We start from the raw sequence: 1153433 nt of genomic DNA, 5'->3' as shown, positions 1-1153433 counted from the left end.
TTTGAGGGGGCAATGCTGGGCTGGAGAGATAGTTTGGTTGATAAGGTTACTGGCTCCTCTCACAGACCTGGATTCAGTTTCTAGCAAACATGGTGTCTCACAGCCATCTGTGACTCCAGGTCCAGGGGATTTGATGATACCCTCTTATGGCCTCCTGGGGCACCAGACATGCTCATGGTGCACATGCATACATGCAGGCAAAGTACTCATACACTGAAAACAAACAACTTTCTTCTTCTTCTTCTTCTTCTTCTTCTTCTTCTTCTTCTTCTTCTTCTTTTTTTTTTTTAAACAGGGCATACAGCACAGGATCAAGGAATTCTATGGTACTGCTATATGAGTGTCTGGGAAAATCAAGTGGCAGAAAGGTAGGGTATGACTATACTGACCACTAGCTTGGAAACTAGACCTGTGACATCTCTATAGGATGGGTCCCAAAGCATGCTTGGATAGGATTTTGGTGGTTTTACAGATTACACAAAATAATTAAATATGACAAGAAAGAAACATGAATAATGAAGGACACTTAAGGACCATGACCAGAAAGAGTGGGAGTGAAAAGAGGTCACTATTTTAAAGACAAGCTTACACATTCTAACTAAACAACACAAAGAAAACCAATATCATGAAGGATACATACAGAACTCAGAAACAGAATTCATTTACAACGAAACAGAAATAATATGGCAATCATCTTAAAAGAACTTGAGTAATATGCTTACAACCTTCAACAAGGTAATAGAAAGAGTAATATCTATGGACAAATAACTAATTATGAAAAAGATTAACATGAGTAAAAAGAAAAGAACAGGTGGAATTTTTTTTATAAATAAACCAACTTGGAGATTAAAATATACTCTTTGAATTTTAAAAACCCAATAGATGGAATGAATCCCAGACTGAGCCACACGGAGAACTGGAAAATAAGAATGAGGGGTTGACACAAAATTTAGCCCAGAGATGTTATCTAAGTTTTAAACTATGAATGAGAATTCAAGATATATAAATGGCTTACTGGGAATTTGCATTCTATGAATGAGTCAGTAGCTGAGGTTATTTGATGAGGCATTTCTGAATTTTAGAAATGTATAGAATTGGGCATGGTGACAGGGTTCTCTACTCCTAGATAACAGGAAGGCTAAGGCAGGAGGACGGCACCCTCAAGGCCTACTTAAGCTAGAAAGAGTTAGGTGCAAACCTGTTCAGCTTGACCAGACCCTTTGATTCACATTTTTTTTAAATTTAAGATTTGACATTTACCTCCATAGTAGAGCACTTGTCTAGCACATGTGAGGCTCTGGCTAAATTCCCAGAGCCACAAAAATAATTTTTAGCCTTCAGATATATGACCCAAAACAAGAAAAGTAGTCAAATGAAACCATAATTTGTGAATCCTGAACATCAACCAAGCAAGAAGTAAAGTTTAGTTACAAAGGAATTACAAATTATTCAACAGCAGATGTCAAAAGACAATGGAATTGTGAATTTGATATATAAAGAACAAATCTTTATCTATGTAGAATATTTTATTTATTTATTTGCTTGTTTGTTTAGAAATAGGGTCTCGTTGGCTTGTCTGGAACTCACTATGTAGAGCAGGATGACTTCAAACGCAAAGATCCCCCTGCCTCTGCTTCTGGGAGCTGAAATTAAAGGTAGGTACTGCCATAACCACCTTTCTACATAGAATTGTAAAACAAACAGACAAACAACAACAAAAACCCCAGCAGACTTTTAAACATGCAAAGGCTATTCCATACCTTTTGTGAAAGAGCTACTTGAGGATGTTCTATAGCAGAAAAAAAAATAACATATAAAAATATAAATTAAGAAATAAAGATGACAGTAAAGTAAGTAAATAAAAGTAAATATTTATTTAATATGACAGTAACTTACATAGTAACTTGTTATAAATAATTTAATTCCATTAACCTATAAAATTAGTGCAATCATAATGGCACTAGATAAAATACTATCAAATTGTATTAAAAAAACAAATACTTATAAAATACCAAGTAAATTTGGATTAAAAAAAAACAAAAGGGGAGAAAGGAATTGCTTTAAAGAGAGTTACATTTGTTTGTGGTCTACATGGGACTTTTCAGGAAGGAGCACCGTGTTCTTCCAAAGACATTCTTTGATGCCACAGATAGGCCCACAGGCAGAATGAATAAACTCTCTCTGACTCAGGAGAAATTAAATTCACATGTTTACTCATGACTCAGTGAGATCAGCCAGTGGCTAGCTGTGTTTAAAATATCAAAGTAGCAAGTTGTGCCTCCCATTCAAGCACATTCTCCAGTGCCTGGGAATCTAGGACAGTGCCTGGGAATGAAAGAGACCTTGGCAGATAGATGTGTTTGTCCTTCTCCCCAGGGCATCATCGGTGGTTCTCCTCCTGGCTCCATGGGAGAAACAGTTTGAGGAAGATAACAACATCCATGGCAGAGGCCCTGATCCACAAGGCCTGGGATTGCATCCAAGCACCAGCACTGTTTCACAGATATATTCCTGACTCCATTGGGCACCAGGGATAGAGAAACCAGACTCACAGGGTCCTCCCTTGAAGATCAGGATTTGTCATAACAACCTTTTAAAAATGTCAGTTGTCACACAGGTGTTTAAGAAGCTTATGAAGAGGTCAGAGGGGACACATGTCCCCCTTTTATAAAGGGGGGCTCTAATAATGAGTAAATCTTTAACAAAGAGCGTCTTATCCCCATGAAAGAATAAGTAAATTCAAATATCTAAATTTTACAAATATTAAAACATACACTTTTCTGCTTCCTTTCTGTGATGGTTTCAATGAGAAATGTTCCTCATAGGTTCCTGTTGTACACTTGTTATCCAGTTGGTGGCACTGTTTGAAGCATGTTATGTAACCTTTATGTCTTCGATCCTATCATCTGCGGTGTGATTTTAATGAAGTATAGCAGCATGTAAGGAGGACACAATAACACTGATACCTTATGGGGACGCAGATTCTGTGACATCTTCTTAACTCTCAAGAAAAGTGCTCCTTAGTTCAGACCAAAATGTAAATGGAGAAAAATTATCCATAATGGATGCGCCATTAGGACTTATGAGCAGTGCATCCCTCCTCTGTCCATTCTGACAAGGGCTATGTCCCAGGGGCTTACACTTCAGTGAGTTTGGGTGATACGCACATGGAAATGAGACAAGGTTCATAACCCTAACCCTGCGGAGTTTGCTACTCAACTGCTCTTTATTGCGAAATGGCCATTTGTAAACAAGACCCTTGAGAGCTTTCCCCCATACTCCACCCAACCTCAATTCTGAGTCAGAAGGAAATTTCTTTTTAAAGATAGAGAACCATGGCAGTGTAAACAGCTCAGTTGTAGAGTGGTAGCCCGGCAAGCATGAGGATTTGAATTCAGATCATCCCTAGTACCCACATCAAGAAAAACAGGCATGGAAGCTCACATTCGTAATCCTAGCAGTGCGGACCTGGTGCCTACTGGCCGGTCAGTTTAGGCAAGTCTGTGAGCTCCAAATTCAATGAGGGACCTTGTCTCAAAAACAACAATAGAGTGTGGTTGGGGGAGTAAAGGACATGTTGTAGCATATATGGAGGACAAACAGGAAGGTGATGGTGGATGATTTAAAGGCAGGGTTTTATCACAGTCACTGTGATGTCCACAACCATTTTGTTCATCAACTGGAGTAAAAAGGGAGAGAAGTCAGGGATGCCCGGCCACATTAGAACTTGGTGAGGAATGCGTAGAATTGACTTGGGGGAAGAAATAGGGTGGGCAACTTCCAGGCCTGAACAGTGAACGTGGATCACCACCGCCACCAAATTCCTTAGGCCAACTCAGTTTAGGCCTGTGTGAAGCAGCAGAGGGCTGTTCTTTAACATGCAGGAACAAACAAATGACCCCTGGAGCCAGGAGGCAGCTGAACTCTTATTTGCACAAACATTGCGCTCAGCGGTGTGGTCCTGCGGAAATGAATGGGAGTTTTCTGCCTGCTGTCCCAGGCATTCTCCTGGATGATTAATTGACAGCCCTCCAGCCAAGCCTGAGTTCCTTCTGGAGGCAGGGCCCCTGGGTGCGCACCTGCCACTGCAAAACCTAAGCAAGAAAATGTATTGTCTTCCTCTTTCTCTTCCGAGTGCTGCAGCTGCTGGCCTGCTTGAAGGCATTCTTCCTTGCTTAGGGTATGAATCTGAACTTCTCTGACTTGCCTGGGAAAAGGAAAACTGCACATTTTCAACGGATTCAGTGAGGCGGTACTGGAGAGATTCGTTTGAAAAATCCTCTCCACTCACAAGGCTCAGGGTCTGCTCTCTCCTCCCCGCCTCCATGTCCCTGTTCACTTCGTGGCTTTCTGCCCACATTCCTGAATGCTATACTGCACTGTGACAGCTGCAGTGGTAGTCTGGAATCCTGGGGACACTGGTGGGGCCTCTCGCATTCAAGAGCAGAGATATTTAGCCCAAGGAAAGCAAACTGAGCTGTCTGAGCAGAATCCATGCACTGTCCATCCAGCGCAAAGAGTTCCGGGAAGACAAGGTCATAGGCAAGTCGGCTGTGTGGAAGATTTCTGTGGCTTTCTAAAAATTAAAGTTGATTTGCTAACCAAAGGCCCGTTTGCAGTGAAATTTCTTGGAGCTTGTTAGCAGGACTTGTGTGCCCTCAAATTTTCACTGAAGGATTTGGTGTGAAATTCTAGAAGCCAGGGACAATTAGGAATTGCAATAAAAACACATGTGCCTGGGTATTGTCGTTTCAGTTGCTTCTATTTAGCTCTAATAATGTTGTTTTTCATTAATTAATTGTGTCTTTATTTATTGTCTATTATGTCCAAGACACATATTATGGCAGATAGAGACCCAAAAATAAAAATAACAAGCAAAACATGTAGTGAGTAAAGTATGTGAGAAGAGCCCTGAAAATACTAGATTAGAATGAGAGAGTCCAGGAATCCTGAGATGTGGTGAGGTGGGTCTGAAGATGTCATTGAGAAGGTAGCAGTTGCAAGGCAAGGAGAGTTATGCTAAATCTCCATATCTTAGGAGGATGGGACCATCCAGGCAGAAAGAAGCAATCCCTAGCACAAGTAGGGAAAATAAAAATAACTTGGTGGTAGAAATTTGCTGTTGAATGATCCTGAGAAAAATGTAGAAATTATGATAAACAGGATAATAGTCCCTGGTTATGTCCATGTCCTAACTACAGAAATTGTATCTACACTGGGTGAAGTGGAGATGAGAGCTGTGGTGTGGAATGAGCGCTGCTGTCAGCGATATTAAGGAGCGCACTCTCTAGATTACCCAGGTGGGCCGGTACAGTCATCAAAACTACTGATAGAAGCAGGAGGCAGCAGAGAGAGAACTCATCAGGCAGCAGTGTGAGAAGAACCTGTTCAGACATTGCTGGATTCAAAGATGGCAGCTGAGGCCATGAGCCAAGAAGTGCTATAGCCCCTAGACCCTGAAAAGGACAAGCAAGTAGTTTCTCCCATGGAGTGTCCAGCAAGGAACACAGCCCTGCCAACACTTTGACATTATCCCAGGAAGATTTCCACCTACAGAGCCAAAACGATGGCATACTCACATATATTATTTTAAGTCACCACACGTGTAGGAACATATATACCACCTAAAGGAAGCTAATGAATATATATATATATATATATATATATATATATATATATATATAGTCTGCCCCTGAGCTCCACTCGCCGCAACACATATAAATCTAAAGCAAACATGGATTGACTCAGAAGTCTTTTGTTTGTAAAGTCCTTGTTTTGGGCAGCTGGACCAAGTGGCTCAGAATAAGGTGAAGATGACAACTCCGATCCCAGCAACACTCTTGTGACACGACTGGCTTTCTGGAACCGTTTGTGAAGATGGCCCCATCCGTGGACACCCAGGATGTGGTCAGAAGCATGGAGCTTCCCATAAATGTACAGCAGAGCTACTACCTATTTGCGTCAGCATTTGATCAGCTGGGATACAGGAGGACATACACCTCTCTCACTCTCATTGTTTTCCTTTCTCTTCACCTCCCCACCACACCAGCTGCTTTTCTTCTGACTGAGAAACTATTTTAGATCTCTACAACATTCCAGATTCCAGACATTTCCTTAATTGATCCAAGAGCTTCTGTACAATTTAGGGAGGTTTGCTCACAATATCATTGGTGTGTGTGTAGGTGTATGTGTGTGTGTACATTAACATGTGTCTGGCTACATCTCTGGGCATACCTGTGAAGGTCAGATGACGATCCTAGGTCTATCTCAGAGTCTTTTTGCTTTTACTTTGAGATAGGGTCCCTCCTTGGTCTAGAACATTGCTACATAGGCCAGGATAGCAGCATTACCACCCCAGCCTCCAGAGATCTTCATGGTTCCATCTCCCATCTTGCAGCATTGGGATGTAGGAGAACCACCACATCCATCCTCTTACATGAGCTCCGGGGATGTGAACTCGGCTCCTTACACTTGCAAGGCAAGCTTTCTACTGTCTAAGCCATTCCTCCAACCCTCTTCCTGCTTTTAAACCATGCAAAATCTGAATGTCCATGGTTTCCCCACCATTTAAGATCCTTTGCATGTAAGTGACACACAGCCCATTCTTTCTGACTTCTACTCTTCCTTTAGTCTTCCCCTACAAGTGTCCTAATTCTGTAATAACAACCCTGTAAGTCAGTGGTTCTCAACCTGTGGGCCATGATCCCTTTGAGGGGGTCACCTAAGACCATCAGAAAACACAGATGATTCATAACCAAACACCTTATAATTATGATTCATAACTGTAGCAAAGTTACAGTTTTGAAAAAGCAACAAAAATAGTTTTAAGGTTGGGAGGTCACCAAAACACAAGGAAAGATATTAAAGGGTTACAGCCAGAAACCTTGCTTATCTTTGTTGTTTTGTTTGTAAAACCCTTTTTAAAGCTTTTGTTAAGTTTTAAGTGGAAGTTCTTATTAGCCACGTGGGCGCCACATGTAAAGGGTAAGGTTTTTCTTCCCGCTGCTGGTCTTGTCCCGCTGCCATGCCAGCCCCAATTAACACACTGAGACTCTGTATTAGATGTTATATTGTTGGCCAGGTACTTGTTTCTTATTGGCTAGCTCTATCTTAATTATTAACCCATTTCTGTTAATCTACATATCTACATATTACCATGTGTTTTTATCTTACCGAGGAATGGGCTAACATTGTGTTTGCTCTCCCCGGTCTCTTTATCTTGACTCCTCCTTACCCCTTCCTCTTTACTCCTTGTCCCCTAGTCCCACCTATCTTGCTTTCCTATTGGCCAACAGTTCTTTATTCATTAACCAGTATGAGAAACATATTTACAGAATGACATCTCCCATCAGTTGAGAACTGTTGCAAGCACATTTGGCCGTGTGTCTTTGTTAAGAACTTTGATGTACAACATGCAAGTTAGTAGACCAGCTTGGTCTACAAAGAGCTAGTTCCTAGTTCCAGGTTCCAAACACTACACAGAGTAACTCTGTCTCAAAAAACCAAAAAAAAAAAAAAAAAAAAAAAAAAAAAAGTTACCATGAGAGTTACCATGGTAATGGTGTATTCACAGCAACTGAACACTAAGATGAAAGCTTTAATTTATTCTGCACTTCAAAGACACACCATGCAACCAAATACAACTCTGCCCTTCATGAAGCTGTTAAATGAGGGTATACTCTCTCCACACATGCTTTGTCGGTCATAGTCCCCAAAGTTGGGTAGAAGCAACTGATCATTCTCTCCTTCTCTAATGATGGCATCTTACCTATAGTTAGCCTTTCCTGTGTTCAAGAGTGAACAAATGCAAGTTTGGCCCAAAATTTCAGATCCTATTGCCATTTACTTTGAATTTTACAGGAAATACCCACAAAGGTTCTTCTCTGTAAAATGGTTCTTTTGGTCATTAATAAGGTATCTGCAAGAGTTAGTCACCTTTCTGTCACCATAACAAAACCCATGAGGCAATCAACACACAAGGAGTAAAAGGTTTATTTTGGCTCAGTGTTTTGGATTTTCAGGCTGTGGTCATGGTAACTTGGCCGCATTGCCCTTGGCTCTGTGGATGTCATACCTATGACAGAAGCTAATAAAGGAAGTGAATCACTTCATGGTGAATAGGAAGTAGACAGAGAGAAAGGAAGGGCCCAGGTTCCCTGGGAGTCCACTTCAAATGTACATCATCAGTAATCTAACTTATTTCTGTGAGCATTCATTTCCTAAAGGTTCCACCATTTCCTAGCACCATCACAAACTGAGGACAGAGCTCCCAACACAAGGGCATTGCAGGATACTCAAGACCCAGGCAAGGATAGTCTGCATCCAAAAAGGCACTTGAAAATGCAAAATGGCCCTTAAGTTACAAATGCATTACAATGATATCTTTATTTCTTTTTGCCATTTTTATTAACATTATTTAATGTAATGTGTTTGTGATTATATATGAAAAATGCATAGTGTTTGCCTTCCTCATCTATTTAGCTTTAAAAAATTTTTCATCTAGTAAATTCAGTTCTTTATGCAAAGTTCACAGGAAAGCAAGGAGGTGGGTAACCTGGAGCAGGCGTAAGCGCGCTTGGGTCCATTGCCTCTGAGTGACATAGCTGTTCTGGCCCCTGACTTAACCAGCCTCCACCATCTGACCCTTGTTTGCCAGCAGAATTTTGCAAGTGTACAGTATCTTTTAAAATCATGGCTTTATACTTCCCTTGTCATCTTATGGAATAACCTGGAGAGTTTAACCTGATTAAAGTATTGTTTTTAACAGTCATTCTGGGGACTGTCCTCAGCTAGGGCAAACCAGTCTCAGAGAAACAATATTTTCATCTAGCCCATGTGAAAATGATGGTAGCAGACACTGAGGATGGAGCTGCAGGATTTGCTTAAGGAAAAACATCCATCAAGACCTTATCTTATTTAACAATGTCTCCTGGGGGTATGAACCTGCCCTTTCTCAGAGGCATCTCATTTTGGCAAAAATTCCAGGAGGACAATATTATAGTGATTACAGTGACCATACTATCCATCTTTCTGGAAACTTATTTGTGTTCCTAAGTCAACAGATAGGAAAAAAAGACAGTATTCATTTACAGCTCTAGCTCAGTAGCTTACAGCTCTTGGTACTCATAACTGTTGTCTGTGGCTAGTTACCCTATTTAGGTTTCATTCAATACACTCACCCAGGAATGCACAACTTCCTGGATGTTGTGGGGTATGCCTGAGAGGGGTATCCCCTCAGGACCCCGAGCATTGAGCAAAAATTCAGTTAGAATCACAAGTACCTGAGGTAGGGTATTTGTTTATATACTATGAATCTTAGGATTCAACTTTCATATAATGTTGCTGTGAAAAAAAAAAAAAAAAAAAACAACAACATATATCAACCCAAAGGATGAGCGTCCCATTGTCTCATTTCCACCCAAACTAAACCAAAAGCTGAGCTGATGTGGGACTATGTTTTGATTGAGAAAGTGGTGTTGTTCTCTGACAAGCAATAACCTTACTTCCAAAAGCCATTTTGAAGATGAACACACAGGTGACAAAGAAGATAAGTTATCCTGCAGTTTCAGGCAAAGATGCCATTACTTCTGCCAGCTAGACCCTCCCCCCACACACACACACTCATGAAAACAGAAATCATCTAAAATTAAAAATAAAATGAGCTACATAATGGCACCTTAGTATCTCTCCTCTTTATCACACCTATGAATACGAATGTTGCCAAGCAGTACTTTCGTGTACCTATCTAGATGGGATCCACTATTCTAACATATAGAGCAAGGGAGTGCACTACCATCTTGTCACTGTTACAAAGAATTGAATTTTGATGGTGGTAAAATGTCCAAGCTCATTGGGTTCTCTGACTCTGTATTCACATCCACCACCACCTGTAACTTATGTACATCACACCTGTGACTGAGTCAATCCATATTGCTAACAGGTAGTATGATTGCTGGCAGGCTGTAGATAGACGGTAAATGACTGCTTAGGCATTACTAGGAAACAGCTCTTATATCCATGTTATCTGCTAGGCCCCGTTCCAAGAGCTTTGCAAATATTAATTACTTAATCCATATGGCATCACTAGGAAGAAGTTGCTATTATTACTCTATTTGACAGATGAGAAAAACTGGGAAATGGAGATTCAGAAGCAATTCACTCCCAAGTGGATAAGATAAAACTACGAATTCTAAAGATCATAGTCTTGGTCACCTCTCAACTCTTCTTGTCTCTGCTCTCATCCCAAACCTGGGCCCTGATTGTCTTACATGACTTAAGTGATTCCATGAAGTTCCTTCAAGTTCTGCAGAATGTGGTTCCACTCCCTTATTTTTAGACTACCTTTGGAACATAGAGACCATCTTGCTAATGATACTAGGTCTTAAACATCTGAAAAGTTTTCACAAGAGGCATGGAACCATGGTTTTTTCTTCTTTCTCCCAAAGTGACATAGTTTTCATAAAAATACTAATATGAGGATAAACAAGAAAATTACAATTAGTCCCAACTCATTTAGATAGACAACTGGGCTGTGGGTTTTGTCACAGTTCCTAAAACATAATATTATGACTGGATGCCACTAAAGACAAATCACAGATATCGGGAGACCTGTGACAACACAGGGGACCCTAATGCAATGTGAGAGTCCAGAAAGAATAAGCTCAGTGCTTTAAGTCACTTATGAAGGGGCCAAGAAGCCATAAGACAGAGGTGAACATGTCAAAGTTGTTCTGATACTGAGTCTTTCCACTGATTCCCACAGAGGCAGACTCTAGTCTGCTATCTTACCTGAAGGAGCAAGGACAGCAAAGTTGTAAGTGGATGTCCCAAGAAGCTAGATGACCAATAGCAAACACTGGAGCATTGAGAAGAAGGGAGTTTGAAAGTTTGTTTAAAAGAAGTTGTATGGGCAGGGGGGTGTTAGGGAATCAAAAGTTTGTTTTTCGTATTTGAAAATCTAAAATCTCACATGTATATACTATATTTTGATTATATCCACCCAAGGCCCTCTTTCCAATCCCTAAACCCCTAATCACACTTGTCTCACAAATTTATGTCATCGTTTCCTTCTTTAAATAATTCACTCAGTCCAATTCATGCCCCCCTTACCCACACAGGGTAGGTACTATGGGCACCCAAACTACCAGGAGGCATACCTACAAAGAACAATAATTCTTTCTTCCTAACATCGACTAACTGCCAATAGCTCCTCAGCTAGGAAGAGGAGCCCCTCTCTCATCCATACTAAAAATTTTCTGACTTCATCTTTTATAGGTCACGTTCAGGTTGAACACAACTATTGTCAGTCTATGTGTGCAACAGCATGTTATAGCCAAAGGACAGCATTTCACAGCTCTTCCTCCACGTCCTCTGGCTTCCACAGTCTTCCCCTGATTTTCTACGAGCTTTGGGGAACAGCTGCTATAGATATCACATCCAGCACTGAGGATACACAGTCACTTATTCTCAGTACTTTGACCATTTATGAACCTCTGTATTAAACACTATCCACTGAAACAAGAAATTTCTTTGATATATCTGAGAAATTACATTCATTTAGTAGACAGTTTGACATGACCACTAAACAAAGCAACATCAGTAGGCTCTCTCTTTGTGCCTGTGACTTTTCTAGCCATGGATTTTAATTGTGTTAATGGAGCCAAGCATGGACTCCCTCTTGTCAAACATACAAGCCTCAAATCCCATCAAGAGGGTGGTTGATAACCCCCTTGCCACTATTGCATCATTGGGCACAACTCACCTGTCAGGTTAGTATTGCAACATGTAGTAGTTGTAGTTGGCTGGATATGAGCATTGACATATTTTTTTCCCAAGAAGAATGAACTTCACCTTCTGACACTATGAGAGCTAAACAGTGGGAAGAGAGTTCATGGTCAGTTCAAGATTGATTCTCTATTTTTTTCGTCCCAAGTATGTGGTATCTTCAGCAGTAGGTCTTATTGTCTAGTTACAATGTGTAACTAAGAGCAATGAAAATAGACTCATAGCTGTGGGTGCTTTGAAAGCCTCTCTGACCAATAACTCACAGGAAGGTAGCCAGCGTATGACATAGTTCATGGAGCCTTTTTTGCCTTCCTTTGTCCCAGATGCCTCTCTGCTATGTAAAAATGACTATGTCTGCTACTAGTAGTGAGAAACAGGGGGTGAAAAGGGCATACCATTTGCCCCAACACTGAAAACAGAACAAAAGAAGTCCACCTGTGTCTCATTCAGCTAGACACTGGGACAGTAATCTACCAAGGGGAGTTAAAAGCTCAAGTTGGCAGAACATTCAAAAGAAGGGATGTTTCTGTGGATTCACCCCTAACACAGCAGCCTTATGTCTAGTGCCCTTTCTGGCATCGGGAACACAATAAAGATGAATAAGAGGCCATAGGAAAGATCTTTCCTTAGTAAAGCATGAGATGTTGCCTTCACCAACAGCCAATCAAATGTCTTAAAACAGGGCTAACTATACCCACCCTCCTTTGGGTAGTAGAAAATAGAAAGAAGAGCGTGGAATTTCCCAGCTTCAAGAAAAAAAATTCATTCTCATTCTTACCTAGAGATTTACCATGGACACCTATGTTCTACTCCGGAACTGAAGGTGAACATGGCAAAGTCACTTTCCTAGTATTCCTTGTTCTTTTTTCTTTTTTCTAGTTTGTTCTGCAATCAGCAGCAGGAGTCGTTTGGCTAATATACTTTCTGGATATCAGGTTAGACTATAATTGCTAGTGTCCCTCATTTCTGTTTTTCAACCTTTAAAAAGAGAACAGACCAAATAACACTAATGTACAAATGCTTAAAGTTAAATAGAAAATTAAGACACCCTCCCCCATTCTTAGGTCCTAAAGAGTCTTTTAAATGAAATGAACCTAGGGATTGGAGAGATGAGTTAATGGCTAAGAGCACTTGCTGCTTTTGCAGAGGACCAGGATTCATTCCCAGCACCCACATGGCAGTTTCACAACATCCAAAACTCCAGTTTCCAGGGATTTGGTACCTTCATTTAGCCTCCATGGGTTCCAGGCACATGCACAATGCATGTACATATATGTAAGCAAAGCACTCATACACATAAAAAATAATCTAATGTTATTGATTTGTTTCTAAGAATTAATGCAATTAAGTTAGTCTTCAATGCCATTAAAGATTTTGACTCAGTATATCAATTGGACTTTGATCCTATGCTCATGTTATAAGCAATGGTTTTCTCATTGACTCCAGATATTGGCTTGTCTTTGCTTCTGCAGGAGCATTTTCTATCTGGTTCATCCTTTTTATGGTCTACCTGCTCACCGTTGTTCTGCCCCCATTCCTTCTCTTCTGCGATGCTTTCCCCAGCCAGCACCAGCCCCACTTGACTTGGGCCTTTCCAATGCCCACGACTCATTGCTCTTTCCAAAACACAGTATTTACTATCATGCACATGTTTTGCTTTCCCTGATAAACCCCAAATTGGTATGAAACCCTTGCCAATATTATGTTAAATGAAACAAACTAAACACCAAGAGGAAAATACTACATGTGATGTCACTCATTCATGTGTCTTGGAAGTCTTTTCTTAATTGAAGATCCCCCTTCCCAAATGAGTCTAGCTTGTGTCAAATTGGCCAGAAACTTGTCAGAATACAAGTCCAAATGATCCAAGATAGCCCCTAGCATCAAACATATATGCATACCTACATACAAGTGTGTGTGTCTAATAACTATCTGCTGTGAAATTTATTTATAGTGTCTATAGCAGACTTAAACAGGTACGTTCTATATATTAATCAAGTGGATTAATTAATTACTAGATTGGCTAACTCACTAAAGTTATTGCTCACCTTTATTAAAAAGTGAAAAAAACTTTGGACTTACTCAGTATGAAAGGCCTTTGTGAACTGAGGCAGATCACTGCTAATCAGCTCAATCATTGGGTGCAAATTGTCTCTAGGTAAAATCACAGCATAGCTTCTACCTTTCTGCTGCACAGGCATGGAATCGGAGGTTAAGCTTCCTCCTCCACCTCTAACACACAAAATGAAACAAATATAGACACAAATAATAGGGAAGTAAGTTATAGATGGTCCTTTAGAAGTCAATTTTATCTGCGCATCTAACCATAAAAGCAACATCTGCTCTGCTAAATACAGGTGTTTTATATCCTTGTCATTAATTGGAGGGGACATTATGTCATCATACATCAACAGTTAAGGTTGGTTAAAGTGCCACTTATCTCAGGTGCTGTCATTAATCAGGTTCTTTCGAGCTTGGTGACTCCAGAGGTTTGGCTCAAAGCTGCTCTGAGTGAATGAATGAGTTTTCCCTGTAGGCTTGAGGTATCTTTTTATTATCATTTTGAATGAAAACCTCAGGAGCCAGACATGAGTGACTATTAAGGACCTGTTTGGATGCTTCGAAGAAGAGAAACACCCTTCTTGCCTTCATACTCCCATGCTAATGCTTCTGCCAAAAAAGCTACACTGGAGAGGAAGGAACTTCAACACAGGCTGTCATCACATTATAGTATGACCCATGCAAAGATCTCAGAGCACCAGCTACAGACAGCTGGTGCTGGAACCTAGAGAACAGCAGCAGTGGATGGAAGGTAGCACCTCCTCTTTCTGCCTGGCTCTGGGGGGGGGGGGCTCTGGATGCCTCCCTGGCCATCCCAAAGCCAGACCCCCCCCCCACACACACACACTTTGCTTCCCCTGAAAATAATTCTCACATTCTTTTTCTGTTGTGCCCTTGGGAGTGTTATACATTTTCAGAAGCAAGGGCAGTAGTTTTTGAGACTGTGGTTTCTATGTTTCATTACTTCAGTCCTACAATAATAGGTAATATGTTGATGCAAGAATTTACATATTGATCTCTGGACAGGTAATATGAATTCTCAGAGCCTTCAAATGAGAACTGGATCTATCTAACATTTGATCTAACTATGGGATACCCTGAATGGAGAAGTCAGCTAGCCTGGGCTTCCAAGTTATGAATGTGCAGGTTCACAAATGGATGTTGTACAGAGCCTGATGACAGAAAAGGAAGACAGGCAGACATGAACAACCAAACAACCAAAATCATCTAAAGACCATGTTAAAAAAAAAAAAAGTCTGGTCTTTGTTCTGGGAAAAACAGGGGCCTCTGCTGAGATTATCTAGGGATTGGCAAGATTGTATTTTGTTTTCTTTCATCACTTTTGTTTGCTCTTTTCCTCTGCTGAGTAAAATCTCTGAAAGGGTGAGGGACACTAAGAAAGATGGTCAATTTGTCTCAACCTTCATAGCTTCTGAAAAGAAGAAGGACAAAGAAAAGGAAAAGAACATGAGGAAGATAAAAATTTATTGGTACATGTTCATTATGTACAGGAATGGGTTTCATAACAAAATTTCTATACAAGTATTTGATGTACTTTGGTCAGTCATGTTTCCTCTCATGTCCAACTCCCTTTCCCTTTCTCCCCTTCCCATTAGTCCCTTTCATTTCCCCAAGGAGTCCAGTTACTACTCTAATTCTTAGAGTACATGATCAGATTTAATTCTTTCAGCAAACCAATTATTAGAGTTAGTTTATTAAGGATGAATTAGGATGTCTGGTATTTAGCATCATTCCAAAACCCATCAGCTTGGAAGCCTGTAGCCATGATTTAAGTTCATGAGTGATTAGCTCTAATTGCATTCTACCACTGAACCACCTACCCATCCCTTGAATCGGAGCTCTTTCTTCAGATTCATTGCTGTAAAGACTTCCTTTCATCTGCCTCAGCCCAGCACTGTCTTCACATCAAGTGGCTTACCTTGTCCTTGCCTTAAACAAGGTCTATGGATTATAAAAAGTATAAGCCCCCAGTGATGCCTTTGCAATGGTGGTGGGGGAGGGGTCAGGCAGATCAGCTCAGCTGAAGATGGGCAGTTGAACTTCTATGAGAGCCTGGTGACCAACCCAATCGGCATCCTTTGATATCTCTTCCCCCTTGGCTTAAATAAATGGTCAGTACCTAAGAACTGGAGCAAAGGCAATGATAACAATGTCTCTCTACAGACCTAGAGAGAGGCAAAGGAGTTGTTTTGTTTTTTTGGGTTTATTTTTTTGGGGGGGGTTTTTTTCAGTATACAGTTTTTTAATTTAAATATGTGTATATACATGCATCCTTCATAAAAGTAAGTAAAGTACACTACAAAGTTTGTCAAAGGGATGTATAAACATGTCATTGTGTAACAGTGACATTAAATATGACTTCGTTCAATTATTATATATACACTCAAACTAACAAAATACTATTTTAAACTATGTAGTAGACTTGTCTTCAAACTATAGTACATCTGCATTGGTTTCTTGCATAATTTTTTTATTTATTTTATATAACCAAGTCCATTTAAATGAAAACAAACATTTATAGACAATATTTGGGAATTTGGGCATCGCTCTTTCCAAACTACTTCCTGCTGGTAAGGGGTGCTGTCATTGGGAGATTCTAAGAAGATGCAGAAATCCTGGATGTAGTCTGTAGGGCTGTTTTGTCCAGCTGTTTTGAATGTAGGATCAGCTTGTACTCTGTTTCAGGTGGTCTGGCTTGATCAAACCACATTAGTCTGAAAGGAATCCACAGCTTTTCATTTTCTGTGGAAACAAAACTAGAAATCCTTTTCCCCAGTAACTTGTCTTTGAACTTAAATTTTGGAGTCAAAGCATTTTTTTTATTTAATTTATTATTTTACATGTCGATCCCAGTTCCTTCTCCCTCCTTCCCTCTCTCCTTATCTACTTCCTTCCCTCCCTCCCTTTTACCCTCTCTGCCCTCTCACATGCACCCTAACCACCCTCCCCTCCCATCCCCCCACCCCAATTCCATATGTAGGGGAATGCCATCCAGTTGGGGTCATGTAGATCTGACAGGTCATGTGAAGTAGGGACTAGGGCTTCTCTCCTGTCTCTAGGTTAAGGCAGTTATCCCTCCATGGGGGATGTGTTCGCAAGGTCCTTTTGTGCACCAGGGATATGTCCTGGTTCCGCTGTCTGAGGTCCCTTAGACTTCTCAGTCCTTCTGGCTGAGACCCATATTCAGGGGGGCCTGAGTCAGTCCCATGCTGGCTTCCCAGCTATCAGTCTGGTGGCCCGTTAGCTCCTCCTTGTTCAGGTAAGCTGTCTCTATGTGTTTCTGCCGCCTGGTCTTGTCCTCTCCATCTGCATCTGGGTTCTAGTTCGACTCAGTGTTTATGTATGGGTGTTTGCTTCTGTTTCCAACAGGTATTAGATGATGGCTCCATGGATAAGTTAGTTGTTGATCTCACTATCCAGGAAGGGCATTTATGTTAGCCTTTCCACGGATGCTCAAATTTTTGGTTGGTGGCAGTCTTGTAGTTCTCTAGACCTTTCTTTGTGTTCAATTAAATTCAAACCAATATTGGCTCCCTCTTTTATGTTCTCTCTCTCTCTCTTTCTCTCTCTGTCTCTCTCTTTCTCTCTTTGTCTCTCTCTCTCTCTCTCTGTCTCTCTCTCTCTCTCTCTCTCTCTCTCTCTCTCTCTCTCTCTCTCTCTCCTGTCTTCTATTCCTAACTGGGCTCAATCTTCCTGGTCGCACATGTTTTCTGTTCCTCCCCCTCGTTTTCTCCTACTTTTCTCTCCATTCGCCGCCCCCCCCCCCACTTCCCCTGTGCTCTGAGGGACTTGTCCCTTCCCAGTTCTGTGAGGGACTTTATATGAATCTCTTAGAATACACCTTGTATCCTAGTTCCTCTGGTGGTGTGAATTATAAGCTGGTGATCCTTCGAGGCAAAGGAGTTTTAAAACCCTTCTCGGGAACACCCAAGGTTAATTGTATATAACATCACTTCTTTTTTTTTTTTTTTTGTTAATCAGGTGGGTGCTGAGATATGCAGGATTCAGAGCTAGACATGAATCCACAGATCCAGCCCAGAACACTGTGGAAAATTTAAAGAAGCTAGCCCTTCGCTCATCACCCTCTCCGGAATCAGTACCGGAGAGACATGCAAATGCAACATGGGCAATGCCCTGAAGACAATAGTGTCTGCTTCATACACTGTGCTTGTGTCAATAATTTTCAAAGAAGTGCGCATCTGCAGTGTCCCCTAGAGGGTTATTACATTTTATTTTCTTTACCTTCCTTTAAAAAGAAGGATGTACCACTTCCTTGGTGCTCATTTCCATGCCTGTGATAAATTACTGTAACCAGATCAGGGAGATAACATAACCAGCCTATTAATTACAATGATTATTATTTAATGGAAAATGGGATTCTAGGTACAATGCGCAGTAAGAAGAAAACTTAGCAATGCATTATACCGAGTGGTATTTTATCTTAAAGAGTAAGATAAGTGTCCAGCCAGTACCACAATCTAGAGAATATGTTCATTAACTCTGCAAGATTTATATGTATAATTGACCATAATACTTTAACACTATTTGCTAGATCTGGCAGTACATGAAGAACAAGAGAAAACTATAATTTCAATTACATTGAGCAAATTGCTCAGCGAACGTATGACAAGCCTGGTCCTACCCAGGAATGTGGATGCAGAGAGTTGGGTAATGGCTCAAGATGGTTTTTGATTTTAAAGGTTTATTTACTTTCATTTTACACCTGAGAGTTTACCTGTATTTATATAGGTTCACCACATGCATGACTGGTGCCTACAAAAGCCAGAAGAAGGTGTGGGATCCCCAGAAACTGGATTTACAGGTGGTTGAGAGCCCCCAAGGAGGTTCTGGGTACTGAATCCCAGTTCTTTTCAACAGCAGAAAGTGCTCTTATGTGTAGACCCATCTTCACCACTCTAAAATGTTAAATTAAACAATTATGTTTATTGCTACTAGTTACATTCATGGATGTTATGAGCAGCTTTCTTGCCAGCCTGGTCCCACAGACGCATCAGCCCCAAATAACACACAGAGACACTGTATTAGATATAAAGATGTTGACCTGTTACTAGCATTTCATATCGGCTAGCTCTGTCTTAAATATTAATCCATTTCTATCAATCTAAGTATTCCCACATGGTCTTATCTTACTGAAGAGAGGGTCCGGACCTCTTACCCTTTTTGGTCCTATATTTCGACTCTGTCTACTTTCTCTACCAGAATTCTCCTTGTCTCCTAGTCTCACCTATCCTATTTGCCAACAGTGCTATATTCATTAACCAATAAGAGAAACATATTTACAGAATGACATCTCCCATCACACGGACAGTTTGCTTTCTAATAGAGTGGGAGAAAGGCTCTCTTCTCACTGGTTACCTTCAAATACAATTAGCCAAAAAGGAATCAAAAGCATAATTTGGGTATAAATATTGATAGTTTCTCAAAGAGATACGGAGATTCATGGTCAAATCCAGATTCTACCATCCCCACCAGATAGTGGATTTTACCTTAGCAACAAAGCTGAGTGTAATTGCTATCTCTGCTCTCCTGGAGTTGTATGTATTCAAACAGGGTTAACCCCTTGCAGCAAAGTCTGCACTAAGTTTTGTTTGTTCGTGCACTTGTTTGTTTGGTCTTCTTTCTACAATTTAAAGGTATTTTTAAATAAAAATGATGATATCTCTTGGGACCTATGAAAAGTTTGTGTAATTCAAATTCCAGTGTCCATTAATAAAGTTTTACTAGAACACATCTAAATGCTTCCAGTAATATATTGTCTGTGGTTGCTTAATGCCTCAAGAGCAGAGTTGAATATTAAAGGCCAAAGACCATATGGCCAAAAAGGTTCAAATGTTTACAATCTGGCCTTTTACAAGGAAAAAAAAAGTTGCTGATCCCTGAACATAAAAAGTGGCATATGGATTCTCAAAGTTTACCATACATTAGAATCTCCTAGAGAACCTTAATAAACCATGTGTCCATTGGTTTATTAAATAAGAATCCCTGGAGGTTAATTCCAGGCCTCAATGTGAAACTCCCCCCAGAGAACTCCAGCGTGCACACAGATCTGAGATCAGCACTCTCACACTGTGCAAGGCACACAAACTTAATACATGGCGAGCTTCAGGAAGAGTCTCAGAGAAATCACTAATACGCATGGTGTGAAAGCTGAGTTTCCAGAGTGCCCAGGTTCCTGCTACTATCAGTGTTCCTCTATGTAGTTCCTGGGTTCTGGTGGACTGTCTGCTAGTTGACATCCTTGAAATAATAAATGCAGAGCTTCTACAGTCAGCAATCAAACATTCATTAGAATGCATACCTGATCAAACAACTGAAACTACTGAATGGATCAACATACTCTGTGTTGAGGGAATGGGTAATACTGGTTTCCAGACACATAATGTAGTTAATAGAAAAGGTTATCTCATATTAAACATAGTGCAGTCCAGTTCCACCCCAAATATTCCCCCTTTATCATAACGAGTAAATATCCTCAAATCTCATCAAGGAAAAGATGGACATGGGTAGGAGAAGACTAGAATAGAGAGGTGAAGTATAGGAGGTTTGATTCCACCACCACGTTCAAACAGTGTTATTAGTCATTGTATTATATTGAACCAGTTGCCTGCCTCTTGGAACCTCCATACTCTCGGATATAAACGGGGAGAAAGCTTTCTATTTCACAGGACTGATTTTTAACTTGTAAGCCCCTCCCCCCCACACACCATTCTTATCTTGTATGGTTGCAAAGTTGTTTTTTAGCTTAGGTCAAAAGGCCCAACACCCCACCACACAAATTTGGCTTTCATTGTCTAAAGCCCTCATTTGTATATTTGCCCTCATTGGCTAAATATGAACACTTCAAAGGAAAGAATTATATTTCACACCATCATTTCCCAAATTAAGTCACAGTGCTCTTCAAGAAGGCTGCAATGTGAGAATTTGGGGTACACTGAAAATATAAAACTTTACTGAAGGCAGTATTCTCTGTGAAGTTTTTTGAGTAATAAACACACAACAGTTTCTCTTTGTAATTTTCCACTACATTAGCCCAAGATTCCAAGTATATTTAATAGCTCTTCAGCTTTAGAACACACAGTAACTCTAGAATATGTATTCTTGGTGGCATGTTACCACAAAGTCTTGTTTCACTTTTATTCTGTGTGTGCCCCTGCACCTCATCCAAATATCTCTACCCATATCTTCTTTGCTTTTGTGTCTCTTTAGTAGTCTCAACACCCATTTTGTTCATCATGTAAACTCTTCCATGACACATTCAGGAGTAGTCTCATCGGGCAAAACTTCATACTACCCTTTCTTTCTTTTGTTCACCTTAAGACCTTGCTAACTATAGGTCATTATTGCTAATTATTGGTTGATAGGCCAAGTGGCATGCACTCCAACTTCTGATTCATCTCCCTTGTTGTGAGTGAATGTTTTATTTCTACAAAATAGTCCTGAACCCTGATCTGTTAATCCTGAGGTTTTCAAAGCTACAGACTAGTTTTTATGCTTCCCATGCCAGAATTATTATCATCTAAAATAGGTTGGTTCCCCTATTCAAGAGATGAAATAAAGCCCACAAGTAACAAAGACATCAGATGCTTTTTTATTTTTCCAGCATTTTTGCTTTCTATTAAACATCCATCCTCCTTAGTTATAAACTGATTCTTCTTACTCTTACTTTGTCCAGTTTTAGTACTAAATAAAATGAAGCAAAGGACAAAATGAAACAAAACAGCAATAATGCAAGATAATAGAGTAAGATGCTATAAGTAACAGAAGCCATCTGGAACTGAGGAGGGAGGCCCTGCCCTCCCAGCCCTGATAGTAATATATACCATGAGATACTCTACATTTATGCCTCATACTAATATTTTCGTATCTCTGAAACTGTATCCTGCTTGTTATATACTGGATGACACACACACACACACACACACACACACACACACACACCAAGCAGCTCTAACTTCTTTACACATTTGACTTATTCAGTCTGTGCTGTTTGACTGATTTCTTCATAAGAACAGACTTCAGAGATGCAGATTCCTGTCCACACAAGCCAAATGGACATGGTTGGCAAACATCTAATAAAATTGTCCACTATTGTTATCCATTACTGTATAACAAATGACCCTGAATTTAATCTTTCAGTCTCTATACTGAAAATACTGTGTTAGGGGAGAATGCTTAAGCAGTCCTAGGCAAGGTTCCTGTGCATGCTCGAAGGAAACCAGGAACTGGTTGTGAGATTAAATGAGGTAATATATGAAAAGTTGTTCGTAAGATCTGTTGCTTGGTAAGTACTTGCAACACATCTGCCATTATTAACCAAACACAGGTTCATTAATCCAAACTGGACTGTCCAAGAATGAAAGAGAACGATGAATGATATTAGTGATAGAAGTGTATGTTGCAGCAGTTGTGATCGCCTTCTGAAATGTGAGGATTATCAGTTCTTCCATCTTATGAAATTGAAATTCCAATGGAACGGATTATTTTCTAGGAAAATATAAATCATATACATGAGAAGGATTTAAAAACCAGAACAAGACAAAACTATTGAAGAAAAAGAAGATAAATGTAAAAACACAATCCCCAGAACCCTATAAACAGACATTTTAACCACATTCATAAATCAGAAAATCCCAGTGTCATTTAGATTTTCCAGTTATAAAAAGAAGCAAACACATAACTCATTTAATGTCGAAGGTGATCAACCAAAATTTATGGAAGCACAAGCAAATAAACAAACTAACTAACCTGTGGCCATATTATGACTAGTTATAAAATAAAAAATGCTAAATAAAATACAAGTATGTTCATTTTAGATTTACAGCCAAAGTTCTGTATCATGTTCCAGGAATGGAATGATATGCTCAGACATGGTCACTTTTGGTATCAGCTGACTCGATTATGACAGGCTCAGGAGCTTAGTAGAATCCATCTGTGGATGTGTCTGTAAGAGTGTTTCCAAAGAGACTGGCTCATACTGGTTCTGACCCTATCAGTGGATTAGTTCCTTGGTAGAATAACATGGTGGCATGCTTGGGATGTGGTTAAAGGTAGGCGGGGAGATGTTCAAGGAATTGGGTCACTGAGAGTACACCCTATGTTTGCCCCTGGCATCTTCTATTTCTTTCCCTTTGCTTCCTGGCCATCATGATAGGTAATGTTTTGCTCTGCGATCCCTCCCCTGCCATGATTTACTGAACTCTCTGATACCAAGAAGCCAGATAAATCCTTCCCCACTTTAAGGTGTTCTTGTCAGCTATTTGGTCCGATTACAGGAAAAGTAACAACTCATATTCCAACCTACAAAATGGATTAAGAGAAATTATGACAGTAGAAAGCTAAATGGGAGAACCCATGTAACAGCCTTTATAGAAAGTAGTCAAAAGGGCAAAATTCACAGTCAATTCCCAATCTGAAAAAAAAAAAAAAAAACATAGAATTTTGCTAACATCTCTTGTTAATATCAATTGTTCATTATCACATTTTTAGGTAAGATTATTTTGCATTTCTAGTTAATAGAACTCAAACAAACAAAAAGCATCCCAAGGATTGAAAATAATGGTTAAGAATTATTGATATAATGGATATTGGATAAGGAAATTTGTTTGAAAAAATTATTACAACTGAAATCCTGCCTAGTCCTTGGCTGCTTATTCATGGAAAGTTACCACAAATTTGGTTACACCCCACATGATGATCTTTAAAATATAAAAATCTGAGAATTGGGGCTTGAGTGTGGCTCAGCTGTTAAGAACAATTGTTGCTCTTGCAGAAGACATGGGTCTGGTACCCAACACACACATGGTGGCTCACAGCCATCTGTAACTGTAGGACCAGGGGATCCATTGTCCTCTTTTGGCCTCCATGGGTATATTTTTTTTTAAGGCAAAGCACCCACATACATACAATGAAAATATTTTTTAGATAATGAGAATCAATAGCTTTTGTTATTGTACCAATGAAATGGATTAATTTTCTAGGAAGCTATAAATAACCAAAACCATTAAAGAAATAGAAAATAACTGTTAAAACATGATCCCCACCAATGGATCTTACTGGTGTCTGTGGGCATTCTTGCCAGGGTTGAGCCAATTGATAGGTTCTCAGGCTGTACCTCTACTTGTTTTTGTTTTGCTCTTTGTTTTGCATATAATTAAGAAGACAAGCAATAAGCTGACTAACAAAACAATATTTTCCTATTTACTGATTGTCCCAAGCTTAAAGATATATAATAAGAGTATGATCCTATTCACAGTAGTAAATAAAACTACAAAAGAGCCAGGAATAAACTGGAGAAAAGCACATAGCATTTTTTTTTACTGAGAGCCTTATGGGAAAAGAAAAGCTATGTTCATATAGAAAGAATGTCTAACATTGCTTAGATTTTCTATAACTTAATCTAAAATGTAACATAATCCTTTTGAGCCCCCAAATAGAATTTCTCTTTAGGGATTAATAAAATACTGTTAGGAAAATAACATTTGAAATCAGAGAGTGATAAGTTGAAGTTTCCCTTAGCAGATAACTGAATATGTTATGAACCACAATTGTTAAGTAATTGTGAAATTGGTGCCAACATAGACACATCAGGGAAATCAAGTAGAAAATTCAAAAGTAGCCAATGCATATTTAAGAATTTAAAAAAAATGATAAAGATGACATTTTGAATCTGTGGAGCAAAGATAAATTATTCAATTAATTCTAAAGTTGGAAAAGTCTTTCTAAACATGATGCCACAAAAATGAAACCATGAAGGAAAATGAAAATAAATTTGACAGCCAAAAACTTACCACTTATAGCTATCTCTCTGGGGAACTTAAGGAAAGGATTCTTAGGAAATAAAATACCAATATTTTCTGGTCCATTATGATACCCTCAGATCCTGCCATATAATCAATATTAAAGTTAGTAGGTACATAAGGAAATATTATAAAGGAGAAGAGAAGAAACAAAACTTCAATATTTAAAATAAGCAAAATAGAATAAAAAAAAATAAGACACAGGGAGACTGTTGTGAGGGCTCAGGGATTAAGAGTTTTTGCTGAGCATGCAGTGGACCTGAGTTCAGTTCCTGACACACACATGGTAGCTCACCACCACTGATAGATAACTCCAGTTCCAATGGATCTGGTGCTCTTTTTAGGCCTATGCATGGGATGCACACAAACCTACGCAAGCATACACATATACACACTCACTCACTCACAAATAATAACATATAAGAAACATTAAAAAATAGACTTATGTGAGAGTGAAGATGTTTCTGGGAGAGACTGATACTGGCTGTCAATAGAGTTATCACTCTCACCAATGTGAGTGGACTTCATCCAGTTATCAAGAATATGGATAGAGCAAAAAAGGGAGAAAAGAATGTATTCCCTCTTCTTTCTGTTAACTTTTAGATTTATTTATTTTATTATTCTATATGTATGAGTGTTTTGCCTGCGTGTATGTGCACTCTGTGAGTGGTTGATACTGGAGGAAGTCAGAAGGCATGAGGTTCCTTAGGACTGGAGATACAGATGGTTATGAACCACTTTGCAGGTGCTAGGAACTGAACCTGGGTCCTGCAAGAGAAGCGTGTTTGACTGCTAAGGCTCACCTGGTTTTTCCAGCTTGCAGATGCTAACTGTGAGACACAATCCTCCACAATCACATGAGGAAATTCCCAACATAAGAAACTTTCCTACTAGTTTAATTAGCAAAATTTCTGCTTCTCTGGAAAACTGAAACTAATGTAGCCATAACTTGTGTCCTGCCCACTTTCCAGGGACAAGCCTTGTTCATATCTCATGGAAATTCATTTTCAGGGCAGTAGCCAAAAGTCTCAAATAGATTTCCTTACTTTACCTGCCTTCTTACAATATCAAAACAACTTTGTTGTCTTCCAAAATAGAGACCCTGGAAGGGAAACATTATCATCTTGTGGTTAATGTAATTCAAATTACAAAAACACTGATGGGATCATGTATCTATTTTTCCCCCAAGGGGGAAAAACCCACAATGCTTTAAAAAAGAGAATAATCTAATAATAGAGAATAATTAACAAGAGACATTAACACTAGCCAGCAATCCACCTCCTTAAATACCATCAGCCCTGAGAAAAGACAACAAAAGTTGGATCCACTCCTAGCTCGGTAGGCTCAAGATCTAATTGGGCAATGTGAGATATTATTATCGAACCTCTCAGGACTCCTTGGCACTGGCAGGAAGATTATTGCAATCTCCAATTTAATCCTCCTTGATTTCATCCCAGATATTTATAACACAGCTGTGTGGAAGGTGCTTCTGGCAGGAAGTTGGCATGCAATCTCTCAGGCTGGGAGCAAATATGTAATTCAAAGGGTGGGGGGAGACCCCAAAAAATGGATGGATTTGTCCAAGAGCTTCAGAAAACAGATGTAAAGGGCATGACTTGATAACAGACAATTGGTAGATCTGTAAGGACTCGGTGATCACAGGAGGTCTGTCTGAAGATGATGCTGCCCCTGAAGACTGCATCAGCAACAGAAGATCTGGCTTGCCAGAATCAAACTTTTAACAGCTTTTGACATTTAAATATAAATAATGCTCTTCTCTCCCTTGCTTTCTCCTATTGTTCCTTCCAAACTTCCTCCCTTCCTTTTTTCCTTCCTGCATTTCTAGAAGGGAAATAGATAGTAGTAGTACATGGCTTTCTTAAAATATGTCACTTATATGTGTTTAAGATACAACACAAAAGATATTAAAGTTTCTTAAGAAACCTCTGAGGATACTGAGCTGGAGTAGAGGCAGATGCCTGGAGCCTGGAAGACTTGACAATTTGTTGGTCTTGGAAGATATCAGTCAACTTTATCCTAAAACAGAAATCAGAAACTAGACTCCTCCGAGCAGTAACATTTCGTGGAACAGTTTTGCCCCGACCCGCGGGGCAGTCAACGACGAACTGGGAGACACCTAGGGGAATCGAAGGGCAAGGGAGGAGAAGAACGACAGCAAGTCCATATTCTGATCAAGCTGTCAAACTTTATTTTCTCAGGGGAGGCTTAGACAGGACCATGGGCAGGATGTGGGGGGGGGGCGATTTGCAAGTGGGCAGGATGAAAGGGTCAGTAGAAGGAATGACCTGAACTAATCTTTAACTGGCTGTAAAACTGTAGCAGGAGGAGTACCCTGAGCTATCTTTAACTGGTTGTAAAGCTACAACAGGAAGACTATCCTAAACTATTCTTTAACTGGTTGTAAAACCACAAGCCTGTATCTAGGAATGTTCTGCTAAACATTCTGCTTACTTCTTAAGAGGCAATAATTTTCTATCTCAGAGGCCTGAGGTAGTGAGGATGGTGATGGTCCCCAACACAGTTTAAAATGGAAGGCAGGTTTGATACATCATGCAAAGATCACACATTAGCTTCTGTGCAATTGAAACTGCTGGCAGTGATAGTGTCCCTGACTCAGGCCACCCAGCAAGATAGCACCTACTTCCACTTAGCAGTATCCAAGGCATTTAAGTAGACAACATCTCTGTTGTTGTTAACATTAATCTTAGAGGAGAGCAGCCAAAGGCTACCTTCTCTAGAACATAGAATTTGTTTAAGAACTGTACATCTCTTGTACATATCTCTAAAGAAATGGAATCAGTTAGGGAGATGGGCTGGACTAAGGTTCAAGGCTGGAGGGTCTTGGAATTTCAATGTCCTTGTCAGCATGCAAACCAGTGTGTATTACATGTATATATGTGTGTAAGTATTTGCACATTTGTAATTCGCCATGGACTTTTCTAAGCAGATCACATATACTTTCTTATTTTATTCTCGTAATTACTGTGAAACACACCTGACCAACGTCAATGGAACGAAAGGCCAAACTTAAGTCAGTCGATTCCTTGTTCCACAACTATAGCATCATGACCTCATGCCTGCTGGGAAGTATCAGGGAATAAAAGATCAGTTTGATTACAGCACAGAGACTGATTTCCTGAAGAACAGAGCTGACCAAGAAGGCCATGATTTACGTAAGAAAGGATGAAACTTTAAAGTAAGGTTGTGATAATGGGATGGATGACGCAAGGCAGCATCCAGGTAAACCATGCTTGGTGATGTGCTGGTTAAAAAATAGAATAAAGAAGAAGGACTTGATGGTATTCAGGGATCTGACCTGAATACTGAAGGGAACTTAATGCAGTGAAGAGAAATGAAGGAAGGTGCTGCTTGTAGGGATGGAGATCTTGATTTTTACTTTCTTTGGATGGTGGTACTTGCTACTGTTATGCCAACTTGCCACAAGTTAGAGTCATTTGAGAAAAGGGAACTTTAACTGAGAAAATGCCCCAACTAGATTAGCTTGTAATGATTGGCATGGGGAGGTCCAGTTTATTGCAGGCACTGCCATCCTTAGGCAGGTGGTCCTTGGTGCTATAAGAAAGCAGGCTGAGCAAGCCATGAGGAACAAGCCAGTAAGTGGCACTCCTCCATGGCTTCTGCATCAGCCCCTGCCTCCCTGCCCAACTTGCTTTTGGTCATGTTTTAGCACAGCATCAGGAACAGATGGAGTAGGTATAAAGCATCTACTGAGCATATTCATGCTAATATCAAGTTGAGTAAAAAACAAAATGAGACTGAGATCTCAGGGTTGAGATCTGGGATCGAAAGCTCCAGCTTCCATTAATCTGGTGTGATAATCACCTTCGGAGAGGAAGCAGTGAGCTCATGGAAATGCTTATCATCATCCAAACACTACTATGCGGACTTGGTCTCACAGGGAGGACTCTTCTCACCTACTCCCCGGATTTCTCCCACCAGAGGACTCTTGCTCTGTGCCCTGTAATAGCAGCCTCCTGTCTTCTGGGGTTGCTCCCTTTTCTGACACGCCTGCTTGAGGGCCACCATCCTAAAGCTTAGAAGTTGAAGATACCCGAGAGCAAACTTGGTTCTTACACGTTTTGTTCCTCCTATTTCTTTTTTCTTTCACACAGAGTTTGTGTTGCTCATCCCCCTTTAGCTGGCTGATGGAAGCCAGGCCATTCTCCACCGCCCCCACACCGCTCTCGGTCTGCCACCTAATGCTGACACTAATGTCGACTGTTCTCACTACTCTGCCCCCAGTTCAGAAAGTACAGCGACTTCTCCACCAAGCAGAAATGAAGAGTGACATTTCCCGCGCCCCACCCCCCATGCACTGTCTCACACACCCGCATTTACATTCCTTCTCGGCCTCTTTCCACGCTGCCAGTTTTGTTTACATGTCTGGCGCTAGGGGTGGCTCCCAGGGCCTTTTGCAGCCCTCTTCTCTCTAGCACCCAGAAGGAAGGTGGACCACTCTGACTCTAATTTGCCACTGAATGCCAACTGGCAGGTGGCTGGGGTGTCGGGAGGGTGATGATACTGTGGGGGCCCTCCCAGCAGGCAGGGGGAATCGGGGCACCAGATTGGCACCCACAGATGTAGGTTCAGTGTCAACAACAGCCAGACCCCTGAATGCTGAGCCCTCCTGTCACTCTTCACTGTCTTGGAACCTTCTCCGAGTGGCTTGAATGCTAACATACAGGAAATTTCTCAGAAGCCACACTCAGTTCAGGAATTAAGAGAACTGAAATAGTATCTCATCCTCTTCTAGATTTGTTAACATACAGAGTCATGTGCAAAGCCATCTTAATCTCCTCAAAGAAGGGGAGAGTGTGAATGTGAGACATATGCCAGACATGATGCTCTTCTGAATACCTCCCTGCCTCTGCTCTCCTGCTGCTGAGATTTGGGGTAGCATTTGGGGTGCCATGCCCTATTGCTTGTAAAGCTTCCTACAGCCATTCCCCCTATCCCACACCCCACCAGAAAGGAGGCTTCCTCTTGTTACATGTCTATGGAGTTTTCCCACCAGAATTCTTGGACACTGGAAACCATTAGTTTCTAAGTTTCTCTCCAGCTGTGGCTCTCTCTCTCAGAAATCCCTTCCAGTAGAAAGGACTCCAGCCTTCCTTTCCCCCCAGGTCCTTTCTTTTTCTTTATCTTCAACCTTAAAAATCTGTTTAAAGTATCTGCATCTTTTTATACACTGTGACTTTTCTTTGAGAAGCTCATATCTATGTTCTGGAGTGTCTTTGCCCTTGCACTAAAATACCCTTAATAAAATTCCAACTCTACTACATAAAGGAGTGTATTTTATCTTAAAGTAAATGGAAGCCTGAGGTACTGGGTAGATTGGTCAGACATCCTAGGTTAAGTAAGGGAGTACAAGCATCCCGGGTTAATTAACAACAGTAAGGGATTGCATTTTTATGTATTGTGGCCAAAGATGGGCTCATAGAGGATTTGAATGAGTATACTGAGGTACACTGAAGTGTAGGAAGTGTTGTACAGGCAGTATAACAAGGGAGTGCTGCCCTCAAAGGATATATATCTAGGTTAGTTAGAAAAGAAACTAAAACAGTAAAAGATGTCTGGATGGTGGCAGATAATTAAATGACAACAAAGACATGTGGTAGTAAATTTCATTGCTTCAGGTTGGCTTGTCTGAACACTGGACTGTGAAATGGAGTTTGGTTGTGAACTAATTGTTAGGGATTGGCCTTGGTATCAACATCTCTAGAAAGAATCAATACTGAAAACAAGGAGAAATCAGATGGTAATATAGGCTGGCACACCCAGTCCTCCAAGCAGGGCCCAAGCTTGCTCAATCAACTGTCTGAAGCTACAGTAACCTTTGCAGGAGCTGAGAATTGAAACCTTCCTGTTAGCTGTACTATTAGCAGCCAAATGAGTCCTCATTCCGGGAAGTGTCTAGACAGGACTTCTCCATGTTCACTCATCCATGCTACCTGTTACCAATGAGGAATTATAGTTGCTAGAGATGTGCAAATATGAATCTTACTTTGAGTTATTCATAAGATCAATATTGGGGAAGATTTAAAAAATGAGTTGTTAAAGCAGTAGCTTATATTTTTTTTCTTGGTTTAATGTTATTTTATTTCTATTTAATTTATTATTTTACATGTCAATCCCAGTTCCCTCTCCCTCCCTTTTACCCTCTCTGCCCCCTCACATGCACCCTGACCACCTTCCCCTCCCATCCCCCCACCCCAATTCCACATGTAGGGCAATGCCATCCAGGTGGGGTCATGTAGATCTGTCAGGTCATTTAAAGTAGGGACTAGGACTTCTCTCCTGTCTCTAGATTAAGGCAGTTATCCCTCCATGGGGGATGTGTTTGCACCAGGGATACATCCTGGCTCCACTGTCTGAGGTCCCTTAGACTACTCAATCCTTCTGGCTGAGACCCATATTCAGGGGGGCCTGAGTCAGTCCCATACTGGATTTCCAGCTATCAGTCTGGGGGCCCATTAGCTCCTCCTTGTTCAGGTCAGCTGTCTCTATGTGTAGAGGGGGGAAGTGAATGGAAAGAGAAGTAAGAGAAAGTGAGGGGGAGGAGAGGAAAGCACATGCGACTAGGAGATTGAGTCAGGGTAGGAATAGAAGACAGGGGAGAGAGAAAGAGAGAAAGAGAGAATATAAAAGAGGGAGCCATTATTAGTTTGAAGAGAACACTGAACCTAAGAAAAGGTTTAGAGACCTACAAGACTGCCGCCAACTAACAATTTGAGCAACTGTGGAAAGGCTACCATAAATGCCCTTCCCGGATAGTGAGATCAACAACTAACTTATCCATGGAGCCCTCATCTAATACTTGTTGGACACAGAAGCAAACACCCATACCTAAACACTGAGTCGAACTAGAATCCAGATGCAGAGGGAGAGGACAAGACCAAGTTGCTTATATTCTTTTTAAAAAGCTGACAGAATCAAAGAAGCAATCCCATCAATAGAAAGCCATGGCAGATTAATCCTACTTCCTTTGGTAATAATATTAAAGCTCTCATGGGATATGATAGACTTAGTCAATCTAGATTTCAAAAACACAACAATGATGCACTTTTCAGAGTATAATGCTAAACTATACATTTGCTACATGGAATTGCTCCCTTTGTGTGTCTCTGCTTTGTCTTCTTTCTCCCTCTCTCCACTACCCCTTCCTTTTAATCAGCTTAACCAGCCCTCTAAGACATTCACAGTTGACAGGACAAGGTCAGCCAAGGGAAGCCCATAATCCATCAGGTTCATGACCAGTCAAAGTCTTTCCTTCTAGGATTTAAACAAAGAGGGAAGATAGATGGGAAGGGATGGAGACAGGAAAGGAAGAAGAGAGGAAAGAGACAAGAAAGGGGGAAATAAGGTAGAAAAAGAAAGGGGAAAAGAGAAAGGAAATAAAACAAAGGAAAGGGAAGATGAAGAAAAAAAAAGTAAAATTAAGACATATGATAGTGGGCCCTAGAACAGGGTGCTCATGTCATTATGCCAGGGTTGGTCCAAAACAAAGTAAGACTTTCTTTTAAGTACTTGACTATAGTAAAAATAGAGAAAATCTATGAGGTGGGTGAAAACCACTAAAAATTTTGCAGATAGAATAAATACAAAAATGATAACCAATGGGTTCTGGTAATGATAAAATTGGTAATTAGTAAAGCAAAATGTTTATATTGTGTCAGAACAACAGCAATGTTCTGGAAATGAGTCCAAACACCCACAACACCTCTTGGGAGGGTACTGAGGATAGCTAAGCTGTTAACCTTGGTAGCATGCTCACAAGTCAGCAAGGAGGAGATGGTTAGTGCAGTAACACTGTGACTTCAGTGGGCTCTCATAGAGACAGCCAAGGAAGAGGCTAGTCCTGGTGACATGTGTACCAGATGACATCAGAGACATTTGGGGCTAGGAGGGGTTTCAAATAGAAAACCACAAGCTGGAGTATATGTGGAGAAGAAAGGAAGCTTTAAGTATTACAGATTAGCTCAAAGCTCAAATGGCTGAAATTCTGCAGACACCAGTAGTTACTTCAGTGCTGAGAAATAAAGGCAGACTTCAAACTTTTGAAAAGTTATCATGAATACATGCTGTACTCAGTATGCCTCTTCCAGAGGGGGGATAAAGATAAGGTTTTAAATAGCAGTGTCTCTGCACTGTTTGGTTTGTTGGTTGGTTGTTTGGTTAGTTGGTTTTTGTTGTTGTTGTTTGCTTGTTTTCAAGACAGTGTTTCTCTGTAGTTTTGGAGCTGGTCCTAGAACTCTGTAGACCAGGCTAGCCTCAAACTCCCAGAGATCTGCCTGCCTCTTACTCCTCAGTACTGGAATTAAAGGTGTTTGCCACCACCACCCCGTGTCTCTGCTCTATCAATGAAAAGTTAATGAAGCAATCTACCTCCAATCATTGAACATCTTGGTATTGATTAGGCCAGGTTGACCCAGTGGACAGACTGCCTTCATGGAATGGTCTGGGAGAGAAACAAACACTAAATGAAAAGTCACCATCCAGATGTATGTATAAGAAGCAGGGTGGGGAGAAGTAGAAGGTGCTGTCAGGGGTCTCCAACGTTTTAGACTCTGGATCACTTTTATTTTCCTGTTATTTTGTTTTGTTTATATGTTCAAAGAACAGAAAAATAAAATCATTAAACTATAGAGAGCAAACAAGAGAGAAGAAGATATATTGAACAAAACTAAGACCTGTATTAATTTACCCTCTTTGATGTTTTATTACGTGAACAAAAACTGATTTAAAATATTCCATACTATTTGTAAAGGAAGCATTCAATGAGTCCATAAAATACATTTGGAGGCAAGAGATTTGAAAGGAATGTTTAGTCTACTTCATAGAATAAACAATTTTTAAAGGGTTAGGTAAATGTCATTAAAGTGGGCTCAAACGATCCCTATCATTTGAAATAAATTTTTAAAGTTCAGGCTTACAGGATCAAAATTAGGATTTAGTCAATGATCACTTTCCCGTGCAATGATACTTCACTGAATATTTAAAATAAGCATGAACCTGTGAAGATTACAAAGATGTCTGAGGAAAGAGCTGGTACAGAAATAGGAGGAACATGGCCTGTGCCCTAACTTAGGTGCCCCTAAGACAAGAGTAAAACAAGTGATCTACTTCAAGGTGTAGTGCCTTGAAAGGTAGGGCATTCAGAGCAGTCTGGCAGGTTCAGGATGGAACAGCACACTGAGCTACAGCAAAAGCAAAGAGGGTTGGGAATGTGACCTGAAGCAGTAGAGATGTAAACAGTGTAAACAACTGTCTGGAAAAGGTTACTGGAGAAAAAGTGAGGTTTCCCCAGTGTCCCTTCCTCCGCGATACATCTAAGCACGTTGCTGGATAGGAATTTAGGAAGTAAACACACCAATTCCACTGCTATGGTTTGGCCATTTGAGTCAGGACATAGACTTTGGTGGACTTTTTCCTTGGTAAAGACATGACAGATACTCACTATCTCCCAAATTCTTGATGAGCAGACTTTTTCCACCCTAATGCTCTTACTGCTGGTAGTAGTGCTTCTTTAGTACTAAGTTTCTGACCATCCTGATGTCCCACCAAGTCTGACTCCCATTTCTAGCATGTCAAGCTCACCTAAGAGCACACATGTTTGAGGTCTTCCCAAGGTGCTTACGTTTGTTTTTCCTTTGAGGAAAGTTGTGAGTGCAGACAGCTCTGGAGTTTCTGGAGTCAAGGAAATGTAAATTTGAAGATATTCAACCCCCAAACTATTATGGATAGCTACTATTATGGATAGCCATAAGAGATGGTCTGTATCTTTTGAATAAAAATAAAAGTTCTGTGAAATATTTTGATTGCAGTCCTGCATCCTTTCTTTCCAAACATCAAGGTCTTTTATTAGTAAATTGTTGGTTGCCACTTCTGTGTCATTCCCCCTCCTTGTTGTCAAGTGACAACAACTGGATCAAATTTCATTTCCTTTCTTGAATGCCTCTTGCCTACTATGGGCAAAGTAGCCATCCAGGATCAAGAACACTGAGCTGGCTGAGCCTTGACTTCGTTACTACTTGGTAGTAACCCAAACTTGTCAGCCTTGATTAGCCAGTGACAATCAAGAGCTTCAAATGGGGTGCAGCATTCAGCTAAGTGGCGATCTTGTCATCATTCTGAAGATTCCACCATTTGCCTGTGATTCCCTAGAGAGCCACCTAGGGAGTTTCCCACATGGAAGGATGGATTACTTGTCACGGTGAGAGCTAGTACAAGATGGTAAGGCTTGAGTACAGACCACCTGTCATCTCTCATTAGTTAGATATTCCACACCAGGGACTTGTAATATTAAAGGGCTCTGAAATTATTTTTATCAGAGAACTGAATCACAATTAAATGCTACATTGAATAGTGAAATATTATTGTTCTTTTTTATAAGGAAGCAAAAATGATGGAAACAAGGCAGGCTTGTTACAGAATTACTTTCTTACTATCACATCTTTATGTTTGTCATTTAGTAGAATCCTTGCCAGATTCATCTGAACTCATAGTTTGCTGTCCACCCCTCATCTGCCCAGAACTTATTCTGAGTGAATAAGGAAGTACATGTGCTCACAGCTGGCTGGAGCTGGGGAGAATTTGATGTGAGCTCTGAAGAAATGTAACTGTGGGAAGATAAACTACTCACTTACGAAGTTTAAATATAAAAAGCCCAGCTATCAGCTGCAACTTCTGCCAACATGCCTGCTGTTTGCTATAGCGCTGCCCCACCAAGATGCATTATTTTCCCTCTAAAACCGTAAGACCAAAATAAAGCCTCCCTCCTTTAATTTGCTTTGGCATGATATTTTATCACTACAATAGGCAAATAGCTAAGAAATGTACCTCACTATGAGAATTTAATGAATTAATACCTCTAAAGCAACTAGAAACAATGCTTCCCGCCTGGTAGGTGACAATGTTGAAGTGTAATCCCTAGAGCTGAAGACTACTGACATGTGATGGGTACATGACATTGCAATGTCAAACTATCTGAGATGAACAGTGTGTGACCACTTAGGGTAAAGTCCATGCTGAAGTACATGGCAGAAAAGAAAGCTGGTCACCTTGTGGCAGTCAGGAAGAGAGAAAAGAACAAAAGGGGAGACTATACTTCCAAAGTCTACCTGTCTTGGCTCACAGCTCAAGCTGGATTATAGAAGGAGAGATGAAAGCTCATACACTGTATGCCTCAGGAACCCATGAAATGGGTGACTGACTTCCAGAAGGGGCCATTCCCCTTGGCATGTACCAGTGCGTACATCTCAAAGCTCATGCTAACCTACAGACTCCTTTGCTACCTATTCACTTGCATCCATTATGAACACCAAAGCCCCACAGTAGTCCTGCCTTCCTACCTCTTCCACTGTGCTAGCTCCTGGGCTGTTCCACTTCACAGCCCCCTCTCCCTCCCTTACTTATCCTCCTTAGAACCTGCGTGGCTTATTTCATGCCCCACTTCCCCAGTGCCAGTCTGTTTCTTTTTCTCTCTGCCTTGGCTGTTCTCCCTCTCTCTCATCCCCCCTCTCTCCCATCCTCTCTCTCTCATCATATCTCTCTCTCTCTCTGTCTGTCTGTCTGTCTCTCCCCACCACCACCACCACTGTAAACCTGCCCCCGGACTATAAAGCAGCCATTTTGGTGGTTTCTTTACTGCATTTTCTCTTACATCTGGTGCCAAAACAACAAAGACGACTATGGGCCTCTTTTCCATAGGAACTATTCCCTCCTAACAGTAGCAAGTCACTGATCTGGCCCTCCTAAAGTGTGGATCATTTATATCTTCTGGCTTCTGCCACCAGCCATATTGGACTTCAAATTCTAAAGTCCTCTCCTTCTCCTCCACCTGCTCTAACTACTCAACTCACCTTATCTACTCAGTGAGTGTTTCTCTTAGACCTGCCTGTTCTTTCTCTCTAAGCTCCTGGGGCCTACTCCAAAATTGCACCACTACAGCAGGCAGCCTCCCTATGCCCCTTCTGAGCAGCCATCACACGGAAAGGGACAGCTCTCTATCCTGTCCTATGGGACCAACTCCTTATCTTATTGCAATCCCCATGTCTCCAACTAACATCACTAGAATCCTCCTAGGCAGAACTCCTATTTACAATCCCTTTATATAAGATGCTCCTCGCTCTGCTCCTGCCCCTCTCCCCACCAAATCCTGTCTCTTATCCCACTCGTGAAGATGTCTTTGTCTCTCTCCCTTGCCTGCTGGAGCTCTTTTAAACTCATCAACTCCTCACACCTGCCTTCTCTAATCTCTTCCTTCCTCTGACCCAGGGATGTCACTAAAGCCTCACTGTCTTGGGGAAAACAGCTTGGCCTCAGTACAAACTAGATAATCAGTATCAATGCCCAAAAATATGGCATTCTCAATTTTCAAAAGCTCATAGTTAATGGCAACTTCTGCAAGCACATAAGGAAATGATCTGGAAAATTCTTCATCTCGAAGCTTTCTCTACTCTCCACTCTGAAAAGCTTCTTCTCTCTAAAACCTTTGTTCTTTGCTCTCCACCCTCCTCTGATCACTAAGATTCCAACGTCTTTTGGGTGTGGACAACATTAAAAATTGTCACATGCTGTTGTACTCTATTGAAAAAGCTGGCTGTGCAGTTTGGAGATGGCCTGCTTACTACAGACTCAAGCCTGCCTATTTAAATGCTTTAAATAAGAATGGTCACCACAGGGCTCATATAGTTGAGTGCTTAGTCACCTTGAAGTAGAACTCTTTGAAAGGATTAGAGGGATTAGAAGGTGTGGCCTTGTTGGAGGAAGTGTATAACTCCATGGCTTTGAGGTTTTAAAAGCCAATGCCAGGTCCAGTTATTCTCTCTCTTTCTGCTGCCTGCAAATCAGGACCCTGAGCTACAACTCCAGTTCTGATTCTGCCTGCTTGCCCTTATGTTCCCCGCCATGATAATGAACTAAACCTCTGAACCTGTAAGCAAGCCCCCAATTAAATGCTTACTTTTGTAAGAGTTAACTTGACGGATGGTGTCTCTTCACAGTCATAGACAGTCAGTTTGGCCACCTGACTCTGTGACAAGGGGAAAAGGAGCTAAAGAGAGCAGCCCGAGAAACACTATGAGCTTAAAAACAGCTAAGAGGTAAACTATTCCCAATAGAGACTACTGCTGCTTATCTCACGCTCGTCTTCTTCGTTTTGTTTACTATCTTTGAAAACAGCTAAACACAGATGTCTAACTCTCGAAATACTCCCCGCTCCTACATCTCTAAAACCTTTGCTGAAGTGTAAACTTTGTTTTACTTCAGAAGTTGTTAAGACCCTTGTGTGTACATTTTCTCTATCTTAGGATGTTTAAATTCATTAGGTATGGTTAAAAATTCTATAAAATCTGTAACAAAAAGTTAGCTTAAAACTTATAACAAAATGTTGGATAGTTAAAAAAATCTTAATTTGATACAGAATACTATGTATAACTTGGATTTATTGTTTATGAAAAGTAGACTTAGCAATGTATATGTAACCATTTATGTCTTTGCTACTGTTCAACACAGCTTCTAAGACATCTTATATGGAACAACGTATGTTTGATGATTAATGTTTATGAATTCCTTGAGTCTATTCAGGCTATTAAAAACTAACTTGAAGATGCGTATCTAGTTGTGTCTTTGATGACTTTGTTAAGCTTTAGATATTTGGATAAATTGAGTCATATAAAAAAAACCCTAATATTTGATAATGCTATACTACTTAAAAAAAAGAAAGTCATGAAGTTCCCAGTTTCTCTGTAGACCTCATTCATGGTATTATTTTGATGCTAAAGTATCTTCAATGTAAAAGATTTGAGGTTCAAACTTAACAGGGACAAAAATTACAAAATCCTAATTTTATAAAAGCTACTAACTTGAAAACTGTTAAAGATTATTGAGACACGCTTGTGACTGGTCAGTTACTCTATAAATGATCAAATTCTTTAATGTACTAAAAAATTTAATACGTCTGTGGTCATGCTAAATACAAATGTATTTCATTTACAGAAAAAAGCTTTAGCCATTTGTAAATGTCATCAAAGTTAAGCCTGAAGCATGTAACCAGGAAAGTTTGTTTAATGTAAAACAATGGTCAAATTGGGGTGCCAGATGATGACCCTCCAATGCCAGAGATCTGCTGAATATGGCGTTTAACCTGCTTGGAGAAAACTGCTTCCCTATAGACAGCCCTGTGGCTATCTCCAAATAGATGGGGACCAGCAGGTACTTGCTTTGAATGTGGTGACACTGACCACTGGACAAAACTGTCCCCTCACCTTTCCCATCACCAGGGCCCTGTCCAAACTCTGGACACTGTGGGGTTGACCGCTCCCCAAGTTTCTTCTTTATGGGAAAATCTTTCAGATCTTCTGAGTTGCTGGCCAAAGACTAACACTGCCCTGTCTGATGGCCAAAGACTGATGCTTCCCTGTGTGGCACCTACAGACTCTTGGCCTCTTCCCCCATACAAAGCCATTGAAGTCATGGAGGATCCCAGGCTGGCTGTCTAGATAGTGGGTTCTTACAAGCAAAATTACCTGACAGTCAGCAAGCCAGATGCTTTCTGTAGAATTTCTGAGCTGTCTGCCCCTTCCCATCTTTTAGCTACATCCCAGTCTCCCTGGACCCTATGACAACCCTCACCAGCTATGGTGTGTGGTGTAGAGACTACACTATCCATTGTTATTATCAGTATAAGGCTGGGATTGTCAAATCTACAGGGAACCCCAAAGTGATAGCCTTTGTTCATTTCAAGCTGGACAACAGAAGGACTAGTGTTGGAGAGATAAAAGTTCACACACAACATTCACTAGGAACGTGTGAAATGTGTTTCTGCCTGCCCTGCCCTTGTCAAATACCTTTGGTTAAATATCAAAGCCCCTGCCAACCTCCAGATTTCTTTGGTCTCTAATATTCACATATACCTGTTTTGAATATCTAAGCCCCTCCCACTAGTCCTGGTTCTTCTCACCTCCTCCACTATGGCCCCACTATTCCAGCTCACATGACTCCCTCCCCTCAGCTATTTGTCCATCTTATAACCCTACATGACTTTTTCACACTCTGCTTATTTAGCCCTCATCATGGCCTGCCCACTTCTTTTTCTTTCCGTTCTTCAAGATGCCTGTAGCTCTTCTCTCTCTCTCATCTACAAAAAGTATCTTCCCCTTAACTATGGAGTGTCCATTTTGGTTCAGGGGCATGATGTTCAGATATACATAGTGAGGAGAGATAGACAAGGAAGAAAACCAAATATATATGTTATAAACACAAAATGTATATTTAGGTTTTATATTATGTAATATAATACATATAACACGTATGTTTGGTTTTTTTATTATATATAGTATATAGCTTCCTCCCCTCCCCTCAGGAAGGTACCAATGCCGCAACAAACAAATAATAAATATTCTCTCACTAAAATGATGAGTCTCACTTCAGTAAACAACACATTATGCGCCATACTGGTATAATAAAACACACATCTCCTGGAATCATTCCCACTAATACAATGTATTCAGTGCTCATATGATTACACTTTTACAGCCTGTTAGCAAAAACACATACAATTGTAAAGTGCTGCTAATGCAATGTGACAGAATAGTGTTATTACAAGAAGAAGTTGTCAACGCCAAGCAATTGATTTTCCTTCATCTCCTCCCTGCGTCTGCCCACCCTCCCAGACTCTCCTGGAGACGTTTATTATGTACTGTGGGTACAGCCATTTCTCTGAATCAATTCTAGTGTCACATAGGGGAAGGGATACACAGACAAGAACAGCAGCAGTTCACACTACTCCAGACATCTTTAATGGGGAAAAGAATTTCCTTTGGGGATCTGTTCCTTCCAAAATCTTCATGAAAGCTTCAAGTATGACAGTGTCCTTTCCCCAGTAGAAAAGTCTGGGTTTTGTTCTGTGGTGCCATCATCATTTTCCTTGTGTCTCTTTTCTTCATTTGTTTTTAAATTTTAGTGTGTGTGTGTGTTTTATGCACGTGTGTATGAATGTGACATATGTGTATTGTTGTGTGCACATGTGTGAGTGTGCCATGTGTACATATGTATGAATGTGGATGTGGGTATGGTGTGTGTGTTTGGAGAGAGCCCCCAGAAGGCCAGAGAGCAGTATTGGGTGTTCTCTATGACTTTCTACCCTATCCATTTGAGTCAGACTCTCTTGCTATGTCTGGAGTTCATGGTTTTAGTGAGACTGGCAGCCAGAAAACCACAGTGACCTTGCTTTCTCTACCTCTACCTGGTACTGGGGGTTACAAGGACACCATGTCTATCTTATTATGTGTATTCTGGGATCCCAAGTCTGTTCCTCATGCTTACATAGCGAGTGCTTTTAATGACAAAGCCATCTTTCTAGCACATCTTTCTGCTTAAAAAGTGTAATTTTAGTCACTTCAAAGTATTAGGATTTTAATGTATCTGCCAATTCCCCTCTGTACTTGTTGAGGAGCAATAAAGTGAAGAAATAAAGCAACGAAAGAAGAAAATTTAAGGAAATCAAGAAGAAAAGTTATTTGCTGACCCTATGGTCATTATTTTTTTTTTCCAAATTTGCAATTTTGTGTGAAGGTGATAAAAGATGCCAGAAATAAAGAAACAAAGACTGTCAGAAACCAAAATCAATTCTGAGGCCAGCGCCAACAACTTGACCTAGGATCATAAAAGAATTCAAAGAGATAGAACAAGGAGATCATCGAAGTTCGATGTAATCACTTTACTGTTGGGAAAATGGAGGCACTAAATGAAGGCAGGCAGTGTCTCGAAGTTCTTACCGGTAAGTTCTTAACCAGGTAGTGTTAGAGCTCAATCTAGAACCCTTGTTTTTGCTATCAAATGCATGCTGTGTCTTCAAGTGAATATATTCATTAGCAAATGCCACGGACCTTAACTCTCATTTTTCTGTTTCTTTGATTTGATAGAAGAGCTCCACTGTTATGTAAGGAAGAATGTAAGCCACAAACCTTTTCATGATCTTCTGAAAATCTCTACCAGAAGAAGCCTTAACATCTCTCCAGTTATAGATTCTATCTAGAGATGCTGTACCTTCAGAGAACACCAAAAGAACCACCCTTCTCTATGCCATTTAAATATGAGATGCTTCTGTTTTCTTCCCTACCGCTTGTTAAATGCATGTACCCTTTGCTGGTAGCTAAAGTAAATGCTGACTCTCTTACTCAGAAGGATCTTATTATAAAATGTTCTTGAATATCCAAAAGTCTATGTGAACCAGGATTACGTTAAGGTCCCCAAACATTACTGCCCATTAGTGTTGTCATGAAAATAAAGTGTCAGCCAGGTGGCTGTTGGATGAAACAGGACAGTTTTGCTTTACAGATTTAATACTGGACTGCACAGCTCAAGTTCATCCATCTTCAAGATGGCTTAAAATTCTCCAGTGTGTGGATGAAAGGAATAAGTATGGGTTGTATGTATTTGAGTTTCCTTTTTGGCTTGTGACACCAGCTAGCAAACATGCATAGGAAGAAAACATTTAATCTTGGTCAAAACTGATCTGCATTGAATAGAAATTTGTAGGTATATAATCTCTATTGAAGAGAACTCTCCCCCCTACTCCTTCTCTCCACTCTTGAGTTACCTACATTAAGAAATAAAAACAAATAGTGAAGATTTCAGGGTTTTCTTGTTTGTCTGATAAAAAAGAAAAATGTGATGTTCCCATATGTCTCTGTAGACATTCAGCCATTGCACATCTCAGTTTTGCAGCAGACAAAAGGAAGAGAATGGGAAGGATTTAGTCTACCACATTCCAGGCTAGGTCAGCTGATAACACTGAAGGTCTATCGTAACAGACACAACACTGAGTACTATGACAAAAAGAAGGATGAAGAATGAGGTAGACCCCAGAACATCGAGAAACTCTTAACATAGAAAGAGGGAAAAGTTAGAAAACGTAGATCCACCATCAAATATTCACTGAGCCAAGACTGAAGAGATGAATTCCTACCTAGGGTATCAGTCATGCCTTGGTTCCCCGTGTTAGCCATGCCCATCATTGGCGGCATCTTCACTATTTGGCTTCTTTTTAACTTGAGTGCATTTTGCTCTCTTGTGGAAAAGACGACATCCATTACTGTATGGATGAATACATTGACCGGTATATGCGCATTAGTGAAATATCACATTAGCCTTAACAATTATTTTTTTCTATTTCTTCCATTATGGTAGAATGTTTGACACAAAGAAGAATAAACAATCCACGCACTATTTACTGGTCTTCTGAAATAGTCATTACCAAAGAAAACTTTAAAACAGCCTCATGTGCAAAATCCATCTTGAAATGCTATATCCCGAACCACCCAAAGATTTGGCACCCCATGATATACAGAGAGTACCTACAAGATCCAGAGACAACACAGACAGGTTCTTAGAAAGAGAACTTTTTCCAGAATGAACTATCTTTGTTGATATTACTCAGGGAAATCTGGACTTAGTATGTGAAATTTACCCCACATAAAACATGCTTAAGAAAATCTGGGACAAAAAATATGGTTGGCTTATATAATTTTTTTTCAGTTTTGTGTTTTTGTGCATGCTTAACTTACCATGATTTTATGCATGTTGCTGAAGAGTTCTGAGTCAGTTTGATTTATTAATAAATCATATGGGTGAGCCTGTTCAAATAAAAAGATGAGGTCTTTGTGGCAAATGCTCTTGCTCCCCCTCCTTCTTTTCCCCATCTTTCATCCCTCTTCCCTGTTCCTCAGATCTCTTCTCCTTCCTATCATTCTCCATGTCTGCCTCCTACTCTCCTTCTCTTTTCTCCAAATTTCACTACCTCAAATACACTTCTCTGTGTCTTACTCAGATTCATATTCTCTTTGTGTTTCTCCTTCCTCTCTCTCTCCCCCCCTCCTTCTTTTCCTCCCTCCCTCACTCAGCCCTCACACCACTTTCACCATCTCCTCTGACTTTTCTCTTGTCTGTGTGATTCTCTGGCTTTCATCTCCATGTTTTCCAAACACGAGCCCCAGATGGAGCCACGTTGTGTCTTGCACTGTCCTCTAAGAGAGGCTGTCCTGATAGAAACAGACTACAACATCTAACACTGCTGACAGTCTCCCCAGTGACATGGGATCAGCAGACTTCACCAAATGTGTTGGAGCGAGAAGAAATTGACCCTCTCCAATTGCTGCAAGCACCAAAGCAGATGAATAAAGGAAACTGAGCCAGTTGCATCCAACAGTCCTTGAAACACACCCACAAACTCTCTCTGCCCCCCTCCATCAGCCTATCTTCACACTTTCTCTTACTGCCAGCTGGTTCGCATACTCCAGAAGCATCACCCTCATGAGTCCCTGAAATTAAAACTCTAAATACCGGATCTACTTTGGTCATCAGCTAATCTTTCTGCCAGCCCCCCCTATCCTGTCCCCCATCCCCAACCCCCACTGCAGGAGTTTCTTCACCTGGGAAACTTTCATAGCTTGCCTGTCCATCAGAGGAGGAAAATTCTGTAGCAACCAGATGAGTGAAAAGGAAGGAGGAACTGGATGAGAGAAATTAAGATTTTTTTTTGTTTTTGTTTTAAAAGCAAGTGAAATCAAGGGCAATGCTACCCCTCCAGTTTAGTGGTGACTGAGGGAATGAATGCTCCATGAATACAGAGCTGTCTCTCATTTTTTATTTGTGTGATACCCTTTGACAGGGACAATCAGATGATGTGAGATTAAGCAGTTGATATTTGTAATCTATCCTGAGAGTTCATAGTAGTCTGATTTCTACTCAGTTATTAGCTAGGAAGTTAGAGAAACTGGAGCACTGGGAGGGAAATGGCTCAGCAGGTACAGGCACTGTGGTGGTTTGAAAGAAAATGACCTCCCAGAAGGATCCATGTTAGCCACTACTAGGAGACATGCCATTATTGGAGGAAGTATGTCACTGTATGGGCAGGCTTTGAGGTCTTTTTTGTTCAAGTTTCCCTCAGTGTGACAGTCAATTGACTTCCTGATGCCTGCAAGATGTAGAACTTTCAGCTTCAGCACCACATCTGGTCTGTCTGCATCCTACTATTCTCTCCATTATGATGATAATGGACTGAACCTTTGAAACTATAATCAAGCCACCCGATTAAATGTTTTCCTTATAAGAGTTGCTGTGGCCAAGGTGTCTCTTAGTTAAAAACCCTAACTAAGGCAGACACTAACCACAAAACCCTGAAATTCAAGTTCAGTCTCCAGGACTCTTGCAAAAATCTGGATGCAGTGGCATAATCTGTGACCTTAACACATTCCTAGAGCAAAGTGGTCAGCAGAGACAGAAGACTAAGCCAGAAGGTTTCAAGCCAGGGAGCCTAAAGTATACAACACAAAAGCAAAAACAAGAGAGACCCAGCCTCACCAAGAAGGAAGGCATGAACTGACTCATTGAAGTTGTCCTCTGACCTCTACACACTCACTCAACTCAGCACAATGTGGTTAATAGTGATTTTAAAAAAGAGAGCTGGAGCATAGTTAGTGTTTTGTTCTTCTTAGTCCCTGTGTGAAAGAGGCATAGCTTTGACTACTTGATGACTAAAGGGTGAACCTTGTTAGTGTCACCTTCCTCATTTGGCTGGGACTTGAACTTTCATGCTCTCTCTCTCCCTCTCCCTCCCTCTCCCCATTTCTTTCTTCCCCTCCCCATCTCTGTATCTCTCTGTGTGTCTCCCTCCTCCCTCTCCTCTCTCTGCATCTCTCTGTGTCTCTCTGTCTCTGTCTCTCTCTCTCACACACACAAACAAACATATATACACAGAGAAATAACCTAAGACTGCCCTTATCCTGTCCCTATTGCTAACGGTAAAGAGCTTCAGGCCACCATCCGTGTAATACCCCCATGACACTGACATTCCTTTGGGATTCGTGCATGTTTTCTTTCATGAAGATGGTTGTTTGTGTGCTAATCTAATTCTTTCAGGGTTGTACTTGCCCTCTCTTTTTAGAGATGTCTTAGTTTATCTTGACTGAAATTAATTCACAACACTAATATGTTTTGAGCTAAAAAGGCATTTGTTCAGCACAGTAACAATAATGAAAATCACAAAAGAGCATAGAGGGAGATATTTCAGAACTTGAGGGTGGGATGTCTTTGCCCCAAGTCTGGCTAGTATATACTTTACCCGGTAGATTCCTCCATCTCAGCAGAGTTGATTAGGCTATAGTACTTGCAATGTGTGAGCTCTGTCTGCCAGACACTCTGAGGCACACATCTTTATGAGACATCCACTGTACAACAGGACGTTATTTGAAGCATCCAACTCGGGGGCGGGGGGGGGGTTTAATGTTTTCTGCAATCCAAGATTTATGTAGAAGCTGGTAAGGTCTGCAAAGCAACCTATGGGTGTAGATACTATAAACAGCATGTCTGGACTCCAAGAGGGCTTTTATTTCATATATCTTTACAACCTTCACCATTCAGCCTGAAGGTCTCTTTGAGACTATGAGGAAAAGGGAACAATGGTTAAAACATAAAAAAATAAAAATAAAACCAGAACCAAGTAAGGTAAGCTAACAACGAAAAGATGCTTCCAATGTCATCCCCTTAGGAAAAAAAAACAAGGAAGTTCAGATGAATGCTTATCTAATCTTAGTATTTAGAATAAGAAATTAATCCCTTGATTATTTAACAAATGCTCATTGAGTGCTCAGTTCATGCCAAGATTGGTGCAGAACTCCAAAGGTGATGAAGCAGAGCATCGGGTCGTAGGATCAAAGCTGTGCTCTGGAGAATAAGGCAGACACCTAGAGGCACAGAAGGAAGTCTGTGAATTTTCTAGTTGATGTTCATAAGATATTCACATATTCACAAGCATTTGAAGATGGATCAGGGATAGTAGATTAAGAAGATGGGGGAGGGGGAAAGGAGATCAAAACCAAGACAGACTCCAGAATTGCTGGAAATTAAAGACTTTCATCGGGCTAACATGTGTGTAGAACATATAGGTAAAGAAAGAGGAGGGGCAAACCCAAAGATACAGACAACTGAAGTCACCTAAGGTGTGTTAGATATTTTAGCTTAATCCTAAAAGCCATAGGCAGCCGTGGGGATTTTTGAGTAAGCTGTTGATGTGATCATCAGATTGTGATTTGTGTCACAATCAATGTAAAAGGAGAGGCTGCTTTGAATGTTTTTGTGTGTGTGCTTGAACATACACATGAACTATAACATGTATTCAGGGGTTAGAAGATAACTCTGTGGAGTTGATTCTCTCTTTCTCTTTTACATGGGTCCCAGGGATTAATGAACTTATGTCATCGGGCTTGTGCAGCAGGTGCTTCTAACCCCTGAGCCATCTTGCTGGCCTAAGAGGCTACATTTTGAAGAAGGGCCTGTTAGTATACATGATGTATTCCTGGTTGTTTAATTTATGTCAAGAAATGTCTAAAAGACATTTTATTAACACACACACACACACAACACACACACACACACACACACACACACACACACACACACAAGCATCAAAAGTCCCATTTGCTTAGCTGCCTGGCAAAGTCACACCTGATATGGTTGCAAAGCCACGTAAGGAAGGAACACAACTTAGGAGCATGAGGGCTTGCCTTGAATTAAGGAAGATTGAAGAAACAGATGAAAAGTATTTACCACCCTTTAGGACAAAAGCCAGAAGCCAGAAATTATTCTGGCTATTAAAGAGCTAATCAGCAAGACCCTCTGGAAAAGGAACAACAAGAGAGATGATATATTCCAACCCAGGTCCTACTGATCCTGCAGTTGGAAGGATTGTAGTGTGTACAGATGACACTTATGTGGACAGTCACAGTCTCTGGGTGGAAGGATTCAACCTGAAGCACTCTAGTTCTTTTTGGCAAACCTAGTGAGGCACCCCTACACACACACACACACACACACACACTGCTACTATCTTGTAAACTGTGTCTGTTAACTTCATTTGAAATTGCTTGTTCTTTCTGATGTAGAAATGTAGGGATCCAGGATCAGGACATGTTCATGCCTCCTAACCCTGGGCTTCCACAGGAGCCACAGGAGCCATGTGACAAACATTTGATAGAGCCATTGTTAATTGACTCTGTTTTCATTGTTTGTTTGATTTTATAACTCAACTACTCTCCAAGGAGTAAACTTTCTAGTCCACCATATGTACTATACAGTTAATTATAACACACTCCCTCCCTTACCCATGGACCCTGAACATAAGGATGTTTCTAGCCTACATATGGTGAACAATACTGTTCATGCATTCTACCCTCAACGCATTTCCTAGAGCCCTCACACAGTGGACATTAATGACTTCTTTGGGCCCCTTCTGGTTTCAGCAGATGAACAAAAATGAAAATAAGCAGCTGTCATATTTTAACTTTTAAAAAAAAGGGAGAAATTCATCAAGCCTACTCCAATTTGGAAAAATATTTGGCTTAGAGAGGGGAATCGGCTGTACCATGGATGGCAAAAGCTCCCTGATGAATGCACCATTTCCTGACATTTAATTTGCACAATTTGTCTCTTATTATTTGGCAACTCTCAGAAGATTTTGGAAGCAGGGAAAAAGGAGTGAGAACTGCTGTAAGAAGTAAGACTGAAACCTGAGTGTGTTGAGGGCACTGAGTTAAATGTCAGGTAGCTAACTTATCAGGCCCTGTCTCCTAGCCAACCACCACCTGTTGACCATACGGTTCACCCAGATCATGGCTGTGAGAGAGAACCAGATGGAAGGTTAGCCCCAGACAGCACACAGTAATAGGACAAAAGCCATTTGTGTTAGCTGCCCAACACTTGAGACACTCAGAGAACACAACCAAATCTAAATTTAGACACGATATATCTAAGGATCTATCACCACACACCTAGATAGGGAAAGTTGCATTTTTTAAATCACACATACACAAAAGTATTAAAATGTTTTATCTGTGCTTCTGCAATTCAAAATGACTGAAGCTGTGAACTTCAAATTTGGCAAGCATGTAGTTCTCATTAAGGAAGGCAATGGGAGCCAATTTTGAAGAAAAATGGTTTCCTATTTTTGAGTGGAGAAGGTTTAAACAATAAGTGTTGAGACTAAGATGGGGAGCATTTCCTCTCCTCTCTTAGTTCCTGTTCAGATAGTGATCATCAGGCTAAAAGTAGACTTGTCTCCTTTTGACTTAGAAATGGAAACACCTTTCCTGATTCCCTCTCCGTTTCTTTCCTGTCCATATTTCTAGATCAAATTCAATTTGTCTTCATAAATTTGAGATGTAAAATGAAAGCACTTCCAAAATCAGGTAAGTCACAGGACACCTTTATGCTGACCAGCTGCCTGGAACAGTCTATCCCCTCATGGGACTCAGATGGCTGTGGAGCAATATGCAGAATTCGCCAGCAACCAACTGGAGACTGTTACAACTCAGTAACTTTGGAATTTCCTGATTTGACTGCAAAGACTTCAGTCTTAACACTGTGTTAATATTGGTTTTAAATATACACATGCTTGTTTACTGGGGCACACACACATACACACAAGACTCACATCTATAAAATGAACCGACATCTTGGTGAAGAGCAGCAGCTGTTTAACAGCCCAGTCCCACATTCTGGGGGGGGGGAAGCAGGCTTGGCAGGGTGGGGGTGGATACTGAGAGTTAAGAATCCTATAACCCATCAAAGCTGCAGTGGGACTGGAGGCCCTATATTAGGAACACTGTCTTGAGAGCTCTCCAAGCTTCCTCCAGACAGAATACCTTTGCCAAATTCCCAGCATGGTTCCTGAAACTTGGAATTGATGAAAGTCCCTGACTTCATTCTTTGCTCTAATAATTGCATTGTAATAAGTGGTACTTGGAGGGCCAGCTCAAATGAGAACCAAAGTAACTGAGGGTCTGCTAAACACATCCACTCTCCAAATCTCTGCAGCTGACTAGAAGCTGGAGCTACCCAGAAGTTCTGCTTATGCAACTGCAAAAGTATAGGGTCACACATAAACAGCTGGCCAGTGGGTAAGTTCACAGGAACCTATGCATGCCTTGGTTAGCACTCCATACCAGAGCATCGCCATCAGTTGCACTTCAGGCATCAAATGACAGAAGTACACATAATCTTGGAAAGAATAGAGAAGGGTGCAGTAACCTAAATTTCATATCCATATATCATCAGGACACAGCATAGTTGGCAACCTTAAATAAGTGCCACTCTTAGTGATGCTTGATACAGACTGGAGTTACAGGAGAGCTTTCTTGGATGTTTGCAGTGATATCTTGTTCATACTCTAACAAATAAAACTTGCCTGAAGATAAGAGGGTAGAGTGAGCCAAGAGTTAACCATAGAGATCTGGAGGTCTGTACAGACAGACATGAAGTGATATGACTGGGAAGAAAGGGGAAATGATAAGACAGGAGTAGAAAGGAACTCAGTCTCTTTTTGGCTGGGAAGTTAAGTAGGTAAGGTGGCTGTGATTTTGCCTCTTTGTCTCCCTGATATCTCAGCATCTGGGTACCAATGTTTTAATGGGTCATACCAATAAAAGCCCAGAGTCAGTTAAAGGAGGAAATACTGAAGGATTCTGGGTGATGGACATATAATTTATTTAATAGACAGGGGCTGAAGAGATGGCTGAAAAATCACTTATTGTTCTTGCAAAGGATGGGCGTTCTCCAAGCCAAGTGGCTATTAAAATCAGTCAATCTAGGTTTTAATTCTCTGGGTTCACAGGTTCTTCTTTCCATTTCTTATTTTCTAAGTTCTTCCATGCTGAACACCTTGAGGGTCTGACTTTTATAGGGAATATGTCCTAAGCTCTTCTGAACCTCCAGAAACACCAGCTGGGTAGACAATGAAACTAATCAATGAAGCAAATCTATGTTAATTTTCCCATCATAATGGCCTTATCCACCTATGGTAACTTGGCACTTGTTTTGGTTTGTTTGTTTGTTTTTAAACAAGTCTTCTGGGCCAGCTCTTGAGACATTTTATATTCTGCCTCAGTGAGTTCAAGCTTGCCTGTTTCAATGCTCCCTTGTAACCCTGGACCAGGCATGGTATTGTAGTGTGCCTCTCCTGAAACTTGGTGTCAATAATTAACCAATTATTTGAGTTTTAAAAAAAATGAGTTATTCATATAACTAATAAGCTGTTTACAGGCAGAGTGTGCCCCACTGTCATGTCTCTTATGTGGAAGATATATATATATATATATATATATATATATATATATATATATATCAACTGCCAACAGCAGATTCCATCTACCCATGCACTCCACTAAGCTCTTAAGCCCTTCTCTGGCCCTGGGTATCCTCACATTTCGTTCCAAACTCCTTAGGCCATGTTAAGGGCAGCAAGCATGACCTGTCCCTGTCACCTCTCTAGCAGATCTGCCACCCTCACTGTGCCCTACTGTCACACAATGGCTGTCTCTTTGTGTATACGGTCTCAGTGCTAAATTCCAAGTATATAAGACATTGTTAGGACAATGAGGAGTTAAAGAAAGGGAGAAACACATGTTGATTCCATTTCCCCCCCCCTATCCTCCTGTCTTGATAAAGGGTTCTCCATAATGCAGACCCAGGCATGGCTCCTTTTATTAGAAGTAACACTGTAGCCTGCACCATGGGGAATCAGCAAACATCTTTTTTCTATCTTTCTTGGTCTTCCTTTGATTGCTAGGTTTCATTTCTGGGGTACTTTCTTCAGTTATTTCTGCTTTTGTTGTATTCATCTATGCTTTGATCTAATATCCAATTGCTTCCCTGCCACTCTATTTCTAGCTCTAAGAACTTTTGGTTTTCTCTAGGAATATGTTCTATAGACCACTTTCTCCTCTGAAATTTCAGTTGCCAACTGTCTAAATTGTATCCTGTTTACAACTTCTGGAGATTTAGTGAGTGGCCAGTAACTTCTGGCTCTTCCTTGTTGATTTGTTAAGGTATACACTTAAGAATTTGGTGTCCAAGTTTATTTTCCTTGTACCAGCTCTCATCCTGCAAAACTGGACTTTACTGTGTCATGCCCTCCCCACCTTTCACCCCACTGAATCTGTGTTCAATCATTTCCTCCATCTCAGTGACAGCCTGCTTCAAAAATAAAAAATAGACTTACTTTACACAGATTTCTTCATGGTTGCTGGGACATGTATGTGAGCAAGGACAAGAGCTGCTGATGCCCCAGCTGACAGCTCTGACCTACCTGAGGACAACTGCCAGCCATCCAAAGTGCTCTCAGAGATGGAAGCCTGATAAGCACCTCAGCTGCTCAGGGAATTGACCTGACCCAATCAGAGCTTGTTTAGAGGCAAAGAGACATCAAGTGAAGATCTCTTCCCTATCAGGTTACAGATTGCTTTCCCATAAGCCACTAGATGTCTAAACACTCATCAGAAACTTAAGGGAAATCCTCACCCAGATGCTTTCTTGCCTAAATGACTTGCCTATCATTAAGCCTGATGGCTTCGGGCTTGGAGTGAGGGCTTTGTCCAGATGTGGTGGGCAACAGGCCCCGGAACATTCTTCTGTTTAAGTGGTGGCCTGAAATCTGCCATCAACAGGCACAAGGCAAGTGTGCTTTTGGGCTCTACAGAGGATATTAGCATATTGCTCAAATGCCCTCTTGGGCAGATTTCTGTGCATGTATGCATTTGATTAGCATGCTCAGAATATGCTTTCTCATGAAGAGCGGGGAAGAGCTGACACCTTTAGTGGGAATGGGCAGACCCTGTTAAATCAGGATGCACCATAGGTAGCTCAGTGTATTAGCTCCACTCACAATCACAGGCCCAAAGAAATGAGAAGGAACCCAAAGGAATCCAGCTGTGGTCCACCATGCATTTTAATCAAAACAGCAAGCTTCTGTCTTCAACCAGGTGGAGACTGTTACATTCAGTGGCAGGAAATGTACAATTGCCCTGTAGGTGTGATGAAATGGAGAGAGACCTAGACATCCAAGGGGAAGGACAGTGGGAAAAAATGCCACCTCACCTCCACAACCTTGGAGTCTGCTACACTGCCACTTCAAAAGCATTTTAATAATTATTTTCTGATGCATCAGAAAACCAAGGTCCTGCTGGCATGTAGAAATGAAAATGTTTTGAGCAACAAAATCTTCCATATTTCAGTTTAAGGGTGATAAAGGGAAGGCAGTGTGCATTTTCCCCTTTATGTCATTTTCTTGCAAAAGAGGGAGAAAACAAACACAGATGCTTTAAAAATTTTCAAGGTGCAAACTAAATTACACGATGCCCAGGAGTAAGCAGTAGCATTTCTTTGTTTGAGCATGGAATAAAAGACACATAATTAGGAAATTGGGAGTCTATTAATTTTCCAAATTTACTCATGCAAGAACCACTGAGCTATGGTGATATTTGCTTACCTCGTCATTATGCAAAAATATATTAGCTAATTATTTTGACTAATGCAATTAAGATATGCATATTTAGCATAAACCATACAATAGAAATGTTACAGTCAGCAATTGCTGGGTTGTGCTCATGGGTAGCAGAGAGGCAAAAGTCCCTGCTCAGTCTCCAATGGTAAGCCACAAGCCTGCTACAACTCTGCCTGCACTGTTATTATTAGTTCGGTTGCAGTAATTAATTTACTTTACAGCATGACTAGGTGGCACACAGCTAGCAGCGGTATTCATTTTTGTTATGAGACACCTGAAGATGTCGGCTTTTGAGCAGCAGTGGCTGCACCTTTAATTGCCTTAATCAGTGGAAATGCAGTATCTCTTTCAGGGATCCAATTAAGAATGCTATTGTTATTTTTCTTTCCTCCATAACCCTTTCTAACAAATGCAGGCGCCAGCAAAAGTTAAGGTGATGGCAGTAGCCAAAAGTGGAGTGTTCTGTTCTTGACCAGCAAGGCGTCTGGGCCTTGAGCTCTTGTACAGGAGCATAAGGTTGTCACTGAACCTCCATGGGCTCCATCTTTCCAAAGACCTTAGCCATTCCATTCCATTTGTAGCCATTGGCAACCCCAGGTCTGTCCAACTCCCCCTGAATCAGAGTCTATATTTTAACCACATCCATATTGTTGAGTGATTCCCCCCCCCAGGAAGATGTGAAAAAATATTTTAATAACCTCAGTAGGATACCAATGGCTGAAACAAAAAAGTCATTCTACAGTAGCATAGCTTGGTGAACCACTGATTTTAAGGAGGTTCCTTACAGAAGTGTGGGCAACTTGTGTATGTGTTGGTGTGAGACAGCATCACCAAAGTCTCTCTTCCGAAAACTGTCACTGCTTATAGACTCTCAGGAAAAGCTGAGGCCCTGTGAGCTCTTCCTCCCTTATCCTCTAATATGGGGAACTATTAATAAATAGGTCCAGACTTTGTAATTCTTATGTAGTCAATTATAGCTGCTAAGAGGTTAGGAGAGCAATGGCCATGCCATACCTGGATAGTGCTCTATGCCTAGATGGTGCCCCATGCCTGGATGGTACTTCACAATACTCAGATGACTAGCAAGTGCATGAAGATTTAAGAAAGGAGAAGGAGCCAGAGCCAGCTGTCCCTTGAGTAAAGTCAGAAGATTTTTATTATTAGTGTACATAGACTGTGAGTCCAGAAACAACTCGGGGACAAACACAGCATGTCTGCTACCTGTTACATATGCCTTTGTCTCTGGAATTGTGTTGACCTAGGACAGTTTCATACTAAAGTTTGTGATTTAGGGAAGGGTTAAGATTGTCCACTATATTTGCCTGAGAACACCAAGAGGGTGAAGCAAAGTTTCCAGGAAAAGAAAGGGGTTGGAAGAAAGTGCACAAGGGGTCACTGCCCTGCCCCACCGCAATGCCTCTGAGCTAGAACAAGAAGGGTTTGTCCTACATGGTCTTTTCCGAGGACACCAGGGTTGGGATCTGTCCTAAGGATGTCAGCCAAATACTCTTAGCAGCACTTCCGTCCCATTCTGCTCTTGTGGCACATTTCCCCACTACCTCCACCTGTCAGTCTGAGTTCTCTGGCTTCTCTTTGGCTCTTTATCTCTTTGTCCTTGCACAAAAAGAATTATCTAGGTCATGTCACAGTCTTTGTGATATCTGTATTTTGACTTTGCAGAACTTTCTTATGTTCCCAGAAGTTATCCTGACTCACTCAAACCTATGACCATATATATTTCATATATTTCATATATATAAGTGATCTTTCTAGAAAACACCAGAGAGACTTTTGGCCCCCACTCTTGGCTCTGCAGTTTCAAGCATATACCTTCTATTTGAATTTCTAGTCTTTGTCCAATTACTGAATTTTTTTGTGTGTTCAGAGTCAAGATAATCTAATCATCATTTTATCAACTTCTGAATTGCCTAGAGCACAACCTATAGATAAATTGGGAAGTCATTATCAACAGTGATCTCATTATCAACATTATTGCATCTAGAAATAAAAGCAGTGTGGATGAACAAAAAGAAGTATTCTATTTTACAACATAGAAACTATTGCATGAACTCCTGCAGGTCCTCAACCTAGTCTACAGAAGATGCATATTGAATTTCTAACTCCTAGTACCTCAACTGTGACCTTATTTGATGAAAGAGTTCTTGGAGTATGGAGGAGGTAAGTTCAAATTAAGTCATTAAGGTAGGCTTTAATCCAACATGACTTAAGTCCTTAGGAGAAATAAAATTAAAATATGAGATAGTCAGGGTTGATGGACCTGTAAAGACACCAGAGGGAGTAAAGTCCATCTACAAATTACAATGAAAAGCCTGGAGGCAAGAGTGTTTACCATGCCAGTGTGAGGACCTGAATTAGATTACCAGAACCATGGGTGGGGGGGGGGGAGCCAGGTATAGTAATGTACACCTTGTATTGCCATCCCACAGAATTCCTGGGGCTTACTGGCCAGCCCAACAGTCCAACTTATGAGATCTAGGTGAAAGAGCATATTTCAAAACATAAGATGAAGAGAGATTGAAGAAAACATTCAAAATCAACCTTTGGTCTCCACACACAAGTGGCTACACACAAGAATGCATAGAAACACAAATGTTGCAGGGTATTTGATCACTCTGTGAAGCCTGATATTGCATTATTTACTGGAAAAACATGTTTCTAGTTGTGCTGTGGATCGGCACTACCACACACTTTTAATTCAAGAGCTTCCTGCTTGAATATTGCAAACAGGATTAAATAAAGTCATCCAGAGGTTAAGAGGCCTAGTAAGCAATCAGAAAAGAAAAAGAAAAAAAAAAAAAAAACACACAGTAAAAAGTAAAAGGGAGTCAGGAGGACAGATAGAGAGATACTTTGGAAGTAGAGGGAGGGACATTCAGTTTGGAGAGTTTTGTTAGAGACGGCAGAGGAGAGAGATCTCTTTCTGGGACATCAGTGAAGGAGGAAGCTCAGCTGGGTGCTTTCTCTGCCTCTCTCAGTTAGCATGCTTTTCACCCCAGCATCTGGCTCTGGAGTTTTTATTGGTAAAATTGAACAACTGAGATTTTGTTAAAAACAACATACAAACATACACACATACACAAGAGGTCTGAAACACACTTTTCCCTGAGAAGGAAGCCACCTGCTGGTGCCTCGATCATGGGTTTCTGGCTGCCAGAACTGTGAGACAATAAGGATATATTGTTTAAGCAACTCAGCATACTGCTTTGCTGTGGCAGCCCCAGAAATTCACAAAACTGCTTAAAAAAACAGATATCTGTGTTCACATATCTATACTCTCATAGCATCAGTTATAATAATAGGTATGATGGGATAGCTATTTACTAAACACTGAGAGAAAATGAAGGACTGCATAAATGAATGAATGAATGACTTAGAGAACATTACCAAGTCTTTAAGAGACAAGTTCTTTTTATGAAACTCATGACTGCTATTTCTGTGGTATGTTCCTATATTTTTTTTTAATTTTACTATTTTTAAATTATTTTTTCTTATTTTATTTATCGATCCAGTTCCCTCTCCCTCTCATCTTCCCGTGCCTGCCCTTCCCCCACATCCCCATCCCATCCCATTCCCCACCCACTCCACAGGGAGGGTAAGGCCTTCACCAAAATCTATCAAGTAATTTGGAATAGGGACTAGGTCACCCCTCCTGCTTTTAGGGTAAGGAAGTATTCCTCCATAGGGCATGTGCTCCCAAAGTCTTTTGTGCACCAGGGATACATCCTGGTTCCACTGAGACCCATATTCAGGGGGTCTAAGTCAGTCCAATGCTGGTTTCCCAGCTATCAGTCTGGTGTTCATGAGCTCTCCCTTGTTCAGGTCAGCTGTTTCTGTGGGTTTCTGTAACCTGGTCTTGACCCTTTTATTTATCATTCCTCCCTCTCTGCAACTGGATTCCAGGAGTTCAGCTTAGTGTTTAGCTTAGTGGGTGTCTGCTTTCTGTATTTTGAAGTGAAAATAAAATCTGATTTTTCTGAACAAATTTCCTGAAGAAAGATTATGGAAACCTTGGTCCTGCCTCTTCAGTCAGTCATGAGGGTTGTCTTGTTGGTCCCTCAAAAATCTCCATAGCATCTCAAGAAGCATGAGTCAGTGGAGTAGCAGACATATTTACTTTCACATATTAGTCATGTATTTGATAGAGTGTATAGAAAAGGTATGTGCTAGCATAACATACACTTTTAATTTATAAATCTGGACAGCTGTCATGACATTTGATAGAGAATTAGAAATACTGCAATATCCATTCCTGAAATGCTATGCTAAATGGCTAAACTTGTCAACCTTCCCACAGACAGTGTTTCACATTTGATTGACTGTTTGGAGTTTAGAAAAGGAACTCAACAGGTGATTTCTGGGCAGCTGGTCAACTGTAAATAATACTATACCGATTAAAATGTGAGTCTGTGATGAGCCATGCCCAACTCTATGCAGCTTGCTTACCTCTCAGCTACTTTGGGTAAAATATCCAGCAAATCACCAGAACAAGGAAGATGACTCAGAGAAAATAGGATGGACATAAAGATGAGAAGGAAAAGTTTTCTTAAGTATGGTCCTTTTGGTTGAGATTGACAATTGTGCACTGCACCTAAATGAGAGGTAGTAGCCACATAGCTCCTGTCCATTTGTGCCTAGGGGGATGCAGACCTATAAGAAAATCTAAAAATGCAAATGATACCACAAAAATCTCCTTTATTTTCATCTGCAATTGTTTTAAATTTTTTATTCTGAACACAAAAAAAATATGATCTTGTCCACTCACCATTTTCCTCCTCCAACTCCTCTCTCTCCCATACCCAATAAATAAAACCAAAGAATGTGGGTCAGGGGGCTGCTCCAGGCTTCAGGGAAGCCATTTTGCAACTTTGACCTATTTTGTGCTCAAGGATACTTCAGCCCAAAGGAGAAGCCATATTAGTTTCTCAATATTCATTTCTCCTAAGGAACTGGATTTGAGGTTCCAATGTATGTGAAACTGCCTTTCAAATTAAAGTTATACATTATATATACTCTTTAAAATACTGTATAAAATCCCCATGCTTGGAAAAACATACATTGACACAAGCAACACTATGCATTATGGAGTTTTATTAATTATAGGACTTTATTGCAGCTGTAATACATGCCTTCCTGGTTTTATTTATTTTGTTTGGATCAAAATATTCAAATCAGTTTGCTGTTTTTGAAAATTTAATAGCAGAGTGTAGAGTGGGAGCCCGTGTGTGGTGTGTGGTGTGGGTGAGGTGAGAGAGCAAAGAGGAAACTCACCTCTAATCACCAATTGTCAGCAGCACTGTGGCAAAGTTAAGTTGTTCTTTGGAATGGAGATAATTCTTAAACTGAGTGCATATCAAAAACATTAGCTATCTGTTGTCAGGCCTTTCTGTGCCACATGCTGAGTTAATTAACACAAAGACACTTGATATTGGAACCCTTCAGAGGGGAAAACAGAAAGTGGTCTAGGTGTGAGAGCAGACAGAGCCCTTGGGGTGTTGAAAAACACAGGGGTCTGTCGAGTCTTTATTCCTTTCTACTCTTGTGATGTGTCAACGGGTATGTCAATCCTATTTCTGTTCCATTGTCTTTTGTAGTTCCCAGAAAGGCAACTATGAATAGTGAAGCCTTACAACCTTCCAAAAATTAAACATCCAAACCACCAACTTACCCTCTGTCCTGGACAAACACAAGGAACAATCAGAAAAATGACTTGCCTTCCAAAACAGCAGCTCTCTCCTTGGAGTCCACTACAAAAACAAAAACTGCATACTCTATTCAAAATGTTATTCTTTTCAATGTATTTATAGAGAGATGAATTTTTATGACCAGAGAAAAACATGCCCTAAGTTTCTAATTCTATACTGTGGTATACACTCAGATGCACGTGTCTCTTCTTTTGGTGTTGGTTCATAGACAAAATCATTCTGTTCTTCCCTAGGATGTAGTGGTCAGTGTCCATCTAGGAGACTCAGACATTCAAGTCATGATGCAGAGAAGAATAATATGGTCTTTGAGGGAAACCAAGTGAGAATCCATGGCAAAGTATTTCCTTATACGAAAGCCAAGAAATTTCATGTAAACTGGTATTGAAGATCAAGAAAAAAAGGAAACAGATGCAGACCCCATGTGAAGTGAAGAAAAGGGTGTATAATGGTGATATGTGACTGAGAGTTTCCAAGCAGTATGCGAATAGGCAAAGGAGGAAGCAGAGTGTGGACAGGAAGTGATTTCACATGGTAGGTGGTCTCAACATTGGAGTGAAACAGGTAACTCTTGCTGAATGTGCCATGCCTGGAAAGTCCTCAGACTCTCAGAGTGATAGTTTTCTTAACTCCATATTTAGGAATGATACGTGCATGGTGTGGTCACGTGAGGATAACAGAAAATGTGTGTGTCAGAATATCAGAAGCTCTCTAAACTGTGGTCTTCAAAAATACTGACTCGGGAATCAGCAAGTTGCTTCCCTCTTGATCACCATATGTGTTAGTTACTTTTAAATTTATTTGACACCATAAGCAAGGCAACTTACGGCAAAAAAAGGATTTGTAGGGGTTTACAGATTCAGAAGCTAAGCTGATAACCACCATGGTGGGGAGCATGGCAGCAGGTAGGCAGGCATGATGGTGGAACAGGAGCTAAGAGCTCACACCTGATCCACAAACACAAGGCACACACAGAGAGAGAGAGAGAGAGAGAGAGAGAGAGATAGATAGAGTGGGGGGGGGAGAGAACTGTAGTTCTCTCCATACCTGTTGTACTGACCACACCTATTGGGGCATCAAGGGGACAGGTATGGGCATGACTGGTGGAGTCTATGTCTAGGTTCCAACTCGGAAGCTCTCTCTCACTTCCAGGTCAGAGACAGAGAAGATACAAGGACATCCTTAGAGCAGGAACCCATGGCAGTCATCTGTTTCTTGTGCAAGTCAATTCTTCCCAAATAAACCTCAATCAGCCTGTATTGTGTCCCAGAATCTTATTACCTGCTTTAGAGAACTACTTGGGAACAGTGTGACCTTATGAAATATCAAAGTTTCTCCATACATAGATTCTCCGGCAAGGTCACATCTCCTAATCCTTCCCAAAGAGTTCTGCCAACTAGAAACCAAACATTCATACACACGAGTCTACGGGGACCAGGCTTATTCTAACCACCAGAGTTTGTCTCCATGCCTCTCTCCTCCACATAGGAAATGAAATGACAATATGACTCAGTAGGTAAAGTGCTTGCCAAATAAACACAAGCACATGGAGCTGGTTACATGAGCTTGTAATCTCAGAAATGAAGAGAGGAGACAGAAAAGTGAATGGATTTCTGGGCCTCTGATGGCCTCTTGGCCTAGGCTAATTTCCAATCCCACAAGTTCTACTGAGGACCTTATCTTAAAACACATGCTGAGGAATGACTCCTGAGGTCGACCTCTGATCCAAATGTGCACACACATAGACAAGAACATGTATGCATGACAGTATAATACACACAATGGCAATAATATCATAGCAATCATTGATTGCTTATAAAGGTTAACTAAGGCAATATATGCAAATTGCTCTATCAGTGTGGCACACAATAGCCACTCTATGTGTATCAGCTATTATGAACTAGAGTCTTAGCATAATACCTGGGACAAAGTAGATTGTAGTCATAGCCATGATGTTGCTAATGCTGCTGCTGATGTCTGGGATCATGTGCAAATGGGACTGAGGCAAAACAATACAAAAGAAAAGGCTACTCTAAGAACACAGGGAGTTGGGGAGAAATGTCAGAACACTACTGACAACAATAGTTCACACTCCTCCCAGAGGTGGAACAGGAGAAATCTCCTCAGATCAGGAGACAGGCCAGACTGAATCCCCATATTCATGGCTTTCGTGCTTGGCCTTGGTTCTGTATGACTATGGGCGGAGAAGCACGTCAAAGTCAGTCACTGAGCACCTTGAACCCTCTGACACCTGCTCTGCCTAACATCCCAGCACTTGTCTCCCCTGAGCCGCTCCTGCAGCTCACCCCACAGCACCCCTATTACTGCTGCCACCATCATCTTGGCTAATTTTGCATTAGCCATGTGGACTGTCGGATGGTTTCTGCTGTATTTTGTTGCCCTTTCAAATATTTCTTAAATAGAAGATTATACCATCTGGTGGACAATCTGCCTGTGTGCTATCTCACCTATCCCAGTGTGGATTCTACTCCTATTAGGGAAGGAATGTGGCAGAGGGGAGAAGCTGCCCTGCTAGAATGCTGCCTCTGGCCACCTGCAGCCCAGTGTCGCTGATCTGCTCCCTTTCTCCCTGTGGCCTGGTTCTGCCTGCACAGCAGTCAGTTTCTGTGCTGAGTAGGGCTTTCTCCCACTCACTCCATAGTCAGGCTATTATTCATGGGTCTGCTGGGAACAGATGTCTCCATAGGTAGACCTTTCTGACCTGTGCTGACATTTACTTATCTAAGCATCGAATGATGATGCAGCCACTCTTTTGCTGTGGGAGACAGAGAGAGACTGAGGCTCAATCAAATCCCATACTTAAAATCTGTAATTTATCAACAAAGAAGAATCTGTTCAGAGTGCTCAGTTTCTGTCTACAGTTCCTGGAAAAGGAAAACATGTATAGGTATGTCACCAAGAAATATAGATAAATGATAAACAGATAATACACAGATAGGAGATAGATAGCTGATAGAAGATAGATCATAGAAAGGTGATAGGTAGATAGATAGATAGATAGATAGATAGATAGATAGAAGACAGATGATTGATTGGAAGATAAATACATGCACACACACACACATACTCACATGACTATATGCCTAATGGATCTTGACATTGAGGCTCAAGGCACATTTGCTTTTTGTTGTATACCAGGACATAACAATTTGCTTAGGAGAAATGAATGCTGATATTTTAAGGTCCTTCTATAGTAGCATTAAGATTGTTCCTAAAACTCCTTCCATGAGGGGGATGTGAACAGGTCTACAAGCTCTTGCTAAAACTTAGCAACTAAACAAAATAGGATACCACCACAGTTCATCCTGGGAAACTATTGAATTAACTGTGTTTACTTACATAGCATAGGTGAACAACTGCTGGCAGTAACATAAGTGACCCTGAAGCAGCATACTAGGAAGTCTTCACCCAGCATTTATGATGGCATCTCTGTAGCTGCATGGATAGAAGACCTGACCTCTAGTCTTCCCCAGCTTTCATCATGTAGTCCCTCCCTGAGGTGTCTAACCAATAGCAATTAGGGTAGAATTGCCTACAAATGGCTGGGAGAAGTGGCCAGATACTCAGATGATACTTGTAGGAGGGAGTATCAGATGTCTACAGACCTCTATCAGGTGATGAACTGTCAAAAAGGTAAGTAATTGACTCAGGGAGGAAAGAGTCTTACAATAGATTTAAAAGCATTCTTCGGTCTTGCTTGGTTGGAACCAAGTATCTTCTATGGCTAGTTTTCTAATTAGAAGTGAACAGAGGGGTTTAATGGAGTCCATGGGTGAACCCTTGGTGATTTTTCAAGTTGAAAATTGTTGCTATGTCAAGAAGGGGAACTCTAGAACTAAACTGCCCAAAGTCAGCTTCAAATGCTCCCCAGGTGAAGGGACATAGACCAATTTTCTGGCCTATTATAGTACCTATCTCACAGAGATGCTGGATTCAAGAATAGAACTTCATATATACCAATCAACCACCTAAGCACTATACAAATCAACCTGTGAATGACTACCCTTCATTTTCCTAAGGGGCTCATGGCTCAGGACCAATGCCCTCCCTGAGTTATGTTAATTCTGCACCCTGTTACCGCACACATTCCTAGGGATGTGACAGGCTTTTTCTTCTGCCACACATGGGCAAGGACTGCAGATGGACCACCCCATACATCATTCCCCTGATTTTTGTTATATAAGATAAGGCAGGGAGTGAATAATTTGCCAGATCTGCAGGTAAAAGCTCTCCACATTAGTTCAAACTAAGATGGTATCTAGTTTATTGTCTGTACTATGTCCTTTACTGTTTCATAAAAATAAACATGAAAACATCAAATAAAACGGAACCACAAAATACACACACACACACACACATACACACACACACACACACACAAAATCCAAGATAAGTTCAGCACTTACACTAATTACAAGTTTTGCTTGTTTGTTTAATAAACTTCATGGACTAGGGATGTCACTTGATTGGTAGACAGATTGCCTAACAGGAATGAGACCATGGGTTCACTACCTACAATCACAAATCCAGGTATGGTGGTACAAGGCTGTAACTCCAGAAATCTTGAGAAAGAAGTAGAAGTATTGGAAGCTCAAGATCAAGCTGACTACATAGTGAGTTTAGAGCTAGCCTTGGCTGTAAGAAACAAGTCTAAACATATATGTATAGAAAAGAGAATAAATCTTTGTACTAATGTTTGAAGTCTTACCTCGGGGTTTTTTGGGAGTCAAAAACTAAGAAAGATATCAGTGGCTTCTCATACTTTGTCTCATGAGCAAGAACAGCCTCATCCACCCAGAAAAAGATGAAGAAATTCTTACCATCACCCCTACATGTGTATTCCAAAAACATGGTGGCCACATTATCTAATTACACAGTGGATACCTTTGAGACAATATTTGGAGCTAACACCTAATGAGTAATTTTGGTGTGGCCAAGACTCTGACAATCAATTAATATATGTTAAGGTATTTTAAACTCATCACAATCCAATAGGATAAGTAATTCATTCAAACTATATTATAAAATTGATGAGACAGTAGAGGATCTGTATTTGTAAATACTACATGACCTAGATGGAACCATCACTGTTAATCTTCTTACCTTCATGCAGAAGTATATATAGACAGGTACATACATTAGCTAGAGGATAGTAGATAGATAGATAGATAGATAGATAGATAGATAGATAGATAGATGATAGACAGACAGACCGATAGATAGATAGATAGATAGATAGATAGATAGATAGATAGATAGATGATAGACAGACACCAATAGATAGAAAGAAAGAAAGAAAGGTAGATAGATAGATAGATAGATAGATAGATAGATAGATAGATAGATAGATAGATAGATAGATCCTGTAAGGCATACTCTCATCAAAGGACAAGTCATGGATTACAAAAGTTTTGGTTTCATTACATGTTTGAAATTCCAGATTTTTCTCTATTTCATGACTTCTTTGTACAAGATAATTAAGCTTTAAAAGTAACAGAAGTTTTCTCTTAGACTAGATAAGGCCTTGGTAGATAAAGATGAACATATTAATGGAGCCTAGGCAGATAAATTTCACACTCTTTTAAGGTTAAGCCAATGGCAGACAGAAAATTGAATCAAGGAAATCCATGCAAGTTTTCAAGTTTTTACTTGGAATATGCTGAGTATAAACTAATCTAATCCTATTTTAAACCAACAAAAAGAAAAATTTTATCTACGACAGTATTAAAAAACTGAATATTGAAAGAAATAAATAGTCACTACCCAAAAAACTAAGAAGAAAGAAAATTACAAAAGTAAGTTATCATAAAAGCTAAAAGAAAATTTTGGAGAAAACATCAATATCATCAAAAAGATTGTAGAAGTAAAAGTCTTTATGAAATAGGAACAAATATTGACCTAAAAATAAAACTGAATGCCATACAGAAGAAAAGTAAGCTAAAATAGAAAAGTAAAATCTAATTTAGAGACTATAATGAACAAGGAGATCTGATACTTGTAAAAGATATAATCAGTAATAAGGGAAGAAAGCCTAAAAATGTATTCATAATGTAAGGGAAAGAAACAGAAATCAAATTGAAGAAATATGATATATGGACAAAACATGTAGCATTGAGAGCTTAAAGGTAGTCCAAAATAAGAGAAAAATGATGGAGTATGAAAAATAATAAAGAACTTACCTGAAGAAAAGTTTCAGAAGTAAGTCTGCATGCCAAAAAACGTTGATACAAGTGAAAAACAAGGGGAAATGATCCAAGAGCAATACAGCTTCAAAATGAAAGAAAGAAAGGAAGGAAGGAAGGAAGGAAGGAAGGAAGGAAGGAAGGAAGGAAGGAAGGAGAGAAATGGAGAATGAGAGAAAATAACAGGGCAAGAAAGGATAAAGAAAAAAGTGTGGAATTAAAATTAATTAATGGAGTATCTTCATGAAAGAAAGAGACTATTTATAGTAGCACATGGTGTAGATCCCTGCCCTTAACATCTTTGCTCACTCTGATAGGGAATCAATAGTCCCTAAGACCTACCAATGAGAAGCAGGATTCAGTGATTACATGCCAGGGTTCTTTCATCTCACTGATAGGAGGACTCTAGGAATTGTGCTTTAACTTCCTCCCAGAGTCACTCCAGCTGAGTCAGCCTGGCTCAGCTGCAGGTGTGTGCAGTGGTGTTGAGCTTATAGCATATTCTTTCTCTGGGGTCCTCTACCGGCTATTTCCTTCTATCTGGTCTCCCCACTACCATGACTTCACCTTACAAATAAGCTATTTGCTTTTGAACTCTTGCCTCTAAATCTAATTAGGTGGAAATTGAAATTAAGACACCCTTAATGGAAAACCAAAGCAATGCTGGTGGTCCAAAAATGCTTCCTTCAGATTTAAAGAGAATGATTTGGGGCCCATGGATTTAATGTTCAGTCAAGCCATCACTCATAGGTGACAATAGCAGAAAGCCAATCCCAAAGCAAGAGTTTTGGAAATACCTTTTAAAATAGCCCTTTATCCTTTAGAGTGATGAATCAAAGAAATCCAACACAGAAGATTTTGTGAGCATCTGAATCCTCATAATCTCTTATGAGCAGATTTTATAGAAATTGTTTCATGTTCCATGCAATAATAATGGCTGACATACTAGATGGTCACTGGAGTCAAGAACTGTGATTGAGAGCCTTTCATACAATATTTCACTTTATTTTCACAGTAACTTGATTATAAAGTTATATTGTTACCATCAAAAGGGAAACAGAGCCATTGGGAAATCAGTTCCCCATAATGACACAGGTTCAAAGCATTAGTGGATCTAGACACCATGGCCTGGCTCCAGAATTCTTTCTCAATCACTTTGATGGCTCAATGAGAATTTTTCATTTTATTTAACAAACAAAACTAAAACTTATAGAGGGAGAAATTGTGTAATAAGGCTGCTATGTATTGTGGTCACAGTCATTACTAACTCACACTTGAATTTTTTAAAAACGATTTATTTATTTGATGTGCATGAATGCTTTGCCTACCTGTGAGTATGTGTACCATGTGCATACAGAGCTAGGGTTGTGAGCTGTCAGGTAGAGTACTAGAGACAGAACCCAAAACCCAAATCACTACAGCCCCCCCCCCGTGTGTGTGCGTGTGTGTGTGTGTGTGTGTGTGTGTGTGTGTGTGTGTTCGTGTGTTTCCCTAAGAAGTCCTAGAATTCTCTTCAAGTCCCTTTTAAGCAAATTAGTTTTAAAGCTATAATTGCATACATCATACATTTAAAATGTAGAAAAAACTTTAAGACTCTTACGTGTCTCTTATGCTGCAGTCACACATAAGGGGAATATTGCATTGCTTCATAAAATAGTTCAAGGATTTCTGAGCGAGAAGAGTCTGTGGTAGTGTTGCCTTGACTTCCTGGGTTCTGCACTGACGGCTCCTGTCCATTCACCCACCTGGAGTATGCTTGTGCTATGTGTCACAGAAAAAAAAAATCAACTGGCATGTTACACTCGGACTTCATAATAATCACTGTCATTGCTTCATCAGTGGAAGCCAAGCATGGTGGATTTGACCCAGCCTGCTGAAGAGTCGTATTGCCTTCAGCAGTTCAACACTCTCAGGTCATTGAGCACATAGCTCAGCTGCTCTCAATGAAGTAAAAAAGAGGTCACTTTTTCAAACCCCACAGACTATTACTTAAAAGCAGCATCATCCACTACGGGCACAGAGAGTCAAGAAATCTGTTGGGAGGTACTAAAGATTTAAACAAGCCTTTTGCTCTCAGCCAACTTGTTTCCATTTCCTCACCTTTGAACTATTTCCTGGACTGGGGTGATGACTCTGTGGGTAAAAAGTGCTTGCTGCAAAAGTGTCAGGACCTGAGTTTGAATCCCTAGACAGCACATAAAAGGCAGACACTTAGTTGCAAGTCTGTAATTTCTGAATGACTATGGGGAGTAGGAGACAGGACAATCCCCAGAAGCTTCCAGCCTTCTAGCTTTGTGTAAGCAACAGAAAAAGAGACCCTGACTCAAAGGTGAAAGGTATACACTGACACATGAGGTTGTCCTCAGAACTCCCCATGTATGTCTGCAACCACATACCAAACGGACATGAGCACACACATTGTACATACACACAGTTTGTTTTAAACAACCATTTTTCCTCTCAAGACCATGCCCAATCTCTATGCCTTTTAAACTGACAAATAACTATGACAATTGCTGTTGCATTTTTAAACATGTACAGAAAAGCAGAGCCAAAAACGCTGGGGCTACAGTTAGATTATAATATTTTAAAGAACTCACATTCCAACTGGGACTTCATTGGGTGGCAGGAGTCTGTGAAAATCAGGAACCTAAGGGAAATTGCTACTGGTAGGGAACTTGAGAGAGAATATTCAAAGTGATACAGTCAGGACCCCTTATATCTTATATCTTCTGACTATTTGATCCTTGTCTACACTGGCTCAGCATAGAATTTCTCTAACCATCTTTTCTCTTCCACAACTCCCTGAAAAAAAAAAAAAAAGAAGAAGAAGGAAAAAGAGAAGGGGGGGTGTGTGCTTTATTTTACAGCTAATTTGCTTCAAGCACATAGCCCAGCTGCTCACGATGAAGTAAAAGAGGAAATGGGAACAGAGGGAACTGTCTAATGAAGGAGGGTGAGCGAGAGAGGAGGAGGTGGAGGAAAGGCTAGGTAGGTGCTGTATGTATGATTAAAAGCAAGCTAGAAACAGTTGGAAGAAGATATGTTCTTCTGAGCCGAGGAACAAGGAACACATAAAAATCAACAAAGAACAAATAATCTATCCAGTGTGGTGTTTTAATTGGGCAAAAGAAATCACCTGCTTTACCACCGTGTGGAGTTATACTTCAGACTTGGCTCTTGAATGTGTGTGTGTTATCATTGGTACGTAGACAAGAGATCATTCTAAAAACATATGTTAAAAATACATATAACTCTGTAAGGAGGAGGTAATTAATTAGACAGAAAAAAGTGAATTAATTCAGGGACTGATGGGAAAATGGTACCTTCAGCTTCCAAGATAGTGGACTGCATGCCTCATACGTACAAGTGATTTCCTTTTAAAAATAGGAAAGATCACACTCTTTATTGAATACTACTTTTTAAACTAACCCTGCCCCCTTAAGAAGACTCTTTCCCCTGGAAGGACCACATCAAAACGGGCTACACTTTCTACTTGTGTGCTTTTCCAACTTCAATATTCATAGGGAAATGAAGAAATTTTTGAACCTCAGCTCTTTCCTTTAATAGTACATCTTGCTACAAGGAGAAGAGGAAGGACAGCTAATGGGCAAGAAGCAAAAATAAATTGCTTTTAATATGGGGCTTTATATAAATACACTATATTAGTCTGTATGGAAACAACGGTGTCATGATAACGAATGTGAGCTTAGCTCTCTCATCTGTCGGTGAGAACAGGTTGCAAAGCTTCTGGGAAGCCAAGCAAGAATTGGTCCATCTTCCTTTTGGGCTCCTGAAGCAAGCAGGGGCTGCTCTTCCTCCCAGATTGGGGGGGGGGCTTCTCAGGCTGGGCTCAAAATCATCCTCCTCAGGATTTCTTCAGCACCAAGGGAGCGCCTATCCCACCTCACATCCCGTAGCAGTTCTTGAGCCTGCTGATCTTCAGAGGAAACCAATGGTTTCAGTTGCTATTTAGTGGCAACGACTGGGGATTCTAACTTCCTGAATTTGAGTCCCACTTAGTAACTTCGAACAAAGCCTTGATCCTCACAGTTGGCTACTAGAATCTAAGGACACAGAAGTGAATGGATCTCTCTCTCTCTCTCTCTCTCTCTCTCTCTCTCTGTCTCTCTCTCTGTCTTATGTTTACAGATGTTTTGTTTGCCTGTATGTATGTACACATTCATAAGTATGTGAGCATATGTGGACCTCAGGAGTTTTCCTCAGTATCTCCCTACCTTGTTACTTGAAACAAAGTCTCTCAGTAAAACCCAGCTCTCATTAAAACAGCTGGTCTGGCTAACCAGCCTGCTCCAGGATCTCACCTGTTTTCTGAGCACTGGAATTGCAGGTTTGCTGAGAACCTTACCAGACATTTACAAATTCTAGGAATCTGAAGTCTGTCTTTACTTGAGTGGAAAGTGCTTTAACCACCAAGTTCTTGGAGACACATTTTTTTTTAATTGTCAGAAATGAGAAGTTGCTACAGACTTGTGGTGAGTAAAGGCTAAGGATGCTAAGTATAAGTCAATCACAGGCCAGCCTTCACTCCAACAAAGGACTGTGGAGGTAGGAATTCTGAGACAGATAGAAATGTAAATATGTATAGACAGAGAGAGAGACAGACACAGAAACAGAGATATATTTTCATCTATTTATATTTTTAAATGAAATGAGGATAGAGAAAACATTATCTCTTAGACAATAGAACAGGGCAGCAGAAAAAGAATGAAAATATTTTTTGATTCACTTTATTTTGAAGATTAATTAAATAAACACATTATGTAATCAGCAAGGAAATTAACTTACAAAAGAAAATTCTAAAATTTATAAGTACACAAATGTGAAAAGCTAAGCATAGTGATGTAGGACCATGATCCCAACTGTGGAGGCAGAGGCAGGGAGATCAGAAGTTTGAGGTCAACCCTGGCTACATTGTGAATTTGGTGCTAGTCAGTGATATATGAGGTTCAGTCTCAAAAGCAACAACAAAAAGCAAAAAATCTTTCAAAGTATATTAACTAAAAGTAAAATCAAATAAGAAATGGATGCCAATTTTTATTTCTTGACATTTTAGAGGTATTTACAGTGATCCTTATGAAGATGAGAGAACAAATCTTAGAGAAAGGTTTTTTGGGAGTCTTAGATATACTCTCAAAGAAGCTAGCTTTCCCTGATGCTCTACACACATTGTGCCCACATATCCTGGTGCTGCGAAGACACTTTCTTCTCCCCCATACACCAATGCTCACTACTCTTGGGATCAGCTTATCCAGAGGGATGCTGGAAACTATACAATTACATCAGCTCTCACCCATGGAACAACTTTTATGGACCAGGCCATCTCTATAGATCTTTATAATTGATATCCCTGTTCCACAGTTGTCTAGAGAAAGGCTGAAGCAACTGAAATCAGTTCCATGGCCACATAGCTAATTTTTTCTTAAGACTTTGGCACACATCTTTCAAACTTCAAAGGCTGGTTCTTCCTTAGCACAGAAAATAAATAAATAAATAAATAAATAAATAAATAAATAAATAAATCCACATTTGACAATGTGACTGAGACAGATTTCTCTGTCCCCAGGGAAACCAAAATGAATTGATAGCTCCTTAGATTAGTGATTCCCCAAATACCTGGACAATTTGCAACAACAACAACAACAAAAGCAGTAAGTAGAATGTTTGATGTGCAAGCAAGGAGACCTGGGTTCAAATCCATTCGCCAGTACCCAGTGAAAAAACAGACTGGAGGCATAAACACCTAATTCCAGCACTAGGAGAGAAGAGACAAAAGGAATCCTGGTGCCTGCTGACTAGTTAGTTAGTCTGAGCAAATCAGTGAGCATTACTTAGCAAAAGACCCAGACTCAGAAACCTAAGTGACCTATATAGCAAGGTACCCAAAGTTTACCTCTGTCCTCCATATGTACACACACACACACACACAGAAAGAGATTTTTCAGGTAACCAAAAGTTCCTGATTCTGTGGCTAAACCAGAGCCTGGGAATGTGCTGTTAGCCAAAGATTCTCACGCAGATGGTTGAAGAACAAAGCTTGAAGAAACATTTCCCAAACCCATAATGATCTTAAACTTCAAATGTGTTATGATTCTCAATGCTGGTTCCTGGAACTAAGTGTTCATAAATGAATAAGCAGTTACTCATCCACTTCAAAAAGTCTCTACTCTTGTCCTTGCTCCGGACAAAATAATACACTCACCACTATCAACAGAGTGAAATGTACCAGGAGAAGCAGTAGTCTAGAGGGAGTAAAGGCTGTGAGACTATCTTCATGCCCTTCTTCACACTGCCCATCATGCACTGGATTAAAAACGAGAGATGCTCTGAGCTGTAACCCATCACAAAGCCAGAAGTCTGTCCCTTCATTTAAACTCAACTCTGTTATAACCAAACCCAGACATGTTGGACCCAACAGGTACTACAGAGATGGACAGCATATGGAAATGTCAATTAAAAACTTCATCTATAAGTTCCACAGTGCTCAACACCTAAGGAAAGCTGTGAGGTCTGTCACTCAGAGGAGAGGGGACCATCTGTATTGACCACTCATGGCAGCACAGTCCTGAAGGAGGCAAGTGACCTACTCACGGCCACACTATTATCCTCTTTGGTACAGGTTATAGAAGGGGCTGTGCAACACCCTGTGTCAATTATATAATACTCGAATCTCTTGAGATGGTGGTTATCTCCTCCAGGAGCTCCAGCTCATGGAGTATGTATGATGTTTCCCACAACCTGATTCATTTTTGCTCATAGGAAATATCAACCACAAAAATGAGTTTAACCTTTTGAGCTTCGGTTTGGCACCTCACTCGTTTCCACCATCAAATGTTGTCTCCCACCCCATCTGGCTGTGGCAAGACTCACTCGAGGACCAGACAGCTCTAAAATTAGGCATCGGCTGAGATTTATGCTGATTCTCTTGATTCAGTCCAGACTTGTCAACTTCCCTGGAAGCAAGCAGAGTGTTCCATAAATTACTGCAGCCTTTAAACAACCAGACTATTTTTAAAGGGTGGTCTATATCAAATGCAATTAAATCTGAATTGTTGCCTCAATAACTCTGCCTTCTTTCTTTTCTTGTTCTCTTCATCCCTAAGTGTATTTAGCTGGAGCTACATTAAGGACTCTGCTCATCATTTTTCTTAGCCTCTGGAGAAATGCAATGAGCCGTGGCATTTTTTCATTTCCATATGTGTGGAAACCACACCTTAACTTCCTTAAACTGCCCTGCCCATTAAGAGTGCCACCCTGCTCCTGACTATGGAAAATGTTCTTTCCCCAAACAGAGGAAGCTGCATGGGAATTTAACTGAACTCCAAGAAAGTTATGGAATCCAGAGGCAAAAACAGATCACAACATGTCTAGTTTGAATGGCACTGGCTCATACACTTGTGACTTTGATACCTTGTTGCCTTTTAGCCCCTAGACTCCATGCTATCCTAAGCTTGTCTCTCTGATAAGGCACCATGTAAAAGGAAGTGTCCAAGAGCTTACCATGTTCTCTTCTTGCTCAGGCATTGAAATGTAATGTGTGATTAATCAGGGTTGTGTCCAAGGATGTGCTTTATAAAGAATCTGAAGTCTCCATGCTTTTTTTTAAATTTGTTAATTTTTATTTATATGCATTGGTGCTTTACCATGTGTTTCAGGTCCCCTGGAACTGGAATTACAGACAGTTGTGAACTGCCATTTGGGTGCTGAAAATTGAACCCAGTTTCCTCTGAGAGTGCTCTTAACCACTGAGCCATCTCTCCAGCTCCACCGTCTCCATTCTTGTTGTTTGATTAACAACAGCTTCAGGCCACATGGGTAGGAAGCCCAGGGGCTTTGTACTTGGCACCAGTGGAAGAATTGACTATGGTAACTTTCTGTGCCTCCTCTCATGGAGCACTTTTTACTAACCGTAAGGAACTTCCAGGCTGGCCTTCTTCCCTCCTCATTGACTTAATGAGTCATTTCACACCTGCTGGAGTCAGCTTTGCTGTCCCCAAATACCTTGATAATGTGGACAGATTCTGTATGCCCTCTTGGTGTACATGTGTTACACCCTGACAGCTACATAACAATCTAGATGGGGTTCATCTCTTTTGAAAGTGCATAAAACAGTGCATTTTCCTTCCCACCTAAGCCCATAACCCTTAGCCAAAAGAGGTCAGTGAAAGAGAATCATGCTCCTTGGGTCTCGTTCACAGGTGTTAGAAAGCTACACACATCCCCAGTCAGGTGGAAGCCCACTGAAACCATACAGCATTGCTCTTCAGAAAATCATTGGCCAGAGACCTGACCACAATCACCCTGTTTCCAGCTGCCTCATCTCACAACTCAAATTCTCTCCACCCTGGAAACTATCTATAGCACATTGTTCTCTTTTACTACCTCCCTTCCTGTCCTATTAACTTAGTATGAAGTAATGGTATGCCCTCTCTCAAGATGTTTTATTGCCATCTATCAGAAAAAGGCAGTAATAACTATTTTAAATCTGGCAATGGAACCATGAGCAGCTTCCCCTGGAGTTGTGCAATCCACAATCGTGCTCTGAAGTAGGAGTGTTCCTTGTTCCCACCAAGGCTATTTCTAGTCCCTTACTGATTTTCATCAGAGACATGAGCCCACACCAAACCAGGCATCCTTAAATATCAGCTCACCTGCTATGAGATCTCATTTGGAGAAGGACCCAGTGTTAGACTTTCTATAACCACCAACTGATAATTCCCCATCCAATCCTTCAGTCCTTCTCCACAGAAGCTATTGCTATCTTGAGTAGGACATTCTACATTGTATTAGACCAACTCTTACTGTAAGACATTTGACATCCCAGTAACCAGGTACCAAATGCCAGGGGCAGTCTCTGGTTATGGTGGAAACCAAAAATACCCCTTTCCACAGTTTCAAAAGTACACTGAGGTGACATCATATCTTCTCCTCAACACTCACAACTGAAGACCACCTGGTGATATTTTTTTTATTTTTTATTTTTTTATATTTTGGTTTGTTTGTTTGTTTGTTTTATCTGCCCTCATCTCTAAGTTGTTCTTTAGAAAGGCAAACATCTGTCCCACAAACCTATATTCCCCAGTACCCAGCACAGTACCAAATTACTTGTCACATCACCCCAAACAAGGAAGGCTAGATGAACCAGGAAATTAGCATCTGTACTTGGCTCGTAGGATAATTGTTATGGCTTGGAAATGAAATGTTCCCGCCATACTCACATGTTCAAGGCTTCTCCCCAATACAATATTCATAGTAGGGGCTTGAGGATGGTGATTATATCACCAGAATTCTGATCTATGAATTGTCTCTTATTGTAATTAATTCATTGATGGATTCCTAGTTGTACAGTGGTATGGGAAGGTAGAAGGTAGAGCCTGGAGAGAGAAAAATGACTAGGGTTGTGTCTTCGAGGAGTATATTTTGTCCTTAGTCAGCTCCCTGTTTCCTTGCTGCCCTGGGGCAATCAGCTTTTCTCTTCCTCCTACCATGATACTTCAGCCTCAGTGTCATCCTAAAAGCAATGGTGTCAGATGCCTATGGATTGGCATCTCTCAAGTAGCCAGCCAAAGGAAATCTTTCCTTTATAAATTGATTCCCTTGGGAAATTTGCCACAGCCACAGACCAAGCAAATCAAGATTACCCCTCCCCTTGCTTGCTAAGAAAGATTCGAAGTGAGCTCACCTCAACGGAAACTCAAAGGGCTTTGTCTCTGAAACTGTCTTGCCATTAGAAAGCACCCACCATGGCCACTGTTGTTATCATCACACAGCAAAAACATGGCTTGTTGTTGACTTTACATGTCCTCAATTTCCTTAGCAGAGTAGCACCCTTTACCCATGGAAGATGCAGTCCAAGGCCCTATGGGAGCTCAAAGGAAGCTGCAAACACTGTATGTGTATATATCTGTATATAATTATAAAGATGAATTTACAGATTAGCCATAGAAAAAGACTGACAATAATAACACAATAATACACGGTAGTAAAAATTGTATCTTATATTTAAAAGAAACACTTTGCAGCTTCTATTTGACACATTCAACTTGTCATCATTGCCACTCTTGCACTTGTGGTCATTTGAAAGTGAAATAAAGACTATTTGAACACAAGTCCCAGGGTTCCATGACAATGGATTCAATAATGAGACAACCCTTAAGTACGTAATGGGTGGATAGTGCATACGATGTGGATACAGTGAACAGAAGGAGGGATCACATCTTGGGTGGAATAGAATGCAACAGTAGGAAATCTCATCATACACTTTAGTTTGACACATGATTAAAATCTTAAGAATTTTATAACTGATAATTTTGGATTGTGATTGAATGTGGGTGACTGAAATGGCAGAAACAGAAAGAAAATCATGCATGTGTGGTGTACTACTGTCACTAGGAATGGACATGTGAAGTGCTTTTGTGTGATGGGATGGGAAGAGCAAGGCAAAACATCCTGGACAAATACCAATGTGGAGTCATCCAAGAAAAGACTCCACAGAGGGTTTCTGCCATGGATTTGATGTGGTTTTCCAAAAGGGTGTCCGTGTTCATCATCTTTAGACTCTATCGAGTAAAGACCCGGCAGAGCCAGGTTGCCTGTGTTCTCATTGTCCCCATTTCTTGTATATTGGCTGCTTCAATCCAAAAATCCACTCTCAAGAGAAACAACCCTATTCACACCTTCTACATGAACCTCAGTAAAGGTTCTGCAAAAACCAACCCAGGGTCAAGTCTTCCCTGCTATCTGTTTTGCAAGGTCTGATGCTAAGATTATGCCATGAATCATCATATATTTTAATTTGGCTGAGCTGTAGCACACAAACATTTAGCCAAACATTATTCTGAATGTTTCAGTGTTGGTGCTTTTAGACAAGATGAATATTTGAATCAGTGGGCTTTACATAAAGCCAATTTTCCTACATAGTATGGGTGGGCCACATCCAATTAGTTGAACACTTGAAGAGAAAACAAAATAGAATGCCTCTGAGCAAGAGAGAATTTTTCAGCAGGTGACCTATAGGCTTCAGCTGAAACATCGGCTCTTCCTGGATCTCCAGCCTGATGGCCCTCTGTGGCTCTCCATCCCTTTGCAGTCACATGACCCAATATTTCTCTCTCTCTCTCTCTCTCTCTCTCTCTCTCTCTCTCTCTGTGTGTGTGTGTGTGTGTGTGTGTGCATGTATGCATTCTGAATTAATTAGAATGATGTTTACATTTTAAAGTTACATATAAGTACCTACATACTGTCCTCAATTTTGCCTTATAACCAGCCTATATAATTACTATTTGACCCTTTAAAAAAGTTTGATGGTATTTGTTCAAAATCAATTATCTGTATCTCCCCACCTAGTCACCTTGTCAATAATTGGCTTCACACTGCATCAGCCTGCCCAGTTATATAAAAGGCAAGTGCCTATGGGGACCAATGGGAAAGGGTTATTTGCTCCTATGGCAGAATAACTGAAAGTGAACCCTGCTACCTTCTTTCAATGGGCTGGCCTGGGCACATGGCCACCTCATTTAGATTGACAATTCCCATGACATTGCAGAATTAGTATTCTACCTCAGTGTTCCTTGCCAGGGAAAATAGCAAGGTACCTTAATACTTATGATAGCTTGAACCCAGGTTCTCATTACACCTCAGCACATCCTGAAGTATAACACAGCCATGTCATCATTGTCTTCTGCGGCCCTGCTTATTTGATGCTCGAGTTCCTCTGGAAGACTCTCTTCTCTGAACTGAGGAGACTTATTTTCCAGCACTGAGGCAAAGGGTAGCTTCCCATGAATGGGCTCAGAGTATCTTTCTGAGTAGAAGCATACATGCATACATACATGCATACATAAAATACATACATGCATGCATGCATACACACATACATACACAATATATACATACATAGATACATACACATATACATACACATGCAAATACATACATGAATACTTGACAAGTAAAGACCACATTCACCTTCTACCCTTTTTGTGTTTACTTCAGTTCATTAAATCCCCAAAGGAACAAATAGCTGATATTATCCCAAGAAAGAGTGTTATATAAAAATTCTTAATTATACTTACACAAACAGGAGGAGATACACACCAGTGACCAAACCATCTTGGGTTTCCTTGTTAACATTTGTTTGTTTGTTTATTATGAGGCAAATGCTTGGCTTTGATTATATAGTGCTAGTGGCTAAATGATATGGCAGGGATGGTTTTCTTTTTTGCCTTACACTACTCAGGCAGCCACTTTCGTGTTAAAGATCATCGTTTAGACTACCATGGTTATCCCCCACTATAGTTTCCTAGTGGTCTTTGTTTCTACTGTGCCCATTCCTCAGAAGGAAGAGAAGAAGTTAAATGACTTTGCCCAAAATACCAAGTACTACCCATTGTGGCCAATGCCATGTAAAGGGAATACATGGATGGTGGCTCCTTCAAACTACAGCTGCCTCTCTTGATTGTGAACCTACTATGTAAGAGCTGAGCCATCTCTCCAGCCCTAAAGCGGCCCCATTATGACATTGTTGTTCAAATAATCCCATCCAAAAGTGAGTCTGCATAGATGGCCCCGCCCTGAAAGTAGGTTATAGTTACAGGCTGTCTACAGGATTGCAGTCTCACCTGTTCCTGGAGGATGGATTGATTCTAAGACACTTTGCAGTGCCAGAAGATAACAATAAATGAAAACAAATACATTTAACCCACTTGGCAGACCTATCCACTTGACAATTCTGGCTGCATTTTATTTCAAATTACATCAACATCCTGTGATTTGGAGCTGTCTGAATTAAATCCCCTTTTTAGAAATAAATACTTAGATTTAAAGGACCAGAGAGCCCAGTTTGAGGATGGGCTTGGGAGTCCCCTGATTGTAAGCCCTGTGTCTCCAGTCACTGTCCAGTCATCCCATCTTTGTCAATGTGTGTCAGGAGCTCTTTGCTAGAAGTCTCTGTGAAGCATAGGATCAGAGTCTGACTTCCTGTCCACAACCCACAGGTTGTAGTTCTGCCCACTGGTGCCTCCCCCAAAAACTATGTTTCCTCTTTCACAAGCCAAACCTGTCGACATTTTAAGACTGCCACAGTACAACCCAGAAATTTCTCTTCCGCATACTGAACCCCCAGTTCCCTCAGCTATAAAGTGAAGAATCCAACCCCTTTTCTCAGAACACGACCTACAGGAATATGAACAATTTAAATGAATACTGATATGCTTACCTTCCCCTGGTCCCATGAGCCGTGTCTGTTTCCACTGACTTCCATGGCAGTTTTTACCCTGTTGTACAATTTGTGCTCCTAGGGATCTGTTCATTTGAGCCTGTTCTTCTTAGAAAATCCTTGCACCCAGTGACAGCCAGAGCACAATCAACCTGCCACTCCAAGGAGCTAGGTTTCTTTCAGCATCACAAACAATGAGGCTGTTTTGATATGGGCTGTCTTGGTCTACAATTACCACCCAGTGACTGATTTCAGATGAATGCTAAACATTGACACGTCTGTTTTAAAATAAGTCAACTCTCTATGTGTGAACATCTTAACAGTGTGTTTGAAGGTTCCACGTGGCAAAAAAGGGTGGTCAGATGCCTGTGACGATGCCTTGAATGAACACACATATGGCTAACAACGTTCTCTTAATCCCCACAGAATCCTTGTGACCTGGAAGTCTTCAGCATAAGCTGTGGGCTGTGAGCTGTTAAGTAATCAACCAAGAACCAGTGTTAAGGATCTACCCTGTGATATGTATAATAATTGGAAATGGGGTCAGAATACAGACCAGTGTGACTTGAAAGTGTCTTCCCTAGAAAGTATTATTTAGCTGTAGAGCTGAGGCATGCATTGGCAACAGAAGGCCTTACCTACTTAGTGTGGATGCATGGAACAGATGCTTGGGATAGACCCACTGTGCAGAGTGGAAGAACACTGAGAAACAGGTACCTACTGCATGCTCAAAATAGGCATTATTTCCTTTATGCCTTTTCACCACTTTACTCTGGTTTCCAGCTCTTGTTCATTTAGACACAAAGAAGTAAGTGCTGATGCAGGACAGCAGTGCTTGCTGTTGTAGAATGGGTCAGGAAAAGACTACAAATAAGAGACTTCTCAGCTCAACACAAATGAAGACAGCACGCAGTGAACACTGAGCAAGAGTAGGGAAGATGGCAAAAGAGCAGTGGCCCAGGAGAACGAACACTGGCCGATGGACTCTGAGCAGTAGCTCCAGGGTATAGCTAGCAGAGAGGCTGAACGCTCACCACTGCTGCCTGTCTAAGCACTAGGCACAATGAACCAAAAATCATGGCTGCCTCTGCTCTTGGCCTATTGAGTTCCTAGAATAAGAAAAACCGGGCCTTAGCTTTCTTGAGTACAGCCCTCCATTCTGAATCTAAGGGAAGACCTATCCAGGTAAGTTCCAGAACATGTCCAAAAACGTGTGCCCTGCAGCCAATGCTTCCTGCTTGGGCTGGGACTGAGTACAGGCTTTCCATTTGCAGTCCATATTCTTCCCACCAAGTCATACCCTCTACCCTCTACCGAGCCTGGTTTTTGTTTCTCATCACTCCTGTTTCCTCAACCTGCAGGCTCTCTTTCCCACGTTCAGGAAGGTCTTGGGCAGCCTAAACACTGAAGTCCACAGCACTTTTTGCTGTACTTATTAGATGGACCGGCCACAAACTCACAGGGAAGGGAAGCCAGCGTTGTACATAAGTAGCTATAAATAAAAACCCCAAACTAGTGAAAGTTTCTAGATCTCCTTTTTATTTAAATGTTCCTCATTTATATGCAACCAATTCACAAAAGCCCACACACCAATCTGTAATGCACCTGGTATTGTGAGAGATTGCCAGTTTGGTAGTGTCAGCCCCTTCCCCCCACCACACACGTACACACAATAAAAACTGCACAGGAGTTCATGTCCTAACTGTCTCCTTCTTGAAAACTGAATAACCCCCTCCCAAATAAACAAAACAATAGATATCCCAAATGAAGAGGTCACTGTTGATTTCCAGTCATCTAGCAGTACCCTTCCAGGTGTTTTGGAGGGCAGCTATGTTCAGAATCTCTGCCTAGTGGCTGTGTCATACTTTTCCACATCAAATTTGCATGTGTCCCTCTCCTAGGGATTCTATGGTTAAGTGCCGCACACGGAGAGATGTAACATCAGTCCCTTCCTTGTAGCCTTAATTCAATGTTGTGCCAGGGTTAGTCTCTCCTGAGGCTTCTTTTCCTGGCTTGTAGACAGTCCTACTGTCTGTCAGTCTCTTTCTATGAGAACACCAGATATACTGAATTAGGGCCCACCCTGCCACTCTCGCCAAAAGCCATTTATCTCCTTGAAAACTGTCTCTAAAGTTAGTTATATTCAGAGATGCTGGGAGGAAAAGATTCCCAATGGCACTCTGAGGGAAGACAATTCAGTTCACAACACTGAGGCCTATGTTCCACCTTACATGTATTTCCCACACCAGCACTCCCTAAATAGCTTAACTTTGCACACCACTGACATTAGGGCCAAAATTTGAAGAACATGATTAAAATAAACTGGTATTCTCACATAAGAGTGACATCAGGCACCAGAGAGAGACTTTGTCTACCACTCACTGAAACAGGAGTCTCTTCTTGCAGAGGCCACCATACCTTAAGGACAGATAGAGAATCCATCTCCTGAGGCCTCTTTTACAAAAGGCGCTGATCTCCTGTGTTCTGGAGAAGGAGAAGGGAGAGCTGATTCAGCCCTACAGGGTAAAAATAGCTAAGTGGACAGTTTGAGCAAAACTTTGTAGTTCACCTGCTCTCCTATGATCAATTGCACAACAGTAGACCCAGCCTCCAAAGGGAGAACCGCTGCGGCATCAATACTGTGTGTAAAAATCAGCTAACTGAACCTGAGGAGAGATGAGGGGTGGGCTCTGATTGAAAACAGACAGACAGACACGTGATGCACTTCTCAATGAACAGCTGTTAGGGGACCAGCACTCAACAGGAAGCCTTGATGGCACTAGTCCCATGCCAAAGACTGCTCTGTAAAATGCACCTGTCAACAAGATGAGGGCAGGTCACATGCCATGAGGAAAGGCTACTACTTCCCATCACTGTTGCTGACTTCCCAAAGTTGAGCACTTGTATCTGGCTAGGTTAAGGTGTATTTATACACCAAGCTCAGTTCTGCGAAGGTGGGGTCTTTGCTGTAAAGAACTACATCCACATTGGATTCTCACAGCTCCATAGATTTCCAACATCTCTGAACCCTAGAATTTGAACTTAAAATTGAGCTCTGCAGCTTCACTACCCCACAGACAAGTCAACTGTTCTGAAAGGGTGAAAGGAGAAACTCAAGCAGCCTCCTTGTTCTTTGATTGTATCTGAACATCTTATGTTCTAAGTATTTATAGTTGGATTCAAGCTGGAAGAGGAAAGCTGGGGACTTAATAACAGGAGGGAAGCAGGGCTTCGGGGCTTAACAACACACACACATACACACATGCACGTGCACACACACACTCACACACGTGAGCATGTGCACGCACACATGCGCACGCACACTTTCATTACTTTAAGAGCTCAAGGGGTGCTTTAAGAAGAGCTAATAGTAAACCTGCCCCAATCTGTCCATCTTTAAGCATTTGTTAGACAGAAATGTCTTGTTGACAAACAGCCCCCACTAAAGGCAGGCACAGCAGGCAGCATGCACCCACCAACATCGAGATCAGTTCCTGACCCTCCCAAACTCATATTTTTTAAGTCTGGAAGCTTGTGACCTACTGTGCCTTCAGGGCTCTGAGGACCGCCTGTGGCCAGGAAGGGGTCTCCTCCTGCCCTGAGCTAATCACCAGAGGACTTGAACAGACAGCTGGGGGGCTTTTGCTCCCCATTTGTGAGTGGGCAGCAAGGCAATGGGTCTAACTTTAGAACTACACTCCAAACTTTGATCTCCCAGCACTGCTTGGCTTTAGGCAAAACTGAAACTTGAGAGCTGTGACATGTTTTTTAAATCTTAATCCCCCTGGCAGTTTTAGACTAAGAACAGGAATTATTTTCAAATGAGAATCTTTGACTGCATCACACAGGCTTCCAAAATTAAGCAGAAACACATGGCGGATCTTATTATTAAATTTCCCTTGGAAAACAATGGTTTAGATTAGGGGGAGGGAGTAGTTTGATAAAACTTTGAAATATGAAGCCTAAAATTTAAAATAAAAAATGTGTATGTGTGTGAATGTGTGTGCATGTGTGTAAAGATCCTTCCGGAGTTTTACCTAGCACTACTATTATTAATCTGTTTCTGACAATGTTTAAATAATTGAATGCTTGAGGTCTGAAATATAAACGACTTTTTTTTTCATTGCTGGGAATCAGGTACAAGGGTTTTTCTGAAGTCTGTACTACCTGATTAAAATACCTCCCCCAAAAGCATGTTTTTGTTTCTTTCTTTGTGTGTGTGTGTGTGTGTGTGTGTTTTCTTTAAGAAAATAGAGGAAATGTAAGATTTAACTGTGTCCTGACCTGTACCTGAGTCTATCCAGCCTTCAGCAGGAAACCTTTAGCAATGTGAACAGGGCCACAATAAGGACCATTGGCTCTTTTCTCATCAAAATGAATCCATTGGCGATTCTCCTCTCCTCCCAGAACATTTCCCAGAAAGGGATTTGAACGAGAGAATGTTCCAGGAAACGTTGGTGTTGCAGACCTCCCGGGCACTATTTAATTCTTTCTTCCCTTAAGGAATGAATCAATTACTACCTTCTTGATGAAGCCTTTCTGATCACCTCATTTAAGTTTCCCCATGTCCTCATCAGCCTGTATCCCATGTCTTGCTCACTTGGAACTTATTTCCTGCTGGATATGCTTAGTGGTCTTAAGAGTGCATGCCTTCTCCTTTCAGTTACCTTATGAGATGCTCAACAGCAAGAAACAGCTCTTTCCCCTTTTCTTTGCAACCCCCATTGGGCCTAGCTCAGTGCTCTGCACCAGCAGCTGCCTTACCATGCGAGGGACAATGGCAGGGCTAAGTGATGCTAAGATGTTATCTTCTAGCATCACCCAGAGGAAGCCCTGGGGAATAAGCATAAAAAGGAAATAATGCACCCTGGCGGTGGTTGGACAGCCAGCTGGGCTCACGGGTGAGCGAGAAGCACCACTCCAAGGATTCAACTTGATGAGGGGATGAAAGGAGTCAAGGGAGCAGTCGGCCCCACTGTGGTTCTGTAAATGACTCATTTTCTCATTGTGGTAGAATCTCCTAACCCTGATTCACCTTTGTGCCGCGGCTGGTTTTAAAGCTTCTTTGATTAAAGGATGACGTCTGCACGGGGTATTGCTGGTCTTAATATAATCCATTCCCCACACATGAACGCCTGCCAGCCTCTCTTGCCATCATCGAAGCATTTCAGAGACAGGATTAATACCAGTTGTGGGAAAACAAGAGCATCACTCACAAAACTTTGTTTATGCCACTGAATTCCAGTGGGGAACAGTTGCCTTTTCTGTTATAAGAAACTTCCCCTTGTCTTAATAAAAAGCTCAACCCACATCTGGGGTGGAGAGGAGAAAGCTGCCTAGGTGAGTTGTAAGAAAGAAGTATGGCTGCCACCAAAGAAAGCCCTTAGTATTCAAATGGTGGTCCTAAGCCTAACAGCATCACTGGGGGTGGGGACTGGGTTAGATATGTAGGATCCCAGGCTGCTCTCCTCACCCAACAAACACACTGTCTGTTTTAACAGACTCCCCAGAGATTGAGAGCCATGATAACAATGATCAGAGCATCCTATGCAAGCTTGAGCCTCACAAAAAACAAACACCAACAAAATAGACAGAAAACTTTCTCCTGGCACTCTGTCCCTTCTGTTCTGGGGAACTACCCAGGATGGGTATTTACCCTTGCATTTTTTTTTCTCATGAAGTACAAATTTCACACAAATCAACAAATCAGCTACATACACAGAGCAGCACCCAGGGAGGTATCTGTTCCTTTCTATGGGGAAACTATATTTGAAGGAGAAGAAAAAAGTGGGCTCATGCGTCAACTTCTTGAGGATGATATACAGATAAAAGTACCTGGTTATGTATTCATGAAGCAATAGGAGCTATTTATGGGGTTCATGCTGGCTGGGTTCAGATGGACTGAGGAGACAGAATTCCCATAGTAGAATATTTGGGCAGACTTTAAACAGTTAGAAAGTAGCCTACACAGAGGGATAGTCATCTCTAGAAGAATTTAAAGCCAGAGGGTGATGCCATGGAGCCACTGAAGATGAGAGCTAGGATGGACAAATCAAAACGGCCCAGCAATGAAATGAACAGGACCAGGACACAGAGCACAGGCCTGTGGTTCTACCCTGAGCCCGTATGTAGTTGCCAGTGTTTGTGCAGACAGGGTGGACCCAACAAGAGGTACGTAAGGGCAAAAGACACTCTCATAGTGACTATGTAATGTCTGCCATTCATGGCATCAGGGCCTATGACCCACCCTCCTGATGCTTCTGTCATTCTAGATGCTTCTACCCTCCTGAACACCCTGAGAGACCCTGACAATTTTCTTAAATCCATGAGGCACCAGATTATTCCCTGTTCTGGGTGTGTAGCTCCTCTTCTATCCCCCATAGATGGATGCTTCATTTTATTTTTGTGGTCCTACAGCTGAAATCACAATTGTCAACTACTTTATTGTTGGGTAGCAGCCCATTAGCTGAGCTTTGGGTGCCCAAGGTTTAGCAAAGCCCCCATTGTCTTTCATGAACTCTACAGTGTCTGTCCATCATTGGCTTTTGTCTCTCCTTATTCTTACCTGATCAGATCAACAGACATGTCAATGTGTGTCTATCCTCTAATCATGGATCTGACTCCAGCTTTTTTTCTCCAGTAGGAGCAAGGATGGAATAAAGAGGAGAGAGAAATATAAATGGAGGGTCCCCAGGAATCCCCATGCCCAGCTCAGCCAAAGTTCACCACGGCAACACCCTGCTCTGGCTGATCGGTTTATTAATAAGTGAAATGACTTTAAAGTAAACTTCAAGGGGGAATGTAAAAGGGCAGCAGCCTGAGGGAATGGCAGCAGTTCTAGCCACTTTTCTTCCTTTGTTCATTTATTCAACACCTAAAACAGTGTCTGGCATAGAATAAGCCATAAATATTTGCAAGCAAGTGGCCGAATGAATGCAGGCTTTTGGAAACCCTTCTAGAGCACATGCAAACCTTCATGCTAAACTTTCAACACAGCTGAAAATACCCTGACTGAGGATCCAGGGGGAAAACTCGTGATCCCAACACCTAGCTGTGTTGACAATGCCAATTGGGGACAGAGAGGCGCCCCTGGAATACGTGAAGAAGGTTTGATGAACCCCTTCATGCTGGCAGCTCAGCAGAGATGTGGGGCACAGAGAGGTGCTATTTACAGACAAGGCACTTGATCACAGGGCGGGGTGCTGCCATTGGAGGGGTACTGCGTCACTCACACCTCAAATAATCCCTGTGGGGGCAATGCTTGCAAATATTATTGATTCATAACTCAGGTTCCAGAACTCTAGATTGAAAGTGGGGCTGGGTTTCCTGTATTCTGTGATAGTTTAAGCATGCCGTCCACAGCTGACAGTAGTTAGCACACAGGTGGACAAAATGATATGGAAGGAGCATGGACACAGAAGGAAAGCTGTAGCCCAGATCTTAGGGGATTCACAGTTTAAACATGGGAAGAACCCAGCAGATTAGAAGAGGGAGAAAATGGCTCTTTCAGAGAATACTGAACTGTTGGAGAATGGGTACAAGGTGGAAAAAAGAAGCCTTCAGAGCAGAAGCAGGACTTGGGCAGATTTCTGCCAAAATCTACTGCTTCCAAGACCAGCTCAAGAGTCATCTAAGGTTCTTTACCTAAAGAATAAGGCTGAGTTTGGTGGGGATTTCGTCATGTAATGGGATAAAAGTTAAGGCAATGTTCGGTGAGGTTCTAAGGCTTTTCTTGCAACCTGGCTTTGAGCTGGATGGAATTATGTTGTGGTACATATTTGTGTTTGAAAGCAAGCCAGCACATTCTACAGGCTGAGGTCTCTCATGCTTAGAAAAGGTTTCTATTCTTACACATTCTTTCATCCTAAATCCAAGTCACTTAATAAGAAGTCAGTGTTGGCAAAGGCTGTGTGTGTGTGTGTGTGTGTGTGTGTGTGTGTGTGTGTGTGTGTAGGAGGAAACTTAATATGAGTGTGTTTCTCTATGTGTGCAGTATGTATTTGTATATGGGAGGTGTGTGAATCTTTCTGTGTGTGTAGTGTGATATATATGTGTAGTATATCTATGAGGAAAAACAGCTCTTCTGTGTTGGGAAATGCAATGTGTATCTCATGAATAAGTAATGGAAAGTGAATGAAATGCCCACAACATTAAATGTCATGAGTCACATTTTAACTCACCTTGTTCCTCAGCCTCTCAATGTCCTTCTTCCTATCTACTTCCTCTCTGTCCCACATGCCAGATCTCCCTCCCCTGTTCATAAAAGTGTCTCAACACCAAATTGCAAATCAGCCTAAAACATGTGGAATCCATGTTGAATGAAGCTATTTGGATTCTGGAGAAGACAGAATCTTACCCTCTTAGATGTAAACCTTTAAAAACCAAAGACCATTAACCAGCTTTTCAAGGTGAGTATAACTGGTGTAACCAGGTGAGCCCCAGGCATCTGTGAAAGCAAGTGTTTATGTAGTGTAGTGATGTTTCTAGCCACATGTCCAGACACAGGATGTAGAGAAAGGAATAAGACAACAAATGAGAAAAGACTGATCCGTTTAAATGTCCATGCTTCATATGCCTTCAGGTACACAGCCAGATCCACAACAGATGGCATTGTCCATGCGGAAACTGTTTCCTACTTCAAGTCAAAACAGAGGTAAAATGTAACCAGTACATTTCAAGTCATATAACTGATCTCCTAACCAAGATTTCAAATGCCAGCTCCATGAGAAAGGAGACAGATGGACAAAAAGAACTAGTAAAAGTAGAGTGAGCTCTAGAGCCTGCCAACAGGAGCAATAGCTCAGAATAGCTCCATGACTTCAGCGTGCTGGAAGGCCTTTGCCCTTGGTCCCACCCTTTATCCTTACCAGGCCCCTCTCTCTGAGTGACTTCACTCAGCCCCATACTTTTATATATAACTCTAAACCTCTGTCTCCACCAGACCCACCTGCCTCCGTCCCCAGCACTGGGATTGTAGATGCATGCCGCCATACCCGGCTTTCTTTTTTTATTTTTAAGTTTCATTTTATGTGTATGGGTATTTTGTCCTCATACATTTCTGCATACCCAGTGAGTGCCTGGTGCCTGAGGAAGTCAGAAGAAGCCAACAGATCCCCTCTAACTGGAGTTACAGGTGGTTGTGGGCCACCACGTGGGTGCTTCGAATTAAATCTGAGTTCTCTGAAAGAGCAATCAGTTTTCTTAACCCATGCGACAACACTCACACCTAGCTTTTTTACATGAGTGCTGGAGATCCAAAGTTGGGACTTCATGCTAGCACAACACCACTTTACCCACTGACCCATCTCTACAGTCTACAACAGACTCTTCAAGGACAAAAATTAGATCTGGATAGATAATCATTGATGTTCTTGCCACACAAGCAGGAAGAACCATGTTCAATCCCCAGCCTCCAAGTAGGAAGTTGGACCTGATGGCATGTGCTTATATTCCTACTGCTAGAAAGGGGAAGACAACAGTATCCCCAGGACTTACTGGCCAGCCATCTTAGCCTAATGGTAAAGCTTCAGGCCCAGTGAGAGACTTGGTCTACACGATGTGGAAGGCTGCCGAGGAACATTACCTGAGATTGATCTCTGGCCTCTATAAATGATACCTGTGTGCATGTGTGTATGCAAACACACACACACACACACACACACACACACACACACACGCACGCACGCACGCACGCACGCACGCAGGCAGGCACACATGCACATGTGAGAATACACAAGGATGTCAATTGTACTAGTTCATTCTATTGCCCAAGATCTCCACTATTTAATACAGTACCCAATGCAGCCCAAAGACTTCGAATGTAAACAGCTTGATCCCTGTTGCCTACCCCTCTGTGCCCAACTGTTGCTGTAGATGCACTAGCCTCAAGTGCATCCCTTGCCCCTCTCAGCATTTTGGTATGTGTCAATCGTTCCATCAGCCAAGTTTTGTTCCAGATCACTCACACTGCTGTTTACTCTCCTCATTCACCCTGCACATTCAAATTTCTCTGATCACAGGTTCTCTGCAGGGAGCCTGGAATCCCCTCACCACAGATGCTAAATAGTGCCCATCACAATGCAGCCCTGCATTATTCTTGGTTTGTTCCATTTTTCCTCATAACATTTGTATTAAACATTTATCATATTTTTGGAAATCCCAAATATTTTAACATTCTTTCTGTCTTTGAGTTTCCAGACATTCTTAGGCAGATGGCAGTGTGGTAGATTTAATAGCACGGTTCCAAAATTCACCACCCAGAACCTCAAAATGTGACCTTAATTGGAAATAGATTCTTTTAAAAGTATGATAGGGTCTCAAGATGAAGTTGTCCTAGATTTTATGGTGAACAGTAAATGTGGTGACTGGAAGCCTGATAAGAAAAAGAAGACAAACACAGACACAGACCTATAAGGAGGCAAACAAGTTGACAATGGAGACCAATATAGGACCTCAAGGGCCCAAGCCAAGTATAACTGTCACTTGCCTGAAGCTGGAAACAGATGGGAGATGGGTCTTCCCTAGATCTTTCAGGAAAGGCATGCCTCTGATGATGTCTTGTAGTCATTTGTTACAGTACTTTTAAGAAACTAACACTGGAGAAAAACAATTTCCCTAGTTGCTAGGTAACCAGAGCACAAGCAGAAGGCCACACTTTCCAATGGGATGCTCCTACAGGAGACTTCTGTTGGAGGTCTGGACACCTTGAAGGAGATCCCCTACCCCATAGTTGCATACCTCTTCCCAACCTAAGTCTCAGAGACACAAGAGCTGGAAGACTTCTGGGTATTCTGTCTAAAGCTCCAACAGACGGAATCCAAAAGCATGATGCAATGTTTGGTGTCGGACCCCATGAAGTGAGAAGGTTTGCTCTACAGCAATAGAAATGGTAACGGACGCCCAAATAATTCCTTTCTGCTGGGGAAGCCTGGGAAAGACAAAGGAAGAGGAGAGTTGAAGCACACCTTTTGAAAAAAGACAGTGGACTTGCTTGAGTTGGACATCAAAGCTCATAGTAATTCATCAGAGCCCCATGCACATGAGGTCTTTCAGGATATAATGATAGCTCCCCGAATCTTAATATTTTGGAGAAATACTTTAAAATGCTATAACTGCGAGAAAAATTCCCGAAGTTACTTTGCCAATTTAACTCAAGTTTTTGGACCCTTAAGAAATGTGGAACACAGAGCTCTGACGATGTGAGACACTACAATTTCAAACAATTGCCAAAGTCTCCTCTCTTGGCATTGTAAGGCTTCTGCCAGTCCATGCTCTCACATAGACAGCTGGGGATAGTTAGAGAGGAAGGCACCACAGTGGGCCACAATGGGAAGTTCAGAGAAGCAGCCACAGGTTTTTGTTTTGTTTTGTTTTGTATCAAAGAAAAGGCTAAGCAAAGGACCATTGTAACAGATGCCTGGCTTCTCCATCCTGCAGTATGGACAGAATGGGTTCTTAATTTATCCTTCAGGGAGAAAATTCATACCAGAAAAATGTCCTGTGGTATATTTCTGTACTGTTTGTTAGAACCAGGGCTTTTCCCCCCTCACTTAGAATAAACACATAATCTGAAACACTAGAAAGACTGCCCCCAGCAAATACTGGTAAGACCAGGAACCAGGAATTCGCTGATATTCCTACACAGAAAGAAAATGGCAACTTTTGCCTAGCACAGTTCACATCTATAAGGTAGTGAGAATTGTGAAGTGCAGACCTTACCTAGAAACAATGGTCCTTGCACAGCTGATAATCTGCTTAGCACAGTGTTAAATTGGCACCCTCTCAAGGATGTGATAGAAATTTCAAGAGAATATAGGCAACATAGAACCCTACCCTAGACAACCAGAAATCTAGTGATGCTAGTTACACAGTGACTAGCTACAATATGGGCATCCTATTTCTAAGTGACAAACTAAACAGCATCTAGTACCATTGCTTCATTTTAGCCCAGGCAGGTTAGGCTCCTGTAGGCAAGTTCCCTGATATGGTTACATAAAGCCCTGTGTTCCCTGGCAGGGGCTTTAGTTTCTTCTACTCCCAAGGCACACTGTGGGCCAAATTCATTTCTCTCTCTGAGATAAATGTTTCCACATCTCAAAAACAGAGATGCTAATAGCACATATCTTATATCATTGCTCAAATTATAAAACACAGAAATGCAGCAGACCTTACATTCGATGGACACCCAGTCAGATTCAGTTGCTGCCCCTTGCCCAGGATCATGTGTGAGCCAGGATTAAAAAGCCCAAGGGTCCAGACTCACATGTCATTCCATTAGAAAGAAGAACACCCCCCCCCATATCCCTGGATCTATGTCATCTTTCAGAACACTGACCAGCACATTTGTAAGTTGAGTAAAATAAAAATAACATCAGTAAATCTGTAATTTTCCCAGTGAAGCTCAGAACCCATCCCATAATGCCATGCTGAGTCCATAAAACTGTAGGCAGCTTCCTTTGAGAGCAACATTTTCTGGCTAATTAAAATGAATGTTGTATCGATGAAAGATTATTTTAAAATGGCACTGATAGTGTTTAGACATTGTCATAACATCAACCGGTGGGTTACTAATTTGCAAATTTTACTAAAGATCTTGCCAATTAAAACCCCTTCTAGACACTGTCAAACACACTGTCTGTGACAGCTGATAGACCACATGGTAAAGACATGATCACATTAAAAACACACAATACTGTTATCCCTGGAAGGACTTAGGGAGAGAAACAGGGCACATCCCTGAATCAGGTGCCACTGAGGCAATCCAGTCAAACTCTCAGAGGAGAAAAGCAAATCTTTGAGCTTTATTTTTTTCTCTAACTGCTTTCCAAAATAAATAGTAGCATTTCTGAGAAAATTGGGGGGTGGGGGGTAAGGGGAAACTGAAAGTCCTGTAAAATTGCCATGTGGATCTCTTGGGAAGACCAGTCAAGAAAAGTGAGTCCTCAACCCAAAGGAAAGTCTTAGATATGCAAATCAGCTCACCTGGGGACAGTGGGCTGGACCCTAAGGCCCCTAAGACCAGATCACTCTTCTGATAGGTAGCAGATGGTACAACAGTAGTGCTCAGAGAGTCCTAGAACTCACCCAAATCAACAGCCACAGTGAATTCCTTGCTAAATCAAATTTGCAAGCCCAAGGCTTCAGGAAATCTCCCAGATTAAGAAGCTAAACTACAACAATAATGTAAATGTTTAAACGGAAGTTTTCATACACAGGACCCTATAAATCAACATTTATTGAGCATCCACCAAACATAATGTAACTTAATCATTGCAACAACCCTATAGGTTATTCTCAAAAGAAAAACAAGGGTCAGAGAACTTGAATCCTTTATACACAGCTTCCACAGAGCAGAGCTGGGTGGGAATCTGTGTCTAATCACACTTTCTAGGAGCATCTAGTCACACCTAGCTCTAGGAGCATCTAGTCACACCTAGATCTAGGACCCTAATGGTAATGGCACATAGTGTGTCCAGTCTTGTCCCTAAGACTTTTCTTCTTCTTCTTCTTCTTTTTTTTTTTTTTTTTTTTTTTTTATCTAGCTACATACACACAAATATGTGAAGAGTATGGTTTTCTCTGAAATCTAAAAGTAAAAATTCTTCATTTGTGATATTCAATAACTGTCAAGTCATAGACCTGTAACCAGACCTGAGGCTGCTATACATATTTTATACAGACCACATATAGTCAAGGTCTACTGAGGCTCTAGACTGGACATCTGTGATCATTGATGAAGAAACATTAAATTAAAATGGGTTTATTAAAATAAGGAAGTAAGTAAATAAGACCTACTGTTTCCACAATTACAGTCAAATAGTATAGCATCCTAAAACTTAGTGGCATAAAACAGCATGAATTTAAGGGGTCAAGAATTTGACAGAGCCCTATGGAGCAATTCATCCTTCATCTGTGTCTGGAGCTCAATGGGAAGACTTGCCGCCTATTGCTAGGTGCCATAAAAAGCCCATAACTCTTGTGTCCAGGGATTGATGCTGTTTGTCAATGGGGAATCAGTTCCTGGCCACATCTACATCTCCGTGGGATCTCTCCAGATATACTCATGGCAGGAGGCTGAGTTCTGAGGCTAGCTACATAGAGAAATCCAGAGATGCCATATGGCATTTAGACCTGACCTTGGAAACCATGCAGCCTTGTTTCTGCCACAACCTGTTCATCAGGAACAGGTCAATAAAATGTTCCTGTACTTGAAGGGTAGCAAAACAGACCCTTCCTCAAGTAAGGAGGCACTGGAAAATCCTAAGGAAGAAAGGGTAAAACTCTACCTGCTGAGGTTGTTTTTTTCTTTCGTAAAATAAACTCTGCCACCAGTGGAAGATATTTGCCAAGGTTGGGGACAGCATATTCATTATGAAGAATTTTTTAAGTTTATTTTTTAGAATGAATCCCTTGTTGGGCATGGTTGAGTATACCCTTGACCTCATCACTCAGGAGTTAGAGGCTAGCATAGATCTCTGTGAGTTTAAGGCCAGCCTGGTCTATTAGTGAATTTCAGGCTAGCCAGAACTACATAGTGAGAATTTTCTCAAAATCAACAAAGCAGTCTCCAAAGTATGTGACCTAAAATTCATTGATCAAGTAATATAAGTTAAAAATGAGGTTATTTCACTCTACAAGTGTTGTGTTATAGTACATTTTAAATTTTAGTTAGTGTTTATTAGAATATTTTTGTATGTTCATAAATACCCGAGACCAAAAAAAAAAAAATATCAGTGAATGTCAAACCATTACTTTTGGTGCTACTGGATAGGAAAGCTATACTCTAAACTCTCAATCATGTTGTCATTGTATTGTTTCATCTACTTTAACCCAAAGCAGAAGAAAAAACTATGACCTGATGCTTGCCACTGAACACAAAATAGGCAGAACATACCATTTAGTTTGAAAATATTTGTGAATTTTTAGCTGAAAAGATGTCTCACATTTGTGCAAGGAAGAGAACCTGTTTTTGAATTCCCAGTATCTGAATAAAAGCTAGATATGGCCACATATGCCTGTGACCCCAGTAGGGAACAGGGACAGGTGGATCTGTGGAATTCACTGGCCAGCCAACCTAGCCAAAACTGTTAGCTTCAGGTAGAGACCATGTCTCAAAAGAAAAAAAAGGAAAACATGAAAAAAAAAAAAAAGAGTGTAGCATTATAAATGTTTTCTCATACATTACCTATGCAAGAGTGGGGAGGTGAAGGGAAAGAGGAAGGAAAGGAGGGAGAGATGGAGGGAGGCAGGAAGGAAGGAAGGAAGAAAAGAAAAAAATATTTGAGAATTTTTTAGGGATTTTTCTGTTACAAATTTCTAATTTAAATGTATCATGGCCCCAAAGCACACTCCGAATGATTGCCAACACTTTTTAAATGCTTTGACACTTCTTTTATGTCCCCAAATGTGATCAGTTTTCTGTGTCCTGGAGATGAGTTTGCATTCTGATGGCTTAAGATAGTCTGTGTCAAACAGATCTTATCACTCTACTGCATCACTCAAGCTTTATACCTCACTGACTTGCAGTCTTCCTTCTCTGCTTATTGAGCTACCAGTATCAAAATCTCTGGCAATGATGGAGAGCTTATCTACTTGAAATACTTCCAGATTTTGTTTCTTGCATCTTGAAATTCTGTCATTAAGGAAAAATGTCTAAGACTATTATGATTTCTTATTGAACTGGCCCTGCCATTTTTACAAAGCAATCTTCTTTCTACCTATTGATATTCTTTGTGACAATATAGCTACCCCAACTTCTCTTTGACTAGTGTTAGCATATCTATCTGTGTCCATTAACTTTAAACCTATTTGTGTCTTTATCCAAAGTAAGTCTCTTCTATGTGGGTGTAAGTGGGTCTCTGTTAAAAGTGTATAATCAGATAAAATTTAGCTTTTCTTTTGAAGTCAGGAGTGCTGCAAAGTCCCAAGCCAGCAAGCGCACAGTACTTTTATGCCCATCAAATAATGAAGCAGAAGACAAATCAGCAAAGAGCACAAGACAGAGAATTACAGGAAACTCAGAATATCTCAATTCCCCCCCTTAGCAAGATACACTTTGTAATGGCAGCTTTTAACTGGGTTGTAGAACTACTGTATTAGGTATAATTGGCAACAGTGTTAGATTTTAGCCTACAATCTTGATTTATTTACTTATTCATTCATTCATTCATTTTTATTTTCTCTTCTGGTCTTTGCCACATACTTTTCTGTCATAGTTATGGTTTTATTGCTGTGAAGAGATACCATGACAATGGCAACTCTTATAAAGGAAAGCATTTCATTAGGCCTGGCTTACAGTTCAGAGGTTTAGTCTGTTATCGCCATGGTAGGAAACATGGTGTCATGTAGGCAGACATGATGCTGGAGATGAAACTCAGGGTTCTATATCTGGATGTGCAGGCAGCAGGAAGAGACTGAAACAAACTTCTTCCAACAAGGCCACACCTATTCCAACAAGGCTATATCTCCTAATAGTGCCACTCCCTATAAGCCGATAGAGGCCATTTTCTCGTAAACTGTCACACCTTCTTTCTCTGGGTTGATAGCACATGTACTTATGTCCATTTACCTCCAGGTAATAAATACACCACCATCTCCTCTGCAATAAAAGAAATCACAAAATCATGCATTACCATTTCTTCATCCCAGTCTGTATTATATTTTTTACTTTTATATATGTTATAGGCTAAATAATATATATTCCATTATTTTACATCCTATATAACTATATATGTATATATAGTTTAAATGGTTGCTAATATTTAAAGAGATTTACATAGTACGAAATATTTATATTCCTTGTTGAGACCTTAGTTTGTCAACCTCATTGTTATGACATTCCTTTCTGTTGAGGGGAGACCTGTGCCCACTAGGACGCTTAATATCATCCCTAGATGCTAGCCATTGGATGCTATAGTACTGATTGTACATGTATTCACATGAAATGTGACTCCTCAAAATATCTCCAAACATCCCAAATGTTCAGAGAATGGCATGATCACCCTCACCCTCCGCTTGGACTCCTTGAACTACACACACCACTTGGAAGGCAGAGGCAAGTAGATCTTGGTGAGTTTGAGGCCAGCCTGGTCTACAAAGTGAGTTCTTGGACAGCCAGGACTGTTACACAGAAAAACCCTGTTTCAACACCCCCTCCAAAAATCTTTGCTTTGTGAGAAAAATCAGATAATTATGAAACCCATTCCTTCATTTAAATTGAAATTATAGTTACATGAAGATTACATTTGTTTCTCTTTTTTGCGGGGGGGGGGAGAAGTGAGTATTGAGAAACAAACAGAGCTGTGTATGTTAGTCCAACACTGTCACTGAATTCTTGAGACAGAGTTTCACTAATTTATGTAGTTACTCACCTTGTAGCACAGGCTGCCCCTGAATTTATGACCCTCCTGTCTTAGTCTGCATCTGACACATCTCAGGGTCACATTCCTTTTTTTTTTTTTTTTAAAGTATGTATGGATGCTTTGCCTGCATGTATGTCTGTGTATCATGTGCGTGACTGCTACCACCTGAGACCCAAAGAGGGTGAGGGTATCCGATGCCCTAGGACTGGAGTTACAATTGATAGTGAGCCATCATATGAGCACCAGGAAACAAATCCAGGTATCCTGGAAGAGCAACAGGTCCTGTCACCTTCTGAGTCATTTCTCTGGCCCCTCTAAGTCACATTCTTGCATAGCTCACAAACCTTGCCACTAATGAAGACTCTAGAAAGGAGAGCATATCTTTCAAGCTAGTGAGTAATCGTGTTTAAATGCAGAAATAGAAAAGACCCAATTTAATCACTTTTCTCAGAACTTGATTTGCTTTTCTTTAATTTTTTTCTTTGTCTTTGCTATGGGGTCTGATTCCAAAGTTTAGACCTATTTCATAAGTTGGTTAGGAGCTAAGGTTTTTCTCTGAATTTGTAAAAATGGGTCTGAAGATGAGGTTAGTGTGTAAACCCATTTCACATGTGTTCCAGACGTACCTGTTTCATAAAGTTCGCTGTGAGGGAAATATTCCTTCAAAATTCTAAGCTTCCAAGTCCTCATCTGAAATTCAGTGGCACTGGGCTAAATACTCTCAGCACCAACAATCCATGAAGACATACTTTTCTTACCATTCAATCATCTTGAATTATGCCCAATTGTTTTAGCCTAAATTTGAAAGGCCTTCAGGGCTTGTAATTTGCAATCAGTCACTTCAGGATGGGTGTCAAGAGAACAGTTTCAAGTAGGAGATCTAACGCGACTGCAGAGTGGATATGTGGCATCTGCAGTGTTGCTAAACTGACTACAGAGTAGGGATGGAACCCAGCTGCGACAGGGACTGGTCTTTTAGTATGCCATCATACATGTGAGCTTAACTTCTTCATTCTGAGAGACCTCTTAGCCAAGGGTCCTGGCTCCTTTTCAGACAGTGCACTTAGAGACTTTCACTCTCTTTCCTGTGTAATCCCCAGTGTTCAGCAAAGACTGGGGTTAGTTCACTCCTATCCTAAACTGTACGGGATAGACCATGCTCCCTGTGCCTTCATCACCCATAGAGAGGATTCCCTGCCCACACACGTACTTTAGGAATCACTATCGTGTACACTTCATTCAATAAATATGGATCATGCTTGTTCTCTGAATGAGAGGCATTTATCATCAAGTGTGTGAGCAGACACAACATCACTGCTGTGTTCTTTTGAAGTGGAACCCAAAAGGTGGCAGAGAAGCATAGAGTGAGGACGCTGAGCCTACTTAAGATAGGCGTTACTGAGAAAGTGTTACCTGAGCATGTCTAAAGAATGTTCAGTAGCAATATAAGGAGGTGGTGGTGGTGGTGGGGAAACATACCTGGTTGGCAATGGTCAAGGAAAGGATGACATCTAGGGAAATGTCAGTGTCAGATTATGAAGGTCTTAAGAGTCTTCAGATGAAGAAAAATATCAATTGGAGTCTTCAAAGATCATTTTTGACTAGAGTTTGAAGGCAACAGGATCCCAGTTAGGAAAATAATGAATTAGATCAGAGATCATAGTCGTGTGATAATAGATGCAAATAGAGATACAAGAAGATGGACAAATTCCAGAGACATTTAAAAGTCTCGGTTGACAAGCTTCCATGATAGGGGTTTGCAGAGATGACTCAGTGGATAAATAAGAGGAACTGAGCTCATATCATCAGTACCCAGGTAAAGCCAGTCATAACAGTGTACGGGTCTACAACTTTGGCATGGGGGGTGCGTGGTAAGGGGTAGAAATGATAATACCAGTGGATCACTGGTTAGATAGTCTAGCCTAATTAGCTAGCTCCAGACTTTGTGAGAGCCCCTTTCTGAAAAACATAAGACATTCAACATAGGCCCCAGGCTTCTAAATTCATATGCACGGACTCACACCCCACTACAGACACTCACATGCATAAATCACAAACATAGCTTTTTAAAGAGATGAAGTAGTAGGCTCAGATACATTATGAAGTTACAGTTGTTACAGTTTTAGATGCCTAATTTAGACAAAGGAATGCATAGCAGAGATTTTTCACTAAGACAGAGATTTGGAAACCTTTTATAATTAAAAATTAGATTATGGGCCCAGAGGGATGGTTGAGGGATGGAATAGAAAGAATAGAGCAGGGGGCAAGGCATCTGCCACCTGACAGCTCAAGTTTGGCTCCTAAGATCCCAACATGGTAGAAGGAGCTAGCCTACTCCAGCAAGTTGGCCTCTAATCTCCACATGCATGTGTTCACTCATATGCAAGCATACATACACTTGCAAGCACACACTACATTGTAATGTAATAAAAACAAAAGAATTAGATTATGAATACAGGCTAACTCACACTAAGGGCTAAGATACCTCTGCAATCTGCTGTTGGAGGTGACATTACAACACGTATGTGAACATTTGAGAGTCTGATCATAGCTGAAGACCCAGATAAGACAGATACCATCCAAGAAAAGATGAACAATAAGGAGAGAAAAAGCACTGAGTGCTAAGAAACCATAGGGTCCAATGGGCAGGTGAGGAATGGTGATCCCTTATGCCTTACACAGAGTTGTCACAGCCATTTCACTTGAAATCAGTTTTCTGATTTCAAGTGGATGATGTTTACAGTGGTAAACATCTGCCAGCAAAGATAATCAATAGTACAGTTCCATTTATTCCACATTACTGTGACAGAGCACCCAGTACAAACATTTTAAAGGGAGGCGTTGCTTATTTTGGCTCAAGGTTTCAGAGATCTTCCTTCATGGTGGATCCATTGATTGAACTTGTGGTGAGGCAGGGTAACACATGAAAACAGTATGTGGACAATGAGACAATTCATATCCTAGCAGACAGGAAATAGAGATACCAGAAGGAGCCTGGGACCACATACAAACTTAAATAACATGCCAGTGACCCACTCCATCCAGTTAGGTCCCACCTCCTAAAACTTCCAGCTTCTCCAAATTAGTGCTACTAGCTGAGTGAGTACCAAGTATATGGTAAAGAGTCTACGGCTTATTTCCTAGTCAACCCATAGCAGAAAGCCAATCACAGGAATGGAGAATAGAAATAACATTGGTGAAAATGATAAAATAGAAAGAATAGAGCAGGGGGCAAGACATGAGAGATACAAGCGGATTTAGAAAGAAGAAATAATTCATCCCACCCCTAGGAATTTCAGAAAGAAGAATGGATACAGATGCTTACAGGTCCCAAAGTCTGGTAGAAATAATCACCAGAGGAACTAGGATACAAGTTGTATTCTAAGAGATTCATATAAAGTCCCTCACAGAACTGGGAAGGGACAAGTCCCCCAGACCTCAGGTAAAGTGGGGGAGGACAGCTAATGGAGAGAGAAGTAGGAGAAAATGAGAGGGAGGAGAGGAAGGCATGTGCGACCAGGAGGATTGAGCCTGGTTAGGAATGGAAAATAGGAAAGAGAGAGAGAGAGACAGAGACAGAGAGAGAGAACATAAAAGAGGGAGCCAATATTGGTTTGAAGATAAAGTTGAACACAAAGAAAGGTCGAGGGAACTACAAGACTGCTCCCAACTAACAATCTCAGCTTCCGTGGAAAGGCTATCATAAATGCCCTTCCCGGAGAGTGAGATCAACAACTAACTTCTCCATGGAGTCCTCAACTAATGCCTGTTGAAAACAGGATCAAACACCCATACATAAACTCTGAGTCGAACTAGAACCCAGAAGCAGATGGAGAGGACAAGACCATGCGGTAGAAGTACATAGAGACAGCTTACCTGAACAAGGAGGAGCTAAGGGCCACTAGACTGATAGCTGGGAAGCCAACAGGGGACTGACTTGGACCCCCCTGAATATGGGTCTCAGCCAGAAGGTCTGAGCAGTCTAAGAGACCTCAGACAGTGTAAAGCTCTTTAAAATGACTTCTATTTCCTTTTAAAATAGAAATACATTCATTTTTTAAAATCTAAAGAATAAAAATAGTAAATTCTTCTATGAGAGAATTCTCCCAAATAAATGAACCATAATCTTGTGCTCACATGAACTTAATAAGAAAAAAAACTTTTAAAGTTCACCTGTTTACTAAATACCAGTAAGTTTTCAATGATTTTCTTTTCACTATTTAGTCTGGCTTGGATCTGCATGGTGATTTATTTGATTTATTAAAATGGTTTATTTCATCTATATGAACTAAAACCACATATTTCTAGCATCACTTGTGTCAAATGCTACCAACAATTCTTTGCTGTGGATCCTATTCAGATTGCAGCTTCCTGGATCTTTAACAGTGGTATACAATAACCTAAGCTCTTACAAGAAGGCCTTATCATCTCTTTTATTTCATCAATAGCTCAGATTCTAACTAATTTGAGGAAATCAATAGTCTCCAATTTTGCTGTTTGGGGGGCTGGAGAGATGACTTGACAGCTAAGAAAGCTCTTGCAGAGGGACCAACATCAGCTCCCAGCATCTGTATTGATGGGCTTACAAGTGTCTGTATCTACATATCCTGAGGATTCTAACATGCTGGTCTCCACAGGTACCTGCACTCACACACACATGCACACACTCTCTCTCTCTCTCTCTCTCTCTCTCTCACACACACACACACACACACACACACATACACCCATTTTAAAAAATGTTTTAAATCATTGTTTCAAAATTTTTGCAACTCTAAGAGTAGTAAATACATTACAGGCAAACTTCTAAATTATATAAATTTGCCCAATTCCAAACTCCCTCCAATCCACCTACTATTCTCTGGGGTTTGCATCTCCCATGTACTTCTGTAGTCAGTTTTATATGGTTCCTATCTGCCATATTAAACACCCTTTAACGTGGAGCTCCTTTTGGCTCCAACCTCTGAAATCATGTCTATTTTAAGTTATTCTTTGATTCTGAAGACTTACTAAGGCATTAATGAAGAGCAACTTGATGGATGTCAAAGGAACTTCCACTGAAGAGTTGCCAAGAATCGGTTTGATTGCAGGGGCCTGTCTATGAAAATAACAGTGAAGAGGGAAACTCTGTAATTAAACCTCTAGGTGCCGGAGCTTACACAGGCTTCCAAAAAAGATAAGACGGAGCCAATATAGGTGATTATTTATGGCTATTACAAGCCAAGCCAAAATGGGCAATAATAACTCAGGTGTCAGGATATTTAATTAAAAAGTCAATGCTTCTAATGTGAGTGATGGCCTTCTAATACCTGAAAAAGGAAAGCACATATCCACACCTCCAGGAAACTTTCCTCCTCCTGTTCCTTTTCTTCTCCCTCTTTTTCTCCTCCTCCTCTCCTTTCTTCCCTCCTCTTCTTTCTTCCCTCCCCCTCCCCCTCCTCCCCTTTCTTTTTCCTATATCTCCTTCTCTGCTTCTTTCTCTTCCCTTCTTTTTCTTCCTCATCCTCTTATTTCTCCCCTCCTCCTCACTTAGGACTGATTTGATCACCATTCTCCATATAAATCTATTTGATTCAAACTGTTCTATCCCAGTATTGGACTTTTCAAGAGAATTGACAGTTTCCTCACCACTAAATCTAATTATAGGTGCAAACTGTGAGCATTGTCTTTCCCCTTTCATTGTCCTCCTTCAGTAATAGTTAACAGCATCTAAAGTAAGACATGAACTAGGCAGAGAAACAGACTAGATAGAAGGCTGATGTAGAAGGAGAATGTGGGAAAGGAAATTCTCAGGAACAAGGGGTATTGTGTCGGGAGCAGTCAGAGCCAAGAAGATGAAAGGTCCAAGTCAGCTAGAGTAGACTAGAGGATTCTTTTGGCAGAATAAACCTGGCCAGGACATTATGATAAGAGACAATGATGCCTCCATCTGGAAGCCAAAAGTGGATGAGGTTAAACAATGAGTGAAAACCATTGTATTAAATGCTTCTTGTCACTGTGACCCATATCTGACAACTGAGAATTGTGCAATTTGAGAAGAAAGGAGGCATTTGTCTTGGCTCACGGTTTCAAGAATATTGGTTCATCATAGAGGGAAGCTGTGGAACTTGGAGTGGCTCTGTCCATGACACAGGAGTTTGCAGCATGGCCTTGGATGGCCTGAACATCAAGGCCCATTACAAGACCCACTTTTCCTAGATGGGCCAGAGGCTCAAAGGTTCCACAACCCCCCCCCAAAAAAAACAGTGCCACCAAAATCTGGGAACAGTTTAAACACACAAGTGTGTGTGTGCCATTTCATATTCAAACCAAAGCCCTGGTATAGACAACTTAGTGGCAGAAGCAACTTGTTGGTCTCTTGTCTTTAGAGCATTCATCCTGCCATGACAGAGCCAAGTACTTCCTGTGATGATAAGCTGTGTAACAGAATAGAATTGGAAGTGAACAGGGACTATATAATCATGGGACATGCTCCCAGAGACCTCATTCTCCAGTGAGGTTCTACTTCCAAATGTTTCCATAGTGTCTTAAAGAGTTCCACCAGCTATTGTGAAACAAGCATTCAGAACAAGAGCCCATGGGGGTCATCTCCTATCTGAGTCATAGCAACCAGAAATAATGTGCATGTGCTGGGATGCATGCTCGCAGCTGCCATTCTCACCAGACAAGAAAGAATGCACAGAAGGAACGATGCATTATTGAAAACAATGCTCTCACGTATTTCCACAAAAAGCTTAGTTTGACATTAAGATATAAATATACAAATGGCATGATGGGAGAGAGTAAACTAAATTTCAGATTTGCCCAGGAAATTCCATGTGTCAGTTTCATTCTTATTTTGGAAGGAATTTTCCCAGTGAATCAAGATGGGCCATGGGCCACGCAACTTTAAATCTTCATTTTACTACTGCTTCAATGAGCGCTTCCCACCCACAGTTGTACAAGATGGCTGCAAGTTTGGTTAAAAGAGTTGTGTGCGTGCATGTGTGTGTGTGTGTGTGCATGTGTGCATGCCTCTGTGCACACGTGCATGCAAGTGGAGTCTAGAAAGCGATATTGGGTATCTCACTTTTACCCTCCACCTCATTCCCTTGAGACAAGATCTATCACTGCTTTGAACTTACCCTGATTTGAACATTATAAAAGCTAGATTAGTGGCCAAGTATCAGTGATTTTTCTGTCTCTCTCCTTCTCCACAGCTCTGGGTTTGCAAGTATGTGCTTTGTACATATGTGCTGGGATCCAAACTCAGATCCCCATGCTTGCATGGTAAGCACACTTACCCTCTAAGCATCTCCCCAGCCCAGAACAGCTGTTTTTGAGATGTCACATTATATGATAATCAAATCACAAGGAAGTCATGACACCCAGCACTGTGGCATTTGTTCTGTTTCAGTCTTGATTATAGAGTATGTACAGAGCAACAAATTGCATAGTTAATGGCCTTTCATAAGGAAATTTGTCATGTTCCATTGCACAGTGGGGTGACTATAGAAAATGATAATGTGTTCTGTATTTCCGAAAGCCATAATAAAAGAAGGGATTCTGAATGCTTTATCGATGAAGAAATGGAAAATGTTTGAAAACAAAGGTAAATTCAACCCTGATTTGAACAAATATATATATATATATATATATATATAAATATATATATATATATATGCTGTTAAAAATCATGTGGTACCTCATAAATATGTTTAATTTTGTTTCAACATTAAAACTGTAATTTTATTAGTTGACAGTGAAAGTGATTTTTAATGAGAAATTAGTCATTTGGTATTTCTCTGGCTCAACATTGAAAGACTAAAAAGAGGCAAAGGCTGGAGAAGAGAAATTCTGTCTCCCCATTTTAACTGCTTTTCTGCTTGAGCAGAGACAATGCATCTCAACCTTTCCATCCTCCCTGTTGGGTTCAGGTTGCTGATTCCTCTGGATCTCGGTCCACGGTACTCCAGCTGAAGTACTCCATCAGCTTTCCTGGGGTTGCAGCTTGCAGGTGGCAGACTGTGGGACTTTTCAGCCACTGGAGCCATGTGAGCCAATACTTTAGGGTATGTATGAAGAGATATGTATTTCTCTCGATAATCCCAAAGAAGGAAATATGAGGCTTTCTTTAACAAATAAAACCAAACAAACAAACAAACAAACTTACAAAGTGTTCAGACTGCCAAGGGTCTTAACCTCTTCTAGGTACTATGAAAATCTGGCCCAGCCCCACATACCAGAAGGAGTTTTCAACAGTTTAGTTGTTTGGGTAATAGAAAGAATCATTAGAAATTTTGAACTACAGGAAACATGTGAAACATGGAACAGCTTCTGTATTTGTCACTGACATGGCCAATGTGGGCTGCAAATCTGGCAATAAATGAATACTTAAACAAACTATAGCAAGATAAGTGGCTCATAAATTAATTTGTGTAAGGAATCTGTGCTGACAACCTGGGATTTGTCTAGCATCTCTAAGAAGGCATAGTTCTGACTTTGTGGAGTTTGTGCTCCAAAGGAGAAAGGATATTAAGCATTAAAAATCATGTCCTTAAGTTCCAGGCCTGGTGGAACTTACCATTAATCCCAGCATTATGAGGCATAACCAGGTGGATCTCGCTCTGGTCTACACAGTGTGTCCAAAACCAGCCAGGGATACATAGTACATAGTGAGAGCCTGCCAAAAAAAAAAAAAAATGGTTCTACAAAGAAAAAGCATACATTGCAGAAGTTATAGCAAAGAAGAAATGAAGTCAAGGATTTCAGAAGCTCGCCTTAGTTACTCATTTCAGTGCAGTACAGTGTAGTCTGCATATGGAGATGGATGAATCAAAAGACAAGGAAGAGGAATAGCAAGGAAGAGTTGCTGTCATATGGAGTAAGAGTCTTGAGCCTGCATCCACGGGTTGGACAAGCTGAGCACCTAATTGGGAGGTGAGAGTTGAGTCTATTATTGTGAGAAGGACATGGACACAATCACGGGCCTTATTCATGAGGGAAGGTTCCGCACTGGGTCGGAAATACTGACAAGAAGAACCCAGAAAAGGAGTGGGGTAAATGTTTGCCTTGGAGATGACAGCATCTCCTCTTTAAGGATGACAAAGGTCTCCTTCTCTGAGAACAGGATTAAAAGACCCTATTGACTCAGCCTTAAAACTCTACAGGGAAATCTACTTGGGCTTTTGTGTGGGTTCAGGCCTGCCCCATGTATCAAGTGACAAACACATGTGACAGACGGTCTGAAGGCACAAAGGCAGGAGAAAGAAGCAGAGGACAGACATCTCTCACACCTCTCACACCCGCTCCTTCCCTGCTGGATGTAAGGTCTTCAATGTGGCTCTACTGTTAACCTCCAAAAATGTTTCTAATGACAAGCCTCCAAGTCTCTCAGTGGATTGGATTTTTTTTTAGCAGTATAGAGGAAGATGAAGATAAGGGGGGGGGGATGAAGGGGAGAGACAAAGAAGGAAATGGTGGGGGGGGAAATGATGATTATGTGTGTTAAACACAAGCTAAGCAGAAGTCTGGACTGGCTTTCATCACTAATGCTAACTTCAGAGTGATGTGGAAAGAAGGGAATTTTTAAGAATTCAGTGACTTCATTAGGGAATACAGTATAATTTGGCCTAATTAGGCCCCAATAATTAATGGGAGAATCTAACAGAGAAGTAACAGGACAAAATGCTGGTGTTCAAAACCCCATGAAAGTAATACATCTCCTGCTAGTAATGATTATGTGCCCTTTATTATTGAAGACGCAATTAAAAGACTTGGTGTTTTTTCCCTTTTGTATAAGGAAACAATAAACATTACATTTGATATTCTGTTTTTTTTAAATATAAACTGACACTAGAAATGTAACTAGCTGTGTTTTTTTTCAATAAATTGTCTTAAGTGACTGTCATGACAACTTCAAGATTCTTTTTGTGATTGCTTAATTTCTATTAAATGATACATACAAACAAAAAATCATACATACTTATGGCATAGTATAAAGAAGATATCAATATACATACCATGTGATGTTTTCACACACACACACATACACACACACACACACATTTATATATATTTAATTCAGTGTAAACATCCTGTTCCTCTACCATTTATCATTTTTTATGGTGAAAGCATTAGGAATATTTCTTTGAGCCTTTCGAAGTCTAGAGTACATTATCATTATCTACAGTCTCCCTACTGTGCCAGGCACAGTCTAAATAGAGTATGAACTAATTATCTAAGTTCAGATATAGCACTGGTATTCTGTAGCTGTGTTGCTAAAGAAGCAATAGCTACTATACCTTAAGCACAGTGATGGGGCAGGTGCATCCTAATGTCTTTAAAACAGTGCTGTGTCTCATGCAAAAGGAACACCATCAAAAACACTGGGAATGGGCTGGTCCCCTAATAATTTAAAAGGAGACAGTGGAGCAAAGGAGGCCCAGATGGAGAGAACCCCTGTTGGAAGGAACCCTTATGTTCATGTCTATGCATCAAGTACCAATAGTTACAATCATGGGCCCCCAGTAGCCAATTGAAGAATTGAAGTTGATTATGATTTTCTTGGCATTAACTATAACAGCAAATATAACCTTCTTGTGAAGGGAATATTATCCATCATACAGACAAAAGAAAAAGGTGATTTTCAGTATTTGCAGTTTGAAGGGAGAAGGAACAGCAGTGAACCATGGGAAATCACCTTTGTTATTCACTTTAAGATCTAGGAATTAACTATGTCAATGTTCCATTCTGTCCCCCAACCCTCTTCCTGCTATTGGCTTACTACAGCTTATGGTTAAATGCTGCACATGAAATTGTAGTTTGGCATCTGTCTGTCAGTAGACATAATTAATGTAGCTGGATCTTCAACCCTGGCTGCAATACTCATGTAAAATTGTAGGCATTCTCAGAGTTAACAAAACTGAACCATAACCTGGTGTATGATGCCTGAACTTTCCATGGAGCTATTTTTGTGATTTTTAGTGTTGCTTTGCTCAGCTGAGCCTCCTGGTGAGCTGTGCATAGCCTGACTGTTCCCCAGATCCCCACTCCAAAGAAGAACTGTTGTCTAAGTCAGGTATGCAGATGGGGGATGGATCTGGGATGATGGGCATCAGACCGGGACCACAGAAAGGACAGTGTTGTTGACGTCTACATCTTTGCTGATGCCAGTATGCTGTAAAAGCCAATGTCTTGCAAATTTTGCCCTATACATAGGGTTTGATATATTTGAACAGTTATGTTTACTCTTATCAAGTATATTTTAATAATTGATGAGAACATGTTTATAGCCATATGTTTTTCACCTTTGTAATATCAGAAAATTTATCTTGCCAGCATTTGAGAAAGTCACCAAATGACTGAGTGCTTCTGCCATGGGTGTCTGCACAACACGTTTATGGATCAAGGAGAGATGATCTGCTAGCACTGTCATCTCCACTTTACAGATACAGAAATGTGGCCAAATCAACGGGACACAGGGAGTCCTATGTCATTAAAGCAGCCTGCAATATTTTCTGACCATAAGACTGGACTTCTGATCCAAAAGCAGGAAGAATAAAATACATTTAGAAATAATCACAGTCATACAAAGTTTTAATAGGAAATTTTGATTATATACACTCAATATAGCACATCTAATTATATGAACATTCCCAAGTTTATTAGAATGAAAACATAAATGAATCAACTGAGTGTGGAATCTCGAGTGGAAAGAGACAATTTAAGTAAAACACACACACACACACAACCTAACTTTTCCAAAATGGTAAATAAGATATCCTTACACTACTTAGACTGCTTCTGTGTAGGGCCAGGTAGTAAGTAGTTTGATTTAGAAAGAAAATCTGCTGCTGTCACTCAATTCTTAGACTCTGACTTTGCAATTAGATATGACAGAGCCAGGGACAACTTTTGCAATACATGTAAAAGGATTCCAAAGAAACTTCATTTAAGGAATTTAAGCTACATTTGACCAAAGGACCACAGGTTGGCAACCCTTCTACATAACACTACATAATGATGTATTATCTGTCTCTTACTAGAGAATCTATCCCATAGTTATTTGTCATTTAATTTTTGAGCAGATTATGAACATCATTCAAAATAGAGAAAAGTCTATTTCATAAAAATGAGTGTTCCCTCTTACAAATAACCTCCACTTTCACCCATGCCTACTTCTCACTTGTCCTCAAATGCTCTCTTATTAGTTTCTTCTGCAGCCTCTTATTGATATTCTAAAGATATGTAACTCATGGAGCCTTTTCAAAAATACAATCTACTTTAATTTTCAAGATATTATTAGTAAAGAGACAAGGAGACTACTTGGTTTGGGTTATAGGTAGATATATGGATAGATAGATAGATATTTAGATAGATGATAGATGATAGATATTTAGATAGATAGATAGATTGACAGATAAGTAGATAGATAGATATAGATAGATATTTAGATCGATATATAGATTGACTGATTGATTGATTGACAGATAAGAGTGAGAAACCTAAGAGAGAATTGAGAAAGCCAAATCATTATCCAGGGCTATATAGTTTGTACCTTGGCTCCAACTCAGAAGACTTGCACAAAAAGTCAACAAGAAAATATGTCTTTCTAAAAACCTCACATATAAGTTAAGGCTTAAAAAGCAGTCTCACATAGAGTCATAGAGTCATGCTAGAGTATTTGAAAAGAGAGAGAAAGAAGGAAATGGACAGAGATAGACAGAGACATGGAGAGACATGAGAAAGAGATGGAGAGAAACTTGTTGTGAAGTGGGAAGGACAGTCTTACTGCAAAAGCTGCCATCTACTATCTACCGTGTGTTACATTTCACATCCCTCTAAGATGTGTTCTTTCCCTCTCCAAATAATGAAATGTTAAATGCAAGTTGGCCATGTCATAGAGTGATGAGGTTGACATAATAGTCGACACCAGCAAATGTCATCACATACTGCACAGCCTCACCTGGAGATTTACACTGTTTCTCCTGCTCTTGTCTTATTTCTCCATTCTTAAGCTCTGTCCATTTTCTCAATAGCATTATTTCCTGTCTAGTGAGCTGTGTTCCCGGCACACCAATACACCTAACATCATATCCTCATGTTTCTCTTTTGCTCCCAGCCCCAAGCATTCTTTAAAGGTTAATTCAGGCTGAACTCGTTTCAAGACAATGCTATGATAGCCTTGACAAAATTCACTCTCTCCATCTGTGTGTGGTAGTGAACACCTGTAATCCAAATAGCAGGAAGCTGAGACAGGAGGCTCAAGAGTCCCAGGCCTGGAACACAATGATGGAAATCCTCTCATGTGTATAATCCAGTAAAGGGGTTGGAGAAATAACAATGAAACCAGCAGCAGTTATCTCCACTCATTTCTCCCACATGTTCATGTCATCATAAAGAAAAACAACTTTTCCTTCTGCTTATATTGACATTAGTTTGCATTGGGTTCCCAGCCCAATGCTATTATGGTTGTTTATCCCACTAGTTTGTTGAGGTTTTTCCACCTAAACTTTTCCAGCCTCACTTGCTGATGACTACATAAAGTTCAGGATCAATGGCTTTCAATGGTTTTTACATGAGTGAATAGAAATACTGATTAAAGACTGGTAATGGAATGGCACACATGCCTGTGGATCTCAAAGCAATTTCCCAAGCATCATTATATGATCTTATAATGTTGAGGGCAAATGATTGTGTCCGTGTTTGCTAGAGACCCTGAGAAACGTAGGGCCCATTTCTCTTACTGTGCTATGCCCCACCAAGCTGATGATAACTCTGGGAACTCTTCAGAAATCAATAGGGAGGTTGGAGGAATCTTGGCACTGCAGGGGTTTAGAGGTTAAGGCTGCCATTCAGTTGTCCCACCAGGAATCACACAGCAGACTGGTTCCTTCCAGAGATTAGCTCCTTCCAGTTGAGCTAATGGGTGCCTTTTAGATCCAAGTAGTGCACAGCATTTTAGAGCTCTTGACACAGATCCTTCATTCAGAGGCTCTACTGATGGCCAGCTAGAGACTTTAGGGTTGCCTTGTGCACCTGCCCCATGGATGCAGAAAAAGAAAGATTTAATTTTCCCAATCACCATGGTAGAACGTTCCCTGGGATTGTCTCTCCCTCCCCCCATAACAATTATTAAATATTTCCTTTCAAAGTGCAAAAGCAATTACTGACATACACTGTTTGAAAATACAGGAAAGAATGATAGAAGCATTTAACTCATGTACAATTATTTCATGATGAATGAAGTAGTTAGCATTATTTACAAACATCCTTCTGGTCTTTTATTTGTTTTTCCTATACAGTTGCATATAAACAAATTGAATACAACACCGTGGAAAATAACCCATATCACTGTATACATTAACCCTCCTGTATTTAGCAGTACATCCCATGAGAGAGTAGAAATATACTACTTACAGACTGATGATGGGATGGCACATTTGCCTGTGGTTCTCAAAACAGCCTGCCAAGTATCATTGTATTATCTTATAATGTTGAGAGTAAATTTACATCAATCCCAAGTTTTGGTAATTATGAATAATGTAGTAATGATACCATTGAATGAAAGTTGTTATCTGTCTTTGTTGATTTGCTTAGGATGCCTGGTAACTAATAGAACAATAGCTACAAACACCTTAAAGCAAAGGTCCTCAACCTGCGGGGTTGCAAACATTTCACTGGGTCACTTAAGACCATCAGAAAACACAGGTATTTACTTTCCAGTTCATAACAGTAGCGAATTTATAATTAGGAAGTAGCAACAAAAATGATTTTATGGCTGGCAGTCACTACAACATGAGGAAGTACATTAAAAGGTCAAAGACTTTTGATCCATACCCTCCAAGACTGATTGGTGCAAACTGTACCCTGACCAGCAGCAGATTATTAGAATATCCCAAATGATCCTTTGTGATTTTATTCGCATCCAAGTGTGTTCCTATGGTTACTTTTCTTGTAATTTCTCCTGGACAGGTATGTTGCCAGGAATAGGATTCCAGGGTTTCCATTTACAGTCTAAACAGGCCAGGTATTAATGAAAGTACTCCCCTCCCAGCCACCCACCATCAAAACAAAAAGATTTTAGCTCTGTTCTTAGTCCATGATTTCCTATGCTGAAGAAAGAACCAAACACCATCTAGGTTTTCTAAAACTCAATGAACACTCTCTATGAACCAAGTTGGAATATTCCCTTTGCTAATTAATGGAACAGCTCTCTTATTTTTCAACCTGTGTAAATGGCTCAAAGTTTCTGTTTTTCTCAAACTGCCAAGAAAAAGATTCATTATTCTTTGCACATACACTTCTACATTTTACTGTGAAAGTCAATATTTATTGCACTCTTTTCCTGCATTTCTTAATGGAACATGTGTGTGATTATTGAATAAACATGAATGTATTGAGTTTTGCAATGCTTCTACTTCTGTAATTTGTTAGGATTTTTTTCACTCTTCTAACTCAAAACAGATTTATTTTTCTAATAAGATTTTGCAAGTTCTCCATCCACAGTATCCACTAGATTTATTTCATTTTCAAAATATAAACTGCTGCACCTGGGCAGCTATTTTTTGATCACCTCAAATGGTTTATAATGGTTTCTAGCATAGAGCAATGGCATGCACACCCACCAGATGTACCTCAGTTCATGCATTACATTCTGGTTCAATATTTTTTGGTCTGCTTATTCCATCTCCGTCTCCTTGACCGCATTCTGGGGCCTTATTTCATCCTCATTTGCACATCTTGCAAGACAGCATCTCAGCTGAATAAAGAATCCTTTGAAAGATTTCACTTGGTGATTGAAGAACTAATAAATTTCTGATGAAAAAGCTTATTATTGCTGGTATAATTATTATCAAGCATGGACAAAGCATTCCTATGATAGTAGCTTTACAGAGCCTTTACATGGCATTATCTGTTCCCCTAGAGCGTCTTGGCAATATTCGTCAATCATTTTCTCTACATGAATTCACAAGACCAATAATTAGAAAATCAGAAGCCACAAAAGGAAATTTTAATTTTGGATTTCATAAGCCTTATAATGGTTAGTCTAGCATACTTACAGTCTTTTATCTAATAGGCTCAAAATATATCATAAATTATCAATATGATTTTCTCAATACTTGATGCAGCACAACTACAATGAAAACACAATATTTAGTGCAGAATATAAATTTCTTCTGATTAGAATTTTGATCTCTGTGACCATCCCTTAGCAGTTCTATTTGAGCTGATTTTGTCTTTAGTTCAAAGAACAAGTCCTTTCTGTGGGAGTAGTTAATGAACCATTAATTTTTCTAACCCTCTATTTGCGTGAATTTTGTAACTTTAAACAAGCATAGAGGTAGTACCATTAGACTTTCATATTTAAAAGTGTCCAAAGTCTGTAAAAAGACCTTAGTGGGCTAACAGATATTTCTGTATCTCAAAAAAATAATGACAAATCCACAGAAATTAAGCAGGCATTGGAATGTACACCATCTTGGGCATTTACAAAATAGTTAATATTTTCATTTTTATCAGATTTTTAAAATATTTCTTTTATTTTACATGTATGCATGAGTTGGACACTGGAACTAAAGTCACCATGTGGGTGCTGGGAATTGAACCTAGGTCTTATGGAAGAGCAACCAGAGCTCTTAATAGCCAATTATCTCTTCAACCCTTTCATTAGTTTTTTCCTTACCAAAATAATGTTGCTTTGAAGCTTGGAACATTTGTCCAGAGATTAAGAATTCCTTTTCATAAAGATGTCAATATTTATAGAGAACTTAATGCTATTAATAATTCTCCAACTGAGAGAGAAACTACAGTTTGTTTGTCTTTGTTTTTTACAAAAGAAATCTTATTTCCCATTGTTTTTTTTTCCTCTGAGCTAATTACATTTCTAATTTTTAACTTCTCTTGAAGTCAAAATCACATCTGTCCTGAGAGTCGCAATTATGACATCACCATCTAGATGATCAATAAGCAACTCAAATTTAATAACCCCATTTGAAGAAAGTGCCTTAAATGTACCTTATAACACAGTCTCTCTTCTAGTCTTTCCAGTTGCACAAGCAACCCAAATATTTACTCAATCTAAGACTCTTGGGGTCCTCTTTGCTTATCCTACTCTTCTTAACATGAAATCCAAACTTTAATTCCACAAGCATTAACTTCAAACATAAGTCAAGAATATCTCCTTCTTCCACACCCAGTGGTGCACACAACCCATACCAATGTTGTGTCACCTTCTGTGGCATGAACTTTGTAGACTTTTGTTCCTTAGACTTAACACATTCATTCTCCCCTCTAAAATCTTGTTGTTTTTCTTATTTATATGGTACTCTCTCTCTCTCCTTGTAGTTTTGCACTACTAACATCTCAGAAGTCACATCTCAGAGAAAGCATCACATCTGTTTGGAGGTTGTGCTTGACCACCCTACTCTGTCATCGCTTTGCTCATTTACTGCCAAGAAACTATGTTTCTTTCAAATTATCTTCTAACTTACTTGTCTACCTTTTAATGACTTCGCTCTCTTCCTAGAATATGCACCTTGTAGATTCACCACTGTAAGCCATTACACCATGATTTGTACAGCATGTCTTCCATAAATACCTATTGAATGAATATATTTCTCAATTAGAAAGTTAAGCTATTGGCATGCTATTCAGGGCTCCCCACAAGCTTCCAGACCTAGAATTGATTGTAGCCTGTCTCCCAGTATGCTATACAAGCCATATCAGACAATCATTATTTCTCAAGCACACAATGAAATTTTATAGCCACTGCCTTCTATCAGACTATGACTTCATCCTCAAACATCCTTCCTGAACCTTACCAACAACCTTATCCCAAGTTCTATTTAGTTAAACTCCACTTGGTACTCAAGGCTTATCCCAAACATCCTCTTTCCCTATGGCTCCATAACACCTCTGGGGTCAACCAAGGGCAATAGCAGTGGCCTCTAATGCATTGAAGTCTCATCAAGAACTCAAAAGGAAGCTGTTCATGCTTGGTGTTGGAATTTTTGTTAGGCCATTTTTGGTTCTTGAAAGTAGTGCTTTTCAGCCCCCCAACTCTTTATTGCATAGTCTGATCCACATTGAGCACTTTATCTGAACTGGCTTCAGCTGAGCCAGATTATGAAAGGATTCAGCAACTAAATGCTGTGTCCCCAGTCAGAGGCTTTATACCCACAGAGGATTGGGAAAGACACAGTTCAATGGTTTACTGTGTAAAAGGAGTAGTTTTCAGTGTTATGAGAACCCTTTTGTCAGTTTCCTCTGCCTATTGCAAGAAGCATCAGCAGGAGTCACTGACCCCATGTTTCCTGTATCTCTCTCTTAAATCACCAGCTGCTTATTTAGCCTTTATCCCCATGCTTGGCAGACAGTCCAGTGCCTCTCTCACACATGTTTTTCCTTCGGAGTGTTGATATTGGGCTGTATCCTATATGATAACAAAATACCAGATTTCTCGGGTCATCAGTTTAATGCAGCTGGGGTTGGTTGGGATTTGTGAAAGTCGCTATTTGTCATGTGTTTATAGAGTGGCCTACTAAATTAGGGCTTTTTGTGGTTGCTAGTGTGTTGGGAGTGCAATAGAGTCAGAAATTTCATACCTAGAGTCATAGTAACACACACACACACACACACACACACACACACACACACACACTGCTTTAATTGGCATGAGAATGGGAGTTGTATGGGGCACAGCATCTGTGGATGCTCAGTAGAGGGTGTAGTAACGTAGTACAGAGCCCAGGAGGAAACAGATCTAAGTGGTTTCTCCTTGAGTTAATCCACTCTGGGTTCATTAGAGTCAGGGAAAAATCTATACTGTAGCAGTTTGGGGACATTGCCTTCCCAGACAAGGCTGACTGGAGAGAATATGTGTCTAGAGGGTACCAGAGTCTGCAGTATTCCAGAAGTGTGGTAGTTATAGACAGGCATTATGGTGCTATGAAAAATAGGACCAAGGCCTAGATAGACAGTTTACCAAGTGCAATGAGTTTGAAACAGACCAAACCCCAACATCCCTTCCTTGGATTTGGCCCATCCATTGGTCTGCTGCTAGATACCCACCACTATGGATGGGGTAAGTGCATGTGTCCACTTCTTAGTGTTTACTCTGATGGCCCCTGCCATGGCATAGAGTAAGAAATTCCTGGAACTCATATGAGGAAGGCTTGTTTTTATGTTTGTTTGGTTTTTTTTTTTTGTTTTTATTATTATTATTATTACTACTATTATTATTTATTTTACATGTCGATCCCAGTTATCCCTCCCTCTCTCCCCCTCACATGCACCCTGACCACTCTCCCCTCCCATCCCCACCACCCCAATTCCACATATAGGGCTATGCCATCCAGGTAGGATCATGTAAATCTGTCAAGTCATTTGAAGTAGGGACTAGGACTTCTCTCCTGTCTCTAGGTTAAGGCAGTATCCCTCCACAGGGGATGTGTCCGCAAGGTCTCTTTGTGCACCAGGAGTACATCCTGGTTCCATTATCTGAGGCCCCTTAGACTGCTCAGTTCTTCTAGCTGAGACCCATATTCAGGGGATCTGAGTCAGTCCCATGCTGGATTCCCAGCTATCAGTCAAGGGGCCCGCCAGCTCCTCCTTGCTCAGGTCAGCTGTCTCTATGTGTTTCTGCAACCTGGTCTTGTCCTCTCCCTCTGCATCTGGATTCTAGTTCAACTCTGTGTTTAGTTACAGGTATTTGCTTCTGTTTCCAACAGGTATTAGATGAGGGCTCCATGGATAAGTTAGCTGTTGATCTCACTATCTGGGAAGGGCATTTATGGTAGCCTTTCCACGGATGCTCAAATTGTTAGTTGACGGCAGTCTGTAGGCCTCTAGACCTTTCTTTAGGTTCAGTTTTCTCTTCAAACTAATAATGGCTCCCTCTTTTATGTTTGTTCTCTCTCTCTCTCTCTCTCTCAGTCTCTCTCTTCTGTCTTCTATGCCTACCCCGACTCAATCTTCCTAGTCGCACATGTTTTTCTCTCCTCCCCTTCTCTTTCTCCTACTTCTCTCTCCATTCACTGCCCCCCCCACTTCCTTATGCCACCTTAATAATTTTTCTACTCTTTAGTACCTCATAGCTCATAGCGTCTTTCATTTTTCCTCTTCTCAAAAAAAAAAAAAACTCACAGAAAAGGCACCTCTCTCTCTCTCTCTCTCACATACACACACACACACACACACACACACACACACACACACACAAACCAAAACACAAGTTTATAAGCAATAGGCTGAGTAGACCCTTTCCCCACACACGTTTAGTTGCCCAGTTCCATGTGGCCACTAAACTTCTAGTAACAGCAAAATACACATATGAACGAATGAGAAGTAGCTGGCAACAATTTCTCCATATCAAAATGGTTCAATTGAATCATGAGGCTGAGAAGAGATGTGACTATTTGAGTATCTGAGGTTTGAAACATGACCTCTACAAGGTGAGATGGCTGCTAAGAGGGTCATCAAATGCTGGAGATAAAGACTAATGACATAAAATGGATGTGGGTGAACAGAGCTTGGGAGGAAGAGTACCGCATGCTAAGAAAAGGAGGGTGCAAACACGAGTCAGAATGTGTCTCTGCTAAGGGAAACTATGAGCTCTCTCTGATCTTGAGTTGGGGGTATAAGGGTCTGCTCCATCTTTCCAGTTCTTCCTCCATAAGTCCCAGAAGGTCAAGGAACACAGCTGATGGCTTAAATGTTGCCTGTAAGATAAGCATTGAGAAAGTCACACATACAGTCAAACACTAACTGGCCCTTCACCGCTTTCAATATAGTGCAATAGAGTAAGAAGCATGTTTCCATGAGAAAATCATAGGTGACATTTGGAGAATTAACCTCATTTCAGGTGAAACAAGACAGCCCTCCTGAGAGGACATCACACTAGAGGCTCTTGAAACAACAACTAATCCTCCCAAGAACCTACCAACGTAGAAGTTATCTGCTAGAGAGAGGAAATGGGCTGCATTGTCTTTTAAGACACATCAGCTTATAGTGGGCAAAGAATGTTCTCTGTTGTTTATTGTGGGTGTTGATGCATGCACAAACATGTGCCTGAATGCGTGGGAAAGTTTCATGTTTATTTAAAGAACTACCTGCTGGGTTGCAAGCTACATAGAGAGATAAAAGTCAACAAAAAATAAAAAATAATAATCAAGTATGTTTATGTAGGACCTGGGCACCCACCCTGCTGAGCTTTGAAAATAATTTAAATGCATGTTTTTCCAAAAACTGTTTGTAGGGTTGACATGCAGTCCACAAGACAACAAATATTATTGAGACAAATTATAGCTGCTACTCAAATGATTCAATACCATTTTACTATTACACAGAACTAAACTACTATATGCTCACCCAAAATTGCCTAAGAAATGCTAGAAAGAATGGCATGAAAACCCCCAATGGGTCCCTGCTTCTTCATCCAAGCATCTCCCAGCATTCCCACTGAAGTAAAATGCCTGTCTCATCCCAGGAAGTCAGAGCAACACCTTGATAATGAGGGAAGCAAATAAATAGACTAGGGCTATATTACCCAACAAGAGATGTTAGAAAGCAAGCTAGGCTCCTTGGGGTTCTGAATTAAACACAGTGAAAGTGCTATAAACTTTACTGCCAAGTTTAGTTTCCTTAAAACATCAAAACTATATCTGCAGAGGCAGGTGCAGCTAAGTGGGTCACATCAGCTTGGCTCCAGCAATGACGGCAAGAGGAAGAGAGGAATGGTGTTGTGTGACTGCACTCTTGGCTAGTAGTCATACCTAGAACGGGGTTCAGTTTGGAACCACCACTTTAACAGAGATTAGTCAGCTTGTCTACAAAGTCAGAAACTACCATAGTGAGCTATTCAGGGGTTGTTTCCCAGGATCACAGTCAGTACAACTGGGTTGATGAAGATGAAGAAAAGGCAAATGAAAAAAAGGCAAAGTAAGAAAGGCAGATTTTTCAAGTTTCCCCTCCCTTTGTCTGCCATTCCCTCCAGATTTGACTCACTATCACCTATCCAGACAATGTTGAGTGAGCCCCCTCTCATGTCCTGTGTCCCTGTCACAAGCACCTCACCCTGCACTCATTAGCTCTTCACACTTTTCCCCCATAAAACACCCTTATATGGAAGTATAATTTTTGTATTACAATACCTGTTTCTCTTCTAGTAAATCATTACAATTAAGTGGATCCTGCACTTCCTTCATTTATTTTTTTGTTCACCTTTGCTGAATGTATGATCCACACTAAACATGGCATCAAAGACTAGGAGTACAAAGCAAAAGCAACATGGCCCCTCTCCCTCCAGAACAGAAAATGCAAACAGCATAAATAAAAGGAGGATGTCTCATTTCATATTTTCTTTTTAATACTGTATCAGAAGCCCTGGCCAATGCAACAAAGAGAGAGAAAAAAAGAACAAAGGAAATTAGGTTGGAAAGAAATTAAATTCCAGTTTTCCATGGGCACATATTAATCTATGGAGAAAAGTCAGTCAGTCAAATAGAGAATTAATAAATAAGTTTAGTAAGATTGTACTACATATGAGCAATACCATTTGTATGATATAAAATAATTATAAGAGATTAGCATCTAGAATTTGTCTCAATAATATTTGGTCTCTTAATGACTGCATGTCAACCCTACAAACTATTTTTTTTGGAAAAATGTGCATTTAAATTAATTTCAAAGCTCGGCAGGTGCAAAGGTCTTATATAAACACATTTTATTAATTTTTAGCATCAAAAAACAGGAATGATAGGCCAATGGAAGATAAAATGAACTACAGCACAAGACCCATATTAACAAAAAATCCCATGTGATTTTAAAATTAAAGTTATAAAGGTAATTCACTAGAGAAAGAGGGATCTTCTCAAAAAATGGTTTGGGAAATACTGGATACCCATGTATAGTATAAAAGTCAGCTTTGGCTTGTATATTATATACATATGTTATCCAAGAAACGGATCTCTGTACAAAAGTTTAACACCTAGACCTCAAATTGAAAATCTTCTAGATAGAAAAGTAAAGAGATTCCTTGTTATATTGCTTTGTAATTTGCAAGTGTTTCTTAAATACATCACCCCCCATGAAAAAACATTTTGAACAACATCACATCAGAATTTAAAGTATCAGGTATTTAAAAGATACTGTTAAAGGCATAGAAAACAAAGCATAGGCCAATAGGAAACAGTGATCATCTCTATAGCCTACACCTAGAGATTATCAACAGCAGCAAAAGCCAATAGTCAAAAAACTGGCACACGATTACTTTTAGTGAGGAAAAGATTTTAGCAGGCTCTTTTCCACAGAAGGTACATAGCAGTAAATAAGCAATGCAATTTTTTTTAAAGACAGGGTAAACAGTAATTGGATATGAATACATATTAGAAACTTAAAAACTGTACCAATGTCGAGAAGAATAGAAAGCTAAATAGTAGTGCCACTTGGGAAGGACAGTGACCTTTTCTTTTTCTTTTTCCCAAAACTGTACACCTTGCAAGCAATCTTGCCTCTCTGCTGTTAAGTCATGAAGCTAATGTACTAAGAAGTTTGTGTCCATCTAAATCTTGAACATTAATGCTGATAGTGATAGATTTTTATGTGTAACAGACAAAACCTTGAAACCCTCCAAATGTCCATAATGAATGCTTGCTCTATGCAATCAATGGACAGGGTTCAGCAACAGGCGGGAAGAGGCCACAGATACACTCTTCACATGGGCAAGTCTCCAAAGAGTTCCAGCTGGAGGGCAAACCACAAAGGGCTAAAGGAAGTCTTCGGGAATGATAGAGATGTTTATTATCCCAATTGGGATGATGAGTTCTCATTTGTTTGGAAAATTTACTGAATCCTTTAAGTATGCAGAGTTGGTTATTTTTATCACTTGTACATAAGTGACAGGTGCTCTGCAGCATCCCAGCATGTGGGTGGTCCTAAGTCTTTCCCTTTAATTTTCTGCAACTCCAGAGGAAAGAATGAGACTATGACCTTGAGAAAGTCACTTAAATTCACTAAGCCTGTTTATTCCTCATTTGGAAAACAGAAAGAGCAGTAGCATTTAAACAAAAAAAAAAAATCAAATATATTGTACTGTCTAGGGTACTAAGAGGAAGGTTGAACCAACTAATGCCAAAGCATTAGATAGCAATCTGAATTGTTATGGTATTTAAGAGTCTTCCTTTTCTTTCCCCTTTTCTTTTTCTTCTTTCCCTTCCTTCTTTTCTTCCCTTCCTTCCTCCCTTCTTTTTTTCCAACAGTGGAGATGGAACCCAGGTCCTCGGATAGGCCAGCAAGGGCTGCACCCTGAACTGGCATCTTCAGCCCCAGGACTAGAGATTTTACCCAGGAATGAAAGATATTCATTTGAAAACTTTAGTCAGAGTACCACAGATAGAGACTGTGATGAAAGCCAAGGAAATATTGATAAACTAAGGAGCTGGCCGTCTTCTTCCTCTTAATCCTCAAACATCGATCTTCATTTAGATGGCCTTTAGCAGCTCCTGTCCCTTCGCCAGTTCAAAATTTCCAAATATTCAGCTCTACACACCGAGATCTCCACAAACCTCCATAGTCTCCTCCTAGGTTCCGTGGCAAAATCTAAAAAGCTCAATTACTTTGCCTATAAGGATTTTGAATTCTAGAATAGTCCTAACATAAACAACCCCCACTCCCCAAATTCATTGTTGCAGGACTCTTTCCATACTCACTATGCTTTGTAAATGGCAATATGTCACGAAGAAGAGAAAAAAAAAATACTCAAAGGGAATTTGAAGGCGCATGTTCCATATTTATTACAGATTTCTTTTTGATGAGTTCCAGTTATCAATGTTTCCCAAAACTTCTGGTTCATGAGAACGAATTCTGCCACTGTAGAACTCCCTCTTTGAACCCTCTAATTGGTCATACAAGCTGTGAGAAATGTGTAACAGACACGGTCTCTGCGTTCCCTCCATTTTATAGGCCAAGGAGAGGAACAGTTTCCTTGCTCAAGGCCATGCAGAAGGAGAACACTACAAGCGCAAAGGGGCTTGGAGCTCCTGGTTGCCAATACCATGTATCGTTTCCTCGGGCTTGGGGTCTGACATCTGTGGCCAGTTAGCGCTTTGTTCGCTTGATGCTGGGATAAAATGAAGAGCGGGCAGTTGTGGGCCTCGCCTTTTGTTTCTTTAGACTAGGGCTCTTAAAACTGCAGATGCCTGAAGTTTACTCACTGGGTGGACATGGGCTTCTCTTTCTATTTTTAAATCAGCAGGTCCCCTCTCTAATGCTGAGTAGCCCCAACCTGGTAGGCTGCTTCATTCCACATGCTGAAAGAGAGCTACAGGAAGTGTTCCACCTGAACAGCAGAGGATGCGTGATTTGCATGCACCTTTTGAGTCAAAATCAAACATTTGCCCTGGATTGGCCCGAGTTTAATTAAAATGATGAGAATGTGTGATAGGCATTTGGTCTAAGGCAAAAAGGATGTGCAGTATTGAAATTTGGAACAAACATTTAAAAAAAAAAATGAGCAATGCATGGTTGGCAGTGATAAGAAATGCCAAGACTATGTATTACATGGGATCACAGGTTGAAAATAGAAAATATCCTAAAAATTCTGGCGCAATGTAAAACTGTTGTGGGAAGGTTTGGATTGGATTACATGCTCTATGGATAATATCCTGTAACTAACACTGTAGATGTTTCTAATCTTTTCTATGGTCTTTTTGTGACTTGTCAAGTCTAGCTGATGAGCTGCTCATCAGTGCCAGCAAATTTTCTCATTTAGCCACACAGGAAAGAGGGAGAAGGAAGGTTATTGTTGTTGTTATTATTATTATTTATCTCTTAGGCTTAAGATCTGAAAAACTGATCTCCTAAAAACACTGAAGAAAAAAAGCTGAAATGACTGCACAATGAAAGTGGATAGCTTTTGTCATTTGAATTGAGGAATGTGAAAACTGACATTTCCCCTGCAAAGCCTCAATGTGATTGTCATTAAGGGACACCTCGTATTGTATTCTGTTTAAATAAACACACATGAACACTCCGATCAACAGATTTGCAGGTACAGATTTGCTCATGGTTTTGAAATACATACAGTTACATTAGGTGAAACTCAGAGTGATGGGTAATTTCTCATTTTACTGGGATCCTCTAAGCTTCATTGTTTTCCCAAGTAAAGGTTAAAACTGCTAAATAAGGAACATAGAATGATTTAGAGGCATAGTTATCATACTAATTATTGTAGGAGGGCCTCACATAACAGACCTCAAATCTCTGAAGAAATAATGACAATATTTTTTCCTATTGACTATATTCTGCTTGTCCTCGTTGGGATCAATTTGATTGTCAATCTGTGATAGTAACTATAAAGCCATCTTCATCTACTGTTTTAAAGATGGGTGATTAAGAGTACTCTTCTCCACCTCAGAAAGACAAACCCCAAACTTAGAAGTCCAAGACTTTGTGCTCAAGCCTTATTTTGAGCTCAAAGAGGCAACACAGACAGTAAGGTGGACATGGCAACAAGCTGTGCCTCCTCCTCCAGGGAGAAAGTGCCAGCTGCCATATAGCGAGTGAGGTAGACCAGGAGGAACTGAGGCTTTCTCCTGCTATATTTAATAATGTTCAGCTTCCAAAACAGCTCCAGCCCAAGTCCTAATGATTGGTTTTAAACAGGACCAGATATTGTTTCTGTGTCCTCAGGAGCTCAGTTATGTCTTAAGAAAAAGCTTTTCATTTTAATCCCATCCTTTTCTTCTATTTACTCCAAATGCTTTAAAATAGTCTTTAGTATTGTCAGCTGCCAAGTTTGTAGTCTGTTCATGTAGCTACATCTTAGATAATAATATTGAGGAGGAAACAATGGCAAGGGATGTCCCCATACCTTAACTATGAAATTTGAGTATGGATATACAACTGGCACAAACCACGCATCAGTCCAAAGGTACACAAAGGAATGGCTGACTGCTTCAAGTTCAACAGAGGCATGAACATCTGTTCCAAACATCCTCTAGAGTAGAGTTAGGCTCATTTAAACAACTTGATATGCCAGACAAATACATTTTCAGAAAAGAATTCATGGCTGAAGACCTCACAGAATCAAAACTGGCATTTCTTAGGCTAAGTTTTCACAAGAATAAATATAAAGGAAAGAATGCACACACACACACAAAAAAAAAAAAAAAAAAAAATCTGCTGCCCTTACAGCTGGGCTTTTTATGTTTTTCTCTGAGATTCATTTTAAAATATTTTATTAATGTTTTGAGAATTTTATGCATTATGTTTTAATCGTATTTACCTTTCTAAACTCTGAGACCTACCCCTCCCATACACGCCTCACTTTGTTTCCTCGTTTTTTGTTTGTTTGTTTGTTTGTATATATGTATGTTTGCTTTCTTAAACCATTTAATCCAATCTGTGCAGCCCATATATTCTTGTACATGCAAATATTGGAGTGTGTTCAACCTAGCAAGAGCCAGAAGCTTAAAGAAAGCTAACTTTCCTTCCCCCAGCAGCCAACAGATATCCATAGTTCTTCAGCTACAGGTGGGATGTTGTGATCACCTCTCCCTTCAATGCAGGTATTTTCCTGACTTGAGCGGGTGTGAGTTTTGTACATGCTGTTGTAACTGCTAAGTTCATATATGCAACTGCCCTGTTCTATCCAGAAAACAGTTTTGTTTTAGACATCCATTGCCTTTGGCTTTTACAATCTTTCTGCCCCTTCTTCCTCAATGTCACCTAAGGTTTTTGTGGAGGGGATGTGAAATGGTTCACAAATCCTAAGGCACAGGCTCTGTGTCCACCACCTTCTCTCACAGACACTTAACAGCATTTTTGACAACTGACCAATATTGCTTACCTCTTTGTTATCTTTGAGACTGGCATTAACACTCCATAGGATAAACTGTGGGATGATTCTTCTGGAGAATGGAAAAGAAAACATAATTAACATTCTTCAGCCATTGACATCTACTTATTGAGCATCAACTACAAAGACAATACTGTCTTAGGCAGTTGAATTTAGATTATAACAGCAGTAAATGTTAGCTTGGATTTGCATTTCCAATACAGGAAAAAGACTGTATAACAGTGAAATCCAAGAGCTTTCTGGATGTCTCAAATGCAGTAGCAGAAGGCAATGCCTCCATCTATTTGTAATTCCTTTCATTTCCCCCAAGCTCTGAAATTATGGAATTATTCCTTAATGTTTTAACTTTTTTCTAATTCACATTGTCATTTCTCTTTATAAGATGCTTAATAAGTACTATAATGCTATTTAAAATTTGTATGATTCCATCTGCTATCTGGTTGAGTTGTCTTTCAAATGTCTCTGGATAACTATCTCAATTCTTTAATTAGAGAACAAAAACTGATATTTATGTTTCTATTTTTATGCAAGAATTTTTTAAAATATCTATGAATACCAGATCATTAAACAGCCAGACATATTAATGACAAATAAAATTAGTGATTAGAGACTGATATTTCCTTTTTAAAGTCTATTGTGTCCCATAAAACTTAATGCTGAAATGTTACTCCTTTCAAAGAATAATGAAACAAAAACTTCCCTTGATTTCAGATACTGACTTACTACAGATACAGATGACAATGGATGAGAATTTCTGTCCTACGGCAACAAGATCACCACATCAAACAAGCACAGCTTTAATTGATCACATCTCTGGTGCACTGTCCATGGGCATTCTGATTCAACAAGAGCTCACAAACTCCTTTCCTCCTTTAGGGATTTCCAAGATTCCCAAGGGAAGCAAGCAGATTAAAAACTTCCAGCAAGAACTGGTTTGAGCTCAAGTCCTTCTGCCCTGAATGCTCTACAAGGGATCTAAAGAAGTTAGAAATATCTTCCACTGCACAATTGTCAGCAGGTGATTTCCTACTGCACTCTGTTTAACGGCTTCACCTGTTCCTGTTGCTCCCATGATTTTCTCACATGGAAAATCACCTTATAGCACAGTGGAGCTTGACTTAATGTATGGGAAGAGGGCTTAGGATTCATCTGGGGTTAGTTCTAATAACCTGCAGCAAACAGTCATTAAGTGCAAGAAAAACAGATATTAAAGCACAGATTTAGATTACAAGTGAGTGTTGTTACAGTGAGATGAGCTTGGAGCTTATCTTTGCTGACTTCTTGGAGAAGACTGGAAGACATCCTTTTATTAGCCAATGTAAAGGAGCAAATGCTGAGGTTTTTGTCACATTTTCCCAGTACGAACTTCCTTTCTCCTTGTTCCCCACAAACTCACTAGGGGCCCCCCATTAACTTTTTGAGACAAGCGTACTGAGAACCGGGTAGATGGAACACACAGCAATAACCAGAAGCTGAATGTAGACGTCTCAATGCAAATTAAATGAAAAGGAAATAAAAGAAAATGTTTTAATTGAAAATTATGCATGTGTAATGTAAGCACTTAAGACTGAAGTAGGTGGTAATTCATTCAGAGAACAGAAACCTTAAAATTTATAAGGGTCACCCTTGACCTACAAGTCAGGTACAGTTTCTGGAATACACATTAATAGTCAGCCTTTGATTTCAGAAGTCTTGTATTCTGTATTTATTAATTGAAAATAGATATTTTTCATAAAATATATTGATCACAGTTTCCCCTCCCCCAACTCCTCCCAGATTCTCCCCACCTCTCTGGATACACACACACACACACACACACCCCTCATTGGAAAACAGGCATCTAAAGAATAATTATAAAATAAGACATAACAAAACCAGACTGGAATAGGACAAAACAAACAGATGAAAGAAAGCCCAAGAAACACACATGTGGACACAAAGACACGTTCACATACACAGGAATCCTACAAAATCACAAAAACAGAAGCCATAATATTGGACAAATGGACAAATTCTTCTGTTCCATAATACGGCCCTTTCATCTAATATCCCTAACACCTGAAACTCTAAGTGTGTTACTTAATTCTCTATTTCAAATGATTTAGGACATTAGTGTCTCAAGGAGGGTAAAGGATCTGTAAATAAAAAAGAATCACAAAGCATCACGAGACAAAGAACCTCCTCAAATACCACTGAGTTCATTTAGTGTTGGCCATCTACTGGTGGTCATGCCTGCCCTTGGGAGTGGCTTGCATCCCAGTGAGACTGTTGAGTGGTTATCAACTGGAGAACTAGAAGCCTCATGTTCTTAGACAGAACTTGCTGCTGCCCCAAAGCCAACATCTCGAAGTAGCAAGTATGCCCTCTTTCTTTTCATTCCTTCCCTTCCCTCCCTCTGTCTCTCTCTCCCTCCCTTCTTCCCTCCCTTCCTTCATCCCTTCCTCCCTCCTTCCCTCCCTGCCTCCCTCTCATATGTCTCTGCCCACCTCTTCCTTGGCTGTCTCTGAAAAAACGCTTTCTGAGCCTTTAGACTCCCATTACAGGCTGGGCAGCCTTCCTCTCCATACCCTTAGGGTGCATCAGTCTCTAGCTCCAAGTACTACACAAACCTATAGCAGACCCCCCTAGGGGCATAGCTAAACACACTGCAAACTTTCATTTGCCTTTCAGATGCCTGTGAGGAAATTCCACCTGACTTGGTTCCTTAGTTATAAAAAGCTTCTGAAATAAGATCGACCATGAAGACTTTACTCTCCCCACATCTGCTTCTTTTTTTCTGTTTCTTACTGTCAGCTTGAAATACCCTTACGTCTGACATGTACATATAAGCATATCTTAGCTTATAGATACAGGTAACTATAATGAAATACCCCAAGGTCTACAAGCAACCAGTTGGTTGCCTCATGAACAAATTCTTCTGTTTCAAAAAAAAAAAAAAAAAAAAAAAAAATAGCCCTCTTATCCTCTACTTCTGTTACCTGAAACTCTAAGGTGTTGCTTAACTCCATGTTTCAGGTAATTCAGGGCTGTCTGTGTCTCAAGGAGGGTAACATCTTGGTTATAATAGTGTGACATGTGAGATGTTTTCTCAGATGCTTTGGAGAAAGTGGATTTTATAAGAAGAATGAATATAACTGAGAAAGGAAATCAGGAAGAAAAAGAAGGGGGTGGGATGGAGGAAAGGGAGGAAGGGAGTAAAGGGAGGGGAAAGGAAGGGAGGAGGAGAGAAGAAGGAAGGAAAGTGAGGGGATGGGGAAAAGGAGAAGGAAAGAAAGTAGGAGGGGAGGAGGGGAGAAGGAAGGAAAGGGAGGAAGGAGAACATTTCAGAACTCAGTAGAAATGATGACTACGAGAAGATATGGACCCAGGAAGAGCAGAAAAGAGGAGTACGCAAAGTAAGTCTCCACAGAATACAGCAAGGATGGATTGCCTAAAAACAAAACAAAACAAAAACAAAAACAAAAACAAAAACAAAAACAAACAAACCACCTTTTTGGACCTTCTGTCTCATTTATTTCAGAAGAGAATTTTCCAAAACAATTTTAATTCCAGTCTAGATATACAAATTCCCCCAAAATGGCTAAAACAGAGTCAAGTCCAAGTCCACAAGTATCATGAAACCATTTCAAAATAAATAAGTAAGTGCAACTCCCTCCGTCACATCCCCTTGTGCCTCTCTGAAGTCCTGAACATGTTGCTTTTGACAACAGTTTTGGCAAGGAACCCCACATGCCTTGCTGGTGTTGCAGGGGAGGGCTACTTGGAGAGGAGCAGGCATGCCCTGTGCCCTCACACACTTTGAGACACTGTTACCACCTTCTGCCTTTCTCCCTCCTGGGGTGTCCAGGGCGGAAGCTCAACAATGAGAAGCGGAAATGCTGCTTCTAACCTGGCTCTGAGACTGACGTGGATACACCTCCTCATCTGCTCGCTCCGGAAGAGAAAGGAAACAGGTTGCGTGTGATTCAGCTGAGTCCGGCAAGCTTCTAAAAGCCGCCGAGGTGAGGTTCAGGAAAAACATTACCAGGTGTGGGCAAGAAGACACTTGCTCTCAGCCGTCTTAGCATGGGCTCTTTCCATCAAGCATGAGGGCTCCGGTTTCTCAAATCTTATCTCACACACAATGTAAAATTATCAAGATGTTCACTAAAGCATGAGGAATCACAGTTTGAGATATCAGTCTGTCCACTACTATAACACGAGCTTTGGTATTTTCAAAAAAAGATGGTAAGATTAACCCCAACCACAGGCCTTTTGCACTGGATCTTCTGAACCCACTGCTGGAGTGAAGCTCCTCCCCGCTAATGCAAAGCCTGTCTAGGACCTTCTGGTTTACACCACACACTGATTTGGAGGCAAATGTTTTTCAACAACATCACCGAACTGAAAGCATTTTGAAAAATCTGAAGTCTTCAAAGGAGGCTGTTTTACCAAAATGAACCCTAGCGGGTCATCTGTGACAATCTAGCCCTTTCGAATTGACTTGAAAATGTGGGCTTGCCTTGACAGACCACTCTAAATCACATATTATTGTACGGGGCACTCTGAGTTGCAATGAAACGGTGTTTAAAATATATTTCCTATTATGCACCTCTTATTTATCAATAAAAACAATGACATCTGGCAGCTTTTTAACATTGTTCCGGCAGATTTATTTAGGAGTAAGCCAACCAGGCACTCCCATGAATCCAAAATGTTCTCTCAGATCCTCAATTTCTTTAAAGTTTTATTCACCAAGTGCCAGTAGGTACCGAGGGCTGCTGTGGACAGTGCTCAGTGCTAGATTCTGTGCCACGTATGAAATTATTTGAGAAATAATGCCACCAGTTTAAGGGATTCAGTCCGTTTGAAGAGAAAGAGAGCAAAGATCCTGGTCCTTCAAGTCTCCCTTCTTTAATAAGAACTCACCATAAACATATCTCTCTTTTCTCTTTCTCTGTCAACTGGAACATGAAGGCTTCTCGGTCACATGTCCCCATCTTGTCATTTATTGACATTTAAGGGAAATTTGTAAAATACATGATATCTACCAACAGGAAGTACTTTTCTGTCTCAAATATCTGTGAAAATGCTCCAGTGCCCCTAAGCCCCTTTGTTATTACAGTCACTCCCCCCTTTTAACTCCTAGACACAGAAACATTTTCTACTGGAAAATTTCAACATGGGGGCTGGGGAGGTGTCTCCTGAGTAAAGTGCTTTCTGTACAATCAAGAAGAGCCAAGTTCATACCCCCAGCACCCACATAAAAAGCCTGGTATGGTGGCACAAACCTGTGGTCCTGTACTTAGGACCAGAGACAGGAGGATGGAAGGGGATTGCTGGCCAATGAATCTAATCACATGTATGGCTTCCAGGTTCAGTGAGAAACTTGTCTCACAAAACAAGGCAGAAAGTGATCGAGGAAGACTCCAGGCTGACCTCCTCCCCTGACAGACACAACACACACACACACACACACACACACACACACACACACACACACACACGAGAAAGAGAGAGAACAAACATACTATGTGTTGTCACTCACCTGTCACTCAGTTCCTCTGATTATCATTACTTCATCAATCCTATTTCATCCTACTCCCTAACTGTCCTTCCTCAAACATATAGGCTGGATTATTCCAAAGCTCCTCTCAAACATCCCACTATTTCTGTACAGACACTAGTGATGTCAAACTGATATTGAAATTTCTTCTACATTTACGTGGATCTCTGATGCATTCAAGTAAATCAGGCCACATCTCAATCTAGAATGCTTGCCAGTTTGTGTTCTGACCACAGATACTCTTAGAGGTAGAGTCGACCCATCAATTTGAAACTAGTTCTCAAAGGGATAGGATATAAGCATCATCATTGCTAATCATTGTGAAACTTCTGCAAGCAATGGATCTGTGTTTGCAAGCTCACACGCTGTCACTCACTTCCACACTATTATTTTGAGCGTGTTAGTACTTGCCATTTATTTATTTAGAATATTTTCATATTATAATGAGTTTCTCACACTCTCGTTTTCTCCCCTGCTCCCCAACAGTTATCGATCTGTGAAAGTGTCCCTGTTCCGGAGAACAGTTCATCTGTCTTGTGGGGGGACAGTTCATGGGTCCTCTTTCCATGCTGTAATGAAGGATGGAAGTATGAGCTCCAGGTTCTTATCAGTGAACCTACCCCAACACCTTGGAGATGCTTACAGGAAAGGGCAGTGGCTCCTGGGAATCGGACACACTTCTTGAGGTAGAATAAGTGAGCGAAAATTTTACCAGGAGGTTAAATAGTCAAGATGAATGGGAAAGCCCAGATCCTTTATTCTAAGTGAAGAATAGTACTCCTGAGGCTTGCTGCTATTAAAGAAATAAAGCCATGTGCTCAGGTGACTGAATCAAAGCATGACAAGGGAGAGCACACTCCTTCATGACAATGACAAGCCTCCCCTTGCTGCTCAGAGCAGAAGTTTCCAGACATTCAACCACAGGTCAGAATAACGTTCTGCGTTAGGCACAGCATATTCCAAACCAAGTAAAATGTCTTTGGATATTTTTTCTCTTAATTTCAAAGCCTTTTGATTAAAGTATAGCAGAAGGGCACTAACAGAGCAGGCTGTCTCCATCCTTGTGCGGAAGGCTTCAATGGCCGCCACACACTCTCTAAATCTATTTACTTCAAGGCTGGAATGAAACAAACATGACAGATGGTTTTTTAAAAAAATCAAAGGGGAAGTTCTTGGAACACAGCCTTCAAAATAAAATTTTGTTTCTTTCTTTCTTTTTTCTTTTTTTTTTTTTTCTCTTTTTCAGAGCAGCTGAAATTTTTTCAGAACATCTGATGAGCGATTTTAATACTTCAACTTTTCTCCTCCACGAATCGAGCCCATTCATTTAGAGACTTCTGTTCTTTTGTTTTATTTCTGTGTCTTTCTTCGACAAGACATAAAGTCTGAAACCGACAATATGCTAAATGAATGGGCCCATAGGATGCTTGGTTGTGCAAGGACTGCTTGAGTGTACTTTGATTTGGACAGGATAATAGAACACTTAGTGGGAGAAATCATGAAGGAATAAAGTGGGAAGCTAATGAGTCTTAAAGTTTGCTGTTGCACATGCACACAGAGCCCTTGCTAGTCTGCAAGGACAGTGACTCCAGACTTCTGAAAGCCAAAGAGCTCAGACAACAGGGAAATGCCAGGAGAGGCATGGAGGGTGGGGGCTGGAGGAAGGATTATGGGTACTCCTGTGGACAGCTAGCAGGCTTCCCCTTACCTGTGTTCACAGGAGCACTCATTCAAGGCCACCAGCGTGGCCTTACTCACAAGTTGGAATTTTATTTTAGGAAATGTGTAAAACCAACCAATTCAGCCCAGTCTGTCTAAAGTAGGTAAAGGCCCTTTCTCAGCTGTGATGAGAGAGAGAGAGAGGGGGGAGGGAGAGAGGGAGAGAAGGAGGGAGGGAGTGAAGGAAGTAAAGAGAGAGAGAGAGAGGGAGAGGGAGAGAGGAGGATGACTCTCTGGACTAGGTCAGCATTAGTGCTCTGGAGCAACTGCAGATTGAGAAGTTAATATTTCTACTTTCAAAGTCATGACTAGAGGCATGGAACATACATAGATTGATACCAGAAGATTTAGACTTCCATGAAAAGAAAGCATGTAGCTTTTTAAAAGACAAATTTTGGTGTAAGGGAACCTTACCTGAGTCTCACATCCCCACCAGCCTTGCCGTGGAAACAGCAGAGATTGGTCATCTGCCTCTCTTGGCTGTTTTGTTGTCTGAAACATGAATCCCTAAGTTTTATTTTTGAGATCTTAAGGAGCTCAAGTGAAGTAATAGAGAGGAGATGTCTGTCCTGGAAAGAGGTCTTAGCAAACCTGGCTTGCCTACCAGGCCCCATGGAACTAGCCAAAACGAAAGTGCATTCTATACAAGGTGGCAGCTCTGTCTGACTACAACCCCTACCAAGAAAACACACAGTAGAGTCAGTTAGTGAAATAAGCCAGAACAGAGAACCAGTATCACATGATTGAACTTACTGCACTTCTAATAGAGTCCCATTGAGAGGTGGGAAGTAGTATGATCTCTGCTGGGGGGATGGTGAGAGTTGACATGCAAGAAGCAACAACATTCCTCAGACCTTCCATGTGACAATAAACTTAAAATTTTGTCAAGAGGCTAGACTTCCTATCACTTGTTTTTTTTTTTTTTTTAAATCACAATAAAAAGAGGGAAATGGTATCAAAAGCATTACCCACCAGGCCCAGGATGATAAATGTTAACATCCATAGCCCAATACAGCACAGCCGTAGCCAGTCCGGTATTAAGCACAGAGTAATAATTAAGCAAGGGTGACACAGTACGTACCAAACGTTGAAGTAGTAATGACGGAACCCTTTTGAGTTACAACAGAGAATAGCCACATGGGTCAATGATGCAAGAAGGAAAGGGACACGAAGTCTCCAGCTCTGGCTAAGTACACCGTGCCAGGCCCTGTCCAGTGTTTTCAGAAAGCAAGATTACATGTGAAAAGAGTATCCAGAAATAGATCAACACATCCCAGCCCTGAGAACAGTTTCTGGCCCAGAGTCAATGTTTCATAAACATTTAGTGAATGAATGGAACATGGAAATTTCACAGAACCACCTATTACAAATTTTATTTACTTAGCTGACAGCAAGTTAATGACATATTTACAAAGCTTATAACAAAGCCATTTGGTTTGGCAATGTCATTTCACACTAAAAAAAAAATTAGCTTATGCTTTGACCCAGATATTCCAATTTGAAGTGTCTGCCTAAAGAAACCCTGTGCTGAACACAAGAAAATGCATGCATGGGTGGTCAGGGGCCCATTGTTTATCACATTGAGACATTTGGGATGACTTCTATGGTAGAGTACTACAAGGTACAGAAAATGAACAAGTCAGATCCATTAAAATGGCATCAAATCATCTCAAAGACACTCTACTTAATATAAAACTGTTGCAGGAAAGCATGCCACATATATTCAACACACACACACACACACACACACACAAAATAACTCTATAAATACACACATGGGAAAAACAGAAGGTCTGCAATGCCAATATACATTTGACATTTGGTCACATAGCTATAGATAGAGATTTTTGTATATTTGTATGCAATTCAAGCAACTTCTAGAGAGTCATGAAGCCCAAATGCATTATGCCAAATGAAAGAAGCAAGCCTAAATCAACTTCATAACGCATTATTTTATGTGTATGAGACAGTAGAAAAGGCAAAATGCTGGTGACAGAAAGAAGGGTGGTATTTTCGAGGGGCTAAAAACACTGAGTGTAAAATGGCATGCAAAGACCCAAGGGAAACTTCAGAGTGATGGAAATAGCTCGTAACATGACAGAGGAGGGTGACTTTACAGGTGTATTTGTCAGAATTCATTTAATTGTACACTTAAAACAGGTAAATTTTATTGCATGCAAGCTATATGTCAATAATTAACAGATGTGGGTAATAAAAGCTACTCTTAGGGAATTGTGGTGTGACGTGAATATTGTTGCTTTCACTGTTGTTTTAATATTTTTTCTTGGCTATTGTATACTTTTTAATATTATCTTAAATCTTTCTCCCCTTACCATAAGTCCATGTTTTCTCTAGTAAAATGTATGCTTTATGTATAGTTACTTTAATATTATTAAAAAGGAAATGTTGGAGGGAGAAGTATGTGACACTCAGGTTTTGAAAGACTACTGAAAGACTCTGGGACCCAGTTCAATCATTGACTTCTGCTCCCTCCCCACTTCCAGCCCTCAGTCTCTCATCTGAGGGCCTGGGTTCTGTCAGAGGAGTAAAGAGGGCTGGGCACTCCATGATCTCTCGGGTCTCTTCCAGACAATGACCAATGCACAGCTCACCTCAAAAAAGAATGACTGAAAAGGAACCTAAAACGTAGGATTGGCATCCTGAGAAGCAATTTCATCATTTATGTTCCCTTCAAGACTGAGGGGCTCCAAAGCCAACATGCTTAGTCCCTTCTAGTTTTCCCCTTGCTACCCCCTTCCCTTGAAAGGTTTTTATGCTATGGAAAACAGAGAAAGCTGACCTACTGGGCAGTGACCTTCACAATGACCAAACAAATCACACATCCCATATTTTAAATTTGCAATGGAAATTCAAAAGGATATGGATTTTTGGTCTCTAATGTTTGTTTTTGTCTTCTAATGAGGTATTGAATATTTAATTATATATAATTAATTTATGTGTATGGTATCATAGTTCTGTTCTATTCTGTGGCTGTAATAAAACACCCTACAAAAGCAACTTAAATGGGGGAAGAAAGGGTTCATTTCGTTCACAATTCCAGGATACTGTCCATTATTATAGGGACATCATAGCAGCAAGAACTTAAAGTGATCAAGTAATCAGATTGTATCCACAGCAAAGAAGTAGAGGGCAAAGGGTGAATGCATGAATGTGCTCAGCTTGCATAAGTCCCTTTTACAAGAGGGAGTAACAGTCCTTTTTAGCTATTTGGACCTTTAATTGATTATAAGAGATCTATCTCTGTATTAGGAAATTAGAAAGGGATATTGGCTTTACTTAGTTCATCATTTCAAATATTAACCTCATTCATAAACACATAAGCATACCTAGAGTACAGTCTGAACATACATTGCAACACCTCACAGCTGAGGCAAGTTGACACAGAAAAGTAGCTATCAAGATAGAGAAGAATCAATTCCATGAGAAAAGCTGGGTGGCTGACATCTGAGTAGAATTAGAAGCCAGTGTAAGCACCAGTTAGCTAGAAAGTCATTCTCTTCTCTGCCTTCTTAAGAATCATGACATATTGAGAAAGAAAGCTGGGAAAACACCTGTGGACGCAGGTGGCTTCTACACAGTGATCTCAAATCTAGACAGAAGTCAGGAACATTGACTCATCTTGAATGAACTGATAAACTCATGATCCCTTATTTGCAAACTAATTGTCAAGTCTTTCCATTGTTATAACTTTTTTCCTTCAAATTGTCTTTTCATTAGAGGAGAGGACGACTGGATTTACCATTTTGAATGATAGGCCATCTGTCTTAGTGACAACTGACTATGGATTGTATGCATGCTGGGCTACAATGGCATACTATGCTGTCTCACATGCAGTTCAGCTTTGTACTTCGTACTCTAAGAAAAGCCCTTGGTCTGAGAAAGCCAGAATAGATGCAGGGATCTGTCTGTCTCTCTATGACTCCTCCCTCCTCTCTCTCTCTCTCTCTCTCTCTCTCTCTCTCTCTCTCTCTCTCTGTCTTTCTCTTTCTCTCCCTCTCTCTCTCTCTCTCCTCCATCCTTGTTGATGATCCTTTAAGCCTTCTAAGTTCCAAGCTTCATGCCATCTCAGTCTTTGCACTCACTGCTCTTTCTTCCTAAAGTGACTTTTGTCCTTCTCTCTCAATTTGCCATATATTCTTGATTGTCACTCTTCCAGCATAGTCTTTCCTTCACTATCTGGACCAAGCTTGAGTTATGATATCTCTGGTGACTTTATAATGCTCAGTCCAATAATAAAGTCAATCTTCTGAGAATGACCAGAAGCCATGGCAGCCTAGTTTACAAGAAGTGCTAATTATTTTTTGAAGTACTAAATTAATAATAATATAATTGTTTTAGTTTCTTTCTATTTTTTGTGAGCTTAGAGGGGGGACTTACTTCACATTTCCAGGTCACATTAAGGGAAGTTAAGGTAGGAACTCATTGCAGAAACCATTAAAGAATGAACACAGTTTGTTGCCTTGCTTACTCAGGCTCATGCTTATCAGACTCCCTTAAACCTTTTTAGAGCATGGTAGTGCCCATAGTGGGCTAGGCATACCTGTGTCAATCAACACTCAAGATAATCCCTCATGTACATACCTATAGTCCAACCTGATAAAGACAATTATTTAATTGAGATTCTTTCATCAAATGAGTCTAGACTGTATCCAGTTGACAGTTAAGGCCGAGACAAAAACCCTAACTACCATTAATGGGGATCTTGCTGTGTGTCTGTTTTATGAAATATAAAACTATGAATTTATTTAATCCTCAACAGCCCCATGAAGTTCATAACACTATTTTCATATATTATAACTGAGAAGACAAAACTAAGAGAATACTTGAAAAAGTTATAGCGAATCCTACTAATCAATCCATCTGGGATGAGACCCTGTAAAACTGGCCTTTCTAACACTGGGCTTCAGCCAACTGAGATAACAGACCTTTAGTCTCCCAGATATTTCATCTCCTTTAACAAACTGAAGTACAAAGAAAATATTCATTCCCTCTGAGCAAGCTGTTTCCCACTGTACTTGTGGATTGGGGTTCTTGTTTCTGGTGAAAATAATGACACTGATTCAGAAAATGGGCTGAAAAACCAGGAACTATGATGTGTAGCACTGAAAACTTGCACATGGGGAAGGGTACCTGAGTCCTTAGCTCTCGAGGGAATCATAAATAAAGAAGACCACACCCAGGGCTACACCAAGTGGGCAGCAACAAGTCAGGACTTTATCAATGACTGCAGGTACACTCTGACTACTTTGGCTAGACTGATTTAAACAAGATTTATATCCAGAGGCATGTGACACAATGGGAGTGACAACAGACAAGACAAGTTGAGCAACTCCCAGCAAATGTGGCAGAGGGAAATAAGACACACAGGACAGCTAGATTGGGAAGTCAGTGAGGAAAGCTGCCAGTTAAGACTGTAGCTAAAGAAAGGGACTTGTGATCATGAGATGATGCTTTTGCTATCCTGGAGTCCCCAAGCTTTGTAATCTGGGCTGGTGGCCATATATCCAGAGAGCCATGGTATATGCTACATCCCTCCTCTGGAAACTGAGATGCCAAACTGTTTCTCTTGGAGGTACAATTGAGTCCTTGGGTTTCTTATTATAATAGCTAGGGCAAATTTTAGAGAATCAAGATAATTTGGAGAATATATATATATATATATATATATATATATATACACACACACACACACACACACTTTTTTTTATTTAAACAAAAACCAAGCTTGTTTTGCATATTAATCCCAGTTCCTGCACCTTCTGTCCTCCCCTTGTTTCCCCCACCAACCCTCATCCCTTCCCCTTCTGCTCCCCAGGGAGAGTGAGGCCTTCCATGAGGAGTCTTCAAAGTTCTTTAAAGCAATTCTAACTACCAGCTAGATACAATGAAGAAAAATCACCTCAGAACTTTCTGAGCATTTGTCATAGTTCCACAGCACTGCTGATTGACATAATACAGACACAAGCTATCTAGAAAGTGTCAGATTACTACATCTGAAGTCTTTTACTTTCCCCCATCCCTAGCCTTTACACATCAAAATAACATTTTTCCTATTGCTATATTTTTACTAATAGGTGACTATATAGGAGTGACTACAAAGGACTATCAATTTTCAATAATGTGTGTCACACCCTGACATTATTTTAAAAGAGATTTCAGAATTCTTAACTACTAGAATGGTACCAAATGCAACTGAGCCATATATACATATGGAATTCTATAGGAGTAACCAACCACATTCTGATTATATTCAAGGCCTGTTCTAGGGAAGGAAACACATACCTGGTACTACAGATATGGTCAAGAACTCATGTTTGGGAGCTCATAGACCCTAGGGTTGAACCTATTACTATTATGGACCATGCTTCAATGGATGGTCTCAAACCCGTGAAGTGTGGGCAATACAAATTGAACTCTGGGTTATTAAAGATAGAGAAAGAAAGAACACAATATTGTAAGTAGGTGGGGGATGGATCTTGGAGGAATTAGGAAGAGGAGTAAGGGGTGCATATGACCAAAATATATTGTATAAATGTATGAAATTCTCAAAGGAATTAATAAAATATATTAAAATGCTACATTAAATACTAGAGAGATGGTTCATCCCGTCATGAACATTTGTTGCTTTTGCAAATGTACCAGGCACACATGCAGTGCATTTACATACATGCAAATAAAATATTCATGTGCATAAAATAAAAATAAACAAGCCTTTAAATATATATTAAATTTTCTTCATTTTGGGGATTTTTCCCCAATCTACTCAGCACTTCAGTACAATAAGTTCATGGAAGCAGTAGGAATTTCAGAGATTCAAATGGATGTCTTCAAATTGTGACTACTCAAAACTGGCAGTCATTCTGTATAGGATTCATCAAAGCCGATGCACAGATTTAATCTAATTGAAAAGCATGTCTTTGACATGTTATTCTTTCTGTACAAACATACATATGTATTTATAAGACTCCTGCTTGGTATTTTGTTGTTTAGCAGAGGGGGCAGAAGACAAGATTAAATAAGTTCAAAACCCAAATACAATATAAAGATGGAAGAGAAGGAAACAGGAAGGAGAACCAGAGAAGACAAAGAGAGAGGAGACACAGAGAAAGCAATGGGCAGGGGAACTAAGGGTTGAGAATCAAAACTGGGATTTCTTAAAAGCTACCAAGTCTTAAAAAACATACCTTAAAAATAATTCTATAAGGAAAACCCAACAGAACGAAAGCTCATATGGGGCAAGGCAGGGTCACACAGGCTTACACTGCCTCACAGAAAGTTGGAAACTCAGGTCTCCTGTTACTGCCCATCCCTCTGAAAACCACAGCTCTCTTAACAGACACAATGATGCTATCTAGTTCTCTAGTCATTAGACTGTCTAATAGCCAAACTGATCCATTCTCTAAAACAAAAGCCAGAAATGCTACTTAGGACCAATCTTCTGATTAGCGTTCCCCCAAGCTTCCCTTCACAAATAAGGCCAAGTGCATTTAAGTTTCTGGAATCTTCTTCATATCCCTTTTGAAAATGTAGAGTAAATATTATGTTGGCTCATCTCTGCAGTCAATTAATGCAGCCTCTTTGCCAAAGTCATAAATATAACTTTTTTCTGCTGTTGCTTCTCTTATTGCATACATATGCTACTGATAATTACTTGTTTTTGAGTTCTTAGCCACTTGGGCATGGAAAGACATCTGAGGTTTAAATGTTAGGACTATTACATTATTACATGTCTTACTTTATAAGAGAATAAGCCATCACCACCCCCTAACCTATGTACTAAAATCATACTCAACAAAGGAATCCATTTACTATACTGGAACCCTAAAACAATCAGGCATTCTTGTAAGAAAAGTCAATACAAGCACCATGGAGCCCTCTCTGTAATCGATTTCCTGCAGCTTCTGTATGGTGGTGTTTTAGGAAACTCTCTGATTTTATTTTCTCTGCTTAGATTTAAAAAAAAAAGAAAAGAAAGAAAGAAAAGAAAACAACAATGATTCGATTCAAGGTGCTTAGGCTTGAGAAGGAATTGAGGGATTGAGGGAGATCCTGAGCCAGTGTAAAGGAAATAATGACAATAGCCTTCCATGGTGAATGCAAGAGAGATAGAGTTCAATGAACCCTTGTGCTAGGCTTCATAGGAAAACAGAATATAGAGCTTGGTTTCAGAATATAAATACTGCTTCTTTTAAAAGAGCACTTGAAAGGACAGGGAGATGGTCCAGTCAGCTAAATGTTTGCCACACAAGCTTAAGAACGTCATTTTGATTCCCAGCACCCAGGTAAAATGTCAGACATGGGGATTCGCTTATTAGAGACAGGTGGACCCCTGGAGCTCACCAGCCAGAAGTTGAGCCAAATCAGTGAGTTCCAGGAAAAAGTGAGAGAGCCTATCTCCAAAGAGTGAGCTAAATGACTCCTGGGGAGTGACATCTGAGGTTTTACTCTGAACTTCACATATGCATAAACACAAGTGCACAGGCCGGCATACCCACAAACATGAGCATGCACGCACATGAACGCACACATGCACACAAATGAAATAAAATAATAGAGGGAAACAATACTAAAAAAGAGCACTTGAGATTCAGAATTACAAGGCCCATTGCCCTACAAGCTTCAGGGAATCTTTGAGAGCAATACCACATGTCCTCTTCAGGGTTCAGCTAACTCATGGTGCCTGCATGAAGCCTGGTTTGGGCATGCCAGTTGTCAAGTGCATATACTTGCTTTGTAAAATGGGCTGCCATTACAGCTAAAGGCAATTGTCCCTAATTAAAATGACAGTAGTAGTAATATTTAGTTCCTAGCCTAGGATTCTCACATGTTCAGAAAACCAGTGGACTCAATCCTAACCCTAAGTTGTGCCAGGGTATTATCAGATTCATTTGGTTAATCAAACTTTAATTGAGGGACATTCTGCTATTTATTTGGCTTTTGCTTTGCAACAATAGTATTATGCTTTATGCATAAAGAAAGAGCAAAGAAGGAAGCCACAAGAAATAAACTCAAATCTTCTTCATTTAGATTTATTGAGAAGTCTAAATAGGCTTTTCTGAAGTGTGCATTAGAAAATTTTGAAGCCATTACTTACTACTAATTATATCAATTTTGGCTGTAATAAATTATGGCCAAGTAAAGGCTCTCTGGCAATAAGTACATATTTGCCTTACACATAATTTTCCATTAGTTGCTCAAGAATGAGGATGTGCCAAGACAGCTGTCACGTTAGTGCTCTTAAGCCAGCACAAGCCAGTGGTCAAACCAGTTGCCATACTGGTTTGCTTAGAGAATTTATTTTTTTTTTTATTTTGCCCTGTTCAGACAAAGCTAGCTACCAGCCTAGCTCCCGTCTAAGTCACTGATGTTGATTAAGTGACAGTGACATCTCTGTCTTAATAACAAAATTGGTTTGGCTTGGGAGCATGTTTGGGTGAAGTGCCTAACCACACAAGCTTGCCTGCCTGACCCTCAAAAATTGCATTAGCTTTTTTGTCTACAATGCTTTCCAGCAGAAATATTATAAACCAAAAATATCCTTTTACTTATTGATTTCATGAGTGTGTGTGTGTGTGTGCGCGCGCGCGCGCGTGTGTGCACGCATACGCCATTGGAGACCAGCTCCCCTAGAGCTGGAATTAAAGCCATTGTGAGCCACCCAATGTGGGTGAAGGGAAACAAACTAGAGTCCTTTGGAAGAACAGGGTTTTCCATCACTCAGCTGTCCCTCTACCTACCACATGTATCATTTTGGATGCTCCAAAATGCATGCTGGACAAGTAAAGAGAAATGGGTGAAACTAATTTTAAGGAAGTGTCTTTCCCTAATCCAGAATACACAAAATGTTACCATTTTACTGTATAATCAACATAACGATTATTGAGTGCTGCATATGCTTTTGTGCTACTTGTGACTGTCACTTGGGGTCCTGAATGGAACCACACAGTTCAAAGGAACTTGTCTTTAAAATTATGTTTTTGTGTGTTTCCAGTTTTGCACATGATGTCCTGGGATCATTCAAAGAAACAAAACAAAGAGTAAAAGAAGGTAAGTTGGGCCCTGATTTATTGACATGGAGCTTTCCACCCAGGCCCCTCACTCCTCTTGCGGGTTTTTTTTTTTCTTCCTCCTGCTCATCTCAGATCTACTTTCTCCTGAATTTGACCCTCCCTCTGGGCTACTAAATGCTCTCTAAGTTCAGGGAGAGGCAAATGCTTACTTGCTTCAGTCTCCATCCTTATTTTCCTTGTCAGAACTATTTTTCCACCGTTTCTTCCTCTCCCTTCAAGGCTCATTCTACAAACTCAACCAGTGCTGCCAAAGCTATGTGTGCCACTGAATCCAGCACGTGGCCCCAAGACATTTGAGGGTTGGCATTTGCAGCTTTTAAAACTGTCTTCCTTTGTAGATTCTCAAGTTGTAAGATGACAAGAACCATACCTTGGTTTTTTTGTTTTTCTGCCTTTTTTTTTCTTTCTTTCTTTAAAGGCTTGCCTTCCATTTCTTAGCACATTGCTTGGCTCATTGAAAGTGCTTGCTAAATTTTGTTTGATGAATAATGAATGAACTGATGGTGTAGGAACATACAAACTCCAGAACACAGCATCACCATCTCTCCTGCCCTGAACCTCTAATGTGTGGCTGCAGGTGGATGGTATGGGATTCCTCCTAATATACATTGCTTGTTTGCTTCTGCAAAATAACCCTGTTTGAAGCTATAGCCTCTTATCCTACACTGATACAAGGTGACTCCTATGGAAATGCAAGAGCAAAACTAGAACTTCCTGAGATATTGGACTTCTCTGGAGCCTTAGGAGGACAGGATTTGGAGCTGCTCAGCTCACTTTGCTTTTGGCGATATTGCAAATGTGATTGGATAGAAAATGATACATTGCATTTGCTTTGTCTCTTTATATAGTTAAAACCTCTACTCTAGTCTCCAACCTATCCCCTTGTCTCTTTTGCAGCTGTTGCACCATTGAGTTTTCTCATCCACGATTGGAAGCCACCTGTGACTACACTACATTTCCTCCCTGGGATGGATTTTTCTCCACCAACATCTTCATTCACCAACCTTCATTTGATGCTGGCCAAGGAGCACATCTTCTAAGAAATTATTCTCTAATTTCTCCTTCTCTTTACCAGCTGTAATATACCTACCATTGTGAGCATAATGCCCTCTATGTTCCTTAATTACATGTTATGCAATAGCCTCTTCCTGTCATATCCCATGCTGCATTGTGACTCCAGACAGGTACTGTACACATTGTAGTCATCAAACAGTATTTACTGGAGAAAAAAAAGTTCATCGGAGTTTTTCTTGTGTCCAAAGAAATAGAACTATGTGTTATAAAAGGCTTCTGGAAGACTTTTCCAGGAATAAGCAGGAACTAATTTTTAATTTAAACCTTAGGTCGATACCATTTTAAAAGCATCTGAAATATGAAAGTCTCATTATGTACAGTTGATGGCATCTTCAAAAGACAGGTTTGTCATTGTTTTTGCTCCAGTCTTAACTGCCTAAATATGTTGATTGTGAATGACATGGTCTTTAAGCTTCTAGAAGCTCTATTGTCTTTGATCCAATACAAAGCCTCTTTGATATCACGATGGCTAGTCTTGGTTGTTGACTTGACTACATCTGGTAGTCAAGTACATTTTTCCTGATTGTATGGGAATTCCCACCATAAATATAGGACATACCTTCTGAATGCAGCCTGTATAAATGACATGGAAGAGGGAATTGCTTGCTCTTTGTTTGATTGCCCTTGTTCTCTTTGGCACATTAATTCTGTCACTGGCATTAGAGCCTACTTTTTGATAATCTGGTGTATGCTGAAGACCACCTGAGACATACATATGGCCTTATGGACTAAACAATTATTGGAATCTTGGAGTTTCTGTTGGAAGACAGCCATTGTTGGACCATAGCCTGTAATACATCCTCTGTGTGCATGCGTGCGTGCGTGTATGTGTGTGTGTGTGTGTGTGTGTGTGTGTGTGTGTTTTATATATTGTGAATACATTCTTTCCATCAGCTTACTTTCTCTAGAGAATCCTGAGTAATACAGATACTGTTTCCTTATCTATCAAATTGAAGAACTGGACCAGTTTCTACAATCTCTTAATGATGGAAAAAATCCAAATATTTATTTTTTACCATACTTATTTTAGCCTATATTAATACAGCTATGGCAGGTATAAATTCATTTGATACCCATAGGCTCATGAACAAAGCTCAATGGGTAACAGTACTTGGTGAAGAAGCCTGACACCCTGAATTTGTTCTCCAGAACCCATGGTAGAAGGAGAATACTGACTCCCAACAGTTGTGTGTGCCTTGTAACATGCATCTCTCCCCCAACTTACACACACACACACACACACACACACACACACACTAGTGCACACATGTCCACAGTCACACCAATTATAATAATAAAATAAATTAATTCTAATAAATAGTTACATTGCATTGAGTGCATAGAAAGGGTTCAAGAATCCACATCCATTTTGCAGCAGTTTATTACTCACAGTCATGTGGAGCCATCTCAGTCTTGAACAGGGTACAGTGCCTTGTATCTGTGTGACATGTCTGGCCTGAGTTTTCAGGTTAAAACATATGGATGCATTGTCAACTGGGAAAATGGAAATTTTCTAAGTTGGCTGAAAGTGGATAATCAGATATCACTCTTCGAGAGGTGGCTTCCCCAGGTATGAGGAGAATTCTGAATGTAAAGCTCTTTTTGATATTTTTGTGAAAAATCAGAACGTAGAAAGAACAGTAATGTATACAAGTCATTGCCAAAATGTGAGACTCAAACTTTCAGCTTTAGTTTATTGACAGTCCTTCTGAAGGTGATAAGCAGGGAGTACTGAGCAGTTTTTGGTTTGTAACTGAATTGTATTAACATTCACTGTATGACTTCCACAAACAGTGTGCAAAGCAAAGCTCTGGCTCCCGTGGAACTCTGAGAGAATTGTGTGAAAGGAAGAGGAGATAGGATCTACATTATGTAAATAAAATGATCTAAAGATCATTTTCCTTGTAGGATGAACCTCACACAAACTAGAATTCTTTGGCATGGCAGTCAATTGTATTCACCAGTCTAACAGCCTTGTAAAGTCCTTGGCTTTGGGCTTTGAAACTGTTCTGCCCTTTCCTATATGTCATGGGACTAATAACAATTCAAAAGTGTCATTCCCCTGCTCCAGTCACAAAAGCCCTGAATCAACTACATGGATGTCCATACCGAAGATGAGCCTACAGAGCTTATTTTTTTCTTCTTCTTCCTCAGAAGGGAAAGAAATGCATTTTCCTTAAAATGCAATCCCTGATAGTCAAAAACTGCTTGTGTGCAGACCTTGTTGAGGCCTTGGGGAATTATCATTATTATCAGTCATGATGTTAATGGGCTGTCATTGTTGGCTGAAGTTGACTCATTCTAGATGTTTTGTTTACTCAGCTAACAAAAAGGCAGCTTGGAATTAAAAAAAGGAAATGTGCCAACCAATTAATCCATAACTTGGTTGGAATGCTTTGGGGATTTTCTAACATTTCTTCTATTGAATTTGTGTTTAAGTGCGGTATCCTTTTTTTTCCTCTGAAATTTCATTCTGGAGATTTTTTTTTATTACATGCCATTTCTGCAGGAGGCACACTGAGCCACTGAGACCTCCGAGTAAATACCACATGTTTAAAATATTTATCAATAATGAGGCTACTAGCTCATACTCTCCATGAAAATACCAGGCTGGGCAGCCGACTCATGGTACAGGTTTTAAAAAGATATCAACATGTTCTTACCATACACATGTGTGTTACCAATGCTTTGCTTTTGGAGCAACACATCAGAGTAGCTATCCCTCGAATAGTGAGGTGACAAGAGCCCTGCACTCAGTAAGATGATGATGTACAGCTATAGCTACATTACAAATATAGACGTTCTTGAAGGGTCTGTTTTTATTACTTTTAATGATATGGCAAGGCCAGGGGCATTGGATGTCCCAAGACAGTTATAGGCAGTTGTGAGCACCTGATGTGGGTGCTGGGAGCTGACCTCTAGCCCTCTAGAAGAACAATATGTGCTCTTAACTCCTGAGCTTTCTCTACAGGCCCCAGAAATTCTTTAAATGCTATCATTCCAACAGGGTGTATGGAAAACTTCCTGTAAAACACATAGTCAACAATATCTATTTAGCTAATATCTTTATTTTTCATTTGTTTTTGAGACAAGGTCTCACTAAATAACCCTAGCTGACCTAGAACTAACTATGAATACTAGGCTGGCCACAAACTCACACGATTCACCTCCCTCTGCCTTCCAAGTGTTGAGACTAAAGGCATGCAACACAATATCTGGTCTGTAAGACCACACATATATTCTTTTAAGATTTGTTTTTTGTGTGTATATGCCACATGAGTAGAAGTGCCCAAGGAGGCAGGAAAGAGTGTTAAGTCTTTGAGAGCCAGAGTTACAGGTAACTGTGAGCTACTCAGAGTAAGTGCTTTGAACTGAACTTAGGTTCTCTGCTTGGTAGAAGGCATTTGGCCTTGGCCCTGCTTTCTCCTTACCTGTGCTTTCTCTGGCTGATCTCAATCAGCTCAACACTTCCATATTTTGCACCATGGTTTCTTAACTTCCATGTTGACCAGCAAAACCCCCAGTTTCCATTCCTCCCAACTCCCTACCTCTTTTCCAGACTACAAATGCATAATGCTACACCTGACTTTTCTAAGCCTTTATTTTATGTGTATGGATATTTTGCCTAAATAAATTTCAGTTTGGTTTGGTTGACTTATGGAAAATATGACCCATTCTTAACTGCATACACACATGCACACACACACACACACACACACACACAAGCACGCACACATGCACACACACAAAGGAAATGATATGAAGAAATGTCTCAGAGTTGAGAGTACTTGCTGTTCAGTTATGAGGGCTAGACTTCATATTCTAGCAAACTTGAAATAAGTTCAGCATTGTATATACACCTGAAACCCCAGCTACTACTATGGATGGCCACAGGAGAATCACTGAGGTTTCTTGGTTTCCAGTCTAGATGTAAAATATGAGCCCCAGATTCAGGCGGAGGGGGGAGAGAGAGCCTACCGCAAAGAAATATATAGTGATAGAGGGGGACACTCCATGACTTCTGGCCTCCTTGTGCACAAAAGTGCTCAGGTTTGTGTGTGTACAAGTGCACACATACATACACAGATATGAATATGTATAGACACTGAGACAAATGAACAAATAAACAAACCTTTAAAGATAGATCTAGTTAAGCATTACAATTGTTTCATGACATTCTATTGCATAGACATAGCATGCTATTTTATACCAATTACTAATTGATTGCCATTTAAATTGGTTATAATTAAAATAAGGGTTCTTGTTTTGTGCATTTATTGGTTATTCTAAAAGGAAAACATAATTTAGACCAAAAGATTAACAGGTGCCTTTGTTTATGCATCATTCAGAATGACAGAACAGTAATGGTCTAAAAATAGAATGATTATTTCCTGACCCATTCATAAGCAATAAGACTGATCTTTTTCCATTTTGAATGATATGATCATTTTTAAAATGCCATCTCAGTTTTTGTATTTCTATTCCATCATAAATTTCAAAGGCATTAAAAAAATTCCCTTTTCCCCTCTTCTTATCTTTCTTGTTGGAGGATTTTCAAGCTACTTGATAATCTTCAATGTGATTTTTTTTTAAAGTAAGGGTGTACATTCTTGCTGGTATATGATCATTTTACACAGTGACAGATTTCAGGAATACATTTTCATACAAATACATCATGTACTTGGACCATGTTGACCTCCCATCCCCTCATCTTTATCCTTCTCTAGTCTCCTTTCTTATCCCAGATAATCTCCCTTTAACCTTCTCGAGTAAATAATTTTATGTACTTGTATGAATTCAGGTACTATATGAAAGAGAAAACATGCAACATAGATTATGTGATTCGGCTTAATTATGATGAGTTCCAGTTGTGTTCATTTTTTCTACAATGAACACAACTTCATTCTTCTTAGTGACAAAATTGTGTGTGTGTGTGTGTGTGTGTGTGTGTGTGTGTGTGTATAAAATCAGGTTCTTTATCCATTCATCCTGTGTGGATAGATGACAGATAAGATAATTCCATAACTTGGTTATTGTGGTTATGCTTTTATTGGGTTTATGCATTTATTGTGTAATGTATGATAATTATTATAGATAATATAATAGTATTATTACAATAAACATGGATATGTAGGGATCTCTGTTGAATAGTGATTTGGGGTGCTTTGGGAGTTTTCCCATGAGTGGAATTGCTGGATCATTCGGAATCCACTTGATAAGCATAGTTTAAATATATTTCTCACATATTATTTTGTTTTCTAAAATATATATTTTGTCATTGAATAATTCTGTTTCTTTCATGTTATTTTTGTTTAATTTTTTTCTTTATTTGGCCTAACCTGTCAATCTTTTCTTTATATGATTTATGACCCTGAAATCAGATATATCAAGGTCTTTTTATCTTAGAATTATAAGAATATTTCTTTGGAATATTAGTTTAGTTATTTTATAGCTTCATTTTTATATTAAAAATTTTATTCAGAAGTTAGGTAAAATATGTGACCTAAATATTTAACTTTTAAAAATATTAAAATTTTTTACTAAGTTAAAATTTTAGTACTTGAAACTTCAACAACTTTTCCTTGTCCACTGATAAAAAAAAAAACACCAATTTCTTAGTCCTTGGAAAACTGTCTTTATGAAATAATAGCTTTTATCCATAATTTATTTTGAGATACGGTCTCACTAGTGGCCAGGCTAGGTTCACATTAAAGATATCTCTGCCTCTGTCTCCTGAGTAGTTGGAGTTACAGGTATGTAGCACCATGTCCACATATTTCAATTATTCTATGAAATGTAGCTTTTCACCAGCTTTAGTCTCAACTTTCAACCCATCTTCCTGAAATCACTTATAACACGAACTTTGGAGGAGAAGGGGGTTTGCCATCTACGACATACAAATTTTTCATTTATCTGTGCGTGCATTTCTTTCAATTATTATAAAATGTGCCAGTGCCACATCATTTTAGTTCAATGAAGCAAATGTGAACTCAAGTGGGAAGTCAGGGACCACTGTCTGACCCAGCACACACCTCAGCCATTTCCTAAGTGTTCCCTTATTTGCATCACAGTTTTCCATAAATCTGTTCTTCTTCCTCTGGTTTTTCTTGGTCTTAGCCTTTCTCCTCCTCTTCTCTCTTTGCCAAAACACACCTGTCATTTCCAGCATACATCTGAATTCTCATGTCTGTTCTCTTCCTTCCACGTTCCCACCTTCCATAGCCCCAGTTAGCAGCTCTTGTTAAAGGCAAATAATGACAGAGATTCAGGAAAGATGCAGAACCAACTTCATATAGTCCAAGAATAAAAAGAACTTAAAGTGTGACAGGAGACCCCTGAGTAGCAACTTCGCCACTGTAGCTCACACTGAACTGCTGGAGTGAACAGATCCATGCAACCAGGTCTCCTTGCTCTCAGACAGCATCTCTGTCATGCAATCCCCACTGCTCCTCGGGTGAGATATAAAGGTGAATAGAGTTAACACCCATGAAAACAAGCTTTTATAACACTCTCCTTATTCAAGAACATCTTTGTATCTTTTAATGGGAGACCTTGAAAACCAAGTGAGCCCACTACAGTATTCCTCCATCAGATCCCTCAACATAGTCAAGCAATTCTTCATTACCACAGGACAAGCCTTAAACTAGAGAGATAGCAATGAACCACGGATAAACACACTTATGTTTATGGGATATTCTCTGTTTCAAGTATATTATTTGCATGACTTCACTGAATTCATCCGTCCTTCAGCCTTGTATAGTAGATTCACTGCTCTGTTTCACCTCACAAGGCTATAGCAACAGCTGTAGAAACCTGCCTGTGGTCGCAGGAGATGAGAGCAGCAGGGACAGCTTTTGGTCCAAGACATCATCACTACTAACTACTCTTTATATTGCCTCCAAGACTTGGCAAGATGGTCAAGTTCTATGTTTTGGCATCTCTCTACCTGGGTCCAAATTTCAGTTTACTGCCCATCAACTGAGCAAAAGTGTGGGCATTTCATCTATAAAATGGAATAGTAACTATTTATCCCCAGCAGGAATAGCACAGGAACTAAATGTGATAGCTAAACAGAGCACTTGACATCTGTTAGCCAATAAAAAATACTGACCATATAAGATTGTTTATGACCACTGCAATACTAGCAAGAATGCACATCCATAGTCTTCTGCGTTTTCCAGTCCATTTCCTAGATGGGAGTGTTTTTTTTCATTTTGATGAGCACCAGAACAGGAGATGATGAATCACACATGCTGCATCCCTGAATTTTTGTAGTAAGGCTATAGAATATCACAGATTGAGAGTAGCTGAGATGCATGGGAAGATTTTTTAACAAGGATGAGATTTGGTGTCTTGAAGGTACTCTCAAGCAAATCCCAAAAACAGAACTGCCACATATTGGGTGGGGGATGAACTCCCCCCCTCAGAATCCGTGAGGAGTAAAGTAAGAGAGAAAGAGAGAGATTATGAAGCAGATCTCCTGTAGGAAGCCTCTGGGTCTTCCCTGCACAAAGGAGAACTCAAAGTCTTTAGGCCAATCGCCACAATTTTCTGATCTGTCTGTTGCTGATTGCCCTGGTAGTTTGAATTTGTATCATTAATGCTCTCCAGGATACATTGTCATCTTAGAATGCAAAGAGAAGAAATCATACATGTGCATTCTAACAATACAATCATGGAAGCAATTTATTTTGAACATTAGTTTGGAGTGGGGCCTTTATGCAGCCAGAGATTTAATAAATACATGGATATGAGACTGCATTTTCCACTTAGGTTCATCAAACACAGAGAGATTTCCCATTATGGAGAGAGAGGGTTTGGAATCAGGCTGGAGTTTTCTTTGCAGAGATTAAAAAGACAGATGGCAAGGTGCTGTGCTCAGGAGAAAAGGCCTTTATAATCAAGGAATTAGCATTTGCTCCTCAGTCTTCCATTTAGGTTCAGCCTCTGTATGTGGAATCATTTCAATTTTTACCAAAACTTTATTATTTCCATTTCCTATGGATTGTCAAGCTGGCATTACCAATTCTGTCTCAGAGAATCCACACTTTGGAAAATTAAAATACCTAGCTTCATGGTATCTAATTCCACTGCTCAAATGTTCACATGTGACTATATACACTATTGGTGACTAGCACTCTATGGCAATGGTAATTCAACCCTAGAAAGTCACATTAATGCACATTTGTGACCATGTACACTATTGGCGAATAGCACTTCCATGGCAATGGAGTACTAGAAAGTTACATAGAGCCATCTTCAACCAACTTAAGAGCCTTAGGATTGGTGTCATCCTGATGTTGACTGCTCACTTGTCGTATTGGCCTGCTCTGTTTTGAGCATATAGCAATTTGATCATAAAACCAGTTATTCTATATTCAAGTACATCAAGTATTCTACTTTCATCTACATATGTACTGGAGAAACCCAGAAGGTTGGCAAAGAGTCTCAATGATATGACCAATTCTAAAGTTGGGGATATTGGAAAGTCACCTTCTGGCATTGTGAGAATTGGTTCAAGGGCTTTTTTGGCACAATAAAAAGGAAAGATGTGAGTGTCTCCAAGCATGTAGCTTGTTGGCAGGTGACCATTTTGATTTCTAGAAACATGTGCATTATTAAGTCACAAAGAGAATCTGTACTTGGAAGTGAGTTACATTTTCCACTTTGAATTACCAGTTCATTGGGATAGGGAAATAAATAGTTCCTGACCAGGGAAAACATCAGGTTAGGAGATTTTAAAAAAATGATATATTTAAAAATAATAAGAAGGAAAAAAGTTTGTCTCAAGATGGTGCCAATAGATGTGCTATAAAAAATATGTACAAGTGGTGAGTGATTAAGATATGTTGTATCAAAGTATACAACTATCAAAAAGTAAAAATTATTATTATTAATTTAAAACGACATCTGGTCTGTGTACTCCAGATTTTGTGTGCTCATCTTTGTGCTTTAGTGAGTGGGTCAGAAGAAACAAGGGCACCAGAGGAAGTTCCCTCCAGCTTTAGAATAAATCAAGACTTCGTTAATAAATGGTGCCAGGGTGACTAAAGCTAATAAAGAACTTTGAAGAACGGACGTCTCTCATGATCACAATTGGTCCACCAAAACAAGGAAATCTTTGGCATATATTTAAGACCAATTTTCTGTAACAATACATAACATAAATTTAAATCTTTCCAATGTTATAAAAAGAAATGGAAAGCTCTGTGGCTTCTTCACACATGACCAACTCCTCAGCTCCTTTCCCAACAAGAAAATGCTGAAGGTGCTTATTATGAGCTAATTTCTCTCTCCCCAATACACACACACACACACACACACACACACACACACACATCATATACACCCTCACACACATTAGACACACACATGTCACACTCAGACACATACACACACTCTGTCACAATACCCTCATACACATCACACTCACACACAAATGTATTGAATTCTACCCTACTATATCAAAATGTGAACTTACTTGGAAATGGGATCCTTAAATAAGTAACCAATTTAAAATAAGGTCATTAGGAGGGCATGTCCCAAATATATCACATAAGGAGAATGTGAGTCACAATGACAGACATTGAGGGACAATGGGAAGAAGACATATAAGATGATGGCCTGGTGAAATGGATATGCAAACCAAGGAATGCTTGAGCATACTTGGACTCAGGAAATCACCCTGGACCACATACCTCTCAACAACCTTCAGAAACAGAAAGAAACTTGAATTTGGATCCAAAGAACCGTGATACAAATCTCCAGTGGTTCTAAGCTACTCAGAGTATTTGGTCCCAGTGGCACTAGGAAATTAATACAAAAGTTTCTTGAAATCCCTTTTGAAGTTATTCAGGAGATGGTGCTATGAAAGTCCTTCATAGGCTTATGTTGGTACTATGAAATTTCTTCATTGGCTCATACGTTAAACATGTGTTCCTGGGTAGTGGCTACATTTTTGGAGGTTCTGGATATTTCAGGAGAGGGCCTAGCTAAAGGGAGCTTTTCCTCCTTCAATTTATTTTTGCCAGGCATTTGGCAACTCAGAAGTAAGTAGGATAGCTCAGAAGGATAGCTGAATGGATCCTGTGAGTTGATCTTTAGCTACTTTAGCATAATGAATCCTCGTCATTCAGAAATCGTCCAACAATCAAAGATAGCATTTTCACCACCACACTGGATTAAACCCCACTCTTGTTGCAACTACAATAACATTTTCCTTATTTTTACTTTGTAGTGTGGAGGGAGGAAAAAATAAATACAAACAAACAAAAACCCATCCTACGTGCTTCTGTAAGTCATTATGTTCAAGGAATGTTTAGTGTCCAGCTGGTCACTGAATAAAACAATGTGGGAGCCGGCACATCTTCTGCAGAGCTGAGTTACACCTACTCCCTATAATCCTCCATTTCTTATTTCACCACCTTTTGTTATGTCCCAGTAGGTAGCAGACTATACAAGTTGCACATCTTTGGCTTGGACTACACAATTTTCTTAAAAAAAAAAAAAATCAGAAGTTCATGTCCCTCTAAAGATTAGCATTGTTTCCTCAAGAAAATGAGATTTGTGACTCTTTTTCTTTCCTCTAGCTTACAGAAAAGCATGAGCCAGTTTGCCTTAAATGTTTCTTCCTTCATTTCATTGTTTTTTGTTGATTTTTCTATCTGTCTATTTTAAGACAGGATGTCTCTACATAGCCCTGGCTGTCCTGGAATTCACTATGTAGATCAGGCTGGCCTCAAGCTCACCAAAGTCTGCCTGTCTCTGCCTCCTTGTTTAAAGGCATGCATCACCACTCCTGGCTGAAGGTTTCCTTTTAATTGTGGATATCATCCTGGTTCTTGCCAGAATGGAATTTCTCATAATTGTTGTCAAATTTCAATATCATAATGCTTTGGACCTGGGAGATGTTCTAAGGAAGGTGCTACATTTCCAGGGGGACACTCTCCAGTTTCACTCAAAGATCTTTCATCAACATAGGAGAATTGATGAGGTAAATTAGTTTAAGTAATTGGGCATTATGATGCCTGATAAAATTCTATTTTCATGTTTAATATTCAATGAATAATCATTTTTATTTTTACATTTAATAAAAAGTTGGACTTGAATAGTACTTACCATACAGACTATGAATTCCAAATCACTCAATTTGAGGGACCTGAGATTGGAATTATTTCATAAATTACTCTCTCTGAGTTCTAAGACTGAATTTCCTTTAAGTTTATGGCCAAATCATCTCAGTTCTATTTCTTTCCTTCTTAGTCTACAAAGCAAAATAATGAAGTCAGGTATGTTGCTGCATGCCTTTAGTGCCAGCATTTGGGAGGCAGAGGTAAGTGATTTTCTGAGAGTTTGCATCCAGCCCAGTCTACAAAGTGAATTCCAAACCAGCCAGAACTACACAGTCACAAAAGGAGAAAGTACGTAAGTAAATAAATTGATAATAATTCCTCATGGGACTCTTAAAATGATCCAATATTATACAAATGTATTTGTATAATCTGTGATGTAAAATATGGACAGAAGTTATACATACAAAAAAATCCAAACATTGTATATAGAATTATAACATCTTCAGTCCTACCAAAGCAAGAATATCCCCCCACATAACCCTCACAGGTAGCTACTCTGCCATGGCTTAAGTGATATATATTATTAGGAAACCCTTCCCATTACAGGGGACCTGCTCCAAGCTGTTGTGGCTTCATCAACAAGAAAACTATTTCCAAAGGCACCTTTTCATTTCCCTTATTGTAGATCTGTTCTCTGGGGCTATGCACAACAGGTCTGGAGTCTCTTCCACAATCAACTCTTTGTTTAAAGAGTAACACACACAAACACACACACACATACACACACACAAAGTAGCAAGTACCATTGGCTTTCTGATATGACAACCTCTTTTTAAAACCCATAAAAAGTTTATTTGTGTTGCTCCCAAGTGAAAATCAAATGGAAACTCAGAGGGGATGTAAATTACATTGAAGATCACAGAGCTAATGACAGAAGAGCCAGATGCAATGACAAGAACCTCAGATGTCACAGGACAGGCCTTTTAACTATACTTTACTTTTGAATAATTTCTATGTGGTCCTTCTTATATTGAATATTTCCAAGACCTCTGTCAACCATTCTCTACTGGGAAGATTCTCTAAATACCTGTGCTAGATTATAACAATGTCAAAAGAGACAGTAACCAATCCCCCAGGTCAACAATTCCAGACAATCTTAGTGTATACCGCCCAGGGAGGTTTGCTCCTTTCACCCAAAAGGCACCCGTATACCTTCTCTCTGATGCTTCCTCCACTACCACACCACTTCAGCTGATGACCATGTCTCACATCCTGGGAACATAAGAGCCACTGATAACAGCCACCTTACCATCTCTCCAGTGAACGTGAGAACGGAGCCTCACCTCTCCCTGTTACACCTCTAAACCAGTCCTGCAGCTGACCTCTCAGACCACCCTTGTGGCATCTGTGTGTCTCCTACATTATTATTTCTCCCCAGTGCTTTGGTTCATTTCCATTAGAGCACAAGCAAGTGCTAATGTGTTCCACTTTAAAAATGGAGAGAGAGAGAGAGAGAGAGAGAGAGAGAGAGAGAGAGAGAGAGAGAGAGAGAGAAGAAAGATGGAAAGGAGGGGTGATAGAGCCAGGGAGTTCTTGAAAGGATGGGAAAAGACATATCCAAAAATTGTGTGCATATTCTTAAAAGTTTGTCCCTATGGACTTGTAATTTTAAGTTTTTTAGGCTATCTAACAAGTATTTATGACAAGTGGCTATGGGAGCTGCCAAAAGTACAGGATTCCTAAGGAACTGACAGCAATCCTGTGCGAAGGTCTAAGTCAGGGCAGATTTTGGTCAAAACTGAGAAGAGTGCATTAGATGTTGCCAATCACACACACTAAGCAGAGGCCTGGCATGGTAATGATGAACCACTGAGAATGTTTTCTGGGCCCTTCTCCTTAACCACCAGTAGTGCAACCCACCCTTGGGCTCCACGGCAGCCATAAAGTCCATTCCCTTGCAGGGGTCATTCCCAGGTCCTCAGTTCTCCTCAAACTTTATACTATAGCTTAGAGATGTTCAGGCAGACACTCGGTGACTTTCTCACCCAGGAATACTGTTTGAATAAACACTCTTAGGCGCACTAAGGGCAAACTAAAAGAGGAAGCTTTGGGGAGCATTTTGAAGAATTAAAAACCCATTGAATTTAATTTAAGATGCCATTTATTTTGAAAGTAAACCAGTTTATGAGAGGTGATTACTAAATGGTTTCAATACCAGTGATTTGGGACAAGTGAGTCCAAAGAGTGAGACATCCTTAATGTAATTACACATGCATTGCCCGTGATGTATGAGTATGTGAAGTATTACTAATCCCCAAACTGATACCTGCGGGGAGGACTACAGTAACAGCTGTGTGGTCCACAAGAAATGAACCAAGTGAATTCAAAGTACTGAGGGCATTCAACTGCCGAATTCCCAGAGTCTGGCCTGTCCACTAAGCCCAAGATTTATTAGGAATTAAAGGGGATTCCATCCGAAGGTACATTTGTTTCCAACATAAGTCACCCTGCCAACTCATTTGTTATTGTAATAACCTTTCTCAGCATTTCTATTATTGGAGAGGACTTCTTTTCAAATGAAAAATGACGTAGCTGATTACTTGCATAGGACTTGGCGTCACACTCATTTTGGCTTCTTCTTGCAGGCAGTGAGAGGGCCAAGGAAAGGCCTTTACATCCTTGCTTGCATATCGATTAAAGTTAATGAAGTTCATGGGTTTATTATACATTGGGGAGTTAAGAAACAAGCCAGTAATGATGGAAGCTGTGCCAATGCTCTCAGTATATCCAAGAAAGCTTCGAGATATCAAGTACTAAAAATAGTTAAAACTATCTCAGAAACTGTTTACATCCAGTAAGGATAATTATATGAGCCTATAACTCTTTCCATCATATTAAGATACTTTAATAACCTATCCTTTATTTATATCTAGATGCTTAGTTTATTAGTGCTTATTATAGGATATGTTCTTAATTTTATGTTTTACAAAACAATTTGAATAATCAGAATTACTTTTGTGAATCTTCTCCCACTTGCAATAAGATGGTTGAATTATAAAAAGCCATTTTCTAAACATGCTAACAGGTGCAAGAAAGATTGACGGAGCCAGACGAGAAAGTATTCTTAATGTAGGCTTTCCAAGATTTTAAATGGGATTTCTGTAATGAGTGCATATCATTTTTAACTGGCCCGATTTACTACTCAGGGGATGCTGAACATAAGATATGAGTATATTTTATTTAACAATAACCATAATCAGAATTGCATGATACATAGATTTGTACATAAATGAAAATCACCTAGAATGAGAGATCAGTTATCCAAAACTATTCAAAAAAGAAACATTGGCAGGAGATGCAAACCAATAGAAAACAGCAGTTTTGGATAATTGAAGATAACTTCAATTTATACCAATGGGTGGGGAGAGGGCCTGGGCCTGTGAAGGCAGTGGGAGGATTAATTATTAAGCCATTCAGTGCTCATAAGACTATGGTTCTGTCTCAGCTGACCTCATTAATTCTACTATATCTTTTTAGGCATTTGCTATGTGGGGGCCTAGAGCTGCAAATACATAAAGAATGAACAAGACAAGGCCCCACTCAGAGGAGGCTACCAGCACCCATAAAAATTGAAGCCAGGTCCTCTCCCTTCTCTCCCTTCTCCCAATAAATCCCCTTCTCTACTTTACTGGGATGCTGGGATGTGGGGTGTGTGTGTGTGTGTGTGTGTGTGTGTGTGTGTGTGTGTGTGTGTGTGTGTTTAATTACTACATGTGAATTGCCCAAAATCTTTCCAATTTCACTCTTCAATCTTTCTAGCCAAAAGGAATGTTACCTGAATAAGGTTCCCAGAACTGAAGTCTGGGGTGAGGTCTCTGGGAAGTAAGTTGCCTTTGAGAAGTTCTGAACACAAATTGAATTACCAAGAATTCTATTCATTGAAAAACACATTATATTGCATCATGTCCTTTTCAAATAGAGTGAAACTTGCTTATATTAAATTTCTAGGAACCCAAGGAAAAAATTTGATATAGGATGGAATTTGATATACTCTAGAAATATTACATGTGCATGTAATAGACCTGGATTTCCAATTTGATTGCTATACACAGGGATTCAATACAGATGGGGTCAATATTTGGGGGAGGGAGCTCATTGAATTTGCATTTGTTTTTTTCAAGACATATACTATATGTGTTTGCTCAAAGTAAAAATCAGATTCCTTCCTAAGACTAGGAAAGGTAAATATCTACAGAAACAGGAATTCTTGAAGGAACTGGACCAGAATAAAGGGGTATGAGTAACCTAGTTTCCAATTAACCCCTTCAATGTTAATTGAGCTGACTGGAGTTTAGACTGCTGAATTCTGAGATACCATCTTTCTCTCTTCCCCAGACCTGTAATCATCTATAACTTCTCTATCTCTTTCCTTCATTTAGCATTTTAATATCCACCTGAGAGGGAGAATTGAGAAGGGGATTACCAAAAGTTTTCAACATGTAGAGAAATTTTCTGTTGCTAAGAAAGTAGCACCTTGGAAAATCATTAAAAACTAACCAAAGATAGTGACTGCTCCAAAACTAAAATAAACCATTATTATAACATTTATATAAATAATTGTCTCTTTAAATTGCACCACCAATATTATTCAATTAATGTACAAGTGTACAATTTCTTTATTGCCTAACATTTTTTTCTTTTAAATTCTAAACCTGAGTGCCATTATTCTGTTTATCTTAACTTGGGTTGGAGGGACTCATGTTTTGTTTTAAATCTTCCTTCGCCATGGAAGATTCTGACACAGATATGCCACAGCATTACTGTTCTTCAGAAAATTAAATTTATTTTCTATTGACACATGAAACCAAAATGAATGTATTTTAGTGGAAAATTGGATGTTTCGATACATGTCTTCATTGTCCATTGTTTGAGCTGGTTAAATTTGTGTTGTCTATCTCCTCAAACAGTGTTTCTTCCTCAAAATTCCCTAAATCTTTATTTTAGCATTTTTGGAATGCTCAGTGCATCGTTGTTCTCTCTGTTCACTCTTAGAGACAATGTCACAGAAGGCTTCTTGTTCCTGCTTCATTCAGATCATCAACCTTCAGTGTTTTCAAGATTGATAGAAGGAGCTATGCATTTATTTATACTTATGAACCCTTAGGGACTTAAGTAAGCATGCTACTGTCTTTAATATGTATATATTATATGTATATACATATATATATTTTCTTATTACAATGGGGGGGGTGTGAGTCTTGTGTTCATGCCTTCCTGTAAGTGTGTGCGTATGTGTGTGTGTGAGTGTGTGTGTGAGTTGTCACTGAACACTTATGGAGGTCAGAGGACAACTTACAGGAGTCAGTTTCCTTCCATGAGGTGTGTGATTGTGTGTGTGTGTGTGTGTGTGTGTGTGTGTGTGTGTGTGCGCGCACACGCGTGTGTATGTGTGTGTGTGAGTGTGTGTGTGTGTGTGTGTGTGTGTGTGTTGCCACTGAATACTTATGGAGCTCTGAGAACAATTTGCAGGAGCCAGTTCCTTCCTTTCATATCTTTCACACATGAGTTCCAGGGGAATAAACCATTAAGCACCTTAACCCACCAAGTCATCCCACCACCCAAAAACATGCTTTTATTATTAAATGAGAGAACTAAAAAAGTCAAATCATGAAGTTCATATCACACATTTCTGTAATTCCATTTCTATAACTTAACCATATGCTTCTAAGTCCTACTAATTTTATTCTATATTATTTGTAAACAAATGTGATGAAATAAATAGGAAAGTAACAGACTGGCTTCCCAACAGATTATGAACTCTTCACCATTTGTTCAAAAAAATAAAAAGTCATGTGGAGATTCTATAGAATATGCATCTTTTTCACCTGGAATATTTTACACAAGTGCCACAAAAGTTATTGTCATTAAACAAGTATATAGTATATATACTAACCTCTTAGAGGTAGGAAGAGTGTGTGGGGGTACTCAGTAGTGTATATAGATAACCACCACCTTCTCAGTTTTGTCACTCATCTAAGATGACCAACCAGCAAACCATACATGCCCCAGGATAGCTGTCAATATGGTATAATGAAGTCATAAGCTTATAACATAAGGTTTTTGTTTTGGCTGTTTGTTCTGTGATGCCTTCACTCCATTCTACAATACTAACTTTGTAGATGACACTATAATATTATAATGATAAAGCTTGGTCATGCCTGGGTGACACATTAAAAATTTGTGAGGAACAAATCATTTGACTTAAGTGGATGATGGTGTCACTGAAATGACCCTCCTCGGCTGGGTATAGTCACATACACTTTAATACCAGCAGTAGGAATAGGCAGGAAGATCTCTATGAGTTTGAGGCCAACCATGTCTAAAAAGCAAGTTCCAGACTAGCTAGAGTAACATGGTGATGCCAAAAAAAAAAAAATAATAATAAAACCAATATTCAACAGCATTGCACGACCTCGGTATCAAAAGGAAACAAACTGGATAGTTACAAGAACATGTCACATCACCTACTAAGCCCATGCTAAAACTCAACCTCTTCTGGTGCCTTACATAGCATCTTGTTTGTAACATCAACCACTGTTGAGGGAGACCACACATTTCATCAGAGCACATCCCTTCCTGGGAAATCTCAAGCCCCAATGCTGAATTTAAGTCACTAGTTATCAAAAGGTAGTCTAGATACCTCATTGAACTGTCCAAAAGTCTGCCTTGACCCCTGACCCTCACCTTGACTAGTGCCTTAAGTACTTCTGTGTTCTGTACTGAACCAGAAATTGTCAACCTTACTTCCCAAGGCGCTTTCTTGCCCCAGTCCTCTTACTGTTAGAACCAGCTAGAAGCAGCATACTATATCCCAAACTAAAGTATTCCAAAGTCCATTCAGACCTGGGTTATTAACAGGGCAAACATGAAGCTGACAATACTTGTAAGCAACAAGAAAAGCAACAATGAATACTTTTGTTTTATTTGTATTGCATGGTGGCATTTTCAAGGTGCTTTCATGATACCATTGATATAGGCCAATGGAATGTGATTTTACATGTGAAAATACTTGGTTTTATAAATATTAAATTAAAAAAAAAAAAGGCTGATTCTGGGTCTCACAAGGTGACAGCTCTGTTCAGAGTACAGGATGCCCTTCAAGAAACACTTGAAAGGCATTGTCATTTCCCTGCATCAAAATTGTGATATGGGATGTTCTTCTGTATGCTATGAATATATGTTTGCTTTTATTGGTTGATAAATAAAGCTGATTTGGCCAATAGTTAAGCAAAATATAGCTAGATGGGAAATCCAAACAGAGTTATAAAGAGAAAGAAGGCTAAGTCAGGGAGACTCCATGTAGCAACCAAAAGGGCAAGTTGCCAGAAATTACAGGTAAGCCACGGCCATGTGGAAATACACAGATTATTTAAAATGGGTTGATATACTAGAGAGAGATAGCCAGCAATAAGCATGAGCCATTGGCTAAACAATTGTATTTAATATTAGCCTCTGAGTGATTATTTCATAAGTGGCTGTGAGGACCCACGAGCAAGAGAAAAACCGGTCCAAGGAAACCAGTGGGACAAAGAAAAACATTCAACTACAGAACTGTCTTTAAATTGCTTTCATTTCCCTAGTGTTGGCTGTCAGTTTTACATTTCAGCTACGAGTGATTGATCAAAAGGTTTGTCTAGCAGGGTCAAGAGCAGTGCAAGATCTACATTTTAGCTAAGACCTCTAGAAACTGGAATATGCCCACCCTCAGTGAAACAAAGAATGGAAGGAAACAGTGTCCTCTGAGTAGAAACTTCCTATGGAAAACTACAGAGACATAAGAACAACTGAGGAACAGGACAAGAAAAGTGTCTTACTGCAGTACCCCTCTAAGCCAAGTAAAGGGGGAGTGTCATCATTTTGTGTGGACACAGGGCCATCAGCTTTGTAGATTCATACCATAGCCCACTACTTATCAAGTGACTATGGAAAACCAATGTATCTGTGCCCTCAGCTTTAGTTTGCTCATCTGGGAAGTGAGGGCTGGGAGACTGCAAGAGTTTAGTAAAAATAAAGAAGTCAGCGGTGCAAACCACCAAGTAGTTACTGAATGAATGCTACATATAAAGTCTCTAAAAGGATCCCTTTCCTTATTATAGATCTTCTTTGTATCACACATTTCTAATAGCCAACACCAAGCAATAGATATAGAGTGGTGGGATTCACAGTTTCAGGTATAATATCAGCAACTAAATATTTGCAATGGTGAATATTTAATGCATATTCACTGATTCATAAAATGGTAAATAGCCCAGGGTTTTACCTGGGTACACAATTTGGAATGAATTAGATAAAAAGCATCCATTCTTAGATTCACTAGACCAACCCAAGTCCAAGAACCTTTGAAAAAGAGGCTAACTATACACTGTGGAGTTTTCTTTTTGTCTTGTTTTAATAAGTCCTCTTGCAAATTCTCGCTGAGATCAGCTTCCTTAGGCATTTTGGATGCAGGGTAGGTGACTCCCCTGCTGAGCTGGAAGTCTCCTATGCAAATATGTACTTCATCAACCCATCCTGTCCCTTGTTTTTCCTCTAACAGCAGGCAGCCATTCACAGGGCCCCCTCGCTATTTGTGGCTGGCTTCTTAGTACAATACCACCCCTTAGATCTTAAAGATCAGTGTAATAAAAAAAAAAATCTCCCAGAGTTATTATCGCATGAATATTTGAATTGCTGAGATACTAGTTGGCTATAAGAAGTTAGTAAGAGGTGACTTCTTCGCAACTTAACTCTGTATGTTCGAAGCTGCCTTGCAGAATTCTAATCATCTTGCCCGCTTGAAAAGCACAGACAAGGGATCGCTCAGCACATGGTAAAAATGGCAACCACTTGAAGCCACCCATGAAGATGTTAAAGCTGAGCTCGTGGAGAGCGGTAGATATTTTCAGCATGGGCAGGAAAGAGCAAGTTTCCTTAAAAGAAAACACATTGACAACAAGGGAACAGGTTGCTTCTATTGTCAAAGCCCTAACGACTTTCTTAAATTAGCTTTGTGAGAGGAACCCTTTCTGCATGCTTGATGACGCTCGGACCACCCAAGCTAATTTGACCCAAATGTAACTTAAAAGATTCCATGTGTCTCAAAGAAGATTTGCTTATGTGGAGATTGAGCCCCACCCCTCTCTCTTCTTCCTCTCTTTTTTGGAATAAAGAACTTGGGAGGAGTCCTTTTCCTGTGTATATGTGTTTTTGAAAAGTAGATTTCCTGCTTGTTAATCACACTCCAAGGCAATGTTTCCCGACCAGTGGGGGGTTGAACCCCTTTGGGGGTGGGGATGGAAGGACTCTTTCACAAAGGTCACATATCAGATATTTACATTACAATTCAAAACAGTAGCAAAATTATAGTTATGAAATAGCAACAAAAATGATTTTATGGTTGGGGGTCACCACAGCATGAGGAACTGCATTAAAGGATTACAGCATTGAGAAGGTTGAGAGCCACTGATGTAACACTTAATGTGGCTGACTTATCCCCATGGTTTATTGCTGGTGGCACCAAATGTAAATCAAGAGGTTGGATCTGCCTGGATCTGTATGGTTCTTATTTCAACTGGAGTTCAGAGAAGTAACTCAGGGGACATATGCCTGCAACCAGGTAGAAAATCTTCTCATCTCAGTCAATGAAAATGAAAACGAATCCTTTACAAAACACTGAAATCAGAGGGAATGAAATGTTCTACTGCAACTTTCTGTCCTTAAGGACAAGGTGACTGCTTAGGACATCCCACCAGTGCTGCATCCATGCTTTCTTCACAGCCTTCTGGTTCTCCAGAGAACAATAAGTAAATAGAGATGCTAGGTGACTCTGTTTGCTTGTATTGTGTGATGTTTTGCTTTGTTGACATAGGGCAGCAGCCTCTAGAGTGCTAGAATTACAGACATGCACCTCCTCATCTACCACTCTCTAATTTACTTTCACTTACCACCTATAATAGGTAAAATAGGTAGTTTCTTATTTTAATTTTATTTCTGTTCTTGCTTTGTTGTGGTATGCTGTACTGGAAGGAGAAAATTTTAAATATCCATATCCAACTTTGTGTAGCCCTGTAGTTGGAAATGGAGAAGTATTTTCATTCTCCTTTCAGATAATTATGGATTCTCTTCTCTCACTACACACTGCTTAGCAAGAACCATTTCCTGTCTTAAATATCAGGTATGATATGGGATGCAAAGCAGTATCAATCAGATGTTTGTTATCACATCAACACCAATAAATCTGTCTTCTATATTAAATGAACTGGTTTTCTATGCATGATGCAATAGTCATTTGGAAATTATTGGTTCCATAAGTTACATAAATCTTCCAAATACTGACAACATTAACCACAAGATATTTTTAATGCTGGTTTTGTTAATCCCACCACCATTCTCATCACAAAAGTGCTCAGGTACTGGGAAGATGCCAAGTCCATGGCTGTAGAGAGATGCTTTCCAAATTTCTAATTTTACTTGAAAGTTCACATGTTTATCATATGCAACAAATAATGTCAATTGTTTCCCTTGGAGTGACAGGTTCACTTTGCCTGTATCTGAGAAAGTGTCTGCCAAATACAAGAATCTGAGTAACTCTGTGTTTCTTTGCCAGTCATTTTTTTTCAAGTAAAATTGATGTTTGACTAAAGAAGTGGGAATATCAGTTCTCAGCTCCCAGAACCCCACAAGTAATTCTCTACATGACTGTCACATTTCATTAAGCAAAAGAAGTGCCTTGTCCACTCTCCCATTTCAGACAAAATGTTAGTATATACATTCAAGAGCAGAAACCTAATAAAGCTAGTAACTTCTATTGCCTTATTAGGACTAGTCTTAAGGGCTGGAGAGATAGATCAGTGACTAAATTTCCTGGATGCCCTTTCAGAGGGCCTGGGTTCAACTCCAAGCATCCACATGATGGCTCAACACGGTCTATAACTGCAGTTCTGGGGAATCCGATGCCTTCCTCCAGCTTCTGCAGGCAATAGGCATGCTAGGGGATACACAGACATGTATGCTGGCAAAATACTCCTAAACATAAAATAAATTTATTTAGTTAAAAAATGCATTATAAAGTGAAATTTGTTGTTTGTTTGTTTGTTTTCTTCCAAAGGTATGACAGTGACAAATGCATGGCCCATCAGTGATCTTTTGTACCACTGTCCCCACATGTATGAAGGTCCAGAAGATTGTCCCAGACTGGAGAATCACTGTTTTACGTGTCTCTTCACATTTCCTAAAAACATGTTTCCCCTTTTCCAAGAGAACTTCAAGAGCTGAAATTCAATTAAATGGTTTCTTCCCCTTCAAATGCGAGCATGCCAATATGTCCCTGAATCTCTCCACATCTTGTTTTGCTTGCTTACTTTATATTTAAGTATTTATATGAAGCAGTTATGGGATATAAACTCTTGCTGATTGCTTGATTGATTTTTTAAAAAGCTTTAAAAATCAACGGCACATTAACAGGTTAGTAGACACCTGGCTTCTGAGTTCCAAGAGACTGACTCCAAGGAACAGTGTTACAAAGCTGAAGATGTCCAGGGCTGCTCAGGCTCAGCCAAGTCAGAAGCCACATCCTGTTCTTAAGGATAGCAAGAGCTGGAGATGTTCATGCAAAAGCTCTCCCATGGGAGAGAACATACAAGCTGCAATTAGAAAATTGGAAGAATACTCTTTTGTAGGGAAAAGATTAGAATGCTTCCTTGTGTCCTTGGAAGGCTGCCTTCGCCGTAAGGGAGGAAGCGTTCCTTCTAGCTCAAGTTCAAGGACATACCCCGTCATAGTGAGGAAAGCATGATGGTAGGAGTGGCCCCCCAGCTGTGATGACATCTCAGCAGATCAGGAAGCAGAGAATGTGAACAATAGTGCTTAGGTGGCTTTCTCCTTTTTTCCTTTTGATTCATCCCAGTTTTCCAGTCCATGGACCATGCCATTCATATCCCAGTATCCCAGTCCATGGACCATGCCATTCACATCCCAGTTTCCCAGTCCATGGACCATGCCATTCACATCCTTGTATCCCAGTCAATGAACTATGCCATTCACATTCCATGAGGATTACCTCCTCAGGTAAGCCTCTCTGTCATCAGAGGCATATCTCCTGGGTGAGTCTAAACTAAGTCGAGTTGAAAGTGACAATTAAACATCTCAAGGCTTGTCACCCTATCACTGTTTATATCATTACATTCCACCTCTGACCCCTAAAGTCTCTAGTTCATCACACAAAATGAAACATGTATAGTCTATTGAAAGCCCTCTGTAGCCTTTATGGTTTCAGTACTATTCAAACGTGCAAGGCTCAAAATCTCTTCTGAGACTCAAGACAAATTTTTGGTTGTTAGCCAGTGTAAAACAAACAAAAAACTCAAGCTACATATTTCTAGTACACAATAGCACAACATACATATTCCCATTTCTTCCCATTCTTCAAAAGGGAAGATAGAATGAAAGTGCCCAAACAAAGTAAGACTGAAACCCACCAGAATGGACAGCAAACCCTCTATCTCCAGGTCTAGCATCTGGGTCTTGTGGCAATATTATCTGGACTCTGAAATGTTTCCATACCCTGATAGCAATTCTATTTTCCCACGCAGAAATCCAACTCAAGCCAAATTAATATAACAAGGTTTGATCTGAGCAAAGCAAATCAATTCTGGGGTGATTCTCTGGAGAAGAAAGGAGATAAATCACATAGCAGATCCAGGGACTGGCCTTAAAAACCATAGGCGTTGTCCTGAGCATCTCAAGGGGAGGAGTCATCACTTGGTGGGCTTTCTGAGGGTGGGGTCTGGAGAGAGAAAGAGGGAGAGAAAGAGGGAGGTGGGGCTGAAGTGGAGCTCCCAGATAGACATCTGGGCGGGGTTTGGAATGGGGGAGTGAGACCAGAGCAGAGATTCCCAATAGACTCCAGCAGGCTTATGTGGCACTCCAATTCCAGCTCTGCCACCTGCAACATGTGTGGCCTCTTCTTGGGCCAGTTACACTCAGCAATGAAGTCCTCTCTGGACATCTCATAGTTACAGGCATCTCCAATATCCTAGGGTCTCCCCCAGCAACTAAGCCCTCACCTTCACACTTCATACAATGGTCTCTCAGGTACCTCCTTGTAGGTAATTCCTGACAGATATTGCATAGCTTAAATGGGTTTTGTGACCTTTGTGCCAGCCCCCATAACTTCGTAACACTTGCCTTTTGCATGTCTGCCATATCAACACCATATGGACAGTATTATCTGATTCTGCTCTCAACTTACTATGTAGTCAGCCCCCTTCTGCTACAGCTGCACTGACTTCTATATGCCTTCATGGCTGAACCTGAGAAACTCTTCCTTAGGTGGTTGTTTTCTAGCAGTTCTGGCAGTCTCCTTTCAAATGTTGGAGGCTTTGATGAATATGGTTTACTATTGGGGTAATTCTTTTTGAACAGACTGAGTCTTGTGGAACTTTAATGGAACTAGTCTATATAACTATTACACCTGCTGTTTCCTGCATTTAGCTTGTCCACAACTGTAAACATCTCTCCTTCCTTTCTTGACCAAACTACATGTTTATCTTATATTTCTGTTCCCCCTCTCTCTCACTCACTCACTCACTCTAGATCTAGGAATAATAATAAGTAATTATAACACACACACACACACACACACACACACACACACACACATATAACTAAGTCTAGCCTCACTCAAAACTTCATAGTCAGCCAGAATGCCACTAGAGAGAGGAAGAAATTCCAGATTGTAATACTATATAGTTTAATTCCTGGTAAAGTATTGGTTCCTCTCTGAAACTGCATGAGCCTGTTTTATACTGGCTGCTTTTCTACCAGCATTCTGGTTTTTTTCCAGAATACCATCGGAACAGCACAAGTAACTGTGCCTGAAGTACCCCAGGTCTTCAGCACTGACCTTCAGAGTTCAGCATCTTCCTCTCACAAACCATTTCTAAGGCTCACAACCCAGACAGTCAGACTTAGTCAGAGCAATGATCCCACTTCTTGGCACCAACATCCTGTCTTGGTGACTTTGCTCATCACTGTGACCAAAAACATGACAAGAAACAACTTCAGAGAGCAAGGGTTTATTCAGGGTTACAGTTTAAGGGTACAGATCCATCATGGTGGGGAAGCCAACATTGGAGGAGTGATTGGCAACAGCTGTGATAGGAACTTTCTCACATCTGGATTAATAAAGGAAATAGAGAGACATTAAAAATTTTTAGGAGACTACATTTAAAATAATATTTCTAAAACTACATTTTTAAAAAAAATCCTCTGTTCATACATGAAATGATGGGCATACTGGGAACAATAACAAAATATCAGAGACATAAGGTTACAAAGATGAGAAAAGGAGATAAGACGCAAGGGTGTGGGAAAGAACACAAATGTCAGTTTGCCGAAGGCCCCCAAATTGGCCATGGTTTGGCTGCTTGTTTTCACATCTGTGTACGGAAATAGATGTGGCCAGAGAACAGCAGTTGGAAACATTTAGTGGATTTCATTACTATGGACTACTTTTACCTCTTAGTGTTTCCTTATGCTTGTCTAGAACAGGGAGTGAAATTTAATATCCTCAGAAATGTTGATGGAAGCCACAAAAGCATATGCACAGGTGGGCAGAGACATGTGCACATGCTTTTTAGATGGCCATGGACTTTGGACTAAGAAGCCTTGACAAGTGACTTCTAAAGTCTTAACTATCACGTTCTATTTGTCCATCAGTTTGGGGCATTCAAGTATATTGATAAAATACCACTTTCATAATTTCTTGTTGGAGAGTAAAAAGAAACACCTGCCATCTGTGCAGCACAGATGAGTGAGGAGACGAGAGGTGAGATCATGAGTTCAAGACCAGGCTGTGCTACATAGTGAGGCTTTTAAAATGGAAAGCCAGGAAGATGGGGGGGGGGGAGAAGGATGAAAGGGGAAAGGGGAGAGGGAGTGGAGGAGGGAGGGAAGGAGGGAGTGAGGGACAGGGAGGGAGGGAGATAAGGAGGGAGGGTTGCAAATGGAAATGTTGGCTGGATTAGATTCCTTTAGATAGAGATGATTACTTCTGCAACATGAAACCCGGGCATAGCTGCTTATTACGTGGGGCAGATGGAGCAGCTGTCTGCAGAGTGAGGCTGCCTTTGAAAGGGACTCATGCTGTGGTAGAACCGTGGAGGTTGGGACTGACACAGCAAGGGAAGTCAAGACTTACAAAGAAGCACAGATGTCCTGTTCAGAGCGCTGGATGAATCACTTCATACCACCTATAAAACAAAATAATATACATTTCCCTATCCCTCACATAAACATTGCAGTTATAAAGTAAGTGACAATGGGGTTTTCCCCACAATAAATGTTAGGATTTGTTAAAATCTACTTGAATGCTTATCCCTGAAAACCATTTTCTAAGGGAATTCATAACTTAGTTGGACAAAAGGAAATGAAGCCAGTGCACACTGTTTCATTAAATGTTCTTTGACTAATTCACTTAGATCATCTTGGTTATGACTTATGACAAGGACCAAGAAATGCCTCAAAGTCCCTGTAGGCCAAAGTGACAACAAACCATTTCTGAATAGTGAGAAAATACAAGAGGAGGGGTAAGCAGGGGAGGAGCTTCAGGAAGTCTACTTGGTATGATCTTATCTAATATTATCATTAATGATCTGGGATGGGGTGAAGAGCCTGATAATTAAATCTTCCAATGAGATTAGAGCGGGAGATGTAAATACGCTCATGGACTGAGAAGTGACATGAAGGATGCTTAAACCACTGCTGGAAGCTGGGTTTGCAATCTCAGCAGACAAAGGCACCTGTCCATGCTAGAAGGAAATGATGACGAGAAGCAGTAAGACTGCCATGCATGTTCCGGGTTCTCCTGTTCCTTCCTTTATTTTCTTGGTTTCTATAGTAACAATGAGTTTGATGCCTGCCCTCACATCAGTAACATCATTATGTGTATATCTTAAACCCTGGGTCACCAGCTCTGCCTGGGGTTCTACTCTTAGGAGCAGAACAAGCCAGAGAAGCAGGAAACAATGCCCTAAAAACAGCTCCCATCAAATTGGTAGAAGGAAGTGGATAAATGGCCCTCCTTCTTTTGCCCCATAATTTAGATAATTGACTGATCCGAGAATTCTCAGCATATAGAGCTCCCATTGGGCACACAGGCTTGATTTCATAACCTTTAAAGATTTCCTTCCCTTCCCTGACGCTTCATAGCCCATCTATAAGTACATAATAGAATATATTCACCTCCATAATCAAGGAGTTATCTCAAACATTTATTTCAGAGTCTACTTTCAACTCAAGGCAGTTATTGACTATTTCATTTGCTAAGCATTGAGCTACGTAAGATTAAGTACTTGCCCACAATATGTTGGCTTGACTGGTTAATTAAATAACAAATGTCTAATAGAGTTACAATCTGAAATACCCACATTCTGCTACAGAAGATAAGGGAATCTTAGGTTCTAAATCTTCAGCACACTCCAAACAGCATAGGACATGGTGTTTACCACACATTCCACTGATTTTTCCCTGAGAATTCTGTTTTAATGGTACTTACTCTCTTTGACCACAATCTTAGTGAGGACTCTGTACTCCAGTCCTGTGCCTTTGAATTAGGAAGAAAGCTTCCAAATCCTATTACTGGTCTTCCATTTCAATCTGCTTATCCCCAACCAAAGCCTTCTTCCTTCAGTCATCCCTTGGGTCATCCCATGGTTCTTTGGAAACCTTATCATAATGTCCAACTGCTTCAAAAGTTTATTAACGTCATTCATTAGAATTTACTGCTGTTATTTGACAGTCTTTACTGTTCACTCATTATTATCTATCTTTTCATACTGAACAACTTACATTTTTTCTCCTGCTGGATTCCTCTTATTTGAGATTTTAATTTGTGTCATTTCTTCCCCAAAAAAGGCCTCGTCTTCAACTTGTTACTTCTTCTTTAGGGATTCTACCAAAATCTTCTCCCATAAGTCTTTCCAGGTTAACCATTACTAAACCTCCAAGAATATGAAATTCCCTAAAGTCATAATATGGCAAACATATATGTGTATACCTGCGTATACTCAGACTAATTCCCTGAGTTTCTTCTGAGGATGTAATTGGGCAATGTCAATGAGAAGTTACCACATTATTAGAAATGCCATTTATTTACTTGGCCCCTGTCTTTGTTTTCTCAGGGAGTATTGTTTTCTACTTTTACTTTACCAGTGGGTGATTTAAATTGAGTATTTTCTTAAGCTGCAGCAAAGATAATTCAAATTTGTCAAGTTCTACCCAAACTGATGATTTTTTTAAGCAAAAGGACTAGTGTCATTTTTTTTCAGCCACAAATTTTAGGTTCATTGTTTTACATAGCTGTAGAAACTGGAGCAAAGTGCATTTGAGTTGGCCAATAGGACACATACACACAGGGGATCCAATATCTAATTAGAAATTTCATATTTGAATCACCTGAAAGAAACCAGACCCAAAGCTCTGGAATAATAGTTTAATACATGGAATTAGATAAGATGGCTCAGAACCAATCATCCAAACATTCTTGCGTCCTAGCTACATTCAGAGCTGGTTAAAGAAGGCAATTATCTTTCATCTCTGCTCAAACACCTCTGAGATGTAATTTAGTGTTCTTAAATAATCTCCAATTGCTCTTCTGATGTCCCTTCAAATCATAGCACAAACAACTCTTTGAAAATCATATAATGTATTAATTTCTGATCCATCCAATAGAATTTGTAGGATCCATGAGAGCAGGCACCGAGTCTGCCTTGTTTGTCATTAAAACCTCAGCACCAAACATGGTAATGGAGAGTGAAGACTAATAAACAACTAAATTAGTATATTAAATTCTGATGTCACATAGAATGGAATGCTTTTCCTTTTTTATTTGGCACCAAGTAGATCTCTGTTGTCCTAAACAAGAATAAGTTTTACACAACAGTGAATAAGAAATCCAAGACATGTTGAGATGTTAAATTTAATAGCATTTAGCCTAGAAAACATAGATATTCATGTGTTTTTCTCCAAGCCATTTGACTTGCTTATGAATAGCCTATCTCATCCCAAATAAGACCCAATTCCCTAGAAAATATCCTAGAAGCATTGTGAATAGCTATTGTAATAAACATTAGAGATCTCTTTTTCTCACATGAAAGAGATTTCCTTAACCCTGTTCTATTTCAACTTGCAGAATTGTTTTTCCAGAAATGCCATATCACAGAAGTATGTCCTTGTAACTACTGTTTACCAAGCAAAGCTCAGGTACTTTGCAGCAGAGGGGATTAGTTTAAGTAGTTTTGGCAAAACATTAGAACAAACATCCCACTTTAAATGCTAAGCCTCAGGACTGGTGTAGAGCTATAGCTATCCTGGTAGAAATTGTAGCTACCCAAGTTGCCCTCTTGATAACATTCAGATTACCCAAAGATTTGACCCACTTTGAGAACTTCTCTAAAACTTTCCAGTTGTCAACACAAATGCCAGAGGAAGTCTTCTCAAGCATGTAGGACTCATCAGGGTCGGTATAGCCAAAAGGATTTTCCTGTCCCATACATTGTCTGATTCCTAGCATGAAGAGAAGCTAGTGTGAAGCAAATGAATAAATGACTCTTGGTGAGTCAATAGATTCTGATGGTTTAAAACAGCAGTCTCTACTCTCACCCTCATATTGCCCTTTAGATCTCATATTGACCTGTGGATCCCCAATATCTAATTATCTCCTTCATTATTGGTCCTTAAAGTCCAACTTGGTTAGGTCCAATAGAGCATCCTGGAGTTCTTTTGCTTGTTCCCCTCTTTCCCATATCTACTACGGTGTCAATAATGAAGGAAGATTTAGAAGAAGAATAGGAAGTGAAATAATACTTAGGAATAAGTGTATCTCTGTATAAAAAAAGCTCTTACAGGTAAGGTGGGCATATCCACTCAGGTACTATGAAGAAGTCTAGAAATAGTTCCTTCTCTAATATGGGTCACTGAGGCTCTTCCTTGGCAGGTTGTCATAAACTGACAAGACAATATAGCTATCAAAGTATTAACTGGTACCTAGAAAGACCACAATGAAAACTTAGAATGGTAACTACTGAACATAAGATAGGTCTGACAAGATAGCAGAATTGGTCTAGCCAAAGTACTAGAAATGTACTATTTTCTGGTACCTCCCCAAACTAGTAATTGTTGTGCTTATAGATAAGGATATATCTAAGATGAAATCTAAAGTTAATAGATTCCTATTTTGTTGAGACAACTGCTGTCCATAACCTGAGAGCAAATGTGTATGGATTGAGGGCATAGATATGTCACTAGGAACTTCCACAATCCTCAAGGACTAAGGTTAGAGATTTGAAGATATCTCTTTCTGGAGTGGGAACAGAGATGAAAAGACATTAGATCTGGTGTGTCTGAGGAATTAGAACTTCTCAGCTTTGTGTCTGAATCTTAGAATTGTCTCCATCAAATTTGATTCAGTCAAATCCTTGGCCATAATCATATTCACACCTGGGACAAAATCAGCTGCCTTTTGAGAAGTGGGATATGATCAATAATAAGACATAGTAAATCATAGGTTATTGGCTACTTGCAAATACATAGGGTATCTTCTATCTCAGGACTGACCCCTCACAAGAGTCACAACCAACACTCCTAAAACAAAACATGGGTTGACAAAAGAAAAATATAATGAACTTACTTAATCAAAGTTTTATGTGACACTGGACATGTCATAAATGAAAACCCAATGCTCCATGGAATCATTTTGTTTCCATGCTCAGGTTTGGTGAAACAGGAATGGCCATGCAGAAACATGGTTGAATAAAAAAGGTTTAATCTAATGTTGATAGATTTTGTCTTAGGGACATAGCATATCATTTCCAGAATCAGCCCTGTAAAAGAGGAATTCTAGTTTCTATGACCTACTTGCCTAAGAGGAAAAGGAAAAGCAGGAAACCTGGTGGCAAGAGAAGGTCAGAGAGAGACTCTGCTTCAGAAACTTATTCTCCTTCACCTTGGGGTTTTAGCAACTATCTCTAGACTCTTGTTTTCTCAGTCCCCATCCTTGCCTGCTCTCATACAGGTGTGTATGACACAATGGTATATATTAAGTTCTTTTTGTTGTTGTTTTCCTTTTTTATTTAAATTTGAGACAAGGTTGTTTTACATGTCAATCCCAGTTCCCCTACCCTCCCATCCTCCTCTATTACCCCCACCAAACCCCATCCCCTTTCTGCTCCCCAGGGAGAGTGAGGCCCTCCATAAAAAGTCTTCAAAATCTATCATATCATTTGGGGCAGGGCCTAGGCCCTCCCTCATGTGTCTAGGCTGAGAGAGAATCCCTTATGTGGGATGGACTCCCAAAGTCCATTCATATACTAGGGATAAATACTGAACCATTACTAGAGGCCCCATAGACTGCCCAGTCCTCCTAACTAACACCCACATTCAGGGAGTCTGGGTCAGTCCTATGCTGGTTTCCCAGCTATCAGACTAGGGTGCATGAGCTCCCCCCGCTAAATACTAGCCAAACTCCTGGAATCTAGTTACAGAGAAGGAAGAGTGATGAGCAAAGGGGTCAAGACCAGGCTGGAGATACATTAAGTTCTTATACCTGAATTGTTATCTTGGAGATGGTTCACTTCAGATGACCTGGGCCAAGACAATGGTGTCACCCAAGACCAGATCAAGAAAATAAATCTGTACATCAGCTATGTTACATAAAATAGGAAACCACTCATTAAATATCCAAAGGCTCTTAGGTTAACTCCAACCTGACTAATTTCAGAGCTTGAGAGACTTTCACAGGGACCCATAGGACATTTGCAGAAGCCATGATGCCTATACAAATATTTATGACAAAAATCATGTAAGTTAGTCACCCTTCAAGCTATTTTTCCAGTAAGACTCATATTTCTGAAGATTAAAGACAGAACAGATTAGAGCTTCTCATAGGTTGGTATCTGGACCAACAGCATCATATCTACCTTGGAACTTGCTACAAACACAGATGTTTGAGCCACTAACCCAAATCAAATGAATCATCAACTCTGGAGACAAGGTCCAGAAATTTGTCTTCTAATAAACAGTCCTACTGGTTTGACACCTGCTACAAAGGGACTGAGTCCATGTGTGTAAGTACTGTGAGACCTTGGGAGGTACATCTCCTATATACTGTTTCCTAATCCACAAAGGGGAATAATGATAATCAAACCTTTACCAGGTGAGTGTTCTAAGAATTAACAAACCAATGCTATAAACGATTCACCACACCATCTCTACAATAGTTTCTATGTAAGAACTGATGCTGTTTTTCTATCTTCTCTTCCCAATAAAACTCACAGATAACCATTCAGTGAAACCTCTAATTCCTACAATTAAACATAAAATATGATGGATTCTGCCTTACATAGATTTTGCAACATGTCTGAACTCTGAATGCTGGTAACTGGATACTCCAGTGACTGTCTAACCACCTGATAATATTCAGATAAATTAGGCAGAATGTCTTGACAGTTTTCAGGAAAACATTGCCAGAAAAGCCTTTGGATATATTGAGGTTTTCTAGTTCAGACTTATGTCTAACTTACTGCTGAAGCACTTATTTATCATTCATTTACCATCAGGAAAAGGTACCCAAAAATCTAAAGCCAAAACATCCCCACAAATGGCAGCATACCTGAAGAAAAGGACAGGTCCCCAATGTGGTGACCTCATTTCTCTGGCCTTACAATGGTACCTATTTAGACTTTCTCGATATTATGTAACTTAACCACATGTCCCTGGCATCCGCAGCACTCATCTAAAGGGCTAATTGGCTTGTTTCCTTGTGTTTCTTGTGCTCAAAAGAAAAGTGTTCTCTCTATGTCTCAATGTCCCAGCATCCCAACCACAGAACAAGGCATTCTACCCTCACCATTTGTCATGGTACGAGCAACCAAATGTCACCTCGGTAAATATTAATGGAAGTGAATTGAATGAAGAAACCAAAACCCCATGGGACATATGGAATTACACAGGACTCTGCAAACAATAGGGTGATAATGGTACTAACCTATGGTTGAGGGGAGTTTTTCAGAGAACTGAAAACATTTTACAATTAGCTGCCTTGTCAGTGCTAAATTTATTGATGGGTAATTGGATACAGCCTTAGCCAAACTCAGGCTGGACAATACAGTTCCTACCAGTGACACACTATTGTTTCCAACACCAAATAAGCTTCTCCCCACATTGTCTGTCAAGAGGAAAATACATCAGCCTGTTATGAACTCTGGTGAGCCAGACCAAGATTATCTCAAAAATATTGCTATGAAGAATTTATCTTTCCAAAATATGGAGAGATCACATATATCTCAACTTTTGAAGAATAACAATGGTTCCAAAAGGAGTGCTGTATCCTACAGTGGAGTCCAAGCATCCTTGTCAGTGCCAGTGACATTGAATTCATCCCTGCACTTGGTCCTGAAGAAAGCCATGGGGAATGCTAAATTTTAAAAGCAAATCATCCTTTTCCATTATGGTGTGGTATGAGAAGAATAAAATATCAAAATCATAATGACACAAAAGATAAGGATTACATAATGCCTGGTACAGAGGAGCATTTACAAATAGAGCTAACTGATTGGAGCAACTATGGAGAATTCAAAAAGTTACCCACGCAAACACATGTACCTAACTGGATAAATTTGTTCATGTGTATTTGAAAACTGAAGAAGTCAAACTGAAGACTTCCAACTTCTAATGATGACTGAATCCAAGCTGTGAATGCATCATTGCCTTCCATAAGAATACCTCTGAAGACTCAGAAGTTAAGCACCATAGAAAGAGGAAAACAGGAATTCATAGCCAAGCTCTGACATGAACTTTGGAGAAGACATAACTATCTATGAAGTAACTCCAAGACCATGATGATGATGCTAATAATGGGGACAGCAATCATTATTTAAAATGAATCCACAGTGCTAAGTAAGTGCTTTGCAAGTGTCTTCCTTATTTAAACCTTGCAGTATGTCATAAGAATACTACCATTGGACAAGAGGGAAGGAATTATGCTTTCTATTTAAGGAGGACACACACACTGATACAACTCATGAACTGAAATGATAAAGAACATGATTACTAAAATGCAGAGAATACAAAGACTTCTGAAAAAAAGTTATTATAAAAAACTAGAATTCTGAAAAATTATCTAAAATTCTCATTTAAGATAGAACAATATCACTCCAATATATCAGTGAGGGAAGCAGCAATGCAACGCATGAGTTATTGGCATCATGATATGATGATAGCATGATGCACACACAGAGAAAGTAATAACATAAGGCAGAAACACATTATAAACTGTTCTAGAGGCAAAAATAGCATAATTGCATTACAGGACAATTTTAATGTGGAGAAACTGCAGTAGTTCTCCTAGAATTCAAAAAAATAAATAAAATCATAGGGGAAAGATATCAAAATATACTATGAAGAAAAAAATTAAAAACATGAAAAAGTTATAGTTAAGAGAACCTCCTTCCAGAAGTGGGAAAAACAGAAATATAATTATGTTGACAAACATCTTGTTTCAAGAAAACTAGCTGCAAAATAATAAATACATACAGGTGCTGTTGAAAAAGTATGACCACTACAATAAAATTTTAAATATTGTGTGTTTTACACAGAAGAAAAAAATCTATTTTCATACAAAAATTAAAAATCTGAAAGACCTCATAGTTTGTAATTCTAAATGCTAACCATGTACATCACCACCACAATAATAAAGCAATGAGTGTGACAACTTGAGGAGGGCTAAGCAGTATATCAAAAATATTATACCCAGCTAAGTCATCCTTTTCAATGATGAGACAAGGAGGAAGTTTGGAGGTTAAGAGTGATATATCATCTATATACCCTTCTCTTAAAACAATAATTTAATGTAGGAACCTATCATTACAGAAGATCCCTAGAATGTCACATGGTTGCTCATTTAAAGAACCACACCTGCTCTCATGGCCTGCCAGGGCTGCCAGAAGCTGTGGAAACCATACCTCTTTCACAGTGGAAAGGGATCGAGGGTTTTCTAAGGGCAGAGGGTTAGCTCTCAATGCTGTGTGCCTGCTTTAGCATATGGGACACCCTGGCTTCCATCCCCAACATTACTCACACAAAACAATTATAATGTTTTCATTTTTAATTATTTAAATTGAATGGACATCATTCTAGAAAAGAAAATTCAGAAGTCTACCTGTATAAATCAACACAGGAAAAATATCCATCAAATTCTGTTTTTAAAGACTCTTGGGGAAAAAATCTGTGGTGCTGTTTAATGGTTGTAGAGCAGGTAATGAAAACTGCACTGCTTAAAAGAGGAGACAGCATGTTCAGATTCATCTCACTTCTGCCAAATGGACTAGCATCCCAAGCCTCACTCTGCTGGCCTACAGCTCCCCAAGTGCCTATTTTAGAGAGGCAGGACCCTGCGTCCAAAGGGGAGTCTTTTGCACACTGCCTGGTTTGCTGAATGGGTCACCTAGGAGGTCTCTATGGCCCTTGTTCAAAATTGCCAAGACTCTTCTGGGTCCCGAAAGTCAGTCAAACCAATCAGTCAATCCCAGCTTGTATCATAAAATTTAGAGAACTCTTAAAATATATCTGAGAAACAGAAAATTTCCCATAATGGGAACTTTGAGTGGTGACTTCTTTTTTTTTTTAATAATTTTTCATCTCTAAGGACTGCCAAGAGTGGAATCATTTAAACACAGGGCACTGCCACACCCTGTGTGGACTCCACAGGCTATGGCTCCCACTTGAGAAAGGGGTCCATTTTCAAAAGCTGATGCACAAGGATCTGAGAACTCCACCAGAACTGAGTTGTCCCCTCACTCAGTGGCTCTTATAAAATAATACCCATGGAAGCACTTTAGGCACTCCTAAGGATTATATGAGTTATTATAATAATTCTCTGTAACAAAAGGAACAGTGTCTTAGTATCGTGACCACACAAAGGGGAATTGGTTTCCAAGGAATGTTTTTCTGAATTTCCTGCTGTGGGAACTGTTGCCTTCTTTTTGCTTTTCTTTGCATGACAAGCTGTTCTCTGACATTCCATCTCCCACAGGGATCTGACAAGACCTGTGGCTGATCCTGGCAGACACATGCATCCACTCAGGGATCCCCTGCTCTGTCCAGAGCACCTTGCCTATCTGGACAGTGTTCAGATCTGCTTTGGCTCCTAAACAAGAACACATCTTCAAGTGTTCCATGTAAAAGGCATGCCATGGCCCATAACACTTGACTCCCTTAAGGCAGCAAGAGTCCACACTGTAACAAGCATTAAGTACTGATGTACTTAATATGTCTTTATGGAGTGCAGCACTCACTCAGATGAGACGTGACCTGGCCACAGCAAGGTTCCTTGAGAAAAGGTGAAAAGGAAATGTGTTGTTAGAGTGCAAAGTGACAGGGCACACTGAGACTCTAGCAGACTCTTCTCTCCTGGTCCATGTGCTCTGAGTTAATGTTAGCTTATCATCATTCTTCAAAGACTCTTCTCTAGACTGACCAAGAGCAAAGAGCACTCCCTCCTAATCTTCTAGTTCCCTGGATGGGTCCATTTGGTCTCTTGCTCATTCTTCTTTCTCATTCCTCATTCTTGTTCATTGAACTCTGACCTGTCAGAGAGTCTCAGCTTCAGGACAGCTGGCCTCCTTCTGATGGTTTACCACTGTGTCCTTAGTACTTGGAATGTGTAACTATTGGTTGATACTCAGGAAATGTTTTCAGTTGAATAAATGAGTGAATTAGTGAGCAGACAAAATTCTGGCAAAACCTCTATGCCTTCAGAGAACATTTTCAAAGATTTTCAAATAATTCATCCTTTGGACCACCCATCATTGCTAAGACATCACACCAAATGGGAGTCATGAATCCACCTGGAACTCTAGACCAAAGGATCCTCCTCAGTGGAATTCATGGAGCTGTACATGAATCACCTGCATTAGAATAAAATTTAATCCAAGCATCCACCTACCTCATCCTTATTCTCCAAAACCCATAAAACCAAAAGTATCTGATCTGGACAAGCAGTATTTTCTGTAGTCTTAAGCAAGGGAGCCTGCACATCCAAATATTTTGACTTTCTGGGAAATCTTCTCCAAAAGTGTCCTCTTCTGGAAATAATTAACATTCTGCAGTACAGAACAATATAAATTATGAGTTTCCAAAGACTTATCTGAGGGAAAACAAGATCATTTTCTGAGCATCACCTCCACCATTGAAGTTCTCAAAAAGGAGACAGGAAATGGCAAGCACCTGCTTTGTGTGGGACTGAACATTCCCATCATCTCATCTAATCTCACAGAAACCTTAGACAATGAGTGTTATCAACATCTTCCACACCTGAAACAAGTAAGAACCTGAGGTTAAGTGACTAGCTTCAAGTCACTGAACATCCACCAATAGCAGGATTTAGTCCTAGATTTTTTAGGTCAATTCAACTGCACATCAAAATCACAAGGGAGTTTTTGTGCAATGATCCATGTCAGAGCTTCACTCCGCTAGTTTGATGAAATAAGTGAGTTAGTGAGCACCAAGATTCATCATGGCATTTCTTTAAACTCCCTACATGTTTTCCATAATCAGCCAGTGTTAAGGCATGCTTGTTCTATGTCATACCTGTGTTCTCAGTCCATGTCTCTTTCTAAATCATTTTAAATATCTGGTTGCCTTTATTCATTTAGACTAATGCTGTTACCACTTCCTACTGAAATTTCACTGAGTATGAAAATCTAAATCCATGTATGAAACCAGATCCCTGCTTAATATGTTGAGGTCTCTTACTACCCCCTGGGGATAGTGAAGAGTCCTAGATTCATCTCTAGTGTCTGCTCTGATTTGCCCTTGGGCAAAGCACACCACCTTGCTGCTTCCTCTACAACATGAAGAACTTAGACCTGGTGATCTTTGTACTCCCTTGAGCTCTTTTGTCCAGCTTCCAAACGCAGAGGGTGGATGCAAAGCCATGTGGGTATGTAACCCCTCTTCAGTTCCAATTCCTTTAGGTCCTGCCTGGTTTGATCTTTATCCAGGGTGTGTCCTGCCTGTGCCCATGCATTCCTTCCCCACCCCCACTCCCCTGTTCTTTTAACCTGCTTCTTGGTCTCTAACCTAATTTTTACCTAGTGTGGTGGTTTGAGGAAAAAATGGCTCCCAACTGTGGTGGTGGTACACACTTTCAACACCAGCTCTGCTTTCTTTATCACACAGAAAATTTAGCTTAAGGTAATCTAAAATATCAACAAAGTTTGGAAAAAGTTTTGAGAGACCAGAGTGTGGGTTAAATTGCCTTGTCAAAAGAGAAGAAACTGAAAGCAGGCTGTCTCCAGTAAGGGTATAGTTGAGACCCCAATGTCTCTGATGGAAGAGGCAGTTAGGGTGTGTCTTAGTTAGGTTTCTATTGCTATGAAGAGACACCATGACCATTGAAACTCTTATAAAGGAAAACATTTAATTGGGGATGGCTTACAGTTTCAAAGGCTTAGTCCATTATTATCATGGTAGGTAGGCAGATCATTGTAAGTTTGAAGCCAGCCTAGTCTACAGAGCAAGTTCCAGGTGAGCCAGAGCTACACAGAGAAACCCAGTCTCAAACAAACAAAGTAAGACAAAATTTCCCCCCATAAGTACATATATTTGAATGCTTAGTCACCAGGGAGTAGTACTAGGACTAGGGGATGTAACCTTAGAGGAAGGTTGTCACTGAAAGTGGATTTTGAGGTTTCAAAAGCCCCTAACAAGCCCAGTGTCTCCCTCAAGCTGCAGATGAGGATGTATCTCTCAACTCCTTCCCCAGCACCATACCCACCATGTTTACCATCATGATGATAACAGCCTAAGCTTCTGAAAGTGTAAGCAAATCTCCAAGAGTTGCCTTGGTCATGATGCCTCTTCACAGCTTCACAGCAGTAGAACAGTGACTAAGACACCTAGGAATGTTTTGTTTGTTTTCTTTACAAATTTACTTCCTCTTTTTCACCCAGCTCCAGTGCATGGTAAGCTTTAAAGATTGTGAATATTCAGAGTATCCATCCATTTTAACTAAGTATGATAGTTCTCCAAATTTCTTTACAACATGGGGCCTGGAGCCCAGAGAGTAGAGATGGTGAGCCAAGGATACAGAAAGAGGTAAGTTTAAGTTCACTATTAAGATAAATGTCATTATCATATTCATCCTAGAAGAGACAGGGGAGTTAAAACTCATGCTTGCAAATGTGCATACAAACACACATTCACACATATATGTACAAATTTCTAAATATTATAATCTTTCTAACACCTCTGCCTTAAATCCATTTTCTCCTTTAAATACATAATATAAATGGCTATGCTTTTGTTTGGACAGTTATAGTCTGTCTCTGAGGATATCCACTCTCAAGCTGTATTGCCATAAAGCAGTTTAGAGATACCAGAGCACAAGTTAATAGGTTGCCTCAGCTCTGTGCTGAACCTAAGTGTGATTGTTTGGAGTACCCTGAGTTCCAAAAGATGCAAAGGGTAGATGGCAATGTGAGCTACTTCCTGTCACCACGCTCACATCTCTGGGGCTTTCTCTATCTTGCCCCAGTGAAGACTCCCAAACCCTTCTTCTCTATCCCCAAACTTCCCTAATTACATCAGGCCTCGGAAAATTTGAAATGTTAAATCTGAGGCTCATTATTCCACAATGATACTCAGAATTTTCTAGGGCATGACAAACTTGGCGAAGCTTTTGAACAACTCCATGTCCCACAGGAAGAAAGACCATTTCCAGGCTGTGCCAAGGCAGAGCATGGGGGGCATGTAACTGTTTTTCTGAAGGAAATCATTCTGTTGATTGGAACAGCATTTTGCAAATGTCTATTTGTTTTTCATAGGTTGCAGCTTTTAAGCATCTCCTAACATCCGTTTTACATTTATCCTTGTTGAGGTTGCCTTTTTTTTTTTTTTTTTTTTTTTTAAGTGGAACTAATAATCAAGGCTTTTAGAGCAACTTCATTGTTTTGGGTACAACTGTTCAGCATCCAACTCCACACAACTACCTTCCCATTATTAGGTGGGAATACAAGTTTTTGTTCCTTTCATTAGTCCCCTTTGTCATAAAACCATTGGTGTGTTTTTGATTTCAAGAGAGAAAGGAGTGTTTATGATTTTGCCTTTATTTTTAGACTGTGTTCTTCGAATCTTCCTTTAACAGTGTATATTGTTACAGCAAATCTCGAGTTCTAATTTATTTATTGTTAAGATGCTAATTATGCATTTGCCTTGTTTTTATTGAAACTAAACAAGCACAAAGTTAACTCAGAACCTCTCGGAAGAGTCCACTGAGCTCCAAATGTACAATCGGTTCCTAAGAAGTAGCAGAAGAGAGCTCTCATTAGATCTTTCTGTCCATGGGGACACTGTGGGACGAAGCTGCCAGTCATGTCTGCACCAGAGCAATGTCTCTCTTATTCTGGTGGCTGTATTTAGTCATACAATGGAACTGCCAATCCAAAGGCTCCCATGGAGGACACAGATTCCTCTAACATTGGTCACTATCATATACAAAACAGCAAATACTAATTGTAATAAAAGTATAAGAATTTGCAAAGAATGTGATAAGAGACATCCCTGAAGATGTCCTGAGACCCTTATTACTAACCATTTATTACCCAAACCTAACCAGTAATCCAGATGTCAGGGATGAATGGAACTCAGAAGACCACTCAGCTCAAATCCCCATCTTAACATTTGATGAAACTGAAGCTCCAAAATGGGAAATGGCAACTGCAAACTGCAAGTTCATGGTAGATCCATTCCTGAAGCCATGGCCTCCTCACTTCTAGAACAATACTCTTTCCAAAAGTGAGTCCTAGGGGTTGAGAGGTGGCTTAGCAAGTCAGCCATATCAGGGAGGTCTGTACCTCAAAGTATAAAGTGGAAGAATGACTGAGAAAGATTCCCAGAATCAACCTCAGCCTCCACATCCATGAACACAACATTCATACACACACACACACACACACACACACACACACACACACACACACACAAATGAAGAGGACAAAAAGAAATAGTAAGTCCTTAAACTTCACCTGCGTAGGACATAGAGGACAACCACTCAAGCTGCACCTGCAGCTTTGAAATAATGAAAGAGGCCCCTCCTCACTACTCTACTCCATTACCAATGCCCAGGTTACTTACATGCCTTCATGTAAGTCATGTAAGTTAAAGTTACATGAAGTCATGTAAGCTAAAGTCAGCATCATTTCAGACATGCAGTCATGAAACAGGAAGGTAGGAGGCCTGCCCAAGTTCAGATAGTTGGGAAGCAACAGGTTCAGAATTCTGCCTGGGGCCGTCCAACTGCACAGCCTATGATCTGAAGCATGACCTTAGTCTGTCTCGCATGTTCCAGGCTCATCTGTTTGATTCCTGGCGTTAACAGACCCTACAGCTCCCAACCTTCTTCCTTGTACACAGTACTCTAACAAGGAGCAGATAAATGTCTCTGGATCTGGGGCCTCCAGCAAGTACTAGAAAGTTAAAAAAGAGACTTACTAATGACTTATAATAAGAGATCTTACATCCTTCACAATAACTGACATAAGACAGGTCCAAATGCTTCCTTGTGAACCCAGAGCTATAAGAGGGTTTTTCTCAAGGCTTCCCTTGCTGCCTGAAAAGGCAGTTCTGGGAAACATAACTGTAGCTTCAAGTCCTCAGTTTCTGTTTGGATACTGGCATGAAGATTAGCCTGTGATGCCTGAAGTACAGGCAGCCATTTGGCAAAGAGGAGGTGTCAGCCACTAAGATAAAAGACCAATACACTAAAGACAGACACACATAACTGTGGCAAGAATTATGCTTTCTGTATGCCTGGATTCATTGTGAGCCATTGTGTTGAAAGGTGCATACATCCACATAGCCTCATTCTCAAAGTTAATATTTACTGGCTAGCTACCATGAATTGCATTTTCTGTTCTTAAAAGACAGAAGCACTCATAAGTAATAGAGATGTTTGCTGGAGTCATGCAAGGCTTTCACACCACACCGAGTGCTATGCTCTGTAGCATTGAATATTCATCTTGAAGTAGTTGTTATATATTTATCTGTTATCATTTTCAGTCTGGATTGTTGGCTAAGGAAAATAAATCTGATTCTTTGGAGGCTAAATTTAAAATAGAGACATATATTTGTGGGCATATAAAAACTAATTGTTGGGCTGGCAAAATGACTCAGAGGGTAAATGTGGCTGCTACCAAGCCTGATGACCTGTGTGTATTAGCATGGAGGGGAGTAAGAACTGACTCCTGCATGTTGTCCTATGACTTCCACATATATGTGCCATGGCACAAACATCCTCAGTTGAATTCATAGACACATACATACCAGGTAAATAAATAAATGTAAAAAAAGCATGTTTTATAGCCATCAAAAGATTATCCACTATTCAAGTTGGTGAGTATTTAAACAGAACGCAAATTTGAGTTTGAGTTTAGCCTGAGCTGTACATAACATCTACACTTCATTAGACAGATCACCTAGGCGAACAGGAAGAAAAGGTAACCCACAAGACACTCTGTACATGCCCCATCTTGGCCATGCTTTCATCAAATCTAGGTTGTTTGTTTGTTTGTTTATGTGTATTCTAATATGTATAAGTTTTAACATATACCTAATAAGCACACATTTTTCTTACTGTCTGACTTTGACTTATTTTAGACCCACAGTGTGATACTTTGCTCACATAGACTTTCCTGAGACCCTTTGTGCCCCTGAACTGTTCATTGGTCAGTCAATATGCAAGATGCCTACTCAGCACTGTGTAAAGAATTTAGGACTAGTGCCTGGGGAAATCCACGAGCTGTGCTCTTTTTTAGCTACATCACAAATAAGGATTCCATCATGAAGACATTACAGTAATATCCTGTTCAGATTTAAGAATTGCATTCCTAGCCCAAAGAAAGAGAGTCTAGACTGTGTAAGTAAGAGATAATCATGTGAGTAAAGCATGGAGCTCAAATACCAAAAGTCAGTGTAAAATTCTTCACAGGAAAAAAAAAAATAGCAACTTCCTGGTTGCCTGGGCCTTTTGTAGTTATTTGGTCTTTGAGGACAAATCTAGATAACTAGAGGTGACATGTTGCAGCATAGAGTCCACTAGATGGAGACTTACTGAAATTATAAGCATTGCGATGTCTCAGAGTTTGTTCCTAACTCATTCTTTTAATCTTAGCACCCAGAATTGCATCCTGTACAAAGCAAGCATCCAATAAAGGCATGTAATAGATAAACAAACACAGCTTACTGTTATTGTTGTTATAATCACCATATTTCATCATCACTTAGATGGACCTAAGAGTGGCTTCCACTTGGAATAATATAGATAATGAAATAAGAGGAATATTGGTCTCCAGTGAAATGTCTTATTCTGGTTAGTTTGTAAGGTATGAACTAAGAAAGCAACTCAAAATGTCAAGCTGTATTTAAATGACATCTTACTTTCAACTTATGTCTTAAAATTCCTGGAATGAGTTTATAACTGTAACTCTCTACCTTGTTCAAAGGAACATAGCTGCCCCCTTTTAAATGCACCACTAAAGCGAGGATGTGGCATGGAAGACATACCCCTATTTCTCAGACTTCTTCAAGCATTCACATAGACAAAAGCACCTGATCTCTCAATCAGGCATTGTGTTTGTCAGAGTGGATGATCGGGGGAGTACTGACAGAGGCTTCATCACATCTAACATTTGTTCATTTCACACTTCAGCTCTCTCCCCATCGCAGGTTTGTCTCGCTGGCATCCATCATATCTCGGCTATCTTCTATCACCACTCTGTACACGGTGGCTTTTTTAGGCGACTTTTTCTGAGCTGAGTGAGGGTTGTTTCTTTTTTTCCTAGGATGCCAATCCAATCTGGTATTTCAAAATGCCAACGCCATTGGCCCTGCTGGGAACCGATTAAACAATTTCTATGCCTAACAGCTCTTTTCAAGTTGCTGAGTTTTTGATTTTCATTTCTTAAGGCTAAATTTTCACACACACAAAAATTGCCCACTCTTTGCATGCAAATGAAGCAGTTTAGAAATGGAAATTCAAGCACAGTGAGCCCTGCATTAATTTACAAATCCATGGCATATTTAAAATATTTTTTTTCAAATTGCTTCACACGTTTTGGGTGTGTGACACATCGCCATTTAACTTAGTCAAAGTTATTTTGCTGATAAACTTTAGATAACTCTGAAGAGGACATCTTTGGAGACCCATGGGAGAAACTGTTTTTTCCATTTCATTGTGGTTGTTGTTGTTTCTGCCCCATGTCTTTTCATTAAAAGAAAAAGTAAAAGAGATCCACTTGAGTAAGCTAGAGCTGCTTTAAAGACAAGACATTCTCACAGAGATGACAAGCAGGGAGGGATGGAGGAGGACAATGACATCAATGTTCTCATTGAAAAAGCATTTACATCATGCAAAGGAGCAGAGAATCCAGGGCTCACCCACTTCGCTCCTCCTCCCGGCTTCCTATCACAAGAGCACCAAATGTATCTCCATGCCTCTGAAAATCAGAAACAGGACATCACGTCCTCAGAAAAGTGCATCATAGCTCTGCTGAGTTCAGATTTCAGCTGTACTTGAACACCAGAGTGTGTCCTACCAAACAGAAGACAAATCAAAAAGTCATCACCAATATAGCATAGAGTTAGGCATGGCAGAACATCACAAGCCTGAGGTAGACTAATGAGGTTGGCCTAAGCTATATGTTGAGTTTAGACATGAAGACATAGACAACAGAGACCCTGTCTCAAAAAACAACAACAAAAACACTACAACAAAATCTATATAAATACAATATAGTACAGACTCAGACATAGTCCATGGAACAGAATCAGGCGTGAGCCAGCCAATACACACAGAGTAGCTGACTCTGAAAGTGAGTGGAGAAAAAAAAAATATGTGTCAGCAACAAATAGGTCAATGGTTTGTTAGTAAGCAAAAGGAAGAGAAGGAGAGAGGGAGGGAGGGAGGGAGGGAGAAAAGGAAAGAGGGAAGGAGGAGAAGGGAAGAAGGAGAGGGGAGGGAAGAGGGAAGAAGGGGAGGGGAGAGGAAGGAGGTCATAGGAAGATAGAAAGAGACAGACAGATCACTCATCCCACCCATTAAATTCAGTGCTAGATTGATCTGTGACATGGAAGAATCATTATAAAATAAGATCTCAAGTCTCAGAACAGGAAAGAGTCTTGTAAAAGTCACTAGAAGAGATATTAAGAAAAACAAAGAAACAAACAAAAAAACAGGTGTAACTATGTAAACTTCTGTTTCTGAAGACCCAGAGATAAAGTCAGGAATCAAGACTAAAGCTGAGAAATGTCTGAAAAGTCCCTAATTACTAAAGATAAAGAAATTCTGTAAGTCAATAAGAAAAAGACAACCCAGACAATGTGTAGACAGAAGAGATAGAGTCAATTCACAGATAGGGCCAGAGGAGTACCAACTAAACCAATGAAGAAAAGTGTAATCACTGGATGCTCCATGAAGCCACAATGAGGCACTATGCACTTCCATAAGAAAAACATTTTTTAAGTGTGATGATGTCAAGTATTTTGAAGATGCAGGATAACTAAGTAAGTGATGAGCATTCCCTCACACTGCCAGTTTATGGAAAAATGTTACACATACTTTGGAATGTTCTTGAGTATTATCTAGAAACACTGAAAATGTTTGAACCCATCAGCCACTCTGACGTAAGTGTGTGTATATGTGTACATAAATACATACAAACACAAATGTGTATATTTGCAAGACAAATACATACACACACACACACACACACACACACACACACACGGATTTTCCCAACATTGTTCTGCAGAACAAACCAAGTCAACATCCGTAAGCAAGAGAACACATGAATGCATCACGAGTCATACAATGGAATACAGTATGTCTATACATAACCATAAGTGACTCTAACATGTGTGATGTTGAGCAACCAACAAGAAAAATACTTACTCCTTGTGCTTTATTAACCTGGAATTCTAAAATAGGAACTGTCAAGTGGTGAATCATTTTGCTGCCTAATTTTATGTCTAGTTGACACAAGCTAGAGTCATCAGAGAGAGAATGAGCCTCAGTTAAGAAAATGCCTCCATAAGATTGAGTTATAAGCAAGTCTATAGGGCACTATAGCCTCATTAGTGATAGATGGGGGAGGCCCCATCCCATTGTGGGTTAGGACATCTCTGGGTTGGTGGTCCTGGGTTCTCTAATAAAGCATTCTAAGCAAGCCATGAAAAGCAATCCAGTAAGCAGCACCCCTCCATGGCCTCCAGGTCCCTGCCCTGTTTGAGTTCCTATCTGGTTTCCTTCAATAGAATGTGATATATAAGCCAAAAGAACCCTTTCCTCCCCAAGTTGCTTTGGTCATGGTGTTTCATCACAGCAATAGAGACACTAACTAAGACCGTTATTTAGGAATATTTATACATAAGAAAACACAAATACCTATAAGTGAAAGAAAACAAAGAGAACAGTTACTTCCAATTTCTCCCACAGACGAGAAGGTCTGAATATTTAGAAATGTCATACATTAGGATCCAAAAGTGTCAGTACTATTCCTCATCATACAGCTTTATTTTTTCATTATGCTCCATTTTGTTTGTTCATTTATTTTATAAGATAGACTGCAGGGGTGCTCAAACTCAGGATCCTTGTCCCCCAACCACCTAAGACATATACCACACAGTCAGCCTCATTATTCTTGAAATTGTACATAGATTTTTAAAACATTTCATACATATGTAAATATTACATATAAATGTGTGTGTATATATATATGTATATATATATAGTTTTATGACAAATTTTCACATGTTAGCACCAAATGAAGGACACATACAGTGTCACCTTTGCTACTCTATCCTGTCCAGTCATCCATACTAAGTTATTTCTAAATCTGTTCTCCAAGCTTAGGCTGTAATTCAGTAGAGTGCCTACCTAGAATACACAAAACCCTGGCTTTCACCCCACAACACCGCATTCACCAAGTGTAGTATCTCAAATTTAGGATTCCAGAACTGGACAAATGGAGGCAAAGGAGGTCAGAAATTCCTCCTGAAAAACACAGCCAGTTGGAGGCCAGTCTAACAAACCTGATACCTTGTCTCCATGCAAACAAAGCAACTAAACAAACAAGGAAACAAGTGAAACTGCTCTCCAAAGGACATGAGACCTTCCTCTCCATATCATTTGAGAGATACAAGGAAGCAGCAAACTGGTACCATAGCAATCTGGATAAAAGTAGAATCCCATGGACACTGCTGTGCATCCTCACAGTGCCATCACAGATGCTGCTGTCCTCTGTCCTGTTTCTTCCCTTCCATATCAGAGACTGAAAAGACACAAAGCATTTTCATGGTTTAGTCTACATATCTTATAAAATGAAGGATATATGCATTTCACCAAATCTTACATGAATTTTACGTAGTGTTTTTTTTTTTTAACAGCTCTGAAGTCAGGATGCATTCATAATCTACCGTATGCATAGTCTGCAGGCATTTGTTTTCCTTTCACAGCAAAAACACAAAATAAGTTATCTTAAAGTTGATCATTTCTTAGACTCTCAATAAAATCAATTTCCACGGGGATCAAAGTAAAGGTTTAAGAAGACTTCTTAGAGATTGGAATTGGCCATCTGTGCAACACATACCTGACAGTGGCACTTGTGAAAAAGAAAGCAGGGGCCAAGAGGGAGGGAAAACTAGTTCCTTTGGTTTCAAGCATAGTTCCAAACATGGAGCCAAAAACGCATACTGGAAATAGAAGCCATAGTGTCTTCCTATGGCAAACTGATTAAAAACAAGTGAGTGGTGCCCCAAGACCAAGAGAATTAGTAGTTTCATTTTGGATTAATTTTCCTCTTATAGAAACCAGCAGGTCATCTCTCTATCTCTATATAGGGTGGACAGCTTGCAAAACTGTAAAAGAAAAGGCTCCAAAACTCTTTGACTTCTTGCATCACATTTGTCCAACATACTGGGTTCCTTCCACAAGCACCTGGATCAGCCCCAGTACTGAGGTGTTCAACAGTGGGCCATGAAACCCAGTAAGGCACATTTGACTGAGCTTCAACTGCAAGAGATACGACAACGTGTGACCATCTACAGTGTGAAAGAATGGAAGCTTCATTTATCAAAGTCTCTAGCACAAATGCTTAGACATGCATGGTATCATCTAATTGAATGAATAAGCAGTAATGTATAAGGTAAGAGAATTGCAGTTACCCCACAGAACATGACATGAAAAAATGTAGAGGTGGTTTATTTGTTTGCTTACTTGCTTGTTAAGATAGGGTCCTACAGATAGTCCAAGATGGCCGAAATGTCTCTAACATATGGCCTGTCCTCGCTAACATATGATATTTGAGCCTCCTGGCTCAAAATCCCTAGTGTTGGGATTATAGGAGGGTCGTGTGAAATCCTGATAAATGATAAAGGAAGTAAGGGTTTCTTTTCTTTGGGCTCACTGTGTGTGGCTGTCCTCTGTCATGGAAGGGAAGTGGCAGGAGGAAGCAGCCAAGCAGATGTGCATACAATCAGGATGCAGAAGTAGGTGATTGCTGCTCAGCTCCCCTCCTGGTCATTTGGTACCCCCAGTCCCCAGGCTAGAGGTGACACCACCATGTGTAGGTGTGGTCTCCCCACATCCATTAACTTAGTCTAGGGAATTCTTTATAGAAAATGCCCAGAGGGCTACTTCCAGGATGACTGTGTTCAAGTGTGCTTCGAAACAAGGTCTCCCTATGTCACTCTGGCTGGCCTGGTGCTCGCTATGTAAACCAGACTGGCTTCACAGAGACCCACCTTTCTCCACCTCCCGACTGCTGGGATTAAAGGTCCATGGCATCATGCCTGGCTCCAGGGTGATTCTGAATCCCATCAAGTTGATAAAAGTAACCATCACACACACCACAAACCATGGAGGGCTTGCCAGATTCATTCCTTGATTTCTTCCTACCGTTGAACCTTACTTTGGCTTAATTTGTAATTCAGTAACCATCACTAATATATACCAGCGGTTTAAAGACTTTCCAAATGATTCAAATCTGCATTCTTATATAAGATTTCTAAAATGTTCCCACAACTTCTTTGTGCATTTCAGAACCATATGACAGGTGGCAATTTTGATATTACATTCTGTGCTTGAGTTGTTGGACACCAAGTGTGTGTGTGTGTGTGTGTGTGTGTGTGGTCATGAGATTCACTCAGCACAAATTACTTAAATTGGTAGGTGAGCATTTACAGTTTTCCATTTGCTCATGCCAATGACTCTGTAGTCACCATCTCATTAGAACCTGCCTGTGCTTATTAGACTGGCTTGGGGAAAGCCAACTCCAACTTCAAGTACACATGACAATTAGTAAGTATGAGATACTGGGAGTCTAGACAGACTGGATCAAGGCTGAAAGGAAGAGCAGAGATGTATCAGTATTTTGTGTTTGGCTATCTTTTGAAACTGCAGCAACATTCATGGGGTGCTAGGCCAATCCAAATTGGTGTGGCAGGATTCTTACCACTTCCCTCACAGTTGTAGGAGACACTGCAGCCAGCCTACCCAAGATGCAATTGCCCTTCCCAGGTGCTCAGGCCAGCCTGCATGAGCATGAGCATATGAGCAGCAGGCACTTCCTCCCTAAGCCAGGCCTGCCTCTAGGCCTAGAGTCTGCAGACAAAAGAGACACCTGACCCAGAGACACCAATAAGAAAAAGACAACACAGCAGAGTCAGCCTGAGCCAATGGGATCTTGGGAGGGGGTATAAAGGTGGGCCTAACTTCCTTAATAAATGAGTCTGCAGCATGCTCTGCTACTCACTGACTCCCAGTGCCCAGTCCTTTGGTGCTTTTCACCCCCTCCCTCAAGGGGTGTCCGTAACACACAGTAAAGGTAACTTTAACAGTGAAAGAAATTATATGAGCGAAACTCCAGAGGATCAGGCGGAATAGCGCTTTGCTGCCTGGTCCTTATCGCTTTCTCAACGTTCCTTCAGTGAGGTATTTTTACTCCACACCACGGAATAGAGTGCTCGAAGCAGTCTATGCAGCACTTTCCTCCCAGGGCCCTGCTTATGTGACAGTTTCCTGCCTGAGACTTTCATTCTTACTTGATATTTGGATTTTTACATGACTCGGTGATTAATGATTCGATTCAGTGTTTCACGTGATAATCTTGGCAGCAGAAGAAGTCTTTGTTCTTTCCCACTTTTGTGTGGTGTTTCTCATTCTTGCTCCCTTATTTATGACTTGTTGGCATGCATCTATATTTAGCAAGTGTTTTTGATGACATCCAAGGAGTCATCAAAGGTACGGCTGTTTCATCTCTATAAGGATCTCCAGCTTCAGGGGACTACCTCTACCCTATGAAGACCTGCTCCAGAACATTCCTTAGGCTGAAGATGAGAAATAGGCTTCTCAATGCTAAAACTACCTGGCTGAGGCTTTTAACCTTACCACCCCCAGCATTGACAATTTGGGCTTGATGAGCTCATGTGTTATTCTTGGCTGGCTGTCAGTCAGGGAGGCTGTTTTCCTGATCTCCTTCATGCCTAGTTATATTTGGTTGTTTTTTCCTTCTTTCAAGGGGGTTTTTCTTCATTGTGTGGCCATATGGCCTTGTCTTTCTGTTTTCAATGGCCTAAGCCAGGACACTTGTAGTCCATTCTCTCTTCTGTTTCTTCCTGAGTCACAGCTTGGAACACACATGCCTGGTGCCTGGTTCACTTCCTGCGTGTTCTTCCTCAAAGGGACCCTCCAAAATGACTCCCCCTGTGTCCTCTCAATCATTGCCAGCCTATTGCAGAATTCCTTAAAGGGCCCATCCTCCTGGAAGGTCATCCAAATTGAGTTACGTAATAATAGACAATTGTTTTATCTTTAACCTTATCAGACACTTCTGTGACACTATTTACCATCGACTCATTTGTCCTGATAGTTCTCTGAGGGTGATATCATAATACTGCTGCCACCCTTTTCACAGAGAAGGAAATCCAGACACTGGGAGATAAATGACAAACTTAACTCCACCCAAAGAACCCAAGAGAACTTTTATAAAGTTCAGAAGGACTCACATTGTAAAAGGATGACCCTGGTTGCCATGCTTCCTGTCTTCAGATTTCTTTTTGTAGCCAGTCATCTCGGCCTGTGAGGCCAGAGCCAAATAAGGTCAGGTCTACAGCCATCCATGTCCTGCTTCATGTCACAGGCTGTTGAGTCAATCCAAGTCCTTGCCTTTTAATGCCCTGTGTTAAAGTGATCTCACCACCAGACAAGGCCGTGGGAGAGCTCCTTCCTTGCACCTACCTTCCTCTTCCCAGAATGAGAATGTTCAAAGGCATCTCCCACATAGACCCCATCCACTTCCTGTAGCATTTCCATTCATCCTTAAAAGCAGAAAATATTTACTCTTTGTTGGCCTGGGCTTTCGAAAGTCAGCAGTGGGGGCGGGGGGATCATCCTTTAATGCCCATCTTAGAAGCTAAAACAAGCAATAGGGATAAAGGTTTTAAAACAGACTCCTAAGAGCTTACTGAACTCTCAGAGAATGAAAACAAAGCCCACAAGGCTGGAACAGGTAAGAGAAGGATAGAATCTGACCAGGTCATTCTTCTCTTAACATTGCCCCTGCCACCAGTGCTCAAACACTCCTTTGGCAGAATCCAGGAAGGGCTAGGAAATCATAACACATAGTGTCATATGCTCAAACACACATTTTGGAAAGAATTGCAGGGTTGATACTAAAGGCTTTTGAGAGAGATTTATATCCTACCTCCCCCATTTGCAAGCTGGGAGAAATAGTGGACCGTTTTTAATTTCTCGGCACCTTAGTTTCCTCATCCATAAAATGAGAGCATAGTAATAACTTCTTTAGGAAATTTGGAGAGTAAATTAACTGAAACTAAATAATACCTGGCATATTATAACTATTATATAAGCATCTGGTGGGCTTAAATATTAGTTTAAAGAAATGAAAAAAATTAATATATCAGTCCATTCTTTTCTAGGCTACTTTTTGTTCACAGGCATTTTTTGATGTCTTCTTGAAAACTACTCCCCTCCTCTCTCTCTCGTGCAGATGGGTCCCACTGCCACTTGATAGAGTCTATCAATACTATGTGCTGGTTTTCCCGGGATTACTTGTAGCTAAAGCATAATCATAAAACCCAACTGAACCCAATGAAAGCCAAGGAAATTTTTTGTTGAAGTCTCTTAGAATAACTTTTTACAAAAGCTATTACAAAAATTATCTCCTAGAATAATGTTTTACAAAAACAGTGATGCTTGGCAAGGAGGAATACCACACCCATGCTTCTTGTGTTCGGATACCATTTTGTTGCAGTCATCTTGGACCATGAAGCAAAATCATTGGACCACGAAGCAAAATCAAAGTCACCTCTGTAACCACCTGTGTCAGGACTTCTTGTCAAGGATTATGTTGAGACTGATACTTGCTATCCCTCTTTAAAACACTTTCAGCCTGGTTGTCAGTTGTTCATGGTCACCTAGCTCCTAAAAAGCATCAATCTATTTGTATGAAGAAGTGGAGGGTTACCAAGGTTAAGCAGAATTCCTAGCCTTTGTGGAGCTGGAATTCAAGCTAAATCTAACCTAACCTCAGAGCTTGAGCTCTTGTTGCTGCATGGCAAGGCTCAGGCACAGAACAAACTAGCCTAGGATAGTAGAGAATACCACACAGCCGCAGCATGCAAGGTCAACTAGGGAGATTAAAATAAAACCATGTCTTCTATTTGTATTGTACCTTTAACTGTTGACAATCACTTTCGTCTCTAGAAATACAGAGTGAACAGTCGAGATGACAAAACTGAGATGGTTACAGTTACACACCTGGTTAGTAACAAAGCCAGATGAACAGTAAGTGCCTGTCCCATCATCCTTTCCTTGTACTGTTATTTCTGGTTACCAGATGTTCCAGGCTATCTGAAATAACGAGCTGTTAAATAAACAGTTAGACATTTAACTTGCAGTTTTAGAAGAGAATCAAGGCTGGGCATAAATATTTGAATCATCAATATGATGAAAGTACTATAAAGCCTAGAACTGTCTGAGTTCTAGAATGGTGAAGAGTATAGGACTCAACCAACCCTGAGCTACTGTTTGTTTAGACATTATTCTGTGCCAAGCATGGTGCTAATTGTGTCTTGTACTTAGAAGAAATACAATGGTAAATATTTCTGCTTATCCCATTTTACAGATGGAGAAGCTCAAGTACAGAGAGGTTTTATTGTTGCTGTTGTTTGTTTTCTTCTTGTTAGATATTGTAGCACTCAAGTGCAAAGCCAAAACACAAACTCAGACAGTTTGGCTCCCAATAACTAGTCAGTAGCACACCTAACACCGAGTGTCCTCCTGCTTTGGTGGCTATGTATCTTGAGCTTGGTTTGGAGATGTGTACTTGGTGGACACCATAGATTCTAGCAAGTTCAACTCTAAGGTTATGAACTGTCAGTCTTGTGATCCAGCACAGCAGCCAGCAGGTTCTTATCAAAAAAGACCACAGTAACGCATGTGAATACTATCCACTAGTCAAAGGCATCAGAGAAGGAGAAGGACTCGGCTTCAAAGAGTCCACTTGGAACTTTGTGAAACAAAACTCTGAAGAGGTCAATTTGAATTTGTATGTGCATATAAGCTTTGTGTTTTATGGTTTCGTGTTGTCTTTATCTTTAGTTTTGTGAGGTGTGAGCATCTCTGGGTCTGAATCCAGCTTTATGATTAAGAAGTAATGAAAGAAGACACTATTGCAGTGACCCTGTATCAGGACCACATATTCTCTATTTATATTGTTATACACATCAGTGAGGTGCCTCTTTCTCATCTTGCTTCAATTCATTCTCCATGATGCAATGTAAAAGAAAGGTCAAATATCAATCTGAGCTTGTGTCTCATACATAAACTCATCCCAAGAAAAATACCTAAGTTCCTTAGTATGAAAATCAGTGCCCTTGGTGGCCTGGTTCCTTCTTGTTCTTATGTTTTCATGCCCCAATCCATTGCACACCAGAATATTAAAGTATTCTTTCATATGGTATATCCCCCTACACACACATCACGCTTTTCATATCTTTATCTGTGCTATGGGAATGCATTTCTGCCCTATCCTTTCATGTACACTAATGCAGAGTTTTCAAGACCCTTTGAGAAATTTCATTGTATCAAAAGGGTCTCTTTAGTTACCCTATGCACTGCTGAAATAAAATGACCAGAACAACATAATAGGAAAAGTGATTATCCCAGTATAACATTCCAAATGTACAATTGTCCCCAGTGACACCTTGTCTCCATCAAGGAACTCCCTCTTAGAGTTTCCACGACTTTCCCAAACAACACCATTGTCTGGAAAGAAAGTTTCAAACACATGATCCTGTGGGCAGTATTTCACATTCAGGCCACAATAGAGAGCAATCTCAGCCAGTAGAATTCAGCTGAAATTCATTAGAGACCAGAAAATAAGGAATGACATCATGCAAACAAAGTGTCATTTCATCAAAAAGATAAAGTAATTAACATATCTGCACCAAACATCAGAGTTCATAAGCATATGAAACAATGACAGATTTAAAGACAGAAGTAGACAATACTAGGAGCTGGCAAAACCTCAAATTCAAGGATGATAAGCAAACAGAAGAGTAGTAAGAACATTCTATAGACTCACTGCACCAAAGAAACATTCCAAACAGCAGCAAAATACACATTTATGTCAAGTACACATGGATAGGACATCAAATGTTAGTACACAAAACAAGTTGAAATTAAGCTTTAAAAGGCCAAGGTTCATCACTGTCCTAGAATACTGATAAATTCAACAAAAGGAGAGTATGAGCTTTAGTGGCCAACGTTTTTATTAGAATTTCACCCCATAGGCATGACTAATTAAATGGTTGTCCATATGATTTTACTTAATCTCCAGCTTTTATGGTGTCCCCAGAGGTTACATTGTTTGAGGCTCACTCCAGTTCTTTAATCACTCAGCTAGTCTTTCTGGTGACTTGCTGTAGGGAGTGGAGGAAGCTCTGAGTGAGTGGTATCTTGAGTGAATGTGTATTGTTGAGATGGGTAAGGCCCTATGAAGGACCCTGAGGCCTCAGATGGATGGTAAATTGGCAAAGTCATTCCCCATATGAGTCAGACTCTGAAATGCAAGAAAGTGTGTATAGGGGATTGTGAATAGTGGATTTATCAGTGTGTATAGAAAGTAGCAACTGCAGTTTCTTCATTCTCTTTAATGTTCACAACCTGAGATAGCTTACCTACAAATGCTTCCTACTAGACTAGCTAACTCTTCCTCTGTGTGCTGTATGTAATAAACGCCCTGAAGTTTCAGGTTGCAGCAGTAGTAGGTATGGCTCAACCACACCTGACCCCAGCTTTTATTTGTGTGTCTGTATGTCTGTCTTTGTTAGGGTTTCTATCACTATGAAGAGACCGTATGACCATGGCAACTCTTATAAAGGAAAACATTTAATTGGGGTAGCTTACAGTTTCAGAGGTTTAGTTCATTGTCATCATAGTAGGAAGCATGGTAGTAGGCAGGCAGACATGATGCTGGAGAAGGAGCTAAGAGTTCTACATCTTGATCTGCAGACAATGGGAAATAAAATGTATCACTGAGCATAACTTGTGCACAGGAGACCTGAAAGCCCACCCCCACAGTGACACACATCCTCCAACAAGGCTATTCCTACTACAACAAAGCAACACCTCCAAATAGTGCCACTCAGTATGGGGGATATTTTCTTTCAAACCATCACACTGTCCCTTCTTCATTCCTTACCCAGGGTTCCAGGACCCAAGCTTCATAGGACCCACCTTGTGGGCCATCCATTAACTTAAATTCATGGTCTCCTCTATAAAACTCAGGTCTCATGGACAGCAAAAGCACACCATTCTCAGGAAATTTAGGAGAGTTAGTGTATTCTTCCTAGGAATCAGAGACCAAACCCAGCCAAACATTTAATTACAACTCATGGTGCCCATGTTGACACAACTGGGACTACAACTACGCACATCATATTTCTCCTTTTCCAGGGTTCCTTGGTGGGCTATGCCAAAATGGCGCTAGAAACAGTCTGGAAGGAGATGTAAAGGATTTACTACTTTGAGTTTGCCTCCTGTTTTCTTCCTGTTCCTTCAATAATCTGCCCAGCCATACTATCCACCTTACTATGCTACTTACATCAACCAACATCCATATTCCTTTTCTGTTCCAAATGCTTTCTTGTTTTTTGTTTTGTTTTGTTTTTTTAATTTACTATCCAACATCAATCTGATTTGAGGGGGAAAATAAAAATATATTATCACATCAGGAAGCACTGATCCCTTTTCTCTGGTGTCAGCATAACCTCTATGCCACAAATCCTTTGATGGCTATATGTTATAGACCGAATCCCCCCTTTTCTTCAAAAGAAAAAAGGCCATTTTCTTGCAATGGAAAGATTGACTTTTCCATACTCTTCACCATAAGTTTAAGATACCAGTCTGTGTCTCCTATTGGCTTCTTTGGTTTGGCTAATTTCTTTAATGGTATTGATTTAATAAGGGGACGGATGAGGTCCCTGGGAGAATTATTGAGGAAAAAATCCTTAGCTATTATCATCACAATTCATTTAGACATATTCCTGTGGGTGCTTTGGAACTTCAGTTTTGATTGCCAATTTTCTACAGATAACTTATTAAAGGAGACTAACAAATTTTTTACTGATATAGCACTAGTAAGTAATTTTCAAAATAATGTAGGTGGAACTTCAGAGATGGCTCAGCAGTTAAAAGCATGTACTACTGTTCTTGCAAAAGACCAGAGTTTGGTTCCTGGCATTCATATTGGATGGCACAAAACCTCTTACAACTTCAGCCAGAGAGAATCTAACTCCTCCAAGAGCACCTGAACTCACATGTACCTATCCCCACATGACACACAGACATATATACAGAACCAAAAATAGAAAAAGCAAATCTTTAAAATGGTATATATAAAATTCTCTTATATTTACTCACTCATGGAAAAGTGATTTAGTGAGTATGTACTATATTATTTTCCTGGGGGTGCATATTTGAAAAAACAAGCAGTGGTCACAACTATTAGAGCTTAAAAGCTTGACAATATAAAGCATTAAGTTAAGACTTCTGAAAATAGCATACCAGCTAGCTAGCTCTCATGTCTTTGAGCTTGGAAGTGGGTTTCTAGAAAACAGAGATGGGTAAGAAATATCTTCACTTTGTTGTGTTTGGTGAGAACACTCAAGGAACCGCCCTGCCCACCATCTAAAAAGTATTGCTCTGTCACTCCAGGCTATCCTAAGAAATATGATGGCTCCCTGTCTGCTCCCCTCTATAAAACTCTAGTCTCCTCATTTTTGTCTTCTCTAAGACATTCCTCATTAATGAACATTCCCCCTGTTGCAACAGGCAGATTAAACAATACCTCTTTAATTTTCCAGGTCATTATGCCTTTGACACTAGCTTGTTCTCATTAAACAGTGACACCCACACACACACACCTTGTGGGTGAAGAGTTATGACTACATAACCAAGATGCAGGAGCAGGGAGTGGTGAGCACAGAAGGGTCCGGACAATTTCTTCTGTGAAAAGGACTGTTCTGAAGTCAAAAAAATAAAACTGATGAGTGGTGAGAGCTGTGCTCTAGTGCCCATGGATGGGAAAGTAGGCTGGGAAAAAAGATTTCTCTGAATTTAGCAGTGCTCAACAAGGAACTTCATTCTACTAAAATCAGTATCTACACTTAGAAAATTCAAACTATATCCAGGGTGAAATAATCCATGAAGAGCCACACTTAGCACATTCACAGACTTTGGTTTGTTTGTTTCAGGTTTTTTTGTTGTTGTTGTTGTTTTGTTTTGTTTTTTGTTTTTGTTTTTTGTTTGTTTGTTTTTTCAAGTCATGGTGCCTCTGGCTAACTCTGGTGCCTCTGACTGTCCTGGAGCTCACTCTGTCAATCAGACTATCCTTGAAACCAGAAATCTGCCTCCCAGGTTCTGGGATTAAAATCCTGCGCTCCCACCACCTAGACAACATTCACGAACTATCTAAAGCAGCACATGACAGCATGCACAAGACCTGTGCACTCAAGCCAGAGCAAATCCCAGCACAGAGAAGGGGCTCGGGCACTAAGTCCCACTCCCAGCTAAGAAGCTACTGGATACTGGAAGAGGGAGAGTCAGTGTTCATTAAAAGTGTTGCCTCTGGTAGGTCAACCACACTCCAGTAGAAGACCACACATTCAAGAATATATGGGCAGCACAAACTTGACCCAATGAGGTGTTTTTGTTTTTGTTTTCAGAGGTCATGGAGTTGACTGGGTAGGTAAGAGGGGTGAATCTGGAGGAGCTGGGGAAAGGGAAGTGAATATGCTGAAAACATGTTGTATAAAAATCCTCAGAGAAATACATTTTTTATTTTTATTTTTTTAAGGATACCAAAGAATAAAATGAAATAAAGGAGCACAGATAGCAAGTGACCAACTTAGCTTTGGGTAAAAATAAAGAGACATAAATAAAAAGAGGTTGACTTGGAAACTGGAAAGTGTGTCAGTGCCTGGAACTATTTCTCTGGGGCCGTCATGAAACTGACGCACTTAAACCACTCTGCTCCCCAGGAATAAGAAGAGAACCGAGCCCCACAGGGGACTCTTTACTTGGATTCGCAGAGGGAAATAACCCTAAACTCTGACCAAGTCTCCATCCTTGCTTTCTACATACATGAACACATACGTACTGTGGTAGTTTGAATAGGTCTGGCCCCTGTGAGTTTGAGTGCTTGGCCCATAGGGAGGGGAGTGGCACTATTAGGAGGTGTGGCCTTGTTGAAGTAGATGTGGCCTTGTTGGAGGAAGGGTGTCACTGTGAAGGTGGGCTTTGTGGTCTCAGAAGCTCAAGCCTTGCCTGTGTGTCTCAGTCTCTCTCTGATGCCTGAAGATTAAAATGTAGAACTCTCAGCTCCTTCTCCAGTGCCATGTCTGCCTGCACATTGCTATGCTTCTTACTGTGACAATGATCAGCTAAACCTCTGAAACTGTAAGCCAGCCCCAATTAAATGATTTCCTTTATAAGAGTTGCTATGATCATAGTGTCTCTTTACAGTAATAGAAACCCTAACACACATACTATCCTAGCTTCTACACACATGGACACAAATACTTATATATACACTCTAACAGCTTCAAGCACTCACACACTTATACAGACTCATTCATTGATACATACACTCATTCACACAGGCTTCATCAATCACACAGCTACACACCCTTGCACACTCAAATGCATACTCACTAAAACACCTACATACACCTCCATACATTCACATACTCTCACACATTCACCTACTCTCACATACTCATTCACCCACACTCACTCCAGCAGACACATGCACCACACCCTCCTATGCTTCATGCTTGCTCACACTCTCCCTCATTGACTTTCACATGCCTTCACACATTTGTATCTCATGCCTATACTCACGCCTACACTAACACTTGATGGGAGATGCCATTGTGTATATATGTTACTCATACTGGTTAATGAATAAAGTACTGTTGGCCAATAGGAAAGGAATATAGGAGGGACTAGGAAACAAGGAGGGAAAAAAAGTAGTAAGGAGGAGTCAAGATGGAGAGTCTGGAGAGACTAGAACCACCAGCCGCCTCTCGCTGGTAAGACCACATGAAAATACATAAAAATGGGTTAATAATTAACACAGAGCTAGCCAATAAGAAACTAGTAACTGGCCAACAGAATTATATCATATACAGAGTCTCTGTGTGTTATTTGGGGCTGGCGTAGCGGTGGGACAAGACTCGGCGGCGGGTGGAAAAAACCTTACTCCTTACAAACACTCATTCACACACAGTCATTTGTCTCTAGTTCCACTCAATGCCCCCTAGTTCATGGTGACCATAATTCTTTTAGGAGAATAGAAAGGAAAGTTTCCTTGGAGAAGTTGCAGAACCTTTCCCAGTAGAGGCAAAGGAGAAACAACAGGAAATAAGAGACAGGGAAGGGCAGACCAGTGTTAACTCTAACTCCTGGATCCTTCCTATTCCACCCAGTGTCTAGGCCAAGCAAGAAATTGCTACTGACATTGGAAATTCTAAATTCACAATAGTATGGATGTCACTGGATTTATGATAAGATATTTTATAAATACAAGGGAATGAATGTTTGGGTCATATATTAACTACCATAGCAAGTACATACTACATCCTCCCTGTAAACCATCCAGGCTACCACACATATGTGTTTGGAGTCTTCTATAGTTATTTAAACAGCATCAACTTAATACTTAGTAAAAGCATTCAAAAGCAGCTTGGTGCCACTTGAAATATGTGACTACCCTGAATATAATGTCAGTGAATCATGCATTCAAAGAGAAATCACTGTCCTATTCTTATGAAGCGTTTTATTTCTGTTCCAGATTTCAATAGGAAGTTAAGATATTATCTACTACTTAAGACTAGACAAAACATACTCCACATTTTTATTAATCCTTAAAATTCTAATAGGGGAGGGAACATACTTAGAATTTGGTTTTTAAGCAACCCTGAAAATTTTATATCTCAATGTCTGAATTTAATTTCCTTCCCTAAGATCAAAGCGTGCATTATTGTGATGGGTGTGGAAAGAACTGAGTGTGGTTAGATGAAAATGTCCTGTGTGTATATTAGTGATTTATGTTAGATGCGGAAATGAATTGTGATTTTTATGGAGGGGAATTATTTTCCCTTCTGTTTAATATTTAGGCCATGTCTCCTCTGGCATCAGAGCCTGGTATCTTTGTCCTCCTACTTCACACTTTCCATAAGCCTTCTGGTTTCACAGCAGACACATTGTAAATCTTCTCTTTCTAAGTGTCCCACATATGTTTCATTAAAAGTGTTTGTTTCTTTGATCAGCTTGACGTTTTTAATGTGAAAAAATAATAACTTTGTCGCTTGGCACTTGAAAATGTATGGGCCACCAAGCACAGAAATATGTGCTGAGTGTGCATGCATCAACTGTGTCGGAGTGAGCCACACAGGGCATGGTACAGTTGACTTCTCCAAGGCCATGGTGAGTTCTGGGCAGGCCGAATAGAAACACTCCTGTGTCACCTGTGTGCCAGGGCAAAGGAATAAAGTTCCACTGACCAGATGGCTTCCAGACATTCACTGCCTCATGGTTCAAGAGTCTGGAAGACCTGGCAGTCATAGAATTGGCAGAGCTGCTTTTTTCTAGACCCTTCTCCTTGACTGGTACATGGTCATTGTCACTCTATCTCTTCACATAATCATAATGTTCTCTCTGGATGTATCTCACCTCTGCTTTCTTACAAGGGTCTCCACAACATTGGACTAGGCTTCTACCTAATGGTTTCATTTTAACCCCTTTACCTCTTTGGAGATTCTGTTTCCAAGCACAGTCACATTCTGATGTCCTAGAGTCTAGGCTTTCAATACAAATATTGTGAAAAGCCCATGATTCAGCCAAAGCATACCTGATATTTGCAAAACCTTGGCAAAATACGTAAGGATGGAAATAGCAGAAGGACAGAGAGTCATCATAAATCCTTCAGCAAGGTAAAGTGGCCATTTCAAGAGCACTGGACTCCATTTATTAAGGGGTGTGGCTCAGAGGGGTGGGTACCAGTACTTCAAGCAAATTAAGCCATCACAGCAAGGGCAAGGCAAACTCTGAGTCATGGGTGAAAATCTATTTTAGGTCTCTGGCCCTTGAATGCAGCCCATTTCCCAGCAGGGGCAATGATGCCCTGTATGGTAAGGATGCTAATTTACCTCTCCTTCCTCATCCTCCACCTCCTCCTCATCCTCCCATGCTATCCTTACTATTGGTACATTTCCACAGAAGCCACCATTTACTCTTAGCCCTTGTCTCCAGGAGTCCAAATAACTACACTCCCATGACATCTCTGACACATAATTTTTACTGAACAAAGGAACGTGCCATTTAAGTGTACTGTCCCTCCTCCAGCATGACTTTTTTAAAGGAGTAAGGGCACTCCCCCATACATTAGGATTCCTGGGTTCTTATCTGGATCCTGTAACAGTCTCACCAGTTAGCATACTGACTCTTGGCTCTCTGTTACCATTTTATTTCTTCCCACTCTACTATGGCTCTACAAAATTTGGTATGCCCATCAGAGGTTACTTCACCTATAGAGTGAACCTTTTTGGATCAAACCATTAGATTTTTCAAGTATGTAGGGTTTTACTTCTAAGTTTGATTTCTCATTTTGCTTTCCCTCAGATGTGAGTGGATACAATTAGAAAGTGGTAAAGTAGTGTGGCCCCCTCTCCCCCTTTTTTCTGCTTTCCAGTGACCAGCTTTGCTCATCTAATCCTAAGATATACTTCTCATCTTTTATTTGCTAAATACAGCTATCATGACTGTCATTATTATTAATTCAGCCTTCTTATCTATTAGCTTACATAATTGCAAAGAAAAGGAAAGCACTTCATGGCTACAAGATGCCTTATGTAGTCTCTAGACACTGGCAGTGTGCTGCTGTGATTGACAGTCCCACAGACCTCCATGTAGGAGCAGGATGGGCTCCCAAAGGGAGGGATGCTGCACAGACTGAAATGACATCAACCCAGCCAGTGGCAAGGGGAGGGTGGAATTCTCAGGAAGGAAGAATAAAGTTAAATAGTGTATGGTTATTTTCTGTAAGATCTTCATAAACAGAAAAGAAACTTTATTTATATGCCCTGAGTTCTGGTATAGACACCTCCACTAACTAGTTTTGAAAAGTTAGCTTTCCTTATATAGTCTTATTTGTCTAAGACATGAGGACATCATACTCCATTATCTCTATGGGACTTCTGGTACTCAAATTATCCCTGAAGGACTAACAGGTAGAAATTTTGACTGTAAACCCCACTAGCAACATGAATGTCAGAGGACTTTTAACTTCTTTACACCTCATTTGTAAATCAGGAGTGACACTATCTTATGTTGTTAAATAAAACTGTACCTGCTGAACAAAGTGAAAATAGTATTAATAGCTAACATTTATTGAGCATTTTATATGTATCACAAATTCTACTAAATTATTTCTTATGTGTTTCACTCTATTCTGGTTGTCCAACACTCCCTAATGAAGACCTGTCCTTTACTTTTTCCTTTTACCCCCCCTTTCCTCTATAGTTTTTCTCTGGTATATGAATAAATACAATCAAAGTCTATTTACACATCAGGGGTCAGAGAAACCCATAAGGAAGCATTTTCAAGACAAGACTATGTGTATCATAGGAACAAAACATTATTTTAAGAAATAAAGACTGAGATTATAAAAAAAATTAAGTGAGATAACAATTAATGAAAGAGAGGTACAATTTCAATAAAAACCCAAAATGAAAACAAAATGCTATAATTTGCCTAGGCATTGGAACCACTGAACCACTAGATTTGAAACTGGAGAAAATTAGTGAATTATGTGTAGGACATACTTGATACACTGTCCTTGAATTTGGAGCTAAAGTACATAAAGAGGAGAGACATACTAAAAATATCAGGTTTAACTCTTGTGGTTGTTATAAACTATACATGGAAACCTCCCACCACAAGCTCATGTGCTGACAAAATTTAGGGAAGGTCGTTTTGTACCTGCAGTAAATTGAGAATTAGAGGCATGCTTTTGAAGAAAATACCTGTGCTACCAGTCAGCAGGCTAAGTGTTCGTTTGCTTTCTCCGTGTAAAAATTGTGAGAAAATGGTGTGTCTCTGCCTCTTGGGGATGTATCCTCCTTTAGTGAGTTCTACACTCACTTTCATCTCCTTTCCTACTTCTGCTTCCTTTCTTCTCCAGGCCCTGACTGCCCTTGAATGGTTTGGCAGCTCCTTCAGCTTGCACACAGGTACTGCCAGACCTCTTCTACCACTCAGTCCACACTGCCTGAACCCCAGATGGCTGCTCAAGTCCACCACTCACTTAGGGGTACCAGGTCAGTAGGGGCCACCCAGGCACGGGCATCTGATGCTGCTCCAGTTCCAGTTGAATCCAGGTTTGCAGCTCTCAATAGTCACTGTCAGCTCCCTGTTCCATTCAGGGCTCTCATACATGAACTAAGGAGTTCAGGGTTATCTGAAGATATGAAGATAAATATAATTTTGTAAAAATTTGGAAACAAAACAGTTTCCAGAAAAAAATCACAAAGAAAACTCAGGGGACATGCACACTACTGCTGACCAGTGAACCACATGATAAACCGAAATTAAAACCTCAAAACTAGTGAGGTTTTCAATATTTGTCCCTTCTTCCTTAGATTATTATGTTGAAGCCAAGTCCTTAATGAGATGGTATTAAGGGAAAGCGTCTTTAGGAGATGATTGCATGAGGACTTCACTCTCAGGAATGTGATTATTTCAAAGATGAATGGATAATAAAAATGTGGTATATGTACACTATGAAATGCTATTTAGTGGAGAAGATCATGTTATATGAGGTAATCCACACCAGAAAGGCAACTCTCTCATGTTCTTTTTCATCAGAGGCTCATAGCTCCAAATCTTCAAGTGTGAGTACATATCCAGGAGTAACTACAGAAACCAGGAAAGAGAAAGGGAACCATTGCCAGGGTGGAAAGGCTCAGATATGGGAAAGGGAAAAAATCAGGGAGGAGCTCTGATAGGGATTCTAGAGGGAGAGAAGAAGAGGGAAAATGATACTAAGGCTATCTGAAAAGTTAAAAGGAACCATACTATTAACTGTCAATCTCCAAAAAACCCTATAATACATGTTAAGTCTGTGGATAAATATACATATATAGTTTAAAAGAATTGTTTTCATCTGTGCTGACAATGTTCCCTCCAAGAGCCAAAAACAATCTAACAAAAATCACAATACCAGTTGTTGGTCAGGGTTGCCCAAGACTCCCAAAACATTAAAGACTATTGTTACTGCCCTCAGTAGCCCCCAGAGGTGAGCCCTATTACTGAAGATATTACATGCTTTAGACACAGGGCCCAGAAGCCCCTGAATAGTATTGACTTAATTGTCTCCTTCCTGAGTATTAGCTTTCATGGTACCAGAAGTCACAAGCCTCCGAAGGATGGGAGCCACCAACACTACTACCCAGCTTTGATGTCTATGAACCACACAAAGAGACCACTGTGCATGATAACCCCAAGAGTACAATAGTGGCACACATTCACTACTGGTAGCCAACAGCTCTCTACAGGTACTTAAGATCTGCTCAACAAGACAGGAGTCGTTCCTGGTACCGGAAACCTGTCCAATGATCCAGGGTTAGTGATGTTATGGATCTTGGAGGAGAACCTAAAACTTACAACTTCACTAAAGCAGCATAATTTCAGAATAAATTCTAAACATGTGTCCCTATAACCACAGATAAGTATAGTCCTCACCCCTAATCAAAGAAATGTCTCTTTGCAACAGATGGAACCCATCACAGAAAACCACAACCAATCAAAATTTGTAGTTGTAGAGCCCAGTCCCAATGGGCACATCTCCAATACAGCTCCTGAACCTCAGAATCAGGGATCATTGCAGAAAAGAAGGTAGAAATACTGGAAGAGCTGGAAGAGCAGGGAATTTGTTGTTAGATTGTGTCTCCTAAAAATGTCAGAAGCTATACCCATGGAACCTCAGCAACATGGCTGTGTAAACACTAGTTGAACAGTGACAGTAATAGACAAGCTAAGTTGGATGGGGTTGGGAAGCTTACAGCCTCTGTCCCATACAGAAATCTACAGGCAACTAGGGAATGCTGAGAGTGGAAGAAATAGTCTTCCCCAGAGAAGGGTGTACCAATTGGTTATCCAGTACCAAATAGTCCACAAATATATACATAAAAGTAATACCATGCATGGTGAGCAGGTTGCATTTACATATTCAGAAATGCATGTGTGTGTATACACACACGCATGTGCATTCGTACCTGTACATGTGTGTTTAAGGGAGGGAGAAATTATGCAATTATATTACAATATTATAATCAAGAAATAAAAGTAATAAAAATAATAGAAAGAAGGTAACTTGTTTGCTCTGTGGCCATGTGGAGACACAAACAGAAGGTATCTCCTGGGAGGAACAGGTCCTGATTCAACACTAACTCTTCCAGCATGCTGACTTTGGATTTTCCAGACTCTAGAACTGTGGGCAGTAAATTTTGGCCGTTTACAAATCACCCAGACCGAGGTATTTTGTTATTGCAGCCTGAATAGACTAAAATTGTGATATAAAAGGGCTGGCTTGGTTTATCAAGTCTAACCTAGGCACTCAGGGTAATTACAACACCAGGAGGGAAGTCTCAAGATAGAGATCCCGATGTCTCATAATGCATTCTAGATTTTATTATATTAGAAACGTCTCTCTGAAAGAAACCACCCCTTCAACTTTCTTGCTACGTCTTCTAAAATCTCACATTCTGTAGTTAATTTCCTGTTGCCAACCAACTGCTGTTTATGACATCGCTACTCATGCCATCTCCTGAGTCTACATGCTCCCCACACAGCACTGATCTGAAGAGTTCTTATTCACTAGTGTAGTACCTCGTTGCTCCCATGTCCCACACTGGGGAGGATCTCCAGTTCAATGCCAATTTATTTGGAGAAAATGAACTTTTTAGCTGTGAATATGGCTCAGTGGTTAAAGTGTTTGCTTTGAATATGTGAGGACCAAAGTTTGGATCTTCAGAATCCACATAAATGTTAGGTGAATGTGGCAAACCTGTAATCTTAGCCTTGGAAGACACAGACAGACCAAACTGGAAAAAAAAAAAAAAAAAAACTAACCAAAGTGGCCAAGCTCTGTGTTTGACTGGGAGACTCTACCCATAGAATAAGGAGAAAGAGCATAAAGAATGATCTTGAACATCAATTTCAGGCCTCCACATTCACATGCAGCCACACAGATGCCCACACACATGTAAACATACATGCACACACATAAACATACATACATACATGTTAACATACATGCACACATACCACATATACATGAACAAAGAAAAATTAGTTTATATTATTAAAATATTCATGCTAAATACATGGAGAAAAGGTGTGTAAATTATAATATATATATATATGGGTTATGATTTTATTGTAAGGAATATAAACTGAATGGTCATGAATGGCTTCTTTTTTCTTCCTTCTGTTTTTATAAAATATTTCATGAATAGTATTTCAGTATTTAATTACCTATTTATTTATTTTTGGTTCTGTGAGATAGGCACTTACTGTGGAGCCTGGGCGGGCCTGAAACTCACTTTGTAAAACAAGCTGACCTTGAACTCACAGAAATCTGTCTGCCTCTTGAGTACTGGGGTTAAAGGTGTGGGCCAATTGGCAGGGTATCACTATGTAACCCAGGCTGGTGGCAAACTTGTGATTCTTTTGCTTTGGTGTCCCAAGAGCTGGACTTACAATCATGCATCTCCATGCATAGACACAGCTTGTTTCTAATGAGGAATAGTTTATGCAGTGGATATAAATCTCAACTACACATCACAATGAATAGTTAAATCTATAAATACCAAAAACTACTACCCAGATACCCACTATTTCTACCTCAAAACTCCTGCCTCAAATTTCTTCCAGGTAGCATGGATTCCACACTAACCCCTGACCTTTGTCACTTCAGGTTGGTTTCTACAGAATATGTAATATTCATTTAAGGACATAAAAGATAAACTTATTTTCAGTTTTAAAAAGAGATTTAAACTGCAGAATGTACACTTCTTACTTCACATGCATGCTTTTTCTTAAAGTGCTTACTAATAACCACAGTTATGCTGTGACTGCAAAGTAGGTCTTCTGGAAAATTACCATGTGAGGGGAAAATAATCCCCAAGAATTGAAAATGACCCCCTGATCTCTGCAGGTTTGGTTCAGAAAAGCAAGCTACATCCTTTCTGGTACACAGAAAGCAAATATTCAGATGAATGTGAAGGGTGTTTCAGTTCCTCTGCAGAGAACCTGCATGAACAGACTCCCCTTGGAGACTTCTGATAATTATCGATTCTCAATGAGTGGAATTCACTTAGTCTAATAGTCTTTCTAAATATAGTTACATGTGCTTCTTACCTTCCCAACCAGGCCCAAATCTAAAGAGGTAAGGAGTATTCAAAAAGTAAAAATCCTTAATTATTCAAGAGAGTAAAAACATGTCCCTTTGAATAGTTGGTACTATCATATTCTCCACCAAACTGAATCTCTAATTCCTTTCTGGTCTAAGCAGTGTTGTTGAGAGAATGATGTCTTCTGTTATGATACAGTCCAATATTGGGTAGGGTTTGATGCTTTCTCCCTAGTATCACCGCCGTAGAGATAGCCAGTGCTGTCAAAATGCTTTGTGTATTAACACCTTCTTAAACCTGAAAATCAAGACCAAAGCTCCCCCTCTGATGTCTCTTCCTATATTTAAACAATTTATTCTTCTAACTTTTCCATATGGAAGTGATTTTGTCAACTTCAAACAGTTTAGGCTCTCTGTCATCATCCTCTAGACTGTCCATATGTGATGAGGTGTGGACAAGAATTATGGTGGAGCTCGATACAATGACACACACCTGGGAAACCAAGGAAGGAAGAAGCTGAGTTTGAGTCTAGCCTGAGCTACATAGCAAGCTTAAGGCCAGCCTAAATGATATAGTGAAACCCCTTTCTAAACAAACAAACAAAAACACAAAAGTATTCTGACAGAAAACAAGGGCAGAGGATGCAGCTCTATGGTAGAGTTCTTGCTTATCATACCTGGGTTCGATCCACAGTACCACCATTTTTACTGCCGAAAGCTGTTTGGTGAATCTAAACTGATCTTATCTGGAGAAGAGGGTGGCTTCCCTGAACACATGCAGCCAGTTTCTCCCACCCATTGCAAGTCCTGTTCTGAAGTGGGATCTCCACTCCCCTACCAGATTTTTTTCTCTGTACCAAACATTTGCTGTCTTTGACAGTGTGATTTCTGGAGTCTCAGCACCTTCCCAACCCTGCTAGCTCCACACCCAGAAGCTTTCCCTTCCATTCCTTTGTCTCAGATGAGCTTCCTTTTTCTACACAAGGTTTGGGTGGTTTTTCTACTCTCCTATTTGCCAAATCTGGCTCTCTGACCCAACTGGACACATCCACCACCACCACCCATACACCCTGGTGACTGCCATGTCTTATGGTTCTTTCTTAAAAGCAAATCTCTCCCTTGTCCAAAAACTGAGCTCTTCCTGACTTGCCAGTTAACTCTGCAAACCAGTGTCCTTTCAATCCATATCTGTCATGCTGTTCGCAGAGAGAAATGGTGATTTTATTCATTTCCTCTTTGATGACCCTGGAGCTGGAGATACAAGTGGCTGTAAGTCAATCAGCCTGAGTGCTGAAAATCAAACTCTGGTCCTCTGAAAGAGCAGCAAGTGTCTTAACAGCTGACCTATCTGCTTAGCCCTGTAACTTGGATTTTGAGGCAAATACACCTAGGTTCAGACTCTCCTGCAGCTCAGTGGTAGAGCACTTGCCTATTAGAAATTAAAAAGCTCAAGATTTAGCCTTTCAGTGAGGTCATGTGATCTTTTTGTCCCAGATATCAGAGGAGCTTCACAGTTTCCATGACAGCCTACACTACACAGTGAAAATGGATTTGGATTAAAAAACAAGGGCTGCTGGGGAGACAGCTCAGGAAGCAAAGTGAGGGCCCATATTTGTATCCCCAGAGCCCACACAGAGTCAGGCTGGGTATGGTAGCTCCCCTGTAATCCCAGCACTTGGAAGGTAAGACAGGTAATTCCTAGAACCGAAATGAACAGACTAGCCAGACTAGAGGAAGTAGAGTCCAAGGGAGGTCCTTACTCTACATAAAAGGCAGAGAGTGATAGAAGACAACATTCCACAGGCAGGTGCATACATATGCAGCCACACATATAAATATGCATACACACTATACATACATGCATATGCTAAAAAGGCAGCACAAAAACTGCTTCACGGTAGGTAGGGAAATGAGAAAGAATATACTACTATGTAAAGTACCCAGCACAGCATTTGGCAGAGGAGAAGGAGCACCTGAAAACTCTGTGAACATTCCCTCACCTGCTTTTTTATTTTTTTAAACACATCATTGGTATGCACAGCTATGTATACACAGAGAGAGAGAGAGAGAGAGAGAGAGAGAGAGAGAGAGAAAGAGAGAGAGAGAGTTAACCTGAGTGTGGAGTAATATCAATTATGCCCTCTCTAAGCTATAAGCAGCGTTGTTTCTGAACTCCTGAAGCAGCCGCCAGTGACAAATTCCCCAGTAATTCTACAGTGATGCTCTGGTGATGCTCTCCCTCTCTACTCCTGCTGATAAAATGCCACCATGTGTTTTGGTCACTTCTTGACTTGACAAATGTAACTGTTGTTCAGATGGCCTGTCTTCCCTCTGTGCTTCTCAAGTCTAGTAAATATTAGAAGCTGCTGCCAAGATCCTTTCCCTCTGGCCATACTGAACCTAGTTCAAGTCCCTACTGCCGATTCATGCTCACATTTTAGAGTCCACATCCATTGCTACGATCAGAAGTAAAAGTAAAATGTTCCTGGCGGCCTGCTCTGGCGCCTTCCTTGTTCTAACTTTTGTACTTTTGTCAGATGCTTCCACTTCTTGGATTTTCTCCCTTCTCATTCTTCCTTCCCTTCCCACCTGGACTTTTCCACTCATTTTTCTTTTCCTCATTAAGAATATTCCAAAGACTCTGTCTAAAAAGCTACTGATACCTAAGCCATGATGCACCTATTCACTAGATACTAGGAAGAGCTTGCCAGAGTAAAATAGTTATTCTCCAAGGCAGACAGTTAGCTGAGGAAAGGGGTAGGAAGACTGTACAGAGAAGTGTGTGAGCATGCATATAGGCACAGAAGCAACTTTTTCCTGCAAGGACATATTTTTAAATATTTTTTCTATAAATATATAGTATGCTATTTTAAATGTTTGCCTTTGAGGACAGGAACCTTTTCCAGTATCTATATTCTCTAGCTGTGTGCTTTAGTTATTGTTTTCCCTATGGTCACCAACAATTATCTGAACAAAGAAATGGAGGAATCATTTCTTTTCTTTCTGCACAGCAATTTTTCAATATTTAAGAAATGTCATGTCTAGGAAATGAAAGTAGCTCTTTTTTTATGGCACCTCTTAGTTGGTTGCCTGTGTCAAGATGAAGCCGAATATCTCCTTCCCAGGAATTGGCTGTCAGGACCTCACTGGAGTAGATGATGAATGCAAGCTTCCTATGAGAAGCCAGGGTCATGGAAACATCTGTTGATGCTCTTGGTGGAGAGTGGAAAGGTCATGTGGTCCAAATCAGTAGTGGCAATGATAAACAAGGTTTCCCCATGAATCGAGATATCTTAACCCATGGTAAAGAGTTTGCCTGCTGGTGAGTAAGAAGTGTTCTTGTTATAGACCAAGGAGAAGTGGAGAGAGGAAGTACAAATCTGTTCAGGGATGCATTATGGATGCCATTGTGGAAATAAAAAAGTGGGCAGGGGAGAAGGCTATTCCTGGACTGACAGATACTACTGTGCCTCAGTGGTTGGGACCCAAAGAAGCTAGTAGAATCTTAAAACTTTGCAGTATTTCTAAAGAAGATGGTGTCCAGCAATATCTTGTAAGAAAACCTTCTAATAAAAAATAAGCCCAGGACCAAAGCACCCATGATTCAGTGTTGTTACTCCACCTGTCCAGCAACACAAATGCATGTATTGCTATGAAGAAAAAAAATGCACAAAAAAAGATGAGGAGGAGGCAGCAGATTATGCTAAACTTTTGGCCAAGAGAGGGAAGGAAGCCAATGAAAAACAGATTGCCAGAGACACGGGTTGTCCTCCCTGAAAGCTTCTGCTTCTGAGTCTGAATACACTCAAAACTACTATCAGTTGGGAGGACTGGGCAGTCTATTGGAACTCTAGCAGTGGAGCCAGTATTTATCCCTAGTGCATGAACTTTGGGAGCCCATCCCCATAGAGGGATACTCTCTCAGCATAGATATGCGGGGAGCACCTAGGCCCTGCCCCAAATGATGTGACAGACTTTGATTATCCCTCATGGAAGGCCTTATCCTCCTTGGGGAGCAGATGGCAGGTGGGATGGGGATTGGTGGAGGGTGGCATGGGAGGATGGAGGGGGGATAGGAAACTGGTATCAGTATGTAAAATAAGATTGTTTTTTCATTTAAATTTAAAAATGCCACAAAAAAAGTAACAAGTAAATGGTCAGACCAGACAATGAAGAAGAGGAGGAGAGGAGGAGAAGAGAACGAGGAGGGGGAAATAGAAGGGGAAAGAGGCTGGAGGACACCTGTGGCCCAGCAAAGATGTTCCAGAATAGATTGGTTTCAGACCACATACTAGGTAGGATGGATCAGTCTACACTGCAGTAACAAGCCAGCCCCAAAAGCTCAGATTTTCAGTGGTCCTGTGGATCTTACTGAAACGATTCTGGGCTAGTCTCTCCTCTTCCTGTTTGGTGATTGATGCTCAGGACAAGTTGCTGCAGGCATAATTTTAAACTAGAGAAGTTTGTCTTTGACATTTCTATTCTGTCAAATTTCTTCTGCTCCCTCTATTGGTAACTAACTTTTAATATTTGTATTTTATTTGTAGTATTGGCACTAAAATCCAGGGCCTCACTTGTGATAGGCAGCCACTCTACCAAGGAACTAGATTCCCAGCTAGCCCTGGAAATTACCTTTCTCTGTACCCAAGGAACTTTGTCCTCTCTCACTTGGGCCATCTACCTGTATGATGATGACTCTGCCTCACACAGCCTCACACAGCCCCTCTTCAACCTTCCAGAAGGGAAAGTATCAGCTTAGCACCCTCAAGACCAAGTCCTCAGCACAAAGGAGATTTATTTGCCCCAGAGAGACAAAGACAGGAGATAGAGGATTAGGGAAGGGGGGAAGGGAACAAGGGAAAGGAGGGCAGAGGTATTTGTCCCAGAGGATAAAGGATTGCCTCTGGATAGAGAGAAGACAGACATGGCCCTTAGGAAAATGTCAGTTTATAAGGGAAAGGGGAAACTCCATTTAGGATGAAGTGTTTAATTTTAATTGGAAGTACAATTTGGTGAGCCAAAGGGGGCTTTTGATTGCTGGACACTGGTAGTCAGCCTCAAGAGGAGGAAGTGGCCAAAAAAGCAGACAGACCTTGGGGGCTAGCTTTAGGGATGTAATCTCATGGCTTTTAGCAAGGAAGCGGGAATGGGGAGAAGGAACCGCCTGAGAGAGCCACAGGCTCAAGTGGGCTTGGGTCCCTTCGCTTCCCCTCATGTGACCCACCAGCACAGAATCAGAAGTGTTCTCATCTAGTTGCAGGCTAGGCTGCCACACGCAATGCAGTAACATGACCGTTGCCACATATAAGCATTCCATTAAGAAAGTATGTGATAAGGGAAGATGGGGAACTGGCAAAGGGACAAATGGGATGTGAAAAGGGGAAGGAAAGGGACAGGAGTGCTATAAGGGAGAAGTGGGGGCAGCAGGGAATGAAGATAAAGAGAGAGGAGAATGTACTAAATCACACATGAAAGTACCATGATGATACCCAAAGACTTGTATGTTCATTTAGATTTAAAAAGAAACGTTAGTGGAGGAATCCCAGAAGCCCACACAGACTGGGTAAGCTCAAGAAAATACCCTCAAAATAACATCTGTTCCGGAACAGAATAGCTCATCCTGGCCATCTAAACACTCAGGGAGTGAGTAGATCCAGAAAGATTAGGAGTATAAGGCCGGCCTTGGCTACATAGTGATTAGGAAGCCATCTTACATGAGATCCTAATTCAGAGAGCAAACATATGTATTTATACATACATTTGCAAGTCAGTGCATTCTAAAGAGAGGGGCTGCCAATCAAAGAAGATTCAATCCAAGTCTGGCTTATTGAGATTAATTACACGAATACAGCCAAGAAGGTCCCAATGAGTTGTTTGCTTAGTTTTTCAACTTATATGTTTACTTCCTTCCTTCTTTTGACACAGGATCTCAGCCTGTAGCCTAGCATAGCCTTATGCCTACACCTACTCTCCTGCCTCAGCCTCCCAAGTGCCATTACACTCAGCTTAATTGTTTACCTCTTCTGCATTGGTGGTGGAACCTTGGAGAAGGGAAACATCTCCTGAGAGGGCTGCTGAGTCTCAAGAGCCCTGCTACCCTGTTAGATTTTTTTTTCCTCAGGAGGATCTCATGCATCATGGCTGCTGAGTTCAAGATGCAGAGGTTCATGACCAATCCAGAGCAAACAGTTGTGCTGTACCACTCGGGTCAATACTGGAGTTGCTGAAGTTGGTGGTATTTCTTAGTTTTAGTCCAAAGCCAGGATGGTAACAGAAGTAAAATCAGGACCTTTGGATCCTGGTGTATCTCACTATACACTAGACAAATGCTCCCATGTGAAAGGAGGGTATTCCTGTTCTTGAGGCTACCTCCTGCTGGGAACCAGGTGAGAAAGGCTCAAGTCTGGCTCCCAGGAGGGATTACCAGGCAGGGTAAAGACTAGCAATTGCCTGGGCCTTGGTTCTTCAATATGTGGTTCAGAACCAGCATCGTCAGGGGTCAGGGAAGGCAGTAGTGAGAACCCGTGGACTCTGCCCTGGATCTACTGAACCAGAAAACAGATTCCAGCACCAAGCTTTTAAAACCTCCAAGTGACTCTGAAATCTGCTAATCATGGCTAATAAAGGAGCTAATAAATGCCCAGTGACACAGTTTGACTTAGAAAGTTTAACTCGTGGTTGAGAAACATCGTGTAAACCAGGTAAACCAGGTTACTGTGTATACAGGAGTGGGCACACTAGACAGGCAAACTTAACCATGAGAAATAAAGAAACAGACTTTATTCTGTGAATACCTTGATCTTTTTTGGGGGGAGGGAGTAGCGGTTCAAGGCAGAGTTTCTCTAAGGCCTTGGAGGCTGTCCTGGAACTAGCTATGGTAGACCAGGCTGGTCTCAAACTCACAGAGCCCTACCTGCCTCTGCCTCCCAAGTGCTGGGATCAACAGCATGTGCCACCACCCCTGGCTCCTGGATCTTTTTAAATAAAACAAACTCCAGTATCTAGCATGAGTACTGAATATAAAAGAACAGAGTATGGCTAGAAAGTTACAGGAAGAAATACAGAAAAGTTAACAAGGGAACTAGATTAATCAAAGGGACTCGAGGAAATTGTCACATGAGACATTTAGCCCTGAGAAACAAGGTAGAAGTCCTGCATAGTTAAAGAGAATCCTTGGCGGCTCAGGTGTAAGGCAGAAGGATGAGTCAGGCAAATTACAGCTATTCCTCCTGAGCTGGGATAGCCCACACCTGAAGTGGTGTGGCTGATGCCTACAGAGTGGGCAGGGTACACCTGGGAGGGGCAGGGATGGAGACCAGCAGCCAGAACATACTGAAAGAGAGTGAGCACCTGGAACACTGACAGATTAACAGTTCAGACTAGCACCGAAAGTCTCAAGAAGAGTGTGTTGTCACATCTTCTCAGTTTTCCGTAAAACACAAATCAATTTATGTTCATTTGAAGCATTTCTACCAGGCAAACAGCTGAGGTAATCACACCCTTAATATGCCAGGTAAAGCATTGTATTTCCACAGTTACCCTTCCACACACCCAAACTAAGATTGATGTGGCACTAACAACAGAGCTGGTCCACAGAGGATGCAGATTAAGGCAGATGAGCTTTTTATCTTCTGGTTTATGCCTCCGTTTTGCTTCTTCTGAATTCCAAGTCACCATGGGAAATATCAAGACAACACATCGTGGCTCTCAGACGACTCCTCTTGCAGGCATACTCCCTCCCTCTCCCTGTATCTGTGCTCACCTCCCACATCCTTCCAGGTACCAAGCCCTAAAACAACCCTGGTTACATGAGGCCAGCTATGGCTACAATATGGGAAAAGCTTGAGTACAATAGGGCAGAACTCTCTTTTGATTTCTTTTTAGACAGTTCAAAATAATAATAAAGTAGCACAAAATAATAAATATAGCACAAATCTCTTATGTGCTATATGTCACCTTCCTACTTCCACTCCACACACACATGTTCCAACCAATTCTCATTGTAAAGGGGGGGTCTTACAAGTTGTGATTTCTTAGATCAAAGAATAGAGCCCCAACTGAAAGAATAAGGAAAACTTGGTCAGCCTAAAGCCTGGGGACATAGAGTGAGCCTTACCTTAGATGCCTTTCTAAGCACATAGGAAAGGAAGCTAGTGTGTGTGTGTGTGTGTTGTGTGTGTGTGTGTATGGGTGTATGATATACATGTATATATGTATATATATACATACATATGTATATACATATATATTCATGCATATGCCCAAACATTTGTGTACAGATGCATGTGCATCTTTGTGCACATACATGTGGATATCAAAGTTGATGTCAGGTATTCTCTTCAATCTCTCTCTACTTCAGTTACTGAGATGAACTCTGTCAGTCAAACCACAGTTTGACAATTCTGACTCCTCTAGCTTGCCAGCATACCCCAGCTGTCTTCCTCCAGAGTTCTGGGATTCCAGGTGGCTGCCATGCCTGCCCAGCTTTTATATGGGCTCCAAAAATCCAAATTCTGGTCTTCACACTTGCATTGTAAACTCTTTATCCCCGAGCCATGCCCCCATCCCTGGAAGCCTGGAAGCCTTTTTCCCCTACTTCCTGTAACTACAGCAATTCCAAATTTTCCAATCTTGGAGACATTCTGCAAATAACTTCAGGCTCAAATCCCTGCCAGAAAGGTAATTTTGAATATTTCCCCTTTGCCACACAAAAATGACTCCCTCTGAGCTCCTCCCTATGAGGGAACAAGGAGTGGCAATGTGTTCCCACTGAATGAATGGCTCTTCATCTCAAAGGAGGGAAATGCTACTGTACAAGTTTCATTATATGATCAGATAAATAACGCTGTCATGCTCCCAGAATTGTGGAGTTAACTTTGAGGAGAAAAAAATCTATTCTAAAAATCATCCTCAAAAAAGCATCCCATGGGAGGGTCCCTGCTTTGGCTCAAGACATACAGATTGAAGAGGAAACTGATAAGAGACCTCTCGTCCCTGCAGTGTCTCAGGTCGTCTGCATGGAGAAGCAATGAGGGAGTGACATCCATCAAACCCAAATTGTTCCACAACATCCATGACAGCGTGATCTTCGCACAGCATCTGCTCTTTCCTGTCAGAGTACAAGATGATGAACTACCAAGGACAATGACATCTAATTGCTGCTTTTTAATATCTTGGGCTGGCTTTGAGGAATCCTTAATTAAAAGTGGGAAGAGATAATTCTAACACTCAACCAAGAACCTGTGTGAGTTGTAAAATGAAGACAGATGTGTTGGCCTTCAGCTGTCCTCCTTTTGCTGTCTCTCCCCACAACCTGTCTCCTTTATCTACCAAGAGATCCCAGTATTACTCTATATAAGAGATTCTTAACCTGTGGGTCGTGACATCTTTGAGAATTAAACAACTGTTTCAAAAGGGTCACATATTAGATATTTACATTACAATTCATAACAGTAGTAAAAATTACAGTTATGAAGTAAAAAATATGATTTTATGGTTGGGAGTCACCACAACACGAGGAACTATATTGGAAATGTATTAAAGGGTCTCAACATTAGGAAGGTTGAGAACCACTTCTCTACACCTAAGTAGTAGCAGCTAAAGCATACTGGACATAAATAATCCTCAAAACAACCAACAATATCAGTAAACATCAAGGACTGTGGAGCTGCAATGGCTGGGTTTAAATTGTGCCTCTCTACCCACATGGTCATGTATGTAATCTTGGGCTATTTACTATGCCCAAGTTAGTCCTATATAAGCTAATAACAATAATGAAATTGTGAAGACTGGAAATATTGACATTTTAAGTCTACCTCCTGAGAACTATCTAGGTGCTCACTAAAATATTCATAAATAAGCACTAAGCTAGCACCTATTGTATGCCTTACGAGAAAACAGATGCTGTGAGAGATACACCTGAAAGGAGATGCTAAAACAGTGTGAAGACGTGAGGATCTAAAATGGATACTTCTTTAAAGATGACAACAGTCCTTAATCAACATCTGTAACGGTTCATCTTAACTGTCAACCTGACTGGATTGAGAAATGTCTAAGAAACAATAAAGCATACTCTGGAATGTGTCTATGGGGGCATATCCAGAGATGAGTGGCACATGAGATAGCAAATGAAGAAAGATCTGCTCTGGTTGTGACTGGTACTGTCCAATAGGGAACTAGGTGACTCAAAGTGCAAGAGGAGCAAGGTGGGTCTTACTTCCTGGCCACCATGAGGGTAAACAACTTCATAATCCTCCCAAAGGCCTGAACAAAGGAGCCACTGCAGACTTCGAAAACTGTCAGGCAAAATAAGTCTTTTCCCTTTTTAAACTGAGCTTTTCCCAGATATTTTGTCACAACAATGAAAAATTATTTAACACACTGCCAACACCAAGCTCATGGATGCCTGTGCAAACTCTGCTGCTCTACTTTTTTGCTGAGCATACACTGACTATTTCCTTTCTGGGATGACCTTGGAATCACTCTTACCCCAAAGCTAAGAAGGCCTTTAAACCTTAGTCAAGTGTTTGAAAGAACAAGGAAGATTGGAACATAGTAAATTACCTATTCCTTTCAAAGTTTCTTTTGTCATCTCAGCTCCAGGTACCTTCACCTGCTTCCACAATGCTTCTCTTTAATAAAATCTCATTTGATTATATTTTGGACTTTAGACAGAATTAACTTTGGCAAGTCAAAACTCCATATGTAGATTTCTATGTAGAAATCTACAACAGCTTATGGTCTGAAGCTTGCTATGTACCCCAGGCCTGAATAAACCCTATAGAGAACCAAGATGGACCATAATGTATGGTATTCAGGAAGCATCCTTCAATGGGCTCAGGAAGATGCAAGAGCAGCTTTGCCATGTCTAATTATGTTAGAGAACTTGAGAAGTTCAAAGAAGATGGGAATAAATAAGAGTAGCTATAATCAATACAGTGTCTGTAGGCAAAACAGAGTTTAAAATCCATCCAAGTAAGTAGGAAAACAAGTGCATCCTAAGAATCTGGGACAGAGTGTGATATGATACCAATCTTAGTGTACATACAGAACAGCAAGGCCAGTCTACACTTTGCAAGGGATGCATGCTGAGAATCAGCAAAAGGAGATGGGTAGAAAAGGCTGGCATCACTTTACATGGGGGCCTTTGAAAGCTCAGTTGGGAAATTGAGATTTGATTAAGTGTTAAATGAACAAGATATTCTTTTTTACTGACTCTTTTGGAAGCTGGATAAATATATTCCCCAGCAGGGCTTCTGGGAAGAGCTATTTCTCAGATAACTCCCACCGCGTCCTTCCTGCCTTCCCCACCCTCATCCTACCATACATACCACCTTACCTGGACTGTAATAAAAGTAGCTGGCTTCTCGCCTGCAGCCTCTGCTGGCTCCAATCCATCCCTCAGTGGCTGTCAGATTCATCTCCCTAAAGCTCGGCTCTCATCAGAAGCCTTCAGCAGCTCTGCACTGCCAGTTAAATCACATCTTAACTCTTCATTCACAAATTCAAGGCCAGCCAAGCCCCAGGATGTATTAAACATGGCATGCTCCCATGCCCAGCAGCTTGACCATGTATAGTCTTCTCCCTGGATCACATGCAGACATTGCAGGGGCAGGTACAGTGAGGCAAACACAAGGGCCTCACGAATATTGATGGGAATTTGCAGGAACATGTGTGTCTAGAAAGAGACAATTTCATGTTATGAGATGGAATTCCACAGCTAAGCAACCAGGACTCACACCCTGGACCCAGGCTGTGATAGCTATGAGCCCTTTGACCAATTAACAACTCAACTATTCTAGGCTTTAGTTTCCCTGCCTAAAACAATGCAAGCTAAAAACAGTGTTAGAGGTATCTTAAGCATTAAGTATGATGGCATGCATTATTATAAAGCATAGTTCTAGACAAACAGTAATAAAGAAATACATACTGGCATTGCTCCAGCACAGATCGCAGTCAAAAGAGAATAGAAAAAGCCAAATTCATCTCTATTTCCAAACATCCCCTTCCATCCCCATTTATCCCCTCCCAGAGCAAGTCTTCTCAGTCACTCCAGAATTTTCTTTTTCTTGACTCTTTTTGTTTTTGATTTTTAAAATACATTTATTTTTGTATGTATATACATAATATATTTTATGTGTCTTAGTTAGGGTTTCTATTGCTACGATGAAACACCATAACACACAAGTTGGGGAGGAAAGGGTTTATTTGGTTACACTTCCACATTGCTGTTCATTACTGAAGAAAGTCAGGACAGGAACTCAAAATGGCAAGAACCTGGAGACAGAAACTGATGCAGAAGCCATGGAGAGGGGCTGCTTACTGGCTTGCACAGCCTTGTGCAAGCTGAAGAGAACTAAAGATAGCTTCTCCCACCCTGCAGCTAAAAGGCCCCTAACCACTGAGCTGCCAACCAATCCTATAAGCAACCTGTAAAATGTTTGTTTAAATCCACCAATCAGCCCCTAGACTAACCTTCCCTTCCTGGAATTTCCCCTAATCTTGCTCAAAATGAGTCCTTGGGCTTCTTTCAGGGTTGCTATGTGCTACCCCAACACGTTGGAAATTTTAATAAAGCATTCTTGCTCATTGCATATGTGATGGTGGTCTTTTACGGGACTTCTCCTGGACCCTAACAGATCTCATGGAGGCATTTACTCAACTGAAACTCCTTCTACTCTGATGCCTCTAATTTGTGTCAAGTTGACACATAAAACCAGGCAGTATAACTGACCCCTTGCCAACTTGACACACAAACATTAAGCCACAACCCTTCCTTTCTTATTCATCCCCAATATCTCACATTAAAATAATCAATGATTTTAAAAGTCCCACAGTCTTTACAACTTCAAAGACGTTAAAATTTTAGTCTCTTTAAAATATCCAACCTCTTTTAAATGTTCAAGTCTTTTGTCTGTGAGCTCCTTTAAAAATGCATTCTTACTTCAAAAAATTGAGGGCACAGTCACAATCAAAGAAAAGCAACACCAAACCCTAATGGTTCCATGGCTGGCATCCACTCATGATCTTTTGGATTCCCCCAAAGGGCTCGGCCACTTCTCTGCCTCTACCCTCAGCAACACACACAGCTGTCTTCTGAGCTTCAAGTATCTCCACTCCATGGCTGCTGCTGTTCTTGGTGGTCATCCCATAATAATGTCATTTCTAAAATGTGGAGGTCTTCTGCTGCAACTGGGCTGCACTTTTACCAACAGCTTCTCACAAGCTCTCTTCATGATGCCAAGTCTCAACTTATTTGCATGACCTCTTAGTCCTGGGGCTTCAATTGCCCCCTGAGGCTTCCCCTTCACCAATGGCCTTTCCTGGCCTCTCACAAGGCCAAACCTCAGCTGTTCTACAAGACCTCTTCAGGCCTTCAAAAACAGTACCACCTGAGTGACACACATTACCAAGTCCAGTTGGCAGCATGATGTACAACCTTGGCCATCTCTGGAACACAGCTTCTTTGTGCTCTCAGGAAACTAATCCCAGAAGATTTAACCTTGGTGATGCTAGTAATCTTAATCACTGCTAATTTCTTAGCTCCAGCTGACCAGCATCAAGTATCCCAGCAAAGCAAAGTTTTGCTTTCATAGTTCTTGTATCTTATTAATTACAGCTGATTCTTCAGCCCCAGCTAATCAGAATCACAAAATTTTAATTCAAAATAACAAGTAGTCCTGATAAGCATCCTTAATCTTAACTCAGAAACTTAAAAAGCCAGGCCTCCATCCTCTGCACTGCTCTCAACATTCTTATCTTCCAAGTTCCCACAGAACATCCCACTGAGCTCTTAACACTCAATGGTTTATCTAGGCCCAATTTCAAATGTCCTTCCACAATCCTGCATAAAACATGGTCAGGTCTGTCACAGCAGTAGCCCACTATCCTGGTACCAATTTGTCTAAATTAGGGTTTCTATTGCTGCAGTGAAACACCATGACCAAACAGCAAGTTGTGGAGGAAAGGGTTTATTTGGCTTACACTTCCTCATTGCTGTTCACCACTGAAGGAAGTCAGGACAGGAACTCAAACAGGGCAGGATCCTGGAATCAGGAGCTGATGCAGAGGCCATGGAGGGGTGCTGCTTACTGGCTTGCTTCCCATGGTTTGCTCAGCCTGCTTTCTTACAGAACTCAGGAGCACCAGCCCAGTGATGATGGCACCACACACCATGGGCTGGGCCTCCCTCATTGATCACTAATGCTTCACAGCTGGATCTCACAGAGGCATCTCCTTAACTGAGGCTCCCTGCTCTCTGATGACTCTAGCTTGTGTCAGGTTGACACGCAAAACCATCCAACACATCATGGTACTTGTACAGGCTTATTTCACAAAGAGTTAATAAGGTTTAGGGTCAAAGTTTGATGAAAAGAAATGAAATCAAGGCACAGATGTAATTGTGGAAAATGTTAGCAGATAATTAGCTTCACTAAAACAGAAAGAATCATAAATATAGATATTTACATTTTTTAATTAAAGAGACAGAAAACGCAGACCCTGCAGAAAGAGAAGCTATGATCTTGGGCAGAGACCTGTAAACTGCACAATAGGAACCAGGATACCTGCAAGGAATAGCAGAGTTCCCATCCTAGCTTCTAACCTACTTTTGGTGCCTCTATTTCTCTGGTATGTGGCTAATTCCTCACCAAGATGCTCTTCCTGGCTCCCTGGCTCCTGGTCCTTCTCCTCTCACTGTTCTCTCCCATTTTCTCCCATGAAATCCACACAAATACACCCACCTATTTCTCTTGGCTATCTCACACACATTTACAATGCCACCCTTAGTTCTCTGGCCTAAAGATACTCCCAGTCCAAGGAAGGCATCTCCCAATTTTGTTTCTTGAAATTAAGTATTGAAAGAGAACAGATGTGGTTGCTAGTATCCATCCAAACATCTTCCAAGGACATACACAGAGCAGAACTATTTTAGGTACCTGATCTATCTTCAAATGCAAAAATTGTCCAATGTATCTGCGAATCCAAATACAGCTTTTGGTTGGTGAGTTAGGCTAGGTATGAACATTTCCCTTCTTTCTCTTTGCAATCCTAAAAGAAAACCATCAGAGGTGACCCACTAGCTATATCCGTATAAGACAATCCTATCAAAGAACCCACCTCTGACATCTCATATCATCTAATATTTTATAATACCTATTTTTGTTGAGATATACATGCACTATATACATGTGCATTATATACATGTATGCACACACATATATATACATATATAAAGCACTTATAATAATGTAATAATGTATGCTGAGCTTAAGGATATAAACTGAACATGTTTACATATGAGTATGCCTGTAGAAGCAACATACAGATCAAGCTATAGCTCATTGATTAGACTAGACTGGATGGTCAATGAGGCCCTGAAGTCCTCTTGTCTCTGCCTTCCTAGCACTGGCCTTACAAGTGCATACCACCACACCCAGCTGTTTCTATGAGTTCTAGAGCTCAAAATTGGTCCTTATGCTTGAAAACAAGTACTTAACAGGCTCTTGGTCTGTCTCTCCAGCTCTAAAAGCTTGCTTGTTCAGTTGCTAAACAATACTGTCATGTAGTAGTACAATTCATTCATCCATTTCCCATTTGATGGATGTTTTTGCTGCTTCTAGCCCCGCTAAAGCGAAACACCAAGAACACTCTTATATATTCATTAGTTTACACACACACACACACACACAATTGGAATTGCTGGGTTACAGGACAGGCATATGCTTGAAATGATTTAATGCTTCCAAATGTACAATGTCTTCAAGTCATTCCACATTCCCATCTTAATAGTCTTAATAGAACCATCCCATTACAACAGAAAACAAAATGGCCTCCTTCACCCAAGAACATCAAAACCTATTTCTCTCCAGACATCATCAGTGCTAAAAGGAGGACTTTGCTACAATAAAGTTTTTGTTTCATCCCTCAAAGAGAAGGAATATATTTGTTTTTATGGATTCATTTTATCTGGGCCCAGGATAGTGGACTAGCAGGTATGTGTCTGCATAGGCAAGTGAAGAAAAGAAATATGGGCTGGTAGAGTTAAAATCTGATTTACAAACTTTAGGAATGTGTCTTAATTTAATATATTTCCCTTGGGTCACCCACTTTCCATTCTTAGTTAAACACCACCATTTTTTGAACAAAATGTGATTGTCTCAGAAAGCAGCATTGTGGACATGGAAGCAGACATCCAGCAATGGTCAAGTCTCTGACCAGCTTGGGTAAGATTCTCCAGCAGATTTTGGCATTAGTAAAATTTTTGTTGTTATTAGGAGTTTCCCTCCTCATGGCTATTCAGAAGTTTCAGATGAATTTTTTCTGATGTTTTTAATGAAAGATGGTATGTGCTTACCCATCATAGGAGATATTTCCTCCACAGGAAAGCTGTCGAACATGTTGCATTCACAACATGACACAAAATCTAAAAATCACAGAGAGACTAATTACTGGAGGAAAATTACACCAAAAGACCTATTTCCTCATGATGAAAATGACAGCCCTGTGCCCCTTACCTGGCCCAATCGGGCAAATAGCCTGAGCAACATTGTTCCAAGGCATTTCACTACAAGCTGCCACAGAGGAAAGAGATGCTTCGGTCCTGCGAGCTGCTCAGTGAGGAGGCAAGGTGAGCTGTCAGTTAAGTGAGGTCTAATTATAAGTCTCATTTCCAGTATTTATGAAAATGATAGACAAGACCTAGGGCTCACCTCCATCTATACATGAGGCCGCTTGGGTGAGTCCTTCTCTTTTGATGTCAACATCTGAATTATCATCTTGAAGCTTTGACATTTAGTGCTGACAGACAGGCAGGATTGCCCCCACCAAACTAGAAAGTGAGGGCCACTGTTCTTTGCCACTCTAGTTTTCTGCTTCTCAATCAGCTCTCCGGTACCAAAGAGGCCTCTTCCTCTCCCTATGAAAAAATCCATGTAGAGGAACAGAAGTAATCTTTGCCTCCTTAATAAAAATTTCAATCACTTTGGATCACTTCTTTTTCTGTCCCTGAAGACCGCATGCATTATTCCATTTATATGAAATGTCCAGTGTAGAAAACTCAGCAAAGATGGAAGAGGATTAGTGTTTGCTTAGGGACAAGAAGGCTGAAAGGAAACAGGGAATGAATGGTTTCCTCTTCAGAGGATGGAAATGTTCTAAAATGTACCATGGTGAAGACTGCATGTAATGAAAACTTTACTAAAATGGCCACCAAATTTTACAGTTTAAGGGTAAATTAGATAATATTTGAATTAAATAGCAATAAATATATATTTTTAAAGTTATGTCTATTTATCTACTCTCTTGTTCCTAATATAGAACCTTCTAAGTACCCAAAAAGAGCTGAGGAAATGTGGTAATTGAGGATGGCAGAAGAAGACTTAGACCACTTTTTTTCCCCTCCTGACTCACACAACTCCAGCCTTGTAAATTAGATAAATGGCAGGTAGGACTGTGTTGTGTGTATGTGTCTACACATGTCCATGTGTGCCCATTTGCTCACCAGTTCTGGTGCATGTGGAGGCCATCTTCCTCAGTTGCTCTTCACCTTCTCCTTTGAAACAGGGTCTCTCTCTGAACCTGGGGCTCACCACTTAGGCTGGCTGGCCAACAGGATCTGCTTGCTGCAACTCAATTCTAGGGTTACAGACATGCATTACCTCCTCCTGTTTTTCTGTGGGTTCCGGAAATTTGAACTCAGGTCCTTAATTCTCAAAGAGCAAGCACTTTATCCACTGAGCCATATTCCCAGCCTCCAGCAAGCTGTTTTGAAAATAATTTTTATAACTCATTTTTATCACTCATAAATATGACTCCATTTCAGCCACTGGAAACTTCAACATAATAATCATGATTGCTCACGAATCAGTGAGCAGAGCACAAACCCTTGGGTTAATGCAATTTATTCTTCACTGGCGTAGATAGAAGCTCAAGATCAAGAGAGTGTTCTGTTTTGTTTCTGAAGCAATCCATGACTTTCCATTCTAATTCAAGCAGGTCAAAGCAGGGAAGGACTTGAAAATGTTCCCTTTATCTTTCAAGAAAGGGATTAGCTTGGGTAGGTTCAAGTTAGTATTTATTTGTTTGTTTATTTGTTTTTTAACTTTAGGGTAATAAGAAAACCATTTGCTTCCAGATGACACCATATTCAAATGTTGGATTTGGCTCTTTTGTCAAAGTAGCCCTTGACTTTGTCTTGATACTAAGCAGGATCAGCATCCAGTGAGCCCCATGATCATGAAGAGGAACAGACAGCCCTCTACTGTGTACTAGACTGCTGATCAAGAATGTGGGTGTATAGAATGAGTTCATCAGGATATAATCCCATTGGGAGGTGAAGAGAATCTGCACTGATATGCCTGATGTGAACATGGACTTGGACTTCAAAGAAACTATATGAGGAAGGGTGTCCTAGGGTCATTATTGCTGTGATGAAATACCATGACTAAAGCAACTTGGGAAGGTATGGTGGTTTGGAAGAAGATGGCCCCCAAAGTCAGTGGCACAATTAGGAGGCGTGGCTTTGTTAAAGGAAGTGTGTTGTTGGGAGATGTCATTCTGTATATGTTTCTCATACTGGTTAATGAATAGAGCACTGTTGGCCAATAGGAAAGCTAGATAGGCGGGACTAGGAAATGAGGAGGATAGAGGAAGGAGGAAGGAGAGTCAAGATGGAGAGACTGGGGAGACAAGACGCTGGCCCCTTTCCCCGGTAAGAAGACCACGTGGAAATATTAGATTAACAGAAATGGGTTAATACTTAAGACAGAGCTAGCCTATAAGAAACAAGTAACGGGCCAACAGAATTATATCAAATACAGAGTCTCAGTGTGTTAATTGGGGCTGGCGCAGCATCGGGACCAGACCAGCTGCGGGATGAAAAACCTTACTCCATACAGTGTGTCACTGTGGGGGTGGGCTCTGAAGTCTCCTATCCTCAAGTCACTCCCTGTGACACAGACCATTTCCTGCAGCCTTCTATTCAAGATGTAGCCAGCACCATGTCTGCCTGCATGCCACCATGCTCCCCACCACAATGACAATGGACTAAATCTCCAGGCTCAGTAAGAGACCTTTTCTCCAGGGAATAAGATGGAGAGTGATGATAGAGCAGGACACCAGATTTCCTCATCTGTGAACACATTGAACATAGGTACACAAACACTACAGCATACACAGAGAGAGACAGAGACAAAGAGAAACAATAGCTCCCTCCCCAATAAAACAAATAGCAATTTCTTAAATACTCTAGTAATCTAAAAATCCCTCTTTTTCCCAGAAAGTCTCTTATTGAGCCTGGAGTTAAACTAGTGATCAGCCAGCCCTAGCACTCTCCCTGTTTTCACTAGGGAGACAGTTCATCACCATCCCCAACTTCAAGCTCCACTACAGAGCTTTTGTCCTGAAAACAGCTTGGTATTGGCACAAAAATAGACAGGTAGACCAATGGAATTGAATAGAAAATCCTGATATTAAATCACACAATTACAAACACCTGATTTTTGACAAAACAGCTAAAAGTATATAATGGGAGGAGGAAAGCATCTTCAACAAATGGTGCTGGCACAACTGGACAATGGTATGTAGAAGACTGCAGATAGACCCATGTCTGTCACCATGCACAAAACTAAAGTCCAAATGGATCAAAGACTTCAACATAAATCCAGCCACACTGAACCTCTTAGAAGAGAAAGTGGGAGGTGCCCTTGAACCAAATTGGTACAGGAGACCGCTTCCTGAACATAACTCCAGTAGTGCAGCCAACAATTAATAAATGGGACCTCCTCAAATTGAGAAGCTTCTGTAAAGCAAAGGACACAGTTGACAAGACCAAATGGCAGCCCACAGATCTTCACTAACCCTACATCTGACAGAGAGCTTATCTCCAAAATATACAAAGAACTCAAGATACTAGTCATCAAAATACCAAATAACCCTATTAAAAATGGGGTACAGAACTGAAGAAAGAATTCTCAATAGAGGAAATCAAAAAGGGTGAAAGACACTTAAGAAAATGCTCAACTATCAGGGAAATGCAAACCAAAACAACTCTGAGATACCATCTTACTCCTGCCAGAATGGCTAAAATTAGGAACACCAATGACAACTTACGCTGGAATGGATAAGGGGAACACTCCTCCACTGCTGGTGGGAGTGCAAACTTGTACAGCCATTTTTTAGATCAATATGGCAGTTCCTCAGGAAAATGGGGACCAGTCTACCACAGGACCAGGCAATCCCACTCTTAGGCATATCCAAATGATCCACATCCATGCAACAAAGACATCTGTTCAACTATGCTCGTAGCATCATTATTTGTAATAGCAAGAACCTGGAAGCAACCTAGATGCCCCTCAACTGAAGAATGGATAAAGAAGATGTGGCACATTTACACAATGGAATACTACTCTGGGGGAAAAAACAATGGAATCTTGAAAATCACAAGCAAATGAACGGAACTTGAGGAAACCATCCTGAATGAGGTAACCCAGTCACAAAAAGAGGAACATGGTATGTACTCACTCATATATGGATTTTAGACATAGAGCAAAGGATCACCAGCCTATAATTTACACTGCCAGAGAAACTAGGTTACAAGGAGGAATCCGAGAGATTCATACAAGTTCCCTCACAGAAGGGGAAAGGAACAGGAGGGGGGGGCAGTGCGTGGAGAGGGAGCTAGGAGAAAGACAAGGGGAGGAGAGGAAAGCACATGGGACTAGAAAGATTGAGTCAGGGGAGGAATAGATGAGAGAGAGAGAGAGAGAGAGAGAGAGAGAGAGACCATGAGGGTGCCATTATAGGTTTGAAGAGAAAACAGACTCTAGAGAAATGTCCAGAGACCTACAAGACTGACTCCAACTAACAATTTGAGCAACAGTGGAAAGGCTACTATAAATGCCCTTCCCCAATAATGAGATTGATAACTAACTCATCCACCATCATAGAGCCCTCATCTAGTACCTGATGAAAACAGAAGCAGACCCCCACAGCTAAACACTGAGTCAAACTGGAATCCAGACCCACAGAGGGAGGACAAGACAAGGCTACAGAAACCCACAGAGATAGCTGACCTGAACAAGGAGGAGCTACTGGGCCCCCAGACTGATAGCTGAGAAACAAACATTGGATCAACTCAGACCCCCTGAACATGGGTCTCAGTTAGAAGGCCTGGACAGTCTAAGGGACCTCTGACAGTAGAACCAGAATGTGCCCCTGGTGCACAAAAGGACTTTGGAAGCACATGCCCCATGGAGGGATACTTCCTTAACCTAGAGGCAGGAGGAGGGCCTAGTCCCTACTCCAAATGACTTAACAGATTTTGTTGACCCCCTCCTGGAAGGCATCACCCTCCCTGTGGAGTGGGGAGGGGAATGGGATGGGGGAATGGGAGGGAGGGAGAAAAGGAAGGAGGGGTAGAGGGGGAACTGGGATGGATACATAAAATAAGAAAAAATAATTAATTAATTAATGTGCCCAGCCACACTTCACTTTTTACCTGGCTCTTAGGGACTCAAGATTAGTTCTTCATTCTTATGCAGCAATCACTGAGACCACTGGTGTATAGATCCAGCTCCAGTATTTGTTGTTAAAGGCATGATAATGCTGGTATAGTCATACTTTTTCAATATTGTCCTTATCTTTTACAAATGCATACAGAAATGTTCATAGGAAAGATCATAAAATCTGTATCAATTGCTCCTGGTAAATGCAAATAATCTCCACTGTAATGGGGGCAAATGCTCAGATTAAAGCCCCTTGGCCATGAGTTGCTCATTGGTGAGTCCAGATGATGGGCAGATGTGAGTCTCTTAGCACCTGTCTACATCTATGGACCTTTTAAATCTCACAATAAAAAGGAGTTTTACAAAACATAATATTTTCAGTCTCATAGAATATCTAAAACTGGATTTATCCTCCTGCCTTGGAGGAAGCAGAAAACCAGAAAAAGAAAAGAAACATATGAAACGATTGTTTTCCGATACTGAATAACAGGAGGTGCATAAAGGAAAACAAACTAAGACTGTCCTACAATTGCCCTGGCTTCCTGCCTGGGGAGTTTGCACTCTGTTTTATGGAAGCAGAAAAGCAAATGATGCCCAGCACCCTTCAAAGAGATGGAAACAAAGGCTGGAGATCATGCCAACACAGTGCACAGAGGTTACATGGGAGTGCCCTCCAGAGGATGCTGCTGTAAAAAAAAAAAAAAAAAAAGGTACTTATCCCAGGAATCCATAAAGGAATCTTCTAGGCTGTGCATGCAGCACAGGAAACTGCATGGTCAGTGGGGAAAAGCAACAAAACACTGGAAAGCAATAGATCAGGCAATTCCTGAAGTTCACAAATAGCCTAGAAGTTCCATCAAATAGCCTAGAAAGACTATGTAATAGTGGCAATGTAAGGTAGCGTTCTCAAAAGGATGCTGCCTTAATAATAAGTCTAAAGTAACCTTAGATTGCAGATAGGTCTTAAGGACCTGATGGGCTTCAAGTACCTTGTGTGCATGCCAGAAGAAAATCCATCATATTTAAAGAAGTTCAACAAATTCAGAACCTAGCAGGTTAAATTCATAATGTTCACAATATAATAAAAAAAAATCCTCAGTAGGGACTGGAGATATGGATGTTAAAAGCACTTGCTACTCTTACAAAGGACCAAATGTGTTGCCCAGCAACCACATCAGGTGGCTCACAACCACCTGTGACTCTAGCTCCAAGAGATCTGATGCCCTCTACTGGCCTCTGTAGGTACCCACACACATGTACACATACTCAGAGAGACATTCTCACATAGATATAAATAAAAATAAATGTGTGTTTTTTAAAATTTTTATCAGAATTGCAGAGAAGTGATAAAATGAGATCTAAACCTGGGGTGAGGTGAAAATATTATAAAAAAAAGAAAGAAACAGCAAGAAAGGACAGAGACAATATGAAGAGAGAAATAAAAAGATGAAAATACAGTCAGAGAAATCCCAAGAAATAAAAACTTCAGCATCTGGAAATTTATAAAATGTTGACACTAGATCAGGTAATTACTGAAGAAATAACCAATAAACTGAAGACACAAAGAAGAAATTATTCCAAATAAAGTATGTAAGGGGAAAAAAACCACTGAGGATTGACCTGTGAGGTCAATTCTCCCAAATACCTGGAGTTCCATGAAAGGCAGATAATAAAAATATTTAAGGAAATGATGGCCAAAACTTATTAAAATTGTAAATTCAAGATCCAATAAGTTTTTAAAAATCCAAAGCATTGTCAATGTGATGAGAACTATAGCAAGGCTTGACCCCCTCTCACCCTCCTCACCAAATACAGGAAAACAGCCATCAAAGAAAAAAGTCTTCAAAGCAGCCCAACTAAGAAAAAACAGCCCATAACCAGGAACAAAAGTTAGAATTACAGCATATTCTTACCCAAATCAATGAACACTAAAGGGAAACCCAGCAACATAGTTAAAGTCCTGGGGAAACAAAGTCAATATTCAAAAAAAAATATAAGTTTGAAATGATGATAAAATACTTTTCAGAAAGCTGAGAAGATGGCTGGGGAGAGGGCTTAGTTAGTAATGTACTTGCCACACAAGCATCAGGTACTCAGGCGTACGCACAGAATCCACATAACAAAGCCATATGTTCTGCAGCTCGGGTGTAGGCATCCCTGAAGCTCATTGGGCATCCATCCAGCCTAGCCTCAGACCAATGAGAGACCCTGTCTTTAAAACAACAACAAAAAAGATGAATGAACCCTAGGGAGCAAACACAAAGTTAACCTCTGACTTCCACATGCAAATGTATACTCATAGACACATGCACACAAATACAGACATGCACAGGCACAGACACAGACAAATACAGACCCAGACATGCAGACACACTCACGGGCACACATATACATACACACAAGTATAGACCCAGACATCCTCACAAACACACACACATACACACACACATGCATACACACAGAGTTATATAGACACACATGCAGACATATACACATACAAATAGGCACATACATGATGATATAAACACAGACACCTGCATACAAATACAGACCCAGACATTCAGACACACATGCAGGCACCCACACAGACAAATACACACACACACACACACACACACACACACACACACACAGAGATAGATACACAAAGTATAACTGAGAGGATTCATTCATCATAAGCTTCTCTCTTACATGGATGTTAAGGACAGCCCGTTAGGCAGAAGAAAAAATGGTACCAGGGAGGTGCCAGGAGAAATTCTGGTATCTTGCTTCTGTCTCTGCATCAATTATTCCCTCTTTCTTGAAGATTCCTTACCCCCTGCAAAATTCCTGTTTGTGATCTCTGCATGGCTTAAACAGCAGCCTCTCTTCAAAACGCACCTCACTTAGGAGGACTTCACCCAACTTGTCTTTGTGAGAGTAATCCAACTATGTTGAATGAATTAAGGTTGAAAGGATGGGATTTGAGAGGGATATTTGCCAGGACAGTGCCCTGGTTTTGGTCAGCTTGACACAGCTAGAGTTATCTTGGAAGAAGAGCTTCAATGGAGAAAATGCCTCCATTAGATTGCCTGTAGGCAAGTCTATGGCATATTTTCTTGATTGATTTTCTTGATTGGTGAGGGAGGGCCCAGCCCATTGTAAATGATGCCACTATTGGACGATGGTCTTGGGTAATATAAGAAAGCAGACTGAGTAAGCCACAGAGTAAGACAGCAAGCAGCATTACTCTGCAGCCTCTGCATCAGTTCCTGCCTTGAGTCTTTGCCTTGGCTTTCCATGATGATGGACTATGACATGCAAGCCAAACAAGCTCTTTCCTCCCCAAGTTGCCTTTGGGCATGTTGCTTATCACAGCAAAAGAAACCTAACTAGAGCATACTGAGAAATTCTCTACTCACAATCAGTCTTCATCCATTTATTATATGTGAAAAAATGGGCCTGTCATCTACACATGAGAAAACCAGCATTTCCAGCAGTCTTTTCTGATGTAATCCACATTCTCTGTGCACTGTTTAATGCACAATGATACAAGACTTTATTAGAAATACATGGGATTAATAGAAAGAACAAATAAAGAACATGCATTTTTTCATGTGCATGGAATTGAATGCTATCATTCATCTCTTTGATTTATATGTGTTGTTTATATCAGGGATAAAAAGTTTAAATTGCAATCCTATTCCTATTACTTTTGCTTAAAGTAAGATGGATGACATGAATTCTTTTTAAAAGCTTAAAGTCCAAATCATATCTGTATGCTATCTAGAGTCATCTTTCAGTATCCATAGGGATTGTTCCAGGACCCCCTGCAGGTACCAAAATGCATGAGTGCTCAAATCCCTTAAATAAAATAGCACACACAGGGTTTGCATAGAAGCTGTACACATCCTCCCATACAGTTGTCATCTCAATATTACTTATAACATCTAATACAATGGAGATGAAACATGAATGGTCATCATATTATAGTTTTAGGAAGTAATGGTAAAGGAAGACATTTGTATTTTCAGTATGAGTACAGGTGTGTGTGTGTGTGTGTGTGTGTGTGTGTGTGTGTGTGTGGTGTATACATGTGCACATGCTTGTATTATGTCCATGTATGTGCAAGTGTGTATATGTTCAGGTATCTATGCATGTTTGTGTACATTTGCACATCTGTGTATTTGGGTATAGAAGACAGATGTCCTCCTAGTTTTTGAGACAGTGTCTCTTCAATCTGAAACAATTAGTTTCACATTTCCCTGTGCTCTATTTTCCATTTAAAGTAATTGCCCAAGTAACAAACGTTCATTATTTAAATAGGTAATGACCACATTTAATTTTGAACAAGTTATGAGAGTCTCAGAAGTAAAGTACTAGACAAGAAAAAAAAAAGAAAACACCTAGTAATATTTAGAACAAAATAGCATCCTTACTCAAAAGTTGGGGTTACAACCCACTCAGAAGGTTGATGGTACCAAGATTGGGAGTTTCTTTTTTAGAAGTAGCTCCCTATATGTAACCTCTATCTATTTCTGTCAGTTCTTTTTTGAGAATAGAAAGCCAATTTTTCCCTTTATAAATTAGACAGGATTGTTCTCACATGAATATTTGAATAACATGCTTTGCTATTTTGATAACTTTTCTAATTCTTAGTATATTTGGTCTTTAGAATGAAAGTCTAAGACTTTTGTCTACATTTCTTATTACTTTTTGCACTAAATCCATGGAGCCTACTCACAAATATAAGACAACAAGAGTCCCATACGTGTTGGTGGAATGAATGAGTGAATGAATTCTGTTCAGCCTGTGGCAGGCTCAGACTCTTTCCTTGAGTCCCTCCTGGACAACTAGCCTTTGGATTTATGCTCAGACGCCATCTCTGGCCATCTGTTGTCACTCACTTTGTCCACCTGATCTCTCTGTTTACAATATGTTAATTTCTTTGATGATGTTATCCACCTTTGGATAATCAGTTACAAATAGATGCCACAGGGTTTTAAGAAGGGAAGAAAATGCAGTCTTTCATATATTGCAAGGAGACTCCACAAGCTCACTGGGCTTTCCTATTTCTCTGACTTTGAAGACAGTCACATTTCATTGCCACCTCTGATTCACAGCTCAATTGCTGTCCAGGTGGGTGGGTGGTACTGCATCTCATTTGTTCTTAGGAAGCTTAACTTAGAGAGCAATCCAAATTGGGTTATATTCCATGAAGCTTCTCGAAGCACAACCACTCTAAACCCTAAATCATATGGAGTATCCAGACACTGAAATCCAATTGCTTGTTTCTACAGTCTGGCTGGCCAGCAACCTGACCAGATAGGGATGTTCCACACTCTGGAGGGGGGGTCTCTCTGAGCTGGGGTACAAGCTTAACAACCTCAAATGGACCAATCTCAGATCTAAATTTTCTGATGCAGGAACTTGGCAGGCACTGAGCCACAGTGGTCCCCTGACTTTTGTTTTTAATAAACCAGAGATTCTAATTATAAATGAATTAATGAGCAGTCTCTGAGTCAAGGATGTAATGACATAGCATTATGTAAGTGTGGTATCCTTTGGGAAGTAAAGACAGGGGGATCAGGAGCTCCAGATCCTCATCTTGTGAGTCCAGCCTTGGATAGATAAGTTCCCACCTTACAAAAAAGTGAAAAGTGGTGACAATTTAAAGATGTAAGTAGGGATGGGAGAATCAGTATCTTACACTGCCTGGATCACATTTTAAAACAGTCAAGACTTCTAGTAACAAAATTGAACTCCTAACTTTTGTTTTTTAGCATGATCATGTGACTAGATAAGTAGATGTGTTGTATCTACTTGGCTTGGAAGAGTTTTGTTCACTCAAAAATAAGTGCTAAGAGTATACCCATTTTCATTGGAAGTATTTCCCAGCTACAATAGACTTTCAAACAGAGCACTTAAAGCACTTAATTTTTTTAAAAAATAGCTTTCCGTTCTTCAAATGTTTTGTTCATGGCTTAAGGGAATAACTCAATATCGGCTCTATTACCCAGTAGACACAAGGCCCTGGATTTAATCCTTAGCATTGAATATATATATTGAATATATTTATATAAATATAAAGAGAGAAAGACAATGTGTATTGGTGTTTTATTGCTATGAAGAGACACCATGACCATGGCAACTCTTATAAAGGAAAGCATTTAATTAGGGCTGGCTTACAACCCAGGTTTAGTCCATTATATCACAGCAGAAAGCATGGCAGCACACAGGCAGAGTCAGTGCTAGGAGAGGTAGCTTAGAGTTCTACATTGGCAGGTGGCAGCAGAGAGATTGACACTGGGTCTGATTTGAGCTTGAAATCTCAAATCCCATTCCCAATGATAACTTCCTCCAACAAGGCCACACCTCCTAATAGTGCCACTCCTGTGAGCCTATGGGGGCCATTTTCATTCAAACCACTACACTATGCTCAAAGAGAATATAAAAATGATATGTTAGGGTTATAAAAGCATTTGTTATAGCACTGTAAGCATTTGAAGGGAAATAATTGGCTTTTCTTCTATATTTTAGAATCTATGGTTTGAAATCATTTGGAAAAAACTTATCAGAAATCAATACCAGTTAAGTATTGCCATATTTTTGTAATTTTCCCTTAGAATACAAGAAACTAGATGTACATTTACAAATTTCATATTTCATATTATGTGTGCTTCCATTTTAAGCAGCCTATAGTGGATCTAAGCTAAATAAAAAACAAGTGAATAGCCATAAGAATTTATTGAACATGATGAGAGCTGTTTATTCTAAAATGTACCTGCCTAAATTGCTTAAGAAATATGCTCTTTTAATTATAAAAATTCTCATGAAAGAGTGAAAATATGAGTCTAAATCCACTTTCCAGACTTGCTTCCCCTGTAATATGTGTAATAGAACAATCCTGAATTAGCAGCTACTTTCCATAATTCTTGCTAGCGGAGTCTATCAGTAGTTCTAACTCTGATTATACACGCTGGTAATGCAATTAAACATGTTTTAAGCCTATCTCTGATGTCACTGTTTCAAATATAGCCACATAAATTTTAGCTATGAGTTTTTCATACATAATTTATATATACAAATGTGTTTGCATGTGTACCTGGATTAAGTATAATAAATGTAAATTATATAATTTATATCTATATATGTTTAACTGTGTTTAGTTTCAATCAGACAATGGTTTGATATATATTTTTAATGAGGGAAAATCCTACTGCAATATTAAGATTTTGTGTTCTACAGACTTCATTTCTTGGTATTTTTTTAATTAAAAAGACAAATACGTTTCAATGTTCTTTTCAGTAAATGTTATGCTTCCTGTTCCAAAACAACTTTAAGTTTATAAATAAGAGTTAATGAATCGAAGAACTGTTATTCCATGAGCTTATGAACAAACAGTTTAAAGTCAAACTAGACTTCCTTCCAAGTTGGATTTTTACATGATACAATTGATAAACAAGTTACAGGGCTAGAAAAACTGCTTTTTGTCTTGTTTTGGTTTTCTGTATTTTTAATAAGTACACTTAAACCCTGCCATTGAAATGACTTGAGGATTAACTAGATTTTTGACCCATCCTTTAGATAAATTTGTGTTAATCTTGGGGTTTGCTCAAGTTATCAAACTGTCACTCTGATTTTGTTACTCTCCAAGCACATTCTAGGCAGGCATGGTGGATGGTCCTGATCATCACAGGGTGATCCCTCCATTGAAAACAGAGGATGCCTGTGTGAACAGTCAGTTCCTGAGACCTCCATTAGCAAGAGATCCTCAGAGAACTAACACTACCCTTGGACTCTAGCAAGCTGCAAACTGCCTCTTTTGTAATCGTGACAGACATTCTTCCCCATTTTTTTTTCTAAATATCTCCAGCAATCACTTCATCCCTTCTCTCTCTGCTGCCAAACAGAGAGGAGTTCCTGGAGTTTTGACACCTTGTAAAGACATTCCACTGGATTCTAGCACACCCAAACAGATGGTAGGAAAGGAAAGGGGGAAGAAACTGTAGACCTCTGCCAGATCCTCGTGTATTCTAGGTAACATGGTGTTCCAAGAGGAGGAAAAACACATAGGAAAGGAAACTGATAGCATTGTTACTGCCTTCCTTCTGAGCCAAGTTGCCAGGCTTCTGCCAACAATAACAATGTCTTTAAGGTGCCTAAAGCAACTCCTAACATTATGTAAGGGAAAAGAGCTAGATCTAGGGAGAAATATGAAACAATAATCCTCATAACTGTTACGCTGTGTTACACAGGTACTTACATAGACAGAATTATTTTCACAAGCAGGAACCTCCAGCTCAAAGGAATGTCTCTGCTTCCTTGCCTGGTCTGTTGTGCCGGAAGTCCCTGCCAAGCTTCCTCTCTGTGCCTAGCACTTTCTCCACAGATGAAGACCAGAGCCTGGGAACAAAGCATGTGGGGAAAAAATTAAAATGACAGTGAATGTATTGCTCCCAAATACACCCAGGCCTTTTAATGTTTACAGACAAATAAGTAAGTACATGAAGATGTTTAATATGATTTTCCATTAGGGAAATGCAAATCAAATCCACAATGCATCACCACTGCATAGTCTCAGAATGCCTGACATGAAACAAAGACATTTAATATAGGTGACAAGGAAGAGAAACCTGATCCTTCTCAGTGGCTGCTGGGAACACATCACAAAGCCTGTTTAGAACCTTGCAAAATGTCTTGGCAGCTTCATTAACAGCTAAACAGTAACTGCTGTACAACCCAGCAATAATGCTCTCGGGTATTGGTCTCAGAGAAATGAGGAGTTAACATCCATATAGCAACTGGAGTGCAAATGTCAATAACAGCTTCATTAATAATAACCCAAGCCTGAAGAGAGGCATAAACTATCCTTAAAGTGTGTTACAGCCACACCATAGAAGAGGCATGAGCGGCTATAAAAGGCTTGTGGTAATGAAAGCATTTTAGTGTGTGTGTGTGTGTGTGTGTGTGTGTGTGTGTGTGTGTGTGTTTAGGCCAGAGTTCAATATAAGCTGTCTTTCTCAGTCATTCTCCACATTATTTTTTGAGATAGTCTCTCACTAAACCTGGATCTCATTGGTTCATCTAGACAAACTGCCTAGCAAGCTCTGGGTATCTTCTGTCTCTGCATCCCAATACTGAACCACAGGCACATGTATCACGCCCAGCCCTTTACAAGCATGTGGGGGGGGTATCTGAATGTGGTCCCACATGGATGCAGGACAAGCATTTTACCACTGAGCTCCTCTCTGGCCCTGGAAATATCCTGTGTCATGACTGTATCAACATTAGCTTCTTCGCTGTGATATTGTACCATGGTTTTACAAGATGACACCATGAGAGAAAATTGGCTTAAAAGGCATATTTCTATATAAAAAATATTTCTGTGTATTATTCTTTATAGCTGCATATGAATCTATAAGCATTTCAAAATAAAAGTTCTAATCCAGTTGGACTGTAATCTTAAGACCAAGAGGGAAAAACTTAGCAGAAATCACTCCTACCGAACTTTTAGTTCCAAAATTGTGAGAATGTAGATTTCTGGGTTGGAATCATAGTCTCTGATATTTTGTGATGGTGGCTGGCCCATTGTAACTCAAGAGAAATTATAGATCACTTAAAGTGATTTATTTGAAGGCTGCGGTAGACCCAACATGTTTCTTTCAAGCATTCATTCATGACCAACTAGAGAGAGAGTGAGAGAGAGTAAAGCACACAGAACACTTCGGTTTAATAAAGAAAAGAGACAGCCATCTCTTCATGACTTCATCAACCTATTCCAAATTTGTAGATCAAGAAAGAGAAAAGCAGTGCTACTCTACCAAGGATGAGAGAGGTGGGTGACAACACTCAGCCTGAGTGCATAAAATAAGAAAATCTGGAGTGTCACTCTCTGGGTATGTGCATGGATGCTCTGGGAGCTTTCCACACTCCCTCTGACAATGTCTAGAGACATGAATGAATGGTCAAAACCAAAATTAAGGTATGGAGTGTGATTTAAAGCCAAATTGTGAACCACCTGGTCATAAAATGCATGAGCTTCATCTCACTGCCCTTTCTTCTTGCCAGTTGCATTCCCTTTTCATGTTAAATCGGGAGGGGGAGCAGACAGAGATGCTCCCGCCAGCTCTGTGGTGCTCCAGGCTTGATGCCCCCCTCCATGTCTCTGGCCTTGCCCTTGACTGTCCTTGCTCTCCCTGCTCTTGCCTCCTTTGTTCTTTCTTCCCTGAACCCCTCACTCCTTCACAAAGTCCTTTTTAGACTTGTTCTCTCTCCATCTTCTCCTTCCAAGAGCAGGCCCTGCTTCCCTTCCATCCCAGTGATCCCTGCTCAGCCAATCTTCCCTTTCTTACTCTTTGTCTTCCTACCTCACTGTTACATAATAGTGGATTCAGCCACACATCAGCTCAGGGAAAAGGGAAGTGATACACTGCTTAAATAAAAGCTTCAAACACTACAAAATTCTATAAATAGAGGCATCACTCCTGGTGTGTGTGTGTGTGTGTGTGCGTGCGTGTGCCTGTGCGTGTGCGTGTGCGTGTGCGTGTGCCTGTGCCTGTGTGTGTGCGTGTACGTGTGCCTGTGCGTGTGCCTGTGCCTGTGCGCGTGCGCGTGCGTGTGCGCGTGTGTGTGTGTGTGTGTGTGTGTGTGTGTGTGTGTGTGTGTGTGTGTGTGCGTGTGTGTGTTGCTTCATTTCTTTTCAAGTCAAATCTCTGGAACAAATTTTCCCTCCAGGGTGGCTGAGGACAGGGGTCTTTTAACTGCCTGTCTGACATCTGTCTCCCTTCTTCTTTCTATACATTCCTCTTCCTCTTTCTGTCTTGCCCAGATTTCTGTTATGTAAACTTCATAGTTTTATGTTCCTTACACAAGAATTACAGCACACATTTGATTGTATGCCCGCACTTATACAAAGACACACACACACACACAAAGCACATTACACATTACAGGGGAAGAAGCCGGGGGAAATAGGGCTGTGGGATGCCCCATTCAAACAGAGCAACTCTACTTTTGACTCAGTTTTACCATTCTGACACCTACCATTTTAGGGAGCAAGCCTGGAAACTAAAAGAAAACTGAGACAGAAGCAACCCTGATGGCTTAAGAAGTACAGATTTGAGAGGTGACTGGAGTGAGGATGTGTGAGGGCTGTCATTTCTGTTCCTAACACTTTGTTCTTCAGGTCTTATAGTCAGCACATTGCTCCCTGCTAGCTCCAAGGACCCCATTTTATCATCTCACAGGCCTGGGTTTCCCTCACTGAACCCCAATCTGCGCTCTGATGCAGTCCAAAGTGCCTGCAGTGAAGGAGGGCTGTTAAGTTAGAAACAGGGGTTCCCAGGAGAAATGTGGGCAGTACACCACCATGGCGGTGGTGCTTAAGTAAGAGAAGTCGGAGCCCGCAATGAGAACTCTTCCCAAATTGATCACCATGTTAGCTTTCTTTTTCCAGCATTTATAAAAGGTGGCCATGAACCACATTCTTTATTTCTTATAAAATACAAATTCATGATGCCCCAAATTCATGATGCCCCCTTGATCTCTTAATTCCTGATGGCAAGAAAATGTGTTTCAAAATTATGTGCCATATTCCAAGACTCCCTAAATGCCTAAAAGAGAGGAAAGCTAGAAAAACCCCAAACAAAGATATGTATGTATAGATTTCTGTACTAGCAATGTTAATGGGCCTTGACTACAACCACTGTGATTTTAATACATTGTATTGTTTCCTTTCTACTGTATTTTAGAAGGAAACATCTCAAAATAATTAGATTAATTAAATATCCACAGGGATGCAGAAAATGTTTTCTGTCACACTTGGGTGCTTGACCACAGTTTTTCGGAACTTTCAAATGATGGGTTCTCTTCCAACCCCTCTGGTGTTCAGATGACTGTTCTGAGATGTCATGAAGATGAACATTCTAGTACCTGGAAAACTGCAAGACTACTTGAGACTTGGGTTTGGCACCCGTAGCTATTCCATTTAGGTAAAGCTGTCCTTAGCCATGAGTGGCACACCTTCATGCTCCCCAGCTTATTGTCTGTGAATGTAAAGTGGATTGTGGTCTTGGGGAGTAAAATACAGGTTAGAAAGGTTAGAAAAAGTCACTGAGCAATTTTTATTGTCTATGTTTCATCAAGATACTGAAAGTTGAAAATTTCACCCCGTGCTAATAACACAGTATTACTTACACTTGACTGCTTTGTTGGAGTCAAACCAACCTCGCCTGTTCTCTCAAGCCATTTCTCAGAGCGGCTAGCTTTTTAAGAAAACAAAAGCTGCCATAATCTCTGGTATAGGCTGGTGTCAAACCACAGGAGTCCTAGCAAAGACCACATATTATCATGAGGGGGAAAGATGAAAGAATCCCATGGCATGACAAGCTCTAGGAAAGCAATTCTTAGCAGAGGTGCGTTTTCCTCCACCATGTCACTGCACTAGTCAACTTGCAAGGAAGGAGAGGCTGGGAGCAGGGAACCAGGATTGTGTTTTCTCCCTCAAGGCCAAGCTGTCTTAGGGCCGCTAAGAAGGGGTTTCATTCACTGGAATGTCTGCACGAGATTCCTCCTCTACTCCTTTTCAGAGTATTGAGGCAGCAAGATTAGATGGAGGGTTTTTTGTTTTGTTTTGTTTTGTTTTAGTATTCTTTTTTCTTCTTTCCTTTCTTTGGTAGAATTACAAGGCTGTCAAATATCTTATGCCACACAATGGGGCCCACACGCTGGCTTGTTCCCTTGCAACTCTGTGACCGTAGCAGATATATTCTTACTTCCTGTGCCAGTTTAGCCAACAGTAACGAGAAGGCTAATAACACTCCCAGCTTCACAGTTTGTAAGAAATTTATTAATGACTTAATAAATCAAGTACTACAAAACATTCAAGTTCTCCAGCTTGTTTGTCATAGTTTTAAAGATGCTACATTTCACAGCACACCTCAGCCTTCTCCTAGCCTACTAGTTAATGATCCTCACTGATAGAACTGGATTTCTAAAATGCATGTAAAACCTGCTTTCCCTTAGAATGCTTGGCAATAACATTGCCTGATAAAAGTGTTTTTGTTTAGGATTCAATTTCAAGATGAGTTTAGACAAGAGAGACTCACTCTTCAGTTTCTTTCCTGCTTAGCTACAGCGAATTTTAAAATTAAGGGATCAAATCGTACTTGAAAACTGAACCAAGAAATGATGGGCAAGCTCCTTGTATTAAAGATCTGAGAAATATTAGTGTTGAGAGTGAGATACTGAAGCCATTCACTATCATGGCATTGGGGATAAACTGTCTTTACGTCTAACCACATTTGTTTTATGAAATCAGTTGCATCTGTGTCCAGCACCTAGATGCTTTTAATTGTGGCGCCCTCCTGATGCACACATTAGGCATTCCAGGCTCTTCTTTTTAGTTAAAGCTCACACTTTAACCCTGAGAAATATAACCTCTTCCACCCACTACTCCTTTCCTTTCCCTTTTAATTTCAGTATGCATGTCTAACAGCGTCAGAACTGTTAACTAATGCCCCGTGAAAAGTGACATTGCTGAAAAGAATGAAATACGTACCAGCAGTCCCCATCCCTCTCTTAGCTTACTTAGATTTTAGTACAGTTGCAGTTTCTTACTACAGTCCAATTTTCACGTCTAAAGAGAAGAAAATTATGTCATTCCAGTGCTCTAAACTTTTGCTTAAATTTTAGAGTTCTGGAAAAAAATTGTAAAGGAATATAAACATAGTTGTTAGTGTTAGTGGTAACTTGATAGGATGGAGTGTCACCTAAGAGACAAACTTCTGGGCATGCCTGTGAGATCATCTTGACAGGCTGAGATGAGAAGTCCCTCCCTCTGCAAATAGGACTATACCCAGGGTAAGTGGATAAACTGGGGGAAGCCAGCTGAGCACTAATGTAGCATCTATCCCTTGCTACTCCTGACTGTAGCCCTGACACCTGACTTCTCTGCTATGATACACTAGCTGGGAAACTAAGGTCTGAAAAAGGCCTTTTCTCTCTTTTGTCAGAGTAATTTAGCACAGCAATAAGAAAAGTTCCTAAGACAACCAGCCATCAAGCCCGATGCCTTAGACTTACAGATGAGGAAACACACTGGTACTACTGTGTCAGAAATAACGGTGTGCTAGATAACTGCGGAGTTCTAAGATTGCTTTGGAACTTTTTCACTGTTTACCTGAGAGGCTGTGGTCTCCCCTGGCCTTTGGATAGTGGTAGCCCTGGACTGTGTTTTTAAACTCTTTGGTTTCCAGAGCTTGTTTAGATGGCACCCAAGAAAACAATCACCCGTACTTCTCTCTGTGTGTGATTCCACCTGTAAGAACGTTGTCCAACTTGACTTCTAGGCTTGTTTGATGTGTTTTGTGGTTTTGAAGTTTTAGAGATAGAGTATTTTATAACCTAGACTGGCCTGGAACACCCTTATGTAGCTGAGGCCAGCCATAAGCTTTCAATCCTCTTGGCTCTACCTTCCAGGCACTGGGAGTCCAAGTGTATAATCCCAGAAGGTCCAGCTCTCAGCCACTCATCTCCTACCCTTATATGCCTCTTGACAATTTTTATTTATCATTGCCAACAGCCAAATTTATTCTCACATGACCTAAAATCTAACTGAAACTTCTACAAAATTTGCCAGATAAGTAGGGAAATGGTTTTATCCAGAAAATTCATTAATAAGAGTATCTCAAAATAATGGGAAAGTACCTCAGAGAAGGGGACTGGAAAAAACAATAACATTTTCTTTGGAGATAGAGTAATGGACAGCAGTTAAGGTCATTTGTTGCTCTTCAGAGGACCTAGTTTAGTTCCTAGCACCCATATCATGTAGCCCACAACTGCCCAAAACCCAAGGCCAGGGCATCAAATGCCCTAGCCTCTAAGGGCTCTGGCATATACATAGTGTACAAAGAGTCTTATAAGCTAACACATAAAATACATATATAAATCTTTAAAAAGTAAAAAAGCATCTTCTGTGGTTAGGAGTATTTAACTCAGATGAAATAGCTATGAGTTTGTAAACTCTTTCTAGCCAGGTTCCTTCTCCATAGAGATGCAAAACGGTCCAGAGCAGGTTGTCAACCAAATTCTCCCATGAGGACCCAGGCTCTGATGCACAGACATGACTTTGCTGCGTGTTCCAACAACTTAGATCTACTTTGCTTTTCATTCCACTTGCACAAAGTATAACTTCCTTGCTTTACTTGCATAACTCACTGTTTTGTTTCTCCCTTTCAGTGAATGAGTCAAATGAAATCTTTACCACAATCTCACTTTGTATTTGTTTGAGTTGTGGTTTTATCTTTTAAAAGTATATCATCTAACAGGTTCATATGGGAAAATCCTACTAGCCTCAACTTATTTAGTAAGGAGAAACATTTCTAGTAAAATACATTTTACACATTCAGGTTGAGACTAAATAGTACTATCTGAGGGATACCAATACTTGACAATGAGTGGATCATTTTTCCAAATAACCACTGCTCTAGGGCATTTAAGCAGAGTGGAATATGTAGGGGTCTTCAGATTCTCCCTGGAATCTGATTTATATTCTTCTCAAAAATAAAAATGTATGCTGTGAAATCAAAGACTTCAACCCAAGTATTACTAATGACAAACTAGTGAAATCCTACTGTGTAGTCATTAGTTGAAAGAACACTGATTTTAGACTGTTTTCTTTTGGTGACACATATACCCAAGACACCAGTGAGTACAAGGCAGAATAATGAGTCAGGCCGTGTGAACATGTCTGATAATAGGGATTTCCTACCTTTCAAAGGCCATTCAATTGTTAAAAGTTCTGTAGCTTGAACATTTTTCCTGTAAGTGATCAAAATCACCTTCCTTAAAATATCCTTTCTTCAATCCTAGCTGCAGTTTTTATGTAAACAAACATGTGTGTTATGTTTATAATCCTCTTTCTCCTCTGGGCAGAGTTTGCCTGCCACTGGAGGGCTCTTTGAGGACAAAATATGTCAAGAATTCTCATAAGTTGAGTCTCCAGCATCACTTTATGTCAAGTAGGGACTTAAAAATTACAAGCACAGACGTTGCAGTTGTGATCAGAAATATCCGAATCTACCTCTCTCTCGACAGAGTCTAAATCACCTGGGGCTGCTGTGCCATTTCTTGGCTTTGTGGATGTTTTTATAGACATTGCTTTAAATGGTGAACTACTAATAAAAAAAACTCCATAGTAAAACACCCAAATCTTTCAAAATTAAGTTAGTAAAGGAACAATGAGTTTTACTCTATTCTGTTCTGCCATTCTGATTCCAAGAGCATAACATAATGTCCTTTGTCTCAAGCATTGAAACCATTCCATAGTTGTCAGAGAAATCCACCAACCTACTGCTTCAAATGATGCTATGCCACCTAAACAATCCAGAAAATTCTTTTGTGGTAGTGTCCTTTCAAAGCAGCTTGATTTTCAAATCATTTGTTGCTTAAGCATTAAGATAGATTATAGTTCCTTACATAATTTTTGTTGTTGTTGTTGTTCACCCAGCTCTGTCCTCTTTTGATTCACTCTTTTGACATTGTAAGTTCAAACACATTATCTAGCAGGGGACTGGAGCTGTTTAATATTGGAGCTACACTTGCAAAGGAGGGAGTCCTTCTTATGGCTTTTACAGATTAGTTTGTTAGAGAAGAAAAAAAATATTGCCATTTTCCCTATGTCAGATGTAAAAATGAAAAGCATAGAGGAGAAGAATGGGGCCATAAACTTGATACAACGGAATGCTCTACAGCTTCACCAGCTAACGATGGAGACAGTTTCGGTGAGACTCTTGTCAGAAAACACATGGTACGATGCACTGTATATGTGCCAGATAGCTTCTGCACTTTCAGAAATGTCATTTCTAAAAATGTCTATCCATTTGGAAAATAAGTATGCAATAAATCTGTAAATATTTATTATAAAGGCAATAAGAAAACAGTAAAGAATGAGTGTAGCTCTGACAACACCACGTCAACTGTTAGCAACAGACCTTTGGAGCTGACAGCTCTGTTTCTAGAGCAGGGGCCAGAACCCAAATGTTACAACAACTGGGGCCATGTCAATATATCCCATCTCCACCCACTGAGCCTCAAAGGTCACCCCAATCAAGATGCCAGAACGGTGAGATTCAAGGCAGACATAAAACACACAGATCTTGTATTTCTAAGTCCATATGTCTGGATCAATGAACCAAAATATGTTTGGAACTAAAAAGCTGCTAGAGTTCGCTGCTGTTCTTTTTGGTTCTCAATCTCAACCCTATGGGAAAGGAAGGGCTAGAAGGTGAGGAATCAGACAGAATCTCCCAGGAAAAGCAGGAACGTGCACATTTATGCAGGTCTCAAATAACCCCAAGGCTCATTTTCCTTTGGCAAACACCTTCCTGCTCTATATGACCCCTCAGTTTTCTTCTGGGGACTGAGAAAGTGTGGTTAGGAACTATTGGATGGAGGGATTGGGGTGGGAAGGATCTCTTTTTTTTACTTAGGAAATTTGAGTTCGTGTTGTTTCTTCACCTTTCCCTAGAAACTGTGTTCCAGGCAACTTAACTCAACACTTCTTGACTTAATCCACTGAATTAGAACATCTGCACTAAATGGAAGCTTTACGGGGGGAATTATACCTACTCCATCTACAGATTGTTTGCCTCTGATGTCATTCTTGATTAGATGATTTTGGAATTTTGATTGCTTCACATGAGATTATTATGATTTCAAAATGCAGCTTGTAAATGTATTCAGTTCATCAAGGACTATAAATATAATCTTCAACAACAGACTTCTTTCCCTAGGTCCTCTTAGATGCTCTTAAGTTAATGTTAGGCCAAAAGATATAGCTTTACAAAAAGGTGAGAAACTTCTCCATTAGAAACAATTTTCAAATTGTAAATCGTCTGCTCTCATATCCAGAATTTTGATAATCACAAGGCCTTTATAGTTTTAGAACTAAATTAATGACTATAATGACTACAGGGTACTGGAAGCTGCTTCTTTGGGGAAACCAATGTAAAACAGACTACTCATGCATGGTTGAGCAACAGTGATGTATTCAGGTAGTAATATTCCTCTAGATTTTTCTTCATGTTTTGGGGTTCCATTTTCAACTTTCTCTTCGAAGAGAAGTTTTGCACTTTCCATTCAGAGCTTGTCATTGTGGTGGGCTTTAGATTGAAGTAAGGAAACAGAGAAAAGGGGAAGTGGGCAAAGTTTCTTTATACAGAAAAAAAACCACAGAGTTCTTAAATTAAAATTATATTAAATATATCTTTACAATGCTGAATACATACACACAGAAGTGACACTTGCCAGACACAGAATCTACCATTGAGCTACACCTCCACTGAACTACACATTAAACACACCTTAAAACCAAAGTTTCTGTAAGCCTTTCATATTATTTCTTTTTTGAAAGCTTAATAAAAATTTTCAAATTGAAATCAAACCTCAGTTTTACACTGAAAACTTGAGATTCATGTGAATCCTAGATGAGATTATATTACTGGCTTTATTTCTTTTGAAAGTCGGGGATAAAAAGAAGACATGTGATGAAATTCTGGTGGGTCAGTTTGTAGAGGAAGAGAAACAAAACAAACATCATTTATTCCCAAAGGGCTGAGGCTCAGCAAGGAAAGCCAACCTATCAGATTTGAGTTGTGTGTCATGAGTCTACGGTGTTCATTAAGCTCCTAGAAGAGCACGCTACCTCTAGGACCCCCAGGAGTTCAGATGACTGGTCCCCAACTCTGGATCATCTTCTGGCACTTCACATGGCTCACACATCCACATTGTTCCTTTATTTCTCTGGGAACTACATCTGGCCTTAAACCACGATTTCTCCCTCAGTCTTCCTAGATCCGCTTCCTAGATCCCAAGTGACAGAAAACTTGAGTGTCTTCATCTTTTTTTCTCCCTTCCTCAGTCCTCCCCTTTGCCTCATCAAAAAGGTGTCCCCACCTCAGGCCAATAAGAGCTATGTCCCTCCATGTTCTCTTGCCACTGCTGCTGTTACTGTTTGCTCTTTCTAAAACAAGTTCTTGCTATGTAGTCCTGGCCAAGCTGGAACGTGCTAGGTAGACTGGGGAGGCCTTCAACTTGTGGCAAGCCTCCAGTTTCTGTCTCCTAAGTGCTAGGATTACAAGTGTGGACCACTGTACCCAGCACCTACTTCTTCCTTCAGTGACTGTTGCTCGTCCTGAGGATTGATGCACATGGGCCATAGCAATTCTCCTCCACCCATTCAGCAAATATTTACTACTCAGGTGTAACGGCACCTGACCAGTGCTCAGGAGATGAGGAAGGTACAAGGGGATTAGATCTTCAAGGCCCTCCTCTGCTACATTCTGAGATCAATACCAGCCTGTGCTGCATGAGACTCTTGTTTCAAAAACATCAGATTTAAAAAAAAATACATATATTGCACCAACAGATGAAACATGTGATCTAATTATCTACAAAAGACAAGGAAGGAGAGGCAAATGACAAAATGAGAGTCATAAATCCAATGGAAACAGTACTCTCCCAGGAACACCCAGCAAGCCTGCATGTTTCTGAGCTGAACAGTTTCTGTGTGGGCCCCCTCTGAATTTGGCGTTGCCACACACTTTGCCTCATGGATTCATATGCAAAGAGTTATGCATCAAAGCAGTGGCATGTAACAGAATGTAGGTTCCTTTTGTGCATTTGCTCTGTGGGAATGGTGAAGCAATATGAGGAAAGACACTCTCACTATTCTACGAACTGGAGTCACATTTCTGAGCAATCAATCCAGTGCCGGGCTGACATGCCAGTTATTTGAACTCTCAGCCCCGTTAGAGTCTATTGGCCATTTTAGAGAAGTGATTTCTGCTGCCAAATGGCAGCACAGAAGTAACTTTCTTGATGAGTGAGGGAAGTTGCTCGCCACTTCCTTCCTCAACATCCATGTCACAACCCCTCCCCCCCACCTCAGGCCCCACAGGCTGAGGACTGCAGTCATTAAATGATTCATCTCCTTAGCATGACTTTATTTGTAAAGGTTACTCGAAACAACATCCAGCAGGGCCCCAACTCCAGAGTGGGTATTTGTCAAAATGAGTCAAGATAATAAGGGGCCTTTGAAGGAACACCTCCAGCTGAGTAGGAGAAGGGCAATGCTCGTGGCCCAAGGATAGTATTCAATTGAGCATTTCTATCTACCCTTTGTGAAAATGTGACCCTCACAGCAGAATCGATTCTTGGTTTACTGTTAGTTACTCAGCTGAGACCACAAACTTGTATCTGTCCATGCTTTGCCAATTGTAATGATGCCCAAATCTTTAGCCATGTCAATATTGCCCCCAGCTCTAGTCCTTGGGTCCCCTTGTGTTGCCAATTATGGCAAAGTGAGACAGAAGCATCCTGAAGTTTACAGCAAACTAATCCCAACCCATCCAGTATTTCAATCAGCAAAATGAAATAAAATGAAATAAAAACCAGTGACTCTTCTAAGTGATGATTTTTATTTAAGGAAAATATATCATAAAATAAAGCAAAAGCAGGCTGTCACAATCTTTAGTTGCAAAGGAGGCTTAGAGTCATTCTAATAGACATATATACAAAACTAGTAAGAAATTGTTTTTAATGTTTTTCTAAACAGTTACCAGGGACAGCTGTTATGGGGGATTATGGGGAATGGTTTTCTCATAAACTATTCAGTAACTAATACTAGGAGAGACAAGCTCACATTTGTTAGGTGCTAATTCATTCCAGAAAGCATGTGACAATACACATAATCTTACTTAATCCTGAAAACAGTCCAGTTTGTTAAGTACCATCATTCTCAGTTACATACATAAGGAAATCAGGACCGACAAGTTTTAAATGTCCTAGGTAAATATGGCAAATACTGGTGATCACTCAACCTTTCAGGCTCCCTAACAACCACATTTATTTTTAGGGGTGATTCTTTAGATGATTTTTGGTGCTGCTATGAAGCTAATATCCCCTCCAATATTTGAGTCAAAGAAACCAGACTCTCTTTCCATGACACACAGGATGCAATAGTAAAGCTGGTCCATCCAAAATGCTAGCCCACCTGCCTCTCAAGCTTGGGGAAACAATTGTACAAAGACAACTGAGAAGCAGCTCTCAGCAGGGATGGCAGAAAGTCTGGTAACATAGGCTGTACTGAGCATCCAGCACTAGAGAAGCTAAGGATGTGTTAAGATACCAGCATAGATGACCAGCGATGAGGATTCCCCTTATATGTTAGAGTAACCTGGATATACTTCATGGATGCAGAACTGAGGCTTCCAGGACATCTTCCAGCTTACACAGGATGTGGAGATGTATCATTCTGACTACAGGAAAATCCTACATAGATAGGCATGGTGTGTTCTAGTAACCTACCTGATTCGAATAGTGTAGACACCAGGAAGGCAAGCCACAGGATTCATAATGAGAACAAACAGTCAAGGTGATGCTACTAGAGGCTCTTCAATCAATGGCTGTAGGAGGAAACTGGGCTCTTGAACTAACAATGTGGTAGTTGACCAAGATGGATTTGAATGGGAGTATGCTATCACTAGGCTCAGAAGAGTTTCTTGAAGAGTTTCTGATTCACCTCTGTTCGCAACAGATTCTGGATGCTCAGAGGTTCAGGGATGAATTCTTCTCAGCACACATGATATGAGGAAAAATCTCTAAAGCAGAGGCTCCAGATATGGGCCATTAGTTCCAGGGCAACCTTGGTCTCTAGACTGACAGAACTGATTATGCAGAAGGAGAGAGAGAGGGAGGGAGGGGAGGGAGGAAGAGGAGGGTGTGGGAGAGAGAAGAAAGAAGGGAGGGAAGGAGGAAGGAAGAGAGGGAGGGAAGGAGAATGTCAATGAATTATGGACTCAACCACTAAGGGAAACTGAGGCACATGGAGTCTCTCTGTGTACTTCCTCATCTTTCTGTGGATTGAAAATTATCAGGGTCTTTGTGACAAAGACATCTCTAGACTAAAGAATGAAGAAAGGAGGAAAGCACTAATGGAGGCTTGAGAAGAACTCTTAAGTTTGAAATAAGAAACTCACCCATATGTTCCTGCCTTCATCTGATCTCAATTGTAAGGCCCCCTCTCTCATCCCTAGGGTCTATCATCCCTTTCCCTGGCCCCAAGAGTAAGTAGGTCTACCAACAAGCAGCAAGCAGAAAATGCTGAGAGCCCTAGTGAGTTGTCTGCCCTCTAATCAACTGCAGTAGAGGGTATAGGTGTGCCCTTTCCTCGGAAATGAGTGAATGACAATATCTAGCCATGGATGGAATAGCTTGATCTCTATCAAAACGATGATTTTCCCAGGTGCCTTTCTCCCTAGACTAAACAGCAGACTCCTTAAGAACAAAAGCTACCTACCACCTACCGCTAGCCATACTTGGGAACTGCACATAGCAAATTTAAATGTTTTTTAATGCATGTAAGGATGCCAGAAAGATGGCTTAGTGCTTAAGAGCCCATGCTGTGAACTAGACTAGAGTTTGACTTCTAGCACCTAAGTCATGCAACTTTAAAATGCCAGTAACTCCATTTTGGGAGATCTGATGACCTCATCTGGCTTCCACAGGCATTGCTCACACAAAGACACACACACACACACACACACACACACACACACACACACACACAAATAAAACAATACATATTTAAAATTCAAGCTGGATTAAAGAAATGAATGAATATACAATTCCAAAGACTTCAAACCAAAAAGACATGGTGTGTTCTTCCTATACTTCATCTGAAAACTCCCACTTTGATGCAGGGGGGGAAAAGTCATCTTATCAGAAGACAAATTTCATGATAAGTAATCATCCGCAATGCATATTACATTCCACATAAATCACTTTGCGAAATGAGAGATGAACATTGCATGAAGTAAACAATTATGGTAAGCCTGAGGCTTGGACTGTGAGATGAGAATGAAGCAGCAGCTGCCAGTCCTTAGGAAGGAGTCCACTCTGGTCCTGCATGGAAGGGTAAGAGTACTCTGTGTAGGCTTTGCTGACCTATGTTGGGAATAGCTGGGATGTAAGCATGTCTAGGTTTTCTGTCTTGTAGAATTTTAACAGATAACAATAGGTCATTGCTATTTCCACCCAACACATCTCCAACCTGCGTATGTGTGTATGTATGTATATAAAGTAAAATGAGAGAAACGTCTATAGGACCATTAGAATGTACATTTAGAGACTCAAAGTTGGAGCTGGAGAGATGTCTCAGTGAGTAAAAGTGCTTGCTTTCTCTTGCAGAGGACACAAGTTCTGTTCCCAGCATACAGTAGTTAAGGCAGCTTACAGCCACCTGTGACTCTTACTGCAAGGGGATCAGTGTCTTTCCCTGATGGGGATGTCTTCTGTGTATGTGTTCCTCTTATTGGCTGATGAATAAAGCACTGTTGGACAATAGGGCAGCAAAATAGACAGGTCTAGGAGATAAAGACAATTCTAGGAAATATACTCAGAGTCAGTTGCAATGTAGGAGGCAAAGGAGTTGCAGGTCTGGCATTCTCTGGTAAGCGAAGACCACATGGAAATATATAGATAGTAATAATGTGTTACAATTAAGACAAAGCTAGCCAATAAGAAGCCCAAGGCATTGGCCAACCATTTCATAATTTATAAGTCTTATTTGTGTATTTGGGGCTCAAGGGCCATGGGACCCGCCGGGTCAGAAAACTCATGCTTACATTTCCCTGGTCTTCACAGTCATCTGTATCCATATTGGCAGAGAGAAGAGATAAAGAGAGAGAATAAAAAGAAATATTTTTCAAAATATATTTTCAAAAGAGAGAAACCTAAAGTTATTTTGAAGTTGTCTCAGCTGCCACTCTCTCTCTCTCTACAGTTCTGGTGATTGAAAAAGTGTGTAGCAAAAAGAAAATAAAGCATTGAGCACTGTGTGTTGCTATTTATTTTATTATATTTGTTTGTTTATTTATATATTTATGCCATGGCATGTGTATGTGTGGAAGTCAGAAGGCAACTTGCAGAAGTCAGTTCTCTCCTTTGGTCCCAGGGATCAAACTCAGGTTAACGGTTTTGGCAAGTGTGAACCTGCTGATCCAGCTCGTAAGTTCCATCCTCTTGATGGTTTAAGAAATCTGAAAGAAGCTCACCTTTCTTCTTCCCTCTTCCCTCCCCTCTTCTTTATCAAAGAAGCAGTCACTAAATGCAAAGTGTGGTTCTAAACAGGATCTCTGCACTTTATAAGCTATTATTAAAATATCTGGCTCACTTGAATGGCCTCCAAGGGACCAGTCTTTGTTTGATGATTTCAATAGCTGTCTTATTGGGCTTCTTCAGAGACCAAAGCCAATAGAAATAAAGGGGAGATTTATCTGTAAATGCTAAGAAGACTCAATGCAGATTGCTTACAAAGTAGGAACCATTGAGCTGTCAGAAGCCTGTCTCAGTGAAAGTTTATTGGTGTGAATCCTGGAGGCCATAAGTGGAGGAATGGGTCTTTGGAGTTCAAGGGCAGGAGAAGAAAAGCATATACCACATCAGGAGAGAGATCATTCTTTCCTGTTTTCTCTCTGAGCCCTCAACAAATTGGATACCTGCCTACAATGAGGATGAATCTTCTCTTAGTAACCCCCTCAGAAGCACCCATTCATCTCTTCTGGAAACATCTTGACAATACACACTTCAAAAACACCACTTTAATAGAAGAACATCCCAGGTACTTCTTACTCTAGCGAAAGTGACATCTGAACTTACCCTTCACGAGTGTTATGTGGCAGGATGTCATGTGCTGGCCTGAGGAATTATATGCCGCCAGAGGATTTAAAAGTGATAGGATATCAAGTTAGCAACCTGATCTCAAATGGTTTAGAATTTCCCAAGTTTTTAATATTCATAAAATATTTAAGTTTTAAGAGTAAAAAACATAAAGAAATAACATTATTTTTTTTAATCAGCACAAGCTTTGAGGTCAACAAGTCATCATGTCCATCTGACATCTCTCTTCACAGAAACACTGACTTGTCTAGATTTGTCAGAGTGAACTTCCCAAGGTAGTCCAGAATATTCCAGCTCTATGTTATTGCAAAATCCAAACTAGTTCTCCAATAAGCACTGGGCCTATCTTGCTTCTTTCTTAGCCACTTCGGACCACTCTCAAACCTCTACCATCCATGCTCAAAAGACTCCTCACGGTATTGCCTCTGTTATAATTTAAGAAAAGTGGTGTGTGAAAGAAAGACACCATGCAACAGGATTCAATCAGAGGGGTTTTTTATTAGGGAAAGGGATTGTAAAAAGGGGAAAGTGGTGGGAGAGACTGACCTCTGTGGACAGGAGCAGCAGGAGAGAGGAAAGAGGCAGAGCGGGGGGAGGGGGGGGAAGATAGGAGGTGGGCAGGGCCCTTTTAAAAGGAAACACAGTGGATGTGCACAGGTAGTGCTCTTAGTGGCTGCAGCTGAGGGCATATCCTGTCAGAATCCCAAGGACAGGCCAGTACAGATGCCTGAATACTAACAACCTCAACCAATATCTGGGTTCCCACCCATAAATCTCAACAAACCCAGATATCAGACAGATCTGATGGGAGACATCATTCTGTAAATATGTTTCTTTTATTGGTTAATGAATAAAGCCCTGTTGGCCAATAGGAAAGCAAGATAGGTGGGACTAGGAGAAAAGGAAGATCAGGAGGAGGGTCAACATGTAGGACCAAGAGAATAGAGGTCCAGATCCTTTCTCCAGTAAGATAAGACCACGTGGAAATACTTGATAGAAATTGGTTAATATTTAAGACAGAGCTAGCCAATAAGTAATGCTAGTAAAAGGCCAAAAGCTTTATATCTAATACAGCGTCTCTGTGTGTTATTTGGGGCTGTTGTGGCTCTGGTACCAGGATGGCCTGAAAACATGCTTGTAACACAGATTGTTCCTGTCCTGCCTTCTAGACAAAGGCCCCACTGATTCCTCCCATCAGGAAGACTCTGCTTCCATTTCTGAGCCCCAAGTCCTGAGCTCTTACAATAGGACCCACTTGCTTTGTAGACCTTCACACACCTGCTCAACCAAAGTGCTTCTTATTTGTCTCCTGCTTCTGAACACACAGACCTCTTAGTACAACAGTTCTTTTGGGTCTCGCCATCTTCTCCTCTCCATTAATGGAATGTTTTAAGAACACATCTTAAAAACAATTAGCTTCTCTATGCAGCTCCTCATCACACTTGGCACCAGCTGACTAAGAATGAGCAGACCCGGAATCTCCCAACTCTTTCCTTGTCACTCCCCTCAACCACTATAGCAATTTCCAACCCTTTCCATGCACATGAGCATGAGCACATGTGTGTATGCACTCGCACGCACACTCACACACATGCACACACACTTTGGCCAAAATGGGAATACAGAGATCCTTTCCCCCTACACTCTTGCACTGACTCAGTTGGATCTGTTTTGATCTTTCCTAAACTTAGAAAAGGAAGCAAAGCATTTTACCAGTCCTTCCCTGGAGCTCCATCAGGAACCCTAGGAAAAACTGTGAAGTAGAGATTTAGGGATCTATCCGCCACCCACATCATTACCCTTTTTCTCAAAGGAGGCCTGTTCCTACTCAGTCTTCTCCAATAGCTTATTCTTCCTTGTAGGCATACTGTGGTGTTAGCAACTGCTAAGAAATTGGTTGGCAACATAAACAGCTCCCAGTGGTGGGTGGGGGTGGTCTGTGATAAAAGAAAATGAGAGAATGGGAAATCTGCTAAGTTTCGTGGAACATACAGAGTCAGTAAAGAAGCAGGTAACAACTGTGGGCCAGTATTCGTTCCACCATCCCTTCCTGTACACACCCCTGTGCCAAAGATGGAGGCTAGTTTAGGGCCAAGTAACTAGCCTAAAATAGGGGAGAGAAGACAGCTGTACATGGAAACAGGTGAAGGATTCTCCAACCTTGAGAGAGAAGTTGATGAGTGGCTATCAGATTCAGACAGAACTCTAAAGAAAGACTGCCAGGTAAGGGTGGGGGCCTGCAATGCAACCAAACAAGACTCCACAAGGTATGTGCCTGGGAGAACCAGCAAAGGTAGGAAAAGATGAAATGTTTACAGCTGGGACCATGGAAGTGTGTCGTGGGAGCATCCTCCCATCCCACTTGGTATACAGTACCATTAGCTTATATCATCTTCAATATCTATCAGGCTAATTCCAGTTTACTCAGGAAAAATAGCCTCATTGGGTCCATCTGTTCTTCACATCTCAACAAGAACATTCTTTGCAGATTAACCACAATTTCCCACTCAAAGACCTCTATGTGTGATGTGGCAGAGCTATAAAAACAAACCCTTAGTTATATTATTAACTTATTGAATGATACTTACTATATTGATGCCTAACTGATAAATTCAATGACCTAGGAAATAATCAGGTCAAATTCTGCAATGAACTGCTTCAACATTTGGGTTAAGGGCATGGACTCTTGAATCTCATATTACATTGCAAAATCCTTCACAAAACTGGTTCCTTAGCAACTGAAACAAAATATACACCCAAGCTTGTAATAATATTTTCAGAACTCCTACTGGGTGCTGGGCCAGTGAGTAGGAGCATGTGCTATGCAAGCATGAACCCAAGCACCCATTAAAAGCAGGACATGGTTCTACCCTCTGTAACCCCAACACTATAAGGGGCAGAGACATGAGGATCACTCAGGCCTGCTGGCTGCTGGTCTAGCTCTAAACCTAAAGAAAGATCGGGTCCAAAGAGAATCAGGTGGAAAATGATGAAACTGAATACCAGCATCCTCCTCTGGGCTCCATGTGCACACATGGTCACATAAACCACCCCCATCACATGCCCTTCATTTTTCCCCCAGCCTTTTGAACTAATGATACCAAGTACACTCAGTTCCTAGCACCCCCATGTTCCCTGCCAAATGTTCTCACCTAAAAGAAAATCGATATCTTCCACCACCACTCCATCTGGTCAAGAAACAGTCATTGTCAAGCAAATTGTCACTCAGACTGGCTCAGAAACTTCTCTCTACAGCCTACAAAGTGCCTCTGTCTACATTATTTCATTGAGTCCTGTGGTGACCCTTTGTGAGGGCAATAAATATTGGATGAGCCATCTGCAAAGCACTGTGCTGCATAAACACATGTTTTAATTCATCTACTCTTCACAGGAACCCCCAATAGTGGTATTCAAATCTCCCTTATGACAGATGAGAAAATTGAAACTTACAGAGGTGACATGTATGGCTTAGGGTCCCATAGCCCAGAGGCCACATCTGTCCCCTGAGTGGAACACTCTCATCAGGTCATGATGCTTTCTTGCTCAGTCTCCCTCGAGGGCTCCTCTGGGACATTGGGACAGATACCAAGAGGACCATAGTGAAGAGGCCAGAAACCCTCCTAGTCATGTAAGTTCTTGCCATCTCCCATGCTGTGGTCTGGGAGCAGGGAAGAAATGATGCTCTAATAATGCAGTGTGAGAAGAAGGAATGTGCCAGGCTGAGGTTGGGAGAGACACTGCTTGGGCTTGCATTTACCTTTAGCTCAGTTGTCACAATGTCCTTAATACTTGAGTCTTCATGTCTACCTCCTTATTCCTTCCAAACGCCTTTATTGTAAGAAAATTGTATACTAACAAAATGCTATTTGTGTATTTATTTTGTTTTATTTGTCCTTTTGTTTGTTTATTAGCTTATTTGACATAGGATATCACCTACCTCATGCTGGCCTCAAACTTATTATACAGCTGGGGCTGGCTTTGAACTTCTGACCCTCCTGAGATTAAAGGTATGCATCACCACACTTATCGATTTGCATTTTATATAGCTAGAGAATTTATACCTGATTTTGGAGGGCAAAAGGAATCCAGTGATTAAGAAAGGTGAGTGTGAAATGTGGCCCAGAAAAACAGACACCAGTGTCAGTCAGGTTCCTGTTACTGTGGCAAAGTATCTGAGATCACCAACTTATCAAAGGAAGAATGTATCTTGGCTCGGAGTTTTCAGTGTGTAATCATATGGCCCTTTTGCTGTGGGCCTGCAATGAGGCAGATCATCACAGCAGGGAATATGTGGGGTACAAGCTAGTCACCCCACCCAGAAGCAACGAGCATGAGGTCCTAATATCCTCTACTGGGGCATGCCCCCAGTGACCTGATGCCTCCAACTAAATACCATTTTCAACCAGTTCCGCCACCTCCTGATGGGAACTCATCTAGAAATAAAGGCTTCAAGGCGTGACCCTCTGGAGGAGCAGAGGATTGCAGCCATAACTTCATCTCCCATGATACAATGAAACTTGGACAAAGACAGACATTTCTGGGGCTGACACAACAACTACCATGCCGAATGGTTTACCCAGTAGAAACTTCTTTTCTCAGTCTGGAGCCAAGGTGTTGGCGAGAGATGGCCTCTTTGGAGGCCTTGGTTTGGCTTGGCTCTGGCCATCCTCTAATTCCATCTGTCTTCACACGGTCGCCATTCCTCATGCATCTGCTATTCAGATTTCCAGTTCTTATAAGGACACCATTCATAGCGGCCTGGGCACAGGCAAGGCTTCATTTTAACTTGAGTTACTACTCTTTGAGACTCATTCTGAGATTTCTGGGCTTCACTTATGAAATCTGGGAGAACCCAATTCTGCCTGCAACAAACACTGAGGGCTCTTGGCTACAGCTTGGCAACCCATCTCCCACCACCAACACCAGCCTCTACCTAAAAAACAGGATGTTCTCTGCCACCAGTTAAGAGAAATATGTCCTAACAGACAATTAACTGAACTGGACATGGAACAAATAGCCTATTATAAAAAGAAGAAGAAGAGGAGGAGGAGAAAGGAAGGAAGGAAGGAAGGAAGGAAGGAAGGAAGGAAGGAAGGAAGGAAGGAAGTACCTCCCAAGAACAAAGAATCTGAATACAGAGCTGGCCAGACCCTGTCTGAATGGAAATGGAAATGAAGAGGAACATACTTCAGTGAGCTTGTGTTCCTCTACATGTCTTAAAATTATTACAAAAAAAAAAATGTTGCAATGGCAAAAATGTCTGACAGAAGAAACTTATGGAAAAAACGGTTACCTTGACTCACAATTTGGAGGTCCAATCCATAATGGGAGGGGAGATGTGGTGGCTGGGGCATGAGAGAACAGGTCATTTTGCATTCCCACAATCAGGAAGCAAAGGTATGTGACTGCTGCTGCTCACTTCACTTGCTCTTTCTTGCTTATTCCAGAATCCCAGAGCAAAGGATGGTGCTGCCCTCATGTGGAGTAGTTCTTCCCCGTCTAGTTAAAACTGTCTAAAATATCCTCATATGTATACATCCATGTTTCTATGATGATTCCAAATTCAGTCAAAAAAGACAACTTAGATCAACCATTACAGCCAGGGTAATAGATCCCACACTGAATGCATTTCTAACAATGTGACATTGACACTCCTCCTGTTGAAGTAGGAGAATATGTCTCCCCGACATGAAGTATGAAGTATGTCTCCTAGTCACAAACCAACTGAGATTCAAAAGGAGGGGAGTGACATCAGGTAGCCTCAGGTCAGTGTGTAACAAGTCATTTAGCTTCCATTTGATTCTTGAAGGATATACACTGTTTAAGAGCTGAGCCCACATGCAGCATTCTATCTGCCCCAAGCCACGATTCCACACAGAGAACACATGTAAAATAATCCCAAACCAACAGGAAGGAGGAGGGTTGTCTTAGTTAGGGCTTCTATTGCTATGAAGAAACACCATGACCTTGGCGACTCTTACAAAGGAAAACATTTAATTGTGGTGGTGGCTTACAGTTTGAGAGGTTCAATCCATTATCATCATAGTGGGGAACATGGTGGCATGCAGATAGACATGGTGCCAGAGAAGGAGCTGAGAGTCCCACATTTGTAGACAACAGGAAGTGGTCTGTAACACTGGGCAGTATATTGAGCATATATGAAACCTCAAAGTTCACCTCCACAGTGACACACTTCCTCCAACAAGACCACACCTACTCCAACAAAGCCAAACTTCCTAATAGTGCCACTCCCTTTGGGGACCATTTTCTTTAAAAACCAGGGCAGGGTCTATTCTCCAAGTCCATTGCTTTTGCTGCAGTCACATATAATTACCATAATGCACATGACCCAGAGCCAAAACAACTCAGCCAGGTTTCTCCTCAACTATGAACCTATGGAAGCCATGACCATAACAAAATGATTATTGTTGTCTTACATCACAATGTTTGGGATTAATTGTTATGTTTCTGAGGGAAAATCAAAATGAAAGTATTCTGGATTAAGCCTTTTTGATGCTAATTTTACTTTGCCTCTTTCAAAAATTAGCCCAAATGAGTAAAATGATCATATCCTCTTGGCATGTCTATAGAGTTTTCTACTTGGCATCTCCTACATCTGAGAATGACAATGTGCCTTTGTTTTTCTCAATCTCTGTAGATAAATTTGTGAGGTCAGTACCATATGAATTCTACAAACAAGTAGCCCTGCTCATGCTTTTTTGGCCTGTTCAAGACGGTCGACACATAGTTCCCTATGTTTGCTTCTACCTGTCTGCTCCCTGGTTTCTGCTATAATTGCAAGCTCATTTCTCTCAGGCATCTGACCCTGGATACTTCTAGGTTTCTTCTGTTCTGCTAGTATTGCTCCATATTTACCCTCTCTTTGTTCCTGAGATGACCTAAAATCAAGGTGAGGCACAGAAAGTTTCAAAGGAATTTTTCCTGAGACCCAAGACCTACTTGTGTCACCATAGATGGGATTTCCAGATCCAGCTTGCTAGTATACATTTCCAAACACTGAGGTGGCCACACCTACAACATGGCCCTGGGATTTGCATCTTGCTTCTCATGTCTATTACCTTATCTCTGATTAGAGTCATGAATCCTTGCATGACATTCAACTAAAAATAGAAGCAATCTTCTCCATATTGTGACAGCTGCAGTATATGATGCAGAACTTCCAGGTAATAAGCATGCATCTTTTTCACCAACCCTGTGCCAGAAACTCAAACATAAGAAACTTAATCCTTAGAATTAGCTCAGGATCCAACTGACTTAGAGTCTATAGAGGTCTACAAATATTTTACCTACTTTTCTCATTGCTGTGACAAAACATCTAAGAAGAAATTTAGAGAAGGAAAGCTTTATGTTGGCTTACAGTTCATGAGAACACAATCCACCATGGTGTGGCAGCTGGACCAGAGGCAGCTAGTCACATTACATCAACACTCAGTTAACAGAGAGTGAGTAAAAGATAGGTTTGAGCTATAAAAATGTTACTTTGGTTTGCTTGTAAAATGTCCTTCACAGGTTTATGTCTTTGAACACTTGATGATGATGACAGTGATGATGATGATGTTGATGATGATGATGATTCTTAGTTGAGGAAACTTTTGGAGATGTAGCCTCTCTGGAGGAAGCAGACTACTGGGAGCAGGACTGGAAGTTTTATTAGAAAGGAAGAGAGAGAGAGAGAGAGAGAGAGAGAGAGAGAGAGAGAGAGAGAGAGAGGAGTGGAGAGAGGGGAAGGAAGGAAGGAAGAAAAAGGAAGGAAGGAAGGAAGGAAGGAAGGAAGGAAGGAAGGAAGGAAGGAAGCGAGACATACACCTTCTTTCTACTTTGTGAGAAAATGAAAGCATTGGGGCGCTCACACTAGAACCTGGCCATGCTGACTCCAGGATCTCTTCCTTCCTGCCATTAGAACAGTAAACTCCTGGTGTGTACAAACCACCTAGTCTCTGGTACTTGGTTACATTAACTTGAACTAACCCAGTTTTCTATTGAGAGAGACCTCTTTTTTTTTTTCTTTGCTTTTAAATGGTTTTATGTACTCTTGAAATATGTTATACATGTATATAGTATATCTTGATCATAGCCACCCACTACACCCCATTTGCAACTTCCCTTAACCCTCAACACATCTCTCAGACCTTTTCTACTTTTCAAAAAATCTTTATCTCGTAGTTTATTTATGTAAATGTGTGTGAATTTGTGGATTCATGGCTTTGTACCCACACAGGCCTGAAGAGTGCCTATTGTCCCCTATAGCTGAAGTTACAGGTGATTGTGAGTCACTTGATATGGATCCGGGGAACCAAACTCAGTCCTCTGTGTGAGAGAAGGATTCTCTCTTAACCCACAGGCTTCCTTTCTACTGCCTCCCCTTGTCAAATGGCCACTCTGTCTAGTTAGTGCTTCCTGAAAGTACATGCATGTGAGGCATCCATCCAGGCATGGGCAACCTACCAAAGGCCATATCACCAGAGACAGGTGTCCATTCGTTTGGACAGAATATCTTAATATGTAGTCCAGTCTGCCCTCAAATTTGCAACCTTCCTGATCCTTCTGAGTGTTGGGGTACAGACACGAGCCACTGTGCCCAATGGTGGATAGATGAATAGATCATGTATCATTCTTGGTAGATCCAGAAGGAGTTAGGTGGTGGAATTGAGGGGATGAATATGATGAAACTACACTGTATGAAATTCTCAAAGAATTTAAAAATATAATATGCATTTTAAAAAGAGATGGTCTGTTGTCTAATAGGCCTCAAACCCAACTGTACTTTATAACTACTTTGAAAGACATTGATACTCTGAACCTGGCAGTTGGAGACAGGGTGAGAGCATATGGGATCTTCAGAGTGCCCCAGGGAATTCTAATGTATATCCAGGACCAAATACCAGACCTTTCTACAAGCATTCTGCATAGCATTTGGACATGCTAGGCTAAGGTCTGTGCTTTTCAAAGGAAACATGAACAATGCAGTAAGCAAAGGGAACATCAACCCTATTTGCATCAAAGACCACAACTGCTTAAGCACCACCTTCCTGGCAGTTTTTATTCAAAGGGTGGATGAGCTCATTTGAAGCCCATCTTATCTGTCCGTTAAAGCCCTCACAGGATTCTCTCAAATGCATAGGCAACTTTTACTCTCCTGCTCCCCCTTGTCCTGTCAGCAGTTACTGTACAAATTTGAAAGTCACAAAACTCCTTTCCTCCTGTTAAAAAAAAAATGTCCTATAACTAATAATATGAAGACCATACCATGTAGCAATAAGCAAATGTGAGAGCAAAATCACAGCCGATGAAAAAGTAGAATATAAAATATTGCAAATACAACTCCATACAAAGTGTTGCAAGCACTTGGACTGCAATTTAGTGCAAGTTTTTTCAGCAATGAGGTTCAACATAAAACCAGGACTAAAAATGATTTTTTTAAGTGGTGTATGACTCAAGCACATTATATAAAGCTAATTTGCCACCTAACTAGGACATATTTAACATCAGTGTTTGCCCATGCTCCAACCAAAAGTTGTGTCTTTCTGTCTCGGTGAGTTTGTCCTCGGTTACTCTATTTAGGTGGGTGCCTGACTTTAGAAGGGCTTTTTGATCGTATTTTTATGCCAGCTTGGAAGTCCTCCTGACAGTGCCATCTCACAGTTGGATAACTCTGGAACTAGAGTCTTGCTGACCTGTGGGTTGTAACTTAACTCCTTGCACGCCACAGGAGTGCTTTTGTCAACTTGATGAGGTAATATTTGCTGGGTCTTAGGAATAAGTTCTCTGAGGAGCCAGTTGGGAGAGTGTTTGCCTAGCACGCATGAAGACCTGGGTTTGACTGCCAACATCTCATAAACCAGTCATGGTTGCCTGATTCTGTAATCCCAGAAGGAGGTTCAGGAGTTCATGTCCAGCTTCAGTTACACAGCAAGTCCAGGGCTAGCCTTGGCTACATTAGATCCTGTCTCAAAGAAAAGGAAAAAGAAGAACAAAGAGGAGGGAGTAAGCTTGGAAATAACATTGGCTGCCTCTTGTCATTTCAGGAAACAAGATGGCAAGTTTCATCCTTCGTATCATGGAACGTGTGTCTTCAGCTGGCATCAGTCTAGTTCTATTTTAAAATCCTTAAGCATACTACCCAGAAACCCTACATTTATTTTATTGGCAGAGGACTACATCTTTTCTATATAAAATCACTGCTATTAATTAACCTTTAATAAATACCATGTGTGCTCAAGTGTGTACAGATGATACATTGTACATGTATGCATATTTGGATGAAAAACATAGGTCAACATGTCTTCCTCAGTCACTTGTCGCCTTATTTTTTGAGACAGGGTCTCACACTGAACCCACTGATTCAGTAAGACTGGCTAGCCAAAAAGCCCAAGAGACTCTCCTGTCTCCTCCCTGCCAGCTCTGGTATTACAGACACACACTATTGAATCTGCCTTCTATGTGGGTTCTAAAGGATTAAAGTCAAGTCCTCATCTTGTGCAGCAAGCACTTTATTGATGGGGGATGTCCTTCTGTATATATGCTTCTCTGATTGGTTGATCAATAAAACACTGAAAGGTCAGTAGCCATGCAAGAAGTATAGGTGGGGCTATGAGATGAGGAGAATTCTGAGAAGAGGAAGACAGAGAGAAGCTGCCAGGGAGATGTCATGTATCTGATGAAAGAGTACCATGCTGGAGCCATTCGGGTAAGCCACAGCCACGTGGCAATACATAGTTTAATAGAACCGTGTTAATAATTAAGAGAGCTAACTAATAAGAAGCCTGAGCCATTGGCCAGTTTCTAATTAATACAAGTCTCTGCGTGTTTATTTGGGGCTAAACAGTTGTGAGACCAGGTGGGACAGAAACTCTGTCTACACTATCTACTGAGCCAACTCCCTAGCCCATAATAAGTGTGTTTATTTGTTTTATTTCATGGTTAAGCTAAGATGTAACTCACTTTAAGAAACATGTCCCCTAAAGGCCACTTAAATGGATTCATAAATCTGGTTTGATTTAAAGGAAAATGACAGGACTTCCAAAATGATGTTCTTACCATGAGAATTCTCTAAAGAAATCAATAGTAGCAGAAATTTCAATGTCTTCTCCTTCTTCCCTTGGCATAGAGAAAACAAGGTCAACATGCTGATATCCTGAAGCTTGAGTTGCCACACACTTAGTAACCTTGAGTGGCATCTTGGCCACCTCACATACTTCTGTGAACTAGATTATTTATTCACTGCATAGTTTTTCTTTTTATTAAATTTTCAGGTAGCATATAAGATACCGGGTTTCACTATGCCACTTCTATACATGCATATTCAGTCTACTCTGCTCATACTTGTGCCCCCACTAACAATGCTGCTACCATCTCTTATCCTCTCTCACTGGTCCCTTTCTGCCACCATCTCAAATTGCTGCCAGTACGTTTTGAAACATGTGTTCTTGTGGTTAAAGACAAATTAGTAATTAACAAGAACATGCACACAATTCTTCAACAATTTGAAGTCCGTCAAAAGAAAAAATACCAAACTACTAACCACATAATTAATCTAGTAACTGGGATTGGTAATTTTCAGGGAAAGACCTAAAGTGCTCTGATGCTTAAGAACAGGCTCTTCAAGCAGTGTGACAGCTCTCTCCAGACCTCCTACATCATTCTTTGTGGGTTTTATCACTTTGATTTCAGCTGTCATTGCATCTATATATACATGTGTTTCCCTTAAAATCACAAGGCATATATGAAGCAAGTTATTTTCAGTAATATATTATGAGGGGCTGGAGAAATGGTTTAGTGGTTTCTCTTCCAGAAAACCTGGGTTCATCTCCCAGCACCTACATGCTGATCACCATCTGAAACGCCAGGTCCAGAGGCATCCAATGCCCTCAGAGCAGTGCCCAAATATGGTGCACAAATATATGTGCAAGCAAATCACCCATACACATCAAAAAATTTAAAAGCAAACAAATAAATAAATTACCTCCCATGGAGCAAGTCCAAGATCAATCCAGAGATTGGCTTATTATCTACACAACACATAACAAGCCACTTTGTACCAATGGGGCACATCTTGCCTTACATGATGGTATTGTAGTTCTTGGGGTTCACAGCTAAGACTCTTGGGACCTTTGTTCCCCAGAAGCCTGTATAGCACTTTTTGACATTATAAAATCTACTCAGCCAAGAGGAAGCTTGCATCTCAGTTCTAGCTCAATTACACTATAGCTTGCAATGACGGTGTGTGGAGTCTTCAAGCAATGGGGTCTTATCAACTAGTTATGTTGAGCAATAAAAATGAATGGCACGAACCTATATAGTTTTGGAGCATCTGAAACCTTCCTGCCTTACAACTCTCACATCTGACGCTGGAAATTTTGTTTAAGACCTCCTAACAATATATTCTGTTTTTAAAAAGCAGCCTGAGTTGGGTTTTTCTGCCACTCAAAACCCAATGATCCCCCTCTAAATGTACCTTCTCTCATCCCTTGCTACTAGATCTGTGGGGAAAGAAACAAAGTTTTTCTCTTTGTCTCTCTCTTTCCAGCCACAGAGGAACTCATAGGAGGAGGTTGCCAAGTGATTCTGGCTTCCTATCCAAGAGGAGTCCCTCTAGACCAGTGGTTCTCAATGTGGTACGTGACCCCTTTGGCAAACCTCTATCTCCAAAAATATTTACATTGCCAATCATAACAGTGGCCAAATTACAGTTATGAAGTGACAATGAGATAGTTTATGATTGGAGGGTCACCACAGCATAAGGAACTCCCTTAAAAGGTCGCAGCATTTGGAAAGATGAGAACCATTGCTCTAGACCCAACTAGGGTCTCCATTTTGTCAACATGGAAGCGTAGCCAGGTCTCTCCCTTACTTAGCATGCTTATATCACCCTTTCCTCGTTAGCTTCCAAGACAGAGAAGCTCCCAGGTGAAGACATGGATTCAGCATCTTCCTTTTTCCGTAGTCTTTGCACATTGTTGTCTACGACCTCGGCTACCCTGCCATACGTTCCCTCTCCCCCTCTGCATTTTAGGACCGGAAAATGCTTGCTAAACATTTGCTCCCCACACCTACCCATGCATCTTCTTTTATTAAGGAGGGAACACTGTGTGTTGTCGAGATGGTTTCAGTCAACCTTGAATTTATAAATAGCTAACACTCCAATTGGTGATGAGCCTGGCAGAATGGGTAACATATGCATGCCCCCCCAACTTGAGTGGGCCCAGCTTATGTTATGTTGAGTGATTTTTTTTTCTAGAAAGGAATTAAAAAATTAAATTATGACAAAATGCCTTAACTTCCTATCATTCATCTCAAATACTGGTTTATAAATCACAGACTCTAACTGAAGTCAAAATCAACATTGTTTGAAGGAAAATAACAATTCTCTTTCCAGAGAAGGGGTTTCCAAAATATCTGTGCACATGCCTTATAAATTGGGGGTCTCACTTCTCTCTCAAAACCCTGATATATAAACAAAATAGCAAAATAAATCCTGAAGAACTGAGAAAGTGTTAATCAAATTTATGTCCCTTTACCTTTCTTAAAAATTATCATAAATCCTCTTTATAGTCCAGCCAACCTTGCTGTAATCTCTGGTAATTAGGAACAGACCGAGGCCAAACAAATAAGATCCAGCAATCCAGCTCACCTTATCTGTCAAATTTAACCTCCCTTCCACAAAAAAAAAAAAAAAAAAAAAAAAAAAACACGAAAAGAAAAAGAAAAAGGAAAGGAAAGGAGAAACCATACTCCTAAGAACAGCCAAGTTGACTGACATCTTTGTCCATTCTTAGCTCTTTTGGGAGAAGTAAGGAGAGCAAGGAGGAATGAAGGCCTCTGACCGCAGGCCTGGGTAATTTGCTAAGTCCTCAATGTGAAAGTTAGCCAGGAACTGAGCGTCTGAAAAACCCAAAGAATAGCATCCACAGACTTAGAATGACCAAACAAACCAACAGTTCCCATACTAGCAGAGAGAATAACACCTTGTTGAGGGGAGAAATTTATCCTCACCTTAAAAAGAAAGAAATGGCTGTACCTCACACTCACAGAGCAAGTTCATTGTTCAAAGTTAGTTTATGCAGGACAAGCTGGCCACTCTGAGACAAGCATCAGTCCCCCTGTTCCTATTCAGTACCAGCCATGTTTCCAGAGATTCCCCACGAGGTGTTGTGCTCTTGTCATTTGGATATTTCCTTCATAAGAGTCTTCCCAAACTAAGGAGTAAATAAATTAAAACGAGCAAACTGAGGAAGAAACAGTTTTCTGGGGAAGATCCCACCCCAGCAGCCGAGGGGCCCATTTCCACTGGGCACTACAGGCTACCAGCTTTCAACCACTTTTGTCTCTCTCCTAAGAGTGCCCAAAGAAAAACATTCCCCAAACTGTTCAGGGGCACTAATAAAATTACGATATTTAGCATCTGGAGACTCAAACCAAAGGACAAACATTGTATGCCAGAACATAAATAAAATTCAAATATAAATTCACAATATAGCTTCTTATAAAAACATAAGGTATAGGTCTGAGTTATTAAGGCAAAGCCATGTTTTTGGTACCTGTGTCTTAATGCTTAAAACACATCAATGTCCCCAAAGATAATATACCTTCCAATTATGCTTAACCAGACTTCTGTTTGCTTCTATTCTCATTACTAATCATTTGTTTAATGAAGGCTCCTATCTCAAAGGTTTTAACACAAATGAAAAATTTGTGAAGTGGGTGTATATTCAAGGAGCTATAATTACTCCTCAATGTATAGTCAAGTGATGGCTAAGTAATGAAATAATACCTCATATGATTAGCTTAAAAATAGTCACATGTTAACGGAAAGTCATGTATCCAGATACAATTTATGAATGTGCCAGTTTGCAAAAATTAATATTCATAATTTTGCCCCAAGAAAAAACTTAAGAGATTAGCAAAATAAAAATCTAAATTACTTAAAATCCATTTGATAATAACCCGTAAATAATTGCACCAGAAGAAATTCCCTTCTATTCATCGCTCCCATTTACCTGTTTTTCAGCTCCATATCCCGGTTTTTGGGGGACAACAGTAGTTGTTACTGTTGTTTTAGACACAGTCTTGTATGGCCCAGGCTGGCCTTAAATTCACTATGTAGCCAAGGCTGACCTGGAACTCCTGACCCTCCTGCCACCACTTCCGAAGTACTGGAGTAATAAGCATGTTCCAGCACACCTGGCCTATCACCAGGCTTGTGACCCTTCTTTGCCTCACCTTGGAGGAATGTGCTATGAGGTTTAAAAGCACGGCTTCTGGTGTCACACCACAAGAATTCAGAGTCTATCTCTTCCTGTTATGATGTTGGTCTATGTGATGTTGGTCAAGTCATATAGACATAGCTTTTCTAAAAAGTAACAATAATAGTGATGCTACACAAATGAAATATCTAAAAAATGGAAAAGACTCATGAGAGAGCCTGGAGAAGAGAAAGCATTAAATTGTCATTGTCACTGTGGTGATGGTGGTGTGCACTTAGGCTGCTCCATGCTGCTTGTCTTGATTTGGGGGAAGACAGGATTTCATGTATCCCAGGCTGACCATGAGCTGGCTGTGAGGCTGAGGATAACCTGAATGACTGATTCTCTTGCCTGCCTCTCTCAAGTTCCACAATTTTGGGCACATACCATCCTTCTTGCTTGTTACACTGTGCTGGGGCTCAAACCTAGGGTTCCATGCATACTAGACAAGAACTCTACTACATACAGAATTTTCTGTCCAGCCTGGTCCCACTGCCCTTCAGTCCCAAATAAACACACAGAGGCTTACATTAATTATATACTGTGTGGTAGATGACTCAGGCTTCTTATTGGCTAGCTCTCTCTTAATTATTAATCCATCTCTATTAATCAATGTATCAACATGTGGTCTTGGCTTACCAGAGAATGCCCAGGCATCCTACCCTCTGGCAACTGCTTCCCTGCCTTCTCTCTTCCCAGAATTCTCCTAGGCTGATAGTTCTGCCTGTCTACATCCTGCCTGTCCATTGGCCAAAACACCTTTATTCATCAACCAATAACAGAAACATATATTCACAGCATACAGAAGGACATCCTCCATCACTCTGTCAACAGAGCTACATCACTCTACCAATAGAGCTATATCCTTAGCCTGTCTGAGGCATTTTCTGTAATCTGTCCCTTGAAAAAGCCACACTCCTTAGGGAACCACATGGACCATCTTTCAGCCATCTCATCTCCCTGGAGACATAGGCAATGACAGAAGACTTGGCATTGCCAAAGAACACCAACACAGTAGTTACCAACCTCCTTTGCCTGAAGGGCCACCTCTGCCCTGTGCTTCTCAGCTCCTGCCTCAGGCCTTTTAACTATGACTGTGTCTTCTAACTGGATTCTCAACAATCATCCCACCCCACCGTATCAGCCTGATTTTAGTTGTGATCAGACCTAGTAACTCTAGGAATGGACTAGAACACAAGGCTTTATAATCAGAACTCTAAACCTGATGAATGCTCCAATCCCTTCCTAAATAAGGCTCTTCTACTACTATCAATGCTTCTGAAGCAACCCATTTTCCTAGAAGATAGCGTCATAGACTGGAAGACTGGTAGTTCTTTCCTGCTTTCTCCATCTAGAGATGGAGAAAACTGTGCTGCACAGGGGAGTGATTCTCCACTGGGCCATGGGAATTGACTCAGGAAGCATGCCCAACTCATGTAGTTCCCACTTTGGTTACATCCAGGAACAGAGAGTTTTGTATGACATTTATTATAACATTGTAGTTGTTGTTGCTGCTGCTGCTGCTGAGACATGGTCTCACAATATAGCCTAGGTTAAACTGAAACTCCTTATGTGTCCCAGGTTAACATTAAACTTGGGGTCTTCCTGCCTCAGCCTATTGAGTTGTTGGGGTTACAAGACTGCACCACTTTATCGGAGTTGAAAATTTTGATAACTTTTCTAGAATGTTAATTATAGAATAGGAGTCGTCCTTTACTTCATTTCCCTTTATTTTGTGTGTGTGTGTGTTTGAGGTTGCTGATATGGCATGTGTGTGGAGGTCAGAGGACTACCTGCAAGAGTTGGTTCTCACCTTCTACCATGTGTGTCCCAGGAATTGAACTCAGCTCATCAGGCTTGATGGCAAGTGTCATCCTGCCATCACTGTACCATCTTGCACTCAATTATACATATCATAAAATCTGGAACATTGATCCTTAGAATGTTAATGACCATTTGTAGAAGAGTAAAATTATAGGGTTTTTTTGCATCATCTCTTCCAATGAGTTTATACATAATGTTCAACCAGAATACATACATTTTATTTTAAACAAAATCCCTAAAGCATGTCTCATATCACTTTTCTCATTTTTTAATCGACAATTGGAAATATTTACAGTGTACAAGATGATATTTTGATATATGTATATATTGTGGAATGATTAAATCAAGTTAATTAACATATCCGTCACCTCATATACTTTTCATTTTGGGTAATGAAAGCATTTCAGATCTTCTCTCTTAGCATTTTCAAGTGCACAATACATTACTCTCTTTTTTTCAAGTCTATTTGGAGGTATGAGTTTTGCCAACTACCCTAAAGACCTCTGTAAGCTCGATGTTGTCAAGGAACCTCTGCCACCAAATCACCTTCTTTTCAAGTCCTTTAAAATGAAACTAGGTAATTTATTTATCAGACTTAATTACTTCATGCCTTCTACCTCAAGGCAGTTACCTGCAATTCTTGTCTCTGGCGAAGAAAAACATTCTCACTATAATTGGCATGATTGCTCAGTCACCCTGCAAGCTTCAGTTTCTATTACCCTCTGATGCTGTTCTTGGCCCCAGAACAGTTCATCCCTCCACTCAATGGTTGCTTCAACATACTGCAGATGCATGGGGCACAACCCTCCTGTTTACTCTCTTTGTTTAAAATAAACCCCTTGAGCCCCAGGATAAGGCCTGGGGACTTACGCTGAGACACACATATCTATTCAGCCCAAGATGGGGGCCTCAGTAGCCACTCAGGACCTGTTGGCCACATGGATTAACTGCGTTAATGAATCCATCCACACAGCTTTCTCAGATGTTTCAGGCAAACTTAGTCTTACATGACTAGCCTCTGAAAAGACAAAGGTCTTAGACTCTATGTTGGTTATGTCAGCTTGACACAATTTAGAGCTACCTAGAGTGAGAGTCTTGAAGAGGAATGTGTAGATCATTTGGTCCCTGGGCATGTCTCTAAGGAATTATCTTGGTTTTGTTAAGTTAATTGGAAGTCAGAATATCTGCTCACTGTGGGTGGCACTATTCTCTACCAAGGGATTCTAACTTGAAAAGGAAGCTAAGCACGTATATGCAAGCATTAATTCACTCTTTTCTGCTCTTGACCATGGATACTGAAATGCAACCAGTTGTTTCAAGTTCCTGCCACCTCATTTCCCCTCAATGATGGACTGAAACCTGGAATTGTAAACAAAATAGACCCTTTTCCCCTTAAGTTGCATTTGTCAGAGTATTTTACCATAGTAACAGGAAACAAAACTAAGACAGAGTCACAAATCTCAAGACAGAATCTCAAGCACTAAAAATTCACCTTTAGATTTCTCAGTCTCCCATGAAATTTAATATGCATACCTTTATGAATGTAACATACAGAATGTGGAGAAATATATGTAAAAATATACTTGTTGGGCATATTTAAGATAAGAACGAATATTGTGCAGAGTCTAAATTCTTGCTAAAGTCCACCATCAGAATCTATTTGTCCTGGAAGCCCCTCAAGCTGACTTCTATACAGGGAATGTTATAAGTGTTTATCTATATAGTTTCACATCCATGTGATGTAGTGGAAGGACCAGAATTTCCACTTTTGTTCTCATTAGCTGAGCACAAGGTACTGGGAGATGACTCAGGAAAACTCGATGTGTGAACAGAATGGTCTGTGCTTGGAAGCCAGCACCCACAGGAAATAAAAGCCAGAAACACAGACATGCACCCAGAATCTAAATACTGGAAAGATAGAGACAGCGGGATCTCTAGGACTTCAGGCCAGACAGTTTAGGCCATTGATGAGCTCCAGGTTCAGTCAGAGAGCCTATCTCAAATAATAGTAATAATAATAACAAGAATAACAACAATAATGTGATGACCATTTGAAGAAGACATCCAACATCAAACCCTGGCCTCTGCACACATGTACTCATGCATGTATACACACACACACACACACACACACACACACACACACACACACACACACATGAGTTTACCATAGGCTTATCATCATACCTAAAGCTTATTGAGTGTTTAACATGTTTCAGCTGGGCTAGGTATAAAGTACCACTTTATTTCATGTCATACTGCAGCAATCTGATATTATTATCATAACTATACAGAGATATTGTTTGTTTGTTTTCAGAAACCTGGTCTCTATACATAGCCCTGGCTGTCCTGGATTTCATAGACCAAGCTGACCTCAAACTCACAGAGATCTGCTTTCTTACGCCCCCTACTTCCCAAGTGCTGGAACTAAAAGTATGTGCCACAATGCCTGTTGAAATTAATTAATAGACATAAAGTGACCCAAATAATCTATATAAAGCCAAGAGTTGAGCACAGGGCATGAGGAACATCGAAAGCCAATTTCCATGATCATTGTACAACCCTGCCTCTCCAGTGTGAAAATTTCACTCAATGAACAATTGATAAAAAGATTAGATGGGATCATATGTAGGAAAATGATAACAAAAATGAGCAGTTTCACTAGATGCAGCAGATTTTAATAAAGTCCAATCACGGGTAAAAGTAACGACAAAAAGCCTTCATGAGAACAGACCAAATTAAAAATAAATAAATAAATAAAAGCGAGTATTAGTCTTCTAAAGCAGATGAGATAAACATACTCATCAGATAGTGTGTATGAAAAAAACATGAATATAAATATATATACACATACATACATACATATCAAAGTTAGTAATGGCAGAATGGTATAGGCATATTTTATTTTTGACTAAAACAATGAATTAGTGGGGAGCCTCCATCATGACAAAGGAAAAATTCAAGGTATGTTTTTAATAGATTATACTTTCAGACAGAAAAGAACTCAGTCAGGACCCACAAACCAAAACTCTGGGGCCCTTTCTTCTTTTAACACAGCTAACTCCATGACCTTGGGCACATCCCTGAAGCCCAAACTAGCAGTCTGTGAAGTCTGGATAAATTAAAAAGAGCAGAGTAGTTTGTTGAAAGTCACATGCTTCCTTTCTCATGTGCATCTTGAATGGTCCTATCACAGAAACCATGGTCCACAGCAGAGCCCAGGGACCACGTTCCAGCACCCATGGCCACAGCTCACCTGCATGAAATATATGCAGGTGTAATTGAGTTTCTCTGGAATGGGACATTGGATGGCTAGTATGCTCACTAAGATGATTTACACACAAGTGTGGTGCATGGTGGGGACCTTTTAAACCAGGGATTCGTATATGAGGTATGCTATTTTATTTGTTAAATATATGACATTTATAAAATTATATTTAGTGCCCCTCGATGCTCTTGTGCATGCAGAGTCCTTGGCTTCTTGCATTACTTTGTGCTTGAGTGAATTTGCAAAAAAAAAAAAAGTACTCAAAAATGGTTTCTGCAACCCCCTGGAAAGGCACTGAAGGTTTGAACTTGCCCAGAAGGCTGATAAGGGACTCAGTAAAGAAACTGCTGAGAAGCAAATGAACTCCTCATCCTAGGATCAGCCCAAAGATGGACTGTGGAATGTGGGGATCTCCTTGAATACATGCCTGCTGTCTAAATGCTTGGCCAGTAGAAACAGGGCAGGCCCCTCCATCTTTCTTTGTGCCCCTGGAGTCCCTGTCGGATGTCTGGAGTCTTCCTGCTTGAGGGAAGGAGCTCTGTCATCTCCAATGTGGGACTTGAGAATTGCCCATTTCCCCAACTGTGGAATAAAAAACTTACTGCCACCTGCACATAAATGTGAGAAGAATTTTTCTTTTGCATTTTTTCAAATTTTTGTGTCTTGCACATTCTACTTTTGCAGGTACACAGGTGCACGTGTGTGTGTGTGTGTGTGTGTGTGTGTGTGTGTGTGTGTGTGTGTTAGCATGTGGAAGCCAGAGGCTGACCCTTGACATGCACCCTTGACATCCACTGAGGATCATCTTTTCTCACTCTTGTGCTTTACTCATTGAAGCAGAGTATTCCAAGAAAATATCAAGCTCACCACCAATGTGTCCAGCTGCACTAGCCAGAGCTTACACTGTAGATGCCCCCATCTCTGCCTTCTCAGGCTACCCTTACAGGCACACTGCCAAGCCCACCTGGTATTTATGTGGGTTTCTGGAGATTGAAACGTGGGTGCTCACACTTGCACAGCAGCACTTACACCATTGAGCCACCTCTCCAGCCCCAAGAGCTTCTCAGTGTGAATAAAATATTCACACCTGGGCATAGAGAAATATTCACACCTGGGCACAGAGAAAATATTTGGTGAGTGATAGTTACAATTACTGGCCATTGCCTGGTTCTGAGAATTTGTAATCCAAACGTTAAGCAGTGCTAATTCCTAAATCAGACCTTAATTAGCTTATGCAACGAGGATACATTCCCAAACAAGAGTGTCCTTTGCAGTGAAACTGAACATAGACAATGGATTTAAGGAATTCCAAATATCCTAGGTGAAGACTGTCTCTCACCCCACATTCCCACTCAACTTGCAACCACAGTTGAGGTTCTTTGCTCAGCAAGGAACTTGCACAATACTCCCTGTTCCTAGCCACTTTTCTCATAGGAGTTTATGTCTTCATGTTCTATTGTTCTGTGTCCCACTCTGCCTTTTGTTGCTGGGGGAGGGTGGGGAAGAAATGCTGAACAATAGCAACTTGGAGGAGGAAGTGAGTTATCACAGTTCATACTTGAGGTAACCACCACTCAGGGAAGTCATGGTGGGAATCTGGAATTAGCGACTGAAGCAAAGACCAAGGAGTAAGTCTGCTAACTCTCTCTCTCTCTCTCTCTCTCTCTCTCTCTCTCTCTCTCTCTCTCTCTCTCTCTCTCTCTCTCTCTCTCTCTCTGGCCCATACTCAGCTACTTGTCTTTATAGTCCACATCCACCTGGCTTGGGATCATGCCACTCAGAGAAGGTCAGCCCCTTCCACATCAATCACCATTCAAAATAATCTCCCACAGACATGGCCATGGGCCAGTGTGATCTAGGCTTTCTTTCTTTCTCCTTTCTTTCTTCCTTTCTTTCTTTCTTTCTTTCTTTCTTTCTTTTTCTATTGCTCCTCCCAGATGGTTATACATTCATTGTGTTAATTTGACAATAAAATCTGATGAGTATAATCCTCCCTTGTCAACTTAACAAACAAACACATCACTGTTACACATAACGTTTCCTACTTTGGGAGCATATTCCCCATGGAGGGATACTCCCTTAACCTAGAGGCAAGAGGGAGGGTCTAGTTCCTACTCCAAATGACTTGACAGATTTTGTTGACCCCTTCCTGGAAGGCATCGCCCTCCCTGTGGAGTGGGGAGGGGTGGGATGGGAGGGTGGTTGGGGACATGGGAGGGAGAGGGAACTGGGATCAATATGTAAAATAATATAAATAAATAAATAAATAAATTTATCCCTGAAATCTTGTGGTAATATCATAAAATAAAAATACAGTACAGAAAAAAAAATACAGTACAGCTTTTAAAAAGTCCTTGTGGGCCTTAAGAATTCCAATAATTTAAAAGTTAAATGTCTTCCTAAAAATCTAAAGCCTGCATGACTTTGGACTCCTCTAAAATGAAGGAAAAAGATGAATTACATAGTTAAAATATTCTGAAAGGGAAAGAATTAGTGAGTCCTCTTTCTATCACACACTCTCCCTCCTACAGATCCTGTTCATAACTATGTCAGAGAAAAGAGAGAGAAAAATGGTTGTTTCTAAACATCCCAATTCCCCAGCTCAAGGAAGAGGATCTTGGAGTGAAAGAAATCTTCTGAGTATTGTAGGATTGGTGAAACCAGACACCACCCTCTCTCCTACACACATACAATGCTGTCCCGGGACATCAGTGAGAGGCGGCCTTCACAAGCTGCCCCAAGGACACAGCCACTAGGAAAGTCAGCCCAGAAGCTCTGGCTCCTGACACAAGCTGATGCATTTCCTGTGGTGAAGCCTAATAAACTGCCTCTTCTTCCGGAATCTGGGATCGAAGCTGGAAAGGCTTTTTCCAGGCATAAAGGCTGCAGCGCTCAGGTTGTGTTGGACTTCCAAATGCCTGGGGTTGTTCAACCACAGTAAGAACAGAGTTGGATCCTGGTATCGACAAGAAAGGCATGGCCATTACCCTGCTGGAATTTTTCAGTCTACTTCAGAGACAGGGTAATTACAGTGACAAGTTTGAAGTGTCACAGTGGACTCTGGGAGACCCAAGAACTCAGGAAAGGCTTCCAGAACATGACTGCTAAGTAGACACGGAAAACAGAGAATGGCATTACCCAAGCCCATCATCCCTGCTCCTGGTTTAATACAGCCTTAACCCCTTTCATGTTACTGGCACAGAAAAGAGATGGCTAAGGACAAAGCCATTCAGAGAGACTTTTCACAGACAGAAGGGTGATCCTGAGGTTTTTCTTCTCCTACACAATTCAGTGATTCTACCCCTCTCCACATCATAAGCTAAGAACCTAAATCTCAAAGGCTGAGACCACACAAGGAGCTTGGTACTCATTTCTCACCCAAGAGGGCCTTCTGTGTGTGGATTAGGGGAGCAGATCAACTTAACAGAAGGCAAGCTGTGTATACAAGGAGCACCAGCCAATCTGGATTCGGTTCCCTTTATGGCCTCATGTGGTTACCTGTGCCCCTTACAGCCCATCAGTCCCCTGTGGCCCCTTGCCAGAGTTCCATATCCCCCACCAGGGACCCCAGATGTTGATGTTATATTTTTAGACTGTGGAGAGAGAAAGTGTGTGTTGGGGGAACACAAACAGACTCCTTCTACCCCTTGTCTCGGGAGCTGGATCCAAGTCCTTGGAACACTTTAGAGCACTGTAAGTTTATAAGGGACAGGTGGCTGTGACTGTCTTGCAATCTGAAAAGCTGGGGACTCTGAGACTGTTAACTGAGCTGCCAAAGACCACACAGCTGGTAAGAAAGGAGCAGAACTTAAGTCAAGCTCTCTCACACTGTGACCCATTGCAAAGTACTCACTTGCCCATGAGCTAGAGTGTGCAGGCTCAAAGGACACGCTATAAGAGAAACGCAAAAGCTGTGACTTTTACAACAAGATTCTCTCTATCCACATGTTTAAATCAAGGAGCAATTACATGGCTTACCACCCCGGGAGTTTGTGGGACACAGGTAGAAACTGAGTAGTGGTAGAAGGAATAATGTAGAAGGGGTGATGAGATGGCTCAGTCTATAGAGTCATTGCTGTACACACATGAGAACCTGAGTCAGAACCTGAGTTTGGACCCCTAGAACCCATGAAAAAAAACCCAAATGTGGAAGTGTGTACCTCCAAACTCAGCACTGAGGAAGCATAGATAAGAGGATCCTGGCCATTCAGTCTAGCCAATCAAGGAGCTCCAAGTTTAATGAAAGATATTGCCTCAAAAAATAAGGTGTAGGGTTGCTACTAAATCAACACACCATTCCTGTACATGGGAGGGGGGTCTTCCAAATCTTCAGCTTTCACACCTAGCAGCTGAGGCAGCAGACACAGCTGCCCCTGTTGACCCCAAGGTAGACAACTTGTCTGATGAACAGAAGAGTGCCATAGAGATCACTGAAAAACTCATATCCACACAGAGTTACAGTTTGTTCTTCTCCTTCAAGGTCCTAAGCATGGAGAATCAACTGGTGCATCCTACTATTAACAAAACCTATGACTACTATATGAAGTCTTCTCAGATCAAAGATTCTTCAGATCATGGCTCCTAGTGGACTCTTTTGAGTCCCAGCTAAGAACCTGGCCTGGAGTTCAGCCAAACCCCCCCCCCACAACCTTCCCTTGCAGTGATCCCATAGTCGGTAAGATGGCTCCTTGGGCAAAGGCATTGCTGTCAAGTGTGATGACGTAGTTTGATCCCCAGACCCACATGGTAGGAAAGAACCAACTCTCATAAACTATCTTCTTTCTTGCACATGTGTGGAGTCATGTGACCCTCATCCCTGCAGAATCATTAAGTAAGTGTAATGCAAAATAAAATGCAAGGTGTTTATGATAGAGGCAGACACCTGATAGCCACGTCTGGTCTTGATGGATGCACATACAAACACACACACACACACACACACACACACACACACACACACACACACACCAAAAATGGCAGTGAAAGAAATACATTGAGATATTCGTTTGATGCATAAATTCTGCTTCCATGTTTAGCACATTATTGACCATACAGTCTGTCAGATGAATAAATCTATTAAACATACTTCTTGAGCATTGATGGGACAACCACACAGTCATTTTGGCTAAGGTTATAAGGTAACGATGGCAACAAAACAAACACACAAACTCATAAAAGCAGCTGTCTTCTACCTCTGACTTTCTGGTCAGGCTTCCCAAGCAGGGTATTTATCATCCATGCTATTCTTTCTTCTAGTAACACGCAAACCTGAAGTTTGTCTGACCACCTATTTGAACACATGACCCACAAATCAATTGCACTAATTACAAATGTGTTTTTATACCTCTAGCAATCGTAATGGGTCTATAACTGATAGAGAACTTATTTTAAATTATCTCCTTTTCTTGAGTTCTAGATAGAGGCTAACAGAGAAGTTTACTATTCCTTCCCCTTTTGTCAACATTTGATCTTTAGTTCTGATGTGTATGTATCATAATAACCTATTGTGTGAATGGTCTTCCCCCACCCAGTGTGTGTGTGTGTGTGTGTGTGTGTGTGTTGTGTGTGGTATGTGGTGTGTAGAGCTCATGGATTTATTAGAGAGATACCTTTCAGAAGCAAAGAGAACGTTTTTAATTTCCAAGATCGGTACAGTACCATATTCTTATATACAACACTAAAATTTGTGCAGCTTCTCACTGGGAGAAATTTCCAGAAACATAAGTCCTACCAGCTGCTAAAGAGGGAGCAGCCTGGGCTTGGAAACACGCTATAACTGGGCAAACGTTAGCCGATAAGATACAGTGAATGAAAATCTACCATCCCAACCTTACACATCTGAATCCCATTTTTTTAATGTGCTTTTTATTTGGGGCCCCAGACTAATTTGCATCTCCCAGGCCACATTTGATTCTGAGTGGGAAGGAGAGGGGAAACGGGTCACTTCCCGACTAGCCCCCCCCACCCCCATCCCCGGCCCTGAGCCTTTTAGCTGTTTTGTCAGGTTATGAATGCAGACATTGGAGCTACCTAAAGCGCTGGAGTGTTCCACATTGTACTATAGGATAACACTTTATGGGCTTAAAAAAAAATACAAAGAAACAGGAAACCAAAAAACTCAAATCAGTCCAGGTTTGGATGCGCGCGATTTAGTTTTCTTTTATTGGCAGCTAAAACTCATCTTGTACTTAGGAACATTTTGAAATTTGTCCCTGTAATGTTTTCAATTAGCTTTCTTGCATGTGATGCATTGGGGGGAAAAACAACATTTAGATTTAGAACTAAGGTACTCCCAGAGACAAATATGATTAATGGGATAATCTTGTAGATTACAATAGTTAGAGGCAGTTCCTGCCATTGCCTGCTCTCCAAGGACCGGGACTGCACACTCCAATACAAACAGCTGCACATTCCTCAATACTGTTATTATCTAATGCAAGGCCACGTTCCGCATCTTAAAATTCCTATAAGATCCACATTTGGCCATGTTCTATTGTGCAACTTCAGTTTCTGAAGTTAAAGCTTCAAGCTCCATGTGATGACTTGATAGAGTTTACAAGCGGGATTGATTTTCTAAAGAACCATTAAAGGTTGCTTACTGAGGAACGGAACAAAGAGCGCCCCAACAAGCAGAACAGCTTTTATGCAGCATATTGAAAACATAAAGGGCAGCCCTGTCATCTGCCAGTCAGGTCCCCAGAGTCCCCCCAGGGGCAGGTGGATGTTTTTATTCCTGGTTTACGGGGTAGAAGCAGCCTCAGAAACCTTAAAGAGACTCGCCCAAAGTTAGAAGCACTTAGGCTGGGGTCAGTGGTAAGCATGCCAGGCCCCCTGTCTCTGAGGCACATGCTCGCATGCTCGGCTCACCAAGCAGTACTCTAGGTCCACGTTCTCAGCTCCTCAATGGCCCACTGTGAAGAAGGTGCAAACTCCCCTGTAGCCAAAGAGCATGCAATCTGTAGTTCTATTGGTTGGTATATCATTAAAAGCTTTGGTTTTCTTTCTTTCTTTTTTTCACACTTTCACAACTGCAATTTTATTGGTTGAGGAGCAGAGTACAGAGACATTTCAATTCTTAACACATGCACCCCATCTCTGAAAAGTCAGACACTGTGTTCACGTACCCCCAAGAGCCATATGTTGTTTCTCTCTGAACTTATTCCAGTCATGTTCCGGCCTCACACGTGTAGGGTTTTCCCTAGTAACACTCAAGTGCTCCCAACCCTCAACCCCACTGACTCACGATTTACTGACATTCTCAGAATGTCCACTTTTCACAGACATTAACACAGCTGGTAGGAAAATGGACGGCCATGACCATCAGACAGTTCTGACAGGACAAGGGCCGAGGAGTGGACAAGAGTTCGGTTTTCTTTCTACTGTAAGGATAAAGCCTTTGAAAAGTCCTTGTTCCTCCAAAGCCACAGAGAAACCCTGTCTCGAAAAACTAACAAAAAAAAAAAAAAAAAAAAACAGAAAAAGAAAAAGAAAAGTCCTTGTTCAGCTTCTGCAAAATCTGCAAGTCGTCCTTTATTGCACGCTACTCACTTTCCATGCTAGGATGCTTTCCCCGCTGGTAAAAATCGACAGGCTTCACTGGCTAACCAGCATTTTCATGTCTAAGCAAAGATGCTTCCTGTTTCATATGTTTGGTCTTTCCATACTTGGTCCACCTGTCCAAATGTTTTCACCCTGGTAACATTTCTCTGCAAATGGTCTTGGATGGCCACAACACAAAGATCTCTCTACCAAACTGTAAACGCCCCAAAGTTTTCCCTCTCCCTCCTTCCTGGTTGCTGTATAGTCCTCTTGAAAGGGGACCAGATTCTTGCACATCTGAAAGTCAATATCTTGAAGTATTTTTCTCTAGGAGAGCCAGAAAATAAAAATACTAAACTGTTTACCCTGATGTCTAAATAGCGGCTGACAGCTTCTAGACAGTTGTGTCACCCACGAGCCTTTAAAGTCTAAAGCATAGGGCTGTTCCTAGGGAAGTTCAGGTGAGCAACAGGTGGAGGGTAAGGGGTTTGTAAAGAGGGGTTCCCTGGTTCCTAAAATCACCCCAACAGTAGATGGCACAGGCATGAGGAAGGACACTTTTTTAAACCCCACCTCTGGAGTTTCTGGCTTAGTGGCTAAGGGGCTGGACCCAAGAGTATGCATGTTTGACTATCTCTAAGTGGAGACACAGGTTGGAGAACACTTTGCATACATAACTCTGAGTTTAGTGTTGAGTGGCCTGGAAACACAAAAGGGAAGGACCTGGCATGGCAAATGCCTGATGATGCCCAGAGTCACATAAGCTAAGCTCCTAAGGAAATCCTTAGGGGTGGGGACGTAGCTTGATTGGTAAAGTGTTTGCCTTCAAGCATGAGGATCTGAGTTCAATTCCCAGGACCAACATAAAAGCCAAGCATGAGGAGACAGATTTGTAATCCCAGCTCTGGAGAGAAACAGATAAGTAGATCCCAGGCTCTTTGGGCTGCCAGCCCAGTTAGTTGGAGAACCCCATGTCCCAGTGAAATAATTTTTTCAGAACATCAGGAGGCTGATTCTTCATGAAGGACACTCAAGGCTGACCTCTTACACATACCCACATGTGCATCCCAGATATATACACATTAATTAATAATGTTAATAATTTAAAAAGAGCACCTTAAGTCCCCTGCCTGAGTGAAATGACCTCAAACTTGGTTAAGCGGAGATTTGCACTAAGTAACCTTGGCTTTATGCTTCTTTTCTGGCCTTACCCAAACCAATCAGAAAGGGATCTGGGGACAGTTTATCAAGGACACCTTTCCAGTGTTGATATTGGAGGATTGTCAGCATTCTAATTGACCTCAGCTGTCACAATGGTACACAAAGAGATGTCACTGGGTACCCAGGGAGCAACCATCAGGGGTTTACAGATCAATATCTCACCTTGAATTGCACTTAAGAGAAATCTAAAGCCAGTGTGGAGTGCAGTGTGGAAACTGGAATATAAGCAGTGATTTACAAAGACTCTTTAATTACAGTACCTAGAAGAGGGCTCGTGTCTGTTCATGCTGCTTTTCTTTCTAGCATGCCAGTGAGTTCTTTCAGATGACCCAGCCATTGGTTTAGGAGGGTCAGGGGACAAGGACAATCTGTAAACCTGAACTTTTATGAATATATGTACAACAGAACCTGACACTTCATAGTAAATGAGTGAGTCGACTTGCAGACCCAGAAAACATAGAGAAAGCAATTCTAAAGTTTCCTGGTCTTCAGTGATGTTTTTGCTGTTGTCGCTCAACATCAATATTATAAGAGTATGTGCATCTGTGTGGATGTAGTGTATGTGTGTGTTAGTGCTGGGGAGAGACCGGAAATATAGGCCATTTCCTAACTTCTTACCTGTAAAGAAATAAAGCATTTATTGGGAACAGTGAAAACAAGAAGTGACATAAACTGAAATATCTATAGCATGTCCTTTGATATACCATAAAATATATCTGGAATTGGGTTACACAATCATATCTGGAGGAACATGGTTCTCCACAGTTAGCCATTCAACAGATAATCTAAGTAGTGAGGAAGGTTGAACTTGATCCTTGCTGCCATTTACGTGCACATACGGACTTTTGAACAACATCAACATCTTCATCTCAGCTTGTTTTCCTTTTTATTCTAGTTTTGAGGGCAATCATGTTCTAAGTCAGTTAAAACAGCCTTCAGGCTAAGTAATTACATAGATTATATAATAATCTCTGATGGTTCCTCCATACAGTGGTAGGCTCTGTTTCCAAAGCTCAAACACATTGTAGGTTCCTTAATACAGGAACACCTTGGAGCTATACAGCTGTATAGAAAATTAGATCGAGTCCTATTACATACTGTTGATATTTTGGAAAAATTAATAACTTCCACTTTCTAAGCTAGAAAGTTACAAAAGGAGTGAGTGAATTAATGTATTGGGGGTTAAGTGCTTGTGTTTCCTTGGTCTCTTTCGAAACACCACCAGGCTCCAAACTCAACGCCTGGGAGTCATTCTTACGATGATCTTCAAGGCAACCATCACCTTTCTTCCCAGCCAATATCCACTTCCTTTTGGAACAGGCTCTGTGATGACAGCATTCTGGGCTGCCCAGGGTGGTCACGTAGCACTTTAGCACAGAATGCAGGAAACTGAACTCACTTAACCAAACACTTCATCGAGGACCCACAGTCTGCCCAAAACCACGTGAGGCACTGTGGGAAATTCAAAGCAACTGAGAAAAACAAGGCTGATACAATGCAAAGCCAGGGAATAATGAGAGCTCATGAGTCATTGTCCCACACCGTGAGACACCAGTTACAAGGGAGAAAATGAGTTTGTCCTTAACAATTCCAGATCTTTCTTCCTTCCCTTCCTGTTTTTGTTCACTTGCTTGAGAGACAGGATCTTACTGTGCCGTCCAGGCTGAACTTCAACTTAGAATTCTTTTGCTTTAGCCTTCCTAGTGATGGGCTTCAAAGTACATGCCATCTGTTTAGTTCCCGGTTGTTTAGATTTTATATCAAGTATTCTGATTCATAATTGTTCTGTTACTTGGCTGGGAATGAATGGAAAGCCGTGTACAGAACAGGAAATGAACAAGCTCACTTCAGGCACTGAGGTGTGGGAAGCTGGTCGAGTTTTGTAACTTCTCTAAACTTCCTACTCAGACCTACCAAGAGGCAGATGTTCACCTTACCGTGCAGGGAGAGTTTAGTAGCCTGCTGCTCAGGAAAGTACCAGAAACAGGGACTGTGACCCTTTAGCTAGTATGGCCCAGTCTTTAGTACTTGGCCTCTGGCTTTAGGCAAACAACTTTTAACTCCCTAGCCACTGCCTGGGTGTCACAGGAATGTGGGTACAGTTCTCAACATGCTCCTCTTTCCTAAAAACTCGCTGGGCTGCACATACTGAGTAGTTCTGTTCCAACACTCCTCTCTCTATTTCTCCCTGTTGGTCCATTCCTTCTATGCTAAACAAGCATTGTATCCTTAAAGGGTGAATAACCTCTGACATTGAAAGAGATTCCTAATGTTTCTCTTTTTAGTTTTTAATTTTTTAACATTTATTTATTTGGGGAAGGGGATGACATACAGGCCCACACCACAGTACCCATTAGGAAGTCAGTGGATAGCTTACTGCCATGTGGGTCCTGGGGACTTAACTGGGGTTGTCAGCCTGGATGACAAGCACCTCTAGCCACTGAGCCATCTCACCTGCCCAGTGTTCCTAACTTCCCAAGGTACTTGCATGAATCACTGTTTCTCACATCTTGTGAGAACAGTAAAACTGAGTCATTGTCTAAACTGTAAACCAGGACGAGAAAACATGGGGAGATTTTCACCAGCTGCCAAAGGTCACAACATGGAACTTAGACAGAGTCAAGGCTACCACCAGGTCATTCTTAGATGGTTCCACTGAGATACTGTGCCTAGAGTTGATGACATCATTTTGTTGTTTACACGGCATTATGTTGGAAGGAACACAGTGAAGGAGACTACACCCCTCATCTTCTCCTTCGGTACATTTTATTGAGTGCTAGTATGTAACAAACTTCTGGGCATGAAACATTGGTGAACAAAAAAGACAATATTTTTATGCTCATGAAGTTCACATACTACCGGGGGAACAGATGATAAATAAGTAAAATATCTGTGTTCTTAGGTGATAACGGAGAGGAAAATGAAGCAGGAAAGAGGGATGCAAAGTAAAGTGTGGAGCTGGGGCATTTGTGGGAGGGTGGAGTGCTGTAATTTTAGATGGCCTGGCCAAGAAGCTGGAAGGGAGAAGGTGACACCTGATGAAGATGAATTTGATGTCAGAGTTTGATGTGACATCTGGGAGAAGAAAATTCTGGAGAGCAACCTCAGCCAGCAGGAAGGCTGGAGCTGGGCGTGTCCCTGAACTGAGAAGCAGCAGATGGGCCTGTGTCACTCAGCCCAGTGAGACAAATGAACTAAAAACACAATCAGAGGAGCAAGGGGGTGGTCTGCAGCCAGATCAGGGGGCCTGTGCGGTCATAGCTAGGATCTATGATTGCTCTGAGCAAAACAGGAACGCAACACAGGGGCTGGGCAATGGGGTGTCCCATGACATGAGCTGCTCCTTGGAGCACATGTTCAGTGAAATGGGGCCAGGTAAGAGGCCATTGTGGTAACCCAAGTGTTCCATGTGGGCAGACTTCCCTTCACACCTGTTCCATGACAGAGTGTAGTTAACTCATATGGCATCATTGAGGGTGCCAGAACTAAGGAACCTTGTAAGTATCCGTTGGTCTTAAGGTCTAGAACCTACCCATCCACTGTTCTTAAGGTCTAGAACCTACCCAAACTTCCAGATCAGAGAAAGCTGTTAGCTGGTGTCTGAACTTAGGTCCTCCTAACACATGTCATCAGGAGGGTGGTTCCAACTGCAACAGCAACTTTCTCTGTTGGGGGCTGAATTAGTATCTATGAGAAGCTCAGCTTTCTGCATCTATTAGAATGTTGGCTGTAACACCTTTTGTGGGGAAATGGATGAAAACAAATGGGGATTGTTTTGTAGACAGGGTCTTTAAAAATATGACGTGACTATGAAAAGCATTAATACACTTAATCCCTTATAGTAAAATAACAAGAAGCATTGAAGTGGTTGATGGCAACCAATTTTATTTTCATTCTTAGTGCCCAGGACGATGGGCCAGAAAGTGTGTACAGGCAACCAAGCAAACTTCTCTCTGTGCCTTAGGCACACACCCTGGGAAAGAGATGGTGTGCTAGCGGGCAGTGAGCTGCCAGGAGGGAAAAGTCATCTGTGGAATAAGGAAATCTGTCTAAATGACCTGTGTGAGCCACCGCTGGTCACCCCCTCTCTCAGCATCTATGTCACTGGGTGGCCTTTGTGAAGGAAAAATGGCAATGGTAGCTGGGGAAGGATTTCATTTAAGGGCAGGTCAAGACTCCAGGTAAACAATGGGTATTTAACTCTTGCATTCTCAATGTATGCATGTGCAATGCCTTTCTCTTTGGGCAGCAGAAATAAATGTTAAACCCATCTGAAAAAAAAAAAAAAAAAAAAGTGGCCATGTATATTTTACCAGACTCTGGATAGAGAAATATTTTTTTTAGAAAATGACTTTTACTGAATGCACATGGGCCTCTTTTATCAAGAAAATCCCTGATATCGGGCTGATGTAGCATATCTCAAGGCCTTGGGTAAGACCAACCATATCACAGCTGTAGTTCTCTTCGGTAGTGTTCAAAGTATGTAGAAATATTTTATTTTACTTTTATCAGTCTCTGGAGTTCATGTGATGTACTTCAAGAGCCAGCCGTTCTCTGGGGCTTATGGTCTTGGCAGAAGAGGCGGCCATTGGAAGGTCAAACGAGGCGCATTTCCGCCCCCTCAGACCAGCTGGGATCTTCCATTCCCAGACTGACTTCGGTTGCCTGAACTAGCCATACAGCTTTGTCCTCTAAGAAAATGCAGCACAGATAATTTTCACCTGAACTACTCTCTGACTTCCTTTTTAGGACTGACTTGAGGTCAGTTTTTGATTAGCACAAGAACAAATATTCCTGTCCCCTTGGGAGTGTAGAGATATCTGAAGCCACGCAGTCTGGTCTTCCTGTTTTCTCCCAAGCAGTCTTACACATCGGCACAATTCTGTGGCTTGCAGATTTCTCAGGCTAAGAAGCTCAAGTGTTTCATTGGTGCTTATTGGGACACACACGGTCCAACTTTTGTTTGGTACCTTCTTGGTTAAGTAAATCATCACCACCATGGAATATAGGTTTATACAGAATAGTGCATCGATGCTCACCATCCTGGAGTATATATAGAATTATACAGGATTATAGAATACTGATGCTCACCATTGTGGAGTATAGAATTATCAATGTTCCCCGTCGTGAAGTATAGATCTGAGAATCTTAGAGGCCACATGGTCTACACTTCTACCCCAGATAGACATTCTTTCTAGGATGTCTCCCACCGAGGAGAATTCTACTTGTACTTGAGCCATTCCAGTGATATGGACCCCATTGCTTGGCAGGCAAGGCACTGGGTTAAATGGTGGATTATTTTCTTTTGGGAACTCTCTTGATTGAACCACTCTATCTCTCCAGCATCGTCCCATCACATCTAGTCTCCCCAGACCACTTCAACTGGCAGGGCGAATGTTCTCATCCATCAATGACCCTCTTCACCGTTCTTATTCCTCTCACTGGTCCCATTTGATGAAAACTCCCTGTGAAGGCTTGGTGGCCACACATCAGACAAGCCCACACCTATCCTCACAGGAAAATGGCTGGGACCGCCTAAGGTAAAGGCTCCAGTCCAGACCCGGCCTCTGCAACCCTGAGCAGGACTCCATGTGTGAGTCCAGCCTCATCTCCCAGCAATCTGCAGCAGGTAACCACATTTTCTAGAAGTTTCTAATATGTTACTTAAAGTTAATACACAATGAACATCTGACACAAAACCCTAAAAAACCCAGCTACCTATCTGAATTAACTACAAAGTCAGGGAAAACTTGACGTTTCTGTGACTACAGCATTTAAGCAGGCTCTTACTGTCATCTAGTGGCGAGAACTGGAAGTACGCCCATATTCAAAATCTGCAAGAAGGTTGGAAAATCAAATGGAAATCCATTTGACTCTCTCTCTCTTTCTCTCACTCTCTCTCTATTCTGAATCTTTTATTTCATGAGGTTGCAACTTAAATTTATTTTTCAGTCCATTATATCTATCTTTACTTTAGTCATCATTGTCTTATATCTGACTTTCAAATTTGATTTTCAAATTTCACATCTCTTTTTCTCACAGATGTCAGAAAGAAATGCTATTCTCTTTTAAGCAGAAAAGGGGGCATATTTGGTAAGCATAAATAGCTATGTTTTTATCCAAAAGCAAATGCACACTTTTACACAAATACATTCATCTTCAGATGTAATTTTAAGATTTTTTTTTTCACTGCTGTGGAAGCTGCCATTTATAGGTAACCTTGAATGTATTGTTATTTACAATTAGAGGTAGATAAATTTCACAGGCAGAGAAGTTGACAAGTCTTTAAGACTTCACACTTAGTTTTGCAGGAAGAGCTGAAGTTAATTAGAAGCAATTATACATACATTGCATGTGTGTCTGTATTTGTGTTTCTGCTTGAAGACACCACAAAGGCCCTAGGAAGGTTGCTTTTTTTTTAATGTTTTAAAAATAAACATAATCTCCTTCCCATGTGTTGCTATAAGCCAGTAAATCTAGGAAGCTCAGCAGGGTTGGACAAGGTCATTGCTTGTCAGGGGATCGGGAAGCAACCATGTATATCAGATGCTGGAGTCCTAATCCCTTCCCAGCATGAGCCTCCCAAGCATGAGGGAGAGCCATGCCAGGGCAGACACACCAGCAGACTGAGGCTCCGTTGCTAGCCACACTCCATCTTAGTTAGGATCCTAGCTCTACCCCTGGATTGTGAAAATGCAGCCTCATCCTAGAAGGAAGGCAGAACTCCACCCAACTGAGTATACTCACATCTTGGTCCTAGAAAACAGGAAAAGAATCATAAAATACTGTGTCTGTCTCAAAATGCAGGGGCCTTACTTTTCTTGTTTCCTTGAAATTATATAAATATACATATAGTTTACATAGTTTACATTTAATTAAAAACAATATATTAATTCATATATACTTAAATAACAAAACCCCAAACATAATGGAGATTTTTATACATAGGTACATATTTATACACATGTATGTGTGTGTAAATACCTAGGCCTACTGCTATAGTGAAGGAATAGAACACATTAAGTGACATTAAACATTAAGTGAACTATAAACACAGAGTTGCTTGCTCAATGTCACTGAAAGTGGGCATGAGAAAGAATCCGTGACATCCTGGGGAAGAGACCCGGACATTAGGGGCTGCAGCAAAGAATAACTAAACCCAGTGTATTTGAATTTCACAGTCAAAATGGAAAACATCTGAAGGGCAGATGGTGAGTGGACATTTACCTTATTCACATAAGTCTGAAATGAGAATCAACCAGATTTCTTCAACAGCCATGGAAGCAGAAATGAGTATGGGCCGGATTTAATCTGGGGTGTGGCTCGGTAATAGAGGAATTGCCTAGGGTTTCCAAGGCCCTCAGTTTACTGCCCAGTACCGCAAAAGGAAAGAGGCTTAATTTGGTAACTTCCAAAAGCCACACTACCAGGAACTGAAGATGGATGTCGCTAGTTGCATGCTACAAAAGAAGTTAAGCAAGCAAAGTTCTAACCATTAGTACAAAATACTTTCTGGGCACTGAGCCTTCACTTCTTGTCGAGTATGAACATGTTGACAAATGGGAAAGTAACCCATTGCAGCCACTGAACGAGCTAACTGGAAGCAAATAAACTGGCTTCCTTCTCTGACCCCTGTGGTGATACATTGTATATGATCTATAAACAGTCACTAGAGATCAGAATGCAAAGCCAGCCACACTAGTTAGTCATAGAAGCTGGGCAGTGATGGCACACACCTTTAATTCCAGGACTCAGAAGACAGAGGCAGATGGCTCTCTGTGAGTTCAAGGCCACCCAGGCCTACATGAGAGTGAATCAGTCTAAAAGAGAAACAGAGCTCACACCTTTAATCCCAGCACTACGGAGTATATAGGGACCTCAAAGAGCAGTTAGAGACTTGGTGGAGAGCAGTGCAGACTGGAGGTGCAATCTGAGTTTCAGATGATCACCCTTTCAGTCTGATCATTGGTAGAGGTAAGAACTCTCTATGGATGACTGCTTTGCTTCTCTCATCTTCAGCTTGAACCCCAATATCTGTCTCTGGTTTTTTATTATTGGTGCTACAAATTCCTTGAGAGGAGTTTCCTGGATCTATCTAGGGGTATCTGTGCTATGAATCATATGATTCACCATGCTTTATTCACTGTTAGTAATGCAGCTTCTATGGACGCATGAGAAAGCAATGGTCCTAGAAGCCGGAAACTAAAGCCACAGGGCTCAGTGTTGGTCCATGTGAACCCACAAAGCCCCCCAGGCTCAGTGCCTATGACTAGGAAGCCCCACGCCCTTCCATGTTCATGCAAGAATGCTGACTCAGTGACAAGTTACTGTGTAACCACATTGGCCACTGAAATGCCAGGGTACTGGGACCCTCTATGGAACTCTAGTGCTCAGTTCCCAATCACTGCTAATCAGTGTCATCTGCTGAGATCAGGGTCAAGTCACTGTGATCTGCAGGGCCTCTGTCACTGTCAACTGCATGCTCTGTCAGGCTCAACATATATGCTCCCAGGCTCAACACTGGATCACTGCAAAAACCTCGGGCCTCCTAGGCTCAGTGCTAATTAACTGTGAACCTACATGATCCTCCTAGGCAGGTCACTGTGAGCCCAAAGTCCTATTGCTGGTTAAGTGGAAAGTCACTGTTAAGCCACATGGCCTAAAGGCTCAGTCCCAGGTCACTGTGAATATGCATGGACCTACTGGGTCTGTATAAGTCTCTGTGAACACCCGTGGCCCCTCTGGTCACTGTTCAACCACTATAAACCTATATGTCTTCAAAGGTTCACTGTTAAGTCATTGTGAACCCAAGAGGCCTCCCAGACTCAAGACTAGGAATTGTTTGGCTCCCCTAAGACCTTCTGAGCTCAGTGCTGGGTCACCTTTGATCCCAGTGACTCCCAAACTCAGTTCTAGGTCACATTCAAGCCCAGAGCCTCCCAGTTTGAACCTGTGTGACCTCCTGGCTCAGCATCAAGTAACTATGAATATGTGTGGTCCTACCAGGTTCTGTACAAGGCCTCTGTGAGTATAAATTGATATCATAGTTTCAGTTTGGTCCCACTATGAAAGGGCATGGGCCTCACAGGTGTAGTGCCTAGTCACCATGAACCCACGTGCATCTCTCTCAAACTCAGTGTGAATGGGCACGAACCCCCAGCTTAGTACCATCCGCCTTGAAAAAGCATGGCTTCCCATATCCAGAACCAGATCACTGAATCCATGACACCTCAAAGGCTCAGCTCTGGGTCACTAGGATGATGTTCCAATCTCTGTGCTAGATGACAGTGAAACCACATGGCCTTGCAGGCAATGAGCCAGGTCAGTTTCCAAGTGTGTGGCCTCCTGGCTCAGTGGCCATTGCCTGGGAATGTGCATGGGTCCTCCCAGGCTCAGTGTCAGGCCACTCTTGGTCTCATTGCAGGTGTCACCGTGAGTCTCCATGACCTCTCAGGCTCATGTGAATCTCACAGGCCTCATGGGCCCAGTGCTAAGTCACTCTGAGCAGGCATGGCATATCAGTGTGTACCATATGGGCCCACTCAGGCTCAAGGCCAGGTCACTGTGAACTTGAATGGCTTCCAAGCTTAGTTCTAGGACATTGAACCTATGTGACATCCAAGGCTCTATGCATCCATGTGCCCTCCTAAGTGTGTGCTGAGTCACTGGGAATCCACATGGCCTCCCATGCTGTACAAGATGAACCCATGTTGCTTCCCAGGCTCAATGCTATGTGAGCCCCCTAGACTCATTGCCCAATGCTGTAAACCAGATGGGCCTCCCAAGCACCCGGACACTGAACCTGCATGGACTACTAGGTTCAGAGCCCTGTCATTGTGAGACTAAATAGACTTTACAGGCCCACTGATTGGTCACTGGAAAGTCACATGCCTTCCCATGCTCATGCCAGGAACCCATATGGCTTCCTAGGCCCAGTCCTGGGTCACTGTGAATACACATAGGCTTACCAGACTCTGTTGGGTAGCAAAGAGATACATGGGCCTTGTAGGCTCAGTGTCACATGAGTGTGATCTGCATGGTCTCCCAGGCCCAAGGTTGGTCATTACCATCCTGCATGGCATCATGGGATCCATACCATGTCACTAAGAGCCTTGTGGGTCTCACAGGCTCAGTACCTGTATGCTGTAAACCTACATGTCTATGCCAGTCACTGTGAACCCACTCTTAGAGTCTGATCACTGTGAACCAAGCCTCAGTGTGACGTTAGTGTAAACTCACAGTGTCACTGAGGATCAGTGCCAGTTCACTGTGAAACTGAAAGTTCTCTCAATCCTTGACTAGTTTACTTTGAAATGTAGAGGCCTCCAAGTTCAGCATCAGTACCCTGTGAGCTCAGAGCCTAGTCACTGTGTGCCATTAACCTCATATGGTTAGAACCTGGTCACTGTGATACCACATTGTATCAGGCTTTTCCTTTTGGCCACCAACCAGCTCCCAAATCATGACACACAGACTTATTATTAGTTATGAATGCTCAGCCTAGCTTAGGCACATTTCTGGCTAGCTCTTTTAATTTAAATTAACCTGTTTCTCTGCATCTACCTTTTGCCTCAGGGCTTTTTACCTTTTCTTACTTTCTTGCTGTCTCTACATCTAGCTGGCTGAAGGCTGCCTGGCTTCTGTCCCTGGGCATGTCCCTCGCTCTCTCCTCCTTCTTGTCCCTCTTACTCTTCCTTTTCTCAAGCCTGATTTCTCCTCTTAGTTATTCTGTCTGCCATCCTTGCTTATATCTCTCCTGCCTAGATACTGGCCATTCAGCTCTTTATTAGACCAATCATGCTCTGCCCTTATTAAGAGAAGAGAGCAGGAGCCCATGCAAAGGCCCCTTTGCAACCAGTGTCAGCGAGGTTGGCAATTGCTCAGTCACAATTGTGCTCTCCAGAGTGTGCACTGTAAAAGTGTGTACTGTGGAGGTGTGCTCTGTGAAGGAGGTGTGCTCTGTGAAGGAGGTGCATGCTGTGAAAAAGGTTGCACTGTGAAGAGGCCATTGGTTTGGCTCAAGAACCAAAGAGAAACTTCTCATTGGTCAGTTTTAAGTTCGAGCATCAGGCACTGGGTTTCTTCTACCATAACCTCAAGAAGAATTGGAAAAGACAAGGTTAATGATGAGAATTCCTTGACATGGTAATTAACCTAAGTCTATTGAACAGGTGAAATGTGTCTGTGCACCTGCCTGAGGCATACACGAGAGCCCTGCAAGGTAGACATAATACTGAGAAACTTAACATATGTCAATGAGAGCGACAGGGTCATTAACTATTCCCCCCACCAATATATGCCACATGTAATTCTTGGTGGGAGAGGACACCAGAGTCCATGCCTGGGTGAAATCAGGGCCCTATTCTTGTTGAGAGAAAAGTCAGATGCCGTTCTCCAATTGACGATCTGAAAGGGAAAGATGACCCCCCTAAATTTTTTGTTGTAGAATTCTCCAGCAATAACTATTAATCCTGTGAGTTTGACATCCTGGAATCCAACCCCTCACCCATTTGGAGAACAAGATGGTAGAGCATAGGGCATTAACAGTATAGCTATGAGAGGCTTTTTTCTAGGATGGATGTATCCACACCTGGTGAAAATCTGGCAAGGTTTAGCCTCAGTGTTTAGGCTGATAGACCACTGGCCCATAGTCAGATATGACTCGAATAAGGATATCAAGCAGGTCTTTCCTGAGCCTGCGTACCAGCTGCCTCTCTGGTCATGGTAGAGACATATTCCTGGAAGATCTGCTTTCTAATCTTAACTTTTCTTCAGTCAAACTATACAAGTCTTTCCCATCATCCCAGAATAGTATGACAATTTCACACCCTATCTCAGAGAGACCTCTTCTAACGGGTGTCTGTCCTCTAAAGTGGTCCATTCTAACTGGCTCCTGATCTCAGACCCTGCCAGTTTCCATGGGTATGTTAAGCCACAGGTACTGAGTCTCATGAATTAATTTTTTGGGGTGTCTTTTTTAGAGATTATTGTTTTTTTTCTTTTCCAGATGACTGGGGCTGCCAAGCCCAATATAGATTGAATTCCCAAGTCTTTAGTCATTTCTGCTTGAAAGTAAGGCTGTTGTTACTTTGGGGGCTCTTCTGGACAGTAACACACCATTGCCTATGTGGCTTTTGCTCTTTTGCACAGTGAAGTTATAATAAAAGTAAAAGTGTCTACCAAGACTGGGGTATATTTGGAATTATGTCTACCAGGAATGGGAGTGAAATCCAATTGCCAGTCTTCCTTAAGGTGGGTTCCCTGCCTTTACAAACTTGGAATTGGAGATGCCTGTTGGAGGAGTTATTGTTCTAACATTTATTACCTGCTGGACTACCTCTTTTAGGCCCTGCCCTGTAAACACCCCTTTTGCCAAAATGATTATGTTTTCCTGTCCAAGGTGGTACATTTGATAGAGGTACCTTAAACTTTTGGTAGAAACTGCTGCTCGCTAGTTATTAGCCACCATCCTCGGGAGTACAGACGACACCTGATCTTGGAGATGAAGGCCATTTCTTTTGAGGAATAGCTGAGTTTCTCAGGAATGAGAGGATTCCTCTCAGGAATTCCATGTAAGCCAATGCAACCCTCTTGGCCCCAGAATCAGACACCGTATATTCCTTTGTCATTGGATCATTCATTTTCTGATGCCCAGAACGTGGAACTACAAGCATTTAAGGGGGCAAAAGGACTCCAGAGTTTCTTGAGAATGCTGTATAGGAGTCCCAGCATTTGTTAGGAGACCTCCTTCCTCCCATGTAGCTGCATGGGCTTGGGGGATGAGGAAGGCATATTGGAACCTGTCCCCATGTGGACTTGTTTGTGTGGCCATGCTCCGGGGCTCAGATGAGAACTATTAGCTCAGCTGGTTCAGCTTTTGAGTTTTGGGGTTTGGGTCCTGATTCTAGCACATCTAAGTCAATCACAGTTGCATATCCTGCTTACCAGATTGTTTCTTTCACAAAGAAACTTCTGTCTGAAGGGGAGACCAAACTAGTTTTGTTTTTGTTGTTGTTGTTGTTGTTGTTTTGTTTTGGTTTTTTTGTTTTGTTTGTTTGTTTGTTTGTTTGTTCCGGGTTGATCTGAGAGATCAGGATTAGCTGCACAGCTCTCCTTGAGAGCCCCCTCACAGGAGTGGAGAGCTTCCCCTTCCTCCTCTGACAGATAAGCAGCTGTGTTTAGGTCCCTCCTGCATGAAGGCCTGCTATTTAAAGAATGCCCCTATGTCATATGGCACATCAACCACAAGGGGGCGCGCGAGAGTTTGGCCTTCAGGAATCGAGATACTGGCATCCGAATCTTGTAAACATCCAGGCCATCCTTTTGCCACCTGATCGAATGCCTTACTTGGGTTTCCTACAGACTGGGGAGAACGGCCTGTGAACTGAACAATTCCACCCAGTTTCACACGGCTGGAACATGGCTGAGCACCCAATCCCAAGGAAGAAGCCTCACTCAGTCAATGCCTCTTTTCTGGAATGTTCCCCCTAGACTAAGGGATCCATTCGGTTTTGGTGAGTCCTTGAAATTAGGCCTCTTCGAGGGCCTGGTATAGAGGTCTAGCTAGTTCTGTGTCCGAATTCTACCATATTCCGTAACTCCAGGAAATGCCCCCATCTGCTTCATGAGAGGAAACAGCTGCGATCCTGTGGGACCAGGGGCCCAGCATCATGCTGACAATTCCACTCTTGTATTAATCATGAATTTGACCTTCTGGTTCCCTAGGGTGCCTCAAAATTGATAGGCACAGCTGGGGCCACTTTGGGAATCCGCAGGACCCATCAGTTATAGGGAAGATGTTGACCTAGGACCCAATTGGCTTTGAAGGTATTGTTTTTCCCAATGATTTCCCTTGCAGATAGAGGAAGGAGGGGCCGGGGGTGCTTCTGGGGGGGCATCCTTGACAGAAGTGGCCTTCCTGTTTACAGACTTGGAGGTTTGGTGGTGCCCCTAGGGAATAGAAGCCAGCTACCAACTGCCTATCTCCCATGGCATCTCTCCCCTCCCCACCAACCCCAACCCTCTTCTTGGTTCTGCTTATAAAAATAACTAACTCTGGGTGTGTCTGCTCTCATGACCAGTATCTTTTGGGAAAACAAAAGGGACAAGAAATATATGAGAAATGCAAGCATTTAGGAAAACCAAAGGTCGTGATCTGTCCCAAAGGTAACCATTGTTATTCAGATAGTCATTAAATCGCCTGTTTTTGCTACGGGCAATACAGGCAAAATGCTCATTTTCCTCTGGAGACCCATTTTTGCTGTGAAAGTGTCAGAGTGACAGATACCCTTCTTGGAGACTAGTGGGTCAATATAAACTGCAGGCCAGAGTCTGTGAGGCTTACCTCATATTATGTGAAAATGGGCTCCAGATCTTAAGTCCCAGGAGGAGAATTCTCAGATTTTAATTTACCTTCCTCTCCCCTTCCCCTCTGCCCAGTTATTTCTAGTTTAAGCCAGTAGGGGGAGCTAGCTAATCTCTATTCACAAGGCCGGGTGCTAACTGCCATACAGGTTCCTGGTATGGTTGGATTTTGCCACAAATTAGAATCACCTGAGTGTGTGGGGGGGGGGGGGTCTTCACCTAAAGAACTGTTCTGAAGGCCTTAAATGATGTAGGAAGATGGGTCTTGAGTGTGGTGTGGACCTTCTGGGAGCAGCCCAGATCAAAAGAGGGTGGCAGAGGGAAGGTCATTTCATTTACCTGCTCAACTGTCCCCTCCGCTGCCAGGATGGGTTGTCCTGTTGCTGTTCCTGTGTTTCCAGGCTTCCAGCACTGGCAAAGGATCAGTGCCTCTCTGGAAACCCTACAGGGCTTCCTTCAGGTTGGGATAGCAGAGGGAACTAGCCTTAGAAACTCCAAGGCTGTAAGCCTTTCACTCTAAGTGAGAAACAACTCCAGCTCCAGAGACAAGACTAGGAAAGTCCCAGATCCTGTCGGTATGAGACGGCTGTTGCTGCCATTTTAATGGAATTTAATAATATTTTATGTAATATATATAATACACACACATATATATATACATATATATATATATATATATATATATATATATATCCTATCAGTTCTGTTCCTATAGAGAATCCTGACTAATGCAGTTACCAAGTAGCTTAATTTGTTTCAAGAACCCTCATGTGTATATTATTAGATGTTTTCTTAATGGTCCCTTTCATTTGGATTTACATGAGTAAGATATGCACAGAGATAAAAGATAAGACACTGGGAAAAAAGAAAAAAGCCCCACTGCTAACAGATGATTATGATTAACAAGATAAAGGTGAAAAACTCAGTTTCATCAGAATCAAAACTCACAAGGTCTCTCTGGAACCAGACATCAGTGATTAACTCTGAGAGCTTGTGGGCCTTGGCTCCAGCTCAAGGCTTCTGTCTGAGCGGTTTTAGCTAAAATCTAAAGGCACCTCTCACTATCAAAGAGAAGGGAGAGATAAAATCACCCATCCTGAAACTTCCATGTTGCCTAGAGCATGCTGGGGAGACTCCCCCATTCCACCCCCATTCCACGATAGGGCAAGGGGGTGCCAGGCACTTGTAGTTGTACCTTCCTATCTATCCTACATGGTTTGGCTTGGTCTATACTGAAGATAATTAGTTGGTGAGCCTCCAAAGACATCCTGGATGACTCTCCGAATTGTTGCCTTCTGGACGTCCGAATCAGCATCATTCTCTCTGCCAATTAAAAACAACTAAGATGTGGGTGGGGCGGGGAGGGGAATCTCATGCAGCAAACAACAACAGGTAACAAACATTATTAAAAGTGAAGGAACAGAGCAAGGAGGGAGGGAGGGAGGGAGGAAGCACACAGAGGAAGTATCTCCACAGGAGCAAGGGGATTCAGAAACAAATCCCAAGTATCCTAAGAAGGCCTGAGTATTTTTGGTGATAGATGATAGGTTCCCTCCTCCATTTTAGAAAATTCTAATGGGCCCAGGCTTCATGCATGCTTATACATGTTCATAACTGGCTTTGAACACATCTGAATCGGTCTGGACCAGACAGCTGGAAAGTGAAGTCTTGTTGCTAGTGGCAAAAAATGCTCAGCTTCTGTTTAAATAAGAAGGGTAACAAAGAATCCCTCTTTACAGCCTATATGTGGCCCCTTTCCCTACCTGTCTGTCAAGGATCTGTCTACCTATACTAATTCTTTACCAGGTCACTGTGAACCAGAATTCTGCTCACAGGCTCAGGCCTGGTCACTGTGAACCTGCATGGGCCTCGCAAGCTCAATTCTGCATCACCGTGAATATGGTTGGCCTTGCTGGCTCCATGGCTTGGCAATGAATCCTCACAGACTCCCAAGAAAAGTGCTGATCACTGCACACCAGTTGTTGCATTCCATGCTCAGGGTTCGACAACTGTGAGCCTGCATGGATCTAAAGGCTCAGTGCTAAGCATCTTCGAACCCACATAGTCTCCATGGCTCAGTGTGGGCTCACTCTCATCCTCCAGGGCATCCCAATCTTTTTACTGGTTCACTTTGAAAACCCCTGGCTTCCAAGCTCAGTACTCATACAATGTGAGCACATTCAGGAGTCCCGAGTTCAGTGTCAAGTCACTGACAATTGACCACTTAGGCTCCGTGCCTGGTCACTATGAACACACATAGCCCCTGCAGCAGGAAACTCGGTTCCACGTCACTGCAAATCTACTTTGTCCTTTCATTTCTGAGTCACTGTAATTCTGCATGGCCTCCCAGGCGATGCTAAGTACTCTCCTGGTGCTGTGATAAAATGCCACCACCAAGGCAGCTTAGAGAAGGACAGGTATACTGGTGCTTATGGTTCTAGAAAAAAAATAGGAGTATCTCATCGCCAAGAAGAAAAGCAACAAGTAGATGTGGAAGCTGTAGCAGGAAAGCTGAGAGCTCGCATCCTTAGCTGCAAGCATGGATCAGAAAGAAAAGCAGAAGCAGGCTAAGACTATAAAATCTCAAGTTCCACCCCCATTGATGTACCTCCCCAAACAGTACCATAAACTATGCTGGACCTTTGTCATTCAAACCACCACACAGACTCAGGGACCACTCACTGTGAAGGGGCGTGGCCACTAATTTGGTATCAGATTACTAAGAACCTGTGTGCTATTACAGGCTCACCACTAGTTCTCTGTGAACTACCTGGCCTCCCAGGCTCAATGCCAGCTCACAGTGAACCTCATGGCTTCCAGGTTCAGCACCATGCCACTGAGAAGCCACATGGCCTCCCAGACTTAATGCCAGGTCACTATCCACCCACAAGACTCCTCAGGCTCAGTGCCAACTCACAGAAAACTGGCTTGAACTCTCCGGCTCCATCGCTGCACGCTTGAACTGGGTCTCCCGGTCTCGGTGTGGTATCATGGTGAACCCACACCACTGCCCAAGCTTGACTCCAAGTCCCCTGAAGTCATTCCCCCCCCCCCCCGGCTGTGTGCAGGGTCAATGTGAGCTTACAGACTCTTCCCATGATCAGTTTCAGGTCACTATGAACCTTCCACACTCACTGAAAGATCATTGCATTGAATGTGCTCTCCAGGGACACTACTGGGCCACCATGGAGCCCTGTGGGCCTCTCTGGCTTATTGCTACATGACTGAATCTTCATAGTCTCTCTGTGGATCACTGTGGACTCTGTGGGCCTCCTTGGCTCAGTGACAGCTAACTGAACCTGCCAAGCCTTCCTAGGCACAGACCAGGATCACTATGAGCCCCAATTGATACCACAATTTCAATGTGGGGTCACTGCTAACTCACATGGCTTTCAATCCCAGGTCACTGTGGATAGTTATTGTGGTAGTTTGGATAAGAAAACAACCCTCCCTCAAAATGTTGAGTATTTGATCTCTTAGTCCCCATTTGGCAGTGCTGTCTGAGGAAGGGTAGATGGGGTAGCTTCACTGGAGGAAGTATGTCAGTGGAGGGGGGCTTTGAGATTAAAACCTCACACCATTACCAATTCTCTCTACTGCATGCTTGTGACTGAGTTTGTGAGCAGCTCACTGCTCTGGCCACAGCGCATGCTACTTGTTGTCTCTCTTCTTTGCCATGATAGACTCTCATTCCTCAGGAACCTTAAGAACAAATAACCCTTTCTCCTGTAAGCTGTCTTGGTCATAGTGTTTTAACACGGCAACAGAAAAGTAACCAATAATGAATGACAGTGGATTTCCCAAGCTCTATGCCAGGTCCATGTGAGTCACACAGGACTTCAAGGTTCAGTGGATATTTCACTGGGAACCAGATGGCCTACCAGACACGGCATAGGATACTGTGAATTCCCTTAGCCTTCCTGTCACACTCTATCCCATTGATCAGTGTGTCTTTTTAAAAACAAATGCCATGTTGTTTTCATTAGTATAGTTTTGTAGAATCACTTAAAGCCAGTAGTACTTTTATCACTCAGGATTTTTGGCCATCCTGTGTTGTTTGTGTTTCCAAATGAAATTAAGTTTTCTTCCATTTCTGTGAGGAGTTGTACTGAAAGTTTGATGACTATTGCATCAATATTAACCCCACACATCCATGAGCATGAGAGGTCTTCCATCCCTGATTCCTTCAATCTCTTTATTAAATGTCTATAAGTTTTTGTTGAACAAATCTTTCACTCCCTTGGTTAGGTTCATTCAAAGATTCTTTTTTTAGGCTATTGTAAGTGGGATTATTTCCTTGATTTCTTTCTTGGTGTGTTTGGTTGTTTAATAGCAAAGCTCTTGATGTGGAATGTCAATTTCTGTCCTTCTACTTTCATGAGTGTGTTTATTAGTTGGAGTTTTCTGTTCAGAGTCTTTAGAATACTTTTTCTTTTCCCTTTCTTATTTGTATCCCCTTTATCTCCTTCATTTGTCTTATTCCTCTAGCTAAGATTTCAAGTACTATATTGAACAGTAGATGTAAGGGTGGACATCCTTGTCTTGTACCTGATTTTAATGAAAATTATTTGAGGGTTTTCTCCATTTAGCATGATTGGCTGTGGCTTCTTGTATTGTCTTTACTATATAGAGTATGCCCCCTATGTCACTAGATTCTTCAGAATTTTATTCTGAAAAAATGCTGAATTTTGTGAAAGACCTTATGTGCATCTATAAAAATGACTGTGTAATTAATTTCTCTTTGGTCTATTTATGTACACTGAATAATCCTTGAATCCCTGGTATGAAGCCAATTTGATCATGGTGGATAATCTTTTTAACAAGCTCTTCAGAGAGACTTGCCTGTTTCTTCTTTCTTTCTTTCTTTCTCCTTTTTTAAAATCTTAGTCTTGTTTTGGTATCAGGGTAATACTACTAGCTTTATAAAGATAATTTTTTCCTTTTCTACTTTAAAGAATAATTTAGGGAGTACCGGCATTGGTTCTTTGAAGGTCTGGGAGGATTATTCCCTGTGGACATCTGGCCCTGGGATTTTTGTGTTGGGAGATTTTATTTCTTCTATCTCACTGGTTGGTGAGGGACCTATTTAAATGGCTTTCCTCATCTTGATTTAGCTTTTTCATGTATATATATCTATAAAGTCATCCATTTCTTTTAGATATTTTTAGTCTGATGTAATATAAATTATTAAAGTATGTCCCTACAATTGTCTGAATTTTTTCAGTGTCCATTGCATTTTTCCCTTTTCATCTCTAATTTTATTAATTTGGGACTGTGTATATTTTGGTTAATTTGGCTAAGTTTGTCAATCTTGGTGGTTTTATTTCTCATATTTATAGGAGTTTTCTTGTGCCTGAAGCAAATATTTGACTTTTTCCCGGTAGTTAGGAAAGGTTTTCATGCCACAATATTAGACTTCTTCAAACACAGTAATCCAAATAAAACCTAAGTAAAAATTGAAAGTCCAGGTTTAATGAGTAAAATGCTCCAGGATGGTTTTTTTTTTTTTTTTTTTTTTTTTTTTTTGTCTTATCTCTACCCTGTAAACTAATGGCTTCTACCTGTTGGCTTCGACCCTCTGCGTGTCCAGTGACTCTTTCACAGGGGCCACCTAAGACCATTGGAAAACACAGATTTTTACATTATGATTCATAGCCAAAGCAAAGTTACAGTTATGAAGTAGCAACAGAAATAATGTTATTGTTTGTTGGGGTCACCACAGCATGAGGAACTGATTAAAGGGCCATATCACCGCATTAGGAAGGTTGAGAACCACTGATCCATATCCGTATAGTCCTCCATGTTCAAATTCATAGTTTCTTTTTGCACTGATTGTTGTTACATGAATATATATATTCTGTATGATGTTGCTTGTATGTATGATTTCAGGGCTGACCATTTGGTGTTGGATCACCAATCGATGTGCTCTTCCCTGGGAAAGAATTTCTCCCACTCTCAGCATTCCTTTGGTTTCCTGTAGTTCTTGGAATATTGTTGAGGTCTCTAAGTCTTTCCACGGCCCATGTTAGCGTGTCTATGGGGTTGTTGTCCTTGTTCAGCTCATATTAGGCAGTCATAAGGGAAAAGCCTCCAACATTACTAGGAGATACTTCTCACAGCAAGCTCCAGGATCTTCTGGCTCTTCATAGTTTTTTCTGATCACTCCTCCACAATGCTCCCTGAATCTTTAATGCAAGAGCTGTTTTGCAGGTAGACCCATTGGGACTGGGCATGATTTCCTATGGTAATCTCCATTTATGGCAAATAAAAATTTCCTTGATGAGTGATGAGGGCTGCACTTACCTGTGGGTGTCTTAGGTTTTCTATTGCTGCAAGGAAACACCATGACCCAAAGGCAAGTTGGGGAGGAATGGGTTTGTTTGGCTTACATTTCCACATTGGGGTTCATCATTAAAGGAACTTAAACAGGGTAGGCACCTGGAGGAAGGAGCTGATGCAGAAGCTATGGAGGGGAGCTGATTACTGGCTTGCTCCCCTGGCTTGCTCAGCCTGCTTTCTTAGAGAATGCAAGACCACCAGCCCAGGAATGGCAACACCCACCATGGGCAGCACCCTCCCCCATTAATCACTAAATGAGAAAATAACCTTACAGCTGGGTCTCGTGGAGGCATTTCCTCAGCTGAGCCTCCTTTCTCTCTGATAACTTGTGTGAAGTTGGCACACAAAACCAGCCATTACAGTGGGTGTAAGGGCAAATGTATAAAATGTAGTCAGGAATTGTTCTCATTTGGTAAAGTGGTGGTTGTAGGTTTTTAATCCCAAACCTGTTACATTACCAGCCCTGGGTAGTTGACTAAATTTCCAGTTCCTGGCATGATTCTCTTCTTGTGGAGTGGGTCTGACATCCAATTAGAGAGACCTGTGAGGACTATAGAGGTTCTCTGCATTTTCTGAGTAAAATGGTAGACCAGAAGTCTCACCACTGACACTTGATGATTAAAAAAAAAAAAAAAAAAGAGCAAACACAATGCACTACACACAAGGCTCTTATCCTGCAAGAAGTAAGGTTTATAATGAATTCACTAACCCAGTGGAGATCTCTACAGGGAATAAGGCAGAAAAGTTGAGAATCACAGTCTCTTCTACTCCAAGACGATCCCCTGCCAAATCAATCTGCCCAGAAAAGAGCAGCAACTGCCCATAGCACAGTTACACACACACACACACACACACACACACACACACACACACACACACACACAAAACCTTCAGGGCGAGAAAAGGCTACATTGGAGTGCAGGTCCAAGGAAAACACCGGCAAAGGACTTACAATTTCACCTCCCACACATGTGCCAGGTCCCCAAGAATACCAAAGCTGCAAAGACCAAGGCTCCCATTCATGAACTCACTGCCCTCACATACCACCACAGAGAACCCACAACAGCCAGAGAAATCAGAGCTCTACTTTTCAACACCTGCAATTTGCTCCGTACATATTTTCTAGTATTTCATTTCAATTCTTGCTTATATGTATCACGGTGGTTTGGTTTTTGTTTGTGTGTTGCTCAGTTAGGCTTCAAAACTATTGTTTATGCCTCTCCACCCACTTTACTCTAAGATACATCTAATGTACTCCCCAAGTTACTCCTACATGCTTTCTTTCATCCTTATCCTCTCCTCTTTTTTACTTCTTAATAATAATATTCCGCTGCTTTACAAGTACTAAAATCTGGGGATGCTAGCAAAATCAGTTTTTCCCACCTCATTTTCTTTATTTTCAAAGTCTACTTAATATTTAATCCATATCTACATGCACCCTACCTCTAATCTTATTAACTAAAATCTGGGCATACATCATAGTATCCTTGGTTGTTTATGTTCCAACAGTTATTTAAATCAAAGGGGCCACTATTATTAGTTGACTAGTAAAAAGTAAAACATTTGCTTAGTGGTAATTTCAAAGTTAATGCATTACTAAGAGAGAGAGAAAAAAAAAAGAGAGTCCACATCAAGCACCCTGAGCTCCTCAACTGAGGAATTGTTTTCCAAACCGCACATTCAGTCCCATTCAAGTCCCATACTAGACCAGAAAAAAAAAAAACCTAATATCATATTGTCATTAAAACATTAAACATATAGAACTAAAAAGGTACATTGAAAGTGGCAAGAGAGATATACCATGTCACATATCAAGACAGCTATAACAGAATAATAGCAGGTTATCCAACAGGAACTTCAAAAGCTAGGAGGGTCTGAATAGTTGTATTTCAAATTCAGGAAGATAGCAACTGCCAGCCCAGACTTCTATACCCAGCAAAGCTATCTATGAGGGTTTAATTAGAGCAGATTCTAATCCACAAAAACATTAGAGGCCAAATAATGTCATAGTAATTTTCTAGTGGAAAGAGTATGACTCACCACTTAACTCACAACCAACAAACAAGGATAGATTTCAGGCCATGGAGGCACATGCCATTAATCCCAGCACTCAGAAGTCAGAGACAGGTGGATCTCTGTGAGTTCAAGGCCAATCTGGTCTACAGAGTAAGTTCCAGGACAGTTAACAGCCAGGGCTGTTACACAGAGAAACTCTGTCCCCAAAAAACAAACAAACAAACAAACAAAACAAAACAAAAGCACACATACACACAAAACTGAAACAAGGACAGAAAGACAGCAGGACAGGAGTTCCCCGTAGCTATGTCTCCTCTGCCTTTCTGCTTGCATTTGGGCTATAGTCAAAGCCTGCACTTGAAAGAATTGTAAAGATTTGCTTATGCTAATAATTCACAAAAATAAAGTTTGTCTCCCCAAAGGTCAAGAGGCTTTATTTACATTTATCTACAATGACATTTTCCCTAGAACCTGTCTCCTGTGTGCTGTCAGCATCCATCACTGTGACAGCCTGTTGAGCTGAGGGCTTGGCAGAGAGGCTTTATATCCCTTCCTGTGTTCCCAGTCACATGCTCTTCCTCCTGTTTACATACCATTGCTTAATGCTCAGTTCTTAGACCCACACAAGGCTCTTGTGTCTTACATTCTCTATTTAAGGCCTTGGACATTTTCAAGCTCTTAGCTTTGAGGTCCATCTATTAGGAGCACCAAAGAGAGAACAATAGGAGCTTAAAAGATTATTTTAAGAATCTTAATCTGGAGAAGCCCATTACTATATATGGACATAAAAATGGGTCAAATAGGTAAAAGATGTTAATACTGTCTTCTTCCATTTGACCCAGTCTTTGTATCCCAGAAATGTATGAAGAGTAATACCTTACCTGTAAGGAATAAGGTTTTTCCGCCTGCCGCTGGTTTTGTCCCGCCCCAAATAATACACAGAGACTCTGTATTTGATATAATGCTGTTGGCCAGGTACTAGTTTCTTATCGGCTAGCTCTGTCTTAATTATTAACCCATTTCTATGTATTTCCACGTGGTCTTACCAGCGAGAGGTGGCTGGCGGTTCTGCCTTCTCCAGACTCTCCATCTTGACTCCTCCTTCCTACTTCCCTTATCGGCTAGCTCTGTCTTAATTATTAACCCATTTCTGCTAATCTCTGTATTTCCACTTGGTCTCCTCTTATCCTGGGAGAGCTGGCTGGTGTCCAGCTCTCTCCAGACTCTCCATCTTGACTCCTCCTTACTACTTCCTCTTTCCTCCTTGTCTCCTAGTCCCTCCTATCTTCCTTTCCTATTGGCCAACAGTGCTTTATTCATTAACCAGTATGAGAAACATATATACATAATGACATCTCCCATCATCTCCTCTTTTCTGTATAAAATAAAAAAGGGTTTTAACCTTAACATAGCAAAATATATAACATAACAGGTATCAAATAAGTCCATTAACATTTAGCAAGATTTAAGAAAATATTCCATCATCTATTCTATCTTTGTGAGTCTAAAGTCCTATATGTAACTTATCTTTAATCCTAACTAAGGAAAATTATAACCATAACTATCTGTCTTCAACTCTTTCAAAGACCACAGAAGGATAGTATATAAACTCTAGAAATGACAGAGACATCTTGCCTTGTCAGTCACCTGAAGTTCTTCTGTAATCTTACATCTTCAGCCCATAGGCCATAGTGTATCTGGCAGATTCTTCAGCAAAGCAGGAAACTTTAAACTGTCTTCTTGTATTGGCAGTTTGTCGATCACTTTTTTTTTTTTTTTTTTATGTCCTACACATTGTCTGGCAGACTCTTCCATGAAGCAGGAACTCTGTAGCAATGGCCATCTTGAATCAGCAGTCACTTTCCTGTGGGTCCTGCATGTCCAGTTTATACAGCACAAAGTCAAACAGTCTAGACAAGAGCTTGTCCAAATGGCTAGTCTTGCCATATTGGGAGCAAACTTCAGAACTCCTTTCTTCAAGGTACATCTTCCTTTCTGACGCAGGTGGTGTTGCCAGGAGCAGTTATGCCTCACTGTCAAGAAAAACCCTAAACCATTTTAAATGCCATATTCTGTAGGTCTTTAAAAGGTTTGAAGAATGCCTATTTATCTTAAATACATCTCTGTATATCGTGAAAAACTAACTTAACTATAAGTTTTGACTATCATAGGTAACTATCTAAAATCTGTACTAAATTATACATTATATTTCTAAATGAGCTATATAAACATAATACCTAAACAAGAGGAGACATACTTATCACAAAATTGACCTTAAATTGTATCAATAAATGAAAATCCATTCCAAAACAGAGTATTCATATCTATACCATAATCCTTTTTTACCTTTAAAAAGAGCTTGGTTGTGGTCATTAACCATTTATAACCAACCCCATTTAAACAAAAACAAACATTTATAAACAATATTTGGGAATTTGGGCATCGTTCTTTCCAAACTACTTCCTGCTGATAGGGGGCGTTATCATGGGGAAAATCATAAGAAGATGCAGAAATCCTAGCTGTAGTCTGCAAGGCTGCTTTGTCCAAGCTGTTTTAAATGTTGAATCACCAGCGACTCTGTTTCGGGGGTCTGGCTTGATCAAACCACATTAGTCTGGAAGGAATCCACAGTTTTTCATTTTCTGTGGAAACAAAAATAGAAATCCTTTTCCCCAGTAACTTGTCCTTGGACTTAAATTTTGAAGTCAAAGCATTTTAAAATATATAAATTGAATTAATACAGCAGCATTTACTTTAACAGTTGTTGTTATTTTCTCAGCAGTCAAACAATTTAATGACAACAGAATAGCATATAGTATCCACACTTACCCTTATCAGATGTCAAGGAAAGAACAGAAAGGCATCAAAACGTCAAATTTTCTTGTAAAGTTAGAGTGGTATTATTAATATTTCACTATAAAGTCCAAAAAAAAAAGGGCAAGGATGTATGCCTGCAGTAGAGCATATGTCTATCATGAAACAGGTCAGAGTTCATCCCTGGCATTGCATAAAGGAAGAAAATCACCTAGAGAGGTTTATTAGGAATGCTATAATTTGGATCTAACATTGCTTGAGTGTGTCTCCTAAAGGTTTTTGTTGTTGTTGTTGTTGTTGTTGTTATCAATCCTGTCTGAGGCAATATTAGTGAGATAAAATGTGAGGAGTCCGCAAGCACCACAGCCAGCAGAGTATCGATTCCAATGAGGCAAGAAGGAAGTCCTGATCAAGAGACTCAGTAGCTGGTGTTGGTTCAAACTTAGAGAATCTGACACCAGGTAGTTTATTTCAGGGATATTTAATCACAGCACAATTTGTTAAAAAGGAAGAATTTTCCTGCTGATAACTAACTCAATCACATATGTGTGTAACAACAAGACTTTTGACATGATTTCGTTGAATCTCTTTGTAAAATACAGGTGACCTCTTAAATAAAGCTAGGTTCTATAGATTACTGAGAAACAATGTTCAAGATAAGGCTCTGGGGAGGATGACTGAGATAAAATAAGAGTTTGGAAGAGCCAAGTGTAGCCTGGCTGTAGAGGTAGAGCAGAAGTCACCAAGCTATTAACCACATCCATTCCCAGCCTTCTGAGTGGAAAACAGGTTCTACATGTCTTCCTTTGAAGAAATAACTCTGTGTTTAGCACTTCTGGTTTCCCTAGTACTTATCTGTGAGCACAAGAACACCATGTCTCCTACAGTAGAAATACTAAGAGGTGGTGCTGGGGCAAACTGGTTACATATGAAGCTCTGTCATGGCAAGGAATCTGTGCTGGTCTCACAGAGAATTAGTTCTCAAGAGCATAGATTCATATATGGACCAAGGAGATCAAGTTCCTGCTTTGCAAGAGTAAAGACCTGGGTTGAATCTCCAAAGTTTGATCTACATTTTTTATATTTTTATATTGGGAAGTTACAATATAATTACATCATTTTCCCTTCATCTTTCCTTATTCCAACCCTGCCATAGGATCTCCTTGTGTCCTCTCAAATTCATAGCTTCTTTTTCTTTAATTGTTGTTACATATGTATTCCCAAACATGTAAATACAACCTTCTCAGCCTCTGTAATGGTACCTATTTGTATATGATCTCAGAAATGAACACTTGCTATTGGATAACCAATTGGGGCAGGCAGTGCAATGATACTGTATCTCTTAGAAATGTCAAAGAGGTTACACCCATGAAGTCTCATCAACAGGGCTGACTAAACAAAATCTGAACAATGTTAACACTGATGGATATGCTAACATGGAAAGGGAAAGCTTTGCAGCCTCCACCCAAGACCAGGAACTACAAGCAACCAAGGAATGCCCAGAGTGAGAGAAATCATCTTGCTCAGGGAAGAGCCTCATATTTTTTAAAGGATGGGTGCAGTATTGTGATTTTATGAGCCCAGCACTGGGGAAATGAAAACAGACAGATCTCTGCCACACTGGCCAGTCAGCTGGCCTACTTGGCAAGTACAGGGCCAGTGAGAGAACCTATCTCAAAAAAGTAAAATAAGATAAAATTTTAAAAGGAGAATGGTTTATTCTATATGGAGAGATACCTTGCTCAGCCTAGACACAGGGTGTGAGGGGTGGAGAGGTGCCTTGATCCTGCCTCAACAAGATGATGGGACAGACTTAGTAGACTTCCTAAGGGAGGTCTTACCTTCTTGTAGGAGCAGATGGGAGATGGGGGGATAAGAGACAGAAGGAGAGGAGGGAGGGGGAATGGGGATTAATAAAAAAAATGCAACAAAATAAAAGGAGAATGATGTCTGAAGAACAAGTTCTAATATTGCTGTGTCATCTGGCCTACATGTTTACTCACATGTGTGCATGAACTACACAAACACACCCAGGCACACATGGTCATGGACATATACACACATGGTAGGCTGCTTTATATGTAGACCTCTCCATGAATATGTCCCCTTAGGCACATGGACAGTTACCTTTCTATCCTCCACCAAGTTATGACAGGCCCAGGGTGGAGCTGGAATTTCTTGTTCTGCCAGGTCCCACTTCTTCAGCCCCAAATTATTAAACTGTTGGCTGATGACTAAGGCTTCTTATTGGCTAGCTCTGTCTTAATTATTAACCCATTTCTATAAATCTATGTATCTCCACATGGTCTTGTCTTACCAGAAGTTGCCCAGACCTATTACTCCTTTTCGGCTACATGACATCTCTTGTGGTTTCTCTCTGCCTACCTTTCTGAGAGTTCTCCTCATCTCCTAGTTCCACCTATCTTACTACCTCTGTTGGCCAAACAGTGTTTTATTCATCAACCAATAAGGGAAACATATGTACAGAAGGATATCCCCCATGACCCAAGGAGCCTTTACTAGAATCCAGGTTATTTGGATCTTCCACCTACCATAGCTATAAGCCAAGAAAAACTTTTCATAAAGTACCAAACCTCAGGTGCATTGTATAGCAATAGAAAATGAACTAACATGGTGATTTGTGGTATAAAGATAAATTAAGAAGAGCAGAGGCTATGGGAAAGAAGCCAGGTAAGAGGCTACTGAAATCATCTCAGAGATATGCAGAGGTTTGAGCAATGCTAATGCCAATGGGAAGAAGAAAATCAATGGTGAAGGAAGGGAAAGGCCAATAGTTTGTGCTGAGACTCTTTCGTTAGCTTCAGGGGTGCCTGACAAATTAATGCTGCTTTGAGATTTCTTGCCAATCACCCTCCAATATTGACCTAAAAAGTTGTTAGTAGCTAACTGCACTCAAGATAACCAAGAAGCCAACTGAGGGTTGCATGTCACAAAACAACAACAACAAACATCTGTACCATCCTGTCAGATTACTTAGATACAAATTGTTGAGATTCCAGTGCTCACAGGTTCAAGGGCAGTTGCATGAACCTTTGGGAATTCTAACTAGTATACTAGGGTCAAAGATGAAGAAGTTTATCTAATACAACCCCAGAGATCAGGCTATGGTCACATGCTCTGCTTCACCTCACACGGTCATGTGCATGGAAACTGTGTTGCCAGTGAGCATCAGCATAGGCCTATAAGGCTTGAGACCTACATTGTGCTATCAGGGCTTGAGCTGAGAAGCTTCTAGACCTGTAGCTTATACAAAACTGGTGAAGGAAAAACTTGTGTCTCCTAAGAGTAATCTATACCTGAGCTATGTCTGATAGGAAAGATGGACAGGCATTGAGAAATTAAAAAGAAAAACATGCTAAAGGAAAAATGGGTAAAACTCATCTATGAGTTGGATAAGTATTGATAGGTGAAAGGTTGTGTAAGAGTAATGATAAAGCTATCTGATAAGATATTGGCCTGAAGGACACCATCTCATTAACTCTGGCTCATGACTACTGGGAAATGTTGATGGCATCCAGATCTCACAAATAAAAGCTGGAGACACAGAGTAGAAAACCCTTGAGGGTGGCCCTGAAAGAGGTCAGCTATGAAAAAGATGAATAGAAAAGCAAAAATTAACCTTTGAACAATGCTAGCAGAGAACAGGAAAAGGAAAAAGGAGATACAGGATACAAATATTTTAGTCTTTATTTTTGACAAATAATAAAGCTGTTAAGGGACACCTGTGAACATTACCACAAAACTTTAGAATAATACTTTGGAATATTCTTGAGTCACAGAATGATCCCTGGTAATCAGATAGTACAGTGAGACCCACACTGGTTTGTTCTTGTGTCAACTTGACACATGCTAAAGTTGTCTAAGAACAGTAACCTCAGTTGAGAAAATGTCTTCACTAGCCTGGCCTCTGGGCAAGTTGATGGGACATTCTCTTGTTTGATTATTGATGTGAAAGAGCCCTGTCCAATTAGGGTGCCCCACCACCAGAGAGACAGTCCCAGATTGTGTACAAAAGCAAGCTGAGCAAGTGTTGCTTTGTCATGGTCTCTGCTTCCATTACTACCTCCTGGCTCCTGCTCAAGTTCCTACCCTGACATCCTTCAGTGATGGACTGTGTGACCCAGGGGTCATAAATGAAATTAACACTTTCCTCCCAAGTTGCCTTTGTTCATGGAGTTTTGTCACACCCATAGAAACAAATGAAGACTTTTCCTCCTAGAAAAGTGCATACACATATCACTGTTTCACAACTTCTGTTGGCTCAACAGAAAGTTCTTGAAAGCTATCCAGAATCTATAGAGCCCTAGAGTGAACCGTATATTCTGAGGACACTTGGAGGCTATAGTTTTCCACAGTGCTTTTAACCATCCTGCTCCACAGGCCTAAAACACTCTCCTTTCTCCCTTCTCCCTTCCATGCCATACCCACTGCCAACCATTTCTAGTAATTGCCAACCTAAAGTTTGTCTCTTCCCAGGGTCCCCTATTGTAAATACATGTAGCTCTAGGATTACCTTGCTTTTTGAAGCACACATTGTATAATATATGTTCTTAGTTTTTATATGTATCAATGCCATGTTATTCAATTTTCATTCCATATGGATTTAATGACATTTGAAAGTATCTATTTCAAACCAGCAAATTCCCTAAAATTAGCTTGTTTCCTCTTTTTCTTAGCTGGCATTTCATGTGTATTATACAACATGGGCCTCATCTTGGCCACTCTAGAAAAGAGTTCTGGGAACTTACTCCCAAAATAGCTTTTAGAAGAAAAGTGGAAACAAGTAGAGAAAAATCACATATCTCTTAACAACAAAGTGTCTAGTTAACTGAAATATGCACCCCTAATTTTTATTTCTATATATTAACATAGAAACTGAAGCTTATGTAATGTCCCATTACAAGGTTGTCTCAGAAGAGACACCAAAGTGAGAGAGGGCAAACAGCATGGACAGATTCCAAAACAATGAGCAACACAGAGAGTGATTGCTTCATACATAAGCAGAATAGAGGGCTTGTAAAAGCTAGACAACCTAAGTGTCTGCAGAAAGGCATAGGTAATTCTTTATGGTACATAGAGACAGAAATGATGGCATCGCCTTAACTAAGCCTACCACAAAAGAGAAACAAAAGTGTTGACAACTGTGGTTGAGTGAATCGATCATCTAACTAGCCTTCTTGGACAAATGTAATAAACACCAACACAGAACACATTATAATGTGATGTTCAATAGGTAGGAGGCAGTAATGTCACCTTGACAACAAGGACAAGAACAACTGATAAAGTCTAGGATGTTGCTGTTTAATTCTTGCAAGTCTGATTCCATGTGAGGACCAGGATATCTATCACAAGCATTGGTTAAGAGACACAGCATACAGATCCCCCAAATGCTTCCATAGTCCTAACCCAAAACAACATGGTCAAGACCTTCATAGCAACATCTCACTCTCTGTTATCAATTTCAGTCCTAATTTACTTCTCTGTCAGTATGATAAAACACAATGGCCAAAAGCAACTTAGAAAGAAAAAGGTTGATTTAAACTTACAGGTGTCCAGCATTTAAGAAAGGCAGGGCAGGAACCTGTAGGGAACAACCAAAGCAGAAACCATGGAAGAACGATGCTTTCTGGCCTGCTTTTCATGGCTGAATCAGCTTGCTTTCTTATACATCCTATGACCACTTGCCCAGGGGTGGTACCATCAATAGTGAGCTAGGTCCTCCCACGTCAATCATTTGTCAATAAAATCTTCCACAGACCAATCTGATGGAGGCAATTCCTCAACTGAGGGTCCCTCTTCCCAGGTGTTTGCATCAGCTTGACACAAATCTAGTCTGTATCAGCTTGGCACAAACTAAGTGGCATGACAAGGAAATAGAGAAATCCAGCAAAAAGTTATTTTTATACATAGCTAGAGGGAGATGTGATAAGAAAGGTTACTTAGTGAACAATAAGATATTATACCCCTCAAGATCTAAAATGATACCCAGATAATGGCTGAGGTTATTTATTTATGCCTTATCAAATGTGTATATTCTTTTAATTTTTAAAATTATTGTATTACTTCGTGTGTATAGGTGTTTTGCCTGTATGTATGTCTGTGCATCATATACACACATGACTCTCAGAGGCAAGAAGAGGGCATAAGATCCCCCGGGATTGGGATTGTAGATGGTTGTGAGCCACTGTGAGGATGCTGGGGACTGAGTCCCACCCTCAGCAACAGTAGCCAATGCATTTGAACACTGAGCCCTAACCTCAGCCCCAAGTATACACACTTAAACATCACTGTTATTACATAGGGAAGATTTCTGAAACTCATCACAGTAAAGAACTCTCTGAATATTTATCAAGCATATTGGAAAATAGATTTCCACTGTGTATGGAATAAGTAGATGAGTGTTCCCTTAACAATGTTCTTTGTGTGACAGAATGGAACTTGCACGTAAGAAAAATTTCACAGCACTTTTCTCGTTCTCAAGATTCAGAATGTCCAGGTACTCAACTGGCCTGGATTTGTTTTCAAAAAACAAATCACAAATTGTCATCACAATCACTGACCCTAGATCTGTCTCAAAAGGTCAGGCTTTCCCACAGTTGATTGATCATCCCTGTTAGTTGGGTGGAATTAATGTTTAAGATTTACAGAGACCCTAAATTCATTTGTAATACTTCCCTTTATTTTTTTTCTGTAAAAATCAACTAGTATTTCACAACTACAAGACCTTGAGGTGAACAATATGTAATTAAGTACAGTTCTTGAAAACTAAATATTATACAAAGTGGCATGGAGTTCCAATCAGGACACCTGGAAAAGTTGTCACAACTGGTGGAGACAGATAATTTGCTGCCCCAAAACAGACCCCCAGTCACGTGTTGCCTGCAACTGGTCAAGTCAGCCTGCTTATAAACTCAAAGACAAGACCAGATTCAAACAAGACAATGGCTCCTAATTCTTTAAATTACATAAAATTGGAAAATTCAAATGGCTTTGCATTACTGGAAATGTTGAGGAGAAAGAGATGAGGGAGAAGCAGAGCTTTTTTGTTATTTCATCTTCTTCTGTAGAGTTTCCTTCAGCAAGGTATTGGTAATGAAGAGATGAAAGTGAGTTGGAGAGGTACCAGTGATGGATGAAGTGAACACATTACACCCACACACATTCCACCTCTCCCACCCCTCTGAATTTGCATACCCTACTTGGATAAGTAGCTTTCCCTTTCAAATCTTTTATTATTATCATTATTATTATATATGCATAATGTATGAGGAGTGCACAAGAGAGGGAGTTGGGGACTTCGTGGGGTAGGTTTTTCTCCTTCCACCTTTATTTGGGTTCTAGGGATCAAACTCAGGTTGCCATTCTTGCCAGGCAAGTGCCTTTATCTGTTGGATCATCTTGCCAACACAGCCTATTAGCTTTCTGACAAAATGTTCCTATTTTTCTTGCCATGGGTCAAACCACTGCAGAGCATGAATCCTTGTCTGTTTTAGTTATGTTGCATTGGGGACACTGGTAGGCACTTAATATGTAACATTCATAGACACCCTCATAGCACTTTAATATTTATTTCAATGACACACTCTGGCACCAATCTGTGTGTTTATAACCAAGTGAACAACAGCTTCTGTTTGCTAGGATTCATTTTCTTCCACCATTGCAGACTGTATCACCTGCATATGGGACAAAGTACTCATTTTCAGTACCAGTCCCTCTCATTCTCTGAGTTTGTTGTCCCTATATCACACTCCCTGTTTTTTTCCAACAGCTATCTATTTAGACTCTGATCAGTAAGAAGAAATTTATTTGTGTAAATCTAGTCAATTGCCCTTTGCTGGAATAGTCATGAACCCCAGAAGAGAAGCTACTTCTGTTATTTTCCTAAATATAATTTCTAGCTACATTTTAAATATTTATCTTTATACCCACAAATAAGTGTAGCTCTGACCTCTAATCAAAAAAGCCTCTTTTTTGTATATAACAAATGTGGACTATCACAAGATTGACAACTGATCAAAATGCAGTGGCCATGGGTTGCCCAGCCCCATCTGACACAGCAACCTGAGTACAGCAGCTCCCACCCTCATGGAACATTGTAGAAGAGGGGCTGGAAGACTATAAGGGCCAGAGGACCAGGACACCTGCTGCTAGGTAAACGGGTCTTCTCGACATGACAGGAAAGCACACATGAAATCTCAACAATGTGGTTACCAAAACAAGACCTGCAGAAGACACCATCAGCTGACATGCCAACATGGGTAGAAGGTATCACAAGACTCCATTCCTAGATGAAGAGCTATTGGCTAAGAGAGGGAAAATCAGTTTGTTTTATCCAGAAACCAGCTTCTTCATACATGTGTGAATGTAAGAAATATTAAATAGACTCAGTAGAATACATATGCATATGTATATTAAAGAAGAGGTCATGCATTTTAGAGGGAGTGGGAGGGACATGGAAGGAGTTGCTGCAGGGGTATGGAAATGATGTTGGTACAGTACTCATTAATGGAATTTTCAAAACAAAAAAAATTAAATAAAAAAAAAGCATACAGGTGCTCCACCCTGTCTTATCTTGGGCAGGCCACTCACCTAACAGATTTCCAGGTAATGTGGAAAACCAGTCTTTGAAAAGCAGTGCTCAACAAAATCAAGTGAAGAGATACCACTTTCCCATTCAATTAGAGGAATCTGCCATCTTCCCTATTGCATGAAAGTAAGATGGATAACTCAAGCTGCAGAAAATAAAATAGAAAAGAATCTATCTAGCCTGGCTCAGTCAAATTGGTGTCAGCCAATAGGAAATGAGACAATAAAGTGCCTTAAAGGGGAGTGACTGAAAAACCCAAAGCTAGTACTGCCTAAGCACAGGGCACTTCACGAAGTACAAAGATGCAAGAACCTGTCGTACTGCCAGACACACAGTAAACTTCCAGCAGAGGCCAAGGGAATAAAGAGCTGTCTGACAGCAAGCGCAGCTTCCCTGCTGTCAGGGTATTCTCAGTTTCACAAATCCTCTGTGCCACATGATCCCTTGCACTGCCAGGAACTTAAGGAACAGCTCCAAACATGAGTGGGGCAAAGCAGTGTGGGAAAGGTCAGTCAGCTTCCAGGCAAAACCAATGTTCCAAGGCAAAGGTGAGGTGCCAGCAACAACAGTCCCAGCAGTCGGAGGCTGCAACAGACAACACAGGCCAGTTACAAAACCCCCAGCGGTTGGGTAGACTTCAGACCATCGCAGAAGCACAACTCAAGCAAGTTCATTTTTATAGCAAAGAGAAGAGAACTTGGGATGTGGACGGAGTGTGAGAGACACACTCCCATTCTCCAACCAATGGACACTGAGGGAAACATTTAATCCCTTAGCTCCATGTCTCTATCTGTAAGTCAAATTTTCTAAACCAGTGGGTCTCCAAGTGCCCTTTTAATCCAAAGAGCCTAAGATTTGCTGAAGGTTTCCCGCTGGATGGGACAGTGATTTGATCCTATGTATATGGGCTGCCTGAGTCAACACCAAATACTTTATTTTCAATCACAATGGAAAATCCTAAAACCAAACAAAATTAATGGCAAATGGTCCCGACCCAGAGAATTATTAATACTTCCTTCAGCTTCTACAGTTCTTAAAATGTAGTCTTTTGTCTTTTACATTTGGATTAACAGAATTGGGCTGTTTTGTGACCAATGGAACTTCTCTGTAGTGAAGACAGGTAGTGCCAAGAGAAGTAGTTCAGGGATTGGTTCCAAAATAAAGATGAGGTGCCAGCTGTGAGAAGAATATTCCAGAGTGTTATGTGAAATATGAAAGCACTACTCAACCCCCATCTCCCAGGAGCATAGAACCTCTCTCCACTGAAACCCATTTAAGCACTACCTCAAGATTAAGTCCTAAAGACTACACAGCATGCTTTTGCTGTGTTGCTATTCTGTGGCTGTGTAATACGAAAGCCAACACAGCACACTTCACACTGGTCAGATACACAGCTAAAGATAGCATTCTTGTAGGATTAATGGAAGAAGGAACTTGAATCATGCCAATGGGAACAATTGTTGCAAATCTGCTAGGGTTTGGGAAACTGGTTCATTTCTAAGTTCAGTGTAGTTATTCTGTACATTGACCAACTGAAAAACTTCATCTTGACTTGATTCAGTCTATTGGGTCCCAATGCAGGAGCTTAGGCAAAGCAGTGGATTTCTGGGAATTTTATTGAGCAGTTCATCAAAGTGTCACCTACCCCCACCTTAAGTCTCCTGTATATTGTCTCCATCAGCTGTGGTCCAGGATATCAGCAATTAACATGCTCTCAGGCCTCTGGATGGAGAGAGTAGGGTAGAGGAAATTATCTCACCCTCTGCTAGGTGTCCTTAGATCTGGGACAACTAGTAGGCACTGCTGCGACAGGCTCTGCCACATCCTTACAAAGAGTGTTCTTATTGAGCTCTTTCTTCTCAAATCATCCAGACTAAAGAAGCATTTTATTCCAGGACCCTGAATCTTACTGTATCTACATAACCTCCTGGTTGTGAGACATATGAGAATACTAGAAAAGGTCTGGAAAATAAAAATAGACAAATGATGATGGGAAATGGAGAAATGATTGTTACAGAAAAGACAGGGAAACTCAGATGTCAGAACATGGATTCCTCCATCAGGCACGTTGTCCTCCTATGTTGGTTAAGTTGCATACAAAGAGTTAGTAAGACTTCACACCTGGCATCAGCACCAGGGCCAAGACAAGTCACAGACTTTAGAAAAAAACCTACTACAGTTACTCTGCTGAATAGGCATAATATTAAACTGATTTCTAATGACTTAACAGTATACCCATAGATTAGCATACCTCTGAACTCTCATCAGAGATGCTAAAGTAGATACCTATAAAGCTATGAGAAGCATACAGAACATTAAATGCATTGAACCAATAAAGAAAGTCCTCTTGGAACATAATCAAAACACTAAAATACAAGAAAAAAAGGAGTATTAAAAGCTGCAAAGGTAAAAGACCTAATAAAATATAAAGGCAGACCTATCAGAGTAATATCTGAATTCTTAGTGTAGACTCTATAAGTCAGAAGGCTCTAGACAGATGTGCTGAAGAATCTAGGTAGATGTCAGCCTAGACTACTATGCCCACCAAAACTTTCAGTCACCATATATTCCATGATAACACCAAATTAAACAGGCTCTATCTACAAATCCAGACCTACCGGAGGTACTAGAAGAATAATTCAATCTGAAGATGTTAACCACACCCAAGTAACCAAATTTAAACAGCCCTATAGAACGTAAAGGAGGTTAACTACAACCATGAAATACAGGGAATAAATAATCTCAGACTAGCAAAATCAAAATAAGGAAGTGTGTGCACACACGCGCGCGTACACACACACACACACACACACACACACACACACACACACACAACCACCAACAACAATAATAACAACAAAATAACAGAAATCAACAATTATTAGTGAATGATACATCTCAATAGCAGTGGTCTCAATTCCCCAGTAAAAAAGATACAGACTAGCAGAATAGAAATGAAAATAGGGTCCATCTTTCTACTGCATCTAAGAAACACACTCAACATAAAGGCTAGACATTGCCTCAGGGTAAAAGGTTGGAAAAGAATATTCCAAGCAAAAAAGCAAAGTAGGGTATACATTTTAATGTCTATCAAAATAGACTTCAAACCAAAACTCATCAGAAAAGATAGGGAAGGATACTACATGCTCATCAAAGTGAAAATCTGCCAAGATGACATTTCAATTTTTAACATCTATGCCTCAAACACAAGGGCACCCAAGTTTATAAAAGAAACACAACTAAAGCTTAAATCACATATTAAAATTTACATACAGTAGAAAACATCAATACCCCACTCTCACCAATATACAGGTCATCCAGACATTAAATAAATACATGATTGATTGATAGATAGATAGATCGATAGATAGATAGATGATAGAGTAGCTAACAGATATTATAAACCAAATGAGCCTAAGAGATATATACAAAACATTTCACCCAAACACAAAAGAATACCCCTTCTTCTCAGCACCTCATGGAACTTTCTCCAAAACTGACCACAACTTGGGGCACAAAACAAGTCTCAATAGATACAAGAAAATTGAAATAGCATCCTGCATCTTATCAGACCACCATAGATTACAGTTGGATATCAACAATAGAAACAGCAGAAAGCTTACCAACTGAACAACTTTTTGCTAAATGAAAAATGGGTGAAGACAGAAATAAAGAAAGAACTTAAAGACTTTGTAAAATTGAAGGAAAATTAATAACCACACTTGTGGAGCATAATGAAAGTGATTCTAAAAGGCAAGTTCATAGCACTAAGTGCCTACATGAACATACTAGCAATTAATAGAACACTTGAAAGCTCTAGAACAAAAAGAAGAAATCACACCTAAGAGGAATAGGTGGCAAGAAATAGTCTGAAGTCAATAAAATAGAAACAAAGAGAACAATACAATCAATGAAACAAAAAGTTGGTTCTTTGAGAAAATCAACAAGGTAGGCAAACCATTATCCAAATTAACTAAAGGGTGGAGAGAGAATATCCAAATAACAAAATCATAAATTAAAAGGGGACACAACAGATACCAAGGGAATCTGGAGAACCGAAAGGACCTTAAAAACCTGTACTTCACCAAGTTGGAAAATCTAAAAGAAATGGATGATTTTCTCAATAGGTACCACTTACTAAAGTTAAATCAAGATCAAATAAGCAATTTACATAGACCTTTAACCTAGTGAAATAGAAGCAGTCTCCAAAAAAGTCTCTAAAAGTCTCCAAAAAAAAAGACCAAAAAACAAACAAACAAACAAAAACAAAACAAAACCAGGTCAGCACAGAATTCTACCAAACTTTCAAGGAAGAGTTAACATCAATACTCCTCTACTCCTCAAATTATTCCACAAAATAGAAACATTTTGTTTCTATGTTGATTCATTCTATGTTTGTTAAATGTAATCTAGCTTGTTTTATGAAGCCACAGTTACCCTAATACAAAAATCACATAAAAATCCAACAAAGAAAATTACAGACCAACTTCCCTGATATCAATGCAAAAATTTTCATGCAAACCAAATCCAAGAACACATCAGAAAGATCATCCACTATGATCAAGTTGTCTTTATTCCTGAGATACAGGGATGATACAATATATGAAAATCAATAAATGTAATCCACCATCTAAACAAACTGAAAAAAAAAAAAAAACCATGATCATCTCACTAGATGCAAAAAAGACCTTAGGCAATCCAACACCCTTTCATAATAAAAGCCCTGGGTTTTTAAAAACCTACTCCTTAAAATGGAATGTATACCTAATGTTGTAAATGAGGCTGAGAACCTGAACCTGAGAATAAATAGATCATGGGCCCTAAGGGAAAACTTAACAACTATTATTTTGTTAAATGAACATAACAATAAAACAACTTGCAATAGCATATTGCTGCATCCGTAAATCAGTGAATCTGTCAGCCTTCATCAGACAAGCTTCTTGTAGTAGATGGCAATTAACACAGAGGTCCACAATTGAACAACATGCAGAGTGTGAGAGACTTTGTAGTACTCAGGCCTGAATGAGATGTCTTTATCACACCCCTCCACTCAAGGCTTGGGGATCAATGCAGAAGAGGGAACAGAAAGATTCTAAAACACTTTAAGTTGAACACTTTAAAGAAACAGTATCTCTCCATACAGAGCAGGACATACATATGAACTCATAGAGACTATGATAGCACGCACAAGATCTTCTTTTCCATGCAGGCAGATATGACGTTATGAGAGAGTAACTGCCCATAACTTGTCATCCTTCCCTTGAACAATTATGGCATCTATCTGGGGCCCTGAATAGGACTTCTCAAGACAGGTCTCATCATATGCCTTCTGTTTACTTTGATCTGTTCCCAAATGCCTGTTAAAGGCTTTTTCTTTGTTCCCAGGGACAGAGTATTGGGTTATAAGTTGGAACAGACACTGACACAGATTTGTATTTTCCAGGACTTGTCCAAGCACAAACCAGAGACATGGTTTTCTTTTTATAGAAAGAGAAAGAACATGGGTTTGCAGGGATCAGGGAGGATGGGGGGTGGGAAAGAACGCGATGAAAATATACAGCATGAAATTCTCAAGGAATAAATAAACATGTAAGAAAAACCATGTGGAAGATTTTAACACCCATATTTTTATTTCAAATATTTGCTTTTATTTTTAACCGTATAGATATATGTACACATGTATAGGTGGCTGTGAAGGCCACAAGAAGAAATCAGACCCCTTGGAGCTGGAATTATAATTGATTGTGAACTGCCTGATTTTGGTGCTGGGACCCTAACCTCTAACTCTGTGAGAACAGTACACACCATTAAGCCAAATCTCCAGCCCTATTTTAAAAACAAAACTTAACTTTGAAAGGGTTATGTATGGCTTCACATTTCCACTTCCAATTCTTTCCTTCAGCATACCCCCACAAAGATTCTCCCTCTACTGCTGTCCACCCTACTTTTTATCCCTACCATGTATCCACCACAAACAGCCAAGGAAATGCTTTTAAATGAATTAGGTTGAATCACCCATTTTCTAGACCTCAGTGGCTTCTTCTCACCCTTAAATAAAATCAGAAAAGCCCATCATGGTCTCTGCCTCACCAAAACAATCAGCAAAGTTCATCTCACACATGTTGCAAAAAGATTTAAAAATCTGATGCTGGGGATCAAATTCGGGAGATTTTAAAATGTGGTTCTGGAGATAAAATTCAGAGCCTTGCATATGTTGGGCAAATATCACAGAATCTTACCCCAAATCCCCATGCTATGAAGATGAAATGCCCACTCTAGCCTTTCTCTGTCTTCTCCTCTCTTTTCCTCTCCCATGAGGGAGCTATTAACTTTGAATAGGGCAGTGGAAAATTCAGCATGCAGAAAGGCCTTGTATGCTTCCTGCCCTTCTCTTGTTCCATCCCGTCTTGAGAGTGAAGGGGAATCATTATAAGTCAGTGAGGCAGCTGTAACCCTGGTCATAGAGCATGTCTGTCGGCAACTATAAAGCCAGATCCAAGCAAAACATGACCCAGTCCACATTTAAAATTCAAGCTGGGCCTGGGCATGTGACTTCTGGTAGAGTACAGACCTAGCATTTGTGGAGCCCAGGGTTCAATCTCACATACACACATTCACACCAGACACACACATTCACACACACACACACACACACACACACACACACACACACACATTCTCTCACACACATTTTTACCACATACACATTCACATACCACACATATTCACAACACACACACACACACACACATTCATAACACACACACACACACACACACACACTTTAAGTTGATGAGGCTTATATTAAAAGCAGCCCTTCCCTGAAGATCTTGCAGTCCCCAAAACTGAACAATTTTGCTTTGAATAATAGAACTATAATAATGGTTTCCATGACAGTTTTAAGCAGAAAATTACTAGCAAAACATGAAGAATGGGGGTTTTCTTTTTTATCTTGGCCCAAGCCTCATAATGTGCCCTTGAGTACACAAGTCCCTTTGCTCCATTGTTTGTCTTATAAAATATGAATGATAGGGTTATTTTCTTACTCTCAATGAGGTTAATGAGTAAAATGCTCACAAGATGGAGGTCTTGGGAGCCTTGCTTGCAACTTTAAAACAATTTCTTCCAGAAAAATTTCCTGAAAATTCCAACTTATTAACTCCTTCCTTGAAAAATTAAATGCAATTCTAAAATGACATTGAAAAAGAAAAAAGATTACAACTCTACAATCTGCTATAGTCATTGTCAAGAACATTCATCTATCTAGACCCAGGAATATTGCCTTCATCAGATTCTTTCCTTTGGCTTCTCTAACACTGTGTTACCAGAAGTATGCAGCTCATTTCAAGTGACATTTACTCAAGGTTATAACAACATGTAGCTGTCTCCTGGTGATGCATATGTTCCGGCCTTCCCAGTCCAAGAATCATTCATGTTCTCTTCTTCAAAGCTCACAGATCATTTGATTCCTCTTTCTTCTTCAAAAGTTCATTCCTTCTCAGCCATCTTGGCCGGAAAGGTCCCATTTCAGAGCTGGAGGTAAGTACATTTTGTACAAATTTCTCAGCTTCATAAGTGCTTTATCATGAATAGAACAGCTAGGAACATACCTAAGAAAACGTTACATCACAATGCTTCCAGGTCCTCTTAACCATGGTATTTCACCCTTCTTAAGAAAGTTTCTTATTTTTAATTAAAGTATGGCAATAACATCTATTACTTCTTCATCTAACTGAAACTCTCTTCCTTACTAATGAATTCTTTTAGCTTCTCTGTTAGTCTTTAAACTATTATGAAACTCCACTCAAGAATTACAGCACAGTTTTGCTAATGGAACTGGGGTTGGAAATAAAATCATCCCCTTTCACCTCTTCCTGAATCATCCTTTTATCTGGTCAACTTTTCTGTGCTTAAGAACGGGAGAGTCCAGGGGAGTTGGTACATGATGGCCCCCTGTCACTCTGAGCAACTCCACCACTGACATACATATGACCATGTGGCTCCGTGACAATGCACACTTCCTCTGCTTTTCAGTAGTTCTCTAACTTGGGGCATAGAATAAATAAGAGTTAAGCATATTCGTTGTCACTCACATGCCCTCCACAGTGTTAATCACTTGGAGCATGCATGCATTCACGACTTGGGCTGTCTTGCCATATACAAAGTCCAAAAGGGATGAGAATGGAAAGGGGTGCACGGAGGTGCTGAGAGTGGAGCCTTCAGCCAGACTGCAAAGAAGGGGCGTCCTCTGTACTCCTGCGAAGAGTCAAGGGTTTCTGCTCACTCATTCATGCATTGAGCAACACTGTTACGCTGTTTACTAAATTCCTATGCACTGTCCTAGTTACAAGTTAAAGTCCCAGTGGGACCCTAGGAGCCCCCAGAACAAGAACATGTTGCTAAAGTGAAACCTCAGACCAGCTCCTGCAAAGAAACACATCTGCAGAGAGCCTTTATGGGGGGACCCCTCGGGCCAGGAGCAGAACAAGGGAGGGCAGAAACTGGGTGAGTAGCTTCAAAAGACAGTTGCCTCTTAGTGGCTTCTGCATCTCTCCTATCAGAGAAAGAGATTTGCTTCTTCTGTCCTTACAGCAACTTAAGACATCTTTTTCCTTTTTTCTTCTTTTTAAAGAACTCGTGGAGACTTTTAATGGCATCTTCTAAGCAGCATTAGGTGGCATTCCTTTCTTTGCTCTGAGATTTTTTGGGGGTTTGTTGTTGTTTTTGTTTTGTTTTTATCTGTTTCTGTCTGGGCTTAAGACTAGCAGTGTAGCTCTTATCAAGGGGAACACTTGATGGAGCTTGTAATTTGCAGAAGTCTGAGCTCCCATCTGAAAGTAGCTGAAGGGCTCTGTGCCCAGAAATCTCTCCCCTGTCCAAGGTACAGAAGCAAGACTCCTGGGAGCTAAAGAGACCTAAGGACCTGGCGGAATGGGGATGGGGAAGAATGATGACGATTGCAGGGGCATCTTTTGTTCTAGTTGTGAGGATTCAGGTTATTCAGATTTAGAAGATTCGTTTTAAAATTAGCATTGAGCACAAAGTACTAGCAATAGGTGAATGACATGGAATTCAATATGGTAAAAAAAAAAAGCATTCAAGAACAATTAAGACTTAATCTGTACTGTGCAAGTGGCAGAATCAATAGATAAATGTTTATGAAGGCTCTAAGCCTGGCAGGGAGGAAGTGAAGTGCCTCACACTGGTCTGGAAAGCAAGACTAGCTGCTGGTGGGGAGAGTCTAGCTGGCCAAGGACAAGGTTAAGGTTAGCCAAGGCAGAAAGGGATACTGTAGTATTCTAGCTGGCCAAGGTTAAGGGTTACTATAGTGGCTCTCCTCCCAGGAGAAGCTCCTCAGACCCCAGAAGTACCTGAGCACTTTGTCCATCTAGCAGTAGAAAGGGAAAGCTTGGTTGACCAGACACTCTCATCTGTCACTCTGGTCTCATTTCCCTGGTCTTGCTACTCGCTAAGCTGCCGTGCTCTGCCCAGTGTGGTCAAATGCTCAAACTTTCATTTCTCTGACTGTGCAGAAAGAGGCTCCCTCTAAAGCCTGTGATGGGGACTCCTCCCAGAAGTCAGTGGGTGTGCACTGGATTAAGAGTGTGCAGCCACCCCTGGGGATTATAAGGAGCTTTTCTACAAAACCAGGGAGAGTAGACATCAGCTGGTCATGGGAATCCTGGACCTAGCAAAGGAAATAGTAAGCCTGTTAGCATGGCATCCTTCTACTTACTTTAATTGTCTTCATTAATACCATCTACAAGTCTAGGTTGGCAGGATGGCATATGCCTATGATCCTAGCACTAGGGAGACCAAGGTAGAGGAGCAAATTGCATATGGAATTGGGCCACATATCAGGACCCTGTCCTAAAACAAAACAACAATAAATCCCAATACAGTGTGACAGATTTACAGATGAAAGCTACATTCAATCAGACTGGGTAGTTCTGAAGAGAGAGAGCAGAAATAGACCCACACAAATATGGCCAGATGATTTCAGCAAAAGTACAAGAGCAATTCAGTGCAAAAAAAAAAAAAAAAAAAAAAAAAAAAGACAGACTTTTCAGTGCTGAAACAACCAGATAATTCAGATATTCAAAAAGAAACACACACACACACACTTCTAAATAAACCGTAAACTCAAATTTTAGTATTTAGGTATTTGTACTGACCTGCCCTTGGCATTCTGACAGGATACACCCTCAACTGCAGCCACTAAGAGCACCACCTGTGCACATTCATTATGTTCCATTTTAAAAGGGCCCTGCCCACCTCCCATCTCTCTCTTTCCCTCTCTCCTGCTGCTCCTATCCCTGGAGACCACTCCCCCACACTTCCCCTTTTATCATGCTTTCCCCTTAATAAAAAGCCCGTCTGCTTGAACTCTGTCACATGGCATCTTTCTCTCTTGTGCTTTTATTGTATTTTTTTATTAAAACACTAAGTATAAAACTATTCAGTACTAGAAGAAAGTATAAAAGGAAAATCTACAGACATGGGATTTGGCTCTTCCCTTTCTTGATATACCCAGATAACCATTCATAAGAGAAAATGGAAGTCTGAGGAGATAGTTCAGGTACTGAAATGCTTGCAGCACAAGTATGAGAACCTGAATTCAGTTCTCAGCACTTACATAAAACAAGGTAATCACAGGACTATCTTAAGGTGGGATCACTGGGACTTACTGGCCAGCCAGCCTGGTCTAATCTGCAACCAAGAATCCCAGCAAGAGAATCTTTCATAACACAAGGTAAACAGCTCCTTAGGAATGAATGGAGGTTAATCGTTAGTCTCCACATGCATAAGCACACACACACACACACACACACACACACACACACACACACACACCAATTAAATGATACCCCATTCACAATAAACACACTTAGAACTTGGTTCTAGTTTCTCCACATCCATCTCTAATGGAAGAAACCAGTTACTAGAGACCCTGGAGTATCTTGGAGTACTGAGTAAATGTTCCAAAACCCCACCATGATGAGGATGTGACAAAAGAACAAATATGCCAGCTAACGGAGTATTCAGTAACATAAGTAGAAAATTCTTAAGCAACAAAATAAGTATAGTTGTTTTGCATTATACCTTAAAAACATAAAATAACCATCCATCCAAAGTAACAAGTGATTGAAGGAATCTACAAGTAAGATATGATAGACAAATCTCTCAATCCCAATAAGTTATGTAGATCCTTGTCTTAGCCACTTTTCCTAGGACTGTGACAAAATGCCATGACCAAAGAAACTCAAGGGAAGATGGGTTTATTCTGACTCACAGCTCAAGATTGAGTCCATTCTGGCAGCCAAGTCAAGGCAGGCAGAACTTGAAGCAGCTAGTCTTATTACATACATAGTCAAGAAACAGCAAGCAAGCTCTCTAGTGCTCAGCTCTCTATTACTTTATGCCATGCATGATCTTCTGCAGGGGAATAGTCCTTCCCATAGTCAATGGGTCTTCTCACACCAATTAATGTGATCACTATAATCTACAGGTTATTCTAGAATTTGTCTGTTTGACAACCTTAACTAGTACAATCTTCTACCCTCAAGTAGAAATAACATTATTGTCCATATCTGAGATATGAACTGTGCCCAGTGACTTCCTTCTAAATATTACTCCTAGAAATGGTAAAGAGGGGAATAAATACACCAAGGGAAGTCAGAAAATCCTATCGTGTCTGGTTCATACAGTCTACATCAACAGTGAAGAGTCACGTTGTCCTTTGATAAAATATGAAGAAAATGATGCTTTCCCTCTTGTGGGCTTCCTCCTCAAAACCATAACCTCAGTCCAATTATTGGGAAAACATTATACAAAAAAACAAGCTTGGCAAATTCTATAAAACATTTTTATTAATAATAAAAAATTATCAAGATTATTTTAGAAAGAAGTCTTGGAAATATTTTACAGCCAAGAAGAGCCTGATCAACATGGTCAGGAGAGGCAAAATATTATACTAAATGAGACAGAAATTTGCACACCACTAAGGAAATGTAAAACTTAAACGTTAAGTTAATAATAATGTTATTCTAATAGTTCAACAATTATGACAAGTGGATCACAGTAACTGAAGATGTTAATAACCGAAAACTGTGTGTGGGCATATATGAGAACTCAGTAACACTCATAACTTTCCATTAAACTCAAAATTTTTCTGAAATAAAATGTTTTAAAATAACTCATAAATCTGCCAATCAACACTAATATCTATTTTTTTTTCAACATAAAGGTTTAAACACATAGCCTCATACATGCCAGGTCCGACAACTGAGCTATACTCCAGTACAGACCACTGTAGTTGGAGTTTATGTCCCACCTGGTCCCATAGCTGTTTAGCCCCAAATAATCACACTGACACTTATATTCATTTCGAACTGTTTGTCCGATGGCTCAGGCTTCTTACTGGCTAGCTTTCTCTTAATTATTAACCCATTTCTATTAAACTGTGTATCTCCACGTGGTTTTGGCATACCGGAGAATGCTCCAGTATGTTACTCTTTCAGCAGCTTTATGATATGTCTCCAGTGGCTTCTCTCCCATCCCTCTCCCGAGAATTCTCCTCATCTCATAGCTCTGCCTATATTTCCTGCCTGGCTACTGGCCAATCAGTATTTTATTCATCAACCAATAAGAGAAACATATACAGAAGGACATTTCCCAGCACACCACTAAGACTTAATATACATCTTCTAGGATTTTTTTGTGAATTTTGCATGAAATAGATATTTACAGCCTTCTTCACTATCAGTAGGGTACAGGATCCAGGACCTCGAATGGATGCTGAAATCCATAGAAGTTCAAGTCTTGAAGTAATGACCTAATATTTTTCTTTAATCTATACACAACTTCCTATATGTCTTACATTTTCTCTGGATTAATTCTAAAATCTAATACAATGACAGAGCTATGTCAGTAGTTTTTATATTATGCTGTTTAGGAAATAGTAACAAGGAAATATGTTTACATGTTTAGTACAGTTGCAACTGTTTTTAATATTTTCGATCCCTCTATGTGTGTGTGTGTGTGTGTGTGTGTGTTGCACATACTCTCTGTACCACTGAACTGTGATTTAACCACATCTATCTTATAGATCTGGCAGAATTTATTTAATATATCATTGATTACAAATCACTAGTGTTTTAGTTTTACATTATTATAAAAATAATTAAATGAACATAAGTACATTTCTAGCACATCATTAATTATTTGTTTAGGAACCTTGAATCACAAGTCAACCAGGGTTTCAGGTCTTGAAGGTAGTTGAATGATAGACCTGTATCTGTCACTTTCTGTTGACTTCGTGCTCTAGACTTTTAGTGATATATTTTTAAAGGCTTTTATACTTTTAAAAATGATATACAATATTTGACTTTTATTGATTAAAACATTGGAATATTTCATAGATATCATGTTTTAATGTAATCCTTGCACTCACTATGTTATCCAGACTGGCATCAAATTTGTGATTATCCTAGTTCCATCTCCAAATGTTCATTGATGATGTTGTTTTAAGAAAGACTTCATGACACCAGGCTAGCCTCAAACTCACTGTGTAACTGAGGGTGGACTTGAACTTCACACCCTCCTACCTCCATCTCCAACTGCTAGGATTATAGGGGTGTGTCGCCAAGCCCAGTTTAGGTAGAGCTAGGAAGGGAAATCACCACTTTGAGCATGATAGGCAAAGGCTTTACTAACTGGGCTACATCTTGCCTTGTATCCCAGTTACTTTAAAAATTAAATTTTATTCCAGAAACAGAGGAAATCATGAAGAATAACAGCCTTTCAAAGAGGATCATTTGTACATTTTTTAATTGTGCAAGCTGCAAGTTTATTTATTATGTTGTTTCTAAAGTTACTTTCTCCATTTCTTCATAATAGTTTTTATGCACAGATAGCAAGTATAAATGTTTATGGGAAACAACGCGATGATTTGATACATGCAATACACTGTACTAAGTGTTCAAGCTTAAATAATTAGCATGTGTATCAACTTAAATATTTATGATTTATTTGGGGTAAGAACATTCCAAACTGGTTGCAGGATTACATGGTGGGGAAGCTATAGAATAGGCGGGAAGGGAGGGCCCAACGATCAGAGGTGGCAAGGCCAGGTTCTGTGACAGAATTCTCAAACACCTGAACAGAGTGTATCAAGATGCAGGCCTGCTGATTTACCAGATATTCCAGAGGAGGAAGCCACCCCAATGTTTCCAAATACACAATTGCTCTTAGGACCTCCAGTGCCTCCAGGTCTCCAAATGCCTCCAGACCCCCTAATTCCCTATTGTCTCCAAATTCTCCAAAGTCCCCCATTACCTGAAGGTCTACAATTGCCTTCAGAAACCCCAGTGAACCCAGGTTTCCACGTTTACCCTTGTCCCTCAGATCTACCTTGTCTCCCAGTTCTAGCTCCCCAAGTCCCTTCAGAGCCTCAAGTTCTCCCAAGGTTCTAAGCAAGGAGCAGAATGAAGACACCAGGTTCATCAAGGAACAAGGTGTGAGCTGGAAGCATAAATCAGTTCTGCAAGTTTCCCACTTATAAGCGACGTGTGGAGCGGGAACAAAGGACTGACTTGAAGGAGTACCAGATCTCAGTATAGCTTAAGAGCTGGAAGGCTAGATACTCTCAGGAGCATCTCCAAGGACACCTAGAAATGTTGGGAAAACAAGAAGCCAGCTGCCAGTGCAGCAAAACTGTCCCTGTCAATGCCCCTGCCACTGGTGCTCCTCTGTGTCCAGGTCTATCAGAGGTTAGCTCTCTCCCCCAGCCCAGCTCCTCTAGTATCTCCCCAGATCTTCTCCAGGGTTGACAGGGCCTAAGGACATTCTGGATATGGTGCCGACTGCACAAGCCCATGCTTCAGCAACCACTGGCTCATTTCCATCGAGAAAAGCCAGAAACCCAGTTCAATCTATAGCATTTGAAGACACAACACACTCGGCTCCAGCAAGAAAACCCACTACCAACCAAAGCCCTCTTATAGATCCAGCAGCATCTATAAGCTGCGGCTTGCATCCACAACCATAGCTGCCCATTGAGATGAAAATTAAAAAAAAAAAACTCTATATACATATAACATTCAAAATCTTTTCTTCTGGCTCTTTTGAAATATACTATTGACAATATTAATACTGATATATAGTCACCTTACCTTACAATAAAACACCAGAACACAGCTCTCTATTTAACTGCTATTACAGATCCCCTTGACCAAGTGTCTTCATGCACTTTCCTAAATCACTGTTCAACTAACAACTTCTCTGAACTCAATCTCTGATGTAAAGTCTACATCAAAGTGATATCAAATGTATTTGTAAAATTTTAATTGTGTCTTTGTAGCCTCGTAAAAAGAGTTGGCAATGACCCTTCTGCTTCTATTGTGTGGAACAATTTGAGGAGTATTGGTATTAGCTCTTCGTTGAATTTCATGTAGAATTCTGCACTTGAAACCATCTGGCCCTGGCCTTTTTGGGGGGGGGGGTGTTGGGAGACTTTTGATGACTGCTTCTACTTCATTAGGTATTATAGGTCTATTTAAGTTGCTTATCTGTACTTTAATTTCCTTTAAATTTTCCAGTTTTGTGGAGTACAGGTTTTTGAAGTATGACCTGATGATTCTCTGGATTTCCTCAGTGTGCGTTGTTATGTCCTCTTTTTCTGATTTTGTTAATTTGCGTGTTTCCTCTCTGACTTTTGGTTAGTTTGGATAAAGGTTTGTCTATCTTGTTGATTTTCTCAGAGAACCAACTCTATTTAATTGATTCTTTGTATTGTTTTCCTAGTTTCTACTTTATTGATTTCAGCCCTCAATTTTATTATTTCCTGGTATCTGCTCCTCCTGGGTGAGTTTGCGTCTTTTTGTTCTAGAGGTGTGCTGTTAATTCTCTAGTGTGACTATTCTCCAGTTTCTTCATGTGGGCTCTTAGTGCTATGAACTTTCCTCTTAGCACTGCTTTCAATGTGTCCTAAAAGTTTGGGTATGTTGTGTCTTCATTTTCATTGAATTCTAGGAAGTCTTTAATTTCTTTCCTATTTTTACCTAGAACCTGTCATTGGAAAGATTCAAGGGAGCCTGAAAAACACAGAATCTAGTTTTGGGGGATATCTAGAGGCATTATAAAAATTACTAAGCATCTCCAGAGACACCAATCACCCTGAGAGGTCCTTGCTTGTTTTCTGTTTCTTTGCCTTTGGGTCTTACTTTTGCTTTGGGACATTCTCTTTGTGATGCTCAGGCTGGGGTTGAAATCCTAAATTCAAGTGATCTTCCTGATCTAGCTTCCTGAGTAGTTGGGACTACAGGGGCACACCACTAATCCCACCAAGGTCCTAAGAACTTTTGAAATTGAAGTGATAACATATACTCTATGGTCAATTTTTGGAACGGCTCATTAACCCTTTCATTGTTATCCCATATACTGTTCTGTTAGGCTGGAGCCAAGAAAGATAAAAGGATGAAAAAGAAAGGATCTACAAGGTTACATCATGACCTTTAAGTTGAAGATGATAATGTGTTTTCTTCTTTCTCCACATATCTCTCCTTCCTTTCATTCTTCTCTCACCCAAGGGTTTGCTGCCATTCACTCTAATCTATCATACACAACTACATTCATTAGGGTGAAGGGGAATGGAGTGAGAGAGAAGGATGATTTCATCATTTCAGGGTTCAAAATTCCACTGCAGATATTACTCATATGTCTATTAATACAAGGGCTTACTTGGTATAATATTTTATTTAAATTACCACCATATAATAGTTCATGGAAGAAATACAGTTTTCTTAAGACTAACGCAGCTTGTTTTTATTCTGCAGTCTTCCTGCAATGTGTGTTTTTATGTGTTTTCTTTAACATCAGACCTTCCCACACAAAGAAAAGATTCTGAAAAAAACCAATCAAGATTTCTGTCTGGTCACGTCCAAGCATCATCCCTGTCTTAACCCCAAGCAGGAAGAATGAAGCACATCATCAATCCATATGAACACATCAATGACACAGCAAGAAACAATTCAGATTGCCCTGATGTAGTTTTGCCAGAAGAGATATTTTTCACAATCTCCATCATTGGAGTTCTGGAGAACCTGATTGTCCTCCTGGCTGTGGCCAAGAATAAGAACCTCCAGTGCCCCATGTACTTTTTCATCTGTAGTTTGGCTATTTCTGACATGTTGGGCAGTCTGTATAAGATCTTGGAAAATATCCTCATCATGTTCAGAAACCGGGGTTATCTCAAGCCTCGTGGCAATTTTGAAAGTACAGCAGATGACATCATTGACTGCATGTTCATCCTCTCTTTGCTGGGCTCTATCTTCAGCCTGTCTGTGATTGCTGCTGACCGCTACATCACCATCTTCCATGCCCTGCAATACCATAGCATTGTGACCATGCGCCGCACCATCATCACCCTAACAGTTATCTGGATATTCTGCACAGGGAGCGGCATCGCCATGGTGATCTTCTCCCACCACGTCCCCACAGTGCTCACCTTCACATCACTCTTCCCTTTGATGCTGGTTTTCATCCTGTGTCTCTACATTCATATGTTCTTACTTGCCCGCTCCCATGCTAGGAAGATCTCTACTCTTCCTAGAGCCAACATGAAAGGTGCCATCACACTTACTATCCTCCTTGGAGTCTTCATCTTCTGTTGGGCCCCATTTATCCTCCATGTCCTCTTAATGACCTTCTGCCCAAATAACCCATACTGTGTTTGCTACATGTCTCTCTTCCAGGTCAATGGCATGTTGATCATGTGCAATGCTGTCATTGACCCCTTTATATATGCCTTTCGGAGCCCGGAGCTCAGGGATGCATTCAAAAAGATGCTCTCCTGCCACAGGTTTCGGTAGAATTTTTGATCCCTAATTTGAATATTGTAAAGGGACCAAATGGCATGACTGTCTGATCAGAGCTGATACTTCTTAGCAGCCTTTCTTTAATAGATGGAGACAATCTATTAAATTGACCAGTGTTTAGCATAGTTGCCTTTCTAATGAACAGTCTTACTGCAGCTGCAACCTTTACACTATATCTAGAAAAATGAAATGGTGAGCTAAAAAGGACAGTATACAAAGTACACATATCAATACAAATGGGAGGATTTGGAGTTAAGCAAATATTTGTTCTTCTGTAGGTACGTGGCAAAACTATCCTGGGTGGCCTTTCCAAGCCAGAAACCATGGCAACCAATTCTCCAACAAATTAAATGTGTTGGTTAGATTCCTATTTCTGTGGCAAATGAATGCAATCTATCAACTTTGAAAGAGGAAAAATCTATTTTGGCTCATAAGTAGAGAGATTTTGGTTCATGGTACCTGGCTATTGGTTGTGCCTATAGTGAGGCAGCATATCACAAGGAAAGCAAAACAGCTTATGACAACCAGAAACCCATGGTAAAGAAGAGAAGATGGGTGTCCAATAGTCTTCTTTGCTGGCAAAAACCTCAATGAACTAAGATTTCCCATCAGACTCCACCTCTTTAAGGCCACCTTCTGGTAGAAGCACACCAAATACCAAATCTTTAACACATGAGGCTCACTTACCTAAACACAACGGAGAGTGACTCAGTGTGGAAACTACAGTGTTCTTGTAAGACAAAGGTGCTAAATCAATTGCCTCAGCTAAGTAGCCTATCTCCTATGTAGCCAGCTTTTGAGTTTCCAAGAATAGATGAATCTTCACTATGAATCTTCTTGGCTCACTCAGGATCCCACTTATTCTCAAAATTTCTTCCTGCTTCAATTTCCTCAAGCTTTAAAAGCAAAAATTGCAACTGATGAAATCAAATTTTAACCCATATGAGTCCTATTCAGGAATATATAGTGCCTACTGTATTAGAAGAAGTATGGCCAAACTTTTGTGCATGTGTCCAAATGTACGAGTAATGCCCCTCAACATGTATTTCACAGGAAAAGAATGGAAGAAGGGAAGGAATCATGGAGGGAAAGAAAGGAGAGGAAAGAAGGGAGAGAGATGAGAGAGAGATAGAGAGAGAGACAGAGAGAAAGAGAGAGAGAGAGAGAAAGAGAGAGAGAATCATGTTTTTTAGTATGGAAACACCAAGACTAAAACATTTCAAATATGTTGTTGCTAAGAACCCAAGCCAAGGATATGATAGAAAAAATTCATTTTTATTCATAAGCAAGTCCTAAAGGTAGGCACATCAAATCACCGAAAATTGTATTCTGTGTGCACTAATAGATATGCAATATTGAAATGTGGCATTCTAAATAATAGTAAAAGAAACAAGCTTTCAAGTTTACTCATTAATATCATAGCTAAAGAAGAGTCTCAATAGGCAATAGATTGCAGTGGCAAGTCCTTGTTAAACTGGAGAGAGCTGTCAGTAGTAAAAGGACTCAGGACCTTCTCTAGCCTCCCAGGATCTTCTGGGAGGGACAGCATCTTGCCTGCTGTCTCCAAACCCTATAATATAAGAACATCTGAGGAAACCAAAGAAAAAGTCAGAGTACAAAAATATAATTTATAAGGGTTAAAGATGTGCAGGAGATAGCAAAATAGAAGAAACTTATGCTCAAAAGAGAGGAAAGGACTTATATGCTAAGCTGGAAAAATGTGGGACATGGCCAACCAGAGACACAGCCTTTCTCAAAAACTGACTAGTTCACCACAACTAAGAACAGCTCCTGTTGGTTCCTGGAACTGTACACAACCGAATGGTTTAACCATTCTGTCCTGAAGGGTTTAGAATGCATGCTAATGTCACCTGGAAAGGGAAAACATGGCAGTTATAACTAGGACAGCTATTGTGGCATCAGCAGGGATACCTGTAGCCTCAGTGGAGTTTCACAAAGGACCAATGTGAGAAGACACCACAAACAGGACACAGAGCTTCAACATTGGAGAACAGGGGCTTGAAAGGCGGGGAAATGGCTGATATTTAATGGAGGGAGTTCGGGGTGTGAGTCCACACAGCTGTGCCACAGGTTGGAAGGAAACCCACATGTCCTCTTTCATTCTGTGGAAATCTTCAATTTTGTCCTATCTTTCCAAATGGATTGTAAACTTCTATTATATATGACACTATGTATGCTTAACTTTTAAAATGTTATTTCTGCCCTTGAAAGACTAATGGAGTATGCCTCTGTATTAAGCCAGGTGTTCTCAATAAAACATAACTTTTCTCTGGTGCTGCAATTCATTCTCTGTTGCCAATGGTCCCAACCCACCCTGATTGAAGAGTCCTGATTTCCCTGAGAGAGCTGGCCACCCCCTCATGCCCTCTTGAGCTCTCATCTGTCATGTGACTAGGAAACTAAGCAAAAAGCCAAATAGGGAAGTGCGTAAAATTAAAATACAGCTCAGATGATAATTCAAGGGAACTTTTACCTCAAGGTCCTCAGCTATATTTAAGCCAGAGAGGGGGGGGGTTACAGTGCTCATAACTCATGAAGGGAAATCAAATGTCAATGAAAGGAAGATAAGGAGATCCAGCATTTCCCTGCCTGGGACCCCATCCTGACTGCCATACAACCCTCAAGAAAGGGAAATGGGGTTTTGTGGGTGGGATTGTCTCTTTGCCTTTGCACATCAGCATGGGATTATTGCACCAGCTTCTGGAGAGAAGAGATACAGGGGGAGTAACTGCTCCTCCTTTTATTTAGGTTTTTGTTTGTTCTGAGTTTCTTTTTGTTTTGTTTTTTATTAACCTGGGGCACATTTTCACATAAGTCTATGATGTTCTTTGAGCAAATACCCCATTCTTCTCTACCCTACTCTGATTCACTCCCCCTCATCCTATGTTTACTTAGACAGTTCTTCTATGCTCATGTCATGGGTCCATATATGATTTCATATACCAATATAAAATCTAGGAACCACAGATAAGAAAAAGAATGGTATTCGCCTTTGTAAGGCTGACTTAATTCCGTTATAATTTCCTTGCCCTCATTTTTACTACAAATTACATAATTTCATTCCTCTTTATTTCCCTTCTTAATTTGTTCATCGACAGTTTCATACATGTTTATAATACATTCTTGTCATACTCATCTCCCTACCTTCTCTTATCTTCCTTCCATGTCCACAGACACCCTCTCAAACACCCCACCCCACTTTAATGTCTTTTTGCTTTGTTTTTTGTCCTTGCTTTGTAACCTTACTGTGTTTCAGCAGAGCCACCCATGTGGGCAAGGTGTGAGGCTATCCCTGAAGTCTGAGTAACAAGTGGCTGTATCACTAAAGACGATGACTTCTTCCTCGGCAGCTGGACTGACATTAAGTTCAGTGGGTGTGATGGGGCCCTATGTTCGACCTTGTATGCACCTCATGCAGGCAACCACAGCTGTTATGAGTTCAAGAGTATCATGGCAAAGTCATGCCCACAGGACAACTTTTCATGGCCCTCCTCTCCATCATCTGGCTTTTACACCCTCTATCTCCTATTAGCTTTTTATATATTCTTGAGCCTTGACAGGGTTGGGGGGGGTGGTACTGGTGCTCTACTTAAAGTTGCAAACTCGACAATCTCTTGATCTCACACCTTGACCAGCCATTAATCCTTGGATTGACTGTTACCATTGCCAAGGAAAATGGGGGAAAAGTAATCAAATCATATATACAAACAGACAAGCCAACAACTGTTACACACACCCCAAACACAGGCATATGCACAAAGGGTGCAAGCTGATTTAGAAGACATTTGTTCCTCAATTTTCCCTCACTGTAGTGCCATGAATCTGTAGTGAGATAGTCCTTCTGTGGCACTGACCACGCCCATTGGGGGTGGAGCCATGGGCAGAAGTGACCTGGGGAAGGAGGTCGGAGAGGGCCGGGAAAAGCTCTCTCTTGCTGGCGTGACTCGGACAGGAGAGGATCGGGTTGAATTTCCTGGTGTTCATCTGTCTAGGTTGTAAGTTATTTCTCCCTGAATAAACATCTATTCGGCCTATTTGTTTATCCTGATATGAATCCTCCCAAGCCTTTGTAGCATTGTGCCCAAGTAGAAGAGAATAGCAGGCTCAGTGGCCCCACCAAATGATGCCTGTGCACTTTGTGGCTGGCAAATCACTGAGTTCCTCAAATCTGTGCTTCCTTGTAGGTTGACTTTGTTCAGGTCTATCTATAATCTGTCTCTGCAAGCTGGGGTATTCTGATGTTTCACATTACAAGCCAATCTCCACCTACACTACCCTGTAGTGTGGCTCTCCACACGTGAACACCCTCTTATGGATGGCCAACTTTCAACTTCTGTAGCTACACGGCATATCCCACCTCATCTTGGAACCCTACTCTGGATCATTGGTGACCCATCCCCCAGTCCTGCCACCATGTAGAATAGTTCTACAGTCCTGGGCACCCTCTCCTTGGTTATTGGTTTTGCAGTCTCCTGTGACACCATGTGCTATGCCTCATTTTCTTTATTGTTTCTATGTCATTGAGCATATGGGTTGGTTCAATAAATGCTGTTGTAAATAATGCAGTAATAAAAACTTGTTGTGCAAGTATGTATGTGACAGGTTCACTTGGATACTTCAGGAGAATACCAAGGAATAATATAACTAGGTCATACAGTATATGTATTTTTACTTCTTAAGATATCTCTGTACTGATTTACACAGTGACTAACCTACCTTACATTACATCTACCATATACTACCTACCAGTAGTGTGAATGTCTATTGTTGATACATGCCATTTCATTGTATGAATTCATACTTTGTTCTTTTGTTATTGTCTGCTGTTTAGGTTTACCCAAATTTCTAATCATACTAGCAGTGCTTCTATGAACTTTCCTGTGTGTGAACATGCAAAATAATTTCTTCAGAATGTGTTCATTGAATAGACATGCTTCAATTTAAATAGCGAACTGAAAACTGTTTCCAAAATGGTTATGCCAATCAAAATTCATGCCACGAGGGGGCAAAAAAATCCAGTGTGCCTGCATCTTCACCAATTCATTATGCCCTCAAAGACTTGGTAATTTAACAGATGTCTGATGCCCATCTTCAACTACTCATAAAATTGGGTCAATTTCATATTGTTCACTGTGTCTCATAAAACCTTGCTCATGAGTTTCATCGGTCTAGCTTAGAGATTCCCAGATGAACACTGACAGGTAATGGCAAGTAGATCCCTTATTCTCCCCATCCTTTTCTCTGGCTGGAGTCTACAATATAGTGGTGAAAGGAAACAAAGATTGAAGGTTTATTAATGTTTTTCCTAATTTTAAGTATAAATACATTTAAATTTTTTCCAATATGGTGCTTATGTTTTTTTTTTAAGTTATGTCCTACAAATTGAAGATAATCTTTCCCTACATAATTTCCTAACAGTGCTTTTATCATGAATGAATGTCAATTTTTTTTGGGGGGGGGTTCCAGACAGGGTTTCTTTGTGGCTTTGGAACCTGTCCTGGAACTAGCTCTTGTAGACCAGGCTGGTCTTGAACTCACAGAGATGCACCTGCCTCTGCCTCCCAAGTGCTGGGATTAAAGGTGTGTGCCACCAATGCCCAGCAAATGAACATCAACTTATAATGCATTTTCAGCAACAGCAGATCACATGTTAAATTATATTAAATTAATAGATTTTTAAAAATTGATCAATCTTTACAAAAGTGTGATGTAGAAATTATAAATAAAGCTAAAATATGTAATTTAACAAGACCTGCTCTTAATCATACTTTTATATATTCAAAAGATTTTATACTAATATGATTTAGTAAATATTTTTAAATGGAAGGCAATGAGCTGTATGAAAGAAAAGGCAATAGTTATGGAAGGAAGGATCATGAATTTAAGAGGGAATGGAAAGAACATGGGAGAAGCTGTAGGGAGTAAGGGAGGAATAGAATTAATGTCAATAACTCATGTATGGCTGGGCAGTGGTGGTGCACGTCTTTAACCCCAGGACTTGAGAGACAGAGGCAGGTGGAGCTCTGTGAGTTTAAGGCCAGCCTGGCCTACAAAGTGAGTTCCAGGACAGGGTCCAAAGCTACACAGAGAAACCCTGTCTCAAAAAGAAAAAAGGAAAGGAAAAGAAAAAGAAAAATGAAACAGTACTCATGTTTGAAATTCTCAGATAAAATTAAAAATTCATACTAAAAAATAAAATTCAAGATCTACTCTTCCTCAGATGTGTTTTGATCAGAAATAAAAAGAAGAAACTATTTTTTCTGTTTATGTGGCTACTTCTAAACCTGCAGTTAAAGGGTTTCCATCTCTTTGTCAATAATTCATGTCAGCTGGGGACTTTTACTCTGATGATGCCAACCCCTGCTTATCTGATTCTGGCATTGAAGAGGTGGCAAACAACTGTCTTGCCATGTTTGTATGATAACTAAAATTTTGGATAGTTTGTTGGGCATGCCCCCCAAAGCCTGTACTATCTACATACCTTGTTAGAATGTAACTCTTTAAATCCCTGTATCAGTTTAGCTGGCAGCTACTGTGTCCAACAACCACAAGAGGCTCAGACAACAGTCCCAGGAGGGAATGCACCTGCACAGGTCTTATCAGGTCACCTAGATTAATGGCATCACACTGCCAGCAAGGATTAAATGACACAATAATGATATGAAAGCTAAAAAGCTCCAATACTGAGAGGTTCTAGAGCAAGCATCGGGGGAGCCAGAACAGCATGGCAGCTAAAACAAACAGGAACAGGGTGCAGGCCACTTGAAGTTAGAGGCAAAAGCTTTACAGGAAGGCAAGAAACCCAGTGAGTCAGTCAGAGCTGTCTCTAAATTTTAGAGCCTAAAAGGTTCTTATTGCTGGCCTCAGGCTGGAGCCCTTAGTGCAATATAATATTTGAAACTGGGTCAAGGGAGACAGACGAAAGTTGAACTTGCATGTGAGATCGTATGTCAGGGCAGCATAAAGCTATACACATCTGACCTCCCAGGCAACCCTGACCGTAGATTTTTCATCATACTCTCCAATAGCTCAGGTTCAGATTTTAACTATTTTCTTCAAAACTCTGTTGGAACAAGAAGAAATAGGTGCATGAGATCTTTTTTAAAGATCAAGAACACCCTCCAGAATAGTATTTCTTCTTTTGTTTGAGTTATTAATAAACTTAACTATTTTAGTTCTTTTTTTAATTTTATAAACTTTGCTTGCAAATAAAAAAATTCACACACCAAAATTAACAAGACACAAAGTCTATATATCTCAGAGAACTTCTATATAGAATAGCTACTTGAAATAGAAACTTTGTAGTGTCCCATTGGAGTATACACTTTCCACTTTTGCATATACATGTGTGTGTATTCTTAAGACTTTATCTGATATATATATATATATATATATATATATATATATATATCAGAAATTAAAAATCCATGACAGAGTTATAACTAGAAAAACAGTTGGTTTTATATGCTTTGTCAGGAAATGGGCATGAGTTATGAAAAAAGGATAATTTAGTTATTTAAGAGAGTTTTATTTTGGTAGAAGCTGTACCACATCTTGAAGTAATGAGTTCTAAGTGCTCATATACAGCCTGTCAAGAGTCTTCATTTTTATCTGCTCCTAATTTATCCTTCCATTTTCTAGAGGATTTGGCAGTGTGGGATTTTTTTTAAGCAGAAATAGAGATTTAAGTTGTTGCCTCTCCCAAATGCTGTCTTCTGCTTTCCTATAAAAACCTGCTCTTTGGTGATAACTAAACCCACAAGAGTTAGGACAACATGCAAAAATTATCCCCATGGCTAAGATGACTAAATAATTTGATTATGTCTAGACAGGAGCAAGAAATTCTTCTTACAGAAGTAACAAAACCAGGAAAAATACTGTGATAGAGTTTACATTGTGATTAAGTAGTTAGTGTAGAGCCCTGATTCTCAACCTGAGGGGGGTGATCCCATTACCATTCAAAACTGTAGCAAAATTGCAGTTATGAAATAGCAATAAAATAACTTTATGGTTAGGGGTTACAACAACACAAGAAATTATATTATAGGATTGCAGCATTTCAAAGGTTAAGAATCACTATTGTAAAAGAAAGTACCCAAAATAAAAAAGTTCACATATTTTCACAATCTTACCCAGTCCTCTTGGAACATGACCCCGGGGACTTGTGACATCACTTGCAAACATCTAAAACTGAACTCCTAATGACTCATGGAGCCTTATCCCAATGGCCAATCTCAAGGAAGACAAATAGTGCTGTACATTTTGCTACCTAGCACTTACCTGTGTGAATATAGCCGCACACAAATGACTCATAACTGCATCCGCTAATTAGATTAACTTCCCTTAACTACTGTAAAAGGTCTCCCATTCTCTTAGCATTTACCCACCCTTCCCACAGAGTCCCTCCTCCATTTATGAAAACACATTTTAGCTACTCTAGTCTGGTAACACTTTTGCCACCAGGCATTTGGTTTGGACAGTCAGTTTTGTTCCCATGGCGACACTGATGATTCGATGACTCCCCTCATTTCCATTGATTCTTCTCTTTCTTCCTTCTGATGCTTGTGGTGATTGGCTAATTGGTCTGTGAACAGTTGAAGGACTCTGGCCGCAACTGTTCTCCAAGGAGAGCTGAAGGCCTCCTGAATTATGACACCAGACTATGCCACCCGTTAGGATGGAAGCTAATGAGGCCCTTGCTTTCTGCTTGCAACTGAAGGGCCCTGGCCACACTGTCTTTGGTAGAACCCAATGGAAAGTATAAAAAAGGAGAATGGTCCACAATAGCCTATCAGGATCCACTTTGCATTCTTTCTGGGGAAACCATCCAATAGCCGGAGAGGTCCTTTACCCTCAAAGGATGCCCTCTGGGTGAGCATTGCTCTTTTAGTAGGAACCACAAAATGGTCCCATGCCCCTATTCCCTTTAACAGAGCTGTGAGGTATGTTTTCAAAAATTGAACTAAACTTATCCATAGACTCTGTAAAAGAAAAAAGAAACATTTTGCAATAAAATTTGGCCTTTATGCCCACTATCATGTTGGCAATACTTGTGCCTTGTGGCACATTGAGCTTTAACTGCATCCACTAATTAGATAACTTTTATAGCCATGTAGCAACAGACTCTGAGATCTCTTATAGCCAAGCCTTGATAGCCTTGTCACAGAACCAAAACTCTGAGGAAAATGTCCTGTATACCATCTACATTTTCTTACACTAGCTCATCTCCCCCACATTCAGCCACAGATGGCACCATTGATGACACTCTTCTTGTGCTTACTCAAGCCCATCCTCAACCTCCAGCCTCTCTGCCATTAGCCATCCCTCACCTGGCAACTCTGCTCCCACCCACCTCTTTATCTTCTCCATCTCCCCTCTTTCCTTCCTACCTGCAAATCTCTCTCCAACTACCCCCCTTTACCCAGACAAACTTTTCCCCTCACTTACTCTGGAACTTCATATGGTGAACGTGGGAAACAAAAGCCTCTCTGCCTCAAAGAATACCCCTCTCTTTCACAAGGTAGCTATGGAAGCTTCACTTGGGTATCTGTCCCCTTCCCTGTGTTGGACCTGTCCCCAATACAATTCAAGCTAGAGTCATTTGTCCAGAATCTATCATTGTTAATGACTTCAAAAGGCTTTTGACCTAACCTGGTCTTGGAAATGCATGAGGAAGAGGGCCACTTTAGTGTGTACCTAGGTTGATGACGTTTGTGCTTGTCACTCATTGACAGCCAAGTTAGGCAGTGTTGCTGCAAACAAAATGGAGCCTTGCTGAGCATATGACCACAGATGCAGGAAATATGACCACAGGTGCAGGAAATATGACCACAGGTGCAGTTAATATGACCACAGGTGCAGGAAATATGACCACAGGTGCAGGAAATATGACCACAGGTGCAGGAAATATGACCACAGGTGCAGGAAATATGACCACAGATGCAGTTAATATGACCTCAGGTGCAGGAAATATGACTACAGGTGCAGGAAATATGACCACAGATGCAGGGAATGATGGAAGAAGGACTTACTGAGACTATGTGACCACCTGTCTGTTAGAATGAATGAAAAGGTCCTTTATCAAACACATTAATTATAACAAGTTATGGAAGATAACCTGGGGAGTTTCTGACAACCCTGATAGCTTCCCATGTAGGCTACCTAAAGCCTGCAGAAGTATATTAACCTGAAGACCAAGAGTCGGGAATGCCAAGCCATTCTGGCTGTGCAACTTATTAGTCAAGTCTCTGTAAATATTAGATTAAAGCTTGAAAACTCAACCAGGAACACGACTCCTGTCCCCATCTAATTAGATACAGATTTAAGATCTGTAACAACCAGATGGAGAACTCAGTGGCTAGAAAGAATGAACTGGAGAAGGGGAAGGGAGATAAATTGAAAGTTGAGTGTATGACCACAGCAATTGCCTGTTCTCTGCTCATGCCTCATTCAGCAGCCACCTCATTGCTTCCACAGCAATTTACCAAGCTCCTGCTATTATCACTGTGGTTAGTGAGGACATTTTAACTGAGAATAGCAAAGCCAATAAGCTACACTCTTCCCTGGAAGCTGTGCCCAATCTGCAAAGTTGAGGCCCACTGGAGGTAGGAATATCCCTCTCTCTCTCTTGATGGAAGGAGCTCTCAACCCAAGTACCTAAACCTTAGGTCAAACCTAATGTTGCTCCTGAACTCTGAGGAGTCCATCAATGGAAGAAGTACCTCCCTGTTGAGGATGGTGTCAGTTTTTTTGTTTGTTTGTTTTTGTTGTTTTGTCAACATGACATAGGCTAGATTCAACTGAAAAGAAGAAACCTTGGTAGATAAAATGCCCCCATTTTGGCCTGCAAGCAAGCCTCTGGGTATTTTCTTGATTAAAGATTGATGTGGAAGGGTCCGGGCTGTTGTGGATGGGACCCAGGCGGGTAGTCCTGGGGTGTATAAGAAAGCAGGCTTGGAAAGCCATGGAGAGCATGTAGCACCCCTCTGTGGCCTCTGCTTCTGTTCTTACCTCAGGCTTCTGGCCTACTTGGACCCCTACCCTGATTTGCAATGGTAAAGCATTACCTAGAGCTATAAGATGAAATAAACCCTTTCCTTCCAAAGTTACTTTTTGTCATGGTCTTTATCACTGCAATATCACTGCAATCCTAAGTTGAGGACTGACAAGGCCCTGAGGCTTCCATAGTTTCATCTGTATGAATAAGTAACTAATAACCCTAGATATGGCAGGATTATATTCTTTATTGACACAAGAGTTACTTTATCTATACTGAGTATATTGTCCAGTCTGGTCCCCAGTTCCTAAGCAACCATTCTCTGGTATTGAGAACAGTCTCTAGAATGTTTCCACTCCTTTTAAACAGTATCAATAGAACTCCTAATTCACTGGACTTCTCACCTCTTCCAACAATCTCATGTCTAGATATCAATGCATCTCCTCACATCTCCTCAGTCTTGCAAACATCTGCTTCTGAAGTTGGTCTCCCATCTGTAATAAGTCACATCCCACAGTGATATACCTGTTGTCACCCTTTACACATGCAACTGAGTATCTAAGGCATGTGGTGATATCTAGGTTGAAACGTAACTGGTCAGTCATTTTTTAAAAGAGAAAATTGAAGCATAAAAGAAGTAGCTAGAAGCCAAGACTATTTCAAACAGGAATTAAGAGTGAGAGATTTTTTTTTTTTTTGGACTAAAGAACATGCACTAGTTAAGGCAAAAAAAAAAAAAAAAAACAATCTCTAATACACACATAATCACCTCTAATTCCAAGATAACAGAGATCTCAGAAGCACATGCTGTCAGTATATCTGACAAGATTCTAAATATAAACTCTCCATTTAATCAACCAAGTCACCTTACTTGACCCAAACTGTCTCCTTGGTGAGATTATTGCTTTTCTCCCAAAGCCCTTCAAGTTAGCTCTTTCTGCTATGATCAACAGTGAATTTTAATAGACCCCACAAAAGTCCTATGTGTACTGGGAAAATAAAAGTCTTGAAACCCCAACACCAAATCTTTTATCCCTCTTTGAAACTGGCATGGCTTCTAGCTATTTCCTTCATATTTCAATTTCCTTTTAATTTAAATTTCTTTAGAATTCCATACATAATATTATATTTGCATAATTTTCACTTCTTCCTAGCCCCTCATCAACTCCTCTGCACTCCCTCTCAAATTCATAATTCATTGCTTTAATTAATATTGTTACATATGTACATAACCTACTTGGGTTGATTTACTGTTACTAGTATAAATATATGTTTAGAGACAATCTCTTTTTAATAAGAAACTGACCAATGGTACACCACAAACTCAACCCCAGGTAGAGATCCCTAAAGTCATGTCACCTATCTGCCCACCAGAAACACCTGTCTCGCTGCCCAGGGAAACTATGGCATCTCATGAATCCAAGACAGAGCAAGAATCCCCAGAACTGATATGTTCACCCCCTTGCCCAGCAGTTAGCCATACCATTCACTACTTCTCAGGAACCTCATGACATTCTGAGAGCCCAACTCCAAGCAGGAACTCCCTGAGCCTATCCACCACCCTACTCAACAGGGTACCAAAGTACTGAATGGCAACCTGTGCCCATACTAGACAAGACAACAAGCCTATACTATATCAAAACCACCTCTACCTGAGGACAGTGTAGAATTCTGTGCCCCACCTCTAGAGAGCATTACCCACTCCCATTGTGACCTAACACCTGCCATCCAAAGACAAATTATTATAGAACTTAGCACAGCCTCTACAGATTTTTGGAGATGGGCAGCTAGTATATTCTAACTCTACTGAAAGTTTGTTCATGGGCTTAGACATCCACTTATTCCTAGTTGAGCTGATACTATTCTGGCAATTCATCAATATAAACATAGACTTGCCCTAAGACTGAATCCCAAGCAGCATTCAGCTTGTCTACAATCTGACAACTTGTGGTAATAGCAAATATTTAAGACCCATTCAACAATAGTGGAATCAGATATTCATACCAAGAACGACCACCAACAACACAACTATAATGTCTAGGGTCTATCATCAAAACATGACATGAATAACCAAGACAATCATATTCCTTGAGAAAAGCTACTTAGTTGAGGCATAAGATAATGATTTCAAAATATCAAAAATAAATATGTTCAAATAATTCAAAGTGGTTATGTATAAATTCTAGACCAATAAAACTAGAAAGGAATTCAAGATGTGAAAATAGAATGTAATAGAGATGGGATTTCTGAAGAAAAACCAAAATGAAATAAAACTTGAAATTCAGTTAGGGAAAAAAACTCAGTAGAAACTTCATCAACAAAATGGGTCAAGTGGAAGAAAAGAATAGCAAGCTTGACACAAAGAAATAGAAATGGACCACTCCAACAAAGAAAGTGTTAAATCAGAATAGGATTGCAGAAACTGTAACACTGTAAAAAGAGGCTGACTAATCATGGGCACAGAAAAAGGAAAAAGAACCCAGGTCAAAGAAAAAGAAAATATTTCTAACAAAATCATAGATGAAACTTTCTCAAATCTAAGGAAAGGTATGCCAAGCAATGTGCAAGAGGCATGCAAAACACAAAATAGAAGGAAACAAAAAATTACTATATAGTAATCAAAACACTAAATGTACAGAACAATGAAAAGATATTGAAAGCAGCAAGAAAGATCAAATCTCATAAAAAGGGAGAAAGGGAGATCTACCATAATAACATTCAATCTTTCATTGCAGACCTTGGATGTCAGAAGAGACTGAGCTGATTTACACTTTCTGACAGTCCTCAGGTACAAGCCCTGGACACCAACATAAAAATTCAATCATTAACATTCAAGATAAATATGTCTCCACAAGAACCCTACTACAGTAGACCCTGAGAAATACACCATGACATGACATCTCTTATAAGGGAAAACATTTAATTGGATCCTGCTTACACTTTAGTCCACTATCTTCGTGGTGGAGGAAGGCATGGTGCTGGAAAAGGAGTTGAGAGTTCTATGTCTTGATCTACAGGCATCAGTAAGTGAACTGTCACAATGAACATGGCTTGAGCATATATGAGACTTTAATGTCTGCCTCTGCAGTGACACACTTCCTCCAATAAGGCCATACCTCCTAATAGTATCAACCCCCATGGGCCTATGGAAGCTATTTTCATTCAGTCCACCACAGAACCTTAAAGAGGATATGAGTAAATTCCTTAATAAAGTCTTTGAAAACACCAAGATTGGAATTAAATGATGAAAATAGTTCAAGACATGAAAGTAGAAATAGAATAAGTAAAGAAAACCAAAACAAAGATAAAACTGGCAATGAAAAAAATGTAGAAAGGTAAAAAAATAATCCTCAGAGTTAGGTTTCACCAGCAGAGTACAAATCATTGAAGAGAGAATCTGGGGCTTTGAAGATAGAGTAAAAGAAAATGACACCTCAGTCAAAAATAATGTTAAATCTAAAATAACCAAGGCACAAAATGTCCAGAAGATTTGGGACACCATAAAAAGGCAAAACTTGCAATCATAATAGATGAAGAAAGATATTCCATCATAAACACACACACACACACACACACACACACACACACACACACACACACAAACACATTTAAACAGAATCTGTCTACAAATCCAGCTCTACAGAAAACACTACATGGATAGTTAAATCCGAATAAGTTAACCACACCCAAGTAACAGCAAGAAATAAAAACACCAGACCACCAAATCAAAAGATGGGGGAGAGAGCACACCATAACAAAACAAAACAAACAAACAAAAAACAGAACTCATTAATAGCTCACAACATCGATGGCTTCAATTCCCCCAATAAAAAGACACAAACTAACAGACTGGATTACAAAACAGGATCCATCTTTCTGCTGCATGCATCCAAGAAATACATCTTGCCATCAAAAAGACAAATAAGGTGTGTTTTCTCTTATATCTCGATGTTAGCATTTAAGCTTCTCTGATAGGCTACTATCTACGAAACCTCAAAAGGTAAGTGTAGAGTGAGACACTATCCTAAGGTAGAGGAAACAAAATGTATTACTATGTAGATACAGGGAGTAAAGAGAGGGGAGGGAAGTGGGGGAAAAGGGAGATAGACAGCCAATACTAAGGGACATTTGAGGGATTATAGGTAAACCTACTACAATATAAGCTTCTTAAAATATATACACATATGAAATAAATCTAAATAGAGTCATCAAAAAACAGGGGAGACAAAGCCCCAACTAGACCTCTCTTAGCACCAAGTGAAACCTCCAGTTCCAGGAATGGGTTACATGAAAATACCCAAATAACTCAAGCTATTGCCAAAGGTATTGGTTTCACTCCATGCAGTGATGGTAAAGCCTTACTGCTGAGGACAACACCAGCTGTTTTAGTTGAACATGGAGAGGTTGATCTGGTACCTTCATTGGTACCTTCCAGACACAACAGAGCCTTCATCCCTACTAATAAGTGTCCATGGTTACTGGGAGGTACTGTGCATGTTACTAGAGGAAAACAGCAAATCACCAACCAAGATATAACCCTTGATATCTACAATGCTTCCCTGCCTGCAGGACATGCCAGTGCAATAGTGGCATGAATATTGTAAGAATAACCAACGTTTCTCTGATTTTATTTAAGGCCCACTCCAGAAGATGGAATCCATGCATGACACTGCTTGAATAGTCAAGAACCTGAGACTAGATAGGCCATGGATATGAGGGAAAATCAAATACTGTTGTTCAGTTAAAGGAGCATAGCAATAAAATGACTCCTAACAACATTCTGCTATGCTCATAGATCAGTGCCTCATTTAGCCAGCATCAGAGAAGCTTCCTCCTGCAGGAGATGGAAACTAATACAGAGACCCACAACTGAACAGTGTGCAAAGAATGAGAGATCTTGGAACACTAAGTCTTAAGTTGGATACTTTCATCAAACTCCTCAGGGATCAGTGATGTATATGGAAAAGGAGGTGTAAAGTTTCTAAGGACCAAGGGAATGAAAGACACCGAGAAACCAGTGCCTTCCAGACAAAATAGGACTGATGAACATATGAACTCATAGAGACTGTAGCAGAATGCACAGGGCCTATACAAGTCCTAGAAAAGTCCAAAAGCTGAGAGTGGAAGTGGACACAATTCTCCATCCCTAACCCAGAAGCTATCTCCAACTGACAACCACTTGCTAGTGAAAGATTAATTTTCTCCAATGGTGTCTCCCCGGGCCTATTAACCACACTTAAGGATAGGCTGCATGCCCAGCAGTGGATAGCCAACACAAAAATAAACTCAGTGGTATTTTTGGAGATGTTTTCTCTTACAGTACTTTGTTTGGGCATTTTTTTTTTTACTTTACTTGTTTTTACTTATACATTATGGTGTTCAACTTTGTGTTTTTATGAATTTTGTGTGTGTTATGTCTGCATGTGTATGTTTCCTGTGCTTATTCTATTTCTTTGGGGGTTCTATATTTGCTTTGTTTTATTCTATGTTTAATTTTTTATTAAATGTATTTATCTACCTATCTATTTATTTATTTGCTTACATCTTGATGACAGTTTCTCTTCCCTCTTCTCCCACTCCATTCCCCAATCCACTCCTCCTCTGTTTCTGTCCAGAAAGGAGCAGGCCTCCCATGGCTGTCAACAAAGCATGGCATATCAAGGTAAGGTAGGACTAAGCACCTCCCTTTGTATTAAGACTGGGCAGGGTAATCCAGTATGAGGGATAAGTTTTCAAAAGCCAACCAAAGTGTTAGGGACAGCCCCTGCTTCCATGGTCACAAGTCCCATAAGTCGGACAAGCTACACAACTGTCACTATGTGTAGATGGCCTAGAGCAGTCCCATGCAGGCTCCCTGGTTGTCAGTTTAGACTCTGAGAGCTCCTGTGAACCCAGGTCAGATGTTTTTATGAGTTTTCTTGTGATACCCTCGATCTCCCTTACTTGTACAATCCTTCCTACCTCTCTTCAGCAGGATCCCCTGAGCTCTGCCTAATGTTTGGTTGGGAATCTCTGCATTTGTTTCTATGAGTTACTAGATGAAGGCTCTCTGAAGATAATCAGGAAAGTCACCAGTTTATGAGAATAGCAGAATATCGTTAAGCATCATTATGTTGACATTTTCCCCATCCTATCATATTTGTTTCTTTCTTAAGTCTCTGAGCCATCTATCTCTGGGGTCCTGATCCTCCAGGCAGTATCAGGGGTGGGCTCACTCTCATGGCATGGGTCACAGGCTAGACCAGTCATTGATGGGCTACTCTCACAATCTCTGTGCCACCCTTATTCTACATATCCCATGGAAGTCTTGCCTGGTCAGGAGATGGCTAGCTGAAGATACATATCCACTATTGCTAGGAGTCATCCTTGTAGATTCCTGAGAGTTTCCCTTGTACCAGATTTCTACCTGACCCTGACACGGGCCCCCTTCCCAGTCATCTCTTTCAATACTCTTCTCCTCCATCCACCCCAACCAAATCCCTCACGTTCCCATCCCCACCCACCCCAGTTAACCTACATAACCTCTTCTATTTCCCCTCCCCAGGGAGATCCATGTTTCCTTCCTTGGATCCTCCTCGTTAACCTAGCTTCTCTGGATCTGTGGATTGTAGCATGGTTATCCTTTACAGTTAATATGCAATTATGAGTGAGTACATACTATGTTTGTCTTTCTGTTTCTAAGTTACTTCACTCAAGATGGTTTTCTTCTAGTTCCATCCATTTGCCTTCAAACTTCTAAACGTCACTGTTTTAACAGATGAGTAATATTTCATTATGTAAATATACCCATTCTTTGGTTAAGGGGCATGTAGGTTGTTCCAGGTTCTGGCTATTACTAAAAAGCTGCTATTAACATAGCTGATCAAGTGTCCTTGTGGTATGATTGAGCATCTTTTGGGTAGATGCCCAAGAGTGGTGCAGCTTAGTCTTGTGGTTGGTCAATTCTCAATTTTCTGAGGAAACCACCATATTCATTTCCAAAGTGGCTGTGAAAGTGTGCACTCCCCCCGGCAGTGAAGGACTGTTCCTTTGTTCCACATCCTCTTCAGGATGAGCCATCATGTGTGTTTTTTATCTTGCCAGGAGTAAACATGCAAACGAAATCCCAGTTGTCATTTTGATTTGCATTTCCTTGATGGCTAAGGATGTTGAACATTTTTATTAGTATTTCTTGGCCATTTGAGATCCTTCTGTTGAGAATTCTGCTTAGATCTTAGATCTGTACTCTATATTTTATTTGGATTATTTATTTGGTTGGTTTTTTGATTGTTTGTTTGTTTGGGAGGTTGTTTTGTTTTGTTTTTTGATGACTAGTTTCTTGAGTTCTTTATATATTTTGGAAATCAGTCCTTTGTCAGATATGGAGATGTTGAATATCTTTTCCCATTCTGTAGGCTGCTGTTTTATCCTATTGACAATGTTCTTTGCCTTACTGTCGTAGAATACTAGTTAAAGATGTGTTATATTTGTTTATGCTGTGAAGCATTTGTTTAATGATGAAAAGATGTGATGCATTATTTTATGTTGCATTTGTTTAACTTGGTGAAGCTGTGTTACATTGCCTGTCTAAGACACCTGATTGGTCTAATAAAGAATTGAACAACAAGGCAGGAGAAAAGATAGGCAGGGTTGGTGGGCAGAGAGAATAAATAGGAGGGTAAATCTGGGAGGAGAGGAGCAAGGATGAAGAAAAGGAGAAGTGGATGCTGGGGGCCAGCCACCCAGTCACACAGTCCAACATGGAATAAGAAGGAAAGAAAAGTTTATAGAGATAGAGAAAGATAAAAGCCTAGAGGCAAGAGATAGATGATGGGGGATGTCCTTCTGTGTGCTGTGAGTATGTGTTTCTCTTTAGTTGATGAATAAAGCTCTATTGGTCAATAAACAGGCAGGATGTAGCCAAACAGTAAGTACAGGCAGAGCTACCAGACTAGGAGACTTCTAGGAAGAGGAACATGGAGAGTGAGTTGTCAGGGAGACATCGTGTAGCTGGTGAGGACGAAAGAGACCTGGGCATCACAGGTAAGCCAAGAGATACCATATGGAGATTAATAGAAATTGGTTAATAATTAAGAGAGAGAGATAGCCAATAAGAAGCCTGAACCATCAGCCAAACAGTTTATAATTAATATAAGCTTCTGTGTGTTCATTTAGGACTGAACACTGCCAGCACCAGGTAGGACAGAAACTTCTGTCCACAGATAGATGGGATAGTGTAAGAAAAGCTGGCAAAAAACAAGCCAAACTAAGGCTGGGCATTTAAAAGTAAGAATAAGCCTCTGTTTGATTTATTTGAGACCTGGGTGGCATGTCCCAAAGAGCCAAGGAGTTAAAACAACCAACTACGCCTTACAGAAGCTTTTCAGTTTCATGAGGTCCCATTTATTAATTATATATCCCAATGTCTGTGCTTTTGCTGTTCTATTCAGGAAGTTGTCTCCTGTGCCAATGCATTCAAGACTATTTCCCACTTTCTCTCTGTGTTTATTTTTTAATTGGCCTGTTTATTTTCTAAGAGAGAAAAAAGGCATGAAGTTGTTTGAGGGAAGAGAAACTATGATCAGAATATACCATATAAAAAATATTTTCAACTTACAAAAAAGAAAGGGAATCATGTATTTCTCTACCATTGCACTTTCCATCATCATTTTATAGTCTAGGAAAACCTCAGAAGTCAAAGCTAATGGCAACTTGTTGTAATGATTCCAATATCTGGTTATCATTGGAAGTCATTTCTTTAATATATGCTTGCAAAAAATAGACCATGCTTCTGTACAGATCTGTGAATCAACACTTCCTATGTTTACTTGAAGGTATCACAGTAGGAATAATTTGTTAATGAGGACCATCTGTCAAACAATGTGCTAAGTAAGTACTCCCATTATTTTATTGGGATCAAGCACATTGGTATTTACCCATTTCCAGGGGGGAAATTAGGCTAAGAGAAGTTGAGTCATACACCAAAGATTACAGGGACTAGAAAGCAGCAGAGTCTAGCAATGAAGGCAAGTCTGACCGATTATGAAAAGAAATCCACCAAAAGCTTGAATCTCCACGAAAATAATCAAAAGCTCAATATTGTTTATTCAGTGGTATAATTTTATCCAGCATTAGAGTACATGGTGTATTTTAAATACATCTTCAAAATCCTCTTTTACACAGTTACAGTAAGTTGGAAAAGACCAAAGCCAAAAATGAAACTCTGTTAGTTAAATTATTAAATAATAACACTAAGGAGCTGTAACCCTGAAGATCTTTGACAACCAACCATAAGCAGTGTCATTGCCTGTCAGTCTCACTTCTGAAAATCCACAGCATCTTTTCAAGGAACAGATTGTGGAAGCTGCTGCATTCCTGTTTACAGTGCCTTGCCACACTGTAGCTAATAGATTCCGTGAGAAACCCTACCATATGGTTGATACACTGAAACCAATTTACCTTGAAAGTATACCTTGTGAAGCATTTGACAGCCTGTTTATAAATTAACAATATATTCTTAAAACTCCTAACAACACTATGATTCATACACATAAATGTTTGCATGTGATGCCTAGAGTTTCATACTCATTAAAGGCGGGAAAGGACTAAATCTTATGAGATTCTGATAATGAAACTGGAATTGGCTTATTTTTATAACTATAGCATTTGCTTGTTCATCTTCAAGAAGACATTCAGGAAAGGATGAACAGCCCTGCAGACTGTAGTGAGAGGTCCTGTGGCTGCCACTTCAGATGAATTTAGGTAATATGTTCTTTATAGAAACAGTAGCAATTATACCTTCTGTATTTTATTTTGGCATTTCAGTCCTCTGAGGATATTTTTTGTTTGTTTCATTTTTTCCTATAACAAATGGTCCAGAAGTAACATCTCTGGGGCTGGAGAGATGGCTCAACATTTATGAGTACTGAGTACTGGCTGCCATCTTAGAGGGCCCAGCTTTGATTCCCAGCACCCACTTGAAAGCTGACTTGTAAATCCAGCCCCTCCCCCAAATCCTCTAGCCTCCAGGAGCACTGTATACATGTGGTCCACAGGAATTGACACAAATGAAACATCTATACACATAAAATAAACAAACTACTTTTTTTGGGGGGACAGCATCCCTGTTAGGAGAGAAAAGGGAGAAGCCTAGACAGAGGGGTGTGAAATCTTCACTTTCAGATACATTTTTCAAGTAAGTACATAATATATAACATTTTGTAGGCATCCAACACTAAATACCATCATTTTAAGCTAAACAGGGTTTTGGTAGAGTAGATTTATATGTTGTCTCATAGGCATAGTAGAGTTTTTAGATTAAGTATGGACTAAAAGCTCAGATTTGTTTTCCATAAGAAAGATGACTGGGTGAGAAAAAATATCTCTGTGCATCTCTTAACAGGGATCTAATAAAGAAGAAGCAATAAGCTGGGCATGGTCATGCATATCTGTAATCTAAATACTTGGGAGGCTAAGGCAGCAAAATCACTCAATATGAAGTCAACCTGGGCTACATAGTGATTTCAAGGCCAGCTTGAGCTACTCAGCCAGATACTGTCTCAACAAAATTCAAAGATTAAACCATAAAATGCTTATAATCCAAGATACACACCCCAATATGAAATGAAGCAAAACAAAACAAAAACTATGTGTACAGATTGGAGCCATCCCAAGAAAGAAACTACATGTTGTATAGCTGCAGAGCTGGGTGGTGTGGTCCAAACCCTGTGGATTACAGAGATTCCATCACAAAGTCCAAGATATCCAATATGAAGCTACAGTATTTGATGTTTTCCCTTTTAGGCTTCAGTTCCCCATTGGTCTAATATTTACTTACTATGCCATAGTTATTCCCTTTTATATCAGAGCTGTTTATGCTGTGTCATTTTATACTGCAAGCATGTAACTTGCTTGAGATAATAGAGGCTCACAGTTGGGAGTATTCCTGAATCTCATCTGAGATTAAACATGAGTTTTGAATGGCCATGGATCTGTTAAAGACTGTGGCTCTTTTGAACTTGAACTAAATTGATTCTGCATTTTAAGAAGGCCATGGGTTTATGAGGACAAGTAGTAGAAGATTATGTCTTAAGCGTGTCGTGTTGACAAGGGATGGACTTGTGATGATTAACATCAACAGGACAAGATCTAAAATCACCCAAGAGACGAACTTCTGGGCATCTCTGTGAGGAGCTTCTAGATTAAGTGGAGTAGGCAGTCCCACCCTAACTGCAGGTGGCCCTTTTTCTTGAGCTACAGCCCTGGACTTACTAAAGAGGAGAAAACAGAGCATTAGCATTCATCTCCCTCTGCATCTTCACTATGTGACCAGCCACTTCACATTCCTGTGGCTATACCTTCCCCACCAGGATGGATTGTGCCCTCAAACTGTGAGTCAAAGCAAACCCTTTCTTCCTTATATAGTTTTTGTTGAGTATTTTAACACAGAAGGAATCTGTAAACCTGGTCAGCCCATCTAAGCTTTGGGGCTCAACATTCTTTTCCATTTCGACAAGAATCCTTTCCTTTAATCTGGCTTTCTCATTTAATTTCCACATATATTATACGATAAAGACTGCCTACACCATTTAACATTTTAGGAAGAATATGAATTAAATAACTTGGTGATGCGGTTTTCCTCATTTGAATCAATATTTTCTATTTCATTTATTGAAAAGCCTAATATTGAGATAATCTTTAAAAGTTGCCCAAGTCCCTTTTGTCCTACTGCGGTGCTTTGTTCAGCCTTGATGTGATGTGCCTGGTCTTATTGTGGCTTGTTATACTGGATTTAGTTGATGTCCCTGAGAGGCCTGCTCTTTTCTAAGGGGAGGTCAAGGGGGTGTGGCTATGGGGGAAAGGGAAGGGAAAGGGAAAGACTGGAGGGAGGGGAAACTGTGGTCTGGATGTAATGTATGAGAGAAGAATAAAAGGAAAAGAAAAACCTGTTCAATGTCATCAGCCTCGGGAGAAAAGAAAATTAAAACTACTCGGAGATCCTATTTCACCCCAGCCAGAAAGGCTATCATCAAGAAATCAAATGGAAATAAATGCTGGCAGTGATGTGGGGGAAGAGAACACTTATCCACGATTGGTGGGCATATAAATCGATTCAGCCACTGTCTCAGCTAGGGTTTCTGTTGCTCTAATAAAACACCATCATCAACTATAACAAAATGTTGCCTAAGAATGGCTCTTGCTGCTGCTCTCACGCTAACCTCCCTCCTTCCCGTTCTATTTCCTACTCCCCAGAGAGGACCATAAAGACAGGAAGTGAAAGGGAACAGAGAAGCTACATACCTGGCTCATGGGTCACAGAGAACTGACTAACTCTTAATTCAGCTGCCTGACTTGGGGCCATCTGGTCTTAAATCAAGGATCAGTCTACACTGCAGGGGGAAATTTGTCCCAAGCTCCTTAACCAAACAGCTGCAGGCACCAGACAATAGCCGACAAGCAAAAGATATAGCCCTAAGTACCAAACAGAGGAAATTAGACTCCTATCGAACATTGTAAAAATCACTGCTGAAAGAAAAAAAAAAAGTGACTTAGACCAAAAAGAACTAAAGTCAGACATGCACATCATGATACAGAAATAAAATCTTAAAAATCAAAATAACAAATACATTCAAAAAAATTCCAGTCATGACCCCTAATGAAATGACCTAAATAACATCCAGGAAAATAACTCTAAAGAATGATTATAACTATGATCAAACATCTTAAGGAAGACTCAGATGAATAAAATGAAGAAATCAATCAAAGGAATAAAAACAATTTGAATTTCTAAAGAAATTGTTAAACGTGGAAAACTCAATAAACCAAATGAACACCTCAGTGGAAAGCCTCAGAGAAATAATAGAAATAATGGGTCATACTGAAAAACAGAGTCAGAGAAGGAAGAAAAAAAAAAAAAAAACCACACAGAAAGACAAACAAACAAAAAAGACGGAAAACAGAGTTAGAATTATATCAGAAAAAGAAAAAGAATGGAATGTCTGAGAGTTTTAGGACATAATAAGATCTAACCTTAGAATTATGGGCACAAAAAAAAAAAAAAAAAGAAAGAAAGAAAAAAGAATGCCACCGCATAGGTAGTATCTTCGGTTAAATCACAGGAGAAAACCTATCAAAGCTAGAGCACCCTCCAAAACTGACCACATATTAAGACACAAAGTAAATCTCAACAAATACAGGAAAACTGAAATAATATCCTGCATTCTTCCTAACCTCAATGGAATAAAGCTATATATCAACAGCAGTAGAATCTATGGAAAGTTTCTACTCATGGAAACTAAACAACACATTAGTGAATGATAATTTTGTCAATAAATCAGGAAGGAAATTTAAAAGTCTTAGAATTGAATGAAAAAAAAATCTATGAGAAACAATGAAGGCAGCCTTTAAAAAAAATAAGAGCTCTCAAATTAATAAATTAGTGATATACTTGAAGAGCTTAAAAATTAAAAACTAAGGATACTAAGGATATTATACCCCAAAAATAGATAGTAAGAGTTAATTCAAATGAGGGCTAAAATTAATTAAATAAAAACAAAAAATTCAAAAAATGTGTTTTTGGAAAAAGATTAGCGAAACTAATGAACCTTTAGCTAAATTAACCAAAAGAAGGAGAGACATGATCCAAATTAATAAAATTGAAGATTAATACAAGGACATTACAACAGGTACCAGGAAAATTCAGAGTCATACTCATATAACTTAAGATTTATATCCTATCAAATTAGAACTTATAGATGTATATAAACTGCCAGATAAGTTAAAATAATTTAAATATACCAATATACCAAGTTTAAACAATTTAAATATACCCATAATATGCAGAGATGTTATTTTAAAATCTCCCAAATAAGAAAAGCCAGATAGATTCAGTCCAAAATTTTACCAGACCTTCCAAGAAGAAGAAATACCAATGCTGCCCAAATTATCTCATAAAATAAAAAAAAGAAAAACACTTCTAAAATCTTTTACAAAGTCAGTATTACCTTGATGACAAAACTAGGCAAAGATCCTAGAAAACTATAGGTCAAGCCTTTGCTGAGCCTGGGTGCAAAAAAAAAAAAAAAAAAGAAAGAAAAAGAAAACAAAACAAAAAAAAAAAAACCTCTCAATAAAACATTTGCAAACAAAAACAAATCCAAGAGATCAAAAAGATTATCCACTATTATCAACTAGGCTTCTTCTCAGAGATACAGTGATAATTAAACATATAAATCTGTAAATGTGATCCACCACATAAACAAACTGAAAACAGAAACCACATGAAAACAGAAACCACATGATCATCTCATTAGATAAAGAAAAAAGCCTTTTACAAAATCCAACACTCCTTTGTGATAAAAGTCCTAGAGAGACTAGGGATGCAAGGGACATACCTCCAAATAATAGAAGTGATTTACAGCAAGCCCACAGTCAGAATCAACCTAAGCAGAGAGAAATTAAAAGCATTTTCACTAAAATCATGAACAGATAAGAATCACTGTTTCCATACCTATTCAATATAGTATTTGAAATTTTATCTAGAGAAATCACACAACTAAAGGAAATCAAGGAGATACAAATGAGAAATGAAGAAGTTAAAGAAGATGATATAATTTTACATATAAATAAACATAAAAATTCTACCAGGAAACTTCTACAGCTGAAAAATAGCTTCAGCAAAGTAGCAAGAACACAAAATTCTCACATGAAAGTCAGTAGTTTTCATATATACAAATGAAAAAGAGATTGAGAAATAAATCAGAGAAACAATCCTATTCACATTGTTTATGGAAACACAAATGACCCAGAACATCCCAAACAATCCTGAACAGTAAAAACATCACCACCTTGGTTTTATCATTTACTGCAGAAACTGTAGTAATAAAGACAGTGTATCCCTGACATATAGGCAGACACATTGATAGACTTGAGAACTTGGTCCATGAACTTACAGCTACCTGATGTTTGACAAAGAAGCCAAAATTATACACTGGAGAAAGCATCTTCAACAAATAATGTTGGTCAAATAGATGGTTGCAAGAAGAAGAATGCATATACATCTTTATCTCTCACCCAGCAGAAAACTCAACTTCAAATGGATGAAGGACCTCAACGTAAGGTCCAATATTCTAAATCTGATAGAGGAGAAAGCAGGAGATATTCTTGAACCTACAGTTATAGGTATTAGAAAAAGACTTTCTGAACAGGACCCAAGAGTCATTACGACCAACAATTGACAAACTGGACAATTGACAAACTGGACCACATGAATCTAAAAAGCTCCTGTATAACAAAGGACACTGACAGTCAAGCAAAATGATGACCTACAGAATGGGAAATAAATCTTTACCACCTATAAATCCAACAGATTATTATCTAGGACATACAAAGAACTCAAAAGACAACATCAAAAACCAAACAACCTAATGAAAAATGTGATAATGAACTAAACAGGCAGTAATAAAAAGATGGAATATAGATACCCGAGAAACAACTCCTTCAATATCCTTAATCATCAGAAAAATGCAAATTAAAATTTTTATCTTATCTTAGAATGTCTAAGATTTAAAATGAAAGAACACAACAAAGGCTGGCATGGGTGTGAGGGGTGGGGAACACTTGTTCTCTGCTGTCGGAGTGCAAACTGGTATATCTACTCTGAAAATCAGTGTGAACTAGACCTACCATACAATCCAGCTATACCATTCCTGGGCATATTCCCTATAGACTCTATATACTACAACAAGGATGCCTGCAAATGTGGTACATTACACAAAGGAACATTATGCAGATGTTAAAAAAATAATAAAAGTATGATATTTGCAGGTAAATTGAAGGAACTAGAAACGATATTTCTGAGTGAAGGAAGTAGCTCTGGGGCGGAGAGACAAATGCTACATGTCTTCTCTCATTTGTGGATTTGACTATTCAAATACGTGTTTCAATTGAAATACCCGAAGAAGTCAGAGAATTAGTAAGGGGCCATGGGATGTGAGACTTTCAAGAGAGAGAAGATAGGATGCAGTAGAACAAAGGGGTAAAAGGAATTATGGGATAGTAAGGTTTAAGTGGAGTGAAGAGTGGGAGGACAGGGTAGAGGAGAGAACAAGGGGAGAAGATTGTTAACACTAAAGAACTTCTGAAAAAGACCTATGGAAATCTATACCTATGAATTAGTTTATCTTTCATCCCTGGTTTCATTTTCTTTGTTTTCTTGCAGCAAATGGTGATTAACATACTGAGCCACAACTAGTCAAATGCAGAGCATAAGAGACTAGAATGTTCAGCCCCAAATCAAATGACTATATAAAGCTCTTCCTCTCCCGATAAGGCTCAGAGGTCATTGCATAAGTGTATGTGGAAAGATTGCAAGAGGTAGGGAGTGGTGGTTGACTACAAGTAAATGGTGTTTCCAAATACAAGAGGACAGTAGAACATGTGAACTCACAATGTTTGTGACAGCATGTATAATTCCTGCATACGCTCAAGTCAAACAAAATTCCAGCACAGAGAGGGGAGGCTTGTGGGAAGTCCCACTCATAAAGAGTTTTCAGTGTAGCTGGAGCCTCCAGCACACTCCTGTATGACCCATTCCTGTCTCTCTCCAAACACTGCCTGCTCAGAGTCTCCAAACAGAGGAAAGGCACCAAAAAGGCCAGTTCCACATACTTGGGGCTATTGCAGCTTCCTCCCCTGAAGTTGCCAAACCACCCAAGTCCCCATTTATAGTGCTCAGCTTTTGACCATACTGGGGCACAAACTCAGCTAATGGTAGATACATCATCAATTCTCATCTATAACCTATAAAGGCTCCATGTTTTCATTTGTGGGCCTGACTTCTTTGGCCTCAATCTCTGGGACTAGAAAACCTGACCAGGAGTTGCTTTGCTCAAATAAATATGTTGTTATACTTTTTCAATTTGGCTTGATCTGGCTTACTGCATTGGTGGAGAAACCTATGGGGGTGGGGAGTAGAAAACCCATTAATTAACGATTGATAACTTGTAGGCGAGACAGAGACAGTTTTTTAGGGGTGTGGCCCCTGGTAGGTCAGCATTTCTCCAATTGATGGCCCAAGGGTATAGCGCCAGCACCAACTGGACTTGATGGTTTTTAATAAAGAAAAGAAAACACAAAGTTGGCAGGGTATGAAAGAGGTCATGGATCGAGATGGAGTTAGTGAGAGAAGATGAACATAACCAAAACAAATTGTATAAAATTCCCAAAGAACTAATAAAAAAGTAAAATAATAAAGTTAAAAAAAAAAAACAGATGAAAAGGCATTGATGTTGTTGTGGCCACTCTGCCTCAGGCAACACCTCCCACTGCAGACAATCCTAATTACAACAATGGGTATGTGATAGTGTAGATGCAATGGTGAGACACAGAAGTTTCCTTGAATTTTAATAAAACATAATTAAATCAAGTTCAAAGTCAGTTTCGACTTAAAAATAAACCATTTTAATAACACAATACAGCCAGTGTTTTCTCACTGGGGAAACACTGATTTACTGAAAAGTAGAAAGGATATTGTCATCCATCAGAAAATAAAGTCACTCATAATCCCACAGTACAGATGTAAGTAAACAAGTAAGTGTTGCTTTCCAATCGGTGTATATATTAGTTAGGATAGCCTAACAGAAAGTCCACCTCTACACCTATAGTTACACAGCACAATAAAATGCTTTGTTTCTGTCTTCTGCCACAGTTGGTACTGGGAGGCAGGAGAATGAAAAGTCCCTCCTCTAAGCCTTCCTCTGGCCCCTCCCAAGGTTCCCCAGCATCTAGCACCTGAAAAGTCCATCTCAGGTTTTAAGCTCTATTCTCAGAGATAGATCTTTCCACTTTGCTCAGCCATTTGGGATTTGTGGCTGCACATAAATGCAAAGGAAGCTGGGAAATGCAGTGGTCCTAAGAAGAAAAGGGAGGAATTTTGATGGGGACAGAGCTTGAGCCTTTATATAAACATATGCAGATATAGGCAGGAATGTGAATATGGGTGTAGATATAGGTATGGATATGGGGGAAAGTGCCCAGTGGAGTCATGCAGTGCAAGTCATTCTGAGTGTGGATATGTGGCTTGGGCATGCATATACCTCCCGGTATAATTAATGGCAGGGATTTTTTTTTTTCTTCTTCTTCTTCTTTTCTTTTTCGGTTTTGTGTTTAGTTTGGTATAGGTTTTTTAGTTTTGTATTGTTTTGATCTTTCGAGACAGAGTTTCTCTGAGAAGTCCTAGCATCCTAGAACTCACTTTGTAGACTAGGCTGGCCTTGAACTCAGAGATCCACCTACATTTGCCTCCTGAGTGTTGGGATTAAAGGCATGCACCACCACCATCCAGCTGAATTTGGGGTTTGTTTGTTTGTTCTTTTTTTCATAAAAATTTTATCTAGATTCTGGGCTGGGGAGATAGCTCAGTTGATAAAGTATTTGCTTTGTAAGCACAAAAATCTGAGTTAAATTCCCAGAACTCACATAAAAAAGCTGGGTGTGATGGTACTCTTTTGTAATTCAGGCACTAGAAAGATGAAAACAAGTAGATCCCTGGGGCTCAATATCCAGGAATTAAATCTTAGCCTACTTAAGTCTCAGGTGATTGAGAGCCTCTGCCTCAAAAAAAAAAAAAAAAAAAAGAAATGGTGGACAATAACACCTGGCATGCCCTCTGATCACCACATGCACATACATGTACACATCAAAATGCTAGATTTCATTCTCTTTCTACAGGATTTACTCAGGTGCAGTATGTACATTGGTGGTCTGGGAAAGCTGGGGCTAAAGAATTGCATTAAACCTAGGACTTCAAAGCCAGCTTGGCATCTTACCAAGTGTATGTCTCAAAATAAGAAGCAAAAATTCTGCCTCATCTTTGTTTTTCATACTTCAATGCCAGAATAAAACTAATAAACAAAACTACAACACACATGGGCTAAGGAGATGGTTCAATGGGCAAAAGCACTTGCTGTGCAAATACGAAGTCCTGTGTTTGGATCCTCAGTAGACATGTAAAATGCAAGGCATGGCCATGTATACCTATAACTTCAGTGTTAGGGTGCTATATATAAAGAAGGACGTTGGAACTAGCTGGCCAGGCAGTCTGGTCAGAAAATGGCAAGCATCAAGTTCAGCAAGAGACCCTGTCTCAAGGGAACACAGTGTGGAAGGCGAACACACTTCATATCCTCTAGCCTTACACACTGGGTCAGGAGAGTAAAGATATTGCTAGACATTAGCAGAAGGTGCTTGGTAATTCATGACCATTCAAGGCTGCTTGAGGCCATGAGAACATTATACAGGCCATTCATTTCCACATAGAAATTCTTAATCTCCCATTCAAGTCCCAGCTGCATCCTCAGGAGTCCCAACTTCATATCCTTAGATCTCATCTCAACAGTCTTGCCTCCCCACAGCTAAGAGAAGGCAACCTTAAAAATGTTTTTGCAAGTCTCTCAGGGTATACCCTGTGGCAAGTCTTCAGAGTCACACTATGAAAAAGTTAAGACACTCTAATAGCAACCCATAACAACAGTCCATGATAAACACATGATAGACATAGTACTGGATTTTGTTATTTACTTCTTGTTTTCAATAATCTCAAAGGCAGCCTACAGAGAAATGAAGACTAATGCTATGAATTCCAGTTGCCTTTCTACGGGGTAACTAAGCCTCAATGGGCCTGACAGCTAGCCTAGAACATACGTAGTAGATATCTCCTGACAGCGGATCTAGACTGATAATAAGAAAACATGCAGTAGATGTTTCCTGATAGCCAGCCTGGGTCTTCCAGAGGGCCTTGACAACAGCAGCCAAGTCTGACAAGATATGATGTGGACCTATGAACAATAGCCACATCACCTCAGCAGATGCCAGCCCAGTGGCTCTCCTCCCCTGGGGCAGGGTTGGGGAGTATATAAGGCTTTCCCTTTCCTGGAATAAACTGAGCTTGTTGTTTCAACTTGTTCTCAAAGCTTGTGTCGTTAGTGTCTCACCTACTTTCCCTCACCCCAAGGGACAACCATCCTGCAATACCTTTCTATGGAGAACCTATTGAATGCCAAGTGGCCTTCCCAGTCATTGGTGAGGCTCTGGTACAGTTCTCCACATTCCTCCTTGTGAGTCTTCAGAACCTCCTACAGGATGTTGGCTTGCTTGTTCTTTCTGACCTTTATTCTCTCTTCATGGTTTCCTTCCTCTTATCCCTGACCCTGCAATACTCCTTGTCTGTGACTGCATTTTCAACCTTGGGCATCTCCTTATCATCTCATCTACTACTTCATTATCTTCTCACTTCCTTCTCCAAACTCCAGGTAACTGAAAAGCCTAAGATCAGTGAGTGTTTCCTTGTCACTACTTAATCTATATCTCCTCTCAGCATTCTGTCCATTCTCCTTCAAGACAGACAGTCACTTTGATACCCCAGCTAGTAGGCTCACCATGGTAAGCATGTGCAATAAAAGAACCCCCAGCAGAAGATCCCTAAGCACTCCTCTCATCACCATTGGGCCTAATGGTCATGATCACATATTTAGCCACGGGAGAAGCAAAATAAAGTCATCACTAAATTGCCCAGCCTAAAGATGCTTTACGCTTTTGTTCCAGACTTGGCAATGGTACCTAAAGACTTTATATGGGCCTCAACCATGTGGAAGCCTGTATTCACTAAGAAGGGTTTATAATGATGCTCCCCTTTTTAAATATATTAATTATGAGAATATGGAATTTTCTGCTTAAATTTCCCTTATTCTGGTTTTATAGTTAGCAAAAAAGTATCATTTTACAGTTTGTTCTCTGGTAATTCTATATACATATATAACACATTCTAATTACTCGCCCCCTACTTTCTCTTTTCTCCCTCCCATCCCTAGTAACTCCCCCTCTTCCCTATTAATCTTTTCCAAGATTGCTTTTGTTTTGCAACCCATTTAGTTTAATAAAAACAATCTATGTGACCGTTAGATTGGAACCATCCACTGGAGTCTAGTGAGGTCACCAGTGGGTACATAATTAAAGGCAGTACATCCTCTGAACCCTGAACTTATTAGTAGCAAATAGGTCAGCAGTGAGAGCTAGGGCCCCCTAAGACCTTAATCTAGTTATGCCCTACTATTGGCAAGCACATTACTGGGCAGACCCAATGCTATGACACTATGATTGCAATGGCTGTGTCTTGCTCAGGAGATGAAATTTTGAGGTGACAAAAGACCATGAACAAAAACAACTTAGGAAGGAAAAGGTTTATTTCCCCTTGTCATTGTTAAGTCTATCATCAGGACAGGAGCTCAAGGCAGCAACCTGAGGTCAGAGACTGATACAGATGTCATGGAGGAATGCTGCTTACTGGCTTGACCCTTGTGGCTCACTTATCTGCTTTCTTATAGAACTCACCTGGTGTGAGCTGTCCCTCCCATCAATCATCAATCAGGAAAATGTACCACAGGCTTACCCAGGGGCCAATCTGTTGGGAACATTTTTTTCAGTTGGTTTTCTCTTCCAAAAAATGACTCTAGCTCGTACCTAGTTGACATACCTATCTTCCAGATTCTTTCTGCCTATGTGCAGGATTCCCTGAGCCTTAGAGGGGATGGTGTAAATTTATCATTTAGAGCTTAGCACTGATTTGTCACTTATTCGTAGCACCTTTTTCAGCCATGAGTCTCAACATTTACCTACATTTATTGGAAAGAGGCATCTCCAATTAAAGCTGAGTAACATTTGTCTATGGCTGTAAACTTACAAAATATTTATAAAGCAGTCCGATGTTGTGTCCATTTGGCTAAATGACAGTATTGAGACCTTCCTTGCCATGCCAGGTTTACAGCACCAGGCATGGATTCCCTCCTATGGAGTAGGCTTCAAATCCAATCAGAGAATAGTTGGTTACCCTCCATACTAGTTGTGGCACTGTTGTACATCTTGCCTTATAGTTCATAGGATTCACAGTTGAGTTGGAATGTTGATGCCTTGTCTCCATCTTCAGCCTTTCTTTGGGCCACCTTTCACTTATGAGAGATTAACCAAAACTGAATCACAGGTACCAGCCTCTGTCACCTTCATGGCTGAGACATCTTTGTCTTAGGGTGGTATTCACTAAGTAACAGCTTGAGAGTCTTTGAAGAAAAACTATCTTCCTTTTTGAGGGACCATCTGGTGTACCATAAATGGACAAACTAAAGATTTTTGAGAGAAACAAAAGAACCCAAAGAAGATGGGGTGGCTTGAATAGGAATGGCCCCCATAGACTCATGTCCTTGAATGCCTGGCCCTTAGGTGGCACTATTAGAAAGTATGGCCTTGTCGGAGCAGCTATGTCCTTGTTAGAAGTATGTCACTGAAGGTGGGCATTGAGGTCATATATGCTCAAGCTATGCCTAGTACAGAGTCTTCACTTCTGCTGCCTGTGGATCAAGACATAGAACTCTCAGCTCTTTCTCCAGTACCATGTCTGCCTGCGCACTTCCATGCTTCCTGCCATGATGATAATGGACTAAACCTCTGAAACTCTAAGCCAGCTCCAATTAAATGTTTTTCTTTGTAAGAGTTGCTGTAATCATGGTGTCTCTTCACAGTGATAGAAGCCCTAAGACAGATGACAATGGCAAATATCAGTTCCCCCAAACTGGAATGCCCCCACAAACTAAAGAAAATAACAGCAAATAAATGAAAGATGAGAGTTTTCTTTCTGTGTAGGGGGCTGTTTTATATGTATACACATGTATTAGATATCATGCATGTAAAAACCAAAGGTTGAAATTCAGTGTCTTTCTCAGCCACACTCAGTCTTATCCTTTAAGACAGGGTTGTTGCTGAAGTTTCTTTTTCCAACTTGGTTGGTCCCACAGCCACTTTTGCCCCAAGTAAGCATACAGAGACTTATATTAATTAGGAAACTGTTGGCCGATGGCTAGGGCTTCTTACTGCTAGCTCTGACTTGATTATTAACCCATTTCTACTAATCTAAGTATTTCCACATGATCTTATCTTACTGGAAAACATCTGGCACGTCCTATCTTCCCTGTCTCTACATGGCATCCCCCGAAGCCTCTCTCTGCCTACCTTTCCCAAAATTCTCCTAGTCTCCTAGTCCCACTATCTTCCTGCCTCTATTGGCCAACCTGTTTTATTCATCAACCAATAAGAGAAACATATATACAGAAGGACATCCCCCACCACAGGGTCTCTCACTGAACCTAACACTCACAAACTGGATGACAACTGAGATCCAGGAACCCACCTGTCTCTGCACTCACCCATGTGCTAGAGTTACAGATGCTTGTGACCCTGCCTTAAGGTGCCAGAAATCCAAACCCAGGTCCTCATCCTTACACAGCAGGCACTTTATCAACTAACTGAGCTGTTTCCCTCAGCCTCCTCTCTTGTGTTTGACAAACAACCCATCAACAAAAAGTATTAGTTTAGGATTGTCTCACATCTTGTAAGTCAACAAGGGACAAAAATCTGTGTTATACATTCCCACGGTTGGTTTTAATTGTTAGGCAAGAGTAAAAAGTAGCCATGCTGTATGAATTACAACACCTGAGCTAAAGATTAGAAGGTGATAGGAGATGGGTTTCATAAGACATTAGTCTGCTCACTAGAAAAATGTTGGCTCTGGTCAGAATTGAAGAAGCTTTCAGTAGCATGTAGGACCAACAAATATAGCTCATTTACTAATGCTAGTTGTGGTGAAATTTCTAACAATCTAGCTGCCACCCTGACTACTTTTAGGTAACAGCATGTGCTTTAGTCACTGGTCCAATTATAGATTAGAATAAGCAATGCCTCCTACATCTCTGAGTTCCTGAGGAAGAACTGGCATTTATAAAAGGGGGTGAAAGGTTGAGTGTAACCTGACAGTCCCGAGGCTGTGTACTGTTTTGGAGTAAGTTTTAGATGACCAAAGGCCTGCTTATAGTATCCTTTCAGGAGAAAGGCTGTTGCAAGACCTATAAGATTCTGAGAGTCTAAAAGAAAATTCAAGTAATTGCCTTTTAAGAATGGAAATAGAGAAATTGTAAATGATTGTTTTCTTTCTGTTTAAAGAGCAATCACTCCCACAGTCAGATCTTATCCCGAATATTCTCTGGCAACTTGTAGATTTTCCATAAAGTTCTTGTAGGCTTTACAAGCTGAGAGCTGTAAACAGTAATTCTAATCTAAGTCTAAATCAGGAGATCAGAGAAGTCCACCTACATATTGAACAAGAACAGGATTCCTAGGGACTTGTGCCTTGGCCACATCCTAGTGTGGGAAAAACAGACAGAACTAATAAACTTCTTTGCCATCATAGGTAAAGACAAGCATGATGTTGACTTTCCAAGACACTGACTGTCTCAACTGAAGGAAGCTAGGTGAAGGTGTACCGCTGGGAACCACTTGAACTGTGGGTATGCTAGAAAAGGAAGAATTACAACGGAGAACTACTAGTATCTTTGTTATTGTCTTCTTACTTCACAAATGTCTTTAATTGCCAACTTCATCCACTGATTGACTGATTTGGTTTTCCTTTTAGGATTGGAATATTACATGATTTAGAGCAAAATTGAAAGTTCTTGTTTAATTATGCTCATTACAGCTGGCAAGAGTCTTTGAATAGCCCTAGTTTAAACACACAATGGAATAATTTATAAAACCTTACCTTGGAATGAGGTCACACAGAATAAACACTCCATATTTGGACTTCTTAATTTTAAAACTTTGAGAGATTCATACACAAGTACTATATTGCATCATCTCCGATCATTCCTACCCTACCCAACTCCTCCTGTGTCCCTCTCATCCCCTTTTGATTTTGAATTCATATATTGTCATTGTTAATTATGTTATATATGTTATGTATTATATATATGTATATATATAATATTATAATTTAGGGAGAAATTTCACAAACTCCATCTGGATTTTATAATTTTTATAATTTTGGTGTTTTTAACTTTTAATTTTCCCTGTCAGTTCAGGAATAAGGTCACCAAGCCAACTTCTGTCTGTGATAGGCAAAGGAAATGGGGCTCAGGATAGATGAGAAATTCTGAATTTCTCTTTCTCTTTACCTGACCTCTTTAGGCCTGGCAGTAGCCCCTCATCAGAAGACATATTATAAAAGACTGAAAACTATCCAAGTGGCAAATGGTACATTTAGACTTAGAAGAATTTTGGACCTGATTTTAACCTACCAGTCACCACAGAAACATCTTTGTTGATATATGATGATTGGGCTTAAACCAATACAGTAATACTGTAGATTCCCCATCAATCTTAATCTTCTTTATTTAAATGTGTGGTGAGAAGCAGTTTAACAGAGAACCCATCAGAGCAACAATATTGATCCTCTTCCTGGCAATCATATCAGATGGGGGCTTTTCCAGTGAGAAACCATCTGTACCAGAGTAATTAGACACAATACCAAGAGATCAGCCCTAAAATGTGTCTACAGATGAGCAACACTAAATGAAATGGACTCAGAAGGTAGTATTTATGTATGTATTCACTTAAACACATACATACATATAAATGTATGCTTGTGTGTATATGTATGTAATAGAGACCAGGATTGATTAGGGGAGACAACCTGAAAATCTTGGTTATAAACATAAAGAAATAGGCCCAGAAAATCTACAATGCAGATGACATACACGCTGATTCCTTGACATGGGAACAGCTCTGAGACTGGATGAGACAAGATAAATCTTGTTGGTTACAGAGTTCTCATGACATTATAACATGCCATCCTTTCTTATAGCATAAATAGAAATTTAGTTATACAGTCCAAAAAAAAAAAACTTATAAAGTTGGCAGATGTCTATTACTTGCTCAAACATAAAACAAAAAAAAAAATCATCTTAGGCTGGCTTGTGTACAATGCACACTCCATATTTGTGTTAATCAGATATGTGTGTTACTTTTAAAATCTTATGTGTTTTCAGAGCAAGGGGACCAGACACCAATAAAAATGGGTGACCCAGGTGATCCAGCCTCTCAGAGTGTCTCTGTTGCAGTTTCCTCAGAGTTCTGCATTCAGATCAGCTTCAAGGCTCCTGGCTGAGATGGTCCAGCCTCACAGATCATTCTAGCCAGGACTTCAGATAAGCCTTGTGCTTTCTCATTACACAGAGACTGAACAACAAATGTCATAGCTAGTTTTCCTAGTGCTTGACCATTATTTCAACTTTCCCAGGGTCCTCTGGGGATGCTGTCACCCCCAGGCAACAGGAAGCAGTCTAGAGAACACATCAATCACACCCCAAGAAGTGGAGTGGGTAGTTTTTGGCATTTGGTGAATTGTGAATGTTTGTCATCATTTAGTAGGGATATAGGAAAATTGAATAAAAAGACAACTATCTCAAATATTTTATATTGGTATGGATTTTTGTATATTGATACAAATTTAAGGTTATTTTTGTTATACTGTATGTATGTTTCTACTCTTGTTTAAGGTATTGTACTTATGCAGCTCATTTAAAAATTTAATAAAGTTCTAATCTTTGAATGCTATCATTACAAACTGTTTAGGAGAATTAAAAAAATGCAAGCTAGTAGTCATCTATAACATCAAACTTGTAGTAGTGTTAAGTATGTTTCTAAACATAATTTTAAGCCTTCAAATGCTTTAGAGACCTACAGAATATGGCATTTAAGACATTTAATAACCAGGGGAGCTAGAGAGACACAGGAAGTAATAGGGTGGGGTTTGGAGCCGCACAGCTTTTTGTGGTTTGGCAAAGTGGGAAGCATAAACCTTCCACAGATGCCAACAAGGAGAGAGGGTTATCTAGTTGCTACTCAGCCTCTCTGAACACACAGGTTTTCAATCCAGCCTTTGAATCTCAAGTCTTACTCATAATTAAAATGGCAGAGATTCAGTTAATGCTACCTTTAAGAGGCAGCAACAGGGCTGGTGTCTAGGGGGAGCAAAATTCTCACCAGGCTGCAACCTGAGCCACCAGGCCACTGCTAGATAAGCAGAATAGTATATGTGGAGTTGCAATTGCTGGCTGAGATAGCAGTAGATTAAGGTGTGGCCACCGTGTTGAAGTTAAAACAACAGAATCCAACTGGTCCATGCAGAGAGCAACAGGAAGCCGAAGTCAGCAAAGACAAACAATGACTTAAAAAACAAAAAGCAAACAGAGATGTGATGATTTTTTCAAAGCTCTTAAAGTTGGATTCAGAAATAAGTCTATGTTAGGACCTTAGACAAGTTGCTTGAGCTCTAGGTAAAGCTTAGTTATATTTACCTATTTTTAAGGTGGTTAGAGGATTGACTTAATCTATTTAAAGTGCATTGGGCATTGCAAAATTACACATAATATTCTGAGCACCTTATGCAATGAGGGCTTGAGAAGAATTCTCACCTGGGGCTACTTGAGTTTACCAACTGGTGGGAGGGAGGGTTGGGTGGAAGACAGAATAAAACTCTGTTCTCTGCCACCTACTGGCAGGAAAGAGTTTGACAGCTGTTTAAGCATGTTTCACCACACAGTTGAAAGGATGCCTCTGGCGAGGGACCATGAGACCTGGAAATGTGGGCTCATCTTCTCTGGCCTGATTATGCTCTTTGCTTGAAATAGCTGCTCTCAACTTAGGATCTAAAACGAGAGAGAGAGAAAAAAAGACAGCACAGTAGCAGAACAAGACAAGACTCCTCCACCTACTTGGCATTGGCACAGACTCCTGCCGTGGGTATGGCTGCCAGCTTGTAAATAAAACCAAGGTGAAAGGGGAGTCTGTACCTGGGCAGTCACCTGCTTTATCTTTGCTTGAGGGGCAGACCCTGCTGGATTCAAGCCGCCATTAAAAACCATACTCAAAAAAATGGGTGAACTGTAAGATTGCAGAGACTGGAGATCCCGAAGAGCTAGAACTTAGAATGGATTTCTGAAGTTGGAAGTTCACAGAGTTGACTGACAGAGAGGCTAATTCAAGGCAGCCACAGTCCAAGGCACACAAGCAATCTGGAAAAACGTCCCTTGACATGTGGGAATTTAGGGTAGAATGAAAAACAGACCATCTATACTATCTGCAAAATGTGGCATAGCCTTCTCCACTGTGCCTCATCGAATACACACAGTAGTGCAGAGTTGTGCCTCCAGGTGCCAACAACACTAAGTTCCCAGAGGAAGAAGTACCAGAGCAGTGTCCTCACGTTGGGCCAGAAGAGTACAATATTCACAGCCTGTTCCCAGTATAAGCACCCTGTGAGTAAAGTCTGGTGGGTGATGTGCCCCCCCAACTCACAGAGTCACCCAACCATCAAGTTTCAGTCTACAATGCTGCAAGGAAACCCATGCAACACTCATTCAAGCACACCAGCTCTTCAATCACAAGTATTAATGTAAATTTGAGTCTTCCCTATCGTTTGATGGAAGGGAGCCATACAAAAGGGAAGGAACATTATAAATGGAATCATTGATTTTGAAAAGTATTTAGAGTACAAAGTCTGGATTTGTTTTAACCAATGGGAATTGGTGCATTCAAAAATATCTTGCTATGAAAAGGAAACAACAAATGACAAATCAAAAGTCATTTAAGTGCAACAGCTTTCTGAGTTTAAAATTCAGTGTAAAAGTGGTTGTGGAAGCCTATAATCCTAGCACTTGAAAGGCTGAAACTGTGAGTTCCAGGCTAGTCTGGTTTACATAGTGTCTTAGTTAGGGTTTCTATTAATATGACGAAACACCACTACCAAAAGACAAGTTGGGGTGGAAGGGGTTTATATGGCTCACACTTCCAGATCGTAGTTCATCATTGCAGGAAGTCAGAAAACTCAAACAGGGTTGGATCCTGGAGACAGGAGCTGATGCAGAGGCCATGGATGGGTGCTGCTTACTAGCTTGCTTTCATGGCTTGCTCAGTCTGCTTTCTGTACTACCAGCCCAGGGATGGCACCACCCACCATGAACTGGGCCCTCCCTCATTGATCTCTAATTTCCTCAGCTGAGGCTCCTCCCTCTCTGATGACTCTAGATTGTTTGAGTTGACACACAAAACCAGCCAGTACAACTGACCACTTGTCAACACACAAATAGATCACTGTTAAGCCAAAACCCTTCCTTTATTATTCATCCCTAAGATGAATAATACACACACACAAGACAAAAACAAAACAAACAAACAAACAAAACGAAAAAACATAACTTTAAAAGTACCACAGTCACTAGGTGATGGTGGCACATGCTTTTAATCCCAGCACTCAGGAGGCAGAGACAGACAGATCTATGTGAGTTCCAGGCCAGCCTGAGTCTACAGAGCTAGTTCCAGGACAGGATCCAAAGCAATACAGAGAAACCCTGTCTTGAAAAACAAAAACAAAACAAAAGTACCACAGTCTTTACAAATAAAACATATAAAAATTTCAGTTCCTTTAAAATAGTCAATCTATTTTAAAATCCGGTCTTTGAAAGTTCAGTCTCACACTGTAGACTCCAGTTAAAGTTAAATACTTCTTTACTTCAAGAGGGTGAAAAAAAAAAAAAAGTCAGGGCACAGCCACAAACAAATCAAAGCAAAACCAAATTCCAGCCATCCTTTGCCTGGGCTCCACTCACGATTTTCTGAACTCCTCCAAGGGCTTGGTCATTCCTCCAGCTCTGCCCTCTGCAGCACACACTGCTGTCTTCTAGGCTCCAGCTGGCGCCACTCCACTGCTGCTGCTGCTGCTCTTGGTGGTCATCCTAGGGCACTGGCGTCTACGAAACATGAGGATCTTCTGCTGCAACTGGGCTGCATTTTCACCAATAGCCTTTCACAGGCTCTCTTCATGGTGCCAAGCCTCAACTTCTTTGCATGACCTCTACAGTCCTGGGTTTTCAACTGCTACTGAGGCTGCACCTTCACCAATGGCCGGCCTCTCCTGCTCTCCATGCTACCTTCATGCCTTCAAAACCAATACCACCTGGGTGACTCTTAGGCATTACCAAGTCCGGTTGCCAGCATGAGGTACCACCTCGGTCACCTCTGGAACACAGCTACTCTGTGCTCTTAGGAAACACTTCCAAGAAGATTTCATCTCAGTGATGCTAGTCCCTTCTTAATCACCACTAATTTCTTATCAAGCTAACTGGCCTTAATTGTCCAGTAGTGCAAAGGTTTCACTTTAATAGTGCTGGTATCTTATTAATCACAGCTGATTCTTCAGCTCCACCTAACCAGAACCACAAACCCTTAAATCAAAATAAGTGGCCCCAAAAGAGTCTTTAAACGTCCCTCTGAACCTTCACAAACCAGGCCTCCATCCCCTGCACTGCTCTCAACACTATCTCCCAAGTTCCCACAGAGCTCTTAAGGCTCAATATCTTTTCTAGCCCTAAGTTCCAAACTCCTTCCACAATCCTCACGAAAACTTGTTCAGGTCTGTCACAGCAATACCCACTATTCTGGTACCAATTTGTCTTAGTTAGGGTATTTATTTCTGCAATTAAACACATGACCAAAAAGCAAGACGGGGAGAAATGGGTTTATTTGATTTACATTTCCAGATCATAATCCATCATTGTAGGAAATAAGGACAAGAGAGCTGGAACCTGGAGACAAGCTGATGCAGAAGACATGAAGGGAGGGCTGTTCCTTACTGGCTTGCTTGAAGATCTGAAGATCATTTGACATCAGACATGGAGCTGCAGAGTTTGGAGTTTGCCCAGCTGGTTTTTAGTCTTGCTTTGGCCCAGTATTTACTTACTATTCTGTCTCTCCTCCACTTTGGAATGGGAGGAAATGCAAATCCCGTCCCATTATATGTTGGAAATATGTGATCTCCTTTTTCCATTTTGATTTTACAAGGGTTACAATTAAAAGATTGTGTGAATCTCAAAAGAGACTTGGAACGCTAGCCTTTTAAATAAGTTTGAGATAGTTACAGACTATGGGGACTTTGGAAGTTGAATTGAATGCATTTCTGAATTATGCTATGGTTACAAACTTATGGAGGCCAGGGAGTGGAATGTGGTAGTTTGAAAGAAAAATGGCTCCCAAAAGGAGTGGCACTATTAGGAGATGTGGCCTTAGTTGAAGTAGGTGTGGTCTTGTTGGAGCAAGTGGTTGACTAGGGGGTAGGCTTTGAGGTCTCAGAAGCTCTCCAGTTCACTTCCTGATGCCAGTGGATCAAGAGGTAGAACTCTCAACTCCTTCTCCAGCATCTTGTCTGCTTGCATGTTGCCATATTTACCACCATGGTAAACTAAACCTTTGAACTGTAAGACAGCCCCAATTAAATGTTTTTGTTTATAACAGTTGCCACGTACCTGGCAGTGGTGGTGCATGCCTTTAATCCCAGCATTCAGGAGGCAGAGGATCTTTGTGAGTTTGAGGCTAGCCTGGTCTACAGAGTGAGTTCCAGGACAGCCAGGGATACACAGAGGTACACCCTTGTCTTGGAGAAAGAGAGAGAGAGAGAGAGAGAGAGAGAGAGAGAGAGAGAGAGAGTTGCCATGGCCATAGTGTCTCTTCACAATAATAAAACCCTAATATTTGTTCTTAATTGGATTCATTGAAGAATGAAGACATACCATGAATGTGGACACCACCATTTCATAGCCTGGGCCTGTCTTGAACCAAAAGAGAAATGGATTTGAATACTAGCACATATGCACCTTGACTATCATGGGACTTGCTTCAAGTTTCTGCCACCTTAATTTCCACACAGTGCCGCACTGTTATCTAGGATTGTGAACCCATTAAACCCTTTCTCCCCTGAGTTACCTTTGTCAGGGTGTTTTATTTATTACAGCAACAGGGCACTAAAATAGGATACTGGGTGCATACACACACACACACACACACACACACACTCTCTCTCTCTCTCTCTCTCTCTCTCTCTCTCTCTCTCTCTCTCTCACACACACACACACACACACACACACACACACACACACACACACCTGGCCTTGGCTTTCACCATCCCTGAGAGTTTCAGTCTTCTCCCATATCTCTTTGTGGAAATACAAGTGTCTTTCAAATTAATTTATACCAGATCATTCATTTTAAAAGAGAGTGGAAAAAAAGGCTTCCAAGTGGTCCCTAGTTTCTGTCACAGAAAGGTAAATACTGTCTCATTAAATATTACTACTGCTGTAGTAAAAGCACCACAACCAAGGCAACTTGGGGAGGAGAGGGCTTATTTGACTTACACTTCCACATTGCTGTTCATCACTAAAGAAGTCGGGACAGGAACTCAAGCAGGGCAGGAATCTAACAGCAGGAGTTGATGCACAGGCCATGGAGTGTTGCTTCTTAGCACCTTGCTCCTAATGGTTTGCCAATAGCCCAATCTTAGGGAGACATTTTCTCCATTGGTGTTCCCTCCTCTCAGATTACACTAGCCTGTTTCTACTTGACATAAAATATATCACTCTCTTTGTCTTTGGAAGACCACATATCTAGACTCTGATTTCTGGCACCATTTAGTGATTGTTCTCTCTCACCTTGGCTGGAAATCAGGTGGCCTTTTCTCCTTATGCTCCCCATTCCTGTTTAAATTTGATCCATTCTTCAAGGATTTGTGCAAGCTTATGTATTCACCTCTCTTGACTTTACTACATCTAAATATCTCCTTTTATACATGAAAGTAATTCCTAATGAGAAAGGAGAAAAGAACCAAGTCTTAAAAACTTTCCCAAACTCATTTCCACACCCTGAAACTGTGGTAGCTGTCCCAGTGCAGGAATACATCAAGCCCCTCCTTCCAGGTATGTAAGGTTGCGCCATGTGAATTTACCAACTATACAGTGTATCTTTTTCTCACACATACCATGATAATTATCCTTGGCCTATAAGCTCCTTAAAAATAGAATGACAATGCTGCTCACACATCTGGCACCATGATGAACATACCAGAGGCACTGTTCATGAATAGTGAATATTCAGGCACATAGGATTTCCCTGGCCCACTTAGACATTATGAGTGACATTGAGTAAGAAAAGAAACTCACATGTTTGACTCAGGCATTAGATTTTAGGCAATCTGGTTCTTGAATAGCTATAAGAGTCTCTGCTTGTTTATTTTGAGCATAGAGCAGGATAGAAAAACAAGCAATAAACTGTTGTCAAGTGACTTTGCTGAGACTTGGGAATCAGTTTCTTAAAGTGGGACCTTGGACCTACAGTATTTGGGAGCTTGTTAAAAAAAAATGCAAAATCCCAGCTGGGAGTGCCAGCACACACTTATGATCTCAACACTCGGGAGGCTACAGTAGGAGGATTGTCTTGTCTTGGTCCTTTTATGGATTTAGAGGCAACCTGGGATATTTTTCTTACTCACCTACCTCAAAGCTCACCTACTGGCCTCTATATCCACTAGGGAGAGGTGCCATTAGAGGTATAGAGGTGACATTTTTATCACATATATACTAGCCCATATGTTAGCACTTTACATTTAACTATATAAAGTATTTTTTTTAACTGTGTGCGTGTATACACATACCCTGAAACAGTTATGTCTTGGCACAGTTCATGTCACTGGCTCTTGCATGGCAGAACTTCTCTGATAGCCAGAACTTCCAGCCCCATACTGAGTTCATAATAAGTAATAGTCCCAGAATAATTATATACTAAGACATATTTTCAACAAAACATAGTCAAGTATAAATTTTATTTTATTTGTAGGATTAATATAACTTTGAATGTTAATACTATAGGCTGTAAATACTTTCAAGTAAAATTTACCAATTTATGTACATTCTCATTTTGTAATACCTACCAGAAAATTTCCAGAAAGATTAAAAAACACTCCAAATATCACATATCTTAATGACCAATTCAAATATATAATTTAGTCCATCTATTTTATTAATTATATATATTTAATAGTATATTTTAATTGATTTATCCTTTTACTTTACTAACAATTTCTTTGAACACATATTTACAGCAAATATACTTCCCACAGAAATATAAGCTAACATATACTACTATATGTTTGACATGTATGTGTATTTTTTTTCTGTTAAGGGAACTTCATTTTTAGTGCCAAAGGTTGGCTTATTTGCATAAACTTAACAAGTTGCTACATGCATGTATTTTCCCAAATATAACTACAGGGATATTTTGTTTACATAGAGTTTAAAATATAGTTGAACATGTTCTTAAACACCTTAATATAAAGACCAGGAGGTGTAGTAAATCATTTATCACCCAGAGCAGAGAAGTAGCCTAATAAGAGTTGAGTGTCCAGACGAACAATGTAACTACAAAGCTCAACCCCTTATTCTACCCCTATGACTGTAGCTCTAGTCACCTTGCTTAATTGGGCAGAAGAGTCAACATGGAAATTACAAACAGTACAAGTGCTTGCTCTGCACAGATGAGAGGAAACCTTCATGCAACCCACATCCCCATGACATCCATGGCAACAATGGCGTCTATTTCCTGTAATGGTTACAATGAGAATGTTTACTTCCTACTCATAGATGTACCTGAGAACTTTCAGCAAATAGGAACCAGCAGGAAACATTTTGAAAGTCTAGATGCTCTTTTCAAATCAGTTGTAAACAACCTTCCAATCTGCCATTTTGTGGAGCTTTGGACTTCTCATGCACTTGCTGGGTTTTTTTGTTTGTTTGTTTGTTTGTTTGTTTTTTGTTTTCTATACTGAACTCCTAGAGCAGCAGGTAGTCATGCCCACAAGCTATTCATGTGACTATTCTTGAAAGTTACTCTGCCTTTAAAATCTTCTGTAGAAGAGGTCCCTCTTATACCAGTAGCTCATTGTGAGATGACTTCTATATCTGTAGCTTTCCTTACATTTCCTCTTTCATTTGGAAACAGTCTAGATGCCAAGTGTCCAACAGAGAAAATACTAAAACCAAGATACTACTGCAAAATGGAGTCTGTAGGCTCTAGGGGCCTACCTTTCCCCTTCAGATGAGAGAGAACACTGGGACATTGAACAAAGCATGTCTTGGTGTCCAAAACACTGCTCTGGCCACCAACACTTAAATCCTTCCTTTATGTTTGTTTCTGGTAGACCATGTGGATCAGTTCTTTTATATAAAAATACAATAATATGTGGTTTTAGAATTTTACAAGAGGTTCTCCCATTGTTTTCAGCTAATTCTTTTGGTCATCCTAGGAGGTCAACACAGATGTGGAACCTAGAGTGAAATTAAGGACATATAACCAGGGGAATGGCAGTTAGTGCCTGAGCTTGTGCTCCTTTCCTCCATGCCAGACTGCAGAACATGGCATTTCTTTGCTATAGAATAGGCTCTCAATGAGTGCTTGAGTCAGGTAAAGATTCTTAAATGCATATAGTGACAAAGACTCAGACACCAAGAGATGCTGAAAAACTGTGTGTGAGAAAACCAACCTAGTTTGTCTATGGGCATGTGCTACATGAAGTGAGTGTGGGTGTGTACCCAAGGTCCTGATATGACCCTAAAACATTTCTTGGAAATGCTGGATTGAATCAAAATAAGACAGGGAGAAAGAGTCATGGACATTTTTTACAGAACATGGAGCAAGGTTGTGTCACAGAACTGTAGGTCTGAGTATGTTCAAAAACTATGACTGACAAAAGTATAGGGAGTTAAGGTTGTTCCTCAGACAATTCTAAATATAAACCATAAACTAGAAGTTAGGATGGGAGAGCTGTAGAAACACCCACAGCAAGTAAAATGGAAGTTTCAAATGGAAAAGAGCTGGGCATCTTTATTCCTCAAAAGAATGCAAAAAGGTGCATCCACCTTTTCATGAGAAAAACAAAACAAAAAAGCCACTCATGGTGTCATAGACCTCCACAGTGTTTCTTTCAATAACAACTCACCTAGGATATTATGCATCTCATAAGGTCACCTATCAGGTCAGGTCGAGGGTGGTAAAGCCTAGAAATGGAATGGGAAGTAGAGGAAGATGTAAGGATATGTGTCACAGACCATTCCCATGATGGAGCTAACCCACATATGCATACTTTTGATACACAATGAACACAGCTTTTTAAAATGTTTGAGCAGCAGAAGAGATAAAGGATAATACATTTGAGATTCCTAGAGACATTTCTTATACCCTGGCTGAACCTTATTGACTAAGAGATGAGAGCCACAGAGAGGGGAATGTGTTTAATACCTGCCACAGAGCCTACAAATTAGTCTGAAGCCATGACAACAAATGATCTCTTTAAAGGTCCTCCGCATCTCTTGACTGCGGAAGGCATATATCAGAGGATCAATCACAGAATTGCACATGATGAGTATAAGGTACATGTTGAAGTAAGACATAAAGCAAGAGCAATAGATGTTCTGAGGGCAGGAAATCATTAAGATAAGGTGAAGGAAGAAGGGAGACCAGCACACAATGAAAACCCCCAGTAGCATGGTGAGGGTAATGGCACCCTTCATGCTGGTCCTTTGCCTCACAGAATTGTATCTGGGGGAAGCTGCTATGCGCTTGACATGGTTCCGTGCCAAGAGGAACATGTGTATATACAGAGAAACCATGAAGAACAGCATGGTGACGAACATGGAGATGAGGCAAATGATAACATATTTGGATTCATAGTAAATGATGAAAACAATACCACAGCTTATGCAGAAAGTCCATATGCATGCGATAATCACCCCTGATCGCCTTGCTGTCATGATATGGTGGTAGCGCAAGGCGTAGAAGATGGTGACGTACCTGTCTACTGCAATGGCCAACAAACTGCACATGGAGGCCACAACTGAAATGCAGATCATGGAGTCAAACACGTTGTCAATGTGACGCACAAAGGTGTCTGCTATCACCAGATGTTTATTATTTAGCAAGTATATGGTGATGGTCTCCCAGGCATTGGACATGCTCACCAGCATGTCAGCAACTGCTAAGCTGCCCACAAAGAAGTACATAGGTGAGTGCAGGTTTTTGTTTTTCACTATGGCCCCAATGACCAGGATGTTCTCTAAGAGGCTGATGAGACCCAGGGTCAGGAACACCTCCACAGCGATGCCCATGTCCCCGCAGGCTGAAGACATGTTCTTGCCATTTGGTCCTAAAATGTTGTCCTCCGTGACATTCAGGGTAAGATTCAAGAAATGCAGTTGAAACGAGGAGTTCATGGCTGGAAGAAAATGCCTCCACTTCGTGGCATCAAAGGTACTGTAAGAGAGGTTTGTTTGTTGTTGTGTTATTATGATTTCAAGAGCATAAGTGTATACAGAAAATGCAGATCATGCTACCATGCCAAAATCAAGTACATGTAAGAAAATGGGTGGATAGACACAGCATATTGGAAGCTGGACCCTGGTTTGCTCATTCTGACTTGTGTTCCTAGTGCCTGGAATTCTGTCCCTCTATCACACAAGCTTAGTGTTTTCATGGGTCTCTTCTTTCATTTACTCATATTCTGTCACTCTTAGGTTACAGGTCTAGCTTCTATTTCTATGACAAGTACAGTTTCTGTTTCCATGACTGATTTCTTGACCCCCTAAGTTCACTCTCAGAGTATCCCCCGAAACCCTATCAAAACTCCCCAAAAGTCCCAGCCAGTCTCCAGATTTTCACATTCCCAGAGCTACTGCATTGTACTTTGCTCAGGTGAGCCGGATTTCTGAAGAACACACAGACAAACATTCCCTTAAGAAAGGCAGATGTACCTGCGTTCTTATTACTCACCAAACCTCTGCTCAAATCCTCAATGCATACTCTCCAGCGTGGAACAGTCTGCAGCAAAATGGTCACTTAGCTCGAGAATAAACACAGTTACTGCCTCCAAATACATAAGCTTGCTTTACAGTATGTTAAGTAAAGAAAAACAACAGTACTTTCCCCTCGATGAATATTTTCCTTAAATTCTGAAAAATCTGAATTTCATTAAATCTTACTGCTAATTTTTTTATGTCCTGCATGAGCACAGTATGAAAAAATACCTATGAAATGTTAGAACAAGTCACACCCAGGGAGCCATTGTATTAGCAATGAGGTAAAGCTACTGGATTGTAGTCACTTGCAATACATTTACACCTCAAAGGCATGGACCCATTCTCTTGTTGCATTAAGCATCACATCCAACTGCTTTAGAATCTCCCTGCACAAGGTGGCTCACCCATTCTGCTCTCCTCCCCGCAAAGGTCACTGTTCTGGGAAATAGAATTGTGTCTGTTTACCCAGCTCTGGTCTTGCATCCGGGCCAGGCGCCCCCTCCCTGGACACTTCACTCAGCATGGGCAATTGATGTCCACCTGGGCGGACCTCAGCAAGAGAGCAGGACCATCACCAAAGCGCAGTCACCTCCCTACCTAACCTAGCACCTCACCTCTCTGCCTTTAAATTGCCTCTGCCCGCCCAGATCGCCGCCTCTCTGACCTATTGGGTTCAGGTCTACAACTTGGTGCCACCGACTTGGCAGTCTAGGAGTCGTGTTTGCAATGCCACCTAGTGGTCCACCACAACATTTAGCTCGGTGGTGCATGGATTTTCCACCTGATTTCTCTTTGCCTCTCAGCCTCTCTTCCTCTAACTCACTGGTTAAAATTCTGCCCAGCTCAAATAACCTGATCTGCTTTGTAGTTTGTCTGTGGGACAAAGTGGCTCACCAGTGTCACTGCTACTCATTCTCTGGAAAAGTCAGAGCCTGGAGCTTTGGGAGACTCTGCTACACACACACACACACACACACACACACACACACACACAGAGAGAGAGAGAGACAGACAGACAGACAGACAGACAGACAGACAGACAGCACAAAGACAGTGGGGGGTGCATAGACACCTAGGAAATGCAGGCTTACTGGGCATCATCTTGTCACTGGGAGAGACATGGTGTAATCTGTGAAGAAGTTTCCTAACTGGAGACTGAATCTGTGTACATTGAAAAGAGATTGGCAGAAAACACCTCACAAGCATAAGTATTACCCACCGAATCCCCATCTTCAAGAACAGAGGGATCTGCAAACAATGTTGGCTCTGCAATAAAGTGCTGAAAGTGGAGTCTTCCTAAAAGCCAGTTATCTGGGCCAGCAGGTATGGTGGTTTTGATCTTTGTGCTGTATGGTGGTTTTCTTAATCTTTTTTCCTTTCTTTCTTTCTTTCTTCCCCCAAAACTTGAGCAAGTGACTTGCTTTAATCACACACACACACACACACACACACACACACACACACACTGAGAGGGGAGGGAGGAAGGGAGAGACACCTAACCAAACAGGTTATACAGCAAGTTTCTAACTCTGGAAGCATTAATGGGATTTGACCTCCAGCACCCCAGCTGAGGAGCCCTGTGTTTTATCTGTCATGCCACAGCCTCTGTAAGGAGCATTTCATTGCTACCAGGCATGATTCCTGCAAGAAGCTGCTGAGTTTGACTTTATTATAACTTCAAACCAGGCACGGCAATACTTCCAGAATTGTTCCTTTTTGCTCAGGATCACTTTGACTAGCCAAGGTCTCTGTACTTCGACGATTTTTTTTTTTAACTTTCTTTGAGGTACATTATTGAAATTTGATGAGAATTTCAATAACTCTGTACATTGATCTTGACATTGTAGCCATGCTGAACCATGAGCATGTGAGGTCCTTCCATCTTCTAGCATCTTAAACTTTTTTCGTCAGCGTTTCAAATGTTTTAATACATGGGTCTTTTACTTCTTTGTTTATTTAGGTATATTTTGAGGGTTTTTTGTTTTAAAGTCTGTTGTGAATGGGATTGTTTCCCAGATTTCTTTGTATGTTTGCTACTGGTATACAGGAAGCCTGCTGGTTTTGCTATGTTAATTTTGTATCCTGCCACTTTGCTGTTTTTTTCCAGATCCAGATTCTTTAGGATCTTTGAAAGTGGAGGGGAGACCAGTTAAAATAGGTGCCATAGGGCAATGGCAGTATTCATGGACTACCCGAAGAACAGACCTTGGCGTAGGCCAGGTATCACACTCGTTCAAGGTTACATTCCACCAGCCAACAGCTTTTTGCCTTTGAATGGAAGGACCCTGACACGTGCAGAACTGGGCAGCTCATCTGGACCCAACTTCCCCACGGGTTTAAAACTCCCTGACCATCTTTGATGAGGCCCTTCATAAAGATCTGGCCAGCTTCAGGATCCAACACTCCCAGGTGACCCTCCTCCAGTATGTGGACCAGTGCCCCCATGACTCACCACCAAAGCCTGCTTCTCACTGAGAGAACTGTGTTCGCTCCACCATCCACCATCATCCCACCGCTCTTGTGCCTGAGGAGACTGAACCAGTGACTTATGACTGCCATCAACTGTTGGTTAAAGAGACTGGAGTTCACAAAGATCTTACGGACATCCCGCTGGCCGGGGAGACATTGACCTGTTTCACCGATGGGAACAGTTACATTGTAAAAGGTAAAGAGAATGGCTGGGGCAGCGATGGTGGACAGAACCTGCACCATCTGGGCCAGCAGCTTGCTGGAAGGAACCTCAGCACAAAAAGCTGAGCTCGTGGCCCTTATGCAAGCCTTGCGGCTAGCCGAAGAGAAGTCTGTAAACATTACACGGGCAGCAGGTATGTTTTTGCAACTGCACATGTACAAGGGGCTATCTATAAACAAAAGGGGCTGCCTCAACCGTGGTGGCTAAAAATTACTGAAGAAAAATTTCCAAAGATTTAAAATGCCTAAGGTAGTAAGATCAGACAATGGTCCAGGTTTTGTTGCCCAGGTAAGTCAGTAACTGGCCAAGACGTTGGGGGTTGATTGGAAATTACATTGTACATGCAGACCCCAAAGTTCAGGTAAAAAGGATAAAACCATTAAAGAGACCTTCACTAAATTGACCGCAGAGACTGGTGTTAATGATTGGATAGCTCTCTTACCCTTTGTGCTTTTCATGGTTAGAAACACCCCTGGACCATTTGGGCTGACCCCCTATGAATTGCTCTATGTGGGGAGAGGCCTCCACTGGTGAAAACTGCCTCTGTGCATGGTGCTGATGTGCTGTTTTCCCTGCCTGTTTGCTAGGCTTAAGGTGCTCATTGGGTGAGACAGCGAGGGAAGCAGCTCTGGGAGGCCTACTCGATGGAAGGAGACTCTGAAGTTCCACATCACTTCCAAGTTGGAGATTCAGTCTACGTTAGATGTCACTGCACATCTCGGTGAAAAGGCCCACTTTGTGGCCATTCCAGAACATGTCCTATTCCCCTGGACCCATCCCCACGCCACTCAAGGTTATAAGAACTGGGAACAGCCTCCCACTGTTAGAAAAATTATTACTTTTGTTAGGGAGCTAGCGAGTGCGGTCCAGATCATGGTACTTAGACAACACTACAAGAGCCTTCTGGGCAAAGAGGCTGCCCTTTAGTCCTCCCAGTTCTAAGATTAGAACTATTAACAAGAAAAGAAGTGGGGAATGAAAGGATGGAAAATACAGCCTAACTCTCCAATGACCCCAGGAAGCTAGAAGTTTAAACCTTAAATTCCAGACCCTGCCCTCAGCCAGTAAATAGGCAAAAGGTCACATTCTTTGCTGTTTACAAGAGGGCCTGTGAGTACATGAGTACAGGAAATGAGCTTTGTCACCCCACCCAGGAGCCCGCACACGGGGCTATAGAAAACTGATTGGTCTATAAAGCGCGGCTTGGATGGTTTAAATTAATTGGTCCACACCGCATGAGCTCTGGATGCTATGAGATGATTGGTTTACGATGCGCACGGGCTTTGTTGTAACCCTATAAAAACTGCCTCAATTCTGTACTCGTGGTCCTCAGTCCTCTACCCCTGCTGGCACATGACTGTGGACCCCAGTGCACTTGGAATATAAAAGACCTCATGCTTTTACATCAAGACCGCTTCTTGTGAGTGATTTGGAGGGAGGCGCCTTTCCTGAGTTGGGGCATGAGGTTCCATGCTCGCGGGTCTTTCAGTACCAGTTCAGGTCAAACCCCCCTACAACCTTCCCTGGGAATTCCCTGGGTTAGCCCCGTATCTCACTCCCCCCATATCCTATCCTTAGCGAGAATACTCCTAGTACTCTGATGCACAAACCCCTCCACCCAGAACCTGCCCTCCCTCCACCCTGTGCCCTACCTAGCCCACTGCCCCACTGCTCTGGTTGAGCACTGGATGGGAAGGTGGGTCCAATAATCCCACCACCTCTGGGGAACTTCCTGGATCTGCTCTGAGCACATCAGACACGCCTATCCACATACCACCCCGAGTCCCCACCTTCCTGATCTTTAACCCTCATCACAGGGCCCCTGCCTGAGGAAAGATTTCCTGCAGGGCTTGGAGCACCCAGAGCTACAGACATCAAACTTCTGACCCACCTAAGCCCAGCGGGGGAGTAGCATAGAGAGAGACCCCACCTGCACCCAGTGGAAGAAGTGATGGGAAGAAGGCAATCCAAAAATAACTCATAACAATAGAAAGACAAGCATGACACCACCAGAATCTAAGGAATCTACACCAACTAGACCTGAACACACTGAAGCAGATGAAACAGATAAGGACTTAAAAAATATCTTCATAAAAAGGATAGAAGCCCTCAAAGACGATGTGAGAAAATCCCTTAAAGAAATGGAATAAAAAACAAACAAAAAATTGGAAGAAATGAACAAATCTCTTAAAGAAACTAAGGAAAGCCAAGGAAAAACAATTAAACAGGTGAAGGAAACAGTTCAAGACTTGAAAACTGAAATAGAGACAATAAAGACAACACAAACTGAAGGAATGCTGGAAATAGAAAAACTGGACAAAGATTGGGAACTACAGACATAAGCATAACCAACAGAATCAAGAGATGGAAGAGAGAATCTCAGGTGCTTTAGATAAACTAGAGGAAATAGATTCATCGACCAAAGAAAATCTTAAGTCCAACAAATCCTTAACACAAAACATCCAAGAAATGTGGGACACTGTGAAAAGGCCAAACCTAAGAATAATAGGGATAGAAGAAGATGGTGAAGAAGCCCAGCTCAAAGGTGCAGAAAACATATTTAACAAAATCATTGAGGAACTTTCCCAATCTGAAGAAGGACATGCCCATGAAGAACAAGAAGCATAACGAACACCAAACAGACTGGATAAAAGAAAAAAAAAAAAAAAAAAAAAAAAAAGAACCCTGGACACATAATAATCAAAACACCTAACACACGGAATAAAGAAAGAATATTAAGAGCAGTGAAGGAAAAAGGACAGGTAACATATAAAGGCAGACCTATTAATATTACACCTGACTTCTCCATGGAAACTCTCAAGGCCAGAAGGTCCTGGATATCTATCTTAGTTCTACAAGTACTAAGAGACCACGGATGCCAGCCCAGGCTACTATACCCAGCAAAACTCTCAATCACTATAGATGGAGAAAACAAGATATTTAATGACAAAGCCAGATTTTCACAATACCTATCTACAAATCCAGCCCTACAGAAAGTTCTGGAAGGAAAACTCCAACCCAGGGAATTTAACTACACTCATGAAAACATAGGCAATAGATAATCCCACTTAGCCAGAACCCAAGGGTAAAGCAGGGCAAATATATTCACAATATCACCACCAACAAATCTAAAACAAACAAGCATTAACAATCAATGGTCCTTACTTTCCCTTAACGTTAATGGTCTTAACTCGCCTATAAAAAGACACAGGCTAACAAAATGGATATGAAGACAGAAACCATCCTTCTGCTGCATACAAGAAACACATCTAAGCTCCAAAGACAGATATTACCTCAGGGCAAAGGGTTGGGAATAGATCTTCAAATCAAACAGACCCAAGAAGCAAGCAGGTGTAGCTATCCTAACAAGTTAGATTTCAAACCAAAAACAATCAAAAGAGATGAAGACAGTCATTTCGTATTCATCACAGGAGAAATCCATCAACACAAACTACAAGGCACCCACATTCATAACAGAAACACTACTAGAACTCAAAGCTCAAATAAAACCTCACACACTCATAGTGGGAGACGTCAACACCCCACTCTCACCACTAGACAGGACAACCAGACAGAAACTTAACAAAGAAACAAAAGAACTAACAGAAGTTATGTCCCAAGTGAGTTTAACAGACATCTATAGAACATTCCAACCAAACACAAAAGAATATTCCTTCTTCTCTCTCCACATAACAAACCTCAACAGATACAAAAATATTGGAATAGTCCCCTGTATCTTATCAGACTGGCATGCTTTAAAGTTGGAATTCAACAACACAAATCGCAGAAACCCTACAAACTCATGGAAACTGAACAATGTGCAATTGCACCATACCTGGGTCAAAGAAGAAATAAAGAAAGAAATTAAGGACTTCCTAAAATTCAACAAGAATGAGGACACAACAACTTATGAGACACCCTGAAAGCAGTGCTACGAGGGAAGTTCATTGCACTATGTGTCCTATTGAGGAAAACGGAGGATAGTCACATAAGAGAACAGCACAACTGAAAGCCTTAGAACAAAAAGAAGCAAACTCACCCCAGAGGAGTAGATGCCAGGAAATAATCAATTTGAGGGCTGAAATCAATAAAGTACAAACCAGAAAATCAACAAGTTAGACAAACCTTTATCCAAACTAACCAAAAAGCAGAGAGAGAACATGCAAATTAACAAAATTTGAAACGAGAAGGGGCACATAACAATGGACACTGAGGAAATCCAATAATTTTCAGGTCATACTTTGAAAACCTGTACTCCACAAAATTTGAAAATTCAAAGGAAATGGACAAACTTCTGGATAATTATCACTTACCAAAATTAAATCAAGAACAGGTAAACAACTTAAATAGACCTATAAACCCTAATAAAATAGAGGCAGTCATCAAAAGTCTCCCAAAAAAAAAAAAAAAAAAAAAAAAAAAAGGCCAGGGCCAGATGGCTTCAGTGCAGAATTCTACCAGAAATTCAAAGAAGAACTAATACCAATACTCCTCAAATTGTTCCACACAATAGAAGCACAAGGTTCATTACCAAACTTGGTACAATTACCTTGGTACCCAAGCCACACAAATATATAATTAAGAAAGAGAACTACAGACCAATATCCCTCATGGACATTGATGCAAAAATACTCTAAAATACTGGCAAATTGAATCTAAGAACACATCAGAGAAATCATCCACCATGACCAAGTAGGGTTCATCCCTGGGTTGCAGGGATGGTTCAACATATGAAAATCTAACAATGTGATCCATCATATAAACAAACTGAAAAAGAAAAACCACATGATCATCTTACTAGATACTGAAAAAGCCTTTGACAAAATTCAACACCCTTTCATGATAAAGGTCTTGGAGAAATCAGGGATAACAGGAACATACCTAAACATAATAAAAGCAATATACAGTAACCAACAGCCAACATCAAACTGAATGGAGAGAAACTTAAGGCGATCAGGACCAAGAGAAAGGCTGCCCTCTCCATATCTCCTCAATATCGTACTTGAAGTTCTAGCTAAAGCTATAAGACAAAAGGAGATCAAAGGGATCCAAATTGGAAAGGAAGAAGTCAAACTGGCTCTATTTGACCCATAAGCGACACAATAAACCAATAAACTCTACCAGGGAACTCCTACAGCTGATAAACATCTTCAGCAAACTAGCAGGATACAACTAAAAAAAAAAAAAAAAAAAAAAAAAATCAGTAGCCCTACTTTATTCAGATGACAAAGGGGCTGAGAAAGAAATCAGAGAAACATCACCCTTTATAATAGCCACAAACAATATAAAGTATCTTGGGGTAACACTTACCAAACAAATGAAAGACCTATATAGCAAGGACTTTGTGTCTTTAAAGAAAGAAATTAAAGATAACAGAAAATGGAAAGATCTCCCATGCTCTTGGATAGGTAGGATAAACATAGTAAAAATGGCAATCTTACCAAAAGCAATCTACAGATTCAATGCAATCCCCATAAAAATACCAGCACAATTCTTCACTGACCTTGAAAGGATAATAATCAACTTTATATGGAAAAACAAAAGACCCAGGATAGGCAAAACAACACTGCACAATAAAGGAACTTCAGGAGGCATCACCATCCCCGACTTCAAGCTCTACTGTTGAGCTATAGTCCTTTAAACAGCCTGGTATTGGCTCAAAAATAGACAGGTAGACCAATGAAATCGAATCAAAAATCCTGATATAAACCCACACACCTACGAACACCTCATTTTTGACAAAATAGCTAAAAGTATACAATGGGAGGAGGAAAGCATCTTCAACAAATGGTGCTGGCACAACTGGATGATAGTGTATAGAAGACTGCAGATAGACCCATGTCTATCGCCATGCACAAAACTCAAGTCCAAATGGATCAAGGAGCTCACCATAAATCCAGCCACACTGAATCTCTTAGAAGAGAAAGTGGGAGGTACCCTTGAACAAATTGGTACAGTAGAGTGCTTCCTGAACATAACTCCAGTAGCACAGACACTGCTATCAACAATTAATAAATGGGACCTCCTCAAACTGAGAAGCTTTTGTAAGGCAAAGGACACAGTTGACAAGACCAAACAGAAGCCCACAGACTGGGAAAAGATCTTCACCAATCCTACATCTAACAGAGGGCTGATCTCCAAAATATACAAAGAACTCAAGATTCTAGTCACCAAAACACCAAATAACCCTGTTACAAAAAATGGGGTACAGAAATAAAGAGCGAATTCTCAATAGAGGAAATCAAAAGGGCTGAAAGACACTTAAGTGTTCATCATCCTTAGCTACCAGGGAAATGCAAACCAAAACAACTCTGATACCATCTTACTCCTGCCAGAATGGCTAAAATTAGGAACACCAATGACAACTTATGCTGGAGAGGATGTGGAGAAAGGGGAACACTCCTCCACTGCTGGTGGGAGTGCAAACTTGTACAGCCATTTTGGTATCAATATGGCAGTTCCTCAGGAAAATGGGAATCAGTCTTCCTCAGGACCCGGCAATCCCCCTCTTAGGCACATACCCAAATGATCCACATCCATGCAACAAAGACATCTGTTCAACTATGTTCGTAGCAGCATTATTTGTAATAGCAAAAACCTGGAAGCAACCTAGATGCCCCTCAACTGAAAATGGATAAAGAAGATGTGGCACATTTACACAATGGAAAAAAACAATGGAAGTTTGAAATTTGCAGGCAAATGGATAGAACTTGAAGAAACCATCCTGAATGAGGTAACCCAGTCACAAAAAGAGGAACATGGTATGTACTCAATCATGTGGATTTTAGACACAGAGCAAAGGATCAACAGCCTATAATTCACACAGGCAGAGAAAACCGGGATACAAGGAGGAATCTAAGTATTCATATAAGGTCCCTCACAGAAGGGGAAAGGAACAAGATCTCCTGAGTACATTGGGAGTGAGAGGTCAGTAAGTGGAGAAGGGGCTAGGAGAAAGAGAAGGGGAGAAGAAAGCACGTGGGACTAGGGAGGGGAGGAATAGACGAGACAGAGAGAGAGAGAGAAAGAGAGAGAGAGAGATGCCATAAAGGAAGGAGCCACTATAGGTTTGAAGAGAAAACTGACTCTAGAGAAATGTCCAGAGACCTGCAAGACTGACTCCAACTAACAACTTGATCAACAGTGGAAAGGCTACCATAAATGCCCTTCCCTGATAATGAGATTGATGAGTAACTTATCTACCATCATAGAACCCTCATCTAGTAGCTGATAGAAACAGAAGCAGATACCCACAGCTAAACAGAGCCAATCTGGAATCCAGATGCAGAGAGGGAGGACAAGACCAGGCTACAGAAACCTACAGAGTCAGTCGACCTGAACAAGGAGCTAATGGGCCCCCAGACTGATAGCTGGGAATCCAGCATTGGACCGACTGAGACCCCCTGAACATGGGTCTCAGTTCTGGTATCCCTGGTGCACAAAAGGAGCACATTCCCCATGAAGGGATGCTCCAAACCTTGAGGCAGGAGGGAGTAGTCCCTACTCCAAATGACTTGACAGATTTAGATGACCCCTCCAAGAAATCATCACCCTACATATGGACTGGGGGTGGGTGGGTGGGGGTTGGGTGGGAGGGTGATCAGGAGACATGGAAGGGTGGAAGAGAGGGAGGGACGGAGAGGGAACTGGGATCCATATGTAAAATAAGAAAAATAATAAAAAGTTTTGGGGGGAAGAGGAGGGAGTTCTGTGTCAGTACAGTTCTCAAGCTAGAAATAAACCAAAACACCATTGGATAATATTGTTTATTCACACAATGAAATACTGTACAATCATGAGAATCTCATGAACACTGACAAGTGAAAGCCAAAGAGTGTATTTTTAATTTCAGTCACATAATATTTCAAGCCAGATGAAACCAGATTTTTGCTAAGAATTGGATGGTTGTTGTGGATGGGACAGTAGTGAGTACAAAGACATCTCCAACTCCTGGCTTATGAATTCACATATGTTTTGTCTGTGAGAAATCTGACTGCTTGTATAGATATAACTTTGAACAGAGTTTAAACAAGCAAATCCACAAAATGAGGCCTGCCTATACTCACACAAAAGCAGAATTTCTGTATCTTAGAGACTCTCTTACACTGATACATCCACACAGTAAGTTTAGGAGGACACTATCACATGCAGTGTGCAGATCCCACAAGCCTGGTTAGAGGACCAGGTCACCACACCATGAAGAGTACCTTGTCTAGTTCTGTTTCCTACCAGGGCACCCTATTTATTGGATCACCTTACTCAGGAATTAATATATCTAAGTTAAGGTGCCTCGATAACTAAGAGCTCAGGCTGTAGGACTCGCCTGTTCCACCCTCAGAAGTATGTGAGAATAGGAGTCTAGGCCTATCATAGACTGGAAATGTTTTGTTCCTTTGGTCTTGAGAAAATTTCTATTCTCTCTGTGCCATTCAGCCATCATACAGGTCCATCATTGTTGGGTGACTCTAGTCAGTCATAACCTTCTCTTACAGATGAGAGGCAGTCTGTGAGGTGCTCAGGAGAACTGAAGTGGTGTGTGGGTCAGCTCCAGCAGGCTTGAGGCGCTGTACAGGTCAGGACCCTAAAAAGATTGGTAGGGACTGACAAACTCCTTAGTTTCTCTTCATCAGCACTGTATACACTGGAGTGTTTCCCTGAGTAAGTTCTAGACCCAAATAATTTCATGTCAGCATTTTAGGTTCTACTACAATACAGATTTGTCCCCAAGAACTTTCTCCAATTCAAGTTGTGACATTCTCACAAATGGCCCAGGTGATCTTCATTTCTAAAGATTTATGCATGTTTGTGCCTGTGTGCACATGCCAGCAGAACCCAGAAGAAAGTAATCAAGTCCCTGCAGCTGGAACTACAAGCAGTTTTGAGCCACCTGATATACGTGTTAGGAACCAAACTCTAGTCTCTGAAAGAGCAGCACAACTCTTAACCTCTGAGCTATGTCTCCAGTCCCTGATGTTCATTTTGAAACTCAACCTTGGAGGGTACCCTATGTGGCAGGTCTGGGAGTGTCCACACATCTCCTCTGACTCATTCTCATTGTTGAACCCAAAATAAGGGGTTCTTCCTGGATCCTGTAATGAAAACCCATGCCTTTCTTATCAGGTACAAGTACTGTAAGGTGGTCTCATGGGAACTCTCCTATGTCTATGACAGTAGGTGTAAGGACTAGAGTCTATCTCAGACCCAGTCCAGTTCTCTATGATTCCTCAGCAAAGGGTCTTGGAACTCCACATTTCTCTTCTCATTGCTTGGAATAACTATCCTCCACCCTTTGAGGAATTATTCTCTCTAAAACAACCCATAGGATAGAATGAAAAGGACAGAAAAAGACTAAAAATTGATGCATTACCTATTAACTAAGATCAAGAGTTGTAACAAAGCTTACCCTACCTGCCAAACCATCCTCAGGAATACTTAGTAGTACCTTCCCTGGGAATAAAATGAGCCTGAATTTCTAAGACAAGAACTTTCATCCCCACAGCCCAAACCCTGCACCAAAGCTACACTCTAATACTATGAGTAGTGACAATATATAATCTGAGTATGCTTTTAATTTACTAACAATTATTCTTATTTTGTATGTATGAGTATTTTGCCTGTATGTATGTATATGCACTATGTGCATGCCTGGTGCCCATGGAGACCAGAAGATGGTGTCAGAGCCTCAGAAACTGGAGTTACAGACAGGTATAAGCTGCCATGTGGGTGCTGGCAATTGAACCTAGGTCTTCTGTAAGAGTAGCCAGCACTCAACTGCTGAGCCATCTCTCCATCCCCAAGGCTACTTTTAAAGTAAGTACTACAGATTTTTATACAAAGCAAGATCTTTGTAAATTGTCCTTTAAATAAATGACTTTTAAAAGAATATATAATGGTACTGCTCTCAAGTTTCCTGATGTACCTAAAGGCTATCAAGTTTCTTAAATGTAAGACAGCAGTTCACACAGATATCAGCTCTTGAAGCCAATTCTATAATTGACAATTTTAATGACTATTTTAATGGTTGTGAGACAGCAAGTAAATATTTGGAAGGCAGCCATGCCAACCTGTATACCATTAACCTCAACAGTGCATGTTTGAATGACAACTGAACAGTGGGTTCTTCTGTGTGAGGTAGCAATGCGGAAGAGGGGAGCAGGGGTCCCTATTTGACTGGAAGGACACAGCATTAGTAACTGACATCTCTTATTGGTGAGGAATCTACCTGCTTTTCTTACTGCGCTACCTACTGCTGCTGCACTTGCATATACACATTTTAAGACAATAAGTAACAGGATTATGACATGGCATTTTCACAAAATCGTAAGAAAATCTAACCATGGAATCACTGTCCAATGAAGAAAGTTGAAAGTACCTTAATTAATTTCAATAGTTGGACATATTAATTGCTATGGTAGGAAATTCTTCACAGATTACCAAACCATTCCAAAATATCTCTATGCTGCCATCGAAAATTTTCTATAGTCTCAAAATTTCATTGTATTAGCAAATAGTTATTTTATTCAAACAGTCAAAATTTAGCCAGGTAGCTCTTATGAAAACCTAAAATCAGATTTCAATCTTTTACCTTTAGCAATATATATTGAACACTTACATTCAAATGTATAGAACACAATCCATTTAATATTGAAAAACACTGTAACAAAACTTCAAGTGCATGGTGGCAAACTAGCACTCCTCTGTTAATTCTACAATTGCTGTAAAGTCAACTCTGTAAACACTCAGCAAATCACAGCACTGTGGAGATGTCAGTTGCTCTGACATGCTTTGTTATAGTTTTGACAGTAGAGGGAAACAATTCTTAAAATATTACTTAAAAATAGATCGTAAACACACACACACACACACAAAGAGAAAGAGAGAGAGAGAGAGGGAGAGAGAGAGAGAGAGAGAGAGAGAGAAAGAGAGAACAAAGCTAACCTGACATAGACAGTAAATGTCAAATTTTTACACTGGACTTTTTGGCAGCATCCTACACATTTAGAACTTACTATTAAAATAAACAAACAGCTGTCAAATGTATCTGAGATGGTTTGTGACATCTGTAAGGATGGAGTGCGCTCTGAGACAATTAAGTGCTCACTGCTGCTTCTCAAAGGCAAAAACCAAGTAGATACCTAACGAAGAAAATAAGAGAAGTAGTCAGAGATTTGTTATTCATATCATCATGGAAAACGTTCTCAAACAGACTGAGAAAGAAAACCATCATACATTTTCTGAGTTCTATTGTTTGAGTGGCTTGAGGGTAAATGAAGAATCATTTAAGTGCATTTCAAAACAAAAATCTACTTAGCCATTTACCACCATCAAGAACACTAGAATCTGATTTCAGGTACACAATTTGAAACTCAAAATTTCAGGAAGTCTTGCTCATAGTAAAGACTTCTTTCTATGAGGTTATGATTGAGAAAATGGGAACCTGGTCAACTAGATTAGTTCTGCCACTTAGCCCAACATTAAACTCCATTTTCCTGTGATGACATATAGTCAACTCATGTTTGTGGGGATAAGTGAATTACAACAGATGACATGGTCACAGCAGCACTAGATACTACTGAACACTTAATACTAATATTACTACTTTTAAGAGTTTTAAGATCTACCTTTAAACTCTCCATCTACCTTTCCCTCTTTAGCATTTAAATTGCCTAGCAGTATTTGTGATTGTTTCTTCCACTAAACTCTAGAAGTCCCTTGAAGTCCTTTCATTTAATTCTATAAGTCAACATTCAATGTTTACTAAATAGTGTTTCTCTGATTACTACTTTTGCCTTCAACGTAATCAACAAACATTTAAATGGACAGCAGGAACTGTGCTCAAGAACCCAAGGCATTTCTGTAAAAGATTAGGATCTTTTTATCTCAACATTAAGGATCTGCAAGCTCAAATCCTCTACCTCACTCTCCTGCTGAAGCCCAAGACTTTATACATCTGCCAGTACTGTGGGATATCCTCTGAAGACACCAGTCTCATGGCAGAATGTAACTATGTAACACTTGCTTCCAAACATGCTCCCTAAAATGTCAGAGTTTTTCCTGATATAGTTTGTTTCAATGACTCCCTTAAAACAGAATGGCTGACACTGTCATTAGCTGGATGACATGACATACTCACTTGTAGCTTCCCATTCTGACTTACTTAAGGTTCCCTAAAATAATAAAAGGAAAGAAATTTTAGAGTCATCGCAGAAGTAAACACAAGCTTATTTTGTAAATCCCATTTCACCATAAAAACATGTACAACGCACATAACATGATATATACATCTAGAAACAATCAGTAAGTAACTTTCTGGAAAAAAAAATTAAAGACATAGCCTCAGTCTATATCTATTCACTGTTCATGGTATTGGGAAGTAGCAAATGTTTTAGCAAGAAAATGTGAATTTCTATATAGGAAGTCAATCTCACTGCTGAGTTGTTGGAGGGGTGGCAATAACTGAAACAAACATCTACCTCAAACCTAGAACTTAAACATGGTAAAACATTGTGTTTTACCTAAAGAACCACAAAGTATGCATTATAAAATAAATTGCATCTGCCAAAAATAAATAAATAAATAAATAAATAAATAAATGAAATTCAATGTGCAGCATTGCACAGGCCATTGACTTCATAAGATCTTCATAAGATCTATGGTCAGTTTAAGACCTAGTAAGTTTAATGAAATTACAAGAGAAACGTGCTATGAAAATGTCTGCAGTTTTCACAGGGACTTTTATGGCTTGTCTTATCACTACATACTAATATTTTTAAAAGTGTTAGCCTGTATAAAGTCAATACAAATGAAAATATACTATTCTCCTCTATGTCCAGAGCTTGGAATTTTGTCTCTCGAACACTGAGTTAGCAAGGAATCTTGCAAACCAAGCCTATGATTTTTCTCTACCCTTAACTGTCCTATAAAACCTCTCTCTGCTACTCACTGAAATATATTTTATGTTCTATAGCATCAAAGTTATCACAACTTACAGGGGGCATTTGTAACCCTTAAGTAAAGCCCAAACACTGTGAACAACTGAAATGACCTCAGTCTCCACACACGTATGCTCCTTTTTCTCCTGTGAACGCTGGAAACTTACCAGAGGTAATCTCACTTGACTGTTCTTCATGTACTCTGCTGCATGTGCATAGTCACCAACCTTTTCAGAGGCAAGTCTAGAGTTCTCATTTGCAGGGTATGGCTAAGGAAGCAAACATAAAAGCCTAGTTAAGAGATCTCACTACACTTACAACAGAATGACAGAGTAAACCACTGAAATTGTAAGAATAATCCTTAAGTATTGCTTCATTACTACACATACTTCTTTTCTTTTAAAGAAGCAGGCATAGGTGTGTCAGTACCCATAGTGACTAGAGGCCCTTGCGGATCCCCTGAGGCTGGAGTTACAGATGGTTGTGAGCCCCCTCATCTGGGTGCTGGTGAATCAAACTCAAGTGCTCTGCAAGAGCAGCAAGTGCTCTGAACTGCTGAACCACTTCTCCAGGCCCTATACAGTTTTCACATAAGAGAAAAACGCAGGGGAGGGAGTCATCTCCAAAATGTTGGTCAACTTCTATCATAACTTTAGACTATTTACAGCTTGGAAGAACTACAAAATTTAATCCTCAAAAAGGGTCATTTAGCAGAAAACATTTACATCTTGACTTCTGGCAAAGGGCTTTTTCTGTTATAATCTAAAAATTGTTGAAAAAAGGTAGTATTCTAAATTACCAGTGCTGCTTAATTCATTTTAATCAATATACCATATACTACAAATCTTTTATCTTTAATATTCTAAGAACCTGAGCTGGATGTAGCCACTTTAAAACCTAGCTTTTCCTAAGAAACTTTCAAGGCGACGATTCTCAAATTTCTACTTTACTCCCCATCCCCCCCCCCTTTTTTTTAGGGTATGTGTAGGTGTAGACCTTGGATGGATCATCCACCTTAGTTTTTGAGACAGGTCTCTCACAGTTCTGGAGCTCGGTGGTCAAGTCATCTCTGCCCTTACAAACACCAGCAGCTGCCCAGCTATTTTATAGATAATGGGCTCTAATTCAAGTCTTCCAACTGAGGCACCTCATAGCCCCCTTTCCTTTTTCTTTATAAATATCGTACTGCATATTCCGGTATTGGACATAAAGCTGTTTATTTGCTGCTTTGAGTACAACGGGTTGCTGTACCTGGTAACACGTAACTATGATCCCAGTGTTCATGGGATACAAGAGGACAGCCTAGACTACGTAACAAGACCTTTTATGCAATCATTTTGGCTCTGTGGTACATGTATATTCTTAGCATTCACAGCTTTACTTTTTATCCAATCTTAACAAAAGCAATGGTAAAAGTTTACTCCGAGTTTCAATTTCTTAACTTTAGTGTTACTGTATTATAAAGCTTCAGGACTTTATTTTGAATGGCTCTCACTTTGTTGTAATCCAGTCAACATACTAGTTACCAGCTCTACAGCGAGTTAGTTTGCATATCTGCAGATACCTCCTCCTTTACAGGACTAAATAAATGGTAAGAACTACAAACTGCTGTCCCCAACAGCAACAACAAACCTTACAGAATATATGTAAGCTAGTACTTCTCAAGGGAGTAAATCTTCCAGAAATGCCTCTCAAGAAAGTCCTCAGTGAAAACAGAAGGTAGACACCAGACTTGTGATCCTAGTGTCTTGGCCCTTAGCTTCCCAGCTGTCCTTCCTCCTCTGAGGACTATGGAAAGCTATAAAGGGCTGGTGCTGGAAGTCTGACTTTTTGCAAATATCAAGAACCCCTTAAATACTCTGGTTTGGATTAAAGCACCAAGAGCATGATCACTGTTTCTACCCTTGGTCTCAATGACCTTCATAGGGCCACAGGAGGAGTTTAGTCAAGGGTAGTAGGATATCTACCCTGCCTGCACCTGTTGCACTGACCATGTCCATTTGGGCTTGGGGACAGGTGCCAACATGACCTGTGGGGTCTAGGTCTGGGGTCGCGGACCCTAGCTCTCTCTCTTACTTCCTGGTCAGAGACAGAGAGCACCAGGGGCATTCTTGGAACAAGAACCCACAGCAGTTATCTGTTTCTGATGTAAGTCATTTCTTCCCGAATAAACATCAATCAGACTATATTGTGTCCCAGAATCTTATTTCCCACACAATGGTCAAGAAATAAAGAACCAAAAACACTTTTCCAAACAACAGGTTATCTGTCCTTACGCTCCCAGACAGCCAGGGTCATATCAAGGGCAGGATGAAGAAGGTAGACTGAGAAAAGCAGTGTGCTTAAGACAAGAAGTTATTAGTAACAGCACTCCAAACATCTGTTTTCTCATGTTTCTGTCTACATTCTTGCTGCCTTCCTTTCTGTATACTCATTGCACTTTGAAAACCTACATATACTACCTACTCTTACACTGGACTGGACTCAAGGCCTATACAATAGTCTTACCAAAAAAAGAGAGAGAGAGAGAGAGAGAGAGAGAGAGAGAGAGAGAGAGATCCTTGCTCTCTTGTATCTGCTTAAGTACATTTTAAATCAATTACAGAAATCCATTGCTTATATCCTCAAAGAGAGCAATGATTCAATGGTTAAATGAGCATGTACTGCCCATGAGGGAAGAGCAATTTGCCAAGGGACATGAACATGTGAGGAATTACAGCTTCTCCTTTTCTTTTCTACCTCAGGGCAAACTAAACCAAGCTCCTACCCTAATACAAAGCCAATAAAAATATTCATAATTTTAAAATACAAGATGCATACAAAACATTCTTAATTCTAAAATACAGGATGTATAGCTGAACAGTTTATTAATTAGAGGATTCAAAAGTCAGTATTTCAAGATCCTCACATTTGACAATGGGGAGTAACCATGGTTGAAACTTCAACAAGAGGATGGCCACACATAAAAGCTGAATTATCTAACAGCTATGTGACCCTGAACTATATCAGCTGCCATTTTTAAAAAAGTGATTGTTTTGCTTCTTTCATGGGTTGGGTTAAATATAAGGAAGACAGGCTAGGTTTTAAGCACTTAAAATATTCTAAGTTGATGGACCTCACACCTATAGTCCAACATTCAAGTGCAGTAAGAAAATTACAAATTTGAAGGCCATCTGGTTTATATAGTGAATTCCAGGCCAAGTGCTAATAATACAGAATGAGATCTTGTCTCATAACAAACAAGACAAAAAGCAAGGAAAAACTAAAGAAACAAGACAATACTCTAAATGAAATGAAATGTCTTAAATTTTGCATGACTATATCCTACTACTCTATGATTTTAACAAATAACATGCACATCGAATACTTTACATTTCTTTAATAAAAGGAAAGGGGAAAGCAAGCAATGACTGTGCAGTCTCTCACTGCTACACTGGGAGACACACAAGAGTCAAGCAGCCTTGGTCTCAGTATATAACAAACTATCAGTGTTAATAGAGTCATCAGAGAACAAATTTCTCCCTGGTATGAGCTTGCCCTAGGCCCTGGCCAGGAGGGTCAGAAACTGCTATCCTAGTCATAGAGACCTGTTCTAGATAGGGAGATCTTGATTTTTACCTAATGGGAAACATGCCTGTCACAGCAGGGACATGGGTACTACAGGTAGGCATCTAATAGGTAGAGGCCAGGAGTGTTCTGAATATACTACCAAGAGCACAGAACAGGATTTTTTTCCAGTCCACAATGACAATAGTTCTGAGATTGACAAACCTTATTTTAAAGAATTTTATAAGAGTACCACTCATTCATTCACCAAATGAGTGAACATCCAATGAACATCCACTATAACCATCTTTAACAGCCTCTGTCCTTGAAGGTAGAGTATCTACAGCAACAATAAATTGCACAATACACCTACCTACACAATTTTAGAAGAACCTTGAAAAATGAGCCCGAACTACCAAAATTCACATCCTAGAATCTCTATACCTTTTCTGTATACTTACCTCCAGGGCTTGCATGCGTTTCAAGAGCATTTTGTTTTCATTGTTCTTAATCTTTTCTTCATAGAATTCCCGAAACGTTTTTTTGTAAATTAGCTTCATATTGTACTTCTTTGCCATTCTGTCCAAAAAAGATTAATGGGAAGGCTTTCAAATGTTTGTTAAATATTGTTTGTTAAAAAATTATTTCATCAAATTCATGTGTGTGTGCTTGTGGGTGGTGAGCAGAGTACAACCTGAGGGTACTGGCTGTCTCCTTCCATGATGTGGGCCCTAGGGACTGAAGGGGTATCATGCCTGGCAGCAAATGCCATCTCTCTGGTCCTTTAATTCCATAGTTTACTTTATAATTAGCAGTGACATCTGGGTTTAACTAAAAAAGCTACTATTTACTTATGTTGAACAGAATACAAAGGAAGGATGAGTAACAACTTACATGCCTATGAAGGAAAGTATTCTAAATGTCCACAAGCTACAGGTCTTCCTTTAGCATGACACACAAGTCATGGGACAAGGGGCCATACAGAGCACTTTTCTATCAGTTCTACTTTATTTACTTCCCCATATCTGCAAATGATGACAACATCTTTCTTATTCATTTTCATCTCCTGCATTCTCAGGTAACATAAACTATTATTATTATCACTATTATTATTATTATTATTGTCAAAAGTATAACTTGGGTAGCTTCTTGTGATTGTTTTACAGGTTTCTCTTTAACCCAATTTCTAATTGTTAAGGTTCTGAAGTTTGCCCCAGAACCTATTTCCATCTCTGTACCAATGACATGGAATATTGGAAGCCATCTGATATCTGATTTTTTTGTGACACTGATTAACATCACTACTCATTGAAGATCACCCCCAGATGTGCCAGATACTAACTTCTCATCTTCATCACTGCAATGAAATCAATCTTCTCCTATTCCCCCTGTAATCAATACATCATAAAGTTCTCTTTCTCTTGCACACATGTCTACTTTAAATAGGTCCACTTTTTACCACATTCATTCATTGCCATCTTACATCAATCACTAGCATCATTATGTTATCCTTTGCTTCCTGTCATACTTTCCCTCAATGATCTTTCCCAGCTACAGACAGATTAAGCTTTCAAATATACAAAGTTGGTCATATCATTATCCTTTTTAATTCCCTTCACTGGGCTCCAGGACATAATTCAAAATCCTTGAACATGGTCTCTGAGCCACTCATCTCTAATGTGATACTGCCATCTCTTAACAGGAGTCTTTGGTCCAGCCCCACTAGTTTTCCTTCCTCTTCTTGGCTCAGCCCTCTTTGCCACTTCCTGAGTTTTGTAGGAACACCGTTCCTGTCTTTTACATCCATATCCCATTCTACCTAAACACTAGTCTTTACAAGTCTCTTCCTGGAGACGATTTCAGGTAGTGGGCAAAGGGGGAGAAACATGTAATACAAAGCTTGAATGGCAGGGACGGTTGAAACGAGGTGGTGCTAGGCACATCAGAGGCACTGGCACACTGCAGGAGACATACTGGGCTGATAACCAAGCTGGCCCTTTTTGGAAACATCATGAACATAGGTACTTCTTTTATTCAAGGCAACTCAATTAAAATAAATCTCCAAGGCAAGCCACTAAAACAAAACAAGTTATGGGGGTTGGGACGCTCATCATTACAAAGAACCCAATTTAAGCAATTAGAATGGACTTTTCAGCAAGTTAATTACATTATTGCTTAGTTTCTTAATTAGATGGCAAGAAGCCATTTCAAACTCAACATTTTTAGATTTAACATTTAGATCACGAAGTGCCTGCACAAATAAATACATTTTAAAAACTGGTGCATTAGGCTACAGCCATGGGATTTCTTGGTGAAACTATTGTATCTTTCATCCCAACCCACTTCTGTTCCCCTGACTCAGTCCCAGAAGGGGGAGTACAGGCAGGCTTTCTTGGTATGACTTCTCACTCACCAAGAGAGACAATCTCTTCAGTTCTTGCCCCACATAGGACACAGTGCTGATAAGGTCCCTTCTCCACTCCCCTCAGCTCTAGAACCTCACCCAAGCACTGGCCTATACTTCTATTAGTGTTTAGACACCTCAACCACACCTGAAGCTGTCCAGGGACCTCATTAAGCCAATCACACAAATGGAATAGAATATATTCAATCTATTAAAAAACTTATATTGAAATCATCAAGCCTCACCAGTCAAAAGCTAAAACAAGTATATAATTAACAGAACTGGAAGCTCTTCCTACCTAAGATGAAATCAACCACGGTTAGTTAAAAGCAAAATCAGAAACAGATTCCCACTCAACACAGGTAGATTAGAAATTCTTACTACCTAACTCCAGATGACCAGGTCCCATCACAAAACAAAAGCAGTAAGAAAAGTCCATGAGGATATGGGCAATATTAACTGGACTTAATAGGCTACATCATTGTCGTCATCATCAAAGGAAAGGAAAATAATTTGAGGAGGATGTGGGAGGAGCATGGGACAAAGTGATTATGGGGAAGGAGGGATTTGACCAAAGTTGTAACTCCTACATGAAATTCTCAAAAAAACTTAATGAGATGAAAATAATTATATATTAAAGCAAGAATCTATAACTACCTAAATTTATTATGTTCAAACAATTTAAAAAACAATAATGCCAAGTTTGCTTAACATTAAACAATATTATTTCCGTATGTTCTTTTATTTTGGGTTCTACTAAAACTAATTTTGTTAAGCAAAAATACCTAGCCAGCATTCAAAACAAATGAAGAAAAACAGAGAAAACTCTAATTTCTTCTTTTATCAAGTTGAAGGGTTGTAGTGAGATAACCACCGGGCCCATACCTTTTGCATTAACCATGCCCATTTAAAGAGTAACATTGCAAATTGATTTAAAAAATTTAAATGTTATTAGCAGCTTATATCTGTAACACTGTATTCAATATTTTTATGTGCTGTCATGTCTTTGTTTTATCTGATTTTCTCTTTCTCCAGCTCTCTACTTTCTTTCTTTGTTTTTGAACCAGTATTACACTGTAACCAGGTTGGCCTCCTGTATCAGTCTCTTGAGTTTGGGACAAGAATGAGCTACCAACCTAGCAACTAACTTCTTAACCTAGAGGTAAGAGATTCTTATATTGTGACTGAGTCTGGATTAAAATAATCGCCAGCTAAATCCAGGTAAGCAAAAACCCTCCCACTTCCTCAGTTAATATTCAAAATAGATAGTTGTTTTTAAAAACTACAAAATGAAATTTGGTCATATGTATATAGTCCCCATCTAAGTTGGCTTTTATTATATTCTCCTGGCAGGGAAATCCTTCAATTTCTCCTGTGCTTGCCATTCACCAAAATTCTTAGGAATGAATGTGCATGAGGGAAATATACCCATGAATCAGAACTTTATAGTCAACACTGTAGGCATGGTGGTACAAGCCTTTAATCTCAGCATTATGAAGACAAAGGCAGGTAGATCTTTGTGAGGTTCAAGGCCAGCCTGGTCTACATAGCTACCCAGGGAATTTCAGGAAAGCCAAGACTACATAACAGAGACATTGTCAAAAAAACAAAAACGACAAAAGAAAAAAGGAAAAGGAAAACAACACCACGGGGCTACTCTCAAACTTCTGATAATCTCTCTCTAAAGGAGGATCTTAGACTTGCTAATTTTTATATTACCAAAATTGTGTTTGCTGTCATTTATCTTCTGCCTTGAGTAGAAGCAGCTGGCTCCCCTCTCTTAGGAAAGAAAGCTATCTGAAGAGAACCTCAATTCTGCAGCTAAGGCATTTTCTTAGGATTGCATTTAAAATACAATATGAATAGCAATATTAATTTTGTCCCCTTAGGATAAGGGATGAGGGGAAAGGAAAAGCAACAGATCAAGACATTCTTACTCAGTTAGCAACGGAAAATAGACCAAGAATTCAGGGACATCCACAACACTTTCCAAGTTGAAGTCATATTTGCAGCCAAATAAAGGATAACTTCCTTTCTTCTGGAATTTCACAGTATATATTTCATTTCCAAATGATTCTGTTTCTGAAGCTTCAAGGCGTCTTCTATTAGGGTTATTCCACAACCAAAATAAAAGAATTATGGTTAACATTTTTTATCCTAACAATCATATCATACATGTGAAAAACTACAGGACACAATTTTAAAAGGTATTTGACTGATTTCAATTGGATTCAAGTTACTTACATCAGTTCAAAGCTATTGGGAGTGGTACCGATAAAATAGCCCCCAGGGTTAAGCCTTCCACAAGCATTTCTAAGCATCTTATCAGCCTGCTCCAAGGTCTCAAAGGAGTAATGACAAGCAAACTGACAGCTGCAGATGTCAAAGCACATTTCTGGATCACGAAGCTTTTCAGCCAAAAGTTCCTGAAACAAATGTAAATAGGTTAAGATTCAAAGCTAATACAACACAGATTAAGTGTTGTTTTTAGTAAATTACTAGAATGTGGTGTTCTTGAAATCGATATTCCCAACAATAACCAATAGTTTTTGTCAATCTTTGGACTTATTCTTTCTCTTGACATTTATATATTACAACAAGGGACATTTTAGAAAAGTACCCTCACTCTGGCCTTATTCTTTCTCTTGACATTTATATATTACAACAAGGGATATTTTAGAAAAGTACCCTCACTCTGGCCTATAACAGGGTAGAGTGTGTAGGTGAAAGTATCTGAGTTAGATGTCCAGAACATCTGGGAGCTCACAGGCCAACTAGCGCAGGGTATAAAGCAGAAGCAAACACTGGAGGCTTTACCACACAAAGTAGAAGCTGAAACCTGGAGCCCTCTGACTCCTGTGGCATCTGTGTCACAAATGGAACCCCACCCTGACACTGACACACACACACACACACACACACACACACACTAAACTCACACATATAAAAATAATTAAAATGTTATATAACATTTCAATTGGTCTTGAGGGTTAAGATAAACTGACACTCATCAAAAACTTGGGTAATGAAAATTCAGCCTTTGGCACCTAAAAGAAATAGTGTTAAAGGATGTACTATTACTTTAGCAGCATATATTTTTTTATCCTCATTTTCAAGGCTGCAAACAAAATATGACTACTAAATGTGTACCACTTAAATGTTTTAAAATATAATACTTAAAGACAAAGAACATCAAGTTCCCAGTACAGCATCAATTCAGTTCTGAAGGTAGAAACATACAATGATTCCAGCACAACAGAAAACCATTCTTATAAACTACACACTTTAAGTCCAGGTCTACTGCAAAATAAAGCAGCCGTTCATACCCTTAGGTTCTGTAACAGTAAATTCAATGAATAATGGACTAAAGATATAAAAGAGGAAAATTTATTTTTATACAAATCTGTAGACTTCTTTTCCTTGACATTTACTTCTTAAAGTAAACAATATAATATGACTAGTTATACAGCATTTTCACTGTATTAGGTACAATAATAAAATCAGCTAAACACACTTTTAAAGAATGCATGAATATGTGTGTAGCTACCCACAAATACTATGCCAATTTGTATAAGTGATTCTGAGATCCTGTGGACTCTGGGGTTCATAGGACCAATGTCACAGGGACACTAAAGTATGATTATTAGAAAAGTGAATCTTGAGCAAATCAAAAAGCAACAAAAGTATTTCAAATATTCAATTATTAAAAGCAAAACTTTCCTTAAAGTACTTAAGGATTTATCATAACAATTTCCAGTAGAAATTGAAAATGCATGCCTTGAGACTTTTACTATTTCAAATCACATTTTAACAAATGAGTCAGTTTTATAGATGGAGATGCAGCATGCACGAGGCCTTGCATTTGATCCCCAGCACTGTAGGAAGAAAACAGATTTTAAGAGATGAGGCTGCAGAGATGGCTCAGCAGTCAAGAGCACTTGCTGCTGTCGGATCTGATACAGGTTTGATCCCCAGAATCTACATGGCAGCTTATAACTGTCCTTAATTCCAGTTCCAGGGCGATTCAATACCATCTTCTGGCCTCTATAGGTACCAAGCATGCAGGTGGTGCACAAAACACATACATAGGCAAGTACTCATACACATAAAATAAATCTCAAAATTAAAACAACAAAGATTCTGTACCTTTGAACAGTCTGCAGTTATAAATTCTGCATTAAAAATATATTCATTATCACGACGACATCTCATGTCTTCATAACGCTGTTGACATTGTTTCATAGAAACATCAGCAATATCTACAAGGGTAGAAAGGGTGTTGGTAATTGTTAACACAGAACAGCAATTCAACTGATAAACTGGAGCATGAAATCCAGGCCTAAGACAGGAAATGGCTGTAGGGTTCTATCTAGTTCCTTTTAAACAAAGGCTCTGTTTCCTTTGTTCCAGTGCAGAAGCTTTCTTAACAGTACTGACACGAGGCAAGTGCTGGGATGATCAATTTTATCGTTGCTATCTATGTGAAAGCCAAAGGACAGCTTTCATGAATTGGCTCTTTCTCTCCACCATGGGTTCTGGGGATCAAACTTCAGTTTAGGCAGCAAGAACTTTTTTGCACCAAAATTCCTGCCAGGCCCAAGTTTTAAATGCTCATTCAAAATGAGGCAGACAACTTAAGATTCCATCTGAACTGTAAAACCTAACACTATCTATAAGCTCATTTTGTGAAATACCAAGTTATAGTTTTCATGCTGGAATATGTCCTTGCTTTGAGATTTGCACTTGGAAGGAGCAATGACAGTCCCTGATCATACATGCAAAGGAGAGGCTCCAAATGGTACTGTGGAGGTGTCCCATGTTCTCCACTATCATATACCAGTAGGAAAACCCAGTCTTCATTTAGAATATTCTTCATGAAGCAGTAAGAAGTCATGTGATTCCGATCTCTGAGCACCACCATGTGGAAGGAGAAGACTTCTCTTGTTACCAGCAGCACCTAACATAATCTCTTCTGAGTTGTAAGCTAATTGTGGAATATTACTTTAACTGAGTGAAGGTGTGTTACATTTGTTTATGCTGCATTTGTTTAACGACCCAAGGATGTGTGTTTAATTGTGTAAAAATGTGTTTTATTTGTTTCACCTTGCCTGCCTAAAGTACCTGAGACTGATCTAATAAAAAAACTGATCTAACAGGCAAGAAAGGAATAGATGGAGCTGGCAGGCAGAGAATAAACAGGAGGAGAAATTTAGGCTCGAGAGAAAAATGGAGAATAAGGGAGATCACAACCAGCCAGCCAGTCAACAAAAGCAGTCAAAGTCAGACATACATACAAGAAGAAGGAAAAGGAAAAAGCCCTGAGGCAAAAGGCAGATAAAAGAGAAACAGGTTAAAGGAGCTAGTCAGAAATGAGCCTAAGCTAGGCCAAGCATTCAAAACTATTAAGTCCCTGTGTCATAATTTGGAAGCTGGCTGATGGCCCAAAAGAAAAACCTTAGTGTAGCTTATACCAGTCACGTGTTTGAAATAAGCCACTTGCACTTAAAAGAATGACTATCAACTGCTGACTATTATACATGTATTTCTGAAAAATGAATAGGGTCATTTTAAGGGACACAGTGCATCTGTCAATAAGGCCTCAGGCCCCACATTATAACTGACCTTACAGGAATGTCGCTGTTGAATGATCACTGAAGATGAATAACCACATTATATGAAAAAGCCTTTCATTTACAACTGCTTAGTCACCAAAATCACATGTTAAATGTAGAAACACTTGTTAGAGTCAACTTGCCAAAATTCCCATCAAACTTTAAATTTCAATAAATTTAAAATCACAGCCTCAATTTCTAACATGGTCAAACATCAACGTTATAGCTACACAGAGTTTCATTAATTCTTCAGTAAAAATATTTTTAGTATATAAGGCTCATAAAACAAGACAAAACTTAAAAACACGAAGGACAAATTAACATTAACTGTAACAAAACCATCAGGAAAGACTTAACTAATTTTTCAAAACACTTTCCATATGCATAGATCTCAGAAGAAAAGCTGCCTTAAGTTACCTTAGCATCATGCTGGCAAGGAGACCCTGCTAGTTTCCCATTCACGTAATTGGCCAAAATAATTCTCGTTAGTTATTATTACTACCACTGTATATATATATGTGTGTGTGTGTGTGTGTGTGAGAGAGAGAGAGAGAGAGAGAGAGAGAGAGAGAGAGAACAAGGAAAAGACCCCAAGCACAAGCAAATATTTTCCTTTCCAACTTTATGTGGGATCTGAGGACTCAACTTAGGTTGTTAGAACTGCATGGCAAGTGTTTTTACCAACTGAGCCATTTCAATTGTCCCCAAACAAACTTTTTACCATGTCCATCTGTCTTACCAGCACACACTAGCCTGCTAATTCTCCCCTTTCTCCACTTGAGTAAGTCTCCGCCTTTTCCACATCCCAGGTCCAAAGCAGTGATATCACGATTTTTTCTTTGTCGTACCTTTTCTAAAAATTCCCCTAAAAAAAGAGAAATCAATCATAATGCATTTTCTCTATTTTTACTGCAGCAATTTCTTTAAAACCTAATAACTTTTGTCTGACGAAACATATGAATGATATATATAAAACACATTAATGTATCATCAATTTGTAGTCTTGTATTCCAAAATCTAATTGTAACTAACTTGATCCTTTAGCATTAGAGTAAACATAAACTAATACAATGTTACAATGGTTTTTTTGAAGGATAATTTCAAATTCTGAGTCAACATTAAATAGATAGCATTTAAGTTCTAATTTTAAAAAATTATTACATTTATGATGAGAGAAACTTTTATTTCTTACAGCTTTCTCTCTATTCCCATAAGGCTTCATATATACTAAAACTGAAGTAGCTAAGATAACAGTAATTGATTCTTACTCTCTATAGTCGGGCTTAAAAGATAATCAAAATTATAAACTAACTACCTTTTACCTCATAAACAGGCAAAAGTTCAAACAGTGGTTTAAAAGGCTTAGTAATAGTCTGAGATAAATGAAGTATTCAACAATACTAAAAACTGATATAATAATGAATCTTACACTTGTTTTTTCCTGTTTTATCACTCTGTATACTTTATAATTTGTATATGTATTATTTGGGTGGCTAAAATAGTCAGTACAAATATTTCTGCCTTTCAATATAGCTACAATAGCACCATTAAGTGTTCCATATTTAAGTTTCTGCAATGACTCTCACACTTATTCACCAAAATAACAAAATTACATGTTAAATGTATAAACATTTTTTAAAGTCAACTTGGCAGAATTTTCACTAAACTTTATTTGTATGAATTGAAAATCAGACAAAAAGAAAACTTGACTATAAAAAACTTAAAAACTACTCTTATAATTTCTCTAAATTTACATACAAGTCTGACTTAACTAGAGGAAACAATACTACATTATAAATTCTATTTTTCTCTACTCACTTCTATTTTAATTTTAAATATGAGCTTCCATAGACAAAATGTTGGCTCCAAAGCTGTATGTTTTTATCAGTCCTCAAAGTAAACATCATTTTCCCTAAGAAATCACGTAAGACAAGCAAGTTCTATGATAACTGATGCCAAGTCCCTAAAGGCTTATAAGTAGAATCATAACACTGTCCTTTTCTTGACACAACAGTAACTCAATGTTCAATCCCACATGCCACCACACAAAAATATTAGCATAACAGCCTTGGGAAACATTAATTACAAGTATAAAGAAGCACGCTGCCAAATGAAAGCCTATTTAACTATTTAAACATTAATACCCCATACAATTAACCAAAAGCAAATAATAACTTATCTGAAGGGCCTACTTTTGGCTCTCTAGTTTTTTAAAGCCACACTGTGATCACAAAATGAAAAACAAATAATGGCCTTCAACTTGATATATGATTAAAACTGGGAGGGAAAAAAAAAAAACAAAAGAAATGGGCCATGGATCAACATGGTAGAAGACTTTCAAGGTCCAGCACTGTAAAATGTAATTCAGTAAAAATTTAAATCTCTTAACTAAAGGGCAAAAAACAATCATACCAATAAGAATACTTTTAATCCAATTATTAAAGTTTCTTAGGTAAAAAATGCGACTCTGACTGCGCTTCTCCAAACCCACTTCTTGAAGCTCATTATAGTGGGCAGCAACGGCAGAGCTGTGACCTTCCACCAGCTTCTGAAACCGAAAGGACAGAAGTCAAGGGTTAGAGCATGATATAGAAAGGAAACAAAAGCCCCAGACCACCTGACCCTGGAAGAAGCAAGCACAACTGAAGGGCATTTCACACAGCAATGGTGGCCCCACAGAAATAGCAATTCTACCTCACCTAAGAGGTGTTTCCCTGACTCTGAAGGTCTTCATTGTGCTTGTCGCCTGTATTAAGGCTACATGTTTTAAGGAAACTACTCTTTTTTTCCAGAGCTTTGATTTATTCAATAACAAATTACAGTCAGTGGATGAACTTCTGAAAGAAAAGGCAGTAAGATAAATAAGCTATTACAGTTTAATATCAGTAGAAAATAATTGTTATGATTATATAATACATACATACACACACACATATGGGATTAGAATTTAGGAGGTTACACTCCATATCAGTGACTTTTATTACACATTATTAATCTAATGCAACAATTTTCTATCTGAGTTTAGTAAAATCCTAAGCATTCTATAAAAATTCCATAGTAGGTAAGGGCCTTCAACACCTGCCATCTCCCTTTTCAAAGTACCTAAGTCTTTACTCACTTTACACATCAAATATAAGGGAAAATTTATACTTGAAAAAAAAAATCTGGCAGCATGAATTTTAAACCCAGGTTTAACATATTAGCTCACCTTGTTACAAGGACACCAGCAGTGAAAGCCTGGCCTGCTACTTTCTTCTCCACGCCTGACAGCAATTGTAACTAATTTGTAAATTATTCCTTCTCTCCAGATTCAGCCTCAGAATCCTTTCTAATACGGTAAATGTTTGTTACCACTTGCTCCATATCAGTCTTTTACATCAACTTAACCAAAATTATTCTAAATATTACATATACCAGACTAGAAGCTGGGAACAACTATATTTTAGCACATTAATAAAGGAGAATAAGGCTGGACATAATTTTGACATTTATAACTTTAAGTGATGATCAGGCATCTTGAAACACCTGATTAAAAAAAGAGCAAAAAGGGGGCTAGAGAGATGGCCCATCGGTTAAGGGCACTGGCTGCTCTTCCAGAGTGCCCAGGTTCATGGAAGTTTACAACTGTCTGTAACTCCAATCCCAGGGGATCCGACACCCCCACACAAACATACATGGAGGCAAACCACCAATGCACATAAAACAAATAAAGAAATCTTAGAAAGAAAGAAAGAAAGAAAGAAAGAAAGAAAGAAAGAAAGGAAAAAAGAAAAGACAGGACAAAGAGTAAATCTGCTGGGCTACATATTGCCATCCTGAAAAAAAAAAAAATTAATACAAAGCAAACTATAGAAACTAGCTTTCAAGGTTCTGGTCAATTAAGTTCCAAAATGATATGAAAATGATTGAGCACAGCACAACTTTCACCTTAACAAACATTAATTTTAGGAGTTAAAGTCTATTGTGCATTAAGATACATTTCTCTCCACAGCTGTTCCATATTTGTGGTTAGCACACCAAATTACAAATAAGACACACGGAGCATACTTTCCGCTTTTCTGCAGCATCCTCAGAAACGTCACTCCTTTCCAGTTTCCTTTTCTTTGAATCAGCTCCATCACCTCCAGAGCATTTTTCCTCTAGGATTTCAACATCAAGTTTTCTTTTCTTGGATGGAGAGTCTTCCACATGACTTGAATTTTCCTCGACAAGATCATCTTCAAACTCTTTTCTCCTTTTTGGTTTATCTACTTGCTGACCTGTGGGTGTCTTTTCAGAAAGCTTCTGCCCAGATGCAGCGATAGACTCATTAACACTCGGAGAAGATTCTGTTTCAGAATCTATTGATACTTTTGCCTTGTCAAAAGACATGTTTTCATATTTGTCTGTTTTTGCAGAACTTTCCATTTCTGGTTACTTGAACTGACAGCAAAACTTCATGAATCAACACTGGAATGGAAAAAAAAACAAACAAAAAAAAAAAAACAAAAAACAAAAAACACAGAGGGAAAAAAAAGGCATTATTTATAAACACTAACACCAAGATTCTAAGATAATTTTAATAAAGTTGGTCATTTAGTTTCAGGAGTTTAAAACAATTTCAGTCACACAGGCAGGTCTAACCTATGGTCCAAGACCACTTATGGCCATTGTTATAGCTATGAATGTAGCCCAACACAAAAATCATAAACTGTTCAGTGCAAATCTCAAACATGAATTTTGTAGATGACATTCTTTCATAATGTCAAAAGCTTGTATACACCAGGACTTTAAAAATGCTTATATATGCATTATATATAGTAGTATTACAAGAACACGGGGACTAGTTTGGAGGAAGTAGGTCATTGGAGCGATACCATTGAAAATTATGCCCATCCTTGACAACTTTCTCTCTGCCTCCTCCATTACTACAAAATGAAGGTCACTACTGTTGCCATAGTATTCTGCCCAAGTACAAGAAGCCAAACAATCACAAACTGAAATCTCAAATAATACAAGCCAAAATAATCCTACTCCCTTAAATTGCTTTTCTCTTGACTTCTGGTCACACTGAAGCAAAAGTAACTAAGACTAGTACCAGAGCAGTGGGGTTGTCACACTGTGACTTCCCAACAATGCTGTGCAGATATCTGTGGAACTGATCTGAGGGGAGAATTTGAAACAGTATGTGTACCGTGGGCCTAGTATGTTGTAATACAGTAACTTGATCAAACTTAAGTTTCTGTTGTTGATTCTCACTGTAAAGATGATAAGAAATAGTTACTGATAACCATGCAACAATCTGAGCACAGTGGCATATGCCTTTAATCCCAGCACCTGGCTGGTAAAGATCAGAGGATCTCTGTGAGTGGGAGCCAAGTTCACATGGAGTTCCAGGCCAGCTAGGGCTACACAGCAAGAGCCCATCTCAAAAAGCAAAAGCAACAAAAAAGTATGCAACAGCTTGAATTTTGACATTTCTTCCACTAAGTTAATTAGTTTGTTAGCTTTAAACTTAGCCTGAGACAAAGTTTCAGGGCACAGACAACTCTTTACAAATTCTTTGCCAGGGTAATAGGATGAATGGCCTGTAGTCCCATCCCCCAAAGCATCCTTGCTCCCTGAGATCTGAGGCTTCTGAAGCCTGGCTCACTGTATCCTGTTGGCATTCTAATCTTTTGGGTTCCTACCAGAATTACCATTTAGTTGTCTTTTGAACTCACTGTGTCTCACAGCAAAGGGCCTGCCCTGAGTGTCAAAACTTTGAACTTAGACTTCTGAACAGCCCTGGAAGTGCTAACTCTGGGTACTGAGAGTCAGCTCCCAGCATCTGCTTTGGGTCATGGAGCTTTGAGGCTGGAGCACAGTGTTATTGTCTGTGAAACCCCCTTAGGCCTATATGCTGAATGCTTGGTTGGTTTCCAGCTAGTAGCAATATTTTGGGAGGTTCTAGAGACTTTAGGGAGGTAAAGCCTGTTTGGAGAATATATGTAAATCATACCTAGTTGTTAGTAATTACTTCTTGACCATGAAGTAAACTGCCCCCTCCTTTATACATTATCACCAGCATAATGGCCAGCCTTTCCAGGAGCCCAGAATGGGGCCTTACCACAGGCCCAAAATCACCAACATCGAGTAATGTGGCCTAAAATCTCCAAAATTATAAGTTAAATCTTTCCTTTCTATATATTGCTCCCTTAGGTATTCTGATTACACAAAAATAATACAGGAAGTCAAGACTCTTGCAATCCTTATTTAATAAAGGACCCTATAATTGTACAGAAAGCGGAGAATGGAAATAGCTTTAGAACAGCTTGAACACTCAGCCTTCAGTGTAACAAGCATTAAGTCACTTTCAAATGTGATCTCAGTTGGTGCTACAGTTTGGCAAGGGCTAGAAGGTATAGCCTTGGTGGAGGAGGTCATGTCACCATGAGTGGACTTTGTAGTTTCAAAAGTCAGTCTACTCCCAAATAGCATTCTGCCTTGTGCTACAGAATCAAGATGTAAACTCTTCAGCTATTGCTCCAGAACCTGCCTGCCCACATGCTGCCATGTCCTTGACATGATGGTCATGGACTCTAACCCTCTGAAACTATAAGCCCAAAATAAACTCTTATAAAAGTTTAGCTTGGTCAAAGTGTTTCATCAGAATAGAAGAGTAAGACAAGAGGTAAATTACTTTCAAAGGTCTTCTGCATAAAGAAGAGATGACAATATTTATAGGAACAGGCAAAAACAAGTCATTGGAAACTGAGGAGGATTTCAGAAGACACTAGTTTTCACTAACTTCCAGTACTGACTCAAAGGAATAGAAAACAAAAATATGTTACACAGGAACAACTGAATCAGACTAAAAAAGATAATTTACAGAGTACCTACTATAAATCAGTATCAAGGAGAACTGCTCATCTAATTATCAAAACTTACTTCTTCTCTACCATTTAACACCTAGAAGAAACTTATTTTTATAACAAATAGGCCATGCAAAATGTTGCTATCTGTAATTAATGCCTAAAATTAGGTATTTAAGGATGAATTTTATTCAGTCTATACTTCCACAGGTTAGCTGTCATAAAAGCATCCTCAACTACAAAATGGTTACAAATGTCTAGAATGATGTGTCAAACAACTCAATTATAGAGCACAATAGCTCTTACCTCAAAGAGGATAGAAGATAGTTTACTCTGGAGCCAAAATTGTGTGACAATGGCTAAGGGATACAGATTTAGGTTACTCAAATTCCATGTTCTGACATGCTAACAGTTCCAGTAAGTTTTATAGTAACAGAACAAAGTCCTAAATCCAGACACTTTCTCAAATACATTGGTGGAAATGTCAGGTAGGTGGGTCACAGAAAAGCAAGGAAAACTCAGCTATAGGACCCAAATGCTATCTGACAGCATCGTAAGCCTTTAGTTGGTCAGAACCAGAGGTCTGTTTATACATTCCTAAGGATTTACCTAATGGTCACAAAAATGTTAGGTTGCATAGAGAGCAGAATGGCTAGTAAGGAGGCTAAAGGTGGGCCAAGATAAGTAGGATCTGGACTTGCAACATTCCATCTTATCCTAATCATTGAAGTTCTAAAAATCACCAAAACTCTAAACAGCTTTGTAGTGACAGCTTCTTTCTAGGAATTCTGGTTCACAAGAGCATTCTCTGGGCTCTGGGTTTGATCCCTGGCATTGCACGAATATTTATAATACTAAAACTATCAATGATAGTGGAAATACTTGAAAGAGAGATGTCCCAAAAGAATAATGGAGAAGTGATTTTGTGGTTAAAAAATAGACCGACATGGAAATGGGTATTCTGACCTGGCTGTAATCACACTGTAACTTGCCTCACAGAAATCAAGATATTCTAAAGAGATACCAGGGTCTCTTGATCTATTAAATTGCTGAAACAATGAACAGAGAGAGGGGTTGGGGAAGAGACGATGAAGAGGGAGAGAGGGGAAAAAGAAAGAGAACATGATTGAAATATTTCCCCTAGGGATCTTGTGCTGAGAGAAGGGAAAGAAGCAAGCCACAGGGATTGAAGATGCCCAGGCAAAGATGGGGCATGGTAGGCAGGACCACATCTTGGCCAAACAGCATTTTTCTTGCCTCCTACTTAAACCTCACCCCCATTTCAAGACCCACCAAGACAGAAAAGAGTATTAGTTGGATATCTCGGTGTCACTTCCCAACGTGTCTCACAGAGCAAATCTCCGTTTTCTGCTTTTCGTTATTAACCTGGCTCTGTCCTGTGCTTGTTGAAGGTGTGCACAGGCTATGGCCCGCCGTAAGTTCGGTAACGCTCCTAATGTAAATCGTGTTTCTCGGTCGTTCCAGTTTCTGCTTGCTAGCTAATGGTCAAGCACGACCTCGACGGACCCGGGTACCCCGACTGTCTATATCGGGGGGCAAGGCGATAAGACAGAAGGAGGGGGCAAGCAGTTCTCCGAGTTCATCTGCTCCCCTCACCGGCCCCGCGGTTACTCTACGTCTGGTTCAGGTTCCTACAGAACCTGAACAAACCCTCTTTGGGTCTCTACACCTCAACCGGCCCATCGCAGCCTCATCACAGCCCCTCGGCCCGTGCAGAAGCTCTGGAGCTTCTCGTCCCTGGGACAGAGAGGTCTGGTGGAGCGACAGCGCCCACCGCCTCAAGACAAGCAGTGCCCGACTGCTTCCGGCCACGGGCACAATGAACCCCATGGGGCAAGGACCGGCGGCAGGGGGCTGAAGGGAAGTAAGCCCAGTCAGGCGTCCCGCCGTTCTGGCCGTCTTTGCTCTTAGCGCGCAGGACCAAAGACAAAAGAAACAAGGAAAGGCCAGAACGCCGAACGCCACACTCACCCACACAGTCATCCACGATTCTGTTTGCGGAAACGCCGGCCGGCGCCACGCGCGCCTTGTTACGTCACTTCCTGGGAGTGCGCCCGGGATTAGCAACCGGCCTTGGAGCGTGGCTTCCTCTGCGCCGGAACTACGAGTCCCATGGTTCCTCGCGCGGTGGCGTGCCCGTAGACCTGCGAGCGGGCACGGAGGGTCGGAGCACGTTGCTAGTGGGCGCGGCTGGCCTGGGCGGCGGAGGCCTAGTGTTCGCCTGGGTCGTGCGACACCTCACCCTGCCTGCCCGCGCTTGGCCGGGTCGCCTTGCCAAGCCAGCTTCTTCCGGCCGGTGCGGCGGGATTCCGTGGATCAGCCCCCCGCCCGCGCGCGCGCGCCCATATCCTGAGAGGTAGCCTTGGTCCATGTTGGCAGTGGGGCTTCGGGAGGGGGCCAGAGGGCACCTTCATCGCGGGCGTGTGTCTGGCGGCAGCGGGGCGCGCCGTGCGCGGTGTGTGGAGGCCTCCCCGCTGCAGGCAGGAATGGTCAGCACTCCCGACCCCACCGCCCGGGCCGATCGAAAGAGGTCACCCCTGCCCTAGGTCCTTCGGGAGTCCTGGCAGCCCTCGCTCCTCCTGGTGCCGTCTTACACCCTCTTGCGTTATGATCCCTAACGCTCTGCTCTCCCGTCCTTGCTAGTTGGGGTGTCCTTTTAAAAATATTCAGCAGCGTCACCTTTGGGAGTGAGTGACGGGACATTTCTTATCGCCTTGTTTGTAGTCCAGGCCATACTATCCAGGGAGTCATACCGTTACAGGCTTTCGCCTCAACATTAGGGTCAGAACGTAGACTCTACTGGTGAAGTGCCTCGCCATCCCCCCTTCAGAGTGGTGGGGAAACTACAATTAGATTTGCAGTTTATCCTGAGTTACTTCCAGCAAATTCGATCCGTCCCAAGCAGCAATGAAAGTGTGTTTTTGCTCGTCTACCTATTTGTACGCACTTTTATGAACATGGCCGTGCTGTAGACAAGTTTGCAGTGTGCACCTCCCACTTGCAGTTTGTGAACATTAGCCTTTCTGAGGTTGTTGACTCCTTTATTAACCTTGAACTAAACGGCTTACGTTTTGACAAGTATGAGAAATCAATTTCAGATAACTGGGATTGTGTATTTTATTATATGCCATTATCCAGTTTTAAGAATTAATTTTCGTTCCTCAATATAGACAAATGCAACCAAAGGTCTTGTGGATCCTACAGCCCCAAAGCGCTATGTGCATATTGAATGAAGCATTGGAATTTGTTGGATCTAATGATTGAGTTTTGTTTTGTTGTTTTCCCCCCCAGATAATTGCTATTATCGTCTTAGAGAAAATAAGCCTAATTTTGACTTAAAAAAGTAAAAAATAAAAAAACAAAAAAACCTTTAAAGACAGAATTTCATTATTTATCCCAGGCTGAAATTGAACTTACGATTCTCCTATGTCAGGCCTCCCTAATGCTGGCATTGCAGGCAGACCCCAGCCACACATATCTTAAATTTTTCCTCTTAATGAGTTTAAAGTCTCTTAACTCCTTGTTTATACAACCCCCACGGCTTTACCTCTTTGTAGAATTTGAATCATGTAAAATGATTTGATAGAGAAAGGATTTTTTGAAAGTATTAAAGTAGGGAGGACTCTACATGCCAGATAAAAATATGTTCTAAGAATTACCTTTGTCCCTATATTGTCTGAGTGCTGTCTGGTTTTCTGGAAATTGGGTTAAAATAATAGCTACTACTATCATATTTTCTACTGTTATACACATCCCTTGCTCGTTTTCTTGTGAACCCAGTAGGGTGGTTAGGATTATTTTTGTTTTACAGATGAGGATTAAGTGTGTTTGCCAAGGTCAGTCTCCTCTAAGTGATAGAACCAGGATTTAGACCCAAGAGTACCTCTATGCTGATAATAAGACAGGATCTCCTAGAAGGTTACACTCAGATCTGAAAGTTGCCGGACACACGGACTTTCAAAACTATTTTCACAAAAATTTTTCGGTTTTGTTTTTTTTTTTTTTTTGTTTTTCGAGACAGGGTTTCTCTGTATTGCTTTGGAGCTTGTCCTGGAACTAGCTCTGTAGACCAGGCTGGCCTCGAACTCTGCCTTCCTAGTGCTGGATTTAAAGGTGTGTGCCACCAACCGGCTGTTTTCACATTTCTTAACACTCCATTATCATGTTCAAAGAGAAAACAGCTGGTTGAGGGTGTTCCTTTGCCAGATGTTGAGCTCTGCCCAGACTGAGCCATGATGTTCCTCAGTGACTTAGCTCAGATTCCATAAACAGCACCTGCTTTATAGCACATATTTAATGGGTGACTGAATCTCCAAGAAAAAAAATTAAATCTTTTTTTAAATGCAGCAGAATTTGTTTGAAACCATTTATAAAAAAAAAAAAAAAAAGCAAGAATATATCTCTCAGAGGTGTACTTTTGATGTGTGGTTTCTGCTTTTAAATGTAGTTTTTGAAACATGTTTCTAACGGGTAGGTAAGATGCTAGAGCTACTTAAGAATGATCTTGTTCTGTGGGCTATGGTGGTGTATGCCTTTAAATCAGCACTCAGGAGGAAGAAGCAGGTGGGTCTCTGTGAGTTCAAGGCCAGCCTGGTCTACAGAGCAAGTTCCAGGACAGGCTCCAAAGCTACAGAGAAAACAAAGACAAAAAACAGAAGAAGAAGAATGAACTTGATCTTGTTCTGTAGGGACAGAGTGTGAAAAGAGTTTTGTTTAGTTTCTCTAAATAGTCACTCCAGAGAGTGACCGTTCCCTTGCTTAACTGTGTCAGCTCCGCCGAGAGTTTACATCCCTTTGAAGAAGAAAAAAAATTATTTTAAAAAGGCTTTTTCTAGAGTTGAAAGGAATATTTAATTGAATCTAAGTGTGATAGCTAGTATATGTTAACTCAGACTATTAGTAGCTAATATTTAATCAGATACTGATCTCAGTGTATGTTACAGTGTTCTGAGGATGTCAATAACAACCTCTATTTTAACTCAGGTGGAATTATAAATGTTTCAAGTTTGTGTCTGACTTTTTGATTGGTTGGTACTGATTCTGGAGGTGACTTTTAAAAATATTTTTATTAACTGGTCATGGTGGCACACGCTTTTAATCCCAGCCCTCAGGAGGCAGAGGCAGGTGGATCTATGTGAGTTCAAGGCCAGCCTGGTGTACTGAGTGAATTCCAGGACAGTCAGGAGTCTGTTACACAGAGAAACCGTGTCTCCAAAAACCTGTATGTATGTATGTAAAGTCATTGCCATTATGGTGGATTTCATGAACACTTTTTAAGTAAATGTTTGACCATATTTACTCCGTCTTTAAATCTTCCACTTTCTTCCCCTCCCACTTGTCCCCTCCCTTTTCTAAGATACCCACACATACTTGTTTACATATGTAAATGCTTTTATCAGTAAAAGCTGGGATCCACCTATGAGAGAAAACAGCAATATTTGTATAGCTTGGTCAGGCTTTTTTCCCTTAACATAGTGTTCTTCAGTTGTAACATTTCCAGACAAATGACGGTATTTCGTGTGTGTATGTGTGCATGCACATGTGAGCCACTGAGTGCATATGAAGTCAGAACACAATTTGCAAGGTTCTTTCCTTGCGCTGTTTGTTCCAAAGGTCAAACTCAGGTCATCAGGCTTAGCTGCAAGTGCCCTTAGGAGCCATCTTGCAAGTCCCCCACCCCCATGTAAAGTTAAATCAGATTTAATATTTAAGCTGGGGAAAAGTTAAATAAAACTACCTAAATGGGGCTTCCAAAAATGTTCTGAGTAGGCAACTAATAGTATATATCCATTATATTGATGAGCCAAGTAGTTCAGTTAGCATAGTATTGTTTTAGTTTTTATTCTCTAAAAATTTCCTACCTACAGTAGCTCCAGGAATCTGTACTTACTGTCATTATTTATTTATTTATTTATTTATTTATTTATTTATTTTAAGTAAAGCTGAAATTTTTGAGTACTTAAGTCACACTGGTCAAACTCCAAGTGTTGAGTAGCCTGCGTTATTGTACAAAGTGAAGATAGAACATTGCCATTGTTATAGAAAACTACGGACAAGCTGCTCTGAGTTGTTCATAGGAAGCTTTTGTCTAAATATTCAGCCACAGAAGGACACAGACACACATGTACATACACCAAAAAATTGTGCTAGATTTTATTAGTGATTATAGGACCTGAAATTTACCCATTTCAGAAATAGAGGTTATTCATGAGACAAAACAATATTTGGGATACTAGCTAGCTTTTAAAATTACTGTTTTGCTTTTTTTTTTAAAGCCCCCTTTCTGTTGAAAAAGTATAAAATTATTTTATTATCCAGTACTCCCAGATGATAACACTTTGGTTTTGGCCCTTGAGAAGACATGGTAATGTGACTATGTAGGGGTATTACAGCCATGGTGATAAACCTCACACAGCCTTGCTTTCCTTAGAGCACCCCCCCCCATATGATTGGTGTCCTCTTCTCTGTATTCTGAAGCTCTGTTCAAGTAGAATTAGAGCTGAATAACTTACTAAATGCTATAAAATACTCACTAATACAGAAATTCTGCTTATAAGTTCTGCCTAAAGATTTTAAAAGGTGGGCAAAGTTTTACGTAATAGAATGCTGTCTGTGGTATGTTAAAATTGGAAACTTGAGTTTTTTAGATTTAAGTAAATGATTAATAAATCAGTTCTATTTTTACAAAATAAAGAATTATATCTTATCTAGCTCTTCAGGCTGATAATTTAATTTGAGTAGCTCTTTGTCTATAAACAGACTAGTGGCAAACAAGATAGTATTTTGTGCAATACAAAAAGCAGTAACCTAGAATTCTAAATTAAAGTCATTCTGTTTTGTTGTCAGCAGATTCCTGTGTACAAAACTCAAAGGTCAAAGACTGAATGGTTAAGTAATTGTTTAGGACAGATCTCTCTACAAATAAAACCTGGTTTTAAAAACCACCAAGTTCACTTTTCTCATTCTGCCATTTCCTTATCTAAATACTGCCTTTAACATGGTATTCATAATTTCAGTTTGTTCCTTACAAATTCAAAGTCTCTTGTAATTCCTTAAGAACATTAGAATTCTGAACTGCAATACTGGCTTTCATTTTCACTGCCCTTTGTTATGGTTGAAGTACGAAATGTCCTACACAGGCTCAGGTGCTGAGTGCTTGATGCCCGGCAGGTAGCGCTGTTTTGGGAAGGTGGGAGAAACCTCCATAAGAAAGTAGATGAGTGTGAGAAAGCCTTTGCAGGTTAGACCTGGTCTCCGTGTCTCATTTTCTTTGCTATCTACTGCAGGTAGACACTTTCATATGCTTTTCCTGCTGTGATGGTCTGCCTCCCCATGGTCTCAAAAATCAGTGCAGAAATTTAGACAAATTCTACAGCCATGAGCCAAAAATAACACCTTGGAAAAGATCTTTACATATTGATTCTCTGTAGTGTTCCACCTGCCACTTCTGCCTGAACCTAGAATACCCTTCCCTCTTTCTCTTCATTGTGTCTGAGTTACCCTTTGCAATGTGTCCTGGATAATCATCACATGATCACTAGAGTTCACAGCATTTTCTGATTTTTTGTTTTGCTGTTTTATTTTGTTTTTGTTTGTTTTCCTCCTTAATATCCAGTAAGCTTATGACTCATACTCGATGAGTGTTCCTCAAATCTTGGAATATTTACATTTTTAGAATTGTAAACCATTTGAAGGCAGTGAGCTTATATTTATACATATTTGTTCTTCATGCCAAAGGATTACAACTCTGTGTACTGCCCCATGTTTGGTCAATAAAAAACACATTCATGTTCATTTAGTTCAATTTCATGACTTTTCCTAGGAAGACATAAGCAAATACCTGAAGACAGACCAAAGAAACAGTTCTACCTAAGTCTATCCTAGTGAGGGGCCTCATTAATATTGTAACTGTCTGGGACTTAGGAGTAAATAGACACAGGACAGTTTATGACTGTTTTGCTTTGGTATATTGTAGGTACCCAAGAGGTAGAACAGAAAATAAGTTACTCTGGTCCATCCCCTAGAAGGGTTAAAGTTTACAGTGGTAATGCTAGCAATAGGGAATGCTCACTAAGTCCTTAATGGGGCTTTGCTACTGCTGACCACTAAAGCAGTAGAGGACCCTGGTGTAAGAGGTAAAGGAAGGACCGCAGACATAATTAATTCTCTTTGACTGTCAGCACAGGAAAGAGGTGGAGCTGATGTTTTGGCCTGAGGTCCCATCTGCTCATGTGTGCTGCTCACCTGTGCTGGCTAGTATCACAGCTAGTCATCAAAGTAGAAGGAGCCTCCATTGAGAAAATGCCTGCATAAGATCTGCCTGTAGGCAAGTCTGTTGGGCATTTTCTTAATTGGTGATTGTTGGAGAAGGGCCCAGTCCATTATGGGTGGTGCCATTCCTAGGCTGGTGGTTCTGGATTCTAGAAGAAAATAGTCTGATCAAGCCAGTAAGCTTGATCCTCCATGTCCTCTGCATCAGCTCCTGCCTCCAGGTTTCAGTCCTGCTATAGCTTCTATCCTGAGTTCCTTCAGGATGTTGAAGTGTAAGCTTTCCTTCCCAACTTGCTTTTAGTCTTGGAGTGTCGTCACAGCAATAGTGACCCTAACTAGGACATCACCCAAGTGCTGTTTTCAGGAACCAGGGGTGTGTTTGTACTAATTCATATCTTCACACATTCAGATTATACATACATAAATTACACATAGGGTGATGTTGGTATCAATTGTAGTTTAAGATGTGTTTTGAAGTTAAAAGACATTAAAGCAGTGGTCAGGGAGAGGCAAAATAAGGAATATATTGTGAAAATGTATATAAAATGCTACCAAAAGTGAATGACAAAGTGCCATTTTACTCTTGGTATGGGAAGTGTAAGTTATTTTCCTTATTGCCACATATGTTCTATACATACACCATATAAGAACAGCAGAAATTAAAATTGCTCAGTAGAAAGTTAATGATCTTAACATTAAGGAGGTAAAACTTAGAGAAAGGAAAAACTTCTTTAGAATTTAAAGCTGTTCTGTAAGGAAAGGTGTTTTCTTATAACTACAATTTAAACTTGCCAGTAGAGATAAGAATATGACCAAGTCATTATTCAAGACTTGAGTATTTTGGCTGTTCACATAGCTAGACTCTTTAACAGTGAAAGGTAGAGCTAGAGAGAGCCAGTAGCACCAAGATGAAGTGTCCCAGAGGTTGATTTATATGGTTTAAGTCCATTGTACCATTTGCTTTCATAGCAGAACATTCTGCTGTTGGCCATTTAATGCTATAACTGGTGTTTCAAAGTTGTTAATTTGTTTCTTTTCTGCTACATAAATAATTTCCTTGGGGAGACTGTGTTGTCTTTGTGAATTTAAAACTGCTATAATGAAATACCATTAACTAAATAGCTTGTAAACAATGGAAATTGATTTCTCACAGTTCTGGAGATCGAGTTCAAGAAGATGCAGACATTTGTGTTTGAATGGGTCCCATGTATGGTTCCTACACAGTCACCATTTCCATGTCAGTCTACATGGTAAAGGGCTGATAAACTCTGTGGAGTCTCTTTTATAAGGATACTTATTCTAGTTTTGAGGTCTCTGGTCTTTTGACCAGTCACTTTTAAGACCCACATCCTAAAACCTCTACCTTTCAAGTTAGGATTTCCTATGCAGGGAACACAAATATTCAGACCTTCTGCAGTGTTAAAGGATTTTGTATATTTGAGAATATATCTCTGTTTGGCATGAATGTCAAGCTGGACTTTTTTATTACTGTCCTAATTTTATTGATCTCAGCCCTCAATTTATTTCCCAGCCATCTATTCCTCCTGGGTAAGTTTGCTTCTTTTTGTTCTGGAGCTTTCAGGTGTGCTGTTAATTCGATAGTGTGAGATCTCTCCAGCTTCTTCCTGTATGTACTGAGTGCTATGACCTTTCCTCTTAGTACTGCTTTCATTGTGTCTCATAAGTCTGGGTATGTTGTGCAGTCATTTTCATTGAATTTTAGGAAATTTTTAATTTCTTTATGTCTTCCTTGACCCAGTGGTGATTCAGTTGAGCATTGTTCAATTTCCATGAGTTTGTGGGCTTTCTGCAATTAGTGTTGTTGTTGGATTCTAACTTTAAGCCATGGTGATCCGATAGTATACAGGGAGTTATTCCTTTTTTTTTTTTTTTTTTTTTTTTTTTAATCTGTTAAGTTTGCTTTGTTACCAAGTATGTGGTCAGTTTTAGAGAAGGTTCTATGGGGTGCAGAGAAGAAGGTATATTCTTTTGTGCTTTGGCAGAGTGTTTTAGAGATGTCTGTTAAGCCAATATGAGTCACAGTGTCTGTTAGTTTATTTCTCTGTTAAGTTCCTGTCTGTCGAACCTGTCCACTAGTGAGAGTGAATGTTGAAGTGTCCTACTATTAGTGTGTGGGGCTTGATTTGTGATTTAAGCTTTAGTAATGTTTCTTTTACAAATGAGGTGCCCTTGTATTGGGGAATAGATGTTGAGAATTGAGACTTCATCTCGATAGATTTTTCCTGTGATGAATATGAATGTCCTTCTTCATCTCCTTTAATTAATTTTAGTTTGAAACTACACCCAGCTTGTTTCTTAGGTCCATTGGATTGGAAAATCTTTTCCCAACCCTTTACTCTGAGGTCTGTCTTTGAGGTTGAGGCGTGTTTTTTGTATGCAGCGGGGGGGGGGGGTGTCTTTTTTCATATCCATTCTGTTAGCCTGTGTCTTTTTATAGGAAAATTGAGTTGATTGATATTAAGGAATATTAATGACCAGTGAGACTTCCTGATACTTTTGTTTTTGTTGATAGTGGTGGTATTGTGTGTGCATTTCCCTTCTTTGGGATTTGCTGGTATGGGATTATCTATTACCTGTGTTTTTGTGGTTGTAGCTAATTTTTCTTGGGCTAGAATTTTCCTTCTAGTACTTTCTGTAAGGCTGGATTTGTGGATACATATTGTTTAAATCTGGTAGGGCTGGATTTGTGGATACATATTGTTTTAACCTGGTTTTGTCATAGAATATCTTGTTTTCTCCATCTATTGTGATTGAAAGCTTCTCTGGGTATAGTAGTCTAGGTTGGCATCCTTGGTCTCTTAGTGTTTGCATAATGCCTGTCCATGGTCTTCTGGCTTTCATTGTTTCCATTGAGAAGTTGGGTATAATTCTGGTAGGTATGCCTTTATATGTTACTTGGCCTTTTTCTTTTGCAGCTAATATTCTTTCTTTATTCTGATTGTTTAGTGTTTTGATTATTATGTGGTATGGGGACTTTTTTTAGTTCAGTATATTTGGTGTTCTATAAACTTCTTGCACTTTCATAGGCATGTCCTTCTTTAAGTTGGGAAAGATTTCTTCGATGATTATGTTGAATATATTTTCTGTTCATTTGAGCTGGATGTTTTGTGTTTGGATTTAACATTTTCATTGACTAATGAATCTATTTCCTCTCTCAAATCTTCAACACCTAAGATTTTTCTGTTTTATCTCTTATATTCTGTTATGATTGCATCTGTAGTTCACGATTGTTTACCCAGGTTTCCAGAATTCCTTGGTTTGTGTTTCTTTATTGTCTCTAGATTTTAAGTCTTGAACCATTTCCTTCACCTGGTTGATTGCTTTTTTTTGGTTTTCTTTGAGGGATTTGTTGTTTTCTTCCAACTTTTTGTCTTTTCCTCAATTTCTTTAAGGGAATTTTCATTTCCTCTTTTAAGGGCCTCAATCATTTTCATGAAGTTATTTTCTTCTGCTCATCTGCAATGGGATGTTCAGGTATTGCTGTTAATGGCATCATGAGTTTCTGTTGGTGCTGTATTGCTCCGTGTGTTGTTGAATGTATTTTAGGCTGTTGTCTACCCATCTCTTCCTCCAATTGGTGCAGTTGGGGGCTGTGGCTCCATCGATCCTCAGATGCCTCTGGTGATGGTTCCTCTAGGTGCAAGTGAGACCAAGGCTCAGGTGGTTGCTCCTCCAGGTGCAGGCACTTCTGAGGCTCTGGAGGTCACTGATGTGGCTAGAAGTCTCATACAGAGAATGGCATTGGATGCTAGCTGGGACACAGGTGCTCTTTCCCAAAAGAACTTCTTAAGAAAGTTTCTGGAAGCCAATGCTGTTGGTGCTTCCACACCATTTAGCCACTAACACTAACATCGGGGTGCTGCTGATAGCATTTTGAAAAAAAAATCCAGAGATCGGTTGGTTGCTCCCATGTTTGTGTCATCATGCATGCAGGTCACCATTGTAGATGGCAGGATTTGTATATGGGTTGCAGATTGCCTTTTCTCCTCTGGTAGCATGCATGAACACTACTCAGTACAGGTAAAAGCTCTAGTTAGGAACCAACTTGACTGTAGAGGTTTCTGTTCTGCCTGGGTTACCACCATTCAGGCCCGAATAAATACACAGAGACACATGGGCACCCCTGGGATATTTAAGTGGAAAATGGTCTGGAGAGGTGAGGCAGATATGTGGCATTCTTCCAGAAGCCAGCCATTCTTCCCAGCACTCACATTGTATGACTTAAAATTGTCTGTACTTCCAGCTCCAGGGGAATGTGACACAGTTTTCTGGCTTCCACAGGTATCTGCACATACACATTGAAATACAAATAAGTCTGTGAAAATAATTAAGTGGAAGATAGATAGGAACCAGAAATCACATAGCACAAGACACAAAGGACAATACAGAGATATGAAGAAGGTGAAACTCCACTGGAAAAGTTTTAAATTCAGAAAACTGACATATATACACAAGTCAGATACTTGAATTTAACTTCATTGTATAGTTAGACTACAGAACCAGTACAAAGAAGTGCTCACAAAAAATATGCAGTAACAATGTTGGACATCTCTACAGGATCAAGCTTAGCTTTAGCACCATTTTTTTGGGGGGGTCATTAACGCTATGAAGTGCTGCCTGTGGATCCCCTGGGATAGTAGGAAGTGAATGGGGACCCACTTCAGCACACATGCAGTAACCCTTTATGAAGGAGGATACATATTGGAATTTTCACTTTCCATGTACTACTTGATGTAGGGCTATCTGTAAGAACCTGGGAGGAAGTGATATTATTAGAGAAGAACTAAGTTAGGGTTGATCTTATAAGCTGGATAATTCATTAATAAAAGTTTTTATAAGCTAGATAATTCATTAATAAAAGTTTTTCCATGATGACAGATTTTGCTTTCTCTGTCAACTATGTACTTCAGATAATGAGCTTTAATGTAAAAGTAGGTGTTAGGAACTACTAGGTTTTTATTGAACTCTTGCTGGCTCTTAATTAATAATGCAGTTTAAAATATATGCTCTGTGTTAGAAGTAAATTTCTGGGATGGAATAAGGACTATATTTAGTAGTTTATAATTCCATTTACTGCTGAGAAATATGCATTTAAATAGGCTAAATAATTTTCTCAAAAATATTCTTGGTTAAGGTAAGGCCTGTCTTTTTTCTGAAGTCCACATTCTTTTTCCGTGGAGTGAGGGGAGGTTAATATCTTGATAAGATTGTCTGTGTCCAGAAGAGGGTGTTGAATCCCCTGGAGCAGGAATTACAAAGGGCTGTAAGCTGCCTGATGTAGGTGCCGGGAACTGAACCCAGGTCCTCTAGAAGACAGTAATTACTCTTAACTGCTGAGTCATTTCTTCAGCTCCTTGAATTTTTTAGATAGGATCACCCTTTGTAGCCCAGGCTGACCCCCATCTTGTGATCCACCTGCCTGCCTCCCAAGTACCTCATCACTCTGAATCAACACTAATACCAGGTCAGGTCATGGGACATCATTTTTTTCTTTTTCACTTCTCTTTTTATTTAAAAAAAAATGTATTTTTCATTTTACATACCAACCTCAGCTCCCCCATCCACTTCTCAGAGGGGTAAGGCCTTCCTTAGACAGTCAACAAAGTCTGGCATATCAAGCTGTGGCAGCCCCAAGCCCCTCCCTCTGTATCAAGACTGAGTAAGGGAATGGGTTTCAGAAAGCTGGTTCATATAGCTAGGATAGGCCCTGATTCCACTGCCAGGGTCCCCCCAACAGATCAAGCCACATAACTGTCACCCACATTCAGAGGCCTAGTGTGGTCCCATGCAGATTCCTCAATTGTCATTCCATAGTCCGTGAACTCCCACTAGCTGGGGTCAGCTGTCTCTGGCTTTCTCCATCATACTCTTGACCTCTCTTGTGACCTCTCTTGTTCATATGATCCCTCCTCCCTCTCCAACTGGACTCCAGGAGTTTGGCTGTGAGTCATTGCACCTGTTACTGGATTTGGTTCTCTGATGACAGTTAGGGTAGTCACTAATCTGCTTAAAGGAGAAGGCCCTTTCAGGCATCCTCTCCACTATTGCTAGGAGTCATTTCATCCTTGTGGATTCCTGAGAATTTCTTTAGCACCAGGTTTCTCCCTAGTCCCATAATGGCTCCCCCTATCAAGATACCTCTTTAGTTGCTCTCTCCCTCTGCTACTCTCCCAACTCAGACTTCTTGATCCCTCATGTTTCATCTCCCATCCCCTCTCTTCTACTCTCCCTCCCATTTTGCCCAGGAGATCTTAAGTATTTTCCCTTCCTGGGGCCCTCCATGTGAGATGACTCAGCGGGTAAGAGCACTGACTGGTCTTCTAGGGGACCCAGGTTCGATTCCCAGCACCCACGTAGCAGCTCACACCTGTCTGTATCTCCAGTTGCAGGGCTTCTGACCCTTTCTCTTCTCTTGATATAGGGGGAGGAAAGGAGATAAAATACCAGGCTGTTTCTTATCAATAATCTATATAATTTACAAGTTTATTACTTGCTTAAAGGCTATTATAGAATAGATGGCACTGATCACAGCTATGCAAACCTTAATATTTGTGAATTTAATGTATTTATAGAGTAGCTTTATATCAAACAGCACATGATTCTGTAAGAACCCTATTAAAGTAGTCATCATTTTACTTGTTGACTTAGGCAAAGTACATGGAATTGTGTCCCCAAGACAACTGTAGAACAGAAGAGTCCTTACAAACATCTCGTTTTGGGTGGTTGAAGAGCTTGTTAATGTTACCCTCCGTGATGTCTGTGAAGCAGATTGCTTGTGTTTGAAGAATATAGTTTATGAAATGTTAAAATCCCAGTGCCTTAAACTATATACCTTACTATATTTCCTACAGATTGGGTATCAGTTTGTTTGTCCTTTTATTTCTAATGGACTATGGTTATTTTTTAAGTAGTTTGACTTAAAATGGAAATCTACATATAATACAATAATTTTTCTAAATCTAGTCTCTGTAGAAGCTGAAATTCATCACCATCCTTCAGAATGCAATGGAATGTACCACGGACTTTGTCTCAGCTGGCACTCAGGACATTCTTGGAACCTCAGAAAGCCAGGCTCTTGGAACACCACTGGAGCAGAAAAGGACCATTTCTTGGGCGTAGAGGTGAATGCAGAGTGGTTTGGACACCGCATCTTCGGAAGCAGTGGCTCCATTTACCTGCTGTTCAGTGCCTTGCAAAGCAAATGAATCTATTAGATGCTCAGCCACCTCAGCTGGGAGTCCTTCGTCAGGAACGGTGGGAGCAGGATATTTTATCCAAGAGGGTTTTTTCTTCCAGTGCCACATCCCGAAACACTCCATCGGAAAAAAAAGAAGAGCCAGATCCTTTACAAGACAAGTCTATTAGTCTTTATCAGAGATTTAAGAAAACATTTAGACAATATGGGAAAGTCCTAATTCCTGTGCATCTAATAACTTCTGGTATTTGGTTTGGAACATTTTACTATGCAGCTATAAAGTAAGTCTTTGATTAGTTGACTGCCTCCCCACATTTTATCACAATGTTAGTCTTCTTATTTATACTGATAGCCTTAAGTAGTTTTTATTTTAGTATCTGTACAAATGTATGTGTGTGGTCGAACATGTGGAGATCAGAGGACAACTTGTGGGAGTTAGTTCTCTCCTTCCACCATGTGTGCCCAGGACTGAGCTCATGTCAGGTTTGCAGGCAGGCACCTGTACCCACCAAACCACTGGCCCTTAATTTTTTTTTTTTTTTAAGATTTATTTTGTTTCAAATATACATGTGTCTGTGGGGGTATGTACATGTAAATACAGGTGCCCATAGAGGCCAGAGGCATCAGATTCCTCTAAAGCTGGAGTTACAGGTGTAGGTGATAAGAAACCAAACTCTGGTCCTGTGCAAGAGCAGCATACACTCTTACCCATTGGACTCTCTTTCCAGCCACCCCCCCCCATGCCTTGATTGACAGGAAAAGTACTTATAGCTGTTTTCATATTTTATTGAGAATATGTAGCACTTGTTTATGGGACAGATGGGGTGCTCAGTTTTAAACTGCCATCTTCATTTACTTCTCAACCAAATGCAGTAAGTGGTACACTTCTCCCCATTTATGAATATGGAAACAGTTTGGGTGAGGGGAAATAACCTAATTCAGCTGACAAGAGGGAGAGCCTACACTGAAACTGGATAGGTTTGTTTGGCCTTTTAGCCATCTTCTGGTCTTATTGTTGACAGCTTTGCATGTTTACGTGGACTCAGAAATGAGGTCATTGTTGTTATTTTGCTACATTTATTTGTTGGGTGGATGGGTAGGCCCATGCATGTGGACTTCAGAAAATAACTTGCAGGAGTCACTTCTCTCCTTCTGCCATGTGGATCCCGAGGAAGAACTCAGGCTAGCAGGACTCAGGCTGGCAGGCTTAGCAGTGAGCACCTTAACCCTCTGAGCCATCTCACCAGCCCAAGCACTAGGTTTTAGAATTCAGCAGAACCTTGAGTTCTATACTTACATGTTTCTATGGTGCTTCTACATGTGAAAAACTACTCATCTTGGTGGGGGTATGGTATTGATGGAAATTTTGCAGATTATCTTTTGCTAATATGAACTCATCACATCTGAGACTGATTATTCACACTGATTCATAGCATGGTAAGACATTTTGTTCTCATTAGAAATGAGACGGGTGGGCCTCTGGTGTTGATTTGTTTTGTTTTTTAAGTGTTTAAATGCATCTTTTTTGTTCCAATTCTTGCCTTTTAAGGTAAGGTGAATCCATTACCCTTCTGGAAAGTAGGGAAACCTGTAGTGCTGCCTTTAAAGGCCTGAGGAATAGTCTAGTCATGGGAAGCCATTGTTAATTCTTCTAATCAAAGTCTACTGATTTTTAATGTATGATTGTGTTTAATGGCTTGGCTGTCTGGATAGTTACCCAAGCTTCCTCTGCAGGGTTTCATCTTTGACTTACAGGCCTAGAATATCTGACAGACTTTTCTGTGAAGCAGGGATTTTGAAGGACTGTCCTATCTTGTCTTGGCAAAGTTGGGTTGTCACTTTTCTTTTTCATCCTGCTTGTTCAGTTTAGACACCATACTATCAGCAGTTGAGGCACGGGCAGTTTCTTGCCCAAACGGCTAGTTTTGCCACATTGAAAGCAAACTCCATATGGAGGTTCTCCAATGCCCATCATCCTTGTTTGTAGTAAATTGGTGCAGCCAGGAGCAGACATTTCTGACTGTCATGAAAAGCCTTATGTTATTAAAACATTTAAAATACAGTACTCTGTAGGCCTCTGAAGTGTTTGAAGACCATCTACCCATTTAAAATATGTCTGTTTGACCTTGAAAACATACCTAACATGACTATAAGTTTGTTTTTAATAGGTGACTAACAACCTGCATTTCTTGATTATCCTAAGTAGTTTGTAATAGCTTTCAAGGACTAAAAATTTGCATTACATTGTTAAGTACAATACCTTAAACAAGAATAGAAATACATGTACATTATGTTTTAACAAAAGAACCTTAAATTTGTATCAGTATACAAAAATATTTTAAACAAGAGTAGAAACATATATCGATATACAAAAATATATACCAGTGTAAAATATTTAAGATTAGTAGTTGCTTTTTGGTTTAAAAGTAGATTCAATAATCTTCCCTTTTATCCTATCATTTCTGTAGTCCCTCCTTTTTTCTTTTGAGAACGAAATCTCTGAATTTAATCTCCTTTGCTTAGTTCCCTTCCTGACTATGACCAGTAACAACTTGTAGCCAACCCCTGTAAAGGATGACAAACATTCATAATCCACTGAATGACCAAAAATCATCCACACCCACCTCTTGGGAATGTGAGCATTGTATTTTCTAGACTGCTTCTAGATGTCTGGGGACAATAAGTTCTTTAGGGGACCCTGAGAAAATTGGGACAGTGGTCAAGTCCTGGGAGAGCTAGCTTTATTATTTTTTGTTCAGTGTGATGGGAAAGTGTAGAACTTATCTGAAGTCTTGGGTAGAGTAGTCTTTGAGGCTGGACCATTTCAGCTAGCAGCTTTGAAGTTGTTTTGGATACAAAATTTTGAGAAAACTGCAACAGAGACATTCTGAGAGGCTGGATCACCCAGGCTCCTTGTCTTTATTGGTGTTTGATCCTTTTGTTCTGGAAATATACAAACTTTTAAAGGTGACACATGTATCTGCATTATGACAGGTATGGAATGTGTGGTGGTGTATACAAGTCAGTTAAAGAGGATTTTCTGTTTCATGATTGAGCAGATAGAAGGCATTTGTTAACTTTATAAGTCTGTCTGGATTGTATAACTAAACTGTAATATAAATCTTTATCCATGCCATATGAAAGAATTATATGTAATGATAAGTTATGAGGAGTCTTTAGCCAACAAAATTTGTCTCATCCAGTCTCTGAACTGTTCCCATGTTGGGGGATCAACACATATGCCACCTATGTTGTTGTCTTTCTGGCTTTTTCCCTCATGTCTGTAGCCCAGATCCTCAGGTTTCCCCTCAGTCAAATCTGATCTGGATTAACTTCAAAGGAACCCATAGCTTTTCATTTCCTGTGGGAACAAAAGCACAATCTCTCCCCCAATGCAACACATTTTCTGACTTCCATTTTGAAGTTAAGACATCTTTAAAATATATAGGTTGGTTTACTTTAGCAGTTTCCATAATCTAATGTCTCTCAGCAGCTATTTCTTTTATTCGTTAGCATTTAAAAAATTCAAAGTCAACAAAATACCATAAAGAATCCAGACACCCTGTGTGTTTTCTATCTTTATGTGGCTTTTTTAAAAAATATATTACTTTTTCTTTAGAGACTTTATTGTTTTTAAACTATTTTTTATGACTGTCCATATTTGCTTTCCTTTCTCCAGCACCTAAGCACCTTTTTAAGGTTTTTTTTTTTTTTTTGTTTTTGTTTTTGTTTTTGTTTTTGTGTCTGGACTTGGATTTCTGCGTGTCTACAGCCTTCTCTGACTATGTGAACCAAGTCTTAAACATCTAGGCTACTGCACCATGGCTCTGGTGACTGGCTCTGCCTGCCTTGGTTCCCCAAGAGCCTAACCTCATGCTGGTGTGGTACTGGCAGGAACCACATTTACCACCTCAGCTCTGGGAAGTTTCTAGGTCCATGTTGTGGCAGACTTTTCTGCCTAATCTTCTGCCACCTAGAAGTGCACCACCTGCTGTTCATCAACCCCATTCAAGTGCTCGTAACGGGGCCTCTGAAAAGAGCCACTCCTCTATATGCTGCTAGCTCTGAAAGACCATGGCCACCAGAAAACTTTCTCTAGCCTTGTGTAGATACACATCACCAGATGATGAGTGACATTTGTAGCATTAATCTAAGGATTCTTTATCAATAAGACTTGGGAGTCAGATATCAGAATAAAAACATTAATGATCAGAGAAGCAACCAGTAACCTCCTCTAACCTTCAATCCAAAAGGACTGAGATCCTCTCAGCCCTGCCTTACTACTTTCTTTCTCCTGTCTGTCCTCAGTCCTCCAAAACCTCTATGGTTAATTTTAGTCAGCTAGTGGCTAGCTCCACCCTCTGACTCCAAGCAAGCATTATTGTCAGAACATGACCAAAATATCACACAAAGTAAAAAGAATTTCCTCCTTCTACTTCTCCTTTGATAAATTATATGATTGAAAATGCAGACCCTAAATACTCTGGAGATATAGTTGTACTTCAGATTTCTTTAGTTCACTTAAAGCAGCAGGGGTTATTCTGTCATCCTCTGTGAAATACATAATCTTGTCTTTCCTCTTTTTTATGTAAAATTCTGTGTCAGAATACAGAGGTGAGACTTCCTGAGTTAAAATCACACACCTTGGGCATTACTGCTTGGCCCAGGGCTGTTGGTCAACATGAACTCTGATGCCCAGAACCATCACCTACAGCCCAGCATGACAGCCTGACCTAATGAGTACAGATTATATATGATTGAAAGTTCACATATTTGAATGAATGACCTAACCACAAGTAATACTTAGAAAATATTCTTGTTGACATAAAAAAAAGCGGAATTGGTATGTGTTGTAATAAGAATGGTTTACTATCAGGTTGAAGTTGGTTGTATTAAGCTCCAGTTTTCCATCTAGCTAACAAAAACGTTGTAGTTCTTTCAAAAGTGTTCTAACTGAAAAACACGCTTCCTTTGTTGGTTGTCTTATTATTAAAAGGAAGGAAGGAAGGAAGAAAAGAGAATACTGTTTCTGGAAGAATGGACATTGGCATCACTGTTGTATTTCTGAACTGTTTGTCTTAGTTCCTCCCACAACCTGAAAGCAAAATATCATTCTATATTTAACTAAGTGGCAATGTTCTGGAGCCTTTAAAGTATTTATTTCAGATAGAGCTAAATTATGCTAATGGGTACGTTTTATACTGAGCTTCCTGACTGCTGTTGTCTGACAAGGTGGCAGAGATCTGTGTTCTCTAAGCATAAGTATTCTGCATAATCACATATGGCTCAGTAACTCTGTTTTGTCCCTGCCTTCAGATGCTGTGTGTCCATAGACTTGGGTTCCTAATCTTTGCCACAGCTCTGCTGATGTTTATTGTACTTCCTCTAGATAGTGAATGTTCTTTAGCCCTTGTTGAACCGTCTATAAATGGAGAGTTGGTAAGCACACATTCCTGCCAGGCCAGGGAGTGGCAAACATCGAATCTGGTTTGATTTAGATTATTATCTTTATGATAAAAGTTTTCTTACTAATTTTCTTATTTGGTCAAATTTTGCCTTTACTTATTATTGGCATTAAATGTATAGATTTTATATGCTGGGTTCAGTTGGAACTAGGAAATAATGAAATAATTTCATAATCATCTTTGTGCTAGATTAAACTAGCTTGTTATGATACGATGTTACTTTAAAGACTTAATCCATTAAAAGGCCAAGTCTGATACTGAGACTTTAATAGGATTTTATTCTTGTCTTAAAAGAAAATTGAATATGCAGATAAATGTTAGTAAATTGAACTCCTGTTTAATTTTGAAATTTGCCTTTTTAAAATAATTCCTTCTGCCATTCTGATTTCTTTTTTTTTTTGATGCTAGTCTTCCTAGGTAATGTTTAGTATCATCTACTCAGAGTACTTTCAGGTGGCGCAGTGTGATAGAGAAGCCACCTTTCCCCCAGTTAACCCAATTATTTTTATATTAAAAAATAAATTAATAGCATACAAGTATCCTAGTGTGTCCAGACAGTTCCCTTTCTTAATGACAAGGAAAAGAGAAAGTTGTCATGGAGCAATCAGAGGACCCTGCCCCTGCCTTAGTAGTTACAAGGCACACTTTGAAGTGCCAGGGATGGGACAGGAGTAGAAAGGGGTGCTATATATTGCAGTCATATCATAAACCAGATGTAGCTCAACCTGTGAAGCTTCCCTATAGGAGAATATTTAACCCGAATTTCCTCATGAGAAAAAAGTCCAACTCCCAAATTGAGTACTTGCTGTCCTGGACATGTGAAAGTCCCCACGACTTCTCCCCACCCAGAGTTCTCAAAGTCTCCAGGAAGAAGGAAACTGCAAAAGGAAAGTCAAGGAGTATACTGAGGCAGTTTTTAAATCACAGATTTTATGCTAATACATACACTGTTTTGTATTAACCATATACTGTTGTGTGTGTTAAATTTCCTGAATGTGATAATTACAAGTTTGCATGGATAATTCCTTGTCCTGATATAGCTATATAGAGATATAATCAGGAAAGATTAGAATGATGTGCTATAATAAAATGAGGAAACTAAAATTACAGAAGTCAGAGCTTACCATCTTGGGGACTTTTCTGCCTTCTTTCTCAGAATCTGTTGCAACTTATTTTAATTATGCTTTACCTTATTATCAAATAATTACTATTACAAATAGTCTTTATCTGATAATAAGCATAAAGGCATGCTTTTAGAGTTGTTGCCTTTATCAAGCCCACAGAATCATTCATTCTTTGCCTAATAGCATAGAAGTGATATTGATGAAGTTTTAAAGGTAAGAATTTAAGATCCTGCAGTGTGAATTGAAGTGCTCTAAGGAAAATGGTGTTTGGGTGAGGAGATGAAGATAAGTAGACTGTCTGACCCTGCTCTCCAGGTTTACTTGAAGCCATTACTTTGGCTATAATAAAGGTGAATTGCTTTTTAACTAGACTAATTTGAATGGCTATGTGAGATAAAACATGACAATACTACTTATGTATTAAACTTCAAGAAAGGTGTGAGGGTAAAATGAAATGAAAGCATTCAATCATACAGAATCAGCTGCTTTTTTTTTTTTTTTTTTTTTTTTGGTTTGGTTTGGGGTTGTTTGGGTGTATTAATATATAGTATGCCTTGTGGCCTATGTTTTCAGATAATCTTCCTAAAAATACTGTTCTTAAAGGGTTGCTTATACCTGACTAAACTTTTGTTTCTTTTTCAGAGGAGTAAATGTCATCCCTTTCCTAGAGCTCATTGGATTGCCTGACAGTGTAGTAGACATCCTGAAAAACTCCCAAAGTGGAAATGCCCTGACAGCATATGCCATGTTTAAGGTGGGTTCCTCACTTACCCAACAACCTGCACACTCCCTGTAAAACTCACATTGAGCTCTGAATTAATTAATTTTATTTATATATATATATATATATATATATATATATATATATATATATATATAGTTTAAATACCCTAATTCACATTTTGTATTTCTAATGAACAACTAGTACAAGAATAAAACTATGGCTTTAAGAAGCAGTGTCTTAAAATAGGTAAGCCATAATCTGTCGGGCTCAGGTGTCCTCCTGCCCCGACTTGTTCCTGAAATCTAGCATTTATTGCTTTATTGCTTATAATAGTTCATCCTTCCCTAGCAAATGGGATTGTGAGGGCTTAACTCACACTGTTTTGTGAGTTCTTAGGTGTTCCCATTTCAGAGGGTCTGTGATTTCTCAGGATATACACAGTGTTGCCTTTTATAAAGATTCTATACCTGAATGTCTTTATTGTAGAAGGGAAGCCTCATTGTAAATCATAGAATTTAGCTATATTAATCTCATTTTTTCATTTGAACATACAAGATTCTATGGTATCTATATCCATTTTGGGAAAATAGGATGTTATATAAAAGGACATGGAATAATGACTTATAGTATTATCCAGAAGAAGTTTTTTTTTTTTTCTGTCATCTTAGAATCATCTGAGATATATAATTTTTCTCAAAGCTTAATTGCTGTCTTTTTCTTGCATTAAATTCATAATGTTTTGTAGCTATGGTAGGTTAAATTTAACCATCATATATGAGATATACATGGTGGTGGTTTAAGTCATATTTTCTGACTCCTTTCCTTATAGTATCTGATTTATGTGTTTATGAACTCCCAGGAATTCAGGGGCCTGTGTTTGTGTTTTTGCAATCTCTGGTGTATTTTAGGTGCATTAGTGCTTAGCATATTTGGAAACCTACAAACCCTGTGGATTTCTCCCCCCTCATGTCCCTTTGTAGGGTGAGAAATGGAGTATGTACCTCAAGTAGAACAACAGAGATGCCTTCTTCCTTAAGGCAAAGCTCCAAAGTGAGGTATGATAGACATAAGGAAAGAGTGCTGGCAGCTAGCTGGGTACACATCACAGCTCCCTCAAATGCCCTTTAACATGCACTATAGTTTGCTCAGATTTGTCCAGCTCTCACTCAACGCCAGGTGCCATACCAGGGACCAGGAATTCACTGATTAAAGAAAACACTGTTGGACCAGGTATGGTGGAGCATGCTTTTAGTTCCAGCACTTGGGAGATAGGAAATGGCTCTCTGAATTCAAGGCCAACCTGGTCTATGTGATAAATTCTGAGACAGTGAAACCTCTTCTTAAAAAAGGGGAGGGAGGAAAACAAAACCCTGCTAAGTACCTCCCACGTAGAGCATATATTCTAGGGAGTAAGAGTGGGTGGATCATGGTCAATTAGACAGAAAAGGAGGGGTTGAAAATACTCAAGCATGCATGCATTACACACATGTGTGCATAAGAACATATATATATGGTGTATGTATATCTCACAATTATACCAAATGTTACTCAATATTAAGAAGAAAGAATATACATTGGGCAATGGAGGCACATACCTTGAATCTCAGCACTCTAGAGGCAGAGGCAAGCCTAGTCTACAGGGTTACACAGAGAAACCAGTCTCAACAAAAAAGAGGAGGAGGAGAAAAGAAGGGATATAGTTAAGAGCACTCGATGACTTGATGGTCAATTCTAGAGGGTCCCAGTACCCTCCTTTGACCTCTGTGGGCACCAGGCACACATGCATTGTGCATACATACATGTAGGCAAAACCCTCACACACACCAAATAAACATCTTAAGAAAGGGTAAACCAGATAGGGAGGTGTTTTGGTGTGTTAGTTTTTTGTTCACACCCCCACCACCCCAGCCCCCAACCCTGGTATTCCCAGATTGCAGATTTAGATGGGAGGTGCTCTGAGCAGTTAACAGATTGATTTAGTAGCTCTGGGAGCTGAGGTGGGGTGGAGGCCCCAGCAGAGGAAGTCTTGAGGACTACCTAGGAGCCATTGTGGCTGGAATGAACAAGAAAGGCAAGAAGTCAGGCCATACTAGGAGCTTGTGCGTTAGGAGAAAACTATTGGTAACTTTAAGCACATGACCTCAAATTACTGCAGCTGCAGTACTGAGAATAGACTAGGGTAAAAACCAAGGCATCGGGATGAGGCTGTCTGCTGCAGAAGCCTAGGCTGCGAGACCTCATGTCAGCACCAGGGGTATCCAGAGAGGCCTTCAGAAGCAATTAGATAGTGGATATGTTTTAAACAAACTAATGGGCTTTCCTAATGGTGTGCAAACAAGTTACACTAAAGAAACATTATTTCAGTTTGGCCTAAGTAGGTGGAAGAACAAAGTTACCCTGTCCTGTGGTGAGTAAAATTTTGGAAGAAGCAGGTCTGAGTAGGACAGTTGAGGTCAGTGACTTTGTGCATACTAAGTTTTAAATGGAGCCAGACGTGCAGGTGTAAATGATTTAGGTAATTAGCTATATGTGTATTCGAAATCAAGGAAGGGGTTCAATATGGAGATGTAAATTAATAATTCTTATTATATAGATGACACCAAAAGCATGAACTTAGACAAACCATCATGGGGGTGAGAAAGTGAGGACTACAGACCTTGTTGTAAAGCTAGAGTGAAGTGGCCAGTGCACCTGAGGAAAGCAAGCTGTGGGGGGGGGGGGGTCCTGACACCAAGTGGATGGGGATCAGACAGGGAGCCATCTTAGTATCCAGGCTGTTCACAGGTCAATGGCGGTGTGGTCTCACAGGGGCCATTAAAACTAAACTAATGAGAGCAAGTTGGTGGGAACAGAGGAACACTTTTGAGCCTGGAGGGAGCAGAGGAGATACTTTCCAAATGTTGCTATGCAGTGCGCCTGCTTGAGCTCTGTAGCATGTGACCATTTGCTTTCCATAGCCCTTCCACTTGGTCAGGTCTCTTTTGATGAGGATAGAGGAGGGCTGCCCCTAGAGTGAGACGGTAGCACACATTCAGAAAGAGTGAGGAGATAGATGATCTGAGAGTGGGGCCAAAGTGAACCCAGCCAGGAAGTAGCTGACTCACTCAGCCTCCTGCTGTTTGAACTCCAGGGATGTAGGTCCTGGCAGAGATTTAAGGGCACAGAAACACGCACCTGCATTACTGTTAGCAGACCTGTCCCCATATTCATTAGCGTTCATTAGGGTGTCAGTACAGCTGTCTGTCTGTGGTTACCCTGAAATCCTAAGAGATGTGGTCTGAGGAAAGACATTTTAAAATAAGTCTACAGAAAAGTGTCCCTTGTTAGAAAGACAGTGACAGAGTATTGTTTTCACCTTCAAACAGTAGTGTGTGCTGATGATTGCCAAAACTCCAATTCCACATTAATTCTCTTTATAGTCATGATCAGGTATTGATCTGCCTCTTTGCTTTTTTTTTTTTTTCCCCCTGAAGATTGCAACACCTGCCCGCTACACTGTGACCTTGGGAGGAACATCCTTTACTGTGAAGTATTTGCGAAGTCATGGCTACATGTCAACCCCACCACCTGTCAAGGAGTATTTGCAGGACAGAATGGAAGAGACTAAGGAGCTCATCACAGAGAAAATGGAGGAGACAAAGGATAGACTTACTGAAAAATTACAAGAAACCAAAGAAAAAGTTTCTTTTAAGAAAAAAGTAGAATAAGGGTGCCTTATGTAAGATGTTACAGAAAACCCCATACTTTAACCCTCTGGAGACCTGGGCAAAGAACATGTTCTGGTTTTTGTTTTTTTGTTTTTTTTGGGGGGGGTGGGTTGTTTGTTTGTTTGTTTGTTACTTGCCTAAATGTATTAGTCCTCTAAGGAGTTAAAAAACAAAGATTGTTTTTGTTTTTTAGTAGGGGGTGGAAATCAATGTTTTTCAAAATGAAATGACCCCAGCATAAAAATTTTAAATGAGTTGCAGCAATAAGCAGTAGCTAATGTCCCAGAAGTCAGGGTTCCTGTTTCATTTCCTCAGAATTAAATTTGCTTCATGCTCTCTGCCACCTGCAGTGTGTGTACTGGGCAATCCACTCCTAGAGTGACAGTCACTTAGTGCCCACTTCTGTGGTAATGAACTTAACCAACTGTTTAGACTCTGGGGGAGAGACTGGAGAAGTTATCTACCAGTTAACCTGTGACCTTATTTCAAGAAGGTTGTATAAATCTAGTCTTACATTTATAAGTAAGATATATTATGTGATGAAATGGACCCTATAAAATGGTTTTTAACTGAAGCTTGTCAAAAACCACATTTTTAAAGCAAATTCGTTTTCAGACTTGACTGTGCATGGTGGTTGGACACTCGGACTGTCAGACTTCCTTATAGCTCACTTCTGTCTTTAGCTAACCTTTGGAGGACAGTGAAAGTTTTACATAAACTTTGTTATTGAAATCACATGTATCAGCAACTCAAGTTGACTGTTTGTAACTACATCAAGCTTTGAAAGACTGCTGCTGATTTTGACAGAAGCAAGTCTGTAACTGTGTGTGCTTGAGAGTGGACGCTTATGGTGAGGCCTGGGGAGGACAGGTGGGCAGTGCACATGGCCTTCATCTCAGATCTCTCCTACTCCTTCAACCCTGGTGGGAATTTGGTCCTTATATCCCCGATGAGAGGCCTGGCTGTCATGGGTACCAGTAGAATTGTGTGTAACATTTCTCATATTGGAAAGGAAAATTACTGCTTAAATATTGTGCTTGATTGTTTATAGTGTGTAATGAGTCAGTGGCTGTCAGGACAGTCCTGTGCCTGTAGAGTGTCTGTCTGTGCGGGGTCTTCGTTCAGGTCTAACCCTTGGTTTTGACTTGTCATCAGGAGAATGTTAGAGACCTTGCCACATAGCTATCTCATTCAGTCCCTGATTCGTGACAGGATTTATGGCAAGTGCATGATTTGACCAGATTTAGAGAGTGAGGGGATAACATCACATTTGAAACACCCAGGCATTATACTGAAACACTATAGTGAAAATGCTATGCTTGGAGTCTTCTGGGTTGGAAGAATTACAGAAGGGATTTGTCACGGATCTCCGTTCCTTTGTTCATTGGCAGCATGATTAATCTGAGGCAGAGTTCAGTGCACTGCTACAAATTGATGGCACACTTTCAAATATAAACAGGACAACACACTTTAGCATGCTTATTAAGCAGTAAGATACTAAATGCTGATGTACTAACATTTCTCCCCCTTGAAACGACCAATTTTATCATGCTAAATGTGGGGATATTTAGAATTCTTTCTCCTAAAACCTTTTACCTGTCTTAGTGTGTAGGACATCAACTAGTGGAGGTAATTTGAGAGCTCTTAAGACATTGCTAATAATCATGAAGCTGCAACTTTCTTGTCTGGAGTAGATAGATCTCTTCTGCCTAGTCCATTCGACTTTCCACCATCCAGTTGTATGTCTGGGTTGTGTCTCCCCAATTGTAGCAAATGAGGAGCTGCCTGTATGTGCTTTTAAATCCAATGAAAGAGTCTCTAAGATTTGAGAAGTTATATTGTTAACATTTGGCATCAGAGATGTCATAAGATGCTATTGCCAATATTATCCTTAAAGCAAACAACAAACAACTTGTAGGGGACCCTGCAATGTGTTTGATAGCAGACAACAGTAACATGTCAACTTAAATTGTCAAAATGTGTAATATAGATTTTGTATCTGCTGAACTGTGTTTTATTAACATTTAATCTTGCATTTCTCTTAACTGCAAGGGAAATCAGGAAGCTTCATGTCTGGTCATTTATCCTTTTGAAAGATATGTTGGTGTCATAAATGAAGCTGTGGCTGAGATTTTTTTTTTTTTTAATGGACAGACAACATTTGCCTAGCAAATTAAAAAGTTCAGATGAAAATGGATTAGGTAAAAGGCTTGGTTTGTTAAAGAATAAGAGTAAAAGCATCCTTTTAAAATGTGAGTTACATCATTATTGAGAGCCTTTGTGCAAAATGGGGTGCTGTTTGGATTTCACCAAAAGTAAAGAAAAAGAGGTATGTATATTAGGATTAGTCTTCTCCCCATCCTAAAATAATAAAACTAAAAGTGTGAATAGTCCCAAGTTTTCCATTATAAATCTGTTTCCATCTTCTCATTCCCAGATGAAAGAGCAAAGTTCTTTATGCTTGGGAGGAGCTGCTGCTGGGCAGTCTCTTGTTTCTGTGGTCTTAAACCATAGGGACTTTAAGCATCTTTATAGTGTGGGCCGAAGTGTTTAAAGAAAATGAAGTTGTATTTTAGACACATTGGGCTTCTTTTAATGTCCTTTGCACTGGGGATCAAGTCTTCAGGATTTCATAACTGCTTCAAATATAAACCGAGCTAATCTTTCTGAGTTCTTTTTGAAATTGAGGACTTTTGCAACATACACACATATTTTTTTAATTGTTAAAGGGCTCCTAAAAGAGGATTGTTGTAGAATTAGAGGAACAAAGTAATCTTGGTAGCTACAGTTCATTTTCTGAAATACTGTTTCAGATTTTTAAAACTGGGTTTCTGTAAGACTAAAAATAAGGTAAATTTAAGTGTCCCAGTATTCTTTCTGACCTACTTAAGTGCCCTTCTTTCATCCACTTACTTGTTGGCATTAAGAGCTCACTTCTTAGTTGACTAGCACAGACATGATGTCAGATTCATCCAGTCATTGGCCCCATGCCAACATATGAGTGTGTGTGGAGAGATTTGTAGGTCTCTGAATTGGAAATTGGCAGAACAGGTGTGGGGAAGGCAGTGAGGAGATTGTCCTTCATCCATTCTTCAATAAGACTGTGCCTCGTCTCCATTGGCCCATGTGCATGTTATTTGCCAATTTTATATTAAGTAGAGTTTCTATGAGGAAGGAAGGAAGGAAAGAAGAAAAAAGTCACACCCAGAGGACAGCAAAGTCTGGACCTTATCCTTTCTGGTGATTGGAGTGGTCAAAGGCTCACTCTGTCCCAGAATTTCTCTTTCTCCATGAACTTTGGTATAACCCTTACAAGAGAACTTTCTCTTACATCAAGTTTCTCTTTCTCACAGTTAAATGCTGAGTTAGGCTTTTTTTTTTTTTTTTTTTAATTTCATGACATCTATGTTCTTTGTCATTCTAAGTAGCCAAAACAAGTTTTTGATTGTCCTGCATCTCCAGGATTAAGCTTTGAAAATTAAGGTGCATTCTTCCCCTATTCATCACTAATAGTCACGAACAAAAATTACAGATCCTAATTATCCTCTGGAAATTATTTGGTTACTTTGATAAGACTGATCCTCTTGGGAAGAAGAATTCATCCTGATTTTAGAGTCCTTGAGGGCAGAGTAGGACATGGTATATTCTAAGGATTTGCTTGAATGGCCTTGATGGGAAGTAGGTGTCACACTCAGAATATGGTTTCTTACAGAAGTGAGCTTTGCGGAAGGGCATCATGCTGTTTTCTCTGAAAATCAGTCTAAAGAATAAACCTTGGGTAGTGAGTATGACTTCCTGCCATAGTCTGCTTCCTGCATTTTGATTTTTGTGAGAGTGGAGATTAGCTAGAACCTTTCTTTTCCTCCTTTTGTCCACCTCCCTTAGTCTAGCCTTTTCTGTCTTGAATTTTGACTTAGTCACTGATAGGAGAAGGACACCTGTGCAGGGAGTATGCTTAGTGCATGTCTGCCCATCAGGTCTGGGATGCATAGCTCTTGGTCAGTGTGCACAGCAACACAGCTTTCTACTGGGGACCCAAAGTGCCCAGCTGTAGTCTGCTGAACCCAGCAGTTTCTAGAGCAACAACATTGAAGCCTAATTTCATCCTTTTTGTTTTAATAAGATGAATTTTCCCATTTTAATTCATCCACAAACAGTAAAAGGCACTTTCTGCCATGTTTTGACAATTCCATAAAGATGCTACACAAAATAATGGCAATTCTATATCATCCTTTTCCAATTAAATGTTAACTCTTTAATCCTGAACTTGATTTTAGGAAGGGCAGCCATGTGTTTGTATGAGCATAGTTTCAGTTGTTGTCTTACTTGCAACTCTTGAGTGCTAGATTGGAGATTCCATGACAAGCGTACCTTTACTCATTTGAGTCCATACTTCCTTAGGATTCATTGTTTTATTTCTCTCATACAGTGGGTGCTGGACTCAGTTGCCCGGGACCTCAGGCAACAGATATATTCTGTTTCTTGGCGAAGAAGAGGCAGGTTATAGGAGACACACAGCTTATATATATTCTCTACTTTTGACCAGTAACAAACAGGTATGCATTGCCCCAAAGTAAAAATAATATTGTCAAATACGTCCAAAAACCTAATGCAGTATTAGTTGAGCAAGCTAGACCATTCATTAGTTGCACTAACGATTGTTAGCTTTTACTGTTGTTTTTACCACTGATATTAATTCAAACCCAAGGCTTAGAGAGCTGTAGAATTTAACACTGATGAGTCATGTTGAGACATTGAAGCCATGTTTTGGTTGAAGAACAAAACACAAAGACCTGTGTCTGAAGTTCAGCCAGTCATTGCTCATGTGGTTCCTTTTCCCTGGGGCATGCTCTTGGGTTAAAGGAAAGTAAAAGTCAAGCCAGTTCATTACATCTGCCAGGAATCCATAGCCTGGTTCTGCTGGTAGCCTTTCTTTTGGCTTTTACCCTTGTAACTTAACTTCCTTTAGACTCTACTGTGTTCATCTTCTTTTAGAGTGACCTGGAAGGGAGATGGTTAAACTGTTGTGTGACCTTATTAGAGCTTTGTTTTCCATTTGGGCTGGGCTGGGGAAGCTACTCTATCACCATCTAGTAAAGTCGACTGTAGCAAAGCGTTCATATTGCAGTTTTCACACAACTAAATCCACACTTGAAACTCTACTTTCTCTTCCAGTCACATAATACCTTTTGCCTTTTCCTAATGACCACATTTGAAAACAATGAAGGAAAACCTCAATCAAGTCTAGATTTTATACATTAAGTATAAATAGTAACATTCACCTTTCCTTCTGCACATGTATAGTACTAGACAGGGGTCATGGTGTCTGAACCTGTGGCAGTGCCATACTTGAAGGCAGTTGAGACTGGTTTTTCCATTTAATTGCTGCCAATTGCTAGAAGATCTGAAGCTATCAGAAACTGCTATTTTTTGGTGCAGTGAAGTTCAAGGTATCCTTAGGAAATAACTAGGTTTCACCAAAATGGAGTACTTGCCCTCTGAGTCCCATGGAAAGGAAGGTTAAAGCCTATCAGTCATTTGTTAAGAGGGCAGATTGCCTGTGAAGTATTCTCAGTACCATAAAATGAAAACAAAACTCCAGGCACTCGCACACAACTGTGTGCAGCAAAGCAAGTGTGTTCTTCACTGCCTTGGCAGATGCGTGCCTAGTATGGTAATAGCTTGGGGGGGTCTGCACCTAGAAGATAGTGTGTATCTAATGTGCCTTGTGTGCAAGTTAAGAGCCTTCACAGGCCCTACACCTAGAAGATAGTGCAGCTAATGTGCTCATACCTTCAAGTTGGACAGCAAGAGCAATGGAACCTAGCTGCCACCTTGTGGACACTGAGGGTGTGGTGTGCAGCTGTCTTAGGTGGTCCCTTGTCTTTAGCTCTGTTTGGCTGAAACAATTGCACATGGGAGTGTGGAACTAGTTCTGTCCAGGATCATTAATTACCTGAGGTGAGCTCTTGAACCATCTAAAGTCTGCTGGGCCTGAGGTCTGATCTGCTCCTTGTCGTATGTAGGAAATGTTTACAAAGCCAAGTCACTTTGAAACCCCACACCTAAAATGCTGTGGCAAATAGCATGTCCCAACTTACCTCAGGGTTAGCATGAGATAGATTCTCAGCACATGGGAACCAAGTTGGGCTGGTGGCCCCTGGAAGAGTGAGGTGGCTCGGTTGTGCATGGCCTTAGGACATGCTTGCTGTTTGGTTTTATGCTCACAAATGGTTGGTAACTGAAGAAATGCTAAGCGAGAACATGTTTGACAGGTTAAATTATATGAGCCACTGAACGTGAAACTAGAGTGTTTAAGGTTAAGGGAATTCTTCACGTTGAAGCCTTTGGGGGTGTGGTTTTAGTGTTCACTGTTGCAGGCAGTATTAGAACCAGCTTGTGCTCTCCCCGTCTTTTTTTTTTTTTTTTTTTTTTGGAAGTGAGAGTAAAGCAGAGCAAATCAGATTTGCATTTCTGGACCAAAAGTTCAAAGTCTTGACAGAAATACAGCATTTCCAAATACAGCTGAATTTCTAAATACAAACGCTTGCCTTTGGGGCTGCTGTTTCCGTGTGCATTTTAATTAGAATCCGTGTAAATCAACCAGATCAAAACAGTACAGTGAGGGAAATCTAACTTGTTTTCAGTAGCAAGTTTTGCCACAGAGAAGCAAAGTTGGTGGCTTCACTCAAAGGCCCAGGGTGAGTTGCTGTCTGAAAGGTCTGTGTTTTCTATATCAGGCCTTACCAGAAGACTTCAGAGCCTGCTAGGTCCTCTAGAGAGTCTCACAAGTCACTCTTCCTTTGTGAGTGGATCCAGCCCCCTGCTCTTCAAAGGCTCATCCTCCCTCTTGGGTCAACATCTGTTGCTCAGCAAGGCCTCCTGGTGTCCTTCTGCTTGCTCTGCAGCAGCTCTGAGAACAACCTGGGTTGAACTTTTTGAGAGGAACTCAAATCTCTAGAACTGAGGTGATCAGTACCAGTGGCAGAGGGAAGGGAGTGCCTGGCACTGTTCTTTGCTCACACTGGTGTTGGGCTTGGGAGATCTGGGGACAGATGAGCTGCGGCACTGAGAATTTCTCTGAGAGCAGTGTGATCTGCTAGTGCCTAAGGATGAGAGTCCCTTTATTTGCTTAAGTTTTTTAATCCCCTCACCAAAATAACCTCTCTCTAAATATAAGATGGACAGTAAGACTAGAATTGGGGCCCACCCAGTTCCAGAAAGATCTTGAAATTTTTCCCATGTGTGTATTACAATTTTACAGAAATGAAATGCTAAATTCACTTATTCTCATGGTTTGGTGGGTTGTGTGGGTTTGTGCATACAGGTGTCACCTAGAATCCACACTTATTGAGCACAGATAAAATATGCTCCTCACCCCAGGGTATGGAACATCTGAAGGCCTCCACTGTCAGGGAATAAATACTAAGCTTACTATGTGACAGCCATTCAAAGCCCCAGTGGGATCAGATGTTCTCAGGAACCAGTTTTGAATGTCCCGTGTTAGAACCCAGAATCGAGAATTCTGTGAGGTGATCTATCCAGGTTTACAACACACAAGGAAAGCCTTTTAAAAAATCAGCCACCAGCCCACGAGACAGGGACTGAAGGCCACGCTTGACAGTTTAAGTTTCATTCTTGGACCTCACTTGGTAGAGGATGGAAGGAACCAACTTGAGCAGATTGTCCTCACCACACACCAGCCGTGGTGCATGTACACATATGTGTGTGTGCACACTTATACAAATATTTTTCTTATGTCAGTAACTTGAGAATGATCAGCCATATCCTTTGGGCTGAGGTATATATCCCAAGGAAGAACTCCTCCAACCTCATAAAAAAAAGTATTTTTCTGAGACGGATCATACATCAGTCTTGTTATTTGTATGTCGTAGCTGAAAGGTGAACAAACAAAACCCCAGGGAACAGGTATTTGTCACTGATTAATTTTAATGATTTTGTGCTATGATTTGACCATGGCATTAAGAACAAGCATAAAACCTGATTTCATAACTAACAAACAGCACTTGTGCAACATCTTTCATCAAAAGTATTGCAATTACAGACCTGAGGTCTAAACTGCATCGCCACCTGGGCAAAAGATGCAGGTGGGTGACAGTTGTGAATTATTTCCCATATATAACCAGGGATTAGGGTAAAGAGTAAGCATATGGTTATTTAAACACAAAGGGACTATTTTACTTCTGATTATCATAGCTCACAAAAATTGGAAGATGCAAATACAGTTGTACTTTTTTTAGTAGATTGCTTTATAATAAAAATTAAATGAACTAAATGTGGATAGTGTTTTTTAAAACAATATTAAACTCAACAAGGATACTGGTTGAAACTGAGATTTTTTGAAAGGCAAGCACTGCAGACAGAATCAGCATCACTGAGAGGGATGCTCAGCCAGGGCCGGGTCTGCAGGAAGCAATCTGGCTGGTCACACATCTCACTCATGAGTCCAGAACATTATGGTGCTCAGAGTGCCCATTTTCTGACAGCAATCGAGCCTCGGCCCTCGACCTCGGAAATCCTGAGGGTGTGCCCCACAGTAGACAGATTAACTTGGCCTTGGATGGGACTTAGGAGGTACCCACTGTCATTTTTGCCCAGCTCTCACAGGGAGGCATTAAAGAGGACCGAATTGGCATTAAGAGTTACACATTGAGAATAATTAGTAATAGCTTGGAGCAATTTTCTCCTGACTGGGGAATAGTTTTGTATCTGACTTTCAAAGTCAGAGCACATACCACAGAACAAATGAAAAGCATGGAATTACTCAAATATCACCTGGTGACATACTGGATTACATTGGATGGCAGCATTCCATGGATTGCCTTTATGGATAGCACTTAGTATCCATGGTGGTTTTAATGGACACCAAGGCTTCTCTGCTTGAGAGACAGAGAAGAAAGTTTAAAGTGCCAAAGCCACAATCGGACACTAAAGACTAAACTGGAGCTGGAAGAGACAAGTGTGACACTGCATGCAGCCTAACATGTAACCTAACTGATGGTAGAACCTACTACCTAACGGTAGCACCTAATTACTTTAGAGGTCAAGACCACCACAGGACACAATAGGAATGGACCTACGAGTCTGTACTCAGCCAATGGACAATTCTCTAATGACAACCCAACACATTTTCCCTACCCTAATAATCTTCCCCAATGGATGTTTTCTGAATCACATTCTCCCTACAAATTCCAGACAGTCCATTGGCTCCTTAGCTTCCATTTATAAGACAAGGCACAAAGAAATATGGGACACAAATGGTCACAAGTGCCCTGAGGCTGATTAACCAGCCTCTGCTCTAGGATACTCACTTTCCTGACACCATGGGTGTCTTCAAAGGTTTGCACATCCCACTGAGGCCTGACACTGATACTACAGGGAGAGAGAAGGCCTTCACACAGAGCAAGCTGAAAAGCAACCTTTTCCCCCTACTAAAATATAATCAAACTGGTCTAACAACTATTTCTATAGGGATTAAAATAAAAACATCTTAGAAACTGCTAAAGCGTTTCAAGCAAAGGTACAACTCAGTTCCTAGGTTTGTGCTGGTCATAAGCTGTTGTCTGCTTGTTCAGACTTCATTCCATGGTGTTAATATATTTAATAGGAAAATAAATTACGTAGACTATAAGTAATCATTTGCAAGTTTCCTTACAAAAGGTGGAGTACATAGGCATTCATAAGTTCTATGCCATTTCTGGTAAAACAAGTATCTATACAATGTATTACAATATTAATTTCTTGTTCTACCCATTGGGTAGAATATGTGCATATATTCAATGTATATACAGCACCTTACAAATAAAAGCAAACAGTTGAAGAAGCACCATTTCAAGTGAGGCACAACAAAGGTGAGCATTGCACACAGGGGCTGGAGTCCTACATGTGACATCGGAACAGGAGGCACCTCAGCTGCTTAGAGATGGACTTGCAGAGCTAGGGACCAAAAGGGTGTGCGCAGCCACGTCATCTGTCTAGGCTAACCTTTTCATGTTACACTACTTCCAGCACACCTAGGGACAAAGATGGGATGTGGAAAGACGTTCCTTGCTCAGCAAGATGTCCCTGTGCTCCAATATCAACCTTGTGCTACATCCAAGTAGCAGACGCAGCTATCAAATGACATCTTTATTTCTAAAACCCATGGACTATGGGAGACTAAGAATGCTATTGTGAGTTGTCCACATCTCCAAGGACTGTGAACAGCTACTGGCAACCACACAGCAGGGTTTTTTGGAGTCAATACAATCTAAGGAAACCATGAAGCTACTTGGGATTTTAGGGTACAAGCAAGTTTTGATGGATGACTGACATGGGAGAAAAGCAAAAAAGATAACAGAAAGCAAGTATTCTTCCCACTGGTTCGTTCCCCTTGCCCTGACTGCTGAGATATTTAGGAGGTATAGAGTTGCCATTCTTAAGCAGCAAAACTATGGAAGCACATTCACAGAATTCATACTGTATCTCCATAGCCCAGTTCGTGGAGTCCAGGAACAGCCATGCCTGTTGACAGCAGTGTTGGCAGAGCACAACAGAGGCCATATGGGCATCCTCAATAATCAAGCTTGAGGGCATCTTAAAAGAACTACCCCAAGAGTCTCCCCCAAAAAAAAAAAAAAAAAAAAAAAAAAAAAAAGAACAGTTGAATAAGCGATGTAAAACCTACACCTGTGAGAAGGTAGGTATATGAATAGATTCTTTTAGATCAAAGCAGCTTTCTGAAGGTACTTCCTTTGGTCGCAATAAAATAAAGATGAAGATCAAATGGGGCTACCTAGAATTTCAGAAGAATACTCTCTTTGTACCCAGTTCCCATGTCTGTGTGAAAAGGCATCCATCCCAGTTTGGCTCCTCATCCTTGGCTCTTGGGCTTGAGCTAAAATACACTGTAAGCTTTAGTCACTGCCATGTTGTGCATTGGGTATGTGTCTGTGGTGAAGGCATGGAGATGAGTAATTGGCTTCCTTGTTTACAGAGTTTCTGAAAAAGCAAATGCAGGCCAAAAGACTTGAGTTCCAGGAGATAGATTAGTAGGTCTTGTGTTTCACATTCCTGGAAATCCATGAGACAACAGATAAGTCAGTGGCCTGCCCAGGACTGTTCCTTCTAACAATGCAAACCTTCACTACGGTGCCCCATGGAAATAATCTGCCATAACCTATTGTCAGTTGCTTAAACTCTGCTTTCTAAATCAATCCTCGGGTTCTAAGCACTTGGCTTTTTGAAAGACAACAGCCCCCACTGTATGAGCTATGTCTTCACAGTTGCTAGTTAGTCAACACCTTAGAGCCAGAAGACAGCATGGGATGGACTTGTCAGTTACAAGACTATAACCTAAATCTTCCTGTGCTGAGAAAAATGAACTAATTCATTTTTATGACCTTGACTTTAGTTTTTAAGCTAATTCCTTAAAGAGACCCAGCCTCAAAGACTAAAGACTTCAAAGTCACTGTGTGTGTGTGTGTGTGTGTGTGTGTACCTCTGGGGTACCCAATGTTTTGTCAATATTGTTGGCATCTACAAAATGTCTATATGCTTGCCAAGCTCTGATCTTAGCTCTTTCTAACAGTTGGCAGAAAAGTTGAGCTAAAATAAGGGTTGAGAAGCCCCATTTGGAGCTGAAACTAAAGGGTGGGATCAACAGCTTCACCAAAACTACAATTAGGATTTGGAATGACAGAGCCACAACCTCACCTTCCCCTGGAAGTCACCCATGCCAGTTCCCCTACCAGTGATGTTCCAGAGAGGACACATACCTCCTTCCTCTGCCATTGTATCTCAGGGCCCCATCCAAGCACAATCTGAAAACAGAGGACACCAGGAGCCAGAAACCTTTCAGAAGGAGACCTCAAGAAAGTGGGAAAGGTCCTCTTTGGCCCAGTTAACTTGTAGTCTGAGAGGCCACTGAATGCCACCAGACAAGACAGACCTTCATGTGTACATCCTTCCAAGCACTGTCAAAGCATGAGCTGACAACTGTTGCCTATCTGTCCTCCCTCCTTTTGACTGTGAGTATTCCTATGGACGCTACTGTGTGAAACAGATAAATCACTCAGAGATTTCAAGTCTCAGACCATGCCGGTGGCCTGCCTACTGAGACAGGCAGAAATGAGAAGCCTGGGGTCAGACAGGACTGGGGGGAGGGGCTTCAAACAATCTCTACTGAGAACAGTAACGCACGCACACAAACACACACACACTGATTTGGTGTGAAACTGCAGCTGCACCTCCATTCCCATTCATTCATTCTGTCACATGCTGAGGCCAGACTACCAGAAAGAAGCCCATTGTGCAGTTACAGAGCCAGTGCTTACATGTGCAGAAGAAAGTCATTGAGTTTTGGTTTTTGTTTTAATTGTGCATAAGAATGTTAGAAATAGTAACCTGACTTCAAATACTGAGAAGCTGTTGTCCAGCTGCAACTCTGCCTGCCATGCCTTGTCCTGAGTCACAGCCTCACCCACCATATCTCTGTTCTCTAACTGACCACAGTTCAAAGACTGGCTAGACAAAAGTGAGTCTATGGCATGAGTCTGGTAGGTCTGCACCGGATTCCTCTAACATAACACTGGTGACACGGAATGGCTTGTTATGCCGAATTTGCCCCTCAGTCAGGCCCCGGGGGCATATTAAGCATGGCACTTTGAAAACTGCATGGGCTTGGGGGCAATTGCGGGTGCCAGGTACTGAACAGAATGTCCTTGAAGAATTCCACAGCTGCCTAGGATGGGAGAGGCAGCGGGACTCACTGTGCCACATACTTCAGCAGGACACAAAATGACCATCGTGCATTTTAAACAATTTATTGCATAAAATAAGGTATGTATCTGAATATATTTCATGCTACAGTGAAAAAAGTCTATAAACTGCTGACACTGCTGGGAATAAGGCTAGCTCTGCGTGACACTTGATACACAATGCAGGTTTCTTTTCACCAACCTCTCCACGTAACTCCAGGGGTACACCACTTCTGGCTGCAAGTTTTCCAACACAGCACTTTTTAAATGTACGTAACTTGGTAAACACCAGGGCACATTCCCAAATACCATTCTTGTATGACTCTGCAGAATCTCCAGGGTGTTCCTGGGGCATAATAGCCATCCATAGGTGACAAGACAACATACAGAACTTCACACAACACAATTCCCTCACCCATAGTTTAAACATTAAGATAGTGCAACTCTTAAAGTATACCGTCACAACACAATTAGTTCCTCTCGCTCCTCTATCCACTTTATACCTTGGCACACAAAACAGGAGTTTCGACTCATATTTTTAAGACAAAATAAAAGTTTCACACCTTTGGAGAAAAAGCAAACTGGCTGATTCTTCCCCATGATAATATATAAGAATTCTTCCTTCTTTATTCAGTTAATTATAAAAACAGGCCGTCCCGGCCTCATTTATCTGTAGTCTCCTTTTGGAATTAAATATGTCAAAAATACCTTTGTGGGTCTTACTTTCATGAAGTCTTCAAAGCATCCTCGGTTTTCCTCTGCATGCCCTTTTCCAGGCTCACACCATCTCTAGTCCCATCTCCACCCCTGCCCCAAGATGAACACCATTTGCGGTCAAACCGGATGGAAGTTTGTATTGTTTCACTCTTGTTTGCAAGCAATTCCCGGGATAGGAATCAGAAATGAAGACCGTGTTTGCACATTTGGTTTTACTCAGCTGTAGGATGTAAAGCTGAACAACACTGGTGGCAGAGGCGCCAGCTGGCCTCTCTCTCCCTGCCGAGGTTTCTCTCTCCTTGAAAAGTACACTCTGAAGGTAGTCAGACCAGGTTCCCAGGCTTCCTGTCTTTGCCCTTGATGGGTATTATTGTGCCCTCTGAGTTGTTCGGCTGAAACTGTGGTCTGCTGCCCCTGTGTGCATTGCTATGCTGGTGGTAGAAGAATGAGGTGCCTGGGTAGTGACCCATCACCTCACTGTAGGTCGGGGGTGGCCCTTCCATCCTCCCGTTACTGCTACAGGTAGCTGCACTGATGCCCGAGTGGCTGCTTGGTGGGCATGGTCCCCCGTTGTACATAGAAATGTCTATCAAGTCACTGTCAAACACGGTTCGGTTGGGTGGGGCCCTCACGGACTCTCGGTTGAGTTCCATCTGCTGCTCTGGGTCCCGGAGCTGCAGGGTGCAGGGTCCCTGGTAAGGAGGTGGCTCTTCCCCGTCTGACAGGGAGATGGTGGGAGGCAAGTCAATCTCGTGCTGCACATAGGGGTAGGTGGGCTGGAAACGACTGAACGGATCCCGCTGGATGAAGGATGGGGTGGTAAACCTATCCCTGCCCCGTGGGGCACACATGATCTGGAAGGGAAAGAAAAGAAGCCTGAGGACATTCTCAGTATAACAGTGACCAACAATGGGACAGGCTCAGGGAAGTTCAAGCTTGTTCTGTGTTCACACCAGTTTTCACACCCCCTCTCACACCATTTCCCATGCAAAACAGAAAAGAACTCAGCCAGAATTGGTTTCTTGTTATTGCTGTTGTTTTGGTTTTGTTTTGAGAGTGGCCTGGGTTAAACTCAATGTGTATTGGTGTATCTCAGAAGGCTAAACTTTGGTGGGGAATGGTAGCTAACTGAAGACTTGGACGTAAATGGAGTTATTTGGGCAGGCAACAAAGATTCAAATGGGACCTTATGGAGTGGAAAGTGCAGGGGACAGAGATGGGGCAAGGAGCATGGTGTGGTGGTGCAGCCCTCTGGGAACCGGTCACAGGTAACCTCATCCAAGTCTTAGTGGCTTTACCATAAAATAGAAAATAAGACAGTGCAAGCCTCTTGCTTTTTTGGGACTGGACAGTCTGGAATCCATGAGTTAGCAAAGTGAGGTAGAGTCCCTGAGGTTACTTTTGTAAATAAATAACTCAGAAAAGTGACTTTCTTTTGGATTTCTACACTTTTACAGTTATTTCAATAAACATTTACTACAGTTATTTTTAGTTATTAATGTGAAAAATATGTCTTTCAAAGTAAAAAGGATTGTACATTTTCCTCCAAAGTGAACTCAAAGCATGCTATTTCTTTAATATAGCTCTCTTGGGGTCTTCTCGGTAAAATGGCAGAGACAGGCTGCCTCTGTGTGAGCTGGTGAAAGAGAAAGTCCGCATAAGGTAAAATAGACATTATTGCAAAGACAGAAAACACCTCAGAAATCCCCAAGAGATGTCTAAAGAGGGAGCGGGATGGGGGTGGGGGCAACGTAGAGAAGTAAGCTGAACACGGCCTCAGCTACTCGGCTCCCTGGCTGGCTGGAAGGGAAGCAGAAATTATTTTCAAAAGGTAAGCAGGAGAAAGACTGGTAGTCCTAACCCTCAGGATGAACCCTCAGCCCTCCAGTCACAGGTTTTGATGGGCAGGCATTTCCTCAAGTGAGCAGATCATCGTCAGAGAGAAAGCCAGTCTGTCACCCTTTATAACCCTGAGGGCAGCACTGGGCACCACACTGAGACGGGATCTATTGTTGAAAACTCAACTATCCCAAGGAACAGCTGCAGGCCAGCAAACCTCAGCTGGGTCTGACATGGGCCCTGGATAAGAGAAGACACAGAGAAGTAGTTGTGGGCCGCAGGAGGGATAGAAACTGATAGATAGGCCAAAGGGGGTGGCAACATGAGGTTTGGCTCATGCTACGACGGTGTATATAGAGACTGTCTCTCCCTGGGTGGTGGGAAACAGACATCTTGGATTGAGAACAACCTTGGAATTTAATAGTTCTGAACGTGTAGTAAATGGATAAAATTCTGGAGCCACCTCTCTGCCCTTCGCTGCTGGAAAGGTGGAGAACTCTGAAGTTCCAGGGATGTGGTTGATACTACAAGCTGCAACCCTCCAGTGGTGTGGTAAATAGATTTCACACCCGTGCCAACCTCAGTACTGTTGCCTGCTTGCCTCACTTTCAAAGCACTGGGGAGACAGCCTGGCTAAACCATTAGCAGCCCTAGGATTATGATCAGGGAGTCTTGGAAGAGTGGTACAACCTGCCCAGCCCTCCACTGCAAAGCCAAGTATAGCCACCAGAGATGCTAGCAAGTATAGGAAAACTGGCAAGATAAAGATAGCTCTGTCAGACAACATACACTTGTACCACACAGACTCAGCAATGGGAGACACAAGTCCACAGATGTGACAGCCCCATTCCAGGCATTTGACAGGCAATCTCCAGTTTCCAAGGGCCCAGAAACATGCTCCAACATCACATCTCTTTTTCACACACACACACACCACCTCCACCACCGCCGCCACCACCACTACATAAATGCACACACATATGGTCTTTTTTTTTTTTTCTTAAACAGGGTCTCTCTTCATAACCCTGGCTCTCCCAGAACTCACTTTGTAGACCAGACTAGCGACAGACTCACAGAGATCCAACTGCCTCTGCCTCCTAAGTGCTAGGATTAAAGGCATGCAGCAGCACACCTAGCTTATATATGGTCTTCTTGGTGATATATTAATGAGATGTCATTGATGTTAGGTGTATTTCTATATCATGAACAGCTTGTTGTTACTGCTGTTATAACAGTTTTCTATTTATGCATGGTGCTAGGAATTGAGCTCCCTACAATGGAATTGATATCCAAACCAACATACATGTACACTGCAACAAAGACAAAACAGAACATGATTCCACAGAAGATTATATAATTCAGGAACTGCTAAACTCAAAGATATAAGACAATATGTAAAATGCTAGATGAAGATTTCAAGTTTTTTTCTGGTAGGACAGATACAAGAAGATAATTCATCTGTGTCCTTTGCCTTACAGAAACTTCTCCTCAGTTTGAGGAGGTCCCATTTATTAAATGTCGATCTCAGTGTCTGTGCTACTAGAGTTATGTTCAGGAAGTGGTTTCCTAAACCAATTTGTTCAAGGGCACCTCCCACTTTCTCTTCTAAGAGGTTCAGTGTGGTTGGATTTATGTTGAGGTCTCTGATCCATTTGGACTTGAGTTTTGTGCATGGTGATAGACATGGGTCTATCTGCAGTCTTCTACACACCATTGTCCAGTTGTGCCAGTTTGTTGAAGATGCTTTCCTACTTCCATTGTATACTTTTAGCTGTTTTGTCAAAAATCAGGTGTTCTTAGGTGTTAATATCAGGATTTTCTATTCGATTCCATTGGTCTACCTGTCTATTTTTGTGCCTATACCAAGCTGTTTTCAGGACTATAGCTCCATGTAGAGCTTGAAGTCAGGGATGATGATGCCTCCTGAAGTTCCTTTATTGTACTGGGTTGTTTCTATCCTGGACACAGTTGACAAGACCAAATGGGAGCCCATAGATTGGGAAAAGATCTTCACCAATCCTACATCTGACAGAGGGCTGATCTCCAAAATATACAAAGAACTCAAGAATCTAGTCACCAAAACACCAAATAACCCTATTACAAAAAAAATGGGGTCCAGAACTAAAGAGCGAATTCTCAATAGAGAAAATCAAAGGAGCTGAAAGACACTTAAGAAAGTGTTCATCATTCTTAGCTATCAGGGAAACGCAAATCAAAACAACTCTGAGATACCATCTCACTCCTGCCAGAATGTCTAAAATTAGAAACACCAATGACAACTCATCCTGGAGAGGACGTGGAGAAAGGGGACACTACTCCACTGCTGGTGGGAGTGCACACTTGTACAGCCATTTTGGAGATCAATATGGCAGTTCCTCAGGAATATGGGAATCAGTCTACCACAGAACCCGGCAATCCCACTCTTAGGCATATCCAAATGAGCCACATCCATGCAACAAAGACATCTGTTCAGCTATATTTGTAGCAGCATTATTTGTAATAGCAAGAATCTGGAAGCAACCTAGATGCCCCTCAACTGAAGAATGGATAAAGAAAATGTGGCACATTTACACAATGGAATACTACTCTGGGGAAAAAACCAATGGAATCTTGATTTGCAAGCAGATGGATGGCACTTGAAGAAACCATTCTGAATGAGGTAACCCAGTCACAAAAAGAGAAACATGGTATGTGCTCACTCATATATAGATTTTAGACATAGAGCAAAGGATCACTAGCCTATAATTCACACTTCCAAAGAAACTAGAATACAAGGAGAAATCTAAGAGATTCATACAAGGTCCCACACAGAAGGGGAAGGAACAAGATCTCCTGAGCATATTGGGGGGGCAGTGAGTGGAGAGGGAGCTAGGAGAAAGAGAAGGGGAGGAGAGGAAAGCACGTGGGACCAGGAAGACTGAGTCAGGAGAGGAATAGAGAGGAATAGAGGAGAGAAAAAAAAAAGGAGAGAGAGATACCATAAGAAAGGGAGCCACTATAGGTTTGAAGAGAAAACTGACTCTAGAGAAATGTCCAGAGACCTACAAGACTGACCCCAACTAACAATTTGAGCAACAATGGAAAGGCTACATAAAATCCCTTCCCGGATAATGAGACTGATGACTAACTTATCCACCATCATAGAGCCCTCATCTAGTAGCTGATGGAAACAGAAGCAGACACCCACAGCTAAACACTGAGCTGAACTGGAATTCAGATGTAGAGAGGGAGGACAAAACCAGGCTACAGAAACTCATAGAGACAGCTGATCTGAACAAGGAGGAGCTAATGGGCATCCAGACTGATAGCTGGGAATCCAGCATTGGACCGACTCAGACCCCCTGAATATGGGTCTCAGTTAGAAGGCCTGGGCAGTAAGGGACCTCTGACAGTGGAACCAGGATGTATCCCTGGTACACAAAAGGACTTTGGGAGCACATTTCCCATTGAGGGATACTCCCTAACTTAGAGGCAGGAGGGAAGGCCTAGTCCCTACTCCAAATGACAGGTTTTGTTGACCCCTCCTGGAAGGCACCACCCTCCCTGTGGAGTGGGGCAGGGAATGGGATGGGAGGGTGGTCAGGGGCATGGGAGGGAGGGAGAAAGGGAAGAAGGGAGAAGGAACTGGGATCGATATGTAAAATAAGAAAAAAAAAGGGGGGGGAAGAAAAAAGATAATTCATTCCAAAACCTAGAGAGGAAAGTGAACAAGGAAATAACTCACAAATGATAAAAGTGCAAAATTCAAGACATCAAAAACAAACAAACACAGTAGACATCTTCACCAATAAACTCACCCAAGCACCCCCCCCCAAAAAAAGTATCAGGACAAAGTTGACAAAGCACTACATTGAAACATAAATAAGAGGGGAAAAAATGAACAAGAATGATGATGGCTAAGAACTTTAGGACACAATCAGGAATCCTGGGGGGGGGGGTAGGGGAGGATGACAAAACATTAAGATAAACACTAAAGGCAGAGACTATTCAAAGAAGCAGAAATTGTCCTAATTCCAGAGAATGAGACAGACATTTAAATAGCACAGGCATTAAGAATGCAAAACAGGTATTACCAGAGAGCATTTTACAGTCAAGACAAAATGCAAAGCAAAGAAACAATATTAAAAGCTATAAGGGAAAAATACAAACTCACCTACAAAGGCAGGAACATCAGACTAACATCAGACCTCTCCAGCAACCCTACAAGCCAAGAGATCATGGATGATATATTTCAATCCCTGAAAGTAAAGAATTGCTGGTTTGTATATCTAGAAGAGCTGTTTTAAGATTGCCAGAGAAATAAGTACATCTCAAGACAAGCACAAGCCAAAGCAGTTCTGATCAGTAAGCCAAAACCACAGAAGAGACTTACAATGAATGTTATGGACAGAGGAGGAAGAAAACACAGGAAAGAACAGATAAACAAGGGAAGGCCAACAATAGCCAGCTAGATTAACAACTAGCAAAAGTGGTAGCAAGAGATTAGTAAATATCTCCTAACAATAACCTTAAATGTAAATGGCTTCAACTAACCCAATAAAGAGTACAGACTGGAATACTAATATATATATTAGTATTTTTTCCATCTCCAAGAAACACACCTCACTAGTAAAGGCACCCACAAGCTGAAAATCAAGAAGCAGAAGTCAATTAAACATGCAAATGGAAATCAAAAGCTGGTATAGCTATTCTGATATGATAAAGCAGACTTCAAATCAAAATTAGAGATAAGGTCATACACATTCATAAAGGTATTATTAATCAATAAGATATTAAAGTATAAATATATAATCAACAAATATGGGAACTCCTAATTTCATAAAACAAAAAAGTCATGGATGATGATACAATGTTGGATGATTGATTTGCACTCCATCCCTAGATAGGGAATCTAAGCTGAATATCAACCAAGAAATTTCAGAGTAAAAGCACACCACAAGCCAAATGATAATTGACTTGACAGACAATATAGAATAGCCTATGCAACAGATACAAAATAGACACTATTCTCAGGAGTCCATGAAATCTTGTCTGAAAAGACCACATTGGAGGCTACAAACATTAAAGAGTTGAAATAATTTGTTTTTTTATTAGATAATAGTGTAATGAAAATAGAAAGCAATAGCAAGAACAACTATAAAACCCACAAAATACATGAAAATCTGTTTCTTTCCTCTCGCTTTCTTCCTTCTCTTCCCTCCCTCCTTCTCCCCCCTTCCCATCTCTTCTTCTCTGCCTCTGCAGGCTGACCATCAAGGGTCAAGTTCGCTATGCAGCCTTGCAATTCTGACTTTCCTCCCACTCTACCTCTGAGTGCTGAGATCACATGTGTGTGCCACAGCACCTGGACTATGCACTGCTGAGAACCAAATGCAGAGCTTGGTGCATGTGAGGCATGCCCTCTACCAATTGAGCCACATCTCCAGCCCTAAATAGCATACTCTCGAATGGGCCATTTTAAGAAATCAAGAAGGCAATTTTTAAGCTCCAAAAATCATTTGAAAATGAAAGCACAAGTTAACTTTTACATGCAGTATACAGAGAGGCAGTTCTAGGCAGAAATGTTATTAACTATGAGTGCTTACATTAAAAAAAAAAGAAAGAAAGAAAGAAAGAAAGAAACTCAAATAACCCAATGATGTACCTTCAAGTCCTTAGAAAATAAGAACAACACAAGCCAATACAAAGCAGTAATAAATAAATAAATAAATAAATAAATAAATAAATAAATAAATAAAGGAGAAGGAGGAGGAGGAAAAAGAGAAATAGCAATGAAAAATGCAGACTCAGTAAAATTAAGAGCTGTTTAAAAATAATAATAAACAAGATTGACAAATCCTTCACTAAACAACTTGGACATATAACAGCCAAGGAAATTGATGCAGTAACATAATTTCTCCCAACAAAGACAATCCCAGGACTAGATGGGCTTACTGTCAAATCCTACAAAACATTCAAAGAAAAGCCAACATCAGTGCTCTTTAAACTATTCTATAAAACAGAAAAGGAAGGAACACTACCAACCTCATCCTCCAAAGGCAAGGAATAAGCAAAAGTGTATAAGGACATAACAGAGAAAGAAAACTATAGACCAATTTCCCTGAAGAACATGGATGTAAGAATTCTCAATGAAATTCTGACAAACCAAATTCAAGAATGTATCAACAAGACCAAGTTGATTCCATGCCAGGGATACAAAATTGGATCAACAAATGCAAATCATGACATATAATTCAACACATAACAGATTTGAGGAAAGATTTACATGACCAACTCAGTAGATGCAGAAAAAGCCTTTAACAAGGTCAATATCTCTTCATGGCAAAAGCCCTGAAAAAACTAGAAATGGAAGGAGTATACCTCAATAAATTAAAGACTATGTAAGGCAAACCTACAACCTCAAAACAAACCTCAAGTCTTACATGCCCCTCCCACTACCACAGCAACTCCAACCCTAGGACCACCTGCAGAACTGAGTGAGCCTTTCCCAGATTTTGGAGAACCTACTGCGGTGAGGACTTTCTAACTCTAATGAAGGCTAGCTCCTGTGCTCCATAGCCCTAGCCTCGGGTGATCTGGGACCCTATTCACACAACCACCTAGTGCTTCCAAGACTGAACATAAAACACCATTCTGCTGGTCCATAACCTGACAATTTGGGGTAACACCAAACAGAGATCCATGTATCTACTCAACAAAGGTAGGGCAGATATCCATACCAGAAAACACAAAACAAAACAACACAAAACAAACAAACAAACAACAACAAAAATAATGACCCAACTTTAGGTGCCTAGAGCCCATTGAAAAGCAAAAATACCAGAAATAAACAAGATAGTATGTCTCCCCCCAAAAATAGTACTCCTATACTTATGTCCCCTTAGAAAGGCAATTTAATTATTCCAAAATATTAATTATAAACATGTTCAAGCATATCAAAGAGGATATGCAAAAATGCCAGACTATGGGCCCCAGATCCCCCTGCTCATGTGTCCTGTCCCCATTGAGAGCTCTCTTGGAGCTCTGATACAACCCCACCCACCCCCACCGCGAGCCTGCCCCCCCACCCAGTGCCCTACCCTGCCCACTGTCCCGCCACTCTGGTTGAGCACTGGGATAGAAGGTGGAGCCAACAGTCCACACAACTTTGGGGGACTTCTCGGAGAGACTCTGAACACAGGAGACCTGCCTATCCACGGGGGACCACCCGTAATTTCCACCTGCTTGGTCTCCGAACCCCACCGCCAGTCCTCTGTTGGAGTCCCGGGCCCCTCCCAGAGATCTGCCTATCTCTGCGGGACCACTCTGAGTTCCTGCCGGCATCTTCTACTGGATCCTGATCGCTGACCCCATCCTCGGGCCCCTGTCTGTGGAGAGACCTCCTAGAGAGCTTGAACCACCCAGAGCTACAGATATTGAACCTCTGACCCACATAAGCCCACCGGGGAAGTACCATAGAGAGAGGGAGAGACCCCAACACCTACTGGAAGAAGCTATGGGAAGACGGAAATACAAGAAAACACCTAACAACAGAAAGACAAGCATGACACCACCAGGATCTAGGGAATCTACTCCAACTAGAATGGAACACACCAACAAAGCAGATGAAGCAGAAGGGAATGACTTAAAAATTACCGTCATAAAAATGATAGAGGCCCTCAAAGAAGATGTGAGAAAATCCCTTAAAGAAATGGAAGAAAAAACAAACAAAAAAGTGAAAGAAATGAACAAATTTCTTAAGGAAAATAAAGAAAGTACAGAAAGCCAAGAAAAAACAATTAAGCAGGTGTAGGAAATGGTTCAAGACTTGAAAACTGAAATAGAGAAAATAAAGGCAACACAAACCGAAGGACTGCTAGAAATAGAAAAACTGGACAAAAGATCGGGAACTACAGACGCAAGCATAACCAACAGAATTCAAGAGTTGGAAGAGAGAATCTGAGGTGCAAAAGATAAACTAGAAGAAATAGATTCATCGACCAAAGAAAAGCATAAATCCAACAAATCCTTAACACAAAACATCCAGGAAATGTAGGACACCGTGAAAAGGCCAAACCTAAGAATAATAGGCATAGAGGAAGGTGAGGAAGCCCAGCTCAAAGGCGCCGAAAATATATTCAACAAAATCATCGAGGAAAACTTTCCCAATCTGAAGAAGGACATGACCATGAAAGTACAAGAAGCATATCAAACACCAAATAGGCTGGACCAAAGAAAAAAGACCCTTCAACATATAATATTCAAAACACCTAGCATACAGAATAAATAAAGAATATTAAGAGCAGCGAAGGAAAAAGGACAGGTAACATATAAAGGCAGACCTATCAAAATTACACCTGACTTCTCCATGGAAACCCTCAAGGCCAGAAGGTCCTGGATAGATGTTCTACAAGTATTAAGAGACCACGGATGCCAGCCCAGGCTACTATACCCAGCAAAACTCTCAATCACTATAGATGGAGAAAACAAAATATTTAATGACAAAACCAGATTTTCACAATACCTATCTCCAAATCCAGCCCTACAGAAAGTATTGGAAGAAAACTCCAACCCAAGGAAGGTAACTACACCCACAAAAATGTAGGAAACAGATAATCTAACTACACCAGAAACCAAGGGTAAAGCAGAACAAATATATTCACAATACCACTGCCAACAACAAACCTAAAACAAACAAGCATCAACAATCAATGGTCCTTACTCTCAACATTAATGGTCTTAACTCATCTATAAAAAGACACAGGCTAATAGAATGGATACGAAGACACAATCCAACCTTCTGCTGCATACATGAAACACATCTAAGCTTCAAAGACAGACATTACCTCAGGGTAAAGGGTTGGGAAAAGATCTTCCATTCAAATGGAACCAAGAAGCAAGCAGGTGTGGCTATCCTAATATCTAACAAGTTAGATTTCAAACCAAAATTAATCAAAAGAGATGAAGACGGTCATTTCGTATTCATCACAGGAGAAATCCATCAACACAAAATCTCAGTTCTGAACATCTATACCCCACATACAAAGGCACCCACATTCATAAAAGAAATTCTACTAAATCCCAAAGCTCATATAAACCTCACACACTTATAGTGGGAGACTTCAACACACCACTCTCAACACTAGACAGGACCACCAATCAGAAACTCAACAAAGAAACTAAAGAACTAACAGAAGTTATGTCTCAACAGGGTTTAACAGACATCTATAGAACATTCCATCCAAACACAAAAGAATATACCATCTTCTCTGCTCCACATGGAACCTTCTCTAAAATCAACCACATACTAGGTGACATAACAAACCTCAATAGATACAAGAGAATTGGAATAGTTCCTGTATCTTATCAGATCACAATGCTTTAAAATTGGAATTCAACAACAACACAAATAGCAGAAAATCTGCAAACTCATGGAAACTGAACAATGTGCAATTGCACCACACCTGGGTCAAAGAAGAAATAAAGAAATTAAGGACTTTCTAATATTCAACGAGAATGAGGACACAACATACCCGAACTTATGGGACACCTTGAAAGCAGTGCTACGAGGGAAGTTCATTGCACTAAGTGCCCATATAAAGAAAACAGAGGATAGTCACATAAGAGAACAGCACAACTGAAAGCCTTAGAACAGAGAGAAGCAAACTAACCCTGTAGGAGTAGACGCCAGGAAATAATCAACTTGAGGTCTGAAATCAACAAAATAGAAACCAGGAAAACAATACAAAAAAATCAATGCAACAAAGAATTGGTTTTTTGAGAAAATCAACAAGATAGACAAACCTTTATCCAAACTAATGAAAAAGCAAAGAGAGAACATGCAAATTAACAAAATCAGAAACGAAAAGGGGAACATAACAATGGACACAGAGGAAATCCAGACAATTTTCAGGTCATACTTTGAAAAACTGTATTCCACAAAAATTGAAAATTCAAAGGAAATGAACAAATTTCTGGATAAGTATCACTTACCAAAATTAAATCAAGAACATACAAACAACTTAAATAGACCTATAACCCGCAATGAAATAGAAGCAGTCATCGAAAGCCTTCCAACCAAAAAAAAAGTCCAGGGCCAGATGGCTTCAGTGCAGAATTCTACCAGACATTCAAGGAAGAACTAATACCAATACTCCTCAAATTGTTCCACAAAATAGAAACAGAAGGTTCATTGCCAAACTCTTTTCATGAGGCCACAATATCCTTGGTACCCAAGCCTCACAAAGACACAACTAAAAAAGAAAACTACAGACCAATATCCCTGATGAACATCGATGCAAAAATACTCAATAAAATACTGGCAAACCGAATTCAAGAATACATTAGAGAAATCATCCACCATGACCAAGTAGGCTTCATCCCTGGATTGCAGGGATGGTTTAACATGTGAAAATCTATCAACGTGATCCACCATATAAACAAACTGAAAAAGAAAAACCATATGATTATCTCCCTAGATGCTGAAAAAGCCTTCGACAAAATTCAACACCCTTTCATGATAAAGGTCTTGGAGAGATCAGGGATAACAGGAACATACCTAAACATAATAGGAGCAAACCAACTGCCAACATCAAACTGAATGGAGAGAAACTTAAGCCAATTCCTCTAAAATCAGGAACAAGACAAGGCTGCCCTCTCTCCATAGCTCTTCAATATTGTACTTGAAGTTCTAGCTAAAGCTATAAGACAACAAAAGGAGATCAAGGGGATCCAAATTGGAAAGGAAGAAGTCAAATTGTCTCTATTTGCAGATGATATGATACTTTACATAAGCGACCCAATAAACTCTACCAGGGAACTCCTACAGCTGATAAACACCTTCAGCAAACTAGCAGGATACAAGATAAACTCAAAAAAATCAATAGTCCTACTTTTTTCAGACGACAAAGAGGCAGAAAAATAAATCAGAGAAACATCACCATTTACAATAGCCACAAGCAGCATAAAGTATCTTGGGGCAATGCTTACCAAACAAGTAAAAGATCTACATAGTAAGAACTTTATGGCTCTAAAGAAAGAAATTAAGGAAGATACCAGAAAATGGAAAGATCTCCCATGCTCTTGGATAGGTAGGATAAACATAGTAAAAATGGCAATTTTGCCAAAAGCAATCTACAGATTCAATGCAATCCCCATTAAAATCCCATCACAATTCTTCACTGACATTGAAAGGATAATAATCAACTTTATATGGAAAAACAAAAGACCCAGGATAGCCAAAACAACCCTATACAATAAAAGAACTTCAGGAGGCATCACCATTCCTGACTTTAAGCTCTACTACAGAGCTATAGTTCTGAAAACAACCTGGTACTGGCACAAAAATAGATAGGTAGACCAATGGAATCGAATTGAAAATCCTGATATTAACGCACGCACCTATGAACACCTGATTTTCAAAAACCAGCTAAAATTATACAATGGGGCAAGGACAGCATCTTCAACAAATGGTGCTGGCACAATTGGATGAGGGTGTGTAAAAGACTGCAGATAGACCCATGTCTGTCGCCATACACAAAACTCAAGTCCAAATGGATCAAAGACCTCAACATCAATCCAGCCACATTGAACCTCTTAGAAGAGAAAGTAGGAGGTACCCTTGAACACCCTAACCCCATGGAGGGATAACTGCCTTAACCTAGAGACAGGAGAGAAGCCCTAGTCCCTACTTCACATGACCTGTCAGATCTACATGACCCCAACTGGATGGCATTCCCCTACATATGGATTTGGGGTGGGAGGATGGGAGGGGAGGGTGGTTAGAGTGCATGTGAGAGGGCAGAAAGGGAAAAATGGAGGGAGGGAGGGAAAAAAGTCAAGACACAGCAATACAATGTAGTAAAGAGCATTTCTGAAGATCCAGATGAAATTAAGTGTGAAATGAAAAATTAAATTAGACAGATAAAAAGAATGATTGGTGGAAAAGTCTGAAGACCCAAATTAAGCCTGTACTACCACAGCCACCTGACTTTTGACAGACCATCCATACACACTATGGAAAAGACAGTATCTTCAACACATGAGGCTCAGTAAACTGGATAGCTTCTTGTAGAAGGATTACAGCAGACCCTTATCATTCATCCTACACAAAACTAAACTCCAAATGGATCAAGGACCTCAACATAACACTTGATACCCTGAAACTGCTAATGAACAGAGCACAAACTATGTTTCAAATTATAGACACAGGAAAGAATTTTCTGACAGGACTCCAGTAGTGTAGACATTAAGACCAACAATTGAGGAATGAAACCAAAGAGCTGCACAGCAAAGGACAACCATCCAAATAAAGAGGCACCTTACAGAATGGGAAAAACATCTTTACTAGCCATATATCTGACAGTGTTGAAACAAACGACCAAATTAAAACTGGGACATGGAACTAAGTAGAGTTCTCAAAAGAAGGAAAACTAATAGTTGTGAGGCATTTAAAAAAAAACAAAACTGTTTGATGTCTTTAGCCATCAGGAAAATGCAAACTACTTTTGAGATACCATCTTACCCACCTGTGAACTCTGAGAGCTACAAGAGCAAGTGGTGTGGAAAGACACTCCAACTGGTACAATAGTGGTGTGGATATTAAGCAGATAACCAACTACTGTCTGACTGAATTTAAGGCCTGCTCCAAAGACAGGACTTGTGGACACAGGTATAGAAGAAACAGAACCAAATTTCCCAGTATACTACTCTTACAAATATGTACAAAATACTCTAGGAAATACTTATATATACAACCATATTTGTTGTTATCTTATTCATAAATCCAGGGACTGGAACCAGCCTAGGTATCCATCAACAGATGGATGTATTAAAAAATGTTGAATGTGCACACAAGTTTTGTCAAGATAAGAAGAAAAATCAAATTGTGACATTTGCAGGAAAATGGATGGAGGAATCATTGTTAGGTAGAATAAACCAAACTCAGGAACTATATATAGTTTTCTCTTATATGAAGAACCTAGTTTAAAATGGGAGAGAGGGAAAGGGACGGGGGAGGAGAGGTGTAGGAGAAAGGAATTATGAGGCTAAAAAGGGAACATGAGGGGGTAGAAAAATCCTAATGCAAGAGAAGTAGAGGGTGTAGAATATATGTGGTGAGAAGAGAAGAGGCACTTGGGGGAAGAAAGGGAGACAGTCAGAGAAGAGAAACAGAAGACGGTGGGGAGGGAACCAAATGAGAACAAGTGTGACACATTATGCACGAAAATGACACAATAAAGCCATTGCTTCTAATGCTAATGGCAAAAATTCATTACATAAATAAATCTCCCCTTCTTACAATTATCTTCTAGAAGACAAATATTACATGCATGAGCGTATCTACATATACAGACCCATATTCATATAAGTACATATGGCCACTGATTGGTGTCAAGCCATATTTCTTTTTGTACTTAAAGGCAAAACATACTATTTTAAAACTTCAATACATGACAAATTAAAAAACAAATGGAGTTTTGTTTACTGTAGAATCAAATATAAAACTTGACTTAGAATGGAAAGAAAGATGTTGGTGAAATTGTGGCAACATGAGAACACTAATTGAGTATTTGTAGGTAAAATTTCTCCATTGACCCTCTTAGTGAAAGTTAGACAATGTCTTACTCCTAAAGTTTATTCCAAACCCAACTCCACTGAACACTCTCTGTGAGCTAGTCATATGTTAAATAAACCTAGCTTACATCTGCATTTTACTCCTATTCTCTAGCATATAGATATTTGTGTCTGTCTCATTAAGGAAGACTGACATGGATTCTGTGTAGGCCACAGAGTTCTAGAGGCCAGGAGGGTGACCACCACACTTCTTTATCTTTCTACAGGTGAATACTAAGAAACTCTGACTGCCTATACCTACATCCACAAAGTTCATTGTTTCATGATCTTTTACATCCAAGTTTTGTTATTTTTACATTTATATAGAAATTCTTTAAAAATTCAGATAATTGATAAGCATTATGGGACAAACCTTTAACCCCTGCTTGGGAGACTGAAGCTGATGGGTCTCTGAGTTCAAGACTGGCCTAATCCACATAGCAAGTTCCAGGCCAACCAGGGCTATGTGTTCAGACCCTTGAATTTTATTATTATTATTATTAAACTAGACATGTGAGAAGAATCCATGCTATTTCATATGTACAAATTATGCCTACATTTGTAAAGTTCAGTTGGTAGCTCTAAGATAATCCAATGTTTAGCAATTTTCATCCTATTCTCTGCATTAGCTTAGACACATGACTCTAAGAGGGAATCCCTTCTTGCCCCTTTTAAACAAACAATGGCTTCATCTTAAAGTTCATCTCAAAGCCAAGGCTGTGGCCATGGTTTCTCCCCCAGCCTGCACCTTACCTCTGAAGCCCCTGGCCGCTGCACGGAGCTGTCAGAAGGCCACAGACACCCTTCCTGGAGGCAGGGAGGAGAAAAGTGAGGAACAAGAGATAAGAAAATCATTTGTTTCATAGAATAGCAGCAGCAGCCCCCGCCCCCCCAAAAAGCTTCAAACCTGAGTTTTTGAAACAAGAATCACTTTGTTCTTTGGGCAATGGCTGACTTGTCTAAATCATGGACAGGAAAGCACCGACCCCCTTGTATGTCTCTCAGATAAGAGAAAGGTTGCAAACCAACAGAAATATTGGAGTGCTTAGATCCTGGACACAATGGATTTGAAGTCAAATACACATTCATATAACTATGTGCTTCAAATGACCATCTAGCTACACTCAGTCAGTGTCTACACTTGGAGAAACCCTGGGCTAGAAAAGCTGTGAGAAGCCTCCCCAAAAGAAAGCATCATCATGTCCCATGAGGACCAAGTGCCACCATCCCCCTCATCACCACAATCTGAAGTCCATGGCGGCCACAGAGACACTACCCACATGCAGGTCGGTTCTCAACACCAGTGGAGATTTCCAAAGCCTAAATAATCTTCTGAAGTCTTCTACTGAGTTTATCCTTCAGCTGGAATATTCATAGCTATAATGCGATAACTAGAAGCTATCTCTTCAAGAATGTTTGGCAAGAACCAGCAAGATAGATAACACAGCATTTTCTGTCAAGCTTGAGGACCTGCGTCTGGTCCCCAGCATCTAAATGATAGCAAGAGAAAGGTGACTTCCACACATGCACCAGGGCACACAAACAAACATGCATACATGCATACATACATAAATACATACATACATACAGAACTGAAAAAAAAAATTTGAAACAGAGTTTCTCTGTGTAACAGCCCTGGTTGTCCTAGAACTCGTTCTATAGACCAGGGCTGGCTTCCAACTCACAGCAATCCACCTGCCTCTTCTTCCTGAATGCTGGGATTAAAGACATGTGCCACCACTGCCTGGCTCATAAATGAAAATTTTAAAAACGGTTCGGTTAGACTATCAAGGTGACAAGCAAACAGTTGCACTATTGGGGCAGCCATTCCCGCTGTTTACATCACTCCACAGTGATAAGCCATTTGAGTTCAGATCATTGGGTGTTTGCAAAGGACTCCTGGGCCATTGGCATCGTTAGTGACGCAGTAAGATCTGCTGAGCAAGGAGACACCTGCACTTTTGGACTTCTGGGAATATGTATATTTGGCCTCTGGAGATGCCTGATTTCCCCCCAAACTGCAAAGTCCACAGTGAAAAAACCCAGGCCCCCAGGTGCAAGCCCACACTGTGGCTGGCATTATAATAGAAATACTAACTTTGTTGTTTTGTACAATACATACAACCCAAGATACTCACAGGACATCATGGACTCAGTAGCAAAACTATCAGCTGCCCTGGCTGTTCAGAAGAAGTGTGGGCATAAGGGTCTGACTATAAAATTATGCAATGAACCATTACAGCCTGTGACTGACAACAGGTGAAGGACCAAACTTAAATCAAATGGTGTGACTGATCCCCTCCCAAGTACAACAGAGTGGCAGCATCCCTTCTAAACTCCTGCCTGCTCACCAACTGAGGACTAGCACCAGACTCCAGAAACCAAGTCTCCTGGTATTTCTGAGATTTTCTCGCCATCCTGCCATCAGGCACTGTTGCTACTCTTCTCTCCTACAGCCCCTAGTGTCCAGCTCCAGTCATTTAACTGTACCATCAAGAACCCAGGAATGAGGGGTTCATTGTCTCAATGGAATGATTATTCCTAGTGGCTCCATTTCCCTCCAAATGGACAGACAGATCAAGCAAAATAGCTTGCGGGAGCTCCCAGCAGCCTCTCGGACACCCACTTTCCTTGGTCTGTTATGCCTTTCCTGGAAATGCTGCACTGGGATTACTTAGGGTGGTCACTCCCTGGGGCTACTGCTCTGTGCACCTCAGTGGGTGCCAAGGCCGAGTCCTTGGAATCTTGTCTAGACTTTTCCTCTGTTCACCCAGCCTTACCTTCTGCAAACATGACCCCCTTTAATCTGGAGATATGGCCTGTCTAATATGGAGAACTCAATGATGTCTTCCCATTTAGGCATTCCTGGATGATCTCATATTAACACATTAGTTATTGATGGTCGCGAGGGGTATCATAGAAGTTGTAGGGTGGATTTTTTTTTTTTTTTTGAATTTCTGCAAAAAGCATCACTAGTTTGTAGATGTCTGTGGACAGTAATGACTTTCTAAAAATATTAGGATGTCAATATTTTATTCATGTATATAGGATGTCTTTCCATTTTGGTGTCTCCTGTAAATTTTTGGCAGTGTTTTATGGTTTCTGATGAATAAGTTTTTAGTCTCTTCAGTTAATTTTACTTTGAACTATTTTTAAGTCTATTGTAAATGGAAATGCTTTCTAAAATTCCTTATAAAATACCCATTGTTAGTTAAAAAAAAAAAAAGCAGCTGATTTCTGAGCACTGATTTTGTAGCTTGCTACTTTGGGGCTCTTATTTATTAGTTATAACACTTTTCTCTTTGTTTTAGAAGGCTCCTAAGATCTTGTCACCTGCTAACAGGTAATCTTCCTTCATCCTTTTCCACAGGGAACCTGTGCCCCCTAGTATTGTCAACTTGACACAAGCTAGAGCCATCTGAGAGGAGGGAACCTCAACTGAGAAACCATCTCCAGCCTATAGGGCTTTTCACAATTAGTGATTGATGTGGGCGGGCCCAGCTTGCTGTGGGTGGGACCAACTCCAGATGCTATGAGAAAGCAGGCTGAGCAAGCCATGAGGAAGAAGCCAGGAAAACAGCCTCCATGGGCTCTGCAGCATTTCCTGCTCCCAGGTGCTTGCCTTGCTTGAGTGCCTGCCCTGACTTCCTGATCACGCGTGTACTCTTCCCTATCTCTTCATTCTGTTCATGGGGTGTATAATGTTGACTTATTTTATATTCTGAGCCAGCACTCCATTCCAGAAATATGTCTCATTTGGTTATGGTTTATCATTCTTTTGAAATACTGAAATAAAGTTTCTATCATTTTATTTCAGTCTTCAGACTTTTATGTCAATATCCATAAAGGATGCTGGTTTGTGGCTTTCTCTTTGCTTTCTGTTTTCTTTGTCCTTCCTTGGTACTGGGAATCCTGGCCTCTTGTCAAGAAACTTCCCCATCTCTCCAGTTATTGGGAAAGATTTGAGGAGGGGTATCAACTCATATTCTGTAGGCTCCCCATTTCAGCCACCTGAATTCCATGGTTGGGGGAGTATCTTAAGAGTTTCTATTGATGAAATTTAAACAATTACCAAAGGCAACTTAGGGAGAAAAAGGGTTATTTCAGCTTATGGTTCCACATCACAGTCTATCACTGAGGGGAGAAGGCATATACTCAAGGCAGGCGTCCAGAGGCAGGAACTGATGCAGAGGACATGGAGAAGTGCTTCTTGCCCATCGTGTCTCAGCCTGCTTTCTTGTACATCCAGCACCACCAGTCAGGAATGGCACTGCTCACAGTGAGCTGGGACCTCCCAAATCAATCATCAATCAAAGAAATGTACCACAGGCTTACCTGCAGGCCAATCTGATGGGGACATTTTCTTAATCGAGGTTCCCTCTTCCTAAATGACCCCAGAGTGTGACAAGTTGACATAAAATTAACCAGCATAGAAGTGTATTAGTTACCCTTCTTGGGCAAAGAAAGTTATGGGAGGAAAGAGGTATTTTGGCTCATAGCAGGGCTGCTATGGCAACAGGATCAGCCCATGCCTATGACAGTGGGAGCTGGCTCATACCTAGGAAGCTCAGGGAAGGGCCAGAAGCAGGTGTGAGCTATTAACATTCAAGAACAACCCCTAGTAGTCCACTTCTCCCATCTAGATCTCACCTACTAAGGATTTTACAGCCTTCTGGAACAATGCACTAGGTAGGGGCCAAGTACTCAAATATAGTAAGCAAACACATCTGTTCAACCCCCTTACTAGTTAAAGGCATGTTAAGATTTCTATTTCTTCTCAAGTCAGTTTTAAGTAAGGTGTTTCTTTCTCTAGATTGTTCAACTTGTTATCCATCATCCCTTGCTATCTCCTTCATTTCTATGTATCTTGGATAAGGTTTTAAATCAAGAGAAGACTGTCTGTAATTATGACTTGCTGATAGCTGTAGACCATAGTCTGCTGCTTGTGTCCATGCGTACTGTGACCACATGTGAGGACGTCCTCATAGCTTGGATTTCCTTGTACTTTTGATTTCAGCTAAACCCTCCTTACCACTTGTAGAGAAATGGGAATCACCAGTGAGTCCACTGCTTGGCATCCTGGCTTCATCTCGGTGCTTCTTTCAGTGACCACGTGTCTCCTATGGCTTCATCATTGCATGTCTATTTTTTATTTGCTCCATGGGGATAATTTCAAAATAGAGATAGAAGTGGTTTTTCAGATGTTCAGCAACATCTTGACTTTCTGATAAGATAAATGCTCTTTTCTGCCTTTTCCCTCCATATACCTTTCTACCATCTAGATACTAGCATACTATCTTTTCCACACTAGGTGGCAGTAACAGCTTAGAAATAGTCAGTCCCACTATGTAGTCACACATCCACTGGCAGCCACACATCCTTCTTTATTCCTCCTTGGGAATCTATCATCAGATTTCTTAAGACTCTCAGCTCTACTCATCTAGGGCACATCCCTTAAGAGGCAGACAAATTTTCCAGGAAGATCTGGGAACGAGAGAATGGGAATCCTGTCCATTTGAGAAGTAAAGCAGTTTATTGAGAAAAGAAGTTCTCAGGGTCTTCCCTGAGCAGGAAGAGGAGCACGCGCACATGCTCGTGTGTGTGTGTGTGTGTGTGTGTGTGTGTGTGTGTGTGTGTGTGTGTGTGTTGAACATACTCCAATAAAATCCAGCCAGAACTAAGATAGCTTAGAGGGCAGGAAGACTTTGCAGTCATGGCTGGCACCATCCTGCTACCAGATCCAGTCCCTTCTTTGCTCAAAACAGAATGCTTTACTCATGGCAGAGAGTTCGCAAAGGATTAACATCTAGCCAGAAACCAGCCCTGGAATGGAGGCTCTCCAGTAAAGGCCACCCAGAATTTCAGAATAATTCAGGAAACTTTGAAACTTTTACTATAAACATACCAAGGAAAAAAATACCAAATACCATTCGATTAATACGAATGCCTTCAAACTTAAAAGGTTACTAAAATTTGGGGGCCTGAAGTGGCTCAGTGTGTAAATGTGCTTGCTGTGCAAGTCTGAGGACCTGAGTTCTAACTCTGAAACACACAGTGCTAGGAGAGAACCCACTCCTGAGAACTGTCCTCTGACCTCCACGCATGTGCTGTGGCATATGACCCTGTCTATAATAAGAAGTAAACTTTTAAATATTCATGTTATTTTAACACTTATTTTTACATGTTTTTGCACCAATACAAACCATTCTCAAATTAATTCCCTGGAGTTGAAGGACGATCAGATTTACCATCGTCTCTTGTCATGTAAAATGAAGATTTTTAATTTTTAAAAGACAGGGTCTCAGTGTGGAACATGAGTTGGTCTAGAATTCCCCATGTACACATTCTCATAAGGGTAGGTTCAGTTTCAGATTTCTTCTTACTTTTATTTATGTGTCTGGGTGTTGGGGGAGGTGCAGACCCTGTGCATGCGGGTAAGCAGGTACCTGAGAAGGGCATCGGATCCCCAGGAAGCAGAGTTACAGGCAATGTTGAGGTACCCAATGTGAGTACCGGCAACAGAACTCAGGTCCTCTGAAGAGCACCCAGAATCCACTGAGCCATCTCTCCAGCGCCTCATCATGGGAGTTTTAATGAGGCAGCTAAGGTGTTGCTGCCTACATTTCCTTCCAGAAGCAGCATCAGATTGTTGTGGGTCCTTTCTGATATTGGTATGGCTCGGTTTGTGAGTTGGCTAGCACCCATTTTCCGCAGTCACCAGGCTTTGCACCAACCTGCTGTTCTAACTATATCACTCAATCATCCACAGGATTTCACTCTAAATGGGTTTCAGATAATACCAAAGCTCAAATCTATGCTCAGGAAGTGAATGAAGATTGCCATCAAGAAGGAGGAGGAGGGGGAGGAGGAGAAGCACCATCACCACTACCACCAATTACCTGTAAGGTAATTCTAAATGATGAGCAATGGTGGCATTAAGGAGACCATGTGAGTCACAGGACTTTAAAGATGAACTTGGCTATTAAGAATGCCCATAGATGCTGCCTCAGATGGGAATTGGCTGCATCCCCTCCAGATTCTGTTTCTTCCCATACTTGAAATGATACATACATTCTGATTTTGCAATAATCTGTCTTCGAGAGCTTCTGACAGATATATCAATGGGTAAAACCCTTTCAATGACCACCTGACAGCTGAAGCTCTTCCTGCCAAGGCAGGGAGGCAGACAGTGTAACTGGCAACAGGAAGCCAGTGTTGAAAGTATGGGGATAAGCACTGCCCCGCCCCCACTGTCTGCTCGGCACTTAGAGATGTGGTTTCTGCATCTTTTAAATTAGGGAGAATGGTGACTGGACAATATGGACAACTCCAAGGGTGCAAAGATATCACTGACAAGAAAGCTACCCCATGACATCATCTTCCATCCCTCAACTCTGCCAGGCAATCCTCTGCCACACTTATTTTTAGTTCAGAGTGTCAGAAACAGGACTGTGACAATGCCATCACTTAGCAAAGACCCTACTGAAAATAGTTTTTTTCCATTATTTTACACGTACTTTTCTAAACACAGTTTAAGTGGGTAGATATGAAAAGAAGTAGCCATTCTTCAGTCACTTTGGAAGAAACCAGAGATGTAGTGGCCACCCCCCTACCCCACTCCCTACTCCCTTCCCTGGACCAGAACATGGTCTGTGGGTCTCCAATATTCCTATGGGTGTGGGGCCCATCTCAAAGCCTTTGCCTGGAAAGGGATGTTGAAGGCACAAGCAGGCTGATAAAGGCACCTGCCACATTTAGCATGTCCTGGAAGGTACAGCCACCAGTGACTGCTGAGCCCCAGTGCTTTCAGAAGGATCCAGGCTGTTACCTGCTGCCCAAAGCCTGCTGCCCTCCAGATGCCTTTACTTCTAAGGCTGCTGGTGATTGTACCGGGCTGTAGACAGCTAGGGAGTCCACAACCAAGGCCTTGTTCTCAGTCACAGGCTTTAGCCACAGAGGGGACAGTCCTGTCCCAGGGAGATGATTGGACAGCCTGCCAGGCCAGTCACAGGACATGCTGCTCTGTGTTCTCTCTCACACAACCTTCACTCCCAATGAGCAGAAACCATCTTTGATTTCACAGTGGTATTTTCTCCCTTTTTGTCTGTTTGCTGTTGTGTTTATTTTCTGGAAACCAGAGCCCTCCTAATTTATTTTTGCTTTCTTCCTGTCCTTTGAGTCCCAAGTGCTAAACAATATTTTCTTTAAAAAACAACTCTCATGCCAGTTGTGGTGACTCACACCAGAGTCCATCACTTGGGAGGCTGAGGCAGGGATTGTGAGTTCAAGACCAGGCCAGACTACAGAGTGAGATGCTGTAAACAAATGAGAGCTGAGGGCCTGGAGAGATGGCTCAGTCATTCAGAGCACTTGATGCTCTTGCAGAGGAACAGGGTTCAGTTTCCAGCACCCACATGGTGGCTCACAACCATCCATAACTCCAGTTCCAAGGAAACTGACACCACGCTCTTCTGACCTCCATCAGCACCAGACATGCATGGGCATACATAACACACAGGCAAATATTCATACACATAAATAAAAATAAATCTTTTAAAAATACTTTAAACAACCCCCCAGACACACACACACACACACACCTACCAAACGCTGCAAACCAGTAGGTAACAATGGCACTGCTTTGGGACTGAGGATCCCAAAAGGAAATAGGATTACAACCACAGTTGTACACTGGCCTGTCTCCTGGGGCTTCTGCTCTATGGCCCAGTCTGAGTGGCCAGGGTAGCTCAATGTGCTAGAGAAGATGTAAGTTCTAAAATTGGGACAATATCCCCTAATTCTCAACTTTTGTCAGTGGGGAAAATGACAGGCACTGGTCATGTTGCAGGTCACATCTATAATTTCTTCAGACCTGCCCCACACCAAGGCACTCTGGGTCTGAGGAGCCCAAGTCTCTGCGTTGGCAGAGGAAACAACCACAGAGGTCTGGTTCTCTTTCCCAATATCTAGGTGGACAAATAAGATGGCCTTGAGACTCCCATGGACTGGTAGGCAAATGCTTGTCTTCCCCAAGCAGCTGGTGCGGAGTGTCTGTGGGCAGCCCAGACACCTGGCTCCCCACAACTGATCAGTTCCCGAAGCAGCTGGTGATGAAGAAATGTCTGCGGTGACTCTTTTCGTTAACTTTTAAATTGAAACGTCTGCTTTTACAAGTCAAAAGTGACTCTGTGTCTACTATCTCATGCAGTTCACACTGAGGAAAAACTCTTTCCCTCTCAGTCCTGCGCAGAGGCCAGCCACCTCTGCATGCCCCCTGGCCACAAACCCTGTGCTGTCCAGATGTCATCATCGGTAGGACCCACCTGGTTGAGGTGCTGCTTTCAGAAAGGACTTTTCAGGCCTTCCAGTAGGACAACCCTAGACCAGTGGTCCCCAACTTGTGGGTCACCACCCCTTTGGAGGATGTACATCAGATATCCTGCATATCAGATCTTTACATTACAATTCATAATGGTAGCAAAATTACAGTTATGAAGTAGCAATATAATAATGATTTTATGGTTGGGGATCACCACAACATGAAAAACTATATTAAAGGGTTGCAGTATCAGGGAGGTTGAGAACCACTGGCCTAGGCCTTTCTGGCAAATATCCATTAGAGTTGTGTCTGGAACACTTAGGCCCTTTTGTAGTTTTCCCATTATTTGGTAATTTAAAATAAAGGAAAGAAATCTAGGTGGTCTCAAAGCTCTAAGCCATGGAAACAAAGACACTTATAAATAAGTTGAGAGTACCTCAAGAAAAACAAAAGGGTTTATGTCACAAATACATCTTCTGTTGGTCATGGTGTGAGCCTTTCCTTTTCCTTTGATGAAGGGCTAGGGTACCATTTTTCATTTTTTGTTCAGTGACTTCCACTGGTCAACCCTGGTACACATATTTCAGAGGGAGGGTGACTGGAACCATCCTCAAACTTCAAACCTACATTTCCCAACCAAAAAATGAAGGGACAGGGACGAGGGTTGTTGGCACTGTGAGAAAGGGTAGCAGTAGGGCAGCATGTCTGCTCTCTGCGAAGCTCCTCCAGGTTGTACTGTCTGGAGGAGGGACATGCAGTAAGAGCAGCTGGAATACAAGTGTCTGTTCACAGGACTGTCCCCAGTCCCCAAGGCCAGCCAAGCTTTTGAGACCCTGTTCTATGAATTTTCTTGTATGATTTCTGCTGCTGTGATAAAAAAAAAAAAAAAAAAAAAAAAACACTGTGACCCAAAGCAACAAGGTGAAGGGCAGGACTTACTCACTTTCCATTTCCAAGACACAAGCCATCATTGAGGGAAGTGATAGGGCAGGAACTCAAGTAGGAGCTTGAAGCTTGAAGCTTGGTTGTTACACAACCCAGGACCACCTACTTAGGAATGGTACCACCCACCATGGGCTGGACCCTGCAGCACCAATTAATAATCAAGACAACCCCTCTACTCCTCCACAACAAATCTTGACAATTCCTCAGTCCAGGCTTTCCTCTCAGACCCTAGGCTGTCCAACTGACTCTAACTAGGGCAAGTAACTTCATTCTGACTTTTCCTTTTGATCAAAGCAAGATGCCCCACAATAACACTCTCTCAACCAGTTTAAGATTAACACAACATTACAACCACACTAGAGATCTTGCATGGATCTGTAATAAGTAGGCAAAAGACTCTAAACATTAAACATCTCTGAAACACTCAAGCTCAGCACAGGGAGAGGTTCCCCACTGAAAGACTGGCAGGGACCTCCTGCACCTACATGCTGCCAAGTGCTAAGGCACTTGCCCTCGCTACTAGGGGAGGTGAGCCTGGGACTTGGGTGCGAGCTAAATAAAGGCACTTAGGAACAGAGCTGGGATAACAGATACAAGACCAGTTGAAAGAGGCATAGTGGACATGCACATTCATCCTCACTTGTCACTCTGCCCCAAGTTCTACAAATCAACATCCCTTCCAGGGGCAATCTGGCTGGCCAAGGAATGTGAACAGGAGCAGGGCATCCTCTCTTTCCATGATATGTCTGCCCAGCTCTTGCTAGTTCTTTTCTAGGAAGATGGTGAACACAGACTATCATCTTGAGAGGCTAAGGGAGGCAACCTGAAAAATCAGCCAGAAGCTGTCGAGACTGGGACAATCACTTGAAGTAGAGGAGACTTCATAAACACAATGGGATGTCAAGACCTAAACATTCACAGTAGGATCAAAAGGGTGGTAACTGAACCTTGACCTCAGTCAGGTAGGGTAAGAGCTGGCTGCTCTTTCCTGGTGAAGATGAGATCCAGCCAATGGGTGGGATGAGCAGAGGCAGGAAGAAATGGCTAGGGCAAGTGTCTACCATAGAGAGACTCAAAACAGCTATGTCTCCTGTGATACACGGAAGTATGTCCTTCTATTTGCAGAAGCATCAAAGCAGCCAGGAGAACTGTGCTTGTGATGACAGTGGCCTCTTCCTTGTCAACAGTGTGATTGGGCAGGTGGCACTCAGCACTAAGGAGACAGTTTACTCTCTGGGGTCCCCTGTGCACTGTGGGGTGATCAGACTATTTCTAAATAACTGCATCTTCAACTGTACCACAATCCCAGCCTCTACAGAGTATCCCACTTATCTGAGAGTCAAACAGATAAGTGAATGATGTGACTTCTAGCGCTAGTAATGGAGCAATATCCCATGGAAGGAGCTAGGGAGGAGAGTAAAGGACAGGAACTCAGGTGTGTGCAGCAGGGAAGGAAGGTTAGCTTTGTCTTCTTCCACTTTCTCCCTGTTTTAGAACCATAAGCTATGCTAATAGTCCTGCTCAGGAATTCAAGTCATGGTCTAAGATCAGAGTACCCCTGGTCATACTCCTTGAATTTTATGAAACATAGACCACAGCCCATTCCTAAAATGGGCAATGTCTACAGTTGGGATTAACAGAGAAAGAATATGTAAACCCTGGGGAGGGATGGCATGCAGCTCTGGGCCACTCAGAGAAAAACATGAGAAAGAGCTACAGAGTAGCTTAGGAGTGAAAGACAACGCTGTTCTCATGCCCACTTCATAAACACAGGTACAGAAGGCCTGCCTCTCTATGGGCTCCAGCTCAGCAGCCAAACCCAGATCTCTACACATGGCTTACAAACATCTACTAACAGAACTACCCTCAGCAGAGAAAACTCATGAGCTACTGACTGTCTTTGTTGCTACTAAACATGCATCCTCGAGGGCTGCTCAAAGTCACCTTCCCAACTTCGAGAAAGAGAAGTCCTGCTAGCCAGCATGTCAGCACTTCCTGGCCTATGGCCTACATGCTCCAAGAGATGCCAGTGCAGGACAGACCACCAGGTAAAGGAGAAGCACCTTTCCAGGTAAAATCACATGAGACCTTTGCTTCTTTACCCTCTCAGACTGTCTTCCTGCTGTGCCTCTTGGTTGATAAATACACGACCGTGGTGCATATGGCCAGGACAGAACAGCTAAGGGTAGTGTTGCATGGCAAGAGGACACAGGGCGGGGTCTGCACTGTGGAGACATAGACACTTGGAAGCTGGTCTAGGCAAGTCCAAGAAGAAGACAAAGAGCCCAGGCAAGGGACTAAAAAAGCCTGTCATCCATATAGGAACTCGGAGTATCTGGGGACTCCTGGAGCACAAAGTGCAAGACAGAAAAGACAGGTGGGTAAATTTTAGAAGAAGAAACTATGCTGAGTCCTACTTAGGGAGTAGAACTTACACCCAAGACCAAGCACCCCTGGCAATGGGTGAAACCCCGAGTGTTGATGCCTATTGCTAATGGCAAATGTGAAAGAATTATACTACATCTGCCAAGGAGTAGCTGGCATCCACGGCCCTTATTTTAAGACAAAGCAAAGATCCCGTATGGTTCTAAAATGGCTGCTATAACAAGATTTTCCTTGTTCTTTTTAAGCTCAGGACTTTGGAAGAATTTGTTCTCCTTTTCAAAATCTGAGCCGTCTTTGTACAATGACCTGTAATGTCAGGGGTGGATGGTTGGATACTAGGTGACAAGGCACAGAAAGCCATTGTGTTATTTATTATATATGTAATCAACCAAGAGGCCCAGAGGAACTGGTGGGGGAAACTGGGGACTAGGAGAGACCGACAAAGGCAGCAAGAGAAGATGCTGGAAGTCAAAAAGGGAGAGGGACTGCTAGGCCAAATCATGTCTGCATTCAGAAACACATACTTTTCCTAACCCCTCGTGCTCTTACCTGTTCACACAAGGACTACCAAGCCATTAGGCTCTCCCTGGTTCCAACTCTGTGGTCCCAATGAAGCAAGACCCTGCCCTGTTGAGAGGGTATGCAGCTGCCACTCAACACTACCCATGACAGTGGTTACACTACAAACCCACAACAGCCTCTGCTAAGTAAGCCCCCTCCTCTTAGGCAGTGGCCAGGAATCTCTGATCCCAATAAACAACACTCCATAAAGTATGTCTCTCCTGCTACTAAGAAAAGAATGAATGATGAATACTAGATGTCTCCTATGTGTTACATTGTCATTAAGAATTTACACTCACTTGAATGCACTATTTCCAAGTATCTTGCTAAAAGTCACCAAAATTACAGATTATAAAACAAGCTGAGGACATGCCCAGCATCCCCTGACGACTTCCCAAGTTTGGTTATGGGTCAGGTTAGCCATATATCACACTGTTTTTACTAAGAGAGGGAAGATGTTTGGGGCAAGAAACAGAAACTAAAAAAGCCCAAATGACGGCTAATAGCATCCTACACCTCTAGTTCACCTCATCCCATCTATCTAAAAAGGCATACACTGTCTCCTTCAGCTTACTCAGATCCAAGAACTACAGACACATTTGATGATATATGGGGACATTACTAATCCCTAGACCAACTCCAGGACTAAATTCAAACAAAAGTCTATATATAACCTAATACTTTATGGATGAAGCTAGACACAAGAGAAACAGCGTGAGTATGAGGGCCACAGATAGCAAAACTAATTGGGGATAGTGAGCAACAAACAGAGACTTTCACAGATGGAGGACCTGGGCGAGCTTTTGAAGGGCTTTATGCCACTTTGCTGACTCGGTATAAGTGAGAATCCACTGAGTTCTATGCATACAGTATTCACACTTTTCCATGTTAACCATCAACCCGAAGTCCTTGATACCTCTGCACTGTGGTGAGCAGACAGGTGGACTCCCCCCACTGTCTAGCTTTCACCATCCCCTTCTCAGGGTTTGCAACTCCAGAATGGGACCCGGAAGCACTCCAGATGGCCCAGGCTCACACTTACCGGCTGCAGCCCGTCCTCTTGTCTCTGGCTCTGGTTGGGGCGATTGATAAAGGAGCGTGTGGAGACTTTGTAGTGGTTCAGCAGGCACACAACAACCACTACCATCACCGTGACCACCACGACAATGATGAGGACCTGTGCGAACTCCAACTCCGCTGCAAGGAAGAAGAGGGATGATGAGTGATGGCCCTGGCGCCTGCATTCTTTCCAGGCTCTACCGACCGACGGACCATTCCGGCAGCTGCAGGCAGTTGCGACCCTGCAGATCCAGTCCCACAGAGGACGCAGAAACTATGACTTCACTTTGGGAAAGGAAGGAGAAAATGCAGTCATGAAGCTATGTGTGGCTGGGCCAGGCGTGACACCTGAGCTCTGCCTGCAGATGCTGTGGGTCAGTCAGTCACTCGCAGGGCTTTGGGATTGTAACTTTTTGAACAGATGGAGATTCTGGGAGGGTTCTGTCCCTAGTTGTCTGCTGCTCAGCTTGACAAAGTTCTAAGAGCTGGTCTTCGAACATAAAGCCTTAAGAAAATATTTTGCTGGCCCTACCAGGCCTCCAGGATTTGGGCTACAACTTTCCTCACCGACACAATGGAGTTCAGCCCGGTGAGTTCACCACAGACAGCTGCAAAATGGGCACCTGTGTACACTGGGCCAACCTCAGGACAGCTCAGACTGTCTCCACTCCCTTCCTGCCAGGTGTCAGGCGACACCCATCATCTATCTCTCCACTCCAGCAGAGTGGTGGAAGTCTCTCTGAACTGAGGCTTCACATCTAGAAAATGAATATCTCCCTGGTTGAGTAAAATTTCTCAGAGCTCAACTCACAGGAGCTGTGCATTAAAGAGAACATAAATATTAAGAGACCAACTTCAAGCTTCTGGTCCTGAGAGGATTTGCCTTTGTAAGTGACTTAGAAAACATATCTCCATCCAGCAGGCTCAGTGTCTGAGTGCTAAGGTTAAGGTAGGTCTCTAGCACTAACATTACAAATGACTTCTCACAGTCATTAATATGACATGCACGTGCATGTGCGTACACACACACACACACACACACACACACACGTCTGGAGTCCCACCCCTCCTTGGTTCGGCATTTCTGACCTGATATCGAGCTGAGTGTACATGCAGTGATTTTCATGAAACTGTGATCGTGAGTCTGTTGTGGCTTACAATGCATTCTCAGTGTCTAGCACACAGTAGTGACAGGTAGTTAAGTGGCTACAACAGTAAGAGAAAGACTCGGGAACATACTCAGGCCTGGAGAAGGTGCTCATACACACAGCTCCAAGCTGGCCTTCCCTGAGGACAGCAATTGCTGGCAAGACAGGCCTACACAGGCTGCAGAAGGCAATGAAAACACCTGCAGAGCCCTGAGGACCTGTGCCAGAGTCACAAATCCAAGAACGGATGCCTTTGTATGGAGCATGAAGGAGGCAGGAAGCTAGTTCTACTTAGGCCAAAGGAAGTGAGCTTTCTCTAGACATGAAGGCTGATCTTAAGGAACACCCTGTTTGACTAACTTCTTATTTCTTCAGAGGAATAGCAGAGTCATTACAAACTGCCCTCCAGGTTAAATTCTCCCCTAGCATTTGTCAGAGTCCCCTTTTGCAAGAAGATCATATTGCTGCTCAGATATGGCGGGGAAAGGAAGCAATGTCAGCAATAAGACAGTGCATGGACCTCAGTTCTTCCTAGATTATCTTCTCCTCGTGTAGAAGGCTATGGAGATGCAATGAAGATTATCAAGTCATGTGTTCATAATCCTACAGACCTTTCTGAATTAGGGAATTTCATCTGAAGAGGATTTCATTACTGAAAACTTAAACACTACAGAAGGAAACAGTCAAGTTCCACTGAGGCCCCACAGCCCCTCCTGCCTGTAACCACCTCATGCCTTTCTGGTGAGGAGTTGAATCACTGGTGTGCATGCCTACTAAACAAATACCTCCTCCTCCTCTTAATTATGACCAAAACATTGGGGGGAGGGCAAGGAGAGGGAAGGAGGAAATGAGAGAAAGAGATTGAGTATATGTATTGTAAGACCCGCGGAGGGCATGGACCCTCATGCCCCAACTCAGGAAAGGCAGCCCCTCCCCCAAATCACTCCTGAGAAGCGGTCTTGATGCAAAAGCATGAGGTCTTTTATATTCCAGTGTACTGGGGTCCACAGCCATACTCCACGTGGAGTAGAGGACTGGGAACTCTGGGTACAGGGTTTAGACAGATTTTATAGGGTTACAACAAAGCCCGCACATCATAAACCAATCATCTCATAGCATCCAGTACAGACCAATCAATTTGAACTATCCAAGCTCGCACTTAGCCCAGGAAGTCTGCTTTCGCTAGGGCTTCTGGATGGTGTGACAAGGCTCATTTTCTGTGTTCATTCACTCACAGGTGCTATCATAAACCACCCTGTCATAAACAGTCAAGAATGACCTTTTGCCTACTCACTGCTAGGGGGCAGAGTCTAGGGAGAGTTAGGCTAAATTTTTCATCCTTACAGTATAAATGTAGCTGCTGACACAAACTTGCCAGTAGACTATCAAGAAAGATTTCTTAAAAGTAAGATGTCATTTCCAAAGGACAACCATTTTCAGCTGGTGTGGTTTATGAGAGGCTACCTTGAGGTGTCTTGCAGAAGAGGGAATGTTATCTACACCCTATCCTCTCAATATCACTGGAGACTCAGATGTGTGTGTGGCTATGTGCCTGTGAGGACAGGTGCTCCTGGAGATCAGAAGAGTGCATTGGATACCCTGGAGCTGAAATGACAGGTAGCTGTGAGCTGCACAATGTGAGTGCTGAGGAATGGGACTTTGGGCCTCTACAAAAGCTTGGTCATTTGATGGCCAAGCCAACCTTCCAGCCCCCTGCCATTTACACCAGTTTAATAGGCAGAGCCTTGCAAAGTGATCAAACTGGGTACAAACCTGCTCAGCACTGGGGAGGACAAGGCAGGATGATGGTGAGCTGAAGCTAGCCTCCACTACTGTAGTCAGGCTTTGTACAAAACAGGCATTAAAAATATGTACCTTATTTATTTACTTTCATTTTGTATTGTATCTCCCCCGTTGCTGGCAATTTCTGATCTTTTCCCAGAGTTATGGTAATTTATGCTTACCTTTCTCATAATTAATTCATATTAGTCTATATGTAGGTTTCTTAATAACTTCTTAGTTATTTGTGAGAAAAATTTACATATTGTGGCTACAAGTTTTTGTTCCATGTGTTGCAAATATCTCCCCTTGCCTCTCATTTCTGTAAAATCTTCTCTGAATTTCTCCACAGAGGATATTTCTCACGGCATAAATGGATCACTCATGTCTTTCTTTGTGGCTAAGCTAACATACCAAAAGCATTTTTCCCCCTAAGAACTTCCACTCCATTCTTTCATGTTTAGATCTTTATTTGTGTTGTATTTTATAGTTTGGATTCAAGACAGCACAAGGCAATCTGAATCAAATGATCTAATGCATTACCTAAAAATCCAAGCAAGGGTGAGAAAGATCCCCATTGCATAAACAGTGCATAGCATGGCTCCCTTTAAACAGAGTCGCCACCATCCTTCTTTTCATGAGGGGGACTGATGCATCTGAATCTCCATCTCGAGCTCTCCTGGAAACCTGCCATGTATACTCACTGGAACACCCTGCCCTTGCCGAGCTGTTTGCAGCTATACAGCTGCCCTGAAGTTTCATGCATAGTAAGTGCAGAGCCCTGACAGGGACATCGATGGCACAAAAGCTTACCGGCAACATTAGGAATCACATATGGAGGTCAGAAGACAACTTGGAGTGGGGGGGGGGGCATCATTTCTCCACTCCAGGGAATCAAACTCAAGATACTCAGTCTTTTGTTGAGCCATCTTTCCTGCCCTAGCTCTGTAGGCTGTGGTGCTCTGCTCTGGGTACTATATGTAGAGACCCTGATGTGAAGGCCCGACAGGGTGGGGCTTCAAGAAGCAACACAGGGATCCCAACATGCACTGCCATGACTTGTTAAGATTCTGGCCTTAGAGATCAGACACCCTGGATTTCATTCTTGTTTGCTCAAAGAGCTGCCTCTCATGCCTGGGCTGAGTGGCTCAGGATCTCATCGGTTTACTGCCACCCCAGGGTGCCACTGGGTATTACTGTAAGGCTGATTTCCTTGGCCAATGCCCCACCCTATTTATGCGTCTAAAGCCCTTGAGTAAACCTGTTATCTCACCCTGCCCCATGTCTCAGCTTCCCGATAGTCTGGTACCTGTGATTCCTAATGTTGTCTTCTGACCTCCATGTGTGTATCGTGGCACATACATGCTGACATGGACATCCACATCATACATATGCATGCACATGCTCACATCAAATTAAGAAATTTTAAAGTCTATCTACATTTTGGACTTGGGGCAAAACAGTCAATGAGAACAGATCATTTTCTCATTTAAGTTGCAAGAAACTGAAAACAAAAATAAAAAACATGAAGAATAAAAACATCCAGCTCTAGGGGGATTCTCTATGTAAAAACCATTCAACAGAGGGTGGATGGTCCCCAGGGATAAGCAGATCCCAGGATCTGTGGAAAGGCCCTCCTGCTCAACCCTCCATCCCCCACATGTCTGTTCTTTCATTTATTTTAATTAGGAGACTGCCCCAAATCTGAACAGCTTGTTTTTATGTGGTGGGGGGGATGAAGAGCGCAAGGCAATACAGGGAGCCTGGGGGACACGTGAAAGATGTTTTCGTTTTGCTTTTGAGGGGTAGGTTAGGAAAGGAACATTAGGAAAAGAATGAATTTTGAGAGAAATATTAAGTTGGGAATACTTGTGAAGCCCACAGGAATAGCAGCATTTTAAAAGGGTAATTGGATGCATTTGAGGTTTCCAAATTTTCATGTAACTCACTATGGATTCTGAACACAGCCCACCAGTGAGGTTTCCTTGTTTTCAATAGTTCAGGATGTCAGCAGCAGTAAGGCAAAAAGCTGCCATGCAAGAGAAGGATTTGAGGCCAAACTGAGTACGCAAGCTCCTGTGCCAACCACACACCAGAAATTTTACGATAAATTTATAAAGCTTACAGGAAGGGATCACAGTGCCTCACTTTATTATTGTAAAACAGTGATGATGACGACGACGGTGATGATGGCATCTCTACCTTTATAGAAACATCTCCAAGAAATTCTGAGCTGTATGGCGGGCAACCACAAGAACAGAACTGTGTGAGCCAGCTGGTCCCTTCCTTGGTCCAATGAGACCTGACCTGAGTCCTACTGGAGGCAACGAATGTCTGAACAATTTTTAATGAACTCTAGGGAGTTGTGTTTGTACCACCCCTGGGATCCTTTCACTTCTATTTGTGGGATGGCTAGTGCCATCTTCCATCTAGCCTTTCCTCATCTGCAGAATTTGAGGTTCTCAATGTTCAATCAGTTTTAAGTTCCAGATGTGTCTTGTGTTTCCCTTACAGAAACCCAATCATGGAGGAACATAGCGTGGGCCCCATAAGCCCTTCCTTTCACCAGCAAAACAAACACTTTGACTACATGTGGGAAAGCTGCCATGTAAAACACTTACGTCATCATCATCAGGACCAGCCACTCCTCACAGACCTCTGAGTGAGTCACCTCCCACTCTTACCAAGAGAGCCCCTCTACCTCATCCCCCTTCATGTTACAGTCTGGGAACACAGAGACTGGAAGAACATCACTAGACCCTGCCACAGAATCCCACCCTCTCCCCAGCAAACCCTTCCTACTCACTACCACAGCTGAGAGAGAAGCCAACTTTGTGATATCGGGTTGGTTTTATTTGGCTTCTACATGCTGAACTTGTGTCTGAGTTTCCTTCCTGTCTCTGTCCTACTCAGCAGAAACAGGTGTAGTGATAGAATGACAGCCATGGGGGTGGGTGACTTTTTATTTATGGGTCTGTGACACTTTTAAATTGCTGCATGTTCCTATAGTCTGGCAAATTCTTTCCAAAATCCCAGAACTAAGCTGCCATGGGAGCAGGAAGGCAGGAACTGGAATCTACTTAGCCTATAATAGCCTTAAGCTTGAGAACTATTAGTATAAAAATACTCTTGGAGATTGTAATGGTTGAATGAAAATTCACACTCATTAAACACCAGAGTTGAGGGTGATATTCAGCCTCCGCAACAAAAGATGACTTCAGAGATAAAAGTTAAGAAGGCAAACAATAAGGGCTATAGTTTATGATTATATTAAAATTTTTGTTGTGTTTTCCTTTGTGGTCAGTTGGTTACTCCAATTTATTTGTTAATGAGTAGAACAAAATAGAGAAAGAAAAAAAATAGACTACACCAACAGCCAGGTTTTTGCAATGGTTGGCTGTATGTTCCTTTATAAATTCTTCTCTGGCCTCTTGAGAACAGGTTCCTAACCCTTACATTGCTTCCTATAGGCATGGAGTCCATTCCCTACTGACACTCCTTTGTAGTGTTTGTCCTCTGTCCTCCTTTCACAGGCTGAGCCCTGAGCTGGGCCATCCATAGTTTCCTGATGTGAACTTGGTATATGTTACATACCAGTTGATCAGGTCCTCCAAATTCCGTTCCCTAATTTGTTTGTACACTGTCTAGTATGGAACCGGATTCTGGCAATCACTCACCAACAACTTTAATAATGCTAACATTTTACCAAAGGTTTTCTTATTTTGTACCAATTATCCAGCATTCCTATTTAAAGGAAGTGCAAATTGTTACCAGAAAAGAAAGCTCCTGTTTGCTGTAAATTATCTGCTTCTATACTCCTATTGCATTCCTATATTTGCATAAGGCAGCTCACATAGTAACAACATTGGAAGTGTTACCTTATGAGAATATGAAGGCACATCACCCCAACTTTGGTCCCAACCAGGCCCCTCCTCCCACGGCACTGGTAGGCCAGTAGCAGTCAGCAAGGGTTAGACTGACTGAGGAATCTCTAGAATACAGACTCTGCAAATTTCTCCAGCCCAGGTAACACTAAAGGCTGAAGCACCCCCCAATACTTCACAATCTAGACTTTCCTGATCTCTTTAGAAAAAACAAAATTGACCTGAACATGTTCCAATCAAAGATGACTGACAGAATTGTCTTTTAAAAAGCAAAAAGAAAACCAGCGGAGGAGTAGCAGAGTATTTACAAACCTTTAAAAGTCCATCCCCTGCCGAGCTATAAATGGGAACTATACTAAGATCACAATCCCCACCCCTTATTGGAGTCATTTTAAATCCCTCACTTCACCTCCACATTAAGGAGGTGTCAGAAGAAATACAGCTGCACGGGGAGCTGTCACAGCCCCGAGCAGTGGCTTCTCAGTGCTTGCTAGCTGGCAGTCTGTTTGCCTCTCACTTTCCCTAGCTCTCCATCCATCATCCTTGGAGTCAATCTCTGCTTCCCAATATCTCCCATTACCTTAATAACCTGAAAAACTAGTCAATGATCCAACCCCATTGAAAGAAATACATATTTTTCTTTCAAATGTTTTCAACAACTTGGTTGAAAAAAAGGAAAAAACACTATTAGTCAAAGGGGAATGCTTAGGGCTTTTGAAGAGGGGGAGGGACTAACTATATTTATATATAACATCTATGAACAGAACAAGCTAATTGAAAACCAAAGAAGATAGAGAAAGCTCCCTAAGATTTCCACCTGAGAAAGCTGACAGACCGACAGGCAAAACAAACTTTTTTTTTCTCTTGAGACAGGGCCTCCTGTATCCCAGGCTGACCTCCAACTCACAAAACTTACTATGCAGTTGAGGAAAACCTTAAACTTCTGATCCTCCTGCCTCCACATCTCGATTTGATGGGATACACCACTATTGCCAGGTTTAAGAACAGATTTCCTGGGCAGGACTTAACTGCTCTGCTCAGCTCTACTCAGACCAAAGTCCAAGGGGGGGGGGGAGGAAAAAACAAACAACAAACAAAAAACCCACCACAAGCCCCAAAGACCATGCATCACCACAGCTGCCCTCTGCAAATGTACCTTTTGTAAAGAATAGGTCTTTAAATTGGACCTCCTCCAGTGTGCTGTTGTTCAGCTGGTCGATGGACATAATCAAGTCCTTTTCGAGGGAGAATCCAACTGTGGTACAGCCCACCCAGTTCAAACCATCCTTCAACTTCAGGCAAGCTCCTCTCCAGGCAGCTCAGAGCTGTCAGTGATAGCCGGTGTGGGAGGGGGGGGGGGCGTTGTTCTTATGTCTCTTTCTACTCTATCAGCAGGGGCCCAGCCCAGGTGCTAGACTCAAACACTGTGGCTCCGACCACAGACTGTGACTACCAATTATCAACTGCCATCAACAGAAATCAGGAGGTCTGTGGCAGGAAGCTGGCAATGTCACAGAGAGTAAGCCCGTCTCCAATCCCAAGAGCACTCAGTGTTGTTGACGACAACATATATCAATGGTTAGTCTGCATGTCTCTGGGTTTGGCCTCACACCCAGACAGTTCACATCCAGACATGTCACAACCCCAACACGTCACACACACAGGCAAGCAGAATGCAGCTAGACAGTTCATCTTATCCTATTACAGTCAATAATCTTTTTTATAACAGGCAAATAACAAATCAGACTCCACAGAAAGAGAAAGAGGGGATCTGAAAAATCTCAATATAGCATTTTTGCCTTTTCTCTCTGTGGGAAGCTTTTACAGTTAAGGAACTAGGACGTGTGCTTACCGAGACAACACGGCAAGCAGGAATGCCAGCCTCATGTATCCAGCTGCCAGCTCCCACCACATCCCTCCTTCTGGGATAGGCTACAGGCTATCTTTCTTGAGCCTCCCCACAAAGTCCCCGATGGCTTACCCTAGCTCTCCCAGCACTGACAGCTGGCAATGCCTTACCACAGCAAGTGCTCATATTCATGTTCTCTCTTATCTTGTGATCATGGCATAGCAGCACAAATACAGCAGAGAGAGAACCCTTAAAAAAAAAAACCCTCTCAACCTTACTATGCAGTTTTTAGTTCAAACAGTTCTGAAATTACAGAAAAACAGCCCCAGGTGATACAAAGGGGCCATTCAAACAGGAAAGCAGAGACCTATCTCAGGAGAACACGTCCCTGGGTTCCCTTTGTACAAGCAGCCCCTTTCTCTAGAGGTCTAGACAGTGTTTTTCAAATGTTCATAGAAATCTCTCTCGTGCATTCTGATGGCCCGAGGCTGTGTATGTTGTGTATGTGGAGAAGCTTCATATAAGACTGCATGTCTGTTACAGTTTTCAGAAAAGAAAAAGAAAAAAGAAAAAAAAATCACCTGGCAGCCACAGTAGAAAGGGCAGAGTGCCAGGGTCACACTGCAAATAACCGAGACCACAGGCACTGCACTCTGCCGAGAATAGCTTTTGTTTTTCCTTATTTAGGGTAAATAGGAATGACATGTGGGCCACAACAACGGTGTTGGCTGTAGGAAGAGTTGTCAAAGCAAAACTAAACTGTTGGTTACTACCAGTCAGAAATAAGGACAATCTGACGTCAGCAGTCAGTCACCTGGGGCATGACAGCATGGTCCAGGCACTGAGGACATCACTCTCTCCTGCTCTAATTATTGGAAGCAGACAAGAGACAAGAGAGCCACCAAGAAGACTTTTGGGACGGTTTCCATAGCTGGAAGAAGAGGAAGTTCAGCACCAAAACTTATGTTTGATCACATGGTCAAACCAAGTGACTGATCTTCAGTCATTTCTAAATTCAAAACGTAGCTCCCTTCCTTAGTGATACTTGTCTTGAATTTTCTCAGGGTTATACTGCTCAATGGATATGGGGGTGGAGTTTCAGGGAGATTTACAGAGTCCCTGGCTCATGGAATGCTCTGGAAGAGCCCCGGGCTGCAAGAAGAATTAGCAACTATTTCCACTTCAAGTCAGCTTCCCTGGTGGTTAGCTACTGATTGTTTCTAGAGCCCGGGATCCTATCAGACCCCAGATAGCAGCTCCCGGTCAAAGGTGGTACACATGATGGATCACTGTGACACCACTCTCCACAGGAGAGGATATGATTGTCTTCTAAGTCTCTTGTAATATCGGGGATTTGGCCAGTTTCATGGGCTCTGAAACCCATTCCATTCTTCTCTACTGCACACATTTGCATTTAGAGATAGTCATGGATGACCTACTTTGAATTTTACATTTTTAGAATATTATAAACACCACATATCTAAAGATCTGCTGGGTATAAGGGCACGTGGCAGGTGGATCTCTGTGAGTTTGAAGTCACCCTGGTCTACATAGCAAGCTCCAGGCTAGCCAGGGCTACACAGCAAGACCCTGTCTCGAATAAAACAAAAACAGACAGAAAAAAAATCAACATAGCTTTCCTTTTAATGGTTACACATTTATGTTTACTTGCCTTTCTTAGCACTTGGTATTTTGGTCACTGGAACCAATTTTAATTAGGGCCTAATCATTCTGTTGAAAAATGAAGTTCAAAGCAGGGTGATGGTGGAACGTGCCTTCAATTCCAGCACTCAAGAGGCGGAGACAGGCTGATCTCTGAGTTTGAGGCCAGCCTGGTCTACAGAGCAAGTTCTACTACAGCCAGGGCTACACAGAGAAACCTTGTCCCCCCCCCAAAAAAAAATAATTACATTTAAGAACCTTTGACCTCATAAATGAAAGTTAAGCTTTTGAAAACACACACACACACACATGCACGCATGCAAATGCAGCCTTGTATTCCCTTGTATTCCCAAGAGCTAGTCACTGTAGGTGCAGAGTCTAGTGTCTGCAGAAACAGACTATGTCTGTGGTGTGCACAGCATGCAGCCTGCTTAATGATGCCCAGTCTCCCCACCCCCACCCCCAGCATTTGCTGAGGGGCTGTCTGGGTTGGTTCCAAAGGTGAAGTCCTTATTTGTTGTTCTTACTCCCTTTAACACACCTAAGGTGGTTGCTTCTGGAAGAGAGTTCAAAAGTCAAACCATACAAACCATAATATAGGGGTTTAGCCCATGACAAACATCTCATTCTGGCTACAGTATGTAAATATTAGCCTTTTAAAAAGAGTTGCATCTTAGTTTTGTAATTACTTGTTTTTGAGATTACAATATAATTAATCATTTCTCCCTTCTTGTTTCTCCCTCCAAATTCTCCCATCTACCCCTCCTCTCTTTCAAATTCATGGCCTCCTTTTTCATTCATTCTTTTCATACATACTTATATGTATAGGTGTATATACACATCTATTCCCAAATACCCAAATGCTACATGCTCCATCCATATAATGCTACTTGTACGTATGATTTCAGGCTGTCCATTTGGATAACCAGCTGGTGTGCTTTGTTAGCTGCCTATAGCTCTTTGTGTAGCATCAAGGCCTCCTGAGCTTTCCCTCATCCACTTTGGCGTGTCTGTTTGTATGGCCCTTATTCAGCTCATGTTTAGACAGTCATATTGGCAAGATTTTACGGGAGTTGTTTAACTGGTAAGTGTCAATGTCTCCTTTCTCCTGATTCAGAGAAAACGACAGCACATGAAGCTGAAGGGCATGGGAAAGACTAGTGTGACAGACAAAAGGACACAGTGTAAAAAACAATTGGAATCACATGCTCTTCTACTGTGTCTTAAAATGACATCTCTAAAATAAGTGCTCTGAAAGGCTTTACAAATAGACAGTAGTTTTCTAATAAACTTAGAGATAAGCCTCAAAGGTCTATGAGCTAGGGGCTGGAGAGATGGCTCAGAGGTTAAGAGCACTGACTGCTCTTCCAGAGGTTCTGAGTTCAATTCCCAGCAACCACATGGTGGCTTACAACCATCAATAATGAGACCTGGAGCCCTGTTCTGGAGTTCAGAAAACACTATGTACATAATAAATCAATGTTTTAAAAAAAAATTTAAGAGCCTTCCCTATGTACTGCAGAGCCCTGGGACATGACACCAGGTGGAGTTACCGCACAGACATTTCACAAGGTTTTGTTTGCAGCAGTGTAGACATAACAAAGCAGCACTAACAACAGCGCAGAAGCTTCCTCTAGAAAAGTCTTCAGTAAATTAATCCAGCAGACAAACACTGGCCAAGTATTTGCAGCCCTCGGGAGGAAATACATAGGCCTTGAATATAATCCTACAGATGTATATAGCTTTTGGAGGCATAGGTATTAGTTATTACATGGCAGAAGCACTGAACTTGTTTCAGATTCCATCTGTACATCACTGTGTCTTCAAGAACTGATCATACTCAGAGGATTGCCTTTCAGTCATGATCTGTATATGACAAACTAAAGGAGCTGGAAGCCTGGGGGTTTCCTGATGGCCAAAAGAGGCAGGGAGTTAGTAGTCTAAGCACTACAATTAATAGCTCAGAGCTGGGCCAGGGGAGTAAAGGGCATTCTTCCATGCAGGAATATTTGTTCATATAATCCCATTCAGCATGTAGCCTACCCAGCCTCTAATTTCTTCACCATGGGCTCCTTTGCCATAGCTGTTCTCTCCTCTACCCCAAACAGAAATTCTCATCATTAAAGATCATTTGAAGAGGTACAAATATCCTTCCAGCATCCATGCAACAGAAAGACAGCATTTATAAAACAAAACAAACAAACAAAAAACTATAAGGCTTTACTGCTTTACTGCTATATTCTAGAAACTTCCAAGTTCTGTGTATTTGTTTTCATCTTTAGACCAACCCTGAAAAGCATTTTTTTCTTCAAATTGGTTGATGAGGGATCTAAGACTCAGAGAGTGTGAATACTTAGTTCAAAATTAAATGGCTGGTAGAGGTGAGAGGGAGGTGGACTATGAATTTGGAACCTCCCACTGACCCATCATTTTGTTTGGTGAGCAGTAAAGCAAATATTGTCTGGCTACAAATGGACAAGTTTCTGAAGCTCACCAAAGGGACTAATGAGTACTTGCTTTGGCTTCTTCAGCCTGATTATCCATTTTGGACATTAAGGGATATATCAACTCACAAATCCATTTCCACGAGGTTCTTAGGACCATTTTGTGTTTCCAATGCTTGCAATCCTATTAAGAATCAATGGCTCTGTCAATTATCCATTTTGCTCTGGGATGGGTTTTTCCACATGAAAGGTATGTTTTGGAATTCTGTCTTTACAATCTGAAACAGTATGAGAGTTTGTTATGCTCAAAAGTTCAGACTGAAGTCTTTAAAGGAATATAAATACTATGTTCTTAGAGACTCAAAACAGTAATAATTTGATATTTGTGGGTATTAGCCTGCAACATAGAAAAATCTACTAATGTATCTTAGTGCTAAAATATGCAATACAGAGATGTCTTTATATAGAATTCTAGAGACTGCATCTGTGTTCAACTAGCTCTAGGTTGGTACAAATGTTAACAAATGTGAAGTTGTGAGACTATGAAACCAGTGAGCCAGCAAGACACATTCAAAGATTAAATAGCTTTAAGATAACCTCTTGATATGAAATGAATTCCATGTACTAACAGCTTTTAGAGTTTACTTTACATATTATCTATGCAACCACAGCACTATTTTTCATCTAAGGAAAAAAATATTCGATATTCCAGACTTGTATAACACCCAAGCCATCCCCAACTAAGGGTGATATACACCTTTGAAAACTGCAATTACTTTTCTGAATCCTGGTAGAAAACACACAGACAGTAGACCACTTAAGAGAGGGTAAATTCGGGTGTCATTGCAAATGTAAGTGGTGTTGCCTGACCTTAGTAGCTTGAGCTGGGTCCATTTTCTCCACGACTGGAAAATAAGGCTGAGAATACTTCCCACATATGGCGCTTGGGAGACTGAAATGCATTCACTAACCAGGGTGTGGCCAGGAATCTATAGCATCCCTTGAATTTCATTAGAAATCCAGAATCTGGGACTGCATTTTAACAAGGTCTTAGGCTGGGGCCCATAAGATGGTTTGGGGGTACAGGTCTTGCATGTAGGCTTGACAACCTGAGGGTCCACTTCCTGAAACCTACAAAATGGCATGTAAGGAGGGTTTCCATCTGACCTCTGCACTTACATATGCATGTGGGTATAACATGAATAATAAAAACCTAGAGACAGATATTGGGTTCAAGCTGAAGATCAGAGAAGCAAAGCAGCCAGCCACTACCAATGCTCAGACTGAAGGGGCAAATCACTGAACCTCAGATTTCACTGAATCTCCAGACTGCACTGTTCTCTGCCAGGCCTCAGAATCCTAGACTGCTCTCTGAGACTGCACTGAGCTCCTTCTATACTCTGTAGTGCTAGGATTAAAGGTGTGAGCTCTGTTTCTCTTTCAGACTGATTGACTCTCATGTAGCCCTGGGAGGCCTTGAATTCACAAAGATCCGTCTGCCTCTGTTTCCTGAGTCCTGAGATTAAAGGTGTGTGCCACCACTGCCCAGACTTTATAGCTAACTAGTGTGGCTGGCTTTGCATTCTGATCTCCAGTGGCTTTATTAGATCATAAACAATATATCACCACACATGAGCATGGAACTGTTAGGGCTATTTACTAAGGCATGGGCAACCTTCAAGCAGCCATACCCCTATAGGAGAGTGACTTTTCCTTCCACTAGCCACCATTAACTGCCAATACCTCTTCCACCAAAACTGTGGTCTCAAGGGCTCCTCCTCAATTCATGCAGGAATTTTGTCTGGCTTGGTCTTGTGCAGGTAACCACAGGTACTATGAGTTGATGTGTGCAACAGACATGTCACATAGAAGCACAAAGGAGGGACACACAACCCAAATAATATTAGTCACGGCTAACACCAAGACAGTACTGGTAAGGGACCAACTGTTTCGACAGAAAATGAAAAGCTGGATTCCTTCCAGACTAATATGGTTTGATGAAGCAAGACCCTCTGAAGCAGTGTCCCAGGTGATCCAATATTCAAAACAGCTAGGACAAGGCAGCCTTGCAGACCACTACAGCCAGGATTTCTGTGTCTTCTTAGGATCCCCAAGACAGCACCCCCTAACAGCAGGAAGTAGTTTGGAAAGAACAACACCCAAATATTGTTCATAAACGTTTGTTTTCATTTAAATGGGGTTGGTTATAAATGGTTAATGATCACAACCAATCTCTTTTAAAGGTTAAAAAGGGTAATAGGATATAGAAATGAATACTTTGTTTTGGGATGGATTTTCATTTATTGATACAAATTTGAGGTCAATTTTGTGACAAGTTTATTTCTCCTCTTGTTTGGGTATTGTGTTTATAGAGCTCATTTTAAAAACTGTAATGTATAATTAAGTACAAATTATAGATAGTTACCAATAATAGCCAAAACTTTTAGTTAGGTTTTCTAGATATACAGAGATGTATTTGAGGTGGATAAATATTCTTCAAACCTTTCAAAGATCTACAGAATATGGCATTTAAAATGGTTTAGGGTTTTTCTTAACTGAGGCACAACTGCTCCTGGTAACACCAACTGCGTCAGAAGGGAAGATGAACATCAAAGAAACTCGTTATGGAGTTTGCTTCCAATATGGTAAGACTAGCCATTTTGGAAAGATACTGCTCTTGTCTAGTCTTGCTTAACTATATGCTTTATAAAGTAGACATGCAGAACCCACAGGAAAATGACTGCTGATACAAGATGGACAGTGCTGCAGGGTTCCTGCTTCATGGAAGAATCTGCCAGACAGTGTGCAGGACACACAGAAAAATGACTGACAAACTGCCAACACAGGTGGGACAGTTTGAAACTTCCTGCTTTGCTGAGATACTGCCAGATACACTGTGGCCTCTAGGCTGAAGATGGATGTTCCAATTCACAGAAAAACTTTGGATGACTGTGCAGGTAGCAAGATGTCTCTGTCAATTCTAGAGTTTATATAACTATTCTTCTGTGGTCTTTGATGGAGTTGAAGATGGATAGTTATGGTACAGTTTTCCTTAGTTAGGATTAAAGATAAGTAACATATAAGACTTTAGACTCACAAAGATAGGGTAGATGATAGAATATTTTCTTAAATTCCTGATAATGTTAATGGACTAAATATTGTTAACTATAGTTCTTATTTGATAACTGTTTTGTCATATGTAATTTTACTATGTTAAAGTTAAAGCTCTTCTTTTTATTTTAGACAGAAAAGAGGAGATGATAGGAGATGTCATTCTGTAAATATGTTTCTCTTATGTTAATGGATAAAGCACAGCTGGCAAATGGGAAAGCAAGATAGGTAGGACTAGGAGACAAGGAGGATTCTGGGAGAGGAAATAAAGAGAAGTCAAGATGTAGGATGTGAGAAAAGTAAGGTGTCCAGACCCTTTCTCTGGTAACATAAGACCACATGGAAACACTTAGATTGATAGAAATGTGTTAATAGTTAGAGCTAGCAAATAAAAAGCTCTAGCCATTGGCCAACAGTTTTATAATTAATACAGTGTCTCTGCATGTTATTTGGGGCTGATGTGGCTATAGGACCAGGCTGGCAGGAAACTGCTAGTTAACATATTTGAGCTCATGTAACTAGCCCACTAAGTTCTTGTAACTACAACTGAATGAATACCAGATATTATAATCTTAAACATGAGCAAACTAATGGACAGAAAGGTGAAGTAGATTGGCTGAAGTCACACATCTTGTGAGCAGAAATGACTCTGGCCCTACCCTCTGTAATAAACACTTGATCAGATCATTATAAATATAGAGGGTCCCAGTATGACCCCTAAGCCAAACCCTATCTCTAGAAGGACTTTGATGCAGAAGTATTATTTAAAAGGAACAAAGAATGAATTATTTTTCTAGAACAAAGGCTCTTGGAAAGTGCAGGGGACATTAATGCCACAGTTTAGAAAAGTGACTATATATAGAAGACTCTGACCAAAAGGAACTTAGGGCTGAAAAGGTTTATTTTGGCTTATGAGTCCAGACCATCGTGGTGGGGAAGGTATGGCAGCGGGAGCATAAGTCTGCCTTGGCAGTCAGGAAGCTGAGTAATCGCATTACACCGCCACCCAGAAACAGAGAGAGAAAACAGGAAATGGGGCCAGGCTATGACCCTCCTCAAAGCCTGCCTCCAGTGACCTATTTCCCTTCATAAGGCGCTATCTCTTAAAGGTTCCAAAACCAACCCAAAGTTGTGCCACCAACCAGGGACCAAGTGTGCACATCCTTGAGCCTACTAGGGACATTTCATATTCAAGTCACAACAAAGGTTTCTTGATGGGACACAAGAATACATTAAAATATCCATTCAGAATCAATTTCCAGAATAAAACCTCCCCTTTTCTTTGGTATGATTTATAACTTATTATATCTGCAACCCTTCCCTCCCCTTCTTTCCCACCCTAAGTTTGGGCTCACTGGAACCTATCCCAGTATCAGCAATACCTAAGTGACTGTTCAAGTCCACTATTTAGTGAAGTGGGAAGTATGTACTGAAACCAAAGATAATTGTTAAACCACTATTACGTCAGACATCTTTAATATTTCTCCACGGCTGATGGATCAGCATGTAAAAACAGGAAAAATCTGGGTGTGTAAACACTCACCCCCTTCATGGACTCACAATGATATCCAGCCATAAAAAGTAAACACAAGCCAGGCTCATCGGATGTCTAGGTGTGTCTCTCATGTGGCAAAAGGAGGGTACTGTTCTTGTGTTTGTTACAAGTGACCTTAAGGCTGTTATTTTCAACCATACTCACAATTAAGACATAAATGAAGTGTGGCCGAATGGAGCAGCAATAATAAACTGGTTTCAACTATGTAAGGGAAATATAATTTGTCCAAATGTATTATAGAGTATTGGAAAATGAACATAAAAAATAGGCAAATTCACATATAGAAGATGACTGAGGAGGTTCCACGGACCTACTCTCCAAGAAAACAAACACAATTGGTAAAAAAAAATTTTAAGAAACCCTTTAAAATTTCTGAAATTTGTCTAAGTGAGTCAGCAGATTAATAAACACTAAAATTAATCTATTACATTTTCCTAAAGATAATGGGACCCCATGGCACAAGAACCATTCCCCTTCCCAATGTCTGCAAGACAGAGTCACCCCTGATGGCTATGGACACAAACCAGTCCTGCATTGCCCTTCATGCTCCCAGCTCCTGGGGGAGAGCTTGGTTCCTCCAGGAGAGACCAGGCATCAGCAGGCCTTTGACACAGAGGTGCATGTCAAGAGCGCTTCCTTTTTCTGCCCTTCTTCCTTTCCCCACCCTTAACAAAGGTCTTCACCAAGCATAGCACGCTGACAACATCAGAGACCCAACTGCACCCACTCCTATTCACCAGTCAGGTGGAAGTTCCATGTTAGGAAGGGCAAGCTCAAAATAACAGAAGCTACTTTTCCTGCCAGATCTCTACCTCATGAGGCAGGGCACAGAGTGGGGTTTAATCTGAGAGGGGTGGTCCAACATTCCTGTCACACAGGAGAGAGGGCTGCACCGCCTCTCCAAAAGACAATTATTTAGCAGAGACAAAGGGGCAAGTCAAGCATGACTGTAATTTAAAAAAATAGAAACTTCAGTAGTGAGTGACTGATAAGTAGCTTTAGCTCCCATGAGAGACATGCTACCTTGTAGCCGGCACATTCTACAGAGAATGAAGAAGAAAAAAGGAAAAAAAAAAAAAAAAAAAAACAAGAATTAAGGAAAGTTCTTCAGCGGTCAGACCACACCTCAAAGGCTATCACAAAAATGCTTCTGCAAAACAGGCCTGAATTTAACTGAAGCAGACTGGAACAATTTATGCCCACGCAGAGTGAAAAACAAAGCAATCAGCTAACAATTAGTGGAAATTATCAGCTGGGAATAATACCAACCAAGGCAGAGAGGGTAACAGGAATACGGAGTAAAAAAATATGGAAGACAGTTTTACTAAAATGACTGTGGTTTCTTGTGAATGTCTTGCCCAAGACTATGTCCTCTGGAGACCACAAGGCAGAGTTGAATAAAACAGTTCAGCCAAAGTCGTTAAGCAAACAAGAGAAAGACAGGTTCAGGAATGGGGTTGGAATTGAAAGTTAAAGAATCTATCATCAAAAAATGTCCCTGGCTAATTCTCAACAAAGTAAGTGAAATAACACTTTGTAGAGAGGCATATGCTAGTAATCCCAGCATTTGGAAGGCAGAGGTAAGAGGCTCGAGAGTTTGAAATTAGCCTGAACTTCATTCATGGTTATCGGCACAGGACTGAGCTGTTATATCCCCACCCTCAGCTGAGCGGCTCTTGATAGTCACTGGCTGCTCTGTGAAGTGGATTCATTTTTCTTCTGTGGTTTAGCCACTGGAGTTGCCCATGATTCAGTAAATAATCCCACAGCCACATGTGCATGTGACCCTAATTAAATGCAGTGCGTTATTAAAAACAAAGACATCAAGCAGGAGGGGGAAGTGATGGGAAGGAGAGGGGCCCCTTAAAGGAGAGGGGGATGGGGATGCCTCTGATTAAAAACATATTAAAACGTATTAAATCATTAGAGAATACATTTCTAAAAGCAGTTGAAAGAGTTTGGCCACCATTGACCTAAGGAGCGGTAGTGTTTCAATAATGGAGACAACTTCAAAAGAAAATAGATGCATGTATGCCTACCTGTTTTATTTTCCAAGATTCCTAAACAATTTGCTCTCTTCCAGGTTTTGCACGGCTCTGTGTTGAAATTTCTTTCTACTTTATTCACCTGGAGATACACTATGATGATACAAGGACACACACACTTGTAGATCTACCCTAATTTTGTTTTGTTTTGTTTTGTTTTGTTTTCAGACAGCATCTCACTATGCAGTCCTGGCTAGGCTAGAGCTCAATATGCAGACAAGGCTGGCCACAAACTAAGGAGATCTGCCTGTCTCTGCCTCCTGACTGAAAGTATTAAAGGTATGTACTGCCACACCTAGTTCTAGCTCTAACATAATTTTTAAGGTATCTAGATTCTTGATATGAACATTTCTAAACACTGAATACTAGAATATTTCATTCTGTGTACATAGATGTGTGTACAAGTTCCAAAATTTCTGAGGCTTTCCTTAAAATAAAGCGATCACAACCATGCTGTAACTTATTTGATTAGGAGAAGAAAGATAAAATATAGTGCAGAGTCCTTCTCAGTATCTATGCTTTAGTAGATATAGTTTCACCTTCTGAGTGGAAGGAATTTAAAGCCTGAAAGAGTTTACCACACCCCGTTGTAATTCAAGCAGTCCACTCACTGTCTGGCGTTAGGTAACATACACATTAAGAAATATGTCTGATATTTCTCTTTAAGGAAAGAAGTTGGGGAAACCTATTTGGGCTTTTTCTTAGCCCAATTAATTAATTAATTAATTGTGTATACGACCTCGCACATATGTCTGCACGCCAGAAGAAGGCACCAGATCTCATTAGAGATGGCTGTGAGCCACCATGTGGTTGCTGGGAATTGAACTCAGGACCTCTGGAAGAACAGGCAGTGCTGTAGTGCTGTTAACCTCTGAGCCATCTCTCCAGCCCCCCAAGACCTGTTGGTTTAAAAGCCAAGTTCACTTAAGAAAAAGTTCATAATTAGCTATGTTTCAGTTTTCCTTTTGATTTGTTTCCCTGGCTTCATTGATGAGTTTCTTTCTTTTATTTTTTTTTTCCCCTCCTAAAACATGCTTAATATTCTACAGTGTGTCTGTGTATAATGCGATTCCCATATAACTCTACACCAGCTTGTGTTAAGTAACAGATATTTTGTTTGATGGAGCAAGTGTGCTTACATTTGGAGAAAATCTGGGAAAGCAGTTGTCTGCATCAGTAAAAGTCATCATTATAATTAAATGCTTTAATTTTCCTAATGGGCTTCAAAGGCGGAGGGGAACCAAATGCATGCTAAAAGATAATCTCCTGGAAGAGGAAGTCTGGATGGAGGCTTAATCAAATCTGGGGCAGAAGTCACATTGCCAAAATCACTAATCATCAAAGAACTCCTTCTCATTGGTGCATCAGTGAATATGGACACCCTTTACCTGGGGCAGGCTGGTAATCCCCCTGGGTGGGCGTAATCTTCGTGTTCCTCAATATTAAAGGCTCTTTGCAGACCCCCATTTAAAAAAATAAAGCTCATGAAATAAACTCAGAACAACTACAAAACAAACAAACAAAAAATCAGAACATGCTGTTACCACCAAAGATAGCTTAGGGGTTCCAGTATTCACACAGGGCTGGAGAGAGAACTGGTAACAGATTTCTTTCTGATACGAAATGAACTCCAGTGATAAACTCCTGCTCTCTCCCTCCAGTAAAGCTGATGTGTTGACTAGACAGGTAGACATTAGGTACTCAGGCTGTCTGGATGCTATGGAAACCATATCGAGTGCATTTGACCATGGGTAACAGGGTCAGACAGGCATGAGGCTCATTCATATCCCATCCGGGAAGAGGCCTTATCTGAATTTGCTTTTTCTGCAGGGTTGCCATATTTGTCAGTTCTGATATAAAACAAGCTCTCTCCTCATTATCTGCTATTTTACCAAGCAGTGGAAACTATGGATAAAGACAGCCTCTTTTTGTCCTGCTTGGCCCAGCACAGCCTAAAGCCTGGACAAAGTAGTTTGTTACAGAAGGTAATCACTGCATTGGGAAGCTCTGAGGGGTTCAAACAAATATTTAGGGTTTGTTCTGGGCCCAGAGTGAATGGAGAGTCAGATACTAATGTACTCCCTGAAGGGCTATTTTCACACAACTTAACTTTCTTCACCATGACATACTCTGGCTTTAAATTTGCCCTATGTTTTAACACAATTAAAAGAAGTTATAGGGTGTAATTATTTGTCTAGCATTAGTGAGGAATGGGTGTGAAGAAGAAAGATGAGTTTTGAAGGCACAGCGCCACCTAACCACTCAAAGCATTCACTGCCTGCATAGAGAGTCACTGAGGGCAACAGGACAGATGAGTTCCTGCAACTGTTGTGGACAAAGAACCTGAGCCATAAACTCATATTTACCTACTGATCGGAAAGGACAACAATTCAGATATCACAGTTAGAGGGAGAGAGATCTGAGCTCTGGGAACTTGGCGATCACTGGTCCCACCACACACCAGAGTGGTGAATGGAGGTGTTCCAAAGGCTAATGGCAAAGTCAGACAACCATGATACCATGCTTCGGAGTACCTTTACTCAAAGATTGTATGTGGTCACTGTCACACTCATGGCATCTCAATCAGTGCTGGGCAGGTATGCAGTACTCCACAATCGACTGTTAGGTGCAGGAACTAATTAAAACTACATTGACAGTCAAGGGACCTAGCTTCTGACTGTGTAAAGGCTTTTCTTAGTGCAAATAAAAATTATCTAGAAAGTTAACTTCTCAGCGAGGTATAGTGGTGCATACCTGTAACCCCAGGACTCAGGAAGATACCACAAGCTCAAGGGCAGCCTGGGCTACATAGTTTTACAGACCAGCCTCAGCTACATAGACATATGTATCTGTCTCAAATTAAAAAAAAAATACAAAACTAGTCAGTTTCTCAGTTGAAAGTGGTGGTAGTAATGTGTTCTTTCAAAACTACTGGGAGCCAAATTATTTTCTTCCTCTTTGGAATATAAATAAACAAACAAAATGTTGGGCTCCTAGTTTAATGCTTTGTCATGTCATTAACTAGATTCCAAGTATTCAAAAACGCAGTGCAGAGATGGAGAATAGCTGGTTCAGTAGGTACAGGTGAATATTTTGCAAACAGGAAGACTTGAGTTTGAATCCCTAGCACCCATTCAAATAGCCAAGCATGGCTGTGCATGCCTGTGACATCAATATTAAGAGACAGGGATAATCTGATGCAGAGCACTCTCTGGCCACACAGCTTATCCCAAACAATGAGCTTCTAGGTCAGTGAAAGACCCTACTGCATGGCAATAATATGGAGAGCAATAAAGGAAAACACCCAACACCCTGCTTTGGCTTCTGCATTAGCAAGCATGTATACCTGCACACAAACGAGCATGTAACATACACACACACACACACACACACACACACACACACACACACGCATGGGCCTCATCCTTACCACAGGACACAGTAACAAAAAGCAATTACTAAGTACATAGAGATCATTAGAAAACTCAGGAGACCATACCCAGCTTGTCATCCCAGATTGGGCATCCTTGACCAGCCAGCCATCCTTTCTTTACCTATTGTCTTCTGAAAATTCACATTAACAATATCTGACCTACTTATTTCATAAAGCCGCTTTGGAAAAATGAAACAATATAAAAAATAATACTACAATATTAGACTATACATACTTGTATAATTCTGTGATAATATTACAATGCTATTAGTCTTTGGGTAGCCACTCTGGTCAGCTAATGTATAATGGTGTGAATAAAATAATGTGAACGACTGATAAAAGCAAGAAACCTTTTCTGCATAAAAACATTTCCAAGCATTGACTTAGATGTATATGAAAATAAAATAAAGCCTGCCGTCTATGTTGTGTCTGTTCTGGGCCCAGCAGGCAAGGGTACTGAAATCCAACTGTAGTCAACTATCTCACTCCATCCACTCAAAAACAACCACAGTGGACAAAGCAGAAGAACTTTACATCCTAGCCTGATCACTTTGCCTCGACTACCCTCTCCCACCTGGCCAGCCGTGATTGCTGGCCTCAGGTCACTGCCCTGAGAGAGAATTACATTTGCTCTAAAATAACATACTACCTCAAAGGCAATGCATGCCCAAAGAGCAGCTAGGATGCAATTCTTCAGTTAATGGTGTACTTACCATCATTCTGCATGGAATACTCATTGGGAGATCAATACAAATACTACAAATACACCTCCATCCCTTCCCTGTTCTCCTATGAGATGTAAACTATATGCCTTCATAACTCCTCTGTTCTCTTGGGAGACACTTGCCTTTCTAGGCAGTTCAAAGGTGAAGGACCTGGCCTTCACTGAATAACCTCTGGATCAGTTGCTTTTCTCTCAGTATGATAGAACATCATGACCAAAAGTGACTTATGAAAAACAAGAGTTTCTTATGACGTATAGTTCCAGAGAAAGAGTCCACACGGGTCAGGAAGACATGGCAGCCAGAGGCCAGAAGCTGAGAGATCTCATCTTCAACTGCACACATGATGTAGAGAACAAAATGGAAGCAGTGTGTGGCTGTGAACCCTCAAAGCCCACCTCCAGTGGTGTACTTCCTCCACCCTGTGGAACCCCCTAAAGGTTCCACAGGCTCCACAAACAGCATCCCCAACAGGGGGTCAAGTTCAAATACACGACATTTCTCATTCAAACCACCATTGGGCCTGGTGCTTTTAGTTTCCCTGGTGACATGAATCACTACGATTGTTTTTTACAAGAGAAAATACTGGGGCTGAATGGGAGAATGCCATTTGGTTAAGGATGCTCAGGTTCCAGTTCAGTTCAGTAAGGACTCAGAGGCCATGCTCATCTCACAGCTCAGTGAAGAATAAATCATGAGATGATATCTATTGTTTGAAGTCATAAACGATCAAATGCTGCAGTACACTTCCTGTCCATCCTGCACCACATAGCCACATGTACACAGACATGTTCACATGTGCACTGCCCCCCCCACACACACACATACACACAAATATGTGTACATATACAGTTCTGGTAAACATAGCTACTGAACTTAGAACACTCAGGTCTAGTCTTAGGCCCCTGTCTGTACATACAAAACCTGTAGCAGGCTTTTTTGGACTGCCAGCTCCCAAATCACGACACAGATTTGTTAATTATGAATGCTCAGCTTTAAATTAGTCTTGTTTCTAACTAGCTCTTTTTGTTTATTTATTTATTTATTTATTTATTTATTTATTTATTTATTTATTTATTTTTGAGACAGAGTTTCTCTGTATTGTTTTGGAGCCTGTCCTGGAACTCGCTTTGTAGAACAGGCTGGCCTCCAACTCAGAGATTTGCCTGCCTCTGTCTCCTGAGTGCTGGGATTAAAGATGTGTGCCATCAACGCCCTGCCTAACTAGCTCTTTTTTAAATTTAATTTATCCCATTTCTATGAATCCTTGTGCTATCCTAAGGCTTGTTTACCTCATTTACATACTACCCATCCTGCTTTCCTGCTTCCTCTGTGTCTGTCTGTCTAGGTCCCCCTTTCTCTCTACCTGACAGTTCCACCTATCCCTCCTCTGCCTGTCTATTATCCATTCAGCTTTATATCAGACCAAGCAAGCAAGCAAGCAAGCAAGATGAAACATCAATACATCTTTACATAGTTAAACAATTACTCTGCAAAACACACACATCACACACACAAAAATGCAACACATCTTCACACAGTTAATCAAATATTATATTCCACCAAGACAGGATCACAACTGATATTTTTAGCCACTGGTAAAGATGTGGGAGCCAATAGGAACTACAAAACTAAAATTACTAGGTTCAAGTTGCTGAACAAACTTTAAAAAAGGACAATTAGAAAATGAATTGCAGACAAAACAAGACCAATGCTTAGAAGCAGTTTTATAGTTGGATGATCGCTAGCTTCTTCTTATGACAGCATGAGTCCCCTTTTCCCATTCACAGAGAGAACTCTCCAAAGAATCCAGGGGAGTCTATCCAGGATGGAATGCAAGTAGCTCAGATGATTGAAATGGGTTAGACCATTTTCCAGACATCTTAGGAGGGAGATAGAAAACTGGGCAGGTCTCTGTAAAGACTGCATTATAAGAGCTACAGAGATGGCTCAGTTGTTAAGAGCAGTGGCTGCTCATCCAGAGGATGCAGGTTTGATTCCCAGCACCCACACAGTGGCTCACAAGCATCTGTAACTCTATTTCCATGGGATCTGATGCCCCCTTCTGGTCTCCATAGGCTTCAGTCATGTACATGGTGCACAGACAAGCACGTAAGCAAGCATTCATACTCATAAAAAGATGTCATTTTTCAGAAAGTAGAACCTATAACTAAATGATGCTGCTTTTCTTTATAGTCTTTTGCTTTTTAAGAAAGAAGGCAGGCTACATTTTTAAAACATCTTTACAGTTTCATAAACCAGGAAAACCCAGAATCCTGAACAGTCAAGCAGAAGAGGGGTGGTCCTCCAGGAGATGTCTGTGAGCAGGACACCAGTGCTTCTGGAAGAGTCCACCTAACAGAAGGAGGTAGGATCTTGGTATTGTCATTCACGATTAGTGGAGAAGGACATCCTCCCCCAGCAGCCTCTACCACTCAGAAAGGATCGTTTTTTCTTCTATGGGAGAGGCTGGAGGATCAAGCAGATTAGTTCAGACCCTGCCATACACCAAGAGAAGGCAGCCAGCAAGTGGCTCAGACAGAAAATGTAGGGGACAGAGATGACTACCAAGTTCAAGAGGACAGGCCACAGGAGACCAAGCAAGGAATTTGGAGGACAAAAAGCAATGTTCTGAGTTGGGATCACTTTCTAGAATGGCAAGAAGTTCATGCCTTGACCTGAGGCACTAGGGGCAGGGAACTGGAACCCTACCCTGTCGGCCAGGAAGAGCTGGGATACATGCATGAGGTACAGAGTGGAATGAAAAAACAGAATCTAGGAGACTAGGGAACTCTAAACACACTGTGTATTCTGTCTCACTATAATGGATAATGTGGATATCAACAGCAAGAGAACCTACAGAAAATACACAAAGTCATGGAGATTGATTAAACAGCGTATTAGTGAATGATGTATGGGTCACTGAAGAAATCAAGAGGGAGATTGAAGAAATGGCGGTTAAGAGCACTGGCTGCTCTTCCAGAGGACCCCAGTTCAATTCCCAGCACCTACATGGCAGCTCAGAACTGTCTATAACTCCAGTTTCAAGGGATCTGACACCCTCATACCAATGCATATAAAAATAAAATTAAATAATTAAAAAAATAACTTTCAACTTAAAAAAAAATCAAGGGAGGACTTGATTTTTATTTAAATTAAAAACATCTTATTTTGCATACCAATCCCAGTTCTCTCTCCCTCCTGTCCTCTCATTCCCCCCACCAACGCCCCCCATCTACTCCCCAGGGAGAGGGAAGCCTAAGGGAGAATTTTTGTTTTAAACCCTAGAATTGAATAAAAAGGAAAACGCAACATACCAAAATTTATGGGACACAAGGAAGGCTAAGAGAAAAGCAGACAGTACTAAGAATCTTTATTAAGTTTTTTTTTAAATGAGATTCACCTTAATTAACAAGAACAAACAGAGCCAAAATAATAGACAATAAGAAATAATCAACAACAATAACAACAAAAGAAGACCAGGAACTTGTGGCACATGCCTTTAATCCCAGGACTTGGGAGGTAGAGGCAGGAGGATCTCTGTGAGTTCAAGGTCAGCCTGGACTACAAAGCAAGTTCCAGGACAGGCTCCAAAGCTACACAGAGAAACCCTATCTTGAAAAACCAAAACCGACCAACAAACAACCAAACAAACAAAAATACCAAAATGAAAAATAAAACAAAACAACAACAAAAAATAGAGAGAGATTAAAAAAAAAAAAAAATTAGGGGGAGACAATCAAGCCAGGTGGTGGCAGCACTCAGTAGGCAATGGTGGGTGGGTCTCTGAGTTTGAGGCCAGCCCAGCCTGGTCTACAGAATGAATTAGTTCCAGGACAGCCAGGAGCACAGTAAAACCCTGTCTCAAAGAGAGAGAGAGTGAGAGTGAGAGTAAGAGGGGGGGGGGATGAAAGACCTCTACAATAAATATGTAAGGCACTGAAAATGGAATTTGAGGATGATGTTAGAAGATAGAAAGTTATCTTACACTCATGGACTGGAAGAATTAATCTTGTGAAAATGGCCATCCTACCCAAAACAACATACAACTTCAATGTAATCTCAACCAAAATCCACTCTTCACAGGAAAAAATCAAACACACAAAAAAACAATAACAACAAAAAACCCTATCCAAAGTCATATAAGGGGCACAAAAGACCAATAGCCAAAGTAGACCAGAGCAAAAAGAACACTAGGAAGTATCATCATACCTGATTTCAAATTATACTACAGAGTCACAGTAATAAAAACAGCATGGTCCAGGCACAAAGCAGAACAATCGATGATCGTCATAAAAATGATCCAAATGTATGCCCATGCAACTGAAGTTACCTGTGTCCAAAAATAGTTTCAACGTTTCTAAAAACAGACATTGGAGGAAAAGACATAATTTTAAACACATGGTGTTACGGAAAGTGGATTTCAACATTCAGAAAATGGAACTTGATCCCTCTTTCTCACCTTGCACAAAACTCAACTCTGAAAGGATCAAGAACCTTAACATATGACCTGATACCCTGAAATTGCTATAGGACAAAGTAGAGAGTGTGCTCAACTTACAGACATAGGCAAGGACACCCTGAAAATTATTCCAGTAGCATAGGAAATAACAGGTGACAAGTGGGGTCTCATGGACTAAGAAGCTCCTGAGTAACAAAGGGCACTGTCAGGTGATGAGGCAGCACACAGAATGAGAGGAGGTCTTTGTTAATTATTCATCTGAACATGGATTGGTGTGTAGAATATACAGCAAGCCCCACCCCAAAAGTTTAATAAATAAACAACCCAATTTAAAAACTGGCTGTAGAACTTGAAATTTCTCAAAAGAAGAAATGCAAATACAATTACCTGCAGAGGAGGGAACTGCAAATTTAAGCTACATTAGGATTCCATCTCACCCTAGTCAGAATGGCCATCATCAGGAATACAAATGTCAACAAAGGCTGATGTGGGTGTGACAAAATGGGAGCCCTATACACAGGGGCCACTAGTGCAGCCACTCTGGAAATCAATCTAGATTCTTGAAACACTGGTAATAAAACTGCTGTATGACATAGCTACACCACTCCTGGGCATATACCCAAAGGATTATATAGCCTATTATGTCAAACCATATGTCCATCAACAGCTGAAGGAATACATAAAGTGTGGTACATATACACAATGGAGTATTATTACACAATGGAGTATTATTTACCTGTTAAGACGAATGAAAGAATGAAAAATTCAAGTAAATGGACAGAACTGGAAAAATTACACTGAATTAGTTAACTCGGTCCCAGAAGAACAAACATCACATGTTCTCTTTCATATGTAGATCTGAACTTTGAATCTTTTGGGAGATTAACTTGGATATAAATGGAAACCAGAGAGGGACCTTGCAGATAAGAGGAACATATTAAAGAAAGAGGATAATAGATCATAGTCAAAACAAAAGTAAAGAATGGAAATATTGGGAATGGGAAGGCTTAAGCAGGGAGGGAAGCAGGAATATGAGAGAAATCAGGAGTTAGGGGGGGAAGGCAAACTAAAAGAAGGTATATGAAAAACCATTTGAGGGATCCCCATGTGTTCAAGGCCAGCAAAGCAGCCAAGGCTATAAAGAGAAGCCCTGTCTCAGGGGAAAAAAAAAAAAAAAAAAAGAAGGAAGGAAGGAAGGAAGGAAGGAAGGAAGGAAGGAAGGAAAAGTCACATGGAAGCCTACTATCTCAGAATTCAATTGAAAATACAACTGGAGAATCGTATAATACATAAGTGTATTAGTTATTTTTCTCTTGCTGTGGTCAACCATCATGACCAAAAGCGATTTAAGGAAGAAAAGAGTCCATTTGGGCTTACAGCTCCAGGACAGTCCATCCTGGCCTGGAGCCATGGCAGCAGGCAGTCAAAGCAGAAAGCTGACAGATCACATCTTCACAGGCAAACATGAAGCAGAGAGAGTGAGCGGGAAGAGGCATGAGGCTACAAACTCTCAAAGCTTGCTCCTTGTGACATGTGTCTCCAATAGGGCCATGCTTCCCTGCAACCTCCTCTGCACTTCCCTAGATAGTGCCACCAGCTAGGAAACAGAGTATGTGATCCCAACATCAAGGAAAGGCATTGGTCTTTTTTTTTTTCCAGAAAGAAGAGTCTTCCCCCATGCTTGTAACTAAGATGTGAACTGAGATACCGAGGCTTGTTCTTTTCAGAGTTAGTCTTCAGCCTGCACTAGATTCTCAAAGGCTAAGAAGCACTGGTAATCAGTGATCAGTTTTCTGCACTTGCCTCTCAGCCCTCCAAAAAGAAGTAGAAAGGCACATACCGCCCTTCTTTACCCCCATGCCAACCCTGATTTGGGTGTGGGAAATATGTGTCTGTTTTAAAGCTAGTCATCACAGCTCACCTTGAGAGGTAAAGCTAGACACCACTTCACTATAAAAATGTGTTACATTGTTGCCATCACAGCTCACCTGGAGAGGTAAAGCTAGACACCACTTCACTATAAAAATGTGTTACATTGTTGCCACTTTTCCACCTAGAGACTCTGAGTGTCTTTGTGTCTTTTCTGGTAAACCGTCTTTGTTTTCCTAAGAGACATGCCTCAAATAGGCACATGATATTAAATTAGCCCACCACAAATCAATCTGCAAATGAAAAAGTGGTGAGTAATTTTCCTTATTAAGGTTCCATTTATTCATTAGAGAGGAGTCGCATTGTGCTGAAATGAAGCACTTCAAAGGTCCCTACTCCTTTACTGCTGTTTTTTTGTTTGTTTGTTTGTTTTTGTTTTGTTTCCTGACGAACACCAAGGGGAAATCCATGTTTTAGGTTTTTGAGAATAAAAACATTTCCATTTACTTTACTTGTACCCTTTCCTAACTACAATCTCACAAGTCATGAGCCACCTTGCCTACCTCTGCAACATCAGCACATTAAGAAAGAGTGGCCTCTAATATGCCAGTTCTTGTCAAAACAGCATTTCAGGTGTTTCTTGGGAGCCTATAAACTGATTCTAGCAGGATCCCCTCTGAGTCTCCGGACTGTAATGCCAGAGTCTACACTCAGTTATCTCAAACACTTTTGTGCAATAACAAAAATGAGTCCCCAGGATAAATATTCCCATCAGAAATTCTGTTTCCAATTCTCGTTTATTTCCCTGTGGCTACTGGCTAAGTCTTGTAGAACCCAAGTCAAGACAAGCAAGCTCTTTGTGTCTAAAAATCTCATAAAGCAACAAAAACAAACAAAAAGCCTCTATAGTCATTTGTAAGACCATTCTGTGAACTCGGTATACCCTGGGACACCCCCTCTAAGCTGTGACACTTCTGGGGACTGAGAGAACTGGTGTATGAAGGGCTCATACTATTTACTGGGGCTCCAAGTGTCAAAGCTTGTGGTTCTAAGGCAACAAGGAAAGTTAGCCCAAGGCAGAGTAGCCAGGAAAACACATATCACCCTATGGTTCTGCATGCCATATGGCACAAGATGCTGGGGTCACACTGATCAACAGAACATCGTTATTGTTACAAAGGGGCTACTGTCATAGTAAGGAAGATGCCTAGGTGGCGAGGTTCAATGTGACAAGGAACTAACCTGGAGTTTGAACAGCATGTGTACACAGGGCTGCCATGTTAGAAACAGGGGCAGTGCAGAAAGGACATTCTGGTGGCATTTCCAAAGGGCCGTAGCCAAGTCATCTCATTCTTTTAAAAGCAGACTTTACCCCCACACCCAAAGAACTCAAATAACAGACAAAAATAATGTATGGCAGGATAGTCATTATTAAATTTGATAAGAGATATGCTCTTGCAGATCATGTTGTTCTATAGTTTTCTCTATGCTCAAGGAAGAGATGTGAACATTTGGAAGGATGGACTGAAAGCTTTGGACATCTATGAAGATACCAACAAATGCAGCTTTTCCTAGTGTTTTTATAAAAGCAAATACTCCATGTCATCCATCAACCCACAGGTCCACACTGCTGGCAGATACCAGCTTTGTCAATGTGACACACACCTAGACATATCTAGAAAGAAGGAATTACAATGGAGAAAATGCTGCCATAAGATTGACCTGTAAGCAAGGCCATGGGGTATTGTCTCCATTAACGATTGGTGTGGGAGGGAACTTAGCTTACACACTATATTTGCTTTGCCCACTATATTTGTTTCTCTCACATCAGCACTCGATACTTCCAATCTTTATTTTTTAAAATGTTTGAGAAAAACTTTACACGACAATTAGTGTGGAGCTAACCCTTCAGGGCAGCAATTCACTCCCACTGTCTATGAGCTCCTAGTGTGCACAAGGTAGCAACTGCAACCACACCAAGACCACTCACATCCCTGACTTCATGGGGGTCTGCACATCTGAGCTGGGTATTTCATGACTTTCATGGCTGCACTATTAGACTAAGACAATGCAGATCTTTCTGCTGCAACTCCAACCACTGTCATTAGTGAAAGTCTACTCTATGAGGGATCTACGTCCAGGGGAGTGTAGCAAACTTCCTACTTGTGGCAGGTCTCAGTGGCCCTAGAGCAGCTGAAACATTGTGAGCTTTAGGCATTTGGAAATGCTGTCAAGAGGCTTGAGTTAGGAATCATGAGACAACTGACTTCCTTCCGACTCTGTTTCCTTAGGAATTTCTCATTCAATGTGCGCTGAAGCATGATCAAACATTTGGGAGTTCTCTAGATGAGGGCAGAAGAATGCCTAACTCTAATACAAATGCAGAAATGAGCAAAAAGGCCCAAATGTCATCCTCTGCAATAAACCAGAGTATCTCTCTATTCCAAGCCCGCTACTGTCATCTGCAGTTCAGCTCATCACCAAGGAGAAAGGGAACTGAGAAAATCCCGTTAAATCTTCAGCAGCCACTTAACACCAGCCAGCTGAGACAGAGACAGCTCAATAGAGGGCCTGGCTTACGCTCTGGAAGCCATCATAAAGCAATGGGACCTTTAGCCCATCTTACCACTGCTGGCCTAGTCTGGATAGTTATCTAATATCTAATACTCTCCATTAACTAATTACCTAATAATGATTAATTGCTTATGGATAATTTTAGCAACCCCCTCAGTGCCTCCCCCCAATTCCTCTAAGCAACACTCACAATTCTTCTCCAACTACCAATGATAGCAGTGTTAGAGTGGTTTTACAAGAGGTACTGCTTCTTAGTTATCCCTTTACTGGGGTCCCAGATGGGAACAGCAGAAACATAACACATTAATGAAATAAATTCAACTTTCCATGTTTTATACAGAGCTTGGGAGCAATTTAGAAGCTAAAGAAATGACAGATCCATTTGAACTTAATTCTTCTCAACTTTTATTTTTTATTTTTTAATCACAAAGGGATAACTTGGAGCTTGAGAGATCATACATACCACATTTACATGCTTGCAAATAGAAATGCTGCATTTTTTTTATAAGGATGTACATCGTTAGAAGCAGATGTGAAAGGGGAAGGTATATTCACCACCACCTGCACAGTAGGACCCTGAGGTAACCAGGTAGAGTGCACCTGTAGTTCTGGGCACAGCAACTTGCTGGATGCTGGCTGAGATGCCCATGGCATCTCCCTGTCCAAGAGCAGCTCACTGTTTATCAACAAAATCATTATCGTGCCCTTTAAATACTTATGATGTGGCTCTTGTGCCTACCCTATAAGTAACTAAGGACACATTTGGCCTTAGTTTGAAGTATGCTCTTCCCAGCAGCACACAACTGTCTTTCTGGAAGGCACCAATGAGCCTGGTGAGCCTGGGTGGTACACCTACCCTCTTCTTGATGGAGTCTGCCTGGATCTCACAGACTGCATGGACCAGGATGTCAGAGCTCCCATGTGGCAGGAGTCCAGGCAAAGGGACAGGAATGTGACACACAGAGGCACACAGCAGCATCTTTGAGAGGATGGGCCCTATAGCAAGGCAGGGCTACAGTGTTCATGTCTGAAAGTCCTTGTTGCCCAACACAAAGTATGAGAGTCAGTTTGCTGAATAAATGAAAATGTCACCCATCAGTCTTCCAAAACTTAAGAAAAATACCATATGTAGAATGAGATTCTAACTCTACCCAGTGCAACCCCTAAGTTCACACACACACACACACACACACACACACACACACACACACACACGACTTGCTGCTATAATTATCAGTTTATATCAAAAGGTAAATTAACTCCCTGTAATGCTAATCACTAACACTACTTTGTTTAAAGGCTATTTTCCTCCCCAAAGACCCACAGAAGAAATTCCTTTTCCAACAGGTGAAGATAAGCAATCTCCATTTATGAATTAGTACAGTTCATTTATAAGTAATCTATCTTGTAACTAAAAGGTACTTCTTACAAAGACAAAGGTCTAGACAGTGGTATCTGTATTGGATACTGAGCTACTCCTTCAGTTCTGAGCCTGCCCTCCTAGGCCTGTAAGGAAGCAGGATAGTCGGGGGATGACAGAGTTAGGACTGAGCAGCATGAGTCAAAGATCCAAGGGCAGGAGCAGGGCAATGCCTTTTTTTGGTTTGTATGTTGTTCTAGACTCCTAGAAATTAAGACATCATCTAAGACAAGCATCTAAGAGAGTGTTAGATTGCTGTTAAAACTTTTCTTACCTCATCAAAGTATTTCATATTATGCATTTGCTCAGTCAGCACCCTGAAATCAGCTGATTCATATGTTTGTACACTAAGTACCCACAGCCAGAACCACAGTGAGAGGAATCACACTAGCAGGCAGCATTAGATGTGTGCAGGGCATGGCAGCCTTTCCATATGCCCTCAGGACAGTTATACAGACAAATGTGGTTATACTTCCTGGATGGATGAGCTGAAAAAAGATGCAAACTTAAACAAGTTGACTAAGGCAAGAGGCAATAGATATCAAGCCTAGACCTAGTTCTCTCCAAACACACCCTGTTCTAAAACACGGATCTTAAATCATAATTAAGAAGACATTATGTGGTAGAAACTTTATTGGTTTTAATTGCAACCTCCATTTCTCTTTATCAAGAATGGCCATTGTGTGGCCTCTCTTGTAGGTGGGTATGACTATATGGTAATGTTTGTGACTTGAGGTAGTGACAGCCATGGTGTGTTAGACTTCTAGGAAGGTCCTTTAAAAAAAATGGAAAGGCCTATCTATCATTTTGGACTTCTGTTTTTACTCTAGGTCCAGCTTACAATGTAGATGTTATGGCTAGAATGCCAGTGAGCCACTCTGGACCATGAAGCAGCTTCAAGTTTGGATGCCAAGTGCTAGGTGGCTAGAGACAAAGAGTAAGATCCTCCTGTGTCTCTGAGGATTGAGTAGAGTTACTGTGTCAGCCCATACTGCCTTTCCCCAGGCTGTGATGTGGGGGGATGCTCATGGCTTTAAGGGACAAGGCTCAGATGTTTGTGGCTCTCAATTGCTAATAGCTGTACCCAACCCAATAGCAATTCCACAGGGTTAGGGAACGCCATTATCTTTAACAAGCCATTTTCAAGATAGAGTATAAAAAGTGGAATTTATCATTGCTTTGTTCTATTTTTAAATGAAAAAATATTCCAATATTTTGTACAAAAAGAAAAAAAAGCCATTTCCACTTTGTGGCCCCTAAACTCATTGAATGCTTGGCCCACAGGGACTGGCACAATTAGGAGGTGTGGCCTTGTTGGCAGAAGTGTGGGCTTTGAGGTCTCATATGCTCAGGATATGCCCAGTGTGGTACACAGTTGCTTCTGCTGCTGCACATCAAGATGTAGAACCTTCAGCTCCTTCTCCAGCACCATGTCTGCCTGCATGCCACCATGCTTCCTGTCTTGATGAGAATGAACTAAACCTCTGAAACTATAAGCCAGCCCTAATTAAATGTTTTCCTTTATAAGAGTTGGCATGGTCATGGTCTCTCTTCACAACAAGAGAAATCCTAAGTGAGACACATCTTAAAGAGAAAACTTTGATTTTTACATAACAGGTATAATCTGTCAGATGATTAGCTACTGACAAGACAAGTTCATCTGCAACAAGGGGAAGCAGAAAAGTTGCCAAAGCAAACTCTTTCCTTGGTCTATCACTCTCAGACTTTCAGAGTTTAGCACTGAGAAATTAAACAAGCTGTCAACCGTTTGGGGATTTTTACTTTTATTTCAACAGTTAAGTCTTCAGAAAAAAAAGTTCAAATTCCTCAGAACTGCTACCATGGTGGATGCAGAGAGTGTTGCTGGGCACCGGTATAATGTTGGCAGCTGGATACACAAATCTAGAGCTAAGCAACATCAGGTACCAGCTCCCAGGCTAAGTTCCCACGAAAGCTTCACTGCTATTCCCGATATACCAGACCAGGGGATTTCAGGCTACCTAGGTACCTTCAGATTCAGAACACCCAAGACACACCCTCTGATTTCTTACATACCTTTGTCTTAGCAGCAAGTATCATGGTCCCTCCAAAGTTCTCATTACACCAAAAGTCGTGATCTGAAAGTGATCATTCCCAACCAAGACAGACCAAACCAACAATGAGGGGAAGGTCAGCAAAAATGGCTGTGTGGGCCATCACTTGGCTATGGAGTGTGGGTCCTGCTCCAGCTCAGCTTCTGACTGGGTATACATTAGTCCCTCTCCTTTTTTACAGGAGACTCATGTCAAGAGCAGCACAAAGTCATAAAACTGTGGCGTTAGCGCTTCTCATTGTGTCAAGACATGTCTGTAGTTATTTAATATGTGATAAGCACAGAAAGCACCTAACTTACTCTGTTGAAAATAGGAAGTAAACCTCAAGCGCGGTGTTCTGGGAGGAAGAGAAGGGTTAGTTTTTGCTCTCATGTATAGGGAAGAAAGTGCTGACCCTTGCCAGTGCCTCTCCCTCCCCAGTGTCTGATTCTGAGTGCAGATCTCAGGCTGAAGAGCTTTAGTTTTGTCATCATTCCTCACTAAATGGATGTAACTGCCACTGTCTTAGACACGTGTCCCCTCCAGTCAGGTACCATGCTCGTGGGGGCCGGTGCTACAAAAGGATATTTCTATATCCCACAATAAAGTTAGGCCTCAGGGGAAAAAAAAAAGAATATATCCCAGATGTGCTAAATAACCCAACCAATGGAACACATCAGAGGGTAGGCTTTTAGTGCTTGGCTTCAAGGCCTCAGAGAATATCACCACGTTGCTCGGTGTCAGTCTCCTCCAATAGAATGATTCCCCGTAACACAAACTCATTCCCACCAGTGCTCCACTCCAAATGCATGACTCTGTAAAGTCAGAAGGCTGTCTCAAAGTCAACGAAACTCTAAAACAACTCAAGTTCCTTCCTAACACAGGTAAGCCGTAGGCAAACGGTTCTTCTCTCAATGGGGAAGGGTTCTGTTCCCCCGAATGAACCATAATATCGCCCCTTTTGTTGATTGGCATGTTGAGATGCAGGGTTTGAGGACGAGAATAAAGAATGAGCGTTTCAGTACAGCTGGGCTGGTTCCTTTCCACAGGTCCAACTGGGCGCCAGCACGGTCCAGCTGTGTGGTGCTGCTCATGCCAATCTCACAACCCTGCCACTAAGAGGCTGTTATTTCCCATCACCCTGGTGAGTGGCAGTCCTTGGCTGAGAATCTGTGTCCCCTTTGCCCCACACCCTGGATGTCTGCCCAGGCTCCTCTGAGACCAGTACCGCCAGGCTCCGACCCAGCTTCTCTTGGGGACGCCTCTGTTCCTTGCTGACACTTGGCCCCTCTCAGTACAAAGGCCTGCCCCAGGAGCTGTCTGGAAGATACAGCTGTGGCTTCAGTCCCATTCTAAGATGTCCCCTGCCTACCTCTGTATTACAGACAATGGGGGAATGCATTATTGGTTTACAAAAGCCCCCAGAGATAGAACTGCCTGGAAAGTTTATGTCACATGGAAAGTCCTAACCTATTTGGTGGAACAGCTTCACTTTACATTGTTGTGTACAGATCACAGTGAGACCTGATAGCCATAGGGTTGATTAGAGCAGCCTCTAATGGCCATCTGTTATTTAAATGTCTCTGACAACATGGATGGGCCCTCTGACTTTGGGGGTCTCCCTTGGGGCCTGGCAACTACTAAGGACTTAGGTAGTCACTGGTACAGAGCAAGGTCATTTTGTGTATCAGCATCAGCAACTACATTAGTATTCCCCTGAAGATATGGGATGTCAGGCTCAGGGGGGCATTCTGTCAGGAAGTTGTGTGCCCTACATTTCTTCTATGGAATTGAAAGGAACCCTGTGAAAAATACACAGAAAAAAAAATGTGCAATTTTTTTGCTACTGAGCTACCTCCCCCAACTGAGGAATATCTTCCTTTCACTCCATTGCTCACATCACTGTCTCACCTTTTTGTGCAAAAAGACCGGAAGAAAGAATCAGGACACTCAATATTTGCTCTCAGCTGGCCCATGGACCAGCCCCGTTTACTGGTACCTGCAGTCACAGCTTGAAAGGGTTTCTTCTGAGGTGTCTGGGAGCCATCTCTAACACCCAGCTGGATCCAGCTACCTGTCTTTCAAAAGGATCTATGGATGTTGTTCTAAAGGTTAGTCACACATTGTGACCACATCCAGTCCCCTAAATCCATCGTTAACCCCCCACTCCCAAACAAAAATGTCAGCCATTCTTGCAGATTAAAAAAAAAAAAAGTTTTACTAAAAAGTAAAGAGAAACAAGAAAGCGGAACCTGGTCAACCATCAGGTCTGCCCACACCACCCTACCCCCAGCAGTTAGACTTGGGAGACAGAGAGGGCGAGGGTGTTAGATTTCCTGCCTCTCCCGACAGGCTGAGTGTAGAGGGCACAGTTGCTTCGTTCTGCCTCCCTTTCTCAGTCTGTTCTATTTTAAGTCAGCAGCACAGGCTCTTGGCAACTGAATGTTTCCAAGTTAGTATGCCATCTCCCCTACTCCAGATCACGTGTGAGGCACAGACTGGGGAGGCCAGGGATTCCTAGGAGGAAGGAGGATTCTCATGTCCCAAAACCTCATGGGCTCCCTCTCAGGTGCCTTTATGAAGACTGTTATTTTTGTTTTGTTTTGTTTTTAAATCTCTTTTATATATGGAATCTCAATAAGCCAAGTATATAGAGTATGGAACTGGTTACAAGGGGCTGGTGCCTAGGAAGAAAGTGGGGAGACATTGGTGGAAGGACTCAACTTTTCAGTTGTGAGTTGAACAATTCTTGACAATGAATGGACACAGCATGGGTGGCAACGAATGTGTTAATTAGGTGGACTGTGATCATATACAATCATATACAATATACACGGATATCAAATCATCTTGCATACCACAAATATGTAGTCTTTATTTGGAAAATCAAATACTTTCAAGTGTCCTTGAAAATATATTCACTGACAACAAATTTGAAAATAAAAGGCCTCATTAGGGGGCTGGTACAATAAAACAAACTGAGGTTTGGCTTGGGTCAGCAGAGCTGACAGAGGAGAATCTGGGCACAGGAGTCAAGGACATCAATCATTTCTATGATATCCACTCCACTAAACAAAACATTGCGTCTCACAACAAACACAATGTATAAAGGCAAGGCATGGAAACTTAGGGACATTAAGGGATGTCTTAATCTACTTGACCATAGGGTCCTCTGACTCTGCCAGCCCAGAGCTATGAGAGGTCTGTGGTGTTAGGTGGCTGTCTAAAATCAGGAAACTCTTTGATCCTTACTGGATCTTGCAGACTATCTATTTTACACCTTTTTTTTTTCATTTGTTTGTTTTTGATACTAGTTGTTCAACATCTGTTTTAGAAATGTTTTCTCTAACGTAAGTAAAACTATAACTGTAATCACTGGATGAGTCAACCATCAGAAAAACTTTTAGGTTCAACTTCTCCAAAACTAGGTTCAAATTCACACAGAATGTCCCACACTCGGTGAATCACTAAAGTGCGTGCTTGGTATCATCAGCTTCTGGAGCCATCAGTATAAACCCTGCATCAAACACAAGTGAAGATTCTGTGTACTTGTCTGTGAATGGGTATCGTCACAGCATTCTCCTTTGTTGGGACACGCTCACAGACTACAATCAAGACAACACTCACGATGATGAAGTACACTTCCAGCAAATGGCTGCTCATCAAGGACGTCAGCTGCCTCATTTAATCACACAGAAGAAACCGTTCATTTTCTCATACACGTCTCTTTCTAGTAATCTCTTAATTATCTCACTTACTCCCATATAAAAACTGTACTCCAATTTCAATTGAGTGGGAGATCTTAGGGAGCATTAAAGTGTGTGTGTATTTCTCGTTGATAATTTCCAAAAGTTCAAATGTCTGATGTCAGGAAAAGTATTATGGTAAAGGCCATTCAGATACATCATTGGAAGCCCACCGTGAAAAAGGAGCAAAAAAAAAAAGATTATGTGCCTATTGCCATCAAAATAATTTCATGTGTTTATTTCAGTGTAAAAAAAAAATCTTAAAATCTTTCAAAGCAAGGCTGAAGAGAGCACCTGAGTTTGTAGAGGACCCAGGTTTGCCTCCCATCAGTTAGCCGCTCACCACTTGTAACTCCAGCTCCAGTGGACTTAATGCCCGCTCTGGCTTCTGCCAACACCCACACGCATGCGTGCTTATACACAGGCAGGCATACACATACATTTTAAAAGTACCCTTTAAAACTATCTTTCTAACTTTAAAAAAAAAAAAAGGCCTGAAGAATAACTAGGGCAGAATCCTTAATACCTGCCCAGGACAGTGGCTGTCAACCCATGAGTCACAACCCCTTTGGGGGGTCACACAGCAGACATCCTGCATATCAGATATTTACATTACGATTCATAACCCTGAATCGCAGTAATGAAGCAGCAGTGAAATAATTATATGATTGAGGGTCACTACAGCATGAATGGTTGGATTAAAGTGTGGAAGCATTGGGAGGTTGAGGACCACCGGCTTAGGATGTTCCCTGTGACAGTGAGAGGAGGGATCAGCTTCTCACAACATTAAGGTCACATGACACAATCATAGATTTATTTTCCCACCATTGAGGAACATGAAAGCCACAGCTCTTGAATGGCTGCAGAGATTTCACAGGTTGGATATAGAAAACTCACGACTATGCTTGCTGTTCACCTCTCTCTCTCTCTCTCTCTCTCTCTCTCTCTCACACACACACACACACACACACACACACACACAAGGTTTTTCCTTTGAAAGAGCCACCACTGAGGCATCGACTAACTTGTAACTTACAGCTCTACAGCTCTTGCAGACTCTTCTATGGGCAGTTTTAACCAGGGCACTGCACTGTTGTCCCTAAACTCTTAGCGACCATATTAACAAGAGCTATAGCTGCTTGAATGCTTGATGATGACATAAAAACTGGAGTTCTTTTTTTATTATCCCTAACATAAAAGGTTAAAGCTGCAAGCAGTCAAGCTCACACACCCCTTCTCAGTGGGTCAAGGTGAGCCCTGATGTCTGCTCTCCACATTGAAAGATCACATTCATAAGTTCTAAACTTTAAACATTTAAAAATCAGAAGTTCAGATATTTTTTTACACTTTCTTAATGAGAAAAAGTGTTAAATTCTTGTCACTTTGCTGCTGTGAAGCTCTTTAAGTCTCTCACTGAGTAGTCTCAAACACAAGCCCAGGAAGCCCACTGCAAGAGATACCAGTCTCCATTCTTCCCTTACACTGAGGCTACTCTCTCACAGTGACAGGAACAACACCAGACAGCATTTATAGTCTAAATGGTGAGAATCCAGCAGTCAAGGAATAAGGTATCTACCAAGGTATATGTCACATCCAAACACCTTGTCAGAAGCCATAGAGGCAAGCCAAGCCAGCAGCCAGCCTGACCCACAGTGATGTGGGTTGTTATAGATGTCCCTTTAGTAACCTCACCTGTGGTATTTAGGAACTGTCTGACTCATGCAAATATTCCCCAAAGCAGAGGGACACTTTGCAATCATTTTACCTACTGAGGGCTTTATCACTTAAACAAATTACCCAGCTCCTTTATTTCTTTTAAATAATATATATTTAAAAAGAGTGAAAGCAAAGAACAAAGTGAGGATACATGTTTTCTTCAATTTTACATTGACTGTAAAATGAAAAAGAGAAAAAACAACAAACAAAATCAGTATGCGCCAACAAGTCGTGTTACTATAAATAATCAGAGTAAAGGACCTGGGCAAAGGAGTTTTTCTTGCTAGGTTTCAGATTATGAAACAGCAAGTAGGATGCCTCAGACCCAAGGCTGTGCATCCCTGTTAGAAGGCAAAGATACTGCCCAGGTCACACATAGCATCTTCACAAATTACATACTCTCAGAGCTGGAAGAGGCATCGCATATTTTTTTTTTAAATAACTTATTTTTATTTTGTGTTCACTGGTGTTTTGCCTGCATGCATGTTTGTGTGAGGGTGTCAGGTCTTGGAATTGTGGACAGTTGTGAGCTGCTGGGTGCTGGGAATTCAACCCAGGTCCTCTGGAAAAGCAGTCAGAGCTCTTAACGCATGAACCATCTCTCCAGCCCTGAGGCATTTCATATTTTAAGCCAACAGCTGTAATATGGAAGATGAGGTCAGAGGACATGGGCTGGCATACTTAATGTCACCAAAAAAGCCATTTTCAGACTTCAAGTGGTTCATTCTGAGAAAACAGGAAACAATATATAAATGTATGTGTGAACATACATCAAGCACAGACAAATATACTCAGATATACAAGTACATATACACATTTATAAAATGTTTATATTTTGACTCTAGAAAAATACAAGTGCTATCATGTCATGCTTTTTTAAAGATTAGTCATTATATGTAATTAACAAATTATAAAAATAGCTTGGTTTATGCATTGATTTTTCCATGAATTCTATTGTACCTTTTCCCAAAGAGCTAGCAACATTCCAGGAACCCCTGTGACCAAGTGGCCATGTAGCCATTGTTCTAGTCACTTAATGAAATACCCCTCCACTATCCATTAATCAACTATTATTTCTTCTTTTTTCAACTATTATTTCTTGAGGAAAAATAAGGTGAGAGCTCCTTTTTCCTTAAAATGCCAATGGCTTCTATATAGTCCCTAGTGATCAGTGACTACCAAGCTGTATGATTCATTTTTATCTAAAATGTTAGGGAGCTTGCATCGTTAGTCAGCCTATTGATAGTGAGAACTCCCTCTTATGCCTCTGGGGGAGAAATCAAAAAAATGCTATGTTTATCCTTGATTATCCTTGAGAAAGTATCAATGGTATATGTTATCAGTCCTGCATCGCACTATTACATATTTTTCTTAGTTCTTATATATTTAATGTAAAAACTATTTTGCATTTTCAAGCTAACAGTGCTGATACAGAGTATTACCCAGAAAGATATGAAGACTTTATGACAGCCCTCCAGCTGGCCAAACAGCATTGTTTATTAAAGTCTCTTATGTATCTAACCTACTAAAGATAAAACATTTGGTGTCATAGCAGTGAGTCCTGTCAGTTGATTAGTTTTCTCTATGTAGCTATCACTTTCCTTTTTGTTACCATGGCAATGCCCTATGAGTCAGCTGGGGTAACTGTGGCTGAGGTGTTAGGTCTCACACTAGCCTTCAGAGGTGTCTCCTTCCATGTTACTTTGACAGCTTGCTCCTGCTTGTCAGAAAAGCCAAATGAGAAGGTGGGGAATTGAGTGGCAAGGGGTGTAGGTGTGTGTGTGTGTGTGTGTGTGTGTGTGTGCAGGCAGGTGTCTCTCAAACTTGTGTCTTCCTTCTGGACAAAACCCACCAGCTAATGGTTTCCTCTGGCATAGTGACACCTACTGGGAAGTATGTGTGAATGCGGCCCATTACTGTACCATGATCCTGCCACATTCACCCTGGTCCATAAGCCTAAGACTTTCAACCAGTTTAGATAAATACACAAGTTAGACAACATGAAGATAAACTGTCATTGTCCATCTAGGAACTGACAGAATAACCAATAGGCAACCTCTTAGAGGGTTCTATTCCAACACATTTTAGACTGTCAACCTAAGGATGCAAAAAATACTACACATTCTAACGTGTAATATTCCATATGTGACATATCCTTATACTTAAAAAGAGATTACATTTACTTCTGTTTTCAATTTTCTTCTAATTCAAAGTGAAAATAGTAAGACTGACCATCAAGACTTCGGTATATTGGTGGCTGGCACCAGGGTGCTTCAGCTGGTCAAGTCCAAGTGGAATGATGAAGACAGCAGTACAGCAGCTGGGCATGCACAGCGGTTACCACAAGGCAGCTGCCAAGCAGCTCACACTTTAAAGCTCACTTCTTTCTAATATTTGGTCTCTACATAGGTTGGTTGGGCTGGCCTGAAACTCAAATTCCTCTAGCCTTGGTCTCTCCAGTTCTAGAATTACAGGCACGCACCACCATACCCAGCTAGAAAAATACCTTAGGTGCTAGTATTTTAAGATTGGGGTTAGATATCTTTCATAGTATAGACAAAGTCTAATATTTTATTATTTCCTTAAGCATGAAATAAAGTTTAGTGCTGTCTATGCTTGATAGCATATATTAACAGTACTTTAATAGGGTTGGGTTTTTTGGTTTTGTTTTGTTTTGTTTTGGGTTGGGTTTTGTTGTTTTGTTTTTTAAAGGATAAGGTATAACACCAAACCTGTAGCATTGTAAGGCCAGTCACAACAGTAATAAATCAGGCTGACAGGGTGTACCTTCAATATGGTAAGATGCTGAAATGGCAAGATGTAATCAACAACAACCTGTTCCCCATCAAGGAATATTCTATAAAATTTCAACACTCCCCTTTTCAGCTAAACAGCCCTTTCACTCAAACGTATCCTCTACTTCTGAAAACATGGTTGTTCTTCAAAGGAGGGCTTAACTGCAACATGATTCAAGAAGTGTCCTGTTCTCAAAGTAAAAAGTCATTTTCCCTTCTTCAGCCAGCATGGTTATTTGACCTAGGCTCATATACTTTCTTTGATTTTTAATAAAAATGTCTCCGAACTCAGGCAATGCCAAGCACCATCCCTTATTCTCACAATGCAAAGACCTTAATTCTCATGAATTTCACATTATTAAAGAGGCATATATGTTGACATAATCACATGTCATTCAATCTGAACACTTCAACGTTCTTTTCATCTGTACCTTTGTCTACATTGAATTCATTTCAGACATGTTTGGCTTGTCTAATAGGACAGGCTTGACATCCATAACTACAATTCATCGTGAAGAGAAAGACTTGGGCAAATCCAACATAAGAGAATTCTACAAAATTACCCAACCCTCAAGGTATTGGGTATATGAGAGGGTGACTGCAAAGGCGATGTGTCACATCATATCATGTCACCATAACATGTGTAGCTATTACCATCATTCAACATTTTGATGTGCTCTTTGATACCTACTTATCACAGATTCCCTTGTCAAGATTCCCTACTGTCAAGTTTACCATCCCCACTCCCCATCTCTTCCAATTCCATACACTTGGAAGGAAGTTGTACTGTAGAGTCCACTCCTAAAGCTAAGTTGTACTCCTCCCAGCACCCACTGTAATAGCAACATACATTTGAAACTTACAACTGCAGAAATTATCCACAGAGGTTCTACTACTAATGATTACAGTTATTGAATTTTAAATTCTATTATAGTATTCCTTAATGTATTGCTTTGTGCAAAAAAAGGAAAAAAAAGACAATTGAGTGGTAGTCATAGTAGCCCAAGATAACATAGATCAATCTGAAAACATATATGGATTCTGGGCCAGAATTTATCATACATAGATTCATGTGTAGATGGTGTCTACGTATTTTACACATGAACCCTTTAAGACCAGATTGATCACATGAAGACTTCATGGGAGAAAAGGTCCTACTTAAAGTCATACTTCAAATTAAATAATTAACACAACACTACTGAAATATACAACTACTTTATTTCACATTTCTGTACTCTTCATTTAAAAACATTAATAAAATGAACCAGTTATATATACTACTATAAGCTAATCTTGTACTTTGATCATAACTTGTAACAAAACAGTTGATCTTGAACAAATGGGGGAAAATGCAAAACCTTTTAAATGTTTTATGATTAATAAGTATTTACAGAGTGCCTACTATGTGTAAGACATCAAAGAAGAAGAGAAAATAGTATCATTTTATCTGTTCAGGCATAGAGCAGAAAACAAGCAAGATAAAGGCATTACACTCTACTATGTGACTAGAATATTCATAAGAAATAAAACGTTGAGGGAGAAAATCATAACTTCAGTAAAAAATATTGACTGTACTTTGTAAAAGTAGCAGTTCAGACTTTTTAATACAGCTTTTTATGTGTACTAATGCCCCCAATCATAACATTATTTCATTTCTATTTTGTATCTGTAATTTTGCTACTGTTATGAATCATAATGTGAATATTTGTGTTTTTTGATGGTCTTAGGTGACCCCTGTGAAAGGGTCATTTGATACTACAGGAGTCATGACCCCCCCCCAGGTTGAGAACCACTGCTTTAAGGTAAAGGAAGACACTTAAAAGACCAATCCTAGCTAGTTACCTCATGTGTTAACACCAAAGTAGAACATTTGCATTTATCACAAACCACAACATGCTGGTGGTGGGCCAAAGCTCTCATTTTCCTATGAATGGCAGGCAGACAGTATTATCAACAGGACTGAGATAATAAAGTTATCAAAGTACTAAATATTAATTAAGTCCCACCACCCTCTCCTGTTCTTGGCAGAGCTCAGGGAACATAATGTTTCAGCTTCTGATGAGGAAAAGCTGATGTTCAAGTTGTGAAAATGATTATTTTAAAAGAAACAAATTCTTTTAATTCAGAGGTTTTCTAGCTTTGTAACTTCACTGAATTCTGAGTGAAGAGTCTACAAACATATTCTGTGCCATTTTTAAAAGTCTCATCTCACATCTTCAGACATTTTGTGTCAGTATAACCAGTGTCTAGACACTCAAAGTAAGTACTGTAAACCCAGAAACAACCAAAATGGTCCCCCCTTCTGCTTTAGACGATGTGCACACAAGGTCACAAACATGCAAGTGTACAAATATTTCCATCATGCACTCAACAGGAGACTGTTATTTGCAGACAAAAATATTGATGTTGCTAAGTGATACTGAACAAATCACAAGCTGTCTTTTTTATTTTTTCCCCATCTATTTCTTGCTCATAAACAATTTTAACACCGTTCCAGGTCTGCTCATATTTTGTTGCAACTAAAATATTGAATTTACTACACATTCATAGTATCAAAAGGCTAGTTTGTTAACACTATTTAGATCCTTCCTAAAATCTTAACAGAGGGTGAGTGAAGTCTTAAGCAATATCTTAGAATAAATGGGAAAAATGATTATTAGCTATCTCCCCCCCCCCCGAGTTTGTCTCAGCAAAGGAGAAATAAAGTTAAGTAAATAAAACCCAAAAGATCCCAACTGGATTATTTAGTAAGCTACTACACACAGACACTTCTCATTGAACAGACACATGGAGTAAAAGCAACCAATTTTAGGTTTTGTCTCCATCTTTGCCCTTCTAAAAGAATATCATTTCAAACTGAGGTGTGGTGGTTTGAGTGTAAGTAGCCCCCATAAGATCATAAGCCACAGCGCTATTAAGAGGTGTGGCTTTGTTGGAGCGGTATTGGAGGAAGTGTGTCATTGTGGGGTGAGCTTTGAGATTTTCCATCCTCAAGCTACTTCCCAGTGTCTCACTCCACTTTTCTGTGGCCTTCTGATCAAGATATAGCCGGCAACATGTCTGCCTGCATGCTGCCATGCTCCCCACCATGATGACAATGGACTGGACCTCTGAAAATGCAAGTTGCCACCTCAATTAAATGCTTTCCTTTGCCGGAGTTGCCATGATCGTGGGGTCTCTTCTTTGCAGTAGAAACCCTACCTAAGGCAAGGTGCGATGAGTAAGAGAAGGAAAGAACTCAAAGGAGCTTCCAGCATTCACTCTTCTCTAGCCACAAGTAATTCCTGTCCAGGAGCATATGAAAATGAACTCGGCACTGTACAAACATAAAGCAGCTCTTTGGAGTAGGAAATACATCAGCAGTTACTTAATCCATGGGCCTTCATGAGGCAATCCTGAATGGTAGATCTGCCTCAGGGCTAGATGGGACACACTTCCTGCTGCTTTCCCCAGCAGGCCCCAGTATGGGATAAAAGACTGGTGGCATAGAATGACCCTGTTTTGTCATTAACTACTGGGGGTGAAATAAAAAAAAAAAAAAATAGGTCCTGCTAAGTAAGAGTTATATGATCTCAGTAGTGGGGAAAACAGAGACACACAGAATATTTATGGTGACATGTATGGGAGACAAGAAGTTTCAAGTGGAGAAAGGGCCCTGAACCTCACACCTGGGCAGAAGTGCAGAGCTGGCTCTGGTGAGGCAAGTGTGGCTGACCTGGATCTGGGGACCTGAGAGCAGGAGAACTAGCCCCAGTCCAAGCTAGGTGAGGCAGTGCTGGAGAGCTCATCCAGGTAGTAACAAAGAGGAAGAGCTGGCAGGCTGACCAATCCAACTACCACCCAGGCCCAGAACCAGGGCTATGAGTTTGCAAACCCCAACATCTACCTTGTGGACGAACTGTTGGAGCAGATGAAGGGAACAAACCTACAGATCCCAAACTGCAGGATCTCCATGACAACAACAACAGGATATCCAAGAGGAGCCCCAGTGAGAGGCCAGTATCCATGGTGTATCAGAAGCCAGAGGCCCCAAGCCTAATCAATGATTTTTGGCAATGAACACTTGCAAGTAAAGATGAGATGACTAAAGGGTAAATCGTGTGACTCAATGGGCCACACTACAGCTTCCACAATAAGGTTTCTCCCTCCCCCTCCCTTCCTCCCTCTCTTTCTTCTTCCCTCCCTCCCTCCAAATTTTGGTTTTATTTTGGGGGAAGGTTGTAAGGGCAGAGGATGGGTATGAGGGGATAGGGAAATTAAGTGGGATCAGAATGCATGATATGAAATGCACACAGAATCAATAAAAGTTTTCTTAAAAAGTGTCAAGTGCTTTAATCCAAAGGCTCTAATCCAAAGGCCGACCCCTGGGTTTGGGATGGATAAGATGGATAAGAACCAGTAGCCACATTAGGTAGCACCAGAGGGAGGCTTGATGGAAGGGCAGTGTGCCAGTGGTCTTGGCTCAGGGTGACAACATCTGTGTATATCACAGGAGACTGGAAGAAGGCAAAGAATGGAACATGCCAAAATGGAAAGCAATCCAGGCTGGATCTCTTATCTGGAACATTCCTTTTTGTTTCTCATAGCACATTTATAGCATTCAAGTCATTCTCCATGTTCTCAAGCCTTGAGTTATTCCAAGCATGTAGTAGCTCCTAGTGATGTGTTTTCACAGATTCATAACAAGCTCAAGAATCATGGGTTGTTTTTGTTACCCATCACAATTATCTAACACCTATCAGTTGAAGATTCTAGCTTTCTCTTCATCGCAGACACTAACAGATTCTATGAATGAAAACACTTACTTACTCAATTTGAAGAGTCTTTCTGCAGGATGATAAATGTCATAAATTCATTGTGAAGCTATTCATTGCTCTCCCTGGTAGAATGTTTTGTGACTCACCCCAAAACCAATGATAAATCTTTCTGAATTAAGAATACACAATCTGAGATAGAGGCTCAGAATGACCAGCGAGGCAGGGTTTTCATTTTGATTCTATAGACCTGGACCAGAGGAGTCAGGACTGTATGAGTTCTCCAGTTTCAACGTGCCAGTGCCTGGATTTGAACCCACTCAAGTTTAAGGGCAAAAACCATCCTCTTGATCACTTTGTTATTAGTTCCTGCAGCAAGAGGAGGGAAAGTCAGAAGCTGTGAAATTCACAACTGAAGACCCTTTGAGCCAATGCAAGTGTCTGTTGGCAGGGATAGCTTACATGCATGGATACTATTAGTTCCTCTACAATTATCTATGTTTCCTCTCTCTGGTCTCTGTCATCAGCCAATGGCTACCATCACAGACTCTTTAGTGTTTCATGTTACAGCCCAGCAGCCCGGCTGTAGTTCCCTTTCTTTGGGTATTTAAAGCAGAATTATGAATTACTAACTTTAAATGCTTAGTAAGTAAAATAATGTGGTTCTTTTGGTACCTCACGTGCAGCTCCTTCCCTGGAAACACTTAGCACCCTGTCGGGATGCCTCTCAGCATCTTCCCAATACTGAGCTGAGCTCCAGTCTGTGGTGAGGACTTACTCTTCCGCCCTATGCTAATTTGCCAACTGTGCATACTTTGGCTGTTCTTGAGGAGTGAAGTGAGATGTTTTCATTATGGTTTTAGCCTAAACAAAACTCCAACTTCTTATTAAGAATGTTTAATAAAATCAACAGGGTGTTAAAAAACTGTCAGCGGGGAGCAGAGTCAATTGGATGCTGCCACCATGCCTCCCTCTGTGCCTCAGTGCAAATATTTCTCATCTTCATAGCTTTTCTGAAACCCCCAGACTATCATCCCAATCAGCCCCACCCCAACTCCACAAAAGATGACATCACCGTAAACTCATACCAGTATCGGCCAAAGGAAGTGGAGGCTTGCTTTGGGAAGTTGGGAATGCAAACATTTGCTTTACGACTCATGTGGTAAAGAAGAGAGCCCCACCTTAAGATGTCTCTATTTCTTGCACCATAACAATATTTATTAGGTATTAATAAGGTGGACTCATACTGGTGCACACTAGTGAGCCTCCCAATAAACCGAAGACATTGTTCTTATCCTCAAGTGTCTTGTGCAAAAGCTTTCAAACAGCGTTAGCTTTAAAAATAACCTTAAGCGTTTCAGTCCTAACTTCCAGATATAATGAAGAATGATGGGATCTGAAGGATGCTACACAAGTATAGGAACAAGTGCCACATCTTTCCCCTTCCACTTCAGAGAATAAACCTCACAGAAATAAAGCTAGTAACAGAAACTGGTTCAGCAACAAAGAAGTACAATGTCTTAAGGCATGAGAACTTTAATCCTACAGCATGAATGATAAAAAAAAAAAAACCCAGATACAGATATTGGGGTTCAAGCTGAAGATCAGAGAAGTAAAGCAGCCAAACCAGAGAGCTCTTACCTCTTCCAGAGCTGAGGCGATCCTGACTTCGTTGTGGCTGGAGACTAATTACCCAAGACTACTGCTTGTTCCTGTCTTATATATCTCTCTAGTGCTGGGATCAAAGGTGTGAGCTCTGTTTCTCTTTTAGACAGATTCACTCTCATGTAGTCCTGGGTGACCTTGAACTCACAGAGATCCATCTGCCTCTGTCTCCTGAGTCCTGGGAGTAAAGGCTGGGCCACCACCGCCAAGTTTCTATGGCTGTGGCTGGCTTTATATTCTGATCTCCAAGCAAGCTTTATTAGATCATAAACAATATATTACCACAAAATCCCAACATCTGCCAGAGTCTGACATCAAAACATTTCAAGATGACAAAACAAACAGAAACAAAACAAAACAACAAAACTATAGTGGCACACAATTGTACCTCACCAACCAGAATTCCAGGTGTTCATTCTTCAGTGGTCTTCCCCAGGGGGAATCTAGCCAACAACAGCACCCCTGCTTAACTGACCCTGCATGGAGCTACTTCATCCCTCCATCCCCCCCCCCTAGCAAAACTAGCTTTATGGCATCCCAAGGTCCCTTCAGCCAAGTCCATCACTGAGTCAGGGAGAGAGTAGCAGTATCCTTTGCTAAGCTGAGTCAGCAGCTGTGCAGGAAGGGAATGACATGCCCCCATACATACCAAGGGTTTGCTCACTGATGGTGCAAACTAGTGAGAATGGTCAAAAGTATCACTTGTGCCAGATTGCCAAGTAAACCCACCAACCAGTACTGCTCAATTACATCAAATATCTGTGGGACTTGTATACTAAGAAAAAAAAATCACCAAATAAAAAACAATGGTATATAGTGATTGCATCTCTGCTCTGAGACAACACTGCTGTTAAATAATCCCAGAACGCCCTCCTCCCCAATTGCTGCTAACTTCCATCCCAGCTAGGTGTGATGCCTTGGAAATAGGCACAATGCTGAGTTTAGAATAACTTGGCTACTATGATTTTCCAAATGAAACCAATGCCCTCATCCTTATAGGGGCCACATCTGCCCAGTCTTACTTGTATAGCTTTCCCTACCTGCCAAGAGGTCTTTTCATTCCAAGTACCTCTCCATGTCTTCCTGACACTGTGACCTAAGTGCAACAGGCACTCAGTGGACATGATGCCATACTGTCTCTTTCCTCCCCCACCATTCTTCTCACCCTGGTCTACCCCTAAAACTCATTTAGTGGTTCACAGACGGCATTACTAGGAAGTCATGGAAAAGAGTTACAAATGTGGATTCTGGTAAGAATCGCATCACAAGAAAGAAAGATAAAGGAAGGGAAGGAGGGAAAAGAAGGGAGTGAGGGAAAGGAAGGCAGGCAGGCAGGGAAGGACAGAGGGAGGGAGGGAGGGAGGCCATTAAATTCCAACAGAAGTCAGGACTGTATAGAAGAATTCACTCACTAGGCTATATAGTGTCACTGAATAGTTCCTGATACACAAATTTAGTATGTAATCTCAACTCAGATTCACATTTTAGTTCTGGCAAAGTGGTTTGATCATCTAGAAGTTTACACTGAGGAACAAGGGCTCCAAAGAGTTCCCTTTCTTCTTTGTATATGAAGTAAAGTCCTTGTTCTCTGGCATCTAAGTTGATACTGAGGAAGCTTAGAAACAAGAGACTTTTCTGTAACCATGACCATCTTCCTTACCCTCTGTGGGCAGTGCCCAGAATAATGCATGGAGGCAATCGGTGGGTACCATTAGTAGAATGACATCAGCATCACTCTCTTCTCTCAGAAAAGGAAACTCTTTGGGTAAGCCTGAATTGTCTGGCCACTAAAACTCTGAGCTAAAAGAGTCTATATAGTCTAAGAAACTTGGATTAAAGTTTTGCCTCCTGATACCTTCCACTACCAAAGCAATGGTTGTGCAAACAGAAATTCAGAAAACACAAGAAGCACATAAAGATGCACAGACCGTCCACATTCTGAAGCATTTTGAGGGGGTACAACCTGGGTCTCAGGCAGCCTCTGAAGCTGCAGAACCAGTCCCTTTCTGTGGAGAATGTCACTACCACACACTACTCTCTGGCCCCTAGATGCTGTTCAGACATTAGCTAAAATGTCAGCTTGTCCCCTTAAGCTCTGACCACCCTTCCAGCTTCCAGTCAGCTCAAGAGAACAGTGTTTGGTTTTTGTTTTGTTTCTGTTTGTTTGTTTGTTTTTCTAGAGGTGCTTTGTTTGTAACTGCACATGAATTCCATTGCCACCATCTACAATCAATTCCCTCCAAGTGCCACTCAAGACAAAAATCCAACCTCTATGCCTACTGCTGGGCTGATTTCACAACTTTGTCTCCTGAAATCACGCCTTTGTTTTCTTTTCAGGTCTGTAACCATATTAAGCCCAAGGCTCTATTCCTTCTTCAAATATCTTCCTTACTCAGGAGGTGGGGTTGGGACACAGCTTTTGCTATTTATGGTGTCAAAGAAGTTTTGTTTACCCTATTAACAAAATCAACAACTGTACCATGGCACACTAAAAATGTCTCCAGCCCACTGCACCACCCTTGCAGGAGTGGGGTTCGGGGAGGGGAAGAACATGCCAGAAAAACAGGCCCAAGGCAGAACAGTGCCTCAGCAATAGCCATGTGTCCTAGTTAGGGTTTCCATTGCTATGATCAAACTCCATGACAGAAAACAAATTGGGGAGGAAAGGGTTTATTTGGCTTATACTTTTACATGTATCACTGAAGAAGTCAGATGGGAGCCCAAACAGGAATGGAACCTTATGACAGGAGCTGATGCAGAGGCCATGGAGGAGTACGGTTAATAGGCTTGCTCAGCCTACTTTCTTGTAGAGAAGCTAGGAACACCAGCCTATGAATGGTACCACTCACAATGGGCAGGGCCCTCCCTTACCAATCATGAATTAAGAAAATGCCCTGTAAGCTTGCCTATAGTCTGATCTTATGGAGTTATTTTCTCAATTTAGGCTCCATCGTCTCAAATGACTCTAGCTTTTGCCAAGTTGGCATAAAACTAGCTAGCACATAATGTTTTCACTAAATATATACAATATATAACTTTCTATAATATGCATGCCCAACTCTCATTGCTGGCACTCACCTAAATCCAAGTTTTCTGTATTACAACAACAAACCACTTTTAGGTCTTGTGCTTGACCCAGGCAGGTATTTAGGACGGAAGAGCTGATTGCTCACTGGTGTGCTTGTCACCCACACCTGTGCCAGTGAGCTTCCTTAAGAGTTTATCTCTGTGAGTTGGTCTAAATTTCTTAGTGGAATGGCATGTGCATGTTAACGTGGCCCCCAACATCTTTTTAAATGGTAGCACCAACTCAATGACCTGGCAGGGATGCCCATGGAAGTCTGACTCGTTTCAGAAGTGGGAGACAGGCACCTGATACATGCTTTCTGTCAGGACCATGGTAGAGATTCTATCATGCAAAGGGGAACATCTGTAACTCTAAACCCTGAAGTACTCCCCTCCATTCATGTACAATAGAACACACTCAGAAAAGGTTCCAGACATGAGCCTGCTCAGTCCCCACTCGGAGGTAAGAACAGGCAAACTTGCCAGCAATCACAAAAGATATGGGAAGGAAGCGCTACGGAAGGGTCTTCCTTCTTCACTGTTAACAACAGAGCCAGCAACTACTGGTGCAGATTAAGAAATAAGCACCGCTTAGATCCCAGAGAAAGATCCAAAAAGGCTATGAATGTATTTAACACTTTCAAAGAACTTACACATTTCCAGTTCACAACCAGGATTTGTTACTAAGAAACAAATCTGAAGAGGGGTTTCTCTATGGTGTATTTGGAGTGTGCACTTCCTCCCAAAACTATGTGTTCTGCTGCCTGTTTCCCTTGGCCCTGTCCTAACACCTGCAGACATCTACAAATACTAGCACCACACAATAGCAAATCACAAGCTTATTTTACCCAACCTCCGCTGCAGCCCACTGTGTACATTTCAACTACATATCTGTCGTCTTTGTTCCTGAGCCAGATGGAGCTTTAGCATGTTGGCGCTGCCTACTATCCAATCTTCCCCAACCCTCAGGAAGTCAGGACTTCCTGTCTCTCTCAAGGGGTGGGGGTGGGGGTGGGGGTGGGGGTGAGGGGGAAACTGACAGTAATTTCCAGGTTCCAGTTGCCCATGCTAGCCTAGGAAACAACCACTTGGCCCCATGGCAGGGTATTTATTTGTTTTTCTAGTTATAATTATTTTTCATGTACTAGGGGTTTTTGTTGATGTAAGAATCATTATTAAGCAATGAATATCCTTACCTATTGAACAAACTCTAGGCAATAAATAGGCAAATATTCAAATGTCAAATCTTTACATTAACCCTTAAATTTCTGGAACAACGTTTTCCCTTCCTCTGAGATGCAACTATTATGTTGCCCACTTCATTGATAATTTCATCTGGGCAAAGAAGAAAACACAAACATTATCTAACAGTAACAAATACTGAATAACACGAGGTTAGGGAATATTACAGATTACCTTGAAAAGGGTGGCAGAAAACAATGTTTGCTTATCTGCAACACATACTTAGGGACTTCATATAGTGAAGGAAACACAACAAAGAACTTGTGTCTGGCTTTTCTACTAGCAAAATAGAAATGTTCACTTCTGTAAGTTCTAGACTCTTTCTCGAAAAGATCAATTTTTGTGCACATTTTAAAAATGAAGCTGAACTTATTTACTGATAAGAAAATTACCCTAAAAAGTTAGCCGGTCTTTCAGGTAGCCGGTCTTCAAACACGTACACAGCTAACCCACAGCATGGGTCACTGTGTTCACTCAATCAGTTCTTGGACCTCAAGTCTCCTCCCAGGCCTCAGAGTAAAGTGGTTTCCCACAGAACATGATTTCCCAATAAGCTGCGAGTACCCCAGCAAGTGCTCCTGAGCACTTCCTCCACTTGAGGTGCTCTTGGCAGAGCCACTTGTCTTGGTTTGGTGTGTGTTGGGGTGTGTCTGTGTGTGTCTCTGTGTCTGTGTGTGTCTCTGTGTAATAGGGGGAGGGAAATTCAAGCCAAAATCAAAAGTTACAACAAAGGTAAACTTAATTTCTCATGAAGAAACAAAGAAGTGTAAAATCATCAGTCCCAATTTCGCTGCTAAGTTGAAAGATTACCCATTGTCCCTCCAAGACTTCACCAGCAGATCAACTCTACAGACTCAGACTCTAATCAGAACTGAACTTACTCAGAGAAGGTGTTTCACTCAACAACAAAAGGATTTATAAGAATTAGAATGTTCAAGGATACCCCATAAACTCAAGAAAAAATGACAGAAAATCTATGGATTTATACTATCCTGTCTTTAACATGGTTCTTGAGTGTTGACTTATGATACAAAAACACTAATATCCCCATTTTACAGATAAGGAAATCAAGATTAAGCATACTTTGATTGTTTATATTGACTGTCTAACTTGATGGTCTATAGAGTCAGCTTGGAGATAAATCCCTGGACATGCCCACAAATCTGTGAGAGAGTTTCTGTTAGGTTAACAGAGCTGGGGCAACACCCTAACCACCAACCAAACAAAAACAAACAGGGTAAGTTCTAGTATTTGTTGCTCTCTCCTTTGTGCTTGTGGACACAGCATGACCAGCAGCCTCAAAGTTCTTCAGCTGTGACTTCAAACTGTCTTCAACCTGGGAGCCAAATAACCTCTTCCTCTCCTAAACTGCTTTCATCAGGTAACTTTGTCCTAATGATGAGAAAAGTGATTACTGCAGATAGTAAATCCCTCAAGGCCTGGAGCAGCAGTTCTCAACCTTCCTGATGCTGTGACCCTTTAATTCAGTTTGTTATGTTGTGACCCCCAACCACAAAATTATTTTCATTGCTACTTTGTAATTGTAATTTTGCTACTGCTATTACTTGTAATATAAATATCTGATATTCAGGATATTTGACCCCTGTGAAAGGGTCATTCAATCCCAAAAGGGGTCATGATGCAGAGGTTGAGAACCACTAGCCTAGCGTATACTGCTTAAGAGACTTCATTTCTTGCTGCAGTATGGCCATATCTGCATAGATATGCAGAATTCTGATCACATTGCTGGTCCTTAGTTCCCTCAGGTTCAAGGCATATCCTTGCCCCTATTTCTAGAAGGTACTTTTTACTTTTTCTAGATTCCATCCAAATCTTTTACTAAACCTCAGAAATAGCTTCATAAAGGCAAATATACTATTAGGCCAGAAACTGAGAGAATATTACAGTCTTTGCAATGGTTCAAAACAACCTTTTTATCAATCCTTCAGGGAAGGCTGAAAAGTGGTTTCAGATCATTTTGTAAACTTTTCAAATCCCATTCCAATTAAAAGGCCTTTGTAGGTAAGAAGTAATAAACAAACAAACAAACAAGCAAACCTAGGAAATAAAGAAGAAAGACAGCCAGGCAAGCTGGCCAAATGATTATAGTTGGCCCGGTTTGAGTATAAATATATATGCTAACAGTAAATTGAAGTACATATGCAATGTAATGTTGCTTGGCCTTTTGGCTAAAATCCTGTGTAGAAAAGATACGAAGTGTAAGTAGTAAACATAAAAGAATAGGAGTAGCCAAAATCAGTATGAAACACAATAGATTTCATGGGGGAAATGTCTCACTAGGGATAAAAATGGATGACCAAACACAATGAAACAGTCAATGCCTCAAGAACACAGCAGTCATAAAGGCACATGTGTCTACAGACAGGACATTAAAATACAAAAGCAAAGCTAGTTAGACTCAAAGGAAGACATAAAATTTCCAACTACTACTAGAGGAGGATTTTATTCCCTCTCTTAGTAAGAACTATGACAACTTGAACAAAGGTCTACAACTTTTTCTGTAAGGGTCCAGTTATTAACATTGTAGCAAAACCAAAGCAAAACAAAACAACAACAACAAAAGTCCCAGTCATAGACAAAACATTAAAAGGTGAAGGAGGGACTATGTTCTAGTAAAATTTATTTATAAAAACTGGGAGCTTAGCTAACAATAGTAATGTAATGCTTTCTAACTAGAAAAGATATTAAGATATATGAAAAATACTGCCAGCCAACAAGAACTCACAAAATACTATATCCTCTATCATACCAATAGCATAATAGGCATTCATGTGAAGTTCATATGAAAGCCTAGGACTTAACATGAGTTGCAGAATATTGTCTGACCATAACAGAGTCAAATTTAAAATTAGCAATATCAAGATAGCTAAGAAACTACCAGATGTTTGGAAAGTAAATAAGCCTTTCCCAAGTAATGCAGGTGTCAAATAAGAAATCATGGGGAACCTAGGTAATATTTTGAACTGAGTAACAAATCAAATAGTATGAAGTCACAGCCAGTGCTTAAAGTGACTCTAATACTCTCAGTGTTCGATTGGGACAAAGGGATCAATGGCCTGACTCCTTCCTTACCTTAAGAAAGGGGACAAAGAAGAGCAAACTAAAGGTAAATAAATGGAAGGAAATAATGAAGAAAACATATCAACAGAAGTAGAAAAACACAAAGAGAAATGTCAACAAAGACAAAAGTTTGTTATTTCCAATAACCAGTAAAAGTATAAAGTATCTAGATAGACTATAAAGAAGAAAGCAGGAGACACCAACAGCACATCACCTAAGTTGGAATTAAAGAGGAATCATTGACAGAAACCCTACTAACATGAGATAATGGGTCTTGTAGATGCTTCTGTAAGCACAGGTTAAACAACTTAGGGAAAAATTAATAAATTCATTGAAAGACATAACTCACAATATTAATGAATGCAGGATGGAAAGTTGAAGACACCTATATTAATACATAACTTTGCCTCCCTCTATAAACATATAAAAATTCTAGACCTAGAAAAAAAACCAGTAACACCTTATGTAAATTATTCCAGAAAGTAGGGAGGAAAGACCACCGCTGAAGGAACCCCTAAAGCCAGTCTTAATCACCCCAAAGCCAAACATGATAAACATCTTGCAATAGAAGAGACATCAAATGCAAATGTAAGACTTTAACAAACAGAAGAAAACAGTATATAAATACATTATGGTCACTAGGATGAAACTTTAGTTATGTGAAACTTTAGTAATGTGATTCATCATAATTTTAGAATATATATATATATATATATACATATGTACATATATATGGACATGTGTGGATATATGAATGTATGGAGGAAGAAATGTAAAAAATGATGCTTCAACATATGTATACACTACATAATCATCAAATTAAACATACCAGTTTCCTCAAATATTATTTCTTTGAGGTCAGAACTTTTAAAATCCTTTCTTTTATGTTTGTGTAATAGACAGTACATTATCACCATCTATAGGAACTCTATAGCATCATCTATAGCAACAGAATACTAGAACTTAATTCTTCTATTTAGTTGTAACTAGTACCCACTGACTAACTTTCTGTTGACCTCTAACCTCTAGAATATCTCTTTTAAATACTATTGCCATTTCAATATATGCAGAAAAAAATATTTATCAAATTTCAATGCTCATTTTTTGTTGTTTTAAAACATTCATGGGTAAATAGAAAATTTTCTCAGTCTAAGCATAACTACAAAAAAGCAAACATCTAAAAATTAGTCATGAACATCTCCTGCTTTCTGCTTAAGATTAGGATCAGGTAAGAACATCCCTTATTGCTGCTGCTGTTATTGTTCAAGGCTGGACTTGAACTTGCATTGTACCTGAGGATGGTCTAGAATTCCTAATCTTCCTTTCCCTCCCACTTCAGGGACTAGAGGCATGTGCCACTATTCCTGTCCTTATGAATCTTTATTTTTTTCATTTTTCTTTTTCTTTTTAGAGTGGCCTGTCATGAAAATCATTCTCTGACAAATTAGAAAGGTCTTAAGATACAAGGCTAATGTATAATATTTATTTAAACTAGCAATAAAAATGAAAAAGCCATTTGTATCAGCAAAGGCTGTCTTGAGAATGCCTTTGTGTTAGGAACATGGGAAACGAAAATCAAAGAGAGCCTTGCAGCTACCTTTTCCTGAAAGGTCACTACTGTGGCACAATCGCCACCTGCCTAGTGCTGTGCTGGGTACCCAGATAGCTGGGGATGCCAAATGAAGGCAGGCAGAAGCAAGGGCTATCTACTCAAGAGACAGAATCCGACAATGTGCTCTTTAACCATTTACTTCCCATTCACCATTTGTTTCCACTGTTTCTAACCAGGGGTTTGAAGTTGTGGATGCTATGTTGATTGCCCATCATTCTAACCACAGCTGAGTCTCATGTTTTCTCTCTGCCTGTAATTCTAAGCACTGTAGAGCCAAGACAATGGTCAAGGGTCTCATCCTAACTACTCAAAGTGTGCTCCCAGGTCAGTAGGGGGAACATTAGCTGACAGCCTAATAGACAGACACTTGGGTTTCACCCAGGTCTCAAACGCAGAGCCTGAATCTTCACAAAATCTCTTGGAAATTGTATATTTGAAAAATGAAGTTTGGTTACACAAAGAGACAAAATTGAACTCAACAACAAACACTATCTTTGAGAAAACTGTTACTTTCTACATGGTCCATAGTTGCTGCTTATGTGTGGTAAGTTATATTACCCTTTTGATGAAGAGGTCTTAAAAGGTGCTGTGTGAGGACAACCTATGTAAAGGGTTCCCAGCCAAGTACCTGGCACATACAGAGTACTCTGCAGATGTTAGCTATGAGTTGTCTTCACTAGTGTGCTTTTAGACAGAGGGAGGGGATGGCATCCAGACCAAAATATCTGTGATTAGAGAAAGCCAAAGTAGGGTTGTTAAGAGCAGTACAATGAGCCATTAAGTAAAACACCAGGTGTGGAAGCTGTCTCTTCAAGCAGAAAGGCAAGTAGACAGTCATTAGGAAGCAGAGAGGGAGTGCACCAGCCTAGAAGGAGCAGCAGAGAGGGCTGCAGCTGGTGCCAGAGATCAACCAAAACAAAAGCAGAAGGCAAGCTCCAGGGCAGCTGGCCCAAGCAAGCGGCAGCAGTCTGAAAGATGGGGATGGTGGCAGCTGACCCTGGTCTACTTGTCTCTGTAGAGGCCACAGGCACCAGGCACACTCCTGGGACTTGGGCAGGGACTGAGGGTCATGTACCATTCCTTTTACCCGCCAATCTAAAGCTTTGGAATTGCTGACAATATTCTGTGTCCACCTTTGCTCTCTCTGCTGTATTCTGTCCCTTTCCCTGCTATGTGGGCTTTCTCTGCTGCTTCTTCCTCAGTAGTCATGGCTGAAGAAAGGCTACTACCAATTCAGGATGGCAAAGCCCTCTGAACCAAGCTGAGAAGACAGGCAGGCAGGCAGGCAGGCAGACAGACAGACAGACACTGCAGGCTGGAGAAATGGCCACCCATGGGAGCTTGGGAACTAGGCTGTGGCATAGAATTGTGAAAAGGTAAAAGGAATGTGCCTCCTTAAAAAAATACTAAAACAGTTTTAAACCATGACAGAGATTGTGTTTCTTTTCCTTTATTTGGTCAGAAGCTATGCAGAGTTGGATGGATGGATGGGTGGGTGGATGACTGATAAAAAGATATATAGATACATAGTCAGATATATAGACACATAGACAGATATATAGATACATAGACAGATATATAGATACATAGACACATAAATGGACATACAGACACATAGATAGATACATAGGTAAGAGAGACAGACAGGATAGGTTTAGTCATTTGCATGTCTTTAAGGAACTCAGAATCCCACTACTTTTAATAAAGATGCTAATGCACTGTTGACCATATTTTATTGCCTATATCTCAGGAAGAGTTTTCTTGTTGTTGCCAAACACTGGGGTATTACTGAGAGGCTCCATGAGCATCAGGTTCCCTCAACAAGGGGCCCAGTTCCTGAGCTGCCCTATATCCCAAGCTTGTGAAAGGCCAGATGAACTGAAGCCTTGGTTAGAAGCACACGTGTACATACAAGCACACCATTCCAGCTACATGCAGCCAAGAATCTACCACAGGCTTCTTGACAAAAGGGCCCTGAGAGGCTCTTATAGAAGTCCTGTGGCTCCAGGGAATACGTAGGAAACAAACACACAGAGATGTATCTTATATACTTCCCATGAAAATGTTTGCTTAGAACAGTACCCCTCAAATCCCACAGGAAATAAGCCCTTCAAAATAACACAAAATCCCTCAAACATGGTTGAATGCATGCCATTTCCTGCACCTTTAACCCTGCAGGAGTACGCTGGGATGGAGAAGGCTGCTCTACAATGGAGCAGAGTGACTATGGACAGTGTCAGGGTGTGCTGCTGTTAACACCAGTAAGGGTTCTGTTATCAATGCTGCCATGCTCTGGGTGGCCTCAGCATGAGACACTGGGGCAGAAACGGTCCCCAGATGGACTCAAGGTTAGGCAAGGTAGCAAGGTAGTGCTGATGGCTGTAGAACTTAGGGAACCTGGAGGAAGCCCCAATACCTGTCATGGCTGACAGGTACTGAATGAACTTGTTTGTGAACACGTGGGGAACAGCCCCAGGAAGTGCACTAAGATCTGAGAATATTCTATTTCAACAGTAAGTGGACTAAAACAGTCTCATTAACAGAAACTTCCAGTCTCTGTGTCACTTCCAGCTGACACAGCACTCTGTGCCCTCATGCTTTCTGCTCAAGGATTTCTGCTACTACCAGGTAGCATTTTGGACCATGTAAGCCTAATGCCAGCACCCTAAACACCCCTTAGTGCAGGGAGGGAGAAGACTGACTTCCTTTCCTTTTAGCCTACACTAGGGTAGACACAGCAGTGTCCAACATGGTCAGTCTTTGACAGCACCTTCAGTCTTTGGCAGCCTGGGATCCTCCCTGGGATATGGCCCCAGTCAACTGGAATCTGGTCTCTGTGTCTGGGATTCTTAACTGTTTTTTATTCTAGCCAAACTGGGATGGTGTTTTTACATTCTGTCCCACTAGCCATCAAGACCCTCCAGACACAATGCAGACCTGAAATTATACCCTTGTCAGCTGACACAATCAGACTTTCAGTGACATCAGTTAAACTTTTGTACAGCCCATCAAGGGTCCTGATGCTTCAGTTACCCAGGTATTATTACCAGGATAAAGAGATTGTTCTTGGGGGGGTCAGAATGCCAGAGACTAACTTGAACATGTTTAACAGAAGTTGAAAAAGATGGACTCAAAGGGCTCGGGCATGTTCCCCAAACACTATCAGTATGTCAAGGGCATCCTTCATTCTTCCAGCAAGTGTTTGATATTCATTTCTCCATTTTACAGTAGGGACACTGAAGCTCTTGGACATCAAATCACTTGCTGGAAATCAAAAACAAATAGTCAGGAGAAGAGTCAGGACGGAAATGCAGGCCTGCTAATTCCCAAGTCTTTTCACTCCCTGACACAATGCCGTTCTCCACAGGAACACAGCTTGGTGACTCTAGACCAGAGTGCACGTGTCTGAGCTTATGTGTGTGTGTACTCACACCCATGCAAAGAGACACACTCCCGACCAATCCTAGCAATTGTGTATAAACTCCCTACCACTCAGGCACTGTGAGAATAAGCAGCTTTAACTAGGTCATTCTTAATTTAGAACTGGGGCAAAATAGACATGGCACACGCCAACTTAATTGGCATTTTAATTCTTTTTAAGATAAAGTGACATAAAATTGAAGAAGCTGAGACTAAAACTGTGGGCTCAGCTCTGATCTGGGGGCGGGGTGGCCCTGCTTTAAGCACAGCTCCTTTGGTGGGGGCTGCAGCACGAGCCACATGGCCCAACTGCCACTTCTTTCAGTAGCACGAGCAGGCATGGGGGGGGGGCAAGTACTGGTGGCTATTGTTTCAAGCCACTGAGCTTCAGTGAGGTTTGTCACACAGTGTCACTAAGGTATTAGCTGATGGCTACAGCCATAACAGGACTGGGAGAATGACATCTTCCCTTAGACTCTTTTCACAGATAACAGACTAACTCCTCTGCTTATGTTTTTGTTTTTCTGTCTTCGAAGCCCCAGATGAAAAGAACTGGCTCTACTTAAAACTAGCCTTTTCCTGAGCAGGCTGTAAGGGCCTTTCTAGTTAGCACTAGCCAGCCCAGTACTCACTGGACTGACCTCCAATCAGTGGCAATTCTCCTGCCCCGTCTCTTGAGTGCTAAGATTATAAACACTTCATCATGCCTGGTTTAACTAACTTCACTTTTTAAAGATGTTAAGAAACAATACAGTCTGTTCATTTAGAGGGGAGAAAACATAGAATGTAAAATTCTAAGTTTCAAAAGAAGCATCTAATCACAGACTTTGAAGATTCCCCCATAGAAGGCCTCACCCTCCCTGGGGAGCAGAAAGGGGATGGGATAGGGTGTTGGTGAGGGGCAGAGGAGGGGAGAGGGAACTTGGATTTACATGTTTAAAAAAATAGCTTGTTTCTAATTTAAATTAAAAAAGAAAATCAATCAATAAATAAAAAGAAATTAAAAAATAAGAATAGCATTAGGATGATTCCAGAAATTAATAATATAAAATAGAACAAGAATCCAAAAGGAAGGGAGGGAGAGAGAGGGGGAGGGAGGGAGAGAGGAAGGGAGGGCAAGAAATTCATTTAGTTGTCAAAACTGTGTTTGAGGCTGGTGAGATGGCTCAGCAGGTAAATATGCTTGATGCCAAGCTTGACTGCCTTAGATGGATATCTAGAACTCACATGGCTAAAGGAGAGAGGTGAGTCGTCCCCCCCCCAAGGTGTCCTGGGAACCCCACACTCGCATGCATGCACGCACACACCTCACAATGAAAAATGATATTTAAAACTTAAAAAAAGAGAAGCATCATAAAATGCAATAAATGGGATGTAACAAAGCAAAGGTAGTCCTGAAGTGTGTACCATCAAAGAACAACATAATAGAAAACAAGCAGGCATCCAAAGACCCTTCAGTTCTGCAACTGAGTACAGAAGCCTCAGTGAAGGCTCCAGGGTGCTCTGAAGCTCACTCTTAGTCCTCATGAAAAAGAAAGGAGTCAGGGCACCCTGCAGTAACACCCGTGAGAAGCCACACCTCTTTCGTCTACACAATCAGACTCCCTAGGGTCCTGCTCCAGAGAACCTCAAGAAGAAGCTACTATGGGGCTGCTGTCCTGGATGAGAAGAGTTTCCCATGGTGGGCCAAAGCAGAGAATATGGGTGAGCAAGAGGACCCAATGGAGTCCGATGGAATGGGAGAGCAGACACATTGCAAAGCGAAGGGGTCTTTGGAGGAGATGGTTACTCTAACAAGAGGAAAAGTGACCAGGGTGTGTTGTGGGGGGGGGTGTCCCATGCAGACTGAGGAACCTGTGAAAGTCTATTCCCAGGTATGCCTGAAGAACTGGCTTTCTCTTGCTACATCATAACAAATCACCATGAACTCAGCAGCTTAAACACCATTCCAAATTATCTCCAGGTCCCTAAGTTAGAAATACAACAGAGGTTGAGAGATTGGCTTGGTTCAGTGCTCAAGGTCCTACATGGGTGAAATCCAGGTTTTTGTCTGGTGCTCTTTCCTCTGGGATTTGAGACTCTCTCCAACATCCATCCATTCTCTTGGCTAAACAGTGAAGCCTGGCTGTTATAATTTTCTTGTTATGTGTCCCAACCTTATCACAACATTGTAGTTTGTTTCTTCAAGGCCAACAGGGCCAACAATGTCTACAGGCTGCTGCATATAGCCTAAGGATGCAGTGGATTGAGACCTACCCAGGCAATCTCCCATTAGATTAAATGACAAGAAGCCTAAGTAACGGACAACTGCAAATGCCTTCATCTTTGTCCCCTGAAGCAATCTATAATGGAAGGGCCTGGCATAAGTGTCCCAAGATTTTTTCACCATAAGGATAGAGGACCGGCCAAGATAGACAAACAAAACAGTAGAAACCATATTCCAAATATGCTCAGAACTTCATGAAAACACCAAATGAAATCGGGAGAAAATTCCTGCCAAGATGAAATACTAGAGGCCCTCTTGCTGTGATACAGTGAAGAAAAGAAATGAACAGGATAAGAAACAACTGGCCTTGCTCCTATAAGGATAGGAAGAGAGCTTCCCCAAGAACCAGGCAAGGGCTGTCACTATTATCATTTTTGAATTTTCTTTTCCCATGGGAGTTTTTAGATGCTAAAAAAACCCAAAGCAAGTAGGGAACAAAGCTAAGGTATAATTTGCATGACTCCTTGTCATGTGTCCATTGAATGTACCCCAGGGCAATGATGGTTTCAAATCCAAAGTGGCAGCTGCTCTTTCCATCCTTCTCAAACCACCTACCTAATCTATAAAATGTGACCTGAGATGATTCAGCCTGCCAAACCTGATGACCTTTGTTCAATCCCGGGGATTCTCCTGACAGAAGAAGAGAGCCGATGCAGCATGGTGTCTTCTGACCTGCAAATGTCACACATGCCCAAACCCCCCCCCAAATCAATGTACTTTTAAAAAAAAAGAATAATGATGAATAACTTAATCTTGTGGCTTTCACACCACTCCTATTGACAGACTGTACAGCATGAGTTTTCACAGAGGCTATAAATAGAGGTAAACTGTCACAATTTGAAAATTCTCCTGGTATATTTTATTGTATCCCATCTGTAATGACAGCAAACACCCAAAGCTCTTAATGAACCTAGAAAATCTGGAATAATAGGACAATTTTTTTACACCAGGATCAAATCACAAAATAGTCTAATTATGTAAATATACTTAACAAGAAGATAATTAATCTTTTCAACCAATTTTTATAAACAATATTCATAGCTATGACTGAGAACAATACCATTTAGACTATTCCTGTTGATTAAACTAGAGTCTAAAATGTAGAGCCACACCTATCTGCATGAGCAGCACTCAAGGTAGATTAAGTGGGAAAAGGAAAGATGGCTGGAGGCAAGCAGAGGACAGCAGAATAGTTACCCCAAGTTGGGGTAAAATGGCAGGCAGTCCTTGTGAAATGTACGTGGGACTGAGTGAGTCACTGATACTCAAATTAACTTGCTCCTCATACTCAAATTCATAGACTGGTACTCATGTACCAGAACATTTTTTATGTCTGAATACTATTATTATTCACTAAAAACATCCCACAACTGTACAACTATAGAGACTGTCAAAAAGGTATTCTGACTTCCTACGGCATTAGTTAATGTGAACAGTAAGTCTTCAAGAAGAGGATGAATACAACTGGCAACTCTAAGAAGCACCTGGGGTTATGTAAACATCTTCCACCAGCAAGACACCCACCATATTCTTTGGCGAAGACCTTCTACAGCAGCTGAATCTCAAGCAAAGTTGTTATACACAGGTGCATTTTTAGTCTTTTTTTTTTTTTTTTTTTTTTTTTTTTTTTTTTTTGGCTGAAGGAAGAATGGCTGAAGTTAGTACAGAATATTCATCCTAAAGAGTATCTGACCCAAGACTTCCTGTGTGGACAGGAAACAGCTGAAGTTTTGCACACAATGTCCTCCCACTCTGTCTGGGTACAGAACTTCCTTTGTCTAATAATGTCTCCTTGTATCTCAGCAGAATGAACACTGCAGATGCATGGCATGCAGTGTAGAAAAGCTCAGACTAATGCTATTAAGGAGGTGGTTATACCTTTTATGTGCCACTGCTACTTGAGGCTCATGTCTCTCTTGGTGACAGAAAACTAGGTCCCTTTCCGATGATACTGCAATAAAGTTTTTAGTATACTTAGCAAGTTGTTCCTAGTCAAATAAGTATATAATGTAGATTTGTGTAGCTCTTCACCCAAGTCTCTACTGACTGCATTACCAGGAAAGAGCTATAAACTCTGCAGCCAATAGAGGATATACACTGGCTGTGACCTATCTATTCTTTGCAAGCACACACAGACACACACTTCCCTTATGTTTCCCATGTGTATTAATTATTTAAAGGCGATATAGCTAGTGCAGATTTTACCTAGTAAATTCCAACCTCTCAAAAGTAGCAGCACCTATTTTAAACAATAAGTACTGAGCTATAAATAGCCTTAGAATAATTTGGACCTAAGAAAATTGAAAAAAATGTGTGTGTATGAGATGTCAAAGTGGCAGTTTTTGAGTGTGTGCCAGGATAAGGTGAAGTATGGTAGAAAAAGTTCCTTTCTGTTAATGTTTAGATGGCTTTTTTTCTTATAAGATAAAAACCTGTGGAAATTAATCAAATTAAGGAAAATATATTGCAAAGAAGGAAAGAACTTGGTCACACCTCCCCCAGGACACCAGGAAAAACGAAGTATACCACCCCCACCCCTACTTCTGGAGAGGACGCGATCCATGTTTGAACACAGTGAAGGACATCCCTAGGGCACCACTCTCCTGGAAGCACCTCAAGTGTTAGGTAAAATAAACAATCTTCAAAGTGAGAGAGCAAGAAACACAAGAGAGCCAAAGTCAGATGAGAGCAAGAACTCAGAAGAGCACACTCTTGGAAAATATTTGCCAAAGCAATGAACATGAATTGCAGTGGAGATGTATACTTGCAGTCCTCAGGACAGGAGCAAAGCCCAAGGCCTTTCTGTTGTGGGTAAAGCACTGCTACTGGATAAGGCTTGGTCTGCCAAACAGTTATTTTCAATGGAACTAGGAAACAGAAATAAGCATGGCCTAATCTCTAATACCCAGTGCCCAGCAGTGAAAAGCACTATTCTTGAGGTCATGGGCAAACCATCTCCACTCTTGGGAATTTATAACAATATGCCTGTCCCTGGGCAGATTATCTAACCTAAATTCATACTGTTGGACAGTCAAATACACTCAATCCAGTATAGGCAATATAGAAAATGGCCAAGTCGAGGATGCTTCAGTTTATCTGATAAATGCATATATCCATTTTCACTGGAGGCCCAGGAACTCCTCCAATGCAATTCTATGGCAAGTGAGTTCACATGAAAAAAACAAAAAACAAAAATTAAATTAAAAACTTAACAGATATCATGAGTAAGATCCAGTAGGATCATAGAAAGTTAAATAAGACTTCAGAAAATTTCAGACACTAAAACTATCTGGTGCAGATGATAAAAATAAATATATTTACTAAAGAAAAAGAAAGGGTTGGAAATTTCCTATAAATAACAGCTGATCATATGGCTAGAATAGAGGAGATGTGGTGGAGATAATATTTAAAGAGGGAATAGCTGGGAAGTCTCTGAAACTGGTAAAAGATGCCAATATACAGAGTAGGAATTTCACAAAATACCAAAAAGAAGTCAAGAGAGGAAGGGAAGAAGAGAAACAAAGCTAGGCCTGCACATACAGAGAGAACTGAACGGTGTGAAGACCATAAGAGCAGCCTGAGAGAAACACAAAACTTCCCAGGGGTCCCACTACCTCCAGGGCTACACTCACAGTGGAATCCAGGCATTCACTAGAGCCCTCCAACCCCCACCCCAACACACCTAAGGGTGGTTTAGAAGACATTGAAATGTTTGAGGGGATGGCACATGGAGACTGTGTAACCCAGAAGCATCATGAGAACGTTCTCCAAAGTGAAGCTACACTTGATCCTTCATGGGACTCCTTGGAGGGAAAACTGACTCATTGCTTTACATGGGTGACTAGGCAGATGCCCCTAGTAGAGAAGTATCTTGTTAGCAAAGTTACTTTCTGTTCTTGGTGTTCGACAGTGCCACCACATCTCTGGGAAGCGTTCAGGCCAGCAACAACTCACCAGCCAAGGTTCATGTACAAATGAGGCTCACCCTGCGAGTCTTCCTTGCAGGTACACAGGGAGCAAAAGAATAGCTTGCATTTCCTGTAAGTGACCTGTGAAGAAGGTTTGCTACTCTCTTGACCTGGAAGCCCTACAAAATCCTGCAAATCAAGAGGTTAAATCTTCACGTTCACTTTAAGAACACTGTGAAACTGCCCAGGCCATCAAGGGTATGCATATCTAGAAAGGCACCAAGAATCTGAAAGATGTCACTTTAAAGACGAAATGTGCACCGTTCCATTCTAGAGGTGTAATGGTAGAGTTGGTAGGTTCACCCAGGCCAAACAGTGGAACAGTGGGCTGGACACAGGGTCGTTGACCAAAAAAAAAAGAGTGCTGGATTTCTGCTGCGCATGATTAAAACTGCAGGGAATAATGCTGAACTGAAGGGTTTAGATGTCAATTCTCCAGTCATCGAACTGGTGAAGAAAGCACCTGAGATGCAGCCACAAACTTACAGAATGCATGGCCAGATTAACTGGTACATGAGCTCTCCCTGTCTCATTGAGATGATCCTCACTGAAAAGGAACAAACTGTCCCAAAGCCAGAAGAGGATTTGCCCAGAAGAAAAAGAGGAGGAGGTTGCATAGAAGAGAAAGCTATTCCAGAAAAAAAAAATGAAGAAATGAAAACTTATGGCAGGGGAATAAATTCAGCATAAAATAGAGGCAGATAAAAATAAAGGGAGGAAAAGAGGAGAGGGAGGGAGGGGAGAAGAAAAAGAAGGGAGGGAGGGAGGGAGGGAGGAAAAAAGAAAGAGAAAGAGAGAGAGAAAGGGAAAGAGAAGGAAGGAATAAAAGAGAAAAAAGAAAATGGAAAGGAGAAAGAACAGCTGCAGGAGTCAGTCTTCAATCACACAGTTCCTCTTTCCCACCACGTGAATAAGTGAGCATTGAACTCAGGTCATCAGGCTTGGTGGCAAGCACCTTACCCACTGAGCCATCTTGTAGGCCTACTGCCTGACTTTCTAAGACATACCTCTATGGCATCTGGGATTTCCTCAGCTAGATCAGGTTCTGAACCCTGAGTCTGGGTAGGAATCATGGCAGAGGTCAATACTATAGGTTAGCCTTATTTGTTGGCGTTCTGTTGCTATCCACCTTTGTTAAAAGTATATAAGACAAACTGAGTGGATTTGCTCTCGGTCTGTCATGGGCAACAGAATGGTGAAGTTTTCCAGACACCAAGCCAGTGTTGAAACAAAAGGCAGCTATCATTGGTAGACAATGCTCCATGGGTTTCTTATTTTTGCACATCTTTTGTATTTTAATTTTTACATGTTTATGTAGTATGTATGTGCATGTGTATGCACCTATGCATATGTGTACAGACACATGCATATGCCACAGGCCGTATCTAGGGTTAGATAACAAGTTTCAGGAGTTAGTTCTTTCCTTCTACCCTGGGATCCCAAGAATCAAGCTCAGGTCATCAGGCTCTGGCAGCAAGTGCCTTTATTTGCTGAGCCGTCTTGCCAGTTGCCACTTCCCCGTTCCTTTTTTTTCTTGGGAGTCTGGAACGCAGACTGACCTGACATTGACTGTGCAGCCCAGCCTAGCATTGCTTGGATTATAGGTATGTGTTATAATGCCTGGCTCTGCACATCTTTAGGGAGAGGTTACACTTCCTGTCCTTCTGTTCAGGACTATTACTGTCTCCCTCTAGACCAAAACTGTAGTTTGTTTACTTCATCATAATTAAGACAATATACCTTCAAGAACAAAGACAGATATACTTACCAGCTACTTTTATAGGTTTCTGTCCCCTAAACATAGGGTTCCTGCCTAGAATTCAATCCACAAACATTCATTTGGACCCATCTGTATGCCAGGGGGACTGTGAAGCTAGGAGAATTTGAATCTAATCCAGGAATCTCACATATTCTTCCAACATCATAAAACTGTGACAGGCTAAATTCTTAGCTTGCAAGGAGGGTAAAATCTCAGATACTTCACAGTCCTTGACACAAACAACCTAAGAGAGATGGGCTAAAAAAAAAAAAAAAAAAAAAAAAAAAAAAACTTGAAGCAGTTCACAGAAAAAGACAACGTTCCATTCACTGCTTAGAAGAGCCTTCAACTTGTACTCATCCAAGCAGGATGCTGACATAGACCTCAATGGACCTCAGTGGAGACACTGTCAGGAGTGGTGGTTTTTGTGCAGCCCTGGAAGTCATCATGGGGCTCATTCTTGAGTCGGATATTAGTCTGCAATGCTCAAGTCTATGATTTTGGGGATGAGCTGAGAAGAATGAAGAAACACACTTCGAATTTGAACAGAGCCAATAGTAGTCAGTAAGGGATGCTTTGGCCATATAATATGAAACCTTGTTATTTCCTGGATTCTATTTAAGAACCTAGAATCTTGTCTGTCTGCCAGGCCCACATAACTTTTGTGTGTCAACTTGACACAAGCTAGAGTCATCAGAGAGGAAGGAGACTCAGCTGAGGAAATAGCTCCTTGAGATCCAGCTATTAGGCATTTTCTCAATTAGTGATCAGTGGAGAACACCCAGCCCATGGTGAGTGGTGCCATCCCTGGGCTGGTGGCCCTAGATTCTGTAAGAAAGCAGGCTGAGCAAGCCAGGGGAAGCAAGCCAGTAAGCAGCATCCCTCTATGGCCTCTGCATCAGCTCCTGCATCCAGGTTCCTGCCCTCTTTGAGTTCTTGTCCTGACTTTCTTTAGTAATGAACAGCAAGATGGAAGTGTAAGCCAAATAAACCCTTTCCTCCTCAGGTTGCTTTTGATCATGGTGCTTCATCATAGCAACAGAAATCCTGTCTAAGACAAATGTATTGTTTAATTCTGAGCTCTATACAAGGAATGAAGAAAAAAGAAGTACTATTGATTTGTCTATCATATGAAAGACACTGTACTAGGCGATTTCTTTGTATTTATTGAATTTTCACAGCAATTTGTTGTAAAGAAAAAAGTGAGCTTCAGAGAGCACAAATTACCTCTTCTAAACTCAGAGGGGAAAAAGTCAGAATTCAACATCTCAATAAGGACTCTGAAGTCTCTGAAAAGATAGGTAGGATGTAAATTTTGACCAAGAATTATGCTTCCTAGAAGTTAAGAGTTCAGACAGGCAGCAAACTACAAATGAAATTCAACAATAACCACTTCCAATCTTTCCAAGTTCCCACTTAGAGAATAAAATCTCGACTAGAGGGCTGGTCAGAAGCCACTTTGCTGGGACTCCTGGACCCCTCCCACCACCTCCTCCCTGCATCTATCTGTGATCATGCCCTGTGACCTTCCCTGCATTCTTTACTTTTCTCACCACCTTGACCAACTTAAGAAAGGCCTCTTTGTGGCTCATGCCAGCATGATAGGGGAGACTGGAATCCAGCCCACATACCTCATACCTTGCTAGGGAAGACAGCAAAGAGACAGAGTCGGGGGCAATACCAGACTGCTCACCACAAAAGCCTGCTTCCAGCGACTCGGCTCTACCAGGCCTCACAACCTGACCAAACAGTACTGCAGGCTGGCAACTAATGCTCAAAGACACAAGCCAATGGGGGAACAGTTTATATTTAAACGACAAGTGACTCCAGTAGGTTTACAGCCACCCTATAATGCAAGAGGCATTCACTCTAACTTTAGGAGTCCTCATACTTGTGAGAATACTAACACTGTAGAAGTTCAGAGTCTCTACTGAGACTTTAGGTAGTAAACTCTTAAGCTACTCAGCCTTGTAAAACAAAACAAAACAAACAAACAAACAAAAAAAAACAAATAAGCTATACACTCCCCATATACAATGGCACAGATAAACACTCCCACTCCATAAGAAAGGGATAGGAAAACAGCAAGGAAAGATTGAACCAATGAAAGATCAAATCTAGTAAGATGTAAGACACACATTAATTAAACTCTGTACCCCTATGTCCAGCATCTAGAGTCCAACAGGTTTGGCTAGCTCTGCAGTATTGGCCCTGTTACTTGCATCGTGTATGAGCTAAATTCTTGGGCCATCTCCAACTGAAGCCCGCAACTTCACCCAGCAGATGTTGAAGATCAGTCGGCTCAGGTTCACCTTCAAAGCTCCAAACACATTCGAGAGCTCCAGGAAAGAAATCTAATCTTGCTACACATTCCCCGACCTCAGCAGCTTTCTTCTGGAACCTTGGCACCACATGGCCCCATTTATGCATTCTGCATGTGTGCAAAACCAAAACAAACAATAAAAGCACCACATGAACAATGTCAGGTTCAGTCGGCAGCCTGCAGGGGCTCTGAGTACCTACAGGATCTAAATGGAATAAATATTTCCCTAGGTGGTCTTGGTCCAGGATGTCCATCTTCTCAGGTACTCTCTTAAAAAAGAAAAATAGTTTCTCAGTAGCTTTCACTTTATACCCTGGAGCCTTGAGTTGGTGAGGTGCTGTCCATAAGGCATCATTCCTGTAGTCCCAATACAAAGTTCTCCATTTCTCTCTCTTTTAATATAATATTTTAATTAATTGAAAATGTCATACATGCACACAATTATTTTGATTATAGTCACACTAATTACTGGATCTAATACACCCCTGCCCTCCCATATACCCAACTCCATGCCCTCTGTTTTTATTTATTTTTGTAATTTATACCTCACTGAACTCAGTTCTGTTAACCTTGCTAACCTCTTTAACAATCACTGCCACTTTGTCCTCACCTGTGTTTTCCACAGCTTCCAACTCAATCATGCCCCCTTTCCTCACCAAACTACAAAGTCTTCACGTTTTTCCCACTCCACCTTTGTCTTGGAAATCTCATTAAAGGCCACCAGCCAACCTAGATGCTGTATGGAATTTCTTGTACCAAACATATTAATCTGTTATCCTTTCAACCCTCAAAAATTCAGGAAACACCCAAGATATCACTACACGCCCATAACAGCCAGAGCAGTCACCACAAAGGAGCATGAATGGCCTCTCCCACAGTCCCTGCTGGTCCTCACTGCCGTCTGAAATCCCGGTGAGGCACAGCCTTTGCCATCCCCATCTGTCAGCACCCTGAGGCTCCACACTCTCAGCACAGTGGCCTATTACATCCTGCCCACAGCTCACTGGGGCTTCTTTAGCCTACAGTGAGAAACTCCTCCATATTCTCCCACAGTCCAGTTTTGAAAGCTCATGAACCAACCATCAGGTCATCACACCAAGGACCCCACTTCTCTGCATTAACTATTTGCCTCGGCTACTTTTTTTGATCAATGTTGAGCTGTAACTAAATGCCCGACAGAGGCAACTTAGAAGAAAGGTTTATTTTTGGCTCCTGGTTTCAGGGGATACAGTCCGCCATGGTGGGACAAATGGCAGCTAGGGCTGCCTCTTGCAGCATTGAAATGTGCAGTGCCAGCTCCTCCCGTCATGGCAGATCATGAAGCAGGAAGGATGATACCAGAGACAGAGAAAACGGAATGAGAAGCTGGACATGGCTGTCACTCAGAGACCAAGGGACAGTGAGAGAGGCAAGGGGTAATAAAACAGGCCAAAAGAATGTCATGGCTGCCAAATCCATTTTTAAGTCAGCATGACACCCCAAAACATTAAAAACAAATGGGGATGTAACTAATAACACCCAAAATATTTAAACCTAATAATGTCACAGCCTCAAAATCTCAAAGCGAATCAAAGCTGAATACAGTTCAGAAGTGGGAAGAGATAAAAGGATATACGGGAGAAAAGAATATCTCCAATTGTCTCAAATGACATGCAGTAGTCATTGGTGTTCTAGGAAGAATTAATCACATTGACTTAACACAAGACTACAAAACAGATGAAATTTGTTGATATACCTAAATAAGTATCAATCTAGCATGGGAGGAGCAAATGCAGCGAGGCTGTTAGGAATAGAAGATACACTAAAAAGGAACCCAGCACTGTGAGATGTTTACCCCACCCCAGATGCTCACAACAGGCTTTACAAAACCCATGTGGGGTGCTCTTTGGGGGTAGACATAAGAAACAAAGCGGTAGATAAGTGACTACTCATGTGGCGACCTACAAAGATAATTCATATACTATTACTTTAATAGAATTTCTTACTTTAATGAGGCAATTTTTGCCAGTAAAGATGTGCATGAGGGGTTTTAAAAAAAAATGGTAGAAATATGAAAACAGAAAGAAGGTTAGCAAGGAAGAGGAAGGAAATAAGTTGGGGGGAAAGGGGAAGAGAGGAAGTAACAAGGAGTAGAAATGATAAGAATAATTTTGTATGTGTATAAAGTTATCATAGTGAAACATATTATTTATAATTAACTTATTTATATAATCATTAATAATATATAATTAACATAATACAACATTAAATTTAATGATATAATATTAACTATTTTGTATTTATACTAATTTATAATATATATTAATAAAAACACTTTTCAATGGCATGGCTATAGATACCTTTGCTGTTAATTCTCTATGTACATCTTATAGGTACAGTGCAACACCCAACCACTAGGGTGAAAATTTTATTAAAAATAAAATTATAACTTGACTTCAAAATCTAGTCTTTCTCCAATCCCAGACAAACTAAGTAATACAAGCCCTCAATGTTATAAGCTTAATATCTATACACAAACTATAGCTTTGAATAGGCAAGCCATTGCAACATGTACAATCTTAGGTATTTTACGAATTCTTTGTAGTTCATAGAACATTTTTTTATTTTTACTAGAATCAATGACACTAAAAAAATCTAGAATTTTTGTGGGGGGGATTTCTTGATTCTTTAGGAGAATTAATTCGAACAATTAAAAAAAAAAAATCGGCAACTACACCTTTCTCATTAAGCCTAAGACGTTTATTCTTCAGAGGGGTAGATGAGAGGAAAGTTGTTGCTACAACGGATACACATCATGGGTCAAAACCAACTGTCAACTTTCTTTTCCCCAGATTTCCAAGTTGGTCCTTTAGGGAAGTACTTCCCCATTAGAAAAAGATTACAGAATTCATGGCATATACCCACTTTACTCACAATCTCCAAAGAACACTCCCATTTTGTAGCAAAATGCTAACCCGTAAGAATTTGTGACCATATTTTGCAGGGCTAAAAAAGCATGATGGGAAAGTGTTCCCCTAGTTTGCTCTGTTTCCTCCTCCGCCTTCAACAGGCTGCGCTCAGTCCCTGACAGTGAGGACACACACAACATCTGAGCATCTCCTGGGAAACCTAACCCAAGCCCAAAGGTCTTGCTCCCCCCCTCCCCCCCCCAATCATTCCCACCTTCCTAACTTCACTGAGTTAGTTTTTCTCTGCAAAACCTGAATTTAGTTTCTGTCTTTCTCCCAAGCAAATGGAATTATCAGCTCAGCACCACCTTGACCCTGTTTTCTATTGTTCGTCAGCCGTCCTCCTAAACCCATTCAAGACACATGAGTTCCGGAATCGCTTCTGACTCACTTCCCTTTTGTCCTGTAGGTGTTGCCCCTCCACCCCAATTCTCTCGAGTGGAGATGGTAAGTCCATCACCAGCTCTGCGCTGTTGGCGGCACCCAACAAGATCCCTAGGGGGCCAGTCTACATCAGGAAAGGAACCCAGGAGTCTTAGTCCTTCCTCATGTTTTCAGTATGCTGGTCGGCCTTACATTGTTCTTTGGGACCACCTCTCTGAAGTGCCTCCATGCCATACAAATACGCAGAGTGGCTAAGACACTTTGTTAAGGTTATCTGCTCTCTCACAGACAAGAACTGAGGCCTGAAGAGGCTGAGTGATGCGCAGAAAGTCTCTCCGCTCGTTATGGCGGAGTTTTAACTAGAAATCCCAGCACTCGTGAACACATCTGACTCTTCCACTCCAGTTCTAACCATGTATTATCCTTGTGTTAGCCAGTTGAGATTTTATGAGGATATTTTGGCTCCCATCACATTTCTTTCTTTTTGAAATATATTTTTTTTTTGAGATTAAACTCTAATTACATCAATTTCCCCTTTCCTTTCCTTCCTCAAAATCTTCTAATACACCCCCTTGCTCTGCTTCAAATTGCCAAGGATAGAACCCAGGGTTTTGCACACACTAAGCAAGCATTCTACCACAGCTCGGTTACTATGATTTAATTAACAAATGCCTCTCCTGAAGCACATGGTTTAAATTCCAGTTATCACTGTATATGGACTATGAGTAACTAAATGCACACTTGGCAGTCCGCCCTTCAGCCCACAGACCACATATAAGTAACAGATGCGCACCAGGTCATTTCTTTCAAAGTCTCCTGGCAATTGGACTCTGTGTGGTTGGGATTCATCTTCAGACAGCAAAGAGTAAGTATAGCTATATTGTTCCCTGTCTCCCTGACACATCATAAAGATGAATAATCAAAAGAGGACACTGGCCAACATAGATGTGAATGTAGCACAGTTAAGCTGTAACGCTGGAAACGGTCCATCAAGTCACTCTGACATAAATGTAACTGTAGAAACAGCTGCATCTGGGGCACAACCCTTGAGCTCTCTAAGTCATTCTGGAAGGAAGTGTGGTATAGCCAGTGAATGCTGAGACACTCTGGACCTGTGGTGTAGCCAGTGAATGCTGAGACACTCTGGAAGGAAGGGTGGTGTAGCCAGTGAATGCTAAGATAGATGCTCTGGACCTGTGGTGTAGCCAGTGAATGCTGAGACACTCTGGAAGGAAGTGTGGTGTAGCCAGTGAATGCTAAGATAGATGCTCTGGACCTGTGATGTAGCCAGCGAATGCTGAGACACTCTGGACCTGGTGTAGCCAGCGAATGCAAGCCAATCTAATAAAGAAGGAAGGTGCTGGTTACAACAGGGGTAAAGATGACCCAGAGGAACTGAGGCTGGTGTGTAAGTTCAAGGCATAAAATGTTGACAGTAGACCCAGTGTGGCAGTACATATCTTTAATCCCAGCATCCAGGAGGTGGAGGCAAGTGGATCTCCTCTGTGAGTTCCAGTCTACACAGTGAGTTCCAGGCCAGCCATGTGAGATCATGTCTCAAAAGAAAGAAAAACAAAACAAAACAAAACAAAACAAAAAAAAAACAAAAAAAAAAAAAACAAAACAAAAAACCAACCAAACTAAAAAAAAAAAAAAAAAAAAAAAAAAAAATTGGCAGCTCACCCAAACCAAGGAAGGCGTATAGATATTTATCAGGACCAGGAAACACATTTGTTCCATAGCAAGTGTCAGGAGGTACCCAACTAGCACAGCTCAAACTGCTTTTTAAATAACATTTTCTAAAAATATGATACTGGCTACTGACTCAGGGCCTGCATGTACTATGTGAGCATTCTACTACTGAACTATATACTCACTTCCCCCGAATCCCTCAGCTTTTGTTTGGTGTTAGGGACTGAAGCCAAGTCAATAGGCTACTACTCAAAGTATTTCCAGTAGGTTTTGGTGTCTAATGCTTTCAATCACAACATTCTAAATAAATATTAGCTTTACTTTTGTCATTTCCTATACATTTATAATCCTCAGGGGGGAAAAAAAAAACCAAAGTTTTAAAATGTTTGGTCAAAAAAATGTTTAAAATCTGGGGCATTTTCTTACTGATTCCTAAGATCACTTCATTTGCTTTCAAGTCACAAGTCTATTTTGGGGCCCCATATAAAGAGAGAGCCCTGAAAAACACTACAAGGTCACTAATAGAGTTCTTTTTTATAGCCATGTCTGCACTGGGGCTAATGCAAAACTTCTCTACTACCGCAGGTAGAACTGAGTAGAAACTCAGCTTTATGTGTCCCCACTCTCAGGGGGAAATTAAGAGAGTGTTTTACATTTATTTATTCAATTTATTTGAAAGAAATTACTATCCGTTTGGAGTCGTCCATGTGCCAGGGTGTATGCTACAGGGTACATGTCGGCCTTGGAGAGACATCAGATGCCTGTTTAGTTCACACCCAAAGTTGAAAATCAAAGTCAGTTTTCCCACCTCAGAGTCAAAGTCTCTGCCTACACCTTCACAGTGTCCTAGTGAGTTGGGCGGCGCCCCTCACTAACAATATCCCCAAACCAGAGTTTATCGCAAGCAGCTATAGCAAGTAATTGGCCAAAACAGGCCAATATGGGCCAATACACAGCAGGTTAAATCCACACTTGTGTCTTTTATAAAACAGGAACTATGTTCTAAAAATATTTGTTCTGGTTATTTTTTTTTTAAGTTTTCGAGGGTTCATTTTAAAACAATAGATATTCTTCTTTAAAGTTACAGCCTTTCTCCTCATCTACCTATCTGGTAGACACTTTGTGATACCGTCCCAGAGTAAAACAGAGCTGACTTCAGGAAGGTTAGCAAGAGGCTCAGGGCATAAAAGCTTCCTGTGCAAGCATGAAGATGGAAGTTAAGATTCCCCAGTACCCATGTAAAAGTTGTACAGTAGAAACAGCCGGCCTATGATCCCAGCACTTAGCAGAAAGTGACAGATCCCTGGGCCATGATGGCTCTCAAATCTAATTAGAGACCCTGCCTCAGTGAATAAAGTGAGAGTGATGAAGGGCAGCCATGTCAGCCTGAGTTCAACACACACACACATACACACACAGAGAGACAGAGAGAGATAATGAGAGAGAGACAGAGATAGAGATAGAGACACACAGAGAAACAGAGACAGAGATAGAGAGAGACACACAGAGAGACAGAGGTAGAGAAAGAGAGAATGAGAGACAGAGATAGAGATAGAGACACACACAGAGAAACAGAGACAGAGATAGAGAGAGACACACAGAGAGACAGAGGTAGAGAAAGAGAGAATGAGAGACAGAGATAGAGATAGAGACACACACAGAGAAACAGAGACAGAGATAAAGAGAATGAGAGAGAGACAGAGAGAGACACACACAGAAACAGAGAGACAGAGATAGAGAAAGAGAAAATGAGAGAGAGACAGAGATAGAGAAGGAGAGAATGAGAGAGACAGAGATAGAGAGAAACAGAGAGAATGAGAGACAGAGATAGAGAGAGACACACAGAGGGGAAACAGAGAGACAGAGAGACAGAGATAGAGGAGAGAATGAGAGAGAGACAGAGATAGAGAAAGAGAGAATGAGAGAGAGACAGAGATAGAGAAAGAGAGAGAGAGACTTTATCTAGATTTTGTTGCTGTTGCTTGAGACAGCATCTCTAACCAAAGCTGGCCTCACTCTCTATGGAACTAAGGATGACCTTGAGTTTCCTAATACTCATGCTTGAACCTCTTGAGTGTTGGGACTGTAGGCTTGCACTACTACCATGCTCAGCTTTATTCGGTTCTAGGAATCAAACCCAGAGCTTCATGTATACTAGGTAAGTACTCTGCCAACTGAGCTGCAGCCCATTTCTGTCTGGCTCCTGCCTGACAAGCCTATACTCACATTCCCTACACCTTCCATTTTATACTACTCTCCTTCAAATCCAACCCATAGGTCTCTTTTAGAGCAGAGAAGTCCCCTCTGATCCTTTTAATTTCCCCATTTCATATCCTTTTCACTTTTCCCCTATGTAAAGTCAAAAGAATAGGATTATCTGAGGTATTGCTTCACAATTAGGGTCCTTGGTGTGATTTTACTTAGAAGAGAACCATACATGCATCATGATTTGTTCTTGTATCTTCTGGGGAACATGTTGCCTGTTGGAAATGTTGGCACATTACCAACTATCTATAGGAAAGGAATTTTCAAAGGTTTTGTAGTGTTAATCCCAAAGCACCCCATTTTTCAATGATACTGTTTACTATAGTTCTTAAGACCCATCTTCCATATAACAAGACAGTCATGTGTTTAGGAGATACATTTTTAAATTCCCAGGTCCATAGTTATGGTCTCATGGCACTGTGTAAAGAAAAGTGTTAGGCTCCGTTTTCAAGTATGTATTTTTTAAAAATCTTTGATTTGGTGGCTGCCATACACGAACCACAGACAGAATGCACGCATCGCCCATGACCAGATTCTCAAATTGACATTACCAATGCTGCATAACCCCATCTCGTGAGACCAAGTCTGCTCTCTCTGACTCTTCATTATCAGGCATTTCCTCCCCCAAATTCCTCCGATCAACAGGTATTCATTGCATCTACTGACTTGTAACAACCATCAGTACATAAAGTCTCTATGAAAAAAAAGATGTCTCTGTGGTCGGTTGTCTAATGAAACAGTGCACAGATGAAAGCTTCAGCAGCCATGTGCAACCACATGATCCGTGAGGGGATGCCCTAACAACTGGAGGAAAGGTGACTTTTGACTTTAAAACCCTGCATCGAAAGACCACTTTCATAGTCTTGGATCCCATGGTAGCCTCTACCTGGTACCAACAAATAATGGAAACTGTACTAGATCGTCCTCCTACATACCTGTGTGTTCAGCATCAAAACTTTCTAATGACCTGGTAGACCACATGAATGCCATATACAAAAACCTGGCAATACACATGCCCAAAATTCATATTCTAATTTTTGGAATGTTAAGGAATTTTAAAGACTGACATATAAACAAGATCCTTCTCTTCAAAGTGGAGTCTCACTATGTTGCCCAGGCTGGCTTTCACCTCCTGGGTTCGAGAGATCTTTCTGCCTCCCCCTAAAGTGCTGGGAAAATGGGTGAACACCACTATGTGCCATACTTGAATAAGAACATTTTCAAGTTATCCACTAAAACAGAAGCTTTCAGAAAGAATCATCACGAAATATAGCAGGTTAGTCCTAATAAATCAGTCAAGGGCAACACTGAGCTTGCTTATTCTAGGCCAGATTTTTATTTTCTTAATGTGGTACCAACTGATAACACCAAGTCACTCATTACTGGAAGCACCATAATTTACCATACAAAAATATGAAGCAATAGCTAAAGAAAAGATATTCCAGCCATAGCAGTGTTCTTCAACTTACAGAATTAATATTTGGTACTTTGATTCAAGGATTTCTGAATATCTGAACACTTCCCAGTGATTTCACCATCTATCCTAGCCGTGTCAATCATACTAACCCAGGACTTCTACACTTTAAGGAGTGCCTGTTTCAAAGCCGTTTGAGGCTAATGATATAAAAGGATTTTAAGCCTCCTGGGGGTACTCTCAGTGATGGACCACTCTGTTAATAGCATAAGGCCCAGAGCTCAGGCCTGTGCAGTTACACCAACAAGTTATGTGTTAAGTTTTCTTGGGTTATAAGTGTGGAGAATATTTGGTGTTTTAAATATTATTTCACTTGCTGAAATATAACTTCATTATAAATTAAAAACTTTTCATTCACCTTTTCACAAACAGGTGCACACATTTGTACGTGTGTGTGTGTGTGTGATGCTATGTGCACACATACTCAGGCACTTTCCTCTTAATTCTACCATTTCAGGTTTCAGTCTATTAATACCCACCCACTTAGCTAGCAGACCTTTTAACAGTGTGCCCTTTAAGGTTTGAGAGAGAGAGAGAGAGAGAGAGAGAGAGAGAGAGAGAGAGAGAGAGCGCAAAACCACTTGAAAATGAACAAAAATCATGGATGGAGAGCTGGGAGAGAAAGGAGGGACTGAGGGTGAGATCCAGCCAGGCATACAGACAATGCTCAGGAAACCTGCCTCCACCCTGAGTCTGGGCTGCTCAGCTCATCAGGCAGGTATTCAGCTCTTCCTGTCTGCAGACTTGCTTAGCATTGCAATCGGCTGTCTGCCCAGGAGGATGAGGTAATGTCTAGGTTTAATGCCAAAATCTCTCTAACTGGCAGGACACATCGGGTAAATATTTCTACTGTAGGCGATCACATTCATTTGATGCCACTGCCAGTTTCATTGGTGTTATTTTCTTAATTTACATTAACTCTTAGCCATTGTATCTGTTTAAGATTGAAAATGGAAAGGGCGGGATTTTTGCTGAAATCCTGTTAACAAGAGCAGAGGGAAAGGGCTAAGACTCCTTCCTCTCTGCAGCCCTGACTTTGCCCTAACAATGAGGGTTGAAAGAGCAGCCTCCTGCAATCCCTTCAGACAGTCTCAGCTGCACAGCCACCTCCCACAACTTACTCTCTAGTGGCTGTAAATCTGGAGTTTAGGGGTAGTTTGAAGGGTAGGTGCAGGAGGAGTCTGAAGCCTTGCTTCCAGACATCTTGTCCATGGTAATATTTGGAAGCACAGAATATACTGGTTGGTGTCTTCTCCCTTCTCAAATATAGCTCTGTACCTGCTACGCCTCCTCACTTTGACCTCTGCTTTATGATTTCACAAATTATAGACACTCTAGTTGGGACACCTACTGTAGACTGCCAACAGTCCACACTCAGCAGATTACCTAGCAGGAGTGCTAAAGGCCTCTTTCCTTCTGTTAGATTTCTCCCTTGTTACTGAGAGACCTCTGGCGTCAGCCTCCATTCTGTTTATTCTGTTTTAAAACACAGAACATTTTTTTCTTATTTCTTTTCTTTCTCTCTCTCTCTCTTTTTTTCTTTTTTGGTGGGGGGAGGGACAGGGTGGGTGGATCAGGAATTCACAAGTGCTCAAAACGCACAAGGGACAGTCACTGGGGATAAGAATAATACTGCACCCCTCCAGGCATTGCTCCAACAGAGTGTGAATACATAACACCAAGGTAAGTCCTCACAAAAAAGTATTGTAAAAGCAGAATTAGCTGTTGGTAACACTAAAGACCATCTAAGATCCAGTATCACCCTCACTGAGGGAGGGGAGAGGGACAGTGAGGAGCAGGGAGGCTCCATCCTCATGGTCTCAAAGGAATGGGGACACTCCTACAACATGGAACTCGAAAGACAATTGGAGGCAATGGGCCAAATGCGTGAAAATCTATGGATTCTACTCCAGGTGCCACAGTTAGGACCAGGTCAAACCAGTCATTTGCTGCCTATGATGGTGTCAGCCAAATGTGTCATGTTTGATATGCAGTACTAGGGACAGAGCCCAGGGCCTTGCACCTGCTACACAAGAGCTCTATCACAGACCAAAGGCCAGTGCTGAGGGGACTTTAAAGGTCAAATAACCATTCCAAAGAGGTCATCTCATTTCTACATATCCAATTTCATATCTCAGTCAACATATCTATGCCAACTATGCGCTTCTAAATAGGCAACAGCAAAACCTGCGAGAAATTGGAAGAACGGAGCTAAGTGATGGTGGTATCTCCTGAGGATCGCAGTGGGAAGACATGGCTGTTTGTCCCAGGGATGATACTGGAGAGGAGAAAGGAGAGGAAAACAGGAGGAATGGGCTGCAGCACAAGAGACTTCTTCACTGTTATTCTTACCTTGGTTTCCTCTCACTTTGAAGTCTGTTCCCTTGCTCCTAGATGATAAATTGTTGCTTTTTTGTTTTAGGAAACCATTTTATTCTTCACAAAAAGGAAGGATTTGTGTCACAGATGAGAAAATTAAGGTCCTTCCAAATGTTCTAATAAGATACCAAGACATGAAAGCCACTTGTGTTATTCTTGTAGTGCTAACAATTAGAAGTAATAGAAGTACTTGGTTCTTCCAGATATGGTAGTATGTATTCTGTAATCTCAGCCCTGGAGGCTGAGGTCAGAAGCTCAAGAATTCAAGACCAGACTACAAAACATGCAACAAAAAAAATACAGAAGTCACCCTTTTTAAAATGTCACAAGACCTCTTCTTGATTTAATAAAAAGATAAATAAGATCCTACAATGCTAAGCTGTTTCAACTCTATTTGGATTTAAACTAGAGAAAGCCTGGCTAAAAACTGGATGAAAATTACAAATTAGCTGGACACTATAGCTTTAAAACACATTAATTCATCTTGCTGGATTTCCTGAATATATTAATGTTTCATTTCCATTAAATTAATAAAGATAATATCTTTAACTATTAGTGTAAGAATTCTAATTCCCATGCTATTTTATTGACTATCTTTCAATCCACTCAGTGCTTAGAAAACTGTTGCAACAAATGTGTAGGTATATCATTTTATACTACGTCATTTTGATTTGGTTTACCTTAGTGTGGTGACTTTTGTGCAATGGCCACAAACCATGAAATCACACCCTTTCCTCTGTTTCCTAATCCCTTCACTAACCTCAGGTATAGAGGACTTCAACCAAAACACAGAGTCAAATTTCTATGGTATGCTTCCCTCTGAAACCACTGAGTGATAGGGCCCAGTTTGGAGCCAATTCCTAAGCCCCGTGAATATCAGACTGTAGACTGTAACTGGGTATCTTAAAGGTGAACTTGGATCTCCACTGTTCTTCCTCTCCATGAAAGACATAGTTTAACAGAAAGACTTAGGTCATCTGAAAAGATGGCATAAAAACCCTCAACAAAAGATTTGCTATGCATTAAACTAATAGTACTAAAAGGAGAAATCTCCAAAATGCCATGAAAAGACTTGAATATAAGCAGGGGGCAAGATAGAGCTATCTAGTTTACCTCCTAACTTCAAGCAAGACCCTCAGAAATCACAGGTGATGCCCCACTGTTAAGGCATGGCTCATAGATTTCCTGACAAACATGTCTGCCATCTTTGTAATCAATCTACTCTAGTTCCTGCTCTCCATGACTCAGTGGACATCTCCAAAGCTTCATGGTGCTCACCTCCTCTGGATGTCTCATGGTTCCTATGGAGATCAGCTGGAGCTATCCTCTGTACAACTGCATTTCCTTTTCCTCTATGCTCAGCTGGATCTCCTCTAGACAAGGATAAGAGACCTGAGAGGCAGCAGAGACTCAAGAGAGTGGAGGTTTTTTAAACATAAGCAAGATTCGGGGTTGTAGGATGAAAAGCCCGTAGGAGAAAATTCTACATAGAAGCTGGCAGTAGATGGCAAAGGTAATCAGAGCTAGGAGATGACTGAAGGTCTTCAAGTTCACTGGATTTTGTGGTACAACAAAGTGTTTATGATTTTACATGTGATTAAGGTATTTACTTCCTGTGGAAGTCAGCTAACGTCGCTATACAACTATCTAAAGATGGGAGGCCTTGACTCAGTGACCTCTAAGATTTTTTTCTTTGTCTGGAATTTGATAATGGCTTGATCTATGAGGCAGCTAAAGGAAAATTTCAGTATCCTTGACATCTTTTCCTTTTTAACTAAGCAACATTTTTAGCAACACCCTCTTTCAAGAGCACCATAATATACTCGAGAAGATGGAAAAACATATGTTCTTAGTTTCCCCAAAAGGACAGACAGACTCACTGCAAGTAATGGTACCAATGTTGTCTTCTAGGCTAACCAATAGAAGAAGCATTAATTGAAGGCAACTCCAGAAACACCAAGAAGGTAAGTTCATAATTTCACTTGCCATTAGAATTTTAGCTTCAAGATCTTCCAGTTTAATATTAAAAATGGGTTCAATTGTTTTTTAATTTCATAATACCCTCCCCCACATTTACTTCTTTGGCATGAGAATTGAAACTTTCTCCAAGCCTATGAAACAAGGCAGTTAGAACAAATGACTGATGATTTCTCTTCTATAGTGAAACTATTTATATGGATAGTCAGTTTCCTCAGAACCCTACTGATGGGAGATGCCATTATGTACATATGTTTCTCATACTGGTTAATAATAAAGCACTGTTGGCCAATAGGAAAGGAAGATAGGAGGGACTAGGAGACAAGGAGGAAATAGGAAGTAGTAAGGAGGAGTCAAGATGGAGAGTCTGGAGAAAGCTGCTGCGACAGGCGAAAAAACCTGTACACGTTACACCCTACCATATGAGCAAGGAGTCCCACACACATTTCTATGCAGAGGCTATGTTTTCAGACAATGATTTATTCACTCTGAAAACTTGTGACCCAGAAATCTTTGCACTCTAATAGTCATTCTAACTTCCAGGACAGTGGGTGGAGTTCCTGGGATCCAGATGGCCTTACACTTTGTACAAATTCATTAGGTTCACCTTCACAGTTGTAAAATATAAAAAGGTAGCTTTGGAAGACATGTACTCTGTAATAAAGTCTTATTTAACAATAGTTTAGCAATTCATTGATAAAGCTCTGGAGACCCAAATGTCTTGCCACTTACATACTTTCTCCAGGTTCCATAAATGACATTCATTTTGTATACTTCCTATAATGCACATTTGTTAACATCATGTTTGTAATATGTAAGAGAAATGCATCATATGTGTTTAATGAGACAGACAGATGTCAGAGAAGTCAGAAGATAAAATTTTAGTGGGCACACTGCCTGTGATTTCATTGGAGAAATCTTCTTGTAGGCTTGAGTTCTTAATCTCTCCAACTGTGACAACACTGGAAACAAAATCCTATTGAATTTTAAAATACAAAAAGTAAAAACTGAAGCCTCTTCAAGCAGAAATATCATATTTTATTTCCCTTTCAGAGAATATATGCTTTAGTGTCAGACAAGTCAAAAATGAACACGTTGAGTGTCAATATTTCCTTTTTCCTTTTAAAACTACAATGGGTCATCAAGATGATGAATAACAACCATCCATCTCTCCAACTGACTCCAGCTCTTTTTGTTGCTAGGTAATGTTTACCATCAGTTGTGGCAGGAAAGACAGACTCTTGACACCCCATGCTTGATAAGGCCTCCAATCAGTGTTGTATATTCTAGGTCTAGAACCACACCATTCCATACTTCAGGGAAGCCCAGCACCTTCTCTAGAAGAATGGGCCTCTTGAATGATCACTTAAGAAAGGAGACACAATGTAGCACACATCCTTCTTCCTAGACACCATGGGGTCAGCAGACAAGAAGGCAGACATATTGGACTCTCACTCCATACCTCCCTTTGTGTGTTCCATGAACCCTTGTCTCTAATATACAACAAAGCCAAGTATCTACAATTGGATCCCAGATCTAAAGATGGGATTTCCTTCTTTAGACACAGAAAATCTTTTAATTTATGCATCCCTCAATTCTTGAGGTAGGGTAAGAAAAACCTCATCCCAAATATGAGGCAGATGACCTTGGCACTAAGACACTGGCAGTACTACATAAACTAAAACCCCATAGCTCTTCAAGCCTCAAATCTAGTTGACGAGACAGTGACTCCCCTGGCATGACAGGTCTTCATGGAAAAGAAATCCATTTTGTCATTCTCCGTATCTAGGAGGGCTGGGAATAGGCATCATCTTGAAACAAAACAGTATTTAAGATGGAACTACTCTAGGGGCTAGACATTTAGAAACAATCACAACTCAGAGAACTTAGAGTCACTCTGTTGCAGGCTTAGAATAGGAGATAGCCCAGGAAGTCATGGAGAGGCAGGGGGCTAGATTGGATGCTGCCATAGTAAATACTTCAGGAAGCAGGAGAACTAGTCCAGGAGTAAAGGATATGGTGGGCTACAGCCCATCTTCTGGAGATGACTTTGAGTCTCATAGGCATCAACCTATAGTCAGTGAGTAGGCCAATCACTAGAGCTCCCCATCTGCTGCTAAAGTCACTGCTACTTGGACTAAAACCTCTCAAGCCCCAGTGGCCTACTTAAATTCCACAGCTTCATCCCTCCAGCAGGGTGTTTAAAAGTGATGAGTTCTGATAGTTGTCTGTATAGACCCTGATGCTGTGTTAGTTTCCTCTACTCCCAATACCCCCTCAGGAGATACTCTGAGGCTAGTATGGGATGTCTCAGGAGCATGGAAAATATTGTTCAGTCCACAGAGACTACAAGGCTAAGTACCCAAGCAGAAACTCCAGGAATACAAAGAAAAAAAAAGAATCTATTGAAAATAAGACAGTTCTGAAGGACATCTCTGATCCATGTTATTATTTAGGCTCTGTACCAGCCTAAAAGGTAGGAAGGACAAGGGGCTAAACTTCAGCTGGACTCCATCCATTCCTCTGCCTCCACCTGATGACTCCATCTGTACAAGACCCCAGGTGAAGCTAGTCTAACACTTATATTTTTTTGCTCTTTGCCCTCACCTTTTCTTTCTTTGTACTATACTTTCAATATTCTGTAAATAAGTACAGAAGATGATGAAAGATGCAATTCAGGACAGAGGAAGGAAGTGACCAGCACTTAAGAGATAACAAATTTCATGAAAGGAATGAGTTCATTAAGGAGAGCTGAGAAAGAAAGTCTCACTTCTTGTTCAATAATCTACCTAGCTCCTAACAGCAATAGGGGTGAAAGGATAACAAGAAGGGAGGGAGGGAGGGAGGGAGGGAGGGGGAAGAAAAAACAGTAAAACAACAAAATTATAGGCATCAGAAGACTACTCTCAGTCACAATCTAAAATGCAATTAGTATTAAATCACAAAACTAAAAACAAAACACACACACATAGCAGCTGACAGGATTAAAAAACAAGATCTAACTATTTGTTTTCTACAAGAAACATATCTCCCTAACAAACACACACACACACAGAGCCTGACAGTAAAAGAAGGAAAAACAGTATGCCATGCAAACAGAAGCCAAAAATTATCAGGAGTAGCTATTCCTAGATCTCATAAAGTAGATTTCAAGCCAAAATGAGTCATAAGAGACAATGAAGGTAACTACATATTAATAAAGGAAACAAAATGGTACTATAACAACTTTAAACACGTACGTACCTTATGTTGATAGGCCCAATTTCATTTTTAAAAAATGTTATTTGTGTCTACAAAATACATGTCCAGACATAAAAAACAGTAGACAACATCAATAACACAATCTCATCAGTAAAGTAGACCATTTAGATCTCCCCCTCCAAAAAAAAACAGAGGTACCAGAGACAAATTGCATCATGGTTCAAATGGCCCTAAAAGACCTCTATACGGTAGTCAAGCCAACAGCTGATAATATACATTTTTTCTCAGTATCCCATGGAACTTTCTTTACAAATAGCAAATTAAAGGCACAAAATCAGACTTAACAAATGTAAACAACTGGAATTTTTCTTTTTTCTTTAGGTCGTAGTGAACTAAAACTGAAAATTAATAGCTAGAGAAACCACAAAAACTATAGAAATATAAAGACAAGACACTATACTCCTGAACAATCAGTGAATTATTTAATAAGTTTAAAATTTTCTAGAATCAAACAAAAGTTCAATTTATCCAAACCGTTGGAATGCAGGAAAGACAACTCTAAGAGAAGAACTGACGGCTACCAGTGCCTGCTTTAAAAGTCAGAGGGATTTATGCCAAAGAAATAGCTATTAACCAGAAAACAATTCAACAGAAACAAACAAACAAGCAAAAAAGATCAATTTCCCAGATGCTAAATTCTCAATGAAATACTTGCAAAGCAAACTCAGCAACTGGTGGATAGGATCACACACCTTAACCAATTAGATTCCACTTGAGAAATGAAAAAATGGTTCTGTGTCCATAAGTCATGTATAAGCACAAAGTCTCAAAACACATTTCAGTACATATAGAAAGGGTCTTTGAAATATTCATAACCCCTTAAAAGCCCTGAAGGAACTAGAAACAGAAGGGGCATACCTCAACACAGTAAAAAGTCTATTCAACAAACCTGAAGACATTCTGCTAAATGGGGAGAAATAAAGCCTTTCTTCTAAAACTTTCTTCCACCTATTTTTTTCCATTTTTACTTGATATAATGCACAGTCTTCACTAGAGCAATAAGGCAAGAGAACTTTTTAAACAATCAAAATCAGAAAAGGGAGAATTCTAGTTAATCCTATTTGCAGATGATATAATCTTATATTTTAAATACTCTACAGACTCCACTAGAAAACACCTACTTCTGATAAACACTTTCATCATAGTTGGGGGATACAAAATCAACACATAACACAAATCAGTAGCTTCCCTAATACCAATAACAACTTTTCCAAGAAAGAACCTATTCACTAAACCTTAAAACTCAAACAAGCAAAAGAAGTCCTCAGAATAAAAATACCAGAAAGGCTGATGACCACAATGATGAAAACTTCAGAGTACAAGAAAGTTAAAGATGGCAGAAATCAGAAAGACCTCCTGTGTGTCAGCAAGATGGAAATTGTGGAGTGGGTTGTGTTACCAAGTGCCGTCTACTTACTCACAGTAATCTCCATCAAAACGAAAAGAAATAGGAAAGAAAGCAAGAAAGGCAATCCTAGAATCCATAGGTAAGCAAAAAAGACCCTAAACTGCCAAAGCTATCCTAAGCAGAAAAAAGCAATGCTGGAGGACCATAACACCTGGCTTTAAATTATACTGCAGGGTCATAGTAACAAAATGATGTGCTACTGAGAGATAGCACTGCTGAGCCCTTTCATTGGGCACTGAGCAAATGCAATGTGTGTGTTCATCAACACTGCAAGTGTTAATGATATGGTCTTTAGGTTGATACTGTAAGCACACCTTCTGCCACTCATTTTTAAATACGTAAGCAAAATTACTGGGTGTGGAATAATTTGGCTTCCTAACTAGCCAGTAAGGAACTCTAGCCTGGGCTGTCTAGAGCAAAGGGACTATCACCATAACTGACTATTATGCCAGCACTGGCCATCTTGAACTCATAGGCCTCCAGGCAACTATGCAGAGACTATGGATGATTCCCTGGCTCCTTGGAGTGCTTCAAACAGCTTGAGCCACACTTTCTGCTATCACAAGTCTCCACGGGATGGATCCTATGGTACCACCTGCATATCAAGGCTGCTCAGGGCTACCTGTTCGTCTGCTGCTCTGACTGGGGTGGAAGGAAGAATCAACACAAGAAGGCCTCTTCCACCAAGTCCCACCTCAGGCTTCTTTCTGTCATTGTTCATCGGTCACCTTTAACACAGAGAATGGCACAAGGCTTCCCACAAAGGATCAGCATGGGCTCACTGCGTACTGTAAACCCATCCCACAGTCTCCTCAGTCTCAGTCACTGGTGCCTCCATCTTCCTGTGAGCTCAGGCCAATTCTCTCATGGCACATGTGATCACCAGCAAGCCCTGCTGGCTTTCGGTTCAAAGTGCACCAGCATGGACCTTCTCCACATTACCGCACTGAAGTCCACACCACAACCACTACCCGCTGTCTCCACTGTTTCTACAGCTGTGTAGCGAGACTCCCCCGCTCCCACCCTCATCCCCAGACAATCGATGCTCAACACAACAGCCAGACAAATCTTTTAATCGGGTCCCTCGTTATGTCTGCTCTGAAACTTCTGATGTCTCATCAGAAAGTAAAACTACATTCAGTGGTCTGTGAAGCTTCATGTGACCTATGCCTCACAATCTTAGGTCACCTCAGCTACACCAGGCAGGATTCTGGTTTGCTTTCCATTGCTGTGACAAAACACAGTGATCAAAAGCAACTTTGGGGTCTATTTTAGCTTACAGTTTATAGCTCATCATCAAGCTCACTCAGCTTCCCTCTTTACAGGGGCACAGACCACCTGGTCAAGGATGGTGATGCCTACAGTGTCTGGGTTCTCCCACATCAATCAGTAGTCAAGAAAATACTCCCAGGACACATCCACAGGCCAAACTAATGGAGGCAATCCCTGGATTGAGATTTTTCTCTTACCAGGTATGTCTAGGTTTATGTCTAGTTGACAAAAAACAAAATGACAACAAAAAACTATGAAAGGCAACTTCTGTCTTGGAGTCTTCTTACAGGCTGGATCCTTTTTCAGTATTTCTGTACATTTACCTACTCCTCCGTTGCTTTGAGTTATGACAAATGCCACATCCTCAATGGGGCTTTCTATGGTAATCTATTTAAAATTATAACACCCTAAGATTTCTTATCCCCCTTTCTCAGCATTCATTAACTCCTCACGCATGACTCAATAGGTATATTGGTTCTTTCCAGGCATCGGAGTATAAAGTCATGTGGGAGAATTATCTATTGAGTTTAGTGCTGGCACATGGGGCAGGGTTATCTATTGATGGAAAATGTTCTGTATGCTATGAATATGTGTTTCTCTTACTGGTTGATGAATAAAGCTGTTTCAGCCAATGGATAGGTATGATGTAACCAGGCAGGAAATATAGGAGAATTTGGGGAGAAGGGACATAGAGAATGAGTCACTAGGGAGATGCCATGTAGCTGCTAAGAAAGCAAGAGGCTCCAGTATCATCAATAAGGGAAGATCATGTAAAGATATAGAGATTAAAAGAAATGAGTTAATTTTTTATTTTATTATTTTTTTATTTTACATGTCGATCCCAGTTCCCTCTTCCCCCTCCCTCCCTTTTACCCTCTATTCCCCCTCACATGCACCCTGGCCACCTTCCCCTCCCATCCCCCCACCCCAATTCCACATGTAGGGCAATGCCATCCAGGTGGGGTCATGTAATCTGTCAAGTTATTTGAAGTAGGGACTAGGACTTCTCTCCTGTCTCTAGGTTAAGGGAGTATCCCTGCATGGGGGATGTGTCCGCTAGGTCCTTTTGTGCACCAGGAATACATCCTGGTTCTACTGTCTGAGGTCCCTTAGACTGCTCAGTCCTTCTAGCTGAGACCCATATTCAGGGGGTCTGAGTCAGTCCCATGCTGGATTCCCAGCTATCAATCTGGAGGCCCATTAGCTCCTCCTTGTTCAGGTCAGCTGTCTCTATGTGTAAGAAATGGGTTAATAATTAAGAAAGCTAGCCATTAAGAAGCCTGAACCATAGGCCAAACAGTTTATAATTACTATAAGCCTCTGCATGTTTATTTGGGACTGAAGGATGGGCAGGACTGACTTATATATTGAGTTTAGTACTGGCCCATGGTAAAGTGCCAGGGATTTATTTCCTCAAAAGACTTGCATGCTCTTGTGTTGCCAGTTTCCAGCTGTATCTTGAACTCTACCAAAGGAAGACTCTAAAGGCCAGATTCTTCAACATTATCAAACTAATAGAATCCATTTCAATGGATTCTTCGCCATTTCAATGAGGATGCTTTCCCCCAGCCAGTGTTGTCATGGGAAATATTAGTTTCCATGATTCGCTGACACACTCGCCACTGTTTCAAAAAACAAGGAACTTTGAGAAAGCTCTTCACAGTGTTCATTTCTAGCATGTATCTTTTAAAAGTCCTGAATGAGGTCAACACACACGCACACATACCTACAGCTGCTTGTCAACAATGATAAATTAATTACTGATTCTTTTGGTTTAAAAAGACACAAATTCTGTTCTCCAGGAAAGATCTAGAATGCCTTCAGGCTTTCTTAAAGAGTTTATAGTGCATGAATTGAAAGGAAGAACTACTTGAGGGGTATTTACTTATCTGAAATTAAAAACAGCAGTTCAAATTATCTTGAAGGGCTCTAAGTGGTTGTAAGACAATAACTTGGCCTCTTACAAATAGACAACTTTCTTCGGTGTTTCTCTGAATCATGTGCCTTTAAAGTAAAAGGAATTCTTCCTTCCCTCGATTTCCCATCATTTGTTACTTGCCTCTAACACATTTCGATGTCAAGGGCCCTCCTCCCTAGGGCAGACTTCCTATCCCTACTAACTGCCTCCAACATGTAAAACCTTGTGAAGCACCAGCCAACATGTTTTCCATTTCTGTTCCAACCTCTTCTATCCTCCTCTCTGCCTGCATTTTCATCGTGTTGCTTCATTCCATCGGGCCACTCATTAGGCTCCTAACAGCCCCTCAGGAGTCAGATGATCTTGTCCCTACTAAGCATGGTGTGTCACAGCTCATCTTTCTGCACTTTCTGGGCACAGTCTGGCATTTCTACTGGGAGCCCTGGCCCAGACTAATTACCACTTACCTCATGGAAAATGGTAACAAGTAGCTTCTCACTTTGAGCTCCCACCAAGGCCAGCAGATGCCACTGTGGTCACCTGCAGGAACTTCCAAGCTGTGCAAACTAACTGGCTGCGGTTCCCTGTGGCCTGGTGCTACCCCCATGTCTCTCTGTCCCTTCCCATTTAAGCACTCTGGCATGCAATTTCTATTTTTGTGTTTAAAGGGAGGGGATAATTAAAATTTCTGAATGTTTACTAATAGCCCCTGCTTAACTGTTCAGTGAATTTTGCTAAACAGAACTTACATGTATTCTGCTTATGGAAGTCTGCATAGACGAATATGAGAAAGGGCATTTATAAAGAAAGGATGACAACATGTTAGTCACAGTGGGTTCCCTCTTGGTTAGAGGTACCTGGGCTCATCTACCCAGCCCCATCTGTTTTGGAAAAGGGAAAGAAGGTTCATGAGACTAGGGATTGGGGGAGCCTGCAGTGGGCACCTGTGGGTGGGTTAATTTGGTACTAGTTTTCTCCTTAAGGGTGGTCTCAGACACTGGCTCTTCTATACAAAACCCCAGCCCTTGACACAGTGCAAGACTTTCTGCCTCTCTCCGGAAGTGCAGTCTGGACCAGTGCTTCTCCTGCTCCGCCACAGAGTCTCTGAGTTTCTAACAGCCCCACATCCAATAGTGCCACTGACATGGCCATGGTTGTTCTGTTACTCTAGCCACACCCCTCCCCACCACGTAAAGCTCTGCCCACTGAATCTTTTCTCCCTTCCTTCAAGCCTTCTGACATCCACTCTCTGTAACATTAGCATACCCAGGCCCCAAAGAGGCTTTTTCTGACCCTCAAAGCTGGAGCCCCTGGCTTGGGACCCTCCCACAAGCCATCCATCTAAATTAGTCTGACACTTCCAGAAGACTGCAGAAGGGAACTCTGCCTCCTTGATCCCTCTATGATCCCTCTTCTCAGCACATAGTACTACTTAGTCCCGTTTAGAAAAATACTTAAGCTAGGTGGTTGTGGTACACACCTTTAATCCCTGCATTCCGGAGGCAGAGGCAGGCTGATCTCTGGGAGTTCGAGGATAGTCTGGCCTACAGAGCAAGCTCCAGGACAGGCTCCAAAGGTACAAAGAGAAATCCAAATAAAAATTTTAATATTATTAAATAAATGGTGTCTAGGGTTAGAACATGTTGTTAGAAGAGACTGGAGATCAGGAATTGTGATAAGAGTTATAACACCTTGGGGGTGGTCACTACCTGGGCCACTGGCGTTCCTCCTGGCAGATGGGACTCCACCCTGCCATGCTGTGTGTGTGGATTCACACTCCTGCTGTCACAAAAATAAAATTCAAGCCATCGGCTTACATCTAGAGAAACATTACCTTCTTGTGTTTAGAACCCACATCAGTGAGTATATCCAGAGGAGGCAGTCAGCCCACAGAACTAGGGGTGTCAAGGCGGAAGTTGAGGCACAGAAGGCATTTGCATCAACACTGTCCTCTCTTGGGTCCTCTCAGTCAGGGCTCCTCCTCATGCTGTACCTTGCTACAGAGGGACAGATGGTCTCAGCTTCCAGTTCAGACAAAAACCGCTTCCCAACTCATGCCTGCATCACCTGTCTGTGGCTCTGCCCATGTCTGTCACTAAGACACATCCACCCATAGCATCCACGTCATATTTACAAGGAAGAGGGTGCTGCTTTTCTAGAAAGCTGACCTTTTGCTTGACATTACATGACATTTTAGATGCCCACCCAATTACCAAGACTGCTGACATCACTGGCGGCCAGAGTGTGGCTTTTCACAGAGGGGTAGGGTATGGCTGGTGTGTCTTAAATAATTTTTACTCCAAGTTATTTGTTGCTGGCAGTTTGCGAGTCTGGGGAATTCATGTGGCAGTCAGCATGAAAGCAGGTGTGAGTGGGTGCAACAGAAGAAATCATGGCTGCCAAAGTGTTTGACTCCATTGGAAAGTTCGGCCTAACTTTAGCAGTTGCAGGAGGCGTGGTGGATGCTGGTCACAGAGCTGTCATCTTTGACTGACTCCATGGAGTACAGGACATCGTGGTAGGGGAAGGGACTCACTTTCTCATCCCTTGGGTACAGAAACCTATTATCTTTGACTGCTGCTCATGACCACTGAATGTACCAGTCATCATAGGTAGCAAAGATCTGCAGAACGTCAACATCACACTATGCATCCTCTTCCCGCCAGTGGCCAGCCTCGCATCTACACCAGCATCGGTGAGGACTATAATGAGCGGGTGCTGCCATCCATCACCATAGAGATCCTCAAGTCCGTAGTGGCTCAAAAGCCGTGGTGGCTCGATTTGATGCTGGAGAATTGATCACTCAGCGTGAGCTGGTCTCCAAGCAGGTGAGCGACGACCTCAGAGAGAGCAGCGACATTTGGGCTCATCCTGGATGATGTGTCTCTAATGCACCTGACCTTCAGAAAGGAGTTCACAGAAGCAGTGGAAGCCAAACAGGTGGCTCAGCAGGAAACAGAGAGGGCCAGATTTGTGGTGGAAAAGGCTGAGCAGCAGAAGAAGGCAGCCATCATCTCTGCTGAGGGTGACTCCAAGGCAGCTGAGCTGATTGCCAACTCCCTGGCCACCACAGGGGATGGCCTGATTGAGCTGCATAAGCTGGAAGCTGCTGAGGACATTGCTTACCAGCTCTCACACTCTTGCAACATCACCTACCTGCCAGCAGGGCAGTGGGTGCTCCTCCAGCTTCCCCAGTGAGGCCTCCCTGCTTGCACCTTCTCAGGCTAACCAGACTGGCCTCAATCGTTCTGAATATGCTTTCCTTCTACCCCATCCTAGAAATCACTGTGAAATTTCATGATTGGCTTAACATGAAGGAAATAAAAGCAAAATCACTTCAGGTCTCTAACTATCAAAAAAAAAAAAAAAAAAAAAAAAAAAAAAAAGTTATTTGTTGTTGACAAACTTCCAAAGCATTCATCAATGTTATGAAACTCTATCTATTAAGGGTTAAGATTTTTAAGATTTTTTTTTAACAGAAACTTTAAGTTCACAGCAAAATCTGGGAGTTGGATTTCATTAATCCCTACTCCAAGCAAATGCATAGCCTCTTCATTACACCCTGCATCTTAGTAGATTAGTTACTGCAAATCAGTAAAACCACATGACTTCTCACCCAAAGTCCACAGTTTGTGCAACACTGTAAAGGACGTATGAAGCAACCTGTGCATTGTTTGGCTGAATGGTGACAGGTGTCTACATTATAGACCTACAGAATAAATACATCTGCCCTCAAAAGCCCTTTGTACTCTGCTTAGCTTCTCCCCTTGCTAGATAAACCCCAGGCGTCTACACTGTTCTGACTTTTCCAGAACCTCGTGTAGTTGGAGTCATACAGTATGCAACCTTTCAGGCTCTGTGTGCCACTTAATAATAGGTATTTAAGAAGTCTCTGTGTCTTCTCATTGTTTGATATTACATTTCTTTTTCAGTGACAAGTAACATTCCATTGTCTAGATGTACCCACAGTGTATTCATCCCTTTACCTACAAAGGGAATTTTGGTTGCTTCCAAGTTCTGGCAATTATTAGAAATCTGCTCTGCTATGGACATCTACATGGAGGGTTTTGACTAGATTTATCTTTTCATTCCTTCGAAAAAAGCATCAAAAACTATAACTGGCAAACCATATGCTGGATGCATACTCTTCAGGTGTTTGTTTTTGGTGAGTTCTGTTATTAAAGAAATTGCCAAACTGTACTCCAAACAGATAATGCATTTTATATTTCCACCAGCAATGGATGAGGGTCCTGCTTGCTCACCATGCTTCCCCAGATGGGAAATGGTCAGTGTTGTTGAGTTTGACCATTAAAAAAGCTGGAGTGATATCTTGAGTTAGTTCACATTTCTCTGAAAACATATGATATAGAACATGCTTTCATGTGATTATTTTCTTTAGTGATTATGGGCCTTGGTAATTTTTAGTTTGCATCTGTGTTTTTCTCTGTTCATATGATCAGCCATTTTAATCAGTTTTTGTTCTTATAGTCATTTTTTTAAAGAATTCTTTGCACATTTTCAGTAACAGTTCTTTTAGTTAATCTTTATAAACATTCTCTCAGTCTATTTGGCCTGTCTTTTCATTGACTTGACAATGTATTTCGCAAAAGAGAAAATTTCAACGGTAATGAAGTCTAATTCATCAATTGTTTCCCTTTAGTTTACATTTAAAAAGCACCACAAACTCAAGACCATCTAGAATTTTCCCCTATTTTCTAAGAATTTTGCATGATTTTATGTTTTATACGTACAATTGTGATGAATTTTGAGTTATTTTGGGGTAAGACGTAGGTCTATATCAACTCTTTTTTTTCTTTTTGTATACAGATGTTCATCGTTTCTGTATCATTTAATAAGACTATCCTTTCTCCATGTGATGCCTTTGCTTTTATGTTGAAATCAGAACAATGTACTTGGGAACATCTGTTTGTGAATGTGCTGTTCTATTCCATTTAGCTGCTTGCCTAGCCTCTTGTAAATACCATATTACATTGATTACTATAATTTATAGTAAATCCTGGAGTCAAACAATATTAATTCTCTGATTTGCTCTTGCCCTTCAAAATCATATTCTCTACAATAGATCTTTTTTGGATGACTGTGTAAACTTTAGAATCAGTTTATCAGTATCCACAAAACAACTTGCTGGGCTTCAGTGCTACACCAATCTCATTTTTTAAAAAAAACAAAAACAGAGGTCTAGAGATACAGTTTAGTAGTAGAGTAGAATGCTTGCCCAGCATTTCTAATTTAGTTATTTTGAATCTTCTTTTGGTTAGATTCGCTAAGGTTTTGATATTGTTTTTTCAAAGAACCAACTTTTTGTTTCATTAATTCTTTGAATTATTTGGGGTGGACCAACTCATAACACTGGAACTAGCCTGGATGGGAGCCAAGTTGGTCAGCTCAGGCCTTCCAGGGTCTTCTGCTGCCATACATGCAGACCTTCCAAATCCAGTTTTCTAATGCTAATGAAAATCCATCTTCACCAGAAAATACAAAAGCATTTGAGGCATCAGCCACAGGGCATAGTAATTTACATCATTTAAGAACTACCACTGTAACCTGGGGTTCCTTAAACCAGGAGAACAATGGGCAACCCAGGCTAAACAAAAAAGTCTAGTTATGTTTGCTAAGAACATTGATGGAAATGACAACCAATGTTCATATTCTCAAGCTTGTCATTCTGCTTCTTCTGTCCTTTTGTAATCATGTGAATACTCCACTGATCTAAAGCTTGCCTAGGAGGAGGGACTTCCCAAGAACCAGGAGGAGCCACGGCAGACTTTGAGCAAGTCATCTTGGGCCCTAAAGTACAGTCTTTAGAGAACAGTTTGTCCTACAAAGCATCTTGAACCCAGATCCAAATAGGACATCACTGTCCCCAAACATAATGGAATCCTCCTCAGTCGACTGCCCTGCCTAAAGTTTGGGCTATTTCCCAAGATCATCCTCAGTCCTCTGTAACTGCCTCTAGGAAATCATGATCCAGACATACCCAACCTCACTTCAGGAATCTTATACCCATATTGTGTGGTTAACTGTCGAGCTGTGATTTATTCATCCAGAAAGTCCTGACAGAAACACCTAAACTAGAAAACAGATTCCTACATGCCTGGAGAATCTGAGGCTGTCATGAGAACCCCTCACAATTTATTCTTCCTTCCCTCATAGGACTGTTGTCTGGGCAATATGAAGACATGTTTTTAATGCCCACATTAAAGCAAAGGTATTCAGTCTTTACCTGGTATTCAATCTTTACGCTATAATTAGGTTTGCTTCTTTTGGTTTTGAGTATTTAAGCTCATCTGATGCCTGGCAGGGGCAGGGAATTCACTGTATTCACTCAAGGTATTTTCATTCCCCAGTTAAGAAGCTTAGTTAATGTAGCTTTCTGCAAACAAATTCTTTTCAAAGGATAACAGCATACAAAGATTATGAGTAAATTAAAAATTGACAGTGTCTTTGAAAGCTTGTAAAAGACAGGCAGACACACACATACCTACAGTCTTCTCTCCATATATTAATAATGAAACAATTTGGCTTATATATTCCCACTGTGAACTATGAAACATCCCATTTTCATATTGTTGGAAGATGTAGTATGTTTGTAGGCCAAGATTATTCATGAGATAATGTAAAATCCTGTAGTGCCACAGACTTACATGATTCATAGTATTTTGAATGGTCTTACTGACCATTTGATTGCACTTGACCTTAAGTCGTTTCTCTGTAACCTTTCTGCCAACTGTAAGACCAGGAAACTGCAGATTAAGGAAAGAACACAGAGAGGACAGGGCAGGATAATGGAAGGATGAAGGAGCCTGTCAGGTGGATTTTTCATTAGCTTAGTGGATGCCCAAATCCTCAGACTTGGCCCATTGCCTGGGTGGGGTCGGGATCCTACAGACTCCACAGTGTTGCTCCTTTGTTCTTATTCTAATGTGTTTTGCAGCCCGGAACAGAAGCTGCACTGTTAGGCTGAACATTTCACGACCCTCAAGTCTTTTTATCTGAAACTGAAGCCTAACTGACTTCTTTGATCTGTCTGGCTTGCTAGCCATCCCCTTCCAGTACCTGAATGAAAATGAGGAAGGCTGGTGCTGTCTGTTACACTTCCAGGTTTCAAAGAACTACACAGCACCAGAATCTCAAAGGGCAAGGGGATGACTTTCATACCGGGCCTTTGGCCTTCAGAAGGTAGCTCTCTCTGCAGAAGGCTGGCCTTGGCCATGTACTGCTAGGTGAATACTAAGAGTCACAATCAGCCACTGAGTCTTTTTACCCTCTATCCCATGGGGCCAGTGGAAGGTGGGCCTCTTCAATTTCAGTGGCTATGATTAAACTCACCCAAACTAAGACTGCTACAAAACCAAGATTCTAGTTCCTCCAAAGAGAAGGTCAAAAATCAGGGTTTTTTGTTTGTTTTGTTTTGTTTTGTTTTTCAAGCCAGGGTTTCTCTGTAGCTTTGGAGGCTGTCCTGGAACTAGCTCTTGCAGACCAGGCTGGGATTAAAGGCATGTAGCACCAATGCCCAGCTTAGTATTTTTTTGTTTTTGTTTTTGTTTTTTAATGATCTGAGTTTCCTTCTACTCATTAGTCTCCCTTATGAGATTTATATCTTCTCTTGAAATAATAAGACATTAATTATTCAGTGAAGTTTTTCTCTAGTGCCAAAGACAGAAAAACAGCAGCACTGTCCAAGAAAAACACAGTATCATCAATGAGTGATTACTGTAGAACTGAGTTAATGCCAGCTTACCTGAGTCCACTGGGGCTGAGCCCAGCCAACTGGAGGTGTACACTCTGCCTGGAACATTCTCTTCCAACTTTGCCCTTCCTTTGCTGCCCTCACGGCCTACCCAATGAATGGCATCCTCTGGCCCACAGCTTCCCAGTGCTTCACACTGGTTGGTGTTCTGAAGCAGCAACATGAGCATCACCCCTACAAACATATAGGAGATACAAACGCATGGGACACGCCCCCCAACCTCCTCAATCTCAAGATGGGGTGCTTTAATGTACAAACACTGGAGAGCCATTATCTGAGCCTTCATTTCCCTTCGTTTGGCATAACAAAATGCTGTTTTTCCTTCTGGTGGTGCGGCCTATGAGATGTCATATGAAGGGACCCACATCAGTCCCTTAAAGACGTTTGTGAGGGTGCCCTGCAGAAAGCTAAAGGCTTCACAGCATGCACAACTGTTATTCACACAGTCCCAACTAAACCAAAGGCATGAGTCTGATCCTTAAGGACCTCCACTCACCATTCTGAGGCTACAGATGCCTTGTCCTCAGTCTAAAAACATTCAGCATTCTTAAAAAAAAAAATAATAACCTGACCAGCAGGCTGGAGAGATGGCTCCATGGTCAAGAGCATGTACTTCTCTTAGAGAAGACAAAAGGTCCATTCTCAGCACCCACATCAGGTGGCTCACAACCTCCTATTATAGCCACTTCTGGATTTTAAGGGTACATTCCATTCACATGTGCACATACTCACACACAGGCACACACATATACACATAATTAGAAATAAAAGAGATCTTAGAAAACAATGACCAAGCAGGCTTGTGGTCCAATAAGAACAAATAGGTCAGAAAGGTAAGTACAACTAGTCACTGGGATCTAATGAAAGTACTACACTAAATATGACATCATTAACAGTATCTCCATGGCTTTTCAAGGAAAAGGGGTCTCCAAGTTTGCTATTTTACTCATATAAATAACAAATAGCACATTATCTGCAAACATTCTTCTTTAGCCATGTCAGCCTCGGCATAGAAAGAAGGCTGGAAACAGTGACTGGCAAAGAGAGAGGGGACAATTAAATGGGCTTGCATTAATGCCAGAGGAGAGGTCTTAGAGGACTCTGGTTGTCCTGGACACAGGGAGAAACATAAACAGAGGGCAGGGCGAGCACTGAGGGGTGAGGAAGACAAAGGATACCTTCTCATCCTTGCCCCTTATTCACAGGGTGAGAGGCCCTGCAGAAAGAAAGAAATGCCACTCCTGGGAATCAAGTGTTTCACTCCCAGTATGCACTCCCTGGACTCCTCCATTTCCAAGCACACACTTTAAAACAGTCAGTTCCACAGAGAACAACTTTGAGTACATTGTGGTTTAATCTGAGAGGACCAACTCACTAACTCAGGCATCAGATGCTTCTAGGGCACCTATCAAATATCAGGTAGGTACAAGGAGACATCACACATCTCACAGCATAGTGTCCTAGGACCAGCGCTGTGCAGGGCCATGTGAACCTTGCACAGGGAGAACTTCGTCCACACTGGGCAGGGAAAACAGATGCTGCAGGACAGCAGTCTTCATGCCAACCCCACAGGTGGGCTTGTTTGCTTGTTTTAGCCTTTTTAATTACAAATAGGTTTCTTTTTTCATACAATATATTCTGATCGTGGTTTTTCCTCCCTCATCTCCTCGTAAATCCTCCCCATCCAACTCCACCCTGTTTTCTTTCTTTGAAAAAAAAAAAAAGCACATGCAGAGATACATGTGAACACACACACACATGCAGAGACACATGTGAACACACCACACACACAAGCCACAAGCAGAGACACATGAACACACACACAAACAAATCCATAAAAACACATCAGAAATGAATATATAAGCAAAAAAAAAAAACAGTGAGATTTAAGAAAAAAGATGCTTAGACAAAGCAATATGAGACAAAAAAAAAATCTCCAGAAATACCACCAGGTTCATTCTGAGTTGGTATCCACAGCTGAGCAAAAGGCCTGCACTTAAGTGTGGTGTGTATACCCAATGAGGTTTGCTTTTTCTGACTCTCCTCATTTAATTGCAAAGGAAGAGAATTAAAATGGAAACTGAGGAAGTACATGGAGAATGTTTCTTTTCCGATGACAGTATATTTATGGAAGAAGCCAGCTACGCAAACATCTGGCAGCCACATTTCTGGAAATCTGCAAAGGTCTACTGATGCTCCCCTTTCAGTGTGAGGGGTTTCACAGAATACCATTTTCACATGCTACATAGTTTTAGCAAAGGAAGCCTACCACACAATCTCTTTTGATTCACAGGCATCAAGGACATTAGACTAGAAAAAGATAAACACAACTCAATAATCCTAATGCCTCTCCAAATTACCCTACTAATTAAAAAAAATATTGTGGTAAAATACAATGAGTTTTGTCATTTTAACCATTTGAAGTGTAAAATTCAATAACATTAATCACATTTACACTGCTGTACAATTGCCACCACTACATGTTTCCAACTCTCTTTTATTACTCAAAATAAAACTCAAGAAATTAGTCCCCAGGATGCCATCCCAGATCTTAACAACCTGAGTCGATTCTGGCCTTTATGAGCCTGTTTGAGATATTTCACAAAAGCGGTCACTGGCTGTATGGATGTGCTGCTTATCCAGTTGTCTGTTGGGTATTTGGGTGTGGCCAACATTTTCAAATGCTTCTCATATTTGTTTCAACTCTTGGAGCAGATTCCAAAGAATTAAGGCTTTTCTGTGCTTATCACTTTGAAGAAACCTTAAACTGTGCAGTACCTGTTGCTATTCCTCCCTCCCAGTAATCAACATATGTTCCAACTTCTCTATATTCTTACTGAAGTTCATTTTCAGACTTAAGAAAAAGTACTCTAATGACTTTTTAATCTAACAGTTTCATATATATATTTAATGTATTCTGATTACTCTTTCTCCCTTCCATCCCTGTTGACACCTCCCATTGCCAAGACCTACCAGTCCCCTTCCTACTTTATGACTCTTGGTTTTGTTTTGTAACCCATTTTATTTAACCCGGGCCATCTACTGATGCCTGAACAGATCAGTGGGTACACGACCGAAAACAATGATTCTCCCTGCTTTTAGTAGCAAACAGCTCAGCAGTAAGAGAAAGGGTCTCTGAGTCCTTCCTCCATCCATGCCTGACTTGAGTTGACGACCCATTCTTGTGAAGGTACAGTACATGCATCCGTAGCTGCTATGAATTTGTGATTGGAATGGCTGCATCTTGCCCAGAAGATGCTATTTCACAGTCCTTGTAGTTCATAACACTTACATTCTTTCTGCCCCCCTCTTCTGCTTAGAGAGGTTGTTATAAATGATTTAAGGCTGATCGATCGCTTTTCTGTCACTTGTCCTCAGTACCCATGAATCTCTGCTTCACCACAATTCTTAGGAAAGAGAAGCTTCCAGTTTTCAGATTTATTATAGTTCCTCTAGGGACTATAGTGCTTCTAGGTGTGACAGCATATCCACTATGCTTTTGATTTGAATTTCCCAAATGACTAAAGATGCTAAGAATCTTTTTATGTGTTTATTGCCCATTTGCATATTCTTTGGAGAAATGACTGCTCAATTCCATTCTCCATTTTTTTGAATTGGGTTTTCTTTTTGCTATTGAACTTTAGTAGTTTTTTTTTTAATTTTCTAATTTAAATTTCTTTTTCATACAATATATTTCGGTCAAATTTTCCCCTCCCTCAACTCCTCACAGATCTTCACCACCTCCCTACCTACCCAACTTCATCTTCTCTCTCTCATCTCATCCTTCTCACATACTCTTATCAAGCATATAATTTGTAATATCTTTACTCACTCTATGGGATATCTTCATTTTCTTTAAGAATATCTTTAAAGCTTTTAATTTTGATAATATTCAATTTACTGTTTTTATTCTGTTACACATATTTTAGCATCATATTAAGAACCCACTGCCATATAGATCATAAAAAGTCACCATGTGGATAACTCTAATATTTAAGTCAGCGATCTATTTTGAGTTAAATTTTTATGAAATCAAGGTCCAGATTCATTTTTTTTGATGTGGAAATCCATTTATGCTGTCATTATGTGTTGAAAAGAGTACTTACCTCCCAGTTGAGTAACTTGGCATCCTTCTCAAAAGTCAACAGACGACAGATATATGGTACATATTACTGAATTCACAGCTCAATTCTGTCTATCTACATATCTAAACTTATGCTCAGTATAAATTTGAAACTGAGATGTATGACTCCTCCAAATTGATTCTTTTTCATTTTTTTTTTATATTGGAGGTTTGGGTTTTTATTCCATATGAAACTGGAATAGTTTCTGCTGCTGTTTGGCACTCTAGAGGCAGTGGGAACTGGGAGAATGGAGACAATAAATGAGGTGGACTAAAGTCTTGTGCAATAACCAGTTTCACTCAGGGCATCAGACAATTTATACTCTGAGGGTTAAGAAGAACCTTGTGAGTACAGTGTCCAATCACAGGGGCAAGCCACACAGGGCAGGCAAGCTGCATGTGACAGCAACATGCTTTTCCATAGAGGCATGTAAATAAATTGCAGCAAATAATCTGAATTAAATTCACTCTTATCTGCTACTCCTGGGGGGGGGCACAAAAGCCAAATCCATGAGCAATGTTGAGTTTTTGAAGAAACTGAAGTCACAAGACTCTTGTCCTGGCTTCTTGGAGATCTAAATCTCCTCACACAATGCCATTCTTGGGCGCCCTGTTCTGAAAAAAACACCTCTTGAATGCTGATGAGGTCTGACTTCAATCTATTGATCACTTGGGGTAACACTATACTTAGCAATACTAAGAAATGGAAGTGTCCCTATTTAATTCTTTTTTAGGATGTTCTATAGTTTTCCATGTATAATCTGGGAAGATTATTCATGGTTAAATTTAATCAGATATTTTACTTGTGTGCCTGGCATCTGTGGAGGCCAGAAGGGGGCATCAGGTCCCCTGGAACATGAGTTCCAGATAGTTGTGAGCTGCTATGTGGGTGCTGGAATTGAACCTGGGTCCTCTGGAGGAGCAGCCTAACAGCTAAGCCACCTCTCTTGGCCCTTGAATGCTGTTTTAAAGGAAAACATTTTCCTCATTTCCATTTCAGACTGTTCACTGCACACGTATAGAAACATGTTCAGTTTTCACGTTGTGATCTTGTTCCAAGAAACTTGGCTCAATTTAATAGTCCTAGTAGCTATTCTATGGACTCTTTGATGTTTCTATACATAAGATCATTTCACCGGTACATAGGCATAACTTGTTCTCTTTGCAAGGATACCTTTTTCTTCTTCTTCTTCTCCTCCTCCTCCTCTTCCTCCTCTTCTTCTTTTCTACTTACCCCAGCTCTAACATCCAGGAAAATAGACGACCAATGGTAGAAGAGTGCACCTTTGTCCCTCCTGATCTTCCACTATTGAATATGGTATGAGGTGTACAGTTTCTATGAATGTTCTAGTATGTGTTGAATGTTTGGGTTTCTCCAAAATTCACAGGTTGAAAATTAATCCTTTAGGCAAGTGGCCTGGGCGATAAGGCCTCTGAGTGAAGATTTGGTCATCATAGCAAAGAACTCACAAATGGGATCAGTGTTCTTATCTTTAAAAGTAAGACTCTATAGAGCTCTTTCTCCCATGGAAGGACACCAGAAGCTACTGACTATGACTCAAGAATGGGCCCTCAGGGACAGTGAATCTAACAGAAACCCAATTAAGGATTTCCCAGCTTCCAAAGCTATGAGAATAAATTGCTATTATTGGTAAGGCACCTGATAATAGTACTTTGTTAGAGCAACCTGAATGGAATAAGATATTCCCTTTATCATACTGAGGAAGTTCCCTCTTATTTTTTTATTTTTTTTTTTTTTTGATGCTTCTACCATGAAAGGATGCTGAGTTTCAATGAAAGTGTTTTATATATCTATTAAGATGATTGGGGGGGTCCCCCTGCATTCTATTAGTGTGATGTAGTATCTTGTTTGACTCTATGCTGAGTCACAATCCTTCAATGGGTATCTTTTAAAAAGATAATTGTAAAACATTATCATTCAAAAGTATTCTCTAGGTACCATGTGAAAGATTAGTTGGTTATTGTATTTGGCGGGTATTACTTTTGCTCGTAGGTACTAATCAGAGAATTAAAAACACACTTTAAAAGAGATAATCGGTGATTTCTACCCTCTGCAACAACATTTATGGGGGACAGACAATAAGCAAGACAATGGAATATATACAAGATGGATGGCATGAGCATAATGGGGAATGCAAGCAAGAAAGTGAACAGAAGGCATGGAGAAGTTCCGGGAGAGAGAGGAACTCTGACTTGCACTATGTCTTAAACATAATGAAGCATTGCTTCAGAGATAAGAAAAGCTTTTAATAAAGAGGAAGCAATTGCCAGAACAACCTTAGTGTCTTTGCCACAACAACCCTCTGCCAAACCCATAGTCTACACAGGAAATCCCATTTCCTTTTGGTTGTCTGTCTTCCACCAACAAAGATAACCCTGATGCCAAATACAGTATGGGTTTGGTACTAGAAACCAATGAAGGCATAAATCAGAGCAAATATGGCTTCTTGGAGCAGAGACAGTTGTCAACTCCATCAAGCAATAAGCAAGTAGTATTCCAAGACCACATATTTTAAAGTACCTTCTCTTTCTAATTTTCATTCATTTTGATAGCAGAGAATAATAAGTTGCAAAGGCTTGTTCATTTTCACTCCAACAGACTAACAGAATTTGAATACACCAACCTGACTAACAGGATGAGTAAAAAGTTTAACTAGAGACTGGAAAGAGGGTGTGATATTTGATAACTGGGTCTCAACAGGCAAGCAATCACTGTAGTTCAACCAAGTAACAGGAATCAAAACAAAATACATGCAAGTTTTTAAAACATCTATACATTTGAAAAGACCAGTTTAAAATTTTGAAGTAGCAATACACTTATGAACAGAGAGCTTTCTAGAAAACATGGTTTGAACTGGTGTCTAAGAGGCTACCATCTTGGGCTCAAGCAGGATTTCTTTCAGCTCCCTTCACTTCATTTGCCTTTCTCCCACCCCAGCAGACAGGAAGCACTGTGTGAGCAACAGGAAACCTGAACTTCCTTCTCTTGTGCCCCAGCCAGCCAATTAGCATGCTACCATGAGGGGCAGATGCACATGAATATGGAACATAGACCCTCATTTTTTTGTTCAGTCTGTCAAGCTATGAATTCTCTAATCCTGTTTTATCCCAAATCTTAAGGGTTCAAGTGGGGGTTGAAGGAGGAGAAGACTTCAAAAGCTCCATCTACAAAGCCGTGAAATTCAAGACATTTAGACCCTGTCAACTGGCAAAGGGCATCCCTGAAAGCAATGGCGGTCTACAATCAGGTATATTTTCTGGCAGAAGATGCTAGATTCACTGACCTCTCAACTCAGTCCATGTTGCAGACAATGCCAAAGTTATGATTATGACACTTGTTTATATCTAAAATGGGAAAGGGGTTGACTTAAGATTTTTAAATCTAAAGACAACAGGTGTAACTAAGTACTCAAGAAAAACAAACTATTAAAATGAAATTGCCGGTTTACATGAGCTCTGATAAGTGAACAGGCACAAAAAATAAGTAATGTATAATTTTATTTACCACATTGGAACAATTCTTTATAGAAAATCATTGTTCTCTGTTCATTGACAGTTTAAGAAAATGTAAATACCTCTCTAGTACCAGTGTTCCCAAATAATTCTCCTGAGCTATTAGCCATGCTTTCCTTTTGCAAAAAAAAAAAAAAAAAAAAAAAAACATAATAGAAAATGTGGCCAAACAGATCGATGGAGAGCTCCCAGCAATATGGAGAAACAGTTGTATTTTTCAGAAATCGGTCTTTCAAATTGAGAAACCTCCAAAGATTGTCTGTTTTGTTAGCCAGTAAATAGATCATTCATATGCTACAAAGACAGCCTTTAAATTGGGAGAAATGGTCATATTTAACATTAGTAGGGGCAAACGGGGCTGAAAGCAAGAAGTCCATTTCCCCTAGTTTCTTCAGCTACAAAGCTTCCCTTGATGTTAGAGGGGGAGGGGAAGCTCTCATGAAGGCTGATGACAAGCATGACCCATAAATGCAGAAATTATGCGGGAGAACAAGAAGCACGTTTTAAGACAGACATCTTGGGTCTTTTTCTCCTTCTCTGCAGTACAGATTTCTTAGCTGGACTACTTCCCACAGATGGCTGTCAGTACAGTACAAACTGCACTCCGTGTTCTCGCCAGACCATCGCTCCTGAACACAAAAGTGCCCATCAAATGAAGCATGACTTCTACTTAGTTACTCGGCATTAATAATAAATACCAGAAATGGGTGAGCAGGGTGGACACTATATGATATGAAATTAAACCCATCGAGAGGTATGATGTGTTCTTCATCGTCTCAAAAAAAAAAAAAAATGACAAGTGAGGAGCTGAGAAAATGTGTTAACAACTGCTCTTAAGCTTGTTTAGGCATAAAAAGAACAAGGAGCAGCAATGTTAACAGGCAACAAACGGAATGAGCCCTGTTCCCGACATTAGTCACACTTCCATGTGACACTCATTGGCTATCCCCTTCCAAACCCTGGGCTCAGGGAGCTACAAACAACAGGGGAGTGAGTCTAGAAAACAGCATGTTCTTTCAAAAATTAAGAGAAAGAAAACAGTGAGGAGGGGCCAGGAAGGATGGGAGAATCTGCATCGATTAATGTCAGTCTGTCTAGGCAATCCACAGATGATGTGGACATAACCCAAGGAAGTATAGCACATGCATACCTCAAGCCTGGAGAGCCTGCCTGTGGGGAGTCACCAACTGTGAGACTCTTGGTCATGGATTTCTAGTGTAGACAAAAGCTGAAAACAAACAAGCCTCTAGTTCCCTTTAAGGGCATCCACAGTTGGCATTGCAGGTACCTGTTAGTTCAGAGGCCAGGAAATATTGCCACAGGAGAGCTCCCCAAAGGGCTTCACAAACACTGCTCAAAAGCACTATAACACCCACTGAGTCTAGAGTCTAGGCAGCAAGTTGCTCTCTCTATCAAAAGGTCAAATACTTCTGGCTCTTTGACGACAGGAAAACTGGGATAATGGAGATTTCCTTAAGGTCTTTGCACTCACTTGCCCTGCTCCACCCCTTACAGCCATCGTTGCTAGGCCTCCCCTGGATTTTGGGATCATCTGCTATGCTGGTACACTCCCACCTTGGAAGCTTTCTGGAAACAGAATTTTTGCATTAGATAAGTGAAACAGACACATGAGCTAATTACATATATATGTGTATGTATATCTGTATAAATATATGTATATGTGCATATATATGTATATATATGATTAAAATCAGTTTCAAGATAATAACTTATTGGACACTAAACATCTCAGAGTACTATTTAAAATTCATCTTATTTAAGTCACATTTAATTTAATTTAACCAAACAACATTTTGTTGTTATCTTAACAACAAAACTGATCCCAACCAGAAGTCACCAGGCTTGATGCTCAAACCCTGAAGCTCCACACAGTACACCTGTCACTCAGTCTTGAACATTCTAGAAGCTCTGGTTTGGGAACTGCCACTGTGATACTGAGGCTAACCTCACATGTAACAATGGTACCCTCTACATCCAGAATGAACAGAGATGACAATAAGTACCCCACCAGCATTGTAGTGCTCCAAGGCCATTGTGGGTACTGAGGTCTGTGACATCAGGTGACATCAGCCAGTACCCACATCTTTTCTCCCGTTTCCACACGACGAAGCTCAATCAAGCTGCTTCTCCAGAATCACAACATTTCCCTTTAGAGGAGTTGCTGTTACTGCCATGGTCCTTAAAGTCCCTCCTCGCTTTTCTTTGATTTTGTTCATAATGTCCCCCCTCCTCCTTTCTAATGTCTCCCATGGTTCTACAACTCGTAAAACCCCCTATGTCCTCAGGGCTGCCTTGCTGTGCTCTCCAGCACCAAGCCAAATATCTCAGATGCTTCTGGCTTCTCCATCTTCTAGAAACTGCCTGCATCCCCTGGCTTCGGGTCCCTTCCTCCATCTTCTCAGTCGGCAATAATGGCTCAAGCCCTTTCACATTACACCTCTATGGCCTCTTTCTGCTGTTAGCCATCCTTATGTCACACACATGAAAAGTTCTCCATGTTGGGGAATTTACGTCCATCTTAATGGACCAGGGTAACTTCTGTCAAGTTCTTTAGCCCCAGTTGTATCTGAGATGCCCTTTTGTTAAATAAGGTGACATTTTTATTTTTTAATAGATTTTTAGGATTAAGATGTGGACACCTTTGGGCTACAGAAGGCAAATCAAGCAACTGAAAACAATGGGGTAAATATTTTAGAGTACATGTAGGATGGTTCTCATGGATGTGTCTGTCTAATTTTCACCCAGGCGCAGGCTCTAACCTGTCCCTAGTAACATGAAAGGTCAAATGGAAAGCTCTAGTTATTTCTATAAATAATATGTAAATATAGAAGACTCATTCTCAAGGTGGAGATTGATCAAGGAAGATACCAGACATTGACTTCTGCCCTGGCACATGTTCCCCTTCTCTCTCTCTCTCTCTCTCTCTCTCTCTCTCTCTCTCTCTCTCTCTCTCTCTCTCTCTCTCTCTCTGTGTGTGTGTGTGTGTGTGTATACAAAGATTCACTCTCCTTCCTCTGCTGAAGTAGACAAGCCTCATACACACTAATAAATAGCACTGTTAAAGTAATGTTCAGCTTCCCTTCCTACCTGCAAAGATCCTCTGACATGAATGGCATTTGGAAGAGCTCATTGTATAAAGTCAGCACAACTGTGTAGCTTTGTTCCACTGTTCCTGTCCCAGGCCCCTTCCTTACACCCTGTAAATCTCTCCCCTTTCTGTATGCTGCCATGTGTTCTGTATTCTATTACCTCAGTTCAGTTGAGACACTACCATGACTACACTTTTCAACAACAACAAACAATAACAGACCAACAACCCCCACCATTTAGGAAAAACAAAAGAATCATGTACCAAGACAAACACTCCAGGACTGCCAGGCACTGATGTTCACTCTAACAAACACTAAATGCAGGGCATAGCTACTACACTGGGGACGCTAGAAGGCCCTCTTGGTTTAGAATGCTGCCCCCAGTGTCCATGCAACTACAGGGGGCGAGGGGAAAAAGCAATGAAATAAGCAAATGTCAAAGGAAAAAGTATTGGCTGCCTCCAGTGTGAGTAGAAAAGGCAGGTCTCACAACAGACCATACCAGGGATAGATACCTTGAGGGACAAGTAGAGCTTGGTCATTTATTAACAGTGACATGAAGCTGTATGAGGAACTTAATATAATTTGTAAAGTATGAAAACTCAAAAGTGTGTCAAAGGAAAAATAATTGCCATGATTCTGCTAACTTGCAGTTTACTCCTTACAGGCTAATGTAGATCTGGACCCAGTATAGCTTTGATATTCTATTTTTATGGAATATTTACTTAAGTCTGGCACATTAGACCACTCTGCCATCCTGACACACATGGAATTCTTTTGTATTAGTCACCTTTCATCATGGCAGCAAAACACATGAGAAAATCAATTTAAAGGGGTAAAAGATTTGCTGTGGTTCCAGTCCACAGCCAGCTGGTTCCGTTGTTTTTAGGTCTGCAGCAAGAAAGGCAACGCTATTATGGCAAAGGAAAACTGCTTAGCTCATGATGGCCAAGAAGGAAGGAGACAAAAAGACAGACAGACAGATAGACAGGAAAGATAAAGAGACAGGTATGCCCTTCAAAGACATCTCTACTATGGCCTACTCCCTGCAACTGTAAGGATGGAAAAATTTAGCCTAACTCTCCCTAGACTCTGCCCCCTAGCAGTGAGTAGGCAAAATGTCATTCTTGACTGTTTACAACAGGGCAGTTTATGACAGCACCTGTGAGTAAATGAACACAAGAAATGAGCCTTGTCACACTACCCAGAAGCCCTAGCGAAAGCAGACTTCCTGGGCTAAGTGCAGGCTTAGATAGTTCAAATTGATTGGTCCGTACTGGATGCTATGAGATGATTGGTTTTTGATGCCCGGGCTTTGTTGTAACCCTATAAAAGCTGTCTGAACCCTGTACCCAGAGTTCCCAGTCCTCTTCTCCATGTGGAGTATGGCTGTGGACCCCAGTGCACTGGAATATAAATGACCTCATGCTTTTGCATCAAGACCGCTTCTTGTGAGTGATTGGGGGGGGCGCTTTTCCTGAGTTGGGGCGTGAGGGTCCATGCCCTCCATGGGTCTTTCACAACCAGACCCCACCTGCCAATAGCTCATACAGTTTGAGCTCATCAATAAGCCACTAATGAACCAATCACCTTGCAGTAATGTCACGAGCTTGGGACCAAGCTTTCAACATCAATACACCAGCCTTTCAAAGGATACTTCATATTCAAACAACACTTTTAAAAAGTCAAGTTATTCTGGAGCGGTGACTCGGTGGTTAAAGTACTTGATGGATGCTCTTGTAGAGAACTTGAGTTCAGTTCCCAGCACCCACACTTTACCTTACAACCATCCATAACTCGGGTCCAAGGGATCTGACACCCTCTTTCAGATTCACTGGGCACTAAGAACATACATGGTGCAGAGACATACATATAGGCAAAAGATTTATAAACATAAAGTTTGTAAACCTAACACATATATTGATTTGTATGTATGGTTACATACCACATTAACAGCATTTTAAGTAAACAACAAACCAAATCTCCAAGTCAATAATACATGCTACACAGCCTAAGTATACCAAGGCTATATCATGTTTGTGTAAGTTCATCCTGTGACAGTCACACAAAAGCAAAGTTGCCTAGCAACATATTTCTTAAAATGTATTCGCATCACTTAGAAACACATACACACTGTTCTATTGTTGTAAAGAGGCACCATGACCATAGAAACACTTGAGTGGCTTACAGTTTCAGGGGTTCAGTCTATTACCATCACGACAGAGAGTATGGCATGCAGGAAGACATGGTGCTGGAGAAAACAGCGGAGAGGGCTACTTCTTACAGGCTGAGACAGCTGCTTCACCTGCCTTCTTAACGGGCATCCTTCAAGCAAGGCTACTCAGGGAGAACAGTGGCAGAGACAAGCAGAAAGTGGTGGGAGAAATATGCAGTGCACCATTTGATTGTGGAAGGCTGGGGCTCTGAGTTGTTTTTTTTTTTAAGCAGACTAAGAAGCAGGCCTTTTAAAATACATTGACTTTCATCATAGTTTTAAAAAAATCATTGTAAATTATCATCCACCTTAGTATCACCAAAATTCATACAGTTAGCCTTTAAACCACCAGACATGATGTTAGTTGTGAGACTGAATGTAGATAAGGGAAGATGGGCAGCCAAGCTCTTGGATGGCTTTCCTAGAGGTTCCCAGTTCAGGATGGTGAGGGGGCGGGGCAGCACATTCTGCTATAGCCATGTTTGGAAGGGCAGTGTGCTCCCTCTGCCTTAAGCATGTGTGATGGCCTCAAAACTTTCACACAAAATGAGGAGGTCACCACCTCGGACAGGTATCAAGACTGGGATGGTATTTGGAGACTCTTAGTGTCCTCCCCTCATGATAAGGAGCAAACGCTTGAAACAATATTGCAATATTCCTAGTAACCAGCCTGTTACTCACACCCAAACAGGAACAGAGGCCATAGCAAGCCCCCACCTCTCTTCACAGCTGCCAAGGACCTTCCCAGGATCTTCACTGGCTCTTCAAAAGTCATGTCAAGACAGAATATCACAACCTGTAGTTGACTAGTTGATGCGTCAGCATATTTTGCCAATGTTTAATTAAACATGTCCACTTTAACTTGGTAGTCTTCTCCTAAACTGGAGAGGTTTTTATTTCCCAGATCACCAATATCATATATGCCTCCTCCAAAAGTTTAGAGACCCCAGGCTTCCTACCTAAGTGTCCTCTGGTAAAACAACGTAACTGCCAACCAAACCCAGGGAAAACCCACAGCCCTGCTGCACTTGGGCACCGATCCTTGGTCAGGCTTCTCCTATGACCCCCTGGCCCTCACTTCATGTGCACAGATACCCCAGCACTGGTCTATCGAGCTTCATTTGCTAGCCTACACTGGATTGGCTGGCAGAGCAACCACAGGAGTAGAGAAGTGCATCCATCAACTTGAAAGATACAGAGACTGAGCACTTCCACACTGCCCACCCTGGTTGCCAGGCACCCCTCTCAGCATCCATCCAGGTGAGAACTTGGATGGAGGGAAGAATAAAAAAGTGACCCAGGATATTCCTGTCAGCTCAGATTGCATGATGTCCAAAGACAATACAAAACATGGGCTCTCCTATCCTCTAACACCTTGTAGACAAAGCTAGGTCCCTTCCCAGCTCACCCATGCTATCTACACATGCCTGTAACAGATGAGTTCCAGCCTGGGTCAGGCTTATCATGCAGCAACCCTCTCTGAAGATTCAGTCCTCTTTCTTTCTTCTTATTAATTTTTTAAAGATTTACCTTTATATTATGTGCATTGGTATCCCATCTGAACGTTTGTCTATGTGAGGGAGTTAGATCCCCTAGAACTGGAGTTACGGACAGTTGTGGGCTACCATGTGGGTGCTGGGAATTTAACCCAGGTCCTTTGGAAGAACAGCCAGTGCGCTTACCCACTGAATCATCTCTCCAGCCCCCTACAGTCCTCTTTCATTAAAGATAACTAGCACCAACCCTGTGGGCAAAGAGCACTGAGCTGGCTGTTCTCCAAGTGTGTGCTTCATGCTATCGAGAGCAAGGGATTGAGGAAGCTGGTAAACAGACAAGCAAAGCATACTCAGAGAAGCCATGTGTCAGAATGTCCAGAAGTTCATGCACAAAAAAAAAAAAAAAAAAAAAAATCCTCCAGGTGAGAAATTCACCTGCTCATCATTTCATGTTAGTAAAACTATCCTTTTGAATTTGGTATATTGTATTTTCTTTCACATATTTAGGACCTCTTTTTTTTAGCAGAAACGCCACCTAGAATATGAACAATGTCTAATCTATTTTAATTAAGTGACTGCCTTCCAGCAGCACCACTAACACTCCCCATGTGCATCATGTTCTCTTGCACGTTCTCACTGTCAGATTAAAAGAGTCCCTGTCTCGTCAGGGCCCCCCAATGCAGCACACTTCAGAAAGCTCAGCCAGCATAGAACTCTGGAACTCTGGACAGCAGCATCCTCCTCTCTAACCCTGCACACCTTGCCAGCACCAGAACGAACATCTGCAGTGTGGCTGCCGCGCCCATTAGTCCCTGCCTCCTGTTAGCATATTTTAATGCCGTGATCACAGTTTTCTATTCCTATCGAGGTGGTACAAGGTGCCAGACTCTGGATTCACACATTGCGTTATTACTGTCCCCAGTGAGCAGACTACACGGCAATACTGGGGACAGGGTTGAAAGAGAATGAGGAGGTTAACAGTGGGGAAGACAAATGCAGCTACCAAGAATGAATGCTCCATCGTAACGGGGGAGGCTCTGGTCTTAGTGGGGGGAGGGGACACTGGAAGATGCTGTGTGCCCTGACTATGAAGATTTCTCTTGAAAACCCTTATTATAGTGACGGTATTGATAAAAAAAAAAAGCATCCCTTTTGGCTAACTGTTAGAACCAATATTTATCTTATTAAACTTTACAGAAGTAAAGTCCCTGCTTCAAAATGCTTTCTGGAAGTCACAGGGGAATCTAGGCATTCAAAAAGCCTTCCTTTGCCAGCAAACTTCAGCCCAAGGTGTTAATGAACCAAGTCACCACAGAGAGGAGAGTGGTTGGTTATTAATTTCAACTCATTCTTACAATTAAAAAAAAAAAAACAGAACCCCATAAATTCAGTGTGATCCTCCAAGGAAAACATTATTAAGGGTTCCTCCTTTCAATTTCACATTCTAAGCTCAAAATACAAAGGTATCAATCTAAGTATCTCCAGATTTTCATAATGCATGTCTGTACCAAAGTCCACCATTACCACTTTCCAAAGGATAAAAGCTAGAGCCCATGTCTAATGACTCATTCTGTCTGCAAGTGATAAATATTTACATGCCCACTTACATGCATAAGCTCCTCAGTACTCCCCTTTGCCCAGAGTGTGGGCATCTGGAAGCAAGCCCGTATCTGCACCCTTTCATGCCCAGGTACAGTCTCCAACCAGCCCAAGGGATTCCTTTGTGTCTTGTCTCTCTGGAGGCTCTCAGCCCCCACACATGACCACAGGTCCAAACTGAGCCCATTGCTGATGATATCTGTAACTATGTGGAAGGGATGTTATGGATTCATAAAGCGCTGCTTGGCTTGACAATTAAATAAAATGAATCAAGTACTTAGCACTCAGCAATTGTTGAGAGAGATGCTCACGCGTGTGGAAAGTTGTTTTGGAAGTTATGAAGTATAACCAACTGGGACTATCCTACATGGGTATTTCACTGGGAATCAGTCAGCTCATGGCAATTTTCAAGCAGCCCTCACTATGCAGATCTGCCTCTTAGGGTGAGGATGCCTCAGCAAGAGCCTCACAGTGCACCAGCATGCTTCTTCTCAGGTGTCCAAGGCGGAGTGGGTTCGACTTCACCTTGCCAGATCCCACCCCCTCAAGAGTCTAGCTCGGGGTATATGCCTCCTACAGCATCAACCTCCACCCAAGACATCCTTCTGCTCTCAAATGGCAGATCCCACCATCCTCACTCCATGTTTTCACTCATTCAATCCGTTCACCTGCCAAGAGTTTCCAGCATGTTGCCACACACCACACCACTCTAGACCCTGACAGCAAGGACATCAGCGACAGGTGTCCTAGGAGGTCATAAAGGACACCAGAGTGGGGGGCCCTCTGCCTGCTGACTTATTCTTTACTCATCTCTTAGTGTGGATTTCACCTTGATTCTCCTAAACTTTGTTTTCGTGTGATCTTGGCAACTCTAGTGAAAGACTGAACTTTGAATAAGTGTGCGGGAGTCTTCCCCCTCTGCTAACCTTCGTCATTGCATCTTTGACTCTCCTTTCATGGAGCTCAGACCTAGAGACCATCAAGCTTACCTAGAAACCCCTACCCTTCAGTAGAGAGTCTTTCCAGTGGATTTCCTGCTCCTCCTTAGCACAAGAGATGGGAAGATTACTGGGCTGGAGTAGGGGGAGCCTAAGAAATGGGAAGCACACTGTCGTAGTATGATTATCTACACACATGCACCAAAACTCATACCAAACACTATGGTAAAATTCTAATCCACAAGATAGTAGTATTAGGAGTATGAACCTTTGGCAGGTGATGAAGGCATGAGGGAAAGACCCATCATGAATAGAAGTAACATTTCTTACAAAAGCGGTTGCAGAGTCAGAGAGATGGTTTACTCCATGGGTAAAGATACTGCCCGTGGCAGAAGGGAGAACCAGTCCTCAAGCTGCCCTCTCACCTTCACACGGACATCATGTGCACACGGCATACATAAAATGAGTAAGTGTAATAAGATAAAATAGAACTGCAGCTGGGTACCGTGACCCATACATGTGCTTGTAAATCCCATCATAGAGACTGAGACAGGAGGACCAGCTTGGAAACACTGCAAACCCCTCTTGTAGAATTAAAAAAACGTAAGTAAAAGGGCTGGGGATATAGTTCAGTGCTGCAGTATTTGCCTAACATGTACACAACCCTGGATTCAATCCTCAGAACTATAAAAAAGGATGAGAAAATGAGGAGTGGGGAGGGAGGGGAAAGAAAGAGGAAGAAAGGGGGAAGAGAAGGCGAGAGATGAAGGCGAGAGGATGGAAGAGTGGGAAGAAGGGAGGAGAGAGAGAGAGAGAGAGAGAGAGAGAGAGAGAGAGAGAGAGAGAGAGAGAGAGCCTTCTACCATATAAGGATGCCTTGCAAGTATAAGGACCAGAGTCCAAACCTAGAACTCACATTTTTAAAAGTCAACGCACTGGCTTTTGTAATCCCAGTGCTGAGAAGGCAGAGAGAGATGGATCCCAAGGACTGATTGACAAGCAGCTTAGCCTACTGGGAGAGATCCAGGCCAGGGAGAGACCCTGTCTCAAAACACAAGGTGGAGGCTGAAGAGATGACTTAACGGTTCATAGCACTTGCTGCTCTTGGAGAAGAGCGGAATTCAGTTCCCAGCACCTACATCAGGTGGCTCACAACCACTTACAACTCTGGTTCCAGAAGATTAGACCCCCTCATCTACCTGCTGCAAGCACACGGAACACATGCACCCAGTGGGGGACACATACATATTTGACATAAGTTTTTAATCTTATAAAAGGTGAACAGCATCTAAAGGATAACATCTGAGGTTGTCTTCTGGCTCCACAAGCACCTGCGCATGCATGCCTACCCACTCATATGTGCACATGTTCACATAGATGTACACACACACTCACACACACACACACAGTACCACAGTTAAAACAACTGGTTAACACTGACCCTGACTATGAAACATATATATTAGGGTTACGATACTGAAACATTTTAGCTCTCTGGGTTTCTTTTTCCTCGTCTACAGAGTTCTGGGACAGGTCATCTAAAGACCTCCCAGCATAGATCTGTCTTATCCATTTCTCTCCTTCTTGACCAACACTTTCCATGACTTCTTCAAAGTCTCGAAATAGAAACTATCTGGCTTGGCATGCCTGGCTCTCCAGAATACAGTACCACTCACCTTCCTAGTGATGCTCCTACCAGCCCTCATCTCCAAACATGCTGACTTACCATGACAAGTCCTGTGTCATACTTCTGTACATCTACTTCTCAACCTGTACACCTGCCAGGATGCCCAAAAGAGGAGGGTCCTCCAGACATCATCTCCTGTTCTTGACGGTGTCTCACACATGCACCGAGTTCCAGAGTTTCCCCTCTAATCTCATACACTGGGGCATTTATCTGCATCGTTACAAATATTAAGTGCTCTATTTTGACTCCAAATGGGAGAAAGCCAGAATGCTGAGAAAGATCTTGAACACTCCACACTCCCCACAAAGACTAACTCAGTGCCTCATATATTCACTACTCCCAGAAATGTCCTCCATGAAATATACTTCAAAAAGAGAAAAATTTCTATTACTCTTTGCATGTAACTACCTCAGTCATGTGGGTTTTTTCTAGACTATCCCTCAGTCCCTATACTAACTTTTAACATTTGTTTTAGCAACTTCACAAAGTAAATTGGTCTAGTTTTCATTTTTCCTATTAAAATGCCCTAATACTTGAATAAGACCAGAAATCAGAGTATGAAAGCACAGTGGCTAGTGGGTCCTGATGACCTTGAAGGAAGTTCACAAAATTTCCTAAATAGACTGGAAACTCTTCGGGCTTTTTAAAGTCAGGCTGGCATTTTAAAATATGGTTTCATTCGATTCTTCTCTCTTTGTGTAACCAACACTGGGTATTCCAACCTCCTAAGTGGACGGACCACAGAGAATAGCATCTCTCCATGGTGCATTTTCTTTGGTTGACTCTCTATGGAAAAGTATGTCAAGCTAGCTACAGACAGGCTTCTGTCAAGAGTTAGCAGGTAAATAATTTTCCTGATGGACTCAACCTCTATCTCTCAACAGAGACTCAGCTAGACTGAACCTGCCACCTCAAGGCAAACACAACCTAGCCAGATAGGATGGCAGCACCTGCCCCTACCACCCCCACCCCCTAATTGCACTGTAATTTCTCACCAGGAACTATCCAGGGCCCCGAGATCAAACAAGTAAAGATGTAACTCGGCTTTTTTTCTCCTAATTTTTAGAATAATGCATCATACTAAAGACAGGTTATGAGAGAGATAGAAAGGTAACATCCACAATAGAGCTACCCAGACATCCAAATCATATTAGACGTCACCTCTAGAACAGACATGTGTCCATGTAAGAGCATGTTCTTTCTCTCAATGTGTTGAGCTAACATTATATCCTTATGACCAAGGCACATACCTGAATCCAGTATGGGCAGTTGTATATTATAGAAACAAGAGGCTGTGGGATCTACCATGTGTGTCTCCCCAGTCACTAACGCAGTCAGTGGAAGCATGACATCACACCTACACATCATCACACCTACACATCCAACTCACTGCCACAGACATTAGCTCCTACAGGTCATTCACTGGGTGAGACGGTTTATGCTGCAAGTGTGAGAGAATGCAGACATCAGGCAAGGGTTTAGGGAAAGAAGCCTTCCTGAGGGGCTGCAGTACCTTCCAGATAATTCCAGTGATATTTCTGACAAGAGCTATCTGGAACTAGGACAGGTTTGCTCCTGAGACCTGCAAGGGCTTAAAACTTAGGAATTCTTTCTTTCCTCTCCGGTGACTGTCTCCACTAAAACTAGTCTTCAGCTGTCAATTTCCCTTTGCTTTCTGTGAAGGAAAGGGGCAAAGAACATCATTGTTTCCCTCTACTATTAGTTCTTGGCACATAACAGGAATGCACAGAGGGGGAAAGTGGTCATTGCCAGATGTAGGCTGTTGTCTTTTCCCTTTTAAAAAGCCCTATGCTGTGTCTCCATGAGGCATGACTAAAATCTATAGTGTCAATGACCAACTCTGAGGAAATAGCCCAGGGATGACTTCCACTGCTGCAATATATCCATAATCACATGATAACTCTAAACTTCAGCTTCCATACAATGTTCCTGTGCAGACCTCATTTTATACCATTGTGCAGAACTTTTCAAGCAAAATCATGACCAATCCCTACCAAATCAAACCGTGAGATGTTCTCTAGGAAGCTGAGTCTAGGAAAAGCATCTGGTTAGTGGCATCTCACCTTCACCCCAATCTCCTCTGCTCACCACTTTTACATACACAGATTCCAGGACAGATACACACTGCTAGCATCATGTAAATGTCATTCGTGGTACAGAAAATAATGAGAAAAGCAGCCATTACAATGACCCCTGGGTGAGCACAGCCAAGCTTATTTTTCCTTATTTCTACAGCACAGTAGTAGAAATGCCCCTTAAGGGATCCTATTCTGGAAGGCTCCCAGACACTCACAGGGCAGGTGAGTGAGTCTCTAAACCCTTCCAAATTAAGAGCCTAATCCCTAGAAAAGGAACAGTCGGGAGCAACAGTTTCACCAGGTTCACACAGGTTCGTCAATACTCATGACAGCGCAGGCCAGCCAATGGCCTGAGTGCCCTTTTGATCATAGTTCTTCTCTGCCCTTTGGGGCCTGGATCTGAATCTATCATTCTGCATTCTGTGATAGAGTATGGTTTAAATTGATAACGTTACCATACTACAGCTGCCCTTTCACGGTGTCCCAACTGCTTAATAACTGTCAAGATTATACTAAAATTAGTAGGGGGGGGGCTCTTCACCTAACAACCCCTCCCCTTCACCAGCTCCCGGGCCTCTGTGAGGAAGCAGGGTCTGAACTGATTTCTATCTGATTGCAGGAGAGTTTGCCCTGACTTTCCCCAGTTACTTAAGCCGGCAGGCGTCTCACTGGGTGTCCTTAGAGACCAGGGCTTTGCTCAGGCAGAGAATGTCTAGACACTATTCATGACCCATCTGTCTGGCACGGCCCAGCGGATGGCAAACTCTATTAGAACTGAAACCATTTTTCCTCCTCCTCCTCTTCCCCCACCTCCCCCTCTTCCTCGTCCTCCTCCCCCATGCCTCTTTCCCTTTGCAAAGCAGGAATCTGACACTGAAAATTACTATCATTGTTGCAATTCTCAAAATAGCACCACCAGACTTTCATTAACATCCACGCTAGACTACTAAATATTTAAAGAAGTGGATAAATTTCATCTGAAGTAGGACAGCCCTGTACACATGAAAGCAGCCGCAGAATCAAAATGTAAATCTAAGAGGTTGTTTTCATCTGAGTAAATTTACCATCACAGCAGGAGAAAATGCCCAGTGCCTTGAACATTCCTTCCTGTTTGTTCTTTACCTTTGTCTATTTGAAAAGGCAGGATTACTTAGTTCAAGACCCTGTGTGTTTTTAATTGATCTGAAAACTGTCTCGGAGAAACAATGGCAGCTAACAAAAGCAGGAGGGGAAGGAGCTTCAGAGGCCAGTGTTTCCACCCCATGTGGCTCATCACCCAGGTAGAAGTCTGTGGCCTACTGCAACTGGATCCAGCACAGCTCCTAGGTCAGCCCAGAGACCCACATATCCCGGTCCTCACCTTGCTTGAGATGGTTTCCTGGGTCACTGTCACATGTCTGTACTTGTGTTCCCATAGATTCATGTTTCTTAAGTTGAAAGAAGAGGGCAGTGATCCCCATCAAAGAACCCACTGCTCTTACAGAATGGCTAGACTCCCTGAGTAGCCTTTGCTACTGGCCTTGACCAAGGTAATCCACAGTTAATCATTAAGCGTGAAGAAACTTCATAGCCCCCTTGGTAACCATACTTGTATACAACACAACAAACTGGAAGGCCCCTGTCCCATGCTCTCAACAGCTGGTTCCATCCCTCCATTGGTACAATGAAGAATGGAAAGGGTCATAGCTCCAGAGAGACATTAGTGTCCAACCCTGAAAGCACCTGCTTGGCAAAGCTGGCTTTACGGGGTACTAATGGTTAAACTAGAGTTGACCCAAAAGACTGTCTCATCTTCAAAAAGCTTGGCGTCTGATGCAGAAGGGAAGACAAACAAGATGTTGCACTGGGTCACATAGGTCACATAATACACGGATGGCCAGGATCCAGGTCAGGTCAGTATACCAATGACGCCTGACATGCTGGGGCTGCCAAGTTTGTTTCCCATATTTTTACTTGAAAATCCAGTGTGAAGCCAGGATAATCAAAAATCTATGCGTTATCACATAACTAGTTGCTCTTGGAGCACTCACTTCTATAGCCCTTCAGGATTGTAGACTGTTTGATCTCTGCACTGGAAATCTTACACATCTTTTAAGAACTAATTAGTAAAACCCTTAGTTTTGTTTTTTTTTTTTTTCTTTTTAAATACCATTGAGGGGGAAAAACACACAAAAATGAAAACACAGCTGAATTCAATCTCCCAGCCACAGCATCAGGTTCTGGTTATGGGTCTGAAGCAATTAGCTAATCTCTCCAAGCATGGCGTTCCTATGAATGCCTTCTAGGATCGTTTTAGGAGATACAAATGAGATGATGTGTGCAAACAGCTGGCCCTCAGCAAATGGGAGCTTCCTTGCCACTTCACTCCTCTCCCAGGAAGCCGCAGGCCTCCAGAGAGGGGGCATTTGGTGAATATTTGCCATGTGCCAGGCTTTCCAGTAATTAATTGTTCTGCACTATTTCATTAGTTCCTCAAAACTCCCTTCTGAGTGAGATATCAATATTATAATCCCACTTCAGAGAGGACAGAATCAAGGTACTAGAAACTTATCAGCTGTACTCAAGCCACAGCCAATGGTGACTCTACAGTTTCAACTCACAGCTTAATCCTCTGTTAAAGTACAGCCCGGGTCATAAGGCATTGTTTAAAACCACTATTACACCGTGCCTATAAAGAGAGGAGTTTCTTTAAGTAGTGCCAAAAAAAAAAAAAAAAACTCCTATAGTGTAAGGAATACGCTGGAAGAAGAGACAATCTACTTGGTAGGACTACCAGGAAACTGGGGTTACACACTCACACTTATATATACACACTCCACACAGACACTCTTGCACATTCATCCACTCATGCACACACACATACACACACACAGATCCCACATTAACACACCACAGACACAGTTGTTTATATACACACTTCATAGAGACTTATACATGCAGATACTGTGCACACACACACCATATATAGACTCTCTCTCTCTCACACACACACACACACACACACACTTCTTTACGACCCAGTGAGAAACATTTCACATTTTTTTTTCTGGGCATGTATACTATATATGTAAGTATTTGCATATCAAAAAACAAAGATTTGTCCCTCAAGGGTTTCCTGGTTGAAGATTTTTCTCCCATTACAAAGCACAAATTCTACCCTATTGTGAGTCCTAGGAAAAATATTTGCACCAGAGCAGCTTATATTTTGGTTAGCTTGGTATCTATGGGGAATCAAATACACACTTAAGGACAGATAAGTTGGCAAGGCCAGACCTAATATCATCTTTGCATTGTCTTATTATGTAGTTTTCTAAGACAATATACATATTTGTGAACCTCCATTCCACTAGAGGTTCCTCTGATACACACACACACACACACACACACACACACACACACACTTCACATGGTGACTCAGCAAATATTTACATATGCCATGGATTATGCCAGGGGAAGCTAAGGGTCCAGCAGAAACCTTATCAGCCTGGTACTCTGAAGCCCATACATACTCTGAAGCACAGTAGAGGGAAGATACTTTGCAAATGTCTAATATGTACAGTGGAAAGAGCATCAAACATACAAAGTGGTAAGCATAGTTCCTGCCTTCTAAGAACTTAACATCCTTCAAGACTTAAACCTGTGCCTGTGTTAACAGATGAGACCTTAAGAGGGCACAAAGGAAAAAGAGAGAGGAAGGAAGGAAGGAAGGAAGGAAGGAAGGAAGGAAGGAAGGAAGGAAGGAAGGAAGGGGGAAAACTGTCTACTGGCTTTTGCAATGAACAGGTGATTCTAGAAGAAGCAGCTGTGAGAGAGGTGTGGTCACAGGAAGTGAGTGGCAGCTGGGAGACTTGAGATGAGCAACGAAAATGAAGAGGGGTCTGACTGAGAAACTGGAAAGACACACAGTGGTGCTGGAAACTTAGGCAGGGCAGAGCCCACCCACAATGAGGTGTCAGTGGGCAACCAGAGCCTCTGGGGAGGACCTGGACAATTGAGTACAGGGCCTGCCAGGGAGTCTCAGCGGAAGGCCATGAGCTCAGAATCAACAGGCCGTCAGAAAACACAAATCATGTAAACGTGAAGTTGGGAGCAGGTGGAGGGAGAACAGGTAAGGATGCAAGGAGACCCTGAGCTAGAGGAGAAAAGGTTACCACCAAAGCTGAGTGTGTTCATCCAACTATTTTAACTGGTCAGCTTGTAACCATAGGAATATCACTGGTTACCACTGAAGAACAACAGAGAAGTCACTCATATTTACATTAATTCATCTTGTGTGACATAGACCTCAGGGTAATCGATCATATTGTTGATGGGAGCATCTCCTTATAGATAAATTAATAGTTTCTGACTGTTTTGCAGCCAGTAACGACACACAAATATATAGCAGGCTTGCTGATGAAAGACAGCTGACCCCTAGGAACTACTTTTACATATACATACAACACTCACACCTGAATCTCCAGATTTGCTCAATCAATCTAGCAAAATACCAGGAATGGCAAGGAAAGGAACATATTCACTGATACCACAGAGAACAGAAAAACTCAGCCGGGGAAGTCTGTAACACGAACAATCCAGACCATGGAAAGTCACAGCTGAAGAGGATGAGGAAGAGGTTCAGGAATCTGCTGAGTAAACAAGTTCACAGAGCTTGTGTGTGTGTGTGTGTGTGTGTGTGTGTGTGTGTGTGTGTGTGTGTGTGTGTGTGTGCACCCCACCACCACATTTTGGCTTTGGATCCTAATTCAAACCAACTGTACCCAGAATAGACTAAAACACAGAATTGGAAAGTGAAAGGTGGGGGTGAGGCACTAGCAAAAGGAAGAGAGCCATCAAGAAGGGAGGCAGGGGGATGGGGAAGCAGAGAGGGGCAGAGGACCAACCAGCAGCGTGTGTGGCCACACTGAAACGCATTACTATGGACTGCCAATAAAACTAATAAGAAAACAAAAACCCAGATGAAAATAAGACAACTGGAGAACGAGGTGCACAATCTGTTAGGCTATAAGGATGTGGAGAACTATTTTTAATGCTTCTGCAATAATTGTAAAAAAAAATTATATATATATATATATATATATATATATATATATATATATATATATATATATCAGCTGTAAGCCCTGGTCACAAATAGGTTTTTCTAGAGGGTAGGAAGTTCTCAAGACCAAAGACACCTGGACGCTTAAGAAACAGGGGATGGTAGTTTCTACCTGGTGCCTAGAGACACTGGGGACAATACTGAGGGAGATGAGAAAGCTGGCTTAGGAAGGAAAGCAGTTTGCTCAGGTTACATCTTATTTTGTTATTACCCTAACTGGCCTGGGAGGGGCGCAGGGCAGGGTTTCTTCCCAGAAAAAGTTGTGAAGTTAAAATGCCGACTTAATTGGGCACTTCTGTGTGGCTTTGGTTCCTTTGATTGTGAGAGTCAGTGTTATAAGGCCACTTACAGGGAAGGGAGCAGCTTCGGCTCTGGTGAGGACAGGAGCTGCTATGCTCCCCACTTTCTCTGAATAGGATCCTTCTGGGTAACTGGAAATTCCAGTGGAGCAGAAAGTGAGAAGTCCTTGCCATTGACAGCTGGCACTTCTCAACTCTGGGCTTCCTCGGAAGGCGGAAGGCCGGTGGCACAGATCCCTGGAGCATGCGCAGCCCTTTCCAAGCTGTGTAGACTATAGCGGCTAGGCAGCTATAGAAGCTCAGTTCCTCAGCCCACCCCCACCCCATGGAGTGACAGTATAGAGCAACGGGAACCTCCCAGCCTGACAGGAACACTGAGGCAGCACATGGCTGGTTTGCTGAGGCAAGAATGAGTACATCAACACCAGCTAGCGTTTTGTGCTCATATAAAGCTGTGGCGATTCAGCTCCCCAAGGGATGCCTAAGCAATATGTGAGAAGGAAGAGGAGGAGCAGGGGGAGGAGGGAGAGAGAAAGGAGATAGGGGAGGTGGGCAATGCAATTATGTAGCTCACACTAAACCCATGTGCAATCTTATGCAACATAAATTATGCCCATTTCATAGATACCAGAATCTAGGTCTTAAAGGATTCAGTCACTTCCTTATGCAAAAGCAATCTGCCTAACTGCTAAGTCCTAGGGTGGGGATCCTAATCCATCAGTCTAGCTTGGAACAAGTTCATATTCACCAAGAGCTTATGCCTTGCAAGGTCTAAATGACTTATTTGAATTATCCATTTCCCCTGTAGTACATACAATAGCCATCTCTTGTCCCCTAATTGTGCAAATGATGGCTCTGGGGCACAGGAATAAGATAACATGCTAACTGCTAAGAAAGCTGTATTACTGGGACCCCATTCCAGTAGTTTAGTTGAAACAAGTACACATATTCAAAGCATATTTAGCCAGGTATGGTAGCCTGGTGTGGTAGGCCTATAATCCCAGCTACTTGGGACGCTGAAGCTGCAAGATTGCATGTTCAACGCCAACCTGAATTACAGAGTTAAAGGCCTACGTGGGAAGCTTAGTAACAAGAGTGTCTTAAAGCAAGCAAAGGAGGACAGGCTAAGCAAAGCAGTGGTAGAGTGCTTGCCTGGAATGTATAAGGTTCTGGTTCAACTCCCAGTACATGACAGAAAAGAAACAAAAAGAACATTTTATAGTTTAGATGTGGGACTCAAAACCACCTTTCCATGTCCATGGGAAAGGTAGACCGGAGGCCCTCGGTGTTCTTGGTCTTCTGGCATGCTGCCTGTCTTCAGTCTAATTCCCAGTCCCCTCTTCCATGCTACCAGCCTCCCTCTGTCCTCTTCCCTTTCACAGCTGACAAATGTTTCACACTGTCCATAGGCAAGAAAAGTGAGAGACCACAGGCCGAATAACTCCACATAGCCAGGCAGCGGCATTATACAAATACTACCACACAAACATAACCCAAGAAAAGCAGAGGGCCAATGCTGGGGAAGTACAGGGCCAGCCCTGCCCTTTGAGACCTGTTTGCTCAGCACATAAAGACAGAACTTTATAGACAGTCGGTATAAGAAAATTCAGGGGCTTGAGGGGCAGTTCAGTGGGTCAAGGGCTTACTGCATAAGCATGAGGACCTGATTTGGGATTCCCAACATCCACATAAAAGCCAGATGTGCCTCTGTGCATCTGGAACCCCAGTGCTGTGGTAGGGTTTAGACATTAATCAGAACCCCAGGGCTCACTGGCCAGTCAATGTAGCCCAAATGGCAAGCCTGAGGTTCAAGAAAGTACACCATGTGAAAAAAAATGAGTTAGAAAAGCAATTGAGGAAGACACTCAGTATCAACCTCTGGCCTTTCATACATACCTACATGAATAAGTGTACACACTCACATGTACCCAAACAACAAATAACCAATATCTTTTAAAATTGAAATAAAGTTCAAAAATGATTTTGGCAAGCACAAAAAGCAGGCTTAAAATTCACCAGACCATCATCATTTTTATACTAGGACCATATAAGGACTTCCCCTAAAGTAGGGGTAGAGAAATATGTGGGGTTTTGTTGTTTGTTTTTCCAAATTTACAGCAATTGTATTTTTGCAGTCTAATTTCCACATGAATTTTTCATTTAAAACTATTTATTTTATGTGCATGACTATGTTGTCCATGTGGGTGTATGTACACTATGTACATGCCTGCTGCCCATGGAGGACAGAAGAAGGTATCAGCACCCCTGAAACTTGAGTTAAAGATGGTCATGAGCTGCCATGTGGGTGCCAGGAGCTGAACCCAGGTCCTCTGCAAGAGCAGCAAGTGCCTAAGCCATCTCTCCAACTCCCCAGATTTAATTTTTGCCAAATAATGCCTCAAAATGGCATCAGCACAGGTATGAAGAGGGAATGACTGTACCTGAAATACTGATCTCAGTAAGAGGATGAAGAGGACTGTATCTCTCAGCTTCATAGCACCATAACAAACACTTTAGAAATGGCCAACCTAAAAGTTTTTTCAGAGGTTTAAATCCATGGGCAACTGGTCCCATTGCCTTCAGGCCTGTGCAAAGGCAGCACATCGCATTGGAGAGCAAAAGTGCCCACTTCATGGCAGTAGGGAAGCCAAGAAAAGACGGCACGCTAGCTCACACCTGTAATCTTAACATTTAGGATCCTGAGGCAGGCAAACCGGAAGTTTGAGACCAGCCTGGGCTACATAGCAGAAACCTGCCTCAGAACATTAAAGGAAGCCAAGGAAAGGAAAGGAAAGAGGACCCAGGGTCCCAACATCTCCTTATGAAAGGCAGAGCACTCCAGAGCTCCATGTCTCTAGGAGTTAACCACCTCACAACAGTACCATGGGCTGCAGACCAAGCCTTTAATGTCAGTTCCAGGGCAGGGGGAAGCGGCTATCTGAACACAGCAAGGACCAGCAAAGATGCTCACCCTCAACCCACTTCACTTGGTTCACAGATACTAGCAGAATTCAGGAGTGTTTCAAAACTGTATTCTTCCTTTCTTGTCACAATAATCATAAAATCCAAAACCAGTGAATTTTAGATTCTGATCTCACCTTTTCAGATTCAAGACAGTGTCCCATGCCTCGGCTCTGGGGAGCCATGTGTGTAAAAACCTGACACATGTGTTATTTCCATTTGGTATTTATTAGCAAAACATACAACTAGAACCTTTAAGAGTCTCATGTAAATATTTCTATTTTTGTGAATAATTATGGACCTATATTCACTTAATACTTAAAATTATTTCTGAAGTCATACATTCAAAAATGTCTCTAAAGCTGTGTAAGGAACACAAATATATGCTTTCTTAAAACCAACTGGGGCTTCTCAGATCAACAGTAAAGCCCCATTACAAACCACAGCGCCAGTGACCACCTACAAGAACACATTGTATTCTCCATCTTACACATGCTCTCTTCCATACCAAAAGAAAACCATGCACATCTCTTTCCTTTAACTTGGAAACATAACCTTTCCACCTCCTGTTTGCTTCGAAACATCATCAGACACAATGCCACAAGGGTGAGTCAGAGGAACTTACAGTTGAAGATGCCTGGAGGTGGATGCTCGGTCACCAGGAGGCAGTTTTCTTCGTCACTGTTGTCCCCACAGTCATTCTGTTGGTTACAGACCAGTGAACCAAGATACAAGCATTTGCCGCTGGTGCAGGTGAATTTGCACTCTGAAATCACAAAACAAAGCATGGGGTAGTCAGCTCTTGCATGGTACTCCCAAGTAGCCACTGTCATCGCTCCCTACGTCCTGTGCATGCCATGATGATTTGAGAACTGAGATTATCTAGAGAGCCCAGGAAACTGAACTCAGAAAGGCTTTCTGGGTGAGGCTGATCCTATGGGAACACAACACTCTGAGGCCTGTCTATGGCACAGTGCTACCCACAAATGGATACACCCGTGCCCCCTTCCTTCCATTGCTTTCCCTACAAGAGTTATTCCACTTCAAAACAACCTTGACAGCCTCTCACACCCTACATTCCAACAGAGGCTCAGGTAGAAGTTGGGAGGTCCAACTTGATTCAAGGAAGCTCAAAAATTTCACTTACTGCTTTGTTGCAAAATAGTCAAACCATTCTAGCATTCATTCCTCTCATGCCTAAAAAAAAGTTAATCATAGCATATATATATATATATATATATATATATATATATATATATATAACATATATATATATATATAAAACATACATTTTTTATAGTATAAGACAGGAAAAAAAAAAAGACCACAGTGCTCTGCTATCTAAGAAGCAAGTGTGTGAAGGACCACACAGACAGATTATAAAATAGTATGGAGCCCACACCCAAATCCCAGTTGATTGTACTGAACACAGGATCGCTGAACAGTACAAATCTATATTTGAAAATGGAATTCATCTAAATGGGACTTTAAAGTAAAATTTCCAACTTAACACATTATAATTGTAAGCAATCAAGGGTGAAAGATTACACAACAAAATATAAACACCCATGTATATCACCTTGAACTATTAAGTTCCCACAGAAATTAAGAGAATTCACACAGGGTACATGGCTAACAGAAGGAACTTCAGAAAGAGTCACAGGTTCCCAGTGATGGTGACTATCACAGCCTCCTCAGCTGTCAAGGCCCAATTCCTGTCTCAAATAAAAGCAGTAGCCCTGGATCAAATGCCAAGTCATTTCAACTCCAACTTTCCATTAAAATAAAATTCCAAATAAAAGATTAGTGTATCCCCCCAGTGTCTTCCAGCTCTGCTAACCCTGAGTAGGGGTGCACTAGTGAAACCATCTAAGAGGACAGCTGCAATCTGAGAGAAAATATTACCTGTCACAAATGACAGAACTTAAGTCAAAGAGAGGGGCATTGTAATTTTTCCATTTGTTCACAATCTGAGAAGATATGGGGGGGGGAACACCCAGACCCCAGCCATGTGTAAAATAACAGAACGGGGTTCAAGTGCATTCCACAAGCTCTTAGCTGGCTGCACCACCTAAGTTAGAAACTCTGTGTGCCTAATGTGATCAGATGCTCGGTGCAGATGCTGCCAGTTCAGCCAAAGCTGAAGTATCATTCCGCATGGTGGAAAGATTAAAATCCACATTCATGAAGCTACAATTTTTAACTTAACAGAAAAAGGGAATGTCAAGGGAAGAATTTATCTTCCTTTCCATGAGGAATACTGGACTTAAGGTGAACGCCAAGCATGAAAAGAACATTAGCCAAAAACAAGTGGTCTCAAATTGTCAGACTCTAAAGAAGAATATGCCACTGTTATAGTTTAAAAGGCTCTAAAGTTAGACAACCATGTTCACATTCATACGGAACCCCAAAGCAGCAAGAAAATATGACATGAAGCTGATTCATTCATCCCTATAACCAATACTCAGTGTTTCATGTCTGCTGTGTACAGTGAGGCATGGAAACATGGGGCTGACAAAGCAGACAGGGCCAGACATTGGTGCACACCTGTAATCTAAGCACTCAGGAGACTAAGGCACAAGGATTGTGAGTCTGATGCTAGTCTGGGCTACATAATTAGAACCTGTCTCCAAAAATAAATTAAAAGGGGAGAAAAAAATGAGGCCCCTATAAAAAATGCACAGCATAGACTCTCTAAAAATGTGAAGACTTGGGCCTGGGGAAATGGCTTTGTGGAAAAGTGTTTGCTATACTTGCTGCAAAATGTGATTGCCTGAGTTTGGATCTCAGTATTTATGTACAGACACGAGGAACGATAGCATGTACCTGAAATACCAGCAAGAGAGGAGGATTTCAGGGCTTACTACCAGATAGTCTAGCCAATAACAAGCTCCAGGTTCAGTGAGGGTCTATTCTCCAATGATGATGATGATGATTATAGAATGTAGAAGGCTCCAGGAAGACATACATTGTTGACATCTGGCCTCCACACACACAGGCACATATATGTACATGCACATTGGTGATTGGCGAATGTGTGCACATGCACAACACACACACACACACACACACACACACACACACACACTAAAAATAAAATAAAAATATGAACTGACTCTTCTTCTAACTCCTCCCAGGGTACACATTTTCTTTCTTGCATCCTTTGTATCTGTTACACCAGCCAGTCTGTAACAGGTACTCAGTGAACAACAGATTTGTTGAGTAACTGAGTCATCTAATCTAAGCCTCGTAAGATCCCCTGACTCGGGACATCCTATCTGTTAGGCTGCTGGCAGAAGTAGCCTCAGAAAGATATCCAGGCCTCCCACCAGTACTATCATAGCCCCCTATGTTCCCCATTTACTCAAGTTTGCCTTGTCTCCATTTCAAGATCTGCTTTTGGATTTTCCTATGATAAGCATGCCCTTCTACGTACTTTGTCAAAACAGCTGGTTTTCTTAAGTAGGCTTAACAGTGCCCTGGAAGGGCTTATGTTATGGTTTGCTTAGCAAGCTCTTCCTTGTTAGATAATGATATAAACCCATAAGTTTCGAATTCACAAAATGCCAAACTTCTTAATGACAAGTCTTTAGTCAAACATCAAACTAAAAGTCTCTTGCATGACCACCTGAATCAAAATGAATAGAATAGATATCTGAATTTGTTACCTGTTCATGTGTTGCAGGAAAATACTCAAAAAAACATACTACAATGCAATTAAGCATGAAACTTCAATACAAAAGATGAAATGAAATGTCAGGCCAGGGTAAAGTATCTGCTGAAGCTAACACAGCTGGTGTTGATAAGGCAGGCTTTCAACATGATCCAAGCTCTCTTACGAAGGCCATTTCCACCACACATTCCTACAAAAACCTTGCATATGCTGCTCTTCTAACAAGTAGTGTACATGTGATATTCAATAAATTAAAAACTCTCACCCCAGCTGCACATTGGAATTGCCTAAGCATCTTTCAAAACTATTGCTACCTGGGTACCAGCCCAGGCCACTGCTCTCAATGACTTGAGCTGAAGCATAAACAGTGGGTGTTTCTAGAGTTTCTTTGAAGTGATTCTGATGGCCCTCAAAGACTACCCCTGAGTAGACAGCTCATTTAGACGAAGCTCTCTCTTTGGCTAAGAACATTTTACTAAAACATTTAATGGTATTTTGTTAATTTATTAAACTTTAAAAATCTAAAGACACAAGAACTTAGGTGATTCTTGGAACTTTAGGATCCATGCTACTGAAGTATGGGACCAATGCTTTCTGATTCCTAGATTACACTTTGATACACCAGAATTGGAAATGTTTTCAAAGGAGCAAAGCTCAAACCAAAGAAAGAAGACAAAGTACTTTTTATTTACTGTTTTGTCTATTCTTTCTGGACCTTCTTCAGTATTCCTACCAATTTAGAAGTTTACAGAAACCAATGATCATTAATATTAGAAATATTTTAATGACAAGATCATGGTTATTTCATATGTATAATGCAAAATGAGAACTCAGAAACCAGTACTAAAATCATTTATGATATTCAAATAACTCCTCTTGAAAAGAAAAAGAACTTTTCAAATGAAGAAAATAGCATTTATTTATGCCATAATTTTCTCTTTGATTTCTTCTAAAAATTGTCAGAATGACAGTTGGTAAGACGGTTCAGTGGACAAAAGAGCTTGAGGCCAGACTCAGTGACCTGAGTTCAATCCCCACGACCCACATAGTGGAGAGAAAGAGTACCGACTCCTGCAACTGACATCTGACTTTCAAACACCTGCCACTGCATGCATACACACACACCACCACCAACAGTAATAACAAATTAAAATGGCTTTAATCAATATAGTAATAATAGAAGCGTCTCCAAATTTGGGATCTTTTCTACATCTCCATTCAAACTTTGATGGATTCTTTTCAGGGTCTTGAAACTGCTCAGAAATTCATAGTTTAACACTGACAGGAACTTAGAGGTACACTGGCTCAAATCTTCACCCCAGAGTCCCTAGGCTATGCAAAGCTGAAGGACAAATGTTCAATCAAATTACGAGAAAACTCTTTTTATTATTCTCAATGTCATGCTAATGATGCATAAACTAGTACTGACCAGTCAGGACACACCACGCAGAAGAAGAGAAAGGAAATGGACAGTGGAGAGGTTTCCTAAGATTTTGTCAACTTTGAGACGACAAGGAATTTTAGATCCTGACACTGGGACAGAAACAGAATATTCCAGTGTTTCATGTGACTTCCAAAAATACTGCAAAAATAGCAGGAACTAAGTCCCAGCAACGCGAGAATCTGGAGAATCTGAGCATCCTAAAGGCAAATGCAGAACAGTGGAGCAAATCTGCTTTGCAGGAACTAAATTTAATCCATTTGGTAGAGTCAACATTCTAGTAGTTAAAAGGCAACAAAAAGTTCTTGATTTTTCTTACACTCTTTTTTTTTTTAGTTTGGTTTTCACAGATGGAATCTCGATCACAAAATAAGGACCTATATACAGCATTAGCTCTCAGCTGTGAAAGTGGCCTTTTTTGTGAATTGGCAGAGCAATCTATGTGAGCTATTTCTGTTAAAAATTCATACAGTAGCACTGACTCATTTGGTTCACACATCTACCATTCACAAACCTGCGAACGGTGATGCTGGCTTCATCATCCTGACATCAAAGCCTGTCACTCGCCATGGAGACCTTCACAGTGTTCCCAGGCTGTGAGGGACAAGGAAGTCAAGCAGCTGTGTAAGCACTAATTAGTCCCTGGGCTGGCAAAATGGCTCAGTGTGTTAAGGTACTTGCTGCCAGGACTGGTGGCTTTAGTTTAAGACTGTGTGCCCATATTGTAGAAGGAAAAAACTGACTCGAGAAAGTTGTCTTATGCCTCAAATGCACACAAAAACACCACACACACACACACACACACACACACACACACATACACGGGCAAGGATACACATACATACACACACTAAATATAATACAAAATTTAAAATAATAAACTCCTAAAATTAAAAATGAGTAATTCTATCATAACCAATACATACTTACAGCTCTTACTACAAAAATCCAAATACCTTACTGATTTATAAAAATTTATACTGCCTTTTCTCCTGCAAGGTAGAAAATTTCCTATAATAAAAATAAAATTTGAGAAATAAGGCAAGTAATGAGTAGAACAAACAAACCAAGAAATACGGGGAAACAGGAAGAGAATGACCATTATAGCACAAGGCAACCTAGGACATGGCATGAACCCTTGCTCACCCCCAGCAATAGGCATTCCAAATAATCAGAAACAGGTATTTTCTTTGTACTTCTACTACTTCAGTGGGTCTGTCCCTCTCTTTATTTAAGGGTGCTATACAAGAACATGGAGATGATCTTTAATACTAATTTTATCAAATAAGGCTCACCATGTTATTACTTCCTAGAACAGCCTTCAGTGAGGATGTAGGGTTGGAGTTGTTGCTATGTAGGAAGCCATAGCAGCACCCCCACAGTGATTATTTAACTGAATCTGAAGATAACTGAATCTTTGAGATTATTTAACTGAATCTTTGAGAACCTTGAGAAATGAGAAGGTATATATCCCTTGGGAATGGCTTCTTAACAGCCAGGTCTCTGTAAAATATAAAGATATCTCTCTCTCTCACACACACACGCACGCACGCGCGCGCACACACACACACACACACACACACACACACACACACACGCTGCTGTGAAATGTTTTAATACAAGATATATTTGCTGAGAAACATGGGTGAGGCCTCATACGCAGTGTCCTACCAACATTCACCTCTCTGGCAACATGAAACGAGATAACACATCCCAGCAACCCTACATGATACCCACTCTGCCAGCATGTAACACATAGGCACCATTAGCAACACTGCCCTCACTCAGAGACAGGCTTCAAAGGGCAGAATTTAATTCCAAGGCTTATACTTGTGTAATAAATTAAGTTGCCCCACAAACATTTTATAAAAGTCATGTCTTGATGACAATAATACTCTAAAAGGCGATGGCGATGGTATGCTGAAATAGTGTTTGCCCATATGAGAAGATCAGTAGGAAAGTCTCACAGGAAAGAAAACCTCTCTAGAAGGGGGGAATCTCAAACTATTTTACAACATGTCCAATCACTAACATTAGGATATCAAAAAAAATATTTTATGGTGTCTATAAATATCTGAAAAAAATGCTGACCTTAAAAGATCAAAGTCTCAGGATTTAGAAGCCTGGCCCTACAGCTGCCCTTCAGCAGAAAAATGCACCCAGCCTTCTTCCAAACACCATTGGTCTTTATGTCACTAAAAGTCCGTTAGGACTTAACACAGCATGTGACACTTCTGACATGTAAAGCTAATGAATGAACAAAGCTGTTTCTGTGGTTTTCTGCAGGTGAAATGTGAGGAGATGCCCTTACTGACTTCTCATGCAGAGTAGTGCAAACACCCAGAGCTAAATACTGAGCCGAACTCCTGGAATCCAGTTGCAGAGAGGGAGGAGTGATGTGCAAAGGGGTCAAGACCAGGCTGGAGAAACCCACAGAAACTGCTGACCTGAACAAGGGGGAGCTCACGGACTCCAGACTGATAGCTGGAAACCAGCATAAGACCAACCCAGATTCCCTGAATGTGGATGTTAGGAGGACTGGGCAGTCTATGGGCCCTCTGGTCTGATCAGTATTTATCTCTAGTATACAAATGGCCTTTGGGAGCCCATCCCACATAGAGGTGTCTCTCAGCCTAGACACAGGGGCGGGGGGGGGGGGGGACGGGGACTTAGGCCCTGCTCCAAATGATATGACAGACTTTGAAGATCCCCTATAGAAGGCCTCACCCTCTCTGGGGGAGCAGAAAGTGGATCACTGGTAAGCTCTACCATATGGTGATACACAGATTAGTAACAATGGCTTAATTTATGAGAGAGAGATAGTCATTGGCCAATTATAAATATACATTAAGTCTCTGAGTGCTTATCTTACAAGTGGCCTTGGGGACCCAGTGGGCAGAGAGAAACCACTCCAGGGGGATCAGACAGAACACATAAGAGCTTCCTCCACACCCACCCTAGATAAAGGGGTTCATTGCAGCAAGTCTTTAACCGTCCTTTCCTTTGTACTCCAAACCACTAAAAAGGTGTTGATTCTACCTTCCAAATATATCTGTAAATGAGGCTTGACCCAGGCACCCTTGTCTAAACTGCATCCCAATTTGAGTTATTGGTCCTCTCATCTACAAAGTTAATTTCAATGGTCTCCATTCAAGCACCCCACCTTTTTCAGTATCCTCCCACAGTCTAGGCACAAAACAGAAGCCAGAAGGACGGGACCAAAATGTAGGCCAAGTCCAGTCTCTCTTTCCAACTTTCCAGTAGCTTTCACTTTCTTCAGAGTGAAACTCTGGCTGCTCACGCACTCCCCGCAACCTGACCTGTCCCCCTTTCTTCCCTCCTCTAGTCTTTTTGTGTGAGGGTACCAACCTGCTCACTTGTTCCAGGACAGGCTTACCTGCACTTGCTTTTCCTCTGCCGGGGGCATACCTTTCCTCACTTCCCTCAGGCCTCACACAAATGTCCGCCATGAACACAACCCAGACTCCTGCCCTAGTTACCTTCTTTCCTTGTCAGTTTTCTCCATTGCTTGCTTTTCTATCCAACTTCACAGTTAACCATATGCATAATGTTCTGTCTGTCTGTCGTCTACCTAGTCTTTATCTTGCCAGTAGAACAGAAACAACGTAAGGGCAGCATATTTTTTTTTTTTGGGGGGGGGTCTGGTTTTACTGATAAATTCCCAGAATCTAGAACACAGTGGTGTGTGTGTGTGTGTGAATATATACATATACATACACACACACACACACACACACACACACACACACACATATATATAAATATATATATATATTCAAAGTAAAAACCATAGAAAGGCTCTCACATTAACTACTAATGCCCCATTGAGTGAAGCTATTTTTCTTTAGCTGAGCAAGTATCTTCACTGAGAAAATACATATTATATATGAAAGAGAGGAAAGAGGTGGGGGAAGGGACAAACAAAAGAAGGAAATAGAACAAAAAAAAAAAATAGCAAATCACAAAAGATTGTTAAGGTAAATAGCCAAATAGCATTTTTAACTGTATTCTTTATTTACAGAATCATTTCCTCTCTAGTCCACAATGTCATAAATATTTAGTCTTTCCCCATCTGTCCCTTCCCAGTTAACCTGGCTTAATTCCTAAATCGCAATGTTCCCTCTCGGTGTGTCACGCAGAGAAAGCCCATTGTCTGGCTAAAGTGCTGGACTATTTGTTCAGGAAACACCTGCAGCTCCTTTCCTGGCAGCTTCTAACACCCCAAGAACCGGGTGTTGATACTGAAATTCCCCACCTGTCTCATTTCATATTTCAATAAAAACAATCTGACTGATCTCCTGGAACTACACTCTGAGACAGGGAGTGAGATGGCTCTCCATCAGTCCATGGGACTCCTGGAGCTGCACTTGACTTCCAGTTGTGATTTTTATCTTTTTGGATTAAAAATTACCATGTTTTTCTTTTTATTTTGAACCTCCCATAGTGTATGCTTAATGTCCTTCATCTGCCACTCACCGTTCATAAAATTTCTCTCTTTAAAATTACTGCCTTCTGAGATGGAATCACAGCTGAGTGGCCTCAACATGCCGAAGTACAAGCTACATAAATGCCAGAGCATCCTATGACCAACCTGCACTGGGATTGTGAGATGGCATCTTATACTTCGCAAATGAATACTCTTCGATTTCCTACTGAGAGAAGACATGCTGTTTGTCTCAAGCCAAGGAAAGTTTGCTGAAATGAACTACTCCTTCATCTCTAGGTTGAGATTCCTGTGAACATACAAGAAAGGTCTCTGGTGTCTATAACTAGCCAAGTCAGAAGGATCCAGTGCATGCAAAGCCATAACCAGAATGTTTGTTCTATGACATGTCGTACTTCAGGAGGAAGGAAAGAGAAGGCAGGAAACCCCACCATTCTTACTGTTAGCAGAGTAGAGCTCCCCAATGAGTCAACCAACCCTGGTGGTTGATAGGGACTATGTACCTTAGGGTTGCTATTGCTGTGATGGAACACCATAAGCAAAAGCAACTTGGGAAGGAAATGGTTTATTGGGCTTACATATCCTAAATAACAATCCATTGAGGAAAACCAAGACAAGAACTCAAACTTGGCAGGGACCTGGAGGCAGGAACTGGTGCAGAGGTCATGCAGGGGTGTTGCTTACTGGCTTGCTCAGTCTGCTTCCTTATTGAACCTAGGACCACCAGACCAGGGTGATACCAGCCACAATGGACTGGGCCATCTTGAATCAGTCATTAATGAAGAACATGTATGCCTACAGCCCAATCCTATGAAGCAGTTCAAGAATTAAGATTCCCTCTTCTCAGATGACTATAGTTTGTGTCAAGTTGGCATAAAACTAGCCAGCACAGCATGGGACTCTCTTGTACTGTAGGCTAGAATCTCAAGAGCCACAAAAATAAAAAATATATGTACTGAGCATGCCCTTTTTGAACACAAGTCAATTAAGGATTTCCTAAGTCACTTGGTCTATTTCCCCAATGATCAAAAAGTTTCTGATAGACTTAAAAAAAGACTTTGAGACAATTTGATAATTAATCAGAACACTGATGAAATTACTACCTTCTAAAATTAACAGCCAATATTTTTCTGCTCAGTTCTTACCCAGGGCAAATCCATTAGGAGCCTGATGATCTTTTGCTATGAACTGACAGCCACCAGGACCCCTGAATCCTCTTGCTTTCGGTCACCTCCCCCTATATGTTTTTCCTAATTAATCCCTGGACTCCTTGGTTTGGTCTTCATGGAATCTTGGTCTTCCCATCACAGGCCACATCAACCTAAACCTTCACCTGCTCTTCCCTTCTGCCCCCCATGCCAAACTCTTGAGAGATAAACCTCAGATATTACCATAAGGCCTCATATGAGGGGCTGCTTGCAGTGTGCCAGCCATGCTAGACCACTTAGCCAGGAAGCCCAACATCATCAATGATTGGATGTTGGAGAAACCCATGAAAAACTCATTTGATCTCTCTCCAGTGCAAATGCTCACTAATGTTAATCTTCTTCTGCTTTGTTTTGTTCTTCATGAAAACAGAAAGGTAACTGATGGTATCTGTCCCCCTCCATTTCTTATACAGAGTCTTGTGTATCTCAGGTTGGCTTTGAATGCCCTGTTGCCAAGGATGAGCTCGGTTCTCCTGCCTCTAACTCCCACATTTGGGGATTACAGCGAATGTCACTACTCCCAGTTTGTCCTATCTTCCTTAAATTGTCATTCACACCTTTGAATATGGTTCGGTGGTTCCAATTTAGTTTTCTCATCTCCAGCTTCACTTAGAGAGTAAATACACAGATCGGCAGAGTACTGTTATACAGCAGTGAATCTAGAAGTCTTTCTCAGTACTATCCTTATGACTCAATTTATAAAATGCCACTGTGACATAAATGAGACAAATGTGTCATGGAACCAGAGTCCTAGAACATAATAAATGTTCTCTCTTTAAAATTTATTTTAAGTGTGCATGTGCGTGTGTGAGTGTGTGTGTGTGTGTGTGTGTGTGTGTGTGTGTGTGTGTGTGAGGGGGGGGGAGAGAGAGAGCGCACTGGGGCCGGCCCTGGAAACACAGTCCTGTGTGGTTGTAAGCTGCCTGGTATATAGGCGCTGGCAACCGAACTTGGGTCTTCAGCAAGAACAGTACATGCTCTTAACTGCTGATCCCTCCCTCTAGGCCCAAAACTTTATCTTTTGGAGGAACAGAGTCTCCCTGTGTAGCTCAAGTAGCTTGGAACTCATTACATAGCGCACACTGCCCTTAATTTGCAGCAATTTTCCTGACTCCAGTTCCCCAGCACTGAGATTACAGGAGTGATCCCCAGGCAATGCTTTCAATTTTCAAAAGCAGCCCTCTTGGCATCCCCACCATCCCAGACCATGTTCTTTGTTTTCATTTGTCCTATAACACTTACCACCTCTCACTCAATCATAAATTAGCTCTCTATGCACTAGAGTGTAAGTTCTGCATGCAGGGAATTTTACATCACAGCTAGGATGCTTTCCCTAACACTGCCACCATTATCCAGAATTAAGTATTATTGCAGTATGTTCCCATGACACCGTATTGCATTCCCCCATTACAATGTTCATCGTCATGCCTTCATTATCTGTCTGTCTGTCTAGGTAAAGTCTCCTGAGCCCAGAACGTCGATCATAATTTTTGTAGCACATGCCTAGCAAAGGAGGTTACTAATTGGTTTGATTTAGCTCAAAACAAAAAGCACTAGAGAAGAGATGATTTATCTCAAAACAAAAAGCACTAGAGAAGAGAGAAATCTGTGGGCTTTGGGGGTAATTTTTGTATTTTGCCTATACTTAACTATCTAGGCTTTTATCATGGGTGCCCACACAGGTACAGGAACTAAAAGAGGGATATGCTTTGAGGAAAACGGTGCAATTGAGAACCACAGTGCCAAACAGCTGGCTTGTGACTGGAAATCAAGGTGAGAACTTCAGAAGGACAAGAGGGGGGTCTCAGTTTAAAAACAGAAGAAGAAGCCAGGAAAGGTCCAGAGCTATAGCCCCACAGATCTATGACACCACTTACTGAAGACGATTGAGTGAGAGCGGGTTGGCAGGAAATCGCTCCTCCATCTCACCCCACACCCAACTGTGAACAAGACAAGTCTCCAGAAGCAAACTCTACAAAAACAAAACTTGAGCATTGGGAGTTTGAAGCAGACACTCTGGGCCGTGTCTGCTGTGCCTCCCTATCTCCCAGACTGGGAGGGATGCTGAGAGATGCCCTGCTGCCAAACCTGCTCCCCTCCCTAGCTTTCAAATGCTTTAAACTTACATTTATCCCAACAGCACCTGGCCTCCTCTCTTTCTGAGCTTTTGTATGGCTGGGGTTGAGGTAAACAGGTACCCTCACTTCACTGGCTTACCTTCTCAAAAAATCAGCCCAAGTGTAGATTATATGCAAAAAAGACACTCAGCGGCAAAGATACACGAGCAAGACTGCACTGTCCCCTTACTCCAACCTTGGACACGACTGACACAATTACCCAGCAGACCAGAGAGATGGCTCTGGGATGGACGGGTGACTCCTGAGGAGGTGGTCTCCACATAGGAAATCAACCGCAAGGGAGACATCAGTTTTAAAGTTACATGAAGACCAGCAGCAGCTCTCTTGCCTTAGAGTCAGCTGCAAACGATAACGTAATGAGAAAAGATGCATCCCAGTGAAGAAGAAATGGTGGCTGATATTCTCTTACTCTATGTACTTCACATTTTAAGTTCCCCCTTGTATATTTTAATTCTTTTGTTTCAGTGTTTAACTTGCCTGAACAGACCCTGAGTGCTGCCTCTTTGGCTTCGGCACCCTTTCTGGTGTCTTCTCATCCACTCACATCTCATCTGGTGCCCTTTCTCATCCACTCACACCCTCATTCCTCCCCTCTTCCCCATCCCCCCCCCCCAATTTTTACTTCTTAATTATTATTAGGCTCAGCTTTAAAAAACTTCCAACTGCATTTATCACAACAGTACCAAGCCTTTGCAGGGATGTGACAGAAGTAAACAAGTATCTTTCACTTCATTTTATCACAGACTTGTCAGATCATTGATCCCCAAGGGCCTCCTCAGACAGTCGGCACAAGAGTCTAATATGAACCAAAACAAATGTGCACAGGACAGGGAAAGGAAACGCCGGAGGGCACTCCCACCCCAAACACATGCATAAAGCGCAGGAGAAGTATCCTCATCTGCGCCTGTCACCAGGGTGCATGTCACCAAGGTTGAGCTGTAGAAGCTATAGCGCAGTTTCACGCCACAAATTAAAGGAGACGTTTGGCCCTGTTCTGTGTGCTTAGGCAATTGTGTCTAACAACACGAACATGTTCTTCTCATTAAAGGCTGCTGCATTTCTTACTGAGAAAATAAGAAGGGAAAATATTTACGTGCCCAGATCATCCACGAAGCATGGGTTTTCCAACTTCATGGCTATGCTTTAAGGAACAATTGTAGCAGTGTCTATATGCAAAGAGCAACCAAGAAGACTCCATCCAGCCCAAGAGGGAGGACTTTTCTCTGCCTCTTGGGAGTCAGGGGCTGAAGTTCAGGCCTTCCCCAGGAGCCTCTGCACCAAACAATGGAAGCCCCACATGACTGGTAACTGTTTTAACAGTCAGACAACTGCCTGTAAAAATCAAGATACTGTTTACCTTAGTCAAAGTTATAAATAAATCACACTTTTATTATCAAAAATAACATAAAGAGATAATAAGGTAACAAGAAATTAAGGGCTGGAGAAATAGCTCAGTGGCTAAGAGCACTGGCTGTTCTTCCAGAAGACCCAAATTCAATTCCCAGCACCCATAGGGTGGCTCACAACTGCCTGTAACTCCAGTTCTTCTGGGCCCTGCACACACATGGTGGACAAACATACATGCAGTCAAAACACCCATACACATAAGATAAAAATAAGTTAAAATTTTTAAAGAAATTATATGTACACATGTACATCACTCTCTCCCTCTCTCTCTCTCTCTCTCTCTCTCTCTCTCTCTCTCTCTCTCATACACACACACACACACACACACACACACAAAAGTTGTCATTGATTCAGTCAGTAAGATTTAAAAGGTTCATAGGTAATTTGTTAATCAGAGCAAATTTTAACAACAGTTGAAAAAGAGTTCATTACAGATTGAATACCAGCCAGGGTATTCAGTCTACAATGGGTATCAAGGTATATGCCTGCTATTGTGTTAGAGTAAACTGGTTGCCTTGATGGGCTCTATATCTAAAAATATTTCAAAGTGTTTATGTGTCTTAACGCCAGTACAAGTGGAGATGTGCCTCCCTCATGCACAGGCAGGGCATGATGTCTCCAGTGCCCATGTCCCAGCAGGCCTACCCTTCTATCGGCTGCAAAAGCTTTTCCTACATGAACTGGGTCATGTGAATATCTGCAATTCTCATTTCCCTGCATTGGTAGAGGGACTTTTAATTCTACAAATAGCAATTAAGGATACAATGGGGTAAGTGAGGCTACCAGAAGAATACTTGCACAAAAAGCAAGGAAGGCTGAGGTGAGAGGCAGCCGATGGCACCTTCTGAAAGCCAGAAGTTCTCATGCTCAGAAACTGATGAGCTAGAGAAGCAAGACTCGGAAAACCTTGGGATTCTGCTAGGAGAGAAAGGAGGCTAGGACTGGGTACCAGAGACACTTGGATTTTTTTCATACTGTGTCTCAGTTACGGTTTCTGTTACTGTGATAAAATACCATGACCAAAGCAGCCTGGGGAGGAAATGGTTACTCCACTCGCATTTCCATGCAAATTCATCATCAAAAGCAGTGAGGGTGGGAACTCAAACAGGGCAGGACCCTGACAGCAGGCGCTGATACAGAGGCCCTGGAGGGGTGCTGCTTATGGGCTTGCTTCCTGTGGCTTGCTTAGTCTGTTTTCCTACAGAACCCAGAATAATAATAACAACAAAGGAACCCAGGACCACTTGCCCAGGTCTAGGCCCTCCCACATCAGCAATCAGGAAAATGCCCTGTGAACCTGCCTGCAGGCCAGTCCGGTGGGGGCATTTTCTCAACCAAGGGTACAGTTTCCCTCGGGAACATTTCTTTTTTCCCTTTATTTGGCTTTTCTAGACAAGGTTTCTCTTTGGAACAGCCCTGGCTGTTCTTGAACTTGCTTTGTACACCAGGCTGGCCTCGAACTCACAGAGATCTGCCTGCCTCTGCCTCCTGAGTGCTGGGATTAAAAGTGTACACCACAGCTGCCACTGGCCTCCAGCTTGTACCTCTGAGCTAAGAACTAGCCAGCACATGTAAGTAGCTCTCACTTCCAGGCACTAATGCCAGACTTGTTCATCCACAGCCATGGGTATATTATAGCTTCCCCACACTTCAGTTTCCTAGTCAGACCAATTAAAAAAAAAAAAAAAAATCAAAGCTGTTCCGTACACCAAGCTTCAGACTGACCCTCCCTTTCCCTTTTGTTATCCCTGCTGCTACTTATCCAATTATTTATTATTCAGTCACCAACTACTATATGCCAGATCCTATATTAGGGGTTCTCTACACATGGGTACAGATGGGAAAATAAGCTTACTGGAGCAACCTTCCGCCTGAGGGGGAGCTAGGAAGCCATTGCTCCTATTATCCTCTCCTAGCCCTCTAACCCCAACAGCTGAGGTGAGCAGGGTTAGGACAGAAAGGGAGTGCTCCCACCATGATGGAGCTGCAACATCTGCAGCCTAAAAGAGAGTAGCCAAGACCAAGACTGGCTTCCTAAGCTCTACATGTTCCTTGCCTGCCCATGGGTTCTGACACATCCCAGGACACCTAGGATATAGAAATAGGAGTATCTCTAGAAGAAATAGAAAGTATTTACATTAGACTCAGAAACACACACACATGGGTGGGGGGGTGTTTAAATGAGCAACTTAAGCATTCCCTTGTACAGAGTTAATCCCTCACCTCCGCAGACTTAAGACTAATGTCTGTGGTACTAAATGCTGAAAGATACATCTGTTCCTCTTCATAGGCGATGTTTCTTCCATTCAGTAACCCTGCATGCTTTTCTCTGGATAGTACTAAAATGGTTCCTTAAGTAAACTCCATCCCCTCCCTCACTACAATTTGGTGGCATCTTGGACAAAGGCACCTTACTGACATACATTTCCATCAGGCTGTACTAAATCCCTAACACACCTGGGGCATCAGGCACCAAGGTACCAATGAATGTACCCAATGTCCTCTATGGGGCCCAGCCCATCTTAAAAGCACCATCCCATAGCCATCCACTGCCCTCTGTGGAGATGGCAGATGGTCAATCAGGTGTGCCTAGGGATTACTGAAGGGAAATAACTGCACAAGGAAGCATCAAAGGCTGTGATGGTTTGAAAGGAAATGGCATTATTAAGAGGTGTGACCTGGTTAGAGGAAGCATGTTCACTGTGGGGCGGGCTTTGAGGTCTGTTTTGCTCAGTGTGACAGTCAGTTGACTTCCTGTTGCCTGAAAGATGTAGCGCTCTCCACTCCACCACCACGCCAGCCTGCACGCTGCCACTCTCCCCTCATAATGATAGTGGATTGAACCTCTGAAAATGTAAATGAGCCACCCCAATTAAATGTTTCCTTTATAAGAGTTGCAGTGGTAATGCTGTCTCTTCATAGCAATAAAAACCTTAACAAAGACATGGGTAAATGTTGTTTCTCCTCTGCAGTGCATAAAGAAAGGTTCGCATTCTTATCCTCACCCATTTCAATGCATATGCAATATATTTGTAATAAATGCCTTTGGAACCAAAATGAAAGCTAAAATTTCTACTTAATCACTGTCAACAATTGTTTTCTTATTTGGGTCATTGTTGATATTGTATAAGTTGTTGTAAAATGACACAACTAAACATCAACAAGCAAAACATCTCTGCTATTCAGATCTATCAGAGGCCTAACCCCAAAAACCTGTGTGGATGCTCACATGCCTAGATACTATTGCAGCACATAACATTCCCAATAAAATGTACCAAAGTGGAGCTGAGAGATGGGTGCCCACAGGGATGGCCATCCATGGGGATGGCAATCCTGCCTGTACGGACTTGGTGTTCAGAACAGGAAACACAAAGAAGCCTGTTTCAGTCACCAGGACTGTCCTCTGCAGCTAGGGTTGAGCAGAGCTGGACCCAGGCCAGGAGGCATCAGGATGAGCGAAGAAGTTACAGGGTCTGGGCTCACTCCAGATCATTTGGGGAGGCTAGCCTGCCAAAATCAGCCACGCTTTAAATGAGACATTGACCACAAAATTGTGGAAATAGTCAATTCTTCAGGGAATGGGCACTGACTAGTGATACAGGGCCATAGCCGAATGGCTATCTAGACCCGGAATACTATAAAATGTCTAGCAAAGAAGATAGATAAAAGGAAATACCATGCAATCAATTACCTATAGTACATTAAAGAGGAAAAGGGGTTATGGCCATCTCCAAGCCACAGTCACAGGAGAATGATTATAAAGTTCAAAATAGATCAAACTATCAAAACACTGCTATTTGCAAACCTTCCCCCATCACACCAATGTGGAATACTGGTTTTCTCTAACATCTTTCCTTTGCACTGAACCTCTGTACAAAACTTGTGAATTATGGTCAGTAAACTTGAGAGACCATTTATACGCGTGCCTTTCTCACAGTATTTTTTTTTTTAAAGCTTTTAGATCTTAGCCTAGTCTACAGTCACTATCAGAAGATATGAACTAAAAACCTGAAGCTATAAGCCATCCATTTTCCTTTCACAATTATCTCCCTCATTTTTCCAATGTGTTTCAAGAGGGTTGGTTGTACACAGTGGTTAAGAGCTACAAGACGGCTAGAATTTGCAAAGCCCGGCTCTACTACTCGCTAGCTGAGCAATTTTAGGCAAGTCACTTGACCTCTCTGAACTTCTCTTCCCTTAGATATAAAAACGAAAGCAGAAACAGTACCTCACTTACAACAATGAGATAAAGGTTAGTTGAAATCTATTGTAAACAGGAAACACTAAGAATAGGGTGACACAGAGTGTACTATGTAAGTGGATGCTCTGATTACTAATGACATTAATATTATGTATGTCTGCTTTCTGCCTTATTAAGAGTTTAAAAAGACTGAGTTTGTGGCGTTCATATCCCCTGTAACACTTCACACAGCTTTCTTTTTGCTATAGTAAAGAACAGTCTCAGGAAGAATAAATGGAACGCCGCAGGCTATGTGAGAAGTGGATATCGTACTGCCAGACAAGGTTGACTTGCAGTATGTGTGGCCCTTCAGAGTGAGCTGCCACAGGGTTTAAACACTACTTCCCTGCTTACAGCCGGAAGGAATGAGCCCTGTTTACCTCCTGAGGGGGGAGATAATGACCCATCAGTGAAGCTAGAGTCACGGCCACTGAAAACCAAGCAACTATTATTGTTAGCAAAGAAAATTGGAAACATAGGCAGGACTCCAAAAGGTGGCAGCATTGAGGTAACTGGATATATACAATGTGGTGAAGAGGCAGGAGCTGGAAAAGGTCCAGGTGCCTCTCTGCTGACACTCCAGCCTGAGGTTCATGGGAAGAAACTCATGGTTGTGCACATCATCCCACAGAACCCTGGGCCACCAAACCAAGAGGAACCTGATATACCATTGCTCCAGACAGCCTGGGTGGTCACAGACTGGAGTCCACCAGAGGGCTAGGGCATGAGGGACCAGTACCAGCTCTGCTGAAAGATGTTCATGGGGCTTTGCAACTCTCAAGACTTCTGTTGTGACACCTGAGGGAAAAATGAAGACACTAAACTGTAAGATTCTTAGCAATCTTTATAGAAGGGGACTTAACTTTAATCTACCTCCAGCATTAGCTTCCTAGTTATAGCCTACTGCTGACCCGGTAGTCCCTGCTCCAGGCTGCTTGCTCCTAGTTCTCCATCTTTCCTTCAGTCAGAAGCTTCAATACCACAAAGAACCAAAGTCACCCCTAGTCCCAGCTCTACTGTAAACCTAGCCAGCCCCCACCCTAGCTATACGCACTATAGGTTGCTGAGTAGCCAGTGGTCACTAGAAAGGCCATCAGCAAAGGCCAGTTATGGTGGGAGTATATTCTTCTGATAAACTGGATTACTGCTCATTGTAACCAGTTAATCAATCCCTGGTGCTAATTTAAAACTGAGTCAGCTCTACTCAAAATCCCTGAGAACATGGGGCAGCATCCTCAGGCAGCCCCAACCATGGAGGAGATATAGTTACCTACCTACCCATCCCATCACAGCTCCTCAGTCCCCAAAGCACACAAGTCCCACCCTTTATGAAGCAGTCTGAGCCTTAGGACCTACACCTCTGCTATAGCAACTGTTTGTGTGTACTGTATGTGGATGGACAAAATCATACTCAAAGGAAAACTAACCAAAAAAAGAAAAAAAGAAAAAAAAAAAAAAAAGGTCATTCCTTGGGCTGTTACCTACCAGCAAGAGCAAATGCAGAGAGCAGGTCTTTCTCAGGTTGTGTATTAGTCAGAAATCAAACAAATTCCTAGCTGATGAGGAAACAATGTGAGGAAACAAAGACTGAGTGGTCTTGTCTCGGGACTTAGGGCCTATGTTGTTCTGTAGCATAGATGTCTGTAGAAGGATGTTGCCTAACAATTCATCTCTAATTTGAACCATGGGCCAATTTCAATTACCCATGCTCATGAATGCAAACAGCTGCAAAGTCAACCATCCACCTCCAAGGACCTTTCCTGGGCTTTGCAAAGCTTCTCTTTGCATAATGGTATGTCTGATTTTCTGGGAGTGATAGCAAATCTCTCAGATCCGTACTGTCCAAGGGTTGAAGGGGAGTAGACAAAGGCAGATAACTGACCTTGAGGCTCCTGCTTTAGTCTCTCTACCCAGACGAGATAATGGGGCATTTTGGCTAAATCTGCCTCCTCTGAGTAATTATGTCTAGTAAACATATCCAGATGAGACTTTATTGTGTTCTTCAGTTGGTGATGTAATTAGAAAATTGCAACATGGGTTGCCCCAGTTAAACATGAACTCTAACCTCCGAAACCGTGGGCCAAAATGAACATTCTCTTATCAGCTCCGGTATTTTCCTGCAGTAACAGAAAGCTGAGCTGTGCTGGCAATACATGACTTCTTGGGGGGGGGTCTATCTCATCCACATAAGATGAGGTCACTGACATCTACCTCACTGAGTTAAATGGGCCAGAACATGAATAGATCTCTACTTTTTCGGTAAGTCTCTCTAGAACTCAGGACAAGCAGGGTTCGGATTCCAGCACACATTCAACACCCAGATGTGGAATTTGAATTTCATTTATTGAAACCACCTGATGTTAACCACCAGAAGTTAGAGTCTACTAGTTTTCTTTCACTGGGAAGTCATCATTTTTTACATTTTTCTGTGGGGAGGGGGTTGAGACAGGGTTTCTCTGTGGAGCCCTGGCTGTCCTGGAACTCACTCTGCAGATCAGGCTGGCCTTGAACTCACAGAGATCCTCCTGCCTCTGCCTCTGGGATTAAAGACGTGTGCTGCCACCACCTGGCCTAGCATCTGACTTTTGTAATTAATAATATTTGAAATAATTTGTTATTCAAACAACTTGCTTCTTAACTTCCAATGACTAAGCTTGCAAACGACTCATTTGTCACTATCCATAGATCCCTGGTCCAAGTCATTTTTCTGGGACAAGAACCAGGAAATCTGAGTGGGTACAAGCTAGACTCCTGCCCACACCTATAATACTGTCTCACAAAGAGTAGTGAAGGGGCCAGGGTGTGAGAGGTGTGCGGGGTACTGCTCGGGGCAGACACTTGCTTAGCATGTGTGAGGGTCCAGAGTCAAATCCAGCTCATGCCAAAAGAAAGGAAGAAAGGTTTGATTTCACTTGGAAAATAACTGCCGGGCCATACATGAATTTCCCAAGTCCTTGACACAATTAACAAGTGGCGTGCTAGTTTTAAAGGTTATATGACACGCAATTTAAAAATATGTAAGGTGCCTATAAACCTGCCAAGTGCTTAGGTCTCAGTTTCATCCTCCTAAATCTGCTATTCCCTTCTAAGAGGCATTTTCTTCTGAATTAATGAAGAGTAGCTGTTTCATAGGGTTCCCATTGCTGTGATGAAACACCATGACCAAAAGATCAGGTTTATTTCATTCACGGTTCATCATCAAAAGCAATGAGGGCAGAAACTCACACAGGGCAGGAACCTATAGGCAAGAGCTGATGTAGAGGCCATGGAGGGATGCTGCTTGGTGGCTTGCTCCCCATAGCTTGCTCAGTCTATTCTCTTATAGAACCCAGAAATGGCACCATCTGCAATGGCTGGGTCCTCACCCATCAATCACTACGAAAACACCCTCCAGGCTTGCCTGTAGCCCAATTTTATGAAGGCATTTTCTTATTTAAGGTTCCCTCCTCTCAACTGGTCTTAGTTTGTGTCAAGTTGACATAAAACTGTCCAGCACAGTAGCCAAATGCATCTAGATTGCAGCTTTAAGCACAAACCTGATCAAAAACTCCCCACTAGCCAATCCCATATAGATTTTCATGGTGTCCGGTCTTGGGGGCTGGCTATAAAAAATGCCTGAGTTAATCTGACAATATTATGTTAAGGATATTTCTGTGTTTACAAAGATGCTTTATTTAAAAATCATTTTGCCTCTAGTCAAAACCAGAGAAGGGGGAAATTAGTGTAGAGCCAGGCACAGCATCACACACCTATAAACATAGTCCCAAAGAGGCTGGGGCAGAAGGGCTTAGACTGGGGGCATCTTGAACATCATTGTATGCTCAAGGCAGCTGGGCTACACACACAGTGAGAACTTGTTTCCAAACAAACATCATGATACATTAGAGAACATTGCCCTTATGAAGCACTAATTGCAAATGTTCCAGAACTAATGATGAAATTCTAGCCGCACACACACTTTTAAACATGCTTAAGGTTCCACATAACATATAATGAGTTAATAGTTTGCTCTAGCAGTAATTAAAGTCTTCCCATATGTATTAATAAACAAGAGGCGGTCATTTAATAATCTATAGGTTGGATAACCACAAACGATATTATAAATAACATCTATATTCAAGGACAGATCCCTAGAGGGCAAGCAAGAATAGCCACACATTCCCTACAGTGACCTCACATGACTTCCCATCCTCGAGGAGAGGCTTAAGACCAAAGGAAAAAAGAAAGAAGGGAAAAGGAACAGAAGAGAGGGGCACGTCAAAAGAAGTGACAGGCATCGTCACTCCTGAGCCAGAAGGAAAACACAACTCATAAGACTCTCATTCACCATTTTTCAAGCAACTGAAAGTCATATGGCCAGTTCTGTAGATGTGGAAATGCTTCAAATTAACTACAGTTTCCTTAACTCTCCATCTTAATAAATATTCTTGTCCAACTTCTATTGAGTTTGGCAAGACCTGCCCTACTGTAGATAAGGACCTCTTGAGCCCCTCCCCACCCTTGACCTACTGAATGGAATAGTTTGACCTACTACTGTTGTTCTTTTGCTGCAGCTGTCGCCAATGAAACATGAACAGGAGACTCAACACGCCCAGGTGGAGTTTATTGGTGGAGGGAAAAGAAGGGGGTAGCTGGTGGCCAACCGAAAACAGGAGAGGGGGGGTGAGGGGTGCTTGCTTAAAAGGGGAAACTCGTGCATGCATAACTGAGTCCCTACATAGCCCCGTAATGAGTAATGTAGTGATGGCATGGTCGTGTAGGGCATTCGTGTCCCGCCTGTCGTAGGAGGCGGGGTCAGCAGGATGCCAGTTTCCAAAAACCACACCACTCAAAAAAAAAAAAAAAAAAAAAAAAAGCTTTTTGATCACTCTCAATGGCTGAAAAAAACATATGTATGTATATATATTGTGACACTGGGGACCAAACCTAGGGCTTCAATATACTATTCTATCAGGGTCATACATATCCCCAGACCCTAGTTTTATATCTTTATATACACTGCTAAATTACCCCTTAAAAGTTCACTTGTTCAACTGTTTAATCAACATTTACTGAGCCCCTATCTTCTAGGAAGTATTGGTGTCCCTGTCTACAGCTACAGATGAGACTTTCCAGGGGTTATTAATGGGTCTGTGAAGCACTACAGGCAGGTGTACAATCCAGGCAAGTGCACCATGCTCTCAGCATGTGCACTATTTGCATGGGAAGCTGACCAGGTGCACCCTACCATTTGACTAGGCAGTTGTTCATTTTATCTCAGTTTATTGATTGAGTTGTTTAATTTCTTGTTTAGGGTTTTGGGTTCTTTGTGTATTCTAGATGTTAATCCTCAATCAGATGTAAAGCTAGCAATGGTTTTCTTCCATTCTATATGTCATCTCTTCATTCAATCAACTATTTCTTTTGCTATGCAGAAACATTTTAATTTCATGAGGTCCCATCTGTTCATTGTTGGCATGGTTTCCCAAGCAACTGAAGTCCCATTAAGAAAGTCCTTGCCTGTGCCTATCCCATCAAGTGGTTTCCCTGTTTCTTCCTATGACAGTTTCAGAGTTCCAGGACTTACATTAAGGTCTTTGATCCATTTGGATTGGTTTTGCAGAGTGAGAGATGGATATCTTAATTTCCTTCGTTATGTGACTTACCAGTTTCTCAATGTCATAATGAGGCTGTCTTTTCTCCTATGCATATTTTGGCATCTTTGTCAACAATCACATGGCTGCAACTATGTGTTCTATTTATGTCGTCTGTTCTATTGCATTGATCTATGGGTTCATTTTGAGCTAGTAGCATGTTCTGTGTGTGTTGCATGTGGATGTATGTACACATATAAAGATCAGAGTTGTTTCCCTCAATTACCCTCCATCTCAGTTTTTGAGGCAGGATCTGTCACTGACTCTGGAGCTCATGGATTCAGCCAGACTAGCTGGAGCACAAGGCTCAGTGACCTTCCTGTCTCTAGCTCTTCAGTGGCATCATGAAGTGACATGCCAGCTACTTACCTGTGTGCTACACAGCTGGACTATGTCTTCATGCTTGCAAAGCAAGCACTTTTACCAACTGAGCCCTCCCCCCAGTCCAGTGATGTTCCCCCCCCCTGTGGCTTTGTAATAACTTATCAGATATGGTCATGCCTATAGCATATTCTCTTTGCTCAGGAGTGTTTTGGCTATCTGGACTCTTTGTTGCTTCTATATAAATTTTAAGATGGGGACTGGATGGAACCCATAAGATAGCTTTTGATGATACAACCATTTTCACAATATTAATTCTTACTGTGCATGAACATGGAAGTCTTCAATTTCTTTCTTCAGTCTTTTCATTTTTCAGTGTCTTGGTTAATTTTATTCCTGTGTTAATCTTCCTTTCTTTTTCAGGGAGGCAATGTGAACAGAGATATTTCCTGCTTTTTTTGGCAGCATGTTTATTATTGATATACAGAATGGAGATTGAATTGTTTGTATTCCTGGGCAGCTCTTTGACTTACAGATGTTCATCAACTCCAAAGGAGGTCAGAACTCACAATAGTATCTATAGCTCTAGGAGGTGACTGGTACTCTGTGACAAATTGTGGAATAAATTTGCAAAGTCATTAATGTAAGTAATGAATCGAGAGCCAGAACATTTGTCTAGTTCATTTTTGCATCCAACCACAGCAGTAATGCAACATCTCAGCACTGGAGGTATTATGTATCACTGGGCCAAATTTAATCCAGATAATCACATACTCTCAATGAATGGAGGGGGATTATATTCCCATGAGATACTATATTTGTGTGACTCTTATAAGAACAGAAACCAGAGATCCTCTGGGGTTTTGTTCAGATCATCCTTTCTGAGTTAAGCAGAAGACATTGAGAGGGAAAGAGAGCCAGTGTCCTCTTCAACACTAATTCTTGGGTTGTTCAAAACTTTGCACAAAGACAAAATAATCAAAAGAAAACCTTAAAATCAACAACACTATGTTGTTATGCTCTTCACTTCTTATATTGATGCACAGTGCATTGGACTATCATGTTAAATTTATAGAGATCTTCAAAGAGCCAAGGCTTACAGTCTCAGCCTTAGATGGCTGATATAAACAGTCATTTTATTTTATTGCTGGATCAGTGTCTGATGTTCAGAGGTCAAGGACTCAAATACACTTTCATTTGCCACATACCCAACCTTAGCACCCGAACAACTGTATTTCCCCTCATAGTCATCAGCTGGAGGGCACACACCTTATCCTGTAAGTGTGGAGAAGCTCCTTGGCAATTCCTTCCCAGTCTTCTAACCCAGTGCCCAACGGAGCCAGTATGCTGAAATCCCACAACACTGGGGATGAGATGCATCCGGGCATGAGTCAGCTCCCACCCGCATCATGAGAAATTGAACCTTGCATGACTCGGTCTGCCTCCCTCTCATCAAGATTCCAGAGCCCCACCCCACCCCCATAATGGTCTCTTCTTTCAGAGGCAGACAGAATGATTAAGCATATCTGGGAATTCTAGAGTAAGCAGATTTAGCACAAAGGTGAAGTTATCTTCTTCAGTAAGCTACTGAAACATGTGCTACTGAAACCCTTGGGCAAAGAGGACACTGTCTTCCTTCAATGGGTCTACATGGCAATCATACACTCCATCAAAGAATGGCCAGGTAGCATCCCTTGAGTTGTTTCTTAATATATAGGGACTCTTGGCTTCTCATTCACAGATCACTGCCACAAAACAAACAATGGCAGCAACAAAACCTAAAATTCCTAGTCACTCAGCACTGAGAAGTCATAGGGCCTTGAATACAGGTCTTACTCATGCATGCTCCATCATGGAGCTACTTTCCAATCCCTGTAATTCTGTGAGTAACATACTGAAATTTGATGCAAAGTTACAGGTAGATTTTATTAGACATAAATATATATAAAATTGGTACTTTTAAAAGTCACATAGAAAGAACCATCAGGAACTCTTTACTCAATCTAAAGAAAAGAGATTAGGAAGAAATTGTCTCTCACATCGAAGAAAACTGCCTTTTGTGGGAAGCAGAAAGAGAGAGGCCAACCAGGGAGCATCCAGGAGCCTTTTGGGACTTGCATCAACAACATCACCCACACAACTTCCACATCAGCCCAGAGCAGCACAAAGGGCTGTGTATTAAAACTTTCTGGCAAGGAAGATGCTTAGAGTGGTCAAAATACTCATATCTACACATATAAACTCTCAAATTACCTTCCATGCCCAAAGCACAAACATACAAGATAGAAAAAAGCTTCACAGCTGAGATGAAATTTTGGGATAGTTTTATGTTTACGGAGATGGACGTGAACTTGTTAGCTTATATCCTTCCGTGTGTGGTACCTCAAGATTATATATCTGTTATGTTTAGGTTTAGGCCATGGTTTGCGGTTAACTTGGATACATATTCCAACTCTGATATCGAGGCGTGTTGTTTCTTGAAGTCTTTGGTTTTCATGTCTAAAGTGAGTTTAAAACCTACTTCTTTTAAGATGTTTTGTGACAATTAGATACTTTCTATGAGTTGTCTGTTATAGTGTCTGACCCATGCCATGTAAGAGAATGGTGGCTGATAAAATGTCTTGGTGCTGTGGAACAACCCTTCTGTACGCTATGAAGATGGGTTGCTCTCATTGTTAATAAAAGAGCTGATTGGCTGGGCAGGATTTTTGGGGCAGAGAGAATGCTGGGGAGAAGGGCAGAGTCAGAAGAGACAACATGAGATGCAGAGAGAGCAGGATGGGAAGTATGTACACAAGGTAAAGGAGCCTGGGGCAGCACATAGATGAATAGAAATGGGTTAAGTTAAGTTATGAGAGCTAGCTAAAAACAAGCCTAAGGTATTGGCCAAGCATTTATAATTAATAAGTCTCTGTGTGGTTATTTGGGAACTACTGCTAGACAAAGAGAAACTCCACCTTGGTTCATGACTATTACTACACATCCCATGGCATTTCCCAGGAATTTTCAGGGTATCAGGTACCGGGAGTAAGAAAGAAAACTGGAAATAAACCTTCAGAGGTCACACAAAAAGAATAAGGAGGGTGCTGAATCTCATTATGTACATCTGGCTGGCCTAGAACTTACTATCTAAACCAAGCTGGCCTCAAACTCGCAGAGATTTGCTGTCTTCTGCCCTTGTCTATCCCTCCTGAGTATTTTTTGTTTATTTTAGTTGTGTAAACTGGATATAGACCCATAATCCATGTACGTGGACCATGTCTCTCTGGCTCATTTTATACTAAGCATAATTCTTGGCACTCGGGAACTTTGTTGTGCCAGTGTGGGAGGATTGTCTAGGAGATTCATGTGATCTTGGACTATACAATCCAAGCATAGTGCCCAGGCTATGGTCACAGCATCACTAAGTCTGGGCACATCTGGATACCCATTACAGGCGGTAAATCAAAGAAGCAAAAGGGAAGAATCCAACACCAAAACTTCTGGAGGACAGCATGATCTATGGTGCAGTACCCACACTGGCCAGAGGGGTCATCAAGTTCAAGATTTTAAAACTACACATCTGAGATGCTCTGCATAAATTTCCAGTCCCCAGGTGCTTGTCAACCTGATAGGACATTAGCCTAGAAGCAACTTTCTGAAATATTGATCTCTAACTATACTCATGAAAAAAAAAAAGATAAAGGTCGTATCCTAGGTCACACTGGTCCAGGGAGAGGGGACTAAGGAATCAGATATCTGTGGTGATTATTATTGATGATGTAATAAAGATTGCCTGAAGTATCAGAAAGTAAAACCAGCCATACTAGGTAGCTGTAGAAGCTGGGCAGTGGTGACACACACACCTTTATTCCCAGGACTCAGGCAGATGGATCTCTCTGGGTTCAAGGCCACCCTGGCCTACACAAGAGAGAGTGAAGAGTAACCAAGCTCACACCTTTGATCCCAGCATTTGGGATCACACACCTTTAATCCCAGCACTAGGGAGGTGGATATGTCTGGACGGAGAGAGGAATATAAGGAGGAAGAGACAGGAACTGAGAGCTTTTTCCTCTGAGGATTCATGGAGACAGGATTGCCATTTTAGCTTGGCAGAGGTAAGATCTACTGGCTTGGCTGTTTTGCTTCTCTGGTCTTCAGCTTGAATTTTGAACCCTAATATCTGTCTCTGGGTTTTTTATTTTTCATGCTACAGATGTCTCACCTCTAACCTTCATCTGTCAGGTGACTAGCTCATGTGATTCAAGCATCACTGAGCCTTTGTGCTTCTCCAAAGCAGGCACGTCTTGATGTTCAATATCCTCCTCCTCACTTTAGACAGGAAAATTGGGAAGATATAAATGAGGAAATGCAAGAAAGTAAAACTTACTACCTACCACTAATGCTACTTGATCCCAACACTCAGGAGGCAAAGGCAGGCTGGTCTCCGAGTTTGAGGCCAGCCTGGTCTACAGAGAGAATTCCAGGACAGCCAGGGTGGGAGAAACCCTGTCTCAAAAAAAGTGCTTCCTTTTCATGCTTTACAGCAAGCTTTTGAAATGCCCTTTCATGTATGTATTTATTTATTCTTCAGACAAATTCTGACTATGCAGACAAGACCAGTCTGTAACTCAAGACCTTCCCGCCTCAGACTCCCATGTAAGGGATCACATGTGTGTGTGCACCCTCAACACTCAGTCAACTTTGTAAAATTTTAAATTGTAAGAGCATTTCAAGGGCAAGAAAACTCTTTCCAAATGTTGTTAAATAACCGCTACACAGCATTTCATCATGAGGATGTGCTGTTATCATCAGCCATGTGTTATCTGAGGATGTCTCTGTCACATCTTAATATTGCTGTCTTTGTAAGTTACAATGGAATCAGCCAATGGGTAAACAATCCCTTCTAATCTGTCACCTCAAAGTGTGATAACCCTATTTCCCTCATTTTCCCCCCAAATGCTTGACAAAAGCCTTTTGATAGAAATATTTCTTTCTTACTTGACATTCATCCATTTGTCAACATGCTGAGTTTGCCAAGTCAGAATTCAAATGAAGGGAAAGTTCCCAAATCATCCTAGGTAGCTGGCTGTTCCATGCATCCGGTGCATGTTTACTAACTGCTGTCTGTGGAACTATACAGCTGACAAGATGTCCCAGTGAATAAAAGCATTTGCCTTGTTGGCTTGACCTGAGTTCAATCCTCAGGATCTACCATAGGACAGAAATCTCCAAATCCTCTGCAGAGCATACATGTGCTCAATTTCTCTCTCTCTCTCTCTGTCTCTCTCTCTCTCTCTTTCTCTCTCTCTCTCTCTCTCTCTCTCTCACACACACACACACAAAATAAGAATTTTAAAACTATTGGCAAGGTTTTACAAATTACTTATGTGAGAACTTCTGACTTTTATTTACAAAATGTACTATTTCTTTTTAATATCTAAAATAGAAATAAAATAATCTAAGAGATTTACATTTTTAACTTAAAAAAAGTCTCTACAGTGCCCCAAATAAATTTCAGTAATATATCTAGATTACAATTTTTTCTCTTTTTGTTTTTTTGAGATAGGGTTTCTCTGTGTAGCCTTGGCCATCTGGACCAGGCTGGACTCAAACTCAGAGACCCATCCGCCTCTGCCTCCTGAGTGCTGGGATTAAAGGTATGCAACCACCTTCCACAAAAATTTGTCATGTTCCAAGAAACAAAAACTCCCTGTTATGTAAGAGATTTAGCTATTGGTCAGTACTAACCCTAAACAAGTAAGGTTCTGGAAATGGGACTCTCCTAATGAAAGCACAGGTGCCTTTGGTTTGGTTTTTGTTTTGTTTTGTTTTTGTTTTTGTTTTCTTAAACAATGGGCAGGAGAGGGTACCTCGCTCCACCACAGAAACCAGGAAGATCACAAAGGACAAGCTTCTGATGGTCAAGACCCTCAAGAGAGGAAGGGAGAACAGGAGGGGAGAGGCACATTTTTCGCTCGTATCTCTTTGAAAAACAGTGTTTCTTGCTGAAAATACGATGAAAAGCATGTCAGATGCTTTCATTCTAAGTGAGAAGTGACAGAGTATGTCAAGACTGAAAAGCTGCTGTGGCAAAGAGCCACTGCTCATTGCCACCACGATATCACTAAGCTGTTGTCCCTGGATGAGAACACATTCCCCTTGGGAACCGTGTTTGTGAAGGCAAATGTGAGGACAAATTCTGAGGTGGATTGGCAGTAGTGTTACCTGCCGGAGGCGAAAGGGACTTGAAAGGGTTACACAATCAGAAATGGCCTGGCGTAGTTGAGATTGGTTTGAGAGAGGAGAACCAGGGCTGAAAGCAGGTGCCATCCTCCACAAGGATGCCCAGAGACAACCTGTAAAAAGTGATCGTGGTAGCAGTCCTTTCTTCCATGTCCCTCAAGTCCACTACAGAGACGCCCTAGCTCTCCCAGATCCAAGGACCAGCCTTGCTGGACTGGCTCACAATTCTCAATGATTAACAATGAGAATTTGCTGAGCCAGCCATGATCTGCCAGTCTCTCCCGTAACTTCTACCAACATGTTTGAGCAATGTGCTTACAGAGTGCCAAGAAAACACTGACACCCAAGTGACTTTGGATATATAAGGCCTTTTAGTGGAATCATTGTTTGGGCAGTGAACACTTTTTACAAAGCAATGATTCAAGAAAAAAATATAATGTGATATATATGTGCATATGTGTATATATACACACATTGCTAAAATTTATAGATTCTCCTTCAGTGTGGGAGTGGGAGGAGCCAAGTGACTATCCCAGTGCCCAGCCTGCCTCTGGGCATGTGGCCATCTGGATGACTGTCATGTGGTTTCTGAAAACCCCACATCTGCTCTTACTCCAAGCCCAGCTTTCACATCGCCTCCTCTACACTGGACCTCGGAGAGACATTGCCATGGCATCTTGTTAGTGGCCATCATCACTACACTATGGCAAAGCCAGTGCTCCCTTATCTCCTTTCTCCAGCTTACTTTTTATAAGATATGGCAGCTGCTTCTGGAAATGACAGGAGCTCCAGATTTATGCCTCTATTATCTGACTCCCCAGTCACAATGTAAATGCTGTGAATGTGAGTGAAACCCGCTGGTTCTATCGTATTCATCACATACCACAATACTAACTACAGTGCCTCATATACAGCAAGTGCTCAATACACACATGTCAAATAAACAAATCTAAGCATGGACTTGTGGAGCACTAAATAAACCCAATCCATTCATCCTTACAGAGAAAAAAAAATTAAGACTTCATCCTATCCCCACGTGTTTTTGGAGAATGTATAAGAAAAGAAAGATCATATACACCCACGTTCTTGATCTGATAAACTCACAAATATATATAACCTAAGTCTGAATTTCTCTTTAAAAACAGAACTTCTTAAAGGTCTCTAGGATCTTACAGGACATCAGGAAGTACATCAAATGTGTCCAAGGCACTTTTATATACATAACTAATCCCTCTTCCCCCGACACTAAAATAAACAAATGAGTACGTTAATGATATGACCCCAAAGAAACTTGTCATCAAAATAAACTACTAAATGACATGCTTTCCTATCTTGAAAGTCATTTCCAGCCCCTCACTGACTACCTAGGCATTTTTAAATATCCAAAGATAATCCCTCATTCATAAAGTTCGACACTTGGTCTAGTATAAAACACCAATCAACAAGAGGATTAGGGTCAATGATCCCCAAGAACACTTTTGAAAACCATATAACAGAATAGGAGTGGGGGACAGCAGGAAAAAGACAATGACAGACAACAGTAAGATCTTTATGGGCATCTATAATGGGAATTATATCTCTGCATTGCTATAAAATGTAGCAAAATAAGTTGTTTCTAAATGATATATATGTAAGAAAGACTGTGGGGGTGAAACCATCAAGTCGCTCCATTCAGAACAATCCATTGCATAGAAACATTAGTTGACTTAAAAGAAGTATACCAGTATCAGGAGCTTATTTTCTTGGAGTGATTTAACAAATTAACTAGAACGTGTATGTTCACACGAGCATCTATCATGACTTCCAATGTTGCCAGCGCTGAAAGCCTCTTTAACAGGGGCAGTTCTCTGGGAAATGTCTCAGACCTCACCAGCAAACATGCTGCCGTGTGCAGAACTGCTGAGGTTTTCAGAGGCAGAAAATGCGCAGCTGTCAATAACGTGAGTCTACAGCTTACAGTCTCTTGAGGCCCTAAAGCCAGGCTTTTGGTAGCAGCCAGATCCCTGAAGCAAGACTAACTACTGCCCTGCTTACCACATCTCTGACATAGTCCTAACTGCTTTATTCATCTACATTCATGTAATGTTCCCCCTCAACGGCCCTTTAAATGATGTCATCAGTTTCCCTTGAGGAAAGTGGGGCACAGAGAACTGTCCAAGATGATGCAGACTGATGTGGCAGAGTCATGATTCGAACACAGGTCATATGATTCTGACATTATAAATGTGTAAACACACCACTGTCATTTTTCCCTAAAAACATGCATCTTAGAACACATTCACATCTTAGAACATGGCTGATTTAAATATCAAAGGTTTAGAGGTCCTTTACAAAAGGTTCCTAAGAGGTGTATGAGTTATAGTGGGATAGCAAGAGGAAAGAAAGCCTTGCTCCACAGGGAAAGGCAAACTTAGAATAAGATCCCTTAGAAGGAGTCAAGACTCCAGTTTCCATCTCATTGGTGGGCACAAGTCCATCATGACAACCAAAATTGGTTTTTATCATGGTCTTGAGTAAATGGACAAAACCAGTCTTATAGGTAGCTTTTTTTTTAAATGAATATTTTCCACACCACACAAAAAGCTAGCCCTAGCCTCTTCCAACTGCCTGACCTTCACACCTCATGTTGATCAAGCTTCTGAAAATCCTCATTTCTCTTAAAATGCATTCATTCCTACAGTGACCCTTTCAACTTCAAAGTATGTCAGTAAGGGTGAAAGTGATTCAACACTGCTGGTCCTTCCTTCTGCTCTACACCTATCTCTATGGGGATTGGACGACAACTATGCTGGTAGGCTGATCTACCATGTCCAGTAGACATGGCCTACCAACACACCAAGCCTCTCATGAGTGGAGACCCAGGAAGGTCAGACTTTTTTGCTATGAAAACTTCCATGATCAACCATGGGTCAGAGGAACTGTTGCTTAAAAGGCTCCAGAAGGAAAGGGGTGCGTGTGAATGAAGCTGGAGCAGAAGCAACCCTGATGAACCAAACACAGATTGGGCTGGCATAACATAGAAACACATGCAGAGAGGCCGGAAACAACAAAACACTAGAATCCCAGGCTTAAATTCTGTTCTAATATATCTAACTCTACTCCTGCTTTCCCAAGAAGAACCAGATTCTGAGCAGGTGGGTTAAGAAGTCACCCACCAATCTACACCAATGCAGGGAACCCAAACACTTTGCTGCAAACAATACCTACATATCTCAGTGAACACGGAGATATTGAGCTGGTGTGTTCATGGTATGGAAGGTACTTGGCATGCTACCAAGAGAGAAGGGTAAAAGCCACCCCAGCTACAAACCCTTCAATCCACAGCAGTGACCTGTCTACATGATATGCTTGTGCAATAGTGCACAAAGTTATGGGCGTAACCAACCACTACTGGCTATATTTAAGGCCCACTCCATAAGACAAAACCCACGCCTGATTCTGCTCAGGTGGCCAAGAATCAGAGACTAGATTTTCCACACACCTAGGAGAAAAGTCAAATACTATTCCTCTGCTAGCAGAACACAGCAATATGATGACACCTAACAACTTTCTGTATCTTGATCAGACATCAGAGCATCTTCCTCCTGAAGTAGATGGAAACTAATGCAGAGACCCAAAACTGGACAGTATGCAGAAAGTGACGGACTTTAGAAAACACCCAGTGCTTAATGGGGTATCTCCATCAAACCCCTTCTCTCAGTCTCAGTGAAGTGTGGGAAAGAAGAGGCAGAAGGATTCTAAGAGCCACTGAGGATGGAAGACACCAGGGAAATAGTGCCTTCCAGATACCACAGGACTGACACACATACAACCTCACACAGACCATGGCAGCATGCACCAGTCTAAACTAGATGGGACCCCAGCACTGAGAGGGGAACTGGACACAAACCCTCATCCCTAACATAGAAGCTATCTCTAATTGACAATCACTTACAAAAGAAAAAAAAAATCAGTTTTTTACAATGTAGTCTCACTGGATATACAAACTACAGTAAAGGGCAGGCCTGTATGCCTAACAGTAGATGACCAAAACAAAACAAATACAATGGTATTTCTGGAGATGTTTTTGTCTCATAATGCTTTGTTTGGTCATTTTTTACTTTATATATCTTTGCCTAATATATTACAGTTTCCAATTTTGTGTTTTTATAGGTTTTATATTTGTGTGTGTGTGCGTGCATGCATGTGTGTGTGCGTATTTGTTATTTTTTCTGTTTGTTTTGTTTTACTCTAATTTGATTTTTTTTCCTGTTTGTTTCCTAAAGGGAGAAAAAAAGCATGAAATTAGACAAGTAGGAAGGTGGGGAGAACCTGGAAGGAGATGAGGGAAGAAGAAACTGATCAGAATACATTGTATGAAAAATTATTTTCAATTAAAAACAAACATAACCATACCACCCACCCCCAAAAGTAAAGGAAGACAATTATGGAACAGAGGAGGCCGTCACTGTGTGAGCCATCTGTGAGGCTGAGAGGATCATGACCAATAAATGCTCTACAGAGAAGAGAGCCTCATGCAGTAGCAAGTAGACTGGTCACCCAAGGGACTTGGGCCATATGAGCCAACACACAATTTGCCTCTCCTCACAGTGAGCACCAAGGTTACAAAGACGGAGAGTTGACACAGTGGCTGATGGGAGAAAATGCCCGTTTTCTCCCAAACACACCACAAAGTTTAAAGAAGATCTTCGTCCACACAGCACGATCATTCCCACCTTCTCACTCCCCTTCCTTCCTCTTTGCCACTCCATAAGAAGCAGGTTAAAATCTTCACTCTATAAAGTAAGTTCAACAGTACTGGTTTGATTTGGGCTGAGGGGTGGGGGTGGGGTGGTATATTTGTTTGTTTATAAAACCACTCTTACTGTGTAACATATGAATGTACTGTTTCATCCGGGCAGTGGCCGCACATGCCTTTAATCCCAGCACTTGGGAGGCAGAGACAATTGAATCTCTGGGTTCAAGATCAGCCTGGTCTACAGAAAGAGTTCCAGGACAGACTCCAAAGCTACAGAGAAACCCTGTCTCAAAAAACCAAAATGTACTCTTTCAATCACTCAAAATAAACTATTTTAATCATTCACTCAAAATAAACTATTTTAATCATTCTTTAGGTAAACCTTGACATTAACTACATCCATACTGCCATGCATCCATACTGCCATCATTACCATAGCTCATTTTCCTTTCAAGCTATGTGAACTCTAAACCCAAAATAACAAGAGTAACCAGATTAAGATTAAAAGCAGACTCATAAAACTCTGTATTTCCAATTTAAGACACGTTCTTGCTGGGAGTTTCTGATAATTCAGAAAGATCAACAGATGTGGAGGCTAGTCTGTCCCTTCAGGCTGGCAGACACTGACAAGCCTGGGAACTCCCAGGAGGAAATTTAACAAATGTCCCCTTCCCCTTAGAACAGGAAGAAGGTTCATCATCTTCTTGGCAACTAGGGCATGGTTCAAAGATCTTTTTCCAAGATTTTGTCCATGATTCTTCTCTTACTCCTACTACTGAAAAGCAGTTTGTAGGATCTTTTAAAACTAACACCCCAGGCAATTTGGGAAACTATGGGCCAAAGTTATCTATGGGTCATCCCAAAGGCATGACCTTGAAGACTAAGCAAAGAGCTAGAAGCTGGAGGTCTAGGGTGGGCAGAAGGCTGTTCAGAACCTTTGGAACAATGTCCTTCCTGTGTGTGCATGTCCCTAGGCAAAATCTGGGAAGACCAAATACACTCACTCAGTCAAGAGAGGAAAGTAGGTAACACAACTACTCAGTTTAAGGGTTCTTCCCTTTTGTTCTTTAGTAACTAAAAATATGCAGCCACCAGCACCCTTAAAGACTTCCCTTCAGATATCTGAAGACAGTTAAATTGACTCTTATCTTCCTTATGGGTAAAATATACTTAAGAGTGGCTTGCTGTAAGTCCTACAGAAATCTGGTCCTCTCTATAGCTCTCTAAGTTTAAACAGGTTTCCTCCTATCATTGAAATGGTCTGTTTAAGCTTCTAAGAATCATGTAAAATATTTGAGGTATCTAAGTATGGTTTCAGAGGCAGGGAAGACACAGATTCTCAACCTTGGCCGGGATGTCTACCAAGTCAGGCCATCTCTAACAATAGCAAGAAGGCTAAGATGGAGGCTGACTGACACAGTCTAAAATTCCTAGTTCCCTCTGCCCAGAGTCAACAGGTCTTTCTTTTTGCCAGTGTCTTCTCTTCCAGTAGTCTATGTATCATCATCATTATACAACTGCCTCAACAAGCTACAGCTGGGAATAAAGGCTACTCGGAAGAGTAAAAACAGTATGATTAAGCCCACCTAAGTTCTTAACTAGCCCACATTACTAAACATGGAGGTGATCAACCTAACATGAAGTCTTCAACCTGCCTGTAGAGCAGCATGTTCCACAGTTTCTTGAATATTTGTGGGAGGCAGGCAAGGGCTTCTCCATCTCCACTGAATGCTGGAGAGCAGACCACTAATTCAGAACACACTGGCTGTGAACAAGCAACTGGCAACTAAAAGAAACTGATGTTAGCACAGCCGCAAAAAGGAAGGATTAACCAAAGCTCTTGGGAAATTGAATCATAAGCTTTAATAAATTTCCCTACTTTAGACCCTTAATTCTGTTCTGGGGGCTTATCCTACGGAAATAATCAAGTCTGCAGAAGGGCTTTTATGCATGAAGGTATTCATCAAGGTAAAAAGGTGCATATTCAACAAGAGGAACATGATTTTAAAAGTCAAGTATATAAAAGGATATTATGCAGTAATTTAAAGCCCTGTTTATAAAAAAATGCTCATAATGTAATACAAAAGTTGAATGATCCACTTACAAAATTGAACATGCATTATGAACACAGCTCTGGATGAAGAATTTTGCACAGGGGAAAAAGACTGAAAGGATCTAAGTCAGAGTGTTAACAGAGAGAAGCAACCATGCATTCATAACTCACTTTCTTCTTTTGGCTTGTCTGTGCTTTCCAAATTTTCTTATAATGAGCAGATATTACTTACACAGTGAAGGTTTTTGTTTTGAACTACAAATCACCAAAGCAACTAAGATAATTTCCCAATATGTTCTGAGAATATCAAAAACAATGCATCAATTCCTATACACAAAGATTAACCCAAGAAAAACCCCAATGGGAAGATGCACTTCATCTAGAGTAGAGCTATACTCACTCAGAAGGAAAGACAGAAGAGTTGATCACATGGTGGGGGAAGGTCAAAGGGTGCCTAAATATTCACCACCTTCAATTTCACACATTACAAACAAGCAAGTGGTGGCTTTCCCAAGCAAACACCTTCAGAGCCACCTGCTCTTCCCACAGGCAGACTGCAGCCTCCTGAGGTTCAGCCTCCAACAAAACTGCTTCAAACATGATAATGTGACAAATTCCTTTTCAGTTGAGGTACGGTTAATGGCATAGCATTTTGTTTTGTTTTGCTTTGCTTTTCCCTTGTCCCCAAGCAAAATTTAAAGCTAAGGACAAATACCTTGAGTAGGGCACCATTTAGAACACATAAAGCAATGTTCTTTCCTAATAACCCAGACAACTGACAAACTCAATACTATCCTTCAACTCCAAGAGCCGTGGACTGATGTGTGGGATAAAGCTAAAAAGAACAAAAGCAACCATCTTTCACCTTCAAGGTTAACAGCTTCATTCACTGCTTATCCCTTCCATCCTATGTCACAGAAACTGTTACAAGTGACACAAAAAGAAAAAGAGGAGACAGAAGCTAAGATAAAGAGCCAAGGCTATAGGAAGCCCCTCCAGGCTGGCCCAATTTCCTGGTATTCAATAAAACACCCTGACAAAAGCAACTTGATGGAGAAAGTGTTTGTTTGGCTCACAGATCAGTGTTATAATCCCTGTGACAGAGGAGTCTCAACAGCAGAAGCTTGAGAAATGATATCCACAGTCAAGAAGCAGGGAGCTTGCCCTTAGCTCCTCTATTTAGAGTACTGGATCTTAGCCCAGGGAAAGGTGTCACCCCCAAGTAGCTGAGTTACCTGAGTCAGTACAACCCCCCACAGGCATCTCCAGAAGCCCATCTCCCAGGTGATTCTAGACCTCATTAGTTGACAATTGAGATTAACCACCAGAGGCAAGTATTTGTATATCCTTGATTTGAATCACTGGTTGCTTCCCAGAAACGTGGGGAAGCTAAAAGTCATCATCCTGAATGCATATATGTGCTACCATCAATAATATCTGGCATCTAATAGCATCTTATAATGAGATGGTTAACTAAGGAAGACACAAAGATGGCACCCTTTGTTTGGAACTCACTCTGCCAACCCATCCTTGGCCTCTCTAGAAACACTATTCTCTGTATGATTCTGGCATTTTGCACTTCTGGGCTTTCATGCACACACAAATCTATAGCCTTGCTTGCCTGATTTAGCAGGTTTAGGTGTTCCTGAAACTAAATTCTGATCTGAGGGCAAAACCAAGGTAGTGAATCCAATACACAGCTAGATGGGAAAAGGTCACTGAAGGCTAGCAAAATGACTTAGCAAGTAAAGGCACTTGCCACCAACTCTGATGACCTGAGTTCCATCCCCAGGTCACACATGATAAAAGGCAACACACACCTAACTAAGTAGTAATTGTTTTAGAATAAGGTATTAAACAATAGAGGACAACACTGGAAGGAAAAATAAAAAGAAGGCCATTGGTACTTCCAACTCTGGGCTGTACCAATTGTCCTCCATGACCAAGCAACACCAGCAAGACAATACTAGCCTCAGAGGTGTTGTAAAGATTTACAGAGGAAAAAGAAAACAAAAACAGGTAGGTAGGCTACACAGTGCCCAGATCTCAGGCATATTAGCCATAGTCGCCCTCTCACCACTAATACTATTCTTGCTGTGTGACTGTTATTGATACAGGCTGACACAACAAGGAAGAGATAAAGGGACAATGAAATAGAGCTCTGGGGAAAAGTAAGAGATAAGATAAGAAAATGTGAGCTGGAGAGGCGGGGCACTGAGAGAGTGGCCTGAGCAAGCTTGTGGTGGGTGGAGGAAGCTGCAGGGAGCAGATACAGCTGGTAATTACAGTAACAGCTATCATTTACTGGGGCTTTAATGTCTGAAAAGCCCTATGTTACCTAGCAGGGATGCTCCAAGCAGGATGCAGAGCTGCTGGTTGTTGCTTCATAGGGAACCACACATGTTGGCCTGTCCTTTTTTTTTTTTTTTTTTTTTTTAATTTCTTTCCCATTTGGATGGATGGAGGAGTGGTGAGGACTGGGTGTGGCCAAGTATAAACCACAAACCACAGTGAACCAGTAGTGGCTTATGATGACAAGGCAAGCAAGGCAATTGCCTTAGGAGTCAGGAAGAAAATAACAAGTGCAGGAACTGTTCACATCCTTGGAAGCGGTGATGTTAGGGTTAGCATCACTAGGAATGCTCCTGTCTGGGGACCAGACTGGTCTGACGAACCTAGGATTCCTCCTCCTCCTCAGGTTTGTCTTTCTTGACCCCTCTCCTCAGAACTGCTTTTAAGAGCCTCTCTGCATGCCTCTCACCCCTTGTTGCCTTCTTGGTACCAGGGAGGCCATTTCACAGAGATGCTTTAAAGTCAGCACCCTCCACACAGAAAGGAATACGACATCCATGGGTGAGCAGGGTTTTAAACCAAACAACCAGAGGTGCTCGGGTTAAGCAATGATTGCAAGGCAGAGCCCACGACATCTGAAGATGATTCTAGAGAGTTTAGCATTGTTCTCTGTCTCCTGAGTGCATGCTTAAATATCTTTTTTAGTCATGATCATTTGAGGATAACCTTCCCCATCACAGCTCCAGACACAAGTGCCATAGTTCAGGCTTCCAGGCAATAGCCAGGGTGCTGAGACCTTCAGAGTTAACCATGTTCCCTCAGTGAGGATGAGAGCAGACAGGACAGGGTGGCCTGGCCACCTATCTCCATAACAGAACCGCCTCAACATCTCATGCCAGTGTCCTTATCCTTCCTCAGAGCAGAACAGTGGAAGCCTAGAGCACCTTTGTTCACTAACGAAGTGGAACAGAACTAAAGGCCCTGTCAAGGAACAAGACCAGCCAGGAAAATGTCTCCTGGCTTTCAATTCCAAGCCTCACCCCAACAACCTGACCTGTTCTCACCACAAAATTTGAAAAGCCACAGTTCAAGCTTCACAGGGAAAACAACAAAGTCACTTTCCTCCATTTCCATCATCCTTTGCTTTTAAGTAAAACACACAAAACCAAAAAAAAAAAAAAAAAAAAAAAAAAGTCTCTTTTTACATTAAAATATTTTTCCTAGATTCCTAATTTTATATTTACATAAAAAAAAAACATTTTCTCTAGGTTTCACACTGTTCCCAATAAACAAGGAGCCATAGGTCCCGAAGATGAAGTAGTTTCCCAAGATGTTAAGTCCATCATCAAAGAGTTAGAATTCAAAATCAAAAGTCACTGTATCTCAGGCCCTGTTTCCAGCATTAGCCAAAGCGGTTCCTCATGCAAACTGGTGGCCAGTAGGGAAAAATAGACAATAAATCCTGATTTAATCCTAGCTTCTCTATAGGCTCATTTATAAGAGAGTGATCCTAACTGCAAAATTAGCTTGGCCATGGTGGCCCCTACCATGGCACTGGCTCTTTGTCTCATAAACCTGAAGATATAAAAATGGAAAGGTTACTGGTCAACAATGTATTTCCCCTTGGACAGATTTCCTAATCCTTTAAAAAGCAAAACAAAACAACAACAACAACAACAACCCACTAATGCATTGTTCTGCAAATGATACAGCTCTATTCAGAGAAAGGGGGGAAAAGTATACTATTATTTTGTCAAAATCCGTTACCATGGCAGCCTGAACCCTTGACTCTGCACGGCCTTTCCTTGTACAATTAAATACACCTCTGTGTTATATACAGTTGTTTAGTATTTTGTTACCTACTACCTAAAAGTGAAATCAAAGTCTCCCAATTAAGTGGAGAGTGTTCTCACCTGTGAACGCGTTTGTGGCCTGAAAACCAGCTTCCGGCATACTGCTCCCCAGACAAGCCTGTGTTTCAATTCTTAACTTGTCCTGTTGTGAAGAGACTGCCTGGACGAGGCCTCAGGTCACTTCCATCTTAGCCTGTCCAAGTCCATCACTCTGCTGGTCCAACTTGTGGGAGCATCTGATGCCCACACCCTGTGAGCAGGCACTATGTGGATGGCATACGGTCCAACAGCATGTGGATGGAGCACACAGTCACATCAGCCGTCCAGCCAGAGAGTTGACGCCATGGTGAGGTAGCTTGTCCTGCTGAAAACCAATATCCCACCTCAAATGAAGGGCTTCTTGGCCTCCAGGCGGCCAGCAGTCTTCCTCCAACTGTGCCCTCTCAGCCTCAACAGTGGCTCTGGCCTGTTCTGATCAGCTGTTCTCAGTGCTCTGCCTCTGTTCTTGCTGAAATTAAAAAGAAAGAATTCACTTTCTTAAGGACCCTGGGAACCAGTGAGATCAACACACCGACTAGGCGGTATAAGTATCATCTCAGCACCTGGGAGGCTGAGGCAAGTCACTGAGAGGACAGGAGCTAGACTACATCTCCAGAGCTGGCCTCACAAAAACACAACAGCAGATTAATTGACCTACGGAACTAAGGATTAAAATGTAGCTTAGCCATGACCATGATCTTTCTGTGACCCCCCCCACACACACTTTCAACACTCAAACATCCCTTTATCCATTTTCTAAGCCACTCTAACAACAGATATAAGCCCACAATCTCCAAACATCTTTCTTTGGGCTACTCAGACCTCACACACACTCTTAAGGAATTGATTTCCCAAAGTTTAATTCCCAAGTCTTAGAAGAGGTCTTTAGTTCATATCAACTGTCATCAGTGCTCCAAGAATGGGGAATTAAAATCTGGAAGAAGCAATTTTTAAAAGTGACTTTTACACCATAATCCAGGGGAGCTTATCCAAGGGATAAACGATGATTCGACATGTATCAAAAAACATGACACATCCCACCAAAAGAATGAGGACAAATCCAAACAACCACCTACACAGAAGCAGAAGAAGCATTTGATAAACTTCAATATCTGCAACCCCCTTCCCTGACCTGGGAGCAAAGCCCTCAACCTTAGTTATAGAAAGAACACACCTCAGCACAAAGAGGCAACATAGGATTGCAGCCAATACTACCCATTGCAGTGGGAAAGGCTGAAACATTTTCATCTTAGAACAAGGAAAGCACATCTACCAAGTCCACTCTAACTCAACACAGCATCAGCAGGCCTCGCTGCAGATAAAAAAAAGCAAGAGAAAGGAACGAAAAGCATCCAGTTTAGAAATGAAGCCAAACTGTCCTTGCTGGCAGATACCTAAGTTATTATAAGCGGAAGATAAATATTCTACTACTAAAGATTGCTAGAACGAATAAATTTGGTAAAGTTGAAAGCTAAAGTATCAATACTTTATATAAAAAAGAACAATATTTATACATCGATGCAAACTCACTGAGAAAGGAATAAGAATATTCCAATTCACAATGCCTATAAAGAAGCCAGGCAGTGGTAGCACACATCTTTAATCCCAGCACTTAGGAGGCAGAAGCAGGCAGATCTATGGGAGTTCAAGGCTAGCCTGGTCTACAGAGCAAGCTCCAAGACAGCCAGGGCTATTACACAGAGAAACCCTGCCTCAAAAATACAAAAATAAAATAAAAATAAAAAACCAAAAAAGAAAGAGGAGGGTAGGGAGGAAGGAAGGAAGGAAGTACAGAAAGCAATGCCACAAGAAGGAAGATGAAGGAGAGGAGGAGGAAACATAGAAAGGAAGAAGGGAAAAGGAAGGAAGAAAAAGAAAGGGAGAGAGAGAAAGAAATAGAGAGAATCTAATGTTGGGAACAGAAGACAACAAGGGCCAGTTTATGTTTAGATGGAGCTGATGTAGACATCTGGTGAGCTATGGGTCAGCACAAAATGATCGACACCAGATGTCTGGGGAACCCCAGAAGCAAACAGTGATGTACTCCATTGTGTAATTGTTCCTCACAGAATGCCGTTTTTGTGTGAGTTCTGTATAAATATGGCCTTGAGGTCAGAGGCCTAAGCTTTGCCAGGCTGCCTGTGTGTTTGTCTCTATATGTGTTTGTTTACTTCCATGTGGCCTGTGTACCAATCTCTGTGTGTATGTGCTTATGTGTGCCTGTAAAACCCATGTGTGACACCATGTGCCCTGGGGCCAGCCAGCAGCTACCTGCCTAGTGGCCCCTGGGCTGGTGAATTATGTATGTCATGTATGTGTGAAGCTCCTCACAGTCTCTTCAAATTCCCAGCCTTCATGGCCCCTCTCAATTCCTGCCATTAGAGCTGAGACCTCACATGAAGCAATATATCTAACAAAGAAATTAAGAATTTCTACAATATGAAGTTGCAAAACTCTGATGAAGCATATTGAAGCGAACACACACACACACAACTGGAAAGATAGACCATATTCATGGATTAGAAAACTTACCAATGTCAAAATGCTCATACTGTCCAACATGATTTACAGATTTAATATAATACCCATGAAAATACCAATGCCATTACCCCCAGAGATAGAAAAATAAACCTGAATCCATATGTAACCACAAAAGATCCTAAAATCCAGGGCTGGAGAGGTGGCTCAACATTTGAGAGTACTTGCTGCTCTTCCAAGAGACCCAAGTTCAATTCCCAGCTCACAACTGTCTATAACCCCAGCACCAAGGTATCCAATACTCTCCTAACTTCTTTGGATACCCACAAACCCATTTCTCTCTCTCTCTCTCTCTCTCTCTCTCTCTCTCTCTCTCTCTCACACACACACACACACACACAGAGAGAGAGAGAGAGAGACAGACAGACAGACAGACAGACAGACAGAAACAGAGAGAGAGAAAGAGAATCTTTAAAAGGTCCTCAACTCAAAAGACATCTAGATACCTAAATTCCAAACCTGCTGCGAAGCAGTATAGCACCAGCATGAAATAGCATGCTGACTTATGGAGTAGGAGAGAGAACCCCAAAGTGCCCATATTTACAGTCAACTGACCTCTATCAAAGACACCAAAAACACACATTAAAGAAAAGACTGGTCTCTTCAAAACATTGTGCCAAGAAACCCAGAGATTCATGTTCAGAAAAATGAAACTAGACCCCCATCTCTCACCCCATACAAAAAACAACCCCAAATGAAGCACATGCTGAACTATGAAATGCTTGCTGTTTATTAATATTGTCTTTTGTTTTGTTTTATATGTCACTAGACGCACAGGGAACGAAACTCAAAATTAACAAATGGACTTGATGACAAACTAAGCCTGTCTCATGCATTATTGAGATGGTCAATCGAATACAAAGATAACCTACACAATGAGAGGAAATACATGCTCCTCAGACCAAGGAGAAATATCCAGAATATATATCTCAAAAAAGTGTGTGTGTGTGTGTGTGTGTGTGTGTGTGTGTGCATGCGTGCCTGCGTGCGTGCGTATATGCGTGTGTGCGTGTGCACATATGCGTGCACTGAAGACATGAACAGAAAGTCTTTAAGACAAGATTTACAAACAGCCAAGGGTATATGAAGAAAATGCCTGAGATCACAACCCGGCTACACAGCCTGCAACCCTTCATCTGGCTTCCCAGGACTTCATGAGGTCCATTCCACACAGGTGTCCTGACTACAGGACACCTTTCTCTCACTGCACTCTAAGTTTCATGAGGCCAAAGGCAGTGACTGACTATTTGATTCTGTGGACCCCCTCAGCACACACAGCACTGCCTTTGCCCAATAGGTGCCCAGTGAAGCAACACTGAATGGCGATTTGAGTGAATGAAAGTAATTGTTTAACAGGGTGCTTCTGAAATACTGTTCCTCACACTAGGTAAATGGGTGCACAGGGATGAGTTCAGCAAATATTTGTTACATAAACCTGCCCTCGAGCCTTGAACTCACAAGTGCTATGCACCAGGTGGAGAGCTGCCTTCAGCTCTGACCCTCTCAACTAGAGGAGGGGGTATCCTTCACATCCTAGTGAAGATGAGTCAGTGAGGCTACTGTGGTCACAGCGTTTCCCTTCCAGTAAAGACCCTTAGAGGTCACTGACTTGAAATCCTTTAAACTCCAGCATCTAGCTCCATTTATCAAGACCACAGAGAAAGAAAAATCTACCCTACAGAGGCTAACTAGTTCAAGTGCCTAGGGTGTAGGAGAACCACGACTTACACGTCTCTTGTCCTGTTCTCCCCAGCTCTGAACCAGGGGTAGTTCTCTACTTCTAAATGCCTTAAACTTGATAATAATAATCAAGGTGGGAGGAGACTTACCAAGTACAAAAGGTCAGCCAGGCTGAGCCACACATACAAGATCACACCCTCTACAAAAAGCCTATTACCAACACACACACACACACACACACACACACACACACACACACACACACACACACACACCTGCTCAGGCGTTCTATCTATCCTAGAAAGATGGGAAGGACTAACCAGGAAATAAATTAACTTAATACTGAACTTGAAAAAAAATCTTGAAGTGCCTCCAAAACAGAGCAACAGTAACTAAGGAAATAGAGCATACCCAATGGAAAAACACCCCCACAGGAAGGGACGTTTTTAAAAACACAAACACTCTCCAAACCAAATTGAATAAGTTGTAGGATAAGTCTGCCTTGCTAGCTGTTCATAAAAACTTATGTGAAATACAGCCCTCCTGGGAACCATTTAAGAATGAAAACTTTACTTCGATTTGCTTTTAGCTTTCACACAAACACACAACACACACAACACACACACACACACACACACACACACACACAAAACCATGATAAAAACAGACTTGCAATCCTAGAGCAGGAGATCACAAGGAGATCACACAGTGGGCAGGCGCAGGGGCCAAAGCCCAGCAGAGAAGTGGCAAATCCTTTCTTTCAAAATCAGGTGACATTCAAAAAAAAAAATTATAGCATACAAAGAGTCAACTCTGGAGTTGTGTTTTATTTCCTTTCACTGTGGACAGACTGTTTCACTGGCAGAGTGTCAGTTACCTAGGTGACGGCTAGACTAAGCAACAGAAAGCTTCGGGCCATGGAAAGCCTCAGAGTCCAGGACCTGGCCCATGTCTGATGACCTCTCACTCCCACCAGAAAAGTTCCAGGAAGAAAGAAAATTACACCAAAAACTGAAGAGGTGTTTCTCAACTTCAGCAAACCAAGGCACTGTTGCCAAACGGAGAAGGGAGTACATTTGAGAATCCTATCATGACATTACCAGAACATCTCAAGTGCTGGTTCCTTTAAAGCCAACGTGGCTAGGGATTTTTATTGAGGCAGATGTGAGAAAAAGCAAGCTAAGGGTTCCACATCAAACTTGGGCTACAGTCACTTAAATCCTCTATCCAAAGGGTGTGTGGTTGAGACTTGAACAAGGGCCAAAGTGGGGAGGAGAAGGAGGGAGGGAGGGAGGGAGGAAGGAAGGGAAGGAGGGTGGAAGAAAAGAGACAAGAAAGACAAAGGAGAAGAGAGAGGAGGGAGGAGAGAGATGTGATGTTTAAGAAAAACACAGAAAGTATCCCAGGGCAAGTCGCACTCCTGAATTCCCATCCCATTTATCAGACTTGCTCAAGTCACTTGCCCTGTCTAGACTCCCATTTCCTCATTTCTAAACTGAGGAGGTGAAATTCAAGATCCTTTCCAATCTTAATATTCCCCTGCGGCTGCATGCCTGGCAGAAAGAAAAAAGATAAACATGCATGAAACACACATGTGATACACAATTACAGAGGATCTACACAAAGTGCAAGTCTAGGAGTTAGTCAAAGCAGCATGTGCCAGCCACTAGGGGAGGCTGAATTAGAATGCTAGGAATTACTCATGGTACTTTCATTTTTTGTGACTCTGGGGTATAACACAGCATGTAGCTTTTGTATTACAATCGCTGCTATCCTAGCTTGGGAACCCTCAACGGGCCCTGATTATATCTCCAGAATCAAGTAGCACCCCCTTTAGGCAAACAATTCAGGAAACAAGTACAAAATAAATAGCCTCCAATCACACAGGTAAGCTGCAAGCAAGAAAAGCAACTGTTATGATATTCCTTAAAGTGTTGCTATGGCAAACATACTGCTGGATAAAACATAAATAAGGCGCAGTCTGATGCTCAACTCCCACATGTAAAAATGGGGGGGGGGTGCCAAAGAATGAAAAGAATAAAACTACCCTCTATGAATAGATGAGTCTGAGTCTTGTCTCATATGAACCAGCAGCACAGGGAGTCATATGGAACCATTTCCCTGATCCTTCACTTCATGGAAGAGAATACTCCAGAGGTTCACAGAATGTAGGAAACAAGTAGAAAGTTGGTATGTTGATGTATATGAAGCCAGGACCAGAACCAAGGATTTAGATACAGGTCCAAACTGCAGCATGCTCTGCACAGGCACACAGACACAAGAAAGAACTCAGTGAGGAAGATGCCTGGGGGGGGGGGGGTTACACACCAGTACAGACCCGCTCCATGGAAAATAGGGAGTGCTGGCATGATCCTGCCTAAGGCCAGAACCGTTCATGTGGGCATGCCTACAAAGCTCACGAAAACAAGTCTGGGCTTGCCAAAGGGTCAGAAGGTCCTCAGGTAAAGGTCCCTTTAAACATCACCTGACCCTGTCACAAACACCTGAACTAGGGGTACAAGGGGGGCTGTGTGAGAATCATTCACACCCTACACACTCTGCTCTGCTCCTACCTCCAGCCTGGAGGACAGTCCTTACCTCCTACGATTTTTTTTCTTCAGACAAAATTACTTAAGATGGGCAAGACAGGCAAACAAAAGATTAGAAAAGGGTTAACATCGGGTGTGAAGTGGGTAGGTGTCTCAGCCTTTGTAAGACTAAGAGAGACTATGGACCGATAAACCGTTTATTTGCCCTCCCCACCGAGTCACTCTAGCTGCCAACTCACAGCAGGTCCTGACAGACAACTATGCCCAAGATATGTCCTGTTTTCTGGCCTCCTGGACACCACAAAAGCTCGGTGCACACAGTATCTCATCAACAAATTGTGGGGCCATTACTCTGACCAGATATTATATTAGGTACTGGGAAGATAGAAATGAGCAAACAAAGCAATCTTCTACATACAAGACACCTGTTTTTCTGCCCAGTCTGTCCTGAACATTTTGTAACTATCCATGGCATTGATCATGAGACCAGAATATATGCCCAATAAATACAAGCTGGGCTGCCCTGAATCCTATCTTTAATACCTGAGTCATCTTCTCAATCTACTGCCTCGGCCCTGCATACATTTGGCCATGAGAATTCAAACTCTGGAGCAATCCTGGGTGGGCTCTGGTCCCTTCACCATTGAAAACACGAAAGCTTCACACACAACGGGCCAGAGGATGGAATTACAGGTTCTGAGTCAAACTACCATGTGCTTGCCTCATTCTCAATGTGTGACTTTGCCCTTAATTAATGTCCACCCCAATTTATAGCCTCCATTACCTCAGCTATAAAACACAAATAATGATGACATCTGCCCTATGAATTATCACACATTTAAACAGAAAATATGGATGAAGCACTGGATATTTCTAGTAAGTTCTAAGGACTCACAGCCCTATAGTTACTATAAACCTCCTCAGCAAATGACTTAAAAATCAGGATTTGGAGAAAAATGACCTGATACATATATCCACCTCCAGTCCATATGTAACCCAACTGGATGCAAAATCATTTTCATTTTATGGCTTGTCAGTTGGTTTCTCTCGATTTTTTTTTTTTTTAAGTTCTCAATAGATAAAAATCAAAGCCCAAAATCATCCTATGTCAGCTAAAATTAACAACAGGCGAAAAGCAGAGGGTACAAAATTAGAGATGTGTGGGTGAAGGGTTAGGAATGAAATGTGGCAGAAGAGAAGAAAGCATTTTGCCTTTAAAAGGAAAAGGCTTCTTGATACTCACTTTTTCCCCTGTTTTCATACCAAAACATGAAAATGAGAAACACCACGGGAAAGGGGATCTCACCAAGGTTTTACATCTCCTTGTCAGAAATGTTACCGCGGGCTAGTAGTGTGCCTCCTGCCTTCCGCTTCATGTAACATTTCTCAAGCTTTTCCAAGTATCCAGGAATAGAACTATCTTCTGCCAGAATCATCAAAGCCCAAATGCCCATTAAGGTCTTGCTAACAACTGAGGAAGAGAAGTTGCTGTGGTCTATACAATCCCATTCAATCTGCAGTTTTCTTATCATTTATAGGAACCAGAAGAAATATGCAACTGATAACACAGCATTTTTCAATCACCTGGGAGAAGTTTAGGGTCTCATACAAAACTTCAAAATAATCTCTGGTTGAGTCTTCCAACAGAATGGCTTGGAATTCAATGGACAAAGCCATTATTTGAGGCGTACCAAGTCTAAAACCAAGCCGGCCTCCATTGGTGAAACAACTCATCAGATCACAAGAAATGCAAAGAGGTGAGTGATTAAGTGGATGTTTAAATGCTGCAACACAAAATGGTACTGTCTAGGTTGGCTCCAGAGCTGATACCAGCAGCAACTGGCCCAAGAGTGTAACAAATGAGCTCTCGTTGACTGTTACTTAGACTAGACTAGCAAATGCTACATCTGTGAGAAGCCTTGTCACACCAAACCATCTGATGAGACTCCCTGACTCCACATATCATGAAGGAAATATTGATGTGGTCTCATTTTCCTAGAGGGTTGGATGTGGAGGAGTTGTGAATGTGTGTCTGCCTTGAAGAGCAGCTGTGTTTCCACACAGAACCTGGAAGGATCAGAGAAGCCTCTCACACACCCACGTCATGCACCTGCCACCTTGCCAAGCTACAGAAGCACCAATAAGCAGCTAGACGTGGCAATTGCATTCCTAAGTGTGCTCAAGCCAGCAAGAGGCTGCTACATACATTCAATACTCCACACTTGATGTCTGCCTTAATGCATCTGTAACCCGAAAGAAGTCACAGAATTCACCAGATGCCAGCAAGAGCTCCAGGAGCAAGGGACAACTACCACCAAATGTGAAGCCTGAAACTGCACATCAGCCACACCAACATGCACCTTCCTAGTCTGACAGGCAACATGTAAAACTTGGGGCTGGAAAGATGGCTCAGAAGTTAAGAGCCCTTCTGCTTCTTCTGTGGGGACCTGTGCATAAGTCTCTCTCTCTCTCTCTCTCTCTCTCTCTCTCTCTGTCTCTCTCTCTCTCACACACACACACACCACACAAACACACACTACACACACACACTCTACATGCACTTCATACCCCACATACCCACCCCCACACTCCACACACACCACATCCCACACACTCTACATCCCACATACCCACCCACACACTCCGCACACACACACACTCCATACTCACATACGCACCCCACAATCCACATACATACTACACACACACACACACACACACACACACACACACACACACACACTCACACGCTTTTTAAAAACTTAAAACTATGCTACCTTCAGTTCTGCCATTTTAACCTACCAAAATTCAGCCCCTACTCATTCCCTTCCCCCACCATGAAGTCAACACCTATGAAATGACTTAACTCCTTTCCAGCAAACTTCTACAGCTAGAGGCCAGAGGATCCAAAGCCCCAAGCAGCCAGAATAAGGAGACAGGGAAGGGATGGACCAGGACACATGTGGATGGAGGGAGACTTTAGTATGGAGTACAGCCGCATCTCCCCATTTCTCTTCTCCCTGCAGTTTTGAAAAGTAAACATGGCCTCTCAAATGACACCAACAGAGAATGGCTTTCATACCTCTCGGGGTAGCAAGCTGTAGATGTCTTCCACCACAGCACTCTCTGGTGCCCTCGGCTTCCAAAATATCCCACACTATCCATGCAATCAACAAAACTCTAATTTGTTTATGTAGAGTCCTAAACAAAATAAATATCTATCAATACGAGTACAATATGAAAAAAATTTTTTTTGGAACTAGGGAAATGCTTAAGATTGAGGTCAAAGTGTAAGGAGCTAGCTTGTTGGAGGAAATGACAAAAAGAGAATGAAGGAGTAGGTACTAAAAAGGGGGGCTCTCATTAGATGACAAGTACTCTACAATTCCCTTGGCACCCAGCACAACTGTTCCTGCCACAAGGGCACTATGGACCCAGGGACCGGTACAGCTTTGGAGACACACCAGAGTTAGCATGCCGGCTCAGCTGAGCAGTTCACCAAAGCCTCTTCGGCCATATTCCATACCTCTCAGTCTTCTATTGCCTGAACGGTGACACTAATGTAACTGCAGGTAGAGTGCTGATACACAAAAGGTATGCACATCCTACAAGGACACCTAATGACTCCTTCCCAGATGACAGTCACGGGGTGGGGGGGTAGGTGATGTTGGTAGAAGATGCAGCATGGTTCTTCAGATTGTAAGTGGTTGGGAGGAAGAACATAAGATGCTTATGAAAGGAGAGGAGAGAGGAAAGCGGAGACATCATGCAGGTCCTCATGAATTCTAATGCATAGCTGAACACTTTGAGTTAAACTCAAGGCTTGCCTTCATTAGAATTTAATAGTGCTATCTTCAAATAATTATATATGACAGTATTGGTGGTTTGCTCTTTTTCTTATTGCTGACCAAAACCTCTCCAGCTAAGTCATGTGACTACTCTGGTACCCCTGAGGCCCTAGCCCTCCTTTCCATTCCAACCAAACCAGCCACCATTTAATGCATAATGACTAACAAACTACAAGGGGCTCCCTGCATCAGAGAAATCACTCTCTCCTACTTGAAATGACTCATCTCCACTCTTCCTTTGAATAAAAACATGTTATTATGTTCAATAAAACCACACAAAAAAATAATAGCTAAAGACAGTTTTTAAATAACTTATATCAACACCTAAAAATGGTTTCCTAGAGGAAAAAGAAAATATTGGCAAGGATATTTTCAGAGCTTCCTCTTACTCCCCGCTCCCTCCTCTACAGATAAATGTGGTTACATTTGAAGATATAAGAACTCTCCTGGCCTAGCTGTAAACTTGGGCAAAGTGGGTTTTATAGAGGACAGAGGCTGCCGTTGAAATTTAAAAGCAGTCTAGCTACTCCACTACCATCCCTTTCCCTTCTAGTTCCCATGGAAACAGACCTTCCATCACCAAAAAACGGGGTAAAGATAGCACCATGCCCAGTCTCCACACCCTCCCCCATCTGTTTCCATGGGAACTGGAGGAGAAAAGAATGGAGGTTGGGTATCTAGACTGCCTGCAAATATCCAGTCATGCCAGAAGCTGTGCCTGCAGGCCTCGATGGACCCTGTAGAAATGAAGCAGAATCTCAGATAAATTAAGGCTGCCTGGACTATGTGAGTAAAGCCAACTGTGACTTTCCAATGCATACTGAGAAGGTGTTACCTTCTGAAACATCCCTCCCTTCAGCCAACCAGAGAGGAATTCCATCACACCTAAATGAACAGCAGCATCACTCCTGACCTCATGAACTAATACCCCCGGGAGCTGGGACGACCAACTCTGCACTGTCTCATAGCTCCAAAGGTGGTTCTGACAATGACCATCCTGGGAAACTGATGTCTAGCGCTGGAGCTTCCCAAAATTTAATATGCTTGCAACTTCTGTGGGAATCTGAATAAACCAGAGTCAAGTCCAGCAGATCTGGGACAGGACCTGAAATGACATATTGCCAAACAACTTCCCAGGGAATGTTGAATGCTACTCAGTTTCCAACTACGTAGTGTGATCCTAGAATCCAGTAAATTTGGCCCTGGTGCCTCCTCCACAAGCCAAAGGTGGAAATGTAGTCATTTCTGCAGAAGCACCCCATTGCTACCTTCCACTGCTGCCTTCAGGCCTTCGAAGTGGACTGTATTGGTGTTAGAAGCTGATGAGGAACTCAACTACTGCTTCCTATCCCCCCCATTAAGGGTCTCTCTGCCCCTAGAGATAACTAGATAGATCAGAAGATAACAGAACATTAAAAAAAAAAATCACACAAGAATGTAAATCAGAATAGCCTCTATGGAAATCAGTACAAAAGTGTCTCAAAGCACTAAAAATACAATCACAGCCTGTTCTAGCTCTCTATACAACTCTTGAGAATTCACCTTGGAGAGTCAATATACCACAGAAATACCTACACAGCCATTTATTGTGGCAATATTTATAAATAGTCAAGATACGGAATCAGTTTTGCTGTCAATAGATAAAGTTGATAGATATATATATAAACACAGTGGGTCATTATTCAGCCTCAAAAAGGAAATGATGTCATTCTGGAGAAGAGTGATGAAAGTCTAGATCACCATTGTTAAGTTAAATAGCACAGAATCACAAACAAAAATATTTTCTGCCAAATTTGGAACTTACATATCATGTGGGTGCTATGCAAGTAGAAGAAGGAGCTGGGGGAGATGAGACACGGTAATGGTGTTCACATGAGAAAGCCATGTTGTTATACATTCTAAAATGCCATGATGAAACCCTACATAAAGATATGTTCATAGAAGGAGAAATTGCTGGGGTGCTAGTGCACACCTTTAATTCCAACACTTGGGAGCCTGAAGCAGGGGAATCTACATGGGTTTGAGGCCCTCCTGTTCTATACAGTAAGCTCCAGACCAGCGGAAGCTACATAGTGAGATAATCTCAAAAAAAGGGGGAAAAGGGAATTTAATTTCAGGTATAGCCAGCAGATAAATATGATTATCTCCTCCAAATCTGATTTCTCAAACTTCCCAAAAGATAAAAACAAATTGTACATGTTTGGGGATCAAACTGGTGGTAGAAAATGTGCAAAATAGCTAACAAATGTTTATAAATATTAATACATTACCAAAGAAGAATGGGATTTTCCATGAATCACGTTGCAAGAATTGGGGAACCTCTGGGATTTACTATTTTAAAAAATGATCAAGGCTGGAGAGCAGGCTCAGTGGATCACAGTGAATACTTTCAGAGAACCCAGCTTTGGCTCCCAGCATGCACACCACATTGATTACAACTGCCCATAACTGGAAGCTCCAGGAATTCAGCCCCCTCTTCTGACCTCCATGGACACCCACCTACATGTGGCATGCATTAACACAGACACAAACAAACATACATAAAAACAGATGCCAAATTTTTATAAATAATTCAAACAGCCTAAAAATCTCTACTCCAAAGAAAAATGCACAAGGTAGTGTCCCGTTCTCAGCTAAGGGTATCAGATTAATAAAAAGGCAATACTTTCTCTACCTGAGCCATCAAGTAGCTAAAAATTATGTAATATGCCAGTATATTACTCAAAGCCAAGTAAGGTTCACTAAATATACTTTGTACCTTATTTTAAAAGGTGTAGCATATTAATATTTTAAATTTAAAGCATAAGCAAAGAGTTAGAGTTTACATTATTGAATGGGGTGTCATAATCTTACTTGAAAACATAGTATTCTAAGTGAGCAAAAGGAGAAATTATTTAGCAAACAATCAAAAATAGTCAAGCATTTTTGCACAGCCCTATCCACTGGCAAAGCCTGTGATATACATTTTCATTCTACTGGTGCAAAAATGTGCCTATAGATATTGATATGTATATGTAAAATATCATACATTAACTTTTCTTTAAAAGATGTGAATAAACATTGAGATCAAGTTGGACTTTTAGGTTCTCAGAAAGCAGAGTACTGTAACCGCTGTGATAAGAAATTAAATCAAAGCAAAGGATTTGTGCGTTAACTTAAAAGACACGCACATACACACACATGTACATGTGCACACGCACACACACACACACACACACACACACACGCTAAAACAGTTAAGACAGAGAATACCAAGGAGCATGCGCTGGCTGTTAAATGCTCCATTAAAAATAGTAAAAATAATTAGGAATAAATGCAGAGACATGCTTATACCCAAAACCTCTAGAATCTGTTAGTCTGTGAGACCTAAGCCAGAAAATCAGTTGTCAGTATTTACTGCCTACATGTGTTTACTTTCTGTTTACAGGAAAAGGCAATTGGAGCCGTCAGCAAACTGTCTACAGACAGCCAGATGGTAAACAGCTTTCTACATGGCTACAGAGGCTCTGTCTTACTCCACAACCCTGCCATGACGGTATCAGAGAAGCCACACAACAACACATAAACAAACTAGAGCAGCCATGTTGCAATAAGACTTTATTGACAATTAAGCACTGGCTATTATGTGGACCATGAGCCATAATTTGTCAACAATAGAATATAAGCAACTTCTTTTCAAGGAAATGTCTTATTCAACTTGGATTCCTCAGCTTCAGGGAAAGGACAGAAAAACTTGCCAAGTCTGACCCCATTTCTATTTTTCAGTGAGCCCTGAACCCAAAACACCCAAAAATATTCTAACATTTCACAGTGCTTACACACTAACTCTGCACAGCTGCTACTAATTAACATACAGTCATTATTTCTTATGTTTCTATTCTTCCTATTTTTCTTGCACATCATTTCATTCTAACAGTTGTAAGGGCATGAGCTTATTTTCATTTTCTGGTAAGATTCCACACTAAGGTAAATACAGTAAAGATGCTCATCTTAGGTTTCTACTGCTGTGAAAAATACCCAAAGCAACATGGGGGACAAGGTTTTATTTCATTTTACACTTCCAGGTAACAATTCATCACTGCAGGAAGCCAGAACAGGAACTCAAGCGGGGCAGGAACCTGAAAGCAGCAGTTGATGCAGAGGCCACAGAGGGGTGCTGCTTACCGGCTTGCTGCTGTGGCTTGCTCTGCCTGTTTTCTCAGGACCACCTGCTTAGAAGCAACTCCGCCCACAATGGGCTGGGCCCTCCCACATTGATCAGTAATACAGGGGAATTGATTTGATACTGAAAGTATTTCCTGTAAAAGCCCATTAGACTGACGCTGTTTCATCCAGTGGGGTGCCTATCTCAAAAAGTCTCAAGGATTAAAAACCAGAATGCCAGAACGTGCATGCAATGCACACACACACACACATGCATGCACGCATGCGTGCACAATCACTCTTGTAAAACCAAAGAGCAAGGTCAAAGGGGAGCTGAGAGACCTTCCGCAGGGTGCTTTTCCGAGGACAGGCACCAGCTTTTCTTCAGGGAAGAGGACTAAGAAGGCATTGCCCCAGCAGTCCCTATATGCAGCCATCCTCCCTACACTTTGCACAGCATGTGGTACCCTCATTACATCATGAACAGCGCTTGTCACCACTCATACTGTACAACTTAGCAACATACCAAATATTTTTATTCATCCCTAATTACATGCAGCTTCTAATCCTGTTTCCCCACTAAGATGGAAGTTGCTAGTCCCAAGGACACTCTCCTCCACTACTTCACAACACTGACATGCTTCACACACATTGATATTTCTGTTAGAATCGCCATGCAAAGCCATGAACCTTATGTGTACAGAAAGTTGGGAGTGCCTCCTTCCACTGGGGGATCTTAAAATTTGCTTGTTACTTGTATGACATGTCCCACCACACACACACACACACACACACACACACACACACACACACACACACACAGATCGTCTGTCTTAGAAGGGTATTTTTTTTTTAAGGTAACAATGTTCACTGTGGAAAAGAATGAAGAACATTAATGAATTAATACTTGTCACTCCCACTAACAAAATCAAGCAATACCTAAACACGTATCCCTTGGATCAGATGTTATATACATAGTTCACCAAAAGTAATCTCCCATCACAGGCATACTTACATAATGTTTTCATTTGATATATATTATAGCTCATTTTATGTTAGCTGTTCTTATTCTTTGGGATAGGACATTTATATGATCATCATAATCAGATACTGGAGACCAGCCTCCTGAAGTTCAGAGTAAGATCTATGTTCGCTCATTTAACGCCTTCTCACAGTAAGACTGGGCCCAGAAGAGATGAAAGCAAAGAGCATGACTGTACCTGGGGTTACTGTAGAGACCTTTAACCCTGATAGGCAAAAAGTCAAGTTGCGTTGCAGTTCCACTTAAATGAGTGCTCTGCTGCTGTTAATTTGTCAGTTAGAACATTTCACATTTTTTAATGAGAATGATTACCATTATAAAGACATAAGGTACCCGTGAGAGCACATGCAATATTTATTTGATGACAGTCCTGCGCCAGACACTACCTATTTTATTATGGAAGTGAGAACTAGAATGACTATTGTCAGCTGTCCAAACAGCTCCCGAAAGCCAAGGTCATAAACCAAAAGTAACCCAGACAATACTAGAGTTAAAAGGTGAAGCCACCCTCCCAGCCCTCCTGCGACATGACACATAGCAGGGTTTGCTCTAGAGACATGACTCTTTTGGGTACTGGAATAAATGAAGCATGTGAGTGCGCGCGCGCGCGCACACACACACACACACACACACACACACACACACACACACACTTAAAAAAAGCTGTACTTTAGTTTCTACCCTCATTTTCCTCTGATAGAGTCCCAAAGATATCCACTTTAAAAAGTAGCCTGCAGCCTGCCCACCAACCCTCTGAGCTCCATACTGAAGACTCAGCACCAAGCCTAAGAAACATTCCAATGCAAATTGGGAGATTATCAAATTAGAATAGCTGTCAAACACCTTACAGAAACTATACAACTGACCACCTTTAACAGAAAGTCAGTCTGAAGGCACAGAAAGCTCAAAAAATATTCTCTCCCTTCCCTCATCCCCTTCACCATCCCTCTTCCCCCGACAGACAGGGTCTCACTGCTGTAGCTTTGCTGGCCTGAAACTCACCATGGAGACCAGGCTGTCCTTCACTCATGGATATCCCACTGCCTCTGCTTCCTGAAGTGCACCCCTGCACCCCACCCCATCTACCTGGGCCTGTCTGTCTGTCTGTCTTTTCCTTACTATAACACCTTTGCTCATGCTTCTGTTCCAAGGATGACTTTTGGCTACACAGAATTCAGTGGATACAAATGCAAATTTAGGCTCCCATTAAACTGTCATAGTCAAGACTTGCCGCTTTTAGTCAACCCTGTTGCTGAAAGCAATCACAGAGTAGGCACACTGCCACCTGCTGCAAGCCTGCTCTGATTGGCGGGGGACAGACCCTGTCAATGGAGGCTAACTGTGGGGTTCCTGTACCAAGGGAGGGGCCCTTACTGGGAAACACACACCTCACTCTTTCTCAAGTAACACTCTCTTCTCAGCTTGTAGTGAGAACATCTGGCAAGGATGAGAACAGCAATGATGCCATGTAGACCTCCCAATAGATGACATCACTAAACCTGATGAAAGAATCCACAGGAGAGGCCCCAAGGCCCGATGTCCTAATCTCTTAGCAAATGGAACAAAATCTGACTCAGCGCCAGGATGAAATTGGCTGTCCCAAATGAGAGAGCTGTACTTACAGCCATGGATCCAACAGCCAAAGAATGCAACAAGAGTGAGGCATAGTTTTGTGTGCAAACACACACACACACACACACACACACACACACACACACTTTTCATTAAGCCCAACATTTTCATCATATTAGAAGTTATATCTAAAAAAGGTTGGCATACTGTGTGTATTAAAGTGATTCTTAATGTACACATTGTATGCTTGCATTCAGAAGCATGCCTAGAGTTAATGATTCAGAAGTCTTGCAGCCACATCAAGGGTCTTCCTGGAAGAGTTCTTTGAGCAGGTGTGTCTGGATCCTCAGAACATTAAAATTGTCCTGCTAACAAATCAAATCACCCCTTCAATAAACTGCAACTTATAAGGAATGTTTGATAAGTGTAAATCTTAAAGGAAAGTCTTTATAAAAAGTTAGGTGGGATTATGTGCATGAGTCTTTTGCCTACGTTTATGTCTGTGCACCATGTATGTGCCTAGTACCCATGAAAGCCAGAAGAGGTGTCAGATCCCCTTAGAACTGGAGTTATGGGTGGTTGTAAGTGACCACTGGGTGCTTGAACTCAGGTCCTCAGGATGAGCAGCCAGTGTTCTTAACTGCTGAGCCATCTCTCCAGCTCCTTGGTGGGATGTTTCTACTCTGTTCCTACCCACCTCCTTCCTTCTCTAAGGAAAAGGGGTATTCTGCAGAGATCACTATAGATAAAGGCAGGAAAGGTGAGGCAGAGAATTCCTAGGCCTTCTTCCTAGAGCCAGGAAAATGTGCCTTCACTATACCTCCTACTGCCATTGTGAAGGAGAGTGCAGACAGAAAGTGAAAACCCACATCTGGAGAGCTTGCCTAACAAAGACAACAAAACAGCAGATTAATAGGCCTACAGAACTAAGGATTAAAAAGCAGCTCAGTCATGACCATGACCTTTCTGTGAACACTGGGGTAAGGGGTGAGGGAAATCCCCCCTTTCAACACTCAAACACCTCTTTATCCATTTTCTAAGCCACTCTAATAACAGATGTAAGCCCACAATCTCCAAACATCTTTCCTTGGGCTACTTGGACCTCATAAACTCTTCAGGAATTAATTTCCCACAGTTGAATCCCCAGGTCTTCAAAGAGGTCTTTAGTTCACGAGTGAGGCCATTCCATGTAAGTAATGTTCAAGCCAACAGCTGGACAACTATAGCTCCCCAGACCAGGAGCCCAGATGATAACAATACAAACCCTGATGCCTGACATTGAGCTGCAGTGTATGGTTTTCTGCCCTAAGGTTTCAGCATTTTTGGTCCAATTATCCATTTCCAGTGTCCTGATCCTCCCTTTGAGGATAGCAATGTCAAACCAGTAGCATTGCACATGGAAATTTACAACTTTTATAAACATAAACTCATAAGGCATTAGGAAAATGTAAGTCAAAGCTATAATGCGATAATAGTTCACATACATTAGAATAACTATCATCAAGGAAAGAAACCCAGAAAGGAATTGAGCAATGAGTTGAATAGATATGTGTATATGCTTATTTATAATAGTATTATTAGTAATGGTGACCTAAAGGTGGAAATAATCCAAATGGCCATAATAGAATAATTAACTAGTAAATATAAAATAGAATATTGTCCAATGTGTAATATTCCTTTACACTGTGTGAATGAATATATGTTACTGTGATTGGTTTAATAAAGAATGACTGACCAATACCTGGACAGGGTAAGGTTAGGAGGAAAAGCTAGACTAGAAGAATTCTGGGAAGAAGGGTGGAGTCAGAGGATCACCAAGTAAAAACACAGAAAACAGGTTAGCTACAAAATGAGGAAACAAGCCATGAGCCACATGGCAGCAAATAAAGGAATGGGAATAGGTTAATTTAAAATATGAGAGTTACCTAGTAACAAGCCTGAGCTATTGGCCCAACATTTATAATTAATATTAAGCCTCTCAGTAGTTATTTGCGAAGCAGCTGCTGAGACACAGAGAAACTAACACAGTTCAACTAACTTGAAAAAAAAAAGAGGACATTTTGATTCATGTACATCATACATGAACACTGATGGCATTATGCTAACTAAAATATGGCCATCGCTAAGGAACAAATGCTGTATAGTCCCACTTAAGTAAAGTACTCAAATCCAAAGACAGAGAGTAGAGTGGTGGCTGCCAGAAGTTTGGTTTCAGGACTTAGTGTTTAATGGGTACAGAACAGAATTTCAGTGTACAAACAAGGAAAGGTTCTGAAGATGGAATGTGATGACTGTTACACTAAAGGGCTGTAGCCTAATAAATCTGAAAGTGTTATATATGTATGTATGTATACACACACAATTGCAGTGACTATGCTGTCCTGACACTGTATGTACCTAAACGGTAGAGTATGTTACTTTTCTACTGCTTTGACAAAGCACCATGACCAAAGCAACTTATAGAAGGCAGTATCTACTTAGCTTATGGTTTCACAGAGATAAGTCCATCACTGTGGCAGCAGAGAATTGTAGTAGCTGGAGCAGCAAGTTGACACCTCACATCTTAAAGCCACAAGCATGAAGCAGGGTGGGGTGCATAGAAATGATGCTGGGGCTTTGAAATCTCAAAATCTACACACACACAACCCCCCCCCACCCAGTGACATACTTCCTTCAGGAAAGCTACACCTCCTAAACCTCGCAGACAGTGCCACTCACTGGGAACCAAGTCGTCAAATGTGCTGACTTTGAAGTGTGTCTCATTCAAATCGCCCAAACCAAGAATGTGCAAGGCTCCATCTTCCAGCCCCATCACTAGCCTTTTATTACCATTTCAATAAAGAAGAAAACACCCTTTTGATTTGTTAACTGAAAAAAATCACTAATTGTTAGATACTGTACCTATTCTGGATTTATGTTTCTATGGTGAGACTGTACCTTTATATATGAAAAGGACACAAAGCATATGCATACACAAAGGAGAAAAAGATTTAAGGTAATGTGCTTGCCATATAACACATTAATTTTTTTAAAACTATTAGTTTAATGAGTGAATGTATTCTTAAACTACAAAGGGAAGTAGTCCTTAAAATGTGATAAGTAAAACTATCAAACACCTCTGTCTTCGTTACTGTGATATGCTGTCACTTAGCTCAAATTCCATATTCGATTCAATATGGAACAAATTCGAACAAAAATGCAAATCATTTTACCAATTTTCATAGATTTCTTTCTCCCTCTTACCCCCCCCCCACAGAAGCCACAAAACCCTCCCCAAGTGTCACCTTTGTCTTCTTCAGGGGAAACCAAGTCAATACAAAGCACAATATGAAAACCCTTTTATCTTCTACTCATTCTGCATCTCTCACAAATGTACCCCAGTGGAAACAAAATATGCAAGCAGAATTCTTGTATGGTTCCCTTATATTCCCTCAAAAAATACTAATCTTAAACAATTAAGCTCATGTTTTACTTACAGAGGAAAAACTCCAAATAATTCTTAGAAGCTAAGTGTTCTTCAAATAAAATCTAAAGACTGACAGCCTGGTACAGTTTGATTCTCTTTCCACCATAACCTTATCTTGCCAGAGTAAACATATGTGTGGTAGTAACCTTTACACTCTCAGAAGCATTTGCAAACAAACCCACTCACACAGAATTCAATAAGGGCACTACAGTGTTCGTGGCTGAGGATCTGGTCAGAGTCAACAGCAGCCGTTACTGCCTTTAGATCCATTTCAGGAAGTTCAACAACGATAAACATGTGAGCCAGACAGGGCAAGAGAAAAACTGTCCTTCTCTGAATGTATAACTAGAGGAATTCTTAAAGAAAGCCAAGAAGAACATACACTAGTAGGTACCATTCTATAATGGGGAGGAGCAAGAGAGGGAGGGAGGGAGGGAGAGAGGGAAGGAGGAAGGGAGGGAAGGAGGGAAGAAGGGAGGGAGGGAAGGAGAGAGGGAGGGAAAGAGGGAGGGAGGTAAGGAGGGAGGGAAGGAGGGAAGGAGGGAGGGAGGTAAGGAGGGAGGGAAGGAGGGAGGGAGGTAAGGAGGGAGGGAAGGAGGGAAAACAGTAGATGATTTGAAATTATCTGCCTTCAAAGAAGTTACAAAAAAGACTACAGAGTAGACCACAGATTCTATGTCACAGAGTGAAAAGAGAAAGGACAGAAGATACAGAGGATTTGGGAGAAGCAAGAAGATAAGGCAACTGGAAGGGAGAAGAAAGAAAACAAGGTTTTGAAATATATTTAGCTACTGTTTGAGAATATCCTAAATGTGTATGACGGACTTCAGTTATTATTTTTACCAAATAACATTTTAATCCTTTTCTGTTATACTTACTTGCCCACTAGTCCCATCAATGGCCATGACAAATTACCAACATCAAAGCTGCCTTGACCGAGTAACTAATCTTTACTGCACCGAGTGCTAAAGAACCATTGTGTTGTAGTGAGAAGTAAAGCTCCCACACTGCTCAATCCCACTCTACCTTCTTGCTAGATGGCAAGGTCAAGTTGCCTAATCTTTATGAAACTACTTTCACCATCTTAAAAATGAACACGCAGAGAACCTCTTCCTTCTCTGCATATTGAAGCAAAAGCCAGACTACAATGAAAAGATTCTGTGGAATTTTCAAACTCAATTTTCCATGGAACTGCAAGTCTTATATCTGATAGGACTCAAAATATCTAGAATGATTGCTGGGGGCTCTGAAACTTGGAAGAAACTGCACAGGGAAACAAAGAAGCAGGGGACAAAAACATCAAGGCTCTCATACCACCAGCAGGACACATATGCATAGAACATACTCTGAGGATACAGCAAAGAGCTGGGCTGAGCAGAGCTGGCGGCAGTGGCCTCTAAGACCTACACAATCTCAAGGAATACAAAGAGAAAAATCTGTTCAAAAGATTCAGATGAACTAGGCTTGCAGGAACATCCCTCTTGCTAATTAATGCTGGAGGGGCAGGCAGACCAAAGCTGTAAAGACTGGAAATTTACCCTGAATTCTCTCCATACCATGTGACCTCTTAAAAAAAACAGTAAACAATAGTTGAGAAAGACACTTGACATCAACCTCAAGCCTCCACACATATGTGCACATGCCCCTGCACATGAACATGTGGGCATACAAATAAGAAAAATAATTGTTAAAAATTTATTCTATGAGGAACTGGAGAAATGCCTCAGCAGTGAACAGTGCATGCTGATCTTCCAGAGGACCTGGATTCAGATCCCAGCTCCCACATCAGGCAACTCACAACCACCTATAACACCAGTGACCAGGGATCTGACACCATCTTCTGGCGTCTGAGGGCACCAGTCACACATTTGGTACATTCAAACTCATGAAAGTACATACACATAAAAACACAGAAATAAATCTTAAAGATAAAGTTATTCTACAAAAATAAATGTCAAAGAAAAAGCAAAAAGATGTCCAACAGAGGTGGAAAAAAACACTCCCTATCCCATTGCCATGAGATCAAAATCATGAACAAATGATGTGGCATGAAGTTTAGAAATTTCAGAGGCAACCACTGTCTTAGGAGAAAATTAAGCAAAAGAGAAAGGTGGACAGGAAGTGGGAGGAAGGGAAGAGAACCAGATGGGAGAGAGAAGGGTTAATAAGATCAAGTGTAAATATAATATCTGAGGGGAACTGTTAAGAAATGGACTAGGAAAACATGCACTAGGAGGAGAAATTTTAGGCACATAAATGTCACAGGAAAAAATTATGAACTCTAAATGGACATAGACTAGACATATGAGAAACAAAAGAATGGTAGAAAATGTTAAGAATAAAGAAATGAAACCAGGCCCCCTGCACGTGGGTGTCAGTTAGGAAACCAGGGCAGTCTATGGGGCCACTGGCGATGGAACCAGTATTTATCCCTGGTGCACAAATGGACTTTGGGAGCCCATTCCCCATGAAGGGCTACTCTCTCAGCCTAGATATACATACGTTTGAGGGCCTAGGCCCTGCCCCAAATTATGTGACAGACTTTGATGATTCCTAGTTCTAGTCCTTGGTGAAGACTCTCTTGGCTAGATTGGGACTAGGCCTTAACAGGAACCTTAGTGTACTTACTGGGCCTTGTATTTCAATTTTGTATCCCAAATCCTTGGTACTGCCAACATGGTTTCTTTGCTTTTATAGATGATTTTCTCTTTCTATCTTAAAACTGAGTTCTTAACAGTAAATTCATGATTAAAACTAAGTTTTGTCTCCCAACATGCCATCCTACCAAAAGCTCCATCTATGGTCCCAGGTTTTTAGCAGCTATTTATCTCTGGTTTCTTTTTATCTCCTTTCCAAGTCCCTTAAGAGCCAGCAAACATCTAGAGAGTAAAATATCATAGAAGGTTAAGTTCCATCATTATGCTCCCCTTGTCAACATCCTGGTCCCTCAAGTACTCAACATCATTTTTTTTTTTCTTAACTTAATCTGGCTTTGCTAATTTTCTTTGTAGAAATATTAGTGTGTAAACTATTCTACTCTAGTTAAAAGCAGAAATACTTTTATGGAGAATTGAATTATTAAAGCTTTCATCTCTGAGGATTCTATTCAACCCATATAACTTCTTTTTCCTTGGAAGCTACTCTAAAAGCCCTTAAAGGCACTTACTTAAATAGCAGCTGATATAACAGCCCAGATAAGCAGCATCCCATTATCCCAAACTTCCACCAGATTCTTCCCACATGGTCCATCCACATCCACGACCTTGTGATTTCCTGGACTTTGATCCACTTATATCTGGCAATTCCCACTCCTGAGTTCCTCAGTGCATTACCTTCCTTTCTCTTACAAGAACACTTTCTCCCTGAGCCTATCTGTTTCACATTCCCAATCACTCCAGACAACTTTACATCACTCACCTGGCAATGCCGTCTACACCATGAGACCTCGTCAATGGCAAGACAGTGCATGTATCCCAAGTTTCCAAGGCTTCCCCAACTCTCATCCTCAAATTCTGGTGATAAGCAGAAACTCACTTCTAGAGGACAGAGGTCAAGTATTCAAGTGTATATTCCTAAAGCAATCTAAGGTCTCCTCAGCATCTAACTATCTAACCCTTCTAGAAAATGTGGCAAAATATACCATCACCTACATAGTACAGCTTGCTGTTTTTGCAGATTCCCCACACTGATATATTCATCTTTGAGTGTTCTTCTGGGTCCTCTTCCAGCTCTGGGGTTACCTTGCTTCCTCCACCACCCAATCACCAAGAAGAAAGGCAAACCCTCATCAACTGTCTTAGCTTGGGTTTCTATTGCTGTGATGAAACACCATAGTCAGAAGCAGGTCGGGGAGGAAAGGGTTAATTTAGCTTACACTTCTGAATCCTAGTTCACCACTGAAGGAAGTCAAGACAGGAATTCAAACAGGGTCAGAACCTGGGAGCAGGAGCTGATGCAGAGGCCATGGAGGGGTTGCTGCTTACTGGCTTGCTCATCATGGCTTGCTCACCCTGCTTTCTTATACAAACCATGACCACCAGCACAGGGAAGGGCACCACCCACAATGGGCTTCCCTACCCCCTCCCAATCAATCACTAGGTTTGCCTATAGTCTTTATGGAGGCATTTTCTCAATGGAGGCTCCCTCCTCTCTGATGACTGTACTTTGTATCAGGTTAACATAAAATTAGCAAGCACATTAGTGGAGGATGTAAAAGAAACACCAAGTGGTTTTACTGTTAACTATAAACAGTTGCAAAAGACATGAAATCTTTCCCTCAGAAAATGGAAATATGAGACGCACAGGCTAGGAAGATGGTGGCAACATCCTGTCATGGTCTACCAGAGTCTCCAGAGACTAAAAGCTGAAAACAGCTTCCAGAAGAGGTAAGTGATGCCCAGTAATTCTAACTCCAACAGCAAAATAAAATAAGGAACTCTATAAAGAGAAAGTCCAGAGTACATCCTAGAATGGCTCAGTTTGGAACTTTCCCTATCCCAGTAAGAGGGATGCCTACAGCAGACTGCTGTGGGAGCCAGAGAGAAAAATCTACTCTGCACATTCATCCAAGGAGCAGCAGTGCTAGCAAAAGGAGATGCCTGGAAAATCCTCTCCTCCAAGGTAGGCATTCAGCACTTGGAGCATCCCTGAGAGGTCATTTCCAAAAGACCACTAATTAGGCTGGGGTTGTCTATAGTCCAAGGGTAGACTGCATGCCTAGCATGCATGAGGTCCTAGGTTCAATACCCAGTACTAGGAGAGGGGGAAAAAATCCCCTGTGTCAATGGTTCGGCATCCCAAGACCTTCTATGAGGAATTATGTCAGGATACTCAGAGTGTCAAAAAACCATATCCTGAAGCCTCAACAGAAGAGCACTGCTAGATTGTGGGAAAGCTAACTTGAATCAGAACAGTACAAAGTAAGAAAAACTATCTAGGAGCCAGAATCTGCAGGGGAACTTTCACACAGTCATGCACACTGAACAGTGGGAAGTATCCTATAACGGAGTGACCAGCATTCACAGCGCATCTCCTGAAGGACTGCCTACAAATGTGACTGACATCTGAGGCTCTGGGTATGAAGAACTGCCCACTGACCAGACCACATGTGCTTCAGTTTCCCAAAGGGAGATTCAGAGGTAAGAACAGAACTGCCCACCACAAAAGGACTTCCAGGGTTAGGTGCCTTAGTCACCTTAGTTACCTCTCTACTGCTACAATAAAACACCATGACTAAGGCAATTTATAAAGGGAAGAATTTAACTAGACTTACAGTCCCAAAGGGTTAGAATTTATGATGCCCTCCTTCTAGAGCAGTGGTTGTCAACCTTCCTGATGCTGCATCTCTTTAATACAGTTCCTTATGCTGTGGTGACCCCAACCATAAAATTATTTTGTTGCTACTTTACAACTGTAAATATCTGACATGTGACCCCAAAGGGGGTCCCTGCCCCCCCCACAATTCTTTAAAAACATTAGTTAACAAATTTTCCAAAAGACAACTCATAGATCCTTGCTACCTACCTTTAATTCATAAAATACCCCACTGGATCATAGCAAACTGTCCTTTGAAAATCGGTCTACTTAGTGTGTGTACCGAACCCAAGGCCTTGTGCATGTCAAGCACTGAGCTATACCTTCAATCCAAACTCACTGACCTATCATATAGCTACTAAGAAACCCTCAGCCATTAGGAAATATGTCAAAACCTCCCTAAACTGTATAGAGATATTTCCTTCAAATTCCACTGGTTCCCAAATTCATCTCCAGAATGACTATGTGGTTTCTTCATGCTAACAATTTAATACTGACTTGGTGAGGGGCAATATCTGCCAGTCAAGCAAATGCAGGGGGTTATCAGAAGCATTGTTTAACAGCATCTAATTTACAACTGCCCTAGATTGCTTTCTGTTGCTGGGATAAACACCTTGACCAAAAGCAACCTGAGGAAGAAAGGGTTTATTTACCTCACACATACACCTCATATTATTGTCTGCCACTGAGCAAAGGCGGGGCAGGAACTGAATCAGGAACATGGAGGCAGAAGCCACACAAGAACACTGCGGTGGCTCGCTGTCCATGGTCTGCTCAACCTCCTTTTTTCCACAACCCAGGAATATTTGTCATAGGGCAGCATAGCCCACAGTGGACAGGGATCTCCCACATCAACCATTAATCAAGAAAATGCCCCACAGACTTGCCTACTGGCAAATCTGATGGAAACAATTCCTCACCAGGTTTCTTCCCAGTGACTTGAGTTTGTGTCAAGTTGACAAAAGACTATCCAGCATGACAATAAAATAATGCTCCCTTTACTCCCCTTCTTTTCTAGCTTCAAAATCCATACAACTAACTCCTTTCCTCAATCCAAAAAAAAAAAAAAAAAAAAAAAAAGACCAAATAAATCAAAGAAAAGAGTGCACACACTACACACACTTGCTTGGCAATACTCATTGTGCTAGATTTCCATGAGGGAGGAGTAGGAATAAGTTTTGTGGATAATGAGGGGAAAAGCAGAAACCATCATTTTCCTCAAAGTCCTTCCAACTGTGAGGGAAAGGAAAACAGCTGAGACAATTAAGAAGCAATGCTATTCTTCCCAATGAAATGCAATATACATAAGAGCACAGCATCCTTGCAAGAAAGCCTGCTTGGGAGGAGGTTCTAAAGCTGTAAGCTGTGGATGGGTGTTTTAAATTGCTATTTACTACTGGGGAAGGTGGGTTCACCTCAGAGGCTGAAGTGACCTGAATGTGCACTCTTGCAACAGTTAGAATCTTGACAGGGTATATCTGAATGATTTGAAGCCCCATTCCCTCTGCCTGGTGCATCCAGCTATCCTTTGGGAGAATTCACTCTGCTGTGTGCTAGCTGGTTTGGGGGAAGCAATCTGTTTCTTATACATTCAGAGATAGGGAATAGCTGCTTTTACCTTCTGCTGTGTGGCTAAACTATGTTAGTGTCCTAATACAAGCAGGTCATTTTACTACTATCTTGTACAAAGTCTGAATGGGTCAGGAAACCTCAAATGATCTATAATGGAACTGCCTTTAGTGAGTTTATAAATACATAATCTGAGTCTTTAAGTATCTCATTCATGTCATTGTAATATAATTTTCATGAAGTATTTAAACTTTAACTCTTTTATGTTCTTTAGGCATTTTCTTAGGTTTATCTAAGTTTGTTTTCTTATAAGAGTTAACTATAGCTGAAAAACAATCAGCTAGATTTAGGCAAGAGTCCCTATTAGCATGTCCTATCTGGAACTCATTGACTCAAATGATTCTACTGCCTCAGCCTCCCCCAGTTACTGAAAACATAGACATGCACCACAATGGCTAACCTGAGTTTTTAAAAAATGTTTCTATCATGTTATGAGTATATAGCTATTCCTATGGGATTTTTGAGCCAAGTATACAGCTGAATTCCCAGGGAATTCTACAAAGCAAAAATGTAGACTTCTTGCAGACCTGAAACTTATAGAAATTATTTTCTGTATATCTGAGTTAATTCACCACATTCTCTAAAAAGAACAACAAAACTCCAATAGAACAACCAAACAGCTCCAATAGAACAATCAAACTCCAACATAAAACCAAACAACTCCTCCTACAGAATAACCAAACAACTCCAATACAACACCAAACAACTCCAATAGAACAAACAACAAAACTCCAATGGCATCACTAGTGGTTATGGTGTCCAAGACGTTATCCCTGTGAAATCCCCCCCATAATAACCAACTGGATAGAAATGTCAGTCAGTCAGGGACAATCTGAGGCTAGCACCAGATTAAGTATTGTCTCTGTAAGTTCAGGCAAGTGAAGTCACTGCTGTAGAAGACTTAATAGTCCCTAAGTCTTGTGAAAGCTAAAACTTGAGGGACATTGGGTCACAGACCGCCATCTCCAGGGCAGCCATCATGGCATAGAGTACTCTCTCATGTGAAGGATGGATCTACGGACCTCTAGAACCCTGGGGGTCCTGTGTGGGCCACATGTGCTGTGTTGTCTAAACTATCCAAGGCTCAAGTCTATTCCTTTGTGACTCTTTACAGGTGAAATGGAATCATTTTCCTGTGTGTGTCCCATCCATTATATGTTCTGGCATACAAGAATGATCCAGTAAACTCTGGTTGATTCAGCAGTTCAGTGGAAGGGTGGATGCACTTATTTGAAATATAAAATAAGTTCTACAAATCCCATGTCTTCCCCAGTTAATGGTCTCAGCTTCTAATTCCTTATCCTTATAGCAACCATTCTCCCAAGTGTTCAAAGGCAGGAACTGAATTTTAAAACTTGACTATGACCACAAAATGCCAAGGGCAGAACTGTTTCCAGGACCTGTTTCCAACATAAGAAATTCTTTCTTTAATGGAAGTCCAGCTCTTCAAAACCTTCTAAATACGTTTTTAAAACAAGAAAAGAAAATGTGTTAAAAATCTGGGTGAATTTTTTTTTTTTTTTTTTTTTTTTTTTTTTTTTTGGCTATGCACTGTGGATGACATAAACCAAAACATGTCAAACCAAGCTGAACTGAGGAGCAAGCCCATCTGGAAGCTGTTATCCCAGAAGGAAAGAGCAAATGAAGCTCAGAAACCTCACACTGGGAGAGGAGGAATGGAGGTCGAGGCAGAAGGAAGAAGTCTGTGCATGCGAAAGGAACCAGCTAGCCGAGTCTGGCCCGCTTCACCTCTCAGGAGTCTACAAGCCTGCTGCTCTGCAGTTTCCACACTAGCCCACAGGAGTGCCGTTGTCTTCTTGGGCCACATTACACTGGAGAGTCAGAGGGCACAGGCTGCCTGTTCTCACTTTCATGTATCACCACACTGAATACAGACCTACTTTCTTACTTTATCTTAATGCATGCTAAAGTAGACCTACTAATATCTCTCCTTTGTGCTTTCTGTCCTAGGTTACTTTCCATTGCTATACTAAAACACCCTAACCAAAGCAACTTGGAGACAAAGAGGTTTATTTGGCTTACACGTCTGGGTCACCGTCCATCACCAAGGGAAGTCATCACAGGAACCTGGCTGGAGGCAGAGCTGAAGTACATGCCATGGAGGAATGCTACTCACTGGCTTGCAATTTGCTCTCTTGTATAACCCAGGACCACCAGTCCTTCTGTGGCCCCACCCACAGTGGGCTGGTCCCTTCCATATCACGAAACAAGAAAATGACACCCCCCCCAGACTTTTCTATAGACCAATCTGATGGAGGTACTTTCTCAGTTGAGGCTCCCTCTTCCCAGATGTCTCTCTAGCTTGTGTCAAGTCAACATGACGGAACCAACACAGTTCCTAAATTCTGCTCCTAAAAGAGAAGAATTGTAGTCTTCGGGTCTAAATTCCACCATCTTACCATTCACCTATCTCTATGGTATTCTGGTACCTGGTTGAAGGGCTGCGTTATGCTATCTACTGTTTCAAGCTCAGTGATATCATCAGCTGAAGAGGGTAGACTACATGGCATGAAGGCTGCATGGCTTCAGTCACAAGAAGACAATACTCCCTCCATGCAATACCAACCCCCACCCCAAAGCTCGTTTTTAGACAACCTGATAACTCTTGAGAAGAAAATATCATAACATTTCATGTTTGACAGTGAGTTGGAGGAAGAGGCAAGAAAATGGTACACAATGAAGGAGGAAATCATGGAGGAAGGGAGAAAGGGAGGGAGGGAAGGGGGGGGAGAAGAAAAGGGAGGAAAGGGAGAGAGGTAAGAAAAGCCAGAAGCTGATAGACTATGGGTTTAGTCTTGACACATGTGTAAGTAAGTAGCAACTGAGTAAGAAAAACCTCTGTGTACACAGAATTCAATTGTGCATGCCACTTCTCTTTGAGAGGAACTTAAGGATCCCCCTCAAGTACCTTCAGTTACTTTGTCATTGTATTTACTTTAAAGACTTAGAGCTAAAATAGCCACCCACTAACCAACAAGTGCATCAAGACAGAGTCGACACAGCTTACAAGAATACCAAGTGAAAATAGGTAAAAGAACATCTTCGACACATCCATTTTCAGAAGGCAGTTATGTGACCAGCAAGTGCTTTGCAGCAGGAAACACCCGTACTCATCACTCAGCGTGGGTCTCAGGTCACACTCTAAGTCTAGCTCCCAAGTCGTGGAAAATGCTTCCTAAGACAGTGAGCACACCTGGTGTCTCATTCGGCAATCTATGTCGGAAACACTTTTCAGGCTAAACCTAATTTCCCAAACATCACTAAAAAAGATTATTTTCCATTTCAAAAGAGAAGCTATTGCTCATTAAGTTCTTCAATGTTTTTAATGTGTGATCACCAACATCTTTAGTAAATAATTATTAAGAGTGCTGTAACTGGCCAGGCATGGTGGTGCATGACTTTAGTACCAGTACTCGAGAAGCAGAGTCAGATGGGTCTCTGAATTTGAGGTCAGTCTGGTCTACAGCGCTCCAGGCCAGTCAAGGCTGCAGAGTGAGACCCTGTACCCCAGAGAGTGGCAGTTTCACAATATCAGCCAAACTATCCCAGCACATACTCTGGGCTTAACAATTCCAAGTCTGGAAGTTTATTCTAAAGCTATGTTTGTGACTTGAAATCAAACAAAATGAAACATGCAATGTGTTTAATTTAATTTTAAATATCAAAATTTGCAAATGAACCCAATTTTCATCTGTAGAGGACTAGTTCATTCAGTTATAGATGTGTATTAAATGGGAGAGGGGAAATGAGAGGCTGGGGGTGGTTATTAGTTACTTTTCTAGTGCTGTGATAAAACACTATGACCAGGGCGACCTACGGAAGAGTGATTCCACTAGGGCTCTCAGTTCCAGAGAGATTGACCGTCCATCGTGGTGTGGAGGCACAGCAGCCAACAGCAGGCAGAGCAGTGGGGACAGGAACAGTTTACTTGCAAGCAAGAAACAGAGATAGCAAACTGCAAGTCAGGTGAGGCTCTACATTAGGTCTCAAAGCCTGCCCCAAATGACATTCTTCATACAGCAAGGCTGTACTACCTAAACCTCCCCCAAACAGTGCCACCAACTAGAACCCAACTGTTCAAAGATCACTACTACTCAAACCACCACAGGAAGCGAGGAGCCTTTTGATGTGTTCAACACCAAATAGTCTCCAAAACCTCCTAAATATTAAAAGCATGATACAGTAAAATGGTTATATTTTTATTAAATATAAAATGATGACAGCTTATGCTATGTTAAAAAAATGAAACTATCATTAAGTGCATAAAGAAATTCTAGAAAGATACATTGAGAAACAATGGCACAATTGAAGAATGGCCATGCTCTTCCAGATGAGTGCTTCTTAGTTGTGAGCTATGTGAGAGTATTACCTAAACAAAATGATAATAATAATAATAATAATAATAATAATAATAATAATAATAATATATCTAGTCCCCTTTCCAGATTCTACATCTATATCCAGAGGCAAAGGTTAAAAGTCCCTCTCAGATGCTCCCTCTGTCTCCTGTATCAATCACTATTACAGACGTTGGCAGTCCTACATTCTCAAGTCTGCTTTCATGACAGTGGTTTCAGGAAGCAGAATAGCATAGAAACTAAAACAACAGGCCTTACACCCACCCCTAAGGCTGCACTAAAGTAAGCCTGGGAGCCTGAAGCGCATATGAAATGGGCTCAAGCCACTGGGTTTAATGACATGAAAGTGATTGTTGAGTGCATTAGTTGAGGACAACCACATTCTCTAGCCTCTGCCACAGTTTTCCCCAGGTGGTCTGATACATAGCCTGTGTTGTAAAAACAGACAATACCCCATTGTCAGGCTAGGTAAGCCTGTGACCTGGAAACCACCAGAGACACAGCTACAATGGCCAAGCCAGACCCAGTGTCAAGACACAGACCTGACAGAGGTGCTGAGCAATTCACCGTCTCTGTGACCTTCAGAACATATCCTGTCAGATCAACCGCCTGCTCAGATCTCCTTTAAAAGCCAAATTCCTCATCCTCCTCTTGCCTACCTTACCCATCTAACCATTCCAGGTTGAGATGAGAAGGAACCAGACTTCCAGCATGTCTAAGGACCAACTTCCTTGATGCCAGTGAGAAAGAGGACCAGAGTGGAAAAGCCTAGAAGCCACCAGAGGCATGAGAGTCTCAGCACTGGGTTCCAGGAAGAAGCCAAGATGACTCCCTTCCCCAAAACACTAGATTGTGAGGATCCTCATCAACCCTCACATGACACAGAATTATTGTATGTAAATCCTTCCACAGTTTACTTTGCTTTTAAAATTCCAGAAATGATTTTCCTTAGTGACAAACTACATGGCCCATCGATACCTCAAACCACAGTATTTGCATAACAGTTTGGGTCCTATGCAATTTATCTAATCTAATTCCTTCTTAGCACTGTGTCCTTTGCGGGAAGGGTGGCCCAGGAACATGAATTCGGGTCATCACTAAACCAAAGTGTTAACAATTTCATGCCTTTTTTTTTTTTTTTTTTTAAATTCAACGTATTTCAATCATATTCTTTTCCCTCAGCCAATTCCTCCCAGGATTCCCCACTTAGAAATCGAGAGAAAAAAGGTAATGAATCAAGGCACTTTTAAAATTCATTGGCAGAAACATCAGATAGATAAGTAGCAGCGTGGAGACATCTCTGTTGTAAGCCTGAGACAACAGCTGACAACATTTTTACCCTTTTTTGTTACCTGAAATTTCGGGGAATTCCTTCATGGTTACCAGGAAAACTGGGATTTTCCTCTTGGGATTCTAACTCTTACTAATAAAATTTAAGGATAGATACAAATGGGAGTTGGGAGAAAATTTTATTAAAGTTAAAAAATAGCTGGGGGGGGGGGAGTGACGGCAAGCAGATCTCTGTGAGTTCAAGGCCAGCCTGGAAAAACAAACAAACAAACAAAAAAACCAGGACAGGCAAGTAGTCAATCCCAGCAACTGCCCAGAAGATCCCAGTGGAGAAAAGCAAAAGAAGCCATGTTTTGTTGTTTGTTTGTTTTGTTTGAGTTAAGCCAACATGATAGTCAGCACGCATGGTGGACAAGCAAAAGAAAAACACAAAAGGAAGTGCAAGGCCATGGCCGTGTGAGTTACACTAGCTGACAAGAATTCTGGGAAGGAAAAGTACAGCATCTCATTATCTCTTAAGCATGGCTTCAGGTATGTCTGCCTTCCTGGGGGTGATCCCTCCCTCCCAAGGGTGGCCCACCCAACTGGAATGAGCTCTCTGCCTAGGTCAGAGATTCTATTGCCTTGTGGTCCTATATTGCTACTCTAACATTCCTGCCTCTGAAAAGGTAACCCTGAAATTCCTTGGGGGGGTGGGGGAGGGAGACGGTGCTGGAGAGTTGGCTCAGCAGCTAAGAGCACTTGTTGCTCTTACAAAAGACCCTAGTTCAATTCCCAGAATCCATGTGGTGACTCGTAACTAACTCCAGTCTCAGAGAATCTGAAGCTCTCTTCTGACGTTCATAGAACAAATACAAACATGCAAAAAACACACTCAAAGGCATAAAATAAGTAGAAAAAAAAAAAAAACCTTTAGGAACCAAATAAAATATCAAAGCCTCCAAACACTTTCTACATCTCTGGTCTCTGGAAAGGACAAAGCTACACAAGGCTCAAGGATATTTTTGGCTTCCAGACAAGAAAGGAATTACTTTTCTTTGGGAACTTTACACTAAACTGCCTACACACCAATTCTACCTCCTGTTTCATCATTCCCTACTCTGAAGAGGTAACACTGCCTACCTGTATGGAAATGGGACAATAACCAATCTGGTTTCTTCCAGCTGAAATGGGTGTTGTCGCTGTCTACTATGGAGCAACTGGACTGCTCTAATTCACTTACTACTAGAACCTGTGGCCTGCTGCATTCTGACTTCTTCAATCAAGAGATACAATACATATGTGTCCTATGCGTAAGAGTTTTATTTAAAATACATGTATGTCCCGTGCATTAGGTTTTTTGTTTGTTTGTTTGTTTTTTCTTTTTTCTTTTTAGCTTCTTTCCTGTTTTGGAAGGGGGTAGGGAGAGTAACTTAAAAGATATAGCTCATGTATTAAAAAAATGCATTTCTCCTCATTCAAAGCAGTATACAGAGGGCAAAGGTGACCTACTTCCCTCTAATGGATATGAAAAGACACCAGCGTGCGTGAGTAATACGTGGGTTGGCCCAGCATCAGTGTGTGTGTGGCAAGTAGTCAAACATATCCTCAACTTAAACCACACCCTTCCCTTCTTCAGATTTCACCACTGGCAACAGAGGAGCCAGCGGGCCGTTGGAAAATCCAGAGAATTCGTCAGTTCCTTAAAGACTGACAACCCCAATACATCTTTCTAGAAATGAAGAACCAAATGCAAGCTGGGTGGTGGTGGCACACTCCTTTATTCCCAGCACTTGGGAAGCAGAGGTAGGTGGATCTCTGAGTTCTAGGCCAGTCTGGTCTAGTTCCAGGACAGCCTGAGCTGTCACATAGAGAAACCCTGTCTCAAAAAGACCCAAACAAACAAAAGCAAACACTTTCCTTTTGGGCCATGGCCAAGTTCTCACTTTTTTTGTCCCTGCACTCCAAACCAGAAGGACTATGTGACAATTTCCTCTCACTCCTCTGCAACAGGAGAACATGTCAGAGTCCCCAGAGCTCAGCAGCCCAGGCTCCTCACCAGGCCACTACTAATAGCCTTCTTTCATGAGGCAATAGACCAGTAAGTGTTTGCATGGCAGTAATACATCTACTCATAATAATAATAATAATAATAATAATAATAATAATAATAATAATAATAATAATGTAAACAATCTCCCATGAGCAACACCAAAACCAGCGGCATGCTATGGGGTTAACCTACCTCAAATCAACCAGCTCTTCCTTAGTTTCTCCCTCTTCAGGTACTAGCAATCCTTCTTGCAGCAGTTGCTTTTAACAGTTTTCTCTGAAACTAAATACCATCCCAGCAAGCTGTTACTCCCTACCATGGAGCTGCTGAAAACTAATAATTGAGCTTCAAACACCAGGCTTGGCAAACTCTGGCTACAGAAAACCATTAATCTCACGATGACATTTTAGAGGTCTCCACAAAAAATCACATTTCCAAGTGAAATAAATCCAGTCCCCTAAATTAGGCTTGCATTGGAACAGGGAAATAAGCATCCAGAGCCAGCAATGAATTACACATGGCATGCTAATTACTAGTCTTCTCCAGAAATAGCTGAAGACTGCAGGATTTTTGTTGTTGTTGTTGTTAAAATAACTACAGTCTTTATTCAAGGGTTGAGCAAATGCATCTGATTTACTCACATGTTTCAGATTCTAAACATAATCACATCTATATATGAGAGAGAGGGAGGGGGGAGGGAGAAGAAACCTCGAGGGTTGGGACACGGGTAGCCAAAGGAAAAGAGACCAATTGTAATGGTGACTGAATATGTCCACCAGCATCCTCAAGCATGCCATGGAAATGTGAAGGAACTTCTTGCTGCCTGTCCTCTCTGCTGTATCCACCTCAGACCCCACTGAGAAATGGAACAGAAAAAATTAAAAAAAAAAATGAGTTCCTATGCGTTATCTTAAAGCATCACCACCATTTTTTTCATAGCTAAAAGACTAGAAATAGTGTTGAGGAAGCATTATGGCCACAGAAAGAATCTTACCTAGACACACGTAGAATGAGGAGCTAAGAAGATGGTCCAGCCAATAAAGTGCCTACCATATAAGCATGAGGACCAGAGCTCAGTTCCTCAGTAGACATGTAAAAACTAGGCATAGTGGCACATGCCTGTAGTCCCAGCCCTGGCAAGGCAGAGATGGAGGGGCCCCTGAGGCTTGCTGGCCAGCCAGCCTAGCTGAATTGAAGACTCCAGGTTGAGTGAAAGAACCCTATTTCCAAAAGGAAGGTAGAGGAAAAGCAAGGAAGACAACTCAAGTCCTCCTCTACACATGTGCACATACACGTGCATGTGTACACATATATCACAGAGGGAGGGAGGGAGGGGGGTAGAGAGAGGGGGTAGGAGGGAGGAAAATCAGATAACTTCCAATGTAAGGGTTGAAATGAGAGCACACATGAATAAAACAAAACCATGGTTATATTTTACCACTGCCCTGGTTCCCTAACAACAAGATGAACATTTTCCTGTATGTGTGAGTTCAGCCAAAAAGATTGCTATCTCACTATCACCCAAGGTTTCTGTTTGTACCAACAGTGCAATATGGACTGTAAGGCTTAGTTACAGAGTTTGGAGTCTAGAGCCCTGTTTAGAAATAACCCATGTCTGATTTAATCCCCCAATGCCTCAAAATGTAACCCAATTTATTCTCCATCACCACGTGCCCAGATCTCACATTCTAGAACATTCCACAAAGAAACGCCCCTCATGGTCATCTAGTATACCACAAGCTCTTCTGGGATTAATGAAAGTGTGGGGAAAAGACTGTTATTGGTCAGATAAGTTTACAGAATTCTGGGCTAAATAACATGAAGGTTTTTTTTTTATTGCAGAATTCAGTTTCTAACATGCTGACAGCATATTAAATCTTCAAGAAGAGAGAGATAATAGGCATTGCTCATAAGCCTGGGTGACTGGCAAATTTTTTTTTCTATCTTCTAAAACAAAATTCCTCTGAACATGCTTGCTGTGTTCTGGGCCCACCTTCCTCTACAGCTGCTTAGGGGAATATAAGTTGGCATCACCCACAGTGCCCAGCACATGGAAAGTGATGAGGACTCAAAAATGGAAAAGATATAAATATTCCTGAAGCTACAAAGCTCGGAGAATTCAGAGATCGTGAAAGACAAGCCGCGAGTGAAGCTAGTTACCCCCATGTGTTCTAGAGCATGAACTAGTTTGCACCAGCTCACTACACTTTCATCTCAGATCCTCAGAGGTGCCTGTTCAGACTTCAAAATAAAACTCTGAGCTGGTCTCTAAAAAGAGGTTTTTAACAGCGGGGCTCCATCCCATGAATATACACTATATCAGCCATCCCCAACCTGAGGGTCATGACCCCTTTGGGAGTCAAATGACCCTTTTATGGGGCTTCCCTAGGACCATCAGTTATTTACATTGTGATTCATAACAGTAGCCAATGACAGTCACAAAATGTCACCACATAGCATGAGGAACTGCATTAAAGGCTTGCACCGTTAGGAAGGCTGAGAACTGCTGCACTAGGTTCGCTTTAATGATTCTGCTCACTGTTGAAGAAAACAGGCAATCCTTGGATAGTGGTGGCTAAGAAAAGTAGTATAACAACATCAGATCCCCTCACCCTCTGTCACTCAAGTCCTCAACTCACAGCTAATCCTCATGTACACTCATCCCACCAAATGAACAAGATAGAGGTATAAGGCATCTGCACCGGAACAGGCTCCAGAGGAAGGAAGACGATCATAGAAGGGTCAATACCACACAGCCCTCCCTTCAGGCTAGAGGTCATGGCTGCTCCCATGTGTGTCATGTCCCTGAGTCAGGCCAACAGAACACAAGTCATCCCTTACCCCATGTCCTGCCAAGGGCTTGGGTCCTCACTATACTGTGTTGTGCCTTTGGAGTGAGGCTACAGATGGGAAAGGCCAGTGGGATTATGGTAAGAAGCCGCCTCCCTCTGAGCTGTACACTCTTCCATGGCTCTATAGGCTCTATCCATACACATCATGAACTGGAGTTCTCTCAGCCTTCAAAGCTGCTGCTATCACTTATGGCAGATGAAGAAAGGGCAGCGAGGGGAAGGGACTTTTCCAGAACCACATAATGAGTAAATGGTAGGTCTAAGGAGCAAACCCGAGTCCCCTGCCTCCAACACTCGTGCATTTACCCAGAGCCATATGATGACAACCTTGCAAAAAAGTACACAGTTTTTTAAGTGGAAAATTCTGAAAACAAGTATACAGAGAGAAAAACAATGGGATTATGGGTGACTTTTACCCTTTAGTTTCCTTTTGTTTTTTCATTTTATTGTTAAGAATGTGAATTAAGGACTGGAGAGGTGGCTCAGAGGTTAAGAGCACTGGCTGTTCTTCCTAAGGTCCTCAGTTCAATTCCCAGCACCCACATTCATCTATAATGGCACCTGATGCTCTCTTCTGTTATGCAGGCACACAGGCAAATAGAGCGCTCATTTACATAAATAAATAATTTTTAAAAAGAATGCAAGTTAAATAAACTATTGCTTATAAATCAAAATTGCACGTGTTAGTAAAAGTATTCGTCTTTTGTTATTTCTTAGTAAAACAAAATGGGAAAGCAGGTGTGGTACACGCCTGTAATCCAGCATTGGGGAGGCTTAGATAGGAAGGTTGCAGGTTCAAGAGCAGCCTGTACTATAGCTATAGCTCCAGGCCAGCTTGGGATATGTGGCAAAACCCTACCTCAAAAAGATAGAAGGATGGAAGGGAGACAATGAAAGGAAAACAAGAGAGAAATGGAAAGAAAGGATGGAAGAGGGCTACCAGTGGCAAGCACTGACAGGACGATGGAATGTCAAGATGCCACGTGACCAGCCAGGGCTGCAGGTTAACCCTTTAGCTTTGGGCCAGAACCTTGAATTATTGACTTGCCAGAGTTCCCCTCCCATACTTTTAGAAAACCTGGAGCTATCCACAGAGACTGAGCCTCTATTAGCCTGGACCTGGAGTCACAGGATGGTTTGAATACCTGCTCCAACCTGTGATGGGTATGTAACAAGACTAAGAAATAAACCCTTAGTGCTGTGAGCCTGTCAATGTTGGTGTTTCTCTTTTTCCTTTTTTTTTTTTTTTTTTTAGATTTATTTTTTGTTTTGTGTGTATGAGTGTTTTGCCTGCACATAAGTATGTGTACTATGTGCATGCAATGTCTATGGAGGCTGGCAGAAGGCATTGGATCCTATACTCAGCAGCCATGGGCGCTAGGAACCAAACTTGGGTCCTCTGGAAGAGCAGCAAGGGCTCTTAGCCACTGAGCCATCTCTCCAGCTCTCCTTTTCTTTTTCTTTTTTCTTTCTTTCTTTTTTTTTAACATTTATATATTTATTTGTGTAGGGGAAGGGCTACACACGCTACACTATACATGGAGAAATCAGAGAATGACTTGCAGGAGTCTGTTCTCGCCTTCCATCATGTGGGTGTTCCAGGGCTCGAACTCAGGTCAGAAGGTTTTGCAGCAAGTTCCTTTACCTACTGAGCCATCTCCTGAGCCCAAGCAGTTTCTAAATTCCAGGCCAGACTGCATGGCTCTTTCCTAAAGGGGAATAAAAAGATGAGTCTGTGATGAGGTAAAAGATCTAACAAAAACTCAACCTGGCTGCTCATAGCTGGAGTAACATGCTAGACAACCATGTGGAGAACATCACAGCCCTCTGTACTGCAACTCCTTCAACCATTCCATTCAGTAATTAATGTTGTCAATCAATAAAGACCTTGCAAATTGTTTACTGGATAAGTTAATAAGTGAATGCATAGGTTGGCATATTAAAAACTAACAATTGGTCTTCTCGGGGCTGGAGAGATGGCTCAGAGGTTAAGAGCACTGGCTGCTCTCCCAGAGGTCCTGAGTCCAATTCCCAGCAACCACATGGTGGCTCACAACCATATATAAAGAGATCTGGTGGCCACTTCTGGCATGTAGGCATACATGCCAGCGGAACACTATATACATAATAAATAAATAAATCTTAAAAAATAAAAACAATTGGTCTCTTCAGACGGCCATCTTGGTAGCCAGGGGGTTGCTGGTTTGGTCACTTGGTTTTATGGAACACTGCAGATTTTAGTCTCAGCTGGAAAAGTGTGAAATGTCTGCCAACACAGGCTGGCAGGGGCAGAGTGAGCAGAATGAATTGCACACAACTGCGCAGACATTCTCTCAAGGGCCTACTTTGCTGTGACTCAGAGGTCCAAACTCCCACCAGTCCTGACAGTTTGCTTTAGTTTTGCTTAACTTTTTATTGCCTGTAAACAGAAATTTCCCACCGTTTAGTCAACCTCAGGAAATTCATTTCCCTATGCATCATAACAGAGCAGCTCGAGGGACCCTTGCATGGGACTCAAGAAGCTGAGATGCAGATTAAGGTCCCCAGATCTGCGCATGGATGCTGATAAGGATGGGTCTCATGTAGACTATATCCTATGCATTTTCTACAATCATTGAAGCAAAGACGCAATAGTAAATAAATAGCAGTTGATAAAAGACCTTCCCATTCTAACATACTCTGATTTCCTAAACTATGTCCACTATTTGAATATGATATCTCATTAAATGCATTATTGCCACCAAAAATAAACAGGTAACACATCTGACAGTGAACAATAAAATAACTTCAAAACAACCTGAATTTACATCTTTATGAAAAAAGAGAATGCACACATTCCAGTATAAGAATATAGTATCCCAAAGTGGTCAAACTGAAAAAAAAAAAAAAAAAACTCCCAGTTTTTCTGCTCCAACAAAAATTCTGAAGATTTCAGGGTTGTTTTTCCCAGAATAATGTATAGAAATACTTGGGAGAATGCTGAGTATCTTGCACAAACAAAGGTTGATGTAGAGAAAATTGCTTCAAATGTTTAAACCAATTGCAAGCTAACCTTTCTTGGCATACAAAGTGTTAACACTTTTCTATGGGAGACAGATAGGAATGACCAGCTCCTTCTGAAGTCACAGGTCATAGAGAATGAGGAAACAAAGTCATCTACTCTGGGGGCAGTAAGTGGAGTGAATGAATGTGCCACCAGTAACGGGGGACAACGGCTGCCTCCCAGGTCCACACACAGATAGGCAGGCAGCATCTCTTCCCCCAGGGACACAGCCTGCAAGTAAGACTACCTGCAGTGGTAGATAGGGGTCTTAGCAGGAGAACTAAACACCTTGGAGTAGCTACCTTCAATGAAAAAATCTTATATTGATTTTTCTTATGCTTCTACCAGTCTCCCAAAACTGCAGTCAGGGTCTTTCATTCAACTGTGAATCAAAGATAAGTGACACTACTGAAAAAGTTTAAACTTAACCGATTAAGCAACTAACTCACTATACTGTACTAAATTCTAACCCCTCCTAACACTGTAAGCCATTGCAAACATGTCTTAGGGTTTCTATTGCAGTGATAAAACACCATGACCAAAACCCACTTGGAGAGGGACGGGTTCCTCTCATCTTATAACTCTTGGGTCACACTCCATCACTGAGGGAAGTCAAGGCAGGAGCAAAGCTAGAACCTGGAGGCAGGAAGTAAAGCAAAAGCCATGGAGGCCCAGAACACTTCGTTCCCCTTTGTTTGCTCAGTTTAATTTACCGCCTACCTGGAGTTGCTCCCAGTGAGCCAACCCCTACTCACACACACACCAATTATTGATCAAGGAAATGCTCCAGACTTGCTCACAGCCAATCTGGTGGAAGCAAGGTTCCATCATCCCAGATGATCGTAGCTTGGTGTCAAAATTGACAAAATAACAAAAGCACAAAATACAATAAATCTCTCATGTTCTCCCATTACCTAACTTAAAGTGAAATAGTAAGATTTTGGTACCTGAGATGTAAATCATGCTGTGCCCTAGAACAGAGCTCTTTTGCTTGTAGAACTCTGACACTGGGTAAACAGACTCAGAGCACACCCGAAACAATTAATGGACAAGGTGAGGACCAGGCCCTTTACAAGGACATGGAAAAGGCCATGTAGAAAACCTTCAGAACCAGTAAAAAGCAAAACAGAGCTGCAGTTCCTTGCAAGACCCTATTATATACCTAAAAGCTCCAAACACCAAAATACCTACAAGCTCAAAGAGGGTCTATTTCCACACCATTGTATTTCTGCCACGCTACATCCGTCTTTGCTTTTTTAGGTGTATTTTAAATGCTTCTAAGTAAAATATTCACCTCAGTAAGTCCTAAGTTTGCATGTGTCTCAAAGTATACAAGGTATGGCCTATTGCCAATGTTTACAGGGCTGTGATGACCCTTAACACACTTGGAAACAGCAGTTTTTTAAAGATAATATAATATTGTGACTATAAATGAACCTAACTCTTTATGGATTTTCTTCTCTTGTTCAAATTACTAATATTTCAATAATATTGTAGCCTAAGTCAGGTATCTAGTCCCATAATCAACTAAAACTCTCTTTGCTATAAATTTGAGATAATGTGGATGTAAATAGCTCCAATACAGATGGCCAAAATAGATGTCAATAAAGGCCTGACCGGCAAGCTGAAATGGGATAGCCCTTTATTAATATTTTAGGCTAAACTGATGAAAAGTATCTAAGGAAATCACTTTGTTGACTAAAAAGAAGGTTGGAAAATTGTTTTGTTTTATGTTCTGGGTTATATTTCACTTAAATTTAACTGTAGGGTTATCAAATTGCCATAAGCTTTATTGCCTTAATGAAAACACAAGCCACAATTACAACCACTACAAATTGCTCAGTTCAAAATGTGAACAAATACAGATTGATTTTCCCATCCTACACTCTTCATGGAACAATCACTAGGGGTTTGGTGACAACAACGATGGGTCATTTACCTGATGGCTGGTAGGTCTATATGAGATTTTATTTTTAAAAAATAAATATATAAATAAACTCAAACTAGTTAACAGGTGTATTGGATTTAAACTCTTTGCCTCTTTAGATACAACCTTTTAAACATGTTTTTCTGTATTTCAATGTTATCAGTATTTCTTTAACTGGCCTTTCATTTGTTATTCCAAGTAGCAGGAATTTCATATTAATTATTAGCATTTTTCCTAAACATCCAATTAAAAAGTTTGAACTTGACTTTTACCACTTACAGGCATTTTTCTCTCCACTCATACTGAGCCCCATGTAAAACCCGAATAGTATTGTTATTATGTATTAGAACCTGAACATCCCTCCATAAAATAAGGGCAGATGTTGGCAAAACTATGAGCCAAGTCAGTGTCAAGCCATCATAGCCATGGTGCGAGGTGAGAATGTAACAGACATGTACAGCCAAGAGATTTATTAATATTTATCCAAAGACTGCCTTAGCTGCTCCACCCACTGCCCCCCAGTGAAGCACAGAGATTTCTCAGATCAATCTAAGAAAAATAGAATGGAAACCCATTGGGGGAGTGCAGAGACAGCTCAACAGTTAGGAGAGCTCGGTGCTCTTGCAATGGACCACCACTCAATTCCTGTCACTCAGATTGCATGGCTCACAGCCTGTAACAACAGCTCCAGAGGGATCTATAATCCCTTTTGGCCCCACAGGTACCTGCACACACATGCAGACATTATACATATGCATATACATAAGAAAATTCATTCTATCCTTACTGTATATCAAACAATAAAGTAATACTCAGTAAAAATGCATTTGTAAAGATTAATTAAAAGATTTTTGATTGATCCCTAGTTCTAAAGCATCAACAGTAAAATCCTTCCAATTGCATGAGAAATGAAAAAAATTCTTTTTAATAATTTTTAAAAGCAAATAATTAAAAGAAGATGAGTTATTACATTGGCCAATTTTTGGAAGCAGGGGTTAACTCACCAAATCCAACCACACTGAAGATTAACTATAGCTTACACCACTTTAGGTCATTCTGTGTCGAGATCATGAATACAAGAGAAAATGCATGTGCAAAGCCCCAAGTCACCTGGGTGTAGGTAGGAAATGAACAGCCCAAGAATAAACATGGAAGACTGTTCTAATGAGTTACAAAGACTCACAGCCACTCTGAGTGTGACAAAAACCTGACAACAGATCTTTAAGTCTCAATTAAGATCATGACACTGAGACAAAGATTTTACTCAGCAAGAGTATGAAATATGCCGGCTTCCCACAGTCTTCCAGATGGCTGCTCTCTTACTTGTTTGTCCTGCAGGTGACTGTTGTATGCTGATGACTGCCAAGTCTTTATCTGCAGTGATGACCTCTCAGCCTCAGACTTCCGGTCATTTTCCCACACACATCCTTCAGGTATGTCAAACAAGGGAATCTCAGTCCACACACTGCTTCCTGCCTGGACTAGTTCCATCTCTTAGGACCCATCTCTGCTTAGATCATCATCTCATTTGCCAGAAGACTGAAGCCTAGAAGTTCATTTTGAAATCCGAGCTCTTCCCACCTGTCACCTCTGCTCCCAGCATCTGGTCCACCACCTGCCCAGAGCTTCTCTGTTACAAGCCCTCTGTTCATCATCAACACCTTGGTTCACACACCTCACCTCTGGCCTCATCCTAGCTCCTCCTAGTTTCTAGGATCCTAGCCACTTACTCCTTTTGGCCACCAGATCCAGCTTCCTCAATGCATACCTAAAGACATCATCTTCATGAAAACCCTTCAATTGTTCTCCATCCCCTACAAGATAAAAGATGCAGAACACTCAAATACTTTACAGTTTAGCACTTTCCTTTCCACACAACCTCACCTTTCTCCCCAAGCACCCTATAAGCCAGCTACATCTGCTATGTATCCAGTGACAGCCTTTGCACTATGCCCTAGGAAACCAACAGCAAGACAATGGTTATGGCTTCTTTGCTCCTTGACCACATTTGTAGACCCAAAAGAAAAGCACTGTCCCTACATGGATCATACGCCCCAAATGTTACCAACTCCAATCATGATGCCCTAAGACATTCTCCAATGCATTTGGTAACTGTAATGATTGTATTTGTAAATTATCTGAATTTCAGGGATATTGCCTCCAAAACAACACTTAATTAGACTGAACATAGCAAAGCACCCCAGCCCTCACCTACAGCATGCTAAGAAAAACTGATGTGATAGGAGGCCCTTGGGGAAAGTCCACTGTCCTTTGGACAATTACACAGCCCTGATTCTTTTTCACAACACCCAAGTTCCAAGAAAGATATGCCAGTGAAATGTAGAAGATGGTGGCAATTCAGACCCCAGGAGAATGGAGGAAAACTGTTTATTACACATCTGTTTGAGCCTAGAGAGACCTCAGACACCTAGTATGGAATAGGCACCATTCCCAAGCACTCTGCTTACTAAGTAGCTAGGCATCATCAAACAGCCTGGGGCAGGAATCAAGACCAACACAGAAACTACTCAAGTAGGAAACCTACTTAGAAGGAAACTAATTAACACCTTTTTTAAAATTTATTTTCATTTCCTTTATGTGTACTATATTATTTTTTACCATTTCTCCTTTGCTCCAACCCCTCCATGTCCCCTCACTCCCTTCTCAAATCCATTTTCTTATTGTTATTGTTAGATTTATAAATGAATAAATATGTAAATACAACCTGCTGAGTTACTTTAGTGTCACTCATATATATCTGTTCTACCAGATGACACATCTAACCATTTCATTTGTGTTGTTATATCATACAATCTACAATAAAATCTCTACTGTCTGTCCTCTTCAATCTTGCATGCCTCATCCTCTGACCACAATCAAGGCATCTCACATATGAGATTAAAATAATTTATCTAATGACTTTCACACCACCTGCTTGAAAATGCTTCTACCTCTAGGGAGACCAAAACCTTCCCAAGAATCCCATCAAAGCCCTAACAATTCTCCCAGGACTGGATAATATACCAAGGAATCACAGATGTCTCCAGGTTCCTTAGGAGCCATTGTCTTTGGGCTAAGGAGATTGATCACTGGGTAAGGCCCACATCACTCAAGTGCAAGTATCCCCAAAACTCATGAAAATCCAGGCACTATATAGCACAGGACTGTAACCCCAGCACTCCCACAGAGAGACACAATGGACACAGGAGAATCCAGAAGCTTCAGAGCCAGCTAGCTTGGTGTATGCAGCAACAAACAGGGAACCCTGTATCATGGTGGAAGACTAGGAACACTATCCATGGCTGTTCTCAGACCCACACATGCAAACCATGGCATGGGCATTCCCACACTTAGATCAACACACAGATTTTTAAAAATATAAAATATTTTTAGGTTGGTCCTTCCTGTATTGAATCCGAGAGGAACTGAGCAAACTTCTTCGGTTTGGAAGAACTTACAAGAATCAGTCAACTCTACAATGACACTTTTTGAAAGGATGGCCCATGTACACCACCAACATCAAGATTTTAGGAGGTTGCTTCTTTGAAGGGCATGCCCTCCCAGCAAATGCCCTCACAGATGCACCAAGTGTGACTTTGCCGGGACTGCTGAGACACCGTCTGTTACAACTGGCAGCAGGTGCCACACACAAGCTCTGAGAACCTGACCCTGGCATTTTACACTCCAGTGCTGCTCATCCGGGTGATACCAAGTGGGAAGGTGGGGGGAGCAGAGAAGAAAGTACTGGATCAGGATGCCAGGCACTGCCCCCAAAGACACCATGCTGCAGAAGCTATCTCACCCACACAGGCAGACCAAACCCACGAAACCAAGTTTGCAAGCTGCTGCTGAGAATCCCATAAAAAGCAGTTCTATTTCTAACCTCCCGCACCATGGAAAAATACAAACGACACCAAGCAACCTAGAATCTCTCAAAGTCTTATTTTTATCTGTTCTCCCCACACCCACACCCTAACCTCCCCCACAAAAGAAAATTTTTAGGTGGAAATTTTGCTAGCTTTTTTTAGAAGTTTGACAATACTGTGTCAACTGATGAAGCTGCTAGCACACTTGAGTTTAGAGGAATTTGTTAAAGGCATTTTTCTGGTGTGTGTGTGTGTGTGTGTGTGTGTGTGTGTGTGTGTGTGTGTGTCTGCTTGGTAAAGAAAAGTACCACTTAGTAATTCAAGGGCAGAAGACTGAGGAGATAGTTCTTGCCTTGCAAACATAAAGACCTCAACTCAAACCCCAGAACCATGTAAACTGATTAAATTAAGAAATATTTCAAAGGTGTGCATGGTGTCGTGAACTTGTTACCTCAGCGCTGAAGGGGCAGAAACAGGTGGGTCCCTGGACTTGCTGGCTGGCCAGCGTCTCTTACCTGGCAAGTTCAAGACCAGTGAGAGACTGTGTCTCAAAAGAAAAAGTAGGTAGTGCCTGAAGAGTGACACTCAAAGTTGCCCTCTGACCCCCACAAACACATATACACACAAAATAAAATTACAAATGGCAAAATGAGAGAAACAGAGAAATTTCCCCCAAGTCTCAGGCCACAGACAGAAGGGCTAGTCTTCCTCTGTGCGTTGCTCACAATTTCAAGTCTAAACTACAAATATAGGCATCCAGTGTTCCTGACACCTGTGTAGTGTTTCTGCTCGTCTTAATGTCACTCTTAATCCAGAATTGAGGAATGGGGAAGGGGTTGCTATGGCTAAGAAATGATTCCATTTCTCAGATACTGCATAGAAATAGCTAAACAGATGCACAGGCAAGAGGGCGGGGCTTCCAGACATAGGAAGATCCTGAATAAAGCCCCGGAAAGAATTCAGGAATCCTCTGAGAAGCCTGGAGGACAGTGAAGGGACATCCCCAGGCCTCCCACTTCTGGTACCTTTGCTGTCCCCTCCCAAATCACCAGCTTGGAGGAGCCCATCGCTGCCCAGCTTCTCGTGCAGGCAAGACATCTCAAGTGCAGCCTCCACAGGGATCTAAGTTTAAGGCCAAGTTTATCCCCTGGAGTGAAGGCTCTCCTTTACATCACAGCCCTAACTGTTTTTCTTTGGATCACATTTTCACAGTTCAATCTGCTTCCTGCAAACAATCATTTTGGACATAAATGTTCCTTCCAGTATCACTGGCCTTTGATCTTATCTTGACCTTTGATCTTGATTTTTTTTTTCTTTTCACATAATCATAGGAAGATCTTGCCAGAGAAGCATGGTGTTGAACAGGGTTATTTGTTCATTGCTGAGTGTTTCTCAAAGTGGCTCCCTGCCCTCACCATTGAGCAAAGAGCCCTCATTCATGATTTCTTCACCAGCATCTCAGCAGCCGTGTGCTTCACCTATCTCCTAACCCTGGCTCTAGCAAAATGCCTCACATGGTGTTTTAGGAAACCCCTCAGTCCTGAAGGGAGACAGCAGTACGGTTATTTTCACAGTTCCCACACAGGATCCATGACTGACTGACAGCTGGCTAGCATCCGAATGGAAAATAACAGACATTTCACTGAGCATTTAATATATATGCCTAATGCTGAGTTAGGCATTTCAAAAATAATTCCATAAGATAAATCTCCCTTTAAAAAGTAAGAAAAGCTGAGATTCAGAATGACAACTTACCCAGGTAATAAAAGGAATAAAGATGGCGGGTCAAAACTCAAGCCAAAGTCTGTGTCTTGTGAATGCTATGTGACCAAGGGGCATGTCCCTTCAGAGTCCTCAAGGGACGGTATTTTGAAAATACTTAATAACAACAGAAACACAGACGCTCAAACCCATTTTCAAAGTCAAGCCCAAATACATCCACTACACCCAAAGACATATGGTACAATGAAGACAAGACTCAACCTCCTGGGGCCTCCCAGAAACTCAGAGCAGGGACAGAGAATGACTCCTGTCCAGCGTGCTCACCACTTAGGAATGTCTCCGTCCAGCTGTGAGCTGTTTAAGTCACAAAGCTTTATGAATAACTGAGCAGGACAGGATGGCCAGCTAAGAACCTATTTAGAAGGTGTGAAGGTCTTGACAACACCTCAGAATCGAAAGTCTGTGCCTGGGAATGCCGAAGCAACAGGCACTTGTGCGCTGGTGAGCAGCTCTTCAACCACTCCGTTGGCGGGGAGGAACGGGGTTTTGTATTTAACCTAAAAACCGCATATGGTACTGAAGTCATGAGAAGGTTCTCCACTACCAATTTTAAAGTTGCTTAAAATAGTTGACAGAATGAGGTAATCCCATATAAGGAGAGAAATCAGATACTTATGTAATTTTCAAGAATTATTGCTACTTTTACCAAAATTTTGTAAATCAAATTTCAGAGTCCTTCGGGGGCACAATTCAGTGGTGTATGTTCACTTACTTAGAAAACTCCTTAAAGACAATTTTAGGCTTGGGTGGATGAATTTAAGGAGAAAGCATGTGAAGTAAAAAAAGGCAAGGCAAGTGCACTCACTCTTCCACAGGCCTTGGTAGAGGACTTTCTCCTGCTTTAAGCTGGTAGTAAGTGTGCCAAACTACAGTAGGAAGATCACCAACATTAAGTCAGCAAAAGCAAGGCATTTTCCAGCACCATGATGTTCTGTCCAGTTAACAGAGAGATCACACAAATAAATGCCTCCACAGTACCAGCATCCATGAGATGCACCAAACACTTCAATGAACACTTGCCATCTACCCTGGGGAGTCAATCAAAAGGGCTCCAAGTGTGTAGATGCCTGGTAGCAAAATTCAGTCAGAAAAGAACTATGAATATACTGAACTCAACTCGGCCATGTGGAGAGGAACTGGACCCTCACCAAGGCAGAATGCAGGCTGCTGAGTAACACCTGATGTTTAGCTCGATGGGTCAGGGGGGCTCTAAACTGAAAAGTCCGTTTAAATTGAGGGATTTATATACATGAGTGGAAAAGTATGCAGAATCCTTCCTGGTGCTCCAAATAAGGAACTTCAATGAATCTCAATCAAACATCTTTTTAAAGCCCAGATAATGTGTACTCTGAGACCTCTAGGGAGATGCTCATCAATTAAGGTCATTTAACAAAAGTTTTATTGAACTGGCTTAACATACCAAATACTGTTCTAGACCAGGCATGTAAACAGGCAATAGAGAGGGAAGACAAAATAAAAGAGACCAAAGTCTGTCCTAGCCCAAAGAAACACTAGTGTGGGATTTGTTATAAGCAATGAGCCACACCTTTTGGTAAATTAAAAAGAAAATACTTTGTAGAACTTCATGTCATTTCTTACCTTTTCAAAAATAGTAAATGTTGTCATTTGATGTCAGGAAACATCAAATGAAACCTGTCAACCAGGCAGGATCGGAATCAATAAAATCACTAGAGAGTCAACATAACAGAGGTAAAGGGACATCGTTGGTGGAAAAGCAAACAGGAGCCTTGCACCTGTAGCACCTTCCCTGACCAACTCCACCAGGGCTGGCCCTGAATCTAACTTCGGACTAAAGATGTCAGCGGTACCAAAACATGTAATTACCATCTAAATGGCAGTTACAACCTAAACCTTTTACCTCCATGTACCCCAAGTTTACAAAATAAGCACACTGACACACAAATGGAAAACAATAGCATGGATAGCCAGCCACCTGTGACTGGCCAGTACCATCACAAACATTCCACTCTGCTCACCTTTGAGCTACACAAAACACAGCCTAATGGGAGAATGAGACCTGATGTTGCAAACACAGAGCCTGAAGCTCTAGAAGAAATACAAAGAATTTCAGTGAGCTGATTCTTGATTTCTCTCTTTCAACTTACCCCAACCCAAGTTCCAAAAAAAAAAAAAAAAAATATTTGAGAACTGTCACAATAAGAGGCACAAATATCAAAATAAATAAAATGAAAATACAAACATAAGCATTAAGTATAACATGAGAAAAGAGAGAATGACTGGAGTCTTTCCTAGGATGCATGCAGCAAGTTCTCATCTTTACGTCAAAAGACACACACTTGTCCCTCCAGCTACAGAAACCTTTTCTTCAAGGAGAAGTCACAAATAACTGGCTGTACCTTGGACTGTTGTCCTCTGAAATTCAGACAAGTAGGTTTGTCTGTGACAAGACTTCTTTAATTTTACTTATATTTTGTTGTTGCATGTATGTTAAGTGACTGCAGGCACATGCTGCATGCCATGGCACGTATGTAGGAGTTAGGTGACAACTTCCTGGAGTCTCTCTCCACTATGGATATAGGGGCCAAACTCAGTTCTCAGACTATGCATGCATCAAGTGCTTAAATCCATCCAGTTATCACTCTGGGCACCCTGTCCCTCCCCACCTCCCGTGTGTGTGTGTGTGTGTGTGTGTGTGTGTGTGTATGTGTGTCTGTGTGTGTGTCTGTGTGTGTGTGTCTGTGTGTGTGTGTCTGTGTGTGTGTGTCTGTGTGTGTGTCTGTGTTTCTGTGTGTGTGTGTCTGTGTGTCTGTGCCCACCTCTCTGAAATAAATCTTCCTTTATAACGTAGGGCTAGCCTCAGACTCAAGGCAAAGCTACTGTTAAAACAGCCTTTCTTGTAGTCTGCTGAAAAGACCATTTTTGTTTCTTAACAACCCAAATTACCTTGTGATAGCTCAGTGTACCTACTCTTCAACAGTAAAAGGGGTCAAACTCAAGTGTACCTCATCCCTGCTTGGCAATACATATCTAATTCTGGGTAGTAGTGAAACTCCAGCTAGAAAGCTAATGCCTGTGATTACATCCACAAGGCTGTCTTTCTGTGTCCTCTGTCCTGACAGTAAGGCATCTTTAGTGTTCCTTGTGTTTTCTGGTTCCCACCATGTATCACCATCACCCTGATCCCAAGTGAATGAGTGCACTCTCTGTGTGGCACCCATCCTGTGTCTCATCCAGTGACTGCCTCCTGAAGCAATCTCCAGTAAAGCACTGCTTCTGGTGAAACAGATACTTCTCAGCATCCAGCCTGCCAGGATGGAGGACACTCTGTCCAAGGTAGAGTAAGCGGCCATCTGTGTCATCTGCGTGTCGCTGTGTACCCTCCAAGAGACTTGTCCCTCAAATCGTGTTCCTGCCATATGTCACTCCCCAATATTCAACCAATGCACAGGTATCCAGATAAAAAGGGATGATAATGACCCCCATGAGATTCCTTTGGGGGGGTCTATCCCAAATACATGAACTAACCACCTCCCTGTTTTAATTCATCTCCTTCCTGTTGCTATTGGGACCTACAGAATCTAGGACAGGGTGGCAAGCCTTTCATCTTTTCTCCTTATATAAGATTCCTGAACTGTAACTGAAGAGTGAGAGTCTGTCTCACTAGTGTGGGAGGAGCAGGCTGCCAAAAAGGGACTGGGGACTCATGGACAGACTTGAAGTGGCCTCTAGGACCCAAGAGTGATCCTCAATGGCAAAAAAACAAGGGAACAGGGGACATCAGTCCTACATTTACAAGAAATTCCATTCTGTCAGCCACACAAACAGGCTTGGATCTTTCCCGCACAGAGCAATGTCTATCAACAATGGTAACTTCAGCGCCATGAGCCCTGAGCTGAGGGGAGTACCAGCCAGCCAGCTTAGCCATGGAAACTGAGAAAATAGGTAAGTGTTCTGGTTTAAAACACCAAGTTTATTTAAAAAAATAAAAATAAACTGCTATTCAGAAATATAAGACAAATACATGTAATAATGTATACACATAATACATATTTACATATTAAATGCATGTTAACTGCCTCATCCATCGGATGTGAATAATTTTTCTAACACGGCTATGACAATGACACCCCTACAGGAAAAGAACTACGTTGCCAGTCTCCTGAACTGACAGGAGGTCTTTAACTTATTTTTCAAATGTGTGGCTGTGTGTGTGAGTGTATTGTGGGCAGGGATTTGCATACTGGAGGCAGAGGACGACCTTGGGCGTCATACTCAGAAAGTCATCTACCTCCTTTGAGACGGGTACTTGCATTGGTCTGAAAATCAGCACTGAGGTGAGCCTGGCCAACCTGAGGGCCTTGAGGGTCCTCTTGCCTCTGCCTCTCCAGCACTGGCACTTTAAGCACCACCCCATGCTCAGCATCTTTATGTGGACACTGGAGCTCACGCTCTAGGCTTCATGCTCAGCCACCCCTTGGGGTTAATTTTTAATTTCAACAATTATTGTGGTGGTATTTTGTTTATGATCTAACAAAGCATGCCTGAAAATCAGAGTGAGAGCTAAGCCACTAGTTAGCCACACACACACTAAGTCATTAGTTAGCCACTAGTTAGCCATGGAAGACAGGTAGTGGTGGCCACACCTTTAATCCCAGCACTCAGTAGACAAAGGCAGCTGGATCTCTGAGTTCAAGGCAACAGGAAGAGTAAATAACTCTAAAAGAGAGACAGAGCTCATACCTTTAATCCCAGCACTAGAGAGAAATATAAGAGCAGTCTGAGGTTTGGTGGATCATCCCTTCAGTCTGAGCATTAGTAGAGGTGAGAACTCTCTAGTATTTGGCCCCTTTGCTTCTCAGATCTTCAGTTTTAACCCCAATGTCTGCCTCTGGGTTTTTATTATCAATGCTACAAATTATGATTAGTCAAATTCTACATAATACAATAAAGCCATAGCAACTGAATGGGTTCAATACTTCAAAGCAGAGTTCAAAGATTCAAATCTAATTTCAAAATAGGTTGAAAGGTATTTAACCTCACAATTTCACCTGTGAACTTGAGACAGTGCTGAGAAATGTCTCTCAAAAAATGGGAAGATTAAAGTGTAGAGAAACGGAGTAGAGGTGCAGGGGGAGCTGGACCTGATCTAGGCCAGGGGGCATGCATATGAAATGCAGAGGGGATGGAAGAGACAGTGAAGGGGCCACTCCTAGCCCAAAGAAAGGTGCCCAAGGGCACACAAAGGCCCAGAAATCCAGCAAGGGCTGTGGGGACAGGGAGCAGGCCAGAGATGAGGAACAGAGGACCCATAACACAAAGCAGAGGTGAGAAGCGCTCCTGACTTTGACCCTGGGGAAGATTGTACAGGTATATGGGGACCTGAAATCCCCATCAGAGGCTGTGAATACAGAGCTAGCTAGACCTGACCTTGACATAGTGCTCTCTGAACTTTGCATCTGCCTCCATGCAAAGAAGATAACTTGGGAAGAAAAAAAAGAGAGGAAGTGAGGTAGAAAAGGAGGAAGGAAAGAAAAACTCGCACAAGCAACTAACTTCCAATGCAAAAGTCTCAGTGCAGAAACATAAACCACACACAGAAAAAAAAGACAAAATGTCTCTTCCAAAAGTTACCAATCCCACAGTAATGATCCCCAGTGAGAGCGACATAGAACTGCCAGACAAAGAATTCAAAGGAATGATATAAATAGATTCGAACAACTCAAAGACACGAGCATATTCCAAGAGCACAAAAACAAACAGCTGAATCAAATGAAGAAGTCAATTCAAAATATGAAAATAGAATTCAATAAAGAGAGAATTGCTACAGCAAAGCCAAACTGATGATGGAAACAAAAGCCTCATCATTGGAATACAAATCTCAACAGATAGCCTCCCCAATAGAATTAATTGATCATGTGGAGAATAAAACCTTAGGGCTTGAAAGCAAGGTAAAATAATTAGATTATTAGTTCAAGGTCAATGATAAATGTATGAACAGAGTATGGGAAGGCTTTGGGATACCATGGAAACACCACATCTATGGATCACTGGGATATAAGGAGAAGAATTCTTCCAAAGTCATAGAAAGTGTTTTCAATAAAATCACAGAAGAAATTTTCCCAAATCTAGAGAAAGAGAGGTCCATCCAGGTACAAGAAACATAAAGACCACAAAAGAAGCACCCCATGACATAGTACAACTAAGGCACTAAAACCTAGAATAAATAAAAAATATTGAAAACCACACAGGAGAAGGGCAAAGTCACATAGACCAACCCAATCAGCAGCTGATTATTCAGCAGAAATTTTTAAATCCAGAAGAGCAATTACCAACCCAGGCTGTTATACCTAACAAAACTATCATAATTGGAGGAGAAAAAAAAAACTTCCCATGACAAAAATAAACTAAAGGAGTTTATGACCACTAATCCAGCTCCACAGACATATTCAAAGAACTTGGGACATACCCAAAGGCCACAGAGAGGAAATACCAGGACAACTGGTGAAAACAAAGTTAAGAAAGCATCACAAAAGCTACAAAATGACAAGAATTAAATCACATAAGAATTAAATCACATCTTTCAATAATAACTGAATTAATGGTCTCAATTCCCCCATCAAAAAGACCTATACTAACAGAATGGTTTAGAAATAGAATTCGTCTTTTTACTGTCTCCAGGAAACACTGCTTACCATCAAAGATAGACACAACCCAAGGGTAAAAGTTCAGCAAATGGAACTAGGGAAGAGCATGCGTAGCCATTGTCAAATCTGACAAAATGGACTATATATCTAAATTAGTCAGAATAGACCACCTCATGCTCACCAAAGGAATTCATCAAGAGTATATTAAAATCCTAAATATATGAAAATGTATATACATATATATTATGCACACACATACATATATATGAAAAAAACATTAAGACCATAGCAGAAATTAATATGAAAATAAATGAAATAGAAGTGAAAAATGCCAAAAAAATTAAACAGTTGTTTCTATGAAAAGAAAAAAAAAGACTGACAAACCCCTTAGCCAAATTTATCAAAATTTGTAGGATCCTAATAAAATTACACATGTCAAGGTAGACATTATGATGCCAATGGAAGTCATAAATCTATAACCAATAAGGAGATTCAAGCAGCTAATAAATTCTCCCAACTAAAATATGCATGGACCAAATGAATTCCCTACAGAATTCTCTCAGCCCTTCAGAGAATGACCCTAATACTACTTAAGTATAAAATAGAAAGGGAAAGGTGGCCTCAAACTCTTAACAAAGCCACTATTACTCTGACAGCAAAACTAGATAAAGATACCACAAAAAAATTTACAAAGTAACAGCTCAATTGCTTGATGAACATAGATTAAAAATTCACAATAAGATATTTTTAAACAGAATTCAAGGTTACATGGAAAAGATCACTCATCATGATCAGGCTGGCTTCATTTCAGGAAGCTCATGATCACCCCCCAATCCTTTGGCTAAACCTAGTATCTCTTCATGATAAAAAAGGATGGGAGGATCACATTGTAACATAATAAAGACTATATATGACTGATTTATAAACAACACCTTGCTAAATGCGGGGGAAAATTCAAAGCATCCAGCTTACACAAGGGTGTCCTCTCCTCCTGCTTCTACTTTAATACAGTCCTTGAAAGTCTTAGCTTGAGCAGTAAGACAGGGAAGGAAATAAAGAGGATACAGACAGAAAAAGCAGTATTTCTATTTGCAGATGATAGGCCTCTAGGCATGCAGAAAGACTCCACCAGGAAACTCCTGCAGCTGATAAACACATTCAGCAAAGCTGCAGGATTTAAAATTAACACACAAAAGTCAGTAACTGTTCTATACACCAAAGATAAGCACACCGAAAAAAAAGAATTTATAGAGACATCCTGTTCACAATAGCCACCAAAGGAATAAAATACCTGAAAATAAACCTAACCCAGGGGACAAAGTCCTCTGCAGTGAAAACCAAGACACTGAAGAAAGAAACTAAGGAAGACAATGAAAGATGGAAAGATCACCCATACTCACGGATCAGAAGAATTAATATTATAAAAATCTACAAAAGCAATCTACAAATTCTATGCATCTCAGTGAAAGTTCTGGGGACAAACAGTCTTCACAGACAGAAGACAAAAAGGAATCTTGAAATTCACAGGGAAGCTCAAAAGACTAAAGCTAGCCAAAGCAATCCTGAGCAAATCAATGCTGCAGGAGATACAGCCATACCTGATTTCAGCTTACAGTACAGAGTCACAGTAACAAACAACAGGAGAGTGGCACAAAACCAGATACACAGATCAATGGAATAGGATAGAGGGTTCTTAAATGCCAAAATACACACAGGAGAAAAGACAGCATCTTCAACAAATGGTACCAGGATACTGGATATCAACATGAAGAATAAAACTCAACTCCCACCCAGTCAAGGACCTTGATGTAAGTAAGACATGGTACTTTGAAACTGCTAGAGGCAAAAAGGAGGAAGTGTGCTTCAATATACAAGTACAGCAAGGACTCTCTAAACAAAACATTTTAGGAACTCCCTGTCTTCAGGTGTGTGAGAGCTTACTCATTCTCCAGTGGATGGCTTCACACCCACTCCCAATCATGTGGCCCTATCCACACCCAGTGGACCACAAAGCAAAAACAAAACAAAAAACTTGAAATGGGGGGTGGGAACTCAGTGGGAGAAATGGGGCTCGGTGTATGCTGGAGGAAGACAAGAGAGGGTATGTGTGTGGCCAGAATAAATGTACGCAGTTGGCCAAACTTTTGTCAAATATCATCTCTGGCATTTTATTATCTAACAGCACAAGGCTAAAAACAAAAGTTCCCCCAAGAAAAAGTCCAAAGTAAGACTTAGGATTCATTTTCAATTTTTATTTTGCCATCAGTAAGTCTTTAATTCCCAAACAAAATGACAAAACCCCGAGAGCCAAATGACCTGGTTGTAATTCTAAAACAACATACATACAGCCTCTTGAACTAGTTTAGAAACCCCTTTAAAACAGACCGTTCTTAAAGCTTTTAACTACAATTGTGGTTCAATTCTGTTTTAAAGCTGGTTTCAAGGTTGGTGAGATGATCAGTAAAGGGCTCTTGCTGACAAGCTGTATTACCTAAGTTTGGTTCCCAGAACCCAACCAGTGTAAAGAGAACCAACAGCCACAAGATATCTTCTGTTGAGGGAATTCATTCTGCCAATGGACTTGGGGTACCGGCCTTAGGGTATGGCTTCTGGTTTGTGGAGATGACCTCTTACAAGGAAGGAAGGGGCAGATAGTTGCTGTCTCTTGGGCAGGCAGAGCAGAAGCACTCCTCTGGGCAGAACAGCAGGACACACAGCTGGACTGTGGCTTCCACTTTGTCCTGTATTCGTGAGTCTGCATTTCCCCATAAGTCCCGTAGTAGACATTTGTAATTTCTCGCATGATCTGGTGCCCAATGTGTAGCCTGTGTGGATCCTGCTTACACGCATGCACACACTGTGGTATATGCCTACCAACACACATACGCACACCAAAATAAATAAATAAATGTTAATTTCTTTTTTTTTTGAAAAGACAAAAAATAAAGTTGAATACAGGGCCATCAAGATGGCTCAGAGGGTAAAAGCACTTATTATATGAGCCTGACAACTTGAATTAAATATCCAAAACGTACAATGGAAGAAGAGAATCGATGCCCAAACACTAATGCTGTGACTGCCACATACACACCAGGGCATGCGCACACTTGCACACACACACACACACACACACACACACAAAATAGTAAAAATATGTTTAAGTTGAATGCATAAATATTTTCAGTGTTCCATTACCCTCAAGTTAAAGATTATATTTTTATGATAAAAAAAATAACCATGACTTAAGTTCTATCTCTTGTAGATTTTTGAAAGGGTTGATTTTAATATAGTTAAATTCAAAGTGCTTCGAAGTGAAAACGCAAACCTATCACAGTCTCCAAAACTCTATACTTGGGAACTTACTACATATTCCCAGTCCTTCATAAATCACTCAGTAAACATGAACATTCTCCTCTCAGATATCAGTATCCTCACACCCAAGCCAAGAAAAACTAAAAACATCAGTTCTGTTAACACAGGGCTGAGAATTTTCAACAAACTCACCTCTTCCCGACATAACTTCAACTCTCTTGGGCCCCTCTCTAGCTGTGAAAACAGCAATAACCCACAGATTAGGATCCTCTAATGGAGGAGGCAGGTGGTGAGCTGGCATGGACCCAGCATCCCCACAGAGGAAGAAAGGGCCTTCTACTAAAGATGCTAGGTCCCAGGTCAGAATGCAGTCCGTATACCTACCCAGGTTCTCCCCTTCCCTCCTAGAGAATGCATGCCTTTCCAGGATCTCCTAGAGCACACTCGACACAAAACCCAGTGCTTCCATGCAAAAAGACTAAGCATGACTACTACATCTTTACAGAGGAAATCAAGCTTCAGAGAAAGAAACAAAGAATCACCACAGCCATTCACAGGAAGTGCTGGCTGGGCTCCTCGTTTGCATACCCTGCTGCTCAAAGTATTTGAGGAATCCACACGTGGCTTTCCAACGTAATAAAATACGGGTCTGTGGGGCTGATAATCTCACCAACCCCAAACCATCTCCTGAAAGACATGTTCCCGACATGTTTGTGGGCAGGAGCGCCTGTGAGGCACAAGAAACACTCAGGATGTGTTGGTATGCCTGAAAATTAACAGGTGGCAAGGGCTTTTCTTGCCACAAGACAAAGATGAGTGAAAGGAAGAATACAAAAGCAACAAAGAGAAGCGAGCCCCAGTCTCCCTTACCTTTCTGTTGTTTATTTCTTGGCAGTACTCAGGCAAAACCCAGGACCTCACACACAAAAGGCAAATGCTCTACCTCTGTAGTTATGACAGCTCTGAGTTTTAGTCTGGTTTGGTGCATTTTCTGTTTTGTTTTTTGTTTTGCTCTCTTATGTTTGTTGTTTGGGTTTTGGTCTGTCAGGATAGCTTTGGCTGGTCTGCATCTTGCTCTAAAAATCAGACTAGTCTTAAACTTGGTGATCCTCCTGCCTCTGATTCCTGAGAACTGAGATTACCCCATACTTGTCAGGCTGGATGGGGGAGGGTGAGCTTGTCACAGTTTATGTGTCAGTCATAGGGTAACTTGTAGGGACTGGCTCTCTCCTTCCATAATGCATGTCCCAAGGATGGAACTCAAGTTAGAAGGCTTGTCAGTAAGTGTTCTTATCCCCTGAGTCATCCAGAAATTTATTCTCACTCCATCATTAAGATATAACTTTTAGAGGAAGATTAAGAGGAATCTAGCAGGAGACTTCCTTCCTTGCTCTGGAATGAGAATTGTTCTAGCTGATGACCAAGTCTCATGAAGTAGAACCTTTTAGGATACAGCGAAGCCTTAAGACAAGAGAACTTGGGATGAGGGGGGAGGCAATTTCCAGAATCGTTAGTGTCACAGGAAGATTAAGGAAAAAAAAGAGGTGTCCTTACCAAAACCTTTGTTTCTTCAGAAGTACTAAAGATGGATCCAGAACTAAAGATGGATCCAGCACCCCATCTCAGACACAGCCACACACCTGGATTTGTGCCAGAAACAGAAGCATGTATGCAATGACTTAATTTGCTGAGTCCACATGTGCTATACCCTCTTGACTGAAGCCATCTTTCTGAACTGGTCCAGAACAGCTGCTCACCAGCTTTCCCTCATAGGGCTGCATTATTTCAGAGTGAATGAACGTTGAGAAATATTAATTATAGGTTCAACTTGTCTAAGGCCCAAATGCTGTTCAGTGAGTGCTCTCACATTACGCTTTGCCTCGGGAAGAAGCCAGCAGCCAGAGAGGTCCATGTCTCAGAGCAGCAGGAAATACTCCAACTGCCTCCCTGCTCAGAGCTCCCATCTAGTGTGCTGGCCATGCTGGTACAGCTGACCATGCATCCTCACTATTGGCTACAAGTCTGAACACCTGTTTCTAGAGAAAACAAAGGCAACCATTTTTATGTTCTGATATTTATTCCACTATTATATACATTAATAATGCATTGTATGTGTAATATACATTAATGTATATTAATGTACAATGTGGCTGCACTGGGTAACAGGCACTAACCTGAGGAGTGAGATCAAGAGGGATCCAAAAGCCAGATGCATCACCTATTTGGTCTAGGTTGAGTTTTTTTCTTCAGATAGAAATGAAGGGCCTCTTCAAAGCAGATACAATAATGTCCCATTTTGCCACCAGAAAGAAAAAAAGGAACAGTTAACAGTCACTGTAACAAATTGTCTCTCCTGGGACTCAGAGCACAGGATTCAGGTTTTCCCTGGTATCCACAGTGCCCACTTGCTTCAAAAACCTGACAACCATCAGCAACACTTACAGCTGGACCTATTGCAGCCAGGGCACCACACGCTTCACTGGACACAGGACCAGACAGACTCCTACAAAGTGTGTGAAGACAGAAGCCTCATGCTGAAGCCTCCCTGGATCCTCTCCATTCAACCGGCATCCTTCATTGAGGAAAAAGCAGGCCATCTGCCCTATGAAAACAGCAGCCCAATGTCTGTCCCCCCTTGCCCTTGTGGCTTTAGTATTTTTATCCAGGAACATTCAGAAACCCCACCCTTGAAGCCATTAAGAGGAAAACAGAACAAGGCCACCCTCAGGTGATTCCATAGTGCTGGGAACAGCTACGTGTTACTGGGGCACTCCCAAACCCTGCCCCAATAACATGTTGCTGCACACATGCTAGCATGCAGAGGCACACAGACACACTGCCAAGACCAGTCTTCTGTGACTCTAAACAGAGCAACACATGTGAGAGCAAATGAAAGCAGTTTCTTTTTTTTTTTTTTTTTGTTTTGTTTTGTTTTGTTTTTAATGAATCTAGAAAGATAGCCTTAAACATAATAACCAGAAATGGATGGCTTTGTTTAAGTGACCTTCAAGCCCAATGGAGAATGCTTTCCAGCCAATTACAACCTAAGATTCAAGACCTTACCGATGAAGACAGCATATCTGCCTTTCAAGTCCCTACAAGGAGTAGGAAGAGACCATGGTACCTTTGTGTTCTGTCATAAACAGTCATGCACTTAAGTGCTGTACATGGCAGCACATGTATGGATCACAGAGAACTGGCTGATCACACTGGTGATTCTAGGAGCTGTTCCAATTAATCTTCTCCATCCTACTCAACTTCTTCAGCTATCTGCACACACCCCTTTCAGGCTTTCTTGGGACTGTCCCACTAGATCGGGTTCCATCCCTCCTCTGCACCCTCCCTCACTGCCAGCATAGCTGGCATTCCTAGAAGAGAAACCTCAGGAGAAACCTCAAAGTACAAAGCTTCCAACACCTAAGAGTCCAAACCTTGACACCTTAGTAAGATAGCAGACCTGATCTCAAAATAGAACGAACCCATGATCATTAGTGGTGATGTATGCAACAGACATGTGTACCCACATATTCATATAGGATTGTGATATTAAATATATACACAAACATCCAAGCGTAATGTTTAGACATGCTTAACCCTCCAGTCTAAAAGACATTCCATCTTTGATTGTAGGCCCTTACTTCTGTGCCAGTTGTAATCTATTGAAACAATTTCCTAGTCAATGAATTTCTACCTTCAGAGTCAAATAAGCTCTGGCCTACCTGTAAACTTGACTGTTATTTCTAGCCTTGTCTTGCAAGACTCATGAACTACCCAGAAAACAGAGAGCCAAACAAAACTCACTCACCTACACTATCTGTGCATGGACTTTTCTAATAAATTAGAATCCAATATTCTGAAATAGTGGACTTTTCTAATAAATCTGGAATCCAATATTCTGAAATAGCTTAACGAAAGCACATTTTACTGCCTCAGCATCACTGCCTTGGCTTTCACAGCTTAATAGCTTGTAAATGGTCATTCCGGTAGGCTTAGCATAAGCTCAAGTTTGCACACCAGAGAAGGCCAGTTGGACTTCTGTAAGTCTGCAGCGAGCCCTAAGGCTCTGTGTTTCTAACCAGCTCCCAGGAAATGTGAAGCACAAATGAGTTCCCTAACAAAGCACCACAGGGCACAGGTAGGATCATAGGGCAGCAGGCAGCCAGATTCAACTTTCTGAGGAACGTACATTCAAATTGACAGCAGCAAGAGCCCGTTGTGATTGATGCTTCTGGAAGATCCAGCATCAAGGTATGCAGATGCCTCCTTGATGGAGGAGTGGGGTGCACAGCACACAAGTGAACACTAAGAATAGACCAAAGAGGACTGCCGTGTGCACGCTTACACTGTCAATTCTGTTGGACTGGAGGTGTAGACATATTATTTTTAATGGTCTTGCTTAAGCTTCTAGCTATAAATGCACTGGTGATGTCAGCTGAAGTCACTCAAACTGGCTTTTGTCATGTAGGGAGAAATGATCATCTACCCTATTTTCTTCAAGAAGAACATCATTTCCAAATATCCCTTTATCAACTGACAATTTTAATCAAAAATAGATACACACTTCTACTGCCTCGTTAAGAGTTCCAGAGAAGAGCATCTGACTGTCAAGACCAGAAAGCACTGTTTTGTAGGCCAGTTGCTCATATTCTGTTGGGGTTTTTTTCTTCCTAATTACCAAGTTCCTCTTGTTTTTACAATATTATTAGAAACATTTCCCAGCATTTTCTACATGGGACTATGGAAAAATAACTGAGTTGAAGTCCCGCCCACCTCGGAGGCCACTGTTAGTGAACTAGAGCCTGGACGTGCTGTTCCATGTGCTATAGAATCAGTACGTGTAAAAATAAACTTCCAGAAAAGGAAATGCCTACTGGGCAACCTCTTACTCAGACCCGGGAAGCCTTTCCTCATTCTTGTGGGTTTCATTAAGCTAAGAAGTGCAGAGCGTTGTAAACTGGTTCGCTAGTTTCCATACTTGCTGCCAATTTTCCACTTCTGCAAAACCAATTCCAATTAAAAAATAAATAAATGAAACAGTAAAACTCTAGTCCTTCATACAGTCTGAATTACTTGGGTTGTGAGATAAAAATGGCAGAATGCAAAAAAAAAAAAAAAAAGTCAGTTGTTGGCAAATAATGTCAACATTCATTTATTGTTCTTAATTTTAAAATTACTCCTTAGTCTCAGAATCGTTTCCTCCTCCAAGGTCTGGAAAGTTTTGAAAAGGCAGACATTGCCAAATAATTGTCCTGAGTTGGGTTATTTTAAGGCATTTGTTTTACTACCTTGTAGCTGAAGGAGTTCTCATGGAAATCCATCCAAACCACTGGCTGTGTCAAAGATTTATACAGATTTATGACAGAGCAGTGCATAGCTTCTAAGTGTTTTAAGGTTCTGCCTTGTGTGTTACTTGAGCCTTAAATAGATATAAAATCTGTAGCTACATGCAGAGGAAAGAGAAAAAAAGAAAATCAAAGAGGAAAGCTGAATGGACAGGGGGAGCCCAGCCACACTATGGGACAGAACTCAAAGAGCAGATTATGATGTTTCAGCTGCCCAGCCCTAGACACAGGAGTCATATTAAAACACACATAGTTGGATGGAGAGATGGCTCTGTGGCTTCCAGAGGACCCAGGTTCAATTCCCAGCACCCACAAGCCAGTTTATAATCATCTGTAACTTCAGTCCCGGGGACTGCAAACCTCTTTTCTGGTCTAAAAAGGCACGGGCGTATATGCAGCACATAGATATACAGATAAAAATAAGGTATTAAAAAAAAAGAAACACACACAGCCTTTTTCATCCACTGGCTTATTAAAAATATCTCCCTTCCTCAGTGTCTACAGTGTGAAATTCACATACGCAGCTAAATGCCAAGATGTGTCACATTTCAAGTCCTCCCAGGAAATGTGCCCTCACTTATTCAGAACCCAAAAGGGTTACTACTCAAATAACCAGAATTCATATAAAAGGGAGATGGTTACAGCTGCAAGAACTTGACACACAATGTGATTGGCCAACTTCCCACTGACAAGGAATATTAAGACCAAGAAGAAGAAATGCCAAGCAAGGGAATAGCAAGAGAACAGAAAGGGACAGAAGAAAGGGGAGGGTTGAGCAACCAAAAGGATGCAGAGGCCCAGAATTGATGGGAGGAAAGGCAGAGTAGTCCACACTGTCTGAAACCTGTCATCAGGAGACAGGGTTTGCCACGGTGCATCACTGAGAGCAAAGATGTCCAGTACAACACCACATACACTCTTGGCCTTAGAGGAGAGTTATCTCTCCACATCTTTTAATATGCAAGAATTAAGAAAATTAATATACGTATTGATCTGACCACACCAGCTTAAGTCAAAGTTTGAAAGGGCAGCTAGTGACTCACAGTGTTTATCAATCCACATTACATTCTAGCTATTACTAGGGACCCCGAAACTGTACTCAACAATGGTCAAATGGTCTGCTGCCACCCAGTGTGGCAGCAACCTTTTGTAAAAGCAAAAGATGAGAATGAACCAAGGGGGCAGGTGAGCTCCAAGCAGCTTCAGAAACAAGCCTTGCTCATAGCGAAGTTACATGGCAGGGAGAGCTGGGTCTGAGTGAAAACAGACAGCTGGTGTCCAGGATAAGAACACTGCACACGTTGTTTTTAGAAAGTAAATTAACATACACAAGCTCTGCCCCTGGAAAACTTCACAATCCTGATAAAACTGTCCTCATTCTTCTCAAATTCCACCATAAAATGTGACAGGTGGAGTTGGTGCTGTTAGTTTTAAAATAAATAGATGAGACCACTTTTGCGATAACTGCTAATGCTGTAAGCCTGTGCTCACACATGTGCACACACACAGACACACACACACACACACACCAACACAGACACACACACACACGCACTCAGACATATGCACACAGATGCACACAGAGACATACACACACACAGACACACACACACCAACACAGACACACACACACGCACACAGACATATGCACACACACACAGAGACATACACACACACATACACACACAGTACCAACACAGACAGACACACACACAGAGACACACACACACCAACACAGGCACACACACATACACACATGCACACAGACACACACAGAGACACACCCAAAGACATACAGAGACACACACAGAGACAAACACACACATGCACACACCCACAAGCAGGCAGTTCCAATTACCATAAAAAGAATCTTCAAACATTTCTCTGATAATTTAAAGGTACAGGGCAAAAGAATTTAAGGGCATGGCTCTACATAGCTAACTATATGCAATATTTCTAATGGATTTAACTCTTGATGGGGATTTTTGCAAATACAAGTATGACTAAATATTGCTAAGTAAATTTTCAGATCTGCAGTCTGAGGATATTTTTGTCAACATACCCTTCATTATTCTGTTGACTGTGACCAAAATCTTAACCAAAATGCAGAAAATTATTTTATGGCATAATGAAGAGATTGCATATAAATGTTCAAAAAAGATTGGTCCAGGCAACATAAAAGATTGTCAGTCTCACTAAAACATTATAAAATGCAACATTTAATATTACTCTTATTCAGAATTTTGTGTTATTTCCTTCTACCTGGAGTCAGTAACATGCCAGTCTTTGAGGTTGAAATGACACCTTGGAGACAATTCCAAAGACAAGGAAGGAGCAAGGACAGGCAGGCAGGATCCAGGCATAAGTCAGGAGTGGTGACTGCAGGGCTCAGTGACACAAGTCTCCAGTTGCTGGGCTTACTCATAAAAGCTATCACCAGTCAATATCCAAAAGTAAACACTACTTCAGTAGCTTCATTTGGATTTAAGATGAAAAATGAATAAATTCACATTCTTGACCATGTCCATTTCAAACTCTAAACTTCAAAAGGCGGCCACTGGATTGTCAGAGTCCTCCCAGACCTTTTTAGGAATAGGAACATCACACTGGAAGGAAAGGAGAAAATAAGCCCCTGAGTTTGGCATCTTCCTTGGACTGCTGCACATACCTGTCTCCAAGGCTGACCTACTGACTTGAGTGTAGAGCTCCATGCAGGGTGTGGGAAGTGCAGGCCATGCCCTCAAGGGTACGGTCATGCAAAGAGATGAACACAGTGAGTTAAGACGACTAACAAAATGGCTTCTATGTTTCTGGGTCCAGAGGAAGAAGTAGGTAAGAGTCCTAAAAATAAATCAGATGGTAGGAAAGCAAACAACCCAATCAAAAAAATGCCCAAAGGACTAAGCAGAGAATTCTCCAAAGAAATATAGATAGTAATAAACACTTTTAAAGTGTTTTAAAGTTGACATGAGACATATGCAAATTAAAACTATTTTGAGAGAACATCTCATGCCCATCAGATGATAGCATCAAGAAAACAAATGTGAAGACATACTGGCAAGAATGTGGGGACAAAAGACTCTTGCTGTTGGTAGGAGCATCAATCAGTGCAGCCACTACAGAAATCAGTGTGGGAGGTTCTCAAAAACCTACCCTATGACTCAACTATACCACTACTGAGCATATAGCCCAAAGACGCAGCCATGCTCCTTGCTGCTCTATTCACAATAGCTTAGGAAATGGGATCAGCCTAGTCACCCCTCAACTGATGAATGAATATGAATGTAGTGCACATACACAATGGAATCTTATTCAGCTACAAGAAAAATGAAACTTTCAGGAGGAGAGATGGATCTGGAAATAATCTAAGCAATGTAACCCAGACCCAGAAAGACAAGTATAGTATTTCTAATACATGATGCAGATCCTAGTTTGGAATCTTCAGATTTGTGTGTTTAACCAAATACACACACATGCATACATATATACACACATATCACATACACACACATGCATACAAACATGCATACATATATACACACATATCACATACACATGCATGCATACACACAAGTATACATATGTACACATACATCACACATATGCATATACACACATATATGCACACATACATCACATACACATACATGCATACATATATACATGCACATTACATATGTACACATGCATGCATAGACACATGCATACTTATATACATTTATCACATACATATACATGCATGCATACATTGCGTACACACACACACACACACACACGCACGCACGCACACACACACACACACACACACACACACAAACACCACTAATAAATTATGCTAATCTAAGCTGGGAACTTCCCTCCTGATGGCTAGCTTTCACAGTGTTTAAAGGTGGCAAGAAGCCTGCTGGGAAGAAGTCAATGGTCTTATCTGGCAGTAAACCCTGTAAACTACAATACCAACCTGCCAGGCAAATATGCCACTGCCTCAACAGTGCCATGAATGCTTCTGCTCTCTGGTTGTATTTGAGACAGACTCCATAGGAAGGAATCAATTCTTGATACTATAAACCTGGAGTCCTCAGGGGTACCTACTACAGTTATGCTAAATGGACATGGTGTCAAACTGCCTTCTCAACATTCACGCTTATCCCCGTGAATTAGTGGTACACGTAGTCTCAGGCAGAGCAGCCTCTGTAGATGATATTTAATCCAGAGATTCATAACTTGTCAAAATGACAAGGTAAATGACTGTTGAGTGTTCAATAGAAACAGCTATATAACCCCCTCCAAGGCCCAGGAAGCATCATGAAAGAGAGGGCTAAAAGAATGTCAAGCCAGAAGATGGGAAGGAGGACTGTGAAACTGTCTCCTGGACATGACATGCTATTGTACCCATACCTTATTTGAATAAATACCTCTCCCGACCCATGCTCATGCAAACAACTCATAACCTATATAAATGCCATAAGAGACAGACACACACAGAGAGAGAAACAGAAACAGAGACAGAGAGTATGAACACAGGAAGACAACTTGTTGGAGGTGGATTATGTATGAGACTGTGAAAGAAATGCAACTCTTTTTAATCCCCCCACAAGCCTTTGTTTTTAAAGTCTAGACAGGATCTACCATTGTCCAAGTTCAGTGCCAATTATGTCCAAAAAGCCTGGTGCTTTCACCCCAGCTACAGTAATACCTAACACACTCTGGCTTCTTCTGAGGCAGAACCTCTTTGGATGGTGTAATGATTTGACTAAGAAATGTCCGCCATGGTCTCAGGCATTTGAACATTTGATCCTCCATCGTTTGGGGAGGTTTAGCTGGTACAGCCTTACCGGAGGAAGCATGTTAACTGGGGGCAGACTTCGAGGTTTAAAAGCCTGGAACCACTTCCCGTTGGCTCTCTGCTTCGTGCTTATTTTGAAGCTCCCAGCTTCCTGCTCTGGCCATCATATCTGCTTCTTGCTACCCTGTTGCCTCCAACATTACGAAGCCTGACCCTTTGGAACCCTAAGCCAAAAATAAACTCTTTCTTCCTTAAGTTCCCTGTGCTTGCGGTGGGGTTCTCTTTTTTTCTTTTTAACTACTATATGTGTATGGGTGTTTTGCTCCCATGTATGTCTTTGCATCCTGTGTGTCTGTATCCAAGGAGGCCAAAAGAGAGTTTCGGATCCCTTGGAGCTGATGTTTGATGGTTGTGAGCCTCCATGTGGGAGCCTGGTCCTGAGTCCTCTAGAAGAATATCCAGTGCTCTTTACCAGAGCAATCTCTCCAGCCCTGATGCTCATGGAAGTTCTACCACAGTAACAGAAAAGCAACGGATACAGATGGCATCTAGGAATCTGCATTTTTAACAGGTTCCCAGAATAATCCTTAAAATACATCAACAACATCTGAAAATGTCAGGCCTGAGCACCTATCAGACAGGCAGGGGAGGCAGAGAAATCAGAGTTGAAAGGTGGAGAAGAAAAATCACAAGTAAGGATGGGAGGGGGCGTCAAGAGAGAGAAGGGAGCTGGCAGAGGACATCACACAAGGCCTGAGTTCTGAGCAGCTGGGCAAGGGTTCTCCAGGACTAAATGGAGCGGGGCTGCCCCTAGGGGACATGATTTCAGCACAGTCTAACAAAGCCACCAAGTAAGCAGGACCTGCTGCCAACGGGAAGGTGAGTGAATGTGTGACAAGTCCTTGAGTACCCTCCCATGGGGGAGGGGCTCCTCCTAAAGACTGCCAGGAGCCAGTCTTGCCTTGCCGACTAAATCACAGCTCAGATTGAGATTTAATCTCCCTGCTCTAGAAAAATAAAAGAGATGTCACATATCTTATTTCTGGATACAACGGAGGGACTCATTTCTGTGACAGTTCTCAACAAATGACAGTGAGTACAGAATAGTACTCACCTCGGCCAGATGACATCTGTGCCACATGGCAGTGGCAGCTGAGGTAAAAGGCAGGCTGGAAAGGCAAGGTCATACGAGCAGCCGATCCTCCGTGTTACTACACAAGTGTGTGGGGGCAAGCAGAGGGAGAAGGATCCGTAGACTCACTCCAGGCCACACAGATAGGTGTGCGCTTCACTAGTGAAGCCTGGCAATGACAAGCCAACCCTGAATGCAGAAAGGCTGTTGTGGGTCCAGGAATGGGAACTTAACCAATCAGAAATGCTGCATGGGGTTGGGCAACCCTGCAGTGGATTCTGACCACACTTCAGTTAGAGAGCTCTGTAAAGCCAAATCAACCAACCAACCCTGGAGGGGACAGCCACACCTCAAGGAGGGACACAAAAGCACAGGTCAGGGACAACCCATTCAGAGGCTGTTGCAAGAAGTGTGGAGAATTGAAGGCAGTAATCAGGAGAATGAGGAAAGGAGTCATAGCAAAATAAAAATAAAAAATTTAGCAGTTAAAAATGCAAGACTTAGTGACATGGAGAACAGATTGTGGAAGAGTGGGGGTGGGGGGGCAGAAGAACCCCAGCTCTGTGGTTTAAGCATCTTAGCTTTACATCAGGTAAAAGAAACGCAAGCTCTTATATAAGTGACAGATCAATTTGCCATCTGCCTCCAACTTGAAACGCTCAAAATCTGTTTGTAAGCCAACTCGGAATCTTCCAGATTCAGGAAGACAGTATTTTAAATACTTTTATGAAACAGCACAATTATGAAACACACCCATGTGCCGGCTTCAGATACATCCTTCAACTAACTACTCTTTTCAGCAATGCATCTCAGAAATAGAAATTAGTTCAGATTTGAAAACCTGGCAAGAAGAGAAATTACTCCAAAAACCCGAAGCACAGCCATTTGCAGAGAAAAGTACTAACCAGTGCCTTAACACCCAGAATGATTGAGTGGAAAAACACACCATAAAGTGTCCAATATGAAGTATGTGCTAAGAACTTCTCTGCCCAAGAGTGTTATTTACCTAAGTTATAGGATTCAAGATAGCTATAGCAAATATTTCCCAAGCTGTTCTTTTATTATCATTATTCATATAAAATGGTTTTCTACTTATTAAACATGGGTGTGCCTGGTATTTTTTGACATTCCCTTTGAGAAAAGCAGAAAGCTTCACTCTGAGGATGTGACTCAGGGAGCTGGGAACATGTCCAGCATCTGGCCCATGCTTCAATGGCTGGGAATGTAGAGCACCGTCTGGCAGGGCTGCTTCAGGTACATCCTCAGCGATGCAGGCCTGTTACCAGGCTCTTTCATCCCTGTACCAGTCCACACTCTAAAATGACATGTCACCAAACAGCTAGCAGAACTTAGGGCCAGGAGGGGATGAGTGAGGGGTGCTCTCTCCGGAGTAAGGAGTGGCTTCACACACTTCCATGATCCCTCAAAGCACCCTTAAGCCCCACCCCCTCAAACATGCTAACACCTCCTTTGCAAACATTCCAGAGTTCCATTATAGTTCCCCCAAATTCAAAAGTAATACTGACTATGCTTTAGAAGGAAATAATTACTTTGACAGAAGCTGAACCTGAGTATAACCTAATAAAGACCCATTTCATAGCTAATGTGGCCCCTCACTTAAAGCAGCTCAGAGTTAAGTTTTGAACACTTGGGCAGTCTTCAATATGGACAAAATCCTGAAGCCCCTCTCTGAAATGGACAGTGGATAGAAATCCTACCGTTCCTAAAAAAGAGTTACACGTCCAACCCTGGGGCTGGAGAGATGGATCAGTGACTAAGAACATTAACTGCTCTTCCAGAGGACCCAAGTTTGATTCCCAGCACCCACGTGGCAGCTCACATGTCCATCCCCAAGGTTGACAGAATGAGTGGGCCTCTCCCTAGCTCCATGGGCCTTATCAGTACCTCATTATATATAAAGAGCTCTTCTACTTGGAGCCTACATAGTATATTTTTTCAATGTAGCAACACTGGAAAAGCCATTGCATCAAATTTAGTCTTTTTTTTTTTAATCTTTTATTTTTTCAGAATAGAGAATACACAATGTAGGCCTCCTCGATGCTGGGCACTAGTAGCAGCCACTACTCTTGGTCTACTCTGGGATGGGGTTGGGAAACAACTATCATCCTGCAGTGTGCTGGACCACTAAGCTGTTCAACTGGTTAGGGACATTCAATGCATTTTCAACTTAAAATGGATTTGCAGGTGGACCTTTGCAAAACATATCTTACAAATACAGCTGAAGTTGGGGCCACTGCCCCCAAAAGTGATGAAAGATTTAAAAGTCTGAGGCTGAAAATTTAAGACTAAACAGCAAGGCTTCTTATGACATTAAACTGAAATAGAATTTTTGCTAACATTTTCTGAAACTTTCCCGTCCCAGACAGGCAACCTGCTGAACATTTTCTCAAGCCTGCCTTTGCACAGATGAGGAATCTCAGAGGACTCTGAAACTGTTCACCAAGAACCAGGAATTCAAGGCCTTGGCTCAGAAACCACATTCTTTCCTGGCAAGTAAGGCAAAGAAAAGCCTACCATCTTAGCAAGTCAAACAGCAAGAAGTAGCCTTTTTTTTTCCACCAGTAAATGGACTGCCGGGGAGGGAATTCCTCTATTCGCTAGAGCAGATCCAACATGCTGCAGCTGCTCACACTTGCCAACGTGCTCATGGCTTCTTAATGCCTGCTGTGCTCGACTTCAGTTCATCAGCCGGAGCCCACAAAGCCCTCCTATCACTCCTTGGCAATCACTGAATAAAAAGCTGCTGTGTGCCAGAGGAAAAATGGAGAAAGCGGCTTGGCCCTTCTAAGCTGGGAAAGAGGCTCAGCCTTGGCTGGCGGAATGGTGAGCACAGGCTAGACCCCGGCATCTGTAACCTCAGCACTCAGGAGACTGAAGACAGGAAGAAAAATTCAAGACCACCCTGAGCCACACATACTAAAGCTCTGCCTTTAAACTTTTAAATTATAATTTATAACATGTATTGAAGGCAGCCCAATCAAGTGGAGAGTGGGGAGTCAAGTTTCTTCTGTTACAGGAGACTCCTGGCAGCCATAAGGTCCTCAGAATGGATTGCTTTAGCATCATGAACCCCTAAGACGGTCTCCAAGAAAGTGAAGGTGGACAGACATCTGTGAGATAGGAGTGGGACAAAGGAGGGTCCAAGAAAGGCATCTGCAAGAAGGGAAGGAAATGGTATGAGAAGGATCAATGGAAAGAGTAAACCACAATGTAAATGGGAAATCAACTGACCGGAGACATGGCCATCTAAAGATTCTACTTTGGAATCCTGCCACTTCCTACAAAGGGTCATGTGGCTCCAGGCACCCTAAACTTAAGTCACTTTTGCTAAGCTCAAGTTAACTTAATGCACTCATCTATCTGCTGAGAAAGATTGGAAAGGATTCAGGACAGTACCCAATAGAACATCCTCAAGCCAACATCTTTTCAGCCACTCTGTAGCCACTGCATATTTTCCAACATTTACCTGGTATTGTCATCCATCCATTAAAATAGGCAATATTGTTCAAGCAGGTTTCTCAACCAAAGCACCACTGACATGTGGGGCTGGACAACCCATGTGTGGCGTTATCCTGTCACTATAGAACATCAACAGCATCCCTGCTCTTTGTCTTCAAGATGCCAACGCAAGTCCAGTCTTCCAATTATGACAACTAAAACTGTCTCCAGACTTTGTCAACTGCCATCCATTGCTAGAAAACATAAAACACGCACCCAGCAGTCCACTTTACTCTGGAGCCAGATCACCACCTTGCACAGCCCTAACAAGGGTGCTAGGTAGGGAAATCTGCCACTCTTCACGGAAAAGCAACCACTGTGTCCGTGATCTATCAATGATGAACTAACCGCACCACCCAGAGTGACACAGGTCACAAAAGAACAAAGTGTTTGACACAGTTTCTATCTGCACCAGCAGAAGAATGACTACGTCTCAGATTTGGGCCTTAAAAACTGAGACTTCTGGAGATTCTTAAGAGGGAGATAATTTTCAAATCAGGATCTTTAAACAAGAACTGGGGTGTTTTCAGTCCATGCAGATTGTGTCTCCCATTTTAAAAGACAGACCCACAGCATACAGGCCTGAGACATCAGTGACAGCCTGGAAGCTTGTGCACATGTGTCCTCCCAGACTTCGCCACTGCCTGGTTTAACAGCAATACGTCTTAGCTGGAAATGATCTGTGGCAGCTCATAAACAGCTCTGAATACAAACCAATCTCAGAGGAGGTATTAACAAATTTTCACTTCTCGAGTTCCCACACGAGCAATTTTCTCATCACTCTGACAAGAGAAATGTTTATAAAGAAAAGCAACAAACAGTTCTGAGATCTTTGGGCAATATTTTCCAAATAAGTGTGCTACCATACATCAAACAGCATCATGGCAGTACAAATCTCTGCCAATGGCTACTCCAGTTCAATGGTACTCAGGCACCCAAGCTAACAACCCTAATTCCATTTTTATATTTTATTTATTTATTTTTACTTTTGCACTTTTGCAGTAGTAGGGATAAGTCTTTCCCTCCACTCACATGACACCCACTAACTGACCCTTTTCCTAGAAATAAGAGCCTTCTATTCCATGCCAGTATACACACCAGCGTATGAGGTAGGGGTAAGGGAGTGTTTCCACAGCGTTACTGAAGGGAGCACCTATGGGGTATTTTTCTGCTGGAGATAGTGTTAGGGTTGATGTGTAACTTGACCCAAGTAGCCAGAACTGTTCTTGCCAGTTCTACACACCTGCTAGCATTCATCGGATTTAAACCCAGCTGCCCTAATAAAACGCTGATCCCAAAGCAAGTACGCTTCAGAAAACTTTTCAACTGTTTTAACTCAGTCCTTCTCAAAGCTTGAAGTGTACAAGAATCCTCTGGGGATTTTGTTCAAAAACAGGTATTGATGCAGGTCAGAACAGGAGCCCAGATTCAGCGTCCAGCCTGGACCCAAATGGGATCTGTGATCCCATGAGGGAAAAGTTCAGAGAGCAGAGCCAGGAAAGAAAAATTAATTAAAAAAAAAAAAAAAAAAAAAAAAAAAAAGACTGTTGCCCAGGTTAGCCTAAGATTTCTGCACTCAAGTGACTCTCCAGCCTCAGAGACCTAACTAAGTGGGAGTGTAGAAAAGCATCACTGTCTGGGATTGGGGCCTAATTTAAGAGAAGAGCAGTTTCTACACACAAACGGCATGCCTCAAATGTCAAGAGGGTGGACTCGAAGATAAGCTGTCTGCATTTGCTCCCACTTCCTGCTGCATTCAGGGCGGCTGGTGGACCCGAGTTTATCAACATATTTAACCATGGCTCTAATTTCAAGGAAATAATGACATTAAAAACTTGTGTGCACATAGTACTCTTTCTGAAAAAAAAAAAAAAATCAAAGCTTTTTAAATTGGACCTATCCTGCCAAGAAATTCAGTTTGGTTTGTGGACAACCATTAACACTGCCAATGCCCTAAATAAGTGGCAAGTCATTTTCTACTAAGTTACTAATTTCAAAGGTGACAAAGGTAACTTGCTAAAAGGCAGGCCAAAAACTAGGGTCTAAGGCCAACACCAATACTATATTGTCTTTTTACAATAAAACAGCAACGAAGCCTGCTCCTCCCTTTATGATATACTACCAGTTACCGTGACAGACTCAGATCCACCCTCATGTTCCACACTGTACATCATAATCCCTAGCTCTCCCTTCTTCTCCCTGTACCTAATCAGCATAACCCGGGGGTCCTGATACAACAGCAGCTCCCATGGTAACCCTTCATGTCTTTATCCTCATCGTGGAGTAGTCCCCAGAGACCCTTCCCTACACTGCTCTTCTCCCGTCCTAGAATGGTTGTCTAATACTCATTGCAAGTGAGCACTCTGTTTCCTAAGATCATCTTAGCTCAGAGAAGAAACACATTTAAATCTGGAATAGCCTTGAATAGCACACAATATTGAATTTATCTGTAAGAGTAAAGACTCTAATGTTGCCAGGCCAGCTATAGTCAAGCAGAGCTCTGCTGAGGCAAGACTTCTAAGAAAGAAAAGCCTGTTTGGTTCCTAGTCTCAAAGACTTTTGCCTCGTGCATGTCCTAGTTGCTCTGAGTCAAAGGCAGTACTGTCTGTCACCTTGCAGAAGCAGATTACACATTACAATGGCCAGGAAGAGAAGGGGCTAGGAGAGGCAGAGAGATGGCTCTGTGAGCATAACATCTTGCTGAGTAAACCTAACTACCCGAGTTCAGGCTCCAGCACCCACATAAAAAGTCAGAGGCAGCAAGATCTGGAATCCTGGCAGTGCTGTGGTGAGACAGGAAAATTGGCCAGAACGTCATGGACCAGTCAGCCTTGTGTACATTACAGCAGCCAAAGCAACAAGAGAGACCCTGCCTCAAGGTGTAAGACTGGTGTGCTAGCTAGTTTTATGGGAACTTGACAAAAGCTAAAGTCACCTGAGAGAAGGGAGCCTCAGCCGAGCAAATGCCCCCCATATAAGGCTGCAGGTCCTTTCTCAGTGTTTCAGCCTCACAGAGCAGGGCATTTCTTAGTGACTGATGGGGGAGCACCCTGATGGGCGGCATCATCCCTGGACTGGTGGTCCTGGGTTCTATGAGAAAGCAAGCCAGGGGGAGCAAGTCATTAAGCAGCACCCTTCCACGGCCTCTGCATCAGCTCCTGCCTCCAGGTTCCTGCCCTGTTTGAGTTCCTGCCCTGTCTTCCTTTGATATGAACAGTGATGGAAGTGTAGGCCAAATAAACCCTTTCCTCCTCAGGTTGCTTTGCTCACTGTGCCTCGTCACAGCAATACTGACCCTACTTAAGACAATGGAACGACCGAGATGATGCCATGGCTTAAGCACTTGCTGCCCAAGCATGAGGACCTGAGTCTGGACCAGCACAGGGAGCTAGATGTGGTGATGTGCATCTGTAATCCCAGTGTGCCTACTGCAAGATCAGAGGTGGAAACATGAGAAAGCCTGGGTGCCAGCCAACAAGAGAGACCCTGTCTCAAACAGAGGAGAGGAGCAACATCTCGGGTGCCCTCTGACCTTCATACATGCACCATGGCACCCACATTCCTTCATTCTCTCTATATATACACAATCACACACACACAATCACACACACACACAATCACACCCCACAAGATTTGCTTTTAAGTGGAAGAGAACCAACTCACAAGTTTTCCCATGACTTCCACAGGCCCACCATGGTACACACATGCCTGCATTCACATACATACACACACAAGGGAAAAAAAAAAAGCTATAAAGAGAAGCTTGGAAAAGAGGAAGGAAGAAAGGAAGGAAGGGAGGGAGTGGGGGGAAGACAGCGCTCAGTGAGCCCTTAAAGGCCATGTCCCCAATGACCTACATCAATTCCGTTACGCCCCACCTCCTGAGGGTGACAAATCCGCTATGTCCATGTGCCTTTGGGGACACAATGAGTGGGGTCCCAGAAAAGAAACCGCTTTCCCGGCCTTCTGGACACTCACTCAATCATCCTCACCAGCCCTGGTTCACCATGCTCCCTGGTGTCTCAGTTACTCAGGCAGCTAGCTTCCTCTGCCAGGAAACTTTCTCACCTTCGCCATGAACACCTGTTCCACTCAGCCCACAGTTCCCGCACATGTATTCAGAAATCTCCGTGCTTCTTCCCAGCACAGACTATGGCTGGTGCTGATGCTCCCCACAAGGCCACAAGTTTGAGTTCCGTGGCTTTCTTCCAGGAGCAGTTCTACGTGCATACTTCTGAATCCTCAGTGCCTCAAAACCTTCCACCTCTTCACAGCAAAGCATCAAGCAATTGGACTATCCAGGCTTATGTCTACAGCTGCTAGCAGGCAGGTAGGTAGAGAGGTCAACAGCATCCTTCCTAGTGGAGATCTGCTGTTAAAAAGCCACCCACAATTTGACGTTTGTAACTCCTAAGTATAAAGAGTCAGGGGAAGCCTTGTGATCAAAGATATTCCAATATTAAAAGCTTGTGCTCAAGTTAGAGGGGGGGACATGGTGAACCCTGATGACTGTGACTTTAAGAGAACACAGGAAAGATTTCTCTGCATTCTCAACTTTCATTTTCTTTCAGCACATTCCTACCTCTAGTCCAACCTTTCGTTTTCAGAAAGTCTCTCTCATGACAAATTGACTCCTGTTAGTGCCACACATCACAATGGGATCCAAAAATGAGCTTTGCCTGGGGGTAGCAAACAAGTCATAAAACAGCATTATCAGCCATGCAAATCTTAGTAACCCTGAGGCTTAGGAAACTCCTCAGTTGTGTGGGGAGGAAGAAAGGCTTTAAAGTAGCATGCTCCCTAGATTCACATTGCATTTCTAAAAAAAAACTAAGTACAGGACACACTTCTCTAAGTAGCCTAAGCGGGTGTTCAGAAGAGCAGTCCCTCACAAGAATGGCCTATCGTATGGAAACTCCTCCCACTTCCTCAGAATCCTAACTCCTGGCAGCACGTGGGCAAGATGCTCAACTCCACTCCACCCCTCCTGTCAACTCCACAGTTCAGATAGTTCACCAGCCCAGAGGTCCACAGAAAACAGGGCCCAGACCCCTGCCTACCACAGAAAAGTCCTTCAAATTGGGAAAAGGAGATGTGTGCCAAGTGTAAGGCAGGCCTGTACCTTGATCCCTGGGGCCCCAGTTTTCCAAGATCATGCGTCTGTCTCATGCCATCTGTTCAATGAAGCCTTGTGGTATGGCCAGTGGTTTGGAAAACTAGCAAAGTACAAGATGCAAAATAAACAGAACAGACTAGCACAACTATAGGGATGTTGTCCTAGGAACAGGGCATCCACTCTGCAGGGAGCTCACAGCCAGCTAGCCCCTACATAGAAACAACTGTGGGCATCAAGGGACAGTGACAAGTGAGCCTGTTTCTAAACGGCCCACATAAGAAGGGCAGATTCTAACACAGGCTAAAGCCATTTTAATCTCTCTTCCTGGCTTCTGACTTCTCAAGGGTTTATCTCCTTGTCATTTACACATTGACAACAATCCCATCAAGCCAGACACCTCACTTGGGACTAACAATCCTTCCCATCATTATTATTCTCATTGTTTCTACTTGTAATTATCCTAATGATGACTACTGGAAGAATAAAAAGCTATCTGAGGTCAGTCATTGGATCAGACGACAGGCCTGACACCCTGCCTGAAAGCCCCCTGCAGCACACCTACAGAGTATGCATAGTACATAACTGTTGAAGGGGTGAATGTGTATGTGTATTGGAGCTTTGGCAGTAATGTCACATTTTCATTAAAAATTTAGTTTTTGGCAAAGAAAATGCCCAACAGACTTGCCTATAGGCCGACCATATGAAGCCATATTCTCAATTGAGAGTCCCTCTTTGAAAACAACTCTAGCTGGCATCAAGTTGACTTAAAACTAACCAACACAGTGACTAAATACAATGTGGTATATTAGACTTCTCTAGGAACAGAAAAAGCGTATTCATAGAAAAGCTGATGAGATCGGAATCACAGCTGCATTCTTCTCCGGCAATTGTATGTCAATGTGCATTTCTTTACTGTACGTATCACACCTGGTTAAGCATGACATTAGTATCAGGAGAAGCAGAGTGTGCAGCATATAAGAACTTTTCTGCATTATCTTTGCAAGTATGCTATAAATCTCACAACTTCTAAAAGGAGGTTGTATTTTTTCTTTTTAACAAGGCTTATTAGTAATGAAAGAGGGAAGAGGTGTTTTAAAAACAAAGAGACACACATAAGACTTGTAGGGAGAATGGAAAGTTGACAGGGGTGAGGGAGAGGATAATTAGAATGCATTTTATACATTATTGAAAATGTCACAGAACAATTATTTTCCAATTTTCTAAAGGAATTTCCTTTTCAATTTTACATCCATCCTGAAAGCATAACCCCAAATACTACTGCTTCTGGATACCCGAAAGGCTAGCGAGGGGCGCATGATAAGCTAGCTAGGGCTGCGTAAATACTTTCCTTACTCTATCAAGCCCACTTCCTCCCTTCAAGCATATCCTTTCTTATAAGTTCTCTCACTTTGCATGATACTAGTTATATGTCTACCCAATTCCTGTTTCCACACACAAGAGAATGCCCCCCAGAGGCACCCACAAAACTGTGATACCCACTGGCACCAGTTGGCAAGCAGCTAGGACAATAAAAACCAGTAACCCTCAAGCCAACAGGTCCCACTTGAGGACCCGGAGGACAACTTGTGAACATAAGAAAGACCTCAGACCTCTTTTCAAAAGGAAAAGCTAAGCAGTGTTTTACATTGTGAGGACAGAAGCTAGAAACTGGTCGGAAGTTTTTAGATGGACACCTTGAAAATGAGCAGTTTTTCTTGGCAAGAAGCTGGAAATAGCCAGAATGACCCAAAGTCCAGCTCCAAAATGAGTTTAGGGTCTCAACTTTTGAGGGAGTATGCTGACTGGTTTTATGTCAACTTGACACAGGCCAGAGTCATCAAAAAGGAGGGAGCCATGATTGAGAATTGCCACTATAATACTTCGATATTCAAAAGCCTATAGGCATTTTCTTAATTAGTGATTGATGGGGAGAGTCCAGTCCATGGTGGGTGGGACCATCCCTGGACTGGTGGTAAGCAGTAAGCAACACCCCTCCATGGCCTCTGCATCAACTCCTGCCTCCAGGATCCTGCTCTGCTTGAGTTTCTGTCCTGACTTCCTTCAGTGATGAACAATGCTGTGGAAGTGTAAGCCAAATAAACCCTTTCCCCAAATTGCCTTGGTCATGGTGCCTCATCACAGCAAAAGCAGCCCTAACTAGGACAAGGGGAAATATTAATTAGCTAACTAGTGATGAGTTAGCCTTGGAAGCCTTGGAGGATAGACCCCTCTCTCGTAGTCAGTCAGCTTTGGATACCACCTTCCATTTCCCATAACACTAAAGGGGAAACATCACTACTGCCCCTCCTTGGGATTTAAAATACCATGTAAAAAGGCAGCAATATGGGGTTTTGTGGGAGCCCATCCATTAAAGGGAAGCTACCTCCTCCTGGTCAAAACAACAGGATCTAATCCCACCTCTGGCCCTATAAAGGCCTGACATTCTGATCTGTTCCAAAGATTCGAACACTGCATACTATCATCCCCTCCCTTAAGAGTTAATCCAGCTGGGTCTGTCAATCACCTCCCTCATGGTCAGCCTCATAAAGCTGGTTCACCTGAAGACAACCTTGTGGGTCACGACCCCCCAAGGGGTTGTCCACCAGATATCCTGTATTTTACATGTTTACATTAAGATTCATAATAGTAGCAAAATCACAGTTATGAAGCAGCAATGAAAATAATTTTATGGTTGGAGGTCACCACAGCATGAGGAATTGAATTAAAGGGCAGTAGCCTTAAGAAGGTTGAGAACCACTGTTCAAAAGAGCTTGAAGGTGAGGGGATAATTATCCCCATGGTGAGATAATATAACTTCCGGAGGCCCCTCCCCCAGTGCAGCTGCTTACAGAACTTCCACCATGTTTAAATCAGGCTGCTTTTCTGATTTCTAACTCAAAAATCGTTAACTTTTTTTCTTTCTCCTCTATCTTTTCCAGACAACCTGATGTCCTAGTTTGCTTCTCTGTTGCTGTGGATAAACACTGACCAAAACTAGCCTGCAGGAGGCCAGGGTTTTCTTGGTTTACGGATTACAGGACATCCCAGGGAAGCCAAGGCAATGACCTAGAGACAGCAGAAGCATGGGCCATGGGGAAAGCTGCCGCACTGGACGATTCTAGGCTCCCTGCCAACTTTATCATACAGCCTAGGCCCACCCGCTTAGGGATGGCATAGCCCTTCGTGGACTGGGCCTGCCAACATAATTAGAAATCAAGAAAATGCCCCCCACAGACAAGCTCACGAGCCAGTCTGATGACTACAGCTGCGCCTCATTTCAGCTCCTTCTTCCCAGGTGTGTGTGTCAAGTTAACAACTATGATCAGCCATCACACCTGCCAAAGGCTCAAGCAGCTCTCCCTGACAGTCTGGGCTTTTGCATTGTCTCAAGTCCCCACTCCCCTACCCCTGTCCCTTTCCATTATGTAGACCTCAACTGCTGAACATGAAGGACTTTCTCGGTCCCTAACTTCGAAGGACATGGCTTTCTCTCTTCTCCCTTAGATCTGGGACCCAGTTCTTCTATTCTGGAGTTTACCCTCCTTCCTTCTCTCAAGCCCCGATTTATAATCCTATAATAAAATGCCTTTCTAAACTGGCCTTCCTGTTTTCTGTAAATTTCACTCTGTGAGTACATGGGACAAAGGGCCTGGAAGCCACTTGTCCTGGGGTTGCTTTGCTGGGTGTTGATTTATCCAGGATGCTAGCACTCTTAGTCATACTTGAGATTAAAGAGGAAGCCTCCATCTCCTCCATGGAAGTTTGAATAATGTTTCCTCCCATAGGCTCATATTAGGAACATAAATGAAAACATGTTGTGTGAATTGGATGCTTGCAAGATGTGTTAAGGAGCCAGCCACAAGGCCACTGGCTTCAATATAAGCCAAGCTTAAGGCAGACTCTGATATGTTAATGAATCAACCCCAAGGTGGCTCTGATATATTAATGAACTGGGGACCCCATAAGCACAAAACTGATGCCCACTGGACAATACAAAAATTTGGAACTTTGGAGGTAGCCCTAGGATCACACTGCCATGCTCCTGAGACATGGTATCTCTAGCCTCTGTGCTGATCCTCGCCAGCAAAGGTACTTTGAGAGTGGCCAAGGTGTGATTCGGGTAACTGTTAAGTTGCCAGCACTTTGCTGAGTTCACACGTGCCTGCCCATCAGCACTAGCCACTGGCTGATTTCTCAAGGACCCTCAGGAACTTCCAAAAAATGCCATCCTCCCAGCCTTGTACAGCGGAGGACCTTCCAGCTGATGTGGGATAGAGCCTGCTCCCTGAGTACTCCCTCACTGCAGAGAATTCCCCAATGGAAACATTTTCTGCCCTACTGCTCTGTGCATATGAGGTGATCATAACCTTTACCGTAAGAAGCATGGTATTGTGAGGAAGGTTTGTGTGACTAACCAACTGAGCATATTTGAAAGGCAAATCTCCTGTGGACATACTAATCGGTGTGCCTCACAGTCATGGTCTCCATGGCATGTGTTTTGAACACTTGGTCACAAAGACGGTGGCGCTATGTGGAGAAGGTCTGGGTCTTGTTGGAGGTGGAGGTGGAGCCCTGCTGGAGGAAGTATAGGGAGCAGACTTTGAGAGTTTATATCCACGCCCCATTTCCAATTCAATCCCTCTACTTCCCATGTGACCAGCCAACTTCCTGTTGCCACTCCACCCCCACCATTACGGGCTCTCCCTCACTTCCTGCAAGTGGTTGGAGGTGTGATGTCTGAGCCACCTGCTACCATGCCTCCCCACCACGATGGACTCTTATCTTCCTGAAACTGTAAACCATAGTAAATGCTTTCCTATGTCAGTTGCTTTTTATCATGGTATTTTACCCTTAGAAAAGTAAACAATAGAAAACGAATACATCCTCTTGTTCCCATTTTGCCCACATCAACCATCTCTAAAATATCCCAAGAACTCACTCTGCAATTTTCCTGTATTGGGTTGTTGTCTTGGACCAATATATGATGGCATGTGTACTCTCTTCAGTATGGATCCATTTTACCAGCTGTTATGGTTTAAATGAGCAATGTCCCCCTGGGGCTCATGCATTTGAGCATTTGGTCTCTGGTTGGTGACACTTTGGGGGGGCAGTTGTGGAGCCCTAAGGGCTTTGTTGGAAGAAGGACACACTGAGGGCAAGCTTTTTTTTTGGGGGGGGGGTATAGCCTGACCACTTCCTGTCCATACAGGAAGAGCTACTTTCTGCCTGCTGATGAAATGTGATCACTCTGCTTCCTGACTGCCAGGCCTGCCTTATGTATGCTCCTGCTGCGACTTCCCTGACAAGATGGACTAGGTCCCCTCAGTACCTAGAAGCTAAAAGGTGTCCTTTCTTCCCTAACTTAATTTTTGCCAGGGTCCTGCATCACAGCAACAGAAAAGTAACTAATAACACCTGCTCATGCTGATCTAAATAAAATGCCACATCTTCAATATAGAGTCACCAGTATGTATTTTTCTGCTGATCTTAAACTCAAAAACTAAAATGACTGGCCAGTCATGGCAGCACACCAGCAGCATCCAGGAGGTAGAGGCAGGTGGATCTCTAAGTTTGAGGCCAGCCTGGTCTACACAGCAAGTTCCAAGCCAGCCAAAGATACATCATGAGACTATCCAAACAAAACTTGATGGTTTTACCCATACTAACAAGAGCCCAAGAGGGACCTGCCTAGTGCTACAAGAAAAAATTGACTCTATCTTCTGGGATTCCATAGCCCAGACCAACCCTGTGAAGGAAGGATTCAGACACTTTCATCTCCAAGGCACCTAGGCTCTTCTCTACAACCAACAGATAGAAATGGGCAGAGTTTCGCTGTCCTCCTCACAGTAACTATGCCCCTCAATCACATGGGAGCAGGTACAGAAGGTGGATTATCATCCTTCCACTATCTCCCCCAAAATACTTCTAGAACCACAGCTGGTGTGGGGCAGAGCTGAGGGTGAAAACTAGGACAGAGAGTAAGGTCCAAAGAGCCTTTTTCAAAGGTGGTAAAATTAGCAAATGGAAAAGAAAAAAACAGTTGGCCAGAACAAAGTCTGGATGCCCCTTCCTCACCTTGCCTCAATTGGCCATGAGACCAACTACAGTCAGGCACCCTACAGGCACAAAGGCATTCCTGGGTGCCTGGAGGCAGTTCATGGGTCCTTACAATACTAAGTGGTAACGAGATGCTAACAGGTACAGGATGCATAAACTTGCATAGAGAACTACATGAAACAGGGGATGTGCAAGGAAATTCACACTAACCACTGAGCCAAATGTCCTCCCTAGGTGCCATAAAAGCCCCCCTATCCTGTCTACAGCATGGCCATTCAAGCTACTACTCCTCCCTTAGAGGAGTAACCTTTCGTAACAGATTCTTTCATTTTGCTATCTACAAAACAAGTAAGCCAAAGACTGGAATGTAAAATGGTTTGAAATGTAAAATTGAAATGGAGGCCTTAAGTTTATCCAAGATCATTTTTCTTCTTAGCACACTGTCAGTATATCTGTGTACAATGAATATTCACTTTATTTTAGAAGTTTTCCCAAAAAAGTGTAAATATAAAGTTATAGATTACTAGCAGCAAAAGTAACCTAGCCTTATTTAAAAAAAAAAAAAAAATGATCCTTATCTTGGCATGCTTCTAAGAAGGCAGATAAGCCCTGACTAACAATGGTCCAACTTACAATCTTTGAACTTCATGGTGATGCTAAAGGATAAACTGTACTTTTTCTTTTCCCAGGCTAGCCATACACAGCACACATCTTCCATGATGATGGCTGGTGACAAGGAATATTAATCAATGACCATATGCTACGATACTAAACAGCAATGCTCCATCACAATAGAAGAAGCATCAGTATTTAGTTATGAGGTTAGGTTCAAGTCTTCCCAGGTCTACATATGGTTAATAGGGAAGGTGGCCTCACCATCAGGGTTTCCCCCTACCCACCTCAGTGTCACTAAGGGCTAAGACAGAATGAGATAAGACCTGCTCTACAGGCACCCCTGGAGGCCGGTTTCCAAGTCATTGGCAAAAATCATGGAATTCTCTGCCACAAATCATAGTTCCTTCACTATACTGCTGCTATAGCCCACACACAGCTACCAGACACCCAGTGGGACTGTGGTGTCTGTCCTTTGTGTGGCAGCTGACTGCCTGAAGAAAACACACAGCATCTCACTGGTAAGAGTAACCACCCATGAGCAACAGTCCTTTGCCTTGGCTTCAATCAAGTTCTTTACAAAAACCTGACCACAGTCTCCAGAAGTGGCATCCAGTACCATGTTGAGTCCTTAAATCAAGAATGCTGAAATGTACTGGTACCCATATCCCTAGATACCAGGGATCTCAGAGCAGAGTGGTCTCCGTATGGCCAAAAGCTGATGGCTGCAGACTGTCCAGACCTCTGCAAGTGCTTAGTAGAGATTTCTGACAATGTGGGTTATCTGAATTTAGCATCATTTCGTGCACTTTAATTAGCCTCTAAAAACACAGGGACCCAACCTTCATGCCAATCTTTGTTCACAGATTGAATCCATTTTTAACAATGCATTTTTAATTTGATCTTGAGCATCCACTCATACATCTCTCAGTGCTTGCCTTGTAATTCCTGGGGCAGACCAACTCAACAGAATGGAGGAATGAGAGCCACTTTGAGCCCTGATTTCTGTTCCAGGAGACACAGGCTAAGCATTCTACAGGTTAGTTTCCCATAATCCTGTGCAAGGATTTCACATCTCTTTGCTCCCCTTGAAGTAGAAATGACCTGTGCTATCTATTGCCCCTCCATTGAACATTGCTGTCCAGATTCTCTATGGACCTCTCAGCCATAGCAAGGAAGACAGAGAGAGGTCAAAGATATGGACCAGGAGCTTGGTAGATGGCTCAGTGGATAAAGTATCTGCTCTGCAGGCAGAAGGATTGATACACTTATAAGTGTTCAGATCCCAGACACCATCCTTCATTCAAAATCCAGATGTGGTGGAACAGGTCTGTAACCTCATCACTGGATAGCAACCTCTGGCCTACACATTCACCTACACAGGCAAGCACCCACACTCACACACACAAAGCTGGAAGGAAGCCCCAATTCACAGAAGCTGGGTTGACTTGGACCCATGACTTAATCCCACTAAGTCCCAGATTCGCATTTGAAAATCAAGAATGGCAATAATACAGAAATTACAGAAAGCATCTGGCAAAGTCTACGTGAATATTAATAAGTTGCGGTAGGCTTTTCTGCTGTAATAAACTCAGCAAATCCTGCTGGCGGCCCCCCCAAATTGACATAACTTACACTCAGTGTATAAAGAGGGTCTCCCCCACCACCACTGTCTGAAACATTACCTGTTAATTCTGTAATAGATAGATCCTCATGAATGGTAGGACTGGGAGAGAGTCGTGGGGACACCCCCATGTGCTTGGCAGCCCCGTTTGAGCTCCTTCTAGACTCAGAACCACCCCAACTCACTCCACAGTGCACTCTACTTCTAGTAGAGGGCACATTTGTCACTCCAAGGATGCTTCTCTGTTTTCCCTCATGCACTGACTCCCTGCTCCCACTTAGGTGAATCCTCCACTTCTCCAAAAGGAGAGTCAGGATACCAAAATCAGTCCCTCTGCTTTCTGAGGATCTCACATGTAAGAGAAGGCATGCCCCAACCAAGTTACAGAGACCACAGACTGGTCATTCACATGTTCATGTGTGCTGGTCTACTCCCCCTAGAAGGCCTAGCCAAGTTGCTAATGAGGTGTGTGATGCATGTTTTCTCAATATTTATTCAACTGCATTTTCAAATGAGCAATGCTGTCTGTCCTTGAAGACAGATCCCAACCATGTGTTCAGTCATGTGGTCTATCAGTCCATAACCTCTGCCAAGAGCTCAAACTCCACATAGAAACATTCAGAAGAGCTGCTAGAGATAGAGGAGTATATGTGGTGTGTGTGTGTGTGTGTGTGTGTGTGTGTGTGTGTACATGTGCGCGCATGCGCGCTCCTGTCTGTCTGTCTGCCTGCCTGCCTGTCTGTCCATATGTCTGTGAGTGATAGGAAAGGAAGGAGGAGACACCTAAGCCCTTGGTGACCACACTTGAGGATGCAAATGTGATTATAATATTAACCACCACATCAATCTGTGTGGATTGATAAATATGCACAAAGATTTCCAAGGTCAATTAGCAATTACAAAACCCAAAGAAAGGCATAGGCAAGTAAGAGGGAGAAAAAAAAAAAACTAAGGGCCTTTATCTTTACATTAGCTTAAGTTTGGAAGTTGAGTGATAGATTGGAAGATAAATGACTGGATAGACAGACAGACAGGAGGGAAGGGTGCTGTCCCATATTTTGTCTCATTATTTCTTGCCACAGTTTGAGACATGTGATTATGTCCACCTCACCGAAGTTATTTATGTGCCCAGGGTTAAGAGCCAGAAGTTTCTTGGGGCCCTCCCCTGACAATCCAATGACACAAGTGCTCTTCTTGAGTACACGATCTGATTGGGAAATCAAGAATAGCAGGGAGAAGGGGGGGCAGACACAAATCTTCTCTGTGCTTTCAGAATGACAGACAGCTCAAACAGGGGTGCAGAACTAAGGAAAGCAACAAAGGTACAAGATCCTTGTACCAAAACACTGGCAAAGAGGGGGTAAAAAGCTCCAGATCAGCAAGACAGGGAGATTATTTAGATCCAACCTTGGTGCTAATTGCTCAACAGCTGAAAGAAGCCAGGCTAGAGCAATAGGGGTCAGAGGGAGGCCAGAGCTGCTTGGAAATGAGTAGAGGGTAAGTAAAGAAATACAACTTTTTCAGTGTTTCTTATTTCTATTTCTATATACTATGCAGACTCCACACCATGCTAAAGAGTAAAATTTTATCAATCTCTGTGGTATTCTAAAAAGTCCACTTTTGCAATGAAAGCCATTAGTATGTATTTACAGGTAGGTTTTCTCTACCGGGATAGTCTATAAAGTGCTTGTTTGTCTGCCCTAGCCAAATTAGATGCCACTAATCACCCGAATGCAGCTCATAAGAATTAAAAGCTTCTTTGCAAACTCCTGAAGCCAAGTCCTTTTACCAATAGGAGAAAGAAAGCCAGCAAAGCAGTAGAGTGGCTGGTGTTGCTGTGGCCTGAAGTTTCTAGGGAGACCTTGAAATGCTAGGTGTCTAAACAAAATTGCTTTGGTGGGGTTCCCAAGATATGTGAAAATAAATGGTTCTGGGAAACACATCCAAAAACTTCCTCTGCTTAACCAACCCATGTTGTCATGGTTACATTCCTGATGCTATAACAAAACACCTGACAAAAAGAAACTTATAGGACAAAAAGGGTTCCAGGGAACATACAGTCCATCAAAGGGGGAGAGGGGGATTTGGACACCTAGCAGCAGGAGCATGAGACACACACTGGAAATTGGAAGATCATATCACACGCACAAGCACACCAGAAAGAGAAAGCAGGAAGTGTGACCAGGCTATAATAACATCAAAGCACACCCCTAGTGATGCAATTCCTCCAACAGGCCCTACCCTCTAAAGGTTCTATAAACTTCCGAAACAGTACCACCAACCAGGGACCAAGTGTTCAGATGCATGTGCTTTTAAGGGACATATCTCATCCAAACCAAAACACCTGTTAAGCTCACTCATTCTGTTTGTCCTGAATATTTTATTATTACCCTGATATATGTACTGGAAGGAAGTGAGCTGCATAAAGAAGCAAACAGACTCCAATTGGTGGTGAAGAAACCCACCCTGTCATGACCCTGAAGTTTATGAGTTAGCATTTATTTTCAATATAGGGAAAGATGTTAAATAACACCAGACAGTATAGCAGTCATTTAATTCAGGCTCAAGGATGCCAAAGGTCCTTGTGAAAGTAGCATCCAGAATGTTCAGCCATGAGGAACAATGGGAGCAGGTGGCGGCAGCAGGACTTCACCACTGAGAGGACATCTCAAAGTGCTGAGGTTATACTGGCCACCCCTGCTGTGTCACCAGCACTCTGCCAGGAGGAGGATGCTATGAAGCTGTTCACCATGGCCACAAACAGCAGTTTTCAACATGAAGGCCTTTACCTACTGCCCCCTGCCCATCCCAAAGATATGCTCTTGGTCCCAATATACTCTGGTCAAGGTAGCCCAGGTTTTGCTATCTACCTCCAAGTACCATCTCGGCCCCATCTCAAATCTCCAAGTAGCAAACAGGTTTTTTTTTTTTCCCAAAGCAATGGTGAATTTCAGAATTACTAAAGCAATGCAGGAGGTCACCCTGGGAGAATGCTGAACTCCTGAGTAGACACAAATCATGGCAGGGAAGCATATAGCAAGCATGAGGACCAGGGCCAAGTTTGGCCCATCTTTGGGTTTTCATACACTAGCATCCTTTAGGGTACCAACAGACACAGTCAGTTCCTTCCTACACAAACATGAGACTAGAACACAGCATGCCATTAGCCCCTGAAAGCTGCTGTTGTGAGCTCACTTACCCACACTCAGCAATTACCCACCACTAGCGATCTGGATGTTGACAGTATAACCCCTGACTGCTCGGTACCCGTGGCCTGTGAGAAAGGCAGGCAGAGTCACACCTAAAAAGAAATGGCACCAACATACAGAGAGTGAGAGGCTGAAGTGCTTAGCCCTGATGTATGTCAGCGTCACACCTCTCCTTAAGGCTCAGGGACCTAAGGAGGGGAGGTGGAGATTGTAAGAGCTACAAGTGGTGGACAACTTAACGGGAACAGTCTTTGCAGACACAGCAGGGCAGATGCACCTCATAACATTTGTAATACCATACACAAGACCTGCACAAACTCAAGCCAGATAAAGTAATAGAGCACAGGAGAGGAAGTAGGAACTAAGACCCACCCCTAACAGGAAGTTATTCACAACTGGCAGCTGTTGGGAGAGGTAAAATCAGTTTTCTTCAGTGGAGTGACTCTGAATACACACACACACACACACACACACACACACACACACACACAGCAACCACACTTCAGGGGAGCATCTGGCGAACACAAATCAGATGCCATGATTTTTGTGAGTTGGGGGGCTAGAATGGGTTTGTCTTTTTCTTTTATTAACAGACAGAGAGAGAACATGAAATTGGGTGGGGAAGGGAAGCATCTGGAAGGAGCTGGAGGAGTGTGAAGAACACCATACAAAATATAAGAAATTCTCAAAGAGCTTAATTTTAAAATTAAGTAAGCTATCCTATAAGCAAGCAAGCAATGGTGCATGTAGACATACATACATGCACAGGCACACATGCATCAGGGACACATGTGCACAGGAATGCATGCTTGCATACACTATGAACACACTCAGAGAAAGGAGAAGCCATACTCTCTTGGAACACCTAGTGGTGGTAACAGCACCTCCCAGTCGAGAGAATCCACAGGAAGGTCACCAGAGTCCCAGGAAAGGCCTAGAGCATTGATGCACATACAAGAAGGAGGGACAGTATAAAGGTATGCTGGACATGGCACCTATAGGCTGGCAGCATCTACTCAACCAGAGAGCTAAACATCCAGTGGGACAGAGGACATACTGACTGTTCCACTTGTAAGTGAACCTATGGCCCTCTGCAAAACACCCCAGTCATGTATGTCCACAGATGAAATGGGTTGAGAGTTAGCTTTTCCAAAATTCTAGTCATGAAGCAATGAATTTATGTCTAAAGTCCATTCCAAAACAAAGCAAAACCAAAGAAATATTTATATACTTGGGAATCTGCTTCAGGGGCCAAGTGGGAGTGGGGTCCCTGATGACTGGCATGGGAGGAGTTGTGTGGATCAGCACATTACCAGGGGCTCCCAATCTCAGCAGCCTGATGAGGCTGGCCCTGGTGAGACGGCTACCCTCACTTCCTTTGGCTCCACGGTGTGATATCACAGATACAGTCCACATGCAGGAGACACATCACAGGGTACCCAGCACTATGCGCAGGGATAAAGGCCTGCCAGCAACCAGCTCTGAACTCTGCTCCCCTCAGGACCAACTCATACAGTCATGGCATCTTTATCCTGTCTCCAGACCATGCAGTGCCCAGTGAAGGCTTCCCAAAGGTAGAGAATGAGTGTGAAAGACAACAGAGCCTTCCTTCCTCAGACCCGATCAGATAAACAGGACTTTCACTTGTTTTAAGACAATAATCATTAATGCCTGTAAGTTATTCTGATTAATCAGAACTCAGACTAGTTAATTTGCTAGCTAATTAGAATTTAAAGAGTGCTATTGCCATTCAGACAAACTCATTTAGAGCTAATGAAATCCCTATATAAGGCTTAGGTGAAAATGGAGAAATGTGTCTGTTTAAACTTCTAAGTGGCCCCTTCAGTGTTCTTCCTTCAAATCCCTGCACTCAGGAGGCTAAACTCATGAGATGCGCATTTCCAGTTCTCTGACCGACACCACCAGCAGCCGGTGCCTGACCCAGTCTGGAACACAAATGTCCCATCATTGTTGCAAGCAGCCATCTTCATGCCAAAGTTCTGATGAGAAACTCAGCAAATCCTCTCAGCCAAAGCAGAGGCTAAGGCTTGAGTCACAATGCGCCTCCTAAGACCCACCCAGGGGTCAGCTTCATCAGCGTGTATTTCCACAGCTAAAACACCAGTGCAGCCACAATTCGTGGTGCAGCTGCTGTGTGCAGGCCTCTCCCGGAGCATCTTTATGTGGAATCTTTCTCCCTTGGCTCCTCATGAGCAATACACCTCGCAGAAGTGTGAGGCCAAATTGGTGGGGTTTAAATTCTTTAGTCTCCGACACTGCTTCTCAGATCTAATATGTACCTGGTTCCCCATCTCACCAGTTCACCCTTTTTCTGGGAAAAAAACAAAGTCAGCTTATAATAGACAGCTACATGCAGAGTAAAATAGGAGAGGTTTTGCTTTTGTTCCATCCCAGAGCACTTCATGTTGGGGGAGAGGAGGGGCCTGCACAGCATGGAGAATACTCTTCCGGTGGAGCTAAGGTAAGGAAACGCCAACTAGAGGTAACTAACACATGAAGGGCACAGTAAGAAGCTGGGTAGAGCATGCTGGCACAAATCCAACAGCAATGTTCTTGAGACCTTCTTCTGCCTCCTTTAGCGACAGATAACTTCCATCCAGCCAGAGAACTCTGTCCCCAGTTTCTATCCCAGAAACAAACAAACAAAAGAATGCCAATCACTTCAGGTCTAGCCCAACAGCCTCACCTGAACCAGGATGGGTCATCTGGACCATGCTGTTAAAATTTGAAACTCCCAAAAGCTCTTGGAGTGTTAGGTAACTCCTCGTAGCAATCAGGAACAGTATGAGAACAGTGCTTATTACATGGTTCCCGTCACAATCAGCCTCACAAAATGTGATCCTTGAAGGCCCAAGGAGCCAGCAGGCGTTACCCAGCCTCTTATTGTACAAACAAGATCTTAACAACAGACCAATTGAGAGAGACCTCAGACCAACTGAGAAAAGTCTCTAGACCTTATTCCTCCATTTGAAAAGTAAGAGTGGTCATAATACGTCCTATTCCAATAAATTAATTAATTGAATCAAATTAAACAATGCATGGAAAGAGCTAGATAGCAACAGAAGCATGAAGGGGGCTCTCATCGAGGAAACTGAGACTAGGGGTCTTATGTGAACATGGTGCCTGGCACAAGTTAATGATGTAATAGTATCCACCCAGAGACTGGATCTTGAGTTGTTCATGGACTTAGAGCAAGAAACAAGACTCCATGTTCCTTGGACATCTTCTAACTGCTTTTCCTATTACCCAGGGTTCCATCTGGCCTTAGAGAGGGAAGCAAACATACCCCCACTCTACCCCCAAGGCAGTAAGAAACTGGCATGCTGGAAGTCACTGTCCACAGGTTAAACTTCCTTGGAATCAAGCATGTGAAGAGCAGCCTCATGTGCAAACAGCCCATTCATGAGCATCTCACCATGGAGCCCCCTCCAGCCTGATCACAAGAGGAAACGGGCATGGTACCACTGGGACAAGGCGAACGCTTAGTCCTCTTCGTTTCAAAGAAAGCACTCAGCATTCTATCTCATGGTCACGCTGTGAGTCATGCAAATGTCATCACCCACCTGACCCCCATTTTCCAGATAAGGGAACAGGAGTCCTGGGACCATCTTGGACAAGGAGCACGTCCAAAGGCAAAGGCAGAGCCTTCCAGACTACAGACTTTTACCAAATCACACGGGTGACCATGGCATGCAGCAATGTCAGCTCAGGGAAAGGATTTGGAACCTTTCCCTCTTACTAGATAAATGCTAGATGGTGATCTCAGGGGAGGTATGGAATAGTAATCTGATGTGTGACTGTTTCCCCACCTAATAACAAACTGTCCCACGGAGGACTGCCCGGCTTGGCTCCAGGAGCAAGACAGGGACAGATGGAACCACTCTGTGGAAAGTAACTTTCCATCCCCATAGCAACCTCATCCCCACCTCCAAAACACTTAAAAAGAATCACTTCTAATTGTTTTCCACAATTTTTCAGAAACTGACTTTCAATTCCACACCCTTTACTGGGAATGTTCTCATTATAAAAACAGAAAGACAAGATCATTTTTTTTCAGAGAATTTTTTTTTTTTTAGATCACCCTTGGCACCACACTTCAAGGCATCTATTTTTAATGTTTATGTATATTTCCCTTCAGTCTGTCTTTTGGGTGTGTGGACTGGGAGTGAGATATGATTCAAAGCAGATCCTCAGCAAAGGTAAGGACTACTGCACAGCCTTTGCTCACACCTTCCAACTTGCCATGTGTCCCGAGGGAACAGAGAAAGAAATCGACTTGCCTGTGGCCATGTTCCTCATAGGTAAGCATGTCTGGTGCTATGGTCTTATTACACATGCACTGCAAACCACCAGTGGAAATTATTGCTCTTTAGAACTCATCTTTCTCAGGGCCCCATCCCTTGTTCCACTGTATGGAGGATTTTCGCAATCTCTGTGTTGATTTTAAACCCAAGACAAAAAAAAAAAAAAAAAAAAAAAAAAAAAGCTCAGTAATACCAAAACAAAAGCACATTCAGATTTTGGAAAGTGAGCCAGACTTCCAGGAAATGGTCAAATGCTTAGTCTACTTTGAAAAGATAGAACAACAAAGATTCATAGACCTTAACTGTCCTGGTAACAGAGAATATAGAAATCACACACACACACACACACACACACACACACACACACACACACCTTCATATGATGATTTCTAAAACATTCATAAATCTAATTGTAGTTCACAGTTTATGAATTTTCTCTAAACATAAAGACAATATTTAATTCACCCATAATTTATGTAGCTAGAGATTTAAGGATGACAGAGGAAAAGAGAAAGACTAGAGCTGGCGTAGAAAACAATTGCTTCTCCTGACTTGTAGACGGCAGTGCATTTTGTGGAGGAAAATATAAAATAAGAATTGAATGTAGGGATAAGAGTGGAGTTCAGTGGAAGAGGGCTGACCTAACATGGATGAGGTCCTAAATTCAATTCCAATCCTGGAGGAGGGGAAATAATGTAGGTGAGTAGAAAGCTAGCCCTGGGAAGGGGGATGAGAGCAGAGTGACCTGTCCCCAAGCCTGTTCCTGTACTTTACCCTTCCATCAGAACTTACTGTTTGCAGTGACGCTTGACCTAACCCACAGTAACAGAGGTGAGATGGCCTTGCACCCACCCCTGCAGCCACCGAGACATCAGCAGACAGACAGACGTTCATGAACCGCTCTGCCTCACTCACCAGAGCTTCACCAAGCCCCGCGAGTCCTGAGGACCTTCTCTGCGCCCCTGCCAAACAAGGCCTCCCATGCCCGCTTGTCCGTGTAATGAGCAACACTGAGATGCTGCTGGACAATGGACAGGGCAGTGATTTGTCTGCTCCCAAGAGCTTTCTAGGAAGGGCTAACTTCCAGCATGCTATAATAGGATGCCATAGGCAGGAAAAAGCCTGGTGGGGAGGCCACCTGACCAAGGCAGGGCACCTGACCAAAGGCCTTAATGAGGCAGGAACACTCCTGCATCAGGATGAAGCTGCAGGCAGGGAAACCACAGAGGCCTGGGATAGGAACTACTTGTGAGAAACGTTGAAAGGAGGCAGTCGGACTCCTGGGTGGAGCACACACAGGGGTACTGTGAAGAGTGGTATGGGCTGTGATAAATTTACAGATAAACAACAAGATTTATTCAAAGACTTGATGATGGGAGGGATTAAGTCGCCAAACGTGACACCAGAATCACTAGGCAGATGGAATTGCCAATTATCAAATGAGACCGTGAGAGATTGAAGGACACTAGGGAGAAGACCAAGGGGACGTTTAGTGGACACATGGAGCCTGAAGGGGACAGTGATGGACAGCAAGAGGTCAAGAGGAACCTCCACATAGTTTGACATGAGAGTGCTTTTTATTTTTCTCCTTTCTTCCTTCCTCCCTCCCTTCCTTCCGTCCTCCCTTCCTTCCTTCCTTCTGTCCTTCCTTCCTTCTACAGTGCTAGGGCCTTGTTAATTTTCAGCAAGTGTTTTCCACTGAGCCACACCCCTGCCCCAGTTCATTTTTGTACACTCTGACATTACACTTTTCAGGCACCTTGGGGTAGGAGCTCTGAGCCTGAAAATCAAGGCAAGATCCCTTATGTAATTCTGCCTCCATCTAGAAACCTCGCCACACACAAGTAAGGTGGGTCCCCTGTTCCTTCCTGTGCCTCACTGGCAGGGTTCACAGTCAATACCCAAAGATAACTTTGCCTAGACAATGTTATCCTAAGTGACCCCTAAAGTGACAACCAGATCCTAGAAGGAATCTGCTTCAAGAAAGAGTATGCTAAATTCCCCAGCCTGCTTTCAAGAATCATTCTAAATTATTTCCTGGCCTTGCTGTAATATCCCTCTCTAGCACCTCCAACAGCAAAAAGAAATGCCACTTGACGTCTTACCATATCCTAGCAACAGTAAATGACACAGTGAGCTTTGTGGAGCAGTTACCACTATGTCTTCCGACTGCAGACAGTATATGCGAATGATATACGAGGTAACAAGTCGTCTATTGAGGCAACCCATGCCTGGTTTCTAAGCAAATGGAAAGAGTGTGTTTCTTCTACAGTTGCCTGCAGGGCAAACTCCTTCATCAGGGACCTTACCATTTTATTACAAGCCCTACACCAACTCTCTATGAGTAACTACAAGAAAAGCTCTCTGCCAAAGTTATTTAGAACATATTGATCTAACATATTGAACACTAATTGCCAGAGATCAGAAAGCACTTCATTTGCCACCTAAACTATTGACCGGTGACCTCAAGCACTGTTAAGAGGAGCACCTGTCACTGCTGTTCTCCTGTGAAACAAAAAGGGACTGAGCCAAGGAAAGGCAGCAGACATGCCAGCCTCCCCCAAGGCAACAACATTTCCTGGGGCTTCAGGGGCGAAAGCAGGAAACTGTAGGAGCAAGTGTGAATGGCTTGCACTTGGAACACAAGAAGGGGATCGGGACACTTGGCAGAGGAAGACAATCACACACACAACTGTAAAGAGATGAGCAGGGAAAAGCACGCAACAGGTAGCAGTGCCCACCTCTGCCAGGCCTGGCTTAGCGGCTGGGCCACACCCCAGGCCACAGGGACAAAGTACAGCAGTTTTTGCCACAGAGCTGAAGTCAACTTGCATCCAACAGTTGAACACCCTGTACCAAGACAGAAGCCAAAACTACGTTGGGGGACCAGGGGAAGACCTTAGACTGTGGGCGGAAGTCTGGATGGACCACAAGCCCACTTCACGGCCAGCAACAGGATGAGTCTTCATGTCTGTCAGAATCTAAGGCCCTGAAGAGCTACCGAGAAAGCTACCCACATAACAAGTGTTTAATTCGGGAAGGAAATGAATGCTCACTGAGTGTCCCCCAACTCACACTTGCTGCTGGGATGCCTCTGTTCTCCACAAGCCTACTGGAGAGGGCTTCACTGGTTTAACTACATATACTTACAAATTCAATTACTAGTGTTTTACTATAACCTCTCAAAATTGCAGATACTATATGTCTGCCCTGCCACCAACTGTAATTCCTCAGACTCTGTGACTCTCAGGAAACAGCCTGCTATGTGACTTGAACAGAAACAGGGGACTACCTTCCTGTTTTGTTTTGCACATTAAAATTTTTTTTAAAAAAATTAGCAAGCTGAATTGCACTCTCCACTAAAAGGCACATTAGTTATAGAAGTAACAAATTTATTAATTACACTTCCATGTACATTTCATTAATTATTTGCTCCATAAAGCTCATTAGAGGTTGTCTGTGGGAAGCTTTAAAAAGTTACAAATGTTTTGCAAACAGGAAACATTATTATTCCCACATGAAAGTGATAGATCTGGCTTCCTTGTGTGCGCTGTATAGGGTTTGAGATTTAATCATTTTTTGAAATGTGAACAAATAGGAAGTATTAAACAACAATGGTCATGTCCCAGCACACAGTGCAAATAATCAGATGTGATAATAGACAAAGGATGCTATAACATCTACACTGAACGCTCCTCCCTAAAGCTTGGGCATTGTCAGAGTGGCAGTACTGGAGAGTAGTATAGGCTTTTGCAGGTGGGATGCCTCTAGGTCACTGGGGGTTTGCCTTCAAAGGCCCTAGGGGGACTACACCCTCTTCTTCACTTTCACTTTCTGGTCAGGACACGGAGCTTTTTGTTCCATCGCCTGATACACACACACACACACACACACACACACACACACACACACACACACCACCATGATGGGCCTGCTGTCTCTCCACAGACTCCAAATCAATGAGACTAGAACATCTAAAGTCATGAGCCAAAAATGGCTTTTCTCTTTATGGGTCACATATTTGTCACAGCAACAGAAAGCTGGCCAACACGGTGAGTGTACAACAGGCTTGTTTTCTCTGTCAGTTATGATATAGTTTTCAATTAAAAAAAAGTGGGGGAGAGTGGTCACAACCCAGCACCATGACGAAAGAACAATCACAAAGAGTGCTAGCCATGGCTGAGGGTAACTAAACGTGTCCCTTGTCCTTGTTTACAGTCTTCTAGAAAACTCCTCACCCTGCTTTTGCCTTTGAAAATAGGCCCATCCTTATCAACTACAAATCCTGTATGGACCCTCATGCCCAGACTATCACAGGAAGACTTTGTTCCTTCAACACTCCCAATGCTAGGCTGCCTCCCACCACAGTTACATTCTGTCTTGAGCAGGAATACCCACAAGTGTCTGAAATGCAATTCTCTTGAGTCCTTCCCATGATGCACATTCCATGGAGCCAGTTAAAGAAACTTTACATCTCTCCCTGCAATTGTGCATGTTGAACAAATGGAATTACCTTACTAAATTAAAAGTCCCATTCTTATGAGCTAACAGTGCCCACGCTCCAAATATTTTAAAGACTATTTCCCTGGGTTAGCAATGCATTACCCTCTCATGTTACCTAACCTGCTGCCCCTTGTGTCCCTCAGAACAAAACTTGGGAAAGGGGGCTGGGCAGTGGTGGCTCATGCCTTTAATCCCAGCACTCAGGAGGCAGAGGCAGGCGATCTCAGTGAGTTCAAGGCTATCCTGGTCTACAAATTGAGTTCCAGGAGAGCCTGGATTATTACATGGAGAAACCCAGTCTCAAAAAGCAAAACGAAAAAAAAACAAAAAAAAAGAAACTTGGGAAAGGGGCCCTTAAGTGTCCATGTTGTTGGCACATACAAGCTACAGACCATGAGTTTGTTTTCCAGCACCTCAAAGAAAAAGATATTAATACAAATTATTTAAGCTTAAACTTTTAAATTTCTGGAGCTGAAAGCATTGACATGCATCTATTACAATCAGACATCTACATGGTCCTTCTTCTACATCTGGCCACATATCCCTGGCTGGGCATTCACATCTACCTTACTGCATTTCCCCACTGCTGGCTTGATGACTTCCCAAAAGCTCTGACTCTCAATACTGTCACTCTGGGGATTACACTTCCACATGTGACCAGGGCAGTGGGAGGTGGAGGCTAGGCGCACACAGAGCACAACCTTTAGCCTCCCTTAAAATCGCCCTCCATTATCCAAAGTCATCGGAGAACCTCCCCTCTCTCCTCTAGTGAAGCTGTCACTACAGTATGCGCATCTGTCTTCCACACTTGGGACAGATCTATGTCTTCTGACATCTGCACTCTCAGAACATATGACAGCATGAGTTCTGGAGAAAAGAAAGGGAAGGGAAGGTACACTGAGAAAGGCCCCTCTATCCTCCACGTGTAATGCTATTCTGAAACTAGACTTGATTAGAAGCCTGCTCATGGATCTGCCCTTATTTGCCAGTTGCTTCTTATACCATGTTCCATTTTTCTCTTAATCTCTAAGTCCCCAAAGAGCATGAACTGGGCCTCTAACCACATTCCAGTTCCTGGCAGGCACTACACAAACACTTCATATTTGGCTTAATTGCTTCCATTTAGGAAGCAATGGGTATGGTAATGGACCCCTCCCAACTGGTTGCACACACCCTATCTTATTTTGTCCTTCCAAAATGTAAGAAATGGGCAGCTAGCTATGTCGGAGACCAGCCAAGTGAGGTGCATCGTCTGGAAACTCTGGGTTCACAAAACCTCCAAGCAGTCTAACAGGGCAAGAGCCCTAGAGGGAGGGAGGGCTGGAGGAGAAGCAGGTGAAAGTAGATCTATGGGGACCCTGGGGATACAGCCCTGCTCAGCATTTCCACATGCATTGCAGCAGCTACTCCAAGGCTTATGCTCAAGTCCCTGTAGCTCATCTGTTCAATGGATCAGGCAGGGACAGCCTCCTCCATCATCAGGCCAGGGCCCTCCCTCAGTCATCTAAATGTGCCCACATCTTAAAAATCGGATACAGTTGAGCATGGTGGCCCACGCCTTTAATCCCAGCACTCAGGAGGCAGAGGCAGGTGGATCACTATGAGTTTAAGGCCAACCTGGTCTACAGAGTGAATTCTAGAATTCTAGGACAGCCAAGGTGACAGAAACCCTGACTAAAAAAAAAAAAAAAAAAAAAAAAAAAAAAAGAAAGAAAAAGAAAAAAGAAAAAGAAAAAAGAAAAAGAAAGCAATAATAACAACAAATACTATGATTTTCCTGAACTAAATGCACTATGCAAAGGTAACTGTAATTATATGTCTTAGTTAGGGTTACTATTGTTCTGATGAAACACCACAACCAAAACCCAAGTTGGGGAGGAAAGTGTTTATTTGGCTTATACTTCCAAATCCAAAACCATAGTCCAACAATGAAGGAAGTCTGGACAAGAACTCAAGCAGGGACCTAGATGCAGGAGTTGATACAGAGGCCATGGGGGAGGGGTGGGGAATGCTGCTTACTGTCTTACTTCCCATAGCTTGATCAGCCTACTTACAGAACCCAGGACTACCAACCCAGGGATGGCACCACCCACAATGGGGTGCCCCCCCATCAATCACTAATTAAGATAATGCTCTACAGCCAGATCTTTGGGAGCATATTTTCAGTTGAGGGTCCCTCCTTTCAAATGACTCTAGCCTGTGTCAAGTTGACATAATACTAGCCAGAACATTGTATACATACTTTTTTATTTTTATTTTTATTGTTGTTGTTTTGTTTTTCCAGATAAGGTTTCTCTGTAGCTTTGGAGCCTGTCCTGGCACAAACTCTGTAGACCAGGCCAGTCCCTAACTCACAGAAATCCACCTGCCTCTGCCTCACAAGTGCTGGGATTAAAAGTGTACACTACCTCTACCTGGTCCATTCTTAAATTTTTTAATTCTTTTCAAATGAAAAAAATTAAAACACAGGACTAATAATTTAGATGGTTATTTAAAAAAAAAGACAATAATCCAAACATCAATAAGACGAAAGCTAAGCATAATAAGGATGGGACAATTTTAGTAGCCAAAGTAGCAGCAAAAGATTCAGCCAAGCCAACTGAGAGTCAACCACACCTTGAACATCCTGCAGGTCACAGATTCAAAAGTCACCCAGGCAGCCAGTCACAGTGCAATAGTGAGCCAGAGACTAAGGACAAACAAATAAAAAGCAGCACCAGCCAGCCAGCTGCACACAAGAGAAGGTTACACCCCCTGTATTTTTCAGACACTTGGATACTGAGTGAATATTTTAGTGCCTACCCGGTAACACTGAACACACAGCTTCATAGCAACCACATAGTTACCATGCATCATCTCAAGAAACAGAACCACCATGGGCCCCACCAAGGGACCATATCTCTGGAATGGCCATGGCCCCATTAATGAGCCTCCATCTCTAAGGTCTTGGTTTTATCCACAGTGCCCATTACCTGTGAGAGCAGGTATGTACCTAGGGAAGGATATGGCACTCACTATGCCTCCAGACACACAAAAGAGCCTGCCCTGAGGTCCAAAGTTCAGGCAGATGAGTGACTCCAGGAGCAGACAGCCACAACAGCTGCATTGCAGTGTGTCCTTACCATGCCTGTACCCCTTTGAACACTCCTATGAAGGCTTCACTCAAAACAGAACTGCTTGCACAATCCCATGGACTTGCCTACTGTCTACCAGGCATTGCACACTGAGTCATGCCCCCAACACAAACACACAGAATAGATGAATGCCTTACACTATACACAAGTTCCTCCACCTCAGGAATGAATGCCTGTGGAGACAACTGCAGTACACTAATGACAATTAGTCCTGGAATAGTGATGTCTTTCTGCATCCTTCAACCACTTCAGTCTGCAACTCTAGCTTCTCTAACCTTCTGATGAAGCACCGACTTTGATTAAGCAGGCCCCACAAAAATGATTTTCATTTCTCTCAAGATTTAGGGGCATGCAGTTTGGGAGGCAAGGCTTCATTGAGTAGCATACAGGTCTGAAAGGGTTATGACCTTTGTTGAACACTTGAACACAAGTACAGAGAACAGGAAGTGCCTCAGCAGAGGGCACAAACATGTCACAGAGAGAAGCAACCACTTAGTCAGCTTGGCATTTAATGGTATGTATTGCTCTGCAAAGGGCCCAAGTTCAGTCTCTAGAACCCAAGTAGGTTGGCTCACAACCTCCTGTAACTCCAACCAAGAAATTGTCTGTCATCTTCTTCTGGCCTTCAAGGGCACCTGCACATATGGGAACATACCCGCACACAGACACATATGCAATATTAAAACTATTTTTCTAAAAATTCCAAAAGGTGAACAGAACATACTCATCATAAGAAATATTTTGGAATAAGATTTAAACCACATTAAAAATGCTCATGGCTGAATACAATGTTTCAAAAGAAAAGGATACATAAACTTTGTATATGATATTACAATCAATCAATAAAATTCTATATATGAGTTTATGCCCAGTCATTAAACTGAACAGAATTAACTAGACTGCCTTAGGGATGGTGAAATTTTGTGAAATTTTATTTTTCTTCTTTCTTTCCATATTTCCTGTTTTCAGCAATAAATGAACAGAGGGGAAAAAATCTTATTTCTGCCCAGATAGTAACAATTACAGCTACACTTGGACAGGCCCAAGTTCTGAGTACCCAAAGTATTATGGGTACAAAGAAGACAGAGCCTAGACCAGGCAGTCACTGAGAAACCTCATCTCCCCACCCAGAACTTCCAGACTAGCCTGTGGACCAACCCAACGAAGGCTCCAACATGCCCTGCAATGAGTGAGCGCCATGAAGCATATTTGTATAGAGGATGGCCAGTCCCAAAGAAGCGTCTGCTAGATACGGAGCTTGTAAACTGCCCTTTGCTGTTCTACTGCATGAAAAGGGTCCCAGACAGAGCAAGGGCCCAATTTTATATGCACATCTCTTGGGAGTTTACTTCTTCCTATAATCTCAAACCTACATGAACTCTGTGTTGGTCCCAAGATGCACAAGTGTTTACAAGGAGTATATTCGTATCTCCCTGAGGCTAATTAATTGATGTCCTGTGGTGCCAAGTTCAGAATCTTCAAGATGTCTTTTCAGTTTTCTTCATACGTGAGCCACTCCACAACCCTAAATAGGCACTTAGAACTCTTCCAGCCTCCCTCTGCCCCATACACTCTTCTATGGGTCTGTTTTATCCCTAGGAAGTGGGCAGCCACACCCCTCCAGCCCACCGTGGAAAGAGGAAGGCATGTAATCTTGAAAGGCTTAGAAAAAGCTCTCTGCTGGTTTGCCTTTCTTTCAAGGAACTGAAGGTACAATGTAGCAAACACAAGGCTGCTAATGGTCCAGACAGCAGAGAGCAGAATCAGAACATGGGGTGGGGGGCAGACAGGAGGCCCCTGAGCGTGCTAGCTGGGGACTACACAGAAACATGTACAAAATGGCACCACATTCCTTCTCAAAGTTACATGGCCTCTGATGAAGACCTATGGCCTGTCTATGTAGTCCTTCTCCAAAACCACACATCTCTTAGCCAGATGATCAGAGCTATTCAGGGCTCTTTTTTTTTTTTTCTAATTTACAATTTTATATAACTTTAGATAACTTCTTGACTTGGGTCATACAATGCGGATGTCAGCTGTGTTTGCCACAGAGCTGCTGTGAAGATTACATTAGCTGATATATGAGCAGCTCTGAGAAGAGAATCCAGCAGAGAACACATGCCTGTAAGTGGAATTCCTGTCACAGTGCTCTGACTGAGTGCCAGGGTCTGTGCAGGTCTGACCAGGTTCAAGGAGCCTTCCAGAAAGCAGTTCTCTGGCCTTAGACAATAAGAGTCTACTACAGGAAAGCGCCAGCCCAACTCAGTGTCCAGATTGCCAGTCCCTGAGGCTACATGCAATAGGAACACTCAGCTGTGCCTCCCCCAGCAACTGCCTATCTCTGGAGAGAAGTGGCCCATAAGTACACAGGAACCAGCACAGTTTGGCAGGAAGCCTGCATTCTGCAAACCCCAAGGGCAGGAAGTACACACACACACACACACACACACCAAAGGGTCCCCACCACACCCTGTGAGAAGGAAGGGCCAGCCAGAGGGGATGGGATGGGTTGTTTCCTCTTTAAAGTAAGGCTTTGAAGAGACACTCCGGGGCAGTTAGAAGCAGGCTGGCTAAGGGCACACACATGTTTCTCACACCCACCCAATTCCTGACCTTAATGTCACTTACTAAGGCAGGCCTGGAGTCCTATCTGCAAGGAGAATTGCAAATCGCTTGGCTGGGGCCCCACATATGAGGTAGCTTTGTAATATGAGCAGTGTGTCCACTAACAACTAGAGCAAGACCATTAAGTTCATTACACCTGTCACTCTGCCAGCTGAGTCGCCAAACTGCCATGATAAAAGTGCATTATGCCCAAGGAGTGCCACCCAACCCCCTTCCAGACAGCGTACACCCATCTGCGGCAGACAGTTTGTTCTTGGTCTCTGTACCTGCACAGAGAACACAACTGTAAACAGCTTGGAACTTGGCTGTGGAATACCTCAGGCTCTGAGCAGCCATGAATGTTTTGCTTCCTTGGGAAGAAGAATGTGGGTATAGACCAGAAGACCAAGATGGAGCCAGGGATGGGCAGCCTAATAAAGAAAAATAAGGGGGGGGGGAACTGAGATTTGTTAAGTGGATTCTTCTGTCCAACCCAAAATAAAAGTGAGAGACACACCCTTCCCACCTCTAAACCATGTCCCAGCACTCCAGGCAGCAGGCAGGGCCGAGTGTGCAGCTGTACCTTCCACCAGGCCCCGGGAGGAGCACACAGCAGCTGGGCCGCACAGTGGGTTTGCAGTGCAATGGTGCTGCAGACAGCAGTGATTTACTTATCCCTGTCATGTAACATTAACAATCTGTCTGGAGCTTGGCAAGCACCAACTTGCACTGTCATATAAACTGTCTGACAAACTTAAAAGTTACATAAATGCTTCTCTTCCCCCAACAGTCAACAAAGCATCTTAAAAAAAAAAAAAAAAAAGTTGTCATCTATTCTGTTCCCATTACTCTCTTCCTCTTTCAAACACTAAGGAAGAACAAGACAGAAACCCAGCCACTAAGGGACCCACGCAGGAGACCAGTTAGTGGTCTTCACCACCTCACTGTTCTTCCAATACCAACAAATAAATAATGAATGGGTGTGGGGGCAACACGGGGTCAGCTGTGGGGGTGCCGGGGTACTGATGCAAAATCTGCAAAACAAAAATACAGTCATTAAAAATTAATAAAGGGTGTGGACATGCAGTCCCCACCTTGTTCTGCTCATGGGAATTTGAGCCAGACATTCTGCGTCCTCATTAAGTGAATGCTGGCAGTCTGTCAGGGTTTTAGTGGGTTCTGGGAATGCCAATATATTAACCAGAAGACTTTCTGCATACCCTTTAGAGTTTTTATTCTAGAAAAGTCAACCATTTGGCACAGTGGAACCTTATTTTTGTTCAGGAAAGTTCTCAGCTGCCAATCAAGGGAGAAATTACAGCTACATTCTTCATACTTTCCAAGACCTAGCTGGAAAACAGGCTTGGTGGAGAGAAGAGTCCTCACAAAAACAGCTTAAAAAGGCCAAAGTACCATTTTTAGTAGGAAGTCAAAGAAAAGCAATCCATATTTAAATCAAATGGATATGTATCAAAACAGACATTATTCTCAAGTCTTCCTGCAACAGAGGAAAACCAATATTAATTAGAAATTTGAACTCAATGTAATCTGTAGCCATGAACAATACAGGCGCTTGCTTATTTCCTTTTGTTGTTTGCCAAACATGAACACAAGCAATGGCATACATGCAAACACACACATACATAAACACACACACACCCTCCCCCAAAAGTGTCAGGTCTTGAGATCATAAAATTCAAATAGTATGCAGAATTCTTATTCCTATTTGTGTGGAGTGAGGGTATGCATGTGTATGTGTTTATGTGTGTGCAAGCATGTGCAGGCCAGAGGTCAATATCTGGTCTTTTTCTATCCCTCTCCACTGTATTTTTTTTTTTTTTTTTGAGTCAGGGTCTCTCACTGAACCTGGAGCTCACCAATTCACATAGACTGGCTGGCTAGCAAGCTCCAAACATCTGCCCATCTCTGGACCTTCCATACTGGCTTCTACGTGGGCACCAGGGATCTTAACTTGGGTCCTGGTGCTCGTACACCAAGCATCTGACTGACGGAGCCATCTCTTCAGGCCCCTATTTTCTTATTTTAAAACCCACGGTTCACTTCTCATGTACACTCATAACATAGGTCAGGGTGTAATTCCCATCTAACACAGACAGTGCTGGCAGAAAGTAACTTTGACATCAGAGAAATAATGACTTCTGAGAGATTTTTCTACAAAAGGAGAGGACTGAGGAGGCAGGGAGCAAGCAAGCCAAGGAGAAACGGAGGGACAAAGATAGGGAAGGGAGACAGAGGGACACTGCCACTTACATTTACTACATGTGTCCAAATGAATCACGTTGAGTAACTCTAACATCTTCCAAGTTAAAATGCTACCCTCCTTTCACTGTTGTTACTTTGGAGTTTTCACTGACCCCAAAGGAGACACATATGCTAAAGACTCCACAAACACGGATTCAGCCCAAAGAAAGAGGAAGCATGACCAGGATTCTGTAAACATTTAACCAGTCTACACACTTTGGGGTATTCTCATCCAGAATACTATGGGCTTTGGCTTTATATGATGATGAAGACAGTCCTACATCCCACTATAAAGTGACTGACAGTGTGGGGTACATGCACAGGGATCCGGAGTTTGGAGGTCCTTAGTTGCCAGTCAGAAAGTATCCATGAGTAGCGAAAGTCATCCTTTCCTCTCTTTGCTTCCCTGTCAGTCAAGAAATCCACCCCTCTAGCAACCCGGATAAAAAACAGTGACCCATGAGCTACAGGGCTGCTCTGCCAGGCTGCTAAGTCAAGCAAGACTCCAGCACAGACCCAAGCTGTAAACACCTCTGCAGACAGGTCCTTGCTCTCAACATGCCAGGCAAGAAAACTATTCTTAGAACAGTTAGCAGTTGGGGGAAAATAAATATTTGCCTATGGATGTCTATATTCTAACAGAGAAGGGTAGGGAAAGGATAGGAAACCTCAAACACCGTGCCAACAGATTGCCACAGAATTCCTTAAGAGGCACCTGGCACTGGCTGGGTTCCACTTCGGGGTCATGGTCATGAAAAGCAAGCATCCAAAGCCTTAAATACCTGCTGGCAAGATGCTTCTCCAACAAATACAAACATACAGGAACTGGAACTATAGACATGGGCAGTGAACTCTTCCAGGGGTGAGAGCAGAACGCTGAGAAACTAGAGGGCTTGTTGTTGTTGCTGTTGTTTAAACAAGGGGGAAGGTAACTACAATTCCATTACAGTAAATCCCTTACTGACATTTATAGTCCCAGTTCTAATTCTTAACTGTATTCTACATTAGTAACAAAGTTATACCTTAAAGAATTAAGCTTTCTCAGGAATAACAGAAAACAAATATTAAAATTCAATAAATATACATGGCTAATATTCAGACCCATGTGCTGATTGAAATTTGGTATTGTTCCTTTGATATTGTTTTATATTCCAAGAGAAAATGTGCGAAGGCAGATTCACAATGCCAAAGCTTAATTTAAACTCTAAGACTGTGACTTCTCCAGTTCAAAATGTGTGCCTGGCTTGATGTGTATATACTACATACAACCTTCTGTGAAATCCAACACACAAGCCTGAAGGTCCAGGTTAGCTAGAGACAGCTAGGATAAGGTTTGGAGACACTCAAACTAACGGAAAGAGCCATTGTAAGTGAGCCTGGCAGTGCTAACCCAGGATAGGCTCCTACTTCTTGTACCTGGTGTTAGGACCTGGAGGGGGGGCGGGGTTCAGCATCCTAGGAAAGCCAGGTGTCACTGAAGGCTACCTCTCAACCCTACACTTTGAAGATCCAGTAGGACTCACCATCTTTACCCAGCTCTACCTCAAACATGGTTCTCGTTTCACACCCCAATACCTAACACACAGAAGGTCACCAATAAATATCATGGTCATAATTAACCTAACTTTTAGTGAGGAGTTAAGGGATGGCAAGGTGGCAAAATTTTTAAAAAAAAGAAAGAGAAAAAACAAAACAAAGGAAATAGACGCAGAGGAAAAGAAAAGCCAATCAAAATAATCCATTCTAGTTCATTAAGAGTCTTTGTGGAAAAACAAAACATTACATTGACTGGGTGGCCACTGACAGTCAGCTATCACTCCTGTGCTGAGGCAGAAATAGGAAGCCCCACTTTTTTTTAACGAGTTTCTCGCTGTCCTGACTGGCCAAGGCAATGCTTCTCCAGGTAACCCGGAACACACGCGCCTGGTGTGGGCTCTGGGAATGACGCCCACCCACCATGCGCCCCTGTGGTCCTGAAACCTCTGCACACCGAGAACCCTCCAATTAAAAAAAAAAAAGTTTTAAAAACAAGCAAGCAAATGCTCTCTGTGGCACCACAGCGTGTTAACGCACAGAGAGCCTACTGTCTCCCAGCAGCGTACTCACAGGGCGCGCCCCCAGCCGTGCCCAGACGGCACGCTGGGCAGGGGTCCCGAGAAGCCTCCTCCAGCCTGTGGAGCGCAGAGCCCACAACAAAGGCAAGTGCAGGGCCGGCTGGGTGCTCTTTCGCTTCCTGTTTATTCCACCGTGAGGGTCAAAGAGAAATTCAACACACGCCTGCTTCCTCCCGGCCGGCAGACCCAGCCTAAGTGTAACAGCAGCCGCCCCAGACAATCGACTTTGCCAGCCAATGCCAGGAGCCCCGGGCAGCCCGCGGCCGACGTCAAAGCGCACGGGAGGGGGGGTGAGGGGACCCGGGGAGACCGTCTGAGGGCTGGGAAGCCTGGAGCCGGGGCGCAAGGTGCAGGGGGAGGCTCCCACGCCGCCTACTCGCTTCTGACCTCCGGTCCCCCACGACTGCGGCAGCTCACTTAGGCCTAGAAGCGGCGCCGCTTGGGGCAGGCACTCCCGCGCCCACCCCGGTCGTTGGACACTGCGGGATGAAGCAGCTTCAGCGGGACTCTCTAGAACACCGGGTCCCGGTCGTCAAGACTCTGCCAGCCGAGCGCTCCGAGGATGGGTCAGGCGTCCCCGGCCGCCCTGTGCGCCCACCCGCAACACAGACTCGCAGACCTGGTGCGCGGGTCTCGGGGACGCCAGGGCTGGGAGGGCAGCGGTCGCCGGCGCAGTCTGGCGGGCACCCCGGTCCCTTGCCCGCCCCCTCCTCCCTGTCCGGCTCAGAGGTGAACTCCGGCCAGACGCAGGGACCGCGGCGGCCAGACGCAGGGACCGCGGCGGGCGGCACTCACCTGCAGCAGCAGCCCCTAGATGGGCGAGCGGGACCGCCCACCGTGCAGTTTAGCCACCCGCCCTGCGGGCTGCGGGGGAGGGGCAGCGCTCCGGGTGGCGCGACACGCCGCAGCGTGGCTCTTTAAGAGGGACCTGCCACCGGGCTCCCGGAGCTCCCCGCCCCCCCCCCTTCGCCTTCTCAGGACTTGCAGTCTGTCTGGCGGCCGCCGCGGCTCCTCCCCGGCTCGCTGGGGATCCCTGCCGACTGACGGGAGGGAGGAAGAGAGGGAGCCGGTGCTGTCGGGCTGCGGGCCGGGTCCCGCCACTGCCACCGCGCCGAGGCCGGGTCTGTCTCAACTCAGCCTCGGCCGCTCCTCCCCCGACTCTGCGGCGGGGACCCGGCGCGCGGCCAGACGGCGGGGGCGGGGGGCGCCGCCGGGGAAGCGGCCCCGCCCAGGTGCACACCCGGTGCCCCCCAGGCTGCAGGATCCGAGCTCCCGGAGGCGATCAGCGTACACCCGGGACCCTGAGCCGGATAAAGAGCCTGGAGCTGGGGTGCGAGACGAGCGCTCGCTGCGCGTAGGCCACGGGCAGTTTGGGAAGGGAGGCACCTACTGCCTCTGGGGCTGTGGATGCCCATCCGCAGCGGAACTTGATCCTCGGCTCTGGGACACACACACACACAGTAGGACCACAGGACAGTTGGGGGGGAGGGGAATAGTTAAGCGTCTGGGAGCCCTCTCCTACGCTCTGGAGGGAGTCCTCTGGACTCCCTGGTATCATGTCCTCTTCCAGGGAAATGGTCTAGGCAGTGGGATGGATCCTTCCTCTAGGAGCTGTGACCCTTTTGCCCTTGAAGAAAAGACATCCAAGTCCTAGGAAAACTGGGATGAGACCTCCACCAGAGTGCAGACAATAGGTCATCAGTTCTCCAGAAGTACCAGCACAGACACTGGTCTACCCAGCCTTTGTTTGATGGAGATTGATTGCTGCCACCGCCTATTTTATTGCAGTCAACACAATTATAGAGTTGAGTTCCTCTCTGCCAAAATTATCAGCCTTGCAGACCGTCAAGATACATGAACCCAGGTTTCAGGTTTGGCTTAACAGAGATGGAAATTTAAAGGGGTAGCCGTCCCCAACTCTCCCCTACTCCTACCTCATACCTCAATGATACCAGAGAGATGACTATTTTTAAATCTGCAGTTAATATATCAGTGACTTTTCTGCTAGTGTAATATTTATTCAGTTTTCCTTATGTCTTCAGACGAGTTTATATGTGATCTGTTATAGCCATCACAACGGAGAATTGTGTATTAAGCATTTCTCACAGATTACTTTTATTTAATTCTCACAGTAACTGTAAGCTAGCTATTTTCCACTTTACAGGTGACAAAGTTGAGGCTGTGAAGCATTTGGTGATGTGGCCCATCCACAAAGATAAGCGTTGCTAAATGGCAGCATCTAACACTAGGTGTTGAATCCAGGTACCATACTGCCACCTACCTACAGACACTTTTGCATCCAGTTCTGCTTAGCTCAACCCAGGAACAACTTGCTATGTCCAGCACTGTGCTGAATCCCAGGTGGGGATGCCCAGGTAATAGAGAAGCACTGTAGGGGAGGAGGGGCTTGAAAACCCCGCTGTTAGGCTTTCCATTTCAGCTGTTGATGCTCACATCCTTACACATGTGTGCAGCACGTTACAGTAATGGGAAAGCTGCTATAAGTGTTGGAATGGTTTGCTTTAGGTAAAATTCATCGTGGTTGTGTTAGTTTTAATTAGCTTCATCCCAGCCATGCATGGTCCAGATGCCAGAGCTCAGGCAGGAGCTTAGGAAAGTGGGAGCCTTGGTCTACAGTCAGGAGGAGAATGGATATCCCAAGTCACAGAACAGAGCACAATACTAAGGACTCAGAAGATTTGGAGCAACGAAGGAGCTTAGCAATGGGACGTAAATGATATTGAAAGAAGATGTCAACTGGATAGAAACAAAATGAATTCTTTTTTTCAGGAAAAGGAAATGAGGGTTGGGGACATCTTTTTCATCGTAGATCCATTGCAGTTTATCTTGTGTCAATTATAATTATCCCTGCCCATATTCAGTCCATACAAGGTTACTAGGCCATCATCTAAGGAGATAAAAATAGAAAAGACAAAGATGAGCAAAAAAAAAAAAAAAAAAAAAAAACCCTAAGGGCCCCAAGTGACCACAAGATGAGTGAGTCAGAGAATACGATTCTGTTATTTAGATGTTGTGCCTAACATTTAAATGACATTTATGCTGTCCAGAATAACCCCAGCCTTTGTGCCTTTTGTGCCTTTTAAACTGGAGACAAGGAGACAGACAGACTTGCATTGTGGGTAACTCCAGTCCCAGAGAAGTAAGTCTAGATGTTCAGAACCAGAATCTATGGGTGAATAGGTAGGAGAGAGCAGGACCTGCCCCTTGTGCCTCAGTATCAGGGTTTCATCTTGCTGTCCAGGATGGTCAGGCCTCAGAGAGAAGCCATAAACTGGGCTTGGTCCCTCTTGGGGTCTTTTGTGATGCTGGCCTTCTGCACAGACATACCACTCTGGCATGTGTCTGCCACTGTACTTCAGGGTACACACACCCACAAGATATTCTTTCTTTGGAATTAGGTTAAAGTCACAAGAGATTGGCAAAGGAGCCCTTCCAATTTCAGCCTTCTGCAATGAATTCCTCCCCTCACCCAGTTTGGTGGGGATAAAAGCTACACTTTTTTTTTTCTTGAAGACACAAAGGAAAAATAAATAAATAAATGGCTGCCTCAAAGATGATCCACCTAAACCCACTTGTACATGGCATCTAGGCAACATTAGCAAAAGAATAAAATCTAGCAGGAGAACAACCTCCTTTCCAATTGATTTTTCTCAACTTTGTTGTCAAAGAAATGGAAAGATAGCACACCACCCTACCAAATGTCTGGCACCTCTTCCCCCTTGCCACAAGGAAGGTGTTGGCTCATATGTGTGGTGTGAATGAACACAAGTGCTGCCAGTGGGTGACACTCACATACCCATGGGACACATCCATCCTGGCATTAAACTCTCCCCCTCTGTGTCCATACCAACCCCTTGTTTCTGCACCTGTCCCTTGAAGGCCTCTTGGAAGTTTCCCCCAGATGCTCCTTTCACCTGGTTCTGACTAAAAAGCTAGAGGTATACTAAGTCTTAGGTCTGGATCCCAGACTCAATCCTCAGGGTTTCCCTGATCTGTCTGCTTCACAACACAAAACTCAAGAACCACCTGTTTTGTTTAATCAGTTAAAATGGCAATTAGGATAATATGTAAACTACGAAGTATAAAGTGTCTATATGTCAGTGTTACTCATATGTATGTATAGGCTGCGCATCACAGCTCATTAACACTATTATATTAAAATGCCAGAGAATGTAGAGCTTATAAACTGAAAAAAAAAAAAGTTATTTCTTAACCATTCTAGAGGCTTGGAAGTTCAATCACCGTAAGAGCGGATTTGATGTTACTGATGGCCTGTTTACCATAGATGGCACTTTCTGTGTCTTCATGGATTAGAGAAGGCAAAAAGAAATTGACTCCCTTCTCCCAGCCTTCTGTAAGGACAGTAACACCATTTATGAGAACCGAGTCCTCAAGGTCTGACCACTTCTGCAATGGTTTAATACTGTCACACTGGGAATTAAAATTCCATGTGAGTTTGGAGAGACACGTACTCCCAAACCAGAACACTGACATATGTTTGTATTGGTGTCATTTTTACTAGAACAACAGTCTTTCTATCATCTACCATCTATCTACCTACCTATCTATCATCTGCCTGCCATCTATCTACCATCGATCTATCTATCTTCTTTTGAATTTTCACATCTACCTAACTCTTCTAGAGGCCTAGAGTCTTGAACATCCAAATCCAGAGGGAATGGCTCATAGGCAATTTCTATTTTCTGGCACTTCATGCTATTAGAGCATCTTTCCTGGGATGCTACGCCATCCTTTTCATTTATGGAATATAAACCCCCGTGCAAAAACTAGATGTACAATAACCATTATCTTCTGTAACTAGTGTAACTTCTGACACAGAAGCTTCCCTTCTGCAGAACTGATAAGAAACTGAAGTTCAGCCTACAAGAATGCACTCAATGGTGACGGTGTGAATGAGAATGGAGGGGGCAGTGATTTCAGGCATGAGACAGACTGGCGCATGTGCTCCTCTAAGAAGGGAGTCCTCCCCAGTTAAAGAGAGGACGGACTCTTCTGAGATCCAAACAACACAGGGCCTCTCTTGAGACAACCCCACTAACGCATCAGCAGCAGGGGGAAATCTTGAGCTCTCAGCTCCAGCCTTGAGCCCCTGCTATGCTACACTGGTTTGACTCTCTGCCTAATTCTTCTTCCAGATTATGGGTCGTACGTTATCTGCATCCTAGTTCCATTCCAGCCACTATGTCCAGATGCCCCACATGCCACACAAAACTGTCTGCTGAATGCTGAAATGTTTAAGAGAAGACAGGCTTCTACGTTATAATTAACATTGGTCAGAAGCAACTGTGGCAAAGAACTATGGCAATACATTTCCAGAATGTGCCTTGTTTATCAAGGGGAAAAGACACTCAGAATGGGACACCTGAATGGGAAAAGAAATAGTGAGTGAATGAAAATAGAAAGTTATTGAATGTTTGAAGAAAGTAATCATCATTTCTCCTGGTTCCAGATGCCTGCAAATTAAGAAGCAATAAAAGCACTAAAATTGTGACAAAATGCATTCATCTTTAATGTATTTGTTCATAAGAAAAAATAAAAGCATGTGAGTCCCTTGCTGCCAAATATATTAATGTCATACTAATATATGAAATATATATACATGATACATATATATGTGTGTGTATATATATATATGTACATACACACACATATGTATATATATGAGACATTTGATCTCTCTGTTAAGAAGACTAAATGGTCCTGGGTTATCTGGTCTACCATTCAAAGAGTAATACTAAATCCCTACAATAATCCATCATTGTGGAACACTAATATCACTGCATTAGAAAACTCAGTTCCAGAGTTGTTATTTCATTCATAAACTAGAAGCCATGGAATACTGAACAATGTGTGCATGAATCTTACTGAGTGTGCATGTGTGTGCAGGAGGAAGGGCACTTGTGACCTTGGGAGTCAGGATTGAGAACAGCAGAGAGGTCAAGACATGACCTGTCAGCCTCATAAGGGTGCCAGTGTGGGGTCCCAAGTCTCCAGCTGTGGACACCGAGGCTCCAGTCTCCATGGTCATGAGGAATTGGTAGACAAGTTTGCAAGGCTGGTCCTCAGTCCTCTGGGATGGGGATGGACCAGAGACACTGTTACCAAGATTCATGAAATCAAGAGAGAATGCCTATCCCAAGCAGGGACGAGTATTTCTGGACCCTACGAGCAGGATTCTAAGTCATGGAAATAAGGAAGAGTACCTACCTAGGCTCTTGGGTTGACATTGTCGAGATCTTGTCACTGGAGCCAGGGAGCTTTCTGGAAATTCCTTCAGAGTAGAAAACAAACTCAGGTTCAAGTCCTCTAAAACTGAGTATGGTAACACACTGCAGGAGTTGGGGGTGGGGTGGCACTGAAACTGGAGCATGGACGGTGGCAAGTTTCAGACCTACCTGAGTTATGTACCTAGACCCTATCTTCCACTCTGGAAAAAAAAAAAAAAAAGGAATGCTATTTTAAGTGGCTAGAATACATGAGTGGTGGGACTGTAATTTTGTAAGATGGGATGCTGTGGTCAGTATCTGATGCCCACCATCTGTCCTCTGCATGTCTCTCGTCCCTTCAGTTTAATAGACTGTTTCACAGGACAAACACCTTTCAGAATCATATTCCTAATTATCTCCTAAGATTCATGAACTATTACTTTTATTGAGTTCTTCTGTTCTAATTGATATTGTTTATGGAGGTTCAATGAGAATCCATTTTTGCTTTGGTCAAGTTATAACTGGACAAATTGATAGTATAAAGTTGCTCATATTTCTGTAGAGCTATATCTGAGAATGAATTTCACTTGATCGAGTGTGATAAACATTTCATTGAAGGACAAAGATTGTACTTCCAAGGCAGTATCAGTCACTCTAGGGCCTGGCCTGTACTTAAGAGTTGCCACTAAAGGTTGGATACATGTAGGGAGCTGACAGAGGTATTGGAAATGATTTGAAGGACAATATGCAGGGCAGGGTGACAGACATGTCATTAGAGTAGGGTAAGAGGAATCTTCTTATTCTGTTACTAAACCTGGGCCACACCCTGAGGTGGCTTCTGTCCCTTGCTGTTCCCAACCAGGCATCACTAGCTGAGCCTACTCTTTGTGTCTTTAAATCCAACTCCTCTCCCTTCTGACCCCATCTGCAGCTACTGTGCCAGGAAGCCCTAAGTAACAGCATTGAGGGACCAATTGAGGGCCGCTGGCCCATCCAAAAAAAAAAAAAAAATGGTAGGGTCTTACCTTCAAGACTTCAGGCACAATAACAAAACCGGTTAGCTGCCGAGCCATCTTGCCAACCATGACCACAGTTTTACCTCATCAACAGTCTATACTCCAGGAACCATCTGTGGTTCAGTTATGTTCTCTGTAACCCTTTGGAGAAGAGAGTTCAAAACCTGCCACTGTGGCACACGCGGCTATTGTAAAGACAATGAAAGATGACTCAATCTTGGGGAGGTTCGCACTCATGAGCTCCACAGGGCTTTATTCTTCCTGAGGGCCTTGCTTTCTACCTTGGATAAAACTCCAGCTTGTCTAGAAATTCCTTGCTTCATCTGCTGCACAAGGGCTCCACCTGCGCCTGCCACCACCTTGCTGCTGAGGCCGAAGCCCAGGGGAGCTTTCTTGTCCCACCACCGCTGCCTCAGCCGCCTCCATAGTAAGAGCCAAATGATGTCTTTTAACTAAGTCTCTGTGCTTCTATTTTAGCAATAATTGGGAGCCAGATGCTGGGGAGAAAATCGGCGGAGAAAACACCCAGCTGACCTTTGCCCTCCACTGTTGCTATTTGAAACAAAACCTCCTCCAATCGGATTTCCCTCCCTTCTACTTCCTGTGCATCTTTCTCCCAGACCTCCGATTTCCCCTCACTTTTTATGGTTACTTCCAGTCTACTGGTTGTTTGCTCCGCCTCTTGATCTACAAATGTTATTTTTATTTTATCCTTTTTACAATAATCAGGAAGCTCTTGGATTAATGGTGTGTTCTAGAGCTGACCCACACCACAACTACAAACAGGGTTTTCCAGTAAACCAGGCGATCTCGGGGTTCACCGTGTGATCAACTATTGGGCAAAACGTACTCTTCAGTCCAAGCTGCCGACTGGTTCCTGGCTTCTGGCTCAGGAACAGAAACCCTTGCCTCTTTTTATCACCTTTTCAGACACCAGTCAGCATCCGAACACAGACCTGCCCCGACAACCCGGGCATTCTCATGCTTTTTTTAAGACACTCCCTACCCCACGTAGCTGCTCCCAGAAGCATCTCAAACTCAGGTCTCTCTCTGTCTTCTCCAACCCCTGTTCTCAGCAACTATTGAAATTTACCTCTTTTCTAATAAAATGGTGCTTGAGCTTCCTCCTGGCTGCTTGTTTTTTGTTTTGTTCTTAATTTTTTTTTTTTTTTTTCCTGGCAGGATTTGTCTTTGTAACAGTCCTGGCTGTCCTGGAACTTGCTCTGTAGACCAAGCTGACCTCTAGCTCACAGAGATCTTCCTGCCTCTGCCTCCTGAGTGCTGGGATTAAAGGCATGCGCCATCACCGCCCAACACTTTGGGACACCATGGGAAAAAAACCTTACAGGTACACACTGAATGGAACAACATGGTCACAGAAAAAAAATTAACATAATTAGAAGCATCAGTGCCTGTCAGCTAATGTTGAAGTTGAAGTTCTGGGAGTTTGACATGCTACAGGGGCTCAAAGGGATGGATTAGTACTCCTCACCTTCCTCACTCTCCCCTTCAGAATCCACACAACCTCATCTTCATCCTTCACTAGGACAGCCATGTCCTCATGGTCTTCAGAGAAATCCCTTTCCTCCATGGCCTCACCCACATACTAGTACACAAAGGCACGTTTGGCATATATCAGGTCACACTGTGGTCAAGGCAAGCCCAGGCCTCAGCAACAGCTGTGGTGTTGCTCAGCATGCACACAGCTCTCCACCAGGTACCCACCAGGTACCTTGACCAGGTCTCCACCAGGTACCACAGTGGGAGTCTAGAAGTTAATGCCAACCTTGAAGCCAGTGGGGCACCAGTCCACAAACTGGATGCTGTGCCTAGTCTTGATGGTAGCATTGACATCTTTGGGAACCAACATCACCACGGTACAGCAGACAGCAAACCATGTATTTACCATGGCAAGGGTCACATTTGAACAGCTGGTTGGTGGGCTCAAAGCAGGTATTGGTGATCTCTGCTACAGAAAGGTGCTCATGGTATGCTTTCTCAGCGAGTAGATATGGAGGCAGAGCACCAGGCTAGCCTGGAATTCTGTCAGAACAACATTCAGGGACCCATAACATCTGAGGGAAGCAGTGAGGGGAGACACAATCCGGCTAACAAGGCAGTTAAGATTAGTGTAGGATGGGCACTCAGTATCGAGGTTTCTATGAAAGATGTCATAGATGGCCTCACTGTCTACCACAAAGACACAATCGCGTGCTCCAAGGTGGAGGACTTAATGACTAATGGGACCAGGTAAGTGGTGGACTCCAGCTTGGATTTCTTTCCTAACCAACAGAGAGCTTCTCCATCAGCAGGGAGGTGAACCCAGAGCCAGTTCCCCAACCAAAGCTGTGGGAATCCAAGAAGCCCTGAAGACCGTGCACTCCTCAGCCAGCTTGTGAATTCAGTCAAAGACAAGATTAATTATCTCCTTGCCAATGGTATAGTGGCCCACGGGCATAGTTATTGGCTGCATCTTCCTTGCCTGTGATGAGCTGATCAGGATGGAAGACCTAGCAGTGAATTCCAGTATGAGCTTCACCAATAACAGTGGGTTACAGGCCTATAAACACTGCCCTTGACACATGCTTGCCAGCATCTGTCTCACTGAAGGTGTTAAAGGATCATCCCCTCCCAGTATGGTCTTCTCACTGGGCATCTGGCCATCAGACTGAATACCATGTTCCAGAGCTCCCAGCAGTCATTCAGTCTGGACACCTGTCTGGCCAATGTGATTGGAGATGCATTCACACTATAGGTTAGGAGCAGTTACATAGCTCTAGTTACCATCCCCAACAAGCTAAGAGTCCAGATAAATAACACAAAGAAAGGCTATTTTTTTGTTGTTGTTGTTTTGTTTTGTTTTTTGAGACAGTGTTTCCTGTGTAGCTTTGGAGCCTGTCCTGGAACTAGCTCTGTAGACTAGGCTGGTCTCGAATTCACAGAGTTCCACCTCCTGCCTCTGCCTCCCCAGTGCTGGGATTAAAGGTATGTGCCACCACTGCCCAGCCTAATTTTTTATTTAGCTATTATTGTTGTGTGACAGAGTAGGGTGAACATGTGCCACAATGTACTTATGGCATTTTGAAACAACTTTGCGAGTCAATTTTTTCCTTCTGCCTCTATGTGGGTTCTGTAGATTGAACTCAAGCTGTCAGTGTTATGGAATATTATTTTAACTAGGCAAAGGTGTGTTACATTTGTCTATGCTGCAGAATAGTACTTTAACTGTACAGGTGTGTTACATTTGTTTATGCTGAGAATATTACTTTAATTGTGTAAAGGTGTGTTACATTTGTTTATGCTGAGAATATTACTTTAACTGAGTATTATGCTGAGAATATTACTTTAACAGTGTAAAGGTGTGTTACATTTGTTTGTGGTGCGTTTGTTTCATGATGTAAGGATGTGCATTTAATTGTGTAAAGACTATTGCATCTGTTTCATCTTGCTTGCTTAAGGCACCTGATAAAAAGCTGAATGGTGAATAGCTAGGCAGAGAGGTTAGGTGGAGCTGGCAAGCAGAGAGAATAAATAGGAGAAATCTAGGCTCCAGAGAAGAATGAGAGAAGAGAACAAGGGAGATGGAGACACCCGGGGCCAGAAGCCAGGAGCCATCAGACAGACATAGAGAAGCAGTGAAAAGTAAGATGGAGAGAAGAAGAAGAAACAGGTGAAGTTAAAAGAGCCAGGCAGAAACAAGCCTAAGCTAGGATGAGAATTCAAAGTAAGAAGTCTCCATGTCAGGATTTGGGAGCTGTTTGCTGACCCAAAAGGAAACAGCCTAGTACACATCAGGTTTGTGCAGCAGACACCTCTGCCAAGACGGACCCTCAATCCATCTTCAAAATCTATTCATCAACAGAGAATAAGAAGCCCCAATTGATAAGGCTACAAGGTCCAGAACAGTTACAATGATAACTTGAAAGTCCACTGCCTAAGTTATTTTTCTGTTGCTGATGAAAAAGTACTCTGACAAGAGCAAGTGCAGAAGAAAGGCGCATCCCACAGCTCAACATAGAGTCTGTCGTGTTGGGGAAGCCAAGGTAGCAGGAGCTGGAATCTGTCATACATCACCCACCATCTTTTGATGGAAGCCAGGATCCAAGCCCAGGGAATGGTGTCACACTTTTACTGTGGTTCATCCCACATCAATTAATGTAACCGGTATCATCCCTCATAGACATAACCAGAGGCTGTGCCTCAGTGGAGTGCCTGGAGGCTTGTCTAATGGGTGATTCCAGATTCTGACAAGTTGGCAATCAGCATTAACCATCACCTTCGCCCAGTACTTCTAACCTACCAAACAGCACAGCTTCACTAGGCAGGATGTTACAGAGTACTGGTTACTTATTGCTGTTATCACACAGCTGATGAATGGCAGGGGGATGCAATTCATGCAACTCTCTCTGCCATGCCCAGTGTCACTAGTGTCAGACTGTAGTTGATTTTGTTTTTAATATTTGGCTCTTTGGGGGCCCACCACCCAGCTCCCACATAAATTACACAAATTATTTTTTCCTTTTTCTGTGTAGTATTGTAGACCAGGATGGCCCCAAACTCACACAGCCTGTCTTTGCCTCCCAAGTGGGATTAAAGGCATGTGCCGCCGCCACCTGGCTAAATTAAACCAATTCTTATTACTATGTATAAATGCTGGGCCTTAGGTTGGCTTATCTGTGACCAGCTTTTCTTAAATTATCCTGTCTACCTTTTGTCTCTGAGCTTTTACCTTTCTCTATTTCTGTATATCTTTTTTTTTTTTTTTTTTATTCTTATTCTGTGTTTGGCTGTGAGGCTGGGTGGCTGGCTCCTGATCTCCTCCTCTCCTCCTTTTCTGTATCTCTGATCTTTTCACAGATTTCTCCTCCTATGTATCCTCTCCCTGGAAAGCCCCGCCTATCTCCTTCCTTGCTATTGGCCCTCCCTTCAGCTTTTTATTAGACCAATAAGGTGTTTCAGACAGGCAAAGTAACACAGCTTCACAGAGGTGAACAGATGCAACATAAGAGAATGCAACATGTCTTTGCGTCATTAAACAAAAGTTCCACAGCATAAACAAATGTAACACATCTTCAACTAACATTCCACAACACCTGACTGTATGTCACTTCCCTGAGAAAAGGCCGCAGTTCAATGGTTTAGAGAGTGCCTAGCATTTTCAGACCTTAGTAAAGACCTTTTCATTCAAACTTTTGTAAATGGGGGACTGTCTGTACTGTGGACACTTGGAGGACACAGAACAGTTTTCTATCCCAAAAGACCTGTAGCACCACAAAGTAGACACTAGAGGGAGCAAGAGATCACATGCTCCTAAAACCTGTAAAACTCGGGCAGAAAAACTATACCATAAACCCAGGGATAACTCAGCACCCTGAAGAGACACCTAGCATTTCCAGCTAAGCTGGTCAGTAATGTCCTTTCCTTGCTCTTCAGAGCTGTGAGAGATGGCTGGCTTCCCAAAGCAAGAGGCAAAGCAAGAAACAAGACCCAGGAAGTAACAGAAAGACATATACATAGCTGAATTAAAGGAACCAGTTAGCTCCTAGACCCTAACCACACAGGCCTATGAAGTACTTGATAGTTCAAAATGTCTACTTTAAAGAAACATAATGTGCAAGAGAAAACAGATGAGTAACTAAATAAAATGATGGAAAAATAAAGTGAGATTATTAACTTGTAGACAGAGAGTACCAAAAATAAGAAGGAAATAGGAATTCTTAAGCCACTGAATACTATAACTAAAGTGAAGTCTTCCCATCACAGTGAGGATTTCAGGAGCACAGACAATCAACAGAAGAAAAGAAGTAGCCAATAAGCCATTTAGAATTATTTAGTAGCAACCATAACAAAAATGAATGAAGCAAAGAAAACCCAGGAAAACTTCAGAATAACATCTAAGAGACCACTATGTGCATTGTGGAAGTCTCATACTGAGAGAAGGGGTAGAGAGAGATCACTCTGGTAAAGGGCACTAAATGGTCTTCTAGAGGACTCGGGACCTGGCCCACACATGGGAGACTCACAACCGTCAAACATCAGCTCCAAGGGATCCGAAATGCTCTTCTGGCCTCCTTGGATACAGACACACAGGATTCAAAGACATACATGCAAGCAAAACACCCATACACATACAGTAGTTAAAAAGAAAAAAAGAAACCCACCAACAAGCCTACTTTTATCGTTACACTTCTTTTGTATTTTTATCTTGCAGTCAGAATCAAATGTTATTTATAACAGCACTCTGAGTAGCACCGTCAGGAACTATGAAAACAACTAAGCAGAAAAGGCATCTCCAGTTCAGTTCCAACTTGATTTATCTGTGTCCTGTGGTGTGGTATCTTCAGTAGTAGAGTCTTGCTATTTAGTTTTTCATGGTCAATTAAGAGAGATGCCAATACCCTGTGTTGTTTTGGAGGCCACCGGGATCTCTCTGGCTAACAACTTATAAGGAGGTATCCTGCCCTGTTGCAGGATATTCCTTTACACTGTATGATGTGTCACTGTGATTGGTTCAATAAAGAGCTGATTGGCCAATAGCCAGGCAGGAAGAGATTAGGTGGGATTTCTGGAGACAGAGAAATCTCATGGAAGAAGAAAGGCAGAAGAAGCTGGGTGCAGAGGAAGTATGGCATGCAGAAGGAGAGGTAAAAGCCAAGAACTGCATGACAGCAAGCCTAAGCTAAGGCCGAGCTTTCATAGTTAACAGTAAGTCTCTGTGTCAGGATCTGGGGGCTGGTGGTTGAAGAAACCCTGCTACACTGCACCTGTCACTGGGGTTTTTATTCAAAAGCCAATGCCTTCTGGGAGTCACACTACCCACCACTGGAGGACACTGCCATTTCAAACTCTTCTTACTGTTATTTCCATTTAAATTATGTTTCAGTCTATAAATTAGTTCTTGGGCTTTTTCATGCACCCTCCTCTGTTCCTCCACACTTCCCCCCATCCTCCTACTCCAAACTCACTCAAATGTTCCATGCCTGGTATTTCCTCTGGCCCTACCTTTATTTCCCCTGTTTTCCAGCCCCCTACTTCCCCACCTATGGCCTCCCCTTTTTTCTCCTTTCCTTCCTCGTGTATGGGTGTCTTAGTTAGGGTTTCTACTGCTGTTACAGAAACATGACCAAAAATCAAGTTGAGGAAAGAGTTTATTCTGCTTACACTTCCATATTGCTGTTCATCACTGAAGGAAGTCAAAACAGGAATCCAAACAGGGCAAGAACCTGGAGGCAGAAGCTGATGCAGAGGCCATGGAGGGATGCTGCTTCCTAGGTTGCACAGCCTTCTTTCTTAAAGAACACAGGACCACCAGCCCAGGGATGGCCCCACCCACCTCGGGCTGGGCCCTATCCCTTTGATCACTAATTGAGAGCATGCCTTACAGCTGGATCTCATGGAGGCATTTCCTCAGCTGAGGCTCCTTCCTCTCTGATGACTCCAGCTTGTGTCAAGTTGACACACAAAACCAGCCAGTGCACCTAGCCTCTCCACTCCAATTTAAATATGAAAATCTATTAATTTGAAGCTAGGACTCACATATAAAAAAGAACAGATTAACTGGGCAGTGATGACAAACACCTTTAATCCCAGCACTCTGGAGACAGAGGCAAGTGGATCTCTATGAGTTTGAGGCCAGCCAGGATAGCCAGGGCTCCACAGAGAAACCCTGAAGAAAGCAAGGAAGGAAGGGAGGGAGGAAGGGAGAAAGGAAGGAAGAAAGGAAGAAACTGCCTTCCTAGGCCTGGATTTCCTCACTTTGTACAATTTTTCCAGTTCCATCAATTTTCCTGAAAATTTTGTTTTGCTTGATAGTTTAATAAAATTCTGTTGTATATTTCTAGGACATTTTTATAATCAGTTGATGGACATCTAACCTGACTCCGTTTTCTATCTACTATAAATAGAGCTGCAAGGAACATGGATGAACAAGCAGCTCTGTAGTAAGATATAGAGTCCTTTGAGCATGTGCCTAGGAGTGATATAGGTTTCTCAGTTTTCTAAGAATCCTCCACATCAACTTCCATAGTAATTGTACCAGTGTGTATTCCCACCAACAATGAATACGTTTCCTTTTCCCCACATCCTTGCTAACATTTGTCATCATTAAATAATCTTAGAAACTTTTAAGTGTGTGTGTGTGTGTGTGTGTGTGTGTGTGTGTGTGCATGCCTGTGCATGTGTGGTGACATGTAAGTGCTGAGGCCACAAGAGGGTATCAGATTCTCCTGAAGCTGGAGTTACAGGTGGTTGGAAGCTGCCTGACCCCTCAGGTACTGGGAACTGAACTGAGGTCTTCCGAAGAGCAGCAAGCACTCTTAAACACTGAGCCAGCTATCTAGCCAGAATCTCATGATCTTTGAAGGAGACAAACCCAGAGCTAGTCCAAATTCAAGCAACAATACTTAACCCAGTGGTTACAATCCAGTCTTAAGTAAATGAAAGTCAGCAGGCTTGGCTTACATGGGAAAGAAAGGAACAAAGGAAATGTCACTGTTTTACACTGTGTCTTCATATTTTCAGCTGTGACAAATAATTAAATCAATGTGAGGAAATGGTTTAGTATCTGGGGCACAGATGGCCCTGAAGACACATAATGAATAAAATAAGTCATTGACTCCCCCCTCCAGATTCTATTCAATTTCAAGTCTTGGTAATTATTTTAACATCACTGCCTTTAAAAATTATTCCTAAATATAATATGCTAAGAAAGCTACTTTTAAATGATAAAGCAGAATGAAAACCAAAAAAATTTTATATGTGAGTTTGTGCATATGTGATGTGTGTGTGTGTGTGTGTGTGTGTGTGTGTGTGTGTGTGTGTGCCTCTGTTGTTTGAAGGTGTGTTTGTCTAACTGCTAAGGCTGAGAATCAATGACCTTGTTATTCACATCACATACCTCTGAGACCTTGAAACCCACATTCAGGTTTTATTGCAGTTCTTTAGTAGTTCCATTACAGTTACTCTGCCCTTTGAGAGCCTGGAACCTCTAGCACAAGCCAGCCACCATCACTAGACACCATACCTTCTGGAGGCTGGAGTCCATGTGCATGGCCCTCCCCTCCCTTCTTCCCCTTTTCCCTCCTCAGAGAGCCTCTGCTTCAGGCCAGATTGAAAGCCAGCATGGTGGCAGAGTTCCAAACACAAAGTGCCCCAGGGCCAGCACAGCCTCTGCAGCATCCCAAACTAGCCAAGCTTAGCGAAACATTTTTTTATCTTGGTCACGCCTTGCCTTACCTGTGCAGCAACTGCAGGAAGGTCAAAATGTTGTGCTTATAGCTGAAATGCAACCAATAGAGGAGAGTAATCTTCTTATCTCCCCCCCCTTTTTTTTATTCTTTTTCATTTTTTGAGACAGGATTTCTCCGTGGCTTTGGAGGCTGTCCTGGAACTAGCTCTTGTAGACCAGGCTGATCTCGAACCCACAGAGATCCACCTGCCTCTGCCTCCCAAGTGCTGGGATTAAAGGCATGCGTCACCACCACCGGCTTCTAGTCCCTTTTCAAAAAGTAAATGAGCGTGGGGTGAGGAAGAAATGGTATTTTTTCAATTCTGGGAAGGAGTGAACAGGTCAGTCATTCATAAAACTAAACAGGTCCACAAAGGTGCACCCTCTCTGCCTTCTGCCCTGTACTGCTTAATTTCTGACAACTTGACACAAACTAGATTCACCCAGGAAGAGATACTCTCAATTAAGGCCCTGCCTCCATCAGATTGACTGGTGATTATGAGCATTTTCATGACTGTCATTGATTGATTGACAGCAAAGGACCCAGCCCATGGTGGGCCATGCCAGCTCTAGGTGGGTAGACCTAGGCTCTAGAAGAAAGGCAGCAAGCCCACAAGCAATGTTCCTCTGTGTCACTGGTCTCTGTGTCTCTGTGTCACACAAAGTCTCTGTGTAACCACAAAGTCAGATAAACTCTTTCCTCCCCAAGTTGCTTTTGGTCAAAGTGTTTTATCCCAGGACAGAAAGCAGACCAGGACACACTGACACTGGTCCTCCGTCCCCACTTGGAAACTGTCTCCTTAACCACTGTTCTTGTCCTCTTTAGTTCCCCAGCCTTGGCTTGTCTCCCCTCCTTACCTGTGAGTCTGATGGGCTTTGGTGCCTTGGAAAAAGCAAGATACCCAGGTGTGGCTGACTCCCTGCCATGGGAATCTGCAGTGTGACCGACTCCAAGCGAAGCCTGCTGGCTTCCGAGTGAAACAGCCTCTCACACCTCAGATTGGGAGCTGGGCATGCTGTAGAGGAGGAGCCATTCCCTGAGGGTGGTTGTTCGTTTGGGGTTTTCATCTGCTTTTCTATAGCTCATCTGTACTGCCTGACTGAAGCGAGACACTGGGGTGTATTCTGTGGTCTGATGAGTCCCGGGATACTTCATGTGAGAAAGTCTGGGTTGTTCCAGCTGGACTGATAAACCCTGGGAGAATGGACAGGCACCCAGGGCACAGCCATGTGCTCTGGCTCTTCTACCCCAAGAGTGGACAGCAAGCAGAATCTCCTTAGTGCAGAGGGCCTGTCAGCAGGAAAAGCTGCCCCTCCTGTCTGGGAGCTGCCACAAAACCCTAAATGGGACCCCTGTGGGGTTTTGTCTGTAAAACCTGAAGAGAATAAAAGCCTATAAAACTCCCAGGGGTTTGTACAGCCGGCTCCCTGGCTCATTGAGTCTGTGTGTGGTTTTGGCATTTGCATGAGTTCAGCCACCAGAAACTTTAGGTTTCCAGCTCTGAAATAAGGGGGGGGGGGCTCAAGGGGCTGAGGACTGTGATGGAAGAGACTCTTGAGTGTGTCAGCTGTCAGGTGTTCAAAGGTTCCATTAGGACATTCACAGAAATCCACAAAATCAAGCACCCTTGGTGCTGTGTGGGTCTAGTTTCTCCTGCAGTACCAGGAGAATAGCCTGTGACACAGAACCCATCTGGGTAGATATGTGTCATTCACAGCTGAGGAGAGACCATTGGCCCAGTTATAGAAAGCACAATTGGATATTTAATCAGTGAGACAGAAGTAGGGAGAGATTTTAGTTCTGAAAGCTGAGGTATCTTTCTGTGAGTGGTTTTACACTTACTGCTAGAAAAATGGGTTTAGTAGGCTTACTGGCAGTGACACACACACACACACACACACACACACACACACACACACACACACACACACGAACAAGCATGTTCCTTTTGTTTGGTGAGGCTTTCTGCTCCTATGAAATCGGGGTGTCCTGCAAGGTCCTAGAGTAGTCTGGCCCTGTTCTGCCCTACTCAGGTTAGCATACTGGCCTCAGTGACTTGCATAGTTGAGCTCATTCTGACAGCCACAGGCTAGGACTGGAATGTCTCAAAAAGGCCAATGCATATGGTCTCACTAGAAATAGTTATCTGGTATTCTTGACACAAAAAGAGCCTTTGAATATTTATTATGAGCACACAGCATTTTTTTTTTTTCTGAGAACATACAAAGATCTGGTACTACAATTATCTTGTTCCAGCCTTAAAATATTAGCTGTCACTTCTTTCATGGCCCTGGTGGAAAAGGGAAGTCCTTTCTTTAACTCTCTTTTCCATTTAATGCAATTACCACCTCATTCACAGATTTCTTTGTGACCACCTAATCTGGCTGATTATGCCAGTGACATGGTCACAAAGCCACATGACTGACAGCTCTGACTGGTGACAGGGTGGTTACAATGTGGGACAGCTTTGGTGGGATGAGTCCCACCCACTATAGTCTCCCTGGAAAGAGACAGAAAGGTGTGAACAGGAAACCTGTGATGCAGATACTCCATCCTACCTTTGGGGGAATCTTGCTTTTAACTTGAGAGCCTATGAATGACAGCAGGGAATAAGAACCACCTGGAACCCCTGCTTGATACCACCATTGTTGACCAAACAGCAACCCTAGGGCTGCCAATCTGCCTCCATGGGCTTATCATGTGACCTGTATTTATCAGCTCCATATTCCCTAGCAGTGTACTCTGTACAGGAACTTGTGTACAGACAAACTACATACAGGCAAGTCCCATAAATACTGAGTGCATTCAGACATTTCTTATCTCTTAAACTATATAACTATATATTAGGAGGTGACTCTGAGAATAAATGTTCCAGTCTCAGGAAATCTACCTTGGAACTTTATCAGTTGATGCCATTTCCAATGCCTTTCAAAAGACATCATCACCAACAGGCTGCATTTGAACAGTCCAGACAGACTACCCCAGTGACATGTTCTCATTAGTCCAAGGAACACTGGTGTGGCATCTGGAAACCAAAGCTTCTAGACCTACAGAACTTAAGTTTGCTTTTTAGGAAGCAAAATTTTCCTAGTGGGTCACTAAGGGTGACAGAAAATGGAACCAGTCCCTCTCCCACCCCTGATTCCTGGACACATGGACACTATGGGAGAACTGTGCCATATGTTAGATGCTGGTTAAACGTATATACAGCACACAGCCTCCTGAGGAGCCCTCCCCCAACACTTCAAAAGGCCTTTCCGCTGTTCTATCAAGACCAGCGGATTCTATAAGCATGGGCCCATTGTTGCACTTTTCTCTGCTGTGAAGTGAGTCCCTTGGTTAGCAGTGCTGTGTGGAGCCCTGTCACAGTACATTAGCTGTTCTATAAGACCACGGATGGAGGTTTTGGCAGAAGCATTGCATTCGAGAAAGGCAAATCCATAACCAGAATAGGTATCTACTTCAGAAAGGATTCCTCAGAGTGCAATGGTCTCCACCAAGCCTCCGACTGTAATCCCAGACTGCTGCCTCTCCTCAGTGTGGCTGGAGACAAATTCTTTCATGAAACTTTTTGTTTCTTCCTTTTATACCTCTCAAATCCTGGGATTAAAGATGTGGGATCCCAAGTGCTGAGATCTCCTTTGTGTGAGCTGTTTCTCTTTTAGACTGGATTAATTTTATGTAGCTCAGTGTGGCCTTGAACTAACAGAGATCTGTCTGTCTCTGTCTCCCACGTCCTGGGATTAAATGTATGTTTCGCTACTTCCTGGCTCTGTGACTGTAGCTAGTTTTGCATATTGATTTCCAGTGGCTTTATTAAATAAACAGTGTATCAATCACCACAGGAAGTAGTCCAACATAGTCAACCAGGTCACCAGGTCCACTGGTTGGTCATCCCAGAGAATGGTGCCACATCAGGGGCTCAGAATTGGTCTCTGCTGCTGTCACATCTGGAACTCAGCAGCAGCTGTAGCTAGGTCAGTTTTGTTGAGTGGCAGGTCCATGTCATCAAGCCCAGGCATAGCATCCATCTCTGCCACCATAGCCACTTTGTTCATGAGCCCATTGGGCAATGGGAGGGATGGCTGGGGAAAGAGGCTGACTATCCATAGAATGAGCCGTCCTACCTACTTGATTATTGAACTCCTCCTCAACTGGTCACCTTTTGATGGGCATTTACATGGGTCACAAGCATCTTCACATTCTTCCCCATTTGGAGAGATCTACCCACATAATTCTTCCCCAGATGTCTTTTCACTAGTCTTCCAACCATGTTCTTTTCAAGTCCCTGACCATCCAATCAAACTATTGGCTACAGAAAGGCCAAGAATTCAGGAGTTTCTCAGTACACAAGGTCCATCATCTCTGCAATCCCAATCTGCCACTGGAATCCATGAGGATTCCTGGAGGGCTGCTGTTTTTCATTCTACGTTGGAATCTTAACTCAGTACACAAGGTCCATCATCTCTGCAATCCCAATCTGCCACTGGAATCCATGAGGATTCCTGGAGGGCTGCTGTTTTTCATTCTACGTTGGAATCTTAAAGAAGTTAGTTTTAATACTGACCACAGGAACAGGATAGATGAATTCACCAGCAAGCAAGTAAAAATCAAAGCTTCCTTCATCCATGTCCTTTTATGTGGCCCGCCACCAGAAAATGTGGTCCAGGCTTATAGTGTGTCTCTTAGATTTAAATAGCCTGACTTAAGAAAATTCCTCACAGGTGTGCACAGCAGCTTGGGTTTATCTTGATTCCAGACGTAACCTGTAACAAAGATTATCCATCACAATAGCTAAGCAACCTATGTTAGTGTCCAGTCCAACTGTCGACATTGGCCTCCCATCTCTCCTGGAGTGATCTGACTGTATGATATTTCTTTTCAGGACACAAATTGACCCCGACTGGCATAAAGCTCCCCACCTTTTCCTTCTAGCATGAAATTCCTAGGAAAATTCCAATGTCTTAGGCTCTATAGTTACAATAATGTGATAGCCACGGGAAGGATACTCTTTAGAGTATCTTCATTTCTGTCAGGACAGTAACTGGCCTTGAAAAATCGATGGGTGGAGGTTGGCCAGGCAGAAATGGGAAGTATAGAGAAAGAAAACTGAAGAGGTTTTACAATCTTAAATAAGAAAGCATTTTGGTGAGAAAAACCTTCTTTACAGTATTGCCAACTTTGTTAGGAACTTTAAGAAACATAAGATTTACACATTAAAAAGCATGGGGAAGGCTGTTGATTGCAGAGAAGCTTCTCTGATTAAGGCACTTGTTTATGAATATAAATATGTTTAGAAGGCAGTTGGTACTGTGTCAATTCAGATAAACAACAAAACTGATTTTATAGTACTTCAGAGGTTGAGTGACCAAGAGAGAGGAAAGTAGAAAGTCCTACCAGCAACATGGGTGGCAGAGGATACTGAGAAACTGTCCCCCCCAAAAAAATTCCAAAGATTAAAGTTTCACTGGCTTACCTCTTCTTTTACTTCCCGACTACTTTTCGTTGAAAGCTAATATCTGAGTAGGGACATTGATAGGCACTGTCTTAGGATTTCCATTGCTGTGAACAGACACCATAATCACAGCAACTCTTATAAAGGAAAACACTTAATTTGGGTGGCTCCCTTACAATTCAGAGGTTCAGTCCACTATCATCATGACAGGGAGCATGGCAATGTGCAGGCAGATGTGGTGCTGGAGTCCAATATCTTGCAGACAACTGGAAGTCGACTGAGACACTGGGCAGTATCCTGAGCATAGGAAACCTCAAAGCCCGCCCCCACTGTGACACACTTCCTCCAACAAGACCACACCTCCTAATAGTGCTACTCCCTATGAGACTATGGGGGCCAATCACATGTAAGCTACCACAGGTGCTTAGGCTCTGCCCTCACTAATGGCCCTTCCAGTTAAGGTTAATGGGTCAATGCATCACCTCCAGAGGGGTGCGTGAATGCCAGTTTGGTTGTCTCTGAGATGTTCTATTGCGGTAAATAAGGGTCAGGATAAACAAATAGGCCGAATAGATGTTTATTCAGGGAGAAATAACTTACAACCTAGACAGATGAACACCAGGAAATTCAACCCGATCCTCTCCTGTCCGAGTCACGCCAGAAAGAGAGCGCCTTCCTGGCCCCCTCCGACCTCCTTCCTCAGGTCACCTCCGCCCATCGCTCCACCCCCCCAATGGGCGTGGTCAGTGCTACAGAAGGACTACCTCACTACAATTCCCCTTTTAGTCTAAAGAAAAGATTTAGGCTTAATACAAAACTATATACAAAACAGTGAATAACAAGTGTGCTCTAAGAAAAGGAAAATCGAGAACAAAATGACCTACATATCTAGTCCTAGGGTGAGGGCATAATGGAGTTTACAATAGAGTTGTCCTAAGCTGGAAAACGTAAGTCTAGTACCTAATATATCTAACTAGGAAGAGAGAATAATAGTTGTGATAGTTTAATCTTCAACCTCATCAAGACCTGAGAAGGAAAATAACAATACTAGAGTAGACAGGAAATGCGGATGGACAACTTCCAAAACGGTGCAGCAAGGACAGAAACAGCAAGCCACCTGAACAGTCACCCTAGGTCTCACAGCGACGTTGGTACACCCAGATTTGGTTAAGGCCAAGAGAACTTGACAGACCACAACAACAGCAGGGAAATAGAATGGCTGTCTTACCCTGACTTGGCAAGGTCAAGCAGTCTTTTATATTTGTCTCCTGCAAGTACATAGGACTGCATGTCCAAATCAGTGGTCAAGGTGGGGGCAATTCTATGCCCAACAGGCCATTAGCTGAGGCGAGATTGAACTCCAGCAGGAGCAACAACAGTGTCCAACATATTTTCGGGAAAATGTACGGTGCTGTCAGGAGCAACAGTGTCTCATGTCAAAGGAGTACTAATATTAAAACATTTAAATGCCATGTTCTGTATGTCTATGAAGGATTGAAGATTAAGCATCTATATCTGACTAATCTCATAGGTACAGGAAATGTGAGTGAAGATAATCTATAATACTCGGGAACTTAGCTAAAAAGACTGATTAAAACTTTCCTGAGTAAAGCAGGAACAAATACTTAAACAATATAACTATTTACATATACCTACATGTAAATCCCTAAAATAGAGGTAGAGTATAAGTGTCAAGACAAGAGGTAGAACTATAAAGGGCAGCAAGATAAATATCCCAAATTGTATCAATATACAAAATGTCTTGAACACAAGAAAAGTATACATACATAGAATATGGTAAAAAATAATGTGCATAAATATTATAAGTGGAAACATTTAACACAATATAACAAAATATAAACTTAATTTTACATAGCTTACCACATAGGAATGCATAACAATGTAAGCTGTAAAATACTATCTCATTCAAACTCAAATTCTCAAGGAAATAGGCTAATCTACTTATATCCCATCTAAACCATACCTTTACCCACCATTCCCTATTCCTGTCTAAAAGATAAACCCGAGTGAGGGCAAAACCCAGGTAAATTCCGCTTCTGACACCAGATATTGCGGTAAATAAGGGTCAGGATAAACAAATAGGCCGAATAGATGTTTATTCAGGGAGAAATAACTTACAACCTAGACAGATGAACACCAGGAAATTCAACCCGATCCTCTCCTGTCCGAGTCACGCCAGAAAGAGAGCGCCTTCCTGGCCCCCTCCGACCTCCTTCCTCAGGTCACCTCCGCCCATCGCTCCACCCCCCAATGGGCGTGGTCAGTGCTACAGAAGGACTACCTCACTACAATGTTCCCTTGGTACTATGCAGGGTTCTCAACAAGAAGGCCTTCCTGGATGTAGTTCTATGACTTTGCCCTTCTCAGTGCTCCTAACTATAAGAAATAAACTATTTTTCTTTATAATTTATCCAGTCTCAGGGGTTCTGCTACAGGAACAGTAAATGGAGTAAAGCAGTGCCACTATCCTCAACAGCCCGATGGTGAACAGCCTCCAGCTTCAGGAGCTGAAATGGCTGCCTCTGAGGAGCAGACTGCCAGAGTGTGCTCACCCACACTTATCTCCTGTCTGCACAATCTCACCCTTCCTGGCCAAAAGATGAGTGGCACTTATGCGTGTCCTGTGACTGCTCTTGGTATCTAGTAAGCTTGGAATGCCTACAGACCTTAAAGTAAGTATAAATCTTTTTAAAAGACTGAGTGTTCAGAAGAGTTCTTCAAAGTTTTTGTTTTGATCTGGCTCTAGTGTTGAGGACTGAACTCAGGACCTTTCACATACTAAATACATGTTCCACCTACAACCCAGATGAGGACATTTTACCCATAGAAGGATCAACCACTGTTGAATTATCACTAGATTTTACATATAATTCTTTACAGTATAGCTGACATTGTGCTGGCTGAATCTTCAATGTAACTAGTTTTTATTTTAAAATAAGTAGCCACCGTGTTATCTAGTGCTTCATAGAGAATTACCATAGATGTCATGGTTTAAAACAATTACTTATTAGTTCTGTGGACAAGAATTTGGGCAGTTTGGCTGGCACTGAGTGGTGCTCTCCTTCTGCAAGGCTGTGAACGTGGCATTGCCTGGGCCTGGAATCTCCTGAGTGCCCACCTTACTGGCTGATATAGCAGGATCTGGCCCAAGAGTTTCAGTGTGTGGTTGGTTGTGGGTCACAGATCACCTGCAACCCTCACAAGATAGCAACTCCATTCCTTAAGTCCTACAAGGAGTCTGTAAGCAACACAGTAAGTAACAGTACTTTTGGAGACATGACTACCAATGCAGAGGTACTCTACTGGAGGAAAATCAGTTAACACTGGGAGGAAGTTACATAAGGCTGTAACAGAGGGCAGCTTAAATCACTATGAGCCATTAAAGAAACATCTAACACATCCTCCGAACTCTATGGTAGTAATACAAAGTATTTTTAGAATGCTACACTTCTGAACATTTTTAAAGTTGTCTGCTCATCCTCCTGTTCAGAATAAGGCAACACAGGAGATAGTATAAGAAAAAAAAAAAAAAATAAGTGAAATAGATAATTCTTATCTAAGGAAAAATAAATTTAGCACTTTAACTATTTAGCTTACTAATGCAACACATCACTGGCCTGCAGATGGAAAGCACAGTAATGACTCTGTGAGATTTCTGGATATAGGAGGAGGTTTGGGGACAAAAGGTTCACAGTGTTCAAGGCAGAATGGCCCACCCTAGGTCAACTGGCAAGGAGCCAGACTTGGGGTAGAAATTTACAAAGTAGCATTTCAAAATTCAATAAAAGCCAGCTAAGAAACTAAAAAAGATACAACTTGCATAACATTTGGGGTCATAAGGTCATACTATTGTCTGTGGCTAGTTTGGGAAACAGCATGAAACTTGTACATCCAACTCAACCAGGGCTCCCAATCTTCAAGAAGACTCATGCATCAGCAAACACAGCAAACAATCCTATTCAGGAAGAGGCTGGGAAGAGAGCTTCTGGCTCAGAGCAAGACTGTCATCAAAACTCTGTAAAATAAGACTCCCACATTTAGTATCAAGATGCATAAAATGCCAAGCTGAAAAAGGAGGAAAGCTCTGTGTGTGTGTGTGTGTGTGTGTGTGTGAGAGAGAGAGAGAGAGAGAGAGAGAGAGAGAAAGAGAGAGAGAGAGAGAGGGAGGGAGGGAGGGAGAGAGAGAGAGAGAGAGAGAGAGAGAGAGAGAGAGAGAGAGTTTCTTGAGACAGGGTTTCTCTGTGAAAAGTCTTGGCTGTCCTGGAACTCACTCTGGAGACCAGGATGGCCTTGAACTCACAGAGATCCACCTGCCTCTGCCTCCCCAGTGCTGGGAGTAAGGTATCTACCACCACCTCTTGGTGAGAAAAGCCATTTAAGAAAGAGCAAATAGAACAATTTCAGAGTCATAAGAAACTGCCCAATTTGATTCTCTCCCCAAATCTGTAAAATATTTCCATTAAACACAGAAAGCCATCCTAACCTACAGTTGAACTGAAGACTGAAAACAGATGTATCCAACCTCATTCCAGACTAAGTCAGCAATGATACACATTAATCACCAAGCTAAGGCTATAGAACTTCAGGTCTTGCCTATAAAATCTCTTACCTAATAATTGACATGATCACTTTTACTACTATGGACTCTAATGAGCTAAGGCAGCAAAACACACAACTTGGCAGTCTTAGGGCTGCTTTACAATCATAAGAGATTGCAACTTTTAAGGTAATCATAAAATGCAACGTTTTCACTAATTATATCAAGAGTAACCTCTGTTATCTACAACTGGGTACTCGAGTTAGAAAAACAAAGGTTTGAGTCCTAGCTTAGACCCTGTAGCTTTGTGACTTTTGGCCAATTAACCTCTCTGAATTTAGTTTGTCTTTGAAAGCATCAACTCTAGGCCAGACCTGCTCCCTCCCATAAACCCACCTGTTACAGACACTCCTTCCGTATTGGAGACTGCAGCAGGAAGAAGGGACCTGTTTCAGCCTCCCCACATAAAAAGCCTGGTGTCCACCAAGTCATGGAGAAGCATGACAGAGGTACCTGGAACACTCCCTGGCTCTTGGAAGATAACCAATAATCAATTAGCTGTGGTGGCAAACGAGTGTGGAGGACTAGAGGAAAGCCAAGTGAGAAGCCTGGGTGGGAGAGTCCAGCCATGGGGATGCATTCCTCATGAGAAGATGAAGCTTAAACAACGGAAGGAGCATCTAGGCACCTGCACTCAGAAAACCTCCCAGAACAAGAGCATATGGGGGGCACAGCAGGTGCTGCTGGATGGCCAGTGACAGGCAATGTGCATGCCTTGTGAGGTGCTGTCCAAGGGCTGGAGATGCCTAGTGATCAAGGAGGTCTAGGTTTTCCACTTCCCAGTTCTCCTCTTCCAGGCAGGAGCAGGTGAACTAGGAAACATCTAAGAAAGACTTCACCAAGAGGAGAGGAGGGTCACTGCCCAGGGAAAACAGATCAAGGAAGATCCCTCTGACCTTGGATAATAGTCAGGAAAGGACATCAATGCTCCAAAGGACTTTTGAGACAGGGAAAGAATGGCTCAGGTACAAGCACACCGGACAGGGCAGCTGGGGAGCAGTGCACAGTGGGGATGTTAACGACACCTTGAAAAGCAAGCAGTGCCCTGAAGAGGATGGAAGGCCTCCTGGCCTCCAGATCTCTGGGTCCCAGAGCAGCCCTTCCTGTAGAACAACTGTGCACAATGATAAGCAGGAGGCACAGGCTAGGCTTTAGCATCAGATGTAGCTCTGCTTATGGTTCTAGGGTTTCTGTGGTAAAGGTGGCCTGAAGAGGGCTTAGTTCAAACACTCCTCTGAGAGGCAACTTGGGGGCTGAGGGCAAGTCATCCAAGCCTAGAATTTTAGCTGAGTGATGAGATAAACAGTGTCGTTACTGTTGTAAGGATAGCAGGGAACCAAAGGTTTGGAATGCCCATTTGATAATCCACATAGACAAATGAGCCTGGAGCCCGAGATGAAGACTGCATATGAGGGGAGAAGGGGAGCAGGAAAGGCCTAGCAGCAGGTGGAAAGGTCATCAGGAACCGTGGGCCGGGAAGCTCACCTATTAGATTTGCCTACTGGCAACTCTGATATACTCAGCAGTGAGGACAGACTCAGGAATCAGTTCTTACCTAGCTGCTCAAGACCCCCAAACGTCATGTTTCCAAGACAATGGGCACAAGGACTGAAGATCCACAACAAGTAGATGGCCTGAGGTAGACTCATCTTCAAAGCATTCCACGTGTTATGATACTTTTTCTTCTCCTGAGTGTAACATAAAGGCGGAGCAGTAGTTTCCCAGAAACAAACAGCACAACTCTTAGGAAATGAAGGACCAGAAACAACATTACACAACATGCACTAATCTTTAAAATTTCTAAAGCTGAATTTGACCAAATGCTCAAACAAATGTGAAGTGACATCACACGTGACATATGAAACCTGTGATGTGCTGGGTCGGGGAAAGCACTACCTGCTTGCTGAAAACTTTTGCAGTGAATCAAGGATGGCGGCACATGCCTTTAGTCCCAGCACTTGGGAGGCAGAGGTAGATGGATCTCTGTGAGTTCAAGGCCAGCCTGGTCTACACAGTGAGTTCTAGAACAGTTAAGGCCACATAGAGACCTAGACTCCAAAAGCAAAATAAAACAAACAAGTTTTGCCAGTCTCCTCCCTTCTTCCTTTTTTATGCTGGTTCTCACTCCATCCCAGGACGGCTTCTCATGCCTGGAGTTATGACAATCAGCTTTGCAAGTCTGACCGTCTGATCTCTATAGGCAGAGAGAGAATGCAGAGATTTGCTTTTTTTTTTTTCTTTTCAGACTCACAATCATTCCTTTTAACTGCAGTTGGGTTTAAGTTATTCAAGCTTAAAATGCTACCTACCCAGACAAAATTCCAGGTCCACACTGCAACAACACCTATGCTTCTCAGAAGGCTGCTGGTTGGTTGGGCCTGTGACCATGCTCAGGAGATGCACCAGTGACTCGAAAGAAAGCAGTCACTCACCTTATGCATTCTGGGTGGCATGCTGCCTTCCCAACCTCATGTACACAGCCCTTTAACTCCTCCCTGTAGGAGGTCTTTCCCAAATCCTTATCCTATCAAGTGGTACATGCCTGCAAAGGTCATGTCCAAACTGCACCAGGAGCAGCTGTCGTATCCAGCACTGAATACAGTAAGCAACACTAGGAAACAAACCAGCTTTCCCACTGTCTTTACCCAGAATATGGAGAGAATATGTCAGCAACTAGCTAACAGATACAAGAAATTTCCTACAGGAAAGAAAACTGTGTAATAGAGGAGACGAAATCAGAATACACTCTGGGAAACAATTAAAAAGATAAAGTCATATTCTAATTTTGATAATGTGGCATCACATAGAAAGACAAAATCAGTGGAAAACTCAAGTTTATTTCTGAATACACCACATTATAAACATATGCTGTATTTATTCAGAATGTCATAATCAATTCAAAAATAGAACTCCTCTGTACATGTTAACACTGTGAGCTAGATACATGATATTTAGTCAGGGCTTCTGAACTAAATTCTCTAAAAACAAATTAATACTTCATACATACTGAATTTATCATACAAAATATATACAACATAACTTTGGTGTAGAAAATAAGATTGCCAAAATATAACAGGTCATTTACACAAAATGTATTCTGGTTAATTTTTTCCAAGGGCTTCGCCAATTAGCCTAACAGCAATGCTCTTGCCTTCATCTGTCTGGATCACAAGTAAAGCTTCGAATCTGCCCACTGACTCTGGTCTGAAGTGCACTGGGATGTGGATATAATGTCGGGCTCTGTAGAGAGAAGGAAATGGTAGGATGTGAAGTGACAGCAATCTGCAGTTACCTGATACTGTGCATGCATGGTGGGAGGGTGGAGAAGCACACGAATCCTATTTATAATTTTTTTTCTTTTTTGGTTTTTACAGACAGGACTTCTCTGTGTAGCCTTGGCTATCCTAGAACTCTCTTATAGACCAGGCTGGCCTCAAACTCACAGAGATCTGCCCGCCTCTGTCTCTGCCTCCTGAGTGCTGGGATGAAAGGTGTGCACCACCACTGCCAGGCCTATTACTAATTGTTTTAATGCTAATGTTTAGCAAGAGGCTGAAAGAAAGGAAAGGAAAATCTAAAATCGAGATAGTGAATGTCTGCCCAGCATGCCTGAGGCCTGTGGTTAATCCCAAGCATTGTTTGTTTCCTTGAGAAGGGTTCACCAAAGCTCACACTGCACTCAGGAAGGCACCAGGAAGGTGAGCACTCTTTCCAGCTGAGCTACATCCAAGCCCCAAAACAAACACCCACTCCAATTAGACTAACACAACATTGGAATTCTATCTCTGGCTAGGCAATTAAAACAGGAAAGACGAGGCGGGCTGTGGTGGTGCACTCCTTTAATCCCAGCACTCAGGAGGCAGAGGCAGGTGGATCTCTGTTTGAAGTCAGCCTGGTCTACAGAGCCCAAGTTCCAGCACAGTCATAGCTGTTACACAAAGAAACCCTGTCTCAAAAACCTTAAAACACAACAAAACAAAACAGAAAAGAGAGAATGAACATTGCTTCTCTGCACCCCATATACAAACACAAGTTGTTATCTACCTACAAATAAGAAAATACCCTAAAAGTCCTAGCTTTGCTTAATTCAGGCAGAATTTTAAAACTTGTCACATTCTTACCAATATTTCTGTGCAATTTTAATGCTCTAAAACCTGATACTTTTATAAAAAATTATTCTTAGAAGCTTTATTTTCAGATTACATAGGCTGGCAAAGAGTGCCCATGTTGGAGGCTGGAGAGATGGCTCAGAGGTTAAGAGCACTGGCAACTCTTCCATAGGACCTGAGTTTGATTCCCAGCAACCAAATGGTGGCTCACAACCATATGAAATTAGATCTGGTGCCCGCTTCTGGTGTGCAGCCATACATGCAGGCAGAATACTGCATACATAATAAATAAATAATAATTAATTAAATAAGAGCAATAATAACAGGAGGCTTGTTCTTGTCCATAAAACTGTGTCCCCAGATATACCTTAGGTTGTGGTGAATGCTCTTTCTATAATTTATACACAGTCTGCCCATAGGTAGCCATCAGCTTTTTGTTTAATCACTATAAGTGAAGGAGGGAGCTTTTCAGACTTTCCCTCACGGCAAGGCCCTTCATCCTAGTCACTTCCCAGAATGGCAAGCTTTGAAGTTTGCTGATCAAAAGCTGCATAGATTCTCACTAACAATGTCTTCCTAATGAAACCCAGTACTGGCTTTTGGGCACAGAAGAACATGCTGAGATGAAAAGATGCCTCAGTAGTTAAGAGCTCTGGCTGCTCTCTTGTAGTGGACCCAGGTTCAATGCCTAGCACCCACAGGGTGACTCACATCTGTAACTCCAATTCCAGGGGATCTAATGCCCTCCTCTAGATTAGCTGGTACCAGGCACGCACACAGGTTACGCGCACACGCACGCACGCACACACGCGAGCACATACAAGGATTCATGAGATCAAATTGGGAGTAAAGCCCTTCCTTCTTCAGTTGCTTTTTTTGTTAGGTACTTTGTCATAGTTATGAGAGAAGTAACTAGACACCCAGTTTGTATACAAAAGTGGGATTCAACTTATGACATTTTCTAGTTCTAGAACAAGAACAACACAAATTCACCTCAATTATAATGTTTACTTTTACCTGTGTAACAATGCGAACTGTTTTTTTTTTTTAAAGCACAGAGCTTGTCTTAGACCTATCATGGTCCATGACAAACTTCCTACTGCTACAGTTCTCAAGGTACAAGAAATGACAGGCATATGCCACTATGACTACACTTTCTATATTTTTAAAACTGGTTTTTGGAAGCTGAGTAAAATGCTATCTCATATGAACATATGTATTTCTCATTATTTCTTACTGGGACTGTTAATAGTACATTCTATAAGAATCTATAAGCAGCAGCAAAATGACAACTAAATCTAGGCAGCTTCACACAGATAAACTAAATCTTGTTAAAAATTGAGATGAAGCAAAACACATGAAATAATCTGACATTTCAATTGTTAAAATTATATCTGAATGTAGGTGATGTCAGTACTTAATAAATGTGTAGTATCTCAAAGATAACTAATTCTATTGCCAGCAACAGACTGAATGCTTGTGGCCCTGCTCCAAAACTTGTATTAGACCTGGTCATTTTCTAGCTAACAACTGCAAAGGCTCAAAAACAAACAAACAAACCCAAAACAAACAAAAAAGCAACATCAGTTTCTGGGTAAAAAGAACACAAGGTCCAGACTTAAGACTAAGGATGACAACTGGGAAACATCTTAATAAATGTTTCCCCAGTTCATTGCAGAATTTTCGTCTCAATTAGTGAAAATTGAAACCCCATGACCTCAGTATTGACCATAAACTACTCTACAAGTTAGCTATGAGGTTACTAAGTACTGGATCAGACCCTGCAGGGCCACCACAATGTCAAGTGACCCACAGGGACTAGTGACACACCCTAGGCAGGACTTTTCACTTCCTTGGCTACTTGTGAAGAGTTGAGTGGAAAGCTCCTCACTGCCAGGGATGAAGAAGAGAAACCAGAAAGAAGAGACCCCCTCCTGCCCTTGATCCCCAGAGCAAGCCCTGCACCCTCAGAAGAACAGATAGTTTCTGATAACTCACCTCAAAGAGTATTTGGAATGCTTGATGTAGAAAGGTGCTCTGGGGCTCAGAAACTTCAGCTGGAAATGAACAGGAAACATTTTGTGACAGTGGAAAATTTGGTATTTGTCATACATAAAACTTGGCTTTGCTTTAAAGATACACTGTATAAATTTAGGTAGGTTCAGCCAAAAATTAGGCAGGACAAAGGAGAGTTGCATAAACAGAAACACATTTAAAGAGTTTTGACTAATGTAAATATTACCTAAAAATGTACTATATGGCAGAGGAAACAGAAGAAAAACAAGTTAAAATTTTTTGATTTTCAAATAAAAGATCATGAACTGCAAATGAATTTCTTTTCAAATATAGTATTAAAGCATTTTTTTAAAAAAATTAATGCATTACAACTAAAATATTATAGAATATGTTTCTAATCATTAAGAAACGACCTTTTGAAAGCCCACAGTAACATTTTCAACTTACTGCATGAGTGAAAAAAGAATTATTTCGCAAATTGACTTTCAGTGTCCTGGATTCCCCAAGTTTGGTTGGCAGGAACATGTAGACATCCTTTGGGGCATATACTCCACGGTGACTCAAGTCAAGCTGCCTGCTTTGGGAACAGGTTTACAATGAAAGGCAATTACTCAGTTTGTAACAATGTTTCCATGTAGTTCAGCTTTGTGTTTCTTCTGCAACTCAGACTTGTACTGGAGCTTATCTAGTCTGTGTGAATGTTGACCAGGGTTCCAGGGGTGCTGGGTTAGGGGCATTGTGAAGGTACCTCCTTCCCATTTCTGCTTCTGTTTTTGTCACCTGAGCCACTCGTACCTTCCCTGGCTTTTCTGAATTGTGCAAAGACGATGACCTCCTGAGACACTCAACCTTTCCCATGGAAATGGGAACACCATATCTGTTTCAGTCTGGATTCTGCCACTCTACTTTCTAACCTCTCTGGACTTCAAACTCTAGAGCATGACACTCTCCCCAGGCAGTTGCCTGTCACTTTTCCTGTTTATTTCCCATTATTTTTCAGGGCTATGACCCAACTTACCAGTGTGAAGACAGGACTGCCAGAGCCCCTCCATTTGAAAACTGTGGAGGCAAGACCAAGGCAACCCACCACCACCCCTACTCTCAACCTTAGCATTTTTTTTTTTTTAGCATCATCAGAGTTCAAAGAATATGAAATGAACAGATAAGTGGACAGCAAAAAGAGGGTGTAGTTTCAGGGCCAGAGAGATGGCTCGGTAGTTGAGAGCACTTCCTGCCCTGACCTCTCAGCGCCTACATGATGGTGGTTCACAGCTGCCAGGTAAGTCAGTCTTTAGAGATCATCATAATGCCTTATTCTGGACTCCCAAAACACCTGCACGTAAGTGACAAACACTCACACAAGCACATATGTTCATCAAATAAAAATAATATAAACCTTAAAAAAAATAATAATGATAAACTTTCACTCTGGACATGATGGTCTGTAATCCTACTTCTTGGGAGGTGAAGGTAAGAGACAAAAAGTTTACCATCATCCTCAGTTACACAGGAAATGTATGCTAGTCTGGGCAGAACAAACAAACAAACAAATCCCTACTTTCTTAAGAATTTGATTATTTGCATTTGTGTGTGTGTGTGTGTGTGTGTGTGTGTGTGTGTGTGTGTGTTTGTGTGTGTGTGTATATATATGGGCTTGTGTGTGCACTACCCATGGAGGCCAGGAGGGGACTGGATCCCTTGGAGCTGGAGTTATAAGCTGTTGTAGCCACCTGACAGGGAGCTGGGAACTGTACTCCAGTCCTCTACAAGAATAGCAAGTACTCTGTGTGGACTACTGAGCCATATTTCCAGCCCCAAAATCTACTTTCATACTTTTCTTATAGAAATATAAAACAGAACAAATACTTCAGGGGAAACTATTTGCCAACTTGTTTTAATGTTAAATATGCCTATCATGTGATCCAGCAAATTTAGGATAACAATAATTCCAAAATGAATAAAGACATTTATCCTCAGATAGGTATGTGAAAGTCAGGAATAGCAGTGTGTGCCTTTAATCCTAGTTCCCAGCAGGCAGATGGATCTCTCTGAGTCCCGGGACAGACTGGACTACACAGAAAAACCCTATCCGGGAAAAATTTTTTAAAGAAGAGTGAGTGGAAGTGACTCTTGTAAGCACAAAGATGTGTTAGTGCTACACCTGTATCTCACCGACATGGTTAGAAACTCTCAAGATGGGCATAATGTACATACTCAGGTATGTGAGCGGAGGTCTCAGGCACAGCACGCCTCCGGGACACACCTGCAGGGTCTACTTTAATGAGAGTATCTCTGGAGGAGCACGAGTCTTCGGGGTCATTTTCTGCTCTCATGCTCTGTATAGGAAAAAAAAAAAAAAAAAAAAAAAAAAAAATCACAAGTGGGAAGAGAAACAGTGACTACTCCAGAAAGCACAGGGACATTTCCTTATGGATTTCCATTATTTTCTCTAAAACACTGTAGAGACACGATTATTTTTAAATCCCTTGAACTGCAAACTCTGTTCTGTGTACTGTCTAGTTCTGCTGCCCTCATGCAAATGCCCATACATACACATACATACAGATAGCAACTTACATAATTAAATCAAACATGAGTTCATGTGGACTATAGACAAAAAGCAGATTGCAAAGATATCAGTTAATGAAGGCTGACAAGAATCTTAAGATATGAGGCTACAACACATTACTGAAAATGAAACCATATCAGGAAATTATTATATATTTTCAGACATTTTCTCACTTAGGGTTTTTAATATAGGCAATCACTTGCTCATAGTATCTAGGACAATGCTAACCTGTCCAGAGAGCTGGAATCTCAGCGTGTGTTTCATGTGAGGCTCTTTAGCAGGGTGGCATTCAACATCCCAAAACTGGGCATAATCCCCTCTATCTCTGGGCAGAAACATGATGGAGACCTATGAAACACACAAGATGAGAAACACAGACCCAACTTTAAACATAGATTAAGAATTTAAAGTTTAGTGTAAACCTAGTAAAATAGCAAATACATTTACATTGGCTAGTTTTCTTTCTGGAAAATTTGGATTTGAGGGCTAGAAAGATGACTCAGTTAAGCACACTGGCTGATCTTGTGGAGAAGCCAGGTTCAATTCTCAGAACCCACATGATGGGTCAGAACCATCGATAACTCTTGTTCTAGGGGATCCAGTGCCCGCTTCTGGCCTCCTCAGGCACTGTATGCACATGGTACACAGATATAAACAAATATAAAACACTCATGTACATAACCCTTTTAAAAGATGCGAACAACTTTATTACTAGTATAACATATTCAAAGTATATTTCTTTTAAAGCTACATATAATATTTCCCTCAAATATGTGATATATGCTTTTTTGGAGGAAAATCCCACCATGGAAACAATCTACTTTCAACCTCATCACTGAGGCCTTCTCAGTGCAGCCCTGAGAATGGTGGAAGGTTAGGGTGACCAGCACAATAAAGCAAATGGTACTAGATTACAATAGCTCACACAGGATGTAATTCAGAATGCTAGTCAGAGCTAGCATTCCTGCTTACTGACACAGCTTAGGCATACATACAATCTGCACATGCACAACCTGATGAGGCTAAAGGGGCCCCCAAAGGCAAGCCCAACTGGTGACAGCAAGAGGAAAGTTCCCAACAGTGATCTGAGCTCTGTAGCAGTATCCAGGGCCCAAGAACTCTGTGTGTGAAGACAACTGAACCTTTACAGCAGCAACCACCAAACCCCTGCTATGTCCAAAGGCTGCCAAAAGTCACAATTGACTGGATGGAACCCAGCAACCAACAAACTGAGCAGTCCCTTTCTAGCAGTCAGATGCTTGCTTCCCTGCAGCTGCTAAGGCATCAAGGGAAATGAAATACACACAAAAAATCCAAACTGCTACTGAACCCATGCAAAAATTCCCATAAGCAGCAAGCTGTGTTTGACAGCCTTACATATGAAAGATTCCAATGTGATTGCAGTGGCGGCTAGGAGTAAGGCAAAACCATACTGAACAAAAACTGACAGGAGGAGGCCCAAATTGCAGCTGGAGTGGGGAGGCAGCATTCCCCACTGGGTCTGAGGAGGACCCCTACAACAGCAACAACACAGCTCCCAGTAGAGAAGGCAAAGATCATTAGTCACCAACCGCCAAGGAAAACTAGGGGTGGGTGCCCCCTTTGCCAGCTAAGTATGTGCTTGCCCATCACCCCGGTGGCACGGAATAGAGCCTGCTTACTGAACTAACTGAGCTTGAATCTTGTTGAATTTTGGTAGATGTTCTTTCCCCTCTTGGGTTTGATGGGAGGGAGAGTTCAAGAGTCAGATATATGGGTCACACTGTCTGAGGAAGAGGAAGACTTCAGAGCCTGCCTGCCTCCCAGCCAGAATCCATTCAGCCTGCTCTGTAGCCAGGAAAGACTGCTTTCATGACAAACCCATCTGTGGCTTGCTGCAATGGCAGCTCCTGCTTCAAATGAGGAACTCACTGGAACTTCTAATGCTCCACCCTCCAGGATTCAACCTGCAGCTGTAGGTAGGGGGATTTGTTCTTGCCCCAGCCCCCAAGATTCAAATAAGAATCCATTTCTCTGGCTGTCTATAGCCTTCAAAACCTGCCAGAGACATGACACCTGCTGTGCGCTGCTTTCTGCATCCTTGCTCTGCATGGATTTGCAGTTGGTTTGCATCCTGAGACCCTCTGAAGGCTTCAAGCTGTAACACTTGCTGACAGTCTCTGAGCTGGCACCTTGTGTAGTGCATAAGGCAAAATTCCACATTCCCACTTAAGTTGTTGCTCCCATGTGGCAAATAAAGCTCCCTCTGACCCCCTGATTTCCCTCCACTGTCTGCCCACTCCATTCTTGGATAACCCGGGACAAGAGAACTTACCATCTCACTGTAACAATGTGACAGTATTTTAAAGTAGTGCTGTATAAAGTTAGTGTTTAGAAGCCTTGGCTTTACCAAAGAACAGAAATCACCAATGAGTTAGTATCTCCTGAGTCTGGACTAGAGTGTTAAAACCTGTAAGTGACCTCATCCCTGCCTTGCATAGATAGCATAAGGACAATAACCCAGACCCTGGGAGCTTAAAGGGAAAGGTAGAACAGACACAGAGAGTTGAACACATAATGAAGAGGAGGGGGCAAGTGTGGAAACAATGACATCCTGTACTGGTACAAAATAGGCAATTCATCTGGAATACTGACAGTCATGCCTCCTTAAAAATTAAACTCAGAGCAGAACAGAGAGGAAGACACAATTAGCATTACTGTACATCACACACTCAATACCCCCTGGAAACTTTCATGTTTTTACATGCACTGATCAATACTTCAAAAGTTTACTGCATGTGATTGCTATTTTTCAATGATGCAGCTGCCCAAGAGGCACCCTATATTCCTTTTAGAAACTCCAATTCACCAGGCTAGACTTGGGAGGAATTGCTTCTCTGGTTTATTGTCAGTGTCCTATCTTGACTGACTGAAAGTGTATTTTTCACACTTCCCTAGGAAAAGTTACACAAAAATAAAAAACACCTTGGAGCTTGCATTCATTCCTAATTAAGTACAAACAAATGAGAATTCTTGGCCCTTTACCCACAGTGACTGCAGCTCCGAGACCTCATCAGAGAAGTTTCTTTGGGCAGTGAATGGTGGTTAATGCATAAACTCACAAATGGTCAGAATGCAGGGAATGAGTATCCAGGGAGTTCTCAGTCACAAACTGGACATCTAGGCAGGACCCTTGAAGCTGGGGATACAGGCGGTTGTGAGCCACCTAACATGGGTGCTGGGAAACAAACCTGAGTCCTCTACAAGAGCAGGAAGTGCTCCTAGCCACTGAGCTATCTTCCAAACCTCTAGCTAAGGTTTTGAGTTCATGAATTTCAAACAGTAAGGAGGACTAATGGGAGGTTTTGGAGGGAAGAGGGGAAGGAGGAAATTATTAAGTATATTATAATCTCAAAAATGAAATAACTTTAAAAATCATACTTTGAAAATAATAAAAGCTCACAACAGTATTTATGCATAGATAGCAAATCCATGCATATATACTGATAACCATGTGTGAATACTGATTTTTTTTTCTCTGAAGAACAGTGGGTTTCACTAGCTACAGCTGGTAAGCAGAACTGTCTTGATCACCAAACTCAATGCGGCTTAGTAACCTTCCTACCACAGCATAATGGAAGTGCCTCCAGTGGACAGCTGGCTCAGAGGCCAGCTCTGGTCTGAAGGAGAAAAATTGAAGCAACTGGGCCACATGATTCATTCCTGGTGAAATAATATCATATTCTTCCCAGCTGTCTATGAAACTTCCAAAACCCACCTTTTGGATTCTATGGCCTTCCAGTGTTCCAGAAATGGGTGAACATCTGAATGCTGTGTAGGTAGCTCTAAAAACATCCCCAGTTTCATCAACTCCCTGGAAAGTAATCATTTAAAATAATTAAATGGCTATTATATTCAAATGATAAAGAAACTCATAATCTAATATATTAATTTTAAAAGATCCCATCATTCTTATAGTTATGGAGGACAGGACAAATCCATCTCAAAATAGATCAGGAGCACACTCACTACATCCCTAAGAGAGGGCGTGCTCCCTGGCCTCCCCAGCTGAGCTCTGCCCATGCCGTTTATCAGCAGCAATGAGAGAGAGAACACGGTGCACGTGGAAAGGAAGCAGTGTGTGCACACATGGGGCTCAACTAGGAAAATTAAACGGAGCAAACATTCGTTTTGCACTTTAAAGGTTTTCTAATTTGTCTCTCAGAATTATCTGGTGAAAAAGATTAGGTACATGCCATCCCTACCTACAGAAAAACACAAGTGAATAAACGGGTGGCACAAACAGCTAACATCTTAACCTGTACTTGTATTCAGGGACTGAAACGGCATACAGAATCTGAACAGTTTAGGTGACAGACCTTGACATATGGGGGAGCAAAAGACGACAGGTGCCACTTCACATCTGTGGGGCCACAATTCTCCAGCTCCAGATAGTTTTCTAAAAAGAAAAAAAATGCACCCTTTTATCCCTGAGAGGGTGGCAAGCAGCTCTGTGACAAACCTCATGACCTTGTAAGTCAACTAGGAACTACAGAATTTTCTAGAGACTCAAATATCCTGTTTTAGATTCTTTTTCAAGATACAATGCAAAGATATTGAAGGGCTGAGACAAGAGAACAAGATCACACACAATGGGAAGACCGTTGCCAATGGTTCACAAGGTCAGACTAAAGGAAACGAAGATTCTGTCCTTGGTCCAACACCTCTAAAAACACATGCACTGAGCAAACGGTGCCAGTCACAGTTTACAGCCACTGCTCAGAGAGAGCAGAAAGAAGGTGGAAGGGCATGGGTAGCAGCAGGGTATAAGTGGGCCCAGGGCTCAGATGTAACTTCAGACACAAAAGAGGGACACAAAAGTCTCAAGGTATTCTGAAAGGAATGAGGGGGGAAATCCAGCACCCCAGGTGTGAAGAGTCCATGGGCGGCATCACCTAAGAAGCTACAGATACGGCAAAAGGGGAAGGCAGAGAGCAGGACCCTTGCAGCAGAGGGCGTGCTGAGGAAGACAGCCATGGCAGACAAAGGTGGGGTGGAGGTAGCGGGAGCACACACTGAGGGCTCACTGAAAGCCACTAGCAGAGAAGGGAAAGGAGGGCGAGTGCAAGGACAGGGGCAGGGAGAGCCCTGAGAAAGCGGAGCACACGGGCCTCCTTTGTGACAGAAAACAAACATTTCATTTAGCCTGATATCTTCTCTATGTGTGAGGCAGAGTCAGGAGTTACACCACATGAGTGGACTCAGGGAACAGATGGGACATGGGCTGCTGGTGATAACACATGACAAAGGGACATCTAGGACTACGAATCAGCAAAGCCTGTGTGGTTTTGCCCATTAATGCCCTGATGGGACACAAGTGGCCAGACAGCTAGGTTTGACCAAGGCTTAATATGAAGGCACAGGAAGTCAAGGAAAGTAGGGGGAGGGCTATGGTTATCAGGACAGGCCACAGGACTCAAGGAGTCTAAGAAAAGAACCTGTGCCAAGTGGTGGAGGACATGAAGGTTGTGGGCCTTAGAATGGAGATGTCAACAAAGTTGGAAAGACTAGACTGACATTCCTGGTGCAGGGAAAAGACAGGAAAGGTCTTAACACAGAGTGAGGACAGAGTGAGCTACTGGGGTAAATGTAACATCCAGGATGCCTACAAAGAAGGAAAGAAGTCAATGAAAGGGACTGTATGGCTCAGTGAGAGAGGGACCCAAATCCTTTCTAAAACACCAAATATGAATGACCGAATCTACCCTCAGTGTGACCTGACCAGGTAATGGTTGCAACTGTCCCTTAACACATGAGGGAACTGAGCCTGCTGAGGACCTCAAAACCAATCAGGATCAGAGCCATGGTCCCTCATTCCCACTGTGATGGCTTGAATGGAAATGGCCCCCACAGGATCATAGGTAGTGATAGTATTGGGAATTTTAGCCCTTGTTGGAGGCAGTGTGTCACTGAGGGTGGGCTTTCAGGTATCAGGAAGCCCAAGCCATGCCCAGGGGTACTCTCTCTTCCTGCTGCCTGCTAATGTCAATGTAGAACTGTCAGCTACCTCTCCAACACCACCATGCTTCCTGCCATGAGGGTAATGGACTAAATCTCTGAACTGTAAGCCTACCCCAAATTAATGTTTTCCTTTATAAGAGTTGCCATGGTCATGGTGTGTCTTCACAGCAATAAAACCCTAAAACACCCATCTCCTTTCTTCTTCAACTACTAGGTGAGAGATCCGGTTGTAACAGGGTAGTAATGACCATCCAATAAAACCTAAATACCAAGAATACAGTTATTTAAGCCCAGGCTCCAGATTTTAAGGTTGTGTTTTCAAATCCATCTCATTACTGAAATGACTGCAAATGACTTCATAATTTTCTCCTTAAGTAGGAATAAATTTTGTACATATGACTCAAGATTAACTTTCAGCACAAGGATCTAGAAGTATATTCAGCAGGAAAGCACTAACCCATGTGATGCCCTGGTCTGAGACACCCACCCCCATACAAAAACAAATATATGGATATATTAAAAAACAAAGCACCAGACTGAGTACATAAACAACTAATTTTGTGATACAATACCTGAAGTTTTACCAGGTTCTGTTGGAGGAAAAATCACTGTCTTGTTTCTAATTTCAATTTTTGTGGAAGGTGGTTTTCGTATTGGTTTTGTCAAATGACTAATAGAAGGCTCAGGTCCTGGGGCAAGAATTCCAAATGTGCTAGAGGCCAAATGAGATAAAGGTTCTTCACGCAAATCTTCTCGTATCTGAACTTTTACCATTTTCTGAAATAAGTCAAATAAGACACTAAAGTTGCCAACAGTTTAAAAGGCACATTCTGGTTTTTACATTATAATAAAGAGGTTCCAAACAAATGAAACACTAATGAGTTTAGAAATTAACATTTATTTGAGTCTATCTCCTCTCTCAGCATTGTTTTCCTCCTATTTCTGCATGGGTGTGTATGAGTGTACATGCATATGTACTCAAGCGGAGGTCAGAGGGCAACCTTGGGTGTTGGTGCTCATCTTCTACCTTGTTTAAGCAAGGCCTCTTGTCTGTCACTATGTACACTGGCCAGTGAGTTCTGGGGGATTCTCCTGTCTCTGCCTGGCATCTCACTGTAGGAGCAACAGGATAAAACAGATGTGTGCTACTATGTCTGTCTTTAAATAGGTTCTGGGGCTCTAAACTTAAGTCCTGACAGTTAGAAGGCAAGAGCTTTACCCACTATGTCATGTCCCCTGCCTTGATCCTTCCTTCCTTTTTGATTTTAAAGCAAATAGTTAGTCCTAATTTTCTATCCCCAGTCTCCCAGTAAAACTATTCAGATCACTTAGGGCAAAATTCTATGCTGAGTGCTCTGAGAAGTATACCTGCTTGGGTTTCATTTGACTTGTGAAATGTACACGTTCATAAAGACTGTGAAACTGAAGCTACAAAATAAAAAGAATGCTGCTCAGAAAAATAACTTAGACATACCTTCTGTCCATTATCACAGTGAATATAGATCAAACCAGTCCATGGGAACATTGATTGTTTTGTGGACAGGGAAGAATTGGGACTCACAAGAATTTGTATTTTACTCCTAAAAAAATAATAATGAACACTGAGAATATTCTTCACTTTTATAGTAGTAATGACATGTTACAAATACTGTTCTGCCAATAACCAATCATTCCAATAACCAATCATTTGTGGCTGGGAAAAAACAGAGACTGTTTAGCTTTTACCCTAACTTCTTTATGTGTTTCATCTGGCCTCAATACCCAACAATGGCAAACAAAATATTTCTGGCACAAATCCTTCAGTCCAAGGAAAAATTCTCTGAATAGAAATATCTTAGGATCAATTCCAGACAAATTCATACTACACAAACTCTAAGCAACTTGATAAATTGGGGTCACAGCACAAAGCATACTAACTTTTCAGTAAACTGGAAAAAATGCAAGAGACAATTGGGGTGAAAATATTAATTAGTCAGTTATTGATCTTCTCTGTTATCACATTTCTCTTCTAGGACCTAAAGGCAAAAGTAAAGAGCTAAAGGTAAGTTTAAATGACGATGTCTATAAAAAAAGAAAAAAAAAAAAATCACACTTGTCAAAAGTAACTTAGCAACATTATTTTCCATTAGGGCTAGAGAGATGGCTCAGCTGCTCTACTAGAGGTCTACTAGAGGTCAATTCCCAGCAACTACATGGTGGCTCACAACCATCTATATTGAGATCTGGTGCCTCTGCTGGTGTGCAAGCAGATATGCAGGCAGAATACTATAAGCAATATAAATAAATCTTTTTAATTTTCTTTAAAATATTTTTTAAAAAATAACAAATCTATGGGACTCCTGGGGTCATCTATAAAACAACTGTTCTACCATCCTTATCATTTTTTTTTTTCTCAGTAGCTGGCAAGGGCATGGCGCGTGTGAAGCACTCGGTGCGAGCTGAGTTGACTGCTTTTCTCCAGGTGTACTCTGGGTACCCTATCCTTACACAGCATCAGTCCAGCAAACTCTACAAATATGCATAGTCCTAATTTTGCAAATGGAAATGAATGTCCTGCTGCTTTTCTGTGGTGCTGTTAATCACAAATACTAAGTACTTTAGATGAGAGAGTTCTACACTGACCAATACAATCCCTGTAAAGTTGCAACGCTGTGGTTTTCATCTTATCAGTAATCAGGCTATGTGCAGACAGTGCCTGTGTAGGAACAGCTGACCCCAGAAGACTCCTTCTTAGGACATTTTATATAGAAAATTATAATCTAGTCTTCAGAAGAAAAAAAAAAAAACACAGAAAACAGGCAAACAAATAAAAAACATTGTACATTTCAAACCAAAGAGACAGAAAACAAAACAGCTAGGCTTGTCACAAAAGAAGATGGGTACTTTATTAGCAGAGGGCAAATTTCTACTGAATAATTTTATTTGCTTATTTCTACAGTTCTGGGAACAGAAAGCAGAGCCGTACACATGCTAGGCAAGCGCTCTACAACTGACTCCTGAACAAACATGTATGAGATAACTTGGTCCTTCAGTTGGGATGAGGAAAGGAATCAGTGGGACTGGAAACAGAAGGGAAATATGATCAAAATACATGTGTAAATATTTATACATGCATAACAGTGTTGAATAACTAATAACATTGTTTTAAAAGGCCAGCCTCAAAAAAGCCAGGCATGATGGCATATGTCTTTAAACCCAAAATTTGGGAGGCAGAGACAGATTGATCTCTATGAGTTTGAGGCCAGCCTGGTCTATAGGGCAAGTTGAAGGACAGCCAGGGCCATACAGAGATACCCTGTTTTGAAAAGAAAAAGCCTCCATGATGGCATCTGAATAACAGCACTGAAAAAAACAAAAGACATACTTACTCTGGTGTGATAAATCCATGTTGTGGTGTGACTGTCAGGCAATGCGCTGGCCAGTACAGCTCAAATTTCAGTGCCCTAACAGAGTTATTTATAATCTGGAAACGTCCAGTTTTTGCCATGTCACCTATTATACCAGATAAATAACGTTAATTCCACTTAGCCATAGGAAAAAAAAAAAAAAAAAAACAAATGTTAGTAATACTGAATCCTGAGTAAATGCACATGTATAATTTTCCTTTCCAACAGTTCAACTATAGGAATCTCAAGTCTGTGTTAAGGTAGGTCTTCTTGATAACTCCTGGAAACTACAAGGACACTGGCTACACTGAACCAGGTTAGTAGCTCTTATCTGACATCACTTTAGGAAACATATATGTACCATTTATTCCTGCCCTGAACCCAGAGTTATCAGTGTTACATCAATAAGCAGCAGGTAGAGATCCTTAGTTGGAGTACTGATCAACTGTCAGGTCTCTGGGTGGGAGCTACAGATATAGGGATGCAAACCCTAACTCCTAAATGGACTTCTAAAAAGTTCTTACCCAAGAACTCACAAGAAGAAGGAGCCACCAGAACCAAGTGCTCTGGGTGGACAGCCCACCTTTCTTCAGAGGGTGCTGTGTCCTGAGCAGGGTGAGCAATTTGTGAGAGAAAAGGAGGACCTTGAGGGCCTTTAACTGGTAAAACATCCAAAGAGACGTTGCCATTTTGTTTTCCAGAAGTTCCAGATTCACTGGGGAAACTATTTAAAAACAGAAAAGAAGGAGACATTAAAAATACTAACAAATATTTCACATTTTATATCAGGGATTCATAAAATAAAAAATTATGACACAAGTAAAAGGATTTGATATGCTGTTTTTTAGTAAATATGGGGAGTCCATATTTTATATACTTAAAAGTACTTTATAGGGCTTGGGATGTAGCTCAGAGATAAGGGCTTGCCAGGCATGGCAATGCTCTGAGGTCTGACCCACTACAGAAGAGAAAAGACAGAGAATTAAAAAAAAAAAAAAGTGTAAGAGTACATGTAATCAAACTATTTGATGATTTTCCTGCCTGACTTCTGTATCTTAAATTTCTTATAAGATTTAATGGAAAATGGCACAGAAAGAAAAACCAAATTCACTAAGCATGGTGTATCAGCCTTTAATCCCAACATCAAGAGGCCAAGACAGGTAGTCTTCAGTGAGTTGAAGGCTATCCTGGTCCATACAGGCATTCCAGGCTAACCAAGACTACACACAGTTAGACCTTATCAAAGAGGAAGAAGGGAGGGAGAGAGGATGGAAGGAAGGAAGGAAGGAAAAAGAAAAATCAAATTATTTTTTAACACATCTCTAACTACACAATGGTACCTGGTTTCACAACAGTGACACCAAAAATCCATTAAAATAGCAAAATCTTCTGGAAAAAAATGCTCCAGGGAAATGCTAATCCAATCTAGGAAGACTCTCACTACTTTCTAGTAAATCTTACAAACAATTCTAAGTCAAACCTATTTTTTAATCACAAAAGTACAAATCAAACTGAAGTTTTACTATGCAGTGTCCAAATTCTTTGCCTACAGTGGAACTCCAGCTTTACTACCAGTCAACATAGTCACTCTTATGTGACTAAGACAAAAATTTCTATAAAAGAAAGACGCAACATAAATACTCTAACAACTAAGAAATCTAAGTATTGAGTTTTCAGAACTTTTGAACTTTTCTAGGAGCTTTAAATAATTTCAGATTAAGCTAAACAGGTGGAAAAAATGAGAGTAAATAACACAATACTGTAGGAAGAAGATGTGCTGCAATGTGAATCAGTCATGAAATCTAGTCAAAGATTTCTGTTCGTGTATTATTTTACCTTTTAGATTCCAACCTTGCACTGGAAGAAGGCTCAAGAAATTCTTTGCTAGAAACGGAATCTCTGAATTCTCCAATTACTGACAGGGTCATTTTACGCATACTTCCATAAAAGAGCTGAATGTCATTAGGCCGCTGAGGAAGGTCACATGCTGCAAAAGAATAAATGTGCTTTGAAACATATAAAACCTCATACAAGCAAAACACAAAACAATAAATGATTCCCTTAGGTTGAAACATCTCAATTATCAATACCACTGACTGGTGCAGACTATCCACCATCAGAGCCGACAAACTATGAACCAAATATGAGCCATCAGCTTTGCTACTCTGTTAAAGCTCTCTGAGCTTTAGTTCCCTTAGCCCAGATCTGGACCAGCGGTAACCATCTTTCTCAGGGGTGCCATGACTTCATGTCTTAAGATATGTTTAGCACAAAGCATACACAGTGAGGGAGGCACTATTCTAGTCCTTCAGGTTAACTACATTTCCAGAGTGACTCTTGGAGGTAGGAATTATGAGGTACACATTTAAAAGGAGGGATCTGAAACATGAAAAGTCTATGGGCAAGTATCACAGTTAAGCAAATCTATGAACCAGTCACTATTAGCATTACTAAATAGTTCTAGATTAAGGGGTTGGGGTGCAACAAGAACATTTCTAGAATAGGCTGTCCAAATGTATATATGCAAGAAATTTTAGAGTGTATTTCATTCTTATCATCTTTTAAAAGTTATATATTTTAAGTGGAAATCGTAAAATAATTCAGTAAATTTGTCTTGAGACAGGGTCTCACATAGCGAAGGCTGGTCTTGTACTTCTGAACCTCCTGACTGCACTCCCAAATGCTTGCATTGCAATCAGGTCTCTAAGCTGGGTGGTAAATTTAAATATATAGTGACTATGCCATGCCTCTAACTTATGAGGACAGTTGCTTCTTATTTATTAATGGGTTTGTCAAAACAACCCTTCTTACAACACACTTTTTTGAATTTCTGGACAAGGAGATGCATGCCCTGGAACACCCTTAATCACCCTGTCTTCTGTATCTGTCAGTACTTTATGGGTAAGGACTGCATTTGTGTTCACACAGATGCATCTACTCAGCTGGGGAATGGAAAGCACTAGCTGGTGGAATTACGCCACTGCAAACTCTACCTGCTTTATTCGGACCTTCACCACAGCTGCAATGTATGTCCACAGCAAAATGCAGTTTAGGTCTAACTAGAGCTCTCCTCTGAGGAAGGGATGATGTTCAAAAGTACCAAAGATGGATCTTAACCTGAATGCATATATTCAGGTATGATTTTAATTACATTAATATTCACATATTGTCTTACCAAAATGATACTTTGCAATGAAAATTTTTAAATGGTATTTTTCTTAATAAATGAAGACTATATTTATTTGGTTATTTTTATTTTATATACATTGGTGTTTTGCCATGGGTGTTGGGTCCCCTGGAATTGGAGTTACAGACAGTTGTGACCTGCCATGTGGGTGCTAGGAATTGAACCAGGGGTCTCTGGAAGAGCAGTCAGTGTTCTGAACCACTGAGCCACCTCTCCAGCACCAAATGTAGCCTTTTTAAAATGACATTTATCACAAATTCATATCACTGTTCATTTAATAGCTATAAATATACCACCCTGTATGTTTGGACATGTAGGTTACTTGTAACAGTATTTTTTCTTCTTTTTCTTTCTTTCTTTTTTTTTTTTTTTTTTCATTTATTTTACACACCAACCAGTTTCCCCTCCCTCTTCTCTTTCCATTTCCTCTCCCACCTCCCATCAACACCCCCATCCTCTCCTCTGAAAGATGCAGGCCTCCCATGGAAGTCAACAAAGCATGGCATATCAAGTTGAGGCAGGCAACTTCTTGAATATAACAACAGTAGCACAGACACTGAGGTCGACAATTAATACATGGCACCTCCTGAAACTGAAAACCTTCTACACGGCAAAGGACATAGTCAATAAGACATAACAGCTCCCTACAGAATGGGAAAAGATCTTCACCAACCCTACATCTGACAGAGGGCTGACCTCCAAAATATACAAAGAACTCAAGAAACTAGATATCAAAATACCAAACAATACAATTAAAATACAGGGCACACATTTAAACAGAGAATTCTCAATAAAAGAATATCAAATGTCCAAGATACACATAATTATTCAGCATCCTTAGTCATCAGAGAAATGCAAATCAAAACAACTCTCAAACACTTCTAACTTACTTACAGCTATCAACAATACTGTAAAATTTATTATAGCATTAAAATTACATGTGCATTTTTATGGAGTTTGTGTATCTTGGTGCATTTATTTTATATGGATAAACAAACAATTAAATGAGTCAAATGAGACTAAGTATCTAGGCTGTACTCTGCATGTCTATTCGGGATGTCTTGGATACCACTACATCTCTAAACATGATCAAGAAATGTGAAACAGCATGAACCTGAATGTAATAACAGCCCCTATCTTCCTTCCATTCATGAGCCCTAGTCTTTACTGACATCCAAATACTTTACCGAAACCAAAAGTATTTACAAAACAAAATTCTTCCATCTGATTTTCAAAACCCTTAGGATGAGAAGTAGATGCCATTCTCACTCCATAGAGGACACTCAACTCCCTAGTGTGGTTTGTTTAAAGTTCAGACAGCTCAGACTCAGCTAATCACATCCAAACTAACCTCTTCGACCCAAAATATAAGGATGTTGCAATTCTTACCTTCATCTATGAGTAGTTCATCCTGAAATGCTTCAGCAAAATCGATGTTTTGCAGCACACTATGTTCTGGAAGTATCTGCTTTATGACTCCTGGGTTATGCAACAGAGCTCTGCCAGAAGAGACTTTTATTCACTTGATATATAAAATGACCTAAATCAAATTTCAAAGTGTCTGGCAATCCCCATTAACAGCACGATACATTCATAGATAGAGCACATATCTTAAGTCAAATATAAGTACCTTTTAGAGTTAAATTTGTTTTGGGAAGTTCAACTGAAATGGTAGTGAAATCATTAGTTTTAGTTCAATAGTAATATGAAGGCAGGAGCTCTTCAATGTAAGAGTAGAAAGAAGAACAGATCCTTTTGAGGGCTTATCTTTTCATTATTCCTGGCAATTTGGTCATAGAACTTGCCTCAGTGAGGGAAAAAAAAAAAAAAAAAAAAAAAAAAAAAAAAAAACAATAATGATAAGCTGTTTTGGTGGGTGGTGGCGGCACTCACCTTTAATCTCAGCACTCAGGAGGCAGAGGCAGGAGGATCTCAATGAGTCTGAGACCAGCCTAGTCTACAGGGTGAGTTCTAGGACAGCCAGGGCTGTTACACAGAGAAACCCTGTCTCGAAAAACTTAAATAAATAATAATTTAAAAAATGATAAGCTGTTTAGGGAACTATTTAAGAAACCACATAGCTACTGTAGAAATAGGCATCTCCAAAGGATCTTTGCAATGAAAAATAAAACTATGAATGGCTCTGTAATTCTCAGTGTTCACAGCCAAAGCAAATTTCAGTACCATAAGTTTGTGGTAAATAGGAGTTATGAAACAATACACTGTACTTTTTATGTTTCAATAGAGAGAAAGGGAAACAGGAAACGTGATAATCTGATTTCTCCAAATTATTCTAAAATAATTTAGAAACTAGGTTCAGCTGTGCTCTGTGGCGCACACTTGTAATCCCAGCACTCAGAGGGGCAGAGGCAGGTGAATCTCTGTGAGTTCGTGGCCAGCCTGGTCCCCACAGTGAGTTCCAGTACAGCCAGGGCTACATAGAGATCCTGTCTCAAAAAAACAACAAAAAAGCCAGATTCAAAGGATCACACAGTGAGTGAGCTGTCACTCTCAGCACGAGTTTCATCTATCTTCTGTAGCCCAAGAACTCAATTTTACAATAAGAAGCCCCCAGAATTTACCACCTAATAATAATGTAGTTTCTCATCACACTTGAGCTAGAGCAGCAATATTCCCAACTTTCCAACTCAGTATATTAAATCACATTTATATTAGATGTATCAAATTTTATAAAATATCTATAAGTTAAACCATCCTACACATTTTTAAAATACAATTATCTTTTCCAGTAATTTATAGCCTTCCTAGAAATATGCTAAATTAATCATGTAGGTTTATATAATGCAATCTGTCAGTAGTTCTGAATATCTTTTCTGAAACTGATCTGATATATTCTTAAGTATGTTAGGAGTAGAGTTCTAGTGTAAAGTATGATGGTCCTATTGGATAAGAGAAAAGAGGAATAATTTACATGTCAAGTGTCAAGAAACAGGTGCTTCTCCAAGTTTTTCTAACTCACTTATGAGCCACACCAAATTTTACCAATAGATTTCTTCACCTATCAGTTGACTAATAAATAATGAGGTATGTTCTAAAACTTCCAAATTGTTAACCATCCTTGCTTTCACTGAACAGTTCCCAACATTATCTGAATGAAGTATCTACCTTCGATACTGCTGTCTGGAGAGTTCATCACCACCAAAGAAGTATACAGTTAACAGTTCTGTTGCAGGCTTACTGTCATTCTTCCTGATTGATGGAGTGTATATTAAAGTAATATCCTGGTTAAAAAAAAAAAAAAAAGAGAGAGAGAGAAAGAAAGAAAACCAGGAGTATGAATATTCAGTATTTTTTTTTTTTTTCCCTCAGAAAGTCACCTCACTCTGAATGAACAGTCCTGCAATACTAAACAGAACACACAAGCAGACACAAAACCAGTCACTGCAAGGAAGGCAAAAGCATGGAGATCTCTGTGTATGAGGCCAGCCTGGCAACAGTTCCAGACAGCCAGGGCCACACAGAGAAACCCTGTCGGGGGGGGGGGGGGGGAGAGCAAAAAAAAAAAAAAAAAGACATAAGCAAGTACAGCTCTTTCAGAAAAACTAGGTAAGTATATCTATCCCATACTCTCTTCCAACAAGATTTTAGCTATTGGCCTTAAGATACGTAATTAATATTACCCAAAACATAACTATTTTTTAGGACAGATTTTATACTTACTTCTTGGGTTCTTTCCTTAAGCACAAATTTATCTGGAAAAATCCTCAGTATTTTAGGATCCAGCAAAACTTTTCTCTGAGAATCTTTAAAACATATTGCTTTAACAAAGGCTGCTCTGGAACCAGTGTTGCGAATAGAAAAAATAACTTTACTTTCTTTGCCAGGAATTAAGTCATTCACTGTTACCAAGTAACTGTCAGATAACTTTTTAACATCTTCTAAAATAAGATTACTTGTTCCTCCATATCCAGACAAAGGTATCTAAAAAAAAAAGAAAGAAAAAGAACATACATCCAAAGCAGATATAAGAAAGCAGAAAATTTATTACAGTCAGAAGAAAACACAAATTTAATACAATTAAAGTTTTAGGGTTTGTATCCTTAAGCTAGCAATTACCAAACTTCTAGTCTACCATTATATTATACTACATTATATATTTGTTTATATATAGTATATGCAGCCCTACCAAGCTACATACCTTCTGACTAGAACAACAGTTTCCTGTTGCATAAGCCAAGCTTAACCAAAGAACAATCCAAACTAATCTAGCTATGCTTGCATACATTTGTAATGTGAAGCATAAGATTGTAATTTATTTTGAAATGCTTAATAACACAATATACTAGTAGGTGGTCAGCTGTGTGGTAAAAGAAATATAGCAAACATAAACTGTGACTCTAAGTAGTATTTTTTCTTTTCTTTTTTTTTTTTATTTATTATTTTACATGTCGATCCCAGTTCCCTCTCCCTCCCTCCCTCCCCCTCAACCCTCCCTCTCTCCTTCTCTCCCTTTTACCCTCTTTGCCCTCTCACATGCACTCTAAACACCCTCCCCTTAAGTAGTATTTTTTCAACTTCTCAGCAATTCAGAAAAATTTTTATAATAGAACACTTTGTGGGGGGGGGGGAAGTATACTATCTCACAGTCTTTTAGCAGACCTATTGTTAGAGAGAAGCCTGCAAACAGGACTAGTACTCCAAATCCATGCACAAGCAAGCTAGGGATTTGGAAGCCTGAGACTGAAGCCAGGTTTGAGATGCTTGCTGCTGTTTTTACAGGAGTTGAGCCTTCCAAAAAAGAAAAAAAAAAAAAAAAAAAAAAAAAAGAAATAAGGGCTCACAGACACCTCCATTATAAAGAAAGGGAAACAATTACCTTGCTTAAAAATAAATAAATAAATAACCTTTGCCAGGCAGTGGCAGCACACACCTTTAATCCCAGGGGTACTTGAGAGGTAGAGGCAGGCAGATCTCTGTGAGGCCAGCCTGGTCTACAAAGCTACACAGAGAAACCCTGTCTCAAAAAACAAACAAACAAAAGTCTCTATAGGCCCAGTATCTGGAACATGGTCTAGAAAATTAAATCAAGAGATATATGCCCAAGTCTGAATGTTGGTGTCTCACAAAATCCATATGCTGAAATAATCCCTAACATAACAGCATTAGGAATCAGGACTTTTAGGAAGTGCTGAAGTCATGACAGCCCTGCTTTCAAAAGTAGAATTAGTGTGCTTAGAACAGGGGAGGGGCTAGAGATGGCTCAGTGGTTAAGAGCACTTCCTGAAGTCCTGAATTCAACTCACAGCAATGACATGGTGGCTCACAACCATCCATAACAAAATCTGGTGCCCTCCTCTGGACTGGAGGCATACATGAAGGCAGAATACTGTATACATAATAAATAAATAAATCTTAAAGAAAAAAAAAAAAAAAAAAGATGAGGGGAATGCATCACTCTTACTCCAAGTGAAGAACATGGCAAAAACAAGTGTCACCTTTGAAACAGAGTGCAACTGTTGCTAGACAGTGAACTTGCTGGCACATCGATTTGGGACATCCAGCTTGAGAATTATGAGCATAAATGTTTAAAAATTATCCAGCCTGGGGTTGAAGAGATGGCTCAGCAGTTAAGAGCACTGGCAAGTTCAATTCCCAGCACCGACATGGCAGCTTACAACAGTAACTCTAGTTCCAGGGGATCCGACATCCTTTTCTGGTATCCATGGGCACCAGACACATACGTAGTACAAAAAAAAAAGGCAAAACACTCCTACAGAAAAAAAAAGTTATCTAGCTTGTGGTATCAGTTGTTTATAATGGATAGCTCTGATTTACCCAAAATGCTTATGTTATACACGTTCCAAATTTCAAGCTGAAATGAAAATTTAAAAGCATTAGGAAGGATATTTGGTGGTTATATGAATCTCACAATAGTTGCTTTTAATGACTTGATAATTATCCTATAATTTGTTTGTAAGTTTATAATTTAGCAAAAAACAGAATACATGATTTATCGATGTTAAAGTAATAGTTGTAACTTAACACCAACTCCATGGATGACAAAAAGCAGTGAACTTCTCTTACCATAAACTTAATGCCTGGCTGTGAACGATTTCCAAGTTGCTTGATTTCTAGTTTAGCCAACATACAAGATAATCGAGTAGGTGCAAATAACACAGAGATTACATAGTCCTCTCCTGGGCAAATTCTGATCTCACAGTTACTGGTCAATCTCTCTTCTGAGCCAAAAGTGTTCTTAATCTACAATTTAAAAACAACCACTATATAAACTCAAATATTGGCACAAATGAAACACACATTAACACAGTTAGTCTTCAGCAATTAAGAGCACTGTTCTTGTAGAGGACCCAGTGCGACATGGCACTCACAAGCACCTGTAACCCCAGTCTCAGAGATCCGACACCTTCTTCTGAAATCTATGGGGACCAGGCATGTACATGTTGCATAAACATACATGCAGGCAAATACTCATACACATAAAACAAAAATTTAAAAATCTTTAAAACAAAAATCAGTTGGTCTGGACGAGGAGATAGCCCAAAAGTACAGAGCTTGCTTAGCATGTACAAGACCCTGGGTTCCCTCCCAAGCACTTTAAAAAATAAAAAACAAAACAAAACAAAAAAACCAGACACAAAGCCGCTTGGTCTAGGTTGAGAGTGGTGGCATACACCTATAATAGCACTTGAGAGACAGAGGCTGGCAGATCTCTTGTGAGTTCAAGGCCAGCTTGGTCTGCATAGGCAATCTCAGGCCAGCCAGAGTTATCATAGTGAGTCCAATTTCAGACAAATAAAACAACAAATGGTCTACATATACTGAGTGTTCTGTACTCAAGCCATGTGTGGTGGCATAGGCCTGTGGGAGGCAGTAGGATATTGAGTTTCAGGCCAGCCAAGGCTATACAGTGAGACCCTGCTACATAAACAAAACAAAGTAATTTTTAAAGGTACTTAAACCAGCCGAGCAGTAGAGGCACGCCTTTAGTCCCAGCACTCCGGAGGTGGAGGCTGAGTTCGAGACCAGCCTGGTCTACAAGAGCTAGTTCCAAGACAGGCTCCAAAGACACAAGGAAACTCTGTCTTGAAAAACCAAAAAACCAAACAAACAAAAAGAAAAAAAAAAAAAAAAAAAAAAAAGGGTGTTTATATCAGACAAAACAAAGACTATGGTACGAACCTGAAAGCAATCCTGATCCTGTCCTTTAATAAGGAGTCTCAGGGTCTGGGCTGTGGTTGTAGAACTGTTTCTCAAAACTAGTTTCTGAAGCCTGAAAACAGTAACACATTTTCAATGTCTTCTTTTCCATGGATACTGCCACAGTGACAGAAGCAAAGCCAAGTGACCCTGACCACAAAGTCTAAAGACAGGCTGACTGTATAACTCACCTTGATAGGCTAGAATCATCTCTCCACAATTATGCAACAGGGAAGGTTTTTGATTTACTTTTAATTTAATTTCTCTAATTTATCCTCTCAGATGGCCTTATTCATAAATCAAATCTTTAACAGAGCTGGAACTCTTTGGGAAACAAGAGCTACCAGGCTCATTTGTACAAACGGGTCTTTTCAGTAGCATGCAGCAGAGTTACCTCACTTTTTAAAGACATTAGAATATAAGCAAGGTGGACATATAAATAGTAGGTTGCCAGTATGAAAAACCTTGAAATTTTGAAACTAATTCCTTTCTTCACTCAATACAAAATAAGAAATCTGTTGTGCACAAAAAATGCAGACCATTATCACTTAATTTGAAGGCTGTTCTAAGTGTTTACAAACTAGGCTGCAATCTCCCTAAGTAAATTACAGTGACTCAATTATCTTCCCTCTGCCTTTCCATGAAAGTACCCTTCATATTCATCAGAGAGCTCACCAAAAAGCCTAAGAAAATAACAGCCAGTTTGAGATGCTTTTTAAAAATTAGACATTATAAATTTATTTAAAATTTAGGATCATTATATGAAGATAAGCAAACACATGGCAGCTTTATCTCAAATCTAAAGAGACTCATACAGCCATATTTAACACCTGAGAGAGTAACACAGGTAATCAGACAACAAAATCTCAGTGCTCCGGAATGGTTGCTGTGAACACTTACTGTGTCCTGCCGAGAGGGAGGCCTCCCCAGGTCAGAAACTGCTTATTGGACAGAATCAATGGGACATCTGAGTGGGGAGGTCCAGGTGGCGGAGGTTTACTCCCAGAAGGAATGGCTTCACCTTTTAACATCACTTCATACTGAGGTCCTAATGGCTGTACAAATATTCTCAGGATCCTGACCAAAGAAAAAAAAAAGCTAAGGGTCCCACACTCAGTTCTCCTAGCAACTATATCCTACACTCTCCCTTTGTCCCGGGGACCAAGTCTGGGGTGAAAACACATTATTTCTACCCCAAAGGCTTATGTTCCCAGGGAAAGAACACACAAAAGAAGTGATATCGCAATAATGTCTACATGGCAGAAGTGAAATTTCACAGGGCTTTCTTCAGGAGGAATATGGGAAGAGCTGAAGTCAAAAGTCAACACAAGGCAAGCACTTGAGGCTTAAACAAGCACTTAAACTAGTGTCCGTTTTTTCCAAAAGACTCTAGTAATGAACTAACTAGATGTGGGCACCCTGTACTCCATGCTGGGGAAAAGCAGTGGGTACTTTTGTAGATGCTTGGGTGACATATGTTAAGTTAGCTCTATATAGTCAAGTTTAAACACAAACAACAATGATATTCTGATTGAGCCTTACTCATTACTGACATCTAAATACTTTACTGAAACCAAAAATATTTACAAATCAAAGTTTTTCCATCTGATTTTCAAACCCCTAAGGATGAGAGTGAGATGTCCTTCTCACTCCATAGAGGGAACTCAACTCCCTAGTGTGGTTTATTTAAAGTCAGAGGTCCTGGAAGAGACCTGGGAAGAACTGTAAAGTAATAAATAAAAAACAAAGTAAAACTTTTCTAGAAGAAAAAGGTTAAAGAATATCATAATTCATGTTTTATTATTTATTTAGTCAGAATATACCAGAAAACAGCCACTTCTTAACTTTGATTCACTTGGATTAAGAGAAGCATTTTACTAACAAAAAAGATGGGCCAGCAAGATGGTTCAGTGGGTAAAAGCACTTGCTGTGCAAGCCTGAGGGCTTGAACTTGATCCCCAAGCCCATGGTGAAAGGAGAAAATTATTCTCTGATCTCCACACATGCACCATGGCATGTGACACCCATACCACACACATCATACACATAACAGTGATACTATAAATTACATACATGTATATAATATACATAAACATACATACATATATACATACCTATATATGAAGGGTAACTGAAAAGATTAAAGCACAGCTATATCGTCATAGTATATATTAGGGGAAATAAAGCAGGTACCTTTACAAGAGTAAAAAGCATCCAAACAAGTGGTCATTATAAGTGTTTTCATATTACCTTTCTTCATATGCTTTGGAATCCTTTGGTGTAAATGAAACTATAATTTCACGTTCTTCTCCAGGTTTAAGAAATAGATTCTCTGGATCCACTGAAAACTGACTTCCTTGTTCTGCGACCTAAGAAATTATATAACCACAACATGTATTGTGTGCCTTTCTTTGCCAGTTTTTAGATTTTTGCTTTTGTTTGTTTTTCCAGACAGGGTTTCTCTCTGTATGTAGTAGCCCTGGCTGTCCTAGAACTCTCTCTCTGTAGACCACATTGGCCTTGAACTCATAGAGATTTGCCTGCCTCTGCTTCCCAAATGCTAGGATTAAAGGTGTGTGTGCCATCAGTGCCTGTCTTATTCCTTTTTAAAAGGATATTTCCTTCTGCCTCCATTTCAAATGTTTTACCTACCCCATCTCCAACTGCTACTTACTACCATAATCTCACTCACCTAGAGATAAACTTACATATGTAGACTATTCTCTTCCAATTCTACATATGCACAGATGCTACACAAATGTCTAAGGAACTACTCAAAAATTCTTATATTCAAAGCATTAGGCTTCAACATTAACCAAGCATGTACTTCAGGCTAGTGTGACTCTCAATTTTTACAACACTCTTCGTAATTCCTAGCCTAGTCCTCATAACATCCTAACAAGGTTGCCAGCACAGAAGCCATCGAAAAGTTACCAAAGCACTCTTGGAGAAATTCTTACCTTGATATCTAGATAAACTTCAATATTTCCAGCATTTTTCAAAGGCAAGGGCTGCCTTGTTGAAGAATTTACATCGGCCAATAAATACATAGTCTGTGGGGTAGGGTAAAGATGCATTCAGAAGAGTCACAATTAAAAAACTATCAACCTGAGCATAACAGAGTAACAATAGAGCGAAGATGAGGCTGGATACCTGTAAGTCCCTGGGGGCATGAATCCTAGCTATTCCTGCTCTTGCTCGAAGGTCCACACTTCTAAGAACTGGTATAGGGTTTGGGCTGTCAACTTCTATATCCACTCTGGCCAGGAATTCTTCTGCTGAGCCTAGAATTTCTATGAAAGTTTACTTTTATTTCAGTCAACAGATATGTAATCCAAGATTTCACCAGTATTGCAAAAGGATGTCCTTAGGGGTCCAAAGAAAATTCAGGGGCAGGGAGATGGCTATTGGGTATTAGTGTTACTGTGCAAGTCTGATGATCTGATGACCTGAGTATGACCCTTAGAACCCATGTAAAGGTAGAAGAAAACTGACCTCATAAAATTGTCTAGTGACCTTCATACACATGTCCAGAGATGTACAAATAATACATTAAATAAATTAAACAATAAACTAAAACAATCCATACTCTCTAGGTATGACTAGAGAGACAAGAGAAAATGGTCCTGTGGCACCTGCTTAGATTACCTACACTTAACTGCAAGTATCATACCATCATCCCCTTTTTCAAAACAACATAAAATTCTTGGCAATAATCCAAAATATTGTCATTTAATTAACAAGAAAATAAACTGTAAATCTGAAGTTTAATTATAAAATAGGATAATTCAGAAAATATGTATACATGATACCTGAAGTGAAGAGTTTCTTTGGGCTATGAAAAATAACCCAAACTATCAGAAATTCTGGATCCTATTAAATGAAAAACAAAAATTTAATGTATATTGGTACTACGACTGAAATCCCAGTAAGATAAAAGTAGTTTGCAAACTTGTTCTTTACTTCTAAGTCGGTCCTTTTAAACTGATCCCACTTACCTGTCCATCGTAACTCGCAGGCATCACATGACTAACTACAGATGGGGCCACCAGCTGAGCAATCACATCAGAGTAAGGAGCAGCTTTCAGAGAAGCATGGATGGGCTCTTTGGAAAATGTGAAGCAGCGCCAAGCTAAGGCATTCTGTCCAGAAACAGAAAAATCAGTTTCAGCAAAGTACATTTGCTAATGGGCTCTTTAGCAATATAATTTACTTTTACAAGGGAAAATTAACCAAGAATATCAGCCATGCCTATAATTTCAAATCAATATATTCTGTAGGCAGACTCTTATTTTAGGTTAGTACTTACGGCATTAATAATCAGCCTGATGGGCACAGTAGCATGTGTCCTATTTATTAACTTGAGTGGGAGAGCTTTCCAGCCTTCATAGGTCAAGTCACCAAAATCCAGAACACCTTTCTTTTCTGTTTCTGCCTATGCATGAAAAAAGGACTGAGTGGTAACAAGCAGTCTATTTTTAATGAACATATTACCAAGTCAGCATTACTGGTAAACTTAGACCTAAGTTTCCCATCCTACTTTATTTCCATTTTATTTTATTGCTGTCTATAAAACTAGTGTTAAAGTCTTTTAAAGTAGGCTAAGTATTCAAATATATTATAGAATAAAGCAAAGTGGCTACTGCTACTTGGAAAATAATTTAGTTCTTAAAATGAAACCAATCATTTTATAAGACAAATCTCCTTTAACTAATCATATTATTAGACTCTTAATTCCTTAATTCCTGTCACAACTTCATGAAGATCTTGGTATATTTCAGATTCAGTCTGATACAAAAATAATTTAAAATGATGTCAAATAGACATTTAAAGTAAGTATATGCTATGTGTTAGACTGGTAATGGGGGATGTCCTTCTGTATATATGTTTCTCTTATTGGTTGATGAATAAAACATTGTGTGGCCAATGAAGCCAGAAGATAGGTGGAACAAGAAGAATTCTGGGAAAGGTAGGCAGAGAGAGCCCACCAAGCACAGTTGTCATGTAATAAACAAAGGAGTGGAAGGTCTGGACACTCTCTGGTGAGCCAAGACCACATGGAAATGCATAGATTAAGAGAAATGGGTTAATAATTAAGACAGAGCTAGCTAGTAAGAAGCCCTGGTCATCAGCCAACAGTTTTATTATAATTAATATAACATCTGTGGGCTGACGTGGCAGGCAGGAAGGAGAAAACCTTCCGCAATAGACTGGTGTGTCTTTAAACATAGGAGAACAACTTAACAGACTCACCCTCAAAGTCACATGTGAAACATTACATAATATTTAAAACACAAACTTTCCTTCTATAGTTTATGAAACTACAAGGAAATCAAAGACATATTAGCAAGTGGGAGTTGACTTCTACAATGGCTAATGAAGGTCAGGGGGTCCAAATTAACCCCCCCCAACATAGTTGTGATTTGACACTTTCCAAAGGTAGTATATTTCAGGCTCCTTGTGGGCAGGGCAAAGCTGGAATGGAATGTAAACACCATACATAAAGTTCTGAAATTCAGAGTGTTCTTTCTAAGAATATTAAAAAACAAAAACAAAATATCTGAAAAACTGCCTGGTGTTCATAAAATATCAGGGGACCTTCACATGGATGGGTACATCTCAAAAGATTGTTTGCAAGAAGAATGTCAGATCTTGAGTCTAGGCCACACCAGCACTGGCATAGAGCAACAGCAGAGACACACAGAATCTTTCATGTCTTCTTTGCATTTCCATACCAATGAAGACACATGGAAAAAAAAGAAAATTTTTGGCTGAATTTTAAAAAGACACTGTAACAAAAAGATGTTAAAAGAAACTGGAATCTATTAACAAAAGAGAGATGACATAGAAAGATACAGAAAGATCAGCACTGGTCAGAACAGACTTTAAACAAAAGGGATGAGAATGGCCCAGTTCTCAGTTCCAGCTGTCTAAGGAGACAACTCTAATGGCCTAGTTTATACTGACTACCACATCCAAACACCCTTCTCTTACCTACCCAGGCACACGTGTGATGCACATATATACATGCAGACATACACTCATACATATAAAAGCAAACAAAACTAAAAGAAAAATTTTAAGAAACAGCTTGAAGCACTGTGGCACATCTGACCATGTGTTTCTTCCTTAGCAAATGACAAAAGACTCATTTACAATTGTTACCTCGATAACAGGGGTTTCAGCAATAGCAGTAAGAATGACTCTGCTTCCCATAGCTTCTGCTTGCACTATTGTATGAGCATCTGCTGAAAATGGCCAAGAAGCAACACTGAACGTACATCTGAAAATCCCAGAATTTGTGGGTATAAAAAGTATTTTTATCTCTTCTGTGGCATGAGGTCTTATAACAACTTTATTCTTGAAAACCAAGCATGTTTGTGTTGAAAGATCCACCTATAAATAAGAACAAGACAGAGTGTTAGAAATGGCTTTACCTTTCAAGGCTAATAATTGTTTAGTTTAAGATTCCTTTTCCCAAACTAGGAAATCTAGACCTTCATTACATGTTAAAAAATACTGAACTCTTGTCACACATTATTTAAAAGGTGAGATGACTTGTAGGTAAAAGGTATATGATGACAAATTTGATAGCATAGGTCTGAACCCTGGGACTCACATGGTAAATGAGAAAACCAATCCCTACAAGTTGACCTTGGACCTGCATATGTGTTATGGCACGCATACACACATAAATAAATTGTGTCCTCTCCTATAGTAGATTTTAAAGTGAACATGTTTACCTCAACTCTCACTCTTCCAAAAAGGACACTGAACACAGAAATACTTCATAGCCCCAGAAACTGGCCTAGGATGATTTCTCTTTCTACATGTTGTGTCAAATCATACCTTCAACGTACAATGCCCTCCTCCCGTTATTTGACTTTTATCTCATTTAATGATCTGGTAACAGATGGAAAAGTGAGGAAAATAAGAGACAGCAGAGAAGTGATGATTAATGTTAACTGTCAACTACAAAACCTACCATCACCTGGGAGATGGACCTGGGAGATGCCTATGGGAGATTACCTTGATTGCTCTATTTGAAGTGGAAGACCCCTGCAGTGGTGCTATTCCCTAGCTACTATCCAGGACTTGTGTGGAGAAGGGAGTTGAGTAGCAGCATACATCTAATGCTCTTTGGTTGCCGATTATGAATGAACATGATGTAATCAGCTGCTTCAAGCTCCTACTACCTTGACTTCACTGCCACGATAGCGTATGCTCTAGGACTGTGAGCCAAAGTAAACTCTTTCTCTACTCTTTTTTTGCCAACAGAATTTTATCACAGCAATAAGAAAAGAAGCTTGAGACAATATTATTTTACCAGTTAAATAAGGATATTAAGAGGAGAAAGGGAATAAAATCATCTAGTGTCACAAAGCCTGGACATGTCACAGCAGGAGTTACAGACCCTACTCCTACCCTCCCTGCTCACAACTTACACATGGCCATCAGAGTAAGAAAAAAAGCCTCTGAAAGGAGCTGTGGTTGATCACACGAGATCCTTGCAAGACATTAAGGCTATCGTTTCCATGGATTTCAAAGACTACATAATAAAATATGAGACAAATTAATAATACTGCTCTTACCAAGTGAAGACTAAGTCCAAATAAGTAACTTAGTTCTTTTCTTTTTTTGATACATGACAATAGCTTATTGTCAATTGTATTTAGTAAAACCATGAACTCAGAGCACCCAGTGATTAACTGTACTAAAGGCAAAATATCATAGCTTTATAAGTAAATGATAATGATTAATAAACATTAAAAGTGATAGAAAATGTAAAGCATTCAGATTTCATGTCTTACACTGTAAACACTACAACGAGAGGCTTTAAAAAAGACCCCAATCCAAAATTGTTCAGTTGGGTAGCTATCAAGTCCTATGTAACAAAGATTTAAAAAAAAAAAAAAAAAAAAAAAAAGAGCTGGGCATAGTGATGCCTGCATACTCATTCCAGCACTTTAGAGGTGGAAAAAGGGCAATCAAGAGTCTAAAGTTATCCTTGGTTACTTAGCAAGTCTGAGTTGGCCTGAGTTACATGAGACCCAGCCTGGCAATAAGCAAACAAAACAAATTAATTGTAGCAGTGCATGTGTATGCTATACACAAGGTCTCTGCACATACCTACTACTTATAAACAGGAAAAAAAAGAACCGTGTTAGTATTTCTATACATGTTAGAAAGAAGTGAATAGACTAGATATAAACAAGGGAGTGAAAAGGCCAGGCAAGGTGGCATATTCCTATAATCCTAGCAGTTGGAAGGTAAACACAAAAGGATGACCAAGGAAGGAAGGAAGGAAGGAAGGAAGGAAGGAAGGAAGGAAGGAAGGAAGGAAGGAAGGAAGGAAAGAAGAGCAGTCTGATCTACAGATCTTGTATCAGGCCAGGTAGGGCTACATAGGGAACATGCTTAAAATAAAAAGAGCTGGGCGTTGATGGTACACGCCTTTAGTCCCAGCACTCAGGAGGCAGAGGCAGAGGCAGGAAGATCTCTGTGAGTTTGAGTCCAGCCTGATCTACAGAGCTAGTTCCAAGACAGGCTCCAAAGTAATACAGAGAAACCCTGTCTCAAAAAAACCAAAAAATAAATAAATGAAACAATACCAAAAAGGAGACCACTAAGATGGTTCAGTGTAAAGGCACTTGAACTCAAGCCCAAGATGTGGCCACTCATGCACCCAGATTTGACATGAGGTTTGCTTAATAAAAGGAAATTTATACAGGTACTGTAAACCAGATAAACTCATGATTGAGGGAGGTCACAGGTCCTCCTGGGAAAACTCACTACTACTGTTAAGCTAAACTAATGTGGCACCAAACTGCATGCTAAATATTTAAGTTCAAACCAAAGACGAATGCTACCCTCAGCCTTACTCAGAGAAGCTTTTCTTTGCAGGGCAATAGTAAGGGGTGCAAAGCCACTCGGCTGCTCATGAGGCTAAGAACAAAAGATAGCTGAGTTCTCAGTGCTAAACAGCATGGACACTTACGCCAACCCCTCTAACGCTCAGGGAACATTGAGAAAGAGGGAGCAGAGAAAATGTAAAAGCTGGAAGTAAGAAGAAAGGCTGAAAAAATACTATCTTCCAGGAATGCCCCTACAAACATGATCTTCACAGCAGCTTCAGCTGCCTGAACTGGGCCTGCAAAGACTGCCTACCAATGCCAATCATGAAATGGGAAGGTGTTCCTGGGCCTCTACCCTTCCCTCCTGAATTACAAGCTACTGAAGGGCTCACTGTGTTTAGCTGTATACCAACTATGAGCTCATCACACACCAATGGATAGTTCTAACTGTGAACTACACATATCAGTGAGTCACACACAAAACAAAAAGACATGAATGTAGGAAAGGGACTTGAACGGGGAAAGATGATGACGATGGTGAGGGGAAGAGAAGACAGGGTGAGAGTAATCAGGGTGAATTATATACATGTAAAAGTTATCAAAGAAGAAATTTAAAAATTAAAACAAAACAAAACAAAAATACTTTCCTAAAGGGATGCTGGAGAGAAGTCTCTGTGGCTAAGAGCATTCTTACAGCAGACTCAGTTTCAGTTCCTAGCACCCTAATGATAGCTCAAAGCTGTCTACACTCCAGGTCCAAGGACTTCTGTCCTCATGGGCACTACACACTTGTGGCGTATACACATACACACAGGCAAACACTCATATGCATAAAAATAAATAAATCTTAAATAGTCTAAAAAAAAAAACTTTCAAAAGAGGGAGGAGGGAAGGGGAGCAGGTAAAAATATATTGTTCAATTAAAACAAAAAAAAATCGTTGGAGATCCTAAGAAACAGAAGAAGAACAAAGAACAATTTAATCAGAGAAAAAGGAAGGAAAAAGCAGGGGTGAGAGATGGTGGGGGGGGGGGGGTGTCTAGAAGTACTTACGGGAAAGGGGACCAAAATACAAAGTATATATACATTAAAATGTCAAAGAATGAAAGTACTTTATTATTTTAAAAGGGAAGTAAAAGGAAGTACTTGTTAAAGTGCACCTGTGATGCCCAATGAGATGAAGATAGAAAACTCACCTTCTCGCCATTCACACAGATACTGAGAACTCTGATGCTGACTTGTAGCCAATGGTCAGTTGGGTTGAGGACACTAAGAAGGGTCTGTGAAGCAATACCAACACAGCAAGCATGAGGAAACCTCAGTTCCTCAGGTACTCTGGCATTCCCTGCATAAAAGCAAGTCAAAATGCAAGTTACACTAAAGATCTGATTGGTTAAAAGGAAATCATTATGCCCGATTATGCCCACAAACCATAAAATAAAGGCCTTAGAAGTATAAGAATCCTTGACATAAAAAGTCTCAGTGCAACCCAGTGTTGGTGGCACAGGCCCTTTGATCCTAGGCGGCAGAAGCAGGCAGTTTGAAGCCAGCTTGGTCTACAGAGCAAGTTCTAGGACAGGCTCAAAGAGCTCTAAAAGCCCTGTCTCAAAAAAAAAAAAAAAAAAAAAAAAGAAAAGAAAAGAAAAAAAAAATTCTCAGTGGAAGCTGCCAACAGTTTCTATCTCTTCTATACACTCTAGGAAAAACAAACAATGCAACACAAGTAATACTAATTGAATCAGAATTTATAGAAGATTAAGTCTTTGTTATTGCTATCATGCCCTTTTTCTCTCCTAGTTTATAAAGCCACTGACAAGTGTAAAGAGATGCTCCAGAGGCTCTAATTCAGATGTGCCTGGCACAGTGTCTCCTTTTCCCAATCCTTACACCTTTTCCCAATCCTCCCCCTCAGCTGGGCTACAGTACAATCCCCAGCTCCACAGAGGGATGTCTGTTATAAGAAGAAGCATGCAGTGGATGAGAGCAGAGTTCTGCTCCTCACCATCATCACGTAATGCCCATGAAACACTGTGGAAGCTAACTAATTCAGGGAAATGATTCTAAAGAGGACTTTTCTTAATTTAAAAAATAGCAAAAACCAAGTGCAGAGGAAAGGAAACATTAGGACAAAGACACAGAAAACTCTCAACAACAGCTTACTGATGCTCTAAGCTAAGTTTCATAACCCAGCATAGAAACATTCTGATGCTCTCACTCTCAGTCAAAGGAAGGGCTGGTAAGGAAGGAACCCAAAATAAACTGTGTGATCACATCTACAATCCTTACACTTTGGAGATGGAGGATTGAAGATCAAAAGCTCAAGTCATCTTGTCTACATAGTAAGTATGAGCGAGGCTAGACAGATGGCTCAGCAAGTAAGAATGTGTTACTTGATAATGAGGTCCTACGTTCGAGTCCCAGCACCTATACAAGGCAGCCCACAGCCACCTGCAACTCTAGCCCAAAGAGATCTAATACCCCTCCTTCAGCCTCCATGAGCATTTGTGTATGTATGTGTGTAAACAATCACAAAGACACATACAAATCTTAAAAATTAAAAGAAATAAATTAATTTTAATCAGCATTTCTTTAAGAAGAAAAAAAGCCAGCTTTGTGGACCTATTTGAGAGAGAAATTCAACCTTTACAGAATAAAAAATATGACAAAAAAAAAGTCATCTTACCAAATCCAGACATCATCCCTGAGTCCCATGATTCAGTTTCGCAGTTTGCACCAACAGATGGCACTGGAAATGGCTTTGCTGTACTCAGGAGGCTCTGGTGTACAGCAGTAGAACATAGGTTATAAAGAGAAGAGGGCCCCATCATTCCAGAGGCAAGATTTGGTCCTAAACACATCCCGGAAGCCACATGTTCTGATGCAACAGAAGGATAAGGAGAATACCCTGAAATTCCACAGACCTGCATGCCTGCATGACACTGAGGCAAGGTAGCATTCCCAGATGAAGGGACTGGTCCCAAATACTGCTGGGCCACAGGAGCTGTGTATAGCGTATGTCCAGTCCAGAGTGCAGGGCACAGAGCAGCCTGGTTTTGCTCCTTAGCAACAGAAGCATGAGCTGAAATGTGGGGAGGAAGATTGTGCTGGTTTGCAGAAGTGCCCAGATTGGGAATCTGGCTGCTAGATTCACTGCTGGCAGTTGACAGGCCAGTAGACATTAACCTTTGACCTTGGTCCACAGCCTTTTGGTTCAATACAGGGAGGCTTGGTATGGCTGGCCCAGACCGATGGCTCAGACCTGGCCTGTTCAGGAGAGCCTGGGCAATCAGGTCCTGTTCACAGGAGCCAGATGTTGATTCCACCTTAATGGCTTCCAAATATCCCCCACTTCTGGAATAAATATCTTGACTCGATGTAAAATTAGATTCTCCATCTTCAAATCTGCTACTCAGAGAAGGAGTTCCTGTCACTTTTCCTAAACCAGACTCAACCTGGACAATACACGGCAATGCTACTTTTTCTGCATTCTGACCTGGAACTTTGTTTCTTAGCTTCTCCACAGTTTCTTCTTCTGGAGTCGGACTGGCTCGAACAATTGTTGTGCTCAACTCACTGGTGAGATCACTCTAAGTGTGAAAAATTTTGTTTTTTAATAATTCAAAGATTGAACAAAATAGAAGACTCAAACAATGCTGGTATGAATCTCAAATAACATAAAATCTACATGAAATCTTGAAATAGAGTGTACAAAGAAAAATAACTGCCAATATGTAAATGCAAGCTAACACATGAAAGCTGCACCCATTGTTTCATAAAGTCTTACAGTAGGAGGGAAATAAAAGGTGAACATCAAATGCATCTAAAACATTTACATAAAGAATCAAAGTCAGATAACATTTTTCAAATTAAAGGATTCATTGTAAGCTTTATAAAAATAGTAAAAATTAGTAAATAAAAGTGTAAGGGACAGATAAGCTATCAAATGATAGGGGCATGTGGTTACTGTCGGTACGATGCCTGCTCCCAGACCCTCCCAGACCCATTATTTGTCTACACTAATTAAATATGCTTGAAGACTTAATGATAGGAATATTTTGAGTACTAAGCATTTTCCAATTTTTAAACTATGGGGTTTTTTTTATTATTTTTTTATAATGTACAACCTGAGTAGTAACAGCTACAGATTTGTAAGATGAACAGTCTAGAACTAACACACACAGGAGCACACTTAACTCTCATTTATTATTTTTGGTTATAATGGATATTTATCATGAAACAAAGCTTTAGAAACAAAGACATAAACTGGGCAGTGGTGGTGCATGCCTTGAATCCCAGCACTCAGGAGACAGAGGCAGGTAGATCTAAGCCACCAGCCTGGTCTACAGAGTGAGTTCCAGTATAACCAGAACTGTTACACAGAGAAATCCTGTCTCTTAAAAAAAAAAAAAAAAAAAAAAAAAAAAGCAGCAAAGACACAGTACTAATGGTAAAAAAAAAATATGTCCTCAGGGTTGAATTACTAAGTGATAAGCACTGACTTCATGCCACAAGCGTTCACAAAGGTGAAACAAGAGGGCTAATAAGCAGCAGAGAGTTTCCCAGGCCCCATCACTCAGCAGTTAAACATTGTGCTTAAAAAAAAAAAAAAACAGAGACTCAGGGGATGGGGGGCAGGAGTGGGTTAATTTAAACTAAGGATATGTAACAAAAAGCCTTATGGAACCCCACTACTTTGTAAGGTAATTAAAAATGTAAGTTTTAAAAGAAGCTGAATGGAGATAGAGATACCCTGTATGGGCAAACAATGCTTCATCTAAAAGATAATGGTTTGAAAGTTCCAACACCAGGTATAGAATATCTCCCTATAAGCTAATGGTCAGGGAGATCCTAGAGAGCCCTAAAACAATGCACGCTACTGCCATTGCTCTTGGGCACTCACCAATAATAGATGCTAAGAATCTTCACACTTGGGTAGCAGAGCACAGGGAAATCAAGCTAGATCTGACCCTTAGAACTCCCTCCCTGCTGGCTACGCTATCCACAACAATAGACTTACTACAATAACTGATCTGCTAAGAGATGCCCTCACTGGTACAATAATGAAACGACTATTACTGGGGTGCCCAACTGTTTTCTGACTGGATTTGAGGGCTGTCCATAGGAAGGAACTCATACCTGACACTGTAAACCTGGTCAACAGCCCATGGCTAGGGGGGGTCATAGGCCCTAAGGGAACCTACTATGATTGTTTCACTAAAAGCACATGTTGTCAAAGTATCTCCCAAATATTTACGTTTATACCTGTAAATCAATGCTGCTCTAATCCTTGGTCAAAGAGGCTTCTTTTTTGAAGTGGGCAAGAATCAATGTAAAGGCTTAGGTACAAATATATACATACATTAACTCACTCTAAAGATACAGAACAGCAACACAGAAGTTAAATAGGCCAGAATTCCAGTTTGAGTCAAGCATCACTAACACTTTTGGCCTTGAAGCTGTACAAAGAAACAGTCCAAGTGGGCACCCACCTTGTGGTGCTCTGAGCTTTCATCAGCAGCTGGGACAGGAAAGCTGTTTTCCTGTTCAGACACATAAGTCAGCCTGCTCATGTCAGCACGGGAACACACCAACTCAGACAGCTCACACTCTGAGTGGCGCTTGTGGTGATGAGCTAAATCAGGAGACTCTAGAGCACACCTGAAAGAGGGACAGGAGCATGGCGTTAGAATCTCCATAGGCAATGGCCACTACTGTTTATCTACAAGCTTCAAGTAACTCAACCACAAACTAGCCATCTTTAATTAAAATAATCAATTATACCCCTGCTGATGACCTACCTGGTAAGCTACCATTAAAGAAAAAGTTGTCTCATTTTCATTACTAAATACCATACACAGACACATAACAATTAGTTACTCACTTAATAAAAATGTATTGAGTACCTGACATACATCAGTTAATAAAACCATTTTTAAAAAATCCCTATCCTCAAAAAGCAAGACAGTACAAAAATATTATGTAGATAAGACAACAAAATACCCAGGTATTGCTAATCAAAAGATAAAGTGAGTAACTTTTGGCTGAGCAATTAAGCAGCACCTAGAAAGTCTGTTGACTCAGATATTCTAGACATGAGAAAATTCATCCAGAGAGAAAATTAACCATAAATATAAAAACATTTCACAAAAGGTATGCTTATTGTTAATATAGTAGGAAGCTCAAATGCCACACAAGAGGAACTAATGTACGGCACAAGCATACAACAAAACACTCTTTAACCACTAAAAACCATGCTGTTAGGGCAGGATGTACTTCAATGGCAGAATGCCTGTTAGCATTGCTAACATGTAACAACAAAACCAAAAACCATGCTGCTAAATACTATGCTCTGGCTTAGAATGACATTCACAAAAGATTTAAAAAAAAATAAAAAAAAGAATGATATTCACAATATATTAAGTAAAACAAAAAAAAGAAATTCAATGGTTGAAGGGTAAGAATGTGGCACAATGGCAGAACATGCTCAAAAACCTGATCCCTAATACCAATACAGAGAATAAACAAATAAATACCAATACAGAAAATAAATAAATATCAATACAGGGAATAAACAAATAAATACCAACACAGAAAATAAACAAATAAATAAATACCAATACAGAGAATAAACAAATACCAACACAGAAAATAAACAAACAAATAAATACCAATACAGAGAATAAACAAATACCAACACAGAAAATAAACAAATAAATACCAATACAGAAAATAAACAAATACCAACACAGAAAATAAACAAATAAATACCAATACAGAAAATAAACAAATAAGCAAAATGAAAAAAACTTTGCTATGAAACCCACATCTTTTATAATTTTTTTTATAATTTAATTTTCCTATATACAGCACATTTTTTAAACTTATCAAGGTGAGATATATATAATCAAAACACATTGTATGACTGTATGAAATTCTCAAATAATGGAAGTAAACAAAAATAAAGCAAACACTTACCCTGATAAGCTTCCAGAAGTTTCACTAGGAGAAGAATGACTGAGTGGTGAAGTAGACAGTCTGAAGCTCCCCTGGTCTTCAAACCCAGATCCACCACTCACGGGAGAGGCATCCTTCACATCTATTAGAAAGTTGTATTATTCTCCAATAAGAACAGAAAACAACAAAAAACATACAATTTAAATGTGATCGATCACTGACACTTACCAACACTTTTAGGTAAGACTATAAAATCTTCTTCAAAAGTGACATGCTTGTCACTGCTGCTTGTCTCACTGGCACATTCTTTCTTCCTTCGGTGTTCTCTACTATCCTGTATTTCTTCACATTTTTCTAGAAGGTGAAGGCTTGGTACTCTGGGGTTCCTCATTGATGAGTAACTACTGGGTGTAGGAATGGAAACGGAGGCGGCTTTCTCACTGTTGTACATATCTGGTACTGCATCAACGGAGCAGGCCTTCCCTGCTGTAACTGTGCTTCCATGCTCTCCTACGTTGGTAAGAGTTGACTTTGAAGAGGTTATTGTTCTAAGTGACTCTCGAGTCTCACGCTGCACATTTCCATCAGAGAAAACAGCTGCTGAATCTCCTTTGGGTTCCCCTGTACTAATAGCACAAACACCCACTATACTGATGTCTTCAACAGCCTGCTGTTTGGGCAAAGATAAATCCCAAATGTCTGATGTGCCTGCTCTCACAAAAGGCTCCCGTGTACCTTCACAACCACTGACTTCTGTTTTTGTAAGGTATTTCTCCATGTCAAATGCATTGGACCTGTTGCTTTTCTCTATGTCACTAGTTAAGAAATGAGACGTGCTGGAACAGTCCTCTAGTGTATCGTCAACCTGGCAAGTCTGGCCTCTTTTTTTATTGGTGAGTGCCTTCATCATGGCAACCAGCTGTGCAGGGTCAGTACTCACGGACACATCTGCAATAGCTGAAGCAATGGTGCTGATTCTCAGGACAGAATCTCCACCGCCAGACAGAGTGTTTCTACTGCAAGAAGGGTCCTAGAAATAAGAAAACTTCTATTAAATAAACTTGCTCTACTTACAATGACAAATACAGATTAATTTTTATCTCTTGTAGTCTTCTTTTACCCAAGAGCTATGTTCCTAGTACATGTTGGAAAGCACAGATGGCATTCCAAACTATTTATTTTTATATATATATATATGTATATATATATATATATATATACATATATATATATAAAAATAATGCTTATTCCTAGTCAACATACATACCTATGATAAAACATAATTTATAAATTGAGCACAAAAAGACATAATAGGAACCACAGGTACAAAACTGAGATGGGCCCAACAGCAAAAACCATAAACTATTATTTATGGAAAACACATATTAAAACATCTACCTCTGGTGGCAACAGGATAGGGAATACCAACCTTCTGCTGAGAACTACTGGAACCCAACAGTATATTTAAAAGTTTCCTACAGTATGCTGGCACATGTCCATAATCTCAGCACTTGGAAAGTATAGGCAGGAGGATCAGGAATGTAGTTATTCTCAGTTACACATGAGTTCAAGACCAGTCTCAGCTACAAGAGGCAATGTCTCAAACAAACAAGCAAACAGGCAGGAAGAAGGAAGGAAGCAAGCGAGTAAGCAACTGATCGAAAGAATACAAATTAAAAAACAAGAACCACTACAGAGGTACTCAAACAGTAATCCCATTCTGTGAGGAGAGGTCATGTGTTAGCATGAATTATTACAGAACATTGAAGACCCTACTCAAAAAACTGCCAAAGGTACTTCAGTGTAAGCCACAAACATGTGTGAACCATCAGTTACATTCAACATAGACAGAACAGTGGGGGTGTCAGCCAACAAGGCAAAGGTACAAGGTTTGTTTACAACACATTGTTGACCAAATATCCCAAATATTCACTAGCATTCATGGAATAGAATACAGCATACTAAGTAAAATGATCTATTGTATTTCTCTGAGTAAAAGCTAAAGCAAAAGTAGTCAAAGAAAAAGTACACGCTACATAGTTTCTTTTATATAATGTTCAAAAACTGGCAAAAGGAATATAGTATTCTGGACACTGCTAAGTAATAAGTACTGTTTAGAAAAGTTTTTAAAAGAATTCTGAATTATTGGCAATTTTCTTTCCTTTTCTTTTTTGGTTCTGGAGGTAGAAGTTGACAGACTTCCTACTGGCCAAGTCAAGAAGGACGTAACACATCAGACAGGAAAAAACAAACAGTGAATGCATACACCTCAGTGTGTTTTTCCTTGACCTGGGATACACAAATTGTGATGACTCATTCATTGTACATCTGTTTTATATATTCTTCTATATGTACATTATAAAACTGACTTTTAAGATACTCTCATTTAAAGGACACTGTAATAAACTTGAAGCCAGGAAAATAAGGGCATACATTTTTCACATGTGATCTTAGTCCATCTTATTTGAAAACTGTATCAAGTTAATATAAAAATCCCTTAAGGAAAGTCTGACTTACCTCTGCCCTGCTTTTGTTGGCAGTTAGAGTCACATCGTTTTCATCCACCTGGGAAGTGCCCTGCAATTCTTCAGCCTGAAGTGTAACTGATCCTTCACTTAGCTCTGCCTGGGAGTGTTCATTCAAATTTCCTATAGGAAACAAACAACATTTTGACTTAAAGGCATGTATTACCCCCTCATTAATAATCTGAAATAAGGAAATACCAGTCAAAGTGATTGTCAAGAAAAATATCTTTGTATTGCAAATACAAGTTGTCCTTAGTAAGAGTGTTTAAATGACAGACATCTGGACAAAGGCCAGGCTTTGAAGGAAGGCTCTGGATTTTAATCTCCCCTATAAATATTCATATAAACTATTTTAATATATTTGGTTTCAATACTGATTTCAAAATGATATACTTCTTCAGAATGATAAAAACTAAATGTACTGCCCACACAGGCCCTTTGTCCTAAGTCCTGTGTTAGAATTCAGGCTCTGTAAGAATGGGGCATATCTGGAGGACATATAGAGTGGTTTAAAGCACTCATCCAGAGGACCTGGATTCACTCCTTGGCACCCACATGACGGCTCACAACTGCCTATTAACTCTAGTTCTAGAGGAACTAATCTAGAAGAATTTCTCATCTCCATGGGCACTAGGCATGCACATGGTGCACAGACATACATAACACAACGCAACCATACACATAAAATAATAAAAATTTTGAAAGCATGGAGCACATTTATTCAACGTCATATTCATGCAGCAAAAGGCATTAGGTTAGCTAAGAAGAATAGCTCAACAACGTAGCTAACCAAGGAAATCTAACTTAAAATATTATCTATTAGCAGGGAATGGTGGCACACACCTGTAGCATCTCTGAATTCAAGGTCAGCCTGGTCTACAGAGTGAATCCAGGTCAGGCAGGGATACACAGAGAAACTCTGTCTTGAAACCTCCACCCATGCCCCAAAAAACAAACAAAAACTTTTCCATAGACATCTCAGGAATATTATGTTATATGTAGACTATTATACATTTCAAAGCATCTCTTTAAGATCTATCTAAATGATAAATGTAATTCTTATTATTCCTTAACAGCAATAATTTAATAAGCCAAGTTTAACTAGGTCATTTGAAATTATTTGCATTTACTACAGTCATTTATACAAAAATTTGGGTGCATTTTGGCTGTCTTCCTTACTTTCAATTGAAAAGAAAATGTGAAGTTATATAAAAATCAAATTTGCAGGGCTGGAGAGATGGGTCAGTGGTTAAGAGCACTGGCTGCTCTTCCAGAGGACTTGGGTTTAATTTCCAGCACCCACATGGCAGGTAACAACTGTCTATAGCTCCAAGATCTGACACCCTCACCCAGATATACACACCAATGCACACAAAACAAAACTAAATAATTTTTAAAAATCTAATCTGCACCAGGAAGTGGTGGCACACTCAGGAGACAGAGGCAGGAGGTTCTCTGTGAGTTAAAGGACAGCCTGGTATACAAAATGAGTTTCAGGACAGCCAAAACAGTTACACAGAAAAACCTTGTCTCAAAAAAACAAACAAACAAAAAGTCAAATCTATAACCAATGTTGAAAGGTTAAAATAATGTATACATCTTCACCCTCAGAGACTTTGATGACATGATTCACATGATTACAAAAGTTCCTTCAAGTTTTTCACTTAATCCACTACCTGAAAATAAATCATGGTGAAGATGAGTCACTTCTTTTTCCAAATTACTTCTTGACACATCAGATTTTAGTAATGCAAAAGGTTCTTTCTCCTCCGGTGATGTAATAAAATAACCAAATGATGGCTGCAAAAACAATTCAACACAAATTAATCTTCTTTTATTTCCAACCATTTTGAAAAACTCCAGATGACTTTATCAAATACTACTAAAACACCAAAATGACTTCAACAAATCTATTCTTGCCATTTAACTTCAAGTTCAGACAGAACGTTTGAGCTTGTTCTCCATGGAAAGACCTGGGTTCCACATCCAACATGGGGAGAGGAGGGGAAGCTTCAGACAGAACCTTTTGTTTCTTCAATCCTAGCCACCATTTAATCATTGTTAAGTGAAGTCATTAATTAAGTAAGCCTCCTAAAAACTCCAGCCCCTTAGAAACTACATATGAAACCATACTTTGTTATTTTATTTAATTTTGGTTTTTCAAGATAGGGTCTTTCTATGTAATCCTGGCTGTCCCAGAACTAGCTTTGTAGCTCAGACTGTCTTTGAACTCACAGAGACCCACTTGCTTCTGTCTCTTAAATGCTGGGAAACCATACTTTCGAACTATCTTATCCATGCAGCTTATTAAAAAATGAAATGAGGCTAGAGATGGCTCAGAGGTTAAGAGCACTGGCTGCTATTTCAGAGGTCCCAAGTTCAGGTCCCAAAGGCAAAATACTCATATATGCAAAATAAGTTTAGTTTGATTTTGGGTTTTTTTGAGGCAGGATTTCTCTGTAGCTTTGGAGCCTGTCTTGGAACTCTCTCTATAGACCAGGCTGACCTTGAAGTCACAGAGATCTGTCTGTGTCTGCCTCCTGAGTGCTGGGATCAAAGCTATGCATCCAGCTACAATATAAATTTTTAAAATTCTGTTTAAACTCAGATTCCCTATGTAGAATAAATCTTGAATCCTTGCACCTTGCATGTTTCAGTAGGTCATACTTTGCCACTTCTCTTCCAACTTACTAAGCCTACGTCCACTTCTGTTCTTCCTGTGTTTTACTGGCTTTCCCCCATACAGGCCTCTGGCAAAGGCAGTGGCAACATGGAATTGAACCTAGACAACATGACAAAGGCATTCATTCTCTGCCTCCTATCCTGGAAGTTCATCTGAGATACCACCAACCCCTACAAGAAAGCCCTGATCATCAAGTCCTTGTTTTATTTACTTTTTTAAACAATTTCACATGGCTCAGTTCACCCCAGCTTTCAATTTGGGACCCTCAGTCTCCCCAGTGCTGGACTTAAGAGACCTGTAATCGTTTAATATCCTACCAAGCCTACCTTCACCCTGGCCCCTCATATTAGTCCTATCTGCCTTTGATGGACCACTTTGACACCTGCTTCTGGGCCTTACACAGAGGGTTTTCCTTCACCATTAACACTGATTCTATTCATCATTTGATACCAGTTCAATGTCATCCCTTTAGACATTATTTTGAATTTCGACTCAGTCATCCTTTATAGGACTTACCACACTATATGAACTGCTTGCATTCTAAAATCTCTATGCCCAATTTTAAAAAAATCAAAACAAACCAGACGATGATGGTATATGCTTTTAATCCCAGCACTCAGGAGGCAGAGGCAGGCAGATCTGTGAATTTAAGGTCAGTCTGGTCTACAGAGCTAGTTCCAGGACAATTCCCAAAACAATACAGAAAGTCCCTGTCTCGAGGGGAGGGGGGGGGATCAAAACATTCTAACATTTGAAAACATCTTTGCAGATGGGTGGAATAAATGAATACCATAATTCCCTACCAATACATTTGTGTTAACTGCTTCATATGTAGCAACACAATTCATCTTACAACATCCAATGAAGAAATTAAGGCATACAAGACAATTGTTCTGTGTGATAGAGCTAGTTAAGAGGCAGAACCAGAACTGAAGCCAGGTCTGATTGTTCATAAAATGTAAGCTTTTTACACTATTCTACCGGGAGTTCCTAGTCCGTCTCTGCCTTAAAGTTGCTATGCTCTAACTATACCATCGTAACATTCAAAGTAAAAAACCTGGTGCTGTGGTCCCCCTGCCAAAACTGATACTGAGGTTTGGTCCCCAGTATAATGGTGTTGCCAGGTGGTGAGGTCTTTTAGAGACTTCTGGTCTAAGAGGGATGTGCTCTCATGAAGACATTGAGGTAGCTCTCAGAAAAGTGGTCAAGTTAAGGCAAAAGCGGGTTATTTAAAGTAAGTTTGATTCTCTTTGCTTTCTATCATTCACTCATCCTTTTCACACACATTCTCCATTATGAGCTGCTACAAGAGCACAGGACCCTCACCAGAAGTTGACCAGATATAACCATCTGAACCTAATACAGCCATCTGATCCTGGACTTCCCAGCCTCCAATACTGTGAGGCAAAAATAAGCCTTTCTGTATTCCTTGTCCAGTTTCAGGTGCTGTATTATAGCAACACTGTGACATAAGTGACTTCTACCACTTTCAGTATAGTGCACACTTACTCTTTTCACGCTGCTACCACCACCGAGGCAACCAAGAGCCTCGGATCTTTGTGCGAAGAACTCTCCTAGTGACAGGCGTAAGTAACTGCTCTCATCTTTGTCCAGATCTGATGTGCCAAGTGATTTTCTCAACAAGTGGTAGTTAACTGTAGCTACCCAGGATGTATCACCAAGTGCCAATGAAGTATCCTGAGCATCTATTTTTTCGTCCTAGAAAAAAAAATAAAGTTATTGTTCCATTTCCCCCCTCCCCAAACAAGGCTTCTCCTTGTTCTTCTAATGTGTAAACCTAAAAATAAAATAAGAAAACTTAAAACTTAACTTTTTCAAAATATAGTCTAAAACATTTAGGTAAACAGAAGGATGAGCAGCTACTCAAGTCTATAGAGAAACTCACTTTTGTAAACATGTTACAGTATGCACTGTCTGAATATATTAATCAAACTTTTACTGTCACAGATTAGAATATACACATCTTTACTGAATATGAAGAGAATTACCTTGCTTAAAATGTATTTTTAAGAACACAGAAATCTCCATGGAAACTTTAGAAACAACACTAAGTAAATTAAAGACAAATTTGGGTCCAGAGAAATGGTTCAGTGGTTAAGAGTATGTACTTCTCCTCCAGAGGAACCCAAAACCACTCCCAGCAACCATATCTGCCTGCAATTACAGCTCCCCTACATTTGATCCTGTGGCCTCTGAAGTTACCTGCACTCACATATAGATACTTAAACACACATACACATAATTAAAAGTAAAGTAATTTAGGCCAGCAGCTTGACAACCTGAGCTTGATCATTAGGACACTTGGTGGAGGAAGGAGAAAATCAACTCCCAAGAGTTGTCCTCTGACCTCCCACACATGTGCCATGGTACCCTACCATGCATAAATAAATAAATGCAAACCTTTTTAAAATAAAGATATAGTCACTGCTTTGTTATTTATTCCTCTTATGAACAGCACTAGAAATGAACTGAAAGGTTTCATGTACCAGGCAAGTGCTATGCCAGTAACCTACATTTCCCTCAAAGATACATTTTGCTGTGTCAGTGTTCATTTAGAATAAAACAGTAAAAGTTGTCATTAAAATGGGAAAAAAGTGAAATAATTCTAGAGTAACTGCTGGGGGAGATTTTTTTTGGTCTAAATTTAAATTAATACAAGGAAAAGTTTAAACCTAGGTTAGAACAATTAATTACAAACCTGTATAAACGGATGTTCTTTATTGAATATTTCTTCATCTTTTGCAATTAAATCCAATGCTTCAGCTTTAAAAAGAACAAGTTTATATAATTACATTACATTAGCACACACAAAAAGCAAATTAAGGAAATGAAATTCTAAAGAAACACTTATTTTTATTATGGGAATAGATATGCATATTGGCAGTCACACCTCTACAGGTATACTTGTCTGGTATGAAGGCCACAAGTCAACTTTGGATGTCTTCCTCTATTGATCCAAACCTCTTTTTCTGAGACAAGGTCTCTCCCTGAATCTGAAGTTCACTTTTCCACTACAATGGAAAAGCCCCCAGTGTTTTATCTCCAACCCTGCACTAGGGTTACAAATGCACACCATCTACCACTTTAATACTAGGAATCAGAACTCAGGCCCTCATGCTTGCACGGCAAGCACTTGCTTTTAGCCACTGAGCCATCTGCTTTTAGCCACTGTAGTTCTGAAATACAATTTTTAAGTATGTAAAAGTTGCATTCATGTGACTTACATAATTATATTAAGTATGCAAGATTGTCAAATTTCCACTAAAATGCACAACACTGTAATACTCCTAGGATTAAAGGTGTGTAGCACCACTGCACAGCCTGAGGGGATTTTAAACACACTGCGAACTCACATGAGACCAGGCTCTGGTCTACTTGTCTGTGGTTCAGGTCTCTGCCTGCTACTTCAAGACTGTACAAAAGGGCAAGAGTGAACTAGAAGGGACAGTCCACTCATGGCCCAAACAAGGACATTGTCCTCTTCTGTGCCCACAAACTATCCTTGTAGACAACTTGACAGTCTCATGTTAACAAATGGAGACACATATGAGAACAGACACATTTCTTCTTCAAGTAAGGAAAATCAGAGGGTCAAGCACAGCTCAGGATTCCTGTTGCCAAAATGGTGCTGGGCAGGTGTCTACTGAAGCAATCACCATAACAGAGGATCTATGACTGAACATCAAGAGAACAACAAAGCCCCCCAAATTAGATGCAAAATAGTATAATCTATATACAGACAAGTTTCGGTGGATCTATAACTTAAAAAAGCTAAAAACATTATAATAAAATGTGAAAGCACCAACCGACAAAATCTAGCAGTCCAAAAAGAGACAGTAGGAAACTCAGCCCATAGAAAGACAACACAGATTAACCTTAATTTGCTTGCATGAGTTAAGCATTAGAGTGTTTAAAAATCATTGGATTGATACTTCAAAATACTAATTATATTTCAAAGTGCTTTTCCTAAGGGATTTTGAGGTTAATTATCTCCAATACTCTAGTGTTGCCTTTTCAGCTTCTCAAAAAAAAAAAAAAATCAGTCATGGACATTAAGAAAACAAGTTTCATATTTTTAGAAAAATATAAACCTAATTATTAGCTAACCTGAAATAATAATTTCATTTGTCACCTGAATTTTTCACTGGTTAAATATTAAAGCAAAGGCTGAAGAGATGGCTCAGCTATTAAACGCTAGGCTCACAACCAAAAATATAAATATTAAAGCAATCCTGCGTCTTCCCCTAAATGTTTTATTTGTTAGAACAACAAACAAGAGGTATGTTAACTACATCTTTTGTTTCCTTCTACTAAACCTTGTAACTGTTTTCTATATCCTATGTATTAAAGAATTACAGAATGCAATTATATTTCAGAAGGTATTTTATATGACTGACCAATACAAACTGACAAGTCTCAAAACATCATGAATCATGAATTGCTTATCTACATACTTACTACCAGATCTGAAGTCTTCGTTCATTTCATTATTTGGAGACATCTGTAAATCTTGCTGATCAGTAAAAGATGTGTAGTAGGCAAGGTCAGTTACCCATTTGCCATCCTCATTTTGGTAGACTACGCTCTGTGAGAGATTTGTTTCTAAAAAGTAAATTCCAAAACCACTGAATGATGAATGTAACAACTTATTTAACAATAGTGCTGAGGTCTGCTCAAAACGGGTTAGAAAAAAGAAAATCCATTTCCCAAAAAGAAGATCTCTTTGATGGCAACAAACCAAGCTTACCCAGAAGGCTATAACGGAGGATGAGACAATAGGGAAAAAGACTCAGAAAGGTACATTTGAGGGGCTGGAGAAGTGGCACAGAGGTTAAGAGCACTAGTTGCTCTTCCAGAGGGTCTGGGTTCAATTTCCAGCAACCACATGGTGGCTCACAACCATATTGAGGTCTGGTGCCATTTTCTGAAATGCAGGCAGAACACTATATACATTAAAAAAAAAAAAAAAAAAAAAAAAAAAAAAAAAAAAAAAAGTACATTTGCACTAGATGTCTGCTGTTTGCTTAACATTATTATTTCTGAGCAACAATCATCATACAATAGTATATTTTAGAAATCTTTAAAATCCACAATAAATAACATGAAGAGGAACTCATCAGGTCCTGCCATGCTCAGGGGAACCAATGACAATTGCGGGGTGGGGTGGGGTGGGGTAGGGTGGGAGGGGGGGTGATAAAACCATTTTTTTTTTTGATAAAACCATTTTCATTATCAATGTTAACTACTCCAGAAGACAGTCTCAAAAACCACGCACAGTGGCTCTAGTTAAACCCAATTAGACACAAAGCAAAACTAAACACACACAAGACATCAAAGTAGGATGGGAACTTGGTGGGGAGGAGTTTGTGGGTGAAAGTAGGGTTAGAGAAGGTGAAGGGATAAACATGACCATAATGTATTTAATGGCTGTGAACTTCAGGTTTTTGTGGGACTCCTCACAGTGGGAGTGAGATGTCTCTGACTCTTCTGTCTGCTCTTGGGACACTTCTTATTGAGTTGCTTCGCTCAGCCCTGAAATGAAGGTTTAGGCCTAGTCTTACTGTAGACTTACACCGTATATTGTTATATCTTATTGTATATTGATATCCCTGGGAGGCCTGCTCTTTTCTAACGGGAAATGGAGGAGCAGTGAATCTGGAGAAGAGGAAAGGTAGGGGTAGGGGACACGACTGGGAGGAGTGAAGGGAGGGGAGGTTGTAGTCAGGATGTAGTATATGAAATAATAACCGATAAAGAATCATTTTTAAAAACTCATGAAAATATTAAAATACTTCAGAGAGCTTTACATGGAAGCACAGCTAATTCTAAATATATAAACATCTTATAGATGTCTTTAACTCTACTTATGATGAAATAGTCACTTACTGTCATTATGCTTTGTAACAGACTCATAATATTCACATGCTCTCCTTTCACAAGTTGGCGACCAAAGAATATCAGAAGAATCCATTCCATTGCCACCATTAATCTTTGAAGATGCAAGGCATCCAACTTTTTGAATAAACACTGTAGGAGTCTCCATGCTTAAGCCTCTATCCACGTTCAAAACTGTTTCTAAATCTGAAGCCAAATGTTTATTTTGGTGAGGAGACTCAGAATCCCGTTTTACGGAGTCAGCCAAGTTAAAGCCACCTTTTGCAGTGTTTGTGTTATGACTGTAAGTCGGGTTGAGTGTTTCATCCACAGTATGCAGCATCTTCCCCAGAACGTCCTCTCCTACACATTCCTTTAAAAAATTATTAGTAAAACAATAGTAAGTTTTGGTTTTCACATTCATTTTAACACTTGATGGAGAAAGCAATGTGACTGCTAAAACATGCTTATTATATAATTAAACCACCTCTATAGTATTCAGTATATCCTGGATTATGTATTAGCCAAAGTTAATCAATTTACCAAAACCCAACTTTAAAATATGTCCATGTTCAATTTGCAAATACATTATGGATACTGAGTGTTCTCAGCTTAGTTATTGTAATTTAAAAAAAAAAAAAAATGGGGGAGTGATGTTCATGGACTAACAGATACTACTGCCTCATCACCTGGGACCCAAAGCTGATGCTACCTCTAGCAGAGTCCAAAAGCTTTTCAATTTCTTTAAAGATGATGTCTTGCCAATATGTTATCAGAAAGCCTCAAACAAACAAAGAAGGTTAAAAAAAAAAAAAAAAAAAGAACAGGAACAAAGCACCCAAGATTCAGGGTTTTAGCAAAGTGTGATGGTACACGCTTTTAATCACAGCACTCAAGGGAGAGGCAGGTAGATCTCTGAGTCCGAGGCCAGCATGGCCTACAGAGGGACTTCGAGGACAGCCAGGACTACACAGAGAAACCCTATCTTGAAAAACAAAACAAGTCTTCCAACAATGGACTGGATCTCCCTAAACCACTGTCCAAAATAATCCTTCCTTTCTTCAGCTGTTTTTGTCAAGTCAAGGAGTAAGTTACTACATAGCCTTACACTGGAAAGACTAACTCAGTTTCAGTGAGGGAAGGTGGGGAGGGGACTAAGCTAGACAAACACACACAAAAGTAGGAATCAGAAATGGCTACCATGCTTCCGGACAGTAAAAACAGAACAAGGAGAAGAATCTAACATGAAAATCAAGCATGCTTGAGCAAAGGAAAAAGACAATGATTGCTTTGGTAGTTGTTTTGGTTCTGAGACAGGTTCCCACATATCCCAGACTGGTCTGAACTCGGCTATCTGGCCAAGATGACCTTCCAGCTCCAACCTTTTTGCTTCCACCCAAGTGGTGGAATTCAATGAATATACCACCACCCCTAGCCCCAGCTACACAAGGTTAAACAACTTTTCAAATGAATAACCTTAAAGGCATGACATCAGATGTTTAAATCTAAGAAAATGTATACAATTGCTTATGTTAGTGATACCAAAGATACAAATCACGAGTAGTAATTTTTATATTTTTCCATACTTTCAGAGAGTAACAAAGATGGTTAGTTTTGAAAATCTGGTATCATACAAACATGGGAGATTCACAGGAAGTTGAAATAAAATGCTCATCAACTTACTCTACTTTGTTCTGGAACAATATCCTTCAAATTGTGTGCCCCTTCCTTCTCAGTTCTCCAGGTATGAGAAGAAAATGATAACACATTATCTACCTGTTTTACATTATCTACACTACCTGCAAAGCCACCTGAAAGTAAAGAAGAAAGGTTAAATGGAACAATATGAATGTTGAAGTAGTCTAATGCAATAACTGTCTTTTTAGCTTAATACTTAGTATTCATATGACAAATTTAGCAAATTGGAAACAAGTGAAAATAAGTATCAGTAAGGGAATAAGCAGAAGAAACCTGGTGGCATAAAGAAAGTTGATTTCTAATTCTCAAAAGTCTGAATGGAACATAACCATATAAAATGGCCCACCCAAGAACATACTATTATATTTCAAGCAGTACCAATTCACACAGACATTATTATAACTATTTATTGTGTAGGTGGTGATTGGCTTCTGCTCGGGTATTAAAAGCTCTCCTCAAAGTTTGTAGGCTGAAGATTTGAAGAGAAAATGAAAGTTAACTAAAAGCAAATAACAACAAAGATTTATGAACAAAGGAGAGCCAGACATGGTGGCTCATGCATAAAATTTCAGTAGTCAATAGGCTACAGCTGCAAGATTGTAATGAGTTGAAGTCCATCTGTAATATACAATAAGACATTACTATATGAAACCTTGTCTCAAACAAACAAACAAACAGAAAGTAATACTCAACTCTTACTGGTCCCCAGCAGACAACCATGGCCTCCCTCAGACTCTCTGTGAGTTGTTCCAGAACTTCCTGAAGTATATGCATTGTGGGAAATCAGAGAGCTGTTATTATCAAATTGGAACTCATAGTTTAACATTCTGTTTTCATTTGCCTGTTAAGAAAATATCCTCTTTTAAAAAAGAACATTTTGTGGAAAATGTGGAAAACAGAGTATCTGCTTTACTAAGGGATGTCAGATAGAAAATAAGGAAAAATCAGGAAAAAAAAAAAGCATGGCAAGCACTAGTGTAATTAATATTTTATTCCAAAAGGCTTTAGCAATTAAACTACCACTGGTTCCAGAAGACTTGCTGGAGACAGGATGTTTACAAGCCCTTTATATGTCACCACACAGATGATTCTACCACAAAGGAAAAAGTATCTGCATCAAGAGACATATGACCAACAATGACATTATCAAACACAAAAATGGTAGAAGCAACAGATGCATCTTCTGCTGAGAAGTAGTGAGTACACAGCACTGCATATGTTTAATCAACTTGTTCATGAGAAAAATGGATCACTAGAATTCTTGCCAAACATTTAACCTATTCTAATCAGGGGAAGTAGTAATCAGAAGTCTCCAGGTTATGGGTCATTCTACAAAACAAAGAGCCTAAATTTTATAAAATGCCTAATGTATGAAAGAACTGCAAGTTACAATAAAGAAACCCAACAACTATAGTCCATATAACCTTTGATTAAATTATGAATCATAAACAGTAAAAATAAAGAAGGTTTTAGAGATAAAACTGGGCGTGTTTAAATATAGGTATTAATTTAAAACAATGTATCAGGTGCTGGAGAGTTGGCTTGATGGTTAATAACTGCTATGAAACAATCCTTTTCTACATTATGAATATGTATTGCTCTCATTGGTTAATAAAAAAACTAACAGGCTGGTAGCTGAACAGGAAGTTAGGCAGGAAAGCCAAACTGAGAATGATGGGAAGGAGGGTAAAGTCAGGGATACACCAGCCAGGCACTGAAAAATAACAGGACGTATGGAAATGAGTTAACAAGCCATGAGCCACATGGCAATACAAAGAGTAACAGAAATGGGTTAATTCAAATGTAAGATGTAAGGCCCTACATGGACCCCGGAGGCACCTTGAGCAAGCCTGAAGCTGTTGGCCAGAACTTCTTGCCCCAGAGCTGCTATTGGTACTCTTCCTGCTTTGCTAACACACAACTGGCGGGGAGTAAATAAACCTGAATATCCTGTTATTTTCCACTGTGCTGTAAGTCAGTATATAAGCCCACTCCATCCCCTCAATAAATGGTATTCAGCATTCGGCATTCCAACATTGCCATTGGACGAATGACCCGTTGTCTTATCTCTTATTTCAAACTCTAGGCCTTCACCCTATTCCTGGAACAGATCATAGCTCTGGCACTACAGTAAAAGTTAGCTAGTAACAAGCCTGAACTATTGGCTGAGCATTTATAAGTAATATTAAGCCTCTGGGTTATTTGGGAACCAGCGGTCAGGACAAGAAATGTCCAATTACAAAGAACTGGCTGCTATTCTAAAGGATTTGTGTTTGGCTCTAGAACCCACACAGTGGCTCACAACCATCTACAACTGAGGTCCTAAAGGATCTAACACCCTATTCTGGCCTTTGAGGGCACCAGGCATGCAAGTAGTCCACAGACATACATGCAGGCAAAACACCCATACACATAAAATATAGTTTAATTTTAAACGACAGCATCAAAGGTAGATTAATAGCATTGTAATTATGTGGGAAAATGGCTCTTATTCCTTGGTGATAAATTTTGATATCAAATTTGGTCACAAATCATATGCCATTTGTTTTCAAATGATTCAGAGACATTAAAAAAAAAATGCTACAGCAACAAGATGTTAATTGCTCAACGCACAGAAAGGATGCCCACTCAGCATACTTTCTTCATCTTCCTGCCTTCTTACATGTAATCCAAGCTGACCTTGAAATCCTAATCCTCCTGAATCAGCTTCCCAAGTGCTGGAACTCTTAATTTCCTTTTTACTTTCTTAGTTGTGGGCAAAGTAAAAGAAATTAGAGAGAGAAATCAATTTTTTTCATCAACTTTAAGTCCACAGAAAACCACAGGCTAAAGTTAAATGTCAACATGAAATGAAGCAGGTGTGGTAGCACACAATTTTAATCCTAGTGACTGGGCAGGTAGAAGCAGATGGATGAGATGTTCAAGATCATTCTCAGCTACATAATTAAGTTGGAGACCAGCATGCTCTATATGAAGCTATACCTCAAAACAGCTACATTTAAAAAAAAAAAAAATCTAACGAGCAGACAGTAATTTACAATATCAGATTTCAAAAACAAAAAAAGAGAGAGAAAGAAAAAGATTAGACATACAAGCCTGAAATCACTTACAGGTAAGTTAAAAACATTTTCTGGTGACTCCTGTCCTCCTGTTTCATATATCATCCCTGGAACAGCCAGTTGTTCAAAATATGCTTCTAAATGATCATCATAAAACTCTTCATCATTAATATCATCATCTGTTGATAAAGTAGAATGAAAAATAAAACAGATTTTCAAGTAGGAACTGAATTTTTAATCACAAAGACTGATAAAACATAAACAGGACAGTGGATGACAAGGTTTTATGCTTAGCATAAGATACTATCATAAAGCCAGGTGAAATAGTGTATATCTATAAATTCCTAGCACTTAGAAGACAGGAACAGAAAATGATTGCAAACTCGAGGCTACCCCAGCCTACAGAGCAAGTTTCAGGACAGTTACAGCTACAGGAGAGTCTGTCTCAAAAAACAGAGAAGTGGAGGGGGAGGGTTTAGGATACAACTCAGTGGTAGAGTGTCTAACATGGAGAAGGTCCAACGTTGAAGACCCAGGACCACAGCAGTAGAGAAAAAAAACAAGAAAGGCAGAAAGAGAGTGAGCAAGCAAGAGAGAATGACTTAGTTATCTGTGAAGCAGAAGGACCATGGGCTCAAAGCCAGTGCGAGCTACACAGCAAGACCTTTTCACTCAAAAATTAAATAAAAATAAAAACTATGCTGGGTGTGGCAAGCCACGCCTTTAATGCCAACACTTAGGAACCAGAGGCAGTAGATCGGTGATGAGTTTCTGGGCAGTTATGATCTACGGAATTCTAGACCAGCCTACAAAGTGAGAACCTGTCTCCAAACAAACAAATAGGCCTGCCACTCAGAATAGTGAACAGAGTCTTGTTAAAGGAAAAAGGGGGGAGGGGCAGAGATAACCCAATTGTATAATGAATACTACAATACACACAAAAAGTGAAGTGGTAAAGGAAAGGCAGGAAACACCAGTCATTCTGTAGTACCAGAGCAATCTTCCAGATTTGTCAGCGTTAAAAGTTTCTCGTTTTCTAATAAGCTGATACGGCTGAAATCACTGTTTGGAGTCTTGTCTTCAAGATGCTTCCTAGCATCAGGCATGACAATCTAAAAGGAAACAAATGGTAGAAGGCAACAAAAAAAGACCAATCTGCAATCCAGTTAATAAGTGAAATATACAGGTTACTCAATGAACAATTCTGGGCTTTTCATGGATGAATAAGGTCCCTTCTTGCCCTACTCTACTTCCCTGCATTAACCTACCTTAAAATGCAGGGCCCTACCAAACCACCTCCACAGCTTACAAATACAGTAATATGGTTAATACACCACACAACTGAATTTGGACAATACAAGGCCTGTTACTAGGAGTGAATGCACTAAGAAAGCTAGAGTAAATAACCTTAATCCAAGCATTTTTTAGGACTACTTATTTCTCTTCCTTCCAACCTAAGGACCAGTTAACACTACAGGGCACCAGCAACGTACCAAAAGCAGTTAAGGCCCAGAATGAAAATTTAACACTTCCTGGTGTCACTTATTTCACACCAATATTTTATATTAAAACAACAGATACCAATTTAAGAGTTAATTGTAAAATATACCTAATTTCAAGATTAAAAACATTGCATGTATACAAAGATAGGACTCAGCTAACACAGTAAATGCCTAAGGCACAAGCTGGTGCCAGAACAACTTTTACTTGATTTGATTTGAATTTTTTTTCTTTTTGAGACAGGGTCTCACTATGTGGCTGGCTTAAAATTTGCTATATGAAACAGGCTGGTCCAAGCACTGGGACCAATGGCAAGCACCACCACATCCAGAGAGAACTACTTTTGATTCCAGCACTCTGGCTCCTGGTCAGGGAGTAGAGACAGTTCTAACTCATGCTCGAAAATTAAATAAAAATAGAAATAAAAAATAATTCAGCCAGGCAGTGGTGGCAGTCAACTTTAATCCCAGCACTCTGAAGGCAGAGGCATCACTGTGAGTTTGAGGTCAGCCGTTTACAAAGTGAGTTCCAGGACAGCCTGAACTGTTTCACAGAGAAAGCCTGTCTCGAAAAAAAGAAAGCAAACAAACAAACAAACAAACAAAAATGCTGAGTATGGCAGCCTTTAATGCCAACACACTTATGAGGCAAAGGGAAGCAGATCTCTCTCAGTGAGTTCAAGGCCAACCTCCTCTACATATCAAGTTCCAATACAGCCAGGACTACAGAGAGACCTTGTCTCAAAAAACAAACAAACAAACAAACAAAAAAGAGTAGAGAAAGGAATCTGAACCCCTGGCATGCATGCACTCATTGGTCTCTGTTCCTGAGAATGGATTTCAAATAAGCAGCCCACTCAAGCTCCTGCTGCTGTAAATTCCCAGTTATAATAGGTTATAATGTGGAACTGTGAGCTAATATAAACTCTTCCTCCCTTGTTTTATTAGGGTATTTACCACAGCAATATGGAAAGGAACTAGGACAGAGACTTCCCATATAGCCCAAGCTGGCCCCAAACACATAGCAACCTTCCCAGCCAGTCTCCCAAGTGCTAGGAACATAGGGATAGACCAAGCACTGCTAAATTTCCAATTTTGCTACAAAAGTTCTATTATGTACAAGCTTGTGTGTGTATGTGTGTGTGTGTGTGTGTGTGTGTGTGTGTGTGTGTATGATATATAGAGAGAGCAATATGAACTTCTACTCCATTACAGAACTCCAGACATTGATAACAAATATATAAAAATTTACCTTGTGTTCTTGATTATTCATCCATGATTTTAAGTGAAAATCAAGGCCTGAGTCTATAAGAAACAACAAAATTTGAGGAGTCATTATTTTTCAACACATTTATACTTATAAGCAACAAATAAATGAACTAAACATTTTAATCTTGAAACAAAATAGAAGCACATTCAGATGATAATACAGGAATCTGTCACTAGCCAGCTAAACTTTTAAAACTATTAGGATGGGATATCATAAAGTTACACATGTGCCATGAAGCTTGATTGAATATCAATCTAACTGTATGTAAAACTAATTGATGGGGAATATCTTTTTGTGTGCCATGAATGTATGTTTCTCTCATTGGTTGATGAGTAAAGCTGTTTCGGCCAATGGACAAGCAGGATGTAGCCAGGCAGGAAGTATAGTCAGGGCTACCAAACTGAAAGAATGCTGGGAAGAGGAACACAAGAGAGTGAGTCTAGAGGGAGAGAGAGACACCATGTAGCTGGTGAGGAAGAGACCTGGGCATCACCAGTAAACCAAGACCATGTAGAGATACACAGATTAATAGAAATGGGTTAATAATCAAGAGAGAGCTAGCCAATAAGAAGTCTGAACCATCAGCCAAAGTATAAGCCTCTGTGTGTTTATCTGGGACTAAACAGCAGTGGGACTGGGTAGGACAAAAACTTCTGTCCACAGCTAATATTTTTGTCAAAAAATTTAGCAATGGGGAGAGAAATGACACCACATAAGCTAACAGACAAATCCAAATACAGAAATAAGATATAAACAGAGCTCCCTTATTTCAACAAGCCTGGGCTGCCAGGCTAGAGCATAAGTAAGATTTAAGTTTACCAACCAGTAATAGCACTATGACCATACAAGAAAAGGTTAGTACACTTAGAGATCTAGTCTAAAATATATAGAAGGAAATAATACTTGAAATTTTACAGTGTCAGAGATAATCATGATAAATAAAGTACTGGAGTATAGCTCCACGGCCAGTGCTTGCTGAGCATGTGTGAGCCCTGAGTTTGAGCCCCAAGCTCCCTCACCAGGAGTCAGAGGTTTGGCTCTACCATGTACTCCCACCACAACAGCCATCTAGTCAGGCCCACAGCAATGCAACCAGCCACACGTGGACCAAGGTCACCTAAACCAGGCATTTGTCACAAATAAACAGTTTGATTACTACATCTGCTGAGTCTATTTTAACATTTTGAATGCTGACAAACTGATTTGAAAAGCAGCTGCACTATTTTCTTTATCTTTTTTTTTGGGGGGGGGGGTCTGTTTTCTTTATTTTTGAGACAGTGCCTCACTATGTAAGTCCTGACTGTTCTGGAACTTGCTCTGTAGACTCATCTGGCTTCAAACTCAGAGATTCCCCAGCCTCTGCTTCCTCATACTGGAATTAAAGATGTGTACCACCACGTCCAGCCAGCATTTTCCATTTCTACCATGAAGTATACATTTTAATATCTACTTTAAAATGCAATTTTAAAGAGGGAGAGGAATCTGGTTGGGATATAATATATAAGAGAAGAATAAATAAATTCTTTTAAAGATTTAAAAACTAAAAACAAAATAATTAAATCATTTAATAAATTTTAAAAAATTTAAATGACTCACCTTTGAGTGTTTCAAAAGTATAAACTTGACTGTCTTAGAAACAACTTGCTTCAGAATTTCTAATTCATCCATTATGCTAATACAAAAGTAAGTTGATGTTGGGAGAAGCAAAAGTAAAAAGAGTACCAGCACTATACTTACTCTAAACATAAGCATGCTCACTATCAACAGCATGGTTTCCAGGGCAAAGGAGATCCATGTTTATCACAGGACAGAAACATAAAACTGATATCACCAAGCAAAGGACAGGGAATTAAAACTATTAAAATGTATACACATCCTACCTGGTACTTGTTCCAGAGGGGAAATTTCATCCAAAAGATGCTGACACTGATCAGATGTTGTAGTGTTAACTTGCTTCTCTGCTGTTCTTGGTGTCATGGGAGCAAGTGACACATGGGCACTTTCTATGTAGTTCTTTTTCCTTGAGGCAGAACTTTTTGAAGGAGTAGAATTATGGAAAATGTTAATTACCTTAGGTAAATCTATAAAATGTCTATCAATCAGTTTTGCATTTCATCTTTCAAAAAGGAAAATAGATATAGTGAGATAAAAACTGAGTTGAGCCAGGCAGTGGTGGCGCACGCCTTTAATCCCAAAACTCGGGAGGCAGAAGCAGGCAGATCTCTGTGAGTTTGAGAATAGCCTGGTCTTCAAGAGCTAGTTCCAGGACAGGCTCCACAGAGTAACCCTACCTTGAAAATACTAAAAAAAGAAAGAAAAGAAAAAGAAAAAAAGACTGAGTCCAGCCTGGAAATGCAACTGAAGATACACTCTAGGGATGAGATTCGCTTGCTGGTCCTGTGGTGCACAGTTCCCCAGATCCAAACAGAGTAGTATCTCTCTGCTACTCTGCCTCTCCAGAGGAAAACTTTCTTCTCTACCACAAAAATACACCAAGGAAAAAATCCCAGCCTTCTACAACTGAGTTACACTTACAGATACTAACAGTATGCTTGCCAAAACAGCAAATCTCTCAATTAATAAAGGTTCTGTAGTTGTTTTGCTTTTTGTTATGATAAAGAGTCTTCTCACTAGGTTCTTGGTTGCCCTGGAAATTGCATGCAGACCTGGCTGGCCTGGACTTCTGATATTCCTGTTCCTACCTCCCAAGTGCTGGGATTATAGTATGGAATTATAGTATGCCACCATTACTGAGAAATAAAGGTTTCACAAGTTTAATTCTATTCCTACCTCTGTTTTTACACCTAACTTTCTATCTGCTTTTACAGTTTGGCATGCAGATGAAATACTTCATGCAAACAGTAATTTTCCTTCCAACCTACTATCTTCTGGGTCTACAACAGCTCACCATGGTGGTACAGAAAGTGCAGAAAGACCCACAGGGAAAAATCCCCAAGTGCAACAAATATACCATTTGATAGAGACCAAGGGCCAAGCTTAAACTGAGTCAGGGAATCAATAAAGGACCAACAAAAAGAACACAGAAACGTTAAGCTTTAAGTTAAAGAGTTAACAGCCCTTCTGTGCTTCCATATACCTTTGCCCTAACTACAATTTACTTCCTATTTTCCTCTATCCCTTTAATTAAAGTCCCCATATAGTACATACCTCCAGCTTAAACCAACGTACACTACCAGGCAGTGGTGGCACACACCTTTAATCCCAGCACTCAGGAGGCAGAGGCAGGTGAATCTCTGTGAGTTCAAGGCCAGCCTGGTCTACAAAGCTACACAGAAAAACCCTGTCTCAAAAATAAATAAATAAATAAATAAATAAATAAATAAAGCACGCTCATAGATAATACAGGCAAACCCACCTCAATGAAAGAGGGCAGAGGTAGTTGGGCAGTAGTGGCACACACCCTTAATCCCAGCACTCAAGAGGCAGAGGCAAGCAGCTCTCTGAGTTCAAGGCTAGCCTGGGCTACACAGAAAAAAATGAAAAAAAAAGAAAGAGGGAGGAAGTGGTGAAGGGAAAGAGGGAGGGAGGGTGGGAAGGAAGGAGTGACTTTGGTGACCTTCCTAATAACCGCCTATATTTTTTATTTTCTCAATGACTATGTTTCATTTACAGTCAGAAAAAAAATGTAAAGGCTAAAGATGTAATTAAAAGATGTAAAGGAAGGGTCTTACAGATGCTAAGTAGTAGAACTTACTCATCACCCTGAAAGCTGAGTTGTAATTTTTCTCTTGGTTCAATGTTGTCACTCTGGCAACTGGGAGAACAGACAGAAGGAACTGAAAGCCTTCCTTCAATTAAGTATGACTCCTGGACATCCAGACACCTATACAAAATTGTTAAGAATTAAATTATTTACAACTAAAATTTACCTTGTTAGGTTAAAGATAGTCTTGTTTTGGGGGTTTTGTTTTGTTTTTTGGTAGAGTGCTTACCTAAATGCACAAAACCCTGGGTTTGATCCTAATACTCTGGGCATGGTGGTAGAAGCTTATAATACCATAGGAAGTCCAGAAAACCAAGGTCATCCTGAGCTACAGTAAGTTTAAGGCCAGCCTGAGACATGAGACCTGTCTCAAAATTAACTAGCCACCATCAAATAAAAACACACAGGAGCCCCACTGTTCAAAGTTATCTTTTAGAGAATTACCACAGCACCTGTATCCCACAGGTAAGATGTTATCCTTCATCAAATGATCAGGTTGAAAAGAGATTGAAGTCAAATACCTAAGCATAGTCAGATTTTACACATTGTCCAGACCATACATGAAATCATGTGTGAAAACTACACACACCACATCTACTAGAGTACTATAAATAAATAAAATGTACTTAGCCAAACTTATTCAGCTGTAAAACTAGAATAAGAAAAATAAAAAATAAAAAGCTGGTTTGGTTCCTAAGAATAAGAAACTTGATCTGGCTGGGCATGGTGGCACACTCCTTTGATCCCAGCACTTGGGAGACAGAGGCAGGTACATCTCTGTAAATTTGAGGCCAGCCTGGTCTACAGAGTTTCAGGACAGTAAGGGCTGATACACAGAGAAACCCTGTCTCAAACCCTCCCCACCAAAAAAAAGAGAAAGAAATCTGATGTGATGGACACAAGCTCTGTCACTTCAGAAGCTCACAGCATGGGCTAGGAACATAGATAAGTGAGTGGTAAAGCGCTGGCCTGACATGTACAAGGTCCCCAGTTCAATCCACAGTGAACACTACAAGAAGAAAAACAAAGCCAGAAGCATTCCACACAGTTTACCAGTCTCCTTGTGTGGCTAACAAACACAATTCACAGAGGTCTTTTCAGACATAGTCTTGAACATAAAACAGGAAAACATATAAAAGTAGTAGACTGACAAATAAGAGAATGACAGTTACCCAGAGAAGCAGTAGGGAGCCGGAAACCCAAGCCCTAATAACACACTTCACACTCAGTATATCAAGGGTTTGTGAGCCTGGAAAAGGTGTTTGTTAAGTAAGTCTTACCTGTTGTCATTGCTAGGTCTGTTCCTGGCAAGTGTAGAAACAGCAATGGGCAGGCCAAAATTTGATGACAGAGTGACATTTTCCAAAACCTCACTATTACCAAGTAGTGAATTGGCTGAAAAACTTGGAAATGACTCTTCCGCTATACCTCGAAAATCTTCCATTTCACTGCAACAACAACATTTTTTTTAATATGTTGAATTTTCTATTACCATACCATTTTCCAATGATTAAAAGAACAAAGTCTCTTAAAAAAAAGAGAGAGATTTTTGCAACATCAGTAAGAAAGAATTCCTACTAACAGATCCTCCAAGCTAAAGTAAGTCTCAGAATACCTAGCTACTACAAGGCGTACACCTTTAATCCCAGCTCTCTATGAGTCAGCCTCTCTCTCTCTCTCTGAGGCCAGTCTGATCTACAATGTGAAACCCTGTCTTGAAAAAAAATTTGAGCCGGGCAGTGGTGGCACACACCTTTAATCCCAGAACTCAGGAGGCAGAAGCAGGCGGATCTCTGTGAGTTCCAGACCACTGGTCTACAAGAGCTAGCTCCAGGACAGTCTCTGAAGCAATACAAAGAAACACTGTCTCAAAAAATAAAACACACACACACACAAAGGAAAGAAAGAAAGAAAGAAAGAAAGAGAGAGAGAGAGAGAGAGAGAGAGAGAGGGAGGGAGGGAGGGAGGGAGGGAGGGAGGGAGGGAGGGAGGGAGGAAGGAAGGAAGGAAGGAAGGAAGGAAGGAAGAAAGAAAGGAAAAGAAAATGGACAGAGAAGATAAAAGAGCCTGAAGCTCTCCTTTTCCACTACATTTGATCCCATCCCTTCACCATGGCCCTATCAATCACTACAGCAAGCAGCCCCTCTTAAAACACCAAGTCCTCTCAGCATGATCCTTCCCATGTTGTACCTACTGCTAGGTCATTTTTTAAAATTCCCCCTCTACAGCCCCACACTCCCTGCTAACCCTTAGGCTGCGACCCCACCACTCTATGCTTCTTTTACTACATACTACCTCTCCTATAGGAATCACACCTGGCACCAGGAGGACCCATCCTCTCCTAATGCACTCCATTCAAACAGTACTTGTCAACTTTACCAGTGACTTCCCTGTTGCTGAATCCTAAGAAGCTACAGGCAACTTTTAGTCCTCACCATCTTTAACCTAACAGACTGGGATTCAGATGATTAGTCCTTCACTGAGAAATGATTTCACACTGGTCTCCTCTTGCTCCCCAAGCTGCTGCTTTTCTTTCTTCTGATCCCCAGGACTTACTTGCACAGATGGAGCACAGCCCTGCACCTCTTCCATCTGTATCTGAGTATCTGCCTTCAGTTTCAAAGCTTTAGATCCTATATTATATACCTCCAGCCTGGGTCTCTCCCCAGGCCCTACGTATTAGATATCTAAGAAGCACCCAAGTATACATAAGGATTCTGTGTCCTTCTCATCCCTTAAAAAAAAAAAAAAATCTACTCAATCTTCCCAACCAGAAAAAAATGACAACTCCAACCCTGACGTTAGTTATACCAAAAACCTTAGTCATTGAATTCTTCAGCCATCTAAATGTTATGCCCCATCAAATCTGAATGACCTCACTTTAAAAATACAACCTGAATCTTGCCACTCTTCCAGGTCTCTACTTTCCTCCATAGTCATTTCCTTTATTTTAAAGAGACTGGGTCTTAATATATAGCCCAAGCTTCACTGAACACACACCCTCCTGCCCCAGGCTCCCAAGCGCCAGGATTATTACAGGCACACACCACTCACTACACTTCTCTCAGTCCCTTTTTCTAATGATGTTTCTCTTCATTTCTACAAGCCATGTTCAAAGTTCTCCAACACTAGAATGCCAAAGGCAAAAAGGACACAATCTGCCTGACCGGATACCGCATTTCCAGCTACCTTCTTCTCACCTCCCTTCACAGCCTAGTGTCCAGGAGACCACTCCACAGTTCTGTCTCGTCTGACATCCTCTGCTTTTATCTGATCCTCATACATTAGTTTCCACACTTATTTAACACATGTTACACGTTACAAGTCTCAATCCAAATGGCCTTTGGGGTAAATACTGTCAGAAAGTAGGACTATCCCCTGGAAATTACAGACCTCCCCTGAAGCCAGTTAAACTCTTTAAACAGTACTCTAACAAAACACATAAACTGTGCAGTGCATTCCTGAGTGCAAGATCAATTTCCAAAACCTATCCTGAAACAGCCTAAATCTGACTCTAATATTGCCACCCACCTTAAAGACCTCCAGTTTCCATGCTGTCATCCTTACCACCTTACACATAGTAATTTAAAGGACCAAAATTCCTCAACTTTCCCACCTGGTCTGTCTCCCCACTCAGGCTTGTTCACATATCCTATAATATTCCCAAGTCTATATGCAACTCAGGGCCTACTTATCCCCCAGATAAGTGCATACCTATCTTTCCATGACTTTGACCTCAATTTGTTACCTTCTAAAGAAAGTGGTCTCTTATCAGATTTCCTTCCAGCCCCCACATCCTTCATCATCAGTTTCACAACCTGGAGAGCTCCAATCATTTTAATCTCTCCTGCTGTCTCAGTTGTCAATTTCTTTTTTTAATAATTCCACTTTATGTGCATTGGTGTTTTGCCTGCATGTGTAACTGTGTGAGTGCATCAGATCCTGACGGATTCCCTAGAACTGAAGTTACAGACAGTTGTGAGTTGCCAGATGGGAATTGAACCTGGGTCCTCTGGAAGAGCAGCCAGTACTCTTAGCCACTGAGTCATCTCTCCAGCCCCAGTTATCAACTTCTAAAGTTTCTAATTTCAAATGTCTCTCAGCCTGAGACTCAATGCTTATTCCCAATGCATTTTATGCCATCACACAAGTGTTCCAACTGTCCTGACTAACTATCCTTGTATGCCAATAATCCAGGAAGCTGAAGCAGGACTCGGGTTTCAGACCATCCTGGGCTACACAGCCAGTACTATGCTAGACAGAGCTACAGAGAAAGTGCCCGTATAAACAAAATTGAAAAAACAAGAAACACATGGCTCTTCATGTACAGGTATTTGCCACCAAACCTGACAACCTGAGTTGGCTCTTTAGGACCCGTATGATAGAAGGAGAGAATCAACTCCCACAGGTTATCCTCTGATATATGCATGCACACAAAATAAAAACAATAATAAAATTTCAAAGCTAAGCAAAACAAAACATCCCTAGAGCTTTCCTAGATGGGAAAAGGCCCTAATTCCCCTCAGTAATCCATTATCCACCATGTAATATGAAGAGAATACAATGCTATATTTTATTCTAATACTGTATTTTAAATAAGTAGCCACCTTTACAATTTCACTTGCTATTATCTCCCCCAACCCTCTATTACCCCCACCCCCGTTTTCCAAGACAGGGTTTCTCTGTGTAGCCCTGGCTATCCTAGAGCTCTCTTTGTAGACTACGCTGGTCATCCTGCCATTTTATTAAAAGAGTATAATGGTCTCAATATTCACATATGAGCTTAACACACATGTATTTCATAAATGACATTCATGGGTACATAAAAGATTACTTCCTGTGGTCATTACAGGTCTATGTCTACAGTCACATTTTAAAAGTACATCCTATGGAAGGAACCCCAAACACAGTCAAAGTTGCCAGCAATCATCGTTTAACTACTGGCACACAGTGATACATAATCAAAAGTAGGTAGACATTTTGTATATAACTTTTTAAAACTTACTGTGAACTTTGCCCACAAAGCTGTGATTTGAAGAGAAAGTTGGTTGGGGCAGATTGGAAATACCAGAAGCATGACCTCGAAATGGTAACTGCAAATGGAAGTACTGTCACATATAAAGGTGTCCTCCAAATGATTGCGTCCAAATGGGCATCATGTTTAACCACACAAAGTCTGAACCAAGAGCAAATCAAAAGGAAGGAGATGGTAAACAGTCTTTCCCTTTGCATTAGCTGTTACGAATTAAGTGTGAATGAAGCTCAGCAGACACGGGCTGACATAAAGAGCCCTCCCCTCGAAGCAAACAAAAACATTACTTCCAGGGTTCAAATCAGTCAAAAGGACGGGACTGCCCATCACAACACAGTCAAGCAGAGTCCAGAGCCCTTTGCAAGAAGCTCAGAGGCCATGTGTCCTCCCTCAGAAGTGGGCAGACACTAGCCCGATTGGAGGACACCAGGAAGCGGCCGCCCCAAAACCCACAGCCAGGCCGGGGGGCCTGGGCCACACGCGGGCACCTGATCTCACAGAGCAGCCCATGTCCCCACCAGACCAGGCCGTCACCGCGGCCGCCCAGAAGCCGCGGCGCGGGCCCAAATTGGGAGACCTGCCCTGTCCCTCGAGTCCACCGCAACGACGACCCTTCTCACCAGGCCAGGACCCCAGCCCCCAGACTCACGAGAGCAGGGAAAACGTCCGCGGAAGGGGCGGCCCCGCAGCGCTGCGAGTGCGCATGCGCACGCCGAGGCAGCCCGCGAGATCCCCGCCCTCCGGGAGCAAGGGGCGTGGCGTCGAAACCCGCACCAATTGGACAAGGCGTCGGGAAGGGGCCGGAAGAAGCCTGTGATTGGAGAGGACGGTGCATCCCTCGGTTTGAAGGCCGAAGCCGCGCAGTCTGCTTCTAGGCGCCGCCTTTAAAGTCTTGAAAAGAATAACTTAGTTTGAGATTGCCCAGGCACCCAAAGTCACCTGGGAAAACTCCCGGCAAAAATGTCCCCGCTGTTTTTTTCAGATCGCCATTTAGTAGATGCAGAAACTTCATGGTTTGCTTTCAACAAATCATTCCTTGGGATACACGTGTCGCGACAGCTAGTTACGCCAAATCGCCTAGGATAAAACTGGTACCAAGTTAGGATAAGGAAATGTCCTTAGCTGCCATTCTCCGTAGACCACGCAAATCCCATCATTGCGTACGCTCAGCATAAGCTCTTTATCTGAAAAATTCTATAATCTGCCTTAAAATATCAAACAGAATCTCAAAGGAGGTAAGGGCCCCTCTTTTCCCAATTCCTTAACGTCAAGTTTTTTTAATGTTTGAGAAACAAATGTTGGGCAATGGTGTCGCAGGTCTTTAATCTCAGCACTCGGGAAGCAGACTGGTGGATCTCTGAATTCAAAGCCAACCTGGTCTACAAAGAGAGGAGGTACAGAGAGAAACCCTGTACAGAAAAAAAGGAGGGTGAGGTGAGAATTAAACATAATAGAGACAGAAAATTAAAGTCAACAGGTCCTGTACCTGAGGTTAGCCTGGTGGGAAAAGACATTTACTTGATCATTTTCCTGTGTTCTCTAAAGCTTCCTGTGTGGTCACTTTTGGTTAACCTCTTCGGGGTTACTTTCCGGAAACAATACCTATTAATGGCACACATCCATAATCCCTGCGTTTGGCTGGCTGAGGAAGTAGGATACTGAGGAAGGATACTGTGCCCAAGGCCAAACAGCATGCACATACCAAGACACTGCATTTATTTATTCATTTGTTTATATATTTATTTATTTTGGTTTTTCGAGACAGGGTTTCTCTGTATTGCTTTGGAGCCTGTCCTGGGGCCCAGGCTGGACTCCAACTCAGATTCACCTGCCTCTGCCTCCCTAGTGCTGGGATTAAAGGTATGCTCCACCAACACCCAACTTGACACTGCTGTTTCTATCTATTATGTCTGGTCACACTTCTTTTCTCCCTTTTGCTTGTATATCGCTCACATTCAATAAAACTTCAGTATCAAAAACAAAACAACCCCGCCAGGCGGTGATGGCAGCAGGTGCCTTTAATTACAGCACTCAGGAGGCAGACACAGGGTGATGTATCAGTGAGTTCGAGGCCAGCCTGATAACACAGAGCTAGTTCCAGGTCATCCAAGACTACATACAGAAACTATCTCAAGAAAACAAAAAAAAAAAAAAAAAAGAGGAAGGACTTCCAAAATCCTCAGCTGTGGGGTTCAAAGGAATTTAAAAGGAAATGGATAAACTACCTTTTGCAAAGGATCCCAATTGGAGCTGGGCTGTGTAATGCATCTGAGTCATGCACCCTGTATCACTTAATTCCCAACTCAAGAAATATTCATAATCCTAAAGCCAAGACAACGTGCACCAAAACACTCAGCAACCTGTTCTCTGGAGACAGAGATAAACAAATCAAAAAAAAAAAAAAATTGCAGGCAAAAAGCCTAAACTCTAATGCTAGGCTGCCTAAAAGTGAGCGGAGTCGCCTTCCCTTATGTACCCTAAGTTATCAGTTCATTTGTTAAATGGAAGTACTGGAGCCCTGGGTAGTTCAAGTAACATGCCTGGGAAATCGGTGTACACTGCAGGTAGGAGCTACCATCTTGTACCAGTAACTTTTATTTGTTTATGTTTTTCCAGACAGGGTTTCTCTGTGTAACAGTCCTGACTGTCTGGAACCCACTCTATAGACCAGACTGCCCCCAACTGGTACTAAAGGTGTGTGCCACCACTGCCCAGCTACATTTTTTTTTTTAATGACACTTTTATTTTGTGTGTGCAAACTCATTCTCAACATGGTGTTTGTGTGTAGTCAAAGAACTACCTACAGGAGTTGGTGCTCTGATGCCACCATGTGGTTTCCAGGGAATTAATCCAGGTGGTCAGGGTTAGTGGTAAGCATCTTTACCCACTGAGTCATCTCACCTGGCACTGTACCTTTAAATGTAACATTTGCTTAGCTCTGATAATTATTTACGCATATCTTTCAGCTCTTTTGGCTTTATGACACAGTAAAAGGAAACTAAGCCTGAAATATCTTTCATAAAGAACATTCTGTTTTAGCCAGGTGTATGGTCCAATTCTGTAATCTCAGCAACTTAGAGGTGAAGGCAGGTGTGTCATGAGTTCAAACTCATCCTAGGCTACCACAGACAGTTCCAGGCCAGCCTACAGACTCTCTTAAAACAAACCAAAAAATGAAGTACATACAATTTCTGTAAGACAACAGACTCATATCTTTTAAAATATTTTTATTAAATAATCTACTTGGAGGATAATTACAAAAGCTTTAAGCAGTAATACCAAGTAGTGAAAGGCATTTTCATTTAAAAAAAAAAAAAAGCGAAAACAAAAATATTCTTATGATTTGCTGCTTTATACACAGGAATGATTTATTTTACAGTCATTTGTAACATAAACCTACAAAATTCAAAACATTTCTTAATGTCTGAAATGCAGAATGAGGTCCACAGTGATATGCTTTCACACGAAGCTGCCTATTAACAGGCTGAATTGAACTCTACGATAACAATTTCACACAGAATTTATAAGATGGGCCCTCTGAATCAGATACTGGAAATCTTTCACAGTTTATGTTGCTTTTTTGAAGTTCATTTCATCAGAGGTAACCAACTAGTGTTGCCAGGGTTTCCTGATTCAGAAGTACAAACAGGCTTGGTTCCAAACACTTCATTTGTATTACATGCAAGACATTCCCTAAGTAAGAAGGATCTTCTGAAAGAAAATGAAGAAAACCAAAAAAGCAGCCCAGAATAAAAGCATTTACAAGCATCTGAATAAGGCCTTTCTTTTAATCAGTGTTTTAAACCCCTTCATTCTCAGGTAAGGGATTAAGAGGCCGAGAGAGGTACCCTCGGCGAGGGTGAGGATACTGGAGGTTGGCAGTGTCGGCATCGCAAGAGTGCTCTACCAGAGGAGCAGGAGGAGGAAGGAGCTGGGCACAACTGGACCATCTTGATCCAGCCCGTGGGGAATCCAGAGGGGGAAAGAAATACCTGAAATAATGAAGACAGGAACAAAACACCAAAACAAAAACAGGGGGAAGGAGGGAGAGGGGAAACAGAAGAAAAGAGAGAAGCAGTAAATACAAAGAGAACCAAAGAAGAGAAAACATGCTGGAAGGACCAAAAAAAAAAAAAAGAAAAAGAAAAAGAAAAAAAGAAAGAGCTTGTATATTCATGCCAAAACCAATAAAACATAATAGTACAAATCAAGACTCTCACTTAAATCAAGGTAGCTTAACCAAGTATAAAAATTTGAAAAAAAAGTTAAAGTTAAAATGCCAAAAAAATTATCAGTACATACATTACAGAGACATTAATTTTACAAATTTAAGCATTATCTGGTCTCTCATTTGATTCTCTAACTTACAAATCTAATTAATATGCTTTTCATTTTGGGCAATGCTGCATACATGATACTGAGAACCAATCCAAATATACTCTCACATTATAAAGCTAGCTACTGCGACATGCTTTTGAAAAATATAATCACTGGACAGTTTTGGTTTCCTGCAAAAAAAGCAAAAAAACAAAAAACAAAAAACTAAGAATAGCTACAGAATTTAGGTGTGCAAAAAGGCTTAAGAATTATAGTTATGCTGCCATCTCGTAACTTACCCGTAATATGTGTGCAATTTAGTAAATGAAAAGGTGTATAACTTTATCAAAATAAAGAGTTTCAGAAGACAGGAAGTCAAACAACACATTAAAAATCCTGAGACATGGAATTTCAACTGCATGCACATTTTCAGCGAAATTATCAACTATTCTTGTGTTTCCAAAGTGTCTTCAAGGAAACCAAGTTGTATAGAAGCACACGATAAACATTCATGCACTTCTTACAAACAGCCATTTCTTTAATGAGTATGAGATGAAAGCTATTTTACTACCAAATAAAACTGTAGCAGATGCTAGTGTAATGTTTGGCTACAAACCTTATCTCAACTATGGTGCTGTTAATATTCACCTCCTTAACTACTACTTGTAATTACAAGAAAAAGCAGCTGTGTGGATTATATCACCTATAAAGCAATTCTACAAAAGGTAAACAAATTAGCACTCAAAACAATCTTTATGAAAAATATTTATTTGATTTTCAAATTAAAATTATAAAAACTCATCATTTTAGCTTGTTTTAGAAAATAAAAGACATATCCTTATATTCTCCAAATGGAATAAAACTATATTTTCCCTCCTCCCAACAGTTTATGAGGATAGTAGCAATCTCTTCAGTTTTTAAACCCAAGTCTCCAGAACATTTCAAAAAATTGTTTTGGTGATGATGTCTCAACAAAAAGCCTTTCCATTTATAGTGTCAGTAAACTGACTAGTACAAAAAATTATATACACTAATTTTAAAGGCCTTTTGGACTGTGTTTAGTAGTGAGCAGGCTGCTGGCGCATCTTGGGAGAGATCAAACGGCGATGGGGAAGGGGAAAGGAGCTCGAGTTCCATTCCTGTGTGCATGCAACAAGCAGCAAAACAGCAAAGTTACTCCAGCTAGCTTGTACTCAGCTGTGCTTTCTGTTAAAGGACATAATACAAATGGAAAAGGGAAAATGCATCACAGATCCAACACAGATGGTTATTGGCACAATCAGAAAACAGACCAAAACATCAAAGCTATTTACAGAAGAAAATAACGAAAGCTGTAACCTAAAACCAGATTTTTAAAATCAACTCTAGTATGCTTCCCTTCATAAAATAACCTATTCTCATCTATGGTAACTGGAGACCATTTCTGTAGTTTCAAATACTTAAAACCTCAAAATCAAATAGCAACATTTCTTTATATAAAATATAATAGCATAAAAACAATTGAGAAAACTAAAATATAATTTTTTATTTAGGATGACAATAGGATAACCACAGAGCAGTTTCAAGGCTAGATTTGTAGTTTCCCAAACACTATTCCAAATTATGCCAAAGGCATACTAAAATAATTTATACTACAAATTTACATATTTGAAATTTGAATATGAAGTCTCTTTATGTCAAATTTTGTTTTAAATGTATGCAGAATAATCAAATGTCAAAACCTAAGATTTTATCTTTTCTGCAATTATAAGCACAAAAGACAAATCATTTCACTCATTGTTCTCTCAAAGCTGCAGTTGTAGACTTTATTTAAAATTTCAATGTGACCTGATGCAAAGCCCACACAACAAGCACTAAAAAAAAATATGAATGTTTATCTAAGAGTCAACCCTATTAAACCACATCTTCTCTTCCTCTCCCTGCTGCAGAAAAGAATACAAATCATGAACAAAGCTTTACTGACCACTGAATTTCAGAATACAGCTCAATGGTTGCACACACTATTGTACATATAGACCTCCAAGAGTGTAATTCCAAGGGTAAGTGCCACAATTACTGGTGAATTACTTTATTCCACCTTAAAGGTCACCTTTTAGTTTGGTTACCATGAGAGGTGGCTGACCAATTCAAAGAACTGACTATTCTCTAGGACCCAGGTTTGATTCCCAGCACCCACATGGAAGCTCACATGCATCCATATAACTCCAGTTTCAGGGCACCTGACTCTTCTGGCTTCTACAAACACTGTACACATTGTAGTGCACAGATGTACAAGTAGGCAAAACAGCCATACACATGAAATGAAATGTGCCCAGGGGTGGGGCAGGTTCCTAGTTTTCCCAAATTAGAGCCTACCTGCCAGCAGAAGATCCATGTAATGAGTTTTGAAGATTTGGAGTGTTTGAGCTTAGCGAAGGATTTGAGTTTCCCAGCTGAGAACTCCCATTTACTGGGCTCCCGTTACCTTTCAAAATACCAGTACACTTCCAATTGTCCATGTAATTAGCTGAAAGAAAAAAAAAAAGCCAAGAACGCTAAAATGATTGACACCTGTTCATAATACACATACTACACTGTTGCAGGGTATTTGATCACACTGTGAACCCTGAAATTGCATTATTTCCTGGAAAGACCTGTTTCTAGTTGTGGTATGGCTCAGCCCAAGCACACAACATTAATCCAAGAGCTCCCTGCTTGAATATTGTAAACAGGATTAAGTACTATGTGCTACAGCATCTTGCAGAGGTCAACTTCAGCTGTCAGCGTTCCTCTTCTAACTTGTTTAACACAGGAACGCTACCATTTTTAAGGCCCCGAGCTGCTTTGGATTCTTGTCTCTCTGCTTCTCAGGTCCCTAAAGGAGCACTGGAACTGAGACACCTGAGTACATGGCTGGCTTAGTTGAGTTCTGGGGATTCAAACTCTGTCCGCTCATCACTCATTTGAGACCAACACTTTTAACCACTGGATGCTCCCCTGGACTCAGAAAGCAGTCACGCACACTAGCTTTTGCTAGAGAGGGTGCATATTATAAATAGTTCTAAAACAGGCTTCCCTCCACACAGAAATAAAAGATTGCAATTGGCCATTAACTTCTATGAACTAGGTAGTCTGATATTTCAAAATAGTACAAATAAGACAATTTTAAAAAAATATGCTTCAGGCCGGGCAGTGGTGGTACATGCCTTTAGTCCCAGCACTCAGGAGGTAGAGGCAGGCATATATCTCTGTAAGTTCGAGACCAGCCTGACCAACAAGATCTAGTTCCAGGACAGGCTCTAAAGCCATAGAGAAACCCTGTCTCTCAAAACAAAAAAAAGTTTTTCGTACTTTAGTCCAAGACAGCCACAGAAACCCTGTCATATATACATACATACATATATATATATATATATATATACATACATATATATATACACATACACACACACACACACACATATATATTTCTGAGTTTATACTTTTAAATGAAAAGTGAATATAAGTAACAACCAACCCCCCACTAAAAACCTTACCTTTCCACAATCTCACGCAGCCATCATCACCTGAGGATGCTAGCACAGTTCCTGTTATGTTCCAACTCACTCTCCAGACCTGAGAGTTGTGATTATCAAACTGAGCCACGATATGGATTTCAAATTTTGTGGGACCACCAGAAGAAGTAAGTTCTTTTCTTAAAAAAAAAAAAAAATTAACAAAGTTTACACATGGTGTCCTGTGTGTAAACACACACTCTCACACATTTTAACTAAGAAATATTTTCCCCTAACATGCACATCTATGTCCCCACCACTACCATCACTCAGCCCTTTGGATACAGAGGTGTAACTTCGCTTTGTTCTCTAAAATCTGGATTTATTTCACCCCACAGATGGCAGGTACTCAGTGCTTCTTTTTGTGGAAAACACAAATGAGCACATTATTCCCCAAAACAAGGTTCAGAATCCAATAGAAATAACAATTTTAGAAGACAGAGTAGAAAGGAAGCATAGAAGCAAGAAAGGGACCTGAAAAAGTTCAAACTAAGTCCTCACTGTAAAAAGTCACATGAAATACAGGATGCCACCTTGAGACTGTACCTTTACTATTTTCTACAGGGACAACCAAAGGACGTACGTGTACGTTCAAATTCCTGATTTTTCTTCAACTCACCTCACAGGTTTTAATGTGAAAATTCTCACATCTTTGGTGGCTATGGCCAGGATGTGGAAAGATCTCCCCAAATTCGGAGCAAAGGCAATATCATGAACAGGATCTGTGACTGTCATGAGAGTTTCCGCTTTTGCATATTTCCTGATTCAAAGAAAAATTAATTAGAAATTTTTGGAAATTAGACATAAAACTTGGGCTGGAGAGATGGCTCTGTGGTTAAAAGTACTTTCTGTCCTTCCAGGACTACTTCAACATGAGCTGGCTCACCACTGCCTTGGGTGAAGGTACACACATGTAACTCTGGCATTTGGGAAAGGCAGGATAGGAGGAGAATTACAGCACATAAGGCCTGCCTGGTATACACAGTGAGTTCTAGGCCAGCCACAGACGCCATAGTTAGACTGTAAAAACAAAAAGGCACAGGGTGGCTAACAAAAACTTTGGTTTTTAGACCGATCTTGAATTTGATCACAAGATGTTGGTCTGTTCATTTGTAAAACTATGTTAATATCAAAGCTTTTTACCCAGCTTATTATATTCAGACTTCTTAATCATATACACAAACACATACACCTGTATTATCTTGCTATCTTCCACCTTTTCTCACTGTGCTTACATAATGCCAAACCCACTATCATCTCCCAAATGGAGACTGTAACAGCATCTTCACCCTGAATGCACTGCTATTCCCTTCTAAAACATTTATCACATCTATGGAAGAGTTAACTACCATCCCACCCTGTACTTGCACTCACATGACCAGCAGGATGACACTATAGCAATGGCACAAGCTCTCAAGTCTTACTTATCCTATCACACTCCATTTGCCTGTGATGTTCCAACAGCAATGGTGACAGTAGTGTTCCCAAGGATTTTTGTTTTGTTTTGTTTTTCCAGACAGGGTTTCTCTGTAGTTTTGGAGACTGGCCTGGAACTAGCTCTGTAGATGAGGCTGGCCTTGAACTCACAGAGATCCATCTTGACTCTGCCTCCAAGGTACTGGGGATTAAAGGCGTATGCCAGGTCTTATCAGATACTCCTTCACACAAGAAGGCTTTTTGCCCTCAGTCTAGCTAACTTGTACCCACCCTATGGGTCCTCTTGTAAGGAAACACTCCTAACCTAATCCTCAGACCAGATTTCCCCAGGTAGAAGAATCTTCAACACCCTCATTCTTCTGGTTCAGAAAGTTTATCCCATTCCTTAGTATTCTTTTCCATTTTCTCTACAAGATGATACTGAGATGTCAGCTACCTTCTCTTCCACCCTAAATTATGGGAAACTGAACGCATGCCTTAAGTACCAGGTACTCAGAAGGCAAGGAAGATCACCTGCACTTGTTCAAGACCAGCCAGGATGACATCAGACGGGCTCAGCAGCTGAGAGCACTACTGCCCGGGTCCCAGCACCACATATGGTTCACCCAACCATCCACACTGCAGTTCCAAAGGATCCAATGACCAGGCATGCACATGGTACACAGACATGCATGTAGGCAAAGCACTCAGAAAATAAATCTTTTTTACAAAAGCACAGAACAAAACAACCCATAAAGGAAAGCATAGCACAGAACTTGATATATATCACAGGAAAGCAGTGAAGATTCAATAAAGGATGTACAATGCAGGAAATAAATAAAGGAAAAATGATTTAAGACACAATACTGAACAAAGCAGCACTGACCTTGTGTTTTCATTGTACTCAAAAATCTGAACCTTGGCCATTGCGTTTGGACTGCTATCATCACTTCCCACGGCGATCATGGGGGAGTGAGCACGAGAGCTAGAAACAAAGACAACACTCTGTGTAATGATGGAAAATGTAGAACTAACAGAATTTAAAAGGAGACCCCTAACCTACAAGTCAGTCTGTCATTACTACCACAGCTGGATGTCCACCATGGATAGACCTGCCATACTGCCAGTATGCTTGAGGACTGATCTTCAGCACCCTTTCTATGGCTGAAATAGAAGCCTTCTTCCAAGAGAGCAGATAAAAATGGCGCCTGTCTTACCTTCCTTCCTACAAACATTAGCAAAAGGAAAAAATGTAGTTTATTAGTAAAGCTTTCTAAAGCTCTGTGAGCAAAGCTTCATTCACATAATTAAATCCACTAATTTATAGAAAAACTCAGGTACACTACAAAGAGCTATAGTAATAGCATAAAGGGAAGGAAAGATTATCCTATGTAAATAACAGCTTCATGAGTGTTTATCTATAAAAAATATTCACATAACCTGGCAAGCTAAATTTTAGAGCCAACTGATGTTCATAGTCAAAACACCTAATCACATGCTGAATATTCATAGAACCCAAATGTTATACTCACGTTAACAGAAAGGAACAGAAGAGATATAGCTCAACATGAAACAGAAGGAAATAAGCTCATATTCTCTCTCCTGTATCTCTCTCCCCCTCTCTCCCTTTCTTCCTTCCTCTCCTCTCCCTCTCCTTTTCCCCTACTCTGTTTTTCAAGACAGGGTTTCTCTGTGTGTAGCCTTGGCTATCCTGGAACTTGCTCTTCCAAAAGACCCAGGTTTAATTCCAAGCACCCTCATGGTGAATCACAATAGTCTGTAACTCCAGTTTCAGGGTTCCAACACCTTCTTCATGCCTCCAAGGGTACCAGACACACACTGACATACATGTGGGCCAAATACCCATACACATAAAAGTAAGGTTTTTTTTTTAAAGTTTTTAAAAGCAACCACGGCATAGTCAATCAATATGGAGCATTTAAACTGGAATGTTTAAACAAGTATGGTGACATTATTATTATCCCAGCACTCAGGAGGGTGATGAAGGACAGGTAAGTTCAATACCAGTGTTGGCTGGTTACACAGCAAGTTCTAGACCAGCAAAGGCAATACAGTAACAATCTCTCAAGTGAACAAACTGTTTTAAAAGAAATCATATAAATTACATACTAATATGTGAAGAAATGCACACAAATTATTTTTCTGTGAGAAAAGGAACTTCAAGGAAAACACTTTAGTTTCATACATGTAGGGTGTACCATGTCTCTTTGTGTTGGTGTGTATCTGATTATTTTTGCACAGATCTGTCCCTTAATAATACCCTAATTTGTTTTTATATACATAGAAAATGTTCCAGAAGTTCTCACCAAACTATTGTTAATGGATCAGTTAGTATATGGAGTGAAAATAGAGACAAGTTACATGACCAGACAGGAAAGGGGAAACTTCCTTCTAGATAAATTATTTTGGTACAAAAAGCATCTGAGAAATTAAACCAACAAATTCTTAGCTTGGAAAATCACTTGCCAGTTTTAGCAGAGTTACCAAAGGCTTGCTATGTACACTTGCTCACCTGGAAGGATTCCAGGAAATGCAGCTACAGCTCAGTTTACATGAGATCTCGTGCTGCAGAGACCACTGGCTGAGATTCATAACATCTGGGGCCTCATATATTCTTACTATACCATCTGCTGAACAGGTTGCTAACATCAGACCCATATGTTTGGGCGCAAACTTCACATCAGTAACAGATGTTCTGCTATCCACTAGAGTCGTCCTCTTCACCTGAAAAGAGAAATATATTTATGACTGAAACATACACAAAAAGAAAATGTCAAGGATCTAAAGAATAAATGTTTCAGAACCACAGATATCTCTGCTGTTTACTAGATATGTATACTTGCATGAGGTATTTAAAGCCTCTCTTAGTCTCTATTTCTAATAAAGCACTTTGCTTATATAAGAATCACTAACAAATTAGTGACCTGTAATTAACTGCTGTCTTTAAGACAGAAGTCTGCCTTTAGAAAGGATAACGTATTATGTTAGTAATCTTGCTGTAGTGTTTTGAAAGAAAATTGCCCTCAAAGAAAGTGGCACTATTAGTAGGTGTGACCTGGCTGAAGGAAGTGTGTCACTGTAGGGGCGGGCTTTGAGGTCTCATTTGCTTCCCTCAGTATGACAGTCACTGAATTTCCTGTTGTCTGAAAGATGCTCAGCTATTCCTCCAACACCATGTGTGTCTGCACACTGCCCTGATGATGATAATCTGAGCCTGTGAAACTGTAAGAGAGTCCCTCAATTAAACGTTTCACTTTATAAGAGTTGCTGTGGTCATGATGTCCATTTCCAGCAATAAAAACCCTAACCAAGTCATGAAACAGACTGTACCAGAAAACCTTAGAATTTTTATACACATAGTTGCCATACAAAGCAGGCTACAAGTAGTAAATCCAATGAATTAGGATCCTTTAATATTAAACACAAGGCTTGCAACTTCTATCATCAGTAAAGGAATGGACTACATAAGACAGAAAACACCTACAGACTAGATAATCTTAAGGCAGAACCAGGAGGCAAGAGAAGAGTAAAATCTCACTGCACACATCCTTTTACAGCTTTCAATTCTATATTAGGTGATTATTTTTAAACAAAAGGAAAGTAAAACACTTCCCATGATAAACTTAAGTGAAAAAGTCTTATAATCTAGTTCAATTCTCCACTCTTATAGATGAGGAATATGAGCAGCACACAGGCACTATTCTTGTCTGATGGGTGAGGTCATTCTGTATATGTTTCTCATACTGGTTAATAATAAAGCACTGTTGGCCAATAGGAAAGGAAGATAGGAGGGACTAGGAGACAAGGAGGAAGGAGGAGCCAAGATGGAGAGTCTGGAGAAAGCAGTATGCCGCCAGCTCCCCGGTAAGAGAAATACATAGATCAGCAGAAATGGGTTAATAATTAAGGCAGAGCTAGCTGATAAGAAACAAGTAACCAGGCCAACAGTATTGTATCAAATACAGAGTCTCAGCGCGTTATTTGGGGCTGGCGTGGCGGCAGGACAAGACCTGGTGGCGGCAGGCAGAAAAACCGAACTCCTTACAGATGGTGCCCACGTGGCTAGTAAGAACTTCCACTTAAAATTTAACAAAAGCTTAAAAAAGGGTTTTAGAAACAAAAGAACAGAGACAAGCAAGGTTTCTTGGTAGCAGCATTTTTCTCAGTTGAACTCTGCTTTGCTAGAGACAAGCAGATATTCGCGCGGCTCCTTTAAGGGAAGATTCCTGACTCAGCTTAAGCGGCAAAAAACCGCACAGCTTTCAAATAACTCTGCTAACAATTTATTGGTGTGTATGAGAGATGGCAATGGCAGTGACCACATCTCCAAGCTGGCAGCATGCTTTCTGGGTGGCAGCGCAGACCAAGGTGGTGAGCACAGCTTTCCGTGCTGGCGGTAAAAGTACCCGCCACCATCTTTGGTAAACCGCGGCTGACACAGCTATGACTTTCATTTTAACAATGTTGTTTACCAGATAAAAGACTTGTGGCCAGACAAAGATAAAGGTTTACAGTAAAGACAGATTCATATTAAGAAAAACCTCTAAAGGTTTACAGTGTGTTTTAAAATATATGTAGACATAAAAAAAAATGGTTTTAAAGAGACAAAGAGGAACTGGGTGTTGTAGCACACGCCTTTAATCCCAGCACTCAAGAGACAGAGGCAAGCAGATATCTGTGATTTGCAAAGTAAACCTGGTATGCAGAGTGAATTCCAGGACAGATAAGAGTTACACAGAGAAACCCTGTCTCAAAAAATAAAAAGTAAAAGAAACAGAGTAATAATAAAGCCACATAAAGATGAAAAGCTCAGAGAGAATCTGGTTACTGTATGCTATTGTGTTGTCTCTGCATTCTTTGACTACTGAGAAAATAACAACAATTGATAAAGGAAATGCTGCTGGATTAATTCAATTTATATATTTTAAAAATGCTTTGACTCCAACATTTAAGTTCAAGGACAAGTTACTGGGGAAAAGGATTTCTATTTTTGTTTCCACAGAAAATGAAAAGCTGTGGATTCCTTGCAGACTAATGTGGTTTGATCAAGCCAGACCCCCTGAAACAGAGTCGCTGGTGATCCAACATTCAAAACAGCTTGAACAAGGCAGCCTTGCAGACTACAGCCAGGATTTCTGCATCTTCTTAGAATCCCCCATGACAGCGCCCTTTACCAGCAGGAAGTAGTTTGGAAAGAACGACGCCCAAATTCCCAAATATTGTTTGTTTTCATTTAAATGGATTTGGTTACAAATGGTTAATGATCACAACCAATATCTTTTTAAAGGTAAAAAGGGGATTATGGTATAGATATGAATACTTTGTTTTGGAATGGATTTTCATTTATTGATACAATTTAAGGTTAATTTTGTGATGTGTATATTCTCCTTTTGTTTAGGTATTGTGTTTTTATAGCTCAGTTAGAAATGTAATGTATACTTTAGTACAGATTTTAGATAGTTACCTATAATAGTAAAAACTTATAGCTAGGTGAGTTAGGTTTTCTAGATATATAGAGATGTATTTGAGATAAATAGGAATTCTTCAAACCTTTCAAAGACCTACAGAATATGGCATTTAAAATGGTTTAGGGTTTTTCTTGGCAGTGAGACATAAATGTTCCTGGCAACACCACCTGCATCAGAAAGGAAGATGGCCATTAGAGAAAAACGTCATGGAGTTTGCCTCCAATATGGCAAGACTAACCATTTGGACAAGATACTGCTCTTGTCTGGACTGTTTGACTTTATGCTGTATAAACTGGACATGCAGGGCCCACAGAAAAGTGACTGCTTATTCAAGATGGACATTGCTACAACGGTCCTGCTTCATGGAAGAGTCTGCCAGACAGCCTGCAGGACACAGAGAAAAGTGACTGACAAACTGCCAATACAAGAAGACAGTTTAAAGTTTCCTGCTTTGCTGAAGAGTCTGAAGACACACTATGGCCTATGGGCTGAAGATGGAAGATTACAAAAGAACTTCGGGTGACCAGACAGTGAGTTGTCTCTGTCATTTCGAGAGCTTATATATTATCCTTCTGTGGTCTTTGAAGGTGTTGAAGACAGATAGTTATGGTTATAGTTCTCATTAGTTAGGATTAAAAATAAGTTACTTAGACTTTAGACACACAAAGATAGAATAGATGATGGAATATTTTCTTCAAATCTTGCTAAATGTTAATGGACTAAATATTGTTAACTGTGATTCTTACTCGATAACTATTGTATAATATATTTTGCTATGTTAAGGTTAAAACCCTTCTTTTTATTTAGACAGAAAAGAGGAGATGATGGGTGAGGTCATTCTGTATATGTTTCTCATACTGGTTAATAATAAAGCACTGTTGGCCAATAGGAAAGGAAGATAGGAGGGACTAGGAGACAAGGAGGAAATAGGAAGTAGTAAGGAGGAGTCAGCATGGAGAGCCTGGAGAGAACAGAACCGCCATTCCTCTGCTCTCGGTAAGACCACGTGGAAATACATAGAAATGGGTTAATAATTAAGACAGAGCTAGCCGATAAGAAACTAGTAACTGGCCAACAGAATTATATCAAATACAGAGTCTCTGTGTGTTAATTGAGGCTGGCGCGGCGGTGGGACAAGACTGGCGGCGGGAGGAAAAACCCGTACTCCTTACAGATCTAATACCAATCATTTGATAAAGGCTGAGGTAGATGTTACAGTAGCCATACATGCGGAAAGTTCAGAGTGTAGCTCAGTGATAGTGCATAAGGCCCTGGGTTCAATCCCAGGCAGTGCAACCTAACCACAAATCAGAAGTTTAAAATTATATAAAATAGAAAAATATATAAAACTGGGTACAAAGCAGATCCTCCGGGTTCTTCACAGGAATAATGAAGACCCAGGTACCAGAGCAAACCAAGCAAATGCAAAAGAAACAGGAGGAATTATGGGAGAAAGAGCATAGAAAAATGGAAGAAAGAGCAGTGTTAGCCGTGTGCCAGGAGCCCTCGTGTTCTCAGATGCACTACTGGTCTGACAGCTCACCGCTTTATTTCTGTACAATGCTAAATTTCTCACCCAGTGACTCTGTCCTCGAAGTTTATCGTTTGATTCTCCTACTATTTCTTCCCAAACAGCTGCTGTCCGGTCAAAAGAACAGGAAGCCAAAACTTGTCCGAATTCTGGATGAGCCCATGTCACACGCCATACAGATCCACTATGTGTCTGGGGAATTTAAAAACAAAACTGAGTTTGCTCACTTCACACATACAGTTTTACTTGAGAAAATATAATGGAGCATGAGCGGTTTTACTTCAGTTCACTCACCAACTTAATACCTGATAAAAAGTTGATTTCTAAAAGCTTAGAACTTTTGGAAGATATTTAGGATTGTGGCCTTCTAGACCTGTTATTCTTTAAAATTATTTTTAAATTTTGACCGTGTGTGCACAAGCATGTGTGTGAGCACACATGTGCTCTCCATCTCTCTCTCTGGATTAGTTAGAGCTCACTGACTGGCTGGCTAGATGGGGTGGCCAGCTAACTCCTGGAGACCCTCCAGTCTCTACCAGGTCAGCACAGGGATTATAAGCACATGCTGCCACACACATTTTAAATGGGTTCCAAACTTGGGTCCTCACCAATGCACAGCCAGCACTTTACCAACAGAGCCACTTTTCGAGCCCCAGTAATGATGTGAAGCTATTGGGACATATGCTAATAATGACAAAGCCAGCTGGATGTTTTTGATTGCCAATGTTTACACTGGAGACCTACTTTGTAACAGCTTGACCAATCAACTAAGTCCATCTTTTTATTTTTACTTATAAAATATTTCTATAAAAAAGATCCATCTTGTAAAATAAATTAGATTTATCAAGATCATCCGCTTTACAACCCAGAGACTAGAAGAGGGAGGAACCAGAAATGACTTCTGAATTCTTTAAAACAGGGTTTGGTGTTAGCTGATGAAAATGTTCTGGGATTAAATAAGAGATGAGTACACAACTTTCTGAAGTAAGTTATTCTGCCAGGCAGTAGTGATGCATGGCTTTACTCCCAGCCTGGTCTACAAAGTAAGTTCCAAGCCAGTCAGAGCTGTTACACAGAGAAACCCTATGTTTACAATACCAAATAGAAGGGAAAAAATTGTTTTTAAAAGGGGTAAATATGACAACTCAAAAAGGTACTACAGTGCTATAAACAATTAATTGGAGTGGGCATGCAGACAGTAATAAAGCTTCCCTAGTAACTATGAAAATATGGACACTGAAAAAATAGAGAGTGCTTCTATTCGCTTTAAGAGCTAACATGGGGAGCTGGAGAGATGGCTCAGCAGGTAGGAGCACTAGCTGCTCTTGTAGATCTGGGCTCAGTTCCCAGCACCCACAACCATCTGTAACTCCAGAGAATATGGTGTCCTCTTCTGGTGTCAGGTCACTGTAAGCATTTGATGCATATACACATACAGGAAAACTCTTTTAACACATAAAATTAAAATAAATAATAAAATCTTAAAAGCTAACAATAGACAGAAAGAGCAGAACATGGTTAAATGATTTTAACTAACACAAAGTTAAACAAAAGATAGAAGCATTGAGTGCAAACCTAAACTTAAACCCTTTTACCCAAGGAAATAAGAGAGATGGTCCAAGCCAGGTGTTAGTGGTACACGCCTTTAGTCCCAGCACTCAGGAGGCAGAGGCAGGTGGATCTCTGTGACTTCGAGGCCAGCCTGGTCTACAGAAGCTAGCTCGATCCAGGACAGGCTCCAAAGCTAAACATGAGAAACCCTGTTTCAAAAACAAAGCAAAAAAGAGAGAGAGATGGTCCACAACTTGCAATGATTTGCCTTACAAATGCTAACTTTATGATGATATAAAATGATACTTTAACATGAGTTTGATCTACTCTCGGAGAATATCAAGTCTGCCAGTGCTGCGCAACAGCACTGAACCACAGCACCCAGTCAGACGGTCAACCAGAAGCCCCAATGAGCTGCATTGACATAAGGAGCTAGGCAAGCTGGGTGTACATTTTCAACTTCGAGAATCTTCAATTTAATTCATACTTATTGGTAAATAACCCCATTACAAGTTAAGGAATACATTTAATTTAAAGCTCAGCATCATTTCATTTCCTTTATATGTAAGAAATGTCAAATTACTACTGTACATCCTCATGCTGTCAAGAAAGAAAATGGATTGGTGTATTTCACCATCAAAGGAATTTGCTAGAGCCTGGTGGTGGTAGCATACATTTTTAGTTCCAGCACTCAGATGCTTTGAACATCAACCTACCAATTACATTTAGAAAACTCCACACTGGTGTTTCTTTATTGTTAAGACATGGTTTTGTATAGGCCAGAATGGCCTAGATCTCCTTATGTAAGGAGAGGTGGTAGTGTATAACTTTGATCCCAGCACATAAGAGGCAAAGGCATGGCCTGTAATCTGTGATAGTGGCAGAAAGGAACCAAACATTTCTAACACTGAAAAACTAAAAGTCACTCAAATGCCCACCAGCAGGGGACTATACATTGAGACTGCTCAGCATCACATAAACAAACCAACGCTGGTGTGGTGGCACATGTCTTTAACGCCAGCACATCGGAGACAGAAGGAGGGGGATCTCTCTGAGTTTGAGGCCAACTTGGTTTAGGCTGAGTTCTAGGACAGCCAGGGCTACGCAGTGAGAACTTGTCTCAAAGGAAAAATGTAAAACACACATGGATGAACCTCAAATCTATGTTAAAAGAAACTAGCCAGACACAAAGGACTATATCAGCTATTACAGTCTTGCATGATTTTCCAAGAGAAAATCCAAATAGAATTCTATCTAACAAATTCTATCCAAATAACAGTCTCTCCAAGTCTGAGGGGACCATCGGACTTTACTGGAGAATGGATTAACACAAGCAAAAAAGTAACTAACTGCATTACCAAGTCCCACCTCAGCCTGGGTGACGACTCACAGAAGCTGCCACTGCAGCATGCCCACCTTCAGTCAACCTTCCACCTTATGTACACTGTAACCTCCAGGACCACATGCAGCTGTGGTCCTAGAGCAGAAAGGAGTGGTGATTCCCCATCTCCTTTTAAGAAAGACTGTTAGCCACTCTATAACCTTTACCATTAGTATAGAGTTAGCCATCATTGTGCCGTCTACTCATTTCCTTACTGTGGCCACAGGGCCATGATATTCTGGAGGTCACCAGGGCAACTCAGCTTTATGATGGCAGTGGTCATGTGAGGCTAGGAGACAATAGGGCTGCTACAATATACGGTTTCACAACAAACACTCAGAAACTGCTTTTGCTAAAAATCATGGACATCTCATAGGTCCACAAGGCAACTAAACACAGGATGAAAAGCTTTGCCTTTATTTGCATGGGTCAAACTCTTGTTGCTGTACATAGGCATGCTCATCACTCACAGAGTACCTGTCTAACCCATCTCATCCCCCTTTCAAGGCTGAAGCCATGGAAAGAAATCACTGTTCTCAATAAACCTGTAGACACCTTGGGTTATGGGAAGAGCCAACCATTAGAGGACAGACCGCCCCACAGTAAAGGGCAATCAATCAAAAGTAAACAAAAGGCTGCACCCTATAAGGAGAAGTAAACACTCTGTGAGGACCAGATTGATTCTCAAGCAATGACAGCCATAAAGACCTCTTTAAACCAACTTACAGAACTAGAGGTGAGGCTAATGTTAGTATCTCAAAGTCACAATTGGGTCACCCAGCTACAATCTCTGACCAACAAGTGACCCCTCTGCAAGATATATTTTAGCAGTAGTGGCTAAGATACTATGGAAGAAACCAACCACTTTCTGATTGGATTTAAGGATAGTAATCAAATGGCTCCTAATGACATACTGCTATACCCATATCTGCTCAACCCACACCAGAGAAGCTTCTTGAAGTAGATGGGAATTAACACAAAGGACAATTCCTGGACAATGTGCAGAGGGGGAGAGACTTTGAAGCACTCAGTTCTAAATGGGATGTTTTCCTCAAACCCTCCCAAGGATGAGGGATCTATGCAGGAAAGAAGGTAGAAAGACCATAGGAGCCAGAGGCAATGGAAAACAGGGAAACAGTGTCTTCCAGCACAATAGGACTGATGCACATACAAATCACAGAAACTATGGCAACACATACAGGTTCAAGCAGAGGGCTCCCAGGAGAACTGAACAGAGTCCCACCCCTAAGCAAGAAGCTATCTGCAACTGGTACCTGTTGGCAGAGGAAAAAAATCAGTTTTGTCCAATGGAGTCTCAGAGTATATCAACCACACTTCAGGGCAGCCCCCCTTCCCCAGGAGTAGTTGACCAACACACAGACACCAAGGGAATTTTGTGGGGGTTTGTTTCATTTTGCTTTCATTTGGTACTTTTTGTCTTATGGTCTTTCGCTTATTTTGCATTTTATTTTTGTAATTTTGTAGGCTTTTTGTTTTTCAGAGGGTTTCCCTGTGAAGCTTTTAAAGCCTGTCTCAAACTCACATAGACCCACCTGCCTCCCGAATGCTAGAATAAAAGGCATGCACCACCACCTCCCAGCTGTAGGCATTTTTTTGTGGGGGTTTGGTTTTTGTTTTCGAGAGAAAGAACATAGTTATGTGGCTAATGAGAAGGAGAGGAGAGAAAAACATGAAATATGCTGAAATCCCACTGGCAGCAGTAACAGAGTGCTATAAAAATACTATTTTTCCATCCTTTGGTTTTGAGACAGGGTCTCACTCTATAGTCTAAGCTGGCATCTTCTAACTCATGGCAATCTCCTGCCATAGAATCTGGGATCCCTTACCTGGCCACACCTACACATTTTCTTATTCTCAAATTTCCTATTGCTTTAATAAAAAATAATTTAACAAATCAGAAACTACCTTTCCAGGAAAGAATACCATATCAACTTTATCATTTTTCTCAAAGCTGAACACCATGTCAGTAATACTAAGAACGTAAAAATAAAAACTAACCTTCCAACTAGCAGTACAATGCCAATCTCCACTTTCACTTTTATCCCAGACCTATAAAGAAAAAAAAAAGGTGAGTATAAGCACAAGGAAAATATCAACTCCATAGGAAGCAGGATACAGAAGCATTCTTCACTCCTTAAGCCGATGTTCATTGGAAATCCTGTGTTGCACTGGGCCAAGTGCTAAGGAACCAGGCAGCTGAGCTCTAACAGGCAGAGTCAACACATTCCTTTTTTATTATTGTTATAGTCATCATTGTTGTTATTGCTGTCATCGGGGCTAGTGATGTACTGAAGCTTGAGCTCAGGGTCTTGTGCCTGTTAAGTGTTGTACTTACAACAGTACTGAGCAAGTCCCCCAATTATGGTTTTAACTGACTACTAAAATATTGTTAATAGCAGCTTAGGTTCCTGTATCTGATCGATCATTTTCACCAACCAACATACCACCTTTCTTAGTGTGTATTTCTGTTTAAAAGGCACCTTTTGATACAAACTGGCGATTCCTAAGCATCTACCACATGGCCAGCAGCATGGTAATCGTGCCTGATGGGCACTTACTACCACATTTTCTAAGGTTTCAAATTTCTTGTGCACACCTTTAATCCAAACTCATGGGAGGCAAAGGCAAGTGGATCTCCAAGTTCCAGGCCAGCTTGGTCTGATCTACATAATGAGTTCCAGACTAGCTTTGGGGGGTGAGGAAGGCACAGTATTCACTTTGAGATAACAAATAAATCTTAATGAGGCAAAAAAAATAGCAAAAAAAATAAAATAAATAAAAAATAAAAAAATTGCAGCAATCAGTTCTGGAGAGATAGCTCAGCAAGTAGAGCACTGGCTGCTCTTCCACAGAACCCAGGTTCAAATTTTCAGCACCCTGCACCCTCTTTTGACCTCTAGTGGTAAACAGATCTATGTGAAAACAGATCATCCATTCACATAAAATAAATAAAATTAATTAAACATAAAGACAACATTGATCAACTGCACATGAAATAAAAGCAAAAACATTCAATAAACCACCCAAAAAAAATTACAGACAGCAAAAACAAAGTTCCAACTTCATCTATCAAAAAATGTACCAAGGCCTGGGGATGCTCTGCTCCGTAGCACCTAAGAGACCCTCTGTTCAACCCCTATTATCACAAAGTGAAAATAATATACCAGGCCTGGTGGTGTATATGTGCAAATCGAGCTACTCAGGAAGCCGAGGGATGAGGACAAGTACAAGACAGCCTGAGTAACTTAAGGTGACCAGGAATGGTAATAATAAGATAATGCAGCAATATTGAGAGAAAAAAAATCAACACGATCAGAGAAGGGCCTGGAGAGATCACTCAACAGCTAACACTGCTCTTTGCAGAGGACCCTGGTTCAGTTCTCAGCACCCATATGATAGCTCACAACTGCCTGCAACTATAATTCCAAGGCATCAACTTCTTCTGATCTCATTGAGGCACATATACATACAAAAATAATGAACCTTATAGAATCAGTACTGACAATTAATCTATCCCATAATAAGCCTGTGTTAACACAATTCTTTTTTGGGGTGTGGTGGGACATTAATTTGTTTTTATTCTATTTTTTCAGTTTTACTAGGAGAAAAATACCATCCCACAGGGTATTGGTGGTACACGCCTTTAGTCATAGCACTCAGGAGGCAGAGGCAGGCGGATCTCTGTGGGTTCGAGGCTAGCCTGGTCTACAATCAAGTTCCAGGACAGCCTCCAATGCAATACAGAAAAACCCTGTCTCGAAAAGAGAAAAGAAACAAAAAAAAAAAAAAAAAAAAAAAAAAACTGCCCCAAGACAGAGGGGAACCACCTCTCACTGGGGGCACTTGGCATTTAAAATCAGTGTTAATATTAGTAAATTTAGTTCTTTTTGTAGTCAGACACCGTCTGTAATCCCAGCACTTGGAAGGCTGAAGGAGAAGGACTGCCTGGCTACATACATAGCAAGATTTTGTATTAAAACTGCCTGGGGTACACAATGTGATCCCTTTTGAATCCAAAAAGGGGGGGGGGGCAAATGTATTGGGGGTGGGTCACTCTTCCTAATTAGCGATGTTGGGTTCTCCCTTTCTGCCTGAAGCAGGGCTGTCAGACAACCTGACTGCCCTTAAGGCCAAGCACCAACTATTTGAAACTCTTCTGGGAAGTCTAGAGAAACTACTCTATAACTACAACTGACTATCCCATGAAGGCCCAGCTCCAGCATGGCAGTCTGCACTTTCTACTTAACAAGCCTAGAGGAACTCTGGATGACCCGCCAACCATTTCCACCAAGCAGGAGCCAATTCCAATAGGTGACCTAGCAAGGGACTGTTGTAACAGGTTAGAAGTCCACTTCTAATAACTTCACAGATTATAAATCCAGCGACCATGCTGTGAAAGGGGCAAAGCAGTTTGATGACTTGACAGCTGAAGTAGCCCTTTGGCAGATTGTGTATATACACATAAGCTCTGCATGTAGAACTACCTTCTCTCCCACTAGTGCTACATAATCTTAGTATAAACACCATTCCTAAGGGCTTAACTGATGTTACCTGAAATCAGCTGTACTCTCGGGCCAAGAGCTGACTCAGCCATTAAGGGCTCTGGGCTGTTCTTCCAGAGGACCCGGGCTCGGGTCTCCAAAACAAACAAGCTTAACTCCAAGGGATCAGACACCCTCTTCCAACCTATACAGTCACCAGGCGTTGCACATATACACTTGCAGACAGAACATTCATACAAAGTAATCTTTAAAATTGAGGACTTGGCGGAGTCGTGCCTGTTGACGCACAGCTCCAATCACAACACTCCCAACAGAGACAGGTAGATCACGGGGGGGGGGGGGGCGTTGGGAGGGGTGGAGGCGCTACAGAATTGAGACACTGTCTCCAAAAACTAACACATGGCATCATATTCAATGGACACGTGCTATAACTATCTTCAGCGACCACTTGAACATGGACAAGAATAAAAAATGCCACGTTTTCGGCTACCCTGGCGTTGTGCTTGTAAGCCCAGCATGGCTGAAGCTGAGACTGGAGGACTAACTACAGGCGGGGCTAGAGTCTAAGACAGTCTCAAAAAACAAGAGCAGAACTGCGCTGAGTGCGCTTTAGCTCCACGGGAATCCATTCGGTGAAGTGCCCCGGGCAAAGGAGCACAGGCGCGAGGCCCACACAACTGATACACACACGGCCACAGGAAAAACAGAGACACCGCCACGATAGCCATCGGTCGGTCAGCACGAGCGCCTGAGGCCACGGTCGCGGCCCACTCCTGAAACCCAGCACGCGCGTGCGCTCAGCACCCCGAGGCCGGGGATCGTCCGGCGCAGGCGCGGCAGGAGAGCGCCGCGAGCGCGGGCGGCCGTGACCCCACAATCGGCCGGCGGGGACGGTTCTCGCCGCTTCCGGGGCGGCGGCGTCCGTAGCCGCGGGTCGCGTGCGTCTCGGTCGAGACTGGTGCCTTCCGCGCCGCCTCCCTCCCGCCCGCCCGCCCTCCCCCCCGTGGCCGGGCCTGGGCAGCGCCGCGCGCACCTTGACGCTCTGGTCGCTGGAGCATGTGGCCATCCGGCGCCCGTGGAAGTCGAAAGACACATCGTGGATGAGGTCCTTGTGGTCCGCCGCGATGCTGCGCGCCACAAACATGGCCGTCGCCGCCGCCGCCTGCCCGGCCCGCCTCCGAGAGGGCGGCAGTGGGGCCAGCAGCCCCCGGACCGCCGCGGAGGCGCGTACGGCACGTCGGCCCGCGTCGCCTCGGCGCGCCACGCCCCGAGGGACACGCCCTGCGCGGGCGGAGCCTGTACCCGAACTTCGCTGCAGCAGCGGGGAAGGCTGGAGATTCAGGAGGGTGGGAAAGTGAATCAGCCTAGAGGTGTCCGCCCGTAAACACGTGATCGGAGGGAGGAGAGACGTCCCGCTGCAGATTTCAACCCGGAGCTCAACCACTTAACTAGAGCCTCCCAGGAAAGACGGAGATGCACAACGAGATGGCTTAGAAGTCCTGCTCAGCGGGCACGAAGTGCCGCCAGAAGAATGGAGTTGAGGCAGAGGAGTGGAGAGGACCTGACGCAGTGGTCTGTGCCGAAAGATGACACAAGTAGAACAGGCTCGAGGGTCACCAAAACCAGAACGAAAGAAAAGGGACTCTAGAAATTAAAAGTCAGCCTGGAGGGCTGGCAAGACCCAAAATGATGTTCAGTATTTACTTGCATGGAGCCAGTCTTTAATGGAGAACTTACTTACGTGAAATAAAAATAGCCTGCAGAGGGAAAGTGCTCTAATCAAGGGATTCAGTCAAATCTAGGAAATGGTACTTCGTCCATTCTACTAAGGTTTTAGGTGGGAGGTTGATTGGCATCTAATGTTTCTGCTTCCATGGGCACGGGATTGCATATGGTGCACAGGCATAGACACAGATGAAACATGCATGCGCATGAAAATAAACGTTTTTAAAAAAAAAAAAAAAAGAATGTGAGTCGTGTTAAAAAGGAGACTAATGGGGCTGGAGAGATGGCTCAGAGGTTAAAAGTACTGACTGCTCTTCCAGAGGTCTTGAGTTCAATTCCGAGCAACCACATGGTGGCTCACAGCGATCTATAATAATGAGATCTGGTGCCCTCTTCTGGCACACAGGCATACATGCAGGCAGAACACAAAAAGTCTTTAAAAAAAAAAAAATACTAAAAATGTCTCGAAATTATTGGCCCCAGTTGTTCCCAGATGTATTTGTACAGAACCCTGCAGAAGCAGATAGTGAAATGATCTCATCAGTCTGAAATTTCCCATAGTCTTCTTTAAATAAAAAGATTTGGGGCTGTAGACATGGCTTGGCTGGCTCACGACCTTTAATTCCAGCTTCAGAGAATGAAACATCTGGCTTCCATGCAGACCTGTACTCTTCAACAAAAAACATACAGAGAAACACATAAATAAAAATAAAAGTGATTCTTTTTAGGGGTTGCAGGGCTCGAGACAGGGTTTCTCTGTGTAGCTTTGTAGCCTGTCCTGGAAATCGCTATTGACCAGGTTGGCATCCAAGTTATAGGGATCCACTTGCCTCTGCCTCCCAAGTGCTGGGCTTGAAGGTGTGCACCACCTCACCAGTGTCTGGCTCAAAGGAATTATTATTTTTTTAATGTTCCTATTTTAGAGGTAGATATCTTCTAAGTTCATCAGTTGCACATAAAACTAGTAACTGTAACCTCTTTAGTTCTGAGACATTTCCAGAAAAAAAACTATATAAAAGTCAATTTTACTTTTAAAACACTATTTATGGAAGCTGCTTATCATCTTTTAAAGGTTTATTTTATGTGTATGAGTGGATTGGCTGCATGTTTGTAGTATATCACCTGTATGTAGTACAGGTAGAGATCAAAAGAGAATATCTGATCCCCTAGAACTGGAATTACAGACGGTTTTGAGTTACCATGTGGGTACTGGAAGCTAGACCCAGGTTCTGTGAAAGCAGTCAATGATCCTAACTTCAGGGCCCTTGCTCCAGCTCCTGGAAGTTGTGTTTAAATATAGACAGTAAACGGTATCTGAAAGTAGAATATGTAATAGAGGGAACAGGATTTTTAGAAAAACAAGTGCTGGGCAGTAGTGTCACGTGCCTTTAATCTCAACACTCCAGAGACAGAGGCAAGTGGATCTCCGTGAGTTTGAGGCCAGCTTAGTCTGCATAGTGAGTTCCAGGACAGCCAAGGCTACACAGAGAAATCCTGTCTCAAAAAAAAGACCTAAGTTTTTAAACACTTTGAGATTCACAGAGAAATTGAGCAGAAAGTACATTCAGAACACTCCTAAATAGACCTTGCATGCATATAACCTCTTCCACTGTCTACATTCAAAATATGGCAGGCCCTGTTGTTATTTGTTATTGTCACTGTCAGAACCTACAATAACACTGTAGCAACAGCACCAAAGTCTGTAATTGACATAAGGACTCGTTCTTGCTGTGTGTTCTGTAGGTTTAACAAACACAAAATGGCTTGTATGCATCACAGCAAAGCCATGCAGAATAGTCCTGTTGCTCTAACAATCCTATGCTCCCCTAAAAGTACCCACCTCTCCATCAACAGCCCCCCCCAAATCACAAGTGATGCTGTTCCCCACCCACACTGAAATGTTGACTGGCTTGATCTTGAACAGGTCTTGTGCAGTCAATCACAGCTGCTTCCAAGTCATGTGTGCAACAGTTTCTCAGCTGTCCCCCACCCTTCATCTCTGGCTCTCATAATCTTTTCATCCCCTCTTCTGAGATGTGCCCTGTGGGAGGAGAAAATCTGAAACAGAAGCCCCATTTATGGCTGAGCACTCCACAGATTCTTATTCTCTGTCCATGGACCAATTGTAAATCTGTATTAAGCCTGTACCAGAACTAAGCAGCACTGTGGGGAACGAACAGTAAGAAGAAATGGAGGAGGGGGCAAAACTCAAGGGCTGAGGACCAATTACCCAGATACTCACATTACGATGTTGCCAGACTTTATGTTAGGGTGATCCCCGCACCCTCACTTTATGAAGGAAAGAACTAACATTCGATGGGGTGAAATGATGGTCCAAGTTAGCACAGCTAGCAAGCAGAGGAGCTGCACCTCATCTCAGACATTCTGTGCAGCTCGAGGCCATTTAAAAAAAAGAAAAGAAAAGAAAAGAAAAGAAATTTCTCTGACAAGGACTGAGAGGAGTAGCATTTGGGTATAGAGATAAGATAGATTTATACTATAACCATTTAGCAAAATAATAATAGTAGGTACTGCCTAACAGCTGATGATTTCCCCAGCCATGGATTCTTAGCCCAATTTATAATACTAGGCATGAGTTTCCTTCTGTGGAGAAAGCCCTAAATCCAATCAGAAAGCCAAAGTTATCACTATGGCACCCAGGGACATATCTTACCAAACAAGTCATTATAATTTTCAGGACTCATAGCTAAGTAAGACTATTATTATTTTTTTCTTCCCTAGAAGCTTGTATACCACCTTCTGGTAGTATGAAAGCTACCTGGCCAGTAATAAGTCTGCCCGTCAGTAATAAACTGATTTTTCTGTGCCTCGAGACCAAAATTGTCTTCAGCAAATTCTTATCATCAAATTCTGGCAGGCAGCTAAGAAATTGCTTTGTATTGTTTTAGGCAATCTCTAAAACACTTCTGATATATATACATATATATATCACTGTATTCTTTTCATTCATTAAGTTTCAACATTGACTCCCTTAGGAACATGAATTTTTTTTTTTTTTCTTTTTCGAGACAGGGTTTCTCTGTATTGCTTTGGAGCCTGTCCTGGAACTAGCTCTGTAGACCAGGCTGGCCTCAAACTCACAGAGATCCACCTACCTCTGCCTCCCGAGTGCAGGGATTAAAGGAATATACCACCAATGCCAGGCTAGGATTCTTTGTATTATGAGACAGTGTTTCACTCTATACCCCATACTGGCCTTTGGCATAGCAATTTTATCATTTTAGCTTCCGTATGTTAGGGTTACGAGTATGAGTCACCTTGCCAATAGAGTAGATTATATTGCTACCTTTAAGGACAGTGTCAGCTGGAAAACCTCCTCCTGGCTTCCTGACTACTGATGGCAAATGCTCTAACAAGAGCAGACTAGCATCTAGGGTGAGGATAGAGGCTCCTTGTAGAGCCATCACATGATAGGAACTTGGGTTCAGTCCCTGAAACCACACCAACAAAAATCCTCCTCGGAGAGGGAAGCTGGGCTCATTCATTGCCAACACTCCTTCAACCAAGGCTGTTCGTTCCACAGTGAAACCCTGTCTCAAACAAACAAACAAACAAACAAAAAGCCAGACTGTGGTGGCACAGGCCTTTAATCCCATCACTCGGGAGATAGAGGCAGGCAGATCTCTGTTCAAGGCCAGCCTAGTAGCCAAAGTGAGATCTAGGATGGCCAAGGTTACAAAGAGAAACCCTATCTTGAAAAACTTTTTTTAAAAAAGTCTCTTAAGATCTACAGATGCCCTGTTCAGTTTCTCTAGAAAATTCTGCCTCAACTAGTTTCCGTGTTTTGTTTTACTTTCTGTGTATTTAATTGTACAGTATGTATTTCCAATCTGTCTTCCCCGCACCCTCCCCCCACCAATGTTACCCTTGTGAGAACCCTTTCACAGGCCTATCCACTCTCATTCAAATGCTCTTGGGCCTGTGGATCAACTCCATCCAGGGCTCTAGAGTGTCTTAGTAGAAAGCAGCCAGTAGGTGGAACTAAAACATCTCATATGTGTGAACCACACTAACAGCAGACGTGTAATTCCTGAAGTTTTCCTTGGCCTATTAGAGCAGATAGCTTTGTTAGACAGGAATTGTTCCATTTCCAAGTTCAACACCAATCTCCTCAATACATTTGAAGTGCTTCTTGATGATGGAGGAGTCTTGACGGGAGTCAGATATGGTAGGGGAGGTACTGACCACTTGGGAGGGCCTGAGACTCCATCCTCTTGTCAAGACCCCAGTTAGGCAGTCATGGTGTATGTTGATGTAGCCAGCCATGTTTTTAAAGGGGCCAGGTGACACCTGCTCACCCAGTGGCTTACAATTAGGCAGGAGGCAGGATCCCTGTGCTTGGGACCCTGATTATCTCCTAATGGAGGAGTAAACCTACCTATACTTATGTTACTTATGTTGCTGCTATTAGTCTTTTTTTTTTTCTCTCTCTCTCTCTCTAGACAGGGTTTCTCTGTATTGCTTTGGAGCCTGTCCTGGAACTCTCTCTGTAGACCAGGCTGGCTTTGAACTCACAGAGATCCACATGTTTCTACCTCCCCCCAGTGCTAGTTTTAAAGGCCTGTGCCCCCACCTTCCAGCTTCTGCTACTGTTCTTTCCAAGAAAGTGAGCATGCTGCCCTTGCTTGTAGGAAACACACTGTTGTTTCCCTGGCTGTTTATTGTGCTCTCCTTCAAGACTGAGGACTGAATAGCAGCTTACATATGCTAAGCAAGTTGCCCAGGCTGTCCTAGAACTTGTAGTTCTAGGTAGTACAGGTAGCCCTTGAATTTATGCTCCCCCTGACTCTGCTTCCCACGTGGCTGACATTACATGCTTTTGTTATCAAAATTTCACATATTTTATCTGCTCTAGGTAAATTTAAATAGCACTTTTTTTTAAAGATAACATCCAGCTCAAAACAAAAAAATTGTTTTGAGCTGGGTAGTGGTGGCACACACCTTTAGTCCCAGCACTCAGGAGGCAGAGGCAGGCGGGTCTCTGTGAGTTCAAGGCCAGTCTGATCTATAGAGTGAGTTCTAGGACAGCCAAAGCTGTTAGACAGAGAAACCCAGTTTGGGGGGAAAAAAGTGTTTTGGAAATGGGGCCTCTAATTTGCTATGCAGTCGTCTATGGCTTTGAACTTCGGATCCATATCTCAAGTACTAGGACTACAAGTGTGTACCACCACACCTTGGAAATCAAACACTCTACCAACTGAGGGACAGCCCCATGCTGAGATTTGTTTAAACATTGCACAACTGGGTTTTTGTGTGTTTGCGTTGTACAGTGGAGTGGAGAGGCAGGCAGTGTGGCTGACATCTGCTGTGAAGTGGAGAGCTGTGGCTGCTTCTGTATGAGAACTGTGTGCCTTTCGCTTTAGCTTCCCACCACACAAATGAGGGCCATGGTGACTGGCCAGTGTTTCAGTGGGCAGCGGCCGGGCGTTGGAATGGGTGATGCACTCTGTTGCCATTCCTGGGATATCTTGCTTATTCTCCCCTGACAGAACTGCAAAATCAACTGGGCATTTTGGCAAACGTCTATTCATACAGAGCCTTTTAGGGTTGAAAAGAGTCACAGTATTGCTCTTACTAACTGTTGCTGGTCTGACAGGAGGACTGCTCCACAACCTATAGGAACAGGAATTGAGACAAGAGACGGGAGACAGACCCTTCTTTCTTATGGCCTAGTGGAAAAGCCACCCTGACCCAGGCCTTTGGCTCCCACCAGACCCTTTGATGAGCCAATCACCATAGGAGTGGATTCCTTCCATTGAAAGGTCTGTGTGAAACCCAGGTCACCAGTCCTTTAGGGCTGTGGCAGTCATACCCTGAGCTGCTGAGTGGTAGCTTAAGGGTTCCAAATACACGAGGGTTCCAAGACAGAGACAGGAAGTCCCAGGAGAGGTTCCTCTCCCTCACCCTGAAGATACTGACACTTGCTGGTCCCATTTGAGAACTCTCCAGCAAGAACCCATATGCTCACCAACAGTCTCAAACAGAAGAGCAGCATGGAAACTTCCCAGTCGCCAAATGAGCAATCGGATGTCATGGACGATGAGAGAATTCACCCAAGTCTCATCATAGTAGAAAAAGACAAGCTTATTGGGTTCACTGCAAAGCAGCAATGATCAGGGTGACAACTGCTCCACCCAAGGTGGACAGCGACAGCTTCGATTTCGATTCCCACCATGCAAATGAGGGCAGTTCTGATTGGTCAGTGTTTGATACAGGCACTTGGTTTACAGAAAATCCCTGTCATTTCTTCCCAGCACTGAAGGAGCCCAGAGCTCTGGCTGTAGACCTGTGGAACACCATGGACGCCCTTCTCACAAGACAGGCAAAGAATACAGGAGCTCGCTCTTGTGGCAGGTTTGGCCGAGAAGAAAGAGATAAGCTCCGCAATGCAGGGGATGGCCAGAGAGCCCCCTTAAGGCTTCTGAAGTGAACCTAGGTCCTTAGCCAGGCTTCAGCCTGCAACCCCGAGGATTTTCCTGGAATTCCTTTGAGACATTTGAGAGCTGTGTTCCCTCATGCAGCCGTCACGTGTGTGTTCTCGCTTCTGAGTTCTCATGAAAAGACTCTACCTCAGCCTGGAGCAGCCCTGGGAGTATGTTTTCCATCTGAATGAAACGAAGTGGGAGGAGGTGATGTGGATGATAGCAGCCAGGACAGTAGTGCAGGCGGAACAGAGGGACACATAGGAGCAGCATCCTTGTGGTAGTGCTGAAGGACTTGATTTCTTTCCTCTAAAGGGTCAGAGGGCTTTGTGGCTTGAGTTAAAAGTTCTTGCAGGGGACTTGAGTTCAGTTTTCAGCACCCAGGTTGGGTGGCTCACAACTGCCTGTAAATCCAACCTGGGTCCAACACCGCTGACCCCCACAGGAACCTGTACTTACATGCAACCCCCACCCCCTGCCACACACACACACATAATTAACAATATTAAAACTTAATTTCTTAAGACAAAGTCTCACTGTATAAGTCTGGCTAGCCTGGTACTCACGATGTACTCAAACTCACAGAGCTCTCCCTGCCTCTCAAGTGCTAGGATTAAAGGCGTGAGATACCACAGCCAGCCAGCAATAATAATGAATCTTTTAAAAGGGTATTGCTACAGGCCTGGGTTGCTTGCCACGGCTGAGAGTGAGACAAAGGCAGATCTTCCCTGATTACTTTTCCAAAGCTATTATTCTCCATGGTAACTTGGATCACAGTTAGAAGTCACAGTAGAGCCAGATGTGTCCCTTTAATGCCAGGAGGCAAGGCAGATCTCTGTGAGTTCCAGGTCTGCCTTGTCTACAAAGCTAGGTTTAGGACAGCCAAGGCCACACAAAGAAACCCTATCTCGAGAAACCAAAAGAAAAAAGTCACAGTAGAACCAGGTGTGCTGGTGAATATTGCAGTCCCAGTGGACACAGGTAGTGGTAGAATTGCAGGCCCAGGACAGCCCTAAGTGACTCCTAAGTGTCTCCAAAACCAGGCTCAGTAGTAATGCGATAAAACATTGATAAGATCACAGCCTATTTTTAATTAATCTATGAATTTACTTTGCAGGCCTAAGGGTCCAGCCTCTAGGGAAATACTCTGCCACTGGTATTTATCCCCAGACTCCCAACAGGTTTTCACAGGTAGGAGGGCCTCAGAGACAGACAGTAAAATAGTGTCTTAACTGAAGTCCTGGTCTCCTCAGACTGGAGGTGGATTTCAGAGTTCTGCCATCTGTTAAGAGGCATGGACATTATACAGAGCTGTAATGGATTTGGGGCAAGAAATCTATGACAACAGGACTTGGGGGGGGGGGGACAGAGGATCCAAGCACCCTGTCAGCTGTAACCATTAGGAAAGACAGACATTTTGTGATATTTTATGTCAAGAATTCAGGATGGGAGACCAGGTATGATAAGTACTTTTCCCTGTAATCCCAGCACTTGGGGGTGGGGGTGGGTGACAGAACAGCTGAAAGCCAAGTGTGAGTTCAAAGAGTTCCAGATCAAGGCCAGCCTGGGCTATTCACAAAACTAGCAAACAGACTAAGAAGTCAGTCCTTAAGTCACATAACTGAAAACAGTTAAGTATCTCTGTTTAGATTGGCTTGGCCTGGCCTTTGTGCTATGCATACTGGGGTGAATCCCATAGACAAGATAGCCCTAAGGGCAAGCCTGGAACCTGGGTCTTTATCACATAGACAGGGGACAGCATACACGGGAAACAGCTGACATGGAAGATTGACAGCAGAGAAGAAGGAAGTCTTTTCCATATATTCTTTACCTGCCACACAGTAAGCTCGCAAAAAAAAAAAAAAAAAAACCACTTGGGAAGAGGAAGTATACTTGATGGGTCCTATTAACATTATGTTGTTTTAAGGATCAACTTCTGTCCATTCTCTGTAAGCAAAGGCAATACAGGCCTCTGCAAACAATGCTCACCACCATCACGGCTAACATTCCCACCTACTCTCCCCTCGGTAGCAGGGCAATTACTGTTGTCCAGTTCTCCTGCTGTAATAGAGCTTGCCATCCTGGGACCTGAAGGAGAAAATTAAGTTCTCAGATAATGCAGTCACTACCTCTGGGTCTGGTTATCAGGGACAGTAGATGTGCAACATCAGAGTCTAGGGAGACAATACTTTTTGTAGGTCACTTCTAAGAATTAGTGTGAGATGAAAGAGGAAACTTTCTCAGCCCTCTGAATTCCAATGTTTTCGATGAAGGGTTAATTCTCCCTCTGACATCTGAAGAAGAACATTTGCAACAACACAGTTTGGTAGGCAGAATAAGAGTTCTGAAGTGTGTCTACATCCAAATCCTCAGGACCCACAAATAGGTTGCCTTACATGAAAAATGAACTTTGAAGAAATAATAAAGATCTTAAAATAGAGAGTCCCTATGTGGAGGGGAGGGAGGAAGGGGCATGATGAAAAGTAGAGATTGCCAAGATGGGGCTGAAGGAGACCACCAAAAGTGGGGGCTTCCTTCCAGACCCCAGATTAGGCACAAACGGCACCTAAACACCTGTTGTCACAGAGAGACCCTTTTTTAAGCAGGGAAGAAAAGTTAAAGTGGCTGCTCTCTGACTCAAACAGAAAACAGCAGCAAGCGGCCTTGCAGGTGTGATTTTTAAGAGGAGGAAAGGGGGAGGTCTGGGTTAGAATGGGCTCAGATGCAGTGGTAAAGGAGATAGGGGACAAGGGAGAAAGGGAAGGAGACAAAGGAGAGGGGGAAGGAGGATTTGTCCCAAAGGTACAAAGGACTGTCTCTGGATAGAGAGAGACAGGCATTAAGCAAGTGGAGGTTTATAAAGGTAAAGGGGGAAGCTCCATGTCAGGATGAGGTGTTTGATTATAGTTGGGCATGCTAATTAGGTGAGCCAAAGCGACTTTTGATTGCTGAACTTTGGTAGTCAGCCTCCGGAGGAGAAAATGGCCAAATAAGGGAACAGATCTTGGTGGCCAGCTTTAGGAATGTAATCTAATGGTTTTTAGCAAGGCAGAGGGAACGGGGAGAAGGGCAAGGCCGGCCAGAGCCACATGCTTGAGTGGGCTAGTGTCCCTTCAGGGGCCAGGAGCCAAGCAATGTGCTCTGTCTTTAGATGTTGGAAGAGATGAAGGTGAAGCTATGAATGATTGTGTCCCTTCTCATGTGCACTTCAATCATGCCCCAAACGGCTGGCATTAGGAGATAAAGCACTGGGGAGAGGTGATTAGGAGATGGGAATAGAGACTCATGGCTGGGATTAGCGTCTACCACAAAGTAGTATGTGAGAAGACTAGCCTTTACCAGAAAGCAGATCTGTGTTGAACTTGGACTCCAGCCTCCTCAAATGTGAAAATTATATTTCTATTATTTATAAACTACTCAAATGACAGAATTTTGCTATAGCAACTTAAGGGAACGTGGTCTGGCCGATATTTGGGAACAGCTCTTTCAGACTAATTTTGATCCTAGAACTATGAGAATGTAATTTTAGAGCTGTTTTGGTTTGATTTTGATTTTTCTGAGTCAGGGTTTCTCTGTGTAGCCTTGGCCATCCTAGAACTCTCACTACAGACCAAGCTGGCCTCATACTCAGAAATCCACCTACCTCTGTCTCTGAGGTGCTAGGATTAAAGGTGTGTGGCACCACCACCTGACCATTTAACTTTTTTTATGTGTGGGTGTTTTCACCTGCACAGATGTCTGTGCATGTAAGCCTAGTGCCAAAAGAGACTGGAAAAATATTCTGAAATTGGGGTTACAGATGAGTTTTCTACTGTTATATAATAGTTTCCTTCAAGATTAAAATATTCTGTTCTGGGGCTGGAGAGATGGCTCAGTGGTTAAGAGCACTGACCGTTCTTCCAAAGGACCTGGGTTCAGTTCCCAGAACCCACATGGCAGCTTACAACTGTCTGTAACTCTAGTTCCAGGGGATCTGATACCTTCACCCCAAGGCACACACAATAAAGGTTAAATAAAGTATTAAATTAAAACAAATCTGTTCTTCAGGAAGATCCTTAAGAAGTAAGGCGAACAGCTAAAAATAGCTTCAGGAAGTCCCTGAAACTGACCAGGTTTACTAGGCATCTCCCTGCCAGAGTAAACAGTAAAAGCTGGGAGTCCCTCTCACAGGAAGAAAGTTGAGCTACAATGAAAGACTGAGAGCAGAACAGCTACCTGGAAAAAGCAGAAACCGGCTGAATTGCCTGGAAGAGGCTTAGAGCAACTGAGGCACCTGGAAAGGACACTTCAGCCTGCTGAGCTGCCTGCAGGCTGTGCACTGTGCTCCAGGTTCTGAGCTCTGTGAGCTGTCATTTATGCTGGATAGGCCTCGCTGATGCAGCTGTCTTTGAGCCATTTCTGATCCTGTAATTAACCCCTCACTCATATTCCTGTAAGGAACCTGACTTAGTCAATGTTCTATTACTGTGACGAGACACCAAGACTATGGCAAACCCTTTTGTTGTTGTTGGGTTTTGTCTTATTGGTTTGGTTTTTTTTCAAGACAAGGTTTCTCTGTGTAGCCCTGGCTGTTGTGGAAATAACTCTGTAGACCAGGCTGGCCTCAAACTCAGAGTTCTGTCTGCCTCTGTCTCCTGAGTGCTGGGATCGAATGCATGCACCACCACCACCACCTGGCTCATGGCAACTCTTTCTTTTTTTTTAATTCTTACCTGATAATTGTTCTCCCCCCCCTTATAATTTAAATTTGAAACGAGGTTGTTTTACATGTCAATCCAATCCTAGTTCCCTCACCCTCCCATCTTCCCCTATCACCCCTCATGGCAACTCTTATAAAAGAAATCATTTCATTGGGGCTTACTTAGCTTCAGAGGTCCATTATCTCATGACAAGAATTATGGCAGCATGCAGGCAGACATGGTAGCTGAAAATTTTACATTTAAATCCACAAGTGCAGGAAGAAAGAGGCTCTGGGCATGGCATGGAGTTGTGAGAACTCAAAGCCCACCCTATCGACACACTTGCTCCAACAAGGCCACACCCCCTGGTCCTGTCAAGTAGTACCACTTCATATTGACCAAACATTCAAATGTGTGAGCCTAAGGGAGCCATTCTTACTCAAACCACCACAAATCTTCATCTTCTGCAAACTAAGCAAACGTTCTACAATTGAGCTACATCTCTAATTTGCATGGGTTCTTTATTTTCTTTTCTTTTTGACACACAATCTCTCTACATAGTGGGTAGTTCTGAGACTCACTATATAGACCGGAGTGGCCTCAAACTCAGAGATCACCTGGTTCTGCCCACAAGTGCTGGGATTAGAGGTTGCATCACCACATCCAGCTGCTGCTATTCTGGAAGAAAACTCACCACAGGTATGTCACATGTATGATAGATAGGGCTGTCTGGCTTATTTTTCTCACTGCCATAACCAAATGCCTGACAATAAGCAACTTAAGGAGGAAGGATTTATTTCAGCTTAACAGTCCGGAGGAATACAGATTGTAATGGTGAGGAAGCATGGTAGCAGGTACTTGGAGCAGCCAGTCACATGACATCACAGCGACATCACAACCTGGAACTGGAAAGAGAGAAATGACGTGCTCAACTTGCATCACAGCTCATAGGATGTTGCGTAGGTAGCCTTTCCTGTCCCTCCAGCAAGTTCACAAATAACCACACCGAGATTTGTTGTTAATTTCAAATGCTCGGCTGATAGCTTAGGCTTGTTTTTAGCTAGCTCTTTTATTTATTTATTTATTGGTTTTTCGAGACAGGGTCTCTCTGTATTGCTTTGGAGCCTGTCTTGGAATTCACTCTGTAGACCAGGCTGGACTTGAACTCACAGAGATCCACCTGCCTCTACCTCCCCAATGCTGGGATTAAAGGCATGTGCCACCAATGCCCAGTATAGCTAGCTCTTAAAACTTAAATTAACCCATTTGTATTAATCTATGTGCTGCCCCGAGGCTCATTTACCTCGTGTATGTACTTTCCATCCTGCTCGCTCTTTGTCTCATGCTGACTCCTCCTCCTTCCCAGCATTCTCCTAGTCTTGTTCGCCCACCTATCCTTATCCTGTCCAGCTATTGGCCAAATGGCTTTTTTATTGAACCAATCATAGTGACATATATTCACACAGTGTAGAGGAGTGTTCCACAATGGTGCCATCCACATTCAGGGTTTTTATTCCCCCACTTAATCCTCTCTGGAAACACCCTCACAGAGATGTATAGAGGTCTACTTCCTGCATGAGTCTGTCAGGTCAAGTTGATAGTGAAGATTAACTATGAAAGTGATGAGTCCATTCACTCTGAAACCTGGAATCCAGATTCATGTCCACAGGGCTAGTGATGGCTCAGTGGTTAAAAGCACAGGCAGTTCTTCAGGAAGACATACATTCTCAGCATGACATTGAGGTTCACAACCTTCTGTAACTCTAGATAGTTCCAGGAGATCCTACACCCTCTTCTGGCCTCTATGGGCACTGCACACACATGGTGTACACTCACACACATTTAAAAAAAAAAATCTGGAAAAATAAACAAGATTTGTGTCCCCAAGACTAATCCTATGACAATATTCAGATATGGGTAACACCAAACCTGAAAGAACATAGGGGGCTGGCGCTGAAGAGATGGCTCAGCAGTTAAGAGCACTTGCTGCTCTTCCAGAGGACCCTGGTTCAATTCTCAGCACCTACATGGCAGCTCACGATGGTCTGTAACTCCCGTTCCAGGGGATCTGATGCCTTTAAACCAATACACATAAATGAAAATTTAAAAAAAAAAACATACAAGGCGAATTCCCAGGTAAGGCGGCAGACTATCTCCATGTGACTGAATAAAGCATAGGTAGAGAAAGGAAAACACAGATTGCTCCAAAGAGAAAAGAGCACTAGGGCTTCAGAAACTCACAATGATGGTGATAGGGCACATGGAAAGCACAGATGCTGCATGGAAAGGAAAAAAAAAAAAAAAAAGGAAAACACAGCTCTCAATGGAGAGGAAGCAGGAGCTACAATCCAGAAGTTAAGCCATGAGGCTTGGTCTTCACACCCACACCCCCCCACACACCTGGTCCCCACTTCGGGGAAAACCAGAGGTGTTACTTATTTATTTATTTACTTTTTATTTTATGTGTATGTGTGCTTTGCCTACACATAGGTCTGTGCACCACATGTATGTCTGGTGCCCACAGAGATCAGACAAAAGCATTGACACCCTAGAACTGGCGTTACCAAGGCTGTGAGCCACCCTGTGGGTGAGTGGTGGGGACAAAGACTATGTCCTCTACAAGAACAACAGCTCTTCCCTGCTGAGCCATCTCTTGAGTGCCCCTCTCCCCCACCCAGTTGTGCGTCTGGTTTCTCAAGCAGGCAAGCAGATGATCAGTAGAGAAGAATCTCATTTTGTCACTCTATACAATCCAAAAAGCACTGGCCAGGTGCCATCTTGAGAAGGAACCAATTATTTTTCAAACTAAGCTGCCCTGGGGACCTGAAAACATGGGGGAAACATGTGTGAGTCTGATAGAGCCACCAGGAGCACTTGTGTAGAGTAAAGGGCCAGCTGCTGACCACCCAGGAGATGACGAGTGCAGGCTGTGGAAGGCTTGGCTCAGGCAGTAAAATGCTTAGGGGAAAGTGACTTTGCCCAGGTTTACAAGGGCAGGTTTTATCAACTGGGAGTAACTCTGGAATTTGATCCCTATGAGCCTAGTGGAAGCATCTCTACCAATCACTGTAGAGCCTGAGAATTCAAAGCTACAGTGGCTACTTGACCTGCACAGGTGAATTCCTCTAATAGGGAGGTAATTTGGATGAATGAATCAAAGAATGAAGACAGACTTCACCTGTACAGATCTTGGGTTTCCTACACTCTCAGTGCCCTTGGGAGATGCACCTACAGCATTGCTATCACAGGGTGTGTGATCTGGGGAGCCTCGGGTGAGAGAACCTGCCCAGTGCACAGACTACAAAGCTGACAGTAGGCGGCAGAGGCTTCTGGGCAAAGGAGAACTACTCAAATGAAGAGAAATCTGCTAGACAAAGACACTTGTTCAAGCCCAGCTCAGAACCAGCACAAGATAGCAAAGATGTAACCACATTTCTTGAGGATCCAAAAAAGACCTGCCTTAACACAACGTCCAGCTCCCTGACGCCTTGCCTGCCTACTGTCATGCCTCCCCGGCCACTATGAATTTTCCCTCTGGAACCACAAGCTACATACGTCTTTCTTTCCCCACCCTCAAGACAGGGTTTCTCTGTGTAGCCCTGTCTGTCCTCGAAATTCTCTCTGTAAACCAGGCTGACCCCCAACTCAGAGATCTGTCTGCCTCTGCCTGAGACTGGCATACGTCTTTATTTCTTAGTTGCCTTTGGTCATGATGTTTTATCACAGCAACAAAAATTAACTAATGCAGAAATTGGTGCCAGAAAGTGGGATCTTGCTGTTATGGGCCTGAACACTTAAAATGCTGACTCTAAAAGTGACCACCTCACTTAGTAGATATAAGTTGAGAGCTAAGAAGGCAATTTAGGAGTGTGAGCATGGCCGGCCTTGCACCACAAAGTCCTGTTAGCCTGCTGACCGACAGCCTGGCCTCTGCATACTGAATCTCTTCCCTGGATTAAGACACAGAGAAAGTAGGACAGTGCTGAGCAGTCATAACACAGTAGAGTTAGGCAGACAGTACTGAAACCTGTGGCTCTCTGTAGCTGAATGTCCTGTCCCCCCACGCTTCTCTGTGTCTGTCTTTGCCCCACATGAGGAATGCCTTCAGTGAATGCAACAGAGATGGAAATGAGACAAGACACTTGCAGCCTGCGCACGAGGCAGGGTGGTGAAACACAACTAATTTAAGGGCCAGGTTTATGGGGAGAGAAGAGGATCTGGACTTCTCTCCATCTTGACAGCACTTGAAGACATTGCTTATTCAATCCCCAGAGGTTTCTCCTGCATTAAGATGCTCCGGAATATAACCAGAATACCGCTGGGCTGCAAGAGGACTATCTGTCAGGCAGTTATTGAGTATTTTCCGAAAGTGACGCTGCTGTGCAAAGTGTTTTTAAAATAAATTGAATGTACTCTTCCATTTGGAGATGAGGAGACGCATATCACTTGGTTTTATTTAATAATGATTTAGATGATGGCAAGAAAAGCAAGTAAATTCAAATTAGATTATTGAACTTCATGATTTATAAGACAACTCCAACAAGAATAAATGACAGGTATTTGTCTATCTGAATATATTTCAATTGTTTTAAAACAACACAAAAAATACATATTAACCACGATCTGTGATGAATGGGCATACTGGCATTGTTATTTATAAAGTCTTTGTAGGGTCCAGAATGTCCCAGTGAATTATCATGAAGTCATTTTTCTCTAGTGACGCTGGAAGATGACGCAATGGAGTCCTCCACTCAGCTCCGATCCCTGCCCAGTTATGATGGATGCTTTCCAGGCAACCCAGAGAACTTACTAATAATAACTCAACATCCACTGAGTATCCTGTAGCAGTAATGAAATTATACCCAAAAGTAAACCTACATGTGTTTGTGTGATTTATCCATTATCCTATTCAATTATTTAATTTCTCACATTGAATTATGTTTTTTTTTTTTTAAAGTGGGAACCCTATTTATACTGTAGATGGAAGATTAAGTGAAAGGGGGCATTTTATCATCCACTGAAATTTATCTCAGATAAGAGATTCAAAATAAAAATTTCCTCCTGCCCCCAACTTAATGTCCAGTCTCTGCCTGTTGTGTATTTCACATTTCTGAATTCAAACATCTACTACTGGAGCCAGGTTTCCTAAGGTTTATAAAATAAACAAAACTCACAAATCTCAGGAAGCTCCTGAAGCTTACATGATCACAAGGCTCCTCCCCCAGCTTATACAAGTAGTAACAATTGTGAGAGGATACTCTAACAGGCTATAGTGCCTTTAAGTTCTATAGGGAGATCCAGGGCATAGCTTTGGGAGTCTTCCTTCATTCATACTGGGGTAAACTTTTGGGGGATACAGCTCTCTTTGAGTCATCTGTGCTACTGTAAGTAATTTCTCACCAAAGTTCTGTAAATGACCCCAATAAGGTCACTGATTCACTACAGTAGATCTGTATAGAATTGTTTATTTGGCCTGTGATCACTATTCTTCCTGAGATGAATAGATATTTGTTCATCTCTCCCCAGAAGTCATACAGCCTACACTGGGCAACATGAATGTTGTTACCCCCTAGAATGCTCAATCCTTAGTGTATCTGAATCGCACATTTGTCTGGGTAGAACACACAATTCATTCATTTTGACAAATGTAAATATATTTATTCAAATCATAAATAAACAAAAACCACCCTTGTGTTTTATCCATGCTGGAACTTAGAGTTTCCAAGCTTCCAGGGTGCTAGAATTATACCAGCTTTCCTAGCTTTACCTTGCACTCCTAAATTGTTCCCATCTATGCTAACAATTCCTATGGCTTCTGCCTTTAAGACAGAAAAAGGAGTTCAAAAAATGGTTCACAACTGTATGTTGTGATATTGCATGCACATGGTGTACTGACATATATGCAGACAAAGCACCCCTACACATAAAATAAAATAAAAAAGACAGAGCCCCCAAAGCAATACAAAGAAACCCTGTCTCAAAAAAAAAAAAAAAAAAAAAAGACAGAAATGTAGCTTGGTGGTGGTGGTGGTGGTGGTGGCGCACACCTTTAATCCCAGCACTTGGGAGGTGGAGGCAAATTGATCTCTGTGAGTTCGAGGTCAGTCTGATCCACAGAGCAAGTTCCAGGGCAGGCTCCAAAGATACAGAGAAACCCTGTCTCAGAACAAACAAACAAACAAATTACAAATTACACACTCATCCTAGCATAGGATTTCCCCCTTTACCTTTATAAACTGCCATTTTCCTATGGGCCACATCTGTCTCTGGGACAAATACTCTTTTCCCCTCTCCCTAGTTCTCTTCCTCTTCTCCCTCATCCTCTATCTCCTGTCTTCATCTCTTATTCCCTGCCCTCTGTCCCTCTGGGACAAATAAATCTCCACTGTGTTGAGAACTTGGCCTTGGAAGTCCTTTCACCAAGTTTACCACACGATGACAAGTCTCAGCTGCTCTACATGACCCCTTCATGCCTTCTAAACCAATACCATGTGAGAGACTCATAGATAAGCAAGTACAGCTGCTAGCATGAGATGCATCCTTGGCAACCTCTGGACCACAGCCTTGTGTACTGACCCCGAGGAAATGTTCCCAGATTTCTCCTCAGTGATGCTGATCCCTTAATCACAGATGATTTTTCAGCCCCAGAAAACCACCATTGACTGTCCCAGCAAAGCAAAGATTTTACTTCTGTGGTGTTGGCCTTTAGTAAATCATTGTTGATTCTTCAACCCAAGCTGACTGGCACTAGATTCTTTTATTTCATTTTATTATTTTTTTTTTTTTGAGACAGGTTTTCTCTGTGTAATAGTTGTGGCTCTCCTGGAACTCACTTTGTAGACCAGGCTGGACTCAAACTCAGTGAGATCTGCCTGTCTCTGCCTCCCAAGTGCTGCAATTAAAGGTGTATGCCACCACTGCCCTGTATTGGTTGGCATTAGATTCATAATTGAAATTATCACACAAATGGTAGCATCTTTAAGGGACTCTCACACTTCCCTCTGAAACTTCAAAAACCAGGCATACATCATCTGCACTGATCTCAGCATCGTATTCAGAGTTTCTGTAACAGCTCTGAACACTCAACAGCTTTTCCAACCCCAATTTCAAAATCCTTCATAATCCTCCCGTGACAACATGGTTAGGTCTGTCACAGCAATAGTCTATTCTCTGGTACTGACTTTTGTCTTAGGTTACATTCTATTACTGTGGTAAAACACCATGGCCAAAGGCAATCTGAGAAGACAAGGGTTTGTTTCTGTTTACAGTTGCAGTCAATCCTAAAGCTAATTCAGGAATTCAATCATAAACCTGGAGACAGGAACTGGGGCAGAGATTGTAGTGCCAATCTATTTACTGGCTTATTTTTTCTTGCTTGCTTAAACTGCTTCCTTATATGCTCCAGGACAATCTACCAATGGACGGCACTGCTGCAGGGGTCTGATCCCTCCCCATCAATCACCAATCACAAGCTTACCTATAGGCCAATCTGATGGAAGCATTTTCTCAGTTGAGGTTCCCCTTTCCCAGATGCTTTATTATTTTTTCTTGTTTTAAATAGTTTATCTAAATTAATTTTATGATCCAGGTGTTGGTGGCACACGCCTTTAGTTCCAGCACTTGGGAGGCAGAGGCAGGTGGATCTCTGTGAGTTCGAGGCCAGCCTGGTCTACAGAGCAAGTTCCAGGACAGGCTCCAAAGCAATACAGAGAAACCCTGTCTCGAAAAACCAATAATAATAATAATTTTATGTGCATTGGTGTGAAGGTGTAAAATCCTCTGGAACTGGAGTCATAGACAGTTGTGAGCTACCACATGGGTGCTGAGAATTGAACCCAGGTCCTCTGAAAGAGCAGCCAGTGCTCTCAATCACTGAGCCATCTCTTCAACCCCTCCTAGATGCTCTAGCATGCCTCAAGTTGGCAAAAACCCAACACACACATATTAGCGTATTATGTTATTCATTTTAAAAAGATTTTATCTTTTATCTTTTATTGATTTTAGAGTGTGTATTTGCACATATACCACAACACATATGAAGGCCAGAGAAAACTTGGAAAAGTCCACCCTCTCCTTTCCAGCATCAAACTCAGGCCTGATGTTGGACACCCCATTTACTGAGCCATCTCACTGGCCCACTAATTATTTTTTTGCAGGTCTAACTCTCATACCCAGCTGACCTCAAATGTGAGGCAATCCTCTTGCCTCAGCCTCCTGAGTACTAGGATTACAGATGAGAGTTAATATACCTAGAATTTCACAATTTTTAAAAGAACATTAATAAAAACCAGGCAGTGGTTTGTCTTTAGTCCCAGCACTTGGGAGGTAGAGGCAGACAGATGTCTGTGAGTTTGAGGCCAGTTTATTCTACAAGGGGAGTTCGCAGGACAGCCAGGCTACATACACACAGAGAAAATATGTCTCAAAACAAAACAAAAACATAGGCAGACTTTTCTGTCCCACCAGCCAGTTCCCAAAAAACCACACTGAGACTTATTATTAATTATAAATGTTCAGCTGCTAGCTTAGGCTTGTTACTAATTAGTTCTTATAATCGAAATTAACCTATTTCTATCATTACTCGTTGCTGTGTGACTCATGGCTTGTTTCCTCTCCTGCATAAGCTGTTTCCCCTGAGTCCAATGGCAGCTCTTTTGACCCTTTTGACTCTGCCCTTCTTCTTAGCATCCTTAGTCTGTTTCTCCAGCCTGATCTTAACCTGCCTAGCTAGAGGCCAGTCAGCTTCTTCATTAAACCAATCACAGTGACCCATATTCATAGAATGTAAAGGAATATTACATACACACACAAATCCAAAATGATAAAAAAAAAAAAAAAAGGTATGTTTCAATTAAAACCAGATGGAATTCTGAGGAAACATCTCCCCATGACATGTATTTCTGGCATAGAAAGTGAGTTTTAGGGTTGAAATGAGAGTAACATACATGCTCTAATTTTTGTTTTTAAAACCTTTTTCTTTTTATTTTCTTTTGTTTTTTTATTTTGTTTTTGAGACAGGGTGTGATAGCTTGAGTGTAATTGGCCTTCACAATCTCATAGGATGTGGCACTATTAGGAGGTGTGGCTTTGTTGGAGTGGGTAAGGCCTTGTTGGAGGAAGTGTGTCACTGTGGGGGGTGGGCTTTAAGGTTTTCTATGCTCAGGATACTGCTCAGTGTCTCAGTCAACTTCCTGTTGCCTGCAAGCTGTAGGACTCTCAGCTCCGTTTCCAGCACCATGTCTGCTTGCATGCTGCCATGTTCTCTGCCATGACAACAATGGACTGAACCATCCCAATTAAATGTTTTCCTTCATAAAAATGACCATGGTTGGGTTGGGCATTGGTGGCCCACACCTTTAGTTCCAGCACTTGGGAGGCAGAGGCAGGTGGATCTCTGTGAGTTTGAGGCCAGCCCAGTCTACAGAAAGAGTTCCCGGACAGGTTCCAAAGCAATACAGAGAAACCCTGTCTTGAAAAAAACAAAAACAAAAACAAAAATAAAATAAAATAAAAAAAGAGATACCATGGTCATGGCATCTCTTCGCAGCATTAGAAACCCAAACTAAGATAGAGGGTTCTCTCTGACCATGAACTTGCTCTGTAGACCAAGTTGGCCTCAAACTCAGATCCTCCTGCATCTTCTTCTTGAGTGCTGGGATTAAAGGAGCTTGTCACTACTGCCTGGAAAATGGAAGAAACATTGCATTATGCTATTGGCAGTGTTTAGCCCCAGGATATAAGTTTCTCATTAATGAGCACATTTGGATGAGTTTCACGTTCTTTTATCTATGTCCTTTTGTTGTTTGGTTATTTACCTCTAAGTTTAAATTATTTACTTAAGCCATCTCCTACTACAACAAAGATCTGGGGGGTCAACATAAAGATACATAAAAAGTGAGTAAAATGCTCCATACTCTCTCCTGGTTCCTCTGTGAAGTAATGAGCCAAACCATGCTGTGATCTCCTTATGCTTGAGTGATGCATACCTTTACCCATCTTGATACCCAGCCAAAGCAAATTCACATGAAGGATTTAGAAGAGCGCATACTTACCCTCTCCCTGGGGAAGATACAGAGCCCAGGTAAGTGACTGTGCTAGTGACTTTTGTGAACTTGATACAAACCTAGACATATCTGGGAAGAGGGAATCTTAACTGAGAAAATGCCTGTGTCAGATTGACTTGCAGGTAATCCTGAGGTTATTATTTTTCAACATGTGTGTGTCTGTGTATGTCTGTGTGTGTATCTGTGTAAAGGTATATGCATGTGAGTGCATGCAAGGAGTAAGGTTTTTCTGCCTGCCTCTGGTCTTGTCCCGCTGCCGCGCCAGCCCCAATTAACACACCAAGACTCTGTATTTGATATAATGCTGTTGGCCAGGTACTAGTTTCTTAGCGGCTAGCTCTGTCTTAAGTATTAACCCATTTCTGCTGTTAATCTATTATTTCCATGTGGTCTTCTTAATGGGGAGTGGGGCCGGCATCTGGTCTCCCCAGTCTCTCCATCTTGACTCCTTCTTACTCCCTCCTCTTTCCTCCTTGTCTCCTAGTCCCACCTATCTAGCTTTCCTATTGGCCAACTGTGCTTTATTTATTAACCAGTATGAGAAACATATTTACAGAATGACATCTCCCATTAAGTGCATGTGCCCACAGAGGCAAGAAGGGTGTCAGATCCCTGGGAGTTGGAGTTGGAGTTAGAGGCTGTTGTGAGCTATTCAATGTGAGTGCTGGGAATTGAATTTGGGTCCTCTGGAAGTGCCTTAAACTGCCTAACCATCTCTCTAGCCCCCATATTCCTTTTAAAGTAACAGTATAACAGATATGAAAACATGATGGCATGTGTTTTTGACTTCATGTGGTGTTGGAGTAAGAAAACCAGGCTTAGTCAGTTCAACCGCATTGACAATTGTAAGTTGTGATTAAAACATCAAATCTCCAATAAGTCATATGAGTTAAGTAAAACAATAACTTGTTTGAAGTTACTGTCAGGAAGGAGAAGCATCCTGGGTGGCCAGCAGTCTTTGTGGTTGTGATTTGACTCTGGCCTCCTGACTCGGAATTGTTGACATAGGACCGGTATTTAACTGGGGAATTAAACAGCTTGGCAGTGCCGGAATCAGTTCTGTGACATCATCTGTGTCCTGCTGCCAGTAAATGTTCTGAAAATACTCTGTTCTGGAAAAGCTATGTCTCAATGAGAACATTCAGTCTGCCAAAATAATTCTCACCACCCCCTGCCTTCAGACAATCGAGCCATGAATGGCTGTCTCTGCAAGGAGGCATTCCTGAAAATTCAGACTGAAAGGGCTTGTGTGTGATTCCCCTTCCCATTTACTCTAATAAAGTAACTGAGGTGACAAATATCTCGGGAGAAAATATTCATTTTGACTCAGAGTTTTAGAGTTTATTGGTTTGACTGGGCAAACCCCATGCCTGAGGCCTTTGGGGGGGGGCACGCTGAGTGGAACTATTGAGATGGACATGGTAAGAAGCACAAGGAAGAGGCCAGAGTCCCTCAGTCAATTTGAAGCTAAACCCTGTGGGTGACCCAAGGATCCCTCACCAGACTACCTCACTAGGGTGTTCAACCCCTTCCGCCTACCCCTCCCTCCCCCTTTCCTCCTGCTTCCTACCACATTTTCCTCCCCCTTATTCCTCTCTCCCCCCCTCTTTTTGTCCCTTCTCTCCCCCCACTTTCCTCCTCTCCTGTCTTCTTTTTCCTTTGGAAGCAAATCAGGAGGCCAGAACGACTTCCATAATTTTTTGTTTAAAGCCTGGGATGGTATATACTTCTGTAATCCCAGCACTTGGGAGGTGAAGGCAAGAGGATTCCATTTACAAGACTAGCCTGGAATCTATAAGTGTCTGCCTCACAAAAATCTCACTCCCCAAAAACAGATGTGTCATTTGAAGGAAGATGTTAGCACCCAAAAACACAGGATAAAGACAAATTTTTACCAAGCTAAAACTGCATAATAAAGCTGGGCAGTGGTGGTGCATGCCTTTATTCCCTGCCCTTGGGAGTCAGAGACAGATGGATCTGAGTGTGAGTTTGAGGCCAGCCAGGTGTACAGAGCAAGTTCCAGGACTGCCAAGGCTGTTACACAGAGAAACCCTGACTTGAACCCCCGCCCCCACACACAAACTGCATAATAAAAAGATAACCATCCTTCACTGCCATCATATAAGGAAATTTTATCACTAGTTTGAAAATACACCTACCAACCACCAAACAATTCTTTAAATACTATAATTTGGTTAATCAAACCATTATGTCTGCTTTAAACATTTCCCCCAAAATTTTATAGTTAGCACCAGTACATTTTCCAGAATCTGAATTCTTTGTTTTAAACAATGTCATCATCCATTTCTTGGACCTGTTATAGAAAAAGAGCTCATCCTATGTATCTTGGCAAGCTGTATGAAGACATGGGCCCTCTGTGTTATATTTTAGCAGAAGTTAGTTCCAGAGCTTGGCTAAGGAAGAAAGGATGCAACGGTCTGAAGTAAATTGTGGCTGAAATAGTGTTTAAAATAAAATTAAAAAAAAAAGTAAAACAAAACACTAGATGGTATTTTCCTTTTGTTTTTCTTTTCTTTTTAAATATTTTTTTCAAGGCAGGGTTTCTCTGTGTAGATCTAGCTGTCCTGGAACTAGCTCTGTAGACCAGGCTGGCCTCAAACTCACAGAGATCCACCAGCCTCTGCTTCCCCAAGTGTTGGGATTAAAGGGGTACGGCTGCACCACCACTCCCTGGCTAGAAGTTATTTTCAGTTGAAGAGCACTTTGTGTTCCTGATTTAATCCACTGCTGACAATCAGCCTGACAAGAGGACTGAGGTAACCCTGGACAGAAGGCATGAGGCTTTTCACATTTACCCTGTACTCATATCAGACCCACCACCAATATGGTCAATAAAAGTAACTCTCCACTCAATGGTGAATATACTGCAAACACCATCATTTAGTGATTGCTAAGGGCAGTGGTCACTATGGCCACTTTTTTGTTCCTCCCGGTACTTTCTACAATCTGAGTGGGTGTGGTCAAAGTAGATAGGTACCTGAAGCTCAAACAGGGTTTCTCAGGCATCTTTTTTAAATTAATATTTATTTACATATTTTATGTATATCAGTGCTCTGTCAGTGGGTGTGGTCAAAGTAGATAGGTACCTGAAGCTCAAACAGGGTTTCTCAGGCATCTTTTTTAAATTAATATTTATTTACATATTTTATGTATATCAGTGCTCTGTCTTCATGCACACCAGAAGAAGGAATCTGATCCCATTACAGATTGTAGTGAGCCACTATGTGGTTTCTGGGATTGAACTCAGGACCTCTGGAAGAACAGTAAAGTGCTCTTAACCACTGAGCCATTTTTCCAGCCCTCCTTAGGTGTCTTAACACCCACCTTTCTCTTCCAGAGCACACTTCCCCTCTCTGCTTTCCCCTTTGAGTAAAGCTACTCATGACAAAGAGCCAGCCAGTGTTCAGAGGTAGGGACAATGTCCAGAATGCTCTCTGTCCATGAAGTAAGTTCTAGGGTTTCATGGCCACTGTGGTTCTAGGATGGCAAAGACTAGACTAAACATTCTCTGCTATAAGGTTTATTTCACAGAACCTTGAAGATTGCATGATGTGAGTGGAGCTAACACACTGGTTGGGAAGTTCTCCTGCTTATCATGGTGAGTGGCCCCACAGAGCCTATCTATCTGAGGTTGACAGCATCTGAGGGCATCGAGAAATTAATATCCAGCTGGGTGGTGATGGCGCATGCCTTTAATCCCAGTGCTCAGGAGGTAGAGTCAGGGGGATCTCTGTGAGTTCGAGGCCAGCCTGGTCTACATATTGAGTTCCAGAGAAACCCTGTCTTGAAAAACAAACAAAGAAAAAAAAAAAGTGGGAACTGAAGAAATGGCTCATAGGTTATAGGGAAACACTGCTCCTACAGCAGACCCAATGTTCAGTTCCCGACACCCATGTGGCAAGATACAAAAGGACAAGTGTAAGGAGAATCTAATGGTGGAATGGATTAAAAGGAAGAGAGTATAAGGTTGTAACCACTGAATACCAAACGTGTCAAAAGAAATATGAAGAAAACCAAAGCGTAAAGCAAGGGTGCGGCTTCTGATAGATTTACACAAAGCTATCTAGGTAGGTTTACATAACTCAGTTTATCTGTATGTAGTAGTTGAGGTGGCTGTGACTGCTCACACTTCGATAGTAGACCACAGCAGAGGCAGGGTTTAATGGGAAGGCCTCTTTCTTTCTTTTCTTCCTCCCTCCCTCCCTTCCTTTTTTTTGAGGTGGGTGGAGCCAGTTCTCCCATTCTCACCCTCAGGACCAGCTCACCTGTGCCCCCACCAACAGGGTTGGCTCTGTTATAGTTCCCAGGAGAGGTGTGGGGTCTGCTCTCCCAAGCGCTGTAGGGACAGTTCTCCCTAGTGTCACAGCCAGTAAGGGCAGGGCTAACTCTGTGCAGACCTATCCTCTGGGCAAGCATGTCACCCTTCAGCCTGCTCCTCACTGCCTCTCCATCTCTTCAGATCTGCCTCTCTCCATAGGACAGGAACCATCCTGTCTCTCTCTCTCTCTCCCCCTATATGTCTGCTCACCAATAATAGTGCCCAACCGCCTGACACCTCGTGTTTTCTCCTCACCATCCAGGGCAGGCCACCTCTGGCAGGCACATGGGTCTCCTTCTCTGGCTCAATCTTAATCTAAAACGTGTATTTTTAACCTTGTAAAATTTGTGGATTTTAGGGTATTTTAAGGCTTTCAAACTGTCACTATAGGAAATCCAAAGTGTCTTTTCTAACCAATAAATAAAGTAGGGAGAGAGCCTTGTGATTCCTCTCAGGCAGGAAGTATGACCTTCATCAGCATAGAATATTGATTATTATACTTCAGCTCTACCCCCAAAAGAAGGATTTCTGAGATTGAAGTGGGGTTGCACCAGGAGAATGGAGACTGAAAAATAGCAAGGTCAGAATTAACATGTGAAAAAAGCCAGTTGGCAGAGGAAGATTGGACGTCCTTCCCTGTCTGGGTCTCTGAGTGCAAATAGAGCATGATCAAGGCACTGGGAAGAGGCTGGAAGCCCGTGTCACTTGGAACTTGCACAAGAACAGCCCATGGTATATAAACACAGGGTAGGTGGGTCCAATATAAATGTCCTATAAAATCCTGTACTTCATAGACTGTGTTTCATGGGCTTCAACCCCATCACAGCAGCCAACTCCTAGTTCCCAATCTTAGGTGTACTTTCCCCTTACTTTCTTTAAGTTCTTTCTTACATGTGTTCAGTTTGTGTGTGCACAAATTGTATAAACACCTGTGGGTGCACAGACTTGTGGATATTGTAGGGAAACAGGAGGAGGGTATCTTATTCTATCACTCTAGACCACATGTGGCAATAAGTTAAATTACTGTTATTACTATTATCTTGTTTTGTTTTGAGACAGGGTTTCTCTGTGTAACTGCTCTGCCTGTCCTGGAACTCAATTTGTAGACCAGGGTGGCCTTGAACTCATAGACATCTGCCTGCCTCTGCCTTCTGAATACTAAAATTAAAGGTGTACACAACCATGCCTGGCTAATAAACAAAAATTTTAAGAGCATGGTGGTGCACACCTGTAATCACAAACATGGAAAGTGGATGGAAAGTGTCAAGAGTTCAAGGTCATCCTCATCCTCAACTACATGGTGAAGCCTTGAATTTACAATATAAAGTTGCCAAATATTGTAAGAAAGGGGCTGGAGAGATGGGTCAGCAGTTGAGAACATTCACTCCTCTTCCAGAGGACCTGAATTTGGTTCCCAGCACCCACCCAGTGGCTCACAACCATCTATAACTTCAGTGGCAGAGAATCTGATGCCCTCTTCTGACCTCCAAATGAACAAACTAAGCATGTGGTGCACTTATGTAAAAACACTCATACACAGTAAAATAAGTAAATAAATCTGAAATAACTAGAACACTGAAGATGGGGGTGCAGTAAGGACGGCAAATACCAAATACAAAGAATTTCACATAATGAACACATAGGAAAAACATTAAGTAAGGAATAGTTATAGTTGAAAGAATTGAAAACAAAATAAAACTGTGAAGTGCCTCTGGATATTCCCCTTGCTAAGAATGGTTACAGCTCCTATCTCTAGCATTATGTAAAGCAGAACACAACCAGCACAAGCCAGAATTCAGTGTGGAGGCAGGAGGCTCACTTGTTTAGTTATCTTTAGTGAGTTCCAGGACAACCTAGGCTATATGAGATCATGGGGAAAAAACCAGAAATCAAGCAAGACATCAAGGTCATGGGGTGTGAGTAAAGTCACAGTTTCAAACTGCTAAGTATAGTATACATTGGTTCCGTTCTTTCATAGAGCAATTTAATGGTGAATATAAAAGCTATAAAAACATCTGTAGCAGACGCTCTAAGTGCCTTTCCCATTTGCCCTCTGCTTTCACTTCTAAATTCAAAGGTTATTTTCCTTTTGAACATTTTGACAGTATGCTCTGTACTGACTGCACCCCCAGGCTCCTCAGTGGGAGGAAGGTTTAATTGCCCATGTGGTAAATGGTTGCTGATAAACCCTCTCTTGGTTTCCTTTCTCTCCCTTACTCACTCTCCAGTGTTTCCTGGAATCAGCTCCATATCAGGTCCTTGGGCTCAACTCAAATCTTTAGCTCAGGATTTCCCGCTGAGAAAGCTGCAAGGAGACAACAGTGGTGTCTGTCCTCAAACAATTCTATTTTTAGATATGTGTTTAAAAATTTTTTTTTGAAAGGAAGAAGAATCAGTGTGGTTTGGATCTGTGTTTCCAGCTACTTTGGGAAGTAGGGCAAGGTCTCTCTCTCTCTCTCTCTCTCCAGGCAGGTTTCTCTGTGTAACCCTGGCAGTATTGGAACTCACTTTGTAAACCAGCCTGGCTGGCCTTGAACTCACAGAGATTCTCCTGCCTCTGCCTCCGGAGTGCTGGATTAAATGTGTGCATCACTACTGCCCAGCTACAATGCCCCTATTTCAAAATAAAAATTAAAAGGGGGATGTAACTCATCAATAGGAACAAGGCCTTGAGTTCAGTACTGGAGCAAAAAAGGAGGAGCTATGCCCAAAAAAAGATATTACAACATTTTCCTATAATAGGGAATTTGAAATAATTGAAACTAGGGATGATGGTGGATGTCTTTAATCCCAGCACTTGGGAGACAGAGGCAGAGATTGGCAGATCTCTGTGAGTTTGAGGCCAGCAGAGTCTACATACATAATGAATTCTAGGACAGTCAGGACTACATAAAGAAACCCTGTACCCCCAAGTAAATAAACAAATAAAAGAAGAAAAACACTGGAAATGCTCAAAAAAGATTCCCTCAGTCACTTCTTCAGTCTCATTGATTTTTGTATCTGCTGCCTTCTGGGCCCTCTTAGTACTCCACGTACTAACTGGAATGCTGTCCAGTTGGCTAGAAAAAAATGGACAGGAAGAGAGCAAGCCCCACAGCAGAACAGCAGCAGAGAAAGGCAGTGTGGAGCACAGAATAAAGATATTTCGGGAAGCAGGACTCAACAGAACCAAGTGATCCACTAGCTTCAGGAGACAGAGGGCAGAGGTGTGTTGACAAGAACTTCCTGGTTTGGGTGTATGTGAACGAGAGATGTCATCAACTGGAACAGAGAATGCAGGAGAAGAAGCAGCTTTTAAAGATAGGTCTTCAATTCAGATTTGGATGCATTGAGTTTAAGAAGATTCAATGGATTGTTCTCGGGGGTTTTTGGTTTTTGTTTGTTTTTCAAGACAGGGTTTCTCTGTGTAACAGTCCTGGCTGTTTTAGAACTCACTTTGTAGACCAAACTGGCTTCCAACTCACAGAGATCCACCTGCCTCTGCCTCCTGAGTGCTGGGACTAAAGGTCCACTGCCCAGCTCAATGGACTGATTTAATATTTCGTGGCTTCCATGGATCCTCACACTACTTGAGAATAAGCCAGGGAGGCCCCTAGGACCGCTATCTGAAGATTTCCTTATTTAAAAAGAGGCAAAAGCTAACTACACAAAACATAAAGATTACTTTGTCTAATGCCTGACAGGATTTCTCTTTTTGGTGTGTGTGTGTGTGTGTGTGTCTGTTTTCTGGATTCAGGGTCTGTGTGTACATGCTGGGCAAACCTTCTACACTAAGCAATACCCCAGTTCCACCTTCCAAAGTGCTGGGGATTGAACCCAGGCCACCTATGTACTGTGTATATAATGTACCACCCTGTAGTACTCCTAGCCCATAGGACTTCTGCAAGCCCTATTCTAGGAGTTGCACATCCAGGAATTCTGCCAGAAGTCCTCTGTGGACATTGCTCTTTCTGCTCAAATTGCTGTAGTCATAAACTCCTGTTCCGTTCTCCCCCATCCCATATTTATCTCTGTAAGAAATGGATCTGGGATCTCAAGAAAATGACCACACAAATTCAAAGTATTTCTGCAAGGTTAAAAAGTTTTACTTTTGGTTTACTGATTTTTTTTTTTTTTTTTCGTGACAGGGTCTCTCTGTGTTGCTTTGTAGACCAGTCTGGCCTTGAACTCACAGAGATCAGCCTGCCTCTGCTTCCTGAGTGCCAGGACTAAAGTTGTATGCCATACTGCCTGAAAATGTTTTACTTTTGCAGAAAGTTCTGTGGCCTTACTCAGGAAAGCAAGCAGACCCACAAGCCCACTGCCTTTTATGCCTAATGCAGAGGGTTCCTGGGTCTTACTGGTCAGACCTCAGCCTCAATGTCTTAAGTGATTGGCTGTTACCGAGCTGTGCAAGGAGACAGACACATAGTTTGATTTTAAGAAGTGCTGACCTTAGAGGAGTTTTCATTTCCGCTAAGTGGCTTCTTTACAATTTAATTTCTGTCTGGAATTTTGTGTTATTTAAAACCCTTTGGTAGGAAAGCATGTGCGCTGCTTGTGTGGCTCACATCTTACCATGAAGTTTCTGTCTTTGTCTATCTTCCTACTTTCTGATCTCAAAGGGAGTGTTGATGTAATTGGTGGGAATGGGTGTGGCTTATTGATGTCTGACAGTTCTACCTGCTTGAAATGCTGTGGAAATGTGGGGAAGTGGGGGGAAGGAAGGGAGAGCATAGCAAAGCACAGACCTGAAGGCTTTTAAAGTTCTCCTGAGAAGCTTGAGCCCAATTTTGCCCAAGATCCATAGCCGGTCTCCCCGCCTTTGTAGGTCTTGTCACTTTTTCCCTGCTGTTACAAAACACCCGACCCGACAGGCAGCAAACTAAAGCAATAAAGGTTCCTTTTGGTTGACAGTTTGAGGGCACAGACCATCATGGGGAAGTCACGTGGCAGGACTTTGAGGCAGCTGGTCACATCGCATTTGCAGCCCGGAAGTGAGCTCAGCTAGCTCTCTCCTTTTTATGCAGTCCAGGACACCATCCAGGGACTGGTGCCACCGCTTTTAGGGTGGGTCTTCCAACCTCTGTTATCCTAGTCAGGTAATTCCCCACAAGTATGACCAGAGGCTCCTGCTCCTGTATGCTTCTAGATCCTGTAGAGGTGACAGTCAACCTTCACGGTAGTGTTCATCTGCTCAGGCATGGTATCGAATTCCTGGAATCCAAGCACTGGGGAGGAAGTGGTTCGATGGCTGAGAAGAGGCTCAGCCTGGGTTACATAGCAAGACTGTCTCCATCAAAAAGAAAGTCTTCCATTTTAATGAACTACTGGCTATTACACCATTCAGTATGTTTTGTGCTTCACATAACATAAAACCTGAATGAGGGGCTCAGAGGTTAAGAGTACTGGCTGCTCTTTCAGAGGTTCTGAGTTCAATTCCCAGCACCCACGTGGTGGCTCACAACCATCTGTACTGAGATCTGGTGTCCTCTTCTGGTGTGCAGGCAGAGCACTGTATACATAATAAATAAATTTAAAAAAAAAAAACGAATGAAAACTGGCTTTGAGGAGACAAAAATGTATCAGGACACATTATTACAAACCATGCAGAGGGGTAGACACTATCCTAATTAACCTAGTGGTTCTTCTGGTGCTGTTTCCCTGGAAATCCGCTACCTTCATTCTCCTAAGTGGATCGTAGCCTCCTACTCTAGGAGAGTTTAGACTTTAAAACTTTAACTTCCTCTAAACTTTAGAGGAAGAAGGAAGACACCGGTAAGTGTATCTGTCACATCATTCAACACTTGATAGATGTGGTTACATTCCAGGCTTTGAGTTGGGGAGATAACCCTGTTGAATTCACTGTAACCACAAGGGTCTTCAAAAAACTAAAGAGGGAGGTAAAAGATCCAAGTCAAAGGGGCAATGACAGAGATCAGAGTGATAGTGTCATTGGAACTTTCTCCCACTAGGGAAAAATATTTGAGATTATCAACTTAAGGAGCAAAAATCTGTTTTGGATCATGATTTCAGAGATTTTGGTCCTGCTTACCTGGTTTTGCTATTTTGAGCCTGTGCTATGGAACACATGTAGAAAAAGCCTGTTTTCTTCATGGTGGCTAGGAAACACAAAGAAAGAGGAAGGGACCGGTCCCAGTACCGGATCCAAGGATACCTTCCTGATTTCGTGGTCTTTAAAACATTAAAAAAACACCTGGGCATGGTGGTACACATCTTTAGACCCAGCCCTCAGAGGCTAGGCTGGCCTACATACCAAGTTCCAAGATAGCTAGGGCTACATAGAAAGACTCTGTCTCCAAACCAAACCAAATAAACCAAAAACCCAACGACAACAAGATCATCTCAGATGTATATATAGCGACAGAAAAACCTGTTAACCCAAGAGCAATTGCAGTTGTTCCCCGTTCCTGCCCTGACGTTGGGGTGAGGTATAAACTCAGTATAGTTTTAATTTGCATTCTCTGGTGACTAGAGACACTGAGGTCATTTGTATACTGGCCAGTGGATATCCTCCCCACAAAATTCCCATTCAAATCTCTTGTCCATTTTTGCATCATGTTTTCTTTTTCATATTTATTTGAGGGAATTCTTAAACATTTTCGATGAGATTCCTTTTTTAGGTGTGCTCATTATAAAACTTCCTACTCTATGGCTTGCCATTGCCTTTTTAAAATTATAAACTTAGGCCAAGGAGATGGCTCAGCAGGCAAGAGTGTTTGCTGCCGAGCTTAGAGATCTGAGTTTGATCCCCAGAACCCACATGGTGGACAGAAAGAACTGGCTTATAAAAGCTGTGCTTGCTATTGCACACAAATAACCCCACACATGCACATATAAGTGAGTAAGTGCCAAAATGCTTAAATGATACAACTTGTATTTATATAGAACTATATGCTAAAAACTTATTTTTTTCCTCACCTCTTTTAAGAGGCAGACAGGGGAGAGGATAATAGCTCCATTTTACAGCATATGTGAAAACATTGCTGGCATCTTTAATGTAAGACAGATCTGAGGCACGAATGCTAGGCATCTACACCCATAACTGTGTTCCCATGCCTTTGTGATACAGCACTTTCTTTTTCTTTTCTTCTCTTTTTTTTTTTTTTTAAGAAGTAAATGCTGAAATATCAGAGAGACAAAGGAGCATGCCACAGTCATGCCTTACCCTAATAACTTCTCAGGCAAAAAGAGAGTGAGCTCAGCCAGGTGTTGGTGTTGTACACCTTTAGTCCCAGCACTCAGGAGGCAGAGGCGGGCAGATCTCTGTGAGTTCAAGGCCAACCTGGTCTACAGAGCTAGTTCCAGGACAGGCTCCAAAGCTACACAGAGAAACCCTGTCTCAAGAAACCAAAGAGAGAGAGAGAGAGAGAAAGAGAGAGAGAGAGAGAGAGAGAGAGAGAGCTCTTATCTCCTCCCACCTTATATCCCACTCTTAGCCCAGCTATAGCACTTCCTGTCTGTCCCTATAGACCTTCAGATCTCTGTGGTTAACTCTGATCTTCAGGCAAGCTTTATTTGTTAGAGTACAAACAACATATCACCACAACCCCCCCCTTTTTTTGTCTAAAATAAAAAGAATATTAAAACCAATATAAGAAAAACTATATACAATATACACAGGCAATAAATATGCCAACAATGCCCAATCCATTAGCAATTGACAAATTAGGGAAAATACTCTTGATGTCTTGATGAGTCCAAAAGGTTGTACTTAATTCACTTTCTATTCTAATTTGCATTACCAAAGCTGTGATACAGCACTTAAAGTAATCTAATTTGACAATATTTTAATGTAAGAACAACACATATTACATCTATTTTTGGTAGGTTAACTCTAGAGTCAACCAACTTTATTAACTGCCATATAACCAGAAAGTATTATGTTCTAACTTAATTGTGGAGCTGTAGTGGAGAGCACCATGAGCCAAAACTGCACCAGTGATGTTCTGCTCAGACTGACTTTAAACTTCCCATACAGCCAAGGGTGACCTTGAACTCAACTCCACTTCCTACGTGCTATAGGATGATAGGTGTGTACCACTGTGCCAGGCAAAGACATTTTAAAATATAACTGAACCTGTCATATTCTCACCTGTTGTTTAGATGACAGGATGGGACAGCCCAGTGAAGGGACTGAGAGGGGAGGCTCATTAGGAAGGGAAAAGCAAGGGGCACTGGGTCATTGTAAAAACAAGGCTCTAGGGATGTCCAGGTTCAGAATGGCTCTTGGCTTGGTCCACAGCTGCATGAGCTTGGGGAGCCTTGTGTAAATGGTTTTGTCATCCATTCCTGAACATTAAGCCCTAAGATAGAAGACATAACAAAACAGGACTCCTTCCTTCCTAACATGTTCTGATTTCAGAGGAGGAAGTCAACTACTGTCCTTCTATTATCCCTCTCTCCCAGTTTCGGTTGCTAAACCAGAAAGGAATCTCTAAAAGTACCCAGTAACAGCTCTAAACACCATATGCTACTACAGTGTATTGTGCCTTCAGGTTTCTGGGTCTACTTCAACCTCTAGACCAGCTGGTTAGAGTAGTCACCTCCGCAGCCAGGTGATTATACCTCTGGAAGGAAAGTCATGTTTTCCGGATAGTACCTACCACCAGAGGAGGAAAGAACCACAGCATGTCCTGGAAATTCAGCACCAGCAGGCAATCTCACGAATGAAGTCTTCAGAGTAAGCATTGCTGCATCTTTCTGGTGCATCTCTGTCAGGATGTTCTGCATCAGAGAAATGATCTTTTTGACCTTGTCATGTTATTAGTGCCTGGACAGACCAGATTCAGAACGCCTCAGGTTACATAGGCTTTCACTACTATGTATTTTTAGGCTTTGGGAGAGGAATAGCTTTGGCAAAGACAAGACAGGTTCCTCAGGTAGAGTTCGGGAGCAATCTCCAGAGAGTGAATATACTCACTTATCCTGTGGATGGAACCCCAAAGACCACAGAGTGTTTAGCTGGTATTTCCAAAGCAGAGAGGGTCACTGCTACCTGTCTAAAAACACCAGACTCTCAGAATTGGTTCTAGTTGCTGCCTGGCCCCTTTCTCTTTCACCCCTTGTCTTTTTTCCGGAAGTATCTGCTTTGCATGTAGAGCTCATGGCTTGATAAGCCTTCCTCCATTTTCAGATTTCCTGGAGCCCAAGGGATCTTTCTTTGCCTTTGCTCTGCCTCACCATTTGCTCTTCCATAGGACCCAGGGTTCAGTTTCCAACTCCCACATGGCAGCTCACAACAGTCTATAACTGTAGTTGCAGGGGATCTGATGTCCCCATACAAACATACATGTAAGAAAAACACCAATGCACATAAACTATTTTTAAAAAGTTTAGACAAGTACTGGTGGCACACACCTTTAATCCCAGCACTGGGAGGGGATTTCTGTGAATTTGAGGCAAGCCTGGACTACAGAGTGAGTTCCGGGACAGCCAGGGCTTTGAGGAGAAACCCTGTCTTGAAAAATTAAATCAAAAAACTCAAAACAAATAAACAAACAAAACATTAAGGATGTGGGGACAGTGTTCTAGGAAGGGGCACAGTGTTCTAGAAAGAACAGAGCACTCCCTCTGTTTCCCCCCACCCCCTTTCTGGCTCAGCAAGGCTGAGACCTACTCCTCTTTGGGGAAGGCACTTGCCTCTGGTTCTCTGAAAGGAAGACTGAGTCCTAGCGGTCCCACATGGGGGAACTTGCAGCTTGCTGTCTGAACAAATCAACATCTTGGTGGTCAAAGGAAGCAGCAGTTTAGCTACTATGGTGGCTCCTATATATAGCTTTGGTATCCAAAGCCAGCTTAAGCTACATGAAACTTCATTTCTGAAACAAACAAAACCAGTCAGCAGTTTATTCTCTTACTGATGTAAGAACCAGGAACTCACCCTTGATTCCTCTACCTGCTGGAACTCCAGGTGCTCTTGTGGCTACATAACCTATTATTTATTTGCTTCCATCTTCACGTGGCCTTTTCTCTTAATTCTCTCCCCCCACCCAGCCCCATTCTCTTGGGAGGACACTTGTCCTTGGATTTAGTGCTCCTCTGATAATCATCTTAAACCACTTACTTTAATTACATTTTCAAAAACCCATTTTCCCCCCATAGAAGGCCACATTCACAGGTTCTAGGAAGGCATCTGGGAAGGCCACCATTCCACCCTCTACAGCTTGTTGCCAATCATCTTTCTAAGGTGGAAATTGTTCATGGGAAAATGTCTTACTGAAGATGTCCTGCTGGAAAACCTCCTAAGGAATAGGGTGCTGGGATGGGTTAGGTACTGGGGACTGCTGGCTACTGCAGAGCCCCTCTTGGTACAGGAGCCTGCTGAGGAAGCACAAAGGGGAGCCCCCAAACCGCTTTTACTCCACTGCCCTCTCTTGACAATGATTAAAAGGTACCAGCAGGCAAAGGGTTCAGGACACCCTTAAGAGAGAGGGCTTTTCCAACCAAGAAACTTGGTGCCAAGCAAAGTAGCTTCAGACTTTAAACTCAGCACTCAGGGTGCAGGGGTAGGAGGACCTCTGTGAGTTAAACCAGCCTGGTCTTCGTAGTAAGTTCCAAGCCAGCCAGCACTACAAAGTGAAGCCTGTGTCAATAAATACATAAATAATATGAGAGAGAGAGAGAGAGGGAAAACCTTGGAACTTAACATAAAAAAAAAAGAGGCAGCTGACTCAGATATTATGACAGATGAATGAATGATAATTCATTTGAGGGACTACTACACATCTCTGTAGTTGAGCTAGGGATTTTTGCAATTATATTTTATGATAAGGTCTTATATAGCTTAGGCTTGTGTTGAACTTCCAATCCTCATACCTGGGTGTTGGGGTTATAGTCATGGGCCTCTTACCTAGCTGCCTGAAAGACTTTTGTTTGTTAACTTTTTTTGTTGTTGTTGTTTTTCGAGACAGGGTTTCTCTGCAGGTTTGGAGGCTTTTCTGGAACTAGCTCTTATAGACTAGGCTGGCTTTTAACTCATAGAGACCCACCTGCCTCCCGAGGGCTAGGATTAAAGGTGTACACCACCAACTCTCCACCAAACATTTTTAAAAGATAGATTTTATGTGTGTGAATGTTCTGCCTGCATGTATGTGCACTGGATGTATGGCTGATGCCAGAGGTCAGAAGAGAGTGTCAGATCCCCTAGAACTGGAGCTCTAGAAGGGTTTGAACCACCACTTGGGTGCTGGCAATGCAACCTGGGTCTTCTGCAAATGTAACAAGTACTCATACTGCTGAGTCAACTCTCCATGCCCTGAAAAAAAATTTTTCTAATCTATAATGTATTTGGTCTTTGTTTCTGTTTACTATTTATTTCAAGACAGGGTTTCTCTGTTTAACCCAGGCTGTCCTATAACCAACTCACTCTGCAGACCAGGGTAGCCTTGAACTCAGATATTCACCTGCCTCTGCCTTCTGGGTGTGAGGCAACACAGAGCCCCTGTATTTGGTCTTTGTGAAGTCAAGTCATTTTATTTATTTTTGTCAGTGCCTGATGCTGAATATTATTTTTGTTTTGTTTGAGACAGGGTCTCATTTTGTAGATCTGGCTGGCCTACAACTCACTATGTTGACCAGGCTGGCCTTGAAGTCACAAAGATCTCCTGCCTCTGCTTCTAGACTTCTCAAAGGCATTTGTTACCACACCTGGCAGTCATAGCATTTTTATTAGATATATAATGAGCCTAACACATACTAGCAGGCAAAGTGCCCAGACCAAAGTGTGGAAGGTCATTTTGTAAGACTAAGCATCAGATACATTTTTATGGGTCCAAAATATAGCATGAGCAGAGCCTCCATCTTAATCTACATGGTTCATAGCTGTAATCTGGAGTTGCTAGCAATTTTAGAGAGTTAAAGTGTGTTATGTGGCTTTGAAGATAATACAATCTTGCTATATTCATGAGGTGGCATTACCTTACTAACTACAATGTGAGAAATTCTGTGTGGCTACTATTTCTAAATGAAAATAGCCACATCTATTTTAATTTTGCAATCTTTTTGAAATTAGCATAAAGTTAAAAAATCGTATATGTGCTGCTCATTGATTAAGACACACATGCACAAAATATGGGCACGTTATGTACAATACTATATTTAAAAAGATTTAAAATATTCCAGAACGATCAATACTTCAACAGCATCCCTGCTGCTCCAGCATTGCTACTCTGTTCTTGAACTTTATGTAATGGAAACATACAATAAATATATGTTGATCTTTCCAGTCCAGCACCACTTGTGATGACACTATTATCTTCCCTTTTTACCAGCTATCAGCCACTGTGAAATATGTGTGCGTACTGGATGAATAAGTCTGTTGCTTTACTTAGACTAATCAGCTAATTATTCTTCCAGAAATATAATACTGTTGTCATGAGTACATTGTACATGCCTATGTTCCTTGTGCTTGGGAAGCAGAGGCAGGAGATTGTCAAGTGTCAAGGACCACACTGGACTACAATGTAATATCCTACCAAAACAAAACAAAAGCCACACAATCCAGGTCTGTAATCCCAATGACTTGGAGGAGGATTTGAAGTACTTGTTTCAGTTTCAGAACAAGTTCAAGGCTAGCCTGCTGAACTTAGTGAAATTCTACCTCAAAATTAAAATCTTAGGGGAAAAAAACCCTTTAGTTTTATGTGTATGAATATTTTGCAGGCACGTATATGCACTAAGTGTGTGCCTGGTGCCCACGGAGACCAGAAGAGGGCATCAGATCTACTGGGACTGGAATTACAGTTGGTTGTGAACAGCCATGTGGGTACTGGGAATCGAACACCAGTCTTCTGAAATAGTAGCTAGTGCTTTGAACCAATGAGTCATCTCTCCAGCCTAAATTGAAAACACACACACACACACACACACACACACACACAATTAAAATAACATAATAGAGTGCTTGTTTAGCATATGCAAGGCCCTTGAGTTCAATCAGCAGAATCTAAGTTTTAAAAAAGGAAAGGAAGGAAATAAGGAAGGAATAGAAGAAAGAAATAAAGGGAAGGTGGGAGGGGGGATCCTGAAGGTAACAAAGCCTCAAAGTCCTGGGGATATAGCTCAGTGGTTGAATACCTGCCTACCAAGTGTGAGTGCCTAGGTTCCCTCTGGAATACTGGGAAAAACAAAGAAAGAAACAAACAACAAAAGGAAGCAACCCAGAAAGTCTGTATTAACAGATTTTACTGTCAGGAGATATAAGTTCTCAGATCTCTTCTTGGCTATTCTTGACCTTTGAGTTTGTTTCTGGACTCTATTCTGTCCTCCATCCCCTTTTTAAAGAAAAGGTCTCACTGTTTCTTCTCAGGCTGGCCTTGAATGTGTTATCATCCTGCAAGTCTATCAAGACTGTGGTAGGCCTGTTTTACCTTGCTAGTTTTGGTAGCATTTTCTGACCTATATTGTACTTTTTTAAGGTAGCTCTATCCCAAAGGAGCTCTTTGAAGGGTGTGGTGGCAGATGCCTATAAATCCCAGAATTTAGGATGTGGAAGCAGTAGAAACCCAGGTTGGAGTTTGGGCTGGTTTTTGAGACCATTTCAAAACAAACCAACTAGAAAATTTCCCTAAACAACCCAACCCCGAACATCCAAAACCAAAGAATCTTCTTGGACGACACAAAAGACCTACTTGTGCCTTCGAGGTTACTGAGCAAAAGCACCCGCTAGACACAGAGAAATGGAATCGCTGTATTTAGGGGTTTTGTCCTTTGCCCCTAGTGCTGGGAGATGAACGCAGGGCTTCACCGAATTCCTAATTCCAAAGATGAGTTAACTGTAGAAAAGATTTAAAATTCAGTATTGGACAACACAGTTCATGCTTCTTTACCCCTTCACAGCTATTCACTTCATCTTGGCCAAAAAGTCCAGAAACATCCCTCACATCTCTGAAGATTATCAGACGGTAAGATTTTTTAAGCACATGAGTTCACCAACACTGAGTATCTTAAATCTGAGGCAAAACGATTTCCGGAGCCTTATATGTGCTTTGAACAGAACACTAACTTTAGATAAGTGAGTCTTAGTCTAAGGAAGACACTCTCCCAAATGCCTTCTCTTTTCCTATAGAGCTTTGCTTGGCACAAAACTTATCAGGGGTGACATCACGGTAATGTGTTCCAAAGTTGAATACATGTCATTAGACTAACTTAGATGGTATTTAAACAGAATTCAGACACTGCAGTTAAAAATACTGGAAGACTAAGGAGAAAAGGAGAACTGGGGTGGGGAGGGAGGCGGAACCGGCCGGTGACTTTCCAGGGACTTTCTCACCTCCGGGGCAGACGCTGTCCATTGTAGCTCCAGGGTGGCGCCCGGCCCCGCCCCTCCCACCTGGGCACTCTCCGGACCACGCCCCCTCGCGCTCGCCCCGCCCCCGAGACGTCCGACCAACGCGGCGCCCGGGCGGCGCGCTGACGTCCGACGCTTCAGGTACTTTCCCCAAGGCCGGCTCGGCTCAACGTGGGGGGCGGGGCGGGGCGCGGAGCGCGCATGCGCCACAGCGCCAACGCTCTCCCCGGATAGAGCGGGGCCCGAGCCTCTCCGCTGTGGTGGTTCCGCTCGCGCTCGCGCTCTCCCGCCGCCATGTCGGCCACCATCGAGCGGGAGTTCGAGGAACTGGATGCTCAGTGTCGCTGGCAGCCGTTATACTTGGTGAGTCTCGGGCCCGCGCGGCGTCTGGGTCTTCCGGGGACCCAAGCTCGCGCCTGCCGGCTCCGAGTCGCCTCCCCCGCCTCCCGTTCGGGCGGAAGTGGCGAGCGCGGGCCGCGTCAAGGGGCGCGCCTGCGCGGAAAAAGCCCTCACCCCCTTTGCGAGGCTTTAGACGGGAAGCGTCGAGGTGGCTGAAGGCTGTTGGTTGTGAAGGCGGCGCCACAGCGGCGCCTGCTGGCTGCGCGGCCCGGCCCCGGCGTGTGGTGCGTTGGGTGGAGGTTCGAGGGACACCGCGAGCGGGGTGACAGCCTCCGCTTCGTCGTCGACAGCGTTCTTGTCGGCCGGTGCTCGGTGGGCAAGCGCGCCGGTAGCCGGTGCAGCGCAAAGGGCGAGCGAGCCCTGTGATCGGGGGCCAGCCAGGGCGAAGCGGGGTCTCGGTGACTTGCTGTGTCCTCGGGGGCCTGGAACGATTGCAGAGCTGGAGCTGAAGCGGCAGCGAGAGCTCCCGAGGGATCGGGGATCGTCAGTCTTTTCATGGGTCATCGTGTGCTAGAGCTTCCCGGAACAGTGGCTTTGGTTGTGTTATTAGTGATTAAAGTAGCGTCCTCTTTAAAATGTCCTTTCCTTAGTGTATGTAGATGTGTATGTAGCGAGCGCACCGCGAATCTTTGTGTGAGCTTTACTTTTGGGAGCGTTTCCCAAATGAGTCCACCGGTGGTTGTAAGCACCCACTCTTTCGGCCCCAAAGAAGCCACAAGTCCATAGGCCGCCACCGTTTCTGTCGTCAGAGAATAACCTTACCTATTGAGCTCGTACTAAAGTAGTCTGTACTACGAACGCTTGTGACTACCTTTTTCAGCTGGTGGCTTACATTTTAATACAGGCAAAACTTTTCTGCCCTTACAAATGATTCGTTGCTAATCATTAGCATTTCTCCGAAGATCGAATTTAGTGATTGGTGAATTAGTAAATGTCTCCTTATGTTTTTGGCTTATTCTTACAATATACAAAATGACGCTAGAAAGCTTTCTCTTACCTCTGGATGATTCTTCTGCCCCCCTACCCTCTTCCCCATTACACCCATTACACTTAATTAGATGAAATTTTCAGTTTTTTTTTAAAGGATTTATTTCTATCCCTACCCCCATGTGAGACAGATTCGTGGTCTGTAACTCTAGCTGCCCAGGAACTAGCTTCATAGATCAGCCTGACCTTGAATTTACAAATCCTGCCTTTGCTTCCTGAGTGCTGGGATTAAAGGAATGTGCCACCACATCTGTCTAGAACTTTTTTTTTTTTTGCTTTTTCGAGACAGGGTTTCTCTGTAGACCAGGCTGGCCTCGAACTCACAGAAATCCGCCTGTTTCTGCCTCCTGAGTGCTGGGATTAAAGGCATGTGCCACCAACAAACACCTGGCTAGAACATATTTTCTTAAACGTTTTAGCAAGCAATATATTAAACATCCTAATTTGCCAGGTTCAGCACACATTTGAATTAGGTACTAGCTATTACTACTACTACTACTACTACTACATGAGGAGGGCAGTCTTTTGGCATTTGTATAGAGATCAGATTTTAGTTGTCCTCTACCATGTGGATTCTAGAGATAGAACTTGGGTCATCAGGCTCAGAAGCAAATACCTTTTACTCCCTGAGCTATCTCTCTCTCCAGGTCAGGCACTAGTTTCTAAAGAACGTTAGAAAGGCCTCTTCCAATTATAGAATCTGTATTGTGCTATATTTTGTTTTGGGACAGGGTCTCATTGTAGCCCAGGCTGGCCTTGAACTCTGATATTCAGACTTCCACTGTCAGAGTGCTGGGATGAATGAAATTGTAGAAAACTTTTTAAATTTGTTTTTTTTATTTTATGTGAATTGATGTTTTATCTGCATGTATGGTCTGTGTGTGTCACATCCCCTGGAACTGGAGTTACAGACAGTTGTGAGCTGCCATGTGGGTGCTAGGAATTGAACCCTGGTCCTCTGGAAGAGTAGTCAGAGAGAGAGATGGAGCTAGAGAGAGAGAGAGAGAGAGAGAGAGAGATGGAGCGAGAGAGAGATGGAGAGAGAGAGATGGAGAGAGAGAGATGGAGCGAGAGAGATGGAGCGAGAGAGATAGAGCGAGAGAGAGAGAGAGATGGAGCGAGAGAGAGAGCCTCCAGAAGGAAAAGATTGCCTAGTAGCACATGCCTTCAAACCCCAAATTGAAGAGACAAAGTCAGAAGGTCTCTGAGGTGATTTTGATTTTGTTTTTTTTCTTTTTGTAGCCTTAGCTGGCCTTGAACTCAGACCATTCTGCCTCTACTTCCTCGGTGCTGGGACTAAAAGTCATGGACCAACATGTCTGGCTCAGATCTTTTGAGTTTTAAGCCAGCCTGGCCTACATAGTTCTAGGCCAGCCAGGGCTACATAGTAAGACCAAGTATTAAAACAAAACAAAAAAACAGGAAGATGGGAGAGTAACTGGAGAGATGGCTCATTGATTAAAAGGGCTTGTTGCTCTTCCAGAGGGGCTTGATTGATTCCTAGCATCCATAAGCTGCTCACAACTGTCTCTAGCTCCTGTTCCTGGGGATCCAATGCCTTCTTCTGGTCTGCAGGGAGACCAGGTGTGCACATGGAGCACATGCAGACAAAACACCTACACACCTATTAGGGGTGTGTGTGTGTGTATATGTGTGTATAATAACAAATTTTAAAGGACTAATACTTAATTTAGCCTAACATTTATTTTTTGGGACAGAGACTTGCTTTGTATTACAAACTGTCCTGAAATTTACTATGTAGCCCTACTAGGTTTGTGGCAGTTCTGCTAGGAGCCACCATACTTGGATATATACATGTTTAACATTAATGTCCTTGAGAAATCAGTGAAAGTTGTGATTGATCTTAACAGAAAAAAAGCACATATTGGGTGTAGTGGCTCAGCCTGTAACCTAACAATTAGGAGGCTGAAGCAGGAGGATTGTTGTGAGTTTAAGACTAGACTGTAGCTGGGTGTTGGTGGCCCGTGTCTTTAATCTCAGCAGAGACAGGCAGATTTCTGAGTTTGAACCCCCCCCCCCCCCCCCCCCGGTTTACAGAGTAAATTCCATAACATCTAGGACTAAGGGTAAGATCTTGAGTACAAAACATTCTAAATAAATGAAGTCAGTCACATGGCACAGTCTTTAATGCCTAGAAATTGGGAAGTGGAGCCTGAAAAGATCTGGAGCTAGGTCAGCCTGCCTGGTGTAACTGATACTCTGTCAGAAAAAAAATCGTGCTGGCAAGGTGGCTCTGTGGGTTAACTCATCACTTGCCAAGCCTGAAGATGACTTGAGTTCAGTCCTGATCTGCATGGAAGGAGAGACTACCTTTCCTTCACAAATTGTCCTCTGACCTCCATACAAATGCCTTTTCATGTACACCCACAATAACAAGTTAAAATGTAATTTTAAAAATTGGAAGGTAGGGGAAATGGCTCCTTTGGTAAGAAGTTTGCCATGAAAGTAAGAGCACCTGTATTTAGATCCCCACAATTAATAAAAACCAGGTTTTTATTAGTGCTGGAGAGGTGGAGACATGCAGATCTCTGGAGCTCACTTGTGAGCCAGCCTCGATGAATCAGTGAGCTGTGGGTTCCTGGAGAGACCCAGTCTCAAAAAATAAAGTTTGGGGACTGGACAGGGAGCTTGGATTGGACCCTAATTGGGTTCCCAGCATCACATCAAGTAGCTCAGAACTGCCTATAACTCTAGTACCAGGGGATCTGGCATCTTATGGCCTCTAGGGGAGTATAACCCTGTGTATAAGCACATATACACACAATTGAAAATACAGATAAAAATCTTAAAGTGTGGGGCTGGCAATGGTAAGATGATTCAGAGCCTGTGTTTCCTGTCAAGCTTGACAATCTAAATTTGATCCTTGGTGCCCACTTGATGGAAGAAGATAACTGACTCTTGCAAGTGATTCCATATGCATGCATGGCCTGCATAAATAAATTTCAGGAAATGAAAAACACAGGCAAAAAATTCACCAACTTGTATTCACTGAAAATTTCATATTCCTTTGAACAGAATTCAGGAAACCCTTCCGGATACTAGTACCCAGGATCTTTAAGCAGAACAGTAGTTCTGCACACTTTCTTTCCAAGCTCAAAAGCATTAAAACTGTGCTAATTGGTGTTATAGTAAAAAACAAGTCAGGAAGAGTTTGGACTTAATCTCTTTCTTAGGATCCTAGAGTACCTATCTCACTATTCCACATAGATGGCTGCAGACAAGATCTCTGCTGCCAAGGCTCTGATCCCGAGTCTTGAGAACCTCTTTGGAAGCTCATATTTTGCACTCTTGACTTCTTGGTGTAGTGGGTTAGTCTTGTACTAGTATTTGGCACTGAAGATAACTGGTTAAAGACAACACTAAGCTGGGCATTGGTGGTGCACACCTTTAATCTAATACTCAGGAGGCAGAGGCAGGAAGATCTCTGAGTTTGAGAGGCTAGCCTGGTCAACAGAGTGAATTCCAGGACAGGCTGGGGTACACGGAGAAACCAAAATAAATAAAGACAATACTCATTAGGGTCCAATCTAATGAAAAGCAGTAAATGGCTAAGTACATAAAAACATGAAAGTGAGTGGTCCATTAAGAGCTCATCGGGTAAAGGTGTTAACCAAAGCTTAGCAGTCAGAGTTCTATACTTGGAACTCATGTACAGGTGGAAGGAGAGAACTGACCACATTTTCCTCCTCTGCCAAAACACATGCTGTGGCACACAAATGTTTTATATGTGAAAGCAAGGTGTGTAGCTCAGTAGAGTGTGAAGCCCTGAGTTCAGATCCCAGCAAAGTTGTGTGTAATGGTGTATGTCTGGAAGGAATCTCAGCACTCTAGAGGTAGAAGGATTAGAAATTCACTTATTATCCCTGGGTACATAATATGAAGTTAACCTGGTCTGTGTAAGAACTGTCTCAAAAACAAGTGGGAGTGTTATCAATAAGAGGATTGGAGGATGAAAAGCAATATGATCAACATTGTAGTGAAAAAGATAAAAAGTTTTTAAAGCCTTGGGTTTTCTTTTTTTTTTTTTTTTTTAATATTTTGCCTGTCTGTATGGTTATGTGAGGGTGTAAGATCTTGGAATTACTTACAGACAGTTGTGAGCTGCCATGTGGGTGCTGGGAATTGAACCTGGATCCTCTGGAAGAGTAGTCAGTGCTCTTAACCACTGAGCCATTTCTCCAGCCATTGTTTTTTAAAGTGCTTAGTACAAGCTAATATTAAGCACAGGATGCTTTGTGAATGAGTATTTTTGGAATTATAATTCTCAAAAGTGGTACATCTGGAATGAACATACTTTGTGTGTGTGGGTAGATGTTGTGGTTGCATATATTTCTGTACATCATGTTTGTGCCTAGTGCTCCAAGAGTCCAGAAGAGAGCATCAGATTGCCTGGGACTGGAGTATGAGTCACTATGTAGGTGCTGGGAATCAAACCCTCGTTCTCTGGAAAAGCAACTGGTATTTTTAATTGAGCCATCTCAGTTAAATAATGAAGTCTCTTGAGAAGGGAGGATCTGACAGTCTTGAAGAGCAAATTGGTCCACTGAGAAAAGATCAAGAGAATGGAAGAAAAATTGTGTTCTAGGGAAAGAAGTGTGCACAAGCCAGCCACAGGATTGACTACTGAGGGAGAGCTGCCAAAAGTGTAGTTTAGGGCTGCATTTGCTCTGAAATTGAAGTGTGGGAGAATAAGACAGTTGGAAGCTCTTGTAGATTAGAATTTGAACAATTTAGTAGAGACTCACTAAGGAAATTTAAACCTGGAAGTATTATTTTTACTTTTAGTAAGATCATGTTGGTTGGAAATGCACTAGAAAGTCTGTCAAGTTGAAATGTTTAAAAAAGCCTTTGAATATAGGCTGTGACAAGAGAAAAACACAGTTGAAAAGTTGAAGTAAGTCTGGGGAAATGGTTATACAAACAGAAGTACTTGCCATGCAATCCTGACAACCTGAGTTCATTCCCTAGAACCCCCCCGGGGGTAAAAAAAAAAAAAAAAAAAAAAAAAAAAAAAAGCCAGATGTGGTGATCCTAGCACTTGAAAGGCAAAATAATAGAGACGGGAGAGGGTCTCCCATCTGGAAGCTCTCAGGTACCTAGCCTAGAGTACACAGCACAGGGGCCTTGCTTCAACAAGGTTAAAGGCAAGAACCAACTCCTGAAAGTTGTCCTCTCCCTGGGCCTTGGCGTGTTTGTGTCTCCCCCACTGAACACACAAGGTTAAAGTAGATGTGGTTGAGTTACTTTTAAGACACTGAAATGACTGAATGTGGCATTCAGAAAAGAGGACTCATCTATGAGTACAGTTAGAACTTATGATTATGAGCATGTAGGTAGTGTTTAAGGTTTGAGATATGAAGATTATCCAGGTAGTCAGGTATGGTGGTGCACACCTGTGATCCCAGCACCTGGTAATCGGAGGCAGGCAGGTACTGAGACCCTGTCTCAATGAAACAAAATTTACCCAAGATGTAAATGTTTTGGAAATGCTGAGGACCAATGATGCCATCTTGACTGCTAGAGGTGTTTTTACAGGTGGGTAGATAATGGAAGTTATTACTGGAGAGTAATAACTAAGAATGTAGGGAAGAAGGCTGGTAAAGAATGTGGAGACTTGATGGTCCACAGGTGGCACAATACAAGCCTGAAAGGGCTCATTGAATTGAGCTACCCGTGGAGTAGATGTGGAAAGGGCAGTTTCAGTGTAATACAGTTGGAAACAGAAAGAAGAAATGCAGATCAATGTAGATGTTTGAGAAAGAACATGAAATGAGGAGAGGTAGCTAAAACAAAGCACATTTATTTCTACTTCAGCCCTTTAATGACTCGTTTCCCAGTGCCCACAATGTAAAATTTAGCCCTTCTGCTTCCTATCACCACTGGTGGTGTCCCTGTAGCTTTATTTCCCATGTCACCCCCCCACACACACACTGTTTCTGTTCTTGGAAATGTGTGTATCCACTAACCCCTGGAGGTCTCTAGAATGTAATTTCCTTTGCACAGCTGCTCCCCCCTTTCCCCTGTTGCTTAACACCTACTTGTGTCTGAAATTGAATTTCCTTTGGGAAGCTTTCTAACCTACTAGCCCTTGTTGGATATGAGCACCTGTTAAATCTTTGACATCAAGGATGGAGAAGTGTCTCAATGGTGGTTGTTCTTGTGGAGGATCTGGGTTTGTTCCCAGCATCCACATGACAGCTCACAAATGTTTGTAACTGCTGGCTAAGTGAGTATTCTGCTTTTTTTTTTTTTTTTTAGGAGCTAGGAAAAGAGAGGATTGTTCTTGAGCAAAACCAGATGCTCAGCTTCGAATATGAGAACTTTATATTTCATTATACTTTTTGCAGGGAAGAATAACTTGAATATTTTTGGTTGAAGATATGGCCTCTTAGTCTTTTTTTTTTTTTATAGTCTTTTTATTCCCTATAAACAGTTGCTTTTATAACATTGCATTTGGGAATAGGTGTTGTGGCCCCCATGCCGATAACTAGCACTTCAGAGACTTGAGCATGTCTGAGCAGCATGGTAGCTAGTTTCAGGTCAGCCTCTGTTCAAAACAATCCAAAACTCTTATGATTTACTAGTAGGAGGAGTTTCTTGTTTGTTTGTTTGATTCTTTGAGACAAGGTCTCGCTATGTAGTATTGGCTGACTTGGAATTCACAATATAAACCAGGTTGGTCTCCCAACTAGAGATTCATCTTTTTTTTGCCTCCCTAGTGCTGGGATTAAAGTCATGCACCACCATGCCTGACTTGTTTTTTTGGGTGTTTGTTTTTGAGACAGGGTTTCTCTTTAGATCAAGCTGAACTTAGGAACTCAGATTTGTCTGCCTCTGCTTTTCCAGTGCTGGAATTAAAGATATTCACTACCTTGCCCCTATGCCCACCTGACTTTTTTTTTTAAAGACAAAATCTCAATCTATAGCTCTTACTGCTTTGGAACTCACTATTTAGCTCAGCTTGGCCTTGACCCAGACATGGGTCATCCTATCTGATGAAAGTTGCTGGTTTGTGCTTTTTTGCTTCTTACAGGGTTACTAGTAATCAAGCCCAGGGCTTCAAATACGCTGGGCAGATGTTCTACCTCTAAATCATAGCCACAGTTCCTACATACATACACACACACACACACACACACACACACACACACACACACACACTTACTTTTGGGGGGTTAGAAACAGGGTTTCTCTGTGTAGCTTTGGAACTTGTCCTGGAACTTGCTCTTTCTCTGTAGATGAGGCTGGCCTCAAGCTCACAGAGATCCATTTGCCTTTGCCTCTGAGTGCTGGGATTCAAGTTGTGTGCCACCACAGCCTGGCCATACACACATTTTAAAGCTAGGTGTTTTGTATTGGTCTTGAACAAGCTGTCTTACTTTTTTAGCCTCCAAGTAGTTGGATTTGCAGGCCTGGGCCACCAGAATGGACAAGGTGCTGCCATTAAAGGCAGGGATTAAAGGCATGCGCCACGGCCCAGCTGACTACCTCAACTCTTACAAGGAAAACATTTAATTAGGGCCCTTGATTCCAGTTTCAGAGGTTCAGTCCATTATCATCATGCTGGAGAGCATGGTGGCATAAAGGCAGAGGCGGTACTTGAGTTGTAGCTAAGTCCTACATCTTGCAGGCAACAGGAAACCTTAAAGTCTGCTTCCATAGTGACACACTTCCTCCAGCAAGGCCATACCCATTCCAGCAAAGCCACACCTCTTAATAGTGCCACTCCCTATGAGACTGGGGGGGCCAATACATTGAAACAACCACATTAAACTTCCTGGTCCCTATAAGCTTGTAATAATATAATTCAAAAATCATTTAGTCCAACTTTAAAAGTACCCATAGTTTATCACAATTTCAACAGTTTTAAAATCCAAAGTTCAAAGTCTTTCTGAGATTCATGTACTCTCTTAACTGTAATCACCTGTAAAAGTTAAAATAAAAAAACAGTCACATACTTCCAACATATAATGACATAGGATATATATTACCATTCCAAAATGCAGGGGAATACTGGACTGAAAACTAGCTGGACAAACTAAACTCTGTACCTCCATGTCTGATGTCAAAACACTTGTCAAATCTCCAATATCATTTGGTTTTGTTGACTGCAACACACTTCTCTTTCTTGGGGCTGGTTCTACTCCCATGACTCTGGCATTTGGGGGATGGGTTCTGAGACAAGGTTTCTCTGTGTAGTTCTCTGGCTGTCTTGGAAAGCACTCTTTAGGCCATGCTGGCCTTGAACTTACAGTGATCCACCTGGACTCTGACATTTCTAACATCTTGGGTTCTTCAAGTTAATCTAGACTTCAACTTCTCCGCTTCATGCAATGACTTCTCTACTAGGCCTCCATTCAGGGACACCACTGACACATGCCTAGCCTCAGCAACTTTATTCCATAAGTTCTTTCTTCTATCTTTAACTCTAAAGCCAGAACCACATGACTGAAGCTGCCAAGTTGTTCTGCTTATTGGGCCTAGAACATGGCCCCCTCATTCAGTTATATCTTCACCAGCTTTCTGTCTTTTACTCTTAGCTTGGCTGTCCTGAAACTTGTTCTGTAGATCAAACTCAGAGATCTGCCAGCCTCTGCCTTCCCAGTGCTGGGATAAAAGGTGTTGCCTTACTATACTCAGTTCTAAACTTTTCTTTGGTTCTTTTTCAGTCTGTGATAGTTTGGAGAATTCCTTTGCCAACGGAATTAATCCAAAACTTCACTTTAGCCTCAGGCAGACTCTTTGGATAGGAGCAAAAGGCAGACACTTTCTTCACCAAAAATCATAGGGATGATTTCTAGGCAACATACTAAAATTCTTTTCCTCTGAAATGTCTTGAGTAAGCTTCTCACAGTTCAAACTCTTAGCACCACTGTCTTCTTCCATGTTCCTATTATGGCCCATTAAGCAGTGCTTAACACCTTCTACTGCTTTCCTAACCCAAACTCCCAAAGTCCATATTTCTCAAAACAAAAACATGGTCCAGCCTATCACAGCAATACCCCAGTCCCTGGTACCAACTTCTATTTTAGTTAGGATGTCTATTTCTGTGAAGAGACACCATGGCCACAGCAACTTTTATAAAGGTAAACATTTAATTGGGGTGACTTGTGCATGGTTGGCATGCAGGCAGATGTGGTACTTGAGTAGTAGCCGAGAGTCTTACATCTTGCAGGCAACAGGAATTGAACTGAGACTCAAGGGGCTATCCTGAGCATAGGAGACCTCAAAGCCTGTCCCTACAGTGACACACTTCCTCCAACAAGGCCACACCCACCCCAACAAAGCTGTATCTCCTAATAGTGCAACTCCCTATGGGATTATGGGTGCCAATTGCACTCACACTACCATAAGTCATCAAATTGAGCCATCTCTATAGCATGGTTATAGTTTTTATAGGTGTATCCATTTTAAAATGAAAAAGTTATTTCAATATGTCACAAAGAAAGATTTTTAACCAAAAGGGTTTGTTTATCCCAATTCCAATAACTGTACTGCAGTGACTTTCTCTCCCCCCCCCCAGAATTTGCAATTTAGACCAGGTACTTGGTCTAATTATAAAATCTATATATAGTATATATGTACACACACACACACCACTTATTTCAAATTTTAAGCTATCATATATATACACGTCTTCATAGACGTGTATATATAAATAAAAATAGTGCTTAGTCTTGTATTCAAATCTTCTCTACCACCACCATTTGGTTCTGTCTCTTTGAGATAAGCTCTTGTGTATTCCTGACTGGCCTGGCACTTGTTATTGTAGCCCAGGCTAGCTTCAAACTCAAGGCTCTCCTCCATCTCCAAGGTGCATGTGTTTCCTATGCTCTTATTTGAAATGCATAGTATTCAAGTAATTTCTTCTTTTTTTGCCTTAAACACGTTACTGTGTTATATCCAGCAAGGCAAATTTTCTTTTTTTTTTCCAAGACAGTGTTTCTGTAGCTCTGCCCACATAGACCAGGCCAGCCTCAAACTCAGAGATTTCCTGCTTCTGCCTCCTGAGTGCTGTGGTTAAAGGCATGAACCATTATCACCTGGTTTATGTTTTAGAGTTTCTAATCCCTCATATGAAGGAGCCAAGTGAATTTGTTTGGCAAGATTGGTATGATATACTAGATGTTCTGTTTTTATACTGAATAGAATGATATTATGACCTTAATTGAAAAAATAAATCCAACACATGCATCGGGGCAACATTAAACTTCCTAATGCCCCCTTTCTCTCCAAATGCATGTTTTCTATCTTTCTGCCCCACATGCTTTCTCTCTGTAAACTTGAATAAGAGTAATCAGTAATAAGTATGCACTCAGGAGGCAGAGGCAGGCTGATCTCTGAGTTTGAGGCCAGCCTGGTTTACAGAGCGTGTTCCAGGATGGCCAGGGCTACACAATGAAATCCTGCTTCACAAAACCAAAAAGAGGGGTGGGAATGAGAGACTACCTTGCAAATATTCTAGTCCTCTGACTCAGTCTTTCCACTCCCTCTTCCTAGATGTCCCCTAAGCTTTAGGTGTGTAGGAATGTTGTAGATTTATCAGCTGTCTCTCCCCACCTGCCCCCCACTCCCAGTTCTTGACATACTGACAATTTGTGATTTTTTTTTTTGTAATGGTTTTGTCTGCTACAAAGTTTATTGAATAAGTAGTGGATGCTATCTGTACTTATCTGTGGCTATGAAGATAGGTATTTAGAATGGTGTTGGAAATTATACTTTTTTTTTTTTTTGCAACATCAGTAATTTGTTATAGTGTAAACATAATTGTTTCTCTAGGCTGAAAAAAATAAAAACTAGCAATTGACAGACAAAGTCTGTGGAAGATAGGTTTATACAATAGAACCATTGAAGATTCTGGGGAAGTTGTTATGGAGGGAGACCTGTTGTCTACCCGTTGCATTATCACCACCATCCCATAAATCTTATTTATTCATATTTTCATTATTTTACTTAATAATCATTTATTTATTGAGTCTGGTCTGGAACTCACAGTGATCCATCTACTTCTGGCTCCTTAGTGTTGAGGTTAAAGGCATGTGCCACCACACCCAGCTACCAATAGATTTTTTAAAAAATTCTATTTATGGTCACATCATAGTTTGTTCTAATTTTCTAGAATAAACATTTAGCATACTTTCCTTGAAGAAAAATGAATTAAAGTATGAGTTTTAACACAAATAGGGTGAGTAAATAGGAACAATGAAACTTTCATTTCCATATATTTAGACTTTGCCATCAAGCTTCAGGAACTAAAATTTGACAGTGTTGATGATAAATGAGTCTTTGAAATATCATTACTCTATGATAGAGTAAGTATAACTGATAAATGTAAAAATTTAGAAAGTTGAATAATGATTTGGAAAGCATAAAATTAAATTTCTCTTGGACATTTGAGGTTGACAATAGTGTTTTATATCTTGCAGGAGTATTACAATTGAGTTTAGATTAGAAACGTGCATTATGCTCCATTATTAAAAACTTCTGGGGCCTAAAGGGTTATATAATATCAATCAAACCAACCCAAAGACAAAAAATAAAATAGGGCAAAAATAATGAAATAGACACTAAGTCATAAAATAGTAATAGAAAATAAGTCATAAAATAGTATTGATGAGATCAACAATGATTTTGTTTGGAAATACCAATGGAAAAAATTAATTATAAAAATCTTTTACAACTTCTGATACTCAATTTATATGTTGGGGTTTTTTGTCCTCTGGTGGTGAACGTGAGGGGCTTACTAGGGACTAATTATTGAATTTAGGGTTCCTTGAAATTAGATGGAAATTTTAACAAGATATTTGTTGAAAATTTGACTTCTCACTGAAGGCCAAAGGGTAAAATTAAAAACTAGAAAGTAACCTGTTCTAAATTATGGAGTGCATATAGAATGTTCAGGAAGGTCATGCATCAAGAATGAATATTTGCTGTCTGTGGTGGCACATGCCTTTAATCCCAGTACTTGGGAGTCAGAGGCAGGCAGATCTCTGTCAGTTCCAGGATAAGCAGGACTGTTTCACAGAGAAGCTCTGTCTCAAAAAAAAAAAAAAAAAGTTACATTATGTTACATGTATAATATATATCTAATATATATTATATATTTAAAGTAATGTGAACAAAGTCTGAACTTTCACTGTAACATTCTTTTTTGGATTTTTTTTTTTTTGAGGGGTATTTCTGTTTGACCTGATAAATTCTTGGAATAATGTATCTAGTAGATAACAGCAGGCCATTTTGGACACATCAGTGGTTGAGTGCAAATACAGACATTTGTTTGGAGAAAGAGAATCTTAAGGGTCCTAAAAGTGAACCTGCATATTGTTGCTAAACATTTATAGCCTTAGAAACAAATTCTAGGAATATTTCTACTCTCAAAGTAGCAGTTATATGGCAAAAAAGTTTAAAATAGAAAGATAAAAATTTTAAGATAGAAACTCTAAAATTCAGGTAGATACAGTAAGAGTTTTAATCAGTATTTGAATGTGATGTATCTAATTCTGTTGCATTAATTCTATATAAATGTTTCTGTTTGTTTGAGGGAATTTAATTTATAAGATAAAGACTTCAATGTCTGAAGAATCTTAACTTGGTATTGGCTGCCACTCACTACATACTTGACTTTTGGCAAATTATTTAATTCATTAAAACACTAGTCATTTCCATTAGTGTTATGAGGTTTCCGATGACATAAATCCTTAATGTTATTCTATATTGGGTGGGAAAATATCTGTTGCTATATAAAATTTAAGAGGGGGTATTAAAATATATTTTTGTTATTTTAAGGAAATTCGAAGTGAGTCCCATGACTATCCTCATAGAGTGGCCAAGTTTCCAGAAAACAGAAATCGAAACAGATACAGAGATGTAAGCCCATGTAAGTACTGTGGGTTTATGTGCATGTGTGTGTGTTTTTCAGTTTGTTTCAGGAGACATGATACAGTGAAATAAGGGTTTGGGGTAGATTGACTAGTATAGCAAATTTTAAAACTTTATACACTTTTTTGCTTTGTTTGTGACAGGGCTCCACTGTATAGTCCAGGCTGTTTTGGAAGTTACTGTGTAGCCCAGGTTGACCTCAGATTTGTAGCAGTTCTCTTGCCTCAGCCCCCAGAATATTGGGATTCTAAGTGCCAGCCACCACAGCAGGTTTAACGTCTAGGTTTTCTCATGTGTATATGTGCACATGTCAATGATCTGTCATCTTTTTCCATGGGTGATGAGTTTGTGTGTGCATGTTTGTGGGGTTAAAATACCTAACATTCTAGGCATGGTAGCATATGTCTCTAATCCTAGCACTTGGGAGGTAGAGGCAAGAGGAGAGTAGACTGGGTTATATTGGAACCTGTTTGAAAGGAACAGTACAAAAATATGTAAAAAAAAATTTGCACTTTAGCAGAATTTAGATGTGTATTCCAATATTAGATACATGGAATTATTTATCTCAAAAAATAAATTAAGGGCTCATACCTTTAATCCCTGCACTTGAGAGGCAGAGGCAGGTGGAGTTTGAGGCCAGCCTGGTCTACAGAGTGAGTTATGAGATAGCCAGGGCTACACAGAGAAATCCTATCTTGAACAACAGCAACAGAAAAGAAAAGAAATAAGAAAGAAGATGGAGGGCTGGAGAGATGGCTCAGAGGTTAAGAGCACTGGTTACTCTTCCAAAGGTCCTGAGTTCAATTCCCAGCAACCACATGGTGGCTCATAGCCATCTGTAATCTGGTCTGGTGCCCTCTTCTGGTGTTGAAGCAGACATGTAAGCAGAGCACTGTAAACACAATAAATAAATCTTTAAAAAAAAAAAAAAAGAAGGATGGAGCTTGGAATGCCTTAAAGGTCTAGAAAGTAAGAATAAGACTTAGCCAACAAACAAAAACTAATGAGAATATGTCATAAAGACACCCAAGCCAGCTTTAAGTTCACTGGCCAATCTCAGGATAATTTGAACATTAAAATAATGATTTTATTACCTATTGAATAAAGTAGGAATCCATGAGCTATAATAATACTAAGATATAAATAAATAAGTAAGTTGTAAATAGGGAAAGGCCCACCTTTTTATAAGATGCTGACAAATGTTGAAACAAGTTATTTACATTGTCTTAAGGTATCCTTCTACTAAATACTTAGATACAAGGGGAAGATGGTAACTGTCCAAAAGAAATGAACAGGAGCTAGTTCCAGGACAGCCTCCAAAGCCACAGAAAACCCTGTCTCGAAAAACCAAAAAAAAAGAAAAAGAAAAAAAAATTATGAATCTCAGTCTTTTTATTTCTTAGGATGATACCAAAAACATAAACTATGTAGTTTTCAAAAATTAGTAAGTTGTAATAGCTGTGTGGTGCATGCACAATTGAGCATGTCATGCTTATAACTGTAGTACTTACTTGGGAGGCCAAGGCAGGGTAATACTGTGAATTCCAGATTCACCTGAGCTATAGAGGAAAAGACCTTGTTCAAAAAAAAAATAAAACAACTGAGTCATTAAATGGCGGTACATGCCTTTAATCCTACACTTTCCAGACTAGGATAGGGGAATGCTGTGAGTTTATAGCCAGCCACCCTGATCTATATAGGGAGTTCCAGACAAGCCATGGATACACAGTGAGACCCTGTGTCAAAGAAAAAAAGGACTAAATGAATGTGTAAACATTTTGGAGACTGAGATAAATGCAGATTGATTGGGAATGACTAATATTGAAATGACTGACTAGAAAATGTTCAAAGGAGAGCCAGGCACAGTGGTTTATACCTTTATTCCCAGCACTTAGGAGCAGAGGTAGGTGGATCTCTGAGTTTGAGACCAGCTTGGTCCATAGAGTTAAGTTCTAGGACAGCCAGGACCACCCAGAGAAACCCTGTCTGAGGGTAGGGGGATGAACAAAAGGTATGAATACAGAAGGCAGATAAAGATGTGAACATATGAAAAGCTTCATTGGCTATTGGAAACACTAGATAGTTAAGGCCATAGTGGTACAGTATAATTACATACCTACTAGAACAATTAGAGGAGATAGTACCTCATATTGCAGAGAAGCTAATAGATGGGAATGGTATAGCTACTCTGCCTGCCTGGGCTCTGAGGCAGGGTTCCTCTGTGTAGCCCCAGCTGTCCTGGAACTCTTCTTTGTAGACTATACTAGCCTCAAACTCAGAGATCTGCCTCCCAAGTGCTGAGATTAAAGTCACCAGCAGTATAACTAGTTTCCAAAGACCTGAATGTACAATTCTGTGACCTAGCAGTTAGATTTCTCAGAGAAGTGAAAACCCCATCTATGTACAGATGTGTAAAAGAATGTTTATAACAGCTTTATTTGTAATGAGCTCAAATTGGGAACAACCCAAATGTCTTATCAGTAATGGGTAATTAGTAAATTCATACTCTTGAATACTGTACAACAATGAAAAGTATAAACTGTTGATGTATACAACTTGGATAGATCTCAAAGGATTTAGATTGAGAGTTTAAAAAAAAAAAGTCCAGTGTCAGAAGGTTACATAACACTATGTTTTGTTGTTAGTTTTCTGAGACAGGGTTTCTCTGTGTAGACTTGGCCATCTTAGAACTACTTTGTAATCAAGCTGGCCTTGAATTCACCAGATTAAAGGTGTGCACCACCACCACACCACCACCTGGCAACAGTATGTTTTTATGTAAAACTTTCTTTTAAACTTATTGTTTGTGGGTCTATGTGGGGATGTGTGACATGGCACAAGAGTAGAAGTCAGAGGATGCTTTTTAAGTTTTGGTGCTCACCTTTCACCATGGATTTCAGGCATCAAATTTTGATTGTCATGTTTGCATGGTGAGCACTTTAAATAACCAACCCTAGGTAACTTTTGTTTGTTGTTGGGTTTTTTTTGTTTTGTTTTGTTTTTGTTTTTGTTTTTTTAAAGTGGGGCCTTACTATGTAGCCCTGGGTGTCCTAGTGCTTGTTGTATGGACCACAAGGCTGGTCTCTGCCTCCTAAGTGATAGGACTAAAGGTGTGTGCCACCAAACCCAGCCTACAACATTCTTGAATAATAACGTTTTAGTAGTCGACTGTATTGAGACTGGTTCTAGTGATGGAGTTGGAGGTAGGGGTGAGGGGAAATGTGACTCAATGTGAAATAGCATACCATACATGTGGTAATGTTCTATACTACATACCTAACTGCATAAATATAAAATTATGATTAATTATATACTCAAACAAATGTCTGTAAAGCTGAGAGAATTACAGTTAGGTGTGAATTGGACTAGTGTATTTCCATGCTTTGAATTTAATATCCTCTAACACTTGCTTCTAGGCATCATAATCCTTGAGAGTTGGGACTCAGTAGTGAACATGATGTGATGGTTCCTGGCTTCCAAGAGCTTAACTTTATTTACCAGTTTTTCAAGACAAGATTTCTTTGTGTAGCTTTGGAGCCTGTTCTGGAACTCACAAAGCTACACAGAGAAATCCTGTCTTGAAAAACAAACAAACAAATAATAAATATTGACATTACTGTCCAATGTCAGCAAAATGGTCATGATAATGTATCTATTTTATCAAGTTGTGAGGCTTGAGATGGTAACAGCCCAGTAAAGTATGCCATACAAAGCCTGGCTTATCATAATCATTAAATAGCACTCTTGGGTAATTCTAATTGATTTTTAATCAGTGAGAAGCTGTTTATAGCAGGATTTCATTGGTGTTTATTTTGCATAGTAAACCGTTGAAATAGTCAAACTTTCATGTTTGCTAAGATTTATGTTTCTTTTCCATGAAAATGGTAGTGGTTATGGGATTTGGATTTTGTTCTGGCTTTGCATAAGACTCCTTGCTAAGTTGATGAAAAAAAAAATCTCTAACAGTTTTTGGAGTTGAATAGTGTCAGCATAGCTATAATATATGTTGAGTTTTTGTTAGGGAAGTACCACAAGTAGACAAACATTAGGAAACTGTAAGGGGAAAAAGTTAACTGATAATATTATTAATAGAATTGTTATGTCTTTTTGTAACTTGTGAGTTCATAATTGATTTCTGCCATGATGAACATGCCCCCTCCCCTTTGTTGTTTGACATGTGAAACTCTGTAACAGAGGTCCTTAAGATGGCAATAAATTGGGTGAAATCTACAGGGTTTTCTTTTTTAGTTTATAGCGAATGTTGAAAGAGGAAGCTTTGCTATGTGTTAGCCACAGACAGACCAAGTCATTTCTTGAGAGCTGAAATCATTTCTCAGAAAACCCTGAGGGTAGGAGGCAGAGAGACTTTATGAGAAAGAAGTGGGTGGGCTTAATTTTTACTCAAATTTTAAGTTACAGTTACTGTTAGATATTGAATTTTTTCATTCAGTGATAAGAATTAAAAACAGATAATACCCTACAGAATAATAAATATGGTCCTTACAGTGCTGCTGGTGGTGCTGTTAGGGATAGAGAAGTAAGATTGCCCATGGAAGTAAGTGATTCCTCCCCCCCCTTTTACGGAATCCTTTAAAAGATCTCACACACACACACACACACACACACACACACACACACACACACACACACACACACAGAGAGAGAGGAGAGAGAGAGAGAGAGAGAAGATTTTGGGACTCAAATTATAAAACTCTTGACATTTTGATATCTCACTTTAGAGAGTCCTAGGCAAAAACCAAACCAAAACAAACAAAAAAACTTGACTGTCTACTTTTTTTTTTCTAACTTAGAAGTCTAAAGTTTCCTTGTTGGAAATAATCAATTCAAAGAGGTGATTCAGCAGTTAAGGGCTCATGGTGCCTTTTAAAACCATGTAAGTTTAACTACAGAGAAGCCCTGTCTTGAAAAACAAAACAACCCCCCCCCCAAAAAAAACCCCAAAAAGATTCAAGCTAAGTTCCCAGCATATCTACATCTGGCAGCTTATAGGAGCCACTTACTCTATCCAGTTCCAGGGGATCAGAAGCCCTCTTTTGGCCTTTAAGAGCATCTATGTCCACCTGCCCCCCATACATGTATATGTAACTAAAAATCTTTAAAAAAAAAATTAAAATGAACAGTTCACAGATTTGGGAATGACTTACACTAGTGGATCAGGGAAAGAAAACAGTTAACTCCTAGGTTGTCAGGGAACCTTTAGGATATTGAGCATATGTTAAGTGATTCCTAATAAGTTTATATATTTTATGTAGTCTTGGTGGACCTGGAATCCACTGTATAGACCAGGCTGGACATAAACTCAAAAGAGATCATCTGTCTTTGTCTCTAGAGTGCTGGTGTTAAAGGTGTGTGCTACTGTGCTCTGGTCTCTACTGTGCTCTGCTCTCCATAGTCTTCTTAACAGAACTATATAATGATAAAGCTGTGTGTTTGAGTGTTTGTTTTCCGGAGAAGAAAATACATATTCAGTCACCAGCTGTGTCTCATTCTAAAGAGCTGTCATATTTTCCTAAGGATTATTATTTTCTATTGTCATCTTCCATGAAAACTTTAAAACTTGTCTTTTAAACCTCAGAGAATGTGCTGTGTCCTTTTGCTTTTGCTTACTGGATAAATTATTGTTAGACAGTGAAGCAAAACCCTGTGATTACACAGGACCATGGGTAGCTTTCCAGTGCCCTCCTATGTTTTTAGTCATTTAGTTTTGGGTTAAGTACCGAAGGAAAATAGCTGAATTCCAGGAGCAGAGAACACTATTCAAGCTGCTGAGCTTTTCTTCTAGTCTTGGCTTCTAAGCTTTGCCTTGTCTGGGAAGGTATTATGCAGGTACACTGAATTCCTAGCACACTATGTGTGGAGCCAAAAGACTAGGTTGTGTGTGTGTGTGTGTGTGTGTGTGTGTGTGTGTGTGTGTGTGTGTGTGTACACTGAATTCCTAGCACACTATGTGTGGAGCCAAAAGACTAGTGTGTGTGTGTGTGTGTGTGTGTGTGTGTGTGTGTGTGTGTGTGTGTCTGACTGCCTGTCTGCCTGCCTGCCTGCCTGCCTGTCTGTCTGTCTGTCTGTCTGTTGGTTTGTATTCCTCCTGTGTTTGCAACATGAGAAAATGCATTACTTTGGGAGATACTGTAGTAGAGTCTAGATTTTGGTGGTTGCTTTCTTTAAAAGCTTGCATTCTTCTATTGGTATGCTAAGAAACATAAGGTCTTTATTTTGTTGAGTAGGAAGCTGTCCACCATCTTGTACAGTGTGACAATTAAAGGATGATTAAACTGTTAACAAAACAAACTTTTAAAATGCTCGCTGATATCATCTTTCCCAGAAGACTACACGTGATATACCATAACAAGATCATAGTTTTCTGTTGGCAAATGACATGTAATTAAAGAGGTCTTATGTTCAGTTCAAGATATACTGATGTGGGTTAGATAGTTTGGGGTTTGTTGTAGTTGTTTCGATTTTGATTTTAAAGTGGTAGCCTAAAAGCCAGAGGTCCAGGACAGTCACAGCTACACAGAGAAACCTTGTCTAGAAAAACCAAAAGGGGGGGGGGGAAAGTGGTGTGTATGAGGGTTTAACCCAAGCTTTGAGAGGATCAGGGTTTTAAGAGGTCATTCTCTGCTACATGTCCAGTTGAGGGCCAATCTTGACTGCATGAGACCCTAGCTGAAGGGATAAAAAAAAAAAAAGGAGAAAGTGGAAAGAGAGTGAATATTTAAGATACATTTTTTTTGAGGGGAATAGTTTGTCACAGAATATATTCTCTGAGGTCTGAAGTTAAACATAAATTCAGTAACTTAGTTTTGTGCTTGTGACATTCTTATGTTTAGGATTCTAAATTAAAGTTAATCTTGGGAATAAGTTCTTACATGCTTCTAATTTTTTCTTCTAAATGATACAAGATCAAGAGTTGCCTTTTAGATACTAACTTATACTAATTGTATTTAGTATAAATTCTAAGTCTACAAATTTTAGTTTTAAAATGTAGATTATGTATCTAACCTGTTAACATAGTCTTAAGTAATGTAGTTTGCAGTGATCTTGTAAAGAACAGTTGGAGTGATCCAATTATTTTAGCTTCTCAGTGTTAAGCATTATTTAAATATAGTTGTATGCATGCTCCCAAGACATGGAGAGTCTGTTCTCATCAGTTTGAGCCAGTTGTGTTTTTGCACATAGATACTCAGTTCCTAGGCACTGAGACTTGAGATGACTTTTCACTTCTAGTGAGGTAAGTGCCTTATTCATTTTACTGCACATGCTGGTCAGTTTTTCATGTTAACTGTAGATGATAAACTACAAACAGAAGCACTTCCTTTCCAACATCTAGTAATAAGATTATGTTTGAACTTCCATATTTAAAGAAAAAATAGGTAATTTAGGGTTTGTCTCAACTCTTCTTTGGTGTTATGTTTTCTTTATTTCTCCTATTATCCATGACTACCTTAGAATATTAACATCAAATAAAAAGGAATGGAAAAGTTGAAATGACAGTTATGATTTATCATTCTCTACTTTCAGATGACCACAGTCGTGTTAAACTGCAAAGTACTGAAAATGATTATATTAATGCCAGCTTAGTTGACATAGAAGAGGCACAAAGAAGTTACATCTTAACACAGGCAAGTAGTGTGGTGCTGGGCAGATGCCTGGAGAGTGGAGCTTGACTGCTGTGCTTTGAACATAGCTAAATGTACATCTTGACATTTGCAAACAACATGCTATTTTTAGTGTTCTGATTCTGAAATCGGTTGCAAACACCATAGTTTTGAGACTTTGAATGAATTGGTAAAAAAGTAAGATTGTTTCTAATGTTACTATGTTCAATGGAGAAAATTCTTCTGAAATGGCTTGGTGCAGTTCTCTTGGGTAAATTAACTTCTTGTCCTGTGTCTAACATAGCTTTTGTCACTTTTTGTTAGTGGTTTGGGGTTCTCTTCCTCTAACTTGAGATGACAGGAAGGCCCTTGAGAGCTCTTTCCTGTCCATCCCTACACTATGAATGTATTTTCAGAGAGTACAACTGTGCTGAGGATAGGTCTAACTGCAGAGCCTAATATAGGTGTAGTCCTGCGGGGCTGCCTTATTATTTGTGTCTCTGTGAGGGTATGTATGTGTATGTATATGTACATGTACATGTGCACCAGGATGCCTACAAAGGCCAAAAGAGGGTGTCCCCTAGAGTTGGAGTTCAGGCTGTTGTGACGTGTACTGTGAACCTAACTCTGGTTCTTGGAAGAGCAAAGTCCCCTTGACTTTATCTGTAACATTATGTTTGGAGTTTTTAAAAGTTTAAACAGATTAGTGTAACCTGCTATTTGAAAGATAGAGAAAGCGTGAATTGTTTTTTTAACTTCAACTTAGTGTATTTGTGAGCCATTATAATTTTCTCTGTCAGAGAAACATTATTTTACTTAAAGTAGCTTCTGTAACTAAAAAGGAAAGAGAAGCAATCTGGCTAAGGTATCAGTTCACAACTCACAGAGCAAAATAAAGATAGACAGTACACATTTGAAAAAATGCTGTGTTTATCCAGCTGTTAAGGAACATAGATTTTAGGTGGCCTAGGCATTGAAGCTCCACCAAGTACTCAGCAGCCTTACCCCTCAGGGTTCCTTTCCTACCCTCAGATCTTATCCTGTCCCCTGGTCATATCCTAACCTTCCTTCTACAGTCACTTTCTAAAGGTAGTTTATATGTAGGAGGAGTATGCATGATTCCATTCAGAACTTTGACTCTATTGGCCCCTTTGCTGATCTAATAAAAGTGATGAGCTGCTTCCTGCAGCACCCATGAGATGTATTAGAGAATTAGCAAGATGACCCTGACTGCTGCTCCAGGGATTGTTAGTTTTATGGCATTACAAAACAGATTTGCCATTAAACATCTAGGACATGGAAAAGTAATTCAGCTATACTGAGACTAGTGCAAAAACATACTAGTTCTTTATGGAGACTATACTGGCTAACAACAATAAGCTGAAACTTTCCCTTTAAGTGTTTGATTCTCAATAAAGCTTAATTGAAAAATTATTATTATTATTATCATTATTATTATTTTAAGTTCTTTGAGACAGGGTTTCTCTGTGTAGCCTTGGCCATCCTGGAACTCAACTTTGTAGACCAGGCTAGTTTTGAATTTACAGAGATTCGCCTGCCTCTGCCTCCCAAGTGCTGAGATTAAGGTGTGTACTACCACCTTGTGGCAACCTCCTAGCTTTTATTATTTGAATCATTTGGGGGCCTCTTTAACTTGGACCTAGTATGATTTTCTTCATGCAGTGACTTGATAATAAACAACTACATAAAGTAAATAATACTCAGTGGTCACAAATGCAATTGAAAAACTGACCTGAGAAACCAAACAGATATGATAGTATTTATTCCCACCTTAATTTCATGAGAGGACTGATATGGGTTGAATGAATTAATCATATATATGCCATTTAGGAGTAGTCATTTATGGGGATTGGGAGTTCAATTTGCTGTTATATATAGCTGGAGTTTTATGTTCAGTCATAATCATTTATGATTTCCTTAAATCAATATTTAGTGCTAAAATGTACTTTCTACTGAAAATGAACATAAAAACATGAAAAAGCATGATGTGTTATGCTCTCGTTGCTGTGACGAGTACTTGAAGGCATATTTAAAAGGAAAAGGGGTTTATTTTGGCTTAATCTCTGAAGAGATTAAGTTTGAGGTCAGCTTTAAGGCTAAGGTGAGGCAGAATACTATGGCAGTCAGGACACAGAGAACTAGCTTTGCAACAAGGGCATTCTCCAGTGCTGTGCTTCCTCCTGCTAGGCACCACCTCCTGGTGCTGCCACACTAACCAACCAAGAAATTAACCTTTGATCAGGCCCATGCCCTCAAAAGACATCAGGTCTGCAACAATGAGCCCAAGGCGGAACACTTCATACCCAACCAGACAGATGATTGTTCAACCCTTAACACAGCTGTTCCTTTTCCCTCACTGTCATTGATTCTTTCTCTTATGCCCTAAAAGCAGGCCTCAAGATTCTCTTGTAGTTATCTCCATGTCTATACCATGGGGCCATGGATTGTTAGTACAGGTTAGTACAGGGTAGGGCCTAAGGACCTCTCATACACGAGGTGAGTATCTGAACTATACTCCCTGCCTGGGACCTTAGTTCTCAATCACTGTAACCTAAGGTGGGGTGTGCTCTGCTCTGATTGAACTTGTGCTAAATCCTGCTGAGAACATTTACTTGACTGTTCATTCATCCAGAGATTTATTCAGAACTACAATGGCAGTCACTGCTCAAATAAAACAGGTTTTTGTCAATGCCACACCTATGATCCTAGGCAGAGGGTCAGAGGGTCAAGGTCAGTCTCAATTCATGGGACTTTGTCTCTAAATGAATAAACATAAACCCCCTACCACTATGAACATTACATTCTAATGAGAAGTAAAATTATTTTTATTAAAAGTTTTGTGGTCTAGCAAGATGATCAGTAGGTAAAGGTACTTGCTGCCATGCCTTACAACCTGAATTCAGTCCCTGGGTTCCGCCCACATGGTGTAGAGAACCAACTCTTCCAAGTTGTCATCTGACTTCCTCCTCTGGTGACACATAATGCACATCTACACACACTCTGAAGTACACACACAAAATAAAAAATAGTTTTGTAGCATTTTTACTGCTTTGCATGTTTTATATAATTTGACCTTTGACCAACCTCTCTTTTAAATGCTGTATCTTATGTTATGATTAAAGCATACAGTCATACAGTGGATAAGATGAAGCCAAAATTTGAAGCTACAGTTCCTTCTCTACTGTTTTTCAAGACAGGTCTCACTATGTAGCCCTGACTAGCCTTTAATTAACTTAGTGTTAGGTAGGATTAAAGGCATGTACACCACACACCTGGCTTCTCTCTGCTTTCTTATAATTGCTGTGTGATTTTGTATAAATGACTTAACTTCCCAAGCATTTGTATCTGTATGTAGTGGTTTCTCGTCCTGCCCACCAGTTCCCAAAAAACCACTCTAAAGCTTAATATTAATTATAATTGTTTGGCCAGTGACTCAGACATATTACTGACTAGCTCTCACAATTAAATTAACCTATTTTTACTAATCTGTGTATCACCACATAGCTGTTCTGGCACAGTAATGTTCTGGCATCTTACTTCTACTGATACTACATAGGATCTCCCTGATTCCACCTTCTTTCTTTCTGTATCTCTCTTTGGATTTCCCACCTAGCTACATTCTTCCCATCATAGGTCAAAACATCTTTTTTCATCAACCAATAAAAGCAACACATATTTGCAGCAGACAAAAGGACATCCTATATCATCTCCCCTTTTCTGTCTAATTAAAAAGGAAGGTTTTTAACTTTAACATAGTAAAATTATATAACAAAACAGTTACCAAGCAAGAATTATAGTCACAATATTTTAAATTAAAAGAAAATACTCTATCCTATTTTTTGTGAGTTTAAAATTTTATATTTAGCCAGGCATTGGTGGTACATGCCTTTAATCCCAGCACTGGGGAGGCAGAGGCAGGCTGATGTCTGTGAGTTCTAGGCTAGCCTGGTCTACAGAGTGAATTCCAGGACAGGCTCCTTTCATCATAACTAAGGAAAACTGTAAGTATCTAAAGTATCTAGTCTTTAACCCCACTAGGATATATTACCTAAGTAAACAAGAAGTACATTGTAAGCTACTTCAAAACTCTAGAAATGAGAGAGATATCTGGCTGCCTGGACACTCACCCAAAGTTCTTCTGTAATTTTAGGACATCCTTCTTCAACCTACAGGCCCATAGTATCTGGCAGACTTTACACTGAAGTAGGAAATTTGAAGGACTGTTCTGCCTATTTTCGCAAAATTTGTCAGTCACTTTCTTCTGTGTCCTGTAGATGCACTTTGTAGGGACTGAGACTACATTTCAGTCATGCCTATGTGCTATGTGTAGGAGGCTACTTGAACACAGAAAAGACCTACATTTAAACTTTATTGCCTAGAGGGTTCTGATTGTTCTTGATGCTTACTAGATTGTCTTAGTTTCCCCCCCATCCCCCAACAGCTTTTTCGTATATCCTGACCATTTTACTGTTTAAAAAATTTGGTAGCATTTCAACCAGTTGGCGGTGGCATATGCCTTAATCCCAGCACTGGGAGGCAGAGGTAGGTGGATCTCTGTGAGTTCCAGGCCCACCAAGACTACAGAGAGAAACCCTGTCTCAAAAAAACAGAAAAAATACTTGGTAGCATTGCTAGCTTGTGGAAGAAATGATAGATGAAATGTTCTTTATACTGTAGCAGCTGTTGCCTGTTGATTGTTTAGTCTTTTTTTTTTTTTTTTTTTTTTTTTTTTTTTCCTCTGTGGTTTTGGAGGCTGTCCTGGAACTAGCTTGTAGACCAGGCTGATCTCAAACTCAAAGAGATTCACCTGTCTCTACCCTCTTGCCCTCTGGCCTCTGGCCTCTGTCTCCCTAGTGCTGGGATCAAAGGAGTGCGCCACTACCTCCCAGCTTATTGTTTAGTCTTTAGAGTTAGTAGACTTGAAGTATGTATGTGCACACAAAGGACTTCACTACTGAGTATTTCTTTGTTGCATGTGTGTGTGTGAGTGTGTGTATGAGAGAGAGTTTCATACATGTACCATTCATATATATATAGGTCCCTTATGAGGCCAGAAGAAAGTGTCAAATCCCTTAGAGCTAGTTGTAGGTAACTGTAAGCCACACTGTGGGGTCCTTTGAAAAAGGAACAAATGCCCTTAACTGCTAAGCTATCTTTCTGGTCTCACTTCATGGTTGTTTGTTGTTTTTTATTTTATTATTTTTTATTATTCACTTTTTGAGACAGGCTCTCACTATGTGGCCCTGGCTAGCCTGACCTCACAGAGATCCTCTCTTTGGGATTAGAGGAATGGGTCGCCACTTGCCACTCCTGGCCCATGATTTTTCTTTTTTTAAGATGAAATGCATTTGTTTTACTAGGATTTTCTCATTTCTTTTTTTGGTGGGGAAGATGTTTGCTTTTTCATCTTTGAAATGTATGTACATTGGATGAAGAGGAGGTTGTAATTTCTCAGCTATATAGAATTTTTACAGGTTAACTTTAGAGTCTATTCAGTTAAGCAATATGTATTGAATATTAGCTACACACCAAGAAATGCATCTGCCCTAAAGATGATTTCAGTGTAGAACTATTTTAACTCTTAGTTATACATGGGGTTGCAGCTCTGGTCTTTCCTGCTTCCCAACACTGAACAGTCTGCTACATTGTTCTGGAAGTTGGATAAATGTTTAGGTGGAGATGGATTTAGAGCTCAGTGGTAGAGCATTATGTCCTCAGCTTGCCTGAGGTACTCTGGGCTACATCTCTAACCCTCCAAAAGAAAGGGAGGGGAGGGAAGGGAAGGAAAGGAAAGGGAAGGGAAGGGAAGGGAAGGGAAGGGATGGGAAGGGAAGGGATGGAGGGTAGGTCATTCAGTTAGTCTAGGCATCCCTCTTGTCTTTTTTTTTTTTGGTTTTTGAGGCAGGGTTTCTCTGTATTGCTTTGGAGGCTGTCCTGGAACTAGCTCTATAGACCAGGCTGGCCTGGAACTCACAGAGATCTGCCTGCCTCTGTCTCCCGAGTGCTGGTCACCAATGCCAGCTTTTTTTTTTTTTTTTTTTTTTTTTAAATAGCTCTGTGCTATCATGAAGACAAATGTGAAAATAATTGGAAGTGTATAGTTGCTTTTTCCCCCTCCAAAGCATTTTGTAATAAGGAATATTGCCCACTTTTAGCTCTGCCAGATGATACTAGGCACAGCAAAGTGATTTGCAGATACTTTCATGATTTTTTTTTTCCCCCAGCAAATTCTTTTGTCTTTTCTTGGGTTTTTGGTTGGTCAGTAATGACATAAACTTCCCCATTTCCCACAGACCTTCCCCCCCCCCCCCCCCCCCCGGTCATCTGTCTGTTGCAGAAACTGAAAGAGACAGATTTCCTTTTTGACATCCTTTGTAGCTAGAACTTGAGCCCCCAGGTACTCTCGCTCATGATTATCATTCTGGTTTGCCTGTGTATTATACTGTAGGCACCTTTGGTCACACTAGCAAAGCCAAATGACATGATAGTGTCAGAAGCAGTGAACTAAGTTGGCTTTGTTTGTCACAAAATCTTGCCTGTATTTTATAATTGTTATTTGAATCTAGTTAGACAACTCTTAATTCTGAACCAGTTATCCCATACAGTTCTTTTCTGCCTAAGTAAATAAGATATCTTTACATAGAAGAAAAATTTTATTGAATGAAGCCTTCAATATTTTGTAAGTGCATTTAATGTCTTGATTTACTTAGCAGGACCTAATCCACTGGCCATAGCAGTGGCATTCCAGTAGCATCCCTGAAGCCTTGCCCTTTTGCAGCTCCTTTCCCTGATGTGCCCTTGTTCTGTTATTATAGGGTCCACTTCCTAACACATGTTGCCATTTCTGGCTCATGGTGTGGCAGCAGAAGACCAAAGCAGTTGTCATGTTAAACCGAACTGTAGAGAAAGAATCGGTGAGTAATAGTTAATACTAATGGTTTAGTATGCTGTAAATATTTTCATTTTGGCAGAGGATACTTATTCATTACTTTGGGCCTTTGATGGCTAAAAGATAATGGCCAGGATATTTCTTACCAGAGAAATAATGAATACTTTTCCTTGTTTTTATTTTCATTAAATTTTAAAAATTCATTTTCTAGATTCACAGTACTATATGTCTTATTCGGTTCCATAAGGACATATTCCTTTAAGTGCAGGTGATGTGTTGAATGTGTTCCCTGCCCTGATTTCTCACTCTCCCGTTTCTCCCAGCTCTCCTCCTTTTAGCCCTTCCTTTTGTTTTCCTGGACAGTTCCACTTCCCCTTTCATGCCCATCTCCTAGATTTTGTATAAATAGGTAAGTTAGAGAAAATCCTATCTTTCTCTGAGATTTTCATATTTCACTTAATATGTTTATCTCAGTTGCATCCATATTTCTGCAAATAATATAACTATGCTCATTTTGGTTAAAACTTTTCATTCTGTAAATATACCATTTCGTCATCCATTCTGTGGATACCTGAGTTGGTTTTATAGCTTATTTTTTGTGACATGGTAAATATTGATAAAGTGTAGGTCTGTCTGTGATAATGTTGACTTGGAGTTCTGTAGGTAGATACCCAGAAGTGTTATAGCTGGGTCATGTTGTATCTCTCTTTTTAGTTTTTTGTAGAACCTCCATACTGGTTTCTATAGTGGCTGGAGTAGTTTGCATTCTCATCAGCAGTATGTCCTAGCTCTCTTCTGACCATATCCTTGCTAACAGAGTTTTTTTTTGTTGGTGGTGTTGCTGGTCCCCCCCCCCCTCCCGCGCCCTTTATTTTGTGTAGCCCTGGTTGTCTTAGAACGCCCTGTGTAGACCAGGCTGACCTCAGAGATCCACCTGCCTCTGCCTCCTGAGTGCTGGAATTCAAGGTGTGCATCACTGTATCCAACAGTGATTTCTTAATGACTGTCATCCTGCCTAGAGTAAAATGTCGATTTTTAGTACAGTTTTAGTTTGCATTTCTCTGATAGCTAGTAAGGTTTAACATTTTCATTCATGTATATAATGGCCTTTGTGTCTCTTCTTGTCTACTTATTTCATTAGATAATTTATTGATAGGGTTGGGGTTTTTTGAGTTCGTTGTATATTGTAGATATCAGTTCTCTGTCGGATAAAATGGATAGAAAATATTTTCTATTCTGTAGGCTTTGTTCCCTTAACTGTTGCTTTTCTTTGCAGAAATATCTTAATTTCATGAGGTTTCTTTTGCCATTTGTTGAGATTTCCAAGTGAGTGGGGTCCTGTTTTGTATATTTTTCACATAGCACTGAAATTTTCACTGAATTTGTAGATTGCTTTGAATAGGATAGCCTCTTTTACAGTAGTAACTCGCTGATGTACTTTCCTTCCTTGTTTATGTTTGTCAGAATTAGGGTTTGAGCCTCAGCTTTTATGGCTGATAAGGAAGAATTTTTCTTACTGATCCAGTTCCTGCCCTCACAGTATTCTTCTAATCTGTGAGCAGGGAAAATCTTCCCATCTTTTACTCCCTTCAGTTTCTTTTTGTTTTTTTTTTGTTTGTTTGTTTTTGTTTTTGTTTTTGTTTTTTTTTCTTTACTGTTTCAGCTTTTATTTTAGAGATCTTAACTTACCTAGGTTTATTGCAAAGTTTATTATTATTATTATTGTTATAGAATGAGATTATTTTCCTTTTTCTTTGTAAATGTGTTTATGTTGTTTTAACAAAATTTCAGTCACTCAATTTTATCAATAAAGGCTTGTGAGCCAGATGTTGGGGTGAAAGCCTGCTAGTTCAGAGAGTCAGAGGCAGCACCAGTTGGCCTTCCTCTTCAGACAATGTCCTGGAAAAGCTTCCTTTCTCCCATCATCTCAAACAAAAAGCTCCAACTGAATATCTCTCCTTTCTACTTCTGTGCTTCTCTTTGTTCATCTTCCTGGCTCCCTCTTACTGGTTTTTTTTTTTTTTTTTTTTTTTTCTTGTTCACTTCCTGTCAACTGGTAGCTTGCCTGACCTCTTGAGTTTGGTTTACTTTATTTAATCGTGTTTACAATAAGCAGAAAACTCTTGGATTAAAGGTGTGTGCTAGGGCTGAGCCACGCAACAACTAGGAAGAGGTTATTCCAGTAAATAACACAATCTTGGGGTTCACAGTGTGATCAGATATCCTGGAATGTGTTTATTTTTGATATTTAGGAAGGCTAATGATTTTGTATGCTAATTTTGTATCCTGACACTTGTAAAAACTGTTCATCAAATCTAAGAATTTTCTGATGCAGTCTTTAGGATCTCTTATATGTAGGATTATTTTATCAATATGTAAAGATGCATAGGCTTCTTCCTTTCCTGTTTGTATCCTTTTCATTTCCTTTTCTTGTTTTACTTTTCTAGTTAAAACTAGGTGGTGGTGACTCATGCCTTTAATCCTAGAACTTGGGAGGCAGAGGTGGTTGGATCCCTGTGAATTCTAAGCCAGCCTGGTCTATGAAGTGAGTTTCAGGATACCCAGGACTATTACATAGAGAAACCTTATCTTGAAAAACAAGTAAATAAATGAACAAAAACAAATAAAACCCACAAACCCAAGTTCTAGTACCATATTGAATAAGACTAAAGAAAGATGAAAACCTCTGTTCTATTCCTGATTGTAGCCAATATGTTTTGAATTTTTCCCCATTTGGTGTGATGTTAGCTGTAGGTTTGTCATATATAGCCTTTATTATCTTAAAATATGTTCTTTTTATTCCTAGTCTCTTTAGGACTTTTATCATGAAGGGATGTCTTTTCAGCATCATGTGATTTCTGTCCTTGAGTCAATTTATGTGGTGGAGTATGATTATTGATTTGCATATGTTGAACCATCCCTGCATCTCTGGAATGAAGCCAACTTGATCATGGTGAATGATCTCTTTCCTGTGTTCTTGAATTCAGTTTGCAAGTATTATTATTGAGAATTTTCTAGATATGTTCACCAGAGACAGTGGTCTATCATTTTATTTGTGTGTTCTTTGTCCATCATTGCTGTTAGAGTAATGCTGGTTTCATAAAGTGAATTTGCAAGTATTTGTTTCACTGATTCTTTGTATTGTTTCTTTAGTTTTCATTTTATTAGTTTCTGCCCTGATCTTAATTCTTATCATCTACAATTTTCAGGCTTGGCTTGTTTTTGTTTTTCTAAAACCTCAGGTACATCATTATTTATTTGAGCTATTTCTGATGTATTTGTTTACTTATTTTTATGTTAGGCACTTACAACGATAAACTTCCCTTAAGGGTTGCTTTTATTATATTCCACAGGGTTTGTAATTTTATGTTTTAATTTCTTATGCAATTCTATACATTTTTTGTTCACTTTGATTTCTTCATTGACCTATATCTTATTCAATTGTCTGTTTTCTTTTTTGTTTGTTTCTTTGGTGTTTTGTTTTCAGTCTATAAATCTTGATATGATTTGTAGTTTGTTTTTTTTGTTGTTGTTGCTTTGTAGTTTTATTCCATTGAGGCCAAGTGGCGTATAAGACATTATTTCAGTTTTCCTTTAGACTTCCTTTCTATAAGAGTGTTGTTGAATTTTCCTGTGAGGCAAGCTTCTGCTCACTCCAGTAGGTCATCGGTGATAGAAACTAACTAAAGTGTTGTTTGGCAGGCTAGTGAACAGCACTGTTTTACAATAGCATAGGTGTGAGGTTAGTTTTAAAAACTTTACAATTCATAAATGGCTCCATTACCAAAGCAAAACATCTCTCTGAAAGCTGGCCATGGTGGAACATAACTGCTGACAGGATCTCTGAGTTCAAGGCCAACCTGATTTACATAATCAGTCCTAGAGCAGCAGAGCTACATAGTGATACCATGTCTCAAAAAGAAAAACATCTCTTTCTCCCCAGCCTCTGTTAACTGCCTAAACCCTTAGAAGAGCCTCAAGAGCTCCTCCCTCCATGATGGAGTGTTAAGGGCTCAATCTAGTACAGATTTCCTATGGGTAATCACAGTGGCATCTCAGCTTGTGTCTGCTCCCCCATATCTGTGTGCTCAGATTGTGGTGTTTAATGCAGTGACCACATTACCCACTAAGCTGTCTCCCCAGTCCCCTTTTTGATTTCTTTGGAATTTCCTCTGATTAAATGACATTACTGTGGGACAAGTAGTTTTTGGAGGCATCATACAGTCTTGGCTTTTCAAGCTTCCCTTGTTTCTCTTTTGCACATGTGCATCTGAGGTGAGGTTTTTGTTATTGTTTTTTTGTTTAGTTGGTTTTGTTAATCTTTTTCTGTGACAATACTTGCTGTGTTGAAGAGGAACTAGGTGGTTGTTTTATCTGCTGGGCTATTGAAACCAGGTGTTGAACATTAGGTTCAATACCCAATAATCCCTTGATTAAGAGTAAACCCACTGCTCATATATGGAAATAATCAAGTAGCAACCACCACTTGAACTCCAGCTGTTTTGGAAATTAAAGGAGCCCTTTTAGAATGGCTGTATGCTGAGATACTAGTTACTATGCATATAAGTGGAAAAGAAAAATATCAGAGTAACAGGTTGATATTCAGTTGATAAAATCTGGAGGAAAGGGGGAGTGAATAGTAGGTGGGAGACAACAGGGACAAATAGAAGAGCAAGACAGTTATGCTTAAAGGTAGAGTGAAAAGGGAGAGGTAAAGAGATGGTGCAGGGGGTAAGAGCAAATACTGCTCTTTCGGAGAACCCTAGCTCAGTTCCCAACACCTATGTTGGACAACTCAAAGCCATATATGTAACTCTATCTCCAGGGGTTTCAGTGCCCTGTATTCACATGCACATACTCACAAACACTTTAAATGGGTTCTCTTAAAAAGAAAAAGGGCCAGATGAGTGATAAATGCCTTTTTATCCCAGCATTCAGGAGGCAGAAGCGGGTAGATCTCTGTGAGTTCCAGGCCAGACAAGTAAGACTATGTCTAAGAGAGAGAGAGGGAGGGAGGGGAGGAAAAGGGGGGATCATATCAGATAACCCAGTAATCTTAAGGAATGGGGTTTGTTAGTGGTATAACTAAGATTTATGTGGTTTAGAATAATTTTCTGTCAGACATTAGAAAGTACTGACTCAGGCTTTAATATATGATACTGTACTTAATTTTTCCTAAATTCAGTTACTGGGATTTGGTGATAGTGTATGTTTCCAATTTGTCTTAACACTGACATAACAAAATTTCCAATAGTGTCAACATAGTCATCTGTAGTTGTTTTCCATAGTTTCCAAACTCATCTAAAAATACAGTGGTGGCGATATTGTTCATTTGAATGTTTAGCAAATGAGATGATGTATAAATTTCATCCTTATCACTTCAGAGTAGAATTCCTTTATTGATTCCCTGAGACTTGTACTTGTAGATGTGTCTAGATGCTAAGATGGAGTTGAAGGATTCTTTTGGGGGTTTGGAATTCCTGTGTAAGTATTAATTGTGTTCTTCATCAAAAGGCCTGTAATACCTTATTGTTTGTTCTAATGAACTAAGCATCTTTGTTGGCCAGTTTTTACCTCTAATTAATTTTGACTTATAAGATCATTTAATTCTTTCTTTGTCTAGTTTTAGTTGGAATTTTTCTACAAAAAATCAAAAACAGGAGGCCAGCAGTGGTGGCTCACCTTTGATCCCAGCACTGGGGAGACAGATGCAGGCGGACCTCTGTGCGTTCCAGGCCAGTCTGGTGCACAGAGTGAGTTATAGGATAGCCAAAACAAGCAGAGAAACCTGTCTCGGAACACCCCACCCCAAATAAACAACAACAACAAAATCCAGAAAAACTTTCTACTTAGCAGCTTTTATACACATGGGAAACAGTTTTCAAACATGTTTTCTTCCATAATATTCTCAATAGATGACTAATTGGAGTTTGCTTTGTTTTATGTGTTATATATATTGCTTGGGCTTTCTGTTTTTTGTTGTTGTTTTGTTGGAGGGGGTAGTGTTTTTTTAAAATAGGGTCTTATTATGAAGACCTGGCTGTCCTGTAACTCTTGTGTAGACAGACTATATTGGCCTTGAACTCAGAGTCATCTTCTGTCTTCTAGGGGCTGAGATTAAAGCATATGTCACTACACCCAACCCTTGCGTTTTTGTTTTTATTGAAGCAGAGTGGTAGGAGTGGATGAATTTCTAAATTTAAAGTTTTGATTTATGCTGGATGGCGGAGCACACCTTTAATCCTAGCACTTAGGAGTTGAAGGCTGACAGATCTCTACGTTCCAGGATAGCCAGGGCTATGCAGAAATCCTGTCTAGGAAAAAAGAGAGAGAGAGAGACTTGATTCTTTGCTTTTATCTCTTTGCTTTATATTATACTTACTGGCAACCAACTCCTTCATTGGCTAGCAAAATTTATTTAGGTTGAGCTTTAATCTTTGTAATGTAGAGTTAAGACTTTACCAGCTTGCTTTTCTCTGGAATGCCTCCCAATTGCAGGCTCAGCTATTGACACCCTGAACCTCAATTATTTTTCAGGAGCCTATTTCTTTTATTGGATAGTAGGTGTTTTGTTTTGATACAAAGTAAGGACACACGTTGCTATTAATTCAATTGTTATTCTTCAGATATTTCATTAAATACAGCTAAGAAAAATATGTGTGTTGAGATAGATTCAGGCTAGGCAGTGGTGGGGGATGCCTTTATTCTCAGGAGTCAGAGGCCAGCAGAGCTCTTTATTATAGGCCAGCCTATTCTACATAGAGAGTTCCAGGACAGCCAGGACTATGCAGAGAGACCCTGTCTTAAAAACACACAAACAAAACAAAAAAACAAACAAACAAACAAACAAAAAAACAAAAACAAAAAACCACCCAGGAGTCCATATTGATATTTTCAGTTTAAATCTGGAAATTAAGAAGTTGATTTTATTCCTTATGTTTTATGTCTGCTGCTTTTTCCTTTGCAGAATCCTGGTTCAAAAAGACATCAGAAATATACCAAAAATATCAAGTATATCAGACATCAGAATTGTGTGATGACTCATGTGCCTTTTCTAATATCACTGAAAACAGTTTGAGTAACACTGTCATCCAGAGTAATTATTGAGGATAGTTTGACATTTATATATATTTTCCTCATTCTCTTTTTCTTTTAGGATAGATTTACTGTTATGTATTTGGATATTTATTTAATTCCCCTCCCTCCCTTCCTCCTTCCCTCCTCTCGACAGGGTTTCTCTGTAACAGTCCTGGAAGTCCTAGAACGCACTCTGTAGACCAGACTGGTCTTGAACTCACAGTGATCTGCCTGTCTCTTCCAAATGCTGGCATTAAAGGCATGTACCACTACTGCCCAGGAATACTTTTATTTTTATTTGTATGATATTATTGTTTTGCCTGCTTGTATATGTCTGTGTGCATGTGCATGCCTGGAGCTTGAGGGCAGAAGAGGCATTGTGGTCCCTTGGAACTGGAGTTACAGATGGTTGTAAGCAGCCATGTGGGTGCTGGCAAACCTCTGTCCTGTTCAAGAAGAGCAGTAAGTACTCATAATCACTGAGCCATCTCTCCAGCCACCTTCTTTTGTTGTTTTTAGTTGTACTTTATCTAGAGCATGTAACACTTCCCATATCCCTTTTTAAATCTAAATTCTACACACATGATTCATACCTGTGGGAGATTGGTTCCAGAACATTTAAGAATTGGATGTTCAGCCAGGTTGTGGTGGTGCATGCCTTTAATCCCAGCACTCAGGCAGTGACAGGGGGATCTCTTTGAGTTTGGGGCCAGCCTGGTCTAGAAACCTTGCCTTTAAGAAGAGAGAGAGAGAGAGAGAGAGAGAGAGAGAGAGAGAGAGAGAGAGAGAGAGAGAGAGAGAGAGAGAGAGAATTGGATGTTCAAGAGGACCATCTGAGTGTATTTAATATTCATCACCAGTCTTTGTTGTAATACTCATTGTCAAGTGATAAGGAACTACTCATGGGTATTAAATTTGTTTTTTAGATTTATTTCCTTTCATGTGTATGAGTGTTTTGCCCAAATGTATGTGTGTGTACTACATGTGTGCCTGGTACTCTTGAGGTCAGAGAAGGCATCAATCTCCTGGAACTGGAGTAGGACATAGTATGAGCCACCATCTAGGTTCCTGGAATCAAACCTGGGTCCTCTGCAAGAGCAAGTGCTCCTAACTGCTGAGCCAGCTCTCTGGCCCCTTGTAGGCATTTTAATCTCTGATTTCTTACATGCAGTGAAAGTACATCTTGTATTTTAGTACTTAAAAGTCATTTTGGCAGGATATAAAAAATTATTGGCTTGGAGGCTGGAGCTCAGCAGTTAAAAGCACTGACTGCTCTTCCAGTGGACCGGGGTTCAATTCCCAGCACCTACATGGCTGTTTAAAACTGTCTGTGACTCCAGTTTCAGGGGACCTGACACGCTCACACAGACATACATACAGACAAAGCACCAATGCACATAAAATTTAAAAAATTATTGGCTCTTATTTGCTTTTGTTTGAACTAAAATACATTAATTTCTTTTCTAGCATTATAGATTACTACCCAAGTTCAAATGGATGTTATTTCATTTATAAATCTATTATTTAGCTTTATTACTCAAAAGGATTTATTCCCTTTTTCTAGTTTCTTAATTTTTTTTTAAATATTAGGTATATGAATGTTTTGCCTGCATATGTACCATGTATATGCCTTTAAGATCTCTGGAACTGGGTTTATGGATGGTTGTATTACCATCATATGGGTGCTGGGAATCAAACCTGGGTCATCCGCAAGAGTAACAAGTGTTCTCAACCACTGGGCCATCTCTCTAACACCTCTTCCTTTTTCTTTAACATTATTTTTCCAAAATATGTCTTAACATTTGATCAGTGTTTGCAGATAAATGATAGCTTTGGCCTTTGGGTATGTAGTTTTAAATGCCTTTTTTTTTTTTTTAAGAAAGGATTATTAAATCATAGTTGGTATTTGTTCTGCTCCTGTTGTTGGTGTTCTTTGGGCCACTCTAGTATGCATATATTGGATTTTCTTTTGCATTTGTCCTATTATCCTTAATACTATTTCTTTCTTTACTGTAAATTGTCCTCTTTACCCTCTGTACTTTATTTGTTACGTTTAACCTGCCTAACTATTCTAGGTATGTGTGGTAAGGGGACTTCTGATTCTTATGGTTGGCTGTCCTGGAACTCACTCTGTAGACCAGGCTGACCTTGAACTCACAGAGATCTGCCTGCCTCTGTCTCTGCCTCCTAAGTACTGGGAGTAAAGGCATGTGACACCACTGACTAGATTGAAAGAAAGCCTCTTTGGTGCTTGCTGAAGATAAGATTCTTGCATGAGCCTGATATTTTAGAAACCCAAAATGAATGTTACAATGTAATTATGCTTTAAGAATAGTACACTTTAGCAGGGCATGATGGCCCATGCCTTTACATGATGGCCCAGCATTCAGGAGGCTGAGGCTGGCAGATCTCTGTGAGTTCACAACCTGGTCTACATAGTGATGTCCAGGACAGCCAGTACTATATAAAGAGAACCTGTCTCAAAATAAAAAAGAAGAATAACACATTTTTATGAACATGTTATCTGTTTATGGTTTTTTAAATTTAAAGCAAACATTTTATGGAACTACTTTACAAAATGTCATTAAATTGTCATTAAAATATTTCAGATATTCTTAGGATTCAGTACCTACATAAGTATCGTATGTATGTGTGAGGTTTTTGTTTTTCTTTTTGTGGTTTTATAATATGTCTAAACTATTATTCTTAAATTTAGGTTAAATGTGCACAATACTGGCCAACAGATGACCGAGAGATGCTGTTTAAGGAAACAGGATTTAGTGTGAAACTCTTAACTGAAGATGTGAAGTCATATTACACAGTACATCTACTGCAGTTAGAAAATACCAATGTAAGGCTTTTCTGGTTTCAAAGTTTCAGTTTTATCTGATGGTTTTAAGAATTCGTTATTACTAGGTTTGGTGCTGTACTTGAATTTGAATATTTGTAATACTATCTAGTCATAAACATGCTTTGATTGTATTTCTATATAAAGTAACTAAAGAAATCCTGAAAACAAAGAATTACAGTGTTCATGATAATACTACTATTTGAAGATTGAAAATTAATTATTGAAGCTGGAAAGATACCTCAGTGTTTTAAGAGTACATGCTGTTATTGCAGAAGGCTCAGGTTTAATTCCCAGGACCCCTGCTGAGAGGTTTGCCACTGCGTATATCTCTAGATAAACCAGTGCCCTCTTCTGTCCTTCAGCCTCTGGAACATACATGATACATATAGATATATATGCAGACACTCAAACATACACATAAATGCAAATAAATAAATTTGTAAAACAAAAAAATAATTATGCCACATGGTGCTAACATGTCTTTAATCCCAGCACTTGGGAGGCAGAGATAGGTGGATGTCTGTGAGTTCCAGGCCAGCCTGGACTACAGAGTAAATTTCAGAGTAGCCACCTCTTCAGAGAAACCCTGTTTTGAAAAAAGAAGAAAAAGTAGATGAGAGAGAGAGAAAGAGAAATGATAGCTCCTGGTATTTAACTATGTTGAAAGTAGTCCAAAGGTCTAGAAAAAGGCATACCAAATTTGGAAATGACCATACAGAAATGTGACTTTATTGAGTTGGAAAGAAAATAAGTGTAGCATATCATCCCAGGAATATTTATCTAGATCTTTTCTCCAGAAGTCTATGAATCTTTCCTTGGAATACCCTATATAGTCAAAGATGACCTTGAATTTTTCGTTCTCCTGTCTCCTGAATGCTGTGGGTACAGGCATGCACACTTCACCCAGTTTTATGTGTTGCTATGTATTCAGCCAGGGTTTGCTATACATAAGGCAAGCACTCTTTCCACTGCTGTAGCCCCATCTCTAGTTTTTTTGTTTTGTATGTTCCCAACACATGTTTCTGCAGCAATAATTATGCGTATAAGAAAAAAATTAGGGGGTTGCAGAGATTCTCAGTGGTTAGTACTGGCTGCTCTTCCAGAGGTCTTGAGTTCAGTTCCCAGCAACCACAGCGTGCCTCACAACCACCTATACTGGGATCTGGTGCACTCTTCTGGTGTGCAGGTGTAAATGGAGATACAACATTCATATACATAAAATAAATTAATCTAAGAAAATATATTAACAAGAAAAAAATTAGAGCTAACATCTCCTCATTTTCTTCACATTTCAGAGTGGTGAAACCAGAACTATATCGCACTTTCATTATACCACCTGGCCAGATTTTGGAGTTCCGGAGTCACCAGCTTCATTCCTAAATTTCTTGTTTAAAGTTAGAGAGTCTGGCTCCTTGAACCCAGAGCATGGTCCTGCAGTAATCCATTGCAGTGCAGGCATTGGGCGCTCTGGCACCTTCTCCCTCGTAGACACCTGTCTTGTTCTGGTAAGTGTCTGTGGTACCTGTTTTCAGTTGTGGGTTTTTTTTTTTAGTTTGGTTTGTTTTTTTCCAGACAGGGTTTTTCTGTGCAATAACCTTGGCTGGTCAGGAACTCACTTTGTAGACCAGGCTGGCCTAAAACTCACAGAGATACCTGCCTCTGCCTCTTGAGTGCTGGGATTAAAGGTGTGCACCACCACCACCCAGCTGATAAACTTTATGTGCTTGAGGAGGCCGGAAGAAAGGATTGGATTCCCAAAACTGGAATTGCATGTAATTGTAAGACACCTGTGGGTGCTGGGAACCAAACCCTGGTTCTACAATAGCAGCCAATTCCCTTACCCATCTCGCCCCTTAAATTTTTTTTTTTTTAACTGTTTCTGCAGGCAGCTGTAAATTCTAATGTCATATCCCAAAACTCTAGGTTAAACTTGTAATTTCTTGTAGAAAATCTCTAGCTTTCACTGTTTAAACTAACTCTAATTCCTGGCTGATATATGAGTATGTCCAAAACAATTCCACCGATTCCCTAAGAAGTTTTTCTCAGCCAAGGTTGGCTCATACCTGTCATTCAAACACTAAGTAAGCTAAGGCAGAAAATTTGTGTCAAGTTTGAGGACAGCCTGGGCTAAGGAGTAAGACCCTATCCAAGAAAAGAATAAAATGAAGTCTCCCTCCAAAAGAGAGAGAAATGACAAAAGGAAAAAAAAAAATATTTATGTAATAGTATGTGCCTGTCATCTCAATATCTGAGGCCAGCAAGGGTTACCTGGTAAGATTCCACCTCTAAAAAGAAATGCCAATCTGAACTGGGGAGATGGCAAGCATGAAGACTTACGTTCAGATTCCCAGCCACACTTAGGAGTCAGGCACAGTGGCACATGTTTGTAATGTCAGAACTTGGGGAGAAATGGAGTCGGGTGGATCCTGAGAACCCACTGAACAGACAGTTTCCTAAACCATTGAGATCCTGTCTCAAAAGAACAAGAAAAGTCCAGGTGTGGTGGCATACACCGTTAATCCCTCAGAGGCAGAGGAGTCTCTGTGAGTTCCTGACCAGCCTGATCTACATAGCAAGTTCCAGAACAGCTAAAGCTACGTAGTAGAAACCTTGTCTCAAAAGAAAAAGAGCAATTGAAGAAACATCTGCCACTGGCCTCTATACATACATGTACATGCACCTTCACAAATACATCCATACATTATATATACATGCACAATATAATTTATAATTTTAAAAAATATTTGAATAGCCATGTGGTACTGGTGCATGCATTTAATCCCAGAACTCAAAAGGTAGAGACAAGCAGATCTCTGAGTTTGAGGCCAGCCTGATCTACAATGAGTTCCAGGATAGCCAGGGCTATAACACAGAGAAATTTTGTCTTGAAAAACCAGAAGGTGGGGTGGGGTGGGGAGGATTATTTTGGAGTTGGTTGAGTCATCTAGAGACCCAGAAACCCTTCAACTCTGTGTGTAAGAATAATGGGTGGTTGCCACTGTGTGTCAAATCATTTTTTCTTTAAGAAGAACTACAGCATAGCTAAGGTTTTAGCAGTGGCCTTGTATTGCTTCTGTTCTCTCTACTCAGACAACTTGGTTTTGCCTTTCTTGCAGATGGAAAAAGGAGAGAATGTTAATGTGAAACAAGTATTACTGAATATGAGAAAGTATCGAATGGGACTTATTCAGACACCAGACCAGCTCAGATTCTCCTATATGGCCATAATAGAAGGTGCAAAGTACACACAAGGAGATTCAAATATACAGGTAAATCACTGTCACTAATGTCAGATAACCAGACTCCATCTATACAGCCTTACTTAGGTAGATCAGTTGTCTGTCCCAGCATTCAAGAGACAGAAAAGTAAGCCAGTCATTGATAAGAATTATGGGTTAATTTAAATGTAATTATTACTTAGTAATGAACTATCAACCAACCATTTATAAGTAATGTAAGCCTCTTGTGATAATTTTGGAAGTCATTGCTGGTATTTGGGACTAACTGGCTCTGGCACAGGAAACATCCATTTACACATTGGTCAAAACTGGACAAAGGAGATTGGAGAGATTTCTTTTTTTCAGTACAGCATTCTCATCTTGCTTCTCTGTGTTTGCTGGCAACTCTGACTCTGTCCTTTATCTCCCCAAATTCTCCTAGTCTGGCTCTCATACATCCATAACCCACCAAACAACCAAAACCATCCACCCCACCTCTTGGTACTGTGGGTGTGTGTCAGTTTTCTAGGTTGCTTCCTGTTGTCTGGTGACTCTGACATCTTTAGGAGACCCTGAGAAAATTAAGATGATGGTCAAATCCTGGGGGAGCTAGCTCTTATCCAGTCTCTGTGTGATGGGAAGATGTAGGGTTTATCTGAAATCCTAGCTGGAATAGTCTAAGAGGCTGGACCATCTGAGCAAGCAACCTTGAAACTGTTCTGGAACTCTGAGGACACTGCAACAAAAGCATAACCTCTTCCCCAAAGTAATACATTTTTTTACTTCCACTTTGAAATTAAGACATTTAAAAAATATAGGATGGTTTCATTTAGTAGTTTCTGTAATCCAGTGTCTGTCAGCAGCTATCGCTTATGTATCAACAATCAAAAAATTTAAAGTCAATACAACACCATACAGGATCCAGATTCCCTGTGTATTTCCCTTTTCTATGTGTTTTTTAAATGTCTCTCTTTAAAGACTTTAATTCGTTATTTATAAAATTGTTTACTTTTTTCTGTTTATACTTTTTCCCTTTTTCCTTTCTTAAGCCTATATACATTGTTAAATGCAATGAAACCCTGGAACCTATTTAAAGGTCATCTGGATCTTTTTAAAAATTTGAGCTGCCATGTGGTTGCTGGGAATTCAATCAGGGTCCTCGGGAAGAGCAGACAGTGCTCTTAACTGTCTGAGCCATCTCTCCAGTTCCCTTGATCTCTCTTACTAAGCATCTGCAGTGTTCTCTGTTAGCTACAGTGCAGTTCAGTTCAGCACATGGCTGACTCCAGCAGGCAGGCACGCACGCAGTGGCTGGTAGCTGTATCTCTTTTGTGTTTCCGAGCCTACCCAAGAACTGTGGTCACCAGGAAGCCATTGCCAGGAAGCTACCTTTGACTCTGTGTTTTAAACTTTTTTTTAAGTTTTCTTGGGCTTTATGTAGATATATGTGGTCAGACCTTGGGCATCATACGTAATTGGATTTTTCTCTCAAGCCAGCCAGCTCCCAGATTATGACACAGAGACATAATATAAATTTTGAAAGCTCGGCTGATAGCTTAGCCTTTTTAAGTAGCTGTTATAACTTAACACATTAATCTATGTGCTGCCCTGAGGCTTGTTTATCTTATCTATGTTCTATTTTCCTGCTTCCTGTGAGTCTCTTTGTGTATCCACCCTCTTCCCAAAGTTCTCTCTTCCTGGAAAATCCTGCCTAGCTATTAGCTGTTTAGCCTTTTAGTAAACCAATTCAAGTGACCATCCTCACAGTGTACAAAAAGATTATCTTTTAACACTTACTACTTCTCTTCTTTACCCAGAAACGGTGGAGAGAACTCTCTAAAGAAGATCTGTCTCCTGTTTGTGATCATTCACAAAACAGAACAATGACTGAAAAATACAATGGAAAGAGGATAGGTTCAGAAGAAGAAAAACTAACAGGGCTTTCTTCTAAGATTCAAGACAGTGTGGAAGAGAACAATGAGAGGTATGTGCCATGTGACCTGAGAAAAATGAGCATGAGATAATAGACTCTTTGTTTATACAGTTAATATGACCTTTTACTTATGTCGAATTGTTTGGGTGGTATTTGATGACATGAATATTGTCAGAGTTTTCTGTCTTATGAAGAAAGTCAGTACAGTGTGGTCTGTGGTGGCTCACACCTTTAATTCCAGCACTCTGAGGCACCGGCAGCCAGGTGGATCTCTGAGTTTGAGACCAGTCTGGTCTACAGAGCAAGTTCCAGGCAAGCCTGGAGTACAGAGATACCTTATCTAGAAAAAGGGGGAGGGGGGAGAGGAAGCCAGTATAACACTAGAGAGATGATTCAGTGTGTAAGAGCACTTACTGCTCTTTTTAGAGGACCTGAATTCAGTTCCCAGCACCCAAATAGGTGACTTATAACCAACTGTTACTCCAGTTCCAGGAGATCCAATGTCCTCTAGCCTCCTTGGGCATCTTTTTTTTATGTTCATGAGTATTTTCGATGCATATCTACAACACCTGTGGTTGGTACTCACAGGGTCCAGAAGAGGGTGTCATTTTCTCTTTAACTGGAGGTAGAGATAGGTATGAGGTACCAATTGAGTATTGGGAATTCAACCAGACCCAACAGTTGCTACAACAACTGTTCTTAACTGCTGACCATCTCTCTAGTACCATTAAAAAACATTTTGAAAACACAGTACTGATCAGTTTAAAAGCCAGTTCATAGAAACTACTTAAATAATGCTGCTGTGTTCGAAGTTGCTATAGTTAGGTGATAAAATAGTGTAAGACAAAATGAGTCATATGAATATTTGTAATTACTAATTGACAGCTATAATTGACAATGTACCTAATTAGAAAAAAGCTAAATATATTTCCACTGTGGAGTATTTTTCTCCAGAATTAGATGAAACACTTAACTGTGTGTCCACAGCACCTCACACATGAGCTCTTTTTCTTAATGACTTTATTTTCTTTTTCTCTTTTATGCTTTTTATTGTAGGAAGTGTTATGATGTTGTATTTGTTAACATTAGGATACTGATGGATCCCATGAAATTAGTCAGAATTCATCTCCCTAGCACCGTGGGAATAGCTCAGTCCTTAACATCGGGAAACAAAGCAATTGTTTGCCTGAATATTATAAAAGCTAACATTTTTTTCTAGAGGAAGAGTTAAGTGGCTGACATGTTGACATTGTCCATTCTTCTGTGAGTCCAGGACTGGTTGCTCTGAGTGTTTGAGAGCTTTCAGTGAAACAAAATTCCATGTTGGACAGGAAGATGGGAGCTGGAAATTTGTTTGGTCAAATAGAAGAGTGGGCACCCTCCAAACAGAGCATTCATAGAAATAGTCAGGAGTACTTGTCAAAGGACTTTGAGATTTTGTATGCTGTAGAATCAGATGCTGTAGAACCTCCAGTCTGTCCCCTCTCAGCTGGTTGGCAAAGAGAGAAAGGAAAGAGGAGGAAGCAAATAGTTTTTTGAAAAAAAATGTCTGGCTTACCTTCAGGACCTGGCAAAGTATTACTATAAGTATTCCAGAAATTATACTTAAATTGTAAGAGCACATCGTTGGCTATATGAAACAATTTGACCTTTTCCCTTTATTGCTACATTATTTAAATGAGATGTAAAATATGTGAATATCCATGGTTTTGTTGGTGACCAGGCAGATGTGTCCCTGCAGTTAAGGCCTGCTGTGCAGACACTTTAATTTGTTTCTGTCTATTCACAGTATTCTACGGAAACGTATTCGAGAGGACAGAAAGGCCACTACAGCTCAGAAGGTGCAGCAGATGAAACAGAGGCTAAATGAAACTGAACGAAAAAGAAAAAGGTGGTTATATTGGCAACCTATTCTCACTAGGATGGGGTTTGTGTCAGTCATTTTGGTTGGCGCTTTGATTGGCTGGACACTGTTTTATCAGTGACATACCCTATAAATACAGTTTTACCCAGCACCTTTCTGCACTGGCAGGTGACAGTGCTGCATTAATCTCAAGGGTTTGTTAGCAAATGCCTCATACCCCAAAAATGTTGCAGTAGACTAGACATCAACCAGATAAGGGATGTTTACAGTCACAAGCCCACCATCTCAGGACTCACCACTGCAGGTTCCTCTGAGACCCAAACTGTCAATGACTCAAAATAAAGACAAACATGCTTGTTGAAAACTGTTACTTCTTACAGCTGTGTTCACACATGTTGAGCATCATGCTTCACTGACTAATATTGAGAAATCCTTATTATAAGGATTGGCTTTTGGAGGCTTTCTGGATTTTAACCTGCACTTGATATAAGCAATAAACATTATGGCTTTTTTCTACGTTATCAATGGAAAGAAAATATCCTTTAAATAATGTGTGTAATATGTAATATACTGTTGAAATGGGCATTACAACTTTATATGCTTAACCATTTTAGGGTAAATATATTTTATAAGTACTTATTTAATTTTACTTTTGTAGTTAAATGTACTTTAAAAGTTTAATTTGAAAATTTGTTACCATAGAAAAATAAATTGTATGTTGACTGTTATATACTGGATACATTTTCCCTTTCCTAAACAGAAGTTTGGTAGAGGCAGTTGAAACTGTGAGAAGGCTATTTCTACTACATATTTTTATTTCTTTTGTATTTTATGGTTTATCTTATTTTAAAAAGAAAAGCAAAGAAACAAAATTTTTCTAAATATGTTACTGAAGGAAATTTCTCCTTTCTGTGATAGTCAAGCAACAATTGGTCAAGACTTAGTTTAAAAAGAACAACAAAAATGTGTATTCTGCAACACATTACATCACCACAGTGCTCAGGAAGCTGAGGCAAGAGGCTCAAAGTTTGAAGCCATCCAAGACCATATAGCAAGTTCCTATCTTTAAAAACAAGAAAGGAGGCATTGGAGGAGGGTCCAGAAAATACCAAAGAATAAAATTGGTTCTTAGCCATATGTGATGACACAAACTTGGGATCTTGGCATTTGGGAGATAGAGGCAGAAGGACCACAAGTTCAAGGCCAGCCAGGACTGCAAGAAACTGTCTAAAAAAACTGAAATGGTTAAGAGAAAAGAAATTGATTTCTGTAAAGTAAAGCCCATGCATGACTTACACTGTTCTTTTTTGTGTAAATGTTAATGTAATTACCCAAATGGGATAACTTATTAGTAGGTAAAAGGAGCCAGTGTTTTATACTTATGATTTCAGCTCATTGAACTGAAATTTTGAAGTAAAAAATTAAAGCTCTTTCTAAGTTCAATAAATAGTACAATGGTGTACAAACTTATATTGTTCCTTACATTTGTAATGAATATTTTTAAAGCATGTAACCACTAATAGGGTTTCAGTAGTTTCAAAGTCTGTGCTTTGGATCTGTCACCTAGGTGGTGGAGAGGCTCCAAACTGCTAGGACAGTATCTCAGCTTTATCTCTTTTATATATCATGTAAGGTTGCATTATAAGACTTAATTACTTTAAAAGAGACAGTTAATAAAATGTAGTTTGAAAACCACAGGTGTAGTTAGGAAGTGTGAATGGCCTTGAGAAGCAGTCTTGAATGTGGTAACTTTACTGAAAGTCTGATATAGGTGGTACTGCATACTAAATAAGATTATGAGTCCTGATTCAGCATTACTATGTCCTGTAACTGTGAGATGGCGAGCAGGTAAGCATGATGTTTTCTTTTATCTGTTTGCATTAAACTATGTTTTAATAGCAAGGCCCTTATACTCTGCAATTAGATGGTTATTGGTTTTAAGCCTTATTTGTTTATTAACACCCCCCAAAAAACTGCATTATGTTAGCCTGCTAGGCCTTTTTAAGATTCCAATTGGAGTAGGACAAGGTGACACACACCTTTAATCCCAGCCCTAAGGAGGCCAAAGACTGGCAAATCCCTGTGAATTCCAGACTAGCCTGGTCTACAGAGCAAATTCCAAGCCAACTAGGGATACACACTGAGACCCTGTCTTGAAAGGAATCCAATTGAAGATAACCTCTGTTTAAACAGCTTCTTAGGACAACATACTGATAAAGCTGCACTAGCCCTTCCCAGGAAGGATGTCCCTTCTAGAGATAGCATTGAACACTTCTCTTTTTGCTTCTTGGTGTGTACTTAATGCTTCTCAGAACACATTTGGTGTAGTGACTCCTCAGTTCCAAGCTTGTTTTTCTCCTGATCTTTAAGGACCGTTTTTAAACAACAGCAGCTTTAAATAACATTTCTGTGCTGCTTACTAAGTATACATGGCATTTGACAACTGTGTCCACGGGCATTGTCCTGGCCTGTATGAAATGAGCTGTGCTGGTGTGGCACCATACTGTCCTGAGGGCTAGCCAGAGAAGGGTCTTAGCAGTGTCCGCTGGTTCTGCATCTTTTAGCATCTTTAAATCATGTGTTATCAGTCTCGTGATATTTACAGATTTTAATTAATTAGGAATAGTTTGACTTCAGTCAAATTCTGCCTTTCTTAATAAATTGGGAAAAGTTATTTTTAAAGGTGCTTATTTACAGAAAGAATTCTTAATTCCTATCCCTGCCTTACTTAATGCCTGATCAGTGGCTACACCTGCGGTTATATATGCCTTTCCAAGGTACTGTGTTATATCTGCTTACTGATTTTTGTCTATGCTTGCTCAAACTTAAAATGTAAAGATACAGTTCTCTCTCCCTCTTTTTTTCGGTGGGGGGTGGTGGTGGTGGTGGTGATTCATGACAAGTCTTTCTTTGTGGCTTTGGAGGCTGTCCTGGAACTAGCTCTGTGGACCAGCCTGCCCTCAAACTCACAGAGATCTGCCTGCCTCTGCCTCCTGAGTGCTGGGATTAAAGGTGTACGTGATACAGTTCTTTTTAAATGTACTTATATGTAAAGGGTCATTTGTTGTGTTCAACCAGACTCTTCCATATCTGTTGGGTTTTCTACATCTTATTCTCTCTTTTTATCCATTTCATTATATGTTAGCATTTTTACCAAAGAGTGAACAGGAAAAGGAAAAGTGAGAACCTGTTTATAATCAATTTTGGTCGAAACAGCTGTGCTTTCCAGGTGCATCAGAGGAAAGCGTCCTAATCTCCGAGTTCACTTGACATGCACTGGCTTGTTCTTCTGTCTTAAGTAAACTAGAGTTGATGTTATGAATTAAAAAGTATGTCCACATTTCTAGTTACGACATATGACAGCTCTCTTGTTTTGACATCACTTCCTTATGTGTTCTTAGCACCAGTTCCCAGGGTGGTGACCACCATTTTCTGCAGGCACAGAAAGACCCCTGCTGATTCCTTTAAAACTATCTCTGGCTAGATTCTACATAGAGACCGGAACCTGATGGTAGTAAAAGTACTCTTATTGGCCATTGTATACAATACATTTAAAAAATTTACATTACTAGATATGCCTATCAAGTCATTTCACAGATTAAAAATCTACATTGCCTTAATTTTTACTTGGATATGCAAATCTTTATTTGTGGTGGTTGTTGGGTGGGTTTATTGATTATTTCAGTTTTTGTTTTGTTTTGAAACAGGGTCTTGGTGTTTCCCAAGCATAGCCTTAATCTCAGCTTAAATGACCTTCCTACATAAATGACCTGTTGAGTAGCTAATGCCACAGTTTTCTAATGTAAATCTTGAAGAAATGTTTTAAAACTGTAGTCATAAACCAGATGTCCTTAGATATATAGCCTGTTTCTTTAAATGTCCAGATAAGATGTCAGGCTTTTAGTCAAACTCTGTTCACATTTCCTTCTAGTAGGGCCACCATCCTTGGGTCCTGAGGAATAGCATATATAGCTGTGGCATGGATTCTGTGTGGTCTGCTATTTGGTAGGAAGGAAGGGCTTGTGAGGGCTTTAATCTGGCTGAATTTGGTCTATCTGTTGAGTTTGGAGCTGCACATTTTGCTTAAATGTCAACAGCTATTAAAGTCTCTTACATTTTTGAGCTTCCTTTATATAGCTTTGTCCTAAAATCTTATAACTACCTTTTTGTTCAAAGTATAACTATTTTTCTCTCATTAAATTTGTTGTTTCATAACTTGAAATGAAGGCCTCGGTTATTGACAGTGACTGACTCCAGAGTAGACCTGTTCAATCTTTCCTTGAATTCACTTGATGGGTCTGATGTCATTTCCTACTCAAATACTGGTCTTCAGTTTGTTTTTTACTTTTTACTTTTATTTTTAATTAATTAATTAATTGGTGTTTCAAGACAGGGTTTCTCTATCTAACAGCCCTGGCTGCCCTAGAACTCTTTGTAGACCATGCTGTCCTGGAACTTATAGAGCCACCTGCCTCTGCCTCCCAAGTGTTGTGATTAAAGGCATGTGCCCAGCTGGTCTTCAGTTTTTATCAGTTTGTCAATGCAGTCTAGCATTTTGCACCTGGAATACAGTTCCGTAACTGTCCCATTGAGTATGGAAGGAGAAACTTAGATTGTGTCCTCCATTCCTGCTCTGCTTGGGAGTCATCCCCAGTCAGATGACTTGCTATACAGCCAGTGTGTTCCTTCCTGGGTCCTAGGACAGCTTCAAGCCATTCTGCATAAGTGCTTTCTCTGATCCACTGACCCATTGTCCTTTGCCAGTTGTTTTTTCCCTGTTACTGTCACTGCATTGGTATAGTGCCATTTCCATTTGTAAGCTGGGCGTGAATGTAAGTTTGGTCTACCTAATGGGCTTTGTGAAGGCTAACCTTTTGGGCAGTGTGTCCAGAGGGGGAGTTCTGACTTTGGAACTCTGCTTGGTTGTAAAAGTCAAAGTGGTTATGAGCAGTGAGTTGTGAGGCCATCACCTGTAGGGTCTATTTGGGGCTGCTGCAAAAAAGACTTTCATGGGATTTTTTCCCCCTTTTGTTTACAGAGACCACTTTTTAATAAGCAACAAATTATTCTTTGTAGTCACATATTAGGCATAGATTTTTCAGATCCATGATGCTTTTGACATTTTAAATAACTAAAAAATGGCTTTTGAGTTTGCAAAGTTCAGGAGAGGAAGCCTGGGTAAGTTCCTTTAAAGCTTGGCTTCCTGTGGTTAGCACTGAATGATCTCCGTAGGATGATATTGTAAAAGTCTCATTGAATGATTTTCCCTCCCCCATGAGCCTGTATACCATGGGCCAGGGAAGAACACTTCAGTGTCTACAGTAGCATGGAGACAGCTGGCACCCAGGACACCCATACAGCTCGTTGATTTGCTTGGACCCATTTCATTTTTGCCTTATCAGAAATAAAGTGGTAAAGATCCATTCAAGTAAATACAATTATCTAAAAAGCCTGCTTGTCAGTCTTACAAATAAAGTTAATTTCTAAGAAGTTATTCCAATAATTTCCTCTTACTTTTATCAGTTCTAAACACTATTAGCAAAGAAGCAATGAGTTCTAAAAACCAGTTTGTCTATTGTTAAGTGGCAAATTTATTATTCTTGGTAAATGTGTATCTAATAAACACTACTTAATCCAAGTTAGGTTTCATGACACTTTAGACAGCACCACCCTTAAGTCAGAAGTAGCTTGTGCATGATCACCCTGCTTAGTGCACATAAAGCTGAGAAGCAAACTCCAGGCTGTAGTTTCAGCACCTAAAGACTCCGGCTTTTCTCATTATTCCAACTACAGTTCTTTATACTTTGCAGCAATGAAGCAACAGAAACTTTGTTACATTCTGCTATAGGCATGGTTTCTCTGTGACCCATTGACATCTAAAGAGTATGGTTTCTTAATGCCAACACTATGCAGTAATCAGAAACCACCACAGGTGCTTGGTAGAGCTGCCTTTGGGAGAACAAGCCAGTAGGCAAGGAGGGAGACCCTAGATGGAGGAGGTCTGGTTCATTTCTTGTGTATACATGGTGCTGATACAAAAGTAACAACACTCTTTGTGGGTGTGAGAGAGAGAGACAGAAAAAGAGAAGGGGGTGTGGTAAGGGAGTTGGTGCAAAAATGGAAATACCTTTAACATCCCAAAAGGTTTGGCTACTGGCAAAAAATTGAGAAATACCAAGAAAAACTACTGCTTTTAACAGTCACACCCTGTCTCTTTGTTTAAATAAATACCTTCTTTTATTTTACTTTTGGCATTAAAATGCACTGAATTGTTTTACCTACCTTAGTAGTTAGAATCATTAGTGTTATCGTCAGGAGAAAATACAAAGGCTGAAAATCTGATTTAAAGGTACAAGCCAGCTTTATGTCCAAACTTTATATTTAAACTTTCTAGCAGTGTTACAGTGATTGTTCAAACTGGATTAGACTTTTGCATTGAAGTCAAAGTATGGGTAAGTCTAGAACGCATAATAAGATCTTGCTATGTTCTTGTGGCTATATTATTTTTTAAACTTGTCTGTCTCTTGACATATTATGTAGAGGTAATTTCTTGGATAAAAAAGGATGGCCTAAAAGATTCAGTAATTATTGAAGAAGTGAGTTATGGTACATCACATCAGTCCATCTCACCACTACAATTTGGAAATCTGCTGTTTTGGGAAGTCCTTGGTGTGACTGGATGTGACATGTTGGAATGGTTTTTGGTAGTTCAGTGTTAGGCCTTTCATGTTTGTGTCTATGTACATCTGTGTGTGTGGTAAATACGAATTGAATAGATGACTTCTTATTTTATGTTTTAGGCCAAGATTGACAGACACCTAAATACTCATGACTTGAGACTATTCTGCAGCTATAAATTTTGAACCTTTGATGTACAAAGCAAGACCTGAAGCCCACTGCGGAGACTAAAGTGAGGCTTGCTAACCCTGTAGATTGCCTCACAAGTTGTCTGTTTACAAAGTAAGCTTTACATCCAGGGGATGAAGAACACCACCAGCAGAAGACTTGCAAACTCTTTAACTTGATGTATTGTTTTCTAACGTGTATGAAATGTAGAAAGATGTAAAGGAAATAAATTAGGAGAGAATACTTTGTATTATACTGCCATTCCTAATGTATTTTTATACTTTTTGGCAGCATTAAATATTTTTATTAAATAGATTATGTTGTTTTGTGTGTGTGTTATCTTAGGGCAGCTCCAATTCAAATAATATTTTCTCATGGGTTTACTCACATTTTTTTATAGTCAGAAATGAACATTTAAATTGAAATCAGTTCAAAATAAAGGTCACTTAGCTTTAGTTACCCTTTAATGGGCTTTCTATCCTAAGTAGTACTGGTTAGGCAAAAGCAACACAGGAAAGTTAAAATATTGCTTTTGTCACTTAAGACAACATTAATCTTAGTATTGCTTTGTGGTCAACATTCAATTCAGTAAGAACAGTGTTGGGTTGTTGCTTTTAGCATCTCAGTTGTCCTGTGTTGGATATTGCCTTCCCAAGCATTTCCTTATATAAGGATGTCAGAGGTTCCTTCCCGCTTGTGGCTTATTTCCCATCTAATTTACACAGCAAATGATGGGTTTGGAATATCAGATGACTGTAACCCTTTTGGTGCTGAAGAAACTCAAACCATGCAGTAGTTTCCAGGTAGTAAATATACCTGTTCCATCCTTTAAAAATCTACTTGAGCCTGGCCAGTGGTAGTGCACACCTTTAGGAGGCAGAGACAGGCAGATCTCTGAATTCAAGACCAGCCTGGTCTACTGAGCAGTTTCACAGCCTCCAAAGTTACAGACAAAAGCCTGTCTCGAAAAAGAAAAAAGAGCCTGGAAATACAATATAACATATTGTATATACAAGATAACATATTCCTCTGAGGTGTGAAGGAGAAGTATTTTCCTTGACTCCCAAGTGTAAGGCTTCATGTTCATTACTGTATCCGTTATGAAAGAGTTGATTTTGGCTCATAGTTTGACAGTATCATCCATCATGATGGGAGACAGCAGCAAGAGCGAGGCAACTGGACACCTTGTGCTCAGGAAGCAGAGAGGAATGTTGGTGCTTATTAAGTTCAGAACCCCAGCCAGTGGGAAGGTAGGTCTATTCAGTCAAACCTCTCAGAATGTCCTCACTAACCTGCCCAGAAGTGTGCTCATACTCATAAAATAAAGCTTTTTTTTTTTTAAAAAGCAGAAAACTAGCTGGGCAAACTCCAAACTCTGCATCTCCATATCTGATGTCGAAACACTCTTAGGTCTCCTTTCGGCTTTGTTGACTGCAACATACTTCTTTCTTTTGGGCTGGTGGTTCTCGGGTGTTAGTAGCTCTCCTCAGACGGTATCCCATGACTCTGGCATTTCTAACATCTTGGGTTCTCAAAGGCAATCCAGGCTTCAACTTCACAGCTCCATGCAATGGCCTCCTTAGGTCACCATTCACACATGCCTGGCCTTGGCTGATTTCCTTAGTCATTGAGAGAGATTCCAAAACCTCTTAACTCCAAAGCCACAGCTGTTGGGTGGGGGTGGCAAACACCTTTAATCTCAGCACTCAGGAGGCAGAGGCAATCAGCTCTCTGAGTTTGAGGCCAGTCTGGTCAACAAAGCAAGTTCCAGGACAAGCTCCAAAACTACACAGAGGAAACCCTGTCTCAAGCCAAAAACAAAACAACCAATAAAAACAAACAAAACCATGTGGCTGGAGCTACCAAGTTCTGCTGTTTGCTGGGGATGAAATATGGTTTCCTTGTTCAATTATGTCTTCACCAGCTTTCTGGTTTTGATGGTTTCCTTCACTACCTAAAGTTGACTGTTCTGGACCTGGACTTGTAGACCAGGCTGTCTGCAAACTGGAGATCAACCAGCCTCTATTTGCCTTCCCAGTGCTGGGATGAGGTATGTTCCATCACTGACCTGCCTTATCTTTTCACAAGGTGGAAATTTTGCTGGGTGGACATTGCCCTGAGGTCACCACTCTGTTTTTTCCCATTTCTGAATCTGTTTATCTTCTTGAACACAGGACTTAGACCCATTCCATTTCCTGGTGCTACTTTTCTCAAAATTTGTATTTTATAATTTATCCTACAGATTGCTCCTGTTCATTGTAAATCTTTGAGTTACCACTATACTAGGCTATTTTGAGATTTCCTCTGCCAACGAAATTAACCAAAATTCTTCACTCTAGCCTCAGTCAGACTCTCTGGACAAGGGCAGTCACTTTCTTTACCAAAATACCACAAGGCCGCATACTAAAATTCTTTTCTGAAACCTTTTTTGTTTTTGAGACATGTCCTGGAACTCACTGTAGACTAGGCTGGCCTGGAACTTACAGAAATCTTCCTCCCAAGTGCTGGAATTAAAGGTGTGTGCCACCACTGCCCTCTGTGGGGGCCATTAAGGCCCCCACAGTTCAATACTCAGCATTGTTGTCTTTTACTGATGTCCCCTTAAGCAGTACTTAAAGCTCTCAACAGCTTTCCTAATCCACAGTCCCAAGGTCCTTATTTCTTAAAATAAAAGCATGGTCAGGCCCATCACAGCAATCCCCCAGTCCCTGTCTTAGGTTTTCTATTGCTGTGAAGAGACATCATGACCACAGTAACTCTTATAAAGGAAAAACATATAATTGGGGTGGCTTAGGTTTTCAGAGATTTAGTCTGTTCTCATCATGGTGTGACATGGCTGTGTGCAGGCAGTTATGGTGCTGGAGAAGCAGCTGAGAGTCCTACATCTTGAAATGAAGGCAACAGGAAGTGCGCTAACTGGGCATGCCTTGAGCACATATGAAACCACAAATCCCACCACCATGAGTTGAGGATATTTCCACACAGTTCAGGAGTCATCCATAAAGGAGTGTGAAGACAGATGGCAGACTAGGGAGTACAGAGCCTGGTTGGATCCTCATGTAAAGTCAAAGTGGTCTAAGCGCCCAGAAATCTTCTGGACTTCATGTAGACACTGTGTACACATCTGGGCTGAGCTGCTCTGAGTGCTTCTTAGGCAAGGAGAGGAAGCTGCTCCATGTGGGACTTGAACTCATGTTTGTCAGGCTTGGCAGTAAGCACCTTTACCCATTTTGCTGGACTTGATACCTAGTGTTTTTACACTAAGTTCATAAAATAAATTGTTTCATTTTTTTAAAAAAAAAATATTTGCTAACACTTGCTCTATGGAAAGGAATATAATCACTGTTAGAAGTTCCACAGACTGCCAATGAGAGGTGTGCTTGATGGAAGTCTGAAGTTCATTTGGTCCATGATATAGCTTAACTTCAAGTTTCTTCATTAATTTTGCTTGGATAAAATACATGGCAACATTAACAGCAAGATACTGAAGTCATCTACTACTGTTCTATCAGGACCAGACTAACTTAGGCCCATTATTGTTTCTTGTATAAAACTGGAAGCCCCAATGTTCACTGCATGTACTGTTAAATTTAAAAAACTGTTTGCTCATGTATTCTGTGTGTATGGGCTCTTTGTCCACATGCACATCTGCACACCAGAAGAGGGCATCGAACAGCTTTGGGCTACCATGTCAGTGCTGGGAATTGAACTCAGGACCTTCAGGAAAACAGGGGTGCTCTTAACCACTGGGCCATCTCTCCAGCCCCTCTGTTTAATTTTCTTAAGAACTGCTAGGTTTGGCCGGGTGGTGGCAGCACAGGCTTTTAATCCCAGCAGGGAGGTAGAGGTAGGCAGATCTGAGTTTCAGTGTGACTTCCAGGACAATGAAGGCTACAGACATAGAGAAATTGGCTCTTAAAAAGGCTGCTCAGTTTAGTTAGAAGCAGCCTAGGGCTGGAGAGACGGCTCAATGATAAAGAGCTCTGCCCGCTCTTTCAAAGGTCCTGTTCAATTTCCAGCAACCACATGGTGGTTTACAACCATCTGTCTGTAATGAGATCTGGTGTCCTCTTCTGGCATGCATGTGTACATGCAGGCAGAACACTACATAATTAATAAAACCCTAAAAAAATAAACAATAAAAATAGCCTTTACTCTTCCTAGTTTTGTTTTGACATCGCTGTAATAATAGTTATCAGATCACCCTCCAGAAAAGTAGCTCTGATAGCAGCTAGATTACTGAAGTCTTGTAAGACAATATGTAAAATAAACTCACAGCTCCATTTCACTAGGCTTGTGATGACTTACTATGGTAGAAATAGGAAGTTAGTACAGCAATGATTTAAAAGGGATACTTTTCAGATACTCTGCTTAGGAAATAAAGTTTTATTGTACAAAATTTACATTTACTGTATATAACATGCATAGCAGCTAACCCTCATATCTTTCAGGTTTTTCTGTGAAATACATTTCTAGCATACCCCAGGGCAGCACAAATTTCTGTGTAGCACATATTCAACAACTCTTTTTGTGATCTCTTTGGGATGAGGGAGGAGACTGAACACTCATCAAAACAGTGCAGGAGGAAGTCCACTGCCAAAGAGGAGCCGCCAAGAGCTGGGGATCTTCCAGGGCAAGGCAGACGCAGGGCTGTCACTCTGTAACAATAGTGAAAGATACTGGCATCTTTACTCTTGTCACTCACATCTCTCTCTGGGTTCTGACACTTGTAGCTTATCTTCATTATTAGGAAAATTAAAGCAACAAGTTTTCTACATCTTTATATAAAATAATGTTTCTAAGTTTCATCTCAAATGCCAGAACAGCTACAGATAATAAAATGTATTAAGAAAATCAAATTCAAAAGGAGCATGGGGTGGGCATGGTAGCATGCCACTGCAGTACATCACAGGGAAGTACTTTGTGGAGGGACCACAGAGCTCATTTGTTATGTGAGTCTGGGGCAGCCTGGACTACAGGTGTCTATTAAAAATGGGGTAGGAGGTGGGTTGCTTAACAAAAATAAAGTGACTTACAGAATTAGGGGGAGGGGTTGAGACAAGATCTCACCATATAGTTCTGGCTGTTCTTGAACTATCTGTATAAACAGGCTGACCTCAAACTTTATCTGTCCCTGCTTCCCACCTTATTGCTGGGATTAAAGTGTGCAACATCCTTGGCCTGTGATACTTTGTAAGGCATAAAGGCTCATTTCTCTATGTAAATATACTAATTCTGTGTCAACTTGACGCAGGCTAGAGTCCTCAGAGAGGAAGGAGCCTCAACTGAGGAAATGTCTTCATGAGATCCAGTGGTAAGACATCTTCTCAATTAGTGATCAATGGGGGAGGGCTCAGCCTGTGGTAGGTGGGGCCATCCCTGGGCTGGTGGTCCTGGGTTCTATAAGAAAGAAGACTGAGCAAGCCATGGAAAGCAAGACAATGAGCAGCACCCCCTCATGGCCTTTGCCTCCAGGTTTCTGCCCTGTTTGAGTTCCTGTCCTGACTTTCTTCAGTGATGAACAGCAATGCTCAAGTTTGAGCCAAATAAACCCTCCCTAACTTGCAAGGTCTTTCGTTGCAGCAATAGAAACCCTAACTAAGAGTATAGCATTCATTTCACTACAGGGAAAAATATGTTAATTATAGCATATTTAATAGCCATGGTACTGATCACATGGCCACAGCAACACTTTACTTTCCTAAGGCACTACACAGAATTCTAGTTTATTAATATAAGAAGATGTCTGGGGAAGGATGTGAGGGCACACACCTTTAACCGAGCATAAGCAGGTGAATCTCTCTGGGTTCAAGGCCAGCCTGATCTACATAATAAGCTTCATAACAGCCAGAGAACCTGTCTCAAAACTAAACCAAGCAAAACCATGAAACAACAAGCTGTTGTCACAAATACAGTGACATGACAAATGAGCATACCGAGGAATTAGACTTTCCTGTCTGGAAATCTGCCTTAATCAAATGATAACAGATTAGTTAACTATCTTCACTTATTTTTAAGTTTGGCTCAAACTAACCTTTCTGTAAAGATGTGTATTTATTGTACACTTTCACTTCTTTAGTCTACTTACATATAAAATCAAGTTAATACAGAGAATTACTCAGACTTACAGATGGTTTGAGTATTTGAATCCATTCATTAAGATACTCGACAAGACTGATGGCATCTGGGATATTGTCCCCTTCTGAAACAAACTTCAGCAGAACTGCCATTTGGATCTCTTTAGAACAGCTACAAGAAAAACAAAGAACAATTCAGGGTTTTCTCTTGATATGAGGTGCTTATTACAGTGTGTGAATCTTCACAGGTAAGTTAGCCTGCCTCATGTCATACAAAGAAAAAAACATCACATCATAAGAAAGTTTTTTTTTAAGACAGATTTTTTTAACCTCCCATTGTCCCACATATACTCTGCTTCCCAGGAGTCTGGGGAGTACGCAAGTGTGTGTCTCTCATCCTCAGAAAAAAACCAGCCTTTCTATTCTTAGACACGTCCCAATCTACTTCAAAAGTCTACTGAGAGTGGTTCTCAGAAGCAGAGAGACTTAGGTCGTGTTTAAAACAGGGCCTTAGCTGGCATTGGTGGCACATGCCTTTAATCCCAGCACTCAGGAGGCAGAGGCAGGCAGATCTCTGTGAGTTCCAGGCCAGGTCAGTCTGGTCTACAAATCAAGTTCCCAGACAGCCAGAGCTGTTACACAGAGAAACCCCGCCTGGGGGTGGGGAGGCACCGACAGACAGGTGCTTGTGTGGCAGACTGGCCTAAAACTGGCTATATAGCTGAGGCTGACTTTGACTTTTTGATCCTCCTGTCTCCATGTCCCAAGTGCTAGGATTACCGTGTGAAACACCAGCCTTGGCTCCACTCTTAATCCAGAGCAGTGAAGGAAAACTGGAAGATTATGGAATAGCAAAGAGAAGTTACTCCTTATAGATTCTTCTTTTCAAGACAGGTTTCGCTATGTCATTCTTCCTTGAACTCAGAGATCTACTTGCCTCTGCCTCCTGAGTGCTTGGAGTGTGCAACAGCAAACCCTCAGTACTTATCATTTTTGACTTATTAAGCATTATCTGCAGATTTTTACTTTTTTGGTTTTTTTGAGACATGGTTTCTCTGTGTAGCCTTGGCCATCCTGGAACTCACTCTGTAGACCAGGCTGGCCTTGAACTCGGAGATCCGCCTGCCCCACCACTCCACCTTGTAGATTTTTTAACTGTCTCCATCTTATTCATAAATCACCTGGAATCATGGGAACAAGAACAGAATGTCAGGATTGGAACTCTAGCTGTCTACTAGAAGAGATGTTGATTAAGTTACTTCCGGGTCCTACTGTTCCTCACCTGAAAGAGGAAGGTTTTAAGCGCCTTCCTCTCACAGAGGCACACATTGCAGTCCTAGCACTAGGGAGATCTACCTCAATGGGCACAGACACACACCTGCAGTCCTAGAATTATCGAGACCTACTTTAGCAGGCATAGAGGCACACACCTACAGTCTTAGTGCTACGGAGACTAAGGCAGGAAGGCTGCTAGACTGGGTCAGCCTAGGATACGTGAGATCCTGCTCAGAAACAAAATGAAACAAACAAAAGACAGCACAGGAAGAGAGATGGAGATGACCAACCAGGAAACCTGGCCTTGTGAAGTCTCATCCTGCACATGGGTTCAAGGGCAACTTGGGCTACATACACTGTCTGTTACACTGTGAGACACAAGCAGTCAAGCTTACCTTTCATCATAGAGTGTTTTTGTGATCCCACCTCCAGGAATTCGGATACAAATTTCAGAATCACTCATTTCAGGAATGCATTGACTTTTTTCCATTTCTACCCAGTTAAGGCTCGTTATTTTATTTTGAACACTCTTTTGCATAGCAGGTGTAAGCAGGTACCGGAAGGGAGTACTAGGAAAATCATATTATTATGTTTTTAAAAAAATTACAAATACCAGAGAAAACCCCATCTCAAAAAAACAACCAACCAAGCAAACAAGTCAGCTCTTACACTAATAGTAAGAGCAGTCCATATGCTGCTTTATAAAGTTTGTGATAAAGTATAACAGTTTCTATTTCTGGTAAATTTTGTCTTATTTATATTTAAGAACTCACTCTGGGGGCTGGGAATTCTGTTTAGTGTTTGGTGTGTACAGACTCTGGGTTTGATCTCCAGCACAATCATCTCTTTCTCTCCCCTCTCTCTCTCTTTCTCTCTCTCTCCTCACCCCGTAGAAACACATTAATTTACTGACATACTAGGGTACTAGAAGGATTTCTGAAAATGTAAATGGTTGCATAAATAATAATGTTGGCTTAATCTTTCAAATGCTTCTAGTTAATTTAGGAGCTGGGAGTATAATTTACTCAGTGACAGTGTTTCTATGCATGAGACCTTGGTTTGATCCTTGTGTCATAAAGTTATCTTCCTTATACCCAGCTGTACTAGCCTCAGAAAAGCTAAAGGATTTACTCTTTTCTTGCCTTTATCTTCTTCCTTCTAAATTCCAGTTAGGAAAGGATATACCCAGCCTTTCAATTTTAAATAAACAAGCCAAGTGGTAGCAGTGCAAGCCTTAAATCTTGCACTTGGGAGGTAGAGGCAGGCAAATGTAGTGGCAGGCAAATGTAGTGACATCTTGTTTCTATGAGTTTGAGGCCAGCCTGGTCTATGAAGTGAGTTAAACAGAGAAACCCTACTTCAAAAACAAACTAACAAATGGCCATAGTATAAACTGTAACAAAGGCAAAAGCATACCTTTGAAGTTGTACATCATCACGATGATATGAATGGCTGCTTGAAAGAACAATAATCCTGGCACAGCAGCTACTTTTCACCCAGGCCAGCAATTTTTCACAGAATGACTTGGACTTATACTTTGTATGCCATTGAGATAGTAGAAAGAAAATATGAAAATGAGATATGAATATAAAAAAACCTATGTATGTAACCATTTACCTATCAACTTCATGTGATATGATTTACTATCACTAAAATGATCAGTACCATCAAATCCACTTCTTTTAAACTGAAAATGAAGGGCAAAGATCAATGATTTAATATCTTTATAATTATAAAATAAATTGTGAAGAATGTAGATCTCTATCCTAAGGAAAATTTCCCTTCTCTTAATCTATTATACTTAATAGCCAACTACATAGTAATCTATGAGGTATTCTTATTAGAAATTCATTGTACTATGATCACAAGGAAATAATCAGATGAATGCAGAATAATGGATATCTGGCTTTGATTTCTCAAAGGAAAACAAAAACACACACATCACAAACAAATATAAAATCACTATCATGGGTAAAAGACATAAACAAATGTAGCATCAGCAGTAAATGGTGCACTTAAATAACAATACCTCACAGAAAGAGAATGAGCAGACCACTGTGAGGCACAGGTCCTCACACAAAACACTGAGGAAAAGAAGTTAAGGAAACATCTGCTCTAGGAGCCAGTCACTTCTTAATAATGATTTACCTTACCACTATGTGTTCTTGGAAGAAATATTCTATTTCTTCATTTGGAAGATTTTTTACTTGTACTCTTCTCCACATATATTTAGGTAAAAAAAAAAAAATTATAAACAACTATAGTTAACTTTTCTACTAAACTTTTTTTTTGCCAGGGGGTGGGGGTTTGTTTGTGTTTGAGACAGTGCCTCACTGTGTAGCTCTGGCTGTTCTGTAATTCACTTTGTAGACCAGGGTAACCTTGAACTCAGAGATCCATCTGCCTCTGCCTCCTGAGTGTTGGGAGTGTGCCACCTCCACCACCATTGACACTACCCTCCCACTAAACTCTTAACAGGGCATAATAGCGCAAATCAATGATGCTGAATCTAACTACGTAACAGACTCTGGTTTAGAAAAACAAAAACAAGAACCTTCTGTATTTCTGACCTTCTGAACAGATAATAAATAATCCAGTCAACAAATGTTTACTGAATTTCTCTATGTGGAAAGCACTATTCTAGGAGTTGGGTAGGGCAGTGAATGTCATAATGTCACCCTTATTCTCTCTCCACAGTGAGGTAATAAATATATGTGATGGTAGGTAATGAGGACGTCTGAAGAGAGCAGTGGATGAGCAGACATGATGTGGTCTGGGAAAGTAAGCAAACACTAAAGAGAAGCGAGTCTTTAGCAGGAAAGCATTCCAGGTAGAGAAACAGTCTCTGAGATGGAGTGAATTTAGTGTCTGAACACCACCATAGGTACCAGTGTGGTGTGACTGAAGGATGGATATCCGGGGCAGGTACTGACAGAAGTCTGCAATCACAGCAATGGTTTTTTTGGGGGGTGGGGAGGTTGGTTAGAGGCAGGGTTTCTCTGTATCTTTGGAGCCTGTCCTGGAACTCAGAGACCTGCCTGCCTCTGTTGGGATTAAAGCCTTGAGCCACCACCATCCAGCATGGCAATGTTCTTATAGAAATCTACCTACAGAGAATACATAGACAGATAAATACACATGACTAGATATTATTTTATCAGATTACCATGTACAGAATCTCATAGGCCCTGGTGGAGGACTGTGGATTCATTTTGATGGGAAGCCTGAGGATTTCAAGGAGGAAGAGATGTGATTTGCCTTGATTTAGATGATCACTGGTATTATAGTTGGAAAACAGACTACTAAGTGTTTATGGAAGTGCTGGGATCACAGTAAAACAGAAGCTTGAGTGATGATAATAATTTTGTATAATTGAGCTGTGGTCAATTTTGATAAATGATTCATATACCAACATTTTTCTGCAGAGTTACCCAAATTGAGAATGTGTTAGAACCCATGATAGAAGCCATAATTCCTTCCAGTATAAAAATGAAACAATAACACACCTGAAATATTATGAAACTTTTATCAAAGCAGACCTTTCCTAAGTGAACATAATACAGGAGAAATAATTCTGTCTTGATTCTTAATACCACTTTCACTTTGTGTTTTGTCACTATATTCTAATGAATTTTAAAAAGTAAATATACCAACCTTAATGAAAATGGATCTCAGCTGAAGCACCACTAGCTTCTTTGAAGGTGATGCATATACTACAAACAGAAAAAAGGGAAGAGACAGGACAAGTTACAATGAAGCACTTGCTAAACTGAAATCACTAGTATGGTAAGTAATATTTGAATAACAATAGCTTTGCACTTAAATATTTTCAACAGTTAAAATATAGGCTTTATAGGGGTGGTGTACTAGTGTGAAGATCAGAGTTCAGATCCTTAGAACCCACATGTGATGATTAACATGGTCAACCTGACTCCATCTGTAACCAACTAAAACATACATATTTGGGACTTTCTTGGCAGGATCAACCAAGGTGGGAAGATCCTCCCTAAATCTGGGCTGCACCTTCTGGTGGCAGTTCATAGAAAATGACATGGAAAAAGGAAGTGTTTGCTTTTTGCATGCCTGCCCTCTCTCTTGCTAGCAAGGTCACTTATTCCTTTGCTGGCATTAGAACTACTTCTCTGCCAGGTAGTGATGGCACACACCTTTAATCCCAGCACTTGGGAGGCAAAGGCAGGTGGACCTCTGTGGGTTCAAGGCCAGTCTGGTTGACAGAGCAAGTTCCAGGAAACCCAGGGCTACTAAGAGAAACCCTCTCTAGAAAAACAAACTACAACAAAACCAAACTTCTTCAGGACTCCAACACAACAGACTAAAGACCAGCTGAAGCATCTAACTTCATTGACTGAATAACTCTTGGATTCTTGGCCCTTTCCTCACTACTCAGCCATTTTTGGACCAGTCAGACCCCAGCCTGTCAGCCACTATAATATATATACATACACATATGTATATGTACACATATTATAAAATATAAATTTTATCAGTTCTGTGGCTCTAGAAAACCCTGACTAATACACCACGTATTACACAGTCATGGTGGAAGTGGTGGCTCACCTGTAATCCCACTTTTCAGAAGGTGAAGACAAAGGACCTTAGGAGCAAGCTGGCTAGCCAGACTAGCTCTATCATGGGACTCTGGGTTTACTTGACTCTGCCTCAATGAATACAATGAAGAGTAATCAAAACACACACAGAAACACAAGCTCCAAGACCTACGATCTTTCCTTTAGGTATTGTTTATTTTACTGTTTTGACAAGTCTTACAATGTGCCCAGGCTGGTCTTGAATTGTGTTCAAGCAATCACCCTGTTTCACCCTACCATGTAGCTGGAGTATAGTAGTATGCCACCAAGCCTGGTTTATAGCCTATTTCTTTTTAGTTAAGTTAAAAAACTTTCTGGATGTGTTAGCACATGCTTTTAATCCCAGCAGTTGGGTAGCAGAGGCAGGCAGATCTCTGTGAGTTCTCGACCAGCCTGGTCTACAGAGCAAGTTCCAGGATAGCCAGAGCTATTACACAGAGAAACAAAAACAAAACAAAAAACAATCCAAAAAAACCAATCTCCTCACCCCACCCCTGCCCAAATACTTAGTTGTACACACACTCACACCCCATGGAGGCCAGAAGAGGATGTCAGATCCTCCAGAGCTGGAGTTACAGGTGGCTCTAAGCAGCCTGGTGTGGGTGCTGGGAGCTACAGTCAGGTCCTCTGGAAGAGCAACAAGTATTCTTCTTACCTCACCACTGACCATCTCTCCAGCCTCTAATTAATGTTTCAGGTTAGCAGAGTAGTGAGTTTTACCATAACATTTTATACATTAAGTGCCAATGTTCTTTGTTCCTTAGAGTCTATTGCTAGTTTAAAAGAATTCAAGCTGTACATGATTATTCACAGAAGGGCCAGGAGTTCCAGAAAAGTATGCTATACAGTGAGACCCTATCTCAAATAACTAAATACTCTACACAGAAAAAAGTGCCATAGACATACCTTCAGTATTTATACTAAGTTCTTCTGAATTTTCTTCCTCAGTTGCATAAGGATTGTTTCCAACCATTGGCACCAGGCAATCGGTATAGAAATAACCAATCTTAGACATGTTCAGTGTAGAAATAATCAGATCGATTGCAAGTTGGCCAACATTTCCAACAGATACTGCTGGCTGAAATAAAAAACATATGCTCTATGAATCACCAAAATTAGCAGCACTTTGAAGTTTGGATAGCAGAAGTACTGAATGATTATGCTTAGGCACACACATGGAGACACTGATTCTTTTACAAAATAAGATCAACAAAGCTTTCTGCCTTTGTAGAGCTTCCATTCTACTAAGGAGTGGTTTATTTGTGATAAACAGTAATACATGGTAGTGTTATGAACGCAGTGTATGTGTGCCCACAATTTAAGTAGGGTAATCAAGGAAAGGCTTACTGTAGGTGGCACATGGCTACAGCCTGAAAATGGTAAAGTGGAGAGACACAGTTGATAACAGTAATTCCTTCCTTTTTTCTTTTTTTTTCAAGCCAGGGTTTCTCTGTGTAGCTTTGCAGCCTGTCCTGGACTTCGATCTGCACACCAGGCTGGCCTTGAACTCACAGAGATCCTCCTGCCTCTGCCTCCAGAGTGTCAGGGACCCTGCAGATGGAGTTATAGGTCATTGTGAGCTTCAACAACTCCATCCTCTGCAAGAACCTTATAGTTTCTAATTACTGAGTCATTTCTCTAGACCCTTCTCCTCAATTTTTGTTGTTCCCCTTGATCTGTTTATTTATTGGGGCAAAGTCTCCTTCAGGATGGTCTGCAAACACCTTCCAGCCTCACTGTAGTAATACTGGGAATACAGGCTTGTCCAAACCGCTCCCAGCCTTCCTGCGGCCCGTGATCTTTAGTCTCTATCTTTCCCATATTTGTCTTATTTATTGCTTTTACAGATGCACATGTGTTTCTAATTACATTGTAAACTTTACTGACAAAAAACATCTTCTCATAGTCACCATAACAGAATGCTTATCAAAACCGATGGCTAAACAAGGACATTCTATAAGTGCCCGTTAGCTACGATCAGTTAGTGCAATTGATGGCCCAGATCAATCCTGACCCAAGCTACCTGAAAAGAGACTTTCACGGATAAAACTTCAGGATTGGCCCCGCCAGAGTCAGGTGCCATGAATCTGCGATCTACAAACATCACAGTTGACAGGCAACGAAGGCTACAGCTGGCAGACAGGGCGCTGATTTGGACGGCTGCCTCCAGCGAGAACCTCTAGAAGCAAAAACAAGGCCAGGTGGCGTCCCCCGGGTCGGGATGGCGACAGCACCAAGCTCATTCAAGTGGAGACTCACCATCAAGAGTGTGAAGTTCGTTAGGTCGGGGACCGATTGCCCGCAGGGAACGAACATGACTGCTGCGGACGGCAGAGATGCACGAGCACCGAAGGAAAAGCACCCTTCCTACAGAGCGCAGAAGGCGTAACACGTGACTGCCCGGGGTCCTTCGGGTCCTTCGGGCGGCCGGTGCTCTGCCTGACCACAGGGCGGAAGGAGGCCTCAAGCGCGCGGCGAGCGGCGCTTCTCGGGGCGGAGGTAGAGGACCGACGGCCGAAGACGTGGCGACCCCGCGTGGTGGTGGTGGAGGGCATCCCCGAGGACGCGGCGCGGCGGACGGCGCCGGTCAGGCATCTCGGGGGACAGCCCCGACGTCTGTCAGTCCGCACGGTTTGAAAACAGTCCGTTGTCCCGCCGCGGCCGCCGGGTTCCCGCCCTGCCGGCTCTGACGCGACCGCGCCGCCGCGGCGCTTTGTGCTCCGCCCGCGCCTGATGCTGGGTGTTCGGGACGACGGGCTCCGCGGTTGCAGCGTGTGAGGCGGCCGCGGGGCGCCAGAGTCGGCATGTCGCTGCCTCCGGAGAAAGCCTCGGAGCTGAAGCAGCTCATCCACCAGCAGCTGAGCAAGGTGAGGGGCGCGGGCGGAGCGGCCCCGAGCTCAGCCCCGGGCTCTCGGTGGGGACCCAGCGAGGACAGTGGACCCGGCCGGGCCCCCGGGAGCCCCGCGGGGAGCGCTGAGGGCTCTGCAGCCGATGTGTGGAGCGGCTGGGATGCGGAGGCCATCGCTGGTGCTTTCCTCCAGTTCCTGTAGGAGTAGTCCGAGGCGAGATGCCAGGCTTGACTTTAAGCTAGGAACCCGGGTCTGCAGTACGAAGTGGAGGGAGACAGGGCACTCCAATGACTGACAATGATTGCTTTGACTCCCTTCGGGGGCTCTGGGGAGAAAGAAGCGCGAGTTTGAACCCGCGGCGCTCGGCCGCTGCCTGTCAGCTGAAGTAATAAAGCCTCTTTATGGTGTGTTCGTGCGCCAGGGTATGTGCCGAGTCGCTGGCTTCTTTTATCGAATCCTCAAAACAAACTCGCTTTTCCATCGTTGTAGGCAAGGAACTAGACTGACAGTTAAGTTTAGAGTTGAATAAGCTGAAAGCTGGAATAACTCACTTTTGGTTCTGCCTTCTTCCAGGTCCGTGTTCTTTTTAGTTATTACCAACTCCCTCTTCTAAAGATTTGTTCTCGTTGAATTGTTTGTGGGCAACCAGCAATAAAGGTAGTTAGTTGATGACCAACCAGTTCAGGTTGCTTCTGCTAGTTTGCTCAAAAGTTTCCACCTCTTAAGAGCTTGCTTTTATTGGCATTAGGCATTTGCTGTTAGTTTTTAAAAGCCGGAAACGCTAGAAGTGGTATTTAACAGCTTTATAATGTAAATTGTAATGTGCGTTTTTCTCCACAGATGGATGTCCATGGCAGAATAAGAGAAATTCTTGCCGAGACTATACGAGAAGAATTGGCACCTGATCAACAACATTTATCAACAGAAGATCTGATCAAAGCTCTTAGACGTCGAGGAATCATTGATGATGTAATGAAAGAACTTAATTTTGTCACTGTGAGTGTGTATATTTGCTTGTGTCTAAATTTATAGAGCGCATACTGGGGGCTTCTCTTTTGTGAAACCACTATAAGTTTATTCTGTCTAGTAATAGCCATTTTTCTTACAGTTTTGTTTTTTGAGAGAGTTTCTCTGTCCTGGCTGTCCTGGAACTTGCTCCTCCTAGACCAGACTTGTTTTATGTGTATGGTTGTTTGCCTGCATGTAAGTTTGTGTACCACTTGCATGCCTGGTTCCCATGGTAGTTTGGAAGAGCTTTGATCACTTGTAAATGGAGTGAGCCACTATCAGGGTGCTAGGAATTGAATCCAGGTCCTCTGCAAGAGCAACAAGTGCTCTAAACTGCTGAGTCACCTCTACAGCTCCTATACTATCCTTTCCTACGGTGGTTTTTGGGTTTGTTGTTGCTATTGCTTTTCTTTTTTTCTAAACAGGGTTTCTTTGACTTGCTCTGTAGATCATGCTGGACTTGAACGTGGATCCTGATCCTGCCTATATCTGCCTTCTGAGTGCTGGGGTTAAAGGCATGTGCCACCACCTTGGCCGGGCTCCTTTTCTGTGGTTTTAAGTTGGCCTCACCATGAGTTAGCAGATAGTGCTGAGGACATGGGAGGTCTATACTGTCTTTCTTTGAAGTGCCAGAGCAACTCCTGTTACTCTATAGAGCTGTCATTTAGTTAGGCCTGTTTTTAAAGCAAATACACTTAGAAAATTCCTTAAGAACTGACTTAGTAAACCCCTCAGATCTCTGTTCAAATATGTCAGTAGTGGGCTGTCTGTCTCCTGGCACACTCAGGAGTGGGCTGTCTCCTGGCACCCTTGGTAAGTAGACCTTATTTTGAAAATGAGGTGATGATGCAGAGCTGTGACCTCAATACAGAGATAATCTATTAAAAATAGAGTAGACTCATGCCCTAGAGAGTTGAGTACTTTAATATACTGTCATCTTTGGGGTTTTGAGGGTTGTTATAAAAACTGACCTATTAACAGCCTCTGGTTCATGAATGTTACTTTTTATGTTTTTCTTTGTTTTGTTTTTCAAGACAGGGTTTCCCTGTAATTCTGGCTGTTTTTAATCTGTACATTTTTTTCTTTTCTTTTCTTTCTTTTTTCTTTTTTTTTTTTTTTTAACTTTTGGAAATAGTATGACCTAATCTCTTGCTCTACTTTTTTTCTTTTACTCTTTTTTTTAATTGATTCTTTGGGGGTTTCACATCATGCAACCTAATTCTGTTCACCCCCCAGTCCTGCCACACTCCCCCATCCCTATTGCAACACCACCAACACCCCCACACTCCCCACACCCCTGCCATGAAAGAAAACAAGGTAAGCAAGCAAGCAAGCAAACAAAAGCAAGAATGACAACAACAACAAAAAAACCCAATAAACCAAAACAGAACAGAAACCATGCCAGGAACAGAAAACTCTCTGCTTCGCTTTGGCTCCTTCTTCTCCATCACCTCTCCATCTGTCCCGATGGCACTGGAGGCTTCTGTGTGTCCCATCAGCTTGACTGGCAAAATGTTCATTGCATTGAGTTGTTGGTCTGGTTCAAGGCCTCTGCATTTTGGTACACCATCCTCACTGACTCCTCAGCAGAGCTCTGGGGTGTCCTGTGGCCGCCTGAGTCTTGCAGATCTTGCAGGTATGGGTCCACAGGACCAGTCCCTTCACAGTACTCTACTTTTTGAAGGAGCCTAATTTGTTAGTGCTTTGTTCTGCCACTGCTGTTCTCTTCACTAGAATTTTTATTTTCTAATTTGTATTTTTCCTTCCATTTCTAGGACAGTGTTGATCAAGAACTCCCTTCTCCAAAGCAAACTGTTGCTTTTGATAAGCAGTCAACATTAAAAAAAAGTATGTATATAAATATATATCTTAGCATGAACTTGGTTGTGGTTGGTAGTGGACATGCTATAGTGTTTGGCATTTGATAGAAAACATTTCAAATTTTTCTTTTCAAAGTGAAGTGCTTAAAAATTTGCCATTAGTTAACCTAAAACTTAGATGCTGTTTTGCATGAAATATATGATATACCATAGAGTACCGTTGAACCAAAATCATGAGCATTGGTTTCTTATGTCTTAATGATATAATAGATCTCTGTGAGTTCAAGGCCATTCTGGTCTACATGTTGTGTTCTAGGTCAGCCAGGGATACATAGAGAGATCCTATCCCAAAAACATGTATGTGCTTGCTGTTTTAATAGTAAAATAATTAGACAAATAGTTACTAAATTGATAATGATCTGACTTGGCTTGTAGAGGTGATAATATGTTTTACAAACAGCCGAAAAGCAAAGGTACGCCTAACCTTTGCTTTGATTCCCTCAAACATAGTGAGGCTGTAAATTCAATAAAGAGTATCATATTATAGATCTCTCTTTGCCATAACACAGATGATCCTGCTACATAGTAAATGGACGATTTATTTATTTATTTTAGTCAAAGTCTTTATTATTTCTATCAAGTTGTTCTAATGTCTTGATCACGTTTATTCAGTTACTTGGCAGTTCCCTCATGTGTTGCTACACTTTGCAGCTAATATTGATCCAACACGGAGGTATCTTTACCTTCAGGTTTTGGGTGGAAAAGCTTTCTTGGAACATCTGCAAGAGCCTGAGCCTTTACCAGGACAAGTTTGTTCAACTTTTACTTTATGTTTACATTATCGGAACCAACGATTTCGTTCAAAACCTGTTCCGTGTGCTTGTGAACCAGACTTCCATGACGGCTTTTTGCTTGAAGTGCACAGAGAAAGTTTGGGTAAGAAACTGTAATGACACCTCATTAAATGTGTTTGCTTTTTATCGCAGAGTAACAGCTTCTGCAATAGAGATATAAACCTGACCTGATGGCTCGGCTTTGAATCCCAGCACTCAGGGCACAGAGGCAGTCAGATCTCTGAGTTCTGTAGTGAAGCTTTGAGTGGTTGAGGAGGAGATTGATTACAGTAGAAGAGTATCTCTAGTTTTCTTTCCCAGTGCTATTTTTTATTTAAATGAATTTTTACCTACTTCTTGCTTTACTCATTAATTTCCTCTTTTTTTTTTGCTATGTTAATTGATTTTTTTAATTGCTTATATCTATCATGTACAGTCTTTTGTACCTTCAAGTACTGGAATTACAAGTATGTGCCACCACACCTAGTTTTGTAATTTAACAGTTTGAATCTAGTTGTGGTGGTTCATGCTTATAATTCTATCACTTGGGAAGTTTAAGCAGGAGGGATGAGCTAAGGCAGGAAGATTTCAAGTTGGAGACCATCCTGGGTTACATAGTGAGACCAGATCTTAAAAGCACAAAGCATAAAAAAAGTCAAAGTTTATATAATGTGGGGGCTGGGAAGATGGCTCAATGGTTAAGAGCACTGGATGTTCTTCCAGAGGACCCAGGTTCAATCCCCAGCATTCACATGACAACTCACAACTGTCTGTAACTCCAGTTCCAGGAAATCTGACACCCTCGTAATGTTCATACATGCAAGCAAAAACACCAGTGCACGTGAAATAAAAGTAAGGAAAAAAAGAAAAAGCTTATATAATGTGTTTGATATATTTTAATTATAAACCTAAAGCCATAAAGCAAGCAAAATTGCAGAAGCCTGCAATTTTTAGTGCCTTTAAAAGATGTCTCAAAGTTTTTTACTTTTTTCCTTTATTGTTTTTATGAGCTAGGGTCTCAAGTAGCACAGGTTGTCCTTGAACTCAGTGTATAGCTGAGGGTGGCCTTAAGCTTCTGACACTACTGCCTACACCCATCTAGTGCTTGAGTTTTAGGTGTGTGCCAACATACATGGTTTATGTGATGCTGAGGTCAAACTCAAGGCCTTGTCCATAATCCACAAGCACTCTACAAACTGAGCTACACCCCAGTCCTTTGTGATTTTTTTTTTTTTCTCCCTATAAAAATGTTTTTGTTTTTGGTGGTTTTTGTTTGTTTGTTTTTTCAGGACAGATTTTCTGTTCTAGAACTCACTCTGTAGACCTTTAACTTTTTTGTATGGAGGCCTGTGTGATGGGAGGCCAGTGTGGTGGCGAATGCTATTAACTCCAGCCTTTAGAAAGCAGAGACAAGTAGATCTCTGAGTTCCAAGGACAGCCTGGCCTACACAGAGAAACTCTTGTCTTGAAAAACAGGGATAGAGGAAGGAGAATGTTAATAAACCTTTTGTTGTGCAAGCCTGATGGTCTGAGTTTGGTTCCAGAATCCACATGGTAGAAGGAGAGAACCAACTCTTGCAGGTTGTCTTTCAACTTCCATATTTGAAGACTTTAAAAAATGTTAATGGGCTGGGTAGTTGTGGTGCATGCCTTTATTCCGCACTTGGGAGGTAGAGGCAAATGGATTAAATATCTGTCATTTATGAAGTTCTAAGGATCTGAACTCTGGTCCTCCTGATTGCACGTACTTTAACCACTGAGCCATCTCCTTGGCCCCTGGATCTTTCAGTTTTATATGGATAATACTGTGATATTTCTGGAGTTGAAGAATGAATGTAATTTGAAGATTAATGTTGATATGTTTTTTTTTTTAATATTAAGTGTGTGGGTGTTTTTGTTTTTTAATATTGTTAAGTGTATGGTGTTGTGCTTGCATGTGTGTGTGTGTATGTATGTATGTATGTATGTATGTATGTATGTATGTATGTATGTGCATTTGTGCACACTGTGCAATGCCCAGGGACGCTTCAGATCCCCTGGAACTAGAGTTACAGAGGGTTGTGAGCTGCCATGACAGTGCTGGGAATTGAACACATGTACTCTACAAGAACAAGTACTCTTAGCCACTGAGCCATCTGTCCAGTCCCCTGGAATTTTAGGTTTCTCCTTTTGGTGTGTATGTGAATTTTTCAGTTGGGTCTCACTATGTAGCTCTGACTGGCCTTACACTCGTAGACCCTCCTGCCTCTACTTTTAGTGTGCTGGGATTGAAGCACTTAGCTGATGGCCTTTTGTAATAGTATATAATATAATAAGTTCTTTTGAAGATTAGACTTTTTATGGACCAGAAAGCACTGACTACTATAAGTAACATAACTAAATAACTTCTAAATAACTCATCATATTTTGCTAGTTCTGTCAAATGTCACTCATAGAAATGGGGTGATATTTTTTCCCCAGATTATGGCATACTTTCAGAGACCTTACCAAATTATTTCTTGCATATTTAATCTTATTTACTTTTCAGTAAAAGTGTGTGTGTGTGTGTGTGTGTGTGTGTGTGTGTGTGTGTGTGTGTGTGTGTATACATACCCGAGTGCTCGTGTGTGTGCATGTGGTGCTGGGTATGGAATCCAAGGCCTCAGGCATGCTAAACAATCACTACCACTTAGCTATATTCTCAGCTTATAAAATGATTCTGTGTTACTAAGTAATATGTAATATAGTGTATTTTTTCTTCGGTTTGTGTTGCTAGGTGATGGAACTAGAATGGCTGATTCAACAACAATGTTATCCATAAGTGATCCAATTCACATGGTGCTGATCAAAACAGACATATTTGGTGAGACCACTTTAGTGGCATCATATTTTCTGGAATGGAGATCAGTTTTGGGCTCAGAAAATGGAGTGACCAGTCTGACTGTGGAACTTATGGGTGTAGGTATGATGATTAACGTCAGTTTCACCCTTCTATAAATACTGTTTGTAAATTCATTTTATGTTAAGTCAAAAGGGCTTTACAGAAGGGAGACCTGTAAAACAGGCTTTCATCAGATTTTCAGTGGTAAGTTAGCTTAGGGAATATCTGGAAGAATAATACTGGCATAGTTTTTTAAAATCAGTCTGGCTTATCCTAAGGAATTTTTTTTTTAAAGATTTATTTATTTATTATGTATACAGTGTTCTGCCTGCATGTATGCCTACATGCCAGAAGAGGGCACCAGATATTGAGCCACCATGGCGTTGCTAGGAATTAAATTTAGGACCTCTATAGAGTTTCAACACTTTTTTTTTTTTTTTTTTGGTTAAATAAATATATAAGGTTATAAAGAAAACCAGGATTCTTTTAATCACATGAATACATGTATACATAAGCTTCTTTCTGGTATGCCCTAGAGTACAGCACCATCACCACACTGGTTCTTGGGGGTAGGTTATGGGTTATTTTGTTTTTTGGTTATGGCTGAAATCTCACAGTCCTGGGCTGTCCTTGAGAACAGTTGGCCTGCCTCATGTTAGGATTGTTGTCATGTACCACCGTGCCAGCTTCATACCAGTGGTTATTGACAAATGAGTAGATGTTCTTCTAGCTCCTTATAGTGGATAGGTAAAATTTGAAAGAGTTGCTAACTTGTTTAGTGTTAGTAGCATTGAATAGTAAAGGACAGAGGTTGTACATTATCTTACCATTATTACCTTGGATTTTGATACTGCCTACTATGTGATATATATTAGCTCATAAAGTGAGGAAAACAAAAACATACTAATGTAATTGCATTGGTATTACAACTTATTCATACAAGTTAAACTTGGGGCTGGCATGATGGCTCAGTGGGTAAGATGCTATACAAGTAGAAGAAACTGAGTAGCGAAAAACTGGACATGGTGGCAAGCATCTGTAACCCTAGCTCTTTATGGCAGCAGATCCTTGGAGCTCACTGCCCAGCCAGTCTAGCTAATTGGTGAGCTCCAGGTTTAGTGAGAGAATTTATCTCAAAAATTAAGGCTGAGAGCAATAGTGGAAGGAACCCAGTGTCAGCCTCTGGTCTCTACACTCTTATTAATGGGCAGAGCCACTTATATAATGTGCATGCACACACGCAAAGAAGAAGAAAAGCTAAATTTGGTCAGTTGTCAACAAGGCATAAGTCAGACTCAAAATATGTCTGTATGTACATAAATAAAAAGAAAACCCAAAGTTCTCTTTACACATGAGACTTGTTTTTAAAGTGTTTTCTAGTTCTTTGTCTTAAAAACCCAGCCTGGGTCTGGAGAGATGGCTGAATGGTTGAGAGCACTGGCTGCTTTTCTAGAGCACCCACATAGTGGCTGACTGCAGACAGTTAACTACAGTCCCTGGGGATCTGGCCTCCAAGGGCACTGCATGCATTAGGTTCACAGATAGATATTCGTGCAAACACTCATAATTATAAGATAAAAAATTCAAAATCAAACAACAAAAATAGGCCTAACATGGTAATCGTAGCAATGACCTGGAAATAAGTGTATACTGATTTGCTTTAAGAAATATTGTGTGTGTGTGTGTGTATGTGTGTGTGTGTGTGTGTGTGTGTGTGTGTGTGTAGATCATGGGTTGAAGATGTGATATGAAAAGGGTAGATGGAATTATTGCATATGGTAAAAAGTTGGGATACTTTCTGATTTTCATGGAGACAGAATGGGTTCTTAACAATTGCTTTGGTTTTGGACTTAATGTAACATCTATTTGGAATTATATACTTAAAGATATAAACTTAAGAATTATAAATCCACAAGGTCAGAAACATTCCTTAAAATGTTTTTAGAAAACTTTAGTTTAAAAAAAAAAATCTTTTTGATTTGGTTTATTTTAAAAAGTTTGATTCATTTTAAATATAAATATTAAGTGTAATGTTGAGTATTATTCTACTTAAGTGATAAAGTACCTTACTCCTAAATTATTTTGGTTACACTTTGGTTGATTAAATACACATAGTCCTGAAAGTTCTTTGTTTTAAATAAAGTTTAAGTAGAGTTTTAAATATTTATTTGTATATAGGCACAGAATCAAAAGTTTCTGTGGGAATTTTAAATATAAAGCTTGAGATGTACCCACCACTCAACCAAACACTGTCTCAAGAAGTAGTGAACACACAGGTAAGCCGGTTTCTCTTGTTTGTACATTTGCTTTAGTTTCAGGAAATATTTACCCTAGAAAATATTACCTTCTTAGAAAAATATAACATTCCTGTTTAGATTTGTACTAAAAAAAAATTAACCAAAAGGATGGGAAAAGAATTATAAAGCTGGGGCTGGTGATACAGCTTAGTGGTAGTGCTTGCTAAGCATGTGCAAGGCCCTGGGTTTTATCAAACTCCAGGACTGGAAGTGTGATGGGGGTAAGTCACAAAGAGGAAGGTCATATGGAGTAGCATTGTGAGGTGATATTTTTAAAAGCTTTGTTGCATTTGCATGTGTTTTGTGTGCATTTGGGGTAGGTGGTAACTGGGCTATGCTACTGTGTGACTTTTGGGAGTGGGTGCTGTTGTTCCACCATGTGAGTCCCATCAGGGATCAAGCTTATGTCATTAGGCTTTTGGGGGTAGACACCTTTGTCTGTGGAGCCATCTGCATTTCATAGATAATTACTGAGGTCTTGGTTTTTGTGTAATTTCTCTGTAGAATGCTTGGGGATGCTTTCTCTCCTGCTTGGGTACAGCCTCAGCTCAGGTTCAGGTCCTTCGACAGGAAGGGGTACAAGGGAAAATCTGACTACCAGATGGATTGCACACAAGTGGCTCCCAAATAGCTTGAGCCATCTTTATCTCTAACAGCTTGTTCCACCAGGCTTACATAAACAGATTTATTATTAGTTTCTATTTTTGACTTCTAAGAATTACATCATGGTCATCTAAAAGCCCCCTCTTGTTCCCTTTTATACTTCCCCAAACACATTTTCTCGTCCCCTACATAACCTCATTCTGGACTTAGAGTTGAACATTTTTGCAGGCTTAACTAAATATCAAGCTGAGCACATCCTGCTCTTGCAGCACTTATGCCAGCTGGCAGCTACATGTGGTTACAAAGTTAAAGGTTATAGCCATGGGTACCTTGCTCTAAGGACTACAATATTTAAACCCAAACGATGTTTTCATATCTGTAAGATATGCTGTTATGCTAGGCATGCTGGTACAAACCTTTAATCCCAGCACTCAGGAGGCAGAGGCAGGCTGACCTCTGAGTTTGAGACCAGCCTGGTCTACAGAGTGAGTTTCAGAACAGCTAGGGCTACTTTTATATTGTTCCCTGACTATAAGAGGGTCCTACTTGTCTCAATCTCACTGTAAAAGGCAGATTTTGATAAGGCACTCTCTTCCCATCCCACCATACCATTCTTGTCCCCCAATATAAGCTCCTGTGCATGGTTAAGGTGGATCTATCCATCCCATAGTTTGCATTGTATTTTTTTCCTCTGTTGCATCAGAAAAATTGTCAGGCTTAGGAATTGTGGTTAATAATCCAGTTAAGAAATTTGAGAAGCATTAGCCCCCTGCTGAATCTTAGGGGAAAACATTCTAGAGAGAACATAATTTCCAAGGAAAACTGCAGCTTGTCACATGTGTGACCTATAAAGGAAAACTAAAAACTTCCAAAAGAATTAATGCTGGGAGTTGGTGGTGCAAGCCTTTAGTTCCAGCACTTGGGAGGCAGAGGCAGGCGGATCTCTGTGAGTTCAAGGCCAGCCTGATCTACAGAGCTAGTTCTGGGACAGGTCTCAAAACAATACAGTGAAACCTGCCTCAAAAAACAAACAAACAAAAACAAAACAAAAGAACAACATAATGAAAGAGAAAAGAACCTGCAAGCCCTGTAAATCCCGCAGTGCCCTGCATTGTCTCCCAGTCCACTGGTCTTTGCCAAATGGAGGGTGGCCTCCATTGGTTTTGCCTCTCTCAGAGACCCCTTGGACAGGCATTCATATGCTGGTCTGAGACTACACAGTCCCAATACTCTCCTAACTCCACCATCAGGTCTTAGCAGTTACTCCCTGAGTTTTCTAAGATGAGCAGATTTCTGAGTCCCTTGAGTTAGGTTTCTGTTTGATTGTTCTTCAGTTGCAGCTGTGGGGCTCTGCTCTCTATGGAATAATTCTCCTTGACTATATATTCTATCTAGTCTTGGAGCTGTGCTTTTATTCAACCCCATCATATTTGATGGTCTCAGACTTCCTCCCATTTCCTTCTCTCCAGCCACCCACCCCCTCTGTGATACTGGGCATCAGACCCAGGGCCTTGCAACATGCTAGGCAATGTAGTCTTGTTATCTCTTAATTTTATTGCTCTTTTACTTAAGAAATATATTTTACCTATTTGCTCTACTATGGATTGTACTGAGGGCATTACACATGGTAGACAAGCACTCCACCACTGAATTATAGCCATAGCCCTTTACATTTTTACTATCCTGTATGTGTATGTGTATATATATTATTTATAAAGCTATATGATATATAGCTTTTCTTTCTTTCTTCCTTTCTTTCTTTCTTTCTTTCTTTCTTTCTTTCTTTCTTTTTTTTTTTTTTAAACACAGGGTTTCCCTGTGTAGCCCTGACTGTCTTGGAACTCACTGTAGACCAGTTCAAGACCAGGTCTTCAACTCTCTGCCTCTCAAGTGCTAGGATTAAAGGTGTGTAACTATCACCACCTGGCTCAAATAATTATTTTAATTGTAGTTTACTTTGTTTGGGTTTTTTTTGTTGTTGTTGTTTGTTTGTTTGTTTGGTTTGAGATGAGGAGCTAGGTTCAAAGTTTGTCATTGGTTTTGAATTGGGAATTGAATCCAGGGGTTCATGAATTGTGGACATTTTATACCATTGAGTGTCATTCCTAGACACATGGGTTCTTCATTCTTTTGACACAGTCTCACACTGTGTATCCTTGGCTGGCCCAGACCTCATAGAGATCCCCCTGCTTAAGCCTTCCATGTGGTAGAATTGAAGGCCTATGCCACTACACGTGGCAGTCTTCTTTTTAAACCTAACATTGTTTTATGTACTTACTTGCTTTTAAACATTTATTTTATTTATGTATGTGTCTATGTTGGTGTATGTACAGCATGTTGTTTGGGTGCCCAAAGAATCTAGATGAGGGGGTTATATAGCCCTTGGAGTTGAAATTAAAGATGATTGTGAGCCACCCCAATGTGGGTGCTAGGAATGGAACTCAGGTCCTCTGGAAAAGCAGCCTGTTCTTAACCACTGAGCCCTCACTCTAGACCTTAAAGTTTTATAAGCATTTTGTCATTTTTATGTGATAATATTAGTCATTTTTAGTGCTAGCTTATTCTGTTTCATATATGTGTATGTATATATGCATATACATATGTACACATGCATATACATATATACATTCAAACACACACACATCTATATATGAAACTTCCAATTTTCAGACTTCCTTTTAACAATCACATTCTTTATAAACATTTTTCAAATTGTATGTATTATTGTGTGTGCTTTTAATGTGTGGGCACATGTGCTATGGTGCTTGTGTGGAGGTCAGGACAACTGTAGAGCTGATTCTTCCCTTCCTACCTTTATGTGTGTTCTGGAAATCAAACTCAGGTCAGCAGGCTTATGTGGCAAACTTCTTAAAATTTTAGTCAGGAATGCTTACTAGTCTTAAACAGATGTTGAGAACTGCCTGCAACTCTTAACTCCAAGGGATATAGTCACTCTTGGTCTCCATGGACACTTGGATCTATATAACTGCACATGCATGTTAAGTTTAAGGAAAAGGGGAATGGGTACCAGGTACCATGTGCTGGGGCTATAACAGTACACAGGTAGCACTTTCTTTGTTTTTGTTTCTGTCTCTCCGTTATGTAGCTGTGGCTGGCATGGAACTTAGTATGTACACCAGGCTGGCCTTCAACTCACAGAGATCCTGCTGCTTCTGCTGAGTGCTAGGATTAAAAGTATATGCTACCACACCTGGTTTACAGCAGCTTATTTTTAGGAGGCTAGAGACAGTGAGTAAACAAAAAGCCAGAAACAGAAAGTATTAAATGGGGAAATGGTGATAGTATTAGTAATTCCAAGGTTGGGCCTCTGTGTTCCAGGTAGTAGGAGCAAAGGTCTTGAGCAAAAGGCTTGTATGGATGGGAGAAAGAGAAAATGAGACAGGGCCAGACTGAGAGAAAACTCAGGCAGGAAGTTTTCAGTATGGTAGGAGGTGATTGACCTACTTTATTATTTAAAAACTTCCATTATGTTCAGGGAAAGGTCACTTAGAGTATTATGTGGATTATTGAAATGGTTATAAAATCTGGGGAATGTTGAATTGTTTGCAAATAAGACTGTTAGTTCAAGTTAACATGGTAGCAGGGATGGAGAACAAGAGATTGTTCTGTTAATTTAGGAAATTTTATAGAAATTTCATTTCTTTATTTCAAGCTTGCCTTGGAACGTCAGAAAACTGCAGAGAAAGAACGATTATTTCTGGTCTATGCTAAGCAGTGGTGGAGAGAGTATTTGCAAATTCGACCCTCACACAACTCACGGCTGGTAAAGATTTTTGCACAGGTTTGTAAATCACGTTAGAAAAGCCTCATCCCTGAATTTGAGATGGAGTACTGTAAATACTTTGCATTTGAAAAACATTTTCATTCCACAAATGAATGTTTATTTTAAAATAGTTATCTTTTATTGGCTAGGTCAATAGCATAATGCAGTCTTTGTTAATTTGGAATATATCTTTTTATGACACTTAAAATTAATTAAACATTTGGGTACTTTATGGCTTATATGCACACTGAACCCTGTGTACAGAACAGGGGCTCTGAACATTGTATTTGTTAGTTTTTACAAAACAAAGAGGAAAACAATATGCATTAATTGTGTATAACCAATATTTCTAAATCAATGACTAGGGATGTTTAATTGCACAATTTCAGCTACAGATGCACCTTGATTCAGGATGCAGTTTCATGTTTATGAACATGTCATTAGGTTAAAGTGCCATTAATAAAGCTGACCTGCCTTGTTGTGGCTTAGCAACATAATACACTAAGGGATATCAGTTGTTTACCTTTGCGATCAGGTGACACACTAGAGCTGTGTCTGCTCAACATCAAGAAATACTACATGCTACATATTACTAGTCTAGAGATCAAAATTTAAAGTATAGTTTCTACTTAGTATATAGGTATAGCTTCTGAGGAATAGATCAAATAGTTTATGTATGTTCAGTTTCTGGACAGTGTTAGGGTCTAAGTGTCTCAGATGTATGCATTCATTTATTTATATACTACACTCCCTAATCATTGGGAGAAACTTGCAGTGGCTTCATTTCTAGATGGGGGAGCTTGGGAATAAGAGTCCTAAATTAGAATTAGTGGGAAGGAGAAAAATTACTTCTAAATATACATAGTGTTATCCTTGCTAAGGTATGGGATTGTATTGGAGAAGTGTTGTGTAGAAATGCATCAGTGGTTCTAAAAGTTGAGCAGTAGTGCTTCTATTGTCTGCGTTAGGTTTTATTCCATCAGAGCATTTTGCATCATCTTTAGAGATTTAATCATAAGTGGCACCTTCACATTGCAATGTTACTAACCACAATGTTTAGAAAAATGTAGACTTATTTAATACCAATTCTAAAAACATGGTAGAGGGCAATTGTCAGAGAGCTTTGTATTCTTAGTAGTCATTCAGCACACTTGATAACATGTATCCTTTTCAGGGTGTGGTAGCACATACCTTTACTCCTAATACTTGAGAGGCAGAAGCAGACAGATATATGAGTTCAAGGCTAGCTAACTCTACATAGTTCCAGGCCAGCTGAGATCCTATCTCAAAAAACAAAACAAAACAATCAAGCCAAGACAAAAAACAAACAAACAAAACAAAACAAAAAAATCCCCAAAATCAAAAGATTCATCTTGCATATAGAATGTATGACATTTTTCTAAAATATTTTTCAAATTCTACTTTCAATTGACTATCATCAATCAGTTAAAAATATTTTGTCTGGACATAAACTTCTGTGTGATAATATGAAAGTTTACTTCAGCATAGATTTAGATGCTCTGCCTTTCCCTTGTCTATCTGTTGACCCTTTGTCAACAGCTCTTACCTCCTACCAGCTTTGGAGTCAGACAGGTTAGGTTTTAAAAATTCTGGCTCCAGTGAATGCCTTTGACAGTACTCAGGAGACAGAGGCAGGTCATCTCTGAGTTTGAGGCCAGCCTGTTCTACAGAGTAGGTTCCAGTACAGCCAGGGCTACACAGAAAAACCCTGTTTTGAGAAACAAAAAAAAATTCTTGGCTCCATTATATAAGAGCTATAGTTTATTTCACTTATGAAATGAGAATTAAATAGACCTTATAAGAATTTTTTTTTTAAATATGAAACACTTCACGAATTTGCGTGTCATCCTTGCGCAGGGGCCATGCTAATCTTCTCTGCATCGTCCCAATTTTAGTATATGTGCTACCGAAGAGCACAAGAATTTTTTTTAAAGATTTATTTATTATGTATACAATATTATGCCTACATGCCGGAAGAGGGGACCGAATCTCATTATAGATGGTTGTGAGCCACCATGTGGTTGCTGGGAATTGAACTCGGGACTTCTGGAAGACCAGCCAGTACTCTTAACCTCTGAGCTACCTCTTCAGCCCAACCTTTAAAGAATTTAAAAGATGTTAGTCAGCCCTTGGTAGCCTAGTACTAGATGCAAGCACTCAATAAATGGTGTCCAGAATTATCTACAGACTAATAGAAGATGTGACATTTAGGATTGATTAACTTGATGTTGCAGATGTTTTCCCCTCCTTTCTCTAGGATGAGAATGGGATAAATAGACCAGTCTGTTCCTATGTTAAGCCTCTTCGAGCTGGACGGCTTCTGGATACTCCGAGGCAAGCAGCAAGATTTGTTAACGTCCTTGGTTACGAACGAGCCCCTGTTATCGGAGGAGGTGGAAAACAGGAACAGTGGTGTACTCTGCTGGCTTTTCTTTGTAGGAACAAGGTATCAAATACATATAACACATAGTAGTATTCATGATCATACATTTTTAACTCATAACTCATAGCATACTTAAGAGAGTTTCCTTGAAAATATATGTGTTATCAACTTGAACAGACAATTCTTACTATTATCTGTAACATTTACATATCAGCACTTAACACTTACCATCTTTATTTTTTTATGTAATTTCATTTTAAAAAATTTTTTATTAATATTTTTTCTTATTTTACATATTGATCCTTGTTACTTTTGCCTCCCATCCTCCCATGTTCCCCTGTATGTAATTTCTTATTTAATAGAATTTTGTTCTCATAAAGACTGAGGCTTACTTGTCAGAAACAAAGTTATATTGCTGAATGTGTTGTCTCATGCATGTAATTCCAGCACTTGGGAGGCCAGTCTGGACAACAGAAAACCCCAGGCCAGCCTGTGCTTTATATAGTGAGATCTTGTCTCAAAAACACAATAGCTGGATGTGGTGGTTCACAAAGCAGAGGCAGGGGGTTCTCTGTGACTATGAGGCCAGCGTGATGTACATAATGAGCTCCAGGTCAAGCCACGGCTACATAAATAACATAGTGAGACTGTATCTCAAAAAAGAACTAAAATCTTGGGTGGGTGGTGGTGTTGGTGCTGGTCTTTAATCCAAATACTCAGGAAGCAGAAGCAGGCAGATCTCTGTGAGTTCTTAGCCAGCCTGGTCTACAGAGTGAGTTCCAGCTCAGTCAGGGTTACAGAGAGAAACCCTGTCTCAAAAAAACAAAAAACAAAAGAACAAAAATCTTTAAACAGAATAATTATGAGAATAATTATTGGATTTCATGGTAATGATTTTTTCTTATTTTTAAACAGAATTATATTTAATAACTTGTATAAATTTGTTATTAAGCTTTATGTATATTGGTGGGTTTTTGTTTTGTTTTGTTTGTGTTTTGAGACAGGGTTTCTCTGTATTGCTTTGGAGCCTGTCCTGGAACTAGCTCTATAGACCAGGCTGGCCTTAAACTCACAAAGATCTGCCTGCCTCTGCCTCCCAAGTGCTGAGACCTAAAGGCATGCACCACTAATGCCTGGCTTGTATATTGGTGTTTTGAGTGTGTGTGTTTTTGTGCATGACATGTATGCAGTACTTACAGAGGCCAGAAAAGGGCATTAAATCCCCTGGAAGTGAAGTTAGGATTGTGAGCCACCTTGTAGGTGCTGGGAAACCCAGGTCCTCTGGAATAGCAGCCACTGCTCTTATCTGCTGAACTCTCTCTTCAGCTCCTGATAATAAACTTTTAATGGTTTCAATAATTTGACTTAGAGTATAGAACAATACCTAATCTTCCAAACACTAAAAATGTTGCTAATATAGTGAGCAAGTTAGACTGTTTTTAACATTAACTGTCAAGTGAAACTGGAAAAGCATGTTTCTTTCATCTGCTGTTGTTTTGTACTAATTTTGTTCATGGTTGTATAGAGTTTACAATCACAAAGGACAGTTCATATAGCAGAAGAAACATTTGAGTGACAGGTTGATTTGCCAATTGGAAAGGTTAGGTTTTTGGTTTTGTTTATTCTTTATTTTGTGGTATTTTTGAGACAAGGTCTCTCTGTCTAGTCCTGGCTGGTCTGGAACTTGCTCTATAGACCAAGCTGGCCTCAAATTCACAAGAGATCCACCTGCCTCTGACCCTGAGTGTTAGGATTAAAGATGTGTGCCTTACTGCCAAACCCCAAAACAAACTCAACCAACTCAACCAATGAATGCTTTCTACACACCTTAAAAGGTTTCTAAATTTAGTATGTATCCAAAAGAAAAAAACTTCAGTTGCAACTCATAAAAAAGTTAAACTTTACAAAAACTTTCAAATGAATTTTATGTCCTAATGTTACTTGGTTCATGTGCCTTCATGACTAAAGCAAAACACTAAACATGCTTAGATGGATTCTTACATCTCATAAACACAGTTTATTTCAAGATAGATTTAATGAAGCAAAGCTCACTAAGCCAGTATCAAATCTGTTAAAGTTCACATAATGAATTAAAAGGAGAGAGTGTCAGAGAGCTCAAGACGCCATTCCTTTCACATTAGCATATTTTCTCCTTGTTTCAGATTAACACTGGACTACTGGTAAAATTTGAAACTTTTTATAGTTGTTTTGTTTAGTTATTTAATTGAGCTATAAATACTAATCTTTCTTGACTTCACCTTCCTTCTAGGGTGATTGTGAAGACCATGCCAACCTGCTGTGCAGCCTTCTTCTTGGATATGGATTGGAGGCTTTTGTCTGTGTTGGGACCAAGGCAAAGGGGGCACCTCACGCATGGGTTATGACTTGTGGGACTGATGGGACCATCACATTTTGGGAGAGTTTAACAGGGCACAGGTTAGTCAACTAAGTCAACAAGGATAATGAAATGCAGGTCTAGGGCCAGTGAGTTGAGTCCAAACAGTTGTCCTCTGACTTCCACTTGTGTTGCCATAGTATGTGTGTATTCACAATATGCATCTTACATGATAATAGTGAAGCTTTTAGAAATTAAAATGCAGGTATAGTTGGAGTGGGGATCAAACCCAAGGCCATGCACTTATTTGTTTGTTTATTTAGTGTATTGGGGGTTAGAAGACAGCTTGCAGAACTAATAATTCCTTCCACCATGTGGGTCCTAAAGTGCAAACTCAGGTCAGGAGGCTTGACAGCAAGCATCTTTATCCACCGAGCCATCTGAAATTATACAGAAATTTTATTTGTGTAGATGGTACTCAAAAGTACATGTTTATGATTTTTTTGGAGACAGGGTTTCTCTGTGTAACCTTAACTATTCTAGAACTCTGTTGACCAGACTGGCCTTGAACTCAGGGAGCCATAAAGTTGTTTTTTTTTTTTTAATGTGTACTCTGTAGACAAGGCAATGTAATTTGGCTGAGGAGATATCTCAGTGGAGTGCTTGCTATGCAAGCATGAGATCAGATCTTCAGAATTCATGTAAAAGCCGAGTGTGAACATTTGCTGTAATCCCCAGAGCTGTTGGGTGGGGAGACAGAGGATCCTGGGGATTCAGTGACTGGCTAGTCTTTTCAGAACTGTGAGCTCTGGTTTCAGGGAAGTACCCCATCTTTAAACAAGTGGGTGGGTCGGTGGGTGGATAGATGGATGGATGGATGGATGGATGGATGGATGGATGGATGGATGGATGGATGGCTATGGAAACACCCATGCAATATCAACTTCTGGCCTCCTCATACACAATTATGGGGCAGTGAGAAAACACATAAAGTAATCAGATTGTGAAGATACAGAGAATAAAAACAAAGGCCAAATGAATCTTGGCAATTAATTACAGCTTTGTTTAGTTTTTTTTTTTTTTTTTTTTTTTTCCTTAGTAAGATAACTGCCTTTATAGTTTTAAAATTCTCATTGTATAATGTCTTTTAGGTACATCCACAAGCCCACCAATCCTGATGGACCTCCACTTGCTGAACAGCCCAAACCATTGTACCCCTATCGAACAATTGGTTGTGTTTTCAATCATCAGATGTTCCTGGGCAACTGTCAACCCTCAGATGCAGTAGAAACCTGCATATTTGATTTGAATGATGAGTCCAAGTGGAAACCCATGAGTGAAGAAGCAATTAAGTCTGTGTGTGCTCCAGGAGCCACCACATCTCTCCCTCCCTTCCCACCTCTATGTGCGTCCTCCATTGATGCCTCAGCCACAAGCAATGAGATTGAAATGCAGCTGAGGCTTCTGGTGTCAGAACACAGAAAGGTAACTAAAAAGAAAATCTCTGTAACTTCATATTCCCTTTTGTTTAATTTGTTTTCTAATTTTTCTTTTAGAATTATTATTTTTCTTTTGGCTTTTTGAGACAAGGTTTCTCTGTGGAGCTTTGGCTGTCCTGGAACTCGCTCTGTAGACCAGGCTGGCCTGGAACTCACTAAGATCCTCCTGCCTCTGTCTCCTGAAGCCTGCACTGCCATTGCCTGGCTTTGTTTTTGTGAGGCAAGGTTTCTCTGTGTTACAGCTTTAGCTGTCCTAGAACTCACAGAGGTCCATCTGCCTCTGCCTTCCAAGTACTGGGATTAAGGCATGTGTCACCATGCCTGGCTAGAATTATTTTATGTGTATGAGTATTTTGTTTGTAGGTATATGTGTGTGGCACTTGTATGCCTGGTGCCCATGAAAGTCAGAAGTGATTTTTTGGATCCCCTGGGACTGGATTTACAGACAGTTATGACATGTGGTTACTGGGAATTGGACTTAGCTCCTCTGCAAGAGTAACAAGTGCTTTTAACCACTGAACTATCTGTCCAGCCCAAATTTTTCATTATGTGTGTTCAATATCAGTAGTAAGTCATTATTTTAGGCTCTGCCTTTATGAAGATTATAGTGGTGGAAATCATGGGGCATAGTTGTCAAACTTAAAAATTGCCAAATCTGGGCTGGAAAGATAGAGCAGTGGCTAAAAAACACTCCTTGCTATTCCAGAGGACCCAGGTTCATATCCTAGCACCAATATCCAGTAGCTCACAGCTCCATTTCTAGGGAATCTGACATATTCTTCTAGTTACTCAGGTACCCCTATATACATGGCATACACAAACACATGTACATACACATAAATAAAAGTAAATGTTTCTAAAGAATTCCTAAGTCTGATAAACCCGAAGTTATTACTTCCTCTTGGATTGAAGAATTACAGATTTGTTCACATTCTTCAATCAGACTGTGGTTGACTGTCACTGGATTTCCTCTTCATGAAATGTTGTATTCAGTTTACCAAATCCATTTAAAACAGTTTTGTTAATTTCCTCTTGTTCCCCCCCCATGCCCCCCCATGCTTGTTTGTTTTTTAAGATTTATTGACTTTGTTTTATCTGAAAATGTTTTTGCCGTCATTTATGTATATATACCAGATGTGTGCTTCATGCTTGCAGAGGTCAAAAGAGGGCATCGGTTTCCCATCAGAGTTAACAGGTGGTTGTAAACTGCCTTGTCTGTGCTAGGAATTAAAACTCAGACTTCTACAAGAACCACAAATAGTTTTAACTACTAAGTGATCTCTCTAGCCCTGTCCTTCCCCCCCACACACACAATTATATCCCTCATTCTAGATTTAATTTGCTTTCCTTTAATAGTAGAATCAAATGTCTTGTTATTAGCCATGTAGAGTTCCTTCATAAGGATGTCAAAAACAAGGTGCACTAATTAAAATGAAGAAATTAACATGTTTTACTTTTTTTTTCCTTGAGACAGACACTCACTTTGTGGCTCTGGCTGGCCTGGAACTTTTACTATGTAGACCAAGCTATCCTTGAACTCAGAGAGCCTGCCTCTTGCTCCAGTGCACCACCATGGCTAGTGAGGTTAGCATATTTTAAGAATTTATCTTAAGCTGGGATTGTAGTCCTATGGTAGAGTGTTTGTTTAGCATATACAAAGTCCCTAGCAACACACACACACACACACACACACACACACACACACACACACACTTCCCAAACTTGACATTTATCAAAAGAAACTGTTAGGAGACTGAAGACTTAATGTGTTACTTGTAATTCATAGCCAACAAGGGACTGAAATCTAAAATTTCTAGAAAAGATTTATTTCTAGTTTACCTCTGGTGCTTTTTAGAACCTACTTCTTGGAGAAATTGCCCTTATTTTCCTAAAGCTGTCAAAGGCAAACTGATTCATTATATTCTTGGGCTCCCAGTCAATGCTAGCCTTGGCCTTGGAATATCCTTGCTCATCAGCCCATGAAGCATTTACATGTTTCCAGCATGGAGCTGGTGGAGAGACTACTTAATTACACAGCTGGGATGAAAGTCCCTCCTTGCTTTCTCCTCCTCTCCTGTTGCCTGGTAATATTACAGATGGAGACAACATTTTATACTATAAGCTTATTTTTTAACATAGTCCTGTGGTTTTACCATGGTGTTCTGGTTTTTTATGTGAAAATTTGCATAGCTAATTAGCACCTGTTAATACTCGGGGAAATATAAATTAAAGTAAGAATGAGGGCATCATTTTCCATTGACTTTTGTAGCTGAAATTGGTGTCATTAGCCAAAAGTCAGTAGTGCCTATGACCCTTCAGGGGACTGGCAGAGAAAGGGTTAAGTGGATACAGGCTTTTGAGACTCCTATAACAGCTAGAACCCTGAGTGGATAGTAGGAAATGGTCATGGTCAGTAATAACACAATGAAAATATTCAGAATTTTAAGAAATTTTTGATATTTGTACCTTAAGGTTTTTACTCAGTTTATCTTTATATCAGTAGTTCACTTGTGTTTACAGATGAAATCATAGTTGTCTTGAAAATCCATAGAAATGTGTGTAAGTATCCTGACAGCTGGTAGGAGGCATGTTGTCTTTTTTTTTTAATTTGTTCTCTAGATTTATTTATTGTTTTATGTGAATGAATATTTGCCTGCTTGTATGACTGTGTATGCATAGTGTCCACTAAGTTCAGAAGAGGGCTTCTGATCCCTTGGAACTTGAGTTACAGATGGTTGTGAGCTGCCAGGTAGGTGCTGGGAATTGAACCTTAGCTTCTCTGCAAGAGAACACATGCTCTTAATGGCTGGCTGGCCAACTTTCCAGCCCTCTCTTTACCTTTTAATTTCTTACAGTGTGAAAAACAGTGCCTTTTAGAATAACTGTTTAGGAAATACTTGAGCTTCGTTTATTCAGTGGATTTATTGGCTTTATCCCCTATTGCAAGAGAGTTTATGCAGATTGTCTTACTAAACTTTTTGAGGGGCAAGGCTCTCATATCCTAGGCTAGCCTCAAACCTTATATGTAACCGAGACTGAACTTCTGATCCTCCTGAGTCTACTACATGTGTGCTGTGATTACATGTACATGTGTGCACCTTCACATCTAGTTTCATATAGTGCTGGGGATTGCACCCTCCATGCTTTATCAAACAATTTGAATATAATCTTAAAATTTATTAATGTTATATCTTCCATATCAGGATGATTCTGTGTATCCTATCTAGTTGGTAGTTATTGTGTAGTTTCGAGCCTTATACGTGCTAGTAAAATCATTGTATTCAGTGATTTTTTTAGTTATTTCTAAGAAATAGAACGTAATAGCTTCCTCTTGTTTTTATTACTGTTCATCTGTAGGAAAATTAATAGGAAATGAGAAATTATGAGAGCTTAGAAAAATTCTTCAACATGATGACACACCTTTTATCCTAGCACTTGGGAGCCTTAGGTAGTCAGATCCCTGGAGGCCAGACTGGTCTACATAGTAAGTTCTAGGACAGCTAGGGCTACATAGAAGAGACCATAACTTTAAAAAAAAAAAAAAAGTCTTGAAAGCTTGGGAGGCAAAACCAGGCAAATCTCTTGAGTTTCAGGCCAGTCAGGGCTACATGGTAAGAACCTATCTAAAATCAAACACCAATCTCATCATTGCAGGTATGGCGGCACATGTCTGCAATTCTGGCTCTCAGGAGGAATTAGCAGGGGAATCACTGCAAGATGGAGGCCATTGTTAAAGGCTAGCTAGGACTACACAGTTAGCTTCCGACACATACATATCTTGAGTTGGGTGTGGTGGCACATGCCTGTAATCCCAGTATTTTGGCAATGAAGACTGGAAAATCAAGGACATACTCAGCATCACATCTAGTTGAGACCATCTGGACTATATGAGACCCTGTCTCAAAGCAACAAAAATAAATTTTTTCTTGGCATACAATTAACAGTTAGCTAGGAATAGTAGTGCATGCCTATAATCCTAGAACTCAAAGGCTAAAGCAATAGGATTGTAAATTCTGTGCGCTCAAGACCATGTTCAGAGACATTGCCAAAAAACAAAACATACAGCTGGGCAGTGTTGGTGCGCAACTTTAACCCATCACTTGGGAGGGAAAGGCAGGCAGTTTGAGGCCAACCTGTCTACAGTAGTTGCAGGGAAGCCAGGGCTACACAGAGAAACTCTTGGTTTGGAAAAAAAACAAAACAAAGCAATAGGAAGTACATTTTTATGTAATTGGTTTTTAAAGTAATGTATTTCACTTTTTTAATTACTGTAGGACCTCGGCCTCACTACTGTTTGGGAAGACCAGCTCTCCTATCTTTTATCACCAGCATTGGCTTCGTATGAATTTGAGAGAACAACAAGCATATCTGCAGGCAACGAAGAATTTCAAGATGCCATAAGGAGGGCTGTGCCTGATGGCCACACATTTAAAGGGTTCCCAATACATTTTGTGTATAGAAATGCAAGGCGTGCATTTGCCACTTGTCTTCGGTAAGGGTTTTATGGATTCATAATGAAGAAATTTATGAATTCAGCCAGGCATGCCATTAATCCCAGCACTCAGGCAATAGAGGCAGCCTCTGAGTTCACAGCCAGCCTGGTCTACAAAGTGAGACTCCAGGACAGCCAGAGCTACACAGAGAAACCCTGTCTTGAAAAATAAAAAAACAAGGAAGTGGTGGTACATGCCTTTTAATCCCAGCACTGGGAGACAGAGGCAGTCAGATCTCTCTGAGCTCGAGGTGGTCTATAGAGTGAGTTCCAAGACAGCCTCCAAAGCTACAGGGAAACCCTGACTGGGAAGAAAAAACAAAACAAATAAACAGAAAACAAACAAACAAAATTGGGCTGGAGAGATGGCTCAGAGGTTGAATATTGACTACCCTTCTAGAGGTCCTGTGTTCAATTCCCAGCAATCACATGGCTCACAACCATCTATAATGAGATCTAGTGCCCTCTTCTGGTGCGCACACACACACACACACACACACACACACACACACACGCAAATAGAACACTGTATACATAGTAAATAAATCTTAAAATCTAGAAAACCAATTATTATGATAATTGCTAGGAATGACAACACACATACAGTGACTTTTCCCAATACGTTTCTTTTTATATAGGTCTCCTTTTTGTGAAGAAATAATCTGTTGTCGTGGAGACCAGGTGCGACTGGCAGTTCGTGTTCGAGTGTTTACCTATCCTGAATCTGCATGTGCTGTTTGGATCATGTTTGCTTGTAAATATCGCTCAGTATTATAGGACTACCTGAGAATTACTCCTTTGTTTTATTAGAAATTGTATATTACTAGCTGTGTGAATGTTTCTTTATTTAAATTCAGCCTCTGACTTTGGATGTCATTGCTTTGTATAGATCTGACTGGGTATGTTTTAAAATATCATGTATGTAACTTAAAAATTAAGGATAAAAATTTGTATTGAATTTAGTATAAAGTAAGTGTATAAAATAAATGGTACATTCTTTAGAGGGACTCAGTAGTTTAACTGTGAATATAAGATCTGTTTACATTAATAAGTAAAGAGATTTGTCTAGTGATTTAAACCATAGTTAAATCGAAATGGCCATTATTTTTCATAAATGAAAAATTTTACACAGATTAGAAGTTAACTTTGTAGTAGTTTATTTATTACATAGATGAAAATATATTTTGCTGAATTATCATTTTTGTGGTTTACTGATGACACTAGGGATATTTCAGGCTTTCCAGAAATTTATGTGAGAACTTTGATGTAAGAATAGGAAAAAGAACCAAGTGTGGTGACACAGGTCTTTAATCTTCATGAAACACCAGCCTGGTCTGCATAGCAAGGTCCAGGTCAGTCAGGGCTATACACTAAGAACCTGTCTCAAAAAGAAAAAACAAAACAAAAAAAAAAGCATCAGAAAAGCATAAATATTATTAACAAACCTCACATGCATATGTGGGAGTATAAATAATTTATGGATATTATTAAAATGAATTGAGCACTTTAGAAAATATTTATTAAACTTCTTATTATATACAATTGTTCTAAGTTCTAAGGGGTAAGCATTAAAACCTACAGTGATCTGACTTTCTGTGAGGAGCTAATGATAAATTTGTTAAGTTTGACTGTCTATTCTGTGCAGAAGGCTGTTTTGTTTTTGTGATACTAGAAATCCAGGGCTTCCTACATGCTAGACAGACACTACCACTAAGCTCACCTGCAGTATCTTGCTATGTAACCCTGGCTGGCCTGGAACTCACAGAGATTTGCCTGCCTCTGTGTGCAATTTCTTAATTTAGTTGCTTTATCCATTGGTTGTCTTAAGAAATAAGTGTATGCTAGTTCACTATTCAAATTATTTATTCTTTTCATTACCTACTGTTGCAAATAAAATGACTTTATTTATTTATTTTTGGGTGTCTGACTTTTTTTTTAATATTGACTTCGTGTGGGTGTGGGTGTCACAGAATAGGTGGAAATCAGGACAGCTTCCAGGAGTGGGTGTTGTCTTTCATGCTGGAGACTAAGCTCAGGTCATTAGACTTAGCAGCAAGTAAGTTCTTTTACCTGCTGAGCCATCTCACTGGCCTAAAACTAATTTTTTGAAATTAAAATCTAAAGACACTGTGCCAGGCTGTGCCAGCACTCGGGAGGCAGAGACAGGCAGATCTCTGTGAGTTCCAGGTCCAGCCTGGACTATAGAGCTAGTTCCAGGACAGCCAGGGCTGTACAGAGAAACTCTGTCTTGAAAAACAAAACAAACAAAAATCACCTAAAGATATCTTAAAACTTAAAAAATGGCTTTACTGGTTTTTAGAAGTCTAAAAGTATTTCCCCTTCATTTTCTTCTGACTGACATGGCTTTAGAGAATTAATCTGTTACCAGAATTACACATAAAGTCATCAACAGAAAACTGCTTTTAATTTTCAACTTTTGAGACAAACTATGAAGCACATATACAGAAGCTGTATATATTAGGATCAAAGCTGTTTTATCATTGGGTTGGACCTCTTGCCTTCCTGTATATTAACACATGTATTTCAGTGGGCTTTTTTTGTTTGTTTGTTTGTTTTATTTGTTTTTTGAGACAGGGTTTCTCTGTGTAACAGCCCTGGCTGTCCAAGAACTCACTTTGTAGACCAGGTTGTCCTTGAAATCACAGAACCTTGAACTTGAGAGCCACCTGGTTCTACCTCCTGAGTACATGGATTGAAGGCATATACCACGAATGACTAAGTAAAGCTATTTTCAATACTCTTTGCTATTCTACTACCCACTAATACTAAAACAAATAGACAGGGTTTCTCTATGAAATAGCCCTGGCTGTCCTGGGACTTTATCTGTAGACCAGGCTGTCTTTTTTTTTTTTTTTTTTTTTTTTGAGACAGGGTTTCCCTGTGTTATAACTCTGGCTGTCCTGAAACTCAATCGATCCACCTGCCTATGCCTTTAATCATAGCATTAAAGGCATGTGCCCCTACCAGTCAGTTAGCATGCTTTGCTATAAATTCTAAAATAGATTTATACACTTAATAGAGTCTGTACTGACTGCTCTTCCAGAGGACCTGGTTTCAATTCCTAGCACCCACTTGGCAGCTCAAAACTGTAACTCCAGTTCCAGGGAACCTGTCACCCTTACACTATTTCACAGACAGTCAGGCAAAATACCCAATGCACATTTTTAAAAAATGGTTATACAGTTAATTCATTGAGCAGTAGAATTCTTGTGCTAATTTTTTGTGTTGTGCCTTAGTTACCTTTCCTGTCCCTGTGATAAAGTGCCAAGACAAAATCAACTTAAGGGAGAAAGGACTTATTTTGGCTCTAGTTAGAGGTTGCACTTCAGTCATGGTAGAGTTTTAAGCATTGGGTCACATTGCATCCACAGTCTAGAAACAGAAGGATCCAAGCCCAGGGCAAGGTGCCACCTTCAACTAGGGTGGGTCTTCTTAACCCCTCACAGGTGTGCCTGTAGGCTTGCCTCCTAGGTGGTGATCTCAGATCTGTGATACCAACCATCAGTATGTTCCTGTGGGTCTTTTTGTTTTGTTTGTTTTTCAAGATAGTGTTTCTGTGTGTAGCCCTGGCTGTTCTGGAACTCACAGAGATCCACCTGCCTCTGACTCCACCACCAACACCCAGCTCTTTTGGAGCTTTTGAGAAGGGTCTTTTTATGTGACTGTTGCTGACCTCAAACTCAAGCCAATCCTCCTGCCTCAGTCTCCCAAGTGCTAGAATTAAATTCCCATTTAACTTTAAGAAAAATATATACACATTCATTATTATACATTACATTCATCATTATTGATGTAGTTGTACTTAGGTCTGCCATTTTACTTTTTATTTTTGTCTAATGCCTGTTTTGTATTCTACCTTTACTACTATTTGTTTTGAAGTTTTTGGTGTCCTTGTGTCTTGTGAGCCCCACTGTGATATCTCCTTCCTCAAGATAGAATGTTGCTATGCAGCCCAGATTGCTCTCAAATTTGAGATCCTGCTATCGGCTTCCCCAGTGCTGGGATTACATATGTGCACCACCATGCTCTACTTGTTTTTTCTCCCGCACCCCCTTTCTTCTTTGCCTTCACTATTGCCTTTATTTTATATTAAATGAATGTTCTGTAATGTGACAAGTATCCTCAACCCCACCTCCATCCATCTCCTCAGCCCCAGGTGCTTTGTAAAAACTATTCCAACATTAATTATTTTGAGAATATGTCTCCTTTTTTTTTTTTAAGACAGGGTTTCTCTATGTAGCCCTAGCTGTTAGACTAGCCTGACCTTGAATTCACTGAGATTGGCTTGCGTTTGCCTGGGATTAAAGTATGTGCTACTATGCCAGGCTTGAGAATATATCTATAGTCAGATTAGTCAGATGTGGTGTGGCTCATATGTGTAATCACAGTGCTCCAAAGGTTGAGAAAGGAGAGTTGTTACCTTGAACTTGCTACACAAATTTCAGGTATGTCTGAGTTACAGAATGAGACTATCTAAAAACAAAACAAAAATAAACCCAATTATTTAAATGGTACATTTATCTTCTAAAGTATTAATAGGAGAGCCCAATCATTTGGTTAGTACTTGTACTTGTGTATCTGTATGTGTATTTTTTTGTGTGTCTGTATATGTACATTTATGTGTGTGCACATATGTACACATGCATGTAGAAGCCAGAGGTGTAGATACTGGGGATTAAATTTAGGTCCTCTGCAATAGCAACCCTGAGCTGTATCTTCTCCAGCCCAAGATACTAGTTTTAAACTGTAAGTTAGCCTTTATGATAATTTATAATTGTTTTGTAGGGATGGGACCAAGATGATCATGTGGGAGTCAGTCACTAGGGGAGATGACTGTGGTGATCAACCCTAAAGGCCAATTTACAAATCTAATCAAGGGAGGATGGCCTCATTTCAGGATTTCAGTTAGTATTTTAAAATACTAAGTTTAAACAATCAAATTGGTCTTCTATTGTCTTAGACTTGATAGGGATGAGTGCCAGTCCCAGAGGAAGAGCTGGTCAGGAGGCCTGGACTGTACTCCCAACCTTTCACTTACTAACCCTACATTTTGTCCTGTGACTGTCTAGTCCCTCTTGTAAGACAGGAAGTTATTACTCCCCCTTAAATTTTTATAACTGGGGAAAGAAAGCATTAAAAGTCACTACAATATACAATGTATGGAATATAATGGTTGACATTGGAAATTGAGGTTACAAGTTGGAAAAAAAAACCCAAAAAACCCACTGTTGTATTTTTTCCCTTTCGGTGTGCTTTTCTAGGTGAATGTGCCTCTTAGGAACGTTTGTCTGGGCATGTCTGGGATAAGCTTGGGCTGTACAGATAGGGCCGTGCTTCCCAAAAGCCTTGGAGCAGATCAGCCTGCATCGTGTCCAGAGTGTCAAGCATGAAGTACATTTATTCTACAAAAATGATAAGTAAATATAAGAAAAGCTCTCAAGAATCCTATTTTTAAAATAAACATAAGAAAATCAAGGAAAGTTAAGATCATATTCTGTGTTACACATGCCATTTTCTTTTACGGATCACCTGACACAATATCGTAAATACTTGGATTGTTTGGACATTTTAAGTATATAAAGTCACTTTTAGAAACCCAAATTAAAAAAAAAATCAATGATGGTAACTAGAATGAGACAAACCAAACATAAAGGTATTTGGATCTTTTGAAATTGAGTTAAAAAATAAGATGCAGAAAGCTGTCCATAATGGCAGCTGCCATGACAAATTACAGGGGCTCCATATCATGGCATCCCCTTAGCAGTTAGCAGTCCCTTGAAAGAGAATCTCATGATGGTGAATGAGGGGCTCATCAAAACTGCAAAAGATAATGAAAATCTCTGTACAGAAAATATCCAATGTTCTGCTACAACCTAAGTTGATAAATACTAGAATATGGACATGATTTTAAGGGTTTCTCCTCCTACTTATTCTGTGTAGAAAAGGAATGTCAAACAATGTTCTAGCTGTCACCTTGCTTCAACTTAATTACATGTATGCTCACAAAAGGCAGAACATTTACTTTATATTCAGAATTTGTACCTAAAAAAAAATCCTCAAACATCTCTTTGTATTTAATCTTCCAGTGATTCATGGTTATTTTCCCTTCAAAATGTTTACATTTTAAAAATTATTACTCAGGAAATGAAAACAATCCTAGGGTTGCAAATCAGCTTTTAAAACTTAAAAGTATTCAATATGGGGTTTGTGGGTAGAGCTAAGTTGTATACAGGAACCCTGGGTTTGACCCTGCATAAATCACGCATGAGTACACAGTCAAGACTTAGCCTTGACTACAGAGAGAATTAGAAGCTAGACTGGGCCAATAAAATAATTCTGTGGGCTCAAGAGATGGCTCAGTGGTTTAGAGCACTGACTGTTCTTCCAGAGGACCTGGGTTTAACTTCCAGCACCCACATGGCAGCTCACAACTGTCTGAAAGTCCATGATCCAACACCCTCACACAGACATATATACAGTCAAAACACCTATACAATTAAAATAATTTTTAAAATTCTAAAATGTGGATTTTAAGGAATTTTTTGCTTTTACCTTTCTTCTCCTTCCCCCATTGTTATAGTTATTTAAATGTTTATTTACTGCCCTCCCTATTTGAGTGAATGACTTATGGACTCCTTTAATTATCCATTGAACAAGTTTTGAGCCGGTGCAATGGGTAGCAGTACTCCATAAGGCCAGAAGATGGTGATGGTGTCCATAAAAGTGGCCCATTGGTTTCCCTGCTTTGTTAGAATTTTAAGGTCTATTTTCAAAAGCCACACAATCCAGGCTTTTAAAATAGCAACATTTTGGAATGTTAGCATATTAGTATGTCATTATATAATATTAATATAGTAATTCTAGTATTACAACGTATTAGTCTCACAAGGAATGAGAAATGTCTTTTTGTCAGCTTTGTGACACAAATGCTGCGTTAATTTTTTTATACAGTTTTTTTTTTGTGTGTATTATGTATGTGCACATGCACACTGAGTTCAGAGACCAACTGTGGGGTGGGTTCTCTCCATCTTTTTGGTCTACCAGGCTTGGGAGCAAAGTTCTTCACCTGCTGAGTCATCTCAATAGTTCCTAAATTCTGCTTTTTTACATTTGAGATTATGAACTAATAATTAAGTGATCCTACTTGAAGTGAAAACAAAAGGTGCCCACGGAGCTTTACTCCTCATCGCCTCTCCATTTCTTGCCTTTAACGACTTTGTTTTCTTTCAATTCCCACTGCATTTCATACATTACCAAACCATTATGATTTCTAGTATAAGATTAACTGTAGCGTGCAGTTTCCCACAGTCTACACAAAATAGTACCTACCATGACTTTCTTACTTGGTTGATGCTACAACTCTAGGGATTTCGAAGACTAGCCTGGATGGAACGTATTAAAACCAACCAATGGATGGACATTTTGTTTAAGAATTATTTCACACTTAAATGGGTCCAGGGGAGTCCCTATGGTTCTATGGATAGTTTGCCCTTAGTTTTGTCTCTGACACCAAACGACAGACTGGGTTAACTGGGCTAAGATAATCGTGGTTACTGGAGACTACCTCAGGAAGGCTAGCCCAAGGTCGCTTTTCTCAATGAATGTGGGTGGAGAGAATCCCCAGACACAAGAAACCCGAGAAGTAGCCAGACATGATGGAGTAAACCTTGCAATCTCACTCAGGAAGCCAAGGCTGAAGAATAGCCAGTTCAAGGCCAGTCTGGGTTACCCGGGAAGACGGTTTCAAAATAAATGCATATACAAATATATCTAAAAATTCATTTTTGCAAACGTGCAAGGGACAGTATGTGCCGAGTGGTCAGGAGAAATGGCGACGACCAGGCCAAAGCGGGGAGGCCCTGGACAGCCAGAGGCGAGGGCGATTTACATGACCATTTCCCTTTAGCAATTCGCCCCAGACTGAATTCGAGTTCTTAAATAGGCTACAGCGAGCCGAGGGGAGACGAACCCGGTGACAGCGACTTGGCGGCGGGAGGCCAGCACAGTTCGCGCGCACAGACCCCACGGAACTCAGCCCCGGCCCGGCCAAGCCGTAGCCCCTCGCCGCACGTCACTCACTCCGGGGGCGACGCCTGCAGGCGGTGCTCAACGCTCGGCCGCGCGTCATTCACACCGGGGACGACGCCCGCGGGCCTCGCGCAGCGCTCGGTCGCGCTGCCCCCAGAGCGAAGCGAGAAGGGGCGGGGCCGGGGTGGGGTGGGGCGGGGCGAGCGGACGCCATCGCCGCGCTACCGGCCGGCGGCGTGCTGGCCAGCGCCGAGCGCCGCGGCGTCCCCGCCTAGTCCCCGCGGCGGCGCGCGGCCGGCCTGGGCGGCGGCGGCCCGGGGATGCGGAGGCGGAGGCGGCGGCTCGCGGAGAGGATGCTCGGGCGCTGAGGAGACGCGGCAGGCGAGCGCCGGCCGCGCAGCGACGTCGGCCCCATGGCGCAGCCCTCCAGCCCGGGCGGCGAGGGGCCGCAGCTGGGCGCGACGGGGGACTGCCGGGACGCGCTGAGCCTGGAGGAGATCCTGCGGCTCTACAACCAGCCCATCAACGAGGAGCAGGCGTGGGCCGTGTGCTTCCAGTGCTGCGGCTCCCTGCGCGCCGCCCGCCGCCAGCCCCACCGCCGCGTGCGCTCGGCCGCGCAGATCCGCGTCTGGAGGGACGGCGCCGTCACCCTGGCGCCCGCCGCGGGCGAAGAGGGAGAGCCGCCCCCCGTCTCCGGTGAGGTCGCCGGCCGGCGGGTGGCCGCGAACGGGCGGGCGGGCGGGCGGGGCTGCGGGACCCGGGCTCCGGGGACGCTGTGTGCGTGTCCGCCGGCCTCGGCCGTTTACCGGTGGCTGCGCTTGGGGGAGAGGGCTCAGAAGAGAGGCTCGTGGGAGGTCCGGTCAGGAAGATTACGTCTTTGAGAAGGAGCAATGTCCTCGTAGCATTTTTTTTTTTTTTTTTTTTTTTAATTTGTCACTGGTCCTTGGGAATGCCAGGGAAGCCGCCGAGCCCCGAGAATTCTGTTTTGCAAAGGGATAGAATAAATGATGACTGTGGGTACTGAGTGTGAAAATGTGCTGTGATAAAAAAGTACAGTACAGGCTTATTTTTTAAAAAAGGGTGTTTAGATAAAATTGCCTTTAGTTAGTACGCGTACATTCTTCATGACTTGTCACCTAAACAGTGACACATAACCAGGAGCTTACTCACATGCTTTATTGATGGTAAGACTGGTAATAGGTTTCCCCTATCCGGTTTTATCTAATTCATTCTTTGAGAAGCAAGTCTGTTAAAAACATAGCAAAACAATCCATCTTCATCTTTAGAAAGTTGATGGAAAGTGTCAAAATGCTTAAGGTGGAAATTGTAATTAGAATAGTCTGTAAGATGACGTTTGGTGAAAACCCTTTTCTAAATTCAGTCCTACCAGAATGTTCTCTCATTGTTTTAGTTAAAGTAAGTATAGTTATATTAATTAATTTAAAGCCAGCCTTGTGATGTATTCAAAACCTCGGTGTTGCTCTATTTTCAGAATACCGCGTGATGTTTTGATACACGTGTACCTTGAATGATATTTAAAGCTGGTTTTTAAATGATTTTTTTCTTACCTCTTCAAACATTTATTTGATCTGTTGTTTGATTTTAGACATGGCCTTAGCAGATTACAATTTCAGTTGTAGTTTATTTATAAGATACCAGAAAAAGATAATTTTCTCAAAACAACGAGTCTCTGTCTTGGTTCCGAACTATTTGAAGAAGAAAGAGTGTGTGCGACCTCACTTGAGAAGAGTCTTTGGTTGTATTGAAAGAACAGGCCTGGCTGTATGGTGTATCAAGTATTGTTGAGGAAACTGGATCCCACACGTGTTTTGACTGATAGATTCTTTGGGGGCGATATCTTGTAACTCCTGTTGGAATTCTGCAATGGATGAGTTTTTGCATTATCGATATGCCTATAATACACTTCATAGAGAACAGTAAATAAATGTTTCCCAGAAACTATAATGGGTTTTTAAAGACTAACTTTCAAAATTTTATTATTGAGTGCATGGTTGAGTGCGGGGACACTTGCCACCATACATGTGCAGGTCAGAGGACAACATTGTGGCACCTGTTCTCTAACCTTTAAATGGGTTCAGGAGGTCAAACTTGGATGGCCAGGTTTGTGAGGTTAGCACTTTGCCATCTCACTGGCCCTCTATTTTATTTTTACATTTTTTGGGGGACCAAGTCTCCTGTACTCCAGCGGAAGCTGTTCTTGAACTCTAGGATCATTGGCACAGGCCACCACATCCTACTTTGTAAGGGATTTATTTATAATCATCTGCTTTCTCCTATTCCAGTTCATCTCTGCTACCAGATAAAGGAAGAACCTAATCAGAGTAGTTGATAATCTGGAGCATCTCAGGACCTGTTGTTAAAATAGTTAGGAATGAAAAAAAGGGAAAGAAAAGAATAAACAAATTATATGAAAAAAGTTTTTGATTAAAAATATTAAAGCTTATCCGTCTTCAAATGTTGTTATATTCATTTATTTCCTCCTAGGATTAGAGTAGGTCCCTGGTTGTGGAAAATACATTTCTTTAAACATTTAATCTTGATTTTTGTTAAGACAGGGTCTCCTGTAGCCTGGGTATGTCTCAAAAATCCCATGGAAGAGAGGCTGGCTTTGAACTCTAGATCTTGTCTACAACTTCCCAAGTGCTGGGATTACTGATGTATGCCATCATGCCCATCTTTAACTCTTGTTTTTAATAAGTGATTACTAATGCCTATTGGTTACCTGCCTTAGACTCTTCCTCAGGAAGAAAACCCAAGTGATTAATAGTTTGGGTAAATTTCTATGTCTTTTTTTTTTTTTTTAAGATTTATTTATTTATGTACATTGATATCTTGCCTGCACATGTATGTCTGTGTGAGGGTGCCACATCCCTTGGACCTGGAGTTACAGACAGTTGTGAGCTGCCATGTGGGTGCAGGGAATCAAACCTATTTGCTGTAGAAGAACTGTCTGTGCTCTTAACTGCCGAGCCATCTCTCCAGCCCAAGCATTTTTGTTTTATTTTGTGTTTTTTAAAAATGAAACAGGTTTATCCAGTATACTTCAAGGGGAATCAGGCTGGGCAGTAATAAAAACACTGTGTGTGTTTTTTGTTTTTAGTTTTTTTTTTTTTTGTTTGTTTGTTTTTTGTTTTTTGTTTTTTTTGTTTTTTTTTTTTTTTTTGTTTTTTTTTTTTTTGGTACAGAGTCTTCTTTTGTAGCCCTGGGTGGCCTTGAACTCACAAGAGATTTGCCTGCCTCTGCTGGGATTAAAGGCTTGAGCCACCATAATCTTCAGGGCTCATTTTCTAACTCAATCTGTAACTCACCTTGAATAGCCAAGGCTGGGATTCCAGCCTTGTCATCCCAGTTCATTTATTTTCCAAGTAGAGGTTTAGAGAATTCCGGTGATGTGTTTAAAGTCAAACTGGTAAACTCTGTGACTCACACCCAGGGCTAAGTTTTGTGAAGTGACATATTTTGTTTGGCTCCTCCCCTTCAGAGCTGAATAACATCAGGAAAGTCCCCAGTCTTCCAGTGTCCAGGATGCTGTGGGGAGTCAGTATCTCTCTCCCTCTCTCTCTCTCTCTCTCTCTCTCTCTCTCTCTTATTTTTAAATTGGACATTGTATTTGGTAATATGTAAAATGATTAACAGATTCAGTCTTTCTCGATGTTGTGGTCTTCTCACACCACCACAGTGTCTTTTGTCTAGCCACTTAACTCTTCATTAAAAGTTGGGGCAGATGTCTAGGACAGATGTTTCCTAATCTCAACACCATTGACATTTTGGGCCAATTAATTCCCTGTTGTGGGTTGTCTTGTGTGCTACATTTCTCTTTGCAGTGTCTCAGGACTCTACAACTGGGTGACAATACCCCCCCCATTTTTTTTACTATGGTGACAATAAAATATACATTTTTTAATGACTTATTTTTATTTTGTCTGCCTTGGTGTTTTGCCTGCATGTGTGAAGGGGTAAGAACTCCTGGAGCTCAAGTTACAGACAGTCTGAACTGCCAGGTGGGTGCTGAGAATTGAACCCAAGTCCTCTGAAAGAGCAGCCTGTGCTTTTAACCACTGAGCTATCTCTCCAGTCCTGATTTACTTCTTTTGAGAAAAGGTCTCTGTGTAGCTGTGACTGTCCTGAAACTCTCTATATAGACCATGCTGGCCTTGAACTCACCAAGATTCTCATGCCTTTATCTCCCAAGTGCTAGGATTAAAGGCATTTGCCAGGATGTTTGGCATTAAAGAACTCTAGATGCTAGGCAGTCTTTGGACCAGGGACTGGAGAGATGGCTCAGTAATTTTGAGCATTTGTTCTTGTAGAGGACCTGGGTTCTATTCCCACCACCTACATGGGGGCTCAGCAACATCTACAACTCCAGTTCCAGGGGATCTGATACCCTTTCCTGACCTCCAAGGACACCACACACACACACACACACACACACACACACACACACACACACACACACACACACACACCACAGTGCATACATATGCATGCCAGCAAAATATTCACACACATAAAATAAATGAATTTAAGAAAAATGTTTAATTAAAAAAAAATATCCAGACATTGTCAACTCCACCATACAAAGTGGTCCTGGCTGAGAAGTGTTGGTAGCAGTTGTTGGGTAATGCCCAGGATGATGGCTGTTAGCCTTAAGTCAGAATCTTTTACCTACCACTGTTCATGCTGCTGTTGAGTTGAATGAAGGAGTGTAGTTGGTCTTGCCTACCAGTATTCCTCCCTTGGATCTCCTCAAGGGAAAGAGCACCTCCAGGCTTTTCTGATTTAGTTTGGGCTGAGTACAGTAGAGCATTCCCTATCCTACTTCTGACTTGTGCTGTGACCGTGTTCATTGTAATCTCAAAGGAAGAGAAAAACCTTGTCAACAGCAGTAACAGAAACCCCAGTTTTATTTCAAGCATTCCAGTAACTATTTTTTTGTGTATTTATCTTACTGTAATATAAGTAGTTGGTTTGTATGAGATAGTTTAAAAAACCCCAGGTTTATTTTTCCCCCTTTGCCTATGTAGTTTCTGTTTATCTTTTTAATCTGTTTGATGTTTGTGTGGAAATAATGTCCAGCAATAAGCAGAATTTTATTTTGCTGAGTTATTCTAAAAATGAAAGAAGTAAAGAGTTGCAACTGGTGAAATTTAGGTAATAGCCTAGCTCTTTGTGAGGTTAAAATGTTTATTTGTCTCAGATGTCACAAAGAAACATTAATAGTATCATTTTAGAGAAGAGACTACTGCATGGTCCTGCCGGCCTTTCAGAATTTAAATACCCATTAAACAGGGTCAGTTATTTCACTTTGCTTCCAAATTTTGATATACCTTTAGTTTTAGATGTATAAAGAGCATTTTAAGAATTGTGGCCCATCTTGATTTGAAATAACCTGAAGGGTGGTAGCAAGATAGATTTTCCTGGGGGTAACAATGAAGGCTGTGTGCATCCAAATGAGGGGATCCCTTGAGGATGGTTTTGGTATAGGAAACATTCAGGCTTTGTTTGGGATGTGAAAAGAGGGTATGATCAGGCTTCTCAGTAAGGTTCACACTGATGTGAGGACAGTGGTCTATTTGATTCTAAAGAGGCAGTGTGGGTGTAAAGGTGGGCACAGTGAAAACCGCTTCGGAATGCTTCAATCCACTCTTGCTGTGTCTGGAGTGTTCATATCCTTGTCACTATCAGCTGTCTGTGTAAGGGTATATGTGTATGAGTCCAGGGTAGATGGATGTCTGGGGAGTCAGTGCTGGCATCACAGACTGCCAAAATACATTATTAATTACAAGAATAAGAATTGTCTTTGTTTCACGTGTCAGACTAGTTCAATTTAACAAACATGTCTTGAATTTATATTATATGCAGGCAGTAATTCTAGTTTCCAGTGCAGTTAAAACATAAATAGTTGTAAGGAGAAAAAAGTATAAATACAGTGGTGAAATTACCAAGAAGTTAATACTGCTTAAATGTCAAGTCTCTTACTCATCTAGTCTCTTTCCAGGCACCTGGGAAGGTTTAACCACGTGTTCAAATGCTCATTTGCAAAATGAAACCTGACTGGATAAAATTGCTGTCACCTTTAACTTCAGTTTACTCCTCAAATACTTACTGTGTTGGATTATCAGGAAATAGCCACCACATTCTAGGGAGAAATTTGTGAACGATACCTTGTAGAGTTCTGTGTCTCTGCCTATGCAAAGGGATGTAAATAGTTTCATCATATTAAGATATTGAGACTTAAGTTTGAACAGCCTGGTCTACATAGTTAGCCCAGAGAGAGTAGAACACAGCAGGGCCAGTCAGTCATGCTGTTTATTTGTCATGTTAAAATCATGGTGTCACAGCTTCTGTGGCATAGAAACAGTTCCCACCTGTCTCCTGTATCAGCACCATTAAAGTTCTGTGTTTTGGGCTGGGCTGGTGCACTCTTTCAGTGTCAGCACTCAGGAGGCAGAGACCCTTGAAACTCTAGTTCAAAGCCATCCTGTCTACGTAGCAAATTCCAGGTCAGCCAGGGCTACTTACAGAGAGCCCAAAACAAAATGGAACAAACAAGAAAAGAGGAAAGGCCACCAGGAGCCAACAACAAGTGTGTCTTATATTTACATGCCATGTCCCTAGTCTCTTTGGATCTGTGGGAGTTTTTCACAAGCTTGGCTTTGCCTTGTGTTTTCCCGACTAGACAGGGCTGTAGGTTTGGGGGGAAGAATACCAGAGTAATGAAGTCTCGTCTCCTTCCATCATATCCAGGCACATGGCATCCGTGTAACATTGATGTTAGTTCTGGTAGTTGGTCAAGACAGTGTTTACCAAGTTATTTTTGCACCAAAAGTTATTTTTACCTTTCTATATGATTGCTTAGAAATGATACTTAAAAATAAATATAATTTAAAGTGGGTTTTTTGTTTTATTGTATTGTTATGAGTCATACCCAGGGCCTTGTTTACAATGGGCATTCACTCTACTGCTAAGCACTCGCCCATCTCCAAAACTCCAATCTTCAACTTTAGTTCAGAGTTGTTTACATGTAGTTTGCTTACTGAAATTTGGATTTTATAAACTACTGTTTGCCACCTCTTATATATTAATTATCTTACTGTTTTTTTATTTTTTTCAAGACAGGGTCTCTCCGTGTAACAGCTCTGGCTGTCCTGGAACTTGATTTGTGAACCAGGCAGGCCTAGAACTTAAAGAGGTTCACCTCCCTCTGACTCCTGAGTGCTGGGATTAAAGGCATGCGCCACCACTGCCAGGCTGATTTTTTATTATTTTTAAAAACTTAAAAATTTTCTACTTTTATTATAATATAATAATATATAAATAATAATATAATATAATAACGATGTGTTGCATTCTTTTATGTTGCATTGGTTTACTTCTGTGAAGCTGTGTTACTTTGCCTGTCTAAAACACCTCATTGGGCTAATTAAGAGCTAAATAGTCAATAACAAGGCAGGAGAAAGGATAGGTGGGGCTGGCAGACAGAGAGAATAAATAGGAGGAGAAACCTGGGAAGAGAGACCAACGAGTGAAAAAAGGAAAAGGAGAGGAGGAGATCAGGGGCCAGCCACCCAGTTACACAGCAAGCCACAAGTAACAAGTAAAGAAAGGCATGTAGACCAGGCTGGCCTCGAACTCAGAGATCTGCCTGCCTCTGCCTCCCCAGTGCTGGGATTAAAGGCATGCACTACTCACTTGGCTCCTTTCCTCCTAATTTGTTCTCCTTGCTCTTTCTTAAACTCAAGGCCTGTTTTTCTTTGTTGTTACATAAAACATGTTCCTAAATGCATAAATACAACCTGCTCAGTCTGTTTAATGTTACCTGTATGTATATGATCTCAGTACTGACCAACTAGGGGACTCTCTTTGAGAAGGCCATTTCTCTTAACTTTAACACTCCCCAGTTGCCTGTAGTTCTTTGTTAGGGTTCAGGCCTGAAAGCTCTGCTCTGTGCCAGCATGTCCATTGAGATCCTTGTTGTTGACTTTGTACTTGTGTTCTTTCTGCCTTCACTTGAATGCTTGGATTATGCATTGCTGGGGATGAAACCCTAGGCTTTTGAGCATGTAAGGCAAGCACTTTACCATCTGAGTTATAGCCAGCTCTTGTCCTAGTTGTAAGGTACATTTTAATTAAAATGTAATCTACAGAAAAGTATGTAACAATGTGAACACAGTTGTGTGCATGCAGCCAGAACTCAGATGACAAAACAGAACTTTTCTAGCATCTGGAAAGTTCTGCCCTGTACACCCTTGTAGTCAGCATTGTCAGAACTGCTGATGCCTAAGATGTACCTGCTTTCCATCTTTATGGAGAGATCCAGACATTTCGTCTGACTTCTCTTTCTGAACTTTGTGAAATCAGTCCTGAGTATTGAATATAGTTGTAGTTGATTCATATTTTAGTGTCACATTCCTTTGTATGACTATGCTGTTGATTCATTCCACTCTACATTGACATTTGGGATTCAGCTTTCCCATATCATGAATAATGCTGCTATTGAGTGTGTCTTTTGGTAAATGTAGCATTTGCGTTGAGTGATAAGCCCGAAGGGGCAGTTGCTTCTCAGCTTCTCATTTGTGTGTTTAACATTATAGTAGACAGTGTGTGTTAGTTACAGTTTTCCACAGTAATTGTACCTCACACACTTAAGAGTTATTTATTTTATGTGTATGGATGTTTTGTCTGTACATGTAACTGTGCACCATATGCAGGCAGTACCCATGGAGGCCAGAAGAGGGTGTTGGTTTCCCTGGAACTGAAGACAGTTGTGAGCAACCACATGGGTGCTGGGAATTGAACTCAGGTACCCTGAAAGAGCAGCTTATGCTTTTTTTTTTTTTTTTTTTTTTTTAAGACTTTCTAAGATTTATTTAATGAATATGTGTGCTCTATCTGCAAGTACTATTTTATGCTAGAAGAAAGCCTCAGATTCCACTGTAGATGGTTGTGAGCCACCATGTGGGTGCTGGGAACTGAACTCAGGACTTCTGGAAGAACAGCCAGTGCTCTTAACCTCTGAGCCATCTCTCTAGCCCTCAGCTTGTGAGCTTAACCACCAAGCCATCATCTCTCTAACCTATCTCACAAACTTTTAAAATTAAAACCATTATGGGACAAGCAGGTGATTATATAAATAATGTATATTTGAAAGTAGTGGAATGAAATGAGGGTTGGTGAGATGGCTGGCTCAGTGGGTAAATAACCTACTGGCAAGCTTGAAGATCTGAGGTTGATCCCTGGAACCCACATGGAGGCAGAGTGAACCAACTCCACAAAATTGTCTTCTGACCTAGAATGCTGTGGCACATGAACCCCCTCCCCCAAACTCCTGTCGTGCACATCCACATGCTACAGTAATTCTTCAGAACATGTCAAGGCAGGGCATGGTGGCACATGCCTTTAATCTGAGCAGTTTGGAAGTACAGGGAAGCAGATCTCTGTGAGATGGATGCCAGCCTGGTCTACCTAAAGTATTTCAGGCTATTGAGGACTACATAGTAAGACTCTGTTTCAACCAAAAAGAAAATGTCTCAGTTTTGAAGAGACCAGGGAGCCATGGCAAATAAATGGTATATGCAATGTGTGAATCCTGGCAGAGGCAGGTTGGTCTCTGAGTTTGAGATTAACTTTGTTTACATAGGGAGTTCCAGGCCAACCCTGGAAGAATTATAATCTTAATAATAACAACCTCAGGGGCTATATTTAGCTTTTGAAAACTTTAAATCTTACATGTTTTCACACTGCTTGTGCTAGTGCTTTTTTCCATTTTTTTATATAGGACTGCTGTCTTCTCATACTCTCCACTTTCTCTACTATACCCAGTATGCTTCTCCAATATGTTGTGTTTCTGAGTGATAATGATGAGTGTGTGATCAGCCAAGCACATGGCTGGATTGGGCTTCTTAGGTTTCAGTGAAAACCCAAGTATTATATTTGAGGAATCCCTGTTAAAGTCTTCCATTTGCTCATTTCACCAGTATTTGCATGCCTTTCAAGTGGACTGTGCTAGACATTGAAGGTGCACATAAGTACAGAGTGCACCTTCACAAAGATGCTCACAGATGTGTAATCTGTGTACAACATAGTACAGTAATTCAAAAGGCTAGAGACTCTAGAAACTGAGCCCCATGATGGTTAACAAGCAAGTTGTACATGGGAAACTGAGCTTGGAAGCTGTGAAGGATGAAGTGTGAAGTAGTGTCCACACAGACAGAAGTATGTACATGGAAAGGTCTAGAAACGTGGAAGCATATCATATAGTATCCATGGGCCAATGTACCACCTGTGTGATGCTTGATGTACTACCCGTTCCCATGCCAGAAGCAAACACTGCTTACTAATATGTCATGATTTTTTTGCTGCTAAATTTATGAGCAACCTCTAGAGTTCTCAACAGGATGCTTCAGGCAGCCACTACAATTATCTGGACTTGGCATGTGAGGTTGAACCTGTTTGTCTACTTTATGGTGGGTGTTCACTGTGCCTGGAGCATAGGATGTGTGTGGGAGTGGTGGGGAGTGAGACAGGCTGGAAAGGCATGTTTATTTGGAGCCATACTATTGTTTGTGTCTATAGGTTGGAGGGGCAGTGGAGAGCATATAAGGAATTTAAACTGGAAAATGGATAAAGATTATTCTTTTTTAGAAAGATCTACAGATTTTGTAGAAAGTACTTGTCTTACCGTATGCCTGTGATCCCAGCCCTTGGGAGGATGAGAAAGAAGGATTATTTGAGGCTAACCTAGGCTACATATTGAGTACCAGGCCAACCAGGGCTACCAGCAAAATCTAGCCTCAACAAAATAAAATAGCTTCTACAAAATGTAATTGGACAGACACCAGTTGGCATTTCATGCTACCTTAGGTATTAGTTGCCTTTTGAGTTGATAAACCATTTGCAGCTATTTCAGCTTCAGACCAGAGATGATGAAGATTTGAACCAGAGCAGTAAGAATAGAAAGTCGGGTTGGTGCTTTAGAAAATGGACCATGAAATGGCATGGCTCTTTTGTTTTGATATGTAGGTGGAAAAAGAAGGAAGCCTGGAAGGCTCTCAGACTCCTACCTGGGGTATAGGGAAGGCAGGAGGAGCAGGTTAGATTAAGGTGGGAAGATGATGATTTATGCTGCATGGAAATTAAGGTGGTGTGCAGCTTATTTTCCAGGTAGAGTCATGTTAATTTCTACCAAGTTCCTTTGCTTTTTCAGATGCATGCGAACCACCTTTGATATCCCCTGATAGCACAGGACTGCATTGGATTGTAGGATTAGATTCTTGGTTCTGAGGTTTAATGTGTAGTTAAAGCCTCTGGTAAGCCACTTGGCCTTTTGGTTCTGGTTTTTGGTTTTTTTTTTTTTTTTTTTTTTGTAAAAATGTGAGTTGTTTGTTCAGCTTGTGAGACTGTACATGAGGATATATTGTCTGCTCAAACATGGTGCAAAGGCATTTTCCTATCTTTTTGTGAAAAGCATTTGAAGATCCTTGACTGAACATTGGCAAATTCTAAAACAATATCAACTCTATATTTTGAAGTTCAGAACATGAGGCTGACAAAATGTGGAATGTAGGTGTTTGTAGTTACCCTGGGTCTATGAAAAGGTCATTTGAATAGACTTATGAGCTAGGGAGAATTTCTTCAGACTGTCAGAGAAAGCTAGTGTCTGATCACCATTCATAGTTCTGCATGATTTCCATGAGTCTGTGACCTATCTAGAGGAGGCAACTCTATTCACCATAGCATGTTGACTGATGGAGTCCTCACTGTGGCTGATGATGCTCACTGTCTGATTATGGGCCATTTGCAGAAGTATCCATTTAAGTCCTTTCAACCAGATTTGAATTGGGCTATTTTTCTTCTTATTGTGGTTAAGTTTTAGGGGGTTCTTCATGTTAGGTCTTTGATTGATGTTAATTTTTTGGATGAAATAAGAGTCTTTCTTAATTTCTCCTGTAAGTGGATATCCAGTTTCCCCAAGACCCTCTGGTGGAGAAATTGTCTCTTCTTCATTAGCTGGCCTTGGTAGAGACACAAGTAACTTTTCATGCATATATTCTTGAGTTCAGTTTCTTTCCAACTGATTGTTAGTTGTGTGTTGACTATTTAGCCTAGCTACCTTAAGTCCTCTGGGAAGTAGAGGAGGTCTTTTTTATATCAAGAAGACTGTGTTGATTTCTGTAACATTTCATTTGAGATGTGGCTTAAATGAGACATTTGAACTATTGCCTGATGTATATAGAATTAAGTCTTGGAAAATTGACCATTCATTAGCATCGTGGCCTCAGGCTCTCATGGTCTTTGGTAGTGCTTATTCCGTTCTGTTTATCTTTAGAGAATTTAGGCACACTAGAGCTGAATGCTAGTGATTTCCATACTAGACTGGACAACATAGTGAGCCCCCCCCCTTACTCAAGACAGATCAAGAACTTAGTCATTTTTTAAATTAATATATGTATAAGTAGAAAATTAAAGAATTTTTATTTCTTGTTAATAAACATAGTAAAAGTTAAACAACTAAAAGTGTATGTGTTTTTTATTTATGTATTTTTCTTTTCCTCTTTCACTACTGGGGATTAAACCCAGGAACTTACATGCACTGGGCAAGTGTTACACCACTGAGCTACACCCCCAAGCCAACCTAGATAGTTTTGATAGCTTCATTAGTTCATGTCTTCCTCTGCTCCCTTCTTCACTTCTGCCGCTGCTCTCTTCTTCCTTTTTCTTCCTTCTTCATTTGAGCCAGGGTTTCACTATGTAGTCCCAGCTAGCCTCAGACTGGAAATCCTCCTGGCATCTTCTTTTTGGGTGCTGGAGTTAAAGATGTGCACAGAGAAACTCTGTCTTGAAAAAGACAAAACAAAAAGAAACTTAGCAGCCTTCTATTGTTGATAGAGAATTAGTAAGAAAGAGTTAAGTGGAAAACCAGACATGGTGGTGCACAGCTTCATCCCAGACCCAGCGCTACTCAGAAGGCAGAGGCCACTGGTATCCATAGGGAACCCTAGACCAGCTAAGGCTAAATAGTGAGACCCTGGAGGGGTGTGGGGAGGGAGGGGGGAGAGAGAGGTGGAAATGGGTAGCCAAGTTGTGTCTAAAGAGAGGTAGAAAAGTACAAGAGATAGAAAGGTCAATAAGATGGTTCCCAGGTGAGTGGGTAAAGTCTGGTGATGTGAGTTAGATCCTCAGACTACATTGTAGAGGGAGAGGACCCCGCCTCTCCCTCTCCCCCTGTTTCTCTCTCTCTCACACACACACATAAACAAATCAATCAATCAATCAATAATGTTTGTTGTTTTTGTTTTTTGTTTGTTTGTTCGTTTTTTTACAAGACAGGTTACTCTATAGCTCTAGCTGTCCTGGAACTCATTCTGTAGACCAGGCTGGTCTCTGCCTGCCTCTGCCTCCAGAGCTCTGGATTTAAGGTGTGTACCACCACAACATGGTGTATACTAATATATTAATAGGGAACTAAAATATAATGACGTTCCTCAGTGGTCCTGATCTTTGAAAAAGTTGTGTTGTTAGATTGCAGGAAGTTTTCTAATTGCTAAATTTCAGCCTGTTCATTATTCAGAATTATGCTTTTTTATTATTAATGTGACAGCTACCTTAAATCTCAATACCCCCCCCCCCCCAATTCAGATACAGAGTCTTGTATAACCTCTGCTGGCTTGGAATTTGTAACTGTGTAGCCCAGGTTGGCCTGGAACAGTCCTTTTCCTCAGCCCTTGTACTTAAAGTTAACTACTATGCTTGCACTGGGAAATTGTACCCAGTGCCTTACACTCTATAAACACACATTCTGCCCCTGAACTAAATCCCCAATCTTCGACTGTCTTTTGACTGCTCTTTGACAACCCTGTAGCTGTCCCTTGGGCTGCCCATCCCCCTCGCTCTCTAGAATGACAGCAGCCTCCTGGCTGGCCTGTGCTTGCACTGTGCCCCTCTGGACAAGGCTGACCTGGAAATACAGTCGGCTCACTCATTTTTTGAGACAAGATCTCACTGTGAGGCTATGTAGCCTTGCATGGCCAGGAACTTGCTATGTAGACCAGGCTTGCCACACTTATAGACTCTCCTTATCTCTGCATCTAGTGCTGGGATTAAAGGTGTGTATCATTACTCTCGGTTAGCATCCCCTTGTGTTTTAAAGCACACCTAAAGGCCTGGGGCTCTGTGATCTGCCTGCCCTGCCTGCTTTTCCCAACACAGCCTGTGCTACCTGCGCACCAGATGTATCTAGGACTCAGGCTCCCTCCTGGTTCTCCAACAGGCTCTTCCTCCTGTCCCAAGTCAGCCCTATCCAAAATGAAAGTCCTTGTTTAAATATCCTCAAGAGGGCTTGCCTGACTAACCCGAGTTGAGCCATTTCTGTTATTTTCTTTTTCTTTTGTGCCCCAATAGCATATTACCAGTTGTCACTGTTAATTTTTGTCTACATTTACGAAAAAGTAAGTACTGTAGAGCTAGGGCTATGTCTGGCTTGCTCTATCCATATTAATTTTTATACATGGTGTTTAGCAGGTGTTCATGAATTTATGGGACAAATGAAAGGGATTGGCTAAGTTGTTAGGGTGCATCCCTGTTGGTATCTTTCAGTTTTAGCACACACAAAAAGACATGTTTACACATAGTCAGACGTGTCTAACAGTTGGAGCTGAATCACATAGGAAAAAATTTCAGCCATTTAGCTTGAAGTTTTTGGAAATTGTATCTTTTGATGGTTATACCTTGCTTATTTTAACTCAACTAATTTGCATCCTACTGATAATTCAGCAAGTATGTTGAGGCTTGTTGCTCCAGAGAAAGCTGTCTACCTTCATTTAAAAATAATATTCATCTACATGGGAAAATGTGGTTTCTTTGTTTGTTTGTTTGTTTGTTTTTCTGAAACTACATTAATTTCTACAGGTAGGCTGTATAGTTTATTAACATTTAGTTGTACTGACGGGTGTGTGCCTGTGTGTGTGTGGTATGTAATACCTAACCCTGAACAGTCAGAGTTGAGGCATTCACAGATGTTCTTCCTGAGACATCTAGAACATATTGGATGGTCATTTACGCTCAAGGTTAAAAATGTCTGTAGAAGGGCTGATGAGAGGCTCATCTGTTAAGGTGATTGGTAACACACACCTGACTTGTAGCCTGGGATCCACATGCTGGAAGGAGAGAATCAACATTTCCCAGTGGAGAGTGGTTCTCTGACTTCCACACATGCTCTGTATGTGCGAACACACACACATGAATTCAGATTTAAAAATTGCAAATGCAATTTTGTTTTGTTTTTAAAATAACAAGCATTGTCTACCAGAAACTACTTTGTTACTTAACATCATTTGACCCTTTAAAGGAAGATAGGTTTTTCCTAATTGGTAGGCCATGAAGAGGTCTTCAGAGCACAGCAGATCTTATACATTGAGTTAAAAATATGAATTTAAGGACTAGAGAGCACTGACTGCTCTTCTAGAGGACCTGGGTTCAATTCCCAGCACCCACGTGGCAGCTCATAACTGTCTGTTACTCAGTTCCAGGGGATCCAACACTGTCACATAGACATAGGCAAAACACCAATACACATAAAATTAAAAGTAAATTATTATAAAAAAAAATGGGTTTAAAGTGGGTGGTGGTACCACATGCCTTTAATCCTAGCACTCGGGAAGCCGAGGCAGGTGGATCTCTGTAAATTCGAGGCCAGCCTTGTCTACAAAGCAAGTTCTAGGACTGCCAGGGCAACACAGAGAAACCCTGTCTTGAAAAACAAAACAACAAAAACAAACAAAACTGTCTTAAATGTAACCTAATGAAATTATTACTTGATTGAAAGAGTTAATTCACTGTGATTATAATCTGAAGATTTGTTAGGGCCTACTATAGTTTAAGCTATTGAAAACAAAGAAGGGTGAAATCATGGATTTTTGGGTTTGAGAGGGGTTCCTTGGATAAATATTGTTTCTCCGAGGCAGAGGCAGCCAGCACTTGAAGAAAGCAGTTTAAATGCTAGTACGGCATGCCTGTAATTTCCCCTCCTGACTTTGGCAATAGCAATGGAGGGCAGGTAATAAAACCATGCTAGTATGTATGACAAGGCTAGGTAAGTCCTGGAGTGTCCTGTAGCCCTCCCACCTGCTGTGTGGGCCCTTGAGTATGTGCCAGTCATTTGACTTCTCTGGCTCCCATGGCTCATCTGCAGAGTGAATGGACTGTGCAGTCATTGCCACCCTTTTAGCTCTGATGATGTGTGATTAGGATTTCCGATCCTAGGTCAGCGCCTGGGTGTGGCGTTGGATGACAGAGTTTTGTAGGTGGTTGGGAATACTGTGCTCCCAACCTACTTGTGTTCCTGTGGTGCTTAGCAGTCGTGTAGGATAACCAAGTGCCGTTTTGCACATGACACGAAGATTTGGTATTCTTAGAGAAAAGTAATTTTTGTTTTGTATCAGGTGAGATTAAAAGGAATCTGATTTCAGTAACCTATGTTTTTAAATGTCATATAATAATCCCTTAAGCACTCCCATTATTTTCAGGTGCACAAAGTTGTTCACAGCTTCTTATAGTTGTCCTAGCCAGTGTCAGCCAGTCTCCTGAGGGTTCCCAGGGCCTCTGAATTGGGCAGGATGGGTTGGTGTGCCTTTGCAGAGTGAGCTTTTCCCCATTTTTTGGTGTGCAGAGCTGGGTTTTCAAGTTCAACTTGCTATATATAAAAGTCTTGTATATACAATTTTTTATTGCTTGTATGTACTTTATATTTTATAAGACCTAAGGTCCCTGTTTTCTATTCTGAGTTTCAGCCACTATTGTATATTACATAGGATTACATTAAGATCATTAGACATTAAGAAACTGTGGGCTTCGACTGTATTTTTCATTTTAAGGATTGGGTGGCATACAGATAAGATTATTTATGCTTTTCTTTGATGATGTCTGCATAAACAGCAAGATGGGTAAATCCTTTTTAAGCATTGAACATTTCAGACATGATAGAACCACTACCGTGGAATAGGTGTGGGTGTAGCGGGCTGGGAGGAGTGGGAGTTGATAGGATAGTAGTACTGGAGGGAAAGGCTATGCAGATGTGTCTGTGCCTCAGTCAGTGATGCTTGAGAAAAGCAGATGGGGTCCCTAAGGTGGCTAAATGAGTTAAAGGTGCTTGCCGCCAAACCTGAGTTCAATCCTCAGGACCTGCATGGTGGAAAGCCTTCTCAACACACATGTGCTATGGCACCTGTTTATGTACACACATATACAAATAAATAATAGTAAGAAAAAAGGCATAGATGGGAAAATTAAAGTTTTTACTTCCCAAATGTAAAGTTACTATCTATTTTTTTGTTTAAATAAATTACTCTTAAAAGTAGTTCCTTCTATCTTCATAGTATGATTTTTGTTCCAAATTGACAAAATATATGTGTACAAGTTCTTGGGTATTGTGTCTCATTGATGAGAGAAAACACTATTGTTGGTATAGCCAGTTGTTGTTGAGTCATAGAGATGTCTTATTTAGGGTTTCTATTGCTGCAGTGGAACACCATGACCAAAAAGCAGGTTGCGGAGGAAAGGGTTTCTTTGCCTTACACTTCAGCATTGCTGTTCATCACTGAAGGAAGTTAGGACAGGAACTCATGAAGGGCTGGATCCTGGAGACAGGAACTGATGCAGAGGCCATGGAGGGGTGCTACTTACTGACTTGCTTCCCATGGCTTGCTCAGTCTGTTTTCTTATAGAACCCAGGACCACTAGCCCAAGGATGATAACACCTACCATGGTCTGGACCCTCCCCCATTGATCACTAATTGAGAAAATGCCTTACAGTTGGATCAACTGAGGCTCCTTCCTCTCTGGTGACTCTAGCTTGTGTCAAGTTGACACACAAAACTAGCCTATATGAGAGTGTCTTTTTTCTTCTTTGTTGTTTTGTTTTGATACAAGGCCTCACTCTCTAATTCCTGCTGGTCTAAAACTCTAGACACCACTGCCTCAGTCTAAGAGTCAGTGTCTGCCTGTCTTTTTCTGTTTGTATTTTTGAGACATTGTCTCACTGTATAGCCCTGGCTGGCCTTGAACTCACAGAGATCCACCTGCCTCTGTCTTTGCTTCAGGCTACACACACACACACATTCCCCCCCCCCCCCCCGCCGCCCCGCCACCTCTTGTGATCATAAGTGCAGATTTTTTTCTTTAAAAAGTAAATTCTTTCATTCTTTTTGGTGGCAGTCTCATTAGTCCTAGTTGTCCTGGACCTTGCTCTGTAGACCAGGCCAGCTCAGAACTTGAAATGATCGCCTTTCTCCAGCCTCTTGAATTCTGGGACTATGAGTATGCAACCCGCCTAGTAACTGAAAGAACTAACAACTTTGTATTAAAAAAAAAAAAAAAATCACTTTAGCACTTGTTATTTTTCATATGTCTAATATGTTTAATGAAGTGATGGCTGTATTTGCTTGAATATATATTATTGGTGATTTAAAAAGCCCTTAATCATCTGAAAGTAACTTTCTGTATTTTATTACAGGTAAATTGGGATATTCACATTGTACAGAAACAGAGGTAAGAAGATGTATGGCTACTTCTGTAAAACAGTCTCATACTTTTTGACATGACTCGAGTAGTGAACTCTTGCTGTGGGTTTGTTTCTCTGTTTTCAGATCATGATACATTGAGGACAGGCACATATCTTCACTATTCATGAAGAGCAGCGTAAAAATTTCAGTTACCTTGTCCACTTGTCTATAACATTAGAAGAAATGGCTTACACATAGCTTATTTCCTGTATTTGTAAAATGACTTAACATCCTGAGCCCTGAATAAGAATTATGTTTAGTTTATTTTCTCATAATACTGTCTGAAGTGTCATGATGATAACATGCTCAAAAGGGGAAGCTTACATAGTGCTTCTTTAGTAAAACAAAATAGATAAATAAATAAATAAATAAGACATGGGCATTGTTTCAGTGAGATTAATAATGTGAAATGCTTGGCTATTTCTAAAAGTGGGTTCACCATCTTGAAATACCTTTGATAATTTTATTCAGGATTCCCACGTGAAATTTGAGGAGTTTCTGCATGATTGCTTGTGTTCCTTGCAGGGATTTCAAGGATAACATTAGATGCCAGGCTGCCTGTATGTGTGCCATCCTATCCAATAGCACAGCACCATCCTTAGACTGAAAATCAGAAACCTTGTTAATGCCTAAATATTTAAGAGATGGTAGCTAGTGATGGAGGCGCACGCCTTTAAGCCTAGCACTTGGGAGGCAGAGGCAGTCGGATCTCAGTGAGTTTGAGGCCAACCTGGTCTACAGAGCTAATTCCAGGAGAGCCAGAGCTGTTACACAGAGAAACCTTGTCATAAATGAATGAATGAATGAATGAATGAATGAATGAATGAATGAATGAATGAATGATCGATCGATCTTTTGGTTGTTGTTGTTCAACAGTAGTTGTTTTCTTCCTTAAAAGTGTTATTTATATTAATTGCTGCAGGTTTAAGTGGATAAATTAATAAGTATCTCTAAATTTTTTTTTGATTTCTAGCATTGTGAATGTTAGTAGTTTACAGGTTGTATCAATAAAAGTTCTTTAGCAATGATGTGTTAGTTTTTGGTTTTTGGGCTGGAGAGTGCCTGCAAGTGCAACTTGTTCCTGAGAAATGAACTTGTCAAGAGAGGAAGCTAGAGTACTGAGACAGCAATGTGGAGTCCCTGCTGGGTGACATGAAGGCCGGTCCTGAGAGTGAGAGAGTGGGTGCATTGGGCTACAAGGAGTACTTTTGAGAGCCAGTCCTGGTGTCTTGTTGATTTTCTCTTGAAGAAAGAGACTCCCGTATCCCAGTGTGAGGTAGAAGCCTTTTGCGCTCTTGCTGACATGAAGGCCGGGCTAAGAAAGTACAGAGCTGGCTGTGTCAGGACTATGTACATGTGTCAGATGTGTACAGAGTTGGCCGTGTTGGGACTATACATGTGTCCGATCCTGAGCTTATAAGTAGGTGTGGGTGGTGGTGGGAGGGGTGATCAGTGCCCTCTCTTCCCAGTTTTCTAGAGTCTATTGATGATGGGTTACTGTGAAGGAAGGCTGGATGAATATGAAGCATGTCTTGATGTAGCATGTTGTTAATCTTCCTTGAAAGGGATCAGGAATATCCTGATTCCTAAGCAGGGTCTGTAAGCTCAAGGAGGAAAATAAAATTACCTTTTCTGAGGCTGTAGGAGCCTGATCAAAGCAATGTAGTTAACATAGAGTTTTAATAACACATAAACATCGTGATAGGAATTACCGTTTAGCTTTTAAATATGAATTTTTGTTTATTCTTTGAGATTTCATAAATGTATACAATACTTTGGTCATGTTCACTCATGTTGTGGCCAGATGACTGTGCCAGGGTACCTGGTTTCCTCCTGTGGAAAGGCCTTAAATTCAGTAGGAAGTGTTGGTTTCTCTAACATCCATGCCACTATTGCGTCCATAAGGATATCAGTCTTGCCATATTCTGGTCATTATTGTAGCCTATAAGGTTCACTGCTGGGTAAAACTGTTGATGGCCACACCTCACAGCAGCCTACAGAGAGACCACTTTCTGGTACTCCTGCTGCAGCCTTCTGCTTGTTAGGGTATCAGTGACACACCCTTGGCTAGCTTAGCTGTTTTCTTTTTCTTGTCTTCGCTCATGGACAGTTTTCAGCTTTCATGTGATTTGTTTTAGGGATGTTCATTTAAATAAAGACGGGTTTTCACTGTGAGCACACACTGGCCTATAACTCACACGCTTCCTGCATCTACTGCCTGAGTGTTGGGAGTTCAGGTATGTGTCACCATGCCTGGCTTCAAGCATTTTTTTTGGTTTTTTAATAGGCAATTAAATTTCTCCCCCTTTTTTTTTTTGGTTCTTAAAATTATTTTAATTTTAATTAAAATATAATTACATAATTTCTCTCTTCTTTTTCCTCCTGCCAAACCCTTTCATGTTCTCTGCCTCCAACCCTCCCCCACTCAAGCCCATGCTCTCTTTTATTATTGTTACATACATACATACATGCATGCATATGCAAATATAAATACAATTATATAAATGCAACCTGCTGAGTCTGTTTTGGGTTGTTTCCATGTATATGGTTTCAGGGCTGACTACTTGGTTTTGATTTTTGTTTTTTGTTTTGTTTGTTGATTTTTTTGAGACAGTTTTCTCTGTATTGTTTTGGAGTCTGTCCTGAAACTAGTTCTGTAGACCAGGCTGGCCTTGAACTCGCACAGATCCACCTGCCTCTGCTACCCAAGTGTGACTACTTGGATTTTGAAGGCATAATTTCCAGCATTTTATGAACACAGCCCTTTGTTAGGCATCCTCATGGTCAGCTCCCACCCACCTCCCTCACAAGTCCCACCCCATATCTTAGTATTCTCATGCCCGGCAGCCACTCTTTTTTTGTGTTCTTAATGTTCTAGGGAGACCTGCCCTCTCTGTCTCTTCCAGAAGTGGCTCCAGCTCCGGCTGGTAACTTATAAACTTATAAATGGGCGACTGAGCTGTGCTTGCAGTTGCTTGTGCAGAAGGCAACTCTGATCCAGGATTAGGGACAGCTTTTACTATTGCCATTTTATAAGCTTTCCCACTGTTATTTAATGTATGTATGTATGTATTACTGGAATCCTTGAATAAAATTGCCAAACTTAAAATTACTAGATTGTAACTGAATTTGTAGTGTTCAATCTGAGCATGTTCCATTCTGTCTTGTATATTAACTGCTGCCAATCACAGAGCACTCGGCTTTTCTCCTTTGAAAAGAGAATGGCTAAATGAGTAACTAGAGCAGGCTGCTGTTCTCCTGAGGAATTGGCTGTGTTTTAAGTTTAAGTTTAACATAAGGTTAAACCATTATGTAACTTGAAGTTAGCTTTTATCATTACTTAATCTTGATTGAGCTCATTTAATTGGGCACTTATTGATAGAGTGATTGTAATCTATGCAGTAACAGAAAAACTGGAGCTTCACTGAATGAAACTTAAAAACACTCATGCTTACATTTTAAAAGATTTATTTTTTACTTATTTTTAGTTATGTATATGCGTGTGGTATGTGTGTTTGAGTGCAGTGTTCATGAAGGCCAGAGGCAATGGATTCCCTGGAGCTGGAGTTACAGGCTGTTGTGAGCCATCCAGAATGGGTGCAGAGAATTCTGGTCCTCTGTAAAACTAGTAATACCTGCTTTAACTGTGTAGTCCACTCTCCAGTCCTTCATGCTTAGATCTTAAACACAGTTCAAAAATACTTTTTGTAATACTTATACTCCTATATGTATTTTTAAATACTACCGAGGGTCCACTCTGGCAGGCATTGATAGAGACATTAATTTTAATAACGAATTTATGAAGCTGATATTATAACTATTGACATTTTGGGGAAGAGAATTAAAGAATAGAGACACATAGTAACTTTCTATGTTAATCTTTCCTGTTGATTTTAGAATCAGTTGGGAGACACACTTGTGGATACCTTTGTGAGGAAGTTTCTAGAGAGGTTTAGCTGAAGAGGGAAGATTCATCCTCACTATGGCAGCATGGCCTTGCGGGCAAGGGTCCCACACCGAATGAAAGGGTGAAAAGGAGAAAGTGAGCTGAGTGCTAGCACTGGTCTCTTCTGCTTCCTGTGGACAGTATGACCTGCCGCCTCCTGCTCCTGCTGCTGTGCCTTTCTACCGTGATGGACTATACACTTGCCGAAGCTCAGATGGCTGGTCGGTGGTGGCATCCATTGCCTGCTTCCCTGTGCCATGTTGTCTTTATCTAGCATGTTGTCACCGTCAGGGTAGTGCACTTTCACAGATCAACTTGGGGTCCTTTTGTCCTGCACATGCCTCACCAGTGACTACTAAAGTTATGGCCTTTTGAAGCCATGGGACATGTTTCAGCCAAAATGAAACTTGGGGAAAGGCCTCGGTGCAGCCCTCAGCCCTCACACCTTTAATCCCAGCACTAGGGAGGTGGACACAGGAGTGATATGTCTGGATGGAGAGAGGAATATTAGGAGGAGGAGACAGGAACTCAGTGCAGTGTGTGTTTGGTGGAGACAAATGCAGTCTGGAAATGCAATCTGAGGACAGGTTTGCCCTTTTGGTCTGAGCATTGGTAGCAGTGAGAGGTCTCCAGTGGCTGGCTGTTTTACTTATTTGATCTTCAGCTTTAACCCTAACATCTCTCTCTGGGTTTTTATTATTTGTGTTACAAACTGAAGCATGGGGCACCTACCTGTAACCCTAGCACAGTGAAGAGGTGAAGAATGGTGGTGATTTTGCTGGCAATTGACTGGAAATTTACTCAGCTGTCTCAAGTTCTGTGTGAGACTCCAGTATGGCTACCTCTTCCTCAGAGCCAGCCAAGAAGCTCCTCCAACCCTGGGAACATGGCCATGGACTTGGAATCACAGGCATCATGTCATCTTTGCTATGTCCTGTTGGCCTAGAGGTGTATTGCAGGTCTCATCTACATGGCCACCAGGATGTGGGGAACACAGGGTCACTGTAGTCAGAGGTCACAAACCATATGACACACCATTCACTGTGCTGTAAGAGCACACTCCTGCCACTCAGGTATCTTGCCAGCTGTGCATGACCCAGGGACGTGAGCTTTGTGCCCACCTGTACTCACTATAAAGACAAAACTAAGGAACTGTGCTAGGTTAAAGGAACAAAATACAGAGAACACATTTAGAGGACAATTGTTGACATTTTAGTATATATTATACATTGTATTGTAGAGGCCATAATTTTCCTGATTTGGATAACTACTGTGCTCATCAAAGATATGTCCTGTGACTCCTGAAGTCTCTGCCACCTTCTTCCCAGTGTCCTCTCTGCTTGGAAATCCTGCCTAGCTACTGGCCATTCAACTTTTTAACTAAACCAATCATAATGACACATCTTCACAGTATACAAAAAGATTACTTCACATCTGAGTGAATTCCAGGACATCCAGGGCTACAGAGAAACCCTGTTTCGAAAAACAGCAACAAAAAGATTTTGAAAGTTTTCATTTTGATACAAACTAAGACCCATGGAAAAAAAATCTCAAAATAGTACAAAGAAATCATAACATTAAAAGTTTTATTGCTAACATTGAAAGCTTTCTTGCTTTATTAGTTAATTTGTTTAATGCAGTTTTACTTTAATTAAAAACCTATAAGCAGTGCTTTATGTTACACATCTGTTGAGACAAACACAGCCTGAAAGCAAGTGTAAGGGGAGAGCCCTTTCCATTTCTTCTGTGGTCATTAAATGTCATTAGACTTGTTTTAACAAAACCTAGGAGCATGGAGAGTATTTGGAAATGCTCCTGGGGTAATTTTAGATTTGAGATGCCTTATAAACATTGTATATATCTAGTTTAGTTTAAAATATAATTGTAGTTACCTGCAGCTAAACCTGACAACTTGAGTTTATCAAGCCTGGAACCCACATGGTGGACATGACTCCAGAAGATTGTCCTCTGACCTCCACAGGCAATGCCATGGTACATGTGTGTCCTCTTCCATACACATGCACCCAGTCTAAATGAATTAAAGTGCAGTAAGAAAAAAATAATTGTGTATAGTTAGAAAGACATAGTCATACCAGGCAAGTAAAAGAAAATATGCACCCAAATGTCACAGTTATTACTAAGTTTCTACCATGTATTTCATAATTTTGAAATGCCAATGATTTGATACCCTTTCCTTTGGTGACTCATTCTAAGTCTGTTGTATAAAAAATGTAAAATATTCAGACTGTGTTCTGCTTTGGCCTGCAGACACCAGGACAGGCCAGTTGTATCCACACCCACCACCTTATCCAGCTTCCTGGAGTCCCTAGTAGATGTCATTGGGCAGGGCCTACACACCCAACTATGCAACAGTGTGGGCATGAGGGCCACTGGATTCCATTCTTCTTTCCTTCAGCTAGCATATTTAATTAGACACTGTCCTAGTTTGCTTTCTGTTGTTGTAGTAACAACAGCCAAAACCAATGTGGGGATGAAAGGGTTTAGTTTGCTTTACAGGTCACAATCCAGGGCAAGAGCTCAAGTCAGAAGACCATGGCGTATACTGCTTACTTACTGCTTTGCTCTCAGCCTTGTGTTCTACTACCTATACAGTCCAGGCCCTGCTGCCTAGGAATGATACCACCCATAGTGTACTGGACTTGCCTACTTTAGTTAGCAACCCAGAAAATGCCCACAGACATGCCCACAGGGCAATCTGATAGAGGCGATTTCTCAGTTGACTTCTCTCTTCCTAGGTGTGTTGAGTAGATACCAATATTAGCTGTCACAGACTTCCTGGAAAGTGGTGTCAAGAAATTAATGCAGTTGTTTCCAGCCTTTGAAGAGCTCTGAAAAAGCAGTGGAAAGCTTATCTACTTTGCTTGTCGAGCGCTATTAGTACAAGAGAACTCAGGAGTTGCAGCTGTTGGTGTATAATTCTCAGCCAACTGTTACTCTGCAGCTTTTCTTTTCTTCCATGCCAAGCATGTCTTTGAAGCAATCAAATTTACTTTGGGGACCCTGAGATGAAAGTCATTGAACAAACGCAGAACAGCCAGGCACAGGCATTCAGAATCAGTCTTTCCTTAGTTGTTGGTACCAGTGTGGCATAGGAAAGCTGTCCTGGCTCCTACCTGTCTAGGTGAGTCTTCAGTGTCTGTGCATGGGTTAAAGCAGCATCTGTCACCTGCTCATAGCACAGGTTTCCCCTCCATATCATTACCTCTCGAGCCCCGAAAGCAGGAATGGCTGGTGGGAAATGAAACAATGACTGAGTTCCAGTAAGGGGTGCTCAGGTTATATGAAGAGGCCAAAGAAGCACTGTGATTGGGAAAGAAGCAGAACTGTGGAGATTGGAGCAGGGTTTGTTTATTCCTTTGTTGTTGTTTTGGTTTGGTTTGGTTTGGTTTTAGAGACAGGGTTTCTCTGTGTAACCCTAGCTGTTCTAGAACTCACTTTGATTTTGTTTATATTTGTAGACCAGGCTGGTTTTGAACTCCCTAAGATCTGCCTGCCTCTGCTTCCCAAGTGTATTTGCCGCCACCACCCGGCAAGGTTTCCTTATTCTTACAGGGGAGGAGGAAATAAGAGGTTAGCAGAATCCCAAATGGTGTGTATCTGTAGTGATTATGTATTTTGAGACAGGCTTTCGTGAATCTTGAAGTTCTGATCCTTCTATCCCTACTTCCCAAGTGGTGGGATTACAAGTGTGCACCACCCTGCTCAGCTTGTACTCTGGGTGGAACCTAGAACCTCTTGCACACTGAGCAGACACTCTACAAGTTGAGCTACATCTCTAGCTTTCAGTGACTTCTTAAGGAACATGAAATCAGTTCTTAGAAAAATTAATGATAAGAGTCATGCCTCCCATTTCTTTGTAAAGTATTTGTCATTTTAAACATGAAAATTAATCAAATAGGAACAAAACAGTATTTGTGCCTGGAATATATGGAGTTTATCTAAACTACAGATTTCCTCTCATGAAATTTCACTGTGAATTATCTGTCACAAGCAAGAACAAATCAGTTACATTGATTACTCAAAATACTTCCTCTCTAACTTTGTAGGAACATATTTCTTTCTAAGCTTCTGTACAGTAAAGTTTTAAATACTCAGTGACCTGCCTTTTGTGTCAGATTAATGTATATATTACTGTGTTTTTAAAAATGGGAAGTAGTATGATAAAAAATGTATGTCTGTGATGCAAAAAAGGCAAAATAAAACTGAAATTATATCAATTGTTTCAAGAGTTAAGATTGAAGTGGAGAGGGGAAATTTCTGTTTTACTTGACATATGAAACAAGAGAAAGTACTAGTTGCCTTTTCTTGGCTTTTGTTTAAGTCCTATTATTATTATTATTATTATTATTATTATTATTATTATTTAAAAAGCTTCCCCTTTTATAAGGTCTCTGAGTTTACTTGAAAACTGTTCAATGGAGTCAGAGCCCGTTGCAGGGTGGGGTGGAGCTAGAGCATGGGTAAGGGCTCTTGGTCCAGCCATTGTGTCCTTCCAACAATAGCTCCTTGTAAGACAGGGCGAGTACATCAATACTACATTGTAGTTGTGGTTTGTGGAATTGGTACAGTATCTCTTCCAGCCCTCTCTCCAGCTTTCTTCAGGTGGCAAATGGGTCAAGGTGATGTGGGATAAATGTGACTCCCTGAGGTACATGAGGATGATAGCAAGGATGGGCTTCTCAAATGACAGTGACCTCTTGCCTCAGACCTTCACAGTTACTGCTATGTGACATCTCTACTGACAGTTAAGTTACCTCCCCAAGCCAAATGCCAAACTCAGCTCCTCCTCTCCCCTGCCCTCCCCTGCCCTGCACTGTTCTCTCTCTCCTTCTCTTTGCCCATGTGAGTGCCGGAGGGTGACATCAGGTATTTTTCAAGGAGCTATCCACCTTGTTTTTGAGACTAGGTCTTTCTTTGGGACCCAAGGAATGATCACTTGATTCTGCTGGCTAGCTAATGAGCCCTAAGGATCTGTCTGTCTTGTCTACCTCCCTGCTAGGACTGTAAGTGTTTACCACCATACTAGATTTTTCTGATGTGTGTGCTAGGGGTCAGCTCAGGTCCTTGTGCTTTTGTGGCAAGCACTGTGCTGGCTGAGCTTTCTCCCCAGCCCTCCAGGTCACACTTTGTATGTACTTGTGTATCTTGACTGAGCTGTTTGAGGTCAAGGCCTGTGCTTCATCTGTCTTCATAATCACATTTCAGTGTGGTATGAAGCAGGCCTTGATGAAGATTAGGTGCAGAGTTACTTAAAAAACACAGACATGACCTTGGGGAGAGGGAAGGTTGAGGAAAGTGCTCTTGAAGCCTAGCCTTTCCTCCAACTCCCTAGATAGCTGATGCTGTTGTAAACTCCTGCTCCTCCTGCCTCCACCTCCAGAGTGCTTGGCTTACAGGCGTGCAGCCTGGTGACTTTAAATGTCTACTGTTCTGTCTCTGTGGCAGGTTTGCTCTATGTTGCTTTAGCATACTTAACCCATGAAAAGGATTCTAGTTCACTTTGTCTTGTTTATATCGATTTTTGTTTGTTTTTGACTCACTGTATATAGCCCTGGTAGGCCTAAAACTTGATATGTAGACCAGGCTGGCCTTGAATTTGGAGAGACCTGCCTGCCTCTGCCTTCTGAGTGCTGAGATTAAAGATGTGTGCCAGGCTCTGTTTATATTAATTTTTACAGTTAAAAATGTTTAGGAAATAAGCCACCCCATCACCTCCATTTCCCACTCCCTAGTAATAAAAACCATTAGTGTTTTATTTTTTATTACCCTTTTTCTTTGTGAATGTATGTTTTTCTAAGAATTGTATTACATGGGAACTGTAATGAGTTTGGGTTTTTCCGCCCGCCGCCTGGTCTTGTCCCACAGCTGCTCCAGCCATAATTAACACACCGAGACTCTGTATTTGATATTATTCTGTTGGCCATTTACTAGTTTCTTATCGGCTAGCTCTGTGTTAATTATTAACCCATTTCTATGTATTTCCACGTGGTCTTACCAGTGAGAGGCGGCTGGTGGTTCTAATCTCTCCAGATTCTCCATCTTGACTCTCCTTACTACTTCCTCTTTCCTCCTTGTCTCCTAGACCCGCCTATCTTGCTTTCTTATTGGCCAACAGTGCTTTATTCTTTAAATCAGTATGAGAAACATATACAGAATGACATCTCCCATCAGTGAACAATACTGGTTTGTAGCCAAAGTCTCTCACCTAACTCAGAGCCTCCTGATCTTTGCTTTAGTGGTAGAGATTGACCATCCAAGCTATTAGGTAGGTGGTTTAAATCCTTTTTTCCTTAGCGTGGGTTTATAGGAATGCAGTACTGTGTGCTGTGATAAAATAACATGACCAAAGGCAACTTAAGAATTTATTTTGGCTTATGGTTCTAAAAGGCTAGACATTCCTTAATTGGGGAAACGTGATGGGTGGCAGGAACAGGAAGCTGAGAGATCACATCTCAGCACACTCAGGGAGCTGGGTTAAGGCAGTAGAGCCCTGCCCTCCATGGTGTGCTTCCTTCAGCGAGGCTCCACCTCCTAAAGGTTGGACATCCTCCTTAAACAGTGCCATCAGTCACTGAGGACGTGATTCTGACAAGCATGTGCGCAGGGTGTGGGGCACCACGCTAGATTTGATCTTGTTGCTGTGAGGAGAGCATTAAGGTCGGCAGCTGTGGAAGGGAGGCTGAGCCTGGAGTCTGCAGACTGCTGTAGTTTACCTTGGCCTATGTGTGGGAATTTTGAACAAGTCATTTAACCTCTTTTCACCTCTTCTGTAGAACAAAAGTAATGGAGATTGTGAACTCACTTTTTTTTTTTTTTTTTTTTTTTTTTCCTGTGTAGCTCTGGCTATCCTGGAACCCACTATGTAGACTAGGCTGGCCTTGAACTCAGTGATCTCACCTGCTTCTGCCTCCCCAGTGCTGGGATTAAATGCGTGTGCCACCACCACCTGGCTTGTGAACTCACTTTTATAAGACATCTTTTTAATTTTTTTTCTGATGTTCAAACATACAAAAAGACTTCTGTGATTCAACTATCAGTTTTGTTCTCGGAACTGCGCTTCTGCCCCTCCAGTAACTGACGCTGGGTGCATCCGGGAACCACCTTCTCACCGCTCTACTTCTCACTGCTGGGTGCTGTCACTCTGTGGGCTCTTTCAGGCTCCCATCGTCCCTTCATAAGAGAGCTTACAGGGCTGGCCAGCCTTCTGTCGTCTGAAGCAGCCTGGCTTCTCAGCTTATGCCGTCTCTCTTGTTCATTTCCTCCATTCACACTGGCCCTCTTCCTGTGTGACAGGGCATCTCGGGCACCTTCCATCTTGGTCTTTGTGCTGCCTATTCCTGCTTCTGATGCTTTCTCACATAGTTATACGCCCAGCTATCTATCCCTTGCCACCTCCATTCTGCTCCAGTGTAGCCATGGGGTATGAAGTCTGCATTAATTATTTAAAATGTTACGCTGCTGCCTTGAAATACCTGATCTCTTCACAGGTTATCTCTTCTTTTTCCTACCACAACTTAACTTTAGAGAACACAGGTTTTCTTGGGTTCACTGCTGTGAACAGATAACTTCATCCTCTGGGACTTTCCTCATCTGTGTAAAACTTTATGTGTCTGTAGTGCTGTAGTGTTTAGAGGCATCATTTTGGCTAAGCGCTCCTCCAGTGAGCTCATGTTAAGCTCATAAAGAAATAAATTATGACACTAGTCCGGCTCATCTCACAAGCTGCACACAGAATCACTGCACATAGAAAGCCCCTGACTCAGGAGAGCCATCGGGGGCCTGTGGAAACACACACACACACACACACACACACACACACACACACACACACACACAGAGATGTCTTTCCTTTACATAACTCATGCTGCCCTTCCCTCCTGGCTTGGGCTGTGTGATGGATGTGGGGATTCCTGCTACTTTAGAGCTACTTCTAGTTTAAGCATTCGGCTGTGGCCTCATACTGGAATGTTTCCTAACTTTATGAGGAAAATTAATTTCTAAATTACAGACCACTTTGGAAGAAAACTTTGAAGCTTAATCTGTTCAGCAGTTAGAATAGCAATTCAGCTGCTGGTTAAAATGCCCCTATGTGCCAGCTAGTCTAACCCTGAACTTGCAAACCTCCTTTATCAGGGTTTGCTTTATTATGCAAATGAATTATTTGTGAGCAGCTAATGGGAAAGTACTTATTTTGTTAACATTAAACCACCCTCCATGTAGCCAAAGGTAACTTGGTCTTTAATAACATTAGGTCCCTGTTTCCTTGTTTGGATCTAAGATAGCAAAGGTGGTTGCTGTCGCTGGATTAGACTAGAAGGAGCCTGCAGCTGTGTGTCTGTCTGTCTTTGTCCTGTTTCTCCTCAGGCTGGGCCTTCTTGTTTGTTTTCTCAACTTGGCACAGAAACTCTTTTTAGAAGTGATGCACTCTAAACCACTTAGAACAGGCTGCTTTGCTTAAGAGCAGTTTTTACCCATGCACCGGGGTTTGAGGGCAAACATTCCTTGTATACTGGCAGGGTTTGGCCACTTCTGTCCTGCTGGTGTTTGTGTGTTTGAAAGCAGATGATGTTCTAGGAAACCCCAGTAGAGCAGGCTGCCTGCACACCTCCTCTCTTGTCCCTGGGCAGAGTGGCCCAAGGTCAGTGTTTCCTTTTCCCTGTTGACATTGACCATGTGTGAATAAAGCCACAGACTCAAGTTCATGGGTTCTAGAGACAGAACTGGGTCTAAGGTCTAGCAGTATTGCTTGCTCAAATCCCTAATAGCCTTGATCTCAATTCTGAGGCTCTAAAATTGCAGGTTAATGTGAATAATGCCTATTTATCAATGTTAGTATGAGAATTAAGATGGATGAAAATATTTAACAAGGGACCTTGCACATCAGCTGATAGGAAAAATCTATGTTAACTTGTACTTTTCTTTCACATTCTTTTTATGTATATTAACTTATCTCCTAGGTGCTGAGTACACAAGAATGACCAAAACAGACCTGACCTTGAGCACAGTGTCCAGTGGGAAAACTTGTGTGCCTTGAAACTGACAGTTACTAGAATGTTTAAGCTGATCCAGGAATGGAGGTTTAATAAAGACAGATTTTAATTTTTAAAAACTTCTACTATGAGAAAAAAAATCAATGTAGTTTTCTAGAGTTTTGAGAAAGAGGTGCTTACATGAGCTGAGAAAGCTTGTGTAACTGTCCTTCAAGGACAGTTAGTAGGTCAATAGAAACGGAAGAAAGGGATAGAAAGAAACAGGGTTTGTAAAGCAGACTGGAGCAAGTCCATTGAGGATTTTTTTTTTTTTTAAAGTGAAACAAGGAGAGCAATTGTGAACTGGAAAGTGAAGTCCGTAATTTTCCAGCACTGAAACCATAACTCTGACAGCAGAGTCAGAAGTAATAGCTGGTTTGCCAGAAATTTTGGTTTAAAACTATGAACAAGCCTTTTCAATTCTAACATGGTGTAGGGGTCATGCTTGTTTTTGGTATAACTAAATAGTATGTAAAAGTTTAATGTAAACTTAAATAGTATATCATTTTAAAATATTTATGTATATGAATAATTTTTCATATATATGTATACACATATACATATGTTATACATGCACATATATATATATATGGTATACACACACACATACATATTATATAAACACCTGGTGCCTACAGAAGTCAGAAGAGGGCATTGGATCCCCTGGAACTATAGTACAAATGGTTATAAACCATGCCATGTAGATGCTAGGAACTAAGTCCCTTGTGAGAGCAGCAAGTGTTTTTTAACACTGAGCCATCTCTTCAGCCCCTTACACATCTTTTCTGTAATGAATAAGACAACATAATGAGAGCTAGGCACATTGGCACACACCTTTGATTCCAGCAGCTGGGAGGCAGAAGCAGGTGGATTTTAGTGAATTTGAGCCAGCCTGGTCTACAGAGCAAGTCAGGACAGCCAGGACTACACAAAGGAAACCTTATGTTAAAAAAAAAAAAAACAATAACAAAAAAATATTTAGCATAATGAACAAATTAAATATATTGATGTATTTATTTTTTAAAATGTGAATATAGTTTTTCCTCATTTATTTTCTTTATATTAAAATATGGCAATAGCCATTAACTGATAAATGAATGACTAAAATGTGGTATATCCACACAATAGAATGTTATTTGACAATAAAAGGATATGAAATACTAATATAGCATAATATGAGCAGAACATGCTAATGACCATTTGTTATAAGATTGCATTTACATAATATGCAGAATTGTTCATCTATAGAGACAGAAAGTAGATCAGTCATTGTGTGTGGGATAGGGGAAGAGAGAAGTTGGAAAACAGGTGGCTGCTCAAGGCCACAGTGCTCTGAGGCAAGGGAGGGCAATGAACAAATAGAACATTGAGTGCATTGTATGACATATGATTATGTTTATGAAAGCTGGTTGTTTGGGTTTTTTAATTAATTTCTAAGGTTTAGAAGGTAGAACTTCAGCTGGGCCTTGGTAAGTGCACACCTTTAATCCCACCCAGCACTTGGGAGGCAGAGGCAGATCTCTGTGAGTTCAAGGCCAGCCTGTCTACTGAGCTAGTTCCAGGACATGCTCCAAGGCCACCCTGTCTCAAAAAACAAAATAAAACAAAAATACAAAAACAACAACATAAAAAAAAAGAAGTGTCCTAGGGCTCTAACTTCTAACTCGGGTTGTCAGGTTTGGCAGCAGGTGTCTTGCTGAGCCATATCAGGCCCAGCTTCAATTTTTTAAAAACAAATTTATATATAATTATTATTTAGTGTGTATGTTTTGTGAGTTAAATCATGTGTTTGTGAGAGTCAATAAATGGGTTAATGAAATGAGTAGACAGTTCCTCACAAGAATAAAAGGTTAAATGGCTAAATTTTTGTTTGTTTTTTTAGTATGTAACATGCTTGACCATCAGGAGAATGCAAATTAAAACTACTTTGAGATTCCATCTTACTCCAGGCAAAATAGCTTTCATGAAGAAGTATAGGAACTGGCAAGGCTTTGGGGAAGGAGGGCCTTTTCATTACTCAGTGTCTCGGGAGTGTAAACTAATGTATAGAACTTCAAAAAACTCAAACTAGGACTGCCATGTGACACAGCTGTACCACTCCTGGATGTGTACGCAAAAGACTAGACTACTATATAGGTCCTTACCCAGCTGTTTTTCTTACTGTGTTATTTATGCAGGGAAGTTGTAGCATGGGTAATAAAAACCCCAAGACAGATATTGGGTTAAAGCTGATGATCAGAGAAGCAAAGCAGCCAGCTAGTAAGTAGCTCTTACCTCTACCTCAGACAGAAATGGGTGATCCTGTCTCCATGAATCCTCAGATTGACTCTGACTACACCTGTCTCCTCCAGCTATATATTCCTCTCTTGTGCTGGGATTAAAGGCATGTCATTTTAAGTGCTGGGATCAAAGGTGTGAGCTCTGTTTCTCTTTTAGACTGATTAACTCTCATGTAGCCCGGGGTGGCCTTGAATTCACTGAGATCCATCTGCCTTTGTCTACTGAGTCCTGGGATTAAAGGTATGGCCACCATTGCCTATCCTCTGTAGCTAGCTAACTAGTGGGTTAGGTGTGTGTGGTTAAGTAGTGGCTTAGCTCTGCATTGTGACCTCAGGTAAGCTTTATTTGTTAGATCATAAACAAAACACCACAGGAAATGGATGAACTTAGGTGTCCATCAACAGAGTAGACGATGACGGTAAGGTACACACACAAAGGAACTTTAAGTTGGCGGTTAAGAAAAGTAAAAGTATGACATTTACAGGAAAATAGATGGAACTGCAAAGTGTATCAAATGAGGTGACCCCATATCAGAAAGACAAAATTTGCATATTCTCTCTCATGTGTGGATCTTATTTTTTAATATTTGTATGTATGTAAATAAGGAGGCATGAGAGTGGGTGTGACTTATGAAACTAGATAGGAGACCAGGGAGGGAAATGAGGTACTGAGAAAGGGAGTGGGGTGGGGGGATAGAAGATGGGAAGGGGACAAGGAGGCTTTTGGGCTGTTGGGCAGGAGCTGGAGGGAGCAGGGATGGAGAGGAATTCGGTAAGAAATAACAAATTTTGTGTAAAAAAAAGAAATCCATAATGAAACCTAACCCCAGCCTGGAGCTCCCTCTCAAGGACTCCTGGATAGGGACTGCATTTTTGGATAGGACACTGGCACTTTCAGATATTTGTGCTGTTGCTCATAGCAGGGATGAAAGGACTAACCACAAATCCTGGGTGTAAAATTAGAAGCTCAGTGACATCCTCATGACAACCAAAGCTCTGTATTTATTTCAAAGAAGAAAATTAAGTAAAATTGTCCTTTTGTGTATCTGGCTTGTTGTTACTATTTTTTGATGTGTTTCTTCTTGCTTCTTTAAATACTGTTTTCTTTAACCCTGCTTTTCCTTTTTGTTAGTACAGTCTCCCTTCTGATTTGATTTCCCTGGCATGGCAGTTCTGTGCCTTTACGCCAGTCTGTGCTGAGTTTTAGGTGTGTTTGTGGTGACTGGTGTGTTGTAAAGTTACTTTTTTAAAACAATTCTACTTGAGAATCTGCCTCTTAATGGGCATGTCTTAGCTGTTTGCATTTATTAGGACACCTAATAAATGTGGGCTCATTTCTGCTTTTGGATTGCTTGGCCTGTTTTGGTGGAAATGTGAGCCTCCCTGGCCCCGCAAAGCACATTTTGCAGTCAAGCATGTATTTCTGCATAGAAGCAGTGACATAGAAAAGCCACAGGTTTGCTCTCTCTAGTTGATCAAGTCCTCACAGCTCTGTCTGTCCTTCTGATCCATGATAATGGGATAAGACCAAAAGTTCCTTCAGAGAGTGTGTGTCAGAGGGACCTGGGATTATTTAAATTGTTTTATAGACTTTTCTACCTATTGTTGAAGATTGTGATGCAAAACATTGATTACTGGGTAACCTACTTACTGTAACTAGTGTAGGGTCAAGTTTCCTATATACATAAACACATAAACACATAGCAAGCCACAATTGCAGCTTTGTTTGTTTGTTTGTTTGTTTTTGAGTTGGATAAGCGGGCATCACCATTTGGGTAACAAAGCAAGGCTAAATATTTCCTTTTGTTAATTTTTTTCTCTTCAGATGTTCTTTAAGCTTTCCTGTACTTTTCTGTGTGATCTAGAAGAGAGTTCCATACACATGCCTTTTGCCTTCTCATAGAGAACATTAGTAACTGGCAAAGCCAGAGGGTGTTGAGCACAGAGCATGAGTGGTCAGACTAGATGTATTCCCACATCCCAGAAGAGAGAGTTATCATGGGCATGAAGTTGACTTGATTTCTATGTTGCTCTGTTATATTGTACTTAGGGAGCTTATTTGAATTGAGCCACCCATGGAACTGGGGTATAGAGTTTTCTTTGAGAGCTTGTGAGCCTCACAGAGTTGTCGACTGTAGTTGTTAGTGAAACCTGTGGTTAGTCGAGTTTGTTGTCAGTATCAAGTGTTGGGAACATCAGTTAAGCTCTCATAATGAACTTTTTCAATAGATAAATTTAAAGGAGGGAGTTGTTTTCATATTTAATCTGAGTAAAGTTAAAAAAAACAGCAAACTGGCTTTTTTTATTTTCAACATCTGTGTCTTTTAGTCATGGTTATTATTTAATCTTTTGGTGCCTTGGCTTTCAAGATGGAGATTATAATTTTGAGCTGTATGGAGCCTTAATTAATGCTTACTAATCATGTGCTTCAACCATGAGATGAAAGTCCCTTCAGTTCAAAGTTCATACTAACATTTCAAATGAGTAGCTGAACTCTCTGTAGAAACAACTGGCCTCAGATCATTGATTTACATACCATGATTATTTTGTGCTATTTTGATAAGATGGGCCAGTATTTATTCTTTTTTAGGATTCTCAGTCCCCCTCTGAAGTTCTTAAGTCTTTTTTATTTCATTCAGTGAAATACTTCTTAGTAGTTTGGTGGGCATTTATAGAGACTCTGCCATGTATAAGACATTGTGCTAGGAACAGGGCATAGATAGAGCTATGCTTCCAAGACAAACGGTAATCAACTAGAGTGAGGAAAGGGAAGTATTTGCCCACAAAAAACATCTTTTTCCTTATTCTCTCTGTAAGTGTACAATTAACAAAGTACCATGTCATCCTAAATTTACTTAGTTCTTGGACATCAAGTATGTTAATTCATACTCACAATATTGGGTTCCAGGGACCATTGAGATGAGATGGTTCTTGCTGCCAAGCCTGACAACCCGCATTTGATCCTTAAAACCTACATGGTGAAAGAAGGGAATCACCCTCTGGCCCCACCACACATGCACACATGCACACACACAAATACATGTAAATTTCTTTAGTGATTTAGTTTCTTTGTTGTGTAATAATACTAACAGTGATTGAAGTTGTAGTGTTTTTCAGGCCCTAGCCATCCTTATGCTTTGGGTGTATAGAATATGAACATGTTGCAGAGCCCAACATTGTCTTTCCTGTAATGCCTAACCTTTTCCTTATGTGTATAACTTGTCCATAGGCTCACATAGAAAGCACTGCTTTCCTTACTCTGTAGACCTGTGTTGTTTAGTTTGGTGGCCACTTTCTGCTTTTTAACATTAAAATCAGATAAAATCTCAGCCTTTCAGTGGTCTCTTGTGCCTGGTGAACTGTGCTGGGAAGCCTGAATACAGAGCAGCATGTCATGCTAGACTGTTGTTAGACAGTGCTGCAGTTAAAATAAAGATCACTGTGTAGATCTGTTACATTTATTCATCAATTGGGTTCTGCCCATCAAATCCATAATTTAAGGTACTATTTTAGATATACCTTGCTGTAGTTTTTGTTTGTTTTTGCCATTTTCCATTTCTTACTATGACTTTAGCAATATTTTTAAATGCTTTTTTTAATTTGAGAATTTTATATAAGGCCACATTATATTTGCATCAGTCCCACCCCCTTTCTCTTCAGCTCTTGCTGTGTTCCTCCTGTCCCCTCTGTTTTTCCCATCTTCCTCTCAGATTCATGACCTCTTTTATAGTTACCCGCTGCTGAGTCTACTCAGTATCGCTGTTACTTGAATGTGTTTGAGGCTGACCACTCAAGGATTGAGGTCTGTCCCTGAAAAAACACTGATTCCTTCTCCCTGAGCAGTCATTGACTTCTCACAGATTTTTATATTTTTATCAAAATAAAATTTAGATACCATGCCATTTGCTTATTTAAAATGTGTAGTTCCTGATGTTCAGTATATTCTTTTGGGAAGGGGGGAGGAAAGGGTTTGTTTGGTTCACACTTCATGTCACAGTCTGTCATTGAGTGAGGGAAGAAGTCAGGGCGTGAACTCAAAGAAGAACCTGGAGGTGGGAACAGGCAACCAGGTAAGAACAAAGCCAGTTCACCTCAGTATATTTTTGAGCTACGTGAGTATTACAACCACCAAGTGAATATTTTCTTCATCCCAAGAAGGTTTTGTTGTTGTTGTTGTTGTTCTACTTTTTTGAGACAGCTTGTCTGTGTATCCTTGGCTGTCTAGGAACTCGCTCTGTAGATCAAGCTGGCCTTGAACTCACAGAGATCTGCCTGCCTCTGCCTCCCTAGTGCTAGGATTAAAGACATGCACCACCACCACCTGGCAATTTTTTTAAAAAAAATTTTGTCTGTTTTTTTATTTTATGTATTTATGTCTTTGCCTGCATCTAGTAAGTGAACCATGTGCACGCCTTATGCTGCAGAAGGTCTGGATCCCCTCAAGCTGGATTTAGAGGAGTTTGTGAGCTACTCAACATGGGTGCTGGCAACCAAAGTCCATTCCCCTAGAACAGCTGGCACTTTTAACCACCGAGCCGTCCTGCCAGCTCCAAGGATTTTTGTACCTGTTGGCAGTTATTACTCACTTCTCTTCAGCAGTCCAGCTTTAGGCAATAAAAATATTTCTGTCTCTATAGGTTTACCAGGCACAGATACTACTGTGGGATGTATTCCTCTCATTGTATAATAATAAAAAGCTGTTTGACCAATAGCCAGGCAGGATAAATATAGGCAGAACAGTCAAACTGAGGAGTAGGAGAGGGCAGTGTTTTGGGAAATGCAAGCCAGCTGCTAGGGAAGCGAGATGTACTAGAGAACAGGTAAAGCTACAAAGCCACGTGGCAAAATACAGATTAATAGAAATGGGTTAATTTAAATGTAAGAGGGATTTGGTTATAAGCCTGAGCTATTCAGCAAACATTTTGTAATTAATATTAAGCCTCTGGGTGATTATTTAAAAGCAGCTTCGGGATGGGATGGGACAAAGAAATGTCTGTTTATAAGATATTTCATATAAATAGTGTGACTTCTTTTGCTTTTCAGGGTCTGTGGTAGAATACCTATGTGTCAGTGGAGTATTTGGTTTTTTTTTTTATGACCCTGTAATACTATTTTGTATGGATACACCAAAGTTACATGCTACAGTTGATGGATTTGGGCTTTTACTGAAGATAGCCACTTTTATATTTTTGTAATATTTAAACAAAATTTTCTATGTAAAGAAGTTAGGGTGCTAAGGCTGTAACTCGGTGAGTGTTTGTTTGGAATCTGTGAGGCCAGCACATTGCCAGCAATGCCAAGAAAGCACTGGGAGGGTAGCTTAGTCAGTGAAATGCCTGTGCAAGTATGAGGGCCTGAGTATGGACCCTGGGCATCTCCCCACTGGTGAGGGAGGAGGACAGGCCGATCCCCTTGAGTCACAGGGTGTTTATTTCATGATGAGTATCTCCAGCATCACTGTCCACATCGGGTATGTGGTTTAGCATTAGATTTTTTTTTTTTTTTATCAGAAATGCCTGTGTGGTAAATAGAAATTACATCGCATCTCACTCCCCGAGTCCTCTTGTAGTAGATGCTCCTTGCCTTCCTGGCCAGCCTGGGCTCCTGGGCACACCCCTTCATCTAAGAGTGACTACCAGTCTCTTCCCCATTGCAGAAGGCATTTGTTCACAAGACTCACCCTCACTGGAAAAGATCTTTACTGTACTTTTTTAAAGTAGTGTTGCCTTTGCAAGAGAACCGTGGTAACATTGGATCTTCACCGGGAGAGAGCGTGTCCCTGCTCAGCTCGGAAGCACTTGCAGAACTTGTCTTTCTCTGCAGCTGCTCAGTAGTCTCCTTCCTCACTCCCAGCTCTAATTGTAGTTTTCTTCACTCAAGAAAACAGAAACAGCCCAAGGAGAACTTGCACATCCTCTTCCACCCAGTGTACTGCCGAGTCTGCTGAAATACCTCCTCAGGAACAGTGTTTCTCATGCAGACCATCATCTGCAGGGAAAACAGAAGAGTGTCAAACTAAGAAAAGAAAATGACTCCAAAGGAGGACAGTGTGGGTCCTGTGCGGGCGGCCATGATGGCTTTGGAGGCCTAATGATTGAAGGCAGCTGAGGCCTGCCCAGCGCTACACAGAATGGTGGCATGAGATGCAGCTGCTCCTCACGAAGAGAATGCTGCCAGTGCCTGGGTAGAGGTGGTGACACCAGGGACAGTTATCTGGTTTTGGAAACTCTGGAATCACAGTAAATAAGACAACTTGGTCCTTTTGAATGTTGCTAAGTGTAACACTTCCTAAGATTGAATTAAGCACAACATTTTAAAAAATGTATAATGTATTTGTGTGTGTGTCTGAAGAGGCGGGGCTCTGGAGTTACAGGTGGTTGTAAGCTGCCTTGTGAGGGTGCTGGGAACTGAACTCAGTTCATGTTCATGAGAACAATCTGTGTTCTTCATCGCTGAGCCATCTCTCCTACCCTAACCCCAGTATTTCTGCTGTAATAAAATACACATACCATCGCAACTGTTTTAAGCATACACCCGCTGGCATTAAATCCATTTATAGTGATCCACATCTGTCACTACAGTCTGCTTCCAAAATTGTTACATAAACTCTGTACTCAGCAAACCTTAACTAACCTCTTCATACTAGTCTTGAGTGTGTTTTCTGTCTATAAATTCCCTTATTCTAGATGTCTCATTTAGTGGAATCCTAGCTTTTTGTGTAACTTCTTTTATTTAACATAATGTATTAGTTTGCTTTATGTTGCTGTGATAAAACAGTGACCAAAACCAACGGGTTTATTTGATTTTATAGTCCATCATGAAGGGGAGGCCAGAGCAAGACCTCAGGCAGAGCCTGGAGCGGGGACTGAAGCAGAGGCTATGAAGAGTGTTGTGTTTGGCTGGCTCTTCGTGCCCTGCTCACCCTTTCTTATACAGTCCAGAAGCACCTGTTCATAGTAGTCAATGACATGGTATGGCTCAGAGTTTCATTGCTGTAAGGACTTGGTGATACTTTATTGTATATAAAGCCTCAATCTGTTAGTTTGTGACAGTGTCTTATATTGCTCAGTTTGGCCTTAAACTTACTGTGTATCCAAGGGTGGCCTTGACCTCCTGTTCCTCCTGCTTCAGTGTCCCAAGTACTGGGATGACAGGCACATGTCACCATGCCCTGTTTCCTAATCATTTTAAGCAGACTTCATTACTAATTAGTAACGTAAATGTATAAATTCTTCTCAGCAGTGGAAAGACCCTTGTTTTCTCAGCATTGTTCAGATTTAATTGTCTTTATTTGTTTCTTCTCCAGATGACCTTAAAGGTTGATTACGTCTTCAATTGAAGGAGAGAACCAATTCCAAAATTGAGTATTTCTTCAGAGAGGCCAGGCAGGGTCTCATGATGACTGCTAGGTTGCTAATATAGTTCTTTATAGTATAATTTATTTTAGCACCTACTGGAAAAAATTTTTACCTAGCCTTTCTCTTCATATAAAACTAAAATATTATACCTGTGGTTTTTCATGTTTTAGTTCTGTGTTTTATTACTTATCATACTCATTAATGCTGGTGTAAACTGAATAGCATAACATGGAATTGAGTGGTTGGTGTGAGGTTACACATTAGATAGCAGGCAGAATCCCATCTCAAGATTCCTGGTTCAGTGTCTTCTTCACAGAATTAACTCATTCAACTAGTTTTCAACAATCCTAAGAGCCAGATATGCGACTCACACCTTTAGTCCCAGAGTGAGTTCCAGGCCAGCCTAGGCTACCAAGGTAAGGCACTGCCTGAAAACAAACAAATCTTGAGGCACAAAAAAATTTAAATGCAATTAAATATTGCTAATTTAGATAGTTTGATGTATAAACAAATTTGTAGTGTTGTAAATGCTCTCCAAATCATTTCTTCACCCCAGAAAGTTATCTTTGTGGTCAGTTGCCCTACCCCATCCCCAATCTCTTGTACATGGAGTCATCAGGATATACTTTTATTATTATTGCTGCTAGGTTGTTTCTGTTCTTGTATCATGTTAGTTTGTTCATCTGTTGTTGAACAACTAGGTTGTTGTTGTTTTTTTTTTTTTTTTTTTTTAAAAAAACCCCTGTGTATGATGTGTATGTAGATGGCATAGGTAACCTTGGGTGTTGGTTGTTGCCTTCCTCCATAGCCTGTATACAGCAGGCTAGCAGGCCTGGGACTCTCTTGTGTCTGCCTCCTGTCATGCTATAGGATCACAGGAATCATAGGTGTGAGCTACTGCTTTCAGCTATATGTGGGTTCTGGGGATCAAACTCAGGTCCTCATGCTTGGAAGCGCTCTACCTGCTGAGCCATCTTCCCAGCTTATGTGAGTCTATGTTTTGAGACGGGACCTCTCTATGTATCCCTAGCTGTCCTAGAACTTTCTATGTAGACCAGGCTGGCCTTGAACTCACAGAGATGCACCTACTTCTTTTTGTGCCTCCTGAGTGCTAGGATTAAAATCGTGCCCTGCCATTCCTGGTCTGTATAAACTTTTTATAGACATACATGTTAACTGCTCTTGGGTAAATATCCTGGTTGGGTTTTTGTCAACTTGAGGAAGCTAGCATTATCTGGGGAGAGAAACCTTCAATGAGAAATTTTCTCCATCCAGATTGGCTCTAGTCCAGTCTGTGGGGATTGGTGGGTGGTTGACGTGGCAGGACCCAGCCCACTGTAGGTGGTGCTACCCCTGGGCCTGTGATTCTGGGTGGTATAAGAAAACAGGCTGAGGAAGTCATGAGGAGCAGGCCAATAAACTGTGTTCCTCCCTGGCCTCTGCATCAGTTCCTACCTCCAGATTTCTACCTTGAGTGTCTGCCCTGAGTTCCTCAGAGATGGACTGTGATGTGGATGTGTCAGTGAAAACCCTTTCCTCTCCGTCTTACTTTTGGTTTTTATTACAGTAGTAGAAATCCTAAGACAGTAAATAACTAGAGATGTAATTGGTACTTAGTGTATCAAATATGTTTGACTTTTAAAAGAAACTGTTAGACATTTTGCAATATAGTTGTAGTTATATTATTTTCTGTTCATATTAGCAAATATGAAAGTTCTTTTTGTTTGTACCCTCCCCAATACTTGGAATTAAAGGCTGAATGGAGGTGGGATTTGACAGACTACTGGCCGAGGACAAGTTAGCAGAGGGAACTGTGAGTCAGAAAGGAAAGGAACAATGCAATCAAAGTGCTTCTAGTACGGACGGACATTGGGGTGCTGAGAGCCTGGGGACCATTTGTGAATGGCTTTGAATGACATGTGAATGAATATGATATGATGACCTAGAAAGTCCTCTAATGTTGGTCAAGGAGTGTCGAGCGCTATCGCCTTGCCTGCAAGAACGACGCTCAACAACAGGATTCTTCTGCAGCTATGTTTATTGCGCAGCTCATTACAGCAAGTTGAGGGAAGACCCCGAGGAAGAAAAAGGGCTCTGCTTATATATGCTCAGAGGAGTCGTGTCCGTTACTGACAGGTGCAGCCCGCAACGCTCGTAATGGTCACCCCATGACGTGGATCGCACATCCGTGCCTTGCTGGCTTATGGACAGGAAACCGGTGCCATCTTCGGGAATGGCACCGCTGGCTCTCTACAAAGGAGTAATTACAATTCATGTGCAAATAGACTTTTTATCACTTAATAAAAGCACCTGGGCCAGCCCAACACAAGCCCTGTGTTCAGCCTGCACCAAAAACAAAACCACACAAACAGGGCAGATCTACTTCAGAAAAAGTGTTCGGGTTTTTTTTGGGGAGGGAAAGTCCTTAAGCTGTTTGGGGGAAATAATTGGTCACCTGATCACTTCAGAACTCCTGACTTTTGTCTTCCCATTGTCTTCAACTTTTCCCTCCCTATTTCATCACTGTTTCCAGACATATAATACTTTGTTGTCTTAAAACACACACACACACACACACACACACACACACACACACCTCTACCACTCCCCTCTGCCTTGTCTCATAGCCAGATGCTGCCATGTATTTTTCTCCCTCCTGATAGAATTTTCTGAGACTGCTAGGTACACATCACTCTTTACACACGTGAACTGTCCTTGTAGCAGTCACATAGTCACCACCGACCGAGCCAGTGGGTGTACTCTGTGCTTCCCCTTCTCCCTTGGCCACATTCAGATACACGACTGTTTTCCTTCTTCAGGTATTTTCTCTCTGATTTTTGTGACGGTCTATGTTTCATCCTCCATTCCTTCCCCAGTACTGTCCCCCCTTTCTAGCCTGGTCCCGGGCGCCTCGGGCTGATGGTTCAGGTTTTAGTTCCTTTCCTGTTTGTGTTCTCTTGAGACTATGTCATATGACTTCCCTGACTTAAGAGTATAGGAAGAAACCCCTTATAGTTAGGCCACATGGCTGCCAACCTAAGGTCTAGGACTGTATTTCCTGCAGGTGTCTGAACTGACCAAAATGCCACCATAGTCTCTACTAGCACAAGCTAAAAACGGGACTCCCCCCTTCCTACACTTAAAACATTGGAAATCCTATCCACTTCCTCCATGCGCTCCTTCCTTTGCACCCACTGTGTTCCATACCTCCTCCCACTTTTTGTGCTTCATAATAGTCTTAACACTGACTTAAGCATCTGCCACGGTGACGTCAGCCTCCGTTCCTGGCTCAATACTGGTAGAAGCTATGTGCTTGCTGTCCCAAAAGAGCTGTGTGAGGGTCAGTGTTTTGAACCCTCATCTGGTAACTCTCCCTGAGGGTTCAGGGGCTTCCAGCACACAGTGTCTTTGGTCCTGTTTTCACAGTGATCCCAGAGGCTCAGTAGGAAGGAATCCAGGCTGTGGTTGTCACTGGGAGATTTGTCACATGATTTCTCCAGCAGTTTCATTTTGTAGCTGATTAGGATAATTCTAATTGCATGATTCCACACATTTTTCAGGTATATTTAAAATCCTGCTGACTCAGGTATAAGTTGGAAGCCTGAGAATCAGAGACACTCCAGTTCCACGCATAGAATTTGCAGGGCGTGGGAACCTGACTGATTCCCCTGCACCCAAATGCAGTACAACACGTGCGAGTCCTGGAGGAGAGCCACAGACAGAAGGAACCCTAGGGCCTGTTGGTCAGCCAGTCTACCTGAATTAGTCAGCTCCAGGTTCAGTGAAAGACCCCATCATAAAAAGTAAGCTGAGGGCTTGATGAGATAGCTAAGGAGGTAAAAACTCTTCCATCAGCCTGCTGACCTGAGTTCTATCCCCGGAGTCCCCAGTGGAAGGAGAGAACTGACTCCTGAAAGTTGTCCTCTGACCTCCACATGTACACCCTGTGGCATATGTGTGCCATATTCTCACACTCATCATACATGCAAGTAATTAAAATTAAAAGACGAGGCAGAGAACACTTGAGGAAGACACTTACCTGGCAACCTGTGGGCTTCACATGAACACATATGTACTTGTGCCCTCAGACACACAATAAGAATGTGCATACAACATACATATGTGCATACACACAAATGAAGTGTCATTTGAAAGCCACTAGACTTCTAAGAGATGAATCTAAGTGAGACTAATCACATTACAGAGGCATCATTTTTCCTCTTTTAATTCCAGTGCTTACCTGGATTTTATACCAGTGCTTAAACTTAACTGGGCCTTAGCTTGAGGTTGTTTGTGGTGGGGATGGTTTTGCTGTCAGAAGTGAGACAAGCTATGCCTAAGTGTTGCTGGAAGCATGGTGATATCCCAACAGCTCAAATGTTTGCGGCTACTCTTTCATTCCCTCTCAAGTAGTTTAGAATTGAAGGTGGTTTGCAAAAGGCCTGCCTGCCTATTTATTCTTTCTCCCCCCTTCTCTCCCCAGCCCTTCTTTCTTTCTTTCCTCCTCTAGCTCAACCTCTTTCTTGTTCAATGTGTGTAACTTGTAAGATTTGTACTACTTGATCCAACTGGACACACAGACACAGAATCTCTATCATGCATCCAAGCATCACATGATGCTTTCATAGTAAATACATTAGCTTCCTGACCGCTGGTTCCTCAGTGAGAGTCAACAGGTAGAGAGAGGCAGGAGTGGAGGGACCCATGTTCAGCAGCACCTGCCACTGCCTGTTTGCTAAGAAGACAGCGGACAGCAAACACACTGTTGGAGCTGATTTCTAATTTGTTCTTTGCCTTCAAAGCTGCAGCTTCTGTGTATTATTCACTCTCTCAGAGCATTGTTACGTTTGCAGAATATAAGAGGTCTCACCCAATCCTCCCCGTCTCCCATAATGTTCTGTATAATTTTGGGGCATTCATTGTTGCTGAAGAACCAATCTGGTTCTATTGTTATTGGTGGAAGTCCATAGTATATTAGTATATTAGGTCTCACTCTCTGTGTCACATCTCTCATTACTGTGCCCTCTAGATGTACTGCTTGATGGAGTACTTTCATTGCCCTAAAAATCCCTGGTGCTTTGCCCCACCCCCTCCAGTCTGGCAACCATGGTTTATCTCCTCCAGAATGTGACACAGTTAGAATGCTACAACAAACAGCTTTTCAAATTGACTGCTTCCTTTTGTAAAATCATTAAGGGCTCACATTTTGTACAGTTCTTTTGAACTTGATAGCCTTTTGATTGCTAGGCTCAGGCCTCACGGAGCTGTACCTAGCCTTAACTCAGTTCTTTTTACCTGTGAATAATATTCCAGTGTCTTGATGTGCTATACATTACTCATCCACTTACTTACTGAAGGATGTCTTGTCTGTGTTTGGGCAATTATGAATAAAATTGCTGTCAATATTTTATGTTTTGGTTTTTTATGTAGACATAAATGTTCAGTTTATTTGAATATAATTGCTGGATCACATGGTAAGATGTTTACTTTTATAAGACACTGCTGAACTGTGGGCATGACATGGTGAACATGCCATGTTGCATTCCCGGCATCAATGAATAAGAGTTTCTTTTGGTCACAGCTGCTGAGCTGGCATGCACTTGTAGATTCAGCCACTTCCTAGACTAAGGAAGAAGGGTGGCTTGAGGCCAGCTAGAACATCATTGTGAAACACTATCAGAGCAGGAGGGGGAGGAGAGGGGAGAAACAGTTCCCATTATACCACATGCTGTTAGCACTTGTTGTCAGCTTTACTAGCCTTTCTAGTAAAGGGGTATAGTAGTGTCTCATTTTTACTTGAAGTTCCTTTGAAAACCATACAACGTACAGCTCTTTTTAGCTTTTCAAGACAGGGTTTCTTTGTGTAGCCCTGGCTATCCTGGAACAAACTTCATAGACCAGGCTGGCCTCAAACTCTGAGATCTACTTGTCTCTGCCACCCTCTTCCCGCCACCCTCCCCACCCAGAGTGCTAGGATTAAAGATGTGAGACACCACTGTTTGGAGTATAGGTTCTTTTTATGTGTCTGTTGCCATCTACTTTATCTTTGATGAAGAGTCCACACACTTGCCCATTTTAGTTTTGAATATTTATTTTAGTTTTAATTGTGTGTGGGGGGGGGGTATGTACACATAAGTGCTTATGCCTGTGGAGACCAGAGCCATAGAGTCCACATGGAGTCAGAGTTACAGGTGGTTGTGAGTGTGCCAAGAATCAAACTCAGGCCCACTGAAGAGCAGTAGTATATACTCTTAGCCACCAGCTCCTCCAGCCTTTAAAAATGTTTCCATGTGATTTGGCCAATGTTCTAAAGTTAATTTTAAGTAGTTGTCTGTGGGAGCTGCTATGTTCAGATATGTGTCTAAATACACTTAAATTTTTAGTAGTTTTTTGGTGGTCACCTCTTGTCCTGAGCTCAAGACTAAGAACTACTTACATACTTCTTGAGGTTCCTTCATTCCCATCGAAGGGAAGAGACATCTGGTGTGCATGCCAGTCTAATGAAGCCTAGCTGTGTTGTTATCCCTTCATCTATAAGAGGCTGGCTTCATTTACAGCTAACTACCTGTGATTCAGGGTGAAGTCAGGCTTAAGACGAACAGTTCTGGGATGTTTAAATGGACCAGATGCTCTTTAATTTTGGGTAGGAGAACTCCAGGATGTTTCAGAGTCAATTAGGTTGGACCACCAGTGTGGTATTCATTTGAGAGGGCAGAGATTGAAATGACAGGTAATCCTACCTATGACCAAAAGATCCATATCTGTAATGAGTACGGTTTTTCCGTACTGGTATTGTCCTGCTACAGCCAGCCCCAAATAATACACAGAGACTCTGTATTTGATACAATGTTGTTGGCCCGGTTACTTGTTTCTTATCGGCTAGCTCTGCCTTAATTATTAACCCATTTCTGTTGACCTATGTATTTCTCTTACCGGGGAGCCGGCGGCATACTGCTTTCTCCAGACTATCTTGGCTCCTCCTTACTCCTTCCTATTTCCTCCTTGTCTCCTAGTCCCTCCTATCTTCCTTTCCTATTGGCCAACAGTGCTTTATTATTAACCAGTATGAGAAACATATATACATAATGGCATCTCCCATCACATATCTAAACTTGGAACCTTACATATGTGAGAAGGAATTTATGTTTTACTGACTTGTTCATTGACTTAAAACAATTTGAACTTATGAAGTATAGTGGCATTTTTGCTTTTAATGATCTTAGTCTTGTTGGAGAATTAAGATGTGTCACCATAACAATTCATAATCTTTGAGTGAGCCAGAGATTCAGAAGGCAGTGTCATGGAGTAGTCCTGTTCTTACTAGATTAGTGTTATCTTAGTTTATTTGTCTCCATTCCTTTAAGGTTTTTGTTTGTTTGTTTAGACAATATACCTGTTTTTAGTTCACTTTTAGACTTGTATTTGAAGCATGTAGACTATTGATGCCCAAAATTATTGCTGATAAAGTTGTATTAACATCTACCACATTTGTTTTCTATTTTTTTCAACCTTTCTCTTTCCTGTCTGTCTGTCTGTCTGTCTGTCTCTCTCTCTCTCTCTCTCTCTCTCTCTCTCTCTTTTTCTTGGTTTATCAAGACAGGGTTTCTCTGTGGTTTTGGAGGCTGTCCTGGAACTAGCTCTTGTAGACCAGGCTAGTCTTGAACTCACAGAGATCCGCCTGCCTCTGCTTCCCCAGTGCTGGGATCAAAGGCATGCGCCACCACCGCCTGGCTGTTATTGTTTTAAACTGTCACCTGTTAATAGTCAGAAGAAAAGTTTTTACTTGGCCCTAATTTATTCTTTCTTCAGTGGTTTTCCTTTTATAGAGATCTGAGTTTCTGACTCATTTTCTTTCTAAAGAATTATCCCCCACTCCCCAGGCTGGTGATGGCACCTAGGACGTTGTATTAAGTAAGGGTTCTGAGAAAGTCTCCTTCGCCTTATAGAGTACAAGTCCAGGTTGGTTGGTTTTGTTGTTGTTTCCCTCTAGGCACTGAATATTTTGTTTCCATCTGGTTGAATGTTTTATGTTGATGCAAAAAAAACAAACAAACAAAAAAACAAAACATAGCTCCTACCCTAAAGAGAATAAGATATAGTGTATTCTAGAGCTATTTTGAGTGACAATGGCCCAGGAGCCAAAGGAAGTTTCATGAGGTTTTACAGAATATTGGAGGGGACATCAGAGAAGCAGGTACAGCAAGATGAGGGAATCTTTTCTATAGGCCTCAGAGGCTATCTGATGACATTCTTAGCTTTTGGGTTGGTGGAAGCCAGTGGGTCTGCTAAGTCAGTAGATTCCAAGGGTTTTTAGTCTACTAACTCATAGGATGTTAGTGCAGACACACAGGTATGGATAAGGTGAACTATCCGGGGGCTAATGTTAACCCAAGATAAGGTAACTAGCATCTGGACCTGTATGACATTTCAATCTTCCTACAGTACTGCAGTGATCAGTCAGTCTGCAAGACTGTTTTTCCTGAAGTCCTTCACGTTTCTGAGAGTCCCATGCCCTTCATTCCCTTACCTTATTAGTAAGATGTCTGGTCGCCCCCCCCCCCAACTGGCATGTCTAAATTCAATTTTTGTTTGTTTCTATGCTTGTTTGTTTTTGCATTTATCCTCCTTGGTGTTTGCTGAGCAACCTGGATCAGGATGTCCTTCCTGCCAAGAATTTGTGTCATTTGGAGCTTGGGATGGTTCATTTAGTCTCTGTCCACCAGCTACCAGCTACCACTTCTCTATGGTTTGCCAGGTTCACACTTTTCTGGATATATGAGCTCCAGTGTCCATGTCTCTAAGAAAGTAGGGACAGTAGATGGCTAGTACTTGTTTTGCCTCTGGGTGCTTCTGGCTCCCATTGTCTTTGCTGAGGCTGTCTGTCTTTGTGGGGTGTTTTCACTTTGGCTTACTTCTGGCGATTGTACTCCCAGGTTGTCACTTGCTTTGGTGTGGGTAGAACAGGCTTTTCCCTTCAGGTAAGTCACTCTGGGATGATAGAAGAGGAAGACTCAGCCTTAGGCTGCCGCATTCCATGGCCTTGCAGCCAGCACCTGTAACTACTAGTTTCTGGCCCTTCTCAGACAATTCTGTCTTTTTCTGGCTCCCTAGGCCCCAATTCCCTGTGTTGGTACCATGCATTCTAGCATTTGGTGTCAGTGGACAGACCCTGCACTAAATGGCAGTTGCTCCCAGGGCTTCTGCAAATGGGCAGAACTTTCCAAATCTCCCTTCCATATGCTTCTGCCCACATCATTCTGTCTCTCCAGTTTCTGCTGGCCCAGTCTTCCAGGGGCGTATTCCTGATGCTTATCTGCTTATCTGCGCGCTCTCTTCGGAGCAATCCGTTCTGCCTTGTCTTGACTCTTCTCCCTTCATCAGCTTACACAGAGGCAGCTTCTAATCTGCCATCTGACACAAGTATTTTTTTAAAAAGTAGTTTCATTGCTTCAAAATTAGAGGTTAAGAATTTTAAGTAATGGGGCAGGAGAGATGGCTCAGCTGTTAAGAGCACTGGCTGCTCTTCCAGAGGTCCTGAGTTCAGTTCCCAGCAACCACATGACTGAACTCACAACTATTTGTAATAGAATGTGATGCCCTCTTCTGGTATAAAGTCAATAGAGCACTCATATACATAAAATAAATCTTTAAAAAAATAACAATTTTAAATAATATTATATTCATTTTAAATTCTTGAATTATTTCCTCTGGTAATATACTTTTCAGATTTTGTAGAGTTTGTTGAGTAATTGAGTGAATGCTTTTACAGGGTATTGTATATGATGACATTGATGCTATTGTGTTTAACTTCTTACAACTCAGGTTAAAAAATGCTGCATAGATTATTCTTTAAAAATCACATCATTGAATAACTACAAGTAGAATAAAGGAAATTAAGTTTCTTTGCAATTTTGAGGTTGGTAACTAGGTAAACATTGGAAACAAGTGAATGTAGGGGAAGGAGGCAGAACAGATTACACTTACTAATTCAGGTACTCTCCTTTCCTACTTAATCATGCATTTAATGTCTTCAAGATCTCATGAAATGTAAATGTATCCATTTTACAGAAAAATCACCTAAAATAATTTTCCTTAAGCCAGATGACTAGTGATAAGGGTCAGTATTTTTAATTCTAAATTTTTGATGTCATTGACTCTATTATTTTCTTTTAAAGGAAAAGGATCTAAGATGAAATCAATAGTGCTATTAGTATTATAAAGTAAAATAAAGGCACTATATTTATGATTTTGCTAAATAACTGAGAAAGGCAGTATTGAAGAATAATCTAGAATTCTCCATACTGGCTACATCCGGACACTTGTCAGGGTGCTGTTTATCAGCAATGGGTCTGCCACTCACAAGTCAGGTTCACATTGCCTCGAAGTATTGTTGATGGAGGTGGGTGGTTGGGAGGGAGGGAGGGTTATCTGTGTCCATCATTGCAAGCTCTGAGTTTAAAATAAGTAAGTCTCCCATTTGTATCATCTGAGAGGGATGTGTTTCCAATGAGTGGAACTCAGTGAACAGTCTGTATATTGATATGAAGAGATTTCTTGTTATTTGGGCTTAAGTGAATTGCTACTTAGAACTGAATTTTCAGTCTCAGCTACTTTGGATCTGTGAAGTTTCTAAACATTGACATAAACTTTTTAAAAATATAGCAAGTCAGCTTAATCAGGGTTTTTGTTTTTTTTTGTATGAATGGGAAATACTGATCTTAACATCTGGTATAAATTTGAGGAAGTATAAAAAGGATTTGTGGATAAATTATAATCACACAAAAATTGCTGTTTTCAATTTTTTTAAAAATATATGTCTGGGTAAGAATTTTTAAATTTCTCCTCAAATATTAGTTATGTCTGAAATACTGAACATTTTATACCTTAGTTAGTCCTTAGTCTTCAGTCACCTCCATTTACCACCTTCTTTGATGCTCCTAGGTCATTGAATCCCTGGGAATTATTATCTATAAAGCATTGGACTATGGCTTGAAGGAAAATGAAGAAAGGGAGCTGAGCCCTCCTCTAGAGCAGCTCATCGACCAAATGGCCAACACCTCGGAGGCTGACAGCAACAACGATGAGGGATACGAGGCTGCAGATGAAGGCCCAGAAGATGAAGATGGAGGAAAGAGAAACATCTCAGCTATTCGGTCCTATCAAGATGTCATGAAGGTAAAGCCATAGTTCATGTAGTGTTGTCTTTCTGTGAGTCATTATCTCATGGTAAAAGAGTGGCATAGTGACTCGGCATTTGAGAACAGTTCAGACTGTCTAGGCCTTGTGCTGAGTCAGCGCTGGACCACTTGTAGATGTGATGGTGTTGATTGTCTTCCTGTCACTGCAGTCTGATTGGGCATGATACTGTGCACTGGCTTCTGCCTTTCCTTTCTGTGGAATGGATGGCAGCTGTGAGCTGCCCCGCCACAGCTGATTGTTATTTGAGTTTTGATTTTGGCCTTCCCGTAGGATTTGTAGACAGTGATAAGACTAAAGGTTTTTGTTCTTTTGTTTTCAGTTTTACTGCCTACCTGAAGGCTAAATATATAGAGATGAAAACTAAGACAGATTTGACTAATTAGTCTTTAAGATAGAATCTTTACTAGTTTTGTTGTTGTTTTCCAAGACAGGTTTTCTTTGTATAGTCCTGGTTGTTCTGGAACTCACAAAGATCCACATGCTCTGATTCCCAAGTGCCAGGATTAAAGGTGTGCCCACCATGGCCCAGCTTTTTTTTTTTTTTTTTTTTTTTTTTTTTTTTAAAGAGAGAAAGATGCCCAAGAAGGAAGCCAGCAAAGGATGACAGGTGCCTTGGAACTGGAGTTACAAACTGTTGTGAACCACCAATGTTATCCTTCCACAAATTTTATTCATATTAGATATTCTAGATGTTAACATTTATTTTAAAAATAGACATGGAACTATAATATACTAAGTGAAATAAGTTATATATAAAAAGAAATACCTTGTTCCTCTCATGTAAAAGGGAAACAGAACTGATCTGAATATAAATCTAGGGGTTAGTAGAGGTTAGGCACAACAGGTCATCTGCCTGTGTGGAAGTATCATGCCGAACCCCATTAGTGCATGCAGGGTAGTCAACAACAAAACAATCTTAAGAAATATCTAGCAGGGCGGTGGTAGTACATGCCTTTAATCCCAGCACTTGGGAGTCAGAGGCAGGCAGATCTCAGTGAGTTCAAGGCCAGCCTGGTCTACAAAGCTAGTTCCAGGACAACCAGAGTTATATTACACAGAGAAACCCTGTACCAAAAACCAAAAAATCATTTTAAAAAATTAAAACAAATATATTTGGGAGTTGGCAGGTCAAAACTGACCTTCTAATTCTGTGATAAACAGTAATGTAAAATGTGAAGGGTAGACGAAGGTATTGCATAAAAAGCAAAATTTATGTTCTGTCGGTGACTACAGGCTTGACCGTGTGTGCTTTGTAGGGGCCACACAAAGAATAGAGGAGGAAGGGATACACAGATGGCTCACACATTTAATCCCAGCACTAATGAGGTGGAGACAGGAAGGAATATGGCTGGACAGAGAGAGGAATGTAAGACAGGAGACAGGAGAGGATGGAGTCTGAGAGGGCAGGATTGCCCAAATGGGTCAAGTATTGGTAGAGGTAAGAACTCTAGTGGCTGGCTGCTCTGCTTCTCTGATTCCCCCAGCTTTTACCCCAATAGCTGACTCTGAGTTGTTACTATTAATACCAGTTAGAATTCCTGCTACAAAAACATGAAACTATTACAAATGATAGGGTTTATAGGATATAAAAATTTGTGTCATTTTAGTGATCACGATCTCTTGAATGTATAACAAATACAAACTTTATATTTTATCCATGCCTCTTGATTTTAGTGGGAAGAGAATATACATAGGTTAAGCATAAACACACATTTGTAATTATTTTTTTGACTCTTTCTGGGGCTCTTTGCTGCTGATTCTAAAGCCACATACATTGCATACACAGATTTAGACGTGTGCTTCCCTTAAATAAAGAATACCCTTTCTGGCCTCGAGAGGTGATCCATGATGAAGAACCCTTGTTCCTCCTCCAGAGCATCCAGGTTTATAGTAGTCTTTGAGAATGTGTTTTTGTTGGTTTGCTTGTGATGAACATCTTACACAATTTGATATTGAATTCCTGTCTTAGAAAATACATCCTAGGATTGGGGATTTCGCTCAGGAGTGGAGCGCTTGCCTGTCCGAGCACATGCACTGGGTTTGATCCTCATCTCCAGAAAGAAAAAAAAAAGAATGTTAAGGAAATAGTTTTGAATTTGAGTAGGGATAGCACATTTTAAATAGGTGCTATTGAGTTATGGTGATCTTCATCAGTTGTTTAGAATTCTGGTGAGATCATAGTTGGATTGTTGGAGGAAGTAGGCATTTGTGGAGTGCTTTTGAAGGGTATTCTCCCCTGCCCATTCCTCTCTATGCCGCCTGTCCACCATGATATAGCCACAAGGGCCCAGAACAAGAGAGCCAAGAGACCTTGGGCTAAAACCTATGAAGCCAGGAGTCTGAATTAATCCTTGTTCCTTTGTTTTTCTTGCCACTTTGTTACCACAAACAAGTAACACATAATACTTCTGTGTGGGAAAGAAAGAAGAGAGGGAGGGAGGGAGGGAAGAGAAAAAAAGCTAAGAAATATGAAAAGCAGAACAGCTACCATTGAACACCTTTTATTCTTTTGACTTTCGATATTTTTGTTTGTTTGTTTTGAGGCAGGGTCTCATTATGTAGCTTTGGCTAGCCTGGAACTCATTATATAGACCAGGCTGACCTGAAACTCAGAGATCCACCTGCCTCTGACTCTGGAGTGCTGGGATTAAAGGTATGCGCCAACACTGCTTGGACTTTGTTGACACTTTTGATAAAACAGTATTTTGTGGAGCCCAGGCAGGCCTGAACCCTCTGTATCATGGGGGATAACCATGGATTCCCAGTGTCCCTGTTTCTGCCTACCTAGCAGTGTGGACTCACCTTACCCAGCTCTCTTTATTCTTTCTAGAAATTGTTAAAATATTTCAGATTTCTTTCCAACAATTATATTAATGTCTAATTTATTAAGAGAAGGTAAAGCTTTTTTATTGCAAATGAAGTGCTTTAAAATGTGACTATGAACATGGATATACAATCATTATTTATAGAATGATAACATTATTCTTTGGACTCTTAGGATCTCGCTGCAGTGTAATAAGAATCTGTTATGCATTTGTTCCTAAATCACTTTGCATCGTGTTAAGTTGCATCTCTTTTGGGACCTGAGGACCATAGACAGCACCCAAGTGCTCGGCTGACCGCTCCTTGCCCTCCTCTCCCACTCTCCATTCCCACTTCCCCAGGCTTCACATGGGGTCAAGTGTGGGTTTCAGAACCCAGTAGAAGTGTGCTTAGATTCTCCTTATGGTTAAAAACAAAACAAATGAGGATGATTCAGGATTATATTGGAGAGTGCATGGTACTGTGCTATATATATGACATGTCAAACATGTATCTAACATGATAAATGCTCAGAAAACGGTAGTTGGTTGTCTTAGTCTGCTTCCTCTGTTGCTGTGACAAATGCTATGGCCAAATGCAACTTGGAAAGGAAAGGATTTGTTTCATTTCATAGGGTACAGTCCCATTTTTGAAGGAAGTCTGGGCAATAACTTGAGGCAGAAACCATTGAGAAATGTTGCTTACTGGCTTGCCCCCTCTGGCTTGCTTAGCTAGCTTTCTTATACAATCCAGACCCACCTGCCTAAAGGATGGCACCACCTACTGTAGACTAAGCCCTCCTAGTCAATCAGCAATTAAGATTTGGTGGTGCACAACTTTAATTCTAGTATTTGGGAGGCAGAGGCAGGTGGATCTCTGTGAGTGTGAGGCCAGCCTGATCTACAGAGTGAGTTCCAGGTCAGCTAGGGCTATTATATAGAGAAACCCTGTCTTTAAAAGACTTGGCCATAGGCCAATCTGATTAAGTCAATTCTTCAGTTGAGGTTACCTTTTTCCAGGTTAGACTTCTGTTAGGATGGCAGCTGAAACTAAATTCGACACTGTTAAAATACCTGAGTTATCCTCAGTATTTACTCTCAGGATAAACTTTGCCACATATTCTGTCACTCTCCAATAGGAGTTGATTCTAGTCAGCTTATCTTTGCTATTAGGTGTCGTTTAGTTAAACCATTTTCTCTCTATGATCATGTGAACTTCCATGGTCCTGTGGTACATTAAACCTCGGATGAAGGGACTTGTCATCATTTAAAAGAAAAAACATAGGTAGCCTGGGCGTGTCTGTTTTAATGGTACCTAAAATGCCAGTAATAGCCCAATTCCATTATTCCATTTTTTTTTTTTTTTTTCTACCGTAGATATGTGCTGCTCATCTCCCAGCTGAGTCGGAGGCACCAAATCATTATCAGGCAGTATGTCGAGCATTGTTTGCAGAAACCATGGAACTGTATACGTTTCTGACCAAAATTAAGAGTGCAAAGGAGGTAGGTACAAACACTAATATAGACATTGAAATAGGTAGCCTCAATTTTCAGTATTGTCCTTTCTGTGCTTTTGGTTTGGGCTTTGATGCTTTCTTTTCATTTTTTAAAGACTAGGTCTTGCTTGTATATCCAGGCTGGCCTTGACTCCTGACCCTCTTACCCAAGCCTCTCTGGTATTAGGATTACAGGCATGTTCTGTCAGACACATTCTTGAATATTAACAGTATCTACTTCATAAAACAAAAACTTTCATAAAGTGTCCTTCTAAATGAAGTGAACAGTCCAGAGTTGTTTTGTCAGTTTCCTGGGGTACTGGATTTTCACCTCATCCTGCACTCTGCTTTTGTTCACTTTGGGACATATTAGTACCTCCTTCAGGAAGTTGTAGATAAGGTGGACACACTCTTATCTGTAAGGCCACACTTTCTTCTCATTGTTCAACTGTTGAAGTAGGCTCCATTAAAGATTTAGTGGAGGATACTGGAATTCCTGTTCAGCTAATCTGAATAATTCAGCTATTCTGTTTAGTTACCATTTGTTCATGTGTAAAGTTTAAATGTGAAGTTCAGGGAGAAGCATTCTAGTTTGTTTGGAAGTAGAGTCCTATTTATATTGCACAGATGGTTGTGAAGGTTCACTGAGATCTCACATAAGATCTGGTGGCATCTGCCCTGAGTGTGAGTGCATGTCCTCTGTGACTAGAGTGCAGACCCTGTGTGGAGCACCAGGCTGAGATGTTTAGGGAGCCACACCTGTGGGGTCTGTAAGCCAGAAGGGAGAAGCTGACATTTCCCCTAAGTCATACTTCATAAGCCCTGTTGTGTGGATGCAGGTGACAGTTCCATGTTTTCTCCTGCTCTATCTGGGTACTGTTCATAGCAGTGCCAGTGACAAATTTGACAAACTGGACCCAAGAGGAAAGTTGTCAAAAGAGTGCAGAGTGGATTGAATTGTTGAAGATCATTTTAGATACAGAACATTTAGATACAGAAACAGGCAGTACTCAGTGGAAAAGAAAGCCCCCAATGAGTGTCTCAAACCTGCCCCCAGCTAAAGAGTATTAGAGAGTAGAATTTTTTCCAACACTAACATTCTCAGAAAACATTTTTGAACTTAAAGAACAGTAGGCATTTTTAGCTCTCTACTCCACTAGCTTGAAAAACTTCTTTTTACTCTTGATTAAATTGTGCTTTAGGTGGCTGGAGAGATGGCCCTGTGGTTAAGAGCATTTAATGCTCTTACCGAAGACCTGGGTTCAGTTCCCAGCACCCTCTTGATGTTGAGCAGCCATTTACCTCCAGAGTGCTAAGAGTAAAGGTGGGACCACCATGCCCAGCCTTGGTACATACAAATTTAAGATTAGAAAAAAATCAGCTGATTTTACGGTCCAAGCATGCACATGACAGCTTTTGTCTCTGTGGTGAAAGGCTGCCCCTTATTTCATCTAATTCTTCAGTATACTAGAAGATTATTACTATAGGAACAGACTCCATGTACCAGAGAAATAGATCTTTCCAATAGGAACTTTGTCCTGTAACTCCAGCATTTGGGGGATAGAGGCAGGGGGATCAGGAGTTCAGGACTATCCTCTGCTACACAATGAAATAAAGGCCAGGTTGAGCCACATTCATCCTTGTCTGAAACAAACAAAAATAGGAGCTTTGTTTTTAAAAAGAATGTCTTTTTTTCTTTTTTTTCTTTTTTTAACTCATTTTGTTTGTAATTTTAGATACTGATACTAACACTGACCCATTTTTTAACGTGTCTATGGGTCAATTAAATTCTATTTCTACTATGTATGTATACACCGTGTTTTCTTTATCCAGTCATCTGTTGATAGGTATCCAGGTTAATTCATAACTTTGCTCTTGTGAATTAGTGCCATGATAAATGTTGATGTGCAAGTATCTGCATTGTGTTGCATTTAATTCCTTGTGCTGTGTATCTAGGAGTATTACAGTAAAATCATATAGTAACTCTATTCTTAGTTTTTCTGACGAACTCCAAACTGATTTCCATATTGGTTGAACTAATTTACATCCCCATCGACAATGTATAAGGATTCTTTTCTGCTGTGTCCTTGTTTCTGCCATAAAGAAGACATTAGGCAACTCTTTTTAAGTACCTGTCCTGTTTCAGGGAACTGTTTCTCTTCTTCTCAGTAAACTTTGTTTGCTTGTCTTTTTAAAAAGAAGAAAGAAATTGGTCTGGTAAGATAGCTCAGTGGGTAAAATGCTTGTTTCACAAGCTTGGGTACCAGAGTTTGGTTTTTAAAAACCTGTGTAAAATTGGCATGGTACTTAGCTTGTAATCTCAGTGATGGGGATACAGAGATAGGAAGATTCCTGGAACTTGCTGGCCAACCAGCCTAGCCCAATTGGTGAGCACCAGGCCAATGAAAGGCCCTGTCTCAAGAGGCAGATATCATTCCTGAAGGTGACAGTTGAGGTTGTCCTCTGGCCTCCACATGTGGGCTTGTAGACATATGTAAAAAGAAAAAATAGATGTAACCAGGAGCTTATTATGTATGGAAAAATAATTCAGATTCACAGAGACAAGTATTGCATATATCTTCTCATGTATAGAATTTAGAATGGGAAGAAAAAGGACATGAAAGTAAAAGGAAGCCAAGCATGGTGACACATGCTAGTAATTCCAGCACAACAATGTTTGTTGCAGGTTCGAAGCCAGCCTGGACTACATTGCTAATATTGGGTCAGCCAGAAGCTACCAAGCAAGACCCGGGAGCTTGTATAAAAATATAGTGAAACCCACTGCTTTATAATAACTAATTGCTGGATTTTTGTTGTTGTTTTGTGACATTCTTCCAGCTGGCCTGTAACTTGCTCATGTAGGCTAGGCCAACCTTGAAATCACTGAGATCCTCCTGCCTATGCCTCCCTACCATGCCTGGCTAATTTTAATTTTTAAAAAGTTCCTTTACCATTCATTAATCGTGTGACTGCTTAAATAAGATAACCTGTGTTAGATACCCCTTCTCCACTTTCTCTTTCTCTCTTCCTCCCTCTGTCTCTCCCTCACTGTTTCTTACTGCCTGATGTCAGCCTCTGTCTATGGGTTTCTTCTCTTTCTTTCCTAGTGTCTATATTTATCCCTCTTAACTGTGGTTCTTTGTTTCTGCCTGTTTTGTCTTTCTTGTACTGTCCATTATTGTCTGTTTCTGTTTTGTTGTCTGAAGGACAACAAGTAGCTGGCTGTGGCCTACTACTATTTGAGACCACCAGCATTTCTTACCTAGGTTAAAGCTGTAGTGTCTTGTCTTTGTCCTCAGATTCCGGTTGGAAACTAGAATGATCCTGTTGGAGTATAAACCAGATCACAGCACTCCTGGCTCATCCTTTCTGTTCTCAAAGGGCTTGGAGTAGAGCCAAGGTCTTTAAGGCAGCCTTAGGTTCCTCCAGTTTCCAGGACTGGAAACTGTGGGAGAGGGGAAAGGAGTAGATGTGCACAGGTGTTTTCAGAAATGTTCATGGCAAGAGGGAGCCCGCCAGATACTTAGCAAGAAAACAGGTTGGTTTTGACCAGGCTGGCCCATTCCTGTCTCGGTCTCAGGGTATCTGAGTGTAGCAGAAAAGTCTTCATGAACTAACAGATATCCCTGTCTCATGACATGCTAGTTGCCATGACTTCTTCCCCAAGCTCCCTCCTTTTATCTGTAGGTTTCTATATAGGCCTCTTGGTTGCCTGGATCCAGCTGTGTCCCTAGACCTGCCCTCAGTAGGCTGAGTAAAAGGGTCTTGGACTTCAGGGTCCCAGTCTTGCATAAGAAGGATATTCCTACCTAACCACCCAGAAAAGTTTAGAGCAGGGAAGATGTGAAGTTGTAGCACCTCCACCCCACCCCCCAGGCTAGTGGCTCCTTCTTTTGGGCATCCTCCATCTCATTTTTACCTTTGTTGCTGTCTCCACCCCATTCAAGTAGAGCTTCTCCTGCTCACTCATGTCTGACACCAGAGAAAGGACAGATTTGCAAAGGTCCATGAAGTCATGAAAGATGAAGTAGCATGACTTTATCATGCTGTGCTCATTAAACAAGCATCCTTAGTTCTGTACCAGTACACATAGACATTTTAAGTACATGCCCAAACTCTTGCGCATTTTCTTTATATTTGTATGGTTTTGACTCTCAAGTGCATGCCCAGTAAAATTTGTGAGATTATTATAGCCTATGTGACCTTATATTACATTTTAAATTTGAGGTAGCTTTTTAGAAGTAAGCAATTCAGAATTATAGATATAAATGTGTTGATCAAATTTTAGAATGCTGCAGATCTTCAGAGAAGCTACAGATTTAACTTTTAAATTGGTGCATTAACTACAACACTCAGCATGGGCATTGCTTACAGTTTGACCCTAAAAATAAAGTGCTTTCTTTCACAGCTTAGTGGTAGATAAGTCCCTTAAAGGAGAAATTTATTTCCCATAAAGGGAAAATAAAAACCACAGTAAAATAGACAGGACCAATAATTGAGTGTTATGAATTATTGTGTGCTTTTTAAATGTTTTAATTAATGAGGTTGGGAGACTGAGGCAGGAGAATTGCAAATTCAAGGTCTTTTTGTGCTGTAGAGTGAGTTTAAGGCCATCTTAGTAAGACCTTATCTGGAAAATAAAAAATAAAAATTAGAGGGGTTGGAGAGATGGCTCAGAGATTAAGAACACTGACTGCTCTTCCAGAGGTCCTGAGTTCAATTCCCAGCAACCACATGGTGTCTCACAGCCATCTATCATGGTGCCCTCTTCTGGCATTTGGGGATACATGCAGACAGAACACTGTATATGTAATAAAAATAAATTTTAAAAAATCGGATATATCATGGTGAGAGCATGAATGGCCCAGTGTTTGTGCCTTAGCACCACAAAAATAACAGAAAACTTTGCAAGTTATGTAAAATTGTTCTAGGTTTTGTAAGAAATCCTGTCTCAATAAATAAATGAATGAATAAATAAATGGAGTGACAAAGGAAGGCATCAACCTCAGACTCTGGCCTCCTCACATATATGTGTGTGCATGTATATACACACACACATACACTGAAAATGGAGCTTGAGATGAGAGACCAGGGTATGAAGGAGGTTTCTGTCAGCCCCTGTGTGAGAAGCAATGGAGGAACTGGGAATTACTGTAAAAGTCTAAGAGTATGCAGCAACTGTTTCTAGTTAGGCATGCTAGTGAAGGAGAGAGGTACTAAACAAGGAAAATCAGGGACTTGGGCACAATTGCATTCTCAAAGCAGTTACTTAAAGTACATACTCGGTAACAGGTGCTATGTTTAGTCATCTATTCCTTACTTAGTCTATGCTAGATACCATCCTAAAGTGTCTGTGCAAATTAATTCATTACAGAAGGCTATATATTAAATGTTCTTGCTTCTTTCTTGGAGGTACAGTGGTGAACAAGATGAATTCGGACATCCTCCCAGCACTTTAAACAGGATTGCCATTTTAGAAGTCAGCTGTGATGAGTGTGTGTAGGGAGCTAATTCAAGACAAAGGGCTTGAACTGTGTTCCAGAACTGACTGGCCTGGAGCAAGAATGCTTTGAGCAACGTGGGGACTGGAAGCAGCCCAAGTGAGGGCTAGGAGACAAGGGCAGGCAGATAGGAAGGGAAAGGGGGGGCGGATCTTCTGACTAAGGTCAGACTGAGGGAATGCTGTTAGGAGCATCTCACAGGGGGAATCAGGTGTCTGAGATGGGAGTGAGCAGCAGTCTCTCATTTTGTAATTGCTTATCCTATGAATGCATTCTTTGGCACTAAGCAAACCTCTGTGTATGTTTGGGACTCTGACCTTTGACTGCATTTGTTTAGTGTATGTGGCTCAATACCTCTGTGTTTAGTGAGGAATTAAACCTCTGAACACATGCAGATGATCAGATGCCATGGAACCCTCCCCCTGAGCAAAACTCATGACAAAGAAGATGAACTTGCATCCTAGGGACAGCCTTCTCTGGTGCTATTTACCACTAGCACTTACAGAATGTAGGTAGAGTATTGGGGAGATAGGCCAGTTGGAAATGGGCTCAGGGCCAGAGTTTAATCTCTTACAGCCCAGGTTAACCGCTGGAGGCCTTGGCTCATGAGTTTGTAACCACAGGTAGATCTCAGTAAGCTTTGGGGCGGTGTGAGACCCTGTCTCGATAAAACAAGGGTGACTCCCAAGGAACCTATGCATGGGGTTGACCTCTGCCCTGCCAAACCCATATGCACCTATATGAACCTATAGGAACACACACAGAGAAAGAAACAAAATAGATAAATATTTGCATATATGAAATGCTTTAGGAGAGCAGTTGACTCAGTTGTTATGAAATGGTTTTTGATACTGTAACTACATTTAAAATTAAAGTTGGCTTTTCAGAAAGTCAGTGTAAATGTCTCCAACCCACTGTCTGTTGTCACCCAAACAGGCATCTCCAGCGGTGTCATGGTGCAGACCCCATGATAGCTCACACTGCAGTGCTTGCTTGTGAGATCCAGAGAAACAAAGCCACAGACCTCTGTCTCTTAGACTGAAGAGCATTTTAGTTAGCTTCCTCCCTCTCTCTGGCCTGTTCTCAACACCTCTAGCCATATAACTGTGGCATTTAAATTGGCTGGAAATGTATTCCCGCTCCTAAAGTGGGTTTATATCCCTCCAAATGGTGAACATACCACTTTTTGACAGACAGAATCACCACCAGATGTCTGTGTGAATGGTAGCCATTTGTTCATTTTAATTAGCTCATTCATCATTTGTAACCATTGAGGTCCTTGTTGCTGCCTGTGGTTTTTTCTTTTTTTGTAAATGTCGGTGTACATGAGAATGCTTACAATATTTGCCACAACATTTAAATAATCTATATTCAGAGTGTTCTTGTTCTTACCATTATTTTCCCGCTTTAAAAGTGTTTCACAAGAACATTTTACATGAAAGATGGTGAAAGATCTCTTCCAAGTGCTTATGCCCAGAGAAAGTGACAGGTGGGTTAAAATGATTACTAAGATGAGAAAAATGATGGTCTTTAAAATGGAAGAGACACTTATCAACAGGAGGCATTTGCATAAGAGCTGATGTTGAATCTATTGAAATGAATTGTACTCTGAGCCTTTGGTGTGTTTGTGACTTACAAAGTACATTTTATTTATTTGTTTTTGAAGATGCCAATAACCAATATGTTGGCATGAAAACAGCTCTAATTTCTAACTGAGAATGGTTTTACTAGAAAGGGAAGAGTTAATTGGCATGCGTGTATACTCCCAATTAGAGCTTTCTCACCACATTCCAAGCATAGGCCAGCATCTGTCATTACATTTATGCAAGAAAAAATTCATTCAGAAGCTAAAATAGAATTAACAAGAGGACAGAAGCTCAGTTCTGAGACAAGACAGATTTGTACTCTACTTTCAAATAATTCAATTTCTTTTGTTATTAGAAAACCAGAAATTTTTGTCACATATTTGGTCAGGCTTGTGGCATTAATGGACTTATAGCAATTTTAATGATTTGTTCTGTCAGGCTTTTAGTTTCATGAAGAGATTAGAAAGAGGTGTCATCTGAAACAAATCTGCTCAGAGTGGGATATTGTGGAGGTGAAATGTGAATTCATATTTAGTTCCCAGCATGCACTCACCAGCTCATACAACCATACATACATACATGCATACATACCACACACACACACACACACACACTACTACCTACTTGTAAATTCATAATTAGATCCCTGCATATACCCACCTGTAGTGAAATATTATCTATGATTTATTAAAACTTGCCTTAGGATTCAGAAAGCAAAGTCAGCCACAAGCTATAGAAGCCAGGCACACACCTTTAATCCCAGCAACCAGAAGCTAGGAGGAGGTGGTACACACCTTTAATCCTAGGACTCAGGATTAAGAGATAGACCAATCTTTGTGAGTCCAAGGCCACCCAGATCTACACAAGAGTGAGTCAGTTTAAAAGAGAATTATAGCTCACACCTTTAATCCCAACATTAGGGAAGTGTATAAGACAGAAGCAAGGTCTCAGAGAGGCTTTTATGTTCTCCAGCCACACTGAGGAGAGGCAGCAGTTTGAGGCTTGGTGAAGAGCTCCTGCGTGGATAAGCCTCTTCAGCCTGAGCTAGAGGTGAGAGCTAGTGACCAGCTGCCTTGCTTTTCTGATGCTCATCTTGAAGTTTGAACCCCAATATCAGTCTCTGGATCATTTATTTATTTGTGTTACAACCCACTGGCACATACATACATGCATGCATACAACCGACTTGGCTACTAAGTCTGCATATGAGCTAGGCTTCATCCTTTATCAAAATCTAAGAGTTCTTTTTTGTTTCTTTTGGAGGGTTGTTTTGGGGTTTTTTTGTTTGTTTGTTTGTTTGTTTTTTTAGAAATAGGGTTTCTCTGTGTAGCCTTCTGGCTGTTGTGAAACTTGCACTGTAGACTAGGGTGGCCTTGAATTTACAGAGATCTGCCTTGCCTCTGTGTCCAGAATACTGGGATTAAAGGCATGTGCCATCACCTCCCTGCTAAAATCTAAGATAACCATGTGTGCAGCTATGTAGAAAAGTTAGACAAGATGTTCATAACTATTCATTTAAAATGCCTTTACTATTATAAAGAGCAAGTTGTTTGTCTTAGTAGTTGGGAGGTAGGAATTTGATCCCAATGAAGTAAAGGCAAAGAGTATAAAGACCTACATTAGTCAGAAATGTGTAAGAGAATAATAAAAGAGAGAATGGATGATGAGCTGTGGCAGGATTTGCAGCAACAGAGTTTAGAGTGAATATATCTAATTACTGCTTCTCATGCCATTCCTCCTTGTGACTGAAAGTCATAGAAGAAGATGGTATTTCTGGAGTCATGTGAGCATATTAAACCCTGACTTTCAGCTGCTAGGCCTCTGCTTCATCTGTGTAATCCAGCCTGCTCTGCTCCCCCTCCTGGATTTGTTACCTTTTGGTTGATGGTTATTAAACAAACTGTGGTGCTTGCTGTGGGATGAGCCTTTAAATGACAAGAAGAAAGAACAGGATAGCCAGACAATTGTGTGTAGGGAAAGGGGTATTGATTAGAACCACTAAACCACTAATACCTGATGATTTTTCTCAAGCACTAAAATGTCAAGCCAGTCCATTTTGATGCTAGTTGAATCTTACTGACCTGATTAGTATGGAAATTTAACCAAACAATGGGTTCTTTTCTTGGTGCCTGCAAAGGCAATATACACAACACCATGAAGGTCAAAGAATAGAGGAAGGTTTATTACCTACAGCCAGCCAGGAGAGCATTGTAGTTGTTCCAAAAGCAGTGAGTGCCTTTTGGACAAAGGAAGCATGAGGATTTTATTCAGGAAGCCTGTACATACTTCGGTACAAAATCACTTGGGGGGTGGACATAGTCCTGAGCATACTGCATAAGAAGTACACTAGTGAGCATGTTCAGTTTAGGAAGGGAAGAGGGTGGATGCATCTGGGGACCTGTTCAGCTTAGAGTCCTAAGGCACATACACACCATGTTGAAGTAAGTGGTAGACAAGAACACTTCTGGGTGTGTTTAGCTTACAGAAAGATGGCAAGCATGAATTCTTATGGGCACAGTTAACTTTTTCCAAAGAGTCTTCAGCTGAACAAAAGGAAAAGATACTGTGAAGGTGTGTTCACATGCAAGTTTGCCCTTGAGCTGGCCTCATGTGCTGCTGACATAATTACTTGAAACCACTATGGGTCTTAGAAATTATTTTCTTTTTTTGTTATTTATTAATTATCTATTTGGCTGAATATAACACTGATACATAGTATGAGCTCAAATTAAGTATTTTCCCGAACAGACACATATATCTCTACCATAGGATTTTGAATTTAAAGGCCAGAGATTTCTTCTGAATAATAATTTTCTCTAAGATTGAATTTGCTCCAATTAAAGTTGATTTATTAAAGAGCTATATGTAAGCACTAATAATAGGATCTCACATTTTGTGTGTGTGTGTGTGTGTGTGTGTGTGTTTGTGTATTTTTTGTGTGTGTGTGGCTTTGGAGGCTGTCCTAGAACTAGCTCTTGTAGACCAAGCTGGTCTTGAACTCACAAAGATCCGCCAGCCTCTGCCTCCTGAGTGCTGGGGTTAAAGGCATGAAAGGCATGTGCCACCTCCGCCCTGCTTAATATCAATTCTTGCTTTAAAGTGTCTTTATTTATTGAACAAATGCTAAGTGCCAACCTCTTACAAAGCACTAGTCTGTATATTTGAGAATCCTACCATTGAACAAAGTAAACTTTAAAAATGGCTACCCTTATTATAGGAGGTAGATAGAAAGTACACAAACCAGTATCCCATATAGATTTTTAAGGTCAGGATGTTCTTTGGAAACAGTGTAGACTAGGCTGAGTGCTAGAGACCAGGGATGGGGATGGGTCATTGAGAAAGAATCTGAAGCATAGGGAGGCTTTGCTTGGTGGCTATCTGAGGCGAGCACTGGACACAGAGGGACCTTGGCAGGGCGGAAAGGCTGGCATAGCCTGGAACAGCAGGAAATCGGCTCCTTCCCATTCAGTGGGCTGGACAATGCTGTTTCCCTAGACTCTTAGTCTGTAAGGTGTGGTCCCAGGCAGTCCAGAAACAGTTCTCCTGGATTGATTTTCTTCTACTCTTGTAATTTAAGAACCCAAAAGACTCTTTCAATCAATAGAATAGCATATGCTCTCAGGCATTAATCCATCTTGATGGAACTTCAATGACATCTGGGAAACCAGATGATGGGCTTCTGCCAGTGTGTGGGCTCCTCCCCACTCAGTTCAGTTGTGATTTTGACACTTCATGGAGATTGTGCATTTCAGACTATAGTTTGAATCATCAGAAGTTTTGCTTGTTTGTTTGTTTTTATTCCTAATTTCTATTGGGTGGGTGGGGGAAGCAGGGATTTTGAGTATCAGGGTTACTGTTTACCATGATAGACTGTTAAAGAATCCTGATTTAGTAATGATGATTCTGTTCAGATTTTGATGTGAGGTCATGCCACTTTTTGCAAAGACCAGTTAGTAATCATAAATGTTATCCTTTTTCCTTGTGTTACTAGAATTCTTAAGTATTTGTGAAGGTTCCTCTTAACAAAATAAGTAGAACTTGATGCAGCTGTTTGATGAGGATTGTCTCAGCCAGTGTGGGGTGGGGTAGGTTTGTTGACAACAGCTGACCACTCTTCTTGGCACCCTTGCAAACATCACCTGCATATTTGAGAGACTAGGCTGTGTTCCTTTGTTTCAGGACTACTCCACTCATTGCAGCAAGGCCACAGACAAGGGTTTTAGCCCTTACAAGCCCCAGTTCCTCTGTAAAGTGGATTAGGATAGATTTTTGGTTGTTTTATTACTTACTGCTTCTCATTTACTAGCTGCCATGATTATTGCTCCAGGACCCTACTCTAGGCAAACACATTAGGAAAGTGCCAGGCTTCAGACAAGTATAAGGGACTAGAGCTGAGATAGGACAGAAAAAAATCATCTACAGGCCTGTGAAATAGCTTTTCTGAAGAGGCTACAAGATGCAAAAATTGAGTATATTTTAAGTTTTGATATGTCCTGTGGTATGATGAATTATGGTTTATTATACTTAGGAGATACAGGGAATTATGCTGGGTCTCCTCTCTGTGCCAAGCAGTGTGTCAGTATTCAATGTATCAGTTCCTTTTGTACTTACTTAGAGTAGAGGGGTAGGTAGTCATACTTTTATTTTTTAGGTAAACAGAAGACCCAGATTGGGTAACTTTGACAAAACCACAAACTTGAAGAATGGCACATATCTTAATTCAGCATCTCAAAAGGATTCTTGACTTTTAAAGAAAATTAATTGTGTAAATAAATTCTGAAATAACAAGAAATGTTTTGTTTTGTTTTTCTTCCCTTCTGTTTTCCCCTAGGGATAGAAGAAATACGAGATGTTAGGAAGCTGAAAATAAAGTTTGGAAATGTTTTGTTTACAATGTCATATAAAACAAGCTAGATTTTATATAGTACATTTAGATCCAGTCTGTGAGCAAGCAGGCAAATAATTCAGTCAAAGGTAACATATATTAAGGTTGAATTGTTATTAGTAGGCATGGAATACAGTTCCTTTATAATTAATTTATAAATATGCTTTTCAAAATTTTTATTACATTTATTTGTGTGTGTGCACACCTGCGTACCCATACATGCATGCACACATGCATGCACATTCGTATGTGTGGAGGTCTGAGGACAGCTTGCCAAAGTGAGTTTTCTATTTCCATCATGTGGGTCCTAGAAATCTAACTCAGGTCATTGGGCTTGGTGACAGATGCCTTTTATCTATCAAGCCGTCTCACTGTCCCATATGTTTTATTAATCAGTATTTTCTTACATGTTGCCAATGTTGGGTTGTTGCTTTTAAAAGGCATTTTATCAATTGAAGTTTATAAAGAAATTATTCGATAAATATTGTATTAGTTGCTTTTTTTGTTGCTGAGTGAAATACCTGACAAAAACAACCCAAACAAGGAGGCTTTGTTTCTACTCAGCATTTAAGGGTGTATAGTTCCTCGTGGCTGGGAGGCATGGCAACAGGAGCAGGAGGCAGAGCTGTTTACATTTCATCCCCAGGAAGCAGAGTGGCAGGGATCATGCTCTTCTCCCTTTTATTCAGCCTGGGACTTCAGCATAGAATGGTATCATCCACATTGAAAGTGGGTCTTTCCACCTCAGTTAACCCAATCTTTAAAAACCACTCTCAGACAGGCCCAGAGATTCGTTTCCATGGTGATTCTAAATCCTACCAAGTTGGCAATCAAGATTAGCCATCACAAATGCATACCAAGCATCCAAAAATTCCAAAGCTCCGTACTAGATCTGTGAGTGGACTTCTGCCTCAGGAAGACCAGAGGGGAGCCATGGACAAGTGTGAACCTAACATGATGCTAAGAGCCCATAGATGTAAAGAGGTTTTGTATTAAAAGGGAAGAAAGGAAGGCCTGTCTGAGGAACTAGTGGTTTCAGCCTGCAGAAAAAGAGTGGGCAGTGGAAGAGAGGCAGTATGGAATGGCCAGGCCGGAGACTGCTTTCCTAGCCCATGTCAAATGTAGGGCTGTTTTCAGTAAGAGGTTTCAGTGGTCAAGAAAAGAGAGTGAAGTTTAAAAAGAGATAAAAATTTTAAAAAAATAAGTAATTACCCATTAACTTTAATGAACTATCATCTTCACTGATACTTCTGTCTACATTTTCTCTAAAGATAACTTTTTGGAGTTATAACTTGCTTATAAGAAAGTAGCTAAATGTAATTTTCCATAATTTTTTAAAATTTTATCTTAACCGGTAGAATCTTAAGAAGATTCAAGAAATGGAAAAGACTGATGAATCTAGCACAGATCTGGAGGACCTGAAAAATGCTGACTGGGTAAGGAAACTGGGTATGCTTTCTGATCAGTTTAGCTTTTAAAAATAGTGTGATTTTTTTTTTTTAAATGCTGGTTTTAAAGACTGAAGTATGAATTGGTGCATAAATTTGAATGCTTGACTTTACAAGTGAGTAAATATCTTCATTATAAAAGTTTTTCTTATTTTGAAAGAGCTGCCCACATTGGAAATACTGTTATTAACATTTATAATTATAAATACCTTAAGTAATACTCATTACTCAAAACAAAAGCTCTGTGTCAGGATGCTATGTGAGACTAGCAGTGTGGTATATTTTTTTATCCAATGAACATTTACAGGGTTAGAAACCCATGGATGCAAAATGAGGGATATGGAGTCTCTGATTTCCATAGCAGTCTAGACTAGAGGAGATATTTTCTAAAACAGGTGATTATGGGGTTTTCATAAGACAAACCTGAGTATCCATTCCTTTTCAGGCACCTTACTACATACATCCTGTAGACACTGAGCATCCTGCTTTCAGATATGGCTGTCTTGGGCAAAGTGCTAAGTAAAGCATCCCCAGGTATCAAGGGAGGCAGGCACATGTCAGGATTCTGACTTACGAGATTAAAGATAGTGGATCAGGGGCTGGAGAGATGGGTCATCTGTTGAAATCACTTACTTAGAGCTTTTGCAGAGGACACAGGTTCAGTTCCCAGCACAGCAGGGAGGCTCACAACCAACTCCAGTTCTGTGGCTTCTGAGGGTTCCTACCCACACAGTGCACATAAACTCTCAGGTTCACACACACACACACACACACACACACACACACACACACACACACACACACACACTAAAACCTTTTTTAAAGGATAGCAGTGATATTAAGTAAAAGACTCTTTAAAAATAAATGCAGATTTGAGAACTATGAGTGAATTCCCTTGATCATATTAATTTTTGTTTGCCATTTTTTTTCTTAATATCTTTATTGAGATACAATACACATAATAAGATATATGTGTTTAAAATGTAAAGTGTGGTAAGTTTTGACACACTGATGAGTATTTCCATGAAGCTATTACCATATTCAAAATAATAATCCTGTGGTTCCCTCTGGAATTTCCTCATGCCCCTTTGTTACTCTGCCTCCTGTCTCCTGCTGAGTCCTTTTACTTCCTGATCTCTCCATTTGCATCCTATAGAATTCTAGGTAAGACGGTGGTACTGGACTTCTTTCACTAGGCACAATACTTGTTTTGAGACTTCATGAGGCCACTGCCTGTATCACTATTCCACTTCCATTTATTACTAAATGCTATTCCACTTTACGTAGAAGTCAGTTTATTATTCATTTGTGGATGGTCACTTGGGACGCTCTTATCTTGTTGTTGTATGTGGGGTTTTTTTGGTTTTTTTTTTTTTTTTTTTTGAGACAGTTTCTCAGTGTAGCCCTGGCTGTCCTGAACTCAGAGTGATCTACCTGCCTCTGCCTCCCAAGTGCTGGGATTAAAAGTGTGAGTCCTCATCCCCGGCTTGGGTCATTTTGTTGATAATACTCATAGTTTATAAGGGATGCCTCTTCATAGATATTAAGAATAATAGTATTAATCTGGGACATTTATAGTAACATTAAAAATGAGTGTTTCATGCATTGTCTTTTTTAAAATGTTCTTTTCTTAACCTTTAGAATACTTTTCTTATGCAAATATGTGTGCATGTAAGTAAGTGCAAGTACCTACGGAGGACAAGTGACAACTCCCCGGGACCTCCCAGAGTTTCCAACAGTTGTGAGCCAGCTGACATAGGTGCTGGGACTCAAACCCTGAACAGTGGGCACTTGAGCACTTCTAACTGCTGTGCCCTTTCTCTACCCTACACAGCGTCTTAAAAGCTGCTTTTGCCAAGCATGATGGCATTCGCAGCACTGAGGAGCAAATGCAGGTGGAGCTCTGTGGGTCCAAGGCCAGCCTGGTCTACGAAGTTAGTTCCTAGATAGCCAGGGCTATGTAGAGAAACCCTGTCTTTAAAAAAAGCTACTCTGTTTGTCATTTTAGATTAATATTGATCACTCCTTTGTATAGAATTCTGTGGCAGGGTTGCTAGTGATAGATGTTTGCTTTTAACAAGGGTTTGTTTGTTTGTTTTTGTTTGTTTGTTTTTTCAAGACAGGGTTTTTCTGTGTAGACCAGGATGACCTCAGACTCACCGAGATCCTCCTGCCTCTGCCTCCCAAGTGCTGGAATTAAAGGTGTTCAACACCACTGCCCAGCATAAAAAGCATTTTTAAGAGACTATTTTTGTCAGTCTTCCCCAGTCACTGAAGTCAGACAAGTAACTCCAAATATTCTAAAGTTAGCAAACAAGAAGGCATGGTAGTACACTCCTGTAATCACAGTACTTGGGAAATAGAGGCAGAGCTCCAGAGAAGTCAAAGTCATCCTAGACTACTTAGCAAATTGTAGACCATCTTGGCTACTTGATCCTACCTGGTGTGTGATAATGGTGTGGGGTGAGGAGAGGAGGGGGACTGTGTGTGTGTGTGTGTGTGTGTGTGTGTGTGTGTGTGTGTGTGTGTGGACTAGCAACAGCTGGATGTGGTGGCACACACCTTTAATCCCCACACTCACGTGAGTTCAAGGATAGCTTGGTCTACATAGCAAGTTTCAGACCAACCAAGTCTACATAGTGAGAGCCTGACTCAAAAGTAAACAAAAACCAGTGTGGGGCAGGTGTTGTGGCTCAGTGGATAAAAGACTTGCCTTCAAGCCTGTTTGATCCACAGAACCCACACAGTGGAAGGAGAGAACTGACTCCTAGAAGTTGTCATCTGACCTCCACAAGCATGGCATGGCACACAGATGCTCTCTCTCTCTCACACACACATACACATACACACGCGTGCGCGCACACACAAAGTATATAAATAAATGTAAATTCTTTTTAATTAAAGAGAAAAAGGTAGAAGGAGAGAACTGACTTTACAGAGTTGTCTCCTGACTGCATATGCTCCATGGGGGTGCACACCCACATATGCACACACATCACACCTAATAGTAATAGTAATAAATCACTTGTTTTGAAAAATAATTAAAACAGTAACCCAAACTACAGCAATCACTGACCAGAACTTCAAGGGTGGTTTCTTTTGTAAGTCACCACCTCTTCTCACAACACCACTCAGGTGACTTATCTAGAAAGATGAGTATGAAAGGAGGCAAAGGTGGGAAATTGGTGAGTAAAGGCAGGCCAGCAAGGCTCAGTAGGTGAAGGTACTTGACGCCTGCCTGATGATCTCAGTTCTATCCTCAGATGACAGTGAAAAAACTGGATTAATATATTGTAAATGAAAATCGTTTTGAGAAATGCAATCATTTATTTTATATAGAGAAAATGTTTTGGTACTGCAGTTAGACCCTAGAAACTCATACATACAAACTACCTCCTCTGTCAGTGAGCTGAGTATAGAAAATTCTTATGATCTAAAAATAAATATTTTAGGTAGCTATTGAAGCCACATTAATTTTGATAAGTTACATTTTAATTAAATACTGTATTGGTTGAGTTTTCACTGAAGTAGACAATGCTAGATAAGACCGGGAAACAAAGGGGTTAAGGAATGATTCACATTTTAGTATGTGTTATACTAAGCATTTTGATGTAAATCTCATTTTATTAGAACTCTTGAAGGTGGACAGAACAACTTATTTGTAGATAACAAAATTGATTGTAGGGTGTGTACTAGATAATATGAGATTGTGATTTTGAACATTTTATTTATAAAACACAAGACATGAATTTTTCATTCTTATTTATTTCTCACTGATGAGACTAACTGAGGAAGGTAAAGTGGCTGCTGGTGTCAGATGCTAATAGGAAGTTCATGTGTCCACTGGCTGTAGGTGTAGTGATGTTGTGCTCCGACCACAACACAGTCATACAGTCATATGGCCAGACCCCAAGTCGAGGTGGGGAATACATGCTTTTCAGTAAGCAGTAGTGTTGACGACTATCTTAGGGTTTTTATTGCTGTGAAGAGACACCATGACCATGACAACTATTTTTTAAAAGATTTTTATTTATTTATTTGAATGTTATGCTTGGGCACCAGCATAGGGCACCAGACCTCATTACATATGGTTGTGAACCACCTTGTGGTTGTTGGGAATGGAACTCAGGACCTCTGGAAGAGCAATTATGTGCTCTTAACAGCTGAGCCATCTTCCAGTCCTAATCACAGCAACTCTTATAAAGGAAAACATTTAATTGGGGTTGCTCGCTTACAGTTTCAGAGATTCAGTCCACTGTCATCAGGCAGATGTGCTGGAGGAAGAGCTGAGAGTCCTGCATCTTGCAGGCAACAGGAAGTTGAAGTTACACTGATTGAAGCTTGAGCAAAAGATCTCAAAGCCTGTCCCCACAGTGGCACACTTCCTCCAGCAAGGTCATACTCACTACAGCAAAGCCACACCTCCTAATGGTGCCACTCCCTGTGAGATTGTGGAGGCCAATTACATTCAAACTACCACAGGGTATGTCTTGAAATGCAGCCTACTGATTTCCTACCCATCCAGTGATATCCTAAAATGTAATGTTTTTTCATGGTGTTTTATGTCCATGCCTTTCCTTTATTCTCTATGACTGTAACCATTTAGAGAAAACTAGTGGATTTACTTATTGATTACTATCCATCCTTCGTTCTTCCAGGCACGATTCTGGGTACAGGTGATGAGGGATTTGCGAAACGGGGTAAAACTTAAGAAGGTGCAGCAGCGGCAGTACAACCCGTTGCCTATTGAATACCAGCTCACACCATATGAGATGCTCATGGACGACATTCGGTGCAGAAGATACACCCTGAGAAAAGTGATGGTGAGCACTCAGGTGGAGACAGAAGGGCTAGGATTTGATGTCATTCTTAGCTACATATCACATAAGACCTTGTCTCTAAATAAAACACCCAAGTGATGTGTTTGTGTGGATGCTGAAACTTGCAAGATGACTTAACTTTTTCTGTTTTCTCACCTTCTTGTTCTGATGGAAAGAATATTAAAAGCATATGAAAATTATTTAGAAGGATATATTAGTCTGTTTAGAAGTAAAATTCTAAGTATAGGAATGTCTGATTAAGTTGTATAATATCCATGCATTTAAAAAATCTTAGACATCAAGAAACCCATAAGTAAGGGCCATGCTCCATCAGGCCTCTGGTTCTGCTGCTAGGCCCTACAGCTGCCTTCTTAAGCTTGGCACTGACACGTACATGCTGGGCTGAGCTTTACAGAGATTGATGCTGATGCTTGCTATGGGACCTAGGTATAGGGCACATGGTAGAAGCAGGTGGTGTTAGGTGGATCCCAGTGTAGTAGTCACAGGGGAAGGACCAGGAATGAGGTGGTAGTTCAGCCTGTTTTGTTTACGACTGGAAAACAAAGCCATGTGTGATGTCACATACCTGTGAGCCCAGCACTTTGGATGTAGAGACAAGAAGTTTCTGGAAGTTCAGGGTCACCAATCTGGGGCACATAAGACCTCATCTAAAAACCTACCCCAAAAGAAAGACAGTCACACCTGTGCCATCGGGGAAGTCAGGATCTCAGGTACTGAATATACAGTGATGATTCCTTGATTCACGTGATCTGTTTTGTTTTTGTTTTTTTGTGTGTGTGTGTATCCTTTTAGGTAAATGGTGACATTCCCCCTCGGTTAAGAAAGAGTGCTCATGAGATCATCCTTGACTTCATCAGATCAAGACCCCCTTTAAATCCAGTATGTAACTTAACACACTCTCCCCAGGGAGGGATCTGTAGCTCTCTACCAAGCTCTCCCTTGAGAATATGAAACCCACCTGTAAATTACACTGGACAGCATAGAGACATACCTTCACTTATTCACAACAGTTATTCAGTATGTTTTCATCACAACACTCTGAGTCATAGTGCACAATCTGGCTGAATAGCTGCTGTAACAGCTGAAGACTGTTTCTGGCATGAGCTGCCTTTCCAACTCAAATCATGCTACTACGCTGCTTAATACTGTCATACTGACACTATTTTACAGTAAATGTGCACTCACTTTTATGTTAACAGTCTGTTAGCAGGGTTTTTTCTAATGACCATAGACTCAGAATACTGTTCCAAATGCCATTTGTGTTTCTCCTTACTTCTTTTCCTCCTGGCTTAGTAGCCAGCTCCCACCAAACCATGTCAAGCCTATGTATAAAGTAATAGCGAGGGCAAAGTGGTGTCATCCCAGTTTGTAGACTATGGCATAATCAATTAGCCCTTTACATCTTTCTGAAAGAAGGGGGAAGTGTTGGTGCAGAGAGAGGGGTCAGGTAAACCTGACAGTTCACACTAGCGCCACAGTCTAGCAAGTTGACCTGCCTCTCTCAGCCTCACTGTCCTTATAATAGACTAAAGACAATAATAATCCAAAGTGGTAAATTACAAATGTTGCTTTTGGACAGGTATGACGGTTTGCCCTGTAATCTCAACACTCAAGGGGCGCTTGAGACCAGTATGGATTACAGAATAAAACTGAGTCCCAAAGTGACAGCAATAAAGTTAGTTTGCAAAACAGTGGCATACAGGGGACAAGACTATATCTTTAGCAGAACTGATTACTTCAGTTTACCTGTGCACATGTGAGCCTATCATGGGGAGACACAGTAATCTCCTACTGCGTTAAAAGTCTTGACAGTGGGGCTTGAGATAGCTCAGTTGGTAAAAGTGCCTGCCACCAAGCCGGATGATCAGGGGTCTTTGCCGAGGACTTCACAAAGTGGAAGGTCTAAACTCACTCCCTTGAATTGTTGTCTGACCTCTATACATGTACAAGCACACAAAATTAATTATACACACACATACGTATACATTAAAATTAGAAATCTTGATATTAATGACTTGAATAGTCTTTTACTGGGCAACATTACAGTCAGTTCAAAATTCTGTATTGTAGGAATGACTATGTTAAGAATCGGGGCTGGAGAGATGGCTCACAGTACTACCTGCTCTTCCAGAGGTCCTGAGTTCAATTCCCAGCAATCATATGGTGGCTCACGACCATCTGTAATGAGATCTGGCATGTGTATATACATAAAAAACAAAATAAAACAAACAACAACAAAAAAAAAACAAATAAAATCACAGCTAACCGTCTCTAACCATTGAGCTTCCTTTTCAAGGCCTCAGCCAGAAAATTGAAACCGACCCCTCCACGACCACGGAGCCTCCATGAAAGAATATTAGAAGAGATTAAAGCAGAGAGAAAGCTGCGACCTGTCTCACCGGAAGAAATTAGACGGAGCAGACTAGGTGAGTCACGGCCAGGAAGCTGTGTTTATACTTACACACATAGAAGTAACCCACAGAATTCTCAGTCCTTGTCTCTAGACAACTCTTCTCTCCCTGTCTTCCTCTGCTCTCTCCCCTCCCCTCATAGCTATTGCTCACTTGCACATACCCTCACATTTGTTGACACTTGAATTCATGTGACGTGACAGTCCTCTGGTATTGAACTACTGAGAACATTGCGGTGTAATGGCCTGCCAACTCTGTGCTGAGCTTTGAAGAGACACTCTTTCCTTTTCTAAGGCTGACTACCTGGCACAGCAGAAAGGGGGAGAAAAGATCTTGCTTCTATTTGTTTATTTATTTATTTATTCATTCATTCATTCATTTTGTTTGTTTAGTTTTTTGTTTTGTTGGAGGTTTTTTTTTTTTTTTTTTTTTTTTTGGTTTTGGTTTTGGTTTTGGTTTTGGTTTTTCTGAGACAGACTGGGTTTCTCTATGTTACAGTGACTGCAGTGACTGTCCTGGCACTCCCTTTGTAGACCAGGCTGACCTCAAACTCCCAGAGATCCATCTGCCTCTCCTTTCTGAGTGCTATAAAAATAAAATAAGATTGTGCTAAAAAGAGGAAAGAAGAACTTTATAAACTAGCATATGTACAACTGTAGATGATAGATACATAGTATTGTCTTATTTCTTTCAGAATCCTTCTAATGGAGTGTGGGGATGGGTGGGAGTGTGGGGGTGGGGTGGTGCTTCTGTGTATGCACATACAGAGACTGGAGGTCAGCATGAGGAGGTCTGCTGCCATCTTCTGCCATATGTTTTGAGACAGTTTTTCACTGTACTTGGAGTATACTGTTGCAGTTAAGCTAGCTGGCCCAGCAATCCCCTGCAATCCATCTGTCTCCACCCCCTTCCACCATTGTGGTCACAGCTTTTATGTGAGTTGCAGGGATCCACTAGGGCTCATGCTTGTGCAGCAAGCCTTTTACCCTCTGAGCCGGCCTCCAGCTGTTTTGAAGGAATCACCATAGTGGCCTACCATTCTGTGTTCTCTTCAGCGCGGCAAATGCCCTGGATTTATATCTCTGCCCCACCTATTAACACTGGGGCCTTGAGGAACTTCTTTATTTGATGATAGCCATCCTGACTTCTAAAGTGCTTTCTCAATGAAGTTTTGATTTTCATTTCCCTAGTGATTGATGATTGATGTTTGAGTATTCTTTCACATCGTTGTGAACTATTTTCTGTATCACCGTTGGATTGTCTGTTTAGTTTCTTTGCTTGTTTTTAAATCAAGGTCATCAGTTATTATCTTATTATTGAGTTATTAGCATTTATTAGTATTTTGAACATTAACCCAATGCGTTGTGTGGTCATGGTGTCCCCCCCCACCCCCCCCCACCCCCCCCACCCCCCGTGAAGTTAGCTGCCTCTCCACTGTAAGCGTCCTGTAGCAGCCAGGCTATCAAGGGTGTGAAGACCAGCAGTGCTTTCCAGACCTCCCCTCATGACCCGACTGTCAGTCAGTCCCTGCCCCCAGAATGCTCCACAGACTCCCTAGACATGAGTCCACAGGGGACATTCACATTCAAGCCATAATTTCAGGAGGGCTTTTGGTTTTTGGGTTTGTTTTTGGGTTTTTTTTTGTTTATTTGTTTGTTTTTGTTTTGTTTCCCCCTATTTCTGGAGGAACTACTTACTATTAAGAGTTCTATGGAAGGGATAGGAGGATGGAGAGATGAATCAGCCAGCAGGTAAGAGCACTGGCTGCTCATCAGAGGACATGGGTTTAAATCCCAGTACTCAAATGGCTACTTACAACTGCCTGTAACTCTGGTTCTAGGGAATGTGCTGCAGCCCCCCCACCCCACTCCATGCTCCTGACCCCTGAGGGCACATACATATATGTATGTGATGTACATACTTGCTTGCAGGCAAAGCACTCATACATACAAATTAAATCTTTTTTTAAAAATTCTTAAAGAAGATTCTCTGGGGGCGTGGGGATATAGCTCCATGGCTGAATGCTTGCTGAGCACCAATGTGGCTCAAAAATCAATCCCTGGGCATGGTGGCACATGCCTTTAATGCTATCCCTGGAGAGGCGGAGGAGGTAATATGAGTTTGATGCCAGCCTGGTCTACATGGTGAAACCCTGCCTCCAAAAAAGACCAGGAAAGAACAAGGAAAAGAAAAAGGATTTTCATGTGAACACACATCTATATAATCCTAGCACGGATAACAGAAGGAGAAGGATCATGAATTTAAGTCCAGCCTGGGCTATACAGTGGGCAGCCTTAAAAAGAGAGAGGAGGGGCAAAGAGAGGGGACACAGGGAGAGGAGAAGAAAAAGAAACATGGATTTTTTTTTTTTTTTAAATTAGGATTGAGTTGGATCTAAGGGTGACTTTGGTATGTGGATTTTGTTTGTTTTGTTTTTTGAGGCTTGGTCATCTTGTAGCACTAGCTATCCCGGAATTCATTGTGCAGACCAGGCTGTTATTAAACTTAGAAAGAGAGAGAGAGATACCCTTGTCTCTGCCTCCCAAGTGCTGGGATTAAAGGCATGTGCCTCTACACCAGTGGATATATGGAATTATATATATTGGTTTTTAGAGACAGGGTTTCTCTGTGTAGCCTTGGCTGTCTTTGAACTCACTCTGTAGATCAGGCTGGCCTTGAACTCATAGAGATCTGCCTGCCTCTGCATCCCAAGTGCTGGGATCAAAGGGGTTCACCACCACTGAGCAGCCAGTATCTAGATATTTTAACTATTAATTTTTCCAATCTGTGAACATAAACCATCTTTGTGTCTTATAATTTTTCATATTGTTAATGTTCATAAATAGTTCATTATTTATTTATAAGTGGTATAACAAATGGTTTTGTTTCTTGGGTTCCTTTTCATATGTGTTATATCAACACACAATACATTTGTCTTACGTTGACTTTCTGTCCAGAAAGTTGACTGAATTTAATGTCACTTTTAAAAAGATTTTTATTACTGTTTTCCTTTATGTGTATTGGTGTTTTGTCTGTATGTAAGTTTTTGCACCATGTGTGTGCCTGATGCCTGTGGCATCTAGAAGAGGACATCAGGAAAGGGGAGTGGAGTTACAGATGGACTCCTACTACTGTGATGAACACAAGAAAGGCCGTGTTTGCTTTGTTTCTGATGTCACCACTGTTAGGAGAATGTAATGTGGGATTTTCATATGTGGGTTTTATTACCGAAAAGTTATTCCCAGCTTTTTTTTTTTTTTTTTTTTTTTTTTTTTACTTTTTAGCCTGAGAGAGTGTTACTTTTTGTCAAACGACTTTTTCTGAAATTTTTGATATGACTTTTTTTTTTTTTTTACCCTCTATCCATCATTAATTATGTTTCGTATTAATTGCTTCTAGTTTGCTTTTTCTCTTGCTTTGATAAACACTTTGAACAAAAGCAATTTTGGGGAGGATAGGATTTATTGCAGCTTACACCTCCAGGTCCCAGTGCATCATTGAGGGTGTCAGGACTGGAACTCAAGCAGAAGCCATGGAGGATGCTGCTGACTGCGGCTGCTCACTGGCTCAGTTAGTTTCTTACACAGCATCGACCAGCCTGCTTAGAGACAGCCCTCCCGTCAGTCATCACTCAAGACAGTCTCTGACAGATCAGTCTGATGGAGACAGTTCTGCAACTAAGTTCTCTTTTCCCCAGTGACCTAGGTTGTGTTAAGGTAATAAAAACTAACCAGGACAACATCCTTGTATCCAGAAATAAACCCCACTTAGTCATGGTGTATGGCCTTTTTAATGTGCTGTTGGGCTGGCTTGATAGTATTTGTTGCACTCTTGTTTTCTTTCTTTGTGTTTTAGATTCAGTGAGCGTCTCTCTTCTGTGTCAGAATAGTTTGGAAAAGATTGGAAATTCTTCATCTTTCAAAGTTTGGTAGACTCATGGATGACATACTCTAGCCAGGGACTTTTTTTACTGGGAGCTTTTTGTTTGTTTTGTTTTCTGAGACAACGTCTCATATAGATGAGGTGCTCCTCAGACATACTCTGTAGCTAAGGATGATCTTGATTTAAGTGCAGATATTATAGGCGTATGCCATCACTCCTGACTGTTTTGTTTGTTTTCCTGAGACAGGGTCTCATTATGTAGCTGTGATGAAAAAGGGGGATCCCTGAGGTTCACTGGCCAGCCAGTCTAGCCTAATTGGTAAAGTTTAGGTGTAGACAGATTTTTCTGTCCCTCCAGATGCTCCCCAAATAACCACACAGAGACTTAGTACTAACTATAAATGCTCAACCAATAACTTAAGTGTCTTTTTTTAGCTAGCTCTTATAATGTAAATTATCCCATTTCTATGAATCTAATGTGCTACCCTGAGGCTCATTTACCTCATCTACATTCTTCCCACCCTGCTCAATCTGTGTCCCATGGCCGCTCCTCTGACTCCACCCTTCATCTCCCCAGAATTCTCTTCCCCAGAAATCCTGCCTAGCCATCGCCAATCAGCTAAATTGAGAGCAGCATGTGTTTACAGTGTACAGAAGGGTTATTCCACAGCATGTGGGCCATTGAAAGACTTGTCTTACAGGAGGTAGAAAGACTTCCTAATGGTACCATCCAAGCTTGTCCTTCAGCCTCCAAAACACTTTTGTGCATTAAAAATAAAATTAAAAAAACAAATAATGACAAAACAATAATATGTTATTCTCTTGGTTTAACATTGATTACGGCCTGAACATCTTTCATCGTTAAACATAAATCAAATCATGATTTATTAGGACATGATCTCCCAACTAATGTCCAAATGATGTGTTTACCTACTCTTCCTACTGTTATATGGGCCATTTTCATTCTTTTCCCTAGCAAATCTGAAGTTACTGTTATTTATTGTACCTGGCCTCTATCTGTGTCACTGGCACTTTCCTTTTCCAGACTTCTTAATTACTGTGGTCCTTCACTGTTGTCCTTTCTGTTGTATATGGAGCTGAAAAGTGAGAACCTGGGGTAGGGATTTCACTCAGACCAAAACAAACAACAACAAAAAGGGAAGCCAAGAATGTAGCTAAGTTGGTAGAGTGCTTGTCTGCCCCAGGTTCAATTAGCTTCTTGAGTACAAAGGGGGAGGGCATATGAACTTACTTCATTGCCAAGAACTGGTAACATTCTTTTGTATATAGTGGTCAGTTTATTCAAAAGTTATGTTCGTGTACCAGAAAATAGCTCAATAACAAATATTAGTAAACTTGATTGAAGAGTGGTTTGAGAATATGTATTATTTTGTTTGCTATATCTAGCAAGGGAAATCTGAAATATATTTGAATGTAGAACTGAGTACTTTGGTCTTTTGAATGGCAGTTAGAAAATTATCCTCATCAACACAAAATCCCTCTCCATTTTCCTGAGACATCTAAAAGTGTTAACTTGCACATTGGGATGGAAAGCTTAACCTCTTAGTTCCTAACCACCAAATATTATTATTTATAGGATACTCATTATTTGATGAACATAACTTTTGAATAAAACTGACCACTGCATACAAAAGGAATGCTATCACTTCTTGGGAGATGAGGTTCATATTTTTTCTCTTTACCTTGTTTTTCATTTTCAGTGTATTCTTTAAAATGTTAACTTTTTCTTCATACTTTCCTTGTATTATTGTTCTGTCATTGTCATAAAGCTGGAATTAAGACTCTTGTGTGGTTTTATTCTATTTCAGAATTGTATCCACTAGCTTCTACATAGCTCCAAGAAGTGCCAGTGAGAGCCCCCCACCCTTCTCCCTGTCCTGTCTCCCTGTGTATCCCTAATGGCTGAATTACTTTCTCTTTATTGTTTGTTTTCTTTTTTTCAGCAATGCGGCCACTTAGCATGTCTCACAGTTTTGACTTGTCAGGTAAAAAAAAAAAAAAAAAAAAAAAAGCACTTTCACACCTGACACATGGGCTGTGTGGTTTCTGTGAGTCCCATTCATTTGTCTGCTTGTTTAGACATGTCAGAAAAGAAAATTGAAAAGCTTTCTCCTAAGCTGTGGTCAGTAAAATAAAATAGCCTACCCATTTCAAAGCAGTCCATGTAATTAAAACCACAGTGAATGGCATCCTCCCAGAGGAGCTGTCCTGCAACGGGCAAGCTGTGGATACTGCTGCCCAGTATGTGGTTATCTCTCACTGGATCAGACCTTTCCTGGGTGGGCAGAAACTGCCTTCTGTGCCATCTGCTTAATGGGCAGAGCCTGTTATTCATGGCTCTGTGCCAGCTGCAGAAGACCTCTGTCGGGCCTCCTGACAGTGTCTTACACTGTCTGTAGTAATCTGGGATAACGGTTAAATGGACAACTGAAAATGGTTATGTTTGATTATAAAACTATCTCCTTTTTAAAATAAAAATTTTAAATATATTTATGAGCCAATTTTCATATTTTTCTTAATTCTTACAAGATATTTTCAAATTCAAATTTTTAATTTCACAAGTCACTGTTTCACGCTAAAATGAGGTAAGATGTATTTTTCCACAAGGTTCCTTGAAATGTTGTGGAATACCTAAGTTAAAAAGAATTATTGGCCTACCAATCCTTATTTAACAAACCAATGAGTTTGAGTATCTTTTTCTAGTGTCATTATTGAATATTTACTGTCTTCTAACTACAAGGTAATTTCTACATGTTTTTTAAACTTATGCTTAGTTTTGTAGCTCTCAGACATGACTTTACTATTTTGGTCTTCATTTAACTATTTTTGACTGACCATCCAAGAGCCTTTTCTATTTTCTTTATCCATTTGGCTAATTATATTTATTTTATCAGCCATCTGTGCAGTGAACCTGTAAAAATTTTAGACTGGAAAATAAAACCAAAATTTTGGGCTGTGTATGCTATGACTAATCTCTAAAAGCTGGCCTCTGTCACTCTTGATATTTACTGGTCATGTTCCCATTGGTTGGATAAGGAGTAGAAAGCTACCTGTCATACAGATGCGGGCTGGTATGTGTCTGATTGGGACAGTGTGCATGCTCTCAGACATGCTCTAGCATGGTCTCTAGTGCTCCTACAGGCTCATGGCGACCCTGTGTCAGGAACAAAACAGGGCAGCATAGTTCTGTTGTCAGTATTCACTGTCTGCTGTAGTCTGTCTGTGCCTCGGTGATGTTCTGTGTGGTTTACCAGAGCTTCCCTGTCGACTGCTTGTACTGCTTATATGTTTCCACTGTTGCATTTGACTGTTAATTAAATGTCCCAGATTATAAGTGGGGAAGGTTAACCCATTCTTCCAATTTTAAAGACTAAAGTACATCTTCTTAGTAGAAAACGAACAGGCTGAGGAGTAAGCAGACTAAACATGTAGTATAGTGAATCTGAACTGGAGTGCAGAGACAGAAGGAAGTGTATTCTGCTGTTCAAGGCTATCTTAGAAATATTTCTTAGTGAAAATCTTAATAAGCCATTCAGCATCAATTGAGGTAAGTCTGATTTATCTTTCATGTACAAATATTAACTATATAATCCATGTCCAACTATAATACTAGTCCAACTTAGTAAGGCAGCAGACACAAAATTATTCAAGTATTTAATTTAAAGGTTTGCCCTTTAGACTCTGAATTTAAGAGGTAGTAATTTTTAAAATCATCTCTACTTTATGTCATTAACATTTGCTCTACATACAGAGATTATCATTTTTTTCCTCAAGAAATTCTATCTTCGAGAGTTTGACTGGTGGCTCACACCTTTAATCCCAGGTGGTCAATCTAGTCTACAGAGCAAGTTCCAGGACAGCCAGGGCTACACACACACACACACACACACACACCCTATCTCAAAAAACAAATGAACAAAAAAGAGTTTGACACATTTCACTTAATACACTGAAATAATAGTATTTATTATTTCAACAGTAAATACAAATAATAACTCCTCAAAATATGTGGTGCCAAGATTTATAGGAAATGAGACTTGACAATATCTAGTCTTGGAGATCACCAGAAACTTCCTGGCAAAACCTTTTACCAGTATCATTCCCCTCAAAGCTTTGAACTTTCTACAGATGTTGTTTCCATCATCTCAGTCAGTGAGCCACACAACAGTGTTTGTTTGTTCTATAGCATATTGTTCCGGGTAACCTTTGTCATTTAGTGGCTCTCCCTAAACTTCAGTTTGTATGTCATTTTGCCAACTTCCTCCCCAATTGTGTGTGTGTGTGTGTGTGTGTGAGAGAGAGAGAGAGAGAGAGAGAGAGAGAGAGAGAGAGAGAGAGAGAGAGATGAATTTTGTGTGTGTATGAAAGAGAAAGAGATGAATTTTGTATGTGAGAGAGAGAAAGAGAGAGATAATGAATTGTGTGTGTGTGTGTGTGTGTGTGTGTGTGTGTGTGTGTGTGTGTGTGTGATATGAATTGAATTCCCAGAGGCCAACAGGGCAGGGTGGGCAAGTGCTAAACCACATGCATTACTTCCATGGCTCTTAACTTTTTTTAAAAAGCATGTTTTGTTTTGTTTGTTGAGATAGGCTGATTCACACCTGGTGTGTAACCAGGGATGACCTCTGACCCTCCTGCCTCCACTTCTGAGCACTGAGGTTACAGAGAATACTGCCATGCCTGATGTTATGTGTGCTGGGGCTTGAACCCAGAGCCTGTGCATACTAAACAAGCACTTCACTAGTGGAGTCCTTCTTGTTTTGAGGGAGGGTTACTCGGGCTTCCTTTGAGTTCACATTGTATCCCAAGCACACCTTGATAACTGAACTTGGCCATTCTCCTGCCTTAATTCCTCAACTGTTAGGAATGTAGGCATGCACCACCACACCAGGCTTTGATTTTGCCAGTTGTATTAGTCAGGGGTATGTAGAGATACAAAACTGATAGAATGAATTATATATATAATATATATTCTATGTAGATAACATACACATACATGAATTAATAGAGTGTCTTAGCTTACAAGTTGTGGTGCAACTATCCCAGCAGTGGCTGTCTTCTGTAGAAAAGTCCAAGAATCCAAAGCTGTTTGGTCCAAGAGGCTGGATGTCTCTGATGGTTTTCGATAAACCAGTAAGGGATGAACTTGCTAGAGAATGAGGGCAAACAGACAAAGAACAAGTACTTCCTTCTCCTATGCCCTTTATTACAGGCTGCCACCAAAAGGTATGACCCATAAAGATGAGGATTTAGGGTGGGTCTTCCTGCTTCAAAAGATTTAATTAAAAATCCCTCACAGGTGTGCCTAGCTGCGGGAGTTTTAGTTAATTCCAAATGTAGCCAAGTTAACAATCAAGAATAGCCAACAACTGCACCAACACCAATACTACTTTAATATGAAACACTAGCAATACAATTTAAAAATTTTCAAACTACCCTGGGTCTGGAGAGATGGCTCAGTGAATGGGTCACTCTTCCAGAGGACCTGGGCTCAGATCCCAGCACCACAATAACAGCTCACAACCAGGGATCTGACAACCACTTCTGGTGTCTACAGCCACATACCTGATGCACATACATACATGTAGGAAAAACAAACACATACATCTTTTCACCACTGGCCTTGAGGCCAGAAAGGCAGGAGAGCTATCCCTGACTGCCACCAACTGCAACACTTGGGAGAATAGGCCCTGCACCTGCCTGGGCAGCAGAATCAAGCCAATCCTATAGGTGGAGGTATGGGTGAGCCATCCCAGGAAGTTGTTAGCATGGGAGAGCTGTCCCCACTACTCTTCTGTCCAGTGGCAGCATGGGTCGGGGAGAGATGTTCTCCCCACCCCCATCAATGCTGAGGCAGGTGGGAGAACTGGCCCTGAGGTCATAAGACAGATCCTATCCCTGCCCCTCATCAGCTGCAACACTTGGGAGAGTGGTCCCTATGTCATACCTGGGCAACACAGAGGAACTGGCCCTGAAGGTGTAGGTGTGGGAGATCCAACCCTGAGGACATGAAAGCCAGAGAACTCCGCCCACTCTCCCCCATCACTGCAAAGAATGAACTCTCCAAGGCAATGCAGGAGAGCTCACCCTGGCTCTCAGCTGGCGGGCTGACCCACCCTGCAACTACCCAGGCCCAGAACCAGTATGTGTTGACTCACCCCAACATCCACCTCATCTGTGATCTGCTGGAGCACGTGAAGGGACTGATCCTGCAGACCCAAAGCTGCAGGATCTCCACCACACAGGGCAACAGTATGTTAACCAAGAGGAGTTTAATGAGGGCCCAGCACAGTGTAGCAGAAACCAGAGGCCTCAAACCAGACCAATGACTCTTCAGAGCCTATAAATCTTTCACCTTTTACTTTGTGACTCACTGTGTCACGCTACAACTTCCATGATGAGACTCCCCCCCCCCATCTTTTTTTTCTCTTAAATTTTTTTTGGGGGGGACTGCAAGGGCAGAGGTCAGATATGCAGGAACAGGAAATGAAAGAGTTCAAGATGCATGTTGTGAAAGACACAAAGATTAAATTCAAAGAAAGTTTAAAAAAAATAAGTAAATATTTTTTTAAAAAAATTAATCTACCCTAAACAACTCCTAAATTTCCTTAAGCAAATACATCCACAAGAATGTGGTGTGATATAATAGTGGATCTTTTTACAATATAGTAAATGAATATATAGCCAGTAAAAACTCTTTGCCTTGATGGCATGAGCCCAGTCTTGGGAGATACTTATAGTCCCAGCATTCAGGAGGCAGAAGTAGGAGGATCTCTGTGAGTTCAAGGCTAGCCTGGTCTACATAGTGACTTCCAGGATAAGTAGGGCTACATATCAAATCAGAGCTCAAAAAACTTTTTTTACCCAAATTGTGAATTAGTAAGCCCTGTCTTCTCCCTTCTTTCCTTCTCCTTCTCTGTCCTCTTGTTCCTTCAGTCCCCCATCCTCTGTAGCTATTCAAACCTTCTACAGTTTTTGAAGAGCCTGTTTTCTGATCTTCTTGATCTATAAGAATAAAAATCATACAAGAAATTTTTGGATTTTTTTTTTTCTAAGACAGGTTTCCTTGGCTGTCCTGGAACTTGCTCTGTAGACCAGGCTGGCCTAGACATATTTTATGTTCTTGTAGTTGGCCTGTTACTTGCAGTGTATCACAGGCTATCAAGCTCACAATGAGTCCTTCCTGCCTTAGCCTTGTGAATGCTGGTGTTACAGACATGTATCAACACATTGTAAATTTTAAATAAGAAGTATATCATTGTAGTAAGAAATGATATATAGTTCCTTTAAGTAATGTCAAGGAAAATGTAAGAACACAGTTATAAAGGGGCTGAGGATGTAGCTCAGTTGGTAGAGTACTAGCCTAGTATGTATACAGCCCTGGGTGAGATCCCCAGCATCATATAAACTGAGCATGGTGGTACACACTTGTAATCCCAGCACAAGGGAAGTGGAGGCAAGAGTATCAGAAGGTGGTCCTTCCCAGTGGCATAGTGAGTTCAAGGCCAGCCTGCTATACATTAGACCCTATCTCAAATAAATAAATAAATAAATAAATAAATAAATAAATAAATAAATGTGTTGGGTGTTTTCTACTTAGGGATATAGATATCACTTGTTAAGAGAAAAATAACCTTCATTTACAATGCTTCCCCCTCCCAAAGGCTTTCTCAGTTTGGTATCTAGAAGCCCTTACCCAAGAGAAGCTTCATGGATGATTCTCTGTGCAATTGATCATGCTAGTCTGCACGTTAAATTATGCACTGTTTACCACATTTTCACTTCTCTGATTTTATAGTTAGCTATTTGAGATAATCCATATTGTCTTTAAATGAAATGCTCAAGAAAATAAATTGTTTTCATTGGAGGATTTCAGGCTAGAGTACCAAAAAGCATGCCTTGGGAATCAGCTATGGCCCACAGCACTGTCAGTCAAGGGCTTGAATTACTTAGGAGAGCTGAAAACTAGTGTTATCGTTGGCTAATATTGACAGTTTTAGGCACAGGATATCACTCACAGTTACTAACCTGCTCAATTCTCACAACCAACTATCTGTACTACTCTGCTTTACGGGGAAGGAACCAGAGGTTAGGGAGCTTACCCAGACAGATAATAGTAGAGGTAGACTTTGAATCCTGTCTGGGTTATGCCAACTGTATACTGCTGTTTTCTTCATAATGTGGAAGGGCTTTCTTAATTCAGATGTGAGCCCTTAATAATTTAAATCTGATGTATTGAGGAGATGTGTCCCAGATCCTCGGTGCTTACATAAATGTGTTTGAGTATGGATTCTTAGCTTCTTTGAATTTTAGGACAAGATGTTTTTAGATCTTATCCCTGGGTGGGGGGACTGTGTGTGCTGTCTTTCCTCTACCCACTACTGACGCCTTAGCATGAATATAGCTTGCTTCTCAGAGCCTCAGCTTATTTATCTGGGAAACAAGAAATCAAGATCTGTTATCTAGGATTTCTTCCAATTCTGAGTTCTAAACTACAAATATGAATAGATAATTATTCATTTTAAGTTTTCCTATAATCTGACAACAGCTTAAACAAATGTTCCATATGCACAGGCATGGCATCATTGTACTGAGCCTTTGTGTTTTATTTGTGTGACATGGAAATGGTGTCACCTGGTGGTGCTTCCAACACAGATTACCTTTCCTGGCTCAAGAAAAGGTAAGCTTTTGCCTTTCTCTTACTAGATGTCACTACCCCAGAATCTCCAAAGAATGTTGGGGAATCATCTGTGGTGAATGGAGCCTTAGCATCTCAAACAAAAGAAAATGGGCTGGGTGCTGCCCAGCCAGGACCTGCACAGCGGAAGAAACTCCTCAAGGCCCCGACCCTGGCCGAGCTGGACAGCTCTGACTCTGAGGTAAGGATGCCAGGCATGGAGATGGCTCCCACCCAGTTCCTTAAGCTGCTTCCTCTTCTCTTCATGATTCAGTCAGTAAAGGTAATATTTAAGTTAATGTAGCTGGCAGTAAGGACAGTTACTGTTATTACTACAGACCAGTGAGGTGGATATGCTTAGGGAATAGCACTGAAATTAAGATCTATATAGTCTTATTATAAGTAGGAGTAAGATAAGTCAGCAGTCTTAAAACTCTTATGACCTTTATCTTCATTTTGAGCAGGAGAAAATAAGGTGGAGACATGTTTCTGTAGGTTCTTCTCCCTCTGCAGTACACATAGACACATGTAGAATTGTTCTTCCTGTAATTGTAGTGCCAACAAAGAAACCTTCAAGGAGAGAGCCGGGCTCGCGGGAGTCTTTGCTTTACCTAGTGCCCTTCTGGGGAGAATGCCCATGTGTCTGGTTTCCACACCTGCATCCATGCTGCACCTCTACCATCTGCTGAGCTGCAAGCACTCTTGCTAGGTCTCCACTGCCTGGCCCTTACTTAGACAAAAATGGCACCTTTCACTCTTGTCCATGGCGCATAGACACACATGTGGAATAAGGCATGTGCTACCTCCACCCAGCCTTAAATTGGTGTTTTTAAGTATAAGGAAAGGCTAATCAAAGGTATGTCCAGGAATGCTTTGTGTTCATTTTTTAGACACAGGCTTTACAGTTTCTAATTACATTAAATCTTTAATGTTTAGAAAGCTCAGATATGCAAGAGGCTTATTTGAAATCAGCTGTTGTTCACATTGGGGATTTGTATTATGTTATCAGTTTCTATTGATGGGGCTGGAGAGATGGAGCAGCAATTAGGAGTCAGGTCCCAGTGCCCACATGACAAGCCAGGTTCCCACATGTGACTGGGGCTGGGGCTCTAGCTCCAAATGGGGCTCTAGCTCCAAATGGGGCAGGGACAGGGACAGAGACAGGAGGGTTTCTGGGCTTGTTTGCTTCCCCAGGATCCCAAAGAGACTTGCTTGAGTCAGGGACAGGCCAAGGGATGGTGATAGGGAAAGATGTCCCAAATCCTCCTATACACACATGAGTATTTTTTGTAAAAACTTCTGATTACACAGCTTTAGTTTAATATTGGCAAATAAATTGCATTCATCCTAAACATCTCTTCCAACATCAGCTACTTCCAGACTATCTTTTACCTGGTTAAAGCCACGAAAAAGTATCCCTTGTAAAAGCCAGATATTTACATAGGTGAATGAAACACCTGGTCTTAATAGCGTGAAACAGTGAAGACGGTTCTCCACAGTACCTGCCCTGAGTCCTTGCTATGAATGTGTGGAGAGAGCACAGGAACATCTTGTTAGCTGTCCGTGTGTCCACATGTGTCAGTGCCTGCATCCTACATTTGGTGACAGAGCCAGTCCTTCTGTCCTCTAGCAGGACTGTCAGCCCTCCTATCTGTGCCCCCGCCCCCCATGAGGGCAATTGATTTTATTGATCCAGAACTTGTGCAAGGAATAAATGGCAATGGATATCCCTCACTCCTCTATTAATTTCTGATGTCAGGAATCCCCTAAACCAACATTTATTTGCTTGGTCATATTTGCTTCTGATAATGGCCATAGATGCAAAGATGTTCAGTGTTTCCCATCATACATTAGATTCTGTTCACTTTTCCTAGTAAATTTTATTCCCCGCTTAATGTAATTCTCCCACTATTCTTTTTCTTTCTTTTCACAAATTCTTCTTTTTCCTTTTTTTTTTTTTTCATTATTGTCTTCAGTAAGTATCAAATGCAGAGGCAGAAGTGTGCTATTGTTAACATTCCAATTAATTCTAATTTAAATGAGAATTAAAAGCATGCCTGATGAGACACATGTTTGCTAGGAGTGCCTTAGGCTGTGCAGCTGAACACTACAAAGTCCAGAGACTCAGTCCTGATCTCATGCATGTAGCAGACAGCCAGGGTTCTTGCTGTTTCTGTGTGATGTTGGTCTTGCTGTGCCATGGCATGCTCCAGTAGTTGTCCTCACAATCCAGGCTCATCATGCACACAGCTTTCTCATAGCTTTGTAACTGACTCTGTCTGTGTCTGTGATGGCTGTGCAAACCAACTGAGGCTGTGCAGTGAACAAATAAAGAATAGTCTCAAGAAGGGGGAGAAGCCCATCTTCAACCTCCTTCTCCTACCTCCTCCCCACCCACTTACTTTTCCAGTGTACCTGAACATTTCCTCCTATCTTGAGGAACATCCAGATCCCTTGTTTTTAAACACCAAAACATATTTTGACATCAGATGCATACAGAAGTATAATGTCCAGCAGCTAGAAATGGAATGGGAACTACAGCTAAGTCCATCCAGCACTAGCACCCATCTTTCAGAATCTCGTGGGACACTGGGAATCTATTTTCCATTACAAGAACACATGTTGGTGTTGGGCCCAGTGGATAAAGCTCTTATTCTACTTTGCTTTCCAGTTGCTGTGGTAAATACCATGCTCAAAAGTAACTTGTGTTAGAATGGGTTTATTTCAGCCCATAGGTTACAGTCTACCATTAAGGGAATCCAGGGCCGGCACTCAAAGCAGGAAGCAAAGCAGAGGTCATGGAGAAATGCTGCATACTGGCTTGATCTCTCCCACCCTGTCCCATCACTTAATTATGCAAAGTGAGGACATGAGCCCATCCCTAGTTTTAGACCCCTTCTAGTTTACCTTGAACTCTACACAATTTAGTGTCTCATGTTAAAGTACTGTTTACTAGGATGTTATTCATAGCACAGGATCTGAAGTTTACAAATTGCCTTTTTCAGGAGGAAACTCTGCACAAGTCAACCAGCAGCAGCAGTGTATCTCCCTCCCTCTATGAGGACCCAGTACTGGAGGCCATGTGCACAAGGAAGAGTGAGTGCATACCTTACATACCTTACACAACACTTGACCTAGAGCAAGGGCCCCACAGCACACTGTGATCATTTGGGATATGTAGAACTAACCCTTTACTTGAGTGTCAGAAACAGACAGGCTCAGATATCTTCCCAGGCTGCGTGGACAGTTAGCTTAACTAGATCAAGCAAGTTTATTTTTTATACCTAGCAAGCACACATACAGATAAATCAGCAGTGTCTGAATTTAAGCTCAGAAGCACTAAATAACCATATTTGCTCCCTGCCTGGTGTAATATATGTACAGCCATGCCCAATACATGTGTAGATAGTAAAGACAATTTTATAGATAGGGAGCTGTGGATTCTGAGTACAGTGTCTAAAATTAAGAGATTTCTAAAGACACCAGGTGGTGATGGTGCATGCCTTTAATCCCAGCACTCTGGAGGCAGAGGCAGGCAGATCTCTGAATTTGAGACCAGGTGGTCTACAGAGCGAGTTCCAGGATAGCCTCCAAACCAATACAGAGGAACCCTGTCTTGAAAAACTAAAAACAGGGTGGGGGGGGATGATGTAAAGGCTTTCAGTAATATGAAGTCATTAAGAACAGTTAGAAATCAATTCATGAATATTAAGGTGTTCTTGGGGGATGGAGAGATGGCTCAGTAGTTAAGAACACTTACCTCTCTTGCAGTGGATCTGTGTTAGGTTTCCAGCACCCACATAGCACTTTACATCATCTGTAACTCCCCTTAGGCACCAGGCACACACATGGTGTACATATGAACATGCAGGCAAAATACACACGCATAAAATAGAAACAAGTCCTATTTACTTATTTATCTTTTAGACAGGGTTTCTCTTTGTAACAGCCATGGCTGTCCTGGAACTCACTCTGTAGACCAGGCTGGCCTCGAACTCACAGAGATCCACCTGCCTCTGCCTCCTGAGTGCTAGGACTAAAGGCATGCAGCACCACCCAGCTTTAGCTTGAGTTCTTATATTCTTTTGAAACAGGATCTCATGTACTGCAGGGTGGTTTTGAATCTTAATCCTCCTGCTCCTCCTTCCCAAGTCCTGGGATTATATAGCATTTCAGTTATGTAAACAGTTATGTAAAAGCAATGAGGGATGGGGGATGACTCAGAGGGTAGAAGTACTGGCCTTGCAAGCCTAGCCACCTGAGTTCTGTCCATAGATCCCATGGTGGAAGGCAAGAGCTGACTGACTTCTAAAAGCTATCCTCTGACTCTCACATGTGCATTGTTACACGACACACATGTGTACTCACCTCTCTCTCACACACACATACAGTTAAGTCAGTAAGAGTTGGCCTTGCTTGTTGGCCAGGCCCATTAAACATCACAAGAGGCCCCTGAGCTGGAGCTCAGCTGTAGAGTGATGACTATAATCCCAGCACTCAGGAGGTAGAGGTAATGGGATCAGGTCAGCAGTCTGGGTCAGCCTCAGCCATGTAGCAGATTGAGGCCAGCCTGGACCACAGGACATCCTGTCTCAATATAAATGACTAAACTAATATTATAGAGTGCCCTTCAAATTGTATAATGAACTTCACTGTCATTTCTTGACTGGAAATTATATTTTTCATTTGCCTACTTAACTCTGTTGATTCTTCCTCTCTACTGTATGAAGCAGCCTTGCTTTGCAAGTAGAGTAGGAGAAAGTGCTAAACAAAGCTGTGACAGCATAACTCATTTTTTTGTTAAACAGTTTAAATTTTATTGACCTCCCAGTTTTTAAAAAAAGTTAAAGGTCACACCTCTAAGTTGATGTACTATATACAGATCATGCAGAATGAATATGAAGAGATACAAATTAGTCATGCCCAAAATATTTATAGTACAGTCATCTTCATAAATACATTTTTAAAAAGTCTTATGAAGATAGAAGGGATTGCCAGGTTTTCTGAGATACTTTACAAAGTTACTCAAGGCACAAAATTTACATCATTGTGAATATACACTTTCTGGAATTTGTGCCTTGGATATAGCCCAAAGATTTGGCTCCATGACTATTATAAAATTAAATATACTGAATGAGATTCTGTTTCTCAGGTGAAAAAGCCAGACCTATAAACATCAAGTAGATAATTACTCCAAAATAAGGAGAATACAAATACAAGCACTTTATTTTTAAAAGCAAACACATCTTAGAATAGCTCTCTACTGAAATAAATAAGTGCTTCATCTTCAAATACAGTGTTGTCACATAGTGCAGAGGTTATCTGTTGGAAAATTCACAATTCAATATTTTATTTTTTAATAGAGTCCATTTATTTGGTTACATTTTTAGAGCCTCCGAAATTCTTGCCTATCTCATCAACACCCCAGCCAGAGAGACGGCAACCACCCCAGAGGCGCCATTCCATTGAAAAGGAAACACCTACAAACGTGAGGCAGTTTCTGCCGCCATGCAGGCAGAACTCACGCTCCCTTGTAAGTACCAAAGAATGAACAGAGATGTCAGGGAGGAAGAGGAGGCTTGTTTCCAGAGTGGAAAAGAGGAAAGCCCTCCCTCACAGGCTAGCATGCATTTAATGTCTGTGTGCTTAATTTCTAAAGAAAATGGGCTCTGGCTACACTTGACCAGTCTTTGCTGTGAGTACTCATTTTCAAAAGGTTTGTTAAAGAAATGCTTGCTTTGTCTTAGAGCATATTAATCCACTTAAAATTGTCAAAAAGTTCTCCGCATAAAAAGCTGAGTAGATTACTTTATCTGAGCAGAATAGGAAGAGCTCTATTTTGCTTTTTAGTGTGTACATAATGCAGGCCGGAGCTGCTGTCTTAGCATTTAATAGTGGGTAACAGCTCCTTACAGTGGGATAGCACACGCAGAAAAGTTTATTGCTCTAGCAGCAGAAGTCTGTAGAGACCCTTTTGGTTTCCCTCATGTGCTTCCACAACACAGTAAGATGCAGGGGTCCACCAGCATTCCACCCACAGAGGTTCTCAACCTGTGGGTCAGGACCCCTTTGGATCACATATATCTGATATCTTGCATATCAGATATTTATATTACAATTCACAACAGTAGTAAGTAGTTAGTAGCAATGAAATAATTTTGTGGTTGAGGGTGACCACATGAGGAACTGTACTAAAGGGTCACAGCATTAGAAAGGTTGAGAACCACTGCTCTAATAGGTAATGTTTTTTTTTTTTTTTTTCAAATACTCAGGAATAAAAATCACATGAACATGCTTATAGCTCCATCTTTACCTATAATGAGTCCTATGTGTTTCAAATGAGGCAGCAAACAGTTATCCTTCCTTCAAGGAGGGGACACAGTGGTCAGTATAGACAGGAAGTGTGGGCAGAGTTTAGAGTGTGGCATTTGATGTCACCTCTATTCCAAAATAATATAATTAAAGAATTCATGGGGTGATGGCCATTTTTTTTTTTTTTTTATGAGATTTTTCTAACTCCTCCATAGTGACTGAGCTACTGACATAGTGTTGTGCTTGGTAATGCTAATATTTAGAAGGTCACCACAAGTTCAGGGCCATCTCAAGGCCTGAGATGCATAGTGAGTTCCAGACCAACCTGTGCTACCCAATAAGAACCTGTTTTAAAGCTAGCTGGGCAGTGGTGGTACATGCCTTTAATCCCAGCACTGGAGAATCTCTGTTGAGTTCAAGGCTAGCCTGGTCTACAGAGCAAGTTCCAGGGAAGGCTCCAAAGCTACAGAGAAACCCTGTCTTGAAAAACAAATAAATAACAGAAACTATTCTTTGGTGAAAATGGAGCAGTAAAGCAACTCAGCGAAATAAGCTCAGATTTAAAATCCAAAACCTGTTAGCCAGTTATGAACAAATTTTTACTTTACCAAAATATACTACACAGCTAGATGTGGTAGTGCACGCCTATAATGTATACACCACTTGGGACAATACAGCAAAGAAGACCAGAAGTTGAAGGTCACTCTCGAGGTCAGCCTTCTGGGTTCCTTGAGACTATGTTTAAAAAAAAAAAAAAAACAAAGGACAGAGAAAGTTATGATCATAAAGGAGCTATAGATTACTACAACGTACTTTGCTCTAATAATATAAGTGACGCCAAGCCCTACAGCCACATGCAGGCCACACAAAGACTGTTTGCTGGGGAAGGTGAACTATGATGTATGTTTGGTCAGACTGTGAGCTTCTTGTGGAGAAGGAGAAAAAACGAAGACAGCTGTTTGCACTCACTGAGTAGGGAGGGTCTTGGGAACAGACAGTGGGAAAGGGGCCCTGCCCCACACAGATAGTGAAAGTTAAAAGGCAGGGAAGGAGGTCATGCTGGGGGACCACTCCCTCAAGTGCACAGGGTCACCAGCTGAGAGGGAAATGCCTCTTCCACACAGTGGCTTCACTTTCTCACTAGTAGCTTGGTGAATTTGTGGAAATAACTGACAGTGATGGCCTCTACTTCAGTAAATGATGTTCTTAAAAAGCATAGTCATGGAACACTTTAACTGCATTGTAGAAAAGAAGAAAATGGCAGGAATGTTTTTGCTGTTAATAAATTTTATTTCATTATATTTAAATACTTTTTCATTTTTTCAGTGTTTGGTCAAATTGCTGATACTGATTGCCGGTTCACATGAAAAGCAATTGTCTTTAAGGGCCTTCCCAGGGCAGGGGCAGGTGGGCTGTGGGCATGGGAGCCAAGAACTCTACTCTGCATCTCACGCAGCCTCCTTTGGGAAAATCACAGTGCTCACAGCCCTAAGTGTTTCTGCAGAGTGACCCTTGGGGCATGGCTTACTGGTTGATTCCTGACTTACAAAAATGGATGGGATGTCAGCATGTACCATTGCCATCCACATGTTGCTTTTTGTTTTGCTTTGTTTTGTTTTGTTTTTCTTTCACAGTCTGTAATTGCTGTTTGTAGGTCACGTGTTCAGCATTTTCTCCTTTTCTTTCCCCCTGCTGTTTTCTTTTTCCCTTCCATTGTTCAGGTTCCTAGGATAAGCAGTGTATGGCCAAGGACGCCTTTCCGACCACTTTTCTCTACCATACAAACAGCTTCTCTGCTGAGCTCTCATCCTTTTGAAGCAGCCATGTTTGGGGTAGCAGGGGCTATGTATTATCTGTTTGAGAGAGCTTTTACCAGCAGGTGGAAACCCTCAAAGGTTGGCCTCTTTCAGCTGGTTCTGGGAATCCTTTACTCTCTGTATCTCTGACAGTGATCCTCACCTACTGCACTCCGCAAGAATTAACAGCTCAGAAGGGCACTTTGCTTTTGATCGCTGATTCCAATCTTGTTTAGGACGCATAGATCATGCTGTGATCTCATTGGAGAAGAAAATAGCTGAAAGGACAACAAACTCAAAATGCAGCATCAGCTAGAAAGCCTGTGGGTGTTTGTCTCTGGGAATGACTCACTGTCAGCAGGCTTCCTTCCGACTCCTGCGGGGCACCCCTGTGAGGGCCCCAGTGATCTCCCACTGTTGGAGCCCTGGGAAGGGTTTATTCACTCACCCAGCTGGCCACATTGGACAGCCTGTCACATCTGTAGAGGTGTGGGTGCATCCCTGATGTTTCTTCCACATACCCATTCCCCTCAGAGTGCTGCTTCTCCAGAAGGAGAAGTGAGTCTGACAGTTATTCCAAACATTTTCACTGTTTCTCATTTTATCACTTTTTTGTAGGGGAGGTATTTTTTCCCTCGCAGAATAATATATGTTACTATCATTTGAATTCTTTGTAAAGACCACCTTAAATCCCCTGCCCCTTCCCCAGTGGTAGAGAGCAGAAAGGACCTGACTCTTCAAGGGTCAGTGTTATAAAACAAGCCCCCTGGGCAGCTCATTTCTTTGTTACTCATCTGAATGTAAAGATGCAAGGAGCAGTGAGCATGTTCCTAATTCTGTTATTGGTCATGAAATCTCCATGTCCCATCTTGTGTCCATCACTTCCCACCTAACTTTAGGTCAGACCCTTAGACAAAATAGGTGACTCTTTAATTCCTCTTACCGATACATGTTCACATTTTATTTTGAACACCCTCAAACAGAAATACCTACAAAGTCCAAAGACTGTTTTAAGCAAAAAACAAATTCACTTTCAATTTTAAAATTGAATTTAAAGAGATGAATTATTAAATGTAAGTCATGTTTTATTTAAATTGGCCTCACTTTGGATAGTTTATAAATATCTGATACTGACGTGTCTTTAAGTTTCTTTCTAACTGAAGCCATTATATAAAAGATCTCTCTTCTCAGAGCCTGCAAGATGACTCAGCAGGTTAAGGCACTTGTTGCCTACCAAACCTGATGGCCAGAGTTCAATCCTCAGGACCCACATTGTGAAAGGAGAGAACCACAAGTGGTCCTCTTATGTCCACAGCCTCATGCTGGTACTCACGCCCATGCCCCTCTTTGAGACAGACAGACAGACAGACCGACCGACCGACCAATCTTCTCATTTCTCTGTGGCCCAGTAACTAATAGCCAGTTTCACACTCTGCTGTCTAATGTCTGTGCTGCCTCATCCTGACCCCTTTTATGTGGTTAAACTGTAACCAGAATATTCAGTAAAACTCAACTTGTAAGCATGTAAATCAGCTGTGGCATGTGTGGCCCTACTGTCAAAGCCTTTGCTGCTTTCCCCCACATTTTGAGTTACTTTGGGACATTAGAGCAACAATCAGGCTGGTATAACCCAACCCACTGAGCCCACAGCAGGAGACAATACACAGGGTCAGGTGGTGGAGGCACTCTCTAGTCCCAGCACCGGGCATGCTCTTCAGATCTGTTACAGTTGGATTTGGCTTTAGAGGTTTTGAATTAATATTGTCAGATAGAAAAACAATTGAAACTCTTCTAGTCACAATGTTGCATTAAAGTCTTGTTGTCCTTGGGCAAGCTCTAGAGTTAAAACATTAGCATTTGTTTTTACTACGGGGTAGTATGCATGAAGTTTTTTTAAAAAGGAAAAGAAAATAAACAAACTCCATGATTTCTTAAAGTGTTCTGTGAAAGAAAATAAACAAACTCCATGATTTCTTAAAGTGTTCTGTGAAGCGCTGATTTACAAGTGGTTCAAAGCAGAAAGTTGAAGGTATCTTGACAAAGTAAGCTGTTTGTGACTTAGACTGCAGACAGGGAAGCAGGCTGGTAGCTTGTTTTGTGTGGTGGTCTCTCCTCACATGACAACCCTTCACAGCCTGGAAGCTGCAGGACACAGGGAGCCGAGTGAATGCTTGCTTGCTTAGTTAGATCAGTGCAGGATTTTGCTGCGGTTTAGCAGTTTTGTCCTAGTTAGCCATCAGCCACCTTTTAGTAAATACTGCTAGAAAAACGTTGAAAAAGGAAACTCATCAAGAAACCGTGTGCAGCCACAAGCCACACTTAACGGGCCTAACCTTCACAGAGGTGGCTCATTGTCCCTATGACACTGTTCTGTTCTCTGGGTAAGACAAAGTAAGTACATATTGTCTCTGAAAGCTTTCCCACTAAAAGTGAAAGTGGATGATGGCAGCGGCGGCTCCTTCTGAATGCCCATTGTGGGCATCTTAGAGCAAATGACGCAATCTCCTTCTGCAAACCCTGGCCCCCACCTGCTGAGAAGCTCCTTAACAACTCAACTGCAGGATTCTTCCCAAAGCTGAAGCAAACCCCGCCCCTTTAAGTCAGCTTAAGCAATTCTGTGTTGAATTGAAGCAAAGTGAGCCAGACTAGGTTTTTTAGTAAATGCTAATGTTTGTGAAATTTGCAACCTAGATTTACTTTTGTTTCTTTCTGATTGAAAGACAGAACTGAATATTAAAACTCCATAAACTGACTGCCCTTGTGGTCATGTGCTTTCTCATTTGGCTTATTTGGTTCCAGAATGCCTGGGAGCAGTGCTGTGGCATGTGGGAGTGAATTGTAATGTGTGTGCTGAGAACATTGAGTTTCAGTGTCAATGAACCACAATGGCCCCTTGAAGCCTGGCAGGGCCTGAGTGCACAGGGCCGTTCTGTCTTTCTCTTAGATCCACCAATCAACAGCACCGGATGGAGAACGGATGGTTCGAGGCTCTTATTCAGTGGATCAGTTACATCAACATTTTTCACAGCTGTTTGTAAGGAGGCCATTAACATAAGAAGCCAACATAAATATTTATCACAAGAGGCTGTCTCCATCTGTGCTGACTGTGTATCCAGCAGTCGCTAAAAGTCCTAGGCGGCCGGAGAGATGGGCTTAGGGAGTTAGCGTCCGTGCTTCCACTTCCTGTTGTCCCACTCAGCATTAGGGAGTTTTGAAAATGTGCTGATGTAACTGATTGCTCAGTAATGCTTATCCATATAAAATACTAACCACCTTCACTTGGCTGCTCTGGGTACCACAAACCAGTATTGAAAACAGGACCAAACTTGTAGATTTGCTTCATTTCTAGTAGAGTGTAGCGCACAAAATATTTGCAGAATGATCTGTGACACAAAACTTGTTTAGAATAACCATGTTTTCTCAAGATTTCAACCATAGATAATAGCTTTCCTGAAGGCAAAAACTACCTGGCCAAACGTGAGAACTTCGGTTTATTGGCTGCAGCATTTCACTCGGTCACGGTCCTGTTTTCTCTGGTACACTTAGTGATGTGGTCCCCAGAGGAGCCAGCTGTGTCCCAGTGATTATGGGAATCCTGTCCTCTGAAACTACTAACCAGGTGTCTGATCTTGAGGAGCACTGCAGTCCCAGAGCAGGGCTGGCACTCCTCACTCACAAGGCACTTTGAATTTCAGGAGGAATTCTGCTACCCAGTGGAGTGCCTGGCTCTCACTGTGGAGGAAGTGATGCATATTCGTCAGGTCCTGGTGAAAGCAGAACTGGAAAAGTACCAACAGTATAAGGATGTCTACACTGCCCTGAAAAAAGGAAAGGTAGAACTGATAAGTGGGTTGAACTGTACAGGCATGGTCTCTTAAGAGGCTGGTGTGCTAGCCAGGTGGTATAGGACTTAAGGGGTCTTAGAAGGTCAGGTATTTAATATATTCTAGGTTGTTCCCTGTTCTTCTCATTCACAAGAGGGGATTTTTTTTTTTGTTTATTTGTTTATTTGTTTCTCTGTTGGCAGAGTTAATAAAAGGTTTAAGAACGACCCTAAAAGATAAAGATAAAATATAGCTTCCTAAAGCCATATGTACTTGAGTTGTAAAGAAAGCATGTCTGGGAAATAGAAGTTAGCTTTCCTCAGAATTGATCCTGTGACCATGAGATGCTTGGGCACTGTGATCATTATTACTTTTGAAGAAATAATGTTTAATGACAAAACATAGAACTGGGTTATGTGTCCGTGCTAAGCATAAAAGCAGGGTTTCTGGGTCCTAGTCCTCTCTTCTGTCTGCAAACATACCAGCAACATTGCCTAGATGAGCAGGAAGTAGATCCAGCACAAAAGCCAGGAAGGATTGGGCCCATTTCCCTTCTCTTTTAATTTTGTATGTTTTAGCTTTGCTTCTGTTGCCGGACACGGAGGTTTTCCTTCTTCACGTGGTCATACACCTGTCAGTTCTGTAAGAGGTAAGGCTTTTGTTCATCCCACTTGAGGGGAGCATTAATTAGGAAGGATGCATTTGTGGCTTTGCACTGTGCCTACCTTACCACTGCAGTTTCTTCAAGAGTGGGTTAGACTGTTGCTGAACTGGAAAACAAAAGTTACTCTGCATGTTACTTCTTTTTCTTTTCCTTTTTTTTTTTTTTTTTTTTTTAATTGAGAGGGGGTTGTGAGACAGCCGAGCTGAAGCTCATTACAGAGCTTTGGGTGCTCTTCAGCTCCTAATCCTCCTGCCTCTGCCTCCCAAATGCTGGGGTTGCAGGCATATACCTCTGTGCCTGGTTTGTTTCTTTTACATAAGCGAAATGACTCTGCCATCCTTGAACAGGAAAAAAAAAAATCCATGGCTATCATATGATCCCTGGGTACACTAATAAAATTCCAAATAGAAGTTTATCCCTTTTATTTGTTAGTCTATGTTTTGGTTTGTTGCTACTGTTAAGTTTTAAGATTAATTTTTAGTGGTAGTGGTGATATCATGGTACAGGTCTTTAATCCCAGCAGTCAGGAGGCAGAGGTAGAAAGTGCTTCCGAGTTCAAGGCCAACCTGGTCTATTCACTGAGTTCTAGGACAGCCAGACCTACATAGTATGACCCTGTCTCAAAACAAAACAAAAAAAAAAGTCTCTTTTTATTATTTTCATTTATGTGCTTGTATATGTATCTCTGTGAGTGAACCCCCATGAGTGTAGGTGCCACAGAGGCCAGGAGGCATGGGTCCCTTGGATCTAGAGTCACAGTCCATCATGAGCTGAACTCAGATCCTTTGGAAGAGCAGGAAGGACTCTTTAACTGGTGGGCTTTCCACACCCTTTTTGTTTATCTATCTGTGTGTCTGTTTTTAAGATGAGGTCACACTGTTGGCCTGGAACTCACTCTGAAGCTGAAATTGGCCTCAGGCTCTCCGCAGTCTCCCCCCCACTCAGCTTCCTTGTACTGGGGTTACAGGCATGAGCCACCACAGTTGTACATCCTGGTTTTAAGAGACAATGTAATAGTTAAATTTTAAGATTGTCTTTTAGTCTACAGAAGGATAGAGAATGTTTGCAATTAGTTGAAGAAGCTCATAGCTCTACAACCTTGGCTTTATCTGCATCCATTGTGTTCCACCAAGTAACACTTCTTGTTTTGTACACAGGCCCGTGTGCTCACAGTGTTGCAAAAAGGTAAGTTTACTCAGTGAAATCGCCACTGCATCTATTTACTGCCCCTGCCCATCCTGGAGCTCACTCTCATTTTTATCTGGGATAACAGATGCGGCTGCCCTCCAAGCCATATTCCACTCTACCTATCTTCTCATTGGGACCTTCTGCCGTGCAAAAGGGAGAGAGTTGCCCGAGGTCAGAAAAATCATCCAGTGGTCACCATCGGCCACTTCGAAGTATCGCCAGGTGAGCAGGGACCTGAATCTTCAAGAGCATCCTCTGAGGAAATAATACTTGGGGCTGGGGTGGTCATGCCAGGGGTAGAGTTTGGGTCAGGGTATGTTACTGGGTCATTGGTTTTGATACAGTTTCAGTCTTGTAGGAAACTTCAGAGTTCCTCCTAAGGAATTTTTCAGTCCATAATACCTAGTTACTTAAAAGATATTTTAACATAGTTTTGTTTTAATTATATTTTTAAATAACTTTTATGCCTTTAGAAAAACATCTTTAAAATTGATTTTTAGGCTAGGTGGGTTGGGAGAGGGAGACAGGAAGATTAGGAGGTCATTGGGGCTGGAGAGATAGCTCAGTAATTAAGAGCATTTGCTACTTTTGCAGAGGACCTGAGTTTAGTGCCATTGAGGCCTCACGACTGTAATTTCCGGTCGTGGGGTTTTGGTGCTCTGTTCTGGACTGTATAGGCACTGCACACATACATGGAGGCAAAACACTCATACACATAAAATAAAAATAAAAAAATTCTGCCAGGCAGTGATAGTGCACACCTTTTATCCCATCGTTCAGGAGGCAGAGGCAGGTGGAGCTCTGTGAGTTGAACTTGGAGCTCCCTCTAATTAGCCACTTGCTGCAGGATCCTCTGCAGTGTGCATTTAAAGACCAGAAATTGACATTCATTTTCTTACTCAATCACTCCCCATCTCATACTGAGACTAGATCTGAACTTGGAGCTCCCTCTAATTAGCCACTTGCTGCAGGATCCTCTGACTGCCTCCGAGTACTAGGATTATAGGCATGCCCCATGCCTGCTTGGCTTTTGCAAGGACGCTGGGTATCAACACTCCTATCTTCACATTTGCAGGCAAGAGCTCTTACCTGCTGAGCCATCTCCCAGCTCCAGTATTACTTTTGTTTTTTAATTACTTTAATATTTTATGTACATGGGTGTTTTCCTGGCATGTAAGTCTATCAACCACCTGTATACCTGGTACCTGTGGAGTCCAGAAGAGGGTTTCAGGTGGTTGTGAGCTGCCATGTGGTTCTGGGGATTATATTGAGGTTCTCAGAGCAACTGGTGCTCTTAACCCCTGAGCCATCGCTCCAACTCCACCCCACCCCAAAGTATTGATGCCACTGTTATTTCTTTTGTCTTCCTTTTTTCTTCCTCCTCTTCCCTCCTTTTCCTACCTTCTTCCTTCTTTTTCTTCTTCTTTCTTCCTTCTCTCTTCTTGAGACAGACTCTCAATATATAGTCCTGGCTGTCCTGGAACCCACTCTGTAGACCAAGCTGGCCTTGAACTCAAGGCCTTCTGAGTGCTGGGATTAAAAGTGTGTGCCACCATTGCCAGGCTGTCTTACCTAATCTTAATATTGCAGTAGAACTGTTAAGAATACTAAATAGTTTTAATTTCCCCCTACAGGTTTTCCTCAAAATCTAAATCAGTGGACAAATCAGATGAAGAACTCCAGTTTCCCAAAGAGTTCATGGAGGATTGGAGTACAATGGAGGTGTGTGTAGACTGCAAAAAGTTCATTTCCGAAATCATCAGCTCAAGCCGGCGCAGCCTGGTGTTGGCCAACAAAAGAGCCCGGTTGAAAAGGAAGACACAGTCTTTCTACATGTCCTCGGCAGGCCCCTCGGAGTACTGCCCCTCAGAAAGGACTATCAATGAAGTCTGAGCCCTGTGCCTTCCCTTCGCTGTTGTGTCCAGAGGGGCCTCAGTGCAGCAACGCTGCAGGACTCTGCAGGGGTTTTCTTTGACAGGCTCCATCTGCAGCAGGTCAGGCTTGTGCTGCACCTGAGGCACAGACTCAAGGCTGTGTTTATATTGATGGGTTGATGGGACAGGACGAGGAGGTCAGCCAGTTGCTCATTTGCACTCAGAAAGCCTAAAACTTGATTTTGTGTGTGTGAATAGGGAAGCCAGAAACTTCCTTAGTTCAGTTCCTCAATGTTCTTCACATAATTTCCTGACTAAGGCACAGTGCTTCTCGTGTGTGAAGCCAGTCTGACAGAGTGTTGATGTTAGCACAGTTCTCAGCAGTAAGTCATATTGGCATTCCACTTGACAGTGTTCCTATCCATGTACATAATGCTCCAAAGTCCTGTGGCACATGGGCTCCCTGGGGCCAGTGAGGTTGTCTACTGTCTCACAGCACAAACCTGGAAGGCCTTGCCGATGACTCTACTCCTTCCGGGCTCTAGCAGCGTCCAGGGCAGAACATCCAGGGAGCCGTTCAGGTGGCCACTTCTCTGAGTTGCTGGGCCTGCCCAGGCACTATGCCTCACTGTCTCCCAAGCTGCTAACAGGCCTTCATTCTCTGTTGTGAATGTTTTATAATATACGTTTAAAAATTAAAATTTTGTGGATGTTTGAGGAAGAAGGAAGACTAAGATTTTGTCAAGCAGCTAAGTGTGTTTTGGTAAACTGACAGACTGTGGCCGCAGAGGGGGCCGTAGAAAAGTTACGTCTCATACAGTTTTAGCAGCATTTTCCATAACGTTATAGCGTGGCCATTGTGACGAATTTACCACAGTTTGGTACCTGAATCTCAAACTGAAGTTTATTTTTATAAATGAATTTTAAAAGAAAAATCCTGGCTGTTTAAAATTTCAAGAAAATTGACCTGCTTGCAGTGCACAATTTTTGGATGCTTTTTGCACTAGTTGTCTTGTAAATGTTCCTGAGTTTCTGGTGAAGGGCAGTTGGCAGGTAGTGTTGTGTACCTGAAATTCTTCAGTTCCCATGACACATACCATGGGCTGTCCCTCATTTCCATGTGCTTAGAAATAACCCATCACATTGCCACTAATGTTTGGAAAATGATGAAGGCACATGCACAGTAATTCCTGAAAGTTTTTAGAAAACATTCTCATGGTCATCATTGATGACAGCTCCATTTAATAAAAGGCATGACAGTTGCATTTCATAGCAATATCGACACAGAGTAACGTTTCCACATTAACACTGACAGTGACACCTCAGAAATGCTGCAGTAGTCATTTCTAATGCATTGAAATTTATAGCTTAGTAAATGGCTTTAAATTACTTATGAAATAAACTTTACCAATTGACTGAAATGATGCATGTCAGTAGCTCCTCTGTGATGCATGTGGAAGTGGCCACCAGAAGACCCTACCAAGCACATTCCAGCTGTTTTCAAGACCGTTGTGTATACAGTTTTCCCCAAGACCATCTAAACTTTATACTGCAGTTGGGTGGGACCCACCCATTGCTCTGGCCCCAGGAATAAGTTTAAAAAAAAAAAAAAACGACATCCTGGAAGGGAGCAAGGAAGAAGGCATGGGGGTTCCTGTTTGGTTTATAGGCATGCATCTGGGGTAACATGCTTCTGTAAAACGGTGACTAATTACTGTTTGACTTCCCACAGAACACACTGAGCCACACCCTCTGCCCCAAGTGAAAATTTCATTCACATTCACAAATCAATGACCTAGTAAATCTCATGGATTTGACCTCATTCCTTCAGGCTTACAGTACTGTGCATAGTGATTTGAGCTTTGTGAGCACTTTTACTAGAGCATCAGGATGTAAATTTTTCAGCACATTAATGGGATTTGCCAAGTGTGTTAAAAGAGTTCAAGTGTATGCCATGCTTGTAAAACGGCCTGCAGGAAATGGTGAAGTGACACATGACCAGGTTGAAATGGTAGAAATAAAATCATCACTGAGGAACGCCAGGAAAGATGTGGGTGTTTAACTCTGCCCTATCTACAAGACAGACTGCCCTCCCCCAACACCCATGGTAAGCTAGGATCCCATAGGCTGAGCACTCCAGAGCTGGCCCAGCTTGTACTGCTAGCTTTTTGAAAGTCCAGGCTGAGAGTAGCCAGCATCCTGTCCTCCAGGAACCCCCATCCTGTTTCCCTGCTGTGCTCTTCTAGTTCAGCAGCTGTTAATGGCTGACCCCAGAGTCCCATGCATCTCCTGAACACATCTGGATGTTGTCCCTCCTAATGCCTCTAGGCACAATACCAGTCCCATTGGCCCCACAGACCATGAGGTCAGAGTGTGTAAGAATGTGTGTAAATATTGTAACATAGTCTTTAATATTTGAAAAACATTTGTTATTGGCAGTGGGAACTACTTCTCCCAAGACAAGTGAAAATTAAATAATTGATTTGTACATTGACTTAATTACTAGATTTCAAGTCTCAGTCTTTCAAATTAAACCAGAAAGTTGTTATTGCAGTAGTTTTACAAATGATCTGTGTTGAAGAGGTGTGTAGGGTTACTACCATGAACTCAACACTATGAAATTTGTAAGGTTTTTTTCCTAACTACTAAAAGAGGACTTGATGTTTAGGTGAATGTAGGAAACATGAAAGTTTTAAATAGAAAGCATGAAAGATAAAAGAAAAAAGAAAATTTTACACATGGAAGGACCATGAAGAAATGTGTACCACTGACTGGTCTGTGACCTGGCTTCCCACCTGTTTAAGCAGAGTATTGCTTTCATTCCAAGGGTACATGACTGCTAAATGTGTTCCATAAGAGTATTTTATTTTGTCAAGGTATGATGCCACACACCTCTAATCCCAGCATTCCGGAGGCAGAAAAATCTCTGATTTCAGGGCCAGCCTGATCTACATAATGAGACCTCGTCTTTTTTTTTTTTTTTTTTTTTTTTTTTGGTATTTTATTTTAAAACTTAAGTAGGGGGAAAATAAAATGGTCGGCATACCTTCTGTGTTGAGTTCCTGTTGTAAAGAAGTGATGTCTTCCAGGAACTAACTAGCTGTTAGAAATCATGCAGGTTGTAAAACTGCAACAGCAGTTTAAAAATACAATCCCTTTGTAAAAATACAATGCCTTTGATGCCAGCACTCGGGGAGGCAGAGGCAGGTGGATCTCTGAGTTTGAGATCACCTGGTCTACCAAAGGGAATTCTAATACAGCCACACAGAAAAACCCTGTCTCGGGATAAAAAAAAAAAAAAATCCCCAAGGATCAAATAAGACAGTTCTCCATCAGTGACTACTGTTAGGAAGCAGTGTGACTACAGAAAGACAGGTAATTGCCAGGTATGGTGAAACACATCTCTGATTCCAGCATTTGGGAAGTGGAGACAGGGTTGTGAGTCTGAAGTTTGCCTGGGCAGCTTGCCTGGAGTACAGCAGCTTTGGTCCTGCTGCTCCCTCTTAACTGTAAGCGTTGGCTTGCTCAGACATGGCTTTTTACCCATCTGCCCCAGAAAAAGAGGAGAGAAAGAGTGTGCATGCAGGAGGAGGTCTCAACTATCATCCTTGAGAATGTTTGCCATGTCCTAAGAAAGGGTCCTCGTTCTGAATTAACCAATTAGACTAAGCTCATTTCCCATGAGTTTGTATATTTTGTTTTTTCTGTTATTGTTGATGCCCAGATTGAATCTTAACATAGATAGGTTTAGGATGTTATTTAAATTTCCTTATATTTGTGAGACTTGTTTTGTGTCCTAATATGTGGTCAGTTCTGGAGAAAGTTCCATGGGCTGCTGGGAAGAAAGTAGATTCTTTACTGTTTGGGTGGAATGTTCAGTAGATGTCTGCTAGATCCATTTGATTTATGACATAAATGCCATCATTTTTTTGTTTAGTTGTTGTCTTGACCTGTCTGTTGTGAGAGCGAAGTATTGAAGTTACACACTTACCAGTCTATGAAGGCCAGTATGTGATTTGAACTGTAGTAGTGTTTTGTTTTTTTTGTTTTTGTTTTTGTTTTTAATAAACTTGAGTACCCTTGTTTTTAGTGCATATATGTTTAGAATTACCATATCCCCTTGGTGGATCTTCCCCCACCCCACCCCGGAGTCTGTAGTGTTCTTCCCTATCTCTTCTGATTAGTTTTGATCTATTTTGTCTGGTATTACAATGGTTATTCCAGCTTGCTTCTTAGACCCACCACTTAGAATCCCTTTTCCATCCTTTTACCCTGAGGTGAGATCTGTCCTTGATGGTAAGGTGTTTGTTTCTTGGATGCAACAGAAAGATGAATCCTGTTTTCTGCAGTCTGTTAGTGTTTTTTTTTATTGTGAAATTGGGACTATTAACAGCTATGGGTATTGCATACTGATTCTATTATTATGGTTTTGGTTCCCATCCCCACCCCCTTTCATTTACTGTTCTGGGATTTTATGTTCCCTTTGTCTTCTTGGGTGTAGTTAACCTCTTCGGACTAAAGTTTTCCTTCTAGTGCCTTCTATAAAGCTGCATTGGTAGATACAAATCACTTGAATTAGATTTTATCATGAAATTTTTTAATTTCACCCCTCTATCAATTATGACTGACAGTTGTGCTGGGTATAGTAGTCTCAAAGCTTGCAGAACACACATCCAGGCCCTACTGGCTTTCAGACACTCCACTGAAAAATCAAGAATTAGCCAGGCATTGGTGGTGCATACCTTTAATCCCAGCACTTGAGAGACAGATGCAGGTGGATTTCTGTGAGTTTAGGGCCAGCCTGGTCTCCAGATCGAGTTCCAGAACAGGCTCCAAAGCTACAGAGAAAGTATTTTCTGTGCCTTTGACCTGGGGTCTTTTTCTTCTTCCTCTATCCCTATTATTCATAAGTTTAGTCTTTTCATAGTGTCCCTGATTTTCTTGTTTTATGCCTGGATTTTTTTTTTTTTTTAACGGTTTTCTTTGAGCTATCCATTTCTTCTACCTTTATCTTCAACATCTGAGATTTTTCTCTTGTGAGTCTTGTTGGTGAGGCTAACCTGAGGTTTTTGTTTGATATCCTAAGCTTTTCATTTCTAGTTTTATTTCAGTTTGGGCTTTCTTTAGTGATTCCATTTCTATTTTTGTATCTTGTACTTCTACTTTTGTATCATTATTTGATTCAATTATTTGTTTTCATGATCTTCATGAAGACTTTATTCATATTTTCTTTAACATATTCATCATAGCTATTTTGAAGTTCTTGCCTTGTGCTTCTCAGAGCCTGCTGTAGGATTACTGGCTTCTAAAGGAAGCATATTGACTTGACTGTTCATGTTGGTGGTTTATACTAGGCTCTGGGCATGTGGAGATGTGCTGTGTGAGGTATTTCTTGGTGCAGACATCTGGTCTTGTCTCTGTTGGTAGGTATTCTGTTCTTTGCCTGCTGCTTACCCACGGGATCCTAGGCAAGTGGGGTGTCTCTGGAATACTGGTAGAGAGAACTTCTGAAGGTCTGCAGGCGACACAAAGGATGGAGATGGGCTAGGAGGAAATAGCTAAGGGCACCAGGGTCCACACTGAGTGGCAGAGACCCCAGGGCATTGAGATAGGGTGGGAAGAGGTGCTCCAGAGGCAGGCTATAGCAGGTTGAAAAGTCTAGAGAGACCAGAATGAAAGCCGTTTGTTGAGACAGGACCTCATGGAGCCCAGGCTGGCCTAGAATTCCTGATTCTCCTGGCTCTACCTCTCCAAGGGTTTGGATCATAGGTGGACGCCACCAGGCCCAGCTCTTTGCGTGCAAAGTAGTTTATCGGGTCACATACACAGGTGAACAGTTTTTTGAAACAAAATTGATCCAGACAGTGTAATTCTCAAGGAACTGATAGTGTTAGCTTATGATGCCCTGAATGTGTTGAGTGAAGGCAGCTCAAAGGGAGAGCAGCTGCCATCTGCCAGCCACATCATCACTGTCAGTGCTAGGACCTCAGAAAGGAGTAATGACCCTCTCTAAAATATAAATAAATAAATGTAATTAAACTTCCCCAAAAGGCTTTCTAATAGCAGTAAGTGGAGACAGGATTATTTCGGGAAAACTTACAGTGAACTGAGTGATATCAAAGGGAAGCCAATTGGAAGGTGGCATGGGAGCCATCCCTGGCTGTGTGACGAATTGACAGAACCATTATTGCTTGAAGGCAGCACTGGGCTGCACCTCTGCATCCCCTGTGGCTCTTCACACGGCTGGGGGACCTGTGGGGCTCCTCAGTGACCCCCACCACAGGGCAGGCTGAGCTGCAGGCACCATATGCATGCTGGTAGGGGACTGAGCACAGATGGCAGAGCTTAGGAGAGGTGGGGCACAGCCTCCTGGGACCATGGGGGAAGGGATTGTATGAAACAAAAGTGGGTCTGGAGCCTTCCAAGGGACGGTTTCCCTGCGTAATGGCTGCACAGAAGCATTAGGGAAAAGAGCCTTAGTGGGAGTCTTATGTCAGTAGAGGAAGCTGAACTCTTATCAATGAGGGCAAGCTGTCTAGTGAAACGAATTTGGTTTAATTTACAGTGATTGAACACAGTGGGATTATAAAACAGGACAGCAAAGGGCCAGATGGGAAGTGTTTTAGGTTTTGTGGGCCTCAGTGTTTCCTTCCGTCAGATAGCCTGGAGACGAGATTTTTTTTTTTTTTCCACAGCCTTCTGAAAATAGCACAACTATTCCTGGCAGCAAGCTTGACTTGCCAGCCCCAGCCCTGGTAAAATGTGCTATAACCAGCAGCCAGCACAAACCTTGAAAAAACAGGCTGGAGACCCGAGTGGATTCTAGTAAGTGCTAATTACTACTTGATAGTTTCACAGTTGATAGCTCTTGCTAATGACTCAAAAATTAACAAAAATTAAAAATGCCCTCCCTTAGTAAGTGAAGCCCCATCACTGCAACTCTGCATTTTTAAGCCTGTTCAGCTCCAGCAGCACCTTGGACCAGTACTCAGTTTAACAGAGCACAAGGAATTGTTTTGAGCCTGGGGGTGTGGCTCAGTGAGAGCACACCAAAGCAAAAGAATTTACATGGGCTCAGCCCTAAAGGAGCACAAGAGGGGAGAGGAAAGGGCAGAGAAAGGAAATAGCAAACTCCCTATCAGAGCACTCAGACCACCTCAGTGTAGGGTGAGTAGAAACACAAAGGCAAACACTTCAGAGGCCAAAACCCACTGGCACAAATAGGTAAGCAGACGTGTATGTGTTCAAAATTTGTATTTTTGTCTTTTGTGTGTGAATGTTTGCATGTATGCCTGTGCACGACATGTGTGCTTGGTGCCCAAGATCCAGAAGAGGGCATCAGATCCTTGGAACTGGAGTTACAGACGGTAAAGAGCCACCATGTAGATGCCCTCTGCCCTTTTCTTTGTTTAATGTGCATTGGTGTAGGTCTGTATGTGGGTAGAACCAGAGTTAGACAGTTGTGAGCTGCCATGTAGGTTTCTAGAATGGAGATGTGAATGCCCTCCCTTAGAGGTTTCTAGACAGGGAATGCCTTATCTTTCAAGTTTCTAGATAAGGGCTGGGGAAGTTCCACACCACGTGAGCTCTCTAGCCTCCAGGCGCAAGTTGTCTGCTTGGGCCTGGGTGTGGGTGTGGGTGGGCTTGCTCACAGTTGTGGAGGAAGAGCAGCTCTGAAGATGGTCAGGTCCTGCCATGGACTGCTCAACTCTGCATGAAGCCTGCCTGATTTCTAGGAGAGAGACAACTAGAGCCTTTGTAACCTGCCATGTTTTAGTGCACGGGGAAGTGTGCAGAATACATACAAACACTTCTCCTTCATGTCAAGGGCTTGAGAATCTGGAGGTGCTAGTGTCCCTTGAAATCCCCTGAAGATGGCGCGGGACAAGTGCATGTATAAACCAAAGCCTCATGCAACTGATAGTCTCAACGTAAATTCCTGAGTTGTCACCAGTCTAGCTGAGAGGTTTTTTCCCTACCTGGACAGGAACCATGGGCAGGCACCGAGCCCACAGACAGCTTTCATTTCCCTCAGCTGCAAGCAATACGAGCAGTAAGCAGCGGGCACAGCCTTGGTGTCTCCCACAATCTTACAGTCACTGTACTAGCCGCAGGCCCTTTAGTCCTACAAGATGTTACAGTCCTCCGGAGGGCTTTGGGTGTCAAAGGGGCAGGCTCTCAGCAGCCAAACGGTCTGGCTCCTGAAGGCACTGCAGAGCCAGGGCTGTTTAAAATGGTTTGTACCAAAGGTTTTGGAACACCAAGCTTTCATGACTGAGTGGTGCTAGAAGCGTCTGGAATTGGCCTGACAAATGGCTATGATTAGGCCAAACACTGCTTCCTGGGTTTTAGGCTTAGTGAGTGGGCTAGGAGACAAGTTCCCACACTTCCTCCCCCGTGTTGTAACATAAGTCCCATAAAGACATCTCTCCCGGGGCGGTGGGGAAAATGACTCAACAGACAAGAGCTTTTGCTGTCCTTCCAGAGAACCAAAATTCAACATGCACATGGGGTAGCTCACAGCAACTGTGAGCTCCAGGGGGATCTGGTTTGATCAATCTGCTTCCACAGGCATCTGCACTTGTGACACATCCATGAACAACAATAAATCTCTTTTAAAATAACAGCAGTTTATGGTTGGGATGATGGTTTGGACAGTAAAGTGCTTCCCACACAAGCATGGAGTTCCCACCTCCAGCACCCATGGAAAAGGCATGCGTAGTATAGTGGCTTATGCCTGTAATTCTAGGACAGGATAGAGACAGGGGTCCCCAACTTTGCAAGCTAGCCAGTCTTGTCTGTGTTTCAGTGAGAGACCCTATCTGAAAAGAGAAGGTGGTAACTGTAGCACAGGTTTTTCATCCAAGCACTCAAGTGGATCTCTATGAGTTGGAGGCCAGCCTGGTCTACATGGGGAGTTGCAGACTAGCCAAGACTATGTAGTGGCTCTGTCTCAAAAATCCAAAATAAAGCAGGTCAGTGGTGATAGTGCATGCCTTTAATCCCAGCACTCAGGAGACAGAGGCTGGCGGATCTCTGAGTTCAAGGCTAGCCTGTTCTACAGAGTGAGTCTCAGGACAGCCAAGACTACACAGAGAAACCCTGCCTTGAAAAAACAAGTTTAAACAATAAAGAAGAAAATTCAAATTCATATTCCAGCCAAGAATGAATTAAACAGGTATTTTGTATTACTTGTTTGACACACGGAATTTACAATCCACATCCTACACTCAGACTAAGGCCCACAGTCACAGGAAGGTGATGTGCTGGTAACACATGTACATAGAATGGCTGGAACATGACACAATCAGGCAGGAACAGGTGATTCCACAGCTCTGGTGGGAGGTCACATAGTGCCAGGGCCATTGTTTGTCAGCCATGTGAGAATCAGCAGCAAGCCTCTGCAGAATCAGGGGTTCTGTGGGGACCACCTGAAATCTGGAGTTAACAAGCTCACAGGGACATCATGCTTTTCGAAGGGTCATAACCACAGTCTAGCCCAACCATGCTAGTCAAAAGGCATCTCAATGCAATGCATTCAACATCCTGGAGAAAGGATGGGCTCTGGGGAAGTTTAATCAGCTTCCTAAAACCAACAAAACAATCTTCCTGTCGAGAAAGAGGCTGAGAAGTGGGGTCAAGAACCCCACTGGCTTCCTGGCACCCCTTCCCCTGTGTAAGCTGGCTGCAAACCTGGGGGGGGGGCAGCATTGTGGCAATGGGCCCAGCCTTAGCCTCTGTTCCCGGCATGGTCTCATTCTCAGTGCACATGTCCTCTGGGTCTGGTTCAATGACCAAATTCCAAGGCCTCTCAACCCTGCCAAGATGCACTAGGCATTTTCCCACACACACTATATTCTGTTTTGTGCTCGCCTTAGGCTTCTGGTTTGTGTTTTCCCTATGGGTTTTGTTCCTTTGGGGACCTATGGACTCTTGTGTAGAGCATCCTAGGATGCGAGGCTGTCTTATGAGATGTTTCTTCCAAGTACTCGGGTACTGACTGGCTGTGGAGTGGGATGTGTGAAGCTTACATGATACTGTGTTTTTAGAGCTGACTTTTGCCTGCTTTCTCAACTTAAAAGTGAAGATCTATGTAGAACACTAGATCATAAAACTTTTACTTTTATGCTGATGAAGTCCCAAAAGAAAGCATTGTAGAATCTATTTCCAACCAAAGCAGAAGCTACAAAACCAAACAACTTTATACAGAACTTACATGAAAAATAATGACTATACTCCCTTAATTGGAATCAACTGGAAACCGGATTATATACTTCTCTCACTGATGTGATAAAATACCTGACAGAATGCAACTTAAGGAAAGAAGGGTTTGACAGGGTTCTGAGTAGTCCATCCTGCCTGCAAAAGTGATGTGGTTTGGAGCACCAATCAGGAAGCAAGACAGGAACACCAGAACTCTCCTGTCCCTTCCTCTTAAGTCTGGGGCCCTTACCCATGGGACTGCCACATGGTGCTGCCACAGAGAGGGGAGGTGTCCTTTCTTTAGCCAAACCTCTCTAGAAATGCCCTCACGTCCAAGAGTTCCTTCCTCCTTGATACCCTAGGAGTTTCCTACTGTAGTCAAGCTGTCAATCAATAGGCTATAACCATCTCAAAGGGAAAGTGTCAAAGGGCTGTACCCTCAAAAAGAAACCTCAATGTCCCTCTGGGGCCCCACCTTACTATGGTGACAGACCCAGTACTTGTGCATGGCAAGAGCCTTCAGTGGCCTCAGGGACTTTTCAGGACACCATTGTTTAGGGCTGGAGAGATGGCTCAGCAGTTAGGAGCTCTGGCTGCTCTTCCAGGGTTCAATTTCCAGCAACCACATGGCAGTTCACAAATAGCTAACTCCAGGGGATCAGACACCCTCAAATAGACACAGAGACAGATGAGACACAATGCACATTAAAAAAAAAAAAAAGTTTAAAAGAAAGGACACAGTCACAAAGAGAGGCACAGTATGAACCCAAGTTTAATGAAAGGAAAGGACAATTTTCATAGGCATAGAAAAGTTCTAGAAGGGTCCATAAAAATGGCAAGTTGACAGAGGAAGAGCAGACATCTATACTAGTCAATAGATTGAATACCTGTTTTAAACTACAAACATGAATTGCCTATACATATATACATACGTTTTTATACACATCTCTAGGGTTTTAGACAACCTTGACTTAAGATGTTAGAAAGCCAGGCATGATGGTGCTAACCTGTAATTCGAGGTGCTTGAAAGGTAGAAGGACTTCCAGGTCAGCCTCATCTACACAGTGAGTTCAAGGCTAATCTGGGTTATTCAGAATACAAGGATGGTAGTGGCACACATCTTTAATTCCAGCAGAGGCAGGCAGATCTCTGAGTTTGAGGCCAGCCTGGTCTACAGAGAGAGTTCCAGGACAGCCAGGGCTACACCTCTACCTTGAAAGGCCTCTCCCCCACTCACCCCTGAAAAAAAGCTACAGAGAGAAAATGAAGAACACAGAAACTCTGAGGCAGGAAGATAAAGTGGGCTTGGGGAGAGGTTTCAGCCTCAGCCAGGAGCACAAATCCACCACCCTACAGCTATTGGCCTCAGGACTTCGGGAGGGGAGGGGAGGGCAATTAGCTAGAAGGCTCTTACATAACAGGAGGTCCTACCCTCTTTTTAGTTGGGAGAAGCTGAAAAGATAATAGGGACTTGACAAGAATCCCAGCCCAGGCCTGCACGGTGGTACACACCGGTAATTCCAGTGCTCGAGATGCTGAGGCAGGAGGGTTGCCATAAGTTCAGCCAGGGCTACACCTCAAGATCTGTCTCAGCAACAATGACCAAAAAGAGCCAAGTATAGCAGCCCAAGTCTATAATCCCAGCACTTGGGAAACTGAAGCAGGAAGATCAGGAGTTCAAGGTCATCTTCAGTTACACAGGGAGTTCAAGGCCAGCCTGAGCTTGAAAATCCCAGTTGCGGCTGGACCCCATAGTGCCCTCCATATATGGTACATGATGGGGACCCTGAGGGTCAGAAAGCAACTAACTTCTCATTCACCTTCTTCACAGAGGCAAGTGGAACACTCTAAGGACAGAGGGCCACCAGGAACAAAGGACAGCAGCCAGGCCCCTAGGGAAGGTTTGGGAGACCTACCCTGGGTTAGCTGGCAGGGCATGAGGAGAGGGGAGCTCTCCTTTGGTGAAGTGACTGGAGCCAGCAGAGGTGGCACTCCTGCCAGGGGAAGCAGGTAAAAGCTTAAGACCAGTGCAGGGGCAGTGCAGCCCAGTACCGCCCCAGCCCGGTACCTACAGCAGAGCCTGGCAGCGTAGGGCTCCACACTACTCCCAGGAACCATAGCCTCCCACTGCTGGTGCCTGGACCTGCTGATGATGTTCTGGGAGGTCACCACGGACAGGGAAGATTCCAGCAGGTCCCACCTCTTCCAGACTTGGCAGGAACCATATCCGCACTTGCCTTTCATCTTCTTTATCCATCCATATTTCCTTCTTCCCTTCCTTCTTTGACTCTTTTTGGTGAGATATCTGACTGAAGGTAGGGACAGGTTAGCTCTAGTTTATGAAGAAACAACCTGGGGAGCCTAGACTCACACCAGGCCTCCCTCTCTCCACACACAGCCCCCACAACAAGCTCAGCTCAGGTTGAGGCTAAGAGGCCCCGCGGCAGGTCTTGGATCCTAGGTAAAGTTCTCTGGCAAGCAGCAAGAATGATGTCTTAAAGGATATCAGACCCTCACAACAGCCTGCTGGCTGAGGGGAATGAGGGAGCGAACATGCGCTGGGGGTGAGGGAGGGAAGTAAGCCATGGCCGTCAGCAGCTGACAGGAAGTGAGGAGGCCCCTTCCTAAAGGGAAGTGGGACTCCCTGTGAGAACAAGATGAGTGCCAACCAATCAAGCA

At 41.2% G+C, this 1153433-nt stretch overlaps 11 protein-coding genes, 1 non-coding gene and 2 pseudogenes across 26 annotated transcripts; 6 read left to right on the top strand and 8 right to left on the bottom strand.

Moving 5' to 3' along the window:
- The first annotated feature begins 327927 nt into the window (after positions 1-327927).
- On the top strand, positions 327928-337497 carry Mc2r (melanocortin 2 receptor). Its single transcript, XM_051200780.1, has 2 exons — positions 327928-328050; positions 336424-337497. Exon 2 carries the CDS (start codon positions 336522-336524, stop codon positions 337413-337415), a length of 894 nt encoding a protein of 297 aa, XP_051056737.1. The 5' UTR covers positions 327928-328050; positions 336424-336521; the 3' UTR covers positions 337416-337497.
- Positions 337498-384446: 46949 nt separating this feature from the next.
- On the bottom strand, positions 384447-386643 carry Mc5r (melanocortin 5 receptor). The gene is given in 3 exon segments (XM_051201015.1): positions 384447-385479; positions 386426-386453; positions 386456-386643. Coding segments are annotated over 3 exon segments (1095 nt in total). The 5' UTR covers positions 386505-386643; the 3' UTR covers positions 384447-384461.
- A 9822-nt stretch (positions 386644-396465) lies between these two features.
- On the bottom strand, positions 396466-422159 carry Rnmt (RNA guanine-7 methyltransferase). 2 transcript variants are annotated; one of them, XM_051201088.1, is made up of 11 exons: positions 422033-422159; positions 417255-417656; positions 415620-415755; positions 413947-414072; positions 411742-411854; positions 409840-410021; positions 409533-409697; positions 405653-405770; positions 401813-401914; positions 400847-400880; positions 396466-399848 (listed from the first exon to the last, which is right to left on the bottom strand). In XM_051201088.1, exons 2-11 carry the CDS (start codon positions 417612-417614, stop codon positions 399811-399813), a joined length of 1374 nt encoding a protein of 457 aa, XP_051057045.1. In that variant the 5' UTR covers positions 417615-417656; positions 422033-422159; the 3' UTR covers positions 396466-399810. The 2 variants fall into 2 exon arrangements, with proteins under 2 accessions (XP_051057045.1, XP_051057046.1); XM_051201089.1 differs by having other exon boundaries at positions 415620-415752.
- Positions 422160-422220: 61 nt separating this feature from the next.
- Fam210a (family with sequence similarity 210 member A) lies at positions 422221-446653 on the top strand. Its single transcript, XM_051201090.1, has 4 exons — positions 422221-422417; positions 435317-435829; positions 442780-442891; positions 446335-446653. Exons 2-4 carry the CDS (start codon positions 435354-435356, stop codon positions 446566-446568), a joined length of 822 nt encoding a protein of 273 aa, XP_051057047.1. The 5' UTR covers positions 422221-422417; positions 435317-435353; the 3' UTR covers positions 446569-446653.
- A 12723-nt stretch (positions 446654-459376) lies between these two features.
- On the bottom strand, positions 459377-772996 carry Ldlrad4 (low density lipoprotein receptor class A domain containing 4). Of its 6 annotated transcripts, none has more exons than XM_051200765.1 (6): positions 772847-772996; positions 662845-663292; positions 621723-621863; positions 489728-489882; positions 476229-476282; positions 459377-460897 (listed from the first exon to the last, which is right to left on the bottom strand). In XM_051200765.1, the coding sequence occupies exons 2-6, from the start codon at positions 662882-662884 to the stop codon at positions 460367-460369; spliced, it is 921 nt and encodes a 306-aa protein (XP_051056722.1). In that variant the 5' UTR covers positions 662885-663292; positions 772847-772996; the 3' UTR covers positions 459377-460366. The 6 variants fall into 6 exon arrangements, with proteins under 6 accessions (XP_051056722.1, XP_051056723.1, XP_051056724.1 ...); XM_051200766.1 differs by lacking the exon at positions 772847-772996 and adding an exon at positions 772044-772319; XM_051200767.1 differs by lacking the exon at positions 772847-772996 and adding an exon at positions 729723-729833.
- Positions 586557-587362, top strand: LOC127234055 (prohibitin 1-like; annotated as a pseudogene).
- Positions 772997-780793: 7797 nt separating the features above from the next.
- LOC127234308 (tubulin alpha-1B chain-like) lies at positions 780794-800198 on the bottom strand (annotated as a pseudogene).
- Positions 800199-801432: 1234 nt separating this feature from the next.
- On the bottom strand, positions 801433-870615 carry Cep192 (centrosomal protein 192). Its single transcript, XM_051201123.1, has 45 exons — positions 870228-870615; positions 866503-866670; positions 865214-865342; positions 863379-863530; positions 861481-861533; positions 859721-859841; positions 858781-858908; positions 856370-856511; positions 855656-855783; positions 853985-854345; positions 852557-852700; positions 850797-850861; positions 849587-849796; positions 847071-847194; positions 845387-845517; positions 843098-843899; positions 842891-843011; positions 841405-841573; positions 838599-839502; positions 837112-837260; positions 833227-833457; positions 831371-831496; positions 831060-831203; positions 830874-830934; positions 830215-830354; positions 830022-830114; positions 829312-829430; positions 827962-828138; positions 827044-827134; positions 825928-826104; positions 823564-823824; positions 823009-823124; positions 821272-821381; positions 818532-818682; positions 817220-817410; positions 816678-816801; positions 814784-814889; positions 813882-814086; positions 811668-811747; positions 811067-811162; positions 807538-807657; positions 806955-807076; positions 805188-805314; positions 804723-804781; positions 801433-801855 (listed from the first exon to the last, which is right to left on the bottom strand). Exons 1-45 carry the CDS (start codon positions 870452-870454, stop codon positions 801717-801719), a joined length of 7794 nt encoding a protein of 2597 aa, XP_051057080.1. The 5' UTR covers positions 870455-870615; the 3' UTR covers positions 801433-801716.
- A 2849-nt stretch (positions 870616-873464) lies between these two features.
- On the bottom strand, positions 873465-895267 carry Seh1l (SEH1 like nucleoporin). Of its 2 annotated transcripts, none has more exons than XM_051201205.1 (9): positions 895029-895267; positions 891492-891542; positions 886586-886732; positions 882054-882265; positions 880407-880505; positions 878724-878864; positions 878087-878244; positions 876927-877077; positions 873465-874246 (listed from the first exon to the last, which is right to left on the bottom strand). In XM_051201205.1, exons 1-9 carry the CDS (start codon positions 895137-895139, stop codon positions 874054-874056), a joined length of 1263 nt encoding a protein of 420 aa, XP_051057162.1. In that variant the 5' UTR covers positions 895140-895267; the 3' UTR covers positions 873465-874053. The 2 variants fall into 2 exon arrangements, with proteins under 2 accessions (XP_051057162.1, XP_051057161.1); XM_051201204.1 differs by lacking the exon at positions 873465-874246 and adding an exon at positions 875321-875777 and having other exon boundaries at positions 895029-895242.
- Positions 895268-935734: 40467 nt separating this feature from the next.
- Positions 935735-988454, top strand: Ptpn2 (protein tyrosine phosphatase non-receptor type 2). Of its 3 annotated transcripts, XM_051200732.1 has the most exons (10): positions 935735-935898; positions 949729-949819; positions 957364-957464; positions 964277-964375; positions 974144-974278; positions 975574-975783; positions 977395-977547; positions 979314-979480; positions 981219-981320; positions 988094-988454. In XM_051200732.1, exons 1-10 carry the CDS (start codon positions 935830-935832, stop codon positions 988113-988115), a joined length of 1149 nt encoding a protein of 382 aa, XP_051056689.1. In that variant the 5' UTR covers positions 935735-935829; the 3' UTR covers positions 988116-988454. The 3 variants fall into 3 exon arrangements, with proteins under 3 accessions (XP_051056689.1, XP_051056688.1, XP_051056690.1); XM_051200731.1 differs by lacking the exon at positions 988094-988454 and having other exon boundaries at positions 981219-982021; XM_051200733.1 differs by lacking the exons at positions 935735-935898; positions 957364-957464; positions 988094-988454 and having other exon boundaries at positions 981219-982021.
- A 4056-nt stretch (positions 988455-992510) lies between these two features.
- Positions 992511-1002440, bottom strand: Psmg2 (proteasome assembly chaperone 2). Its single transcript, XM_051200996.1, has 7 exons — positions 1002358-1002440; positions 1001005-1001176; positions 999146-999204; positions 996908-997026; positions 995887-996060; positions 994268-994388; positions 992511-992797 (listed from the first exon to the last, which is right to left on the bottom strand). The coding sequence occupies exons 1-7, from the start codon at positions 1002412-1002414 to the stop codon at positions 992708-992710; spliced, it is 792 nt and encodes a 263-aa protein (XP_051056953.1). The 5' UTR covers positions 1002415-1002440; the 3' UTR covers positions 992511-992707.
- A 309-nt stretch (positions 1002441-1002749) lies between these two features.
- Positions 1002750-1032388, top strand: Cep76 (centrosomal protein 76). Of its 3 annotated transcripts, XM_051200867.1 has the most exons (13): positions 1002750-1002965; positions 1003788-1003943; positions 1005731-1005803; positions 1006487-1006711; positions 1009364-1009549; positions 1011647-1011744; positions 1016042-1016170; positions 1018431-1018619; positions 1020826-1020992; positions 1022043-1022376; positions 1026665-1026882; positions 1027521-1027636; positions 1032165-1032388. In XM_051200867.1, exons 1-13 carry the CDS (start codon positions 1002903-1002905, stop codon positions 1032179-1032181), a joined length of 1971 nt encoding a protein of 656 aa, XP_051056824.1. In that variant the 5' UTR covers positions 1002750-1002902; the 3' UTR covers positions 1032182-1032388. The 3 variants fall into 3 exon arrangements, with proteins under 3 accessions (XP_051056824.1, XP_051056825.1, XP_051056823.1); XM_051200868.1 differs by lacking the exon at positions 1032165-1032388 and having other exon boundaries at positions 1003788-1003916; positions 1027521-1028797; XM_051200866.1 differs by lacking the exon at positions 1032165-1032388 and having other exon boundaries at positions 1027521-1028797.
- On the bottom strand, positions 1017986-1018090 carry LOC127234324 (U6 spliceosomal RNA). Its single transcript, XR_007835566.1, has one exon. It is a non-coding gene; the product is annotated as a U6 spliceosomal RNA (small nuclear RNA).
- A 2751-nt stretch (positions 1032389-1035139) lies between the features above and the next one.
- On the top strand, positions 1035140-1141535 carry Spire1 (spire type actin nucleation factor 1). 4 transcript variants are annotated; one of them, XM_051201079.1, is made up of 18 exons: positions 1035140-1035627; positions 1053464-1053498; positions 1087087-1087320; positions 1091523-1091648; positions 1104972-1105049; positions 1109720-1109884; positions 1110695-1110781; positions 1112199-1112328; positions 1118160-1118201; positions 1124923-1125095; positions 1127899-1127989; positions 1130284-1130426; positions 1132927-1133100; positions 1136697-1136834; positions 1137404-1137474; positions 1138647-1138674; positions 1138763-1138899; positions 1140312-1141535. In XM_051201079.1, the coding sequence occupies exons 1-18, from the start codon at positions 1035345-1035347 to the stop codon at positions 1140568-1140570; spliced, it is 2394 nt and encodes a 797-aa protein (XP_051057036.1). In that variant the 5' UTR covers positions 1035140-1035344; the 3' UTR covers positions 1140571-1141535. The 4 variants fall into 4 exon arrangements, with proteins under 4 accessions (XP_051057036.1, XP_051057037.1, XP_051057038.1 ...); XM_051201080.1 differs by lacking the exon at positions 1118160-1118201 and having other exon boundaries at positions 1035141-1035627; XM_051201081.1 differs by lacking the exon at positions 1132927-1133100 and having other exon boundaries at positions 1035142-1035627.
- Positions 1141536-1153433: the final 11898 nt, after the last annotated feature.

The sequence above is a fragment of the Phodopus roborovskii genome, unplaced genomic scaffold (genome assembly GCF_943737965.1).
Source record: "Phodopus roborovskii unplaced genomic scaffold, PHOROB, whole genome shotgun sequence".
NCBI lineage: Eukaryota > Metazoa > Chordata > Mammalia > Rodentia > Cricetidae > Phodopus > Phodopus roborovskii.
Note: the sequence above shows the minus strand (reverse complement) of the source record. Positions and strands in the feature narration are given on the sequence as shown.

What these genes read in the sequence shown, in the direction of transcription:
- Rnmt (XM_051201088.1), bottom strand. Translation starts at nt 417,614, where the DNA reads ATGGAAAGTTCTGCAAAAACAGACAAATATGAAAACATGTCTTTTGAC. An exon ending in GATTAAAAGTATTCTTATTG is followed by an intron (nt 414,073 to 415,619) that starts GTATGATTGTTT and finishes CTCTTTTTTTAG; the next exon opens with GGGAATTTTTAGAAAAGGTA. An exon ending in CCCAATAGCTTTGAACTGAT is followed by an intron (nt 409,698 to 409,839) that starts GTAAGTAACTTG and finishes TAACCCTAATAG; the next exon opens with AAGACGCCTTGAAGCTTCAG.
- Cep192 (XM_051201123.1), bottom strand. Translation starts at nt 870,454, where the DNA reads ATGCAAAGGGAAAGACTGTTTACCATCTCCTTCCTTTTGATTTGCTCT. An exon ending in AGTCTTACCTAAAAGTGTTG is followed by an intron (nt 843,012 to 843,097) that starts GTAAGTGTCAGT and finishes ACTTTCTAATAG; the next exon opens with ATGTGAAGGATGCCTCTCCC. An exon ending in ATGCCCCCAGGGACTTACAG is followed by an intron (nt 830,115 to 830,214) that starts GTATCCAGCCTC and finishes CCTACCCCACAG; the next exon opens with ACTATGTATTTATTGGCCGA.
- Ldlrad4 (XM_051200765.1), bottom strand. Translation starts at nt 662,884, where the DNA reads ATGCCGGAAGCTGGTTTTCAGGCCACAAACGCGTTCACAG. An exon ending in ACCTCCAGGCATCTTCAACT is followed by an intron (nt 489,883 to 621,722) that starts GTAAGTTCCTCT and finishes TCTTCCTTGCAG; the next exon opens with CGGAGTTGGAGTTCGCACAG. An exon ending in AAGAGGACGGGCTGCAGCCG is followed by an intron (nt 476,283 to 489,727) that starts GTAAGTGTGAGC and finishes CCCTGCCTCCAG; the next exon opens with GAAGGGTGTCTGTGGCCTTC.
- Psmg2 (XM_051200996.1), bottom strand. Translation starts at nt 1,002,414, where the DNA reads ATGTTCGTTCCCTGCGGGCAATCGGTCCCCGACCTAACGAACTTCACA. An exon ending in ACTTAGTATAAATACTGAAG is followed by an intron (nt 999,205 to 1,001,004) that starts GTATGTCTATGG and finishes TTCTGTTTGTAG; the next exon opens with TATATGCATCACCTTCAAAG. An exon ending in TGAGATCCATTTTCATTAAG is followed by an intron (nt 997,027 to 999,145) that starts GTTGGTATATTT and finishes TGGCATACAAAG; the next exon opens with TATAAGTCCAAGTCATTCTG.
- Cep76 (XM_051200866.1), top strand. Translation starts at nt 1,002,903, where the DNA reads ATGTCGCTGCCTCCGGAGAAAGCCTCGGAGCTGAAGCAGCTCATCCAC. An exon ending in TCCACCAGCAGCTGAGCAAG is followed by an intron (nt 1,002,966 to 1,003,787) that starts GTGAGGGGCGCG and finishes TTTTCTCCACAG; the next exon opens with ATGGATGTCCATGGCAGAAT. An exon ending in CTTTTCTTTGTAGGAACAAG is followed by an intron (nt 1,018,620 to 1,020,825) that starts GTATCAAATACA and finishes CCTTCCTTCTAG; the next exon opens with GGTGATTGTGAAGACCATGC.
- Fam210a (XM_051201090.1), top strand. Translation starts at nt 435,354, where the DNA reads ATGCAATGGAATGTACCACGGACTTTGTCTCAGCTGGCACTCAGGACA. An exon ending in TTTTACTATGCAGCTATAAA is followed by an intron (nt 435,830 to 442,779) that starts GTAAGTCTTTGA and finishes TTTCTTTTTCAG; the next exon opens with AGGAGTAAATGTCATCCCTT. An exon ending in CAGCATATGCCATGTTTAAG is followed by an intron (nt 442,892 to 446,334) that starts GTGGGTTCCTCA and finishes TTCCCCCTGAAG; the next exon opens with ATTGCAACACCTGCCCGCTA.
- Mc2r (XM_051200780.1), top strand. Translation starts at nt 336,522, where the DNA reads ATGAAGCACATCATCAATCCATATGAACACATCAATGACACAGCAAGA.
- Ptpn2 (XM_051200731.1), top strand. Translation starts at nt 935,830, where the DNA reads ATGTCGGCCACCATCGAGCGGGAGTTCGAGGAACTGGATGCTCAGTGT. An exon ending in GCTGGCAGCCGTTATACTTG is followed by an intron (nt 935,899 to 949,728) that starts GTGAGTCTCGGG and finishes TGTTATTTTAAG; the next exon opens with GAAATTCGAAGTGAGTCCCA. An exon ending in ATACAGAGATGTAAGCCCAT is followed by an intron (nt 949,820 to 957,363) that starts GTAAGTACTGTG and finishes CTCTACTTTCAG; the next exon opens with ATGACCACAGTCGTGTTAAA.
- Seh1l (XM_051201205.1), bottom strand. Translation starts at nt 895,139, where the DNA reads ATGTTTGTGGCGCGCAGCATCGCGGCGGACCACAAGGACCTCATCCAC. An exon ending in CCAGCGACCAGAGCGTCAAG is followed by an intron (nt 891,543 to 895,028) that starts GTGCGCGCGGCG and finishes TTTTCTTTATAG; the next exon opens with GTCTGGGATAAAAGTGAAAG. An exon ending in ATTTCCTGGAATCCTTCCAG is followed by an intron (nt 880,506 to 882,053) that starts GTGAGCAAGTGT and finishes CTTTGTTTCTAG; the next exon opens with CTCTCGTGCTCACTCCCCCA.
- Spire1 (XM_051201079.1), top strand. Translation starts at nt 1,035,345, where the DNA reads ATGGCGCAGCCCTCCAGCCCGGGCGGCGAGGGGCCGCAGCTGGGCGCG. An exon ending in AGAGCCGCCCCCCGTCTCCG is followed by an intron (nt 1,035,628 to 1,053,463) that starts GTGAGGTCGCCG and finishes ATTTTATTACAG; the next exon opens with GTAAATTGGGATATTCACAT. An exon ending in CAAGACCCCCTTTAAATCCA is followed by an intron (nt 1,110,782 to 1,112,198) that starts GTATGTAACTTA and finishes TTCCTTTTCAAG; the next exon opens with GCCTCAGCCAGAAAATTGAA.